Genomic DNA, 865,278 nt, shown 5'->3' with positions numbered 1-865,278 from the left:
TTTTTAAGCTGAAATCTAATAAACTAAGTTTGCCGATATATAATAGAATCCACTAGGATAGCCTCTTTTTCTTCTTTGAGTGATGGTCCAATGGGTATTCCACTACTCAGCCTTTGTGAGCGACAAGCACCAGCAGTGCCTCTCCTGCCTCAGCGAGGCACACATTACAGCTCACTGCTCCATCGGCAAGTCCTTCCCGCCCCACACCTGGGAAGCTCGAGAGCTCCACCTCTGTAAATACTTGGATGGAGGAAACCATGAGACTGAGGGCACGGACTGTGAAATCTGGTCTTTTGTATACATTTACCCTACTATACAGATTTAATGGGGGAGCCCAGCATTTCTCAAATGGGGTCCTGACCCAAAAGAGAGTCGGGGGGGAGGTTTGCAAGTTTATTGTGGGGGGGGGGGGGTCGCAATATTGCCACCCTTACTTCTGCGCTGCCTTCAGAGCTGGGTGGCCAGGTGTCCAGCTGTGAAGGCAGCACCCTGCCAGCAGCAGTGCAGGAGTAAAGGTGGCAATACCAGACCGTGCCCGCCTTACTTCTGTGCTGCTGCCTTCAGAACTGGGCAGCTGGAGAGTAGCGGCTGCTGGCTGAGGTCCCACCCAGCTCAGAAGGCAGCAGCACAGAAGTAACTCTGATAATACCGCAACCCCCATACAATAACCTTGCGACCCCCACACAGCCCGCTTTTGGGTCAGGATCCCTACAGTTACAACAGTGTGAAATTTCAGATTTGAATAACTGAAATCAGGAAATTTACTATTTTTAAAATCCTATCACTGTGAAATTGACCCAAATGGATGGTGAAATTGGTAGGGCTCTATTTATGAGGAAGAGGCAGACATTGAACTGGTACCTCCAGCTCCACTGGACCCCACTGCTGCATCCTCCTCGCCAGACAAGGCACTTATTTCCCTCCTGCTCTCTCCGCCAGATGACCAATACTAGGACTTGCTCCAGAGGGTAGCAGCAGACCTGGGTATCCCAGAGAAGGGGGTTAAGGACCAACAACATCCTCCATCCTCCAGGGCTTGCTCTACTCTTTAACGAGGCAATTCTCCAACCAGCGTGGGCAGTGTGGCACACCCTTGCCTCCTGTGCCCTCGCACCTGAGAGGGTGGAGAAGTGATATTTTGTGCCACTAAACTGGTGGATTTTCATTTTACTCACCCCCTCACCCCCGCTCACTGGTTGTCTACTAGGCAGCAGAGCGGGCACATCAACATCCTCACAAGTCTGCCCCTCCAGACAGGGCAGCTAAGCAAACAGATCTGCTGAGGAAGGTATATTCTTCAGCAAGGCTACGATTCTGCATTGCTAACAACCGGACTCTGCTAGCTAAGTATGATTTTAACAACTACAGTAGGTTAGCAGAGTTCAAGGACAAGCTGCTGCCCAAGCAACAGCAGCTCCAGGCTCTGGTAGACAAAGGGTGACTGGTTGCCAAGGTGGGCCTCCAGGCTGCTATGGACACGGCTGACACATCCTCTTCCTCTTTAGCGACCAGGGTCTTTATGCACAATCATCCAGCTTCCTAGAGGAGGTCCAAAATACAATCAAGGACTTCCCTTTGATGAGAACCAGCTGTTACACGAAGAGACGGACTAATCCCTCCACTCACTGAAGGGCTCCAGAGTCACACTATGGTCCCGGTCCTGAGATGCAGGCAACAGAGGCAACCATTCCGCCCATGTGGCCTATCCGGCCTACTGTCAACATAAGCAGGAGCCCCCATATCAGCGGCACTGATCTCAATGGCCACGCTTCCCTGCCTCTGTCACAACCACCTCCTCAAACCTCTCCCTTGGCTGCAAGCACAAGAAGATACATTACACACATGCGGGTCAACAGACATCGCTAAGAAACACTTCCAGACTCAGGTGCATTGTGCTCATGAGCACCTACTTGTGGAATACAGATAGGGACCACACATCTTGAAGAACCTCTAGTTACAGGTAAGTAACCTCCTCGTACTGAGTTCAGGGAGCATTAGCTTATTAGTTTTAATGCTGAGTTCGTTTTAGTTCAACTTTTCACTTGAACAGAATTTCTCAAATCAGGACACTTAGAATCATAGAATAACAGGGTTGGAAGGGACCTCAGGAGGTCATCTAGTCCAACCCCTGCTCAAAGCAGGACCAATCCCCCAACTAAATCATCCCAGCCAGGGCTTTGTCAAGCCTGACCTTAAAAACTTCTAAGGAAGGAGATTCTACCACCTCCCTAGGTAACGCATTCCAGTGTTTCACCATCCTCCTAGTGAAAAAGTTTTTCCTAATATCCAACCTAAACCTCCCCCATTGCAACTTGAGACCATTACCCCTTGTTCTGTCATCTGCTACCACTGAGAACAGTCTAGATCCATCCTCTTTGGAACCGCCTTTCAGGTAGTTGAAAGCAGCTATCAAATCCCCCCTCATTCTTCTCTTCCACAGACTAAACAATCCCAGTTCCCTCAGCCTCTCCTCATAAGTCATGTGTTCCAATCCCCTAATCATTTTTGTTGCCCTCCACTGGACTCTTTACAATTTTTCCACATTCTTCTTGTAGTGTGGGGCCCAAAACTGGACACAGTACTCCAGATGAGGCCTCACCAATGTAAAATAGAGGGGAACGATCACGTCCCTCAATCTGCTGGCAATGCCCTACTTGTACATCCCAAAATGCCATTGGCCTTCTTGGCAACAAGGGCACACCGTTGACTCATATCCAGCTTCTCGTCCACTGTAACCCCTAGGTCCTTTTCTGCAGAACTGCTGCCTAGCCATTCGGTCCCTAGTCTGTAGCGGTGCATGGGATTCTTCCATCCTAAGTGCAGGACTCCACACTTGTCCTTGTTGAACCTCATCAGATTTCTTTTGGCCCAATCCTCTAATTTGTCTAGGTCCCTCTGTATCCTATCCCTACCCTCCAGCATATCTACCTCTCTTCCCAGTTTAGTGTCACCTGCAAACTTGCTGAGGGTGCAATCCACACCTTCCTCCAGATCATTTATGAAGATATTGAAGAAAACCGACCCCAGGACCGACCCTTGGGGCACTCCACTTGATACCGGCTGCCAACTAGACATGGAGCCATTGATCACTACCAGCTGAGCCTGACAATCTAGCCAACTTTCTATCCACCTTATAGTCCGTACATCCAGCGTATACTGCTTTAACTTGCTGGCAAGAATACTGTGGGAGACCATGTCAAAAGCTTTGCTAAAATCAAGGAACAACACGTCCACTGCTTTTCCCTCATCCACAGAGCCAGTTATCTCATCGAAGAAGGCAATTAGATTAGTCAGGCATGACTTGCCCTTGGTGAATCCATGCTGACTGTTCCTGATCACTTTCCTCTCCTCCAAGTGCTTTAGAATTGATTCATTGAGGACCTGCTCCATGATTTTTCCAGGGACTGAGGTGAGGCTGACTGGACTGTAGTTCCCAGGATCCTCCTCCTTCCCTTTTTTAAAGATGGGCACTACATTAGCCTTTTTCCAGTTGTCTGGGACCTCCTCCTCGCCATGAGTTTTCAAAGATAATGGCCAATGGCTCTGCAATCACATCCACCAACTCCTTTAGCACTCTCAGATGCAGCGCATCCGGCCCCATGGATTTGTGCTCATCCAGCTTTTCTAAATAGTCCCGAACCACTTCTTTCTCCACAGAGGGCTGGTCACCTCCTCCCCATGCTGTTCTGCCCAGTGCAGTAGTTTGGGAGATGACCTTGTTTGTGAAGACAGAGGCAAAAAAAGCATTGAGTACATTAGCTTTTTCCACATCCTCTGTCACTAGGTTGCCTCCCTCATTCAGTAAAGGGCCCACACTTTCCTTGACTTGCTTCTTGTTGCTAACATACCTGAAGAAACCCTTCTTGTTACTCTTAACATCTCTTGCTAGCTGCAACTCCAGATGTGATTTGGCCTTCCTGATTTCACTTCTGCATGCCCGAGCAGTATTTTTATACTCTTTCTTGGTCATTTGTCCAATCTTCCACTTCTTGTAAGCTTATTTTTTGTGTTTATTCTTAACCAACCAATAATTTATTAATTCACCCAGAACCACAACTGTATAATCAACGGTTCACCATGCAAATGTAGACACAATTCATTGTGTGTACTACATACACAATACAGCCTTGCAAACAATTATCACAGACTAAAGTTGAGGATCAACAGGTATATCAAGGAACAATACAAAATACTGTATCAAGATTTATTATATTTACTTATGATCATCACTTCTCAGTTCTTTTGTACCCAACGCATTTGTTTCACTTATAAGGATACACTTGACTTTAAGGCACTTTGAAGGGTATGGTTAGTACAGTTTGAATGGATTGGTCCAAAAGAGAAGAGTTTAAAATATTAAAAGCAATTGCTTAAAACATTTCTTTTCAATCGCTTAGGCCAATTTGTTTGGACTTATAAAGGACTTAAAATTTAAAGTATGGCTACTCAAGGGTCTCAGTAGAGAGTGTAAGTTCAGCAAGATAACCTAGAGTTATTTATATTAAAGAATAGAAAGGGAAATACAATTTTTTAAATGAAATCTCACTTCTCCTTCTTATCCTCCTAATCTTGGGATGAGGAAGAGTCCTTTCCAAAAACTCTCTTCCAGGATTCTGCAGCTTTTTGGGGGGTTCAGTCAACTCTCCTATGCTCAGGAGGGTTTCATATACCCAAGTTTCAGGGGTTGTTGGAAGGGGCCACTCTCTGATTCCTATTGGACATGTGCCAAGTAGGTGCTCAGATTTCAGCTTCTTAGTTTTTCTGCTGCTTCCATTGGTATCCAGTGGATGGCGCTGGTGTGTAACAAATTTCTTTAATCCTTTTCTTATCGGAAGCTTTTTAAGTTTGATTCATTTCAGGTGTTGTTTTATTAGCTCATACTATTAATTGGGATTCTCACCTCCCCCCTTAGGCAATTTCTCTTAATATTTCAAAGTTTTATGCTGGTTTACATCTTTTAACATTTCTTCTTCTTAGAGCCAGACAGTTCCTGTTCTAGAGTGCAACAATTATTTGCAATGCAAACCAACAAAGTCCTTTATATGGTCTAAGTTTGGAGGACATACTGCATACATTTTTGTTTTGATTGCACATAAACATTTCACATTATTTAGGATTTATCATAGAACAAGAGACATTATTCACATACTGAAGGACATAGATCTGACTCGCAGGATAAACAAATGTGAAGCTTCTAATTTTAGTTGCTCTTCTTCTACCCTATAATTCTGAATTGCTAACTATCAGGTGATGCTGGCAAAATACTATCACATTAATGATGTGAGGTTTAGCTCATTTAATCTACCACAGGAGCCCAAAGAAGAGTTTCAAGTTTCATTGCCAAAGGGCAGCTCCTGGCTACTGCAACATTGCAAGCCTCTCTGGATGCAGCTGATATAGCAACTTGTGCCATCACTACTGTAGTAATGAACAAGGCATCAGGTCCTCAGTCTTCAGGATTTCCCTATGAAGTCCCAAACATAATTGAGGACCTTTCTTTCAATGGTCTAAAGTTGTTCAGTGACACCATGGATGATTCGCTGAAGGACCCTAGAACAACCCTTCATTCGCTGAGTATATGTATGCCTGTGAATAAAAAGAAGTTTAACGGAACTCAGACAGTGCAGAGATCACACCCATCTCAATTCTCCACTTTCAGTGTAAATGTCTGTGTATTTTATCCTATACCTGCCATGTCCTCCCTTTAAGGAGGAAACCAGAAGGCTCGCACCTTTGAGTGGAGTTCTGGAAGAGGGTGTGACCAAACTTTAGGAAGAGTCTGGGGAGTTAGCACTGAGCTCAGGGGTTAGGTAGCTGGGCCATGTGGTCACAGCTCTCAGATTGTAGGTAAGTAGGTAGATCTGCACACAAAGAGTGTGCTTACAGGATAGGGGACTCTATCCTGGGAAGCAGTGACTCAGGAAAGGACTTGGGTGGGGGGATTGGTATATAATCAGCTGAATATGAGCTCTCAGTGCAAAGCTGTGACCAAAAGGACTAATACAATCTCTAGCTATATAAACAGAGCAATAGCAAGTAGGAATATGGAGGTGATATATTCCTCTGTATTTGGTAATGGTATGTCCCCCGCTGGAATATTTTGTCTAGTTCTGGTGTCTACAATTCAAGAAAGATGTAGATCAATGGTCCCCAAACTTTTTAGCTCACACCTGCCCTTGCCCCTGTCTGCACTCCCTTGCCACAGGACGGGAGTGAGGGGCTATGGATGAATTAAGGAGGCAGAGTCTGGGGCAAGAGCTGGGGATGGGGCCAGGAGTGGAGCCTCGGCCGGAGCTGGCAGCCAGGGCCCCAGATGTGGGAACAGCAGTGGGAGCTGGCCCCAACCATGCCCCCCAAAAATATTTCTCCTCACCACCCTAGGAGAGCGTGCCTCATAATTTGGGGACTTCTGATGTTGAGAAATTGGAGAAGAGCCATGAAAATGATTAAAGGATTGGAAAACGTGTTAGAGCAAGAAACTCAGAGAGCTCAATCTATTTAGTGTATCAATCAGAATAGGTTTATTCAATCTGTTTATGTAGCTTATCAGAATTAGATGATTTTCTAAAAGATGTGCTCTAGGTTCCAATTAATTAATTCAGGGAAGTCCTATGGCCTATGTTATGTGAGAGGTTAGGCTAGATGATAACAATGGTCCCTTCCAGTCTTGTAATTTATGACAGAATAAAATATTGATGGAAGTGAGTTTTAAAGAGTGTATGTAAGAGTTGGGTTGGTGGCCACTAAGGGCTGTAGGACAGCAATTCTCAACCAGGGGTCCAGGAGCACATTTCCAGGGATCCTGTAAGCAGGGCCGGCATTAGACTCACTGGGGCCCAGAGCAGAAAGCTGAAGCCCCACCACGCAGGGCTGAATCCAGGGCTCCAAGCCCTGCCACCTGGGGCTGAAGCTGAAGCCTGAGCAACTTAGCTTTGTAGGACCCCCTGTGGCGTGAGACCCTGGGCAATTGTCCTGCTTGCTACCCCCTAATGCCAGCCCTGGCTTTTATATTCAGAAAAACAGTTGTTGTGGCCCAGGTGGGCTGTGGAGTTTTTATAGCATGTTGGGGAGGGAAGTTCAGAAAGAAAAAAGTTGAGAAGCCCCTGCTGTAGGAGGCTGTTATACATATAGGTGGTAGCAGTAGGAAAGAAGGCATGAAGTGAAGAGTGAGAAAAGGAGAAATATGATGCAAAATGCTTCTTTGCTTGTTTTATATATAATGTGTGGCAACAGGGCATCTGGCATTTCAAAATGCTTATTGGCAAAATGTTGGAAAATCCCTTCTCCCAGTGCCAAGAGTTTATTAACCTGATTAGGAACTGATCCAAGGAAGATACGGCAGATATACAAGATATGGAAAGAAGATTATCTTAAAAATTAGAACATTACCTGAATCAGGCAATGGAGACGGAAAGCCTCGCAGAAGGAACGCAACTGAAATGAATTAAGAGAAATGCTGTGGGAGAAAAGACCATCAGTGTGCTCAGATAGAGGAAAGCAGGCAATAAAAGATAAGGAAGCATAAACAGGCCAGGGAGTACTGCATGTCGGCCCTTGTGATCTTCCTCTTTGTCTACGTTTTGTTTACTTATTATGTACACCAGGGCTCTTCTTCAACAGATGGCTTTTTACTTTGGGCTTTGGTTCTCTGTGCCTTTGCCGAAGTATAAAAACATTCAGGCGTGTTTTTAGAAGGAAGTACCCAGATAACCTACTAAAACCAAAAACATATAAACCAATAGCAAAAAAATGATGACAAAGATAAATAAGCAGGATAAATAACTCATTCTATGCTAGAGTGTAGTTTCAGAATAGAGGTGATTATTCCACTAGCAACCTTTAACATCAAGTGCCTGTCTCTCTCAGTAGTCAAACACTGCCTTTGTTTGTAAAGTGAAGAGCCATTAACCACATCGTGACTATTTCAATTTTTAACTTATAATAATGTGCTTGCAGAATATAGTGTTTCCACCCATAGGCAAGTTTTTTCTTCCTGCTGTACAGATGGGCAAAAAATGAATGTCAGAGAAGCTAAAGGAAAATATTTGTAACCCCGCTTGGTAGTGTTGATAATATTAAATTTGTAAACTAAATATTAACTATTGTGAAATACTTTTCTATGGCTCTGACCTTGGTCTGGCCGCTGCCATCTTGTAGGATAAAAAGCTAAATGCGGGTGTGGGTTACTTGCCCAACCTTCCCCCACATTGTTTTTGTCACACCCCCACATTTCCAGGTTGTGGGTTTTTTTACACACTTCACAGCTACTGCCTTGACCCACACAGTCTAAAATATATCCCCTGCTCAAATTATGGATCCCACCTGACATCACCTCTGGATTGTGGGGATCGAGCAGCAGGAGGGGTGATGAGGCCGTTTATGTATAAGCTGCTGTGAAATGTATTAGAATCATAGAATCAAAGAAATATAGGACTGGAAGGGATCTCGAGAAATATCAAATCTAGCCCCCTGTGTTGAGGCAGGACCAAGTCAACATGCCTGACAGGTGTTTGTCCAACCTGTTCTTAAAACCCTCCAGTGATGGGCATTCCATTAACGTGACTTGCTGAGAAGACATGATGTTGCCAAACCAGTGAAACATTGTGCAGCTCAGGGACAATCCCCTTTCTTCCGTTTGCTGCAAGACAGGGGTGCCAAAATCCTTTTTACTCACTGTAAGGGCGAGCTTTTTACTAGCTGTAAGGGGTGGTGCAAGGGAGGGGGCTCGGGGTGGGGACTCGGATGGAAGGGGCAGCATGGGGGTGGGGCCATGGTTTAGGGGCTGGTGGCCCCCCCATACACTGTTAGGAAGCTTCTGCTGCCCCTGCTGCAAGTTGCCCATTGTAAGATAAACTTCAGTGACTTGATGAATACTTGCAATAAATAACAAAGGAGAGGCTAGTACTCAAACATAAACTGTCAGTCTTTGGGCAAACTATCACAGCAAGAGCTTGGTCTATACATTTTTTGAGGCATTCTGAGATAAGGGTAGGTCAGTTCCTGAATAGCCTCATTCAATTGGCTTGTAGCAACATAAGAGGACAGTTTAAAACGTAAAGTGTAAATTGTATTCTTTATCGATACCGTTTTAAGGGAGGCATGAGGACTCTGAGTGAGTGCATCTTTACAGCAACGTGTCTGCGTTCAGTGATCAAATATGTATGAAATTGGAAAAGTTTATAAACCATAAAAGACACTAATGTTGGGAATGTTACAGGATTGGTTCCGGATCTTTACCCAAAGGTTTTTTCCCTGTGAGACTGTGGCTCTGTTGACCTCATTTTTTGTAGAAAATAACAATCTGACATTTCCCTTTAGCAACTGTAAATATGGAGCCAGGTCCTCAGCTGGTATAAATTTTCATACCTCCACTGGAGCCCATCGAGCGCTATGCGCTGAAGATCTGCACCAAGATTATCTGAGCCATCAGCATGGCAAGACAATCCAGTTTCTGAAAATTGAGTAACAATGCCTGCTTTCTAAATTAACAGGCAGCTCACAGACCCCAGCAAGGGATAGGTTATTTGACTATGCCTGAAGGAGAAAATAGCCTGCATCAGCCATGAAATGCTGATGGGACTGAAATCGTGATTGTGCTAGAAAGCTAAACCTATAGCTCAGAACATACAAAGGGAACAGAGTAACAAAGTGCCATTTTGACAGTAGTTTCTGTGTTGTATCCACTCTGATATTGTTTTCCCTGAAGAGCTTAACTTCTAGAAATGGGAAACCAAGCAAACCTGAGTTTAGAGTCTCCAGGTTAGATGCATCTCATTAGGTACAAGTATGTTTGGTTGTCTACATTTTAGTTCCTGAAGAAAAATACAGACGTATAACAATCAGTTAATGACAGAGCCCCAAGGAAATACAAGTGATATAACAACTTTTATAACTTACTAAAAACTCCTATAAACCTAATTACACACATTATCAGAAAGATTCAGACATTAGCCGTAGTAAATTCAATTTATTACAAAGGGGTGTTTAAATTATAGTTCACTGCCTCGTTTAAGAATTGTACAAATAGCATTTACTATTGCTATAGGATGGAAAACAGGCATATGGTATCAGCTTTTACAAATGATTAAGAATTTGGGACTTAATTGCTTACAAGACTGTTCAAAGTGGGCCCATACTATTCTGGTTCCTTTATTTTTCAAAGACAGTATCTTATAGAAATCCCCAAATGAACAGGATGTCTTCAGCCCCATATATCTCCAGATCCTGCAGAAAGTATTGACCTGCTTGTTTCTGTACCACAGTTGTTTGCTGGATAACTTTCTTCACAGCTTGCAGTAAGTTTTAAAAATGTCCTCTTGCCCTACTGCAAACCCACTGAATAAGGCCTTCTAGTCTCTCTGAGAGGGTCAAGCATCTATAGACCAAGCTATTGCCGTGGCTTTTAGACATAAGGAGATGTCTTTTGCTGGACCACATGCTGACTTGGCATTGCTGTTCTCCATATTTAGATGCCTAGCTTTGGACATCCAGGTTAGAAAATTTTGCATTAGTTGTCTTTGGTTCATTTTCTGTTCTTTAATCCAAATTCCAGAGTTCAAGTAGTAAAGTTCTATTATAATTTGTTTTGATTGTACAACCCACATTTTCCCACCCCTACAGCTTTTGTTTCTGCTCCTACATTTTCTAATTGCTTAGACCTTGTGCTGGATAATATGGGAAGTATTAATGATGGGTGTGTAAATATGAAGGAGACATTACATTGTCTGGCTTTAATGCACAACTTCTTAATTAGTGTTCCTCATTCATCCATTAGTCATAGCCGCTTTTTCAAATGGTTCCCTATGTTAGTCTGAATTTGCTGTGTTCCTGTTGACTTATCCAAATTCTTAGATCATCCTCTCTAAATGCATCCGATGAAGTGAGCTGTAGCTCACGAAAGCTTATGCTCTAATAAATTTGTTAGTCTCTAAGGTGCCACAAGTACTCTTTTTCTTTTTGCGAATACAGACTAACACGGCTGCTACTCTGAAACCTCTCTAATTGGTTTACATAGATGTTTTTTCTTGCATTGCTTCACCTTTGGTTTGTCATCTTGTCTTGCCTCACCAGCCTTTATCTCATTTCATCTGGCAAAGGGATAAGGTATAGTTTATTGCTTGTGTCTACTGTGAGCTAAAGTGTTAAGTGAAGATAAAAGCAAAAACCCTTTCAAAATTAATTTTGAGTATGCAAACCCTTTGTGTTAATTGAAAATACACTGATTCCAGAACACTTAGTCAGAAATTTCTAGGTAACAAGTTGCCTTCTTTTTATGAACTGAGAAGTTCTGCACTTGTTTATTTAAATTGGGAGCTGTTGAGTATTTCTCTGGCATTTACATCTATACCTATTTACATTTGAACCTATTCCCTTTGATTTTTCCACATATTATAGTGCCAAGTATCAGAGGGGTAGTAATGTTAGTCTGTATCCACAAAAACAACGAGGAGTCCAGTGGCACCTTAAAGACTAACAGATTTATTTGGGCATAATCTTTTGTGGGTGAAAAACCCCACTTCTTCAGATGCATGGAGTGAAAATTACAGATACAGGCATAAATATACTGGCATATGAAGAGAAGGGAGTTACCTTACAAGTAGAGAACCAGTGATGAAAAGGCCAATTCAGTCAGGGTGGATGTGGTCCACTCCCAATAATTGATGAGGAGGTGTCAATACCAAGAGAGGGAAAATTTGCTTTTGTAGTGAGCCAGCCACTCCCAGTCCCTATTCAAGTCCAAATTAATGGTGTTAAGTTTGCAAATGAATTGTAGCTCTGCAGTTTCGCTTTGAAGTCTGTTTTTGAAGTTTTTTTTGTTGAAGAATGGCTACTTTTAAATCTGTTGTTGAATGTCCAGGGAGATTGAAGTGTTCTCCTACTGACTTTCGTTACGTTACCATTCCTGATGTCTGATTTGTGTCCATTTATTCTTTTACATAGAGACTGTCCAGTTTGGCCAATGTACGTGGCAGAGGAGTATTGCTGGCACATGATGGCATCTATCACATTAGTAGACCCGCACACTAAATCTAATTTCAGACTCTGACAATAATATAAGTATGAAAACTAGAGATGTTCAAAATTGCAGCTGAATTTGGTTTTATGGAGCAAAATCCAGGGATGGCTTGGGTAAACTTCTCAAATTTTATTTCACCTTGCTCAAAATTTGGCAGCAAAAGATTGGATGGACAAGAGCTTCCACTTTCTGCCTATCTCTACCAGAAATGTCTGTATAATGCCAAATCTCCAAATCAGGTGTGGGTTCCCAGTTGCATTGTTTTTTCTGCTTTGCACAGCCATCCATGTATGTGAAGCCAGGATTTAGATTTTATTAACCTCTTAGGGTTTTTTTCCTTTAGAAAGGTGCATTATACTACTCAAAAAGAATGTGAACAGTCAGCTAACCAGGGAATTCCCTGCTTCACAAACGAGACCGATTGATTTAGATATTGCACTAAGGATCCCTGCTGTTACTGCAGACTGCAACTAATCCCAACAATAAATGTATTCCATTTACATGGACTTTTCCTAATGGGATGCCTTATAAAATGGTATTAGAAAACTGACATGACAGTAACAAATTTATTAGAGCATAGTAGCTTACGAAAGCTTATGCTCTAATAAATTTGTTAGTCTCTAAGGTGCCACAAGTACTCCTTTTCTTTTTGAGAATACAGACTAACACGGCTGCTACTCTGAAACCTGACATGACAGTGTAAATGACTCCTGGGGGGGATCAGGTTCCCTGTATATATTCAGTTTATCATTGCTGAGTTACATTTTTTAATATATAGATATCTCTCTCTATGTAAATCTGAATTTACAAAATCTGACAAAAGGATGGTCATGTGGTAGGATTGCCAGCTTGGTAATATTTAAAAATGAGACACTCCAGGAGGAGTGCTGGAACCTCCCCTGACCCGCCTCTTCCCCCGAGGCCATGCCTTTGCCCTGCCTCTGCCCACGAGGCCCTGTCCCCATCCCTGTCCACTCCTCTTCCTCCCCTCCCCACCATTGCTCACTGCTTTTCACCTTTCCCCCCCAGGTCAGGAGGGACTTGCCTGCGGAGCCAGGGCAAGGAGCTGCAGCCGTCCGACCTGGGTAGGAGGCAGCCCTGTCTGAGTAGGAGCTGGCACGGGTGATGATCTGGCACCTACTCGCCTCCCCCACCCACAGTAATCAGACTTTGAGCGTCCGATCTGACTGGACACTGTCAGGTCCCCTTTTCAACCAGACTTTCTGGATGAAAACCGGGCACCTGGCCCACCCTATCGTGTGGTTAAGGCTGGGGCTCAGGAGATCAGAGTGCAGTTCCCAGCTATGCTGCAGTTTCCTGTGTTGGGAAAGTCACATGGGTGTATCCACACAGCCTACAGCAGCAAGTTGCAGAGTCTGGGTCGACAAATTTAGGTTTGCACTAGCATGCTAAAAATAGCTGTGTAGAAGTTGCTGCTTGTGCTCTAAAGTCTAGAGAGGGGGTTGGGTTTGAAAGCCCGAGCTCCAGCCTGAGCCACAAGGTCTGCACAACTATTTTTAGCACAGAAACCCAAGCTTGAGTTTGTCACTCCAGGCACAGAGGCTTGCTGCCACAGGCTGTGTAGATGAACCCTTAATCTCTTTCTGTGCCTCAGTTCCCCAATCTATAAAATCCAATGATACTTCCTCTCTTCCACCCTTTGTCTTTCTTACCTATTTAGAATATAAACACTAAGCAGTACTGTAATACACATAATAATAGTACAAAGGCAGATAATAGCACAAGTTTGGGGTTTTTTGCTTGCATATATATTTAACATCTTTGTATCTGTACTGTGTAGTGTGCACTAATGCTGTAATTACTGTTAAAAGGTTAACTCCAGTGTAGTGTAATCAAGTATAATCACTACATTGTTTCAAAGAAGAGTAAATCAATTCCAATTAACTGGATTTTCTGAGATTCTAAGTACATTCAGCTGACAGTGTCTTCAAAAGGGTTCTAAACACCCAGAAAACTAAACCACATGTATCTTAAATCTTATAAACTAGGATTGAGAGGAATGGATTTCCAATTAGGAAGTGTTTGGGAATGAGAATGTTTTGAAGTTGTTGTAATTTGGGGATGGTATTTTATGACATCATTGTACTTCTCAGTAGGAGCCCTACTTGGTGATGAAATCTAATGCACCCAGATCCTGTAAACACTTACCCATGTACTTAATGAGCCTGCTCACATGTAAACTTTGCTTCAGTTGAACTATTATATCAGTTAGGTCAAGTGTGTAGAGAAGTGTTTGCAGGATCAGGGCCAAGGACTGCCAGGATCAAATTTTCCTTTAGGAAGTATTTCAAATCTAATTACCTCAATGCTATTGTAATAAAATAAAGTGTATAACTGAACCAAAAAAAGGTTTTGATCCTAACCATTTTTTTTTATGCTAGAACATTTCCAATCATAGCCACCATTAGCACATCTCCCTCAGTAGTAGAAACAGTGAGAGCTCCAGTATAGATAGATAAACAGTGTTATACCAACCCTATCATCCACACTTGCTCAATGAACTGAGGTTAAAATAGCTATGGCTACTCTATACAAGGGGTAAAATTTTCAAATCTCATTTTCAAAAATGACTTAAGAGCCTAAGTCTCAATGAAAGCCTCCTAAGTGCCCAGGTTACTTTTGAAAATATGTCATAGGTTTCTAAGACTCTCAGGCAATTGTGAAAATATTACCCTAACGGTTGGAGCCTTGCCACCAGCAATGGAGCTACACCACACTGAAATTTTAATTAACAAACAAAACAAAAGCCTAGTGTAGACACAGCCAGGGAGGAGCTCTCTTAATTGTAGAATACATCAAAGTGGGAGTCATGCTGGCAAATACAATGATGTGTCATTAATACAGCTGCCCCCCTCGACTCCCACTGAGAGAGACAAGAGTCCCATTCACTGAATGGAGATGCTGAAACAGTGACATGCATTTCTAAAAACTTGTTCGATAAATGTCTTTGTGCATTGGATTGCTCCTTTAAGGCTCTTGCAGTGTTTCCATGATAGCACTCACCTCCAACCCTCGGTAATATGCTTGAAGTGCTAGTTGTCTCCTATTTCTCTCCCTTTATAGCCCCCAGTAGTCCCAGACTAAAACAGTGCCCCAAGGAAAATGGAGCATAATTGGCCCCTTAAAAACAATTTGGGTAGCGCTAAGTCTTATTCTGTTACAGTAGGTTAATGCAGCTGTGTGGACCACACATCTGGTAGTAATAAAGACCCACGCTAGTGCAGCATCTTGGCAGGCCCTCAGCAGCCCTTCAGTAGCCCTCATGCAAGGATTTAGTGACTGCCATTAGAGCATGTTAGTGATCCACATCATGTGTTAAAGTGCAGGTGTAGTCATGTAAAACTGACACAATGGGGCCACTGAACTCCAATCTGCTGACTGTTAGCTCTGCTTGCTTGAGAGTGTATAAACAAGCAGAGAAAACAGAGCACAGATTTAGCCTCCAAGGCTAGACTTTGCCCATTTTGCCTCCAAAGGCCAGTTTGTCTGGGCCCAGTGCCCCCTCACCAAGGGATGAGGGCAGCACAGTACAACAGGAGCTCCCTCTCCTCTGACTTCTAATGTGGGGAGGGGAAAGAGATGAACCCTTGGACAATTTTCAGAGACCAGGAAGATTCAGGCTCTAGCACACTGTGACTCCCTACCACTCCAAAACACACATTTGTCTTCTTGGCAGCACCGAGGGCATTTAAGAAAATTCTGACAGGTTTCAGAGTAGCAGCTGTGTTAGTCTGTATCCGTTAAAAGAACAGGAGTACTTGTGACACCTTAGAGACTAACAAATTTATTTGAGCGTAAGCTTTCATGAGCTACAGCTCACTTCATCAGATTCATATATAAAGTAAAACTATTTCCCCATGTTTATTCCCCCCCCCCCCACTGTTCCTCACACATTCTTGTCAACTGCTGGAAATGGCCCACCTTGATTATCACTACAAACTTTTTTTCTTTCCTCTCCTGGTGGTAATAGCTCACCTTACCTGATCACTCTCATTACAGTGTGTATGGTAACACCCATTGTTTCATGTTCTCTGTGTATATAAAATCCCCCTACTGTATTTTCCACTGCATGCATCTGATGAAGTGAGCTGTAGCTCACGAAAGTTTATGCTCAAATAAATTTGTTAGTCTCTAAGGTGCCACAAGTACTCCTTTTCTTTTTTTGAAGAAAATTCTGGTAACCCTGAAACAGATTCAATCCATTCCTGGATCACTGGTTCTTTAAAGCACTATAAAGAAGCCATGATGAGAGTTCTAATGAAACATGAGTTTGTGATAAACGACACTCAAAAAAAAAGCCACCTTGCCCCTATCCAGTGACTTATCCACCTGACTATTCTAAGGGGCAGTTCTGTTGGAAGAGTCTCTGTCGCAGAAGTGATTTAACAAAATCAAGGGCTTAATATGTCAGATCCAACTATCAAGGAAATCCTCCAGACAAACTCATCTTATAGCAGGGAGAGATAAATGGTTACCTGTACAAAGAATTTCTTGTGGGCAATGTTCCACCCGAGAATGCTATACACAATCAGGATAGACAAGTAGGATCCTTCCTGAAGAAGCATGAAGTACACCCCATCATGCCACAGGACCTAGGAACTGTTCTAGTCTGGTGCACCCCAAAGCCCTCTGATGCAGGATTCACATCTCCAGACCTCCTCCAGGGAAACAATCAACAAAGAGCTGAAGGGATGGGGCCAAAGCAGTGAGCATCAAACTGCTTAAAATAGCTAGAAGTCAGGGAGATAAGATGAGCCTCAACAACTTCTGACTCACTCACAAGACAAAGTTAAGTGCAACATTATTAACAATCATGGCAGCATCAAAAAGCAGAAAACTCTGGAAGGCGGCAAACAGCCTATTCACCAAATTCAAAAAAGAAAGTAATGTCTCTCTTTGATAAGGGCCATGAGATCATCGCCATGGATTTTTGATCCCAAAAATAGTACAGTATTTTCTCGCCTCTTGGTTCTGAAAGCCATTTCTGAAGAAGATCCACATCCTTATATATACACACATTATCTGTACATTTCTTCTTGGAGGCTAATAATGTCTTTATGACCTAATCAGAGCATATTTTAGCTTTCATTTTCTCCCACTCAGAAGCAGAGTAGCAAACTTCAGGATGGAAGATTGAAAATACATAACCCAGCCTTGCTGAAGGAGATCCAGACCTACCAAGAAGCTTTAAGCAGCTTTGTACTGTCCACTACCACCTGTTCCTATACTGACAGCACTTCCCATTATGAGATTCAACTCTGCTATAGGGGAGCTTATACCCTCAGACCTCCCCATTAGGGTTTTGTCAGGAAGGCAGAGAACACTCAGACATACAAGAGTAGGTGGCCTTCTAAGTTGGCTAAGAAATTGTCTGCACAACGCCACATAAGTCAAGCAAACCTACACGGTCAGCCTCTGAGGACTACTAAGTCCCAGAGCCAGGATTCTAAAGCCCATAAAGCGATATTCAGTATCAAACCCCATTACAGCAGCACTCTTCCACTGGATCCATCAAAGTTGAAATCTTGGGATCTATCAGTTCCAGTGTAATCGGAGTGGCCACTACTGACAGTAGCAACATGAAATCTCCCTCCATCAACCCCTTTTGTATTAGGAGGCCTCGCACTCCAGGGTGGTCACAGACTTATACCACACTGGAAGATGTCTTTGCTCTTCCCCCATCATCAGGATCTTCCCTATTGAGGGAGGCTGACTCCACAAGAGGATGCTACCTTGGACATAAATCTACCCCCTCTTCCATCTATGGCTTTCCAGCATCAGCACCGCCAGTGGATTTGGATCCTTTCTTCTCCTCCTGGGGAAAATCCAAGCCATCAGAACACCCACCATCTCCTCTGCTGAGAGCTGTTAGCCCAACGAGATCTAAAGCCTCCTGATATGAACCTCCTCCCCAGCACTCACCTTGGGACTGCTGGTACCCCATGTCTTGGGGACCTCAACAACCCCCTTCAGATCTGGCATAGTGGCCATACTGGGGAACATGATGCTCATATGCCAGATATACAGAATCCATGTGTTCTGCCAGGGAATGCATCCCCATTCACCTTTAAGGGAACTTCCTCCTGACCTTGCTGAAGATGAGGACTTTAAACTTGTTCCTCTGAAACTGGTGAAATTCTTTGTCTCCTTATAAAGCAGTCACTTCGGCTTCTCTGTTCCCACCGGATGTCCCTAAACCATTTCAGGAGTTATTACGCAGGGTGGCAGCAGCACTCCAGAGCACCAGCTCCTAGATATTCAGCCAACCATTAAATCCACTCAAATAGCACTTCCCATCAATGAAAGTAGTCTAGAACCTGCTAGAACAGTTTTACATATGCCAGCCACATGTGCCCCTACCTTCAAGAGGGCAAGGAAATGATATTTTGTCCCAACCCAGGGGGTTTCTTTTTACCCACCCAGCTCTGAATTCTGATGGACCAGGCAGCCATGGACAGAGCTAGACACAACACATTAAATCTACGCCTTCTGACAAGGAGGCTGAACATCTAGAAGAAAAGTATTCACATCTAGTAGCCTTCAGTTTTGTATAGGAAGTATTGAGGGCTGTTGGCTAAGAACAACTATCTCAACTCACTCACTCACAATTCTCAGATTTTATAGACAACCACAACAGAACAGAGCTCATTGCTAGGCTCTTATTGATGAAGGCAATCTGGTGGCCAGAACTGCATTTTAATCAGAAGTTGATGCTGTTAGAGGGCTTTCCCTTCACCCTCCCACTTCCCTGGTTCTTGTCACGCAGACAGCAAGCAACAAAAGACCAGAAGTCCCAAGTGCAGACAATGTGATGTTTATTGGGGTTAGTTTCCAAGCAAGCATATTCCAAAGCCCTTGACACCAGTCGGGCTGATCACTATCTCTTGGTGTATCAGAAGCGCATATCTCCTGAATCACTGGATATTCCCTCCATTTTGGACTATCTTCTTTCTTCGAAAATGGCTGCCCTTTCCCTCAGTTCTATACAAGTCCATCTGGCAGCAATCAGTGCATGCCAGCAGGATGTAATTGGGCTTCACTCATCTGTCGTCCATCATGTTCTTAAAGGGCCTAATTAAAATCTTTCCAATAGTAAGGAAGCCTACCCCTCACTGGGACTTTGAACCTTGTTCTGTCAGCTTCCACCAAGCCTCCCATTGAGCCATTAATTACATGTTCCATATCTCATCTATCTAGGAAATTTGAATTCTTTGCAGCTCTCACGTCAGCCAGGAGGGTAAGTGAATTGGGAGACCAAATGGCAGATCCACCATACATTGTATTCTATAAGGACAAAGTATCCTTACAAATACATCCTAAATTAATTTCCAAGGTGGTTTCAGAGTTCCACACAAACCAGCCTATCCACTTACCTGTGCGTTTTTTCCTCCCAAAACTTCATACATTGGGGAGGAGATCTGCTCTCACCTTATGTCTACACAGAATAAAATTGACTATAAATCTCCCAGACTCTTTATTGCCATAGCAGATCTCTAAGTGGATCTTGGGTTGTATCTTACTGTATGATTTGTCTCACCTTCCTCCCCCCACAGAGGGTGAGGGCTCACTCTACAAATGACATCTATAGCATCTGTAGCACAAGCGACATCTATAGTATCACTTCAGGAGATGCCTTTGGTTGACATTTGTAAGGCAGCTACATGGACTTCCATCCATTTGTTCACGAGACAATATGCACTAGTACAGGACTTTGCCACTTTGGGACATCAGTCCTTCAAACTGCTCTGCTGCCTGCATCCTTGCACCCTCCTCCTACTTGAGAGTACTGCTTGTCAGTCACCCACACTGGAGTACACATAGGAACCAGCACTTAAAGAAGAAGAGAAAGTTGCTTCCCTTATAATAACTGGAGATTCTTTGAGATGTGTGGTCCCTCTCTGTATTCCACTACCTGCTCTACTTCCCCTCTACTTTGGGACTTACTTGGGTTGGCAACTGAGAAGAGAAGGAACTGGAGAGGTCATCAGCCCGCCCTGCTCTTTATCTCCTCAGTTGGAGGCATGAGGAAAGCAAGGGTGAACGTGTGGGCCAATGGACGCTGCTTTCAGAATTCTCCAGCTCTAGGCACATGGAGTGCATGCATAACCCACAGTGGAGATGTGATGGACTTGCTCTGCTCCAGTGGCTTTCAACCTGTGGGTCCACAGACCCCAGAGGATCCACAGACTGTCCAAGATTTCCAAAGGGGGCTGTACCTACATTCCAAATTTTTTAGGGGTCCACAACTGCAAGACAGTTGAAAACCACTGTTCTACTCACTGCTGGATGGCACTGCCTATTGGTGGCTATGGGATTAGCTTGATCAGGCCATTGCCCCTTCCATGGTTACATGCCATCAGTTTGTTCTCTGCAGCCCCTCTCTTGCTCCAGGAACTGCAGCATTCTTTCTGTGACTCAGCCCTCCACAAAGGTCACTACTGTGGTTTCCCCTTACAGAGGGGTGGGGTGGGTAGAAGGTGTGTCATGAAGTCTCAGGCAGTCTTCTGCTTCACAGTGCTACTCCTGCAGTGCCTGGCAGGGGAACCTGGACCCCCCTCCAGGTTCCAGCTCAGTGACCTGCTACACCACAGCTAAGCTCCATTCCTGAGCTGCATCCATAACTCCTGGCCCTCCCCACTCCTTTGGTCTGCCAGTCTTTTCACTCCTTCCTCCCAGGGAGTAACCTTAGCCAACTCATCTCTGCAGCTCTTCCCCCTACCCAAATGACTGCAAACTTCTTCCCTGCAGCTCCTTCTGATTTCAATTTCCTGTCTTTTGTAGAAGCCCCACCTGTCCCTCACAGGTCAGCTTCTCTCTAATTAGCTACCTGCAACCTAAAGCCCCCCTGCATTTGCAGCCTAATTAGCTGATTGAGGCCACATGGCCCAATTCAGCTTCTGCAGAGCTAGTGTGGGGGCACATCCCATGGGTGGAGAATACATGAAGGTAAGGTAAGGTAAGGTAAGGTAAGGAACTATTAAAAGAGTCTTCTCAGTTGTGTACACATCAAGACATATCTCTTAACTGCATTTGGGAGAAGGGCTTGGGAAGCTGTGGTAGAAGAAAACGAGTCATACACCTCCCCAGATTACCAATCAAACTCCTTTCACTTACACTGTGTTCTGCTCCTAAGAATCATCGCACATGCTGCTGAGTGAGAATGAGTCATTTTGTTTCCTACCTACACATTTCTCATCTCAGAAACATCATGTCCAGCTATTCTGCCCCATCTGTGACATAAGATGGTGCAGCAGGTTGGCAGGATCTACCCTTCACTCACTCTGTTAGCAGGAGATAGTACCTGCATAAAGAAAAGGAGGACTTGTGGCACCTTAGAGACTAACAAATTTATTTGAGCATAAGCGGATACAGACTAACACGGCTGCTACTCTGATACCTGCATAAAGTTGCTGAGAAAGTTCTGCTTAGACTTTGGGTGAAATCCAGGCCCAATTAAATCAATGGCAAGATGCCAAATGAGTTCAGCAGGGCAAGGATTTCATCCATTGTGGCAGGTACATGCTTCATAACTCCACCCAGATATGAGAGGGAGCAAAAGCCAGAAGTATGGAGGTCTTTCAGGAAACCCTAGGAAGAGCTGGGTAGGGGGAGAAAGCTTAGGCTGATCTTTTTCTAATACTGGTCCTGTGTTACCAATGAACCCAAACTGCAGGAAAGACAGTAATTTGCATACATTTTAACTGAAAGAGAGTGGGAACATTGCTGCCTCACAAAAATATTTTTAATTATTAATTTGTCTAAGAAAGATTGGAGGACAAATTGGAGAGAGTCCAGAGGAGAGCCACAAAGAAGATAAAAGGTTTAGAAAACCTGACCCATGAGGAAAGGTTAAAAAAAAAACATGGCATGCTTGGGGGGAACTCTTCAAATATGTGAAGGGCCTGCTCTGTCTTGGGTGTTCAGAGAGGGCTGTACAATACAAAAGACACGTTTTTTGGAGAAAATCCAGGACTATGTGTGCATTGGAGTCACCCTACAAGTAGTAACCAGGGCAGCTAGAAGCCAGGGTGTGGTTGGTGTTTGCTGACAGGCTGCTGGGGTCAGGGCTGCTGGACCAGGACTGTGGCTGTACACAGACACTCAGGATGTGACTTGCATGATTGTTGGCTGGTTGTGAGCAACTCAGGTTGGGAAGTGCAGCGGCAAAGCATTGTGAGGCAATGCGGGTTGCAGGGCAAGTGGTGACACAGGCCCTCACAGGTCTGGATTGCACCCCAGCATGTCATAAAGCTAGTCTCAGTATACTAGTATCGGGCAGTATAACTGCATCCAAGTGGGGCGTGTAACTATTTTAGTAAAAAAAAAAATCATTCACCTCACCAGTATAGTTATACCAGAACAAAAACTGTATGTAGACCAGGCCAAAAATCCCTTTGGTCAGTAAGGTAGGCAGATATAACCCAAAGTTACATATGGAACTTTTTGAATGAGAAGGGACCATTTTTCCATAAACACTTTTTAAAAGCAGCCTATTTAATTAGCTGAATGAATGTTCCTTGAAAGGTATGTGAGATGGTGGCAGGAATTAATACCTGCTGGGATTTGAACTAGAAACCTTTGGATCCAGCACTAATACTCCTGCCTTTTGAGCTAAAGAGGAAGGAAAGTTTAAACAGCTTAGTTGCTATGGGGCAAAGCCATCTCTAGTATGCCGCTGTGTAGAATAAGTCTGACCTGCAGATTTTTAACCCACTAGCTATCTCTTTTCAACAGAAAACAGAAAATCTTTCGTTCCAATGTGAGCTTTTAGGGGACTTGCATCTTGTTTTTTAAGGCAAGAGGTAAAAGTCCAATTTTCAGAAGTCCCTTAGACATTTAGGAGCCTGTGTCTGGGATTTAAGTTCCTAACTATCACTTTTGAAAATAGGACTAGAATTCCCAAGTCACTTAGCCACTTTTTAAAATGTTACCCAAGGACTTTAAAGTGACCAGCTTGCATCTCTCTCTATCAGATTTTTTTTAAAAAAAAACACTAGAGGTATAACAAATATACCTTAAGACAGATGCAACTATCATCACACCCTTCCCATTTTAAAAAAAGAAAAGGAGTACGTGTGGCACCTTAGAGACTAACAAATTTATTAGAGCATAAGCTTTCGTGAGCTACAGCTCACTTCATCGGATGCATCCGATGAAGTGAGCTGTAGCTCACGAAAGCTTATGCTCTAATAAATTTGTTAGTCTCTAAGGTGCCACACGTACTCCTTTTCTTTTTGCGAATACAGACTAACACGGCTGCTACTCTGAAACCTTCCCATTTTAAGTGTTCATGCAATGCATATCTGTGGCTTGTTGACATTGCCAGAGGCCACTTGAGTTCAAAGCTAGTCTTGAATTTGTTTGCTCTCCCCACCCTTTGTCTGACTTTTGGGTACTCTTGAATGTGCTAAATATAAATGGAATATAAAGAACTAACCTAGAGGAATAAAGCAGCACAGGTGTGCTTTACAGACACACCCTTTAGGAGCCTGTTTTATGCCACAACTCAATATATAATCATTATTATCCCACCACTGGTTGGGAAGACATTTTAGACAAGGAAACTGTAGATAAACATAGATTTATTTAGTATGTATATTTCAGTCACGGTAAAACTTTAGGTTTCAGAGTAGCAGCCGTGTTAGTCTGTATTCTCAAAAAGAAAAGGAGTACTTGTGGCACCTTAGAGACTAACAAATTTATTAGAGCATAAGCTTTTGTGAGCTACAGCTCACTTCATCGGATGCATTTGGTGGAAAAAACAGAGGAGAGATTTATATACACACACACAGAGAACATGAAACAATGGGTTTATCATACACACTGTAAGGAGAGTGATCACTTAAGATAAGCCATCACCAACAGCAGGGGGGGAAGGAGGAAAACCTTTCATGGTGACAAGCAGGTAGGCTAATTCCAGCAGTTAACAAGAATATCAGAGGAACAGTGGGGGGTGGGGTGGGAGGGAGAAATACCATGGGGAAATAGTTTTACTTTGTGTAATGACTCATCCATTCCCAGTCTCTATTCAAGCCTAAGTTAATTGTATCCAGTTTGCAAATTAATTCCAATTCAGCAGTCTCTCGTTGGAGTCTGTTTTTGAAGCTTTTTTGTTGAAGTATAGCCACTCTTAGGTCTGTGATCGAGTGACCAGAGAGATTGAAGTGTTCTCCAACTGGTTTTTGAATGTTATAATTCTTGACGTCTGATTTGTGTCCATTCATTCTTTTACGTAGAGACTGTCCAGTTTGGCCAATGTACATGGCAGAGGGGCATTGCTGGCACATGATGGCATATATCACATTGGTAGATGCGCAGGTGAAGGAGCCTCTGATAGTGTGGCTGATGTGATTAGGCCCTATGATGGTATCCCCTGAATAGATATGTGGACAGAGTTGGCAACGGGCTTTGTTGCAAGGATAGGTTCCTGGGTTAGTGGTTCTGTTGTGTGGTGTGTGGTTGCTGGTGAGTATTTGCTTCAGATTGGGGGGCTGTCTGTAAGCAAGGACTGGTCTATCTCCCAAGATCTGAGAGAGCGATGGCTCGTCCTTCAGGATAGGTTGTAGATCCTTGATGATGCGTTGGAGGGGTTTTAGTTGGGGGCTGAAGGTGATGGCTAGTGGCGTTCTGTTGTTTTCTTTGTTGGGCCTGTCCTGTAGTAGGTGACTTCTGGGTACTCTTCTGGCTCTGTCAATCTGTTTCTTCACTTCAGCAGGTGGGTACTGTAGTTGTAGGAATGCATGATAGAGATCTTGTAGGTGTTTGTCTCTGTCTGAGGGGTTGGAGCAAATGCGGTTATATCGTAGCGCTTGGCTGTAGACAATGGATCGAGTGGTATGATCTGGATGAAAGCTAGAGGCATGTAGGTAGGAATAGCGGTCAGTAGGTTTCCGATATAGGGTGGTGTTTATGTGACCATCGCTTATTAGCACCGTAGTGTCCAGGAAGTGGATCTCTTGTGTGGACTGGTCCAGGCTGAGGTTGATGGTGGGATGGAAATTGTTGAAATCATGGTGGAATTCCTCAAGAGCTTCTTTTCCATGGGTCCAGATGATGAAGATGTCATCAATGTAGCGCAAGTAGAGTAGGGGCATTAGGGAACGAGAGCTGAGGAAGCGTTGTTCTAAGTCAGCCATAAAAATGTTGGCATACTGTGGGGCCATGCGGGTACCCATCGCAGTGCCGCTGATTTGAAGGTATACATTGTCACCAAATGTGAAATAGTTATGGGTCAGGACAAAGTCACAAAGTTCTGCCACCAGGTTAGCCGTGACAGTATCGGGGATACTGTTCCTGACGGCTTGTAGTCCATCTTTGTGTGGAATATTGGTGTAGAGGGCTTCTACATCCATAGTGGCTAGGATGGTGTTTTTAGGAAGATCACCAATGGACTGTAGTTTCCTCAGGAAATCGGTGGTGTCTCGAAGATAGCTGGGAGTGCTGGTAACGAAGGGCCTGAGGAGGGAGTCTACATAGCCAGACAATCCTGCTGTCAGGGTGCCAATGCCTGAGATGATGGGGCGTCCAGGATTTCCAGGTTTATGGATCTTGGGTAGCAGATAGAATACCCCAGGTCCTGGCTCCAGGGGTGTGTCTGTGCGGATTTGTTCTTGTGCTTTTTCAGGGAGTTTCTTGAGCAAATGCTGTAGTTTCTTTTGGTAACTCTCACTGGGATCAGAGGGTAATGGCTTGTAGAAAGTGGTGTTGGAGAGCTGCCTAGTAGCCTCTTGTTCATACTCTGACCTATTCATGATGACGACAGCACCTCCTTTGTCAGCCTTTTTGATTATGATGTCAGAGTTGTTTCTGAGGCTGTGGATGGCACTGTGTTCTGCATGGCTGAGGTTATGGGGTAAGCGATGCTGCTTTTCCACAATTTCAGCTCGTGCACGTCGGCGGAAGCAGTCTATGTAGAAATCCAGGCTGCTGTTTCGACCTTCAGGAGGAGTCCACCTAGAATCCTTCTTTTTGTAGTGTTGGCAGGAAGGTCTCTGTGGGTTAATATGTTGGTCAGAGGTGTGTTGGAAATATTCCTTGAGTCTGAGACGTCGAAAATAGGATTCTAGGTCACCACAGAACTGTATCATGTTCGTGGGGGTGGAGGGGCAAAAGGAGAGGCCCCGAGATAGGACAGATTCTTCCGCTGGGCTAAGAGTATAGTTGGATAGATTAACAATATTGCTGGGTGGGTTACGGGAACCATTGTTGTGGCCCCTTGTGGCATATAGTAGTTTAGATAGCTTAGTGTCCTTTTTCTTTTGTAGAGAATCAAAGTGTGTGTTGTAAATGGCTTGTCTAGTTTTTGTAAAGTCCAGCCACGAGGAAGTTTGTGTGGAAGGTTGGTTCTTTATGAGAGTATCCAGTTTTGAGAGCGCATTCTTAATCTTTCCCTGTTTGCTGTAGAGGATGTTGATCAGGTGGTTCCGCAGTTTCCTTGAGAGTGTGTGGCACAAGCTGTCAGCATAGTCTGTGTGGTATGTAGATTGTAATGGATTTTTTACCTTCAGTCCTTTCGGTATGATGTCCATCTGTTTGCATTTGGAGAGGAAGATGATGTCTGTCTGTATCTGTGCGAGTTTTTTCATGAAGTTGACAGATTTCCACTCTATACGGCTAAATTCAGTGCCTTGCATAATCACAGGTTTCAGAGTAGCAGCCGTGTTAGTCTGTATTCTCAAAAAGAAAAGGAGTACTTGTGGCACCTTAGAGACTAACAAATTTATTAGAGCATAAGCTTTCGTGAGCTACAGCTCACTTCATCGGATGCATTTGGTGGAAAAAACAGAGTAGAGATTTATATACACACACACAGAGAACATGAAACAATGGGTTTATCATACACACTGTAAGGAGAGTGATCACTTAAGATAAGCCATCACCAACAGCAGGGGGGGGAAGGAGGAAAACCTGCGCATCTACCAATGTGATATATGCCATCATGTGCCAGCAATGCCCCTCTGCCATGTACATTGGCCAAACTGGACAGTCTCTACGTAAAAGAATGAATGGACACAAATCAGACGTCAAGAATTATAACATTCAAAAACCAGTTGGAGAACACTTCAATCTCTCTGGTCACTCGATCACAGACCTAAGAGTGGCTATACTTCAACAAAAAAGCTTCAAAAACAGACTCCAACGAGAGACTGCTGAATTGGAATTAATTTGCAAACTGGATACAATTAACTTAGGCTTGAATAGAGACTGGGAATGGATGAGTCATTACACAAAGTAAAACTATTTCCCCATGGTATTTCTCCCTCCCACCCCACCCCCCACTGTTCCTCTGATATTCTTGTTAACTGCTGGAATTAGCCTACCTGCTTGTCACCATGAAAGGTTTTCCTCCTTCCCCCCCCTGCTGTTGGTGATGGCTTATCTTAAGTGATCACTCTCCTTACAGTGTGTATGATAAACCCATTGTTTCATGTTCTCTGTGTGTGTGTATATAAATCTCTACTCTGTTTTTTCCACCAAATGCATCCGATGAAGTGAGCTGTAGCTCACGAAAGCTTATGCTCTAATAAATTTGTTAGTCTCTAAGGTGCCACAAGTACTCCTTTTCTTTTTTAAAACTTTAGGGTAATTCATAGTTACTCCCTCTATATTTTGATAGACTGTCAAAGAGGCATTTTGCTTGCCCAAACCTTATAGATTGCACAGACAAAGTCAGGGAAATATTTGAATGTGTTGCCAACAGGCTATGGAAAATATGGTTGGAGCAGAGTGTGTGCTGACAAACTGACATCCCTAATTCACTCCCAAAATGCACACCTGAAGAATCAGAGCAGGAATAAACTAACAGGGGGCTGTGAGAGGAGCTGATATTGACAGTGAACTGTGTGCCCCATGGACAAATGCCTTAGGAACTATGAGTGCTGATTGTGTCTGTTTGGTTATGCGCAAATACTATTAGGAGTCAATCAGTTGGTGGTCCAGAAGCAGCGCTAAAATATGCGCAATTGGAGTTTCTAGGTACTTTGTAGGTTTCAGAGTAGCAGCCGTGTTAGTCTGTATTCGCAAAAAGAAAAGGAGTACTTGTGGCACCTTAGAGACTAACAAATTTATTAGATCATAAGCTTTCGTGAGTTAGTGAGCTGTAGCTCACAAAAGCTTATGCTCTAATAAATTTGTTAGTCTCTAAGGTGCCACAAGTACTCCTTTTCTTTTTAGGTACTTTGTACTTTCCCACCACTCCTAAACCACAGGCCAGCCTTAACCGTGACACCATCCTTCCTCCCCACAAGTCTGATGGCACTTTTGGTCAAGAGCGGTACATGGAGAGTTGCCCATTTTGATATAATTTTACTTCTAGGGTGCACTTGCATTACAAAGCCGGCTGCAGCTTGATACACTGGGCTGGAGTCCCTTTGTTCTTAGAAATCAGTTTCGGTATCCTCCTTCCCTACACCCTGCGCACAGGGTGGTGTGGGAAGGTTCTTACCATCACTCATAGGTACAAAGCCTTCTATAAGAGAGCGTGTTTTCCCCTAATATTGGCCTATATGGGGACTTGCAGTCTGACAGGTGAGGAATTTCATCTTATGTGTTGCCAGGGCATATGGTAGTTACACCTACATTTTATAACTATTTAAGGGCACTGGGAGATTGGCTGTGAGGTAATATTATTTCAGTTTTTTCAATAACAGTTGTCGCTTCAACCTTTAACTAGTTACCAGTGTCTTGTCTTATTTCAGTGTCAACTCTGGTGGAAATGGCCAGGAACCATATCCATGTGTCCTTGGCTGGAGGGTGGTTGTAAGATATTGACAGTGCAGAGAGTAACGCAAAGAACTGGGAGACTATGGTACTAATTTAATGCAGCACTAATCCTGGGACATTGTGACAAATCATAGATCGGAAAAAGAAAAGGAGTACTTGTGGCACATTAGAGACTAACAAATTTATTAGAGCATAAGCTTTCGTGAGCTACAGCTCACTTCATCAGATGCATTTGGTGGAAAAAACAGAGGAGAGATTTATATACACACACAGAGAACATGAAACAATGGGTTTATCATACACACTGTAAGGAGAGTGATCACTTAAGATAAGCCATCACCAGCAGCGGGGGAGGGGGGGGAAGGAGGAAAACCTTTCACCAGCAACCACACACCACACAACAGAACCACTAACCCAGGAACCTATCCTTGCAACAAAGCCCATTGCCAACTCTGTCCACATATCTATTCAGGGGATACCATCATAGGGCCTAATCACATCAGCCACACTATCAGAGGCTCGTTCACCTGCGCATCTACCAATGTGATATATGCCATCATGTGCCAGCAATGCCCCTCTGCCATGTACATTGGCCAAACTGGACAGTCTCTACGTAAAAGAATGAATGGACACAAATCAGACGTCAAGAATTATAACGTTCAAAAACCAGTTGGAGAACACTTCAATTTCTCCGGTCACTCGATTATAGACCTGAGAGTGGCTATCCTTCAACAAAAAAGCTTCAAAAACAGACTCCAACGAGAGACTGCTGAATTGGAATTAATTTGCAAACTGGATACAATTAACTTAGGCTTGAATAGAGACTGGGAATGGATGAGTCATTACACAAAGTAAAACTATTTCCCCATGGTATTTCTCCCCCCCACCCCATCCCCCACTGTTCCTCTGATATTCTTGTTAACTGCTGGAATTAGCCTACCTTGCTTGTCACCATGAAAGGTTTTCCTCCTTTTTCCCCCCCCCCTGCTGCTGGTGATGGCTTATCTTAAGTGATCACTCTCCTTACAGTGTGTATGATAAACCCATTGTTTCATGTTCTCTGTGTGTGTATATAAATCTCTCCTCTGTTTTTTCCACCAAATGCCTCCGATGAAGTTAGCTGTAGCTCACGAAAGCTTATGCTCAAATAAATTTGTTAGTCTCTAAGGTGCCACAAGTACTCCTTTTCTTTTTGCGAATACAGACTAACACGGCTGCTACTCTGAAACCTATCATAGATCGGGTGACTAATCGGTTTGCTGTTGAACAAAGGGGCACCTGTTTATTTGTACAGCTCCTAGCACAATGGGGCCCTGATCCTGATCTCAATAATAATCTGCTGCATATAGAACATTGACCTATAAATCGCTCATCTATCTTCTGTCACTTTCTAATAGTCCTAGCACAATAGCCCCCAAGTCTGAGCCTCCCACCCACCACACCAAGAACAGTGATGAGTGTTTGTTACAGTGTGGAGTACTGTAAAGTCAACAGGGACATTTCTCAGACAAGAACTACAGTTTTTCAGTGGGAGATGGCCTTTTGTCAAGAAGAGACTCTTCCTGAGCTCCCAGTCTGTGCGGAACAAGTACAGTGCTGATTTATACTCCACTTTGATGTAATAATACCAGGGCTGTAAAGCAGTACTGAATTTGACCCTTCTTCTCTCTGTCTCTCCAGACATTAACTGAAATGCAGCTCCTCCAGAAGGAACCTTAGGATCAGACTGTTCATGACCTGCTGCCTCCCTACAAAAGCCATCAGTATAATTCCCTAAAACAATGGCTATATAATCCATGCAGCGGCTTTCTGTGCCCATGTCAGTTAATGAATTCAATTTGACAGAAATCCACGAGGTAGGTAGATGGAATTTCTTTACTTATGCATCTAAAGTGCTGCAAAAAACATATTGAGGACAGGGTCCATGCCTAGAACATTATGTATGAAGCTCTACATAGGCTTGTGTGGTCAGCATTTTATTTTTTGAAAGTTCATCAATTTGAATTGAATGAGGCACGACAACGAGTGGCAGAGGGGGAAACAGAGAGGCACCCACTGGAGATTTGGGAAAAGATTAGGCAGAATGAAAAGGGAATAGGAGGAAGTGAGAACAAAGAGGTATACAGGGGCAGAAATATGCAGATTGTGGAAGCTCGGGGCAAGGAGCATGAACTCAGTGTAGAAGGTCAGTGAAGGGATTAAAAATAGGAAGTGTCAGATGGTGGATGAAGCTGATTTTTAACAACAGCACTTTGAATTTTCTGGAAGAAGGGAAAGGTGGGGAAAGGAGGTTGCAGTGATGCCTAAGTGAGAAATCACCAGGGGCTTTGGCAGTGTAGGGCTGGAGAGGGAAGGATGGATTATAGCAGAACAATGGTGTAGAGATAAGAGTCTGAATATACAGTTGAAGATGATTCAAAGTTTCAAGTCTTTGTGATGGGAAGGAAAATATGGTTTGTGATGGAGATAGAGTGAGAGATGGATTTGTGGGGAAAAGATGAGGTGTTCATGGTTGGCCATGTTGCACTTAAACGCTTGTGGGATTTATGAAGTAAGTGAATAAGAAAAAGAAAAGTGAGTAAACTAAATCAGCAAAGGACCCAAGGAACTGATGTCTAAATGCTGGAGTGATGCAGATTCTCTCCTATACAGAAGCACACATTGCCACCATCAGGGAAATTCACATAATGGGGACCCTAGATACAACTTCTTCTTTTGGCAGGAAGGTCTTCCAAGTGGCGGTCCCTAACTAGTATAATTAGATTAATTTGTAAGGAGGGAGGAAAGCATGTTCCTCTAACACACTTATATTTCCCTCCTACTGTTTTTATTTCTTGATTGCTGTGTCCCAAATATTTCAAACTGGAAGAGAGGTCACAACCTAAAGAGGAAAATGTTACCTGATTATTTTCTGGGATTGACCTTTCCACTGGTCTATCCCACTTTGGATAAATCCTTGGATGCTTCTATGAAAGCCTCTCTGAGGTCCTCCATGTAAATCATTAATACTGTTGTATAAGGTACACCGTTTAAAAAGTTTGTTTAATTTGGTCTAGAGTTTAGTTTTTCTATACAGCTTTGGAAGTTACTCAACTGGAGTGAAGGTGAAAGGAGGGTGGCCAGGCTCCTGGGACTAGTGTGTATGACCCATATGTCTCACTGGGAGAGGAATCAGTCCCAGAAAGAGAATAATTAGGTAACAGATTTTCCATTTCATGAAAAGTGATGCAAGATTCTTAACTTGTCTCACTCCCTCTAAATAAGTAATTTCACAATTATGTCAAATGCTACAGTTAAATACTACAGCTTACTCTACAGGAAGTTATGGGGTTTTGATATTAATTATAGGTGTGACTTGTTACCCTCCACACAAAAACCTTTACCAATCAGTCAGCAAAGGAGCAGATAATTAAAGAGTTCCAGTTTAACAAGCTAATCTTAGCACTGCAAAATGATTGATAGTGAAGGTAATGAACATGTTAATCTCACTCACAAACTCCTCATTGTAAGTCCTTTTCATGTTTAAAGATCATAAAATGAAAATGTACTTTAAAATTTACACTGTTTGTTTGTTGGACTATCATGTCACACAGCTGTCCCTCTTTCAAAAGGGAAAATGATTTTCAACTACAGCAGCAAGAGAGGAGGGAGGGTATTGTAGCTTCCCAGTGCCAAGCTAGGAATGTTTTCAGAACTTTTTTATTTTTTGGCTGGAAGCGCACAAACCACCATGAAACCATAGGTTCCAAATGTTGTTTAAAGTAAACATTCTATAAAGTAATCTCCTTAACTTGGTCGTCTTTGAGGTTTTCCCCCAATATATATATGATGCCAGTCTCTCCTCAACATTATCTCCCTCCCTTTAATTTTGTATTTTCCTCAGTGGCTCTCAGCTTTTTCCAGGGAACCCTTCCAATTATCTTTTTTCCATTCTGGGTCCCCCTCTTTGATGCAATTGAGACCAATATACATTTAGCTTTGTGGGAAGGGCAGGGTGGTTGCAACCCATTGATACCCAAGGAACCTAGGACACCCCTGTTGAGAAACCCGGCCTTACTCCATCAGTTCACTTTTTCTTCATTTTCCTCATCACTGGTGGTCTTGGAAATGGTGGAGGAGATGTCCTCATAACTTCTCAAATGCAGGAGGGGAGTGTGGGTGAACATACAGGTGTCCTCTTCCCAGTACAGATAAATTGACATCTTAATATTAGGGGCCATAATGAGCAGGCCAGTTGATATGCCTGTATATGACATAGTCTAATAAACAAGGTTACCTATGTGTGTTGCTATCTTCAGAGTCTCCTGGCCAATGATGATCTTGAGCAGACATTGCAGATTTCAGGGTTAATGGAGCTGCTTCTTTGCCTTAACGCTTGAATCTGCAGATCCTAAATTTGCATTGTGTTTATGCTATATGTGATTTAATATTCCTGTACAAAAAGCTTAGTTAAAACAGGTCAGGTTGTAAAAAGAGATAAATTAATTGAAAACAACATAACTGTGTAATTAACATCTAGGAAATTGACAGTTAATGATCTGTCGACAACCTTAACTCTTTCTGTTTTTCCCTCAGTTTAATCCATTGACTCCTTACCTATGCTCAATGGGCCTTCTATTCTATTCTATATAGATTTTTATACTGCACTTATAGTATCTTGAGCAAGTGTTTAACTTTAAGCATATGCTCAGGTACTTTCCTAAACTGGGGCCATCATGCTTACATCATGGGCTACAAGTAGCAGTGGAGGAGGGCTGTGAATTCCACAGATGGCTCTCCGCACATGTCACAAACTGGAGTGATTTCTGGTCTCTCGAGCCAATTTGTTTAGAGGGGGAAAGGTAAAGGAACATAGGTGACTGGTTTCCACACAACGGGAACTTACAGCCATAGATGGCTTCTCCCTTAAAGGGTATTGAGCTGGGTTCTGGGGATATGCTGCTGCTGTACCCCAGCACTCCTGCCCCCACCCACCATTTCAACTCTACAGGTGGGATGACTTTCTAGACACTAAATGACGGGGGGCTGGAATAATTTGTATAGTGGGGGTGCTGAGAGCCATTGAACCAAACTGTAAACCCTGGATATGATGGAAACCACTTCAAGCCAGGGGGTGCTGCAGCACCCCTAACATCTGTAGTTCTAGCACCTATGCTAAATGACCCTCCACTTGCATGATTAAAAGTGAGGTACATTTTCCAGATAGTGTATAAGCATCAGGGGTGTTATCTCCTGTCTCCCTTTCCTTGAGTCAATAACTCCTATTTTTCTTTTTGATCAAAGTTTGCCATTGCCACAGGGGCAGATGCAACCAGTTTACCCTTGCAGTACTTTGTATGCTAAATCCTTAGCAAGAGCTTTAATGTACTGGCAGAGAGCTGAAAGTACTGTAGAAGAGTATGATTAAAAAGCACTACATTCCAGTGAAAAAAGACACTGCATTTGCATCACTCTTGATGTTTATTTTTTAAATCTATATAGCGGAGTGTGAAACAAAACAGAATTGCAGACAACTAATAGTCACAGATGCACATTTTCAGATCTTCATATTCAGGGATTTGTGTACGTGTTACTGTGATTGAACATACAGATCATGAACATGCATGCTTGCACTCAGAACTGTACACAATCATGTCTAAAAATGTGGGCCCAGACATTTGGCTCCACAACTGGTCAGGACTGACAATGTGCAGTAAAGGGGGTTTCAGAATATTTGTGTGTGTATTGGAAAGGATAAAATAATGAAAATACAATTTCATTTCATAATTTAGTCTGTTTTCACTGGCAAATGTTCTCTCTTCCTCTGTCTTTACTGAGGCATTAGTTTGTTAGTAAGGAGAGAAATGCCCAGCCAATTAAAGTTCTTACTGCTGATAAAGGTCAAAACAACAACGGAAAATATCCTTCCCCATCCTTAAAGAAAAGCTCTGTGAAGCTTGAAGGCTTGTCTCTTCCACTAACAGAAGTTGTTCCAATAAAATGTTATCTCACGTACGTTGTGTGTGTCAATGGAAAATGACATATTTTTAGTGAAGTTTCACAAAGGCCATAACAAAAACAGGAAATAGACTCCTGACCCATTCTTGTTCCAGTCTTAATATTATAATCATGTCATCTGGCATGTACTGCTTGCAGGAACAAGATATTTCAAAGCCTTATTTTTTTTATAGCTCTGCTTAAAATATCCAAATGCCGAATTAGCCACTAGTACTGGACCAGATTCAGGGGATAAATCTAATATTGTGTAATTTACACATTCTTTTGGCCCCCTCAACATGTATGTTATGCCAAACTAAATCCGCTTAGGGTATGGGTACACTACAAATTAAGGGCTTTGGCATGGGCTAGCTACCTCTGTACAAGCTCGCTGGGCACCCTGGTTACATACTTGGGTGGCTAGCCCACACTGAAGTCCATTCCACCATATCTCCACTACTATTGTTACCCGTGCTAGCTAGATTAATGCTAGGGTGGGTATGTCTACCCAAGCTGCAATCACACCTTAATTTGTGGTGTAGATGTACGCTGAGAGACTCTTGTACCACACCCACTTACCATTATGAGACTTTTCACCCCCTTATATGTCACCTCTGAATTTGACCCACTCAGTCTAAGGGAGATTGTTAGTGTAATTTACAAGGCAATCCTTACTTTCACTTATATCCTCTTATATCTTCCTGTGGCTTTTCCATGGCCTTTTTTCTGTCCCTTCATTGTGGTGCACCAGCCAGGTCTCCCTTAGCTTCAGTTAGCTGTAGGGCCCAATTTAGAGGTGATCTGTAAATCACAACTTGGGAAATGTGTGCGTGTTCAAGAGAGTCTAAATCTGTGAGTATGCATCTAAAATAACTTCACTTACATGCCAAAAGAAGGTATAAAATACATCAGCTTTTACTCCCTTACATTCTCCTAGACTTATGTTGTGTTGTACATAAGGTATTCTAATTTGCTATCACTCATATTTACACTTGGCAGAATATAATTTTTAAATTGTCATTGATTTAAATTTTCACACTTATGGGAAGTTAATACGTGGTCAGGCAATAATTATTTAGTGACAGCAGATAAGATTCAAGAAATTAAAGCTTTATAACCATTAAAACACAAACTGGCAATATCACATGTCAAAATAAGTTCTCAAGGAGCATTTTTCTTACTTTGCTTATCTGTAAATTTTGATTTGTGATGGAAATATTTTTTTGTCGGTTTATGTGGGTATGGTGAAAACAACATTTACCAATAAAAATCTAAGACTTCCAAGTCTATCCATATTTATTTATTTATTTATTTGGATTTGGACAAATACTAAACATGATATCTGTCTGTGTACTCTGGAAATCATTTAAAAATGCAACACAAATGTATTTTTTAACTTCACCAGTCAGATATGTTAACTTCACTTGTTACCATATAGCTAGAAGTGAAACGGTTTCACTATTCCATTTAAAATGTTGTATCCAATTTAAAAAAATCTCTAAATGAGCAGTCAGTTATGAACCACAAATGGCTCTCAAGAAAAAAATTATTAAAAAGGCGTCCATGGCCTGGGGTGTGTGGCAGTGATTGGGGGAAGAGTAGTTGGGACTGATACAGAGGTTGGGAGCCTTTCACATTTAGATCACTAGTTCAGATGTTGTTACAGTAAAAGCTGTGTTATCTTGCGCTTTATCAACAAGAAAGCTCTATTAACTGGCATTTCTGATAGCTCCCAGTACAAATCTTCAGTCTAGTAACTGGGACTAGTATACTGCCAATTATGTAATTGCACATTCTGCACTCTACTTTTATGCAAAAGAGGCAGAAGACAAGTAAGCAAGCTGATATCAGGGATTTATTCAAAAAAGCAGCCTCCAGGGTGTGTCATAGGGTCATTACAGATTCAGCCCAATATCCTACACCTTCTACATCTACAATGATAATTGATGTTGATAATGATGACCCTGAGGCACTGCAAGATCCTAAAGTGCCTTCTGAATCATCAAAGAAAGATTAAATTATGTTCAGTATAGTTTTAGTGTTGTGTATTTTTAGTGATCTGAGTGTACTCCATGCACTGCCCATAGTGATATGTAGTGTCATAAGATAACCTACTGTATAGAAAACTTTACCTGTATACACCTAAGAGCTTCAAGAAACCAACCGCTCTGCAGTGCAGTACTACCACTGGATTGGTGAGTACCTGTATACTATTTCATATTTTATTTATTGTATTGTGTTCTAATTCTTTGAAAATTGCTATTCCATTGGTAAGTATAACTCTTAATTAATTTTTGACTAACCCGTACCCCCCCATGTCCTCCAACATGCTGGGTAACCCAGCATTTTACTGTACTATCTGATGGCTGTTCATAACGGGATATGGCTTGGCGATCTCAATCCAGTTCCTGTTAGACATCACAACCAGGGCAGGCTCCAGGCACCAGCGAACCAAGCAGGTGCCTGGGGCGGCAAATGTAAAGAGGTGGCAGGACTTTGGGCTCTGGGGCGGCAATCCGCCCTGGCCGGCAGTGGGAATTCGGCGGCCTCTCCGTCACAGCACATTTCATGCTCGGCGGCAATTCGGTGGCGGGGACACGACTCTTCTTTGGTCACCGGCAGCAAATCGGCGGCTGCACCATCATTCCGCCTCCGTGTTCGGCTGCAAGGTTTTTTGTTTTGTTTTGTTTTTTGCTGCTTGGGACGGCAAAAACGCTGGAGCCAGCCCTGACCACAACTATCTCTAATTGGTACTCAGCAGACAAGCAAGCATGGAAACTGTATTACCCTTTCGTCTCTTGAAATGACCCTCCAGATCAGGGTTGGAGCATGTGCTGCTACAGCCAATCTTATGGATAAATTTCCATCTTCAGGACTGTCCGTCTAGCATTTTCACAAGCAAAAAAACTCACTTTTAATAAATGACTTCTAATGCCTGAATTATTTTATAGGTATTGGAACATTACCTTGGGATTGGTAACATTTTCAAGCCCTGAATCTGAGCTTTCAAGTATTACCATACTTAAGCTAAAATTGTATGTGATTGTGGAAACATGCAAACATTACCCTTAAAAGGAACAGTATTGCAGATGCTCAGGGATGAGAAGCCAAAGTGTCTCTGTTCCACAAAAATCTAATGCTTGGATGTGTGAGGAAAGCGTGGTTTTGGAATGAATAGATCTCTAGCTAGCTAGAAAGAACCTAAAGGTTAAAGTTGAAAAACTAAAGTGAGCCTGAAGGCTTCTTGAGCATGTTAGAGCCAGGAGCTCTCAATATCCCTAAATAAAAAAGGGAGAAGAAATGCAAGAAATTACTGGTAATTTACTGAACTTATCCAAGCCAGAAGTGTATCCTTCAAAAAGTGAAAAGGTAGCCCAAGTTTCGCCAGTTGAAAAGGAACATAGAATAAAATATATAAATGTATGGTGGAATTTAGGAGAATTAAAAGGGAACTTGCATAACAAAGAGCCAAAGACACACAAACTAAGAGCAAATTTTTGAAGAAGAAATTTAGCTATGAGACAGTCTGATTTTAGTCAATGTTACCTAATGATGTTTATGTATTTTACTGAATAGGGACGTACTTAAATGTATACATAAAGTGCTTTGCTTAAAGCTTAAAATTGATGAAAGGGAATAGTTTTTTACATAAATAACTTGTGGAGCTCATTGTTACAAGATATCACTGAATCAAAGAGCTTGGTAGGATTCAATGAAGTGTTAGACACACATGAATAATAAAGAAATCATCTGATGTTACACTAGCTAGATGAATTTAAGAGTCCTCATGTTTTATGGTATAATAAACCAACCACTAATTGCCTGGTGGCTAGGCTTTAGCATAGTTTGGAGATAGGGTCAAGGTCAGGTCTACAACACAGAACAGTGACTGTGTCAGGGAACAATCGTGTTGTAACTAGGTCCCCTGAGGCAGTTGCATAGATGGCCTCTAATAGAGTTTCTAGCTGAAAAGAAGCTGCAGTTCTGTTTTCTACTCTTCTCTTACCTTCCCTGCACCAGTATATATGTACAACACAGTTTATATTTTTGAACAGTAATAGCAAATAAACACTGTCTGTCTTTTAAAAACCCTCCAAGATCAATTTGCAAAGTCTGTGCCCTGAGGGACATGCAGGCATGGTTAGCTGATATTTAGAAACTTATACAGTGCAGTCAGCAGAAAAAGTGTGGCAAACTTACAAAAATGATAGGAATTCATATTGTGGGCTCTGCAGAGAGAGATCTGAGTCTCTACGAATGTCTACAGGGAGGAAAAAAATCCAACACCCCCTGCAGGATACAGCAAACTACATAATAGGAATCCAGCATTTCATAGCTGATGGCATTGTAGACCACCGCTTTCATCAGCAAAAGAATCAAATAGTTTAACTGTCTAAATAATGGAAAGATACCATGTATGGCTAGGTTTCAGAGTAGCAGCCGTGTTAGTCTGTATTCGCAAAAAGAAAAGGAATACTTGTGGCATCTTAGAGACTAACAAATTTATTTGAGCATAAGCTTTCGTGAGCTACAGCTCACTTCATCGGATGCATTCGGTGGAAAATACAGTGGGAGATGGTTAGTGTATTAAAAGGTCAGGCTTATGTATGACAGTGTCTTCGTTATTTGGCATCTCCAAGTTTCATTGTATTGCAGTACGAGAGACTATATTACGCGTCCAATGCATAAAATACATTCACACACTGCAGCACTTCATGCAAACCTCAAGAGAATGCTTTGCAAAAGAGGGATCTGATCTAAATATAATGCAATATTTCTCCACTTTGGGACAGTGTTAAATGAATGCAATGGATAGGATGCCTGAATTAGAGGGCAGCTTGGACTGACCAATAAGACTTTGGTTTCTCTATTGTCCAATTTCCTAATATTATATAATAATATTGCTAGAACTAACCCAGTGTTTTTGGATTAGCTAAGTGTCATGTAGTGGCTATCAAGGTGGCACTGTTCATGTCAGGGAACGGACATCCCTCAGCCTTCAAACCTGCCAGCTTGTGACACAAGCCACCCAAAATGTATAACAATTGACTGAAATGTGGAACACATTTGCTTCCCCTATTTTTGCTCATTTGTTTCTCCTTGTCCTCCCCTCTTTACTCCTCCCCTTGTTTTCTCCCTGTGCTCTTACCCCCTCACTTACAGACTTTTGAACAACTGTGAAACGCAGCTCTGGACTCCCTCAAGCTGAAGATGGTGCCTGCAGCTGGGGCGTCCAGCTGGCAATAGTAATAGGGGTGTGCCACCCACACACTCCTCCTCTTCTGCTCGCTTTTTGTGCCCAGAGCAGCACAGATACTGAAACCTGTCTCAGAAGGCAGCAACGTTCAGCTGCAAAGCACGATGTATCATGAAACCTCATATAGTTGAGAGGTCTGGTAAGGGATGAAGGGAGCAGGTGGATAATGCAGCACATGGTTAGGGCGAGGCAACGGAGGTGATTTGGGATGCAGACAGGCCATAATTAAAGTGGCTTTTACAACATCTCTCTCCATCCCTGTTATCTATTCTGTGTTATCTATACCAGGTGCCTTTTAGTTATTGCTAGGGTGCACATTGCCATAGTACCAGCATACCAGGTACAGGGATTGAGATGCACATAAAAATGCCTTCAACAGCCTCAATAGCAGCCTATGAACACCATCTCTCATCTTTTTTATTAGGGTCTGCTGTTGTCCTTTTGTTTCTGTTGTAATTCCTGATCTCCAGTTTTTCCAGGGGAATACCCACAAAATCAGGCAGCATGGTAGGGAAGGGGGAACGCTACAATACTAAGGCAGTGGGAGCTGGTTAAGGGGGAACATAGCACATGACTGGAGGAGGAGGAGGAAAAGCAGACTGGGAGGGGAAGGAGAAGATTACGAACATAAGAAAGGCTATACTGGGTCAGACCAAAGGTCCATCCAGCCCAGTATCCTGTCTACCGACAGTGGCCAATGCTAGGTGCCCCAGAGGGAGTGAACCTAACAGGTAATGATCAAGTGATCTCTCTCCCGCCATCCATCTCCACCCTTTCACAAACAGAGGCTAGGGACTCCATTCCTTACCCAGCTAACAGCCATTAATGGACTTAACCTCCATGAATTTATCTAATTCTCTTTTAAACCCTGTTATAGTTCACAATCTCCTCAGGCAAGGAGTTCCACAGGTTGACTGTGCGCTGTGTGAAGAAAAGCTTCCTTTTATTTGTTTTAAACCTGCTGCCCATTAATTTCATTTGGTGGCCCCTAGATTCAGAACATTGAGAACATTCCTATGTCTGTTTTTCCATTGTGAGTGCTCTAGCAATAGCACAATAGCACATTCAAGCTTTAGGGAGAAGAATGTGGGGTCTGTGACACAGAGCCTTGAAGCTGTGTCTTTAAAAGGTAAGGATGAGCCAAGAGGTAAAGACAAGGAGACCTTGGGTACCCTTTGACAGTTGATCGGGAATATGGTTGAGTAAACATCCTCTGTATCTCAATGAGGTCATACCAGCCGAAGAGATATAGACACCCGCTAGCACTAGATTGCAGCCCACTGTCTTTCAGGGTAATCTCCCGTAACCATTGATACTAAGGTAAAAACCCCATTATAAAAGTCTTAGTAGGGACCCAAAATATTCTATATTTCTCGAACAGAAATGTAAGTGCAGCAGTTGCGCACTCCCAGTACATCCCACTTTAAACAATCCCCAATGCAAAGTAGCAGTTTACAATTTCTAATATTGGACACAACAGCTAGAGTCAATAAATACTCCCATGCCCGCATTGTGAGTAGTAAATCCATGCATCTTCTTGGCAACATCACGTCACCAATTTTAAAGAAGGATATAAGACAAAAATATCTGCTGTGTTCAAGATATAAGACAATTAATCAGAGAGCAAAAAGGAGAGTTCCTTCCTGACAGCAATTTGCCTGTATACCGACCAGTCAGTTTAGTAAAGGTTAGTAATATGCAAATGAGATTTTGTTCCATGTCACTCCAGTTGAATTCTTCACAGAGAAGATAGGACAATCTGAACCATCCTAAACCTCATCTTTTTATTATTATTATTTTACACCAATGATGGATTATTATGCAACTTCAAAGCAACTGCTTCTGGAATTGTTTAATAATGGTCTGATCACAGGAGTGCTGGCAAGAGACGTATTTTGTTCTCTGGACCTCACTAATATGACATGGCTCAAAGTTCAAAAAATTATACACCTGTCACACAGTGCGAGTTGGTATCTGCTCACACTTCTTCTGGGTAACAGCTTGATATTGCACAAAAATATCACAACATGGTTCTTCCCTTAGAAAATGAAAGTGGAGTATTGTAATAAGCAGCCAGTGTGTGATATTGAACCTTATGGGATTTGCACCAGCCTCCAGATATAATTATATCTAATTTCTCCACAGCTGAGTCACCTGCTCTGAGCATTCTAGTCTGCCAGAATTTGAATGTAATATGCTGTAACTCGTTGCTAACATGTCTGAGTACTGTATGTTGTTTTCATTCTGGCCTCTTTGTCAGTTATTATGAAAAAAAATCACCTACTTTAAAAGGAAAAGCGGGAGGGGGGAAGACTTTTAAGTACTTGACAGGAAAACAGCTGGTTATACATGGAAAAAACCTTATCAATGAAATTCTATGTTTTAGGAAACTTCATCTGGAGGACAGATTTTTAATTTTTTTTTTTTGCAGGCATTCCTATTACAGAATTTGCTAACATTTTTTTATAAACTTGAACACTATATATTTGTTATTGAAAACCATAGAATATATAATTTATGGCATTCTTGAACTCTTGTCCACAAAGCCAATAGTCTGTTTAAATTTATGAAAGAGCGTTGAAACCACAGATTATCTTCTTTTTAAACTTACAATAAAGTAAGTATTATACAATCTACAGGGTCTAATTTCCCATCTGTGTATGGGTGTCAGTCCTGCTCATGCAAATGGGAGAATGACTGCTTATCTTGGGCACAGTCCTTGTAGTTACTACAATCACTTAGCTCTTTAAGAGTGACCAGTGAATACTTCAAAGCATAAAAATGCAATTAAAAAGATACTGAGTTTTGTATATAATTTTTAGCTTTTGCTTTTTATTTTCTTTTGGAGATATTAATATTTCTTTCTACAAAGTCTGGATTTGTTGTGTATATATGTCTTGTGTGTTGTTTTGTGGCAACACTGTCAGTGATAACATCAAAGGTCCTAGCATAACCCATCATAGAACAATGTATCTTTTGTGCTATTCCACAACCTCCTGCAGTTACCAGCTCAGTGGATTTGTTCTTTTAGCTCAAGTGAAAATCTCATGCTTTCAAACCTAAAGGTCTTGGGTTCAAACCCTGCAGACCACCTAAGCAGGGGATCATTACAAAAGTGGCACTTCAAGTGGGGCTTGAATTTTGGTAGACATTAGTTACTCTGGACAAATATCCCGGGCAGGGAAAGTATGCAATTCACATTGGGTGAATGTGTCTGTTTCCCTCTAGTGGCTGGTTCAGATAGGAGCCTAATAAAGGTACCTGCTTTAGCTCACATAATAAAGGCTCATGCTTTTAGTTCAAATGGTCCTGATGACCCAACGAGGGAGTTGGTAAACTGACACAGAGAAAAAGGATGATCCAGGGGTTAGAGTGCTGGACTGAAATTCTGAACACCTGGGCTATCTTCCCTGCTAGGTCACAGATTTTTGTCACTTAGTCTCTCAGTTCCCCATTGTGCTTTTTAAACTATGATTTGGGTAGGTTTTCTTTCATTATTCCCCAATATTCCAACATGGAGTAAAAGCTTGTAAAATGTAATTGTAAAAAAATTACCACTGTTTGTTATATGAATATAGAAAAGCTTCAGCCTAGCCAACTTCTTTTTTCTCTTGTTCTAGAACTTTAAAAGGGCCAGACAGACATATGAGTTTGACAGACCTTCAAGCTAAGATCTGTTCTCATACATGCCAAGGGTTTGTCAGAAATAAGTTAACCGCCCCCCCCCACATACTAATACTCATTAGTAAAAATAAAATCAATGCATTAAATGCTGTTTATTCTGTAGCACTTCAGTATCCTGGCTCATTCTCTATGGCCCAGCATGGAGTTTATATGGGTTAAAAGAACAGCTAGAATCTATAATCCCCTTTTCTCTGACTAGTGAAGGATAAGCGGATTCATTCCCTATCTTTTAAGACATCACTGCAAATACAGCTCAATAAAATATCTCCCTTTCCTTTTTGTTATTGTATAACTAATGCAGTATGTCTGAGAAACAATTTATTAGTATGTGTTCACTTCACACTTTCACATACTTGTCATACAATTGCTCCTTTAATACCAAGAGGACTAATGGTAATTATGGCTACTGGTCAGGGCAATACGTGAAATGGTCACATCGAACTTTATATAAAATCAATCTTATTGTGAACGTTCTGATTGTGGACATTTCTGCTGGTGCTTTTGCAAAGAACTTGGGCAACTAGATTCTGCATGCTCATGTTCCCACTGTAATTTCAACTGGACACAGATGTCTACGCTTCCTTTTCTATGAATAATGCTGAGCACTGTTAAATGGCTGCTGGGCCCTATGATGCAAGTTCTGCTATAGTTCTGACACAGAATTACACTAAGCAGCATATGTGTGTAACCCTTCTGCCTGTCAGAGTAGGCAGCAACAAGGGCCGGGTTCAGTATCTAGGGGACCCATTCCAATAACACAATGCAAAACCGGCTCGAGCCCCCACCCAGTAACCTGGGAGAAATATATACCACCGCCGCTAGGCGCCTTCAAGAGGCCATACTTCCCCTCTTGCAAGGACAGAGCCTGAGTGTAGCAAAAGCCTTTTAATAACAGAGAGAAACAATGTGGCATTATGTTGGGGAAACACCACCAACAGGATTCATAACACAACCCATGAGCCAAACCCCACCCCCAAGCAAATTGGGGGCATGTCCTTTCCCTTTGGTTCTTGAGTCCAGCAACCCAAAATCACCCAAAGTTCCAAAAGTCCAACAACCCAAAAGTCTCTGTCCCTGGTCAGGGCAGCCCAGAGTTCGAAAGTTTATCTGCAAAGTTTTACCTCCCAACCTGGGTGGAGATGGGGGGGGGGTGTTAAGGGGCACCTTACGTGGTCCAAAGCTGATTGCCCCACCTCTCCATGGGGCTCCGCTCTGCCAGCCACCCTGGTGAGCTGCTCCAGGCATCCAACAAACTGCTCCACAATATATCGTCATGCTCCCCCACTACTTAACACAACACTCAATGATTTCAGCTCTTAGTAAGTTTAGCTCTTTTGTGATTTCAGCTTATAGTAGGGGAACCTCAGTGCTGGTGCACCATTAGCCCAAAGTGAATTCAGCTCAGGAACCTGTAACTAGACTCCTAATAGAATCAAAATTAGTTCTGATATTCCACAAAGGAGAGAGGAGGAAATGCAATTAGCATATAGGGCTAATACCACCAAGTATTAATACCTATCCCCAGCCTCTCTCCATTCACTGGGTTTTGGAACCCATGACCCTTGCCTAGCGAGTGCTGCTTAGTTGATGGTGAGTTCCTCCATCATAACAAAAGGCCAAGTACAATTCCACTGTCCTTGATTCACGTAATCAGGACAGGTTTCAGAGTAGCAGCCGTGTTAGTCTGTATCCGCAAAAAGAAAACGAGTACTTGTGGCACCTTAGAGACTAACAAATTTATTTGAGCATAAGCTTTCGTGAGCTACAGCTCACTTCATCGGATGCATAACAGTTTATTCCTGCCCCAATAACAGAGAAACTGGGGCTCCTACAGCAGCCAAAGTGACCATCTAGGCAGGGTGGGTGTGCCTATGCAAATGAGATCAGTCCCTGAAGTTCTTTTCCACAACCCACCGTGACTCGCTACCAGATGTCGGGGTAGAGCTCATCCTGACTCTGCTTACATGTGACAGGGATAGTGGCCACTGACTCCAGTGGCTACCGACCTCTGTCACGTGACCTTTTAAGGTAAACAAGGTCATGACATCCAGTGCAGTATCTAACTCTTGTCATTATTATTCATTTATTAGTTCTCTTGTGGTAGCACCTAAGGACACCAATCAGGGATCAGTGTCTCAAAGTACCAGGGAGTGTACAAACAAATCACACAAACACAATCCCTGCCCCAGAGAGCTCAGCAGAGAAGACTGTTTTTTTATGTGTTGCACCTTTGTTGCAATAATCAGGTACTGAATCAAACACATCACCTGTCCCCTGCCCATTAATCCATCCCTCAGGATATTATTCCAACCTGAGTGCAATGTCAGACAGCTGCCATTTTAAACTTAACCTGCCTCCAAAACAGAGTTCTTTCTATCCCCTCAACAGGGGAACCGCCCTTCTCCCACTCACTGCCCACTAAGAAATTACACAGGCCTGAGCCATGGTGAAGTGGTATATTCAGTCCAGGATCCAAAACATAATTAAAATTCCAATATGTTTCCACCCTGCAGAGTTAGAAATGGCAGCTTGATATGCTTAAAAATGGAAGATTCCCAGTGGGAGGCACAGTACTTGGTCGGTCCCTGGAAGCCGTTCACAAGCCATTTTATGTATAGAAAAGCTCTTGTATGTCACTTTTAGAGGTGTTTTATTTAATTGGTTATTGTTTTTCTTCCCTGTAGCTTTGGGCTACTGCTAACTAAGGCAACTGACTTTACAGGCAAAGATATATTTAAACAATCAAATAAACGTTTAACTCTCCAAAAGTAGATTTTTGGTAATCTGTGGCACATGCAGAATAAGTGTTTGTTTGGCATAAAGGTTTTATTAGCACATGACTTGTGTAAATTGCATGTGGTTTCACTACTCAGGGGCCATGCGATAAAGTCAAACTGATACTTATAAAACTGCACCCTCTTAGCTTGCACTCACTTAATTTTAATTTTATTTAGTGATTTTATACATATGTGTGTGTGTGTGTGTATATATATACATTATATATACAAAACAAATGTACATAGAGAGAAAGAGGGAGAGCAAGCTTCTAGATAAAAATCTAAAACCAATTGTATATTTCCACTAATTTACATTGGCCTTGGGCAAATATGAGCAGTGTTTTCTTCACTTCCAAGGGCCTGATTTTCCTAAGCTTCTACCCAGTTTTATACCTTAATCTGCTGATTATATAAAGAGATTTCAAGATGTTATTTGCTACATATTAAATAATAATTTGTTATTGCCAATGAGATACAAAAATGTATATACTGCACCTGACTTGTCCAGCTGGGCACTAGTCAGAAAGAGGAAATAGAACACGTTATAACATAAGACTCAGGATAGGGGTAAGTATTTTCTAAAAGCTGCATGTTTTTAAGTCTGTTTCAACCAGTTCTTTAGAAAAATTTAATTTACAAACTTTTGAACAAGTTGATTCTCCCTTTTGCAGGTCAACACAAACATTTCCAACTGTGATGGGGAAGGATTTATAAAAATCAAATGATGTGAAAAATCTAAATCTTACTCCTATGACCCTATTGGAGAAGTTGTGTCATTTGCTATGAGGCTTTGCATGCCCGCACTCAACTACCCCCTTTTATCAAGACACTATGATGAACATTTCCCTTAATCCCATTTATTCACCACTGATGTGACTAATAGCAGGATCACTGGCAAATCCACCTGCTATTATTTTTATCTTATTGAAGGCACTGCATCACAGGACATAATCAAAATGGCTCCTCTGCACTACGGAGGCCAAGAAGGTTTTGCCAACACTCATGCCTAAACTAAATATGGATTAAATTGCACCCTGCTAGCATAAAGTGTGCATTGTATAGCTTTGTTATGCTGTACATAACCCCGGCACTCTCTCAGCTAAAGCGGCTGACATAAGCTTCAATAAAGGGTCTTTGTTTTGTCTTAAAAGAAAAAAAAACAGCCTCTGAAATGGAATGTGCTGCAGATAGTAAACTAAACTTCAGTAGCCAAAGTCAGAGAGAGAGAGAGAGAGAGAGAGAGAGAGAGAAAAGATTAATTTAATGCACAGGGATTGTTGCTTGGAAGAACTTCATAGGAATGCAAACCTAAGGCCCTCAAAGAGTCCACAACAAAGGAGAAATTTGTCCTATCTCAAAGTCTTGCTAAAATGATTAGGATCAGATTAATAACCTGGTTTACCTTGCAGAAAAGAAATGGACATCGTTCTGCTTAAAAGCAACACAAGGAAGGAAAAGCATCTGGCTTTTTTGTTTGGGTTTTGATGAGATTATTTTAGGTGGCTATCATAGCATCACTAATGACGTGTTTCTGTTGTATTTGTGTTTGGGACTTGGAATGATCAAATAACTATGAAGTCTTTTACACTCAGATATTTTATCATGTTTTGGGGATTTATTTCATTTTTACCTGCAAAAAGACACTATAAATACCTGCAAGAAAGCTTCTTTTTCTGGGGGAGGGTCTCTATTTTATCCTAGAACTGGTTAAAAAACAAACAAACAAACAAACAAAAAACACTGCCACTGAGGCATCCAGCTTGCAAAAGCAAAACTACCTTGTCATCTTAAACTAAAATGTTCAAAAGCAAGCTAACATAACTAAATAAATAAACAATGTGGCATGTGCTGCTTTGCGAACTTAAAAGCTTCAAGTGATCTTTCAGTCCCTTCAACCCTGACCTTAGAAATACCCATATCTTTTAAATAGCCTTTTTAATCTGGCTTTTAAAAGAGCAGTACTCTGATGTCAGTTCTGATGAAAGCACTGTATACACACACTGAAGGAGACTTCTAGGCTCCTAGGGATGTAACTGTTCATCCTAAGGTGGCTGACTGTTTATAGTTCATAGTCATGCATAAATGATCTGTTTGTTTTAATATCTATATTTTCAGACACTAAAGGCTAGCCAACCTCATCTAAGTTATGATCTTGTCTGCTGTAGCCTGGTATTTAAAATATTTTATTGATCATCTTAATATATACAAGAAAATAAGTGTTCCACAGATGGCTGAAGCTGTGATATAATCTATACTGGCCCTAATGTGCAGAAGAGTTGTAACCGATTAACTTTTTCCACTGCTGAAATCCAGAATGCTGCTTTGTTGGTTAATATTGAACAATCACTTTCATTCTTCCAAAGGACAGGAAACAAAAAATATACTATGCCTGTACTCTCTGTTTGAAAATAATGGACTGTCCTCTGACAATTGTTTTGTATACAATGATGTGGCTATAATTCATGCTTATTGAATTACTTGTGTATTTTCTATTTATATATTTTTATATGGACCTCCCCACCATAGTATTTAAGTTAATCTCTGAGCAGTGTAGTATCTTTCAGTAGCTACGGAATTCTTTAAAAAATGTGCCTTATATCACTGTACCCACTATATTTTTGTGTTTCATTTTACCCTTTGAGCTCCTCTTCAGTTTCTCATCCATCTCTCTCACCGCACTTTAAAGCATCCTCATCTTCTACCAGCTATTAATCCTTCCACACAAGACACCCAATCAACTCCTATGTGCCTTATTTTACCACGATCCTCTAACAGCTTCTCAACTCAATCTGCCCCAGCCCCCTTCTATCTACAGGATTTGTCTCTTTCCTTCCTCTTAGTGCCCAACTTCTTCCTTCACTAACTACTCTACTGTTCTCACCCATCCAACACAGCACCAGGGAGGACACAAGGCAGGCACAAGACTAGAGAAGCACAGAACAGAGGATCCATCAGCAGGGACTGGGAGAAAGATCAGGTTAAGACTTGTCCAGAATACATACCCACCTGGTCTACCTCCTGTCACCACACACTGCATTGTGCTCTCTGTACCCAATTCTTAGAAACAGTGAGTTTTCAGGAGTCATGCCTTTGGAAACTTGACAACAGGGCTCTATTATAAACTCTTTCTGTTTAAGCTGAGCTATTCCTGTAATAATTAGGAACCACAGTGTTTGACTCACCCTAATCTCTGCCAGAGGCACTGATGATCCTTAGAGGTTTTATGTTAGGAAATTGACAAATTACGTCAGGTTTGACAAAGCCCTGGCCGGGATGATTTAGTTGGGGATTGGTCCTGCTTTGAGCAGGGGGGTCGACTAGATGACTTCCTGAGATCCCTTCCAACCCCATGATTCTATGAGTCTATGATAAAAAGAGTCAAGTCTTCCACCACTAATGGTAAGTTAAACACGGCACAACCTAGGTCTCTAGTGCTATTGAGCTTTCAGTTTTTTCTACTTGAAAATACATCCCAATAATTCCCTAATGTAATTCCCTGAAGAGGAGGCACTTAACAGCATATTACAATTCATACATTTTAAGGCCAGAAGTGAACATTTGATTATCTGCTCTGGCTTCCATTTCACCAAGTGGTTTCTATAGTAAACACATAACTTCTGGTTGAGCTAGAGCATCTCTTTTAGGCAGACATCCAGTCCTAACTTAAAGACTTCAAGTCATGGAGAATCCACCACATCCCTTGGTAAATTGTTTCAGTATTTCATTACCCTCTCTATTAATGCCATATTAGTTTCTCATTTCCAGTCTAAATCTGAGTTCAACTTCCAGCCATTGGATCTCACTGTACTTTGTCTGCTAGATTAAAGAGCCCTCTAATATCGGAAATCTTCTCCCCATGTAGCTACTGGTGAACTGTGATCAAATTACTTCTTAACCTGCTCTTTGATGAGCTAAGGGGTTGATTTTTTTAAGTGTCTCACATTAAGGCAGGTTTTCCAGATCTTGCTCTTTTCTGAAGTAGAAGAATGAGCTGAGTAAGTCACTTAATTGTGTTAGTCCAGTACCCAGTAGACAAGAGTCCACCTAACAAAATACCCCATCATGCTAGGCACCCTTATTGGCACTCAGCTAAGAGAACAAGCATAGTGCTTAAACTATGATCTGCAGGTCAGGAGTGAGAACACTAGCAGGGTAGTGTTCGGGAAACCTGCGTTGTTACTGCCTTACTGTACCTGTTCCCTGGATAAATAGACTTTAAACATCAACTCTGCCAAGCCCATGCTTTTCAAAAGCACATTTACAAAACTGTATGTAAAAATGTACTCCAGATAAATGGTCATTCACATGTTAATGCTTCATAGGCTGAGAGTTCTAATCTGGCTTTATGATTTATGCACGACAGGTCTACCAAGACAGGTGCATTGATAACAGGCTATCTTAGTGGAAGAATCTTTTAAAATATGCAACTACAGCAGCCCTGGGTAGGATGTGGTGTGTGTGAAAGAGATTTCCAATGAGACAGAGGGATTCACTTTTTAAATGGCCTATGCAAAAAAACAGTGCAAGGTTTAGTGTGCCATGGGAAGTACATGTGAACTGAAGTAGAAAAGTTCAGTGGATCTTTTTATCATCAGGGCAACTAACCTCATTCAAAATTCTGTTCTTGTATTGTCCCTGATTGTGTGGCTCGGGGAGGTGCTAAGTCTGTCAAACGGGAGAGGTTTAACTGTAATTATTTAACTATCAAGGATTGGCCAGTTCCTACAGGAATGCTTACCATGGTCAAACATATCAAATAGATCCATTTTTATTTTTTATATATTTAAAACAAACAAACAATCCACCACTAAGATGTTACTGAGTAACCAATGCACTGCATGGATCTTGCTCTCAGCAATCTCAGTCCTGTGATCTCATTCTTTGCCCCCTCATCCCGCGCCCTACTCCAAGACCATGGTTTAAACTGTAAACTCTTAGGGGCAGTCCATTCAAGTCCTGGCTTCTCTTCTGAGCCTGCTGAAAAGGATATAACATTTAGCAGAAAGCATCAACAGGATGGGGAGCTATGATACAATATGTGGACAGGGCTGTGAAAAACCCAGTGGTTTTTTTTCAGCTTTGTTTTGTTGGCTTTTTTTTTTATTTAAACCAACCCAGCAGAGTTAATCTGGGGCATGGGGTTCTTTTCCACTTGCTTCAGTTTCTGAACTTATGTCACTCTGAAGTATCTGCATGAACATAATATATATTTGAAAGATTTTTGATGCTGAGAAGCATAAAGTTTCAATTTTTAATCTGTAAATGAAAACTTTAACTGTTCTAAAAACTTGTAAAGAAATTAATAAGACCAGCAAGTGTCTTTTATTCCTAATAGGATACAAACAGAAATATTATAGAAATATGTAGGAAGTTAGAGAAGGGAAAGGGGTGGAACCATCTTTGAAGAGACCTCGGTGGATGAGTAGAGTTGTGCACTATTAAGAAGACTTGGTTTGCTAGAATCTAAAAATTTCTGGAAGGTGGGAAGGGCATCTGAGCACATGGTTCTACATAAAGCTTGTTAGCTTAACTTATTTTTCCTCATCTTTCTGCACAGAGTTGAATTCCGTATGTTAATGTTTCTTATTTTAACTGCAGTAAATATGAAAGCTTCTGATCAAAACTGCAAGCAGGTAGCTGATGTTTAGTGAGCATCAAATATCACAGCAAATGTATCTAACTTAAGATTCCTAAAACTGAAGCAAGTGGTAGGAGTCCTTTAGAGAGTGTAGGAATTTATTCATTGGTTCCATCCAGGATGTCTCAGCTGACCTGGATCGGCTTGGGGAGGGAATGCATTTCTTCTGGGCAGGCCTCTGTGGGGCTCTGCCCTGATGCCCAGGAGCATGTCCCTTACACTTACGAGGAGCGCTGTCAGAAAAGTCTTTGGGCTTGGGTGTTTGAGGCTCCGCACCAAGGCACATGCTTGGAGGGTGCTACTAGTTGGCTCAGGCAGATGTACATGTATGGAAGGAAGGGGGAAATATCCCCAGCCTGGGTCAGAGCGGGGCTTCATAGCGACCTCCATCAGGAAATTTTTTCAATCAGGCTCTCACACCTCTTGCATTCTGGGTGGGAAGGATTTGTAAAGATGGCACTTTGCAGCGAGATGCACCTCACCCAGACAGTACAAGCACTGTTGATGCTCATCCCTGATGGAGAAGGAGTGAGGGCAGGAGACACAGTTCTTCAATCTGAGGACATGGGGTCTAGTCCCATGCCCCGGGGCATAGTCCCGGGAGTGGGGAACATAGCCATCAATTGTTGGAGAGGGGACACTTCTATACTATGTACACTAACTATAACTACCAACCTAAGCTATAAAAACCATTTACCAAGATTTTACTTTACAGGTTATGCACAGAGGGAAGGAGGACACAATTCTGACTCAGACCTTGAAGCAGCGAGAAGGAACTGGAGAGGCATTGCCCCGCACTGCCTCTATACCCTCTGTCAGGAGCACAAAGGAGATGACTGTGCATGTGCTGGTCAATGGCCATGGCTTTGAAGCATTTCCAGACTCAGGCACATGGTGTGCATGCGCACCTACATGTGGACTACACATAGAGACCAGCACTCAAAGAGGACCCAGTGGAGATTTCAGGTTCGGGGGAAAAACCATAACCCTGTGTGGATGGCAAATGTAGCCAGGAACCTAGTGTCCAGGTCAATAGTGGCAGCAACTGTATCCAGGAGGGAGAGAAGGGCAAGATGAAGTCTCCTCCCTTCTATTTTATTGTTAGTGGTGATGAAGAATTCAGGAATAGATATCGGGGGGGGGGGTGAGGTGGGGGGGAAGGCGATTGCATCCCTGAGCTAGAGAGAGGACTGAATACAGAGACAAACAAAAGGAAGGGGCAGGGCAGAGAAATAAGCCAGAAAGACAGGACAGACCAAGAGGAGTGTAACAGGGTACTGGCCTTTTAGAGCCTGAGGAGGTAGTCTGGGAGGCCAATTTACCTGGATTCAGGTGTCCAGATAAGGTGAATGAAGGCCAAGGGAATACGCAGAATGGACATTGGCTGAGATAGGTCCAAGGAATAGTTAGTGTCTGGGAGGGGGAAGGGTTAGGAAAACCCGGCCATTGTTCTGTTAAGGGCCCAAGACCAGGAACCTTGTAGATAGGGCAGGCAAGGCTCCCCTCTCCCTCACTGTCTAGACAACAGTTTTTGGTTATTAGTCCCACCCAGGAAGTGTCAATGGAGTGGGCAGATGATTGGATGGGTAAATTAAGAAGAAAACTCCAAGCTCAGTTAAGGAGCGGCTGTTTAGAGGAAGAACTCAGACAGGTCACAGTCCCCAGAAGGGCTGTGAAAACCTTGAACTTAATGGGAGAGCTGCAGGTTGGGGTGGACATGACTTGACTCACCCAGCCCAGAGAAGGAAGGACTGTGTGAACCCTGACTGAAAAGGAAGAGTTTGTAGGTTCAGAAAGCCAGGACTTGAATCGCAGTCCCAAAAAGGAGGATTGTACAGCCCTGAACTTAAGTGGGGAGGCAAAGGGGAAGGAGGGGCTCTTTTTTGGGAGATGGCAGCTGTGCAGTAAATTAGACCCCACAGTAGAGGGTCTATTGTTTTGAAGATGTGGGGTGTGAGTAGATGTATTCCCAAAACACAGAGGGAAACTGAGGCAGAGGACTGCAGTGACATGCCATGACGCAGGGAGGCACATTCAGAAACTGCATCCTCAGGCCCTCTCAGCAGTCCAGAGAGGTCCAGGTCACTTCTAGCTTTTGAGGCCCCTAGCCATAATAAAAATTAAAAATGACGACACATGAAAAGAAAATAAGGCACCAGAAAAAGAGTGAGACATAATTTGAATAATTTTTTATTTAACAAATGCTTTTCTGGTCCAATAGGGATGCACATAAAAACAAGTTGCGAAACCTATCAAATGCCAAAAGTGTTGAAATTTGAGGCCCCCCCCTTGCGCTGATTGACCCTGTGCATCCTATACTGTGTAAGGGAACAGACGCTGGCTAAAGCAAAGGAAGGGGTGGGACAACAGAATGAGGAAGGGGAAGGACTAAAGAAAGAAGACACAGCTTTTCAAAGAAAGAAATGGAAATTCAGGGTAAGAGAAAGACAAATAATAAAGACAACTAGAGAAATGATGGGGTAGAATGGTATTAAATGGCAAGAGAAGGGAAAACAGGAATAAAAGGAATTAAAGACAAAAATGCAAGTAAACGTACACCTTTTAGGATGGTGGTTTGGGTGTATGCATTTCGTTTGCAGCTTTAATAGACAACTAAGTCCAGCTGAAAGGGATGGCATGGCTCTTATGAGCGCTTGGAATTTTGCTGGCTGCACTGCAGTACAGTTAAGTGACTGGAGAAAATAACTGCAGTAAATGAAACTGGAGTAAGTTAAATATACCAGAATTAACAAATCAGAGTGGGGACATAGCCACTCCCAAGTTATTTGGAGATTAGCTATTGAAAAGAACTTTAGATATTGGCAACTCTAGATGGACCCCCCAACACAAGCAGGCTGGCTCTACTTTAGCTCTAATGCTTAGGCTTTTCAAAAAGCTTTATAAGCTCTCCCAACACCATGCTTTATTTAAGTTTAAAAATGAGTTTCAGTTTTGAGCTTGGATATGTGTCAAAATCATCTCACTAGACTTCCCAACCCTTGACTCTGCTATAAGGATGCTGATAAATTTGGCAAGGGCATCACAACTGCAAGCTCATGTTCAGTTGATTATCTAACATGACCTCTAAGTCATTTTCTGAGTCACTACTTTCCAGAACAGTCTCTAATCCTCATGTAAATGTGTTGGGATTCCCTTAAATATTACGGCCAACTCTATGAAGTATTTGGATTTAATTTTAAACAGATTGCACTACAAAATCAATCTGTTGAGTTCACCAAATGATTCATTCTCCACTTGGGACCAATACCCAATTTGAAGCATCATGCCTTCAATGGGAGATATCTTCAAGCTCCCATAACTTGGAGAATTAATAATTTTAATTTGAAGTAACATGTACCTGAAATAATATTGGGCCATTTTTTTAAAGCAGCACTCTATTCAAATCAGTGGGGAAATCTGTATAAAAGATTATGGCCTGATATTACATTATTACAGTAATGAGTAATATTCACAGGTTGAAATCAACAAATGAAGAACAATTCATGTAACAGTTTATTCACAAATAGAAAAAGTATTACAAAACAATTTACACAAGATTATAATTTACAGATTTTTTTTAAAAGTCCAATATGTAAAACAGGACTGAAAAAACTATGATATGCATACTGTCTAAATGTGTTGGTATTTGTTTTCTATTGGCATATACAATATAAACAAGACCAATTTGGTTAAATTAAGAAAAAACTATTCAAAAATATATACACAATATACATATATATTTAAAGAGACTTATTCGGCAGTGTTTTGTTGTGTGGTGTTGGTTTATTTTTGTTGTGCTCTTAATCTATAGGTCTCTGCTTTAGAGGAACTTTATATATAGCTGCTGGACAAAAATGATCAAAGTGTAAATTCCAGTTGGAAACATTCTTATTGATGAAAGATTCTGACAAAGTTTCAGTACCATTTTAAAAGGAATTCCTGATGGCTAAAATTTTAATCTCCATACCTATTCTAACAATATTTTGCAATATAATGAAATGCACATTGGATTTTTCTCTTTACACAATATATACAAAAACAAATGTGTGTTCATGCAGTAAATAGTAGAAAGTAATATTTTCATTTTCTCTAATGTATGAAAGTAACAAAAGGAATTTTGAACCACAGTTTTCTGGTCTGAATAAATCTTTAGCAAGTATGTAGATTAACAACTGTACTGAAGGCACAACTGTGTATGTAGCATAGTAAGTCAGTGATCATATAGTAGCATTTACTGTTTAAGTATTCATACAAATGATTTCATCAGTAATCCTACACCATCTTCTGGAACTCTTACTCATGATGAGTAGCTCTTACTCACACAAGTAGTCCCATTGTATTTTGCCAAAGCATCTTGTTGCTTTGGCATTCAACACTGCTTATAATTTTTGCTGGTCCAAATTTCTGTTGTGTGTCCTCAGCAAGAGAGTTTTTCCTTTAAAGAAACTGAATGTTTGCATGGCAGTGTAGATACTGATAAATCCACTTGTAGCAAGAAGGGACATTTATTGCAAATCTACAGCATTTTGCTGATTACTTTTATTGTGCCAAAACCACACTGGAAAGTTTATTGTACACTCAGAAGAGTTCAAAATCTCACATCTCAATCTTGCTGAATGTAGTTCTTAGTGCAGTTCACTGGGACTACTGTAGTAAGCACTGTACCTGGTTGAAAATGTGTGCAGTTCAAACCCTAATGTAAGATGCAAAGTTGGGGCTAAGTCATCTCTCTAGTATTTCAGGGAGAGGAACAACAGAAGTTATAGCAGTAAGATGATACGTTTAACTCAATTTAGTCATGTGCATAACTTGATGGTTCAATTAAGGTATATGTTTAAAAAATTATTGTGAACTTGCTTCTCAGTGGGCATTGTGGAAGAAGTGAATTTTTAAACAGATTAAAATGAGGAGAGGATAGTGGCTTGGATGAAATTTAAAAAATGAGGCAGTAGAAGAAAAGGGACGAGGTCACCATGATATGACCCCTGAAACTCATCCATGACTATAGGAATAGTTTAGCTCTCACTTATATGAATACTTTCACGGTATGTTTACTGTAATTTGACATGACAATTTATTACAAAAATTATTTCAACATCTAAAAAGTACGTGACATAACAAGTCCAATATGCTGACTGTTCCACATATTGAACATACCAAACAACAAATACAAAATGCCCTATCTATGAAGCTGATTTTTATAAATCTAAATCTAAATTAAGGCAAATCTCCTGGTTTAAAAAGAAGTGTAATGTTTTTAGGAACTTCAATAACCCATATTATTGTAACATGCTAATTGCTTAGTTCCCAAGAGTAGCTTAATGGCTAAAATATAAAACATAATAAAAGCTTCATTTTATCAATAGATGATCATCACATAAATAGAAGTGTTATTTTTTTAACTCATTCTACAGAAGAAATTGTGAATTAACATTACATTTAGCTAGGGCAAATTCCTAATAAATGATTAATTTTGCAAACAGAGTAACTGGCAAACTTCTGCTGCACATCTTCTGTCATTTTTAGCCATATTTAACAGATCAGTATAAACACACTAATGTAATACATTTTGTTATATTTACATAATCTTCTTAGGCTTTTCAAGAACCTTTGAGGCACAGAAGGTTGTTGTTTACAAGAGATGCAAAGTACAACAACAGATTCCAAGGCCAGAAGGGACCTCCTATATAACACAAGCCAGAGAACTTCCCCATAATAATTCCTATTGAACCACAGCAATTTTTTTTAATATCATGAATACACCTCAGTCTTCTCTCAAGTTGCTCCTTGATGTTTCAGCTTACAGCTGCTATGGCTCAGATGCAACTTCCTGAAAGGTCCAAAATGCTGCCAATTTATTTCTGCTGTTTCTGAAACCATGTAACACTGAGGACCAGGCTGTGTTTAATTCACAAGCATTAACAGACAGGCATTAGGGTAGCATTCAGTTCTAGTGCTGGCAGAAAAACTCCTTTTGGCTTCCTAAAAGAAAGTGACAACAGTGGTTACACAAAATCACATAAAAACTACATGTACTTCTATACATAATAAAATGTTAAAAACTTATTGCTGATTTAACCGTCACCTACTGTAAAAACAACAAACAAAACAAATCACTAAAGACAAGAAACTGACATGTCCTAAATACATTCATTTGCAAATTTAACTGTACAATCACACAATTCCAAACTCTGTTAAAAAACACTCTTATTTGAAATGATTTTATTCTAATGATCATTTATTTGCATTGCAATAGCGCCCAGAGACCCAACCAAGATTGGAGCCCCATTTTGCTCCGTACTCAAACACATACTAAAAGGCAGTTCCTCCCCAAAGAAAATGCAGTATAAATAGACTAGGCAGACAAAGGGTGCAAAGGGAAAAGAGTGAATAGGAATGACTTTCCCAAGGTCAGGCAGCAGGTCAGTGGTAAGTCTGAAATTACAGCTCAGGTCTCAGCACCAGTTCAGTGATCTGTCCAGAAAACAGCCCTGTCTTCCCCAAAAGTTATTAAGTTGTTTTAACCAAAAAATGCCTATGCACTGATGCCATGTAGAGGCTGCACCTGGAAAAATTATGTCAGATAAATAAAATATTATGTCTAATCTCTACTAAGCACAGAAAAGAAGGAGGATGAAGAAAAATACAATCAAACAACTAACCAAAATAATCTTGATTTCTGCCAACAATACTCAAATCTCAACTCAAATGGAAGATAGAAACAAATATGACTGGCAAGCACTAGACTTCCAAATCAAGAAGGATTTCCATATAAAATTATATATGCTCATATTATTAAAGGGAGTATTAAATTCCACTCTGTTCAATAGGGCAGGAGTTTCATAGATACTAAGGTCAGAAGGGACCATTCTGATCATCTAGTCCGACCTCCTGCACAGCGCAGGCCACAGAATCTCACCCACCCACTCCTATGAAAAACCTCACCCATGTCTGAGCTATTGAAGTCCTTAAATCATGGTTTAAAGACTTCAAGGAGCAGAGAAGCCACAGAGGAAGGCGAAAAACCTCCAGGGCCTCTCCAATCTGCCCTGGAGGAAAATTCCTTCCTGACCCCAAATATGGCAATCAGCTAAACCCTGAGCATATGGGCAAGATTCGAAAATAAGGAAAAAGGAACTTGGATTTCAGCTTGCTGGAAGTTCACCCCAATAAACATTGAATTGTTTGCACCTTCGGAATTTGGGTATTGTTGCTCTCTGTTCATGCGAGAAGGACCTGGGAAGTGGGAGAATGAAGGAATAAGCTCTCTAACATCTTGGTGCCGGGACTTGGGTACATCGCATCGGATAGGTGACTGGCAGCCTGTAAGTCCCCCTCCCCAACAGTCCGTGCAGCTGTTTGTAGGGGGTGTGGCGAACTCTTGTGATGATAGTTGCAAGTTCTGGCAAGCTGGGGTAACGGATTTTTTGAACAAATGGATAAGGAAGAATCAGGGCCCATACCAGGTGCAGGGGTTCACCTGGGATGAGATTGAGAAGGAGATGGGAGAGGTTTTGGGAGACCCCAAGGGAAAGGAGTGTAGGAAAAAGGGAATGGTATTACAAGGTTTGTGTGCTGGGATGGCATACTGGGTAAAAAGGTTTCAGAGTAGCAGCCGTGTTAGTCTGTATTCGCAAAAAGAAAAGGCGTACTTGTGGCACCTTAGCGACTAACAAATTTATTTGAGCATAAGCTTTCGTGAGCTACAGATGAAGTGAGCTGTAGCTCACGAAAGCTTATGCTCAAATAAATTTGTTAGTCGCTAAGGTGCCACAAGTACTCCTTTTCTTTTTGGGTAAAAAGGGAAGCTGATCTCCTCCAACACCATAAGGATTTGGAGGGGATTGTGGATCAGCAACAGATTTTAACAGAAAAATCTGTATTAGCAGTAGAGGTAGCGGATTTGAAGGCACGGGATGCTGCACGGTTATAGGAGTTTTGTGAGGCAATCCGGAGAGAGAGGGATGAACTGCTGGGGAGAGTAGGAGACTTAGAGGAGGAATTGTATTATTGTAAACATGGGGGCAATGGACTTGGGGACCCCAAACCATCCGCCCCACTAATGGAACTGAAGGAGACACCTCCACCACCCTACCCGGAAAAAACACTGTATCCTCCACTGCCAGTGGACGTTGTAAGCCGGCGATCCACAGTTACAACCCCTGCGAGAGAGGCCACCCGGGAGGAACTGCAGGAGGCAGGAATAGTGGCCCCGGTTGTGGAGTGAAGGGACCATGCCCCACAAGTAGTAGAACAGGCAGAAATCCGCCCCTTGTCCCTGAAGAACCGGGAGGCAGTACTGGGCCGTCTGGGAAAGGTACCCCGGAATGATTTTGCTGTGGCTAGTGGAAGTGGGCAGGGAGATGGAGGGTCTAACTCGTGAGGACCAGGTGATCTTATGGGGTAGTCTTTTGGGACGAGGTACCTTGGGAATCGATGCGGCAGGAGTGGCACACCCATTTCTAATCCCTGGACAGGTGGCAAAACAGTTGTTTGGGGTGTATTCTCGTACTGCGGGGATGAATAAGATGAAGCGAATCCCTGGGGAAATGGTGTGATACACTTAATCACATACAGGCATGGGCACAGTGCTGGGTGGATCCCCTGGACGGTCCATGGGTGATGCCCCAGGCAGGGGCACCGGGACCTGGTGGGGGTGTGGAGCAGGGTGGGGGTGTGGAATTGCTGGAGAAATGGTTGGAGCTGAGCGATCTGCAGTTTGTGGGGCATTTAAGGTTGCAGCACCCTGAACTTGCTCCCAATCAGCTACCCCAGTTTCTGGAACAGGCAGATGTGTGGAGGCAGATGCGTCATGGGGAAGAGCCAGTCCATGCTATTACTGCGGGGGATCAAAACAAGATGGAAAGGGGTGGGTCAGCCTGGAGAGGAGGAGATAGAGGGAGAGTTTGTGGCTTTGGGGGGTAGTCAGGGACGAGCGGGCAGCTATAGAGCAACAGATTCAGAGACTGCAGGCTAAACTGACTACCCAGGATCTTACCAGATCAGGGGGAAAGTGGCCCCGGAGGCCAAGGGTCTGGGACTGCCTGAAATGCCAGACACACAATTTTGCGAGGAGACAGGAATGTGTTCGGTGCCAGGACCCCCGGTCCCGCTGTGGACCAGTGGGAGGGACAGAGGTGGGTGCTGCAACTTAGGGGTGCCCTGGATGGTGTCCTGTCCATGTTCTTAGTTTAGGACGGGATGCATCTGGTCACCCCATGCTCCAGGGGGCAATCGAGAGAGTCCCATGAGGGATTTTTTGATAGACACTGGAGCAGCCATCAGTTTAACCACATGGGGGCAGGGGAGACCCTCAGAAGGGACTGTGACAATTGTAGGGGCAACGGGAGGGGAGACACAGTTAACCCTGAGGCGGGGACAAATCAAAGGAATCTGGGGGGAAGGGGAGATTATGTGGGGTTGTAATGATATGCCTAATCCGTTGGGGACAGGAGATTTACACAAACTGGGTCTTGTACTGGATTTAGCCAATTGGGTGTGTTTACTGGGGCAAATGCAGGACGGTCAGGGCTATACCGAGGGACGTGATCGTTCCCCTCTATTCGACACTGGTGAGGCCTCATCTGGAGTACTGTGTCCAGTTTTGGGCCCCACACTACAGGAAGGATGTGGATAAATTGGAAAGAGTACAACGAAGGGCAACAAAAATGATTAGGGGTCTAGAGCACATGACTTATGAGGAGAGGCTGAGGGAGCTGGGATTGTTTAGTCTGCAGAAGAGAAGAATGAGGGGGGATTTGATAGCTGCTTTCAACTACCTGAAAGGGGGTTTCAAAGAGGATGGCTCTAGACTGTTCTCAATGGTAGCAGATGACAGAACGAGGAGTAATGGTCTCAAGTTGCAATGGGGGAGGTTTAGATTGGATATTAGGAAAAACTTTTTCACTAAGAGGGTGGTGAAACACTGGAATGCGTTACCTAGGGAGGTGGTAGAATCTCCTTCCTTAGAGGTTTTTAAGGTCAGGCTTGACAAAGCCCTGGCTAGGATGATTTAACTGGGACTTGGTCCTGCTTTGAGCAGGGGGTTGGACTAGATGACCTTCTGGGGTCCCTTCCAACCCTGATATTCTATGATTCTATGATTCTGATGGGGATAGCCACTAGGACCATTAAAGTGGCACATGCCCTCCCACCATCCCCAGCTGGGTGGGAACACATCCATGTGTGGGCTAAGGATAACCTGGATTGTGGTCGGGGCAGCATGGAGGTACTAATGGAGGGAGGGGACCCTCCCCCATAGAAACAGTATCCTATTCCTCGGGAAAAGAAAAAGAGTACTTGTGGCACCTTAGAGACTAACAAATTTATTTGAGCATAAGCTTTCGTGAGCTACAGCTCACTTCATCAGATGCATTCGGTGGAAAATACAGTGGGGAGATTTATATACACACACAGAGAACATGAAACAATGGGTTTTATCATACACACTGTAAGGAGAGTGATCACTTAAGATGAGTCATCACCAGCAGAAGGGGTGGGGGGGAAGGAGGAAAACCTTTCATGGTGACAAGCAAGCTAGGCCATTTCCAGCAGTTAACAAGAATGTCTGAGGAACAGCGGGGGGTGGGGTGGGGGGAGAAATAACATGGGGAAATAGTTTTACTTTGTGTAAGGATAGCCACTCTCAGGTCTGTAATCAAGTGACCGGAGAGACTGAAGTGTTCTCCGACTGGTTTTTGAATGTTATAATTCTTGATGTCAGGTTTGTGTCCATTTATTCTTTTATGTAGAGACTGTCCAGTTTGACCAATGTACATGGCAGAGGGGCATTGCTGGCACATGATGGCATATATCACATTGGTAGATGCGCAGGTGAACGAGCCTCTGATAGTGTGGCTGATGTGATTAGGGCTTATGATGGTGTCCCCTGAATAGATATGTGGAGACAGTTGGCAACGGGCTTTGTTGCAAGGATAGGTTCCTGGGTTAGTGGTTCTGTTGTGTGGTGTGTGGTTGCTGGTGAGTATTTGCTTCAGGTTGGGGGGCTGTCTGTAAGCAAGGACTGGCCTGTCTCCCAAGATCTGTGAGAGTGATGGCTCGTCCTTCAGGATAGGTTGTAGATCCTTGATGATGCATTGGAGAGGTTTTAGTTGGGGGCTGAAGGTGATGGCTAGTGGCGTTCTGTTATTTTCTTTGTTGGGCTTGTCCTGTAGTAGGTAACTTCTGGGAACTCTTCTGGCTCTGTCAATCTGTTTCTTCACTTCATCAGGTGGGTATTGTAGTTGTAGGAATACATGATAGAGATCTTGTAGGTGTTTGTCTCTGTCTGAGGGGTTGGAGCAAATGCGGTTATATCATAGAGCTTGGCTGTAGACAATGGATCGAGTGGTATGATCTGGATGAAAGCTAGAGGCATGTAGGTAGGAATAGCGGTCAGTAGGTTTCCGATATAGGGTGGTGTTTATGTGACCATCACTTATTAGCACTGTAGTGTCCAGGAAGTGGATCTCTTGTGTGGACTGGTCCAGGCTGAGGTTGATGATGGGATGGAAATTGTTGAAATCATGGTGGAATTCCTCAAGGGCTTCTTTTCCATGGGTCCAGATGATGAAGATGTCATCAATGTAGCGCAAGTAGAATAGGGGCATTAGGGGACGAGAGCTGAGGAAGCGTTGTTCTAAGTCAGTCACAAAAATGTTGGCATACTGTGGGGCCATGAGGGTACCCAGAGCAGTGCCGCTGATTTGAAGGTATACATTGTCCCCAAATGTGAAATAGTTATGGGTGAGGACCAAGTCACAAAGTTCAGCCACCAAGTTAGCTGTGACATTATCGGGGGTACTGTTCCTGATGGCTTGTAGTCCATATTTGTGTGGAATGTTGGTGTAGAGGGCTTCTACATCCATAGTGGCTAGGATGGTGTTTTTAGGAAGATCACCGATGGATTGTAGTTTCCTCAGGAAGTCAGTGGTGTCTCGAAGATAGCTGGGAGTGCTGGTAACGTAGGGTCTGAGGAGGGGAGTCAACATAGCCAGAAAATCCTGCTGTCAGGGTGCCAATGTCTGAGATGATGGGGCGTCCAGGATTTCCAGGTTTATGGATCTTGGGTAGCAGATAGAATACCCCAGGTCGGGGTTCCAGGATGTGTCTGTGAGGATTTGTTCTTGTGCTTTTTCAGGGAGTTTCTTGAGCAAATACTGTAGTTTCTTTTGGTAACTCTCAGTGGAATCAGAGGGTAATGGATTGCAGAAAGTGGTGTTAGAGAGCTGCCTAGTAGCCTCTTGTTCATATTCTGACCTATTCAAGATGACGACAGCACCTCCTTTGTCAGCCTTTTTGATTATGATGTCAGAGTTGTTTCTGAGGCTGTGGATGGCACTGTGTTCTGCAGGGCTGAGGTAATGGCGCAAGTGATGCTGCTTTTCCACAATTTCAGCTCATGTACGTCGGCGGAAGCACTCTATGTAGAAGTCCAATCTGCTGTTTTGACCTTCAGGAGGAGTCCACCCAGAATCCTTCTTTTTGTAGTGTTGGTAGGAAGGTCTCTGTGGGTTAATATGTTGGTCAGAGGTGTGTTGGAAATATTCCTTGAGGCGGAGACGTTGAAAATAGGATTCGAGGTCACCACAGAACTGTATCATGTTCGTGGGGGTGGAGGGGCAAAAGGAGAGGCCCCGAGATAGGACAGATTCTTCTGCTGGGTTAAGAGTATAGTTGGATAGATTAACAATATTGCTGGGAGGGTTACGGGAACCACTGTTGTGGCCCCTTGTGGCATGTAGTAGTTTAGATAGTTTAGTGTCCTTTTTCTTTTGTAGAGAAGCAAAGTGTGTGTTGTAAATGGCTTGTCTAGTTTTTGTAAAGTCCAGCCATGAGGAAGTTTGTGTGGAAGGTTGGTTCTTTATGAGAGTATCCAGTTTTGAGAGCTCATTCTTAATCTTTCCCTATTTGCTGTAGAGGATGTTGATCAGGTGGTTCCGCAGCTTTTTTGAGAGTGTGTGGCACAAGCTGTCAGCATAGTCTGTGTGGTATGTAGATTGTAATGGATTTTTGACCTTCAGTCCTTTTGGTATGATGTCCATCTGTTTGCATTTGGAGAGGAAGATGATGTCTGTCTGTATCTGTACGAGTTTTTTCATGAAGTTGATAGATTTCCACTCTATACAGCTAAATTCAGTGCCTTGCATAATGACAGGTTTCAGAGTAGCAGCCGTGTTAGTCTGTATTCGCAAAAAGAAAAGGAGTACTTGTGGCACCTTAGAGACTAACAAATTTATTTGAGCATAAGCTTTCGGATGCATTCGGTGGAAAATACACCAATGTGATATATGCCATCATGTGCCAGCAATGCCCCTCTGCCATGTACATTGGTCAAACTGGACAGTCTCTACGTAAAAGAATAAATGGACACAAATCTGACGTCAAGAATTATAACATTCAAAACCAGTCGGAGAACACTTCAATCTCTCCGGTCACTCGATTATAGACCTGAGAGTGGCTATCCTTCAACAAAAAAACTTCAAAAACAGACTCCAGTGAGAGACTGCTGAATTGGAATTAATTTGCAAACTGGATATAATTAACTTAGGCTTGAATAGAAACTGGGAGTGGATGAGTCATTACACAAAGTAAAACTATTTCCCCATGTTATTTCTCCCCCCCCCCCGCCCCACCTCCCACTGTTCCTCAGACGTTCTTGTTAACTGCTGGAAATGGTCCACCTTGCTTGTCACCATGAAAGGTTTTCCTCCTTCTCCCCGCCTCCGCTGGTGATGGCTCATCTTAAGTGGTCACTCTCCTTACAGTGTGTATGATAAAACCCATTGTTTCATGTTCTCTGTGTATGTATATAAATCTCCCCACTGTATTTTCCACCGAATGCATCCGATGAAGTGAGCTGTAGCTCACGAAAGCTTATGCTCAAATAAATTTGTTAGTCTCTAAGGTGCCACAAGTACTCGTTTTCTTTTTGCGAATACAGACTAACATGGCTGCTAATCTGAAACCTATTCCTCGGGAGGCATTGGCAGAGGTGGGGGCAACTATTGGGGAATTGGAACAGAGGGGACTGATTAGGGCAGTTGCATCCCGTTGTAATGCTGCTGTGTGGCCAGTGAGAAAGCCAAATGTTACCTGGCGTCTCACTGTGGATTACAGGGCACTAAATGCTCTGGCCAATTCGCCAGCCTCAGTGGTGGCAGCATACCCTGAAATGTTGGCCCATATTGGATCCCAATTCCGAATTTTCACTGTTTTGGACATAGCTAATGGGTTTTGGTCTCTGCCACTAGCTACCTCATGTCAGTATAAAATTGCATTCACATGGGAGGGCAGACAATTCTGCTGGACAGTCCTACCCCAAGGATATAGGGACTCCCCTGCAATTTTTCACAGATACATGAGACAGGCTGTGGAGGGGGGTGGATTCAGCAAGGTGCATACAATATGTAGACGACCAGTTGCTAATGTCAGGGACAGAGGAAGAAGACAGGGAACTAACGGAGCAGGTCCTGCAAGCTTTGGCAAGAGCAGGATTGAAGGTCAATAGGAAAAAGGCTCAGATGGGACAGACAAGAGTGACCTACTTAGGAGTGGAAGTATCTCAGATGGGAAGGGAATTCGATAAGGGACGGGTGCAACTGATCCAGTCCCTGCCACTGCCTACGGATGTGAAAAGCTTGCAAAGTTTTCTGGGTCTAACTGGATTTTGCAGGGATTTTGTGGCCAATTATGCAGAAATAGCTCAGCCTCTATTTGACCTAACCCGAGCCTCAACTTGGGAATGGTCAGAAGAGTGTCCTGAGGCAGTGAGAGTGCTAAAGGAAAACCTGGCCAGTGCTCCAGTGCTGGCCTCCCTGGATGGGGAGAAATTCTTTTATCTGTACCCTTTGGTATCTGACACTACCATTGGTTGTGCATTAACACAGGAGTATGGACCAAAGGACTGACCTGTGGCCTTTGCCTCTCGACTTTTGAGCGCTGTGGAACTGAAGTATGGATGGTGTGAAAAGGTGCTGTTGTGCTCCTACTGGGGGGTAGGGAAATTCAAATACCTCACGGGAATGCAGAAAGTAATAGTCCGATCTCATCATGACCCCCTGTGGCTGTTAAACATGCATACTATCTTACAGGGACAAGTGAGTGGGCAGCATATTGCCAAATGGTTGCTGGCTCTACAGGCAGAAAACATTAAAGCAGAAGTGTTAAAGGAACCCATAGTCTGGGTAGCTGGATTACATCTGGCTGGCACTCCACACCAATGTGAAACAGGCCCAGGTAAAACCCAACATCAGGTGTTTCGGGCAGCTAACCCAATCAGGTAAAGGAGGGGACACTGGTATGGTTTTTGGATGGAAGTTGTAGGTATCAAGGGGGACGGAAAACTGCAGGCTTAGCTGTTGTGGGAATCAGAGGCAATGAGACAGTCAGCACCATTGGGTTTCTCACTAGAAGCAAGGTCAGCTCAGGAGGCAGAACTGGCAACCTTCCTAACAGCTTTAAATGAAGTGGCTCCCAAATTTGAGCCAGAATGTTAGGTGGTGGTAGATTCAGACTATGTATTTTGTGGTACCACATTAATGCTGAGATGGTGGGCAGATAATCATTTCAGGGCAACAGACAGCTCCACAATCAAGAATGCTACCTGGTGGAAGCGAGTGGAGGAGCTCAGTCACTGTTTTACACGGATCAATGTGGTAAAGGTAAAGGCACACAAGAAAACAGGACCCCTAAGCAAGGAAATAATCTGGCCGATGCAGAGGCCAAGTGGGCTGCAACAGAGGCACCCCCATGGCCCAGGGGTGGATACAGATCAGGGAGGGTGAATTTGAGAATTGCAAGAATCTGACCCAGGACTGGAAGGCATCATGAAACTTGGGGACAGGCATGTGCCAAAGGTGGAACTAATGGAAGGGATTTGGTGTGTCTTAACAACTGAGGGACCAGTAATGTTGTGCCCTCAGGGAAGTCGGACGGCTTTCTTAAGCTGGGTGCATGGAAGCTTGGCAGGGGGACATCCCAGGTTTGAGGAGGCACTGGGAACTTTAAAAAGGTTGTGCTGGTGGCCAGGAATGGCAGCTGATTTAAAATCACATCTAGAACATTGTTTGGACTGTGCCAGGCACAGCCCACCTCACAAGGTGCTAAGGGGAGAATTAATGAGACAAGCCCCAAGGGGACCATGGGAAAGAATACAAATTGACTACACCGGACCCCTACCACCAGATCACAGGAAAAACCGATTCATGTTGGTGCTAGTGGATGCTTTCAGCAGGTGAGTGGAAGCTTTCCCCACAAAGTATCAAACTGCCCAGGTAACTGCTGAAATTCTGGTAAATGAGGTATTCACTTGTTGGGGGGTCCCAAAGGTGATTGACTCAGACCAAGTTAACTCTTTGGGCAGGGGACCTAGTGACATGGGTAGGGGATGGCTTCAGAAGACTAACATGGGGAGAAGTGTGCGTAGGTATTCAAAATGCTCAGTTAATAATGTTAATGGATATTATGAGAGATGCTTGGTCAGAACAATGGCCTTCAGTATTAAATCGGGAGGCTAGCCAATATTTACCCACAATTGCAAAAACATACCCATCTACCTGGACATCTCCGACCTGCGGGGACAGTTCTTGTGTAATTGTTACTATGATACCATGGGAAGGAAATGCAAATAAGGTGGTTCCCTTGAACCCTATGGGAGTAAGTAGGGAAGGGGGAGTGCATTGGGAGCAACTAGGAAATAGATGGGGGGTGTTGGAATGGGGTAAATTGGACTGTCATCACATTAAGCAGTTGTATATCCAAAGGAGGAATATGGATGTGCCCCTCTCCTATGACTACAGAGGAGCAGGATCAATGGCCTATTGCAAAGGGGGGGGCATTTAGGGGTAATGTATATGGGGGTACGGTGTACTTTGTTGGGAATGTATGCAATCCTGCAATATAATACTAGGAGGCAAAATCCTTCCAGCGTATGACCAAATTATGAACTTCTATACACTGCCACCTGGACTATGGTGCACCAATGGATCAGTGGACTTAATCGTTGTAAACAATCAAACCCGCACCTACTACCCGATACCGTACCAACTAGTTGAATTGGTTTGGACAATACCAAATTTCACTGTGGATATTAAATGAACACACAATATGGACAAAAGTATACAAAGATTACAAGAGCAACTTGCTGCAAGCGCCAACAGTTGGACACACTTACAATACACACTACAGGATAGCGCTGACAAAATTTTAACCTTATCAAAGGAGGAAAAGCAGTGTTTTTGGTGGTGGCCAGGATGTTGGATCATACTGCAGTGGTCAGGACTCTCGGGTGTTGCTGTGGATTATCATAGCAGCTGGCGTATTGTTAACTATATGTCTGTTACACTGCATATGGAAACGATCAAAGGGGGCACAACCCCCTAGAGAACAGCCACTAATTATAACCTATAAGTAATGTAGTAAGCCCCCCGCCAATGTATTAGACAACCCGGACCCAACCTTCTCGGGCCCACTATACTGGGAAGTCTGGAACACTAATTGGAATAGGTGTAGTATGCCCGTACAAGAGAAGGTGCAGGGCATGGTACTACACAAGGGGCAGTGGGACAGATGAAGCATCGACACCTTCCACCTTGATGCCTGGCCCTATCAGAAAGTGTGTTGCCATATGTCCTATGCTTTTCCAGGGATACCTGGGCAGGAGGATCCAAAAGAAAAAAAAGAAAAAAAGGGGTGGAGTGTTAGGATACAGATATATAGATATAGATATATAGATATTCAGGCCTGTCTGTAAAGGCCTATACTCTCATTGAATAATATCTAGGAACAACGTTGTCCAAAAATGTTCTATAAATCAAAGTGCTAGGGCCATTTGTTAGGATATAGATATTCAGGCCTGTCTGTAAAGGCCTACACTCTAAGAATGTAGGTATATGTTTATCATTTAGCTAGTAAGAGAGGTATACAAGAAAGAATCTGTATAAGGGCCTTCTCTCACTGTGACAGTCTGAGGCGCTGTTCTTAGGCCAATGCCTTTGGGTAAGCAGCAGAGGCAGCCATAAGCTGAGAAGCGAACGGTCACATCCTCACATTCCAACCTAGTCAATATGGGGCTGTTAGGAAGGTGATCCGATCTATCACCTCCAGAGAAAGGGAAGAGCCTGGAAGATGTAAAAGGAAATTTAGGTTGATAGTTTTCTGTCTGGTAAGAACTCACTTATCAATAGACACAGCTGGGAAACCCTTATGTCTTTATAGATGTAGTTGTGGAATCCTCACTTCTGTATTGTTTTGTCATTATAGTTCCCACTTTGCTATTGTTTATTGGCATGGTCTCTGTCTGGTTCTGTGATTGTTTCTGTTTGCTGTATAATTAATTTTGCTGGGTGTAAACTAATTAAGGTGGTGGGATATAATTGGTTAGCTCATCATGTTACAATATGTTAGGATTGGTTAATTAAATTTCAGGAGAATGATTGGTTAAGGTATAGCTAAGAATATTACTATATAAATAGGGGCAAACAGGAAGTAAGTTGGGATTCGAAAATAAGGAAAAAGGAACTTGGATTTAAGCTTGCTGGAAGTTCACCCCAATAAACATCGAATTGTTTGCACCTTCGGACTTTGGGTATTCTCTAACACCATTAAAATAGATCTACTGGACATTTACCAGTCTGAGTTTGTCTAGATTCAATTTCCAGCCATTGGATTGTGTTATACCTTTATGTGCCAGAATGAAGAGACCATTATTAAATATTTTTTCCCTATATAGAGACTTGTAGACTATAATCAAGTCACCCTTTAAACTTCTCTTTGTTAAGCTAAATAGTTTGAGTTCCTTCAGTTGACCACTATAAGGATGTTTTCTAATCCTTTAATCAGTCTCATGGCTCTTCTCTGATCCCCCTCCAATTTATCAACATCCTTCTTGAAGGGTTGGCACCAGAACTGGACAGAACTCCAGCAGCAGTCACACCAGTGCAAAATATAGAGGTAAAATAACCTCTCTATTCATACTGAAGATTCCCCTGTTTATGCATCCCAGGATCACATTAGCTCTTTAGATCACAGTGTCACAATGGGAGCTCATGTTCAGCTGATTATCCACCATGAACACCAAATCTTTTTCAGACTCACTGTTTCCCAGGACAGAGTCCCCCATCCTGAAAGTATGGCCTACCTTCTTTGTTTCTAGATATATACATTTACATTTAACTATATTAAAATGCATATTGTTTGTTTGCACCCAGTTTACCAAGTGATCCAGATTGCTCTGTATCAGTGTCGTGTCCTCCTCATTATTTACTACTCCCCCAACTTGTGTCATCTGCAAATTTATCACTGATGGTTTTATGTTTTTTTCCAGATCATTGATAAAAATATTCAATAGTGTAGGGTCAAGAATCGATCCTTGCGCCCACCTCTGGAAACACACCCATTCAATGACGATTCACCTAGATTTTGAGACCTATCAGGTAGCCAGATTTTAATCCATTTAATGTGTGTCATATTATTTTTATATCATTCTAGTTTTTTAAATCAAAATGTTGTGTGGTACCAAGTCAAACATCTCACAGAAGTCTAAATTTATTACGACAACACTATTACTTTTATCAACCAAACTTGCAATCTCATTAAAAAAAATATCAAGTCAGTTTGACAGGACAGGATCTATTTTCTATAAACCCATGTTGATTTGCATTAATTACATTAACAAAAAAGGAGGGTAACTGAGTTCTGGATCAGCTGCTCCATTATCCTGCCCATGATCTACGTCAGGAGGACAGGCTATAAAATTATCCTGGTCATCTTACCTTATTATCAGTCTGTGGGATCATTAACTTTTATCACACTCTGACATTGGCAGATTTTCACCAGCTGATGAGTTCTGAACTAATGAAGCATCCATACATGTGCTCTGTTTGGAAAGTTCAGTGGATTCTGCAAAGCTTCCAGCATAAGACTTAGCTGAAATAAGTACATCACTTAGATCTTGGTCATTATCTAAATCTATATTGGCTGTGTTTTCAGTCTCTGGATCGAAGGAACTAATATTTCCTCCAGTCAGTTCTGGATAAGATTCACAGAAGGAGATGCTGTCGCAACAAGCGGGGTTTTGCATAAGCGGCCAAGCATCTGAATGGTCTCCACAGGTAGAGTGTGAAAGAGAACCAAGGAATGCAGGAATCATTTCTCCGACAGAATTTAAAGTCCTGCAAAGAGAAAGGAAATAGGTTTGAAAACGTTTTCCAAAGACTATGACACTAGTAAATGTTCCATTAAGAAAATTAAACAGGATCATGTTAAGCCAATACTCTGGAGGTAGCCATGTTCTGCTGGAGGAGAGATCCTCCGGCAGAGGTCTGTTGGCTTACTCCTCAAATCTGAAGACAGCAGGGGCATTGGGAACACTATGAAAGGTAGAGAGGATGTGCTGATGGTTCCTCACACTCATTTGTACTCCTTAGTAACTCTCTTCTTTAGACTTCATCCCTTACAACCAGCCTTCAAAATAGTATCTGATGTGACTAGTAAGAAAGGTTTTGCTCTAATTTCTGTTTCTGCATTCAGTATACATAATATCAGAGGGCACTGATAGGTTATTTTTATTTTTAGAGGGACTACTTCCATCTTACACAAAGCAGAAGAAACTGGAAGCAGTTTTCAGGTAAGTCACAATCTAGATCAGGTATTTTGAAGGTGACTATTACTGTGGTATCTAAGGCTACGTCTACACTGAAAAACAAAACAAAGCATGCAATGAGTCTCAGGGTATGTCTACACTGTAATTAAACCCCCACAGCTGGCCCATACCAACTGACTTGGGCTAATGGGGCTCGGGCTAAGGGGCTGTTTAATTGCCATGTAGACATTTGGGCTCTGGCTGCAGCCTGAGCTCTGTGACTCTTCCATCTCACAGGGTCCTAGAGCCCTGGCTCCAGCCCAAGCCTGAATGCCTACATTGCAATTAAACAGCCCTTAGCCCAAGCCTCACGAGCCCAAGTCAGTTGACACAGGCCAACTGAGGATTTTTAATTACAGTGTAGACATACTGTCAGAACCCAAGTCAACTGACTCAAGTTTGTGGAACATACATTACAAGACTGAAAAAAGCCGTGTAGACGTTCTTGTTCAAGCAAGGCTGTAGGTCTGAGATTCCAGACTCCAGCCCAAGTAGGAATGTCTACACAGCTTTTATTAGCCCTGTAGCACGAGCTCTGTAAGCCTGAGTCAGCTGACTCAGGCTCTGAGACTCTCTTTCCTTCAGCTACACTGCAAAAAGAAAAACTGGCAGAGACTTTTCTGGGAAAAGGAATTGGGCAAACTCCTACTCTTATGGAAACCACTAAGGGATCTTTCATATCCTAAGAGAGTAGACAGAACTTCTATTTTTAAAGTCTTAACCAAAGACCCCATACAAATTGCATGGAACTCAATCTGTCAGCAATGGAAGGATAAAGGGGCTGAGTCAACCTTGTTGGGACTTTAACATGTAGCTGCAGAATACCTACATGTTTTAAATGTGATGCTTAGACTACTAAGCCATATTGTATCAAGGGCAGCTATTTTTAGTCACATTTGACCAGAGAAACTAAACAGCTAAAGGCCAGTTAAAACCTCATACAGAAAACAATTCTGGTTAAAAAATATTCAGTGTTAAAATCTACAGTTAGGAAATATGAGATGACATCAAAAGCTTTCTATTTTTCCTCACTACATAGGATTTGTAATGTATAAATAACTGTACCACTACTGTATTTATATCTGGCCAGATGCATAGTTGGCCGGGAGTAAATGAATAGTTAATACTATGGGACTCATCAACATTACATTAATCCAGTATTGGGCATTTGTACATAAATGATTAAACAAAATCTCATAGTAATCTCAAAAATATTAGAACAGATCAGCCAATTCAGAGAGCAATTTAAAGTTTCTGAACCAAAAAAATATAAACTGAGTTCATGGAGATTACAAACCATACCACTGGCTTCCAGAATTCTGGTTCACTGAAATAACTGTTCCAGGCAAACCAGAGGCTGGAATGAGATTACACAATGTCTTGCTAGCCCATCAGGGAATAGAGGGTCACCAAAAGGCTAATGCCGGATTGGGAGAGGGAAGGAAAATCCATCTGGGGAGGATAGTAGGATGCTCCCAGATAAGGTATTACTTTATTTTATTTTACTAGTGTCCAAACTTAAGGCTTGGATCTTGTATAGTTTTTCTTCTGGGTGAAAATGCAGAATTTGTTTCACCATAACATTAATTTTTCATGAATCTGGCAAACAGGACTGTCAGCAGTTCAAAGTTTTTCATTAAGCTCCTCTAGAACTTGTGTCGCCTGTATAAATATTAATTTGTCTAACATGCAAAATAGTTAATACTTGATACACTCTAAAAAACTGTGTTACCGTTCATAAAGGGTACTCTGAGAGTGGAAAGTGCAGCTGTGACTGCTGTGCTCCATGCTACAGGTCTCGTCACAGCACAGTGATGGAATCAAATGAACTGGGCCTACAGAAGAAAACTTTATTTTAATAGAGGTAAAACATGTCCTCAATTAATTCACAACAGGGCCATAAGTTTAAAGTCTGTATTCTTGTAAACTTATCATTTTCCCCCAATTTTACATAAATTAATTCATGAAGACGTGAGATGTCACTGTAAAAAAATGGGTCTTCCTATTATTCCTTTAAAACCAGTGTTCCCCAACCTTTTACAAGATGAACCTCCCCTACAGTAAAATGAAAGCACTTGTGCCCTCCTTCAGTCCCAAGGTGTGTTAGTAAGAGCCTACCACCTACCACTATTTTAGATCTTCATAATATGATACTTCCTCTCCTTTCTTACACACTTTAATGAGGAGTAAAATAGCTAACAAATGCTGACATTTCAACTGTCATCACTGGCGTCTGAGTTAGCACCTCTTGAAAGGAATGGGCAGTCCTTTCCTCATAGCTATTGTTTTAGGTTTTATTTTGCGGGTTTTCTCCACAACAATAACAATAACTGAGAGACTTCACTTTCATTTAAGAAAAAAATGAGTCTCTGTAGGACTGCCCACACACTCTCAGCTAGTCTTTTGTGCCCATCCTTTGGGAAACTGCATAAAATCATTAGACTGTTGCATTGCATAGAATCATAGGACTGGAAGGGACCTTGAGAGGTCATCTAATCTAGTCCTTGAACTCATGGCAGGAATAAGTATTATCTAGACCATATCTGACAGGTATTTGTCTAATTTGCTCTTAAAAATCTCCAATGATAGAGATTCCACAACCTCCCTAGGCAATTTATTCCAGTGCTTAACCACCCTGACAGTTAGGAAGTTTTTCCTGATGTCCAACCTAAACCTCCCTTGCTGCAATTTAAGCCCATTGCTTCTTGTCATAGCCTCAGAGGTTAAGGAAAACAATTTTTCGTCTTCCTTCTTGTAATAACCTTTTATGTACTTGAAAACTGTTATTGTGTCCCCTCTAAGTCTTTTCTTCTCCAGACTAAATAAACCAATTGTTTCAATCTTCCCTCACAGGTTATCTTTTCTAGACCTTTAATCATTTTTGTTGCTCTTCTCTGGATTTTCTCCAATTTGTCCACATCTTTTCTGAAATGTGGCACCCAGAACTGGACACAATACTCCAGTTGAGGCCTAATCATTGCAAAGTAGATCGGAAGAATTACTTCTTGTGTCTTGCTTACAACACTCCTGCTAATACATCCCAGAACAATGTTTGCTTTTTTTTGCAACTGTGTTACACTGTTGACACATATTTAGCTTGTGATCCACTATGACACTCCAGATCCCTTTCCACAATACTCCTTCCTAGGCAGTCATTTCCCATTTTGTATGTGTGCAAGTGATTGTTCTTTTCTAAGTGGAGTACTTTGCATTTGTCCTTATTGAATTTCATCCTATTTACTTCAGACCACTACTCCAGTTTGTCCAGATCATTCTGAATTTTAATCCTATCCTCCAAAGCACTTGCAACCCTCCCAGCTTGATATCGTCCACAAACTTTTAAAGTGTATTCTTTATGCCATTATCTAAATCACTGATGAAGATATTGAACAGAACCAGATATTGGACAGAACTGATCTCTGCAGGACCCAACTTGATATGTCCTTCCAGCTGGACTGTGAACCACTGATAACTACTCTCTGGGAACGATTTTCCAACCAGTTATGCACCAATTTAATATTGGTACAGGCCAGCAATAAATTACTACCCTTCTGAAGCAATCCTTGAACTGTGTGTTAGTTCTTTCTTTCTTTCTTTCTTTCTTTCTTTCTTTCTTTCTTTCTTTCTTTCTTTCTTTCTTTCTTTCTTTCTTTCTTTCTTTCTTTTACACATTCATCCTTGGGCAGAGACCAATGTCTGTAAAATTTCAGTCTAAAATGGAAGGTTTTAGAAAACTCTGAGCCACTAGAAACAGGAAATTAGAGAGGAAATTATTATGCAACCCTAACTATAGTGTTTGCTTACACTATAATGGTAATAACAAATGCACACAGAAAAACTGATCTCTTAGTATTGTGTTATATGATATAACCTATCAGTACCATGTGGTGATTTTAACTGTGTCTATACTGATATTAGTTTACCACATTTGAATAACTTTGAATTTTCAAGCCTCCTAGGGTAGATTTACACTATAATTAAGATCCCACAGCTGGCCCATGCCAGCTGACTCAGGCTTGTGGGTATCGGGCTAAGGAGCTGTTTAACTGCAATGTAGATATTTGGGCTCAGGTGAAGTGGGAGGGTCCCAGAGCTCAGCATGCAGCCCAAAGCTCTGTGAGCCCTAGTCAGCTGGCATGGACCAGCCATGGGTGTCTTATACTCTTAATGTAACCTTGGGATTAGGTTCACTGTGAAAATGCTGAAGTTCAGGCTGACCATCAATTTAAATCTCAAAGCCTGAGGTAACAGTACTTTTTAGGAGCAACAGGAAACAAACATGTATAAACGGATCTGCAGAAGAGTTCTGTGTAAGCTCAAAAGTTTGTTTCTTTCACCAACAGAAGTTGGTCCAATAAAAGATATTACCTTACCCACCTTGTCTCTTATATGTCTTAACTGGCAGATTATTTATATGAAGGATCAACTGACCCAAAACAATAAAACAAAGCCTACCTCAACAGCTAATGGAAAATTCTAGGCCTATAATGCCTACACTTCAACACTTACAATCAATCCTAACCTTAAAAAAGACGGATAATGTCAAATTACCATGTTTTAACTAGAAAACCAACCAAAGCTACTCAACTGCTAGATGAAAGCTCAGCATTCCATGTGTTCTTGCTGTTTAGACTTCTCATTTCCATAAGACCTTATGGAGACCTAACTTACCACATGTTCGTGATGCATCTCGTTGACACTGACAACATGTTCTGTGAGCATATTCATTAAGCCGGGGTCTATCAAAACACGACAGTTCAGAACCATTGTAGTGAATATCCTGTGATCTCACAGACCCTTTGAATAAAATTGAAGAGAAAACATATCAGTATGCTCTATTTGTTTTTGTTCACAATTTTTTATACTTATGGAGTATTTGAAATTATAGTTCACAAAAAGTTCACATTTGTAGTTTCATAGGTTTTAAGACCAGAAGGGCACCTTATGATCATGTGGTCTGATCTCTTCAATAACACAGGCCATTTTATTCTTGCACTGAGCCCAAGAAATTGTGGTTCAACTAGAAACTCTTCTAGAAAGACATCTGATCTTGATTTAAAGACTTCAGGTGATTCAGAATATACCATTTTCTTTAGTAAGATCTTCCAATGGTTAATTACCTTCACTAGTAAAAATGTATACAGTATTCGGTTTGAATATTTTTAGGTTCAGCCACTGGATATTTATTTTGTCTTTATTTGCTAGATTACAGAGCCCTCTACTATAAGCAATCTTCACCCCATGTAGTTACTTATGGACGATGGTGAAGTCACCTTTTAAATTTCCCTACAATAAGTTTAACAGATTTAACTCCTTAAAACTCATTATAAGATCAGCCCTCAAATAATTCTGGCAGCTCTTCTATGAACCTTCTCCAATTTTTCAATGAATGGCCTCACCAATACCATATACAGAGGTAATATCTCCATACTCCTACCTGATATTTCCTCTTTATACATCTAAGGATCATTTAAAGTCATTGTTATCTTAATTAAATATATTTTTTAAAATGAGAGCAAAATACCATGCTTTAAGTTTGCTCTTATTTTAATGTTAATTTTAAGCAATATGAAAATATGGATGAAATGTTGACAAAATTATTAATTAAAACATAGCTGATTAAGGCATTTCATTTATCTTGAATAAGTCTATAAATATGGATAAATCCTTAGTGACAAACTTGGGATTTTTTCTTCAATAATATAGTAATACTAGTACTGTAATTTTAAAGCAACAATTCTCTCATTGTACATTTTCTACTCTTTTAAACAGGCTTACATTCACACCATATATCCAAAGGCTTGACCCTATAAAGGGATCTCTTGTACTGCACAAACTTGTTCCTCTTAAAACAAAACAAAATAAAAAAATAGTTGGAAACTCACAGCTTTGCTTCTTCTCCATAAATTGTCTCTTACAATAAATAACACAAAGGATGAGAAGAGCTAAGAGCACTGTGGCCAGTGCACTGCATATAACAGCTGCTAGAGCAGTATCCCGTGGACTGGAAGCAGTTGATGGGATCTTCACAAGATTCACTTTGGTAGTACCTAAAATATAATTAAGCACATAGGTAAGGCATGCTGTGTGGACAGTTTAGGTAAATGGAAAATCCAAGAAATATAACTAGAAGAGGCTCTTAGCCTCAGGAAAAAAAAAAGGACTCTCCATCTGCTCATGTATCAACAGCAAAGTTGTATAACTAAGATTAATATAGCTTATCCTCAGTTGTGTTACTTACCCTCAATTACACTGCCAGGTGCAGACACTTATATAATCGCACAAACTGTTAAATGGGAATATAATGAATTGTGTGGCTCCATACACATAGACACCCTGGTTGTCATGGAGGATTGAACCAGGACCTTTAGCACCAAAACACAGGCCTTTGCTACTTGAGCTACAGGAAAATTTGTCTAGCTTTGAGAAAGTAGCTAATTGTATAGTTAAAGGGACCACCCACAGGCAGGAGTCACAGTCACACACTAGGCCATTTTTTTCATGCTCCCCTATTAAAGAATCTTATTGTGAGTTAGAGGTCCACAGGAGTTCAAGTCCATTAGAGGCACCATTTTGTCCTACACTTGGTTGCATATGAGACTTTATGTTCACATAGTGATGGTTTGTTATACACAGATTACAATTCTTACAGCCACCGTACTAACAATTTCAGCCATCTTATTGGTTTTGGGGAAAATGACTATTTTTACATGGCAAAGAGAATAGGAGTTGACTAGTGTCAAAGAGGTCCAATTGCAGTTATGGGAGGTATCTTATATATTGAGGATGTGCCAATTATCATTTTCATTTTTCATTAAATGCTTTCTTATAACTGCTTAAAAAAGCTTTCTTACAGTAGCTCACTTCAGATCAGCTTATTATTTTCAGCGCACACTGGAATCTACATTAATTCCACAAACTTTCATGAGGAAAAAAACCAGACCTTTGAGGTTTTATCTGACTGCAAGTTTTTAAAAAGCCCAATAAACCACATTTTATTAACTTATGAAAACATGAAGAATGTGCCTAGTCCTGAAAACATCCTTGGTTAAAACTGAAAGACTATAATTTCCTGAGAAATGATCCATAGTCATAATTTTCAGTTGGGAGATCAAGGCCTGCCAGAATACGATGAAATCACTAATAAAATCTTACATGTAATAGGTTGTTATCCTAAGTTTGCAACAAGAAAGAACAGAATCCTTAGATTGTTTGAACTATCCCAGCATATTACTTTTAAAATACATTTTTCTAGACCAAGGCCTGATCTACACTTAAAAGTTAGGTTAACATAGCTCTGATACTTGGGGTGTGAGTTTTTCACACCCCTTAGCCCATTAGCTATGCCAATCTAACCCCCAGGAGTAAATATGGCTAATTCGATGAAAACTGCTTCTATCGACCAAGCTATCGCTGCTTGAGAAGGTGAATTATCTACCCCTTCCATCATGAAGCATCTACACGGCATATCTATGGCACTGTAGCTGTGCCGCTGTAGCACCTGTAGCGTAGACATGGCCTGAATATAGTATTTCCAATGTACACATTAGCAGGGTTTCTGGACACCAAGTATTTAAAAAAAAAAAAAGAGAATCCCAGGCCCTCTTAGACCAGTCATATTAACCATTTTATTGGCCACAAAACAAATCAGTATTACTATTAAACATTATGTTCATTCTGACCAACTGCAAGTCTGCAGAGAACATGCTTTTTGACTAAGAAAACATTGACCTCTAGGCAAATGCTTAATCGCAAGTTTTAAAAATTCCTTAAGGAGTGACCATTTTCTTGGGGCTTCAGGAGGCTTGTAATGGGTGCTATGTCAGGGAAGGAGAGAGGACCTGGCCAGAGTGAGGAGCGGGTCAGGTCAGGGCTCCTGGGACAGAGGTAAGGCTTTTAGTGGAGAAGTAGCCATTGAAAGTCTGGAAATTAATTGTTTTCATATAATTTCAACATTCTAGTAGGCCTTGAGGCTGCATTAAGAGCTTCTAGTATTGATCTCTGTACTCATGCAGAGTCTTGCTGTAATCAGTGGGACTCTGCAGAGAAACAGGGTCCATACTAGGGAATCCCTATGCAAGGCTAGGGTATAAGCAAAAATGTGGGTCTTTCTTGTACCATTGTGTCTTGCCAAAGGATAACCGGGTTTTTTTAAAAGTCATGTTTCAAAACTCATGTCTATGAAGATGTTCAAGGAATACTCCATGAATTTTCCATGCTTACTGATTTTATATGCTGAAACTTTTTCCTTGTACTGAAATCACAGTATTTTCATTATTATGGCACATGGTCTGCCTATTGTTTAGATTTCAGATGATGGGATAAAGGCATTTCCCTTCATTAGTTTAGAGGAGGGTTATAGAATGTTAGGAACCATTAGGTAAGGGATACATAATAAGACAGAAAATATCATAATGCCACTATATAAATCCATAGTGCACCCACACCTTGAATACTGTGTGCAGTTCTGGTTGCCCCATCTCAAAAATGACATATTAGAAACGGAAAAGGTACAGAGAAGGGCAACAAAAATGATTAAGGGTATGGAACAGCTTCCATATGAGGAGAGATTAAAAAGATAGAGACTATTCATCTTGGAAAAGAGACAACTAAGTGGGGATATGACAAAATCATGAACCGTGTGCAGAAAGTGAATAAGGAAGTGTTATTTAGCCTTTCACATAACACAAGAACCAGAGGTCACCCAATGAAATTAATAGGCAGCAGGTTTAAAACAAAAGGAAGTATTTCTTCACACAACATAGAGTTAATCTGTGGAACTCATTGTCAGGGGATGTTGTGAAGACCAAAACTATACCTGGATTCCATACAGAATTAGTAAATTCATGGAGAACAGGTCCATCAATGGCTATTAGCCAAAATGGTCAGAGATGTATCCCCCTTTTCTGGGTGTCCTTAAATCTCTGACTGCCAGATGCTGGGACTGGACAACAGGGGCTGGATCACTTGATGATTGCCTTGTTCTGTTCATTCCCTCTGAAGTATCTGGCATTGGCCACTGTCAGAAGACAGGATACTGAGCTAGATGGACCATTGGTCTGACCCAACTCAGCCATTCTTATGTTCTTACACTCTTATTTGAGACCCACAAATTTAATGCCCAGATTAAGTGAAGCACTGAAGCATGTGATTACCTTTAAGCTTGTGCTTAAATTATAGGATTTAAATACATGCTTAAATGTTTTCTGGGATAGGAATGGATTTAATCACTTGCTTAAAGTTAAGCTCATACTTAAGTGTTTTGCTGAACTGGTGCCAATATGCTGTTAAAAAACAACAACCATGGGAAGGGGGATGGAAGATCCTACAGTGAGATTTTGGAAAGGACACAATGTTGTTGTACATTATTAAAAATAAACTTTAAAAAAGCACTTCAGAAAAAATATTGCATTTAGTTTTCAAACTCTCAGTTCCAGTATATTCTAGGACAAGAATTTCCCAGAATATTAAGAGTGCCTCCTGTACTGATTTCTAGAAGTAAGACTAAATAAAAATTCTTCCCTGGATTAATGAATAATACAATTTAGGTAGAGATGGTGTTTTAAAAAAAAGCAAACTTTTTGTTAATCCAAGATAATTAAACAGCAATATCTTTGGTAACACTGAACATGTGAATCCCAGCTGTATCACTAAAAGGTCTGCCAATAAACAAAATAGTTGAATTTTCAGCCAATTTATACTAAGCAACCAGACACTGAACAAAAACTAAAAACACTTCCTTTAAGATTTACTTAGAACTATGGCTTATTACAGTAACTAGAGGAATCAGAATGACTAAAACAAAGTTTTCTGTAGTAGATTAACCATTTGAAACCAGAATTCAGGATTTGGCCATTTTATGTGCCTTCAATAGATACAGTAATAACTGTCAGCATCAAGGGCACTAAGTTTCACAATTCTATGCAGTGTATTCCATTAGTCAGATTCATATTGAGTCAAATCATTGTTAACTAGTAGGAGTTGTATTGATTATCTTAATTATGGCTTCATTTAGAGTGAAGTGGCACAGTGCGTGATGTGCTACATCTTAATGTTTAGGTTAAAACCCTGAATAGACTATAGATAAAAATGAATTCAAATGTCTTAGCCCACATATTGGAATAATAAGGGTGTTGCTGATCAAGACAGAAACATTGGCATGACTATAAATAGAAGTTTCCACTTTAGCTGTCCATTCTATATTTGGTTCAAGTGAGTGCTAATAATTTTAGTTTGAAAAGAATTCAATTTGCAAATGTTTAAAACGTGAGTCTGCTCATTTAAAGGAGAACAAACAAAACAAACAACACCCCTCTAAGCTCTCCTGCCTTACTATCCACCAAACAGAAACAACACAAAATTGATAAGATATTACAAGTACTATAAAGAGATAACATCTTTGGAAAAAAGAAATAATCCTGATCATATTTCTGAACCTTCCCACAAATAAAAGATTGACTGCTTTCTCCTGATCTTTGAGTAACATTATTAAACATGACAAGAGACTGTGGTAAACACTGGAAAGATTGTCTCCTAACATCTGCAAAAGGACAGCTATTTGCGTGCATGGACTAGATCCAAAAGTTCATCATGTCAAACCACATTTTTCAAATATGCTCCAACTGCTGACTTTGAAGCATTTTGTTTCCAAGTTGGTGCCCCACACAGTTTTTCAAAGAAATGTACCAAGAATCCTTGGGGATGGAGGGGAGGGGGGGAAATACAACTATACACATATTCATCATTTGTTGAGAAATCTTGCAATACTTGTTTATAAATAGAAAGCTTTAGAACTTAATTTCTTCTTTTTCAAGCCCACTTCTACCACAATACATATTTTTAAATGACTCCAATTGTTGACAGAATCAGTGTACAGATAGGAAACAGCATCTTCTTGGGTGCTATTTGAATATTAAAAGATTTTTTTAAAAGGCTTTATATACTTAACCCTACCTAAACTGAAATAGGGTCACAAAAATGTCTCTCCACATGTAAATCTGGAACATCCAGAAAAATCCAGTGGCAAAGAGACTATATAATTGTTAATGTGGACATAACGTTGGCACCAATGACTTGTTTGGGATTTTTTGTTTCTAGGGGCTCATTTTGCATCTTCTGACATCTGAGGACATTTACAGCCCATCTGTTTTTTCAAGGGCTGTCATATTTCCTTCATTTTGTTGCAGGGCTGCCATCCCTTGAATCAAAGTCATATGATGTTTACACGAGGACTTGGTAGGATACCATGCAGAGCAGAAAAAGTTATTTTTTTACTTCATATTTGGGTTTGATATGTACTTAGGGCCAAAAAGTTTTATGAACAAGGATTGAGTATTTTGGGATGGTTTTCTGTTCAGATCCAAATATGAACCATAGCCTTAAAGCTTATGGAAAATCCTTTCCAAAATGTATTCAAGGTATCCAATAACTTCTTCCTTTGAAAAGCTTGCCAATCTTACTCTATTTCTTGTACTCTGATACTAGGACATTTATTTTTATTAGTATTTACTTTAACTATTTAAAATCTTTAATGTACTAGAATAGGTTGAATATTAGCCATTTAAAATTTGGCTGCAGCCAAGATAAAAATCAGAGGATCACAATCCACACTCAAATTCCAGAATATTCACCTTTTCCTTGAAGTCTCTATTTCATGGTAGGATAATAGATTTAGATCCTGTACTTCAAAGTTCTCGTTTCATAGAGGTCTGTAGCGCCCATATATATTTCTACAATGTATGCTTGTATAATCATGTGTGCGCATTTAGTTCAACAATCACTCTACTGAGAGATTAAATTTCATGTGATTTCTTATATAATATGACTGCCTGAGAGAGGGGAAAAAAGACTTATTTGTTGAAGTGTTTTCTTCAGCATTTAAGGATGGTGGGCAGTATTAGGCTAATAGACTTGCTATTGGATAAGTTTTCTATGTTCTTAGAAAATATCAGCTAAAGCCAATATTTATAACTAGTTCAAAAATATCAGTTTAATCAATAAATTGCACACACAAAAGTAGATAAGGCATTATTACTTCTAAATCTGTAATCAATAGGACATGAATAGACTCAGACTAATAAGATTCAAAGTTCTTACAAAAAATAGACTGAAAGCCTTCAGAAATCACAAATATTTATTTTGGTTGATAAAAATGTACACAGTTGTCACAGTTCTAATTAGAAAAGATTTTTCTGCAAAAACAAAAGGATACAGTATAAGCTAAATAGAACTATACATGATGGACGGGCCTGATTCTGTATTCCTTACTCGAGTAATCCTCACACAAAATTAAGAGGGCTGCTTGCATTAGAGGGCTAAATTGGCAACTTGATGTGCCATTCCTTTCCTGGCACAGCTATCTCCTCCTTTGCACTGGCTCAACTGTACTGGCTGGCATATGGAAAGGAGGGATGAAGCCAAAGCTTGCATGGGTACATAGGATGGTTCATGACTAAGCTGAGAAAGATTACTCATAAGAGTTGCAAAACTGCAGCCCAACATTGTTACTGCAAAGAGTTGTAACAATTAGATTATTAACTATAACTAATATTCTATGCAGTACTCATCATTCAAAGAGGAAAACATGCTTTAAAAAGGAACCTGTGCTTTTATTGTATTGCTTTAAACATTTTTTGCAAACACTGAAGACAGTAAAGGCGTTGTTTAGTTTCCTCACTTCTGTCTATTAACAGGATATTTGCTTTATTATCAATATCACAATACACTACACTTTCTTGAAAGTTATGGTTTACTCTTAATTTTTGTGCACTCTCCATCTAGATAGCTTTGTACAACAGATAATTTATTGTATTTTAAATACAAATAGTTCAATTTATAAATATGACTGATGAATCTGAATGTCAGCTGTATTTATGGCCTTTTGCCTCCCCACTTTTTTTTGTCTTTATTGACTCACCAATCTCAGATCAAAATGAAACTCTTGTGGTGTTCAAATAATTTAGCTCCTACAGAAAGCTGGAATTTCCCAGTCAAAACATTCCATTGCTGATAATTGGATTCAGTACAATTATTGAGCAAACAGGTCCTTCCCTCCGTCTTTCCTTCTTGGGCTGCATCTGAATTAAGATTTCTTTCCATATTAGCTGAAATTCAGCAGATAGGCAAAACTAGATTATTTGTAAGATTAGACTAATTAAAAAAGAGTCATGAGGCATTTAATTTTTTTAAGACAAAAGTTAGACACTGTGAGGAATCATCACATGAAAATTCAAGAGGTAGATCAGTTACTTCTGAGTTAAGAGAATTAAGCAAAAATATGATACATGAATCCAGCAATTTCCAGATTTATCTTCACATGAATTTGAATGTAAGAATAAAGAAAACACATAAAATGGCTGCTACCATATGATACCTTCCTGTTGATCTCAGACATGCATGTACCTGCTCCTCCTTTGGTGGCCAAATTTTTACTTTTTATCTTGTGGATTCAGAGGCCTGAGAGCTGATGAATCTAAGGAAGAATAGTAACAGGCCAATATGGCTCTACCGGGAACTTTTTAAGAGCCTGAAAATCAATAAGCTGAAACATAGACAAATTGCTAAGGAGGTGTACAAAATAATAGCATAAGCATGTAGAAACAAAATCAGAAAGCCTAAAGCACATAATGAGTTTCACCTAGCAAGAGACATCAAAAGCAATAAGAATAGGTTCTTTAAATACATTAGGAACAAGAGAAAGATGAAGGAAAGTACAGGTCCTCTACTTAGTGGGGAAGGAGAGCTAATAACTGATTACATCAAGAAAGCAGAGGTGTTTAATGCCTGTTTTGCTTGTCTTCAATAATAAGGTTAATAGTTATCAGATACTCAACACAATATTAATAACATGGGGGAAGGAATGCAATACAAAAAAGGGAAGAACACGTTGAAGAATATTTATATAAAATAGATGTATTCAAATTTGCAGAGCCTGATCAAATGCATCCTACTGTAATCAAGGAACTAACTGAAGCAATCACAGAACCATTAGCAATTACCTTTGAGAACTCCTGGACGATGGGTGAAGACCTGAAAGACTGAAGGGCAAACATTGTATCTATCTTTAAAAATGAGAACAAAGAGGACTCGGGGAATTATAGACCAGTCAGATTAACTTTAATACCTGGAAAAAACAAATTATTCAAAAAAACCAAAACAAACCAACAAAACAATTTGTAAGCACCTGGAGGATAATAGAGTTTTAAGGAATAGCCAGCATGGATTTGTCAAGAACAAATTATGCTAAATCAATCTAATTTCTTTCTTTTACAGGGTTACTGCGGAAGTGGATAGGGAAGAGGCAGTATATGTGATAAATCTTGATTTTAGTAAGCCTTTTGAAACAGTTCCATATGACATTCTTATAAGCAGACTAGGGAAATATGGTGTAGATGAAATAACTATAAAGTGGGTGCACAATTGGTTAAGAGACTGTACTCAGTGACAGGTTTCAGAGTAGCAGCCGTGTTAGTCTGTATCTACAAAAAGAAAAGGAGTACTTGTGGCACCTTAGAGACTAACAAATTTATTTGAGCATAAGCTTTCGTGAGCTACAGCATCCGATGAAGTGAGCTGTAGCTCACGAAAGCTTATGCTCAAATAAATTTGTTAGTCTCTAAGGTGCCACAAGTTCTCCTTTTCTTTTTGTACTCAATGAGTAGTTCTTAATGGTTTGCTGTCAAACTGGGAGGGAATTATCTAGCAGGGTCCTGCAGGGGTCAATCCTGGGTCTGATACTATTCAATATTTTCATTAATGATTTGGATAATGGAGTGGAGAGTATGCTTATAAAAACTGCAGGTGACACCAAACTCGGAAGGATTGCAAGCACATTGGAAGACAGAATTAAAATTCAAAGCAACCTTGACAAATTGGATTATTGGTATGAAATTAAATTCACAACTTCAAAATGGGGAATAAATGGCTAGGTGGTAGTATTGCTGAAAAGGATTTGGGGATTATAGTGGATAATAAATTGAAAGAGAGTCAACAGTGTTATGCAGCTGTGAAAAGGCTGATATTATTCTGGGGTGTATTAAGAAGAGTGTAGTATATAAGACATGAGAGGTAATTATCTCACTGTACTCGGCCCTGGTGAGGCCTCACCTGGAGTACTGTGTCCAATTTTGAGCACCACACTTTAGGAAAGATGTAGACAATTGGAGAGAGGCCAGAGGAGAGCAATGAAAGTGATAAAAAGGTTCAGAAAGCCTGACGTATGAGAAATGGTTAAAAACTGGGCATTTTTAGTCTTGAGAAAAGAAGACTGAGGGGGAACATGATAACAGTCTTCAAATATGTTAAGGGCTCTTATAAAGAGGAGGTGATCAATTGTTCTCCATGTCCACTGAAGGTAGGACAAGCAGTAATGGGCTAATCTGCAGCAAAAGAGATTTAGGTTAGATATTAAAAAAAACTAACTAAATATAAGGGTATTTAAGCTCTGGAGTAGGATTCCAAAGGAGACTGAGGAATCCCCATAATAGGAGGTTATTAAAAGCAGGTTGGACAAACACCTGCCAGGGATGGTATAGATTTACTTGGTCCTGCACAGCACAGGGGGCTAGACTTGATGTTACTTCTCAAGGTTTCTTCCAGCCCTATATTTCTATGATTCTAGAAACAGAGTGGATTAATTATATCTCTAAGAGGAATCAGATCCATGTTATTAATACCGCTATTATGTCCATAAAGTTTTGTACCTAGGCTGAAACCCTACATCATCATTCATGACATCCTTAATTTTAACTGAATTAAGAAATGTTCATTCTCAGTGCACAAGCAGCTAAGTCATTCTTTCCCCCTTCTGTTGTATTTTTCAAAGATTATCATAACATACAATAAAAATTAAAAATCCAGACAAAAGCACCACACAATACATAGAAAACAACAATACCACATTAGGCGTACAAAGAGAAATGGGTTTGACTAGTCAAAGCAGTTACATGGATAGTTTTAAAATAGGAATAACAGCATCATAACACTTCAGCAGGATGTTGTGAAGATAAATTCATTAATAATTTTGAAGCCCTTGCATATTTTGGTGAAAGCAGCAAAGCAAAGCCCATAAATAAGTTATTAATTTTGTATTCTGTGAAGGGTTTGTATGGAGTATGGTAAATAAAGCCTGGGGTCAAGCATGGAATGATGAAAATAAAAAGAAATATTGAATTGCAGACTATTCTGGTTTCAGAGTAGCAGCCGTGTTAGTCTGTATTTGCAAAAAGAAAAGGAGTACTTGTGGCACCTTAGAGACTAACAAATTTATTTGAGCATAAGCTTTCGTGATCTACAGCTCACTTCATCGGATTCTGTGCTCTCTGCCCAGTTTGTGCACTAAATGAGGCAGAGGTCCTGTGGAAAAAGACCATGTGATAATGGAATTAAAACTGTATTGTAATGCATATGTACAAGGGAGCCAAATTAAGAGTCCATGGACAAACTGAATACTGGCATTTCTTAACTTTGGTGTGCTTGACTTCACCCCTCAATGTTCTTTGAATGTAGTTTAATTTTGTACATAATAATTTCATCAAAGAACACTGGGAAATTTATTTACTAAGTGGGTTGAATGGGAAAAGAAAAATAATCAAACTACAAAATTATTTTTTCTCATAAAATTCCTCACTCTCCTGCAATTTCACATCAAAGAATAAAAAAAGGTAAACTAAAGTATAAGGGATGAGGAAGACTAGGTATAAGAAAGAACAATAAAATCACTGTGTGTCAAATTTGCAATCTGCCTCAAACCCATCTCTAAATTTCCACATCACAGTTTTACATATATTTTTACTAGAACTATAAAAATATGCGTATATTAGTTTTGTGCATGTAAGATTATCGGCTGCTTTTTGAAAATTTGGTCCTACTTTTTTTTGGTAGTAAAAGCTGCATTTTCTGCACTAGAAGAATTCATAGAATACTATTAGTCACAGAAGGTTACACCCAATATGGTCCTCACTAACATATGGATATGCCAATATAGTAAAAGACAAAAGTTAAGTGAATCTTAATCTCATTAACAATAATTTCCAAAATTTAAACCCACACTATCATGGCAATAATATCTTCTACAAGGAGAAAGAATCTGTAATGACAATGAAGAGAGGAAAAAGTAAGAGTGCTTGCAGGTTCAAATTCAAGATGTTTTTTAAAATAAGACACTAGAACAAAGAGATAATAGCATTTCCTACAAAACTTGTCTGGATCTGATATGAAGAAACTGAAATCTAGCAAGTGAGCTTTTAGCTTCTTAAAATATATAAACCCTCTGGGAAAGTATTCCTCTTTTTCTCCCCAGTAAAGCAAAAGGATGTAATCAAAGTGACAAGGTAATGCTTGCATACCACAGGGGTCTTCGAGGAATTTTTAATATTAATTTCACAGGAATATAAAATGCTTTTGTGATTTTCAAAAGACATTTGAATGTCTTGGTTAAATTAGTTTCCAATAATAGAGACTACCACATTCTGCTATTTCAGTAAATCTTAATATTCTCATACTGAAATTCTCAGACAGAATTACAATAATATAACAGAGCATTGGCCTTTATCTGTAGCTTGAGCATTATTACTTAAATTTTCAGGACCAGATTATGAAGCCTGTACTCACACATTGCTGAGTAGTCCCACTCCTGTGAATAACTACTCACTGCTGTGAGAAATGGCCCCACAGTCTAACCTTCAATGTCTAGGACTATGTCTCACTCCTGGGATTCAGCTCTGCAATTATGCTCTTTCTGTCTGTTTGGGAAGAAGTCTTTTAGAGAGCCCTTGCCAGTGGAACTAGTTCCAGTGAACCCCCGGGCCTCATTTTTATCAATCTTCAGGACACAAAATAGGGCTCACCTGTTTATGCAAGCTTACTCATGGTATTGACTACTAAAGAAAGAGCTCTGCTTTTATTATATATTCTTTACAATAAGAAGCTAATAACGCAAACAGTTTAAGATTAATACATGTAATCAGAATATTACATCAACAAAGATTAAAAACTAAGTAATCCACACAACATTCCACTAAAGTAGTTAAGCATTATCTTCACTTTACAGCTCAAGAAACTGAGGCAAAGAAGTGAAGTGACTAACCCCATAACAGACAGTGAATCAGCGTCAGAGCTGACATTTGAAATCAGTATTTTCTGGCTCCCTATGTGTCACATTAACACCTATCCCTTTTTGTCCCTTTCTACTTTACAACATATTAGCAATATTGGGACTCTGGCTGCCAATGGCATTTTAAACAGCAAGTCTAGCAGAAACACAGACTGATTCATGGTTGTCCCACATCTTGTGAAGTCACCAGCACAGACACCAATCCCATATTGATTGGCATAATTCTAAATTCACTTTGCAGTGGTATAAATGATGATGAATTGGACCTACTGTGCTTAAAAAGCCAGTTGCAGCTGGCAACCCAGCCGGGCTGAGACTGCCCATATTACTAATACAGGTGGAGATGAACTGATATTATCAATGGTTGAAAAATTTTCCATAATTTCCTTATTGTAAAGGAGGCTTTTATATGTGGTTGGTTAAACCTAATACTCTCAGGCTAACCATTGAATTGAAAAATTATATCAAAACCTTTCCAATGGTCAAAGTTCTGAAATTAGGAATTGTTTAAAAAAACTGCACACAGTCTTAACTACAGCATTCTGACCAGATATTTTTCCAGATAACCCCAAATAAAACACTACACATCAAAATTCTACAGAAAAATCTCTTTAATTTATTGTGATTCATGGTATAGTTAAATCTGAACAACATGAAAGCCAAACTAAATAAAAAGCATGTAGATCCAGCAATCAGTTTTTTAATGACTGTTAGCTAGTGTAAGATTGCTCACAAATTAAGAACAAATATTGTATTCTACAATCAAAGCAATTGCATTCATGAACGAATATGAATTCTGTAGGTGGATTGTAGGGTAAGAGACGTTAATAAATAAGCATATAAGAAAGAACACAGGCACTGATACTTATTCAATACAGAAAAGGAGTACTTGTGGCACCTTAGAGACTAACAAATTTATTTGAGCATAAGCTTTCCATCCGATGAAGTGAGCTGTAGCTCACGAAAGCTTATGCTCAAATAAATTCGTTAGTCTCTAAGGTGCCACAAGTACTCCTTTTCTTTTTTCGAATACAGTCTAACATGGCTGCTATTCTGAAACCTGTCATTATTCAATACAGGTCAATCATTGGCCCCTTCTCTGTAACTGAGGAATTTCAAGTTCATTTAAAGCTAGTGTAATTGAGCCAACCATCTCCACCATTAAAGAGTAATGATTAAATTCAATTTCTTGCAGACACACAGTACCTAAAACAAACATTCAAAGTGCCTCTGGCAAAGAGGAATACGAATTATAGCATTGACTCATGAGATGAAAGGCTGCACAAGTGACTACTAGAAACAGAAACAGGTAAGCTATTGAGAAGAAATTATTGAAATTCTCATACTTGGTAGTTAAACAGAGCATTTCATTTTGTAACTGTATTCACCCGTTTCAAGATTCAAAACTAAAGTATTTGCATGCTGCTATATTTTTATATATGAACATAAATTACAAATGCATACTGTAATTACAAAGTCCTGCTGTATGCCAAAGAAATTCTTAACCAAAGAAAAGAATGAACTTCCTAAAATGAGCTTTTATATTGCAAAAATAAAATTATACAGAGAGGCTTTCAAAGTATATTTGGTCACACACAGCTCTATTCATTTATTTATTTAAACAAAACATGGTCTTAAAAATGGATATTTAAGGATTCATTTCATAGTGAGGCTTCTAGACTTCATTTCCAAGAATTTAAAAGGAATCATAAAAGAAACACGTCATTAAGGCCCCAAACATCTGTGGGGAAGGATATGCAAGCTCAAAAATAGTTTTGTATTTCAAACTGAAGTTTCCACTGGGATTAGCAGACAGGATTGCCAGCTGGGAGTTAGAACAAAGATATGAAACTTGGGCTCCTGCCCTATACATTACTGACTCGCTTTAACCTTTTGAATGCCAGACAAGCCCAATCAACATCAGGAGAATCTTGTACTGGACATTCATGAAACAAACAGAATCCGACTTAATTTTTTTAAGATTAGTTGACATTTCAATTTCAGTGTGCATCACAATCTTACATTTATTGTTATTTCTGAGTAACTATTTCTTGTGAAATACTTTCAAATGGATTTGCTTAGGAGTTCTGTGTTTTTTATTAAATAAGTTCATGTATAAACACATTAGGAAGACAGATAAAAGAGGATTACATGCAATCAGTATCAGTTTCATACAGGCAATGCTTACCAATGCAGTTCAATTTACTGAAATATTTTCATTTTATGTTTATAGAATTTGCTTAAAATCTAATTAAGCTACTATCATGTATATTTAATATACACACATCTTTTTCTTCCTTCCTGATTACTTTGATTTATGTATATAAACAAATTCTTTATAAAACAGCATCTTCTCTTTCCTAACTTATTCCAGGATTTTACAGTTTGTACTATGGAAGCAACTGATGTCACATATATTAGATGACAGGTTTCAGAGTAGCAGCCGTGTTAGTCTGTATTCACAAAAAGAAAAGGAGTACTTGTGGATGGCTTATCTTAAGTGATCACTCTCCTTACAGTGTGTATGATAAACCCATTGTTTCATGTGCTCTGTGTGTGTATATCAATCTCCCCTCTGTATTTTCCACCAAATGCATCTGATGAAGTGAGCTGTAGCTCACGAAAGCTTATTCTCTAATAAATATATGAGATGATTATATCACATATACTGAATGATTATATGCTCTTTTTTCTGACAAATATTTTGGAATTAGTAATAACAAGGGAAGGAAACTTTACAATAATTTTACAGAGTTTTCATATTAAAATATTTCTGGTATACCTTGCAGATAGATGGCAGCTTAAAATTATGAGATTTAAAAAAAAGAATAAATTATGGGTCTTTTTATTTGTCTTTTGGTTTTTGAGCTGTTAGCGTTCAAATTTTCTAGCTTTCCTCCACAACCGTAAGGGCTAAAAATGAACTTTAAAAATTCATCTAATTATAGACGCCAGAAGATGAAGCTTTAAGAACATCACCAAATAATGTGAGACTCATGAAAAAAATTGAATTTACAATATTATATACATTGTTTTTTAACAACCAACAACTACAACCACCACTCCCAGAAGCTACTGACAGTATCTTTATTAAGTCTTTCATAAATCAAACAATTAAACAAAAAACAAAAACGAAACAAAACCCTCAGTCCTTGCAATCCTAGCACTGGCAGTGGAGCTGGAAGCCACATGGGCACCTTTATGTCTTTCTCTGCAGAAACTCATGGTGTTGCCAACTCTCATGATTTTGTCATAAGTCTTATGATAATTATCGTTTTCCTTAAAGCCCTGACTCATGATTTTTTGAACATTTGGGGTTAGCAATACGGACAGGGGACAGGGATGCATTGCATGCATCCGATGAAGTGAGCTGTAGCTCACGAAAACTTATGCTCAAATAAATTTGTTAGTCTCTAAGGTGCCACAAGTACTCCTTTTCTTTTTGCGAATACAGACTAACATGGCTGCTACTCTGGAACAAGTATAATGATGTGCATTTAAGAAAGGGTTGATGTGCTCAATCATCTAACCATCAAACAATCCTGACAGGTGTTCAACCCAACAAACCCAATTCAGCCAAATTTAGATAACACTAGAATTTAAAGCAGGGGTGGGCAAACTTTTTGGATCGAGGGCCACATCAGGATGCAAAACTGTATGGAGGGCCGGATAGGGAAGGCTGTGCCCCCCAAACATCCTGGTCCCTGCCCCCTATTCGCCCCCCCACTTCCTGCCCCCTGACTGTCCCCCTCAGAACCCCTGACCCATCCAAACCCCCCTGCTCCTTGTCCCCTGACTGTCCCCTCCTGACCCCCAGCCCCAAACCGCCCCCTCCTCGGGATCCCACTCCCTATCCAACTCCCCATGCTCCCTGTCCCCTGAGTGCCCTGACCTATCCGCCCCCTGACAGGCCCCCCGGGATCCCTGACCCATCCAACCCCCCCCTGTTCCCTAACTGCCCAAGAACCTCCACCCCATCCAACCACAACCTGCTCCCTGTCCCCTGACTGTCCTCTGGGACCCCCCGCCCCTAACCGCCTCCTGCTCCCTGTCCCCTGACTGACCCCTGGGACCTTCCCACCACTGCACGCGCTACCGCCGCCAGCCCCTTACCATGCCACTCGGAGCGGCAGGAGCTCGCAGCCCCACTGCCCATGCGGCAGGTGGCTGCGGGGGAGAGGGAACAGCGGGGGAGGGGCCGGGGGCTAGCCTCCCCAGCCAGGAGTTCAGGGACTGGCCAGATGTGGCCCGTGGGCCATAGTTTGCCCACCTCTGATTTAAAGGATGGGAATAGAGTGTCAGGAAAAGTCCAGTTGTCAACAAGAAAGCAGCTCCTTCCCTATCAACAGCTTACTATGGCCTCAGGCACATCTGCAGGGGTCAATCAGCATAACGGGTGGGATTCAAACCAACCAGTTCTGGAAAAGTAAGGCTTCTGACAGAATCCCATCTGTGTTAAATCACAGGATTATAGAAACTAGAGATGGAAAAGAGCTATTAGCTCTCTTGCCTGGATGGCAGAGGGCACTGGGGCTATTCTTTCAGAGTCACAATAAAACATGATTTCTGAGGAAAGAGGAATGTTAAAATTAAAAAGGTGCTTTTTGATTACTTCTTTGTTTGTAAATCAATAGAAGCAACAATATGTTGGGATATTAAGTGATCAGATGTTTTATAAATACAAAAACCTCTTTTTGCTACTATTTTCTAAACCACATTTAAGTCCAGAATGAACTTCCACAGTTGAAATCTAAAACCCCTGAAAAATAAGGGGGATATAATGGAAATGCCCTAATTATGACCATGTGTAAGGAATCAGTCTAATAAATCTTGTTTTGCTAAGAATCACATATGTAATTACTACATGTGGTGAAAATGCAGGGTTTTTCAATTTCCTTGAAAAACAGATCAGGAAGGCGGAAGAGTGGAAGCACATCCTTCAGTAGATTGTACAGAAAGGAGAACTACAAAGAAAACTCATAAAGACCACATTTTGGTTGGCTCTGTATCTGCTTAATTCCATTGGCAAGGTCTAGTCTGCTGAATTAAAAATTTAGCTGGCATCTACCACTACAGTCTTGTACTTTCATTTTAAGGACATTTTACAATATTTTAATAGTAATGATTTTAAAATTTCAACATTTAAGTGACACGGAATGAAAAAGCAAAAAGCATGCACTCTAGTGCAGATCTGCTCTGAAGTTACACTCTCCATTTCAACAGGATATTCTTCCCCCTTGCCCTCTGATACTTGTCTGTGGCCATGCAGATGGATCTAGCTGCAATCTAGTCATTAATAATCTTCTAATATATGTTTTAATGTAAGAGCTTGGCCATATCCAGGCACCTTACAGAAAATTAAGAATGGAAAATCCTGTTGTCCATCCTCTTGGTTATGCAGGAGTGATCCATACGATAAAGGGTTATTCAATAAAGCATAGTAAGTAAATAAGCACCACAGATTCCTTTTGGAAACTATTTCTGTGAAACAGATATTACTTTTAGAAACGCATCTCTGATACTCCACTTAAGTTTTCATTTGTTTCATTATTCATACCCAAACTCATGGACTGCTCTAGCCTCTTTCCCTCTCTACTGGCGAGATTACCTATTCTCACTGGCATAGATAGATCTTGCTTGCTCTCTTCTTTCTCTCTGCCGTGTTTTTGATACACTGAGCATCAGTCGTGCTGGACCCCGACAGCCTTTTAAAGAGATGAGATCAGTAGGTAGGCATTATTGCTGAGTCTTGCTGCACTTGGAGTGGAAGAGGGTGAGGGGAAGGGAAAGACAGAGCTACCCAAAGAAAAACATTGAATGGATTTGTTGGGAAGAAGCAGTAAGCCTGGTTATCTCCCCAGACACCTTCCCTACCCTCACTTAGTACAAGAGACTACAGCAGCAAGGGAGGAGCTAGGACTGGTTGGGTGCTCAGATAAACATTTACACTGAAATACTAAATCTCATAGAACCTTCACTACTTCACATCTAAAACTTTACTTTCAAATCACTCCAGACATTCAGTTCTTCCTGAATGACATCACTTTCATTTTTTAATTTTTCAGCAGTAAATTTAAAGTATACAATATTTTATTATATAGTGTCTTATTTTTTCCTGAACAGATAGGAGCATTGTCTTTTGATTTTAATCTTTAGGTCTCTCTCTTGAGTACTGTTTGGATGATAGACCCAAGTAGTGCAAGTGAATGATTTTGTTACCCTAACAACTTGTCTCGGGTGGACAATTGCAATATGTTAGAACATGATCTTGAGAAGTCATGGTAACTAATGTGACGTTAAATATGACTTAGTGCTCCGTATTGACAGGGTCTTTTGTTTTTAACTCTACAATGAATGAAAGTCAATGGGATTTGTGCTCCTAAGTCACTTTAAGCACTTCTGAAAATCCAACCAGGCATTCCATCTGCACGAAGGATGGAATTTTCCTAAACTCTCAGCATAGGCATAACTCTACTCCTATGGATATCAATGAAAGCAGAGATAGGTTAATGCTGAGATCTTTTAAAAATCCTATTCTCTGAGTTCAACATCGAGTTATTCATCACAGCTCAGGGCATGTACTAACTGATGATTTAGACATGGCAAGCTGGGGGTGTAAATCTACAGCACTCCAGTGTGCTGTGCACCAACTGTTTGTGTGGATCCTGCTGCCACGCACCATAAGTTCCCTAGTGCACAATGATGTACTTCTGTTTCACAATACATTAATGTGCAGTAGGGAATTTTTATTGCATAGCAGCAGAGGCCACATGGACTCTGACAATATGTGTCAAACAGGAGTGCTATAGATTTACACTCCAGCATACTGCGCACTAGCTGATAATTTAGACAAGCCCGTGGTGTTGTGTTTTAACTTAATATAATTTTACAGTCTGGACAAGCCCTCATTAGACACACACATGAGCACAAAATCCCTCTATCCCAAAATACTTTTATTTGTGTACATGAGCCTATATGTCTAGAATGCTGTGTATCTGAAGCTCACTGAGCAAAATAAGTTGTTTGTGTACAAATAAAAGTAAATACGCTAGATATGTACCAATATGCATAAAAGCAGAGACACTGCTTATTCCTCTAAAGATATGTCTACACTTATGGTGGCATGCAGAGTACAGACACAGCATGCCCAGATAGCATGGGTATAAACAGCAGAGTAGGTGGTAAGGCACAGCTTTGGCAAGTAGAGTGCCCTACATGCCGGAACCCTAAAATATATATTTCACACAGCTCTCTAAATGCCCAAGCTGTGCCTCCCACACCCACACTGCAACTTTTAGCAGTGTAATCTCCCACTGTCTCCCTGCTGCAGTGAAAGGCTCTGGCAGCTGGGGAAGGCTCTACTGGGGGGAAGCAGCATGCTTCTAGAAACTTGTTAAAACTGATGAAGGTATTCAGATAACTAAAAGTGAATAGATTCAAATGAAAAGGACTCATAACTCAGAGTCAAAGCCAGATCCTGCAAACCCTTATTCTCATGAGCTGTCATTAATCAAGTGGGTTGTCTCATTGATTTTAAAGGCACCTACTCACACAAATATCAGTTTTCAACCTTGGGCTTTATTATTAGAACTGGTCGGAAATTTTTTGAGGGAACATTTTTCTTTTGGAAAATCCTAGTTTAACAACATTAGAACATTCTGTGGGAATATTTCAATTTGGACAAAATTCAGACAGAAACCTGGCTTATGGGGAGCCAGGATGGAAGTTCTGGTCTCCAATTCCAGGCTTACAACTTCTTAGCAGCCCAGGCTTCCACGGTCGCCAGTTTCAGACCAGCCTGCCAGGCACACTGCCAAGGAGACAGGGCTCCCTGGACTAATCATAGAGTTTTGGAAATATTTAGAAGAGGTTGAACTCAAATGTCATTTCAACTTTTTCAAATTAAATTTTGTAATTCCCATTCTGTAGGAAATTTCAGGATTTTAATTTTTGTTGCATTTTGGAACTACATTAAAAAAATGCCTCAGAAAAGGAATTCCAGTTTCTGGACAGCTCTTTTTGTTATCTATAGTATGTCTTAAATGATAAGTAATCTACATAATGAAGGACTAATATAGCTAGTGGCATAGAAATGTGAAGTAATGAAAACCAATAAGGAGTTTAAGTAAGTGGGATGTGTGTGAGCGAAAAAGTAGATCACAGTGATAACCCTGCTCTAGGTCAGAGATTGTAGAAAATTATGGAAAGTTATAAAATATGCAATAATTCTTCTATAATTTTCCCGATTTTTAAAAATATTTACACCTTTACAACACATAGCAATGGTCACTCCCATTCTGCCTGGTCAGTGGAAAACTGAAGAGAAAAAGTCATCACCCTCTGCCTGTTGCTTTTTTGTTTGAGAGAGCGGGCATCTGAAGCAAATGAGAAAGGTAAACTAAGGGAGAGGAGAGGCCAGCTGGATTTATATCAGATAACAGGCCAGAGGCACACCAGTCCTTATTGAAGCCAAGACAATGAAATCATTTAGAATTTCTAGGCCAAACTATTTTTGATCTATGATGAGTAAAAGAAATAAAATAGAGTCAGAAAGCTTTATAGGAGGTGAAAAACAATTTTCATATCTCTGAAATATCTTATCAAATTTGTCTCAGACTTCCTGAAAATGTTTTACTTTGGCATCAGTTCACATATGGAAAAATATTGGATGGGTTGATTTCATTTTGGCAAAAGTCTGGGTGGCACGGTGGGGTGTGTGTCTTTTAAAATCAGTCTTACAATAGAAAGCTAGTCTCTCCATAATAAACTAATGCTAAGATCTAATGAATATGAAAATGAAATGGTGCTATGAGTTCCCCTCTCTGGTAACAATAAGTCTTTGTGAAAGACTTATAGAAAGTTGCAGTTTCTTTCTATCACAATTCTCTATGTGATGGCAAGGAGGGCTATGAAAAGAGGATGGTGGTGATATAATCTCAAATAAGGAACAAAACTGAAAAAAAAATGGACATACAAGTTGCAATAAACCCCAAATAATTTCACCCATTAAATACTTTCGGCAGCTATTTCACAGATTGAAGCATTAACCGGTCTGCAACTAACGACACAATTTTGCATAAAGTCCTACTGATAACTTTTCTGATCTCGACTTGACTTTTTTTAAATGTCTGCTTTACTCTTAAACAAACAAATACAAAAGCTCAGTACTTTACTTGATATTTGACAAAAATGTTCATTTGGAGGCTGATAAAATTCAAACCACAAAATACTGAAACGTTAAAAGAAAATGAGACCACAGGAAAGGAAATACCATTACATAAACAGAGGGAATATTATGGAATTGCATGTCATCCAAACTATACCCTCAAATTAAAACACTATAAATATGCTTGATGAAAGAGAATCAGTGGGGAAAAAAACTGAAAAAAGTTTGACAGGAAAGGAAATTCCCTCCATGTCTAGTGGGAAAAGTTGACTCTTATAGAGCAGATCTGCAGCCAGCAAGCATCTTCCTTTTTAAAGATTATTTTAAAAAATATTTATTTTGTGATCCTGTAATTTTTCCATTTGGACTGTAACTTCCAGTTTTGATCATTACCCTTTTTGCTGCTGCCTGAGCAGTTGTTGATCTGATGTTACATTTCTTGCATATCTTAAACTACCATTACTTCAAAAAAGAGTTTGCAAGATCTCATCCTTATGTCCCAATATTCCACAAATTTATGCACATGAGTAACTTTATTCCAAATTCTCCCCTCCCTATACTAGTTGCACTCGTTGCCTTCTTCTTGTGGAGGAACGGCAGACTACCAGGATTTTCCCCTTAAATAGTGTTGTCTGTTGGAGGAACTCAGAATATTTCATAAACATTTGCCCAGATTTGCAGTTATTTAGGTGTCTAATTCCTATTGATATCATTGGGAGTTAGGTGTTTCAATAACTTTGAGGGTCTGCACATCCAGGTGTGACAGCACTATACTAGGGCTGTCATGTGATTAAAAAAATTAATTGCGAGTAATCATGTAATTAAAAAAATAATTGTGATTAATTGTGCTATTAAACAATAATAGAATACCATTTATTTAAATATTTTGGATGTTTTCTACGTTTTCAAATATATTGATTTCAATTACTACACAGAATACAAAATGTACAGTGCTTACTTTATATTTATTTTTGATTACAAATATTTTCACTGTAAAAAACAAAAGAAATAGTGTACTTCAATTCACCTAATACAAATACCATAGTGCAATCTCTTTATCATGAAAGTTGAACTTACAAATGTAGAATTATATAAAAAAAACTGGTTTCAGAGTAGCAGCCGTGTTAGTCTGTATTCGCAAAAAGAAAAGGAGTACTTGTGGCACCTTAGAGACTAACAAATTGATTAGAGCATAAGCTTTCGTGAGCTACAGCTCACTTCATAAAAAAAACTGTATTCAAAAATAAAACAATGTATAACTTTAGAGCCTAGTCCACTCAGTCCTACTTCAGCCAATAGCTTAGACAAACAAGTTTGGTACAATTTGCAGGAGATAATGCTGCCCATTTCTTGTTTACGTCACCTGAAAGTGAGAACAGGCATTCACATGGCACTATTGTAGCCCACATCAGAAGATATTTATGTGCCAGATGCACTAAAGATTCATATGTCCCTTCATGCTTCAACCACTATTCCAGAGGACATGCGTCCAGGCTGATGACGGGTTCTGTTCGATAACGATCCAAAGCAGAGCAGACTGATGAATGTTCATTTTCATCATCTGAGTCAGATGCCACCAGCAGAAGGTTGATTTTCTTTTTTGGTGGTTCGAGTTATGTAGTTTCTACATCTGAGTGTTGCTCTTATACGAAAGCGTGCTCCACACCTCGTCCCTCTCAGATTTTGGATGACACTTCAGATTCTTAAACCTTGGGTAGAGTGCTGTAGCTATTTTTAGAAATCTCACATTGGTACCTTCTTTGCATTTTGTCAAATCGGCTGTGAAAGTGTTCTTAAAACGAACATGTGCTGGTCATCATCTGAGACTGTTACAACATGAAATGTACGGCAGAATACGGATAAAACAGAAGAGGAGACATACAATTCTCCCCACAAGGAGTTCAGTCACAAATTTAATTAAAGCATTATTTTTTTTAATGAGTATCATCAGTACGAAAGCATGTCCTCTGGAATGATGGCCGAAGCATGAAGGGGCATACGAATGTTTAGCATATCTAGCGTGTAAATATCTTGCAACACCAGCTACAAAAGTGCCATGCCAATGTCTGTTCTCACTTTCAGGTGACATTGTAAATAAGAAGCAGGCAGTAGTATCTTCTGTAAATGTAAACAAACTTGTTTATCTTAGCAATTGGCTGAACAAGAAGTAGGACTGAATGTACTTGTAGGCTCTAAAGTTTTACATTTTTTGTTACACTCAAAAACTGCACTCAAAAACAAAACAAAAATTATACTTGTAAGTTACACGTTCACGATAGAGATTGCACTTCAGTACTTGTATAAAGTGAACTGAAAAATACTATTTCTTTTTATCATTTTTACAGTGCAAATATTTGTAATAAAAATAATATGAAGTGAGCACTGTACACTTTGCATTCTGTGTTGTAATATAAATCAATATCTTTGAAAATATAGAAAAAACATCCAAAAATAGTTAATAAATTTCAATTGGTATTCTATCGTTTAATGGTGCGGTTAATCACGATTAATTTTTTTAATCACAGTTACTTTTTTTGAGTTAATCGCATGAGTTAACTGTGATTAATCGACTGCCCTACATTATATCTGTTTTATAGATGGGGCAACTGATATATAGAAAGGTTACATAATTTGGACAAGATCAAGAAAAAGTCTCAAGAGCCTATAATAATAATAATACCACCTAGTTCCTGTACAGCACTTTCATTAGCAGATCAGTATCATTATTCCCATTTTACAGATGAGGAAACTGAGGCATGGGGACGTTAAGTAATTTGCCCAAGGCCACCTAGTAGATCAGTAATAACAGAATCCACAACTCCTGACTCCAGCCATGTGCTTTAGCCACATGACTATTTTTCCTGTTAGAAATAAACTATTAGGGCCATGATTTTTAAAAACTGGGTCACTTAAAGCAAGGTTCCTAATTACATATTTTAATACCTAAATAAAGCTGGCCTCATTTCCAAAAGTGCTGAACACTTGGCATGCTCCACCAAAGTCAACTAAAATATAGAGTGCTCAGAAGTTCTGAAAAATCAGACCACTTATTTGGGTACCTGAAAATAGTCTTAGAACTTAGGGGCACAAAATGTATTTGGGGTACGTGTGTGTGTGTGTGTGAGATGCTTTAGGGAAAAAAAAACATACTGCGCACATTTTATCCACAGCAATGAATAACTAGCAAAGCTGATTCCTCCATACATATCAGGTCCCCAGATGGAACTGTGCATTTGACTCTAGATGGTGCTGTGCATTTTGATGGATTTGTTAAGCTTTTAAAGCATTATAAAAAGTTGTTGCCATCTGTACATTAATCCGTTTGCTATAATGTAGTGTGCACATTTAAATTGTAAGCTTTTGCTCTTATTACAATGGATTGTTGACTCTATTTGAATCAATGCCTTACTGTTTTTAATATTTAGTGAGAGTTGCATTTTTATTGGTATATGCACTTATATGGCAGGAGGGGCATAAAGTACTACAGATTCAAGGAAGGGGGGCATGATGAAATAAGTTTGAGAACCACTGATCTCTGATGATTTAACCTGACATCAATGTGGGTGTTTAAATTAAATAACTTGTTGTCACAGTGCATAGTACGTGCAGTTTTGTATTACAAATTTATTTAAAAAAACAGAAATATTGGTTATTTCAAAAAGAGGATTCCATATGTTTTACCTCTAATAGTAGTTCTAGACTTGAAGAGGATAAATAACCCTACAGGATTGCATGGTTCAGTTTGTTTCCTCGCACACCATGGAAATCATCAAAGAAGTTGCTTAAATGTAGTCTCTGTAGAAACCACCCCTCGTACTATTGAGAAATTATCAATGCTTGACACACACATTGTTTAGTGTGACATTATGACCCTCTATGTATATTTACAAACGTAAAAGAGGCATAAATCTACTGGCACAAAGAAACTTAACATTTCCATTCTTAATTAAAAAATGGTTCCTACACTCTAGTTTCTCTAGATATTTATCAGAAGTGCAAATGCATGAACATTTAGAAACCAGGAGAAAACTAATATGTTACAGAAAAATGAAAAATAAACAGAAATAAAGCTCAGTGGAGGTGGCCAAAATGCAAAAGATATTCATTAAGGTATGAAACATTTCAGTAGAATAAAATGAGATATCAGCACATCAGCATTGTAATATGTTAATCATTATCTAATTAAGCTATTTAATTTATTTGTCTTCTACATGGAGTGATCTGTGATTTGACTTTCACTTCTTACCCTTAGAAGCTTACTGTATCTGCAGATCAACAGAACTCAGATCAAAAATCAAATACAAGTGTTTATGTTAATTGCAGGTACAACACTCAGTGGTGTACTTGCTTAAGGTTTCATTTACTTTAACTCTGTATTTTTATACATAATGTATATCTGTTTCATACAGAAAAATAAATGTTTTTAAACTGAAATTTAGGTTTAGCCTTTGGAACTGTTCTGGTGAGTATTTCTGAATATGTCCAAATTACAATCACAAATTATTAAAAAAAACAGACCTTCAAATGTGTGCACACAAATCCTGGTGACTGTGTGACTGGATTAGAAGGTCAAAACTGCTTTAGAGGTATTCAAATGGCACAACAGATATGCCAGAATTTTATTCAAGAATTGTAAGCTGAAAACAATGGGTTTTTATCATACACACTGTAAGGAGAGTGATCACTTAAGATGAGCCATCACCAGCTGCGGGGGGAGGAGGGGGAGTGATGGCTCATCTTAAGTGATCACTCTCCTTACAGTGCGTATGATAAAAACCCATTGTTTCATGTTCTCTGTGTGTATATAAATCTCCCCACTGTATTTTCCACCAAATGCATCCGATGAAATGAGCTGTAGCTCACAAAAGTTTATGCTCAAATAAATTTGTTAGTCTCTAAAGTGCCACAAGTACTCCTTTTCTTTTTGTGAATACAGACTAACACGGCTGCTACTCTGAAACCAGTCCTACAGATGTCATTTTACAACTGATTATTGCATCTTTCTCTCCTTCATCTTGTATATACCTGCTATTTTTCCCCTTTCTGGTTGCTAAGGAGATGGCACATTCTCATTAGTATAGTTTTTGAAGTGTGTTCTGAAACATCCTCTTATAATGGGTAAATCTCAGATTAAGGATCTATGTATAATAAGATATAATAAATAAACTGCATTGTCAGGACAGGAGTCTGTTTTATCATCAGCATACGGTACATCTGTTCTTTATATTCCTTATCTCCTATTTTTATCTTAATGCTTTAAGAGCTCTGTTAGATTGTATCAGCTAAAGTTTTAAGAGCTATATGTGTAGGGAAGTAGAGGGTACATCTGTTTCTGTGCCCTTTTTAAATTTAACAGAGACTAATAATCCCACTGGTGGTTATGCAGTTCCTTACCTTAGAATTTGTTTGAATTATATTTGAGAAAACTATTTCAAAACTATTGTTAAAGTTTGTACAGTCATATGATGTTTCATCCGCTTCAGAATTACTGAAGCCAATTCCTTCTTGGGCTAGTAGATAAGAAATTACTATTAAATATAACAGATCAGTAAATGGCGATTAAGGCCTCTTTCTATTGAATTAATGCATTTGTATCTTATAACTTAAAAAAATTAGAATAAATTGACTTGAAATCCTCAAGCTATGCATATAACTAATCTATATAACCAGGTCTCCTATTCCTCTTCTATTTAGTCTGATTTTTATATCCACTTGGGTTTTGCCTTAAATTACACAGAAAGCTCCTCAGGTCATATATTGTCTTTTACTATGCTTTTGTACAGCATACAATGGGCCCTCATAGGGGCTCTTCTGCAATACAAAATAATTTAATTATAATAATAAACCCCATATATGAATTCGTAGAGAAGTATTCTCTATGCTCTTTCCAGAATTAGACCGATATGTACTCAATTCTGTCCTTTGCTATTCTCCAGGGACTGGCTCTTTTCCAATATTTCTTCTTCTTTTGTAATCCTCATCCAAATTAGCTTTTTGTTCCTTGATTGTAATCAATCAAAATATATGATAAATTCTTCAGATTTAAACTGTTTTACTATTTGAAAATTCTTAAAAAATAACCTTGAAATATATAGATTCATAGATTTCAAGGCCAGAATGGACCACTGTAATCAGCCTCTTTATTGGTAAATGCATTAATATTAGTGGAGAAAACACTGCTTTCAATTTTTCCAAAATTTTTCATTTGTTTACCTGCTTTCCCCCAATTCTAAATATTTAAATATTAAATTCAATTAAGACAAGTGCAAAGTACTATACTTAGGATGGAAAAATCAAATGCAGAAATACAATGCAGAAATACAGTGAATAATTGGCTAAGAAGTAGTATGCAGAAAAGGATCTGGAGGTTATATGGAACCACAAATTGAATATGAGTCAACAATGTGATGTAGTGGCAGAAAAGCGAATATTATTCAGAGTTGTATTAAGTGTTGTATCTAAAACACAGGAAGCAATTGTTCTGCTTATTCTACTTGGCACTGGTGAAGCCTCAGCTGAAATACTGTAGCCAGTTTTGGGCACCACACTTTTAAGAAAGGTGTTCACAAATTGGAGAGAGTCCAGAGGACAGCAACAAAAATGATGAAAAATTTAGAAAACCTGACCTATGAGGAAAGATTAAAAAACCCTGGGCACTATTAGCCTTGAGAAAAGAAGACTGCGGGGACGGGGACATGATGATAGTCTTCAAATATGTCACGGCCTGTTATAAAGAGGATGGTGATCAGTTGTTCTCCAGGTCCACTGAAGGTAGGATAAGTAATTACCTTAATCTGCAGCAAGGGAGATTGATGTTAGATATTAGGAAAAATTTTCTAACTTCAGGGAATAGTTAATTACTGTAATAGGTTACCAAGGGAGGTTGTGGAATCCCCATCATTGGAAGTTTTTAAGAAAATGTTAGAGAAACAGCTGTCAAGGATGGTCTAGGTATACTGCCTAGACCAGTTTTCAGAGTAGCAGCCGTGTTTCTCAATTACTGGTCTGTGGACCAGCACCAGTCCTTGAGATCTCCCTGACACAGTTTAAGAAGGCAGCAAGCCAGTCCCTGGTATCAAAAAGGTTAAGAAACACTGAACTAGATGACCTCCTGAGGTCCCTTCCAGCCCTGTATTTTAATGATTCTTTGATTCTGCTGATGCCTTAACAGTGTATACTTGTATTTCCACTAAAGAGCTGTTTCTAAAGCATCAGCCAATTTTCTAGACTGGTACAACATACACAAGCACCTGTGAGTGCCCTCAATTTTCATTTACTGTAATGAAGCTTTTTTCATCTCGCAGACATTATATAGTTTTGGTTGAGCCTCAGACAACTAGCCCTCATCCATGACTAGATCTATATAAAACACCAGCACAGTGAAAGAAATGAACATATAGATTTGAATGTCATTAGCATATTGAAGACATGACTCATACTTCTTCATACACCTCCTACTGGTCCCACATTAAACATGAGGTGTAACAAGTCAACCCAAATAAGAGGATGACTGACTTCCCAGGAGATGGAGAGATCCTTCAGAACTGACTCACTCTGGGTACTATTTCAGTGAACACTAAAATAGGTGCTTTTAATTAAGTATGTGTGTGTTTCATATCTATCAAAGTTGGAGTGTGATTGCCTATACGATTCTGAGTAGTTTGGAAACTCAAACACAATGAAGCGTCCTAAGACAAAATTTTATCCTTTGAAAAGAAATGAGAGATAGAAATTAATGTTTTTGCATAGCTTTCCTTTTATTTGTTAATTATCAATATTCCATCTTCAACCAAGAATCCTATCCCTTGCAAAACACACACAAGTACATCTTCTAATGATCCTGAAATAAAGTTGTGATAAATGTGGCATTCACAAATTATTTCTAAAAACCTGACTGTAGGACAACGCAGATGATAAAGAGTTTGTGAAGAAGAAAGCTCTTATTCAAACACGTTTATCCGCATAGAAAAAATAGGTAAAGCAAAGTAAAATGCCTTTTTGGTAAATGTTCTCAATTTTTCAAGTCTGCCCCAGTCTGCCAGCTCCTCTTTAAAACAGAAGACTTCAGTAGGATTGTTCAGTTGTATGCTTTATTTGATACAATTTGCTTTCTTTGGGTAAGTCTACACAGCTGATGTTAAAGTGCTGCCATGGCAGCGCTTTAATGTGGCTGTGTAGTCGTGGCTCCAGCGCTGGGACAGAGCTCTCCAGCACTGTAAAAAACCCACCTTCGGGAGGGGAATAGCTACTAGTGCTGGGAGTTTGGTTACCAGAGCTGTAGCACTATCTACACTGCCACTTTACAGCGTTGAAACTTGAATCACTCAGGGGGATGTTTTTTCATACCCCTGAGCGAAGAAAGTTTCAGCGCTGTAAGTGGCAGTGTAGACAAGCCCTTAGTTTTTCCTTTATTTCCTATTTGATGAGAGCAAGACTAGCTGCAAGTATCTCATTTACTCTGTCATAATTTCATTACTGGACATGGACAGATCAGGGTTAGACTCACATCTACTTTTCCCTTCACAGCCTATAGTGTTGTTTGTTTGTGATTGACACTAGCTCTCTAGCAGAGACAGATGAAGAGTATCATTTGCATTCATGTGCTAGGAATACATTGTAAATGTGTCTGCACTTCAGTTTAGAAAGTGAATGCATATAGCCATAGCACAAATACACCAAGCACTCCTGTCAAGGTTCCTTCCCCACTCTGAACTCTAGGGTACAGATGTGGGGACCTGCATGAAAGACCCCCTAAGTTTATTCTTACCAGCTTAGGTTAAAAACTTCCCCAAGATACAAACTTTGCCTTGTCCTTGAACAGTATGCTGCCACCACCAAGCGTTTTAAACAAAGAACAGAGAAAGAGACCACCTGGAGATGTCTTTCCCCAAAATACCCCCCCCCCCCCCCGCCCTACACCCCCTTTTCTGGGGAAGGCTTGATAATAATCCTCACCAATTGGTACAGGTGAACATAGACCCAAACCCTTGGATCTTAAGAACAATGAAAAATCAATCAGGTTCTTAAAAGAAGAATTTTAAAGAAAAGGTAAAAGAATCACGTCTGTCAAATCAGGATGGTAAATATCTTACAGGGTAATCAGATTCAAAACATAGAGAATCCCTCTAGGCAAAACCTTAAGTTACAAAAAGACACAAAAACAGGAATATACATTCCATTCAGCACCATATTTTACCAGCCATTAAACAAAGAAAACCTAATGCATTTTCTAGCTAGATTACTTACTAACTTTACAGGAGTTGGAAGGCTTGCATTTCTGATGTGTTCCTGGCAAAAACATCACACAGACAGACAGAACCCTTTGTCCGCCTCCCCCCCTCCAGATTTGAAAGTATCTTGTCCCCTCATTGGTCATTTTGGGTCAGGTGTCAGTGAGGTTATCTTAGGTGCCAGTGAGGTTACCCTTCTTAAAGGGTTTTGCCTTTGGCCAGGAGGGATTTTATAGCACTGTATACAGAAAGGTGGTTACCCTTCCCTTTATATTTATGACAACTCCTAATCTAATGTTTGACTGCTGCACCAAAATGTAGGGGAGCTTATTTATAGTTTATTTGAACTCAATATTTTAAAATATAGTTATATCTATGTATATTTAATTTTCTATTATGCCAAATTACACAGCGAATTCATTGTTTGCCCTTGAAAGTTTACACAAAGGTGATTATTCTCGTGGCCTTTACCACTCTTTACTTGTCCATTATAGAACCCTTTCAACTTCATCTTTAACAATCCACAACCTGTTTTTCCAGGAGTAAATATTTAAACCAAATTTTTGTTTTAAAATGTCTGCAGAAGACAGAAGATAAAAGCAAGAACTTAGATTTATAGCTAACTAGGTAATAATCAACTGTTCCACATACACAGAGGTCCTAATCAATGGCTCAGACTTACTATGAACCTTTAGCCCAGGAAATTCATGCCCTTATGGTAGTGTTCATAAGCAAATACAAACTTGCCAAAGCACCTCACAAGACAGTTAATTTATTGGAGCAAGACATTCAAACTTTTCCTTTTCCTCTATAATAGCTCAACAGAGTTAGCTGTACAAAATATTTGTCATTCTATTTCACATTGAAAGAAGAAAGGGATTAAGGAGTGATAGTGCATTAGAATTCTACTCTGATCATTCAGAATTTTTCACACATTTCTAATGTTTTGTTTCCCTATAATTTCAATGAACATAAGTCAAAAACAAAATTATCATGATTAGACATCTAAAAGCCAAACAGTACTTAGTTTTGGGGGGGAAAGCATATTTTTATGTTTTGTCATTTACATTTCTCAATATCACTATATTTTCTAGTTAAGACTCAAAAGAGAGACTTTTTTCCCTTTAATATTACATGAACCTTACAAGACAGAAGTTTATTCACTCCTTCTTTGAGAATTCCCTATCAGTCTCTTATATACACCCTCTGTTCTGCTTTGAGGACTGGAGTCAAGATGTTCCTAAAGCAAGAAAGCTCATGTCAGAGACGGGTGAAGATCAGACTACTCAACCCGCTAGTTCACATATCATACCAGAAATATTGCACTGACTGAAGAATTTCCATTAAATAACTGACCATTTTATATTACAGATATATAGATAAAGTTAAAATTAAAATGCACTAAAATATTGTCCTAAGAATTGTGCACTGGTATAGACTTAGTCCTTGTTTCGAATCATGCTCAGTAGCTATGGATTTTTTTAAAAACCTTTCTTTGTTTTTTTACAGGGAAAAAAATACATGGTATCTGCATAAGCATTCTGTTCTCATTATAATACCATTAAACATGACTGATTGTGTATCTACACTAAATTTTGCTAGAATTTCCCAAGTTTACTGCCACCAGCTCAGTTCCAATAGTGGCAAAAGCAGTAAAGCACTTAGAGCATAGTCAACTTGTGGAACTCATTGACAGGAGATGATGTGAAGGTCAGAAGTATAACTGGGTTCAAAAAAGAATTAGCTAAGTTCATGGAGGATAGGTCCATCAATGTCTCTTGGCATCTCATTCGGACCACTGTCGGTCAACATAATACTCGGCTTACGTGGACCAATGGCCTGATCCAGGATGACCACGCTTATGTTCTTAAAAGTGCTACCATAGACAAGAATGAATCAAGGTCTGGAAAATCTTGATTCGGTGAGACACTTAAGAATCTCATTCTACATAGTTTATCCAATAGAAGACTGAAATGACTATCACAGTTTATAAGTACCTATACAGGGCGATTTCTGATAGCAGATGGCTCTTTAAAAGATACTGACGACAAATTCCATTTCCTGGAAGGTGAAGCCTGACAAATTCAGCTAGACGAATAATAATAATACTTAATTCTTATTGTGCTTTTCATCAGAAGATAAACATGACATCTTACCTCCAAAGCTAATATTACTCCTGTAAGAACAAATTCCTACAAAATCCATAGAGAGTCTGGATATCAGATGTCAAGACCCCTCAAGAATTTTTCTTGCAGATCTAAAGACATCTGAGTTTGGAGGCCTCCAAACCCTTCCTATTCAGGTACATAAATCAAGAATTTCTTGGATAATTTTTACAATTTTCATGGCTGTTTCATGGAAGGAATGATATAATCCCATATTTCAATCATTGTAGATTGCAGAAGACAAAGGGAATCTAGATTTCAGGAGTGAAACAAAATTCAGCCTTCATGTATGTAAGTGATCTAAACATACTTTTATTGGTGCGTTTTGAGTTCCCAAAGGAATATTGGACACTTATTTGCTATATAAGAGATGATAGAGAAATTATTATTATTTTGATGTGTGATAAGGAAAGTAAAGGTATTTTCTTTTCCCAATTAATTATGTACAATTTTATTTCAGAAAGGTGCACCAAAATGTGGGGACTCTATCTACTTCATTCACATGCTGAAATGTGACACAGAATTTGTGAACATTTAGTTGTGAATAGTTACAATATAACAAAATCTTTTCTCTTAGCTAATTCTTTTTTGAACCCAGTTATACTTCTGACCTTCACATCATCTCCTGTCAATGAGTTCCACAAGTTCTTGTCATAGCCTCAGAGGTTAAAGAGAACAATTTCCCCCCTCTTCCTTGTAACAATCTTTTATGTACTTTAAAACATTTCTCATGTCCCCTCCCAGTCTTCTCCAGACTAAACAAACCCAATTGTTTCAATCTTCCCTCACAGGTTATCTTTTCTAGACATTTAATCATTTTTGTTGCTCTTCTCTGGATTTTCTCCAATTTGTCCACATCTTTTCTGAAATGTGGCACCCAGAACTGGACACAATACTCCAGTTGAGGCCTAATCATTGCAAAGTAGATCGGAAGAATTACTTCTTGTGTCTTGCTTACAACACTCCTGCTAATACATCCCAGAACAATGTTTGCTTTTTTTTGCAACTGTGTTACACTGTTGACACATATTTAGCTTGTGATCCACTATGACACTCCAGATCCCTTTCCACAATACTCCTTCCTAGGCAGTCATTTCCCATTTTGTATGTGTGCAAGTGATTGTTCCTTTCTAAGTGGAGTACTTTGCATTTGTCCTTATTGAATTTCATCCTATTTACTTCAGACCACTTCTCCAGTTTGTCCAGATCATTCTGAATTTTAATCCTATCCTCCATAGCACTTGCAACCCCTCCCAGCTTGATATCATCCACAGACTTTTAAAGTGTATTCTCTACAGCATTATCTAAATCACTGATGAAGATATTGAACAGAACCAGATATTGGACAGAACTGATCTCTGCAGGACCCAACTTGATATGCCCTTCCAGTTGAACTGTGAACCACTGATAACTACTCTCTGGGAACGATTTTTCAACCAGTTATGCACCCATCTTATAGTAGCTCAATCTGAGTTGTATTTCCTAAGTTTGTTTATGAGAATGTCACATGAGACAGTATCAAAAGCTTTACTAAAGTCAAGATACATCACATCTACTGCTTCCCCCAATCCACAAGGTTTGTTACCCTGTCAAAGAAAGCTATTAGGTTGGTTTGACATGATTTATTTTTGACAAATCCATGCTTACTGTTACTTATCACTTTATAATCTTCTAGGTGTTTGCAAACTGATTGCTTTATTATTTGCTCTGCTATCTTTCTGGGTACACAAGTTAAGCTGACTTGTCTAATTCTCCAGGTTGTCCTTATTCCCCTTTTTATAGACTGGCACTACATTTGCCTTTTTTCTAGTCCTCTGGAATCTCACCCATCTTCCATGAGTTTTCAGAGATAATCACTAATGGCTCAGATATCTCCTCAGTTAGGTCCTTGAGTGTACTAGAATGTATTTTATCAGACCCTGTAGACTTGAAGACATCTAACTTGTCTAAGTAATTTTTAACTTGTTCTTTCCCTATTTTAGCCTCTGATCTGACCTCATTTTCACCGGCATTTATTACGTTAGATGTTCAGTTGTTACTAAACTTTTTGGTGAAAACTGAAACAAAAGAGTCATTTAGTACTTCTGCCATATCCACATTTTCTGTTATTGTTTTTCTCCCCTCATTGAGTAATGGGCCTACCCTGTCCTTGGTCTTCCTCTTGCTTCTAATGTATTTGTAGAATGTTTTTGTTATCGTTTATGTCTCCAGCTTGTTTAATCTCATTTTGTGCCTTGGCCTTTCTAATTTTGTCCCTACATACTTGTGTTATGTGTTTATATTCATCCTTTGTAATTTGACCTAGTTTTCACTTTTTGTAGGGCTCTTTTTTGAATTTTAGATCATTGAATATCTCCTGGTTAAGCCAGCATGGTCTTCCTATCTTTCCTATGCAGTGGGATAGTTTGCTCCTGTGCCCTTAATAATGTCTCTTTGAAAAACTCTCTTGAACCGTTTTTCCCCTTAGACTTGCTTCCCATGGGATCTTACCTATCAATTCCATAAGTTTGCTAAAGTCTGCCTTCTTGAAATCCATTATTTTTATTGTGCTGTTTTCCCTCCTACCATTCCTTAGAATCATGTATGCTATCATTTCATGATCACTTTCATCCAAGCTGCCTTCCACTTTGAAATTCTCAACCAGTTCCTCTCTATTTGTCAAAATCAAGTCTAGAACAGCCTATTCCCTAGGAGTTTTCTCCACTTTCTGAAATAAAAAATTGTCTCCGATACATTCCAAGAACTTGTTGGATAATCTGTGCCCTGCTGTGTTGTTTTCCCAACAGATGTCTGGGTAGTTGAAGTCTCTCATCACCACCAAGTCCTGTGCTTTGGATGATTTTGTTAGTTGTTTATAAAAAGCCTCATCCACCTCTTCCTCCTACTTAGGTGGTCTCTGTACTAGATCCCTACCATGACATCACCCTTGGTTTTTATCTGTTTTTTACTTAGAAGTTCTTTCTAAGCTACTTCTGGTAACTGCAGTGACATATTATAATAACACATTGTTTTCTAAGATGTTTAGTTAGTGCAAATAAAGGATTTTTAATAGGTTTAGTCAACAGCTATTTATGCTTCAGTTGCAAATTCTTATAACTTGCTCCAGGAAATGTGAGAAACAAGTAACTGCACTGGTTCCTCATGTTATTTTGTTGAAGACAGTCATAAATATAAAGGGGAAGGGTAACAACCTTTATGTATGCAGTAACATAAAATCCCCCCTGGCCAGAATCACTTACCTGCAAGGGGTTAAGAAGATCAAATAACCTGGTTGGCACCTGACCAAAGGGACCAATGAGGAAAGAAGATACTTTCAAATCTGGGGAGGGAGAGAGGTTTTGTTTGTGCTCTCTTTGTTTGTTCCCTCTCGATAGAGAGAGAGAGAGAGAGAGACCAAGCAGGTAAACCATCTCTTGAAAAGATAACTTGAAACTATACATCTAAAATTACAGAAATTGTAAGTAAAGGCAAGGAAATGTGTTAGATTATCTTTTGTTTTAGTTTGTGAATTTTCCCTATGCTAAGAGGGAGGTTTATTCCTGTTTTTGTAACTTTGAAATTGAGCCTAGAGGGGAATCCTCTGTGTTTTAAATCTTTTTGCTACCCTGTAAAATTACCTTCCATCCTGATTTTACAGAGATGCTTCTTTTACTTTTTTCTTTCTAATAAAGTTCTTCTTTTAAGAACCTGATTGATTTTAGTGTCCTAAACATAAAAGGTCTGGTCTGTACTTTTATTAAAGGCAATTGGTTGGTATAGTATTCTCAAGCCTCCCCAGGAAAGGGGTGAAGGGACTTGGGGGGATATTTTGGGAAAATAGAAACTCCAAAGCGGTCCTTTTTCTGAACCTTTGTCTAAATCATTTGGTGGTGGCAGCAATACCGTCCAAAGACAAGGAAAGGATTTGTGCCTTGGGGAAGTTTTTAACCTAAGATGGTAGAAATAAGCTTAGGGGGTCTTTCATGTGGGTCCCCACATCTGTACCTCAGAATCCAGAGTGGGGAGGGAACCCTGACAAAGACCATCAACCTTGAGTTGATGGAATAAAAAAATCTCCAGTTAAGGTTTGGGTTCACTCCTGCAGGTTGTGCCAAATAAAGCACTCTTCTCTGCAATATGGTTTTCTGCCCACTAAGGACCAGTGTGAGTCTACCTAAGTTGTCTACCTTAGGCTCCATGTGTAGACTCAAACCTTATTCTCTAATGAAAGGCTAAAGTCGTGTAAACTAAACAATTCAGACAACAACAATTCAGCTGTTTCAAAAAGGACTGATCTTCATTCTTTCACCCATCTGTGAGAATCAACATTTGCAGAAGCTTGTGAACATTCACTAGTTAAGCTATTATATTTACTTTTTTAATCTTTCAACTAAAAGGGCTTGATTTTGAAGGGAAATTCTTGCCTATTTTGTGGTCCTAAACAAACAATGGGAAAAATATATATGAATGGCTAGCTGCACTCTGAGCTCAAGGAAGACAGAGCAATCCATTTCTCTCACCTGCCTCAGAGTTCTTCAGAAAGCAGAATTATTGTTTCAGTATCCTGCTTTCTGACAGGAATGGACTAGGTGGGAAGACAGGAAAGATTATACAACATGAGTGCTGCAGTTAGGATTACTCAACTGGGAAGCTGGGATGTTAATACTATTGCAGGCTTCATTTCAGAAGGCTGTTATGTTTTTCTTTTGTATCAAAAGGGTACACTATAAAAACAGTTGAGGGATCAGTTTTAGTTCTGGCCTGTATTTCCTTGAGGTAAGAGGTTTACCTACCAACTTGTTTATTCGGGACCAAATTATACCTTGAAATATCCTGTGCAACTCCCTTGTTCAAGGTGGTTACTCCAGGTAAGTCAGAGTAGAAATTATTCCTTGTCAAAACTGTACATATAGTCTTGTTCTTATGAAAGACCATATTTTTCTGCAAGAATGTTAACTTATCAAATGCTCAACATTACAAAACTAGCTGAAAAAGATCCAATTTCCTTTCTAGACATACATCATAATTGGAGGGTAATTATTACAACTTTAATAACTTGCTTAGTTTATTCTTGCTATCGTAGAAATCTGACTTAATAGTTTCAAATTTTGCAATTTTGAATAAAAATGGAATTATTCTGACTCAGTCATGTAATATACTGCTCGGAATCTATGACAGAAATCCAGGAGAAGCCAGATTTTAAAAACTTTTGCCTTCAAAGATACTGCCTGAATATCTGGTTTAGTCAGGAAAAATGACCTAGAATACATATTTTACAACAAAAGTCGCTAAAATTAGAGTGGCAACATAATTCATTTGGAAATTTTTCAGAAAGCGATCAATTTATATCTAACCTCTCTGTCCCCACCCTCAAAGGAAACGTGCACAACAGCTTCAAGAGATGAGCTTGGAAGCTTAAATTCATAACTTTTGCTAGACACTAAAAATCATGGACTGAAACTCTATATTTCTGGCTTATTACAACAAGCTATAACCCACGAAACCCCCTCCACCCCTAGCATTTTTTTCCTGCTTTCCTTCCATGAGTGAAGGGGTGTTAACTGTACACTTCACCTTGAATGGTACTTTGAAATATGTTTTAACTACTTACGCTAAACAATCTGTTCCCACCTTGTATTTAGCTGTGACATTCTGAGAACATTTCCCACACCTCAAGAAGAGCTCTGTGTAAACTTGAAAGCTTGTCTCTTTCACCAGTATCATTTGCTCCAATAGAAAATATTACCTCATCCGCCTAGTCTTTCTATTCACACAATAAACTTGATTCAGCATTTTACTTTTTTATAAGGTGATGTCCACACTATGGACCTTACAGTGGCACAGGTGTACCACTGCAGCTGTGTTGATGTAAGGTCTCCCGTATAGCCACTCTATGCTGATGAGAGAGAGCTCTCCCGCTGGCATAATTAAACCACGCCCAACAAGCGGTGGTAGCTATGTTGGTGGAAGAGCGTATCCCACCGACATAGCGCTGTCCACAGCAGCATTTTTGTTGGTGAAACTTATGTCGGTCAGGAATGCATTTTTTCACACCCCCGACTGACAAAAGTTTTGCCGACAAAAGGGCTAGTATAGACAAAGCCTAAGACTTAAGGTAAGATAAAAAGTATCTTGAAAATAATATTTTTTCTTTGGGTACAAACCTACATACTTTTTAGTTTTTGAATTAGACTGAATGGAAGTATGAAGAATGTTTATAAGAAAACCTGGCAAGTTTTATTTTTCTGGAAATGGTGTAAAGAAGAGGACATCGAAGAACTTCAGACACTTGTCAATTTGTTTTGCAAACACAGTAGTTATGTTTCTTATTTAGTTTTGAAAGATTTCTTGATTATTTATTTAAATACAAAGGATAAGAGACGATTACTCAGCCCGTGCAGTAACTGAGGTTCTTTGAGATGTGTGTCTCTCTTCAGTGGGTGTTCCACTTCAGGTGTTGGTGCATCCCTGCACCTTTGATCAGAGAATTTCAGCAGCAGTGAGTGTCTGGGTCATGCATGCATGGTCCCTGTCTCACGGTGCCACTGGTGCCTCATCTAGCGCACGTGTGACCTAATCTCTTCAGTTCCTTCTCTACCGTAGAGTCCAGGATTGAACTCCGAAGTAGATGGGGAGGAGGGGGCGTAGTGGAGCATCCACAGGGACACACATTGTGAAGAACTTCAGTTACTGCACAGGGTGAGTAACCCTCTCTTCTTCTTTGAGTGATGTCCCTCTGGGTGCTCCACTTCAGATGGCTGTAGAGCAGTGTCCCACTTTGGACGGAAGGAGCTTCCGAGTTGCACGAGTGAGTGAAGATAACACTGTTAGTCCTAGCAGTGCATCTGAGCCTAAGCTCTGGACAATTGCTTAGTATTTTGTGAACATATGTTCAGAGGCCCAGATGGCAGCTCTACATAAGTCTATGAGTGAAACATTGTTCAGAAAGGCTACTGAAGTTACTATCAATCTGATAGAATGAGTTCTGATCCCAGATGGGGGTTGCAGGTTCTTTTGCTAGTAACAGAAGTGAATGCATCCTAAGATTCATTTTGATAGTCTTTGTGTGGAGATCGAGGATCCTTTAGAATGTTCTGTCATGGAAACGAAAAATCTTGGGGATTTTCTGAAACGCTTAGTTCTGTCAAGGTAGAATGCTAGTGCATGTTTGATGTCCAGATTATGTAGTTCAGAGTCTTGTGCACTCCTGTGCAGCTTGGGAAAGAATGTTGGGAGATGGATTGGCTGATTTATGTGGAAGAATGAAGATATTTTAGGTATAAATTTGGGATGTGGTTTTAGGATGACCTTGTCCTTGGAAAAAAATGGTATAAGGTGGGTGGGCCATGAGAGCCCCTAGCTCACCCACATGGAGGGCTAATGTAATAGCTACTAAAAATGTCACCTTCATTGAGAGGTGTGTTAGAGAGCACGTCGCTAAGGGTTCAAATGGGGCCTGGTGATGCACCGTAACACAAGGTTTAGGTCCCCTGGTGACATGGGTGCACGTATTTCAGGGTAAACATTCTGAATGCCCATAAGGAAACATTTGGTAATTGGGTGCACAAACAGCGATGTCCCGTCGATCTTATGGTGGAAGACGGTAATAGCCACTAAATATACTTTGATCGAATGAATGGATAGTCTAGACTGTTTCAGCTCCAGGATGTAGTCCAATATCAGTGGCAGAGGTGGGGAAACTGGAGGAGTTTGTTTGTCTTGGCACCATATGGAGAACTTCATTTCTAAAGGTAAGTATTGTGAGTGGTTGATCTTCTACTATTTAGTAATCCGTGTTTAACCTCTTCCAAACAGGCTAGTTCATCATGATGGAACCATATAGGAGCCACGCCTTCAGGTGAAGACTCTTCAGGTTCAGATGGGGTACCTGTCTGGAGTTGTGTGACAGAAGGTCCAGTTGGAGTCGGAGAATGCGTGTTGCACATACCACCATCTGCATCAAGTAAGAGTACGAAGTCTGTCTGGGCCATGTTGGGGCTATCAGTATGACTTTTGCTTTGTCGATTGTATTTTGTGTATCATCCTTGATAACAGTGGTATCCATGGGAATGCATACAGAAGTGGTGCTTCCTGTTTTGGTTTGTCTTTTCTTGGTTGCAGGCATGTAAACGACCAGAGTACAGAGGGTCGCGTGGGAGTCTTTCATCGCCTGGAGGACTTCATCTGTCTTTGCAGGAACAGTTTCTGTCCATTGAACGGGATGTCCTCTACAGTGGACTATATCTCCCTAGGAAACCCCGAAGAATGGAGCCTGGATGCCTGACGCATGACCACCACAGTGGCTGTGGATCTTGCCGCTGTGTCTTTCATGTCTAAGGATGCCTGTAACAGGGTTCTGGTCACAAGATGTCCTTCAGATATAAGAGATTTAAAATGGCCTGTTTTGTCCTCCGGGATATCATTAATAAATTTTGAGTAGTCATTGTGGTCATATTTTCCTAATAGGGCCATGTAGTTGGCAACTCAAAATTGCAGAGTTGCTGAGGAATAGACCTTGTGGCCGAAAACGTCTAGGCATTTCCATTCTTTGCCATTAGGCATGGACCTGTATTGTTGCTATCTACCGTGCTGATTGATGGCATCAACTACGAGAAAATTTGGTGCAGGGTGGGAAAATAGGAAATCCATACCTTTTGACGATCTAGAGATCCCTCTTGAGCAAGTCTTAGAGGAACAATATAAGTTGTTGGATATGCTACAAACCTCGACTTCCAAAATAGCACTCCCAATCAATGATGCACTAATGAAACCAGCCACAACAGTTTGTCATCCCTCTTCAGATAGGTAGTATGATGGCTGGAGTCTGCCAAACTGTTGTGGCTGGTTTCATTAGTGCATCATTGATTGGGAGTGCTATTTTGGAAGTCGAGGTTTGTAGCATATCCAACAACTTATATTGTTCCTCTAAAACTTGCTCAAGAGGGATCTCTAGATCGTCTGCCACCCATTTGAAGAGCTCTTGAAACTGTTTAAAATTGTCAGTGGCTGTAGGTGCGGGAGGCATGATGGCCTCATCTGGGGAAGAGGATGGGTAGCAAAGGATGAGTTATGGGTAGCAAATATATAGTGTCTTGTTCTAGAGCCTCCTCCTATTCCTCAGCTGTGTCCTCAGTGGGTTCTGACTGTGCAGGCTCTGATGATGGTGGAGGGAATCTAATCCCCTCCCTGTAGGGGCTCAGGTGCTGCTGTGATGCCTTCTATAAGTGGCCATAGGTCCCAGTAAGGCCAGTGTGTTGGGAACAGCATAAGTGGATCCATCCATGGGTGACTCTATACCATGGGTGCATGTCTTATCCATAATAATGCCTACGTTGTAGGGGTCCAGAGGTTGGCATTGGTCGGGCAGGGGAAGACTGTCTTGAAGAGAAAACACCTTCTTCCACATCCTCCTCCTCCTCACTGGACAGAGGAGAGGCTAGTGATGAATCAGATATTTCTCATACTGTGTGCCCCAGAGAGCCGTTAGTGCCAAAGAGTTGTGATTCCAGTATCAACAGGACTAAAAGGTCTTTATGATGAAGAAAGTGTTGCAGTGCAGGTGGTTTCATTGCTGATGTATTTGGCACTGTAGGTCACGATGCGGATGGTAAAGTTGTCATCGACGATTGTGTTGTTGCGGATGTGGTCATCAGTGCCACTGTATCTAGCAAAATAGATGGTAGTGGCATTGCCTGTGGTGAAGGTCTCAGTGCTGCTTCCTTAACAAGTGCCAACAGTGCCATGGTGGAGGAGGTAGGCTTGTGCTTGCCTCTAGACTCCGAGTCAGTGTGCCTGCGGTCAGCAGAAGCCATGGTGTGGGCAATGATGAAGGATCCCAGTGCCTCACAGGTACTCAGCTGTGGTGTGGTCGGTACTGAGGAAAGAGACCGAGCCAGAGACTATTTTTTTTTGGTCAGCTCTCTCTGAGGAGAAGTTGCCTCTCTTTTCCTCATTGACTTTTAAAAGAATAAGCCTTACTCTGTGATGAGGGTGAGGTCTCCAGGGACCTTTGTCTAGAAGGGGTTTTCTGGCCAGGGTCTGAAGCCAGACACAGGGACTCTTCCATAAGAATGAGTTTGAGACGCAAGTTTCTGTCCCTTCTAGCGCAAGAATTTAGGTTTTGCAGTGGGCACATTTCTGAGAGATGTACGACTCACCCAAACAGTGGACAGGCGGTCCGATACTGGCAAGGTGTTCCAGAATGAAAGGCAACACTTGAATCCTGGTGATCCAGGCATAGCTTGAATAACTGTGGTTCACCCGTAAGGGTGAGCCCTAACTAATCTAAGGAAAAAGTTTGTTTTTGTTTTTTTGGTTTTGTTTAAGGGCTAGAGCAGGGATGGGCAAACTACGGCCTGCAGACCGGATCCGGCCCCTCCGGGCTTTGGATCCGGCCTGCAGGATTGCCACCCCGGTGGCACCGCGCCGCTCCAGGAAGCAGCCACACCACCTCCCTGCAGCCCCGGGGGGTGGAAGGGAAGGGCATGGGGGGCACGGCAAAGAGCTCCGCACGCTGCTCTTGCCTGTGGGTACCTACCCCAAAGCTCCCATTGGTGAGGAACAGGTTACCATAGCCAATGGGAACTTCGGGGAAGGTACCCACAGGAGAGGGAAAGACGTGGAGCCTTGTGCCCCCCCACCCCAGGAACTGCGCAGGGACATGGTTCCCGTCACTTCCCGGAGTGGCATGGCACGGGGCCAGGGCAGGCATGCAGGGAGCCTGCCCTGGCCCCTGTGCATACCGATGCAACCCCGGAACCACTCTAGGTAAGTGGCGCAGGGCCAGAGACCGAATCCCTCCTGCACCCCGCCCCCCAACTCCCTGTCCTAAGCCCCCTGCCTGCACCTCGCACCCCTCTTGCACCCCAACCACCTGCCCGAGCCCCCTCCTGCATCCCACATCCCTCCTGCACCTCAACCCCCTGACCTGAGCCCCCTCATGCACCCTGCACCCCTCCTTTGCCCCAACCCCTTGCTCTGAGCTGCTTCCTGCATACCTCATCTCCTCCCACACCCTGCACTCTGCCCCCAAACCCCAACCCCCTGCCAGCAATTTCCCCACCCAGATGTGGCCCTTGGGCCAAAAAGTTTGCCTATCCCTGGGCTAGAGTAACAGGTTAGTACCTATTAAACTAAACTACTCTAGATAAACTAGTTCAACACTAAATGAGCTAACTGTGACACTGCTGGGAACTCAGTCTCAGGCTGAGGACAGTTGAGAAGGAACAGAAGGGGTCACGTTGCGCGTGCTAGATGAGGCGCCAATGGCGCTGCGAGACGGGGACTGTGCATACACAACCCAGATGGTCACTGCTGCTGAAATTCTCTGATTGAAGATGCAGGGACACACCAACACCTGAAATGGAGCACCCACAGCATGAAGAAGAAAGAGACAAAAAAAATTAAGTCATCCATATTTTTTTGCAGGATTGGGCTGAATCAAATGGGTTTTGGCATACTATAACACAGCAACTGCACTGAAACAAAAATGTTTACTTTCTTGGTAGCAAACTTGATTACAGAGAAAGCAAGTGGGTCAGTTTCAGCAATGAAAGTACACTTAGCTGAGCTTTCTAGATAAAAGTAGGAAAAAACATACAAGGCCAAAAGTTGGTCCTGTTCCAATTTGAATGAGAACTTACAGTGAGGTTCATAGGGAGGAGGGGGATCTCCACAAGGAACACACTCCATGTCTTGAAAGCCACCAAGCTTCGTCTTCCTGTAAAATCTAAAAGATAAAAGAACAGCTTGTAATTATTATTTTTTTTTATTACAGTAGAGTCTTTACTCCTGGGGGAATTCTGCACTACTGTGAATGTGTAGAATTCATGTCCCCCACAGATTTTTTTTTCTCCATAGAAAATACATTCTGCTAGAGAGATGTTGCAGTTTCTCCTTTCACCCACCAGGAGCTGTTATGGCACCAGAACAGAAGGCAGCTGGCTCAGCCAAGCCCAGAGAGGGACAAGGAGAGGCTTCGTTCCTCACACTCTCCTGCCTGTGGGGCCAGATGAGGAGGCATGGAATATGGTGTGGAGACAAAACAGAACAAGACACGTGGGGCTGCTGGGAGGTCACAGACTGGGATTTAGAAGGACTAGTAGGGGTGCAGGGACACATAGGGACAGGGGCAGATGTGGCTGACTGAATGCGGGAGGCTACGGGTCAACCAGGATCTGCATGGGAGAGGCTCCCCAACTCCCTAATAATTACTCCCCTGACCAAAGGAAACCTGTTCCATACTTTTCCCACCCATATCAAACAACCCTCCAGATTCACTCCCAGGCTCCTGACCAGCAATTACTTCCCTCTCCCTCAGATCCTCTATTATCCCTGACTCCCCCAAGACTTTGCACTGCTTCTGAGGGGTACAGGAAATATGTTTCTGTATTGAAGTTTAAATGAATTATTATTCAAAGTTCTGTATTAATATGCTTACTAAGGAATCTATTTGTCAAAATACATTTCCTGAATCTTTTTTGTTGTCTGTATTGTTACAAATATACTTGCCATCAGGTATTTTGAAATAAATTACCGAAATAATTGAAACTGGTGTGATTATATTGTGTTATTTTGACAAAATATTCAGAATTTTGCAGCATTTTAAAATATTGTGTGCAGAATTTTTAATTTTTTTGGCAAAGAATTTCCCAGGAGTAGTGTCTGGAGGGTCTAACATTATGCTATGCACTGTACAAACATACAGTAAGAGACAGTCCCTGCCCTGAAGAGATTAAATAGAAAAGACAAACTGGGAGAGAAAACAGAAGCAGAAAGGTAAAGTGACTGCCCAAGATCACACTGCTGGTCAGCAGCAGAGTTAGGAATAGAACCCAAGTCTTCTGAATCCCCATTCACTGCACTAGCCGCTGGACCATGATGCCTCTCTCTCTCAGAATAATAATATAATTTCTAAATTATTAGGTACAGTTAGTAGATTTAAAATAAATTTAGGAAAATTTGTGAACCTTTTAGTCCAAATAAATCATTCACATAAGAAATAAAATCTTCTGGAGATCAAATACATTTAGAGCTCAATGTCATATTTTATATAGAAACATAATAAACTTACATGCTGTGGAATACTATTATAGCCATACAGTAAAATCAAAATGGAATTGGTTAATCTACTAAGCATTTCTGTTTTAACTACAACAAACAAGATATTACAAAGAAATTAATATTGACAATATGTTCTGTACTGGATATGAACATTTTCTAGTTAGAGCTATAAAGCATTGTCTGGCTCAGAATTGGAGGACTGCTTACAATATGGCTAGTTTATATAATTAGGTAGAATGATATCTGAAAAGTATTAAAACATTTTTTAAATGGTTACTAACCTTTCCATAACTGTTGTTCTGTGAAATGTGTTCCTCATGTCCATTCCCATGTACTGTTACTGGAAGGTTTTTCCCTCAGTGGTACCTGTTGGGTCAGATCAGCTCCGGCACTTCCTGGAGTCAAACCTTTATGGCGCTGTATATAGGAGCCTGCCACCCCTCTCATTCCTTCTTGCCAGCAACTCTGACAGAGTGGTAGAAGGGTGGGTTTGGGCACCATGAGCAACACATCTTGAAGAACAAAGGTTATGGAAAGGTTACTAAAAGTTTTTGATTCGAGTGCTTGCTCATATACATTCTCATGTAGGTGATTTCCAAGCAAATGCAGGAGGTGGGTTTGGAGTCAATGACAAGTGGACTGTAGCACTGCTCTGCCAAATCCAGCATCATTTATAGCCTGTTGCGTGATGGCATAGTGGGTTGCAAAGGTGTGGACTGAAGACCACGTTGCCGCTCTACAGATATCCTGGATGGTAATGTGTGCCACGAATACCACTGAAGTCGCTTGCGCCATTGTGGAGTGTGCCAACAATGCTGGAGCAGGGACTTTCGCCAGGTCATAGCACATGTGAATATAAGTAGTAATCTCTGAGGAAATTCTTTGGGCCGAGACAGGGAGGCCCTTCATCCTATCAGCCACTGCCATGAAGAGCTGAGTAGTCTTCCTAAACGATCTGGTCCTATCTATGAAGAAGGCCAGCACCCGTCTAGCAAGTGGAACCTCTGCTCCTGGCTACTAGCAGGTGGCTTCAGGAACCAGACAGGGAGGAAAGTGTCCTGGTTATTGTGGAGCTGCGACACCACCTTTGGGAGGAAGGCCGGGTGGGGGTGCAGCTGGACCTCGTCCTTGAAGAAAACCATGTACGGTGGTTCTGAAGTAAGGGCCCTAATTTCTGACACACTCCTGGCCAAGGTGATGACCATGATGAAGGCCATCTTCCATGACAAGTAGGGCAAAGAGCATGTCGCCAAGGGCTCAAACAGTGCCTCTGTGAGTCTCAAGAGAACAAGTTAAGGTCCCAAAGCAGGATTGGCTGTCTCACCTGCAGGTACAGCGTGTCCAGTCCTTTAAGAAAGCGGCTACAGAGTGCGTTAGCAAAGATGGACCTGCTGCTCATGCTTGGGTGGAAGGCTGAGATAGCTGCAAGGTTCACACTAATCAAAAGGACCCCGACAGTCCTTGCTGTTTTAGAGGTAACAAATAGTCCAGAATGCACGGTATTGTCGTTTGCATGGGCAAGATCCCTTTCTGTCCTGCCCAGATTGAGAACCTTTTCCATTTCACTCGGTAGGTGGCCCTGTTGGATAACTTTCTGCTACCTAACATAAATTCCTGAACCGGACTTGAGGATGCTAACTCTGAAGGATTCAGCCATGGAACTTCCAAGCCATCAGGTGAAGGGACTCCTGGCTCAGATGAAGGAGATGTCCGCAGTCCTGGGAGATCAGGTCTGGAAACAGCAGTAGGATGATTGATTTTTTGACCGAGAGCTCCAGGAGCATGGTGAATCAATGCTGGCATAGCCAGGCCAGTTGTACCAGGATGAGGCTCACTCCATCACCTTTGACCTTCAGCAGGACCTTGTGTATGAGTGGAATGGGTGGGAATGCATAGAGAAGATGGTCCTTCCAGGGGAGAAAGGACACATCTGCGAGTGAGCCTGGACTGTGATTCTCAAAGGAGCAGAACTGCAGACACTTCCTCTTGTACCTTGTCACAAATAGGTCTATCTGGGGAGTTCCCCACCTCTGGAAAATGCCCCTCATGACATCCAAACAAAGGGACCATTCGTGATTGGAGAAGGACCTGCTGAGACGATCTGCTAACTTGTTCTGGGCCCCCACAAGGTAGGAAGCCTAAAGGTGAATTGAGTGGATTACGCAGAACTCCCATAGGAGGGCTTCCTGACATAGGTGAGAGGAGCACGCTCCACCCTGTCTGTTTATATAGAACAGGGGTCGGCAACCTTTCAGAAGTGGTGTGCCGAGTCTTTATTTATTCACTCTAATTTAAGGTTTCGTGTGCTGGTAATACATTTTAATGTTTTTAGAAGGTCTCTCTCTATAAATCTATATTATATAACTAAACTATTGTTGTAAACAAAGTTTTTACAATGTTTAAGAAGCTTCATTTAAAATTAAATTAAAATGCAGATCTTATCAGTTTAGTGCAGTGGTTCTTAACCTGGGGTGCACGCACCCCTTAGGGGTGTGAGACATGCGAGATTTTTTTAGAAGGTAAATAATCGAAAACCCAAATTAAGCACAGGCACATAAGTACAACTACTTTGTTTCATCAAAACTATGTATTTATTAAAATTACACATTTTTTAACAATTACTGTAATATACAAAGTTTTTAAGTTTTCGAGTTTTTAAGCTAATTGTAGTGTAATTTTTGATAAGGGCTGCAGAGCACTGGGCCCAGGCCAGGAGCAGAGCCTTGGGCTGGCTGCCAGTACCCCAAACCAGCAGGAGGGCTGAGCAGGGCCGGAGGCATGGACCCTGGCTGGCAGGGGGCTGGGTGGCTGGAACCCCAGACCAGCAACGAGGTAAGCAGGGCCGGCGGCTGGTATCCCAGACCGGCAGCAGGCTGAGCGGGGCAGATGGCTGGGACCCCGGCTGGCAAGGGGCCAGCGGCAGGAACTCCAGACCGTCCGTGGGCTGAGTGGGGCTGGCGGACAGAACCCCAGACCAATGGCGGGTTGAGTGGTTCAGCCCGCCGCCGGTCTGAGGTTCTGTCTGGCGACTCCTGCCAGCCGGGGTCCCAGCCACCGGCCCCGCTCAGCCTGATGCCAGCCTGGGGTTCTGTTCACCCAGGCAGGCATCAGGCTGAGCGGGGCCAGCAGCCAGGACCCCGGCTGGCAGCAGTGTGCCAGTAAAAATCGGCTCGTGTGCCACCTTTGGCACACATGCCGCAGATTGCTGACCCCTGATATAGAACATCGTTGTTGAGTTGTCTGTAAGCACCAACATATACTTGCCTTCTATGTGGGGCTGGAACATTTGACAAGCAATGCACACCACTATGAGTTCTCTTTCACATTGAAGTGTAGCATGAACTCCTCCTGAAACCAGGGGCCTTGAGTCCTGAGGGCCCCTAGATCAACTCCCCATTCCAGTTCGGAAGCATTGGTGCTAGAGACATCGACGGTTTTGGCCTGCGCAAACCACCTCTGGGGGCAACCACAAGAGGAGGGCATTGAAGGGTGAGCACTTTGTCCAGGCAGTCCTGGCCTGACTGGTACACTGTAGCTAGCCAGGCCTGAAGCAGTCCAAGTCTCAAACTCATGTGCTTTACCACATATGTGCACTATGCCATGTGCCCCAGGAGCTTTGGGCAGGTCCTCGCAGTGGTAGTGGGATGTTTCCTGAGGTTCTCTATGATTGAGCTCAGTGTCTGTAACCTGTCTGTAACCTGGTAAGAGGGAAGGTCTTGGCCTGGATTGAGTCAAGAACGGGCCCTATGAACTCAAGCCTTTAGATGGGGATAAGGGTCAACTTTTGTGCATTCAACAACAGGCCTAACCTCTGGAAGGTTGACAATATTAATTGAATGTGTGCTTCCACCTGACCTCTGGACCAGCCTCTGACCAGCCATTCATTGAGGTAGGGATATACCTGTACTCTTTGTTTTCTCAGAAAGACCACAACTCCACCAGGCACTTTGTGAAGACCTTAGGGGCCATATATAGGCTGAAAGGCAATACTGTGAACTGGTAGTGCACCTGCCCCACAATGAACCACAGGAATTGTCTGTGGCCTGGGACTATGGATATGTGAAAATATGCATTCTTCAGGTTGAGGGCGACATACCAGTCTCCTGGATCTAAAGAGGATAATGGAGGCCAGGGAGACCATGTGGTACTTCAGCTTCTTCATGAATTTGTTGAAGTTTTGAAGATCCAGAATGAGTCTGAGACTGCCATTGGGGATTAGGAAATATCAGGAGTAAACCCCCTTCCCCTTAACTCCAGAAGAACCTCCTCTACTGCTACCACTTGCACGAGCATTTGCACCTCCTGAATTAGAATTTGCTTGTGAGAAGGGTCCCTGAAGAGGGACAGGGAGAGAGGGCGAGGAGGGAGGGCGAGGAGGGGAAGAACTGAATTCCAGAGTATATCCTAGTCCTATCGTGCGTAGCACCCAGCGGTCTGAGGTGATATGGGCCCATGCCCCGATAGAAGTGGGATAGCTGGTCCACAAAGATAGTGGATCCAGGTATAGTTCTGATACGCCATCCTTGGGTGCACCCTCAAAATGCCTACTTGGTGCTAGCCAACTGCCTGGTGGGCTCAGATCCACTGGTTGGAAGGTTGGGGAGGAGGCCTCCTCTTGTAATTCCTGCATTGCTTCCTACCATAGTCCTGCCTCAGTTGTGACTGGTAGAACCAAGGTAATGGTTGCAGTTTGAAATGTTTTCTCAACGGGGCCAGGGTGTGCAGATCCAAAGATTTCAGCACAGCCCTGGAGTCCTTCAAGCTATGCAGCTTAGCATCTATTTACTCAGAAAATAGCACTGTGCCTTCAAAAGGCAGGGTTTGGATAGTCTGAGGCACATCATGATGGAGGCCCAAGGCCTGTAGCCAAGAGGATCTTCACAAAACAACTGCTGAGATGGCTACATCCAGAGATGCCTGCAGGGATATCTTGGCCACCGCCCTACCCTCCTTGACCAAGGCTAAGAATTCTGCTCTGGACTCCTGGGCAATAACTTTGTCATTGCTCCCTAGTATTAAAATCATATTGGCTAAGGAGCACCTGTTGATTTGCAACGTGCAAATGGAGCCCCCTTGTAGCATAGATATTCCTGCCAAAGAGGTCCAGCTTTTTGGCATCCTTAGCCTTCGGGGTAGGACCCCATTTCCCTTGTCACCCTTGATCATTTGCTGCTGAGACTACTAGGTACCCAGGAGGGGAGAAATGTAAAGATATTCAAACCCCTTCAGTGGAACAAAGTATTTTCTCTCCACCCTCTGCCGTAAGTTGCAGAGAGGATGGAGTCTGCCACATGCCTTGACTGGTTCTAAAATGGCACTATTCAGGGCAGGGCTACCAAAATGTCCACCAAGTGTGGGAGGTCTCTGAAACTGAAACCAGGTTTGGGCAACCCTCTTTAGCAGTTCCTGATGGGCCTTGTGGTCAACTCAAGTGAGTGCCCTTGAGGTTCCTGCACCCACCTTGTCCGATGAGGAGGAAAGAAGATCCTAGGACCAATACCGGTCTTTTTTCTTGTCCATTTGCTTCTGATGGGTCCCTTGACACTGGTCCCTGAAGCATGGTACCTGGCTTGGTGCCTTGGTCCAGTCCCTGCATCGTTAGAGGAGGTGGTGGTGGCGGGGCTTTATTCTCCGAAGCCACCAAATAGGACCTCCTTCACTGAGTTCCCTGGGCCTGATGAAAAGCCCACGGAGTCCAAAAGGGCCATTGCACTGGCATTTGCCATTGTGCTGGCCAGCCTGTAGGTGGGAATCCTTGGTTCACATCATCCATTCAGTACCATTGATGCAACCTATTCCGGCTCCTTCTTGAGGCATAGGACTCAGGCTCTGAGTCTGATGCCAAGGATTCACTATGTGAGATGACGGAGGGGCGGTGCCGGATAGTGCCTGCAAGCGGTGCTGGGCTGGGGGAGATAGATGCTGCTGCCTTATTGCCGGCTTTCCTTTGGACGGCACCTGGGGCATCAGAACCATAATTGTCCTTGCCTCTGGTGCTGACTCATGTCTAGATGGTGGTAATGGGAGAGACATCAGATCCTGTGGTGCCTGGAACACCTTAGTTGCGGACAGGAGCACCAGCCCTGCACTCCTATGGCTCTCTGTCGGGGGAGAGTCCAATAGCACTGGACTTGACAGCTCCCTCTCTGGGCTGGAGTCAATGGTGCCACAGCAGCAGTCATTGAGCCAGAGTGGCCCTGGATGGATCTCACTCTGCCAGAGTCTTTATGACTGGCTGGCTTTGGGGTAGAGGAGTGTCCCTTGTCTGTTTTATGCTGTTTCTTGCGCAGTACTGGAAAATGGGAGCAGTGCTGGATGCTCTCCTGCGCTGACTTCCTCTGTACTGGTGAACTGTGGAAGTGCTGGGAGCCATGCGACGCTGACGAGGAGTCTCTTCTCAGTGCCGAGGAGGCCGGGCTGCGGTGCCTGTCCCTCATGGAAGCTGGCACGCTCCTCAAAGAGGCAGAAGTGCTCGGGGCCAAGTGGGAGTGACCCGGCTCCGAGGGATGAAGAGACACTTCCATCAGGAGGAACTTAAGTCTCTGCCCTCTTTCCTTTTGAGTCCGGGGCTTAAATCCTCTACAGATCCTGCAATGATCATGCAGGTGGGATTCACCCAAACACTTGGGTTGAGTGGGGATCACTGAGAGGCATAGGCTTGTGGCAAGCCTCGCACTACTTAAACCCTGGAGACTGAGGCATGCCCCGATGCCGGGGTGGGAAAGAACCCCATTAAGCAGGGTCCTACTCTACACTAACAACTATTAACTAACTGCAAACACTAACTACTAAAATTTTATAACTATTTACAGGAAAAAATACAAAGAAGTCCACTGGGGAGAGAACTTGCAGAGCAAAAACGAGCTGTTCCAGCGATTGTCACAGGCGGAAAGAAGGAAGTGAGGGGGTGGCAGGCTCCAAGGGGCACTGGAGACGACACAACATATACCACTCAGAAAAACCGTTCGGTAATGGTGTACGCAGTGTGTGCACACATACATGGGAATGGACATGAGCAAGCACTTGAAGAAGAACATGCAAAACCTTCAGAAAAGCAAGATGATTCTCTCAAACACAATTCTGTTGTGAACTGTACAAGAAGTGAACTAGAAGGAAATTTATGTTACAAAACTCATCAAAGAATGAATATGAAGTAGCCAAGTCACCCTATGATCCATGTTTCATCTTCACTCCATTCCCTTTTGTGCTGTCACTCATATCATATTTCAATTCTAGACTGTAAGCTTTTGGGGGCAGGGACTTGTCTATTTATTTATTAGGCATTTAGCACATCTGTGGGCATGGTACAAATAAAATACGATAAATCTACAACTTGAATCTGTCACCCATGTTAGAGCTTATTCACAAACAAGCTAAGTAAAGCAAGGCGAGGCAATACACAGGGTTGAAACACAGGGCATGGGGAGTAAGTCAGATGGCTGGGATCAGCAAACAACAGGGATGGCTTTGTGGAAGAACGAATGAACAAAAAATAAACAAAGAAAAAACTCCTGAATGAGACTTTAGGAACTTTGCGCACAATGCTCAGATGCTAGCTATGGTGATGGGCATCAGGATACAATCTTATGACAGATAAGAGAAGTAGCAGAGCGTAAATGAGAACTTCTTAACATGCTTTTGAGACTTAGGTTTTAAAATAACCTGTGCCAGAGTATAACAGCATATAACACCTCAACAGGTTATTTAGTTTTGTTTCAAGCCTTGTACTAGATTTGAATCATGTAAGTTGTGGTTTCTTCAAAGCAACTTCCTGGATTAAATCCTTACTTTGCTGTGACTAGCACACTTATGATCTATCTAAAATAACGCAAAGTACTGATTGTACTGGCACTAAGTTGGTGATCATGTGATTGCCTACAAATCAGACATTTTTTAATATTTAAAAAACCCATTATCGATGAACCCATTAAAATAAAATATATCAACAGCTCAACAAACTAGTATGATGCTGTGATATGAACAAAGGAAGCACACATTAGATAGACTAGAAGGATGTTAAAAGCCAGGATGCAATGGCAATACAGACCATTGCTGAGATGCAAAACTTAACTCTCCTTAACCATAGGCTAAACCATTTGGCTAGTTATGCTTTGCATAGTCTTTAAATTCGTCATTTTTTATTATGCTTAATTCCTCTCTCTTTATTTTCTCTATTGAATATATCTCATATTATTTAAACTACTGGAATTGTTGTTGCTTAGGCATTGCTAAGTGTTCCCAGAGGAAGAAAACTCACTTCTGGATTCACTGGAGACAGAGTAGGGATAGAGGTAAAAGTTTGAGCACTCTCTCAAAGGCACAGGTAGCCCACGTCCAAAAGGTGCTAAAAAACTTCCTGTAGTTGTTATGGGTATGTGTGAAAGCCTAATTAGGATCCCTTTAGTGATGGAATAAAATACATGATTCACAGGTAAGATAATGATCTGAACTGCTATACAATTGCCAAGAAGGAATAAAATGGTGACTTAGTCCTTGGCAATTATTTATTGTATTTATTATGGTAATGCCTAGGGTCACCTATCATTGATCAGGATCCTGAGGTACTAGGTGCTGTAAAAACAAATCACAAAAACAGCCCCTGCCACAGATATCTTACAATCTAGTTTTACAAATGTATGAGACAGATTGATAGTGTGGGACTAAGAAGATGAGACAAACTCAGCAAGGTTTGTGAAATAACCATAAGTCCCAGTTTGTCACTTGCTTAGTTAAAAGGAGATTCCCAACACTGATGCCATGTTGATGAATTGATCTATTCATTTATTTGACCAATTCTCAGTGAATTTTGTCCAGATCCCTTAATGTTCAACAGTTGACAACCACCAAGATCACGCTCACTGATTCATCAACTTAATGTAAGAATAAGGAGGACTGAGCACAAGCCAAAACCACCAGTCTTGAGTTAAAAATATTAAATATGAATAATCAAGGATGGGCAGTGGCCTTGGGGTAGCGGGGGTAAGCAAACAAATATTTTGGCCAGTGTTGAAGAAGATAAATCATATGTTCATAAATTCATGCCCAATAGTCCTAACCATCTTCTAGACCTGATGGTAGCTATGGAATGAATCTGTACACCATAAGAAATAGCACTGTGATCCTGCAAAGACTTATACATGCACTCAACTTTACACAGAGTAACTGCATTGATCTCAGTGGAACTACTCACACTGTGTAAACTTGAGCATATAAACAAGTCTTTGCAGGATCAGGGCATAAATGATTAACATTCTCAGCTGCTATAATGACCACTTATAACTTATCAAACCTCACTCCAGACACTGCCTCAAGCTATACGGTATTGGGGGGTGGGAGGGAAATCAGGCACAAACAAGATGGGGCCCAACCCAAGTCACTCAAGTTAACAGGACTCTTTCAACTCATTTCAAGGGATCACGTCTTATAAGCATAATTCAATCTCTCACTGTTGTAGCCATTATTTTTCAACACTCCCCCATTTTTTTCATTTTTTGCTGCTGTAAATTGAAAACTTCTTGGGCAGGGAATCTATAGCTTTATTACTTCGTAAAGCACAATGCATATACATATAAATAGTAAGTTTTACTCCTTCTTGGTAAGATTTTCAAATGGGTACTCTAGCCGAGTAACACAACCTATTCAAATCCTATAGAAACCCTATTTCTAGAGACCATGGGAATTAGAACTAGAAATGAGTATCAACTTTCAACCATGATAAGAAAATATAAAGATCTAGTTCTTTCTCACTTACATTAAACCATTGCAGGTAATTCATAGTACATTCTGTAAATTATATCAATATTAGTGACTATATGCATTCATAGGACCAAATTGTGCCTTTAGTTGTGGGTGACATCTCATTCAAAGTAAGGAATACAGCATGCACACTGAGCACAGAATTTAGCTCCCTATTACCAAATCTTAGGATGTAAAAACCTGATGACTAAACATATTTAATATTTTTCAGAAGTAAAAAAATATATTCATAAATATCACAGTGATAATGAGATGTGTTAGGGTTAACCCACAAATAAAGTTTCAAGATTAAAGAGACTTCCTCAGAATTTCAAAAATATTTTTACTTCAGTGTTGGGGTGATAATATATTTATAATAATTTTTAAATTGGTTTGGAGAGGTAAGAGGAAGTCAAATTGGAACTTATTTGCAGTTTGGAAATATCTAATCAGATATTGAGTTCTTTAAGAAATAACAACAGTAATAATAATACTTAGCATTTTATCGCACTTTGTATTCAAAGCACTGTACAGACATTGATGAACTACTCCTCACAATACTCTTGTGAGGTAGATGGGTAAGTATTATTATCCCCATCTTACAAGTGGGAAAACAGATAAGTGAAGTGATTTGCTCAGGGCCATACACTAAATTGTTGACAGTGTCAGAATAAGTACTCTGGATTTTCTGACTCCCAATTATGTACTCATTTCTCCAGATCACACAAACAAATAAATATTAATGCAAATTGTTTTAAATTTTGTATTTCAAGTTTCCTCTACAGAAATTGACTCACCCTGGTAAGCAATCCCCACACACTGCATTGCTGGTGGCAGAACAGTTGGACTTCTGAAACCGGTTAACTACTGCACAGTCCAGACAAGGTTTGCACTTCTGAAATCCCCAGTCCTCCTTGAATCTGTTTAGCCTGCATGTCATGCACTGTGCATCCTCCCCATATCCAAAGCCGCATTCCTGCAGGGATTAACAAGCAATAGCAAGCTATTCAAACATTGAATGTGTGAATAAGGATAGACTTCTGGGAGTGTAATTATTACTGAGAGTTGGTCTTTCTAGAGACAAAAGCCATCTTTTCAGCAAGTTCAAATGTGTCTTCCACGGCTAATAATCTCCCTTACTTCTATAAGTAATACTGAGTCATCCACTTTATTTGAGAAACCACTGAGCATTTCAATGATAAAGGACTTCAGGGACTCCAACTGCTTCATTACTAGCAGCTTATGGTAGAATTATTGAGCTGTCTGTTTTTTAATTAAGCTGGTCATGTGAATGTGCAGAACCTGGGACAAATGCAGTATTTGGGCACTTATTCATTTACAAAAACAGGAAAGGAACACTTTGATATTAAGGTGCACAGCTGAGGTGAACAAAGTTAATTGCTGAAGAGAGGACAAATCTTCAAAGGTTTAAAAGCTCTGTTGGCAAATACAACAGAGGGCTGGTTTATGGACACAGAGAACAAGGGCTTGAAATGTTCATTACCCACTGAGAATTTTAGTAATTTAACTATCTCCTATTTAACCAACAGTTCCCAACACAATTGTTAGAGTGCTGGAAAAGCTGCAAGACCTCTGTGAATCAGGAGAAGGTGATGACATTTATTAAATCTGAATATTGCAAGAGCTGGTTACTTACCCCAACAACTAATTTGTGCAAAGAAATTAGTTTTTAATTTTCACAATTTTGGGAAATATTTTTGAGTGGGTAGGAATACAAAAATAAAGATGATATCGAAATGTAGGTTATAGCAGAAGTAACAAAAGTCTGGAGAATTATGGAAAGATGCCCATATGAGGAAAGATTTAAAAGATTTAAGTGTACTAATGTGAAGAGGAAATGAACAAGAGGCATAAAAAGAGGATAAAGAAAAGATAATTCAGATGTGCCCATTTTCCCTCTCTCATGCTACATGAAGAAACAGACACCAAGTAAAACTGAAAGGCAACAAATGTAACTCAATAATCTGTGGAACTCACTCCCACAAGATATTATCAAGGTAGAGAGCTTATTCAAATTTTAAAAAGGATATGACATTTATATAAAAATAACCAGTTACATGAGCTAGGATAAAAATGTATATGGCATATTAAGTCTGATCCTTCAGGACATAAAGCTTTTATTGCCTCAAGTTAGGAAGACACTTCCCTCACAGGCAACATTCCCTCTAATTTTTGACACGCCATGTGCACAAAAAATTTCTTCTGTGCAAATTTTTGAAGCAGAGTTCAAATTTGTGCATCATGAGGCAAATGCGCCCAAGCGAATAAAATGCTTATACATTTAAAAAGTTTTAATTTGCAATTTGTGATAATAATAGTTTTATACCATGTTATTTTGTAAATGTCATTTTGAAATACTTAGAAAAAGGAAATGTAACCATTCTTCATGAAGCAGAAGTTAGTTTTAAGCATTACATTTTATGATCTTTTTTTGAGAATCACGATCATTTATCAAGCACATATTAATCTTCATCATTATCAGTCCAAAGGCTTCTGCCTGTTGGTGTCCACTTTCATCTTTCATTCTATACACATATCTGAAAAGATTTTTATAAACATATAATAAAGACAATTTAATAAGTATGCCATTATGTCAATTTATATGGGTTTTCAGATAGAGACATCATAAGTAAAAAAAGAAAAACAAGAGTTTGTGTTTAAAATTTAAAATGTTCCTAAAAAATATCAATACACAATTATCAGCCAAAAATAAGATATGTAATTACAAATGCATTTTAATTTCCTTATTGGTCGAAATGTCAAAGACTGCTAAACTAAGCTTACTGTTATTCCCTGCAATCTTTTTCATTTGCCCATTCAATATAAACTCTGTCCAGATCTATCAGTCCTCCATCCAGCTGGTAACTCTTAATACACATCAGCATGTCCAAATGATCTACTTGTAAATGATTCCGTAGTTTGTTTTTTAGAGTGTTCATTAAGCTAAAGCCACACTCACATTCTGCACTTGATGCTAGGAATGTTCCTCCAATATCCATCAACTCTGCAAGATCCTGAAACTGTTCGTTCTGGAGAGCAAATGTCACCATATCTGGGAAACTTAGAACCAATTGATTTTTGATTCTTTCAGCTACTGCAAACTTGAAGTCATTGTACTGACTGACTATAATAATCTCTTCAGCAAGAAAGTCTTTGTATTTTGAACATAGGGATCTGACCTGATGAATTCCAAAATTGAAGTCACACTTAACTATTGCTGCACAATCAAAAGCGGACCACTCCTGGACTTCATCCTCTGGAAACCTGTCTGCCAAATGTGCACACAGGCTGTTTATGAAAGTTATTATGGAACTGGTATCAATTTCTTTATTTTCTTGAGAGCTCATATCTAAAAGAGCCTTAACTTTGTCACTCCATAAGACTGAATCTCCAAAGTACTGTCTTCTGATCTTGTTCAGTTTACCTCAGGCAAGGTGAAATGCTTCAAGAGGTGTAAGGCCCCATTTCTGGAGCAGTGTGGATAGTGAAGCCAGCTCCGACAAAACATCATTCAAAACTTCTAATGTTATTCGGTATTCCATGGTATTCAGCTTTTTGTGGCAGTATTTAGAAGCCGGGTCAATATCTTTGTCTTGCTCAAAATATTCCAGAAGAGGATTATAGTTGTGAATAATTGCTTGAAGTGCAAAGTGCCTAGATAACCAGCGCACTTCATTGAGTGGCCTGAAAGCCACTGACTCACATTCAGAAGGATCCACTATTTCCTGAAATTTGCATTTTCTCCTGGATGACCGACAGAACACCATGTAGACAGTTCTCATTAAGGTTTTGATGTCTCCTATCAGTTTGACCTCTTTCCATGCATCGGAAATCCCCAGGTCTTCCCGGTGTGCAACGTAATGTGGCTGGACTAAGTGTGGAATATCACATTTCAGCTGAGCCGCCACGCCATTGAGTTTGCCCAACATCATGAAGGCACCATTAGATGTGAACATCACCATTTTCATTAGATCAAGTTGGTGTTCTTTATAAAACTCTTTGATTGCAGACACTGTTGAAACAGCATCACATTCTTGCAATCGTAATAGTCCACCAAACGAAGTTTTATAGTGTGCAGATCTATATTTAAAATAGAGTATCCAGGATCCGTTAATGGATATATCAGTGCTTTCATCAACAGCTAGAGTATGAAACATTGCCGATGCTATTTCATGCATGAGGTCATTTTGGACAATGCAGTTGATAATTTCAAGAAATTCAAAAGCGTAATTTTTACTTCCCCAACTCGTTGGTATGTGCACATACTTTTCCATACGGTCATTAATATCCTGAACAGAAAGCACTGAGCTGTTCATTTTAATAGCCAACAACACACTGTCAATAAGTACCTTGATTTTTTCTGGGTTTGAGCACTTGCGTTCAAGATTAATTTGCCTCCTCTGCTTTTCAGCTGGACTTTCAAGAATCATGCTAAGCAACCCGCTCTGTGAGGAAGAGTTTTTGTTTCTAAGTCTTGTTACACCATCTATATGAGACTTACTTGACAGATGACGCTTTAAGAAATCCAACCTCCATACATCGTTCCACATTCTTCCTGTTGAAAATTCTCCTGAAGCTCTGGCATCTCGACAATATACACAAACCACTCTGTTGTCCTCATCATATGTGAATATTTCACTAAGTTTAACAAGCATTACACTATGTGACTTCAGTGTAACTGTCTCTATAGTTTCATCCAGCCATCCAGATTTAAATGAAGTCGCTGTTCTTTTATGCTTTAGACCTCTAGACAGTGACATTTTGGGATTGATTTTTTACCAGATTGGTTTATTTAAAATTAATACTTTTATTATATGGCTACTATTTCAATGCACTTAACAGCGTGACTCGACAAAAAGGCAAATGGGAGATCATTCAGATCAGGATACCGGAAGTTTGTGCATAGCTCCGATCACATCCATGTATCTGCAGCAAAAAAACGCGGGAAAATAGTCAAACATCACGAGTAAATGTATGAAGTCCAATGCCTTTGAAAGATTTCAGTCATGAAAACAACACTTACCTTTGTTCACTTCTGGGAAATCTTTGCAGTTCCTTAGCAACTACGGCCAGGCATTCTGACTTATTCACACATACTTGTGTTTGTACACAGCCAAATGAACAGACTACAAAGAGATGTGGGGGTCCTGACCGTGCCGACATGCTCAACGTTCCACGTTCAAAACGCTGGAGGAGAGGGGTATGATTCATTGCCCTCCTCTCCCTTTACCCCTTGCCAGCAAGTAGAATCTGGCTGTGATGATAGATGGCAGGCGAACAATGTCAAAAGTTGCCCGTAAATGATATTTCGGCCTGGTTCCGATGTAGTATTTCATTTTTTGTGTGTGCGGTGTTTCGCCATGTGCACGGGATTTAGGATCTTTGAGCACAGGCAAACGTGCACAGCTGAGAGAGAACAGTGCTCACAGGCATGTTATTGCAAAATTGTGCTTTAGGCGTTTTACACCATCTTCAGAAGCATCTGGTGCTGACCACTATTGGAGACAAGGTACAGAACAGAACAGATTACAGGTCTGAACTGATATGACAATTTCTATTTAAGAGCATTTTGTTAATATAGGATCTTATCCACAATTGTTTGTGGCTCTCCCCAACTTCTGTGCTGTTTTTTGTTCTGGGGAATGTAAGAACAATCTACAAAATGAAATCCTTCCAATAGAATGCCCTCTCCACATACAAGTTTCAAAGACATGAGAAAGGCCCAAACTGTTTTGAGAGAGAGAAACAGATATGGTAAATGCACGGCACTAAAAAACCCAGCCCCTCTCCCAAAAAACACGGCTGCTACTCTGTTACCAGTTCTGTAACTGTTGTTCTTCAAGATGTGTTGCACATGTCCATTTCATTGTGCATGCTCAGCGCACTGCAGCAGTCTGTACACTGGGCGTGCATATGCCTATAGTGTAATTGACATGTGCAATCACTTGAAGAACTGCACATTTTTAAGATTTTTAGTCACAAACTAAAGGCCAGATTGTGCAAAAAAGAGAGAGAGAGAGAGAGAGAGAATGGCTTTGCTCCCCTAAAAAAACATTGGTGAATGACAAATGGAATCCTTAGCACCAACCACCTAGACTGACTGCAGACCTGGGCTGTGGCCACTAGCAGAGACACTGTGGAAGATTAGAGGTTTCTGACTATTTTCTCTACCTCACAAGAGATTTTTGCACAACAGCTCAAGACACTGAACAAGCCCACCCTCATTTTCCCGTTCTGTAGCAAAATTACAAGATCTGCCACAGAACTTCTCCTCAGCTTGCACAGAAGGGTACAGATGGACACACAGATATACACATAGATCTATACAGGATATAATAAATGGTATATTGTGTATTCATGTCCTTTTATGTACCTATTTATTGTGCAGCTAAACATAATTTCGCACAAACAGCTGTTAAAATAATGTTATTTATATTGCAAAATCAAGCACTCAAAAGTTGTGAAATTCCACATTTAAGGCTGGATTGGCAACCATAGTTCTTGCACTGAATGAGGGGGAAAAACAGTATGTGATCATGTAATTGAAAGACTGGATCAAAATGCATACACACAAGGGGCACAATTACAGACATCCACACAACCTTCAACATGGCATTTTCCATTTGGCTTTCTTCTCTCTCTCCTGACTCCAGAGTTGAAGGAGACCCTTGCACTGGAGGGAGGGTGGTATATAAATGGACCAACTGGGGCAATATACGGGTAGTGGCCCTGATTGCTGTTAGTGCTTCTACAGAATTTTTCAAAAGGTTCCCACAGATTTCCAATGGCCTTAGTCACAAGCTATGTGTACATCAGTTACTTTTGAGGGCATTCTGCGGCAAAAAATTTAATATTTTGCGCCAAAAAAAAAATTCTGCGCACAATATTTTAAAATTCTTCAAATTCTTCAAATTTTATTTGTCAAATGAATGTGAAGGCTCCAGCATGGCATTGGGGAGCACAGGCCACTGGCTGCACAGAGGTGGGAGATCACTGTGCAGCTCCCTCCAGGGACATGGACTCAGCAATGGACTCAGAAAGTTGTTTTTCTGACAGAAAAGCAAAGAAATCTGCAGGGGATATAAATTCTGTGCATGAGCAGTGGCACAGAATTCCCCCAGGAGTAATCAGTGTGTCCACAGAATCATATTTGAGTAGTATTTGTTAGAAGTGTTTGGGCCCAGTGCAAGAAAAACAAGTCTCTTCCCCAAGGAGTATATAATCAAACAAATATTAGTAAGTAGATATAAATATGATTTAAAGTTGTGACAAACAACAAAAAACCCTTCAATGAAAATGCCAAGTTAAAGCAGCTAGGGCAGCAGAACAGGAGAGTAGTGTATCCAAAAATGACAAGTATTGAGAATATCAATTAATATACTAGTATAAGATACCTGAAATACCTAGGCATGAAATGGTGGTGAGTTAAGGGTAGACTGCTAGCTTTATCTGAGAATTTTCTTTGTCACTTATCATACACAGTGTAAGAGCAGTCTGTGTATTAAAAAATGGAAAATATCTCTGTAAGAGGTGAATTGGAATTGATATGATCAACAATGATTATCTAATTACCAATAATTGAAATTAACCATTCTTATCTCTCATCAGAATATGTATATTATGCTAAAGCTGGTTGTGTCTGTCAAGTTTGTGGCAGTCAAGATTGTGTTGGAGTTTCCAGCTCAAAGAGAGTTTTAAACCTTTATTTTGAACAAGTTTCATAAGAATGGTAAACAAAATATAGAATGCAAAGTACTCTTTGAATATTTCACGGTGATTTGATGAAAAATTGGTTGGTACAAAGAGAATATGTACTCTGAAACCATTTTTGGTAGTTTTTCTTATTGGACTGTCTCACTTTTTTTCAGATCCCCTTTGCAAGATATCTTAAGTACAATGGGCACTGGGCTTTGTTCCACATATTGCTCCTTGCATGCCAGTTCCGACAGTAGCATTTATACTTAGTTAGCCTTTGTCTATATAGCTTTTTGTCATGTTTTAGAAATAAGTGCAATTGTGTGTGAAGACAAACCCACCACATTTGAAGTTACATGTCTGTTGGTGAAAAACCTCTTCAGTCACTGAATAAGTTCCAGTAAGACAACACAGGGAAGGAGAGTCCTCCACCAAAACCCCTGTAGCCAATGGGAAAGTTCCCTGAGTTGTAAAACAGGAAATCATGAGTTTAAATCTTACCTCTGTTAACTTGGGGATATTGACAACTTGTTTTTATTAGGTGGGGCTAGAGTTAAAAAAATAGCTGTTGAATATCCCTTTAATTAGTAGTTTTGTATCGTGACTAAATCTGTCCACTTTTAATAAAGTGAGATAAATAACTATGTTCCATGGTCAGTGTTTCCTTTATATATTGATGGAATCCCAAAATTTTTGAGGGGGGCTAAAGCCTCCCCCCCAGTTGGCTATGCTCACATAGCTGCTGTTTATATTATCATGCACTTCAGCATATACTTATTACTGGCCAATGCCACAAATCTGCACAACAGAAAGCAATCAAGTTTGAGTGGCTGCACACAAGCCCTCCCTAATTTTTCAGATAACTTAACAAAGGGTATGTCTACACTGCAATAAAAAACCTGTGGCATTGAGTCTCAGAGCCTGGATCAAATGGGTCAGGCTTGGGTTGCGGGGCTAAAAACTGCACATAGACATTCAGGCTCAGGCTAGACTGGGGTGGGCAAACTTTTTGGCCCAAGGGCCACATCGGGGTTGCAAAACTGTACGGAGGGCGGGGTAGGAAAGGCTGTGCCTCCCCAAACAGTCAGGCCCCTGTCCCCTATCTGGCCCCTCCCACTTCCCACTCCCTGATTGCCCCTCTCAGAACCTCCAACCCATCCAACCCCCCCTGCTCTTTATCCCCTAACCAATCCCTGGGACCCCACCCCCTATCCAACCCCCCCTGTTCCCTGTCCCCTGACTGCTCCTCCGACTCCTATCCACACCCCTGGCCACTGACAGGCCCCCCGGGACTCCCACTCTCAACCCTTCCTGTTCCCCATCCCCTGACTGCCCCCCCAGAACCTCTGCCTCATCCAACCACACTCTGCTCCCTGACTGCACCCTGGGACCCCCAGCCCCCTTACCATTCTGCTCAGAGCAGCAGGAGCATGCTGCACAGCTGGAGCCAGCTGCACTCCCTGCGCTGCCTGTAGGAGTGGCGGGCCAGACCGCTGCCCGCGTGGCGGCGGCGCTGCAGGGGAGGGGCCGGGGACTAGCCTCCCTGGCTGTGAGCTAACAGGCCAGCCAGGGCAGTCCTGCGGGCTGGATGTGACCGCAGGTGTAGTTTGCCCACCTCTGGGCTAGACCCTGGGCTGAAAGACCCTCCTCCCTCACTGAATCCCAGACCCTGATCTCCAGCCCAAGCCTGAATGTCTACACAGCAGTTTTATAGTACCACAGCCCAAGCCCTAGTTCAGCTAACTAAGCCCAGCCACAGCCATGCTGCAGATCTTTTATCTCAGTGTAGACATACTGAGAGAGATTATGCCAGGCAGTCAGGAACAGAACAAGGATCTCTATCATGGCAAACATACAACTTATCCACTCAGTCAATTACCTTCCAAACAGAATATTGAAAGCTGAAAGTCAGTTTCTAACAACTAAACTTACACACTTCTCATAGAGCCAGGGACAGAATCAGATGGTTTATATTGTATGTGATTCACACAGCAAGAGGACATCTTTAAAACAGGTTTTGTACCTAAAAACCATGGTAATCTGTAAATCATGGTGTGAATCACTAAAATACACGCATTTTGATACACTTGTTATGCATTTTGATTTCACGCAATGGCAGGCTAAAAGATTGAGAGATATGCTTCACACTGGAAGGAACAGAGTACAGATAAGAAGGAGGAGCAAATTAGGCAGGTGGAGGAAGGGCAAGCCCCATGCTGCTGCAGCTGCTCCTAGCTATATCCAGTTTCCAGATATCAATGAGAGGCTACTGCATGTTTCAGAAAGTGAGATGTGACACACTCCTTTATGGGGCTTCCCTCCACCTAATAGGTTATGTTGGCACTGCTAAATATGGTGGGTTTCTCTTGTTGCACTTACTTTCAGTAACCTTTAAGCAGGGATAAAATGTTTTAGACAGACAAAACTTCCTGAGGTATTTTGCAGCCTCTCATGCTCTTTAGGAGAGCGATAAAGCCTGGAGCAGCTTCAGCAATGCAGTTTTTCCCAGCTGAAGTGCAGCTCCCCTTCTCCCCTCTCCCATCCCTTACCCTAGGGAGTTATCTGCTGAGGTACACCAACTCCATATAAAAAAAGCCCTGGGAAATTAACACAAACTACAATTAGTGACAGTTAAGTTTGCTCCCCATTTACACAAAACCTATCTATTGAGGGGACACCATCATAGGGCATAATCACATCAGCAACACTATAAGAGGCACGTTCACCTGCACATTTACCAATGTGATATATACCATCATGTGCCAGCAATGCTCCTCTGCCATGTACATTGGCCAAACTGGACAGTCTCTACCTAAAAGACTAAATGGACACAAATCAGATGTCAAGAATTATAACATTCAAAAACCAGTCAGAGAACACTTCAATCTCTCTGGTCACTCGATTACAGACTAAAAGTCGCAATTCTTCAACAAAAAAATTTCAAAAATAGACTCCAACGAGAGACTGCTGAATTGGAATTAATTTGCAAACTGGATACAACTAACTTAGGCTTGAATAAAGATTGGGAATGGATGGGTCATTACACAAAGTAAAACTATTTCCCCATGTTTATTCTCCCCACCCCCACTGTTCCTCACGGGTTCTTGTCAACTCTTGGAAATGACCCACCTTGATTATCACTACAAAAGGTTTTTTTTCTCTCCTGCTGGTAATAGCTCAACTTACTTGATCACTCTCATTACAGCGTGTATGGTAACATCCACTGTTTCATGTTTGCTGTGTATATAAAATCTCCCCACTGTATTTTCCACTTCATTCATGCGATGAAGTGAGCTGTAGCTCACGAAAACTTATGCTCAAATAAATTTGTTAGTCTCTAAGGTGACACAAGTACTCCTTTTCTTTTTACAAAACCTAAAACTTGGAAATCAGAAGTTAAAGTCTGCCACATTCCTTGCCACCTTCATATTGCCTACAACACTGCTAATAACCCACTCCCATAAAGCTTTCACTTTCATCTGCAACATCCCAAAATGAAATACATACTCCAGCTTCATCAAACTTGTGCTGTATCACAAAATCTTAACCGTGATCTTAGCAATGATAAGAGATTAATTTCCCAAATACTTGGAATGTTCAACAATCAGATGTGTTGATTTGTTGTTAAAAGAGTGTATAAGATTGCAGTTTCTTTTGGGTTACAGTGCAAGTTTGGTAACGTAAGTGTATGTAGTGCTTTTAGATGCAAGTGAAAGTCATATGGGAGTGTTGGAGTGAGCGAGTAATTGACAATAAGAACATAAGAACGGCCATACTGGATCAGACCAAAGGTCCATCCAGCCCAGTATCCTGTCTACCGACAGTGGCCAATGCCAGGTGCCCCAGAGGGAGTGAATCTAATGGGTAATGATCTAGTGATCTCTCTCCTGCCATCCATCGCCACACTCTGACAAACACAGGCTAGGGACACCATTCCTTGCCCATCCTGGCTAATAGCCATTAATGGACTTAACCTCCATTAATTTATCCAGTTCTCTTTTAAACCCTGCTATACTCCTAGCCTTCACAATCTCCTCAGGCAAGGAGTTCCACAAGTTGGCTGTGCACTGAGTGAAGAACTTCTTTTTATTTGTTTTAAACCTGCTACCCATTAATTTCATTTGGTGACCCCTAGTTCTTATATTATGGGAACAAGTAAATAACTTTTCCTTATTCACTTTCTCCACATCACTCATGATTTTATATACCTCTATCATATCCCTCCTTAGTCTCCTCTTTTCCAAGCTGCAAAGTCCTAGCCTCTTTAATCTCTCCTCATATGGGACCCGTTCCAAACCCCTAATCATTTTAGTTGCCCTTTTCTGAATCTTTTCTACCAGTATATCTTTTTTGAGACGAGGGGACCACATCCACAAGGGGAATAAGCAGTATTCAAGATGTGGGCATACAATGGATTTATATAAGGGCAATAAGATATTCTCCATCTTATTCTCTATCCCTTTTTTAATGATTCCTAACATTCCGTTTGCTTTTTTGACTGCCTCTGCACACTGCGTGGACGTCTTCAAAGAACTATCCATGATGACTCCAAGATCTTTCTCCTGATTAGTTGTAGCTAAATTAGCCCCCATCATATTGTATGTATAGTTGGAGTTATTTTTTCCAATGTGCATTACTTTACATTTATCCACATTAAGTTTCATTTGCCATTTTGTTGCCCAATCACTTAGTTTTGTGAGATCTTTTTGAAGTTCTTCACAGTCTGCTTTGGTCTTAACTATCTTGAGCAGTTTAGTAGCGTCTGCAAACTTTGCCACCTCACTGTTTACTCCTTTTCTCCAGATCATTTATGTATAAGTTCAACAGGATTGGTCCTAGGGCCAATGTTGTAGGCAATATGGAGGTGGTAAGGATTACAGGAGACTTTTCCTTTAACTCCTGATTTTCATGTTCCGGGTGGAAAGGGTGTGTCCTAATGCAATCTTTACTGTCACTAAATGCACTTTTTGTTTGCATTAATGGTGACTTGTTATAATCTGAATAATCTAAATGGCTATGTTTATTAAAAAAATTAAGGTAGGACAAGGAAGGAATCTTATCTTCTGAGTGCTTCCATCTTTATCTGTTAGCACGCTGCAAAGGGTAAGTAAACAGCCAGACGTATCAGGTAAGGAAACCATGTTTGTCTGGGCTAGGTTAGGACTATTAGAATAACTCTATCTTTGTCCTTTTTTATTTTGAGTAGAACTTTGGCTATTAGAGGCATTTAGGGGAAAACATGTACAGTAGACCCAACGACTACTGAAGGTAAAAAAGCATCCCCAAAGGACTGGTGACCCAGCCCACCTCTGAAGCAGAACTGAGCACATTTCTTGTTTACTACTATGACAAACATGTCTATTTGAGGTGTGCCTCATTGCTGCAATATGTGGTGAAGTATAATGGAATCTATCTCACACTCATGATCTTGAGAACAATGCCTGCTGAGTGTGTCCACAGTCACATTCTGAACTCCTGGGAAGTAAGATGCTGTGATGATAATCTGAATGCATATGCACCAGTTCCAAAGTTTGACAGTCTTGGCACAGAGGGAGTGCTATCTTGCCCCTCCTTGCCAATTGATTAGTAGTGGAAACTGGAGATGGGCGTATCTGACTGCATTGAGTTCCTGGAGGTTGATGTGCAGAGTGTTATCCTGAGATGTTCACCTGCCCTGGGCTGTGTGGGTATCCAGATGCACTCCCCATTCCAACAGGGATGCATCTGTCATTATAATTGCTGGGGGAGGGCAAGTGAAAGGGACTCCTGCACAAACATTGTGAGAGTATTTCCACCAATTGAGAGATTCCTTTATGAAAATGGGTATGGAAAGCAGTGTAGTTACACTGTGTCTGTTCAGTGAATAAACGGTCCTGAGCCACCCAGAAGGCATCACACCCACAGTTTTGTATGGTCCATAACGAAAGTACTAGCTGCTGTATGTCCCAATAGCTGAAGACAGTTCTGGCCCACAGTTTGAAGGCTGATCTGGATTGTACTGACTATGTTGAATAGGGCCATGAATCTGTGCATTGGGAGGCAGACTCTTGCCACTATTGAATCAAAATGAGCTCTTATGAATTCAGTTTTGCATAGGGGGACAAGGTGGATTTTTGAATGTTCAATTGCAGGTCCAATTGGAGAAAAAGGTCTATGGCCTCGCAAGTATTGGAGATCATCATCTCCATCATCTTCTTAGGTACTGAGTGAGAAGAGGCAGTACTCTTCTTGCTGCCTAACTCTGTTGATGGTACTGATGACCTCTCAGAGCCTAGGACTTTATAGTCTTAGGCTTAATCATGCCCTGGGTACCTGAGGAACCAGCAGCCTCATGGGTACTGGGTCGGAGAGCAGTTCAAAGGGTGGACCTGTGAATGTTGACAGGAAAAAGTTGAGATCGCACTGAGGCACAGGTATAATGACCAGTGGCAAAGTCCTGATCAAGCACTTCACAAGCCTCACAGTAGACAGATGTGTAAAGACAAATTGTCCCTCTGCCGGAGGAAGGCATTAATTGCTACTAAGGCCTGGTCTACATGGTGGGGGGAGAGAATCGATCTAAGTTAGGCAACTTCAGCTATGTGAATAACGTAGCTGAAGTCGACGTACTTATATCTATTCACCACAGTGTCTTCCCTGTGGTGAGTTGACTGCTGATGCTCCCCCGTCAACTCCGCCTGTGCCTCTCGCCCTGGTGGAGTACCGGAGTCGACGAGGGAGCGCTCAGGGGTCGACGACGCGATAAATCGACCCCCGCTGGATAGATCGCTGCCCGCCGATCTGGCGGGTGAAAAAACATACCCTAAGTGTATTTGCAGCAAATTAAGGGCTAGACCTGAAGTTCTTAAGGAGAGGAAATAATCTAGGATAACTAGAATACCTATGGCATCTAGCGATTGTTGGTGGTGACATGTCCAGGCCAAAGTGCACCACCATTTAGCCAGGTAGCAGGCTCTAGTAAAATCCTTTCTATCTTGCTAAAGGATTTCCTGGACAGATGTGAAACCTGAACATTCTATTTCCAACACCCATCCAAATACCGGAATGAGCCAAGGTTGGGGTGCTTGATCTCCCTCCCCCCACCCCCAGACTGAGTTAGGAGATCCTGAAATGGGTGCATCCTGATAGGTGAGCATGTGGACATCACTGAGAGGTCCATGAACCAGAAATGTCTGGGCCAGTTGGGTGCTAGGAGGATGGTGGTGGCTCTGTTGCAACCGATCGTCCATAGAATTCGCAGTAGTAGAGAGATGAGAGGAAAGGCGTATCTGAGACTGTCCATCCAAGGAAGCAGGAGAGTGTTGACCTGGGAATCGTGGCCTATAGCTTCCCTGGAGCAATACATGGGAAGCTTTTTATTTGTCTGGGATGCAAAGAGGTCCCATAGCAGAGTTCCCCATTGTGTGAATATGTTGGTTAGAATTGTGATGTGGATCTCCCATTTGTGGTCTGCAGATAAACTTCTACTTAATTTATCTACCAGGGAGTTGTGTACACCCGGGGGATATGTGGTCTGTATCGTAATGTTGTTTCTGATGCACCAGTTCTAAAGCCTGACTGCTTCTAGGCATAGGATACGGGATCTTGCTCCTCCCTATTTATATTCACCATTGTGGTGATATTGTCTAATATTACCTGTACATGGAGCGAGTGTATGAGGAGAATGAGGAAAAGGAAGGTCTTGCACACAAGACAGACTGTTCTCATTTCCAGAAAGTTTATGGTCCAGGTACCCTGAGCAATATGGTAGTCTAGGTGAGTGCCCCACCCAATAAGGGAGGCATCTGTCAGGATGGTAGCCCTTGGTATGAGAGGGCTGAAACAAGGCCCCACCATGACTTTGCTTGGGTTGCACCACCAAGCGAGGGAGGTGAGAACTCTGGTGAGAACAGTCATGGTGGGAGACAATGCGATTCCTGTTTGGTTAGCAGGTGGAGTATAGCCAAGTTTGAAGGCACCATAAGTAAAGTCTGGCGAATGACGTAACGTAGGTGCATGTGACCTAACAGAGAAACACTGGCACACCACAGTTTGTGGCTGATGCAAGGGATCAAGCTGCACATCACATAAAATCTGTCTGTGCAGAGAAAGGATCTCGCAGATGCTGAGTGCTGCCATTCTCCTACAAATGTTATTGTCCTAGTGGGTGACAAAATGGACTTCCCTGCATGTATGCAACAGCTAAGGTAGCAAGAAGGTACCAAAAAGAACCTGCTGCTGCTATGACTTCCTAATGAGATTGACCTACCAGGAGCCAGTCATCCAGGCATGAAAAAATCGTATAGCCCTGGTGTCGCATCTGGTTTGCTATTTCATTGAGAACTTTTCGTGCACCCTAGGTATGTAATGAGACCAAAGGGGAGGCTGTGAAACTGGAAGTGCTCTTGGCCAACCATGAGTAAAAGAATAAAAATAAGCTATAAGCAGTTTAAAAAGTTGGTTTCACATACATGGTGTACCGGTTTCAGAGTAGCAGCCGTGTTAGTCTGTATCCGCAAAAAGAAAGGGAGTACTTGTGGCACCTTAGAGACTAACAAATTTATTTGAGCATAAGCTTTCGTGAGCTACAGCTCACTTCATGCATCCGATGAAGTCAGCTGTAGCTCATGAAAGCTCATGCTCAAATAAATTTGTTAGTGTCTAAGGTGCCACAAGTACTCCTTCTCTATACACGGTGTAGTAATTTTTGTTAATACTGAGAGCTACAATTCTATTTAAAAAAGGGACAACTTAAAATCACATTTCTCTCATTTTTCCCCAATTTTTCCTACTATTTTTACAAGTTAAACTACAATTACTGTAGCTAAAATTAGAGGAGAAAAAGGGTTTTTTTTCCCCAGTTTGCTTATTCAGTGCATTTGAAAGCACAGTGCATAGTCAGTTCTACAATAGTACAGGAGCAATTGTATATTTGCAACTGCTTGACCATAGATAAGGATTGCAATTGAGTTTCCATTTTTAATTCTGATTTTGGCTTCACTCTGAAATTAATGAAAAGAGTATATTAGTCCTTATATGGGTAAGGTTACAACTAGGTGCACAGTAGCATACCTTTTCTATCAAATTTGAAGCATACTGGAAAAGAGACCATGCTCTAAAATCAAAGATGTTCAACAGAATTCAATAAGTGTAATATGTTTTTGCCACTTCATAGATCACCCCACCACTGTAAAACTCTACTGTACTGGACTCCTCTTATTAAGATCTATGGCACAGAGTCAAAGGTTACTTAATTAAAGTTAAGTCTTATTGAGGAAAATAGAAAGGAGCATAAACTCTGGCAAGTGAAGTGTAAAAATATAATGAGGAAGGCCAAAAAAGAATTTGAAGAACAGCTAGCCAAAGACTCAAAAAGTAACAGCAAAATTCTTTTTAAGTACATCAGAAGCAGGAAGCCTGCTAGGGCCATTGGACAATCAAGATGTCAAAGGGGGATAAGGTCACTGTGGAGAAACTAAATGAATTCTTTGTATTGGTCTTCATGGCTGAGGATGTGAGGGAGATTCCTCAACCTAATCCATTCTTTTTAGGTGACAAATCTGAGGAACTATCTCAGATTGAGGTATCATTAGAGCAGGTTTTGCAACAAACTGATAAATTTAACAGTAATAACTTATCAGGACCACATGGCATTCACCCAAGAGTTCTGAAGGAACTCAACTAAGAAATTGCAGAACTACTAACTGTGGTATGTAACTTATCTTTTAAATCAGTTTCTGTACCAGATGACTGGAGGATAGCTAATGTGATGCCAATTTCTTAAAAAGGCTCCAAAGGCGATCCTGGCAATTACAGGCCTGTAAGCCTAAATTTCAGTACTGGGCAAATTGGTTGAAACTATAGTAAAGAACAGAATTGTCAGACACATAGATGAACACGATTTGTTGGGGAAGAGTCAACATGGTTTTTGGAAAAGGGAAATCATGCTTCACCAATCTACTAGAATTCTTTAAAGGGGTCAACAAGCACGTGGACAAAGGTGATCCAATGGAAATAGTGTACTTCGATTTTCAGAAAGCCTTTGACAAGGCCCCTCACCAAAGGCTCTTAAGCAAAGTAAGCAGTCATGGGATAAGAAGGAAGGTCCTCTGATGGATCAGTAACTGGTTAAAAGATAGGAAACAAAGGGCAGGAATAAATGGTCAGTTTTCAGATTGGAGTGAGGTAAATAGTGGTGTCTCTCTGGGGATATTTTACCAATAGGAGCTGCGGGAAGCCCACTGGCCAAACCACCAGTGGCGAACTGCGGACACTGGGAACTGCGGGTGGCCATGCCAATGTAAACAAACTGTCTTGCAGCCCGCCAGCTGATTACCCTGATGGGCCGCAGGTGCCCACCACTGGTGTAGACACTGCATTTGGTTATGTCACTGTACATGGCCTCCAAGCGATGTCCCATAATGTCCATCCTGACTGCTATGGTCAGCATTCTGCTGCCCTGAACCCAGCTACACAGGCTTCTGCCCCTCCCACTTTAAAGGCCCAGGAATTTTTGAAATTCCCATTTCCTGTTTACTTGGCATGGAGAGCTCACATCTGATCTTACCAGCTGATCATGGCAACTACAAGCAGCAAATACTTCCCCGCTTGGAGAATGCCTGAGTTGTTGGATTTGCTGGCGCTGTGGGGAGAGGAGGCTGTACAGTCCCAGCTCCGCTCCAGTTGTAGGAACTTCAAAACCTACAGTCAGTTTTCTTATGACACGTTAGATAAGGACTATGAATAGGACACACATCAGTGCTGTGCAAAGATGAAGGAGCTGAGGCATGCATACCAGAAGGCAAGGGAGTCAAACATTGCTTTGGAGCTGTGTCAAAGACCTGCCGCTTCTATAAGGAGCTGGAGGCAGTCTTCAGCGGCAACTCCATCTCTACCACCAAGAGCCTCATGGATACATCAGCAGGGCTGGAGACAGTGGATTCACCTCCAAGGATGAAGTCATGGATGAGGAGGTCAAGTTGGATGATGATACAGAGCACATGGGAGGGTCGTCCAGTAGCACGACAAGTCAAGATCTGCTTTCCACTCCGGAGGGGTCTAGCTAGTCCCAGGAGTCCATCTTTGGTATGCATGATGCAGGAGGGGGGAGCTCTGGTAAGTGATATTTTTGAGTTGTTGCTGCTTGGTTATATGAGGTAGACTGTCCTTTGCTTTGTATATTCTAGAAGTGGGTGAAGGGATAGAAATGTAGAAGACTAGCTGTGTTTGCCTGTGCTTCACATTCCCCTGTGGGGCTATGCAGTGTGACACAACAGTGTTAATGCACACCAAGATTTCGCTGGAATCCTCCAGAGAGATCTCTAGGAAACACTCCTTTGCCAATCCTTTGCTGAAGGTTTCTTGTCAGAGCTACTTTGTTCCTTCCCCCCTTGTAGGAAACTTTCCCACCACAATCAGCAATCACTTGTGCAGGGATCAAAGCGATACACTGGCGAGCAGCATAGGGACCCAGTCTGAAGCTGCACGCATGCAAGAGATGTACCTTTAAATCTTTGCTTACCCTCAAGAGTGAGATATTGGCTACAATGACCTCCACCTGTGGAAAGTGGTGGTAGAATTTACAATATTGTCTCTAGTCGCCTGCAGTGATCCCCTTAAAAAAAACCCACAGAGACCCTTTGCCCTACACTGAGCATCCCGCAGCCCTGGGCTGAACTCACCATGTTTAGGGCATTCGCTAAGCTGTGTACTTGCCAAGGGACTGTGAGAAACTGCTTAGTATTTAAAAAAGGTGCATTTTACTATAATGAGTACTATAATGCATGCACTAACAATCATGCTTCTGTTTATTGTTTCTTGTGCTTCTGCAGATGTGGTCTTCAGAGGAACTGCCTATACACTGGCAGAGTGCCTCTGCCTGATAAGGAAGCAACCAAGGAGGAGAACGGAGAACATGTTTTGAGAGGTGCTTCAACCCTCAGAGGCCGAAAAACAAGAACACAGGTCATGGTGAGAGACTTTAAAAGAAAAGTGTAAAATAAACAGGTAGGACAGAAAGGAGAGTCAGGAACGAATTTTAATGGGCCAGGAGCAGATGATAAAAGTGCTGGAGGAGCAAATAGAGATGTTGAAATCTCTAATCACACTGCAGGCAGAATTAATATGTGCTCAGCCCCCTTGTAGCTGATACAGAACTGCTTTCCATGCCCTTCCCAAACATTCCTTGCAACTTCCTGGCCCGTCTCGGTACCCTGTTCATTCCACCCCTTTGGACAGATTCCAAAACGATAGCTGGAGTTACACACAGCTATAAGAGCCTACACTGTCCTTCATTGTTCTCTCTCTTCCCACCAAGCCTTGTGTGTTCTTAATTTGAATTTAATAAAAACATACTTTCTGAAAGATATCTAATCTTTATTTGTGTTCTATACACGGTGGTTGCTGCTGGAATTAATACACAGTGGGAATTTGATCATTTGCTGAGTTCAAATTACGATCAGAAATCATCAACATTTTCATGCAAGGTGGCAAGTTAACAAAGCATGACAAAATGCTTTATGGAAAGACACATTACCGGAGCTCATTGTCATAATGGTGCCTCAAAGCCTCCTTGATTCAAATAGCCCTCCATTGTGCCCCTCTAATAGCCCTGGTATCTCGCTTCTCAAAATCAGTTTCTCAAAATCAGCAGCCAGGTGATCTGCCTCAGTGCTCCATCCTTGGGAAAAACTTTTCACCATTAGCCTCACAAGTATTATGGAGTATGCAACAGGCTGCTATGACCATGGGAATGTTTTCCTCATTTAGGTCTAACCTGTCATAAAGGTAGCTCCAGCATGCTTTTAATCTGCCAAAAGCACATTCCACCATCATTCCGTACCTGCTCAGCCTATTGTTGAAGCGCTCATTGCTGCTGTCTAGGTTTCTTGTATAAGGCTTCATGAGCCATGGGAATAAGAGGTATACTGGGTGTCCCAGGATCATTATGGGCGTTTCAACATCCCCCACTGGAATCTTTTGGTTTGGAAAGAAAGTCCCTGCTTGTAGCTTTCTGTACAGTGTTCCTGAAGATGCGTGCATCATGCATCTTCCCACACACATTGATGTCAGTGAAATACCATAGAGAACTACCCCTTTCTATTGATGTACTCTGTTGCAAAATGGTCCAGGGCCAAAATTTGAATCTGTATTCCATCTATCGCCCCTCTGCAGTTAGGGAATTCCGTTTTCACAAAGTCATCCAGTGTTTCATGGTCATTTTCAAGAGTCACAGTCCTTCGTCGCTGGATGCGATTAATGGCCCTGCACACCTGCATTAACGCAGCCCCAGTGGTCGATTTCCCAACTCCAAGCTGATTCGCAACTGACCTGTAGCAGTCTGCAATCGCCAGCTTCCACACAGCGATCGCCTTGCACTTCTCCACTGAAAGGGCAAGCTCTCATTTTGGTGTCCTTGCACTGCAGTGCTTGGGTGAGTTCTGTACACACTTCCAGGAAGGTGGCTTTCCGCATCCAAAAGTTATACTGTCACTTCTCATCATCCCAGACCTGCATAACAATGCGATCCCACCACTCAGTGCTTGTTTCCTGAGCCCAAAAGCGACGGTTCACCGTGTGCAGTTGCTCAATGAATGTCAAAAGTATTCTGGTGGTGTTTTTTTTCATGGCACACAGCAGGTCAAACAACTCTGATTCCTGTTCATATTGGAAGCATGGCCATCCGCAATGTGTTCATAACAGTTACCACAACAATAGAAAGAAGTGTGGTATCCATCCTTTCAGGCAGAGAGACAGGCACATAGTAAACAGGGGCTATTAAAAATGCAGTGAAATGCAATTGGAAGCCCCTGGAATGATGGGACAGAAAAAAACTGCATCATGGGATGTTGAGCCCACACCCAGGATACATTGTGATCCATTCCACCTTCCCACTATTCCTAGCTGCAGAAGGTGGCAAATAGCACAGTGGGATAGCTATCCACAGTGTGCTGCTCTCTCTGTCAATGGTAGAGCGCCAACTGTGGACTCGCTCTGCCAACAGAAGGAGAGTTGTGTGAAATGCACAAGCAATGTAATTATACCAGTTTCTGATCGTCGGCGTGACTTGTAGGATAGACAAGGACTGGGTCTCCTCAACTCTTTCTTTCCTAACACCTCCCACCACCACCCTGAACACTACTGACCATCTCCTAAGATCTGCAGGAAGGGAGTCTTGCTCCTGCAAGCCTCAGAAGCTCTGCAATGGGGAGTAAGGGGTTGAAGAACAGAGTATTTGCAGGGAGGTGACCACGGAGAGGCATTTCCCCTTTTTGTGACTCTCCTGAGATCCATGGGGGAGGAGAGGAGAAGACTCACTGGACCATCCTTGTGAATCTTAAGCACTTGTCTAGATTCCCAACCACATACAAGCCTTAAGAATGCTCATCAGGGCTACTCCCAACCCTTCACAATGTTTAGAAGTCATTTTATTCCCTGACAAGCCTCATTTAGCTCTTCTGAGTCCTGACAAAACCTAGTTTGGCCCATCAGGAACCTGCAACAACCCCCATAAGATATTAGGGCTGGGGACTCAAGATGGCATCAAAGAGTCTATATGACATTTTTAACTAATGTTCTTAAAATGTAATACACACATTCAAGAACACGTTTCAGAGTAGCAGCCGTGTTAGTCTGTATTCGCAAAAAGAAAAGGAGTACTTGTGGCACCTTAGAGACTAACAAATTTATTTGAGCATAAGCTTTCATGAGCTACATCTGATGAAGTGAACTGTAGCTCACGAAAGCTTATGCTCAAATAAATTTGTTAGTCGCTAAGGTGCCACAAATACTCCTTTTCTTTATTCAAGAACACGTGTCCACAAACTTAGATTCAGCTTAGTAAAGCTTTCCTCCATGTAGGCCTGTAAAATAGCAACAGGGGAGAGATGTTTTGAGAACTATGCATATATTACTAAAGCCACACAAGTGTGAAAGAGAATATGGTGAAAAGAAAATGATAATGCAATTCTAAGAAGGAAACAGATCAAAACACTCCCTCTAGACCTACATATAGACTGATTTCCTGGCCTGCAATACATCCTTCTCCATCTCTGCAGAAGCTATCAAAACAGAAAAGAACTATACAACAGTGGTGATCTGCTTCACTACCCTGGAGTGCCTACAGTAGAACTCACCATTATGTGCTGCGACTATCTTAACTGAAATGATCACCCACATCCAGGAGAGCTTGACAGGATGTATGATTCTGGATCCCATAAAAAGACTGCTTTCATTTCATGAATTCAGCCCGTTTATGTTATAAGAAATGTTGGACATACTCAGAGAGGCAACTGAAAATGAGGTCCCTGCCCTTCTTAGTTAGTAAAAGAGATCACTAACAAATCTGTTGGCTGACATTGCTAATACTTCATTTGTAGATGTAATCTTCCTTCCTACATCAAAGCCTTACTATAGTTAGAACAACTGTGGAGAAACCTTGGCTAGATGCAACAGACTTAGCCAACTACAACCTAGTCTATCACCCGTTTCTGTGCAAGCTTCATATTAAGCTTGCACAAAGATGCCTTCAAACATATTTCCACAGCCACTATCATAGACCTCTCACAACCTGGTTTCAGGCCAAGATTCAGAATAGAAATAACATTGCCCTAAGATAATATTCATGCCCTAAGATAATAATTTATAATATTAAGGCAAATGTCCAGACCCCTGGACTTCTCTGCAACATTAGATATGGTTCTCCACAGGATGCCATATCTTACCTGAGGGAGGAACAGATCCAGGCAATGCTCATAAATGTTCTGAATCCTTTCTTAAGTGCTGAGATAGCAGTATTGGGAAACAGCATCTATGCCGCCAGGCCCTTCATGTACCACAGGGATTAACTCTTTCTCTGGTTCTATCCAATATTTACATGCAGCAGTCACAGATCCTGGGTTAACTGCACCCATGACCACCACATGTTTTCCTTAAGGGCCACCCATCTAGGTCTCAGGTCTCCAGACATCATCTTTCCAGGGACAGAATCCCATGATTCTCTCCCACTAGTCCAGGGTCTTAGCTGCATACCCCTGCAATTCACTGTGATCGCCTCAGCAGGTCTGACTTCAGTTCAGCATCTGCAGTTCTCTTCTCCCTAGGGCAAACCAGCAACCAAATAGCTTCCACAAAACAAAGTACTATTTATTCAGAACAAATGCATTTAAGAGAAAATACAATTTAAAAAACGAACAAATAGCTTATATCACACCTACCTTACCAGGTTACCCATCGATCACATGGAGATCCTGGTAGGTAGGTTCTAAAATACTTCAGGTCCGCTTGCAGGTCCTGGTTCTGTTGGTCAGAGTCTTATACCTGTCAGTTCTCAGATGGCATGAGTGACCCTTTCCCCATGTCAGGGTTGCTATTTTATACAATGTCAAGTTCTTTGCCTTCTTAAATCTTTGAACCAAGTCAGTCCAATCTGTGAAGTTTCACCCCAAGGGGAAACAGTACAAAGCCCTTGTTTCCCACATTGTTTCAGTATTAGAGATTTGCTTGAATTCCACACCTCTCCCTCTTAACCCAATTGACTTTAGTTCCTGCAGGAAGCATACCTTATTTTACTGATTTATCCAGGAACACAATCAGTAACCAGCCCATAAAGATACATATAACATTTATAAAGTTGATACTATAGTCTTTGAATAGTCCATGATTCCATAGCATCACATTGGTCATAGCAGCCACTGGGAGAAATGGTGAAACTTCTCAGAATCAAGCATTAACAATATGCAGAAGACACACAACTGTCATTTGCAACTTACACTGAACAGTCACCAAAAGTTACCCTAATGTCTGGCTGTGAGTCAGCATCTGGATGAGAAAGGGCTAGCTAAAGTTGAATACCAGAAAGACAGAGGTGTTTGAAGGCAGAGGGAAAACACCTTGAAAGAGCTGGCTTCCATAGATACAGCCCCAAAATGTAAACTCATAGATTGTTGAGACAATCTGCAGTTTGGCAAATCTGTAGACTCCTCATTGATGTTAAACCATTTTATAGCAGGTTTCAGAGTAGCAGCCGTGTTAGTCTGTATTCGCAAAAAGAAAAGGAGTACTTGTGGCACCTTAGAGACTAACAAATTTATTAGAGCATAAGCTTTCGTGATCTACAGCTCACTTCATCGGATTTTATAGCAGTATCCAAGAAAAATGCTTTCTATTGTTATCTCTAACTGCCTAAGAGACTGTGCCTCATAGCTGCTGCTGATCAGGCCATGACAAACACATACCTTTGTATACTCTCAGGATTACAAATTAGTTTATATGGGTTTGAAAAAACAACAAACTTGAAAAATCTGAAGATGATGCAGAATGCAGTAGCACACCTCATTAGTGACAGATTACTGACAGCATATTACTCCATTACTCTGTTCTTTTCACTGACTCTCCATTGAACATTTTGTTAAATTTAAGTTCTCAATCGTTATTTTCAAAGCACAAAATGATCAGGGCCCAGCATACCTAAAAAAACACTTTATCCTTTGGAACCATGACTGTCCTCAATAGCCCCACTCCTTAGGAACAATGCAATTGTCCACCATAAAGGGTAAAATGCATCTATGTGGGAGACAGGGATTTTTGGGGGCCTGGCCCCAGACTACAGAACTTTCTCCTAGGGAAACCAAGTACCATCACATATCCCACAACACTCCAGCCCAAATGAAAGTACATTTTGACATTGTCTTACCTAAGAACAGAACATATAACATTGGCTTATTTGAAAAATAAAATGAGCATGTACATAACTTTATAGAACTTCACACATTTTCCATTGTGAAATAGGAGGAAATGGAGTGAAACTACATTTGATAGATTTTAGTTTCCTTATTTAACTTCCTAATTCTGAAAGATGCTCAGATGTCATGGTGATAGGAGTGATCTAACTACCTGAATAGAACAGTATCTGAAACTACTTTTTAAAACTATAATTTAACATTTGCTAGATTTCAAGTCAGTGTTGTCTCTTTAATATCCTATTTGCTATATATAGCTATTATTTACGCAGGCAAGTTTGAATGCAGAAGCTGATATTTTGAAGTCTTCATACTTTTTGAAGGTCTTATTAGCTCCTTTAGCATAACAATTCTAGATTTTTCCTAGTGTTTTTTAAACCTTTTAAAATAAGAAAGGACAATTAACATATTTTTTGCTTTTGTTATTGCAACATTAAAATGTATTTCATTTTCAAAAATCAGTACATGTACAAATTAAAAGTTGATCACAAAGCATTATCTCTACAATGCAACTGCCAACTACAATACATTGTACAATTGTTTTCTGAAACCTTAGACCTAAGGTTGATCCTATAAACTGATGCACTAGTGCCGAGCCCACTGAAATCAATAGGACTCCACATGGTTAGAAGAATCCATGCCAGTATATTTGAGAACCATTGTTTTGGATGCTTAAGGTAACATTCTTATTCTTACATATGTGCACTAACTTCCTTGTCATAATGATCCAGTATGTCTTACACTTTTTATACACAACACTTTCTCTATAAGTCAATAATAATTTTGTCAGCATATATGCATGATATATTTTGGCAATATAGTTTTCCCCTCTGGAGACTGATAAAGTTCCCAATAGTAACTTATATAATGTATTTCTGGGGATGTCTAAGAAATACAGCTCACTAAGTGCATTTTAATATATTTTAAAAATAACATGTACATACAATTCATGTCTTTTTCATGTGAACTAGCCTCAAAATCTTGTCAAAGCTTAAAATATTTCAAGTATCACACATATTTCTTATAATTAAATAGTGTTATAACTTTTTTATTTGAGAATGTATTGTATACAGAATTTATAACTGCACAGTTTTCAAATTATCAATATATTTCTCACTTTACAAATACAAGTACATTTAAAAAACCTTAGTTCTGCCATAAACTGATATAATGTGTTTATTTCCAGATGCTTCTATTCAACAGTATTATACAGAATCATAGAAATACAGGAAGGGACCTTGATAGGCCATCTAGTCCAATTCTCTTCGCTAAGCCAGGACTAATTATTACCCATAGACCATCCCTGACAGGTGTTTGTCTATCATGTTCTTAAAAACCTCCAATAAGGGAGATTCCACAACCACCCTAAATAATTTGTTTCAGTGCTTAACTGCTCTTACAGTTAGAAAGTTTTTCCTAATATCTAACCTAAATCTCCCTTGCTGCAATTTAAGTCTATTACTACTTGTCCTGCCCTCAGTGGATAAGGAGAACAATTTATCACTTTATTTTTTATAATCTTCTACATACTTAAAGACTGTTATCCTTTTGGCCCCCTCAGTCTTCTCTTCTCCAGACTAAACAAACCCAATTTTTTCAACCTTTTCTCAATTATATTTTTGTTGCTTTTCTGTGGACTTTCTCCAGTTTGTCAACATCTTTCCTGAAGTGCCCAGAATTTGACATAATACTCCAGTTGAGGTCTTATGAGTGCAGAGGAGAGTGGAAGAATTACTTCTCATGTCTTGCTTACAACACTCCTGCTAATACATCCCAAAATGATGACTTTTTTTTTTTGCATCAGTATTACCTTGTTGATTCATGTTTAGATTTTGATCCACTATAACCCCCAGATCCTTTTCTGCAGTACTCCTTCCTAGGCAGTAACTTCCCATTTTGTATTTGTGCAATGGTTATTCCTTCCTAAGTGTAGAACTTTGCATTTGTCCTTACTGAATTTCATCCTATTCATTTCAGGCCATTCCTCCAGTTTGTCAAGACCATTTTGAATTCTAATCCTGTCCTCCAAAGCAGTTACAACTACTCCTAGCCTGGTATAGTCCACAAACTTTATAGAAGTGTCCTCTCTATGTCATTATCCAAATAATTTATTAAGACACTGAACAGAGCCAGACCCCGGACAGATCCCTGTGTGACCCCACTTGACATGCCCTTCCAGCTTGACCATTGATAACTACTCTCGGAGTACTGTCTTCCAACCAGTTGTGCATCAACCTTAGAGTAGGTTTGCCTAGGCTAAATTTCCCTAGTTTGCTTACAGGTAGATCATGTAAGACAGTGTCAATGGCCTTACTAAAGTCGAAATATACCACATCTACTGCTTCCCTCCCTCCACAAGGCTTGTTACCCTGTCAAATGAGGATATTAGATTGATTTGACATGATTTGTTCTTGACAAATCCACGTTGACTCTTACTTATCACCTTATTATCTTTTAGGTGCTTACAAGCTGATTGTTTCATTATTTGCTCCCATTATCTTTCTGGGTATCAAAGTTAAGATGATTGTCTACAATTCCCTGAGTTGTCCTTAATCCCCTTTTTATGGATAGGAACTATATTTGCCCTTTTCCATTCCTCTGGGATCTTTCCAGTCCTCCATGAGATATCAAAGGTAACTGCTAATTGCTCAGAGATCTCTTCAGCCAGTTTCATGAGTGTTTTAGGATGTATTTAGGCAGCGCCTGCCAACTGGAAGACATCTAAAGGGTATGTCTACACTGGCAGAGTTTCGTCGCCGGCAGTTACAGCGCCACTCAGAGAGCGCTGAAGGGAAACTGCTGTTGTGTGTTCACACTGTCAGCTGCCTGCGCAATAACATATTCACACTTGCGGCACTTGTATCGGTATTCAGAGCGGTGCACTCTGGGCAGCTATTCCACAGAGCATCTCTTCCTCTTCTGCCACTAAGAGTTGTGGGAAGGTGGAGGGGGTCACGGGGCATCCTGAGTCTTGTCCCAATGCCCTGTAATGCATTGCTTCACATCCCAGCAATCCCTGTGCTTCTGTCCAATTTGGTGCCCTCTTTCAACGGCTTGTGTACTGGGCATGCTGCCTCTTTGGTCTGCAGGAATGGATCCTGCACTGTTGACCAATATGCTGCTCACTCTGACTAACACATCACGAGGGGCAGTGGAGTTAGTTCTTAAATTACAAAGGCAAGAGGAGTTCGACATTGATCTTGCCACGTGTATTAGCTATGACACAAGATTGCTTGTAGCATTCACGGAGGTGCTGACCACAATGGAATGCCACTTTGGGGCTCGGGAAACAAGCACTGAGTGGTGGGATCACATCGTCATGCATACCAGGAATGATGACCAGTGGCTGCAGAACTTTCAGATGAGGAAAGCCACATTCATGGGACTGTGTGATGAGCTTGCCCCAGCCCTCCAGTGCAAGGACACAAGAATGAGAGCTGTCCTGTCATTGGAGAATTGTGTGGCGATTGCACTATGGAAACTGGCTACTCCAGACTGCTACCAATTGGTCGCTAACCAGTCAGGAGTGGGAAAGTTGACCATTGGACTCATGTTAATGGAAGTGTGCATGGCCATTAATCACATCCTGCTCTGAAAGACCGTTACTCTGGGCAACGTGTGTGACATTGTGGATGGCTTTGCACAAATGGGCTTCCCTAACTGCGGAGGGGCGATAGATGGCACGCGTATTCCAATTCTGGCACCAGACCACCTAGCCACTGAGTACATTAATCGGAAGGGGTATTTCTCTATGGTTCTCCAGGCGCTTGTGGATCACCATGGGCATTTCACAGACATTAATGCAGGCTGGTCTGGAAAGGTGCATGACGGATGCATCTTTTGAAACACAGGCCTGTTCAGGAAGCTGCAAGCAGGGACTTTCTTCCCAGACCAGAAGACCACCGTGGGGCAGTCAAAATGCCCATTGTGATTCTGGGAGACCCTACCTACCCTTTAATGCTGTGGCTTATGAAGCCATACATGGGGAAGCTTGACAGCAGCAAGGAGCTGTTCAACAACAGGCTGAGCAAGTTTGTTGAGTGTGCTTTTGGCTATTTAAAGGCTCGCTGGCACTGCCTATTTGGGAGGCTGAACCTGGCCGATGACAATATTCCTATGCTTATAGCCGCATGCTGTACGCTCCATAATATTTATGAAGGGAAGGGTGAAAGCTTCACTCAGGGCTGGACCACTGAGGCTCAGCGCCTGGAGGCTGAATTTGAACAACAAGAGACCAGGGCTATTAGAGGGGCACAGCACGGGGCCATAAGGATCAGGTAGATCTTGAGGCAGCAATTTGAAGCTGAAAGCCACTAATATTTGTTGCTATGCTCAGGAGTACAGTGTTTGTAATATTAGGAGGTGACTGTGATTGGTGCAGACGATGCACTGTGAAGGTTTAAGAAAATTGCTTGTTGCTTTGCAGGGCTCTGTTTGCTTTCAATTAATGGAATAAAGATTTATTTCAAACCAAAACAATTATTTTATTAAAAAACAACAACTGGAGGAGAGAGACAGACAAAAAAAACCATCAGCACTGTGGGAGATGAGGGAAGGGAGGGTTCCAGTAGGAGGTGGGGTCCTGGGACAGTTAAAGATTTGTGTATGTCCAGGTATCATATGCAACCTTGTCCTTTGGAGTACGGTACAGCAGGTACTATACTTCAGCAGGAGTAAACTGCAAAGGGATGGGTGTTGAGTGCAGTGGATACTGGAAGTCCGCACGGCTGGACTGTGACAAGGCAGGAGTGGAATGCAGTGGGTACAGAATGGAGCCAGGAGGTTGATAAGAGTGTGTTGGCGGTGTCTGGGGGAGCGCATGGGAAAGAGTTTTGTGACAGCGGCTGCAGGGGAGCGTGGGCGCGGAGCTGCTCTGTTTGCAGTGATAGTAGCATGTCCACTTGGCGCTCCATAACATTTAAGAGCTGCTCCGTGGCTTTGTTCTGGGGCACCACCTTCTCCTTTTGGTCCCTCTTCTTGCTGTCCCGCCACTCCTTCAATTCTTGGTTTTAGGCCACAGAGTGCATCATGACATCACGCTTGGAGCAATGCTGAGCTGCTGGACCTCATCAACATTTGGGGAGAGGAGGCTGTCCAGTCCCAGCTGCACTCCAGCCATAGGAATTATGATACCTATGGACAGATTTCACGATGCATGACAGAAAAGGGCCATGATGGGGACACACTGCAGTGCAGGGTCAAAGTGAAGGAGCAATGGAATGCCTACCACAAGGCGTGGGAGGCAAACTGGGGGATTGCCTGGTGCGTGGAGGAGGCATTGTCACCTGGAAAGATGCACTGAGACCACTGTATGCGTCACTCAGCAAACAGGAAGGGGACTTTCAAAATTCCCAAGGAATTTAAGGGGTGGGGATCACGGTTGGTCACGTGAGGACAGGGCAGTAGAGTTCAAACTGATGACCAGTGAGGCAAGAACAGGCATTGTGGGACACCTCCCGGAAGCCAATCGCAGCACTGTAATCAACCAGGGTGTCTACACTGGCACTGTGGCGCTGTAGCTTGGGTGCAGAAAGAAGTATGCCTCTTGTCGGGGTGGTTTTTTTACAGCGCTGCAACTGCGCAGTTTCTGCGCACGAGTGGCTCGGCAGTGTGTACACCTCAGAGTTATACCACAGAAAACTGATTTGCTGTGCAGAAACTTGCCAGTGTAAACAAGGCCTAACTTGTCTAAGTAATTCTTAACTTGTTCTACCCTGTTTACGCTGATGTTCACTATGTTAGTTGTAAGATCACTGCTAACATTTTTAGTGAAAACTAAAACAAAAGAAGAATTTGGCACAGGCCACTGCTGCATTTTCTGTTGCTGTCTTCCAATCCTCATTGATTGATGGGCCTACTCTATTCTTTGTCTACCCCTTGCTTCTAATGTATTTGTATAATATAGTTACAATTAGATGTATTGATGAAGCTTACTGATACAATTAGTGAATGGTTAATGTCATAACGCATATGTACAAACAGACAGTTATAGTAACTTGTTCATCACTAAACTAATTGCCTCTCTTGAGCATTTGGAACTCCTTGAAAGACTATATAAAAAAACCATATAGCTTGATCTGTTTACTGTCATAAGCCAGGGCCATTCTATTTTTGTTTAGTTTTCTTTGTTAAATCTAAATTAGATTGTACACTCATTACAGCAGGAATTTGTCTTTTTTATTTGCCTTTTAAGTGGCAAGCACACCTATTGCACTATATAAAATAGAGTAGTAATGGTTACATTAAATTAATTTGTTTTAAAAATGTATTAATATAATTTATAAAGTGTCAGATTTGTGCATAGCTCTGTAAAAATCACAGAAGATTACGAAACATGCTCCAAAGAGATCATAATCTGAGACTAATCCTGCAAACATTTTCTCACACAAAGTCCTATTCAAGTCAACTGCTTCAATAGGACTACTCACATGAGTAAGGATTTGCAAGACCATGCACTAAAGCACACTGCCTCATGTGCTATATACACACACACACACGGAAATTCTTATTATAGTTGCTAGAACAGAGCTGAAAGAGGCTCCACATGGCTCCTGCTCCAAGATAAATCCTGGGCGCCGGGGAATGCTGGCTAATCAGCACCCCTCCCCCCAGATGGACAACTGATGCCAGAGACTCCCAAGAAAGATGCGGGAGGAGCTGCCTGATGTCCCTCAGCGAGTCTCTCCCTCCCTCACTGCTGGGACTGTTCTTTCACCGCTGGCCCCATCAAGTTCCTCCACCCCTTGAGCAGGTGGCTGGATATTGCAGCTGAATGCATGGGAAAGTAGAAGCACTGAGGCAGACCTATTGGCGGAAGTGAGGCAGCACTGCTGGGGGAATTCAAAGCATAGTGACACTGGGACTCAGGGACTGTGCAGGTCTCATGGACAGTGCTCTAATTCAATAAGTGAACTGCAAATTAAGATCCAGATAGACCAGTACACACTACTTTCTTTCTGTTATCATGAAAAGCAGCTATAAATATGGTTTAACCAGCTAGTGGAACCTGGCTGCTTTATGTTGTTTTCATGTACTGATGAATTCACCCTTAAAAGTTAAATTTTAAAAACATGTTTTAAGATTTATACTATATAACATATCTACAAATCCATTGGAAATATCACATGGTAGCATTCTCTTTAAACAAGAAACCCAGTGTTTGTCTTAATTTTTAAAAAATAAGGAAATTCTCAAAGAAAAATGATGTTAAAAATGGAGTTAAGTTGACAGTATTTATCAGTAATTTACAAGTAAAAAAAATATTACAGAGATATTGTAACTACTCCACAATCAAGCATTATAAACTCAGGAAACTCAGACACAAGGTTACACTTGAAAGAAATCCGAATGTGTTGAGATAAGAAATGCACAGGTAAGGCACCCAACACTCTTATGCTGTAGTGCTATGAGGGAGAAAAAAATGAAAAAAAATTCTAATGTCTTTAAAAACCAGTTTAGTGTTTATGGTTCCTGATTAAATTGCCTTAATCATTGCTGTTTGGGTATTGCATGGCATCACTATTTTCTGAACCATATAGGCTTGAGTTACGTATAGGAACTAAAAGTTGCATACTTTTAAAAAGTGATACATGTGGACAACAAGCTGAACCCATGAAAGTTCTTTCATGCATAAACTGATATTGATTATTTTAACCATACATGTAAACATATTTGTGAAAAAAAAAAATCGAGAAAGTGTCACATGGCAGTATATCCCATACATACCTTTGACAGTTCCATTCCAGGTCCACACTGTTTGCAGAGAATACAGTTTCCCGCATGGTCCCTGAACTCTTGCTCTCTGCAATCCCCCGTCTCACAAATTACTTCACTCAACTTAAAAAAAAATCAAAAATCAAATAGTTAAAAGAAATTAGCAATAATGCTTTACAGTTAATCTGGACATTTACATCTAGGCCAAATAATTGGTTTTAAACACTATACAATCTTATAAAATTAATTAAAATAGAATGTCTAATTATATCTACTTTAACCCAACACAAATCTTATTACTTAATACTACTTAAAAATGATATTAAAATAATAATTTCTTATTTTAAATTCACTTTGAGAAAAGGTCTTTTCTGTAAGCAAGAAGGTTCGGTTAATGCCAAATCCCTGGAAATATCTTTCTAGAATATGGCCAAAATTTTCAAATATTGGTGTTTAACCTTGGGCTCTTAAATTCATATTTAGATGCCTAAATAAGTGGTCTGATTTTCAAAAGTGCTCAGCATGCGGCAACTCCCACTGATTTCAATAGGACCTGTGGGTGACTAGTACTTTTGGAAGGGGGGAAAAAAAGAGTCAGACGACTTATTCAGGTGTGTAAATATGGTTTTACATCCTAACTTCAGCACCCATTTTTGAAAATTTTGGCCTATATTTTCATACCTCTAATTTGTTCTAAATTGCAAGGGTGGGCTTCATTTATTTAAACCATCTGTATATCTGGATATTGTAATCGGGGAAAAAGAATAGAATCTGTATATTTAAGTATACACTTTTAAAGAGATTTTCAATGGCACCTTGAGTTTAGGACGAACACTAAGAAAAAATTTTTTTTTGAAAATTTGCACTAATATTCACACAATTATTTTCTTGCTTAATACGTTAAATACACATAGAGATGCAATTTCTACCTTCCACGATTTCTAAGTACAGCTTACGACCAAGCTAGAAACTACAGCTCTGATGCTGCAATCTGCACCACAAGCAGAAACACCATTACGGAGTTTCAGAAAAATCAGTGGGACCCCACAGAGGTGCAAGGGTCTCCATGAGCAAATCCTACTGCAGCATCAAACTCAGTACATTTACCATTCTGTCTCAAGCGCACACACACTTTTTTGATTAAATGACTCAGGCCCAGTTAATCACTTTCATCAAAAGCACATTCTGGAAGATGATTTTGGTAGTCAGTCTAGTTCCAAGTGGAAGGGCATCCACATCACATTACAGTTGCCATTCAGTTATCACCCTATTTGGTAGTTTCAGCAGTAAGGCCAAAGCATGAATCTGCTATGGAGACTGAACTATCTTCATTCCTACAGATTGTCTCTCTGGGTCAGAGTTCAGGCATGCTGAAATGACAGTGGAAGCTTGCATTGCTGCCAATTGTGCTGTTGCTGTTTTCTGCATAAATAGAGTGAGTACTTGACTCCTATGCCTTAAATCTAGTGTCTTGCACTGAGAGGTGATCAATGATGTACTCATGCGTAACCCTGGGGATCCTAGCTCCAACTTCAGAAGTCAATAAACTGACATGTTGCACAAGCACTAAACTGATATATGTTTTATTCTGCCCAATCAAACCATCCTTCATGTGGGCATATTCAGAGAGAGGTGATTTTTGGGGGGCAGAAGGGCAGAAAAGTGGGATAGAAAGATGTGTCACATGCAATTTGAACAGAGTATTTTTAAACTGGAAGAGTCTATAACTAATTGTCATTGACTTAAACTGATATGCTCAAAATACTGCATTCTGTATATTAATAGTTGTATTAAAATATATAAATTACTCCACCTCACTAGTTTATGCAATTATTTTCCAACATTCAAGATGAAGAAAAGGAAGTTCTCATTATTTACTTACCAAATACACTAATAATAGTATAAGCATCTTCACTATTTTATCTTGTCTTTGTAATCCTTCAATACCCATTTCTTAGGGTTAAACTTCTCTCCCTTATGAAGAACTAAATCAAAAGAAAAAAGGGAAGTATTTAAAATCCCCAAGTTGGACAACGAGTTTACTTTGGATGTACTATTTATGCAAAATTCAGCATTATAGTATACTGTAGTATGCTGAAATAGATATTTGTCAACATTGCTCAAATGTTTCAGCTAAATAATTCCTAAAACCCAAAATAATGAATACCTAATTTACAAATTGTGGTTTGTTTGTTTGTTTTTAAAATGAGTGGCTATATAGACAAAAGGCAATATATCATTTCAATTTCTATGCAAATTTTTGCATTCACTTCAATAAATACGTAGAACAGGCACAGAACAATATGATATTGCTGTTCAACTGCGACTGGAGAACATCAAGACTCATTGACAGAACTGTTTTCCAATGCATGAAGTTAACTTAAAGTGTGCTGTATACCTGGAAGATGCCAAGTAAATATAGGAAAATAGACATATAAACCAGTCTATTGATTCGGGGGGCTGATCCAAAATCCACTGACGTTAATGCAATTTGTTCAGTGGACTGCATCACATTCTAAGCAAATGTTCTATGAAATTCAGAATAAATGATCAATTTGGTCACATCAGATACATTTCAGTACACCACCATCTCAGAAAATGGATTAAAAAAAGGAACAAGGGAAGAAAATTATTAAAAGCCTTGCTGTATATGTTTTTGGGAGGAGTAGGAAAGGGGCACAGCTGGTTCTAGGTATGAGGTTCAGCATGTATGATTCTTTGCTGTGAGTAGTTGGGAAGAATGTTTGTTAAAAGTGGCAACGTATTTTGTATGAATAGTTACTTTAAAAAGTTCCTGCCATTACAGCTATGTTGATAGACTGTTAGTGTAGATCAGTGGTTCCCAAACTTGTTCTGCTGCTTGTGCAGGGAAAGCCCCTGGCGGGCCAGGCCAGTTTTTTTACCTGCTGTGTCTGCAGGTTCGGCCAACTACAGCTCTCAGTGGCCGAGGTTCGCTGCTCCAGGCCAATGGGAGCTGCTGGAAGTGGCGCGGGGCGAGGGATGTACTGGCCGCCACTTCCAGCAGCTCCCATTGGCCTGGAGTAGCGAACCGTGACCACTGGGAGCCGTGATCGGCCGAACCTGTGGACACATCAGATAAACAAACAGGCCCGGCCCACCAGGGGTTTTCCCTGCACAAGCGTCAGAACAAGTTTGGGAACTGCTGGTGTAGATCATCATCAGTGTTACTGACCACATAAGGAATAGTTACAGGTGTTTTTATATATTTCATTAAAACCCCTCTTCACATTACAGTTTTAAAAAAGTGAATACATACTTTTAATAGCAGACTATATTACTCTTTCATTTTTTTCAAACTTTGACAATACTTTTGTATCGTTGTATGAAAAGGTTTCAGTGATGCGGTACTAGTCCTCATGTGGCCCTCGTGGTGACTTGAGTTTGAGATCCCTTAACTAGACGATCGAATGGTCCCTTCTGGCTTTAAATTCCATGAATGTGGATTTTTTATTATATAGGTAAATTTTAAAAAATTAAGGAAACAATAGAATATGAACTTTAAGATAGCTACTGTACTCTTTGAAATAAACAACACTGATGAAATCCTGGCCCCACTTAAGTCAATGGAAAAAATTCTTATTGGCTTCAGTAGATGCAGAATTTAACTCTACTCCATTTTCCGGTATCAAAAATTCATATTCTCATGGAAGAAAATGAAATAAATTATTCATTTTCTTTAATGCTTTAAAGGCAGGAAAGCATTAAGTCAGGCAATTAAGAATAATTTGAACTAAACATAAAACTGAAAATTGATAGCTTTTAAATTGCTTTGATTTGACTGTTCAATTATTATTTGATTACTGAATTATGTGCACTTATACCATTTAGTCTATTCCTCAGTAATACATTTTATTTGACAAGGGATAAACAAAAAATAATATGAATATAATTAGGAATCTATAACGCTAAATAGTGATCTCCATAATCACAACACTATCACAAAGTTCAAATATGGGATTTTTCATTTAAATGTTTTCTTTAAAAATTAAAAACAGCAATTCTGTTCTGATAAAATGTGTACTTTTGTCTAAGTTTTATTTCATTGTGAAAATAGATCTGTGAAATGTAAAAACAGAAGTTTAAAATGTAAAATTGTTGTTTTGATAACTATTTTCACACTTCTATATAAAATGACCTATCTATCTAAATGATCTTGCTAAAGGTACTAAAAATTACCCAAAATATGAAGCTGTGGCATAATCTAAACAGTCTGGATAGTTTTTCAGAGCAAGTCACTTAAATTCTTCTTTATTTTTCCATAACTTAAGAACAGCTTGATTTATTAGGTACCAGATGTAGCACTTGCTATAGGTAATAGTTTTACTGCAGTAAAACTATATTAACTTTGTGAAATGAAGCCCCATTCATACTATACATTCTTTCCAATATGCAATAACCTGAAACTTTAATAATGTTAAAATTAGTTGGCAAACATGTAATTTATTAAAACTACTGTTGAAACAAAGCCAGTGACAGAAATACATTTTGACTATTATAATGTTATACTGTAATCAAAAGTGGATTAAAAACAAATGTCAAACCTTAAAATCAGATGGCAAAGACTGATCATCAGTACAGAAAATTCTATTGTAAAGACTGACAGTAACCTTTCATTTCTGACACATTCCTATATCTTAGCTTTTGGAGTCACTATTACAGGATATTGCTTGTAGATCTTTAGAATCTAAGAAGCATATAGAGATGCACACTGTATTAAATTGACACATTTTTGTTTGCTTAAGTGTAGAAATGTTTTTCTTATTGCAACTGTGAAATATTTTCTATTGAAAAAAATCTACTAGCTTTATAACTCTGTTGCCAAACCCAACACCTTCAAACATCAGGAGTTCCAAAATGTTACAGCTCAGAATCAAGTTCCAAAAATCAAGTGTTTTTGAACTGACATCTAACTATCAGACTTTCACAACTCATCTACATGTTTTGCGGTACCAGATGTTGAATGTTCAGTTTGTAAATAATGCTACCAATCTCCCAGTTTTTCTCAGCTTTAAAAATGATAAATTATCAAAAGGATATCTGGGTTTAAGCTCTAAATAAATATCACAACTTGCAAAGGAAACTTGTGAACATCTGATTCTTAAACTTCAGGAACACTCAGTCAGGCTTAATAGGTGTAAAAGGTATTCAAATCCTTTCAGCAGAGATGTATGACTGTGGTTTTAGATCATGCAATTATTTAAGTTACTGTCCCAATTCCTCTAAAACAAAATCCCAGGAGAGATATCAGCTATTATATGTAAGAAGAATGATCAGTGTACAACACAAGACTTCCGTACCAAGAGTAAAGAGTAAAAAAAATTCATTTCTCTTGCTGAAATGTAGATAAAAATAATCCGAGTGGTTGAGGTACATGAATAACCGACTCACCTGAAAGCAAGTCTTGAAAGAGACATAACTGTGCCAGCTACACGTTTCCTGTTTCTGTCTCAAACTTGAAAGTGCTGCTTAAAAAGTAGACATTGCAGCGCTTAATAATAGGTTGCCATTAGGCAATTTTGTTCTCTCTTGGTATCAACTTGGCATTACATTGATATCAGCTGGACACTAGCCAATTATTCTGTGTATTCAAAGTAACAAGTAGCTAATGGATGTTTCTCCAAGTCTTGAGTGAGTGCCTCAAATATTAGTTCAACAGATTTAGAGATTTTCCCTATCTCCCATAAACACCACTACTACTTAGAAATCTACCCCATTGGGTTTTTTTATTTATGAAAATAAGAACATTTGAAAACGATGGCACATGTTACTGATGTCAAAAAGTAATTCCATGTACAAATGCACAGTGATATATTAACCCAAACTATATTAGGAAATGTGAACAAAGGTCATACATTGCATTCAATTTGTAAAAGAACTCCCATATATATTAAATATTAATGAACACAGTTTTATGGCCATATTATTGCCCATTATATATGCACGTGCCTCCTCATATGTGGTGAGTGTGAGATCATAAAATAAAGAGCCATGTAATAAATTTATCATGCACATTAGACTGTCTCACCTGCCCTCTGTTCAATAATTCCTTGTCTTTCAGAATTTATTTTAACATTCAGCTCTTAATCTTTCACAGAAATATCTCTTTCCTTCTCCTCCTAAATGTAGAATTTTACCAGCAAACACACACCAGCCTGCAACTCAGGATTGGTGAGATTAAGTTCTGACCCAGAACAGGTTTTCAGTAAGTGTCATGATTTTTAAACTGCTACCCCATGGCTTGGGATGCCTGGTAACGGGGATTTTAGATCATAGGAATGGGAAGAGTCCAAACTTCCCAGTGGGCTCATCATTCACAGATTTGCCAAATGCCACACACTTCACTTGACACTCATACGTGCAAGCTATTCCTCATGCATTCCCATGGCCCAGAGTGAATGCATGCATTCTGCTGCTGGGCTTTGGGCAAGAAGTTTGGGCTGCAGTTTATCCTGCCTGCCACCACAGACCACTATGACACCTGCTCAGCAGGCAGCTTTTCTGTCTCCACTTCTGACTACTCTCTATGCCAGTTCTCGGCCACAGAGCATGAAGGAGGTGGCATTAGCAGAATCAGTGCCTTACAGGCAGGAAAGGTGAGCAAGGGGAAGGGGGTGAGGACCAAAGGGAGAAGCAGGACCTGTTGTGGGGACAAGAGCTAATGGACAAAAGATAGGGACACAAACTAACAGGAAGGAAGGGACTAATGGAGCTTGCACCACTGTATAACCCCTCCCTCTTTTTGTTTCCTCCCACACAGCAACATCACTTCCCCGCAGACTCCCCTGGTTACCTCTAGCTCCTCACAAGCCTTCCCTCACTTATTATGGAGTGATACTCCTGGGGGAGTTCTGCATCAGTGTGTGTGTGCAGAATTTATGTCCCTGCAGATTTCTTTGCTTCCTTGCAGAAAAATGACTTCTGATGGGGAAGCAAAGGGAAGACACAAGAGCAGTAGCGGTAAAGACGTGGCAGCGCAAGCAGTTGGTTCAGGCACCCGGAGCAGCCAGTAGAAATGTAAAACACCGCTGGTGCAGGAGGATGGACAGCTGTGCATGTGAGAGAGAGACTGTCTCATTCGCTATTGCGGCACACTCATCATGGAGGGGTCAGGCTTTGGGGTGTTTCTGAGGAGGCAGGAGAGGGACAAACTCTGTCCCCTCAGGCAGACCAGAATGTATATTCCTGGGGGAATTCTGAACTGCTGCGCAATTCAGAATTTTACAGAAATTAATTATTAATGCAGAATTTCCTTTCCCCCACAGTAATGGGATGCAGTGGTGCTAGCTGTCACTAGGGGCCACTGGACCCAGCGGAGCCCAGCTCGCACATAGAAGACACTCCTTGGGTGAGAGAGAGGGAGCTAGAGGGTTCCTGGCAGCTGCAATTCCCAGTATGCCCTGAGGGAAGGAGAGGGCAGCGCAGGAAACTCCATGCAAGCCTGGTACTGAGCATCAGGCTGTTTCTCCCTCTGGATCCCTGAGCTCTGGGACGGGGGCGGGTGTCTGGGCTGGGCGGGGTCGTGGCTGGGCTCTGTGGGGGAAGGGGTGTGGGTATCTGAGCCGGGGGGCCCACAGCTGGGTCTGGAGGTAAGGGGGGGTTGGGTGTATTTGCTGGGCATGAGCCGTGGCTGGGCTCTGGGAGGGGGGCAGGGGCAAGGGGTTGTGGGTGTCTGGCCCCACCGGCTGGGCTTGGGGGGGAAGGGGCAGAGAAACAGAAACTGGGTTGTCATAGGGGTTTCTTTAACTCTCTATTCTTGGGAGAAAATTTGTGTGTCTGTATTGTTACAAAGATATTTGCTTATTTTGGAAATAAATTACCAAAATAACTGAAACTGGTGTGGTTATGTAGTGTTATTTTGACAAATAAAAATTGAAGATTTTTGCAGAATTTTAAAATGTGTGCAGAATTTTTAGGTGCAGAATGCCTCCAGGAGTAAAGTGTGCATGGAATAAGGTTCTGCCTGGTTGCACCTACCCTCTCTACTCCAGGGAAGCCTATGTGGGAAATTTGGCGCCTATCAGATATCATTCACCACCACTAAATCAACATGTTAGAATCATAGAATATCAGGATTGGAAGGGACCTCAGGAGGTCATCTAGTCCAACCCCCTGCTCAAAGCAGGACCAATCCCCAATTTTTGCCCCAGATCCCAAATGGCCCCCTCAAGGATTGAACTCACAACCCTGGGTTTAGCAGGCCAATGTTCAAACCACTGAGCTATCCCTCCCTCCCATCACATATATTGCATAAAATGTCACACATGGAGCTACACAAAACTTGGCAGCAATGCATTCACTTCTGCCTCTGTACAGGCCTGGGATACCAGACCTTAAAATTGTGACATTACAATATCTAGAAAAGCTAATTTAGGCCATTTTTTAGAGGTTTTTCACATAAATTGTGAGGCATTTTCTCCCTCTGAGCACTGTATTCTTGGAATCATAGTTAACAAAGGCAAAGGTAAAGAAGTGTCATATTTTTTAAAACTTTCTGAAAGTGTTCCTAAAACAGGATTTATCTATCATGTCATATTTTCAGAATACACCGTGGTTAGATGTGGTATAAAGGTTTTATAAGCATGAATTGGGTCAGAACTGTACCATTCATCCTTGGCTTTGCTACTTGTGAGTGATGTGGCCAATCCAAATACATGCTGATCAAACTACAGTATTATACTAGTTCATCATCATCATCCAGGACTAACACAGATTATTCTTTTAAGGAAATCCTTCAGTGAGAAAAGCACAAAATGGTGAAGCGTTGTCTATAACTACATCAAGAGAGAGATCTTACAAGGCCAGACCTTTACTCAGAGAAGCAGTCCCAATTCCACTGAAGTATATTGGACTACTTATGTGAGTAATTATTACTCATGTGTTTTGGGATCAGGCCTGTAGCTGTAATATTGCTGCATATTTAACTTATCTTACATTTCAATTTCTACAAGAAATTACTTTGCTGAGTAAAATCTCATAAGAACATAAGAACAAAAGAATGGCCATACTAGTATCAGAGCAAAGTCCATCCAGCCCAGTATCCTGTCTACCGACAGTGGCCAATGCCAGGTGCCCCAGAGGGAGTGAATCTAATGGGTAATGATCTAGTGATCTCTCTCCTGCCATCCATCTCCAACCTCTGACAAACAGAGGCTATGGACACCATTCCTTACCCATCCTGGCTAATAGCCATTAATGGACTTAACCTACATTAATTTATCCAGTTCTCTTTTAAACCCTGTTATAGTCCTTCACAACCTCCTCAGGCAAGGAGTTCCACAGGTTGACTGTGCGCTGAGTGAAGAAGAACTTCCTTTTATTTGTTTTAAATCTGCTACCCATTAATTTCATTTGGTGGCCCCTAGTTCTTATATTATGGGAACAAGTAAATTACTTTTCCTTATTCACTTTCTCCACACCACTCATGATTTTATATACCTCTATCATATCCCTCCTTAGTCTCCTCTTTTCCAAGCTGCAAAGTCCTAGCCTCTTTAATCTCTCCTCATCAAACCCCTAATCATTTTAGTTGCCCTTTTCTGAACCTTTTCTAATTCCAGTATATCTTTTTTGAGATGAGGGGACCACATCTGTACACAGTATTCAAGATGTGGCCGTACCATGGATTTATATAAGGGCAATAAGATATACTCTGTCTTATTCGCTATCCCTTTTTTAATGATTCCTAACATCCCGTTTGCTTTTTTGGCTGCTGCTGCACACTGCATGAATGTCTTTAGAGAACTATCCACGATGACTCCAAAATCTTTCTCCTGATTAGTTGTAGCTAAATTAGCCCCCATCATATTGTATGTACAGTTGGGGTTATTTTTTCCAATGTGCATTACTTTATATTTATCCACATTAAATTTCATTTGCCATTTTGTTGCCCAATCATTTAGTTTTGTGAGATCTTTTTGAAGTTCTTTACAGTCTGCTTTAGTCTTAACTATTTTCAGCAGTTTAGTATCACATGCAAACTTTGCCACCTCACTGTTTACTGCTTTCTCCAGATCATTTATGAATAGGTTGAATAGGATTAGTCCAAGGACCGACCCTTGGGGAACACCACTAGTTACCCCTCTCCATTCTGAAAATTTACCATTTATTCCTACCATTTGTTCCCTGTCTTTTAACCGGTTCTCAGTCCATGAAAGGATCTTCCCTCTTATCCCATGACAACTTAATTTACGTAAGAGCCTTTGGTGAGGGACCTTGTCAAAGGCTTTCTGGAAATCTAAGTATACTATGACAGGTTTCAGAGTAGCAGCCGTGTTAGTCTGTATTCGCAAAAAGAAAAGGAGTACTTGTGGCACCTTAGAGACTAACAAATTTATTTGAGCATAAGCTTTCGTGAGCTACATGCATCTGATGAAGTGAGCTGTAGCTCACGAAAGCTTATGCTCAAATAAATTTGTTAGTCTCTACGGTGCCACAAGTACGCCTTTTCTTTTTAAGTATACTATGTCCACTGGATCCCCCTTGTCCACATGTTTGTTGACCCCCTCAGAGAACTCTAATAGATTAGTAAAACATGATCTCCCTTTACAGAAACCATGTTGACTTTTGTGCAACAATTTATGTTCTTCTATGTGTCTGACAATTTTATTCTTTACTATTGTTTCAACTAATTTGCCCAATACTGACGTTAGACTTACTGGTCTGTAATTGCCAGGATCACCTCTAGAGCCCTTCTTAAATATTGGCGTTACAGTAGCTATCTTCCAGTCATTGAGTACAGTAGCTGATTTAAAGGACAGGTTCGGAACTATAGTTAATAGTTCCGCAACTTCACATTTGAGTTCCTTCAGAACTCTTGGGTGAATGCCATCTGGTCCCGGTGACTTGTTACTGTTAAGTTTCTCAATTAATTCCAAAACCTCCTCTAGTGACACTTCAATCTGTGACAATTCCTCAGATTTGTCACCTACAAAAGATGGCTCAAGTTTGGGAATCTCCCTAACATCCTCAGCCGTGTAGACTGAAGCAAAGAATTCATTTAGTTTCTCTGCAATGACTTTATCGTCTTTCAGTGCTCCTTTTGTATCTCGATCGTCCAGGTGACCCACTGGTTGTTTAGCAGGCTTCCTGCTTCTGATATAATTAAAAAACATTTTGTTATTACCTTTTGAGTTTTTGACTAGCTGTTCTTCAAACTCCTTTTTGGCTTTTCTTATTACACTTTTACATTTAATTTGGCCGTGTTTATGCTCCTTTCTATTTACGTCACTAGGATTTGACTTCCACTTTTTAAAAGATGCCTTTTTATCTCTCACTGCTTCTTTTACATGGTTGTTAAGCCATGGTGGCTCTTTTTTAGTTATTTTACAGTGTTTTTTAATTTGGGGTAGACATTTAAGTTGAGCCTCTATTATGGTGTCTTTGAAAAGTGTCCATGCAGCTTGCAGGGATTTCACTCTAGTCACTGTATCTTTTAATTTCTGTTTAACTAACCTCCTCATTTTTGCATAGTTCCCCTTTCTAAAATTAAGTGCCACAGTGTTGGGCTGTTGAGGTGTTCTTCCCACCACAGGAATGTTAAATGTTATTATATTATGGTCACTATTTCCAAGAGGTCCTGTTATAGTTACCTCTTGGACCAGATCCTGAGCTCCACTCAGGACTAGATCAAGAGTTGCCTCTCCCATTGTGGGTTCCTGTACCAGCTGCTCCAAGAAGCAGTCATTTAAAGTATCAAGACATTTTGTCTCTGTATTTCATCCTGGGGTGACATGTACCCAGTCAATAGGGAGATAATTGAAATCCCCCACTATTACTGAGCTTTTTATTTTGATAGCCTGTCTAATCTCCCTTAGCATTTCATCGTCACTATCACTGTCCTGGTCAGGAGGTTGATAATAGATCCCTACTGTTATATTCTGATTAGAGCATGGAATTACTATCCATAGATATTCTATGGAACATGTGGATTCATTTAAGATTTTTATTTCATTTGATTCTACATTTTCTTTCACACATAGTGCCACTTCACCCCCCGCATGACCTCATATTAGAACTTCAATTGTAGGTACCCTTGAATGCATTTCAGTACAATAAAAAATGGAAATGTCTATATGATGCTCTTGCATTCCACTTATATTACTATACATTGTTGGCTCTTTTAATCAACATTGCTTCAGAAGTGTCCTGCTCTATTAAGCACTCAGTATTTAACCTTATGATTATTGTACCTATCTAAAAAATACAAGAGCTGCTTTTATGTATTATTGGACTTTCAAAAGATCCTACTGTGTTACTTTTAACCAGGCCATTTTTGAGAGGTTTGGGATAGGTACTGAACTGGGTTAGTATGGTCAGCCTTCTCCTATATTGGGACTCAAACTGGAAAATATAGAATAAAGGGAATCAGTCATACTTAAAAAGCTGATGTAAGATAAGAAGGGGGGGAGGGAAATCAGTAAAATTAAATCATTATCTCCTTAGTCAACAATCCAAACAGCTACCATTCTTAAAGTAGTACAGTTAATCATTTACTAATAGAGTATAACTCTCTGAAATAAAATATGATAAATAATCATACAAAAATCAACTTACTCCCACTTCTATAAACCTTGTTTACACAAAGAAAAGCTTCCTGTTTATATATAGGAAGTTGTCTTAAAATGCGATAAAAGTGAAACTGTACTTGAGTAAGATTACCTAGTAACTACCCAGCCTGTTCACAGACCTGTATAAATGTCTTGTTTTATTCATATTTAATGCAACTGAACCCTACTGTTAATGCAATAAAACCTTTCATGTCAAAAATTTACTGTACAGTAAATGTAGAAATGTTAAACAAGTATCATCTGTCAGGACTGTTCATTCATTTTGACTGAGCTAAAGCTTTATCTCCAAGGACAGATTAGATAAATTTTATGATGTCTGTCTCTTTAAATAACCAAAGGGTTTTCAAAAGGGCACAAAATTGTGAATTTTTAACTTCCAACTCCCTCCCAGCCTAAAGAGACTGAGCCAGTTTCTGTCCTATCATCCCTTGCCCCAAAATTATTTCAAGTAAATAGTAATGTATTAAAGTTTTACAAATAAAACATCATCATGAAAAGTAAGACACGTCTTTCAGAAACATTTTGCTTTCAGTACCTCACTCAGGCTGATCAAAACCCCTTTGTCTGCTTTGGAGAAGTAGCTCTTCGCTGTTGAGATCTGCAGGGCTGAGCTCATGGATAGCTACCACACATTATCTATCACGAGCCTTTATTTTGCTTGGCATGTTTCACAGAAATTCTGAAGTGCTTTTGGATACGAGCTAGGAGGGGGAAGAGCCGGATACATTATGGAAGAGATCAAATGAAGTGAAATAAACCAAAAGAGCATGTTTCACGAGAAAGGCTGTTTCCATCACTTCCCGTACTGCCTCCCCTTGAAATGCAAGTGCTGCCGTTGGTGCCGCAGCGCAGGCAGGTTCATGGCAGCAGCATGATGAGGGGAGCAGGGAGGGTGAAGGCATCGGGACACGCCAGGGGCTCTTGGGACTGCTCCTAGCAGCCACTGACCCCGGGCGGGCCAGGCCACTCTCGGGGGAGCCGGAGAGTCTCTCCACACTCTCTGCTCGCAGCCCTTTGCCCCCCGCTGCAACCTACTACTCCCACCCAGCCCCAGTCCCGGTCCCGCCTCAGGCCTCCTGCCCCACCTCCTACCAGCCCCCAGCCCCTGCTCCCACCCAACTCAGCCCCCGCCGCCCCTGCTCCTGCCTGCCCCAGCCGCCGCCGCCGCCTCCTATTCCCAACCCTCGCGCTCCCCGGAGGTGAGGGGGGGCCTACCCGCGAGGGTCGCTCTCACACACCTGCCACCGCGATGGTCCCGCCCGGAGTCAGCTCGCCCCCCTCTGCCCAGCGCTCTCTCCGCTCTCCCGTAGCCTAGGCAACAGCCCGCCGCTTCCCCTCCCTCCCCCCGCTGGCGGGACTCGAGTGCGCTCAGGTGACCCAGGGCAGCCAATCGGCCCCCCGGGCGCCACGTGACGGCCCGGGAGCAGGCGCCCCGGAGCGGGTACCAGCGCTGGCGAGGTAGGAGGGAGAAGCCGCGAGGGCCGTGGCGTGGCGGTGGCGGCGGCTGGGCAGGCTCCGGCGGGTTTCTCTTGGGTCGGTTGCCGCACGCGCCTTTCAGCCAAGAACGCTCCACAGCGCCGGCAGGGGGGCGCGTCGGTAGCGCGTGGGCCCCGGGCCGCGGTGGGCTCTTGGCGCGGCGCCTCGTTCTGGTATGGAGGCGCCTCAGTGGGGCGAGCCAGGCACCCCGGCTGCGCGCGGGTCGGGGCAGTGGGCGATGCTGGGGGCCCCTCGTGTCGGGGGACGCGCTTGGGAGCCAGTCAGGCTTGGCCTTTCTCGGCCTGCCAAGTGTCCCGACGGGCTGCGCCCGACCCAGGAGTCCCGAAAAGCCCGGGCGGCCGGGCTTTAGCAACCCAGGGGCGGGCGGGATGGCCGTTGGGTTGGAGGCCTGGCTGGCTGTGGGGACCCGTCGGCAGGGGACAGTGACTGCGCTAGGTGAAGCGGAACAAGAAACTGCCTCCAGGGCAGGCCAGGGACTCTCCGGCGCATTGAGCGAGGCGCGTCTAATCAAACCACTCGGGACTCGGGTAGCAAAACGATCCGAGGTTTCCCTGCTCGTGAACTTGACCAGTTTTCTGAGATCCCTAGACGTGGAGCCCAGTCCTTATCTCCCGAGAGTCCAGTAATGAGGCTGGATGACTTACTGGTGTATTTTCACTCAACTCTTCAAAACCAGGATTCCCACGTGCTGCATCACATGCTGGTACCTGTTGATTTAGCATCAACTGATTGAGCTTGGGGCCTGCAGCTGCATTGGTCTAACTTAGTATAAATCCCCCAGGCACTGTGTCTATATTAAAATACTGATTGCTTCAGGAGAGCAGGGGGCCAGGGAAAGAGGTTTCCACCTCATAGTTCTTCCTCCACACAGTGCCACCTCCTTTCCATGTTTTGATTTTTTCTCTTTCTCCTTTTTATTTTTCCATATCCTGAAATAATAACTGATTGAATTCTGTAGGATTTTAAATTATCACTGCAGTGGAAAAACATTAAAATACATTGCTAAATGGAATCCAGCCCCTGATGTACAATATTCCAATTACAGGTAAACTGAAAGGGCCTGATTTTCCCTTCACTTACCCTAGTGTAAATCCATAACTATTGAAGTCAATGGCATTTCACCTAAGGTGAAACAGGCTGAGATGAGATCCAGCCCAAAGACTTTTTCTGCCAATATTTGATTTCAAGGTTCTTAGTTTCTAATGAACCAGTTGATGAAATTACTAAAACTTCGCAGAGGGTGAATACAAATTCATTGGAAATGGACTTGGAAGTTATGAATCAACAAATGCAATGAGTAATAGGAATTTTAGATAGCTAATTGCCATCTTTCAGTAATAAAGAATTTTTCAAGACCTCCAGAACAGATACCTACCTCTTATTTATGGATGCAGTGTACTTGTAGCTGTGTTGGCCCCAGGATATTAGCGAGACAAGGTGGGTGAAGTAATATCTTTTATTGGACTAACTTCTGTTGGTGACAGAGACAAGCTTTTGAGTTCCTTTCCCAGACCTGAAGAAGAACTCTGTGCTTGAAAGCTTGTCTCTCTCAGCAACAGAAGTTGTTCCAATAAAAGATATTACCTCACCCATCTTAGCTTTTATTTAGCAGTTTTCATCCATAGAACTCAAACTTTACAGTTTTTATAATGGTATAAAAATAGAGTTCTCTTTCACTAATCATGCAACGACTAAGATAAAAAGAGAATGTAACCTGTTCAGTTGGGTCATAAGAGGCAAATGGTTCCAACAAGAATAAGTAGTTTATACATTTTAAAAATGTACTTGAACAATTTTATAATTTATTAATGGGGAAAAGTGCCTAATGAGGAATACTTTGTTTGAGCAACCTTGACAAAGGGAACAGTGTAGGACACTGGAATTTTTATAAAGAGTGACATACTATATAGTACAACTATGGTACATCTGTTGTGAGTGACAGCTGTTGCGGAGCACTGAGAATTCTACATCCTTCTGTTATTTACAGACAGCTGTTAAAAGTATGTTATCTATTTTGTGTTGACACCTGTAAATCCAGTAAATATTTGTTTCTCTCTGTAGAGCCACTGAGAGTTATTCCTAATCATCTGAGATTCAGATATTTATTTCAAAGTAATATAGTTTTAGATATCATTGATTTTTCCTATTAACTTAAAATGAATGGGTCAATTCCATGCAAATTGTGAATTTTGAAAATTGGAAACATTTTAAATGAGGTGATGTTTGATCTCTATTTAAAAAAATGCTAGTTCCTTTTTAGGCCTGGGCAAAAATTGTAAAAGCAGATTCATGTTGTTGGGAAGTAATTTGGGTTGACTCTTTTGATAGGGCAAAGTTGCATGACATATCTGTTGTGAAAGCAAGAATTGTGCAGCAGTAGGAAATTGGTATTTGTATATCTCAAAGATTAATATAGATCTTCACTTGTTATGACAGCTGTTGGAGACTGATGTCAGCATAGCCTTACAGTGTCTTTTGATATTCTTAACTATTACAAATCTCAAAATGTTTGATATCTAAAACAATCTGTAGAAATGGATCAGTAATGTTAACCAAGAACTGCTGAAGCCTGTTTAGTAAGTAATATTTACAAGAGTCCTCCTCCTAACCAGATTTGCTTAAAAAAAGCAATGTGAACTCTTTGTTTGTGCAGATTAAATCTGAGGATTAATCCATGTTTATACAGTGCTTTGTAAATGTAAAGCCCTAAAAATGCCAAGTATTATTATTATTATTATTTATTATTATTATTTAAATCTTTAAAAGTCGGATCCATGAAAGGCTAAGCTATTATAGCATTGCTTTTAAAGTAACAAAATGCCTAAGTTTTTTTTTCTTGTACTTTGGTATCTCCCACTGCACTCTTTAGTGCTCATTTTGCTGTATGCAAGTACTCCTTTTCCAGTTTAAATGGCTTGAAATGCATCTATTTTTAACAATTGGGCAAGATTACTTAAAATTGCTGGCATCTCTTGGCAGTGTTAGGGCCCAAATACTTCAATGGTTACTTATGTTAAGTATAATTCACATTAGCAGTCCTGTTGACTTCAGTAAGTTACTCACTTATGAAAGTGTTTGCAGGATTAGGCCCTTACGATGACATTTTATTTATGTTTGGCTCATCATACACTGAAATAACTATTTTGATTTCTGATGTGAACTAAAACCAGTGAAATACAGTAGGTTATTTTTACATTTTTCTTACTACTTGACAGCAAATAGAAGATTTAGAAACGGTTTCTTCCAAAAGTAATAGGTAGTACAAGTCAATAAAATAACAAGAAATGGAGAAAATGATGGTCAAGAAAATATGCTCAACAGAATAAAACAGGGAACACATCTTTAAGCACACCAAAAATAATCCATTAAGACAATAATTGTTTTTTCTAAATAACATACTGATTTTTTTTCCTAGCTATGTCTTTTAATAATAACTTTTCTTGAGAATGTATTATTCATACAGTGCTAATTGCCTTTCTTATAACATAATGGTCTCTCTAAAAATGAATGTGAATCTAATTGGTGGTGTGGGAAGTTAATTAGTTGAAATCAGGCCTGGTTGATCCAGGACTGACTTATTAGAATCTGTGGTATTTGAAAAAAATTAAATGTGCTTTATATACATAGTCTAGAATAGCTGGTTGATTTTTAATTTGGAATGAAATGAAGTTTGCAAACTGATACAGATTAATGAAGTCTGCCTGCATATTTTTAAAATGTGCTGATAATTTTATCTTTCTTACCTAAATTTATCCAAGATGGGGAAAATATTTTTACAAGTTGTTGTAGCTGCATATAAATTTCTAGTAAAGTATAAAGATTTTTCTGTTTGATGTTAAATAGGTTGCTAAACTGTTAGTGTCCTTTTTTAGCACCCTTTTTGCTGAATATTCAATATATCATGATTTGTATCGGCTCTGTTTGTCACCTGCAGTTTTGTAGTAAATTGCTATACTCAAGGTAGATAATTCAAAGTTTAAGGTATTCAAATAGATATTTAGGGGCAGATTTTCAAAAATGCTCAGCACTTGGATGCTGAACTCCTTTGAAAATCTGGCCCTTCCTTAGATTCATAAATGAGCACTCAGCTCCTATTAAAAATCTGGTTCAAACTGTGGGTGCTGAGCATGTGAAAACTTGACTGACCTCATCTAAAATTCTGTCCTTTAAATATGCTAGTGCATGTTATATAATTCTTAAATACCATGAGTGGATATTCCTCAAACATATTATAGGAATTAGTGATTTGTTTTTTAAAAACACACAGTAACTGACTAAATTTAAGCATGAATTTGGAGGCCTAAATAGAAAACATTAGGGATGAAATCCTGGCTGCATTGACCTCAGTGGCAAAACTCCCATTGATTTCATTAGGGCCTGGATTTCACTGTGGATGTGCTTAAGGATTTTTTAATATTTTATTAAAATGTCTTAATAGAAGTTAATATCGGACTGAAGTGTTGTTTGTATCAATAAGAATGTGAGGGAATCCACATAGTTTTACTAATTTTAAATGCTAAGATGAACAACTTTGCACTTAAAAGTGTCATGACATTTACAAATCAACATATTATTTATAGTTAAAACATACCTGCTGTTTCAAAATGTATCCCGAGTCCACAGTTATTACAACTAAAAGTATTGTTTGCAGAATGCATAGTATACAGACCTAACAAATGGCCTGGGAGGAGGTGGGAGAATAAAGTATACATGGTATGCACAAGACATAGTTAATCTGTTCTTACATAAATTAAAAAAAATCTGTAATGCACTTCTAAGTCCCACAACCTTTGTATTAAATAAATAAAAATTGACAAAGCTAAGGACAAAGGCTATAAACCCTACAGTATAAAATACATCAAGAATATTAGCGGAAATTAATTTAGTCTTGTTTAGATCTCTGATTTTGTATCTGTTAGGTAGCTTGTCCTCAATAAAACTTTGCATAATACATTTTCCAAATAAAAACGCTGCATGAACTACTTACTGCATTCCTACATATGTCTGTGTCTTTTAAACTGTGTACATTTCAATCAAGATATGCAAAGTTTTTCATTCTAACATAAACTAGCTTTGTCAATTTTGAAAAATCCTGCAATAAAAGATTGCAATGAAATACTAAATGCAGTACCTGCTATATGCTGAAGTTTTTCCAATAGCCAGCTTTTCTGCAACTTAATCCACACTGCCAGAGCTTCTGTATTAACTGCTTTTAACTTACTTACTTTAAAAAAAAAAAAAAAAAAGAGATGTCAGCACAAGCCCAGACGAAACTCCAAATCCAGGAAAATAAAATTAACCATGCAGATCAAAGGCAGAGGAGCACCGAGACCAAATGCTTGTAATCTGATCAGTGATCAGTTGCCATACATCAAAGGCAGTGCTTTGGAGAGGAAAAAAAAGCTCTCTTTTCAGCAGGTAGTTGTACTCTTAAATTCTGCCTTCCAGTCCTCAAATTCTTTTGTTTAAAAATGGATCACTTTAGTTCTCCCCTGCCCTCTCCCTTTTTTTGTGATAGCAGAATGTACATGATTCTTACTTACATGCTTAGAGTTGAGTGGCTGGATTCAGTTCCCAAGCTATGTTGTGAATTGTGTGTTGGAAGCTTTCCCCAGTGCCCGCGGGTTCCGCTTTATCCCTTTCATCTCACTGAACTGCAGATCCCATGACATCATTCAATGCTGTGGGACTGGTTAGAGAGCTATTATACAGCCTGTGGGGGAATACAGCTAAAGAACAACAAAAGTTTGCATGATTTCTAACCAGGTTGGCACATTGTGAGAAGCACAAGGCTCATTTCAAAGTTTATCTGTAAGTTTCCTCCCAAGAAGAGAAATGGAATGCTAGAAGTATTTTGTGTGATAAGATTCCTGATAATTTTCAAATGAGGGGATTTAATAGCATTACCCTTGAAAAAACCCACAATTTCCCACAAAGGCCTGGCTGTCGAACACACAGTGATTTATTTACAGCTGCCAAGCAGTTACAAAAACAAAAAGAAAACCCGCCTACACACATTACTGGTGATGGAAAAGCTTCATGGAAAAGATGTCTTAAATTTTAACAACTTTTTAACAGCTGAAACTCCAAGCTGAGAAGCACTTCCATCCTATTGTGAATTACCATTTAACTTCTTTGATTGGTAGTGATGAGACCAGCACTGATTCCTGGGTTCTCTTCTTCACTGCCAGTTATTGTGTGGTGTAGTGCAAATCATTTAACCACTCAGGGCCTGATTCAACTGTGCCTTGTGGCTTTTTTATGTAAAGTGTCCCTCAAGAAATTCTCTGGATATAGGGGCAGTTGCTGGCAGGTATATCAAAGTAGTCATCTTCACACCTTCAGCACAGGGAGGCTTGTTGGGGGAGGGAGGGGTGTAACCAGGGCTTTACTGCACCCTTGCTATTTCTAGCTATTGGAATGGTCCACAGGGACCATTGACAGCCACGTGAAAGTAGGGCTATGTGTACACTAGAAATGTTACAGTGGTGCAGCAGAACCTCTGTAGTGCTGTAATGTAGACACTTATTACAGCAATAGAAGAGGTTCTTCCATCAATGTAGTAAATCCGCTTCTCCGAAGAGGCGGTACCTAGGTCAATGGAAGAAGTCTTCTCTTGACCTAGGGATGTCTGCACTAGGGCTTAGGTCAGTGTGACACTAAGCACCCCTGTATTCATACCATACACACTTTTGTAATAATCTTTGGGCAGAACGTGCCTTGTGAGGTATCATTTGAAAACTAGGTAACTCACTGATCATGAATATTCTCGTGATGTATGTACGCAATGTGGTATTAAGTACGTGCTGGAGTTACACCTAAGGTATGTGTAAACCAGGTATGTCAGGGAGTTGTTAAACAGGTCTGTTCTAAACAAAGGATGTGTGTTTTCCTCAATTTACATATAAGCAGTAAACACCCATCAAGCCAACAAAAGGTAGAGGCAAACCTCACACTAATAAGTGGGGGAGAAGACAGCGTAGTGTATACATCCAGCAGGAGAGAGAACTTCAGTCTGGCTTTTAAAATAATCATTTTCAAAGGTTTACTGGTCTGTAAAGATATAGAGGGGAGGGATGGCTGAACCTTAAGTGATAAATCATTGAATCAACTGATTATATACAATATTACTGTATTGTAAAAGTGTATCTAGAGGATGGTCTTGTCTGAAAACTAATGATATGCTGGAATAAGAAAGGCCATACTGGGTCAGACCAGAGGTCCATCTAGCCCAGTGTCCTGTTTTCTGACAGTGACCAATGCCATGTGCCCCAGAGGGATTGAACAGAACAGGTAATCATCAAGTGATCCATCCCCTATTTCCTATTCCTAGCTTCTGTCAATTAATATCATTATTAAATGTATGTATTAACACTCTATAAAGAATTATGGATACTCATTGATATTAGGCTCTATAGTTTGCCCGGACAGGAGGGAATGTCATAGGTATTTACCTGTCTCCTATGTAAATTAAGCATGGTGGAATTGAAAACAATGGAAGCCTACAGGAAGGGAAGACCAGCATGAAGTCATCCTGCCCCTTGAAGCAAAGTTATTGAACTTTGGAAGATATAATCATGGACAGAAACAAGAGTCTTGCAAGCTGAGAAAGATGGGTCCTTGAACCAAGGGGAGAGGGATTTGAAGTCTCTGGAGCTGGTTAGCCAAGCTCTTTCACCTAAGATGACAAGGGAATCCAGCATCTTGTACTTCCATGGAAGATTCTGACTGGGGGAAAGTCAGTCATGGCTGGGAAGAAGAATGACTGGTGAGAAACCATCTTGAACAAAGCCTGTATCTGGCTAGATTAAGTTTTGGACTTTTAGAAGCATACAGTAACTCCTCGCTTAATGTTGTAGTTATGTTCCTGAAAAGTGCTACTTTAAGCCAAACGGTGTTAAGCGAATCTAATTTCCCCATAAGAATTAATGTAAATAGTGGGGGTTAGGTTCCAGGGAAGTTTTTTTGACACTGACACACACACACACACACACACACACAGAGTATAAGTTTTAAACAATTTAATACTTTACACAGCAATGATGATTGTGAAGTTTGGTTGAGGTGGTGAAGTCAGAGGGTGGAAAATATTTCCCAGGGAATGCCTTACTGCTAAATGATGAACTAGCACTTGGCTGAGCCCTCAAGGGTTAACACGTTGTTGTTAATGTAGCCTCACACTCTACAAGGCAGCACAAATGGAGGGAGGGGAGACAGCATGGCAGAGAAAGACAGAGACGTACACTGGGTGTGAGAGAGAGAGGTGCATTGCCCCTTTAAGTACACTAACCCCACTCTTAGTACACTGCCCTTTTAAGTAAATCAGCAAGTTGAGACAGCAGCTGCTGCCAGCAAGCTCCCTTCGTCCTGAGCCCTGTCATGTCCCCACCCTGCTCTATGGAGATGGGGTAAAGGAGCAGGGGGGAGGGGGGACCTTAATATTAGCAGCCTTCTTTCCTCCTCCCACACAGCAAGCAGGAGGCTCCTAGGAGCAGCTCCAAGTCAGAGGGCAGGAGCAGCACATGGCAGTTGGGGGAGGGACAGCAGAACTGCCTGGCAATTGATAGCCTGCTGGGCATCTGCCACACAGGGAACATAGGGGAACGGAGAGCTGATGGGGGGCTGCTGTTCCCCCCCCCCCCGGTTCCAAGCCCCCACCAGCTAGCTCTAATGGGCTGCTCTTTCTGCAAGCAGTGGACAAAGCAGGCGGCTGCCAAACAACCTTATAAGGGAGCATTGCACAACTTTAAACGAGCATGTTCCCTAATTGATCAGCAAAGAAACAACATTAACTGGAACAACTTTACTGTATTTTGTTTGGTTTTACTTATAGTTGAACTCACTTAATCCCATGTATAGTTTGTTGTTAAATTTATATCATTTTAACCATGAACCAAGTTAATAAGCTGTCATATTTTTTGTGACATTTTCTCTGAACTGTCCAGGAAAAGGCTAAACGCTGCAGATCACATGGTTTTGGGGAAATTCAGGACTGGGAGTGTGTTGGGATCACCTTGCTGGTTAAGAACATAACATAAGAACGGCCATACTGGGTCAGACCAAAGGTCCATCAAGCCCAGTATCCTGTCCTCTGACAGTGGCCAATGGCAGGTGCCCCAAAGGAAATGAACAGACAGTTTATCATCAAGCTATCCATGCCTTGTCACTCAATCCCAGCTTCTGGCAAACAGAGGATAGGGACATCATTCCTGCTCATCCTGGCCATTAATGGTTGTAACCAAGGCTGGTAGAAGCCAAAGTGGGGCTGTAGACAGGATGCTGGGGTTAGAGTTGCTGAACCGGGGTTGTCTAGTACACAGACATTCAGGGTGTGACCTGCATGCAGTTCAAAATAGTGCCTGGATTTGCACTGGAGGTTGAACTGGTTCCTAGCAGCCTTCAATACAGTGGAGATATAAAAGTGACAAACTGAAGTTCACCGTCTCCTGGTCCCTGAGCCAACTTTGGTCTACAGATGAGTTCAGCCCTCTGTGCTTCACTGTAACCCTCTATAAAATAAACATAACATCTTATAGGGTTGTTGTTAGTATTGTATCCAGTGTTGCTGCAGGTTGTCCAGGTGTACCAGTTCCCTGGATTTTGGCAATTGTACCACAAGCTCAGATGCAAGTGTTTGTAGGCACACCAGGCATTAGTGTTTGGTGGGTTCTGATAAATACTTTGAGCAAATGAAGATTCCTTTACCAGGGCTACCAAAAATAAAAGGTGCATATACCTTAGATACAATTGTTTTAATGCTCAGAACAAAGGATAAGTTAGCAGTTCCTAATACAGGTCCTAGAGCAGTCCAGTACCAGGGTAATAAGGTAAGAGCCTTGTCAGGACCTGCCCCTCCGTCCTGCATATAGGCTGCACTTCTTGTCCTCCTGATATGGTATTAAAGAGTAAGTCTGTACAGCTCTCCACATTCTCAGCCTAAGAACTGCCTGGCCTTCTCTCCCCAGCCAGCTACCAGGCTTCTGTTTCCTGCTTTCACATAGTCCCAAATCTCTCCTGCACCTGTCCCCTCTGACTTCAGTCTGTTCTTTTTCTGTACTTGAGTATTTAGGAGCCCTCTACTGGCTGAATGTTGAAGTGGAAATAACCCATTGCATACTGAGTTGTCAGGCTCATTACAGCATTAATTAACGTTTGTGAAAGTGCTTTGAGTTCCTCCTATAAAAGGTGTTATAGAACTGTGAAGTCCTGTTGTTTGGATGTAGATGGTCCAAAATAATATTTTAACATGCATTTTAACATGCAGTTGGGCTCTTTGGTGTTGTGTATAGTAATCAAGATACTAAGGAAAATATTTTGTAAATTTGCAAGGTATGATGTCACAGCTATGAACCAACTTCCAAATAATACATTACTGGAAAAACTAGAAGCAAACTAGAAGTCATTGCATCTTTGTCTAGTTTCCACTTTCTACTCTTCCTTAAATACAGTTACTAAAATTGCTCACTCCTGTTTTAACTTTCATTTATACCCTTCTCCCTACATACACACATTTCTTCTTTTGGGAACACCCGCTGATGACAATTCCATTCCATGTCTCCATAGCAAAACTGGAACTGCCAGCATTGAAATGAAGTGGGAGGATGAGGTATAGAGAGTGGAATGAACCCTCACTGTTCACTTCAAAGGGCTTTCTTTTGGAAACAATGATTGTTTGCAAAAGGTAACACCTTTAGGTCTCTTGGATTTAAATAAAAGTAAAGATTAAAAGGTTTGTTCTTTGTTCTCTGTTTCATAAGCTTTAAAAAGACTGGAAGACTAAGGTTTGTAATCTTAAATTACTGCTAATAATTAATAATTGTACTTGCACTTGCAGAGCATTTTTTTCTATGTGGAGTCCAGCAGTCTGAGAAACCCGCCCTCTCTCTATTCTGCTGATTCCTCACAACTGGATCAGCGGCTGTTATTAACTAATAATAAGAATACTTTGCATTTTTATATTCATTTCCTCTAAATATCTCAAAATACTTTTCAAAAGTCAATAAACATTACTATCCCCATTGTGCGCAAGGAGAACTGATATGTACAAACGTTAAATGACTTTCACACAGCAAGCCAGTGGCAGAGCCAGAAATAGATTGTATGTTTCTTTACTCCCATTTGTTCAAACCATTATAGGCCTTGATCCAGTGAAGATCTTAAGCATGTGCTTAACTTTAAACACATAGGAGTAGTCCTATTAAAGCCAATTGGACTATTCGCTAGGTGTCTGGTCCTGCACCATTGAAATCAATAGGAGTTTTGCCTTTGACTTTAGTAAGAGCAGAATCAAGCCCCAGGACAGTACTCGCACTTAAAGTGAAGAATGTGCTTTGCTGGATCAGGGCCATAAAGATTAGTTATCTAGCCATCGGTATAATGATGGTTCTAGAGAGATGCCTATTGATAGATCATATAAAAACATCAATTTTAAAGGTGTCTACATATAAAAGACTAACAAATTTATTTGAGCAGAAGCTTTCGTGAGCTACAGCTCACAGCTGTAGCTCACGAAAGCTTATGCTCAAATAAATTTGTTAGTCTCTAAGGTGCCACAAGTACTCCTTTTCTTTTTTGCAAATACAGACTAACACGGCTGCTACTCTGATACATACAAAAGGTCTCGTTTTTATTTTGTTAGTATTTTTTTCTGATCTATGTGCGAATTAGTGGTTAGAACATAGGACTGGGAATCAGGAATTGTGGTTTTATCTCTGGCTCTGGCTCTTGCTTTGTGTGACCTGGAGCAAGTCATTTCACCTTACTGGGCCAGATCCTCAACTTGTATAAATTGTCATAACTGAATTGAAATTGATGGAGCAATGACAAGATACACCATCTGAAGATATGGCCCACCATCTGAAGATTTTTCCATTTGTTTAAAAAAAAAATCTCTCATTGGGTATAGAATAATTAAACTTTGTAATAATATATTGAGATCATAGCTGAAAGGTACTATATAAGTGAAAACTATCATGTAGAAAACTATGCATTTACCAAAATATGTTTTTACCACTCTTTTTAAGCATACTTTAATATTAATAAGCATTGCTGAAGCATTGGTGCACTTCTCAGTGTCTGAAGGCAACACAGCCTTTGGCTGTGCTCTCACAAGATATCCAAAGTATTCACCAATGGCAAAGGAATGCACTCATGGTTGTGCCTTATAGCTTAGTTAAGTAAGAAGCTAAGATGTTTTTAAGGGTTTTTAACGCTCTTCACTGAGAGAATCTATTGCAACTTTCCACCTGCTGGGGTTTCTGAAGCTCTTTGCACCAGCATGCAAACTTTAATAATGTAACATTCTTTTCAGAGGTACTGGTACTGTTGTGTTGATGAACTGTCTTCCCCAAGGCTATTGGAGCTAGATCAACAATGTTATTAATGTAGTTAGAACAGGAGCTCTGGATAGACTCAAGTTTTTGAAATTTGTGTTCTTGGAGGATACTTTTAGAGGATTATTTTTTCTCAGTCTAATTTAAATAAATTTATCTCTACATTAGAGTGCCTTTATCTCAGAAACAATTTTGTTATTATTTAATATTTATATTCTGGTATCACCTAAAAGCCTCAAACAGGCTAGGCCATGTAGAGAACTATGTAACATCTAGGTTACAGGAAACAGGAGTACAACCTTAGTCAGAGGTACTGCCTCAGGAGAGAGCCAAAGCCTGTACAGGAGCAGGAGCAGCAGGTCACAGCCAGCAGCCTGGGAGCTGGCTGGGTAGCAGGCAGCCTGGAAGTTCAAGGGCCTGTAAGCAACCGGAGAGCTGGACAGATGCACTCTGCTACTGGCTGGGGGGCAGCAGTAACTGCGGGAGGACAGCATGGAGGTTCTCAGTGAGATTGGCTTAGCCTTATTCTCTTCTACTGGACAATCCTTGGACTGAGAACTTTTGGTTCTTCAAGTGTCCTCTCCATATGCCCACTCCTGGTTGTGCCAGCTGGTGCAGCCTATATGGAGAAACCTCATAGCTGTGTTGCTGGAGCACTCGCGTGCCCTTTTTCGCCTTTGGATCCACCATAGAGAATGTAGGCAGAGTTGTAACAGCTAATAACTAACAAACAATAAGAATGGTCCTTAAGACTAACTATTCCTATTCTGTTTACACTATACTATAATAAGCACTATCTAAGGCACTAACTTCCTGAAAGAAGGATCTGGATCTGAGGAATCCGAAGAGGTTCACATCGATCTGTTGCTGTGTTTGGAATGAACAGAGGTGGTATAGGGTGCCACTCCCCCTTTTGTAGCCTCACCCTCAGAACATTCAGTAGCACTGATGGGGAAGAATAAGGGGGTTGAGCACTCCAACGGTACTGCCGTGAGAAAGTTCTACCTTCTAAGATGCACCAGCTGGCAAAAACAGGAGTGTGAGTATGCAGAGTCCATTTTGAAGAACTCCAATTACAAGTAAGTAACGTCCATTTTATCGTTTCTTTGTAACTTAAAGTAAGTTCCTAGGGCAATTGCTACTTTTATTTCTGGGAGCCCTAGTATAGGAATTCTTTGTTTCTTCATCAGACTGTTGGGTGTGTCTTCACTGCAGAGTTTACCCAAATCTGGGCACCCCAGTATGGGAATCTGGGTTAGCCAAGCCCAGCTGCAGGCATCCACACTGGTAAACCACACTTGAGTTATACCTATACAACCGTGTCCACATTAGCATTGCAGTAACTCAAGTTAGTCACCAGGATTTCTGGGGTCATATCTTATGGTTCTTAACACTGACTAAGCAGGGCCACTTTATGAACTGTTTTACAGTGTATTGTGGAAGCACTTGTCTGTCCTTAGGCCCTGGTGTGAAACAGTTCTTAGCCCTCCAACACCATCGAATAAAAGCACTTTTGGCTGTTAACACTCCTTACGTCTGTCTGTGATCTCCGCTCCAGCAAGTGTCAAAGCATGAATCCAGCTTAGGACTATTCCAGTGAATGGCACTGTTAATGCGCAGCCCATTTCTGCAACTGGAGAAAAATTGAAGGCATGAGAAACAGTGGAAGCCATTTTGACAGCAAGTTGTTACCCTTAGAAGATGACTGTGAGGAGATTATGCAGGCTTGAAACAGATGCGGCAGAGTGGAGCCAGCTGATGGAAGGTTTAATAACTGTGAAATCCCCTTATGCTGACTGGCAGTTCTGGGGCACGGAATCCACAAGCACAGGATGGTGGGACTACATTGTCATGAAGATCTGGGATAACCAGCAGTGGTTCCAGAACTTCTGCATGAGAAAGTATCGGGGGGTAGCCATGTTAGTCTATATCCACAAAAACAATAAGGAGTCCAGTGGCACCTTAAAGACTAACAGATTTATTTGGGCATAAGCTTTCGTGGGCTAGAACCCACTTCATTGGATGCATGGAGTGAAAATTACAGATGCAGGCATTATTATACTGACACATGAAGAGAAGGGAGTTATCTCACAAGTGGAGAACCAGTGTTGACAGGGTCAATTTGATCAGGGTGGATTTAGTCCACTCCCAATAATAGATGAGGAAGTGTCAATTCCAGGAGAGGCAAAGCTGCTTTTGTAATGAGCCAGCCACTCCCAATCCCTATTCAGGCCCAAATTAATGGTGTTAAATTTGCAAATGAATTTTAGTTGTTTCTTTGAAGTCTGTTTCTGAAGTTTTTTGTTCAAGTATACCTACTTTTAAATCTGCTATAGAATTTCCAGGAAGATTGAAGTGTTCTCCTACTGGCTTTTGTATGTTACCATTCCTGATGTCCAATTTGTGTCCATTTATTCTTTTACGTAGGGACTGTCCGGTTTGGCCAATGTACATGGCAGAGGGGCATTGCTGACACATGATGGCATATATCACATTGGTAGATGTGCAGGTGAACGAGCCTCTGATAGTGTGGCTGATGTGAGTAGGTCCTATGATGGTGTCCCTTGAATAGATATGTGGACAGAGTAAATGATGGGCTTTGTTGCAAAGTTAGGTTCCTGAGTTAGTGTTTCTGTGGTGTGATGTGTAGTTGCTAGAGAGTATTTGCTTCAGGTTGGGGGTTTGTCTGTAAGCGAGGACTGGCCTGTCTCCCAAGATCTGTGATAGTTAGGGATCGTTTTCCAGGATAGGTTGTAGATCGTTGATAATGTGCTGGAGAGGTTTTAGCTGGGGGCAGCATGTGATGGCTAGTGGTGTTCTGTTATTTTCTTTGTTGGGCCTGTCCTGTAGTAGGTGATTTCTGGGTACTCTTCTGGCTCTGTCAGTCTGTTTCCTCACTTCCCCAGGTGGGTATTGTAGTTTTAAGAATGCTTGATAAAGATCTTGTAGGTGTTTGTCTCTGTCTGAGGGATTGGAGCAAATTTGGTTGTATCTTAGGGCTTGGCTGTAGACAATGGATCATGTGATGTGCCTCCAGCTTCCATCCAGGACACATCACTTGATCCATTGTCTACAGCCAAGCCCTAAGGTACAAACAAATTTGCTCCAATCCCTCAGACAGAGACAAACACCTACAAGATCTTTATCAAGCATAGATTAAAACCAAGAAGTCCAGAGAGGTGATGCTCTGGTACCTACCTACAGAATTCGCTCTGTTCTGTGTTGGAACTCACCCACTTGGTACATGGTGGTGCAGACTCCAGTCAAAGAGGACACCTTTGGACACCTGCCCCTTGAAGTGATTCAGAGTGGAGGCATTATTCTCTGTTTCCAGTGCTGTGAAAGAGGCAGAAGTCAGATACCTTGCATTCTTTTAAGCTTAAGAAGCCTTTTTCATTGAGTAGGTCTCATTTTCTGATGGATGCCCCCAGGACAAGTCAGGTACCAAGGTCAGAGCATCAGTTCTGGCTTCCCACTCTCTAGTACCACATAATTCCTCAGCAACACATGGAGAGTTATTGACTCTGGTATCATCTTCAGTACCATTGAGGCTGATTGAATTTTGGGGGCCTTTGGTGTCGACTTTGCTCTTGTGTGCTGCTATCCACCCAATGCTCTCGGTGCTGACAACACCAGAGGAGTACTCAGCGGCCAAAGACCTCTTCTGTCTTTTGGTACTGGACTCTTCTTCTTCAAGATGTAGCAGTCTCAGCACTATCTTCTTTGTTGCAAGTGCTGGTACCATCTGCATCCTAGGCACCAGCTCATTTGACATTGGCTTCTGCACAGCAACCCTTGGTACCTACAGCTGCTACCAAGACTTCGGCACAACTTTAACTCAGCTTTTGGTCCATCTATAGGTAGCGAGTTCCCTGGATATCCAGATGAAAATGGTGAAGGACAATCCATATAAATTAGTGTATACCTTCCATGCTTCAGGAGCTGGTAGAGTAGCTCTACCAATTAATGAAATTATCCTAGAGCCCACAAAAATTGGCAGTCTCTTGCATTTCTTCCACCCATGGCTAAGAGAACAGAGAGGAGGCACCAAGAACACTTCTGTTCATACCCCACCCTAGGATTTTTGGTAGTGACTATGGTCAATGAAAACTCAAGGCAAGACATTCCAAATCCACCTCTAAAAATAAAGAATATAAAAAACTAGAATTGCAAATCACCAGCCTCTTTTAGCCAGATACGATTTTTCTGTTGGGGATAATATGGCTAAATTTGTGGGACAAATTACTTGATGAGGCCAAACAAAAGTATCAGGACATGCTTAATAAAAGCTTTCTGGTACTAGAACCTCACTTCAGACAGTCTTAGTGAAAACTCTGCAGATTAGTGTGATGGCAGTTATAATCATGATGCATCATTCCTCTTGGCTGCAATCATCTGAGATCTAGCAGAGGTCCAGCCGATGATTGAGAAGTGTCCATTTGATGGTCTTAATTTGTTTTCTGGGAAGACGGATGAAGTGCTGCATTCACTAAAAGACACTAGCGCAACACTTACGATTCTGGGCATTTACACCTCTGGTCTTAAGAGGAAGCAGTTGTGTCCTCATACTAAGCAGAGGCATCCTTCTTATACACCAAGTTACTCTGAGTAAATGAAGAGATGTCATAAGCCCCAAAGAAGGAGACTGCCATCTCCTGCTTCTGTTCACCTTCATCTAGGAAACTTGCAACCTTGAAAGAGTCTTTTTGACTCCCTAATTGAGGCCAGTGTACCAGTTTGTCAGGATCTAATTTCTCCTGTCCCTCCCTTTGGCAACAGGGCATGTCAGTGCTTTTGCCTGTGCAGAGAATCAAGTTTATGGGAGCCGTTCTTGACTCCAGTTTGGCAAGGGCACACTTATCCCAGGCCAAATTTGGAGAAATATTGGACCTGTGCCTAGGCCTCAAGATCCATCCTTGTACAACAGTAAGGAATTGCCTGAGACTTCTAGGCAGCTTGCACGTATGTGACTCAACATGCCAGATTTCACCTGAGAGTCATGCAGGGGTGGTTGAAGTCTGTCTACCATCCATCTCGTCATGCACTGGACATGTTGACTCATGTATCTGCAAGTGTGTTGTAATCCTTAGATTGGTGGATGGACCCTACCTGTGTATGCAAAGGGTTCCCTTTTTCCCTGACTCTACTCTCCAGGACTTTGATCACAGATGCCTCATCCATACAATAGGGGGCTCACTCAGGGGACCTAAGCAACCAGGGACCTAGATCAGATCAAGAACTCTCTCTCCACATAAATGTTCAAGCAATGAGCAATTCATCTGGCATGTTGGGTTTCCCTTCAGCGTATCAAAGGTTGTACCATGCAGGTCCTCTCAGACAACGTTGCAGCTACGTTCTTGAATAGGCAGGGAGATGCCAAGTCAGATCACCTTTGTCAAGAGGCAATGGATTTCTGGGTTATTTTAATAAAAAATGCTGTCATACTCAAAGCCTCACATCTCCTGCATGATCAGAAATGTCCAGTAGATCATCTCAGCAGAACCTTCATTAGGAATCACAAATGGGTCCTCAAACTGAACATAGTCAAATCTATTTTTCAGGCTTGGGGAATTCCAGAGACCTATCTGATTGATATGCGATTGAATAGGAAATGTCACCTGTTCTGTTCCAGGCAGGTCAGAGCCCAGAATTTATTTCAGATCCTTTCCTTCTGTTGTGAAAGGACAAGCTCTTGTATGTCTTTCCTCCAAGGGTGTAATGCAAACTCAGACAGGATTATGCCACTCTAATCCCGATAGCACCAGCCTGGCCTTGGCAGCACTGGTTCTCAGACCTCTTTAGTCTCTCCACCTGGGATCCCATAATTTTGCCTCAAGTCACAGATATAATTTCACAGAACCCTGGCCAGGTGCTACATCCCAACCCTCCCAGCCTCTGACAGCTTGGATAGTCAGCAGTTAATAGCTCAGGAGACTGACTGTGCCCTAGAGGTTCAAAACATTCTCTTAAACAGTAGAAAACCATCTACCAGATACACTTACATGATAAAATTGAAGCATTTCTCTGTGTGGTCCCAGGAGTAGGGTACTCCTCCTTCTGCACACCTTTTTCTGCAATATTTACTTCACTTAAAGGGAAAAGGGTTCTCCCTGAGTTCCCTGAGAGTTCACTTGGTGGTTGTTTCTGCATTCCATACTCCTATCTCTTTATTGCCAACCCAGTGACTGTACAATTTTTAAAGGGTTCTTCTTTTGTATGGCTTAAACGTAGCAATGTGAGATGTCCAAATCTAGGCTGGCAATCCACTTAGTTTGTTTCAGGAGATGTGAAGTGGATGGTAGAGTTACCATCAGGATATGATTGTTTCAGACATTGATTAATGAGGTGTTTCGTAGGGTGAAATCCGTTTCCGCAGTCACACATAAGATTGTGTCTCAGTCCCCATTAATGGAGAAGGTAGACACATCTTCTATGTGATATGCAGATACCATTCAAAGTGGACCATGTTTTCTATGGGTGTGAAAAGCCACTGGGTTCTTCAGTTGGGTCCTTGATGAGGTGTTTATTTGGGATGTTGGCATCTTTCCACCTTGGTTGCTGTGGATCTCCAGAGGAAAACCCCAAATCTTTGAGCTCTTGAGTGGCAAGCCAAAAAGGTTTCCTGGATTTGAGTTGAAATCTCAGTATATTATTTAAGTTGCCATAAATGAACAATCCTTGTTCCCTTGAATACAATGGAACCCTTGAAAAATTCTCGTAATAATCTGCATAACTTTGTTAAATTGACAAAAGATGTGTGAGAGCTGTGTGTCCAGATGGGGGTGAGCTATATTCTACACTAGAGTAGACAAGAGCCAGTGAGGTTTTTGCATTGGCTCCCTAAATCATTCCTGACAGTTTCTGGATGAGAGTTACATGCATCTTTATTTTGCCATGAATGTATTTCCAGTGCTGGTGGTATGTGGAGCTTAGGTCTAATGTAACACCCAAGATATTTTAGGGTGGGATCGTGTCTTATCTGCTGTCCATAGAAATCTATGTGCAGTTCTGCCTTAGCCTTTCAATTGTTTGGCTAAAATGCTGACACAGCAGTCTTAGTTAGGGTTGCTTTTAGCTGCTAGTATAAGAAATATTCTTCCATGATTCTAAGGTTCTTAGTTAGGATTTGTTTTACGGTAGGTAAATCCCATGCCTGTGTGGCCAAAGCAATTGTCATCAGCATAAACAAATTTCTGTGATGATGTTTGGGGAAGGTTGCTGGTGTAGATATTAAACAGGATCCATGCTAACAGATCCCTGTAATAGGCTATCATTGAGAGTGCATGGCCTGCTGACCTGGTCATCAAGGAAAACATGAAACATACAGTTGCTCAGAACTTCTCAAAAGAATTTTATCACTGCATTGCATGGCATAATTTTGTTGGTTGTCAGGAGGAGGCCACTGCTCCACATGGTGTTGTAGGCAGCAGATAAGTGTAAGATAGTTGCCTCAGTCTTGAGTTTTTGCTGGAATCCCGCCTCAGTGTGTGTTGTTGAGACTAATACTTGGTCAATGTAGTTGCAGCCTGGTCTGAAACCCGCTTGTTCATTCAGGAACATGGTTTCTACAAGCAATATGATTCTTGACAGTAATATTCCTTCCATGAGCTTGTATGAGGTGTAGAGGAGTGACAGAAAACTGTATGATGAGGGATTACTGGCAATAAGCCTTGTGCCAATATAGCCTTGTGCCAGATCCTCAGGATGAGCCCTGAGGAATGGATAATAGTGTGCCAGCCATTTCTATCCCTGGGCTTCAAGGTTTTTAAGAAATTCTGGAAAGACACCATCAGGTCCTTCAGCTTTCATGAGTGAGAGGGTTTATTTACCTCCTCAACTGTGAAGGCCAATGATATGGGCGAGGAGACGGGTAGTTAGCTTGACTCTTTGTTGGAGCTCTCTGCACACTTTGCACTTGGTATACTTGTCCTTTGGAGCTTTTGTGTTCATAAGGAGTATTCTTGTGATCACATCAGCTGAGACTTCAGCCTTTTAATATTTTACTGGTTTGCAGCCAGAAGCTGATGAAACAGTATTCAAGGTTTGCAGCTGGAGTGAGTGAACTCCAGCACTTCAGCCATCTTGATCTATCTTTGATGGCTGCACTAAATTCAATGAGTCTAAGATTTGGGTCATCAAACTTTTGGTACTCCTATAGTAGTCTTTCTGTTTCCGGTTTTCATCATGGGGTGTATCCTTTTCAGTAGCCATAAGATTGGTTTTTTTTCTTGTGGATATTTGGATAAGCTGGGTGAAATGACAGAAATTTTCAGGCTTCAGGGGAATCTCATTGGTGGTGGCCTCAATTGTCACAGTGAATCTTGGCCAATTTGTCTTTCGAAAATTTCATTGCAATTTGGGCTACGACATGATACTGGGATTTCAATCCCAATGTGGATTATCACGAGTTGATGCTGGCTATGTGGAAAGTAGCCAAGAATAGTTCTGGAGGGTGTTGTTAGGAATTCCAAACTGATCTTTGGTGAGGAAACAGATATCTGGCTTGTAGTCTCTGTTGCAGTGGACAGTATCTCTGTCTTCTGCATGAAAAAGAAGCTATGTATGAAAAAGAAGCTATGTATCTTTGTTTGATGACCATTCCACAAGTGCTTTGTCGGCATTATCATTACTATTATAGTACCACATCATGTAGTGGCTATTGAAATAATATATAGCTGAAGGTCAGTGATTGTGCCCACCTAGGGGGTGCAGAGAAACATTCGGGGGGCATAGTGGGCCCAGGCCAGCCCCCATGGGGGGGCGGGGAGGGAGCAGCACTGAGCCCCACTCTGGCCCTGGCCCTGACCCTGGCCCTGTCCCCCAGCCATGTCTTTGCTCCTGGCCCCATCTCCCAGCTGCAGCTCTGGCCCCAACTGTGGCTTCATACCTGGCTGCAGTTCTGGCCCTGGCTGCAGCCCCAGTTCCTCCCCCTAGCCTCAGGCCCTGGCTCAACCGTGGCTCTGCTCCCGGCTGGGGCCCCAGCCCCACCCCCAGCTGCAACTCTGGTTCCTGGCCTGGCTGCGGCTCCAGCCCTCGGCCCTGACCATGGCCCTGCTCCCAGCCATGGCCCCAGCCCCAACTGTGGTCCCGCTCCCAGCCACAGATCCCAACTGTGCCTTGGGGGGAGGGGGAGGGGTGGGGCGGACAGGGGTGAGGTAGGTTAAAGGTAAAAAGTTTGGGGACGACTGCTGTGGGTAATGGGGGAGAAGGACAGTCTGTATTCGGTGGTTTATTTACTTGAACCACCATTACCTTGCTGCTTATTTTGGAGATGGTGAAAGTTCTGGAATTGCTCTTGGCATCTATCATGTCATAGTCCTTGATGTCTTGATTGATGTATTAACAAAGATGTATTACATGTATTAACATGTTTCAGGTGACGGAGGGAGGCAATGAGACTATAACCAGCAATATGGTAGCATGGTTTTTGAGTGTCATCTTACAAATGGGTTTTTGAAGGGCAATGATATCAAACATGTTGTCTCGCCTATTAAGAGCTAAATAGTTGTTTTTAAATTCATTGGGATGTACATTCAACATTCATCTAACAAATTCTTAGAGCCGGGCCTATGATTCTCTTGAAGTGGCATTTTTTGCAGAGTAACTGTTTCCATTGCAGGTGAATCTGAGATTTTGCTGAGGGACATTGAGATCACAGAATCATAGAAGATTAGGGTTGGAAGAAACCTCTAGTCCAACCCCCTGCTCAAAGAAGGACCAACCCCAACTAAATCATCCCAGCCAGGGCTTTGTTAAGCAGGTCTTTAAAAACCTCGAAAGAATGCAGATTCCATCACCTCCCTAGGTAACCTATTCTAGTGCTTCACCACCCTCCTAGTGAAATTCTTTTTTCCTAATATCTAACTTAGACCTCCCCCACAGCAACTTGAGACATTGCTCCTTGTTCTATCATCTGCCACCATTGAGAACAGCCTAGCTCCATCCTCTTTGGAACTCCCTACCCCACCCCTTTCAGGTAGTTGAAGGCTGCTATCAAATCCCCCCTCACTCTTCTCTTCTGCAGACTAAATAAGTTCAGTTCCCTCAGCCTCTCCTCATAAGTCATGTGCCCCAGGCTCCTAATAATTTTCGTTGCCCTCCGTTGGTCTCTCTCCAATTTGTCCACATCCTTTCCGTAGTGGGGACCCCAAAACTGGATGCAGTTCTCCAGATGTGGCCTCACCAGTGTCGAATAGAGGGGAATAATCACTTCCCTCGATCTGCTGGCAATGCTCCTACTAATGCAGCCCAATATGCCATTAGCCTTCTTGGCAACAAGGGCACACTGTTGACTCGCATCCAGCTTCTCGTCCACTGTAATCCCCAGGTCCTTTTCTGCAGAACTGCTGCTTAGGCAGTCGGTCCCCAGCCTGTGGCAGTGCATGGGATTCTTCCTTCCTAAGTGCAGGATTCTGCACTTGTCCTCTTTGAACCTCATCAGATTTCTTTTGGCCCAATCCTCCAATTTATCTAGGTCACTCTGGATCCTATCCCTACCCTCTGTCCTATCTACCTCTCCCCACAGCTTAGTGTCATCCGCGAACTTACTGAGGGTGCAATTCATCCCATCATCCAGATCGTTAATGAAGATGTTGAATAAAACTGAGTCTAGGACAAACCTATGGGGCACTCCACTTGATTCTGGCTGCCAACTAGACATCTAGCCATTGATCACTACCTGTTGAGCCCGACAATCTAGCCAGCTTTCTATCCACCTTATATTCCATTCATCCAATTCATACTTTTTTAACTTGCTGGCAAGAATACTGTGGGAGACCATATCAAAAAATTGGTTAAAGTCAAGATATATCATGTCCTCTGCTTTCCCCATATCCACAGAGTCAGTTATCTCATCATAGAAGGCAATTAGGTTGGTCAGGCATGACTTGCCCTTGGTGAATCCATGATCACCTTCCTCTCTTCCAAGTGCTTCAAAATGGATTCCTTGAGGACCTGCTTCATGATTTTTCCAGGGACTGAGGTGAGGCTGACCAGTCTGTAGTTCCTCAGGTTCTCCTTCTTCCCTTTTTCCAATCGTCCAGTCCCCTTCCAGTCCCCACCCCCCTTCACCTGATTGCCACAAGTTTTCAAAGATAATGGCTAATGGCTCTGCAATCACATCAGCCAACTCTCTCAGCACCCTCAGATGCATTAGATCCGGCTCCATGGACTTGTGCATGTCCAGCTTTTCTAAATAGTCCTTAACCTGTTCTTTCACCACTGAGAGCTGCTCATCTACTCCCCATACTGTGCTGCCCAGTGTAGCAATCTGGGAGCTGACATTGTCTGTGAAGACTGAGGCAAAAAAAGCACTGAGTACTTAAGCTTTTTCCACATCATCTGTCATTAGGTTGTCTCCCCCATTCAGTCAGGTTCCCTCCCACACTTTTCCTGACCACAGTCTTGTTGCTAACATACTTGTAGAAACCCTTCTTGTTACCCTTCACATCCCTTGCTAGCTGCAACTCCAATTGTGCTTTGGCCTTCCTGATTACACCCGTGCATGCTCGAGCAATATTTTTATACTCCTCCCTAGTCATTTGTCCAAGTTTCCACTTCTTGTAAGCTTCCTTTTTGTGTTCAAGCTCACCAAAGATTTCTCTGTTAAGCCAAGCTGGTCGCCTGCCATATTTGCTATTCTTTCTGCACATTGGGATGGTTTGTTCCTGCAACCTCAATAAGGCTTCTTTAAAATACATGAAGCTCTCCTGGACTCCTTTTCCCCTCATATTAGCCTCCCAAAGGATCCTGCCTATCAGCTCCCTTAGGGAGCCAAAGTCTGCTTTTCTGAAGTCCAGGGTCCATATTCTGCTGCTCTCCTTTCTTCCTTTTGTCAGGATCCTGAACTTGACCATCTCATGATCACTGCTGCCCAGGTTACCACCCACTTCTACTTCTCTGACCAATTCTTCCCTGTTTGAGAGCAGCGGGTCAAGAGTAGCACAACCCCTAGTTGGTTTCTTCAGCGCTTGCATAGGAGGTCGTCCCCAGCACTCTCCAAAAAGTTCCTGTATTGCTCTCCCTGCAGATGTCAGGGTGATTGAAATCCCCCATGAGAACAGAGAAACTTCTGTTGTCTGAAGAAAGTCTCATCTACTTCATCCTCCTGGTCTGGTGGTTTATAGTAGACACCCACCACAGCATCACCCTTGTTGCTCTTGCCTCTAAACTTAACCCAAAGACTCTCAACATGGTTTTCTCCAGTTCGATACTGGAGCTATGAGTAATCATACTGCTCTCTTACATACTGTGCAACTCAACCTTTTCTTTCCCGCCTGTCCTTCCTGAACAGTTTATACCCATCCATGACAGTGCTTCAGACATGTGAGTTACCCCACCAAGTCTTTGTTATTCCAATCACATCATAGTTCCTTGACTGTGCCAGGACTTCCAATTCTTCCTGTTTGTTTCCCAGGCTTCTTGCATTTGTATACAGAAACCTAAGATAACTAGCTGATAGCCCTACTTTTTCAGAATGAATCAGGAGTGTTTCCTCCCAGTATCCCACTTCCCCACTTACTTCAGGGTTTAGGTCACCATCCCCTGGCAAACCTAGTTTAAAGCCCTCCTCACTAGGTTAGCAAGCCTGCCTGTGAAGATGCTCTTCTCTCTCATTGTTAGGTGGATCCCATCCTTTCCTAGCAATTCTCCTTCCTTGAACAACATCCCATGGTTGAAGAATCCAAAGCAGTCTCTCCAACACCACCTGCGCAACCACGCATTTACCGCCACAATTAAATGGTCCCTACCTGGGCCTTTTCCTTCAACAGGGAGGAAGGACAAGAACATGACTTGAGCCTCAAGCTCCTTTATCCTTCTTCCACGTAGTCTGCAGTGACCCTCTCAAGGTCATTCTTGGCAGTATCATTGGTGCCCACGTGGAGAAGTAGGAAGGGATAGCGGTCCAAGGGCTTGATCAGTCTCAGCAGACACTTGTTCACATTCTGAATTCTAGCTCCAGGCAAGCAGCACACTTTTTGAGTTTTGAATTTTTTTTTAAATTTTTAACTAATGTGGTGTCAGACTTCCACTTTAATCAGTCTGATTACTAGCTTTTTTCCCAAAGCCTCACTCTCAGGAGGATGAAGAGATGCTCCATACTTTGGACATCTGCAAGGCATTAGCCTTTCACTTGGACAAGACTGAACAGTTTAGATTGTTTCCTCACATGTTTGTTTCCTTTGCTGACAGAATGAAGGTGTCTCTTCACAGACAATATTTTACTGGCTCTCATCCTCCATATTGCTGTGCTATGACATTGCTAAGGTTCCTGCACCTGAGAGAGTTTTTGCACATTTAAGGTCCCTGTGGTGTTAACCAGTTTTTACCAAAATATCCCTGGTTTTTACAAAAGCTATTCAGTTTTTTCCCCACCCGAATTTTGAACCACACAAGTCCAGGAAAATGCTGATTGTTAGAAAATTAAATACATTGCATTAGGTAGATGTGTTTATATTAATAATAAATTAGTCTAGGTGTAAATGAAATGTTGTCTGAAGCAAGGCAATGTAGTGGAAGATACACAAACACACACACATACACATGCATATGTGTACATACTGTTAATGTACAGAGCATGAAATAACTAAAGCATTAAACTGCTCTTACTTTCAATAGTCTTACTTTTCTCTATTTGTTGATTTTTTCTGTCCTCCTGTCCCCTAATATTAATCCCAATATTTAACAAGAAAAGCATGAAGTTAATTTTTTGCACCAGTTTTCACCCTTGTAAAACATTTTATAATAAACACCAATACATTCTTTGGAAATTTTAAACAAAATAAAAACTGAAAACGAAAGGTCTTGGAGCATATCCTACAAGAGAACAAGTACCATCTACAGTGCTCAGTCAGATGCCCATCAGTGACATTTGCAGTGATGCAACTTGGTCACCTTTATCATTTGTACATACTTTCACTAGCTGTTATGCTAACACCAAAGCCTCAGGAGAGGATGCTAAATTTGGAAGATTTGTGCTGCAGTTCTTGTTCAGGTAGATTCTGAAATCCTCCTCCATTCTGAACTGCTTGTGAGTCACTGTGTCAGAGTGCTGTGCAACAGCTGCTGAGCCAGCATTCTGATCCCTTCAACTGCAATTTGGTTGTCTTGAAGCATATGTGACTGTGCAAACTGTGCCCAATTGATAAATTGGGATGACTGGAGAGAGTTAAAATGCTAATTAATTCATTTGCCCAGAGGATGCACAAGGCACAGGAAGGAAGTGTGCAATGGGGGCAGAGAGAGAGCAAGAGCCACAAGAAATCTTCCCCTCTTTGCCTCAGGAGCTAAGTGCTCCATGGTACATGATGCTGCATAGTCTGTAAAGGTGGCAGGAAACAACAGTGTAAATAAATCACACCTGGTGTTTCACCAGAAGAAGGTGTCCAACCCATTTATGAGCTAGAAGGTAGGCAGGAGTGAGCCCATCCTGTCACATGTGAGAGTTTGCCAGGATCTTAGCCAGCACAAGGGTTCTGTAGTAGATACAGAAAACTCTGCTAAGTTTCCAGCAGTCTCAACATCTGGAGAGGTAAGCATTGCTTGCCCGGCAAGCTGAGCAACAAAAGAGCCTGCAGGACTTTACAAGAGAACAAGCCAACATGCAGCAGTAGCTTTTACAGAAGGTGGTGAGTCCTATGTCGGGGAATGGCAACCAGGCACAGGCCTGGGTCTGTATAAGATGGGCCCTGACAATGACCCTGATGCATTCCTGGGTACCTCTGAGAGGGTGCCCACATGGGTGCAGGCTGAGACAGGGAAACCTAGGCCCTGCTGCTAGTCCCCTATTTGATTGGGGAAGCTGGACGATGAGCAAGGCAGAGACTAAAAGGGTGTCAAGTTGGCCATCCTAGATCAAGTCAGCCTCTCCACAAAGAAACACTGCCAAAAATTCCAAGGTGTGAGGTAGACTGGGTGGGGTATGATGGCCCCAGGCATTCACCCCAAAATTGATGGATTGGGCCGTTCATTGGGTGAGGCCAGATACCCAAGTGGTAGGGGAAGTAATGGATGCTTTGGTGTTTGGAACAGTTCTTTCAGGACCCCCCTGAGCATATGAAGCTGGGGGTTAGACAGCATTAACTGGGCACTTTGGATGTGGAGGTAAAATTGAAAGTAGCATTCCTGTACTTGTGGAGGTGGACCTTCCCAGCAAAGCGAGCTAACCCTATAGAGGACTGGAACTTGATAGGAAGTTTGGGGAATCCACCACTGCCAAGGGCATGGCGAAGAAGAACAAAGAGTCCAGACATGCTGCGGCCAGAGTTTGCCCCATGACATTTCCAGTGTGGGTGTCAGCGACACACAAAAAAGGATTGCTTGTACATGGAATGTAGTTTTGCAGCTGAGCCTGGACAGAAGGAAAGAAAAAGGGAAGAAGTTGTCCACTATTACTGGACAAATGAAAGGGTCTTGGTAGACATGGCCTCTGCTTGCTCCCTCATCTGATGACAGTTGGTGAAACTTCACTGGCTGGTTCCAGGACCAAGTGTGAGAATAGTATGTGTCTGTGGGGATAAAAGCACTGTCCTATGGCAGATATGCCCCTGGAAGTCTGGGGGAGAGTTAATTGGAAGCAAGTGGGATAAGGAACAGATTACCCCCACTGTATTATATTTCCTATTAGGAAAACAAGATGGTGTTGGGACCCCAGGCAGGGAAACAGAAAACCCAAGAGAGAGAAAATGAAGCCCAAAGGGAAGGGAAAAAACAAAAACAAATAATCATTGGCAGATTTAGAACACTGTAGACAACAGAGCCTAATTAAGGTGAAAGGGGAGGAAAAGAGAGTCCTCCAAGAAATTGAGGAGGAGGAGATAGGAATTAAGGAAGTAGAAATAGTGGAGAAAGACAACCTGAGCAACTTTAGTGGAGGTCAAGGGACCCATGGAGACACCCCTAATGCAGTGTCAAAGAGCAGAAGCCCAGGTGCGCTTTGTAGGGTTGGGAGAAACTAAGGCCCTGAGCAATTGGGGAATAGAGGAATGCCCTCTATCCACTGCCAGATACAAAAGGAGAGAATAGGGAGAGCAACTCCTCAGGGTCCCCATGGTCTGGTGACTTGTGGGCTGAAACAGAGCTGTGGGGCATCCTCCCACCACCAAAAGTGTGATTTATGGGGCGGAAAATGAGTGGACACCAACAAGGATGACCTAGATCAGTGGTTCTCAAACTGGGTGTGTGCCCCTAGGGAGGTGTGGAGGAACATGGGGGGGGGGACGTGGTGGGGTTGGGGCCAGCCCCCACAGGGATTGGGTAGGTTGCTTCCCGCTTCCAGCCACACTCTGCCCCCAAATCAGCTCTGCTCTCAGGCCCAGCTCAACCCTTACTCCCCTCTCTGCCCCAAGACAAACTCCACTCGGCCCCTAGACCAGCTCGGCCCTCATCCCACTCTGCCCCCTGCTCTGCCCCCAGCCCAGCTCTGCCCTCATTCCTACTCTGCCCCCAGACCAGCTCCGCCTCTAGCGTCAGCTACTCTACCAGCTCCATCTTCAGCCCAACCTCCATTGCTGTGCTGTAATGGATGGGGGAGAGATGCAGACAGATTCTGTTACTGGTAAGGGTGGGGGTATGTGATTGGAAAAGTTTGAGCACCGCTGACCTGGATGATCACCCTAGGGACCAAGAGAGGCACCTCCGTAAGCAAGAGAGAGCATGGAGAAATAGAAGTCTGACTGTCAGATAAAAAGGCGAGGTGCTTGAGAGAGTGGTGGACAGCAGCAGCTGAGCCAGCACTCTGATCACTGCAACTCCAATTAGTTGCTCTGGAGCACATCTGACTATGGAAATGGCACCCAAATGATAGATTGGGATGGGATGGAGAGAGTTAAAAGGTTAATTAATTCATTAGCCAAGAGGGTATGAAAGGCACAGAAAGTGCACAGTTGGAGCAGAGAGGGAGTGAGAGGTTGGCTTCCTTGCAAAGTCCGAGCCATGAGAGATCTCTTCCTCTCCTAGGCTCAGGAGCTGAGAGCTCCATGGTATATGATGCTGCATGCTCTATAAAGATGGGAGGAAAGACCATTGTAAATAAACCACACATGGTGTTTCACCAGAAGAAAGTCTCCGAGCTGGTTTTGGGCTAGAAAGTAGGCAGGAGTGTGTCTATCTTACCACAATCACCTAAAATGGAATGGACGTGTACAATCGATGAAAAAATGGTCACTGCCTATTCCGTAAATGTTGTTCTTTGAGATGTGTTCTGCATGCCCATTCCATGACCCTCCCTCCTTTCCCCTCAGTCCTGGAGTCTGTTACTGGACTTTGGTGAAAAGGAACTGAAAGGGATTTAGGCAACTCTGCCCTTTATGTCATCAGCTGGCAGCACAAGTGTGCGGAGGTAAGAGGGAGAGTTTTCAGCAGGAGTGGGTTAAAGACAGTGCTGGTTTATGGGCCTGGAACAGTCAACCAGAAAGCATAGCTCTGTTCACTGGGTCCAGAAGAGCAAGGGAAGTGAGGATGCCCTGTGTGCCCATATGCTTGCTTTGCATGGAGAAGGATGGTGGTGTGGAGTAATGTGATCTGTGTATACTATACATACTAATTTATTATGAATCATTATGATACTTTATTAAAACTTTGATTTAAACTTCCTGTCTTTCTCTTGTTTCCCAATCACTTACAACAAGTGGGTTGTTCAAAGAAAATTACAGAAAGTTAAAAACACAAAACAAAGGCAACCTAGTTGCTACTACACAGGGAGTGCAAATGTTAATAAAAGTGTAAAGTACAAACAAAACCAACAGTAATATTAATCAGTGCAGTGTCACTGGTGATGGCACATTGCCAGTGTACCTGTTCTTCTGTGGTAGCATAGTGATAGAAAGAAAGTGTACATCTGCCCATGAATACTTCTATTCCAGAAATGCATTTGTTATTCCTCACCCCACTCCAGTGGCTGCACTGGCTATAGGATGTGGTAGCATGGAGAGGAGTCCATTGGCAGTAGCTATTCCGGGGGAGCCTGTAAAGGTGCAGGTGCTGGTATCATGATCAATCCGGCTAAGCAGCTGCTCAAACAGTTTCCTCTCTTGCTATCATTCCTACTCCCTCATTGGCCTGTAATACTCAAGTATTCAGCCACCATTCTCTCCTTCCTCTCCCTGTCCTACTTTATTATTTGCCTCTGCACTTCTAGGTGCTCGGCCAATCTGCAGCCCAAGTCCTTCTGCATGTCTTGCAGCAGTTGTTCCCTAGCACTTTTTCTTTCCCCTGCTGGTTCAGGGACCTCTCCCCAAGAGGCCTGCATGGTTGCATTGGTCAGAGATAGGAGGCAGAGGCAATGGAAGAGCACATTATAATTTTTTTGTCCAGAGGAAAAAAGAAAAGCCCCTCCCCTTTAATGTTCTGTCACCACAAGGCCACAAGTTGCAACTTTCATTTCCTTGATATGCCTTTATTTTATTTCTTTTCATTAGCCTTCTCAGAAGCAGCTGCATCTGAGGTCACAAGCCCAGTAAAACAATGGAAAATATTTCATATTTTATTTTAAAAGAATTAAAAAAATAGTTTTTTGGCTTGGCTGGTGGTTGGAGACCACACACCAGAGACCTTATCCCAGTGATGGTTTAATGTTATTTCAGGCAGTAGTGGTACTGGAAGATGTTAATTTTTGGAGATTTTAGGTTGGAAGAAGGAACAACTTTTCTAGGCCTCTGGTAGGCTGTCACCAAGGAGATATTTAGTCGCCTGGTGACTGATCTATCCATCTCCAGTCATCTATTTGCTCGTAAGCTATGGAGGGTTTGGGGTGGGAAGTTTGTCATGCCCAGGAATCTCATGGGTTATCTTGAGCTTTTCCTATATGAAAAGTTCTCAGGCATAATCAGCCCAGAGTGGACCAAAATTCAGACAAACATAAGCAGAATGCTAAATTATGATGCAGTAACTTACAACAAATGTGCCTTTTCAACTTCCCCCTGCTCTAGACAGCGGACCAGTGATACCCAGAAACTTTTTCAAATACTCTGCACTTGATACAGCCACAGGTCACACAGTGGGACTTATTACTAAGTCTGTCTCTGACAGTGCTTTAATGCTACTGCCAGTGTGAGAAAAAGAAAGTGCAGTATATATAGATAGATATGCCTATATACTCGTGCCACACACAGCTCAGTGTCTGCAGGCATTGTTAAATTTGTAATCCCAGGTCTGAATGCATACAAGAGTGTGGGTACAAAAATCAGTAGTTTCACATTTAAATCCCCCCACCCCCCTCATTTGGAATCCATCATGGATCACACGTGTCTAGGAGAGGAAGGGGTGCCAGGAAAATGCCATGACTTCCACACTCAGCTGAAACAAAGGCAGCCACACAGCACAAAGTATCCTCCATAACAAAATTGCTTTGGTCATAAACCAGTTTTTAGTTTTGGATGGTAGTGCGGTTTGGGTTAAAACCTGGAAAAGAACCCAGGTCAGCTGTGCAGCGAAGATGTAATCTGTGAGTGTTTTGGGGAACTCTCTGAGGGCTAGAGTCTAATGCCTGATGCGCCTACAGTTCTTGCCGCTAAGCTTGTGGTACACCCTGCATGCTGCCAGACACCTAGGGACTAGTGTACCACAGCACTCATAGAAAGATCCTGTACCACAATCAGTTACAATATGTAATTCTATGAAAATCATATAACATTAAGCAGGTTTGTATCATCTATAGGTTTGACTTGGCTGTTTTCCAACACATACACTTAGGTACAAGTAGGAATAGTATAGGCAGTGCTTAAAGTGCATGAGGTTGGAATGGGTTGCAGACCGGGGAAATAAAATGTCTAAGAAGCGAGCCAGGTAGCTGACGGGTATACATTTTCAATTCCATCTGGGGTGAAATTCCTCCCTCCCCCCCCCACCCTGATTGGCTGCTTTTGCCCTTTGCCTACCTCCTGGGGAAGAGTAGCTAATCAGTGCTGCTTCAGGAGCAGTGAGAGCTCTTTCCCTCATTCTCCGAGAAGGGTGGATGAGGAAGATGAGCCCAGAAGGTCCAGGGGCTTCACTCCCTCCTTTCCCATCCCTTCCTACAAACAATGGGATGGCTTCACTGCTGTTCTCCCCACTCCCTCGCCCCTTCCCTCTCTGCAACATCAGGCTTGGGCAGGGGAAGAATCCCCCTTCAGACCCCTGGGCTTAGGAGAGGGGAGTAAAGACACTCCCACCCCTACCAGGAGCTGCAGGTAGAGCACAGGGAATGCTGTATGGCCAGAACAGATGTGGGGACTCAACTGTTATGGGGGGCAGAGTTGATGGGAGGCTGGAAGGGGCAGAATAGATTTGGGGGCTGAATTGATGGGTTGGAGGAACAGAATTGGTGGGGGGCTGGAGGGAGCAGAACAGATGTGGGGGCAGAATTGATGCGGGGACGGGACTAATTTTGGGGTTGGGTGGCAGAATAAATTATTGGGTAGGTGGATGGGCAGTTGTGGGGGTGAATATTTACTCCTCCCTCTTTTTCAGACAACTTTATGTAGAAGCAGGAAGAGATGAACTTTTTGGAAATCACTATAAAAGAAGATCGAGTTTTCAGGTCTGAGGACTGAATAGCTGCACTCTATATACACTATTACTACAAAATAATACCAAAGGGTACTTGAATATTTGTAAATAAATGTAATACTATAAAATATTTTAAAGTTTAAGATCAGATTGATTTTACTTTCCATATATTACCTTATTGCCATAATATCAACCTCTTTCTAAGTAGTGTAACGAGCCATGTTGGTCTCTGGATTTGAATTAATGTTTTTACATTAGAATAAATGGTAGTTAAGATTAATCTTGAAGGCTTTGAAGCTTAATTCTTTAATTACAGAGTATCAAGATGGCATTTTTCAACACTGTTTTTTGCAAAAATGCCATTTTATTCAAGTTGTCATGTTGACATGACATGGTTGCCCCAATACTTTTTACTTTTCAGCCAGGTTCATTTTACTGGTTTATTTTTGCTGCTACTGTACAGTTCTTTATTTTTGAAGTAAAGAAAGGAATTGTGGATATAATTAATTCAAATTTGCTTTTCATTCTGTCTATTTGATCTTTGCCATTTGTGAGCAGTATTCTGTACTTTCAGTAAGTCATTTACTTAACCATTGCATTTTCTGGAAGCTCAAAATTGAAATATAAATGCCATTTACTTCCCTTTGATTATAAAAATGCACTGGGCTAGCTTGTAATTAAAGTTAATGATAATGTGTGTTGATACCTTGTGGGAAGAAGTTTAAAAATTCCACGACAGATTAGCTGGAGGTTAGCACAACCTTTCTTGGTGAATAGAGGCCAGAGAGGTTTGTTTCTTTATCAGCCAAAATAATTTAATTTATTTTAGGAAAACATGCTTTGCTGTTATTAGGTCTTCACATAGCTCATTTATATACAGCCTCATTTTTTTGGAGGAATCCGAACTCCACAGACCTTAGAAAATTAATATAGCTCAGGCATGTTAACCTATTACATCCACTCTCCATAATCTTTTCTCAGAGTAGCAGCCGTGTTAGTCTGTATTCGCAAAAAGAAAAGGAGTACTTGTGGCACCTTAGAGACTAACAAATTTATTAGAGCATAAGCTTTTGTGAGCTACAGCTCACTTCATCGGATGCATTTGGTGGAAAAAACAGAGGAGAGATTTATATACACACACACACACACACACACAGAGAGAACATGAAACAATGGGTTTATCATACACACTGTAAGGAGAGTGATCACTTAAGATAAGCCATCACCAGCAGCGGGGGGGGGGGGGGGTTGGGGGGGGAGGGAGGAGGAAAACCTTTCATGGTGACAAGCAAGGTAGACTAATTCCAGCAGTTAACAAGAATATCAGAGGAACAGTGGGGGGTGGGGTGGGAGGGAGAAATACCATGGGGAAATAGTTTTACTTTGTGTAATGACTCATCCATTCCCAGTCTCTATTATATATATATATATATCTATTACATATATATTATATGTAAGCAAGGACTGGTTTGTCTCCCAAGATCTGTGAGAGTGATGGGTCGTCCTTCAGGATAGGTTGTAGATCCTGATGATGCGTTGGAGAGGTTTTAGTTGGGGGCTGAAGGTGATGGCTAGTGGCGTTCTGTTGTTTTCTTTGTTGGGCCTGCCCTGTAGTAGGTGACTTCTGGGTACTCTTCTGGCTCTGTCAATCTGTTTCTTCACTTCAACAGGTGGGTATTGTAGTTGTAGGAATGCATGATAGAGATCTTGTAGGTGTTTGTCTCTGTCTGAGGGGTTGGAGCAAATGCGGTTATATCGTAGCGCTTGGCTGTAGACAATGGATCGAGTGGTATGATCTGGATGAAAGCTAGAGGCATGTAGGTAGGAATAGCGATCGGTAGGTTTCCGATATAGGGTGGTGTTTATGTGACCATCGCTTATTAGCACCGTAGTGTCCAGGAAGTGGATCTCTTGTGTGGACTGGTCCAGGCTGAGGTTGATGGTGGGATGGAAATTGTTGAAATCATGGTGGACCCTTTTCCATGGGTCCAGATGATGAAGATGTCATCAATGTAGCGCAAGTAGAGTAGGGGCATTAGGGGACGAGAGCTGAGGAAGCGTTGTTCTAAGTCATCTTGGGAGACAGACCAGTCCTTGCTTACAGACAGCCCCCCAATCTGAAGCAAATACTCACCAGCAACCACACACCACACAACAGAACCACTAACCCAGGAACCTATCCTTGCAACAAAGCCCGTTGCCAACTCTGTCCACATATCTATTCAGGGGATACCATCATAGGGCCTAATCACATCAGCCACACTATCAGAGGCTCGTTCACCTGCGCATCTACCAATGTGATATATGCCATCATGTGCCAGCAATGCCCCTCTGCCATGTACATTGGCCAAACTGGACAGTCTCTACGTAAAAGAATGAATGGACACAAATCAGACGTCAAGAATTATAACGTTCAAAAACCAGTTGGAGAACACTTCAATCTCTCTGGTCACTCGATCACAGACCTAAGAGTGGCTATACTTCAACAAAAAAGCTTCAAAAACAGACTCCAAGGAGAGACTGCTGAATTGGAATTAATTTGCAAACTGGATACAATTAATTTAGGCTTGAATAGAGACTGGGAATGGATGAGTCATTACACAAAGTAAAACTATTTCCCCATGGTATTTCTCCCTCCCACCCCACCCCCCACTGTTCCTCTGATATTCTTGTTAACTGCTGGAATTAGCCTACCTTGCTTGTCACCATGAAAGGTTTTCCTCCTTCTCCCCCCCCCTCGCTGCTGGTGATGGCTTATCTTAAGTGATCACTCTCCTTACAGTGTGTATGATAAACCCATTGTTTCATGTTCTCTGTGTGTGTGTGTGTGTGTGTGTGTGTGTGTGTGTGTGTGTGTGTATATAAATCTCTCCTCTGTTTTTTCCACCAAATGCATCCGATGAAGTGAGCTGTAGCTCACGAAAGCTTATGCTCTAATAAATTTGTTAGTCTCTAAGGTGCCACAAGTACTCCTTTTCTTTTTGCATAATCTTTTCTGTTAGTTTTATTGTCTATGAAAGAATAGTCCAACTTTCAAGCTATTGGAATTACTGTAGGCTTTAAGCCTGGAGAGGTAGCTGTAGTCATAGCTAACCTATTATATTAAATATACCCTTAGTTGTCAAAGTTGTGCAGAATTTTTCACTGAACTACTCAAAATTATGTTAATGGAAGGCTTCCTCAGCCGTGTGGGGCATGGGTCACATGCTGGTTTGAACTAGAGTAAATGGTGGTTTCTCTACAAGTTGAAGTCTTTAAATCAAGACTTGAGGACTTCAGTAGCTCAGCCAGAGGTTATAGAACTATTACAGGAGTGGAGTGGGTGAGGTTCTGTGGCCTGCAATGTGCAGGAGGTCAGACTAGATGATCATGATGGTCCCTTCTGGCCTTAAAGTCTACAAGTCTATGGGCATGTCTATATAGCAAAGGAAAACTTGTGCCAGCTGGCTTGGGCTATAGGGCTGTTTCACTGGGATCTAGGACTCTGTGAGGTGGGAAGGTCCCAGGGCTTAGGCTCTAGCCCGATCCCAGAAGTCTGTGCAGCAATGAAACAGCCCTGAAGCCCGAGCCCCAAAAGCCTGAGTGAGCTGGCATGCACCCGCCATGGGTTTTTCTTTGTTGTATAGAAATACCCTTTGTGGCTAAACTATACACATTACTTTGAACATTTAGTGAATAATATTGGAGCATGTTTTCAGACAGAGTCTTTTGCATGTAATTGCACTTTAAGGTCTGATTCTGAAACAGTTCTCAGCTTGGCTTTCTGTTCTGTGGTTGCTCTTTTTGCACCCACAAATAATTATGAGCCTGTATGACAGCAGTTAGACATCTAGTTACTTGATTGCCTTGACAAATCAGGGATTTAGACCTTGAAGTGCTATAATTTGTTCTTGCAAAATAGCAGCCATTTCTGAAAATCATTCATCAAAAATGTAGTTAAATTTTCTTCAGTGCCATATTTCAGAACATGAAATTCCAACCCCAGAGAAGCCAATAAAAAGAAAAATAAACAACAGCAGACAGTATGGAAGAAGGAAAGTGGGAGGGTTAAGATGGACTCTGAAGAGCAAATAGCCAAAGACGATAAAACAATAACAAGACATTACTTAAGCATATCAGAAGCAGGAAGCCAGTCAGACAATTATTAGGTCTTCGGGGCCATCAAGGAGTAAAGGGAGCAATTAAGGAGGATAAGAACATTGCAGATAAGCTAAATTATTTCTTCACATAAATCTTCACCACAGAGGATGTTGGGACATAACTACTATGGACTTACACTTTTGAGGTAATAAGGATGAAGTACTGTTAGGGATTGAATATCTATCACAGAGTCTCTGTTATGCCTTATATTAACTCAATACCCAACTTTCATGACTCCTTTTTGGCTCTTAGTCTGTGCCACAAAGTCCCCATTCACTAGACCAGTGTTTTTTAAACTTTTTTTCTGGTGACCCAGTTGAAGAAAATTATTGATGCCCGCAACCCAATGGAGCTGGGAATGAGGGGTTTGGGCTGGGGGAAGGGTTCAGGGCTGGGGGAGAGGGTTGGGATGTGGGGGTGAGGGCTGCAGGGTGGGGCTGGGAATGAGGGGTTTGGGGTTCAGGAGGGGGCTCTGGGTTTGGGGGGGGCCTGAATGCTGGGGCAGGGGGTTGGGGTGCAGGAGGGGGTCAGGGCTCTGGACTGAGGGTGCAGGCTCTGGGGTGGGGCTGGGGATGAGGTTGTTGGGGTGCAGGAAGGGGCTCCGGGTGGGGGGGGCTTAGGGCTGGGGCAAGGGATTGGGGCACGGGGTTGGGGCACAGGCTTACCTTGGGCGGCTCCTGGTCAGCAGCGCAGTGGGGATGCTAAGGCAGGCTTCCTGCCTGTCCTGGCACTGCGGACCATGCTGCGCCCCGGAAGTGGCCAGCAGTAGGTCTGGCTCCTAGGCAGAGGCATTCAAGCGGTTTTGTGCTGCTCTTGCCCGCAGGCACTCCCCCCCCCCAGTTCCCATTGGCCAGTGGAGCCGTTGCTTGGGGCAGGGGCGGCGCTCGGAACCCCATGATCCTTCCTCGCCCCCCCGCTAGGAGCCAGACCTGCTGCTGGCCACTTCTGGGGCAGAGCACGGAGTCAGAACAGGTAGGGACTAGCCTGCCTTAGCCAGGCAGCACTGCCGATGGGGCTTTTAACAGCCTAGTCGGTGGTGCTGAGCAGAGCTGCCACGACCCAGTGCCTTACGTTCCGCAACCCAATACTGGGTCACGACCTGCAGTTTGAAAACCACTGCACTAGACTATAACATCCTGCCTCCTGCTACTTCTGCTCCAGTGAACTCTTGACAGAAGAGGAAGGAGTGAAGAGAAAGAGAACAATTTTAATTATACATAGCCATTGAGATTTTCACAAGTATCCGTTAATATACTGAATAATTTTCCAAACTCTCACAAATCACCTATCTCTGGTATTGTACCTGCATTGCAGATCCCTGAAGACCCATTCAATTACTATCTAGAAAGATCTGTGCATAAGGATGACTATCCTCATTTTCTACTTACTCAGGAGGAGGAGGATAAAAGTTGACTTAACTGTTGAGTTTGCAGTTGTCTGGTCTCCTTCCCATTTCAGATATATACATACGTTTATACAGGAGTTAATCCACTGGGAAAGTGTTCATGGTAGATCTGAAGTGTCCTGAAATATGTGGGAAATGGCACAACAATGAAAGAGAAAGAAAGGTCTTTTATGCAGATACAAGAATGACAATCAGTCAGTTCTTATACTGTGATTTGAATGTTCCTTTTGCTGAACTTGTAAGATATAGTGAAGCTTGGCAAGCTCTGTATTTTGTTAAAGTTGAAAGAAAAAGGACAATATATTTTATAGAAGTAATGCTTTAAGGGACATATTGCAGTGCTGTAAAAATTCCATCTGTGTTATGACATTGATTTATCTACAGATGTTAGCTGTTTTAGAAAGGAATAAAATTCACAGATAAGTTCATATTTGGATTCATACTAGTAATATGCTGCTGTCCCTTACTTTTAAAATTTAATTATGGCTGGTCCTGTGTGACTGCACACAGGTGGGGAGAGGAGTTTAAAAAAGAATCTGCCCCCTTGTACCTGTATAGAGACACCAATCACAATCCCAGTCCTTGTGCTCCCTGAGTGCAAAGATCGGGGAGAGTTGAACACTGTCTCGAGAGACTGAGCAAGTCCTGCTGAATTAAGCTGGATTGGGGTGGGAGAGCACACGCTGCATCCTGTTTAATAAGTGTCACCACTCTTCTTTGGTTTGTGCTCCCCAACAACCCTTGAAAGCATTCTGGCAGAATCAGATTGCTTCTGGAGATTGCAGCTGGTTGGACTCCTTATCAGCCCCCACCCTATCACAGTAGAACTGTACAATATATAATTACCACTGCTTGTTCAGCCCTTTGTAAATAAAAGCAACCTCAACAATAGAGCATCTGAGAGGCAAGTAGGAAATCAAGGCTTTTTAAAAGGAGGAAATTAAAGAAACTTCATAAATGTGTAACATAGCCAAGAAATGCTTTCTAATTCCTAGTTTGGTTTTTATGCCATTATTGAGCATTGAATAGCCTAGCACTGGGTGCAGAATACTGTCTCCTGCCAAGGCTGCCATCCCTGAAGATGCAGTGCACCCTGCCTGCAGCATAGCCTATGTTAGAGGTGGGCAAACAATGATGCACGAGCTCCAACTGTGGAGCGGGGTCTGGGGCTTGCCCCGCTCCGGTGCTCCATCCAGGGCACAGGGTCAGGGGCCACAGCATGTGGCTCCCGGAAGCCGCAGCATGGCCCCCCTCTGGAGGTCCAGCTGGGGCGCAGGGTCGGGGGCTGCATCACGTGGCTCTCGGAAGCTGCAGCATGGCCCCACTCCAGCTTCTACGTGCTCCAATGGTCTCCTCCGGGGCTCCAATGGGAGCTGCAGGGGTGGTGCCTGTGGACGGGGCAGCGTGCAGAGACGCCTGGCTGCACCTTCGCAAAGGAGCCAGAGAAGGGACATGATGGTGCTTCCAGGAGCCGCTTGAGGTAAGCGCTGCTGGGAGCCTGCACCCCTGTGCCTCTCCCCATGCCCCAATCCCCTTCCCACAACCTTGATCCCCCTTCTGCCCTCCAAACCCCTCAATCCCAGCCCAGAGCCCTCCTAAACCCCAAACTCCTCATCCCCAGCCGGAGCCCTCACCCCTTCCTACACCCCAACCCCAATTTTGTGAGCATTCATGGCCTGCCATATAATTCCTATTCTCAGATGTGGCCCTCAGGCCAAAAAGTTTGCCGTTCCCTGGCCTATGTGCTGCAGCGGGAGGAGGGGCAAGATTCTGGAACCTCTAAGAAATGCAGATCCAAGCTCCACAAGGACTCTCCACACTGCCTCAGTGAGTGCGGGCCCCAGATTTATGGTTTGTGTAATCACTGGCCATTCTCCTCCCCATAGTGAAGATGCTAAAAAGAGGGAAATCTCTTGCAGCAGTAGAGGAGTTCCATTGCAGTTTTGTGGTTTGAGAGATTTGTGTTACCTCTGGTTCCTGTAGAATTCCCCTGTGCCAAGTGCCAGTACTTGGATTTGATGCTGCGGAGAGACTTGACCAATAATTAGAGATCATATCTGTAAATGTGACCTATGTTTGTTTAAGTTATGGCATCTGCTGCTGCTGCTGTTTTAATTTAACAATGGCATCTATATATACAAACATTTTACATAACCGGTTACATTAACAATGGGTCCTTTTGTTTAGCTTTCTGAGGTTATTTCTGTACAATAGAAGAAAGGCTGCAAAAGAGTAAGAGGTCACCTCCCTACATTAGGACTTTTTTTAAAAAAAAGAAGAGAGGCAGAGAAAAGGTCATTTGTGTGGGAATTAAGAGAGAATTCTTAATGATTTCTGCAAAGGATTTTTTAAAAACCTGGGCTTGTACTCTTTTTGATGTATAAAGAGAGCTTGAATGTTTAAAAATGTGTCCCGTTCCATCCCGGCCCGGCCCCTCCCATCCCCCATACTTCAATGTTTACCTAAGAAAATATCAAAGAAGTCAAGTTGGGTCTATATTGTTTTTTCTGGAGGACTTTCTACATGTCTCAGAACATTATTTTGTGAACTCCTCACCTTAATTGAAGAGAGAGGGCTGTTGAATCTTCTTCAAAACTTTCTTTATCCACATTTTATTGAGCCATTGAAGTTAAATAGATGTTAATTAAAACAAACAAAAAACAAATTTCTTGAATGTGACCCTTCCCCTCTCACTTAATTAGCTTTCTTGCTCCTGACTCTTGTAGGAACACAGGAATATACCAGATGAGACCACTGGCACAGGCAACTATCCTGTTTCTGACATTGGCCAGCATCGGATGCTTCAGAAGAAGGAACAAGAACCCCAGCATTCTATTATTGTGGAATAGCCAGCATTTAAGGGAAATCACATTCTAATCCTAATCAGCTACTGGTTGTGCCCTGCAGCATAATAGTTGATAACTCATACATAAAATTGTGAATCCTGTCTAATGTACTCTGATGTTCTCGTTAACCAGTGGAGCACTCAGGGGTTCATTTGCAGAGATCCAGTTGCAGGAACAAGGCCTTAGCTTGCTCCTTGGAGAACATATCTGGTCTGATAATTTTGACTGCAAGTTTAGGTTTCTTTTTTTTTTTTTTTTAAATTACCTACCTACTAGTGATAGGAACCATTTTTTTTCTTTGTAATTTAGTTTTGTGTTTGGATTTAAACACTTCTCTTTCTTCTGTTTTTTCTGTTTTCTGAAGGACAAGGTCCTGTCCTAAAGTCATTTCCTGAAGCTTATATCTATCTTGAAATACACTATGGTATATCTTTATTGTGTATATTATCTCTGTATACTTTCTGTCTGTGTATATAATCTTTTTTAAAGGAGTGTATGTAATCTGTTTAAAAGGTGGGGGGAAGGGTGTGTGCCACACACACCTACCTTTTAAGCAGATTATATATACACTTACACAGACACTTTAGGACTAGACTGTTAAGCAGGTTTTTCTAGTTAATGAAAATGGCCCAGATTTCCCCCCTTCTGTGGTAGTACCCATATGAGAAGCTCTTAGTTAGAAAGACTGTGTGAGAATCCCTTCACAAAGTTCCTACCTGATTGTTCACATTGGATGGGTAAGGGTTTGTCTCACTCAGACTAGGTCATGGGGGCCCATTCTCAAGCCTGGTAGCTCCTCTATACTATCCCTAGTTCGTAGTCAGCCCTTGCAGTGTCTGGCAATGTGTGTTTACTGGAGACAACCTATTACGGTTTCCTGGTAGCAGACACCCCTGGGAGTGCAGGGAAACCAGGCTCTCTGGAAAGGATAATGGAGCTGTAGTTTCTTATTTTTCCAGGGATTTTCCTTTGGTCTGAAGTGGGGATTATGTGCCCTGACCCTAACTATCTCAATCTCAATCTGCTTCTGTTATGTTCTGCGGTGCATTCTCCATGAAGTTATCTGGTGGAGGGGATGGTGCCACAGATACTCTTGAGCTCCTCTTCTCCATGGGCAGGGTAAAAGCCATACATGGAGAATACCCTCCAGGGCTGATGTTGGGTGTATGTTTTAGGCCACTATTTTAGGTTTTCTAACAAGATTTTACCCACTTTATGAGAATTTGGTTAGTTAGATATTCACATTAGGTTTATTTTGCTTATTCATCCTAATTGTGAGTAACAGCCAGCTTTTTCTGATTTTTACTGCTCTAAGTGGTGAGTATATGATATGTACATGTTATGTATAGTATATTGTAGCTATTTAACCCCTGCAATACAGTCACTCACTCTCTATTGTTTTTCTGCCTCTTGACTCGTACTGTGTTCAAAAGGATCAAAAAGATCTTTTGTAAGAATGAATGGAATCAGGTTTGCACAAAAGTTTAAGTAAGGCTTTTCAATCTTTTGAATACTCTTCCAGAAATCCCTGAATCTTTGCAGTACTGGAAATAGAACAGGTATGGAAATTTCTAGACAGCTTTGGTCCTTGTGTCTGGTAGGCCCCTCTACTACATTTATATAAGAAATACAGACTTGTTCATGACTTCTTTAACAACATTACGTTGCCAACATATTTTAAAGCTCTTCTGTGTAATATTTTTAAGATCAGACAAGATCAAACTATTTCTCCATTATAGGTGACCCTCTAAAATAAAGTACTTTTATTTTGACAAATGCTTGACTAACCTCTGGTTTACCTACAAGAAAAAAAAATAAAATGTTCTTGAAGCTTATTGTGCCAGCATAGCCTTCTTAAGACTATTGTGATCATGTGACTATAAAAAGTCATATGTTCCAGCATGCACACATTCACAGGCAAACAGTATGATAAATACCATATGGCAGTGTTTTATTAGTTTCTAATATATTTGAATACTGTTAAGTATACACTATCTCTGCTTCACCAGTTTCAAAAAAGAAGAAAGTAAGACAGGTCTCCTGATTTTTTGATCAGTGTGCTGAAAAGACTTGGAAAAACATTAAGAATGGGAAAGGAAATTAAAGTTATGGTGAATGAGCACACAGGGCATGAAATTCAGCCAGTTCATAGAAAAGAACTGAACCATTTCCAAAGCAATAAGGAAGAGGAGCTGAAAACTAACATCATTAGTATAGTGCAAGAGCAAACATTTTGAATATTGAAAATAACTAAAATAACTATTTACCTCTATTCTTGGCATGCAATTAGAACTTACCAACCATTGTATTTAATATCAAGATAATGATGATAATACTTGGAACTAATCTACCACCCTTCAGGTGAGGATTCCCAAAGAACTTTACAAAGTTAGGTAAATATTATCATAACAACAAAGGAGAACAAATAAAAACAAAAACAAAATAATTAAAAATTAACCATTCAGAATGTGTTGGCAGATGCTGAAAAACCAGATGTGTAGGCTCATAGGAATTGCTATATCCTTTCTTCAATGGTAAATTATAAACAGGGTCCTTTGCACAGAATTTGTTGCAGCAAGGGATGAATTCCACAGAATTGTAATCTACAGTCTAAGGGCTTGTGTATGCTTGGAAATTTACCAAAATAGCTGTTCTGGAATTCAAAGAAATGTTTTTGGTCCTCATGGTAAAAAAATAGCCTTGAAAACAAGAATCTAATTTAGTGGTTGTCTTTTTAAGGGCTTGTCTTGGTGGAGGAATGCACTCTACAAGGGTGTGATTTTTTTGAAGTACACTAACATGTTGCACATTAATAGGTTCATGTAGACCTTGCTGGTATGCTTTAGCATAGTTCTGTTTCAAACAGTACTATGTTAAAGTACCCTAGGGAACCTTTAGTGCTCACCAGCAGGGTCTGCATGGACCAATTAATTCAAAACATGTTAGTTATATTTATACATCTACAAACAAAAAATGTAGACCTACTTACAGAATTGAGGACTCAGTCACTGGTTCCCAGGATAATGAAAAAATTTGGGGGATCATAGTAGATAATCAACTGAACATGAGGTTCCAGTGTGATGCTGTGGCCAAAAAAACTAATGCAGTCCTGGGATGCATTAACAGGTGAATCTCGAATAGGAATAGAGAGTTTATTTTACCTCTGTATTTGGCTGCCCATAAATTTCTGCTGCCCATAATTCAAAAAGGATGTTGATAAATTGGAGAGGATTCAGAGAACAGCCATAAGAATGATTAAAGGATTAGAAAACATGCTTTATAGTGATAGACTCAAGAAGCTCGATCTATTTAGCTAACAAAGAGAAGGTTGAAGGGTGACTTGGTTACAGTCTTTGAGTACCTACACAGGGAACAAATATTTAATAATGGGCTCTTCAGTCTAGCAGAGAAAGGTATAACATGGTCCAATGACTGGAAGTTGAAGCTGGAAATATGGTGTATATTTTTAACAGTGAAAGTAATTAGCCATTGGAACAATTCACCGAGAGTTGTGGTGGATTCTCCATCTCTGACAATTTTTAATCAAGCTTGGATGTTTTTCTAAAAGATGCTCTAGGAATTATTTTGTGTAAGTTCTTTGGCATATGTTGTACAGAAAGTCAGACTAGATCAGAGATACTCAGACCTCAGAGGTTCAGGAGACAAATTAGCAACCAGCATTACTCAAAAGAGTCACAGTAGTGTGAATTCACTGTTTCATTTACTATAGTACTATATATTTTGTATATATGTGTATTGTTCTCACAGCAAATAAGTTACTATGTTATTAACAATTAAGTTATAAAAAGCATCTTGATTGGTTAATAATTAATTATGTGACACAGTGTTTTAATATTATGTGCTGCAAAGAGCCGCAGGAGACACATTAAAGAACCACTTGTAGCTCGCAAGCCTCAGTCTATCACTAGACTAGATGATCATAATTAAGGGTATGATTTAGTCATGGGTATTTTTAGTAAAAGCCATGGACAGATCACAGGCAATAAATAAAAATTCACCTATCCATGACTTTTACTAAAAATAGCCCTAACTAAAACTTAGGTGCTGGACGGTGGCACCCCGGGGCCTCACCATCGCTACTGCTCTGAGCAGGGGGCAGCACCCTGGGGCGCCGCTGCCCCTACTGCGCTCTGGGTGGAGGATGGTGGCCCGGGGTACCACAGCTGCTCTTGGACTGCTGCTCCGGGGCAGCACCCAGGACCAGCTGCATAGGGCTGCCTGAGCAGCTGCTGGTGCAGCTGACCTCAGGCAGCCCCAGCTGCTCGGGTGGCCATGGAGTCAGCCACACTAACCACTGCAGAAGCCACAGAGGTCCTGGAAAGTCATGGAATCCATGACTTACATGAAAGATTCACAGCCTTACTCATAATGGCCCCTTCTGGCCTTAGAGTCTATGAATCTGTGAAGTGCATTTTAGAAATCACAGCCCCGTAGAGCACATTACTCCATGTAGACATGTCTGAGTTTTCAGTTAGTCTGAAACAACAGCTTCGAGAGCTATGAACTGCCTCATTCATCAATGTGCTGCTGAGTCTGAAACATAAAGAGGCAAATTCATGGCATGTTAGAAAATTTAAATTTGAGGGCATCATAATACATATGGAGGCTATTGTATTATTCATTTTCATATTTAATTCAATACAAACCTAAATTTCAAAGCTTCATGTGAAGTCAATTTTGAGAATTTTGAGAATTTCCACTAGTGCTGAAGAATATAGGGACTTTGTCACAGAATTTAGTTCCAGTTTGCTGCAGAATATCTGAGGACTTGATTATAAACTAATTGTGAGTTGTACTTCCTGAGATATCTTAACAACTATTAATTATCTCAGTAGATAAAAAGGTAGATGCTTATAAACTCATATAACTATGGGGCATATACAGACCTGGTCCAGCATACACACTTGAGTAAGTTTAATCACATGCATGGTGCCATTGATTTTATTGGAACTCCACACATGAATATAATAGCTTCTTATGTTTGTAGGATCAAGCCTTTTATGTGAGTAAGGAGTAACTTAAATGAACTGAGTAAAGTGCCCAAAAATGTAGAATTTGTATTGCATTAGTTTTACAAAGACTATGGAAACATTAATAGATTTTTTTTTTCAATTTCAGTGAAATTACTTGGTTTTAAACATCCCCTCCAGTGTTACAGTCTAAATGGTGTGACTGTTGGAGAACTAAAAAACAATGTGGACTGTTGGTACAAACAATTGTTTTGTAGTAAGAGGGTGCACAGGGTGGTTTAGTAGATAGGACACTGGGAGTTGGGAAACCTGGGTCCAATATTTAGTTCTGCTACTGATCTGCTGCTGGGTGTACTTTGTGCAAGGCACTTAATCTTTTTACCTCAGTTTCTCCCTTTGCAAAATGGAGATAATGAAACTTACTCTCCTTTGGAAAGCACTTTGAGATCTACAGATGAAATGTGCTCTATATCTTCTTTGTAAGAGCTACTTGTTGAAGCTGAGTGCAGTGCAGAAAGCAGGCAGAGCATGTATATTGCATGTAATTAGATTTTAAACATTCTTTCAGTTAAAATAATTTCAAGCTTTATTAGTAATAATATGAAAGGAAATTTGTTTTAAAACAAAGATAAGATTTTTAATCTGGCAGTGCATCTGTAAATAACTACTTTTCCAATTCCAATGATTGCACAAGTAATAGACTCAGACTTAAAAAGTTAGGCCAGTCAAGTGAAAACAGTTTAAATTGGATAAAAAAAGATTGTGAAAGTTGATCTGAAGTCCCATTTTGGATGTGCATATGTAACCTTTGGGTGGGCTAGAGTTCACTTCATTGCCCTTCTCCAGTGCCTAATAAAAAAACAAAAACCCCAACTCTCATAGAAAGTAGCTGGAGAGACCCAGAGCTCAGTCTCTAAGGCAGGGGCGGGAAAACTTTTTGGTCTGAGGGCCACATAGGGTTTCCAAAATTGTATGGAGGGCCAGTTAGGAGAGGCTGTGTCTCCCCACACAGCCAGGCGTGGCCTGGCCCCTGCCTCCTATCCGACCCCCCCTCCCGTTTCTCACCCCCTGATGGCTCCCCTGGGACTCCTGCACCATCCAACTCCCCCTGTCCCTTGACGGCCCCCTTGGGATTCCTACCCCATCCACCACCCCCTGCTCCCTGTCCCTTGACCACCCCGGATCCCCACCCCGACTGCCCCCTGCCACCCCATCCAACCCCCCATCTCATTCCTGACTTGTCCCCCGGACTCCTGCCTTATCCAACCACCCCTTTTCCCTGTCCCCTGACCAGCCCCGGAACCCCTGCCCCTGACTGCCCCCCGCTGCCCCATCCAACCCCTCTTCTCCTTCCTCACTGCCCCCCGCGACCCCACCCCCTCCAACGTCTCTGTTCCCCGCCCTCTGACCGCCCCAACCCCTATCCACACCCCCTCCCCCTGACCACCACCCCCAACTCTCCTGCCCTCTATCCAACCCTCTCCCCCCATCCTGCTTAGTGTGCTGCCTGGAGCACCGGTGGCTGGCGGTGCTACAGCCACGCCGCCCAGAGCACTGGGTCAGGCCGGGCTGTGCAACTGCACTGCCCGGCCACCCAGATAATTGCACCGGTGATGCAGCGGGTTGAGGCTGTGGGGGAGTGGCGAGCCTCCCAGGCCAGAAGCTCAGGCGCCGGGCAGGAGGGTCCCATGGGCCAGATGTGGCCTGTGGGCCTTAGTTTGCCCACTTCTGCTCTAAGGATTTTCAGCAAGGATTGCACAGGGTCAACCTCTCCACATTCAAGTCCCAAAAGGAACTAAAGAAATGAATTTAATTAAATAACTTCATAAAATTTTACGATAAAGAAACCAATAATAATCCAATTTTTACAGCATAACACGGCTATTTTATAACCCACAGACATTATCTTCACAGTTAGACGTAAACATAAATAAGGAAAACAAATTAAAATCTGAACAGTTCAGTCCCCACAGAAACACGGTGGGAAGAAACTGAGAGTTCCCAAAAGTGTAGGTTTAGTTCACTTAAGTCTCAGTTAGAGTCTTTGATCACCAAATCTATACAGTCTGCTGAGTCTAAAACATCTTCCGTCCACTTGCTTGTAGGAATTTTCAGTTGGAATCAATGCAGACTCTTCCTCTCTTTGAAATCACTGTTAGCCAGTCACCTAACTGATTAACCAATCACTCAGTTAAGTGTATAGATTTAAAGAAAACCCTGCTGCAAAATGCTGCAGAGTTAGGGACAACAGCCGGCTTTCTGCTTCTGGGCTCAACTTCTCCCAACTCACACAGAGCACTTGGCCCTTTTAAAGCAGCTGCCCTGACTTCAGTGCTTGCCCTCATGGAGTCTGAGCCCAGCCAGCAACAGGGAACCTGTTGGAGCAGACCCAAAACTAGCACACCCAATTCCAAAAGCTTCTGGATGTGGAGTGCTAAATCTGCCTAGCAACAATGACCCAGACACAACTCACTCCTACCTTCTCCCCATCTGGGTCTCTTAAAGAAATATCCCCCTATTAGGCATTTGTTTACAAATACAAGTGCTTTCTCAGTTTTTAATACTCCTTTCACTATTGATGGGACAGTGTCCCACATGAGCCCCATATATTGAAGCTGTAAACCTCAGATTAGAGCAACATATTCACAAATAAAATACCTCATTAAAGAAGAGTTACGGTTGAAAAAAGAGTTAAGGTTGAAAAGTGTGTTTCAATGGACAAATCTATAATATCATACCTATGGGGGAAGTTTCTTTCTACTTCCAGGCAAGTAGTGGTTGTCTTTGTGTTTGAAACATGAAGGTGGATATCCCTTATATTTTTTTTCCTAGCTGATCTAGCTACAGATATTTTTTAATATATATACAGATGTCTAAATCTTTTAAAAATTCTTATCAAGACAAAAGGCTTAGCAGATCTTGTAGCAATGAGTTCTATATTTTAATTTTATGCGGTGTGATGTGTATCTTCATATCAGTTTTTAAATTGTTGCCTTTCAATGTCCTAAAACACCCTCTTGTTTTTGTATTATGAAAAGGGCAAGTAGGAGTTTCCAGTTTACCTTTCCCATACAATTCACTGTTTTATTTACCTCTGTCTTGTGTCTCCTTTCTTTTGCTTCTTCTTTAAACTAATAATACTAATCTGTTTAGTTTCTCTTTATGCAGAAGTCTTTCCATGTCCCTGTTAATTTTCATTGTCCATCTCTGGAGTCTTCTTACTTTTTTTTTTTTTTGAGGTGGATAACCAAAATGGAACATGCGGTACCCTTGATTTACATAGTAACATTATATTTTTTAAATATTTTTTCTTTTCTTAAATCAGTGTTAATATCTAGTTTGCTTGTTCTACCCTTCTGCACACTGATCACATGTTTTCAATGGGCTGTATACAATGAAACATAGGATTTTTTTTGTTAAGTAGTTATAATTAATTTATAATCAATATGTTGGAATAATTAAAAGTTTCTTCCAACATGCAGTTGAATTTATCTGCAGTTAATATCACCTGCTGTCATTTTGTCAATCATTTTAGCTTGCTTAGGTCTTTTTGAAGTTACTTGCAATCTGGATTGTACATTGTATAACACTGGTCCTAGTACAGAACAGTGGAATTTTCTCAATTGAACGTTGACCATTTATTTTTGCTCTTTGTATTCTGCCTCTTAACTAGTTCATAATCCAAGACAGAAGTATACACAGACAGCTGCAGTGGCACAGGAGCTAGCAAACAGAGCTCTAAACAGGGGAGTTTGAGTGGGAGTTCTGTTGGAGGAGAAGGTAGTTGTACTTGGTTTTGTATTTTTAGTATTTGTGTGTGTGTAGGGGCTTTGTGCTGGGAGAGCAGCTGAGCCCTGCTTAGGGGGTGGGGCTTCTGACTAGAGGTCCTATAAAGGTAGCCAGCCAGTCAGCAGCACAGACAGCTGCAGTGGCACAGGAGCTAGCAAACAGAGCTCTAAACAGGGGAGTTTGAGTGGGAGTTTGTATTGTGGTGCCTGTTTGGGGTTTGCTTTTGCTGGGGGGGTGGTCTTTTTGGTGTGGCTTGTGTTTCCCAGATTAACAGGATTTAGGTGGGAAGGCGATGACAGATACAGAGGCAGCTGTGGGAGTGACTCCTGTAGTGGAAGACACATTGAGGATGACTGGATGTGGAAGCTGTGGTATGTACGTGATCCTGGAGGGGGGAACCGGTAAGAGTTTTTTCTGCATGAAATGCCGTCTGATAGAGCTGATGGAGGAAAAGATCCGAGGTTTGGAGATGCAGGTGGAAAGTCTCGTTGAGTTTAGGAAGGGGTTTGAGCAGATGATGGAGCAAAGATATGAGGTATCTGAAGGGAAAAGCTCAGACTCACGGATGGAAGCAGGGCTGGGGAATTTTGAGGGGAGACTGGGTGAGGAAAGTGGTCAGTGGAAGCATGTGACTAAAAGAACCAGGCAGAGGAAAAGACGGGCTAGTGAAGGAGAAATAGAGCTTAGGAATAGGTTTGCAGAGTTGGAAAATGAAGAAGGGGCTCAGCAGGTACTTGTTGAAGGTGGAAGGGTAAGGAAGAAGAGAAGAGAGGCTAGTCCTATAGGAAAAGTGGAAGAGTCAAAGGAGACTACACCAAATATGAGCCCTAGGAGGATACAGGATGGGTTGAAGAGGATTATAAGGGAAAATAGGAATGGAAAGAACTTGGAGCCAGAGGAAACAGGGGAGAGACTGGAGAATAGCACCGTCACCAGGAAAAGGCAGGTCTATGTGATCGGGGACTCTTTATTGAGAGAATAGACAGGCCTGTAACTAGAGCTGATCCGGAGAATAGAACGGTGTGCTGTCTTCCAGGTGCTAAGATACGGGATGTAGACCTGAGGTTGAAAAGGATCCTAAAGGGAGCGGGAAAGAATCCCCTAATTATCCTTCATGTGGGAACAAATGATACGGCTAGATTCTCGCTGGAAAGTATTAAGGGAGACTATACTAGGCTGGGGAAGATGCTTAAGGAAATTGAGGCTCAGGTGATCTTTAGTGGGTTCCTTCCTGTTCCTAGAGAAGGGCAACAAAGGTGTGACAAGATTATGACTGTCAACAGATGGCTTAGGCAGTGGTGCTATAAGGAGGGCTTTGGGATGTATGGCCACTGGGAGGCATTCACGGACAGAGGACAGTTCTCTCGGGATGGACTTCATCTGAGTAGGGAAGGAAATAGACTTCTAGGATGGAGGCTGGCACAACTGATAAAGAGAGCTTTAAACTAGGAATTAGGGGGAGATGGTTGGGAGATGTCCAGGAAATCTCCACGCCAGATTTTAGCATTGAGAGGGAAGAAGACGAAGTAAGAAAGGATACAGTCGTGGGTAGGAGAATGTATATAAGGAGCGAGGGCGGTGTGGATACCAGTCTAATAGGTTATACTGGCTGTAGAATGACTGTGCCTAATAGGGTACAAAATGTGAGCGAGGCCAAACAGCAAAAATTAAGATGTTTATACACCAATGCGAGGAGCCTAGGTAACAAAATGGAGGAACTAGAGCTACTGGTGCAGGAAGTGAAACCGGATATTATAGGGATAACAGAAACATGGTGGAATAGTTGTCATGACTGGACTACAGGTATTGAAGGATATGTGCTGTTTAGGAAAGACAGAAACAAAGGTAAAGGTGGTGGAGTAGCATTGTATATCAATGATGAGGTAGAATGTAAAGAAATAAGAAGCGATGCAATGGATAAGACAGAGTCCGTCTGGGCAAAAATTACATTGGGGAAGAAAACTAGTAAAGCCTCTCCTACGATAGTGCTTGGGTGTGCTATAGACCTCCGGGATCTAATTTGGATATGGATAGAGCCCTTTTTAATGTCTTTAATAAAGTAAATACTAGTGGAAACTGTGTGATCATGGGAGACTTTAACTTCCCAGATATAGACTGGAGGACCAGTGCTAGTAATAATAATAGGGCTCAGATTTTCCTAGATGCGATAGCTGATGGATTCCTTCATCAAGTAGTTGCTGAACCGACTAGAGGGGATGCCATTTTAGATTTAATTTTGGTGAGTAGCGAGGACCTCATAGAAGAAATGGTTGTAGGGGACAATCTTGGCTCAAGTGATCATGAGCTAATTCAGTTCAAACTGAACGGAAGGATTAACAAAATAAATCTGCAACTAGGGTTTTTGATTTCAAAAGGGCTGACTTTCAAAAATTAAGGAAATTAGTTAGGGAAGTGGATTGGACTGAAGAACTTATGGATCTAAAGGTAGAGGAGGCCTGGGATTACTTTAAATCAAAGCTGCAGAAGCTATCGGAAGCCTGTATCCCAAGAAAGGGGAAAAAATTCATAGGCAGGAGTTGTAGACCAAGCTGGATGAGCAAGCATCTTAGAGAGGTGATTAAGAAGAAGCAGAAAGCATACAGGGAGTGGAAGATGGGAGGGATCAGCAAGGAAAGCTACCTAATTGAGGTCAGAACATGTAGGGATCAAGTGAGACAGGCTAAAAGTCGAGTAGAGTTGGACCTTGCAAAGGGAATTAAAACCAATAGTAAAAGGTTCTATAGCCATATAAATAAGAAGAAAACTAAGAAAGAAGAAGTGGGGCCGCTTAACACTGAGGATGGAGTGGAGGTTAAAGATAATCTAGGCATGGCCCAATATCTAAACAAATACTTTGCCTCAGTCTTTAATAAGGCTAAAGAGGATCTTAGGGATAATGGTAGCATGACAAATGGGAATGAGGATATGGAGGTAGATATTACCATATCTGAGGTAGAAGCGAAACTGAAACAGCTTAATGGGACTAAATTGGGGGGCCCAGATAATCTTCATCCAAGAATATTAAAGGAATTGGCACCTGAAATTGCAAGCCCATTAGCAAGAATTTTTAATGAATCTGTAAACTCAGGAGTAGTACCGAATGATTGGAGAATTGCTAATATAGTTTCTATTTTTAAGAAAGGAAAAAAAAAGTGATCCGGGTAACTACAGGCCAGTTAGTTTGACATCTGTAGTATGCAAGGTCCTGGAAAAAATTTTGAAGGAGAAATTAGTTAAGGACATTGAAGTCAATGGTAAATGGGACAAAATACAACATGGTTTTACAAAAGGTAGATCGTGCCAAACCAACCTAATCTTCTTTTTTGAAAAAGTAACAGATTTTTTAGATAAAGGAAATGCAGTGGATGTAATTTACCTAGATTTCAGTAAGGCATTTGATACCGTGCCACATGGGGAATTATTAGTTAAATTGGAGAAGATGGGGATCAATATGAACATCAGAAGGTGGATAAGGAATTGGTTAAAGGGGAGACTGCAACGGGTCCTACTGAAAGGAGAACTGTCAGGTTGGAGGGAGGTTACCAGTGGAGTTCCTCAGGGATCGGTTTTGGGACCAATCTTATTTAATCTTTTTATTACTGACCTTGGCACAAAAAGTGGGAGTGTGCTAATAAAGTTTGCAGATGATACAAAGCTGGGAGGTATTGCCAATTCGGAGAAGGATCGGGACATTATACAGGAGGATCTGGATGACCTTGTAAACTGGAGTAATAGTAATAGGATGAAATTTAATACTGAGAAGTGTAAGGTTATGCATTTAGGGATTAATAACAAGAATTTTAGTTATAAGTTGGGGACGCATCAATTAGAAGTAACAGAAGAGGAGAAGGACCTGGAGTATTGGTTGATCATAGGATGACTATGAGCTGCCAATGTGATATGACTGTGAAAAAAGCTAATGCGGTTTTAGGATGCATCAGGAGAGGCATTTCCAGTAAGGATAAGGAGGTTTTAGTACCATTATACAAGGCACTGGTGAGACGTCACCTAGAATACTGTGTGCAGTTCTGGTCTCCCATGTTTAAAAAGGATGAATTCAAACTGGAGCAGGTACAGAGAAGGGCTACTAGGATGATCCGAGGAATGGAAAACTTGTCTTATGAAAGGAGACTTAAGGAGCTTGGCTTGTTTAGCCTAACTAAAGGAAGGTTGAGGGGAGATATGATTGCTCTCTATAAATATGTCAGAGGGATAAATACAGGAGAGGGAGAGGAATTATTTAAGCTCAGCACCAATGTGGACACAAGAACAAATGGGTATAAACTGGCCACCAGGAAGTTTAGACTTGAAATCAGATGAAGGTTTCTAACCATCAGAGGAGTGAAGTTTTGGAATAGCCTTCCAAGGGAAGCAGTGGGGGCAAAAGATCTATCTGGTTTTAAGATTCTACTTGATAAGTTTATGGAGGAGATGGTATGATGGGATAATGGAATTTTGGTAAGTAATTGATCTTTAAATATTCAGGGTAAATAGGACTAATCCCCTGAGATGGGATATTAGATGGATGGGATCTGAGTTACCTAGGAAAGAATTTTCTGTAGTATCTGGGTGGTGAATCTTGCCCATATGCTCAGGGTTTAGCTGATTGCCATATTTGGGGTCGGGAAGGAATTTTCCTCCAGGGCAGATTGGAGAGGCCCTGGAGGTTTTTTGCCTTCCTCTGTAGCATGGGGCATGGTTGACTTGAGGGAGGCTTCTCTGCTCCTTGAAGTCTTTAAACCATGATTTAAGGACTTCAATAGTTCAGACATAGGTGAGGTTTTTCATAGGAGTGGATGGGTGAGATTCTGTGGCCTGCGCTGTGCAGGAGGTCGGACTAGATGATCAGAATGGTCCCTTCTGACCTTAGTATCTATGAATCATCCCATGACTATTTGAGCTTTTTTGATAGCCTCTTCCAAGATACTATTATCAACTAGTTCTTAAATTATAACTACTAGTTCTCTTTTATCTGCTCACTCTTAAATGAATTCTAAAAATAGGTTGGAAGCAAAGTTTTCCTTTTCAGAAGCTGTACTGATTTGGCTGTCTCTTGCTTTTGTAAATGCTTTAAAATTCTATGTTTAATTATTGTTCAAACTAGCTTATCAGTTACTAAGTAAAGTTTGCTGGTCTGAAATTCTCAAGATCAAACCCTAACACCTTTTAAAAATATAAAAGGAGTACTTGTGGCACCTTAGAGACTAACAAATAAGGAGTACTTGTGGCACCTTAGAGACTAACAAATTTATTAGAGCATAAGCTTTCGTGAACTACAGCTCACTTCATCGGATGATGAAGTGAGCTGTAGCTCACGAAAGCTTATGCTCAAATAAATTCGTTAGTCTCTAAGGTGCCACAAGTACTCCTTTTCTTTTTGCGAATACAGACTAACATGGCTGCTACTCTGAAACCTTTAAAAATATAGTTACCTTGTCATCATCCAGTATAGTAGCTAATTTTTAATAATAGTCCTTTTTTAAAAAATCATATCAGCCACTTCGTTCTTGAATTCCTTTGGAATCTTTAGATGAAAGCCATCCCGTCCCAGTCTCTCATTACAAATTAAGGGCCTGATCCAAAGTCCATTGAAGTAAATGGTAGTCTTTCTATTGATTTCAATAGACTTTAGATCAGGCCCTAAATTCTTAGTTTGTCATAACATCTTCCCATCAGCTATCTTTAAAAATATGTAGAAGTAGCAGCAACATACTGTATATATTTGTTCTGATTTCTAAATTTAGAATTATTTTGATGTACAGATATCAAAGAGAATAAACTAAATTGTTCCATAAAGAGTCGGTTGTTATGAACCAGTAATATTTTTCAGTTCATAAAACCCAGCAAACATTTATACTGCTGATTTAAAGGCAGCACTGATGTATATCAAATTTCAAAGTTCTTCAGAAGTTTCAAGGAGTTGCAGACAAATGCTGATGGGTACTTTGATATTTTATGCCCATGATTAATTTAAGAGATTAGTGTAAAAGAAAATGAAATCCCTGTTATAGATCTATACATATTCAGAGCTCAAGTCCCCTTTTGTTTGGGAGGAAAAGAGTAATTTTTTAAAAAGCCCACTTTTGCATGCTGTAAGGGTAGCACAAGTTTTACTTGCATAATAACAGGTTTCAGAGTAGCAGCCGTGTTAGTCTGTATTCGCAAAAAAGAAAAGGAGTACTTGTGGCACCTTAGAGACTAACAAATTTATTTGAGCATAAGCTTTCGTGAACTACAGCTCACTTCATTGTATGCATTCAGTGAAGTGAGCTGTAGCTCACAAAAGCTTATGCTCAAATAAATTTGTTAGTCTCTAAGGTGCCACAAGTACTCCTTTTCTTTTTTACAAGTTTTACTGCGTGCTGCTCTGTTTAGGCATATCTTTGCACATAATATTAAGACAGTCTACATGAAATGTAATTTGAAAAGTTGTAGAGCTCTTGTATGAAGTTTTCATTGTACGTGAGGGGAAATTACAAGCCGAATTCCCATTAACAATAGAGGTTTAGTGCGTGCAACTTCCTGTGTACTGTAGTCATCATTTAGTCATATGTATGTCTAGTTTATGGAATAAGCACAGATTGCATGTTGACTCAAAAGCATTTATTATATGTTCATTGAAAATAGTTACCACTGTGGGATTCACTGCTGTGAGATGCTAAGTCTCCTCAACATCCATTGACTTTAGTTGGAGGAGTTGCTGTTTTAAGCTATAAATCTATGAAAACCACAATTTCTTGAAGTAGAAGGAAGACCATAAAGACCATAAGAATGCCTGTACTGGTTCAGACCAATGGTCCATCTAGCTCAGTAACCTGTCTTCTGACAGTGGCCGGTGACAGATGCTTCAGAGAGAATGAACAGAACAGGGCAGTTTTATCGAGTGATCCATCCCGTCATCCAGTCCCAGCTTCTAGCAGTCAGAGGTTTAGGGACATCCAGAGTATGCTAATAGCCACTGATGGACCTGTCCTCCATGAACTTATCAAATTCTCTTTTTGAACAAAGTTATGCTTTTGGCCTTCACAGCATCCTCTGGCAATGAATTCAGCAGGTTAACCGTGTGTTGTGTGAAGAAGTACTTCCTTATGTTAGTTTTAAACCTGTCACCTATTAATTTCATTGAGTAACCCATGGTTCTTTTGTTATGTGAAGGGGTAAATAACACTTCCTTATTCACTTTCTCCACACCATTCATGCTTTTATAGACCTCTATCTCTTCCCCCCTCAGTCATCTCTTTCCCTAGCTAAACAGTCCCAGTTTTAATCTCTCCTCATAAGGAAGCTGTTCCATACCCCTAATCTTTTTTGTTGCCTTCCTCTGTAATTTTTCCAATTCTAAGATAGCTTTTTTGGATACGGGGCTACCAGAAATGCATGCAGTAGTCAAGGTCGGAGCATACCAGGGATTTATATAGTGGCATTACTATATTTTCTGTCTTATCTATCCCTTTCCTAATATTCGGTTAGCTTTTTGGACTGCTACTCCACAGTGAGTCAATGTTTTCAGAGAACTATCTACAATAACTCCAAGATCTCTTTTTTGAGTGGTAACAGTTAATTTGATCCCATCATTTTGTATATATAGTTGAGACTGTTTTTTTCAGTGTACATTACTTTGCATTTATCAACATTGAATTTCATCTGCCATTTTCTTGTCTATTGACCCAGTTTTGTGAGATCTTTTTGTAACTCTTTACAGTCAGTTTTAGATGTAACTATCTTGAGTAATTTTGTATCATCTGCAAACTTTCCCTTCTCACTGTTTACCATTTTTCTGAAGTAATTTATGAATATATTGAATAGCACTGGTGCCAGTACAGATTATTGGGAAACTCTGCTATTTATCTGTCTCCACTATGAAAACTGACCATTTATTCCTACCCTTTGTTTCCTATCTTTTAACCTGTTACTGCGAGGACCTTCCCTCTTATCCCATGGCTGGCTACTACCTGAAAGGGGGTTTCAAAGAGGATGGCTCTAGACTGTTCTCAATGGTAGCAGATGACAGAACGAGGAGTAATGGTCTCAAGTTGCAATGGGGGAGGTTTAGATTGGATATTAGGAAAAACTTTTTCACTAAGAGGGTGGTGAAACACTGGAATGCGTTACCTAGGGAGGTGGTAGAATCTCCTTCCTTAGAGGTTTTTAAGGTCAGGCTTGACAAAGCCCTGGCTAGGATGATTTAACTGGGACTTGGTCCTGCTTTGAGCAGGGGGTTGGACTAGATGACCTTCTGGGGTCCCTTCCAACCCTGATATTCTATGATTCTATGATTCTATGGTTACTTTGCTTAAAAGCCTTTGGTGAGGGACCTCTCTGAAAGTCCAAGCATACTATACCCACTGGATTGTCCTTGTTCACATGTTTTTTGACCCCCTGAAATTTTTTTAATAGAATAGTGAACCATGATTTCCCTTTAGAAAACCTGTGTTGACTCTTCCCTACCATATCATGTTCATCTATGTGTCTGAGTTGCCTATAGATCAAAGCAACAAATATATCATTAACCATGTAAAGAAGGATAGTCTTGCTTCATTAAAAGGCTCAGAAATTAATGGTCAAGCTGGTTGGAAGGAAAGCGATAAGGGATGTAAAACTATTCTGAGGATGTAGAGTGTACGGTATACACAAAACAAAAAGTGATGGAAAAATTTGTCTTGCGTGACATCATCCTTTTGTGACTTTCTAATATGGACACTTTCAGAGGTAGGAGAGACATATTGTAATGAATCCATGTATGCATAATATAGACATCATGGTCATTTAAAAATGTGGCAAAGGGGATAAAACTCAGTACCTTCATCTCCAAAAGCATAGGCTTCTTCCATTTAACTAAAGTAAAAGCTAGCTGGACTAGCATTGGAGCTTTTATCCTTGTGGTTCAGCCACTGTAGGACAACTAAATCACAAATACTTAAGCATGGGTGACATTCGACCCAGCACAGGGCAGTGGTGTGCACACAATATCCACAATGTTACATACCAAGGAGTAGAGTGTAACACTTCAGATATTCTAATAAACGGATGAAAAGGTTGAAAGGTTCCTTAGTCAGCCAGCAGATGTAACACTATATTGAATGTTTGTTTAGGGAGAATGTAAGGATATGCCGGATTTGAATTATCTTGTGTGCTATACATTTATTTCTTAATAGTGGTTGTTCTTTTATGGTATGTATTTAAATAGTCTCTTGTATCCATAGGCATTTATTTGTGGGTGGCATTGTAATCCTACTGTTCTGTTTTGGCAAGTTGTTTCCCAGTGATTACCGCTGACATAAATGATCAACTCATAAGGATTTCCAGAGCTGGCACAATGGTAGGATAATCCGGGCTAATCTATTTATAAAGCGTCTGTAATCAAAATGATTGCAAAATGCAAAAAAAAAAAAATCAATAGTTCAAAGCATTGTAAAAAGATCAAATATTCTGTACAATGGAATAATTATACTGTACCATACAAAAGCATCTTAAAAACACTAAGCTAAACGTGCTGTTCCTGAAAATAAGGGATTAATACTAGCTTTTGCAGGCACCAAGCAGGATTGATTCCCCATGCCATTTGGCCAATGCTCCTTATTTTCAGCCTGCCACTGTTAGTTCTCCTAATTGTGCTACATTGTGACAAAATGATGTAGTAGTTTTGTGAGGCAGGCTGTAATCCTTGCAGAGTAAGATCAATTCGCTAAAATTATTTTCATGTTGTGTCCCAAATAAGAGATGAAACTAAGTATCCAGAGAGGAAATGCTAATGGAATTCTCAAACATAAGTCTTTGGTAACTTGAAGGTTGCTGAAGGATTCTCCTCTTACCCAAATGGCTGTGAAAGGAGTTGTAGCGGCACAACTGTAACACAAAGTTGAGGAAGTCTCAGTAAAGGTTGTCACTGAATCTTCTCATTAACTTAAGTTAAATAATAAATGAAGAAACACCAAACTAAATCTTTAAAATGGAACTTTAATCCTGCATTTCTGGATGAGATTCACCCCCCACGATTTCAAAGAGAAGCAAATTATACCTTCTTTTGAGAGCAAGGCGCCTACTGCAAATTGTGGTGGGGCTGGAAATTCAGTCCGAAAAGATGGCAGGTGGGGGTCATACTAAGAGACGGTGGCTTTAGTTTGTCTCATGTGTTAGATAGGATCCTCACAGACAGAGGCTCCAGTGGGGATGCACGTTCTCCTGGCCATGTTCACTTCCTCTATGATCATTGCCACCAACTTCTTCAAGCTGCACTGGCTCCCTGGGGAACGTGCCAAATGGAAGGTTGCAGTTGCTGTTTGTCACTGCAGTCTCTTCACACATACTGTTTGCCACCAACCGCCTTGCACCTTTGTGTACATTAACCGATGGGAATTTAAACCACAAGTTAATTTCTCTGTCTTTTGCTTTAATGTTAAAACATCAGTTCCTCAGATCCTTTGTCTTGCCACTTCCCATTAAACTGCTCTAAAGAGGCAGCTGTGAAGAAAATTTCCTGGTGGGTATAAAGCTCATGTAGTAGCTCTAGCTCTACACCACCTGCTCCCCTCCCCAGTCTGTGCAGGGGTTGCGTCAGGAAAGACGAGCCAAGTTGGGGTTGGGCTCCAGACCACATAGTACTGCAGCTATCCCTATGAGCTTGCTGAAGCCAGCATAATTTAGAGAAGTCTCCAAGCGGCTCTTAAATGACACCAAGGACCAGTGTGGCCCCCAGCAGCCCCAGGATCAGGGGAATTGAAAGATGGCTGACAGCCACTATCACCATCCCCTTCTCAGCTGCCCCAGTTGTGAGCGTGGCACAACTGAGTATTCAGCCCATAGTATATTGTACTTTTATAGATACTACAGTCTTACATGGATTAGTGTTCAATGAATGTTTAGAACTCTGGGGCACATCTCACTAGCGTTCCTTTCCTCAGTGTTCAGATGTGTTTACAGGAGACACCCAGTTCCTCATCTCTCTCACAATGTGTGCATCTTCAAAGGAGGCCGAGCCAGTGACTCAGAGGGTGATAATAGCTCTCTCTGTTCATGTAGTTAATGTCTCTGGTATGGGAGTGGGAAAGAGGCATGAGGATTCCATTGTGTGGGAGGCTGGGGCAGGCAAACAAGCCAGATTCCAAGAGCAGGAGCTAAAGAAAAGAACTAACATTTATAGCCTTTTTTAAAAATGAAAACTTAGATTAACACTGACATCTAAAGGGTTAAGTATCATGTAACTGATTAAACATTTCACTCCTGCGGCTGCTTGGATTAAAGCCTGTCAGAGGGAGGAAAAAAATCCCTTAATAAATGTTTATTTTACAACCTGTTTTCTTCATCATTAGCCTATGTGCTAGTTTTCAGGCAGCAATGAGGATATGGTGTAAAGTCTGCAGTTTTAAAATTAAGCCATTTTTTAATTATAAGTACCACAAAAGTCAGACACTTTAAAAATGTGACCTTTTTTTGCATCTGGTTCATTTCAAAACAGTTTGATGATTTTCCTTCAGAGTTGGCAGAAAACCCACAAAGCCCTCTCCTGCCTCCTGAGAATAAACAGGCCAAAGCAGGTTTATTGTCAAGATTATAAGTGGGGAGAGGAAAGACACACTGACAATAGGGCTTACTTAGAGTCGAAGCCTGGTTTCAACCTGAACTATGGGCTTGATTTTGCTGTTGCTTTCACAGGCACCACTGCCAAAACTTCCACTGACTTCAATGCTAAAGATTGGGCCCTATATAAAGGCACTACTGACCTCGCCATCATTTACATACCTTTTTTTTTTTATAAGGATCATAATTGATCCAGTTGGAAATCTTAGCGGAACTTTGATACTGGGACACTAATGTACAGAATGATTTTTCTTTTTTACCACATCAGTTTCTTTACCAGAAAATTCATGAATTCCCCTTTTCCTTTTCTTAGGGATTTGTTTTAGAAGCAAAGATGTATTTATTTTTCTTGCTCACTCCTGCAGTGCTTGATTTTGCAGCAGTCAAATCATACACCTATGACATTGCAGTTTGTTGCTGTAGGATTCATGAGTGTTACAGATTCAGCATTATGGGCCAGATCTGCACTCTGAAGTCAATGGGGTTACCTAAGTGCAACTAAGAGCAAGATTTGGCTCAATGTCCCAGCTGCAAGATCAAGTGGAAGGAGAGGTTGAACTTAGGAGGAGGAGAACATTTGTTTGTCAGCAGAAATAACAAGGGCAACTTAGGCTTTGTGTTTCCTCTCCATATACTCCCGCTGCAGCACTGGGGCAACACCTCTTTGATATTTGAGTTTGTGACCATGGCCCCCACTTTCCCTTGTTCTCTGAGGAATTTCCTTTGCTGCGGTGCCACATAGAAAGGGTTCTCTGAAACTTTGGGCGCCATGCAGGGGAAGGAACAGGCAACTGGGTCTTTCTGCAGTTGCGTCCTCTGTCGGTCACCCAGTTCCTGCAAAAGAAATCCAGGAAGGCTGTATAACTCCTATTTGGATTTCTTTTCAGAAACTGAGAAATCTGCAAGGGATAGTATTACAGAAAGCAGCCAATGGCCTGTTCCACCTCCTAGCCAGAGCTTTCTTAACTCTCACAGAGTCTCTTCCACATCTGCAATATTTTCTTAAGTAATCAAAAACTAGCAAGAGTTCTGTAACTTATTTCCTGCTGTTGCCAAGTTGTCAAGGCTAGTTTTGGTTAAAGTGCCTTTTGTATGAATTTTGCACCACCTACTGGCAAAGAATCTGAGTTTCCCCATGTCAGAGAAACACTATCCTGTTCAAAAATTTTCATTGAGATGGGTTTCAGAGTGATAGCTGTGTTAGTCTGTATGAGCAGAAAAAACGAGGAGTACTTGTGGCATCTTGGAGACTAACAAATTTATTTGAGCACAAGCTTTCGTAGCCTAAAGCCCACTTCATCAGATGCATGCAGTGGAAAATACAGTAGGAAGATGTACACAAACACAGAGAGAAAATGAAAAAATGGGAGTTGCCATACCATCTCTTCACGAGATCAATTGATTAAGGTGGGCTATTATTAGCAGGAGAAAAAAAACTTTTGTCGTGGTAATCAGGAAGGCCCATTTCAAACAGTTGACAAGAAGGTGTGAGTAACAGTAGGGGGGAAATTAGCTTGGGGAAATAGTTTTTAGTTTGTGTAATGACTCATCCATTCCCAATCTTTATTCAAGCCCAATTTAATGGTGTCCAGTTTGCACATTAAATCCAGTTCTTCTGTTTCTCATTGGAGTCTGTTTTTGAAGTTTTTTTGTTGAATAATTGAGACTTTTAGGTCTGTAATTGAGTATCTAGGGAGGTTAAAGTGTTTTCCGACTGGTTTTTGAATGTTATAATTCTTGATATCTGATTTGTGTCCATTTATTCTTTTGCGTACCGACTGTCCAGTTTGGCCAATGTACATGGCAGAGGGGTATTGCTGGCACATGACGACATATATCACATTGTTAGATGTGCAGGTGAACGAGCTACTCATAGTGTGGCTGATGTGATTAGGTCCTATGATGGTGTCCTGAATAGATGTGTGGACAGAGTAGGCAACGGGCTTTGTTGCAAGGTTAGGTTCCTGGGCTAGTGTTTCTGTGGTGTGGTGTGTAGTTGCTGGTGAGTATTTGCTTCAGGTTGGGGGTTTGTCTGTAAGTGAGGACTGGCCTGTCTCCCAAGATCTGTGAGAGTGAGGGATCATCCTTCAGGATAGGTTGTAGATCTTTGATGATGAACTGGAGAGGTTTTAGTTGGGGGCTGAAGGTGACAGCTAGTGGCATTCTGTTACTTTCTGTGTTGGGCCTGTCCTGTAGTAGGTGACTTCTGGATACTCTTCTGGCTCTGTCAATCTGTTTCTTCACTTCAGCAGGTGGGTATTGTAGTTGTAAGAATGCTTGATAGAGGTCTTGTAGGTGTTTGTCTCTGTCTGAGGGGTTGGAGCAAATGCAGTTGTATCTTAGAGCTTGATTTTGACAATGGATCGTGTGGTGTGATCTGGATGAAAGCTGGAGGCATGTAGGTAAGTATAGCGGTCAGTAAGTTTCCAGAATAGGGTGGTATTTATGTGACCATCACTTATTAGCACTGTAGTGACCAGGAAGTGGATCTCTTGTGTGGACTGGTCCAGGCTGAGGTTGATGGTGGGATGGAAATTGTTGAAATCATGGTGGAATTCCTTAAGGGCTGCTTTTTCCATGGATCCAGATGATGAAGATGTCATCAATGTAGCGCAAGTAGAGTAAGAGAGTTGGGGGACGAGAGCTAAGGAAGCGTTGTTCTAAGTCAGTCATAAAAATGTTGTCATACTGTGGGCCATGCAGGTACCATAGAAATGCCACTGACTTGAAGGTATACATTGTCCCCAAATGTGAGACAGTTGTGGATGAGGACAAAGTCACAGAGTTTAGCCACCAGGTTTCCCGTGACATTATCAGGGATACTGTTCCTGACGGCTTGTAGTCCATCTTTGTGTGGAATGTTGGTTTAGGTGGCTTCTACATCCATAGTGGCCAGGATGATGTTTTCTGGAAGATCACCAGTGGATTGTAGTTTCCTCAGGTAGTCAGTGGTGTCTCAAAGATAGCTGAGAGTGCTGGTAGCGTAGGGCCTGAGGAGGGAGTCTACATAGCCAGACAATCCTGCTGTCAGGGTGCCAATGCCTGAGATTATGGGGCGTCCAGGATTTCCAGGTTTATGGATCTTGGGTAGCAGATAGAATATCCCTGGTCGGAGTTCCAGGGGTGTGTCTGCGTGTATTTGTTCTTGTGCTTTTTCAGGGAGTTTCTTAAGCAAATGGTGTAGTTTCTTTTGTAACTCTCAGTGGGATCAGAGGGTATTGGCTTGTAGAAAGTGATGTTGGAGAGCTGTCTAGCAGCCTCTTGTTCGTATTCTGACCTATTCATGATGATGGCAGCCCCTCCTCTGTCAGCCTTTTTGATTATGATGTCAGAGTTGTTTCTGAGGCGGTGGATGGTATTGTGTTCTGTATGGCTGAGGTTATGGGGCAAGTGATGCTGCTTTTCCACAATTTCAGCCCGTGCAAGTCCAGTCTGTTGTTTCGATCTTCAGGAGGAGTCCACCCAGAATCCTTCTTTTTGTAGTCTTGGTAGGAAAGTCTCTGTGGGTTAGTATGTAGTTCAGAGGTGTGTTGGAAATATTCCTTGAGTCGGAGATGTTGAAAATAGGATTCTAGGTCACCACAGAACTGTATCATGTTCGTGGGGGTGGAGGGGCAGAAGGAGAGGTCCCGAGATAGGACAGATTCTTCTGCTGGGCTAAGAGTATAGTTGGATAGATTAATAATATTGCTGGGTGGGTTAAGGGAACCACTGTTGTGGCCCCTTGTGGCATGTAGTAGTTTAGATAGTTTAGTGTCCTTTTTCTTTTGTAGAGAAGCAAAGTGTGTGTTGTAAATGGCTTGTCTAATTTTTGTAAAGTCCAGCCATGAGGAAGTTTTGTGGAAGGTTGCTTTTTTATGAGAGTATCCAGTTTTGAGAGCTCATTCTTTATCTTTCCCTGTTTGCTGTAGAGGATGTTGACCAGGTGGTTCCGCAGTTTCTTTGAGAGTGTGTGGCACAAGCTGTCAGCATAGTCTGTGTGGTATGTAGATTGTAATGAATTTTTTACCTTCAGTCCTTTCGGTATAATGTCCATCTGTTTGCATTTGGAAAGGAAGATGATGTCTGTCCGTATCTGTACGAGCTTTTTCATGAAGTTGATAGATTTCCCTCCATACGGCTAAATTCAGTGCCTTGCATAATGGCAGAGTAGCAGCTGTGTTAGTCTGTATCAACAAAAAGAAAAGGAGGACTTGTGGCACCTTAGAGACTAACAAATTTATTTGAGCATAAGCTTTCATGAGCTACAAGTGACTTCATCGGATGCATTCAGTGGAAAATACAGTGGGGAGATTTATATACACAGAGAACATAAGGTGCCACAAGTCCTCCTTTTTTTAGAAGTACTGGAAATAATCTGCAAACTGGACACCATTAAATTAGGCTTGAATAAAGACTGGGAATGGATGAGTCATTACACTAAAAACTACTTCCCCATGCTAATTTCCCCCCTACTGTTACTCACACCTTCTTGTCAACTGTTTAAAATGGGCCTTCCTGATTATCACGACAAAAGTTTTTTTTTCTTCTGCTTATAATAGCCCACCTTAATCGATTGGTCTCGTGAAGAGTTGGTATGGCAACCCCCATTTTTTCAAGTTTTCTCTGTTTGTATATATCTATATCTATATCTATATATCTGTATCTATCTATTGTGATACAGCATGGCCAGAGGGCAGCAGGAGAGTGTTAGAAGGGAGTCTTATTCCCTGTCGAGGGAAGAAAGTACCTGAAGCCAATTAAAGCACCTGAAGCCAGTCACATGATAAAAAACTCCTGCTTCAATCAGATAAGAGGAGGAGTTGAAGCAGAGTGGATTGGTGTTGGAGCAGAGAGCAGTTTGGAGGGAAGCAGAGGAGAGTTTGGAGAAATGCTGCGGTGGGCTAAGAAGACCAAGACCCTAGGTAAAGGGACACCTGGTTTGTGCAGAGGGAGGGCAGGAAGAAACAATCTGAGGGACAGGAGAGGGAAGAAGCCCAGGGGAAGGAACCGCTAGTTCTAGTGGTTTATCACTATCCCTAGGGCCCCTGGGCTGGGACCCGGAGTAGAGGGCAGGTTCGGGTCCCTCCCTCTTCACTCCCCTCCTCTAGGACACTAGTGGGGCAATTAATACCTCAGTTCAGGGGCAAGAAACGGTGCCCTGAAACCCCTCCTCCCCCCGCCAAAAAGAGAAAGCGTGAGACCCATCATAGTAGTGCTGGCAATTTGCCACAATATATATATATATCTTCCTACTGTATTTTCCACTGCATGCATCTGATGAAGTGGGCTTTAGCCCAAGAAAGCTTATGATCAAATACATTTGTTAGTCTCTAAGGTGCCACAAGTACTCCTCCTTCTTTCATTGAGATGAAATGTGTCATCGAAAAGATCTAAATCAACCATCATTATAAAAAAAAAATCTTAACTACCACAATGCGACAATATTCAGCTCCCTGTCTCCACCTTGTTAACAAGTTTGAAATGGTTTTGAGTGATAGCAATTACATGATAGATCCTGTAAATGTCATGGTAATATAAAAAAGATTGGCATGGATTATATTTGTGTGGAGGTGAATATTATTGCTTTCTGCTTTCAGGCAGAACACTGGGATAATGTGTGGGTGGTAGGGGCTCAAAAATCTTCTGCATATTGTCCATAATTCAGTATTATTCTTTTCAGAATAACTAGTTTCCCACAGAAATAAGAGGATAAGGACCAGATTCTCAGCTGTGCTCCATACTGATCCCGAGTGCAGCAAAAGCAGAGGACGCTGGCTGCATCCCCCCTTAGCTGGGAATATTGCTGGTGTGCAGGACTTCCCAGCAAGCACAGAACCGGTAGCTGGCTCTTAAGACTTTGATTCAAGATGTGTGTCAGGGACTGGGAGAGCATACTGAGGTCTGCATATAACTCTGCTCAGCTGGTGAAAGGTTCTCTTGGAGACTGTTGTTAGCTGGCATAGATAAAAGCAGCCCCTAGGCTGCTCTAACCTGGCTGGATGTTGCAGAGAGAATCAGAGCATGGTAACTGGTTTTCTGAAGTCTGTTCCCCTCTGCTTCACTGATCATAAACTCAGTGAAGCAGAGACTCTGGCCCAATATGTCTGCTTGATCAGATAAGAATATCTGTGTCAATTTTAAACTCTTCATTCCTTTGTGGGAAAGATAAAGTAAGAAATTGCTGCTGTTGTTTCTGGTTCTCACCAATAGACTGAACAAGCCAAAGAGTATTAATTTCCTTCTTTAGACTTGATTCCTGTGAGTCCAAATCCAGCATTCCTTGTGCACCCAATATTCCCTTTAACTACAATGGTATTTTTCACCGAGTAAGTAATGAGGGCTTGCGCTGACATATACATGTTCTCATGGAGCTGTATACTTAGGAATCTCACCTGCTTCTCCAAGCCCAACACAAAGCCATCTCCTGCAAAGTACTTAGGGCTAGCTTTTAAAGTTACTTAGGTGACTAACTACCATTTATTTCAATGGGAGTCAGGCGCTTACATATCTTTAAAAATCTGGCCCTTCTTGCCTCCAGAAAGATGCTAAGAGCCCTCAGTTCTTCTTGGGAATTTAGTTAAAGTCAGTGGGAGGTGCTGAGGAACTTAAGGGATCAGGCTTTAAGCAGTTTGGTGGCTCTGACCTAATGTCTTGGCCTACCTGATTTTTGTTGTCAGTCAATTATTAATATCACTTATATTCATTTGTACTATGGCTATTCCATATCAAGGCACTTGCTCATGGAGTCTGGAGACTGTTCATTAATTACAATATTAAAGCCTTGTGCCTGGAATTCTAGTCTCATTGTTTTAGATACTGTAATTGAGTATATATTTGTTTTTCCAAACAATCTTTTCTTTTTCAGGTTTTTAAAATCTTAGTACAAGACTAAACTATAGCACACAGTATTTGTTTCATCATTTAATTTTTTTAAGAAAGGGGTTAAATCAATTACCATTTAAAATATATACTAATACAAAGTTTTAAAGATTTTTTTAAAAAAAAATTCTGCTGCATTCAGTCTAACACTAAAAAAAAAAAAAGTAAGTTTTTTTTTTATGGCTTACTTGGAAATCTATTTAGCAATGTCCATTTCACATGCTGTATATTCTCCCTATTAATCTTAGCTTGTGATCCAGTGCAAATGTTGTACTACACATGGAAAATTGCATGGTATTATGTGTGAGGTTGTCTAAAAATAGGGATTGTTTAAACCCACTTAGTGTTCAAGTACAGAAATCTTATGGCTGAAGTGTTATCACAGCAAACACCCTTTTCACTTCCACGTACTCAGCATTATCTTTTTAGAGGTTTAAATATAGTCTTTCATAAAATCCCATAATAATTGAGTTGTGATCCTGCAAACTTCTGCTCGTTTGGAGATTCAAAGGCACGACTTGCATAGGGTGAAATCCGCTGCACCTACACAGAGCATAAACGTTCAGGCTCTATGTAGCTGGAGTGTGGAGGATTTAGGGAGGTGAAATCCAGCCAACAACTCAGCACCAATGAGCAAGACTATTGCATAGCCCCTACATCATCCCCTACAGCTGCTACTTCAATTTATGAGTTGGAACAGTACCTGTAGCACCTGTGTAGGGTGACCAGGTGTCCGGTTTTTTGAGCACCAGCTCCGCACTCCCATTTGCTGGTTTTTGGCCAATGGGAGCTGCAGAGGGGGGGCAGTACCTGTGGGCAAGAGAAGCATGCAGAGCTTCCTGCCCACCCCACCTGGGCGTTGGACCTGCTGGCTGCTTCCAGGGTGCAGCGTGGTGCCAGGGCAGGCAGGCAGCCTGCCTTTGCCCTGCTGCGCCACTGACTGGGAGCTGCCCAAGTTAAGCCTGTGCCCCAACCTCAAGCCCCAACCCCCTGCTCTAGCCATGACCCCCCCAAACCTCGAGCCCACTCCTGCTCCCCAAGCCCCTGATCCCCAGCCTCACCCCAGAGCCTGCACTCCCAGCCGGAGCCCTCACCCCCTTCCTGGATCCTAACCCCCTGCCCCAGCCTAGAGCCCCCTCCCACACCCTGCACCCCTCATCCCTGGCCCCACCCCAGGCCCTCTCCCCCTCCTACACCCCAACCCCCTGCCTCAACCCGCAGCCTCCTCTCCTACTCTAAATCCCCTGGCGCCACCTCCCAGCCTGGAGTCCCCTCCTGCACCCAAAACCTCTCATTCCCAGCCCCACCCCAGAGCCCTCTCCCCCTCCCGCACCCAACCCTCTTGCCCCAGCCCAGTGAAAGTGAGTGAGGATGGAGGAGAGCGAGCCATCAAGGGATGGGGAATATAGTGAGCTGGGGGCGAGCCCTTGAGACTGGAGGTGGGGCTAGGGGATGAGAGGTTTTGGTTTCAGTTTTGTGCGATGAGAAAGTTGACAACCCTATCTCTGGTTTCAGAGTAGCAGCCGTGTTACTCTGTATTCGCAAAAAGAAAAGGAGTACTTGTGGCACCTTAGAGACTAACAAATTTATTAGAGCATAAGCTTTCATGAGCTACAGCTCACCCTATCTCTGTGTGAGTTGCATGGTGTTGGGGCCACTGGATCCATATTGATGGCCCCTACCTTGGACTGTGGCCTTCTGTAACATGCTGTTCAGGGCCACCATGGAGACCTTTTCAGTGGCATTTATAGCCATCTGTGTAAGCTGCTATAGGGCCACTTTGCCTGCAGTCCCTCCATGCTGCTTCAATGATGGGCTTGTGCTACAGAGAGCCTTCTGTGTCAGAGCGGAATTTTATCAGCAAGGACTACCCAGCGGATATCAGATCCGTATTCATTAGTATATATATTTTCTTTAACTAAAAAAGAAGTTATTTTAGAACTGTTAAATTCATTTGGGAAAAGACTGAGAGCAGACAAATCTAGATGTATCTCATAGACAATATACAGGCATACTTGAATATATATTCTGTATAGATGTATGAAAAGTAGTAGATCGAATTCTTTTGTCTGCCTTTCATTACTGTATTTTTCATATTTCCTCTGCTTCCCTTTTCATCTGCTCTCTATTTCTTCAGAGTGTGCCACATTATAATATGTTCTAAGCATTTGTAGGTCTTGTTAAAAATGGTGCTGAGATATGGAGACAGTTGATAATTCTCACAAGCTCCTTGAGAAGCCAGTCAGAAATAGGTCATATACAAGGGCTGGCAGGCAGATCTCGGAGGCAGCCATCCTTGATCATGGCTAATGCTATGAAGTATAGCATTCTCTTATTTATCTGTCATCGTAAGTAGCTCATAGTGTGTCACTAGTAGCAAAGTGCATGCTGGGAAGAGGAGCTACATCTTTGTCGGAACATTTAAAGTAAGACACACAAACTCCCTTTTTCTCCTTTAAAACCCTCCCTAAAACCCAGTTCTTACAACGGCCCTTCCTGTCTTCCTATTATTTTTAATCCCAACACTCTTCCTGATATGTTGTTTCAGTTCTAGTCTTGCTTGTCTTCTCCGATTTAGGGTCTGATTCTGAGAAATGCTGAGCTCCTCTTCCCAGTGAGGCACTCATCACATAGCCAGGCTAGGCTTTTAGATTGTAAACTTTTAGAGATAGGAAATGACTCTTCTTTGAGTGCTGTCCCTGTGGGTGCTCTAGATGACGGTACATCCCGGTGCTGTTGATTGGAGATCTTCAGTAGCAGTGCCTGGTTGGGCAGCGCATGCGCAGCTGCTGTCTTGCGGCATTGGAGTTTGTTCGGCATGTGCACTGCCCGACCCCCTCAGTTCCTTCTCAACCGTCCTTGGCTGAAGATGGAGCTCGGGGCAGCGCTGTAGCTTCTTCCCCTATTGACAGAAAAATTAGATACAATTAACCCAGTTTTACCCTTCCCTTTAGATAAGTTAGTTAATATAGTGAAATCCCACTATAATGCGATAACTGGGGTCCAAAAAATTCGATCGTGATAAATGTGGGGTCGCTTTATAGCGGGGTTACGAAAATTTACCATTTCAAGCTGGTCAGTTTAAGTCTTGTAAAAAAAAAAAAAACCAGCGGTTATCCCAGCATGTTTTAAACACAAAAGTAGTAATTTAATTATATGTACATGAAAGAAACATGTTAAATCAACTATACTAATCATTTCGCAAAGTGCAAAGTCAATCTGGTTGCATGGTCCGTGGACCGGTGCTGGTCTGTGAGCCATCAGCTTCCAGTCTGCACGCACATTGGAAAAAAAAATTGCTGGTCCCCCACATCAGATAGTTTGAGAAGCTCTGCCCTAGACTCTTTGTCTCCACAACTGAACGATCCAAGGGTGCCGATATATCCAAGCAACGATTTTCCAAGTGGGTATCAGATTTTATTCAATCATGCTACCAAACCCAGAACATAGAACCCCCTACTGGAGTCCAGTCACATTCTATTCGAGCCATGTCAGTGAACATGGTATTCCTGCACAATGTACCCATTCCGGATATTTGCAAAGCTGCCACATGGGCGTCAGACCATATCTTTGCCAAGCACTATGCCATTACTCAAGACACTAGGGCGGATTCCATATTAGGCTTTACTGTCCTCTACGCTGCTACCATGCCCATAACTTCAAAGTCCTCCCAACCATAGTGGTTACTGCTCTACATTCACCAAAAGTGGAGGACTCACAGGGATAGCACTCGCAGGAGAAGAGAAAGTTATTCACCTTGTGCAGTAACTAAGGTTCTTTGAGATGTGTGTCTTTGTGGGTGACTACTTTGGAGTTCAAAAAAGAGGACTCTATGGTAGAGAAGGAACTGAGGGGGTCGGGCTGTGTGCATACTGAATAGACTCCAACAATGCCGCGAGACGCGTGGCTCGACCAGGCACTGCTCCCGAAGAACTCCAATCAACGGCACCGGGATGCACTGTCATCTAGAGTGGAGCACCCACAGGGGGACACTTCTCAAAGAGCCTCAGTTATTGCAAAAAGAAAAGGAGTACTTGTGGCACCTTAGAGACTAACAAATTTATTAGAGCATAAGCTTTCGTGAGTTACAGCTCACTTCATCGGATGCCAAGTGCATCCGATGAAGTGAGCTGTAGCTCACAAAAGCTTATGCTCTAATAAATTTGTTAGTCTCTAAGGTGCCACAAGTACTCCTTTTCTTTTTGCGAGTACAGACTAACACAGCTGCTACTCTGAAACCTGTCAGTTATTGCAGTAACCTTCTCTTATCCTAATGACAAAATCTTGCTCCTCATACTTGCAGATTGCTCACTTCAATGGGAGTACTCATATGAATGGAATTTGTCCCTATGTTTGTGAAGTGCCATGTAAGGGAGTTTTTTTATTATTAATAAAATACATTCAACATTTTGCTATCAGCTGATATGAGATAAAGAAGCTGTAGAGACATGTTGGGCAGATATCTGTAAAAATAATGATTTCTAAAGATCCTCAACAAAAAAGAATTTGAAATGTCTTCAGTCAGCCCATAGCAGCTGCAGATTTTGCTTGTTTAATCCTAATGAATGTGTCTATGAAAACTATCCCACCAACTTGTATGTGTCAGAAATTGTATTTGGCTTCTCACTGTGCTTTGATATATTAATGAGAGAGAAAATGAGCACCAAGATTGATAAGTTAGAAAATCACCTGATCCAGGTAAGAAACTGTTTGTTAAGGTTGTGCTGGTACTTTATCACTTTATTACGCTTTTATGTCCAGTATTGCAGGGTGTATCGTATGATATGTAAGACAAACCACTGTTCTTAGGCCCTCATGGTGGCCTTCAGGAAGTCATTTCCATTTTGTTTAGCATTTGATTAACTGTATTATTTTATTTGTGCTTGTTTTCTATAACTGAAGTACTTAGCTGCCAATGCAGTTAACACTATAGAAATTAGTAAAAAAAAAAAAAAAAAGTGCTATTATATTTGTACAATATGATGAATTAGAGACACAACATTAACACAAAATGTTTGTTCTTTTGTGTTTGACTCACTGCTTTAGCACAGTTTTGGCATTCAGTTTCCTGTTTTTCCTCTGTTTATTTCAATGACAGTATGCACTGCAGGGTTTTTTAATGCATAAACAGGACTAATGTTTGTGAACATATGCTACTCCTGCGCACATTCTGTACCAGAAAAAAATTAAAAATTCCGCACAGAATATTTTAAAATTCTGCAAATTTTATTTGTCAAAATAACACTACATAATCATGCCACTTTCAATAATTTTGGTAATTTATTTCAAAATACCTGTCAGCAAGAATGTCTATAACAATACAGGTTTCAGAGTAGCAGCCGTGTTAGTCTGTATTCGCAAAAAGAAAAGGAGGACTTGTGGCACCTTAGAGACTAACAAATTTATTTGAGCATAAGCTTTCGTGAGCTACAGCTCTCTTCATCGGATGCATGTTTTCTGATAACAATACAGACACACACAAAATTTCCACCAGGAGTAGAGTTAAAGAAACGCCTATGACAACCCAGTTCCTGTTTCTTTGCCCCCTTCCCCTCCCCAGCGACACACCTCCCCGCCCCCTCGAGGCTAGCCACAGGCTCCCCAGCCAAGACACACGAACCTCCACCCCCCTAGATCCCAGCCACAGGCCCTCCAGCCCAGATACCCACACCCCTTCTTCCCAGAGCCTAGCCGTGGCCCCCCCAGCCCAAACACCTGCCACCTCCCCCTGCAGAGCCCAGGGGTCCAGAGGAAGAAACAGCCTGATGCTTGGTACCAGGCTTGCATGGAGTTCCCTGGCACTGCACCCTTCTTCCCTCAGAGCATGCTGGGAACTGCAGCTGCCGGGAACCCTCTAGCTCCTTCTCCCTCCCCACAGCAAAAAGAAAAGGAGTACTTGTGGCACCTTAGAGACTAACAAATTTATTAGAGCATAAGCTTTCGTGAGTTACATCTCACTTCATCGGATGCATTTGGTGGAAAAAACAGAGGAGAGATTTATATACACACACACAGAGAACATGAAACAATGGGTTTATCATACACACTGTAAGGAGAGTGATCACTTAAGATAAGCCATCACCAGCAGCGGGGGGGGGGGGGGGGAAAGGAGGAAAACCTTTCATGGTGACAAGCAAGGTAGGCTAATTCCAGCAGTTAACAAGAATAACAAGAGTTAACTCCCCACAGCAGCAGTGTCTTCTATGTGCGAGCTGGGCTCTGCCTGGTCCAGTGGTCCCTAGTGGCAGCTAGCAGTATTGCAGTCCATTACTGTGGGGGAATGGAAGTTCTATGCGCACATTAATTTCTTCATAATTCTGCATTGCACAGTGATGCAGAATTTCCCCAGGAGTATATGTTTGCTCTGTCTGAGGGGACAAAGCTTGCCCGACTCCTATCTCCTCAGAAATGCCCTGAAGTCTTGCCCCTCCACGCCGAGCGTGCTGCAATAGCAAGTGAGAGGGGTGGAGTGTCTCTCTCTCTCTCACATGCATGACTACCTATCCCCCCACAGTGGTGATTTACGTTTTTACTGGTTGCTCCGGGTGCCGGAACTGACTTGCCTGCACTTCCAGGGAGGAGCATGTGACAGCTCTGGTGGTTTCCCTTTGCTTCCCCATCAGAAGTCATTCTTCTGCAGGGAAGCAAAGAAATCTGCAGGGGAACATGAATTCTGCACACGCACAGTGACGCAGAATTCTCCCAGGAGTAGTAATATGCATGATTGGAGGTTGGCACATATTTCATTATATAAAGAATGAATATCATGCCAAGTAATATCTCTATATTTAGAGTGAGATCAGATATGTGGCAACAGCTGCTTATTTAAAATTGTGTTCATTTGTTTAAAAATTGTTGTAGAAGTCAATGGTGAAATTCTTCAGTAAGATTTCCATGGATTGCTCAACTCCATTATTGTTGTAAGAGGAATGAGAGGTAATTCCATGTAGATCAGAACGAAAATACCATTTGAGGTACATTGATATAACTGTAAATTAGTGATACTGGTGTAGTGTATGTTTGTAGCTACTGTTATATTATTCGAGGTGCAGAATAACTGTTCGCTAGTCTTAGGATCGAAGTCTTAAACGAGAAAATCTCTTACTTTCTGTACATTTTCTTTCTTGGTGAAATAGGGAATACGTGTAACTTACATTTAGGTACCAAATTCCAAGACCTATCATTCACTTCCATTCTCTGACCTTTCTGTAGAATGCTCATTGCTCCCAGTTGTTTATATATGAGTGGAACTATGTATGCTTTTGTTACAACACCAAAGTAATGAGTTTCTGAACTTCAAAGGTTCTGCTGCATTCCTTGTCCAGCCAAAAACACTCATTGATTTAATTGGTGCACAAGGAATGTGGGGTCTGGCCCCACATGTTATGGTTCTCTTTTACATTCTGAGAACACTGTGGATAAGTAACATGTACAGTACAGGATGGCAGATCCACAGAATCATAGAAATTAGAGACTGAAAATATGTTGTCCCATCTCTTTAAACAGGACCTTGGGGTTGTATTCACATCTTTTATTTACAGGATAAAAAATCACCCCATTTTGTTCTTTTCTTCACAAGAAAATGTGATGACCCAGGCAGATGCAGTAACCGCTCCATGCTGATATTTGTTCACCTGTTAACTGGGACGCTGCCATTAGTTCAGTCAGATTTGCTGCCTAAACATGGTGGTGAAATGTTTTGTCTACAGTCACGTTTTGAAATGATAGGCAGTCCATTTTATCACTAATCTAATTACCAGTGATTCATTTTACTTACATCTAGTTGAAAGAGAATTTCTGCATTCTTACATAAATTATTGTTAATCCAGCTTCTTACAGATGGATTCAGATTATTCTTTTCCTGCCTTGAGGACGAGCTGAACTTAATCCAATATTGTAAATGAGAAGCAGGTGTCCAGATGTTTAGAAATTACCAAATAAAACTGATCTGTGCACATTTTCCCATAGCATTGTGTTTGCCAAAAATAGTTCACAGCTTAAAGGTTTTTTGCCAAAAATCTGACCTACCTTAAATTGTTATAATTAAGACTAGGTTTATCATGGATGTGATTTCAGAAAAACAAATGAACAAAACAATCCACCTTTTACCAATTTTTTTAATATCATACTCCATTTTGAGGAGGCTAAGGTCCATGGGTTCTTGTTGTTGTTTATTTGTATTAGGGAGGTATCTGGTTGTGACTCCAGAAATAGAATTTTCTTCTAAAATGGGTATAAATTCCTAATTTTCTTTAAAAGAAGACCTTTTGGAGTGAAAGTTTACACTTTTATGCCCTTTGAATTTTTAATGTCATTTTTGTTGGGTTTCTTTACATAAGAAGTCTTTGAAAATGGGCTCCAGTAGAAATTTTTCTTTGACAAGGGAGTCCTACTTTTCATTGGTGAATGATTTCTTTTAAAAACCATTGTCTGTCTACAACACATTGGGAGAGAGGTATGTCCTGAGTACATCTGGTGTAATGTGGCGTTGTTTTTTAAAAAAAACATTTTAGATTTAGGTTTGTGGTGCATCATGTGTGGTAGTTGTAATAGTGGTCTGGGTTGTTGCAGTGGGTAGAGGAGTGGAGGGTATGTACTGTAAGATGGTTTAACTTTTTCATTTACTTGCTTTTGTGTTAGGTATGTTGTTTGTGAAGCTACCCTAACTACTTCACAACAAAGATATTTTTGTGTGTATTAATTACATTAGTGGCTAGCAGCCCCAACTGAGATCAGGGCCCCATTGTGCTAAGAACTGTACAAACACATAGCAAGAGACAACCCCTACCCCAAAACATTAGCAATCTAAATAGACAAAAGAGAAATGAAGTATTAGTATCTCCGTTATACAGATGAGAAGCTAAGGCAAACACAGGGTATGTGCATCAGGAACCAAGGCATGGGCGGTCGGATACAGTGGTTAAAACTGTAGGCATTCTGGCCTGAGGGGTCGAGCCAGAGTCAGTAGCAGAAGTCTGGAGTCATCTCTACCATGAATGGCACTTCCGATAGTGACTGGTCTCCCAGGATGTATGGTGTGTTGACTGTGGCTCTGCCAAGGCTTGCCTGGTAGCGGCATGGAAGCACTGCAGACCCAGGTTCAAGTCTCTCAAATCCTTACAAAGTGACTTGCCCAAGTTCACACAAAGTCTGTGGCACAGCCAAGCAAAATATAGAAACCTTTGGAGATTCAGTACTGTGCCTTTCCACAAGACTAGCTTTCCTCTACATGCAGTAGAATTTTACCAGCACCAAAAATGTTCCAGGTCGTTTACAAACAAAATTGCAGACATACTAACCAGTAACGAGTCCTACTACTGCACTGAAAAGTTTTTTGTTTCTTTTGAACAACACTTTGTAGAGCTCTCATTTTTAATATACGGAGGAGTCTTGAGACATGACAAGAGATTGATAAGGCATCACATTTTGGAATGTACAGTATTTACTTTAGAAAACGAGAGACTCATATGCATTATGATGGATGGTTTACTGCAGCACTACTAGAAATTCTCAAACTCTTGATTGTATTAAAATTAATGGATATATTGGGTACAAAACAATATTTGGGTTTGAGGTCTATCTTTTCCTCTGACACATACCCCTTTTACCGTAATCAGTCTGTGACTTTTCCTGAAAAATTCTGTAATAAAGCTATTGCCCTAGTTAGGAAAGTCCTGTTGATACTGTAAACCAGAACTGACATTCCTTCTTCAAACCAAACCCTACTTTATCTTTGAGAGCTGTGGCTACATAAAGAATCAGGCTATAAGAGGATACATTATTTTAATTTCAGTGTGCCTTCTCATTAACATAAATTTTAATATTATGCACATATTTATATATTGGTTTATTAATTACTGCTATGGAGCCAGCAAACCAAAAACATAATGAGCCCAAATTCTGCTGTAATTTGCACCTCATTAATGCAATAGAATAATAGAATATCAGGGTTGGACAGGACCTCAGGAGGTCATCTAGTCCAACCCCCTACTCAAAGCAGAACCAATCCCTAACTAAATCATCCCAGCCAGGGCTTTGTCAAACCTGACCTTAAAAACCTCTAAGGAAGGAGATTTGACCACCTCCCTAGGTAACCCATTCCAGTGCTTCATCACCATCTTGGTGAAATTTTTTTTCCTAATATCCAACCTAAACCTCCCCCGCTGCAACTTGAGACCATTACTCCTTGTTCTGTCATTTGCTACCACTGAGAACAGCCTAGATCCATCCTCTTTGGAACCCCCTTTCAGGTAGATGAAAGCAACTTTCAAATCCCCCCTCAGTCTTCTCTTCTGTATACTAAATAATCCCAGTTCCCTCAGCCTCTCCTCATAAATCATGTGCTCTAGCCCCCTAATCATTTTTGTTGCCCTCTGCTGGACTCTTTCCAATTTTTCCACATCCTTGTAGTATGGGGCCCAAAACTGGACACACTACTCCAGATGAGGCCTCACCAATGCCGATTAGAGAGGAATGATCACGTCCCTCGATCTGCTGGCAATGCTCCCATTTATACAGCTCAAAATGCCTTTAGCGTTCTTGGCAACAAGGGCACACTGTTGACTCATATCCAGCTTCTCGTCCACTGTAACCCCTAGGTCCTTTTCTGCAACAGGGTTTGAATGTCAACAAAGTTTGAATTTATACCAATGAAAATTAAGGGTCAGCTTCAAGGACTCAGTGCTATCCACTGGGTATGCCCATGTTGGGGTGGAAAGAAGTCCTATACTTAGGGCCATAGAGCAGCTAAAGAGCCACTCTGGAGGTACTTCAGTCTAATGGATGAAATAGCCTTTGTGGGGCTCACCATGGAGAGGAGGAAGAACTGGAGGATCCACAGAGCAAAGGATCTTCTGTCCCTGCCAAGGCTCTTTCCCTGGCCCACCCTGTCCTGTGTGCCCCTGCCACATCAATAGCCCACATGAACATTCCACAGGGCAGAGACCACTTGCATCGCCTGCATGTTCCACCTCCTTGTGCAGTGGAATTGCACAGATTCTGTTGCCAGTTGGCCCATCCCAGACAGACAGGCAGGGGCTGAATTTGTCCTATGTAACAGAATTTGGCCTATGGATTATAATATATGGGCTTTGCTTGGTAAAAAATAGAGTAACTGTAATGAGGGAATTCTCTTTTATTTAGTATTTTATTCCCATGTATGAGGTAGGAAAAATATATCATTGAGCAATCAGAGAAACATACAGTAATAAAGATGAGGTAACTATTTAAGGAACTCCTTCCTATATTTACATAAGAGGAGCTCCCAACAAACAGTTGATGAGTTGATTGAAAAAAAATCTTTAGAGCCCCAAAAGAACAACAGCAGCAGCAGCGTGTCTGTGTCCTAGACTCATTTTGTACCTGCAGAAAACAAGGAAAGAAATGTACATATGCTTTTGTGAGTAAACTCTGGCAAGTGTAATTCTCCCATTACTATAGAATACTGTATCTTGTACCATGCATACATGTTCAAAGATGAAATAAAAAAAGTCCACAAATGTTAAAGTAAATAAATAAATAAATACACTTCGTAAAAATAACGTGCTTGATAATAGATGGTTATCAGCTGATCGATGTGCACTTTCTCCTATCTATGGAGGTACTTTTCATCCTTTTTTTCTTACATTGCAGCTTATATCTACATGTGGATTTTGTTTGGTTTTTGCATTATGGCCAAGATTTTTCAAAAATGGGTGCCTAAAGTTATTAGGGTTCTTAGTCCATACTTAGGATCTTAAATCAGTGACTAGATTTTTCCAGAGTGCTGAACACCATCTCCCACTCACTTCAGTGGGAGCTGCTCATTGCTGAGCACTTTTAAAAATCAGGCAGGTGTCTAAATAGAGATTTAAGAGCCTGACTTTATGGACCTATTTTTGAAAATGTTGGTCTCTATCTCTTTTCAATAGCTCTGCTATAGTTAAGGGTCAGTTACTGGTTTCTGTTTTAAAAAAGATAAATATTTTAAGTGGTACTGAAAAATATTTTCTTTCTTGCCTCACTATATTCAAAACAAAAAATTGGTATCATGTTAAGACACATTATTGCTATAAATCAAGTTAACATTTCATATAATTTAGAACTTAGTGCATGACCAAGTACAAAATATTGCTCCAGATTCTTAGAATATTATTGCCTTTGGGTAAGATTTCTCCTTATGAAAGTCTTGGTAGTGATAAATAGGCTACAAACATGACTCCTGGCACACCTTACAGTAGTTTTGCAGTGATGGATACTATCCAAAAGCATGATGTATTTTCTGCTTTAGCATCAGAAGGTAGTTCAAATAATTTCTTTTAGTTCAGGTCTTTGGTTTATAAATTTATTCCCTTCACTCATGGTCTGCTGGCAGGATAACATTTTTGTCTTCTGATCAGTACCTTACAAAGCTACTTCACATTTTCCCTTGGGTTTCCAGTGCTAATGCATAAACTTTTATATCTAGTTACATGTGAATACATGTACTGTGCTTTGCGTAGTAAAGTATACTAATGTGTTATGTTTCAGAGTAGCAGCCATGTTAGTCTGTATCCGCAAAAAGAAAAGGAGGACTTGTGGCACCTTAGAGACTAACAAAATACAGTGGGGGAGATTTATATACACAGAGAATATGAAACAAAGGGTGTTACCATACACACTGTAAGGAGAGTGATCAGGTAAGGTGAGCTATTACCAGCAGGAGAGCGGGAAAAACCTTTTGTAGTGATAATCAAGGTGGGCCATTTCCAGCAGTTGACAAGAACGTGTGAGGAACAGTGGGGGGGAGAGAGAAATAAACATGGGGAAACGGTTTTACTTTGTGTAATGACACATCCACTCTCAGTCTTTATTCAAGCCTAAGTTAATTGTATCTAGCTTACAAATTAATGCCAATTCAGCAGTCTCTCGTTGGAGTTTTTGTTTTGAAGTTTTTTTGTTGAAGAATTGCCACTGTTAGGTCTGTAATTGAGTGATGAAAGAGATTGAAGCGTTCTCCGACTGGTTTTTGAATGTTATAATTCTTGACGTCTGATTTGTTTCCATTTTTTCTTTTACGTAGAGACTGTCCAGTTTGACCAATGTACATGACAGAGGGGCATTGCTGGCACATGATGGCATATATAACATTGTTAGATGTGCAGGTGAACGAGCTTCTCATAGTGTGGCTGATGTGATTATGCCCTATGATGGTGTCCCCTGAATAGATATGTGGACAGAATTGGCAACGGGCTTTGTTGCAAGGATAGGTTCCTGGGTTAGTGGTTCTGTTGTGTGGTTGCTGGTGAATATTTGCTTCAGGTTGGGGGTTTGTGTGTAAGCAAGGACTGGCCTGTCTCCCAAGATCTGTGAGAGTGATGGGTCATCCTTCAGGATAGGTTGTAGATCCTTGATGATGCGTTGGGGAGGTTTTAGTTGGGGGCTGAAGGTGATGGCTAGTGGCGTTCTGTAATTTTCTTCGTTGGGCCTGTCCTGTAGTAAATAACTTCTGGGTACTCTTCTGGCTCTGTCAATCTGTTTCTTCACTTCAGCAGGTGGGTATTATAGTTGTAAGAACACTTGGTAGAGCTCTTGTAGGTGTTTGTCTCCGTCTGAGGGGTTGTATCGTAGAGCTTGGCTGTAGACAATGGATTGTGTGGTGTGTCTGGATGAAAGCTGGAGGCATGTAGGTAGGCATAGCAGTCAGTAGGTTTCTGCTATAGGGTGGTGTTTATGTGACCATCGCTTATTAGCACCGTAGTGTCCAGGAAGTGGATCTCTTGTGTGGACTGATCCAGGCTGAGGTTGATGGTGGGATGGAAATTGTTGAAATCATGGTGGAATTCCTCAAGGACGTCTTTTCCATGGATCCAGATGATGAAGATGTCATCAATGTAGCGCAAGTAGAGTAGGGGCATTAGGGGACGAGAGCTGAGGAAGCGTTGTTCTAAGTCAACCATAAAAATGTTGGCATAGTGTGGGGCCATGGGGGTACCCAGAGCAGTGCCGCTGATTTGAAGGTATACATTGTCCCCAAATGTGAAATAGTTATGGGTGAGGACAAAGTCACCAAGTTCAGCCACCAGGTTTGCCATGACATTATCGGGGATACTGTTCCTAACGGCTTGTAGTCTATCTTTGTGTGGAATGTTGGTGTAGAGGGCTTCTACATCCATAGTGGCCAGGATTGTATTTTCAGGAAGATCACCGATGGATTGTAGTTTCCTCAGGAAGTCAGTGGTGTCTCGAAGATAGCTGGCAGTGCTGGTAGGGTAGGGCCTGAAGAGGGAGTCTACATAGCCAGACAATCCTGCTGTCAGGCTGCCAATGCCTGAGTTGATGGGGCGTCCAGGATTTCCAGGTTTATGGATCTTGGGTAGCAGATAGAATACCCCTGGTCAGGGTTTTAGGGGTGTGTCTGTGCGGATTTGTTCTTGTGCTTTTTCAGGGCGTTTCTTGAGCAGATGGTGTAGTTTCTTTTGGTAACTCTCAGTGGGATCAGAGGGTAATGGCTTGTAGAAAGTGGTATTGGAGAGCTGCCTAGCAACCTCTTGTTCATATTCCAACCTATTCATGATGACGACAGCACCTCCTTTGTCAGTCTTTTTGATTATGATGTCAGAGTTGTTTCTGAGGCTGTCGATGGCATTATGTTCTGCATGGCTGAGGTTATGGGGCAAGTGATGCTGCTTTCCCACAATTTCTGCCCATGCACGTCGAGGCGGAAGCACTCTATGTAGAAGTCCAGTCTGTTATTTTGACGTTCAGGAGGAGTCCATCCAGAATCCTTCTTTTTGTAGTCTTGGTTGGAAGATCTCTGTAGGTTAGTATGTTGTTTTTCAACAAAAAAACTTCAAAGCCAGATTCCAGCGAGAGACTGCTAAATTGGAATTAATTTGCAAACTGGATACAATTAACTTAGGCTTGAATAAAGACTGGGAGTGGATATGTCATTACACAAAGTAAATCTATTTCCCCATGTTTCCCCCCCCCCCAACTGTTCCTCACACGTTCTTGTCAACTGCTGGAAATGGCCCACCTTGATTATCACTACAAAAGCCCCCGCCCCGCCCCCCCGGCTCTCCTGCTGGTAATAACTCACCTTATCTGATCACTCTTGTTACAGTGTGTATGGTAACACCCGTTATTTCATGTTCTCTGTGTATATAAATCTCCGCACTGTATTTTCCACTGCATGCATCCGATGAAGTGAGCTGTAGCTCACGAAAGCTTATGCTCAAATAAATTTGTTAGTCTCTAAGGTGCCAAAAGTACTCCTACATGGATGTGGTGGGAAGGAGTATGAGGACACAACAAGAAGACTTGATAATATTACTTTGCACTTACGTTTAACCTTGCTTCTATCTGAGGACCTCAGAGAGCCCTGTAAGAACATTAGTTAATAAACTGATTAGGTCAGCATCCTTATCTATTTGAGCATTTCTCTTTGAGTTCCACAGTGGCATATACAAAAGCAACTCATGAAGTTTTGGTGGCTGTAAGTAGCTCAGAATACTTTGTCAGGAAAGGCACTATTTAAGCTAAAATCATTCTGCACCTGCAAAAGTGATTTTGACCTTCAAGAGTGAAATTATTTTGCCGCAGGTTGGTGTGTGAAGATTGCAACCAAGGCATAGGCTTTAACACCCCCTGTCTTGAAGTGGTTTCCATCAGATACAGGGTTTACAGTTTGGTTCAATAGCTCTCAGCACTTCCACTATACAAATTGTTCCAGCATCCCTGAACCAAGGCCCTGATCTTGCAATGAACTCTATATAGGCAGACCTTCAGAGATTTCACCAGGACAGTGCAGGCACATTGTAGGCTTGGGGCCCAAACATGCTCCTTGATCTGTTGCCTGAGTGTACAGTGGCACCAGCAGCAGGAGGTTGAGTAATCAGGTTTTCAGATTGCCACAAAAGGCAGCATCAAAACAAACAGTCTGGGGTGGGGATGGGGGTGGGATCTCAATCCTGCAAGGTGTTGGGCACTCTGGCTCTAGTTCAGCATGGCACTTATGTATGTGCTTCACTTGAAGTCAGTGAGACTATAGAGTTGTTTAAAGTTAAAACGTGTGCTTTGTTTGCTCAGAGCCAGAATGCATCACACTTTGCGGGAATGAACCTATATCTCTTTCTAACTGTAGCACCAAGCCAATCCTCTCCTGGCTTTTTTTTTCTGTGTTGATGATTAATGTGAAATGTAATTGTCTTATATAATGCTTACAAAGTCAAAAAGTATTTGTGGCAACATTTGAAATACATAGTTGGTCAAAACCAACTGCGAAGCTGGTATGCTGCCACCTGCTTTGTCCTTTCATGATGCTGAATACTGCACAGGGTAAGTGTCACCTTTGCTCTTTATCTAGAACCATTATTTATAATAATAATTTCTATCTGAAGGATGCCTATGCCTGAAGGCTTCTGGGTTCCTATCAAAATATAGCTCAAAACATGGCTTAGAAAAACATATGTCAGTCCTAGCTGGAAAATGAAGCTGAGATGCACCTTGATTACCTCAGGAATGCCATGACACCAACCAGTATGAAGTTGGGTTGTATTTATTAAAGGGAGCTTGATCGTTTGTTGGGTATGTGGCAAAGATTCAACCTGGATGAGGCCTAGGGAGAAATAGGGTAATTGAATGAATTATCAATAATAAAATAACTCAAGTGAAAATGGTACAAAACCAATTATACAATAAAAGTCTATTTTTATTGTTAGTTTATTTGTATACTTTTAAACAGTCATGTACATATTTACATGTATATATGTAACTTTTAAGAATACAAATAGTAGACAAAGCTCAGCAGATGCCATGTTTTAAGCAGTCTGTCATCTAAACCAGCTCAGATCAGGACTAGACAACACAATGCAGAAAACACTGGCAGCCACCAGTGCCTTCTCTATACTAGCTCTGCCTCCTATCCAACCCAAGTGGAGCTATACCCACTGGTAGCTGAGAGAGCTTCTGAAAATCAAGCTACATATTTAGGTGCCTGTCTTTGGGAACCCAAGTTTGAAAAGTTTGGCCTTATTCAACATTACGCAAAGCATAGTGACTGAGGTTTTGCAGAAACCAAATTACAGCCCTCTCAATCCATCTGTGCTTTCATTAAGAAAGACAGTGTGTTATTGCATTCAGCTCCAACAGATCCAAACATTTCAGCCAGTTATGTGATGCTGGAGAGACCTCTTGTGGATGAAATCTATTCAGCAAAATTTGGAGCAATAATCTGACAGATCACTTGTGACAGGAAACCACAAAAGCAACAATGATTATTCATGATGAAGGAAAATGTAGATGGAAAAATGATGAACATAAACACCAAGTGTTAAGGAAGGAACCAAAGGATGCTATCAGAGTTCCTTCTAATTTTTCCCACTCGTGTGTGGAATAAATTTTGTTATGTGCACCAATATGGAGGTGATGTGTGACACATTACCTCCATATTGGTGCACATAACAAAATTAATGTGGTGGGGGTGGGGCTGAGAGGTTCAGACTGTGGGAGGGTGAGGGCTCTGGCTGTGGGTAGGGGAGGTTTTGGGGTGTGGCCAGGGATGAGGGGCTCAGGGCTGGGGCGGTGGGTGAGGGCTCCTGCTGAGGGTGAGGGCTCTAGGGTGAGGCCTGGGATGAGGGATTCAGGGTGCAGGAAGGTGCTCAGGGCTGGGGCAGAGGGTTGGGATGTGCAGGGGGGGAGGGCTCTGGTTGTGGACTCAGGGGTGTGGCCGGGGATGAGGGGCTTGGATTGCAGGATGCTACGGTGGGGAGAGAGGACTCCCCACAGTTCTCTCTGGTGGGGAGGCATGCCTCTGCTCCGGCTGCAGCAGGTCTGGGGCTGGGTTGGGGTCGGGGGAGGGGTGCCTTTCCCCTGGCCGCTGCAGGAGGCATCTCTCCTTAATAGGCAGCCGCAAAGCTTAGAGGGAATTTAGGATGCTATGGCCTTTTCTTGCTGCAAATCATAGAATCGTAGGACTGGAAGGGACCTCGAGAGGTCCAATCCCCTGCACTCATGGCAGGACTAAGTATAATCTAGACCATCCCTGGCAGATCTTTGTCTTAACCTGTTCTGAAAAATCTCCAACGATGAAGATTCCACAACATCCCTAGGCAATTTATTCCATTGCTTAACCATCCTGACAGTCAGGAAGTTTTTCCTAATGTCCAATATAAACTGCCCCTGCTGCAATTTAAACCCATTGCTTCTTGTCCTAATCTCAGAAGTAAGGAGAAAAATTTTTCTCCTTCTTCCTTGTAGCAACCATTTATGTACTTGAAAACTGTTATTATGTCTCAGTCTTCTCTTCTCCAGACTAAACAAACCCAGTTTTTTCAATCTTCCTTCAAAGGACACGTTTTCTAGACTTTTAATCATTTTTGTTGCTCTTTTCCGGACTTTCTCCAATTTGTCCACATCTTCACTCAAACGTGGCACCCAGAACTGGACACAGTTGAGGCCTGATCAGCATGGAATAGAGTGGAAGAATTACTTCTTCTGTCTTGTTTACAACACCTGCTAATACATCCCAGAATGATGTTTGCTTTTTTTGCAACAGTGCTAGTCTTTGGCTCATATCGATTGGGATTCCACAGGGATCAGTTCTGAGTCTGTTTCTGTTCAATATCTTCATCAATGATTTAGTTAGTGGCACTGAGAGTACACTTATAAAGCCTGCAGATGATACCAAACTGGGCAGGGTTGCAAGTGCTTAGAAGGATAGAATTAAATTTCAAAATAATCTGGACAAACTGGAGAAATGGTCTGAAGTAAATAGGATGAAATTCAATAAGGACAAATGCAAAGTACTCTACTTAGGAAGGAACAGTAAATTGAACACATACAAAATGGGAAATGACTGCCTAGGAAGGAGTACTGCAGAAAGGTATCTGGGGGTCATAGTGGATCACAAGCTAAATATGGCCTTGTGACAGGGTGGGAGCAGCGTAAGTCTGACTCACAACTCTGTGCACTTTGTAAGCTTCCCCACATGGGCTAAATTGGGAGATAATTGGTTAAGGACTGGATGATTAACCAGTTAACAAGGGAATTTAGCTTGTCAGTGGGGGAAAGTTAAAAGGGAGATAGGAAGGGCAAAGAAGTTCCGGATTTTAGGGCTCGTGTTTACGTACAGGGGTGCAACTGCACCAGTGCAGCTGAGCCACTGTAGTGCTTAATGACAGGTTTCAGAGTAGCAGCCGTGTTAGTCTGTATTCACAAAAAGAAAAGGAGTACTTGTGGCACCTTAGAGACTAACAAATTTATTAGAGCATAAGCTTTCGTGAGCTACAGCTGAGCTGTAGCTCACGAAAGCTTATGCTCTAATAAATTTGTTAGTCTCTAAGGTGCCACAAGTACTCCTTTTCTTGTAGTGCTTAGTTTAGTAGTAGTGCTTAGTCTACTATACCTATGGAAGAGTTTCTTCTGTCAACATAGTGCTGTCTACATGCAGGGTTAGGTCAGTATAACTACATAACTCAAGAGTGGGGATTTTTCACACCCCTGAGTGATGTAGGCTTGGCCTCAGACAGGGAAGATTCCTTCCCCACCTCATCCTGTACCTAGGGAGTAGGGTGAAACCTGGATAAAGTCTTATACTGTGGGGACATGAAACTGTACAAGACATAAATAAAGCATACTGTAGTGAACTTAGGAGTGTATGAGGATTGCTTGCAAAGTGAGACGCAGGTAGGGTTGCCAGGCATCTGGTTTTCGACTGGAATGCCCAGTTGAAATGGGATCCTGATGGCTCCAGTCAGCACCGCTGACTGAGCCGTTAAAAGTCCAGTCGGCGCCACAGTGGGGTTAAGGCAGGCTCCCTGCCTGCCCTGGCTCCGTGTGGCTCCCAGAAGTGTCCAGGATTTCCCTCTGGCTCCTAGGTGGAGGTGTGGCCACGGGGGCTCTGTGCACTGTCCCCACCCTGAGCGCTGGATCTCCAGCTCTCATTGGCCAGGAACCACAGCCAATAAGAGCTGCGGGGATGGCGTCTGCAGATGAGGGCTGTATGCAAAGCCACCAGGCTGCACCTCTGCCTAGGAGCTGGAGAGAAATGCCGGCTGCTTCCAGAAGCCAAATGGTGTAAGTGCCATCCAAACCCCAAACCCACTCCTGCACCCCAACCTCCTGCCCCAGGTTGGAACCCTTCTTGCACCCAAACTCCCTCCCAGAGCCTACATCCCCTACCTCACTCTGAACCCCCCAGCCCCACACCAGAGCCCGCAGCCCCATCCAGAGCCCTTACCCCCCGCACTCCAAATCCTTGCCCCAGCAAGTAACCCCCCCTGCACCCTGAAACCCTCATTTCTGGCCCCATCCTGAAGCCTGAACCCCCCCCCAAACTCCAACCCCCTGCCCAGCCTGGTGAAAATGAGTGAGGGTGGGGGAGAGCAAGCGAGCAACGGAGGGAAGGGGGATGGAGAGAGTGTAGGTGGGGCCTTGGAGAAGGGGTGGAGCCACAGGAAGGGGTGGGACAGGACAGGGGTATTTGGTTTTCTACAATCAGAAAGTTGGCAAATCTAGATGCAGGGTGTGGGGGAGCATACTTTGTCACAGTCCTACACTAGGGAAATGTAGAAAAATATTCTCACTGGTGCTGCAGGTTGAGCACTGTGTTAGCACTGGTTTGAGTCCTAGTATGGATAAGGTTTTGGCATCTTCTGTGGTTTTTACCACTAGGTCAAGAGCAGCCTGTGGAACTTAACTACAAAATCATTCTGCCTCCCAAATGCCACAAATGAGCACTATTGCTTCTTGGGAGTAGAGCTGGTCCAAAAAAAAAAATCATGCAAACTTTTTTATAAAAATGGGCTTTTTTTCCAAAGTTGAAAACTTAGGGGGATTAATTTTTCTCATTTTTTTTAACAAAAAAGACAAAATCTGGAAAACCAAAACATGTTGGGGTTTTTTCTTTTGGTATTTTTTCCCTCTTCTTTTTCTTCTGTCTGTTTCTCTTTTTGTCTCTCCCTCTTTCTTCTTCCTTTCACTTTTTCAGAAGCAGAAAAGGAAAAAATTGGAAGAGTGGAAAAAGACGAAGACCAGGGAGTGGGGAGAGAAAAAACCAAAAATAGAAAAACCAAAAATTGTTCATCTTAGGTTTTAAAACATATTTTTTCTTTTACATTTTGAATTTTTTTTTATGAAAAATGTTGAAAACATGAATTCAGCAAATATTACAAACATATTCATCATTTTTGACTAGCTCTATCTGGAAGAAATATTGGGGATTTTCAGTGTCCCGCTTTGGGTACCTCTGGCCTGCCCTTCACACATCCCCTGCTTTCCAATAAATGGAACTTTTCAAGTCTCATGTTACCCCTCTGGATAGAACAGAGCTCACTTTTGCCATAAGTGTGGTTTGAAAGTTAAAACAGGGGTAAAGGAAAGAGATAATGTCCAAGCACCATGTCATAATAAACTCTTTCAGACTCTTCCTCTTTCTCCCTAGAAGTGTGCCTTTTATCCTATATATCTTCTTGTTTTAAAGGAAAAAAAGATAATTGCCTAGTTTATATCACATTCTTTGGACCCTAAAATTTCTAAAAAGGCTGTTTCCATGAAGTTTGGCACTGTTAATTTGCCTAATAAAGAAATATTGTTTCACTGAACCTATTTCTAAGAAAATAGCATCCATCTTTTAGTCACTTATGGACCTAATTTTGCTCTCATGCAACCTGATATAAACCAAAGTAACTACATTGATGCCAGTGCAGTTATACCAGTGTAGAACTGGTATAAGTGAAATGATAATCAGGCCCTATGTGAATGAGTTTTGGGCATAATCCTGCAAGATTTTGAGTGCCATCACTTTCCTTTGGTTTCTATCTAATTTGCTTGAGTTTTAGAAATCTGGCTACAGGTCACTGGCCAAATTCTACTCTCACTTACACTGGTGTAAATTTAGAGAAACTCAGCTGCAAGTCAGTGGTGTTACTAAGGTTAGATTTATTCTGCTGTATCTTGAGAATGTATTTTTGTCCCTCCATCTAAACCCCTGAAGGAAGGTCACATTTGCTGATAAATGAAAATGTCCTTTTACAGTGGAAGAGGAGAAACTCTTTGTATTGGTGTAATGTGACTATGTAAAATTTTTCCCTTCTCTTGCATGTTTGTGTGTACTTCAGTATTTGCCACAGAAACAAGTATTTGAAAGAGAGCAAGAAAAAAACAACCCAGCCTGACAAGACCTTCCTTGCATACCTTCCTAATGTGAACAGAGAAACCTTCCAGATTTTTTTATTTTTTTGTGTACATATTTCAGAGCTCACCTGAGAGACAAGGTGGGTAAGGTAACATGTTTTGTTGGACCAACTTCTGTTGGTGAAAGAGACAAGCTTTCCTTCTCACCAACAGAAGCTGGTCCAATAAAAGATATTACCTCGTCCACTTTGTCTCAAATATCCTGGAACCAACATGGCTACAATAACACAATCAGAGCTGATTGGCAGAATAGGAATGAAGTCCACAGGTTGAAAAGATGATGTAGCAGTTTTATCCCAGGTTTGTCTGAATCACAAGTGGGTCCTGCAGCTCAGTCCAGGTTAGAGAGTGAAGGGAAGAAATCCTGTTTCTTCCCCCCTCCCCGCCTAAAACAATCAGGAGAGAATGCCTTTAGGGGATCATCATGGGCCCTTTTCATCTGATTTTACCTCAGGAGGAGGGTGACCTGGCTATTTATTTGTTAGAAAACTGCATAACTACTACAGAAGTCAGGAGGGGGAAAAAAGAAAAGATAAGATTGTCAATTAGTTAGAGCCTGAATAATAAAACATTTACACAGCTGCACAGGGAGTGAGGGCTCTGGCTGGGGGTGCAGGCTCGGGGGTGGGGCCAGGGATGAGGGGTTTGGGGTGCAGGAGGAGGCTCTGGGCTGGGGCAGAGGGTTGGGTTTTGAGTGCAGGGGGATGAGGGCTCCAGCTGGGGATGCGGGCTCTGGGGTGAGGCTGGGGATGAGGAGTTTGGGGTGCAGGCTACCCAGGGGCTGGGGCCAGAGGAGGGTGGGGCCTGTGGCAGAGTAGAGGTTGAGCACCCCCCCAGGAACTCAGGAAGTTGGTGCCTCTGCTTAAAGAACTAATGATATAACATAAGGAAACCCCCTCCACCAAAATAATGGTCGTATAAGTAGTTTACAAGATGGAAAAATAGAAAAGCATTTAAGGAGGACTAAATTGAATATTTAGATTTGGATGATATTCAGACATGAAATGGAATAATATGCTGTCTCCCCACAACCCACACTCAGCAACTCCCTCCCAATTTCAAAACTCCTCTTCTGGGACCCCAGCATTCCCTTGCTAGCAATAAGCACTAGGACATCCCCTTACTCTTGATGTCTTCTGGGAACCTTCTTGGTGGCCCGAAACCCACTTACCTGGTCCATGTCGGGTGGTCCATTATGTCTCCTCCCCAGCAGTCTGGGAGGCTCTGGGTGGCTGCTTCCTCTAGGAGCATCCTTTTCTGGAGGAGCTATCTCATGCAAATGCTATCTTCCAAGCCACAGGGATTTTTTGAGAGAGAGAGGCTGAAGGTCACTTCCCTATGCTACAACTACAGTGCAGGACTAATTCCTTTTACTACTGCCATATGGGCTTTGGAGATGTGAAGTGGCCCAGATGCTCTTGCACATGGAAGCCAGAGAAACTCCCACCACCACAATGAACTGTTTTATGAATACATTCTGTCATGTTTATGCAGGAGTAATGGGTACATAAGCCACTTACTCCTAAGTAAACCGGCTCCACAAAGTCTGACCAGCCGTCAACAAGTCAGGCTTGATGTGGAAAGGGTGCTGAGCACTCTGACCACTCTGTAAATGAGTGGTGCAGAGCCACCTAGTGGAGACAGCGAGCCAGTGTAATTGAGAAATCATTCCCCTTCTTGATCCAATGTGTGCACCCTGCCCCTGTCTCTTCCCAGCACAGTGGCAGTGCTGGGTACTCACAGAACAACTGTAAGGGGGAGAGAGGAGCAGAAGCCAGATCCTTGAAACATTAACCACCCAGACACAAATTGTATCTGTTGGGGGTGTGTATGTGGAGGTTGTTACAAGTGGCATTTTTAGCTTTTCTTCCACACCCAGTTGTCTTTATGGGATCATGGCAACTAACACGGAGTTAAACATGACTTTGAACTCAGCATAGATTGTTATGTTTAACATTGTCAGTGGCCCTAGGCCATCCCCACCTACCCTGAGTGCTGTCATGTTCAACATGTTGTTAGTTACCATGACGCCTCAGGATTCTGTTCTCATGCAGTGTAATTTTCCAGAGTAGGCAAACCCTGTCTGTACCTGATACCTCTCCCGGCTGACACCTGTGTTTTCAGGTCTGGGAATATATGGAAGAGGAATGTGGCCCTTTTAAAGTCTCCATTATTGATCCACAGAGCATCCTTTTGAAGAGTCAGAAAGGCACATTTGCTCCTACATAGTATCTCCTCTTTACCAGTATAATCTCCAGGAGCCTAGGGGTGGAGCCACAGCCTCTGCTTTGTTGGAGAGCAGTTGAAAAGTTGGCCATTGAGCAACTCTGTGGCCATCCCTGAAGAGGTGATAACACCCTGCAGGACACGACTATTTCTGTAGTCACTGTATTTAACTGTGTTTGTTTAAGCACCAATCCTAAACTCTGGGTGTTTTACAGCAATGTCATACAAAAAAATTAAAATCTCATTACACAATGAGTGAACTTAAAAGACTGCCAATATGACTGCTAGACGAACAATATGAAAAGTAACCCCCCTGAATTTCAATACCCACTGTCTAATCCTTTCCTTCAAATCCCCTGCTCCTGAACTGCCTGCAGGAGGAGGTGGGGTTTGCAGTGTGTCCAGGTGGTTAATAAATCTAATGCTCTGTATCTATGGAGTCAGGCTGGCTACATAGCTCCAGCCAGGCTCTGTGCCATGGAGTGACAGAGCCAGCCTTTGTTTCTTAGCTAAAGGGATGAATAAATTGTGCTCAGGGAACTACCCTCCATAGTCTTAATTTCCCTGCTTGGATTTCTCATTAGAAAATCCATTGTTATGGTGTCTTCTACCCATTTTATAAGTTAGACTGCTAGTGACTGTATTGCAATATTGCTTTCCTGTGATTCCCCAAACATTTGAAATACTATAACTTCTTTCTCAATATCTGAAAAAACTAATGAATGAGAAAGCAACATATTCCAGTTAGAATACAGTTCTCAAATTGATCAGAATTCAAAAGAACATGAAACAATCTATTATTCAATGGTGTCACAGGTTAGACTTGTGAATGATGTTAACAGTACTGGCAATAATAGCTTGGGATGGTTGGTACTCTAATCACCCTGGCTCTTGTAGGCTGGACTGGTATTTTAATCACCCTAGTACTAATAGGCTGGACTGGTTGGTATTGTTATGGCACTAATAGCCTGGATAGATGGTATTTTAATCAGCCTGGACCATAGCCTAGAAATGTTAATTTTTACACTTTTTTTCCTTTTAAAAATAATGAGAGCAGTACCCTAGCTTTTATCATTTACAAACAATTGGAAATATTTTTTTAATTAAAAAAAATATCAGCTTTGGGAGCCTTTGTCCCAGCCCCTATTAGGTGCATTTCTCTTGCCCTGGGTTCTTTTACGTATATTCGTTCTTCTCATTTGTCCTCTTCCTTTCCTGTGCTGGCCCTTTAAATCTGAGCAAATGAATTATTTGAAGAGCCCTGTGGAATGAACTGTTTGAAAAAAGTTTCATATAACTGATAATACTGATGTGTGTACTTCTTCTAACCCATAACTTATAGGGCCCCATCTGTACTCTAATATATTGCCTTGAATAGCTGATGCCCTCTTGTGTAGAACATTAGGGTATTGTTGCCTTTATTTTATTTTAGCTCTGAGGAATGTGGGAGGTAAAATATGTGGGTAGAAGTGAGGTAGTGCTTTGAAACCTAAGGAGTCTGTGCAGGTCCATTGGGTTTCTAGGAGCCAGCACAGAATGTCTGTTCAAACATTAGCAGTTGTAGGAGAACTGTGGAGGAGGGAGTGAGGAGACTTTCCAGCTGGAGGCGTTTTTGTCCAGGCGGGCTGAAGTTGCTAAGAAAGGTCTCTCCAGACTCCAGAGACTGGTCTATCAAGGATAAGGGAGGTTGGGGCTGCCCAGAGAGTAAGGTCCCTGTGGGTTAATATGTTGGTTAGAGGAGTGTTGGAAATATTCCTTGAGTCGGAGACGTCGAAAATAGGATTCTAGGTCACCACAGAACTGTATCATGTTCATGGGGGTGGAGGGGCAAAAGGAGAGGCCCTGAGATAGGACAGATTCTTCTGCTGGGCTAAAAGTATAGTTGGACAGATTAACAATATTGCTGGGTGGGTTAAGGGAACCACTGTTGTGGCCCCTTGTGGCATGTAGTAGTTTCAAGAGTTTAGAGTCCTTTTTCTTTTGTAGAGAAGCAAAGTGTGTGTTGTAGATGGCTTGTCTAGTTTTTGTAAAGTCCAGCCACGAGGAAGTTTGTGTGGAAGGTTGGTTCTTTATGAGAGTATCCAGTTTTAACAACGTTCTTGTTAACTGCTGGAAATGGCCCACCTTGATTATCACCACAAAAGATTTTCCTCCTTCCTGCTGGTAATAGCTCATCTTAAGTGATCACTCTCCTTACAGTGTGTATGATAAAACCTATTGTTTCATGTTCTCTGTGTGTGTATATAAATCTCCCCACTGTATTTTCCACCGAATGCATCCGATGAAGTGAGCTGTAGCTCACGAAAGCTTATGCTCAAATAAATTTGTTAGTCTCTAAGATGCCACAAGTACTCCTTTTCTAGATTCAGGTAGGAATTTTAAGTCCTGAACTGTAGGCCAGTCTTCTGTGATCCTGACGAGTACCCTTGCTGATTTGGAAAAGAAGAATCAAACTCAGGACACAACTGATAAACACGTTTAATACTTAGGTTTCCGATAGCCATGATTTAATCCTCATAAAAAATTCCTCTAAATAATAATCTGAAGAGTATGAAAGCACAAACACTTCTGAAGTGAGAAAGCTAAGAGTGGAATAGCAAAGAAGTTCACAAAAGCTACCATGAAGAGAGAAGTTTTCATGATTTGAAAAAATCCCACTGAAAAACCTGTGCTTTTTATAGTGTAAGCATTGTCAAACAATAGAATTGTGCAAGCATAAGACAGACAGAAGGAGAAACTGATTAGTTTCATTTCACAGGTTTAGAGAAATGCAAATAGTGAACAAACAGCATAAAAGGTGAAAAGTCATTTTGATTTTTTTTTTTTAAATCTTTACTATCTGATCAGTTAATGCAAATGGAGCTATTTTTAAATAGCACTTCTGTTTTGACAGTGGTATTTAAAATATTAAATTTTGATGTGGCATCCTCACTTTGTATTTTACTTTATGCAACAGATAATATAAAAAAACCCAAACTGCCATTTTCCCCTGCTGTTGTAATCTGAGACTAGTCAGGACCATATCTCTTTTAAAAAAAAAAAAAAAGAGAGAGAGAGAGAGCTGGCAGGGGAGAGCTAAAGCCTCTGCTGCATTAAACTTGTTTGGCTACATTGAGGCTGCAGCAGTTGTCACGCATTATGCTGAAATCTGCTGATTTTACAAAAGGAGGAAGAGGGACAAGATTTTTTGAGTCCAGGTGCTGTCAAAAACCAGCAACTAATGGAAGAAATGGCATAATGAACAGGCCAGTATGTGAAAACAGTTTATGAAGAAATAGCTAAATACAGTGGTTTGTCCTGTCTGATCATTTGATGCTGTAAGTACTACCACGATATAGGGTTGCTCAGTCACTGCAATTGTTTGTGTGAGATGTTTTATGGGTATCATGATGCTATTAGCATTCATTGTGGTAGAAACCATAGGCTTTGGCATATTTATTAGAGTATTTAGCTGAATGGCTATTGTCTATGTTGTCTACAGAATCGCTGGGTGACTCATAAGCTGCAGTGCGCTAGCGGTGTGGATGAAACAAGGATTTGCACATTAGCTTGCCTCTCCATTTCATAGCTTTGTGTCTTTGTTGCACTGTATGGTGAGAAATGTTAGTATATTGCTGCAGTACTATGCATGTAAAGAGGCCTGTTTCTGCATTTGATCAACAGCCCTTGAATACTGGGTTTTTTGGTGCATTCTTTGTTTGACATTACCACAGCTGACATAATTTAAAAAAAAAAAAAGAAACCTAAAAATACTACTTACTCCAATGCTAGATGCTGTAGTTTGAGCAAGCTTTGCAGCAAGTAATTTTTCATATGTATATATTTGTAATGGGGTTGCAAGATACCGTTAACTTTGCAGTTTTATCTTTGTGAGAGTTGTTCTCTCTAAAGCGTGTCAATTATGATTTACTTAGAAAAGGAATGAGCACTTTCCTATGTTTTCCTACGTTGTGACTTAAAGTAGATATATGTATTTCAAATGAAAGTACTTGTTCATGTGGAAATTCCACATCTTGTTCTTTGGCAGTTGATTTAATGCTTGTCTTCTGTGCATGCTCTAATGATCTGATGTAGTCTTGGTAACAAATTAAAAAAATATGGCTAACACAAGTTCCCTGCACTGTGTATATGAGCAGATTGCTCAGTAATGAAGTAAAAAATTTGTATAGCTAAATTATTCATGCCAACAGAGCAAAGAACTAATGTACATTTTTATCATTATTTGAAAGTATTTTAATTTTGCTTTCATCTATCAAGCTATGGGCCTATACTTACAGTATGATCACAGTGATAAATTGTGAAGCAAATAATCCCTATATTAATAAATTCATATACTGTCTTATGTGGTACTTTGAAGTTAATCCTATCCTGCTCCTGCTGAAATCAGTGAGACATCTCCCATTGGCTTCAGTGGGAGCAAAAGGAAGGCTAAGTGTTCATAGTATTAGATTGTGCAGGGTCCTACATGAGGACACAAAGGGGAAGGAGCAGTGGCACAGGGAACCTTTCTTTTGTGTACCTGTGTGTGAACCTAGCACAATACCTGTTCCTGAATTTAGGGTCTAAGTTCTGCTCCCAGCCATTGCCTGCTACAGCACTCGCCAATTCAGAGGAAACAGGTAAGGCGGAGGTATGGCCCTGATCCTCCCACATGCTGGGAAGTCCAAGCTGAACTCTTTGGAAGGTTGTTGCTACAACTGCCATCCCTCTATGCTCTCTGGCAGTACAGCTCCAGGAGCCCACCAATGGGAGCTGTGGGAAGCGGTGCTGGCCATGGCTTCCTGCAGTTCCTATTGGCGGGAATAGTGAACCGCAGCCACTGGGAGCTGTGGGCAGCTGTGCCCGGGGATGGTCAATGTAAACAAACTGTCTCGCAGCCTGCCAGTGGATTACCCTGAAGGGCCACAGGTTGCCCACCACTGATCTAGTCTGATCATATTGCAGGCCACAGAACCTTGCCCACCCACTCCTATAATAGACCCATAACATCTGGCTTAGTTACTGAAGTCCTCAGATCATGCAGATCATGATTAAAAGACTTCCAGTTATAGAGAATCCACCATTTACACTAATTTAAACCTGCAAGTGACCCGTGCTCCATGCTGCAAAGGAAGACAACCCCTCCCAGGGTCTTTGACAATCTGACCTAGGGGATAATTCTTTCCTGACCTCAAATATGACAGTCAGTTGGACCCTCAGCATTTTGGCAAGACCCAACAGCCAAATACCTGGAAAGAATTCTCTGTAGTAACTCAGAGACCTCCCCATCTAGCGTCCCATCACTCTTGGGGATATTTGCTGCTATCAGTCGCAGATTGGCAACATGACATTGTAGGCAGTTTCATCATACTATCCCCTCCATAAAGTTATCAAGCTCAGACTTGAAACCAGTCAGGTTTTTTGTCCCCATGGCTCCCCTTGGAAGGCTGTTCCAGAACTTCATTCTTCTGATAGTTAGAAACCTTTGTCTAATTTCAAGCCTAAATTTGCTGATGGCCAGTTTATATCCACTGGTTCTTCTGTCAACATTGGTGCTTAACTTAAATATCTCCTTTTACTCTCTGGTACTTATCTTACCGATGTGTTTATAGAGAGTAATCATATCTCCCCGCAGCCTTTGTTTGGTTAGACTAAACAAGCCAAGCTCTTTGAGTCTCCTCTCATTAGGTCAGTTTTCCATTCCTCTGATCATCCTAGTAATCCTTCTCTGCAGCTGTTCTAGTTTGAATTAATCAACATGAACCAAATGTTTCTTCAAAATCATAACAGCTAGAGACTTACTTTTTTGTTTTTTAATGTAAGCTGATATTCTTGAGAACATGATAGTAGGTTCAGAAAGGTGCTGGTGTTTTGGCTGGCTATGCATCAGCTGTTTCTGATCCCTGCTCTATATAATCATTCAGTGAAAGAAATCAGTAACCGTGCGGAAATCTACAGATAAATATTGGCGGAAAAATGGTAGTACTCTGCTTCACTTGTCATATCTACAACTTGTACTTTCTGCTTGGTATGTCTATCCAAACCTTACAATTCCCTCACTCTTTTCATCCCTTTGCCTCCCACCCAACCCTGCTGGGTTCTGACCCATCACCCTCTATCTTCCCTTCCTTGGTTCACTCCACCTGAGGGCCCTGGACATCCCTCAGCATCCCTCCAGCAGTACTGGCACCTCCTCATATTTCCCTTATGCCATCAGGATGGGTTCTGAAGCACTCTGTTTTAGACACTCTATTCCTTTCTCTGGCCCTAATTAAGCAAATACTTAAGTGTTTTGCTGAACTTCAATCATGCGCTTAATTAAGTCTGTATCTATTCAGCAACACATGGTTAAGTACGTTGCTACACAGGGATGAACTTAAGCACGGGGTTTAATGCTTTGCTGAACTGGCGCCTCTGTGTACAGTGGAGAGAACAATACTTTCAGAAGCATGTCAGGACCTAACTCTGAGGTGGGCAAACTACGGCCCATGGGCCACATCTGGCCCACGTGACCGTCCTGCCTAGCCCTTGAGCTCCTGGCCAGGGAAGCTAGCCCCCGGCCCTTCTCCTGCTGTCCCCGCTCCCTCACAGCAACGCCGCTGCATGGGCAGCGTGGCTGGCTCTGGCTGGGTGGCGGGGCTGAGAGCTCCTGCTGCTCTGAACAGCATGGTAAGGGGGCAAGGGGGGCTGGATAAGGGGCAGGCGGTCCTGGGGGGGCAGTCAGGGGACAGGGAGCAGGGGGCAGTTGGATAGGTGTAGGAGTCCAGGGGGGCCTGTCAGGGGTCGGGGTGTGGACAGGGGTCAGGGCAGTTAGGGGACGGGGAACAGGGCGAGTTGGATAGGCGTGGGAGTACCAGGGGGCCTGTCAGGGGGTGGGGATGTGGATAGGGGTCGAAGCAGTCCAGGGATAGGGAGCGGGGGTGTTGGATAGAGGGTGAGGTCCCGGGCGGTGCGGTTTGGGGCGTGGGGTCGTGGTGGGTGGTGGTCAGGGGACAAGGAGCAGGGGGGTTGGATGGATCAGGGGTTCTGAGGGGGGCAGTCAGGGGGCAGGAAGTGGGAGGGGGCGGATAGGGAGTGGGGACCAGGCTGTTTGGGGAGACACAGCCTTCCCTACCCAGCTCTCCATATAGTTTCGCACCCCGATATGGCCCCCGGCCCAAAAAGTTTGCCCACTTCTGACCTAACTCCTCACTGGAGGAGCAACACGAGGTCCTCCCAACTCTTCAGGGTGAATCAGAATAGCACCCTGCCCAACCATGAATAAGTAAGAATGCCATTCTGACTTTATTACCCTCCTGAGCATCAGCCACACAGACTTCGGAGTGAAAGAAAACTTTTGCCTACATTTAGTAAGAGTAAATATTGTCCCAGTCCTGTGTCATCCAGTGTCTAAGCCCAACTAGGGTTGACATTCAGCTGACCTAATATGTCACATTATGCCTAAATATTGGAGGACATCAAGTATTTTTCACCTGATTTTAACTGTGTTTGTTATCTCATAATCTAAACATTTCTCTGTGAATCGGTATCAGTCATCTGATGTTTTATATAACGTACATACATAGATTTCATAAAAACAAGGTAAGTGCGTTGGAAGCCCAATCAGTTGGGACATCTACGGTTGCTTTGAATAGTATGCTTTAGGGAACTGTCCTCTGTTGCAGGAAAATTGCATACCTTATCTAATGAGACTTTTTTATCTCTTACTTCTGTGTTACTATGAAGACTAAACAATTTCTGTCGGTTTTCCATTAGACATTACAAAGATGATGCCAGACATATTGCCCATTTTTTATGTGTAAGATACAATATGCACAATTGCCCATTTTTCAAATGCATTAGTATAGTAAGTGGAAGGCACAGGAGCTATTTTGTGTGAACATAATGGAGCAAACAGAATTGCACAGAGTCTTTTATAACGGACTAATTCCCAGGGATACCCTCTGTCTTCCCCCTCCCCATTTCCACCTCCCACATACCCTTCACGATTTGGGAGCATATTATTTAAAATAGCAGCAATAACAATAGCATTTGGAAAGCTTTGTGAACGGAATATTGAGAATACCACAATAGAAGGTACTATATATTTTGGTATTTCTGAAATCTGTAAAACTTAAAAGGATACACAGGATATCTTTACAGGTTTTCTGTGTTTTTCCTCACCATCCATCATAATTAACTATCTGGAAACTCGAAACTGAAGTTACTTTCCTTACTAATTTCTCATTTATGTTTAAAATATTTCCCTCCCTTTGCAGCACTGTAGAGACCTTTGTTACAACTTCTCATTAATAATATTTTCTACTTATAAATAACTTATCAAAGGATCTCAAAGCACTTCACAGACACTAATGAATTAAGCCTTATAATAATCTATCAATTAATGTAATTGTTATTAACAGGTAATATTATTGCCTCTGTCTCACAGGCAGAGTGATCCTTGCCCAACGATTCAATCATATTTATTCAAGTGCTAAGCTATTGTCATTTTGTTCATTAGAATAGAAGCACTGAAATATTTATTTGGAAAAAAAATATAGAATTACAGACATGTTACAAGATAGCATAAGAATTAAAAAAAGAGGTCAAATTGTGGGCATACCAATCTTGGCAGAGTCTCTTTAAGAATTTTTCTTATGCCATATGGAACACAGTTATTATCATTAACATCATCTGTTACATATGCTGGATTTCATGTACATCATATTTATTTATAGCATAGGCCAAGGAACCGAATATTCTCATCTTTGCAAAGTTTCTTTCTTTTAACTGTGCATGTTGTGTGCAGCGAAGTCTCTATATTAACCTCCTTGCTTTAACAATGTTCTGCATTTCCAGAGCTAAATTTTCAGCATGCTGCATATCTCAATTTAGTCCCAAGACTCCCACATATAGAAGAGAGATTCGTATAGTTAAATTCCCTAGCTAAAAGCATACTACCCATGGAATGTAAAATACCCTACCATTCTTCTGCAGTTGTGGCTGGCAAATGGCATAGAGACCCTATTTGGCAAACGATATCATTAGACTTTTAAGAATAAATACTTAGCAATTTATATAGCATTTTTTGAGTCCAGTACTGCTCGGCTACTCAGGGTTAACCTGAAGTAACTCCAGAGAAAGCAGTTGAGTCACTCCAGATTTATTGTAATTGAAAGTTCAGTTTGACTGTACATATTTAAAGCACTTAAGAAATATTTATAAAAATCTTTACAATGCTGTTCGGGGGTAGGTGAACAAATCCTTTCAAAATCCATTTGGAGCTGTGCTTGCTGTAGAGTTTGGTTCCACCTATGTTGGAATAAAGTTTATTTGCTGCAGAGATCCAAAAATCCTGTGTGCCATACAGTTGCAGAGCATCTTAGAAGAGAGAAGGGGTACATGAGAAAACTAAAAAGAAAAGGAGTACTTGTGGCACCTTAGAGACTAACAAATTTATTAGAGCATAAGCTTTTGTGAGCTACAGCTCAGAAATGCATCCGATGAAGTGAGCTGTAGCTCATGAAAGCTTATGCTCTAATAAATTTGTTAGTCTCTAAGGTGCTACAAGTACTCCTTTTCTTTTTGCGAATACAGACTAACACGGCTGCTACTCTGAAACATGAGAAAACTAGTGGCCCATTTTTCATACTTTGTTCTTTTCTATCATGAATCTGTCCTTCCCCACCACTGGAGCTATGCAGCCTGCAGGAATTTCTTCAGGTCTATAACAACAACAATAAACTTGGCTATTATATAGTCACACTACTGTATGTGATTCCAAGAAGGAGGGAGGGATAGAACCCAGCCAGCCCATGGTGTATGTAATTCTCTTTCTTTCATTTTTTAAAGTGACCTTGTATGGGCAGTTAAGGACTCCTCCTCCCACATACTGGGGTGCACTTGGGGTTCCCTCCTGATTTCCAGGTGCCTTTTTTTTTTTGTGAGAGGTAGGTTCTGTCTGGTCTAATGGGCCAGGGATACCAAATTCTAAACTTTCTATGCAAATTGCTTAACCTCTCCACCACAGCTTTCTCCATGCTTAATTTACAGGAGTATTGTGAGGATTAGCCAGATATGTGGTGTAACACTTCGCAGACTTTAAGTGCTACAAGTATTTGTTTATTTCCCGTTTCCATGCTAATAGTAATTGAGCAGTAAGCCGAGATGTCTTTGAATCATATGGCTGTTTTTAAAATTCCCCTGCCAAATGAAGGCATGAACTCATCACCCCTATATTAGGACATGGGGCAGTGCACTGAGCTATCAATTCATTTCCCGTTATCGTTCTCCAACAGTCAGATTGGATAGGGGGTGAGGTCCCGGGGGAGGTTGGGGCATGGGGTCCTGGGAGGGGGCAGTCAAGGGACAAGGAGCATGGGTGGTTGGATGGGTCAGGGGTTCTGAGGGGGGAGTCAGGGGGTGGTAAGTGGGAGGGGGTGGATAGGGGGCAGGGGCCAGGCTGTTTGGGGAGGCACAACCTTCCCTACCCCACCCTCCATACAGTTTTGCACCCGATGTGGCCTTTGGGCCAAAAAGTTTGCCCACCCGTTCTAGACCTTTAATCATTTTTGTTGCTCTTCTCTGGACTATGTCCAGTTATTCCACATCCTTCCTGAAATGTGCTCAGAACTGGACACAATACTTCAGTTTAGAAGTGTGTGCAACAAGAGTGATGTCATGGTGGGAGTCTGCTATAGACCACCGGACCAGGGGGATGAGGTGGATGAGGCTTTCTTCCGGCAACTCACGGAAGCTACTAGATCGCATGCCCTGATTCTCATGGGTGACTTTAATTTTCCTGATATCTGCTGGGAGAGCAATACAGCGGTGCATAGACAATCCAGGAAGTTTTTGGAAAGCGTAGGGGACAATTTCCTGGTGCAAGTGCTAGGGGAGCCAACTAGGGGGAGCGCTTTTCTTGACCTGCTGCTCACAAACCGGGTAGAATTAGTGGGGGAAGCAAAAGTGGATGGGAATCTGGGAGGCAGTGACCATGAGTTGGTTGAGTTCAGGATCCTGACGCAGGGAAGAAAGGTAAGCAGCAGGATACGGACCCTGGACTTCAGGAAAGCAGACTTTGACTCCCTCAGGGAACAGATGGCCAGGATCCCCTGGGGGACTAACATGAAAGGGAAGGGAGTCCAGGAGAGCTGGCTGTATTTCAAGGAATCCCTGTTGAGGTTACAGGGACAAACCATCCCGATGACTCAAAAGAATAGTAAATATGGCAGGCGACCAGCTTGGCTTAATGGTGAAATCCTAGCGGATCTTAAACATAAAAAAGAAGCTTACAAGAAGTGGAAGCTTGGACATATGACCAGGGAAGAGTATAAAAATATTGCTCGGGCATGTAGGAAAGATATCAGGAGGGCCAAATCGCACCTGGAGCTGCAGCTAGCAAGAGATGTCAAGAGTAACAAGAAGGGTTTCTTCAGGTATGTTGGCAACAAGAAGAAAGCCAAGGAAAGTGTGGGCCCCTTACTGAATGAGGGAGGCAAGCTAGTGACAGAGGATGTGGAAAAAGCTAATGTACTCAATGCTTTTTTTGCCTCTGTTTTCACTAACAAGGTCAGCTCCCAGACTGCTGTGCTGGGCAACACAAAATGGGGAAGAGATGGCCAGCCCTCTGTAGAGATAGAGGTGGTTAGGGACTATTTAGAAAAGCTGGACGTGCACAAGTCCATGGGGCCGGACGAATTGCATCCGAGAGTGCTGAAGGAATTGGCGGCTGTGATTGCAGAGCCCTTGGCCATTATCTTTGAAAACTCGTGGCGAACGGGGGAAGTCCCGGATGACTGGAAAAAGGCTAATGTAGTGCCCATCTTTAAAAAAGGGAAGAAGGAGGATCCTGGGAACTACAGGCCGGTCAGCCTAACCTCAGTCCCTGGAAAAATCATGGAGCAGGTCCTCAAAGAATCAATCCTGAAGCACTTAGAGGAGAGGAAAGTGATCAGGAACAGTCAGCATGGATTCACCAAGGGAAGGTCATGCCTGACAAATCTAATCGCCTTTTATGATGAGATTACTGGTTCTGTGGATGAAGGGAAAGCAGTGGATGTATTGTTTCTTGACTTTAGCAAAGCTTTTGACACGGTCTCCCACAGCATTCTTGTCAGCAAGTTAAGGAAGTATGGGCTGGATGAATGCACTATAAGGTGGGTAGAAAGCTGGCTAGATTGTCGGGCTCAACGGGTAGTGATCAATGGCTCCATGTCTAGTTGGCAGCCGGTGTCAAGTGGAGTGCCCCAGGGGTCGGTCCTGGGGCCCGTTTTGTTCAATATCTTCATAAATGATCTGGAGGATGGTGTGGATTGCACTCTCAGCAAATTTGCGGATGATACTAAACTGGGAGGAGTGGTAGATACGCTGGAGGGGAGGGATAGGATACAGAAGGACCTAGACAAATTGGAAGATTGGGCCAAAAGAAATCTAATGAGGTTCAATAAGGATAAATGCAGGGTCCTGCACTTAGGATGGAAGAATCCAATGCACCGCTACAGACTAGGGACCGAATGGCTCGGCAGCAGTTCTGCGGAAAAGGACCTAGGGGTGACAGTGGACGAGAAGCTGGATATGAGTCAGCAGTGTGCCCTTGTTGCCAAGAAGGCCAATGGCATTTTGGGTTGTATAAGTAGGGGCATAGCGAGCAGATCAAGGGACGTGATCGTTCCCCTCTATTCGACACTGGTGAGGCCTCATCTGGAGTACTGTGTCCAGTTTTGGGCCCCACACTACAGGAAGGATGTGGATAAATTGGAAAGAGTACAACGAAGGGCAACGAAAATGATTAGGGGTCTAGAGCACATGACTTATGAGGAGAGGCTGAGGGAGCTGGGATTGTTTAGTCTGCAGAAGAGAAGAATGAGGGGGGATTTGATAGCTGCTTTCAACTACCTGAAAGGGGGTTTCAAAGAGGATGGCTCTAGACTGTTCTCAATGGTAGCAGATGACAGAACGAGGAGTAATGGTCTCAAGTTGCAATGGGGGAGGTTTAGATTGGATATTAGGAAAAACTTTTTCACTAAGAGGGTGGTGAAACACTGGAATGCGTTACCTAGGGAGGTGGTAGAATCTCCTTCCTTAGAGGTTTTTAAGGTCAGGCTTGACAAAGCCCTAGCTGGGATGATTTAACTGGGACTTGGTCCTGCTTTGAGCAGGGGGTTGGACTAGATGACCTTCTGGGGTCCCTTCCAACCCTGATATTCTATGAGTTGAGGCCTAACTAGCATGGAGTACAGTGGAAGAATTTCTTCTCATGTCTTGCTTACAAAACTCCTGCTAATACATACCAGAATGATATTTGCTTTTGTTGCAACAGTGTTACACTGTTGACTCATATTTAGGTTGTGATCCACTATGACCCCAGATCTCTTTGCACAGTACTCCTTCCTAGGCAATCATTTTCCATTTTGTATGTGTGCAGCTGATTGTTCCTTCCTAAGGACAAATGCAAAGTATTCCACTTATTGAACTTCATCCTATTTACTTCAGACCATTTCTCTAGTTTGTCCAGATTATTTTGAATTTTAATCCTATCCTCCAAAGTACTTGCAACCCATCCCATCCCATCGTCCACAAACTTTATAGGTGTACTCTCTATTCCATTATCTAAATCATTGATGAAGATATTGAACAGAACCGGACCCAGAACTGATCCCTGCTGATCGATATGCCCTTGCAGCTTGACTCTGAACCACTGATAACTACTCTCTGGGAACAGAGAGGCTGGATGTGATAAAGTTGTGGATATAATTGAGGGTTGTGTGTGTGGGGGGAGGGAGGGGTGTATATCCTAAAAGGATGGTCACAACCTCTTCATCACATGGAGATGAAAAAATCAGTTCAGCAGCAACAACAGAACCCCATAAGAAGGTGAGATGGTACAACAGAAACAAAGCATAGCAACATTCAGTAAACTGTTAACCGGGAGCAGGTATGGCCTTACATGAGGCAAACTGAGGTGGCCACCTCAGGTGCCAGACTGTGGGGGGGCGCCACTAGGACCCAGAGTGTAGAAAATTGTGTCTGCTGCTGGTGCATATGTATTCTCTCTGCTCTAGATGCACAGAGATGGTGGAGTGCTGTGCTGGAGGAAGAAGGGCACATGAGACATAACAGGCAGGCAGGAGAAAAGATGAGAGGGAATAACAGAAAGCGGCAGGAGCTGCAGGGAGGGAGAGGAGGAGGAGCCTCTTAGGTACCTCTCCAGCACCCCCAGGAGCCTGGACTGATTAACACCAGCTTCTCAGGGAGCTTTCTGTTTCCTGCTGCTTCCCTAAACCCACTTGAGGAGAACAGGCAGTCAACTGAAGTAGTAGGAGCCAGTTAGGCCCTTAAGACACTGATATCTTCCCTCACGCAGGCCCTGCTACCAGCCTGCTTATTTGTCCCCTTCAACTGAGTGTTGAGAGCCTCTTTAGCTGGCACAGAACAGCAGTCATGAGTGAAAGAAGAAAACGCCCCTCTGGGGCAGCATTCAGAAAAAGAAGGAAAGCAAAGGAAGCTTTTCTATCTAAGCAGGAAGGAGCTCTCCTGAGATACACAGACACAAATGTTCAGGGGTGAGCCTTCCGGCCCCAGTGAGGATGTGCGTGGCGAGGAGATGCCTGATCTTCCAGTTAGTCAGAGTGCAGGTGACCTGGCAGCTACTGCAGCATCCATGTCTCCATCTCAAATGGATGCAACGTGCACATTCCTGAAGAAAAGTGTAGATCAGAGAAGAGTGTGGTGGAGGCGCAAGAAACAGCTGCTGCTGAGTTTAGTTCCTTTAAGGCTAGATGATCCAGGACTGTGGACCCACTTGAGCAGTAGTCTGAGGGACTTCCTTGTACTGCATGGACCACAGCAAGTGAAAAACTTCATGTTCCCCAAAGACAAAGAAAATAGAAGTGTCCATCCAACACATTACTGGTGTAAAATCCCCAATGGACAAAGTGGACAGGCCATGGCTTATGTACTCAAAACCCCAGAATGCTGCATACTGTTTTTGCTGCAAACTCCTCCAGTCTAGTGTTCCAGCCACACTGGGTTCTACAGGAACAAAGGACTGGAAAAATCTGGCTAGAGATCTTGCATGCCATGAGAAGGTAGCAAATCACCAGAGAGCATTCCATAGGTGGAAAGAGCTTGAGATGAGACTAAGGTTAAGGGCCCCCACAGATGATCAGCATCAAGAGAAGATTGCATCAGAGTCTCTTTACTGGCAAAATGTTCTGAAAAGGCTCATTGCCATTGTCAGAATGCTTGCTACCCAAAACCTAGCACTCCGTGGCACTTCATATCAGCTGTATGTGCCAAACAATGGAAACTTCCTTAAAATTATGGAGCTGATGGCTGAGTTTGATGCTGTACTCCAGGAGCATCTAAGAAGAGTCATGACCCAAGAAATGTACACACACCACTACCTTGGAAAAACAATTCAAAATGAGATCATACAGTTACTGGCAACAAACGCCAAACGAAGATTGTGGCAGATCTGAAGTCAGCAAGATATTACTCTGTTATTCTGGACTGCACACCTGACATCAGCCATACAGAACAAATGACTTTAATGGTGCGTTTTGTCACAACAACAGAACCTAGTGAAACGTCCCTGCAATGGTGACTATCAGAGAGCATTTTCTAGAATTTATTTACCGATGATCTACAGGAGCTGGTATGACAAATGTGCTTCTTAAAAAGCTGGAAGATATGGGAATTGCAATAGCTGACATGAGAGGTCAGGGCTATGATAATGGTGGCAACATGAGAGGAAAGAACAGAGGAGTGCAGACACAGATCTGAGAGTTAAATCCTCGAGCTTTTATTGTCCCATGCAGCTCTCATTCATTGAATTTTGTGGTCAGTGATGCAGCATCAGCTTCTAGTGAGGCTGCTAATTTTTTTAATGTAATTCAAACCAGCTATCTGTATTTCTCTGCATCAACTCATCGATGCCAAATTTTGAAGCAACATCTGGGAACATCGTCTCTGAAACTGAAACCACTGAGTGCCACCTGATGGGAAAGTCGAATGGAGGCGATAAAGCCTATCATAGACCAAATTGGGAAGACAGATGATGCCATAGTTGCCATTATGGAGGATAATGCTCTGACAGGAACTATTTGTGGGAGAACAGTGGCAGAGGGAAATGGAATCACCAGAAACATACATAACTTCAAATTTCTGTGTGGCTTAGTGTTGTGGCCTGACATACAAATAAATGTTGTAAGCAAGAGACTCCAAGGTGTCGACCTTGATATATCTGGAGCAATGGAACAACTGGACAAAGTAAAGTCATACCTACAGTCTTACTGGTCAGATGAGGGATTTCAAAACGTTCTGAAGAGTGCACAGAAGTTGGCAGAGGAACTTCATAGATACTAAGGTCAGAAGGGACCATTCTGATCATCTAGTCTGACCTCCTGCACAACACAGGCCACAGAATCTCACCCACCCACTCCTGCGAAAAACCTCACCTATGTCTGAGCTATTGAAGTCCTCAAATCATGGTTTAAAGACTTCAAGGAGCAGAGAATCCTCCAGCAAGTGACCCGTGCCCCATATTACAGAGGAAGGCGAAAAACCTCCAGAGCCTCTTCCAATCTGCCCTGGAGGAAAATTCCTTCCCGATCCCAAATACGGCAATCAGCTAAACCCTGAGCATATGGGCAAGATTCACCACCCAGATACTACAGAAAATTCTTTCCTGTGTAACTCAGATCCCACCCATCTAATATCCCATCACAGGCCATTAGGCCTATTTACCCTGAATATTTAAAGATCAATCAATTACCAAAATCACATTATCCCATCATACCATCTCCTCCATAAACTTATCGAGTTTAATCTTAAAGCCAGATAGATCTTTTGCCCCCACTGCTTCCCTTGGAAGGCTATTCCAAAACACTGAAGCTATTTTCCCACCCATTCAAGAATACAAGAGTCACCGAAGAAGAAGACATTTTGATTACGAGGCATGGGCTAATCCCATAAGAGACCCCAAACAACAATTCGAAGTTGAATTCTTTAACCAGGTGCTAGATTGTGCAATACAGTCAGTTGAAGAACGTTTCATGCAGCTCAAGAAACACAGCAGTATATTTGGGATGTTCTGGGATATTCCAAAACTCCTCACTATACCTGAAGAAGATCTACACCAGCAATGCAGGGCACTAGAGACAGTGTTGACACATGATGACATGCGCGATATTGATGCGAGTGATTTAGGTGATGAACTGAAAGCCCTTTCAAGATACAGTTCAGCAGGATCAACTCCAAAGGTGGTTCTGGAATATATGTGCACAAATAAGATGACCACTCTCTTTCCAAATGCTTTTATTGCTCTGTGCATACTTCTCACACTTCCTGTAACAGCTGTTAGTGGAGAACGCAGCTTCTCCAAACTGAAGGTAATAAAAACACATCTACGCTCCACAATGACACAGGAGAGGCTGGTCAGCCCTGCAATCTCAACAGAGCATGAGCTGGCCCAGATGTGGACCTTCAGGAAGCAGTTCAAATCTTTGTAACCAAGAAGGCATGGAAGCACCACTCGGATTATTCAAACAGATAAAAATGCCAGTGTTTACTATGCAGACAAGAAAAGTTACATTTGCTGTTCAGGCATTTGAAAGTTAAGTGTTAAATAAAATTTTTGAACAAGGTGTTTTAAGTTGTTAGTTCTCCTTTATTGGGGTAGGTAGCAGAGCAGTACTATGAGAGGAGTAGAACATGAAGAAGGCAGAATTGAGACCTTTCAAAGTTTTGGCCCAAGCAAGGGGGCAAGGGGCCTCATTTGAGCTCCCCGCCTCAGGTGCCAAAACATTGTGGGCCAGCCCTGACCAGGAGAGAATCTTTATAATCATAAATTGCAATAAGGTAGCATAAGCCAAAAGAGTACAAACCAACATTTTACCATCCTGGAGATCAACCCTGTCTTCAGAGCCTAAGGCTGGAGCTTTGCCTTTCAGTCGTTCTTTCTCCTCTGTATGTCCCAGAATCCAAATGGAATTTCATTCCCTGGAGCACATATGCAAAGGGAGGCAGGGTGGGAGGGTAAAGTGAAGCTGGACGTAAACCCTTGTTTACTGGGGACCAACTAGTTTACACACTTCTTATACTGCAATTTTAGTAACAAAAGGAGGGTAGATGTCAACCTCACCATCTCCTAAATATTATCATTTCCTCTAGTTGCTTCTCTCTAGCTAACATTATCTCTGTCTTATCCAGATTGGGTTTCAGCCAACTATCCCTCATCCAAAACAACTATCTCTCATCCCACTCTAGTCATGGCCAGTCATGAAGAAGCCTAAATGTCCGCACCATCTAGACCTGATGTACCAGAGCTCAGTTTCATAAGCATACTATAGGCATTGCAACCATAATGGTTTCACTTTTTGCCTGGCAGCATCTCATACACATTGAGCAGGAGGAGTAACAGGGTAGAACATTGCAGCTCCCCTGATATTTTGCTTGACTCTTCTTACCATTGAAAAGAACAAAACTATTCAAGTATGATTGTTTCTGTCTCTGCCAGGATTGACAGACTCCAGAAGTCAGGGGATGGGGATGTTCACATATATTCTTATTTTCTTGTGGCCAGTCAGGATCAGGACATCCAGGGACTCCAGCTTCTGCTCAATATAGTTGTCAGGGTGTTGAGGTCTGGCAGCTCTGGTTGGGCTGTGTCCTGGAGTTGGTTACAAAGAACTTTCTTTTGGATGCCAGTTTATATAGCGAAACTTGTCATGCTTAACTATATCTTAACCAATTACTTTACTAAAGTATTATAAAATAATTATTTGACCAATCCTAACATATTGTGAAACAATTCTTTAACCAATCATACCCCACCTTAGTTGATTTAAATCTTGCAGAATTAATTATGCAACAGACAGAAACAATCAAAGAAACAGACAGAAACCATACAGATAAACAATAGAGAAGTAGGGACCATAAAGGTAAAACAATAAAGAAGTATAGATTTCACAATCACAATTGATAAGTGATTCCTTGCCAAACAGAATGCTATCAAACAAAGTTTTCTTGAAACATCTTAAGATTTTTTTATCTGGTGATGGTGGGTACTATTAGGACAGGAGCAACTTCTTAACAGCCCTACATTATATTAATTTGATTAATTTAGAGGGAATGTGAGGATGTGACATCTGCTTCTTGGCTTATGGCTGCTTGGCTGATGTCCTAATGTGGCTGCAGAAAAATGCCTCAGACCTTACAAAGTTGTCTTACCAAACAGCCTAGTAATCTTTATTTTATTTTTTTAAAAGGCAAGCAGCTCTAGCCACTGTCATTGGAGAAAGAAAAGGAGTACTTGTGGCACCTTAGAGACTAACAAATTTATTTGAGCATAAGCTTTCGTGAGGTATAGCTCACTTCATCAGATGCATGCAGTAGAAAATACAGTGGGGAAATTTATATACACAGAGAACATGAAACAATGTGTGTTACCATAAACTGTAAGGAGAGTGATCACTTAAGATGAGCTATTCCCAGCAGGAGAGCTGGGGGGCGGGGAGAAAACCTTTTGTAGTGATAATCAAGGTGGGCCATTTCCAGCAGTTGACAAGAACGTGTGAGGAACAGTGGGGGAGACAAGCCAATCCTTGCTTACAGACAGCCCCCCAAACTGAAGCAAATACTCACCAGCAACCACACACCACACAACAAAAACACTAACCCAGGAACCTATCCTTGCAACGAAGCCCGTTGCCAACTGTGTCCACATATCTATTCAGGGACACCATCACAGGGCCTAATCACATCATCCACACTATCAGAGGCTCGTTCACCTGCACATCTACCAATGTGATATATGCCATCATGTGCCAGCAATGCCCCTCTGCCATGTACATTGGCCAAACTGGACAGTCTCTATGTAAAAGAATAAATGGACACAAATCAGATGTCAAGAATTATAACATTCAAAAACTAGTTGGAGAACACTTCAATCTATTTGGTCACTTGATTACAGACCTAAAAGTGGCAATTCTTCAACAAAAAAACTTCAAAACCAGACTCCAACGAGAGACTGCTGAATTGGAATTAATTTGTAAGCTGGATACAACTAACTTAGGCTTGAATAAAGACTGGGAGTGGATGTGTCATTACATAAAGTAAAATTACTTCCCCATGTTTATTCCCCCCCTCCCGTTCCTCGCACGTTCTTGTCAACTGCTGGAAATGGCCCACCTTGATTATCACTACAGAAGTTTCCCCCCACTCTCCTGCTGATAATAGCTCACCTTACCTGAACACTCTCGTTACAGTGTGTATGGTAACACCCATTGTTTCATGTTCTCTGTGTATATAAATCTCCCCACTGTATTTTCCACTGCATACATCTGATGAAGTGAGCTGTAGCTCACGAAAGCTTATGCTCAACTAAATTTGTTAGTCTCTAAGGTGCCACAAGTCCTCCTTTTCTTTTTGCGGATACAGACTAACACGGCTGCTCCTCTAAAACCTGTCATTGGAGAGAGGACAAGTGTCAAGAGATGCCTTCTTGAGCATAGGTCTGATTATCAGCACCTCTTAAAGGAGTGACAACTTCCCCTCTGTGAAGGAAGCATTGATGGTGTCTTATGCTAACACATCTGGTTTCCTTATTAGTCACCTTACCAGTTAAGGACAATTCTGGATTGTAGGTTGTAGCCTAAAGTTCTCAGAATATATCCATAAACTTAGTGAGTGGCCAAAACTCAAATATAGAAGAAATTGTATTAGTTTCTTTCAGGCATCAATCTAGCTACCACTATTGTCTGCATCCAAGCTATCAAGTAGGCTAAGCAGTTGGGGAAACTCCATGCTATGAGAAAAACTTAACTTAGTATCTGAGAAAAGACCATGTGGAAAAGTTCTGTTGTTTGGGACTTTACAGATGCTGAGGTGGAGGAAAAAGCCACAGCCTAATAATTTTTAAAAAATGAGCTGTCTTTAAGACACACGCATTTTATTTAAAGCACAATTTCTGCCAGCAGCACCTTAATCTCCCTCCTTCTGTGGATCTGTGAGAGATAACAACTGTGTACTGAGGTGATCTAGGAGGAAAATGCAATGCCAGGAGTATTTCAGGGTCACCATTTTAAAAGTGAACATATAAGATGTTAGAGAATTGTATAGTCATTCTTTCTCAGATACCTGGAACCCATCCTCTTTCAGATTTCAGAGTAGCAGCCGTGTTTGTATTCACAAAAAGAAAAGGAGTACTTGTGGCACCTTAGAGTCTAACAAATTTATTTGAGCATAAGCTTTCGTGAGCTACAGTTCACTTCATCGGATGCTGTAGCTCATGAAAGCGCATCCTCTTTCACTAATCCATAAGGTGGACCATTAAAATTGCTCCTGTACTCTTAACAGGAGCAAAGGTGAGCCTTGGCTCAAAAAGAAGGAAATAATGGTCTCTCCATGACACATGAGAACTTCATTCCCTCTGTTCCTTCTAATCCCAGTCCAAAACAAGATCTACAGTGTGAACAGGTACATACATGGAACCAGAAATCTTCCTGAGGGGGTCCATACAGAAGAAGGCACACTGAAGAACAGTTAAAACAAAACAAAAATTAAAATCAAACTTTGAAGGGCAATTCAAGGGTTTTTTTAAACTGAGGAGAGAGACTAAAATGGATATTAAAGGGGAACAAGTTCTACACTGTGGGCTCCACCAGTGCATATTAATGAATACTAATATTGATGACTATAATGTTAATCACTGTAATCTAATTCCATGCTTCAGGACTTCAACTGGTCACCTGCAGAGGTAAGGAAGGAATTTTCCCCCTGATGCACAATTGTAATTATTTATTTATTTCCCTTCCTTATGCTGAAGCATCAGAGATCTTCCACAGCTAGAGATAGAATACCAGCTATGGTGGACGGGTGTTCTGAGCTGTTACAGAAAATCCTCTATCTTAGATGCCTGTCTGCTGTGTCTTTCTCACATGCTTAGGGTCTAACTCGGGGGTGGGCAAACTTTTTGGGCCGAGGGCCACATCTGGTGGGGAAATTGGATGCAGGGCTTGGGCAGGGGGTTGGGGTGTGGGAGGGAGTGCGGGGTGTGGGAGGGGATGTGGTGTGCAGGAATGGGCTCAGAGCAAGGGTTTGGGGCAGAGGAGGGGTGAGGGGTGTATGAGGGGGCTCAGGGAAGGGGGTTGGGGCGCAGAAGGGGTGTGGACTGCAGGAGGGAGCTCAGGGCAGGGGGTTGGGGTGCAGGGTGTATGAGGGGGCTCAGGGCAGGGAAATGGGGTGCAGGAGGGGTGCAGGGTGCAACAGGGGGCTCAGGGCAGGAGTTGGGGTGCATGGGAGTACAAGGTGCAGCAGTAGAGGGCTCAGGGCAGGGAGTTGGGAGGTGGGGTGCAGGAGGGGTTCGGGCTCCGGCCTGGCGCCGCTTACCTAAAGCAGCTCTGGGGTGGCAGCAGCATGCACTGGGGCCAGGGCAGGCTCCCTGCCTGCCCTGGCCCCATGCCGTGCTGCTGGCACCACGTTCCTGTGCGGCCCCTGGGGGAGGAGGGGGCACAGGGCTCCACGCCATTGGCATGCCTCCAGGTACCTCCCCTGAAGCTCCCATTGGTCGCAGTTCCCCATTCCCAGCCAATGGGAGCTGCGGGGGGTGGTGCCTGGAGGCAAGGACAATGCACGGAATCCTCTACCTCCTCCCCCCCCGGGGCCACAGGGATGAGGTGCTGGCCGCTTCTGAGAATGGCGTGGCGCCTGTGGTATCATGGGGGGCAATCCCGCGGGCTGGATCCAAAGTTCTGATGGGCTGGATCTGGCCCGTGGGCCATACTTTGCCCACCCCTGGTCTAACTGATCACCAGATTTGGGATTGGGAAGGAATTTCCCCCCATCAGATTGGCAGGGATGTTAGGGTATTTTACCGTCTTCTGCAGTGTGAAACCTGCATCACCTGCTGGCATCACCTGGGCATATTTTACCTAATCATTTCCAGCTGCATTGCTGAAACCTCAGTCTCGCCTGTCCTCTACGTTTTGGCACAAAACAGCATTCAAACGGTTACATGTAGCAACGTTCTCCTTTCCCTTTCCTTAGCTTTCTGGCAATTTGCAGATGAGTGAAGGAAAATATTTGGCAAGAAAAAAGACAGGGTAGCTACAGTGGTAAACCTCAAGCAAAGAAAGCATGGCTCTGTCTAGAAAAGATTGGATGTTTATTACAACATATTATAATGAAAGAATGATGTACTAGCCTGAGCATGCTGTACTCTACTTTTGGCAAGCTCAGCCGTCTTTCACCTGTTCCCAACTCAAAAAGATTGAACTTCAATGTCTTTCCCCTACAAACTACCTGCTTTCTAACGACATGGTTATCAATTAAAGCCCTTCTTTGGGTTTTCCCTTTAAAAGAGCCTTTTCCAGCATACCTTCCTGGTAGTTGGCCTGGCTCCAGCAACAGCTGTACTCCAGTATTGTTCTTTTACCTCTGACTGCAACAGGTTGTTACTATCTTCCTTTTAACTAGTAAGAATTTTGGCCCAGATTCACAAAGATATTTAGGCTGTTAACTGTTAGGCCCAGATCCACAAATGTATTTAAGCTCCTATGTTCATTTTTCTGTTGTCTGCCTTGGGGTGGCTTCTGCACTAGTGCTTTCTCTCATACCCTGGAAAGTTATACAGCCTTATATATTATCAAGTGGATGATCTCAGATAATTACAGAGAAAACAAAAATAGAAAATGCATTCACTCAGAAATGTAGGTGCTCTTTATTCCCTTTTTCTTCTTCTCTCTTGCCATTCCCCTATTTGGCATTGGCGACTTTTATAGCCTTCTTCCAAAACTCGTGATTGTATGCCTGATTGTTGTGCAAATTGGTCTTTCTAAGGTCCACTGATACCCTATCCAAGTCAAGTTACAAAGTCCCCCATAGTAGTCTTCCATCTAAGATCTGACAAATATAACTCTTGGGTCTCTGTTAGAGATGTCCGTATCAATGTAGCCTAGCTTCCCTCAACTTATCTTCAATTGGGGCAATTTGCATTAGGCTCCTCACAATTTCATGTTGTTTCCTATCATGGAGCGTCCAACCATTTGATCATCTCAGCAACTACATCTCTGTGGTGGAGAACATTCTGTTTTATTTTCTTGTGGTTGGCTAAGTCTCTGTTCTATACATTAGGATGAGTCAAATTATAGTTTTATACAATGTGCTTTTTAACTTTTATTGGCCTCTTTTTGTCATAGAAAACTGAAGTCAGCTCCTGTTGTTTGCACCGAGAAGCTTTAATATAATGCTGGACATCACATGGGAGGATACCATTATCCTCAACCATTGATCCTAGGTATGTAAATTCTTACACTCTACTTAGCTCTTTGCTGGTAATATCCTTTATGCTGGGTCCCCTCCCTCAGTTATCATAGCCTCAGTTTTACCAGTGTTCACTCTAAGTCTCACCAGCTCAGACCTGTGTTGCCACTGTTCAAGGTTGGTTTGCAGGGTCTCACAATCGTATTCACATATCACTAAGTAATCGGCGAACAGAATATTCCAAGGCGGCTCCCTTTGTGTATTTTCACTTATGTGTGTGATGGAATTGCTGATTTTATGAGCATAAATGTGATCTAGTTGGGATTACTGAAACTTGGTGGGATGATTCACATTAGTGGAATGTTAAAATCAATAGTTATAACCTATTTATGAAGGATCAAGTGGGGAAAAGGAGTGGGAGGAGGCACTCTATGTCAAAAGTGGCATTACCTGTTTCTGAGTCACTGATAACTTGGAAGAAAGTTGTTTATGGATCAATGTCCTAACAGAGAAAGCACATGATGTGGTACTAGCTGGTTTCTGCTACATGCCATCAAATCATACTCGGGAAGAGGATGACAAACTCATTATGCACCTATAAATAATATGTAGGAAAAAATCTGTGTGATCATGAGGAATTTCTATTTGAGTGATGTGCTGGAGGTCTCATGCTGCCAGCACTAAAACATCCTTGGAATTTCTAAACATTATCACTGACAATTTTCTAACTCAAAAAGTATTGCAGCCAACACAAGGGAATTGTTTTTTAGCCCTTATCCTAGCAGATAAAGAGGAACTGATCACAGAACTAAAAATTTATGGTAGCTTAGGTACAAGTGATCATGATCAATGAGCAAGCAGAATAAAGTCCAGACCAGTAAAATATATATATATATATAATATATACACACACACACACATATATACTCACTCTCTCTCTCTCTCTCTCTCTCTCTCTCTCTCTCTCTCTCTCTCTTCTTGTGCTTTAATAGGACAATTTCACAAAGCTAAAAATAGTTATGAGCCAAATCATCTGGGAGGCAAAATTTAATCAGAAAAATGTGAATGATCATTGGGAATAATTTAGGAACATTTTACTAGATACCAAAAACCACAATCCCACTATTGAAGAAGAAGGCCGTACTGGTTAAAAAACTGACCTCATTTGAGGGTATACAAAGCTGTAAAAAATAAAATATATAACAAATGGAAAGGAGAGGAAGTTTGATAGTAAAGAAGTTAGGAATTGTAAAAAATTGATATGGGAAGCCAAGAAACATTCAGAGAAATCTATGACCAGCAGAGTTAAGGACAATAAGGAGTTTTAAAAATATTTTAGGAACAAAATGAATCCTGACAATAGCATTGGCCCATTACTAAATGAAAATGGTAGACTTGTCAATAATAATGCAGAAGTATTCAATAAATATTTCTGTTCTATATTTGGGGGGAAACAGATGATATAGTCTCATTGTATGCTGATAACATTCTTTCCATTCCACTAGTACATGTGGAGAATATTAAATAGAAGCTACTAAAGTTAGACATTTTAAAATCAGCAGGTCCAGATAACTTGCATCTTAGAGTTTTAAAGAGCTGGATGAGGAGCTTGCTAGACAGTTTGTGTAGCTTTTCAATAAGTTTTGGGGCATTAGGGACTTTCCAGAAGACTGAAAGAAAGCTGTTGTGTCAATTTTTAAAAAGGGTAAGCAGGATGACTATAGGCCTTTCAGCATGACATTCATCCCAGGCAAAATAATGGAGTCGCTGATATGGGACTTCGTTAATAAAGAGTTAAATTAATGCAAATCAACATGTGTTTTTGGAAAGCAGATTCCATCAAACTAACTTGATTTTTTTTTTAACGAGAATGTAAGTTCAGTAGATAAAGGTAATAGTGTTGACATAATATACTTAGACTTCTGTAAAGCATTTCACTTGGTACCACATAACATTTTAATTAAAAACAATAGAACGATATAAAATTAACATGGCACACAGTAAATGCATTAAAGATTGGCTAACTGATAGGCCTCAAAATATAACTGTAACTAGGGAATCATCACTGAGTGGGTGTGTTTTCAGCAGGGTCCTGCAGGGATTGGTTCTTGGCCATATGCTATAAAATTTTTGTTATCAATGACGTGGAAAATAACAAAATCATCACTGAAAAATTTGCAGATGACACAAAAATTGGTGGAGTGTTAAATAATGAAGAAAACAGGTAACTGAATGTAGGTCAGACTTACAGATGGAGGATTCTATCCTGGCAAGTAGTGCTTCTGAAAAAGATGTGGGGTTTCTGGTGAATATGAGCTTCCAGTGTGATGCTGTGGTGAAAAGAACTAATGTGATCCTGAGATGCATAAACAGGAGAATCTTGAGTAGGAGAAGAGAGGTTATTTTACCTCTGTATTTGACTAGTGTGACCACTACTGGAATACTGTGACTGGTTCTGTTGCCCACAATTCAAGAAGGAGGTTGATAAATTGGAGAGGGTTCAGAGAAGAGCCGTAAGAATGATTAAAGGATTAGAAAACATGCCTTATAGTGCTCCAAATAAAGGAGCTCAAACTATTTAGTTTAACAAGAGAAGATTAAGGGGTGACTTGGCTACAGTCTATAAGTATTGGCATGGGGAACAAATATTTAATAATGGACCCTTCAGTCTATCAGAGAAAGATATAACATGATCCAATGGCTGGAAGATGAAGCTAGACAAATTCAAACTGGAAATACGGTATGCATTGTTAACGATGAGTGTAATTAACTACTGGAACAATTTACCAAAGTTCATGGTGGATTCTCCATCACTGATAGTTTTAAAATCAAGCTTGGTTGTTTTTCTAGAAGATATGCGCTAGGAATTATTTTGGGGAAGTTCTATGGTGTTATACAGAAGGTCAGACTAGATGATCACACTGGTCCCTTCTGGAAACTATGAATCTAACAACTACAAACAAAAAAGGGCTTAACTCTAACCTCTGATGCAGGCCAACATTTAGTGGAAACTCTGCTATAGCCCCATTTGGTTTTGACTATGGAAGTTACTCCATCATACATATCCTAGATAAGTCAGACATGTCCTTCTGGCACGCCTCTCCATCGCAAGCTCCAGCAAACCAATTCTCTTGTTGTACAATCGTACACCTTGTCCAAGTCCACAAAGACCATGCAGTTCTGTCTCTTTTCTCTAAACTCCTCCATGAGGATTTATAGAGCAAATGTGGCAACAGTTTTCCTCCTTCCCATCATAAACCCATACTGACTCTTCCAAATATCAACTGTGCCACTTAGATGCCTTTCAGTCATCTTCTTCCAAGCTTTCATAGCATGTGATGTCATCTTAACTGGATGATAATTAGTGCATAGTTTAATATCTCCTTTATGTGCCTTCACTCCCTATAAATTGTAAATTAGCACCTCTTTAGGAAGTGGTTTCAGAGTAGCCACATCCTTGAGCATGATCACATCCTCTTAAGAAATACTTCCTTTTTTCTCCCTATCTGCAATATTGCAAATCCCTCATGTCAGAATCATCTACTCCTCTTCAAGGTTTGTGCTCTCATAAACTCTCTGGAAATATAAAATAATAAAATTGATAGAGAAACCTTTGCTTGACTTAACCCAAACCTACATTTCCCTAAGACTAAATATTGTACTCTGTACTTGATCCAAATTTCTTCTGTTAGAGTAGTTTTGATCTGGTGTTTGGGCTCAGGAACACTTCTGTGAAGTACAAACTCAGAGCAGGTTTGAAATTAAAGTCCTGCAGTGTTAGTGTGCAATAAATTTTTATTCATCATATTCTGTTTATATAGAACAGTGGGGCTATTTTTAGCTTCTTCTGTCAGGAAGACAGATTGTCCCAATAGCTGAGGTTTAGCCATCTTCTCCTTCTGGTCCTGGTCTTCTCAATGTGGCTCCTAATTAGTCGTGTTTATTTATTTTAGTTATATTCTTCCATGGGGCAATGATAGAACCACAAATTCCACAAGATTTCCACAGCCTCTATAACCTTTGATGATAACATTTCTCTTCTGATTGCTACTGGGGCTTGCCATCTTTGTTGCAATAATAATGTAAAGTATTTCACTGGGAATAAATGGAGTAATCCTGAAATCAGTTAATTTAACACCTTTGAGGGAGAGGAAAGAGCAGGACTTTCACTTGTGGTATCCTCTGATGGTGAAGCATAAAAATGAATACCAAAAGGTCTGGAAAAAATTACCCAAGATGAAAACATTGTTTTCTTGTGCTCACCTGTCTGTATTCACTTGTCTCATTTTATACTTACATTATAAGATTTTGGCACAGGAACTGTCTTTTTGTTAGCACAATGGGGTCCTAGTCTGTGACTGGGATTGCTAGGTGCTACCCCAATACAAATAATAAAATCCACTAGTAAAACTCTGCCTACAGCCTCAATGTTCTCCCCAAAATTTATTTGAACCTGATTCTGCACTCTTTATTCAAGAAAAGAAAGTAAATGGGGCAAATTTTCTCACCCCACAATGGGTTCAGAAGTCCTGGGAGGCAGCAGTATTGGGAGTGGGAGATCCAAACCTTGTTTTTCCTGGAGAATATGCTTCCATCCTTACTAGCTGAGGGAGGTTTGATGAATTTGTGACTATATGACCCAATGGCTGAAATCCCATGGAAATCAACGAGATTGTTGCAGTCCTGAGGCTGTAGTTGTCATATAATATTTTTACTGCTGTTTTGTGAACGAAGAGGAATTAATTCCAGTCTTTCCACTATTGAAATCCCCATGCTAATTCTGCATGCCTACAAAAGATCAGCATTGGGGACAATAAAACTACAAGATCAGTCCTTTACCTTATCAGAAATTTCTATGATAAATACTGGCATTTGTGCCTGCATTTTTCATATTTCATCAAAAGGCAGCAACTCCTGCTATACCGAATGCACTAAATAATGAGAAAAAATGCTAATTTGGGGTAGAAAATGTTCAACTGGTCCCAGATGGGAAAATGAACAAGACTGTAGTTTGGCTATAATTTTTTTTTAATTCTTGGGTAATTTATTATTTAAATATTATAATTTTTGAAATTATCAGTGACAAATTATGAAATAATATTTTCTTTTTGAATAGCTATATAATATACAGTCACGTCCTCAACTAGCAACACTGATTTGCAGCAGCTGAGGATCTGGCCCACAAATTTCATTTGATTTTGTTGCCCTAAATTTCCCCGACAATAAGCATATTAAGAATGTGACAATTCCCATTCCAGCACATTTTGCTTACTGGCATCTTATTGTATTACACCCTGTCTCAAGTTTCTGCCTGTGATTTATAGGACAATTATAAACGAAAAGCAAAATTCTTTACATTTGTACAATAGTTGCGGTAACCTTAACTGTGAATTCTCTTTGAAGCTAGCTGGCATGCTTTTTACAGTAAATCTTTAAATTGTACATCTTTCTACAAGTACTTGGATACCTTGGTATTCCTTTTTGTAGTTAAATTTCTTTGTTTCCAATACAAAAGATTCACAGGTTTTATTTTTATGGCATCATTCTTTATCCCATTTGTTTTGATAAAGGATGTACATTTAAAGTTAAATATGTTTTGGTATATAGCTATTTTTCGGCAATTGGCCAGAGCCAGGCACTTCGTAAGCAGTTACTATGCAAGCTTCTACACCCTGTTGTGCCTGAAACACAGTTGCTGTTTCTGTAACCTAGCTGAAGATTCTTTCTTTCTTTCTTTCAAATGTGACCAGATAATTGATTCAATTCTGCCCACAGGATCTAAAAAATTTGAAAAAACAATTCTGTTGGAAGCTGTTGACACCCTCTGAGTTAAAATATCTGGTTTCTTCAATATTCATAAAAAGTGCTTGTCACTAGATTCTCTTTTCTGCTGTATTTCTGTTAAGAGAGCTCCATTGTGACCATATGCAGGTAGCTAAATGCATATGTTTATATGCTGCCTCCTAAAATGGGTGGATCTGGAGCCAATATGTTGAGCATTCATTGAAGACAAGCTGGTAATTAAGACTGTTGGGTATGTAGCCAATAAAGAATAGAATGGATACAATTATACGGCTAGCTTTTAGTCCTTCATTTATCCAGGATGGTAAGTAGATTGGTTTGGTATGGATAGTGATTATGACATTTCCAATAATTTTTCTGATTTCTGCAGGAAATACATTTGCATTACAACTCATTTCTCTTGTAAAATTATCATGACCTTCAATTGTTCAAAATGGCGTTGGCCTTAGTTGTCTACTATACAATCACACCTTTCAAATGAAAGGAAGACGGTTTATTATGTATAAAGAACATATTGGTAAATTGTTGCCAAATCACTGGAGAGTTGGTATTCTTTTGATAACCTGTTTCAGGTCAAACTGGATAGTGAAATTCAATAGATGGATATGTTGGGATGTTACATTCAGTGAAAAAATTACCAGGAAATTGTCTATTATCTAGAAAGCAAACTGAGGTATATTGCTTGCTAAAACATGTGAGTAGAGAGGAAAGCTTATAAACTGGTATATGTATGGGTCAGACATTCTGTACCAGTTTGACTCTTACTAGCAGAGGAAGGTTCAAACTGCACATCCCTGTGTCAGCCTAGTTTCCTGCACTAGAGTGAGTGAATTCACTCTTGGGTCTTAGTTTCATCCATTGTATCAGATTGGCCATGAAAGAGGGACCCATCTTTCTGACCCAAGCTTAGAAGAGGAGAAACAACTGGAATCAGTGGAAGACAACTGTAGGTTCTCAAAAATGCAGAAGAGATTGTGTTCCTAAAAATCGATTTATAAACTGGAATCTAAAAGGGATGGAACAGAAGTTGCAACTTTCAGAAGAGGACAATATACAGCTTACTTACGATATGAAGTTATCTGCAAAAAAATAGTAATTATAGTTGGAAATAGCTTTTCATTTCACTTTAAAAACAAATCAGTAGAGAATGTTGTACTAAAACACAAAAATCTACAGCTCTCAAAGCTTTTCTTTTAGGTCCTGTAATTTGGGGAATTGTTCCTGGAAAAGAAGATATGCAGTTATTCCAGTCGGACTAAACATAGCCAGATTCACCCACAGGGGGGTTATCAATTGAGCTTCCAGTATTGGGCACAGTGAATTGCGGGCACAACTACTAACATTTCAATGTCTACCTGATTTGCAGGCAAAACTAAGTAATTTAACATCTAAACATTAGTATCTACGCTTGTAACTTCACATCCACAATTCATTGCAGGCATCTGTTTTTAAAAGTCAAGCCCTAAATTTGGGGGATTATCTATTCTGTAACTGAATTTGTGTGATGCACTGGAAGGAGGTTTAGGTCCTATTTGTATCAGTTAAACAACTTACATGTGGTGTAGACAGCAATCCTTCCATGACTATTTTATCCAGGCCAGCACTTAGGAGGACTTTATATGGTCATATTAAGCTGTCAGGGAGCTAGAGAACCAGGGAAAGCTACAGGGTCTGTCTGTGTCTAGTAGCTGACAACCAAGTTCTGTCTCTCTTCTTTACCATGGGAAACCCTACTGGAATCATACCATTATGTTCATCAGGGTTGTAATTTGATTCAGTAACATGGTTACACCATCACTTGATCCCATCTACACAGGCAAAACCAAACGGATTTGGGATTATCATGTAAATTTGACAGTGCAGATCTGCCTTCACTGGCCAGGGTTTACCTTCCTCTTCAACTAAATTGGTTTCTGAGTGAATCAATTATATCTAAACTGCATTTAGGCACATTGTAGTGTCTCATTTCCTAGATTAGCTACAGTTGTCAAGAATACTTGTCCGTACTTTTGTTTTCCATGGGAACTTCAACACTAATAGGAGTAACACATGAATTCCGTGGCACATCTGGCTTTTCATTTATCCTAGGGGGTATAGATTGCTCACAGCTATTAATACATTATCAGGGCAATGAGGTTTAGTTCGAGTATTGTAAAGCATACCTCTTTTTCAGCATTCAGGTCATGTACATTGTTGGGCACAAAATCAAAAATGAAGTCAAACAATTTCCCCAGGTCAACATAATAAAGGAAAATCTATGTTAAACTGAGCATAGAAATGGAGAAGAGCTTCTGGGATAGTGTAAAACCCATTAATTATGGAGAGATGGTGTCAAGGTTCCTTCCCCACTCTGAACTCTAGGGTACAGATGTGGGGACCTGAATGAAAAACCCCCTAAGCTTATTTTTACCAGCTTAGGTTAAAACTTCCCCAAGGTACAAACTATTTTATCTTTTGCCCTTGGACTTTATTGCTGCCACCACCAAGTGTCTAACAAATATATAACAGGGAAAGAGACCTCTTGGAAACGTCTTTCCGCCTAAAATCCTCCCAAACCCTACACCCCCTTTCCTGGGGAAGGCTTGATAAAAATCCTCACCAATTTGCATTGGTGAGCACAGACCCAAACCCTTGGATCTTAAGAACAATGAGAAAGCAATCAGGTTCTTAAAAGAAGAATTTTAATTGAAGAAAAAGTAAAAGAATCACCTCTGTAAAATCAGGATGGTATATACCTTACAGGGTAATCGGATTCAAAACATAGAGAATCCCTTTAGGCAAAATCTTAAATTACAAAAAGACACAAAAACAGGAATATACATTCCATTCAGCACAGCTTATTTTATGAGCCATTTAAACAAAACAGAATCTAATGCATATCTAGCTAGATTACTTACTAAGTTCTAAGACTCCATTCCTTTTCTGTTCCCGGCAAAAACATCACACAGACAGAGAGAGCCTTTGTTTCTCCCCCGATCCAGCTTTGAAAATATCTTGTCTCCTCATTGGTCATTTTGGTCAGGTGCCAGCGAGGTTATCCTAGATTCTTAACCCTTTACAGGTGAAAGGATTTTTCCTCTGGCCAGGAGGGATTTTAAAGGTGTTTACTCTTCCCTTTACATTTATGACAGATGGTCTTTCAATAGTTAAGGTTGTGATTAGCTTTCTATTCTAAGCCTGTTTTTTGACATTCCCACTGCCCAAGATGGTCAAAACTAAATCAATCATCCTGAAATTTCTTGTAAGTTATTTTCTTCTGCAGATTTTTTGGGGAAAGTATATACCTTGGCCCTTCCCTTCCCCTTGCTCTCCCTTGCCTTGACTTCCAAGTGCTCCTGCACGAGAGTGCACAGGGAGCCCTTGAAGAGTTGAGCTTTCCACTGCAAAGAAGGTGCACAACCTCTCTGTGACCTCCCTAGACCCTGTCTCCCTCTGCAGTAGAATTGTACCAGTTTCACATGCTGTGGAGTTCTTTACCTTCATGAAGGTTGGGGCAGAATTTTCCTTGATTTGCACAAATGGTTGTAACTAATTAAGTAGCACCTAAGATTGCATTACTTTTCTGTTGGACTCTATGCTATACAAATATTGAAACATTTGTTAGACAGAAAAACAAGTGAACCCACTTATTGAAAGGCCTGGAAAAGTATATGTGCTAGATTTTATTTGCAAAGACATTACACTGGGAATGCTGTTTCCAAAATCACCAGTGGTGCAAGTAGAATTAGTTTCTCCCCGTCCCCTCTCCATGATCCATCCAATGTTACCTGGTGGGGGTGGGAGGGCTCTGTCCTCCTCCCGCTGTGCTGGAGACTTCTGAACCGCAGGGCTCTCCAGAATCGCAGTGGCGAAAGGAGCAGAACATGGGGTCACTGGGCAGCCCCGCACCAGGAGCTTCTCCAGTTCGGCTGAACCGCCCCCAGCCCTGTCCTCTGGTGGGGCTGCTGTACAGACCCCAGATAGTAGACACAGCTGCATGGAAGGCCTGGAGGGGTGGGGCGGTACAGCCATGCTGGAGGAGCTGCTAGTGTGGGGCTGCCAGGCGGCCCCATGTTCTGCTCCTCCTGTGTCTTTCCAGTACGGCGTACCGGCTACAAATATCTTACTGGTACGGCATACTGGCCTGGACTGCCCTAACTGCACCATTGGAAATTCCTCTCAGTTTTACATTCCCTTGGTTTTCATGTACAAATTAACTGAATAAATTCCTAAATAATGCAAAACCTCAAGCCAAAACAAAAAACCCCCCAGATTATTTGTATTTTAATCTGATAATTTAATAATGATCATATTTACCTATTGCAGCATAGCCTCGATTATTTTCTGGTTAGGTTTGTGGCTAATGGGTCCCCAAGATGCTAGTTGGAGACAAACATCTATGACTGTACATTTAAGAAAAGATCTACTAGCTGAGAGCCCAGTCAGAGACACAGAAAAGAATTTACATTTGCACAAAGATAGAACAGTGAAATGCTGTCAATATTTTACTATGGAGTTTCTACAAACATTGTGCACTTGGCTTATGATGAACCCCACTTATCAGGGATGTGTGTGTTTGCAATGGGGGAGTCAGTAGAGTGAAAGACTGGGGAATCTATTCACTTATTCTCCCCCTTAAACCAAAATGCATTTTTACAAACTAAGAGGGAGAAAAAAAATCACTGGGCAAACAAATGTAGGAAGCTGGAAAGGGCTAAAAATGGCTTTATACTGCACAATTTATATATGCATAGTGAATGAATCAGTTAAGCTATTTGGCAGTAGATGTGTTGCATCAAGCAGGCACTATTCAGGTTGCTAATAACAGTAAATTCTGTGTCTCAGTTTGAAGGAATGTGTACATTGTTCCTGAAAACTATACTGAGTGTTTGGAAAGCATAACGTAGAAGATGACCTATATAACTGGATGTGGGGATAGGAGTTGAAGACTTTGTATCCTCCCCTGTAAATCTAGCTGCAATCTAGCTAATCACCTCCTCTGTCTGCGGTCTAGTATATTCCAAGGGCAAAACAACTCTTCAGAAGTATTCTGCCCAACTCTTCATGGGGCTCTCAGGTTCCCCAAGAGCCTTTTCCAGCACATAAAGAGGTAGAGGGAGAAAGTGAAAACCTGTCTCTTAGTCAGTATACTTACAGCAGTGTGTGTGGGGAGAAAAAGGCAGAGCTCTGTTTCTGCCCTCCACGTTCTTGCAAGTACTGTAATGCACAGGGTCATTTATAATTAGAAACATGACTCACTTAGAGCTAGGAACTGCAGCTATGTCCTCAGAGGAAACGACTTTTTCATGCCCTTCAGTTCAGTTCCTCTCCATATTAATGTCACTCTCCTTCTCTCTCATTGCTTTTTCTTCTTTCAGGACCCCAGAGCAGATGTTAAGAAGTGACTGCTAGCAAACGAGAGAGCTAAGACAGGGCAGACGTTGGCTCCAACATTGTCTCAGCTTCCTGTAAAAAGAAGGAAAAGGAAAACAGAAACATCTTTCACATTCTCACTCTCTCTCCACAAAATGGACTGAAATCAGTTACAGAAGAAAATGGTGTGACGTCAGTTAAAGTTGCAGAAAGAAACCAAGTTCTCTGCACTTGCCAAGTACCGTTGTTGCTAATCTATCGCTGAAATTGAGACAAGCAAGCACTCTGAACAACTGAGAGCAGTAGGTTTGACAAAGAATCTGGATAAGGAGCAATCAGTCAGAAGCACAGCCACATTTTGAAGATAAGGGATGAAGTGAACAGTGAGTGGGGTTTCATAAGGTTGGGCTTTCTGGAGTACATTTAAAGAGAAAGAGACGACGACGCTCAAACAGAGAAGATAAAAAAAAATTGTTTAATTTATAAATTCAATGTCTGCTTCATGTTGTTAGCAGGAAAAGATTACATGAAAAAAGAGGATGGAGACCAAGGATAAGATCAGGTAAATGAGTTAACCATTGTGAAATACTTTGATTAGTATAAGGTGGCTATCAGAGCTCCTGATGTTGCTCATATTCTCATTGGCTTCAGTGGGAGCAAGATTGCCTGAAATGGACTTGGAGTTTATCAAAAGGTGCAATTCATAAAGGCTAAATGAATTGCTTAAAAATTACACAATAATGTTGAAGGGTCATATTGTGATCCCTTTATTCACACTGGTTAGCAGTTATTCATGTGAGTACTTCCACTGAAATCAATGGCATACCTTATGTGAGTGACTGCTCACCACTATGAGTAATAGAGTCACAATCTGACCTTAAATTCTCACGTTACATACAATATCCTCATTTAGATTAAGCATTTAGACAAATATATTTGAAAATAAAGAAGATGAAAATAATTTTGCGGCTTCACTTACTGTACCTGCCAAGGCCTGAATTCAGTGTTCTGTTTCCCTGTCATGATTGGGTAACATGGCTACTAGCTAAAGCAGAGGTGGGCAAACTTTTTGGCCCGAGGGCCACATCTGGAAATAGAAATTGTATGTTGGGCCATAAATGCTCAGAACATTTGAGTTGGGGTGCGGGAGATGGTGAGGGTTCTGCTGGGGATGTGGGCCCAAGGGTGGGGTCAGAAATTAGGAGTTGAGGGGGCTCCAGACTGTGGCGGGGGAATAGGGTGCGGGGGGTGAGGGTTCCAGCTGGGGGTGCTGGCTCTGGGATGGGGCTGGGGATGAGGAGTTTGGGGTGTAGGAGAGTACTCCAGGCTCGGACTGAGGGGTTCGGAGGGCAGAAGGGGGATCAGGTCTTGGGCAGGGGGTTGGGACATGGGGAGAGGCTCAGGGGTGCAGGCTCTGGGCGATGCTTACCTCAAGCAGCTCCTGGAAGCAGTGGCCATGTCCCCACTCTGGCTCCTACGTGGAGGCGCAGCCAGACGGGTTCTGCGTGCTGCCTCTGGGGTCCTGATGCTTCTGGGAGCCACATGGAGCAGCCCCCAACCCTGCTCCCTGGCTGGAGCGCCAGAGCGGGGCAAGCCCCAGACCCCACTCCCCAGTGGGAGCTCGAGGGCCGGCTAAAAATGGCTGATGGGGTGGATCCAGCCCACGGGCCATTGTTTGCCCACCACTGAGCTAAAGAGTAGCTTCCCTATGGATACAGCAATTAAACAAGGCCTTTGAGACCACAGCTGTTAATTTAATATTTACTTGGACTGTGAGATGTTGTTTGAAATGTTCTTACTATCTATGGGTGGAATTCACCCCTTGGTCGTAGGCCCATCCAAGACCTTCTGTCCCTCTGCTCTGTGGAATCCCCTTGGTATACCTGTGCAGTGCGATTCAGGCAGATGGATATGCAGGATCTACAGAGCAGCCACTGCACATTCTGCCCACTTGAGCGGTAAACTCTGCACTGACATGGAATATGCCATTGCAGAGAGGAAAAATGAAAGTTGGTCAGGGTCCCCTGCATGGGACTGTAGATGAGGTTGGGTCATTAGTTGAGCCCACAGGCTGAAATGGTGGCCATGGAGGGGCTGAGTTGAAGCCTTGTAGCCTACCCTGGGGTTGGTTGGGTTGATTTCCTCTCCAAATTGCACACAGGCAAACCACACAGACTTGGTTATGCCAGCTTTATGCATGACTTGAGAATTCTACCCTAAAAACAAGTTATTTGATTCCTGAATTAATGGTGCATTAGAAAGGAGTGAGAAATGTTTCTTCTTAATGTTATGGTTAGTCTGATTTTACTTTGTTCATAGTTTTATATTTCAGTTTTAATTTTTTTAAACTTTATTTTTGTTTGCGTATGTATTTTGTCACAATTAATTATGATTATTTGTTGTTTCCTTGTGAACTCTGTAAAACTTAAGTGCAAATGATATATTCTTCAGTATTAAGTGATTAATTCAAAATCAAAAATTGTCTATCCCTCATTAATCTGATTCGCAAGAAATAGAGAACACAGCTATTCAAATACAAAGCTTGTAAGCTAGAAATATCCCCAGCCTTCTAAGCTGACACCAAGGACTGAAGTAGAGCCAATCTCTCAGACCCCACAATTCCCTGTCCTGAACAATATCCCTAGGGCAGGAGTTATCCCTCCATGTGACCTTAAGAGAGGGAGAGATATACAAGTTTTGGGCATCTGTAGGTAATTTTAAAAATCAGATGAGAGTTGCTTTCTCCACCCTAGATCCTAGAAAGAGTGATGGAAAGAGTGGGGGCCTTTTTTCCTTGGTTGCTGTAGCGTGGTGAAGCTCTCTAAACTTTCTCCTCCCTTCAATTACTGTTATATGTAGAGTCTCATGTAAAATGAAGGAAAGAAAATGGATATCAGTGTTGAAACATTCGTGAATCCAAAAAAAAAAAAAGAAAGAAAAGAGGAAAGTTATCTTTTTATTTTTGTCAGTTAAGACTAATGAATTGATGTCAGAGGTCACCGGGTTGTCTGAACAATGTTGCGAATTCTGTGGTTTGGCTGTGGAGCAGGGGTTACTTTTGCACATGCAGGCTGATTATGCAGAGAAAAGGATATCTGAGACACTACAGCAGGGGTGGGCAAACTTCGGCCAACGGACCGGATGCAGCTCACCAGCCATTTTAAGCTGGCCCTCGAGCTCCCGCTGGGGAGTGGGGTCTGGGGCTTGCCCTGCTCTGGCGCTCCATCCAGGGAGCAGGGTGGGGGCTGCTCCACACTGCTCCCAGAAGCAGCGTCATGGCCCCACTCCGCCACTCCAGCCAGGGAGCAGGGTTGAGGGCTGCTCCATGCTGCTTCTAGAAGCAGTAACATGGCCCAGATCCGGCTCCTATGTGCAGGAGCAGCCAGGAGGCTCCGCTCTGCACTCTGTCCCCACCACAAGCGCCGCTCCCGCAGCTCCCATTGTCTGGGAACTGCGGCCAATGGGAGCTGCAGGGGCGACACCTGTGGATGGGGCAGCACGCAGAGCTGACTGGTCATGGCTCCGCATAGGAGCCGGAGTGGAGACATGGCCACTGCTTCCAGGAGCTGTTTGAGGTAAGCGCCGCCTGGAGCCTGCACCCCTGAGCCTCTCCCCACGCCACAACCCCCTGCCCCAGCCCTGATCCCCTCTCGCCCTCCAAACCCCTCGATCCCAGCCTGGAGCACCCTCCTGCTCCCCAACCCCTCATCCCAGCCCAACCCCAGATCCTGCATCCCCAGCCTGAGCCCTTACCCCCTCACATACCCCAACCCCAATTTTCTGAACATTCGTGGCCCGCCATAAAATTTCTGTTCCCAGATGTGGTCCTCAAGCCAAAAAGTTTGCCCACTCCTGCACTATAGACATCCTGGGCCACAGCATAAGCACTTACAATAATTTGATTCAGTGTCAAAGGGTATTGATTTTAGTCCCCTTTCTCTAGTTCATGGTGGTTAATTGGCTGGGAGCCTCTACCGTGAAAAGAGGTCACCTCTTTGTTTTTCAGAAAGGATTTAATTTCCCTTGGATAAGGCTTTTTTACATGATGAGTGTGTGACCTAGCTGCAGTGTTTCCAAAGTTTCCTTCAGCTTGAGGAATAGGTTTCATACTCATTAGTGCTTCTTTTTCAATCTGAAAGATGACTTTTTTCATGCTAAAGACAGGGCACATGCTTCACTTTTGCATGCAGAGTAAATTACTCAATTTGTATTGTTTAAGAGCAGATTTTTGCATCAAATATTATCATGTCAATAACTTTTAATTCTGTACTTCAGCCTGAAGTACATAATGGACACTAATAAATTATTAAATTAGGGACTTTGTACAACTGAGATGATAAATAACCAGTAATACCAATTATATAATTTATGCCATTTTTTCTGCTCCTTGCAGGTTCTGTGCAGTTTATGCTTTTATGTACATTTATGTTTAAAAAAGCTTCCATTAGACTATTTTTACATTTTTCAGGATTCCCACTGGCATCTCTTTCCTTTTTTTTATTCTAGTATTAAGTAATTTTAATTGCTGCAAAAAATAAAAAAAAATGAATCTTAAAGATTTTGGTAAGGTATTTTACCTTTGATAAAGTATGGATTTGTTGGGCAGAAACAGAAACAATATCTATATGTTCATAATTACAATTATGTGCCAGCTTTTCAAACCTGTGTGTCTGAAGTTAGGCATCTAATGCCCCAATCCTGCACAGCTCCAGACAGATAGACCCTCCCCCCCCACCCTGCACCCACACGGAACCCCTCTGATGACCTTGGGACTTTGCATGGACATAGGGGTTTCCGAGTGTGGAGCACTTTGAAGGATCTATATTTAAATGTTTAAATTGGCACTTAGGCACCGACAAGTTTTCGATGTACTCAGTGGAAAGAAGGGATGGCTTCATGGTTAAGGACTGGAGTGGGACTCAGGAGATCTGGGTTACATTTCTGGTTCTGTCACAGACTTCCTGTGTGGCTTCCCAATCTTGTCCTATCTTGAATGTAATCACTTTAGGACTTAGCCTATCTTTTACTCTGTATTTGTACAGTGCCTAAAACAATTAAGCTCTAGTGTCAGTTGGAGTCTTTAGGAGATACTACAATACATATAATAATAATAAGTAGAGATTTTGAGACTAATTTTAGGCTTTCAACTCTTAAAGCTGTCCCTACATTGTATATATTTGGTACTACTATATCAAGTTATATTTAATGTGGTGGGGTCCCAATTCCAAACGCCCCTTCGCAAACCATCAGAGGCTCCTCTACTTAAATAAAAGAATCAAATAAAAGAAACTTCCTTCTCAGAAAGGCCTCATTTATGTCTTAGGGCTTGTCTTCACTGCAGTGTTAGCTTGAAGCATAGTTCAAGCGTTGCCTCTAACCTGACCCCTATCCGCATACAAAAATTTCTAGCTTGAGTTATGTGGCACCTAAACTCGAGCTAGCTGGCCAATAGGGGGTGTGGTTTGAAGCTTGAGTGCTGCTGTCACTCGAACTAGTAATACAATGAGGATGCTGCTACAGGGTACGTACAACTCTTCAGAAGCCTTATCTTCACTGCTAAAAAAAGGTGTATCTTTTATGTTGGGGTAATTGACATACATGAGCTGTCCTGAGGTAAAAACATAATAAAGGCCAGGGCCTTTAGTTTTGCCATGAGGTAAACAGCTCTTTGCTCCAGGTGTTGACCTTGGTGAGTCTGAGGGGCCACACTGGAGAGTTGCGCATACCCCGTATCCCATAAAATAGTGCACATGTGTTTAGCACTAGGATTTCTGGAGCTTTATCCCAGGGTTCTTAGCACCTCACGAACTGGAAATGGTCTAGCAATTGGTGTGTAGAGTATTATGGGAGAACTTGTCTATCCTTGCTGAACAGCAAGTGGTTTAGCCCACCACATTTAGGGGAGGCTTTTCTGGCTTTTCACATTCCTCACAGCCTATTCAAGCTAGGGAACAAGCCATGGATTTGTTGGATGAGCTGATCCTGCTTGTGGGTGAATTTTTTATGCAATGGAATAGACGTTTGGTGAGACTGTGGGTGGCATTTCAGGAGCAGTTTCTGAAACACGGAAGGTGGTGAGACTTGTGGGGTGATTCATTCAGGGCAGACTGGACAGACATGGTACTTGCTGCAATTGCCATACATTCTGCTTCTAGTGCAGGAGAAGATTGAACTCACACAGTATGGTGGGAACCACATTGTCATAGAGATCTGGAATGACCAGGAACAGCTCTAGAACTTCCACATGAGGAAGCAGACCTTCATGGAGTTGTGTGAGGAGCTTGCTCTGACTCTCTAGTGCCAGAACACTCAATTTAGGGAGGCTTTATTAGTACAGAAGCAAGTTACAATTGCCCTCTGGAGGCTGTTGCAAACCCATGTGTTGTTGGGAAGTTAACTATCAGGGTTGTGGTTGTGGAGGTTTGTGAGGTGATTAATCCTGTGAAATAATAGCTGGCTTTCAAAGAATGGGGTTCCCCTACTGGACTTGGGCTATTTTGATGGCACAGATGCCCCTAATTTTCCCACCAGAAGGAGAAAGCAAATATGTCAATAGCAAAGGGTTCGAATCCCTGCTTCTTCAGGCTTGGGTCAACCACTGAGGCAAGTTCATGAACACCAATATGGGAAGTACAAAAAGGTGCATGATGCCAAAGTGATGAGGAGATCTGGCATTTACATGCTGGAACAAGGAGGGACCTTATTCCTTCCTAATGCTATTGTTATCAAGGGGGTGTTGGTGCCCACTACTTATTTTGGGAGACCCCTCCTACCCAGTTCTGCCATGGCTCATGAAACCATACTTTGACATCAGAGGTCCTGCCAAAGGATCATTCATTGTGGGATGGTGGCAGATTGCACATCTCACAAGCTGAAGGCAAGATGGCACTTACCTACAAAACCATTTGAATTTCAGTGTGGCTGTTTGCAGCCATATGATTGTGGCCCGTTGCACTCTGCAAGGCTAAAGGTGAGTATGTTTGCATGGTGTGGATTCAAGACACTACTGGTTTGCAGATCCAGTATCAGCAACCAGAAAGTGCACTGATCACTTGGGCTGGGTCCAGGCAGGCAAGGTAAATAAGTGATGCCTTGTGTGCCTGCATCCTTGCAACGCAAGTTGATGTGAATGAGCTATGATGCTGTAATGGAGCCCTGTAATGAGGTGATGATTTTAACAGTTTTGATCAATCTGTAATCAATGTTTACTGCTGTATTATACAATTGTCAACTTGTTACAGGTTTTATGCAACTATAGGTTTTGTGGGTTTCATGGGATGTGTGAGATTTTGCAACTTAATTAAAATTTATGACACAACTTCCTAGGTCCACCTTCCTTTACAAGAACCCACACAGCAACCTGTTGTACAACCAAACCAATTTATTACCCAAACAACTGAATAAAAAAAAAGTAAAACCATTACAGGCATAACAGCTGCCTCTTCACAAGTAGAAAGTAACAAGTGTGCTGTGTGAAGAGAAGTGCATATGTGTCTGTGCAAAGCATTCAAAACCAGAATAAAATATTGAAATTATATGAACCCCAAACTCCAAGCCTCACAAGTCAGTCTCACTGATAGTGGAAACAGCTGTCTGTAGATCTCCTCTTATTCTCCTTCCCTCTGGCAGAATGTCTTGCCCGGTTTGCATGTGGCAAAGGGAGTGTAGGTTGCATGGGGATGGAGAGCACAGGGTACATTTGTCCTCTCCAGTCCATAGAGTTGTCAATGGCTCAGCCAACCCTAGAGTTTTCCAGTGCCTGCACTGGCTGCAGGGATGTGGTACCATGGAGGAGATTCTATGGGCCTTGGTGAAGCTGTCAAAGGGTGCAGCTGTGTAGCTGGTTCTGGATCTGTCAGCTGCACCCTGTTAGTCACCAAGTTGATCAGCCTTTCCATGAGCTCCTGTCCTCTATTCCTCTGCTCTTCCTTGATGAGTCTCTCCTCCCTCTGCATGTCCTGCTCCTCTTTCACACTCTGGAGCTCCAGGTACTCTTCACTTGTGCAGACCACACCACCAAACATCTCATCCTTGGCCCTCTTGTGTTTCCCCTGCTTCTGGACAGTCCTGCCCTCCAGCATTCTGGCTCAGAAGGTTGGTCCATCTAAGGTGAAAATGCTTGCCAATACAATTAAGGAGCACATTTTTTTCTTTGTCATTTTAGTACAGGGAGGAAGGAGAGGAATGAATCCCTCCACTTTATGTTTTGCATCAACATAAAGCCAGATTGCAACTTTTTATTATTTTGGAGTGCTTCTCTTACTTCTTTATGCATTGTCTTGTTCATAACCTCCTGCTAACATAGGCAGTCCAAGGATACACTGTGGTAAGAATTATATATTAATTTTTTTTTTAAATTTGCAGGACCCTCCCTTGGCTGAGGGAGGATGGGGTGAAATCGTAAAAAGGGCACTGTTATCAGAATTGGTTCTGACAGTGTTTCAGGCCGGGGAAACCCTAGGAGACGTACATATTTCAGAAGTACCAAAATGGAAAAAGGACGTTGTCCAGGCTAGTGGTGGGATCCCATCTGTTTATGAAAAGGAGATTTTTCAGTTTGTGGTACTGAGCAGCGTATCAACAGGGGGAAAGGTTTAGTAAATTACTATGGTAGCCCTAGCAAGTTTGCCCTAATCAGGAATCTGACTGACTAACTAGAGTTCTAGCTTCTTGAAAATTTTTCAAGCATCATCTGCCAGGAGTGGAGGGAAATTAGAGTGAACATTAACAGGATGCTACACTAAGATGCAGAGGCTTGGTAGCAGCAGTGTGGATTCTGTCCACCAACATAGACCGGGACCCAGGTAGGGTCCTGCAAATGGAAAGAATTAAAAGGACAAGCACTGAGGTCCTAAAGGGACTTTACCAATTTGTACAAGTCCAAGGAATTTATAATCCATGCTGTCTGGGAAAGTGCTCTTCTAATCAAGGTATAATTCTATATCATTACATTAGTGTGACCGAGTTACAGAAGAGCAGTAGTTGCAAAGATATGCATTCATTTCTGCTAAGTCTGTAACCCTTTAATTGTTTTGCATTTTTTTTTAATTGCAAAGATAAGCTGAAAGAGTCACTAGTTATGTGTTTTAATTTTTTCCCCTTCGCTCGGCATTCTTCTTGGAACACACATGCTGACAGGAAGGAACAAGAGGAAAGTAGGTTATGGAAATGTTATGGCTTCCACTGTGACGGAATCCCCAAGGTACAACCTGGGACTGTGGGACCACTGTGCCCCCTTAACTCACTGATCTGGATTGTCTCTCACAATGTCTTACTGGTGACAAGCAGCAAACCTCTCCAGGTGCTGTTACCACTCAGTACAACTGCATTTGCAGTGCCACACCCAGCTAGATTGCATGAATGATCCCAGAGCCTCTCACGAATCACATTGAGAAAGGCACCAGCCAAGTCCCCTTCAGCACCCAGCCTTATACCTCAGGAATATACCATCTTGCACTGCTCAAGATCCTTTCTTGAGCAATTCAAGTTTATTTATTGGTTCACCACTTCATCAATGGAAAGGAGAAATACACCACCCTTTGTAATCTGAGCAGATTTTCCAAGCACTTCAGTCAAACTAACTGGTAAGGATAAACATTAAAATAAATTTATTGATTACAAACAGAAAGATTTTAAGTGATTATAAGTGATAGGCAAAAAGTCAGAGCAGTTACCAAAAGAAAATAAAAGATAAACACGCAGTCTAAATTCTCAACCTTATTAGACTAAGCAATATCTGGACTAAGCAGTTTTTCTCACCCTACTGGATATGCAGATTGGGTACAGTCTTTCATACACAGGCTCTCCCTGTTAGCCTTCGGACCACTCTCCTCAGCTCCAGTGTTCTCGTTGCCTTCAGCGTAGATGGGGGAAGAGACAGGACAAACCATGCAGCCTCTGTCATCTATTTCATATCCTCATTCCATGTGCTTGAAGAAAACAAGTCCAGGTATGTCTGGTGGGCATTGCTGAGTCACCAGGCAAGGTTGAGCAATTCCCCTGGTATGGCCTTATGCGAGTCATTGAATTGTAACTCCCCTTGTTGGACAATGGCTGCTGATGGTTGTTGGACACCTGCCCTGGCATTGGTTAGCTCCCTTGTTTCTGGGAGCTAATATCTGGACAGTTTCCTAACTCTCAGCATATTTTAGTGACAACCAACAACACAATCTTATAATTTCATATGTACTAATGATATACATATTTAGATAGAACAATGGCTTTTAATAGATCATAGCCTTTCCCATAATATCTTACATGACATGCTTTATATGAAATATCACAATTATATACAAATGGTGAATATGGGGGTTACAGGTGCTCCCCTGAGGTATAGAGTGTCACATCCACTCTCAGGCCAAGCAAAACACACTCTATTGCATGCACCATCCTCCATAACGATAGTTTTGTTGAGCATAACCTGTAAATCCCTCCCTTAAAAGTAGATTTTTCATCATGACAATAACAAATATGGCAGGTAACACATACCCAGGCTTCAGTTCAGATACTGACCCTGTGCTGCATACGACCCAGGCTGTTCCCTGGGTCCAGCTGCAGAAATAGACCCAGAATGTCCACAAGCCCAACTGGCTGAACTCTGCTGTCTGTTCCTGAGACTGAGACTCTGCCATGGTCTCACTGCTGCTACCCCCCAATATCCCTCCTCCACTGGTCTGAAAATGAGGCCATCCGAGTTCAGGAGCATGTCAAAGGTGATGGTGGGCTCTGTGCTTGGGACAGTGGCAACCCTGGTCAGGCTCCTCATAGCAGCAGTGAACGCTAACATTGCCAAACTCGCCATTTCCATCCTTGGCCTTGTGGAATAGCTGCTTCATCTGCTCCCTGTACTACCCAGCAGTCTGGTGGATGCCCACATCTCCCAGTCTCTTTGAGATGGTCTCATAGAGATGTATATTTTTGGAGTTCCTGCTATGACCATGGTCTGGAGGCTTCTTGCACCTGAGGTTACTTAGAGCTCCAATGTGCTCCTCCAGCCAGCTAGGAGCATGCTAGCATCTTTTATGGAAGATGGAGCTGGACTGAATTGTTCACAAACTAGAGAAGAATGTGGAAAATGAAATAAATTCCAAGCAAGGGTATGTGAACTGGCAGATAGCAGTGCATAGAGGGTGACTCTGAAGCGAGTAGGCGGAAGGGCAAGAAGATACAGATACAGGATATAGTGGGAATGGCATGGCTTTGAGTGGGGATGATACAGGAGTTTGGACAAAAATGCACAGCACAATATGGGGCAAGCCTGCAGTGTAGACTTACTTTTGAAGTATTAACAGAAAGAATCATTTTGCAGCTGTTATTATAATAGAAAATGGGCCTGAACAATACTTTATATTATAGACAGGAAATGTATGCTATCTACACTACTTACAGCACTACAATCTCTCCCAAAGCAATATTCCAAAGAACAATTTATGAAATTATTTTTATCCTCTATTCTGGTGGTTTGCTCTTTTGCATAATTTGGAACATCAGGCCTTTTTTACTAGTTGTCTGAGCTTATTTGAATAAATAAATCCAGTGATTTTCAGCAATTTAATATTTGTTATGGAGATACATTAACTGCTCCATAATTAGGGCTGTACATAGTTCCTCCCCTGTGGGCCTTAAAAAACTTTAACAGAGCTTTTTGTCTGTCAATGTATGTTAGGGTCAGAGCTGAAAGTAAGTTTTTGCTCAGTAACTCACTAGAAGGTTTTTTTTTGTTTGTTTGGTTTTTTTTATGCGGATTTGTGCCCTGTTGCTCTGCTTTTTATTTTGTATGCACGTTGTAAAGTGAAACAAGATTTATGATCTCTTAAGCACTCTCCACTGGTATTTGTAATCTGCCATCAAGAAGGTAGCTTATGTTAAAATATAAATAGTTATTGCTCCCTTATGTCAGTTATATGTAACTGAGACAGCAAAAAACATGTAATGGAAAGGAAAAACTATTGCTGGCCATTGCCCTTAAATCTTTTTAGTAGTAGTAGTAGTACTTCTAATGCATCCATACTTTTAGTATTTGGGCCTGGATACATACATTTAGAAATGCATCAGCTCCCTAAAGGAAGGGGAACAAAGCTTCCAACTTCATAATATATTTTATCTGTGCCACAATCACTTAGAGGTGGCTCAGCATCTGAATGTAATGGAACCATATGATGTTATGATGAGTGCATGCAGACTGGGACTATTGATTACACATAAAATGGAGTAACCCATGATAAATGTTTTCAGCAAAAAGATTTAAATTATGTAACAAACCACGTAAAAGCCAGAAACCTTATTTGAATCAGACATTTTCACAACCCAGATTCTCTCCTTTATTATTAAAAGTAAATATACCACAAATGTAATCTTTATGATTTTCCTTTCTTTTTTTCCTTTAAGAAAATGAGCATTCTCATTTGTTTGCTGTTACTGAAGCAGTTCAAGTAAGGCATAACTTAGATCCAAATTCTGCCTTCATGCATCTTCACTTCCACTTAACTGCAGTCAGTGGGGGTCCACAGGGAATAAATAAGGGCAGAATTTACCCCAAAAATGATCTGGCTTTGTATGATCAAAACTAATGGTTTGATTACAACTTTTTCCAGTCTTTTCCCTAAAAAGACTGTATGTGTGTCAGTAGAGAGTGGTAGATTTATTCTAAGGCTTCTTGAAATGAGATTAGTAAACATGGTACTATAGTTTGCTGTTCAGTAAAGCATAAGCCAGACAAAGATTTCACTGATTAGTACAGTCAGTCATCTCTAGTTAATGTGAAATATTTAAACATTCTAATTTTAAAAAAATGCTGTTATAAATACTTAAAGAAATGGCTTAGAAATTAGGTATAAAATAAATGTGCGATGCTTACTGCATTTTAAAAGTTTTTAATTTTGTTAGTAGTGCATTGTCTTAAATCTAAAAGTGGTTGTTGAGTCATTGTTACTTGCCTGCTAACACTGCAGAATCTTAGCAGCCGCAGTTGCTTATCTTTTACTGCACTATGCTTCCTGTTGAATTAGTAACCCAATAATATTTGTTTCTATGGCTCCATTCACTCTTCCTTTCCTCAGACTCCTTCCCATCTGTTTCTGTACAGTAATATCCCTTCTTGCTTGTGGAAGGGACTCACATCTTCCAATGCAGCAGACCCTTGCCAGTGTTCACAGTTGTTCCAGATGAGTATGAATATGCTTAGTCATTTTGAAATCTACAGTTTTCTATTTTAAAGGAAATGGCCATTCTGAGGACTGCTTTCATTTCATTTTATAGCAATATGACAACACTGCAGTGGGCTCTATACATTTTGCATTCATACTCTATGATTTTGTTTCCACATATCTTGATTGTGTTTAATGTCTCCCAGTTTCTATACCACTGGCCAAGCAGAACTCCTTTTTCATAGCCACCCAGTCTTAAAGGAACTGTTCTCCTACATATTTATTTTGAAAATTAAAGTGCGGTTCTACTTTGAAAAGTGACTGTGAAAACCCCATTATGGGATTTTCGTGTTTTATGATCTCAATAATTTCCAAGTCAACTGCACTCAGTTTCTTTTAAATGCCACTCCTGCAGAATTCACCCTGGGTTGTGAGAGTCCAATTGGTTCTTTCCTTCTCATATAATATATGATCTTCAGTAATAAAGGTTCTGCAAGCCAAATTTTACTCGTGTGACCCATTATCTTCAATGGGTTTGCACAGTGCAATGATTTAGTAAACAATTTTGTTGATGGTGCACAAGGAGTAGAATTCCATTCATGCTTCCAAAGCTGTGTTGTCTCTGCAGTGCTAACAGGAATAAAAACCAGTAAAAAATTATTTTGTCACTAAAATCAGAAGATAGTATAGAGTACATACCAGGAGTACTTCTGAGTTAGAAGGTACAGTTTTTATAGAGTCACGTTTCAGGGATGAGTCACTATTTAAAGATGTCTATTCATTATTACATTTCAGGGAAAAAGAAAAGGAGGACTTGTGGCACCTTAGAGACTAATAAATTTATTTGAGCATAAGCTTTCGTGAGCTACAGCTCACTTCATCAAAATAAATTTGTTAGTCTCTAAGGTGCCACAAGTCCTCCTTTTCTTTTTGCGGATACAGACTAACCTGGCTGCTACTCTGAAACCTGTCATTATGCAGGGAAAAAGAGTTAATCAATCATTATTGCCAACATGCAAAAAGATAAGGAGCTTGGTTACAGATAATTGAATCAGCAAAAAGAATTAGCAGTTTGTATCTTCCTAAGAGCAGATGAACTGTACCAATCCATGGATGAAGACTTGTCATTTCTGAAGCAAACTTCAAATCCAAGCTCTGTCCTGAGAATACTAACCGATTGTATTCTGCATAAGCAAATGCATTAACTTCTCTAGATCTTGTTATGCTTTTTTTCATAGCTCTTTTTCTGTGTGTATTTTTGCCCTTCAAGAGCCAGGATAATTCCAGGCTGATGCTGCCTATACATCTTTCTTCTGGGTGAGGGCTCATGGTCTGTTGACAGAGACCACAGAGGATGTCCGGTAGCCTTTGGCTGCCTAAAATAATGATGTTAGAAGATGGTTAATGAGTGTTTGAAGAAAATAGAAAGAGGTGGAGAAAAGGGAACATTTGAGGGAAAATGGAGTAAGAGGAGAAGAGGTGAATGTTTTGGTACTATGGAGTGAGAGAGGGTAAATGAGAGGCGATGGAGAATGGGAATAGAAACTGGAAGGTTAATGTCCATAAACATTCAGGGTCAGTGAAGTGACAAAAGGCTGGGAAATGAGGCCCCACATTGTGATTTTTGTTGTACAAGTGAGTGTCCCTTATTGTCCTTCATTTTGGGAATGTGTGCTCCACACCATGGAGCTGGCATGCCGAGAAGTGTATAAGACCTCAAAACCACTGTGAAATAAGTCAGTGTCATTTCATTTTACAGATGAGTAAACTGAAGTACAGGAAGGTTAAATGACTTTTTCAAGATCTATGTCAGCGTCAGAGCGAGGAACAGAATTTAGGAGTCCTGCAGTGCCCTCTCCAATCACGAGATAACACTGTCATTCCAATTCTAAAAATCTACAACTGGAAAGTATATCTATTACAAACAGTTTATTTTATTGCACTATGTATATTGCACTATAAGTATCAGCTTGTGTCAATGAAAGCATTATAAAATTGGCCATGCCTAGCCAGCAATTTTGTCTGTCCTGTTTGTTGCTTTGCAGCTCTTATTTTAAAAAATGCATAAAGACAACTAGCTGATGACACCAATATTCTTACAAAGCAATAGAATTGTTGCAGATTTTGTATAAGACTTAAAATTGAGATTCTGAGTGCTTGTTATCAGTCCACATCCCATAGCAATTTACATGAGTAGGTTTCTTTGTTAACTAAAGTGTCCCGGACAAATTCCACCTCAGGAAATTATATTCCACATATGTAAATTACATTGAGTTAAGCCGTGTCCACACCGCGCTATGTTGGCGGGAGATGCTCTCCCACTGACACAGTTTTTGCCTCTCGCGGAGGTGGAGTAATTATACCGACAGGAGAGTGCTCTCCTGTCTGCATACCACGTCTTCACCACACGTGCTACAGCAGCGCAGCTACATCAGTGCAGCCTAAAGGGGCCTAAAACTGCTGGATATGGCCACCAAAGATTCTGTCTTTTCCAAGGGACTTCACTGGGTGGTATAGAGCCAGCGTAGCAGTTCTATGCCATTCACTATAAATAAAGCTACGATTTTGTCACTGAAGTCGCGGAAGTCATGGAATCCGTGACTTCCAAAGACCTCAGTGACTTCAGCCCTGGTGGCTGGGAGCTGCAGGGTCCCGCTGTCTCCTGCAGCGGCAAGGAGCTGTGAGGTACCCCTGCCGCCTGAGGCAGCGGGCCTCCAAGCTCCCAGCCGCTGCTGACAGGGAGGGTACCTCACAGCTCTTGGCCGCTGTGGTGGCAGGAGGAACCCCGTAGCTCCCCACCAGCTGCGGTAGCTGGGGGACCCCTGCAACTCCCCGTTCGCCGCCGCAGGGCAGGGGGACCCTGGCAGCTTTCCTCTGCTACGGCCGGGCCGTGAGACCCCCGCAGCCCTCGGCTGCCATGGGGGAACAAGGGGACTCCCGCAGCTTCCCACTGCGGTGGTGGCAGGGAGATTCTCACAACTCCCCACCGCTGGAGAGGAGGAAGGGGGGACCCTGGCGCTCTTAGTTCCCATGGGTGGTTGGGGCCCCAGAGCTTGCAGCCACCCCGCAGCTGCCTAGTCCCTTCCCATTGTATCTTGGATATTTTTAGTAAAAGTCAGGGGCAGGTCATGGGCTTCCATGAATTTTTCTTTGTTGCCTGTGACCTGTCCCTGACTTTTACTAAAAATATCCATGACAAAAATCTTAGCCTTACTTATAAGTTTTTCACTGTAGGGGTCCTAACTAGAGTATTGTTGCACTCTGGCTTTGCTTGATTGCTGGAACAGCCTCTTGAGTCCGGTCTAACATATGCTTGAGCAAGGATATGAGGTAAAGCGACCTTTGCCATCCCTCCTCCCCCCTTCATATACTGAGTTTATCTTGGTTAGAACTGATAATCAGATATGCTTCTACAGATACAGATTGTGTATACAGTGTAGATTCTTTTGAGGAGGAGGATTTTAAAGTGTTGCAGGCTCTCTTACACTGGGAATGGTAAAAGTCAGGGGCAGGTCTGCTTTTTTGCAGCATGTATTACAGTCTGGGGGGATAAGGAGGATTTTGCCCTGTACCATGTTGTGTTGGGATGGAATGGGTTGGGGGAATTTTGCTGTCTGTGTTTCAGTGTTGCAGTGTGTTGGGATGGGAAGGAGTTGGTTTTACTGGATGGGTTGCAGTCTATTGGGAATGGTGGGTAGGGAATTTTGCTGTACGTGTGGGAATAAAGTCTGTAGGAATAAAGAGGGTTTTGCTCCATGTTGTGTCAGACTGGGGGGACAAGTGGAGTATATTGCTGTGTTGTGTTGGTGTGAGGAATGGGAAGGATTTTGCTGTGTGTGCCACAATCTGTGGGGATGGGGGAGGATTTTGCTGTGAGTTATAGTCTGTGGGGATGCAGGGAGTTGAGTGTGAGTTTCAAAGTCTGGGAATGGGCAAAGACGCTGCTGCAAGTGCTGCTGTCTGTGGGGATGGAGGAGAATTGTGTGGTGTGGGTCACAGTCTGTGGGGATGGGGAGGATTTTGCTCTGGGGGGGGTGTGACAGTGGGGATGATGATGAGGATTTTGCTGTTGGGGGGTGTGTGACTGTGTGGGGATGATGAGGAGGATTTTGCTGTTGGGGGGTGTGTGACTGTGTGGGGATGATGAGGAGGATTTTGCTGTTGGGGGGTGTGTGACTGTGTGGGGATGATGAGGAGGATTTTGCTGTTGGGGGGGTGTGACTGTGTGGGGATGATGATGAGGATTTTGCTGTTGGGGGTGTGTGACTGTGTGGGGATGATGAGGAGGATTTTGCTGTTGGGGGGGTGTGACTGTGTGGGGATGATGAGGAGGATTTTGCTGTTGGGGGGGTGTGACTGTGTGGGGATGATGAGGAGGATTTTGCTGTTGGGGGGGTTTGACTGTGTGGGGATGATGAGGAGGATTTTGCTGTTGGGGGGGTTTGACTGTGTGGGGATGATGAGGAGGATTTTGCTCTTGGGGGGGTGTGACAGTAGGGATGATGAGGAGGATTTTGCTGTTGGGGGGTGTGTGACTGTGTGGGGATGATGATGAGGATTTTGTTGTTGGGGGGTGTGTGACTGTGTGGGGATGATGATGAGGATTTTGCTGTTGGGGGGGTTTGACTGTGTGGGGATGATGAGGAGGATTTTGCTCTTGGGGGGGGGTGTGACAGTAGGGATGATGAGGAGGATTTTGTTGTTGGGGGGTGTGTGACTGTGTGGGGATGATGAGGAGGATTTTGCTGTTGGGGGGGTGTGAGTCTGTGGGGATGGTTGCTGTGATGTGTGTGTGTGTGTGTGTGTGTGCGCGCAAGGGGGAGGATCTTGTTGTGTGAAGTGTGTGTCTCACGCTCAGCCCGGGGAGAGGAGCCGTTTGTCTCACGCGAGGGCAGTTCCCTGTCCCCGGCAGCCTGGTTTCCTTGGCAGCGGGCGGTGGCTGGGGTGACAGCCGCCTCCCCGGCACGGATCTCTGTGTTGGCCCGTCCCCGCTGGGGGCCGCCCGTGCTCAGCCCCGCCCCCTGGCCATGTGTGGAGCCGCGGCGGGGACAGGGCCCGGCGGGTGCCGCCGCTCACGGTTCTTTGCGTCCGCGGCCGCTAGGCGCGAGCTTGGCGGGTTCCAACCGCCCCCGAGCGGCCGACGCGCCCGGCCGCTGCCTCGCGGAGTGACCGCGGCCGCGGGGGGATGTGAGTGCGGGGCAGGGCGGTGGGTCTGGGGGCCGGGGGCCGGAGTGGGAGGCGGCTCCCCGAGCGGGGCCCTCCGGCCGGGTGCCACTTCGGCGACTCCTCCCCGCCCGAGCGCGGCGGCTGTTGCCCCGGCTGGCGCAGCCCCACAGCGGCAGGGAGCGCTGGGGATCCCCGGAGCCTTCGCCATCCCCATCACCCCGCCCGCGCCTCCAAGGCCAACGCGTCCTCTCACGCTCAGAGCTTCGTCCTCTCTCCCGAGAAGCGGCGTCTGTGCCCGCCAGGGCCCCGGCCTGTCGGTGCCTCCCTGCGGCTCAGCGCTTGCAGGGGAAGCCCGGGCTGACGCTGCCTGGCTGAAGAGGTGGAGGATGTAGGGTGGCTAGATAGCAAGTGTGATAAACCAGGACCCTTTTATTGGGGAAGGCGGGTGGGGTGTAGTTGTGTATGTAAGACAAAGCCACTAATAGGGAGACGGTGCTCATAATAGCGGGCTGGCTGTGTGGTCAACCTAGGGGCCTCCTGGGCCCGCTCCCGCCCTCCTCCAGCTGGGCACGGGTGAGCTGGTGACAGCCGGAGCTCTCTCCTGTCACTTCCCACGTCCCGGAGCTCCTCTGCTTGTGTTCCGCAGGTTGGCCAGGGTGACCGTGCTCCATGACTGCCTGGGCTGCAAGACATTCGAGGTGCCTCCTTCTGCGGCGGTCAGACACATAAAGGCATTAATTCATTCAGAAACTGGGTTTCCTGTCGCTGAGCAGCAGTTGTGGCACCTTGGGAGAGAGGTGAGTGTCCTTCTGGGACGTGTGCCTGGCTGATATGCCCTTTACAGGTTGCCTTGGAGCATCCCTGCTTTCCCTGATGAAGATCATGCAGAACTGAAATGTTTAAAGCATTAAATATAATATGTGCATGCATGAAGTAGCCGATCACAAGGAAAGCATTAAGATAGTTGGTTGATAATTATTTATATTAGAGGAGCATCTGTAGCAGGGTGGATTTGATTGAAATCAAATTGATTTAAATCATGATTTAAATCACTCGTCAAAAAGACTCAATTTAATCATGGATTTCTACATAAAAGTGCATTCTTGTTGGTAGTTATAACCTTAATACAACTCAGAGATAGATGTAGGTTTCATTTTTAGAAGGTACACACTATACATTTTTAAGTGATTTATTTTGTAAACTTTTCAGATTAGTTTTACAGCTATATCAGAAAATGAATGATTGTTTGGTTATTTCATTTACCAAAGGTAATTGAAGGAGATATTTATGAAGTCATTGGGAGGTGAACTGTCTCCAATTCAACAGGTTAATCATTAATATTTTGAGGATTTTTTTGCCATGCTGTATTAGGAGGAGAACATCACCAGACAGACATGTAAATTGTTTTATTTAACTAAAACAATAATTTAAGTATTCTGGATTATTTTCTTCAACAGCAAACATAATATTTTAACAAAACAAGCATATGAATTTTTGAATTTAAACATTCAAGTTTTTTAAAATCAGGTTTGTTTTTCTTAAAATCATTTTTAACTAAATGAAGGACATAAATCCACACCATGTAGCAGTCAAGCATAGGAGTTTATTACGTATAGCGCAGACGGAATGTTACCTCACTTATTAGGCTCAGAGACACTGTCAATTAATTGATTACAATGGAATATATGGATTTTCCATGGGCAGGGAAAGTGACGGGGTAGGCAGTCCCACACCCCTGGATAGGTCTAGCTGCAAGACATGATAGCACAGTAGCCAATGGTCAAAAGGTTACATAATGTCTCTGCCCATGGTCTCAATGTTATAAATTAACATTTAGCATTTAATTAATACTTTAATAAATGTACTAGTATAGAATATATGTTGGATTCAATTTGGGGTCCATAGGAATGAAGTAGCTCCTTTGATTGTCCAACAGATACATATCTAGGGGTAGGAGTACTTGTGGCATCTTAGAGACTAACAAATTTATTTGAGCATAAGTTTTCATGAGCTACAGCTCACTTCATCGGATGCATTCAGTGGAAAATACAGTGGGGAGATTTATACACACAGAGAACATGAAACAATGGGTGTTACCATACACACTGTAAGGAGAGTTTCAGAGTAGCAGCCGTGTTAGTCTGTATTCGCAAAAAGAAAAGGAGTACTTGTGGCCCTTAGAGACTAACAAATGTATTTGAGCATAAGCTTTCGTGAGCTACAGCTCACTTCATCGGATCCTTTGTAAGGAGAGTGATCACTTAAGATGAGCTATTACCAGCAGGAGAGCAGCGGAGGGGGAAGAAAACCTTTTGTAGTGATAATCAAGGTGGGTCATTTCCAGCAGTTGACAAGAACATCTGAGGAACAGTGGCGATGTGGGGGGGAATAAACATGGGGAAATACTTTTACTTTGTGTAATGACCCATCCACTCCCAGTCTCTATTCAAGCCTAAGTTAGTTGTATCCAGTTTGCAAATTAATTCCAATTCAGCAGTCTCTCGTTAGAGTCTGGTTTTGAAGTTTTTTTGTTGAAGAATTGCCACTCTTAGGTCTGTAATCGAGTGACCAGAGAGATTGAAGTGTTCTCCAACTGGTTTTTGAATGTTATAATTCTTGATGTCTGATTTGTGTCCATTTATTCTTCTACGTAGAGACTGTCCAGTTTGACCAATGTACATGGCAGAGGGGCATTGCTGGCACATGATGGCATATATCACATTGGTAGATACACAGATGAACGAGCCTCTGATAGTGTGGCTGATGTGATTAGGCCCTATGATGGTGTCCCCTGAATAGATATGTGGACAGAGTTGGCAACGGGCTTTGTTGCAAGATAGGTTCCTGGGTTAGTGGTTCTGTTGTGTGGTTGCTGGTGAGTATTTGCTTCAGGTTGGGGGGCTGTCTGTAAGCAAGGACTGGCCTGTCTCCCAAGATCTGTGAGAGTGATGGGTCGTCCTTCAGGATAGGTTGTAAATCCTTGATGATGCGTTGGAGAGGTTTTAGTTGGGGGTTGAAGGTGATGGCTAGTGGCATTCTGTAATGTTCTTTGTTGGACCTGTCCTGTAGTAGGTGACTTCTGGGTACTCTTCTGGCTCTGTCAGTCTGTTTCTTCACTTCAGCAGGTGGGTATTGTAGTTGTAAGAATGCTTGATAGAGATCTTGTAGGTGTTTGTCTCTGTCTGAGGGGTTGGAGCAAATGCGATTGTATCGTAGAGCTTGGCTGTAGACAATGGATCGTGTGGTGTGATCTGGGTGAAAACTGGAGGCATGTAGGTAGGAATAGCGGTCAGTAGGTTTCCGCTATAGGGTGGTGTTTATGTGACCAACACTTATTAGCACCATAGTGTCCAGGAAGTGGATCTCTTGTGTGGACTGGTCCAGGCTGAGGTTGATGGTGGGATGGAAATTGTTGAAATCATGGTGGAATTCCTCAAGGGCTTCTTTTCCACGGATCCAGAGGATGAAGATGTCAGCAAGTAGAGTAGGGGCATTAGGGGACGAGAGCTGAGGAAGCGTTGTTCTAAGTCAGCCATAAAAATGTTGGCATACTGCTAGTAATAGCTCATCTTAAGTGATCACTCTCCTTAGAGTTTGTATGGTAACAACCATTGTTTCATGTTCTCTGTATATATAAATCTCCCCACTGTATTTTCCACTGAATGCATCTGATGAAGTGAGCTGTAGCTCACGAAAGCTTATGCTCAAATAAATTTGTTAATCTCTAAGGTGCCACAAAGTACTCCTTTTCTTTTTGCGAATACAGACTAACACGGCTGCTACTCGGAAACATATCTAGGGGTAAAAGCAAAGAAACAGTGAAAGTATATGGCAATAAAGATTGCCTTTCAAGTTGCTTATTTGTCTTTTAAGGCAGGCATTGGTTCCTGGGAAAGGAAGGTAGGAGGAGGCCATATCTTATATTGACCTGTTACAACCTTTTCATAAATTCAAGGTTGGATGTGTGGGAAGAACATCTCCCTACAGAAGAAACTAGCACAACAGAAACAGGGCTTCTTTGTTCTATTTCCAACTTTGAATAAGACACAATTATTGCCCCCAACATCTGGCGTTTTGCTGACCAGTCATGTCTTAGCAAAAGCAAGCTTATCTTTGGTTATTTTGCTTTTTCTTAGCAATTGTTAGGCCTCTGACCTCTTGACCAAACTCTGGACTTTGAGCCTGTACACAAATCCATATACCAGGTTATTACATCAGCAGTGGATTTTAACCCTTCACTAAAATAGATAAATTAAATATTAAAAAAAAAAAGTTAAATCGACTATGTCAGCCAGGTCAACATGAGAAACTTAAAATATTGGCTTCTGCAGCTAACTCAGTCGTCTTCATCTTAATTTTCCTGTTTGTTCATAATCTGGAAAAGAAAAACAAGCTTTCCTGCTTTTTCAGGTCCCAAATGATTTCTCAATTTGGAATGAATTAGTCCAAAGGAAGAAAATATGTTTTCTACACCGGCAAAAGAAGCTATTGCTGTTAAAAGTGACATTATCACTTTAACAGTCTCTGAATCCAAGTGCTTAAGTGACTTCCACCAGTTCACTGGTGTGACTTTCTTTAAAACATCATCAGCAAACATATATTTCTTGAGTGGTTCACCCTTAGCTCTGAAGTTTATTATAGTTGGCATTATGGAGAGATGATTGCTGGATGTCCATGTCCATGTCATAGCCGACTCCTCTTCTTCAGCAGTTAAGGTTTGACCTTGGTACCGAGTATTGAGAATATTTGCGACAAAATGAGCTGGAGATAATGCTTGTCCCATTCTTTTTTTTAATGCTTGTAATTTAACTTTGTCATTGCATATTTCTCTTTTTAAGATCTCACTCAGTTCCTTCCAAATTTCAACAGCATCAGCAATAAAACAGCTATTTCCCTGCATTTTGTTCAAGGCTACAGAAAAAGGCTTCAGGGTACTCAGCATATGTTCAACATTTCTCTTAAGCCCAATGTTGAGAACTTTGGCTGTGACAGTGCCATCTATTTTTTCATGATCTTGTTCACAAACTGTCATCAGATTAGGCCAGTTCTTGATATAGTGCTCAAAACAGTCCTCTACTGAGTTCCATTGCATGTCTTCTGGGAGAGTTAGCTTGGTTCCTCTCACATTTTTCAGAGCAGCTGCTGCAAAGTGGTTGTTATGGAAGTACTTTGCAATTTCAAAAACATTAGCCTTTATTTGTGGAACACTGAAGTTTTTGGCTAGGTGGTGCATCAAATGAGCACTGCAACCGTATGTTATTAGCTTGGGGACTCTCTTCTAAATAACTTCTTCTCATCTTGGATACATCTGCAGCATTGTCTGTGACCAAGCTGCATACTAGACATTTTAATTTTTTTTTCACAGTTTGTTATAGCTTTTACTGCTACTTCTTGTAAGTATTCTGCTGAGTGTGCATTTCTTGATATATCAATTATTTCTGTAAGGAAGACATTCCCTTCTTCTGATGTCACACAAGCACATACAACAGGATCATTGTGGATATTGCTCCACCCATCAAGACTCAGGTTAACAATTTTACCCTCTAGACCTTTTGCACACTGCTCAGTTTCTCTTTCATACACTTTATCCAGCAGTTTGCCTGCAACATCTGCTCTGTTGGGTGTACTGTATCTTGGTCTTAAAGACCGAAACATTATAATGAAATGTGGGTTCTCAATCATACGGAAATGAGAGTTTGTTGCATAAACAAACCCGGCAATTTTCCCACAAATTACCTCTTTTTGTAATCTTCTGGATGATGGAGTTTTTTTTCTTTTTGCTACAGATGATATAATGTTGCTATGTGACATACATGATATGACTGAAACACTTATCATTGGCAGATAACTCTGAAACTATAGAAAATGATGGTGATCTTGAAGGTGGATAGTCTTCAGAATCCTGTATGCTGAGGATGGATTCTCTGAAACAAAATAAGTCAATGCAGTTATTTAATTATTATTACCATACTGCTCATTTACACATTGCATTCATGAAACAGACACAATGAGGAGTCCTTGTGGCACCTTAGAGACTAACACATTTATTTGGGCATAAGCTTTCGTGGGCAAAAACCCACTTCATCGGATGCACGGAGTGAAAACACAGGAGCAGGTATAAATACATGAAAGGATGGGGGTTGCTTTACCAAGTGTGAGGTCAGTCTAACGAGTTAAATCAATTAACAGCAGGATATACCAAGGGAGGAAAAATAACTTTTGAAGTGGTAAGAGAGTGGCCCATTACAGACAGTTCAGAAGAAGGTGTGAGTAACAGTAGGGAGAAATTAGTATTGGGGAAATTAAGTTTGTTTTGTAATGACCCAACCACTCCCAATTTCTCCCTACTGAACATCACCGCACTCCTCACTGCACTGCCCACTTTTAATAATGCCAGTTTGTTTGACTTTATAATACTCTATCATTATGTTTTTAATGACATATTTATGTATTGTCTGTTCAGTGCTCCAAGTGTCCTGGTTAAGAGGTACTTCATATGTAAAATTTTTATCATTATTTCTCTGTGGAAAGGATTTAATCACTTCAGTGTTGTTATAAGAATTCTCATATGGAAAGAAGGAATCACTGATTATTCACCAACTTTTATTTTCTCGTATGGTCACAGGCAGGGTGGATAAAAATCAATTATTTTAAAAAAATAAATAAATAATTGTATTTTTTGTATTTAAATTGGATTTTTTTGATAAAATGCTTTTTGAAGAAAAAACCTATCTATCGATAGTTTTAATTAAGATACATTATAGTTCAAAGATATCTCATCATGGAATAGGGATTATAAATTCTAATTCTATAGTATGAGACAATATATTAATGTAATGTTTAAGAAAAATTTTGTAAATGACTTCCAATAGTTCATGGATTAGGGACCCAATCTTATGGGGATCTACAGGCTTCTGTATAGATTATTTAGGTTAATCTTTCTATCTACCCAATGGGACTCAGTGCTCAGCATAGAACATACCATCAGAGATGCTTAGTTTTGCAGTTGTCAGACTGTGGATTTGTGTCTCCAGAGGTAACATGCTTGTTAACAGCAAAAATGTTTTAAAATAAATTAATATATAGAGGTGAGAAATAACAGACGTCAACTCTATTGCCCCTCTGCAAATTTGTGCACACAGAGTCAATCCCCTACCTCTCTCTAAAACTTCAAAGTTTCAAAAAGTTCAGTGAATAGAAGATTGTTGGGGGTGGAATAGATCAGGACAAGGAGAAGAAGTTTGGAGATAAATGTGAGAAGCGAGGGACATATGCTTGTATTGGTAAAATATTGTATGTTGGTTGAAGAAAAAAATCCAGAATACTTAACATTATTGTTTTAGTTAAATAAAACAATTTACATGTCTGTGTGGTGATGTTCTCCTCCTAATACAGCATGGCAAAAAAATCCTCCAAATATTAATGATTAACCTGTTGAGTTGGAGATAGTTCACCTCCCAATGACTTCATAAATATCTGATGCAGTTACCTTTGGTAAATGAAATAACCAAACAATCATTCATTTTCTCATATAGCTGTAAAATTAATCTGAAAAGTTTTCAAAATAAATCACTGTTTAAAAATGTATAGTGTGTACCTTCTAAAAATGAAACCTACATCTATCTCTGAGTTGTGAAGAATATGTACTAAGGTTATAACCACCAACAAGAATGCACTTTATGTAGAAATCCATGATTAAATTGAGTCTTTCTGATGAGTAATTTAAATCATAATTTAAATCAATTTGATATAAATCAAATCCATCCTGGTCACAGGTTTCTTGATTTTACTCTCCTCAGCTCTCCGTTTCCATTTCGTGGTATCTTACCAGCCGGAAAGAGGTGTGTTAGCACATCCACCCTCTGAAATGCAACAGAAAGCCAAGAGTATGAGCAACACTTTTTTTGGTTGGCATTACTACTGAACTGAGTCTTTTGGTTGGAAATACTTAGTCACTAAAGAATCTTGAATAGTTAGTCTTATATTTTTGGTTTTATATTTAAGAATATAACTAGAGGTCTTTTCTTCTCTATCGTGGCAATTATAACCGTTATTTTCAACCTTTTCAACTCTAGTTGCTTTGGGCCAGATTCTCCCACTGTTGCGTACACTGAGTAGGTAGAATGATCCGCTGTAAAACATTTTCCCCCTTTAAAAATAAAGTGAAGTTTGCTTTATTTATAGATGACAGATCAAGTCAGTTAAAATAATCTTGAGTGTCAGCTGTCATGGTGACTGTAGCCCAGTCTGACCCCTTTTCTTCCTCTGACCCCTTTTCCGGCCTCTCTGAGTGCATCCCCCTTTCAGTATGAGGCCTTGTGCTTCTGTCTCCCTGTAGTAGAATCATGCAATTCTCCCACGCTTAGACTAGATCCCAGGCTGTGTATCAGCTGTGTTCCCACAATAGCTCTGACTGGGTTTGAGTACCTACTCTTCTTCTCTTCAGGAGCTTGTGGCCAGCAGTGACCCCAAACAGCCTTCTTAAAATGAAGTATTGTTTAAACTTAACAGTAGGAATAAAGCATAACATAAGATGTTATTAAAACAATAAAAGGTCTACACTTGTCTATCTTATTTATAGTCGTAGGTAGGCTTGTCTTATCCCAGACACCCCAGACTCTGGAATCTGGGTTCATCTTAGCTCAACCTTCTCTGTCGCCTTAAGGAAGTGTGTCCCTTTAAATCTAGTCAGAGTCTTTGTTTTCTCTTCCTACAGGTGTTTTTTTTTTAAAAAAGCCCAGTTTGGTTAGAGCCAGACCATCAAATGCTTTTGTATTGTCCTACAAGTGTTTGCAAGGAAGTGTCTATCAGGATCCATCCCTTCCACATTCTGAGTGCATTTCCTGGCAAATTTGCTATTGAATTAACTCAGGATATGGATACAGTAAACAACACAAAAGCCCAGTCAAGAAACAGTATTCCTAATTTATTGCAGTCTGCTTCCAATCAATCACAGTTTTCATCACAAAAATAAGTCAGATCATCTAAATACTCATGTACATGAGTCAATTTATGCACGGGTGGTCTCCTTTAATTCAGTGAAACTATTGTGTATAAAGCTACTCATATTCATAAGTGTCACAGGGTAGCTGGTCCCTATAGATAAACTAAGCCTGGCTCACCTGTGGCACTTCTCTGTATCTTTTCCATTTTTAATGCATCTTTTTGAGATGGAGTGACCAGAATTGCACACAGTATTGAAGCTGCGGAAATAATATTGATTTATATAATGGCATTATGATATTTACTGTCTTATTATCTACCCATTTCCTAATGGTTCATAACATTGTATTAAGGGTTTTTTTTTGACTCCCACTGCACATTGAGTGGGTGTATTTAGGGAACTATCCACAGTGACTCCAAGATCTCTTTCTTGTGTGGTAATCGCTAATTTAAACGCCCATCATTTTGTATGTATAGTTAGAACTATGTTTTCCATGTGCATTACATTGCCTTTATCAGCATTGAATTTCATCTGTCATTTTGTTGCCCAGTTGCTCAGATTTGTGTGATCCCTTTCTAACTCTTTGTTGTCTTCTTTGAACTTAACTATCTTGAGTAATTTTGTATCCTCTGCAAACTTTGCCACCTCACTGTTTATACTTTTTTTCCAGATGATTTATGAATATATTGAACAGCACTGGTCCCAGTACAGATGCATAGGGGATACCACAATTTACCTGTCTCCATTCTGAAATCTAGGCATTTATTCCTACTCTTTGTTTCCTGTCTTTTAACCGGTTACTGATCCATGAGAGGACCTTCCCTCTTATAATATGACTGCTTACTTTGCTTATGAGCCTCTGGTGAGGAACCTTGTCAATCGTTTTCTGAAAGTTCAAGTACACTATCTCCACTGGATTACCCTTGTTCACATATTTGTTGAGTCCCCCAGAGAATTCTAATATATGGTTAAGGCATTATTTCCCTTTACAAATGCCGTGTTGACTCTTCCCAAACAAATTGTATTCATCTACATGTCTGATAATTCTGTTCTTTACACTAGTTTCTACCAATTTGCCCAATACTGAAGTTAGCCTTACCATCATGTACTTGCCAGGGTTGCCTCTGGAGCTTTTGGAAAAAAAATTGGCGTCCCATTAGCTATCCTCCAGTCATCTGGTACAGAAGTTAACTTAAGTGATAGGTTATATACAGTTAGTATTTCTGCAGTTTTATATCTAAGTTCCTTTAGAACTCTTGGATGAATACCATCTGATTCTGGTGATTTATTACTGTTTAATGTATCAGTTTGTTCCAAAACTTTCTCTATTGACCCTTCAATCTGGGACAGTTCCTCAGATTTGTCACCTAAAAAGAATGGCTCAGGTGTGGGAATCTCCCTCACATCCTCTGCAGTGAAGACCAGTGCAAAGAATTCATTTAGCTTCTCTGCATTGGCCTTGTCGTCCTTGAGCACTCATTTAGCCCCTTCATCATCCAGTGGCTCCACTGATTATTTGTCTGGCTTTCTGCTTCTGATATACTTGAAACAATTTCTGCTGTTAGTGTACGAGTCTTTTGCTGGTTGCTCTTCAAATCCTTTTTGACCTGTCTAATTATTTTTGACCTGCCAGAGTTTATGCTCTTTTCTATTTTCTTCAGTAGGATTTGACTTCCAGTTTTTAAAGGATGCCTTTTTTGCTTTTTTCACTCTGTAGGTTAACCATGGGGGCACTTTTTAGTTCTCTTACTGTTGGTTTTAATTTGGGGTATACATTTAATTTGAGCCTCTATTATGGTGTTTTTAAAAAGTTTCCATGCAGTTTGCAGACATTTCACTCTTGTGACTGTTCCTTTTCATTTCCATTTAACTAGCTTCTGCATTTTGGTGTCCTTCCCCTTTCTGAAGTTAAGTGCTATAGTGGTGGGCTTCTTTGGTATTTTTCCTTCACACAGAAATGTTAAATTTAATTATATTATGGTTGCTATTACCGAGTGTTTCAGCTCTATTGACCTGTTGGACCAGATCCTGTGCTTCACTTAGAACTAAATCAAGAATTGTCTCTCTCCTTCTGGGTTCCAGGTCTAGCTGCTGCAAGAAGCAGTCATTAATGGAGTCTAGAAATTTTATTTCTGCATTCTGTCCTGAGGTGACATGTACCCAGTCAATATGAGGATAGTTGAAATCCCCTATTATTGGGTTTTTATGGTTTCGTCGCCTCTCTAATCTCCCTGAGCATTTTACAGTCACCATCACCATCTTGGGCAGGTGGTCAGTAATACATTTCTACTGCTATCCTCTTATTATTCAAGCATGGAATTTCTCTCCATAGAGATTCTATGGTACAGTTTGATTCATTTAAGATTTTTTATTATATTTGACTCTATGTTTTCTTTCATAGATAGTGCCACTCCCTCACCAGCATGACCTATTCCTGGTACCCTGCGAAGCTGCGTGCTGCTCAGCCTCTGCTCCAGCTCTTCCCCAGGCCCCCGCCTCTTCCCCAGGCCCCCGCCCCAGACCCCTTCCCAGCACTCACAGGTGGTGTGGATGAGGCCAGGTCACTGCATTCCTGCTGCCGGTGAGTGCAGGCCCAGCCTCGACCCCACTCCCCTGAGCTCAGCAGCCAGGGCTTCAGCCACGCCACCGGTGAGCGCTGGGGGATGGTTCCCCCCACCCCAGAAGCCTGCCCGGCCCGCCCTGCCCTGCCCCCCCCATTCCCCTCCTCATGGAGGCTTGCCCCCCCCGCGGGGGGGGGGCTGCATAGGGCCCCAGAATTGCTAGGGACAGCCCTGGCAGGAAGGGAGCAGAGTTGACTTAATTGGGAAGCTGCCAGGAGAAGGAGTGCCAGAAACCTCTGGTACGGGTGGCCCTGAAGCCTGCCAGAGTTGACGTGTCGGTGGGGGCAAGCAGGGTCAAGTGCCCGCCTGGCCCCCCCCAGATTGACCTGCAAAGGCAGGGAGGAAGAGGGGCTTTGTCCTCCTGTTGCACCTGCCCCCCCAGCATGCTTGGTCCCTGTCCCTGGCAGCTGGGCACTGTCCCCAGGTCCGTCTGCTGGGGACAAGGGCCGAAAGACCTGGAGCCCCCTCTCTCCCCCAGCACATTTCCAGCTCTCTCAGCCCCTGTCTCTGGCAGCCGGGCTCAGGTGGGGGCACAACCAGGCTCTCTCATGCAGCTGCTCTGATGCACAGAGCAGCAACCCTGTGCGGCTGGCTTGAGCTATGTGAGAAGCAGCTCCGTCCCACTCCCTGCCCAGGCCCAGCTGCCTGGGAGAGTGGCTGAACATGCTGCGGAGGGCGGGGAGGATGGCGCAGTGGGAGAAGAAGAGAGCCTCCTCTCCCCTTCCCTTCCCCACCCTCGCAGGTAACATGGGGTGGGGAGAGGATGGGAGCCCCCAGTTGGGTGCAGGGTGGGGGGGTTGTTGGGATGAAGAAACAAGTGGGACGTTCATGTGTCCTCCCTTTTAGATTGTGCCGACCCCCATGAGTCGTCTATGCCTCAGGCTAAGGAAGGAGTTAAAAGACTGTTTTTCTGTTTGCTAACATCTGTAAAGAAAATAAAACTTGCAAAAACTGGGAGTGGCAGTGCATGCTTTGGAGCTGGGAGAAGGCTGCTGCTGACAATAAGTGTTTGAAAGATTGCAGGCATAAACTTTAACTATTGTAAAGGCACACTTTACAGAGATAGCATCTACTTAAGTATAACACTTCTGCCATTGATTTTTTTATCTGCTATTGTCACAAGTAGCATTTAAAATTGCTGTGATTGAAAAGGATTAAAAAAAAGTTGAATTTTTTGTTTGCTTTGTGCATTTGACAATACTTTGTGTGTAGTCAGCTTCACTATAAAAGCTTAATTGCAGTCAGTTTCCCCTGATTATGGGTTTTTCATAGCAGAAACATGGAGGGGAAAAACATTTATAATGAGGAAAATACTATTTTGAAGTGATAAACATTGGCATAGAGAGTCAGGGGCAAATAGATTCAGATTCATAGAGTTTAAGGTCAGAAGGGACTACTAGGTTTTCTAGTCTGACCTATAACATAGGCCATTACATTTCATCCAGCTACTGCTATGTTGAGCCCAATATCTTGTGTATAGATACAGCATATCTTCCAGAAATTCATCCAGTCTTGATTTTGAAGAGTGACCCCACATTAGCATTCTTCCAGTCTTCTAGAATTTCCCCAGCATTCCAAGATTTATTTAAAAATTAACATCAGTGGGTCAGAAATCTCCTTAGCCAACTCTTTCCAGACTTTTTAGGTGCAAATTTTCTGGACCTGCTAATTTTAAAAATGTTTATCCATAGCAGATGTTGTCATCCTTCTTAGTTACGAATAGACTAGAAAGTCTTTTATCATCCTCATGTGAAAGGAGTAAATGATTCAGCTTCTTTTCAAATTGGATTGCTTGAATTTCTTTTGTTTCTAATATATTTTAACTCTTTAATATTCTTAGTACTGGCAGCTGTGGATTTTTCCCTAATGGCTTTATTTTGTCATATCAATTTTCTGCACTTCATATCTTCTGATTTATATTGGTTGCTATATTTCTCTCTTTTTCCCTTATTAAATATTGCTTTATTTTAAATAATTGCTGTCATCACTTTAGCACTGAACCAGGATGGACTTTTAGCCAAAGTTGTCATCTTTCTTGACTGTGGAATTGTGATTTTTTGGCCATCTAATAAACTCTTCTTAAAACACTCCTAATTTTCATTCACATTTTTATGTCTAATTTTTAACTCCAAATCCGTTTAGCTAATTTTTCTCATTTTTGGGAGGTTAGTCTTTTTGAATCACCAGGAATATATATCAAAGGGTGGGATAGTCCTTTGTGTGCCAATACCAAATGTAATCAAGTAATGATCACAGATCACTAGGCAATCATTTATATCCAGCCAAGTGATTAATTTATCTTTATCTGTCGCAATAAGATCCAAAGTAGTTACTTTATAAACTTCACTATAAACTGAAGCTAGTTCTAGCTAATTATTTGAAATTGACTAGATTTCAAGTTGGCAGTGGCTATTTAAAATTCTCTCTGTTAAATCATCTTGATTATTCCAGGCTCACTGAAGATATCTTAGAGTGTAACATCACAAATAATAGAAGTCTCACTGTAACCTATAATTTTATTTTTGTTATCTATATTATAAATACTGGTATCTTCTCAGAGTATAACCTATTGTATGGATGCATAATGGGGAATTCTGTCATTTTTGAGTCAATCCCTGCAAAATGTAATCACAATCTATCTGAAGTATAGCTATTAAGAGATTTGATAGACAGCTAGGCCCTGATCCTGCACAACACTACAGACAGAGGTCTGCATGGGCAAAACAGGACCCAAATGATCACATTTTCCAGTTGTTCTATTGCAATATACTTTTGTTGCTGTATATCCTCTCTTACAGAGTATTACACTTTCATTCATTGTTCCATTGTGATATTGCTAGTTTTAGATCCAAGTTGAGAGGACATCACCCATATATATTTAGGCTTAGCAGATTTTTTTTTCTTTTTTTAAAATAATTTTTACAGATAACATTGATTTTTAAGCATTTTTGCTTTATATCTGTTTACATTTTCACAGTTGCACCAAATTATGGCTTTTAAGCATTTTTTTTGTATCAATTTAAATTTTTCACAGTTCTAGGACATTTTGGGGTAGGGTTTCAAACAATAATTATTTAATGACAGTAGACATTGAGATTCAAACAGTTAGAACTTCATAACTGTTAAAATACAAAGTATCAACATCACATCTAACTAAATATCCCTAGATCATACTTCTTAAGTTTTCAAGCAGCATTTTTCTTACTTTACATATTTGTAAATCTCCATTTTTATTGATGGGAATATTTTTCTATCAGTTCATGTGTGTTTGGTGAAATCAACAATTACCAACAAAAATCTAATCCTCCCAACCCTATACATATACACTTCTTTGAGGGTATATATGTTATGTGCATCTAATATATACATATAGTATATGTATACAGGTCTTTGTGACCTGTTCCTTAAAATGATAGTTATTTTATTTTATTGACTGTTATTTTTTGTGTCCAGTAGTGGTCCCAATGTGCCACTTTCCAAACAAAAAAAGGCACATTTGTAATCAGAATGATTTATTAAGCATCTGGGGCTATAAAACCCTTTAGAGGAGTTTTTTGCATTTCCTAGGATTACATGTTCATAGGGTCATTTTCTAATCTAGCTACTGACATCATGAATTCATCTGTGGAATGCTGGTTAGACCACCAGGCAAAAGACATCATCTAAGATTTATATTCTGAGAGTTAGATCTATTGCAAATTACTAAGACAAATGCAAAGAACCAAAACAGGAGAACTTTGTGTGGCTAGGGGAGAAAAAAACATTTGGAATCTAATTCTGCCCCTACATAAATGGGTATAGCTCCCATTGCTGTCAAATGAAGTTGCATTCATGTAACTGAGGGCAGAATTTTGTCCTTTATGTAACAGAAAAAAATTGCACTCTCATGTCATGCACAATTGAAGATATCAGAATGATATATTTAGAGACTAAATATTGAAGCAGTGTGTTGAGACTTGGTCTCTAAATTTTAATATCTAAAAAGTACTTAACATTCTCAAAATGTTTGGAGAATAGCCATTGCAAAGTAGTGATACTGGAGAATGTACATCAAGATCTTCCATTTTTTTTTTCTTTTTCAGTTATCTGATTGTACGAAGTTTGGGGACTGTCTGAATTCTGAAAATCATATTTTCTTAAACCTTCAGTCAAAAGGCCTGAAAGGAGGAGGTAAGATAAACAGTTATCTGTTTACTTATATGTTGGGAGATTGTGAAACGTTTTGATTAATGACCTGGCACAGTTCTGAGTAATGTTTTTCCTTAAATGAGTAGTGGTGATTTCTCTTTACTTGTACATCACAGCAATATACTCTTACTTTCTCACTACTGGGATTGTACCTAAGGAGAACCTGCAATTCAGTAGAATGGATCATTTGGAGTAAAAGAGAGGAGAGTGTCTCTTTAGAGAAACCATCACTTCCACATGCATGGCAACTGTACCAGGAGTGGGAATGTACCTTCATTTGGGAGGGTTTGTTTTGTTTTTCCTTTTCTTTTTCTCTTGTACTGGTGATCCCTGGCTGTTTCAGTCAGTATTTCCATTCCTGTGACAGGAGAATGGGGATAGGATTTGTGTCTCTTTGGGTGCGAGACTTGTGGAGAGGTGCTGGGGTCTTTTAAGTGTGGAAGTGAATGGCTTCTGAGGGTAAGAGTTCCTTGGTGAAGGATGTGATTTGTTATTGAAAAGGAGGAGAGGCCAGTGTGGTGTTGTGGGGTTTATTTGTTTATTGGTTGTTCCATCCCTGTGGCAGAAGGATGAGGATTGACTTGATGTCCTGATGAGTGTGAGGATAGTAAGAAATTGCCTGCTGGTTTTGGTGAGGTTTTTTCAACTCTTCCTCTACTTACTTGTGTCCCAGTAATCCCAGAAGGCATGTGGAAATTGTTTATTTCTTCCCTCCTGTTGTGTGTGTGTATATGAGGTCATCGGGAGATTTTGTGAGGATGTGTGGCCTTTCAGTATGCTAATGACATTCTGTTCTGTTCATGCATACCATGAAATGAGCTGTAGCTCACGAAAGCTTATGCTCAGATAAATTTGTTATTCTCTAAGGTGCCACAAATATTCCTTTTCTTTTTGCGAATACAAACTAACATGGCTGCTACTCTGAAACTCTGTTCTATTCTTTCTCTGAACAACTTTGACAGTGCTATTGATTGTCTGCCCTAGTGTTTTAGGGAGCTATGGGGCATAGATGAGAGCTAGCTGGAAGAAACTTAATCCAGATAAAACTGGGGGAAATAGCCAGAATGCTGGGGGAAGTAGCCAGAATGTATAATAAGAATAATTTCTCTGTCCTTGACTGAAGATATGTTCAATCTGGTAGTATTGTTGGATCTTCATCTATTGTTAGATGATCATATAGCAGCAGTGTCCAGAAATAATTTTTATCATCTGCATGTGGCCATGCTACTGTGATCCATACCTTTAGCATCTCAAGAGTGGGTTGCTGTATTGTTCTGTATATGGAGCTACATTTTCAGTCAATCTAGAAATTTAAGGTGTTGCAGAATGCAGTGACCTGCCTGGCACTTCTTAGTGACAACTCTGTTACATAAGATACCCTGGCTGCCTGTGGCTTTCTGCATTGAATTTAAGGGGAATTTAACTTGACTTCAGTGGACTGGGACCTTTCTACTAGGGAGATGCCCTCTTTCTTTCTGTCTTCCTGCAACAGTGCTGCAGTTGCAATCATCAGAGGTGCTTGAGCTGGATCCTCTCAATTTAAGAGAGAGGGGGCTGGTGGTACAGAGTTCTCTATGAAGGGCCCCCAGCTTTGGAATGAACTCCACTCCTTGATTTGAAATAGCCTTGGTAGATTGATCCTCAGATGACACAGGCTGATGTGGAGGGTGGGGTTTAATGGGGTTAGCTGAGCAAGGAGATGGGGAGTTTGTTTTTTGTAATCTTTGGCAAAGGTACTGACCTAGAACCTCGGATAGGCTCCCCTTCTTTCTGACATATGAATCAAAATAATATTATGCACAAACTGTTAAAAGAACATTATTAAGGTTGCAATGTCAAACACACAAACATTAGGATATGTCAGAATTAAAGTTGTCCATGTAACCTTAATTTGCTCCCTTGTGCGTATGTATTATGATAGGTTTCAGAGTAACAGCCCTGTTAGTCTGTATTTGCAAAAAGAAAAGGAGTACTTGTGACACCTTAGAGACTAACAAATTTATTTGAGCATAAGCTTTCGTGAGCTACAGCTCACTTCATCGGATGCATTTGGTGGAAAATACAGAGGGGAGATTGATATACACACACAGAGAACGTGAAACAATGGGTTTTATCATACACACTGTAAGGAGAGTGATCACTTAAGATAAGCCATCACCAGCAACGGAGGGGGGGGAGGAAAGGAGGAAAACCTTTCATGGTGACAAGCAAGGTAGGCTATTTCCAGCAATTAACAAGAATATCTGAGGAACAGTGAGGGGGGGAGAAATAACATGGGGAAATAGTTTTACTTTGTGTAATGACCCATCCATTCCCAGTCTCTATTCAAGCCTAAGTTAATTGTATCCAGTTTGCAAATTAATTCCAATTCAGCAGTCTCTCGTTGGAGTCCGTTTCTGAAGTATTTTTGTTGAAGGATAGCCACCCTCAGGTCTGTAATCGAGTGACTGGAGAGATTGAAGTGTTCTCCAACTGGTTTTTGAATGTTATAATTCTTGACATCTGATTTGTGTCCATTTATTCTTTTATGTAGAGACTGTCCAGTTTGACCAATGTACATGGCAGAGGGGCATTGCTGGCACATGATGGCATATATCACATTGGTAGATGCGCAGGTGAATGAGCCTCTGATAGTTTGGCTGATGTGATTAGGCCCTATGGTGGTGTCCCCTGAATAGATATGTGGACAGAGTTGGCAACGGGCTTTGTTGCAAGGATAGGTTCCTGGGTTAGTGGTTCTGTTGTGTGGTGTGTGGTTGCTGGTGAGTATTTGCTTCAGACTGGGGGGCTGTCTGTAAGCAAGGACTGGCCTGTCTCCCAAGATCTGTGAGAGTGATGGGTCATTCTTCAGGATAGGTTGTAGATCCTTGATGAGGCGTTGGAGAGGTTTTAGTTGGGGGCTGACAGAGCCAGAAGAGTACCCAGAAGTCACCTACTACAGGACAGGCCCAACAAAGAAAATAACAGAACGCCACTAGCCATCACCTTCAGCCACAAGGTGCCACAAGTACTCCTTTTCTTTTTGTATTATGGTACAGTCTTTAATTACATGATCATGCACTTTTTTCATCAGGACCTCTGCCTTACTCAGAGCACACGATAGATGGTGCTCACTGAAAGAGTAGATATTCAATATTTTTTTTCCTCATTGTCGATAAATGTCTGTCCCCATGGCTTATTTACTGCACACTATTCAGACCCTGCTCTGAAGACAGAATTATTAATTTTCTCATGGGCTTTTCTGTGGTGCTTATCACTATAATATTTGGGAGAATCACAAATATTAATGAATTTATTTTTACGATATCCCTTGAGGTGTGGTGATAATATTATCCCCATTTTACAGATGGGAACTGAGGCAAGAGAGATTAAGGTAGAAATATCCACTAATTTTAGTTTCCAGTTTGAGACATATAGGGCCTGATTTTTCTTCTTCGAGTGATGGTCTCTATTGTATTCCACTGAGGGGTTACACATGCGCACCATGCGCACAGACTCAGAGAATTTGAAAGTAGCATCCCTTGGTCTGCGCATGCACCCTGGCCTGCCTTGTGCTTCCATCCGAGGTGATAAAGGGCAGGGAGGACAGACCACATCTTTCGTTCCTTCTATCCGCTGCATGGTCTGGATCCAAACTCTTTGTCCTCATCTCTTATCCACATCTAAAAAAAGATAGTTGTATGTAGTTTTAATGAGTTTTATAGTAATTTATTAGTTTTATTTTTCTTTCTTAGTTTTAATAGTTAATAATTTATACTTGTTTTTAGATAGATTTGTGGTTTTCACTGTTCACACCCCCCTCCCCTTACCAAGGTGTAGGTGCCGGGCTGTGCCCAGGGCTCCAGCTTTCAAACTCTTGTGTCTCCTACCCACCATTCTTCTCGTGATGACCACCAATGCTGCCTCTGCTCCCTGGGAGAAGCTCACATCGCGACAACGTGCAGTATTTGCCAATCCTTCCCCAGCCGCACCCGAGAAGGCTGTGCACTTCGCCTTCAGAAGCATCTCATGGAGCTCGCCATGAGACCACACTCGGACCCAGGCCAGGGAACTCTCCTCTACATTTGCCTGATTCAGCGAGGATCATGCCTCCCACTACTACATCTAACTCTAGTCCAGTGGAACCACCCCTGCAAACGCCAGTTGGGAGGTAAAGAAGCACTACTATAAGTCTTCCTCCAATTCAAAAAGATGGATGTTCCTTGCAGCAGCTCTGCCCAAGGGGACAGAGTATGTTCTATGTCCCACAGGCATGCAAAAAAGCCCCATAAACAATGGGATCCTGCGGTTCCAGGCACCAATCTGTCAGTACTGCCATCTCTGGCACCCCACAAGACACAAGACCCTCCTGCGCCAGGAAAGATCCCAGCGCTAGAACCAATGACTGGGAAAGAGAGAGTGCCTCTCACACCAGGGAGACCTGGAACCACACTCCAGGAGATCTTTGCCTTTCCGGATCTGGAGTCACCTCCTCCATCAGGTCCCATCACTTCTAGAGAGATTATATCACCACCAAGGGATGTGTCTCCAATACAGGGTCCCTCACCCTTTGCACTAATGTTCTACACTCTTCTACTGGCTCCGATGGTACCGTCATTAGAATCGGAATCCTCCTCCTCTTCTCATGAGTCAGAACTGGGAGAAGAACCACCCTTATCATACCACTCTTATGCACAATCGCGGAGGCCACCATGTCCATAGGAACACCTACTGCCTCAGCCACCATAGAGCCACTGGTACCCGATGCTATAGGGACCCCCACAATCTCTGTCGTATTCAGCCTACTGGCCATATTGGGGACCCTGGACATAATATTCCACTCAGAACCTGCCTGATCTGCAAGGGAACCGTCACATTCCTCCACCTTGAGGGATCCTTCCAGCAGGCATACGGATCTGATGGTGGAGGAAAAGCTTTTTAGTCTGGTCCTAGCAATTCCACTGGAACTAGCAAGGTTTCCTTCCTCCTTTCCAGACAAGGCAGTGGCTACATCATCCCCTTCCCCTCCGGATGACTTCAGGCAATTCCAGGAGCTGTTAAGGAGAGTCATGGGGAACTCCAGATTCCTTTAGAGGAGATCCAAGCGTCCCAGCACAAGCTTCTGGATAGCCTTGACATTTTGGGACCGGCAAGAATAGCATTGCCAATTAATGGAGACATACTGGAGCCTGCCACGACTGTATGGAGCACCCCGCCACATGCACGGTTACTCCCAAAGGAGCGGGGAAGTGCTATTACATTCTGACTAAAGGCTCTGAATTTCTCTTCTCCCACCCACTCCAAATTCCCTTGTAGTCCAGGCTGCTGCAGAAAGATTCAAACAACAACACCCTTGAGCTATGCCACCCGATAAGGAAGGGAAGTGTCTAGATCTTCTAGGATGTAAAGTATTTTCATCTTCTAGCCTGCAATCCAGGATCACAAATTATCAGGCATTGTTAGCTAACTATGATATGGCCTGAATTACAGTAAATTTGAGGAGTTTGCTGATAGCCTTCGACAACAAGATCATGCTTGTTTACAGGCATTTGTTGATGAAGGGAAGCTCATGGCCAGAGCTACCCTCCAGTCTGCAGTAGATGCAGCAGATACCTCCTCCAGGGCCATGGCTACAGTGATAGTCATGTACAGAGTCTTGGCTCCATTCTTTTGGTTTTCCTAGGGAGGCCCAGAACACCATTGAGAGGGAGCTCCTTTTCAACAAATCCCATCTTTTTAATCAGAAAACAGATGAATCACTACACACGCTAAAGGACTCCAGGGTTACTTTTCGTTTGTTGGGCATCTACACTCCGCCCTGAAACAAAAATTCCATCACCACTCATCCACCCAGTGCTACAGGTCTGTTCAATTCTATCCTCAGAGAGTTTATGAGCCCTCAAGGAAACATCAAAAGAAGCACAGGTCTCACCTTCCAGTGGAGATCAATCCCCAATCTTTGGCACCTCAGTCGATTCATCCACAAACTTAAGTTTTGTCTGGTCACGCTGGAAGCGATAATTCCATCTTTAGAGAAGGGCATGTGCTTTACGGCTCTCGATATGAAGGACACTTACTTTCACATCAGTATTCATTCTGTTCAGACATTTCCTGAAATTTACAGTGATCACCCACTATTTTCAATACAGTGTGCTCCCCTTTGGGATAGCTGCCACTCCCAGAATTTTCACCAAAGTAGCAGCCCACATCAGTTGTTATGGCCTCTTCTTGTTTCCATATCTCAACAATTGACTCCTAGCCACCAGATCCAGGCAAGTTTGTGGACGATACCAAGCTGGGAGGGGTTGCAAGTGCTTTGGAGGATAGGATTAAAATACAAAATGATCTGGACAAACTGGAGAAATGGTCTGAAGTAATTCAATAAGGACAAATGCAAAGTACTCCATTTAGGAAGGAAAAATCAGTTGCACACATACAAAACAGGAAATGACTGCCTAGGAGAGAGTATTGTGGAAAGGGATCTGGGGGTCATAGTGGACCACAAGTTAAATATGAGTCAATAGTGTAACGCTGTTGCTAAAAAAGCAAACATCATTCTGAGCTGTATTAGCAGGAGTGTTGTAAGCAAGACATGAGAAGTAATTCTTCTGCTGTACTCAGTGCTGATTAGGCCTCAGCTGGAGTATTGTGTCCAGTTCTGGGCACCACATTTCAGGAAGGATGTGGACAAATTGGAGAGAGTCCAGAGAAGAGCCACAAAAATGATTAAAGGTCTAGAAAACATGACCTATGAGAGAAGATTGAAAAAAATTGGGTTTGTTTAGTCTGGAAAAGAGAAGAGTGAGAGGGGACATAACAGTTTTCAAGTACATAAAAAGTACACACAAGGAGGATGGAGAAAAATTGTTTTTCTTAACCTCTGATGATAGGACAAGAAGCAATGGGCTTAAATTGCAGCAAAGGCAGTTACGAAAAATTTCCTGTCAGGATGGTTAATCACTGGAATAAATTGCCTAGGGATGTTGTGGAATCTCCATCATTGGAGATTTTTAAGAGCAGGTTAGACAAACACCTGTCACGAGTGGTCTAGATAATACTTAGTCCTGCTAATACTTAGACCTTTCAAGGTCCATTCCAGTCCTATGATTCTAAGAAGCCCACATCAACCTCTGTGTTACCCAGCCTCCTTCCTTCCCTTGGAGTCAGTGTCAATGTTGAGAAATCAATTCTTGACCCCATGCAATCTCTGGACTTCATTGGAGCTACCATGAAGTAGGTCTCAGCGCAAGCTTACTTGCCTATGGAGTGATTCCAGACACTGAATGGCATCGTAACTCACATTGTGAGCAATCCTTATGTACTGGCCAGGACTTGCCTGTCCCTCCTTGGTCACGTGGCTTTGTGTACCTACGCGACCCCCTTTGTGTGATTCCACCTCTGCTGCCTTCAGACATGGCTCCAGTCCTTTTACTCACAAAACCATCACTCCATGGACTTCATGCTGACAGTCCATGCCAAGGTACTGTCATTCCTCCAGTGGTGAACAGACCCACATCATATATGCCCTTTTTTCGGTCTTCCCCAGACAAGACAATCATTAATGACGCATCCATGGTAGGCTGGGGAGCCCACATGGATGACCACATGACAAAGGGAATATGGACTCCTCAAGAATCCAGGATGCAGATAAAAATCCTGAAACTCCAAGCTGTAAAAAAGGCATGCCAACCTTTTCTTCTGTTCATTCGCTCCTATCTTGCTCACATTATGTCAGACACCACCACCACCGTTTTCTATATCAACAAACGGGGGAAACGAGATCAGCCACTCTATGTGCAGAGGCGGTAAATCTCTGGAATTGGTGCATCAATCACCAGATCCTTTTGTCTGCAGCCTATATTCCTGGAACAAGGAATGTACTTGTGGACTCACTTAGTGATTGACCATGAGTGGGAACTTCATGATTCAGTAGTACATGACATCTTCACCTGATTAGAGACCCTGAGCAGAGGCCTGTTCACTTCACAGATGAACAGCAAATGTACCGCATTCTGCTTCAGGGGAGTCCTAGGCCACCACCCAGAGCAACTGTCTCCTACTCTCCTGGTCACTCAAACTCACCTACGCCTTTCCTCCACTACTGCTACTCAGGGGCGACGAGTTGTATGGGCCTGTGGTACCCAGGCTTCAGCAAGTTCAGGGCCCAGGGGGCCCGGCTCCACCAATATTCGGGGCCGGGTCTCTCCCCTGGCTCTGCCTGCTGCCCCCACGCCTCCCCCAAGCTTCCCCTGGCCCCAGCTGCTACCCCCGCGTGCCCCCTCCCCCGAGTGTCCCCTGGCCCTGCCTGCCACCCGCTCGCTTCTCCCGTAGCATCCCTGCCTGCCCTGTGCAGTGGGCGGCTGTCCCATGCAGCTCCACGCTGCGTTCCCTCGCTGACTACAAGGGAGCGGCGCTGGGGGCAGACTTAGGCAGCTTCTGCGCCGGAGGAGGCGCATGGCAGCCCCTGCCCCCTGGCAGGCGACTCTGGGTTGACTCTGGGAGGCTTATCCTGGCTGGACCTCCTAAGCAGCAGCGTGGAGGACCTTGAGGAGTGTCGTGCTGTGGGGGCCGGGGAGGGCCCCCTGCCCTCCTCCCCCAGAGCTTGCTGCTGCCGACGAGGACAGGGCTGGGGGGAGTCCTCATCTCTGGTCCTCCACCCCAGCCCCGGGGCAGCCTGTCTGCCGCAACCCAAAGTCCTGATCCCCAGCCCAGCCTCATGCCCCGCACCCCCTCCCGCAGCCCAACCCTCTGTCCCAGCCCTGAGCCCACACCCAGCACCCAAACCCCTTCCTGCACCCCAACCCCCATCGCAGCCCAGAGCCCGCATCCAGCACCCAAACTCTCTCCCAGAGCCTGCACCCCCAACCGCCTCCTGCACCCAAACTCTCTCCCAGAGCCCGCACCCAAACTTCCTCCCAGAGCCTTAGGCAGGAGATGGGTGTGGGACAAGACTTGGACCCATTCTGGGCACGACCAAAAATTATACAAACCTGCAGCCCCTGCTGCTACTGCCTCGAATGCAGCACAAGATCCAATGAGGCAAAGTGACAGTCATTCTGATTGCTCCCTACTGTCCTAGACAATTCTGATTTCCCAGTCTCGTCCGCATGTCATCCTGCCCATCAATTCCTATCCTCAACTTCCTCTGTCTGTTGACCCAGTACAACGGTGAGATCAGGCATCCCAATCCACATGCACTCCACTTCAGAGCATGGTATTTGGATGGGCATCTGCTTTAGGACGGACATACTCTTCGGCTGTGCAAGACATTCTCTCCAGCAGGAGGAAGGATTCCACTACGCAATGTTACTGAGTCAAGTAGAAATGTTTCTCATCTGGGTTTAGCAACAAGAAGTTTTACTAGAATTGGCGGGGATCCTCCTCATCCTGGACTAAGTTTTGTCATTATAATCATCAGGTCTCATCCACAGTTCTTTGAGAGTAAATCTGGCAGCAATTAGTGTGTTCCACATTACTCCTGAGGGCATTCTGCACCAAAGTATTAAAAATTCTGCATAATTCTGCAAATTTTACTAGTCAAATAAATGTGGAGGCTCCAGCATGGCATCGGGGAGCACAGGCCACTGGCTGCATAGAGGTGGAAGATCACTGTGCAGTTCCCACCACGGGATATGGACTCAGTGGTGAGGCTGCACCCAGCCCTGACACAGCACAAGAACTGGGCCTGCCCCAGAAACACCCCAGGGCCCTGCCCCTCTGCGCCTGGTACACCAGGTGTGGGCAGGCAGGCTCAGCAAGGCAGAATCCAAGTATGGAGGGGCTTAGTGTGTGGGGATCCAGGTGTGGGTTGAGAGGGTTCTGTGTGGAGCAATCTGGGTGCAGGTAGCTCAGTGGGATATCCAGGTGGCGGGGGGATCTGGAAGCACCGGGGTTTGTGGGGGGGTTCTGGGTGCAATGATAATGGGACTTTGCAGGAGGGTCCAGGTGAAAGTGGTTGGGGCTCAGCAGGGGAGGGTCTGGGTGTGGGGGACTCAGTGGGGGTCCAGATGCTGGGAGACTGGGGCTCAGTGGGGTGGGGATCCAGGTGCAGGGGGAGTGGGCTCATCGCGGGGTTCTGAGTGCAGGAGGGTGAAGCTCGGTGGGAGGGTCTGGGCATGAGGGGATCTGGATGCACAGGGGTTGGGTGGATGTGGGAGCAGCTCCCTGTATAGGGATCCCCCCCCCGCAGTGGAGGAGTGATGGGTGCAGGAAGTTGGGGGGAGGGTGTTTGCAGAGCTTCCTGCAGCTGGGGGAGAAATCTGGGCGTGGGTCTGACCCAGTCCCGGATGTCATTCAGTGGAAGAGGAAATCCCATCCTCCCTAGCCCAGATGGGACTAGCAGCTGAGCCCAGCGCAGGGTAGAAGCCACCAGCTGGGTCTTCCCCAGTCCTGCCTCCTGCCCCACAGTGATTTACCTCTCTGCCAGCTTCCCTGGGCACCTGAAACATACTGCTGGGAAGGGTCGCTTGACCACTCTTGTGGCTTTCCTTTTGCTTTCCCATCAGAAAGTCATTTTTCTGCAGGGACCCAAAGACATCTTCAGTGATGCAGAATTCCCCCAGGAGTACCACGTGGAAGCTTACTCTGTCTTTATGCACCGATTAACTGCTAGGTTTTGGAAAAGCCTCATCAGAACCTTCCCACCCATACAAATGGCTGCACCCCAATCTAGTTCTGTATCTAGTTCTCTCCATGCTAATGAAACCATCTTTTGAGCAGCTAGTATCATGCTCCATGTCCCTCCTTTCCTTGAAAGTCACCTTCCTTATTGCTATTGCTTCTGCAAGAAGGGTCTGTGAACTCGGAGCTATGATGGCAGACCCCCGCATGTGGGGGGGAGGGGTAGCTCAGTGGTTTGAGCATTGGCCTGCTAACCCAGGGTTGTGAGTTCAATCCTTAAGAGGGGCCATTTAGGGATCTGGGGCAAAAATTGGGGATTGGTCCTGCTTTGAGCAGGGGGTTGAACTAGATGATCTCCTGAGGTCCCTCCAACCCTGATATTCTATGATTCTAACCCCTCAGTGGAATACAGATAGGGACCACACATCTCAAAGAACCTCTGTGATGCAGCCTGAACACAGGTCAGATTTACAGACAATACAGAATTACTCAAGGTAGTTAAGTCCAAAGCTGACTGTGAAGAGTTACAAAGGGATCTCACACAGTTGGGGTACTGGGCAACAAAATGGCCGATGAAATTCAGTGCTGATTAGTGCGAAGTAATGCACATTGGAAAAAATAATCCAAACCATGAATACAAAATGATGGGGTATAAATTAGCTCTTATCGTTCAAGAAAGAAATCTTGGCATTATCTTGGATAGTTCTCTGAAACCAACTGCTCAATGTGCGGTTTCAGAATAGCAGCCGTATTAGTCTGTATTCGCAAAAAGAAAAGGAGTACTTGTGGCACCTTAGAGACTAACAAATTTATTTGAGCATAAGCTTTCGTGAGCTACAGCTCACTTCATCGGATGCATTTGCAGCATCAGTCAAAAAAGCTAGCCAAATGTTAGGCACCATTAGGAAATGGATAGGTAATAAGACATTAAATATCATAATGCCACTATATAAATTCATCGTATACCTACATCTGGAATACTGCGTGCAGTTCTGGTAGCTCCGTCTAAAAAGGGATAATTTAGAATTGGAAAAAGTATGGAGAAAGGCAACAAAAATGATTAGGGGTCTTCCATATGAGGAGAGATTAGAAAGACTAGGACTGTTCATCTTGGAAAAGAGATGACTAAAGGGGGATATGACAGAGGTCTTAAAAATCATGAATGGTGTGGAGAAAGTAAATATGGACGTGTTATTTACTCATTCACATAACACAAGAACTAGGGGTTGCCCAGTGAAATTAATAGGCAGCAGGTTTAAAACTAACATAAGGAAGTACTTCTTCACACAACACACAGTCAGTCTGTGGAACTCTTGCCATGGGATGTTATGAAATCCAAAAGTATAACTTGGTTCAAAAAAGAATTAGATAAATTCATGGAGGCTAGGTCCACCAATGAAGTAATTTAGCCAGGATGCTCAGGGATGCAGCCTATGCACTGGGTGTTTCTAAACACTCAGCTGCTACAAGCTGGGACTGGACAACAAGGAATGGATCATTCAAAATTGCCCTGTTCTGTTCATTCCCTCTGAATCATCTGTCACTGTCAAAAGACAGGATACTGGGCTAGATGGACCATTAGTGTGAATCAGTATGGCTGTTCTTTAGTAAGGAAGGTCCTGAAGCTCTCACTTGACAGCCTCAACAGGATCAGAAAAACCCATTGTGCTGGTTACTGGAGTACATCGAAGATTTGCCCCTACTTCCTCAACACTGTAATCCAGTGGTGAATTATATCAGTGCACTGTCAAATAAGGCGTAGTTCCTCTTAATCATGGAGCCACATTTGTGTCAAGTGTAACCTGCTTGACATCTCAAGCACTGTGAACTGTGCTTTTGATTTCTGGCACCAATGAGTCATTCGTTGGCATTGATAGATTAGGACTTTGACCTGAGAAGTTAGCAAGAAATGTTAATCAGCCTAATGTCTTCTTTCAGCTGTAGCATTTCGGTTGTTTCAGATGATTTTGTGATGTCCTCAGTGAAATAAGCAGTGTCCCAGTGTATGATAGGAAGCATTTGACCTGAATCTGTCTAGAAGATTTGCAAGGCAACTATGTGGAATTATTTAAACATATTCTTCAAGCATTTTTACTCAGATGCAACCTCTAGGCAAGAGTCCAGACTTGCTGTCTTGACCTTACAAAACCTCTTCTCAGGATAGAAGCCCTCAAACTCTCCTGCCCCCTAGTCAATTTACTTCATCTTGCAGCTGTCAGTATTGTTTTATGGATATCTTATACTTCTGTATAATACAGAAAAGTCTCTGTCTACATCAGCTGGCTGTTGCAGTTTCTTGTTCTTGTATTTTGTTTCATAGAGACATTCCTGAAGCTTTCAAGGTCCTTGAATGGTGATCTATTATAAAAAGTATCTTTAGAAAAGAGAATTTTTCGATATTGTTCTATAAAGATAGACATCATAATAGATCAACTTCTTCCCCACGTAGTTGAGAAATTTGTAATTGTTGTCTATTATTCTATTCCTTTTTACATACTTATGCACATTATTTCACAAACTGCTTGTAAAAGGAATAGTAGTTAGAACACCAGGGAGTGCCTACTTTCCATTGTGGGGACTGATGCATGTTCCTTGCTGGAAGCAGCAGCTTTAGATCCTTGAGTTTCAAAAGTGCAGCTTTTTCAGCCAGAGCCTGAATCCAAGAATGTTGATATTTTCTGATGTACATCTTCAGAGAACAACTGTTACACATAAATTAATTCACTTTTCTCTGAAGGCTGGACTAGCTTTTAATGTGAGTTAATACATTGACACTGCTTGTCAAAGACCTGTATGGTTTAGGTCTCTAGGTACATGATAGTCTACCTTTCTCCATCTTGTACTATCATGATAGTTAAAAAACAAGTAGGATCCTTTTGCTTATATTAACTCCATTTGAACATCTGGGAGTGGAAGTAGAGTGTACTTGGGGTAAGACCTTGGTACTGGAATTTTCTTACCCTACAGATCTGAAGCAGGTAAGGTGTGTTGACTTTTGGAGCAAGATATAAGAGCCTTCTGTTTTCACGTACTTTTGTCCAAGAGGGTTAACTGTGCCATATACATATGGTTTATTTGTGTGGTGAGAGCTTTTTATGGCATTGGCACCTGGCACTGAATGAATTTTAAAAAAAGAATTTTGTGGAACCCAGTAATCACATGATGAGTACAGTATAGATCTAAAATTAAATCCAGTAACAGAATAACCAATTGCTTTTTCTTTTTATGTTTTTAGGCCGTTTTGGCCAAACAACTCCACCGCTTGTTGATTTTCTTAAAGACATTTTAAGAAGATATCCAGAAGGAGGACAAATTCTTAAGGTATAAAATAAATTGTACTTATTATTGTTAAGTAAATATACACCACAGATTAGTTTTGTTAAAACATTGTTCAATATGTTGTAGATTGTTTCACTTCATGAGATGTTTATTCTGATATAAGTACATATATCTTTCCATAATTTTCCATCTTGGGGGCAGTGTCAGGTGCGTTGCTCATTTTTTAGTTTATGGCCTATTCTTTTTGCCCATCACAAAAGAACTGTGTATTTTGTAAAGAACATGGACAGAAACAATTGATTTTTATTGGATACTTCACTTCATAATTATTTCATGTTGATTACTGAAACAAAAAGCATCACAATGCATTTTATGTGAAGAGGCCAATTGAACCTTCAAAATGTGCTTGTTACATAAATATTTTTTACCATTGCATGTTGCAACAAATAAAATAGTAATATGAATAGAACTTATTTTAAGTTACATTGCTTTTCTTGAATACTGTATCTGAGTAATTCAAAAAATTGCTTGTCTCAGCTCTCCATAGTATTGATATAATTTGGAAGATTTATTACATTAATTTTTATTCTGAAATCTGTGATATTCTCTGATTACCTAAACCATCTCCTCCTGTTTAACCATCTTTCTCTCTCTTTAATGTATCATGACAGTACTATGAAGTAACATTGTTTAGATTATAAGCACTGTTAAGCACTTCAGAGCAGGGATCTTGTCTGTATTTGTATTTTTCTGTAAAACAACCAGCACAGTTTTGAAGCAATACAAATAATAATGAGTCCATCAATTCCATAAGAGCAGAAAAATATTTCTAGTAAAGAATTGAGTAGCACTAACAAGTTACATGGATAGTTGTTCCTGGATCTTTAAAAAATGAAAATAGTGCTCATTAAAGGTATTGTCATATTGCCAGCTCTGGAGACTGCAGGCTTCTACCTCTCTAAGGGTTAGAGTAAAGGGGGGGATGGACTGTAGTACTTGGCCTACATTACCAGACTTTTTGAATATGTCAGATAAAATGATTAGCAGTGGAACAACCAACAGTTTTATTACTTATACTGTCATCACTAGGTTTCAGATTTCCCACCTTGTTAAGAAGAATGGGGCAATTCACACCTGTATTAGAGCTTTTTTCCCCTTTGCAGACTTCATAAGACATCACCACATTGGAAAGTTTTCTTTGCAACCGTAAAGGCTAGAAATGTTTTTATTTATTTACTTATTTATTTCTGCTAAGTGAAAGCTTAAATTGTGGAAGAACTGATCAGAGCAATTGATAAGATGTATAGGTGTTCCATTTCTGTAGCACACAGTGTCTCTGTAGTGCTTCTGGGAGGAGACCCTGACAAACCAATCACTAGCATTTTTTTTTTGTGGTAGGGGTTAAATTCCAGTATCAGAGTCCCAGCTGTGAATACTCTAAACTGAAGCTCTCAGGTCCCTGTGATCTGAGTTAGGTTCAAAAAGTTCTTGTCTATTCTCACAATGGTTGGAGAGAGGCAAGGTTTCATAGAATCATAGAATATCAGGGTTGGAAGGCACCTCAGGAGGTCATCTAGTCCAACCCCCTGCTCAAAGCAGGACCAATCCCCAACCTAAATCATCCCAGCCAGGGCTTTGTCAAGCCTGACCTTAAAAACTTATAAGGAAAGAGATTCCACCACCCCCTAGGTAACACATTCCAGTGTTTCACCACTCTCCTAGTGAAAAAGTTTTTCCTAATATCCCACCTAAACCACCTCCACTGCAACTTGAGACCATTACTCCTCATTCCATCATCTGCTACCACTGAGAACAGTCTAGATCCATCCTCTTTGGAATCCCCTTTCAGGTAGTTGAATGCAGCTATGAAATCCCCCCTCATTCTTCTCTTCCACAGACTAAACAATGCCAGTTCCCTCAGCCTCTCCTCATAAGTCATGTGTTCCAGTCCCCTAATCATTTTTGTTGCCCTCCGCTGGACTCTTTCCAATTTTTCCACATCCTTCTTGTAGTGTGGGGCCCAAAACTGGACAAAGTACTCCAGATGAGGCCTCACCAATGTCTAATAGAGGGGAACGATCACGTCCCTCGATCTGCTGGCAATGCCCCTACTTATGCATCCCAAAATGCCATTGGCCTTCTTGGCAACAAGGGCACACTGTTGACTCATATGCAGCTTCTCGTCCACTGTAACCCCTAGGTTCTTTTCTGCAGAACTGTGGCCGAGCCATTTGGACCCTAGTCTGTAGCGGTGCATGGGATTCTTCTGTCTTAAGTGCAGGACTCTGCACTTGTCCTTGTTGAACCTCATCAGATTTCTTTTGGCCCAATCCTCTAATTTGTCTAGGTCCCTCTGTATCCTATCCCTACCCTCCAGCGTATCTACCTCTCCTCCCAGTTTAGTGTCACCTGCAAACTTGCTGAGGGTGCAATCCACACCATCCTCCAGATCATTTATGAAGATATTGAACAAAACCGGTTCGAGGACTGACCCTTGGGGCACTCCACTTGATACCGGCTGCCAACTAGACATGGAGCCACTGATAACTACCTGTTGAGCCCGACAATCTAGCCAACTTTCTATCCACCTTATAGTCCATTCTTCCAGCCCATACTATTTTAACTTGCTCGCAAGAATACTGTGGGAGACCAGGTCAAAAGCTTTGCTAAAGTCAAGGAACAACACATCCACTGCTTTCCCCTCATCCACAGAGCCAGTTATCTCATCATAGAAGGCAATTAGTCAGGCATGACTTGCCCTTGGTGAATCCACGCTGACTATTCCTGATCACTTTCCTCTCCTCTAAGTGCTTCAGAATTGATTCCTTGAGGACCTGCTCCATGATTTTTCCAGGGACTGAGGTGAAGCTGATTGGACTGTAGTTCCCAGGATCCTCCTCCTTCCCTTTTTTAAAGATGGGCACTACATTAGCCTTTTTCCAGTCGTCCGGGACTTCCCCCGATCGCCATGAGTTTTCAAAGATAATGGCCAATGGCTGTGCAATCACATCCGCCAACTCCTTTAGCACTCTCGGATGCAGCGCATCCGGCCCCATGGACTTGTGCTCATCCAGCTTTTCTAAATAGTCCCGAACCACTTCTTTCTCCACAGAGGGCTGGTCACCTCCTCCCCATGCTGTGCTGCCCAGTGCAGTAGTCTGGGAGCTGACCTTGTTCGTGAAGACAGAGGCAAAAAAGCATTAAGTACATTAGCTTTTTCCACATCCCCTGTCACTATGTTGCCTCCCTCATTCAGTAAGGGGCCCACACTTTCCTTGACTTTCTTCTTGTTGCTAACATACCTGAAGAAACCCTTCTAGTTATTCTTAACATCTCTTGCTAGCTGCAACTCCAGGTGTGATTTGGCCTTCCTGATTTCACTCCTGCATGCCCAAGCAATATTTGCTGCCCAGAAGCCAGGTTAGGAGCTCTAGAGCTGCCCTGTGTGTGCTGATTTGTTTGAAGTTTGCAGAATGAGAAGGAAGTATTGACAAAAACTGCTACTTTTATTTTGATTTAAATGTTGGAAATTCTTTAAATACATAGTATTGAAATGAAACAAGCCAAAAAATGTAGTGGTTTCTGGAGAAGTGCCGCAGAAGGAATGGTGGACTGCAGCTATTCAAATAGATACTCTCATTATTATTCTAATAATGATAGTAGTAATGTTTGTAGAAACTTTGATCTCTCTGTATCTTCTTGCACCATTGTTGATAATGATGATTATTATGGGAGCAACTAAGCACCACATGCAGAGATTCTGTTGATACATTACTATTTGTTGAACTGTGACTATTTCTCTTTCTTCTCCATCTCTCCGACTATCTTTTAGCATGCACTTATTGTAGTGTTGACATTAATAAGAAGTAGTCTATGCTGTTTTTATTTAAGTTTGCCATTTGCACATATGTGGAACTGATGGGTTGTTAGAATGAAAAGTAGAGAGATTATCTAACATCTAACTTCCTTCAAGACTATGGCAAACATGGTTTCTTCTTCAAGTGCTTCTTCATGTCAGTTCCAATGAGGTGTGTGAGTGCGCACATGTACTGCAGCTGGAAGATTTTTTCCCTAGCAATATCCGTTGGGTCGGCCTGGGTGCCCCCAGGAGTAGCATCTTCATGGCACTCAATATAGGGCCCTACCAACCTGCCACCCCCTCAGTTCCTTCTTACCGCCAGTGACAGTTAGCTGGAACGTCCCTTGCTCTCGTCTTGACAAGCTCTTTGTCAGTGTCTGTTTATATATTTCTTACAAGTAGTTAGTTTTGTGTTAGTTTAGATTAATTAGAGTTAGTTCTTACGTTTTCTTTGCGGGGTTCCCCCTCTATCGCTCACCTGGCACTGGGACATGCTGCGGTCTCCAGGGTTCAAAACCTGCAAGGTCTGCTGCAAGTGTATGCCTAGAAGTGATCCACACAATTCATGTTTGAAGTATTTAGAGGAGAGCCACCAGAAAGATCATTGTAGGAACTTTAAGGGGTTTCACCCCAGGACGTTGAAGGACAGGGATCAACGTCTGAAGATCCTTCTGATGGAAACTGTGCTCCATCCCCAGTCCGACACTGCGCTGTTCCATGTCCCTGGTGCTGTCGGCATGGGAATTGGTGCCGGGGAAAGACTCTTCCAAAGACTCCCAGCACCACCATGGCTCCACTTGTGGCTCACATGCTGCAGGTAGACACCAGTCACAATCTCTGGTGCTGCAGAAGAAGAGGAGGCCGGAGAGGGGTCATTCTCCCTGGCTCTGCCTAAAGAGCCAGCCGTTGTGAGAACCGAGATGGGCCACACCACCTCGGCCCCACCACGTGTATGGGTCGCGTCGACTCATGCCCCGGTGGGTGGGGCAGTGAAGTCCAGACCTGCCTTGTTGTCCAACCCTGAGTTGAGAGCTGCACCTCCTGTCTACCCCGGAGGTTTTTGATGCGGCGCAGGACTTGCTACACCTCATGGCACCGTTCTCCCCGCCTACATGGGATAAGTGCTAGCACCAGTCGGTCCCCAGTCACCAATAAGGGGGAAACTGGCCATGTTACCATGGCGGTCCCCATCCTCGGAGCGCCACTTCCCAGCATGGGCACAGGTCCAGGAGCCACGTCACTCCCCCAGCCCGCAACACGAACTGTCGGCACCACAAAGCACTGCTCCTCTGTGGTCCTCCTTCTTGGAGACCTTGGAGTCAGAGATGGACTCCTAGCGGTCCTGCAGGAGCAGATGGTCGAGATCGAGATGAGACCATCAGCCATACCCGGCACCGTTGCCTGCACAATGGCAGCCCTTTTTGATGCCCTGGGCCTCTTATCAGGATCAATGGCGGAGTCGGGGGTCCCACTCCAGAGCTGTGTTGGTAGCTTCAGCTACTTCATACCCCCTTCAGCACCATCTGGGGCAGCTCTGTCGAGGTCTGATGCCAGGATTCCAACTCCCGTGCCACTGTCGGTGGCACCGGTGCCATCTACACCAGCTCCAGTGGTTTCCTCACTGACCGCCCTGGCACTGTCGGCACCGGCACAGTCAGCACTGGCACCATTGGTGGCGATAGCAGAGCCCCAGCAGCCGTGGGCACCGAGGGAAGAGAGCATCCACCTCTTGCAGACCCTTTATCGTCATCCTCCCGGGACGAGGCGGTGGCAGGCATCTCGCTGGCTCCAGCACTAGTGGACAGCAGGGTCCTCCAACAACTGCTGCGGTGGGTGGCCCAGAACCTGGGGATTCAGGCGGAGGAAATGATGGAGGATGCAGATGCAATGATGGACATCCTCATCCCATCAGGGCCTGCCTGCATTACCCTGCCTTTGATTAAAACTATTTCTGACACCACAAGGACCTTGTGACAGACCCCTGCCTCGTTGCCTCTGACGGCCAAGTAGAATGAGAGATGCTGCTTTGTGCTGTCGAAGGGATATGAGCATTTGTACATGAACCCCCTCCGGATTCCCTGGTGGTGGATGCTGCTAACCAGAATGAGCTCCAGGGCTACCAGTGTCCCGCCCCTAAGAACCAGGAGGCAGAGTGATTAGACCTTTTCGGTAGAAAGGTCTGCTTGACCGGTGGGTTGCAACTCCTCATCACAAACCAGCAGGCCATGGTGAGCAGATACTGCTTTAACACTTGCAGTGCAATGGCCAAGTTTGTGGAGCTGGTGCTGCAGGACGCCCACTCCAAATTTTCAACCTGGGTGGAGGAGGGCAGATTGATCCCCCAAGCTTCCCTGCAGGCCGCTCTGGATGGGGCAGATGCAGCCGTGTGAGCTATGTCTACAGGAGTGGCTATGAGAAGGAGCTCCTGGCTGCAGGTCTCTGCTTACGAAGTCCAGCAGACCATCCAGGACCTCCCTTTCGAGGGTTCGGCTCTTTTCTCTGAAAAGACAGGTAAGAGACTTCACAGTCTGAAAGACTCTGGAGCCACCCTCAAATCATTGGGCCTCTACACTCCCACCACACAGCAGAAGCATTTTAGGCTGCAACCTCCTCCGTGGTTCTACCAGCCGCAGAACCGACAGAACAGTTCACAGAGGAGAAACAGGAGAGGCAGGAAGAGGCCACACCTGTGCTCAGGCCAGGGCTCTGGCCAGCACAAGCCTTCATCTGGCCAGAAGCAGGTCTTTAGAAGGTGCGTGTGAGGACGGCGCACCAGTACAAGGACTGGATCCACTCTGCCTTACCTTCTCTTCCCGACTATCCCCTTTCTACCCTGCTTGGTCCCGTATCACATCGAGCTGGGTGCTCCACACAGTAGAAAGGGGATGCTCCCTCCAATTCTTGGCCCTCCTGCTCTTCCACCTCCCGCTTCCCCATTAACCTTCAGGGACCCTTTTCATGAGCAACTCCTTGTACAGGAGGTGCACACTCCCATCACTGGGGGCAGTGGAAGAGGTTCCTCAGGAGTTGAAGGGCAAGGGCTTCTATTCCCAGTATTTCCTAATACCAAAAGCCAAAGGCAGTCTCAGGCCCATTCGAGACCTGTGGGAGCTCAACAGGTTCATGAAGAAACTAAAGTTTCACATGGTCTCTTTGGCCTCCATCATCTGTTGTTTGGATCCAAGGGACTGGTATGCCGCCCTTGATTTGAAGGATGCTTACTTTCACATAGCGATTACACTGTCGCACAGAAGGTACCTCAGGTTTGTGGTGAACAACAACCACTTACCAGTTCGCAGTCCTCCCATTCGGCCTGTCAGCGGCGCCTCGAGTGTTCACCAAATGCATGGCAGTTGCGGCTGCATTCCTGTGCAGGTGGCAGGTACAGGTGTTCCTGCACTTAGATGACTGGCTGATCAGGGGCCACTCCAGGGATCAAGTGGAGGCACAGGTTGACTTCATAAGAACGATGTTCAACGAACTGGGCCTTCTCCTGAACGTGGGGAAATCTATGCTGTCCCTGGTTCAGCGAATAGAATTTATAGGGGCGGTACTGGACTCTACACAGGCCAGGGCATACCTTCCAGAATCAAGGTTCTGTGCCGTTGGCGACATCATTCGAAGTCTCAGGCAGTTCCCCACCACCACAGCAAGGAATTGCTTGAAACTCCTCGGTCACATGGCCACTTGTACCTATGTGATGCAACATGTCACGCTCAGTCTCCAGCCATTCCAGTCGTGGCTAGCCTCGGTGTATTGGCAGGCTTGGGACGCTTTAGACAGAGTCGTGACTCTGCCTCGTCCGGTCCTCGAATCCCTCCAATAGTGGCTCGACCCGCGTACCATGTGCGCGAGAGTCCCCTTCACCGTTCTCTTGCTGGTGACGGACATGTCAGCTTTGGGTTGGATTGTGCATCTGGGAGACCTCAGGACCCAAGATCTCTGGTCTCAGATGGAGCTTGTTCTCCACATCAATGTCAGACAGCTGAGAGCAGTGTGCCTAGCGTGCCAGACTTTCCAAGCACACTTGGCAGGGAGGTGTGTATCAGTTATGACAGACAAAACCACAGCAATGTTTTATATCGACAAACGGGGGTGCACGTTCCTCTCCTCTGTGCCAGGAAGCCCTCAGGCTGTGGGACTTTTGTGTAGAGTATTCGATACACGTGCAAGCATTGTACCTCCCAGGAGTTCAGAACGAGTTGGTGGACTATCTCAGCAGGTTGTTCCATGGCCACGAGTGGTCCCTATGCCCGGATGTCACGAACTCCATCTTCCAACGGTGAGGCTTTCCCCAGATGGACCTGTTTGCCATGGATGCCAGCAGTTTTGCTTCTTCCTGAATCACAGCTCAGGCTCCATCGCAGACGCGTTCCTCCTCCCATGGGGAGGCCTGTCTCCTATAAGCATTCTCGCCCATCCCTCTCATTCACAAGGTGCTCCTCAAGATACCAAGAGAAGAAGCTTCAGTGATATTGATAGGTCCAGCCTGGCCCCGCCAACACTGATACATATCTCTCCTGGAAAAGTCCGTGGAAGCCCCAGTCTCCTTACTGCTCTTCCCAGACTTAATAACCCAGAATCACGGCTGTCTTCAGCACCTGAACCTCAAGTCATTACACCTCACGGCTTGGAAGCTCCATGGCTGAACCCGATGGAGCTCTCTTGCTCGGACCCATTCAGACAAGTCCTCCTTGGCAGTAGGAAACCCTCCACCAGGGCTACCTGCCTGGCCAAATGGAAGAGATTTTCAATCTGGTCGGTGCAACACCATCTGTCTCCAATGCTCGTGTCTATACCACTCATACTGGACTACCTTCTCCGTCTTAAGCAGCAGGGTCTGTCCATGTCGTCGACTTGGCCACCATTTCTGCCTTTTGTCCAGGTGCAGAGGTTCTTGTTGGTCTTTGCCAACCCTATGGTCAACCATTTCTTCAAAGGTCTCGACAGACTATATCCACATGTCCGACAACTGATCCCAACCTGGGACCTTAATCTAGTCCTTTCCAAACTGACGGGGCCGCTCTTCGAATCGCTGGCAACTTGCTCTTTGCTCTACCTCTCGTACAAGGTGGCGTTTCTGGTAGTGATAATCTCAGCCAGGAGGGTGTCTGATCTCAAGCCTTAACATCAGAGCCCCCGTATATGGTGTTCTATAAGGACAAGGTTCAGCTCAGGACACATCCAGCTTTCCTTCCGAAGGTTGTCTCCCAATTTCACATCAATCAGGACATCTTCCTTCCAGTGTTCTATCCCAAGCCACACTCAAGTGGCAGAGAACAGAGGCTTCACTCACTGGACGTTCACAGAGTGCTAGCCTTTTACATCAAGAGAATGAAACTGTTTCAGAAGTCAATCAAACTGTTTGTGGCCGTGGCAGACAGGATGAAAGGGCTTCCAGTCTTCTCTCAATTAATTTCGTCGTGGATCATATCCAGCATCTGAGAATGCTACAACCTGACAGATGTGCCTGCCCCTCCGCTCACAGTGCACTCCACCAGGGCGCAGGCTTCTTCAGTGGCGTTCCTGGCGCAGGTTCTGACTCAGGAAATAAGCAAAGTGGCAATGTGGTCCTCAATATATACTTTTACATTTCATTACGCTGTCCCTCAGCAGGCCAGAGATGACATGGCCTTTGGTAGAGCTGTGCTTCAGTCAGTGGATATCTAAGCTCTGACCCCACCTCCAAAACTTTTGGCTTGATAATCACCTGATTGGAATTGACATGAACAAGCACTCGAAGAAGAAAAAATCAGCCACATGCCAAAAATTGACATGAACAAGCACTCGTAACTGTTGTTCTTTGAGATGTGTTGTTCATGTACATTCCAATACCCACCCTCCTACCCCTCTGTTGGAGCAGCCGGCAAGAAGGAACTGAGGGGGTGGTGGGTCGGCAGGGCCCTACATTGAGCGCCATGAAGGCGCGACTCCAGGGGTGCCCAGGCTGACCCAACAGATACTGCTAAGGGAAAAATCTTCTGGCTGCCGTGCACTCACCTGATTGGAATGGAATGAACAACACATCAAGTTGCAGTGGGGGAGGTTTAGGTTGGATATTAGAAAAAACTTTTTCACGAGGAGGGTGGTGAAACACTGGAGTGCATTACCTAGGGAAGTGGTGGAATCTCCTTCCTTAGAAGTTTTTAAGGTCAGGCTTAACAAAGCCCTGGTTGGGCTGATTTAGTTGGGGATTGGTCCTGCTTTGAGCAGGCGATTGGACTAGATGACCTCCTGAGGTCCCTTCCAACCCTGATATTATATGATTCTATGATCTCAAAGAACAACAGTTACGAGAAGGCGAGTAACCTTTTTCTGTCAAACCTATTTTACTATCAGTTCTTTATCAGACTCATACTTAATACCAAATGTCTGTCAGTCTTTATAAATGCTCATAAATAAAAACATCCATTTGTAGCAAATCTCTCATACCTACTGTATACTTGAATTGTGAATGTAAATGTCTGTTTTTATTAACCCTCTGCATATGTTGAGATGTGCCTATATAGCTCTGCAATTAAGTTTGGTTACACCCTAACTTAATTTTAGAAAATAAACTTTTAGGCCTAAAAGAGAAACTTGAAGAAAAGATCTTTTGGTGCCTAGAAATGTATTTAGTAGTCCAATAAAAATAATGCAGTATCTAAGGCCCTTCAAACACTTACACGTGTGCTAAACTTTACTACTATGAGTAGTCCCTCCAAATTTAAGCATGTACATGAGTGTTTGCAGGATTAGGTCTTAATATACTGATACTCACACTGTTAGAATATTTTTGTCTATTTCTGTTACTGATGCTCTTTTGACTATAATGTCCTTTATGGTAAGCCTTCTGCTCTGAGTAATGGAGGGGGAGAATAACGTGGGGAAATAGTTTTACTTTGTGTAATGACCCATCCACTCCCAGTCTCTATTCAAGTCTAAGTTAATTGTATCCACTTTGCAAATTAATTCCAATTCAGCAGTCTCTCGTTAAAGTCTGTTTCTGAAATTTTTTTGTTGAAGAATAGCCACTCTCAGGTTTGTAATCGAGTGACCAGAGAGATTGAAGTGTTCTCCAAATGGTTTTTGAATGTTACAGTTCTTGACGTCTGATTTGTGTCCATTTATTCTTTTATGTAGAGACTGTCCAGTTTGACCAATGTACATGGCAGAGGGGCATTGCTGGCACATGATGACATATATCATATTGGTAGATGCACAGGTGAACGAGCCTCTGATAGTGTGGCTGATGTGATTAAGCCCTATAATGGTGTCCCCTGAATAGATATGTGGACAGAGTTGGCAACGGGCTTTGTTGCAAGGATAGGTTCCTGGGTTAGTGGTTCTGGTGTGTGGTTGCTGGTGAGTATTTGCTTCAGTTTGGGGGGCTGTCTGTAAGCAAGGACTGGCCTGTCTCCCAAGATCTGTGAGAGTGATGGGTCATCCTTCAGGATAGGTTGTAGATCCTTGATGATGCGTTGGAGAGGTTTTAGTTGGGGGCTGAAGGTGATGGCTAGTGGCGTTCTGTTATTTTCTTTGTTGGGCCTGTCCTGTAGTAGGTGACTTCTGGGTACTCTTCTGGCTCTGGCAGTCTGTTTCTTCACTTCATCCCTCAATTATTATGACTGCTCATATGTTGAAAATGAGCTGGATGCTGCTCCCTTCAAAGACAGTAGTTGCTGCTCTCAACAGAGTTGGAGAGAGAAGCTGCTGCAGAATAATACATGGAACTCCATACCTCCGACATCCCCCAACCCAGAGCTCAACACAATGCCCCTGCATTGCTTCTTGTTTGATTCTAGTCTGAAAGTTACTATGTGATCTTATCCCCTTCTTCATATGTTGTGTTACTGCTAGACTGTTGTTTTAATCCAATTTGTGATAGTTTAATAAGGTTAAAATTTGTAATTTGACATTTTTTAAAATTTGAGTATGATAGTTACCCTCTAAAATAAAATAGAGAAATGCCTATTTTAATTTAAGCGAATTGGAGATAATCACACTTGTTGAAAATGTATTGAAACATTTTTTAGATAATGACCTATAATTATTTTCTACATTCAAGTTTGGAAGCCATAGGTATAATATTAAAGTTAGGGTTAGGCATAAAATTATTGTAATAACTTGGAGGTTATTTTGCTCTCAGGAACTGATCCAGAATGCAGAAGATGCTGGTGCCACAGAGGTTAGGTTTTTGTATGATGAGACTCAATATGGAACAGAATCTCTCTGGTCGAAGGACATGGCACAATACCAGGGTAAGTATATAATTTTTAGCTCATGTTCTCCAATATGTGGTGTGTGAGTCCCAGTGGTTCAGTAGTCTGCCATTTATGCCCAGTAGGGCACTAATTGAATCCATGCACTCAAGGGCAGAATTTGACCCTTATGAACAACTATTCAAATTTGGATATAGGAGATGCTTTGCACAAATCCAATAGTTAAGTGGGCCAATAACCAATCTGCATACACAAATTAAGCTCACTAGTAATCTACGATCTTAGTGTTTTAGGCTTAGGTACCTCAGATATAGTTAGTGATAAGTATTTGGGTGGGAGTCATTTAGGGAAAATCCCAAGGTATTGAAAGAAGTGATGGTGGTGGTAAATCATTGGTTTTACTTTCCCAGTACCCCAGCATGGTAATAGGAGGCACTGGGTTGAAAATGACCACACTCTTAATGAAATCCAGGAAATGCTAGTAGTTACATTAAAAAAAGAGGTGGGTGGGGGGACAGTCCTTTAAAGAATTTTTAGTTAAATATAAAAGCTACCTCTACTGAAACTGCAACAAGTGTGATTCTTTGCAGTTCCTCAGATAAATACTTAACTCCAATGTGAAATTCTTTTGTACTCATGTCTCAAGTTAGTGGTGATATACTTCTGACAGTTGGTGTTTCTTTTTCTTTTTTTTTTAAATTCCTTCAACCAGAATGAGGCCCAGTGTTTTTCTATGGGCTAGGTAAGAGGAGGGCACTTGAGGTTGGTTTAAAAAAAAAAGAGATCTGTGAAAGAGTTTGACTTGTAGGTGAACAAAAGGTAGGACTAGAGTAGCAGTGTTGTATGAATGACAGGTTTGGGGAATTGTACTTTAACTTTTGCCATATTGCATATTTGTTTGTATATATCTGTTTTTCTTGCCTTTTAGACTGTACACAGTTTAGGGAAGGGCCTTCTATTTTTGGACAGTTCCTAATACTATGGGGCCCCAACCAATGTCTTTAAGTGCTCCTAGAATACAAATAATAATAAGACAATAGTGCTTCATAGATTTCAAGTTGGAATCTGAGAATAACTTGCAGGTTGGGTTAAAGAAGTCACATTGAGATCTGACAAAACGGCTGAGGTAAATTTTACTGTTTACTCTGAGCTAGCATTCGTATATTCTTGTTCTTGGGATGTGCCAACTGGCATCACAGATCTGAGAACTTTCTGAAGACCTGTTCATGTTTGGGGCACATGAACACCCTCTCATGACTGAACAATTGGAGCTGAGGTTATAAAAGAGCTGCCCAAACTGCCTAAGTTCCCTCAGGTCATTAATCTCCTAGTATTCTTCCTGAAGTCTCATTCTTATTTGGGGCAAGCTAGACTCCATACCTTAGAAGTCAAAAGTGTTTTTTGTTTTTATTTAGATAGCGCTAGTTCACTTAATAAATTATCTAGACTTTTTAAGCTTTGGGGATTGTTTTAAAGGGCATGCAATTTCCATACAATGACTCTTTAAGTGGATTAGTCTGAGCATTGGGATGTTATACATTAGCTAGGTTGAAAATACTTGAAAATGGGCTTATTTTGGAATATTGTTAAGGTTGCATATTTGCACAGGTTCTATGTCTAGTGCAGAGTTCTAAAATGATATAAATGCTGTGCCTCCATAATGTTTTCAGCATAGGAACCCTAGAGGATGGTTCATATATTTATGTAGCACCATTTTCTCAATTTGGCATCTATATCTCATTCTCAGAAAGCAGTTCTAGTGTCCTTGTTTAAAAAGAACTTCTCAGCTCCCTTTCCTGGGGATTGTAGTACTCGCTGTAATTTTGCAAATAGGAATATATAGAGGCCATCTTGAAGAAGAAAAAAAGTCTTCTCTGAGGAGCCCCGGTGCATTTCCACTTTTGGGATTTGATTCATCTAGTGTTGCGCTGCAGAACTGTATAGAAAAGCCACGTGCCTTGGTGGGGTGTAGTAGTGCTCTCAAGCTATTTATATAACAGAGTGCAGCCTGTCACCCATCTTGGTTCTTTCACTGCTGGTGCAGGTATCTAAAGGAACTACTCTTGTATCCACAAGCTAGTTATAGATAGCCTTCCTTCTTGTATTTTCTTAGTTTATAGTTAAAGTATCATAATATAGTTAATTAGTGTTGTTGGGGGCTGCTTACCTCAGGTTATCCTTGAGGCTGGGTCAGGTCCTGAGCTTCATAACGCATCCTGCTCCTTCATCTTCCCAGATACAGATGTGCATGTTCGGTGCTCATGTACCTGGGAGAAGCGTATGTAGTGTCCCAGCACACAATTTGCCATACTTTCACTCATGGACAAGGGAGGACAGGCAGCTGAGATTGCTGGCATAGTTGGCTTCTTTGAGCCTCCCGCTGAACCATCCTACAATTCCTTCAGGGATTTCCAGGTCTGCTTCTTTGCTGGGGTGTTCTGTCAAAAGTCTGGAGATGCATCCTGCCACCGCAGTCAGTCATCCTGCATGTCAGACCCAAGATTGACTTCCCTGAGGCAATTGCTTGCTATGTCTGAGCCTCCCACCTGGCTCCATCAAAACAAATTGCTTCAGCACCCAGGTCTATGTTTGTACTGACGTCGACACCAAATACGCCTTTGATGCCCCAGGAGTAGGCCCTGACTGACACCAGCAAGAGTCAGGCTTCAGGATCCTCTCATGTCCATGTTTCAGGAATAAGGAAAAGGAAGAGGAAGCACCCGGATCCACAAAAAGTGTTCAAGGAGAAAAAGAAAAGGAGGCATTGTTCTCCTACAACAATGCATGTCATTTTTGGAGACTCCTTACTAGTCTTGACACTGTCTTTGACCTGCTGTTCTCCTCAGCTTGAAGCTCCAGTGCCAATTAAATTGGACATCTCACTGATACAGCACATATCTCCAGTGCTGTTGATTTCCCCTGTCATATCGGGATTCTCTGGCAAAGTGTTCGACAACACCTTTGCTGCTTGGCTCTGCGCAGCAGTTTTCATCCTTGGTGTCAGTACAGAACATCCTTGAGGAGCATGTGGTTACCTGGGAACAGACTGTGCAGACTCCTCGAATTTGCTAGAGGCCACCTAATTGACTTCCCTCACTGAAAATTCTACCCTCCTGGATGGACCTTATGTAGGACCTCTTCAGTTGTTAATGTGGCCTTACATTCAGGAATCTATGCAAGTTTTGCTTGATACCACCATAAATACTTTGGCACCAACATTGGTGTCAGAGATGATATTGGCATCAGGTGGTCTTGAAGGCAAAGGTGCCTGGTATGAGCCTGGCTCCAAAAGGGCAGTTGGGAGGAGGCTTATCTCAGAAGAGATGGAGCAGTCTCCCATTGAAGAATATACTGATGGTACGTTCCCTGAAGACCAAATTGGGTCTTCTTTAGTCTCCCGCCCAATGAAAAAAAAATTCCAGGAGCACATGGGGAGAATGGCTAATATCCTGCAGTTACTGACTGGGGTTTTAGCACCAGAAACACCTTGTGTCCTTTTCGACATTATGGAATGGCAGACAAAGGGTAAGGTTGTTTTCCTTTATTCACAGGTTTACTCAGTCAAACAAAAGATATTTGATTCTTTCCAGTGTTGTCCCCACCAGTACCAGAGAGATACATATGTATTATGTATCTTATGTGTGTATCTTGTGTCCTTGGAGGGTTATCACTTTTTAGTGTAGTACCTCTGGGCTGATTCCATACTAGTCTGTGAAGCCTAGAAACTGCCCAACGGTAGCAGGGTGTCCATGGCTGTTCTCTTGGGTAGAGAATGGCATAAAGTGGATGCTACTGGAAGAAAAACATATTCCTCTGCTTCTTTGTTTCTCAAGGGAATGACTAATGTGTTTCCCATTGCTAGCGGTCCTTTTTCAGACCGCAACTTGAACCTGCTTTTAACAATGTTAATGGGCCTACCCTATGAGTTCCCATCTTGAGCTTCCTTAGAACAGCATTTGTAATGTCAATTACCTCTGCTTGAGAGGTTAGTGAACTCATTGCCTTCATGACCTCTTCACCTATTCCAGCTTTATGCCTCAGAATTTTATCTGTCACAGTATGTCTTCCTCCCTCTTTTCTTCCCCAGATCTCATGCCCATCCACAAAAGATCTGTTTGCACTCTTTTGCCTGGACAGGACAAAGCCATTTAGAAAATCTAATAGATTGTTGCCAACAGGGAAAGGTGTAAGGTCCAGTTTAGAGGTAAACAGACTTTCGTAATGGATTAGGAAGTATATTGAACATTGTTATTCTTTAGTGAGAAAACCATTATATATGGGTTATAGATGCACTCCTCTACACCTTCAGCTACCTCTGTATCTTGTTTGAGACAGGTCACCTACTGCAGAGATTTGCAAAGCAATAACATGGAGTTTTTTTCCTAAGCACTATTCATGGGACTTGAAATCTGATCTGATGCTCAGTTTGGCAGAGTAGTGCTAGAATTCATTTTAGACTAGAACGCCTCATCCACTGTCTTGTAATGGGGCACACTACTTACTTATCTCCCATAAGTGGGAAGGCACAGAGGCCCTCAAAGAAAGAGGGATTACTTGCTAGTAATTGTTGTTCTTTGAGAGTTTTCTTGGTGCATTTGACATTACCCACTTGCCTTCCCTCTGCCTTGGAATTCTTTGTATTTCAGGACTGTGTGGGTTTGAGAGGAGGAACTGGGGTGGGCTGGGGGGGCATGTTCTCTTATATTAAAAGGAAATTAGCCATTGGAACTGTTTACCTAAAGTTGTGGTGGATTCTCCATCACTATCAATTTTTAAAATCAAGACTGGATTTTTTTTTCTAAAAGATGTGCTTTAGTTCAACCAGGAATTAATTCAGGAAAGTTCTGTAGCCTGTGATATATAGGTGTGGTTAACTAGGTGATCACAGTGGTCCCTTCTGGCCTTGGAATCTATGTAGAGGGGGCTGATGAGATCGTAGCATGAGAGTGCTATTGCACTCCTGCAACTGACACAGCTTTTCTATACGGTTCCGCAGTTTGGCTAGAGATGCCAAATCCTGTAAGTGTGAATGGATAGAGGCAACTTTACTAGCGATGGTTGCTTACCACTAAATATAATTTTTGAGAGCATTACTTTTGTGTATTTCAGACTACCTGTCCATTTTCTCTTCTTCCTTGGGGCTCATAGATTTTAAGGCTAAGAAGGGACCATTAGATCCTCTAGTCTGATTTCCTTTATAACACAGGCTATAGAATTTCATCCAGTTACTCCTGTATTGAGCCTAGTAACTTGTTTGACTAAAGCATATTTTCTAGAAAGAAATCCAGTCTTGATATGAAGAATTCAAGTGCTAGAGAATCCACCACTTCCGTTGATAGCTTGTTCCAATGGCTAATCACCCTCACTGAAAAAAATTATGTCTAATTTGAATTTGGCTGGCTTTAACTTCCAGTCAGTAGGCTCTTGTTCTGGCTTTCTCTGATAGATTGGATACTAAAGGATTCTTTAATCTCCTCCCTTGAAGGTACTTACACACGATAATCAAGTCATCTTTCAATTTTCTTTTGATAAACTAAACAGATTGAGCTCTTTTAGCAATTTTCCAGCCCTCCTGTTCTTTTTCTTGCTCTTTTCTACACCTTCTTCAGTTTTTCAACATCACTTTTAAGATGTGGACTCCAGAACTCCATGTGATATTCCAGTATTGATCCCACCAGTGCCATATACAGAAGTAAATTCACCTCCCTACTCTTGGTCACTACTTCCCTTTTGTACATCCAAGAATTACATTAGCTCTTTTTGCCACAGTATCATATTGGGATCTCATGTTGAGTTGTTTGTCCACTATGAGAGCTAAATCCTTTTCAGGATGCGTTCCCCCATTCTGTACATATGGTCTACAGTCTTTGTTCCTAGATGTATGCCCTTGTGTTCGGCTATATTAAACTATATTTTGTTCACATGGACTCATCTTATCAAATGATCCAGATCACTCTATATGACTGTCCTTTCCTCCTCATTATTTACCACTCTGCCAATCTTTGTGACATTTGCAAATTTTATCAGCACCGATTTTGTGTTTTGTTCTACTCCAGTAGGATTCTCAGAATTATTGAAGGAACTGAAGTGGTTGGGGCCGCACAGCTCTTTTATAATCTAGGTTCAGAACATTCAGTGTTATAAGAGGATTCTTGTATGACCCCCATGTTCACTGCTTTCCTGAAGTTTCCTGAAGCTCTTTCTCAATGTAACCTTCGTTTATCTTGTATGACAGAAAATGGTAGGTAGTAAACCAAAATTATATGGTGTGTGTTAAAAATTTCATGGAATCTAAAATAATCCAACAAATCAGTGGATGGACTTGTGTCTCTGAAGAGAAAGAGAAGAAAATATGTTGTTTAGGGTTTTTATTTTGCAGAAGTTCCTCTGCATCTCTTTGGACTTTCCCAACAGATCTTAGTTTCATTTCTCCAATACCAGTTTGAGTTACAGCTTCCTCATTTAATTTGTATATCTGTAGTTACATTTCAAAAATGCTTTCTTGATTTAGTAAGTTTACTTCCTGGAAACTAAACAGGTGGACCCAAGTGTGCTATTTTTGAATTGCCATACGTGTGCCTATTTATTTTTTAGGGCCAGCGCTTTATGTATACAACAATGCAGTTTTTACCCTTGAGGACTGGCATGGCATACAGGAAATAGCAAGAAGCAAGAAAAAAGATGATCCCCTGAAAGTTGGAAGATTTGGAATTGGGTTCAATTCAGTATATCATATAACAGGTACTGTATGTAGCTCTTCTAAAAATAAAAATATTAACATTAAGATTTGTTTAGTCTCATATACACATCAAACATAAGGATGCTGGCAGGGTGTTCTCTGGGTGAGGTCCTTGACATTGGAATGCACTTCATCTACCCATGGTCCATCATAGCCCATCTTTTTTTAATCTTCTGGGCATGCTATAAAGTCCATATTTTTTCCAGGCTTTTAGAGGGACACTATATTTTGCTGGTGATGTCAACGTCGGGTGAACAATTGTCTATGTTGTATTACTTGAATTGTGCATTTTTAGTTTATATAACTGATGCCCAGAGCAGAGGATGGATGTTTAACAGACTTCTCTAAATTTAAATAAGATACAATAAACGAAGACTGAAGCTTTATGCTGTTTGATTTTTGTCCTGCATGTATTTAAGGGAAATGTGAAATAGAGATCAATAAACAATGCTAATTTTGTCTCATACCAAAAAAAGTACTTTTCCATTGTATAACCATCAGATACAATTTGCTATTTAACAGAGGATGTTCACATTGATTGTATAAAACAAAAAATATCCTAATATACTGCTAATGAGTCATAATGTGCTCTTCCACAAGCTGGTAGCACTGAACTACAGGAATCTTTTTTTCATTTGGATCTTTCATTACTGCAGAGTGCTTCCTAAATTCTGTAGAATTGTTTTACCATTTCATTTGATAGTCCTTTCTTTCATTCATATATGTGCATTGAATTAATATGCTCTATGTAGAAATCTGGATACAGATCTCTGCCTTCTCCTCTTAAAAATGTGTACATTTTTTGACTTGCACCCCTAAAAATGTTGCATTCAATACATTTATTTGTATTCTGTTGTTGTTATGCCACATGGAAAGATTAGTAGTTTTTCATTCTGATGGATTACATATCAATATAATATTGGATTATTATAATTTGAAGATGGCATGGCAAAAGAAAGGCAAGTATAGACAACTGGTGTTCAATATCTACGTAGTATTTCGTTTCTGAGACTAGCGTGTCAAATCTTTGATCAAATAAAGTTTTGTCCTGTGTAATTTATCTATGTTATGCCTTCCATAAATGGATCCTGTACATCGTAAGATATTATTTTATAGTATTTTCTCTACTAGAATATGAATAGTCGTCCATTAGTAGGATTGGGTTTTTGATAAATAAGGGTAATTTATCATTTTTAAATGACAATTTAATTGATTGTAATGGCTAAAGCTGTTTCAGGTATGGATAATGTAGAATATTTTAGGGTTATTCAGATTTGCTGTTTGGGGTTATTCATATTTGTTGGATTTCACTTGTGCAGATGTCCCTAGTATCTTCAGTGGTGACCAGATTGGAATGTTGGATCCCCATCAAACACTTTTTGGACCCCATGAATCAGGCCAGTGTTGGAACCTAAAGGATGACAGCAAAGAAATTATTGAATTTACAGACCAGTTTGCACCATTCATTGGTGTATTTGGTAGCACTAAGGAAACCTTCAAGAATGGAAGCTTTCCTGGTACATTTTTTCGTTTCCCTCTTCGCCTACAGCCTTCCCAACTGAGTAGCAATCTGTACAACAAACAAAAAGTTCTGGAACTGTTTGAATCCTTTCGAACAGATGCAGATACAGTGCTGCTGTTCCTGAAAAGTGTGCAAGATGTTTCCTTACATGTTAGGGAGGCTGATGGAATTGAGAGGCTGGTTTTTAGAGTAACTGCTAGTGAGAACAAGGCCTTGAAACATGAACGACCCAATTCCATCAAGATTCTAGGAACTGCAATAAGTCAATATTGTGAAGGAGTTCCAAGCAACAGCATAACATGTGTGACATATCACGTAAATATAGTCTTAGAAGATGAGAGTGTGAAGGATGCACAAAAAACATCTTGGTTAGTATGTAACAGTGTGGGAGGTCGAGGAATATGCAATGAACTAGATTGTTTGGCTGATGACTTGAAGTTTGTCCCTACTATTGGAATAGCAATGTCTTTATCAAGTAATGAGGAAGAAAAAGGAGCTGTAGCAGAGTTTTCAGGAAGAGCATTTTGTTTTCTTCCTTTACCTCCTGGTGAGGAAAGCAAGACTGGTCTCCCAGTTCATGTTAGTGGTTTCTTTGGTTTGACTGACAATAGGAGGAGTATTAAATGGCGAGAGTTGGATCAGTGGCGAGATCCAGCAGCTTTATGGAATGACCTCCTTGTAGTGAATGTTGTCCCAAAAGCATATGCCACTCTCATTTTGGAGGCTATCAAGCGAATGGAGACTGAGAAGAACTCAGATTTTCCTTTGTCAGCTGAAAGAATTTATGGACTATGGCCTGAAAAGAAAAAAATCGGGGTACACTGGAAACCAATCATAGAACCTCTGTTTAAAGAGTTGCTCGAGAATGCAGTTATTTATTCTGCTAGTGGTGATTGGATAAAGGTGGAGCAAGTGTGCTTCTCAGACATGGATGACAGCTTGGAGTACACACAAACTGTCCTCAACTACCTCCAGAGCTCAGGGAATCAGATTGCTAAGGTACCAGCAAATATTGCTAGTGCAGTTCATCTTACTGTATCTAGCTCTAAAACTGTGAAAAAAGTGACTCCTGCTGTAGTGCGGCAGGTGTTGAGAAAATCTGGACACTCTGGCCCTGCTGATGAAAAGCTTCATCTCTTGGAATTCGTGCTTACTGATGGAGTCTACAGTGAACTTATTGGATTGGAGCTTCTGTCATTACAAAATGGAATTTTTATTCCATTTTCCTCATCTGTGTCAGACCAAGATGTAGTTTACATAACCTCAGAAGATTACCCAAGGTATATTTAACATTTTACATCTTATATTTTGTTGAAACACAGTTTAAATATTCTTAAGTATTACAAACTGTCACCTGCTTATGAGTAGTTCATTTAGAATAAGCATAGCACAGTTTTTAACATAATAAAATAATGCATAAAAGGAACCCAAGATTACATTTTATATACTTCTGTATTTGAAAGATTTGAAGGTCAGTTGCTGTCAGAATTTATAAAGAATTATTGACTCTCGTTATAAAATATACACCTAGTAGCTTTTCTCAAACTAGACTTCTTCTGGGAAACAGAAATAAGAGAAGACTGAGAACATGCATCCTAGAGGAGCAGCAGTTCAAGGGATCTGTTAGTGGCCTGGCTAAGGCTTTATTAAAATGAAGCTTTAGATGACACTAGTCTTTTCCCACCTCCCTTAGCTGTTACTGTGAGATAGTTTTAAATTAAATACCGGAATGACTAGTTTTACAAAAATACAAGCTTTTTTCAAAAATGTATTGCACAATCAGTTTAGTGACTCCACATACTGGAGGCAATGACTAGCTGTGATGGTACTGCACTTAAGCTCATAAAATACTGCCTTATTTTTCAATTAGATCCTTGTGTTGCCACTTCTCTGAATACAATTTAACCCATTTATCTAAATTGTTTTTGGCACCTTATGAAAAACTTTTAAAACTTTCTATATTGAAACCTTACTGCTCTATATAACTTTTGAAATTCTCTTCCTTTGTTTGCAGTTGTACAATTATATGGAAATAAGATCTTTGTCTTCAAGAACTTCTGTTTTGTCTAATTATTTTCTCCTTAAAAAATTATTTCCTGTGTTGAGTGTTCCTATCTATTCCACCGCTATTAACTGTGAAATCACATTGAGGATTATTCTTTAAGTAGAGGAAAAGAAGAGCAACATTAAAGGCACGTCTGTGATATTTTGGGGTTCAACCAGTAAGGGGTTGTCTCACCACCTGCCCTGCAACTCTGGGTACCTTAAATGGTATGCAGCTGTGGCTCACAGTTTAGACACTGACAGCCAGCGTACAAGCATATACGTGACACCCTGGCTTTCACCACCCAGTTACTATATGCAGCATGACACCAACACATCCCAGTCCTGAATTTCTCCAAAACTGCCTCCCTGCAGTATTCATCCCTCTCCTGTGACATTCTCAGAAGTCATTGAGTTCATTGCTACTTTAAAGAGACAACACACTGCTACGCATTAATTTAATTAGGGTTTAACAAACACTCTTATTTCAATCATAGCACTATGTTGGTTTATGTTGAAAGTAAAATAAGTTTATTAAACAATAAGTCATAGGTTTAAGTGATACCAAGTATAAGGAATAAAGATAGAAAGGATTACAAGCAAACAAAAGTAAAAATACGTTTCTATGACTAAAATATGATTTAAGTCTGTTGTTCAAAGAAGTGTTTCTCACCAAGCCTCTTTTACAGCACAGTTGATCAGACTCACTTAGTCCACGGTGCTGGTTTTCCTAATCTCAGGTGAAGGATAACTTCTCTGACCCTCTCTTTATAGACCAGAAAAGCTTTGAAAAGTATCTCTCAAAGTTCATTGACCCTATTTCAAAAGACAGGGAGGCTTCCTGGGGGTACAGTCTCCATCCCCTGGTTGAGATTAAGTGTTCCCACACTTGCCCTCTTGATGCTTTGTTTGCCTGGCATGCAAATATGCTTTTCTTTGTCTTTGATCACACTGTGCTCAGTTTACGTGGGAGACATTTAAATGCGGGGAACCACATTCCTTTGTCTGGAAAAATACTGTTTATCAATTCCCCTTGACATGCCTGGTTTAAACACATTTTAGTTATAACTTCAACATGTCTGAATAATCCTTTGTGGATTGACTGTATATACATCACACAAAAATATTAATGATCAGTGGATTCGTTTTCCAGTGACCTATTACGTGATACCCTTTAGAAACAGATTATAACAATACACTGCGGGGGTACACTGAGTATGTCAGATCTGACAAGAGTTGCTTAACACAGAGTACTAAATCACCATCGGCATCTGTGTCATACCTCCCCCATGACATTGACTCCACAAGTGTCAGTTCAAAGTTCCCCTGAACCCATAGACTAGGAGGCATCTTTCCTCTTTTGAACATTTGTACTGCCCCCAGCAGTTGCTTCACATCCATGCAGGTCACCTTGGCCAGTCAAGGGTTCTGTTACCCCTGACAGTGTGAAACCAGACCTCCTTCCACCCTAAGTCTGCCCTGCTCCCAGCAGAGTTCTGACCCATCGCTACCCTCAGCTGTGCCAATGTCTTACCACACCCAGCAGTTTTTGGGGCTATAACCATTTCTAGCTCTGCTTCAGTTTCCCTGCCCTCAATGTAGTACAGTCCCACACCTTTCCCAGCTGTGCCAGAGTCTCACCACTCATCAGTTTTCCCTGCTTTCAGCAGGGTGCTGGCCCACAGCTATTTACCTAGCTGTGCCAGGGTCCCCCCCAGTCCTAGCAGATCTCGGTCCACCGTATCTTTTTAGATGTGCTACAGACACATTCAACACTGATTCTGTTTCACTGGTAAGGATTTACCCGCTGGCTATGGTGAGTTTGTGCCTGAGCCCTCGGGCTCAACTTTGTTACATCATTACAGAAAACAACACATCAAGGAAAAACTTCCCACATTCCCACAGCCAGAATCCCAGAATAATCTTTAGCATCATAATGACTCACGCTACAGGCAGAGTGATGGGGACCATCATACTCACATCTGGTTGTCTGCTGGACCCTGATAAGACGCACCATTATGTCCTTATTCCTGGGTCCCGTGGGCATGACATACTCTCCTTTTCTGTTCAAGTTACCTGTGTTTGTCTAGGTCAGCAAGCTTCTGTTGTCTCAGTCTGGTTCACCTGAGCAACTACAACTCCCTTTCTCTTGAGAGGGAGTTCTTCTGTATTCCTGGGCTGGGACTCTTTTGGGCCAAACAAAATGTGTATAGAATAGCGTAGTTTTGGAGTGGTCCACTCCTGGCTTCTTGCAATCAGTGTTTTAGGGTTACTTTGAGCATGGGGTTGCATCTCTGACCATCTTGGCTAATAGCCATTGAGGGACGTATCCTCCGTGAACTTATCTAGTTGTTTTTTTGGACCCAGTTATACTTTTGGCCATCACAATATCCATGGCAATGAGTTCCACAGATTAATTATGCATTGTGTGAAAAAGTACTTCCTCTTGTTTGTATTAAACTTGCTGCCTATTAATTTCATTGAGAGACCCCTGGTTCTTACCTTCTGTGAAGGGGTAAATAACACTTCCTTATTCATTTTCTTCATGAATTTATAGACCTCTGTCATATCCCCCCTTAGTTGTTTCTTTTCTAAAATGAACAGTCCCAGTCTTTTAATCTCTCTTCATGTAGATGCTACCCCTAATCATTTTTGTTGTCCTTCTCTGTACTTTTTCCAGTTCCACCAGATTCATTCTGACATGGGACCACCAGAACTGGACACAGTTTTCAAACTGTGGGTGCACCCTGGATTTATATAGTGGCATTATGATATTTTCTGTTTTTTATCCCTTTTCTAATGGTTCTTAACCTTCTGTTAGCCCTTTTGATCACTGCTGAGCTCTGAGCTGAAGTTTTCAGAGGACTATCCATGGAGACTCCAAGATCTTTTTCTTGAATGCTAACAGCTACTTTAGAACACATCACTATATATAACTTGAGATTATTTTTCCCAATGTGCATTACTTTGCTCTTATATGTGCTGAATTTCGTCTGAGATTTTGTTGCCCACTCACCCAGTTGCGTGAGATCCCCCAATAATTCTTCACAGTCAACTTTGGATTTAACTATCTTGAGTAATTTTGTATCATATGCAACTTTTTGCCCCTTCACTATTCACTTCATTTTCTAGATCATTTATGAATATGTTGAACAGCACAAGTCCCAATACAGATCCTTGGGGGACCCCACTGTTTTCCTCTCCATTGTGAAAAATGGATATTTATACCTACATTATTTTCCTATCTTTTAACCAGTTGCTGCTCCATGAAAGGATCTTCCCTCTTATCCCATGACTCCTTACTTTACTTAAGAGCCCTTGATAAGGGACCTTGTCAAAGGCATTCTGAAAGTCCAAGTACATTATATCCACTGGATAACCCTTGTCCACATGCTTGCTGGCATTCTCAAATAATTCTGATTGGTGAGTCATGACTTCCCTTTACAAAAGTCATGTTAACTCTTTGCTAACAAATTGTGTCTATGTGTCTGATAATTCTGTTCTTTTTATAGTTTCTACCAGTTTGCATGATACTGAAATTAGGCTCACTAACCTGTAATGGCCAGGAATGCTTCTGGAACCCTTTTTAAAAAATCGATGTTACATTAGCAACGCTCCAGTCATCGGATTCAGAGGCTTATTTCAGTTACATACTATAGTTAGTAGTTCTGCAATTTCATATTCCTTCAGAACTCTTAGTGAATACCATCTGGTTACTTATTACTGTTACAGTTATCAGTGTGTTCTAAAACTTCTTTTATTGACAAGTTAGGGTGGGACAGTACTTTGGATTTGTTGACCCCCAAAAATAGCTCTGATGTGGGTATCTCCCCGACATCCTCTGCAGTGGAGACAGAGGCAAAGATTTCATATAGCTTTTCTGCAGCAGCTTTGTCTTCCTTGAATTCTCTTTTAATACATTTGTCATCTAGTCGGGCCACTGTCTGATTGGCACGCTTCCTGCTTTTGATGTACTTAAAAAAAATTGTTACTGTTGTTTTTTGCATCTTTAGCAAGTTGCTTTTCAAATTCTTTCTTGGCCTGCCTTGTTATACTTTTACACAATTAACCTGCCAGAGTTGCTTTTTTTTTTTATCCTTACTAGTAGACAAATTTTAAAGGATGCCTTTTTGCCTCGAATGGGCTGTTTAGCCATGGTGGCATTATTTTGGTCCTCTTATTGTCTTTTCTGATTTCGCATATGCATTTAGTCTGAGCCTCTATTACGGTGTTTTTTATATAGTCCCCGTGCTGCTTAACTCTTGTGACAAATCCTTTTAATTTTTGTCTAACAAGCATGCTCATTTTTGTGTAGCTGTCCTTTTTAAAGTTACATGTTACTGTGGTGGGGGTTTTTTTTTTGTATTATCTTCCCTACAAAGACATTAAATTTAATTACATTCTGGTCATTGTCATCAAGCAGTTCAGTTATAGTTACCTCTTGTACAGATCCTGTGCTCCACTGAGGACTAAATCAAGAATTAGCTCTCTCTTTGTGTTGGTTCCAGAACTAACTACTTGAAGAAGCACTCTTATATTGTGTCTAGAAATGTTATCTCTGCATCATGCCTTGAAGTGACATTTACCTAATCAATATGAGGCTAGTTGAAGTCACTCATGATTATTGCTTTCTGGTTTTCTAGCCTCTCTGACCTCCCTGTGCATTTTACAATCACTGACATCTGGTCAGGTGGTCAGTAGTATATTCCTATTGCTTTACTCTTTTTATTCAAGCATGGAATTTCTATTTATAGAGAATTTGAAATACAGTTTGTTTCATTCAAGATTTTTACCTTATTTGACTCTATGGTTTCTCTAAAATACAGTGCCAGTCCCCCAACAACACAAGCTACTCTGCCATTCCTATAGATTTTATATCCTGGTATTACCATGTGCCACTGATTATCCACCAAGTTTCTATGATGCCTGTTATATCAATGTCCTCAATTTAATGGTAGGCACTCTTGTTCACCCATTTTAGTATTTAGACTTCTAGCATTTGTATATAAGTACTTGTAAATTTTGTCAATATTCAGTTGCTTGCCTTCACATGTTATATTTAAATAGGATTCCGTTACATTTGACTGTTCCTCACTGCCTTCTACCTGCACTTTACCAACTTCTTTCCTATCTTTTTTACTAGTATACAGAGTTCCCCCTTTAATAAATTCATCCAAGAGGGGTGTAAATGCCTGAACCATATGTTCCTCCACACCTGTTGTTTTTTCTACAGCCCTTAATTTAAAAATTCCCGTACAACGGTTTTAATTGTACGTGCCAGTAGTCTGGTTCCGTTTTGGTTAAGGTGTTTCCTTTGGTTAAGCCACTGCTTCCCCAAAAAGGTTCTCCAGTTCCTAATAAACTTAAATCCCTCCTCCCTTCACCATTATTTCATCCACATACTGGTCCCTTGTGTGGAACTGGAAGCCTTTCAGAGAATGTGACTGTGGAGGTCATGGACTTTAATCTCTTCCTACCAGCCTAAATTTGGCCTCCAGAACTTCTCTCTTACCTTTCTCTAAATCATTGGTACCTACATGTATCATGACCACTGGCTCCTCCCCAGCACTACCTATAAGATAATGTAGGGTAGCTTGAAGTGTTGTGGCTTGTGACATGAAAATTGACCGTCTGAAGCACAAAATCTATTCTTCCAACCTTTACCATGGTTATTGGTGGTTTACAATTATTTGTTGCTGGTCATTTCAGAGCCAGAAAGAGCACAGCCTAACTTTCAGGTCTCAGGTGAAGTTTTCATTGCTAGCAATTACATACCCTACATGTTTATACTCTGATATCAGTTCACTGAGAGACATAGAACCCTAGGAAGCTATTTTAAAAGTCTCTTTCTAGAGTATAACTACATTAAAATCAGTTTGAATGTCTTCAAGTTGTAAACCTGGTATCTTTAACAAGAATGCTCTTAAACCTGTCAAAAGTACAGAATAGTTAGAAGGTTAATTTTCTTAGGATTCTCTGTTGCTATTTGGTTTTTTAAGAAAATACTACAAAAGGAAAACTTTTTGAAATATATAGGCAAGTACATATATAATTTGTTTTACGGTATTTGAAACTATTGAACAACAACATAAATGACTTGGATAAGGATACTAAGATCAGTACTTCTTTGTTTTCAATGCCATGCTAGGTCCCTCTTCCCAGGCCTTGAAGGAAAATTACTTTCTGATGACCTGAAGCCTCAAGTTCTAACAGCTTTGAAGGAAGCTGCCAAAAGCCGAGGTAATATTCAGTTTTCTGGTGTTCTCATCCTTACAAAGAAAACAGATTGATAATAATAAGTTTAAGAAGAAATTGTGTGGTTTGCTTTGCTTAAGAGCTATTGTTTTCTTAATCTAATTTGGAATTAGGATAGTTCAGGGAGGCTGATTTAAACCCACATTTTAAAAGAACTAGGGCTGTCAAGCGATTAAAAAAAATTAATCATGATTAATTGCACTGTTAAACATAATAGAATATCATTTATTTAAATATTTTTGGATGTTTTCTACATTTTCAAATATATTGATTTCAGTTACAACACAGAATACAAAGTGTACAGTGCTCACTTTATATTTATTTTTGGTTACAAGTATTTGCAATGCAAAAAAATAAAAGAAATAGTATTTTTCAATTCACCCAATACAGTTACTGTAATGCAATCTCTTTATCATGAAAGTTGAACTTACAAATGTAGAATTATGTACAAAACCCCCTGCATTCAAAAATAAAACAATGTAAAATTTTAGACCCTGCAAGTTCACTCAGTCCTACTTCTTGTTCAGCCAATCGCTCAGACAAACCAGTTTGTTTACATTTGCAGGAGATAATGCTGCCCACTTCTTGTTTACAGTGTCACATGAAAGTGAGAACAGGCTTTCTCGTGGCACTGTTGTAGCCGGCATCACAAGATATTTACGTGCCAGATGTGCGAAAGATTCACATGTCCCTTCATGCTTCAACCACCATTCTAGAAGATATGCCTCCCTGCTGATGACAGGTTCTGCTCAATAACAATCCAAAACAGTTCGGACCAACGCATGTTCATTTTCATTATCTGAGTCAGATGATACCAGCAGAAGGTTGATTTTCTTTTTTGGTGGTTCGAGTTCTGTAGTTTCCACATCGGAGTGTTACTTTTTTAAGACTTCTGAAAGCAAGCTCCACAACTCGTCCCTCTCAGATTTTGGAGGGCACTTCAGATTCTTAAACCTTGGGTCAAGTGCTGTAGCTGTCTTTAGAAATCTCACATTGGTACCTTCTTTGCGTTTTGTGAAATCTGCAGTGAAAGTGTTCTTAAAATGAACAGCATATGCTGGGTCATCATCTGAGACTGCTGTAACAGGAAATATATGGCAACATGCAGGTATAACAGAGCAGGAGACATACAATTCTTCCCCAGGGAGTTCAGTCAGAAATTTAATTAACACTTATTTTTGTAATGAGCATCATCAGCATGGAAGCATGTCCTCTGGAATGGTGGCCAAAGCATGAAGGGGCATACGAATGGCTAGCATATCTGGCATGTAAATACCTTGCAATGCCAGCTACAAAAGTGCCATGTAAAACCCTGTTCTCAGTTTCTGGTGACATTGTAAATTAGAAGAAGGCAGCACTATCTCCCTTAAATGTAAACAAACTTGTTTGTCTCAGTGATTGGCTGAACAAGAGGTAGGATTGAGTGGATTTGTCGGCTGTAAAGTTTTACATTGTTTTGGATTTGAGTGCAGTCATGTAACAAAAAAAATCTACATTTGTAAGTTGCACTTTCACGACAAAGAGATTGCATTACAGTACTTGTAAGAGGTGAATTGAAAAATACTATTTATTTTATTTATCATTTTTACAGTACAAATATTTGTAATCAAAAATAATATACACTTGGATTTCAGTTACAACACAGAATACAATATATATGAAAATGTAGAAAAACATCCAAAATATTTAATAAATTTCAATTGATAGTCTGTTATTTAACAGTGCAATTAAAACTGCGATTAATTTTTTTTATTGTGATTAATTTTTTGAGTTAATCGCATGAGTTAACTGCGCTTAATCGACAGCCCTAAAAAGAACATTATTTTTAAGGCTAAACTGGGCATGCAAAATCTGTTAAGCTTCTCATACAAAAATAGATACAGGTTTCAGAGTAGCAGCCGTGTTAGTCTGTATTCGCAAAAAGAAAAGGAGTACTTGTGGCACCTTAGAGACTAACAAATTTATTAGAGCATAAGCTTTCGTGAGCTACAGCTCACTTCATCGGATGCATTTTTCCACCAAATGCATCCGATGAAGTGAGCTGTAGCTCACGAAAGCTTATGCTCTAATAAATTTGTTAGTCTCTAAGGTGCCACAAGTACTCCTTTTCTTTTTGCAAAAATAGATACAGTTTACAATCTGAAAGCAAAATAACACAGGCGATACTCAAAAACTGGCAAAAAGGAAGGGGAAGAGAAGAAGGATGAAGATCTACAATCAAGTAGCACATGGTTACTCAGTAAAGCGCACACACATACTGAAGTGTCTATAATCATTTTAAATATCTCCTCCCGCCCTGAGGACATTATAGCCATTGACCATCATGTTCTTCTTCAAGTGATTGCTCATGTCAGTTCCAAGTAGGTGTGTGCATGCCATGTGCACAGTCGTCGGAAGGCTTTTCCCCTAGTGGTACCCGTCAGGTCGGCTGTGGAGCCCCCTGGAATGGCGCTCTTATGGTGGTATATACAAGTCCCTGCTGAACCACTGCCTCTTCAGTTCCTCTTTACCACCAGTGATGGTCACTGGAGCTACTTTGTTCTCTTGATTTGGGCACGCGCTTCTCCTAGCAAACATTTATTCTTGTTTTGTGTATAGTTCTACATAGTATAGGTTTTCTAGTGTTCTAGTTAGTTAGTTCGTAGACTAAGTTTCTGTTGGGGGTTATCCCCCTCCCCTTTTTTCCCACTCCCCTCCGGACTTCAAACCTTGTGGGTCCTGCAAGAAACTTATGCCCAGGGGATATCCTCACGACTTTTTCTTAAAGTGCTTGTGGGAAGCCCACCAGACTGACAAGTGCAAGATCTCCAGGAGCTTCTGTCCAAGGATTAAGAAGAAGAGAGTCTTAAGACTTAAGCTTCTCCTTATTGAGTTGGTTTTTGGTCCCCAGCCAGCTCAGACTGTGTTGGGGTCCAAGCCCAGCACTTCAGTGCACCGGCCTCAGTGAGGGAAGCTGTGGCATCGGCAAATGACTCAGGGTCCAGAGACACATGGCACTGCCACTCTCTGGCACCAAAGACAAGTTTGGCAACCTCTTGGCACCAATCTCACTTGCTGGTACCATATAAGAAGCAAAGAAGAGCCAAAAGGGGGGCGTTTGCCGACAGTCCGAACAGTGGAGCACAATGGTGCCCGTGGAGTGCGTCCCATGTTGGGACACTCAGCTCCTCCTCAGGAACAGCTGGTTCTGTCCAGTCTGGCCGCCCAGGCAGAACCATTGAGTCTGGTTCCATTGGACTCCCCAGGATGGGAGAGCCAAATGGTGGAATTGGACATGCTGTCCATTCCTGACATATTTGAGGCTGCCAAGAACCCCATAGAGATGGCAACCCAGCACTCCCCAGCGCCGGCTCCGGCAGCACCAGCACTGCACAGAGGGCCTGGACTTTCCAAGGGCAAACTGGTCATATTGCGGCACTGCTCGCATTCTCCTCGGCACTGATTGCTGGCACTGCCCCACATGGCACCTTTGTGGAGTCCGAGATCAGACTCATCCTCGGAGTCAGAGCTGGAATCATACGTGTCCAGATGTAGCTCGCACCAGTCTTGTCGCTCCAGGAAAAATGACACACAACAACTCCTGATGATGCCCTAGCCACCACATTGACAGGCGCCCGCTCAGTGACCACTCTGGAGCCCATGGGTGTATCATCAAGCCCAGGGGCCAAGCTCTAGGTTCCTTTCGGTTGCCTCGGATAGACGGGGGCCTCCATCTGCCTCCATGGTGAGGGAAACTCGAAGGGGTTCGGACCCCAGTGCCCAGGCCAGCACTGAGGCTGGCACTGACGCCGGTGCTGAGGCTGGCACTGAACCTGGCACTACCATTGCACAGGAAGTACCAGCACTGGAGGACCTCTGTGAGTTGGAGGGTCAGGAGGACCCTGTGCCCATGAGGGCTTCTTCATCCTTCTCCCCAGATGAGTCAATAGCAGGCTCTGCCTCTTTACTGGCTTTGAGCAATAGAGCTCATCTGGAGCTGCTCAGAAGAGTAGCCCAAAATCTGGGCTTGCAAGTGGAGGAGTTGTCAGAAGAAATGGACCCTGTGGTGGACATTCTGATGCCAGAAGGTCCTTCCAGGGTGGCCTTGCCATTGATCAAGACCATCCATAATACTACCAAGACTCTCTGGCAGACTCCTGCTTCCATTCCTCCTACGGCTAAAGGGGTGGAAAGGAAGTACTTTGTACTCTCGAAGGTGTACGAATACCTTGTCACCCACCCTCAGCCGGACAAGCTGGTTGTGGATGTGGCCAACACCAAGGAAGTGCAGGGCCACCAAGGCCCCATACCAAAGTCTAAAGAGGCAAAGAAGCTGGACCTCTTCTGCCGTAAGGTCTATTCCACCGGGGGGCCCCAGCTTTGAATTGCCAATCAGCAGGTGGTCCTTAGCCGCTATAGTTTTAACTCTTGGAATTTTCTGTCCAAGTTTAAGAAGCTATTCCCATCTGACTCCCAGTCTGACTTTGGGGCTGCCCTAGAGGAAGGCAAGACCATTGCAAGGACTTCCTTGCAGGCTGCATTAAAGTCAGCAGACTTGGCCACCGCATAATGTCCACAACCATTGTTCTTCTTTGAGTCGTGTCCTATGGGTGCTCCACTGTAGGTGTATGTGCACTCCTACGCCTCTATTCGGAGATTTTTGGTAGCAGTGTCCGTTAAGCCCGCGCATGTGCCCTCCCTCCTTCGTAGTCTGCCTCGAGGCTATCTAGCATTGCACGGGGGAACCCTCATCTTTTCCTTCTCTACCGCCTTTGGCCTCAGATGGAATGAGCAGTGTCCCTTCCTTATCTGTGTCATTAACATAAGTAGTGTTCCTTTTGTTACCTTTGTTCTCCTTAAAAATAGTTAAGCTAGTGTTTGTTTATTTTATTCCTTTGGGTTAAAAAAAAGAGAGAGAGAGAGAGAAAGGAAAAGAGCTTCAGTCTCCTGCCCTGTCTGGGGGCATTTCTCCTTCCCGCCCCCCAGCATCTAGTAGACTCAAAAATATTTTCAGTTAAAAAAAAAAAAGTAAAGACTATATTCTTCTGCATTCCTCCCTGCTAGAGGATGACAACTCCCTGCCAAGGGGCATGTCTGGCTCTCTCTGCTCCAAGCAGTGCCTCTCCTGCCAGGAGTCAGTTCCTGTAATGGCCAGACACTCACTGTGCCTGGGAGACCCTCACAGAAGTGCTTTACCTGCCACAGCTAAAATGGCAGCCTCACAGGAGCTGGGAGCTGAAGTTAAAACTCCTTCCTATGGAGAAAATACTTCAGTCTGCAGGGGACTCTGGTGGGAGGTGATCCCGGATCATCCCCGGCGCCTTCACTTTGAAAGGGGTCGAGTCGTGAAGAGGAGAAGAAGAAAAGAAAAGCCACCAGCAGACTACCCCCACCCCGTCAAAGGCTCATAAAAAGGGCTCCTCTGAGCAAGTGGCCAGCCAGAGGGATTCCCCAGTGCAGACATCTCGGCACCGATCCAAACACATGCGTCTGAGCAGGGCCATCATTACCCATACGCAAGCACGCAGCCCCCGCCCCCCCCCCCCCGTGGAGGCCTGGGGCCCCACACGCATCCCCCATGGGGGGGCTGCGTAGGGCCCCAGAAAGAGCTAGGGACGGCCCTGATTCCAAGTAGCTGGCCAGCCAGTGGGGCTCCCCAGAGCGGCCACCTCGGTAGGACACCAGCAGCTCTGAAGCATAGCACAGAGAAAGGGCCTCCTGCTGTGAGCTCTGCTCTGCAGCACAGTCAGCACTGCAGCTCTGAAGCAGGCACCCAAAAGGGGTCTCCTGCTATGAGCTCTGCTTTGCGGCACCAGCACAAGTTCCCAGGGCACCATTCCAGAGAGGCCAAGGGCTTCCGCAGTCATGCTCTGAGGCAAGGGTACAGCCTCCTAAGGAGAGGAGACAATTACCGTACCATCTGTAAAAGAGCAGCACAGAGAAACTCTTTGGTACCAGGTGCAACATAACTGATGAAGTGGATTCTAACACATGAAAGCTTATGCCCAAATAAATTTGTTAGTCTCTAAGGTGCCACAAGGATTCCTTGTTATTTACACTACTGACACTCCTCTGTGGTACCACGTAAGCCCATGGTAACACATGTGCTCTGATACTCTGCAGACCTGTGGCCTGTAAGCTGTGCACGTGTGCGTTCGCACAGATCCTAAACCCCGCGCACACGGCGAAACACTGTGTGCACGAAAAATGAAATACTACATCAGAGTCAAGCCGAAATATCATTTACGGGTGACTTTTGACATTGTTCGCCTGCCATCTATCAACACAGCCAGATTCTACTAGCTGGCCAGGGGGGGAAGGGGAAAGGGAAAGGAGGTTAAATTTCCTTTTTCTAAGTATTTAAAAATGACATTCATAAAATAACATGGTGTAAAACTATTATTACCACAAATTGCAAATGAAAACTTTTTAAATGCCTCATGGTGCACAAATCTGAACTCTGCTTCAAAAATTTGCACAAAAGAAATTTTTTGCACACACGGCCTGTCAAAAATTAGAGAGAACATTGCTTGTGGCCTCAGTACCCAGGGAGAGACAATTACCGTACCATCTCTAAAATAGTGGCACCAACAAACTTTCTGTACTGGGCACAACAAAACACTCATTTAGGGAGTGCTCTGCCCAACTATCGGTACTGACAACATACCATAGACACTCCTCTGTGGTACCAAATGAACCCATGGTGCTGCATGACCTCTGGTACCCTGGAGACCTGATGATTGGGGAAAAACCGCAATCGCCATTAGTTGGTACCAGGACCCCGGTATTGAGCACATCTCAGGACTCAGAATCGCTCTTGGCACTGGGCTGCATACTGCCAATACCGCAGTCAGCACCACCCATACCCCCTAACGAATCTGACACTGGCCAGGAGGAGATCATTTCCCTGGCCTCTCATCGTGCCCCACCATCACACTACAAAGGTTCTCCCCAATTCCATCAAGCCAACCTACAGTTGTGGTATGGGCCCCCTAAGTTAAGCCCACCGCCCATGCCTGCCTTCCTCTCTCTCCCTCCCCAAGACCACATTGTAATTCTTGGGCGATGTACAAACACATGTCATGACTATCCCCGGTGTCTCTCAGGGAGAGTCCATTCTATGGTTTGCTACAGCCTGGCTGTCCAGAGTACCTGAGCCAGGGTAAGAGGAAGCTTTTTCAGAAAGGAGAAAGAATCTGAAGAGGAAGCTACCCCTCATGCACACTTCTCCTTATCTCTCCCAGATGAGGCTGTGCTGCCCACCCCTCATCACTAGGTGAAGATTTTAAGAACTTTCTGGATCTTACCAAGAGGGTGACAGACGAGCTGCACATTCCCCTACAGGAGGTGGCAAATACACATCATAAGTTGGTGGAAATTCTGCACACCACCTTCTCATCTAGAATTGTCCTCTCAATTAATGAGGCGATTCTAGATCCTACCAAAGTCATCTGGCAGACACCAGTCTCCATCGCACCAACCAACAACAGAGTGTAAAAGAACAAATAAACCCTACATCTCTACCCAAAGAGGCAGACTTTGTTTTCAACATCCGCAACCCAACTACATCATAGTGGATGTAATTAATGCACAAAACAAGCAACATGATGCCAAGTCAGCTCAATACGAACAGGCTCGGTAAGATGGTGTATTCATCGACAACATTATTGTTTAGAGTCATAAATTACCAAACTGTCATGGCCAAATACTATTTTATTAATTATGGGAAACCTAATGTGTTTCTGGAACATTACTAGAAACACAAAAAGAACAGATTCAGACCATTCTTACAGACGGTCAGTTAATAGCCAGACTGGTCCTAGAGACAGCACTGAATATAGCTGTTACAGCTGCCCGCCCACTCTCCATGACAGTGGTACTGAGGTGAGTTCTGGGGTTTTTGGGGTTTTTTTTGCTACACCTCTCTAGATTGCCCAAAGAACTACAGACTTCCAGTTTGAAGGGCCAAACTCTTTGCGGAGAAGACAGATTTTTCTCTCCACATCCTGGAGGATTCTTGGATCACATTACACTCCTTAGGAATCTGCACTGTGGGAGAGAAGAGAAAATATACCTCTCAACTACACCACAGGTCACAGTCTTCTCAATACCCACCATCTCAGTGCTGTTATGAGCCACAGTGTAAGAGGACCAGGGCTCAAAAGTGGGAACAGTCTGCACCCCAGTCCGTGACCTCTCAAGCTGCCCAAGCATTTTTGATGAGCTCGTCGAGGGCCTGAACAATGATACCTTACAGCATCAGCTGCCATCTGCACACCTGTCACGCCACTCAGAAGTCACCTTGCCCTACTTCACAGCAGTTAGTTAGGACCAGCTCTAGAGCAAGGAGATTGATTTCTAGCCCTGAACCTACAGGTGCCTACTTCCATATCTCAATACAACCATCGTACAGGAAATTTCTTACTGCTTACCTTTGGGACAGGATCATTATCAGTACAGACTACTCCACACAGGGTATTCTCCAGGGTTCTCTTCATTGTAGCGGCATACTAACCCCCATACAGTGACTGGACTTCAACAGCACCAGTCTTGATGCAGTACAAGTGAGAGCGTTCCTCTTGCTACCCACATTCACTACCCTGGGACGCGTCTCCCTAATACGCTGTGGAGATCACCTACACAACCACAAGGTTCAGGACAAATGGCATTCCACAGAAATGACCTTCCATATCACTCTTTTGGAGCTAAGGGATGTCAGGAATGCCTGTGCACACTTTCTACCTGTCATCAAAAACAACACACAAAGGTCATGATGGACTTAATGCGACCTGTATGTTTTATATAACCCGCCAAGGAGCTGCCAGATCTCCCTCCCTCTACAAGACAGCACTCAAACTTTGGAACTGATGCACCCATCACAACGTGCTCATCTCAGCTGTCTATCTACCAGGGATACAGAACGTGACAGCCAACAGTCTCCGTTAGAATTTTCTCACGACAATGAGTGTGTATTGAATTCAGAGGTACTTCAAGATATATCTGCTCTTTGGGGAACCCGGACTATGGATCTCTTCCCTACTTAATGGAACAAAAAGGGTCCTTGTTACTGCTCCAGGGCTGGCCTGGAGAAACATTAACTGGCAGTTGCCCTCATTTTCCCATGGGACAGGGCCCACTTGTATGTCTTTTCCCAGTTTTCTACTCTATCCAAGATTCTGTTGAAAATTCAACGAGACAAAGCGAGAGTTATTCTGATTGCTCCTCTTGACCATGACAAGTCTGGCCCCCTTACCTGACACAGATGACAATATGCCCTCCTGTTTCTCTTCAACCCATCCGTCACCCAGTCTCTCAAAACAATGAGTGACCCTTCACCCCAACCCACAGGTCCTCCTCCTCCAGGCTTGGCTCCTTCTTAGTTCCAAGGCTTAGAGGCAGAATGCTCTGACAAGCTGAAAGACGTGTTGCAACACAACCAAAAGTTGACCACTCGACTTATTTATCTAAACAACTCCAAGTTTGTGTCATTCCAAACACACAGATCCAACCTCATCTTTCCTCCCTCTGATTTTGCCCTACATTTTAAACTCTCACTCAGATCCCTTAAGGTACATCTCGTGGTGAAAATGGCTTCCCACTTGGTGTTTGCTCACCCACTAATGCAGGGGTGGCCAACCTGAGCTTGAGAAGGAGCCAGAATTTACCAATGTACCAAAGAGCCATAGTAATAAGTCATCAGCTTCTCCCTGGTTCCCAGTGCATCCAGTCCACCAGCAGCCCTGCCAATCAGCACCTCCCCCTCCTTCCCCAAACCTCCCGATCAGCTGTTTCCTGGTGTGCAGGAGGCTCTTGGGGGGAGGAGCGAGGGCACGGCAGGCTCAGGGGAGGGGGCGGGAAGGGGTGGAGTGGGGGCAGGGCCTGTGGCAGAGCCAGGGGTTGAGTGGTGAGCACCTTCCCTCCCCTCTCCCCCCGGCACATTGGAAAATTGGCCCTGTAGCTTCAGCCCCGGAGTCGGTGCCTATACAAGGAGCCGCATATTAACTTCTGAAGAGCTGCATGTGGCTCTGGAGCCACAGGTTGGCCACCCCTGCACTAATGTGTAGATTCTTTAAGGGCTTTGGGATCTCTTCCCACATGTGACACCACCCGCTCAAGCCTGGGACTTTAACCTAGTTCTCAGGGCTTTGATTAGACCTCCCTCCAAGTCCAGAGCAACTTGTTCTCTCTTACACCTGTCCATGAAGACAGCATTTCTAATTGCCGTCACCTCAGCTAGGCACAGAGGAGAAATAGCGGCCCTGATGGCACATCCATCATTCACAGCCTTTTTTTTTAAAAAAAAAAAAGACAAAGCAACTCTAAGGCCATATCCTAAGTTTCTCCCTACTTTCTCTGCACTTTCCATATGAATCAACAGATCCATCTCCCTGTTTTTTCCCAAAACCACATTGTGACAACTGGGAGACAATTGTGCATATGTTAGATATTAGAAGGACATTAGCATTCTACTTGGACAGGACTAAGGACTTCAGGAAATCCCCTAAACTCTTCCTTTTGTCCACAGAAAGATCCAAAAACTGTGTGATATCAGCTCAAAGACTATCCAAAAGGGTCTGTAGTTGCATTAATCACTAATCAAGGGCGCAACTTGCTTCTGTCCAGAGTCCATACACACTCCACGAGATCAGTTTTTACCTCAATCACATTCTGAGGGATACTACTACCTCAGCAATCTACAGAGCAATGACTTGGGCCTCTGCCAATGCTTTCACAGAACATTATGCCATCACTAAAGATTTGGCCACTGACACAATCTTAGACTCCACAGTACTGTCTGTAGTAGAAGACTCCACTCCGAAGTCCCATCCTCCAGTGGTGGGTACTGCTCTGGAGTCACCTACAGTGCAGCACCTGTAGGGACACTATTCAAAGAAGAAGAAGTTACTCATTTGTGCAGTAACGATGGTTCTTCGAGATGTGTGTCCCTATAGGTGCGCCATACCCGCCCTCCTCCCCTCTACTTTGGAGTTCTCTATAGGGCTCTGCGGTAGAGAAGGAAGTGATGGGGGTTCACCCGTGCAGTGCTAGGTAGCCTCAAAACAGACCACGAGGGAGGAAGGGCACATGCACGGGTCAATGGACACTGCTACTAAAAATCTCCGATTAGAGGTGCAGGAGCGCACATTCACCTTCAGTGGAGCACCCATAGGGACACACATCTCGAAGAACCATCGTTACTACACAAGGTGAGTAACTTCCTCTTATACGGCGCAGCTCATGGCTGCAAGTCTCGGGCCTCCCTCTGGAGGTCCAACAGAGTACACAGGACTTGCCATTTAGTGGCTCGGGTCTCGTCACAGAACAGATGGACTTTAGGCTCCATAGTCTCAAGTACTCTAGAGCGACCTTAAAGTGCTTGAGGCTTCATATGCTGGCCCTGCAAAGGAAGCATTTTAATCCTCAGCCCCCGCCTCGCTTCTACCCCTCTCAGCTAAGGCAAGACTACAACAGGGGGTGGGGAAGAAGTAATAGGGGAAAGCCTCCGCAGTCCTCCTCCACCCAGGGCCAAGACTCAGCGAGACAGTCGCCGGCTCCCAAGAAAAACTTCCAAAGGTGCGTCTGGGGGCAACGCACCAGTCCATAACCTGGATCCTTCCACGCCTTTTGTGAACCATCTATCCCATTTCTATGGGTTCTGAGACGGTAGAATTGGGATATTCTCTCCAATTCTGTACCCTCCCACCCACCTTTCCCATCTCCCTTCAGGGACCCTTCCCACGAGCACCTTCTAGTGCAGGAGGTGCAAACATCCTACAACTCGGGGCGGTAGAAGAGGTACCTATGGAGTTCGGGGCAGGGGATTCAATTCCCATTATTTCTTAATCCCCAAGGCCAAAGGTGGGCTCAAGCCTATTTTAGACCTGTGAAACCTCAACAGATTCATGAAGAAGCTGAAGTTTCACATGGTCTCCCTGGCTTCCATTACTCCCTCTCTGGATCCAGAGGACTGGTACACCACCCTCGACTTGAAGGAAACTTTCCACTCACGCCCATTATCTGGCAAAGTGGAAGAGATTTTTCATTTGGTACCTCCAGAAAGGTACTCCTCCATTTCGATCCTCAATTCCCTTTATCCTGGACTACTTACTTCACTTGAAACAAAAGTTTCATTAAAATGAAGAGTTTGGTGGGAGGTAGGCAGATGTGACTACTACTTATTCTGCTAAGACATGCTTGTTTTACTTTTGCCTCATCCTCTAACTTTACCAACAAATCCTGTTTCAACTATTTGTTGTGTTTATTTTAACTCTGATTGTAGATTCTTTGGAGCAGTGACTATTTTTAAATAAGTATTTATACTGTGCTCCTGTCTTGATTGGGATTCTAAGGTGCTACTATAATATAAATAATCATTGGTGAGATTTGAGAAGAATTAAACATTCTATATGGATGAGAACATCCACAGTTACGTTAGATGGTTTAAAAAAATTAGAAGTAGAGCAGAGGGAAGGTGGCCACAGGAGGACCTGTGGTCTGGGGGAAGGACCCAGGGTAGAACCCCCACAATCATGGTTACCTCCACGGGACTCAAGGATGAAGAGCTGAAGTGATGATCAAAGGGAAACAGTCTTCACTCTATTCCCCAAGACTTTCCACAAGGCCGGTGAGAAAAGCTGGAATAGCACCCAGAGGAGCCTCCCCTTCTCCTCTACCCCATGATCCAACCACAATACTCCAAATTTAGTATCTCCTTTAATTTTTCCTTGATCTCCAAATTTCAAGCTGAAGAACCCCGATCCCTCCATACAGTCCCATTACTGGCAGATGCACATTTTAGGTTTTTTAAAGCAAATTTGCTAGGACTGAAAAGGAGTTGATACATTTTAGATGGGTAAACATCTACTGTGTAAAAATGAGGATCAGTGGTGATATTTTAACATATGCTTATTGCTACAAGTATAATCACAGATTTACAGGTGCAGAGACAAAAATCCATGGGTTGCGTGAGGACACTTTGAATTATGGTTCATCTAATTTTGTAATGCTGTCTATCAAATCTATATCTCTCCAGATGTTTTGTCCTGATTATTGAATTTAAAATTTTTTGCAATATGGAAATTAGTTGCATCATTGCATTTTTCTGACTCTTTCTGTGATGCATTTATAGAAGTAGATATACCATCATCTTTTACACCCTTGGTTCTTATTTTCAACCAGGCCACCAGATATTTAGCAGTTCTCCATTCTAATGTTTATCCTACTAGTATTGCTGCAGAGAAAACACATGAACATTCTTGTACATGAATGTTATGGGTAGACTTTTTCTGTAGAACTTTAAATCCCGTAGATCATTCTTCTGAACTCTAGAGTGGCCGACTTTGCTCTTCATGACTCTTTTGCCATAAATTACTTTTCTTTCTAAGGCATTTACAAGGTCATAATGTACACATGATACTGTAACACCTGTTTATTTCTCTTTTGGCTGGTTCTAAAATCCCAGCTGCCAAGAATTTTCCCACAGATGACTATACAAATATACAAGAAACATGTTCTTACATTTTCTTTCAAAAGGTGGGGTGGGTTCCACCACTGGTGTTGCACAGAAAGATCCAAATCCACTTTCCCTCCATAAAGCATATTCTTTTATTGTAAGAGGCAGATTGTTACTTTTATATTTAGCATGATCATGTGTAAATCACTAGCATTTTGAATGTTTTCTGAAAAATGGATTTGATTATATTCTAGCCCACCAGCTTCTTTGGGGATTTTCAGGTAGGATTACTGACTAAATATTTTGCTGGATTGAAGTGTGGCGTTTGTGTGGCTTTGATGATTAAATGTTTCTCTGACTCAGCTTCCATATAAACAGAAACTGGATAACTTACGCAATTAAACACAATTGGCAAAAAAACAGAACAAAAAAGCCTAATAACTGAGAAGCTGATAGTGTTAGGACTCATTGCATAGAAGAAATAACACTTTAATGAATTTATATTCATTAATTAATGCAAAATTGTTTAAATAAACCAAGGCATCCTGTGAAGATTTTCAGAATTTCTAAATGGTATCAAATTTTTATTCTATAAAATTGGCAAAATAATTTGAAATGTCAATATCTGAGCTCCATGTTTAAGGTGTGAGGACTGTACATTCTAGGAGCTGCATGCTATTAAAGAATTAATTGGAAGTAGCTATCAGCTGGCATACTATAATCATTACTCAACAGCATGAACATTTGTTTCTTTTATTAACTTTTTATGTTCAATAAATATTTAAGAGCTTGCACTAAAATAATAGGATTTTAGTTTTGATTTTAGGAGAATTTCCCCCTCCCTGGCCATCTGCCTTAAGTTTCCATCCCTTCTGCTAGCGCCACTGCCTCTCTCAATACTGCAGCACCAAGGAGGGGGGGAGTAGCCTTTGACAGCCTGGAGGAGGGAGAACTTACTGCTTTCAAAGATGTTTTGTTACCCACTTCCAAACTAGGAGGCGAGTAGTTGGTGGTGGTAGTGTCTCTTTCCCTCTCACCCTCCATGTTGAGACTTTGAAAGGAGGTGGAAAGAAATGGGTTTTTAAGCTTTTGCTGATCACATTGATAACCCCACCCTGCAGAATCAGATTCTCCTCTGTGATTATGGGAGATGGCTGAAAAGTAGGCAGACTTGCAACGGCACACAGAATTTAAAGACCCATATTATCATACGTGTATGTACAATTTATATTCTCATCAATATTCAATTCTGCATGACTTTTGTAACAGCTTCATGCTTATCAACAAAGGAAATTATATGGCAACATACTTGATTTACCTGTACCTATGGGCATTTCAAAGATAGACAAAGGGATTCTGCTAGCCCATATACTATTATGTATGACTGTATGTATTCTTCATGCTGTAATCAATAACACAGAAACATTTTTGTCAGAATGGAAGTAGTTCAACTTTATATACATATTATGGGTGCCTTAGAAATACCTCAAAGATATCATAAGCATTGCATTATCCGTAGTAAATGTTACATAGGAAAATGTAAAAAGATTGTTTGTGCTTGATGTTGAAAAGAAAATCTCTTTTTTTACTGAACATATTAGACACACCATCAACTTGAAAATCAGTGGTGCTTGAAAATGTTGTACTTTCTATATGCAGTATTGTACCTCATGCAGTGTACTTAATGCCCCAATAACAATATGTGGGTGAAACCAGATAATCATTATGTGCTTGAATGAACTCACACAAGAAAATGATAAAAGACCATATCACTTGTGGGTGAAAACTTTTTTACTGGATGTATCCCACAGTTCTTCTTCAAGTGCTTGCTCATATCGATTCCAATTAGGTGTGTGCATGCTGCGTGCATGATCATTGGAGAATTTTTACCCTAGCAACACCCGGTGGGTCGGCTGTGGAGCCCCCTGGCGTGGTGCCTTCATGGGGCTGGATATATACTGCAGCCGACCCAGCGCCTCCTCAGTTCCTTCTTACCGCCCGTGACGGTCGTTGGAACTGTGGAGCGCAGCATAGCTGTCCTCCACTCTCCCTAGCTTTTTGCTCCCCGTTGTTAGATAGTTGTTATAGTTGTATAGTTAGTATAGTTGCAGTAGTTGTTATAGAAATAGTGATAAGTTTAGACTTATTTAGTGGGTTGGAAGGGGTCCTTCCCCTCCTCCCTGCCCGCTGCTTGGGCTCATGCCCAAGGTTCCGGGTTTCAAACCTTGCTCAGCCTGCTCAAAACCTACGCCAACAGGAGACCCCTACGCCACCTCTTTGAAGTGCCTCAGGGAGTCTTACCAGGCTGACAAGTGTAGGATCTGTAAGACGTTCAGACCTTGGACCAAAAAGGAGCGGGACTTTAGACTCAAGCAGCTCCTTATGGAGGTGGCCCTTAGCCCGGATCCTCCATTGGTGCTGGGCACTTTGGTGCGCAGCGCTCTGGCGGCAGCATTAGATACTGCACTGCGGTTGGACTTTGATAGAGGCCTGTGGCACCAGCCCTCTCTGGCACCACAGCCAGTACAAGTGACCCGGCACCGTTCGCTTCAGTTTACCCATTTATCTGTCTCACAGAAGTGTTGTAGAGTTTAACTATGATCTATTTATTTAGAATACCAATGGATAGTTATTATTGCCAATAAAGACTGATTTATAGTAGACGTTTTTACACACACACACACACACACACTTTTAACCTCAGATTCAGCATTTGCTATATAGTACTTTTGTTGCAACCAAGTTTTTTTTTTTACTGACTGAAGATTGACTGAAGCTTAGGCTAGTACCTAGGATGGTCCTGCTGTTTGCTGTAACCAATAGGTTATACTTCACATTGTTTCTAAATATAAGTAACTATTAATTGAATGGATTATGCCAAAAAAAAAAGTCCCAAATAATCATTTTTCTGAGCCTTTCTGTTTGAGTTTAAGCAAGCATAAAGGACAATCCCTACTTGCACGGCTGTATTTTATATATTGAAGATTAACTCTACAGCTGTTTTTGTGTGCCAAAGACTTTGTGCAAAACTAACATACTGATCAGTTGCAATCTGGTAATTATTTCTTGTACTAATATATAATGGACTTGCTTTTAATCAACTCAGCAAAGTGAGATGAGACATTTGAGTTCAGGTCTGAAATCATCTTTGTGAAGAAACATAGAAATTGGGAAGCTTCCTGTGCTGCTTTTCCTGTTTCCTGTATGAAAAAAGTTACAGAAAAAAAGTATTTCTCCTGTTTTGCTTGATTTTTATTGAGTTATTGTTTTATTTTGATTTCAGGAAGACCATGCACTCAACTGCAGCTTCTGAACCCTGAACGATTTGCCCGGCTTATTAAAGAAGTTCTGAACACTGTGTGGCCTGGCAGAGATATGGTGGTACAATGGTATCCAGGTTCAGAAGATAAAAATCACCCATCTATTTCATGGCTTAAGATGGTCTGGAAGAATCTATATATACACTTTTCTGAAGACTTGACTATGTTTGATGACATGCCACTTATCCCGAAGATGCCGCTAGAAGAAGACCAGGTATTAATGGAACTTATTAGACTTAGGACTCCACCTGCAATTATTTTAGAAGATGAATCTGAGACACAGCTTCCAGGATTTTTAGCTGACATCATTCAAAAACTTGGTGGTGTTGTACTTAAGAAGCTAGATGCTTCTATACAACATCCACTTTTAAAAAAATATGTGCATCCACCATTACCAGGTACTGTTTTGCAGATAATGGAGAAACTGTCATTGCAAAAACTGTCCAGTCAAGTTTCATCATTACCTCCAGCATATAAAGATGCTCTTAGGGGATTCTTAGCTAGTTTAACTGATGCCAGTGAAAAAGAGAGAAGAATTATTCAGGAGCTACTGATATTTAAAAGAATTGAACAATCATCTGATGAAAGGGTCACTGTTTTTACTGGATTAAAAGGTTGTAAAGTGTTGCATCACACTGCCAAACTTCCACCTAGTCTGAGACTTTCTATTCCAATAATTGACAGCAGTGATGAAGCTACCATTCGTTTAGCTAACTTATTAAAAGTAGAACAGTTAAAGAGCACAAATTGTGTAAAGTTTATTATACAAGATATTCAAAATGACTTTTATTCTTATGATGAAACAATACAGATTATGCTCTGGGTTCTTGAAAATCTCACTTTCCTCAAAAATGAGAATACAGATGTGCTAGATTGGCTGACATCACTAAAATTTATTCAGATTTCACAAGGAAAGATAGTGTCGGCCAGTGAACTTTTTGATCCTGAGGTAGAAGTACTGCAAAATCTGTTTTATGCTGAGGAGGAAATATGCTTCCCACCTAATGTTTTTACAGCATCTTCAGATATTCTTCATTCTCTGAGACAAATAGGTTTAAAAAATGAAAGCGGTCTTGAAGAAAAAGACATTATGCGAGTGGCAAATAAAATTGAAAGTTTGCAAGATGATTCTCGCACAAGTCATGATGTACTATTAAGAAAAGCTAGAAGTCTGTTAATGATTTTGAACAAAAATCATATGTTGCTGCAGTCAGCTGAAGCAAAATCAATGCTGAAAAAATTAAAATGGATTCCAGCATGTAAGGAAAGACCTCCAAACTATCCGGGATCATTGGTTTGGAAAGGAGACCTTTGTAATTTTTGTTCACCACCAGAAATGTGTAATATAGCTCATGCAATTTTAGTTGGTTCATCAGTTCCCTTTGTGGAAAGTGTCCATTTAAATATAGAAAAAGCACTTGGCATCTCCACCAAACCTGGCATAAAAGCAGTCTTAAAACACTTTAAAGTGGTGGTTGATTGGCACAGTTCTAAAACCTTTAGTGATGAAGACTATTACCAATTTCAGCATATCTTGCTTGAAATTTATGGATTTATGCATGATCACTTAGAAGAAGGTAAAGATGCTTTTAAAGCCTTGAAATTTCCCTGGGTCTGGACCGGTAAAACATTTTGTTCCCTTACCCAGGCAGTAATAAAGTCACTACCTGATCTTGATCTCCAGCCTTATCTGCATAGTGTGCCAAAAACTATGGCTAAATTCCACCAATTGTTTAAAAGTTGTGGATCAGTTGAGCAGTTGACACCAGACCACGTTTCCATGGTCATTCAGAAAATATATCTAAAGAGTGAGCAATCTCTCAGTGAAGAGGAGAGTAAACAAAATCTTCACATTATGCTGAATATTATAAGATGGCTATACAGCAGTCAGATTCCAGCAAGTCTGAATACACCTGTGCCTATATATTGTAGCAAATGTCCTTTTAAGCTTGTAATGAAACCAATTCATGAATGTTGTTATTGTGATATCAAAGTTGATGACTTAAATGATTTGCTTGAAGATTCTGTGGAACCAATAATTCTGGTGCATGAAGACATACCCATGAAAACTGCAGAGTGGTTAAATGTGCCATGCCTCAGTACAAGATTGATTAATCCAGAAAATATGGGATTTGAGCAATCTGGGCAAAGAGAACCTCTCACTGTAAGAATTAAAAACATTTTGGAGGAATACCCTTCTGTTTCAGATATCTTTAAAGAGCTACTTCAAAATGCCGATGATGCCAATGCAACAGAATGTAATTTCATGATTGACATGAGAAGAAATATGAATATAAGAGAGAATCTTTTGGATCCAGGAATGGCAGCATGTCATGGACCAGCTTTGTGGTCATTCAACAATTCTGAATTTTCTGACTCAGATTTTCTAAATATAACTCGATTAGGTGAGTCTCTAAAAAGAGAAGAAGTTGATAAAGTCGGGAAATTTGGACTAGGATTCAACTCTGTTTATCACATCACTGATATTCCTATCTTTATGAGTCGAGAATTCATGATAATGTTTGATCCAAACATTAACCATCTCAGTAAACATATTAGAGATGAATCTAATCCTGGGATCAAGATTAACTGGAGTAAGCAACAGAAAAGGCTGCGAAAATTTCCTAACCAGTTCAAGCCATTTATAGGTGTGTTTGGTTGTCAGCTACCATTGACTGTGGAGGCTCCTTACAGTTATAAAGGAACACTTTTCAGACTTTCCTTTAGAACTCAGCAGGAGGCTAAAATGAGTGAAGTCAGCAGTACTTGCTACAATACAGCAGACATTTACTCTCTTGTGGACGAGTTTAGCATTTGTGGTCATAGACTGATAATATTCACTCAGAGTGTAAATTCAATGGTTCTGAAATATTTGAAAGTTGAGGAAGCTGACCCTGGTGTAGCACAAGATACAGTGACTATTAAAAAAAGTCTATGTTCCTCCAAAGCATTGACTGCACCTGTTGTAAGTGTTTTAAAGGAAGCGGCTAAACTGATGAAGACTTGCAGCAGCAGTAATAGAAAGCTTCCCACTGAAACACCGAAGTCTTCATGCATCCTACATATAATAGTAGAAGAATTTCATCATGTATTTAGACGGATCGCTGATTTACAGTCTCCACTTTTCAGAGGTCCAGAAGATGATCCATCTTCTCTCTTCGAAATGGCTAAATCTGGACAGATGAAAAGGGCAGCTGAAGAATTGCCACAAAAAACAGTAGATTCTACAACTTGGCTCATATGTTCTTGCATGGATACTGGTGATGCTTTAAAATTTTCATTACACGAAAGTGGACGAAGACTAGGTCTTGTCCCCTGTGGTGGAGTAGGAGTACTGCTGTCTGAAACTCAGGACCAAAAGTGGATTGTGAAACCTAATTGCAACAGCATTGGGGAAGTATTCTGCTATTTACCTCTACGAATAAAAACAGGTTTACCTGTTCACATCAATGGCTGTTTTGCTGTTACTTCAAATCGAAAAGAGATCTGGAAAACAGACACAAAAGGAAGATGGAACACATTATTCATGAGGCATGTTATTGTAAAAGCCTATTTAGAAGCACTTTGTGTTTTACGTGACATGACAGTCAGTGACGAGCTAGCTGACTACAGTTACTATGCAGTGTGGCCAGATCCTGACTCAGTGCATGATGATTTTTCTGTCATATGTCAAGGATTTTATGAAGATATAGCTCATGCAAAAGGCAAAGAAGGGATAAAAGTGTTCTCTGATGGTTCATCTTGGGTTTCCATGAAGAATGTGAGGTTTTTAGATGATTCAATACTGAAACGTCCAGACATTGGACCTGCAGCCTTTAAGATCTTCCTCAAATACCTTAAAAAAACTGGATCAAAAAATCTTTGTGCTGTGGAGCTTCCATCTTGGGTAAAGGCAGGGTTTGAAGAAGCAGGATGTAAATATATACTACTAGAGAACACTTTCTCTGAAAGACAGTTCTTTTCTGAAGTCTTTTTCCCTAACATTCAGGAGATTGATGCAGAGCTGCGTGATCCTTTGATGCGTTATGTTCTGAATGAAAAGGTTGAGGAGTTCTCAGGAATTCTTCGTGTTACTCCCTGTATTCCCTGTTCTTTGGATAAACATTCTTTGGTTATACCTTCAAGATTGATCCACCCTGAAGGAAGAGTTGCAAAGTTGTATGATGCTAAAGATGGAAGATTTCCTTATGGCAGCAGTCAGGATTACCTTAATCCAGTTATCTTGGTTAAACTTGTTCAGTTAGGTATGGCTAAGGATGATGTTCCATGGGAAGACCTAATAGAACGTGCAGAATCAGTAGCCGCAATTAATAGGACTGATCATGTTGCAGCCTGTCTCAGAAGCAGCATTATATTAAGTCTCATTGATGAAAAACTAAAATGTAGAGATCCTAGAGCTAAAGAATTTGCTGCAAAATGTCAGACAATTCCTTTCCTCCCATTCCTCACAAAACCAGCCGGCTTCTCATTGCACTGGAAGGGTAGTGACTTTCAGCCTGAAACAATGTTTTCAGCAACTGACCTTTTCACTGCTGATCATCAAGATATTGTTTGTCTTTTACAACCAGTTCTTAATGAAAATTCCCATTCTTTTAAAGGTTGTGGAGCCATATCATTAGCTGTCAAAGATTTCTTGGGTTTACTTAAGAAACCAACTGTTAATATGGTCATAAATCAGTTGCAAGAAATTGCCAAGTCATTTGATGGAATTACATTGTATCAGGAGAATATCACCAATGCTTGTTACAAATACCTCCATGAAGCAATGCTACAAAATGAAACAACAAAAGCAGTGATCGTTGAAAGGTTGAAAAACTTTAGTTTCATTCTTGTTGAGAGTGCATATGTTAACCCAACAAAAGTGTGTTTTCATTTGAACTTTGAAGCAACACCATATCTTCATCAATTGCCTAATAAATATAAAAATAGTTTCCGTGAACTATTTGAAAGTGTAGGTGTAAGACATGCTTTTACAGTTGAAGATTTTGCCTTAGTTCTTGAGTCTGTAAATCATGAGAGGGGAAGCAAGCAGCTAACAGAAGAGAATTTTCAGCTTTGTAGGAGAATCATTAGTGAAGGAATATGGAGTCTCATTAGAGAGAAGAAGCAAGAATTATGTGAGAAAAAATATGGTGAGATTTTGTTACCAGATACGCATCTAGCACTTTTACCTGCTAAAACTTTGTGTTACAATGACTGTCCTTGGATAAAAGTTAAAGATACAACTGTAAAATACTGTCATGCTGATATCCCTAGAGAAGTTGCAGTAAAGCTTGGTGCAGTACCCAAGCGACATAAAGCTTTAGAAAGATATGCCTCTAATATCTGTTTTACTACTCTTGGGACTGAGTTTGGACAAAAAGAAAAATTGACAAGTAGAATTAAAAGCATTCTTAATGCCTATCCCTCTGAAAAAGAAATGCTGAAAGAGCTCCTTCAGAATGCAGATGATGCAAAAGCTACAGAAATCTGTTTTGTGTTTGATTCTAGACAACATCCAGTTGATAGAATATTTGATGAGAAATGGGCACCACTTCAAGGTCCAGCACTATGTGTTTACAACAATCAGCCTTTTACAGAGGATGATATAAGAGGAATTCAGAACCTTGGAAAAGGTACTAAAGAAGGAAATCCATGTAAAACTGGACAATATGGTATAGGATTCAATTCTGTGTATCACATTACTGACTGCCCTTCTTTCATATCTGGTAATGATATACTCTGTATCTTTGATCCTCATGCTAGATATGCACCAGGTGCAACTTCAGTAAGTCCTGGACGCATGTTTAGAGATTTAGATGCAGATTTCAGAACACAATTCTCAGATGTACTGGACCTTTATTTAGGAAATCACTTTAAAATGGATAATTGCACAATGTTTAGGTTTCCACTTCGAAATGCAGAAATGGCAAATGTGTCAGAAATTTCACCAGTTCCATGTTCAGATAGAATGGTCCAAAACCTTCTGGATAAACTGCGTACAGATGGAGCAGAACTTCTGATGTTTTTGAATCACATGGAAAAAATTTCCATTTGTGAAATAGAAAAAACAACTGGAGCATTGAATGTGTTATATTCTGTAAAGGGCAAAATCACTGATGGAGACAGATTGAAACGGAAGCAATTCCATGCATCCGTAATTGACAGCGTAACTAAAAAAAAGCAGTTAAGTGAAATACCTGTGCAACAAATTACTTACACTATGGATACCGAAGACTCTGAAGGGAACCTTACATCTTGGTTAATTTGCAACAGGTCAGGTTTTTCAGCTATGGAAAAGGTATCTAAGAGTGTTATATCAGCTCACAAGAATGAAGACATTACCCTTTTTCCACGTGGAGGAGTAGCTGCTTGCATTACTCACAATTACAAAAAACCACATAGGGCATTTTGTTTCTTACCCTTATCGTTAGAAACCGGGTTACCTTTTCATGTGAATGGACATTTTGCTCTAGATTCTGCCAGAAGAAATCTGTGGCGGGATGATAATGGAGTTGGAGTAAGAAGTGACTGGAATAATAGCTTAATGACAGCACTAATAGCACCAGCCTATGTTGAACTACTGATTCAGCTGAAAAAACGTTACTTTCCAGGCACTGATCCTACAGTATCAGTATTGCAAAACACACCTGTTCATGTTGTGAAAGATACTTTAAAAAAGTTTTTGTCTTTCTTCCCAGTTAACAGACTTGATCTGCAGCCAGATTGGTATTGCTTAGTGAAAGCAGTTTACAGCTGCATTCATGAAGATTTGAAACGCCTTTTACCTGTTGTGCGGGCTCCAAATATTGATGGCTCTGATTTACATTCTGCAGTGATCATTATTTGGGTTAACATGTCTACCTCGAACAAAGGTAGACCATTTTTTGACAATTTGCTGCAAGATGAGTTGCACCACCTCAAAAATGTAGAGTACATCACAACACGTAAGACGGTGGCAGAAAATGTTTATAGACTCAAACACCTACTTTTAGAAATTGGATTCAATTTGGTATATAACTGTGATGAAACTGCAAATCTTTACCATTGTCTTGTAGATGCAGATATTCCTGTCAGTTATGTGACTCCTACTGATGTCCGATTTTTTTTGATGACCTTTTCTTCTCCAGACTCCAATTGCCACATTGGAAAATTGCCTTGTCGTCTTCAACAGACAAATCTGAAACTCTTTCACAGTCTAAAACTTCTGGTTGACTATTGCTTTAAGGATGCTGAAGAAAATGAAGTCCAAATTGAGGGATTGCCACTACTTATTACACTTGACAATGTCTTGCAAGTTTTTGATTCAAAGCGGCCAAAGTTCTTAACAACATATCATGAACTGATTCCATCTCGCAAGGATCTGTTTATGAACACTCTATATTTGCGATACAGTAATATTTTACTTAGCTGTGATGTAGCAAAAGCTTTCAATATCACAAGTTTTGCTGATCTGTTATCATCCATGTTGCCTAGAGAATATAAAACCAGAAGTTGTGTGCGATGGAAAGAAAATTTTGCAAGTGAATCTTGGCTTAAAAATGCATGGCATTTTATCAGTGAATCTGTAAATGTTAAGGAAGACCAAGAAGATATGAAACCAAAATTTGATGATGTTGTTGATACTTTGAAGGATTGGGCTTTGCTTCCAGGTACAAAGTTTACTGTCTCAGTCAATCAGCTTGTAGTGCCAGAGTGTGATGTCTTGCTGCCTCTCAGCTTAATGCATATAGCTGTTTTCCCAAATGCTCAGAGTGATAAAGTTTTCCATGCTTTAATGAAAACTGGTTGTATTCAGCTTGCATTGAACAAAATATGCTCCAAAGATAATGTTTTAGTGTCTCTGTTGTCAGGATATACAGCAAATATAGATAATCCATCAAGCATTCTGAAAGCCATACATTATATGGTCCAGACCTCGACATTTAAGACTGAAAAATTAGCAGAAAGTGATTTTGAGGCCCTCCTAATGTACTTCAGTTGCCATTTAAGTAATTTGATGTCACAGGATGACATCAAAATTTTAAAGTCTCTACCATGCTATAAATCCATTAGTGGTCGATACATCACTATTTCAAAATGTGGAACATGTTACATACTCACAAAAAGTATTCCTTCAGTTGAAGTGGATAGGTGGACACAGTCAACTTCATCTGCCTTTCTTGAAGAAAAAATTAATTTGAAAGACTTGTATACTGTGCTTGGTTGTGTCCCTGTAGATGATCTTGAAGTGTATTTGAAGCATCTTTTACCAAAGATTGAAAGTCTGTCTTATGATGCAAAGATAGAACACCTGATCTACTTAAAGAACAGACTCTCTGGCATTGAGGAATCTTCAGAAATAAAGGAACAGCTGTTTGAAAAGCTGGAAAGCTTTTTGATAATTCACGATGCAAGCAATAGACTAAAACCTGCAAAACATTTTTATGACAGAACTGTAGAAGTCTTTGAAGTTATGCTTCCTGAAAAATTGTTCATACCTCAAGATTTCTTTAAGAGACTGGAACAACTCACAAAACCGAAGAATCAAGGGGCATTCCTTACATCATGGGTAACATTCCTGCGGAATATAGGACTAAAATACATTATTTCCCAGCAACAGTTACTACAGTTTGCTAAGGAGATCAGTATGAGAGCTAACACAGAAAGCTGGTCTAAGGAAACACTGCAAAGTACAGTTGATGTCCTCCTTCATCACATATTCCAAGAAAGAACTGATTTATTATTGGGAAACTTTCTAAAAGAATTATCTTTAATTCCTTTTTTGTGCCCCGAGCGTGCTCCTGCTGAAATTGTCAGATTTCATCCTCAGTATCAAGAGGTTAATGGAACACTCCCTCTTATAAGATTCAATGGAGCACAAGTAAACCCTAAATTCAAACAGACGGATGTGTTACAATTGCTATGGACTTCATGTCCTATTCTTCCTGAAAAAGCAACACCTTTAAGTATCAAGGAACAGGAAGGAAGCAGTCTTGGTCCACAAGAACAGCTTGAGCAGGTTTTAACTATGCTTAATGTTAACTTGGATCCTCCTCTGGACAAAGTTATCAATAACTGCAGAAATATATGCAATATAACAACTTTAGATGAGGACATGGTGAAAACTAGAGCTAAGGTACTAAGGAGTATCTATGAATTTCTCAGTACAGAGAAAAGGGAATTCCGCTTTCAGCTTCGAGGGGTTGCTTTTGTGATGGTGGAAGAAGGTTGGAAGCTCCTGAAACCTGAGGAGGTAGTAATAAATCTTGAGTATGAATCTGATTTTAAACCTTACCTTTACAAACTTCCTTTAGAACTTGGCACCTTCCACCAGTTATTTAAACACTTAGGTACTGAAGATGTTATTTCAACAAAGCAGTATGTTGAGGTTCTAAGTCGTATATTCAAGAACTCTGATGGAAAACAATTGGATCCTAATGAAATGCGCACAGTTAAAAGAGTTGTTTCTGGTCTGTTTAAAAGTCTGCAAAATGATTCTGTTAAGGTTAGAAATGACCTTGAGAATGTGAGAGATCTGGCCCTTTACCTTCCCAGTCAAGATGGTAGATTGGTAAAATCAAGTATCTTAGTTTTTGATGATGCGCCACATTACAAAAGTAGAATACAGGGTAACATTGGTGTGCAGATGCTTGTTGATCTTAGCCAGTGTTATTTAGGAAAAGATCATGGTTTTCACACTAAGCTGATAATGCTGTTTCCTCAGAAACTGAGGCCTCGCCTACTTAGCAGTATTCTTGAAGAACTGTTAGATGAAGAGTCTCCCAAAACATGTCAGTTTGGAGCATTATGTTCTCTACAGGGACGGTTGCAGTTACTATTATCTTCTGAACAGTTTATCACAGGACTCATTAGAATAATGAAGCATGAAAATGATAATGCTTTCCTAGCCAATGAAGAAAAGGCCATAAGACTGTGCAAAACCTTGCGAGAAGGCTTGAAAGTTTCCTGTTTTGAGAAGTTGCAAACAACATTAAGGGTTAAAGGTTTTACTCCTATTCCCCACAGTAAAAGTGAAACATTTGCTTTTTTAAAGAGATTTGGGAATGCAGTAATACTGCTTTATATACAGCACTCTGACAGCAAAGACATAAATTTTCTCTTAGCATTAGCAATGACCCTGAAATCTGCAACTGACAATCTAATTTCTGATACCTCATATTTAATTGCCATGTTGGGTTGCAATGATATTTACAGAATTAGCGAGAAGCTTGACAGTTTAGGAGTGAAGTATGACTCCTCAGAACCATCAAAACTTGAATTACCTATGCCTGGAACTCCTATACCAGCTGAAATTCATTACACTCTCCTCATGGATCCAATGAATGTGTTTTATCCAGGTGAATATGTTGGTTACCTTGTTGATGCTGAAGGTGGTGATATATATGGATCATACCAACCAACATATACGTATGCAATCATTGTACAAGAAGTAGAAAGGGAAGATGATGAAAATTCCAGTTTTCTAGGTAAGATTTATCAGATCGATATTGGATATAGTGAGTATAAAATAGTGAGCTCACTTGATTTATACAAGTTTTCAAGACCTGATGAAAGTTCTCAGAGTAGGGATAGTGCACCATCTACCCCAACTAGTCCTACAGAATTTCCAGCACATGGACCTAGGACAGTTCCTCCTCTTTTCTCTGGTAGAGAGAGCCACAAAACGTCATCTTCAAAACATCACTCTCCCAAAAAGATTAAGCTGAATTCTTTGCCAGAAATATTAAGAGAAGTGACATCAGTGATTGAACAGGCATGGAAACTTCCAGAATCTGAAAGGAAAAAGATTATTAGAAGGCTATATCTTAAGTGGCATCCAGATAAAAATTCAGAGAATCTTGATATAGCCAATGAAGTTTTCAAACATTTACAGAATGAGATTAACAGACTAGAAAAACAGGCCTTTATAGATCAAAATACAGACAGAACATCAAGACGAACATTTTCATCTTCAGCTTCTCGATTTCAGTCAGATAAATTTTCATTTCAAAGATTTTATACTTCGTGGAATCAAGAAGCAACGAGCCATAAATCTGAAAGGCAACAGTATAAAGAAAAGTGTCCATCTTCTACAGGGCCATCTTACTCTGCACGTTTCTTTGTACCACCCACATTCAAGTCTGTTGGTAATCCTGTGGAAGCACGTAGATGGCTTAGGCAAGCTCGAGCAAACTTTTCAGCTGCAAGAAATGACCTTCATAAAAATGCTAATGAATGGGTGTGCTTCAAATGCTATCTCTCCACAAAGTTAGCCTTGATTGCAGCTGACTACGCCGCAAGGGGTAAATCAGATAAAGATGTAAAACCAACTGCACTTGCACAAAAAATAGAGGAATATAGTCAACAACTTGAAGGACTTACAAATGATGTTCACACACTGGAAGCTTATGGAGTAGATAGCTTAAAAACTCGATACCCTGATTTGCTTCCCTTTCCACAGATTCCAAATGACAGGTTCACTTCTGAAGTTGCCATGAGAGTGATGGAGTGTACTGCTTGTATCATAATAAAACTTGAAAACTTTATACAACAAAAAGTGTGAGAGATTGGAAAGTTAGAAAATTATACTCTCAAGAACTAGATATTTAATGTGATGGGATACAAATGTAATTTACATGTACAGATTACTGTATTTCTGAGAGATTACACTTACCAAAGCTTAGAAATACAGTGCGCATAATTGGATGGTACTGAAGTATTTAGAATTGAAAGTAATGTAAGAAAACTTTTTTTTATTGAGTCTACTGTATAAGCAAACTGTAAAACGTGAATATTTAAAAATTTGCAGGGAGATTGTGCTGCAAAAAGTAGCTGTCTGTACAGTACATTGGTTAAAATTGAACTGCACTTTATGTAACCAAAGCTTAGTGGTATGTTAGATAAAGCTTGTATATAAACTTAGATTTTATTTCATTTAATATTATGCTTCCAAAAACGTGGTGTCACCTTTTTAATATACTGATCAGACTGGACAAATTACAAAATGAAAATCCTAAAATAACTTTGGAGAGGAGTCACTCCAGAGCATTTCTTTATTCTTTATCTTTCATGGGTATTGATGTCTCTCATAGTAGTATTCTTATCAGCTGGATCTGATTATCAGTTTGCTGCAGTGTTACATCCTGAACATTTAAAGGATAATACAGTACTTTTGAAATGGTACAGTATTTTAATCCTGATTAATATTACTTGACTTAACATACAACATCATGTAGTGCATTGAATGCATTTACTTAATTGTAGTATAATTAGGTATTTAATTTACATGTTCTGTTTAAAAGCTGTGATTGTTTATTTAATGAAAACTGCATGTTGATAACCTAGGATAGGTGACCATTAATGTACAGAGTTTTATGAAGGGTTTTTGAAAACCATACACCAAAACTAGTTTCTCAAATGTCTAAATGCTTGAGTTTCATATTTCTGTATATATATGTATGTATATTTTTTCCACAAACAAACATTGGAAATATAGTACAACTTGGTAATCCATTGTTTGGTATATAGCAGGCAATATCTTTTGTTACATGTCAGAAGGTGCTGCAATGTAATGTTCTTTTTATTTTGTCTTTCACCATGGCACCAGAGATGTTTCATTTTTAGTTCACTTTCTTTTATAAATGGTAATACTTCTGGTAATGTCATGTAATGTACTCAACATTAGCTATTTGTAAGGAATTATGGGAACTTGTAAATAGGATTTGTTTGTTTGTTTTTTGTTCCAAATCTACCACATTAAACATAAATATTCATCATTTCCCAATGACACAATTGTCGTAACTGTTTACTTGCTACCACAGTGAAACTGTAATTTCACTTACAGAATGTAAAGGCAAACAGATAATAACATGATTTTACAGGGGTGCTGTGCATGCAGCAGCATTGTAATCCAAAAGAGGAAATCTATAAAGGTTTTTTCAGTTTCATGCACATAAATAAGGGCTTGTTATGTTCAGAAATCTCACAAGTAATTATTGGTAATAGGAAGAAATTACACTGTTTGGAAAACTGTATTGCTTCTAGTTGTGAAGCCTTGTGATTATTTCTGCTGTTACATTAAGTGCCATAACTTTAATAAAGAAAAATGCAAACACATACTTCAATCTGGTGTGTCTTGGATTTATAAATTAGCCCAGTTTTAACCAACAATTTCAAGCCTACTTTTAGCTAAATGTATAATCACTCCATTCTGGTTCATTCTAAACAGTTGTACAGTTTGCATCAGCATATTAACGAGAAAATTAGGCAGGTGAATGCTTTTTTAGTTGTAAAGGTTCATATGCCACATTTTGTAGTTCATTGAAAACCATGTAATTTTTGCTGATTTTGAGCAATAACTAGCAATCAGGTAAAATGAAAAACTAGGTGTACTCATGAAATAAAGTAGCTTATTCACAGCTTTTAAACAGGTAGTATTAACGATCAGATATTTTTATGGTAATTATGAGATGAAAAAGTGTTCAATGTATGCAGGCTGTTTAAGCGCATCATTAAAATTGCTAGCAATATGAAAAAAATTGTTTGAATGAAAAGTATTTTTCATTCTAAATTAATGTAAAATACCACCATATGAAATAGTACTAAGAAAGCATCATAGTAGCAATTTGAATACTATTCAAGGATTTTTTTAGGGAGAATCTTTTAAATAAAGAGTAAGAGGTGAAAATATGTGCTTGCCTCATAAAAACAATGTTATGAACCTTTTAAAAAAATGTGCAGCATTTTACTGAATTAGCTTTGTTAGTCATATTTTATATATTATTGAGTGCTAACAATGTGCTAGAGAAAAAACAAATCTTGAGTGGCTTAAATCTTAAACTTTAGATGTTCAACTGGGGCAAGCAAAAAGTCTGAATATACAGAAAAATCTACACATTGCCAGTGATATTGACAGTTTCATCCTGGTATAATGCAGCCAATAAGCTATAACATTTGTGTATGCATATACTAAGGCATGTTTAGGTATCTGCTGCTCCTAACTGGTACCTATGGTATTAATATTCATAGATATCAAGGTCAGAAGGGACCATTATGATCATCATTGTCTGACCTCCTGCACAATGCAGGTCACAATATCTCACCCACCCACTCCTGCAATAAACCTCTCACCTATGTCTGAGCTATTGAAGTCCTCACATCATGGTTATAAAGACTTCAAGGAGCAGAGAATCCTCCAGCAAGTGACCCGTGCCCCATGCTGCAGAGGAAGGCGAAAAACCTCCAGGGCCTCTTCCAATCTGCCCTGAAGGAAAATTCCTTCCCGACCCCAGATATGGCGATCAGCTGAACCCTGATCATATGGGCAAGATTCACCAGCCAGATACCCAGGAAAGGATTCTCTGTAGTAACTCAGATCCCATCCCATCACAGGCCATTGGACCTATTTACCATGAATATTTAAAGATCAATTAATTGCCAAAATCATATTATCCCATTATACCATCTCCTCCATAAACTCGAGTTTGTCTTTTGCCCCCACTGCTTCCCATGGTACAGTAATTATTAATGTACTATAATAATAAATCATGGGCATCTTATTCAGAAGTGTGAATTGCCTTTTTGTTTGGGTTTGGTCACTATCTCATTCCACTAATCCTAAGTAATGCAGCCTCATAAGACCTAAAAGCAGTCAAGTTACTGTGACTGTGCAGGGATACAATCCAGCAGAGAAACTGATTGCACAAGTGCATTTTGCATCCTTAGCTGGGGAAAAATGTTGGTTTACTTTCTCATCCTCAGTAGGTTCTACCAAAAACTGTGAGAAGAACATAAGAACGGCCACACTGGGTTAGACCAAAGGTCCATCTAGCCCAGTATCCTGTCTTCCAACAGTGGCCTATGCCAGGTGCCCCAGAGGGAATGAATAGAACAGGTAATCATCAAGTGATCCATTCCCTGTCGCCCATTCCCAGCTTCTGGCAAACAGAGGCTAGGGACGCCATCCCTGCCCCATCCTGGCTAACAGCCATTGATGGAGCTATCCTCCATGAACTTACCTAGTTCTTTTTTTAGCACTGTTATAGTCTTGACCTTCACAACATCCTCTGGCAAGGAGTTCCACAGGTTGACTGTGAGTTGTGTGAAAAAATACTTCATTTTGTTTGTTTTAAACCTGCTGCCCATTAATTTCATTCGGTGACCCCTAGGTCTTGGGTTATGAGAAGGAGTAAATAACACTTCCTTATATACTTTCTCCACACCAGTCATGATTTTATAGACTTCTATCATATCCCCCCTTAGTTATCTCTTTTCCAAGCTGAAAAGTCCCAGTCTTATTAATCTCTCCTGATACGGAAGCTGTTCCATACCCCTAATAATTTTTGTTGCCCTTTTCTGAACCTTTTCCAATTTCAATATAACTTTTTTGAGATGGGGCAACCACATATGAATGCAGTATTCAAGGTGTGGGCGTACCATGGATTTATATAGAGGTAGTATGATATTTTCTGTCTTATTATCTATCCCTTTCTTAATGATTCCCAACATTCTGTTCGCTTTTTTGACTGTCGTTGCCTATTGAGTGGATGCTTTCAGAGAACTATCCACAATGACACCAAGATCTCTTTCTTGAATGGTAACAGCTAATGTAGACCCCATTATTTTATATATATATATATAGTTAGTTAGTTAGTTAGATTATGTTTTCCAATGTGCATTACTTTGCATTTATCAACACTGAATTTCAGTTGCTATTTGGTTGCCCAATCACCCAGTTTTTTTTAGCTATTCACTGCTGATCCTTTTGTAGCTATTCACAGTCTGCCTGGGACTTAACTATCTTGTGTAGTTTTGTATCATCTGCAAATTTTGCCACCTCACTGTTTCCCCTTTCTCCAGATCATTTATTAATATGTTGAATAGGACTGGGCCCAGTACAGACCTCTGGGGGGCACCACTATTTACCACTCTCCATTCTGAAAACTGACCATTTATTCCTACCCTTTGTTTCCTATCTTTTAACCAGTTACCAATCCATGAGAGGACCTTCCCTCTTATCCCATGACAGCTTACTTTGCTTAAGAGCCTTTGGTGAGGGACCTTGTCAAAGGCTTTCTGAAAATCTAAGTACACTGTATCCACTGGATCCTCCTTGTCCACATGCTTGTTGACCCCCTCCAAGAATTCTAGTAAATTTGTGAGATATGGTTTTCCTTTACTAAAACCATGTTGAGTCTTCCCCCAACAAATTATGTTCACCTATGAGTCTGACAATTTTGTTCTTTACTACCGTTTGAACTGGTTTGCCCGGTACTGAAGTCAAGCTTACTGGCCTGTAATTGCCGGGATCACCTCTGGAGCCCTTTTTAAAAATTGGCATCACATTAGCTATCCTCCAGTCATTGGTACAGAATCAGATTTAAATAATAGGCTACAGACTACAGTTAGTAGTTCTACAATTTCACATTTGAGTTCCTTCAGAACTCTTGGGTGAATACCATCTGATCCTGGTGATTTATTACTGTTTAGTTTATCAATTTGTTCCAAAACCTCCTCTAATAACACCTTAATCTGAGACAGTTCCTCAGATTTGTCACCTAAAAAGAATGACTCAGGTTTGGGAATCTCCTTCACATCCTCAGCCGTGAAGACGGATGCAAAGAATTCATTTAGTTTCTTCACAATGTCCTTATCGTCCTTGAGTGCTCCTTTAGCATCTAGATCGTCCAGTGGCGCCCCACTGGTTGTTTAGCAGGCTTCCTGGTTCTTATGTACTTAAAACAAATTTTGGTATTACTTTTTGAGTCTTTGGCTAGCTATTCTTCAAATTCTTTTTGGGTCTTCCTAATTATATTTTTACACTTGACATAATCTTCCCTGACCAACTTCTGCATATAAACTGTAGAAAAGCCTTTTGTGGTGGCTCTTTGCAGGCATCTGTGGAAGTGAACAGTGGGGATGTCATGCAGAAATAGGCATGGCAAATGGGACTACACACTGCACTCATCCAAATCGTATGGAGCACCCAGGAGTGTGCACCTTCCTAGAAGTAAAACAAACCTTCAGAAATTTATCCTCCACCCGGGTCCCCCCAAAAGGGTAAAAGCTGCGAGGAGCTTAGACTAGGATGTGATGATTGTTATAGAATCCATATGAACCATAAGTTTAGTGGTAGATTTAAACTTCAGGAACAGGGTTGGTAGAGCCTGAGCATTTTACACAAGTGAAATGTTCACTCATGTGACTCCTCCAGATTTCCATATCCTACAGTAACATTAGCACGTATGCTGACGAGCACTGTTGGTTTGCCTTTACAAAGGGACATTTATGGCTTATTTTTAGTATTTTTTGTGTGTAACCTGATATCATTAGAAATGTTTCCATGGACTATATAAAAATTTTTATGGAAACGTTTTTTTTTTAAAGAAGTAACATCCCTTGCAGTAATCTCTGCTGAATCCTGCTTATGGGCTGCATTCAGGAGGTACTCAAGTTTTTTCTTTGTTGGCTTTTTTTTTTAAGCAAAGTCATAGTATCACTAGGTATCATTAGAACTACACTGACTGAAATCAAAATAGTATACCACGTTTTAGATGTGGTATTGCTTGGTCTTAGCTTGACAACTGCTAAACCAGCAGTGTATAAGGTAAATAGTATAAATGGAAAATAAACTGCATAGAGTGTGAACACTAAAGTAGATATTTCAAGTTTTGCATTTTCAGTACTCTAACAAATTATAAGTAACCAAAATAAATTGTATTAAAAATGACAACAGCTGTCTAATATACTAATACCGCTTTCAACAAGATGGAGGGCTGGCAAACTAATGGACATATGTAACCGTGAGCACGGCAATAGGCATTATCCCCATCAGCTTATCGTTAGGTATGTAACATGAGCTTGGCATCAGGTTTGCACACTACTTTCTATGAATGTAACATATTCCTCAGTCAGCTCCACAATTCTCTACGAAACAGTTTACCCGCCCATTTGGCTTACCTTTCCTCTGCTGCACTCCCAACAGATGGAGTGCAAAAATCTGTGGCTAGTTAGCACAACAGTCTTGATGTATTTTTTTCTCTAAAACATGTGAGCCCAACTGTGTCTTTGCACCTATTATAGTTAAAGGATTTCTTAGAGGCAACATCATCTGATGACAAAACAAATTCTAGATTATGTCCTGGAGGGAGGGAACTTACTGTTTAGTTAGTCAATATTTTGTATGGGTTAAAAAAAAGAAATTCATGAGACTTTGAGAAGATGTCTCAGTGAACAGACAACTGGAAAATGGACTTGAGCAGTAATTCACTCTGATGTAAACATGAAAGGAGAAACTTTTCAAAATGTGTTAAAATGTATAAAGTTTATTCAGTGCAATTTGTCAGTTAATTTTTGCAGTTTCCTTTTGCATAAGGCTGTATAAAAACAGACAAGAATGCTGAAGGACTGTGGGAAGGGAGGCGAATTTCTAATAAGCATTTTTATACCAGTATATTCCAATTCTCTGTCTTCCACCTCACAGCAAAAAATCTTAATAAAGTTCCTACCATGATACGAATTGCTGTACATAGTACCCATTCTTTTGGAAAACATTCTAATCACAGTCAGGTACAATAGGATTTATCATTCTGTTCTTCATTCTGATGATCTGCAACCACTTCCTGTACCTTCCCAGGTGGCAAAAGAACCAGCTAACCCCTAGCCCATGTCAAAACTGTAGGTTTCCTCTTACAACATCCACAATACAGTTATGTATTTTCAGTGCAAAATTCTATAGCACAATGAAAATTAAAATATTAGACACATCCGTAGGTAATGATGGTTCAGTGGTTAGGGCACCAGCATGGGTGTCAGGAGACCTGACTTTATTTCCTTGCTCCATCACAGGCTTCCTGTGTGACCTTGGGTATTTTAGCTAGTTTCCCTGTGCCTCTGTTTCTCATCCATAAAATGGGGATAATAGCCCTTTCCTAGATTGCAGGGCTGTTGTGAGGAAAATTCATGAAAGATGGTGAACCGCTCTAGTAAAGAGGATGGAAGGAGGGGCCTACCAGTATGAGAACTAGCTAGCATAAAATAAATTGAGTCCACTATTAATTTAACACAAGGGATACTGTTTTTATTCTAGTAGTCATTTTAATGCAATAAAAAAACCTCCATTTTCATATTTTTGATGCTTTTGCATGGAGAGTTCTGCAGTATCTATGTTTCTTGCTGCAGAAGTTAGCCCAACTTGCTCTAGGGCACTTGGGCCTTTACTGCACTGACCAGCTACAATTAGCAGGAAGCTTTTCCTGTCAGTGTCCAGCTGTAAACACTCTCCCTGGGCAGTTGGGCTTTGTCAGTGGCAAGCACCTACCTCACAAATGTGTTTTCTTTGATGCTTTATACAAGTAGCGTTACTAGTTAATTCTGACTAATTATTCTGAGTTTTTCCACCAATGCCAAACTAATAAATTACAGGCAGTGCTATAAAATGTCTGTATCTGGTCTAGCTATGCCTATTTTGTGTTGGGGCTTAATCCGTAACAATAGAACAGTTGTTTTGATATGCCGCCTATAAGTGGGTTTGTGTAACTTAAGTTATTTAACATGAAGCTGTAACTAAGCATAAAGGTACTACAGTGATAGGTCCTCCAAAATAAGTAGTAATGAATAAAAATAGCATTAAAAGGGCGAAGGCCCAGAGCTGCAAAGGTATTTCGGCATCTAGAATGGGCTCCATGAAGGGACTCAGGTGCCATGACACTCAGTGTTACCATGCCTAACTTTAAGGTGCTCAGAAAATCCAGGAACACCACTGAATCCACAAAGCCAAATCAGGCACTTCAGCTCCCTATACAGAGAAATGGGAGAGAGAGGCCTAACAATGTACTCCACAAAAGCCAAGCAGAGAGCTGCCTAAACTAGCCAATGCAGGAGGAGTGTGTGCTAAGCCCTGGCTCGCTCTCAGAGATTGATTAGGAAGCCACAAACAGGCATCTGCCAGCAGGATTTGGATGGCTTAGGTTCCCACGGTATTTCTTGTGGGCCTGAGTTAGGCAACTGCCTCACTCCACACAAAACAACCAGAGGAGAAGGGGGTGCTCAACTCATAACATTTACCCTAGTAGTTTGAGCACTCACCTGGCCTTTTTCCATCTCTGCCAGAGGGAGAAAAAGGATTTAAACAGGAGTCTTCCACATTTCAAGAGAGGTGTGTCACCATTGAGTTTATGATGTGAGGCTTCCTTAGTCTCTCCTGTTGAAGCTGTTCCACTGTGAATAATGAATGAGTGATCAGAACAGGGGTTGTGTACCCAGCCTCTCACCTCCCATGTGGATGCCCTAACCCCTGGGCTACAAAGTCTTTCTTGGCACTCTCTCTTGCTGGCCCAATGACTAGTTAAATATTTATTCTCCAGTGGACCAGTCATTGGGCCGGAGAGAGTGAGAATGCATATGTAATCCAGTGGTTAGGGCGTACACCTGGAGGTGGGCATCCTCCTCTTGCATTATTTATCCAAAGTGGAACAGGTTCATCAGGACAGACTGAGGGAATCCCACAGCCCACTGCTTAGAGAGCTCGCCTGAGATGTGGTACACTCCTGTTTAACGAGAGGCTGGTGGGACTTGAACCTAGGTTTCCCCTTCCCAGGTGAGTGCTCTAACTGCGGGGCTAACAATTATAAGGCACTCGCACACATGGGGGCCTGACCTGGTAGGCATGCACCAAGTGCACCTAACAGGTCTGTTCCCATTCAAAATCTATCATCCTCTGTTTCATGAATCGCTCCGGGGTATAGGCGGGAGATAGGTGTCCAGACACTTAGATGGAGGCAGCAGTGCTCATGCCCAGATGCAGAAACATAGGCACCTATGGAACTTTCAGTCTGGAAACCTTAGGTGCTGTGAGAGTTTAGATGCCTACAGGGTTTGGTGGGAGTTGTGTGGCTCCCAGTGGACCAAAAATTTAGGTGCCTAAAACAGTGACTCAGTGCTTGAGTATTTTTGTGAAATCTCTTCCCTAATTCCTGTTGACATCAATGGGAGTTAGGCACCTAAATACCTTTGAGGCTCTGTGCCTAAGACCCTATAAGGCCATTAAGTCCCAAATTCTGCTAATCCAGATAGGTGCAAATGGTTCAGTATTGACAGCTCTTCACAGAGTAAGGGGTCTGCATTTAGGTGACTCGTGGGCTTCAGGAAGAGGAACTTTTTCTACCTATCAAATAGCATCATGTATTTGAGAAAGCTGGAACCATCTTTAAGATTTCTTTTCTTTTCATAATCCAGCTGGCATATAGCCAAGAGTAGCACAAATTTCCCAGTTCCAATTACAATCACACTGTAAAAGCTAAAAAAGGTTTTCAAGTGAGTATCCTGGTCCATGCAGTACAAGGACCTATTGTTGGAGTGGGATATACGAACATATTTCACTTTTGTACAGTTAACAACTTTGATGACAAAGAAAGTTATAAATCAGTAATCTTGGAGATTTCGCATTAATTATTGTGATTTCTTTCACGAATCCCAGTAATAAGCAAATCTACATACGCTTTGCCAGTAGAAACAAAGGATTTTATCAGTTAAACACATTTTGCACGGGACTCATACAAAAAGCACAGCCTTTGTGGTTTGTGTTATTGCAAGAACAAAATTGCATAGACTCTTTGCTGGCACTACCTGAATTCACCAAACAATGCTTTTGTCTTATCAAATAGTTCAAGTAATTCCTTAAACTGAATTTCACAAACTAATGCAAATGTTTACATGTATTAAGAGAAAATCACAGAGCTAGGAAATATTAACAATTACATAATCAACTGACTGAATAACAGTTCAGTGGTGCAAATAAATCCTTTCAATTTTTTTTAACTCACTATATGGCTGACTTCCAAATGTCATTTCCAGAACATTTAGTTTAGTTCAAACACTTCTGTTTAAGTTAAAATTTTAATTGTGCTCTTTTGCTTTTTTTCCTTACAATCTAGAATTCTGGATGCAAACTTGTTTCCCAGATTACAGTGATTGTTTTTAAAATCTTGGAAACTCTGCTACAAAACAATATAAAATTCAGTGAGATTAGCCAGAGAAAATGTGGCATAGTTAGGTACTTTATTGACAGACATGACTGTATTCCTGGCAAGTTGAATACCGACCAGCTGCTGACAAGTAAAGCTTTCCATCTGGACAAACACAGATCTCGTAGAGTTCCTGAGACCTATCAGACCCACCTCTTGTCCCTTCAGGCAATTTGGGCAGCCGCACAGTTTCAGCATCAAGCAAAAGCTGTATGGGAAAAAACAGAACAAATGGGTTTGTTAGAGGTAGCAGTAACAGAGTTTAAGGGGTTAAGTTTTCAGAAGCATCTAAATGACTTAGGCTATTAAGAACCATTTTCAAAACTGACTTAGGCACTTAGACCCAGATCCTCAAAGATATTTAGGTATCTAAATCCTATTGATGGTGGGAGATAGGCACTGAGGCCCAGATGCACAAAGGTACTTAGACACCTAAATCCGGGGTTAGGGGCCTAAGTCCCAGTTTTAGGCTCCCCTGCAATTCAAGGTGAACCCTGTGTACACCTAACCTCACTCGGTGCCTAAGTTTTGTAATCAGAGTTCCCTCAGCATCTATGTTCCTGTCTCTGGGCATATGTACTGCTGCCTGAGTTTAAGCATCCAGGCATCTGTTTGCTGACCAATTCCTAGTCAGCGATTCACAAACCAGGGAAGATAGACATTTTCTCACCTAACTCACATGTGGGGCCCAATCTGATAGGCATACTCAGAGATCAGGGTCTCTCGGGTAAATTCACACAAAACAGCTGGCTCGGGGCATGGGGAAAGGAAGAAGGAAAAGGACTCCTAGCAACTTGTAGCCCAGTGGTTAGGTTTCTCACCTGGAATGTGGGAGAGCCTCAATCCAACTCCCCTTTCTACCTGATGAAAAGAAAGGATTTGAACAGGGATCAGCCAATTTTTAGGTGAATGCTCTCATCACTGGGCTATGGGATATTCTGATGAGGTGTTTTCTCAATCTCTCCTGTTTAAGTTTCACTGTGGATAACTCGTTAAAGAGTTATTGGGGGAGGAGAACAGAGTGAGAGAGAAAATGTAAGTGTGAGACTGACTCTATAGCCTGGTGGTTAGGGCACTCACACCCAATGTGGGAGTCCCAGAATCCAGTCCTCCTGCTCCAAAAGAGAAGGTTACTCACCCTGTGCAGGAACTTCGAGATGGTGTCCCTATGGGTACTCCACTCCAGGTGTGCTTGTGCTCCATGCATCTCAGATTGGAAAATTTTAGGTAGCAGCATCTATCTTGACTGCGCATGGACTCCCTGCAGTCTTGTGCCCTGCATCCAGGCTATATAGAGCTGTGCGGGCAAACCATCCTCAGTTTCTTTTCTACCGCAGAGCATGTTGTAAAGAATTCCAAAGTAGAGGAGACGAGGGCGCATGGTGCAGCACCAATTGGGACACACATCTCACAGAACCACAGTTACTGCACAGGGTGAGTAACCTCTTCTTCTTCGAGTAGTGTCCCTATGGGTGCTCCACACTAAGTGACTTTTGAGCAGTACCGTCTACAGAGGGGTGGGGTTTCAGCCTTGAGTCTAAGACCAAAGACAGACCAGGAGAGCCAAATATGGCAACAGTAGCTCAGGCATGAGTAACTGCATAGTTCAGCAAATGTATGAATGGAAGTCCAAGTCATGGCTCTATATATTTCCATGGTGGGAACATTCTTAAGACAGGCTTCTGAAGTAGAGAGGGATCTTGTGGAGTAAGTTAATACTCTAGAGGTAGGTTGAAGATCCTGAGACTGATAGCAGTAGCTAATTTAGCCAGATACCCATTTAGGGAGTCTTTGCTTGGAAATCAGAGATCCGTTAGTTCTCTCCACAATGGAGAGAAATAGTCTGGGAGATTTCCTAAATGGCTTGGTCCTGTTTAATTAAAAGGCTAATGCCCTCCCAACATCAATGTAATGTAATGTCACATCTCCTTTATCCAGGGGTGGCTTAGGGTGGAAAACTGAAAGGTGGATAGGTTGATTTATGTGGAAGTCCGAAGTCCTTATTCTTAAAGGAGACTGTGAAAGGGGGGTATGCCATTAGAGCCCCTCTCTTACCCACTCTTTGAGCAGAAGTAATGGTTACTAGAAATGCAGGTTTTATAGACAGATGTAGAAGGGAGCAGGTGGCCACGGTTCAAAGGGAGGCCTCATAAGATATCTGAGTACCAAGTTGAGGTCCCATGCCAGTTTAGGGCACCTGATTTGTGGGAAGAAGTTGTCCAATCCCTTGAGAAACCTCCTTATAGGATGAGTGAAGACCTAAAAACCCTCTACCGTATGACAGAAGACTGTAATAGCTGCCAAACACATTTTTATGGAATTTAAAGATAATCCTGTCATTTTTAGCTCTAAAATGTAATCTAGTACAAATGATAATGGGGAAGATGGAAGTGAAAAATATTTTAGGTCACATCATTATTCTAATTTCATCTACTTTTAGGTATATGTGTCAGAAGTAGATTGCTTCCTGCTATGTAACAGCATTCTCTTCACGTCCTCAGAACAGGTTGTTTCTAAGCCCGTGAATTGTGCCTTGAGTCAAAGAACCCCAAGGGTTGAGGTGACGGATCTGACCGCCATCATGAGCGAGGAGATGTGAGACAGTCCAGAAAGTGATCAGTTGACAAATAGTGACCTGCGCAAGCTAAGGAAACCATGTTTGTCTTGGCCATGTTGGAACTACAAGAATAACTTTGTCTTTGTCTTTCCTTATCTTAAACAACACTTTGGATATCAAGGAGTTGGGAAAATGCAAACAGAAGAACTAGACTCCAATGAAGCAGAAAGGCATCTTCCAGGAAGTGGTGACCCAGACTGCCTTTCAAGCAGAACTGGGAGCAATTCTTTTACTTGGCTGTGGTGAATAGGTCTTTCTATGGGATGCCCCAAAACTGAAATATGCGGTGGAGTACAGTGGGATCTATCTCCCATTCATGACATTGAGGGACACGCCTGATGACGGTATCCACTGTGTTTTGTACACCTGGAGGGTAAGCTGCTGAGATGCTGATCTGGTTTCATATGCACCAGTTCCAAAGTCTCTCTACTTTGATGCAGAGGGAAGGCAATCTCACTCCCCCTTAACAGCTTATATAAACCTCACTGATCAGAGGGAGGAAATGGATTCAGGCATTTCTGATTGCCCTGAGTTCCAGCAAGTTAATGTGCAGGGTGCACTCAAGAGGAGACCACCTGCCTTGAATAGTATGAGGGTCTAAGCAAGCTCCCCATCCCAGTGCAGAAAACCTAGGTGCTGAAGCCAGGAGGCCCTCCTTGTGACTACTGCCATGGAGACAGAAAGAACGGCTGCGTCAGTGGCATCCAGAGAGGCCTGCAGAGAAGTTCTTGCAAGCAGGTGGTCCTCTGCAAAGATCACCTGGAATTGGTCCCTCTGGTCTGTTGAAAGATGCTAAATAAAAGCATTCAACTTGGAATAGTTAGTTTGGATGTATTTTGCCATGATAACCTGATAATTGGCAATCCTAAATTGTAAGGTAGCCGATGAGTATGACTTATGGCCAAATAAATCAAGATATTTTAGGTCTCTATCATATGGAGCTGATTTAGTATGGTGCTATCTGCCATGTTCATTCACAGCATCAGCCACGAGAGAGTTGGGGGATGGATGCAAAATAAAAATGCAGATCCCTCTGAGGGAATGTACTGGTTTTCGTCCACCGTCTTACAGGTAGATGGTGTTGTGACTGTGGTATGCCAAATTATTTTTGCAGGGTCTAACAAGGTCTCATTAACAGATAGCATGATTCAGGCAGATAAAGAAGTGTATAGAACATCAAGTAATTTATTCTAGGACTCCTAACCTCTTCCAGTGGAATTTGCAAGGAGTCAGCTATCCTTTTAATGAGGCCCTTGAACTGTTTAAAATCATTGGCCAAGGACAGTGGAGGAGGCAAGACAATTTCATCTGGGGAGGAGGAAGAGATATTACTTGTAGGGGGTAGAGAGTTGCAGGTTGTAGAGATTTCTTTGTCCAATCTCACTTCCTACTCCTCAAAGGTCTCTTGTGGATTAGGAACCCTACAGAGAAAGGCTGGTGGGGATTGTCTGTTCTTGTCCCGGCAAGAATCATTAGGGGACATGGAGAATTGTTGGCGGTAAGTCATCCAAGGGTCCTGGTATGGCCACTGAAGTGGTACATAAGACATGGGAGGAGGCAACCAAGGGTATCCATACCAGCGGGTGAAGTGTGTCTCTCACAAAGATAGTCTGACTTTTTAGAGGTCTCAGGAGAGAAGGTTCCTTGATAATGGAAGGGAGAGTCTTGGACAGTAATGTGGGAGACTGAAGAAAAGTCCCCATCATCGTCCACCTTCTTGTCACTTGGTAGAGGTGGAGCGCTCATAGAGATAAGGCCGAGAGGTGCTCAGTACCGAGAATGGGTCAGTGCTGAACTGGGGAGATTCAGGTATTTCTGTTACTGCCAATTCTGAGGAAATCAAAACTCTTGCAGTACTGTAATAGGTTTCAGAGTAGCTCACGAAAGCTTATGCTCAAATAAATTTGTTAGTCTCTAAGGTGCCACAAGTACTCCTTTTCTTACTGTAAGGAGAGTGATCACCTTACAGTGATCCATCACCAGTGGCGGGGGGGGGGAGGAGGAAAACCTTTTATGGTGACAAGCAAGGTGGGCCATTTCCAGCAGTTAACAAGAACATCAGGGGAACAGTAGGGGGTGGGGTGGGGGGGGAGAAATAACATGGGGAAATAGTTTTACTTCATGTAATGACTCATCCACTCCAAGTCTCTATTCAAGCCTAAGTTAATTGTATCCAGTTTGCAAATTAATTCCAATTCATGAGTCTGTCGCTGGAGTCTGTTTTTGAAGTTTTTTTGTTGAAGGATAGCCACTCTCAGGTCTGTAATCGAGTGACCGGAGAGACTGACGTGTTCTCTGACTGGTTTTTGAATGTTATAATTCTTGACGTCTGATTTGTGTCCATTTATTCTTTTACGTAGAGACTATCCAGTTTGACCAATGTTCATGGCAGAGGGGCATTGCTGGCACATGATGGCATATATCACATTGGTAAATGTGCAGGTGAATGAGCCTCTGATAGTGTGGCTGATGTGATTAGGCCTTATGATGGTATCCCCTGAATAGATATGTGGGCAGAGTTAGCAACGGGCTTTGTTGCAAGGATAGGTTCCTGGGTTAGTGGTTCTGTTGTGTGGTTGCTGGTGAGTATTTGCTTCAGGTTGGGGGGCTGTCTGTAAGCAAGGACTGACCTGTCTCCCAAGATCTGTGAGAGTGATGGGTCATCCTTCAGGATAGGTTGTAGATCCTTGATGATGCATTGGAGAGGTTTTAGTTGAGGGCTGAAGGTGATGGCTAGTGGCGTTCTGTTATTTTCTCTTCACTTCAGCAGGTGGGTATTGTAGTTGTAATATAATGTAATGTAGTTGTCCTTCTCCCCCCCCCCGCTGGTGATGACTCATCTTAAGTGATCACTCTCCTTACAGTGCATATGATAAAACCCATTGTTTCATGTTCTTTGTGTGTGTATATAAATCGCCCCACTGTGATTTTCCACCGAATGCATCCGATGAAGTAAGCTGTAGCTCACGAAAGCTTATGCTCAAATAAATTTGTTAGTCTCTAAGGTGCCACAAGTACTCCTTTTCTTTTTGCGATTACAGTAACAGTGGATGGTACTGATGAGGTAAGTTGGGCAGAGGTAACTGTGGCAGAAGTCACTGATGGTACTGAAAATCTCATGAGTTCTGATGCATGGCCAGTAGATGTTGGTCTGGTCCTTTGCGAAGCTGAAGTGCTGGGTACCGAGGTCCTAGTAGACTCTGTCAGTACCAGTTTAGAAGAGCTGGTCTTCTTCTTTCTGCTGCTCCAATCACTCGATGATACTGATCTTTGAGAACTGGAACCCTTAGGATTCTTAGGCCTGCTGGTGGTCACAGTACCTGAAGAACCTACAGCCCCGTGGGTACCAAGTTGAAAATTGGTAGGTGCTGAACCAGTTGTCTGAATTGGAAACTGTCTCTTTGTGGTAGATTCTCTACCCAGAGGACTTAAAGACCACTTTCTAGAGTCTTTTTAACAGTAGTCCAGAGATTTCCTCTTCAGTGCTGTGCTGAGGAGATTGAAGTGGCTGACCTGTTCAGAGACCATTGTATGGGGGAGGAGGTCCTCTTGGCTGGGGTCAGAAGCTGGTCAGAGTGAGCTCTCCATTATGAGGAGACGTAGTTTAAGTTCCTAGTTCTTTCTGGCCCTTGATTTTAATTGCAAAAATTGCACAAATTACACTTTTGGAGAACATGTGACTCCCCAAGGCAGCAGACACACCAGGAGTGTCTGTCTCTGACCAGGATAACCTCTCGACATGAAAAGCAGCATTTAAACCCAGGAGAACCAGGCATACCCTCCCAAGGTTGAAGTTCCCCTGAGGGGAGAAACAAAAAAACAAAAAGCAAAAAATAGGTGAAAGGACAACAGTCCTTATCCTAAAAGTATAAGTAAAATCTTTTAAAAGTTTTTTTTAAAAGCTATAAAAATTATTAGAGCTAACATGAAGGAAATTTTAAGAACTAACACTAACTAACTAGTAAGAATGAGATAAAAATACAGTTGAGGTAAGTTGAACTTGAACGCTGCTGAGGCTCCATCTCAGGCCAAGGCGGTTGAGAAGGAATGGTACAAGGCATAAGGCTGCAGTGGGCATATGCGTGGGCTGAACAGACACTGCTACCTAAATCTCTGATCTGAGGTGCATGGGGTGCAAGCACATCTAAAGTGGAACACCTATGAGATGCTACTAGAAAAAGAAGTCGTTAGTTCTTCACAGTGCAGCAGCTTCAACAGGAGAGCTTGAGGGAGGCCCATGGTCAGGTTATCCCATAGCTCAGTGGTTTGAGTTCTCATGTGGAAGTTGGCAGATGTGCATTGAAATCCTTTCTCCTTCTCATGGGGAGGGGGACTTGACTTGGGAGTCTCCTGCATCTCACGTGAGTACCCTAACAACTGGGGCTAAAAGTTATGAGGCAGCACCTTCTCCTTGTCGGCACAAAAATGCCTTAGGTGCCTATCTTGAAGAGAGGGTTCACAGCTGAGAATCACTAACAGAGCTAGGTGCCTAAGTCCAGGCTACAGTGAGGTGTTTATCTCCAGGAGTGGCAGGGCTTAGCACACACCCCTCTTGTTAGCATCTCCCATTGGCTAGCTTAGGCAACTTCCCACTTAGGCCATGTATACATTACCACTTATGTTGGTAAAACTTCTGTCACTCGGGTGTGAAGAAAGCACAACACCATTCTGCCCCCCGAGTGACATAAATTTCACCAGCATAGGTGGTAGCATGCAGAGCTGTGTCAATGGGAGAACATCTCCCGCCAACACAGCTATTGCTGCTCATTGGGGGTGGTTTAATTATTTCGATGGGTGAGCTCTCTCCTCTCAGCATAGGAGCAGCTGCATGAGAGATCTTACAGTGGTGCAACTGCATTGGTACAGCTGTGCCGCTGTAAGCTCTCTAGTGTAGATATAGGATTAGAATACTGGTTTTTGTGATAGTCTAAGATACCTGTCTCTCCACATTCATGGTAGATGGAGCCTAAGCACCTAACGCAGACTTTGTGGATCATAGTGCTGTTCCTGTGATTTTCTAAATGCCTAATAGTTAGGTGGAGTGACACTCAATATCACAACACTTAAATACCTTAGTGAATCCAAGCCTAAGTGCTTTGGAAAATCTCACAAAGGTGCCTATCTGTAGGCACCTAAATACCTTCAAAAGCCTGTCCCTTAGATCTCATTGAAAGTCAGTAGGATTTAGGCTTCTAGGGGGCAAGATCCACAAAGGGACTTAGGCATCTACCTGCCACTTTAGGAACCTAAATCTAATATTTAGAAAACACTGAGATCCTCTAAACACCCACTCAGCTGCCTCTGAAGCCTGTTCCCCAGGTGTCTAAGTTTTTTCCAGTGGGCATGTGCAAAACCACCTAAGTCCTAACACCACCACCTCCTAGGTGCCCTAGCTCCTGCTTAAGCCCCAGCAGGATACTCAAACTAGGCATTCCCTGGCCTGTCTTGCCTGTGGGGCTCAACTGGATAGCACACCTACCAGATCAGGCCTGCATAAAATACACTGGGTATACCAAGATCAGGAATTTTTCAGGCTAAGGCATATGTGTATTCCTGAATACCCAACAGCCAGGTATCACCTGAGATGTGGAGATTGTTTTCAAATCCTTGCTCTGCCTCATTTGAAGCAGGGACTGGAACATAGGTCTCTCTTATCATGAATGAGGTCCCTAATCACCAGACTGTAGGATATTCTGGACTGTAGAAACTGTTCCACTATGTACAAATACTTTAATACTCATTGGGCCAGAGAGAGGAAGCATGAGAATGAATGCTTAGGGCTCTCACCTAGGAGACTGGTGTTCCAGTCCCTGCTCCAATGAATATATATTTTATCAGTGCTTAATTTGTGGCTGGAGCACCTCTAGGGTTGGCAGTTCATCACCCCAGCACCTCTGGGGTTGCTGCATCAGTTATTAAAGTAAAAAAAATTGCTTGAGCCCTGGCACCTAGTTCCTTGAGCCCTGGCAGCTCTTTCATTACAAATTAAGCACTGTAATTTATACATAGAGGATCTGATTCAACAAGAGAGACTGCAAAAACCCCATCCCTGACAGTCTGGTGGTTAAGGCATTCACGTAAGAGATAGGAGACCTGGGTTTAAGTTGCAAATCAGGAAATCACACCTACATTTTTCCACCTCCCAGGTGAGTGCCCCCACTAGTGGGCTACTTAGTATAAAGGCGGACACAACCACCCCTTTAGTCTTTCCCTAGAAAGGACTGACCTGGCTTAGGCACTTAACTCCTGTAAGTTTTTTCTCCTAGAGTCTTTTCTTGCTTCCACTGAAATCAATGGCTAAAGTCCACTAACTTCAACGGGAGCCGGAGCAGGACATCTGTCCTCTCTTGAATTTCATTATGTATAAGGTTATCACACTACAGCTCATGTTCCTGAATTACAGAAACTGAATGGAACAAAGCAGAGGACTCACTTCATTTAAAAAAAAAAAAGGGATGTGCTAGGATAGAAGTGACTTCTTAGCATTTTTAAAACTCTTTCAACACCATGTCATTTTATATTATTATTTAATCCTTGCTCTGTAAACAAATGTATTATTATGGCATCATTATCTGGAACTATCAGCATATTTGCTGAACCCTGAACAATTATAATACTTTAAAATGCCTTAATGACATTGATGGCAATATCAAACATATAAACCACAATAATAGCAATATGATTTATCATATTCACCACTCCATCACTGCTATGCAATTTGATATCCATCTGAGAGAGAGCTTCAATATTGCCAGCTTGTGCTTTAATATTAATCCCTTTTGGTGCATCCATGCTCAAAGACCGAGTTGGTGATTCCAATCTGAAAGAAAGTAGAGGAAATCTGGCTGTAGCATATTCTTAAACTTATTTTGTAAAATAATTAAAAAAACCTTTGAACTTATAAAACATTCTGAGACAGTGATGATAGGCTCCTATTTCTTTATGCAGACTTTAAACAGTGGGTAGTTGTTTCAAAACCAATAGAGTATCCTGTATGACAGTGCAGAAAGAACTCAAGATCATACTATATGGTGCTTTAGGTACAAACACTGCAATTTACGTTTCTAAGGTGTAGTTTTCAGTGAGACCATAATTGTTCTGATACAAATATTCATATTTGAAAATGCATTTTTATAATCTTTATTTTCACTTGAAATAAACCAAAACATTCTAAACACAGTTGGTGAAATGTTAACCCATTTAAGTTTTGCCATTGTCTTAAATGGGGCCAGGATTTCAGGATTTCACTCAGTACATTTATATGCATGCTGTATGTAGCCTAACATTTGAGAGCTATGATCGCTAGCCTTGTCTGGAAAATACTTGAAATTAATCTGCAGAAAATACTCAGAAATAGCAAAAAATAATAAAGTTAAAGTCTAACATACACCAAACATATATTAACAGTACCTTTGCAAACACAGTTGTGCCACAAGGTGGCAGAAAGAGACCATATTAGCTGAATGATTGCTTCGTTGTCTCAGCTACATGGAATTAATGGTTCTGTTTGTAAAAGAGATCAGGATATTTCCCACTTTGGATATTTGGCATTATTTACAAAATTAAACAAGAAGATCAGAAACAATAATTAGGTTTGGTTTCAAGCAATGATTTCCATATACTCATTAAAAATCAAAATCAAAACCCATTGCAATAAGATATGTATGAATTTTGCTTCTTTCTGTTTCAGAGTAGCAGCCATGTTAGTCTGTATTCACAAAAAGAAAAGGAGTACTTGTGGCACCTTAGAGACTAACAAATTTATTAGAGCATAAGCTTTCGTGAGCTACAGCTCACTTCATCGGATGCATTTGGTGGAAAATGCATCCGATGAAGTGAGCTGTAGCTCACGAAAGCTTATGCTCTAATAAATTTGTTAGTCTCTAAGGTGCCACAAGTACTCCTTTTCTTTTTGCTTCTTTCTGTGATTATTTAGTTAGGACCAAAAAGAAAAGGAGTACTTGTGGCACCTTAGAGACTAACAAATTTATTTGAGCATAAGCTTTCGTGAGCTACAGCTCACTTCACCAGGTCATGTGAGAGCATTAGTACCTTTCAAGATCACACCCTTGTGCACCTTTTACACCTGCATTATTAGCTAGTTCTGCTTGATGATAACAGACCCAATGTTAGGCCCTCAGCCGTAGTTACACTGTGTGATACTGAACACAACCCTTCCTGCCTGTGTCCTTTAAAAAATAGTCAGTTTTAAAGAAAATGAATAATATAATGGCTTTGATATTTTCTTAACTAATTTATTCCCTTAAGGTTGTAAACAGGAAAAAGAATTGAAATCTTGTTCTTATTTGCACTGTACTTCCCCCCCGCCAAACAAATTATTTCAATAATAAAGGCCTCTCACCTTCCTGATGGGGAGCAAAGTGTTCACCCTCCACCTAATACGCTTGTTGTGGCAGCAATGGTCCAAAGATCTAAGTCAGAGTTCTTACACCTCCTACTCCTGCTTCCAAAATGGGTTGGGGAACATATCTCAACAAATTTTTCATTCATAGTCTTTTGGAACCACCAAAATGTGTTAGAACTGAGAGCTTTCATCTGGCTCTCAAATCCTTCCTCCCACAAGTGCAAGTCAGTCGTTCAAGTATCCACAGACAATATATCAGTGATGCATTATGTAAACAAACAGGAAGGAGCTCATTTGTCTCAGCTCTGCAAGGAGGTGACAACGCTTTGGGACTGGTATAGCCTACATAACATTTATCCAGTTGGTTCACATGTAGTGTGAAACCACACCGAAATTGCAGATCTCCTGAGCGGGGATTCCTCACCAATGCATGAGTGGTCTCTAAAAGATTTTGTGATTCAGGACATTTTCAATCTTTGGGGCTTCCTGGACTGTTTACCAAGTGTTCCTGTTTTTGTTTAAGAGCATGCTCAGACAGTCAATGACAGATACATTCCTCCTTGATTGGGGAAGGGGTATAATTTATGCATTTCCTTATTCCTCATTTATGCATTTTCACTAAAGTTAAAGAAAGTAAGACAGGACTCGGCCAATATGATCCTAATTGCTCCAGTGTGGCCAAGACACCAATGGTTCACCAATTTACTCCTATCCCAAGGGAATAAAGATGCTTCTGGTGACAATGTACCTACTGTCCCAGCAGGGAGGGAAAGTCTTTCAACCAGATCCACACTCATTGCATCTAACAGCTGGGGAAATAGGACTTTGATAGATTTAGAAAAGTCTTGTTCTATTATTGAGGTAAAACATATTTTAATTTATTCTGGGAAGCAGGCCACTAAAAAATGTACTTGAAGTGAAATTGATTTGCTATATGGGTGTCTAATAAAGGCATTGACCCAGTCTCTGCTCCTGCTCAGTATACCTTGGATTATTTATTCCCCTTAAAGCTATGGATTTGTCTAGTTCTTTGATTAAAGTCCATTTAGCAGCAATAGCACCTTTTCATATATTTATTATAGTAAATCTATTTTCTCACACAGCTGTGTTAAAAGATTTTTAAAGGGTTTATTGAATTTGTATCCACCAATACGAAATCCAGTTCCTATGGGATTTAAACTTAGTGTTAACACAGTTTATGTCTGTTCCATCTGAACCTTTCTCAGAATGTTCTTTATTTTATCTTTCTATAAAGACAGCTTTCATAATAGCAATCACATCTGTTAGAAGAACTAGTGAACTACATGCTCTAATGGCGGACCTTCCTTATACCTCTTTTTATAAGTCCAAGGTGATTCTTAGACCTCACCCCAGATTCCTTCTTCAAGTCATTTCAGACTTTCATGTTAGTTAGTATCTTAGTTTACCAGTATTCTTTCACAAACCCCACACACATAATGGTGAATCCAGACTGCATTCTTTAGATGCAAAAGGAGCACTATCATATCACCTGCACAGAACTGAACACCCTCTCCTGAGTTGTTTATATTGTATGCTGGTCACTGTAAAGGACAAGCTATGTCTGCCCAGTCTTTGTCTAGATGGATCAGACAGTATATAGAAGAGAATTATAAGAATTCTTCCCTCTTTACTCCTGACAGTCTTAGAGCTCAATGTACTAGGGCAGTTATTGTGTTTGTACGATGTGCTAGACATATTCTTCTTATTGAAATATGTAAAGCTGGCCCTTTGGAGTTCAATTCAAACTTTCAGTAAATATTATGCATTAGATTTGGCAGCCAGCTCTGACACACAGTTTGGCTGAGTGGTGCTTTAGTCATTATTTAATGAGGACTCTATGTCTCTCCATCCATCCTTGGAATACTGCTTGCCAAATTATCCCAAGGCTGGGAATATGCAGAGGACGCTTGAAGAAGAAATGAAGGTTATTCACTTGTAACCAGAGTTCTTTGAGATGGACTCCACATTTTCACACTTCCTTCCCACTTTCCCCTCTTCTGCAGGTTCCTAATTGAAAAATACCCCTGGAGTCTTCATTAGTGGTGGAAGGAACTGAGGTGACAACTAGCACCACGCTCCCTTTTATAGTCATGTCCTCAGAACATGTTTAAAAGCTGACGGTTATAGCAGGAAGTGCATGTGTGCACTCTGTAGGCATTACTATGAGAAGGATCCACCATCCAAGCTGCACCTGTTGGTGCATCCCAAGAATGTGAATGTGCAAAGTATATCTAGTAGAACTCCAATTACAAGTAAGTAACCTTCATTTCTTGCATTTAATATTTATACATTCCTCTTTACTCATTCATGACAGAGTGCATAAGTGGCAGACCTCCCAAACAACTGGGTCCCACTTCTAACTTACCTGCTTTGTAATTAAGGTGCAGAGAGAAGATAAGCAGGGTTCACATCCACACTGTGGTGGGATAAGGGAATTAAAACATTTAGCTCCCTTCTCACTGAAAGAGCATCTGGCTTGGAAGAGGCAACAGGTGATGAGGAGAAGCTGCTCAACAGGATACCAGGTGATTGGCTACCTATCTGAGCCAGTAAGTGCTACTTGTAAAAAACCTGGGTGGTGAATTTAAATTTTATGTTTGACTGAAGGAAAGATTCTGAATGGAGATGATGAGAGAGAATAGAAGGAAACTATACAAGGGACACTACGCTATATGCCTCCAGCACTGGTGCTGGCATTCCCTAGCCAATCAGGACCAGGGCTAGTACAAGAGATTCTATTGTCTTCTTTTCTGAGGACATCTAGATCCACAAAATAAAAACACCAGGATGAATAATTTTTCTGCCCCCTCCTGTATCTCAGGCTATCATAGCCACACACGACAACAGACTAATGGTTGCACCTATTCCCTAGATTGGTGTTGCAGCTTGAAGTCACAATAGCATGGGGATTTGTGTCTCCACCCTGAGGAGCTTGCAGGAGTCCAGAGTGACCTAGACAAATTGGAGGATTGGGCCAAAAGAAATATGACTAGGTTCAACAAGGACAAGTGCAGAGTCCTGAACTTAGGAAAGAAGAATCCCATGCACTGCTACAGGCTGGGGACTGACTGGCTAAGCAGCAGTTCTGCAGAAAAGGACCTGGGGATTACAGTGGATGAAAAGCTGAATATGAGTCAGCAGTGCACCCTCGTTGCCAAGAAAGCCAATGGCATATTGGGCTGTATTAGTAGGAGCATTGCCAGCAGATTGAGAGAAATGATTATTCCCTTCTATTCGGCACTGGTGATGCCACACCTAGAGTATTGTGTCCAGTTTTGGTCCCCCCTCTACAGAAGGGATGTGGACAAATTGGAGAGAGTTCAGCAGAGGGCAACAAAAATGATTAGGGGCTGAGGCACATGATTTATGAGGAGAGGCTGAGGGAACTGGGTTTATTTAGTCTGCAGAAGAGAAGAGTGAAGGGGGGATTTGATAGCAGCCTTCAACGACTTGAAGGGGGGTTCCAAAGAGGATGGAGCTGGGCTGTTCTCAGTGGTGGCAGATGACAGAACAAGAAGCAATGGTCTCAAGTTGCAGTGGGGAGGTCTAGGTTGGCTATTAGGAAATGCTATTTCACTAGGTGGGTGGTGAAGCACTGGAATGGGTTAGGGACGTGGTGGAATCTCCATACTTATAGGTTTTTAAGGGCCAGCTTGACAAAACCTTGGCAGGGCCCCAGTGACCTAATGGATGACGAATTGGCTTCCTAAACCAGAGATTGTGGGTTCAAGTCCTAGCTGGGGTGAAAAACTCCTTGACAAAACCTTGGCTAGCTTAATTTAGTTGGTCACTACATGCATCCAACAAAATGGATATTCACCCACGAAAGCTTATGCTCCAATACATCTGTTAGTTTATAAGGTGCACAGGAATCTTTGCCGCTTTTACAGATCCAGACTAACACGGCTACCCCTTTGATGCTTAGTTGGTGTTGGTGTCCTGTTTGGAGCAGGGGATTGGACTAGATGACCTCCTGAGGTCTCTTCCTACCATAATATTCTATGATAGACAGACAACACAAATTAAACACATAACACACTGGGAAATTCAAGACAAAGGTTCTCTTTTATGGAGTTTTTGTCATAGTTTATAAGGGGAGGGGGAGATGACAGCATTTTTACTGATACAGATTAGCATCTGCTGTCTTTTAGGAGGAAGTGATTTATGAGAAGGGATTTGAAAGTAGAAATGATTGGTATTTGGAACACTGGAAATATAGAGACGATCCCTGACTTAGACAGCAGAATGGAAGAAGACACAAAGCCACAGAAAGAAAGTAATGCACAACTCACTGGTGGAGTCAAAAGAACAACTGTGGGAAATAAAAAATGTTAGCAGAAACGTAAGCAGGGTAGAGTTGGGCACAGTCAAGAATGTGAGGATTGAAAAGAAGCCTGAATTTGATGCAGAAGGTAAGAAGAAGCAAATGGAGGATTTTGAAGAAGGAAATAATTTAAAGAGTGGCTGGACTGACAGAGGGAATCAGGACCATTTTCTGAATACAGTCTGAAAGCCCATAATGAATACAGGGCCACTTCAGTTATTGCTCAGAAGGAGACCTTATCTGGATGAAAAGTCCTACTGAATGAGTTCTCATCTCAGGTAGGCACTGTGCATACGGCAACAACAGTGGGTAGCATTTTGAAGCCCATTCCTCATGGGAGTTTAGCTCTGAACTACTATCAAACCAGAGAAGCTTGGAGGCTGTATGCTACCCTGACGCAATATGTGAGACTCTGTTGTGTGCTTATACCTGAGGGCCAGTTAGGATACTCATCAACCATACTGACAAGAAATGGTGGTGGGATGGGATTAAATTTTGGAATGAAGTCCAATGCACTAACTGGAGCCTGGATCTGACAAACTCAGGTACTGATTAAATGAAGTTCTGCAAATACAGTAAAGCATCTGTGAGCTAAATGGAGTGCAGCACCAGCAGCTAAGATATAATCTCAGCAGGGTGTCAGTAAATTAAAGGGATTTGATCCTGACAGCTACAGGAGCCAGTGTGCTTACCAGGGGTCCAGAGGCCCAGCACCATCAACTCTGGGCTCTAATGTGCCAACCCAGCAGTGCACTGATTCACCATAGAAGTTTGGCACCAATAGTTCCAAGTGCTATTGCACTGATTCAGCAGGACACTGGTGCACTGCAGGGTTCCATGTTTACAAGCCTCTAAAGGCAGTCAGATACAGATACAACATGGTGATAATCCTGTCAGTTTGATGACAGTGGTGCTACTGGCTGGTTCTTTAAGTATGTGGAGGCTTGACTTCTCATAGCAGTCATGGATGTTAGCCTTGGAATCAATAATTCAACCACAGAGTTATGGGATAGGGTAGTTTTCTGTGTGACTTGTACTCAAAACTGGAGATCCAGAAGTGGAAATTCTGCCCTGATATTACTTTTAGAGAAGTGTTCAGAGGAGAATTACATGACTTATTGGACAAAATACTAATATATAAGAAAGGAAAAACAAACAAGGGTAACCAAAGACACATGACCTTTATCTATTCTAACGTTGTCTTATATTCTTTGACTAAAGAGCGGAACTGATGAAACTTCAGATTTATACAAGTTTTAAAGCTCATGGCATAACATCTTTAGAAAGTTTCATTGTGGGGATTTTATCAAAATTATTACTTTAAAAAGAAATCTAAACAGTTGTGAGGGGATGGGGGAATTGTTGTTGATGGTGTTGTTATTTGTATTATCACAGCACCTAGGAGCCATAGTCATGGCTACAGCACAGCAGAGCCAATAAAGTGTCTTTTCCACTAGTATTTTCACCGTCTCAGCTTGAATATTGCAGAATGCCATGTGACTATTTGGAAGATATTGTTTTCATGGGAAATATTACTTGAATACCTATATATTAAGATATTTACACAGTTTCCCAATTGAATGGGATTTGGACAGACAAACTGCTAGTTTGTTTCAATCTGTGTACATTGATTAGAATTTAAATGCAGTGATTTGTTACCTAAAAATCTAAAAATAAAAATGATTTTGCAAGATGCCAAATAACTGCTACAACACATTATCAAAGAAAATGCCAAAAGCAGTCTTCTCACTTCTGTATCAAATTAAAACTCCAATATTTGTAATCTGCTAAAATTAAAGGTCTATATGTGAACTGTGGAGTGATTAAGAGAAACCACAGCAAATATTGTCACTAGTGATCTGTAATTTTGGGCACCTGAATTTTGTGGTGCTCAATTGGAGACAGCTTAAAAGGCTCTCATTTTCAGAAAATGTTAAGTATGCACCATTTGAAAATCAAGCCCCTTGATAGTATCTCTGATTAGGTACTCAAAAACAGAGGCATCCAAAATCACTAGTCACGTTTGAAAATATTTGCCTTCTTGTATACTTTACATTCAAGTACTTCAATGTAAAAAAGTGCAATTATAGTATCTGATTATATTCTTGAATATACCAGAAGATCTACTGTAAAGGAATATTATACTATTGCAATGGAGTAAGAAATAGTACAAACTCATAATATCCGATAAATTCCTTAACACTGTTTGATTAGATCGTGATGCTGATAGTAAATGACAAGATCTTAATGTAATCAGTGAAGATTTTAAGATTTAGAGTCTATTTCTCTCTTTGCTACATGGGGGATATATTTGTAAACCTCTATTGAGAAGAGATGGAAATTTGTTTTAAGAATTTTAGTTAATATATTGCATGATGATATCAGAATTCAGGTCCTACTTGAATTATTGTCAAATAATTGAAGCTGAGTTGTGGACAAGACATGGAAAATGGCGGAAAAGTAATAATTGACTTTTATTATTTGCGGTAATTTGGAAAAGCTGAGAGTGGGAGTCCCGCCGTGAACGGTGCTGACAGCAGGAGCTCCTGCTGCCTGGGGGAGCTATGGACTGACAGCTGGGGCTTTTGCTGTTTGCCACTTGGGGCTGACAGCAGGGGCTCCTGTTGTCGGCTGCCCGGGGTGGCCAGGTCTCCCACTGTCAGCCCGTGCACGGCACGGCTCTCACTATCAAAACTGCAGTGGAAGCCTAATATTGCGGGAGCTGCAATTTCTGCAATATCGTGAATTGCATAGGACCTTAGTCATAATGTAACAAGTCTCTATTATGTGGCTCCATCACATGATGAAACAGATGGAGACACAACACAGAATAAATGAGAAGAAAGTTTAAACCAGCAAGTCTTTTTCTTTGGATTTTTCCAAAACTAATTTATGAAATAAGACAGTAAACTGTATGAACATTATTAAGCCAGTGCAGCCCCTTAGATCCTCTAACTAATGCCACTGCTAGGTCAGTGCTGTATCAGGAAGCCATAACTAACTCCCATCCTGTCTCTATACCATTCCTATGCTGAGGGGAGCTTGGGTTGCAGTGGAGAATGGAGCCTCATACATATATGCATCAGTTCTCAATTTGACTATCATTTTGTGTACAATCAATCTGGAGAATATATAAAAAGCCAGTTATTTGTTTGGCATATGGAACAAGGGACATTTAATCTTCTAAATATAGAACCATATAGAGGTCTATTTGTTAGATTGACCATGTTTCTCAGCAACATAGATCTGGAGACATCTCCCCCACACAGTATAGTGAGGTCCACCTTGCTAGTATGCAAGAAATAAGATTAATTTCTATTACCTAACTCATAGACAAACACAGTCATCAGATGTCTTAGCAAATCATCAATCACTGGCATATAGATCTAAATATTCTAATACATTTTACTATTGATAAATTCTTTAATAGGGTTGCTCCAGTGTATGTAAATACGAGCTGAAACCATTCCAATATTTAAAATATTTATGATGTACATTACATTTATCTTATATCTTAGAAACTTAGTAAACAAAAAATATAACCAGGTTATTTCAGCTTGCAAATAATGAAAATCAAATACATATTTTTGATGAATGGGACCATTACAATTATATTTTAGTATCATTTACATATACATTTTAAGTAAATTATTCAATTTTTAACTCAGATGTATGATGCATATTCTTAAGAATAAAATTATTTGTCCACTTGCTAAGGTTTCTAGAAGTACATCAACAAATATTTTCTACTTTGCATCACTATCACTCTGTAATAGAGTGAAAATTCAAATGTGAAATATTAATAAAATTGCCACACAAGGTTCACTTATAGTTTTGAAATGATGAATTTTATCGTTAGGATGAATCTCAGAAAATTTTTCAGAATGAGAGGGTTCCAGCCTCCACTTAGATTTATTTTCTTTACCCCATTCTGGAGAAGGACAATGGTGGTGTGGTCTGACCTTAGATTGTTCCTCGGATCTACCTTGTCTGGTAGCTTCAGTCCTGGGTCCCACACAGATGATGTCCTGAGGATCTTGAGGCCTGTTCTCAAGAGCTGGAGCTGAGTGAGTGGAGTTTCTACTTACATGCATCCAATGAAGTGAGCTATAGCTCATGAAAGCTTATGCTCAAATAAATTTGTTAGTCTCTGAGGTGCCAAAAGTACTCCTTTTCTTTTTGCGAATACAGACTAACACGGCTGCTATTCTGAAACCTCTCTACTTACTGTAGCACTGAGGGAATTAAATTTCTGGCTTAGGGGACATTGTTTTGAATCAAGGGAAGGCCTGTCAGGATCTGAGGTACCTCTCATTTATTGCTCTAACAGGAACAATTTTAGGTGAGATTCCATTGACTTTCTGGTTGTAGTATATAAGGATCTGCAAATTGAAGAATGATCAGAGATATGAGATTCCCCTGAGCAGAAAAGGCACCTGCTGTGGCCATCAGTTAAAGGAAGGGCCTGTTGCAGGAAGGGCAGAACTTAAACCCAGAGGACATAGTATCTACCATACTCATAAGGCACAAACACCTAAGGAGATTCTCTGGGATAAAAGGAGGAATGGAAAGCTGCCAATGGGCAGAAAAGCTATTAATTAACTAATTATAAACTAATAAACTAAATCTATATACAATATTTATAAAAGACTAATTAGTTGCTAATGAGAAGCAAGGATGACATCACAGTTCCAAATCACTACCATGGGTAGTAAGAGGAAACTGAGGGTCAGTTGGGTTTGTATGGCCCTTTATGGCCTTGGCAGTAAAGGGAGCAAGGAAAGGCAGGGTGTAGGCATGGCCCCAAACCCCAGTGTGCTTGCTAGAAAGTTCCTGATTCAAACACAGGGTGCATATGCACCAAAAGTGAGATTGACGTAAAAAATTATTTTGCTAAAGCTAAAAAATAATTTTTGAAAGCTTATCTCACAGTAAAGAACTCCCCTCCTAGCCTCATCTACCACCTCCTGGCCACCATCACCTTCAAGTTTTTAGAACAGGCCTCTTTGATGGAGTCTATAAGCCCTAGACCTTGTAGACTCGCTGGAATCTTAGGCATGAATAAAAGTATGAACCAAAGAAGGTGAACCAAAGTTGGCATGACCTTGGCAGAATAGTAACACTACAGGCATTAGTTAAACAAGAAAGCACATTCTTGATGAGAGAATGGTACAGAAACACAAACACATACTTAAGAGATGGTACAAGAACTCACTGACCCTTTGTAAAGATAAAGAGGAGATGACAGGATAATGGATGAGATTGTTTTGTTCGAATTAGCAGGTATAAAGTACAAGATAATAACAAAAAGCATATAGAAAAGGAGTACTTGTGGCACCTTAGAGACTAACAAATTTATTAGAGCATAAGCTTTCGTGAGCTACAGCTCACTTCATCGGAGCTGTAGCTCACGAAAGCTTATGCTCTAATAAATTTGTTAGTCTCTAAGGTGCCACAAGTACTCCTTTTCTTTTTGCGAATACAGACTAACACGGCTGCTACTCTGAAAAAAGCATATAGAATGTAATATGTAATGTGTTTGTACCAATGTTTAAAAGGAAAAGTCATAGGAGGGTCATCTTTGTATTGGCCTGTTATGTTGACTGAGCTTTAACCTTGTCATGGGCATACATATGTTAGTGTCCCTGTGACCTGTTGGACAGGGCTTTGCTGAAAATAAACCTCACCAAGCGCCTTCGCCACTGAACCAAGCATGCTGTGGTCTTTTTTTTATGATTAACATTGAGGTCTGCTGAATCAGCAAGCTGCCCTGTCTGCTGGTGCCAAGTACAGAGGAGCTCCCAAAACCAGCAACACTCTGCAATACTAACAGACCTCACTACAATGAGTTACACACTGAGTTTGATAATGAATATACTCTTAGCACACACATTTTTATTCGATAGAAAAATCTTGAATTATAAGAGAGCTATTCTCAAATTTCTTTTTATTGAAAAAGCTGTTAGTCAATGATTATTGTTTTATACGATAAATACTATTGATTTGTACTCAATTATGGCAATATTTTAGGTGACTTTAAAACAAAACAAAACAAATAAAAAACCTAAAAGCAACAAACCAACAAAAAACGCCAAACAAAACTATGAATCCGATATATGTCAATATGCTTTACTAAGGGCAATTCTTTTCACTTGTGCTCAGTGTTTCAGATGACCCATGCCACTTTCAGTTGTAGCATTTTATCTCCATGACGTAATTCCATTGAAATGTAATTGTTCACATATAAAACTGAGGTTGTTCTCCATATCATAGCTAATCTTTGACCTTTTCACTGTTGTACTTTCAAATCCTCCACATTCATGCTTCAGTTCTCTGTTTACTAAAGGTAAATTGTCATGACAAGAAACACTTCCAGTTGAACTGATTATACTATGATTAACTAGCAACGTATTTGAATAAGTCAATATTATTTGCATACTCTTATGTTTAGCACTATTTATTTCCCTTTCACATCCTACTCTATTCAGATTTGAACCCTGCAACATGTATTTGCATGATGAATTACCCAATAATTTCTTATTGTCTTCTATTTTATTTTGCCATAAAACAACTCCATCAACTTCAGAAGCCAAATTCACTGCTGATGTAAGCAGTAAGGATGTAAGAGGCCATATTTTTAAAGTTAGGTACACACAATTGTATATGTACTTTTGCATGTGCCTAACTTATATATGCAAAAACTAGATATGCACAGGCAAATAGAACACAACTATTTGTATGCCTAATTGATTAATAGGTTTATAGACTTTAAGGCCAGAAAAGACTATTATGATTATCTAGTCTGACGTCCTGAACAAAAATTTCACTCAGTAATTCTTTCATCAAGCCCTTAACTTCTGTTTGGAGCAATGCATATTTTTAGAAAGATGGTGTGTCACCTGAATGCACAATGCTTGATTTGTGCCTTCAATAATGTAAAATTGGACATGTTTAACTTTAAAATTCTGACTCTAAATTTCAAAAAATTTTATTTTAGAAAATATGGTCTACTTAGATGTCATTTTGTATTGACTTCAATTATACTTGAAAACCATTTTACACAGGCTTTACTCATCCCTCTCAGTGCTATACTGTGCTATTTGCCCCGTGCACCCACACATATTTCCTGAATGGGATATTTGTCTTGAAGAGCCACAAAATTCTATACTCATATATCAGTCTACACGTTCTCTTCTCTTCCTTTTAATCTGTGGGCATACTTCCATACATTTGTCTTTTTGTATATTGCTTGATAAATTGTTGGACTGGAATGATGTATGAACCAGTACGGATAAAATAAGGTCACCCATCAGAAGAACGGGTCGGTCTTAACAGTGTCCCTTAAAATACATAAGTATGGCAAGAACTATCTTAAGTCTCAGGTTTCAGAGTAGCAGCCGTGTTAGTCTGTATTCGCAAAAAGAAAAGGAGTACCGGTGGCACCTTAGAGACTAACAAATTTATTCTGTGTGCTTAAGAGAAGAATAACATAATAAAGGGTTTTCTGAGTTATGCACCTGCAGCTTGTGCATTCTTTTATTTGAGAGTCCATTTGAGTTCTAAATAGAAGTAACAAAAAGGGTTTCAGATAGAGCTTATCTGTGGTGCTCAGGGGTCAGAGAGAATGATGCAGCACAGTCAGCTGATTCCCCATGCTACTGATGAATAGGAAAGAGTTGATCCATAGGCAGACAGGTCTGGGGAATGCACATTTTCCAAGTGAGCTTTGTATGGCAGAACATTGACATGATTGAGCTTCAAGGATTATGATTAACTGAGTTATACTTTACGTAAGTAATGCAACTAAAACATTCAGAGTCCTGGGGCAAATAAATTTACAAGATCTTCTTGATTCTAAAACAGCATTGAGTTCTAATGACACCTTCAAAAGGCTGTAAAGCAATTTTAAATAACGTTAATCAGCTAGTCAAAAGGTACCAGTTATGATCATAACAGCTTGGTGATTGGTTTGCTACTTTTCCACCCATCTTAAATACAGAGGTCTTTTCCATCTATTTCGCCACTGTCACTCAGTGCAGTAGTGTTACAAAGGGTGAGGAATAAAGATCAGGACCCAGATACGATTAAAATGAAACCTTCAGCTTCTCTTAAGCAGACAGTTATGGTAAAGAGTGATAAGCAAAGCTATTTCAAAAGAGGTTTCTGTGATGACCTCAATTTTCCAATGTGCTGACTTTCAAGGTAATTAAAAAAAGACAGAGGTTCCAGTGAATGTGATTGAATCTGGCATTTCACAGATGCTTCCAGCATAGCTTTTGAATGACTTTAATTATACTATAATGCAACATATTCCGTCATAAAGGTTTACTCTCTATTAAAGGTACTATTTGTACTACTATAGTTAAAAGTTCTATTAGTATTTCCATTCTGAACCTTTATTTTCAGAAGTTTATAATTCTGTTGTAAATATTCACTCCCAGTTTAAAATTGTCATGCATTTTTTTACTGTGTAAGCAAATTTTTCTTTACTGAATAGAAGATATTTAAATTTTGAACATTATAAGTTATACAAACTTACTTATAAAACCTCTGAAAGTTAGTTGTTTGTGCAGTGTGTGTGTGTGTGTGTGTGTGTGTTTCTATATTATGATAACAAATGTATACTTATGTTATAACCTGTAAATCAACCAAGACTAACCAAAACTTCATACAAAGTAATAAAAACAAAAATAAAGACATTTACTCTCAGGCATGAAAGAAAAACTTGACCTATGTTAGCCAATACACATATGTTAGGCGTAATATACACCACATTAATGAGTATTATGCAAAAAGTTACATTATGCATGAATGGTATGTCCTAGCACAGATTGGGATATACCTCTACACCCAGCTGGTATCCAAAAGAGGAGATAAGGAAAGTATAGAACTAGTGGGTTAGATTTTAGTGTTGAGTAAAGAGTTTTGTAACTTGTAAAATCATACTATAAATACTACTAGCTGAAATGCATATCTTAGAAACATACCTTCTATGGAAGGTAAACATGCTGTGTGATAAGATTTGCTTCCTGGAATGAGAGTATGTATGTCTCCTTTTTGTATTTTACTGCTTTGTCTTTAGACAATAAATTTGGCTAAGTCCAGTTATTTGGTCTCAAACATTTTTAAGAATGAACCATGAGTGTAGTCAAACAATTGACTCCACCTTTTAGTCAATACCTACTATATTTGTTAATTTATATTTAAGATGATACAGACTGCAATTCTTAACAGGTTTCAGAGTAGCAGCCGTGTTAGTCTGTATTCGCAAAAAGAAAAGGAGTACTTGTGGCACCTTAGAGACTAACAAATTTATTAGAGCATAAGCTTTCGTGAGCTACAGCTCACTTCATCGGATGCATTTGGTGGAAAAAACAGAGGAGAGATTTATATACACACACACAGAGAACATGAAACAATGGGTTTATCATACACACTGTAAGGAGAGTGATCACTTAAGATAAGCCATCACCCACAGCAGGGGGGGGAAAGGAGGAAAACCTTTCATGGTGACAAGCAGGTAGGCTAATTCCAGCAGTTAACAAGAATATCAGAGGAACAGTGGGGGGTGGGGTGGGAGGGAGAAATACCATGGGGAAATAGTTTTACTTTGTGTAATGACTCATCCATTCCCAGTCTCTATTCAAGCCTAAGTTCATTGTATCCAGTTTGCAAATTAATTCCAATTCAGCAGTCTCTCGTTGGAGTCTGTTTTTGAAGCTTTTTTGTTGAAGTATAGCCACTCTTAGGTCTGTGATCGAGTGACCAGAGAGATTGAAGTGTTCTCCAACTGGTTTTTGAATGTTATAATTCTTGACGTCTGATTTGTGTCCATTCATTCTTTTACGTAGAGACTGTCCAGTTTGGCCAATGTACATGGCAGAGGGGCATTGCTGGCACATGATGGCATATATCACATTGGTAGATGCGCAGGTGAACGAGCCTCTGGTAGTGTGGCTGATGTGATTAGGCCCTATGATGGTATCCCCTGAATAGATATGTGGACAGAGTTGGCAACGGGCTTTGTTGCAAGGATAGGTTCCTGGGTTAGTGGTTCTGTTGTGTGGTGTGTGCTTGCTGGTGAGTATTTGCTTCAGATTGGGGGGCTGTCTGTAAGCAAGGACTGGTCTGTCTCCCAAGATCTGAGAGAGCGATGGCTCGTCCTTCAGGATAGGTTGTAGATCCTTGATGATGCGTTGGAGAGGTTTTAGTTGGGGGCTGAAGGTGATGGCTAGTGGCGTTCTGTTGTTTTCTTTGTTGGGCCTGTCCTGTAGTAGGTGACTTCTGGGTACTCTTCTGGCTCTGTCAATCTGTTTCTTCACTTCAGCAGGTGGGTATTGTAGTTGTAGGAATGCATGATAGAGATCTTGTAGGTGTTTGTCTCTGTCTGAGGGGTTGGAGCAAATGCGGTTATATCGTAGCGCTTGGCTGTAGACAATGGATCGAGTGGTATGATCTGGATGAAAGCTCGATCACTCGATCACAGACCTAAGAGTGGCTATACTTCAACAAAAAAGCTTCAAAAACAGACTCCAACGAGAGACTGCTGAATTGGAATTAATTTGCAAACTGGATACAATTAACTTAGGCTTGAATAGAGACTGGGAATGGATGAGTCATTACACAAAGTAAAACTATTTCCCCATGGTATTTCTCCCTCCCACCCCACCCCCCACGGTTCCTCTGATATTCTTGTTAACTGCTGGAATTAGCCTACCTGCTTGTCACCATGAAAGGTTTTCCTCCTTTCCCCCCCCTGCTGTTGGTGATGGCTTATCTTAAATGATCACTCTCCTTACAGTGTGTATGATAAACCCATTGTTTCATGTTCTCTGTGTGTGTGTATATAAATCTCTCCTCTGTTTTTTCCACCAAATGCATCCGATGAAGTGAGCTGTAGCTCACGAAAGCTTATGCTCTAATAAATTTGTTAGTCTCTAAGGTGCCACAAGTACTCCTTTTCTTTTTGCAATTCTTAACAAAGAGCCTATTAGACAGAGCTTTGCAGGTAGTTTATAGTTGTCAAAAATAGGCATAAGTTGCTAAAAGTGACTGCCCCCAACACATAAGATGATAATTTGAAAATTAAAAAAATTAATAAATGTCTCTAAAATGAGACAAATAAGATTTAATTCCTCACTGGAAAGGGAGTCTGATATTGCATCATAGATTCCATGGCAGCAGAACTTCAGGACATATATAAAAAGGGGACAGTGCTTTGAGGCATTTGTCATTGGGATTGACAGCTCTAGACTAACTCCATGTCTCTACTGGATCAAACACAACTCTGCAGTGAGATATACTACTCAAGGAAAATCAGTGAATAGGCCTGTTTTGTCCTATGTTGTTCTCTTTCTATCATGACAATGGTGGACCACAAAAAACTCTTACCTATATGAAATGAATGTTTTATATTCACCCACTTTACCTAATGATCCGAATATGTCTCAAGAAATAAAAATAAACAGCATTAAAATAGGACCTAATCAAGCATGTGAGAGACAGTGTTTAAAAATATATTTCAAGAGACTCTGAAAAGGTGTTGGGAATATAGATGATGAGACGAAATATTAGAAATGAGTTGAAGAATAGCAATGAAACTAGAAAATGCAACCTCACTTAGTAAGTCAGAGTTTTACTATTATAATTAGATTAATCTAAAAAAAATAGCTGTATAACTTGTAGGCCATAACAGAACAAAAGTAGTATACCTGGAAAAATTCTTTTCACATTAGAACTCAAAGTATTTTCAAATATAATCAATGTGCAGAAGTATGTAAAATTGGTACCCAGCTTCTAACAGAGACAAATTGAGGTATTTCTTAATTACATGACCAGAAGTGGTGTCCCTGGAAAGATAGAAAATACCAGCTATTTTAACTCTTTTCATAGATTTTATTAGTGCACTAACTGAAGAGAACAGAATAATTCAAACTGCAATAACGAAGTACTTCATGTTTTTTTAACCAACCTGAGAATGAAAAAGTATATAAGCATGAATATACACCAAGCAAATTAATGACAGTGTTTATAAAAATTATACTGCAATGGAATTGTCTCACCATCAGAGAACAGAAATGCTATACAGTTACTGAGACACAATTGTAGAATTACTTTTCAGTTATGTAATTCATTCCACTGTGATTGGTTGATGTTTCTAATTTGCATTATGACGAAAAATACTAATCCCTGTACTTTGATTAATTGAGAGCCATTATTAGGCAGTTAGCATGTAGGCATTTGTATTATTGCAATAATCAAACAATGATTTTACAAATCATTCTCTCTGGTTAGCCACTATACAGCTCTCTGTGTGTTTCCCTCAGAATTATTATCTATATATCCATAAGAAACATGACTACTTCAGTTTCTGACCCTATCCCCACCCTATTACGCATTTAACTCATACAAGCATATAATCGGTTTACAAAACAAAGTCATTTTACTGGGCGGGAAAGGGGCTAAGCCTTCATCATTGGGGAGGAAATACTAAGAAGAGTGCTGTGGGGGCCATATTTGTTGTGAACATTTACATGGAGAGTTCTGATAGCAGCAGCCAATCACAGCAGATAGATTTACAGTAACTAAGTACAATGTGAGGGGGTGATAAAATACTTCAGCATAATCATATTCTCAAGGTACTATAAAGTGTACGATTACTACATCTTAGGCTAATAAACATCTATTCCCTTGGTGCCTTTTAGCCTTAGATACAGACATTTTTTCAAAACAGGGAGCATCCTCAAGTTATCATTTAAAGATTCAGAGGAATGTCCAACACAATATCTCTTGTTAAAAACCGGGCTAGAATTTGAAACCTCTTCAGAATATCCTGAAGGCCATTAAGAATTCATAATCTGGAAAAATAATTCAATGGTTAATTTTATAGGAATTTCTCAGATACCTTGATAACATTTTATGTGTACAATATACTTATAATAAAACTTTGACAAAGGTTCAACTCTCTGGAATACTGAGAACATTATTATTATTACAGTTAATAATTATGGTGATATTAAAATTTAACAAAAGTGTGGAGCTGTGTAGGTCATATTCTCACCTCACTTGTGAGCGTGGATATAAAAGTCTTGGACAGAGTACTGGCAAAATGCCCAGAACTGATTGCACTAAAAGTGATTCACTCTGACCAATAGGATTTATGCTCAGAAGATCTACTTGTATGGCTCTAAGACACCTATTTAAAGGCCAATATCAGATGAAAATTAGTTCTGATCTTAGATGTTAGGTAACTATCTTATTGCTGCCCAGAAGGTTGGATAAGCAGGACACACAGATAAACTATACAGCAGGGAGAACATATAGAGTAGACAACTGTTATCCTAAAAACTGAAGCATCTCACACTCCAAAAATGTGAATGCCTAGCTCAGACAAATTATGTTGAGGTTTATAAAGGATTTGTATATCTAAATGTAACAGGTGAAAAACTGTCTAAATATTACTTTAGTATTAGAAAACAAAAATAATTTATATCATAGGAAATGAACAATATGCCTTACAATGACAACCTCTAAACATGAGCTGCATGTTATTTAGGGATATAAAGTATAAAAGAAGAAGAACACCAAAGTATTATAAATTATAAAAGAAAAAAAGTATTGGCATCACAATGAAGAGAATGTTTGAATTCTGACTCTAACTTTAGGAAAACTAGGGCATCTGTTTCCATCTCAAGGTAGAATTTCTCTCTCTCTCGGCATTTGAAAGGCTAGAACTAGAACTTACTTAAATTAAGAAGATTTTTGGTCTGTGTTATTGCAGCTTTTATGATCTTTTGTCTAATTTGAAAGGTGGGATTAAAAACAGGTGATGGGCACTGTAACTCTCTACCACTTTTCCTTCTTACTAGGGGTATAAAAAAAGTGAACCCACACCTCCTTTTCCTTCTGAGTGAGACTTATGAATGCAGCCACTTAATCTGGAAAGGACTCCATTTGTATTGCTTCACTTTCTAAAGAACATGGGATAATGAAAAGACACACACCAAGGCAAGAGTAATGGCACTGCCCTGTCTCCATTATTTATCAACAAGAAGATGTGGTCTAACAAACTTGTCAATTCTTATCAAATAAATCAGTCTCTTTTGAAATTCAACACTAGAGTTACAAATCCAGGAGACTGTGTAATTGAGAAAGACATTTGCGTCAACATTGATGCACTAAACCCTAATGACATACACAGAGAACAATGAAGGTCTCAATGCATATGCTATAAATTGAAGGGTATGAACATTAAATTCTTTGCAGTTAAAACACCTTTGACACACAGGGCCACAAATACATTTGAGGCTGATGGTTTTTCTTCAAGTCTCAGTACCTTTAGTACTACTTGCTACACCCTTAACCAATTAATATCACATTAGCCTGTGAGACAGCCTGCAGAATATAATCATTTGACCAGAAGAACCACTAGGAGGATGAAGAGCAGAATATTAAATTAGACTCTAAAAAGGCATTGTGATATTTGAGGTGAGGGAGTAAGTGATATAGCTTGGTCCCTATCAAGCTAATCTGAACGGGAGATACAGATTTAAATTTGGAATAACTTGATGCCAAAACAATGAAAAACAGAACTTATAAACTCAAACTATTATAATTATAAAATAAATTTTAAATAAATAGAGTTTGGAACAGTTTCTGATCCCACTAACTCAATATATTGAACATGGACAACTAGTTGGGATTTTAGTCATTCCACTTGCGCACTGGCAACTCAAGGTAACATTCTAGAGCTGAACCTGTGCTTTTAGTTGGCATGGCCAACTCACTAAACAGATACTGCAGAGGGTATGCTTAGCCATGAAGGTCAACTTTTCAGTACACTTCAAGTATCTTGAAGGCTTTTCTTCAAATTTAACTATCCAGTTTGGAAGTTCAGCCAGTGACATGAAGAAAGGCCCATGAACCTTAAAGATTTCCCCCCCCCACCCAAAATAGTGATCAGAGTAAAGAAGGAGCCCAGGGAATGAAACCACAGAAGAGGGAGTCCCTCCTGAAGCAGCAGACTGGAAGTGAGTGAATGAGAGAGCTAGTGTGGGTGGAGGAGTTGTCTCTTTCCCTCTTACCCTGATCTTTGACATAGCTCTTTAAAAATTAAGTATAAGACTATCACATGCTGAATGTAGAGTGAATTCATCTCCTCACCACAATCCAAACATGATTTGCTTTGGCTAAAATACCCTAAAATTCACAGCACTGTGTGTGAAAGAACAATATCCCAGGATTAGGGAGATCTGTAACGTGACATGTGCAGAACTCATTTAAAGTAATTTTCTTGCCAGAAAATACTCCTTAATGCTACAGAGCTGGACTTTTTTATATTTAAGTGGCCAGTCATCCTTTCCTTGGGTTGTGTGGCTTGACTGAGAACCACCACACACATCCTTCAAAGTCTGCATTTCTGCAGAGGTTTTCTATTGGCTTGTGCCAAATACCACTGTGGAGGCCATTTTTTCCCTAGTACAAGATTTGTCCAAAAAAAATCTTGACGACATAACTATTGGACAGTGATGAAGTATTGTTTTAACTTAATGCAGATAAACGACTTCTACTATACCGTAATAAAGAAAAATGTAAATGTTACTTTAAGTGTTCCAAATAAAGTCAAGTACAAGTTTAGATAAGGGAAATTAAAAGCTTTAAAAACAGTACATTACTTTAGTGATCATTAATATACTCATCATGAATATATACCAATGATCAATCTCAGAAATTCATCTCTATGTGAATCCTCAAAATAATAGAACATAAATAAGTCACAAAGTAGGACGAAAAGGGAATAGTATTACCAGCAATTACTGTAAATATTGTTGGAATGCCCTGATGGTCACATTTATGTTTACCTAAAAGAAAATGTGAATATCTGTAGATAATTATATTTTACATAAAAGACTTTTTTTTATGCAGAAGTTCTTACCTAAGTGGTTTAAAAGCCTCTGCTCTGACGAGTGGTGTCTCTACAGAATGTTCAAAAAGGACCCCTTCTGGACCTGAAAAACAGGAAAACATATAATGGAAAATGTGCAAATCAGTGTACAATTTTCTTACGCTATTGCAGTATCATAAATTAGATTTCCATACATTAATATCAAGGCAGATATATTAACAATATGTTTAAAGTTCTGAGGCCAATACTAGAAGAAGAAGAAAAAGGCAAAGTGAAGAGTGCAAATACAAATCCTCAAAATGAATACAAAATCCTCTTGAAATTTACAAATAAATTGTTGAGATAGTTACTACAGTGACCTCTTCATATTCAAATGGTTGGGTAGGATTTAAATATGAGATTTGCATTAAAATTAATAGTAGCTGCATAACTGAAGCCTCACAAGTCTTTTGAAAATATTTAAGTCTTGTACAATACCACAAACACAAAGATATTCAGAGTTTGGACTGAAATTTCTTCTCAGGTATTGCATCATACTGTATGGTAGCCAGTAGGTAACACCACCAATTATTTAGACTTCCCTGTCTTTAAACTAAATTGGTGAGTAAAGCACAGACTTTCAGCACTAAAAAAAAAAAAAAAAAAAAAAGACAGGGAAACACCAATTTTGACCACAAAATGAACAATTTAAACCTTAGTTACAGACATTTATTATAACTTGTGAATGATAACCATAAAAGAATCATAACATGAGTTCAAGACAGTAATCCCTGAATATTAAGCTCATATTTCTGCATTGCTCTAACAAAAACAATCTGGTGGCAGAGACAAAAAGGAAAGGTTACTCACCTTGTGTAGTAACTGGAGTTCTTCAAGATGTGTGCCCCTGTGGGTGCTCCACTTTAGGTGGCAGTGGGTCTCGGTGCCGTTGATCGGAGATTTATGGAAGCAGTGTCCGCTTGGGTCGCATGTGTGCAATAGCATCTCATGGTGTCGTTACCGCCATATGTAGCACATGCACAACCTGAGCCCTCCAGTTCCTTTTCTTGTCTGCAGAATCCTCACTGTGAACTCTGAAGTAGAAGGGAGGAGGGCGGATAGTGGAGCACCCACAGGGACACACATCTCGAAGAACTCCAGTTACTGCACAAGGATGTGCTTATCTATGCGAGAGATAATGGAGAGCGCATGCTTATAGGTTAAGACAAAACTGGGTTAATAATGCTCTTTGGCTACAATTTGATGTAGCACTGTATTATACTATACTGCAAATTCAGGTCTAAAATATATCCACAGTACTGCCACAGTCCACCTGAGATCAACAGATGCAGATGTCTGAACTGACCCCCAAAGGCCATGCTGTGTAGAGATTATGTGATGCCAACAGACCCCAGTTGTCGGCGGGTGGAATTGAACCTGGGGCCTCTAGAGCTAAATGCATGAGCCTCTACTGCAGGAGCTAAAAGCCATAAGCCCATAGAGCAGACACATTCATCTCTCTCTACATAGTCTCGGTGCCACTAGACGGGACGGAACATCACACCCAGGAGGTGTGTGGGTTACATACTTCCCCTAGCTGAGGAAACGCATCCCGAGCTTCAGAGACTTCCCCTTTTAAATGCTGGATGAGCCCCTACTTGTAACACTAACAGACCCCAGTTGTCAGTGGGTGGGATTGAACCTCGGACTTCTGGAGCTTAATGCCTGAGCCTCTACTGCATGAGCTAAAAGCCATATGGCTGTTAGCTAAGGCTGTAGAGCAGACTCATTAATCTCTCTAAGTGATCTCGGCATCACTAGCTGGGACAGAACCCCACACCCAGGAGATGTGTGGGTCCATAAAAGAAAAGTAACAGCCCTTAACACTTAATAGACTACATCACACTCCAAGCAGGTAACCGTGAGGAAGGGTATTACTTTCCAAACAACCGGTGTCGGGTTATAATGATGAAAAAGGTCATTTTGTTTCCGTGTAAACACTGTAACTAACTGTTTTAATAGGTAAATGAGTGTATGTTACTAATCATTGAACCTTTAAGCAGTGAAAAGATGTGTTGGGATGGCTGCAATGTGGTTTAAATCACCAACCATGTGGTGTGTCAGCCAACCGTAACACTATAATGCTTGCCGTCGGGAGCACAGTTAGTACATAACAATATTCAAATGCCCCATGGCAGAAAAGAAAAAAGAAAACCCTCAGGAGCTGAGTATCGTAAACGAAAGGCTGAGAAGGAAAAGAACCAAGCAAAACAGCAGGGATCCTTTCTGAAATCTCTTCTCTTTAATCCAAATAAAGATGGAAGCAGTTCATAGCATCCAGGTGAAGAAATTTTACTTGGATAGAAGGTTAGCAGTGGAAGCATGAAAGCAATCTGGAACATCAAGATGAAGGTATATTACTTTGAGATCAGGGTACCTCACATCCACAAAAAAGCAGTTTGGAAACTCAAGATGATGGAAACTTATTTTTTAGATGAAGGCAGCTCACAGCATCAGACTGATATGGAAGTGGAGAAAATGTATTCACCTTCAGAGACACATGCAGAAATTGAAGTAAATGAAGTAGAAGGAAGAAAGGATGAGGCAATTACAAATAAGTTACATTATGACCCAGCCTCATGGCCCAGATGTGATGACAATGTGTGGCAAATTCTCATGGAACATGGACCCGAACAAGTTCATGAATTTCCCTTCCCTAAGGATGGAAATAAAAGAAAATTCTCTGCTCATCATTACAAGAGAAACCTCATTAATGGGGAAGAAATTCATCTAAACTGGTTACAATATTCAGTGTCGAAGGACTCTGTATTTTGCTTTTGCTGCAAGTTGTTTAGAAATCAAGCAATTGGTACATCACTTACTGAAAATGGTTCAAAGGACTGGAAACACATATCTTCAATTCTCTCTTCACATGAAAGTAGTACAGAATATTTGGAATGTTTTCAAAATTGGAAAGAACTTGAATTACAATAGAAAAAAGGAAAAACTATTCATGAAGAAAATTTATGTGTAATGAAGGAAAAAGAAGAATATTGGCAACAAATATTAGAGCATCTGATTGCTTTAGTGAGAGTTCTCGGTGGGCAAAATTTAGCATTCCGCGGCCACGGTAGAAATGAAAAATTCTATGCTTCAGGTAATAGAAACTTTTAAAATTTGTTGAATACCTAGCTTTGTTTGATCCAGTCATGAAGGAGTATCTACATAAAATAACTGATCATGAAACACAGGTTCATTACATAGGAAAAAATATGCAGAATGAACTAATTCCTCTCCCTCTCCTGTATTTATCCCTCTGATATATTTATAGAGAGCAATCATATCTCCCCTCAACCTTCTTTTAGTTAGGCTAAACAAGCCAAGCTCCTTAAGTCTCCTTTCATAAGACAAGTTTTCCATTCCTCGGATCATCCTAGTAGCCCTTCTCTGTACCTGCTCCAGTTTGAATTCATCCTTTTTGAACATGGGAGACCAGAACTGCACACGGTATTCTAGGTGAGATCTCACCAGTGCCTTGTATAATGGTACTAAAACCGCCTTATCCCTACTGGAAATGCCTCTCCTGATGCATCCCAAAAACTTGGATATTCTTAATATCTAAGAATATTAAAGGAATTGGCACCTTAAATTGCAAGCCCATTAGCAAGAATTTTTAATGAATCTGTAAACTCAGGAGTAGTACCGAATGATTGGAGAATTGCTAATATAGTTCCTATTTTTAAGAAAGGAAAAAAAAGTGATCTGGGTAACTACAGGCCAGTTAGTTTGACATCTGTAGTATGGAAGGTCCTGGATAAAATTTTAAAGGAGAAATTAGTTAAGGACATTGAAGTCAATGGTAAATGGGACAAAATACAACTTGGTTTTACAAAAGGTAGATCGTGCCAAACCAACCTAATCTCCTTTTTTGAAAAAGTAACAGATTTTTTAGATAAAGGAAATGCAGTGGATCTAATTTACCTAGATTTCAGTAAGGCATTTGATACCGTGCCACATGGGGAATTATTAGTTAAATTGGAGAAGATGGGGATCAATATGAACATCAAAAGGTGGATAAGGAATTGGTTAAAGGGGAGACTGCAACGGGTCCTACTGAAAGGAGAACTGTCAGGTTGGAGGGAGATTACCAGTGGAGTTCCTCAGGGATCGGTTTTGGGACCAATCTTATTTAATCTTTTTATTACTGACCTTGGCACAAAAAGTGGGAGTGTGCTAATAAAGTTTGCAGATGATACAAAGCTGGGAGGTATTGCCAATTCGGAGAAGGATCGGGATATTATACAGGGGGATCTGGATGACTTTGTAAACTGGAGTAATAGTAATAGGATGAAATGTAATAGTGAGAAGTGTAAGGTTATGCATTTAGGGATTAATAACAAGAATTTTAGTTATAAGTTGGGGACGCATCAATTAGAAGTAACAGAAGAGGAGAAGGACCTTGGAGTATTGGTTGATCATAGGATGACTATGAGCTGCCAATGTGATATGGCTGTGAAAAAAGCTAATGCGATTTTGGGATGCATCAGGAGAGGCATTTCCAGTAGGGATAAGGAGGTTTTAGTACCATTATACAAGGCACTGGTGAGACCTCACCTAGAATACTGTGTGCAGTTCTGGTCTCCCATGTTCAAAAAGGATGAATTCAAACTGGAGCAGGTACAGAGAAGGGCTACTAGGATGATCCGAGGAATGGAAAACTTGTCTTATGAAAGGAGACTTAAGGAGCTTGGCTTGTTTAGCCTAGCTAAAAGAAGGTTGAGGGGAGATATGATTGCTCTCTATAAATATATCAGAGGGATAAATACAGGAGAGGGAGAGGAATTTTTTAAGCTCAGCACCAATGTGGACACAAGAACAAATGGGTATAAACTGGCCACCAGGAAGTTTAGACTTGAAATCAGATGAAGGTTTCTAACCATCAGAGGAGTGAAGTTTTGGAATAGCCTTCCAAGGGAAGCAGTGGGGGCAAAAGATCTATCTGGTTTTAAGATTCTACTTGATAAGTTTATGGAGGAGATGGTATGATGGGATAATGGAATTTTGGTAAGTAATTGATCTTTAAATATTCAGGGTAAATAGGACTAATCCCCTGAGATGGGATATTAGATGGATGGGATCTGAGTTACCCAGGAAAGAATTTTCTGTAGTATCTGGGTGGTGAATCTTGCCCATATGCTCAGGGTTTAGCTGATTGCCATATTTGGGGTCGGGAAGGAATTTTCCTCCAGGGCAGATTGGAGAGGCCCTGGAGGTTTTTCGCCTTCCTCTGTAGCATGGCGCATGGGTGACTTGAGGGAGGCTTCTCTGCTCCTTGAAGTCTTTAAACCATGATTTAAGGACTTCAATAGCTCAGACATAGGTGAGGTTTTTCATAGGAGTGGGTGGGTGAGATTCTGTGGCCTGCACTGTGCAGGAGGTCAGACTAGATGATCAGAATGGTCCCTTCTGACCTTAGTATCTATGAATCTATGAATTCAAATCCTTGAAAATGCCATTAAAAAGAAAGTTGTAGAAGCTGCTCATTCTGCAAAATACTTTTCAATAATACTGGACTGTACGCCAGATGCGAGTCATGTTGAATAAATGACGATGATCTATTTTGTGGATATGAAAAAGTCTGCACATGAAGATAATGTTGAAGTGCTCATAAAGGAACATTTTTTGGGTTTCGTACTACTGAAGGAGGCGACTGGAGCATTTATGACTGAAATTATTCTATAAGAGCTTGAAACAATGTCATTATCTGTTGAAAACTTACATGGCCAAGGCTATGATAATGGAAGTAATAGGAAGGGTAAAGACAATGGTGTGCAAAAGAGAATGATGAAAATCAATCCTAGGGCATTCTCTGAATTTGGTTGTCAATGATGCTGCTAAATGCTGTTTGGAGGCAAGCAATTTCTTTGACCTGATGCAATGTGTTTGTGTGTTTTTCCTCAGGCTCAACATGCTGTTGGGAGATTCTGACTTATCATGTAAATTCTCTAACTGTGAAACCACTTAGACAAGATGGGAGAGTCACATTGATGCTTTGAAGCCTCTTTGCTATGAACTTGGAAACATTTATGATGCCCCAATTGAAATTTCTGATACTACCTTTACTAGATCATCTGGCAATACGGCACGTTCAGATGCAGAAGCTCTTGCAAATGGCCTTTCCAACTTCAAATTTGTGACTTCATTCATTTTGTGGTATGATTCCTTTTCAAGATTAACCTTACTAGTAAGCAGCTTCAGGAAAAAAACTTGAACATACATTCTGCTATTCAAAAACTGCAGCAAACTAAAATATTCTGGAGGAATTCAGAAGCGATGAAGGGTTTGAAAGAACACCAGTAGATTCTCTCAAGCTTGCTGAAGAAATAGACTTTCCAACAGAATTTGAACTGGAGCCAGTTCGCATTCGGCAAAAGAAACAGCAGTTTTCGTATGAAGGATAAGACACATCCATTCAGAACCCAAAACAAAGGTCAAAGTGAATTTCTACTTTGCAGTCCTTGATACTGCTATTCACTCAGTTGACAAAAGATTTCAACAGATGCAGCAGCTAGAGTCAGTATTTGGCTTTCTATGTGATAGCCACAGCTTGCAAAAGAAAACAGCAAAACAGATAAGAGAATTTTATTTAAAACTGGAGTTGGCATTGACTCATGAAAATTCAAAAGACATTGATGCTACAGATTTGTGTAGTGAGCTTCAGGCTTTTTCAAGATGACTTAAGAAACATTCCACTCCTGAAGAAGTACTAAAGTTTGTGAAAACAAACACAAACAGTTTTCCAAACATTTTTATATTGCTACACATTCTCTTAACTTTGCCAGTTTCCATAGCTAGTGGGGAACTTAGCTTCTCAAAGTTAAAATTGATAAAAGCATATCTGCGTTCAACAATGGTTCAAAAGAGACTTGTTGGACTTGCCACAATGTCAATAGAGCTGGTAAACTGGATTTAAAATAAATAGTGACTGAATTTTCAAAACTTAAAGCAAAAGAAGTCATGTTTTAAGAGCACAGAATGTTTTTTATTTGGAGTGCTTTGTAAATACAGGTTAAAGTTAAAAAGAGCTTTCTTATTTCTTTCTATATTGGATATAGTGGTAAAGGCAGTTAAAGCAGGATAGTGTAATGGATGATTTTGGATTTGTAATAAAAATTAACATTTTTAATGCATTTTTATTTGAAATTGGACTGAAATATCATTTAGCTGTTGTGCACAAATCTATTCTGAAAATTTTGTGTCTCTGTTTTATCTGATCTCAGAAACATTGGCTGGACAGATGGACGGACAAACCGAATAATTAAGCCTGTTTAAAAAAAACGCTTAAAAAATTAAAAGGAAAAAAGGGGCAAAATGTTTCCCAGTTTACTCAAAACCTCAGCCTAGATCTGCCCTTGGGACTTGGGGGCACCGATTGCATGGTTCGCATAGGGTGCCAGTTGCTGGCAGCTAGTCTTGGGCCACCCCTGGTTAGCTGCTTTCCTTATCCAGTATCAATATCCCAATATCCAAATTTGGAATCAAGTACTGAGACTATTTTTGCTGTTGTCAGGTCAGGTAACATTTCTGCGCTTACAGGTTTATAGTAGTGAGCCTTTTTTAGTGCTTTGTTTAGGTTACCAGGGTCTATGCAAATGCATCACTTTCCTGACTTCTCAATGGCTACTACACTGATTATCCAACTTGTTGACCCTCTGACTTTAGCAAAGTCTTTTTTTCCATATGTTTTCTATTTTTAGCCTTCTTTTTCCATTCGTTTTATTACTCCCATTATTTGTTTCTCTTAATGCAATGGCAGAGGAAGTGAGGTAGAAACATCATGGCAATCTTTTAACAGCTTTGCTCTTGGGATGCCACAGTGGATTATCTGCTCTGGACATGTTTTTTGTTTTGCTTGTGTGTCTATTATATGAATCACAGAGTTTAGAACCAGAAGGCAGCATCAAATAATCTAATCTGACTTCCTGTATGTCATAGGCCACCAACACCTCCCAGCATCTACACACTAAACCCAACAACTGAAATTAGACCAAAGTATTAGAGCCCATAGGAAACTAGACTATTATGTGTCACATGGAGAAATTAGGACGGACTAAGGTGCACCAACATCTGAGGTCCCTGCAATGGCAGGGAAATTATTAAGTAAAATTATACTCAGATAATCCTGCCAAGTGACCCCCAGCCACCGACTGCAGAGGAAGGCAAAAAAAAAAAGAAAATCCAAAGTCACTGCCAATCTGACCTGAGGGAAAATTCTTTTCCAATCCCACATATAGAGATTAGTTAGACTCTGAGCACACGAGCAAGAACAGCTAGCCAATCACCTGAAATAAAAGATCCTCAGTACCACCTCAGAGCACTGGTACACCCTGTCCGGTCTCCCATTTCCTGCCATGGCAATCTCTGATGCTTCAGAGGAAAGAGACCAAACCACACCCACCAGAATACACAGGGGGGAATACCTTCCTGACCCCTTCAGGTTGCTGACTGAATTCCTGTAGCATGAATAAATCATTTATCCTGGATTTAGTGTCACTAAGTTCATGCATGAATTCATTTGTTTTAACTGTAAGTAGTGATTTCTGTGTTATCTGTACTATCTGAAATTTAGCTTATATACTTTTTCTTGGTATTCTGCTTGCAATTTACATTATCCTGGTGGGATTATGATCATGACATTGTATAATTGTAATTTAGTTTTAGTTGGTTGCAATTTTGATTCCTTCTCTTGCATAATAATGAGGAAATCTTTGTTACCCAGCACATTAACTGATGCCCCACTATCTATTTGGCATTCAATTTCCTGTTTGTTTATGTGGTCCTACCTTGTCTTTTCATCTGGTGAGAGTTTGAGCATTACAAATCATTTACTTCTGCTATTTTGCATTACATTAATGTCGTATACATGCAAAGGTTCATCCTGTTACCCAGCACATTAACTGATGCCCCACTATCTATTTGGCATTCAATTTCCTGTTTGTTTATGTGGTCCTACCTTGTCTTTTCATCTGGTGAGAGTTTGAGCATTACAAATCATTTACTTCTGCTATTTTGCATTACATTAATGTCATATACATGCAAAGGTTCATCCTGTGAGCCATTGCTTGCTTCCTCAATATGGTGCATTCTTCTTTGCTTTTCTGTTTGCAAGCAAGGACATGTTTCCTCTTGCCACAGTTATTGCCATATGGAGGGCATTTTCCATCATATTTTTCTCCATAGTATCTACAGGTTTTCCTTTGCATTTTGTCTGTCTCCCCTGCTTTGTATTTGTGCATTTGTTTCTGCATGAATTTTGGTGCATTTTTCCTTGCATTTTCATGTTTTCCCTGTGCTACTTGGTAACTTATCTCTGTGTCTGCTCCACTTATACTCTGCATTTGGCTGTAAGCTTGTTCACTAGTTTTGCACACATCTGATTGCTATTTATTATTTATTTATCTATGTCAAAAGAAATGGTCGCAAGTTGTAACAATATGCAGTTTTATTTTGCACATCATATTTCATAAATGTGGACAGGTTCTGAAAAAAAGCTTTTTTCAGTGATGCTAAATGTTGTCTGATTATCAACTAGACCCACAGCCAACATTAGACAAAACTTTTAAGAGGTATTGCTGACTATCACCTTTCAACATGGATATTAGCACTCTTTTCAAACCAAAAAACCCCAAACTGAGTAAAGCTGAAATGAAGGCTGTAGTATGTATCATTAATTTAAAAGGAAAATATGTAACTGAGAACTGTGGTTTAACACACACACACCCCATCTGAAAGCCAGGAAATTAAAATGTACGGTTACATTTCAAATACAAAAACCAAACTATTAACAGAAAACTATTCACCTCTCCATGCACCATCTATAACACTTATACATTATTGCCTTGGAAACTATATTGTGACATTGCATATTTATATATCTTTTATATGTTTTTGATGAGATAACTATGTTTCATAAAGGGAAAAATGTTTGTGTAATATTCTTAGATGCCTGGAAGGCATTTGCTTGGTATTGCATGGTATTTTGATTAAGAAACTAGTACCATACAGTCAACATGACACACATTAAATGGATTAAAAACTGGCAAACTGGTAAGTCTCAAAATGTGATTGTAAACAGGGAATAATCATTGAGTGGGGCTACTTCTATTGGGGTCCCACAAGGATTGATTCTTGGCCCTATGTTATTTAACATTTTTAGTAAGAACCTGGAAAAAAACAAAATTAATGATAAAGTTTGTCAGTGATACAAAGGTCAGAGGAATGGTATGAGGAATCATGGGCCTTCAACATGGGGTCACAGATCTCCAGGTAGTGCTCAGACCATGGCCGCCACTCCATGGCTCACTCTAAACTACTACGGCAGGTATTTCCCCTTCTGTACATTGCTCCCTAAACTGCAGCACTGGGATGTAGGGGTGCAGCATGATCAAGAGAGGCCAGGAATCATGCTTCCTATAGCCCTGGATCCCACCAGATTTTAGAGGGACTCCTAGGGATTCCATTGCAACCTCACCCCTCGAGTCATGGCAGCTCAAAAGCATTATTAGCAATACAACCATTGGTTTACAGCCCCAAGGTATGCACTATTGTTCCACAGAGGGGAGTCTCGTGCCGATTCTTCACGGCTCATTTACACCAATGCAAAGGTGAGCACTGAGTGAGTGTAAAACCTATTTACACTTACTTTGCATTGGTATAAATGACTACACAAAGTGCAGGACAACAGTAGATCATGCCCAGAGAGCAAACTATTGGGTTCAGTATTGTCTCAGGCCAATTATCTGTCAAGCTCTGGAGTGGAGGTTAAACCTTCTGCATAGCTATATTTCTACCTGCACAGGGGATCCACCTGTTTTTTTCTCTGCATATTTGCTCCCCTCTGTAGCACAGAAGTGGGGGTCATTTGGACCTTACTTTTATTTTTTTGATCACCATGAAAATTGTCTGGTACTGCAACTCTGACAGTACTAGATCAAACATCTCAAGCTTGATGAGAAAAAGGTGATTTCAGGAGTTAGGCTGCTCAGTGAACTCTCAGAATAATCATGTGGTTTTCTGAAATATAATTTTACTATAATTTACATATGATTTTTTATCCTCTGCTATGCTGTATTTTAGTTGCAAGACAGTCAGCTTTCCTAATGAGTGATTAATGAGTTGTGGGTCTGGGGACAGAATAGGCCCACTGCTCCTCCTGCATGTCATAAGAGGCAACTAAAAGGGGGCTGCCTGGACAGGGATGGGCTCGGTCAGGTTAGAAATTTGCCCAAGACACACCATATGATGAGCAAGTCAACGATGTCCGTACCAGATTGATTGCAGCTCGGGTTAATAATGACCGTGCCATCTGTCTCCCACCAGGGCAGATGCGACAAGTATACGACTGGTGTAACTCCAACAAAGAGGATCCGTGGAAGAGATAACATCACCATAGCCATAAGGAATGTAACGACATTGAGACAAATAGGGAGGTTGAAAGAACTCACCTACAAAATGGAACAATACCTGACACCTCCTAGGAATCTGTGATGTTAGATGGAAGAACTTTGAAGAAGTATAACAGAAAAAGGCCATGTACTCTATTACAATGGAGAGGACAAACATGACAATGGCATAGGATTTCTTGTGCATAAAGATATCAAGAATTCAGTATTAGGATGCCACCCAGTGTCCAGCAGGCTTATTTCTATCCATCTAAAGACAGTACCATTTAATATCACAGTGGAACAGGTCTACCCCCCTACAACAGACTATGACGATGAGCAAATTGAAGATTTTTACAATCAGCTTCATGACATCATCAATAAGGTACACAAGAAAGATATACTGATTGTACAAGGAGATTGGAATGCTAAAGTGGGTACTGATGCACAGGCAGATTGTGAGATTATTGTGGTCCTTTCTGTAATGTAGTAACCAATGAGAGAGGATTGAGACTTTTGCAGTTTGCCAGCTATAACAATCTGGTTCTTGCAAACACATTAGGAGCACATAAAGCATTCAGATGATCAACATGGCACACCACATCACAGCCAGATTGACTACATCATGGTGCAAAACCGATTTTGTTCTGGGATTAACCAAGCTAAAACAACGAGCATCCCTGGTGCTGATATTGGAAGTAATTACAACCTTGTGATACTAAATTTTTGGCTATGGATAAGAAAAATTGTCAGGCCAAAGTTCACCAGAACAAAGTCTGACTTAGAAAGACTCAGAGACTAAAACATTGCGGTCATTCATTGGCAGAAAATTTGGCCCGCTGCTTGCTCTAGAGGAAGATGTAGAAACAATGACCAACAATTTCAACGCTGTAAGGAATGAGGCAGCAATGGACATCCTTGGGAAACATCATAAGATGACAAAACCATAGTTCAGAAATGAAATACTATAAATGTGTGACATCAGAAGAGAATTTAAAGAGAGACAAGAACAGCACTAAGGGAGCAGATAAATACAAAGCGATGGGCAGAAAGATCAAGAAAGGAATGAAGGTGGCCAAGGAGATATGGACTGAAAAACAATGCTCTAAAATTGAAGAGTGTATCAATAATAAAAATATCAAACGAGCCTTCCAGGTTGTAAAAGATCTAACAAAGGAAAGATGAACTAAAGCTAATGCAATTCAAGACAAAGAAGGGAACAATCTTACAGAAGAAAGGGACATCATCAATAGGTGGACAAACTACTGCTCTGATCTATACCAGCCACCGGACAAATGGAGATCCTAGTGTCTTAGACAGCTCAGATTCAACAGAGGAGGATAACTTTCCAATACTACATGAAGAAGTGGAGACGCCTGTGAAATCGCTCAAGAATGGAAAGGCTACAGATATTGACAACATCCCAGATGAATTGATGAAATTCGGAGGAGAAATAGTAATAGATGTACTCACCAAGATCTGCAACAAGATCTGGTAAACTAATGAGTGGCCCTCTACGTGGACTGTCACTAATCATCACTCTGCCAAAGAAAGGCAACCTGCAATTGTGTCCAAAATTACCAGACCATAAGCTTAATTACATCCCAGCAAAGTGATGTTGAAAGTCATATTGAACAGATTGAAGCCAAGCAGACAATATCATCGCTGAAGAACAGGCTGGCTTTTGTGCTGGAAGAAGTACCACAGAACAGATTTTCAACCTTCGTGTTCTATGTGAGAAGTACTTACAACACCAGCAGCACATCTACCACTTCTTTGTTGACTTCAAGAAGGTGTTTGACAGAGTATGGCAAGAAGCTCTCTGGGCAACCGTAAAGAAGAACAATGTTGGTCATAAGCTTATTCTTACCATTAAACAACTGTATGCCAAGGCCAGCAGTGCAATTCTTGGCAATGGCACAATAGGAGCGTGGTTTTACACCACTGTTGGAGTCCGCAAGGCTGCCTTCTTTCACCCACACTGTTCAACATCTGCTTGGAGTACATGACTGATGCTCTAAAAGATCACATATGCACCGTCAACACTGGGGGGGCGAACAATCTCAAATCTTCACTTCGCTGATGACATTGATGGCCTGGCAGTCAGCAAAAATGCATTACCAACCTTGCGAAATGACTGGATGAAACCTCCATAAAATATGGCATGGAAATCAGTGCAGGGAAAACCAAGCTGATGACAAACAAAGGTGATGGGATCAGCTCACATACCACTGTCAGAGAGCTAGAGACAGTGAAACAGTTCAAGTATTTGGGGGCAATCATCACTGTGTTATACCGATAAAATAAAAACCAACAGGATCTTATTAAAGGGGAAAAGGCAAAATGCCACATTTATTGTGAATACAGAAAGAATCATAGTAAGCAGTTAGTTATAGCTATAACATTCCATTCAACTTCATATTTGTTCACACATTCATTCATTCATTCATAAACACACACACACACACACACACACACACACACAGAGATTCTGCAAGGTTGTTATCATAGTTACCAGCCTTAGAGTTGCTCATGCCAAGCCACTGGCCAGGTGACCTGGACATGAGGAGGGAGCAGGGCCTTGTCAGATGCTCATCTGATGCTCCTGGAAGTTGGTTTGCAGAATCAGACCCCAAAGTTCTCACTTTCTAGAGTCCATTTTTATAGGAATTTCTTCCTATGCCAGTCTATGGAAATTGCTTCATCATGCTGTTGCTGAATCAATCAGCAGATGGCACATTCCTGACGGCTCCGTGTTGCCAGATGTTATCTTGTTCTTTGGTTCTCCCATTCTTGAGGCTGTTGGGTAGATTCCAGTCTGCCCTCCGGTGGTCCTCTGGTTATTTCCACTTTACGCCTTCTTCAGCCGATGGACACTGGATTCTTAGGCTGGCACCTCCCTGATCATTCAGTTATTATCCACACCAAGCATCCATCCACATACATCTTCTATCTCTGTTTTAATCACAATTGTTAACAAAGTGAGATAAATACAACAAAAGGGCGGGGAGTCTCTGGGTGCTGTTTCTGTTGTTACGGAGTATTGCTTTGAGCCTCTGTCTGTGTGAGTAGTTGTTACAAAGAATTGCTTTGAGAACAGACTCTGTCTTAGAATGTACTAACACAATTAGCAGCTTGCAAGTTTCACACAATAGAGGGAGAGAAACAGTACCAAAAACCAAGAGACCTCTTAATTAGTAATACCCTGGAATTTAAACTATGGGGAATCAAAGTCATTTGTGATTTTAATACAGAACTTCTTTAATATGATCCAACAACTGATGAAGGATCCAAGGCAGAAATTCTGGCAAGAACTAGGCAAAGCTAAAGCCAGTTTGGAGGAATAAGAACATCTCCCTGGAATCCAAACTGAAACTGCTGAACGCATTTGTCATCTCCATTTTTCTGTATGTGTGCAAGACATGGACCCTTACGGCATAACTTGAACAGAAAATACAGGTAGTAGAGATGAGATGCTTCCGTAAAATCCTGGGCATCTCCTACTTTGACCACGTCACTAATAAAGAGGTCTGCAATATCATCACCCAATGCGCTGGGTCATATGAAGACCTTCTGACGACCGTAAAGAAGCGCAAGCTGAAGTGGTACAGCCATGTAACAAGATCATCTGGCCTATCCAAGATCCTCCTCCAAGGGACAATACAGGGGAAGAGAAGAAGAGGTAGACAGAAGAAGAAATTGATTGACAACATAAAAGAGTGGACAGGAATGGACTTCACGGAGACACAATTGTCAGGGGTGGAGACAATTGGTTGATTGCTCATCAACGATAGTGCCCCAACGACCAATGCAGTTATGGGAGTGATGATGATGATGATGGAAGAAGAATAAGGTATATAAGAGATGAAAAGAGAAGAGAAGATGGGTCACTATATTGTACATAAAGATACAGAATTGCAAAATATTCTTGACGTGTCTTTGAAGCCTGCATGTATCATGTGTCCACAGCTTACTCAACGTTCTATACAAAACTGATAATATTGTTTTAATGAACAAGTAATACTTTAAAAGAGCTTATTTTAAAATTGTTATAGTAGGCTTGATTGTCCTCTCACTTATACAGTTTTTATACTGAAACAATTTAATTGACTTTAATGGATTTGCTCCTGATTTTCAGTGATGTGAAAGGGAATCAAGCCTTATATGTCTACATAATACCTATGAAACTGCACAGTTATCTTTGCCAACTAGAAGATTAAAAAAGGAGTAGAATACATATTTTAACATCACTATTTCAATAAATGTATGACTGATTTTGACTTTGTGCACAGACAGACCTTTTCAAAATCAACTAACAATTGTCCAGTCTTTCATATCTTTGCTAAACATGCTAACCATGCTTTTTTGTTAAAATGTGGTGTTCCGTGGGCATATAATAATCATTTGAGGTGGTTTCCTGGTTAAATAAAGTTGTAATTTCAATTAAGTTAAAAAGCGAAAAATCTTAAGATATAACCCCGAGGAATAAACATAATTTATGAACATATATTTTAACTTAAATTTGTCTTAGAAGTGCTAATTGTACACTAACTACTACTGTTATATTTTTATACAGTGAAATAACCTGCCTTGATCTATTAAAATTAAGACCTCAAGATTTTAGAGTACTAATAATGAAAGCAAGTTAAATATGACAATTGTAATTAGGTTCTAAAATATGGAAACTGAAATTGAAAGTAAGTTACGTGGCAATGTCAGTATTTTCTTTGATGAATTATTCCAATTTAAATCCAGAGCAACTGAACTTTAATATGTACATTTTAAAGCAATTTAGACCTAGAAAATGTTGTTAGTGGCTACAGGTCATGTAAGTACTAGTTTACAATGGAGCAGAGTAAAATGTCTTTTTGTATGCTATCAAATGAAAGCATAGTAACTACTGTTCTGAATTAATGTTAATGTGCAGAACTATTCAGACATGATCTGATAATGTCCAAGGCAAATTTGTCTTTTGGTAAGTGACATTTTAAATGCACTATACTTAATAAAGTGCTATAGTGTAAATATCAAAGGCAAGGAGAAATAAGAGCATGTTGTCACTTTGAAAGAAGGTATAAAAAAAATCACTGTTTTACAGCAGAACTGGGCAAAAGTTCCACGTAGAATTCTCAATCCAAATGGTTACACAAATAAGACCATGCAGGATTCCCTCAGTCTTAGTTTATCAATTACCATGTGTACTTAAAATAAGAAATGGATGAGAAAAACAGCTCAGGCACAATGTTTGCTACCCACAGGAGTTAGTTTAGGGTGAAGTTTATGCAAACCTCATTATAATGCTAATGACATTCCTAACCCAGCAATTAAATTTATTGATAAAGGTCAGAACATTTTCAAATTTTCCCTTTCCTAATGAGATAAAGATAGAACTTGCGTTTATAGGCACATGCTTTAATGTAAATGTTATTTTAGATGAACTGTGTGTGGTTTTGCTTTAGTTATATGTGGAAACGCATTTTTCAGGCATTTCTTAAATGTCTATTACGAACCTGTGATTCGAAGTTTATCTGTACCAACTACAACTTCATTTTCATCCACTGTAAAAAGTGGCTTGCCATCTATGGAGTTGATCTGAAACTGTTGACCATGGACTTCTACCATTTTAGGACCTGAAAAGCATATTTGACAAGATAAATAATTATTAAGTGAACTTTCATAAGGATTCTTTTCTTGCACTCTATACATAAATAATCAGCCATGTAACACCAGGTTATTCAAAATCCACTCGTATCGACTTTGTGAGTCATCTAAAGGCATTTAGGAATTGTGAAGTGCTTAGATACTATGGTAATGGTGGACATATGAAGGATCTTTGATCATTATAAGTGTGATATCGCTTCCTTAATTAACAAAAATAGTGATGACATTGATATGTTTGCAACATCCTCATTATTAGGGAGAATAAGCTCTCCATAAAACAATCCCTTAGCTGTTTACACATCAAGTGCAGTTCTGACCCCAACATTTTATAAATGTTGCCTATCATGTTCTTCTTAAATCACATAAAATTAGTTGAAAAATATTTTCAGATTTTATTTAGAATGCCAAAAAAATCATCCAGTGGACTGGCCATCCTATCAACACATTAAAATGAGTCAAAGCAGAGGGTTTGTCTGGCATTGTCTGGCCTGAAATGTAGATTGCCAGTTGTGAATCTATTTGGAGTTGGCTGATTGTTGAAGAGAATGACTCCTGTCAAGATCAAAGGGGGGTTGTGTTTTTTTCTTCAAAATGGCAACTACCCTTCTTAACAGACTCACAGACTCCTAAATCACTAAAACACATTTTATTTTGGTCTCCAAAAGTTGCTTTGTGGGCAAGCCTGTAACAGCCTAGACAATTTCCATCCCTATCCCCATTCAGACCAATTCTTTATCATTCCCATTTCATAGACTCATAGAAATGTAAGGCTGGAAGGGACCTAGAGAGGTCATCTAGTCCATCCCCCTACACCGGACCAAGTATGTCAAGACTGTACTTAACCAATGTTTGTCTAACCTGTTCTTAAAAGCCTCCACTGATGGAGATTCCACAACTTCCACTGATAACTTATTTTAGTACTGTGACAAAGCTCGGTCCTTCTCTCCATGGGTCCCGCGTTTCCTGGCAGATTTCACTAGCCTCAGAGGCTCACTGTGACCCTTCACGTACCCCTTCTCTCTCTAGAGACAAGGGTCACAATCTACTGAGCCATTTTCATCATAAGCCAGTGAGGGAGGTGAAGAGAAGCTATCCTCCCTTGCAGTCTCTGTTGTCTCCCAGTCTTAGTGATTAATCGGGGGGCAGGGAAAAGGGTGGAGCCCAGGCCCACCCTCTACTCCTGGCTCCAGCCCAGGGACCCTAATTGTATCAGCTATGGTAGCTGACCTTTTAGAAACATGACACATACAATTCCCTGGGCTACTTCCCCACAGCAGCCCCCACTTCCTCAAGCTCCACTTCACCCTTACCTCAGGGGCTCCTTCCTTGTGCCTGATATGGTGTGTACTGCTCAGACTCTCCAACAGCACAACTTCCTCCCACAGCTCCTAACATCCACATCCACCTGACTAACTGGGAGGCTTTTAACTAGTTTCAGCCAGTCCGATTGGCTTCAGGTGTCCCAATCAACCTACCGTTCTCCCTGCCTTCTGGAAAGTTCTTAATTGGCCCCAGGTGTCTTAATTGACCTGGAGCAGCTGCCATTTAACTTGTCCTGGTACCAGGGATTTGTTTAGCCTGGAGCTAATATATCTATCTCCCACTACTTTTCTATAGCCATCTGGCCTTGCCTTGTCACAGTACTTAATTATCCTTACAGTTGGAAAGCTTTTCCCAATATCTAGCATAAATCTCCCTTGCTGCAGATTAAGCTTATTATTTCTTGTCCTAAACTCAATAGCCATGAAGAAGAATTGATTACTATCCTTTTGATAATAGTGTTATCAGTCTTTTCTCAAGATTGAACATGTCAAATTCTTTCAACTTTTTCTTGGCCCATGTTTTTTAAATCTTTTATCATTTTTGTTGCTTTACTCTGGACTTTCTCCAATTTCTCTTTCTTAAAGTGTAGTGCCCAAAACTGGACACACTACTCCAGCTGAGACCTCTCCATTGCTGAGTAGAGTGGAACAATTACCTCATGTGTCTTACATAAGACACTCTGTTAATACATTTCACAATGATATTAGCTTTTTATGCGACTGCATCACATTTTGGCTCTTATTCAACTTCTGATCCACTGTAACCTCCAGATCCTTTTCAGCAGTACCACTGCTTAGCCAATTATTCCCCATTTTGTAGTTGTGCATTGATTTTTAACTTCCTAACTGTAGTACTTTGCACTTGTCTTTATATAATTTCATCTGGTGATTACAGACCAATTCTCCAATTTATCAAGGTCAATTTGAATTCTAATCCTGTCCTCCAAAGTGCTTGCAACCCCTCCCAATTTGATGTCATCCACAAAATTTATAAGTATAATCTCCAATCAATTAACCAAGTCATTACTGAAAATACTGAAAAGCACTTGTCCCAGGACAGACTTGTGCAGCACTCCACTAGATACTTCCTCCCAGTTTCACAGTGATAATTATTGTTTGAGTGCATTTTTTTAAGCAGTTGTGCACCAACCTTATTATAATTTCATCTAGACCACATTTCTCATGTGGAGCTGTGTCAAAAGCCTTACTAAAATCAAGATTTATCACATCTACTGCTTCTCCCACTCCCTCCATTCACTAGGCCAGCGGTTCTCAAACTTTAGCAACCCATTTGGGGCAGGGCCGCTCAGTCCCAGGCCCGTCCCAACTCTTCCCCCAAAGCCCCACACCACCTCTTCCCACCCCCTGCTCACTCCATCCTCGCTCTCTCCATTGCTTGCTCTCCCCCACCCTCACTCACTTTTACCAGGCTAGGGCAGTGGGTTGGGATGGGGGGGTGCAGCATGCGGACTCTCGGAGGGAGTTTGGGTGCAGGAGGGAGTTTGTGTGCAGGCTCTGGGCTGGGGGTTGGGGTGTGGGCTCTGACCGGGTGGTTCTTACCTCAGGTGGCTCCCAAAAGCAACTGGCACATCTCTCTGGCAGCAGCTCCTAAGTGGGGGCGGAAGAGGGGTCTCTATGCGCTGCCCCTGTGCACGGGCACAGCACCTGTAACTCCCATTGCCTGCCCCCCCACCCCCCTAGGTTGCAGGGCTGTGCCGGCCGCTTCCAGGAGTGGTGAGGAGACAGGGCAGGTAGGGAGCCTGCCTTAGCTCCGCTGCACCACCAGACTTTTAGCACCTAAAATCTCCCGGTTTGGCTTCAGTAGCCTCCAGGAAATAGAGGGATGGGGAGGAGTTGATCAGTGGGGCCCACAGACCATCTGAAATACCATCAGGGACTCCCAGGGGTTCATGGACCCCAGTTTGAGAAAATATGCTAATGAATATGAATATAATGTAACTGGAATATGCTTCACGCAAAAAGTCTCTTATAAGGTATCATTACAAAGCTTATAATCTACTGCATGTGGTCATCCTATTTGTATAAATGTATCATTCTTGTATTTGAAATTAGAAATATGAAAAATAACTCTCAGGTCCTATTGTAATTATGCAAAGTGTGGGCCATTAATAGTGGTTTGGAATCTTGATAACTCCCATTAACCAGGACAATTGACTGTAGATGGCTCTGTTTACTTGCAAGCCTTCCTGTGAGTCAGGCCAGGAAGAATGAAGGCTTGGGGTCTCACAGGACATGTGACCATGTCACCCAGTACTGGAATCCATCTTAAACCTGGGGCTTTTCCATTTAGAAGGAGGGGTGGGACAAAAGATTCCCACCTTGTGCCAAAGCTATATAAGGAGGTGGAACAGAACAAAGGAGGTTCAAGTCATGAGAAATCCCCTAGTTATCACCTGAGCTAGAGCTAACAAGAAATGTACCAGGGAAAAGGATTGGGCCCAGACTAGGAAGGAGTCCAGTCTGTGAAAGAAGCTTATTGGAACATCTCTGAGATTTTATCTGTAATCAGTTTCCTACTGTAATAGGCTTAGACTTGCACGTTTTATTTTATTTTGCTTGCTAACTTACTTTGTTCTGTCTGCTATTACTTGAAACCACTTAAATCCTACTTTTTATATTTAATAAAATCACTTTTGGCTTATAAATTAACCCAGAGTAAGTAATTAATTCCTGGGGGAGCAAACAGATATGCATATCTCTCTATCAGTGTTATAGAGCGTGGACAATTTATGAGTTTACCCCGTATAAGCTTTATACATAGTAAAACAGATTTATTTGGGGTTTGGACCCCATTGGGAACTGGGTATCTGGGTGCTAGACACAGGAGCACTTTCTAAGCCGTTTTCAGTTAAGTCAGCAGCTTCTGGGGGACATGATTCATACCTGGGTCTGTGTTTGCAGCAGGCTAGCATGTCTATCTCAGCAAGACAGGGTACTGAAGTCGCAAGCTGGCATGGAAAACGGGCTCAGAGGTAGTCTTAGCACATCAGGTGGAAGTCCCATGGGGGTCTCTGTGACCCAACCGTCACACCTTCAATCTATGAAAATGACAGTCAACTGTCATTCTGCACCTGCTGAGCCTGCAGTTGAATCTTTCCTTGGTGCTGTTGAGGTGGCTGGTGTATAGCTTCATTAGTCAGGAGCAAGGGGTAGGCTGGGTCCACTAGAGTCACTACTGGCATTTTAACATTGATTTATGTTTTGAAACCCCATAGTTTCATTGCCACTAATCATTTCAACATTGCCAGTAATCAAGCACATAAATCACATTTTGGACACAGATCAAAATATGCAATTAATACAGAGATACTTATGGTCACACATTGTCACAAATTCCTTAGCTTCCTCTCTTCCCTGCCTGTGAGAGAAATAACTGATTTTCTTGGGGGTGAGGGAGGGGAGTTGAGAGAGAGAAAGTGTGTGTATTGTCTGTATGTGGGAATGTTTGCAGTATTGTTGTAGCCATGTTGGTCCCAGGACATGAGAGAGACAAAATGAGTGACTTTTATCGGACCAACTTCTGCTAGTAAAAGTGAAAGGGTCAAGATTAACAGAGCTCTTCTTCAGGTCTATAGAAGGAAACCAGAGTGTTCATGCTAAATACAAGGTGAAACAGATTGTTAAGCATAAGGAGTTTACACATGTTGTAGGAGACCACTTAAAATTAACCAATTAATACCTCTGAAGTCGTAAGACAATGTGGGTTAGTAAGCAGATGGGTGTGTTACAAGTTGTTGTAATGGTCCATGAAACCAATATCTCTCTTAAATTCATGGTTTTTTAGATAAAATTTGTGAATTTAAGTTCCCAGGTTCATCTTTTGAAGTGTTGTGAAGGTTTCCTTTGAGGAGGAGGCCTGATAGATCAGGTGTAGAGTGGACATTTTGTGAAAAGTGTTTGCACATGGGTGATAAGGTATTTTTGTCTTTTATCATTTTTATGTGAGTTAATTTGAAAGTGTAGTGATTGAGTGGTTTCACCCATATAGTAGTCACTGTTGTTTGGGCATTTGCTGCCCCATAGGCATGTATAGGACCCACAAATCATGAAAGTTGTATTGTGGTTGGAGAGTATCTACCATCGTAGCAGTGGAGATGTGCCTTCAGATTTTGCATTTGTTGTTTTGATAGTGTCTCCTGCTGCCTTGAATTGGTGTGCCCTACCCTGTGGGGAACTTGCTTGTGATGATGACCTTGTTGAAGCTGAGGGGTTGTTTGAAGGCCAGTGTTTTTTTCCCCTGTATTGAAGAAGGTTTCCCTGGGGTATGTGGGTGCCTCTTTCCATGATGAGATCTACTTCCTTCATGGAGTATCCTTGTTCAGTGAAGGCAGTTTTAAGTGTGTTAAGACATATATTCTGGACTTTCTCTTCAGAGCATTTTCTGCAGTATCTGAGATCCTGGATGTAGATAACAGATTTCTTGATGTGTCTTGGGTGGTTACTGGATCTGTGGAGGTAGGTGTAGCGATCTGTGGGTTTCTTCTATATAGTTGTCTGTAGGGTTCCATTGTGAAGCTGATAGTGGTGTCCAAGAAGTTGAAGTGGGAGGTCCCAGAGCTCAGGCTGCAGCCAAGTCCGAGCCTCTTTATCACAATTAAACAGACCCTTAGACCGAACAAGCTGGCAAGGGACAGCCGCATGTGTCCAGGGCTGGATTAAGTATTAGACTAATAGGGCTATAGCCTTAGATCCTCCTAGTTTTAGGACCTACTGGTCAGGCAGGGGGCACGGCCGGGGCTGGGTGAGGGGGAGTGAGCTTGCTCACACAGCCCTGTTGGAGCGCTTCTGCCAGCAGGAAAGGCAAAGCAGCCCCCTCTGGCTTGGAAGGAGCTCAGCCGGCAGCCTGTTGCTTTTCCTCCCTCTCGTCTCCCTGCACTGCTGGAACACACTGCCAGGTATCCGGTTAACACTGGTGACTGGACTCTAAAAACCTGCTTACCACAGGAACCTGTGCCAGCTGTGGATGTAGTTTGAACAGGCAATATCCTTACCCCCAATTCCTCCAGAGGTCTGCTTAGCTATCAGGGAGGGAAGATGCTCCCTCTGTCCCTCTCCTCGGCTGAGGCTAGCAAGCAGCTCTAGGATGCCGACTCCTGGGTCCTAGTGCCCATCACTGTCATCTTCTATGTGTGCTGGGTCCCATTTCTGGACAACTGGTAAGTGCCTGGGGTGGGGGGGAGCAGGAAAGAGGCAGTACCCAGAGGGTAGGGAAGCTTGCACAGAACCTGCACACACTCTATCTAGCTCCAGCCAGAACTATTGCCCCTCCCATGTATAAGGAACAAATTCCCACACATCTGTAGGAAAAACAAAACAAAACATTCCATTTGGGATACCAGTACTTTAACTTTTACAGTACCTTCCATCGAGGGGCTTTAGATTTATGATGCACTGTGTTCAATACTGTATTGAACTGTACTAAAAATCAAAGAAATCCAATTTTTTTCTTTGATGTCTTTTTCTGTACTGGGATGCTCAGGCAACCAAGTTCTTTCCTTATGCTCAGCGTAGTTCCACAGGCCAACACATCGTTGTGCTTTTAAGGGGTTGCAAAAGCACTGGAGGAAGCTCAACCCACAATGTTGCAAGTTTCTCCATCCCCTCTCCCTTAAGGATTTTAAATCCACTTCTTAGCAGGCTATGATAAAAAGACTGGCTGAATAGGCTAAAGGCAGGTTCTGTCCATTTGCTGATTCTCTAGCAGTTCAATCCATCATAAAAGTACCTCACATTTCATTTCTTTTGAGTTTCATTCAAAAACTGTAAAGCTAAATAAACCTTAAGCTAGTCCTCATTTTTCTGCCCCAATTCAAACTAACTTCTTTCCCAAGTGGAAAATATTGGGTAAGCATGGAATGTGTGTGATTCGAGAAGGGAATGAGAACACAGGCCAATTCCTGCTGACAGTTACACCTGTGTAACCTTATTGACTACAGGGAGAACAGATTTTTTCACAAGAATAGAATTTGGTCCTTCTGCTTTTCCATACCTGGTATAACTAGAATCTCATTCACTTTCCTCCCCTAAACTCTGAGCACTTTAAGGAAAAATCTAAGCAAGGTCTGCTTGATTTACACATGCAAACGAAACAGGAAGCTCTCCCTTCATTCTACATCAGCCTTAAACAAACACCAGACCTGATGTAACAAGGGTGTCACTACAGCAGCCTTGGTTGGACTGTTCTTTTGAAAGATCCTTAATGGTTCTTTTAAGATGTGGATTTTCAGTGAAGTCTTTTTGTTGGGGGGGGGGGGCAGAGAACACAACAGGGAATAGCTCTGTTTTGCTGTCATTCAAAAGCTGAAAGGCTTTAGATTAAGTTTGTTTAATGTTTGTACAGTGATTTTTGAAGAGCTAACATAGTACAGAAGTGCTAAGTATTAGCACTATGCAACCATCTGAAGATCTGTGTCACTTCTAGCTGTTATCTTTTTCTTATAGAAAGCTTAAAACAAACAAATGCAAGCCATATGGCAATGGTGCACACAGAATGCTTAAAAAAGCTCATGTCAGAGCTACTGATCACACATTCTAGAATAGATAATACTTAGTCCTGCCATGAGTGCAGGGGACTGAACTAGATGACCTCTCAAGGTCCCTTCCAGTCTTGTGATTCTATTCTATGATTCTAATTGTGGAAGAGCTTAGTGACAGAATTGCTTGATGTGGTGAATCACTGTAGATTAACTACACAAACAGGGTGTCATCCCACAAATAATATTTGGGTTCAGTGTGAAAACAGTAATTAATTGTCCTCAACCAGTACAACACTGGGAGGCAGCTTTCAGAGCAAGACAGCCTAAAATACAATGCCACCCAATGTAATTTTCCCACTACTACTTCCTCCACTTCAGTGGATTTTACACCTGAGTGGTTTTCTTTTACATAACAAAAGCTGGATGCCTCCCAGACTGCAGTCAGAGTGAGATAGGGTATGTGGTATGGCGCTCATAGCTTGGGGAAAATACCCTGCAGGGCTTGGCTTTGCACTGTGTCATGTGGAGAGCTGAGGGTAGAAGCACAAGGTTGAAAGAGGTGAGTAGGATGGGGAATGTTGCAGTGTTCTTCCTCAGAGATGAGCACTCCACTACCTAGAAGGATGGAGGCCTAAAAGAAGGACAGCGTAGCATCGCTCATGCTACCTTGGACTCTGAAGTATCTGTTTGAAGAATTGAGTGTAGTGAAAGGGTTAGAGAGTAGTGAGAGTAAAATAAACTTGTTAATTTTACATAAATAAATAGGTATGTATAAATGTTTGACTTCATAATTTTTTGCAATATGTAATTCATACTTAGCACTTCTCTCCTATTAGCCTTAGGCCCCTCAAAACCTTAATCCAGCCATGCACGTATCTAATTGTAGTGTAGATATATGCTAAGAAAGAGGATTCTCTGTGCAACTGCAGAGCACTGGTATCCATGCCCAGCTGGTGTCCCATCTCCAGCTGTGGCTAATCCCTGATTTTTCAGAGAAAGGAGACAAAAACAAACAAACAAACAAACAAAAATACTTCTGGCCAATTGTGCATTGATGGTGGGGGAAAAGAGAGGAGGAGGAGGATCACTTCCTGACTGTTGCAAGCAACTGGCCTAAGCCCTGAAGCATGAGATTTTATTATAATAATTTTCATACTGCAGAGTTGCAAGTGTTATGAGCATGTTGAGAGCAATGCAAAGCTTCCTGTTTTCTCCATGGCACATGAAGGAAGGGAATGAACAGGTGGCTTCACAAATTTATAGACTCCTAGCCCCGAGCAGACCATCATGCCTTTCCAGACCAAACCAGTGCACAAAAAGGCCATAGAATTTGAAGTCAATATGCTTCAGTGCTTTGCTGAAATTGGACAATGTAAAATATTTCTTGTGTACTGAGAAAGATCAATATGAAAATTATATAGATTGACAGTCCAAAACTCTTCCATTGAGTGATATCTTAATTTGCAAGTGTTCCACTGATGTCAGCAGGACTTTCTTGCACAGTAAGATGCTTACTACTCAATGGGAGTCTGGGTATCAGAATCTTTCTTGCCCATAATGACTATTTTAATTTTTTTGGAGTTAATTTGCATTTGATTATGTTTAATTAACTTTAATCTCAAATGCATTGCTACTGACATCATTTTTCTTTATTTTCTCCTGTATTTTAATATTTATTGTTTATATCCTAAAAAGGTTTATATCCTAAAAACCTCCAAGTACACTATGGTATCACAGAAGACTAATAGTTACACAAGTTTAATACACACCTGCCATGCACCAAAACAACAGGAAACAGGGAAAGAAGGATTAGTTAAAAAGTCTGCACAGTGCTTTATTGGCAGCCTCCTGTCATTCTCTAAATGGTGGCTAATCTGAGTAAACTGAATCTTACTGTTAAATAAAACAAGAAGTTATGCCTTGAAATTATGAAATCTATCGAGTCACTAAAATTTAAATACCCCTTTTACTTTACTGGTATCAAAACTCTACTTTTTCTCCTGGAATGGACAGTGTAAGTTCTCCTTCTTAGGAACACTAATTCACCTATAAAATACTTCAGTCAGGTTTGCAGTTTGTCTTTCTATTAATTACTCTTGTATCATATCTTTGCTTCTCACAATCCAGCTGGACATTGATTAAAGTCATGCAAGTAATAATTTTTCTGCAGTATAGAGATCTTGAAGAAATATATTTTGGCTTCTATCTTAAAAATAAGAAAGAAAGGAAAAATGAAGTTTTTAATGAAAGCCTTATGGGAAAAGTAAAGAAGGGAAAACTAATGATTTTATGATGTTATTAATTAAGTCAAGTTTATAAAATTGGCTTCAGGGTTTTCCCTGTAAAAACATTATCAAACTCTTATGTACAACATGCTTCATTAACACTGTTCTCTGCCAATTATGTCTCTAATGAAAAAATATCATTACTTGAAAATGAAATGTCACAACACTGATAAGAAAAATAAAAATGATCTGACACTCTAGTGCAGCAATTTATAGATGACAATTAATACTAATGAAGTAATATATTAAGTACTGACACTGTTTTATCTGTATTGTTATAACTTTGTTCTCATTTGTTACAAAAAAATTCATAGCACAAACATTGTTCTTACTTTAGCAGCTACCTCAAACTACAGTGATGGACACGGAGATAGTCAACACTATGCCTAGAAACTATAACATTGCTTTCAAACTGCATAAATCATTTTGACTGTTACCATATTTCTATGCTTTATTGGTTGGTGTACAAAATTTCACAGATTTTGCATTTCAAAGCATCCCGATTTTATAGTTATCGAAGTGGATTGTCACTAACTTTAGAATACTTAAAATGAACATCCAAACAAAGACCACAGTGATGTTATAGCTAATGTAAATGTAATGTAATATAATGTAAATGACAAGAAGGAAGGCAAAGGTGAATTGAGCCCAAGGAGCTCACTGTGCTCGGATCTGTTAGCACAGACACTGCATGGCTTTGAGGCATGTTCTGCTAGTGTGTTTTCCTCCACAAAATGACTTGATACATGTGGAACCTAGGATTCTCATGCTGTTGGTGCCTTGCATGATGTTGCAAAAGCAGATTGTAGTGGGGCAGTTACCCCACTCCTGTGAAAGACTAGGCTGATTCGGGAAGCAGCCACAGCTGGGGCCATGCCGCAATCAGGCCACAGCTGGCCCTATAAAAGGCTGTGAGCCAGGAGCTGAGTCAGTCTCTTTCTAACTGAGAGAGAGAAGGATTGTACTGCCTGGAAGCTCAGGGTACTGGGAGTAGAGCAGGGTTGGGGAAAGGAAAGAGAAGCTGGGGAGCTCCAGCCTGGCAAGTCCCCAGGCTGCGTGCGTTGATAAAAGCCAAAACAGATACCAGGGTTGCAAAGGTGCAGCCTGGGGTTAGGCAGAGGCAGCTGGTTCAATCCCCTTGCCAGTGGTGAGTGGTTTACAGACTGCAGTCTGTCCTAGTGAATGGGGGCCTAGATGATGACTGGCAATAGCCACTGAGGCAAGGTGGGGTAGAGGGTTGGGAGTTCCCCCAGTAGGGGAGACCCAAAGTGGGGGTACTGCTGGGGCAGAACTCTGAGGTAAAGGGGCACTGAGGTCTGGAAGGGACACAGGGGGGCCAGCAGCAGGTGAGACCCTGGCTAGCAGAGGGTGCTCTGTATGCTGGAGAACTAATTCCTGAGACAACTAGCAGGAGGCACCATGCCAGTGAGTCATCGCATTGCTACACAGATGGATTCAAGATGTGATTCTGGTCTTCTAAAGACAATAGTCTCTTCATGAAGATTCTCCAGAAACTGTGGTACAACCCTAACTATTACAGATCACCAACTGAAGATTCATTGGGGGCACACACTTCCTATGCTAGAACACCACTGGGAGGAGGGATAATTTAAAAAAAATCCCATGAGAATCATATAATTACAAAAGTTCGATAAATGTTGACAAAGTAATTATTTTATTACAAAGACACAAACGAAAGGTCATAACTGTTTCTTTGATTTTTAAAACTGAAGTTGCAATTTAAGACTGAAGTTGATTTTAAGACTTCCTCTTTGATCTGAGGGAGAAAAGACTCAGGAAAGAAAGACTTTCCTTTCCATTTATCCAGGTCTTGGAGGCTTCAGTTAATAAATCAAAGTGGGTTTCATTTTGTTGCACTTCTTGATCAGCTTATCAAAGTTCCAGCCTTTTCAAATGTTAAGGCAGAAAAGAGCAAGATGCAGCTACTGGGTACTGAATGACATCTTTTGAAACTGATCCAGGAACTTTTAAGAAGGGATTATATTACTGAAATTAATCAAACTCTGCTCACATTTTTTCTATGGCTCCCCTCACTCCCTATTCTCCTTACAATCCTCTCTCCTTACTACACTCTAAATCCCCACTCACTCTTAGCACTGCACCTTCACTCATGGTGTGTCCATGCTTAGATCAGTTTCCCATTTCCTGGTGATCAAGCTTCTTGTCTTGCTTTCAATTTCCTTTCAACCACAGTTCTTCCAGGAATCCTCCCTATTCAATAATCTCCACTTTCCCTTACCTGAAATGTTGTCTCATGTCTAGTCTTGTCTGAGTTAGATTTTATGGCCATCTCATTGAGTTAGGGGATGCATTTTAGTCTATGAGGCGAAGTGATTTGTAATAACAAGTAATGACTGGGTTCAGTGTCAAATCAATGTTTGTCAGTCAGAGGGATATTAGGGACAAAGAAGGGTAAAGGCAAAGTCTCTTGTTCTTCAGTTATACCACTCATTTCTTGATGTTAATTCCCCTGCGCCCCTCCCCCCCCAAAAAACCCAAAACATATAACTCTACTTGACTTCAACTGTGCTTCTAAATGCAGCACAATTACAGGAAGTAGTCCAAAATATAACTATATGTACAACTACAGTACACATTGTCTTACCATGACCACAGAACTGTATCATACAAATATTCACGTAGCGGTCCAACTCAGTTAACCTGACAGGCATCTAACCAGTTTCCAGTGGTTTTAAAATGTTATGTAGGAGCTACTGTGCTGGGGAGAAGAAAGGGTCTGTGGCCAGGGAAGAAGGCTGAGGAGCCTCCTAATTGGGAACCACTTCCTCCTTCACTTGGCAGCATCTGAGCCTTGCCACATCTCCTCATACTGCTGGTGCTACTCTGTCATCATGGAAAGAAACAGAAAACAGTTAGCCAATGATGTAGAAGTTGGCAGGGTTGAGTCAAGAAGAGGTACTCTGTAATGCACATGCGGATGAGTAGGAGGCTCTGACAACTTGGTGGGAGCAGGCAAGGATACAACAAAAGGGAGCAGGGCAAAAAGAGATCTTAGTTCTTGTCTCTCCTTAAATAAGGATATCAGGGTTAAATTTTTGGATCTACCTTCAACAGGAGGGTCAAGCACATGTACCTATGTCTTAAGTACACAAATAAAATGAATTTAAGAAAACACAAAAAGGTTATCCCTTTCTGACCCAAGTGGTTAGCCAAAATTAGGTGTTCTGAGTGTAGTTTAAGACTTATTTTACAGTGTATAGTGAGAGCTCCCAACATCAAGAATATTAACATTTCTGATACAGACAATGCAGGAGTATACCTACTCAACTGTCATTTGCTGTAATAATCACAATCCTTTGCATTTATACTTCAGAGTCATTCATACCAAGATTTCAAAATCTTTAGAACCATTAAACTACACAACACTTCTTTGAGGTTCTGTCAGCAAATATTTTACACACAGGTAGACTAAGGCACATACTTTTAGTGTCACAGTCAAGATCATGTGCAGAATCAGGAACATAATCAGAAGTCCTGATTCAATCCCCTACTCTCATCACATGATACGAACAGACGTATTTTTACAAATAAATAATTGAGAACGTCTGACTTGTATCTCTACCAGCTAACCTCAGTGAGCTCAATAAACTACTTTCAGGCCAACCTTTCAAAACAAAACTTTAAAGTAGTTAAGGCTTTCCTGGTTCACTCTGCTTCTGCAAGTGAAGAGGTGCTTACGCTCAGGTATCTCTGTGTGCATGATCAGAAATGAGTAGTGCCACTTTTACAGTATGTTCTGTATTTTCCCCTGCCACCCAACAACAAGTATGTCCCATCAAAAGGAGGGGGCCACAGGCTGAATGGAAGTACGATGGCACAGAACAGGGGGCTGATAGACTCCACTAAAATCTCTCCCTCAATCACACCTGTGGGTAACCTTTCTTTAGATGAAATCTGCAGTAACCAACACTGTCCCCTACATCAATGGTTCTCAAAGCCGGTCCGCCGTTTGTTCAGGGAACAAATGCCGGTGTTTACCTGCCACGTCCACAGGTTCGGCTGATCGCAGCTCCCACTGGCCGCGGTTCGCCGCTCCAGGCCAATGGGGGCTGCGGGAAGCGGCACGGGCCAAGGGATGTGCTGGCTGCCCTTCCCACAGCCCCCATTACTACAGTAATTTAAATTACTACCCATGGGTTAAATTACAGTATCTGTGCCATAGTAAGAACTACTATAAACATATATTAACTTTTTGCATGATACTTCCATGAATGATAATTATGCTTAAACAATAATGACTGAGGGATTAAATAAGCAGTTAGAAAAGGTTTACTGCTAAGACCTATTATCCTCAGTCATTACATCCTGGGAATGGTGTTGCTATTATGATATTTTGGTGATCATCCAAACCGGTAAGGGGCTACATCTCCCTACTGTTGTGCCCCACCCATGATAGTGTGTTTCTGGGGCAACCAACTGGATGCCAGGCTATAATCATGTAGGTATGGCTCCCACAAGAGTTAGGTTATTGAGGGGCTGCAGTGAACTGGTGAGTTGGGGAATGTGCAGTAGCATTAGTGACAAAGAACCTCATGGTGGAAGCTCTTCACCTTTGGTGAACTTAGGGAGGATCTATGGTTTATGGGGGAAGGTCTAGTTCATTTATGAGAAGTGCATAGCTGCTGCTCCGAACTGGAAAATTCCACAGAAACTCAGCCAGTAAGACACAGTTTCCATTCCCCTATATGGATAATTCTTATGGTAAAACAGATATCTAAATCAGTCTTAAACACTTATTCTAAGATTCTAACATTTCATTTTGAATCACTTTCTACTGTAGGCACAACTGTTTATAATTCTTTTGTTGAAATATAATTTAATAACCTGACAAGACCATATCCCTGGACTGATCCCAAACTTATTCTCATAAATGTTCCACAACTGCAATTACTTATGTTTATAAGTTGAATGGAATGCTGAGAAATGGTTCAAGTACTCTGGCTAATGTACAAGGCATTAATTCTTTAGCAAGGCCCTGTTCATACCAACTGAAACTGGACCGCTCATTAAAAAAATCCACATGACTAAGTTTTTCAAACTTATAATAGCAACACTGTGACAAATCAGGGTCAAGACACCCCCAAGAGGAGAACAGGGAGTTTGACCCCAAAAGAATAAAAGTATACAATGTTGTTCTGCTATAAAAATATGTTAAGTTCTTTTATGAAAGCTTGTAATGTTCTGAACTTCATGGTCATTATGAGCTAGGTATACAGATCGTGGTTATGAATGTATGTATTTGTGTATATATAAAAGCTTGCTCGTAATTTGGGCTGCAACATTCAGCTCCACTTCACAGCAGGATGGTGAGGAATCAGAGGGAAGGGCTGCCTCCCCAACCACAGGAGACTAGCTTCAAGCACCTAGCATTGTACAACCCAGGAAAAGACAAATGATGGGCCATTTGTTTAATGGGAAAACACTGAGACATCCAAGCTACCACCTCAGGAGGGAATTTTCCCCACTCTGAATAACTATGAGTCACCATGCCAGGAGAGAGAGAGAGAGAGAGAGAAGAGGATTGGGGGTGGGGGTGGAGATGGGGATGGGAGTGAGATGCAGGGAGCCTTTTAAAAAGGAGGTTTGAAACTGAAGTTTTCATCCAGAAACTGAGGGACAGTCACTTGGTGGGTGCTGTCCATGAAATGCAGGATCCCCTCTAGGGCCGGGGGTACATTGGGAAACTGTTCAGGTAATTTGAATCAGAAAAAGGAGTTTATTTAATTTGGAAGTGTAAAGCCTGAAGTTTCATCTTACCCCAAGCAGGTCTTTGGTGTGTAAACTGTCTGGAGTGTGGGTGCAAAAGTAAACTGGTGACTGGGGGACTGGTTTCATGTCTTTTGGGGGTGATGAACTAGAGAAGGAAAGTCTGAGTGTCTGATACTTAACAACTCGGGATGGATGGATTTGGGGAGACTCAGGACTGGAGGGGCTGTTGTTGTCACCCTGCAAGGACTAACTAGGCTGGTGGAAGTCAGAATGAGACCTTGTGCTTTTGGGTTGACTACAGGTGTCAGGGCTCTGAACCAAAGCTGCACAGCATAAAGGCACCCAAGGTTATGAGGCAGGAGATGAAAGAACCCCTTACTGGTTTGGGTGATCACCAAAATATCATAATAGCAACACCATTCCCAGGATGTAATGACTGAGGATAATAGGTCTTAGCAGTAAACCTTTTCTAACTGTTTATTTAATCCCTCAGTCATTATTGTTTAAGTATAATTATCATTCATGGAAGTATCATGCAAATAGTTAATACATGTTTATAGTAGTTCTTACTATGGCACAGATACTGTAATTTAACAGAATACTAGTTAGAACAGAAGACCAATATGCTATGAATAGAATAAATAATATTGGCATTCAAAAAGGGCAAATAGGAATCACTTAATAAGAAACTAAATAGGAATCACTTAATAAGAAACTACCAAGAATGTTTCAGAGTAGCAGCTGTGTTAGTCTGTATTCGCAAAAAGAAAAGGAGTACTTGTGGCACCTTAGAGACTAACAAATTTTGTTAGTCTCTAAGGTGCCACAAGTACTCCTTTTCTTTTTACCAAGAATGTCACTACCACAGAAGGGGTGGACAGAAGCTATTAGTACCCTAGTGGTGGGTACCAATGTTGCCGGAACCAAGAGCCTTGGTGCAGAAGGATCTGAAGAGAGGTGCGTAGACCTCCCCAGTAAAAATAGCCTGAGGTGAGCCTCTCTTACCTTTGTGTTCTCTTAGAGAATGACCTTCATATGACACACTTGTCAGGAATGTATCCTTTACTCAGGCACAATAGGTCCACGGCATTACCATACCACAAGATAGGCAGTTTTTAAGCCTAGTAGACTTTTTTTCATCCATAAGAGCTGGACCTGGTACTAGGAAAGTCTCATTAGGAAAACTAATGGAAAACAATATGGACTTTTTTTAAAAGGGAGAATAACAGTTAGTAATAGTTTTAGTCTTTTATCTAACGATCTAAAACTACAACTATCATTAACTATTTACACTAGAAAGTATAAATCACACAGTGATAAGAGGGTTGGATACTGCCAAAGTTTTTATTCATAGCAATAGGCGGTAAGAAAGAACTGAGGGAGAGTTGGGGTCATGCCACCCTTTATGCTCTTGGGTAGGGGATTACTAGGCCATGTAGGGTGCAGGTACAGCCCCAACAGCCATTGCTGGCCAAAAGAATCCAAACTTGAATGCATGGGATGAATGTGCACAAAAAGTGAAATACATATGGAAAAGCACTCAAAGAAGAACGCTTGTCTTTTTAAAGAGTTCTGGATACCTCAATGTAAGGTGATAATTCTTTTTTTAAAATATATTCAAAAAGAGTAAAAAATTATTGAACCAACACTTCAAAGAGGAAGACAATATTAGAGTTTTTTGTAGTGTAGATAATCCAGCAGTCACCAGAATTTGAAGAAATAGACATAATTCAGGCACTTTACCTAATTTGCTCTAGAACACTTTGAAGGAGGAGGTTTACTTTAGACAGCTCTGTTAGTTGCCTCAGGCATGATACACCATTGTAGTAAATGTAAAGGCAAGCTCTCAACACCATATCAAATTTGAATTTACCACACTCGGACTCCAGCTGATACCCCTCTCTGGATAGAGAGAGAAAATGAAAACACAAATACGCTACTGTTTCAATGAACTGCAACAGCATATATATTACTTCCTCCAGTCAGTTATACCCCTAAAGTGCCTAATTTAAACAAGTACAACCATATATATCAAAGAGTGTGAAAGAAAAACAGAAAGTAGAACCATTTAAACAATTTTGTAAAAAGCTAATGACAGTGAGACAAAAACAGACAGCCAAATCTTTGGTTCTCCTGTCAAAACCTGCAGGAAACAAATGCTTTATATATTTATGAGAAATATAATCTTAGTACATATTGTGTGGCAGGTGAGCAATTCAAATGTGGTTATCATAATGAACAATTAGCATGTATACAGACCTTTATATATTCAAAGCTCTTTACAAATATTCATTAAAATGCATACAAAATGCTAAACAAATAATAATTTAGACTTACCCACGTTTAATCTGCCTGTGACTTCACCATCTGAATTGCGAGCATTCACAGTCACATTATGACTAGACTGTAAAAGTAGTGATGAGTCCTACAGTATCGAGAAAGATTTGCAGTTTTAGCAGAACAATTTACACTATTTATCATTGCCATATATATTACTAATAAAGTCATTAAAAGAGCCTTTGCAATAGAAAACCAGCCAAAGTGTGAATTAATATTTTGGGTTTAGAGCTCTCATTTAGTTGACAGATGTAACAAAAACCAGAAAACCTAATTATTTTAATAGGCACACAACACACTGATGTACAGCAGAGATGGACCCAAATTGCAATTCTTGATTCAAATACCCTTTGAACTTTGGAGATATTCAGATCAGGAGCTGGTCCACACCTCTATAATCAGCTTAACCAAAATCCCCAATCCAGCTCCCTTTCCCCCTAAATTCATGGCTTGGATTACCTCCAACTGGCAGTTATTATCTATAAATAACTACTCCAAGTTTTCCTTCCAAATCTATCTTTTTCTGATGGTGTAGGTAGATGAGGAAGTCAATATTGTATTTTTATGACCCCACTCACTTTTTTCCCTAGACTATTCCCCACTTTTGGTCACTTTAAAACAGAAAATATGGTAGCTATATTTGGAAATGGCAGCATGTGGTAGAAAACGATTATCAATTCCCCAAAACATTACAATGTAAAATCTTGGAGAACCACATTGAGAATAATATAGTATCTTATGGGAATCAATTCATATAATAAATATGGATTTTTCCCTTCTTCCTCTAAGAAAGGAAGAAACTATTAAAACCTGATAGCTGGAATGACTTGGTAAAATTTCGATAAAGTCTCCAGTTGAAATGCCATAACACTAGAGGTTTGAACCATTTGTCTTCTTGCCAGAATATTTTTTAAGTTAAAACACGAACAAAAAACACCTTATTCAAAGTACACAAAAATAATTTAAAAGTGTAGTTCTAAAATGATCAAAATCTACAACATTAACCCAACAGCTACAATTGCTGGCAATTTATCTTTTGATAGAAGCTTAGCACTTGAGTCCTAGACTTCCTGCACTCCCACAGAAAACTGGTCCTGTGAAAAACGATGAATAATGATGAAAGCTGTGTAACACTAATGTAATCATCCAAGGCTCCCACCTTGAAAACACTTACACACATATTTAACTTTAAGTGTGAGTAGTCCCACTGGGTCCAGTGTCAGGACAGAATTGTGTTTAATGTAGAAATATAACTGTGTTGTAAATAAAACAAATCCACTAAGTCAAGTTAGCCATTTTGTCAAGGTGGCATGTAATCAAGCAGGTGACAAATAATGGAGCAACAGTTATTTCACACTCCAGTGCATTAGACAATAAAACCTGAAACCAACTAACCAATAAATAAAAGATTTTTTAAAAATCAGACCTGAAACTAAAAAACAAAAGTAACTACAATAACTGTTGTTCTTCAAGATGTTTTATGCACATATACATTCCACTTTAGGTGTTTGTGTGCCTAATGTTCTTGAGTCAGAGACTTTTGCCAGAAGTACCGTGAGGGAACACATGTGCCCCTGCTCTCCTCATGTACCCAGACAAGAGCATAAAAGGGGCATGTGTGTCACCTTCCTCTCTGTTCTGTTTGTGAAAATATTAACCAAAGTCACAGGCAAGGTGGAAGGATTGTGGAATTTATATGTGCACAACACATCTCCAAAAACAACAATTACTGTAGGTAAGTAACTGTTGGGTTTTTTTCCTTCAAGTAATTGTGCATGTATACATTGATGCATCCGATGAAGTGAGCTGTAGTCCACGAAAGCTTATGCTCAAATAAAATTGTTAGTCTCTAAGGTGCCACAAGTACTTCTTTTCTTTTTGTGGATACAGACTAACATGGCTGCTACTCTGAAACCGTTCCATTTTAGGTGTCTCTGTAGCAGTTCCCTTACAGGTGGTGAGGCTTTGGATCATGTGAAGAGAGACTGCAACATGGATTTACTAAAGTTAGCATAGTCACAAGAGGCATAATGTCTCAAAGAGGTATGTACAGATGACCACATTGCCACTTTACATATATTTGTTATGGGAACACTGATCAGAAAGGCTGATGAAGTGTACTGGGCCCTGATGAAGTGAGCTATTACTCTCACTGGAGGAAAGACTTTCACAAGATCAAAGCATTGCTTGACACAGTCAGAGATCCAATGTGATATACATTGAGTTGATGCTGGTTGGCATTTGATTCTCGGCCTATGCTATGAAAAGCCTATTACAGGTTCTGAATGCATTACTGTGCTCAAGGTATAATGCCAAAGTTCTACAAAGCATGAATTGTTTCCTCAGTGTTGGATGAATGAGGTATGGAGAATAATACAGAAATTTTATCCTTATAACAAACCATATAGCAGGGGTGATTAACAGTTTGCAGTTTGGAAACTCTTCTTACTGACGTAATTGCCACATTTTAGTTGAGAGTGCATACCCTGAAGCCCTAAATGACATATGCATACACACTTGACACCCAGAGTGCGTGGCTGGATCAGGTGAAACGTGGAGATCCCCAGGGACCCCAAAGATTGCAACTATAATAATCACACATTATCAATAAAACCTATATATACTAGTCCTAAGGAAGCACCATCTAATAAAGCAATGATTATATATATAATTGCTAATCTAATGATGGATTTTACATTACTGGTCCTTTCCCATGAGTTAGGGCAGTAGGAAGTAAATTGATAATAACCCTTTAGCCCTTCAACCCCAATGAAAGAAAGAGAAAAAAAGGAACTAATATCAATAACAACTAGTGCCCATCAGCTTGTATAGAACAACCATATCACACCTGGTTTCAGAGTAGCAGCCGTGTTAGTCTGTATTTGTAAAAAAGAAAAGTAGTACTTGTGGCACCTTAGAGACTAACAGATTTATTTGAGCACAGCTCACTTCATCGGATGTACTTGATATCACACCTGAGAGAGCAATACATAAATTCCATATGGTCGGATCATTTCAGAGATGTCTCCTCTTGCAAGGCAGGAGTTTGAAGATTTTTTAGGTATTTTTCTGTCTCTTAACAGGAACTGAATGGTACTATCTTCTTACCATTTTTAATATGGAGGGTTGCCAGGTAGTTAATAAAATCTTCAAGTTCATGTTCCTAGCCAATTGTTTCACTTGGTTACAAGCTGCCCTCATTGCAACCACATCACGGGCACAATTGTGAAAGAACAGTATTTTAATTGCTGGTTCTCCCCATAACATAATCCTTTTTTCTCTGGATTTGATAAAGTCCTTAGTTGCAAACTTCAGGAACTTCACAATCAATGCTCTAGTCTCATCTCCTGGAGCTGGCTTGAGGGCAAAGGCCCGTTGTGCCCATTCTATATTAAAATAAAAATCAACCAGCAGATACATCAACTTAGTTAGCAGTTTAGGGACAAATTCAGAGGGTTTACCCTTCTCTATGCACTCAGGGATACCCACAATCCTGATATTACATCATCTTGAGCGGCTTTTTAGATCAATTAGCTTGGTCTTAATAGATCTGATATCATTACAGTTCTTCATAACCTGTAATTTGTTCTCTTTGAAATCATCTTCCACTTCAGAAATTCTGTGTTCTGCTTCACTCATTCATCTGGATAGAACTTGTAGTGCACTCTGTCTCAGTCACAGTAGTCTGAAGGGTGGAAACTGTAGATTTAATTTCATAAATATCTGTGGCAAACTATTGTACAGACATCAGCTGCATTCCATCCGGCTGAGGCACCATTTTGTAGTTGTTCTTGTTCTACCACTCGTAGAAGTAGGGGAGACAGATCTCCTCTGTTTTTGGTGTTTTTGGATTCAGAGAATTAGAAGGCATCTTGGGGGTTTCAACAGTAGCATGCAATATTTCTTGGAATAGGATAGTGAGTTCTAGGGGGCAACACTAGAAGATTCCCCTGGGACCACTTCAGAGCTCAAGCAACCTGCATCCACCTCAGTCTCAGTGCCCTCTGCTGTCCAGATTTATTTAAAAATAAAACCAAAAATATTGTAAATATGAAAACCAAAAAGAAAGGATATCTCAAAACAAGTTGCCAAATGAGTAAAAGGAATTATTTCAGATTAGTAAATTATTTAAAAAAAATTACAGAGCATAGAAACAGAACCAATAACTCTTATGAAAGGCAGGAAGGGTAGAAAAAGATGAGTGAATCAGCCTCTGAGCCTTAGGAAGAACAGTAAGCAATGGTTTAGCTTGAATATCCAAGCACAAGGAGTTATATTTAAGGTGGGGAACAAAGATCAAGAGAGACTGTGAGCTAAATCTATTATGTTTATATATTGGTAACAAATCAGACACAAATCTGGGCATCTCAAATGCACTTTTCTGATTGCTGCTGCTTGATTTAATAAAATAAACAAGTGATCAATCTGGTAATACAGTCTGGTCCAGTGAGATAAACTATATTCTGGATCTTTAGTTACCATTCACATATTGGTGACTATTTAAAAGTTAGTAAAATATTTCTAAGGACTCATCCTGTGTTGCTGTCCCATGAATATGTACTAGCTAAGAGGCAAAGATTTCATCTAGGTCTTTGCACTGAACTCAAAATTAAGGCATAAATTAATAATTGACTCCAGAGGGTATGCATAACAAGTGCATTTTCTGCTATGTATTTTCTTAGCACTTTGTAGACCTCATTAGAGTAGAAAAGCTGAGACTCCAAGAAAAAAGACTATTTAGGCAAGTGAGAAAGCTGCTGTGATGGCTATGAATGGCCCAGTTCCCTAAGAGGCAAAGTTAGGAACTGAAATCATAACAAATAAACAATTTTATGAGAATACATACTGAAATGATACCCAAAGAGATGAAGCCATGGGCAATTTTTTCTCAAAAGTGTTAAAAAAAATTAAAAAAAACCCCCAAATGTTGAATGACTGTCAGTTCAGAAGGGCAGAAAGAGACAGTGATTCATATCCAGCAATCTAAGGCCTCTAATTTATGCCATCAACCAATGATGACAATAGAATCCTCAACAACTGCGCATAAATTAGCCACAGCCACACCTCTCTCTTCAGCCCCGTAGACAGTTAAGAGATGTATGGTGGAGGAGCTCCAATGGTGGCTCAACATTGAATAAGGATTCCCCTAGTCTGAGGGACTCCTTCAGCATCCAACTATGCTGATTTCAAAGCAGCTATGTGTCATATTAGTTAATAAGCCTCAAAGAAGAAGTTACTCACCTTGCATAGTAATGATGGTTCTTTGAGATGTGTGTCCCTATGGGTGCTCCACTGTAGGTGTGCTTGTGTCTCTGTGCTGCTGATCAGAGAACTTTGGTAGCTGTGTCTGTTAGGTACACACATGCGCTGTCTCTCCTGGTGCTGCGCCACTAGGCTAGTCAGCGTGTGCAGGCTAACACCCCTCAGTTCCTTCTATACTAGAGAGTCATTGGCAAGAACTCCAAAGTAGAGGGAAGGAGGGTGGGTTGTGGAACACCCACAGGGGGACACATCTCGAAGAACCATTGTTACTACACAAGGTGTAGTCTGAAGCAAATACTCACCAGCAATCACACACCACACAACAGAACCACTAACCCAGGAACCTATCCTTGCAACAAAGCCCGTTGCCAACTCTGTCCACATATCTATTCAGGGGATACCATCATAAGGCCTAATCACATCAGCCACACTATCAGAGGCTCGTTCACCTGCGCATCTACCAATGTGATATATGCCATCATGTGCCAGCAATGCCCCTCTGCCATGTACATTGGCCAAACTGGACAGTCTCTACGTAAAAGAATGAATGGACACAAATCAGACGTCAAGAATTATAACATTCAAAAACCAGTTGGAGAACACTTCAATCTCTCTGGTCACTCGATCACAGACCTAAGAGTGGGTATACTTCAACAAAAAAGCTTCAAAAACAGACTCCAACGAGAGACTGCTGAATTGGAATTAATTTGCAAACTGGATACAATGAACTTAGGCTTGAATAGAGACTGGGAATGGATGAGTCATTACACAAAGTAAAACTATTTCCCCATGGTATTTCTCCCTCCCACCCCACCCCCCACTGTTCCTCTGATATTCTTGTTAACTGCTGGAATTAGCCTACCTTGCTTGTCACCATGAAAGGTTTTCCTCCTTTCCCCCCCCTGCTGCTGGTGATGGCTTATCTTAAGTGATCACTCTCCTTACAGTGTGTATGATAAACCCATTGTTTCATGTTCTCTGTGTGTGTGTATATAAATCTCTCCTCTGTTTTTTCCACCAAATGCATCCGATGAAGTGAGCTGTAGCTCACGAAAGCTTATGTTCTAATAAATTTGTTAGTCTCTAAGGTGCCACAAGTACTCCTTTTCTTTTTACATAAGGTGAGTAACTTCTTCTTCTTCTTCGAGTAACGTCTCTATGGGTGCTCCACTGTAGGTAACTCCCAAGCAGTATCCTTTCTGGAGGGCTGTTAGGTCAGTTTCAGATGACAGCACTGTGGAGCCAAAGATGGCATTGGAGGTGGAGTCCCCTGTGATCACATAGTGTTCTGCGAAAGTGTAGACTGACATCCATATTGCTGCTCTACAGACCTCTGACACGACCTAAGAGGGGCAGTGTGGGAACCTGAGAGCCCAGTCTCTCAGCTCTGCTAGCAGCTCCCTGCCAGGAGACTGGCTGCCCCACAGCCTCTCAGTGGGCTGCCCCTCAACCTCTGCTCCCACTTCCCCACAGGGAGCAGAGGAAAGCTACCCAGGGCTTCTAGGCCCCAGACCCCCACCAGGATCACTGGGAAGTCACCCATAGCTCCTCACCTCCAGGGAACGAGGTCCAGCTACCCCAGCTTTTCACCCCTCAACCCCTACCCGATCCCTGCTGGGTGCCATGACATGAAATTGATAAGGCTGCCTGGCTCCTGGCAGGGAGGAAGGGGCAGGCTGTTCAACTGGGAGAGAGGTCCGAAGCTGGCTAGGCTTTGGCTCCCACCTGGAACTGGGGGAAAGTCCTCTGGGCTTCTCATCCCTGCTCCCATGTAGGAGCAGGGTCCAGCTCTCCAGGGGAGCGTAGGGGCAGCTGGGCTCTAGCTGCCCCTCTTTCTTGACAATTTCATGGGATTTGTTGTGAAATTGACAAGTCAGCCAATGTAAGGGACACTGCATCTCCCTAACTACGCTGACATAAGCCTTATGCCTCGGAGGTGGAGTTATTATGTCAGTTTAGTAGGGAACTTACATCAGTGGGAGGAAGGCTGTAGTGTAGACACTGACATAATTACTGACATAACTGCCTTATGTTGAGCTAACTATGTAGTGTAGACCAGCTCTTAAAGAGCATTTGGGCTGATATTGCTGAGCCCTTGGATCTTTCTGCAATGGAGAGGAAAAGTCTAGGGGAGTTCCTAAAGGCCCTTATCCTGTTAAGGTACAAGCCAGGGCTCTCCTGACATCTAAGATACGGCCATTGGGGTGGCATAGAGACCAATGTTGGTGCCCATAAGTAGCTGTACTAAGACGATGGTGGTGGTTGTGTGGCCATCTGTGGGTACATCCTTGATAGTGAGCATCAAAAGGGGCTTGGGAGGAGTAGTGTGACACTACCTCCTCTGGCTCACTGTCTGAACCCTTGCTAGAGAGTGAAGGGGCACGGCATGGCAGTGGGGATACTTCTTGTGCTTGGTAGAAGATTGGGGCAGAGGACTTGGTACTGAGAGGTGAGGATTCGGATGCATCCAGCACGCAAAGGTCTCTGGAATGGTGGGATTCTGCCAGTACTCATCATCCTGGCATTGGTGGCAGTGCTGGGGAGTGGGGAATGGAGACCTTGTCCACCCTTGTCTCTTAGGTGCCGGGCGAGCTGTCTCTGGCAGTACCAAAGTGGACTCGCATACTGGAAGTGTCTTTTTAGAGTGTTTGCTCTTGTCATTAAATACCAATGATTCAGTGCCCATGCCCATTGGGTCTGTGAGCCTGTCAGTGGAACCAGTAGCTGTTGGTCTTTGTGAGGCATGGGTGCCAGATTGAGATGGTCTGGGTCCCGGTGATGCTGAAGATATCAGGAGAGATGGTGATTGCTTACAGCTACATCAGGGCTCACTAAGGGACTTCCCATTCTCTTCTTAGATGGTGTGTGAGAAGGGTCCACAGCCTGTTTCTTCAACCCACTTCCCTTAAATGTAGAAGGTTGTGGGGAAGGCTCATGTCTACCAGGTGACTGGGGACAGAGAGCTGCCTTCATGAAGATGATCTTCTGTTGGAGCTCTGTCTTTGCGAGATCTTGGCCGGAGTTATTGGCAAAGACCACACTTCTGCTGTATGTGGCCTTTCCCGAGGCAGTGAATGCACTGAGAGTGCTTATCCATAACCGGGATCACCTCTTTACAGGTGCAGCACTTTTTGAAGACCTGCAAACTGGGCATACCCTGTTGAAGGGAAGGGTCCCCAATGGGGGAAAAAGGGTGGGAAGAAAATAAAGTCTCTTTTTCTTCTTTTTTTAAGGGTAAAATAAGAAAGGAGGGGAAAGAAAAACCTAACTATAATGAGGAGGCTAACTAACTATAAGTATGTAAACCAAGAGAATAATAGTCTTAATGTATTGCTAATGGCTCCATCTCTAGCCACAGGTGGTTGAGAAGGAACTGAGGGGGGTTAGCCTATGTGAACTGACTAGCCTCGCGGTGCCGCATGAGGAGAGACAGCACATGTGTGGGCCTAACGGACACTGCTATCAAAGTTTTCCAATCCGCAGTGCAGGAACACAAGCACACCTACAGTGGAGCATCCATAGGGACACTACTCAAAGAAGAATATCTCTGAGAGGATTCATATTTAAACACATACATTATGTTCCTTTAACTGCAAGGCAGAAAACGGAGCATATGAAACAAAGAGGGAATACAAATTTAGTAGTGCAGTTTCACTATCTAATAAGATGCTGTTCATGCTATTGGAAAGATTTGTTGCATAGAAAGATAAAATAAAGTTTAAAGGAACATTCTTGGAGATGTTTGGGCTCTCTCTCAGCAGCTCAAACTTGCTGGAATCTGTATGTGACTCAAAATGAAAGATGGCTTAGAGCTACTCAGTGGCAGAATCTGGCCCTGAAGAAGATTTTATTTAGTTTGCAGGTAAACACTGCTCCACAACAAATTAATGCATGGATAATTTAAGACCTGTTCAGAACCGTTCCTTCTTCATTCAAGCTACTGGAAAGATGTTAATAAGACCCCTTTACACACCTCCAGATGTTGGAGCAGTTTCAAACACCTGCCTCTCTCTCTTTTTTTTTAAAATTAAACTGTTTGAGAAATGTTTCCTGTCTCTTTTTCAAGTATGTAATTTCCCCTCCTTCCCCAACAGCTATAAATAAATACATTAAATAAATCACACCTGTCTGAAGCCCAGGTAGGCAAAATATAGTCCTATAGAGTTACAGCTTTTTTATGCATAAATATTTCACAAATTTAAAATCTGTTATCTTGTGTCTTACAAATATTGAAATGAAAAGGAGTACTTGTGGCACCTTAAAAACTAACAAATTTATTAGAGCATAAGCTTTCGTGAGCTACAGCTCACTTCATCGGATGCATTTGGTGGAAAAAACAGAGGGGAGATTTCCACCAAATGCATCCGATGAAGTGAGCTGTAGCTCACGAAAGCTTATGCTCTAATAAATTTGTTAGTCTCTAAGGTGCCACAAGTACTCCTTTTCTTTTTGCGAATACAGACTAACATGGCTGCTACTCTGAAACCTGTCATTATGCAAAGTATTGAAATGGGAGCTTTGTATCATTGGAAAGGGAGATTCCTAGCTTCTCAATCAGATCCAGCACTTACATTCACCCTGGGACATTCCCAAGAATGGAACTTCAAACAAAACCTATTTCTGGTAATTTTTAGAGATATTTAAGACTCCTTGTAAACCCTTAACAGTTGAACTCATGGTTACCAAGATACCTGGCTTTACAGGGAAAGAGATACAAAAATAGACTCAATAAAAACATCTTAAAATTCTAAAATATTCATAAAGTTTTAACACCATTCAGCTGGAATGACCTACATAACTCACTCATGGCTTTATCACCAAGAGCAATATGCCTAATATTTCATGTTGGTGAATGTCACCACAGTATCTTAGTGCTGCCATAACATCTGAGCACCAATCTCAAACTCACACTGATAAAATCTTTATGCCATGTTACACCATACTGTATTTATATATATCCACACTTACCATCATATTCTATACATGCACACATTTTATATATATTATTGATTTTCTTAATGGATTTCTGTACATTAATTCTCCTTTATCATGGCTTATCGATATTTACTTACCACTCTAGAGTGAATTTCTTTGGCATACAAAGGGAATAAGAATTCTGACTCTCCTTCCAGTCGAAGTCCTTCTTTTGTAACAAGTAAATGTCCCATCCCAGTCTGTGGAGAAATTGAAAGAGTAATATGTGCTTTATTCTTACTGTAATTTTTATTTTCTTTTCATTTGTTAAGTTGGACCATTCTAGAATTATATATTTTTTTCTGCCTATGCTATTAATGAAGATAACTGCACTATAGGACTTAACAGTTTGGTTAGCACTGACTTCCAGACAATTCTTCTTAGGACATGAGGTATTTTTATAATCAGACATCCCAATACCTTTTATTAATAATGTGTTTTGAGGAAAAAAGAAAAAATGTGATGCAAGAAATAAAGTTGTAATTGATTTTTGGATCTTGAGATACTTCATCAACAAGAACAGGAAGATGTCTGGGTAGGAAGAAAAAAATCAACTAAATTCAGAAGTGAGTATGTATTGACCATGTTCACACATCTTTTGTGCTTATTTTCCAAGAATGTGTGAACAATTTATTTTTGCATATACGAATGTTCCCATAAAACAAAACTTTAAGATCCCATGCTTGAGTATTTGGTCTGTTGTTGGTATATTTTATTTGGAATGCGACACTGCTTGACACACAACAGAGGGAGAGGCTTAGTGATTTTCTTTTCCATTTTTAATTTTTATTTTTAAATTCCAGGTCTTCTCTTCTCTTCTGTCTTTCTGTGAACACTCCAGCTCTCAGCATCTCTCAGAATTCACATTTCCTTCTCTCTTTGCCAACTCCCTCAGTCATTTCCCCCCTGCCCCCCTCTCTTAGGTCCTTCCTCATTCTCTGTCATTCCTTTCATCCCAGTTCTCTCTCCCTTCTCTCTCACCATCTTGTTTCATTCTTCTTTCCCTCTCCCCTGGTATATAGTTGGTAACATGAAAAATATGGCTACGGACAATTCTAATAAGCAGAGGATCTGAAGGCTGCCAGATCTTCAGGATCTGGGCCTAAAAAGCTTGCCTATGATCACTCAGAAATTCTGAAGGAGCAAAGAACTGAACCTGGCTCTAAGTCACAGGCTGGTGCCATAACCACTGAACCATCAGAGAGTATTTAATTTGTATATTTCTTTCAAAATTATTCTATAAAAAGGATGTGACACTGGACACCATAATTTGGTTCTGTAAATTATGTAATATACTTACAAGGAGAAGCAAATATCTTGCTGCAAATGTTGATATGGAATACCTACTGTGTAAGAAACCAACAGTGAGAGGAAAAAACTTTTTCAGTACAAAGTAAAGCACCCAGCCAGCCACTTTTCTTGCATTCTATTTACGATACCAGTAAGTGATACTGTAACCCACATGCTTACACTGCAGCACTGGATTGACTTAATATCCAAGGAAGGAAGAGAAGCGGTGGGGAGGACATATTAGTTCTATTTCTATTCAATATAGGCTCTTATATCACACTCATCACCATAGTATCTGAATGTAGTATCTGAGCTGAATCCACTGTATTGTACATATGCAGAGAGCAGGGAAGGGCAGCTTAGTCAGTAGGGACCAAAGACATCTGGAGAAGGGTTGTAGTAATTGCTAGATATGCTCCATAACTGTTTCTGAAGCTGTATAGTGTTGCCTGATCCTTTTTAAGGGTAATAATACTTGTGTTGATTGCCAAGGAATCAAAAGATAATAAGGTTCTTTTCCCAGAATCAGTTTACACAAAGACTAAAACCAATGAGTTCAATATCTTGTAGGGATTCTTGGAGTGTATGGCAAAGTCACTTACACTGAGGGCAAAGTAAAGCCTTAGAGATTTTTATCAGGATCACTTATAAAGTCAGAAAAGCTCCAAGCCATATAAACAGATAGGAATAATACAGTACTGGGGATATCTGTGCTATTATTCTTTGCATAAGCTATTTGATTTGCATACTTACACCCTTCCTTGAGGACTTGGTGATAAAAGACAAAGGACCAGCCCTGCCTCTGGCAAGCCAAATGAGTCTGTTGGTCCAGGTTTCTCAGTACCCGAGATTGATAGTAGATAACAATACAGCTGAAGGGTCAAATGGTGGAAAGCTAAAAGTGATGGAAATAACTCTCTCTCCCTACATGGTGGTTTACCCTATTATAGGGCCTGAACACCATAATGAATATTCATGTTAATGTCCAGCATTCCATGCCCAAATCTAATTTCCTCAGCCACATAATAATGGAGTATACTTATCCTGTAGATTAACATATTAATACATATTAATGGCATTTAACTCATTATCATACCCATCACTTCTTGCTTAAGCAGATCTGCAGTAATTACTTCCATGTTCCTGCAGTTGCAATTTACCATTCGTTTTCAACTCCTGCCATTGAGTAAGCTATTCCTAGTTCCCAAAATCTGAGGGTAACCATTAGGCCATTTATCTATGCCAAAGGTTGCAGGCCTACTATACTTATGCTAACTTGCTTAAGCTAATGTCTTACAGGATATAGGCCTGTAGGTTACTTGCTTTACAGCTGAATATAATAAAGACTAAGTTAGCCATATTGGCTACAACATAAAGTAGACATTAATGGCAAGCAGTCTAGCAGATTCCACACATTCACCGTTTTGAGAGCTCTGAGCCAATCAGAGATCCAGAGGAAAAGGAATATATAATTTATAGTTATAAATACAGGAACTTGAGACTCTGGACAAAGATGTGTCTACTCTGTGGGCTGGGTCACAATACCCATATCACGTTGGACACAGGCTACAGATTCTCTTTCTTGTTAGAAACAAAGGAGACAATCAACTATTAGTTCAGGCACTGGAATTTGCTACTGGCTTCAAGGATCTTTTGAGGGAATATTTATATTGCTGTTACAGGGAGACTGCAGCTCATATAGACATACCCGACCTAGTTTTAATCTAGCTAGCTCAAGTACCAGAGCAATAAAAAGCCATGGGAGCACAGGCTTTAGCACAGGCTAGTTCCCCAAGTAATTACCCAGGTTCTGGGCAGGCTTGCACAACCCACACTGAAGTCCGTGTTGTGGAGTCTTCACTGCTACCAGTACCTGAACTAGATAGACTAGAGCTAGCTCAGGTATGTGTACACAACCTGAAATCAGGCCCTCTCACTGCAGTGTAGACAAACCCTCATGGTTTTGCTGAGGAGATTCTGAAGTGCTTGGAGGAGAACTGAGAGGCTGCCGTCCTCTTCAGTTTCTGGAAAATCCAGGTGACAGACTCATTTTGAGGCCACATTACCGAGACTGAGAAATCATCTCTGTGACAATATTAGAGGGGAATGTGTATGTGTGCACTAAGGTAAAAATAGGTACATAGTCTGTTGAAACCTTGCACTGAAAAATATGTAAGAGCAACAAAGTGGAGAAGTCTGTATAAAGATACACTGTAAGCCTGTGATACCCACTCACTGGCCAGTATGACAATAAAATCCTGACCAGTGGCAGTATTTCAGTCCTTTTCTTTAGCAGAGGTGTATTGTCTCTCAAATCAAAATAGTTCACCTAATATCCAAATCAGGTCTGTTCCCTTTTCCCATAGCCATCTGCAGGTCTCTATACCTCCTAGTCTACCAACACTTAGGCTCTACTACAGGAGAATCTCACTACAGGTCTCTCCTGTTTCAGGCTCTCTCCTGACTGAACTGAGAGCATTCATTTTACACTTCCCAGCAGCCAGTCATATGATTTGGTCTCCTGGCCCCATTCCTACATGGGTCTGATGATCATCTCCCCAAAAATCTGTTCCTAAAGGGGCCACACCTCAGAACACCAATAAGTTTACTGCCTAATAGTTTTGTTTAGGAAGTTTTTGAAAAGTATTCCAAATAATGTTTGCAAATGTTTGTGTATGTATTACAATTTATTAGTGAACAAAAATTTATGGTATGCTCTCTCTGAGGATGATTTGCAGCTGTTATCAACACCTATATTCAGGGTTTGATGAGCCATATCTCTGAGGTTTATGCTATGCAATTTTTCTTTTTTCCCCTGAAATGACTCAGACAGACAGAACTCTGGCTTGTGCTTCAGCAAAGAGTTAAGCTAGAGGCCCAGGAAAAAGGGAGTGTAATTAATCAAACATAATAGTTCCTCATAAACCCTCCTTGTCTGTTACATTGCAAGAGATCAGGGTTACAGTACAAATGTGCTTATGGAAGAAGAATCAGTGCAATAAATAATTGTTCATTAATTGCTGTCAGTGTCTTCTGTGCTGCTCAAACATAAACGGAAAGACATGATCAACATCCCAGGGGCCTTAGTTTCAAAGGCGTGATTCTGATCCGACTAAAATCAATCATAAAAGTCTTGCCCTTGACTTAAGTGGAAGTAGGATCTGGTTATAAATTAGATAATGCAGTTCCATACAAATACATAATACACTAGTAGACTAGAAAAATCCCTAGATATTGCAGATGTCAGGGTTTTCTTGTAATGTTACACACTTATTTCATTAGGGTATATTTACAAGTTTCCCAGAAGAATAAATTGGAATGCTGTTTTAGGTAAAGATAGTAACAAATTAAAAACAAAATGAGATATGGCAAAGAATATTTAAGGTATCAATATAGTGCACTGAAAGAAAATCAGACAAGTTGAAAGCAAGAAAATATTTAAAAGAAATAAAATTGGAACTATAAATTAAGATATGTAGAAAGAAATAACATGGGAATTAGCTAACAGTAAGACTACAAAAGAATGAGAGAAAGAAGGAAAATTCCAATATAATGAAATATTGAACAGCAAAGTATCAGTTCATGTTGTTCTCAGATTGTGACTATTACTGCAGCAAGAAATAAGAGAGATGATTAGAAAGCTCACTGAGTTATCAAGAGATATCTTCTCACAGATAAAGAAAACAAACATGGATGGCAAGTCTGAAATTGTTTTGCAATACTTCAACATGAGGGACCAGAGGCAATGAACTAACTTTGCTACAACAGTAATACAATGAGGACATACAATAAAATTACAAGCTGTTCCTGAAAATCCTACTGCACAAGAAATTGACACAATAATGCAAGAATTCATGAAGCATTATTAACTGCATCTGGACTTAGCAATTATTTACTAAAATGTTCCTCATATGTGGAAACAATTTGATAGAATCTGTAGGTTTTCTAGAATAAGCCAGAACTATCTCATAACATTTTATATACTATAAAGTCTGTAGATGCAGAAAATACACAAAGCATTTATATGGAAAAACTAATTAAAATACAATTTTACTTCTTTCTCATATTCAGATTTCATTTGAAACTAACACTTTATAATTTTAGGGAATATACAATTTCTATTTATGTGTTTGGGGCAAGATTTTCAAAAGTGACTGACCTATCCTAATTTGTGGCTGTGCCATTTGAGATACATTAAAACAACCTGATTTTCAAAATGTGGACACTCAGACCTTTCTGTAGTATCTTTTCACACAACACACAGTCAACCTGTGGAATTCCTTGCCAGAGGATGTTGTGAAGGCCAAGACTATAACAGGGTTCAAAGAAGAACTAGATAAATTCATGGAGGATAGGTCCATAAATGGCTATTAGCCAGGATGGGCAGGGATGATGTCTCTAGCCTCTGTTTGCCAGAAGCTGGGAATGGGCAAAAGGGGATGGATCACTTGATGATTACCTTTTCTGTTCATTCCCTCTGGGGCACCTGCATTGGCCACTGTCAGAAGACAGGATACTGGGGTAGATGGATCTTTGGTCTGACCCAGAATGGCCGTTCTTACATAATCAGGCCCCATTAAGGCTTCCAGGGTTGAGATCTAAACATTAAAACACTCCAAATCATTTGTCAGTTTTCAATATCTTGGCATTGGTACATGCCTGGTTTAGAATCAGGGAACCTAGTATCCACCCCAATCTTGCAGTCTTTCCTATGTTTCTTTCCTGACTTATCTTTCATTATTGTAAGTACGTGCCGCACCCTGTAGAGCTCTTATGGCTTGTTTCTTGTTTCCCTGGTGATTTTCTAGTTTTAGTGAGTCCCCATGATTTTTCAGAGTACAGATCATTGCACAACTTTTAATGAGACACGTTCTTTTACTACGATGTTTTCATTTCACCCCTCTATTATCTGTTTATTTTAGAATTTGTTTTAATAGAGTAGTGTGAAATATTTATAACCAACTTTGAAATGCTTGAAATTTGAACATTTATTTGTTGCCAATTCAAAACTTCTCTCTAAATATCAGTACTAAAATGGGATCATTTTTAGTGAAAGTGGTCCCACTTTGAGCAAAATTATTTTTATTGTGAAAACATGAAATGTAACAGTTTTGAATAGTTTCTCAGCCAAATTGTAATTTTAGAAATATTTTAGGGGATGAAAAACGTCTGTGAACCAAAATTATGAAAAATGTATCACAGTTTTTTCTGCAATTGCACACAGCTATAGTTTCTAATTTCAAATCACAGCCCAGATCCTTCAAACAATATACAGTATTCACATTAGAAAAGTTAGGCACTTGTGTAATCATTTGCAAGATTGGGTCCCGAGTCCCTCTAAAAATTCACTACTTTCAGCTCGTGGTTTCACCACTAACTGGTGTCTTGCATAGTATAATATGAATATATACACTTCATCAACATGTATTCAAAATTTGCTACATACAGTATCACTCCTTCGTTTGTACATCTTTTAATCTGTTTTACTACCTGACCACTTCAAATAGCTCCAGGAGTTGATAATCCATTTGGCACAGGTTCTGGACCTGAAAATTTAAACTTTTAAGGAAAAGACACCACAGAAGTTCAACATCATTGAGCCCAAAGAGGGAGTGGGCATGAGAGAGAAAGAGAGACAGAGACTTCTCATTAATGATGGCCTACTGGTTCTAGCTAAGGGCTTCTGCTTAGTTCCATCCTGAATCCCAGAATCAAATAAGAAGGTATAGATCACTTATATCAGGTGCCATCATGGAGATGCCAGTGTTTCCTAACCCATCTTACTCCTGGTTTATTGATGATGATAGCAGCCAATGAAATTGAGTAGTTCCAGAGCAGGTTAGACCTTCCTATTGAATAAGAACATCAAAAAATAGACCTTAGGTGAAAGAAAGCCTTCTCATGTATCTATGTGGTGAATTAACAACCCAACATAGAAAAGTACCAATTTTATCTTTGGGGACAAATATTCCTTCTAATCAGTTTGTAGGTTCATAGTTTCTATGGCCAAAAGAGACCATTATGATCATCTTGTCTGACCTCCTGCGTAACACAGGCCATAGAACTTCCCCAAAATAAATGCTAGAGCATATATTTCAGAAAAACATCCAATCTTGATTTTAAAACTGCCAGTGATAGAGAATCCATCTTGACACTTGGTAAATTGTTCCAACGGTTAATTACTTTCACCATCAAAAATTCACATCTTATTTCCAGTCTGAATTTGTCTAGTTTCAACTTCCAGCCATTAGATCTTGTTATACCTTTCTCTGCTAGATTGAAGAGCCCATTATTAAATATTTGTTCCCCATGTAGATACTTATAGACTGTAATCAAGTCACCCCTTATAACTGTCTCTTTGTTAAGTTAAATAGATTGAATTCTTGGAGTCTATCACTATAAGGCATGTTTTCTTATCCTTTAATCATTCTTGTTGCTCTACTCTGAACCCCCTCCAATGTATCAATATCCTTCTTGAATTGTAGGCACCAGAACTGGACACAGGATTCTGGAAGCGGTCGGACCAATGCCAAATACAGAGATAAAATAAACTTTCTACTTCTACTTGAGATTCTCCTGTTTATGTATCAAAGGATCACAATAGCAATTTTGGCCACAGCTCTACTCTGGGAGCTCATATTCAGCCGATTATCCACCATGACCCTCAAATCTTTTTCAGAATCACTGCTTCCCAGGATGTTTTCCTGAGGCACAGGAAAAAAAACAAACACACACAAACCACCAGCAAAGCTAGTGACTAAGGGCCATATAGTGGCCAAGCATATCCTCCACGAACTTAGGATGCTTCAGGTGGTATCAGCTGCTTCCCTTAGATTGTGCTCCTTGCTAACAATGTTGGGCATTTTGGCTAAGTCTCACACCCAAATGGAAGATCCTCTGTTTGAGGGAGAGGGTCTTATCAGCCTCAAGATGGATAAAATTCTTGAGAAAGTGAAGATTCTTAATCTATTGTGGATCTCTGGGACTCCTTCAACCAGACCAGACAAGGGAGGCCCCCCCTTGAACTCTTCCTTCCAGGATCACATAACCTCGGCTGTCAAGCTTCAATTTCAGAAGAGGTAGCCTTAACACCAGAAGAAGAAAGGCACTGGAAAACATCTTAGATCAGTTTCATCTTCTGCAACTCATTTGTCTTCTTTAGCAGCAGACCAAAAATCTGACATGTTACCTGACAACCTAGCACTAGTTTTACCTTCTGCTTTCCTCTCATCCCTCCTCCTTTTGGGAATTATTCTGACAGTTTCTTTGAAGCTTTGGGTAGAATTATTGTGGAGTCTAGCTACAAGAGATCATCCAGTTTGAATATGTGATCCAATTCCATTCTATGCTACCTGTCAGTCCTTGCCCGCACATTCCTTTTCAGGCATCCTCTTTATGAGAAAGTATTCAGAGGAAAGGTAGACTCCCTGAAAAAAATGAGGACTACATAAGTAGTGCCTCTGCATATCAAATAGGAAGGCTTCTAAGCATGGTACTTCCTCATACTGAGAAAAAGACAGCCTTCATGCTGTTATTGACCTACAAAAATTGATTCCTGATTAGTTTAATCAGAAAATCAAGTTCTGCATTCTAACACTGCCTTATATCATCTTTACTTTTTCCTTTCAGGGCTGGTTTTAACTTAAACATACATATATCTGAGATCATCTCACAGAAAACACTTCATTTTCTGACAGGCATGGACACTATCCGACCAAAACACTGCCCAGTATAATTGCATAAGTTCCTATCTCCTGATAAGCCCATATCTGGATGTTCCTCATCAATGTAGTAAGGGGTACAAGTGTCAGTTTACCATGGTGACCATGACAATTTTTTTTACTGTATTACATGGTCTTTGTTGATGTCACCTAAGCATGTGTCAAGCACATCTCCATATATCCTTCTTATAACCCCTTATTTTTACCCTTTTGGGGGAGATCAAGTACTCAAAAATCAGGAAAATCCAAATGTAAAGTTTGTTCTATTAATTAGATCTAGTTCTATAATTGTTTTCCTTTTCCTCTTGCTAAATGTTAACCTGAACATATTAGCCTTTACCATTAGTGTATACCATAATATATATATATATGTGCAATGTGGTCAGTCTCCTGTCACTTCAGTTTTAATTTGTAGCATTTCTGGCCTATGGTGTTTTATTATTACAACATTAAGATAGGAAAGCCATTAATTTTTACATTTAATTTCTAGTATTTATTTTTATTTCACTTGATTTTAAATGGGAGAGCTAAGCATTTTGATAAACAGATTGAAAGCATATCTAGCTTCATTGTATTTTTTTAGGTTTCAGAGTAGCAGCCGTGTTAGTCTGTATTCGCAAAAAGAAAAATTGTGGCACCTTAGAGACTAACAAATTTATTTGAGCATAAGCTTTCGTGAGCTACAGTTCACTTCACTGGATGCATTCAGTGGAAAATACAGTGGGGAGATTTATAAACATAGAGAACATGAAACAATGGGTGTTACCATACACACTGTAACGAGAGTGATCACTTAAGGTGAGCTATTACCAGCAGGAGAGCGGGGGGGGGGGGCGGAGAGAAAACCTTTTGTAGTGATAATCAAGGTGGCCCATTTCCTGCAATTGACAAGAACGTGTGAGGAACAGTGGAGGGGGGGGGGAATAAATATGGGGAAATAGTTTTACTTTGTGTAATGACCCATCCACTCCCAGTTTCTATTCAAGCCTAAGTTAATTGTATCCAGTTTGCAAATTAATTCCAATTCAGCAGTCTCTCGCTGGAGTCTGTTTTTGAAGTTTTGTTGTTGAAGAATTGCAGCTTTTAAGTCTGTAATCGAGTGACCAGAGAGATTGAAGTGTTCTCCAACTGGTTTTTGAATGTTATAATTCTTGATGTCTGATTTGTGTCCATTTATTCTTTTAGGTAGAGACTGTCCAGTTTGACCAATGTACATGGCAGCGGGGCATTGCTGGCACATGATGGCATATATTACATTGGTAGATGTGCAAGTGAACGAGCCTCTGATAGTGTGGCTGATGTGATTAGGCCCTATGATGGTGTCCCCTGAATAGATGTGTGGACACAGTTGGCAACAGACTTTGTTGCAAGGATAGGTTCTTGTGTTAGTGGTTCTGTTGTGTGGTGTGAGGTTGCTGGTGAGTATTTGCTTCAGGTTGGGGGTCTGTCTGTAAGCAAGGACTGGCCTGTCTCCCAAGATCTGTGAGAGTGATGGGTCGTCCTTCAGGATAGGTTGTAGATCCTTCATGATGAGTTGGAGAGGTTTTAGTTGGGGGCTGAAGGTGATGGCTAGTGGCGTTCTGTTATTTTCTTTGTTGGGCCTGTCCTGTAGTAGGTGACTTCTGGGTACTCTTCTGGCTCTGTCAATCTGTTTCTTCACTTCAGCAGGGGGGTATTGTAGTTGTAAGAATGCATGATAGAGATCTTGTAGGTGTTTGTGTCTGTCTGAGGGGTTGGAGCAAATGAGGTTGTATCGTAGAGCTTGGATGTAGACAATGGATCGTGTGGTGTGGTCTGGATGAAAGCTAGAGGCATATAGGTAGGAATAGTGGTCAGTAGGTTTCCGGTATAAGGTGGTGTTTATGTGACCATCGCTTATTAGCACCGTAGTGTCCAGAAAGGGGATCTCTTGTGTGGACTGGTCCAGGCTGAGATTGATGGTGGGATGGAAATTGTTGAAATCCTGGTGGAATTCCTCAAGGGCTTCTTTTCCATGGGTCCAGATGATGATGTCATCAATGTAGCACAAGTAGAGTAGGGGCATTAGGGGACGAGAGCTGAGGAAGCGTTGTTCTAAGTCAGCCATAAAAATGTTGGCATACTGTGGGGCCATGCAGGTACTCATCGCAGTGCCACTGATTTGAAGGTATACATTGTCCCCAAATGTGAAACAGTTATGGGCGAGGACAAAGTCACAAAGTTCAGCTACCAGGTTTGCTGTGACATTATTGGGGATACTGTTCCTGATGGCTTGTAGTCCATCTTTGTGTGGAATGTTGGTGTAAAGGGCTTCTACATCCATAGTGGCTAGGATGGTGTTTTCAGGAAGATCACCAATGGATTGTAGTTTCCTCAGGAAGTCAGTGGTGTCTTGAAGATAGCTGGGAGTGCTGGTAGTGTAGGTCCTGAGGAGGAAGTCTACATAGCCAGACAATCCTGCTGTCAGGGTGCCAATGCCTGAGATGATGGGGCGTCCAGGATTTCCAGGTTTATGGATCTTGGGTAGCAGATAGAATACCCCAGGTGTACCTTTATTTCTTCTGCTGAAGAGCAGTTTTGTAAGTTCTTAGAATAATGCCCATCTTGAATAAAAACTAATATCCTTATGTCTCAAACAGCAACTATACAGTAGGATTCTCTCTAGCATTGTAAGAAGACCTTGTAAAAACGATGCTAAATCAGGGCAAAGGGCTTTTTCTACAATGGTAACAGTAGGTTCTATACTGAAAAAATAAACCTAAAAAAAGGTTTTAAAACAGGGGTTCTCAAACTGGGGGTCGGGACCCCTCAGGGAGTCACGAGGGTATTACATGGGGGGGTCGTGAGCTGTCAGCCTCCACCCAAACCCCGCTTTGCCTCCAGCATTTACAATGGTGTTAAATTAAAAACACTTTTTATATATTTATAAGGGGTGAAGGGGGGTCACACTCAGAGGCTTGCTATGTGAAAGGGGTCACCAGTACAAAAGTTTGACAACCACTGTTTTAAAAAGCATAGATAAGAAAACCAGTAAGATAATTCACGGAATAGCTGTGACAGACAATCAACTCAAATTAAACTGGTTCCTCTTCAGCAGCTACAACAAAATTAGGAAAACGAGTGGCAAGGCATTTATTATTAGAAAGCCAGGAAAAAAGGTTTTGTGTGTGCTACCCTATCCCTGAATAGTTCAAAATATCCAAATATTGACAGTCTGCACATAATATAATTACTGAAAAAATTGACAATGAAACTAACTACAGTGTAGTCAAGATGTAGCAGAATGACCATCCAGGGAGCCCCTTTTCTGATACATTTATATCTTGCTTTTAAGTCAAATCCATGGAAAGGCTAAAGCAAGTTCAGACTGAGACATCTATTGTTGTGTCCCAAAGGTACCTTAGTTAAGACTTTATAGATCCAGCTCTTTGTGCAGTATTTCTTGTTGCGATTACTATTTAAGGAACTTGCTTGGCAAACAAAAGTGTACTGTTTAATTGAGATAATAGGACTGTGGGTAGAGTTCATTAATAAGCAATCAGCAAAAACAGGATTGGCAATGAATCTGGTGAAAGCCTGTGTTTGACTTACAATATCTATTGTAGAGCTAAGTATGTGAATGGTGTATTAACATTGCTGATGCCTCATCTTATTTTCTGTTGCAAGTATTCTATCTCCTGGCCTCAGACAGACAAGTTTATCTGATTCTCGTTCTTAAGAGACAACAGAATCTTGTCAGTTAAAGATATTGGCCATGTTAGAGTACTCAGCAGCACCAAGTACTCCTAAAGATGAGAGGTTTATTTGATATCTACTGGTTTGGAAACTAATCTTACCCTACCAATAAAATGGTTACACACAAAATAAATTACACTCACCAGGGCTTGGTTAGAATGAATATAATTAATATTCCATGCTTTAGAAAACTAAAAGGCTAGTTTGAATTCCACAGTTCTGTAAGTCAGTGGCTACGGAAAGCTAGTCCGGGCATGGAGACTCAGTACAAGATTCACTTTTGTCAGATTTTTCAACCTGCTGAGGTTTGCTTATCTTAAATGAGAATAATATTTAAGACGAAGATATACAAGGTATACTCAGGTCCTGTCATATTCAATTCTTAAACAGGAGGAAGGGATTTATTAAAGAAAACAGCTACAACTATAGTTAAAAAACTTGGCTTCCAACACAGCTTGCGTTCCCGCTTTGTCTTCCTTGTTCAAAAAAGACCACGTTTTCTGGAGCTCTATACACCATGTAGGATACGTCTACACTTGAGCTAGATGTTATTTTCAGCTTGAGAAGATGTATGTGCACTAGCTTTGATCAAGCTAGTATGCCAAAAATATAACTGTAACAAGAGCGGCACAGACGGTATGATGGGCTAGCCATCTGAGTGCGTATGTCGGATCACAGACAGAACTTGTATCTGGGGCAGCTAGCCCATCCTGTTACTTCTGCCACTGCAGCTACACTTCTATTTTTAGCATGCTAGCTCAATGAAAGGTAGCGTGCATACATCTACCCGAGTTGGAAATTACACCTCCATCTTGAGTTTACATGTACCCAGAGTCACATCTAATGGCTGGATAATACAATGCAAGTAAAAATATCATTATACCTGACAAATTTTACTTGGTTGATCTAATTAACTAATACAGCATACAGTTCACTTGTTCAGGAGCTGGATTTTTTAAAGGGTTGGATAGTTGTATTTCCATTAACATTTGCAACTATGCAAACTAAAATAAAAACAAAGGTAATTAAATCTCATGCTTTAGAGTATTTGCTTGCAAGAATTATTGTCAAAAAGAATTTTCCTGTGAACAGTACCGCACAGTGGGCTTTTTCATGATCCCCTCTGAGGAAAAAAAACAGTTACCTACCTTTTCATAACTGTTGTTCTTTGAGATGTTCTTTTCTCATGTCCATTCCAAGTAGGTGTGTGTGCACCATGTGCACAGTTTATGGAAAGTTTTCCCCCGAGCAATATCCATTGGGTTGTTCCAAGTGCCCCCTGGAGTAGGGCCATCATGCCACTGCATATATAGCCCTGCTGACCTGACACCTCTTCAGTTCCTTCTTGCTGGCTGACTCCAACAGATGGGTAGGCGGGTGAGTCTTGGAACAGACATGAGTAACACATTTCGAAGAACTGTTACAAAAAGATAGGTAGTCATTTTTTCTTGAGTGCTTACTCATGTTGATTCCAAATAGGTGACTCCCACGTGTTTCCTAGGAGCGGGTGGGAATTCATTTGTGGATTGTAGTACCACTCTGCCAAATGCAGCATCATCCCTGGCCTGCTGTGTGATAGCATAGTATGAGGTGAAAGTGTGGACTAATGACCATGTTGTAGTCCTGCAGATCTCCTGTCTTGGAACCTGCGCCAGGAATACTGCTGAGGATGCTTGCACCCTTGTGGAGTACACTGTCACTGCAGGGACTGGCAACTTTGCCAAGTCATAGCATGTTTGAATGCAGGAGGTGATCCACAAATAAATTCTTTGAGAAGACACCAGGAGGCCCTTCATCCTATCTGCTGCTGCAACAAACATCTGGTTCAATTTCCAAAATGGTTTCATCCGTTCGATATAAAAAGCCAATGCTCACCGAACGTCCATTCGTTACCATGGCCCTTTTGTGGTTAGGTATCACATTTGTTATTTCTGTCCTAACTGGTTATTTTGGTTATTTCCAAATTCCAAGTTGTGGTATATCTGTTAAGTTTAAAAGGGTATGAACTTAGGAAAGCCCCTATGCCAACCTGCTTTAACGCATCCTCTGCGTTAAAGATCGCAGCCATACATGGACTTTATGCTTTAGCTCAACACCATCTATTTTAGGGTTGCCAACTTTCTAATCCCGCAAAACTGAACACCCTAGTTCTGCCCCTTCCCCAAGGCCACACCCCCTGCCCCGCCCCTTCCTGAGGTCCTGCCCGCTGCTCACTACATTTCCCCTCCCTTGGTGGCTTTCTCTCTACCACTCTCACTCACTTTCACTGGGCTGGGGCAGGGGGTTTGAGGTAAGGGCTCCAATTGGGGGTGCAGGCTCTGGGATGGAGCCAGAAATGAGGGGTTCAGAGTGAAGGAGGGGCTCCAGGCTGGGACAGGGAGTTGGGGTGCAGGGGAGGATGAGGGCTTTGTCTGGGGGTGTGGGCTCTGGGGTGGGGCCGGGGATGTGGGATTTGGTGTGCAGGAAGAGGCTCTAGGCTGGGGCAGAGGGGTTCAGGGTTTGTGGGGGCTCAGGGCTGGGGCAAGGGGTTGGGGCAAGGGGTTGGGGCATGGGCTTACCTCTGGCGACTCCTGGTCAGCAGCGCAGCGGGGGGTTAAGGCAAGCTTCCTGCTTGTACTGGCACCGCGGACTGTGCTGCGCCCCAGAAGTGGCCAGCAGATTCGGCTCCTAGATGGAGGTGCTGCTCTTGCCCACAGGAACTGCCCCCACAGATCCCATTGGCCGCAGATCTGGTGCTCGGGGTGGGGGCAGCACGTGGAACCCCGTGGCCCCCCCCACATAAGAGCTGGACCTGCTGGCCGCTTCCGGGAGCGCAGCATGGAGCCAGGACAGGTAGGAACTAGCCTGCCTTAGCTCCACAGCACTTCCAACTGGACATTTAACAGCCCAGTTGGCAGTGCTGACCTGAGCCACCAGGGTCCCTTTTTGACCGGGTGTTCCAGTCAAAAAACAGACACCTGATCATCGTAATGTATCTAGGTGAGAGGTCCCAAACATATGTATGCTAACTTTCCTTAGCTCACCATACAGGATGTGTCCCTTGTGTTACAGCCAAAATATACTCTAATATAGTCCTATAAACCTATTATAATAAAACAAATAATCAAATCCATACAAAAATAAGAAACTTATATGAAAAGATATGTAGGCAAGCAAGGAGGCTAGCCTTAAATGTATCTCATGTACCTGTTATGTATGTCAGTTCACTGCCAGGACACTTCTGTGGTTGAATTATTTACCTGGGGTCAGAACTTCCCATTAAACTCTATTTTCAGCCCCCCAAATACTTGAGGTTTAGCGCTGGCAGTTTATCTGTGCAAAGTTTATCTGTTCAAAGTTCATAGGCCTCAAACTTTATGCTAACTTTTAATTAACACTACTATACTATACTACTATACTATACTAACTCTAACTAAGAACTATATACATTAACTACGATAACTATACAGAATATGAACAGAGAAAGTTCAACCACTGGTGAAGGAACCTTGCCACAGCAAGAGGGATTGATACAGCAACCTTCAAGGGCAGTAAGAAGGAACTGAGAGGGTATGGGGCTGGTGGGGCTCCTTGTACTGGCGCATACATGCGCTGCACCTGAGAGCACTAGAGCCGGCCCTATGGATACCACTGAGGGAAAAATCTCCAGCAACTGTGTATGCAGTGCACACACTTCTAGCATGGAATGGACATGAGCAAGCATTCGGAGAAGAACTTGTAGTTTATCTTGCTCATTTTTGGAGAAGATGAGACTGCATATGAAGCAGCACACCCCAATCCTTTAGCAGTGAATTGCAGAAAGATCTCCAGAGTTTAATAAGGAGGGTCTGAAAAAAAGAATGCAAAAGGAGCAGCAGAAGCACCCTAAAAGTGAGGGGGCCACAGGCGCCCGAACTGGGGCCCTGCCTCCGCACCACCCATTCTCCCCAAGTCCCCACCCTCGTGCCACACATTCTACCTGAGGTTCTGCCCTTGCACCACCCCTTCTCCCTGCACCCCCACCCTCACACTGCCCCTTCTCTCAAGACCCCACCCCTGCACCACCTCTTCCCTCCAAGACCCCTCCCCCCACTTGCTCCTCTCTGCCCCCTACTCTGTTGCTCACCCTTAGAGCCTGTAAAAAGTGGGGGGGGGAGCCAGGGCCTCCTGTCCCCCCCTATTCTGGTGTCCCTGGAATGCAATAATAGGCAGATGGCTAGGCAGGAACATAGCTGAACCACTGCTTAGCTGGACATTTCAGGTACACAGGTCCTTTAATTCAGAACTGGAGAGAACCCTTATAGTCAGGGTATTTCTACCCTCTCCTGACCAGAGGATGTGAGCCTGCTTTGCCTGTGCTGTTGTCCATGGTTCCTCTCGTTGAGGCCTAAAGATAGTGTGCCCCATCTTGAGGGCTGCTTTCCTTGTGGATAAACAGAAAGAGACATAGGTTCCTGCAGAGAAAATTCCTGAAAGGGGAGGGAGTTTTTGACAATTTTTTCACTCCATGACTCCTAGAAGTGGAGCCACCCATTGGCCACACAAGGGAGCCAAGACATGGGAAAATAAGTGGAGAAGGGGTGACCTTTACTGTGAACTTGAGCCACACACATAAAATGTTAGCTACTTACATTCACTGTTATTCATGATGTGCAGTCATCAAAGTGCACATCTTCCAAATGCATTGCATAGCAGTTTAAAAAATTAAACATGATCTAAGACCTTCTGTACCTGTAGTACATATGAAAAAAAAGGTGCTGAAAAGAATTTATGTGGGGAAAGAAGCTTGACAGGAATCCAATCATAATAACTATGCTGAGTAAGAAGCACTTAAAATTCACCTGCTTATAGTAAAAGAAAGAAGAGTATAGAGATAGCTCCATGAAGATAAAATGCCCCTTCATTTAGTGACTGTGGCATAATGAAGATAGATGATAGAAATGTTAACATAACTCCCTTTACTGAATGGCAGGGGCAGAGCAGTAGGAATTTACTGTTATTGTTTTCCTTGTAATAAGTCTATTCAAATCAACTGTGCATCGCAGACTGCATGGTAGGATCAAATTAACTTAGCTTTGATATTCACTGAAGCATTTTATTGTATTCTGACTCAAGTTTCATCTTGCGGACTTAACCTAAGTTACACTTTAAACTACTATTTAAAAATTACATGATAATAATATACATATTGTAGTGAAAAGTTATTACATTTCTTCTTGAGCAATGTAGTTGCTTAACCTAAAGCATAAAGTAGTTTCAAATACTTTGAGCTTTAATTTATTAATTTGCTAAATCAATTTCTAAATCTTAAATAGTGGGGAAATAGATGATTAAAAATCAGAGTTTGAGTGCAGATAGGAAAAGAAGCTGAACTAGTGAGAACAACATCTGAACACTGAAGAATTCTGGGGGTATAAATGAAACTAGAGCAATCACACTTTGTAAATGGCAGAAAAAACAAACTGTGAGGCAAGAGCAAATAAAATCTATGACAGAACTGTTTGAATTAACTGCAAATGTCAGGTCATCAACATAAAAATCATTTAAAAATGATTATTTAAAAATTATAGAAGGATGAATGTTGTAAAAGATGACTATTGTGTATGTATTTCCAACAGAATGAGAAATTCTAATTAATGAGGTAAGAAAAAGACAAGGTTATTACATAAGAAGAAACTGGCAGACATATGAAATAGGTGAGGTCATAAGGCAAACAAAGGAGGAGAATATGATTAATAAAGACTAGAAAGAGAATGGAAAATTAAAGAGGACACTTACTGGAGAAAACCACATCACTTTAAGAATCCAAATTGTCAAAGCAAAATTCACAACTAGGACGATAAGCAGGAGGAGGACAAACAGGTAGAGGCAACGCTTTCTCCAGCCATAAATGCCAATGTTGTAGACATATTGGTTCTCCGGCCTCTCTAGGCTGGTGCCTTGTGTTGTTGTGGTGTATTGTTCACGTACCATCTGCTACAGAAGTGGGGGAGGGGGCGGAAGAGTTTTGTTAACTATGTACATTAATTTCTTTTAAAAAATTTTGTAAGAGAAAAACAAAATCAAATGTCTACCACTTTAAGTAATGTTTCAGAGTAGCAGCCGTGTTAGTCTGTATTCGCAAAAAGAAAAGGAGTACTTGTGGCACCTTAGAGACTAACAAATTTATTAGAGCATAAGCTTTCGTGAGCTACAGCTCACTTCATCGGATGCATTTGGTGGAAAAAACAGAGGAGAGATTTATATACACACACACAGAGAACATGAAACAATGGGTTTATCATACACACTGTAAGGAGAGTGATCACTTAAGATAAGCCATCACCCACAGCAGGGGGGGGAAAGGAGGAAAACCTTCCATGGTGACAAGCAGGTAGGCTAATTCCAGCAGTTAACAAGAATATCAGAGGAACAGTGGGGGGTGGGGTGGGGGGGGAGAAATACCATGGGGAAATAGTTTTACTTTGTGTAATGACTCATCCATTCCCTGTCTCTATTCAAGCCTAAGTTAATTGTATCCAGTTTGCAAATTAATTCCAATTCAGCAGTCTCTTGTTGGAGTCTGTTTTTGAAGCTTTTTTGTTGAAGTATAGCCACTCTTAGGTCTGTGATCGAGTGACCAGAGAGATTGAAGTGTTCTCCAACTGGTTTTTGAATGTGCCAGCAATGCCCCTCTGCCATGTACATTGGCCAAACTGGACAGTCTCTACGTAAAAGAATGAATGGACACAAATCAGACGTCAAGAATTATAACATTCAAAAACCAGTTGGAGAACACTTCAATCTCTCTGGTCACTCGATCACAGACCTAAGAGTGGCTATACTTCAACAAAAAAGCTTCAAAAACAGACTCCAACGAGAGACTGCTGAATTGGAATTAATTTGCAAACTGGATACAATTAACTTAGGCTTGAATAGAGACTGGGAATGGATGAGTCATTACACAAAGTAAAACTATTTCCCCATGGTATTTCTCCCCCCCACCCCACCCCCCACTGTTCCTCTGATATTCTTGTTAACTGCTGGAATTAGCCTACCTGCTTGTCACCATGGAAGGTTTTCCTCCTTTCCCCCCCCTGCTGTGGGTGATGGCTTATCTTAAGTGATCACTCTCCTTACAGTGTGTATGATAAACCCATTGTTTCATGTTCTCTGTGTGTGTGTATATAAATCTCTCCTCTGTTTTTTCCACCAAATGCATCCGATGAAGTGAGCTGTAGCTCACGAAAGCTTATGCTCTAATAAATTTGTTAGTCTCTAAGGTGCCACAAGTACTCCTTTTCACTTTAAGTAATATCATTATTAGACTCCAATTTGCTGGATGAGAGCATAGAATAGCAACATTTTTGCTCCTTTTTCATAATATTTGAACAAAAAAACCCACCTGAAAATATTACATGACTCATGTCATAATCTGCAACTCACATAGCAATAATTGTATTGTAGAATGATATTGTAAACTATGTTGAAGATACTGTTGAGATAAAACAAAATTTAGGATTTTTTAAAATTCCAAGAGTTATTGTATATTCTTTTCTGTTTTAAATACCAATTATATCACAACATACATTCCAATATTTTATATATGCAGTAACTGTTACAACTAGCTTGTTGCAGTACTAAACTGTGTATCACTGGAATGTCAAAGTTTGTTAGGTTTCCTGTATATGAAGAAGGAAAAGAGGTTTTAAAACTGCAAAGGAAAAACATGCTTGCTCAACCTTTTATCACAATAAATATTTAAAGATGTTCTATGAATAGAAACATACAATAGTAACCAGGGTTAAACATTTTCAGTCACACTACATTATAGTTTTCAAAGAAGCACTTACTACAACTTAAAGGCAATTAGTTACTTACCAAAATACTTTCCCTTAAAATATGAAGACTGTCACTACTTTACACCTTGAAAGTATGGAAGTTTACATTTGAGCCAAGAGAATAAAAACTCAACAGCTGAAGCTGTTTATTAAAAACCAACAATGGGTAACATCTGTCTCAGCTCCACTGATATAAAGGGGGGCGGAGGGAACCCCAAACGCTAATGTCCAGAAGTAAACAGATTTTGTAAATTCAGGTATTTCCCATAAACCAGGTAAGCCCTCTGGGCTCTTACATAAGAAAACATGTCCATTTTCTCACAGTATTATATTCCCAAATGAGAGTTCCTTCAGATAGGATTCACATGAGGTTTCTTATCAATTTTGAATTTACTCTTGGGAATTAGATCACTATGGTCAGCACAAATAATTTTAAAAATGTGATTAAATTACATCCTTGCCGCGCTGCTGAATTGCTCTAACTTATTAGGGAAACTCTTTCCAAGTCTCCTGCAGAGCGACGCTCTGTCTGTAACAAGTAAGTGGTTCACAAATTCTGATCCCCAGCTTTAGGAATATCTGTCTTTTGTGATCTGTAGCTTTCTACCAAACCACGAGTCAAAGAAAATAGTCTAGGTTGACAATTAAACAGAAGTGTAGGTATTATAGTACACCTACCTTCCTTGCATAATTATAATATTCATCACATTTCTATATCTCTTCTTTCATAGTTAAAAAAACCTATAATTCATAAAACATTGCAAAGGCTATGTTTTATTCCATACTCAAATAAAAACTGGTGTAACAACTTGTGTGTTTGACCATTCCCAACATTTTCTTGCTACAGCAGTGATTCAATAATACTGTCATTGATTTGTTGTTATCAGTTGAGCTAACCTCACCATGTTGGCAGACAAATCCTTTTACTTCCTGAAAATGCTCAAGCTGGTATAAAGAAGCTGATAAAGTACAGGTAGGAGCTGAAGAGAAACAGTCAAATGAAAAGAAGAGTCCCATTCAATTATACCGCATGAAGGCAGGCAACTAAATACAGTACACCCTTGCTATAACACCCTTCATAATAATGAACCTTCGGCTCTGATGAACCCAGTCCCTGGATCCTGCCTTGAACCCCGCCACTGTGGCGTGAGCAGACAGCTCTTCTGGCCCCGCAGCTGCTTTGGGGGCCGACAGCTTCTCCAGCCCCACAGCGGCTTCAGGGGCTGATAGCTCCTCCAGCTTCATGGCTGCGATGGGGGCTGACGCCTCCTCTTGACAGCTCCTACAGCCCCGCTGCTGCGGTGGATACTTTACTGATAAATTTTATAAGTTCTTATATAAAAATGCTAGACGTCTAAATACTAAGATGGGTGAATTTGAATGCCTGGTATGAAATGAGGATATTGATATAATAGGCATCACAGAAATGTGGTGGAACTATGATAATCAATGGTACATGGTAATATCAAAGTACAAAATATATAGGAATGACAAGAGCAGGTCATCTGGTGGAGGAGTGGCACTATATGTCAAAGAAAGCATAGAGTCAAATATAGGAAAAATCTTTAATGAATCAAATTGTGCAGCAGTTTGAAATTCCATGCTTGAATAATAAGAATACAGCAGAAGGAATACACTACCAACCACCTGACCAGGATGAAGATGGTGATCGTGATTATGAAATTCTCAGAGAGATTAGAGAAGCTGTAAAAATAGAAAATTCAATCATAATGGAGATTTCAACTATCTCCATATTGACTGGGTACATGTCATGTCAGGACAGGATGCAGAAATGAAATTTTTAGACACTATTAATGACTGCTTCTTGGAGCAGCTAGTTCTGCAGCTCACAAGGAGAGAGGCAAATCTTGATTTAGTCCTAACTGGAACACAAGATCTGGTCCCGGGGGGAATAAAACTGAACAATTTAAAATGAATATCTTTACTAAACATAATCCTCATCAAAACTGTGTTTATAGAGTGCAGGATGTCTGACTTGTAGGAGTCACTATATAATGCCAGTATGCAGAAGTAGATTAGGACTCTGACTTCCCAGTCTGATGGAACTTAGGCACATGACAAGGTGAGATGCTTGAACTTCGGAGAGGATATCAGCAGTTTGTCAAAACACTACTTACCTGCCCACTAAGTAAAGATAACAAGCTGAAATAAATATTGCAGCTATAGTAATTTTCTGCTAGAGGGAGAATGATTCAGAGGATGTAACAATTCCAGTAAAAAGGAGGAGACAAACCTCAGGACCCCATTTGGAGATGCGTTCAGATTAAAATCAAGTAGGGAGGGAAAACCCAAACTTGTATGACTAGAAGATTTTTTTCCCTTTTTTCAACCCCAGCAAACAATATCCAATATATACTATTGTCCCGAAAGTATATGTCACGATAATGTACTTGGAATTTGCATATTTTATGCATATTATAATTTGCACCATAAACTAGTCTCATTAGCTAAAAAGCGAGGGCTCCTTGAACTTCAATCTGTGGGAACAAGCACTGAGAAAGTACTACACCATACTGAAGTGTTTGCATACGCATTAGTGCAAATCTGCATAATAACTATGAGTTCATCACAGCTAACCTCATTGTACATCATAACTGTTACTGCAATAGCTGGGAAGATAGTCACTCTCAGCACAAACTTAACTGCTGCATCAGAATCAACTGTACTTAATGGTTGTATATTTGTGAATAAGTACTGCTAAAAATGCTATTTAAAACTTATATCAAGGATTTGCTTTTTATCTTTCATGCATACTTATTTTTTCTCATTTAAAATATCCTTTCTGATAGAAAAAAAATCTTTGTCATCTAATCAGAAACCTGCCTCAGAGTCAAAGGAGAGAGCAAAATACTTTTTACGTGATTTTATTAATGTTACTTTAGGTTCCTGTATGGTCTTAAAGCCTAACCAAGATTTTAAAAATTGGCTATATTTTGGGTACCTCAAGTCTTACATCTCCAACTTGAGATGCCTTAAAGGTGCTTGATTTATCGAAAGCATTAAGCAGCCTTCTCCCTGAAATTCAAGCCCCTTTAAAGGCATCTCAAACCTGCCATCCCAAAAGTAGGGCACACAAAATCACCAGTCACTTTGGTAAATCTTGGCCTAGGTTTTCAAGTAATACACAGAGAGAAAGCAGAAGGAGAAAACTATAGATTGTCTTCTCTGTTCACTTATTGCTATAATGGTATGACAGATGAAAGACCAATGAATAATGATATATCCATCTTACATCATTAGCCTGTTCACAGGTCAGCAAGACGCAATCCTTGATCCATCAAGCAAGAGTTGTCTCAGAAGTACTTTTCTCTTTAAAGGGACTCAATACATTAAAATACCATTTCTTGACTGGAGCCTTAAAGCCAACAAATCATGCTTCATGTTAATAAAATGTTGGCAATACAAGATAAGGAGAATGTTTAACCCTAGAGAAAGTGCAGTCTTCTTTTCTGAAAACACTCAAAGTTAAGGCAAACTATAGATACGTTGATAGGAAATCTAGTGTTCACATTAGGGATAAACTCAAGCATTCAGCTCCCCATCTTCTAGTGGAAGTCACTACAAAACACTACCTTGAGGGACAGCAGCTTAAAGGAAATTGCTTCTAGAGTTTTAAAAAAGATGAACTGCTATTATTGTCCAAACCAAAGACAAATCCAGCTCAGGGTTAAGAGAATCATAGAAGGGTGTCTAACAAATACGCTGGTATAGGGTGTGAGTAATTTTCCCTTATACTGCAAGAAAACTACCAATAGCTGAAATCACTAGGAAATGAATGTGAAGGACACTGAGTCCGTTTGTTGCATCTAACCAATACATATCGGAGGAAACAAGAGAAGACATTAATATTGCACTCAGTATGCCATCTCATAAATGCCTTCCAAACATGTGAATTTGTACAGTGGCTGAGGTGAAAGATTTCCTTCTGGTGACTAGATAGTTGGGCAAAAAAAAAAAAAAAGACTAAGTGTACTTTGATAGAGCTTATGGATAAACCCAATTCTATGAGTTCCAGTATGTAGTCCAGTATGACTGGTAGAAGTGCCATGCCTGCAGTTAACTGTTTTTGTTGGCACCATAGTGAGAATCTCTTCCATTTGCAGAGATTTGCAACTCACTTCCTGGAAGTTTTGGAAGACTGAGCACTTCCATTAGCAGAGATTTTGCTCAGGGAACCATCTGCTGATGCTGATTTTGGTCCCTGAGGAATAGACTGAAGGGACTTTTCCATTAAAATCATCTTGAGGTGGAGATCTCTGTCACACTGCGCCCTGGCTTTCAGGTTACTACAGTGGGCACATTTTTGAGGGATATGTGTCTCCCACAAATAACAGACACATGACGAGTGGCCGTTGGAGACTGGCACCATCTCATGGCAAGAGTCACAGCATTTAAACCTGGGCGAGCCAGGCATCGTGGCTGTTTAAAGTTTCCCAAAGAGGAAATGGGGGTGATAACAATTAAAAATTTTGTGGGGTTGAAGAAATGATAACTAACTATCTAAATAAACGAGACATACTAAGCTACAACTCATCAAATTATTTCTATAGAAAAAAAGAAGAGGCAGCACTGCCTCTGAGCTCCATCTGCAACTGAGGACGGTTGGGAAGGAACTGAATGAGTCTGGTTGTGCACGCGTTACATGAAGTGCCAACAGCACTGCGAGACAACTACTGCGCTAAGCACTACTACCAAAAATCTCCGATCTGCTGCATAGGAATGCACCAACGCCTGAAGTGGAGCATCCACAAGGACACTACTCGAAGAAAAAGCATGTTGATAAATTGGTGAGGATTCAAAAAAGAGCCATGAGCATGATTAAGAGATAGGTAAACATGCCTTATAATGATAGAGTCAAGGATCTCAAATTACTTAGCTTACCAAAGAGAGGGTTATGGGAATGAATCTATTAGATTCTATAAACACCTACATTGGGAACAGAAATTTGATAATAGAGGACTTGCAATCTAGCAGACAAAGATATAAAAAGATCCAATGGCTGGAAGTTAAAGCTAGACAAATTTAGACTAGAAATCAAATGAAAATGTTTAATAGGGAACGCAATTAACCACTGGAACTAAGTATCAAGGATTGTGGATGAATCTCCATTACAGGTAATTTTTAAATCAAGACTAGATATTTTCCTAAAAGACATGCTATAATTAATGCACAGCGATTGTACTCGAAGCAAGAATAAATACAGGTAAGTCCTACAGCCTGTGTTATGAAGGAGGTCAGATTAAACAATCACAATGGTCTTTCTGGCCTCAAAACATATGAATCTATACATTGCAAGGATTTTAAGGCCTGAAGGGACCATTAGACCATCTAGTCTGACTTCTTGTGTAACACAAGCAGTAGACTTTCACGCAGTTACTCCTGCATGGAGTCCAGTAACTTGTGTCTAATTTAAGTGTATCTTCCAGAAAGGCATCCAGTCTTGATTTGATTCAGTTTCTCTTTTCTTGGACAAATAGCTGCAATCACCATTCTGGATTTCAACATGGTTTTGTTTTAAAAACATATGGGGTGTGAAATATCCTTCTTTCAAAATTGTTACACTAAAACTGAATAGCTGGTTACATTCAAATACCATTTACTTCACTTTTTTCATCATAATAAACAAAAAACATTTGTGGATTTCATATACATTACCTATATGCCTATGAAGAATGACTACAACCCAAGAAACAGAAAATAATTCCATTCAAACACACAAGACCTTTGTTGCAATTTGTAAGATTTCTGAAAAGTTCTGTCAGCCAACAAAGTCATCCTTATTGCAGAGTACATATATTTTCACATAATTACACTAACATTTCCTTTTGCAACACATTGCAATAAGAGATGATCACAAAAAGCAGACTTTTAATTAAGAGTTAATTAATTTTAAATAACACTAATTCAGCCAATGCTTCTGAAGAGATAAACCAAAAGAAATTTTGTAAAGAAGATCTCATCTCTGTTGTTGTAATCACTAAAAAATATTTCTCTAAAGAAAAAAAAATTATGCTTTTATTGAAATCCAGATTCTTTCTGTTCAGATCTGCTTAATAGCATTCTAAAATTGAACAGCAGCATAAAGAGTTAAATCAGGACCATCAAATCTTTTTCAACTATGTTTCACACATTGCGCATCTGTAAGTTTTCTCCTCTAATGGTGGTATTTCCCCTTTGTATATCCACCTTGTGCAATGAACAAAACTGATTAATTTTTTGATGGTAGGCTGTGATTATACAGTGCAACCAGTATTATAGCATTTTGTTCCAATTTTCATACTCTGTCACTCAGATCTCCTCCCTTCTGCTATTCACTAACATCAAAACATTACATTAAGACTTAATGAATCTTCTTGAATTATGAGTTCTCATCAGCATTACCATGTATCAAACCAGTTTCTCTTGATAAGCATATGGTATATCATGACAAAATAAATACATTTTTGGGCCTGTGTATGTCATTATACTTCATAACAATAGAACATTTCAGAGTAGAGAACTTTCTTGGCTTGAGAATGACATATTACACGTGAAAGTTTAAGTAAATATATCTAATTATCTATACATTTTAATGCTGGTCAGTATAGGATTGTAAATTACTTGAAAAAAACTATTTCTATGTGTTTTCTTATTTCGATCTTCCTAGGCTAAGAGGCTGGAAGGCTTTTCTCTACATGGAGGTGAAAGATTTCCATTTGGGTTATTGTAATCTGCAGGTAGATTAGTTGTACAGTGTGATCCAAGCGCTAGATAACAGTTCAAGAAGAGAAAATGACCGAGTTGGGCTCAAGGGGGCTTACAGGAAGTTTGTCCTAGCGTCTCTCAGAAGTAGTTATTGTAAGCTAAGGTATGGGCTAGTTGTATTATTCAGAAACAGCTGAATGATTCCCTTAAAAAACAAGAAAAATGCATTATATATAACAAGTACAAGAGGGAATTTAATATCATCCTTTAAGATTATATTAATATGGCAAACCTTAAATAGGTAATGCTAATACTCACTGATTTTTTAAAATAATTTGCAAATTCAATTAAATATTGAAAATTTAAAATAGAATAGCAAGCTATATAACTCTGTGTATCCTCTGGAAATTTAAAATAGGACAATATTTTTGGTCAGCTGCCACTTCTGTATAAAAATGTATTAATTTATTTTCAGTCTGTGACAGATACATTTCACATCTACAACATGTAACTTTATATTCTGACACCATGCAATTTAACACAGACATTCATTTTAAAATCATGAACTCTTATTTATTATATTCAAACCCATGTGAACTAAATTAGGGAAGTAATATTGTCTTAGTTTCAAATCAGAAGGTAAAACAATTGATAAATTAAAATCAGATTTCTAGATATCAAGAAGCAGGCCAATGTTTAACAACGTGCTTCTGTATCTTTAACTACCCACTGGGAAAGAAGTCAGTCAACACTGCTGTTTAATAATAGTAGGACCAGCTGTTACACAGCTTGAAATTGACAACAGTAAACTAATTTCAGCACTTATTTCCATCTTTTAAAGGGGAGTATATTTTGATTATTAGTATTAGGATTCAACATAAGAGGATTTTTTTTTACTAGTTAATATTCTAAGGAGTAAAGACAAACAAAGGAGAAGAATAATCCAGTTTGATCCAAGGTTCAAAGCACTACTGGGCAGTGCAGAAAAACAACTCATAAATACGTTGTTACAATGTACTGTAGATTGTCTATATAAAAAGGATTCACCTTTGCTTTATCCATTCATTTCCCTTCTCCTAATGACAGTTGCCACAAATTTCTAATATCAACTTTCATATTATAATGCTATTGATCTCTGGGGTCTATTATAATTGTTGTTTCCAATGTACTTGATAAAAAATAAATTTTAGTACCTAAACCTCACACATCACTACAATTTTCTACAAACAAAAGTCATGTCCCTTTTTAGTATGCTTGATATTTCTAGTTTAATAGTATTTATTCAAATGTACTTCTAATAATTTCTACTAGAAATAAAAAAAATCATTATTACTGTAGCCTAATCTATAAATTATGTATTAATTATATTAATTGCTTAATAATTCCCAGTTATCACTTTGAGGGTTGTTAGGTTCTTGTCCCAAGATCAGGCCCAGTATTATTATAATTACTATATCGTTGGGAACCCCGATGTGCATGGTTGCAAAACGCACACTACAGGAACTCTTCTATATTTACACTAATTTATCAATACATTTAACAAAGCCACAGACACTCCAACTCAGTAAGGTAGATAAAGATAATACAGAAAGTACATCTGAACATCCATACTCACACCATCCCTTGCAGAACAACCTGAAATTTTAGCAATTCTCTTCCTCATCACCATCATCTACCTCCTCATCACCAGTGGCCATCATTCTGGCAACTCTCAAGGGCTATATCGCTCTCTCCCGAAGCCCACAAGCTGGAATACAACTTTTATAATATGTTACACTGATGCCATTATGTCTAATGCATATTCAGTAGTGGTTTCTCACCTCTTACTTATTTGTATTTCCTCACCCTACTATTGTTGAGCAAGCTCTTGCAAGACTTGAAGCAGGGTTATGCCTCTTTTGTTCATGTGATGTTTGAATAGGTAATATGTGAACCTCAGACATAGCTGAAATCTGGCAAGCAGCATCATACACATCAGTATGTGGCCTAAGAGTCCCAGACATGTATACATCATAGTAATTGGATTTGACTTCAGGCAATTAGCCATCAACTGGAGAGAATGGAATCTGTTCTCTGGGAGGTATGCTCGTGTCAATCATAGCTCCAATAAACTCTATCATCTGTGATGATATGAGGGATGATTTCTTGTACTTCTCAGGAAGTCCTATTTGGGAGAATAGGAAAAGGACATATTGAATGCCTTAAATGCCACTACTAGAAGGAATTTCTGAATAATCTCACAATGCTAGGGAAAGTCAAAAATGCAGTATGCTGCACTGGGAATGGTTGCGTTCACTGTAATTTCTGTGGGCTGGATGGCTTGCCATATGGAAGTACACATCCTCGAAGTCGAGAGCTTGGAGAGAGAGAGAATGATGGAGGCAAGCATTACCATTATGAACCTGAGATGGAATATGTATTTGTTGAGTCTTCTCAGGTCTAGGACAAAACAAAGACCTGCTTTCTTCCTCAGAATGAGGATATGCTGGAAGAAGAAGCCTTTCCTCCTGAAAACTGGTGGAACCTTATCTATGGCTGCTAGGTAAAGCAATAAGGACACTTCTATTTGTAACAGGATCTCCTGAGAAGTGTCTCTGAAGAGAGACAAATAAGGTGTGTAACTGGATGTGGGTAACATAAGCGATGATCTCTAAAACACATCTGTCTGATGTCACGACAGACCACACCCAGTGAGGTGAGGTGGCTTCTGAACAGGATCTGATGTGGCTCCACATATTCCAGTCAAAAGTGCTGATGTGTTGTAGGAGGGGGTTACATTGCTAAGGTGGAAGAAGATTGGTACCCTTTGATATACCTCACTCTTTTCTTGGTGTAGTACTCAGGTTGCCTGGGATGGTAGGATGGCGTCTGTTGTCTTAACTGGCGTTGAGGATGATACAGTTTGCAATATGAGGCTAAGCTGTAAATCCACAGAGAGCACAGGGGGGCTTTTGAATCATTTAACAAGCAGAGAACACTGTCTGAACACTTGCTAAATAGTTCTGCACCTTCAAAAGGCTAGTGCTCAAATGTGGTTTGTACTTCTCTCAGGATACCCAATACCTGGACTCATGATGCTCTCTAAGGCTGTCTTGGCCACCAGCTGGCCTTCTTTATTTTGTCTTTGAGCAACTTCATGTTGTCATACAGGGGCTTTAAGAGGAAGGGTGTCACCCTGTCCTGAATTAGAAAGTCATACTTGGCCAGTAAGGCCTGGCAATTAGCCACAAGCACTTACAGGAAGGAAGAGTACAATTGTCAGGAAACTGGGTCATAAGCACTCAGACCTAGTGGTCAGAGCAGGAGTCAGGATCAGGAATCAGAACCAAAGGTCAGAACTGGAGTCAGCAACCTACTGCTGCTACTAGGCTTAAGAACTAGCCCACTAGCTTTCTCATCCAATCAGGCATGGCAGTCTGTCACACAGCCTAGTGTTCTCGTTAGGTAGTCAGGAGACTAAGCAGGCACATCTATAGGGCCTTATTCCTGACAACAATGTTCTGCAAAATAGGTCAAGCCTTTTGGGATTCTTGTCCTTAGGGGAACTCTGACTCAACTTGGATTTTTCTTGTATTGCTAACAAGACTCAATATCTTGGAGTTGGGGTGAATACAGAAGTACTGAATCCCCATCGGAGGCACCCAGTACTGCTTTACTACCGGTTTTGCAGGGGATGTTATTGTGGCCGGCATCTGTGCAATCCAGACCAGTAAGGGGTTGTGTCACAATCTGCCCTGTAACTATGGGTGCTGTAAATGCGTTGCTGCTGTGGCTCACAGCCCAGACACTAACAGCCAATAGACAAGCATGCAGTCCCTTGAGTGACTGTGTGCTTTGCAGCTACAGTTCAGCACTCTGATCCCAGCTGCCTGCCTACAACTCCAAAAGCCCCACTCTAGCTTTGATCACCCAATTACCTTATGTAGGACCCAATCCTCTCCCAGTCCCAAATTTCTCCCAAATTGTCTGCCCTGAAGTGCGCAGGCCTCTCCTAGTACAAAGAGAGAAGTAAGTTTGCCGCTTCCTTTAAACAAATAGTACATCTGCATTTTACCACTTTATTGGAGTTAAACACTCTTTTAATCAAAGCACTGGATTGGTTTATAGTAAAAAGTAAAACACATTTATTAAACAATATTAATAGGTTAAGTGATACCAAGTAGAAGGAATAAACGTTAGAAAGGGTTACAAACAAAAAATGGTATTCAAAGACTAAAACTTAATTTTAGCCAGTTACAATCCTTGCCTAAGCAGGTTTCTCACCTAAAATCAATTTCCAAAGACTTCAGCCCCCTTGGTCGAAGGACCCATCTTTCTATAATCTATGTAGTACCTCAAATGATGAATAATTTAGGGGTTCTCTGCCCCTCCCTTTATAGTCTGGTAAACCTTTGAAAACCATCTCTCTCAAAGTTCATTGACGCTGCTTCAATAGGCAGGCAGGCTTCTTGGCAGTGCTGTCTCCATCACCTAGCAAGACTATTAAGAGGTCATTTTTCCCCATTTGCTCTCATGATGGCTTTGTTTACTTTGCAAGTAAATATGACCAAGCTGGTCAGACAAACAAATACATAGTCCTTTGTGATCTGGACAAGCTAACTCCCCAACTACCTTGTGAGCTTTGATCATTTTGTTTACTGCATATGTAAATTGCAATCTCATTGTCACTGATCAGCCCTGCTTCATTTGTATTGAAGACTTGGGCAGACTTGTTCTCTACTTCATGCAAATACAAACTTTAAAACATAATATCATAGAATGTAGATAACTCAACATATATTAATACACACATTCCACAGTTATATTAATCACTAGTGTGTCATTATTTTTTCAAAGATATATTGCATAATACCTTTTAGATACAGATCATGACACCAATGTGTTGGGGTACACTGATCAAGCCATCTGAAACTCATTACTACATACCAGGGAGCCCCTTGCCCTTTGGCCTTGAGATGCTCTTAGGGTCACAGTATTATTGTGGCTGGCATCTGTGACAAGGCCTTAGCCAGTTCAAGCAGTCCCTCATTTATAGGGAGGGTGAAGCTTCCTGGAACAGAAGCTTGCAAGGTGTCAAACACTTGGGAGATTTCTCCAATGTGACCAAAGTCTCTATTGCCAGAATTTTGGCAATCCTCACAAGGAGCTCCTAGAATGACTTAATCATTTGGAACTAGTACTGGTTCCAAAGATACTACTTCATCAGGTGAGGAACATGAGGGGTCCTCTGGTGATGATACAAGGCAATGTTTGGCTCTACCTCTGGTTCTTCCTGGTACTCTGGTGTAGGTGGTCTGTCCAAAAACACGGAGGGGGAGAATTACCTCTTTTTCTTTCATGAGTGCAGTGGACACTGGCTTCTTGATTCATGAAACGGTGGACCCCAGTATCAGAACAGAGCCAGGGTGTTATACCATAGGAATACGTATCACTTGTTTGGTACTGGCCAGTCCAGTGCCATTCCTGATGAGACAATGGATACAGAGTCCTGTAGGGAAAGCTGATAGGGTCTTTTGATGATGCTGGTGACTGACCTCAGAAGATGCTCTAAGATGGGAAGAAGTGAGGAGAAATAGACCTCTTCTAAGAGTGGCGCTGAAGTATATGGTGCTCTTGGTACTGTGGTCTATACCAGTGCTCTTTCAGCACTGAAGATGGTCCTGGTCCTGGTTCACTCAGGGTTGCATCATCTGCAGCAGGCACTGAAGGCTAGCCAATTATTACCCTCATTTTGTATTTGTGCACTTGATTTTTCCTTCCTAAATGTAGTATTTTGCACTTGTCTTTACTGAATTTCATCTTGTTGATTTCAAACCAATTCTCCAATTTATCAAGGTTCTTTTGAATTCTAATCCTGTCCTTGCAACCCCTCTCAGCTTGGTGTCATTCAGAAATTTTAAAGCATACTTTCCACTCCATTATCCAAGTCATTTATTAAAATATTGAATAGTACCAGTCCCAGGACAAACTCCTGTGAGATTCCAGTTTGACAGTGAACCACTGATAATTACTCTTTAATAATAGTATAGAATGACTCAAAATATTTTGACTATATCATGTCATAAGTTGTCATGTAATGAAATTATGATGTAACATTTGAAACATTTAAACTTTTATATTATAAATCATAATTCCTGAAATCTTTCAAATATTACATATTTTAATTACATATTATTTTACATTATTTTATATCTTTTATATTATTCATTTTTTTAGACTGTATACATTGGTAATTGATTTTGAAATTGATATTTTAATTGGTGTTATTCTAATTTACAAAAAATATTTAAAAAATAAAATAATAATTAAAAATCCCAAACCCAAACAGGCAGCTTTTCTGCTTGCCAGATAGGCAGCTCTGGGGTTAAGGACTCAGGCAGCTGGCTGGGCAGCTGACCCAGATTAACAAATTGGGAAGATATCTGTTCACCATTACAGTTAATTGCAACTGAAGGAAATGGACACCCTGCTGTGCAAGGTTATATTTGACTGGAGTGTGGTACACCACATACCATATGGGGAGTGGGAGAGCTGAAATTAAAATAAAAAGCTCTATTTACTATAGACATGGGTTTGGTAAAAAGAATAACACCAAGGCTGGTTGTTTCCGACAAGGCCATTACTAAATTCCTGAAGATTAGGCCTGTGCCATACATTCTTCAACAGCCTGTGGAAAAGCATCTGGATCATAGAATCATAGAATATGAGGGTTGCAAGAGACCTCAGGAGATCATCTAGTCCAATCCCCTGCTCAAAGCAGGGCCAACACCAACTAAATCATCCCAGCCAGGGCTTTGTCAAGCCAGGCTTGAAAACCTCTAAGGATGGAGAATCTACCATCTCCCTAGGTAACCCATTCCAGTGCTTCACCACTCTCCTAGTGAAATAGTGTTTCCTAATATCCAACCTAGACCTCCCCGACTGCAACTAGAGACCATTGACCATTGTTCTGTCATCTGTCACCACTGAGAACAGCCGAGCTCCATCCTCTTTGGAATCCCCCTTCAGGTAGTTGAAGGCTGCTTTCAAATCCCGCCTCACCCTTCTCTTCTGCAGACTAAATAACCCCAGTTCTCTCAGCCTCTCTTTGTAAGTCATTTGCCCCAGCCCCCTAATCATTTTTGTTGCCCTCCGCTGGACTCTCTCCAATTTGTCCACATCCCTTTTGTAGTGGGGGGACCAAAACTGGACACAATACTCCAGGTGTGCCTCACCAGTGCCAAATAGAGGGGAATAATCACTTTCCTCGATCGGCTGACAATACTCCTACTAAAACAGCCCAATATTCGTTGGGCCTTGTTGGCAACGAGAGCACACTGCTGACTCATATCCAGGTTGTCGTCCACTGTAATCCCCAGGTTCTTTCTGCAGAACTGCTGCTTAGGCACTCGGTCCCCAGCCTGTAGCAGTATATGCGATTCTCACTTCCTAATTGCAGGACTCTGCACTTGTCCTTGTTGAACCTCATCAGATTTCTTTTGGCCCAATCTTCCAATTTGTCTAGGTCACTCTGGACCCTATCCCTACCCTCCAGCGCATCTACCTCTCCCCCCAGTTTAGTATCATCTGTGAACTTCCTGAGGGTGCAATTAATCCCATCATCCAGATCATTGATAAAGATGTTGAACAAAACCGGCCCCAGGACCGACCCATGGGGCACTTCGCTTGATACCGGCTGCCAATTAGACATCAAGCCATTGATCACTCCCCATTGAGCCTGACAATCTAGCTAGCTTTCTATTCACCTTCATCCAATTCATAGTCCATTCATCCACTCCATATTTTTTTAACTTGCTCGCAAGACTACTGTGGGAGACTGTATCAAAAGCTTTGCTAAAGTCAAGATATATCACATCTATCGCTTTCCCCATATCCACAGAGCCAGTTAACTCATCATGGAAGGCAATCAGGTTGGTCAGGCATGACTTGCTCTTGGTTAATCCATGTTGACTGTTCCTGATCACCTTCAAAATGATGAACTACAAAAGCAGGGCATAATTTTACCTTTGGAGTTCAAGGGATGGGCTGCATCAATTTTATGTATCCCAGAGGGTACTGGCAACAAAAGAATTTACAGAGACTATAAAGTCATCATAAACTCGCGGTTGGAAGTGGACCAATATTCAATTCCTAAAATATAAGATTTATTTGCAAAACTGGAAGAGGGACTGAAGTTTACCAAACGAGACTTCTCCCAAGCCTACCAGATATGGTACTGCAGTCAGGTTCAAAACAATTGCTGAAATGAATGCATATAATGGGCTATTTAGGTCTGAAAGATTACATTACTGGGTGCCAATGCACCTGCTGTGTTTCAAAAATGGTAGCTCAGTCAATTTTACTTACTATAAGCTTTGCCATAGAAATTAGAGATGTTAAAGAATTATCATCTCTCTAATATTTGCAGGGTATGTCACTGCCAGATTTCTTACAATAAATTACCTAAATTTTTTTGCTGTGGTAAAAGTTTTCTAAATATATAGCCTAAATTTTCCTTTTCATTCCATTTTTCTTAGTTATTCCCTCCTTGTACAATGTTAAATTATAATATATTTGTATCATGCCTCTTCTTAGCCATAACTAATAGAACAGTTACTACAATTACTACAACAGTAATGGTTGTTCTTTAAGATGCGCTTGTCAGTGTGGATTCCACTGTAGGTGCTAATGCACCTTATGCATTCAAGATCAGATTCTTTTGCATAGCTGTGCCTGTTGGGTCTGTGCATGCATCTTATGCCTCCTTGTTGTTACACATAAGGGCACAAAGGGCAAAGCAGCCAAAACCCTCCCTCATTTTCCTCACAATTGGAAACACATGTTAGCTGAGGATTCTAAAAGTGGGGATGGAGGGCAAGCTGCAGCAGGATCCACATGCATAACATCTTGAAGAACCACAGTTACTTTAGGGTAATTAACCGTTCTTTCCTCTTTGAGTATGTGTCAGAGTGGATCATCCGATGAAGTGAGCTGTAGCTCACGAAAGCTTATGCTCAAATAAATTTGTTAGTCTCTAAGGTGCCACAAGTACTCCTTTTCTTTTTTGTGAATACAGACTAACATGGCTGCTACTCTGAAACCAGTGGATCCTACTGTAGGTAACTGCAAGCAGTACTCCTTCTGGATGGTGAGATGAGGAGTATCAGCTGCATTAGCTGAACAGAGATTGTAGTACTGCTCTCTCAAACTTGGCATCTGCCCTGGCAGCTAATTTCAATGACTAATGTTTGCCAAAAGTCAGTGGGTTATTCTACATCACCTTATGTGTCTCAGAAATTGGTAAGTTCCAGAATCTGGAAGAAGATGTTGCTTGAGCTCTGGTGGAATGAGCACTGATGTTTGGAACTATGCTTGAGATGCATTGTGTTACCCATTTGGAAATTCACTATGATAGCCCGGCCTTAGAAAACAGCTGGAACAGCTTGGTCCTGTCAATGTAGGAAACTAGCATAGTGGAGATGTCCAGTGTATGTATCTTCTTCTGTCATAAATTAGCCTGGAGCTTTGCGAAGATGACAGGCAAGTTGATTGATTCAGACAGAATTTCTAAGACCACCTTGGGGTTGAATGTGAAGTGAGGTTTTGGCACAATCATGTTGTGTTTCTGAAATGGCATGCAGGGAGGGCCAGCCATGAGTGCTTGGTGCTCACTCTCTCTCCTGGATGAACTGATAGCAAGTAGGAAAATGATCTTCAGAATGAGATGATGTAAGGAGCATTCTGAAAGGGGCTCAAGGGAGGCCCTATTAGTCTCTAGAGCACAATGTTGAGGTCCCTGGCGAGAGTAGGTTCTCTCACCAGTGGCTAAGTACATAACAAATCTTTCAGAAACTTAAATACCACTGGATGGGAGAAGACCGAGCATGACTGCACAGGCAGATGGCACATCAAAATCAATGCAAGGTGAACCTTAACAAAGCTGAACAAAAGGCTGGAATGTTTCAGATGCAGCAAGTAGACAAGGAGCTATGGTACTGAAGCTTGCATTGGGTCCAGGTCATATTCAGCTGCCCATATCAAGAACCTCTTCCATTTTAACAAATAAGTCTTTCCAATAGATGTCTTGCTGCTCTGTATCAGGATCTCCTGGAATTATTTAGAGAAAAATCTGTCCATGGTACTTAACCAGCCAACATCCAGGCTGTTAGATGTAGGGACTTTGGATCTGGAGTACCTAACTGTGGTGTTATGAAATCAAGTCTGGGCAGTTTGGGAGTTGAACCACCACTAGTCATTTTGTGAAGATTCTCAGTGCTGTGGAGAATCCAAATAGCAGCATTTTGTACCGGTAGTGATTTAGTCCTACTATGAATCTCAAGTACTTCCTGTGAGCTGAGAGGATGGTTGTGTAGAAGTATGTGTCTTGCAAGCTGAGAACCATGAACAAGTCTTGAGCCTGCTGAGGTGGAATGATGGAGGCAAGCGTTTCCATCCTGAATCTGAGGTGGCATATGTATTTGTTCAGTTTCCTCTGGTACAGGATAGAGTGAACACCCCCTTTTCTTCTCTGGGATAAGGAAATTTAGGGAGTAGAAGTCTCTTCCCTGGAATCTCCTCCATGGCTTGCAGATGAAGCAAGGAAATCACTTCTTTTTGTAATAGGCTTTCATAAGAAGTTCACTGATTTTAGAGAGAGAGAGAGACATACACACACACACACTCACACTTTTTTAACATCCAAATCAAAGAAGAAAAAATGGAAGGGTAAAGGCCATATTTCTTCACTAATTTAGTAAAAAAGAACAAGTCTGAAGCTCTAAGAAGTAAAGACATGGATACTTGCTGGGTTCCATCTTCTGGAGTAAGAGGGAACTAAGTGAGTGTCATGGCCAGTCTGTCCTTTATGCCCTTTCCATAGAACATGAGGTGGTACTGGGTGCATGTGTGGCCCTAAAATACACTGATATTCAAAAAAAGAAAAGGAGTACTGGTGGCACCTTAGAGACTAACAAATTTATTAGAGCATAAGCTTTCGTGAGCTACAGCTCACTTCATCGGATGCATTCGATGAAGTGAGCTGTAGCTCACGAAAGCTTATGCTCTAATAAATTTGTTAGTCTCTAAGGTACCACCAGTACTCCTTTTCTTTTTGCGAATACAGACTAACACGGCTGCTACTCTGAAACCTGTGATATTCAAAAGGATCTGATCTTACACACATAAGGCACATTGGCACCTGCAGGGGCATCCATACTGGTACAAACTTGAAGAACAAAGATATACTATACATATTTACCTCTTAATTTTTCCTCATAAATAAATCCTTCTATAAATCCTGGATAATTTTGTTGCTCTTTTAGTATTATCCTCCATTTTTTTAAATTTATGTGATATTGAGGAGGCCAAAACATAGTGTTGAATATTCTAGATTCATCCTCAGAAACTTATAGGGTAAGTCTACACTGAATCTGGGAGAGAGTCTCCCAGTCCAGATCCACAGACTCACATTACCAGGGCTTGTGCTAGTGCACAAAAAATAGGGGTGTAGACACTGTGGAAAGCCTTGGAGTCAGGGGACGGCCTTGACAGCCTTAGCTCCAGCCTTAGCCATAACATCAAAGCAATGTGTACACAGCTATTTTCTGTGCACTAGCACAAGCTCAGCTAACACAAGTCTGCAGACCTGGGCTGGGAGGCTCACTCCCAGATGCAGTGTGGACAAACCCTAAGAAATGCTTATCACCTCCCTACTGTGCAACATGATGCCTCTGTGTATACAGCTAGATGTTATATTAGTTTTTCTTTCTACCAACCCAGACTACGAGCTCAGATCAAATCTGCTCTCCTTTATGACTTTTGTATCTTTTAATATTAGTACATTCTATGTGTTACTTTCCCATTAGTGATATGTGTTTCAGATATCTTCCTCCAACTGTATTGTTTCCATTTTTCTTTGCTTAATACCATTTTAATTTCTGCCCAAATTTCTAACCTTTCTAGGCCCATTTCTATTATTTCTCTGTTATCACTGATGTTCACAACACCTTCCATCACTGAAATTCACAGATAACCTGTAGTTTACCTTCACTTCCAGTTCATTAATGAAAATGTTAAATAAGAAGGACTAATTCTTGCAGTATCCAAATATAAATGTCCTCTCAACTGGATTGCATTTAATTAGTACTCTTTGTTTGAGTTTTCTGCCACTTTTCACTCCACAGTGCTCAGATCCAAGCCAATCTGAATTACATTTTGTAATAGTTAACCAAATAGGCTATTGTATCATACAAATCAACAAACCTACTGTAATAACTGCACAGATATGCAAGGCAGGAAATACAATATTGATTCTAATAATTATTGAAGTGGACAAGCATCCTGCTAGAGCAATCAGCACACATTCAACTAAACACAAATAATATATTGTTTAAAAATTATGGACTATATTGAACAACTTGCAGTCACGTGGGCAAGCACTTCAGCAGGAATACATGTGTACATGCTTGATCAGATGAGTTACACTTGTAGAATCTTGATCTAAATAAATCAAACATTTAAGTAATTTTCTTTCTGATACTCTATTTAAAATGGAAGCCACAAATGTTGTTGTTCTTAAATATTATTTATGTTTCCCCAATATATTCTTTACTTCAGATATAATCAACAGTCCAAACAAGAAGAAAACTAGTAAGGAAAACAAAAGGACAAACAAAGAAATCCTTTTTTGCCCAATGACAGAAATGTAAATGCTGTCCCCTAATATACTGTCAGAAGTAGTATCATATATTTTGTACATATTATAGGCAGCACAAGTACTAAAGCATGTAGTGAAGGTTGCTTGACATGTCTCAAGATCCTGTTTTCAGCTGTTTATAACTTTGTCAAATGGTAATCATTTGGGCTGAAATTTTCCATGCCAAGTGTCTGCCTCATACTGAATTTTCTTGGAAAGTTTCAGCAAAAATGGTTGAGCCATTTTTAAGAATGAAGATAAGAAAAAACTTTGTTTTACCCATGCTAAATTAGCTATAAGAATATTTTTAAGAAGCTCTAATGCCTCCTTGTTTTGGAGCAGAGACTTGAAATTTGGCAGTTGCTGCTTTGCCAGGGCTGTGCCTTTTGTGGTTCCGATTTAAAACTGTCCAAATATCACCAATTCATGAGCCTTTGAAAAAGTCTCAGTCTGCAAATGCTCAACAGACATTTGTTAGAGTTTTGCTGCTAAATTGTCCAAAGATTTCATCTGCACTACGCATGATTCAGCCCCTAGCAGCTTCTACATACTGTCCAAAGTACATGTGTGCCATCCCCACAGAATGACTGAACATACTCTCAGCTCGTGATGTAGAGGGTTGAGCAGGATTTTCCATGCAACTGATGCTCTGTACTGATCACTGCTGATCAAGAAGTAAGAGCAGGGAAACTGTCTCTCCTGTGCTCTCAATGATTCCCTGCTGGTGCCCACGCAGCCACAAGGAGGAGGAAACAGCCTGACTTAAAACACAGAGGGATGAGGAATAGGAGATGTGGGCTTATAATTGTCAGAGGACAGGGAGAAGCAAATGGGGCCGGGAAAGCAGTGGTTGACAGGAGCCACTGGCGGGGACAGCAGAGCGTTTTGAGAAGTAAACTGCAAAATATAATCTACTTTCCCCGACGCAACTTTCTTCTGTGGAATATTACTCATATTTATTTGCAGAGTTACTGAATCTTTGCAAAAGAGATTTCTTAAGGGTTTGAAGAAATCAACAGTGGCCAAAATCACATATTTATTACAAATCTACTTGTCTTTTAATATATTTATTAAAATGGCACTCATTAATATCAGATATAAGTAATTACCAAATTTATAGCCGTGGTCTCCAACCTTTTTAAGCACAAGATCACTTTTTGAATTTAAGTGCAATCCAGGATCTACCTCAAAGAAAATGTAGAAATAACAGTAATCACACAAACCCAAATACCCTTGCCCTGCCCCCTGCTCTGCCTCTTCCCCAAGGCTATCCCCCTGCCCCGCCCCTTCTCTGAGGCCCCACCCCACTCACTCCATCCCCCCTCCCTCCGTCACTCGCTCTCCCCCACCCTCACTCATTTTCACCAGGCTGGGGCAGGGGGTTGGGGTGCAGGAGGGGGTGCAGGGTGTGGGGCTTATGAGGGAGCTCAGGGCTGGGGGTTGGGGTGCAGGGTACAGGCTCTGGGAGGGAGTTTCGGTGAGGGGGGTCAGGGCTGGAGTAGGCAGTTGGGGTGCAGGAGGGGGTTCAGGGCTGGGCCAGAGGGTTGGGGTGCAGGCTCCGGCTGATTGCCGCTTACCTCAGGTGGCCAAACACCGGGGCTAAAGCAGGCTCCCAGCCTGCCCTGGCCCCATGCTGCTCCCAGAAGTGGCTGGCATGTCCAGCAGTGGCTCCTGGGTGGGAGGGGCAGGTGGCTCCACACACGGACCCCATCCACAGACACCGCCCCCGCAGCTCCCATTGGCCACAGTTTCCCGTTCCCGGCCAATGGGATCTGTGGGGGTGGTGCCCGAGGGTGAGGGCAGCTTGCGAAGGAGACCCTCTGCCCCTTCCTCCCCACCAGGAGCCGCTGCTGGACATGCCGGAAACTCCTGGGAGCAGCGCAGGGCCAGGGCAGGCAGGGAGCCTGCCTTAGCCCCGCTGCGCCACTGGACTGTAGGAGTTTGGCTGCAGGAGGGTTGGCAACCCTACTCTGTGACCGAGATTGACTGTCAGAGGCTCCACAATCGACCATTCGATCACGATCTACCAGTTGGTGACCACTGATTTAGAGCCTTTTACTTCTAATTTAGGTCACTAGTTGCAATTTAACTCAAGGTGGCTGTCCTGGTGGTGTCCAAGAACCATCCCTGATTTCTCCCTCATGTGATCAGAAGTTGTTCATGGCAGCTCCTTCTGACTCCCTCCCTTTGATCCCCATACCCTATATAGTAGGGGGAGAGAGAGGGAAAAATGGGAGTAAGACCCCATTCTGGACTGGATTAAGCCTTGGGTCTGTGCTAGATATACAAAGAATGGATTCACTCTGTATACTACAGATTCTCTCACAGCTGAGATTAAAAAAAAGTATTGAAAAATCTTTGTATATGTTACATTATATAAACTCAAAAAGTGTTACAAAATTATCTTCTTTAGTATTACATTAAAAAAGCATATATAATGCAATACACTACTGAATTTAACTATTTCCACAGACAATCCTATTGTAGTCTATAAAGTTAAGTTTTTCAATATTTTTATAATTATATATTAAAAATCAGCACTTTAAGTTTGGCTCCTAAAGTAATCACATAGAAACATGACCTTAAAATAGGACACCAACAGCTCAGAATGTCATACAAAGGAATAGATGGAAGATAATCTGAGCAGATCCAAAAACTGTCAGTACAAAAAACTCTCTCTTTTTATTATAATACCGATATCAAAACAAACCAAAAGCACTTTTCATAACTTACCTTAGAGATCTGAAACAACACAGACTGCTGAATTAACTATAATCAGTCTCCTCCCAAGATACAACATGTAACTTTTCCACCACTTTCAAATCTGCAGTGGAAGATATTTTAGGCCTGGCTAAATATCACTGAAAGAAAATTCGTTCACATGTTTGGCCATGTCTTACATTCCATCTCCTTGCACTGGCAACACAGACACAGCTAATTTTAATCTGTGACATAAACAGCTAACATGACAGTTAAAATTGTTTAGGCACTGACTCCAACACACTGCACTAACTGTACCAGCATAAGAAATTTCTGATGTACAATAAAAGGGCCAAACCTTATTAGGTCCAGGGCACCAAAAATTCAGAGTTACTCAGTTTCTTGAAAGATTTAAATCAGAGGATTACTAAATTCTTTAGCTTCCTATAACACCCATTGCTAATTTAAAGAAAATATATATTCAGACTGCATACATAATTTCCAATGGAAATCTAATAATCTGTTCAATAAAATCTTTATTAATGTTAACAATATTCTAATTATAATACATTTTTTATAATTATTAGTAATTAATATAATTAAAACAGCACAACAGTGGCTAATAAATTTTCTTACAGCTTACAAATGAAATATGAAAATGTATACCATAATCCTTGTTTAAAACAATGTAAGGGATGCAGGTGCAGGCCTTAAAACTACGTATTTAGTGATCAAATTATGCTAACATTATGTTACATTCATAAGTGTAATTTTATGTTCAAGTTTTAAATGTAAAAACAAGAATTCTGGCTTAGCACTGCTTATATTAGCCTGATTATGCAAATACTAACCCTCAAACTCTGTTTTCGTTCATGATACTTTGGATAAAATCAGTGCTGGTAGCTGTTTACATTTTAAAATACATTAAGATATACATTTGAAAGATTTATAGAAGATTAAAAGCTGTGTAAACATTTGTTATGTGAAGCACTGTAATCATTATCCATATGTTTTATATGCTTGCACCATTTTATTTCTCAAGTACCATGTATTTCCTTTTTTGTAACTATGCATTCACATTGTAGCCTGCTTTAAAATTGAAGATCTAATCAGACATCCAAAAGCTTCAGATAATAAATTTAGGACTGACACAGTCCCAGTTAATGACAGAGTTACGAAATATTCCTTTCATTTTATGAATTCTCTGCCCATTAATCCTTCATCAACTTCTTTTTAGAATATACAACACCAGAGTTCATTTACACACAGAAAACTAAATCATGAATGTATGACAAATACTGCTAAATATATTATTTAAAATCTAAGATTTCTAAATAAAATAGGTTTCAGAGTGGTAGAACACAGCTTTCAGTCAAAGAGCCTTTATGATTAACCCATTGGATTTATGAAAAATTAAAATGTGATGTAGACATTTTCTTAATATTAAGACACTAAAGCTTTTGCTTAATTGAAATTCCCACTGAGTCTTAGATGAGGAATAAGCCTCTAGATAATGTGGTTTGAAGGACTTGATACACTCATGGATAAGCTTATAGATATTTTAAGATTTGGGGGCCAAAATTTCTTTAAAATTTGGCTACTTGTTCTGGAGGGATAAAAAGAGCTACCACAAAATCTATTCAGAGTGCAAAAGACTACAAAGTTATCACTTCATTTTGATAAAATTCTTCTGCTTCCTTTATATAAAGTTTGTTTGGAGTTCAGTTTCTCCTGTTTTATTTCCCACTTGAGAAAAGAGAAATATTGCTCTGATTCTAGATTGGCATGACATTTGTTGTCAGCTTTGCCACCTATCTAATGTATGAAACATTAAACATAAAAAAAATCAAAGAATAAATAAATATCTCAATTAATGTCATCAGAAGTGTTCAGAAACTGGAACTGGAGCAATAACTTATTTTTAATGAGTTCTGGAAGAGAATATGCAGAATAAATTATTAAACTTTGCTGAACAGCAGCAAATTAGTGGTCATATTCTTACTCTTTATTTCATCATGTTGTACTACTATTTATTTTCTTCTAGTGTCCTGCACATTATATTTTTCCTCCTTAAATAATTATCAGTCTTTTAGAGCACTAAATTAAGTATGAACTATGCATTCTCAAGTAGCTATAAGAAAAGGAGGATTTGTGGCACCTTAGAGACTAACAAATTTATTTGAGCATAAGCTTTCGTGAGCTACAGCTCATTTCATCGGATGCATGCAGTGGAAAATACAGTGGGGAGATTTATATACACAGAGAACATGAAACAATGGGTATTACCATACACACTGTAAGGAGAGTGATCACTTAAGGTGAGCTATTACCAGCAGGAAAGCGGGGGGGGGGACCTTTTGTAGTGATAATCAAGTGATAATCATTTCCAGCAGTTGACAAGAACGTCTGAGGAACAGGAGGGTTGGGGGGGATAAACATGGGGAAATAGTTTTACTTTGTGTAATGACCCATCCACTCCCAATCTCTATTCAAGCCTAAGTTAATTGTATCCAGTTTGCAAATTAATTCCAATTCAGCAGTCTCTCGTTGGAGTCTGGTTTTGAAGTTTTTTTGTTGAAGTATTGCCACTTTTAGGTCTGTAATCGAGTGACCAGAGAGACTGAAGTGTTCTCCAACTGGTTTTTGAATGTTATAATTCTTGACGTCTGATTTGTGTCCATCCATTCTTTTAGGTAGAGACTGTCCAGTTTGACCAATGTACATGGCAGAGGGGCATTGCTGGCACATGATGGCATATATTACATTGGTAGATGTGCAGGTGGACGAGCCCCTGATGGTGTGGCTGATGTGATTAGGCCCTACGATGGTATCCCCTGAATAGACATCAAAAACCAGTTGGAGAACACTTCAATCTTTACTTATCATGTATGCGTATGTTAATTCTTCTATGGCTTACCAAACATATAGGAAAGAACATCACCCTAATACACATTTGAACTTAAAACATGGCTGTAGGCCAAGCAAAATAAGTGTAATTAACAAAATGTGTAGGTTTGGTTACTTTGATAAAAAATAAAAGTAACATATTATTAGTAAATATGATATGAGCAAACATAGAAGCATATGGGTCCATAATTACTGTCACTTCCATGTCTAATAAATTTTTATAAAAAGCTTTTATTAAAAAAATCCTTAGCTGATTTAAGGTTACTTTCCCAGTTCCACTAACTGGTTGTGCTGCACTCCTCTCTGGGTCTTTGCATGAATTGAAGCATCTATTTACTCTGTACTGACCAGGGGATGGAGGGCAGTGTCTTTTGGCTTCTCTTCTCCCTCTCAAGGGAGTGCCAATGACCCAATTATCAAGTTGAACTGAAAAGCACCATGTGAAGGGGCGGAGCAGCCCCACACTGGTACCGCAGGGGTTAACCCTTCCTTCCTAGCAAAGGAAGCCATGCCCCTGAGGCTCTGCTGGGCATGCTTCAACTGGAGAACAGGTATAAAAGCCTGCAGAGCTGCTTAGTCTGGGCAGACTGCTGGAGGAGAAGGATGCACACTGCCAACTCCTGAAGAGGGATAGCCTGCACTCCAAGACCAGGAAGCCAGAGAGACTGGGACGTACCCCTATGCCCAGATGGAATACATCACAGAAGGGGAACTGACTGGTGGACCCCCAGACACAGAGGACCTGGAGGTTACAGTAGGAAGTGACCCAGGGGAACTTTAGAAGAAAATGGCATTAGAGCTGCGTTGAGGCTCGGCGTGTTTCGGGCAGATCCCCGCCGAGCCAGCGGTAAAGGGAACTTGCCACTACCAGGGCCCTGGGTGACCCAGTGGAGAGAATGGGGGAAGGAGAAGTGGCCCAGCACGTGACTCATATGGACTCTGGCCGCTAGGCCACTCTAACCCTCCTGTGAGGGGAGATTCTATGGACTCCAGCCACTGGGCCACACTGTCCTGATGCTGGGGCAACTTCCATGGACTTTGGCCATTGGGCTGTACTGCCCTGATGAGGGGGAGACTTCTATGGACTCTGGCCATTGAGCTGCACTGCCCTGCCCTGACACTGAGGCAACTTCTATGGACTTTGGCCATTGGGCCACACTGCCCTGATGCGGGGGCGACATCTATGGACTCTGGCCATTTGGCTGTACTGCCCTGATGCTGGGAGTGACTTATATGGACTCCGGCTGCTAGGGCACACTAACCACATGCAAGGGCAATTATATAGACTTTGGCCATTGGGCTGCACTGCCCTGGCACTGGGGCAAGTTGTGCGGACTCCGGCCGTTAGACCGCACTACCCTAAGAGGTGATTGTGTGGAGAGAGGCCATTAGGCCGCACCATGCCACCCACAGAGAGGCAAGCACGCAAACTTGGAAGTGAAGAGGTTCTGACACACCACCACCCTCTGCCCCAAAGGGACGGTAAGGTGCCAGACCCGCCACACATCATTACACAGGGCACCAGATATGCTTCACTTGTGCAACAGTGCCTGGTTTGCATCCTGGGAGCAGAAAGCAGCCATTAGCAAAGTTGTACACTCATGAATTTGGTGAAAAACATTATGGAAGACTCTTACTTGCACTAATATCTCTGATGATGAAGCTTCATTTTCTGTTAGTAAAATTAAGACTCTAAATGTATTTATATTAGTCTGATGTCCTCTTTTAATTAATGTGATTATATATATATATATATATATATATATATATATATATATATATGGATTATTTTGCTTTTAATTTTGTAAAACTGTTGCTTTTTAAATAATTTTTGCATCTTTTTCATATCTATTCTTTTATTTATTTTATAGAGAAATCATAATGAAACTACTGAAAATTTAAGCTAAAATCTCCCCCATCCAAAAAAATGATATAAAAATAATGTTAATGTTCATAATGCTTTTCAAATATTCATAGATTTCAAATCACTTCATAAATATGGGTATCACCCAGACCCTTAACTCCACCTGATACAGTCATGATTGTACTCTGTGGGAACACTGGGACTATCTTCTCTTTTATGGAAAGGAATTTTCTGTTAAGGACCCTCAACTTAAGAATTCATTTTCCTCCACTGATATTTTCAGATAACTCAGTTTTGTTGATACTCAGGACACACTGTAAAGCTCATTTGAGTTTGTTTTTTTTATTTTTGAGATTTAAAAAAAATTTGGAAGGCATGATGTGATTGAGGTGAATAGGAAAGGTGGGATATTTCCTTCAAATTTGATTGCCCAGTTGGTTGGTATCTTTATCATAGGCAGGGCTGGTAAAACCAGCTGTTATGGTTGCCTGATACTTCCAATTTTAAGACACCAGCAAAGCTGTAATCAATGGAAAACAAACTCTAATCAGTTGGGCTTCAATTTTTCATGCTGGGTGTGTGCCTCAGGCTGAATTGTTCTGGAAAATTTCTCATTTCTCCAAGAACAAGTTTAGAGTAAAATACATTTGATTAACCATGTTAGAAAATTCTGGTGACCTTTTCTTTAAGCACAAAAGCCTCCTGGCTTTAGATCCAGGACCTGAAATTTGGCAAGGGGTGACCTTTGTGTCAAGAATGTGTTTTTCCCATCACTGTGAAAATTCACCCAAATCTGGCTTAGTTATAACCCTTTCAATAAATTTATTTAGCAGACACTCAGTAGAGACTTGCTACATCTTTGCAACTACCATGAAGATTCCATCCACACTTGAGCATGCTCAAACCCAGGGCTGCAAGGGATTGTGATGGGGTTTCCAAGCCCCACACTGGTAAGGTAATAGTTAAGGAGCAGCTCTGGGCCCAGAAAGCCATGCCCAGCTGCCCCTTCTGGGCATGCTCACAGTGGAGACTGAGCTCAAAAAGGAACAGCTTAGCTCAGTCTGGGTGAACAGAGTAGGAGAGCAGTTGTGTGTTGCAGGTCCTGCTGAGAAGTCGCCACGGCCCCATGCAGCTGAGACAGGTTCCACTGCCAGGCTACTGCAAGCCCTTCAACCATGGAGGTGGACAATGACAAGCCGCGACTGAGAAAGGAAGACCTTCTAGAGCACAACAAGAGAACTCCAGGGAGAATGCAGAAGCAAACCAGTGGCACCAGAAGAACCGAAGCCAGGGTAGGAAGTGTCCCAGGGAACAGGCACGGGGGCACCCACCTTCAAGGCTGCACATTTGAACTACTATTTACTGGGTGATTGGTAGGAATCTGGTAGCGTATGGGAGGGCCCAGGTATTCCTATCCCCAACAGGCAGCCCGGCAACAGCAACATCAGGGTAAGATACTACAACAGATTGTGGCTCACCACCACCAACAAGCAGCCCAGCAGCTTCAGCAGCAGTGACTTAAGGAGCTGATGGCACAACAGCAGGAACGCCTGATCCAGCAGATGACAGCACTATTGCAGCTCCCAGGGGCATCCAACATCACAACACTCAGGCCCTAAATTGGTGCCCTCCCCACTGGGTTAACCATCAGGCTTATGAAAATGGGCACCAGGGACAACCCGGAAGCCTTCCTGGTCACCTTTGAATGGGTGACCACTGCCGCCTGATGGCCACTAGGACACTGGGCCACCTGAATAGCCCCATATTGGACAGGTTCTGCACAAGCTGCCTATCTGGGCATAGACCCCACAAAAGAATTGGAATATGCCATGGTAAAGGCAGCCATACTTGACTACCTGGATATCAACCCTGAGACATTCTGCCAAAGATTCTGCAAAGGGAGACACCCTCCAGGAGCCCAGCCCTGCGTAGTGGCCCAGGGCCTGAAGGAACATTGTTGGTAATGGCTGGACCCAGAGAAGCAGGTCAGAGTAAATGTGGCAGAAGCTATAGCATTACAGCAGTTCACCAAATCCTCCCAGCCAGAGGAAGGAGTGGATGAAGCACCACTGACCCTGGTGGAGGCTATGATCCTTGGAAAACTATGTGGCAGCTAAAGGTCTGGTGTTGCTGACCCCTTGGTCAGTGGCCCCAGGAATCAAGACACCAACCCCGAGGGAGGGCTTGGCTAGGAGAGGAGTCTGAGGGCAGCTAAACTGGACATACCCCAAGGAGTCTCCTCTACCTGCAGGGGGATGTAGAACAGAGGGGAGACCAAGGTCTCTGAAGAAGGGGTTATGCCCCACTGGGGGTCCCATAGCCCCAGGGGTGAGCCATCCATCAGTGACACCGAAGGCCAATTGCTTTGAGTGTGGACAGGAAGGGCATTTTAGGTGGAAGTGCTCCTTCATGAATTAGTTATGGGCCAGCATGGATGGCAGGCCCCAGAGCCTGGAAACAGAGCTGAGGCAAGATGCTGCTGCCATTATGGATCAACAGTGCAAAAGTGACAGGCCTGGTGGATTCTGGGTGTAACTTAGTCATGCCATGAGTGCAGGGGACTGGACTAGATGACCCCTTGAGGTCCCTTCCAGTCCTATGATTTTATGAAGTCAAGCACTATCAAGTTAGGAAATGCCAGAAAGAACATTACTCATGCAGCCTTCTTTTGTCCCCCTTGTGAGTATGCATTAAGATACAATCTTTAAGTAAAATGATCCCATATTTTCCCCATAGGGCCCCCTACCTCATTCAGTGCACAGGATGAATCTGCTCTGGGAATGAATTCAAGTTGTGTAGTGAAACAGTCTGTCTGTAGGACCCCCTGCCTCATTTGTTGCAGAAATTGGAAAGTTTGCAGTGAATGAAGCAGTGTATTGCAGGAAGAGAAAGGATGGTGTTGTGGTTAGTTGCCCTGGAGACTTGGATTCTATCCCTTCCTCTGCCACCAAGTTTCCCAGGTAATGCTGGGCAAGTCTTTTACACCAGATTTTTCACACATAGTATGTATGCATGTAATTAAAGACTGCATCATAATGCATATGCACACAGGGGCCAAATAAAGGTTTCATGGGCAACATGCATTCTGGCATTTCTGAACTTGAGAATGCTTGACTTTGAAACCTTTTAATCCTTTTTAATTCTTAACTTTGTATTTCCTAATTTTGTATGGCTTAATTTCTTGATGAACACAAAGTTAACTAACATTAAATAAAGATTTTGTTTGTGAATTTCCTTCATTTTAATACAAAAAATTATGTTTTTTATTTAAAAAATTAAGCATTTGCCACGTTTGCTGTTTTCTCTACATATTTTATAGACGTTATTTTTGTGAAGCTCCATATTTCATTTCTCATTGCCATGTTGCAGAACATACTTTAAATTACACTTTATTCTAACAAAGCATGTTATAATACAACTTCTTAAAGCCTTTTTTTTAAAAAAAACTATTATCTATAGTTTCCCACTTTTTAAAAAAGGTACATATTCAGAAAACCATAGCCCCCAATTTGTAAGAAGCATATACATGAAAAGGAACTGTAATTTTGTATCTTACTTTCATGTAACCCTTTTTGAGGAAAGGTAACACACAATTGCAGGTTAAAAAGAAACAGTGTAATTTACTATCATACAAACCCAAAGGAGCATAGCAGGAGCTTATCAAAATATAGTATGCTTTCATTACACTTCCTCCTCTGACCCTTCTCTGTAATAATGTTATGGTAGTCTAAATCAGTTATCAAAGATAGCCATTGCCATGACAACTAGAGCAATAGTGACTGTTCCCAAATATGTAAATGAACAAGCAGGAGGGAGTGATGACTGGTTGATTATCTCTGATGTCACAATACTACGGTTTGGGCCACATCAGTTTGTCAACAAATGTGCCTGGTGCAGGGCAATATAAGGCTTTTCTGGGATTCTAGTTTCTCCAAATTTTCCTTACAAAACACAAAAAACTTATTGGAGATTATTGCACACACATATTATTTAGTGGATGAAATTTCATTCGAATTCCTCATGGCATGTTAATAAATGTTCTGAATAAAAGTGACAAACTGAGGTACAGACCATGTAAAAAAGAAAAATCTGACACAACCTCAGCTAAGGTTAACTGCAAGACCATACTACAGTACATGTATTTTGTCTCAAAGTAATGTTATTCTTCTAACTGAAATCACTTTCCTTGTATTTTCTGCTTTTTCACCTTTCATTTTCTGAGACCAATCATGCGATACTTCATGACTTTCACACTAGGGAAATTGGAATTAATCATGGAGCATTACCATTATTACAAAATTTACAATGGTGATCTGGAACATAATTTTTATTTTGGATAACCATCACAAGTATCACTTAACAAAAGAGTGCAGCAAACAAAATGTAACTCTAACACATTCATATAATTAACAGTAATACAAAATAATAAGTAATATGAAATTATTGGACAATAAAATTAAGGAAATTCTTATTATGTATTTTTAATATTGAGTATGGCTCAAAATATTTTAATATTAAAAAGTTACTGACACTTTCAGTGATCAGAAAAATGTTATATTTGTCTTTCAGTGTGAATACCATGGAGAGGAGCAGAGAGTTGGCTGATCAGTCCATGGGAAGTAGGATTGAGCCTGAGTGTTTTAATTTGAGGGTGGTAGCACTTTGTTGTTATTTCTTGGATTTTTTGTTTTAGTAAAGATGATTTCAAGGAGGTAAATTTAGACCAACTGCAGTTGGTGTGTACAATATTTGGAAGAGGGTAGGGGAAGCCACCTGTTCATAGAAATCTCCTGCACAGTACTTATGAAACCTTTGATTCAAAAGACAGAAACATTAAGAGATTTCAGAATGCATTTAAGCAGATAGGTATTTCTTTAAATACCAATAAAAAATTCAGAATTAAGCTTACAATAAACTCTTTAGAGAGACGCTGATTTTTAACTAAAGTGTCTACAGATTACTTTCTCTTTCCAAAGGTGAATGCACTAATGTTTCCTGGATTTCATTATGATTGTAGAATATTATATACACCCCTCCATATACACACACACACACTTTACAAACTGAATTGTTTTCCAGTTAAAAACTGGCCTTATGAAAAGTCATTTTCGTTTCACTTTTAGGTGCAGTTTACTCACACCATGTTTACCTCCCAACTGCTTCAAGTAATTTAAAAAAAACATGAAAAACAAAGTAGCACAAACACAAAACATTCCATCTGTAGCATGTTTCTTTTACTAAAGTTATAGTTGCTTAGGCCAAGGCTAAATATAGCAGACAAATAAATTCTCTTCCCCTTAAACTCCTGTTTACAAAAGCCCAATTCAATATTACACATGTTAATTCTCCTGTCAGCATACATAAACACAATAAGTTCTGTCTATGTAGAGAGACAAAATTTCTCCCCAAATTCCTTTGTCTGTTACTCTTCCCCAGCTCCTGGCATTTGAGAGGGGCAGCCTTTGACTTGGTACTCTTTTTCAGTTGCAATACTTGTACTTCTGCTAGTGTTAAACACCAAGGAACTGATTTTAATTTATACCTTTTACACCATTCTGGGCAGTGTAAAGTGGTTTTAGGGTAATTGAGAATACAACCCTAAATCACAAGGTGTAGAATGAGAATTTAAATATGCTTACTGACATAATTTTGAATACGATACCAAAGTGTTGTATATAAAGCACTGAAGTAATAAAAAAGAAGAATTATGATTATGCATTCTGTATGGATGAATTATAGAATAACTATTCAGTTGCAGTTTGTATGATTTTTTAAAGCAATCTTGGCTGCTCTTGACATCTCTTAATGACAGACATTATAGGCTAACATTCTATATTTAAATTTCTAGCTATGTGTAATTGTTTAGAAGTTTTATAGATATTTCTTCATTTAAAATATTACAGTTTGAATATGATACTGGATTTTTGTTTATTATGAAACATTATTAGTAGTAAATCTTGTACAGATAGAAGTTTTCAAAGTTTTACTATTAGATTACTTAGACTGAGGTATAAGTGTCACAGCGTAACTTCATTTTATTTTTTTCTCAACTATATTGTTAAGGGAAGAAAATATATTGATTAAATATTAGGACAACAGATTTTTATCTATCTTTCTATTTTTTAAGAAAACAATTTTGTCAGGCTAAATCTTCAAACAAGAGAGCCTTGACTATTAAAATGGAGATTATTAAAGACCTCAACCTTGGGCCATCATGTTGATGGACTTCTCTGTGGAGCTACCACCCTCCCAAGGGTACAACACAATTCTAGTGGTAGTCAATCACCTGATGAAGATGGCACATTTTATATTCTGTCATGACCTCCCCATTGCCCAGGAAACAGCCTATCTGTTCCAACACAATGTGAGCAACCCATGAAGGTGAAAAACAAGCGCTGTATCCAACCAGGAGTCCCAGTTCGTTTCCCTCTTTAGGCAGGAATTTCTCTGCCTCCTGGGCATCAAACCTTGAATTTGACTGCCTATCATCCTGGTACCAATGGTCAGGCAAAGAGAGTCAATCAGGTCCTGGAGCAATACCTACTCTGCTTCCTAAACTACCACCAGGATGATTAACTAGCACTCATTTCCCACATAGAATTTGCATTCAGCAACTCCATACACATTGCAAACTCAGCAGACCACTTTCTTTGCAAATTATGGATTCCACCCTCAGTATTACTCCAAAATCCCACTAGACTTGCCAATTGCTGATCTCACTGCACATATCCACCAAGTACAGTGAACCTTGGAGTTACGAACACCAGAGTTACTAACTGACCAGTCAACCACACACCTCATTTGGAACCAGAAGTACACAATCAGGCAGCAGCAGAGACCAAAAAAAAAAAAAAAAAAAAAAAGAAAGAAAAAGCAAATACAGTACAGTACTGTGTTAAATGTAAACTATGAAAAAAATAAAGGGAAAGCAGAATTTTTCTTCGGCATAGTAAAGTTTCAAAGCAGTATTAAGTCAATGTTCAGTTGTAAACTTTTGAAAGAACAACCATAATGTTTTGTTCAGGGTTATGAACATTTCATAGTTATGAACAACCTCCATTCCTGAGATGTTCATAACTCTGAGGTTCTAGTGTACATCAAGAACTCAGACACCAGTTAGAAGAGGCTAAGACAGCATACAAGCACCACCCCGACCAACAGACAGCCAATTCCCAACCTCAAGATAGGGGATAAGTTTTGGTGTCCAAAACCTGCGATCCACCTGTCCGTCTGTGAAGCTGAACCACAAGTACTTGGGGCCATTAGTGATCACAGAACAACTTAAGCCACTGCCTTTTGATTGCAACTACCAGAATCGCTTAAAGTCCACGTCATGTTTCACATATCCCTCCTGAAACCTTTAATCAAGAATCCCTTCCCACACAACACTAGTCCTCCTTGTCCAACCAAAACCGTACAGGGCCAAGAGGAATAAGTAGTCCAGCAGATTCTGGACTTTTGCCAAGTCCAGGGAAGACTCCAGTATCCGACTGACTGGGAGGGATATGGCCTAGAGAAGTGTTCATGGGAACATGTCCATGGGTTGCACCTCCTACACACTTTCCACTAGGCCTATCTCAAGAAACCCAACTCAAGGTCTCCTGGAAGGTGAGCCCAAAAGTAAAGGAATACTGCCAGGGACCAGACTAGCTAGGACTATGTGCTGGCCTGCTCCCTGACTAACTTCATGGATAGGCAACCAATGAGCCCAGATGCACTGCTTTGGGACTGACAGAATGACCACAGCCCGATTGGCTGCTGGTTTAGCAGCCCTGTTTATAAACAAGGGCCCCAGAGCAGATCAGCAGCTGCTCAATGCATATCACACATGCAGCCTCACTTGCCCTTGTTCCAGCTCTGCTCCAATCTGCTTCCAGTCCCTGCTCCTGCTCAAACCCCTGCTCCCCTATGGCTTCAGACTTCTGGCTTTGATTCCCAGCTCTGCCTCTTGCTTATGACTGTGGTTGAGCCTCAGGTTCTGACATTCAGCTTCTGTATCTCTGATACTGATCCCTGGCTCTGGCTCTGGCTTATGACTTCAATGTATATTCCAGTTCTAACATTCAGCTTCTGTTCCTCCAGCAATGACCTTCAGCTCATCTATTGGACTCTGCTCACCCTGCACCCAGCTGTAACTGGTAGGTCAAACTCACTTCCACCAGCAGACCTGACTGCCAACAGCCCAATCAGCGACACACACAGATTTTGTGAATTGTACAAACAGATTCCCAAATTGTCATAACATGTTGAAGAAATTTCCTTAGGATCTTCAATAAAAAACACTTTAACAAGATCCAACCCAGTGGTCAAGCCCTACCCTAAAGTAAGTTTTTATGCCAGGACCTGAACTTCATATCCAGACTTTTAGACTTTGTCTACACTACAAATGCTTTGCCGGTATAGCTACACTGGGAGAGCCCTTAGTGTAGATGCAGCTAATGTTGGCAGAAGATTTTCTCTCAGCACAGTAACACCACCTTCATGAACAACGTCAGCTATGCTGACAGCAATGATGCATCCATCTTGGGTTTTTGCTGGCATAGCTATGTCAGCTGTGAGTGGGGGTTTTTCCACACCTGGACCAAAACAGCTACAGCAATAAAACGTTGACCTTAGTACTGAAGACATAATATAGCTTGTGTTTGAGAAGGCTTGCCTTATTTTACTGTGTGGGGAATGCATGTTGCCAAGGTGCACACCCCTGAAATGGAACCCTCAACCTGAACTACATGGAAGGTGGATATACATCTCTAAAGACATTTGACAAATTCAAGGACATATGGCCTAATAGTGGTAGATTAATACAATACAAGTGTTTGATGTAGCCAGTGACTGTTGCCTTTGTAGTTGTGTTGCCTTTGTGGCAAACATTGAAATATACTTCTGAAATTCAAGTGATACTCCTGGGAAGTTCTGCACCAAAAAATTAAAAATTCTGCACCAAAAATTTCAAAATTCTGTGCACATTTTAAAATTCTGCATAATTCTGCATATTTTATTTGTCAAAATAACTAGGGTTGTCAAGTGAGACAGAGTAAGAGGATAAGCATCTTGAGATCCTCTGTGAGAGACAAAGGGAAACAGCCAACCAGAAGCACACACACATGAGACTCACACAGGAACTGAGAATCCCCCCTCAAAAGACAAGATCTTACTTGCTGAGCCATTTCCCAGCCAGGGAAGAAAGGAGAAAGAGCCTGCTGCAGGAGAGAGCTTCAACCTGGCCCAGGCTACAAAAGAGCTAGTTGAACCCCAGGAGAAAGAGAGGGACTTCAAGCAGTTGAGACAATCAAAGGACTACACCCTTTCTGTCCTGAAAAGAATAAACTGAATAATCAGGGGACTGCCCCGCTACAAAAAATAGATAGTGTGAACATGATATTCAATAGATATTTTATTTTTTAATGCAAGCCCTTACCCTCCAAATAAAGTTATCTATGCCCCATGGAAATGAAATTGTTTTAAGGACTTAGAGGAGGAAGCAGATGAAGCTCTCAGAAAAGGATGGAAGATCAAGAAAAATCCATTTGATGGGAAAACAAAGTAGAGGAAATCACTAGGGAACAAATTATCTGAAACTGAAAAAAAAAAATGCTGCAGCCAACACTATGCTGAAAGTACACATGAGCATTCTCCGGTGGACTGCAAAGAAAAATGAAGCCAAATTCAACACAGAATTAGCAAGAAAAGTTATTGGCAGGGGACGTTTGCAAAGCCAGCGCTCCTTCTGAATTCTATAGCAACTCACATACTGTTTGAAATAGACTGGAGGAGGAGGGAAGAAACAGCAGGAGCAGCCTCTGAAGAAGACAACTTTAAAAGCTGTGGGATAGAGGCAGCAGGGGCAGAGAACAGCAAGGGAGGGAACTCCCTCAGTAGCACTAGACAGAATCTGTCCCTGGAAGAAGATATTAGCCAGAGGGATGAAATCCCTGTGGGAAAGGATAATAAAGGGTCTGGAACAACAGAGTAAGTGGAGTCTGCACAATTGGTGATGGATGCACTGGAGTTTCTTAGGTTTGTTTTTCGTATCACTGGCAAGTTGCACAACTCATAGAATCTTCAGAGAAGTGTGTCTGGATATTTTTTCTTGACCTGTTCCTTTCTATCTTCATCCTTCCTCTTCTCGCCCATTTTTGGAGTCATGTTGTATCATTTGAGAAAAGAGCAAAAGTAAAGAAAAGCCTGGAGTAAGAAGACTCAAAGCTGTATTCTATTCTTCCAAAAAGAGAAAGCAAAGAATACTGAAGCAGTGGAAGCTGGAATCAGTTTATATACTCCCTTTGGATTTCACTATTTGCCCTCTCGCTTTTTGGTAGATGATGCTATAAAACTAGCTGTTCTATATTTCCAGTAGGATGGGGGAAATACACTCAATGAGCAGGACATTACCAACTGGGACCAAAATGGCTTAAACTAAAATGTGAACTAATTAAATACTGAAACTGAAGTCCTTTTGGACTGATGATAATTTGGGATAAGAAAAAGGGATCATTCTTGAACCCAGGATAATTTCCAAAATTTGGATTAACTCATTCCAAATATCATTAGTTATGTATTTGTATTTGATCTTTTGAAAGGCAATATTTAAAATAATGGAGCAATGAAAGCATGACCATAAAATACTTTTACCAGATTCCTTTGCCTATTTGTTTAGAAGTTTTCTTAAACTTTAAAATCCTCTCTCTATCAAGAATGAGCTTGAATTCAGGTCTCTTGGCCTAAATGTTTTCCAGAGAAGTGGATATCCTCTTGTAGGAGGCATAAGAAATACGGGAGAAACTTCCACTTGTCCTACTAAGAAGGACTTGTTAAAAATTTTCTCTTTACTCCCATCCAAGCTCACCTAATTTTAATTATAACATTACATTTGTAATAATTGATGTTTGTGGATCAGTGATATATATTTAACAAATGGTAATATAGGTGAGGCATATTGATTTCTCTTAAATTATTTTATGTGAGATATGTTGCTAAAATAAAGAAATGCTTTTATTTCATGGAACACATTCATATACTGTTAAATCCAGTAATCTGTTGCTTCTGAAAAATATGATAGAACAAAAGTATTAGACTTCATTAATTCATATTTATCATTATCTTTAAGATATATACTTTTTTTTGTGTGTGAAACATAGCTGAGAGAGGAAAAAACAATATAAATAGGAGATAGGAATTGAATAAAGTAGACAGCCTGTTAGAGGTTGTTTCATTAATCCTTTATATGATCAAGGGACTGATACTTCTGAAGAACAGCATCAATATGCTTCTGGTTTTCAACAGACATCTAAGGAGTTAGACATCTAACCAATTTATATATTGGTTAAAATCTGAAAATATATTTATTTTACAGTCTGGATTGAAAGCATAGTTATCACTAAATCTTCAGTGTAGAACGTGTTGATTAATCTTATTGACATGATCAAAAAGAGAGTACAATAATGTATAAACTTATTTTCTTTTGCAGCAGATAATGAGGTTATGGTTATATGTTAAAAAAGGTCCTTAATTTCTCATTTTGTAGGGGTTATATCACATTATTAATAATGCAGGGCCAGCCTTACGGCCAGGCAAACTAGGCCCACGCCCAGGGTGCCTTAGCCAGGGGCACGCCCCAAGGGTCTCGGGCTTCCCCTTGCTGGCTGCGGCAGGACTTCACTTGGCCACAGAGCAGACTCCTCCTCTCCGGCCCCTCCCCAGCGCTGGGCCAGCGGGCTTCTCCCTGTTCCCGCTCCCCTGGCCCACTCACTCCTCAGCCAAATGGCTATTAAGTGCTATCTACTGTACTTGGAAAACTCCTTATTGTCTTTAACTCGGTTGGCAGTAGTTGTCTCCTTGTGCCCCTTTCCTTCTCACTGACTTTTTTTAATAATTCTTACTTTCCAATTTATATTCATTGCTATCAGTTTCCCTTTTTTTCCATTAGTTATATATTTATCTTTTATTTATTTATGTTTTGTAGTTTCTTTCTCTCCCCCGGCTCTGCCCAGGCCCCACCCCCACTCTACCCTTCCCCCAAGATCCCACCCCGCCTCTTCCCACCCCACCCAGTGCTGCCCCCTCCCCCAAGCATGCAGTACCCTCACTCCTCCCTCCTCCCCCCAGTGTCTCCTGATGCCATGAAACAGCTGATCCATGGCAGACATTAAGTGCTAAGAGGGAGGAGAAGGCACTGATCTGTGCGGCCCACCAGCAGGCAGGAGGCACTGGTGGGATGGGGAGGTTCTGGGAGGAGGGCTGCCGGTGGGTGCTCAGCACCCACCATTTTTTTCCCATGGGTGCTCAAGCACGGAGCACCCACAAAGTCGGCACCTATGCTTCCCCTTTAAGCCAGGTTAGATTTTTCTTTTTTTAAACTGGGACTGCCTTCTACCTCAGTTGAAGCTTTTTGGGGGGCAACTAGTAACATGTTCTTATATAGTTCAAAATTATCATTTACATTTTTCAGTTTAAATTATCTCTCCCAGCTGATGTGATTTAATTTTTTTTTAGCTTTGTGAAGCTGGTCCTTTTTAAACCACTAAAATACATATATATTGTGGATTTATGTAGAAAAGGCAGACTGTAGATTTTTCAAAGCCTCAGAAAATCTTATGTCTAGGAATCAATCCAGGGTAACAATAGGTATGATTATCCCAGTGTTGTTTTTTTTAAAAAAAATATCCATTTTTATATAGCATTCTTCAGAGATTTGCAAAATTTATTTTAAATCCTTCATTGGCAGGGTGACTTCTATTTGGAACAAAGACCAGATATTTATTTAAAAAACTTCCCATCTTAGAAAACATGCAGAATACTGGGCTCTTCTTAAGTTGCTATCACCAAATATTTGTAATTACCTCGTAATTTTGCACAGATTTTACATTTTCATCATATTGAGGAAGAAGAGAATTTATGTTCTTTTAAAAAAAACAGAAATGTAATTTTCTGGTATATACTTTCTCATGGCAATAAAGTAGTTATTTTACTTTAATAATGAGTAAACACAAATACCATAAAGCACACTAAGCAAATAAACAAAACAAACTATTCTTCTACAGTCTATTGCAGGTCAATATATTTTAAAAGTTTTAGAAACACTGTTATAAATGTTGTGCACCAAAGGCAGAATATACATTTAGAACACCAGAATTTTTAGTCAATGATAACTACACAGATAAGTAATTCATCACAGTATTTTTGTATAATTTGCATACATTGTAGTTTGTGAAACTAAAACTAATTCTTTGTTTCCTTAGACTGACATTTTGTAATTGATTTAAATCCACACAAAAATTGGCATTCCAACTGATCAAACCTATCAATGTGGCTCTATTATCTTTAAGTGAAAAACTGTAATTAACCCTACAAACTTAATACTCCAAACACTAGCGGAAAGCAATTAAACTTGAATATTAATCTCAAATTTAGCAAGAACGACAATTTGACAAGGTACAGTTACATAACATAAGAACATAAGAACATAAAAGTTAAAACTTATGCTCCCAAAAGAGAATGAAAGGTAAATGTGATTTTATATTTTGTGTAAATGTTTGCAGCTCCAAACAACATCAAAAATTATAATCTACAGATATAACAGTTAATACAGCAGCTCAGTGAAAATAATGCATTATTTGAGGAGTGGTATCTAAATTGTTTATTTTGTACGTATGTATGTAGTAAAACATAAGAACAGATGAGCTAATTCTTGTATTCTTATAAAGTTGATTATTTTCATGATATTCCTGGATAATCATTTGTAAATAAGTTTTATATGGAAAACAGATTATGTAGGATGCATATACAGAATATGGGGGATGATTAAACACAAGTTGCAAGGTATACTACTCAGAAGTATTATGAAACAGAATTCAGCAAGATATCCAACTGGTCACTGCAAAGCATTCTTACAACTAGCAGTCCTGGGGATAAATATATTTTCTGCTCTGTAGAACACGTTATATTTTTTAAAAAGCTGTTTTATAACAACAAAATCTAACACAGGGTAAAAATACACAATAACACTGCCTTTGGCTTTGAGCATTACAACAGAAGGTCTAATTTTCAAATTTGGGTGCCCAAAATTAGGCATAAGATCCATATTATCATCCATGGATCAAATCCCAATCCCACTGAAATCACAGGGAGCTCTGCAATTGACTCTAATAGAATCAGGATTGTTCCCAAGTACTTATTTAAGTATCCAGTCCTTTATATATTCACAAATGTAACTTTGCTTAAGAAAATATTTCCATTTACGTCAACTGAAAGACAGCAATAAAGTTACTCACATCATTCGTTTGCTGAACTGAGCACTAAAATCAGCATTTAGGCACCTAAATTTGAAAACTGCAACCACAATCTTAAATCACCACTCCTCATATCACTACATCCTCTTATATTTTATTACTTACTTATATCCTCAGAGACATTTAATTTTACAAACTTTGCAATATATTCATTTCTGTAAAACTATCTTAAAGACAGTCTTATTACCTGTATGGGTGGCTCCATCTTCTAATGCACTAGTGCTTCCTCCATGAAATCCAGGATTCATTTATCATGTTTTTGAAAGCACCACCAAGTCTCTAATAATTTTTCCCCCTTTAAGTAGTCAGAACTGTGAAAGAACAACATATTTTTACAATGAAAACATTGTATGCATAATGCTGTATTTATTTACTATGTTCCACCAGTTGCATGAAAACTCAGAAATTTGTCAATTTGAAATCTAGTCAACTTTTAAAAAAACAGAGTTGGAAACAGTTCCTAGTATTATATTTACCCCTACCCCAACCATATATTTTTTAATTCTCTCCCTCTCCTTCTTTTGATGCTATGTGAAAGATCCACATAAATAAAGGAAATTGACTAGAATGAAAATTGAATATACACAAAATGGTGTCAAAACACATAGGGCCATTACTCTGATAGGTATGAATAACTGGTCATTAATGTATAAAGGGTTCCCTGTCTAAAAAAATTGACAAGTATTGTTTTTGCTAATTTCCTTGTTACAGTAATCATTGGTGTTACTTGTAACAACAGAAGTGTGATTTTTACCTCAACAGTGTCCTTTTTGAGAGGGACACACTAAATTTGGCTCAACATTACATTTTTTGTTAAAAAAACTCCCAAAACCCTTTTTCAAAAATCTAAGGTTAACAGAACTTTAATTCCTTTAAAAAAAAATCCCTTTGGTGTTTGCACCAAACATTGCAGCACTGTAATGGAACTCAAGAATTTGAAAGTGAAACAACCACACTTGCAATCAGTGGAGCAGCTCAAGATGGGTTCCTCTCAATTTAGAAGAAATAGGGCTAGCAGCAGAGTATTCTCTGTGAAGGGACATTCTCTGTGTGGAACAGCCATCACCTGTCTGAAACAGTTCAAGTCTACTGATCTTCAGGACACATTGAGAGGTACATCTATTTATGTGGGTTGCTATGGAGGTGGATTTTGAGGACAATCTGATTTGTGGTAGATGAGTTTGGTTGCTGGCAGGTGGTTCAGTTTTGGTTTTGTAATTCATGGCACAGGCACTCAAAGCCTTAGTTAGGAGCCCCTTTTTATTAGTTATGTGTTTAATACATCTAAATAAACAAACCTACATAAACAAACAAGAAACTGACTAGTTTATTTTCACTGGCCTACCTGAAAGCAATGAAAACAAAATACCACAGTGAAAAATAACTGACAGGTTTCAGAGTAGCAGCCGTGTTAGTCTGTATTCGCAAAAAGAAAAGGAGTACTTGTGGCACCTTAGAGACTAACAAATTTATTAGAGCATAAGCTTTCGTGAATGCATCCGATGAAGTGAGCTGTAGCTCACGAAAGCTTATGCTCTAATAAATTTGTTAGTCTCTAAGGTGCCACAAGTACTCCTTTTCTTTTTGAAAAATAAATGAGATTTTAAATTTCTTCAGTTTTAATCTGAAATGTTACCAGAAACTTTGGGTTTTTTTTGAAATCTTACTTTGAATATAAAAGTGTTCCTTAAAGGTGTACAGCAAAATAAACATTTCCAAAAAAATATACCACTACTGTGACGTATTAATTATTGTATCATATAGCGCAACAAATAATATATCTCATACACATACGTAGAGAGATGAAGGACAATTCTTTAAGAGGAGTCTTTGTTTCCTTTTATTTTTACAGAAATCTAAGTTGATATACAAGTTATGCACATTTCAATACAAAATTAAAATGTATTTGCTAAAGATGCTAAAATTATACATCCGCATAAATAAATTGTATAAATGATAGAAAAGTCTAAATATTTAACACACTGAAACAAGTTAAACTAGATGAAATTAACTGCTGACTACAATATCCTCCTTCAAAAGAACTAAAATCACAGTATCAGCCACGCTAATGTTGCAACTATTTATGTCTCAGAAGAAAATGCTGTATCCCCCTCCCCCCAGCAAACACTTGTGAATCGCCCTCAAGGTGAGTTTTTTCACTGGTTTGCTCTTTTGTGTAGCAGCCACATGAGCATGGAAATTTCTGTTTCATCTTACCCTCAGAAACCGTATTTACATTACACTCAACCTGAGTAGGCGGGGTAAATAAAAAGCTTCCAGCAAAACCATCATCACATCTCAGGTAACAGCTAACATGCTCACTTTAAACCCCTCTCCCTTGGAGAAAACAGTTCAACCGAACTGATTAGTTCCACTTCTGGGGAAAAAAAAACACAAAAGTGTGTAATATTTATAAAATCCTCAGCGAAGACCATTTATCACCCATCACCCCCGCCCCAATTCCCACCTAGACCAAATGCCATTCTCTTTGTCCTAACAATCGGTATAAGAATTACTTTCGTCCCACTGCCCTCATCCCAGTACTCTAGGCAAGGGGGTACGGTGCAGCATGGGCGAGGGTGGCCCTATGGGATGGGAGTAAGGCAGGGGGCTGCATGAGATGAGGGGGGTGGCCCCACGGGATGAAAGTGAGGCCGGGGGCTGGGTGGGATAGAAAGGACTGGCCCCAGTGTATGGGAGTGGGGCGGGGAGGGCCGCAGAGACATGGGGTGAAGCAGGAGGCTCCGTGGGGTGGGGTGGGCGTACAGGGCAGGTCGCGGCAGGGGGCTGTCTGGGATGGGGCGGGGCACGGCAGGAGGCTGCGTGGGGTGGGGCGAGGCAGGAGGCTGCGTGGGGGGGGAGGGGGCTGTCTGGGATGGGGCGGGGCACGGTAGGAGGCCGCATGGGGTGGGGCGAGGCAGGAGGCTGCGTGGGGGGGAGGGGGCTGTCTGGGATGGGGCGGGGCACGGTAGGAGGCCGCATGGGGTGGGGCGGGGCAGGAGACTGCGTGGGGTGGGGGGAGGGGGCTGTCTGGGATGGGGCGGGGCACGGTAGGAGGCCGCGTGGGGTGGGGCGGGGCAGGAGGCTGCGTGGGGTGGGGGGAGGGGGCTGTCTGGGATGGGGCGGGGCACGGTAGGAGGCCGCGTGGGGTGGGGCGAGGCAGGAGACTGCGTGGGGTGGGGGGAGGGGGCTGTCTGGGATGGGGCGGGGCACGGTAGGAGGCCGCGTGGGGTGGGGCGGGGCAGGAGGCTGCGTGGGGTGGGGGGAGGGGGCTGTCTGGGATGGGGCGGGGCACGGTAGGAGGCCGCATGGGGTGGGGCGAGGCAGGAGACTGCGTGGGGTGGGGGGAGGGGGCTGTCTGGGATGGGGCGGGGCACGGTAGGAGGCCGCGTGGGGTGGGGCGGGGCAGGAGGCTGCGTGGGGTGGGGGGAGGGGGCTGTCTGGGATGGGGCGGGGCACGGTAGGAGGCCGCATGGGGTGGGGCGAGGCAGGAGGCTGCGTGGGGGTGTCCGGACGGGAGAGGGGCCGGGCTGGGGGGAAGGGTGCATGGGGAGGGGGGTGTTGATGAGGGTTTACCTGCTGCTCCCGCTCGGCTCCGCGGGGGCTGCAGGCGGCAGAGTCCCCGGGTGCCCCTTCATGCCGCGGGGGCTGCCGAACCCGCCCTGAGGCACGAACCGTCATCCAGTCTCCTCCCCGTCCTCCTAACTCGGCGGCTGCCCCACCTTGCTGCGCGGGCAGCGGACGCCGCCGGGGTGGGGAAGGGGGTCGCCGCCGCCACTCGGGGGACCCGAGTAGAAGGGATGGAAACTCCCGGCTACCTCCTCCCCCGCGGCCCGCCGCGTCCGTCCTCCGACTCCGGGGCCCCAGCCGCGCGCCGCTGGACAGACTCCTCCAGCTGCCCCCCGCTTCGCGCCAACCGCCGCCGGCCCCAGGGCCGCACCCCGCGCGCCCGGCTGGCTGGCTGGCACGTGCCGCTGCTCATCGGCAGGAGAGCTTCTCCCGCCAACATCGCTTATGCTGCGTGCAGAGAGCGCTCTCCCACCAGCACAGAGCGTCTTCACCAGATGTGCTGCAACAGGGTCACTGCCACGCTGTCAGTGTAGACATGGCCTTATTCCAGGTTCACAGTTTGGTATGCAGAGACCTCAACCTGCTTAGTACCATGGCAAGCACATGGTTAAAATCTTTTTAACCTTTTATGCATCCCATGAAGTGAGCTGTAGCTCACCAAAGCTTATGCTCTAATAAATTTGTTAGTCTCTAAGGTGCCACAAGTACTCCTTTTCTTTTTGCGAATACAGACTAACACGGCTGCTACTCTGAAACAGAAAAGGGGAGAAACAGTTAAAGAATCAGAAATGTAAAGTATTAAGAAAGGCTTTCAGTTTAACAACATATCTTGTTCTCTTTCCCTTTAGCTGGAAGAAGAAAAGGAGTACTTGTGACACCTTAGAGACTAACAAATTTATTAGAGCATAAGCTTTCGTGAGCTACAGCTCACTTCATCGGATGCTGGAGAGGGTTTTCAAAGGAAAACCCGCTTGTTTGAGAGTCTCTTGGAAGTTAAGAGAAGAAGTTAGTTGAGAGAGGTTGAAGCTATTATTGCTGCTGTTGTTAAAGTCCAATTCCATTTCATCCCAAACAGTGTTTGGGATTGAGTTGGAGCAAGTAGGGGTAGTGATGTCATCTGGATCCCTCTTTGTGGCCTGGTCTGGTCAGGGCATCCCTCAAGATTAGGGCAAAGAAGGTCTGGGGTCACGGGAGATGGTGGGGGAGGCAACTAGGGTGGTGAAGCTTGCTCCTGTAGCCTCCATCTGTTTTTTTTCACTGTTCTTCTTTCTCTCCATCTCTTCTTTCTGTATGATCATCATTCCCCCCAATGTCTCTTTCTTTAAGGACCAAAAAGGGATTAATGGGTGGAATAGCCCATCTCATTATTTTGTCCACCAATTAGGCCTAATATCTGACACACAAATTTTGGTTCATTAATTTCCAGTTCCACATCTGTTTTTACCAAGCATGATTTCAGCATAGTCCTTGAATTATATCAACATGGCTTTAGCTCTTTGTTTGGACTAGTTTAGTCTGTCTGGTTCTCTAGCATCTGTTTAATAACATTTTGATTGAAAATAACTTGATCTGCTTGCCATGGTAAATTGCTGTTGGAGGGGTAAATAGAAAGGTGATACCTGAGAAAAGAGGAAAGACTGTGGCAATTTTGAGGTGGTAGTGTGGGAGTAAGAGCTTACAAAGGAAAGATCAGTTTTGAGAGATGAATGGAGACGAGGTTTTAGGGGGAAGACAGAATGAAGAAATTTAGAGGAAGGAAACAGGAGGGGGCTAAAAAGGATGAGAGCATTAGGGAACGTCTACATTTAAAAACCACACCCTGTGGCAGCAAGTCTCAGAACCCAGGTCAACTTATTTGGGTTGCAGGGCTCACAATATGGGGCTAAATACAGTAGTGTAGATGTTCCCAATTGGCCTGGAGCTCAGGCTCTAAAACCCAGAGAGGGGAGAGGATCTCGGAGCCTTGGCTCCAGCCTGAGCAGGAACGTCAACAGTGCTATTTTTAGCCCATAGCATGAACCCCCATGTGTCCAAGTCAGTTGACCAGGGCTCTGAGACTAGCTGACATGGATCTTTTTTTCAGTGTACACTAAGAGGCTTGGGGGGAAAGATGCATGAGATTGTGAGATTGTGGGTAGAAAGGGGAAAGCGTGGTAGGGAGGATTGCAAGAGAGGCTTTTGATCAGCGGAGAGTGATGGGAAGGATTGGAGGGATTTATAGGAGTAGATTTGGAAACAAAAAGTGCCAGCAAAAGGGTTACTGCTGGCAAAGTCTAGAGGAACACAAGAGGGGATCTGGCCTAAGAGAAAGATAGGGGGAGTGCAGGGGTGATATGGGATTATTCGGTATTTATTTGGGTGTGGCATTGTGATACTATACAGGAGACCTTTGCATCTGCAAAATTATTCCATGTCACCTACCTCACAGGGTTGAACTCTACAAAAACTGACTCCTTCCCCTTCCTCTGCAACCTGTGTAGCTGTGTAGCAGCTAGAGGCCTAAATCCTGCTTAAAGACTGAGGACTTGTCTAGCCTGGGGAAATATTACTTAAGACTTAGTGCAGACGTGATGTCCACTGTCTTGGCTGCCACTGGTGATTGCACTAAGGACCTCCAGAACTGTGAGTCTCTACAGTTTGAGCTAAAGACCCAGGCTTTGTAGCTGGGACTGTAACAGAATCACATCCTCTGTGGATCAGGTAAAGAGGGGGACATATAATACACACTGACTAGAGGTTTACCTAGATAGTTTAACTTTAAAAATGGATTGGCTGGTCAGGATTGACCCTAGACTTCCCCCTACAAATACTTCACCATTGTGACAGAAGCTGTTTATGGATCACCTGGAAGTGCTCTGCAAACCACCAGTGGTTCTCAAATGATTGTCGGAGAATCGCTATGTTCTGAGATGGGACCTCCATAGGGAACAGTAGCATCAAATGTGGAGTTAGGGTACCAGTTTTTTACTATAGAGTATCAACAAATATCTATAGAAATGACAGGAAAAAATGCTGGACAGCAGAGCACACTTACACGTTCTTCAATGTTGTGTCTTATGTGTGGAATAAATGTCCAAATCAATTCACACAGCCATTTGGGCTGATCCAAAGTTCATTGAAGTCAATTAAAATAAACCCATTTATTTCTATGCACTTTCAATTACACCTATTATCTTGTCCTCTGCCAAGTCCTTTCTCAAGATCCACCTCGACCGTGACACTCATAGCAAACTACCTAATGACAATTGCTAGGCTTATGATGCGTTAGTGATTCGTTACAGTTAATTCATTTCACTCACTTACTCACATCTTGTCTGGAGAGAAAGATGAAGAAGGAAGTAGTATATGTCTTTGTACCTTCATTCTTGTTTCCCTACTCCTCCCCTACCTTTTGTTATACAGGAGGACTTCTCTCCTTGTCATGTCTTGTCCTTATTTAGATTGTAAACTCTTTAGGACACAGACTATCTTATGTTTGTATAGCACCAAGCACAGTGGGGTCCAGATCCTGATTGGGCTTCTAGATGCTATAATAAATAATAATAATTAAACATCAGTATTTGATGGGCTGTTCATTAGTGTTGGACATGTCACTCTATGGGAATTACTAATGGATCTATACTTGTCACTCATGAATACTGGTAAATATGAAAGTGTTAGACACAAAGCCCAACATTTTCAAAAGTTTTTTTTTAGTTGTCCTCAGTTTTTGGTGATCAAACTGAAACACTCAAAATCAGTAGCTACTTTTGAAAATTTGGGCCTAAGTCCCCACTGATACAGCAGTTTGGTGCACAAAACTCCTCTCAATTCATAATGTGCACAACAGAACTCTCCTTCGCTCATCTGAACCCCCATTTATCTGAATTTCAAATATCCCCAAAATGTTTCAGATAAATGGGATTCTACTATTAGTAGTTTCCCATTCATTAGTTTATTAGTTCATAAGTTCATTCCCATTTCCCAAACATTAGTTTCCCACATCATAATAGCAGCTATATCACAGCTCACTGAGAAAATTTCCCATTCCTAATAACTTGTTTTTGAAGAGAAAACTGATTTTTGCAATGTGTGAGGTATTATAAATTATTTATTTTTAAAGACCTGGTATTGTAATGAAGAGGCTAGAGCAGTGGTGGGCAACCTGCAGCCCGTCAGGGTAATCCACTGGCGGGCCACAGGACATTTTGCTGACATTGACCATCCACAGGCACGACTGCCCGCAGCTCCCAGTGACCGCGGTTTGCCATTCCTGGCCAATGGGAGCTGCGGGAAACGGCGGCCAGAACGTCCCTGTGGCCCACACCGCTTGCCACAGCTCCCATTGGCCGGGAATGGGGAACTGCAGCCACTGGGAGCTACGGGCGGCCATGCCTGTGGACAGTCAATGTAAACAAACTGTCTCGCGGCCCACCAGCAGATTACCCTGCTGAGCCACGTGCGGCCCCTGGGCCACAGGTTGCCCACCACTGGGCTAGAGCATACATGTAGAAAGCAATGATATTAGTTAGAATCAGTATTGCCTAATGGTGTGTCACAGACTAGAGTTTTCCTTCCCTCTTCTCCCTCTCCTGCCTAATCGTGTCCTTAAAGTTCCATAGTATTTGCTCAGGCCATGTCTATACAACAAGCTTCTGCTGGCATAACTAGGTCAGGGGTGTGATCCCTGGCCAACATAGTTGTGTCATCAAAAGCCCCTAGTGTACTCTGGGATTTAAGATTGGGAAAAGAGATGAATAAGGGGGGATATGATAGAGGTCTATAAAATCATGAATGGTTTGGAGAAAGTGAATAATGGCACATACTCATTCACATAGCACAAGAACTAAGGGTCACTCAATGAAATTAATAGGTTTTAAACAAACAAACAAACAAACAAACAAAAGGAAGTACTTTTTCACACAAGCACCCAGTCAAACTGTTGACCTCATCGCCAGGGGATGTTCTGAAGGCCAAAACTATAACGGGGTTCAAAAAAGAATTAGATAAATTCAGATAGCTTTATCAATGGCTATTAGCCAAGATGGTCAGGGATGAATTACAATCCCATGTTTTGGATGTCCCCAGCCACTGACTGCCAGAAGCTGGGAGTGGACAAGAGAGGCTGGATCACTTGATGACTGCCTGTTTTGTTCATTCCCTCTGAAGCAGCTGGCATTGGCCACTGTCAGAAGACAAGATACTGGATTAAATGGATCACTGGTCTGATCCACTATGTTTTTACGTAGATGAGGTAATACTAGCAAAACTGCACTTTTGCTGTTATATCTTATTTTGCTTTGCAGAGGCTGGAATAAGTTATACTGGCAGATTTTACCAGCATAAGCTGCCTCCACACTAGTAGCGCTTTCCTGTTATTATATACCTGTATCAGCAAAGTGCTCCAGTCCTAGTGTAGACATGGCCTTACTCTCTCACTCTCTGGGTTCTCCCTCATGGATCCCTATTTCCTTGTGCAGCTTCAATTCTGTAGTGCTTGGTGGGTTTTTAACAAATATGTAATGGGGTCTCTGACTATGCTTTATCTGTGAATGCCAATAAGTGACTGTGAAGGGAGCATGTTAGCTTTTGTTTCAAGTATGACTAGAATAGCAATAGCCATTTGGGCACATGAAGGGCCTGTGATAATTTTTGAAAATGCTATGTGAGAGTAACATTCTTAACCCAGCCCCTTTCCTATCCCTTTGTTCTCTGCAGCCAACTTTGTAACCACTTACAACCTCTTTTAAAAAAAAATTATGCACACTGATGAGTCATGATAAAAAAGCCCATTTCTGCTCTTTAAATTGCCAATTTCTGCTGAGCAATGTGTTTGGAGGACTGAGACCTTAGTTAATAAACCATACTGTAAGGTGTATGCAGTGTAGTTGTAGCTGAGCCAGTCCCAGAATATTAGAGAGACAAGGTAGGTGAAATAATATCTTTTATTAGATAACTTCTGTTTTTGAGAGAATCAAGCTTTCCAGCCACACAGTTGTCTCTCTCACCCACAGAAGTTGGTCCAGTAACAGATATTATCTCATCCATACTGTAAGGTGAAATTCTTTGCTTAGTATCTAAAAAGTGAAGCCACTGAGAATTATTAATGAGCTATAATGAAAAGTCTAAGATTCATCATGAAGGCATTCATATCTGTGCCACTATCTCATGTGTGGCACATTTATGTACCATCATTTAACTTTTTTATCTTCTGCCCTTCCTAGAATTAGAAGAAATACTGAATACTGAATACTCTTACTCTTGCTTACTCTTTCAAATGTGCTTATATCATATTTAAAACAATTTCTCACCCTACCTTTTTGAGGCATATTCATTTTAGCATAGTATCCATTGTGCTTTATTCTTCAGGAGTATCAGCTCATTAAATTGTTCTACACCTATTTTGGGGGAGTTCTATGACTTGCGTTATACAGGAGGTTAGACTACATGATCACAATGGTCTCTTCTGGCCATGGAATCTATGAAAAAATATATATGCATAAAGGGGGACTTCTTTGCAAGCACAATTGGGAGTGCCATCTATCGTACACTATTCTTCCCTTCCACTCCTTCATATCCTGATAGAAGCATTTCCACGTCAGATTTTGGCAGAAGAGTTTTGGGAGGATTTTAAGAATGGATCCTTGGGTGCAGGTCACTGATGAGCTGAACGAATGCATGCAAGTCTGAGGCAATTCTTAGGAATAAAAAAGGGAAAACACACAGGAGCTAAAATATTTTCTATCTGAAATAGAGGGAGATGTAACAAGTTGTTGCCACATACACAATGGTAACTTTAGGATTACTGCTGTTGGGCTCTGCCAAATTTAAAGGGTCAGCTCCAGAAAGACATCCTATAAGAGAGCAACCCTGCACTGGAGCAATTTTAGTAGAGAACAAGCAGTCATAAAGGAAGCAGCTATCATATCACTAGGGCCCTACCAAATTCACTGTCCATTTTGGCCAATTTCATGGTCATAGGATTTAAAAAATCATAAATGTCATGATTCCAGTTACTTAAATCTGAAATTTCATGGTGTTATAATTGTAGGGGTCCTGACCCAAAAGGATTTGGGTGCGGGTGGAGGGAGAGGTGGCAAGGTTATTGTAGGGGGAGGTTGCAGTACTGCTACCCTTACTTCTGCGCTGCTGCCTGCAGAGCTGGGCCCTCATTCAGCAGCTGCCACTCTCCCACCACCAAGCTCTGAAGGCAGCAGCACAAAAGTAAGAGTGGTATGGTATGGAATTGCCACCCTTACTTCTGCGCTGTTCTGTGGCGTGCTGCCTTCAGACCTGGGCACCTGGCCAGCAGCCTCTGCTCTCCAACCACGCAACTTTGAAGGCAGCACAGAAGTAAGGTTGGCAATACCACAACCCCCTAAAATAATCTTGTGACCCCACTGCAACCTCGTGATGATGAAATGCTAAGGGAGATTAGAGAGGCTATCAAAATAAAAAACTCAATAATAGTGGGGGATTTCAATTATCCCCATATTGACGGGATACATATCACCTCAGGATGAAATGCAGAGACAAAATTTCTTGATACTTTAAATGACTGCTTCTTGGAGCAGCTGGTACAGGAACCCACAAGGGGAGAGGTAACTCTCAATCTAGTCCTGAGTGGAGTGCAGGATCTGGTCCAAGAGGTAACTATAACAGGGCCACTTGGAAATAGTGACCATAATATAATAACATTTAACATTCCTGTGGTGGGAAGAACACCTCAACAGCCCAACACTGTGGCATTTAATTTTAGAAAGGGGAACTATGCAAAAATTAGGAGGTTAGTTAAACAGAAATTAAAAGGTACAGTGACTAGAGTGCAAACTGCATGGACACTTTTCAAAGACACCATAATAGAGGCTCAACTTAAATGTCTACCCCAAATTAAAAAACACAGTAAAAGAACTAAAAAAGAGCCACCATGGCTTAACAACCATGTAAAAAAAGCAGTGAGAGATAAAAAGGCATCTTTTAAAAAGTGGAAGTCAAATCCTAGTGAGGTAAATAGAAAGGAGCATGAACACTGCCAAATTAAATGTAAAAATGTAATAAGAAAAGCCAAAAAGGAGTTTGAAGAACAGCTAGCCTAAAACTCAAAAGGTAATAACAAAAATGTTTTTTTAAGTATATCAGAAGCAGGAAGCCTGCTAAACAACCAGTGGGGCCTGTGGACGATTGAGATATAAAAGGGGCATTTAAAGATGATAAAGTCATCACAGAAAAACTAAATGAATTCTTTGCTTCAGTCTTCATGGCTGAGAATGTTAGGGAGATTCCCAAACCTGAGTCATCTTTTGTAGGTGACAAATCTGAGGAATTGTCACAGATTGAAGTGTCACTAGAGGAGGTTTTGGAATTAATTGAGAAACTTAACAGTAACAAGTCACTGGGACCAGATGGCATTCACCCAAAAGTTCTGAAAGAACTCAAATATGAAATTGCAGAACTATTAACTATTTGGTTTGTAACCTGTCCTTTAAATCAAGTACTGTACCCAATGACTGGAAGATAGCTAATATAATGCCAATATTTAAGAAGGGCTCTAGAAGTGATCCTGGCAATTACAGACTAGTAAGTCTTACGTCAGTACTGGGCAAATTAGTTGAAACAATAATAAAGAATAAAATTGTCAGACACATAGAAGAACATAAATTGTTGCGCAAAAGTCAACATGGTTTCTGTAACGGGAGATCATGTCTTACTAATCTATTAGAGTTCTTTGAGGGGGTCAACAAACATGTGGACAAGGGGGATCCAGTGGACATAGTGTACTTAGATTTCCAGAACGCCTTTGATAAGGTTCCTCACCAAAGGCTCTTACGTAAATTAAGTTGTCATGGGATAAGAGGGAAGATCCTTTCATGAATTGAGTACTGGTTAAACGACAGGGAACAAAGGGTAGGAATAAATGGTAAATTTTCAGAATGGAGAGGGGTAACTTGTGGTGTTCCCCAAGGGTCGGTTCTAGGACCAATCCTATTCAACTTATTCATAAATGATCTGGAGAAAGGGATAAATTGTGAGGTGGCAAAGTATGATGATACTAAACTGCTCAAGATAGTTAAGACCAAAGCAGACTGTGAAGAACTTCAAAAAGATCTCACAAAACTAAGTGATTGGGCAACAAAATGGCAAATGAAATTTAATGTGGATAAATATAAAGTAATGCACATTGGAAAAAATAACCCTAACTATATACAAAATATGATGGGGGCTAATTTAGCTACAACTAATCAGGAGAAAGATCCCTTGGAGTCATTGTGGATAGTTCTCTGAAGACATCCATGCAGTGTGCAGCAGCAGCCAAAAAAGCAAACGGGATGTTAGGAATCATTAAAAAAGGGATAGAGAATAAGACAGAGAATATCTTATTGCCTTTATATAAATCTATGGTATTCCCACATCTTGATTACTGCGTAGAGATGTGGTCCCCTCATCTCAAAAAAGATATACTGGCATTAGAAAAAATTCAGAAAAGGGCAACTAAAATGATTAGGGGTTTGGAACTGGTCCCATATGAGGAGAGATTAAAGACGCTAGGACTTTTCAGTTTGGAAAAGAGAAGACTAAGGGGGGATATGATAGAGGTATATAAAGTCATAAGTGGTGTGGAAAAAGTGAATAAGGAAAAGTTATTTACTTGTAGCAGTGTTAGGGGGCTTATTTCTTCACCCGCTTACTTCCCTGGTCCTTCTTGCATGAACAGAGAGCAACAATACCCGAAGTCCAAAGGTACAAACAATTCGATGTTTATTGGGGTGAACTTCCAGCAAGCATGATTCCAGTTTCCTTCCTTAGTGTCCCCTTCCCAGCTCTGACACCACAGAGCCTTACCTGTGTCCATGTTCCCATTCCCCCCCTTAGCAAAACATGATTCCAATTTCCCCACCCCCATTCCCTGTTCCCATTCCCCCCCCTTACTTCCTGATTGACTGCAGACTATATAGTAAAACCTGAGTTCTGCTTAGCTATACCTTAACCTATCATTTTCCTGAAATTTAACTAACCAATCCTAACATATTGTAACATGATTATTTAACCAATTATATCCCACCACCTTAATTAGTTTACACCCAGCAAAATTAATTATACAGCAGACAGAAACAATCACAGAACCAGACAGAGATTATACAAACAAACAATAGGGAAATGGGGACCACAGTGATAGAACAACACAGAAATGAGGATTTCATATCCAAGCTATTGATAAGTGAGTTCTTGCCAGACAGGATGCTATCAAACTAAGTTTCCTTTTACATCTTCTAGGCACTTCCCTTTCTCTGGAGGCGATGTGCATTATCAGGACAGGATTGTATTCCTAACAGCCCAATAGCACCTTATTTCAGTGTGACTAGTTTGGAATGTGAGGATGTGACTGGTCGCTTCCCAGCTTATGGCTGTCTCTGCTGCTTAGCCAAAGGGCTTAGCCTAAGAACAGGGCCTCAGACTGTCACAGTAAGAGAAGGCCCTTACACCGGCAGACAGTGATTTTGATTCTTTCTTTTATACCTCTATAACTAGCTAAGTGATAGGAATACACCTACATTCTTAGAGTATAGGCCTTTACAGACAAGCCTGAGTATCTATATCCTAACAAGCAGTTTTAAAGCAAATAAAATGAAGTTCTTCTTCACTCAGTGCACAGTCAACCTGTGGAACTCCTTGCCTGAGGAGGTTGTGAAGGCTACGACTATAACAGGGTTTAAAAGAGAACTGGATAAATTCATGGCGGTTAAGTCCATTAATGGCTATTAGCCAGGATGGGTAAGCAATGGTGTCCTTAGCCTCTGTTTTGTCAGATGGAGTGGAGATGGATGGCAGGAGAGAGATCATTAGATCATTACCTGTTAGGTTTACTCCCTCTGGGGCACCTAGCATTGACCACTGTCAGTACACAGGATACTGGGCTGGATGGACCTTTGGTCTGACCCAGTGTGGCCATTCTTATGTTATTAACTCCTTTTTGGGTCAGGACTCCCAATTTGAGAAATGCTGGTCTCTCCTGTGAAATCTGTATAGTATAGAGTAAAAGCACAGAAAAGACCAGATTTCACAGGGGGAGATCAGATTTCGTTATCCGTGATGCAATTTTCATGGCCGTGAATTTGGTAGGGCCCTACACATCACTAAAACATTATAGAATCCCTTGTTAACTTGTTTAATCAGGTCTGAATTATCTCTCCCCGGACATCTAGTGATGAACCACAGGAAAAGACTTCGGGAGCAGATCATATTTGCATGAAAGAGTTCAGTGTTCAGCAGACAAAGCTGCTTTGCCAAAGTGATACATTTTGACTGATTTTGGATTACAAGTTACTTTAGTATTGAATACAGGGGAACAGAAATGTTTTTATTCTTATTGTATGAGTAAAGGACATCTGAACTGTACTTAGCCTGCCCTGATTGAGGGGGTCACTCTAAAATTAACCTCACTTGCTAAGCAAAGGATAGGGATGTCAAAAACCTAGCGAAAATGAGAGGAAGTGGGAATAGATGTTTTTATATAATGGTGTGGATGCTGTCTAAAGAGTCCTGGACACCGCATAACGCCCCCCACCTCTGCCCCATTTCAGGCTAGAGCTTGCAGCTGATTGGACTCAAGTGAAAGTACTTGTTTCTTTTTGATGATTACTAGAACTCACATTATGGAGAAGCAGGTTTATGGGGTAGGCTTTAGACCTGGTGTGGGAACAGTGCTGTAATGAAAGACAATGAGGAGGCAGCAGCAGAGAGGTTACCTGCTACCCATTGAAATCGCTAAAACCTGGGCTAAGGGTGGAACCTCAGAATGTGACATTGCAGAAGTGGTAGTGAATGGCAAGCTGTAGTTGCTGAGTATTGGCAGGGATAACAGTGGCAGCAGCAGTGGTGAGTGCTGGCAGAGATAGCAGCGGTAATGAGCCAGCAGCAGAGGTAGTGGAAGCATTGCTCAATGCCCCCTGCTCCTTCAGGGATGTGAGGTGAACCCATGTGAACGTGCCTCTGAACTCAGGGTCTTCACTGACCAAGGACAATTAACTGTGACTAGGGTGCAACAGAGAGAAAGGGGAATGGCATGTTAGCGGGACACGTTTGTTCATCAGACTTTCACAGCACAATGCTGGAAACTAAGGCAGAGGACATTGCCCAACATACTATGGGATGGTTGTTTGCTTATGGTTATATGTTTTTGTATTGTGGTTTTGATATTTTCCCAAATTAATGTTGGATTCCCTTTCCCTTTAATAAAAGTTTCCTTTGGTATACACAGACTCCATGCTTGCTAGAGGGAAAGTATTGCCATTTAGAGGCATCCAGGGCCCGTGTTTAGTTATCCCAGATTACTGGATGGGGGCTAAAGTCAGTTCTTTTTGTACTGCTAAGAGGAACCCCTAACTATTGAACCTGGACCTTGTTGCTGCCGACTTCACTTGTCAGAATGGTTACTTATGGCTGGCCTTTCCTCCCATGAAGTATCTTGGCCTTCAGTTTATATATAAATGTCTAGCACTTTTCCTTGTGTAACCCACACACCTCCGGGTGTGGTGCTCTGTCCCATAGACTGGCACTGAGACCACTTAGAGATGAATGAGTCTGCTACAGTCTTACTTAACAGCCATGTGGCTTTTAGCTCATGCTATAGAGGCTCATGCACTAAGCTTCAGAGGTCCTAAGTTTGATCCTGCTTGCTGACAACTGGGGTCTGTTAGTGTTACACTTGCAAAGAGAATCTTGAAACCATAAACCAGTGATGAAGTTTGAAAGGAATAAGTAGCTGGGGTCTGCTTCCATGGCAGGAACACAAGGAGAACCTAAAGACCTTTTCCAAAACACTAACTTTTTATGTAAAATGATGTTCGCTGTGTTGTTGTAGCCGTGTTGGGCCCAGGATATTAGAGAGGCAAGGTGGGTGAGGAGCTTGTGTCTTTCACCAACAGAATTTGGTCCTATAAAAGATACTACCTCACCCACCCTGTGTATATAAAATGAATCAGTCAAAGAATCATCTCACTTGCTTTCCCCTAAAATCATTAGGCTGGCCATCCGAGTAATGATGTGATTGTGGGAAACAGCAATTGGTTATGTGGTATGTATGTATGTATGATAATTGTTTCACAGGACCTCCTAAAAAACTGCTAAGGTCGGTTTTGCTTATTAACATTTTCATTCCCTGCCCTTGTCAGGTTAGGACTAAAGCAGCTACTTATTAGTCCACTATTGAAATCACCTGTATTCCTACTAAGGCTGCTACCAGCACTTAACAGAAATTATAGAGAATTGGTCAATTATGAAAAGTAGAAAGGACTTGAATCAATGATTGTTTGTGTGCGTGGTGCTGGGGAAGACTATGGCATGGATGAACTTTTATTGAAGGGAAGGAAGAGTATGAAATTGATACTGCCACATATATTGCTGACTGAAGCAGAATTTTTAATTTATTTTAAGCAGGAACCCATTGGTTATTTTTATTTATTTATTTATTCATTTGCAGAACCTCACTGAATGAATAGTTTAAGGGACTACCACTCTTCATAGTACTGTTCCCTGCAGACCCATCAAATTTCCACCGAGGCTTGCAGGAACAGCCTCTAGGTTATCTCTGTAGTTGCTAATGAGCAACCAACCACAGGAAATCCAGGTTGCTGGAGCTCAGCTGCCAGAAGGCTCAGATCAGTAAAGTGGTGTAAATGGGTAGCTATTTTTTGAGAATTTTACTATGTTTTGTACTTGATAGCTGATGAATATTTCTATGTGGGAGTTATGAGTTTATTATATATTTCCATGAAATAAATATTACATTTCAACAACAATAGTAGTATCATGATAAGTCCTCTGGATATAATTGGAATTACATGATGTCACATAATTGCTACTGGGTAAAATTTTCAAAGCACTTAAATGACTTGGGAGCCATAAGGTAGGTGTCTGGTTCCTAAGTTGTTTAGGTCATTTGAAATTTTTACCCATAATGCTATCTCAGATTTGCTCATGTCATGGTAGTAACTAAGTACATCTCTACATGCCATGCTTTAGCGCAAGTGTACAAATCCTCATGTGCCTAAGTTGCACTATAATGGAGTTATTTAGTTTTAAGAAATGTTTGACAACAATCAGTGTCTAGAAATTCCCGTTTGATGGATCTTTATTTAGTCATTAAACATTAAAATATTAATTAGAAATTTAATTTAATCAGTGGATGAGTGACTCAGTCCTTAAAAGCTAATTGAACTAATGATAAAATATCAACCAGCCATACCCAGATTAAAATGCTTTGCTAAAATAAAATCTTTAAGAGAAGTGAACTTTTACCAATTACTAACATTAAAATACTTTGTCAAATCACTGCAAAAAAGTTGTCTTTACGATACTCTTAAGTCTCCAGGCAGTCTCTTTTTGAAAACAGCCTTTACTTGATTTTTTTTAAAATTTCCTTTATTCATGCCAAAACTTGATTCCATCTTCCTGGTGAATGTGAAAATCCTTAATAAAAAGGGAGCATACACAAATCTACACAAAATACTGACGTATAGTTCTGTACTGAAGAACCCCAAAGATCCCACTTGAATTTTCTGAACAGATCTCAACTTTTATTAAGTACTGAGACAAAGGTTTTCTGGAGCTCCATAGAGGAAACAGCAGTCCTAGTTACCATCATCCAGACAGCTCAAAAAGTATCAAGTACCCAGTCAAATGTCCCTTTCCCAGACCTGACAAAGAGCTCCGTGTAGCTCAAAAGAACATCAACAGAAGTTGGCCCAATAAAAGATATTATCTTACCCACCTTGTCTGTCTAATATCCTAGTACCAATATAGCTACAACAACATTCCATACAAATGTTTCCAAAGGCTTTTTCTAGTAAGAAGTTGAGATTAGATGGTGGTTAGCTAACACATTTTAGCTCACCCTAACCTAACTTTTACCCAGTTTAGCATGTTACCTTATTTTAACCTGGTAAGTGAACCCTATCACCCATGCCCCCCAGGGAAATGATCCTTCTCTAATTGGCAGAAGTTGACTTAATAATGTCTAACTGTATTGGAGCAGCATATACCATGTGTTAGATTTGATGTTTAAATTAAAAAATAGAGACATCTATTTTTGATACAGACATGATTTTTAGTGAAAGTCATAATAGTAAAACTACAGGTAATTAAAAATGTCACTGTTAAATTTCTTAAGGCACACTCTGTGCCTTATGCTCTGAAAGAACCTGTAGGTACACAAAGATGGGCTACAAGCCGTCAGGAACAGTATCCCCGATAATGTCACGGCTAACCTGGTGGCTGAACTTTGTGACTTTGTCCTCACCCATAACTATTTCACATTTGGGGACAATGTATACCTTCAAGTCAGCGGCACTGTGATGGGTACCCGCATGGACCCACAGTATGCCAACGTTTTTATGGCTGACTTAGAACAACGCTTCCTCAGCTCTCGTTCCCTAATGCCCCTACTCTAGTTGCGCTACATTGATGACCTCTTCATCATCTGGACCCATGGAAAAGAAGCCCTTGAGGAATTCCACCAGGATTTCAACAATTTCCATCCCACCATCAACCTCAGCCTGAACCAATCCACACAAGAGATCCACTTCCTGGACACTTCGGTGCTAATAAGCGATGGTCACATAAACACCACCGTATATCGGAAACCTACTGACTGCTATTCCTACCTACATGCCTCTAGCTTTCATCCGAATCATACCACACGATCCATTGTCTACAGCCAAGCTCTACGATATAACCGCATTTGCTCCAACCCCTCAGACAGAGACAAACACCTACAAGATCTCTATCATGTATTCCTACAACTACAATACCCACCTGCTGAAGTGAAGAAACAGATTGACAGAGCCAGAAGAGTACCCAGAAGTCACCTACTACAGGACAGGCCCAACAAAGAAAATAACAGAACGCCACTAGCCATCACCTTCAGCCCCCAACTAAAACCTCTCCAACGCATCATCAAGGATCTACAACCTATCCTGAAGGATGACCCATCACTCTCACAGATCTTGGGAGACAGGCCAGTCCTTGCTTACAGACAGCCCCCCAATCTGAAGCAAATACTCACCAGCAACCACACACCACACAACAGAACCACTAACCCAGGAACCTATCCTTGCAACAAAGCCCGTTGCCAACTCTGTCCACATATCTATTCAGGGGATACCATCATAGGGCCTAATCACATCAGCCACACTATCAGAGGCTCGTTCACCTGTGCATCTACCAATGTGATATATGCCATCATGTGCCAGCAATGCCCCTCTGCCATGTACATTGGCCAAACTGGACAGTCTCTACGTAAAAGAATGAATGGACACAAATCAGACGTCAAGAATTATAACATTCAAAAACCAGTTGGAGAACACTTCAATCTCTCTGGTCACTCGATTACAGACCTAAGAGTGGCTATCCTTCAACAAAAAAGCTTCAAAAACAGACTCCAACGAGAGACTGCTGAATTGGAATTAATTTGCAAATTGGATACAATTAACTTAGGCTTGAACAGAGACTGGGAATGGATGAGTCATTACACAAAGTAAAACTATTTCCCCATGTTATTTCTCCCCCCCCACCCCACCCCCATTGTTCCTCAGATATTCTTGTTAACTGCTGGAAATAGCCTACCTTGCTTGTCACCATGAAAGGTTTTCCTCCTTCCCCGCCCCTCCCCCCCCGCTGCTGGTGATGGCTTATCTTAAGTGATACTCTCCTTACAGTGTGTATGATAAACCCATTGTTTCATGTTCTGTGTGTATATAAATCTCCCCACTGTATTTTCCACTGCATGCATCCGATGAAATGAGCTGTAGCTCACGAAAGCTTATGCTCAAATAAATTTGTTAGTCTCTAAGGTGCCACAAGTACTCCTTTTCTTTTTGTAGGTATTCAGTAGCCTATCTTTCACATTCCCGATTCAAGATGCTTCTTTTTACAGAAGCATCTTGTGAAATACCTATTGAACAGTTTGCATATGACAAATATTTAGAACTGAAAGGATGCTGGAATACTTTTTACACTGCTGTGCTGCAGTATGTTTGTTGGTCCCTTTGTGTACTTATTTTGCTTCATCCTTCACCACATCCATAGCTATTTCCTCCACTCATTCCCTTTTCAGCTTTTTTCACTTTTGCTTGTACTTTTTTCTTTCCTTGTTTACAGAATTCCACTTGACCTGTCATACTAATCATGAAATATTCTGTTGCCACTTGAATACTGTTTAACTTTCTCTACAGACATTTTGTCAAGGCCCCTTTCATGATGAAAATATGTTTTACCACTGGCAGGGCATATCAGTTAAATTCAAACAGGTTGCTCTGATTGAACACTTTCCAGGTCAGTCCTAACAAGTTTGTTTATTTTCACCTCAGGATAAAATTTAAAAGTCTCTCTGCCATTCTGATTCTTCTGTGAAGTTCGGCAGCAGCATAGTATCTTGATTCTAAATTATATGTTTTATTAAAATAAATTAAAATATAAAATGCAGTTTATTGACATACTTTTTTATTACATTCAACTTTATTTGCAATGATGACAGGTTTATTCCTTCCTCTACTGACACTTGTTCTATCTGCCTATTTAAAATCATTAAATAAAATATTTCTTTCAGCATTTCATTAAAACATACAAAATTTATATGTCCTGGCTTACATGCAGTTTCTATAGTATGTGAAATTTGTTGTGCTGCCTTTTTTCTTCAGTTTTATATTAGTAGGTGTCAGTTCATCTGTCTGCCTAATAGAATACATACATTTCTTCCTAACTTCTTTCCTATCACCAGTGTGTCACAGATTGAATTTAACTAAGAATGTATACATATTAGAAAATAATCATACTAGGTAACATGGGCAGGTACATAATGGGTGTCTTTGGGATATAGATTTATTGTACACGTGAACTGAAGTCCTCATAACTATCTCTGAAAGTCTTTCTACAATAGTGGGATTAAGTGTATACCTCACATCTGCTTTGTTTACACTACAGGGAAATAAAATAGGATCGTTAATTTTCTTGTATTATGTTAAAATGTCAAGGTTTAATTAAAATTCTTCAGCTTAAGTATTGCACAGCTACGTTCAGCTGTCATGAAGCACACTAGAAATTGATTTGTCATTGCCTGCATGCCCAAGCAGACATTCAGTGTGCACTGTATTTTTAGCCAAGATTTTTTAATAATTGAAATGGCTTTCTGATTCTAATATTGATATGAGTCAGTCTATATTAAAATAGGTATTATCCATATGCTTCTGAAGTAAAAACAAGGCAGGTGAGAAATATATGACATTTACATTCAATTATGCATTAACAACCACATATGTGCTTTTTCTACAATTCATTTTTACTGCCTTCAAATTTCATTCATTTCATGTACATTATTGCTTCAGTGGTAAAATGATTAGTCACTTGTCAGGAATTAACAAGAAAATTGCACGTCTGTAAAGTAAAGCCATGATTTGTGACAATTTTGAGGGTTAAAAACACTTCAGTTAAATTGATGGGAAAAGTAAATGAAATGCAAAAACATGACTGAAAAATTTCAGTACAACTGAAGCAATATACATAGTAAATATTTGACTTAATGTATAACAGCATTAATATTGTATTCATAAAAATTAGGGCTGTCAGCGATAAAAAAATAATCAATTAATCATGCTGTTAATAATAGAATACCATTTATTTAAATATTTTGGATGTTTTCTACATTTTCAAATATGTTGATTTCAATTACAACACAGAATACAAAGTGTACAGTGCTCACTTTATTTTATTACAAATATTTGCACTGTAAAAAAACAAAATAAATAGTATTTTTCAATTCACCTAATGCAAGTACTGTAGTGCAATCTCTTTATTATGAAAGTTGAACTTACAAATGTAGACATATGTACCAAAAAAAACCTGCAGTTAAAAATAGAACAATGAACAACTTTAGACCCTAAGTCCAATCACACCTACTTCTTGTTCAGCCAATCACTCAGGCAAACAAGTTTGTTTACATTTGCAGGAGATAATGCTGCCCACTTCTTGTTTACAATGTCACCTGAAAGTGAGAAGAGGCGTTCGCATGGCACTGTTGTAGCCAGCATTGCAAGATATTTACGTGCCAAATGTGTCTAAGATCCATATGTCCCTTCATGCTTCGTCCACCATTCCAGAGGACATGTCCATGGTGATGATGGGTTCTGCTTGCTAACGATCCAAAGCAGTGTGGACTGATGCATGTTCATTTTCATCATCTGAGTCAGATGCCACCAGCAGAAGGTTGATTTTCATTTTTGGTGATTTGGGTTCTGTAGTTTCCACATCAGAGCATTGCTCTTTTAAGACTTCTGAAAGCATGCTCCACACCTCATCCCTCTCAGATTTTGTAAGGCACTTCAGAATCTTAAATCTTGGTTTGAGTGCTGTAGCTATCTTTAGAAATTTCACATTGATATCTTCTTTGCATTTTCTCATATTTGCAGTGAAAATGTTCTTAAAACAAACAACGTGTACTGGCTCATCATTCGAGACTGCTATAATATGAAATATATGGCAGAAGCGGGTAAAATACAGAGCAGGAGACATACAATTCTCCCCCAAGGAGTTCAGTCACAAATGTAATTACCACATTATTTTTTTAATGAGCATGATCAACATGGAAGCATGTCATTTGGAATGGTGGCCAAAGCATGAAGGGGCATACAAAAGATCTGACATGTAAATATCTTGCAATGCTGGCTACAAAAGTGCCATGCGAAAGCCTGTTCTCATTTTCAGGAGACGTAAATAAGAAGTGGGCAGTCCTTGGAAAAATCATGGAGCAGGTCCTCAAGGAACCAATTCTGAAGCACTTAGAGGAGAAGAAAGTGATCAGAAACAGTCAGCATGGATTCACCAAGGGCAAATCATGCCTGACTAAGGTAATTGCCTTCTATGATGAGATAACTGGCTCTGTGGATGCAGGGAAAGCAGTGGATGAGTTATTGCTTGATTTTAGCAAAGCCCTTGATACAGTCTCCCACAGTATTCTTGCCAGCAAGTTAAAGAAGTATGGGCTAGATGAATGGACTATAAGGTGGATAGAAAGTTGGCTAGATTGTCGGGCTCAACAGGTAGTGATCAATGGTTCCATGTCTAGTTGGCAGCAGGTATCAAGCGGAGTGGCCCAAGGGTCAGTCCTGGGGCCGGTTTTGTTCAATATCTTCATTAATGATCTGGAGAATGGCATGGACTGCAGCCCCAGCAAGTTTGCAGATGACACTAAACTGGGAGGAGTGGTAGATACGCTGGAGGGTAGGGTTAGGATACAGAGGGACCTAGACAAATTAGAGGATTGGGCTAAAAGAAATCTGATGAAGTTCAACAAGGACAAGTGCCGAGTCCTGCACTTAGGATGGAAGAATCCCATGCACCGCTACAGACTAGGGACCGAGTAGCTAGGCAGCAGCTCTGCAGAAAAGTACCTAGGGGTTACAGTGGGTGAGAAGCTGGATATGAGTCGACAGTGTGCCCTTGTTGCCAAGAAGGCTAATGGCATTTTGGGATGTATAAGTAGGGGTATTGCCAGCAGATCGAAGGACGTGAGCATTTCCCTCTATTTGACATTGGTGAGGCCTCATCTGGAGTACTGTGTCCCATTTTGAGCCCCACACTACAAGTAGGATATGGAAAAATTGGAAAGAGTCCAGCGGAGGACAACAAAAATGATTAGGGGGCTAGAGCACATGACTTATGAAGAGAGGCTGAGGGAACTGGGATTGTTTAGTCTGCATAAGAGAAGAATTAGGGGGGATTTGATAGCTGCTTTCAACTACCTAAAAGGGGGTTCCAAAGAGGATGGATCTAGACTGTTCTCAGTGGTAGCAGATGACAGAACGAGGAGTAATGGCCTCAAGTTGCAGTGGGGAAGGTTTAGGTTGGATGTTAGGAACAACTTTTTCACTAGGAGGGTGGTGAAGCATTGGAATGGGTTGCCTAGGGAGGTGGTGGAATCTCCTTCCTTAGAGGTTTTTAAGGTCAGGCTTGACAAAGCCCTGGCTGGGACGATTTAGTTGGGGATTGGTCCTGCTTTGAGCAGGGGGTTGGACTAGATGACCTCCTGAGGTCCATTCCAACCCTGATATTCTATGATTCTAAGATCTCCCGTAAATGTAAACAAACTTTTTTGTCTTAGCGATTGGCTGAACAAGAATTAGGACTGAGTGGACTTGTAGGCGCCAAAGTTTTACATTGTTTTGTTTTTGAGTGCAGTTATGTAACAAAAAAAAATCTACATTTGTAAGTTGCCCTTTTATGATAAAGAGATTGCACTACAATACTTGTGTGAGGTGAAATGACAAAAACTATTTCTTTTGTTTATTATTTTAGAGTAAATATTTGTAATAAAAATAATATACAGTGAGCACTGTACACTTTGCACTCTGTGTTGTAATTGAAATAGATATATTTGAAAATGTAGAAAAACATCCAAAAATATTTATTAAATTTCAATTGGTATTCTATTGTTTAACAGTGCGATTAATTGTGATTGATTTTTTAAATCACGATTAATTTGTTTGAGTTAATCGCGAATTAACTGCGATTAATTGATAGTCCTAATAAAAAGGTTATTAAATTGCATTGAAAGTTGCTAATTTCAATGATTCCACCAATTCATGCCATTCAACATGTCACTGAAACACAAATGCCATTAAAAATTGTGGAAATTACCAGCTAATGTTAAGTATACATTTCTGACACTCAACTTTCATATACCATTCACTGAAAAACAAATAGAGACTGAACATGACGTACAAACAACTTTAACTGTACCCACAGAAGCAAAAATGAAGATAACTGTATCCATCTATAAAAAACAAAACTGCTGGCCTGGGTCAGTTGACTTGGGTTTGTGGGCTAAAAATTGCTGTGTACATATTCAAGCTCAGGCTACAGCCTGAGCCATGGGCCCTCCACCTTTGCAGGGGAATGACTACACACAAACACTGGAATGTCTTACTCTTAACTGAAGAGTAGTCGAACAAAATCAGAGCTTCTGTACAGCTACACAAAAAAATCTTCTTGACAGTTCCCAAACAATACATACTTTAGAAAAACTTAGATAAAGAGCATTCTGATGGCAGTCATTCCTTCACTAGCATGCTTAGGGTACATGAACATAGGGATAAAATACCTATGGTACAGCTGCAGCTGACCTGGATCAGTTGACTTGGGCACACGGGGCTAAAAATTGCTGTGTACATGCTCAGACTCAAGGCTATATATAGCCTGAGCCCTGGGTCCTCCACCTTTGCAGAGGTCCTTGAGCTCAGGGTTCCAGACCCGAGCCTGAATGTCTACACAGCAATTTTTCAGCCCTGGAATCTAAGCCCTGAAAGCCTGAGTCAGCTGACCTTTGGCCAGCCATGGGTTTTTTATCCCTGTGAAGACATATCCATAGAGTTTTCTCATGTGTTTATCACTGTGGCATCTAAATATTAATATAATTGATGCCCACTGGTTAACCATCTTTGTTATCATTCCTCAAAAGGAGGTATTTCCTGGGTATGTGCAGAGAGTGGGTGTTCTATAGAGCATGGAGGAGGCAGGTTTTGCATGAACTAAGGCCATGTCTACACTACGAAAGTACTCCGATTTTACAGAAGTCGATTTTTGGGAACAGATTGTATAAAGTCGAGTGCATGGGTCCACACTAAGCATATTAATTCGGCGGTGTGCGTCCACAGTACTGTGGCAAGCATTGACATTCCAAGCGGTGCACTGAGGGTAGCTATCTCACAGTTCCTGCAGTCCCTGGGCTGAGCTCCCAATGCCTGATGGGGCCAAAGCTTTGTTGCGGGTGGTTATCAGTAAATGTTGTCAGTCAACCCTCCCTCCCTCTGTGAAAGCAACAGCAGACAATCCTTTTGCACCCTTTTCCCTGGATTGCCTGAGCAAACGCCATAGCACAGCAAGCATGAAGCCCATTCAGCTCACCGCAGCGGTTATGACCATTGTAAACACTTACGCATTATCGTGCAGTTTATGCAGAGCTAGCACCTGAAAAACCAGGTGAGGAGGCAATGGAAGTGTGTTGATGAGGACATGAACACAGATTTCTATAAAACTGAGGTCCCCAGCAATTTGGAGATCATGGTGTTATTGGGGAGGGTCATGCTGTTGAACACCGATTCGGGGCATGGGAAACAAGCACAGAGTGGTGAGACCACATAGTGTTGCAGGTTTGGGATGATTCCCAGTGGCTCCAAAACTTTTGCATGCGTAAGGGCACTTTCATGGAACTTTGTGACTCGCTTTCCCCTGCCCTGAAGTGCAAGAATACCAAGATGAGAGCAGCCCTCACAGTTCACAAGCGAGTGGCAATAGCCATGTGGAAGCTTACAATGCCAGAGAGCTACTGGTCAGTTGGGAATCAATTTGGAGTGGGCAAATCTACTGTGGGGGTTGCTGTGATGCAAGTAACGAATGCAATCATTGAGCTGCTGCTATCAAAGGTAGTGACTCTGGGAAATGTGCAGGTCATACTAGATGGCTTCGCTGCAATGGGATTCCCTAACTGTGGTGGGGCTATAGATGGAACACATATCCCTATCTTGGGACCAGACCACCAGGGCAGCCAGTATATAAACCACAAGGGATACTTTTCAATGGTGCTGCAAGCACTGGTGGATCACACGGGACGTTTCACCAACATCAACGTGGGATGGCTTGGAAAGGTTCATGAGGCTCGCATCTTCAGGAACTCTGGTCTGTTTAAACGGCTGCAGGAAGGGATTTACTTCCCAGACCAGAAAATAACTGTTGAGGATGTTTGTAGGGGACTGCGGAAAACTTTGTTACGGCCTAGCTAGGGAACTTCCACTTTCTCGTACTGATAGGTTATTGTAGGACATAAAAACCCAGCTAGAACTGGCCGTTGGCCGGTTACAACTGCTTCGCATGGCCCTTTGCCAAGTAGCGAAAAACCCCTTTTAGAAAGTACCTAATTCTATATTCATAAGCTGTTTTTGTGTAGTGCTTATTAATGCTGGCCGTCTGCCACTCCGTTGAACTCCGTCCTAGGCAAAGCTCCGGTGTACTGAGTTTCCCGCCTCCAGGACTGCAACGCTTGGAGTCCCCATTGCGGGTGTGTCACTAACTTTCAGTAAAACCAATAACTCACAGCTGTGTGTAAGCTTCGTTTTTTCAAAGTACTCCTACCAGGCCTGTGGTGCTTCTTGGCAACCTTGGCCCAGAACAATGTTGAAATGCCTATAGTTATCCTGGGGGACCCAGCCTACCCCTTAATGCCCTGGCTCATGAAGCCGGACACAGGCACCCTGGACAGTAGTAAGGAGCTGTTCAACTATAGGCTGAGCAAGTGCAGAATGGTGGTTGAGTGTGCATTTGGACGTTTAAAGGGTCGCTGGCACAGTTTACTGACTCACTCAGACCTCAGTGAAACCAATATTCCCATTGTTATTGCTGCTTGCTGTGTGCTCCACAATCTCTGTGAGAGTAAGGGGGAGATGTTTATGGCGGGATGGGAGGTTGATGCAAATTGCCTGGCCGCTGAATACGTGCAGCCAGACACCAGGGCGGTTAGAAGAGCACAGCAGGAAGTGGTGCGCATCAGAGAAGCTTTGAAAACCAGTTTCATGACTGGCCAGAGTACTGTGTGACACTTCTGTTTGTTTCTCCTTGATGAAAACCTGCCCCCTTGGTTGCCTCTAAATTCCCTTTAAGCCATCCACCCTTCCCCCTTCGATCACAACTTGCTTGCAAAGGAAATAAAGTCACTATCATTTAAAAACATGTATTCTTTATTAATTGATTATAAAAATAGGGAGATAACTCACAAGATAGCTCGGGTGGGGTGTGGGAGGAGGGGAGGAGGGAAGGAAAAGGCCACTTTAAAACTTCTTGAATGCCAGCCTTCTGTTGCTTGGGCTGTCCACAGGGTGGAGTGATTGGGTACCCGGAGCCTCCTACCCCGCATTCTTGGGTGTCTGGGTGAGGAGGCTATGGAACTTGGGGAGGAAGAGAGGGTGGTTAAACAGGGGCTGCAGTGGCAGTCTGTGATCCTGCTGCCGTTCATGAACCTCCACCAGACACTGGAGCATGTCCGTTTGATCCCGCAATAGCCCCAGTGTTGCCTCATGCCTCCTCTGATCTTCCTGCCGCCACCTCTCCTCATGTTCATCGGGCACTTTCCTGTACTCTGCTATTGCATCCCTCCACACATTCTGCTGAGCTCTGTCAGTGCCAGACAACTACATGAGCTCAGAGAACAATTCATCGCGCGTGCGTTTTTTTCTCCGCCTTATCTGAGATAGCCTTTGGAATGGAGGAGGGAGGCTTGAAACATTTGCAGCTGCTGGAGGAAAAAAAGGGAGTGAAGTATTTAAAAAGATACATTTTACAGAACAAGGGCTATACTCTTTCATGGTGAACAACACTATTCACATTACATAGCACATGTGATTTGGGTTCAAGGTCGCATTTTGCATCTTATATTGAGTGCCTGTGGCTTTGGTGTTAGAGATCACACACACAGTGCCGGGCAACAGAATTCGGCTTGCAGGCGGCCATGGTAAGCCATAGTCTTTTGGCTTCTGCAACCTTCATAACAGCATCGCCCTTCTCTCCCATACCAAGCAAAGCACATTGAGTTGGCCATTTAGTGCTGCGGTTTTCCTGTTAATGTGCAGCAGCAGAAACCAAACTACCCCACCCCCACCCAATTCTCTGGGATGATTGCTTTACCCCTCACCCCATCATGTGGCTGGTATCAGGGAAGATCCCTGCTAGCCAAATGAGAACAGCTCAGCGCCAATGGCCCAACCCTCCCACCGCATGGCTAACTGCAGGGAGGATTTCTTTTCAGCCACAGGCAAACAGCCCAGTAGGAACGGCCACCTCTGAATGTCCCCTTAATTAAATTCCCCTATTTCAACCAGGTTACCATGAACAATATTACTCTCCTGAGAATAACACAGAGAGATAAAGAACAGATGTTGCTTGAATGCCAGCAAACACTGGGACCATACGCTGCCAGGCTTTGTCATGCAATGATACCAGATTACTTGCTACTAGCATGGCGTGGTAAAGTGTCCTACCATGGAGGATGGAATAAGGCTGCTCTCCCCAGAAACCTTCTGCAAAGGCTTTTAAAGTACCTCCAGGAGAGCTCCATGGAGATGTCCCTGGAGGATTTCCGCTCCATCCCCAGACATGTTAACAGACTTTTCCAGTAGCTGTACTGGCCACGAATGCATCCCAAATCATCAGGGCTACTTAATCATTAAAAAATGCTTGCTTTTATAATATGTATTATATTTAAAAACGTACACTCACCAGAGGTCCCTTCTCAGGCTTTGTTGGGTTGGGAGGGTATTTCAATCAGGGTGATAAAAAGATCCTGGCTGTCGGAGAGAACGGTGTGCTGTACACTCTCCTCAAGCTCGTCCTCCTCCTCCTCATCTTCCCCGTCCGCAAAATCCTCAGGCAGGGCGGAGAGTACCCCATCATTGGAGTCCACGGACAGGGGTGGGGTAGTGGTGGCAGCCCCCCCTAGAATTGCATGCAGCTCAGTGTAGAAGCGGCATGTCTGGGGCTCTGGACCAGAGTGCCCATTTAATTCTTTGGTTTTCTGGTACGCTTGTTTGAGCTCCTTAAGTTTCACGCAGCACTGTGTTGCGTCCCTGCTGTAGCCTCTGTCCCTCATGGCCTCGGAGATTTTTGGAAATGTTTGGCATTTCTTCTTTTGGAACGTAGTTCTGATAGCACGGATTCCTCCCATTCGGTCCATGCTGGAGCTCTTTTTTGATTCTGGGACTGCATGGTCACCTTTGCTGATGAGCTCTGCATGGTCACCTGTGCTGATGAGCTCACCTGGCCAAACAGGAAATGAGATTCAAAAGTTCCCAGGGCTTTTCCTGTACACCGTGGCCAGTGCATCCGAGTTCAGAGTGCTGTCCAGAGCGGACACAATGGTGCACTGTGGGATAGTTGCCGGAGGCCAATACCTTCGAATTGCATCCACAGTAACCCTAATTTGAAACGGCGATGTTGATTTCAGCACTAATCCCCTCATTGGGGAGGAGTACAGAAATCAGTTTTAAGAGCCCTTTATGTTGAAAAAAATGGCTTTGTTGTGTGGACGGGTGCAGGGTTAATTCGATTTAATGCTGCTAAATCCGACATAAACTCATAGTGTAGACCAGGCCTAAGTCTCCACAGTGATCCAACCTCCCTTACTGAATCCAGCTCTTTGGCCAGCCTGGCCTTCCTCCCTAGATCTACCCAGACCTAAATCAGGGAGAGGCTTTACTTGGCTTGTGGGTTAGAGAACTAGCTTAGGGTTGAGATACTGAAATGCTTATGCATTTAATCCCCAATTCAGCACATTTTTATTACATACACACACACCCCCCTTTGGCAAAACATGTGCTTAAGTGCTAGCTGAATGGGATGGACTTAAGTATCTCCTTAAGTGCTTTGCTGAATCAGGACTTTAAACACTTAAGTGTTTCTTTATCTTAGTTTGCTTCCTAGTTTAGCTAGCATTGGTAGTATACTTCTGTTAAGTAGTACATATAGGCCTCAGGCCTGTATGACAGTTAGCTTGACATATCCAAGGCCTAGTTTCACATGAGCCACTGGGAATAAGGAACTAAATGATAAAGAAGACTCTAACTCAAAAGATTAGTATGACAGTAAATGAAAGTTTTATGTGCTGGGAAAGGCTAAGTATGGAACTACAAGAATATACTTTTGGAATTTTAGGGAAAGTTTAAAGGAATTTTATATGCACTAATCAGATCTACCATGGCAACTAATTGACCTAAATGCTAATAAGTATAACATAAACGGTGAATCGACTTATTGAAGCTAGGGACCCCAATATTATTGAGGAAGTACATATAAGGAAAGGAGTCTGAAACCACCATTGAATATGTATAAGGTATGTTGGGTGTTATTGTAATCCCTTATAAAAGGGTGATACACAGCCTTGGGGTAGTGGGATATATTGGAACACGCTGACCTGATGACTACACATGGATCACCTCACCTACTTCAGGGTTCCCCACAAGGAATGATGTGAGTAATGCAAGTGCAGGACATTGTGTACTGGGTCTGTCTCCTTGGTAAATTACAGTTAGGGCTCCATGTCTGTCACGGAGGTGGTGGAAGTCACAGATTCCGTGACCTCTGTGACTTCTGCAGTGGCCGGTGTGGCTGACCTCAGAGGATAGGTCCCAGAGGATAGGTTGCCACCCCTTTACTCTGGGGATTCAGAGCAACTGAAATTAATGTTTGGGGTCCCATCTGGGTCACCAAAATGTTGGAATTATGAATAATATCTGAAATTATTAATATCTGAAGTCACCAAACATCAATTTAACCATAAATTACTTTATTAAATCCAAAGGGAAAATGGTTCTGTATATAGATGCTCTAAACATGTCCAAAAAGACTAACTAATAAGCAATTTGCTACATCCAAACAGTAACCAAACATTTATAAGCATTTGATCAAAATACTTTCAAATGGGCTAAACAAAGGAGTGCTTGGACTCATACTGGTTGGCTCCAGCGTGGTCAGGCAGGTATTAGCAATGAACCTATAAAAGCTAATTTTTTTATACCCTTTAACAAATAAGTGATGTCATTGCCTATTACTGACTGCAGCTAAAAACCAATTTGAGACAGTTCACCCTTGTTACAGATAAGATTTACAACCTCCTTCCTTCCCAAGGCCATTCCTCCTTATCTCTTCCCATCCTTTCTGAGGACCAATAGCTATTTCATTGAACCTCCTGGGTTCACATAGGAGACATCGTGAGTATGTGGGGTGTGAAAGGGCCATGTTAGCTCATTTTAAGATAGATTCTCTTTGTTTGATTTCAGACCATCTGCAGTCATGGGTGGCAGGTATCAAAGGCAGAGCCTACCCAAGCTGCCTCTGTGGCCCTGCCCACACTCCAATCCCAAACCCTCTCCTGCTTCATGCCATGCTTTGCTCTGGCTTCCCATGCAGCCAGAGCCCCGGGCCAATGGTGCTGGAACCAGGGGGGCCAGGGGGCCATTGCCCTCCCACTTTTTGAAAGTGGATGGGCCTGACCCATTCACTTTTCGCTGGGGTGGATCCAGCCCCCTTTCCCCCCAAGGCCCCACCCCCAGCCAGGCCAGCATGGAGCCCGGGCAGCTCTAGGAAGCTGCAGACCCTCCACCTGCCCAGGGTGTAGAGGGGCTGAGAACAGCCCCCGGCCTGTGTCCCCACCCCCTGGGGTCCCCGGCCGCCTAGGGCAGGAGGAGGGTCTGCCACTCCACGCTGGCTCCCCACAGCTGCCCACGCGGCTCTCCCTGACCTAGCTCTGGCCAGGGGGCAGGCCTCAGAGCTGCAGCCCTGCCATGGTAAGAGCCACATGGGCAGCTGTGAGGAGCCACAGAGTCGCAGACCCTCCACCTGCCCCACGTGGTCGGGATCCCGGGGGGTGGGGACATGGGCCGGGGACTGCTTGGCCCCCCCACACCACAGGCAGATAGAGGATCTGCTGTGGCTCCCCACAGCTGCCCACCCAGCTCTTATCATGGCTGGGCTGCAGTTCTGAGGCCCGCCCCAGTTGGAACCAGGTCAAGGAGAGCTTCATGCACAGCTATGGGGACACTGGCTCCCTCCACCTGCCCTGGGTAGGGGGCCTGGGACAAGGACGGGGGCTGCTTTTGCATCCACTTTTGGTTCGGGTCCCCAGCCCCCGCCAACTTTTGGGAGGGCTCTGTCCCGCTTTCCCCAGGCTGGGGCTAGTGGGGGCCAGCCTGCAGCCAGGGACTCTGGGCAGCTGGAGCCAGTGATTATGCCACCCACCCACCCAGGGCTGGGGTGCTCACCCCCTGCTCCAGGACTCAGGCTGGGGGCTGTGCTGCTGCTCCGGGATTGGGGTAGATGGGCGGCCCCTCGGGCAGTCCGGGGCAGGGCCTCTGGGCTCCGGCAGGGGAAAGGGGGTGGGAGGGGCAAGGCCCTGAGCAGAAGGGGCAGGCCAGCCAGAGGCTAGACTCCTCAAGCCCACGGTTCACCTACTGCCCATGTCTGCAGTCACCCCTATCATCAGAGGCTTTCTTTTTAGAAACTTTCCTTTATTTTATTAGTTATTCTTTGACCCAGACATCCTCCCTACTTCATTCCTTTTGGCCTTACCACTTAGTATTTTCAAGGCTTTCCTTCTACTTGCTAGTCAGGGCCTCTCTTTACAACACATTTATATTTCATTAACAAATAAACTAACTTAATTCTTTAATTTTATGCTTATTCTACACAAGCCAGTCCATTGTTTTAGGTTAGTACACCCAAAGTGATCTCTTTCTCTTTGCTGGCTGGTTAATGACCAAGATAGCCAGTGCCTTCTTTGGTGAAGGGAAATTCCCTCATTCCTTAAAACATGCAATGCCAAACCGAAGAAAGCCTTCCATTGTGCATCGCAGCTCTCTATTTACTACCTTGTATAAATGTTTTCATTCCTCAGTAAATTCATAAGCAAAGCTAGCCAAAAGCTATCTTCTGACATGTCTAACCTAAGCTCATATCCTAAATCCTGCACAATCAGGATTCAGGCCAAGCCACAGAAGGGAAACAGCATTAGTGGTGCAGAGGGCTGAACTTTTTGTGTCAGTGGATGAAGGGCAGACATCCAGTCTCATGATCCTGGACCTCTCTGCAGATTTGACCCACTCAGTAATGAAAAACTATTATCTTGCCTCAGGGAGATGGCAGGAATCTGTGAGGATGCTCTGAAATGGTTTGAATTGTTCCTGGAAGGAGGCACCCAAAGGATAGCAGTGGAAAACTGCCCCTATGCCCTCAGAAAGTTCACTTATGGAATCCCACAAGAATCAGTTTCCCAGTTTTATTCAGCATTTACATGCAAATCGTAGGAAGTTGGGTCAAAAGACAAAGAATCTCAGGGTTGGAAGGGACCTCAGGAGGTCATCTAGTCCAACCTCCTGACCAATCCCCAATTTTTGCCTCAGATCCCTAAATGGCCCCCTCAAGGATTGAATTCACAATCCTGGGTTTAGCAGGCCAATCCTCAAACCATTGAGCTATCCCTTCATGCTGCAATACCAATGATATGCAGATTATAAACCGCTCTATGTATTCAGCTCCCCACTGCTTCCTGTTGCATGAAAATGTAAGTTTGTACATTGTAGTTAGGAGTCCAAATGTTTCTGTTCAGAAAATATGCTTTCTTGGGAAATAGATGTAGATGGTGTATTATTTTTATTAATCATGATTGTTCATCTTGCATGATTAGCAGTCATCATGTCTTTGACATCTATAAAATCTCTCCAAGTCACTAGAGTCCCAATTTCTTGGTTTCAGAGTAGCAGCTGTGTTAGTCTGTCAACTGCTGGAAATGGCCCACCTTGATTATCACTACAAAAGGCTTTTCCCCTCCCCCCCACTCTTCTGCTGGTAATAGCTCACCTTAAATGATCACTCTCCTTACAGTGTGTATGGTAACACCCATTGTTTCATGTTCTCTATGTATATAAATATCCCCACTGTATTTTCCACTGAACGCATCTGATGAAGTGACCTGTAGCTCACGAAAGTTTATGCTCAAATAAATTTGTTAGTCTCTAAGGTGCCACAAGTACTCCTTTTCTTTTTGCAAATTTATTGGGATTTTTGACAGAGTTATGTACCATATCTGGACTTTGAATAAGTCCAGGCCTTCAGAATCTAGTATTTTATGATCATATCACAACCTATTTAAAAAGTACATTAAAAGAATCACTATTATACCTAGGTGATTATTTGATGAGAAGGTGTTCTATAATAAAATAATGTAGAAAATGAAATACATTTCAGTTCTGGCCTATGACAATTTCTCATCAAAGATTTAGAAGTAATTAAACAATAACTTCATAGACAATTTTTCACAATTCTCCTAGTTTCTTTATTTGAAAATTAAATGGAATATGCGGTTCTAGATACTAAATATAATAGTAGGGCTAGATCCTCAACTGGTGTAAATTGGCATAGCTCCATTGCAATCTATGGAGCTCTGCTATTTACAAGAGTTGAGGATCTGGCCCATAGACTTGAGCTCCAATTTACCAAACAAAAGGTCAGAAAAATCTTACTTGCAGTCATATCTATCAAATATCTTTTATTGTTTCACCTAAGTATAAAAACTCTACCTGACATTACACACCTTAAAATCTCCAAGTAAAATTCTCATGATAGTTCTGTTGTTTCTGGAACAGTGAAAATTCTTGCATTTTAATTGTCTAAGTTTTGTCTACCACAGTTGATTTACTCTAAAAGCATTCACTGTGAAGTTGAAAATACTTTTCTGGGGAATTATCTTCAGTTTCCCCCCTTGTCTCAAGCTTCATCTGCATCCCGTAGAGTGGGTGACATTATATCATACTCATTCATGCAGGAATTCACTTAATAGATTCACAGGGAAAGTGATTGCCTGTAATTTGATTGCCTGTGGATAAGACTCAAAGGTGCACTCCTCCATTTCAGCAGGGGAAAAAAGCTGCCACACATCAGTGTGCAGATTTATAAGTAAAACTTTTACTGACATGAGGAAACACCCATGTTATCATAGACTGGTCAGTATAGTATCAGACAAATACAAATATTCATAAATCATTCCAATGTTAAAGGAAATAGAAAATGGTGCTCAGGGGGACAAAACATCATTTGCTGCCAGTTAGCAGCCCAGTCATGTGATAAAGCTGGAGTTAATGCCAAAGCTGTAAGCATAATACCTCCAAGAATCTCTGGGTTTAAATGCCATTGAGGGAATAGATTTTTCATGGTTTGACATCTGTGCCTTTGATGTTTGAGGGGCAGGGAAAGGAAAAGTGATATAGTGCTGTGAAGTAAATGGCACTCTTCCTTTCACCCTTGTTTCCTTGTACTGCTAAGTAAAAAATGCTAAGAAAAATCCTTTTATATAAAAAAACCCAAAAATAAAAATGCAAAATACTACATTAATATTTTGCTATGATAATTATAAATAGTTATAGACTTAAAAATAATGTGGTGTGTAAAGTTTATATTTATATTACCCTAACTACTAGAAACATAATAGTAAATATTTTGCTAATATATTTGGTTTTGTATAGATTACTGATTGGGACAAATGCCCATGGCATAGGTGCAGTTATTTTGTTTAATAAAATAAGGTACTTTCAACATTAATTGTTTGAATTATTTTCCTACAGTTAGGAAAAAACTGCCACAGGATTTGTATTGTACAAAAGATAATCCTTCCCTACATCAAATGCCATAACAACAACTGATTTTGGACCATTGCAGGGACAAAAACTATTTTCCTATTTGCTCTTTGTAATTAGTAGCTCAGGAGTATAATCTAGTATGGTGGTTTTCAAACTTTTTTTTCTGGTGAACCAGCTGAAGAAAATTGTTGATACCTGCGACTCAATGAAGCTCAATCCCTCAATGAAGGGATTTGGGGTGCGGGAGGGGCTCAGGACCGGGACAGAGGGTTGGAGTGTAGGGGTGAGGGCTGTGGGGTGGGGCCAGGAATGACGGCTTCACGGTGTGGGAGGGGGCTCTGCGCTGGGGCACGGTGTTGGGGTGCAGTAGGGGGTTAGGACTCTGGGCTGGGAGTGCACCGGGGATGAGGGGTTTGGGGTGCAGGAGGGGGCTTGGGGTTTGGGGGAAGGCTCAGGGCTGGGGCATGGGGTTGGGGTGTGGGAGGGGGTCAGGGCTCTGGGCTGGGGGTGTAGGCTCTGGGGTGGGGCTGGGGATGAGGGATTTGGGGTACAGGAGGGGCTCCAGGTTTGGTGGGGGCTCAAGGCTGGGGCAGGGGATTGGGGCAGGCTTACCTCCGGCAGCTCCTGGTCAGCGGCGGAGCCGGGATACAGAGGCAGATTTCCTGCCTGTCCTGGCACCGCGGACTGCGCTGCACCCCGGAAGCAGCCAGCAGCAGGTCCGACTCCTAGGCAGAGGTACACAAGCAGCTATGCACAACTCTCACCCACAGACACTGCCCCCTCCACCTCCTATTGGCCGGCAACCGGCCAATGGGAGTGTGGCGTGGGTGCTTGGGGCAGGAGCAGTGTGTGGAACCCATGGCCCCCCGCCCACCTAGGAGCAGCGTCTTGTTGGAACAGGTATAGACTATTCTGCCTTAGCTGGGCAGCACTGCCAACAGCACTTTTAATGGCCTGGTTGGTGGTGCTGACCAGAGCCACTGCGACCCAATGCCTTACATTCCAGTCATAACCCACAGTTTGAAAACCACTGATCTAGGTCAATATATATCACTTTACCTTAAAAAAGGGTTAGAGGAGCTGTCCAGAATGCCTGGTTTGGCAGAAGGAGGAAAGCATACAAATAAGTGTTTTTTTTCAAAGGTAATCAGAAGTATTTAGAAATAATTTTTTACTTGCCCAATATATCAATAATTTTGTGAGAGCTGTTTCTTGAAGATACAGTAGACAATTTTCTCAGGTGAGTATAGTCAGTGCTGTCAGCTTCTCCAGAATCAAAACTTTCATTGAATGGGCTACAGAAGTTTTTAGCTCACGTAGTTGTAAAGGAAACCTTAGAAACATGAAGAAAAGGAGTACTTGTGGCACCTTAGAGACTAACAAATTTATTAGAGCATAAGCTTTCGTGAGCTACAGCTCACTTCATCGGATGCATTTGGTGGAAAAAACAGAGGGGAGATTTATATACACACACAGAGAACATGAAACAATGGGTTTATTATACACACTGTAAGGAGAGTGATCACTTAAGATAAGCCATCACCAGCAGCAAGGGGGGGAAAGGAGGAAAACCTTTCATGGTGACAAGCAAGGTAGGCTAATTCCAGCAGTTAACAAGAATATCTGAGGAACAGTGGGGGGTGGGATGGGGGGGGGAGAAATACCATGGGGAAATAGTTTTACTTTGTGTAATTACTCATCCATTCCCAGTCTCTATTCAAGCCTAAGTTAATTGTATCCAGTTTGCAAATTAATTCCAATTCAGCAGTCTCTCGTTGGAGTCTGTTTTTGAAGCTTTTTTGTTGAAGAATAGCCACTCTTAGGTCTGTAATTGAGTGACCAGAGAGATTGAAGTGTTCTCCAACTGGTTTTTGAATGTTACAATTCTTGACGTCTGATTTGTGTCCATTCACTCTTTTACATGGAGACTGTCCAGTTTGGCCAATGTACATGGCAGAGGGGCATTGCTGGCACATGATGGCATATATCACATTGGTAGATGCGCAGGTGAACGAGCCTCTGATAGTGTGGCTGATATGATTAGGCCCTATGATGGTATCCCCTGAATAGATATGTGGACAGAGTTGGCAACGGGCTTTGTTGCAAGGATAGGTTCCTGGGTTAGTGGTTCTGTTGTGTGGTGTGTGGTTGCTGGTGAGTATTTGCTTCAGATTGGGGGGCTGTCTGTAAGCAAGGACTGGCCTGTCTCCCAAGATCTGTGAGAGTGATGGGTCATCCTTCAGGATAGGTTGTAGATCCTTGATGATGCGTTGGAGAGGTTTTAGTTGGGGGCTGAAGGTGATGGCTAGTGGCGTTCTGTTATTTTCTTTGTTGGGCCTGTCCTGTAGTAGGTGACTTCTGGGTACTCTTCTGGCTCTGTCAATCTGTTTCTTCACTTCAGCAGGTGGGTATTGTAGTTGTAGGAATGCATGACAGAGATCTTGTAGATGTTTGTCTCTGTCTGAGGGGTTGGAGCAAATGCGGTTATATTGTAGAGCTTGGCTGTAGACAATGGATCAAGTGGTATGATCTGGATGAAAGTTAGAGGCATGTAGGTAGGAATAGCGGTCAGCAAGTTTCCTATATAGGGTGGTGTTTATGTGACCATCGCTTATTAGCACCGTAGTGTCCAGGAAGTGAATCTCTTGTGTGGACTGGTCCAGGCTGAGGTTGATGGTGGGATGGAAATTGTTGAAATCCTGGTGGAATTCCTCAAGGGCTTCTTTTCCATGGGTCCAGATGATGAAGATGTCATCAATGTAGCGCAAGTAGAGTAGGGGCATTAGGGGACGAGAGCTGAGTCATTACACAAAGTAAAACTATTTCCCCATGTTATTTCTCCCCCCCCATCCCACCCCCCACTCTTCCTCAGATATTCTTGTTAACTGCTTGAATTAGCCTACCTTGCTTGTCACCATGAAAGGTTTTCCTCCTTCCCTCCCCCCCCCGCTGCTGGTGATGGCTTATCTTAAGTGATCACTCTCCTTACAGTGTGTATGATAAACCCATTGTTTCATGTTCTCTGTGTGTGTATATAAATCTCCCCTCTGTTTTTTCCACCAAATGCATCTGATGAAGTGAGCTGTAGCTCACGAAACTTATGCTCTAATAAATTTGTTAGTCTCTAAGGTGCCACAAGTACTCCTTTTCTTTTTGCGAATACAGACTAACACGGCTGCTACTATGAAACCTTAGAAACATGGTGAAATAACTGAGCTCCATGTAACTGATTCTGCAGTGGCAAGGCAGTGATAACATCTGCAGTTATTACAGTGGTGTGCCTGTAGATGAATTCCACTTACCTTCCTTTCAGTAGCTGCAGGAAAAGAGACCTATTCAATATAGATGGCCTGTCATGAATCAATCTGGCTGCCTCTCTATTTATCTAGGCCTTTATGATGCTTATCTATATCAACAGGATTTGTGAGTGAGTGTGTAGATAACAGCAAATACCTTAGGCCTGTCTGATTTCAGTATGCTTTGCCTTAGGCCCTTCATTAGGACCTAAGTATAATTATTACTTTACAGGTCAGTCCTGATGATTACCTTACAAGCTTCTCACTTATTTTTGTATTTTTACTGTGCATTTAATATTGTTTAATTCCTTTGTATAAATCTTTTCTTAGAGTTCAATTGGTTTAAGTTTAGCAATATAAAGAATAACATGTTATATTGCAAGTAAAGTACATTGATCACCGAGATAATGCTTGTGTTGCCTCTGTGACTTAGACTGAAATGAAACAGCTACAGAAAGGGACAGCAATGGGAGAATTTTGAGTTCAAACTCAAAATTACAAGTTTTAGTATAGTATCTTGTGACCCAGTCAGCCAGTGGCAGAGTTCCAAGAGTAGGAGCAGATATCTTGCAGAATATATAGATTGCAATTTTTGACTGCATATTTAACTCATAATTTTGTCCTTACTCAGTACAATGAACACTGGAGAAATTAATAAAAAGTGACCCAGCTTTTGCCCAAAAATTGAAGCAAACCATTTCTGAGGTTCAAAAAAGTTAAGATACCATTTCCCTCCATTATTTTTATTTTTTCATGTACCTCTGTGTGCATTGTTCTGGATGGGACCGAATGTCAAATATTTTCATAGATTCCAAGGCGAGAATGTCCATTGTGATCACCTCTCTGATATCCTGTATAAAACAGGGCATAGAACTTTCCCAAAATAATTCCTAGAATTTATCTTTTAAAAATGTATCCAATCTCAATTTTCAAATAATCAGTCATGGAGAATGCCCCATGACCCTTGGTAAATGGTTCCAATGGTTAATTACCCAAACTATTAAAATTTACATGTTATTTCCAGTTTGAATTTGTCTAGCTTCAACTTCCAACCATTGTATTATGTTACGCCTTTCTCTGCTAGACTAAAGAGCTAATTTTTTAAAAAAATATTTGTTCCCTCTGTAGAAATTTATAGACTAATCAAGTTACCACTTAACCTTTTCTTTGTTAAGCTAAATAGACCGAGCTCTTTGAATCTATCAGTATAAGGCATGTTTTCTAATCCTTTTAGGATTCTCATGGCTCTTCTCTGAACCCTCTCCACTTTATCAACATCCTTCTTGCATTGAAGGCACCAGAGCTGGACAGTATTCCAGCAGCAGTCACACCCATGCCAAATACAGAGATAAAATAACCTCTCTAGTCCTACTCGAAGTTCTCCTGTTTGTCCATCCCAGGATCACATTAGCTCTTTTGGCCACAGTGCCACTCCTTTATTTAAGAAACCTTCAAAAGGGGGGAAAAGCTTATGTTCATTTAAAAATTCTTTATGGACATTTCAAGAAGTATTGACACCATGTTGGTGACAGTGGTAAAGAATACTACTTTTCTAATGGTGAACAAGGAACTTCAATAGAATAAATAAAGAAGTATCCCTAAGTATGCTGTTTTTTGCTTTGTTCTCAGCAGAGCTTCTAGAATTTTCCTCCAGCCTGTCTCGCCTGGCTTCCTACAATGGATATGAAGAAACAGTACATACACATCCTTACAGTCTCTTAACTATGTATCTTGGAATACCTCTTCATGAGGTAACTATTTAAACCGACCAAATCTATATTTTCATAAATGGGAGTCTGTTATGTGTGACTTAAAGATCATCTCCAGCAGCTGTTTGTTTTGGCAAAGCCCATGCTCTGTAATTGTGGGGAGAAGAGTGAACAAAATAAAATTTTCTGCTGGATCAGCCTAATTGTAGATCAATAGTAGAGTTATTAATATGTTGCCAGGCAGCTCCCCATTGGCTAAGATTCAAGATATACACAAATATGTGTTCAAGGCCTGGAACAGAAAATCTAAATTAGGGAGATTCTTTTGGGCCAGGAATTCATAACAGGCTTCAGCTGGTTGGCTGACCCTATGGAGCTCTCTCCACATCAACAACAATTTTGGAGTCTCTGGTGCTCCTTGCGCGTCAGGACCAAATATGTCCTTCAACGGATGCTTAAGCTGCAGGTAATGCCATGCAGCTGGACCAGGTAGGTTGTATTGTCATGGGAGTGCTTGTAATGGCAGAAAATGATTCTCTAAGATCAACTGAGAAACCCGTATTATCCCCTTATCCATCCACTCTCTCTACAGTAGTGATTTCTTGCCAGTTTTAAAAAATGTGTTGCCCAAAAGTACAAGATCAATGTGTGAGAAGGGATGGAATTCAAATTTTCTATGCAAGCTGGCCCATGTTTATCTGGTAGTCAATATTGTAGGGGACATTTTACGATCAAAATGGTAATAGTATTCCTGCCAATGGGAGGGGATGGATACCTATTCCACCAGCAGCCAGGGACTGGTCTGCTCTGCTATGTTTTGGAGCCACAGGGCTGCCTGGCTAAGGATAAAGCCTGTATGAAAATGCTGAAAGTTGAAGAAATGGAAGCTTCTAAAGTTTATTTGGGGCTGTAATTTACATAAAGCCAGTCTTAGCCTCCCACCTACCTCTCAGGAAAATATATATTTTTTAATTGTTAATTTTCTTAAAATAAAATGAAGTAATAGTAAATGGGAGCTGTGAGACAGAGGCACCTTTGTGGTTCACTACTCTGCACCAGCAGCTTTTGTCTGGCCTGACATACTCACTACACTTAACACAGTGTTAAAATCTATGTCCAAAAGGTGTCATGTAAGATATCATTGGAATACTAACAACTAATAACTCAACTTGCATGATGTGCAGATATAGCATGTGTATAAAGTGTTATATGTGCTAAAATTATGTTCTTAAATTGGCTTTGGCAAGCAGTTCATAAATTCAGGCTGCCCTAGTCAAAGGAATGTGTATTTGATTGTCAGGCACAGATAATGAGGGTCCATTTAAATATAATGGGATTGGCGGCTGTGATTGCAGAGCCCTTGGCCATTATCTTTGAAAACTCGTGGTGAACGGGGGAAGTCCCGGATGACTGGAAAAAGGCTAATGTAGTGCCCATCTTTAAAAAAGGGAAGAAGGAGGATCCTGGGAACTACAGGCCGGTCAGCCTCACCTCAGTCCCTGGAAAAATCATGGAGCAGGTCCTCAAAGAATCAATCCTGAAGCACTTAGAGGAGAGGAAAGTGATCAGGAACAGTCAGCATGGATTCACCAAAGGAAGGTCATGCCTGACTAATCTAATCGCCTTTTATGATGAGATTACTGGTTCTGTGGATGAAGGGAAAGCAGTGGATGTATTGTTTCTTGACTTTAGCAAAGCTTTTGACACGGTCTCCCACAGCATTCTTGTCAGCAAGTTAAGGAAGTATGGGCTGGATGAATGCACTATAAGGTGGGTAGAAAGCTGGCTAGATTGTCGGGCTCAACGGGTAGTGATCAATGGCTCCATGTCTAGTTGGCAGCCGGTGTCAAGTGGAGTGCCCCAGGGGTCGGTCCTGGGGCCCGTTTTGTTCAATATCTTCATAAATGATCTGGAGGATGGTGTGGATTGCACTCTCAGCAAATTTGCGGATGATACTAAACTGGGAGGAGTGGTAGATACGCTGGAGGGGAGGGATAGGATACAGAAGGACCTAGACAAATTGGAGGATTGGGCCAAAAGAAATCTAATGAGGTTCAATAAGGATAAATGCAGGGTCCTGCACTTAGGATGGAAGAATCCAATGCACCGCTACAGACTAGGGACCGAATGGCTCGGCAGCAGTTCTGCGGAAAAGGACCTAGGGGTGACAGTGGACGAGAAGCTGGATATGAGTCAGCAGTGTGCCCTTGTTGCCAAGAAGGCCAATGGCATTTTGGGTTGTATAAGTAGGGGCATAGCGAGCAGATCGAGGGACGTGATCGTTCCCCTCTATTCGACACTGGTGAGGCCTCATCTGGAGTACTGTGTCCAGTTTTGGGCCCCACACTACAGGAAGGATGTGGATAAATTGGAAAGAGTACAACGAAGGGCAACAAAAATGATTAGGGGTCTAGAGCACATGACTTATGAGGAGAGGCTGAGGGAGCTGGGATTGTTTAGTCTGCAGAAGAGAAGAATGAGGGGGGATTTGATAGCTGCTTTCAACTACCTGAAAGGGGGTTTCAAAGAGGATGGCTCTAGACTGTTCTCAATGGTAGCAGATGACAGAACGAGGAGTAATGGTCTCAAGTTGCAATGGGGGAGGTTTAGATTGGATATTAGGAAAAACTTTTTCACTAAGAGGGTGGTGAAACACTGGAATGCGTTACCTAGGGAGGTGGTAGAATCTCCTTCCTTAGAGGTTTTTAAGGTCAGGCTTGACAAAGCCCTGGCTGGGATGATTTAACTGGGACTTGGTCCTGCTTTGAGCAGGGGGTTGGACTAGATGACCTTCTGGGGTCCCTTCCAACCCTGATATTCTATGATTCTATGATTCTATGATAAGGTGAAGAAAGCTATCAAGCAGGGGGGAATACAGCTTGGCATCTACATCCCAGCAGCAGAGAGAAACTTTATCTGGGCTATAAAGATGGGAGTCTGAAGCTTAAAAGATAAATAATTGAATCAGCTGATGGTATACAATATTACTGTATTATAAAAGCGTATCAAGTAAGGTCTTTTCTGAAATTTAATGACACACTAGTAATTAATATAGTGTTAATACATATATTTCACAATATGAAAAAATATGGATATTTAACAATATTATGCTTTAAAGTCTTTGGCCAAACACAGGTTTTCTCCCAGACAGGAAGGAAAGCAGCTATCTACCAGTCTCCAATGAAGTTAAGCATGATGTGACTGTAACGGGGTCAGCACTCGCCTCTTGGGCGTGCCCCCTCTTCTCTGGAGGATAGTGCAGGCAAACAGTTCTTTTCACGGTGGGGGGAGGATCTCTCGTGGATGACCCCCTTTATCTCAGTTAGGTGCGTTAGGCTTTTTCTTTTTTGGTTTTACATCAGGATGGTACCTGCCCCTCACAAGCACCTCACATCCCCCCCTCCTCCCCCACAACCACCGGTTCTCTCAGCCGGTGGTCAGCAGCTCAGCCCTCCGGCTGAGCCACATATGCTGTCCCCCTTTCCAGTATATACCATCCAAGTTCTTTCTCAGCTCTGGTATGGGGCCATAGCTTTAAGGCTTCTTCCCAAAGGCACTGCCTTCTTCAGACACCCAGCTGGGGCCCATCTCAGTACCCTCAGCAGCAGTCCCTAGGTTCAGTCTGCAACCAGACCAGCAGGGCCCAACTCAGTACCCTCTCCTGGTCTGGCCAAGTCCTGAGCTCAGTCCCCCTGGGCTCAACCTGCCCACGCTGACCTTTTAATGGTCCTGCTGCTACTCTATCCAGCCAGCCAGGCACCTGGTCTTTAGTAGCCTTCCCCGAGCTCAGTTCTGCCTAGTGAACTCTCTGCAGTGAGCTGCCCATAGCCTGCTGCTCATCTAGCCAGTCAGGTACCTAGTCCTCCCTCCTCAAGCTCCACACAGCAACTAAAGGCACTATTCTGCTGCTTGCCTTTTATCCAGTCCTTCTGGCCCCTTATTGGCTGCTTCAGCATTCCCTCTGATCGGCTGCTCTTTTGCAGCCACTCTAGGCTGTCTTGAGGACTTCTCGCTGCTCTGTTCTGGGGTAGAGTGTTGCAGGGCCTCTGGACTTAGTCCACCCTGACACAGTGATCAAAAGCAATAGAAGCCCAATTTACATATGAATCAGCAGGGGGATGGGAAATCTACAAGAAGGAAAGAACAGCATAAGGTCATCCTGAGTCTGGGGACAAAACAGTGGGTTTGGGAAGATAATATAAAGAGAGAGAAGCCATCCATCACTAGACAGACATGAAGCACCAGAGCTCTTGAAAGCTGAGAAAGATGGGTCCTTCAAATAATGGGGCTGAAGTCTCCGGGAATGGAAGACTAGCAAGGAAATTATCTTGAACAAAGACTGTAGTTATGTTAAGTGTTAGCCATTAGAAAGCGTATTTTTACTTATGTTGGCTTTTAACCTTTTCTAACTTTATTTCTTCTATGTGGTATCACTTAACCTATGCCCTTTGTTTAATAAACTTGTTTTATTTTTACAATAACTTAACTCAGTGTTGTGCTTGAAGGGACGCATGCTGAAGGGAAGCATATTTACTCCAGTTAAGTTAATAAGCTGTAATGTGCTTTTTTCTCTTCAAAAGAGCTGAACAAATCTTAATATTCCTCTGAATGGTCGATGAGAGGGCTGGACATTGCAGAGCACACGGTCCAGGAGAATTTGGGTCTGGGAGGGTGTTTGGGGTCACCCTTGCATAAGGTAACTGAGTGATAGAGATTAGAGTGGGGCTATTGTGTTGTTTGCAGGTTGCTGGGTCATAGAGCTGAACCAGGGCTGCGTAGCACACAGACACTCAAGTTTATCTGGTGGCTATTGGTGTCTGGGCTGTGAGCTACACTAGAGCAATTAAGGCATCCAGGATTATAGGGCAGGTGATGACACAACCCCTCACTAGTCTGGACTGAACCCCAGAACATGACAGAAGCCCTCTCAGGATAGAATATTCTGGGGATCTCATTCATTTTGGTAATAATTTTGTCCATAAGGATAAGGGTTCTTCATCTGCCCAAATTTCTAAAATGGGTTCTAGAGTAATTTTGACCAGATTCTCCATCTCATTGGGGATGACTATCCCTGAATATTTCATAAGGTAGGGTGGCCACCAAAAATTTAAATCATAGATTCCTCTATGAGCATGTTGCTTATGCTTAGAACTTCTGACTTTTACCAATTGATTTTATATCCCAACAGATGTCCAAATTCATTAATTAGATTTTCATAGATTCATAGATACTAAGGTCAGAAGGGACCATTCTGATCATCTAGTCCGACCTCCTGCACAGCGCAGGCCACAGAATCTCACCCACCCACTCCTATGAAAAACCTCACCCATGTCTGAGCTATTGAAGTCCTTAAATCATGGTTCAAAGACTTCAAGGAGCAGAGAAGCCTCCCTCAAGTCAACCATGCCCCATGCTACAGAGGAAGGCGAAAAACCTCCAGGGCCTCTCCAATCTGCCCTGGAGGAAAATTCCTTCCCGACCCCAAATATGGCAATCAGCTAAACCCTGAGCATATGGGCAAGATTCACCAGCCAGGTACCCAGGAAAGAATTTTCTATAGTAACTCAGATCCCATCCATCTAATATCCCATCTCAGGGGATTTGGCCTATTTACCCTGAATATTTAAAGATCAATTATTTACCAAAATCCCATTATCCCATCATACCATCTCCTCCATAAACTTATCGAGTAGAATCTTAAAGCCAGATAGATCTTTTGCCCCCACTTGGAAAGCTATTCCAAAACTTCACTCCTCTGATGGTTAAAAACCTTCGTCTGATTTCAAGTCTAAACTTCCTGGTGGCCAGTTTATACCCATTTGTTCTTGTGTCCACATTGGTGCTGAGGTTAAATAATTCCTCTCCCTCTCCTGTATTTATCCCTCTGATATATTTATAGAGAGCAATCATATCTCCCCTCAACCTTCTTTTAGTTAGGCTAAACAAGCCAAGCTCCTTAAGTCTCCTTTCATAAGACAAGTTTTCCATTCCTCGGATCATCCTAGTAGCCCTTCTCTGTACCTGCTCCAGTTTGAATTCATCCTTTTTAAACATGGGAGACCAGAACTGCACACAGTATTCTAGGTGAGGTCTCACCAGTGCCTTGTATAACGGTACTAAAACCTCCTTATCCCTACTGGAAATGCCTCTCCTGATGCATCCCAAAACCGCATTAGCTTTTTTCACAGCCATATCACATTGGCAGCTCATAGTCATCCTATGATCAACCAATACTCCAAGGTCCTTCTCCTCTTCCGTTACTTCTAATTGATGCGTCCCCAACTTATAGCTAAAATTCTTGTTATTAATCCCTAAATGCATAACCTTACACTTCTCACTATTCAATTTCATCCTATTACTATTACTCCAGTTTACAAGGTCATCCAGATCCTCCTGTATAATATCCCGATCCTTCTCCGAATTGGCAATACCTCCCAGCTTTGTATCATCTGCAAACTTTATTAGCACACTCCCACTTTTTGTGCCAAGGTCAGTAATAAAAAGATTAAATAAGATTGGTCCCAAAACCGATCCCTGAGGAACTCCACTGGTAACCTCCCTCCAACCTGACAGTTCGCCTTTCAGTAGGACCCGTTGCAGTCTCCCCTTTAACCAATTCCTTATCCACCTTTTGATGTTCATATTGATCCCCATCTTCTCCAATTTAACTAATAATTCCCCATGTGGCACGGTATCAAATGCCTTACTGAAATCTAGGTAAATTAGATCCACTGCATTTCCTTTATCTAAAAAATCTGTTACTTTTTCAAAAAAGGAGATTAGGTTGGTTTGGATCTACCTTTTGTAAAACCATGTTGTATTTTGTCCCATTTACCATTGACTTCAATGTCCTTAACTAATTTCTCCTTCAAAATTTTTTCCAGGACCTTGCATACTACAGATGTCAAACTAACTGGCCTGTAGTTACCTGGATCACTTTTTTTTCCTTTCTTAAAAATAGGAACTATATTAGCAATTCTCCAATCATTCGGTACTATTCCTGAGTTTACAGATACATTAAAAATTCTTGCTAATGGGCTTGCAATTTCAGGTGCCAATTCCTTTAATATTCTTGGATGAAGATTATCTGGGCCCCCTGATTTAGTCCCATTAAGCTGTTTCAGTTTCGCTTCTACCTCTGATATGGTAATATCTACCTCTATATCCTCCTTCCCATTTGTCATGCTACCATTATCCCCAAGATCCTCTTTAGCCTTATTAAAGACTGAGGCAAAGTATTTGTTTAGATATTGGGCCATGCCTAGATTATCTTTAACCTCCACTCCATCCTCAGTGTTAAGCGGCCCCACTTCTTCCTTTTTAGTTTTCTTCTTATTTATATGGCTATAGAACCTTTTACTATTGGTTTTAATTCCCTTTGCAAGGTCCAACTCTACTCGACTTTTAGCCTGTCTCACTTGATCCCTACATGTTCTGACCTCAATTAGGTAGCTTTCCTTGCTGATCCCTCCCATCTTCCACTCCCTGTATGCTTTCTGCTTCTTCTTAATCACCTCTCTAAGATGCTTGCTCATCCAGCTTAGTCTACAACTCCTTCCTATGAATTTTTTCCCCTTTCTTGGGATACAGGCTTCCGATAGCTTCTGCAGTTTTGATTTAAAGTAATCCCAGGCCTCCTCTACCTTTAGATCCATAAGTTCTTCAGTCCAATCCACTTCCCTAACTAATTTCCTTAATTTTTGAAAGTCAGCCCTTTTGAAATCAAAAACCCTAGTTGCAGATTTATTTTTGTTAATCCTTCCATTTAGTTTGAACTGAATTAGCTCATGATCACTTGAGCCAAGATTGTCCCCTACAACCATTTCTTCTATGAGGTCCTCGCTACTCACCAAAATTAAATCTAAAATGGCATCCCCTCTAGTCGGTTCAGCAACTACTTGATGAAGGAATCCATCAGCTATCGCATCTAGGAAAATCTGAGCCCTATTATTATTACTAGCACTGGTCCTCCAGTCTATATCTGGGAAGTTAAAGTCTCCCATGATTTAATAGATTAGTAACAGAATCTTCAGATTTAGATACAAGAATAAGAGCATCATCAGCATAAAACATGATCTTGTGTTCGGTTTGGCCTATTCTGATGCCATGCATGTGTTGATTTGCATGAATAGCATATCTAGGGCTAGGACAAATGGCAGAGGTGAGAGGGGGCAATCTGTCTCATACCCTGTGAAGTGGGAATTGTATAATGCCATTGGTAACCACCCTGGGAAGGGGATTCATATAAAGAAGTTTAATCCAGGAGATAAATTGATTACCAAATCTGAAGGTAGCAAGCATGCAAAAGAGGTAATCACAGGATGCACTGTCTCAGGCCTTCTCTATGCCAAGGAAGGGGCAGCAAGAGGCTCCTTTGACTCCCTCGAAGCTGCAATGATGTCAGTCATTTGGCACATATGGTCAGATCCATGTCTGTGATGGATAAACTGCACTTGATTGACATGAATAATTTGGGATAGGATTTTATCAATCCTTTTCAGAAGGGATTTAGCCAACATTTTCACATCACAATTGATAAATAAAATTGGCCTATAGCTATTACACAGCCTGGGTTCCTTACCAGGTTTGAGGATGACTGAGTTGACATATCCAATAACTTGGGAATTAGGATCTCGGAAATTTTTATACAAAATTGAATGGCAAACTCAGCTGTGTTTGGTGCTTTACCAATTTTCATTTATCTGACTGCTAGTTTCAACTCCTTTAATTCCAGGGGGGCTTCCAAGGCCCCTTTCTGAGAGTCAGAGAGCTCCAGCAATATTGAATTTTGATGAAGTGCATTGTATTTCCAATGCATCTACACTGAATCAGCCAAATATAACTTAGAATAAAATTGTTTTAATTGTTCATTAATTGGCAGTTGTATTGTGTGTATTTTGTTATTCCTATCCAAAAATAGCAGTGATTTTAATTTTGATTCACTTTTTGTTTGTCTATAAGCCAACAGTTTGCTGTGTCTTTTACCAGATTCCCAGTAATTCTGCTTTAAATAAAACGGCAAATTCTGCCCTCTGCATGTGAAGTTTGTTGATCTTATAACTTAAGCGAGTAAAGGTTTGTAGGTTTCAGAGTAGCAGCCGTGTTAGTCTGTATTTGCAAAAAGAAAAGGAGTACTTGTGGCACCTTAGAGACTAACAAATTTATTAGAGCATAAGCTTTCGTGAGCATCCGATGAAGTGAGCTGTAGCTCACGAAAGCTTATGCTCTAATAAATTTGTTAGTCTCTAAGGTGCCACAAGTACTCCTTTTCTTTTTTTAAAGGTTTGTAGCTTCTCCAGAGAGTGGGCTACAACACACTCCTCAGCAAAAGCTTTTAATTTCTACAGTTAGGGAGTCTAATTTAGCACTGTGCCACTTCTTTTTAAAAGATGCATACGTAACAATATATCCATGAATAAATGCTTTGGTGATTTCCCAGAGAACTGCTGAAGAGTGAGCTGTGAGAGCATTAGTCTCATAAAAACTTTAAAGCTCTTGGTGTATATATGGTAAAAATGCTGGAGAAGAGAGTAAGGGTATTAAATTGCTGTCAGGGCCATACAAAGCGGTCTGACCTAGTGGACAGAGCCAGGGATGAAGCTGGGGTCATGGTCAGCAGCCACACTCAGGGTCAAGGTGGAGTCAAAGTCAGATGCCAAGCCAAGGGTCAGAGCCAGAGTCAGAGTTGGAAACCATACCAAGGGTCAAACCTGAGTCAGATGTTATTCCAAGGGTCAAAGATGGAGTCAGCAGCACAGGTCAGGGCAAGGAAGCAGGAACCAGGAACAAGGTCTGGTAACAGGCGTGAGGATGAGGTATGGTAGCAGGAACAGGGAGCAAGCAGCAGGGACCAGGGACAAGGAGTTAGAAGGTGAGGAGGCAGGGACTTGTCTCAGGGGTCTGGGCAGCAAGAGGCCTAGCAACCAGTTGCTCAGACAAGTATCAGGAAGTTTAATACCTGGTGGTGTCCAATCAGCAGTTTGCTGCGAGTCACCTTAATCCACTGAGTCAGCAGGTATAGGTAGCCTCTGTTGGTGGGGCATTAGCTGTAGTTCGCTCATCTCACCCACTAGTGTGGTGGCACAGAGGATAAGGTTAATGCTCAGCTATCTCATAGGCCTCAGCCAAACACTGACAAATTTATTGCGGGAAACCAGTCTGTTTCAACTGTGTGTTAGTATGGTTAAGATGGGTACTGAATTTATAACAATGTGTTCAGTGTTTAGACTTTATCAAATGCTTGTAAATTGCTACATGCATTAATCTCACTTATAATAACTTTATCACACATGATAAAGTACTATTTAAGTTTTTGCTTTATAACTGTAAAAATGTTTTTTCTGAAACTCTGAACCCAGTCAGCAGGGATCATCTCCTGCCCATCAAGAAGGCCTGTGAAAACTAGATGGGCCATTGTGGGACATCATAATACAAAGACTGTTAATTAACCACTCACACCCATCAAAAGACTACATGCAAAAGGGCTAGACCCATCACCTTGGGTTCTGGAAGAAGAAAATAAAAATAGCTGACGAGAAAATTTCTCATCCTTTGCTGTTTGGACTCTGACAGGGCTGAAGCAATGAAGCAGAAGCAGAGATCTACAGGATCAAATGGATTAGGCCTAAAAGACCTTCAGATCTGACAGATTATTATAGCTCTGTCATCTTTTGAAATCATAGACTGTAACTCATTTGTGTAGATATGCTTGCCTGCTTTAACCTTGTAATAACTCCCCCATTTCTTTTCATAGTTCATAAATCCTTAGTTTACTTTAGGATTGGCTACAAGTGTTGTCTTTGGTGAGAGATCTAAGGTACAAATTGACTGGGGGTAAGTGACTGTCTCTTGGGATTGGGAGCAACCTGAATATTTTGTGATCTTTGGTGCATAGCATCCAATTAACATAAAGTCCAGCTTTCCTGGATGGCAAGATAGACCAGAGTGCCCAAGGGGACTGTCTTTGACTCCACGGTAAGACTGTTATAGTGATTTAGGATTTCATACTTGTTACTGGGTTGGTAAAATCTAATTATAGAACATACAACCAGTTTGGGGTCTCTGCCCTGCTTCTTGACAATCTGCCTTGTGACAGGGCAAGGCCAGATGGCTATAGAAAAGTAGTGGGAGATAGATATATTACCTCCAGGCTAAACAAATCCCTAGTACTAGGATAAGTTAAATGGCAGCTGCTCCAGGTCAATTAAGACACCTGGGGCCAATTAAGAACTTTCCAGAAGGCAGAGAGAATGCTAGGTTGATTGAGACACCTGAAGCCAATCGGGACTGGCTGAAACTAGTTAAAAGCCTCCCAGTTAGTCAGGTGGGTGTGGATGTTAGGAGCTGTGGGAGGAAGTTGTGCTGTTGGAGAGACTGAGTAGTACACACCATATCAGGCACAAGGAAGGAGGACCTGAGGTAAGGGTGAAATGGAGCTTGAGGAAGTGGGGGCTGCTGTGGGGAAGTAGCCCAGGCAATTGTATGTGTCATGTTTCTAAAAGGTCAGCTACCATAGCTGATACTATTAGGGTCCCTGGGCTGGAGCCTGGAGTAGAGGGTGGGTCTGGGCTCCCCCCTTTGGCCCCCTCCCCCCCAATTAATCACTGAGACTGGGAGACAACAGAGACTATGCAAGGGAGGATAGCTTCTCCTCACCTCCCTCGCTGGCTTATGATGAAAATGGCTCAGTAGACTGTGACCCTTGTCTCTAGAGAGAGAAGGGGTATGTGGAGGGTACAGTGAGCCTCTGAGGCTAGCAAAATCTGCCAGGAAATGTGGGACCCATGGAGAGAAGGACAGAGCTTTGTCACAGCCTGTAGGTTTGCATTCACAGATGTGAGCCACTCCAGACATCATGACAACTACTAAGTGGGAAAAAGGTTGAACATACAGTTAACATCATACAAATTTGGGGAAAGAATAGTGATAGTCAACAAACTAAACAGTAACAACAATTTATAATGCATACAATACTTCAGGAGGTGTGGACAGGCCGAGCTTAACCTTCAGTCTGAGTACCCTATTCAAACTCTGACTCAGATCATCCTCTTAACATGGCTGACATAAAAATGGAAATAATCTCCTGTCCCAAAGAAATACCACAGGGAAATATTATGCCTGGCACATGCCATACCCTGTAGGACATCTTAGTCAGGAGAAGACACTCAACACAGTGACACTTGGTTTTTATTGGTTAGGAATCCAATAGGAGGTACAAGAGTACCGCACCTCTTGCCCAGAATACCAGTAGTCAAGTCAAAGAAAGGTACCTGCTGATACCCATCCCCATGGCAGGGACCCCATTTCAGAGTATCACCATGGACCTGGTGGGCCCCTTTGAAAAGAATGCGGCAGGGTTCCAACAAATACTAGTCATATTAGACTATGCTACAAGGTACCCTGAAGCAATTCTGCTCCACTCCACTAAGGTAACAGCCCTTGCCTCAGAGATTATGAAAGTGTTTGCCTGGGTGGACATCCCTTGGGAAATAATCACAGATTAGGGCAACAAATTCATGTCCCAATTTATGAGGGAAATGTGTAGCCTGTCAAAGATAAAAGCCTTAAGAACATCAGAGTAGCACCCCTGAATCAAACTGGCTGGTAGAAAGATTTAATAAGATCTTGAAAAGTAGGTTGCAGAAGTTCATAACCTTGGAACCTCGCCACTAGGACCAATTACTTATGCCACTCCTGTTCACAAAGTCCCTCAGGCATTGATGGGGTTCTCCCCATTTGAATTACTATATGGAAAACAGCAAAGGGGAGTACTAGACCACCTTTGGGAGATGTGGGAGGACCAGCATTCCAAGACCACAACCTTGGTACAGTACATTCTACAGTGGAGAGAGAACTTAAAACTTGAGGTGAGTTTGCAACAGAGAGTCCAGTTAAGGAACAACAGAGCCAGCACAAGCATGTAACAAGGGAACCTGTGCTTGGGAGTTCCAACCAAGGGACAAGGTGTTACTCCTGCTTCCAATTTGGAATCTAAATTATTGGCCAGGTGGCAAGGCCCTTTTGAAGTAATGAGACAAATTAAAGCAGTAAACTGAGATTCAAACAGGGAAGAGGAAAGACACTACGAAGTACTCTGTCAACCTGCTAAATGCCTGGAAAGATTAGGAAGGGTTCCTGGTAACACTGTTTCCCCTCAGAACCAGAACTCAGGCCCCTGGAGTCCACAGTTCTTACCAAGTCCTGGTGGGAGAAGACCTGCAGGCGGAACAAATGCGACAGATCCAAAAAGTGGCCCAGTCCTTCTTGGCAGTCTTTTCCACAGTTCAAGGACAGACTCACCTAATATTCCAGCATATAGAGAATGAATCAGGGAAAAAGGTGAGAGAGAACTTCCAGCCATTGCCAAGACATATGGGAAATGGTACAGAATGAACTGCAAACTATGTTAGATCTTGGGGCAGTTGAAGTGGCACATAGCAAGTGGCGAAGTCCTGTAGTGTTGGTACCTAAACAGGATGGGCCTACCAGATTCTGCATAGATTTCTGGAAAGTCAATGTGGTGTCCAAATTTGACACCTGCCTGATGCCAAGGGTTGATGATTTATTAGAGAGGTCAGGGTCCTCCAGGTGTATCACTACCCTCAACCTGACAAGGAGTTACTGGCAGAACCCCTTGACTCCAGAGTCCCAAGATAAGGCTTCTGCATGCCATTTGGCTTGTATCAATTTAAGACTATGCTGTTTAGACTCCATGGCTTGGCAGCAACCTTCGAAAGTCTGATGGACAAAGTGCTTCAGCCTCACAACCAATATGCAGCCATGTACATTGATTACATCATCATCTATAACAAGTCCTGGAATGATCACTTAAAATATGTTGCAGTGGTCTTGTGGGCCCTCAGAAGTGCAGGATTTACAGCTAACCCTGCCAAATGCTACCTAACTAATCAAGGGGTGACGTACATGGGTACACGATGGGAGTGGAATGCCTATGCCCATTGGTGGGCTAGGTCCACCACAAAGAGGCAGATACAATGCTTCCCAGGATTGTTGGACTATTATAGGTTATTTACTCTGGATTTTGCCACAGTTGTGGCCAGGATGAAGGACTTAATGAAAGACATAGCCCACTAAAGTCTAGTAGTCTAGGGACTCCACCATGGTCTTCAAGAAAGATCAGCTGACTCGGGAACTTGTCTTGTTCTACTCTGATTCTTCAAAACCTTTTGTCCTGCTGACGGATGCCTTCAAAGTTGGCCTGGGCTGGAGAAGAACATTCAGTCCTTCAGATCAGCTGGAAATTGTTCTCCTTTGAAGGAGCATACTCAGTAATAAAGAAGGAGGCCTTTGTAGTAAAATGGGACACTGAAGCACTCCATTGTTGCTTATGGGGAAAGCTATTCCATCTCATGACAGATCATGCATCCCTTGAGTATGAAAGACCATAATCTGCAGATTATGTGCTGGTATTTTTCACTATAGCTGTACAAGTTTGAGGTAGCATATTGAGCAGTATGTGACCACAAGAACTCAGATTTCTTTTTACGGAATGACAGGTTTCAGAGTAGCAGCCGTGTTAGTCTGTATTCGCAAAAAAGAAAAGGAGTACTTGTGGCACCTTAGCGACTAACAAATTTATTTGAGCATAAGCATCCGATGAAGTGAGCTGTAGCTCACGAAAGCTTATGATCAAATAAATTTGCTAGTCTCTAATGTGCCACAAGCACTCCTTTTCTTTTTACAGAATGAAAGACACACATCCATGCAGACTGACCCCATGGCACCCAGAGTGAGAGGGAAGGTGTGTGATGGAGTTTACAAGACCCACATTAAGGTTAGAGAAGTGGTGGAGCCGTATTGAGCCAAGAAGGCCCTATCCCTCCAGAGCTGCTTCCCATGCTCCCTATGGAGGACCTGCTTCAAAGGAACTCTGTCAGTCAAATGCGGGGGACAGTGAAAGAGAGACTGGTGGCAAGACACAGATAGGTTGTACACAGAGAGATCTAGAGGGGAAGGACCAGGACTGTGAATAAGACTTGGCTATGAGGGGAGGCCAAGGGCCTTTCCACCCCGCACTCTTCCTCTCTGCTCTCAGCTCAGCGTGAGATGGGAACCACCACCCCTCAGCTGAGGCTTTGACTTGCTGAGACTGGATAAGCAGAGGGTTGGGGCTATGCCCCAAACAGAAGGGAGAACAGGGAAGGTAGGAAGCAGTCAATGGGAGGCTGGTCTGGAGAAGCAGCCAGAAGGGACTGAGCCACCCCTCACCTCTCTCCCTTTGGGCCCTGGCCTGGAAACTGGTGGAGAGTGAGGTCCTGGGTATCCCTTCCCTTTCCCCCTCCCTTGGCTGCCTGAGACATCCTGGAGGGCTTTGTGTGGGGGTGACAATCTGTGACTTGGCTGCTGGACCTCCCCGGGCTGCCTGGAAGGGCCATCCCAAAACTCAGACACTCTTTGGCCATGGCTTGACCACTGGGCCTGCTAGCCCCAAGTGAAGCCCACTACAGCATCATTTTTCATTAACTTCCAACATCCCATCAACAATGGTCTGTGAGCCGCTACTTCTTCCTTAAAGGGAAAAGTGAAAAAAGAGGGAGGAGAAGGGAAACCACCAAATCCTTGCTTACGCTACATGTGTAAACCACATGTTTTTGATCATACTACCCTGTGGTCCCCATAACATGCGTATAACACAACTCGTGTGTGCCCACAGGCAAAAATGCTCCCAATCATGCACTGATGCTACAACCACCATTTGGGTTCAACATGCTGAAAGCAAGACTAAATCAATCTGTTGTCCTCCCTAGCACCAGACTGCCAGATGCAGTGCCAGAGGGGACAGAAAGTGCTGGTGTAATAGCCCCAGTGCTTCAACAATGTTCCAACACTATTGCCCATTTCTTTCCCCTAGCTGTGAGTGAATGCAAAGGCTCTGGAGGAGAACTAAAAAAAAAATCTTAAGTATGCTTTTTGTTGCTGGGTTATTGTTGGTTGATTAAGAGTTCAAGATGGTTACAGGAATAGCTTATTTTAAGGTTGTGTATATGATTTGTCAAGGAGCACCCTAGGCAAGGGACAGGTTCACCTTTTCAATAGATGTGGGTTATATAAGTCTAAATAAATAAATAACACACAGTTCCACAGTCAAATGGTCACCACTTAGGTGGCCTGTGTAGACTATTATCTGTGCTCCACTGAGATCATGTTGGCTGGAAATTACTCATGTTGCTATGCAGCTCAGTTGCACCCTATTTTCACAGAGAACAGCCTTTTCTATAACTGTGTCTTAATCCACTCATAGCACTGGCATGGTTCAGAGGAGGACATCATAGGTGCATACTGCCAGCTGGCTTCTGGTGTGGGAACAGATATTTATCTAGGAAGATGAGAAGATCAAAGATTAGCTGAACTTGGTCATTTGCAATATTTCAGAGTATGACCATGTGTCAAAGTGAGTAGGGGAGTTAATCACCACTTAGAGTAGCAATCATTTCCAAGAAAGGGTAAAAAGATGTAGGAAATGAGTAATAAGGCCTAGAATAATAATAATTGGTCAGTCCTGGGATGGGGAGTTTGACCCTTACTGGGCAGGACTTGCCCATCCACCCAGACCTGCAGTGTTGCTTCTGGTCAGCATACAGGTGCCATGCAGTACTTTAGTGAGAAATGAGGAGGCGAACACAAACTCTGTGAACTAGGTAGACCAGCAGGTAGACCAGAAGGTGCCAGATACATTGCTCAGATCTCATGAGCTCTTTGCGAATAGAAAGATATCTGAATTGGCATCTGGTCAGAAATTGTCCTCTGGACCCCTCCTGATTAAATTTATCTTTTAATTTCCTGTTCACAAGTGTTAATAACAATTGATAAAATTTTGTGTGTGGCCCAATAAACAATTACATCATGAGCGAAAGAAAATAAGATAATTACTTGTAAGTCATCTATCAAGTGCCTTTTTTCTCAGATTAACAACAAGAAGTTATTTCATTATTCCTTATCCAGAAAAATCTTCTTATCAGGGTTTTGTCTGAGAGTTCGACTTTTTAAAGCTATGCATCACGTACTGGGCCCCGTATTTCTGATGAGGCTTAAGTAATGTCCTAAAAATACATTAGGATCATGATTCCTAGTTTTAAAATGGAATTCATAAATATAACCAATTAATCCCCTATTTTTTAAATTTGTCCCCCACTTTGAGTACAGTAGAACCTCAAAGTTATGAACACCAGAGTTACGAACTGATCAGTCAACCACACCTCTCATATGGAACCGGAAGTACATAATTAGGCAGTAGCAGATACACACACTCAAAAAAGCAAATACAGGACAATACTGTGTTAAATGTAAAACTACTAAAAAGTAAATAAAGGGAAAGCAGCAATTTTTTCCTGCATAGTAAAGTTTCAAAGCTCAATTAAGTCAATGTTCAGTTGTAAACTTTTGAAAGGACAACTATAACATTTTGTTCAGATTTACGAACATTTCAGTTATAGACAACCTCCATTCCTGAGGAGTTTGTTACTCTGAGGTACTTCTGTAATTTGAATCCTATTGTTCTCCTTACTTAACTCTCATAAAAAAGTACTTTTGATTAAAATTTCCTTTGGGATAGTCTTTAATCACGATATATTGAGAATTAGTAGCTTTCTTGAAATACAGCAAAACCCAGTGGTTACCATTTTAATACAATAACTCTGTAAATGACAAAAAGTTTGTCGCATTTTAAATGCCTTTTCAAAAATGTTATGATATGCATCAGTACTGACATCTTAATTTCATTTCAGTGTTTGGCTGATGCATTTTTTGTAATTATGTACTGTCAAAGGTCTCTTCAGAACAACAGATTTTGTTTGCTTCAGCGAACTTAATGAAACTCATGTGCATGGGTGTGTTTCATAAATATATTGAAATTCATCATCATCTGAAGCTCATACAAACTAATGGTGTATAATATGCTAATACACACAGACTTATGGATCAGAAGACACTGTCTGGAGATCATCTACTCCTCTGACTTACATTAGATGTAACTTTGAAAAATATGTAAAAGTGTATTGAGGGATGACATATAGTATAAGAATGGGTAAAAAAATGCAAAGGGAGATTCAGGTGACAACCCCTGGTTTGAACCCTGGTTTTTAATGTCCAGGTGCTATGGAGGAGAAAAAATTCTTCATTTTACAGGAAGGTAACTACAAAATAAATATGTTGGCTTCAACAAATTGTATTAATGTATGTGGAAGCAATAGAAGAACTCTATTTTATCTGTAAAATGGTACATTAACTAGTCTCTTATGATCCACAAATCTGTATGCCTCTGGATTTATATAGGTGTAACAGAGAACAGAATTAAATGGTAGAGTGAAGCCGTAAGATGGGAACTTTGCTAGTTGGCAGAGTTGGCTGTAGTTTATGGCTTCCAGATGACACATACAATAATTAGGTAAAAATTGCAGCATGTAGCTTCTAGAAATAGTGACAAATATAAATTATGCAAAGAGCAACTGATTAATGTATATACTCTTGTAAATAAATGATCAAATTACTGTATTAGTCCTCTTTATTAATCAGTCATGTTTTCTTGGTAGCAAACATTATGGGCTTAAATTTTAAGTCTGAGTGTAATTACAGTGATTGCACATGAACATCAGATAATAGCACATACAAATAGTCACTTAAAGGCATAACTGACCATTTACATATAAACACCATCTGTGCATATAATTACATTACAGCCTCATTAACTACGTAACCTTGAATCATTTTATGAGCACCGTCCATCGTGCGCACTGAATGAGGTGGTATCCTGTAGGAAAAAATTGCATGTGATTGAATCATAATACATACAGACAAGGAGGCCAAAATAAGGTTGAGCAGGCAACCACAATTCTGCCATTTTCTAATTTTTAAATGCAAGATACAGTTCAATTTTCCACCAGATACCTATGAGAGTTAGGAACCTAAGCTGCTCAGGGACTTTTGAAAATCCTACTAAGAAGCTGTCTGAATATTTTGTTGCCTAAATACCTTTGAAAATCTGGTCCTAAGATCACTTTTGAAAATGGGACTCAATATTAACTTTCAGATTTTAAAAGTTTTAGTCAGCCAATTTGAGGTCCCTTGTGAATCAGGTCCCTGAGCTCTAGTTGTTTTGATTTTAATAACTAAAGATTTGCCACTTTCTAACATTTTCAACTTCATTTTAAATTATTGAAGAAAAGTGTTTTCTGGTTTCTTAAAGAACTCATAGAAATTATACTGTGTATGCCCTGTATGCAAATTATTTTTGTTAGTCAGACTACTTTGACAGACATCTTGTGACTTCTCTTGACTGTCACTAGATTTTTTTCCACAGCACTTTAAAACATTTAAAATCTACATCAGGGGTTGGCAACCTTTCAGAAGTGGTGAGCCGAGTCTTCATTTATTCACTCTAATTTAAGGTTTCGTGTGCCAGTAATACATTTTAACATTTTTAGAAGGTCTCTTTCTATAAGTCTATAATATATAACTAAACTATTGTTGTATGTAAAGCCAATAAGGTTTTTAAAATTAGTTTAAGAAGCTTCATTTAAAATTAAATTAAAATGTAGAGCCTCCCGGACCGGTGGCCAGGACCCGGGCAGTGTGAGTGCCACTGAAAATCAGCTTATGTGCCACCTTTGGCACGCGTGCCAGAGGTTGCCTATCCCTGATCTACAAAGAGATACTTCATGAAACTTCTTCTACAGGTGACAATTTTAGTGTCATGGCAATTTGTCAAGTATTGGCTATTCTGCTACAATTAGCAGGCAGAAGGTGCTTCTGGAACCATTGTCTTTCAGGGTTCCCAACTGACTATTCCTGTGATAGAAAATATCTAAACTCAGTGAACCTCAAGGCCATTACCAGCTGTTGCTCTTGAATAGCTTTCAAGAGTATCACCACATTTTCATACTGAAAAGACAGTTTAAAATCTTAATAACCTTTTAATGATGGAATTCAATAGAGATGAGTAAAGCTAATAGTTTACATCTGTCCTCTAAAGACCTTTGCGCTGGTTTTCACATGTAAATGAAAAAATATCACATTATAGTCCATCACCATATGATTATGAAGTAGGAGACTGGAAAATTTATTTCAAACTCCATTTCAAACCCACTCTTTTCATTAGAGGTCCTGTGTTGTGTAAATATGGTTTTTTAAAAATATTTGAATTATATGGAACCTGTAGCTGAACTTACTCCAGTCATTTATGAGTAATGGTGGAACCAAATAATAATTATAGTGTTTTTTGAGCATAGTACTGTTTCAGACTGACAAAAAGATATTGGATTCTTAGCATGGGAGCGGGATAGTAGCTTGTTTGTGTATTGGTATTTGGAAGATGAGCAATGAAAGCATATAGCAGGAATGTTGAAAAGATAAAGAAAACAAGTGGGGTGGGATGTTATGCTAGAAAGACACATTACAGTAAAGCAGTGACTTTTAAACTTGTAGTGTCCACAGGACAGTAAAAACAACATGAACAATATGTGAAATAAGTGAGGCTTTTAAAGGCATTAGAGAAGGCTATATTGTCTCTTCTAGGGACAAGTCCTTCATAGGAGAAAGCAAAAGTACTTGGGACAAATATCCCTATTTAAAGGGTATTTTGGTTTTGTTTTTTGTTTTGCAGTGGATGGAATTAAGCATGCATTGTAAGATGCAATACTTATTCTCATCTAAGCTTTTCAATGCAAGGACTATCTATCTCTATGTTTACAGAGCACTTAACATATTTCCAGGCAAATAAATGATAAAACAGACCAGTGCACCCACATCACTAATACAGCAGGAATTCAAGGACTGTATTGTTGAAAATTACAGGGTAATAATCTTACACACAGAGCACCTATCTATATACAGAAAATACGTCCCATGCTGAGTCCAGTGATATATGAAACCCATTTTTGTTTTGTTTTATGTGTGCATCATGCTGTCCCTTGCATCTATTTGATGGTGCTTTTATTTAAGAGCATCCATTGTATAATAAAAAACTAATTTGTATTAATAGAATGAGGCATTTAGCCTCAGTTATAGCTAAACTTTCATAGCTAGTGACTGTAGCTATGAACATTATTTTGGAGGATTTATTTTCCACTTTGTGAGTTTCATTCTTTACAAGGATTACATTCTCAAAAGGAGAACAAATAATTGATAAAAGTAATATTTTTCCTTTCAATAATATTTTCAGCCCCATTATTTTAGTACAGATCAAGAAGTTAACTCTATACAATTTAGGCCAATGAAATAATAACTACCTAAATCCTGACAAAAGGACAAAGTTTTCAGTTGCCTGTTAGCTGCATTATTAAGCTTTCCAGACTTCATCGTTCAAGATCCCAGAACTTCCTCCTCTGTTCATTTGTGTGGAAGCAATTTTCATTTAGTTACATTGAATAATGAAAACAAGCCTCTGCATTTGCCAAATATTTTTGGCTTTATTAAGAATGTACTAAAATAATTTCCAGCCCAGTGACTATTTAGATTAGTTAAAGAGACAACTGGATGCAAACATGAAAGTCACTGCTCGTTATACAGCGTGACAATTTTAAATTTCTTCATTGATGTCCTTCAGGGAAGAGTTTAGAGAACATTTCATTCATGTTCTTTTCAGCTGGCCAGTAAGATTGCACTGGGTATATAATATGCCTGAGGAATGTAGGAGACAACAGGAACACATGGAGAAGTGGCTTGACATAAGAATCAATAGGAAGAACTATAGTCTGCTGTGTAGGGGTAGCCTGTGGGTAGTATATTCAATGCCCTTTATATTCTATAGCACAATGGGACCAAATTCCAGGGCAATGTTCATTTATTTTATTGCCATGGAGCACTATTAATTTCTATCCTGTTTTCACACAAATAGGCACAGCTGTGTTGTACAGCTGGAAATAGTCAGTGATACAAAATTAATTGAGGATTATTTTGAACAGTGATTATTTCTAATGACTGCTTTTGTGATCATGCTCTTCAGATGACCCAGCTCCTTCTTTCAGGCTCCAACAATATTCACATGGGCACCCATGTGTCCCAGAAAAGGGTGGAACTTGTAGTTGGTTGCACTGACTCATACCCCCAGCTCCTTGAGCCTTGACTTTTGCCTTGTTCAGCTCACCAGCCTACACTCTAGGTCGCTCTTACTCCACAACTGCAAGCTAATCTCCATATCTGGTTCCTGTACCAGTGCAGAGATCATGCCTTGATTTATTATGTAGTCCTGCCTTGAGTGCAGGGGATTGGACTAGGTGACCTATTGAAGTCCCTTCCAGTCCTACACTTCTGTGATTCTATGCATTGTAATCTGGCTAACTGCCCCTGGGGAGAAAGTTTAAGAACAAGAGGCCATAGCATGTAGGTCCCAGGAAAGCAGAGAAATAGGGTACTGACGGAGCTCAGTGGGGCAGGTTGTGATAGAACTTTGAAAGCATTTTGATACCAGTTTTCTATCTTTAACAATAAACTGTAAGATTCTCTTTCTTTAAAAAAAAACCCCTAAAGATCATTTGTTTTAAGTTAAATTTCATAATAAAGGCCTCTGAGTGTGGCTTAGTGGTATACTGTATCTAGTATTGGGGTAAGTTCCAATTAAGCTTAGTGATTAGAGAAGTTATCTATTTCAGGTCATGCCTCCTAAAATAAGGAAGTTAATTAAGAAACAAGTTTCTTTGTCCTACATTTTGTTGCCTTACTGTCTGAGACATCAAAGCTATTTTTCTATTAACTGTCTTACAGTTAGAGAAAATAAATACCATTTCCTTTTTTAAAATGATAAAAATAATTATTTCATGTTGCTATGTTTTGTTAAATAGTTACTATACTGTCAGGACTGACTATTGACAGCCCTGGATCTCAGGCAATGTTAGGTTTGGGGTGAAAGTAAGTATTTGGGAGATGAAGTCAAAAACATTTTTTTTCTGGAAGGTTGATTTAAAAACAAATAAAAGAACAATTGTTTGATACTCCTGGGGGATTGGATTATAAAAATAAGTGTTATAGGAGACAGACTAATGGAACAGGTGAAGTGGTCAAAGATGCACGGTACCTTTATTTATCACATCTCCACAGGTGTAGTAGTATACTAATATAGAATGGTAGATAAAATCAAGAAAAGCCAATGTAGCATAATTCTTGAGTGCAACTGGTTGAAAATTAGATTAATTTTTTTCTATAAAATGACTTTTTACCAAAATGTTTGCAAAAAGTTTTCATATTGTGAACAGTTTAAAAAAATCAAACTTTTCAGTTTATCAATTTTCCATTTACAAATCAGAAGAACATAGCAAGATACTGATCATTTTGGCAGAAAATAGTTACCATTTTTTCAGCCATGTGTATTTTATGTGAACTCATTCACTTAGGATGAGAGAGGCTAATCAATTGTACTAAGAAGTTTGTAAGTGATCTTTTATGATCCTAGTCTTGATTTTCTGTAACCCAAAATGTTTCCATATTAGACCAAATGTAAAAATGTCTCTATCTATGTGAGAATCAGCAAAGCAGCCACTTTACTGGGTAAAAAAAGGCAGCTTCTCAATCAAGAGGTACCACTATTTAGCAGATATTGGGTAGTTCTAAAGTATGAAGGGTTGAGACTAGACCGGGGGTCTCAAACACACGACCCATGGGGTTATTTTCTGCAGCCCGCCAGCTCCCCGTGCCCTCCCAGCACTTACCTAGAGCGGCTCCAGCCCGGCGCCCCAGGAGCAGGGCAGGCTCCCTGCCTGCCTGCTCTACCCCCGCACTGCTCCAGGAAGCATCTGGAACCTGGGAGACGGGGGGCACAGGGGTCTGTGTGTTGCCCTTGCTTCCAGGCACCACCCCCTGCAGCTCCCATCGACCGGGATCGGGGAACCGTGGCCAATGGGAGCTTTGGGGTAGACACCTGGAGGAGATGGCAGGGCAACACAGAGCCCTCTGTCCCACTTCCCCCAGGTTCTGGCCGCTTCCCGGAGTGGTGCGGGGGCAGGACAGGCAGGCAGGGAGCCAGCCCTGCTCCCAGTATACAGCGGGCTGGAGCCTGCCCCCCGAACCCCTCCTGAAGCCAAACCCCCTGCCCTGAGCCCCCTATTGCACCCCACACCCCTCCTGCACCCCACACCCCAACTCCCTGCCCTGAGCCCCTGACACACCCCGCACCCCTCCTGCATCCCCTGGGGGCAGGGAGGGGGTGGAGTTGGGGTGGAGATTTTGGGGAAGGGGTTGGGGTGGAGATTTTGGGAAAGGAGTGGGAGGAGGCAGGGCAGGGGCGGGGCCTCATGGAAGGGGTGGAGTGGGGGCAGGACCGGGGGCAACGGGGAGGGGGGTGTCAGTGGTGCGGCCCTCGGGCCAATGTACTAGTCCTTATGTGGCATTCATGGTCATTTGAGTTTGAGACCCTGATTTACAGTGACATCACTTGTGGAAGTCCAGTAACACCAAGAAAGCAGTATAGTGCTGCCACGAGTAATGTTGCCAAGTAGGATATACTGACACAGCTATATAATTTGTTTAAAATCTATATTAAATTAGTTGGGGCTAGTCTGAGGTGAATGGTGTTTTGTTCCAATAATGCTAGTTTTTTTTTAATTATAACTTTTTTGCCATATTGGAAAATGAAGTAGTAAAACTTAATCAAGGAAAAGATTTCTTTTTTAGTGATGTACATTAAGTAATTTAGGACTAGTCAGAAAAAATTTATGGAGCCTCGGCCCATCAAAATAGAATTGTTTTGCAAAAATTTGGATAATTTTTGCTCAAATTTAATTTCTGAAGAAAACAAGCTATGTTCAATTCCCACATCTGTATGGTATAAACTTTTTTGAAACATTATTTTATATTGTAATACAATTTCAAAAAAGTGAAGTCTTACTGTTTTGTCAAAACAAAGTGCTTTGAACAAGCAGAAGCTTCTGGAATTTCCTTTTGGGAAATTTAGAAATTTTGGGGTTTTCTTTAAATTTTGGTGGAACAGAATTTCCATCCTCCACACTGCTCTAGTATCTAACTCCCCTAGCATCTTGGGACACTTTTATGAAGTATATTTCAGAAATGGGAATCACTGATTGACCTCTACCCTCTTATAACTTTATTCTGTGAAGAATGCCAGATTTTGGCTGGCAATTTCTTCTGTAAGAAGTATAGATAGAAGCCATCCACAAGCACAAAATGGGTAGTGGGAAAAGTTGATAGTGCTATTTACAATATGAGTGCCCATCTGAAAAATCCATTTTTTCCATTGTCAAATACAATTTTCTCTTTTGTGACTGAGTAGATTTGCTCACAGAAGTTACTGTTGAACTATTCAGCAAAAAAGTGAACAGAAAAGATGCAGCATTATGCTACATATATCAGTGTCAGCATTACCTTGACAGGTAAGGAATTGCTTAATATACACAGGCTGCTAGTCTTACAAAATCTGAGTCTAAGAATCAGAGATTCATACATATTTTTTTAAAAGCACTCCCTGAATGTTGTAAAGCTGAAGTTACTTTTTTGTTTATTTGTTTAAGTCCAGACTGCCATCTGAGCATGACAAACTCTCCTTCTACTTAGGCTGGGTACCTTTTTTCTACATTTACTTCACTATTGAAGATTTCTTGGTGACATGTATAACCCTGTGCAGAATGTCTGCCTATCTTGAGGATGTAAGGTATATAGGCCTTTAAATGGCCTACTGCTCAACGATTTTCAGCCTGTGTGAATATCCTTGCCAGTGAACCATTTTAAAATCAAGAACACACCGTTTAAACCAGGGGTCTCAAACTCAAATGACTACGAGGGCCAGAGGAGGACTAGTACATTGGCCTGAGGGCCATACCACTGACACCCCCCTCCCTGCTGCCCCCAGCCCTGCCCCCACTCCACCCCTTCCATGATGCCCCGCCTCTTCCCACTCTTTCCCTGCCCCCATTCCAACCCTTTCCCCAAAATCCCCACCCCAACTCCATCCCCTCCCTGCCCCCAGGGGAGCAGGAGGTGTGCAGGGTGAGGCAGGGAGCTCAGGGCAGGGGGTTGGGTGCAGGAGAGGTGCGGCAGGGGGCTCAGGGCAGGGGGTTCCGTTGCAGGAGGGGCTTGGGGGGGTGGGCTCCCTCCTGGCACGCACCGGAAGCAGGGTTGGCTCCCTGCCTGCCCGTCCTGCCCCCATTCTGCTCCAGTAAGCCGCCAGAACCTGGGGGGGAGGAAGAGGGCTCTGTGTGTTTCTCTGGCCACTCCTCCAGGTACCTCACCCAAAGCTCCCATTGGCCGCGGTTCCCTATTCCCGGCCAATGGGAGCTGTGGGGGGCGGTGCCTGGAAGCAAGGGCAACACACAGATCCCTGTGCCCCCTGTCCACCAGCTTCCAGCCGCTTCCTGGAGCTGTGCGGGGGCAGGGCAGGCAGGGAGCATGCCCTGCTCCCGGTGCTTGCCGGGCTGGAGCCACTCTAGGTAAGTGCTGGGGGGGGTGCGGGGAGTTGGCGGGCCACAGAAAATAACCCCACGGGCCGTGTGTTTGAGACCCCTGGTTTAAACAGAGATGAAGTACTAAAATTCTAATTCCATTAGAAGATCATACAATAGGCTTTGATCATATGAATCTGTAGCAGGACACAATGATCATGCTGCCTGGTAATGAATTCCAAACACCACAAGATTGTTTGGGATAAAAATGCTGCATACAATTTTCAAATTACCTAATAGGATTTTATACAAATGTAGTACAGGAAGGGACATCAGTAAGTTTTCTAGTCCTGTCCCCTGCATTAAGGCAAGATTAAATATTATCTACATCCTCTCTGACAGGTGTTTGACTAAACTGTTCTTAAAAACCTTCAGTGATGGTGTCATAAATATAAAGGGAAGGGTCAACCCCTTTAAATCCCTCCTGGCCAGAGGAAAAACCCTTTTACCTGTAAAGGGTTAAGAAGCTAGGATGACCTCGCTGGCACCTGACCAAAATGACCAATGAGGAGACAAGATACTTTCAAAGCTGGGGGGAAGGATTCTCTCTGTCTGTTTTTTTTTTCCCCCGGGACCAGAGCAGGAATGCAGGTTAGAACTCCTGTAAAGGGCTAATAAGCAATCTAGGTAGATATGCGTGAGAGTCTGTTTTGTTTAAATGGCTGATATAATAAGTTGTGCTGAATGGAATGTACATTCCTGTTTTTGTACCTTTTTGTAACTTAAGGTTTTGCCTAGAGGGATTCTCTGTTTTGAATCTGATTACCCTGTAAGGTATTTGCCATCCTGATTTTACTGAGGTGATTCTTTTACTTTTTCTTCAATTAAAATTCTTCTTTTAAGAACCTGATTGCTATTTCATTGTTCTTAAGATCCAAGGGTTTGGGTCTGTGTTCACCTATGCAAATTGGTGAAGATTTTTCTCAAGCCTTATCCAGAAAGGGGGTGTAGGGTTTGGGAGGATTTTGGGGGGAAAGACATTTCCAAGTGGGCTCTTTCCCTGTTATATATTTGTTAGACGCTTGGTGGTGGCAGCAATAAAGTCCAAGGGCAAAAGGTAAAATAGTTTGTACCTTGGGGAAGTTTAAACTAAGCTGGTAAAAATAAGCTTAGGGGGGTTTTCATGCAGGTCCCCACATCTGTACCCTAGAATTCAGAGTGGGGAAGGAACCTTGACAGATGGAGATTCTACAACCTTCCTAGGTAACTTGTTTGTGATTAACTACACTTACAATTAGGAAGTTTTTTCTAGTGTTTAACGTAAGTCTCTCTTGCTGCAATTTAAGTCATAATTACTTTTCCTGTCCTCAGTGGATAAGGAGGATCATTGTGGTGTTTAGATGCTGCTTGCAATTATTAAAACTGGGAGCACTGGCTGTTGGGAGTATGAAAGGACAGGAAACAGGAAGTGGGGGAGTTGAGGAGGGTAAGTGAGAGCTACCGGGGGTGGTGCAGCAGCAGCAGCAGCAGCAGCAGCTTGGTAAAGAGGTTTCCACTTTATTTTTAAAGTCCTGTTGAAGTTTGTTAGTATCTTGCCTGATTGTTACAACAACCATTTATCATCTTTTTTATAACAACATTTTACATATTTTGAAGAATTGTTTCCCCTTCAGTCTTTTCTCTAGACTAAACAAACCCATTTTTTCCATCTTTCCTCATAGGTCATGTTTTCTAGATTTGAATAATTTTTGTTGCTATCCTCTGGACTTTGTCTGATTTGTCCACATTTTTCCTGAAATGTAGTGCCCAGAATTGGACACAGTACTCCAGCTGAGGCCTTATTAGTGCTGAGAGGAGTAGAAGAATTGCTTCTCATGTCTTGCTGATGAACACTCCTGCTAATACGTCCCAGATTGATGTTTGCTTTTTTTGCAACAGTGCTACGTTGGTGACTCACTGAGTTTGCATTTCACTAAAACCCCCAGAACCTCTTCTGCAGTATTTCTTCCTAGGTGGTCATTTCCCATTTTGTATTTGTGCAGTTGATTCTTCCTTCAAAAGTTGTGCTTTGCATTTGTCCTTTAATTAATTTAATCCTATTTATTTCAGACCATTTTCCCAGTTTGCCAAGATCATTCTGAATTCTAATTCTGTCCTTTAAAGCTGTTACAACCCCTCCCAGCTTGGTACATTCTGCAAACTGTATAACTGTACTCTGCCATTATCCTAATCATTTTATGGAGATATTGAATAGGAATGGACCCAGTACTGATCCCTGCAGGACCACACTTGATATGCCCTTCCATCTTGATTGTGGACCATTGGTAACTACTGAGTACGCTTTTCCAGCCAGTTGTGAAACCACCCTATAGTAGGCTTGTCTAGGCTATATTTCCCTCTTTTGCTTAGGAGCAAGTCATGTGAGGCAGTATCGAAAGCCTTACTAAAGTTGAGATCACATCTACTGCATTCCCCCTATCCACAAGGCTTGCTACTGTCTCAACAATGGGTAGGTTGATTTGACAATGATTTGTTCTTGACAAATCCATGTTGACTGTTCCTTATCACCTTATCTTATACATGCTTACACATTGTTTGTGCTCCATTATCTTTCTGGGTACTGAAATTAACCTGAGTGCTCTGTAATTCACTGGGTTGTCTTTACTCCTTTTATAGATAGGGCAAATATAGTAGCTTTTCCTGTTCCTCTAGCATCCTCCATGAGTTCTCAACGATAATTGCTAATGGCTCAGATCTCTTCAGCCAGTCCCTTAAGTATTCTAGGACGTATTGCAGCAGGACCTGCTGACTTGAAGACATCTAACTTGTCTAAGTAATTTTTAATTTGGCTACGTATTTTAGCCTCAGACCCTAGCCTATTTAGATTAATCTTCACTATTTGTCTGTTCACTAACTTTTTTTTAATGAAAACTGAAACAAAAAGGGCACTTAACATTTTGGCCACAGCTACGTTTTCTGTTTGTCTTTCCCTCCTTGTTGAATAATGGGCCTACTCTGTCCTAGGTCTTCCTCTTGCTTATTATGTATGTGTAAAATGTTTTCTTGTTAACTTTTAAGTCCCAAGCTAGCTCAATCTCATTTTGTACCTTGGCCTTTCTAATTTTGTCCCTGCATACTTTTGGTGTTTTTTTTTTAATATTCATCCTTTAATTTAACCTAATTTCCATTTTTGGGATGACATTTGAGTTACAGCTCATTGAAGATCTTCTGACTAAGCCAGGGTGGCTTTGGGATAATTTGCTCTTGTTCCTTTAATATCATTATTTAAAAAAAACCCAAAAAACAAAACCAAAAACCTGGCATCTCTCCTGAGCTCTTTTTTTCCCCCTTAGACTTGCTTCCCATCAGAACTTAAACTCCCATCAAACTCTCTGAGTTTGCTAAAGTCTGATTTCTTGAAGTCCATTGTGTTTATTCTGCTACTTTCCCTCCATCATTCCTTGGAATCCCCCTCCCCCTCGTTACCACCAGGTCCTTGCTTTGGATGATTGTTAGCTGTTTATAAAAAGCCTCAACCACCTCCTCTTCCTGGTTAGCTGGTCTACAGTAGATCCCTACCATGACATCACCCTTGGGTTTTTTTACTCCTTTTATCCTTACCCAGAGACTTTCACCAGGTTTACTTCCCACTTCTACCTTGACCTCAGTGCAAGTGTATACATCTTTGATATACAAGGTAACATCACCTTTTTCCCCTGCCTGCCCTTTTTTTGAACAAGCTGTATCCTTCTGTACCAATATTACAATAATGTAAATTATGCCACCAAGTCTTTTTCATTTTGGCACCCTATGTCCTATTGACTTTCATTGGACCTTAGGCATTTTTTAAAGTTTTATCTGAAAATATTTTTATAGAACTCCAAATAAAAAAGGAACTGGAAATACTGACTGATTTTAATTCTTGAGTATAAACTCACTAATCCAGATGAAAATTATTGTTAAGGAGTGTTGCTTCTTCTACCAAGTGTAGAGGCTATCTAATCTGTACTCTACTGTGTGGACTCAGCCCTAAAACTTCATCTTTTTCCTGCTTCTGGAAACCTGCCCTTCTCTATTTTCCATGTCCTCTTTACTTGAGTCAAAGTTCTTCTTCATCGTAGGCCTGATCCAAAGCTCAACTAAATCCACTTTTGTTCATCAAAAATAAAATTTTAAAACAAAAGTCAGAAAATGTTGACCAACTAAACATGCTTCGGGTGGGTTTTTTCAATGAAAATCAAATTTGACCAAACCTCCCCCACCCCCTGAAACTTGGAAAATGTCAACAAGCTCTCTGTGTGACATCAAAGTTGGTTTAACATTAGAATTTCACTTTTGTTCATTTCATTGTGTATCTCCAGCTGGTAGGGGAAGAAGCAGCCAAAGCAGGGACATTTGGAGAAATTTCCACAGTTTTTGACTGGACTTTCTCTGCCCTTTGCTATTGGCTGGGTGTTCCAAACATCCCACTCCCCTTCCTCACAGTGTCTTCACTCCAAACGTGTCCCTCTCACATTTTTCCTTCTTCCCTACCCCCTTCACCCTCTTCCCTTCCCCTTTCTTTCCATTTTAGTTGATCTGTTCTGAATCAAACAAAGCCAAATTTCAAAAATAAATTGCAAAACTAACATGACATTTGCTGCCATCACATTGTTCATTTTACTTGTGCATTATATCTCTTTCCCCCACCCTGGGTCTCTTTTGTCTATTTAGACTGTAAGGTCTCCAGCCAGGGGCCATCTACTACACTGTTCAGTGCCTGGCACAATGGTGCCGCACTCTTGGTTGGCCCTTAAACACTACTGCAATAAAAATGTTAAATATTATAAATCCTCTATATGACATGTAGTGCTACATAAGAGAAACAGTTATATAACATTTCTGTGTATTTAGTAGTAAAAACAAGGAGAATTATTCTACCTTCTCTAAGGAGTGAATTTTTAAGTCCTTTTTTTCATTTACTTCGAAGCTCCATAGAAAGCTCCCTGTTGGTTAGGACAGATACTGAAAATATGGTGAAGGAGAATAAAGCACGATTTAAATATTGCAACTAAAAGAGCAATTCTTACAACATTTAATATTCCTGAATAGACCTCTCCAGTTAATATTACTTTTAGAGTTGGTTGGAATTTTTAAATGAAATTTTTTTGTCAGAAAATGCCGTTTTGTCAAAACAAAAACAGTTTGTAGGAAAGGGTCTGCTTTCGATGAATTTATCTGTTTTGAAATATAGTTTGGAAAAAATTTTGAAATAGTCCAACACCTTTTGAAACAATTTTCCGTTTTCGGTCAGAAATTATTCATTTCAAAATACGACCCCTTATAGTAAAAAAAAAAAAATTAAAGGTCAAAATGAAACATTTTGATTGACCAAAACTACAATTTTTTTCCCAGACTGTTGGTTCAAGCAATTTTTCAAGATTTTTGACTTTTTTTGTTCCTAGTTGAGAAGGGGAAACCATTTCCTATCCAGCTGTAATTGCACTTGTGTATTGATCCCATTTGTCAAGATAGCATGAATCCTTGGGATCCTCTTCAACTCTTCATTAAGATCCTGATCGTGCAATTGGTAGCACAAAGGCAGACTGCTGAACTTATATAGAGCCCCAGTGATTTCAGTGGAGTTCTGTATGGGTGCCTCAATCTGAAGATGAGGCTTTGGGACTCATTTAGGTGCTAAGGCGATGGGTGTTATAGAAAACTGACAGATACTTAATTATAACCTAAGAAAGATGAAAAACTGCATATACTTTAACAATGACAGGCACTAAAAGCTGTATTTAGGTTATGAGACAGTCTTTAATTCTGCAGTGAATGAAATGCTTTATCGTGAACTCATTTTTGGCAGCAATGCCAACATGTAAGTCCTATGCCAGCAGAAAGGGAAAACACTCAAACTTAATAAATTTGTGTCCAGCTAGAATGTCAAACAGCAGCTGTTTGACATTAGTGCTGTTATTCAGTCCTGTGACGTTTGGAAAATCAAAGAGAATCCATAGCAGCGTATTTTAGTCCCAGGTCACACAGTGCCCTCCTGGGCTCTCAGTGAGGTCCTGAAATAAAACAGAATGGATTTTATTTATAGAAGGTAAAAGAAAAAGTGCAAGCACAAGTCTAAAGAGCCTAGAATGAAGCAAAAGAGCTTATTGAACTTATAGGACCAGCTGGGAGTTTTGGCTGAAAATACTTAACCTGATTACCTGTCTCTTTCTACCAATGAAACAAATCACTATATTACCTCTCTGCAGAGAAGGATAAAAGAGAAGGGGGGAAAAACACATTGATTCTGCCTGTGTAGAAGGAGGTGGCAGAGAGTAGGTTTAATACGACAAAGTTTTCTGCCTCACAGTTCTTCCCCTTTGCTTTTTATAGTTCTCACTGAGATGAAAGGAGCTATAGTAAACCAACTGCCATTTTTCTTGAGGTATTAGAATAGTGTGTGTGTGTGTGAGACTTCTCTTCCATGTGCTTCAGCTTCACCTCCTTTCAGTACTCCTTTTATTACATAGCCTGAAACTTTTAATAGGTGCTCAAGATTGAGCCACGGTACAAAGGGCGATGTTGTTCCCATAAACAAACCAGAAAAGAGCATGCCTACACAGAATCACAGAATATCAGGGTTGGAAGGGACCTCAGAAGGTTATCTAATCCAACCCCCTGCTCAAAGCAGGACCAATCTGCAACTAAATCATCCCAGCCAGGGCTTTGTCAAGCCTGACCTTAAAAGCCTCAAAGAAAGGAGATTCCACCACCTCCCTAGGTAACGCATTCCAGTGTTTCACCACCCTCCTAGTGAAAAAGTTTTTTCTAATATCCAACCTAAACCTCTCCCACTGCAACTTGACACCATTACTCCTCATTCTGTCATCTGCTACAACTTAGAACAGTCTAGATCAATACTCTTTGGAACCCCCTTTCAGGTAGTTGAAAGCAGCTACCAAATCCCCCCTCATTCTTCTCTTCCGCAGACTAAGCAATCCCAGTTCCCACAGCCTCTCCTCATAAATCATGTGTTCCAATCCCCTAATCATTTTTGTTGCCCTCTGCTGAATGTTTTCCAATTTTTCCACATCCTTCTTGTAGTGTGGGTCACAAAATGGGACACAGTACTCCAGATGAGGCCTCACCAATGTCGAATAGAGGGGAATGATCATGTCCCTCGATCGGCTGGCAATGCCTCTACTTATACATCCCAAAATGCCATTGGCCTTCTTGGCAACAAGGGCACACTGTTGACTCATATCTGGCTTCCCTCCACTGTAACCCCTAGATCCTTTTCAGCAGAACTGCTGCCTAGCCATTCGGTCCCTAGTCTGTAGCAGTGCATGGGATTCTTCTGTCCTAAGTGCAGGACTCTGCACTTGTCCTTGTTGAACCTCATCAGATTTCTTTTGGCTCAATCCTCTAATTTGTCTCGGTCCCTCTGTATCCTATCCCTACCCTCCAGCGTATCTACCTCTCCTCCCAGTTTAGTGTCATCTGCAAACTTGCTGAGGGTGCAATCCACACCATCCTCCAGATTATTAACGAAGATATTGACAAAACCGGCCCAAGGACCGACCCCTGGGGCATTCCACTTGATACTGGCTGCCAACTAGACATGGAGCCATTGACCACTACCCGCTGAGCCCGACAATCTAGCCAGCTTTCTATCCACCTTATAGTCCATTCTTCCAGCCCATACTATTTTAACTTGCTTGCAAGAATACTGTGGGAGACCGTGTCAAAAGCTTTGCTAAAGTCAAGGAACAACACATCCACTGCTTTTCCCTCATCCACAGAGCCTGTTATCTCATCATAGAAGGCAATTAGCTTAATCAGGCATGACTTGCCCTTGGTGAATCCATGCTGACTGTTCCTGATCACTTTCCTCTCCTCTAAGTGCTTCAGAATTGATTCCTTGAGGACCTGCTCCATGATTTTTCCAGGGACTGAGGTGAGGCTGACTAGCCTGTAGTTCCCAGGATCCTCCTTCCTCCCTTTTTTAAGACTACATTAGCCTTTTTCCAGTCATCCGGGACCTCCTCTGATCACCATGAGTTTTCAAAGATAATGGCCAATGGATCTGCAATCACCTCTGACAACTCCTTTTAGCACTCTTAGATGCAGCACATCCGCCCAGTGGATTTGTGCTCATCCAGCTTTTCTAAATAGTCCTGAACCACTTCTTTCTCCACAGAGGGCTGGTCACCTCCTCCCCATGCTGTGCTGCCCAGTGCAGTAGTCTGGGAGCTGACTTGTTCGTGAAGACAGAGGCAAAAAAAGAATTGAGTACATTAGCTTTTTCCAAATCCTCTGTCACTAGGTTGCCTCCCTCATTCAGAAAGGGGCCAACGCTTTCCTCAACTTTCTTCTTGTTTCTAACATACCTGAAGAAACCCTTCTTGTTACTCTTAACATCTCTTGATAGCTGCAACTCCAAGTGTGATTCGGCCTTCCTGATTTCACTTCTGCATGCCTGAGCAATATTTTTATACTCTTTCCTGGTCATTTGTCCAATTTTCCACTTCTTGTAAGCTTCTTTTTTTGTGTTTTAAGATCAGCAAGGATTTCAGTGTTAAGCCAAGTTGGTTGCCTACCATATTTATTATTCTTTCTACATAGCAGGATAGTTTGTCCCTGTAACCTCAATAAGGATTCTTTAAAATACAGCCAACTCTCCTGGACTCCTTTCCCGCTCATGTTGTTCTCCCAGGGGATCCTGCCCATCAGCTCCTTGAGGTTGTCAAAGTCTGCTTTTCTGATGTCTAGAAAGTCCATGCTGAGCTGATGCTGGATAATTTTAATCTTATGCTTTGGGGAGAAAAATCACTTATAAAACAGGACAGATCCATGAAAGCATGCTCATTGTCTTCCCGTTATAATCTATGCAAATGAAGCTACAATGTGGGGCAGGGCCTTGAAAGAAATGGTAGCTTTTAGCTGTAGTTATCCTAAGTAGGGAGTAGAGTAGTTCTACAACTGGCTCTAGAGATTGCTACCATCTGAGTTAAAGAGGATGATGTTTTCTGTCTTATGATCTACTTGGTAGTCAAGACTTCATTTTGAAGGCAGTGTTGTGGTTTTTTTGTCTTGTTACTTTTTTCATGAGCATTATGGCCAAGATTTAAAAATAAAAATGTGTGGAGTTAGGTTCCTAAGTTTACACTCACTTTTCTAAATAAGTGATCTGATTTTCGAAAGCATTGAGCACCTTGTTACCCAGAGTTGGATATATCACTGTCAGTTCAATCACTCAACTTTTCTCAAAGTCCTCAGTGTAAATTGCTGCTTTTGCAATCTTGTAATATATCTGTCTGAAAAACCAGAAATTAAAATCAATTTACAGCTTCAAAGAATGAGGAAAATGGGTTTAAAAATCCTCTTGAACTAACTATTCAGTTGCTGGACCAACTTCTACCTGTGAAGGAAAGATAAAAGAAAAGAACTATTTAATTTATATATCAGTGCAATATACATATGAGAGATTTAAGCAAACACTTTTCACCATTCTAGTAGCATTTACTCAATGCATTGTGGGGTAGAATGTAAGCTTATAATATGCTCCGAGTAAGGATCTAAACATAGATGCTCAGGAGCAGACCTGAACTGAGACCTGAGTTACAATTTGTTCCCTGGTTCCTCTCCCTTGCTTAATATCTATACCAGCAGCTGCTCTGTAGCATCAGCAAATTACTTTATTCTTCACAATGGATCAGCTCTGCCAGCTGGTGCTTTTGAGGCAGGGCCAAAGCTTTGCCCATTCCCTGCTTGTCCGCACCTGTGTGGGAGGGGAGAGTAATGGTACTGTCAAGAGTAATCCATGCAGAGGGTTGGGGGTATCCTATGCCCCTTGCCCCTCCCCTTTCTAAGCCGAGGGTTCTGTAATGGCTCAGTATCTTTCTTTGATCCTAGGTGTATTCCCCAATTAAAGCTTCAGGACTGTTTCTGGAGGACTCTTTTGTGTCACTGATTTGCTTTTCCTACCCAGTCCCTCTCACATCCACTTTTGATCTAACTCCATAGTAAGTCACATGTTATAAATCACAGAACCATGTGCAATATTAATAGAAAATAGATATTTCCCAGTCTGTCACACACAGCAAAAGAGACAATCTTGCTCTGTATTAACAGATGCATTTGCTGCCTTGAAGTGGGTACTTTGAAGTGTATAGTATTCTATGTACTTTATATACTACCTATTCTATTGTATATAGCATATTCTGCCTCCCTGTCTCTTGCCAGTTATATTTCCTTCATATTATGCAATATTTTGGTTCTAGGAAAGTTACCATTTACTGTATCTATCCCATTTGATCATTCTGGGCACGTGCAACCACTGGGACGTGATAAATTCTATTCAAGGGCATTAGGGACAGTTTGCAGTATATGTTATAATTATTTCAAAATTCTGAATCATTTTTAAATGAGAGTTTAATGCAGATTCATGACTCTGTTTTGTCACTGTTTTATATTTACTAAGCCATTACAAGTAGCTGTTGTAAAATATTTTTACTCAGTAAAATATCTTTTTGGTATTACAGTCTGCAGTGCACTAGCTATCAGTTGCTTCTAATCCTATGGCAATTTAGCTCATACCACAGTTCCTGAAAATAAATCTGGCAGGACTGAATGATCACTGATAATTAGGAAAAGCTTTTCTAGTGCATGTGTGGATTAATAAGCAGAGAGCTCTCCTTTTATATGTCCACCTAAATAATGTAAGGAAAACAATCTCATTTTCTCTGATGTGCACTTTCTTATACTCTTGTTGCTCTTAGAAGAAAGCAGAGGAAGAACTTATCTGTGCATACAACTCTTGTCACCATCTCTCTCCATTTTGTTTTGAGAATTTTGTTGGCATTGCTGTTGCTCAAACACCGCTTATGTACTATTGCTCTCTCAGGGCTATATATATGAATTCCTGTCATAAATATAAAGGGAAGGATAACCACCTTTCTGCATACAGTGCTACAAAATCCCACCTGGCCAGAAGTAGGTAAAGTTCTTTTACCTGTAAAGGGTTAAGCTAAGATAACCTTGCTGGCACCTGATCAAAATGACCAATGAGGAGACAAGATACTTTAAAATCTGGATGGGGGGGCAACAAAGGGTCTGTCTGTGTGATGCTTTTGCCGGGAACAGATCAGGAATGCTCTTCAGAACTCCTGTAAAAAGTTAGTAAGCAATCCTAGTTAGATATGTGTTAGATTTCTGTTTTGTTTAAATGGCTGGTAAATAAGTTGTGCTGAATGGGATGTATATTCCTTTTTTTGTGCCTTTTTGTAACTTAAGGTTTTGCCAGGAGGGATTCTCTATGTTTTGAATCTGATTACCCTGTAAGGTATTCACCATCCTGATTACAGAGATGATTCTTTTACCTTTTCTTTAATTAAAATTCTTCTGTTAAGAACCTGATTGCTTTTTCATTGTTCTTAAGATCCAAGGGTTTGGGTCTGTGTTCACCTGTACAAATTGGTGAGGATTTTTATCAAGCCTTCTCCAGGAAAGGTGGTGTAGGTTTTGGGGGGAAAGATGTTTCCAAGTTGGCTCTTTCCCTGTTCTTTGTGTGGCACTTTGGTGGTGGCAGCGTAAGGTCCAAGGACAAAAGGTAAAAGCTTGAACTTTGGGGAATTTTTAACCTAAGCTGGTAAAAATAATCTTAGGGGGTCTTTCATGCAGGTCCCCACATCTGTACCCTAGAGTTCAGAGTGGGGAAGGAACCTTGACAATTCCATTTAAAAAAAGTGTTAGGAGAACATGATGGTTATATGGAGGAGTGCTTCAAAGGCAGGAGGTGCCAAAGTTAAGGTTGCACATGCAATACAAGGCCTAGGTGGAGAGTCTACTCTCTGCTTTGTGTGAGGAATTGTGCTTAGTGATACTTTCCTGAATCACAGTAAAACAGCAGCTCCTGTTTTTGCAGAGGGGCAATGTCCCATGTTGGCCCATTCCCAGTTATAGTGTACAAGCTCTAATTTTATCTTCATGCTTTCCAAGAGACATTTTGCTGGCAAAACATTTCCATTTGTAAAATTACAGCTTAAGGCAAGGTTATTTTGTCATCAGCCTGTTCTAAAGCCCAGTGAAGATAATGGAAAGGTTCCCACTGAAGTTGACTGCCTTTGGATCAGGCTCTATATCACTGTGGGGAAAAATATCTGTTTTTCCCTACATGGGAGATGCATACCAAACAAGAATCTTAGGGATGTTCCTCTGTGCACAGAGTGCACTTGTAAGTAGTGGACTCTCCTTCCTTTCTTCCAGTGGAGCTATCTGCTAAGATGACTATTTTGGAATAATTTCTAATTACTAATAGTAAGATGTGTCTTGATGGTGCACTGAGACCACTGCATTTCATGCTGACCAATATTGTCTTTTTGTCTCATTGTCTTTCCCTGTCTGTCTGTCTCCACCTGTTGTTGTCTCTTGTTTTACACGATAAGCTTTTTGGGGCAAGCAAAGTGCTTTTGTTCTGTGTGTATATCACCTAGCACAATGGGGTCCTGGTCCATGAAAGGCTCCTGGATGACACTTCAATAGAAAATAAACCAAAAGTGAATACATCTTCATGTTGATATTTTCTGCTAAACAATTTCTTCCAGTTACTAAAATATATGGGCATTATTCCCTAGAAGTATCCATTTCACTGAACATGCACAAACTTCCTTTTTATTTTCCTCTGGAATATGGTTCATATTAACAGATCACTCATTTCCAACAGACCCTTTCAGAAACAGATTTCTCTACAAAGTGTATTGTCTTACCATGAACGTTTTACCTGCATGTCCAGTATCCCTCTCCTTTGTAAGACTAATGGTTATTAGCAATACCTTCAGTAGTCCTCCATTGTCATGGACATAGAGGTAAGTCATTTCCATTTCATACAGCATATAATCACTTCAGACAGTCTAGACACACAGCAATACAACAAGGCATGTGTCTATTTGTCCATCTTTTAAAGAAAATAGGAAATAAGGTAATTGAAAATGTTCTTTCCAGGGTACTAACTTTAGTATAGTAAACAGCTACTACTGGCTTTCATTTATTTCCTATTACTCAGTGTACCTTGCTTCATTAGGCAGTATATTAATCTTTCTCAGACTAAAATAAATTATACACTTACTCACGTGAGAAATCCCATTCCCACATGTAAGTGATTTGACACTTGCTCACATTCTATGCCTTAGAGACTCTAATAAGGAAGAAAAAGCCCTGCAACCAATAGAAACAGTTACAATCTGCAGAGCTATGCGTGGCAACTTCTGCATCAAATATGAGGGTTATGAATTCATATTTGTCTTTTTTTGCCATGTTGTGGGTGAGATGGGATTTCCCTCCAGGGTTTATTAGTAAGGACTCATATTTCCTCCCCCACCTTCCTGTGGGGCATATATTGTTAATCACCTTCTAGTATCATGTAGGTTATCCCACACAATAGAGTTCCTGTGATAGAAGGGAATGATAGAAACTGGTGACCTTAACCTATCCTGTCTTGCTGCTGCCATAGTCGCCACCACCTGCAACTGCTTCATCTTCTAATCCATTCTCCCAGGGAGCAGACATTAAATCTCCCTTTAGTGTGTTGCTAAAGTCAATGGTGTTTCTCTCTCTTAGCAGACTTAAAGTTTTTGATTTATGGTTCTTTTAACTTTCCTTGTCTTTGATAAAACTCTCACAAGTGACTGCAATTAGTTTAAAAATGCAGCTGCTCAAGTGTTAACCTGATCAAGTGTTAACCTACACAAGGTCCTTGCTATACTTTTTTATGCTATACCCTATATTGTTTGCTCAAGTTTGCAAGGGTAATTTAGTAGTATGGCTATATTATAAATTTGATCAAAGGCATAGATCTTCAGTCAGGATTTTTTTTTAAAGTTAAAGATGTTTTTTGGCCAAAGAAATATCTACATTTAATTACCTAAATTGAATTATTAATGTAACTCTCTTTGAAGGTCTGGTTTAAGCTTTCTGCATGAAGCTTGCTAGTTGGAGAGTCTTCTCTCCTCTTCTGGCATGGGTTGGGTCCTGGATTTTTTTCTGTGGAACACCTGGTGGCTCCACCCAATGTGACTCCTTGCTGTGCCTAGGAGACAAGAAGCGTTGACCCTTGGGAAAATGGCTCATGCTACCACTTCTGGCAAGAAGTATAAAACCCAGTACACAAACAAAGAATACACAAATGCCAGCAAAGAAACAACAATGACAAAAATAACAATCTGAGAAAGTGGACGTTATCAGGAGCAGGAATCATAGAATCATAGAATATCAGGGTTGGAAGGGACCCCAGAAGGTCATCTAGTCCAACCCCCTGCTCAAAGCAGGACCAAGTCCCAGTTAAATCATCCCAGCTAGGGCTTTGTCAAGCCTGACCTTAAAAACCTCTAAGGAAGGAGATTCTACCACCTCCCTAGGTAACGCATTCCAGTGTTTCACCACCCTCTTAGTGAAAAAGTTTTTCCTAATATCCAATCTAAACCTCCCCCATTGCAACTTGAGACCATTACTCCTCGTTCTGTCATCTGCTACCATTGAGAACAGTCTAGAGCCATCCTCTTTGAAACCCCCTTTCAGGTAGTTGAAAGCAGCTATCAAATCCCCCCTCATTCTTCTCTTCTGCAGACTAAACAATCCCAGCTCCCTCAGCCTCTCCTCATAAGTCATGTGCTCTAGACCCCTAATCATTTTCGTTGCCCTTCGTTGTACTCTTTCCAATTTATCCACATCCTTCCTGTAGTGTGGGGCCCAAAACTGGACACAGTACTCCAGATGAGGCCTCACCAGTGTCGAATAGAGGGGAACGATCACGTCCCTCGATCTGCTCGCTATGCCCCTACTTATACAACCCAAAATGCCATTGGCCTTCTTGGCAACAAGGGCACACTGCTGACTCATATCCAGCTTCTCGTCCACTGTCACCCCTAGGTCCTTTTCCGCAGAACTGCTGCCGAGCCATTCGGTCCCTAGTCTGTAGCGGTGCATTGGATTCTTCCATCCTAAGTGCAGGACCCTGCATTTATCCTTATTGAACCTCATTAGATTTCTTTTGGCCCAATCCTCCAATTTGTCTAGGTCCTTCTGTATCCTATCCCTCCCCTCCAGCGTATCTACCACTCCTCCCAGTTTAGTATCATCCGCAAATTTGCTGAGAGTGCAATCCACACCATCCTCCAGATCATTTATGAAGATATTGAACAAAACGGGCCCCAGGACCGACCCCTGGGGCACTCCACTTGACACCGGCTGCCAACTAGACATGGAGCCATTGATCACTACCCGTTGAGCCCGACAATCTAGCCAGCTTTCTACCCACCTTATAGTGCATTCATCCAGCCCATACTTCCTTAACTTGCTGACAAGAATGCTGTGGGAGACCGTGTCAAAAGCTTTGCTAAAGTCAAGAAACAATACATCCACTGCTTTCCCTTCATCCACAGAACCAGTAATCTCATCATAAAAGGCGATTAGATTAGTCAGGCATGACCTTCCCTTGGTGAATCCATGCTGACTGTTCCTGATCACTTTCCTCTCCTCTAAGTGCTTCAGGATTGATTCTTTGAGGACCTGCTCCATGATTTTTCCAGGGACTGAGGTGAGGCTGACCGGCCTGTAGTTCCCAGGATCCTCCTTCTTCCCTTTTTTAAAGATGGGCACTACATTAGCCTTTTTCCAGTCATCCGGGACTTCCCCCGTTCGCCACGAGTTTTCAAAGATAATGGCTAAGGGCTCTGCAATCACAGCCGCCAATTCCTTCAGCACTCTCGGATGCAATTCGTCCGGCCCCATGGACTTGTGCACGTCCAGCTTTTCTAAATAGTCCCTAACCACCTCTATCTCTACAGAGGGCTGGCCATCTCTTCCCCATTTTGTGTTGCCCAGCACAGCAGTCTGGGAGCTGACCTTGTTAGTGAAAACAGAGGCAAAAAAAGCATTGAGTACATTAGCTTTTTCCACATCCTCTGTCACTAGCTTGCCTCCCTCATTCAGTAAGGGGCCCACACTTTCCTTGGCTTTCTTCTTGTTGCCAACATACCTGAAGAAACCCTTCTTGTTACTCTTGACATCTCTTGCTAGCTGCAGCTCCAGGTGCGATTTGGCCCTCCTGATATCTTTCCTACATGCCCGAGCAATATTTTTATACTCTTCCCTGGTCATATGTCCAAGCTTCCACTTCTTGTAAGCTTCTTTTTTATGTTTAAGATCCGCTAGGATTTCACCATTAAGCCAAGCTGGTCGCCTGCCATATTTACTATTCTTTCGACTCATCGGGATGGTTTGTCCCTGTAACCTCAACAGGGATTCCTTGAAATACAGCCAGCTCTCCTGGACTCCCTTCCCTTTCATGTTAGTCCCCCAGGGGATCCTGGCCATCTGTTCCCTGAGGGAGTCAAAGTCTGCTTTCCTGAAGTCCAGGGTCCGTATCCTGCTGCTTACCTTTCTTCCCTGCGTCAGGATCCTGGAAGATAAGATCTGGGAAAGGAAAGGGTTAGGGTGAACTAATACGTACTAAAAATCAACAAATTTCCCACCTCACAACTCTTCCCAATTCCCAGCTTCCTCCTTGAGTCAGGACATGAGTGCTGCAGCAATGTAAATGTTGGCTAGTTTAAAAAGAAAAGGGGGGCGGGGGCAAGGGTGTCCCTTATACAGCATCTTCACCCCTGCATGGGGCAGGGTTCTCTCCTGTCTCCTCGGGCTGGAGTCCTGTGGAGGTCTTGGCTGGCTCTTAGGCTCCATCATCTGGTAGGATCTCTGTCGCTAGGACATTGGTCTCTATTGGGCTGGAATTACCTGACCAGTGGTGGATTACCACATAGGCCCATAGCAATTTGGAGACCCCCACAAGAGTGCTGTAGTCCCACCCCCTGATTCTCCTCTTTTCCCTCAGACCCTGCCACCCTGCTCCTCTTTTCTGTGAGGCCCTGGCCAAGCTAGATGCTGGAGCCCATAGGGTGAGCATCCTCTCTCCCCCTGCACATGCCTGTCTAGATCAAATGCTTGTCTAGATCACCCCATGCAGAAGCCCCCTAGTTTCTACTCCATTCCATCCCCACCCTTGACTCCAAGCATGTTTGAACAGTATCAGAGGGCTCTGGTAGTCCCTTGCATAGGACCTCCTAGAGTTTCAGTTGATAGCTCCAGAAGCTGGCAAACTCCAACTGGGGTTTACATTAAGTTGTGGTAATTAGGAACTATTGGGCTTGATTCTGCACTGTGCCTGAACTCTGCTTAGGTGTAGTGGAAAGGCAGGTCTGTTGGGCAGCCAGTCATGGGTTCCTGATTCTTAGCCTAGTGCAACTTGGAGCTGTAGGGACAGCAACTTTAATTTATGACATCAGTGAGCCTTTCTTTCCCTTCCCACACCTCTGACATGCCCCCCAATGTGTCTTTTACATCCTCTAGCACACACTAAAACACACTTGTGTTCTGGATCACAGAGCCTTGACAGATCTGTGCTGCCTGCATTCTGCTCCTCTGCATACAGGAAGCTGCACTGTCGGTACTGCATTCTGCACTTTCTTCATTTTCCTCCTCCCCCCCTCCACCCCCGACCCAGTGTCAAAGTGTAAGCTGGGAACCCTATGACCCTTTGTGTACCTCCAGAAAGGCTTCAGATTCAGTATGAGAAAAAGGGGAAGGTTTGGTCCAGGTCCTACTTTGCATATAGTGGTTAACCTAAGACAGACTAGCTGGAGGAGGGAGAACGTCCTACAATGTACATGCCTATCAAGACAGTGGGAGCTTATATAAGAGAGTCCGTGCATTTTGTTAGCATTAGCTCACTGACGGAAGACATTTCCTCTGCTACCTTTTAAAATTGTTTATGGACCCTTTTGCAATTCCATTCTTAAACATAATAGGAGTTGGAGAAAATTACTGAAGGGATTGGCCTGCCTGATACTGTTCATGGGGAACAGAAAATAGATCAATCTCAACAGGATCTTCACAGCAGTTCAATGGTTCTGCTTCGTAGGAGCACAACAATCCGAAAGAGTAACTGTTCCACTGAGGAGCAAATCAAGCATATTTTTGCTTTTTACCCTTGTTGATGTTTCAGTTCTAGTTGCTAATTGCTAAATAACACAACTTACTTGTCAGAAGTGTTTATTGGATTGCCACTGTCTTTGCTGACACCAGAAGACCAGCTTAGCACTTCAGTTACAGAAGCTAGTAAAGAATGACATGATACAGAAGAGGATATCAATGTACATAATGAAAAGTTGCCTCCCAAGCTCACCTGGGTACAGGTACTTTCGTTTTGTGCTCTTAAAGCAAACTAAAATAAAACTATAGATAGGTGATGAGCAATGCTGGAGCATTAGCTACAAAATGGTCACTGTCAAGCTGTCCTAAGATGGCTCAAGTGCCCAGGTACCAATTTCAGGGCAGATTGTCAAGATTTCACCAACCAATTATCAAGTGTAAATTCCTCAGGCACTATAACAGCCTTAACATGGAGTCATAAACAGTGTCCTGGGTACGCCAATCTATCTTACCACCCAAGTAAGCTTGCCTCAGTGATAGATGGTTCCTTACACCAAAAATCACAAGAATATTCAGAAAAGGAGTACTTGTGGCACCTTAGAGACTATCAAATTTATTTGAGCATAAGCTTTCGTGAGCTACAGCTCACTTCATCAGATGGAACAACTGAAAGCTTAGCTCACGAAAGCTTATGCTCAAATAAATTTGTTAGTTTCTAAGGTGCCACGAGTACTCCTTTTCTTTTTTGCAAATACAGACTAACACAGCTGCTACTCTGAAAAGAATATTCAGGTTACTCTCAGCTCGAAATGACCAATCACTTACCCCAGGTCAATTGCACCTTAGATCTCACACCAAAGGCAATGCTTGTAGCTAATCATATAATAAATCATCAAAATATTTATTAACTAGAAAAAGGACATGAGTTATTTACAAGGTTAAAGCAGGGAAACCTATACACACAAATGAATTTCAATCTTAAGTTTCAAAAAGTAATTGAAGCTTCTCTAATAAGTAAACTCTATATGTCCTTTAGGATCTATCTAGGCCTAGCACTGGGGATCATTTGTTTATGCTTAGGTTATGTCTACACTAGAGAGCTGTATTGATGCAGCTGCACCTCTGTACGATCTCTCATGCAGCTGCTCTATGCCGATGGGAGAGAGCTTTCCCATCAGCATAATTAAACTACACCCAATGAGTGGCATTACCTGTGTCAGTCGGAGAAGCTCTCCTGCCAACATAGTGGTGTGAACACTATCACTTATGCCAGCGTAACTTACGTTGCTCAGAAGTGTGGTGTTTTTTTTTTTTTTTTTTTTCATATCTTTGAGCTATGTAAGTGTAAGCAGAGTCAGGATGAGCTCTACCCTGACATCTGGTGGCGAGTCATGGTGGGTTGTGGGAAAAGAGCTTCAGGGGCTGATCTCATTTGCATAGGTACACTCACCCTGCCTAGATGGTCACTTTGGCTGCTGTAGGAGCCCCAGTTTCTCTGTTATTGGGGCAGGAATAAACTGTTGTTTATCCCAATTATGTGAATCAAGGACAGTGGAACTGTACTTGTCCTTTTGTTATGATGGAGGGACTCACCATCAACTAAGCAGCACTTGCTAGGCAAGGGTCATGGGTTCCAAAACCCAGTGAATAGAGAAAGGTTGGGCATTCATACTTGGTGGTATGAGTGTCCTGGTGAGGGCTTTATATACTAATTGTACTTTCTCCTTTCTCCACTGTAGAATATCAGAGCTAATTTTGATTCTATTAGGAGTCTAGTTACAGGCTGCTGAGCTGAATTCACTTTGGGCCAATGGTGCACCAGCACTGAGGCTCCCCTACTACAAGCTAAAATCACAAAAGAGCTAAACTTACTAAGAGCTGAAATCACTGAGTGTTGTGTTAAGTAGTGGGAGAGCCTGAAGATATATTGCAGAGCAGTTTGTGGGATGGCTGGCAGAGCAGAGCAGCTGGTGGAGCAGAGCCATTTGCAGGACAGCTGGCAGAGCAGAGCGGCTCTTGGAGCAGAGCCGTTTGCGGGATGGGTGGCAGAACAAAGCGGCTGGTGGAGCAGAGCAGTGTATTGGATTCCTGGAGCAGCTCATGGGGGTGGCTGGCAGAGCGGAATGATTCGTGGGACGGCTGAAGCGGAGCGGAACCCCATGGAAAAATGGGGCAATCAGCTTTGGACCACGTAAGGTACCCCTTAACCTCCCCCCCCATCTCCACCCAGGTTGGGAGGTAACACTCTGCAGATAAACTTTTGAACTCTGGGGCTGCCCTGACCAGGGTCAGAGACTTTTGGGTTGTTGGACTTTTGGAACTTTGGGTGATTTTGGGTTGCTGGACTCAAGAACCAAAGGGAAAGGACATGCCCCAATTTGCTTGGGGTGGGGTTTTTGCTCATGAGTTGTGTTATGAATCCTGTTGGTGGTGTTTCCCCAACATAATGCCACAATGCTTCTCTCTGTTATTAAAAGGCTTTTGCTACACTCGGACTCTGTGCTTGTGAGAGGGGAAGTATCGCCTCTTGGAGGCGCCCAGCAGGTGTGATATATATTTGTCCCAGGTCACTGAGTGGGGGCTCGAGCTGGTTTTGTATTGTGTTATTGAAATGGAATCCCTAGATACTGAACCCGGCCCTTGTTGCTGCCATCTCTGACGGGCAGAAGGGTTACATAAGTTTGGCTGACATAAGTTGTAGTGTAGACATGGTCTAAGTAAACTTTGCCCCTCCGATTCCAAGCAGCAAAAAAGATAGTTCCTCATTTCTTTCCTTCTTCTGCTTGGCATTTAAAATTCAGCTATTGGGAGGAATTCAGTTGCAGGGTAGGAGGGTAGGGGGAGCAATCCATTAAGCCTTTTGTCTTTTGATGCTCCACCATCGTTTGTCTGGTGTTGGTGGGCCTTCTTTTGTTGGGCAAGAGATAACACCTCCTGGTGGAAACTAGTATTTCACACTTGCTAATGCTTCTCTCCTTTCTGGTGATTTTACATTACAGATCAATCATTTAAGTTTTACCTTATAACATGGGATAGAGGTATTATAAGTGAGATTAATGCATGCAGCAGTTTACAAGCATTTCATAAAGTCTAAACACATTTTTATAACTCTAATACCTATTTTAACAATACTAACACACAGACGAGCCAGACTGGTTCCAGCTATGTATCTGTCAGTGTTCAGTTGAGACTTAGGGGCCTTAGCATTAGCTGGCATCTCGTCTTCCAACGTTACTCACACTTCTGAAGTATAAAGTTCTAGCCTCCTTGTATTTCAAATTGATTTGGACAGGTATTATTTTTCTGAAAGCGCTTATCCATGATAATAAGAAATCTTCCTTTGTCTAAGAGTAACTGGCTGGAATTTGAAAATAGCTCATCTGTATTACAGGACTTGGGAGGCTAAATTTGTTGTCAGTCTTAAAGAATTCAGTACTATATTGGAAGCAGTATATATTGCAGATATATTATAAATATTACTGCAAGGGGTTTCTTTCCTTTTACTCTTTCACCAACTTTGATTTAATAGAGTATTGCAGCCTGTGTTTCTGGGGTGGCAAATATCCAGTTTATCATTAGCATTTCTATTGGGGTAGCATCCAAAGCCCCCAGTCTGAACCAGGATCTTATTGTGGCCCTGTACAATCATACAGGAAGACACAGTCCCTTCCCTGAAGTTATTACAATCCAAAGTGACAAAGGGTATGGAAAAGGGATACAACATATTAATAAAGTGATGGAACTGATGGTTGGCAAATATCTTTTTAATGAACCTGTCCCCAATGTCCCCCTAACTAGTCACTATTTGTTCCTAATTTTTTAGTATATATAAATAGGCTTGGAAGGTTTAGGTTTTTATCAGTCAATGTCAATGAAGATCTATTTCACTGTTCACACAAACACAAAACTGTTGAAAAAATATTTCCATTCATAATAATAGAAATTTAGACAGGAAAGTGAGAAAAATGTGACTTGACAATTTATTAGAAATTAATTTAAGGCTAAAATGTTGACATTTGTTTGAAGTTTGTGGTTTTTTACAGTTGTAAAGCTTTAACTTTTTGAATCTGTGTTGCCTCTACCTAATTATTGTCTGGCCCCTCCTTTGCTTGATCCCCTCATAGTTTCTTGCAACTGTGAAAATTTAAATTAATAAAAATAAAAAATGCTTAAAAATATCAATATTATTCATTGAAGTTATAAAAAAAATCTAGTTTTGCAAAGTTGAGATATAAAGTATCTCTGTTCACTGTTTACCCATCTATCCCTGCACCTTTCAGTTCATACTGCTAACCTGGGCATATTCTCCACCATAGATTCATAGATACTAAGGTCAGAAGGGACCATTCTGATCATCTAGTCCGACCTCCTGCACAACGCAGGCCACAGAATCTCACCCACCCACTCCTATGAAAAACCTCACCTATGTCTGAGCTATTGAAGTCCTTAAATCATGGTTTAAAGACTTCAAGGAGCAGAGAAGCCTCCCTCAAGTCAACCATGCCCCATGCTACAGAGGAAGGCGAAAAACCTCCAGGGCCTCTCCAATCTGCCCTGGAGGAAAATTCCTTCCCGACCCCAAATATGGCGATCAGCTAAACCCTGAGCATATGGGCAAGATTCACCAGCCAGATACTACAGAAAATTCTTTCCTGGGTAACTTGTCTCTTGCCTTCCGGCTCCTCAGATGACCATCTTCTCTCCCTAAATCTCGGTTGGAATGGAATACACTGCAGCCAATCAGGGGAAAAAAAGAACAAACCCTCGGCAGCTGTCCAGATCTAATCTTTGAAGGCTAAATTTCTCCTGGCAGTTAGAAGGAATCTCTCTCAGGACTCATGTTGTGGCCAGATTTTCAAAATATTTCAGCATCCAGCAGCTCCCATTGTGACACTTATTGCCAAATTTTCAGAAGGGCTCAGCACCCAAGGCGCTGAACTCTTGAAACTTTGCCAGCTTACTCTGGTGCCTAAATGGATGTTGAGCTGTTTTGAAAATATAGCCCCAGATATGGATGCTGAGCTCTTAAAAATTCTGCCCTATACATTTAAATATAAAGGGCGTTTTCCAAAGTGCCTAAGTGGTTTAGGAGCTACGTCCCTTTGACTTTCACTTATGTGCTTTTGAAATTTTTACTCGGTGCCTAAAGAAAGTTAGTTACTCATGATCTGAATCTTTTGGACTTCAGCTCATTGTGTATACACTGGAGTAATTCTGGTGGGCAAATGCTGTATTTTCCAAGTGCAGAAAGAATCTAATTTTTCAGAAATAATTTTCCACGTGTGCTCTTAGATCATTTTTGTTATCCTGCATATACTACTTATTTACTATTTTGCACTTCTATTTTAAATTCATATGGAAAACAATTGCTATTCAGTTCTTAAAATTCACTCTGGCTGGTTTATCTAAAAGTCATTATATTTTTTTGATAACCACTTAGTAATGTTGTTTTATCTTGTACTGAGAACCTAAAAATGTCATGATCCCCACAAGATCCTTTCAGGCTTGCCCTAATGATTACAATACATTTTCTTTATACCACTTGGAGACATTTTTAAATGAGAGCATATACGAGGCTTTTACACATCAGATTATTACAGAGAGTACCAATTGCAAATACATTGTCACTTTTAATAAAGTTATATTTTTTTACATATGATTCATGTATAAACACTGGCATTGTAGTGGAAATTTAAAATATTTTTTAAAATGAGGTGTCCTGGTGATTCTCTTTTAATATATATGCCATGACAGTTCTGACAACTGAATAAACATCAGCTGAGTTCTTACCAAGAACACAATAACTTCATACAAATAATGAAACACAGAGAATTTTGCATACTCTTAAGGTTCTATAAAAACAATGCAAAACTTAAATATCCAGATACTACACATAAAGAAAAGACTACCAACCATTATATTTTAGATCTGATCCTATATCAGTCTGAACACAACAGAATGGAGAACATAGGGGATTAGTGTGCCACAGCAGATGTGCAAGCAGACATAACAGATGTGAAAGTTTTGTTCTACTTGGATAAATTACTACAATTCTTCATGCTGACCCACCTTTCCTTTATGCAATTGGAATTTGTTCCATGGAGTGAGAGCATTACAGTATGGCAAAAGAGTAGTTAGACACCTTATACCCAGTGTGGGACACTGAACTGAGGAGGGGAGCAGCTACTTTTTAAATAAAAATAGTAATTTCTGCACATGTATGGAAATAATTGTGGAGACATATGAGGCAGAAGATGGGGGGGGGATCAGAGCTGCCACAGAGGCAGATTTTTCCTGTAGTCTTACATGCATCTTCCTTCTAGTAATGGCCAGAAGAGATCAGGCACTCTGAGTAACTGAACATGGTCCCTAAGTATTGGGAAAATGCTCTGTATAGCACTCCTTTGTCAAAGGTGTGGCCGTAATAAACCTGACACAATCCACTAAGTAGTCTGGAACAGGAAAGGGAGGAATGGCCAAGGATGTGTCACTCAGTGTGGTGTTCATAGAATCATAGAATATCAGGGTTGGAAGGGACCTCAGGAGGTCATCTAGTCCAACCCCCTGCTCAAAGCAGGACCAATCCCCAACTAAATCATCCCAGCCAGTGCTTTGTCAAGCTGGGCCTTAAAAATCTCTAAGAATGGAGATTCCACCATTTCCCTAGGTAACTCGTTCCAGTGCTTCACCACCCTCCTAGTGAAATTGTTTTTCCTAATATCCAAGCTAGACCTCCCCCTCAGCACTGCTCCTGATCTCCAGGATCTGGCTGCCTTGGGCAGGCAGCTCCAGCATCTTGCTGTAAGTGGCTGTCCCGTGTGTGGGACTGAGGGAGGGGTGGGGACAGGCAGCCCAAATGTGACTACCGTTAAGATGCAAAACATGCAGAGTACAGTATTTGCTTTTCGTGTGTGTGTGTCTCTGCTGCTGCCTGATTGGTTACTTCCAGTTTCACATGGTGTCCAATTGACCAGTCAGTCTGTAACTCTAGTGTTCGTATCTTTGAGGTTCTACCGTATGATTCCTCACAATGCAACTACGGGGTGTGATGACTAGAAGTGCAGTGTAAAAAATAAAAAGCAAGAGTAGGTTCTCAAAAGAACCTGATTCAACATTGCTGCTATACGGCTGCCAAGTTACTGCTGTCTAATAGCAAAGAGTAAGGCCCAAGAGGGGAATGTGTAGATGAGAACCTCAAGTCTGCACTGAAGACAGTGTCCCCTTAGACATACCCTTCTTCACCTGCATCTCAGCCCTTTATTACTCTGCACTCTTAGGAATGGGTGTGCAAGGAGCTTGAGACTTTTACACCTCAGGTCAAAATCTATAGTGGGGAAAATCAGCATTGACTTCATTGAAGTCAGTGGAGTGCTGTTGATTTGTATTGCCTGAGACTGTAGCTCCATTGCTTAAAAGTACCTGTACCTATAGGTCCACTCCCACTTGCCCTGGAGTTCAACTTCCTTATGCTATGCATGTGTAAATGCTTGAAGGATCAGTGTCACTTTCTCTTTATAACTTTTAAGTAATCTTCTTGGTAATTTTTTGTAAACATGAATGATGATGATTTTCAAAATAATTGGCTGTAGATATGTAAAATAGCTGCTGGGTTTTATTCTTTACTTTACAATCTGAAGTTTAAAATTCTGGACACACACATTTAATTCAAATTCAATGCCTTTGTCCTGTGGTATGATGATATCTTGAGATATTATCGTGTTATTTCAGAACTTTTTAGGAACTGCATTGAAGCTTACAATTTTATTCTCTTTACACTTCTTGAGGAAACTGCCTATTTATTTCTCTTCTTTGAAGGAAGTATGAGGAGATGAAACAGTAGTATGAGGGGGAAAAAAATGCTTCTTTCAGGTCTTCTGTCCAGAAAAGAGGATACCAATCATCAGTCCTAACACTATAGGGCAGATGGTGGATTTTAAAGCCATGGCCAAAGAAGAGTCATACAGATTCAGAAAACTCATTCCCATTCTCAGAACTCTTCTTCCTTCCTTCCTGACATCCACCACCACCTGGCTCAAAAGTCCTTACTCTTATGTTCCTGGGTCTAGAAAATTGAAGGTGAGGCAATAGGAAGTACATGTATGTGATCTGAAATAGCCTCATAGATCCTTCTGTGTCTCCTTCCTCTGCTGCCTGCACTCCGTGTATCTACAGAGCCAGGAGTCCCTTAATAGGAGTCAGATGTACTGCATCCTCCAATGGCCAGAGCAGATACAGCCATACCAGGGTCCCCCAGTGGCAGCAGGTGATACTGCTACAATACCTGCAGTACATTGCTATACAACTGAAACGTTATCAATGAAGACATCTCTTATCTCTAGTAATGCTTCTCCCTCAGGAGTCTTGGTATATTGTACAAATGGTAACTCTGAACACTGGACATTAAATGCTGTGTTCTACAGCTCAGATATAAATAAAAATAATTTCTGACTTGTTCTGGTAAGGATGCCAGTGATGATACTAGCAATCCAGGTGAGGGAAAGGCTGGTCACTTCCAGTAAACCATCTGCCTCCCAAATAATAAAATGGATATAATACAAGATGTTTAAAAATGAATGCATCACAGGTTTTTACTTTAATTGATGCAATTGCCCATAGAAGTGGTTTTGCTAGGTCTGTAAAATCACTAACTTGAGCTAATTCAGAACAAAACCAAAATAATCTGGGTTCAATTTGAATGTAGGATTTGTATTCTTGTTTCTTTTTATCTGAACACTTATCAACATACAAGTATTTACAATACTCTGGTTTACCTCTCCTATCTTGTTCTGGTGATGACAGGTCTGAACCAATTGCATTTTGTACACTAAGTTAATACACTGATTGTTTTCTTGGTGTCCTTAGCATATTGCTTCCTAAAATCATGTTACCGAAAACCACTATTATGGTTTCTCAAATTACACTGAATAATTCCCCTATTGCTCTTGCAGCCCGAGTCAGCAAACTGTCAGTCATTGTTCCAGAAGGATGGTGGTTTGATTGCAGAATGTGTATCTTCATGTGTTCATGACTAGCTCACTTTATGTGGAATCACCCAAATGGCTTATGTTTTTTAATGTGTGTAATAGCTGTAGGGGATGTTTTAGTAATCTTATCATCTGGTTTGAAAAACTCCCTGGGGTGGCAGAGTTGACAGAGCTTTTCTTCCTGCTGAGGTAGATTAAATTGAATTCCATCCCCTTTACTGTCTGGTCTTTCAAATGAGACCTTAAAAATTAGATCCTGTCTTCTCTTTAAGAAAGGAGTACTTGTGGCACCTTAGAGACTAACAAATTTATTAGAGCATAAGCTTTCGTGAGCTACAGCTCACTTCCTCGGATGCATCCGATGAAGTGAGCTGTAGCTCACGAAAGCTTATGCTCTAATAAAGTTGTTAGTCTCTAAGGTGCCACAAGTACTCCTTTTCTTTTTACGAATACAGACTAACACGGCTGCTACTCTGAAACCTGTCTTCTCTTTGTGGACAAAGAGCTTGTGGTGCTTTTTTTTAAGAGCAAGTATTTAAGAGCAAGTATTTATCTTCTTGTCCTTGGACAAACTTTTATCCTCCTCCTGTATTGCTGTTTCTTTTCTGGATCTCTACCTGGATTACTGCCTTCCTGCTCCAGAAGCAGCTGCATGGATCCGGTATGAGTCTGTCTCATGTTTTGGAATCCTTTGGTGTCGAAAAGACTAGATAAATTTAAAAACACTATTACAATTCATTAAAATATGTTAGGATACCTTTAAGGGCCTCTATTCAAACTCTCAGAATGGAAATTGAAAATAAATAGAGTAAGATCCTATAGTATGTTTTAATTTTGTATTTTTTACTGCCAGAAATAGTTCCCCCCCATGTTAAAAAGAGAGCTTCATTCAAACAACAAAACCTAAGTTCAAAAAAGTAGGAGTTTAAAATCTTTAATTAAATATTCATATAATTTTAGGTATTGTTGCTACAAACGATTTTAAAAATGTTGATTTCTTTACTATTTTAAATGATTTAACACAATATTTTCAAACCTCCATGTGCAAGTACATAGTAAATCTTCTATTTATATGCCCCAAATCTGAATGTAGGAGCCTAATTTTAGGGTGGAGATGGATGGCAGAAGAGAGATCACTTGATCATTACCTGTTAGGTTCACTCCCTCTGGGGCACCTGGCATTGGCCACTCTCAGTAGACAGGATACTGGGCTGGATGGATCTTTGGTCTGTCCCAGTATGACCATTCTTATGTTCGTATGCCCCTAGTTTTGAAAATTTGTATTGCAATTTGTCTGTCTGGTATTCTTATCACCTAAAGGATTCACTATGTGACACATCATGTTAAACAAGACAGAATATTTACTACTTTTAAACATTTCTTTTCCCCTTATGTTCCATAATTTAAAGCCAAGTCACAAATTAATGTTTTCAATAAATGTATTTTAATTTAAAGTGTCAGTTTTATGCAAACATTAGCAAGTAACATCTTCCAGTCCTGGCATCACATAAAATTCAAATACATATTTTCTCATAAATCAGGATCAGTTTATACAATTCCAATCATCTTTTTAAAAATAAGCTCTATTGTTCCCTTGAAATAAATGATTCAAAGTTTAGTCATATTTTGGCATTTCTCTTAGTATACCGTGTCCAGTTTATTACACTTTATTATTAAGGATGATATCCATTAATAGGAGAATGAGACAAATTTATTTCTGAACTGAAACAGATTCTGCAAATGACATTATCACTTTAGAATTGCCTTTATAGGTCAATTAAAATGAAAGAGAACAAGGTAAACAAGCTATGCCTAAAAGTAGAAAATACATAAGACCCAGAATGATCTCAAGCAGACATCAAACTGCTATGTTTCTAAGAACAACAGACCACATGTTTATTGAATTCAAATTAAACAAGTTTAACCCTCTTGCCAATACGTCCTGGCAACAGATGAAAGGGGATGAGGAAGTGATGGCATGACCTTTATCATTACTGGCATCTTCCCTTTAATACTTGTATAATGTGCCTTAAGTGTACAAGATCTAAATTGCAGACCATAGTCCAATATTACTGTGTGCCTGGAAATCGCCACATCTCTATTGGAGTGACGTGCACTCACCAGCACATTCATATCACTGCTCAGATCAGAGAGCTCTTGAGTATCTGAGCTCATTTGCCATGTCACTGTAGAGCTGGTGACAGAAGGTAGATTTAAGTGTCATTCCACAAGCAAAGGTGAAGAGGCCAAAGACCTTAAGAGGCTGCCTCAGCATAAGCTTATCAGCCATTATACCTCGAGCAGTAATTCTGTAAAGAGGGTTACTTTGTTCAGTGGACAATATGACTTGAAAGCAAAAATATCTGAATTGATGCGGAGAGATTCTGTGGTCTTTGTGAGAGCCTCTGTCTTCTCAGGAACTACATTCATGGGACACTCAACTTGCAGCCAGTGTCTTGAAACTGAACTTGACAAGGTACTGCTGGCAATATCCTCAGTCATGTGGCTAAATAAACAAGAAGTCATCATATAATGGGCCACTAATGAGAACCCCATTTCCTTAGTAATATTTCAGGAGACAAGTAAATATCTCAGAGGCCACACATGAAAGGCAGCATCCCATGGACAGGGCCATCTCATAACAAGATACACTCCCATATGAATCCAACCACCTTGAATTCACCAACAAGAAGAAAAAGCAGACTTTAGAGTTACTGTGTCCAGTAATGCACTAGGGCTACAGGTCCAGACTATTCAGAGCTTGGCTAACAAACTGGTAGCATTCCAAACCCAACTCAGAGTCAATTAAGTCATTTATTAAAGATCCAATTATTAAGCTATAATGCACCATTTGATACCCGAGTTACATTGTGCCACTTTTGTTTTTTAAAGACAGTCTGTTGGAATGTGAGGTAGGCATGCTTAAGAGTATGCTATTGCTAATGTAGCTGGTAGAAAATTAAGAAATTAAATGAAAAACTTTTGTTTGAAAAAATAATTATTCAAACTCTCAAATCTTTTCAGGCTGTCTGAAAAATTAGTGCGTGTGGTTAAGAGAGAAGCAATAGATCTGCCACATCTTCTACAAGGAAGTACATCTCCTGTGTCTCATTTTTCAGTTCTGGTTGATAATTTAAAAATTCTCGTGAAAGAGTACACAAAAACATAATGACAAATTAAATGACATTGCTATGTAAGATAAAAGCTGTGTGAACCCCTACATTTTCAAAGCATGGCAAAGGCTTTTAGCTGTGTGACAACTCCATTAAAATCAACAGTCACATGTCTAAAGGCATCCACACTGCTTTGAAAATGTAGATGAATGGGTCTTAGACTTTGTTAATCTGTTCTTTAGAAATGCTAAATGTGTTTTGAACTTCAACAGTTTAAAAAATAGTGGTGAGTATTTTCTAAAACTTTAGACAACAGCTCTGAACAAAAAAAATTATACAGAAGAGGCTGAGATGGAAGTAGTATAGATTTCTGTTAAAAGAAACAGGTAAAAGATAAAAAAGAAAAGGAGTACTTGTGGCACCTTAGAGACTAACAAATTTATTAGAGCATAAGCTTTCGTGAGCTACAGCTCACTTCATCGGATGCATCGGACTAACACGGCTGCTACTCTGAAACAGGTAAAAGATAAACTCAGTAGTAGTTGTGGAAAAAATGGAGATGTAAATTCATTTCAATATCTGATTTATACAACTTAATGTATTGAAAGGCTTTGAAGATGAAAAGTGATATATGGGTGCTAAATGATATTATTATTATCATCAGTAAATCATCTGCTGTAGATAAATTTCAAGTTAATTTCCAGCTCTCAGTACACAGTAGTTCATTTAAGGATTGATCCAAAGGCCATTGAAGTAATTGGGAATCTTCCCTATAATTTAGTGAACTTTGCATCAGGCTTTTAAGCTCTCAGGTTGCATAAATACATACTGGATTTATTCCACCTGGTCTGTGAACATAAGCACTGGACGTTTTTAGTTCTACAGTATCAAGTAAGTGGTGTTCACATAAGGAAAACAGTATTGAATGTTAAAATGTCTGTTGCCCAAAATGTGGATGTGTTTACACAGGATGAATCTATATAGGTAACTTGAGAGCATCCTCCCTAACAAGAACAGAATATTTTTATGAGTGGAAAATTAACATTGGTCATATGGAATTAAAAATTGTTGTTCCTCCTTATTTGGAGGAGCTGACCAATCTCCTGAAGCGGTTGACCAGTGGACTGCAAGTCTCTGTGCTGAACAATGTATTGTAGTGTCAGAAATACACAGAGAAATATAACTACAGTACTGTGCTAGTACTGTAATGTAATGCTACACCCAAGTTCCAGACCTGTACAGGGACCTGTGCTGTTCAACATATTCACCTCCTTTCCAGATCATTTATGAGCAACAAAGTGGCAAAATTTGCAGATGATACAAAGTTACTCAAGATAGTTAAGTTCAAAGCTTACTGTGAAGAGTTACAAAGCATCCACACAAAACTGGGGGAGTGGGCAACAAAATGGCAGATGAAATTCCATATTAAGTGCAAAGTAATGCACACTGGAAAACATAATCTCAACTATAAATACAAAATGATGGGTCTAAATTAGATATTACCACTTAAGAACAAGTTGGAATCATTATGAATAATTCTCTGAATCCATCTGCAGCAGCAGTCAAAAAAGCTAACAATGTTAGAGACTAACATTTATTAGAGCATAAGCTTTCGTGAAGTGAGCTGTAGCTCACGAAAGCTTATGCTCTAATAAATTTGTTAGTCTCTAAGGTGCCACAAGTCCTCCTTTTCTTTTTTGCGAATACAGACTAACATGGCTGCTACTCTGAAACAGAATGTTAGGAACCATTAGGAAAGGGATAGATAATAAGCAATAAAATATCACAACACTATATAAATCCATGGTATGCCCAAATGTTGAACACTGTATGCAGTTCTGGTCTCCCCATCTCAAAAAGGGTATCTTAGAATTGGAAAAGGTATGGAGAAGGGCAACAAAAATTATTAGGGGTCTGGACCAGTTTCCGTATGAGGAGAAATTAAAAAGTCTGGGGCTGTTCATCTTAGAAAAGAGACGACTGGAGGGATATAATAGTGTTGAGAATGGTGTAGGGGGAAAAAGTGAATAGGAAAGTGTATTTTACTCCTTCAGATAACACAAGAACCAGGGGTCACCCAATGAAATTAATAGGCAGCAGGTTTCATACTAACATAAGGAAATACATCTTCGCACAATGAACAGTCAAGCTGTGGAACTTGTTGCCAGGGGATGTTGTAAAGGCCAAAAGCATAAGTGGATTTAAAAAAGTTAGATAAGTTCATGGAGAATAGGTCTATCAATGGCTAGTAGTCAAGATGGTCAGGGATGCAAACCCATGCCTCGGGTGTCCCTAAATCTCTGACTGCCTGAAGCTGGGATTGGACAACAGATGGATCACTTGATAATTGTCTGGATCTGTTCTTTTCCTCTGAATCATCTGGCAGTCATCACTGTCAGAAATAGAATACTGAGCTGGATGGAGTATTGGTCTGACACAGTATGTCCTTTATGTTCTTATTTATAAATTAGTTCAATGGCATAGTCAAATGTCAAAGACTGATCTCATCTAAACACATTTCAAAACACTTGAAATGTGAGATACCTTTAATGCGCAACCCAATAAAATGAATATGTGCCATGGAGTTCAAAAACTGCATGCTAGGAGATAAAACAAATAACTATATTTTAGTGAATTTACAGTAATACATTCATTCTAAACTAATTGTGCAAATTTTGAAAACTACACTAGAGATAAGAATGAAAGTCGTATAAAGATTTCCCAGTCTATAAATGTCCTTCCACAGAGAGATGACAGTTGATTGAATTAAAAAGACTAAATCAATATAATTAATATACAACCCAAAAGAGGAACAAGTCAAGACCCAAACCTTGAGATGGTGCTTAAAGAATTCAAGCAGCTATTTACAAAATAGTTACTATGCTTCAATGTGAAAATAATACTTCAGTCAGGTTAAGGCCAACTCTCATATGCTCATATTTTAACACTAATATAAAATCTGTCTTGGTAAAACCTTTGCTTAAATATAAACCAAATAGATAAAAAGATCTATAGAAGTGTGTTTTGAAAGACAACAAAATGTTACTAGTTACAAGAAAAGGAGTACTTGTGGCACCTTAGAGACTAACAAATTTATTTGAGCATAAGCTTTCATGAGCTACAGCTCACTTCATCGGATGCATTCAGTGGAAAATACAGTGGGGAGATTTATATACACAGAGAACATGAAACAATGGGTTTTATCATACACACTGTAAGGAGAGTGATCACTTAAGATGAGCTATTACCAGCATGGGGTGGGGGGGGAAGAAGAAAACCTTTTGTGGTGATAATCAAGGTGGGCCATTTTCAGCAGTTGACAAGAACGTCTGAGGAACAGTGGGGGGTGGGGAAATAACATGGGGAAATAGTTTTACTTTATGTAATGACCCATCCACTCCCAGTCTCTATTCAAGCCTAAGTTAATTGTATCCAGTTTGCAAATTAATTCCAATTCAGCAGTCTCTCATTGGAGTCTGTTTTTGAAGTTTTTTTGTTGAAGGATAGCCACTCTCAGGTCTGTAATCGAGTGACCGGAGAGATTGAAGTGTTTTCTGACTGGTTTTTGAATGTTATAATTCTTGACGTCTGATTTGTGTCCATTTATTCTTTTACATAGAGACTGTCCAGTTTGACCAATGTACATGGCAGAGGGGCATTGCTGGCACATATCACATTGGTAGATGCGCAGGTGAACGAGCCCTGATAGTGTGGCTGATGTGATTAGGCCCTATGATGAGGTCCCCTGAATAGATATGTGGACAGAGTTGGCAACAGACTTTGTTGCAAGGATAGGTTCTTGGGTTAGTGGTTCTGTTGTGTGGTGTGTGGTTGCTGGTGAGTATTTGCTTCAGGTTGGGGGTGCTGTCTGTAAGCAAGGACTGGCCTTCTGAAGCCTTCCTTGGCTTCCCCAAAACACATCGGCTTCAGGGTCATGAGACTTATGTTCCCATTCACTGACCTTTGCATTTTTTCTAGTTTTACATCCCCCTTTCAGGTTGGTCTGGTTCAGTTCTCCTTTCCCACAGGCTTTTGTCTGTTTAGCAGCAGGGAGCTTGTTTGTGTGTGCGTTGGCCTTGAGCGGCAGTTTTGCCCCTTATTTTTAAGCCTAGCTGAATCGTCGAGTTAACCTGTTCCTTACTTTCTCCCTCCCTCTTTGGCCTTTTGCAACCTGCAAAGGAATCCTCTACTCCACACTCACACCTTTTACCCTTCCCAAAATGTTTTGTGATGCCTGCAACAGCATTAGGAACATACAATGGTGATTTGCCTCCCCAGGGGACCCCCTGAGGGAGGGGGCCATTGGGTTGTGACAAAAGAACGACAACAGCGTCACTTTCAAGGAATGGCAGGCCAATAATCTAATAATTTGTAGTCTGCATTGCTAGATGGAAGGTACCTAGGACTGGTCTCTTTCTCTCTGGGTCAGCTGGATAAAGGGAAGCAAGTTTGACCTACAGGATCAAGCAGAGGACTGGAAATCAGGAGGCTTGGTCTCCATTCCTGATGTTGCCACTGGCTCTCTGAACTTGAGCAAGTAATTTAACTTCTGCCTATTCGGATGAAAGAACACTATTATTAATTGAATGTATGCATGCTATTCAAGCACCTTGCACTGTATTCTTTTAAATCATAATGTATTTTGGGACTAGGATTATGAGAGTTCTCAAATAGGGTTGATATCTCTTTAGCTAAGGCTACTATAGACAATTCCTAGTTGCATGACATAGAAACATTTCTGTAAATGTAATATAAAAAGTGTAGCAAGTCACATGTTCCAGATTATATTGATGCTCTAAAAGAAATGCTAAGTAGCCTATTAAGACTAAATTCTACCTCACTTACACCCATGTAACCCCACTATAGTTACATAACGAAGGGTAGAACTAGACCTGTGGTTTTCAACCTGTGGTCTGTTGTCCCCTGGGGGTCTGCAGACTATGTTTAAGATTTCCAAGGGGTCCACACTGTCATTTTAAATTTTTTAGGGGAAATGAAAATGAAAAAGATTGAAAACCACTGAATTGGACAATTTAAACAAGAATAGTAGTTTTGTCAAAATGCTGCAAACTACTGATCTTCTTTCTCTCTCTGTGCATGATAACTTCTGATCCCCTCCCGCTAGGGAGATCTGGGATGGTTCCAGCCAGCTGCTTCTCCTCTTGAGCTGACTTCCAGAGCCTCTGATTGACTCTTCTCTTCTTGCTTTCTCCCTGTCCTCCATCCCCCCATAATTCCCTCTGCTATTTTCACAAAGGGAAGGGGCATCCCAGGCATTGTGGAGCCTATGATTCATAGGCTGTCCTTTTGCAGCCTGTGACCCCAGTACCACCATGCCTGTGGGGCTCAAAAGACTTCCAGCTGCCATCTGAGTCCAGTGGATGCTGTTAAGTACAGTATCTACACACAGTACAAGCTGCATCAACTGCAGACTTGTCAGGGAAGTTTATAGAGGGAGTATGTATCTCATTAATTAAACATGAAGATTATACTCAATTCAGAGATGATATGAACACCAGTGAATAGAGAGAAATAAGAAATATGTACAGCAAATAAACTAAATTTCTCTTTGGACCAAAGCAAGCTCCTAGCTCAGAAGAAAAATAATTCATAACGGAGATTCACTGTGAGATACCTGAAAAGCAGAGGATATAGTGGATGTCAAACAAGATATGAATTTGCAAATATGATACATCAACAAAACATCACTGCTGTTCCAAGCTGGCCATGAAAAAGTATCATCCCATGGAACAGGGAAGTGATAGTTCCATTTTACACAGCTTTGTTGGGATTGTACTTGAAATATTGTCATTATTTCAGAGGTGTTCATCAACTGAAAGGAGTTCAGTGAAAACAACACAAATGATTAAGGGGCAGATGGGATTGCTTTATGAGGAAAGATTAAAAGATATAAATAAATGTAACATAGCTAAGTGACAGCTAAAGCAGGGGTATGATGGCAATCTGTAAGAGTTTGAAGGGTGCACACATCAAGAAAGCAGAACGGTTTAGAGTAGTACACAGGACAAGGATGTATAACTAGGAGTAAAAAGATGAAAAGGAAATTGTATGTTGATTACATGAGAATGAGATCTAATAGCTTGTGAAAGTGATTGAAACTCCATTATCTGAGTCATGTACAACTAGACAGGTGAATGCACTAGAAAATGTACTACAAGGAACAATCCTTTATTGATGGACAGATGGACAAGATGATCTCCAAGACTACATTTAATCTATGAATCTGACATTAATAAAATGACCACACTGCATCATCACCTTCTTCCTTTATTTTTTGCATCATCACCTTCTTCCTTTATTTTTCTAGATTTTAAATTTCAACTCAGCACAATACTTAAAAAGATACATAACTTTAAGCACATTTAAGTCCATCCCTATTCATCAAAGCAGTTAAGCACTTGGTTGAATTAGGCCCTTAATGCTATTTGTAAAATTGAGGTCAGAAGTTTAGGCAGCAACAGGCCTAGCAACTAATTGCTCAGACCAGGGATGGGAAAGGAATAGGAAGCTTTATACTCAGTGGTGTCCAATCAGCAGTCCACTTTTAGTGATCTGACCACACACAAGTGGGTGTAGTGCCTGGTGGGGTATTAGCAGCAGTTTCCTCATCAGCCATTACAGCTTGGTTAGGCTCCCTCTTGGTAGCCTTGCAGACCTGTGTTCAAGGACCACAGTACCTGATATTCCCTTAAATATCTCTCTAATGATTGATCCCACACATTTGGAAGTCAGAACCCTGGGCCTGATGTTTAATGATCCCTGAAAGCAAAGTTTCAATCTCTAGTACTGCCGACCTAGTAGCTTTTATTAGCAGTAAAGTCACTCTGAAATATATAGTGGCAAAGTTCTATCAGTGTATTTGAAGTACTAGTGTTGTAACCTTGGGAATAGAAGTGAGGCATAATTGTATTTTCTAAAAACCTATGTAATAGGTAAGGGAAGTATTTGAGTTTCCAGCCTGTATGAATAGAAAAAGTCCCAACCTATGCTTTATGTGAAAAAACGAAGCTATGACTAAATGCTCTCTCCTTTGGGCTAGAAAGCCACAATATGAATTGTCTCTGTGACTCTGTTCAATCTTTGTGCAGCACCAAGTGACCTTTCTATCTTTGTCTGTTCATTCAATGAATGAGCTAATCAAAGTGTTGCTCCTTATTTCAGCCTCTTACTCTCCATAAGCTAAAACTACACTGTAGAGAAACAAAATTAAGATATTCCATACTCCTCTCTACATTTGAACCAAATACAGCCCTAGATTTCACACTGGACCAAATCTGCTCTGCTTTCTCAGGCTATGGAAAGCCAAACCCAGAAAAAATTGGTGTGGTTCTGCAATGGAAAGCAGGAGACAGGACTGGAGAGTCCAGTTCAGGAGAGCTGCAAACTCTAAGCACTGAATATCTCTGCTCCTCGTGGCTCCATTTATCCCAGTGCATGGGGCGCTGAAGGGTGAGACAGGGCAGGCTGTATAACATCATCTACATGGATCTACTAGACATTCTCCCCCCATGAAGGAAGAACTTGCCAGTCAAAAGGGCTTCATATAGAAAGCAGAGATCATAGCAGACACTAAGTTTAAGGCAACAAAAAGAGCAGTCACTGTTTTTGGTGGCAGCTACTTGAATGTAATTAACTTTTATCTTGGGAAGTGATCACCCAAAAATATCTTCCACAAATCTACCATTGATTTTAATACGATTCAAGCACGTGCTTAGAATTTGCTGAATAGAGGTAGGATCACTCATATACTTAGACGTGGAAGGATTAAATTTTATTGGTAATGTCAATAAACATTAATTTCATTTTATGCATGGACACCAGTGGAAAAATATTTCCATTAAAAATAAACAATGTACAGATCGGCAAAGTAAGAAAAATACTGATTGACAACTTCTTAAAGTTTTGATTTAAGGCTAAAATTTTGACAAATGTTGACACCTTGTGTTTTAAGGTTTATAAAGCTTTAACATTTTGAATCTGAATGTCTACTCTCATTAAATAATTGTCTGACCCCCTATAATTTTGTGTAATTGTGAAAATGTCAATTGATTAAAAATTGAAAAAATGTTTAAAAATAAACATCAATATTATCTTCTGAAATTATTTAAAAAAATAAAATTCTACCAAGCCTACACATATTTAATATTAAGCATGTACTCAAGTGCATTCACTGGGCCATTGTGCAAAAATAAATTACATTAGACCCACTATTCAGTTTTGTTTTCCTTTAAAGGAAGCAGAGATATAATATGTTTCTAAAGATAAAATTCTCAAAAACATCTAAGTGACTTAGGAGCCTAAGTCACATTTTTCAAAATGCATTTTATAGCACTTAGCAGCCTAAGTCTCTCTTAAAGAAAATGGTACCTCAGCTCCTAAATCTGTTTTGAAAATGGGGCTTAGTTTTGAAAAATTGTACCCTAAAACTAGAATTCTGGTTTTTCATAACTCAGCAGCCATGCTATGTTCTATGGCTTCTTTTTTAGATAAATAATGCATAAATGACACACAAGGTCTATTCTCAACAGGAAACGTTTTAAAGACTCGGTCGATGGAAAAATTATTAAGACTTCTTTTCAAAAATAACAAATAGTGGTAGTCTCCCTAGTTTTAAAACAAGTTGCATAATATTAATAAATAAGCATTCAAATAGAGGTGATAGGCTTATTAATAGAGGCAGTATATTCCTAATGAAAAAGATATAAAATATATACAGGTTTTTTGCTTGGGAATTGGTAACAGTTTTCATATACATAATAGATCTGGCTATTCATTTAAAATTTTTGCCCCGTCATATAATTTTATTGTCTTTGAGTTGATTGTTTTTGTATGAATTAGTAACTAAACAGTCAAACAAATTGTTTACCCCAGAGGACAGGCCTATCATCCCAGGTGTGTTAATTTCCCAAGACCATGTTAAAATTGCAAGCAAGAAGGATCTAAAAGACACCAGTTGGTAGTAGAGGATGCATATTGTCTTTCTAAAAGACTATTCTTGGTAACCATGGATACTGCCATTATACTGCATACTATATTGCAGTGAACTTATTTTTTTGAGATCAGTGATATTCAGACTTCAGTGGTTCAGGAGCCAAATTTGTAATCAACATTACCCAAAAGAGCTACAGTAGTGTGAATTCATAGTTTCTTTTATATTTTATATTATTCTCACAGCAAATAAGTTATCAACTTGCACTAAATTATTAATTTGTTAATAATATAGTAAAAGCATCCCGATTGGTTCAAAACTTAGATGGGTTAAAATTAAATCACATGGTGTTTTAATATCATGTGTGGCAAAGACCCACAGGAGATACATTGAAGAGCCACTTGCAGCTCATGAACTGCAGTCTGAATATCAATAGTTTAGATCCAACCTTCTATAGCAGGGAAAACAACATAACATCTTATTGGGTTCTATGTCTCAAGGTTTCAGTAGTCCCTGTGACTGGCCTACTCTTTCTTCAGGTTCTGGAATGTCCGGTGAATCCATGTAGTTGTTGCTTCACAAGCCACAGTTTGGAGCCCCTGTGCACTGAGGTGAGCAAATAACAAATCATTGCTGTTCAGTGGTCCCAATGATAAAGTCCTTAAGGTAAAACTGGAAGTTGATGACACCACCTTGTCACTGCCCCTCCTTTGGAGCTATGTGAACCCCTGGATGTGCAATAAACTCAATGGCTACAGTTATGAAAGATCTTCCTTACGCAGGTGCAGAAGAAGGTGGAGACTTCTTATGTTCAGTCCTTATTCATGCATAAGGGTCAATCACAATCAGGCATAATTTAATAATAATGATAGCTCTGACTCTCCACTACCTTGCATATGGTGAAATGATGAAGTCACTTCTATAAAGTGGGTGCAAGTGATATTGAAAAATTCTGATTTGGTAGTATTTGCATTCATTTTGCTGTCTCTTTGTACAGGTGTAGATAACTACAAAAGGTACAAGGCAGGGGAGAATCAGTCTAATTATATAGCTGAATGTTAAAGGGTTCACTTGTAGTGAAACGTGGAAGAAAAGTTAAATATATGTAATGCAGAATTGTTTGGTGCCCGAGGAACACCATTTTAAAATTAATGGGAATATCCCTCTCAGTGATAAATAGATTACACAGACATTTCCCCCTACAAATAACTTAAAAGTAAGAGGGGATGTTATTTTAATTGTTGAGCTTGATCCATTTCATTTGGAAAAGAGAAAGAGAGAGAAAAGAGAGAGAGAGAAAATGGGGGATATATTTTAATCAGAGGCTCCATTAGGAATACTGAAATAACTATCGTTTATACATACACATTCTACAATCAATGTATTCTCCAATGAACTCTTCCCTAAAATAGAAGACTGTATTAAAGTGGCTAGCTTTACACTAAAATTGAAGTTTATAGTGTGGTCTGTTTTGGAGCTGTGTGCTGAGCCAAGCAGCCTGCTAGGTTAGGCCTAGAATTTACTAATGAGGCTCTTTCCTGCTATTCTTTTATTTCTAATCCCTTGACAAGATGATGGGGCTCACTGAGGGATTTAAAAAAACAGCTCCTAAGGGTATGTCTACACTGCCCACGTTGCAGCGTGGCCGTGGGAAAGCCGACAGATGCGGAAGAGCACATGGTTCAGACAGTCATCCCTCAGGGGAGAATTTGTTAAAGGGGATATTCTATCCCAATGGTTCTCAAACTTATTTGATCATGCCCCCCCATCTTTGTGTCTATAGTTGTTTATGCCCCCCCTCACTCCTGCCACACAAGTACATATACCACCACCCAGCTCTGAAGGCAGAGCAAAGAGCAGCTGCTGCTGGCTTGGCGACAAGCTCTGAAGGCAGCATAGCTGTCAGCAGCAGCAGAGAAGTAAGGATGGCAGTGCCATACCATGGGTTATGGAGGGATACAACAGAGGTCTAAAAAATCATAAATATTGTGGAGAAAGTGAACAAGGAAGTGTTATTTACCCCTTCACATAACACAAGAACCAGGGGTCACCCAATGAAATTAATAGGCAGCAGGTTTCAAACAAAAAGAAGTACTTCTTTCACAGTGAACCTGTGGAACTTGTTGTCAGGGGATGTTGTGAGGGCCAAAAGTATAATTTGATTAAAGAAAGAATTAGATAAATTCCTGGAGGATAGGTCCATCAATAGCTATTAAGCAAGATGGTCATGGATGGAATCCCATGCCCTGGGTGTCCCTAAGCCTCTGACTGCCAGAATCTGGGTCTGGACAACAGTGGATGGATCACTTGATTGTTGCCCTGTTCTGTTCATTCCTTTTGAAGAATCTGGCACCAGCCCTGTGAGAAGAAAGGATATTGGGTTAAGTGGAGCATTGGTATGACCGAATATGGCTGCTCTTATGTTCTAAAATTTTAATTTTCTGTTTTATTTAACTAAAAATAATTCTCAGATTTACTCCAGAAGGAATTAATTTGCTCCATAATGCCCGATTCTTCACTGCTATGCAGCTTGTGAAGTTGTACACATACCCTGTATGGTCAGATCCTCAGTTCATGTAAATTGAAGAAACTCCACTGACTTAAATGGAACTTGTGCAGAGGATCTGGCCAAGTGAGTACCAACTGTGTTTCAAAACATTACCACATCAGAATGATTACACAATGCATAGAATAGCGGAGAGTCAGGGCCAGGAAATGTATTCAGCTCCGTAATGATTGGGGATGGACTTTCCTGGGAAAATGTTTTACCTTTTAGTCCCATTCTTCTAATTAGAGCCAATCAAAATGTTTTGAATTTTGAAATTTCAAGTCTTGTAATTAAAAAAAAAAAAAAAAATGTTAACAAAATGTTTGTGAAAATTTCCCTTCCACATGTTTGATCAACTATAGAACTTGCCAATTTTGTATGAATTCTGAAATATTGAATTTAGGAAATCTGAAATTACAGGATTTTAAATTTAAAAAAAATAAGAAAACACTCTCAACACATTTTTTTTTGTTTTCCCTCCATCTTTTTCAATCATTAGGACTTACAATATGTATTCCAGAATTAATTATCATTTCTTAGTGTAGAACTGATGTAGGTTATTTGAAAATAAGCTAATGGGAAATATAATATTTTACATGACAAAGTGAGTGAGGTTATATCTTTTATTGGACCACTTCTGTTGGTGAAAGAGACAAGCTTTTGAGCTTACACAGCGCTCTTCTTCAGGTCTGGGAAAGGTTCTCAGAATATTACGGCTAAATCCAAGTTGGTACAGATTGTTTAGCATGAGGAGTTAACATTTAAGATACCATTCAAGGTGAAGTAGACAATTAATACCTCTGAAGTCACAGGACAAAGGAGGGTTAGTGGATTATAGATTGTTGTAATTAGCCATAAATCCAGTGTCTTTATAAAGTCAACGATGTTTAGTGTCTACAAAAGTCATGAATTTAAGCTCTCAGGCTTTTGAAGGTATTGAGAAGTATTGAAGGTATTGTGAAAAGTGTTCACCCAAGACTCCTCCAGTTCTGCTCTTCCTTTCCTTTGGAACAGTGCGACTCTGTCCCAAACACCAGGTGCTAGCCAAGAAACAGTTACCATATGGAACCGACTACTCAAGGCAGCACCAGGAGCAAATGATACAATAGACAGTATTTGAATTGCTATTGAAAGATATGCAGATGAAAAGCATACATGCAGGTGCACAAGGGGTAAATGAGTTGATAGCATTCCCAAAATTTAGAATGGAACATGCATTAAATCAACTTGCAATTTGCCAAAATATATGTAGGAGTATGCTGTCGTTTGACAGCAAAATAGCAAAAATGAACTAATAAATACAATGGATAAATTATGCTTTTCTCCCACGAATATGCTCAGGGCATTGTACAACTTGAAAAACATAAAATAAAACATAATAAATAAGCCCCATCTTGAACATTCTGATCCAATCAGGTCCAGTGTTAAGAAGTAAATGACCCTGATTCTAGCTCCAACTCAGCCACTATATACTGTTCCAGCAGCATATAGGGACTGTAAAGAACCGTCCAAGAAAAAATTTTCTTAACACAGAAGCTGCACCCCACCCCCACCACACACACAAGCGTTGCTTCAGGGAACATGCTGGGCAGGAAAGGACTAGAGGGGATGCAGAGTGATCTGGGATGTAGAGTTGTTGGTAGGCTGCTAGGCAGCCATGGGGAGGCTATGGTAGGTAAGTTACTAGGGTGACAATGACCCCGGCTCAGGCAGAATTCAAGTGGTGCATGTTAGGGGGCTTATGCCTGCACCCACTTACTTCCCTGGTCCTTCTTGCATGAACAGAGAGAAACAATACCTGAAGTCCAAAGGTGCAAACAATTCAACGTTTATTGGGGTGAACTTCCAGCAAGCATGATTCCAGTTTCCTTCCTTGGTGTCCCCCTTCCCAGCTCTGACACCACAGAGCCTTATCTGTGTCCCTGTTCCCATTCCTGCCCTTAGCTAAACATGATTCCAATTTCCCCACCCCCATTCCCTGTTCCCATTTCCCCCTTTAGCAAAATATGATTCCAATTTCCCCATCCCCATTCCCTGTTCCCATTTTCCCCTTTAGCAAAATATGATTCCAATTTCCCATTCCCTGTTCCCATTTCCCCCCCACACTTCCTGATTGACTGCAGAATATATAGTAAAACTTGAGTTCTGCTTAGCTATACCTTAACCAATCATTTTCCTGAAATTTAACTAACCAATCCTAACATATTGTAACATGATTATTTAACCAATTATATCCCACCACCTTAATTAGTTTACACCCAGCAAAATTAATTATACAGCAGACAGGAACAATCACAGAACCAGACAGAGATTATGCAGACAAACAATAGGGAAATGGGGACTACAGTGATAGAACAAACACAGAAATGAGGATTTCATATCCAAGCTATTGATAAGTGAGTTCTTGCCAGACAGGATGCTATCAAACTAAGTTTCCTTTTACATCTTTTAGGCACTTCCCTTTCTCTGGAGGCGATAGGCATTATCAGGACAGGATTGTATTCCTAACAGCCCCATCAATAGCACCTGATTTCAATGAGACTGGTTTGGAATGTGAGGACAGGTCGCTTCCCAGCTTATGGCTGCTTCTGCTGCTTGGACAAAAGCCTTAGCCTAAGAACAGGGTCTCAGACTGCCACAGTAAGAGAAGGCTCTTACCCTGGCAGACAGTGATTTTGATTCTTTCTTTTATACCTCTAGAACTAGCCAAGTGATAAGAATACACCTAAATTCCTAGAGTATAGGCTTTTACAGACAGGCCTGAATATCTATATCCTAACAGAAAAGGAGTACTTGTGGCACCTTAGAGACCAACAAATTTATTTGAGCGTAAGCTTTCATGAGCTACAGCTCACTTCATCGGATGCATTTGGTGGAAAATACAGAGGGGAGATTGATATACACACACAGAGAACATGCAACAATGGCTTTTATCATACACACTGTAAGGAGAGGTTTCCGAGTAGCAGCCGTGTTAGTCTGTATTCGCAAAAAGAAAAGGAGTACTTGTGGCACCTTAGAGACTAACAAATTTATTAGAGCATAAGCTTTCGTGAGCTACAGCTCACTTCATCGGATGCATTTAACAAGAACATCTGAGGAACAGTGGGCCATGCTATCAGAGGCTCATTCACCTGCGCATTTACCAATGTGATATATGCCATCATGTGCCAGCAATGCCCCTCTGCCATGTACATTGGTCAAATTGGACAGTCTCTACGTAAAAGAATAAATGGACACAAATCAGACGTCAAGAATTATAACATTCAAAAACCAATTGGAGAACACTTCAATCTCTCCGGTCACTCGATTACATACCTGAGGGTAGCTATTCTTCAACAAAAAAATTTCAAAAACAGACTCCAACGAGAGACTGCTGAATTGGAATTAATTTGCAAACTGGATACAATTAACTTAGGCTTGAATAGAGACTGGGAATGGATGAGTCATTACACAAAGTAAAACTATTTCCCCATGTTATTTCTCCCCCCCACCCCACCCCCCTCTGATCCTCAGATGTTCTTGTTAACTGCTGGAAATAGCCTACCTTGCTTGTCACCATGAAAGGTTTTCCTCCCTCCCTCCCTGCTGCTGGTGATGGCTCATCTTAAGTGATCACTCTCCTTACAGTGTGTATGATAAAACCCATTGTTTCATGTTCTCTGTGTGTGTATATCAATCTCCCCTTTTCTTTTTGCGAATACAGACTAACATGGCTGCTACTCTGAAACCTGTCATTATATCCTAACAGTGCACAGTGGCTTAAAGCCACATTTGTCCCTGCCCCCTGATCCCGGTGTGTGCCCTCTGTGCTGCCCCTTTCCTGAGCAGCGGCAGAGAGTTTGACTCAGTGTTTATTTCCTCGGCCACCAGCATCAAATGGGGAAATCGGGACAGGTAGTGTAAGCAGGATTTCCCCCACACCACCTCTAAAAGACATAATTCTATAAGGTTACATCCTTGATGTCAGGAGCAGCAAATTCTAGAATTCTATGACCCACCTCCATAAAGGCACAATTTCCTGCCAACCTGACTGAGACTTAATGATATTGAATTATATAGTGACTGTTACAAAATCATGTTACTGACCTGTAAAGACTGGGGGTTCTTTGGATTTAATATGATTTGAGCCCATCTACATGAGCAAGATCAAATTATAACTCACTGTGCTGACACAGTAATTTTAAACAGTACATTTTAAACAGTAAAAAGACTTACATATATATGTGCCCTGAAACTCCTGTTGAACCAAGTTCTCTTTGCTAAAGATATTTGTAAGGAGCTCAGTGAAGAGCAGAATAAAGTGTAACTCTCAAAACAGCTTTGAACTTCTAAAAGGCGTTCCTTTGCTATTTGGAAAAAAGTCCAAGGCAGCTACTTTTAAAAATTCATTTGATGCCCTTTAAAAATTCTGTATCTTTGATGCCCTTTAAAAATGTTTACTTGACTAAGAACTGACCACTCAGCTTTGTCAAATGCTTCTTCTGCATTTAAGGACAACAGAATGAATTGAGCAAGTAATGTGTAATAATCCCACAAACCTAAAAATATTAACGCTTTTTTTCCATTCTGTTAGCTTCCAAAGGAAAGAACATCTAAATGAAGGGTTTTTTTATTATCTTTGCTCAGTACTTCTTTTTTGCCTTAAAAGTATAAGGTGGAAGTCTATGATCTTATTCATTCTCTCACAAAACATCTGTGGAACAGAAAGTAACAAAGAGGATTTTCAGCTTTCAAATACAATGAAATATTCAGTTTATCACCTCTGAAATGCAATTCAATAATTTTTATGGTGAGTGTCTAATGATGCTCACTCTGTCAGTTGATCTTGTTATTGTATTTCCCCCTTCTTACAGCCTTGGCAGCTTCCCAGACCATTTTATTACTTGTCTCCCTATTATAATCTATCATAACAGAATGAAAAAGTTCATCTTTTCTTTTCTTCCCACTGGATCTTTGCCTGCAGTCCTTACTCATGCAAAACTCCTATCAAAGCCAATGAGAGTTTTTACAGAGTAAAATCTGGCACACCAGGCTGTCAGAGTGGCCAGGCAGCCAGCGGAGCAGGAGCAGATGAGGAGTTGGCTCTCATGGAAATTGTCACTCGCTAGAGCAGGAGCAGTAGTCTGTTGAAATTACTAACAATGGGAATGCTCCCAGAAAGGAAGTGATATTGGAGAGACTGCTTTCCTTTATTTCAGAGTAGCAGCCGTGTTAGTCTGTATTCGCAAAAAGAAAAGGAGTACTTGTGGCACCTTAGAGACTAACAAATTTATTAGAGCATAAGCTTTCGTGAGCTACAGCTAATGCAATAATGCAGTAATGCATCCGATGAAGTGAGCTGTAGCTCACGAAAGCTTATGCTCTAATAAATTTGTTAGTCTCTAAGGTGCCACAAGTACTCCTTTTCTTTTTGCTTTCCTTTAGGAACCTGCATTGGGATCACCTAGTTGGAGCCTAGTCTGTGGGAGGGCTGAACACTGGTTGAATGTTATGGAACCTACCACAAGACCAGCCTGTAATTGCCTCTGATGACTCATCACATTCTCTGCTTCAGTGATGACTCACCAGGCTTAAGCAGCCTTGGGCTCAGAGATATCACACAGGCCAAAACTCTTGCAGGTTTAAGTAAACTGTCTCTACCATCTATCTCTCTGATTGCCCTAACACTTCATAAAGCCTAGACCTACCAAATATTTTCTGGTTTCAGAGTAGCAGCCGTGTTAGTCTGTATTCGCAAAAAGAAAAGGAGTACTTGTGGCACCTTAGAGACTAACAAATTTATTAGAGCATAAGCTTTCGTGAATGCATCCGAGGAAGTGAGCTGTAGCTCACGAAAGCTTATGCTCTAATAAATTTGTTAGTCTCTAAGGTGCCACAAGTACTCCTTTTCTTTTTGCAAATATTTTCTGTGTTGTTGGAGCTCCAGGATGTGGGTTTCAGGATATTAGAGAGACAAGGTGAGTGAAGTAATATCTTTTATCGGACCAACTTCTGTTGGTGAAAAAGACAAGCTTTCGAGCTTACACTGAACTCTTCTTTGAGTCCAGGAAATGAACTCAGAGAGCCACAGTTAAATACAAGGTGGAACAATTGTTTAGCATTAAGAGTTAACATATATTGTAAGAGACCATTCAAGGTGAAGTGGGGACTTAACACCTCTGCAGCCATAGGACAAAGTCAAAGGAGGATTAGTGGGTTATAGATTGTTGTAATGAGCCATAAATCCGGTGTCTTTATTACATGCTGGTAATAGCTCATCTTAAGTGATCACTCTCCTTGCAGTGTGTATGGTAACACCCATAGTTTCATGTTCTCTGTGTATATAAATCTCCCCCCTGTATTTTCCACTGAATGAGTCCGATGAAGTGAGGTATAACTCACGAAAGCTTATGCTCAAATAAATTTGTTAGTCTCTAAGGTGCCACAAGTCCTCCTTTTCTTTTTGCGAATACAGACTAACATGGCTGCTACTCTGAAACCTTTATTACATCTGTAATTTTTAGTGTCTAACAAAGTTATGAATTTAAGATCCCAGGCTCATGTTATGCAGGTTTAATTCTTCATTCTTCTGTCCACATTTCTTCTTTCCTGAGCTACTAAGCCTCCCTTTCATGATCATTTTCTCTTAGGGACCCAATTGATAGGTTCGCAAAAAGAAGAGTACTGACTGTATTTTCCACTGAATGCATCCGATGAAGTGAACTATAGCTCACGAAAGCTTATGCTCAAATAAATTTGTTAGTCTCTAAGGTGCCACAAGTACTCCTTTTCTTTTTGCGAATACAGACTAACACAGCTGCTACTCTGAAACCTGTTGATTGATAGGTTGAAAGGTTCTCCCCCAAGTTAGTAGTGCTCACTGAGGCCAGCTCTAAGAGGAGCTGATTGCCCTTAGTTCCCTTTGTATAAATATGAATGGAGGGTGCACAGTTCCATGTAGGTGGTATGCAACAGTTCTCAAGGTGCCCAGGACTGTGAGTCACCTTGTTACCCTCCCCTGCCTCCAGTGAGAGAGAGACTTGCTTGTGCTTAATTGGTTGTCAGCCACTGACACCTCCAGCCTGTTAGCCACCCAAACAATCTTCTCTGGGTTGTGCCAGCCCCCATTTTGCCTTGCAGCTTAACAAGAAGTGAAGGAGTCACTGAGCCCTGTAGTATCCAGCCCCTTATCCACTGAATACTCACAGAATTACCAGGTCCACTGTCCTTAAAGGGACAGGGTACAGACCAGCTTATATGATTCAACTCATTGCTTTGCTTAACACCCCAGCATGTGGCTATATCTGTAGTGAAAACAAGAATATGTTTATTAACAAAGAAGAGAGATTCAAAGATTCATGTGAGCAGATATATTGGAGACAAACATGGTTACATATAAAACAAAATCAGTACATGCTTTCTAGAGACAAAATGTATCAGGCTAACCTCCTGTCTAAAGCAGCCTTATCTCACCCAAAGCCTTTTACAGTATTTCCAACCAAGGTTGGTTGTGATCCTAATTTCATGAATGTAAACACGCTGTCTGTGTATTTCCTAGGTGCAGGCAACAGGATGCTTTCCTTGTCCCTGAGTTATAGTCCAGTAAACATTTGACTGGTTTCAGAGTAGCAGCCGTGTTAGTCTGTATTCGCAAAAAGAAAAGGAGTACTTGTGGCACCTTAGAGACTAACAAATTTATTAGAGCATAAGCTTTCGTGAGCTACAGCTCACTTCATCGGATGCATTTGGTGGAAAAAACAGAGGAGAGATTTATATACACACACACAGAGAACATGAAACAATGGGTTTATCATACACACTGTAAGGAGAGTGATCACTTAAGATAAGCCATCACCCACAGCAGGGGGGGGAAAGGAGGAAAACCTTCCATGGTGACAAGCAGGTAGGCTAATTCCAGCAGTTAACAAGAATATCAGAGGAACAGTGGGGGGTGGGGTGGGGGGGAGAAATAACATGGGGAAATAGTTTTACTTTGTGTAATGACTCATCCATTCCCAGTCTCTATTCAAGCCTAAGTTAATTGTATCCAGTTTGCAAATTAATTTCAATTCAGCAGTCTCTCGTTGGAGTCTGTTTTTGAAGCTTTTTTGTTGAAGTATAGCCACTCTTAGGTCTGTGATCGAGTGACCAGAGAGATTGAAGTGTTCTCCAACTGGTTTTTGAATGTTATAATTCTTGACGTCTGATTTGTGTCCATTCATTCTTTTACGTAGAGACTGTCCAGTTTGGCCAATGTACATGGCAGAGGGGCATTGCTGGCACATGATGGCATATATCACATTGGTAGATGCGCAGGTGAACGAGCCTCTGATAGTGTGGCTGATGTGATTAGGCCCTATGATGGTATCCCCTGAATAGATATGTGGACAGAGTTAGCAACGGGCTTTGTTGCAAGGATAGGTTCCTGGGTTAGTGGTTCTGTTGTGTGGTGTGTGGTTGCTGGTGAGTATTTGCTTCAGATTGGGGGGCTGTCTGTAAGCAAGGACTGGTCTATCTCCCAAGATCTGAGAGAGCGATGGCTCGTCCTTCAGGATAGGTTATAGATCCTTGATGATGCGTTGGAGAGGTTTTAGTTGGGGGCTGAAGGTGATGGCTAGTGGCGTTCTGTTGTTTTCTTTGTTGGGCCTGTCCTGTAGTAGGTGACTTCTGGGTACTCTTCTGGCTCTGTCAATCTGTTTCTTCACTTCAGCAGGTGGGTATTGTACAATTTCCATCCCACCATCAACCTCAGCCTGGACCAGTCCACACAAGAGATCCACTTCCTGGACACTACGGTGCTAATAAGCGATGGTCACATAAACACCACCCTATATCGGAAACCTACTGACCGCTATTCCTACCTACATGCCTCTAGCTTTCATCCAGATCATACCACTCGATCCATTGTCTACAGCCAAGCGCTACGATATAACCGCATTTGCTCCAACCCCTCAGACAGAGACAAACACCTACAAGATCTCTATCATGCATTCCTACAACTACAATACCCACCTGCTGAAGTGAAGAAACAGATTGACAGAGCCAGAAGAGTACCCAGAAGTCACCTACTACAGGACAGGCCCAACAAAGAAAACAACAGAACGCCACTAGCCATCACCTTCAGCCCCCAACTAAAACCTCTCCAACGCATCATCAAGGATCTACAACCTATCCTGAAGGACGAGCCATCGCTCTCTCAGATCTTGGGAGATAGACCAGTCCTTGCTTACAGACAGCCCCCCAATCTGAAGCAAATACTCACCAGCAACCACACACCACACAACAGAACCACTAACCCAGGAACCTATCCTTGCAACAAAGCCCGTTGCTAACTCTGTCCACATATCTATTCAGGGGATACCATCATAGGGCCTAATCACATCAGCCACACTATCAGAGGCTCATTCACCTGCGCATCTACCAATGTGATATATGCCATCATGTGCCAGCAATGCCCCTCTGCCATGTACATTGGCCAAACTGGACAGTCTCTACGTAAAAGAATGAATGGACACAAATCAGACGTCAAGAATTATAACATTCAAAAACCAGTTGGAGAACACTTCAATCTCTCTGGTCACTCGATCACAGACCTAAGAGTGGCTATACTTCAACAAAAAAGCTTCAAAAACAGACTCCAACGAGAGACTGCTGAATTGAAATTAATTTGCAAACTGGATACAATTAACTTAGGCTTGAATAGAGACTGGGAATGGATGAGTCATTACACAAAGTAAAACTATTTCCCCATGGTATTTCTCCCCCCCACCCCACCCACACTGTTCCTCTGATATTCTTGTTAACTGCTGGAATTAGCCTACCTGCTTGTCACCATGGAAGGTTTTCCTCCTTTCCCCCCCCTGCTGTGGGTGATGGCTTATCTTAAGTGATCACTCTCCTTACAGTGTGTATGATAAACCCATTGTTTCATGTTCTCTGTGTGTGTGTATATAAATCTCTCCTCTGTTTTTTCCACCAAATGCATCCGATGAAGTGAGCTGTAGCTCACGAAAGCTTATGCTCTAATAAATTTGTTAGTCTCTAAGGTGCCACAAGTACTCCTTTTCTTTAAACATTGACTGTATACCCTAGAAAAGGCTCTTTTCCCCCATTCTCTTCCTGTTAAATCTCACAATCCTTCATCTGCATTCAGAGGTGAAAGTAAGCTGATACGGGCTGGTACAGCATACCAGTAAGAAAGTGACTGCCGGTATGGGCTGGTACCCAGCTGACGTTAAAGTGCTGCTGCAGCAGTGCTTTAAGCACTGCACTGGGAGGGCCACTGACGAGGGGGGCAAAAGAGGCAGCTGCCCCAGGGCCCATCGATTTAAAAGGGCCCAAGGGCTCCTGGCAGCGGCCAGAGCCCCAGCCCTTTAAATCACCACTGGAGCCCTGGGGCTCCCAGCTGTCACCACCGCTATCATAGTAGGAGCTGGAGTCCAGAGCCCTTTAAATTGCCATGGAGCACCAGGCGGTATGGGCCAGGCAACGCTGAAGGGCTAGCTGAGGGAGTCTGGTCCCAGCCCCGCCCCTTCTGCCTGAGGCCCCTCCCCTTCCAGGAGCCCAGAGCCATGCCCCCCCCCCCCGCTTGCCCAGGACTCCAGCCGCCCTGCAAGACCTTTAAGTTACTTTCACTCCTGTCTGCATTTATCTCAGACTGGTGATGGAATGAGACAATACTCAGTTTACATGTCAAAAGACAGAAGGATAAATCTCTCTGGTCTGGCTGTAAACCTGTTTTTCACCTCTGCTGTGTGTAAACACCTTTATACAAACAATAAGAATGTATTACTACTATATATACATAGGTTCTTACAGTAGCATAGGATTGTCAAGTGTCTGGCTTTCAACCGGAAAGTCCAGTTTTAAGGGGACCTGTACAGTAGTATTGACCAGACACCAAAAGTCCAGTTACCGCAATTCCATTGTTGCTTCTAGCCCTGAGCCAGCCAAAGGCCACTTTCATCCCTGAGTGCTAGCCCCAGACCAGGGAAGGGGCAGAGCTGGAGGAATCTCAGCCAGGTTGGGGAGGCACACTTTCTCTTCCCCATGCATGGGCTGCTTCCGGGCCCGAGTCAGACCCATCTCCACGAACCTCCCCTGGCTGCAGGAAGCTTTCCCCCGCCACCGCCCCCCACTTCCTGCAGCCATATCTCCCTTTGAACTCTGCCTCAGAGCTGCTGCTGGAAGGAGCAGGAGAGACATGGTCCCCTTCAGCATCCCTCTTCTCTTTATGGTGAGTTGAGCTTTTGGTTGGGGGCAGGAGGGGTCAGTTTTGTAGTGTCTTGTTTTGAGAAATTGGAAACTTGGCAACCCTCCAATAGCAGTACATACCTTTTACAATGATATTCAAAACCAACATGACACTGGCTTTCCTTTGATCCTTATATGATATTCTTTGGTGAACCAAGATATTCTTGTAACCTTCTTGCCAGTTGGTACTGAGGGGTTTTTGGGTCACAGGGATTAGGCTTAATTTTAGCTGTCCAGGTAGTGGTCTATGACATGCAATAGCTTCTACTGCATGTAATAGGCATCTATTGCATTTTTTATTTCATGTAGAAGTTCATTGGTGGGATCTGGATAAAAAGTGGGGTAAAAATTGTGAAAATTTTCTAACCAGGTAATTTTCATTCTGCAGGTTTCAAGAAGGAGCAATTTTGTTTAAAAAAAAAATTCAATGAAAAAGTATATATAGGAAACTTAAGAATTTTTTTTCTCATTTCCCCCCTACCCATTTTCCCCTCTCTCTCTTTTTTCTATTTTGCTAGGGAAAAATGGAAAAATACAAAACAAAACAAGGAACAGCCTGCAAAAAGCCAAATCAATAAATAAATACTTGTTTGTTTTGTTTTCTAATATTATTTGGAAAATTGTTGGAAAATTTCAAAACCTAAACATTTTTCACAAAAACTTATTTCAAAGAAGGTAATTTGAAAATGAATACATAAATTGGTTTAAAAATGTCTACCAGTTCTATCTATTGAAGATAGAAAAAATACACTAACATATTTTATTATACTCATTTAGAATAGTTAATGAGAGATGATATCACTTCATTTCTGAGATTGGCCTCCTTGACCTACCTTGGTCTTATCTCAGATCTGCTGTAGATGTAACATTAGTGATTCCCTAGCAAGGATGAGTGAAATGCAAAGCTTATGAAAAATCTGAGGAAGGTCCAAACAGTTTGGATTCTTAAAAAGAAAAGGAGTACTTGTGGCACCTTAGAGACTAACAAATTTATTAGAGCATAAGCTTTCGTGAGCTACAGCTCATCGGAAGTGAGCTGTAGCTCACGAAAGCTTATGCTCTAATAAATTTGTTAGTCTCTAAGGTGCCACAAGTACTCCTTTTCTTTTTGCGAATACAGACTAACACGGCTGCTACTCTGAAACCTTTGGATTCTTAGTAAACCTTATTACAACTTATCTGAAACTCATTTGTGTTTATCCTCTCACCTTTCCTTATTGCAAATATAAATTCCCATCAGCTCTGAGGCCTGCACATCCAAGATAATTGTTTTTGGCAATTTGTATCACTGGAATGACTTTTCTTCTTGTCTCCAAATATTCATTGGATCAAATAATAGCATTTTACAGAAGTAGCAATAATTATTTTGCCCCGGCATGGATGCATACAGGGGTCCAGATCATGCTTCCCTGATTCCCTCTGCACATATATCTTGCCCATCCCCTGTAGATGGGGCAACTCATAACTCTATGGCAGTGCTCTCCCTTGCCCTAAACCCTCTAGAGGACTCCCATGAGCGCATCTCCACAACATAGGGTGGCAGTGGAAGAGCTGGAGGATCTGGGTTGGATGGTGGTGGGGGGAATCCTAGACTAGAATCATAGGAATGGAAGGGACCTCAAGGGTCATCTAATCCAGTACCCTCCACTCATGGCAGGACTAAGTATTATCTAGGCCATCCTCATAGGTGTTTGTCTAACCTGCTCTTAAAAATCTCCAATGGCTGAGATTCCACAACCTCTCTAGGCAATTTGTTCCAGTGCTTAACCATCCTGACAGTTAGGAAGTTTTTCCTAATGTCCAACCTAAACTGCCCTTGTTGCAATTTAAGCCCCTTGTTTGTCCTATCCTGTGAGGTTAAAGACAACAATTTTTCTCCCTCCTCCTTTTAACAACCTTTTATGTACTTGAAAACTGTTATGTCCCCTCTCAGTCTTCTCTTCTCCAGACTAAACAAACCCAATTTTTATAATCTTCCCTCATAGGTCATGTTTTCTAGACATGGTTCCTTTAATAATTTTTGCTGCTTTTCTCTGGATTTTCTCCAGTTTGTCCACATCTTTCCTGAAATGTGGCACCCAGAACTGGACACAATACTCCAGTTGCGGCTAATCAGCGTGGCGTAGAGCAGAAGAATTACTTCTCATATCTTGCTTGCAAAAAAAGCAAACATCATTCTGGGTATTAACAGGAGTGTTGTAACACTGTTACGTTGTTGACTCATTTAGCTTGTGATCCACTATGACCCCCAAATCCCTGTCTGCAGTACTCCTTCCTAGGCAGTCATTTCCCATTTTGGATGTATGTAATTGATTGTTCCTTCCTAAATTGAGTACTTTGCATTTGTCCTTATTGAATTTCATCCTCTTTTCTTCAGACCATTTCTCCAGTTTGTACAGATCATTTTGAATTTTAATACTATCCTCCAAAGCACTTGCAACCCCTCCCAGCTTGGTATCATCCACAAAATTTATAAGTGTACTCTCTATGCCATTATCTAAATCCTTTCCCCATGTCCACTGCAGGGATTACCTGGGAGAGATATAGCTGGGGGCATTTATTAATTTTCCCATGGAGTCTCCTCTGTGATGAAACCCTCTTTAAGGGGACCCCGTGACAGCTGATTTCCATGGAGTGAAAATGTGAAGGCAAGACTCCAGAGCAGCTGCAAGGCATAACACCTTTGTGCTGACAGCCTTTAAAGCCTGCAGGTCCTCAGATCAGCTAAGCTTGGAAGTGGGCTCAGTGGCTCATTCTATAGGGGGGCAAACCCCAACCTCCAAGGGAAAAGTCAGCAAGGATATCCTCATGGAGCTTTCCTTCCCTCAGTCTCTTCCCATGGGTTTTTACTCTGGGAGTGGGTGATCTAACCCTGTGTGAGGGAGAGGATGTCACACTTTCAGGATGCAGGCACAGTGAGGAACAATTCTTATTACTTTTATGAATGCATGTTCAATGTAAACAGCATTACCACAAGACTTACCCTACAATATAAATATTTACAATGGCAACATACTGTAAAAGTCAATAACCAAATGTAGTGTGAGTAATCAACAGAGCCAGAGTTACTAAAAATTCTTACCAGATCTTCCTTTTACTCAATAGATGAGAGTGCAGTTATCATTAAACTTCACTGTAAATCTCCTAAGTGTGTAATGATCTCACCGGCTGGGCACTGAAAGACTAAAAGAAAACATCAGACTGATAAAGTGTATTTTCCTATTCACAAGCATAATAATGTAAGGATCACATTCCCACCAAGGCAAACGATCAGACACAGTTGTCAGCTTTAGTGCACAATACAGATATAAAACAGGGAGTGACTGATGTTATAGATGAAAGACCCATTTGGTAATCTAGTCCATCCCTTGGTGCAGGACTGCTCTTTGTAGTTATAATCCTTCTGCACCTGTTACTGACAAAGAACTAAATGGTCATGAGTCTCCACCCAGAAGCTTGGGGAAAACTAAATGCACCCTCCCTGGGTTTCCTTAACAGGCAGAACATTCATTCTTGCAAACTCTCTGAGACTGTGTACAAACAAAGAAACCCGTATAAGGGGAAAGAGAACACAGTCATAAAGTTGGGAAAGCACATCAACAGGATATATATGCAAATAAAGAGTAAAATATTCCCCCTTCTAGTAATTTTGGCAGTAGTCCATCTCATTTTTTCTTCCCATTGAAGATACTGTCCCTCAGGCAACAGTCCTTTGGCTAGCCACTTCACCCATCCCCCAAACCTCACTCACAGTTTGGAACAGTGAGTAGCAGCAGTCAACATGTCTCTTTGCAGGGGCATCTCCAGTCACAAGGGAGATGCTTGTCCAGTCCCACCTGGAGGCACAGACACCTAACTCATTTAAGTGATTCAGCTTAAAGTTAAGCACACGACACTTTTAAGAGCTTTGCTGGATTAAGGCCAGAATATTCAGCACCTTGCAGAATCAAGCCCTTAACACATTCAGTCTCTTTCCAATAAAGTATATGGGAGTTTGCCATTTATTCCAGTGGGATCAGAGGATTTGGCTTTATAAGCCAACTGTGAGACTTTAAAAATAATGGGTCAAATTCACTAGTTTGCTCTAGCTGCTTTGTGCCCGAAAACAGCCATGGACCTGGGTTTAACTGGCCAAAGCAACAGCAGTGTACAAGTGAATAAAGAGCATTAACTTCAATAAATGGAGCATCTGCAAGAAAGGAAAGTCCTATCTCTATATTCATGGACCTTGAACTATCAGTGACAGTGAAATTTACAAATATGATTGATTCTAATAATGTGAAGACTTTATGTTCTACATCAAATGAATCATCCAGAATCTTATGGAAGTCTGTTTTAATTCCAGTGTCTTATTCATTGGATATGCCTTTTGTCTGGAAGTGTTATAATAATCTTTGCTGAAATGGACATTACAACATTATAATGCATGAACCAAATACAGGCACTGTTCTATTACAAGAGAAGCACTAACTATTGTTCTGAGTTTACACCTATTAAAAATACACAGGAGCCTTTATTACATGAAGATTGTGTTTCTGACTTGTTCTTCTAGCTCTTTCAGAAAATTAAATGTGAAAATGATATAACAATTTTTAGATGCTTTTCATCTTATCTTTACTCAACCCAGCAGGTGGGGATATTGAGAGCACAGAAAAGAAAGGTTCCTTGCTGTCAGTTCCAGTGCCCTACCTCAGCGGTTCTCAACCAGGGGTACACGCAGAGGTCTTCCGGGGGCGAGGAGGGTGGTACATCAACTCATCAAGATATTTGCCTAGATATTTTACAATGGGGTACATAAAAGCACTAGCAAAGTCAGTACAAACTAAAATTTTATACAGACAATGACTTGTTTATACTGCTTTATAGACTATACACTGAAATATAAGTACAATGTTTATATTACAGTTGGTTTATTTTATCATTATATGGTAAACATGAGAAAGTAAGCAATTTTTCAGTAATACTTTGCCATGACACTTTTGTATTTTTATATCTGATTTTGTAAGCAAGTAGTTTTTAAGTGAGGTGAAATATGGGGATATGCAAGACAAATCAGATTCCTGAAAGGGGTACAGCAGTCTAGAAACATTGAGAGACACTGCCCTACCCCACCCTATCCTGGAGCAGCTGGGAGAAGCCATTACAAGGAAGGTCTGGCTTTGGACCTGTAGATCTGAACTGGAGAGAGCATGCTCAATTGCTCTGTGGAGCTGGCACATGAGCAGTCTGATCAGCACTAGGAGCTTTGACAGGTTTCAGCATGCTCAGTAAGGATGGAATATTTGAAGATTTTAACTGCTGAAATTGAAGTCGCCACTGAGAATGTGCATACTGCAAATATTCAAAGGATTATAACTTGGTACAATTTAGATGAAATTTCATAGGGATGGCAAACGCCACATCCTTGACACATAGGTCACCCTGCCCACCCCAGCAAAATTCAAGTTCCTACTCCAAAGCATGGTGGTGCTAAGCTGTTAAAGAAAAGGTCCCTAGTTTATTTTTAATATGGGCAAAACAATATAATTTCTTCTGGCCTTGTTCTCAGAAATGGCTGAACTGTTTTGGCTGATTATTTTTTTTTTAGGTCTACCTGAGGCAGACACCTGCCATGTACATTTTTAGCCCAAATGGTTACAGTTCAGAAACATTATAAGGAACTGCAAACAGAGTCTTATGAGAAATATCAGGCACTCTAAATAACAGGTGATGGAACTAGCCCTGCTTACAATGTGAATTACCCAGGGTAGCTGACATAGAGAGACAGAAATACCAAAAAAAATTTATGAATTATTTTCTCCTGGCAACAGCCCTCAGCTACAGATCCTCAACCTCGAGGAGAAGCGGAAGGAATTGGTCCATTGTCAATCCCTGCAAAGGATCTTTCATACAGTGCCAGTGCTAGCCCTTTGGGGGGCCCTATGCAGGAATTTTTTGGGGCCTTCACACAGCACATACTAATAATTAATAGGGGGGCCCATTGAGCTGCTCGGGGCCCTAAGCAATTACTTAATCTGCTTATGCCTAGCACCAGCTCTGCTTGCATAACGGTTTGTTCAGCCCTACTTGATACAGAGGGTTAGAATGTAAGTGCCTCTTCTCCCAAAACTACAGTGTCCCTGGTACTACATTACAAAAAAAAATAAAAATGTCATTTGATGTCTTCAGAGCAGTTTTTATAAAAGTGAAAGTCAAACTGAAGAATTATCCTGCACTTTGGCTCTGTTCAGCTTCCTTTTGTTATTCAAATTACTGACTGGTCTTCTACCAGCAAAAGATAGACTTTTAGAGAAAGAGATGGAAAGTGCACGGTCAAAGAGCTACTTTTCAAAGGGGGACCTGATCTCAGAAACATAAAGAGAGCAAGGGTCCAGGAGACTAGATGCAGCAAAGCTGGTTTCCATGTTACAGGGCAGTGAAACTATGAACAATTTGTGGAGAAATTCAAGTAATACTAGTTTAATCCAAAAATATCTATGGAAAGTTCATATTTATGTGGGTCAGGATAATCTTATGTAGTTTGTTTCCTTGATGTCTTTGTATGGTGTATTATTAATGTTTCTGCCATATGCCTTTCTACTCTCAGCCAATATTATTGTCTTCTCAATTAAAATCTATCAGAAAATAAATCTCTTACGTTTCAGTCAGTTATCCCTATGCAAACACCATTTATGAAAATACTGTATTTTAAAATGACACCGTGTTATGGATTATGCCCCTGATTCAGGTAGTCAGTTAACCATGTGCTTAACTTTAAACACATAGTTTAAATCCCATTGATTTCAATGGGATTTAGGCACCTGTTCTGAACCAGTATGCCTTCCTGAACCCAGGGCTGTGACATTTTTTCCTTCCAACTTTCTTCTCCTCCTTGGTCTTTCAGCTTCTTGCAGTTGTGTGGACCTGCTGTAGCCTGACAGCAACAGAGTGTGACAATCTGTAACTTTATATATACCTCTTTTACAAAACTATGATAAATCTTGTACAAAATATGGCTTGTGAGGTATAATTTGAAAATTCATAATTTGCTGTTTATTATTGTTCTGATAAAATATGTGTAGAAACGTTGTATGTAAAGTTATTAGATTCTACTGTATGACATTGCTGAGACATGTTCCAAGTTTAGAAAAGCAGATACAAACCAGTTCCTCTGAGACAAAAGGCAAACTGACACCTCAGCCAGGTATCAACAAAATCAAATGGACAATCACCTGGTTAAGTGGCCATTCTCTAGAAGGGAGAAGGTTGTGAGTGAGAAATCTATTTTTTGGCAAAGAAACAGCTTGAGGTTCCCATCCCCACAGACTGGGTGTCTCCTGAACCTCAGCTAGAGGTGATTTTTAAAGAAAAATAGAACTATAAGAAAGGGTAACAGGTGCCTTAAAATAATCCTCCCTTACTCTCTGCCCATGGTATCGACAACACCCAAAGAGCAAGGAAATTAACAGTGAACTGGGTGAGGGACCCTGGCTGAAAGGATTCTAGCCAGTAAGACTGCTGAAGCATGTGGTGAGAGAGAGAGAAACCTTTGCTTTGAATACATTTAGCTTCTTAAGTTAATTGTGTTTTATTTACATTTTATTTTCTTGTAAACAGTTCTGACACGTATGCCTCATTGCTTGTAATCACTTAAAAGCTATCTTTCTGTAGTCATTAAACTTGTTTTTTTGTTTTATTGTAAAAGAGTGCTTGGAATGAAGTGTTTGGAGTTGAGATAACAGGATTTGTGCATATCATTTTTTATTAATAAAATGACAGATTTTCTATGAGCTTGTCCAGAAGAAGAGAGCGGAGCCCTACAAGATGCACATTTCTGCAAGAAAGTCTGGAACTGGGAGTTTGCTGGTGTTACTCTGCAGTGTAATTCACGGGTGGCTGGCTATAGCACTCATACAGTACAGCTGGGAGTGATTGACTTGCTGGAGGCTGTGTGTGGGCAGACTAGGAGTGGTTGCTCTCAGAAGAGCAGTGTAAAAGGCATCCAAACTGGAGAACTCAGGGGACACACCTGTTCAATCGTCCAGATTGTACCCTGGGTAAAGTCACAGCAGAGCTCACTGGGAGTGGACACCTCCGTCTATGCCACTTGTCTGAGACTGAGAAGGCAATGTGGGTTCCAGAAGCTCTTTATCCTTCAGCACCCCTCCTCAGAGATTACATAAAGCCATAATCTCAACAAAAAACAAGACTTATTCCAACCAAAGAGAAAATGGAATTTAAACAAAGATGCTGTTGTCTCAGCATCTCTAGAGTCATATTACTCATAAACTAAACTATATCAGGCTCCTTCAGTTTAGTTACAGACAAAAAAGAAAGGTATAGCTTACATCTCTTGAAAGCAATCCCCATTGTGACCCTTCTGGTGACTGGCGGCCTCCTTTGCTGTCCATATACCAGCTCTCCACTGTCCTTGTGAGTTTCTCATCAAGCACCTGTATCTGGTGACCTTGCATATTAACACGTTCCCCCGATCCAGGGTAGTTACCCCTCTTCCCAAACCAGTTTTCCCCAGTTACGTACACACACAGTGAGTTTTGTGGACTCATTGCATTCTCTAGGCTATAGACAATTGTGGGTACAAAAATCCTTTAAAGCTGATTAATAGCCATCTTTCAAATGCTTAACTACGTAGTTCAGAGACTATATTTCACAGGCCAGACTGTCTGGTTGTATCTACGTAACCCTCTTCTCTGTTTTTATTTCATGATGTTCAGCCAAAAACACTTATTGCTTTAATTACAGCTGCTGTTTCTACTTTCTCTGAATTGATATTGAAATATTCCCAGAGAAAGTAGCAATATCACTTGCGTGATTTCAAAGAAATACGGTAGTTGCTATTTCAGCACACTAAAGGGAGTGCAGGAAGGTGTTAACCATGCTCAGTAGCTATTTGGTGTGGAAGCCTTCTGTAAGGGCAGACATTCCTGCATATACACACATCAACTGTAGTTACAAGTTGGACGCTTCTGACCAATCAGTAGTGAGTCTTGTTGGGGTACAAAACCTGCAGCAGTTAGATCCAGCCCAGCCCTGCAGGGAGAAGCTAGAACTGCCCGGAATAACACAGTCTGAATCTTCAGGTTGGATATCAGAAACGATTCCTGTAATTTTACAGAATTCAGTGGGATTGAGATTGGGAAATGCCATCAATGATGAATTACATACAGGAGGCCAAATATCTTCAGGAAATGTATTATATCACCGAACAAAAGACAGTGTGTGAGCCTAACAGCTACAGTCATTGTCAAGTTTTTTTTTCCTTCTTATTTGAAGATGTGTCAGTCCTCACTAGTGTGGATGCTGACACAACTGGTTATGTAGTACAACTAACTATGCAAAACTAACTGTTCCATCTTATATTTAACTGTGACACTCTTAGTAACTTTCCCAGACCTGAAGAAGAGCTCTGTGTAGTTTGAAAGTTTGTTTTTCTCACCAGCAAAAGTTGGTCCAATAAAAGACATTACCTCACCCACCTTGTTTCTCAAATTGGTAAGTAAATTGATTTACCTCCTCTCTATGTAGGTTACATCTATTTTCAATCAGGCCTCTTGATAAGCCCTGTCCAAGGAGTTTTTGCATTTGCCAAGAAGTAGGAATGATGTCATAGGGCCTCTGGTTACAATTCAAGATCTTGGCTCTCACATATGAATGTGAGGCTTTTGCTATTTTTTTACATGTTTTTAAACTGTCTTTGTTAATGTAATTTACAGCTGGCAATAAGGAGGAGAGGCAGCAGCATAGTTGAGGCCAGTTCTCTGTGGACCACCAGCAAGGGCTCTGTGGCACCATATTCCTGGCCAGAGTGTTTCTCAACTGGTGGGTTCTTAAGAGGCCATCAGGAGAGGGGGGTGTAACAAAGCATTGAATATATATATTCATTTATATATTTTATTTTAACAATCTAAACCAAAGAAAAGTCATGGCCTAGATGTGGGGGGAAAAGTAGAGGAAGGAGCCAAAATTTATGCTTAGCTTATGGACCTGGGAGACAGGACAGGTGGGCTTCCCCAGAGCTGTGGACCCTGGAAGCTGTGACCCCAGGCTCTGAGGCAGTCTGCTACCTCTTATTGTGAGTTCAGTTTTGGCCACGTTGATCTTTATATGATGGTGAGCTAACCAGAAGGAGCTGTTGGAGAAGCAGTGAGAAATGAGAGATATATTAATTTAGTTGAGATTTACAGGCCATTTTGGTGCCTTTTTTAATGGTGTGGTATCACCATATAGCATAGTCAAATAAATTCACATAGGAATATTTTCAGGCTTGCTCACCAAATCATTTTAGTAGAAATAAAAAATTCCAAAGGCTATTAAGCTTTCAGATGTGCTATAAATCTTACTTAGAGATAAAGCTACTTAGCTACAACAATGGTGCACACATAAATCTACTTGGATTCCACACTATGCAAAGCAGTGAAAGCTGATTTTCCACAACTCGGAGGAAGGGCAAATAGTGTTGTGAATTTGGCTCTATGTAGCTACAATTCAGCAATTTCACTACTGATTATTTTCCCTATAGATAGTATATTACACACTATAACTGCACATTTTTCTTCCACTGTGCAGTATAGTGGATATAATTAGATATCATGAAACATATCTAAAAATAATTTGTAGGAGGACTGCATCTAATTGGGTTGGATTTTAAAGCCTGCCAAGTAGCTAAACTACTGTCATTGTAGCATGGAAAGAACTTTTAAATGAATAAGAAACCAAATTCAAATGGCAGCACCAGGACTATGAAATTAGCTCACGTCACTGTAAGAAAGCAAGAGCTAATGAAATATATTGTGAACAGAGCAGAAAGTCCTTCTCCCACAAAACATTACAAAAGCTAATTCTCACCATGGTTGTGGATGTTGGAATGTTTCGTTTTTTGAAATGAGACTAATCATCCCAAATGGATTTTTGTATTTAGATTTAAAAAAAAAATTCTCTTTGTTTCTCTGGTGTCCCAGCAGGATTGTTTTGTAGCACTAATCCTTTCCATATTCTGTTGCATATTTAGTGTTGGTGCCCATCTGTACTGAACTTTTTAGCTACAGGTGGATATTATATTCTCTCAGAATATTTCTTAGGACAAACAAGCTATGAGATAATTGCTTTCTTGTCGTTTTTGTTGTAGTGATTAACATTTGTGAAATGTTTAACAAGTCCTGAAATTGTGCTTTTCCAGAAAACATTCATGCAGATGATAGAATTTTGCAACATTTCCCCATTACTTTTGAGCTCAGAACTAGCTCTACCATAAAAGCAGATTGTATTCTAGGGCTGCAAAACCATTCCTGTGGTTGACTTCAGGCTGGTAAGGTTAAATGGGCATTCAGCAACATCAGGCAGATAGGGATGGGCAGGTTGCCTAGGGCCTAAGAACTCCCTAGGGCTTACTCTGTTTGATTGGCCTATGTAAATGAGGACTTATGCTCATAGAACATAAAGCTATACTGGTTAATGTATAGGCTCTCCCCTGATACTGAAGTAACTTTGACCAGCTGAGTAGCCTTAAATTCAATGAAAATATTCTCTTTTAGAAGAGAAGAATGAGCAGCTACAGAATGAATGTTATCGTAATTAAGTTTTATTTCCAGTATAGCTTTGGACAGATATAGGTATTAAAGGCAGAGCCCTAGTGCACGGTTGGAGTTCAGCAGGAAATGGGAAGAAGGAATCCTTGCCCTTACAGCGTGGCATGGAAACACAGCCACTACTATAACCTAATGACTGCAGCAACCCCCTCCCCATCTGCCAGGGGGCTTGGCACATTGTCCAAATAGTCAAGGACATCCTGGTTGCACCACTAAGGGCCTCTCCTCCTTCACAGCCCTCCTGACTCTCCCCTTCTGAAGGGAGCATGTGCAGGAAACTCTGAGATGAAGCTCACAAAGTTCTTAAACCCCTGTCCTCCTCCCATGGATTTCCTGTGGGTGATGACCTGGTAAGAATCCTGGAAACTGAGTCTCACTCTTTAAGAGCAAGAAGTGAAATGTGTTAAATGCCTTTTATAATTGTGATAATGTTAGTTGTGGTTTTGCTTGTAATGTCCTAACATGAATCTTCAGTACATCTAGTTATTGCATTGAGTTGTTGCTTAGACTGTGAAGAATTAGAAAGCTTGAAGTATCATATGACCTGTCCCATTCACTAACAGTTTAGAATCAGTGTAATTGTTTTAAAAGGAGAGATACTGTAGTTGAAGGTTTGTCAAAGAACTAGGTGTAAGTAATTATTCATTATTAATTCCCATATGTGCTGGGATTTGGGGCTAGTTTCACCAGAGGAATTTAGGCACCTATGTCCAGTAGTTAAGCACCACAGGAATTCACAACCCCCTCAGCACCACCACCGCTCAGCTGCCACCTAAACCTTTAGGCACCTTAATTCCATAGACACTTAAATTTCTGCTGATAAAGGGCCCTATGCACCTAAATTTCTGCCAGTGGGCATGTAGAAAGCCACTTAAATCCTGACATCACCAAGCAGCTCAATGCCCTAATTCACACCTAGGGCCTGGCAGGATTCACAAACTGGACATTTCCCTGCCTGTCTCACCTGCAGGGCCTTCTATTTAATAGCTGAGTGGTTAGGATGCTCACGCAGGATGTGGGAGATTAAGGGTTAAATCCTCACTATGTCTGATTCAGAGCATGGACTTGAACACAGCTCTTCCACCTTCCAGGAAAGTACTTTAACCACTGGGCTAGAAAAGGGTGTTCTGCAGAATTATGAGAGAAAATATTTTAAAAAAAATTTCATGAAAAAACTACACCATTCGCCATAGCATATTTTCTAAGGCTGTGCTTTTTGAACTAAAATGTGTCATACAGGAGGTTTTATATTGGACTTCAATTAGATGCTACAATTTCATGGCTATCCTCACAGGAAATCCTCAGATAATGTCAGGACGAGATTCTGTATCTCAGATTGTAGCCTGAGAAAGCCATAAAGTGAGTGATTGTGTACTTTATTTCTACTGAAGTTAGACAGCTGGGAACTGAATGTTATGTTTCTTTTAAATAAGTGTCTGGGGAGCTGTAAACATGGTAAAATAAACCACCATAGAGGTAGTATAAACTATTTAAGTGCTTTTAATGTGTGTTTAATTAAACAGTCCCTCTGTTAATGAGGTAACAGATCAATGGTATATTTTAAGAATTAGTACATAATTCTTACATATTTATCAAACCTCAATATGTCTGTTTAATATTTATGTGGTATTTAATTAGATTACAGTGAAGGTATTATTAAGTCTACCAGTGTATTTTTAACCAACTAATTATATTCTTGTAAACACGTACCAATCAACTAGTACTTAAATAATATAATTACCGTCTTATAAAATCCAAACTAAATGCCTAGTGAACTAATAAGAAATGTCACTGTTTATTTTAAAAGTTTTATGAAATTGTACGCAGAACCTTTCATTTCTGGTCACTACTGTGGATTTGACCCAAGCTAGTAGTGACCAAAACCTAATTCTGTCTTCTGATTTCTTGGTGTTCTTCTATATGAAATGACTGAGTGTCTTCCTATCAGGCAGGTCTCCACTTAAAAAACAAACAAAAAGCCACCAGTTGAAGTGGTAGTAAGTCGCACTCCTGCCAGTCTCAGTGGAGAAGCAAAGGCCTGCATGGGCTGGGAGACTGAATTATCCTCTCACTCTGAAACCTGGTGCCACACCAGCCTCTGTTGGGCAAAAGGCAGAACTGCAGCACTTCTGGGGCAAAATGTATTTTCTATGGGGGAAAAAAAATTCTAGCCCAGTGCGGCAGAATTTCTCCAGAAGTAGAAGTTTGTCACAGCACTCTGCCCACAGAGCCAGGCTAGGACAGAATGGGGCACACGGGGCTGCGGGGGAGGGGGTGTCACAGATTGGGGTTCAAAATGGCTAGTGGGGGGGAGAGACTGGGACATGGGCTCAGGAGCTAATGGGGGTGAAAGCATTGAGCCTGCGGATGGGGGGAGGGAAGCTACAGAAATCCATGGGGGGGGGGTGCGGCGACAGGGGCAGATGTGCCTGACTGAATAGGAAAGGCTTGGGGTCAGCCAGGGTCTGCATGGGGGAGGCTTCCCAACTCCCTAACAATCCCATCCCCCCCGCCAAAAAAACCCTTCTCCCACCCACACTCAACAGCCTGTAGGTTCACTCATAGTCTTCTTCCCACTCCCTTAGTTCCTCAGTTACCCCTGAGTCCCCAAGCCCTTGCACTGCTTCTGAAAGGTGTGTGAAATACAATTCTGTATTTAATTTAAATGAATTACTCAAAGTTCTTTATTAATATGCCTAATAAGGAATCTATTTGTCAAAACAACAACAACTTTTGGAGTCTGTATTGTTACAGATATTCTTGCTGACAGATATTTTGAAATAAATTACCAAAATAATTGAAACTGGCATGATTATATTATGTTATTTTGACAAATAAAATATGCAGAATTTTCAAATATTGTGTGCAGAATTTTTAATTTTTTGGTGCAAAATTCCCTCAGAAGTAAAAGATGTACCACATGGGATGAAATGGTAAAAAGGGATACCACTTTTCTAACATTTAACCACATGGCTGCAACTGAAGTATTTTTATATTCTGTATATATTTTTAATATTTATTATTTTCTCAATAGTTTAAAAGAAAATAATTTGTACTGTCAACAATTGTTTATCTTTAATAAATGTTAGTAACTGAAAAGTATATACTATAGCAGGAGTTCCCAAACAATTTTCCCTGAGGCCCACCTGTGAAGCTGCAATAGGCACTGTGGCCCGCTATTAACACTTCCTGATGCTTTCTGGGAGGGGAGATTGAGGGTAAAGGAATGGGGGTACTAGCCTGGGGACAGGCCAGGACTTGAGCTGTCTGGTGGGGCGGTCAAATCTTTAAGTCGTGCCCTTCCATTATCAATGTATACAACTTGATAGTGTCCCCTCCCATCTTGCCCACCAGGAAGGTGGGCCATTGTCTCCTCAGGCTGATCAATCGGGAAATCAAGCAAGGGGCTGCCGAACACACAGCCTGGCCTCCCTGAGTCGCTACACGTTTTTCAGGGAGAGGGGTGCATTGGGATGTGTGTGGCCCCTTGTCTCAGCAGGGACCTGGGCTGGTGAGAGGGCGAAGGGGCCAGGCAGGTGGCACAGCCACTCCCTGCAAACACCTTTCCATCTCAGCAGCCTGCAGAGTGCCTTGAGCTTGTCACCTGGCAGCCCTGCTCCAGTCACCCACCCAGCATCCTGGCACACCTCACTGGCACCCCTTGGCCAGGGACAAGGGAAGGGCTCGGGGCCCGCCAGTGCTGGGCCCAGCTGTTACCTGTGACTGACCTGATCATGGTGTTGTCCAGGCAGAAACAGAATGGCTCCACTGAGCCCCAGTCCCTCGGACGGGCTGCAGGGCTGATACTCCAGGGGGCTTGATAGCCACAGATCATTGGGTGCAGCGGCTTAAAGCGGGAACAGCTGCGAACCCTCCAGCCTCCTCCAACCTCCCTGGGAGCCGCACCCTCTCAGGGTCGGCCCCTTCTCCTTGCCCACTTCCCACCAGTGCTATTTCATCCTCTGTTATCCACCGGGGGCACTGGGATCCTCTGGCCCTGGGCAGGGGCCATTGCCATCCACTGCTCCATCTCTGTTTGCTTCGCAGTGCTCCCCAAGCAACCTCCAAACTCTGCCTATGGCTGCACAGGTGGGCCACTAGGACTGTGTCACAGCCCACATTTGGAACCCCTGTACTATGGAATAGCTACAGGCCATTCATCTAACTTTGCAAGTGAATTACTTAGTTTCTTCGCTGAAAAAAGTTCCATACATTATTACATTGTTATTAATATTTTGTTTCTGTATTATCGATTGCTTAGATTTTCCAGAGAGAATTAGCACAGAGGAGCATAACATGGGTGGAAGAGTGAAGAGCTTACTTGTTTCATATGGTACTTCACAGAATTCCCTTTCATCCTTTGTCCAGAATTTTCTTCTTATTAAAAAAAAATCTCTGCTAGGGTATAAAATGGCAAAATTCTACTCTTTAATTCCCATAAAGGGTTTGGTAACTGCAATGCATAACTTCACTGCATGTTCCATACTCACTCCCTTGGTAAAATTCCCACTAACAAAATGAATGCTGAATATGTAACAGACATCCTTTTTGGTGAGATGATAGTTTGAGGTGAGATGGTTGCATCTTCTAGAAGAAAGAAAGATACCTTCCTTGTATGGCCTGTTTAGAGCTGGGCAAATACTGTGCAAAAATTGTCTTTATGTATTAATTTGAATTCTTAAACACATTTGCTATGACAGTGTCCAGGCCCATTTTGTGTTCACTTTATTTCAGTTGGGGACAAAAACCACAACCTGTGACCTATGTGCCCATTCAGAATCAAAGCATTTTAGTTCTCAGATAATCACAGTGAACTGCTTAGAAACAAGCTACAGGCCAAGGATTATCTAGAGATATTTGATACGTTAGAAAAATGAAAGTCACAGTCACATATATTCTATTCATGGACAATTTGTGTATGGAATTGGCCAAATGAGGGATTTGTTATGCATTATTTGCTTTGTGCTACCTCTAGCAGTAAGGAAAATATCACAGCTGAATGCCCTGTTGACAGCTCTCATTCATAATGCAAGGTCAGATGAGAGACATCTAAGAAAAATGGAGTTGCTTCAGAAAATGGTGTAGAAACTGAGTCTCTTCTCTCTGAGTCAGTATTAAATCCAAGACTTTAAACTAGTACTAGGGGACACAGTCAGAAATGCAATATTTCAGATGAGATGAGGCCCTGGCCACTGGTGGCATTTTTGGCAAGCACAGGACATGCTGTTAAGCTTAGAGTCCTTGTCACATTTAAAATGAGTAATTACACTCTAACCTGAAATTTTTCTGAGCGTTCCAACTGGATATGTTGTTTTCACTCTCTATTCTAAAATATTGTTTAGTGTTGCTGTGGCTGCTAAATGGCTGTCTCCAAGGGTAGCTGCATTTTTGCGATACATAAAATGATCCCATATAATGTATAGTTTTAGTAAATCCGTTTGAAGGATGCTATGTACGCGGGTAAGAGATGTTTAGTAAGTGTCAGAAGCAGAAGAGAAAAGGAAGAAAAAGCAAATTTCTTTGTGAGCATTTGATACAGAAAATACAATAATCCAGACTATGTAATACAGTAGCAGGATTGATGGCAAACTAACTATGAGTGATATATCCTGCCACTGAAGGATTCCACCAGCAAATGCTGTAGTTACCAAATGGGTAAAACTAGTTTGAAAGAATTCAGATTATAGACTATGTTGAGTTCCTGTTAGGAGAATAAAAATGTTGCCATAAAAAATAATTCAAAATCACAATAAAAGCATTTTCAAATGTTGTATGTGGTTCATGTTTCGTAGGCTGCACATATACAGACACAAGAGACAGACAGCTAATGACAAATTGTGCTATTTCTGAAGAGTTCTATGGCTACACTTATCAGACATTGACAGTGGCAGAGAAACAGGTCTCCCTTTATGATAGACGTTATTGATGTTCTGACCATGGTATCCACCAGGTCAATTAATATTTCAGAACTCACCCAAATACATGCTTACAGCCAAGCCTTATTGTGACGTTCCTCTGGTGTTATCTGGACCGGTGATCTGCTAGGTCACGCCAATCCTCGACTCTGGGAGCCATCTTTACCCTGCTCTGCTGTGAGGTCCCCCACTCCTTGGATGTTCATGCACAGCCTCTAGCATGTAAGCTCACATAGCTGGGAGTGAGCACTTTTGGCCAGCTGCTGTTTGGATTGTGCAACCAAATGACTCTAGCCAATATCTCTGGTACTGGACACATCCCTAGGAACCTCCATCTTGCAGTGTCCAGTTATGCCCACTGACGCTGAAAGCTTATATGAGTTTGTCAATTTAACAAAGAAATTGATATATACCAGGTTTGTTTTCCCAAGGGGAGTCTCTGACTCACTTCAAAACAAATGCACTGCTTCAGGTAGAATAAACAAACAAATTTATTAACTACAAAAGATAGATTTTAAGTGATTATAAGTCAAAGCACAACAAGTCAGATTTGGTCAAATGAAATAAAAGCAAAATGCATTCTAACATGATCTTAACACTTTCAGTGTCCTTACAAACTTAGGTGCTTCTCACCACAGGCTGGTTGGTTGCCCTTCAGCAAGGCTCTCCCTTTTGCTCAGTGCTTCAGTCACTTGGTGGTGGTTTCTGTAGATGGAGGTGGAAAAGAGACAGCATGGCAAACATCTCTCTCTTTTATCATGTTCTTTCTTCTCTCTTGCCTTTGCTCCCCCTCCCCTTTCAGAGTCAGGTGAGCATTACCTCATCATAGTCCCAAACTGACTAATGGAAAGGGGATGACTCACTCGAGAGTCCAACAGATCCTTTGTTGCTGCTTAGGCCCGTGACCTTTGTTCCTGTGAGGCTGAGCTGGGTTTGTCCCATACATGCCCTGATGGGATGTGAACTGCCCCTCTGCTCCTGGAGAGTTTTGCCTGGGCTTGTTTTAAGCCATGAGGACACATTTTAAGTCTCATAACTATACACATGACATTACAACCTATAACATTACTATAACAACAATGCTCAGTGCATCATGAGCCTTCTGAAGACACCCGACATTGACAAACTTTGCATTGGATACCACACAATCATATAATGATGAACATGAGGGTGCAGCGTGTTTCCCCGAGGTACAGAATGTCACACTTATTAACTAAATCTAAGATTGAAGATGACACTAAACTGGGAGGAGTGGTAGATATACTGGAGGGTAGGGATAGGATACAGAGGGACCGAGACAAATTAGAGGATTGAGCCAAAAGAAATCTGATGAGGTTCAACAAAGACAAGTGCAGAGTCCTGAACTTAGGATGGAAGAATCCCATGCACTGCTACAGACTAGGGACCTAATGGCTAGGCACCAGTTCTGCAGAAAAGGACCTAGGGGTTACTGTGGACGAGAAGCTGGATATGAGTCAACAGTGTGCCTTTGTTGCCAAGAAGGCCAATGGCATTTTGGGATGTATAAGTAGGGGCATTGCCATCAGATTGAGGGATGTGATTGTTCCCGTCTATTCGACATTGGTGAGGCCTCATCTGGAGTACTGTGTCCAGTTTTGGGCCCCACGCTACAAGAAGGATGTGGAAAAATTGTAAAGAGTCCAGTGGAGGGCAACAAAAATGATTAGGGGACTGGAACACATGACTTATGAGGAGAGGTTGAGGGAACTGGGATTGTTTAGTCTGTAGAAGAGAAGAATGAGGGGAGATTTGATATCTGCTTTCAACTATCTGAAAGGGGGTTCCAAAGAGGATGGATCTAAATGGTTCTAAGTGGTAGCTGATGACAGAACAAGGAGTAATGGTCTCAAATTATAGAGGGAGAGGTTTAGGTTGGATATTAGGAAAAAAATTTTCACTAGGAGGGTGGTGAAGCACTGGAATGCGTTACCTAGGGAGGTGGTAGAATCTCCTTCCTTTGAGGTTTTTAAGGTCAGGCTTGACAAAGCCCTGGCTGGGATGATTTAGTTGGGGATTGGTCCTGCTTTGAGCAAGGGGTTGGACAAGATGACCTCCTGAGGTCCCTTCCAACCCTGATATTCTATGATTCTATGATTTATTAATAAAAGAAAAAAGAAATAGTTATATATAGTTAAGAGAGATCAATATACATACAAATGTGTGTAAAGTCCTTAGGTCAGTTTCATAGCAGAAATGGTGAGGCTGCTGATTTGTAAGTCTTTCTGGAACACATTAGTCCAATAGGCAGTTCAGATGTAGAGTTTGTTCAGATTATTCCACGAGAATTCCAGGGTAAATCCAGAGTAAACCTGGAGATCTCAGTCTTGTGGCTTAGACCTTCCCTGTTAAAGTTTAAGCAGACCTGAGAACAAAGGACCAGGACCAGGGTTTCCTTTATAGTTGAAGCAAGCTGGGTGCTGACATATAATTTCACTAGGAGGGTTTTGATGAAAGTGAGCAGACAGTTTGATGTCTATTCAATGGGTCCTTTCTCAGACAATATGTTAAGCAATAGTCATTCGAATTACTAAGACAGTTCACTATATCGGATAATTAAGCTGAAGACAATGTAAATAATATTAGCCCCTACAGTATCTTACATCTTTGAGTCAATAGAATACAATAATGAATCATTAAAAGACAGCTACAGATTTTAGCATCCACAAGCTAATTAGATCACATTGTTAAACTTCTAACAAGATATAGGTAAACACAGACAAAATACACTTAGCATCTACTCTTGATTCTCTAACAATACAGGCAAACATGTCAAAGATTCGAGTCTACTTACCATGGCTTTGGTGGCCATTCCTTGTAGATATTTCTGTTTACCATTTCAATGCCTCCTGCTAAGCTAACGCCAGTTGACCAGTCTGTCGGTGTCACAGATACATTGGACAGATCAAGCTTCAGGTTCCTGCTTGATGGTTTTTACTGTGAACTTTTTAACTAATTGCTTGTGATAATGGTTTTGTTTTATCATTTCAGACAGGTGAATCCTCTTAAGATACAGTCAAAAAACTCAGTGGTAAAATAAATGCTCTTTCATGTTGCAAAACTAAACTAAAACATGATATGTGGACAATGTGAGAGCAGAGGATTAGAAGCTATTTATTGAATTTTATCTAATTTTCTCTTTCTTGAAAATCCCTGCCTTTCTTTTCTCATCTTTGGCACTGGGCTACACCTCCTAGTGGAAATAGGAAGCACCTGGAGTACATTTTCTCACTATTTTGACCTGCAGAGTCTGACTCTGGGCTACAGGCCTGATCCAAAGCCCGCTGAAACCAATGGCATAGTCTTTCCATGGAGTTCAGTGGGTTTTGGATCAAGCCCTAAAATTCTTATAACCACTGAAAATGTTCAGTTCTAAAGGTAAGAAACTGCTGGGTACTGAACATTCTAAATTTCTACTGAAGTGAATGGGATTGAGGCTCTTTACACCCTTCAGGATCTGATCCAAAGGTAGCCAGCAGGTTGAAAGAGGCACCATGCAATTAATGATTCTTTGCTCTTTTTTATGACATAGCAGCCACAGCTCCAAAGTATGGAGTTTCAAATATTTTATTGTTATAGTCAGGAGGATTTTAGTCTTGATAAAGAGGAGGTGACTTCTTACAAGAGCATAGAAATATTGATCTTTTATTGCTGTCTTTTTATCACACCCAGGGGATTTGCAGTTTTCTGCTGTTCAATCGCTAAAAAGAAGATAGTGTTCTGTTAGGTTGCTGAGAAGGTTAACCAAGCAGGGAAAAGAAGTTGTAATTGTAACGGTGGGAAATAAACATGAGACCACATGAGTTTTCCCATGTTGAATGAGAAAATAAACATGAAGCCAGCCACACAAATCTTTTTTCCCCACAAGAAGGCAAAATGTGTTTCTAACTAACCACTTTGTCTTTCTAATTAATGGTATTTGGTAATGGCTCTATGTACTAAAATGAGATTGTATTTGTTTTGGTCATTTGTGAACAAATTAAAACCCCTACAAAATAGTCATATCCAATAAAATAAGTGGCTCCTCTGATTTGAAGTGAGAAAAACAGTATGTAGACTGTCACAGTCAGTAACATCTGAAACAAGAAAGCATCTTCGCTAAGGAAACAGCAGTTTTTGTATTCATATAGCTGTATGGGGCAATGTGTTTTCTTAGACTTTATATCACAGTTGTGGAAGCTAGGTTTTGTCAATTATTTTGCCAGTTTTATAAATATTCTATTTTAATTTAGAGTGTTTATGTATGGAGGAAAATTTTGTCATAGCACCTTCTCTCTTTAAAAAGTATAACAACTCAACTGTACATTTTCAGCAAAGATGTCTTTATAAGGTCCTTGCTAGTTGTCACAGCATCAAATAATATCTTTTCAAGCAGAATATCCCTCCTGGGGTACAGGCTGCAATGGTCCTAAATCACATATAATTAGGTTAGAATAAATAATACAGAAATCAGTGCATAACAGTGAAAATGTTTTACATTTTTATGTATGTTTTCTCCACCTGCAATGCCAAAATAGCTAAAAGGTCTCTCCTCACTTTTTTAAAGGTCTTTTAGCATTTTGTCCCCCCACTTTTTTTCAATGGAAAAACAAATGCTCAACACGTGTTTTCAGGAATATGAAGTATATTGTAATATATTTACATCATAGAGAAACCTCGTAAAATGTTTATTTATAATTCCTTTGTAGGGTATTAATCCACATTCAGTGACTCAGAAATATATTAATTGCAGCATCTCATTAAATAAAAAAACATGAGTTAAGCTTCCCTGAGGAAAAATCCTTTGAGATAACAACATGGAAGGTGCTTGCTCAGTGTTAAGATCTTAAAAACTTGAAACATTAGCAAAATAAAGAACTCTACTCTTAAAAAGAGACCACTCACCTGTGTATATCAAAGTGCTTTAACAATATGAAGTAAGACTCACAACACACCAATGCACGAGAAAGGTAGATATTATGATACCCTTTTACAGAGCTACTGAAGAGTTAAGAATAAGGTACCTGTAAATTCTTCTGAATTACTTACACACCCTCATTAACTGCACCCATAGTATATGGTCCCCACAACCTATGCACACAGTAGTGGACTCTCTACCAGAGCACTGAATAGATTGAAACATAGGGATGGCTTGTGGACAGGTCAGGAAATGTGGTTACTCGCTCAATGGTCTAGTGTCGCAACAGATGTACACTAGCAGCAGCTAAGATTACAGCCTGAGAGCTTGCATAGTGGCCATAGATGAGCTAGGCTACAGCCTGCCTAAGGATATATGGGTTAAATTTCATCCTCCCCACCTATGTGATTACTTGGTCTCTGTGTGTTTGCAGATAATTTTACCCTAAATTGCCCAACGTCAAAAGAGCAAATCACCAGAAATAAGATTAGAAGCTGGGAATCTTGACTGCCCACCTATTTCTTTGAATACCTAGTGGATAGTGCTAGTAGAAATATTTTTGTCCCAATTTTAGCATATGAGGGACCATATAATCCTAACAGTTTCTTCACTTTTGATTCAGGGTGCCAATAAACTTATGCTACAATGGTACAAATTTCAGTAATAATCAATACATATTAGAAGGACCAATAACATTTAATAAAAAATGCAAAAAATATGAGAATGATTTGTTAAACTCTAGGGTTCACTGATTAACCTTGTATAGAGAATGCCCACTGTTGTAATACTTGTTATCATGGTTTGAAATAAACATTAACAGAAATAAGTTGTAGATGCATGCTAATGGAATAGTCCTAGTGCAGCTGATAACCAACCAGTCTAGCTGAACTTGAGTCTTTGTGTAAAACAACAAAGTATTTGAGGCCGGAGCCTCATCTGGAGTAAATTGGATTTATTGAAGATTCTGCTCCCATTTACGTTGGTGTACATTTGTTTGTAGTGAGGCATCTTGCCCTTCAATGCATCCCCTTGTGGCTGATCGCTAGATGGCAGCAGACTGGCCTTGGTTTCCACTTTTATAGCAGTTCAGAAGTATGGCCTACCCAGCACTTGGCCTCTTTAAGGCTCCAGCCCTTTGGCTGAGTCATTTAGGTCTCTCCCTGTAAGGGATCTGACTCCAAGCTCCTAACCAGTCACTCAGCCACAGCTGGGGAAGTGATTGTTCTCTTCATTAACCCTTCAGTGTCTGTTGCTGTGTGGGGTTTATACACCCCATCATGCTGTTATAACTTCATTTACTTCAATGGTGTTACACCAGATTTGCAATAATGTAACTTAGGGCAGAATTTACCCCACTGACTATGATTTCACACCCTCACATTCCTGGTATGCAAATTTAAGTGAACCTGATTTTTTATAATCTTTATTTTCTGTAACTGTGAACAGAGATAAAGGCCCACATAAGGGTCTTTGATCTACACAATGGAGCCTTTCCCTTAACCTCCACATTGTGATGGTGAACAGCTCAAGCTTTTGTTCTGTTGAAGCAATTAGGCTGTTGAAGAATTGTTCTGAAGTAATTGTTCTGTTGAAGAATTTAGGCCTTCGTTGAAGAATCTTCTCTTGAAGAATTGTTCTGTTGAAGAATTGTTCTGAAGCAATTGTTCTGTTGAAGAATTTTGGCCTTTTTTCAGTGTCTTCGTTAGCTGCAGGGACAGTAGGCAACTACTGAAAACTTGTGTCACTCCTGACTCCTGAGGAAGCAGAGAAACTCAGAAGCGGCATAAGCCTACAGCTACATGTGACTACTGCTTGCTCATTGGTGCTGTTGGTTTATTTTCCTATATAGTTTGCTTAGTCACTGTCATAAATATAAAGGGACCTTTCTGTCCACAGTGTTATAAAATCCCTCATGGCCAGAGGCAAAACCCTTTCACCTGTAAAGGGTTAAGAAGCTAAGATAACCTCGCTGGCACCTGACCAAAATGACCAATGAGGAGACAAGATACTTTCAAATCTGGAGTGGGGGGAACAAAGGGTCTGTCTGTGTGTGTGATGCTTTTGCTGGGAACAGATCAGGAATGCATCTCAGAACTCCTGTAAAAAGTTAGTAAGTAATCTAGCTAGAAATGCGTTAGATTTTCTTTTGTTTAATGGCTGGTAAAATAGCTGTGCTGAATGGAATGTATATTCCTGTTTTTGTGTCTTTTTGTAACTTAATGACAGGTTTCAGAGTAGCAGCCGTGTTAGTCTGTATTCGCAAAAAGAAAAGGAGTACTTGTGGCACCTTAGAGACTAACAAATTTATTAGAGCATAAGCTTTCGTGAGCTACAGCTCACTTCATCGGATACTCCTTTTCTTTTTGTAACTTAAGGTTTTGCCTAGCAGGATTCTCTATGTTTTGAATCTGATTACCCTGTAAGGTATTTACCATCCTGATTTTACAGAGGTGATTCTTTTACCTTTTCTTTAATTAAAATTCTTCTTTTAAGAACCTGATTTTTTTCATTGTTCTTAACATCCAAGGGTTTGGGTCTGTGTTCACCTGTACAAATTGGTGACGATTTTTATCAAGCCTTCCCCAGGAAAGGGGGTGTAGGGCTTGGGGGGATATTTTGGGGAAAGACATCTCCAAGTGAGCTCTTTCCCTGTTCTTTGTTTAACACGCTTGGTGGTGGCAGCATAGGATTCAAAGACAAGGCAAAGTTTGTACCTTGAGGAAGTTTTTAACCTAAGCTGGTAAGAATAAGCTTAGGGGGTCTTTCATGCAGGTCCCCACATCTGTACCCTAGAGTTCAGAGTGGGGAAGAAACTTTGACAGTCACTATTATTTGTACAAAGCCAGCCAAAACCCGAACAGTTTACTTTTGAGTTTCCTAATTTTTGAGTTAAGTGTTTTGTGTGGGGTTCACCCTAAAACCTGGTTTTGAGTTTCCCCAAAAGATACTTTACATAACCTCAATTATGAAAGATAGGAGGATGCAAATGTGTTACACAACATATAAGGGCTGGATATAAAGGCTGAAGTTCTGTGCAGAGCCTCTTTGGATACACATACACTTTGAGTGAGAAGTGTAGTTACCAGCTCAAGGAGACAAACCTGTGCTAAATTTGATCAAGCAGTTTCCTATAAATAGAGGGTGTAGTCAGAGCAGCACAAGTATTGGGAGAGGCTGGTTGGTCAAGTACAATAAAACTTCAGGGTTACAAACATCAGAGTTACAAAGTGACTGGTCAACAGCACACCTCATTTGGAACCGGAAGTATGCAATCAGTTGGCAGCAGCAGAGACAAAAAGAAAATAAAGCAAATATAGTAAACAATTTGACAAGATAAGGAGACTGTTTCTGTGCTTGTTTCATTTACATTAAGATGGTTAAAAGCAGCATTTTTCTTCTGCAAAGTAAGTTTCAAAGCTGTATTAAGTCAATGTTCCATAATAAACTTTTAAAAGAACCACCATAACGTTGTGTTAAGAGTTACAAACATTTCAGAGTTATGAACAACCTCCTACAGAGTTGTTTGTAACTCTGAGGTTTTACTGTACATACCTAGAGTCTCAGACATGATCTCAGTTATACTTCCAGCTTGAAGTGTAGATGTACCCTTAGAGGCACAGCCTACCACTTGCTGTCCAGGGGGAAGTCACCTTTGAGCCCTTCTGATCTTGGGCTGCTGGAGCAGCCCCTGGCATAATTTAGACAGACTTTAGGGCCTGTCTAAGTTAGGGCAGCCTCCATAGGGCTGCCCTAAGGTAGGCAGCAGTGCTGCATACTTTCTCCTACTTCCAATGCCAGAGTTGAGTGGGGATACTCAGTAGGAAGCTTTATGGCTCTCTTCCTCAGTTCCTGTATTGGAGTATCCTTCCCTGGCTGCAACAGGTGCTTTTACAGCTCCTCTACCCCACTCTGGCTCTTTCACCTAACATTAAGGGACTGGAACAGTGGTGACGATCTCACCCCAGATGCTGAGACAGGTTATTAAAGATGTCTTCATTTTTGTGAAAAGAATTTAAAGGAATATGTGTGCAATTGATTGTTCCTTCCTAAGTGGAGTACTTTGCATTTCTCCTTATTGAATTTCATCCTATTTACTTCAAACCATTTCTCCAGTTTGTCCAGATCATTTTGAATTTTAATCCTATCCTCCAAAGCACTTGCAATTCTGCCCAGCTTAGAAATGCCCGCAAACTTTATAAATGTACTCTCTATGCCATTATCTAGGTATTATTTCATTCAGAAGATCTGACATTTATAAGAATAATAATGATTAATTATTAATATTACAGCAGAGCCTAGGGGCCCACAGCACAAGCTGTGCTAGGCACTACACAAATACACCGTAAGAGAGAGTCCTTGTCTCAGTATTGCCAATCCCAGATGTTGAACAGTTACAAGTCAACCCCCACACAAATCATAACATTTAAATACAAATAAATAGTAATAATAATAAATAATATTATAACAGAAATTCAATTTTATTTGCCTTACATTTTCAAGTTTTTCCCTGCAACCGTGATAAGCTAGAAACTTGCTCTTTTTTTTTAATGAAAGATTCTCGTCTATTTTCAGGATTCCAGAAGTCAGGCTTTGAGAAAAACAGGCAATATCACAAATCTTGAGATAACACCACAAGAATTAGTAACACTGCTGTCTCAAAGAATTTACAATCTCAACAGACAAAGTTTGGTGGAAGGATTATTATCTTTGTTTTAGAAGTTTTACTCTTCCTGGATGAAAAATGGAAATCCCTCCAGCAAAAAGTCACAATTGGGGGGGGGGGAAAGGTCTTCATTTGGGTTGAAAAGTGATAACCAATTTTTTTTTGTGGAAGGGATTTCCAGGAGAATTCCATTTTGGGAGAACCAAAATGGTATTTTTTAGTTTGCCAGCTGCCTGTGTGGCAGAAGGGCTGCCTAAAGCCCTCCTCCATGTCACAGAAAATTTTCTGGTTCCCATCAAAAGTGTTGCCAGACTTGACATGTTCCGAAGAAAATAGTTCCATTGGAAAATTTCTGACCAGCTTTTGTTCTCAACGAGGCACAGAACTAAAGGGGTTAGAAAAATTAAAGATGGAATTTTATTTACTATTGATTATAATGGAAATTTTGAAAACCTCACTGTAAGAGAGGGACAGTCTGGTGGTACTGAGTTCCTGGCTTCAGTTCCCAGCTCTGCCATGGACTTGCTGTGAGCAAGACATTTAGACTGAGATTTTCAAAGGTGCATAGGGGAATTAGGCACCCAAATTCCAATGAATTTCAGATCATCCCTCCTCTCTTAATTCCTAACTTTCTCTGGTGCTTTGAGCTCTTGGATGAAAAGTGTATATAAATGCTAAATGTTTATTTTATTTAATAGCTTAAATATCAATTTTCCAGTGAGATCCATGTACATTATTTAGAACACATCTGTATTTAAGAGGATGCTACCTTCAAACCCATTCTCTCAATATCTATGTCCTGGATTTTAGCACATTTATTTTTAGATTAACCCTTCAAGCTGCACATGAATATCAAATGTTCCTGCCACATAGTAACAGAAGCAATTACAGTTCAATTATCTCATGTTATTGAACAAACTTTTTCTATTTACTTTAATATCTTAGACAGATAATTCAGTCCCACTATTGGCCACTAACATGTAAGCCCTGAGCTCTAAATGTATTAAGGATTCATTTTGCTAAGAGAATAATTGATGCTAGGATTTTCAAAGGGTCTTAAGCTCCTTTAGCCTGAATATTTATGCTATATGTAAGGTGAACTTCAAATTGAATTAGGTTTTTGTAATTTCCATTTTAGTAAATAATTACTAACCAGTCACTATATGGTCCAAGCAGACATATGCAGTTATGGGCTCAATCCTACAAGGATTGAGCACTCCTGTGAGGTACAGAGTACCCTTATCTTCCACCCAGATCAATGGCAGTCAAGGGTGCTCAGCAGCACCTTGCAGGATCAAGATCTATAAATAAGGTGACCAAATTTTCAAAGTTAAACCACAGGGACACTTTAGTAGCAATATTTTTTGGGGACACAAAATATTCAAGTGCTCTGCATTCTGGCTACTCTGCTTGGGATGAAAAAGCTCCACCTTGATCAGTTCAAAGAGAAGCTGAGCTTTCCCTGTTCCTTCAGTCTGATTGCCTTTTGTGCAGTGAGGGCCTAATCTTAGTATATTGAATAATAAATAACATGCTTAACTTTAAGTATATGAGTGGTCCTACAGAAGCCAATGGGACTATTGATGTGCATAGAGTTAAGCATGAATATAAATGTTTGTGGGATAACCAAATACTTGGCAGGGTGAAATAAAATGTGTGAAAATAGGGTGGTTAAGCAGAGTGTCAATTGAGGGTAAAAATAAATTTCCATGGAGAAATAAAAATCAGATTTTAAACTGTCAATCACAGGTGCTGGAACTAGGAGTGCAGGGGCTGCTGCAGCACACCCTGGCTTGCAGTGGTTTTCATTATATACAGGGTTTACAGTTTGGTTCAATGGCTCTCAGCATCCCCACTGTACAAACTGTTCCAGCACCCCTGCTGTCAATAAAGGTAGAAATAGTTTTACTAAACCATTTACCTGTATTGCCATTACTATCTTGCTGTAGTTCTTGGAGAACTGCAAACGGTATAAAATCAAGATAAAAAATATCAGCTCTAAAGAACTTTATTGCACTGTACAATGATTAGATCAATCTTTTCCCCTCTCTTAAATCATTCCTGTTTAGGCAGTGTTCTTGCAAATGAAGTCTGTGTAGAGTTGATAACACAGCTTTTAGTTTCCTTTCACATTCAGTTACTGATTAGAGATAGGATATTCAGTTCAGTGGTAGGTTTTCAGTTTTGTTACTTCTAACTGAGCCATTATGTTCCAAAGGTAAAATCAAAGGTGACTCAGAAGTATTCAGCACGTCGCAAGAACATGCCATCTATGGCTCACTTTGCTGTACTCTGTGGTCTGACAATGAGTGTGGTCTGACAAGAATCATCCATCTGGGGAACTGCTTTTTTTCAATTTTGAGAAGATAAGTTTCCATTACATCCAGAATCTTGATCCTGTGTATTTTGTCATCTTCCCAGAATAAAATCCTTTGATAAGCTTTTCTCAGCAGAAGTGTCAGTGATTCAGTTGTGAGTCTGGTGTAATGTACTGCAGACTGTGACAGATGAGCCCATGAAGTGAGAAGTGTGGCACAGTCTGTAACGTGGCACATGCATGCACAAACCTTGCCATGCATGTCAGAGGTGAGTATGAACACTGTGTTGAGAAATATGAGCAGATCTGCTTGTGGAATATGGCACTGAGGCTGAGAGGAGGGAGAGTGAAGGAGAGAGCCTGGGGAATGCTGTGAATTGAGTCCTATTGTGGAACTCTTACTTGGAAGACTGTGAGACTATTAGTATGAGTAAGTGCTCACCAAAGCAAAAACGAATTCCACCATAGGGTGCTAACAGTGAAATCCATCCCCTGGAGAGAGCCAGTATGTTGCATTTACACCCTGTTTTGAGGGCTCAGGTGGAACTCCAATGGTACTGGTATGATCCACTGGTCAGCATGTACTACATGTACCCTTCTGTGGCCAATCCTTGGAGAATGGGAGCTTGTTGTAATCTCTATTTGTATGGTGGCTGTCATCTTGGCCAACACCAAGGATTGAACTGGACACCCGCAGAGCTAAAAGCATTAGTCTAGTCTGAGCTAAAGAGCCAGGCTCTAACTCTTTACCTAATGTCCCATGGACCCATATCTTCTGTGGATCATGCATGTGGCCCAATGGGTTATGTTGACTCTCTGTAGAGGGATTGATTTCATGTTTAGTGAATGAAGAATTGAGATGCACAAGCAGAAGACAAGAGAGGAAGGTAAATGAAGCAGCGGATTCTATTACATTAATTGACCCAAAATCTCCTTTCAGTTGCAACAGTGTAACCCCATCAAAGCCGGTGGTGTTGCCCTAGTGTGAATGAGAGAATTTGATCCAATATTTACTATACTATTTTGCGGGTTTGTGCCTTGCAATGAGCAGCTGAAGAAGAGGTGATTTTCTAAAGGAAAAATAACTTAAACACATTATTTTGATCAGAAGTTTTCGGTAGTTTCTAGTTAAATGTTTTCTGAATGTTTTGCTTTTGTTACACTGTAAACTGCATATTAGGGATCATTTTCCCACCACACAAATGCAGCCACCTCAGAGATGAAACATTGTAATGTGATTAAAAGGACAAAGTGAGTGAGGTGATATCTTGCATTGGATCAGCTTCAGATGTTGATCCAATAAAACATTACCTCACCCACCTTGTATTTCTATATAACCTGGTGGCATTTTATATGAAAAAGAAAGTTGAACCCATACTCCTGCTGTTACTGACACTTTTTTCTGCAGCTCTTTAGAAAATCTGCCTCAGTAGATAGAGAGTATTGATGTCCCTCTTCTCTTTCAACAAGGAGCCTGATATAACTGGCACATTTAGGGCCTGATTCCAAGAGGTGCTGAGCACCCACAGCTTCTACTGAAGCCAAAAGTGCTGTTAATCAAAATATAAGCCGCAGTGCTGACAGCTATGGTCACATTCTTTTAATGAAGGACATGAGAGATATGCTACGGATATGAATTTCTTTGGCTACACCAATGTACAGGTGTTTTATCATGCTGCCCCAGAGCTTTAAAATTCCTTATGATCTTCATTTCCTGCATTGCAAGGTCATTTCCATTAAATAACAATGATTACTTGTACAAAAGACACTCTTCCTGCGGACAGGTGAGATCTAAGGCTATAGTACCATCGCAGAGCAGTCATTTTGGGGTAAGACTTTTGTTTTTCCTTGGCACATCGTCAGCCTTTTTACTCGTGGATTCTACACACAACAAAAGGAACAGAAATGACTCTGGAAAAGTGGTGTGGAAGAAGAGGGAGAGAGACTGAACAGTGTAAATAATAAAACAAAACCTGGTTCAAATATCATTACTAAACGTTCACTGAGTTTAGCTGAGATTATAGTAGGGATGGCCAGAAAAGAACAATTTGGTTTCATGAAAATTTCAAGGTTTCAAAATTTATTTCTGAATCAGAATGAAAATGAGACCATTCAAAATTTGTCCTGAAAGATCAGGAGAGAGAAGTTGGCTCTGTTGCCTAGGGGGCTGATGTGAGTTGTGGGACACCCAGCTTCAAGTCCCTGATCTGAATCAGGCAGAGTAGGGACTTGAACCTGGGTTTCACACACCCCAGGTGAATGCCACTGGGCTAGAGTCAGTCTCTTTTAGACTGGAAATTCCATGTTGGACCTGAGCTTCCTGACAAAGTTTTTGTTGGCAGATATATACCACACATTTTGGTTTAGATGAAGCAGCATTTTCTGACATAAAGAAGTTCAGTCAAAAATGTTTGACAAGCTTTTCACCTGGGGTGTGTGAAACCCAGGTTCAAGTCCCTACTCTGCCTGATTCAGATCAGGGACTTGAAGCTGGGTGTCCCACAACTCACATCAGCCCCCTAGGCAACAGAGCCAACTTCTCTCTCCTGATCTTTCAGGACAAATTTTGAATGGTCTCATTTTCATTCTGATTCAGAAATAAATTTTGAAACCTTGAAATTTTCATGAAACCAAATTGTTCTTTTCTGGTCATCCCTACTATAATCTCAGCTAAACTCAGTGAACGTTTAGTAATGATATTTGAACCAGGTTTTGTTTTATTATTTACACTGTTCAGTCTCTCTCCCTCTTCTTCCACACCACTTTTCCAGAGTCATTTCTGTTCCTTTTGTTGTGTGTAGAATCCACGAGTAAAAAGGCTGACGATGTATATAATGACGTTCATTCTGAAGGATGTGAAGTCTTTAAAGCAGGACCTGTGTCTTCCTATATGCCTGTGGAGCTCCTGGCAGATTTTGTGTGCTGCGTGCGTGTGCGCGCACACGCACGCACATACACACACACACACACACAAATTCCAGAGTTTCTTATTAAGCATACATTGACAGACATAATGGAGAGTACACTGCACCATAGGGATAGGTGGGGAAAGTCTGAAGTTACTTTGTTTTAAAAGGAATCAGGTTTCTGCTTTAATATGACGAGGATGAGTATTATGGTAAGGCCTAAAGGTCCCAACCAAGACTGTGACCCCATTGTACTAGACACCTTACAAAACACATGGCAAGAAATAATCTCTGCTCCAAAGAGCTTACAGTGTAAATGGACAGCAAAAAGATGAGGGACAGGAATTGTAATCATCCTCATTTTACAGAAGGGCATCAGGGCACAAGGACATCAAGTGACTTGCCCCATGGCACACAGAAAGTCTGTAGTGGATACAGAAAGGGAATGCAGATCTCAAGTCCAGTCCAGGGCTTTAACCAAAAGACCATCGTGATTCTTCCTCTCTGCTCATTGTTATACATGAGAATTCTAGGTCCCTTCTAACCTGGAAGATTCTATGGTTAACTGAAGAACTAGTAGTATCACAAGAGACTGAAAGGTATAGTACATTGTTTTCAGCCTCTCATCATATCAAAGGATAAATATATGTTTAAAATAACACATTTTTCTCTTAATTATGAGCTATTTCATCCTTTACAGAATTTTTGTGACAAACTTTATAAACATGATAAAAATTCTAATACAGGAATTTAAAAGTTTAGTATTTGTTACGAAAGTCCAAATATTGTCTTCAGGTTCCATCAAAGAACAGCCCCTGGCTGAAATAGTTACAACTCATGCAGTCATAATCCTGCGGGTTTCTAGAATAATGGTTCAACCCACTAAAGCTTACATTTAATTTTTTGAATTAAATTAGCTGTGCAATGGCATTAAAAACCAAGCAGTGTTTATTATAAATCTTATATCTGCCAACTCTTCTATGATTTTTTGCTAACTATTTTTTTCTGCTTGACTATCTAATAACTTTGTGGAGCTACTGTTTGATGGTGAATTTCAAGTTTGAAACAACTCTGGGAAAATTCACATAGCATCTTCCATTACAGCCAGAAGTCTCACTTCTGAAGAAATTTCAGGGAAGTAGCCAATTCCATGCATAGCCATATGATTGTTCACAAACACACAGTTTACCAATGAGTTCACAACAAAATTAGGAGCTCTGAGAAAATAGGTTTTAAGGCTGAACTGTTTCACACTTCAACCCATGCAAATCTGTTCTTGCACAAGAACGGAATGAACATTTGTTTTAATGAAGTTGGAAAGGCTTGTGCAGCTCTGTCTCAAAATCTGTGTTTTGGCCATTATTGTAGTGTTTTAAGGACAATAATATCCAGTTTCACCCCAAATATACATTGTGTGCTTGGATGTGAAATCTTAATAGGCAATCTATTTTAAAAGAAAAATCAGCAACAAAACAGACATTTATTTCTTAATATGCACTATTATATCTGCAAAAAGAAAAGGAGTACTTGTGGCATTTTAGAGACTAACAAATTTCTTTGAGCATAAGCTTATGCTCAAAGAAATTTGTTAGTTTCTAAGGTGCCACAAGTTCTCCTTTTCTTTTTGCGGATACAGACTAATACGGTTGCTACTCTGAAAACTATTATATCTGACATCCTCAAATTATCTTTCATGGGTTCTCCAAACCTTTACTTACTTGATTTACCCTGAAAGGTAAATTAAACTTTATACAGTACTGCAGGTACATTAAAAATAGACAGATTGATTATAGATCTGTATAAAATTGATGGCCTTGCTTCACAGTGGGTTGTGCAAACATTTTCTTTGGTTTTCCTCCACGTGGGCTTGCAACTCTGTGTTTTTGGTTTGATTTTCATGTTTGAATTAAAAAATCTCAAAGCTGAACTCAGACATCCAACGGACTTTGTATCAAATCCATGATCATCCCATCATTTTGTTGCAGAGCAGCAAATCATCTCAGGTTGTTTGAAATTGGACACAGGCTCAGTCCAAGAGGTTTTGGAACTCTACAAAGCTTTAGGCACACTTTTTTAACCTTGTGAGGAAACTCAGGTAGGTGAGTTTTACATGGTTTCAGGTGTCAGTGGGTGGGTGAAACTCACCTCTGTACAGAAGGTCAGCATAAGTCCAGTTTTGACAGATTAGAAGGGGCTTAAATGGTGCATAAAAAGTGTTTTGTTAACCCTTTGCACAGGGTGAATTTCACCTATAGAGAACATTGTACACAATGCAGTTATGTCTCTTTTGTGATAATAAATGAGAAAATCTATAAAAGACCTCAGGTGAAATTCTGATGCTACTGAAGTCAATGGCAAAACTCCCATTGACTTCTATAGGGCCAGGATTTCACCCTTGGATGCTATCTGATTCAACATGCTGCTTTATCATTTGGGAAGTGACGTCATAAAATTCTTTGTGATGTTCTGCTTCACATTCATCCTTGGAGTTGGGAGTGAGGGGGCTGGGGTGAACATGAGAAAAAACTCTGCTTGTACAGACTCTTAATAGAAAACAGGAGGCCGAGGCCTTCACAGTGGAGAATCAGCTTGGTTAAATGCAAAGCTGGATCATAACATCTTGAATCTAGACCGTTTTTCTAGGATAATTAATAATAGCCTCAAAGTGGTTAGTCAAGAACAATTTGAATATCTGTCTAAATGGGAGTAGATTACATATCTTCTATAGGGTTGATAGCTTTTCGTTACCAACCTGGTCTTGATGCTGTTCTGGTGAATAGAATCATAGAATATCAGAGTTGGAAGAGACCTCAGGAGATCATCTTGTCCAACCCCCTGCTCAAAGCAGGACCAATCCCCAATTTTTGCCCCGATCCCTAAATGGCCCCCTCAAGGATTGAACTCACGACCCTGGGTTTAGCAGGCAAATGCTCAAACCACTGAGCTATCCCTCCCCCCAAATAAATAATAAATTCTCTGTGTCAGTGAAGAACAAATTACAGATATAGACAGCTAGTGTTAGCAGAAAATGTTGCCAATTGCTACAGGACAAAGGAAAATAAACCTTCTCTTTCCCATGAGTTGTTTTAAAAACAATGCAAAATTAGTTCTTAGCTCCACCCTCGCTTCACTTTTCATTCAAACTTCTGAAAAATTCCTTTTCATCACTTTTTTATTGATTTTTTTTCTCTTTACAATAAAACTGTCATTGCAAGAAACATAACTTCTGAGCCTGAGATGTTGGTTCAGTGTCTTGTGTCAGTATATTTTAAACATGTCTATGTAATCAAGGAAGGATAATCAAGTCAAGGAAAGTGTGGGCCCCTTACTGAATGAGGGAGGCAACCTAGTGACAGAGGATGTGGAAAAAGCTAATGTACTCAATGCTTTTTTTGCCTCTGTCTTCACGCTCCCAGACTACTGCACTGAGCAGCACAGCATGGGGAGGAGGCGACCAGTCCTCTGTGGAGAAAGAAGTGGTTCAGGACTATTTAGAAAAGCTGGATGAGCACAAGTCCATGGGGCCAGATGCGCTGCATCCGAGAGTGCTAAAGGAGATGGTGGATGTGATTGCAGAGCCATTGGCCATTATCTCTGAAAACTCATGGCAATAGGGGGAGGTCCCGGATGACTGGAAAAAGGCTAATGTAGTGCCCATCTTTAAAAAGGGGAAGGAGGAGGATCCTGGGAACTACAGGCCAGTCAGCCTCACCTCAGTCCCTGGAAAAATCATGGAGCAGGTCCTCAAGGAATCAATGTTGAAGCACTTAGAGGAGAAGAAAGTGATCAGGAACAGTCAGCATGGATTCACCAAGGGCAAGAAATGCCTGACTAATCTAATTGGCTTCTATGATGAGATAACTGGCTCTGTGGATGAGGGGAAAGCAGTGGACGTGTTATTCCTTGACTTTAGCTAAGCTTTTGACACGGTCTCCCACAGTATTCTTGCCAGCAAGTTAAAGAAGTATGGGCTGGATGAATGGACTATAAGGTGGGTAGAAAGCTGGCTAGATTGTCGGGTTCAACAGGTAGTGATCAATGGCTCCAAGTAGAGTGCCCCAAGGTCCTTGGGCCGATTTTGTTCAATATCTTCATTAATGATCTGGAGGATGGTGTGGATTGCACCCTCAGCAAGTTTGCAGAGGACACTAAACTGGGAGGAGAGGTAGATATGCTGAGGGTAGAGAGAGGATACAGAGGGACCTAGACAAATTAGAGGATTGCGCCAAAAGAAATCTGATGAGGTTCAACAAGGACAAGTGCAGAGTCCTGCACTTAGGATGGAAGAATCCCATGTACCGCTACAGACTAGGGACTGAATGTCTAGGCAGCAGTTCTGCAGAAAAGGACCAAGGGGTTACAATGGACGAGAAGCTGGATATGAGTCAACAGTGTGCCCTTGTTGCCAAGAAGGCCAATTGCATTTTGGGATGTATAAGTAGGGGCATTGCCAGCAGATCGAGGGACGTGATTGTTCCCCTTTATTCGACATTGGTGAGGCCTCATCTGGAGTACTGTGTCCAGTTTTGGGCCCCACACTACAAGTAGGATGTGGAAAAATTGGAAAGAGTCCAGCGGAGGGCTACAAAAATGATTAGGGGATTGGAACACATGACTTAGGAGGCAAGGCTGAGGGAACTGGGATTGTTTAGTCTGCAGAAGAGAAGAATGAGGGGGGGTTTGGTAGCTGCTTTCAACTACCTGAAAGGGGGTTCCAAAAAGGATGGATCTAGACTGTTCTTAGTGGTAGCAGGTGACAGAACGAGGAGTAATGGTGTCAAGTTGCAGTGGGAGAGGTTTAGGTTGGATATTAGGAAAAACTTTTTCACTAGGAGGGTGGTGAAGCACTGGAATGTATTACCTAGGGAGGTAGTAGAATCTCCTTTCTTTGAAGTTTTTAAGGTCAGGCTTGACAAAGTCCTGGCTGGGATGCTTTAGTTGGGGTTGGTCCTGCTTTGAGCAGGGGGTTGGACTAGATGACCTTCTGAGGTCCCTTCCAACCCTGATAATCTATGATTCTATCAATCCCACTTAAATAATGCTTAACAAGCTTAACAACCCCCAAAACAAACAGGGTCATTGTCTGTTTCAGTTTCATGATTGTTTCAAGTCCATCTGCCTTTAAGATGTCTAAGCAACGATATAACTGATAACACATATACAAAATGTGCCCACACAGGCCAAAGATTTTCAAAATGAGTAGTGATTTTTGGATGCCTCAACCAGTGGCACTGGAACACTTTTTATAGTGGGAGTGCTGAAAGCCAGCAAAACTGCAAAGACCCCTTTTTACCTCGCAGCCCCCCATTACCCCCGTCTGCACCATGCCGCCTCCACCCCCACACCCCTACCCTTACAGCTGGGACTGGGAGCAGAGCAGTGGCTCCAGGAGGTGTGGAGATGGACAGGGATAAGGGGGCCAAGGCTGGGGACACCGCTGGGGAGTGGACGTGGAGCCCCAGGCAGCCACATGCAGCTAGCAGAGACCCAGGCACGTAGGAGCAGAGCCCGGGGCATGTAGCCAGCAGCTGGGACCCATGTGCAGGGCCGGGAGCAGAGCCTTGGGTGTGGGGCTTGCAGCCAGGACACTTTCCACATCATCTAGTTCTACAAACACTATCTTTCTCTGTGTTCTGTGCATTCACCCTGCTGCTGCCACCACCATTCCTTTAGTTAACTCTCACCACCTGTTTCTGGATATCTTTGGTTTGATTGGATGGTTCACTGGTGAGTGAACTGTTGTAAGAAAGCTTTGGGGGCAGCATTAGTTGCAAGCAAAACTCATAAAGATTTGGTTTGATGAAGAAATTTCACACTGGAGTGTTCAAGTGAACTTGAAAATTATCTGAAATATGTTTATACCATCATAGTCTCGGCTATATTCCTTGGTTATTTTGTTTTATCTTGCTGTAGTAGCTGTTGTTTTCACCTGAAGCTATTGTAAAAATTTGGGCTTTTTCCAGGACTTGCTTTTTTGTCATACTTTTCTTGGTTTTTCTTCTGACAGACTAGGTCTTTATAACTTAACTCAGATGATGCACATTTGACCTCAATTTTTGAATGTAATCCCCGGGTCAAATATTTTTGTGTGTGAGAGTAGAGTAATTCTTTTTACCCTTAGGGAGTTGGAATATGCATGCATTTAATTTACCATCAGCATATTTGTAACCACCAATATTTTTTCTACAGGTTTTTAGGTAAACCAACATGCCTTATACTAAGGCTAAAGCAATTAAGGGGAATTCCAATTCCCATTCTATTCTCCACCCACCTATCTCAAATTGTGCTCTTATAAGACAAAATAAAATTTTATACACATACCCCAGTATATAAGAGGGTGTTTTAATACATGTAGGTGGACAACTATTTTGCTTTCCAGAAGGCAAGATATTTGTTTACTGTTCTTTGAAAATGTAAATTGGACATTTATGTGTGTATTTGTCTGACCATCTGTCTGTCCATCAGTCTTTTTTCTCTGATAATGCTAGGGATTCTGCTTCCACAGCCTGAGTGCTAACATATGGTTGCATTCTGTAACATGAACTCAGAACTCGAGTTCATTCTTTTGTCTCCACCTTTGGGATGTCTGTAGGTGGTAATCTTAGTGATCTGGATGTGATATCACCATTGTGGCATTTTCATTGATACAGTTCTGTTACACAAACCCCTTGTCCTCAATATAATTTTTGAAAAATTTGCCCCTCATTACAAAACATTAAATCTCTTGTCACTCAACCCTGTAACTTGATGGAAATGTCAGCTACACAGTGGGGTGAAAGAATACAGTCAGGATTTAACTCAGCATTTCCTTGTTTGACCATGTATTTCTGGAGGGGTGGCCCCTCTTGGTCTCCAGTGAGTAACAGGTTCATGGGCAACATAGTAATAGCTAGAGGAGGAAGAAGCCATAATTTTAGTAAATCTGAATTTCTTGAGTTTTAAAATACTAAGTACATTAAATGTTTTAATGTCATGTTAAATTCAGAAGGATGTAGGGAGTGTAAAAGTCTATACATGGCCAAATAATACTTAGGCACCATAATAAGGTGTCTTAAATAAAATAACCAGAAGTTGGTGTAATTAACTTTCCATTGTACACCTAATTCTCCCTCTGCCCCCAGCCCTCAACCATATTACTTCACTGAAGCCCAAATTATGAGCCTAAAATTTTTCATGTGCTGAGGGTAAAAATTTTTGGGAAAGCTTGTGGGAGCAGGTATTTGTTCCACGCTCTCCCATCCCTGGTGATAACAGGTTGGTTGTATGTGTGCTTGTCCGGCAGAAATGGAATAAGTGGGAAACCAAAGAAAAATGGACAACCTTGGAACAATTGAAGATCTTCTATATGCTAAACAGACTGCTCTATTTGAATGAATTAGTAATATCAGCTTATGTCTTTAGGTAGTGCACCATGTATATGGTGTAACTCTCATTGACTTTCATTGAGAATTATGCTGACATATAGGGAGGCAAGATGATTTCCTGTGGTGTGAAAATACTACAAGTGTCCTGTGGTCCCTAGAGGGAAAAATCACTGAAGAATAAAGTCAAATGTACAGTGTAATTCACTAAAACAATCATATTGAAAGCTATGTTTATATAGAGTTAGAAATCCCTTCTGGAATAACAGACTGCCAAGGTAAAATCTTAGTTTATCTAATGAAGAATCAGAGCAGAAACTTGAAGCTTAGCCTCCCACATTGCAGGCAAGTGCTCTAACCTCTGAGCCAATGGTCATTGTGAGGATCTGGTGTTTACAATCTCTCTGGAGTTCCGTTTTGTATAGCTAATTATTCATTCAGCTAGGGAGAAAGATGGAAAAACAATGGCATGGTAATAATAGTTAGGATGGATTCTGAAAATGAAACAAAATCAATTGGAAGAGAGATTAAGTGACATTATGTAAAATGACTTTGTTTTGGATGTCATTAGAGTAAGATTCCAGGACATCTGTAACTAGTACAATAAAGATTCATTCAACAATTTCTGTTCTGTACCATGACCTTCCAAAGTTCTACTCACCCTATCATCCTAGCAAAATAATTTATTTTGGCAGGTGAATAAAATATTGTTATTGTTATTACCATTATAAGGATTAGCAAGCTGGTTTTGCATCTAGGGTGGTAAATTTTCATGGCAGTTTTGTAAGGTTACCCTGCCATTTTGACAGGTTTCAGAGTAGCAGCCGTGTTAGTCTGTATTCGCAAAAATTTTGGAATGTTGCCTTGGACAGATTTTGATTAAACTGTCTCTAAGTGCATAAAAAATCACCCCAACAAATGGGGAAGAATACAGATCCTATTTTAAGTCAAATCATCACAAGATCTGATAATTAAATGAACATATCATGGGTGGATTAGCTTTGGCTGTAACGTTAGCATTTAGATGCATCATTTATAAGCAAATCATGAGAAATGTATTCACTTCAAAAGGAGTTAATATAACCCACTGAGCTCCATTCACTATAGTTTATTTATGTTGCTTTCTGGAGTTGAAGGGCACTCTTCATCTTCTCCTTATTTGTGGTTTAAATTAACAGGTCAGACAGCCCAAGTTTAAAAAGATTTTGATTAAACTGTCTCTAAGTGCATAAAAAATCACCCCAACAAATGGGGAAGAATACAGATCTTATTTTAAGTCAAATCATCACAAGATCTGATAATTAAATGAACATATCATGGGTGGATTAGCTTTGGCTGTAACGTTAGCATTTAGATGCATCATTTATAAGCAAATCATGAGAAATGTATTCACTTCAAAAGGAGTTAATATAACCTACTGAGCTCCATTCACTATAGTTTATTTATGTTGCTTTCTGGAGTTGAAGGGCACTCTTCATCTTCTCCTTATTTGTGGTTTAAATTAACAGGTCAGACAGCCCAAGTTTAAAAAATCTGTAGTCTTGGTTGCTGCAGCCTATTGGTCATCCTACTCTGAACTTATATTTTGGAATGATTCGCCCCCTAGAGATATAATGATGATTTTTCAGCTGCAACCACTATTCATTCATTTTCTCTGAATACTCCTTAATTTAATTTCAGCTGATCAAGTACAAATATAAGATCCCTTTTCAAAGAGGCACGTATCAATGAAATTCTTCTGCTGGCTTTTCACCTACTAATTGCAAGCAAGGAACTAGTTCTCCTTTTTCAAACAAAGCCACAATTTTTAAATCTTCCTTCAGTTTAGCAGTGGTTATAGAACCATATAGTGCATACATTGTGATCATGATGATATGAAGCTTTCATCTTAGCTTGAAGTAGCATCTGTACACTATAATGTCTTTGAAATCTTGATTGATAAAGGATCTAGACCTGTTTTTAATTACTATATAATGTACTTGGCAAATGTTAATATTTAGCATTGGGAAAGAGATCAGGATATAATTCCTGCAGCTGATGCAGAGAAGGGTGTAGAATTCATACTTGAGTTTTTCTACACTTTTAAACATTAGAGAAAACATAGATCTTAGAAACAGATTAATACTATTTTTATGAGAAATATGGAAGGGTTTTATTGCTCTTTTTGTGTATAAATAGAAGGCTTGTTGGCTCTGTGTATTTGGGACTAAAAAAGAATTCACATATATTCATTTATTTAATAAATTCCCACTTCCTAAAACACAAGGAAAGACACAATTTTTCCAAGTTGGTAATTATAGTCTGATTTATATTTTCTACTAAGTGGGCCAAATTCATTATTGAATCAGCTCTTTTACCACCAGCAGCAACACAGAAGTAAGAGTGGCAGAATATAGTATTGCTGACCTTACTTCTGTGCCTTTGGAGGAGCATGCGGAAGTAAGGGTGTCAGGTTATGGTATTGCTGCCCTTACTTCCACGCTGCTCCTGGTGGCAGCGCTACATGCACAGTTGGGTGGATGGATAGCGGTGGCCATTCACTGGCCTCCCAGCTCTGAAGTCAGCACCACCTCCCACAGCAGTGTGGAAGTAAGGGTGGCAGGGTATGGTATTGTCACCATTAGTTCTGCGCTGCTGCTGCAGGTGACACTACCTTCAGAGCTGGGTGGCTGGACAGCTGAAGCCAATGTCCAGGTATCCAGCTCGGGATGCAGTGTCGCCACAAGTAGCAGCACCGAAGGGTGGCATGGTATGGTACTGCTGCTGGCAGTGGCACTGCCTTCAAAGCTGGGCAGCTGGAGAGCAGCAGCTGCTGGCCAGGGTGTTCACGTTGCTTGCTTCACAGAAGGACTATTTTTTTAATCCTGCTCCCATCACGCCCCACAATACCCACTGCCACCTGCTCCTGTGTTGTTTATTGAATTTTTATCCCGCTCTGGCTATGAGGGCAGTGGGGCTCTCAGGATCCCTGTTCTGCTTCAGGGTTCTTGCCCCTACCATTTTTTTCATCATTTTCCTCCTACATTTTTCTGCCCTCTCCACTAGATCTGTGCCCTGGGCTGTTGCTCCATTCCCCCTTCCCTGGTTACGGCCCTTCCAACAGAATAGTCCAGAGCTTGGGTGGCCATTGTGCTGCCATGGCAACCTGGTCAAAGGTGATGGGGATGGTTTCTGGGTCATTTTCAATCCTCTTTGTGAGTTTTATCAGAATGCTCGGAGTGGGAATGGTGTTTGAAGGTCTTGCTGCTGGATTTACATTTGATCCCTGAAGGTGTAAGAGGGTCACTATTTGTTGGACGAGGCATTGTTCCTCTTCTTATTACTACCCTGCCAACTGCTGAATGAGCTGCTGCTGTTGTAGTGTCACCTATTGTTGCTCCTGGGTGGCCATTTGGAAAAGCTGGTACTGTTTTTGCTGCAGTGGGGATGCTTGTTGTTGTTGGCTGTCCAACAGCCACTTCAGTCATTTTACCATAGCTGTCCTTTTTTCTCTTTTTTAAGACTCACAGCTGGTCTGGGATGTTGCCAGATTTCTCGACCAAATTGGGATGGGGACTGGGCTTACATGTGGTGCCACTGTAGTTACATCACTGGACATCAACTCTCCCCTGTCTCTGGCCTCCCTCACTAGCAATCATCCAATGCTGTGGTGGGGCACCTTTTAGAAGGTAGTAACTTGACTCAGGGGCCACTTTACCAATTGAGGTTTGCCTCCTTCTGGGTTAACAGAGTCCAATAAAGTGTATACAGTCTGACATCCCCATAAAAGAAAGAGTCTTCAACCCACATCACCTGTGAGTGGCACACCATTGACTCAGGGCTTACAATGTCTCTATCCTCTTCTCCTCTCCAAAGGAGGGAAAAGGAGTTTCTCTCCCTTCCACGAAAAGGGTGATTTGTAGGGAAGCCTGGGCCCTCCCTCTCCACTCAGGATATGGTCAAATCCCTCATCAGTGATCCTCCAGAAGTTAGAACTCTGGGTTCCCTAGTCTTAGGGAAGGGCAAGTCCCTTCCCTTAGGCCTGGGTAGCTGCTGCTAGCAGAACCTTTCCTGTATCAAGGACTCCTGCTGCACCCTCAGTCAGGAGCTCACAAGGAAAGTCTCTCATTCTCCACTGTCTCTCTCCCTTCTGAGCTGTCTGGCTCCCTTTTAAACTCCTTGTAAACAGGGGGCTTTGAGGGCCAGTTGGCCTAGTGGTTTCAGTGCTTGGTTTCCTGTCTCCTGCTTCTGTGGTCGAAGTGCCTCAATCATTAAGGCAGGGGGCAGTAGGGAGACCCAGGGTCTCCCATTCCACCAGGTCCCAGCCCAAGGCTCTGTGTTAGTTAATCCTGGAGTAGGGTCCTCCCAAGGGAGAGTCTACATTTGCTGCCCTGGGCTACTTCTTACTCTTGCCCTTTCAGTTTGGGGCATGGCCCCTATAGACCAAGTGCCTATGCTGGCTTGTCTCTAGAAGTGCTCCGTCATGGACCTTGGGGGGCATCCTACTGAGGTCCCAGGTTCCTCCAGGCGGGGCAGCTGTAAGTTTGGTTCGGTGCAGCTAGAACCCCCACAAGGTCTCTGCGCTTCTATCACCCGGGTTTCTCTAAGGCCGGGTGCTCCTAGGCCTCTTTCTCCATCTCCTTTGTTATGGAAGACAATGGGTTCCTGCTTGCTGCCTTAGCTGGCAGGCTAGTGATCCTTTCCTCAGATGGGAAGGTACCTAGCACCTGTCTCTTCATCCATCAGCCCTGAACTGAGTCAGATTCTCTCCTTTTCTCTCCCCTCCTGGCCTGGCATTAGCAGCAGGTATAACAGGGCAGGGTTAACTGGGTCCAAAGTCTCCCCTTAATGCCTTCTGTGCTGGTGGATGGTTTCTCTGCTTCATCACACTCCTCACTTAGCTATCCCACCGTGCAACTGGTCGCAGGGTGCTTCACCAAACTTTTGGGAGGTGGGGGGTGCATGCCTGGAGGTCAGCCAAGTTTAAAACAGTGAGCAGAACGGTCACAGCAGCATTGTGGGAAGCCAGTTCTGGTAATATAACGAACAACAACATCTACACTGATGCTTTATTGTGTTAACTTTGGCGCAAAGCTTTATGTCTCTTGTCAAGGTGGTTTTGTTTTGTCACCAAAAGTGGCATTGCAGTGTGTACTCCTCTACTGTTTTGCTGCCAAAAACTGCCTTTTGCTGTCAAAACGCTGCAGAGTAGACAAGGCCTTTATAAAACATGCCTTACACTGATACCGCTTATTCCTCTCCCTGTACTGGAATTGCTATACTGGTATAAAGCACCTTTATACTGATGTAACTGTGTCGACACTAGGGAGATTTTACCACTTTAACTATAGTAGTAGAGCGCAACTTTCTAGCATAAACAATCTCCTGCTCACCAGCACACATGCATCTTTATATTAAATTAAACAAAAAAGTCAGGCTCTTGTTAAGGGAAAAGAGATTGACCTTGACAAAAAATAATTGATTATCCCTGTCATAAGGTCTGTAGCAACAGGCCTGCCTGAAAGGAAAATGTGTTCTTCTTCAAACTGATGGAGCAAAGCTATGACAACGCTGGTACAATATTCAGTATTACTCTGCCTGATGTTCTTCATGACCTCACTGTAAATGAGTTGTTTTGATTCAGTGATTTTTTCCTTTTGAGCCAAAATTAAAAAAAAAACAACCAGTCAAAACTTCTAAAATGGCTGGTCCAATTCAGACATAAGATGCAGAACTCTAAAATGTATCAATTTGTCATGATTACCACATTACTTTAAGAGAAATCTTTGCCTATTTAGTCCCCCTGAAAATGTAGATGTATTTGAACTGGTGTTTCACTTTGACTGTCATTGCCTCTCCTGATCTTGAATAACAGTTGTAATCTCACTAAATAGCAACAAGGCCTCTAAATGGCCATCTAATTTGACAAATGAAAAAAAATCTTAATTTGTTTCCTTTAAGGTAATTCATAGTAGAAAAATGAAACATCCTTGGGAAGTTTTCCCACCTTTCCTGCCAAAGCGAGGAGACAAATGGTCACTTTGGCTACATTCTGCAAGATGCGGAGTGCTCAATAGGCATTGTGGGCAGTCAACAGCTGGAATTGGGCTCTTGTGAGGTGACTTCAATGGGTATTGCACTCTGGTTATAGCCGTGGAGAACCATTTTTATTTACCAAACTTTAAGCAATCAAGTCATTGTTCTGAAAAGTGATTGCATTAATGTAATCACTGCATGGTTTAAAACAAAGAAACCAGACAACAAACCCACAAATGAACTCTTTGGAATTATAGCTTTAATGGGTCATACAATTAATACATTTTTAAATAAAGTTCCTAACTGGATGGCTTTGAGTTAGAAAGTGAACTAGTGCACTGAATGGCTAAATGTAGCAATTACAATATTTCTTTCTTTGCCAATCTAAAATTAATGAAAAACTTTTCTTGCTATGACCTTGACAAATGGAAGTGTAACCTTTTAAATCCTCAGAGGGTGCTGAATTGTACCCTATGACAAATTGATGGAAAGGAATGCAATTGAACATTCCTAATTAGTAATCTGAAACTCTGTGACAGGGAGGAAATGCTAAAAAACACTGATTGGATTTTACTTATATTAGACATCTTCCTCAGGGAACAGAATTTGAAGATTGTCTGAGATTAAAATACCCAACCTCACATGATTACCATGTAGATTTTATATAATCCAACAAGTTTTTACCCAAAATAATGCCTGATACTAAGCAACTGAGCACTTTCCACTTCCATTGGAAGCAGTAGGAGTGGAGGGTGCTTGGCATCTCTCAGAATCAGGCCAAAATTCAATCTGAGTATTTAAGGTATTATTCTTATTTACACTAAGGCCACTTTATATCATTCTAGTAAAGTGACTTTAACATGGGCATACATTAGAGTTACTTTTAGAGCATCACAAAGAGGATTTAAATAAGAATAAATAAGAATTTGGTCATATGCAGCCATACTTAATATTGAGGTGTTTGGGGGTATAATTACTGTATGAATGGGCACAGGGATGTGTGAGTATGTGTTAAAGCTGAGCCAACAAGAAGCAACTAGTTTATTTGACAAATGTTGCTTTTTTTGCTAATGGAAAACCAATCCCCATAGACACTAAAGGGACTATCCACTTAGTTATTGTTAATCTCATGAACACTCTGGCCTAGTGCATGGAGCAGAAGTCTGCATATCAAAGCAGAGTCAGAATCAGGAATCACAGCCTAAAGTCAAAACCAGAGAGACAGTCCAAAGGCCAGAGCCAGAAATCTGAGCCAAAGGACAGAACTGGAATACCTGGTGTCAGGAAGGCAGGAGCAAGACTAGGACAAGGCCAGTGTCAAGGCTGAGAACAGGGCAGAAGCAAGGCAAGCACAGAGATACAGAATCCACAAGTATGTGTGTCAGGCAACAAGTGACTTGCTTCTGCTGGGCATAAAAAACAGGCCTGCTAGCTTCCTCAGCAAATCAGGCAGAGCAGTTCCTCAGGTGACCTAGCTGATGTTGCCCAGCTGTGCTTGTTAGGCTATCAGGAGACTGAGCAGGTACAGCTGCAGGGCTTTATTCCTGACCTGTGCTTTGCTGGAGCAGAGGTTTGATATTTAGTATGACTTTGGGTATATTATGTCTCTGCAGCACTATTTCTCTTCTTACTAAGAGGCAGATGAACTTGGATAATAATTACAGGGGCCAAATTCTGCTCTTTGTTGTACTAGTGTAAATATGGAGTAACTCCATTGACTTCCACCAGTTCAGAAAATGTATTTTGTTTTGTTTTTAAAAGGTCTAGCATATTAGCCTTAACAGAATGGTGGAAAACATAAAAATTGATATTAAAGGAGCATTTGTTTTTAGAAATCTCTAAGACCTCCCAGTGGTTGAGGGGAATGCTTATATGATGTTGACTGCAGTGGGATTCCCCATGTGAGTAACTGCGCACCAGTGTGAGGGTGGAAGAGGTTGACAACTGGGCCCTATTTGTTTTCTCATCTATTTAAAATCAATGATAACTAAGTGATATTTTTTTTTTTGCCTATCATCTAGATTCTATCCTTTGATTGCTGCTACTCCTGGCTTGTGTACAAAGACATGGGGAGAAGATTTGTTCCTGATGTAACTCCACTGAGGTCAATGGACCTAGAAGCACAAGAGAAAACCCAACGTGAAGATGAACTTGGCTCCTCCTCACCACGGATTTGCAAAAGCACTTTCTTCAACAAATAGGTAATCTAAAACTTAGGAAGTGATTGTGTTATAAGTACCTGATATCTTTAATTTTGACTAATTTCTAATTCCTTGATGATGATCATGTCAGAATTAAGGTTATAAAACTGTAAGGAAGTGATGATATTTTGCTTCAAAAGTTGCGGCCGCAATTTGTTAAAATTGTGGTTTTGGTGTGGGGCCAAATTTGAGTGTGCCAAGTTGCAATGCCTCTCACTCAAATGTGGCCCAGCTGCCCTCCTGTCATGCTCCAGGGGCAGCCAGTTCAAACCTGAATGAGTAGTATTGTGACCCCATGAGTTAGTGGTATTACACTCTGGCGCCTGGGGTAACACCACCATTCAAATATGCCGCAACTATAAAAAGTTGAGGGGGTATGTGTTAAAAGTTGCAGTTTCCACAACAAAATCACAGCCCATGATTTTCTTGTAGTCTTATTTATTTGTTTTGCTTCTACCAGTTCTTCCTGAATCTTTTCCTTTGATCTTCTAAAGGACTTTCCTTAAACAAAAGCATTGTCTACCATAAAACCCTACACACTTAGCTGGCAAATTTTACCAACGCTTTTAAGAAGTCTATCATCTTGTGTTTTCCTCAGTAATTCATATTCTGAACTTCTGTTTTCATTTGACCCACCTTCCTACATCCTTTTTACTAAGCAAACAGAGTGCAAATATAGGTCAGAAGAAATAGTACTTAAATAGCCTTCCCCTAAAGTGAATGAAACTCATTAAAAGTGTTCTTTTTAAGTTTAGTTATAGAGAAACTGCAAGATTACCAGACCATATCTGTTTGATCTTTATTTTTCTTATACACTAGCTACTTGCAAAGAACATTTACTTAGTTTTTAATTTAAAAAAAATACATGTTATGTTTTCTACCAAATCATTCTCTCCACCTTCTCCCCTCCCCCTCTCTGAATCCTAGCAAATCCAGCACTCGAGCAATTGTATAACAATATATTATTGTACTTTCATAATGGAGAACCAGGAACATATGGTTTTTTATTTTTAGGAATTTCTAGATGAGTTATGAAAAACAACAAATAAGATGGGGGGGGAGTATATAAGGTGGAATAATGTACTCTTGCTCACATTCTGTAGGATCTTTTCAGGTCATTTGCATTTTTCTGAATGTATTCTCTTCCTCCTTGTATCCTTTCTTTTAAGTTCTGATTGGAAGAGTTGATTTTTCCACTCTTGTTTATGTTCCTTGATTTCAGATAGGACTACTCGTAAAGTGAGGTGCTTATTGTGGATAAGGGTGGCAGAACTGGGCTTTTTGACTTGCTTGAGGTTTTGTTTGTTTGAAAGTTGTATTTTTATGCTGTGACACTGCAGCCCATATTCTTCATAGCTATATGATTATTATGCAAGTATGACATGATTATGATGCATTTTGTACATGATGGATCATGTAAGGTGTCATTGGAAAAGTTATGATTTGCTGGATATAATTATCCTATTTGTATGCATGTATCATTTTTGTATCTGAAGTTGTGAATATTGACTATGGACTTGTGTTTCAAATGGGCTTACTCAGATAAACACCTACAGGTAGCCTTTCAGGAACAATGGTGAAGCTAAAGAGTACTAATGGTTCATCCACAATGGACTGTGGAAAAGCTTGGCCTTCCTGTAAATGTTTCAGGTAGCCTGTAAGCAATGGCTGCTATGACTCAGCAAGGCCATGTGACCAGACCAGACATGATACTGAACTCCATTTTGGGTACCTGTATTTTTCCACAAATTAGGCTGGGAACTATTTTTGTAAAAAGGGTTCCCGCCATATGTTAAAGCTATGTAAGGTGTGATGTGACATCATCTACTGGCCTCACTACCCACACCTGCAGAACAAAGACTGAACAGGGGGAATGCTGGTCCCAGGCTAAAAGGATTTCTAGCCTGTGTATGGAAACTTGGTGGACTACTTGTATCATCAGCCAGGGTGAGGGATTGCTAATTCATATCCAATTTTTCTAGTATTTTAGGCTTAGTTTACTGTTATGTTTATTTATTAAGTAATCTGCTTTAAACATTTGCTATCACTTTTAATCACTTAAATCTATCTTTTTGTAGTTAAAAACATGTTTTTTGCTTTATCTAAACCAGTGTGCCTTTGGCTGAAGTGTCTGTGGAAAATCTCAGCTTGGTTAATACATGCTTGTTCCTCTCCACATTGAGCGAGGGGTGAACTATTTAAGAGCTTAAATTGCACAGTTCCCTGTGCAATGAAAGACAGTATAATTTTGGGCATATACACCAGAGTGGGGTGCGTGCCCGGGGAGCTGGGAAATTGGCTGGTGTTTGCTGTTTGCACTCAGGTAGCTCAGTTTGGGTGAATGGCACCACCTGCTGTCGTGTTGGGTGGTAACACAAGTTGGCTGTGTCTCCAACCCATCTGTGTGTCTTAAAGGGGTGCAGCGGTTCCCATGGCTCCCAGACTGAACCCTAGTGGTGACAACCCATCACATATGCATTTCCCCTCAGTATAATTGTATACTTTTTTATTTTAAAGTCATTAATTATTGTAAAGGGACAGGTAACAAATAATTAGAAGACAGACAAATAATAAAAAATAGCGATGTAATAAAATCCAATCATTATATAAGATTAGTGTACTGTGAGAGGTGTTGTATGAATTCCCTTGGGAAACTTATGGGAATTTAGAATGCGTTATTTTCATTCTAAAATTATTTATCATAACCTCTTAACTTCAGCAAAAACTTCAGTGTTTAACATTTGTTTCTGTGTGGGTAACAAATCACTTCATCCCAGGAGAAACATTATTTATTACTCAGAAATAAATAATGGAAAAGGTTAGTGAAATCCCAATGCAGTAACAAAAATGAATTGAAAGCAAATGACTAAATGATGGTTTCTATCCTGCTCGCTCATAGTGAAATTAATGGGATTTCTCACATGAGTAAGGCTTTCAGAAATCAGGCCCTTAAACAATTAGGTCACACACTATTTAGTGGCCATATTTCCCCTGTAATATTACATAAAAATCCACTAAAATAGTGTTGCCTTTTTGATAACATTGTGTGACATAGATATTGGCTACATTTATATCCTTTTGCTCATTCTGACTAACTCCATTCCATAGAGCACTAAATGTCTAGCCATATATATTTGTGTTTGTAAGATTTTTTTTTTAAATATAGACAGAATTATGACACTACAATAACACCATTCAATGGGAATCGCATTGTTCTGATACCATTTTTGTATTCCTTAATTTTTTCTGTCCATTTCTCAGGAACATGCCCTTTTACCTGTCCCAACTTTGATCTGTGGATATAGATGTTAAATTGCAAGGTGGTATTTTCAGTGTGGTCAAACTGATTTGCTCTGAGTCACATTTAACCAATTAAAGACAAATTTGATAAGATGCCATTTTAAAAAGAAAATGTTAGAGTTTAGTTTCCTTGTACATTACTTGTAGCATCCCCCCAAAAAACAGAGTTTGGAGTAATACCTTCCCCTGCCCTATGCTATTAAAGATGCAGATTCACAATGTAGAGACCCACACGTGAGATTGAAGATATGAGCCACCTGTTATGACTGAGAAATGAAGCCAGAGGTGGTTATGAAGAACCTGCATCTCTTCAAACAGCAGTTCTACCTACAGTTAGAGCAAACACGTTCACGCTTTATAATTAGGCTTAGAAGTATTAGATTTTTATCAGTAAATGTCAATAAACATTTGTCAGTAAACCATACACATGCAAATCAATTAAAATATTTCTGTCAATAATAGTCCACATTTACAGATAGGCAAAGGAAGGAGGGCTTCTTGAAGGACTTATCAGAGTTTGATTTAAGGATATTTACTTTGTGTAGTTTAACATGGGATGCTGACAGTTTGTGTTTTAATGGTTATAAGCATTAATTTTTTGACCCTCAATGTCTACTGACATTAAATAATTAATCTGAACACCCCCATAATTTCCCACAATTGTGAAAATTTAAACAAATAAAAATAGAAAAAAAATGTAAAACCCACAATTTTGTGCAGCTGTGAAAATTTAAATGGATAACGTAACAAATAAATTGATAACATAAAAATAAACAAAAAGAAAAGGAGTACTTGTGGCACCTTAGAGACTAACAAATTTATTAGAGCATAAGCTTTCGTGAGCTACAGCTCACTTCATCGGATGCATTTGGTGGAAAAAACAGAGGAGAGATTTATATACACACACACAGAGAACATGAAACAATGAGTTTATCATACACACTGTAAGGAGAGTGATCACTTAAGATAAGCCATCACCAACAGCAGGGGGGGGGAAAGGAGGAAAACCTTCCATGGTGACAAGCAGGTAGGCTAATTCCAGCAGTTAACAAGAATATCAGAGGAACAGTGGTGGGGGGGGAGAAATACCATGGGGAAATAGTTTTACTTTGTGTAATGACTCATCCATTCCCAGTCTCTATTCAAGCCTAAGTTAATTGTATCCAGTTTGCAAATTAATTCCAATTCAGCAGTCTCTCGTTGGAGTCTGTTTTTGAAGCTTTTTTGTTGAAGAATAGCCACTCTTAGGTCTGTGATCGAGTGACCAGAGAGATTGAAGTGTTCTCCAACTGGTTTTTGAATGTTATAATTCTTGACGTCTGATTTGTGTCCATTCATTCTTTTACGTAGAGACTGTCCAGTTTGGCCAATGTACGTGGCAGAGGGGCATTGCTGGCACATGATGGCATATATCACATTGGTAGATGCGCAGGTGAACGAGCCTCTGATAGTGTGGCTGATGTGATTAGGCCTTATGATGGTATCCCCTGAATAGATATGTGGACAGAGTTGGCAACGGGCTTTGTTGCAAGGATAGGTTCCTGGGTTAGTGGTTCTGTTGTGTGGTGTGTGGTTGCTGGTGAGTATTTGCTTCAGATTGGGGGGCTGTCTGTAAGCAAGGACTGGTCTGTCTCCCAAGATCTGAGAGAGCGATGGCTCGTCCTTCAGGATAGGTTGTAGATCCTTGATGATGCGTTGGAGAGGTTTTAGTTGGGGCTGAAGGTGATGGCTAGTGGCGTTCTGTTATTTTCTTTGTTGGGCCTGTCCTGTAGTAGATGACTTCTGGGTACTCTTCTGGCTCTGTCAATCTGTTTCTTCACTTCAGCAGGTGGGTATTGTAGTTGTAGGAATGCATGATAGAGATCTTGTAGGTGTTTGTCTCTGTCTGAGGGGTTGGAGCAAATGCGGTTATATCGTAGCGCTTGGCTGTAGACAATGGATCGAGTGGTATGATCTGGATGAAAGCTAGAGGCATGTAGGTAGGAATAGCGGTCAGTAGGTTTCCGATATAGGGTGGTGTTTATGTGACCATTGCTTATTAGCACCGTAGTGTCCAGGAAGTGGATCTCTTGTGTGGACTGGTCCAGGCTGAGGTTGATGGTGGGATGGAAATTGTTGAAATCATGGTGGAATTCCTCAAGAGCTTCTTTTCCATGGGTCCAGATGATGATGTCATCAATGTAGCGCAAGTAGAGTAGGGGCATTAGGGGACGAGAGCTGAGGAAGCGTTGTTCTAAGTCAGCCATAAAAAGGTTGGCATACTGTGGGGCCATGCGGGTACCCATCGCAGTGCCGCTGATTTGAAGGTATACGTTGTCACCAAATGTGAAATAGTTATGGGTCAGGACAAAGTCACAAAGTTCTGCCACCAGGTTAGCCGTGACAGTATCGGGGATACTGTTCCTGACGGCTTGTAGTCTATCTTTGTGTGGAATGTTGGTGTAGAGGGCTTCTACATCCATGGTGGCTAGGATGGTGTTTTTAGGAAGATCACCAATGGACTGTAGTTTCCTCAGGAAATCGGTGGTGTCTCGAAGATAGCTGGGAGTGCTGGTAACGAAGGGCCTGAGGAGGGAGTCTACATAGCCAGACAATCCTGCTGTCAGGGTGCCAATGTCTGAGATGATGGGGCGTCCAGGATTTCCAGGTTTATGGATCTTGGGTAGCAGATAGAATACCCCAGGTCGGGGCTCCAGGGGTGTGTCTGTGCGGATTTGTTCTTGTGCTTTTTCAGGGAGTTTCTTGAGCAAATGCTGTAGTTTCTTTTGGTAACTCTCAGTGGGATCAGAGGGTAATGGCTTGTAGAAAGTGGTGTTGGAGAGCTGCCTAGTAGCCTCTTGTTCATACTCCGACCTATTCATGATGACGACAGCACCTCCTTTGTCAGCCTTTTTGATTATGATGTCAGAGTTGTTTCTGAGGCTGTGGATGGCACTGTGTTCTGCATGGCTGAGGTTATGGGGTAAGCGATGCTGCTTTTCCACAATTTCAGCTCGTGCACGTCGGCGGAAGCAGTCTATGTAGAAATCCAGGCTGCTGTTTCGACCTTCAGGAGGAGTCCACCCAGAATCCTTCTTTTTGTAGTGTTGGCAGGAAGGTCTCTGTGGGTTAATATGTTGGTCAGAGGTGTGTTGGAAATATTCCTTGAGTCTGAGACGTCGAAAATAGGATTCTAGGTCACCACAGAACTGTATCATGTTCGTGGGGGTGGAGGGGCAAAAGGAGAGGCCCCAAGATAGGACAGATTCTTCCGCTGGGCTAAGAGTATAGTTGGATAGATTAACAATATTGCTGGGTGGGTTACGGGAACCATTGTTGTGGCCCCTTGTGACTCTCCTTACAGTGTATATGATAAACCCATTGTTTCATGTTCTCTGTGTGTGTGTATATAAATCTCTCCTCTGTTTTTTCCACCAAATGCATCCGATGAAGTGAGCTGTAGCTCACGAAAGCTTATGCTCTAATAAATTTGTTAGTCTCTAAGGTGCCAAAAGTACTCCTTTTCTTTTTGCGAATACAGACTAACACGGCTGCTACTCTGAAACCTAAAAATAAACAGTTATCCATTGAAATGATAAAAATAAATTGTATTCTGCAAGCCCATTTGTAATGGTTCTAATTTGCTTCCCACTGATTTCAATGGGAGCAGGAGCAGATCCAATATGTGGTACAGACTAATCATTCTCATAATATTCACCATAACTGTGTAACCAATAATGAAAAACTCCCATTGATTTCAATGAGCTTAGCATTGGGCCCTCTCAATGCAGTAGATCTGTAGTATGAGAAATTCATTGTAATTTGCTAACTCCTATAAATATTAGTCCTTGTTCTGTTTCTACTTACTCTTTATTCAGGCAACATCTTCTTTACTTTAATGGGCATTTGCCTGAGACAGAACTGAATAAACTCAGGATCTGGCCCATAGAGATTTCAATTGTTTTGGAGCTAGGTTTTGCTCTCACTTACTCCCAGAGTAAATCTAAAAAAACTCCTCTAAAGTTAATCATGTTACTTTGGATTTATACTGGTATAAAGGAGATCAGAATCTGACCTAAACACAGGTTTCAGAGTAGCAGCCGTGTTAATCTGTATTCGCAAAAAGAAAAGGAGTACTTGTGGCACCTTAGAGACTAACAAATTTATTAGAGCATAAGCTTTCGTGAGCTACAGCTCACGCATCCGATGAAGTGAGCTGTAGCTCACGAAAGCTTATGCTCTAATAAATTTGTTAGTCTCTAAGGTGCCACAAGTACTCCTTTTCTTTTGACCTAAACAGTTTTCTTTATATTAAAAAACAAACAAACAAAAACATTTGATGCTTAGTGCTGTTACTTGAAACTCGCTGTTGAAATTCATTGCTTTATACTGTATTTGATCTAGCAGCCCTGGGAAATGAACGACCATCTCTAAAGCTCAGTGGCTTTTAGCTCTGTCGAGTGGTAAACTATACTATTTATTCTTTCTACTGTAAAATGAGGTTTTCCACCTCATTTCTCCACTGAAACTATTTACACAATATCTGTATTCTTTTGTGATTTGTAAAAAATCAATGACATTCACATGGGTTAAGGGGGTATACTGTAATGGAGAAAAAAGTATTATACACATTTATACCAATGTGTTCTTTTAACTTTACTCCTCATGTACATGATCCTTATATATGTCTTAAAGTAATAATTTCAAACAACTGAAGGACATCTGATGAGTGATGAACTGTTTAATGTTTGCAGGCCCTACTCTCTTGCCACAAGTTCAATGGGACTTCCTTGCATTCAGGAATAGGGGTCTATAGTGGAAAAGGCCATTCTCTTCTTCTTTGGAATGGAAGCCTGTTAGAAGCCACAGCAAGGCTTCAGCTCATGTATTAGATCAGCGGTTTACAAAGTCTTTTATCAGAATAAGAATCCATTAAAATTACAGTAGTGGCTGGCAAGCAGTTTTGAGCTTCAAGTGAGCTTTGAGAACCTCTGTATTAGACCATTAATCAGACTATTTGCCTATCAAATTGTACCAAAAACACATTAAGATGTTTTCCTGCCTTTCCCTTTTTTTTTTTTTTAACTTTAGAAACAGCCCATTGACACTATGGAGGTTCTGTTTCCGGTATCAGGCACACATCTTATTGTGAAGTCTCGGCTGGCTCAGGCTGGCAGTGTAAAAGATGAGCTCTCTTATGAAGAAAAGAACACTGGAAACCAGTGTTGGAATGGGAGAGTTGTAAGGTCTGGAGATGAGTGGGAGGGCAAGAGGGGGAACAGGGCCTGCAGGTGGAGGAGTTTAATTTCCAAAAAGAATGCTGTAAAAAGTTGTGTTCTTCTCTTGAATTCTAAACCCACATTGTTTAAGTAGGTTCAAAATTAAATGAAATGAGTTCTCCCATATCTAAAAGTAAACTGATATTTTGCCATCAGCCTGGTCATTACTTTTTATGTATTTAAATAGATTAAATACTTGATTTTAGTAAAATTGATTTTACAACCTATTGACTTTTTTTTTTTAAATTGTAGTCTGTTGGTCTTGAGCAATTAAATTCTTTATTAGCTTTCCAAGGGAAAGTTGACATAAAGGAATTAGTAATTATAATTTTATTGCTCATGATATTGCTATGTAATGCTCATTTGGAGAGAAGCACAAGTTCTGTTTAAGCATATTGCATTTATATTATTGCCTTTTATTTCATTCTGAAAAGCATTTGCTTGATGAGGTATGGGTAAAGATAATGATTTCCAAGGGGACTCTATCTCTATCCTAGGGGTAGAGAAGTGAAGGCCAAATCTGGGACAAATGGGCCAGGAAGATACCAGTGCTGAAGTGAGAGACAGCATTGTCGTCTGAAGAATGTTTTCTGGGTAACAGATCACTGCCCGCAAGTGGGACAAAGTGTCGGTTTGTTTTTAAAGGACTGGAATTCTAGAGTAAAACACCTCTCTCTTTAGCAAATTACTTAAAGATGCCAAAACTTTCTCAATTCAGTTGATTTCAAAAATTTTTTCAAACACTCTCTTCACATTAGCTGGGGTAGTGAAGGTAATTGATGCATTTTTTAAAAAAATTTAAATAACTCAAAAGACACGCATCCAAGGCTCCAGGTGCCTTAACTCATCACTAACAGTACAATTAAATCTTAGAGCATGAAATGATCAATTCAACAGTAACTCAGCCAGTCAGACACCTACAGAAATTTTTTTCATCTCCATTTTAGAAGTGCCTTCTCCAAAACCACTTTGAGACAATGTCTTTTGCAAAATGCCTAAAAAGTCACCAAATTTGTGCCATTTATGAACCAAGAGGAGGGGGCAGGGAGCAAGTTTCTGAGGCCTGGAGCCCTCCCAGACAATCTCTTTCAGGAGCCCACTCCCTTTTATAATGATGGGGATCCAGCTTCAGCATCCCTGCTGATCGCAGCTGTGGCAGGATGGCATGGGGACAGAGATGTGCTCTCAGGTAAGCTGGTCCCAGGCTATTCAGGGTTTTATCACTCATAACCAAAATCTGAAACTGCACCCAGAGACGAAGAGGCAGACAGTGCAGACCCTGGAGCACTAGTGTCATGTGTGCCATTGAGATGGCCTGCTCAATACGTGAGCTAGTGTGTTCTGCATCACCTTCAGTCTCCGAATGGTTTTATATTTACATAAAAGACTGATTTTTAACTGTGTGAATTCTATAAAGTGGCATTTGTTCTCTGTATTGGGTGGTTTTGTTTCTTTAAAGCAAAATGTTGTAAACAAGAGTGGTAAACCTTTTAAAAAAAAAAAAAACAAACAAACAAGGGGGCGGGGTGGGACTTTATTGCCTACCAGAATTCCACTAAGGAAGAAAAGCAGCACCTCTATGTTTTCCAGTGCTTTTGAGTCTAAGTACCAAAACCAGATAGTAGATATCCAAATATGGTCCCTTCAAGTAACTGCATACTGCCATGCTAATTAGTGTGTGGCTAGAGGCAAGAGGAAGGAAGAAGAGGAGACTTTATTTACTGCAGCTTCCTGTTAGGATTTCTTTCAGTTATATGTCTTGTCTAGACACAGATAATCCTCCACATAATTTTAGCTTTGGTTTAGTGTGGATGAATACCTAAAAGCATAGATGCTTATCTGAACTATCAAAACTGCTTAAGTCTGCAAAACTGGCCTGGACATTTCATGAAAACATGATCTCATGAGATTTCATATACTCCTTGTTTCTGGTCAGACTAGAAATAACACAAGAACAGACATTTCCCACAGAACTTCAGCATTTCCACCTCTAGTCCAGGGAACAAGGGAAGAAAGGAAGAGGAAGAAAGGTAAGGGAACTTTTTCAAAGCTTACAAAGATCAGTTTCAGTTCTGGGGAGGTTCTTACTTCAGCCAAAATATTTTTTTAAATCTGCTGTTTCACCCTGTTTGATACCAGGTTACTTAATAGATCTCCTTTTCCCCTGTGCAATAGCACTGCAGTTGTGATAAGTGGTATAAAGGGAGTTGTTGCTCTCTATTTTAGGAGTTTTAAAGTGCTCACCACTGTAATATCTAACCATGCTAGCAGGACATTCTCTATGAATAATAATCAATATCTAGCAATTGTATGGTGCTTTTCATCCATAAATCTCAAAGCACTTTACAAAAGAGGTAAGTTTCATTATCTCCATTTTGCAGATGGGGAAATGGAGGTAGAAGGAGGAAAGTGACTTGCCCATGGTCACACAGCAGACCAGCAACACTGGAACTGCTCATCTTTTCTTTACTGTCTTTGAACTGAGGTGGGTGGAGGGATACAGATGGTCAGATGTAGAGTGATGAACAGTGAATTTGGTTTACTTTTTATCCTTTAAAATTTGAAAAGCACTTGCAATAAAGGAGAAGTACCTACAAAAGAAAATCTGTATAAATAAAATTAATAGTCAAACTTCTGTTTGTAAACATGTAACTTCCCCCTTCCTCACACCGTTTTTTTCTTTTTAAAGAGAATGGGAAGATCAACCAGTTTGGCTGGGTCAAATCCATACTTAAGCCTTACAAGGAACGACTGAAGTACTGCAGCACTCTGTGGACTTTCTCCGATTTAGTTGGAGTTGGTCCTGGTTTGAGCAGGGGGTTGGACTAGATGACCTCCTGAGGTCTCTTCCAACCCTAATCTTCTATGATTCTGTCCACCTTGAAAAATTTGTGTATGGTACTAAAAATCTTTTCTTTGCTTAGCAGCTGAGCCCAAGACTACTATAAAAGCCTTATCTGAGCAGAATGTAGGCTTGGAAGAACATCTTATTGACCTGATTTTATGTTATTGAATCTTGCTATACTAAGATCTGCATTATTTTACCAATGAAATATTTGCTATTTTAATGATTAGAAATCAACAGATGTGTGTAACTTTCATGGTTAATGATCTTTGTTTCTGCTTTTAATCCCTGGCTATTAGACAAATGGACTCTTATTACTTCAGTGTTCGAGGCCATTAGAATATTTTCCAGGACTTGGAACACTAATGACATTTGAAAATTCAAATGTAAGCATTTTGTCCTTTTACTGAAATATTTATACACCAAAAAAAATTAGAAATCTCATTTTCTAAAAACATTTCTAGACATTTTCCCATTGTTGTTCATTTCCTTCTTTCGTGATTGATTGTTGACTTTTAAACTGTTCACCTCACTACGCTATCTGAGACATTATACTAATTTCTAAACAGAAATTAAACAAATGATACCTAGAGAAAACCAGGCAATTCCATCAAAGCTGGGCAATAACATCATCATTGTCATAAATAATAATTATAGCACAAAATGGAGAAACTAGTAAGAACTGGAAAGTAAAAGTAACCCAATTGACTTCAGTAGTGTGTTCATGATCAGGGAGTCAGAACTCATAACAGCTAATAAAGGTGTTCTTGTGCATCTCCTTTCCAGCTGTACCAGATCAGATGAGCAGAGAGAGAGAGAGGGTGGGGGTAAGGCGGACATTTTGTTAGAACAAAGCAAGGCTGTGAAAAATCTATGGAGTAAGAGAGAGGCTGTGTGTCAGAGAGGAGGGGGAGGCCTGGTTTGTGCCAGGCTTCCCAGCATTGTTTTCTAAGCAGTTGTTTTGCTGAGTGCTCATTCTGATTGAGTACTCTATCAAATATTGTAAATAATATTAAGGCCAAAATCCAGATGGAGCCCAGGCACTGGTGAGATGCATGGGAGGGAAAGAGAGGAGGAAGCTTGGTGGAAGCTCTCAACCCAATGGCTCTTGTAAGCAATGTGAAGCATTTACATTACCCTCCTCTACTGCATGAGGGACAGGAGAATCTTAGCAGAGGCAGATTCCTGGCCATGAACATCCATGTTCCCTAAATGCTGCTCCACAATGGGCACACATACCATACACGGCTCCCCCTCCATCCAGCCCCTTTCCCCTTCTGCAGCAACTGCATTGGTTCCACTAAAGATGGCTCCTCCTTCTTGCTCATGGGGCATGTCTACATTGGAGCTGGAGATGTAATTTCCATCTTGAGTAGACCTATCAATGGTAGCTCTGATCAAGCTAGTGTGCTAAACACAGAAAAGTAGCTGGCATGGCACAGGCAGCAGCCCAGACTAGCCACCAAAGAATAAACCTTGGGCAGGATCATACTCGGGCAGTTCCCCTCCTACCGTTCATGCTGCAGTGGCTACATTTCTGTTTTTAGTATTGTAGCTGTGACTGAGCTAGCACAATTATGTCTATCCGAGCTGGAAACTACACCTCCAGTGTAGCCACACCCTTAGTGGTTCCAGTGCCTCCTTCTCCCCCAGCTCCTAGGCACATGCTGACTGGCCAGCCCTCCCCTGCTGAGACTCAGGAGTGTGACGGGGACATCCCTGGTGGGTCCTCAGTGGCAGGGATTTTTCTTACCTCCGTAGGAGGCTCTCTCAACAGCATCTGGCACCCTGGCTGTGAGCAGCAGTGTCTATGTGAAATTGCAGCTATTCTCTGCTCTCACATGCCGTTCCCAGGTCCTGCTTTGAATCAAGTACTGTAGAACTTTAGAATTACAAACACCAGAGTTACGAACTGACCAGTCAACCACACACTTCATTTGGAACCAGAATTATGCAATCAGGCAGCAGCAGAGAAAAAACAAACAAACAAATACAGCACAGTACTATGTTAAACGTAAACTACTAAAAAAATAAAGGGAAAGTAGCATTTTTCTTCTGCATAGTAAAGCTTCAAAGCTGTATTAAATCAACGTTCAGCTGTAAACTTTTGAAAGAACTATGTTTTGTTCAGAGTCAGACATTTCAGAGTTATGAACCACTTCCATTCCTGAGGTGTCTGTAACTCTGAGGTTCTACTGTAGCGAGAGATGATTCTGTTAGACTGAAAACAGTCTACATTTCAAACAACATATTGCATTTAACCAAACCAAACCACACCACCCTCCCCTCAGATATGGCATTATTTCTAATAGGTCTTCCAATATTCCCCAATTTGTGCGGGAAGTAGGGGGCAGTATATGTCTAACATTTGATTATTCCCACACTTTCAGTATTAGAAACTGCCATTTTCTTTGTTACCATCCTCCACAAAAACGAGTCGTACTTGTGGCACCTTAGAGACTTACACATTTATTTGGGCATAAACTTTCATGGGTTAAGACCAGGCACTTGGTCTTAACCCATGAAAGTTTATGCCCAAATAAATGTGTAAGTCTCTAAGGTGCCACAAGTACAACTCCTTGTTTTTGCTGATAGAGACTAACATGGCTCCAACTCTGAAACCCATCCTCTACAAGTTTTTCTCCACCTGTCAGCTGTGCATTTCTCTGTATTAATCAATACAACAGATCAGGCCACTGTATAACGCATCAGTATCGTACCACATGGCTAAGGTTTAGGCATCTTAGTTTATACTCTGGGTTTTTTTAGGCTTGTCACAGTGCCTCAGTGGATCACAACTGAGAATACCAAATTCAGGACAAGCTGCTGAGAACCAGGCAGACACACCCCAAAACTGGAAGTTATTCTTACATACGATGTACCAAACCATCAATCGAAGTCAACTTCTGTCTCACCACACTGGCTAACAAGTCAAAAATGCAGCCTCCTTGGGTATTCTAGTCCTTGTATCATGACCAAAAACACTAGACTTAATGATGAGTGGTTTATTTAAAACCAATTTCATCAAACAAAGAGTTCTTCAGCTCCCAAAGGACCAGCCACATAGCCAGGTCAATATATAACTCAGATCTTACCCAATAATCACGCTGTTGCCAGTCCTTCAATATCTAATATCGAAAGGTTTGCTTATAAAAAGAAAGAGATGAGAGTTAAAATCGGTTAAAGGAATCAAATAGACACAATAATTGCAAAGTTCTTGGATTAAGATTAAAGCAGTGATGAAATAAACTGCAGTCTTCTTAAATCTCTGGTTGTTTCCAAATCATTGCAAGGTCCTCAGTCCCTTGGTTAGAATGCTCCTATTAGTATAAATTCATAGTCCAGATGTTTGAGCAGGAAAGAGGCAAAATGGAAATACTTCCAGGGCCTTTTATAGCTTCTGCCATGTGGAGGGAAATCCATTGTTTCAAACAAAGCCCTCTGCACAGCTTGTGGAAAAATACAGGTAACAAGATAGAGTTTAGTGTCACATGGTCTCATCACATGCCCTTGCATGCTCTGCTGAGTCATAGCAGCGGCCATCACCCATACTCTAGTTAGAACGTTCACATGAAAGTTCATCAGGTGTTGATGGGCGTCTTCCGTGGTCCATTGTGAGTTAAGTGTTCTTTGCTGGGCCATTTAACTTGAATAGTCCCTTCATGATGTGTGAGCTAAATACCTTGTGGGTGTTACCACAGGAGCAAACATTTGAAATACAGGTACATGGTTAATATTCATAATTTCAGATACATAAAGGATGCATGCATACAAATAGCATAATAATATTCAGCAAATCAAAACTTTTTCATAGACATCTTACATGACACACTTTGTACAAGATTTGTTGCAATTATATAACTGTAGTAGCAACAATGGTCTACATGGTCATATTTTAATTAGATAATGTCACAAGGCTCTCTGTGAACTAAAAGCCCAACATGAGCTGAAGGAGCATTTTCTGTAAAATAGTCAAAATGAGATGGAATTTTTTTTAACCCCCCCCCCATATTTAAAACTTTGTAGTGAGGCAGCTAAAGAGATAAAAGTTGATAGGGGACTACTAAGAATATGCAATCTAAGGTCTACTGGGTAGGGGGTCATTTCCTCAGTGGGAGCTTGAGGTGGTATTTACTGCTAGAGTGCATGGCCTTCTGTGGTCTATGACTAGTGAAACAACAGATCCTGACTGGACTCTGGTATAAACACCTTTAATCAATTGGAATTGTCCGGTTCCTGTAGGTTTGATATTGAAAAATACAGGGCATTTTCTGAACAAGGGTCATTCATGTAATTAAAAAAAAATTGCAAAATAAGATCCCTTTTAGGAGAGCCATATCAAAGTTTATTTTCTTCAGCGCATTTGAGATAATAGGATGATACAAATTAAATACTTCTTTTATGCTTAATTGGTTTCATTTGCAGGAATCAGTTTTGTTTACCAGTGTTTGTTGCTTATATGTAAAAGGAAAGAGAGTGTATTCTAAAAGGTTTATTTTGTTGCTTTGTATCAGGGGGTTCATCTGCATATGAGAAAAATGCTTTAAACATCTGCTTTAATGATGCATATTAGAAAGTACAGTTGAGTGAATAATGCAAAAACAGTTTGGAGACTATTTGTTCAAAGGCTAAATGAATTTGCTTTGACCATGAAAACACCTCTTTTGGGTTTACAAACCTTTGATGTTTGAGCTTCCCTGGCACAAATGTTTGTGAGAATAGGTGTGGAAACTGAATTTAAATTTGGATGTGCAGAAATTCATGCTAGAAAGGCTAATGTACTGATTGATCCCTTTAGAGAACAAGAAACATTACCAAGTGACTTATCTAATCAGTCATGTCTAAACAACAGAGCTCAAACTTATCCAATTAAAAAAATATTTGAAGAAAAACTCTAAATAAAAGGAAGCCTAGAAGCAGTGACCATGAGCTACATGAATTCAACTTAGTGTTGACCTATGACATGAGCTCAGGTAAATAATCATTTATATATTAGAAAGAGTTAAGATACTTGATAAATTAGTGCAAATGAAACTAAAGTTATAAGGCAAGTAGGAATAAGTAGAGAAACGTAAAGATGGACATTGCAATGAGGCTGAAACTTAGTATTTAGCTTGAGGCCTAGTGGTGGTAATAGCTAGCATGAGGCCTCATGAGGCCTACTAAAAGTTAGCATTAGTGAGTAAACTGGGTCAGAAGATTTAGCAATATATATCTTGTGATAAACTGTCTTGATTGCAAAGATTTTATTTAGCCAGACTTCCTTAACTACATTGTACAGAGAATCTTCTATTTGTGCAAATGTTTACGACAGAAACCTCAAAATGGGTAGCAGGAATGACAAATATGGACAAGAGATCAAGACTTAATCAAATATGGTCTCAGAAATAGATGAATAAGGAATAGGCTCATAAAAAGGGAATTAAACCTGAACCTCAATGGGACCTCAGGATGGTGACTACCTTAATGCTTAATCTCACTTTAAGGGAAACCTAGAGCCCAGTGGATTTGTGAGTATACATGATGCGGATTCTGCTGTTGTTCTTATGTTATTTTTCTAGTTCTGTGATTTTGCTTACACCCTTCTTCCTGCCAAAGAATGGCTGCTTAACCAGGTGGTAGTCCATTTGATTATGTTGACACTTGCCTGAGGCATCAGTTTTCCTTTTGTCTCTGTGGAATTGGTTTGTGCTTGCTTTTCTAAACTAGGAACATGTCTGAGCAACGTCATACTGTAAAATCTTGTAACTTTACATAGAATGTTGTCACACATATTTTACCAGGGCAATCACAATCATTAAATTATGAGTTTCCAAATGATACCTCACAAGGCATACTTTGTACAAAATTTATTATAGTCTTGTAAAAGTGGTGAACGTAAGGGTATAGACAGTCACACTTTTATTGGACCAACTTCTGTTGTTAACAGAGACAAGCTTTCAAGCTTACACAGAGCTCTTCTTCAGGTCTGGGAAAGGTACTCAGAATGTCACAGCTAAGTCTCCAAGTACTTTTCCCTGACCTGAAGAAGAGCTCTGTGTAAGCTCAAAAACATTTCTCTTTCAACAACGGAAGTTTGTCCAATAAAAGATATTACCTCACTCACCTTGTCTCTCTAATATCCTGGGATCAGCATGCCTACAACAACATTGCAAACAACAATAAAAGTTATTTTACATATGTCTTGTTGGATTAATCCTTACATTTTCCCTTCTGAGTGGACAGGCCTAACAAAGAAAATAACAGAACGCCACTAGCCATCACCTTCAGCCCCCAACTAAAACCTCTCCAACGCATCATCAAGGATCTACAACCTATCCTGAAGGACGACCCATCACTCTCACAGATCTGGGAGACAGGCCAGTCCTTGCTTACAGACAGCCCCCCAATCTGAAGCAAATACTCACCAGCAACCACACACCACACAACAGAACCACTAACCCAGGAACCTATCCTTGCAACAAAGCCCGTTGCCAACTCTGTCCACATATCTATTCAGGGGATACCATCATAGGGCCTAATCACATCAGCCACACTATCAGAGGCTCGTTCACCTGTGCATCTAGCAATGTGATATATGCCATCATGTGCCAGCAATGCCCCTCTGCCATGTACATTGGCCAAACTGGACAGTCTCTACGTAAAAGAATAAATGGACACAAATCAGACGTCAAGAATTATAACATTCAAAAACCAGTTGGAGAACACTTCAATCTCTCTGGTCACTCGATTACAGACCTAAGAGTGGCTATCCTTCAACAAAAAAGCTTCAAAAACAGACTCCAATGAGAGACTGCTGAATTGGAATTAATTTGCAAACTGGATACAATTAATTTAGGCTTGAATAGAGACTGGGAATGGATGAGTCATTACACAAAGTAAAACTATTTCCCCATGTTATTTCTCCCCCCCCACCCCACCCCCCCACTGTTCCTCAGATATTCTTGTTAACTGCTGGAATTAGCCTACCTTGCTTGTCACCATGAAAGGTTTTCCTCCTTCCCCCCCCTGCTGCTGGTGATGGCTTATCTTAAGTGATCACTCTCCTTACAGTGTGTATGATAAACCCATTGTTTCATGTTCTCTGTGTGTGTGTATATAAATCTCTCCTCTGTTTTTTCAACCAAATGCATCCGATGAAGTGAGCTGTAGCTCACGAAAGCTTATGCTCTAATAAATTTGTTAGTCTCTAAGGTGCCACAAGTACTCCTTTTCTTTTTTTAAAAAGGGGTGTGTGTGTGTGTGTGTGTGTGTGTGTGTGTGTGTGTGTGTGGATGAAAATCCATCTTTTAACAGAAAGATAGTCATAACCTTAACAGTGGAGAAGCTTCCACATCTCCATAGACAGCCTTAACATGAAGCCAAATACAAAGCAAAAACTTGATTTTCTCTCCTTGAAAACTGATTTACACCCAGCCAAAGAATGTACAAACTTGATCCCCTGACAAAATAAATACTAGATTTTCTTGGGGATTTAGGTCTCTGAAAGTAGAGGAGGCAATGGCTTGGTGAGTTAGCAACCTGCCAGGGACCAAGGGTCTCAAAGCTGGATCTACAGGACTCTTAGGAGCTAGTAAGTGCCAACCTGCCAACAGTTGCTATGGTAGAAGCTGAGACCTGATAGGGGACTCCAATCCTGGAACCTGATTGGCAGGATGCTGGGAGTCCTAATTGGTCCACAGCTCCTATGTAAACCCACCATAGGAGGAGGAAGTTGTCCATGTAACTGGGATCCATTCTGCTCCCCTGGCTTGATTTCCTGGTATCCTGACCCAGCCTGACTCTGGTTATCAATCTATGATTCTGCTTTCAAATTTTTCTCCTGCCTGTGGTCTCCTGGTAACCTCACCCTGCCTGATCCTCAATTCTTGGTTTGCCCTCAGGCCTGTCTTGGATTCTGACTTCCTGGTATCTGACCCAACCTGACTCCTGCTTTGAAAGCATCCCAGCCAGGGCTTTGTCAAGCCTCAGCTTAAAAACTTCAGAGGAAGGAGATTCCGCACTTCCCTAAAAAAAAAAAAAAAAAAAAAAGCATTCCAGTGCTTCACCACCCTCCTAGTGAAAAAGTTTTTCCTAATATCCGTGAAGAAAGAGGCAAAAAAAGCATTGAGTACATTAGCTTTTTCCACATCCTCTGTCACTAGGTTGCCTCCCTCATTCAGTAAGAGGTCCACACTTTCCCTGACCTTCTTCTTGTTGCTAACATACCTATACAAACCCTTGTTACTCTTAACATCCCTTGCTACTTGCAACTCCAATTTTGATTTGGCCTTCCTGATTGTTCAAATTGTTTGATTCTGCTCAAGATTACTTGTAATAGCAAAATAATTTACTCACATGTTTTTTCTAATTTATAAATAAAAGGGATTGTTTATGAACAGGGCAAATGGTTCAGCAGGGAATGCTACATGTCTAATACAGGGGTAGTCAATAGGCGACCATGGGCCAAATCTAGACTGCCAGATGCTTTTGAACAGACCCTGAAATCTTTTTATTTACTTATTATTATTATTATTGTTGTTGTTGTTGTTGTTTCTTATTATTTTTACTAGAGTCTGGACCTTGACTCTACCTTGTCCAAGAAATTTGGATCTTGACAAAAAACACACTACCCCATTCTAGTGTGTCAAGACCTATGTTTAGAAGAGAGGATGAATGCAGGTGAAACTCGCAGTTCTCTAACCAAAGTGAGAAATAAAACTAAGCAAATCTGCAGATAATGAATAGCGGGCAATAGCAGCGAATAAAGGACCAAACATTCAGCTAGTGTAAAACTTCCTAACTCCATTGGTTTAAATGGAGCAATACTGATTTACATCAGATAAGGATCTGGCTCAAAATGTTGGCCAAAAAATGGGGCGAGAAAACAAGTCAAATAAGTGCCAAATCTAGATTTAAAAATTAAATTTTAATATGGTAGTTAGAAAAAACTTCACAGGAAGAAAAATACACATTACATCTTACAAACAACTCACTTATATATGAATAGAATGTTTATCAAAATTTTACAGCCACTTTTTGAAAAAAATAAATGACATAAATCCCTGTCTTCTGCAGTTTCATATAATGTTTCACAAAGTGAAGTCTTCTTGAATGAGTATCTTCTAAAATAATAAAAATGTTCTAGCAACACATTTAATATACACAAAACAATGTAATGAAAGGTTGCTTCACTGTATTCAAGTTTCAGAGTAGCAGCCGTGTTAGTCTGTATTCGTAAAAAGAGAAGGAGTACTTGTGGCACCTTAGAGACTAACAAATTTATTTGAGCATAAGCTTTCGTGAGCTACAGCTCACTTCATTGGATGCATTCAGAGCCACTGAATGCATCCAATGAAGTGAGCTGTAGCTCACAAAATAAATTTGTTAGTCTCTAAGGTGCCACAAGTACTCCTTTTCTTATATTCAAGTTATTAATCAACTGACTCATCCCTAAAAAAAACCCTTCTCCTTTGACCCACCAGACCATCTGTTCAAAAGAAAATTAACTCCAAATGAATAAAATGCCACTTGAAAAAAAAAAGATAATGCTATACATTTTGTCTCCTCATGTAACCTGTTCTTATTTTGGCCATGTTTTCTTCTTTTTAGCAACTTCAGTTTTCTCTCAGTGACTTCTCATGCTCTAAACAAGACAGCAATGTATGTTGGATGTAAGGAGGAAGTACTGATATATTTTAAGTCTGAGTTCCTGACATTATCTCCTTGGGAATGCTAATTACTTGTCTTTATTTAACTGTAAGTAGTATATATGCTGCCTTCAAGAATGTTGCAGGTAAATGTATTTTGATAATGTTTCAAAAGATGAGTTTCAGTCAGCAACAGGAAAGACCAGTCCCTTTCCAGCACGTTTTTTTTTTCCGCCATAAATACCAAAGGATCTTCAGTCAGAGGTCATTCTATTAATATTAAGATGATATTTGGATCATATTTATATTTAGGAATTAATACAAATTGGACAGATGTTTCCTGCAATCTCTGAAAGTAATAGAATTGCCTATTTGCTATCAGCTCTAAAAAGATCTTGAAGCCAGATAAGAGAAGTGAAATTCCCTGATTTTGCTTGATCTGTTCAGTTCAGATACTGTAGATTAGCTGTATTAAAAACAGTCTTTGTGAGAATCCATGGAGGGAGAATAATTTTACAACCACTTGAATGTCCTAAGAACACTGCATTTTATAATGGCCATAGCACCACCAAGAGATCCTTGGAGTCTCAAATGATGGACTTGGAAAAAATTTTGCTTTTCATTTTCATTTTAAGGCATTTTCATTTAGTACATCTAGATCACCGGTTCTTAAACTGGGGGCCGGGACCCCTGAGCGGGTTGCAAGGTTATTACATGGGGGGGTTGCAAGCTGTCAGCCTCCACCCCAAACCCTGCTTGCTTTCAGCATGTATAATGGTTTTAAATTAAAAACACTTTTAAAGTATATTTATAAGTGGGGCGGTTGCACTCAGAGGCTTGCTATGTGAAAGTGGTCACCAGTACAAAAAGTTGACAACCACTGATTTAGTTTAATGCATTTACCAAAGGGTATCAGAAATAAATACTGAGCAGGCTAGTTAAAGATATTACATGTTAAAGATATATATATATATAGAATTTGTATGTTTATTACATCAGTCTTCTTTTTTTCCCTTAAAATGTTTGCAATGAAGATGATTGATATGATGATATTGAAGAATTTCACTGGGTGTCCTAGCTGTTAGTTATCTCAGCCTCTGCAACATAGATAACTGTTTAAGGGATTTAATAACCAAGGGTCTAATCATGCCAAGCCTTATCCATAAGTATAGTTCTGAGTCATGTGAATAGACAGCAATGCAACACCATGACAGAGCATGGGTCACCTCTTTCTAGTGACTGGTCCACTGAAGGATGACAGCCTACTATTGCTACCAGATAATGGAGTTATTTTATTTTCTTAAGTGGTATAGTGTCTCTGCTGCAGCACTGAAAGTCCTGGAATTGAACCTTGCTCATGACCGAGGCAGGAGTTATTACTTAAACAGAAACTACTTACATGAGTAAGGGCTGCAGAATGGGGTCCCTATATTGCGCTGCATATAGTTATTGATATTTTGACTGCAATCTATTTGGCTTTTCCGCATTCTTCCGTTGCCAGAGTGACCTGTCACTGATTACTGGAGTTTGGTGGATGTAGAGTTCAGGAGCTATAAAGTTTGCTGCAGCTTCAGAAAAATCAGTCTGGTCCAGAAGCCTGACAGTTCCAGTTTTGGAAGACTTAATTAGCCCATGTATAGAGTTATCTGAGGAACTTTGCTTAGGGAAAGATATGTTCCAGTCTTGAAAGACTGAATTTAGCTTGATTCAGCCTGCACTAGCCTGAACAAAGTTTTTATTTAGCCTGGCTTGTTCTAACTCTGGGGGCTTAAAAATTTTAGCTGGGTGTTATATTGTTATAAAGTCATGGGAATTTTTGTGTCTGTTCCTACAGGGCCTAAAATTAAAAGTATATTTTCCCTTGTATTTTCAATGCTCCTGAGTCTCTTCCTGCCTCTTCTCCCATCCAGGATAATTGCATTTTATGACCCACACTTGTTCACACTTGTTTGATTGCTGTGTGACACTCACTCTTCTAAATAGTACTTGTGGCACCTTAGAGAGTAACAAATTTATTTGAGCATAAGCTTTTGTGAGCTACAGCTCACTTCATTGGATGCATTCAGTGGAAGCTTATGCTCAAATAAATTTGTTAGTCTCTAAGGTGCCCCAAGTCCTCCTTTTCTTTTTGCGAATACAGAACATGGCTGCTACTCTGAAACTCTTCAAAATGTAACCTTGATTGCTATTTTTATTTGAGAAGGAGAGAGAACTGAGCATCGAATGGACAGATCAGTTCAAACTTCTGCACAATGTGAAGTTGCAGCAAAACAAACAATAAGTTAGGATGCATTCTGGATGGAATGGCAAATACTGAAAATATTAGAATTATTTTGTAAACCAATGGTATGCCTTTACTGGGAATACTGTACTCAGTTCTGAACACCATATCTCAAAAATATATAGCAGAAAGGGAAGAGAAACTGAATTATTAGGACTCTTTAATTTAAAGAGAAGAGGAATAAGCAGGGATATGACAGAGGTATGCAAACTAATGAATGGTATAGAGAAGGTAACTCCTCTGTACCTTTCTCATAATATAATATAAGAACAAAGAGCCATTAGTGAAATTGAGAAGCAGGTCATTTAAATGTGGTAAAAGAGAGTACTTCTTAAAACAATGTATAATTAAACTTGTAGAATTCATTGCTACTAGAGGTAGTTGAGACTAAGAAACTGGTGAAGTTAAAAAAGGGTTGGACATTTATATGGCTACTGATCCCTTCTGCAGTTACTCTGGTTAGGACTAAAACAAATTTGGAAAGCATGTAAACCCACATGCTTTAGAGTATAAATCAAACTTTAACTGAAGGAGTTTGAAAGAAAATTACCCTGTGGGCAGGCTGTTCACTAGTTGCATGCTATTGAGTTTCTTACACTTGTGCTGAAACATCTGATTCAAGCTACTGTCAGGAACAGGACATTGGGCTAGCTGGTCGACTGCTTTGGTACTGCAATTCCTGTATTCTTAAATTAAATAGGAATCTGTATGAACAGTAAATAGAATTTTGGTCAGATTGCAATATTAATTCAGAGGAACATTAAACATGAGCCTTCTTATTTCAATATCCCATGATAACCTGGCTTATTCAAATCCCCTACAGTAATTTAGATGGAAATAAAGGTAACTTTTTTCTTTTAATTGATAAATTCATTTAAAAAATCAGTATAAGGCAAATACTCTACATACAATAATATAAGAGTACCATTACCAAATAACTCCATGCCAATATGAACCAAGTCTTCAAAAGAGATACTCACTCTCCTTAAAAGGGATGGATTAGATTGTCCTATGACATTAAAATGATCAACACTAATGTTGTCATATTAGCAAGTTATCACTAAACCATTTATCTTAATATTTTAGTGCTACAAGCTCTCATTGCCAAATAAAAAAAATACACATATGTAATGCTTCTGCCAGGTGTTGTTGGCAGCATCAGGGTCCAGATTCAAATATCTATGGGTTCCTCTTAAAATTACAGAACACCACTGACTCAAGCTCTTATCCCCCACTCCAGTGGACACCCGTAATAGGGAATACTTCCTGGCTCACAGGCACTAAGTCTGGATATAAAACAAGACAAGAGTTTATTAGGGAGCTTCAATTTGGGAAACCACAGCTACAATATATATTAAGGAATAATGACTAAAATATCCCACACAGTACTTTTAGCAGTAGTTCAACCATTTCCTCACCAGCCAGCATGCCTGTCCAATAGGTGAATGTCCCTTTATTATATTACTTCCCCCTTCTCCCTCTGCCACACTCCACTTACAGTTTGATGTCCCCAAAGTGTCAGTTGGAGGATTTCCAGGAGAAAGCTTATGCAAAGGAACTCTCTCTGTATCCATGCTTTCCCCTGTTTACAAATAGATGGTGACAGAGATGCTTCTCCTATGGAGCTTCTGTCCATTCTTTTTCCTGTTCACTAATGCATGACACTAGCAAGCTTCACACCCTCTAGAGCTTCAGGCCCTGGGGCTTACACATATAAAGCACTTGACACTGCACATTGTCTCTTGACAGAGGCTGAATCTGACAGTGTGTGAATCTCCTAGAGCAATCTGGAAAAAAAAATCTGTATCTTTCAAAACCTGTTACTTTTTTTGTGATTTGACTAAATAATTTTCAGATACCTTCAGTAAGAGTGATTTATAAACATGGAATTAGCCCATGAGCAAAAGTATATGCTAATTAGCTGCAACTGAAGTTGGCCTTGTGCTTTTAATACCCTCAGAAAATGTTCTTAGCACTGGGAGGGAAAGATATCATTATCAAGATGTGCTAGTGCTAGAGAGCAGTTATTTATATTAAGGCTAAAAATATACTGGGAGCATGGGATAGTCCTATCATGGATTGGCCAAGCACAAGATAAAAAGTGTGTGATCTTGGTTTACATTTGGGACTACTAGGTAAGCATTACTTTGTAGCTGAGAGACAGCAGCTGTAGAGGATCAAACTGAATCTTCTCTATTCACGTTGTGCTTTTGTCTCATTACAGTAGAAGCTAGATGAGCTTTGGTTTTTATGAGTGAAGATATCATTTAAGCTTGCTGACTGAGTTCTCACTTATTAGTTTATATCTCTTATTGATGATTCTCTCACATACAGGATATTTTATTCACAAAACCAGTTCTAAAAGATTTATACTATTGTACTTATGACTCCGTCAAGAATCCATACATTGCAAGGCTTTACCCTACATGCATGTGCACATTTTTCATATGATATTATCAGGGTATCAGTCTCAATTTATTTTACATGATCAAGTAAATGGGCCTGATCATGCCATCAATTTTTAATTCATTCCATCTGTGTTTAAGCACAAGTCCCTGTTGACTTCTTTGGGAACAGATGGTACAGTATGCCTGTGACATTCTGTACCCCAAAGCAATATCCTTGTACCCCCATATTTACGATGGTGATATAATTATGATGTGTTTTGTACAAAGTATGCCTTGTAAGGTATCATTCTAAAAGGCTTGATCTGTTGAACATTAATATCCTGTTGGATTGTATGTGCTTTCATTGTATGTAAAGTTATGAATATTGACTATGGACCAGTATTTCAAACGTGTTTGCTCCTGGGTAACACCCACAAAGTAGCTTACATCCAGTCTAACCAGCACATTGTGGATGAACCATTCAAGTTAATGGCCCATCAGTGAACACAATGGGTTATGGGAAAAGCTGACCCTCACCTGATGGACTTTCCTGTGAACCGTCTAGCCAGAATATGGATAATGACTCATAATGACCCTGCTATGACTCATCAAAGCATGCAGGGGCATGTGACTAGATCATTTGATCCTGTACTTTTCCACTAACTGTGTTGGGACTTTTGTTTGGGATAATGAAGTTCCCTCCACATGGCAGAAGCTATAAAAGGGGGGGAAGTGACATCATCACTTGTCCTCACTCCCTCCACAACTTAACACCTGGAAAGAGTGAACAGGGGAAATTGGTCCCAGGTGGGAAAGAGGGAATTCCAGCCTGCAAACTGCTTGTACTATCATGGTAAGACACTGCTTGATTCAAATCCTATCTAGTATATAGAACTTAGATTGCGATTTTGTTTATTTCTTAGGTAACCAACTTTGATCTGTATTCTATTACTTATAATCACTTAAAAGCTATCTTTCGGTAGTTAATAAATCTTTTATATTGTTTACCTAAAACAGTCTGTTGTTTGAAGTGCAAAGGGAAATCAGCTTAGGAACAGGGGCTGGTGTATTATCCTCTCCATATTGGGGGGGGGGGGGGTAGACTGGGAAGAACCTACACTGGTCAGGCTTTAGACCAGGGCAAAATGGTACAACTCTGGGGTCATAAGCTGGAGGATTGTGGGTGGGTGGGGTGACTGGCTGGAGCCTCTCTATTGTTAGTTCATGAGTGGTTAAGAGAAGCATTCATATGATTGCAGCTGGGTGTATCCTTGCTTGTGTATGGCTGTGTAAGTGCAAGACCTGGAGAGGATTGCAGCTTATCACAACTTGAGAGGAGGCACAGACTGGTATGCCAGAGGGCTCAGTGGTACCTCAATTCCAGGTTACACCCCGGGGGAAGTCCATCACAATGGCCCAATATGAAACTTTGCCACACATTGAAATCCAGCATTATCTTATTCTGCTCTCCAATTTCAAAAATCTTTCAGTTGTAATTAGCATTTAATATTTTACTACACATGTAATTCACTAAGGGTAAAAAAGATGATGTGCATGACAAGAATTTAGAGCAGGCATCCGAAGGGCTTGATTCTAATACTATTCAATGTGAAGAATGGCATCTTACCTCTCTAGTAGTCCTATTCATTTAAGTGGGGCTAATTGCAGAGTAAGATGCTACTCAGTGTGGAAACTGAACAGCAACAGTGATCAAGCATGTTTGGATCTGGACATTTGAATCAGGAACATCATTAAGTATCTAAATAAAGGATTTCATAAGCCTCTGCTGTAATTCTGTCACCTTTGTTTTTCCTTTTTAAATGAACAAATCAGATTGAGTATGTACTCTGTGGGAGCAACAGGGGGAAAAAAAGCAAAAACACTTGTGTGTGTTGGTATTTAAGAAGAGACCAAATAGACACTAGTGGCTTCTGTACAAAAAGATGATTCTAGAACTTCTGCCTGCTTAATGAATAGTCCATAACAGCCCCTTTAGAAACATTTCAGAGATGACATTTCCTCCCAGACAAAGACTTTGCCAGGCAAGATCAGCCTACAGTGCATTTTAATGACTGAAATTGTGGGGTTATAATGGGCAGTGCCTGGCCTTTAACTAGATTTTTCTGAAAGGGAGTTTCTCATTCCACTTCTAGTTCTTTGGGGGGTAACCAGACAAAGAATTAAAACTTAATGCTCTGTCTTACAGAGGGTGATAATCACCATTGTTCTGATAGCACTGCAAACTACAATAGGTGAATGTAAGGACTTTAATTTGCTAATAATGCTGGAGATTTTTAGGAGTAACAGTCCTCCCTGCTGACTTATGTTGACAACGGCTTTTTGATCCTAGGAGTGAAAGAAACCTACGTTCCTGGGAATTGCTGTTCTCCTTCTTGGCCTTTTGACAAAGTTATATGTAGTAGCTTATCAGTTTAATGTCTGATTTGCCCTCTGTCTGGCAGGGGATGGATTAGATTACTTAATGGGCCTTTTCTTTGCAGACTCCTATGATTGATTTCTGCAAAATGAGCTGAATGGACTGTGCTAGTTAAAAGTGGAAAAAATCCACTGTAGTTCTTACTACCTCTCATCCTGTCATTACAAATTAGTTGTCCATCCAGACAAACAAAGGACTTTGATCACATTATCTATCTATACTTAATTTCAAATTATTTTCAGTCAAATGGCTCAACTATATTATCTTGACAAATCAATTCTGCCTGAAAGAAAAATTCCCCAAAGGGAGAAATTAGCCCCTGAGTAAGGAGGCTGCATAAGGCCTATGAGCTTCTTACACCTCACTTAAGCCCTATACTTACAACAAATGGTTAAGCAGTGCACAGACATTGGGCAAGATCCTCTGTGCAGGGGGGAATTTTCCCCAAAAGTAAATCGTTTCTATACTCTGACATACACACACAATGCCTGAGGTACCTCTGGGAGGCGAAGCATAGAACTTGCAGCCTGGAGGGAGGGCAAAGTTGTCTTTAAGCCATGTTTGTGCATTCCATATGCTGGGTTGCTCTGGTGGCCAGTGTAGCCTCTTGCATAACTTAGGAAGCTTCCCTAATATAGTGCAACCTCCTTAGAATATGCTATGGACATAAGCAACATCAAAAATGTCTGCAGCGGTGTTCACTATGGACACATCCACTCCCATTTCTGGGGAATTACCCCCTACACCAGGGGACTGGAAGTAGACTTGTAGGGCAGATAATGTAACTCAGCAGCCACTTTAGTCCAGGCTCAAAAACTTTGAATAGCTTAGGGTTTCCTGACCCTCCTTTATCCCCTTCATTAGCTCCATTTTAAATGTCAGGATGCCCCTTTTCCTGGACGAAGAATTCGGGAACCTTTTGGGAAGTTATCCACAAATTGTTTAATAGGATTTTATAATCTTTTATCCTGAGGCACAATATAGTGGCTCCTAATTGCCCTTTGCTCCAGTTTCATTCTCACAGGTCACCTTGGTTGCAAGAGGTGAGAACCCTAGAAGCCTCTTGATGAATCTAACCAACTGCAACAAGCGCGTTTGAATCCTTATGAGCTGACTGTTCAGGAGGCAAAGAAACAGTTATTCACCTCCATGCTACTGACAAGGTCCAGGGCTGGTGGTATCTTGAGACCACAGCCTATCATGCTGACCAATATTGTCTCATTGTTTCCTCGTACTCCTCCATTGTTCTGTCTGAATCCATCTGTTGTCTCTTGTCTTATACTTAGGCTTTGTCTACACTGACAATTGAAAGACAAAAGTTTTGTCATTCACAGGTGCTTAAAAAAGCCCCCCCACCAAAAGACAATAGTTTTGCCATGGCAACTGGCAGTGTAAATGGCTCATTGCCGACAACACGAACCCCACTCGTAGAGGGTGGATGTATTTTGTTGGCAAAAGTGCCGACAAACAGTGTTTACACTGCCCGACTTAACTGTGTAGTATAGACAAAACCTTAGATTGTATGATCTTTGCAGCAGGGGCTGTCTTTTTGTTCTGTGTTTGTTCAATGCCTAGCACAATGGGGTCCTGGTTCGTGACTGGGGCTTCTAGGTGTTATGATGATACAATTAAGAAGTAATGATAATCAGCTGAACCATCAACTGACGAGAACGACAGCGCTGGCCCATCTCAACTAACTTCTCTTTTCCCCCACAGGACAGTTTTTACCATCTTTAATACCATCTAAGACACTGTCAAACACGGGATTTTTCTTCTAAAATCTCTTTCCAGATAAAGGGAAAGGGGACAAGGGACATTGTTAAAATGAAAGTCTTATTTAATAGTTTACATTTAAAATTCTGTTTTTTTTCCTTTTCTTTATCTTTAATAAAAGGTTAACAGGATTTTTCATTGTGTGCTTGCCATGATATTAGCCGGCAGAGGTCTCTGTATACCAAAAATTCCAGACCTTGTTTAACACTGTTTAATGTTGGACAGTGACTGGGTTATGGTAATGCCTTTAGCCCAAATATTCCATCTAAATTAATATATCAGATGTTGTGTGGTCTTTCTAGGTACAACTTTAAACCTAAGAGTTTGATTCCCCACTGCAGATCTTGGATGAAATGGAGGGGAAAGGGAGGTTAGCAGGGAGCTGATTGTGGTTCCTTGGTTCTCGTTCACCGGAGTGCTGGGGGCAGCTTTAACTTACGCCACTGGTATAAGGTTCCTCATTCTGCCATGTCTCTTTTCTTCTCCCTTTCTTTCCATTCTTTTTAATCTTCCTCATCCCCTTCTTGCCCTGGCCTTCCCTTATGAAAGTGGTAACAGAGTTGGGCAGTGGAGCTAATGCATGAAATAGCCATCAGTTTTACCCAAGCAGAGATTCCTCCTACAAAGGTGGAATCACCAACTGTTTTAGGTGCAAAGTGGACTTGGTGCACCAGAGAATCTGGCCATAAAACTTTTTAAAGCAAGGACTATCTCAGCTTTGAAAAAAGTTTTAGAATGCACACTGCCCACAACATAGGCTGTCCATACCATATACAGAATTAGTATGAATGAAACTGAGATGTGACATAACATTGTAAGGGCAACATTTGAGTTAGGAAAATATCTGACATACTAAATTTATTCTTCTACTTTTGTCCTCAAAGAATTTTAAAAAGCTCTCTCTTTGAACCAGTGCCCGAGCATGGCACTAAGGGGCAACATGCTGCTAATGGGGACAGTTTTTTAGATGAAACATGAGGTTCCTTACCACTCATGGTCATTAGACTCTGATGACACTTTTTGAAGTATTAGAGGTGTTCACCCCTCAGATCCAACTAGCTACATTCGAGCTTGGGTAATTGCATTCTATCTACCATATCCTGCCCTGTATGTTTAAGAAAAGCTTTTTTAAAAAAATTTTCCTAAAAATACTGTTGTGAGTATTGCTAGCACAGAAAATGTTTTTAGTTTAATTGCCCAGTTTAAGTCAATATAAAATATATACGGACAAAAATGAGGTCGAGAAAAAAGGGAGAGAAGAAATAACTACTTAAATATGTTTAGACCTATTTGAAAGAAAGAAATCAAGGTGAGGCACACAATAGGTTATAGTCTTCTGTCATTGTTTCTCTCCTTTGATTAACTTCCTTAGTGGCAGGGCATTGACCATGGTGGCTTGGAGGACTGCTCTGGTAAGTGTCTCATTCTATGTACATCTACCTATTGTATTGTTTGGATTAATCCAGCTGCCATTTTCTGTCATCACCTATCATAATTCACCACAGTCCCTGTCAAAAACAGTTTAGCAGCCATGTATGTGTGAGTTTGGGCCTAGTTGTGGAGGGTATGACCAAATTTGCTTCATTTTACTAACTACGTTAGTGCCAGGGAGGGGGCACAAGGAACTCTTCTGTTAAGTGTCTGCAATCTACAGTGTGTGTATATTGATAGATAGGGAATAAATCCTTGTGTTTCAGGACATATAATAACCACTGACTGATGGAGATCAGTAACAAACTTCTCTTATGGGCAACAGGCTCAGACTAAATGTATACCCCAAATCAAAAAAGAAAGGAGGAGGACCAACAGACTGCTGCCATGGCTAAACAGCCGAGTAACAGAGGCAAAAAGCATCCTTTAAAAATCTGGAAGTCAAATCCTGATGAGGAAAATAGGAAGGAGCACAAACTCTGGCAAGTAAAACATAAATACAATAGGGCAGGCCAAGAAAGAATTTAAGAAACTTTGCAAAAGATGCAAAAACTAACAGTAAATTTTCTCAAGTATATCAGAAGGAGGTAGCCTGCCAAACAGGCAGTGGGTCCACTAGATGACAAAGATATTAAAGGAGCACTCAAGGAAGACAAGGCCGGTTTGGAGAAGCTAAATGAATTATTTTTATTGGCCTTCAATACAGAGTATGTGAGGGAGGTACCCTCATCAGAGCTACTCTTTCTGGCGACAGATATGAAGTACTGTCCCAAATTGATGTGTCAATAGAGGAGTTTTTAGAACAAACTGATACATTAAACAATAATAACTCACCAAGACCCCGATGGTATTCACCCAAGAGATCTGAAGGAACTCAAATATGATATTGTATAACTAATAACTATAATATGTAACCTATCACTGAAATCAGCCTCCATACCAGACAACTGGAAGGTAGTTAATGTTCCAGAGGAGATCCTGACAATTACAGGTCAGTAAGCCTATCTTCAGTACTGGGCAAAATAGTAGAAACTATAGTAAAGAACAGACATAGATAAACACGATTTGTCGGGGAAGAGTCTACACTAATTTTTTGAGGGAGTCAACATGCATGTGGATAAGGATAATCTAGTCAATATAGTATGCATAGACCTGCAGAAAGCCTGTGAGAAGGTCCCACACCAAAGGCTTTTAAGGATACTGTGAAGCCATGAGATAAGATGGAAGGTCCTCTCACGGATCAGTAACTGGTTGAAATATAAGGTGCCACAAGTACTCCGGTTCTTTTTTTGGTTGAAATATAGGAAACAAAGGGTAGAAATAAATGGTCAGTTTTTGCAATGGAGAGAGGTAGACAGCAGGGTCTCCCCATGGATCTGTAGTAGGACTTGTGGTGTTCAACATATTCATTAATAATATGATAGAGGTCTATAAAATCATGAATGGTGTGGAAAAATGTTGTTTACTCTTTCACATAATGTTATTTACTTTCACATAAAATGTTATTTACTCTTTCACACAATAAAAAAACTAGGGGTCAGCTGCTGAAATTAACAGGCAGCAGGTTTAATAAAAACAAGAGGAAGTACATTTTCCACACAATGCAACAATTAAGCTGTGAAACTCATTGCCATGGGATGTTGTAATGGCTAAAAGTATAACTGGGTTCAAAAAAGAACTGGATAAGTTCCTGGAGGATAGGTCCAGGAACCTGGCTATTAGTTAAGCTATTATTACCTAAGATAGTCAAGGACACAATCCTAAACCTCTGACTACAAGAAGCCAGGAATGGATGACTCAGACGGATCATTCCTTAATTGCCCTTTTCTATACACTGCCCCTGAATCTCTAGTATGGGCCATTATCAGAGACTGGATACCCGGCAAGATGGATCATGGTCTGACCCAGTATAGTAGCTTTTATGAAATAATTTAAGAACATAAACGCATAATTTCCTGTTATGGAGTTTCTTGCATTCTCCTGAATCAATGGAATAAACTGTCACAGATTTCATAACTAATGTTTTTCAACCTCTTTATAAAAAAGTTATTGTTAGACTACACTGACTAGGACTTGCTGCTGTCCACAGTGTAAATGCTAGCGAGATACTGTGCTGAGCATGCCCCAAAATTGCAGACCATGCTCCTATGGGAGATTGTACACAGACCAATATATTAACAGTCCTCTCTCCTAGCATTGTTTTCAGATCTCTGAGATCCCGGAGCTATTGCTGACATAGAAGTTAGAACCTCCCTATATTCCCTTTCTTCTACTCTATCCTCCTGAGATTAAACAAAGTTTTTACCTGCAGGTTGGTGAGGCTAATATTACAGGGGAAACTCCGTTACTGAATCACAGTCTACTGTGCTTTAGTAAATCACCTTGATCGATCAGTTTGCTAGCCCTCTCAGAGAGAGCACCGATCACAACATGTCATTCAGGTTGTTCTAGACAGTCCTTCAGCCACCCACTGGCCAGGCTGTCAGTGGCACCAGACACCCAATTGGCATAGCGCACTGCTGCCGAGAACCCCTGAGTGATCCGCCAGCCTCAGCCTCCCACGTAGCTGGGATTACAGGCACGGGCCACTTTGCCTGATGTTGTCATAAATATTCCCCAAAAAGTCCAAATAGTTTTCTAATCCAATAGTTCAGAGTAGTCACTAGGCAACAGAGGACATGTAAATGCACACAGTTTAAAGTTAGTCTTCATCAGTGTTTCAGACATCTAATTACAAATGCAAAGGAATCATAATTCACAATCACACTACAAATTAAGAAAAAGGGATTGAAATGTATCAAATGTTCTTTACGGACTACCTCGTGTACCTGTTATGTTTGTCTCTTCCTCCCAGCTGATTTGTTTTCAGGTTTGTAAAATTGTCCCTTATAAATATATATTACAGGTTTGGACTTTATTCTGTTAACACATTGTAAATTATCACATGTACCTAAATTACCACTAATTTATACTACTGTGATCAGCATTTTTCTATCTGTCAAGATGAGGTCTAATATAGAATTCCCTCATGTGGATGCAACACTTTTTGAATTAGGAAATTGTCATTTACAATATTTAGAAATTCCAAGGATGTTTTCGTGCTGTCAGCATGAGACCTCCAGCATATGCTACTCAACTGAAGTAGAATCTATTGATAATGCTTTTCAACAGAGATAAGGAGAAAACACACCAACAAGATAAAAAACACATGGAAGAATTATTATAGAAAAAGTCACTCATCCCCATAAAGCGTAGTGTACAGTAAAAGAAATAAGGAAAAAGACTAAGTTAATTATATTAGAATCAATTACATAACATGAGCTACTTTCAAGGCAGTGACATAAAATGCTCTGCTCGGTATTGGCTGTTTCTATGGAAAATATATTTTTGCCTTGGAGATGGCGAAAGGACAGCACAGAATTATCAAGTCTCAAGCATGTAAATGATAAGAAGTTGTTAAAATAATTGTCTTGCACTCAATGGAAGAGTGTTTGAGTCGAAGTTTTAGAAGTAGAAGAATTTTATATGATTTAATAGCAGTTTTCCAAATTCTGAAAGATTTATAAAGCTTTCAGTTTTGTTTTTCACCCTAGTGTATGAATCCAGCAGCTTTGGGGCAAAAATAAAAACATTGGAAACCAGAAGTATGGAAAGAACTCTGGAAGAATTATTGTACACAGATGGAACAGGATCTGAATGGAGGGACAGGATGCATACGTGGGTTGGGTGAGGAGAATGCATGCTCTCTATTTAAACAGTAAAAGAAAAGACAGTCCCCAGTGACACTGGGGACAAGACAGTGAGTTCTCCTTATTCACTTTTGTCATTCAAAGACTTGATAGTATCAAACATAACAGGCACATTATGAGAGAAGGGCACTGAAGCAAAGAGTAAATGAATTAAAGAGACACATGCGATCTCTTTCTGAAAACTTGTATGTTGGCACAGAGTTATTATTCTTTGTGGAATACTCATGACTTGTACAATGGATGACAAACACTGCTGCTCTAAAAGCATTGCCTGTTACACATATTCCTTACTCTTGGAGAGACCACGAACAGGTCCTCTGAAATGTGTATGGCCCTTGGCATGTATTTTTAGCTAGCACACGAGTTGTGAGGGGGCTTAAGATTCCCTTATGCAGGAAACGTTTGGCTGCTAGGAGCACTACTGCTTTTTCCCTTCCACAAAAATTGTGGAATTTTAAAACTTGCCCATCCCTTTTTTAGTTTGTGGGATACTTTTAATGTCACTGACACAGAAGAGAGCACAGATTCAGCTGTCAGCTTGTGGGTAGAAAGCAGAGTCAATGTTTATTTACAGCTTGGATGTGGATTTTCCTGTAATATTTAGAATAACTATCACGTGAGTTAGAAATGAGGCTTTGTCCTCTTATCAGAGCAGGACAATATGTTCCAAACAATTTGTGTCTATAATCCGAGTCAGTTCATCAATCACCTACATTCATGGACGTTTTAGGAAAATAATAAGGCACTGAAAATGTATTTTATCTGCATATTCCCCACCTTTAAAACAAACCCTAGCACCATTTGAGAAGGGAGTGCAGCTAGGAATTCTGAATATTTTTAGAAGTATATTTATTTGCATTTTTCAGTGCACTTCTCTGCATTTTCTATAGACATTTTTAGAACTGTCCCTTCTATTAAGACACAGCTGTATAGGGATGTTCTTTGTGAGCTGTTGGAAACTCACTAGTTTCGATTTTACCCACCCCCCCCCCCCAAGTCACCTCTTTTTGAACCATCTGAGTTTTGAATTCAAAAAACCCCAAAACCTGAAAGTGAAAGCGAGTCCAAACGAACACATTTTACCTAGTGTTGGGGTTAAAGTTTCGGGGGTGGGGGGTGTTCATGCTTTCCACACCAACTATGAACTGATCCAGTTTCACAAACCCCTTGGTAAACCAGGCCTGAGTCAGATTTGAAACAAAACTTGAAAATTGACCAAACCAACCTAAATCCACAGTGAGTGTGACCTCGGTTTATCAAGCTAGAGGCATATCAAGCTTATCTTTTATACTATTACTACCTTATCGCTTCTCTAATGCCTTTTAATGAAGGATATTAGACATTTTCAATATACAGTATTTATTATGCAAGGATGAACACAAATCATTGTATTACACATAGCAAATAAGGAAAATATATATTTGTTTCACTTGCAACTGCACAGCTGCTGAAGGAAGTCACTGTTTCTAGTAGTTTAAGACTGATATTTCTGAAAATGAATGATGTTAATGCAAACTCTTTATATTTTTGTTGAGATTATGACAAGATGAAAAAGGATCCTCTTTGTGATGCTGAATAGGGAAAGTGGAGGACTCTCTATATGGTTTGTTGGTCTGTACATACATTAACAGAAGCAACCAAGGAAGGGCATAAACTAACAGTGGCACTTAGTCTGGTGCAGATGTTTTAATGGGTGCTGAATATGCTGTTTTCAGTAGCAAAGAATTCCGCGGGTAATTCTTCCCCATAGGTATAAGTTAGAGTATTACTGATGTTACCACAAACTACAAGTATATCATGATATTCCCAAATGCAGCTGCTGCTTGCCTGTTTTCCTGGCTATGTGCTTTTAAAGGAGTATTAGGTCTGAAATCTCTAAAGCTATTCTTGTTTGTTACACTTGGCATAACAGTAGTCATGGCTGTGGTCAGAGCATAAATCACCATTTGCCATGTAATAGTGATAAAAATGGAACCATGTAGTTAAGATGAATGTTACTTTCCTGTTTACAATTGTATCTACCATGTGACTTAAAGTGATATGAGGTCTACACAAACGTGGGGTTTTGTCTTTTGCAGCAGACAACTAATTGAGTGTTAAATCTTTTGGGGGCACAAGAAAGCTCAGCTGCACACCAAAAGCATTTTTGTACTTTTCATTTGCTTTCAGTCAACAGCTGCAGCCTTCTCACATGGGCTTTCAAAAGTGATTGAGCTACAGAGACCCAAGTATGTGAGACTAACACGTAGCTCACCCTGTCACTATATATTTTCTATGAGTCTCTCCATTTGACTCCTGCATTTGTTCTGAAGTTTGAGGAAGGATTGTTGAGTGGTTAGGACGTTACACTGGGAATTCAGAGACTTGCTCTGCCATAGACTTCCTGTGTCACTGGGCAAATCACTTAGGCCATGACCCTCAAAGGTATTTAGGTGCTTAACTCTCATTGAAATCAATGGGAGTTAGGCACCTAAATACCTTTGAGGATCTCGGTCAGATTTTTTAAAGGGAGTTAGATGCTTGCGTGCCCGTTTAGAGACCTCAGTCCATCATGGTGGTGCCACTGGCATTTTCTAAACTACAGTTCAGGCCTGCTCAGCTCCCCTCAGTGCCTAAGTCCCCACCGGTCAGCAGTTTCAGAGTAGCCTAAGCACGAGTGCTGTCCCACAGCTAACACAGAACCCTAGCTCAAGCCAGGCTTGGAGACCCAAAGTGGGATTTTTAAGCTTAGGAGCAAAATGCCTATCTTTATAGGGGGCTTGATCCCATAGGATGTTCTAAGCACACCTATGGCCTGATACCTGTAAGACCACACAGCAGAACGGCTGAAAGCAGGTCACTCATCAGTGGTGGGGGGACAGTACAGCACTTTCCCAATAGACAGCTGGGGGTGCAGGGACGCAAGAGTGAGAGAGATATCGGCTGTGAGCAGGAGACAGGTCAGCCTCTTGGTTCCTAACTCCAGGAGAGGTTTTGCAGCTGAAGATCCCGAGCAGCTTCTTACACACTCCAGGTCAGCTACCTAATCCCTTCTACTCAGCATTCTACTCCTGGCTAGTTTAGGCAGCTCCCTACTCAGCTGGCTGACTTTTGAAAGTCCCTCTCTTAGGTGCCTAATTATCCCCATGAACTCTATGGAGAGCCTGGGTGGCACAGAGCTACCTAACTGGGGGTGAAAATTCTGCTAGGCAGTGGACCCCCTAGGGTTAGGTGCTGCTCTGCTGAACTGAGCCATGCCTAAATTCCATTAAAAACATGGCCTTCTGTTCTTCAGTTCACATCTGTAGAATGGGATAATAGCACTGCTTAACTCACAGCAGTGTTGTGAGGATAAATAGATTAAAGATGGTGAAACTCTCACATAGGGACCATATAAGTACTTTAGACAGACAGAAATCTGCTTTAAAAAAAAAACCTCCCGAAAACTACAGGAGTAACCTATACTGACAGAAACACAGCCCTACAGCAAAAGCCTCATGCACAAAGACACTGTCTCTTAAGTGTTAGGTACTATTCTGAGAGGCACCCTAGGAAGCCCTCCGATAGATTTATTGTTAGGCGAGTTTGAAATGAAAAGGTGCTAGCTAGAAATGAGTCAAAACCACAATGCAGATCCAAACACCACTGAAAACTTGGGAAGTTTAGCACACTGCTTGACCTTTGTAACTCTAGCAAATAAAAGCAAAAGAGTTTCAAACAGAAAAGAAAAACTACTTAGGCTAAAACTAGCATCTTGTAGACTAACAATCCCACCTCCCCAACAAAACACATCCAACCTGCTCCAAATCCCTTATATAGGCTTATCTTTGGTCCTTTGGCCATCCACATTCTGCCTGGTCTAGTTTCCAGCAGTTTTCACCATGCAGGTGAAAGGGTGAGATAATGAAACAAGATTCCTTAGTTCCTGATTGCCCTCAGACTCCAGCCTGGGTTCATTATTTGAAACTTTGCCACCTGTTCAACATTGGCTTGCTGGAGACACGAACGGAAATTAACTCTATGTCTGATGGATCCAGGATAGGGCCTCTGCATCTTGTAACAAGGATGGGGGGGGGGGAATTACTGTGTAATTTTTAGTTATTTCTGTGACAGGGTCCCCAGGGTGCAACCTGGACTGTGGGACCACTGAGCCCCCAACCTGGATTGCCTCTCTCACTGTGAGGCTTATGTCAAGCTACAAGCCTCTCATAGGCAATACACTTACACAGCCATCCACAGACCGGGACACACCCAACTGTGTTACATGAGCGATCTCCCACCCACTCATGAACTATCATAGGGAGGCTCTGGCCAATTCCCCCTAGCTCCCCCATCTTACATTGGTCAGAAGCCTGACCAGTGTAAGTTCATTACTTAGTTCACCACTTCTTCATAGGAAAGTGAACGTGCAACAGCCTTTATAACCTGAGTTGAGATTTCCCAAGCTCTTTAGACAAACTCATTGGTAAGGATAAAACATCAAAATAAGTTTATTAACTACAGAAAGATTGATTTTAAGTGATTATAAGCAGTAGGCATAAAGGTAAGAGATAGCTACCTTAAGAAATAAAAATAGAAACAAGAATTCTAAATCCTAAACTTCTAGTCTAAGCAAGTGTTGACTCAACAGCTCTTCTTACCCTAACAGATGGTACAAGCAGGTTACAGTTCCTCAGTACACAGGCTGGGACTACCTTCCAGACTGGGACCAAACTTCCCTAGTTCAAAGCCTTTGTCTTCCAGATGTGCTTCCAAGTGTTGAGATGGGGGAGGGAAGGCCAAATGTCACTATATGTCTTTTTATACCTTCTTCCAGCTTGCTAAAAAGATCATAATTTGTGTTATGGATTTTAATTAACATAGACTTCAAAATAAATGATTCTCACAGATAGCTACTTAGGGACCTAGATGGAATGGATGGAAATAAAATGGTGACACTAACAAAAGAACAAAAGCTCAAACTATTGCTAATTAAAGACTGGCTTCTACACAATCTACTATGGGGAACAGTCCTGCGTTGACAGCAAGATGGACTGGAAGATTTAAACTGGTCTCTTCTATCGTCAACATCTATGATTTGAGTGGAAGTAAAGACTTAGGAAATCTAGGTTCAGTTCTGATGTTTCTTTAAATCTGCTCAAATAAACAAAACTTGTTCAAGAGTCTTTACGGTCCTTAAGAAGGACTTTTAGTTTACCATGGACAGACAGACTATCATAGTAATGATCTCAAAGATTTTTTTCTGATAAATATTAATATTTATGAGGATGATTTTTGTTATGAGTTGAATCACTTTTTATCAAATCACCACACGATCAGCAAACAGTATTCACAACATTCATCATCTTATTCTAATCCAAATGGATATTGTAACCAAAATGATCTGGTTCATCAAGATGGCCCAGTGCTTGGACAAGGTGAACATATGGATGCAGCCTTCTTTAGTTAATGCTACATATTCATAACTGATCCATACACTCCATATTTAAGGAGTACTTTTGGATTCCTCACTGGCCCTAAGCTCTCATTTAGCAACATCTATGACTAACACTTTCTATCATCTCCAGTTGGCTATGAGACTCCATTCCATCCTGGTGAATGATGTCCTGGTCTCAGTTATTCACACCTTTGTCACTTCTCGGCTGGACTACAGCAATGTGATGAAACTGGACGTGAAGCTTTCAGCATTTAGGAAACTACAACTACTATAGAATGCTAAAACACATCTCCTCAGCATCACAGACTACCCTGAACATATCAGACACAGGCTTCTCTTAGAATAATAGAATCAAATTCAAGCTCTTGGTCTATACCTTTAAGGTATTCCATGGAGTTGGCCCAAGATATCCAAAAGGTTGACTAAAAGTCCATGATGAAAACTGAGGTTGACAACTACACTCCTCTGGAACAATGGAACTCTCTACAATAAGGGTAAAGCTCATCTGTGTGGCTGACCAAGCTTTCTCTGCGGCTGGCTCAAGACTGTGGAATGAATTCCCCCAGAAATTTAGGACCATCACACACCTCACCACTTTCTGCTCCAAGTGCTAGGCACAAATATCGGACCTATAATATAACAAACAGCTATATGTTTCATAAATCCTATGAAACCACTACACTCCATTACACATGCTTCTCCCCCCTTGAAGAGGCTCAGAGAACAAACAGTATGTGACAGATGTAAATCAAGTTGCTTAGTTCACTACTGGCAGATGCTCAGATACTTCTGTGATGAGCAGTAAAAGATACTATTCTATATAGGTTCTTTCTTGTGAACTCTATGCTTCTACTACTAAAATAGGTCTAGTTTGAAACAGAGAGGTATGAAAGAGAATCAATTGGAAGGCATATGAAATAATTAAAGTGAAAAGAGATTCTTGGATGTATTTAATAGATGGAATATCAGAGAGTTGTTTTATGATAAATACTATATAAACTGAAGAATCCCATCTTCCATTTTGTGGTGCAAGACACTAGTAATATGTCAATGAAAGCTCTATTTTATAGGAAGGTAGATAAATTGTACACATAAAACTATGCTTTTGTGGTTGCAATGAGATTCAAATCAGGTAATAGAAGAGTTCTATAAAATGCATAAACAAGCAAAACACTTTGCATACAAGGTTCAGGAATATTTCAAAACTTTTAATTAATGTTCCCTAGGACCGACTATATCAGAAATGCAGCTCTGAAATTCAAATGTTAGGATTTTAAGATAGTGCAGTAGTGCTCTCTGGTGGTGGCATAGTAAAATCTTGGTTCATCAGTCAAAATGTGATCAACAAATTCAGTTCTCTGTTTCTAAGTCAAAGACGATATACAATGAAAATGTAAGATACCCCCTGGAATATGTATAGTATACAGAATTACTAAATACACTAGACTGTTGATAATGGGAGGATGCTCAAACTAGAGGTCAATATAATTCAATGTTTTTAAAAAGTAGTAATAGTAGTAATTTTTAAAAACAGTGAATTTTATTGATCTCTAATTTGAGCATCATTCCATCATATATATATATACACACACACACACACACACACACTACTTAACAGGACTGAACTATCTAATTATAAAAAGGTAAAGGATTTGTTTAAGTACCCCCAATTTTCTGTAGTTATGTAAGCATCATTTCCCAAGAACAACTAAATGGGTAACTTGCTTTTGGGGAGGTCAACTTCAGGAAAATGAAAACTTCCAGTAAGACAAGTTAGGTATAGTTTACACCAGCAAGGTATGCACTTGCTCAGTTAACTGCTCAAATACCTCAAAGGCTCTGAATAAAAAGTGAGATCATTGCAGAGACCAGGAGACAATATCATTCCATAAACTGATATATAGGAAAAACAAAACAAATTATTTTTGGAATAAATTTTAGGTTATTATTTGTAGAACAGTAGTTCTTACAGGTTACATCTGAGATCAGGACCCTATATGTGTTAAGCTTTATCCAAATAGAAAGTAACAAATGCTTCTTGCCTTGAATACACTGAAAACCTATCCTCATTGGGTCGGTGGTGCATGGCCTCACCAGGATTGCTTCCACGGACCTAAGAAGGGCAGTGTGAGGAGTTGTGATCCCAGTCTCTCAGCTCTGCTGGCTGCTCCTGGCCAGGATCCTGACTGCCCCACAGGCTCCCTTGCTCCTGGTGGGCTGCTCCCCCTTTAGTCCCCATTCCCTGCTGGGAGTTGGGGGAAGTAACCCATGGTTTCTTCTCCCCTTCCCTGTTCCCCTCCTGGAGCAGGCAGGGGAAGCTGCTCGGGGCTTCTCGGCCCCACCCCCATTCCCCAATGGCAGTGGGGGCTAGGATTAGCAGACAGCAAGTGTGAAAAATCAGGATGGGGGTTGGGGGTAATAGGAGTCTATGTAAGATAAAATCCCAAATATCGGGACTGTCCCTAAAAAATCAGAACATCTGGTCACCCTAGGGGGGGAATTCTTGTCAATGTCACAGCTCCTGCCATGAAATTGGCAAGACAGTGTCTACATAGACACTGCATCACCCTAACTACATCAACATAAGCCTTATGCCTCACGTGGAGGCGGAATTACGTTGGTCTAGTAGGGCACTTACATTGATGGGAGAAAGGCTGTAGTGTGGACACTGATATAATTCACCTGTGTAGTATAGACCAGCCCTCAGTCTAAATAGACAAGACAGAAAGAGAGAAGAGATTGGAGAGGTATTACTACTATCCCCATTTGACAGATGTGCAACTGAGGTACAGAGGCCTCAGTTCAGCAAAGCACTTATGCACACGTTAATTCCATCCCTATTCAGGAAAGCACCTTCTTATGTGTTTTGCTGAACAGACATGGAATCAAGTGTGTGTTTAAGCGCCTCTTTGAATCAGGTCTTCATGACTTGCCTATGCTCTCACAGAAAGTCTGTGACAGAGCTGGAACTGACCCTGATTCCAAGACTAGCGCCACAACCAAAAGATCATTCAAACTCTTAATTTGAAAGTACTAATGTAAGGAGAATGAGTCATTCTTGGAACAACTGCACCCCTCCGTTACACAGCGTAAATGGAATAAGAGACTAAATAACTGAACAGGAGCTGGGAAAGCCACCCACAAGGAAATACAGCACTATGCCACCCAGCACCAAAAACACATCTTTGGAACACTGCATGAAAAAAGGAGCTGCTATTCAGAAGGGGAAGTTGTCAAGTCAGCCTCGGTGTCTGCTATATGTTCCTTTGCCCAAGTGCGATTATTTGAGTCGATATTTGCAGAACAAGTTAATGTTGGCTGAGCATTAACTTGAAATAAATGTCTCACACAGTGATGTCTGCCAATATTTAACAAGGGGTTCCTACAAATATTTCTCCTTAGCCTCTAATTAACCCCATGTACCAAGGCCCATGTATTTGCAGACAGGAGGGATGAGGGAATGAGGTACTTGTTCATTTGTTTTCCCATTTTCTCATAATCAAGCAGAGAGGCTACAAAAACTTACATTAACTGTATTTTTTGGAAGTGTTAATAATTTATTCCTGAAACCTATTCTGCGGTCATTGGTAGTACAGCAGTGTAATCATTTGCTATAACCTAAAGTGTGCGTGTTTGGTGAGGACAGAGGTTAAGCCTTTGCAGAGGGAGTCAGGGAGACTCTTACTCTGGGAAACATTTTCTTACAAATGGTTATTTTTAGGAGCCAGAGGAGAAGACCTCTCTGGCAGCAGTAATTTAATAGTGTCCAAGGAGGGGATGAACTCTCAGAGGCAGGGAAATCACTCCAGTCCCTCCTTTGATTTGGTAGCATAATGTTATCAAGGGGCTCTGAGAAATCCACTCCAGCCCATAACTAGACCTATTAAACTGACTGAAGCAGTCACATGATCAGTCATTGGTGAAGCGCCATGGGAACAAGGCAAATGAGTCAGCCATTAGGTAACTTTAGAGAGGCAGCATGGACTAGTTGACTGATCAAGACAGTAAGGATTAAAACACATGAATTCTTCTCTCTGACTCTGTATGGCCTTGGGCAAGTCGCTGAACTTCTGCATTTTCTCATTGATAAAACAGTGATAATATTTTCATACCTACCTACCAAGGGTGCTTTGAAGATTAGTTAGTAATTGTTGGAAAAATATAAATCACGATACACATCCTAAATATTATTTTTACTCATTAAAAGAAATGTTCGGCACAGTGAGAAATTGCAGTTTACAAATCATGTAGAAAACCAATGACTGTCTAGACTGGTTTATATTACTTAGCTGATAAGTTTGAAGGAACTGCCTCTTTAAGTCCAGTCCACTGTTGCTCTGCAAAGGTACCAAACATCCTCCCATTTCCTTATATTGTGCTGATGCAAAGGACCATCTGCAAATTCAAAGCTTCTGTGCATGGCTAAATGTTATTGCTTTGTGTCTATGAATTAGGCTATGGCCACTGGCTTATTCACAACCCCCCTCCTGACACACACACACACACACACACAGTGATCTTGCACTGTAACACCACAGTATTGTTTCAAAAGGAACTTGTGTGTTTCTTTGTGGGACGATTAAAATCCTAATGCAAAGGTCACACTTCCATATTGTGGACCAGTCTCGTCAATGGAGCTATGCTGATTTACACCAGCTGACAATCTGACCCTGTGAACTGAGAGGAAAGTATTCAGAGCATGGCCTGAACAACACGAATGGATTAACTTGTTTCTTTCATTTACCCAAAAGTTATAGGAAGACCCAAAATGAAGTGAGATTTCACTTTCCTCTCTACTACCACAGGGTGGCCACCAAACCACACTAATCTGTATTGTTAGTCACACACTGAATAGCTCTTTTCTTCTCAGCTTAGATGAAAGGCACTTCACCTATTCTAAATTTTTCCATATAAAGTATCAGATTTCACACAGTTCTGTAACAGTGTCTAAATATTCAGATAATTCCACAAAATTATTAATATTCATTATCTATGCATTCCTACAAGAGTGTTATTAAAAACTGCTCTAATCAAGGAGTTGAAACATAAATGGAAATGGAAACTATATGAAGGAAAATCTCATACAAATTCTAAAATTCCACTCATTGTCTTCCCTTAAAAAATGACTGAATCTACTTTAGAGGATTCATGACATTTTGTTAGTGATTGGTTTAAATGCACCCATTTAATTAGACCTGCTATTGGTTGTTAACTCTAGTCCATATAAAAATAAATATAATGATTGATCAGTAATTCTGAAATGACATTTAGCTAATTTAACTGGCTTCCTTCTTTAAACCTCCTTTGGGTATGTCTATAGTGCACATTAAGCCTGGGATTAACTCAAGTTTGCGCTCTTGTCCCCCTTCTGTCCACACACAAATCAGTCTGCCTTGGGTCAGGAAGCACCCGAGTCCTGCTGTGAATTTGCTGCAAGCCCTCATATTTTGCAGTGTAGTTGCCAGTCACGCTGCAGACCTGAGTCAGAAGGTCTGTATAGTGCAGTATGGATGCACTAGTACGGCTGTGAGATGAGACCTGTGTTCAGCAACTATAAACCCAGGTTTCAATGCACTGTGGATGCTGAAGCCTGGGTCCCACAGACCCATGCTTAGTGTGCAGTGTAGATGTAATCTGTGTGGTTTCCCAACCCAATTCACAACTCCTAGTAGCTATGGGGCTCTTCTAGTAGCCAGAGATTGCCAGAGCACAGTGGCATTCCAAACATGCCCTCTTGTCTTGTGACTATGACCTGCAAGACTGGAGGCCAGAAGGTGGCTTAGAACTGGACCACCAGTGACATCAACACTGGGGAGATGGTGCACCAGGGGAGTTCCTGCCCAGGACACATCATGAAAGACGTAATCCAGTCCAGGGAGCCTGGCCCATAGAGGAGGATCGGGACATGAGGCAATAAATCTACAGCTCTCAAAAGGTACTGTGGTGGCATTTCTGAATGGAAATTTTTCAGTTTTGGGGTAAAACCTTTTTATTTCTTTATTTGAAAAGAACTTTTTTCCCCCATGGAAAGCAAATACTTTTCACAAAACATTTTGTTTAGTCAAAAATCCAGTTTTCCACTGAAAACCAGTTTCAGTGGAAATTTTTTGTTCGGCTCTACTCATAAAGTTTGTAGAATCAATTCAGATAAATAGCCAAAATTTTGCTACTAAACACAAACTTTTCTGAACTGATTTAGACCCCTGGGGCTGCAGCATTGCACTGACACTATCATTTGAATGAGCTTTCTAAAGGATTACGGTGTTTCCTTTAATGTGCCCTTTACAATGGCATCTAACTGCCTTTCAAAGGCCTGTTTGTCACAAATTCACCAAGTAAGTCCTATTTAATATCTATAGGTCATGTTTTAAAAACTCAGATGACAGCAATCCAGGGAAAGGATAGTCATTCAAAAAGATGAGTCCACGAACTGGAATATTTACTAAAATAGCAGGGGATAACAGAATAGGATTTAGAAATGTTGGAAATTCAAAGGCTCTTTTTGAAGAGGGCTTGTGGTAATGTAAACTTCATCCTGCATATTCCTAAGAAAGGGCATTCTTGGGAAAAGATGAGTTTTAAGGCAATGCCATTGTTGCTTCAGGTTGTCCCTTTGTGTATTCTTCACATTTTCAAAGAGAGTTTGACTATAATTCATCCAGGGTGTGGGCATAAGGGGACATTTCTCCCACACGAATGACAAGCCACACATGTGTGGTTTGAGAGAAGGCAGATTGAATCACATTCCGAGAGTAATAGTTGTACTGTAACTAAACTTACTGTGCTATCTTACTGACCCCTTTTTCAGGAGAAGGGCTGCATTTAAGGCTCTAAGCTATATTTTATCTGTCTGTTTTCTGTGTAATCGAACATGGCATCAACAGCCTGATTTTCACAAGGTGAGGCCCAAGGACAGCATCTGTTTTGCATATGTTTTACCACATGTGCAACTGTGTGTGTACACCTTACACATGTATCACAAAGCATGTTGGCTATGTGCCTCTGCAAATCCCCTGTTAGTGCCCACATATTTAAGGTTTCACACAATAATAGTTAATTTGTTTTAAAAAAAGGTGTTACTGATTTGGAGATAATTTTATCCCTATCTTATTGCCAGAGGCAGGTAAACCAGCTGTGAGCTACAGGCTAGGTGCCGATTGTGCAGTGAAAATGAGCTGCCATCTTAACTCCTATAACAGTTGAATTGGTAATGTGACAATTTTGAAACAACAAAACAAACTTTTCAGAGGTAGTTACTTTCTTTATCCAATGTAGGGCCAAATCCAATCCTTAAATAACCCTGTAAGACTTCCAGTGTCTTATAGGACAGGCAAACATCACCAGTTCAGCTTCAGTTTGAACACCCAAGCACCTTTGCTAAATTCTTAAAAATTCAGTGACAGTAAAAAGTAAAAGCAGCTCCATGATATACAACAATATGAAATTAAGAAAGTCCCAAACTTGTATAGGGGGTGGAAAACAAGTTTGATGTTTATTATTTAAACCACAATACCTAAGTAAGTTCACAGTAAAACAGGGAGAATGCAAGAAAAATACCAATGTTGTAACATAATGTGTCATCTTGTAAAGCAACGTACAGCAAATGGTGGATGCCAGCACCATCCATAACTCTCATGGGGAGAGGGGTCTTAGTGTTCTTCGATTTGACAGAATGGATTCGCTGTGAGCATGGGGTCCCACTGCCACAGGATGTTATCAAGGCAAGTAGCTCAGATACTGTCAAATGAGGATTATATATTTATATGAACAAAAATGTCGTCTGAAGTTGCATTTTTCAGAGTTATTAATATAATTATGTAGGGCAAAAACTGATTACCAGCAGGCTTCAGGAAGGAATTTCCTCATTGAAGGTATTATGTTGCATGACTATCTATGTTTTTTTCATACAGAAAACTGACTTGTCCTCAGAATGGCCTATTTATTTAATAGGAGAACAACAAATGAAAATGTAGTGTAATGTTTCCACCCCTGCATGCCAACATTGGCATGAGAAGACTGTAATACATCATAAAAAATATCTCTATGGGTCATGAGTTTTGTCTGTTCTGCTGCTGCAGCATAAAAGGGGGATGGAACTCACTGGTACAGGATATTGTTGAGGCCAAGATTCACAGAGGGAGGGACATTTATATGGATAGCATGAATATCCAGTTATAGTAATTAATATTAACAAAAAGGGAGCCAACTGCCAATCTCTATTAGGGATTAGGATGAGACCTTCATGGTGGGCACATTCTACAGTTTCTTGTACCTTCCTGTGAAATATCTGGTGTTGGTCACTCTTGGAGACAGGAAACTGAACTAGATCGACTACAGGTCCAACTCAATATAGCAATTTCTGTGTTCCTGTGAATATATTCCAGCTCCTTCCAACCCCTGAAGACTTTTTTGGGCATGGAGATAGGACCAAATCAGGTGGCGCCCTGAAGATGGTTGTTGGAAGGAATGGCAATGTGGCATGTGGACAGGGGTGAAGGCACCCAGTTTTGGAGTGGAGCAGGAGGAGTGGGGGATTACAGGTCATTGATCCGTTCCTGAACCCGTACATTGAAATAAATCTATTGTGTATTGTAAGAAAATCCAAAGGCCTGTCAAGGGAGGATTGCTGGGGTCCCATAAAAGATGGGTCCAGAAAATAGGAAGGGGCGGGCATCTCTGGAGTTAGAAGTCTGGGCAGCAAAATATCTGGGTGCTCAAACTTTTCTGTTCTGCACATTTGGTTTCCTGAACAAGAGTTTATATGGTACTAATGTCATTAAAGGTTATTTTAAACAGGCTGCACATGCTTAGCTATTATTATTATTTTAAAGTATTATAGAAAAATCTACTGATGATGTTGGTTCAAAAAGGTCAGGTCTAGTAAAATAATATTTTAAACTCCAGAATCTAGAACATGAATCTTTATAAAATTACCATCATTCACTGAAATTCAAGCTCAGGAAGAAGATATTTCCCTTTCTCTGATTATCAGTGTTTTCTGCCTCTGTGTGATATTTAACCCACGAGGCTCTAACGGTTATATGAGCTGTATGTTTATACACTTTGGAAAGTTTTATACACCCCCCCGCTGTTATTACACACAAATAAGTGACTGAGTAAGTAAGTAAGCCTAAATCAATGAATTTACCAGAAACATAAACCAAACTGCTCAGCCTCAAGTATTGTTTATTTTTAATCCTGCCTAGTTTTGGGGACTAGTGTATAGAATTCTTTGTGAGAGTCCTGAAGCTGTTGAAGATCCCTTCAAAGAAAAACCAGTTATAGAAAACTGTTATCCCCAGAGATCATGTGATCAGTTAATGTACTTGATTCACACACGCAGGTAATCCACAGGGCTGCACTCCAGACAGTTAAGTGGCTTTAACATAAACTCCTATTGCAGAGGGCTAGAAAGCAGATAAAAGCTTCATTTGTCTTCTGAGCACTTGCTGAAAATCTACACATTATACAATGCAGACCTGTATGAAGGCTGCTGGTGCCTTTTTGATGTGGGAGAATGCCCTTCTTTCTGTGAAGAGTCAATGACCCAGCTTTTCTTCTTCACTGGCAGAATGTGGGTATTCACTCACAAAACATTCCAGCACTCTGATAGATCACTGTGCTAAACTTGGCCCGCACTGAGCTGTGGGGATCAAAACTTGGACAGATCCTTTGTTCTGTCGCATGGTGTCAGCAAGTTGCAGTAGCCAGTCTGTCAACCAAGAAGCATTTCAATGGGAGAACAGATCTTTTAGTTCACAGATAGAGCAACAAAGGTTTACTTATGATTTAGCTGCCTCCCTTGAAAAATAGTTTTTTTGTGTAAGCATATTTATCATCTGCTCATGTCATCGTTTCTCAGTTTACGGTGACAGTCATACCATGGATGGAGTACAGAGTCTTTTATCTGTAAATGTTAACATGTCTTTGAAGACTAAGCATGAAATATATTATAACAAGTTTAGTGATAGAAAAGCTGGAATGACTTCATAAAAAGAGGATCATGGAAACAGAAGCAACTGTTTGTGGGTTGTTTAGAAAATAAAGCTACATTCAAAAGCAAGAAGTCAAACAAACATAGCATTTGTTTTTAAAGGTCGTATACTGTGTCCCAATACAGCTCTCACTGAAGTTAGCAGGAATCTTTCCATTGACTTCAATGGAAATTTCATCTGGCCTCTCATCAATATTAAATTCATATAACTAAACTGCTTATTTCCATCACCAAAATTAAAGACTTTTTTGGTTGCCTTAGGATACAGCACCCTTCGATTATGTGCTTAGCCATGATACCATCCCCAGATATGCACACAAAGGAAGTAATACAGCTACCCAAAGTTAGGCATTTGGAGGATTGACAGATGTACGTCCTCCCTGCTAAACATAGGGGCAGATCCTCAAATGGTGTAAATTGCCATAACTTCCTTGGCTTCAATGGTTTGAGTGTTTTGCATGTTCTGCTCACTATTAGAATGAAGGTTTTAATGTCACAACCCACAATTTTTATATGTCCCAATGACATTTCTTGTTTAACTGCACATGATAAATGCTGTTTAAAAAAATAAATTAAAAAAAATAATGAATGGACAAATAAAGAACAGCATTTGAATCTCCATTTGATATGCAACTAGTAGAATTTTGTAATCAGTCAATTTGAATTAAGCACTATAGTGACACATGCAGTCTAAGGAAGCCAAATCATGGCCATGCGATACTTATGCATCTAAACAGATTATGGCTGCTGGTGGAGAAGACTACATTTACATTCAAAATCTGTGTTATAGAAATTCCCCCTGTTAAATTTCCCTTCCATTATAAAGAAAAGGAGTACTTGTGGCACCTTAGAGACTAACAAATTTATTAGAGCATAAGCTTTCGTGAGCTACAGCTCACTTCATCGGATGCATTTATAGATATTGTTTAATTTTGGGCTGTCATGCTGCTAATGACATTAAAGTGTCGAAAATGCATTTCTCAAGTTAATTAATCACTTTGCAACTCAGAGGTAGCGACTGGAAGCAAAGTGCCATTTGCTGCAGTGGGCTATGTGCTACTGAAATACACGACACAAGCAGTACATTTTTAGAGCCCTTCATAATCTTTTTTGTGTGCTGGCAGAGTCAGCCCACCCAGCATATAAAGGCATGCAAATGATTTTAACAGACGACCATTGTGTTGACCAAGGTTTCCAGTGTTAAATTATCCAGAAAGATTTGGACAATCTTTTCCCTATGATAAATGCACATATTAGCTTAAAGAGGAATAGAAGTTAAATGTGTTATTTACAGCCTGAAATACCTTTAATAGGATAATTTTTGTGCATATTCATTATTTTTCTAAGAGCCCACACTGGTAAACACCTAATGCACAACAGGAGGTGTTTTAATTTAAATGAGCAGATGCTCTCATTTCTGTTTGTTAATTATGGATTTGTTCGCCAATGAAAACAGTTGACAGTTCAGCACGCGTGAGCTACTGAACCTCAGCAAAAAACCCACACTAAAGAGACAGAGGCAAAAATGTAACCGCTTCAGGTCACAGTCAGCAGATGGGAACTGGCCAGATGTCTGTCTGGGGCAATGAAAGTACAGCATATACTTATATACATGTTTTTATACTGCAGCAACCACTGAAAAGTTCGAATTCTTGTAGTAACCATAGCAATGGTTCTGAGGTTTTCCTTGGCAGTTGGGGAAAAATGAAAAACATACACATTTAAATATGAAACCTAAACTATCAGATGACACTTACGTGGTCATAAAATGTGCTTCAAAACACAAAAAGAAGATTTATAAAATTAGTTATAAATTAGGTGAAAGCTGTATTGGGTAATTTTGGCAACATGAGATGCCACCTGTTAGCAGATGAAAACAAAATTGTCTTTTAATTTTTGCTTAGTTTTTATTAAGCAAGACATTCTGTAAAATGTACTGTGTCTAAACAACATTTTCCAAAGAGTGTGTAACTTACGTAAACAAGATCATAATATTAACTAAAAATTTGAAATTGTGCCATTTCTAATAAAGGACTCAGTTATACAGTTACATATTAAAAGCTAAACTAGCTAATATCCCAAAAACATAGGCAATAAATATATAGGCTTTGTTGAAAGTGTCAAGATCATTTAATCATCTGTCACTGCAAACTTGCACATACTGTATATCTCAGCAAAACAGAAGAATGTAAAATAGTCATTTTCCTCTTAAAAACTTCGCAATGCCCTGTATATTCAACAAGCTACTTAAGCATGTACTTAACTTGAAGCACAAGAGTAGTTTCATTGACTTATGATCTATTCATTTGCTTAATTTTATTCATGTGCTTAAGTAGCTTGCTGAACTGGGGCTAATACGCAGAAATTCCTTACAACCAGATACACAATTTGCTCACGTATTGAGACAAGGAGATTCCCGATATCCAAGTTCACAGCAAGAATATTTTTCCATAGGGACCGAATCCAGACTTCACTGAAGTCAATGGGAATCTTTCCACGCATTTCAGTGGGCTTTGGATCAGTCCCTAAATGTTTCAAGGGCATATCTTGTAGTCAGCACAAACTCTGTGTTTTCCAATATGTCAGTGTATTTTCTCTGGGCTGTGAACTGATAGATTGCCATTACATTTAGGGAACCTTAGTAGCCAGTTCCAAAAATGATTATGCTCAAGAAGGAAGCTGCTATGAGGAAAACAATTGCATCTTATTAATGTCTTATTACAAGGAAAATCCAGAGGAAAACACTTTAGCAGATTTTAACCAGAAAAAAATAAAGGCATTTTCTCTCAACCTTGTCCCAACATATGTGGGTGCAGACAATACTGGTACAGCAGAACCAATGAATACTCCTGGGTGTCTGTATCCTCTGCAGAGTATGAAGTAAAAGTGACTCCCTGTGGCCCAGTTCAGGAGGAGGGTTCAGGACAAAGAACAGATATATTTCCACCACACACACGTGCGCGTGCATACACACAGACAGAGAGAGACGTGGGGAGCTGACTATCTACAACGCATGGCTTGGGGAGTATTTCATTTCCCTTCCCTAGCCCTCATGTATTATCTCTCTAGAGCACATCTTGGTTACACAGGAGATATAACCCGGACAGGGTATGGGCCTACATGTTGTATGTCAGAGAGATTTCAAAACAAGCACCCAGTTAGGTCCTCTGATACCTATCTCTGTGATACACTCAATACAGTATTATGTCTAAAACATCCACTGCTCACTCATTAAAATGTTGGAAAGAAAGCTAGAGGTTATTCAAGCATAGACCACAAGAGAACTCCTGTTCCATATTTTGAGTGAACAATAGAAATCTGCACCTGCACAGGTTTCTGCCAAAACTGATCTCACACAACGGTTGATCTTAATTAAATTCATTAGGCAGGGAAAGATGGATTTCTATACATCTCATTGTACTTGTTTTACAGGTTATGCTCATGGGTGGAATATAAGTTTCGCGCAGGACACAGGAGGAAAATCATACTAAGACTCAGATCTGCTTTTGAATGCAACAGATTCAGCAAAAACTTTGGCCAGGACTTATTCTGGACTTCAGTAAAACTCTGTTATGGGAGTTTCCGTATGTTTAAAGGAACTGTCTGAGAGTTTGTGTACATTATAAATCCCATTCTGAACAAATTTTGCCTGAGGTTGTGAAGCGGCAACATTTTTTTCAGCAATTCTGGCTTAAGTCGTAAAACTCTATCCTGGAGCGATGAAATTAGGAAAATATTTTACGAAACCAGAATGTGAGTCACATATTTGCAATCTCTTTCCCTAGCATTAGCCCTTTTGTGAAAGAAGTTTTCGGTCACAGCTGCAAAGTGCACATTGGTTGACTCCAAAATATGGAAAATTAATCACAGGTTTGCCACGGATTTAGAAACATAAAGAAAACAAGGCGGTTTCCATGTTGACGTATAAACCACACATACACACACACACAAAAGCGTGCACTTAATTTCTGGTTTTGCACTTTGCTTTGATTCATCATTTTACAAAGGGTCTGAAGCCTGATTGTGAGGAGCTCCTTACTCTGGCTAGTGAGCAATTATGGGCACAAATAGTCTCGTCAGTGGGAGTAAGGGGCTCAATATTTGATCCAGTGGCCAAATTTACCATTGGCCTGGTGTCATCATTTGTATCAGGAAATATTGAGGACAAATAATGACACCAGGTGATTTGGTTGTGTTCTACACTCACTCTGCACAGGTATATATGACTACACACGTTTCAGGGCAATGGTGAATCTGGTCAAAAGCAAGTAATAAGATGTGACTAAAAGAATATAGTATGTAAGGCATTTACCCTCTGATATTGTTTTAGATGAATTGAGACAGTGGTCTCAGCCTGTTCCTAATGAACAGAATGTCTACATCACAAAACCTATTGCCACAGATGGCACATTAGTTGTCAGAAGTAACAAAATGGTTGCGGACTGGTGACCCTGAAGAATGAACTCTCCTCTCATCCCGAGGGTTTATTCATCTAAATAATGGTTAAGGTGCATTGGCAAGACGGTATGGGAATGCTGTACATTGTTGCTTCTTGTAGTGCATCTTTCTATGGATAAACAGAGGACTTTACTCTCCAGTACTGTCAAATTGACACTATGGACCCATGGCACTTGTTATATTTCCATGTTTTAAAATGACTTAGCAATATTCAGCCAGGAACAACCCAAAGCACATAAACTGATATGCAAGCTGATTATATAGAATTATTTCTCTTACCACTGAAATGCAGCCACCTCCAAGATGAAACATGGTAACTGTTCAGCAATGCACAGCAACAGCACTATATGATAATCTATATCAAGAAAAAAAAGATTACCTCTTTCAGATGAGATCAAAGGGCAGTTGTAAAGCAGTGTGAGTGAGATTACTCAAACTGAAATTTGGCCAAGGCAGAGTGAGTCTTGTGGAAACTGAAATGGGATCTAGTCTCCATGAATTTATTTAGTTTTTTTTTTAATCCTGTTATAGTCTTGGCCTTCACAATATCCTCTGGCAAAGAGTTCCACAGGTTGACTGTGTGTTGTGTGATGAAATACTTCCTTTTGGTTGTTTTAAACCTGCTGCCTATTAATTTCATTTGGTGACCCCCTAATTCTTGTGTTATGAGAAGGAGTAAATAACAGTTCCTTTTTTACTTTCTCCGTACCTGTCATGATTTTATATATCTCTATCATATCTCACTGTAGTCGTTTCTTTTCCAAGCTGAAAAGTCCCCAGTTTTATTAATCTCTCCTTATATGGAAGCTGTTCCATACCCCTAATCATTTTTGTTGTCCTTTTCTGTATCTTTTCTAATTTCAATATATCTTTTTTGAGATGAGGCAACCAGAACTTCATGCAGTATTCAAGTATTCATGGGCATACTATGAATTTATATAAAGGAAATATGGTATTTTCTGTCTTATTATCCATCCCTTTCTTAACGATTTCCAATATTCTGTTAGCTTTTTTTGACTGCTGCTGCACATTGAGTGGATGTTTTCAGAGAACTATCCACAATGACTCCAAGATCTCTTTCTTGGGTGGTAACAGCTAATTTAGATCCTATCATTTTATATGTATAGTTGGGATTATATTTTCCAATGTGCATTACTTTGCATTTATCAATATTGAATTTCATCTGCCATTTTGTTGCCCAGCCACCCAGTTTTGTGACATCCCTTTGTCACTCTTCACGGTAAGGTGACCGTGAAGTAGTAGTTTTGTATCATCTGAAAATTTTGTCACTTCACAAATTTTGTCACCTTTTTCCAGATCATTTCTGAGTATGTTGAACAGCACTAGTCCATGATAAAAACATTGGGGGGCGCCACTATTTATCTCTTTCCATTCCGAAAACTGACCATTTATTCCTACCCTTTGTTTCCTAACTTTTAACCAGTTACTGATCCATGAGGGAACCTCCCCTCTTATCCCATGATAGATTACTTTGTTTAAGAGCCTTTGCTGAGGGACCAGATTATACCAAGATGCTGGTTCATTATGGTAGAGTGCTACTTACTATTGAATAACAACTTCTTTCAGGACCCTGGTTTTTTGATTGGCAGGTTATTATCCAAGTAAAAAGACCTTGTGACCTTGCTTCAAGTGTGTGACCTGATGTGGTCTTAGGGCAAGATGGTATTGCTGCATTTCTAAGATAAATCATTATCCACACAGGTGATACATTCTCTACAACATCAATCTCAACACTTTCTGAACTGAATACACAACCCATTTTTGATGTAGCCACTCCACAATAATTGCCTTTATTTTAACCAAAAAATAAATCCCTACAAAGAATACATGTAATTATGCCTAAGGCTAAGGTTTTGTCATGGATATTTTTAGTAAAAGTCACAGACAGGTCATGGGCAATAAAGAAAAATTCATGGAAGCCCATGACCTGTCCCTGACTTTTACTAAAAATATCCATGATAAAATGGAAAGGGGCTGGGCAGATGTGGGGTGACTGGGAGCTCCTGGGGCCCCTATCACCCATGGGGGCTCAGAGCTTGAGAGTCCCCCTCCACCCACAGTGGGGAGCTGCAGGATCCCCCTGCCCACCTGCGGCGGTGGAGAGCTGTGGTGATCCCCCTGCTAGCACAGTGGCAGGGAGCTGCGGGGGTCCTCCTATCACCCACCGTGGCGGGGAGATGTGGCAATCCCCCTGCCCACCACGGCAATGGGGAGCTGCAGGGATCCCCCTGCCCTCCCACTGCAACAGGGAGCTGCATGTATTCCCTTGCCCCCTGTGGTGGCAGGGAGCTGCAGGGATCCCCCTGCTGCCGCGGCAGTGGGGAGCTGCGGGGGTCCCCCTGCCACCCTTGGCAGCTTGGAGCTTGGGGGCCTCACTGCCTCAGGTGACGGGGGTACCTCACAGCTCTGTGCTGCTGCAGGAGGCAGCGGGACCCTGCAGCTCCCAGGTGCAGGGGCTGAGGTCACAGAGCTCTTTGGAAGTCACAGATTCTGTGACTTCCACGACCTCCATGACAAAATCGTAGCATTAATTCTGCTGCCGTATGGGGAAGGAAGAGGAGAAAGATTTTATGTTTCACTTTAAAGTCATGCAAGGTGCTCACATATTAGGGTGATGGATATGGTGGCTGCATAAGAACTGACATATGTATGTAGATATTATAATCAATTTTCCCTCTCTCTTGGATAAAACTTACCAGTACAACATACAGTATTAACCAATCCTACACTCAAAACAGATCTCTCCTTTCCTGCATGCAGATCACAAGGAATTTACAACTAATAAAGCCAAAGCCATGTCTTACCACCCCCAGCAAAGCATAAAAATTTTTTGTTTGCTGTCCATGTCAATTAATTTTCAGAAGTCAATGATACTTTGAAAGATCTGTATTCCATGTTGGAGGAAAGGTTGGAGGTCTAATCTTTCTCCACTTATTAGGAATTTGCTTCCTTCCAATAAAACTTTCCAGGAATTCACAATGTCAATGCCCAGAATGCTAGGGAAGGGTCCTTGTTCAGATGCTTTTCAGGAAATCATGCTAACTAATGTATTATGTTCCAGAAATTTGGAGCAGAACCAAAACTGGTGATAAAATATTATCTTTTCTGGGTCTTTAATGTTCCTCAACAAATAAGGAGTGACATAAAAGTCTCAATCGCTGCTCTCTCTCTCTCTCTCTCCTGTTGGAGCTATTCCACTTTGTATAGGTAATAAAATATTCATTGTCTCTCTGTTTCTGGCCCAGTGAATATTTAATTATTTATACAAAGTAGAACGGCCCCAGCAACAGTGATTGACTCTATAGCTTGGTGGTTAAGGCACTGGCTGAAAGATGTAGGTTCAAGTGACTGCTCCACATCATGCAGAGTAGGCACTTGAAACTGGGTCTCGCAGGTCAGTGCCCTAATCCAGGAGCTATTTTGGTGTGGGTGTCTGTCTCACTTTCTCATTCAAGAACATTTTTGAAAGTTTTGTTCTGTTGTGGAATGAAAACGAATGTCGTTAACTTCAATTTTTCCCCCGCAAAATGGAATTCTTGTATTGAGGTCAGCCCTGTAGTTCACCTCTGAATTCAATAGGCATATAGGCTATGTCCACCATGGAGCTAGAGGTGTGATTCCCAGCTCGTGCAGACATATTCACATGAGTACTCATAATGCTAGTGTTCTAAAAATAGTAGTGATGTCAGAGCATCAACTGCTCAAGCTAGCCATGCTGAGTGTGTACCCCTGGGTTTCAGGCAGGTTTGTACTCAGCGTGGCTAACCCAGACTACAGTTCACTGCTGCCCCTGCAACCTCAGCTACACTACTATTTTTAATGCACTACTTTAATGCAAGCTAGCACAAGGATGTCTATATGAGCTGTGTATCATAACCGCCCCCACAGCTCCAAGGGGACCCGTACCCATCATCTGAAACCATTGCCTCAAATTCCTCTCTTCTAATGCCATCCTGTATCTCTTTTAGTCAAGTTTCTTCCTGGTTCACTCCACGGCAATGACACTCACCAGGGGTATCTCTTTCTGGCTATTCTAGTCTCAGTCTCCTTGACCTCCTTACTACTTTGACAGTCAAATTCAAAATCTCCTTTTTGAAATCTTTTCCTCCTTTGCCTTTTATGATACAGTTCTCTCATAATTCTCCTCCTATCTCCCGGGTCATTCCCTCGGCATCTCTTCTAGTGGGTCACCCTCCACTTTTCTCCCATTCTCTGTAAGGATCCCATAGGTCTCCATCCTTGACTTCCTCCTCTTCTTGCTCTACATTCTTTCCCTAGCTAATATAATCCTTTTACATGGTTTTAACTATTACCTTTATGCTGATGATTCACTAGTCTCCATCTCCACTCCAGACTTGTGTCCATCCACCTAAACCTGTATTTCAGCCTCTCTCTCTTTCTGATATCTCCCTCTACATCTCTCTCTCTCTGTCATGGCCAAAACTGAACTACTTATATATTTCTCCTCAAACTTCCCCAGGCTTCTTGTCCTCTGTCATTATTAATACCATCCTCCTCCCAGACAGTCAGGCCCATAAACTAGAGGTCATTTTGGACTCCCTTCTGGGAACTGATCTAAACTTTACCAGCTTTTTGTAACTCCTTGTGGATTATGCACAACTGGGAAGAGCTGGATGGCTTTGCATTCCAGCCCCTCCACCCCCAATCTTCCCCTGACATGTCCCTTGTTTTGGGGGAAGGAAGCATAGGTGTTGGCTACCCCACCCAAGGGGGCATTGGATTTAGGCCACAAAGGTACTTAGGCATTGTGATGCTCAGCATCTCAATGATTAATTTTTAAGTGCCTAGAAAATCAATGGAACATCACTGGGATCCACAAAGCCTGAGTTAAGCTTCTACGCTCCCTATACAATGGATGGTGAGAGATAGGCACCTGAGAATATGATCTACAAAAGCCAGCATGCTAGGCAGGGAGCTACCTAAGCCAGCCAATGACAAATATTGACCAAAGGGGTGTTTGCTAAATCCTGCCCCTGTCTCAGAGCTAGGTACCTAGGTCTGGGCTGCAGGGAGGCACTGGACAATAAATTGATTCTAACTGTTTCTCTTCCCCAATTAATATTTAACTTTTCAATTATGTAATTATAGTGGAACAGCTTCAACAGGAAAAATGGAGAAAGACCTGCATCAGAACATCCCACCTGCCAATGATGAGGGACCTCACCGGAGGGGTAGCAGATGTCTATTCAAATCCCTTCTTCTCAGCAGGCAGAGGGGGGACATGAACAATGGATCTCTTACATCCCAGGTGAGTACCCTAACCACTGGCCTCGAGTTTATAAGGGAGGATGTTTTCCCACTCCTATCCTTCCTCCCTGTTTTGTATGGAGTTAGGTGCTCTCTGAGGTCAACTACCAGATCGGGCTCCACTGGAGACACAAATGGTCCTCCACCTATCTTCCCCGGTTCTTGGATCACACTGGGACTTAGGTGGGATATAGACATCCAGGTGCCTAGAGCGAGGCATGCTCTAGTTCCCATGCTCAGAAGCAAAAATGTAGGGAACTTTTACACAAGAAATTTAGGTGCCAAGAGAGTTTAGGCAGCAGCTGAGTGAGGGTTTTGTGGATTTCAGTGGCACCTAAAACTGGGACTTACGCACCTAGATCTAGGGGTAGGTGCCTATGTCCTTTTGTGGATCTGGGTCTTGGAGTCAGATTCTGCTCCCTTTGTGTCACGCTACCTTTATGTTTTTAAAATCCTTCACGTTGTCGATCAATAAAATAATAGCATATCACACAGGAACATCAGGAACCATAAAAACCTTCTTCAAATGTTGCAATGGGCTGATCGTGGCAATTACTTATTCAACAATCCAATCTTCTTCCATATAACCAACAATAGGAGCATCAAAGGTAGCAGTTACAGCAGACTCTTTTACAAAAGGCCTCTTCCAAATGTCAGCTTGTCAATTCCCAGTGGAAAAGAGCTAAAAGAAATTCAAGAAAAGAAAAGCTGATATGGGAAAGCTACAGTTACATACCCCAGGAGCCCCATTACGTTATGTAGCTCTATCATGTATCATTTTATTCTGCATGTGTGTGTTTAAAATCTATCACAAAAGACAATCTTTTGCATTGCAGGAGTTGTCCTTTAAAAACTTTACAGCTTTGCCTTTTCAATGAGATAAAATCAAGATGGCTATTGCAGTATTCTCTGCTTATACTCAAGTGTATGGCAGAGGTTCTCAACCTTTTTCTTTCTGAGGCCCACCCAACATGCTACAAAAACTCCATGACCCACCTGTGCCACAACAACTGTTTTTCTGCATATCCAGTAGATTAAAAGCCAGGGCCGGCGTTAGTGGGTAGCAAGCAGGACAATTGCCCGAGCACAATGCCGCAGGGGGCCCCACGAAGCTAAGATGCTCAGGCTTTGACTTCAGCCCCACATGGCAGAGGCTGAGCTTGGGCTTTCTGCCCTGGGCCCCTGCAACTCTAACACCAGCCCTACACTCTGGTTTATTTTGGTGAACCCCCTGAAACCTGCTCGCAGACCCCCTAAGGGACTCGGACCTCTGGTTGAGAACCGATGGTGTAGAGTATACCACAAATACTGCAGGAACATGATTTATTTACAAAGGAAGCTGAAAACCTTTCCAGAGTGATGGTTTGGCAACCGAGTTGCTGAGTACTTATATGAACACACAGACATATACACTCTTCACCACTACTTGTGTACTTTCCCTACTTCAGTTCTCATGAGGTAAGCTGCACTGCACTCTCCGCTCCCAAACACTGACTTAACATAAATATTAGCTACATTTATGAAACTATTAATTTCATGGGCACTTGTGAACGATTATGATTAGTAAAATGAAAAATCATGGCCTAGAGAAAGCAGACAAAAGTTGTTGAATTAGATGAAGTAACTGCAGCCAGGAAAGTCCAATATACCCAGAAGTCAAAACAGCAACAATTGAAAAATGAATGCCCTCCATACGCCTCTCTCTCACTCACTACACACACACACACACACACACACACTCCTTTCTTCAGAGTTGAATTGAAAAGCTTGTTGAATTGTGTTAGATATACACAGAAAACAGATTTTCTTTGTCTGTTCAGGTCACCACCTCTCCACACTACCTACATTTCTATCACTAAATAGAGAAATATTCTCTTCAGCAGCCAGTAAGTTCTCCAATGTACCTGAATCTTCACAGTGAGGCTTAAAACTAACAGATGGTACCTATATCATGGTAACGCCTCTAGTTCCCATTAACACAGTGTTGGAAATATGTCAAGATCTGAATAAGTCAAGTTTCCTGTTGATTTGTAAATTAAATTTATAGTAATTTCTGAGAGGACACTAAAAATGCAGCACCATTTGAATAAACAGCTACATCACAAAAAAGTGTTTTGGTACCAAAATTCAATTTAGAGAAATAATTTTTTTACTGGTAAACAATCCCAACTCATGTTAGACTGCAACTATGACAATACTAAAGGAACCTAGAAAATAACTTTCCTAGCATGAATTTAGTGCCTCAATGTTTTGTTAATGTGTTATGGACCTGTTCACCTATTGGTCACCAAATCACATCTAATTTGGGAGTGACTGTGAAGTTTATATAGTAACACATATTACATGAGCTGGTGGATTCAGTTTCATACTAATAACGATAAAGCTACTTGTCACATCTATAGACCATTTCATGGAAAAGTCTCAAAGTGCTTTACACACATTGATCAATGAAACCTCACAATACCCTGCTTTCAAGTAAATAGGTTTAAACCTATTTTACAGTTATAGAAACCAAAGCATACAGGCCAAAATTTACAAACTTGAGTTAGGCACCTAAATCCATATTGGGGTACTTAAAATATGCTGCAGCTGATCAACACCTCTGAAAACCAGATCACTAGATTCAGGGCAGGTCTACACTACAGATTAAAGAAAAGCAGTACTTGTGGCACCTTAGAGACTAACAAATTTATTAAAGCATTATATTATGCTCTAATAAATTTGTTAGTCTCTAAGGTGCCACAAGTACTGCTTTTCTTTTTGCGAATACAGACTAACACGGCTGCTACTCTGAAACCTGTCACTACAGCTTAAGTTGATCTAATTTATGTCACTCAGGGGTTTGGACTCTCCCTCCTTGCCCCCCAAGTGACGCAAGGTTTGCACTGTCCACACTGGTGCTATGTCGGTGGGAGACACTCCCCCGCCAACATAGCTTCTGCTTCTCACCAAGGTAGAGTAATTATGCCCACAGGAGAGTGCTCTCCCATCGGCATAGTGCATCGTCACCAGCTGCACTGACATAGTGCTGTAGTGTAGACTTGCCCTAAGTTTAAAAATGTGCTGTGCTCAAGCTGTGCTGGCCAGTGTGTTGGTGGGGGAGGGGAAAGAGTAAAGGGTTTATGCATTCCTGCCACTTCCTGCTAACCTGCTCAAGTAGGAAGTAAACAGGCAGGCAGTGCCAAGGGATGCTTGCACACTAAAAAAGCCTGCTCCAGGACATGAGAGGGGTTCATGCTCCCAATCATTTCCCTGCAGGGGCATGTCAAGCCAGTTTTTTTGACTAGCGAATAAACACTTGGTTAGTTCCTTTTACCCAGTTACAGGAGTTCAAGGTGCCATGCATTCAGAATGAGAGATTTTGCAATCCTGTAATATTCTTATCAAGGCAATTCCAGCTGCCTCCTTCATTGTCATAGTACCTCTCCAGGGCAATGGAACTGGTGTACTTTAACTGTGCAGGGTGAAAGGAGATGAGCAGGATTGTACCCTCAGCAGGGTGTGGCATTCAGCTGCACAAATAGGGGCCAGGATAGCATGAGCAGAGCCAGTGCTGGAAGATCTGCTGCTGAACGGATACTCCTGTCCGCCTCATGCCCAACAGAGCATATTTTCTCCTGGGGATAAAGGAACCTCAGAATAACAATTATGGCCACAGAATGGCTCCACAGCTCCCTCATGGCCTGGGGGTGGAGAGGACTCCTTCCCTCTAATTCTGTATCCCACCCCATGGTGCTATTTATTATTGGTTATGTGTATTCTGGTAATGCCTAGGGGCCCCAAGCAGGAATCAGGGCCCCATTGTGCTAGGCACTATGCAGACGCACAACAAAAAGATAAGAAGTACTTGTGGCACCTTAGAGACTAACAAATTTATTTGAGCATAAGCTTTTATGAGCTACAACTGTAGCTCACGAAAGCTTATGCTCAAATAAATTTGTTAGTCTCTAAGGTGCCACAAGTATTCCTTTTCTTTTTGTGGATACAGACTAACACGGCTGCTACTCTGAAACAAAAAGATAGTTCCCCATGTTGAAGAATGGAACCATTATCTAGCTAGTCAGGGCTGTGTACCAAATGCATTTTGACTTTAATATCAGTCTTTTTCATGGGTTTACTTTTTGGGCCCAATCTGTGGGAGATTTGCTTGCTTGTAAAACAAAGTGTAGACTTTGTGATTATTTTCAAAGTGTTTTAGCAATGGAATTGTAGATTTATGCTGTGCCATGTGGTGGAGCTGGTGGACAGCTGTTCAGAAGTCTTTGCTGTTTTCATCCTTACTGTTGTTGCTATGTTTGAGGCTTTTCGTTTTTTTCTTAAACACAGTCTCACAACTCTGTTTAGTCTGGTAAACTATCTATAAAACCTAATCATTGCTTTTGAATTTATATTTAAAAGCCCCAATACTGATGGAAATCCTCCAGGCTTAATTTTTAGAGTGAGAGCTGCCAAAATTGACAGTTTTTCCACACACATGACTAACAATGACTACTCTTTTATTCCATGAAGAGCAATGTCTTTGAAGGGGGCTATAGTCTTAATTCTTCAATTTGTAGACAACAGTGGCCCCTGCACTGCAGAAGATGATTATTTAGAATAATACAGAACAACTATATAGTTGTACATATGGTTGGAGAGGTAATCCAGAAATAAAAGTGTATATTGCCTCATTCTAGTAAAGCATGTACATAACTTTAAGCATGTGAGAATTTCCACTGACTTCATATAGAGTTCTCATGCACTCAAAGTTACGTGTTTCAGAGGGGTAGTCTGTATCAGCAAAAACAATGAGGAGTCCTTGCAAATACTCACCAGCAACTACACATCACACAACAAAAACACTAACCCAGGAACCAAACCCTGCAACAAACCCGGTGCCAACTCTGTCTGCATACCTATTCAAGGGACACCATCATAGGACCTAATCACATCAGCCATACCATCAGGGGCTCATTCACCTGCACATCTACCAATGTGATATATGCTATCAAGTGCCAGCAATGCCCCTCTGCCATGTACATTGGCCAAACCAGACAATCTCTATGCAAAAGAATAAATGGACACAAATTTGACATCAGGAATTATAACATTCAAAAACCAGTAGGAGAACACTTCAGTCTCCCTGGTCACTCAATAACAGACTAAAAAGTAGCAATTTTTCTACAAAAAAACTTCAAAAACAGACTCCAATGAGAAACTGCAGAACTGGAATTAATTTGCAAACTGGACACCATCAAATTAGGCCTGAATAAAAACTGGGAGTGGATGGGTCAGTACAAAAACTAATTTCCCGATACTAATTTCCCCTACTGTTACTCAAACCTTCTTGTCAACTTTTTGAAATGGGCCACCCTCATTACCACTACAAAAGTGATTTTTCCTCCCTTGGTATTCTACTGTTAATTGAATTGTCTCATTAGCACTGACCCCCCACTTGGTAAGGTAACTCCCATCTTTTCATGTACTGTGTATATATACCTGCTTCTGTATTTTCCACTCCATGCATCCGATGAAGTGGGTTTTAGTCCACGAAAGCTTATGCCCAAATAAATTTGTTAGTCTCTAAGGTGCCACAAGGACTCCTCCTTATTTTTTCAAAGTTACATGTATACTTAAATGCTTTGCTTAATTGGAGCTAAGGCCCAAATATTTAAAGATTGGTCTGCTAAGTGTTGCAAGGTCTAAGTGATTCAGATGGCTAAATCCCATTTTCAAAAGTGACTTGGGCACTTAGGGACAGATTTTTAAAGGTAGGTGTTCAACTCTCAGGAAGTTAGGCACCTAAATACCTTTAAAAACCTGGGTATATGTGAATAAGCAGTACCACAAAGGGAGTGTGGTCTTGTGATTAAAATAACACACTCTAATTCCCTGTTGAGTTGAGTTCCATTCCCTGCTCTGCCATTGACCTGCTGTGTCACCAAGGGCATGTTGTGTAATTTTTCTGGGCTTTAGTTGACCCCTCCATAAACAACAACAATACACTTATAGACAGCAGAGGTCTGTTGTGCTGACTGTCCATGACCCTGGCTTTATTAAAGGCTTCTAATAGCTCCACAAGATTATTACTGATCTGGTGCAGATAGATTAATTGGGTGTGACTGTGACCAGGCAGTGACCACTCCTGACCACAAGTCTGATCTTCAGAGCTCGATGTGTAGGGACTTAAACTCTGAGTTAGGTAACATGACCAATAAGGACTTCAACCCCTCAAGGCCAGAAAAGATGGTCCAGAGTACAGTAGTCTTGTGTCCTCCACAAAATGTTGACCTCTGTAAAACAAAGGTGATATTTATGTGTCTCATAGAAGAATCAGGGTAAAAGTTCCTTTAAAATCTTTGGATAAAAGTGCTTTGAAATTATAAAGTATTATTATTATTATTACTTTAGCCCAGATACCCATAGCACATTATTTGCCATACTATTTATTATTGTACCCCACTGTACATCCCTCAGTACAACTGTCAATGGTTTCATACCCAGTATGTTAGATATTAGAATATTTCTTAAGGGTGTTTATCTTGCTGTCCTGGCCAAATTCCAATGTGGGTAATTACATTTTGCCTGCTGAAATTCTCCCTCTAATTTAAATTGGATTCAATATTTTTCACTTCTACTAAACTGTGGTGTAGAATAGCTGCAGACTGTTAAACAGTTCTTGCATTTCATTCCTGAAGTGGCTGTGATGAAGTGAACCAAGTGTTCAATTTGCTTGGCCTGTAAACTGCTTTGAGTACTTTGGGGAATGCAAGATTATATTAATAATTTTGATGGTGTTTATAAAATCATTGTAGATTTGAAACCACACTTGTGAACAACTATTTGGATTCAGATTTCCTATGGGTTGAGTTTTTACTGGTCATTGAATACTTGCATAATACCTGATTTGATTTGTAACTTACAGGTGTGAACTCAAACAGAAACTTACCAGTTTCTGATTCTTTTCTGTGGTCCAGTAACTTGAAAATGGTTCATTTGTTAAAAAAAGATATTTTGTGTAGTGTTAGGCCATTATGTGTATAGGACCTTTACTGGTGGAATTAAACAATGAAAATTGATTGGTACTGGGATTTGATTGGGATATTACAGAGCACTCTCTTAGTCTCTTAAGACTGGTGCACAAAATTAATAACTCTTAATGCAGCTATTGAGATGTTGTGTGTGGAGAAGACCCCAAACAAAATTATACCACAAAACAAACTACAGCTCTGTACACCTCCCTATGTGACTAATTATAAGACAAATTCATGAGAACAAAGCAAATTCAGAGTTAAGACTGAACTTTGATTCTGAACTACCATGCTATACCCAGCTACTGAATTTGGGTCTTGACACACTAAGTGATCTCATCTAACAAGTAAGCTGCAATACTAAAATACAAATTAATGGGTTAAAGACTGAGGCCTGGATCCTTAGCTGGTGCAAATTACTGTCACTCCACTGAAGCTAAAAGAGCCATGCTGATTTACACCAGCTGACAATATCAGTCATAATGACAATTTCTTTTGCCTTCATTGCTTAAAATAATTTTTTTACATTATTTACCTATATTGGTGTGGCTTCGCTCATAATACAAATGTGACAAAATACTGATATTCATATGATATCAGGGGACATTCTTCCTGTTTAAAATCAGCGTGTAGTAAGCTTCTGATTTCTATATAGCCTTCTGGTATATATTTATGTGACCTAGAAAGGTACTAAGATAAGATTTGAATTTCTCTCTTTATTTACTTTAAAAAGTTTTTCTCTGGGACATTTTGTTCACTTGATCTAAAATCTCACTTTACAAGGATTTTCAGGAATGTGATGGAATAAATCTCAACAGTCATATTCCCTGAATAATAGCTAAATGTTCATGAGTGCTGAATGCAGAATGAAGTATAGTCCAAAATCTTTCATGACTAAAGAATTTTTTAAAAGTATTATTTTCAGACTCAGATACTTTGCATTTTCCTGTTGCCCCCCCAGCATTGTGTCAGTGGGTACATTCTTTAAAAGAATCACATCTTTGTTTCTTTAGTCTGTAGCAACGCCATCTGTGTGTACTTCTGATAAAAAAACAGAAGCAAAACCATGTAATCCACAGCAATTGTGTATCTGCAATTAATTTGAGCTTATTTTCCATGTAACCTATATATATAATTGTATGAAGTATGGGCCTGATTCATTCTCTTGATGGAAAGTAGTTCTGAACGAATGAAACCAAGTGGCACAAACTGCCCCCTCACCCAACACTCTGCCAACAAGGCAGAGAGCTGCCTGGCACAACGTGGGCAGAGCCCACTGGGAAGGGGAATAGATCAGGTCTCCTGGGAAATGTGTTGATTCAGCACATTTCCCAGGAAATCTCCACTGTCTGGGCTTCTATGGAATCTGGGCCAGAGTTTAAAGCTGTTCTCAGTGGGAGAAACTATTGCCTAGCCTCCTTCAGGATAAAATACCTCAGCTGGTACCGTTACTCTGAAGCCCTATATCTCTACTGATCCCCTGCTCTTCTGTAAGTTTAAAATGGTTCGGGTATTTCTCTGCTTGGTGTAACTGCAGCACCTTGCGTCAAATTCTCCTTTCACACCAGATTTATGTGGTGTTACCTTATTGACTTCAGTGGCGTTACTCCCAGCTTCCACTGGTGTAAATGAGATAGGAATCAGACTCCTTCGGTACATCTGAAAGTGTAAAAGTACTATTACAGCTAATACAATGATTTACAAGATATCGGTAGGAACACTTGTGAAATGGAAATTGATTTCAGTTGAGGGTTAGCATGAGGGATTTGGTTAAACATTGGTATAAACCTTGAGAGATATCAACGTGAAGTCATAATACTGTTGTTCATCACTGAAGGTTTAACAGCAAAGGTTCTGATCTATACCCGCTCTGTCTGCATTGGATGCAAACATTGTTTGAAGCACAGCGAGCAGACGAAGAAAACAAAATGGTTTGAAATCCTACGTGAAGTGGATACTGGTTACTTAAGTCAGCATTATGTTCAGAAACAACAGACACAGCTGTCTTGACCACACACAGACCATTTTTGCAATTGCCAAAGTACAATATTAGCCATGCAGCCAAGTTTTGAATTATGGTAAGCAATGAAATAAAAGATGCTTTAAAAATAGCAAATCAGTTCCATTAATATTACACATTTACTTTTCCGATCATTCTGGTCTTATAACAAATGAACATTGACAGTTATTTGACTGACTAATCCATATGCACAAAGTAAAAATTACTTCATAAAAGCAACTGAGCCACTGTTTCATGTGAATGGGACTTCATAACTGTGTAATTATAGTTCTAGGTGCACATAATTAATTAAAACAAAAACAGACTTGCACACATTACTTTTCTTAGACATTTTTACTAGCATGGAAGAGTCATAGTGAAAGTGAATATAATACATATGGTTTACAAATTAAATTGAACAGAGGCCTCAATTCAGCAGAGCACCTAAGCGTGTGTCTAAAGTTAATCATTGATTGAAGGACTTTGCTGATCCAGAGCCCTAAACAACTGCACTTCGGCCTTTTCTTGTGATTCAGACAATTTTTAGTCTTTTGAGATGGACAAGACAAAGATCAATTTAGATTTGCCTAACTTGTGTTGGTTCTGTTTAGTTTTTCCATTCAGGTCTAGAAAAAGGACAGTTTATTTTCCACGTTATTCTGCTCATTTGTGAATCTCAAATGGAAATGATAATTTCTTGCCCCTTTAAGTAATTCTTGTTCTGCTCCCAGGAGTACCGGGGAACTCAAATTAAAATAACACACAAACACACTCACACACAAAACCATGCCATACTGTCAGGACTACAGAAGAATATTATATGGAAACATACACTAAATCATCACTGTATTGCATAAATATACTAAAGAGAGGACATCAAAAAGTTCTAAATTTCAAGTTTAGTTCTTATAAGCATACAATATCCTTGGTGCTGATTCACACCATCTGAATGTCTGGAAGTGCTCACAAGGCCCTGTCCACTTTGTCTGTATATAATTTTCTTCTCCTAGTGATCCCTGTAGTTGTCTTGTAGGAGGTAGATCCAGTGACTTTCTAACAAGCTGGGAATCTTGAAGGTGGAGGGTTTTATGATTTCCACTCTGTTTCAGTAAAGTTAGCAGTGGTCTGTCATTTTTTCCCCCTCATATAACTAGAGGAGTCTTGCATTTCAATGAGAAACATAGAATCTGGTCTTGGAGAACACCAAAAAGTTTGGTTAAAGGAAGGTACTGTTTATCCAAACTGGATTAATTTTGGCCTCTCTCTCTCTCTCTCGCTCTCTCATGGTCATTGATAGAAATGGGCATGGTAAAAAACACATTAAAGGTCAGGTTCATATAGCCACCAGCTGGCATTTTTCATACTGGATTTTGAATGTGGCATCAAGATGGGAGGATTAAAAAGAATTATATCCTCTGCCAAACCTCAGCTGTTTCTTACATACTTAGACCTATAGGAAGAGAAAGGGAGACATTTTTGCAGTAGTATGAAAATCACTGAAGAGTACCCCTTCTTGGTCACAAAGACTGGCCATATGCACACAAAACTGGGGCGTGACTGGCACTGCCCTGTAAATAGTACTTGACCCATTTAGCTGCTTTGTTCTAGAGTAGCTATAAAATAATGATCTAAGGTGCCATGTTCACTGGCAAATCCAAAAATGATGTTACCCCATCCCTCCCCACCACCCAGTCTCCTGCCTTTTTTATGCTTTTATTCAGCATTGCTAATTTTGATTTTTTTAAAGAAGTCTCTTTGCGTCTTTTCTTTTGTAAATAAAATATGATCATCTTCAATAACTAGAAACTTTAACAAAAAGCAACAAAACCTAGCCCAAATCAATTTGTGAGACATTATTAAATCCTTTGGAAATTGTTGTATGCAAGCAGCGGCATGCTATTGCTTAAAACAGCCCAAAAACTACAAAAGAAAAATATATATGTCATTATGATGTGTATGTTTCCTTAAGAAAGTACAGCTTGTTCAGAGTAATGTTCAATATTATGCATTGTGACAGTTGCTATGGTAATAACTCTCCCCCCGCCACCCTTGTATAGCAAAGTAATTAGGTAGGAAAAACCCATGCAAATTGTTAGTAGGTAGAAGACTGCTGACACGTTTGGGTTCACTTTTTTGTTTTTCTGATAGTATGTATATTTGGTGCCCCAGTGTTTGGTCAACCCCGAGCAGCATGAGAGGCATTCAGTTCTGCCTGAGAGAAAAGAGGTGATGAAGTGCAGGAAATAACAAATGAAAAAGACATTTTTCCATTTTCACAGAATTTCCATAGAACAGTGATCCCGGAGCAGATCCTGCATGATGTAGGGCAATAAATAACTTTGTAATGAGCTTTCAGTAGGGATGTCTACAGGAGACACAGTGGTTTCAGTGCCCAGGGCTTTTCTGCTATTTGGCCTCATCTGGGTCCCTATTCGCTGATTCTCGGGTTTAAAGAAAGCAATCAGAAATGTTTGTCAGCTGGTTTCAGAACACAGTCCTAAAGGTCAGTTAAAATGGGGCTCATGTTTGCTAAGTGGGTCCAGATACCTGAGCATTAGAGGATTGAACATAGGCTGATGTTCATGGGATGGGGGGTGAAGCTTCCCCTTGGGGAGGCTAGCCCCCTACCCCACCTCTTCTGTCCGAGGTCATGCCCCACTCGCTGCTCTCAGACCCCCCCATGACCCCAGCAGGGGCGGGGAGCCCTGAGAGATTGTTGTCCCCCCCCCATGGCCCCAGAAAGGATGGGATGGGAGTGGCTGAGAGCTCAGTCAGGTCCAGTGAGGGGGACTGAAAGCTCAGCCCCAGATGGGGTCCAGCTCTCAGCCCCAGTCTGGACCACAGTGCCACCCTATGGCCACCACCCCACTCATGGCCGCACCCTATTCTACCCCTTCCCCTGTGGCCCCACTCCTGTTCTGCCCATGACCCTTCCCCATTCCACCACTTCCCTCACAGCCCTGCCTCCATTCCATCCCTACTCTGCCTCTTCCCTTCGAGGCCCTGCTACCACTCACTCCTTCCTCCCCCACCCTTCACCCCACTGCAGCCCCAAGACCAGAAAAGGTCTGTGCCCTCTTTGCAGCCCTGAGGCCATGGCAGGCAGTGAGAGTTCCTCCATCCCTGGGGCCATGGTGTGGGGGAGATTTTTCCAGGGCCCCCAAATTGGCTGGGGGCCCTGAGCACGGGCCATAATCCACCACTGCCCTTCACCCATGGTGGCGTGAGGTTTGGAGAGGCTTAGCCTCCCTCAGCCTCCATTACTTGCCGCCTATACTGATTTTCAAGTTTCAAACAAAAGCTTAAGCCAGGCATCAAGGACGTTTAAAACAGTTCCAGGGTGGCACTGGCAGATTTTAGTGAAAGTGAAATGGCATCCCTTTCTATAAAAAGATTTCTCTTAGCTATACTTGAAACATTCTATGAGAGCCCTTTTCAGTTTAATCCTGTCTGACTATTCATTAGGATGAGACCTGATGAAAAAGAAAGTCCTAGAGAAAACAGAACCGACACATTTTGTAGCTTTCACAACATAAAGTAAGGTCAGACTAGTTGACCACCAGTGGGTGGCTCATAAAAGGGTGGGAATACAGGTGACACCGGAGCAGAGTAGGAGAGACTTGGTATACTCACACAGAGGAGAATGGAAATACCAGGGCAGGATTGGGATGTGGAAGGACAAGTTCACCCATAAGGGGAAGGTACAGGTGGAGAAGAGAGTGGATGAAGAAATAAGTCACCACTTGTTGAAGAGGATGATGGAGATGCCATGGGAGAGTAGGATAGAGACACCTGCAGATGGAAGGGCATTGGCTGATCAGGAATTTTTTGATTAAGTGTTTTTGTCAAAACCAAAACTGTTTGCAAAATAAAGTCCGGTTTTGACAAATCTCCTGGGTCGGACATTTCTTTGGGGGAAAAAAAGTTTTGAGATTGTCAAAACATCCCCTTGACATTTTCAAAGCAAAAAGAAATTGGGGAGTTTTTTTGAGTTAAAACAACTTTTCCATTCAAAGTTTCTGTAACTTTTGATTTTAAAAAGGTTATTAAAAAGGTCAACCTAGAAATGAAACATTTCCAAATTTTTAAAATGAAATGTTTTGATCAATCTGAATCACTTTTTTTTTTGGCTTTTCAGTTAGCAAAATTTTCAAGATTTCAACTTCTCACCATGATTTGGAACAGCAATATTTTGGGATCTCAACGATTTCCCCAGGATGGGAAAATTGTTTCCTGTCTAGCTCTAGGCCTGAGTTCTCATAGCTCAATGGAAGAAAGCTAAGGTACCAGCTGGCATAAGTAGGAACTGGCATTTGAACAATGGAAATAGGAATTGGAATAGGCTGGAGGCATCAGAATTGGGTAGTGACATTCTCCTGGGGGAAGAGGATGGAGCTAACATGGCTGTACACAATTGCCTGACCTGCCTTTGAAAATTAAACTCCTATCTAATACTCCTTAAGACATAGATTATACCATTCTCCAGTGGTTTTCATGTTGGATCTGAGATCAGAATCAAACCCTAACATTTAAAACTAGAACAGTGTGTAAACATCCCAGATATTTTATCATCATGTACAGATTTTAATGGCGACATCTCAGTAGCCTCGCAACATCTTTGTAGCCAGAAATAAACACTTGTCCAGGTACTGCACATTTATTTCTAGTATTCAATAGTATGGCAAGGATTAGTTTATGTTTGAGACAATTTTTATGAGTCAAATTCTCTGCTGTTGTAAATGAGTACAGCTACCTGACTTCTATGGGATTTTACCCATTTACACCAGCACAGAATGTGGCTCTAAGAATTTAATCTTTAAGATAAGGAACAGACCAGAAGGTCTAAATAAGGCAGCATTTTTCTCTTTTATCAGTTTATAAACATAAACTTATTTCTTCCCATGCTGCACAATTTTAAAACCAGAACAAAGAAAGTGTCACAGTAAGAGTAGCAATGTGCTAATTTATAACCGCTCAGAGTTAAAGGTAGCTCCAGCTGACAGTAGCTTCAAAAAAATTGTGCCTGCTGTAAATTAGAGTAAGGAAACTGATCACTGAAGGTAAACAGGTGATGAAATACTTCATTAGTACCCTCAGTTGTATTTATGTCTGCTGGAAGTAGTTGACAAGAATCAAAACGTAAGTGGTAGAGTTCTCAGAAATACAGCCTTTGAGGTCACTGAAGTGGATTATTAGAACCCAGTGTAAAGCACAGCCTGTCTCTGTGTCAATTACCAAGTATTTGATAACGGAATTATGTCAGCTCTGTTTCTTCTTCAAGACTCAGCCACACATTTTAAAAATCAGTTACGAATGTAAGCATGAACTACACACAGCTAACAAGTCTGGCTCATTTATTACATTCATTTCGACATAGCAGATATAAGTTCAGATTCAGAAGAGTGGGGTGGAAAGGGATCCCGTTCTGCAAAATAAACTCTGCCCCTGATCCCCTCTTCCCAGTCATGTGCACGGGGGGAAAAAAATTAAGTTCACTTGCCGAAGGAATCATTTAAGTGTACTGTAGGAGACAAAGGTGAGGTAGTCCATTGCTATTAAATATGACGTCCTTCTAATGGATATCAGAGCTACTAATTGTTAAATGAAACCATTGTGCTTAATGGACTCCCTGCTGTTCACATTAATAATAGCTAAATGCCTGAGAATATACTTCTCCTGGGTCTTAGATTTTTTTTTTCATTTTTTAACACTGTTTCCTAGAACTGCAAGCACACTGGATTGCATTTGATAGCCTCTGATAGTATGGTAGTATTAAATTCTATCACAAGCACACTGGTGGATAACTGTATATTGATATTGATGCAGAGTCTGCCATCAGTGTAGCAGGCAGATCAGCATGCATCCCATGTGTCCAAGTTCAGTGGGAGTGTGGAGTATGCAACTAGTCCACATGAAAGAGTGACAGAATATGCAAGAGATTCCATCCATGCAGCAAAAAGTGGCTAGATACTACTCCGGGTTTTCATTTTTTAATGGAATTACTCCAGATTTACAACAGTGTTACTACAGATCAGACTCTGACCTATGGTGACCAATGTCCGATTTTATAGGGACAGTCCCGATATTTGGGGCTTTTTTCTTATAGAGGTGGCCTACTATCCTCCCACCCCCTGTTTTGATTTTTCACACTTGCTATCTGGTCACCCTACTCTGACCTAAGATCAAAGATTAGTTTGGTCCTATGTGAACATTTTTAAAATATCTATTCCCTTTCAGACAGAGTACCTCATCAGTGACTAAACTAGAGAGATGTGCCAGAGGTTTTTTAACTCTAATTCAATTAATAAAATCTTAGTTCAGATCATGGTCCTTGACTGGACCTATCAGAAAATGTATCCAAAATGCATTTTAAATGAACCTCTCAGTGACTTCAGCACTCATCAGAAATCTTTTAAGAAGCCACACATTAGTATTTTGATGGAGACCTATTCTAATTAGGGCTATGGAATGATTAAAAAATTAATCACAATTAATCGTGTAATTAAAAAAATCAAAAATAATAATATAAAGTGAGCACTGTGTCTTTGTATTCTGTGTTGTAATTGAAATAAATGTATTTGAAAATGGTAGAAAAACATCCAAAAAATATTTATAATAAATTTAAATTGGTATTCTACTATTGTTTAACAGTGTGATTAAAACTGTGATTAAACATGACTAATTTTTTTAATCTAGTTAATTTGTTTTGCGTTATATATCTCCCATGGGAAAAAGTTACCGAGTGCATGACAGTGTAATTGTTTGTCCATTTTGGCATGTAATTGCCAGTTGTACATATACAAATGTAGTGGTACCTTTTTGGAATGTTTTGGATTATGTACAGCATATTACTTTTTATTTTTTATTACGTTTCATGACCTTAATCACATAATAAATAGCACATTATTGCACTACTTGCCTGATGAAACCTGTTCACTGGGAAGAGATTGTTATATATCGAACATATTAGCCTAGGAACATTTAGAAGATTGGGCAAAGATTTAATTTCACCATCGTGGTAAGAGGCCCTGAAACATAAACCCTTGTATCAGAGGCCTGGTCTGAGGCCTAAAGCCTGAACCAAAGTACTTCCAGGCATTGCTAAGCAAAGCTGGGCTGTGAGCCAGAGGCAGGCCCTAATTGCAGAACTTGGCAAGAAAAGGGCTCCTAGAAAGCATGCGCTAATGATATAAGTAGTAATAAGAGGAACGTGGACATCCCGATACAAGGACACTTCACAGAGATAGAAGAACAGCCAGGTGCATCCCAAAGACAGGGTCAAAAGGACAGCATGATGACAGATCTGTTTGTTTGAATCAACATGATCAAAGGGGGAGACAGCACCCTAATGAGTCAAGGGGCTGTACCTCAATATGTCAATAGGGATAAGTAATCTGTCCTGCAACTGTATAAAAATAGATCCTGGAGCGCATATTTTGTCCAGCCTAGGGGGCAGTGGAGTGTCCTGCCACTGACTGAGCTGTGTCCACGGCCAGGGGCACATATTTGTAGTATGTCCCCTAGAGTCTATAGGAAACTATTACTGTGCTTTGTTTGAAAATAAACCTGGCCGCGTGCCTTCATACCTTACTAGAGTCTGTCGTCTTTGGGGGTTCTCTCGGGGTCTGTTGTGTTAGCTATCTGCGCAGAGCTGGGGCAGCACACAGAGGGAACACGCACGCAGCCGACTGTTACCATCATCGAACCAGAGCAGAGCACCTCACCGGTAGCTACTGATAACAACCATATTACAAGCTTTTGGAACAATTGCCATTGCATTTTTTGCTTTCCCTTCTTCTTCTTTAATCTCTTTCACCACCTGCTTCACTGAAAAAAAATAGTAATGGAACAGCCTCTATTATAAAGGTAACAGGAACTATGGAACTTGTAACAAATGTTACTCATAAATGGTGTATATAATGGTGTTATCTGTGCCTATTTCTTACCCACAGCCAACGGTGGGTGATAATGGATTCAATTTATGCATTGAGGCTATTGTTAGGGTGATTAATTCACAGCTCTGTGTTGGGGTGATAAAGTAACTATGTCGAATCAACACTATCAAGAGTTAAGTCCATCTAGAGATCAATTTAAATTGCCAAATCCAGATATATATCTGCATCGGGACTTCACCAAAGTTGAACAGTGCTCAGAATCAAATCTAGTCCTATCATACCACAATGATGTTACAATGGAAAGTGCTAGTTATTAGTTATTAGGGAAGTGTTAATAATCAATAGAGAACAAACTACAGGACAGGGCTTTCAGCAATGTAAACCATTTGCTGACTGTATTAGGTCACTATAGTAACAGGTGCAGCTGTCTCCTGCTGGTATGGTTATGGAGGAAAAGGTTTTTACAGTCATCAGAAGGGAAGAGGAGGTTACTTACCCTATAACTGGAGGTTATTGAGATGTGTGGTCCCTATCTGTATTCCAAATGTGGGTGCACCTGTGTGCCATGCACTAGAGCCGGAAGGATTTCTTAGCAGTGTCCATTGACCTGCACCTGTATTTTGCGTCTCCTTGTGCTCCCAGCTGAAGTTATACTAGGCCATGCAGGTTGATGCCTCTCTAGTGACCCTCTTACTGCTGAGTAGTCTAGTCTGCAGCAGAGGGTTTCAGGGCAGGTTTTGGAATACAAATAGGGAGCTGAAACTCCAATCCACCTTTGGGAGGAATTTAGGATGCAGCTATAAGGAAACTTTATCCTTATGGAAGTACAGTGTTAGAGAAGGTCCAGCCAACATGGCTGCTTGTTTGCTGATCCATCTAGCCGAGGTAATGACTACAAGGAACATCACTTCCGTGGAGAGATGGAGAAGGAGCATGTCACTATTAGCTCGGAGGTTGCTTGTGAGGGTGATAAAATGAGATTAAGGTCCCACAGGGGGTGGGGCTTGAATACTGGTGGGAAAGTATTGAGGAGACTTTTCAGAAAAGGGAGGTGGCAGGATGCATAAACACTGAGGCACCATCCATGGGGGAGAGAAAGGCACTAAGCACTGCTGGATCCGTATAGTGCTGAGGGCGGGAGAGATAGCAGGGAGTGGTGTTGTGCAATTCCCACTCATTGTTGAGGTAGAGTCTCCTGCTGAGGATGTTGGCTTGTTAATTTTGGGATCCAGGGAGGTACATGGCTTGCAGAGTCATGTGATGGCTGATGCACCAGTTCCAAAGGTGGATGGACTCAGCACAGAGGGATGGAGACTTGGCACTACCCTGTTTGCTGAGGTACACAACTGCTGCGCCATTGTTGGAGAGTAGTTGAACATTGCGTAATTGAATGAGAGGAAGAAACGCCTGGCATGTGAAAAACGTTTATTTGTGTTCTGACCTCCCACAGCGTCAAGACTCCCTAAGCTGTATGATTGTCTATGTGAGCTCACCACCTGGCGAGGGAGATGTCCATTGTGATGGTGGCCTGTGGGGTGGAGGTGGTGAAGGAGGTTCTGATCAGGACCTTGGAAGTGTTGGTCCATCAGGTGAGGGAAGCCAAAACTGTCTGGGGGACAAGGACTCTATCTTTCAAATGGAGGAGACACAGTGGGAGGCAGTGCCTGCAGTGTAGACATGCATGCAGTATTATGGAGGTGCAGGCTGCCATATGTCCCAGGAGGGAGAGGCAACAACAGACCATGGTGTGTGGGTTGTGGTGGAGGTCTGCAACCAGGGCCATCAGCATTGAGAAGCGGTCTGCTGGAAAGAAGGCCTGGGCCGCAATTGAGTTGAGCTGTGCCCCGATGAAGTTGATTGTCTGCGTAGGTACAAGCACTGATTTCTCCTTGTTGATTCAGACCTCCAGAGGGGTCAGAAGGGCACAAAGGGTGAAGATGGTGGAGATACACTCTTGTCAGGATAGCGTGACTAGGAGCCAGTTGTCAAGGTAGGGGTACACTGAGTAGCTGAGGCAGCACATTTGTGCCGCCATGACAATAAAGACCTTCATGAAGACTGGTGAAGTCATTGTGATGCTGAAGGGGAGGCCTTGGAATTGGTAATAGTGTTGTCCCACCTGGAAATGGAAAAATTTCTGGGAGGCTGGGTGGATGTCAAGATGGAAGTAGACACCATTCATACCGAGAGCTGCAACCAGGCCCCTAGGGAAGGGAAGGGATAATAGATGCCAGTCTCACCATACGGAATTTGGATTTTCTGATAAAGTTGTTTAGTACTGAAGATTGAGAATGGGGCGGCATCCTCTGCCCTTCTTCAGGATAAAGAAGTATGGGGAGAAGAAGCCTTTCCCCTTGTAGGGGAGTGTCATGCGCTCTATGACACCTCTTACTGAAGAAGGCACTGATGAGAAGGGCCCCATGGTGGCATCCAGGGGGTAGGTCCTCTATAGTGGTTTGGACCTCCCAAGGAAAGCAGTAGGACAGGAGCAAAAATCACTACATGCATCCAACGAAGTGGGTATTCACCCACGAAAGCTTACGCTCCAATACATCTGTTAGTCTATAAAGTGTCACAGGACTCTTTGCCGCTTTTATCATCACTATGTACAACTATCTATCTACAAGAAAAAAGAACAAACAAGAACTATATACAAACGGTGAACAGGTCCCTCTCCTAGCTAAAAGACTAAGAGTGTGAAGGAACAGGGTTTCCAGCTCAAGCCATGTGGTGGTAAGAGGGAACTGGAGAGGCATTGACCCATATGTCCTATTATAACCTTGGCTGGGAGCAGGAGGAGACACATGACGCATGTGCAGGTCAATGAACACTGCTAACAAAGCCTTCCAACTCCGGCACATGCACACCCACATTTGGAATACATATAGGGACCATCTTTCGAAGAAGAATTATTGCTTTTGTCATTTGAGGTACATAAGAAATTCCTAAGTTGTCCAGTTGTAACAAATATGGATTTATATGGTGATAAATGTTAAAACCAACCTGGAATACTATTGGAAGGTTATGTTGTACCTAGTTAGCCACACCAGGATAGTCAATAAGATTCACAGGCTGGATTTTCCTGGTCATAGGAATGCAGAGGGAAACTTCTGTATAAGACGAAAAGTTGATTCCAGCCTTTGGGGCTAATTCTGAGTATTACCTCTGAGGTGACAATCATCAGAGACCTACATGTAAGAGGAGTACTTGATTTTCTACTGTAATAAAGGGACAGATCTTCAACTGATGGACCTTGCTGATGGACATTGCATAACTCCATAGAAGTAGATGCAGTTAGTGCTGGACAACTTTTTTTTCCAGTAAATAGCAAATTTGCCAAAAAATGCATTTTGGGGGAGGGCACCAACACTATTCACAAAATTGGGTCAAATTCATGAATAGTTTCAACCCAGAAAAAAGGACCACCCCCACACCAAAAGTCAAAATGTTTCATTTTTGCTTTTTCATATTGAAATGTTTCATCTATGTCATAATGGAACATTTTGATTTTTTGTTTTGAAATGGCATTTAAAATTGTGGTTATTTAAAAAAAACGCACACATAAAAAGTTGAAAAATATCCCCAAATGACCTCAAAAGAATTAAAAAAAAAATAAAAAACGGAAAAAAAAACAGGTTTCAGTTTGACCAAAATATTGCAGTTGACCTGAAACTATTATTTTTTCAGTTTGGTGGAACAAAACAAAATAATCAGTTTCAGTTTGAACCAAATCAAAATATTTTTATTGTCCCTGAACAAAAAAAAATCAGTTATTCACTCAGCTCTAACTGAACAATGGCAAATTCAAATGAGCTGGGGATCTGACAAAGACTTTGAGTAAGAATTATTTGGATGTTATTTTGTTTAAAATCAAAATGAAAAATAAATTTTCTTTAATCATCTAGACGTCTCTAACCTATTTGTTTCTGCTCTGATCACTTAGATTTTTTCCCATGGAATTTAATTAAACTCTATGCAGACTCACAATATTGCAAACATTTTTCCTTTGGATTTTGTCTTGTATTTTGAGTAGTTTCCCTGGACTTCACAACTCTGAAGGGTCTTTCTCTTAGTGCTGCAGTCTTGTTTGTGACAATAAGTGTGTCTGCTTAGTCCCATGACCTTTGAATGATATCAAGATGCTATAGAATATATAAGGTAGAATCCCATCTAGTAGAAATATCCTGAATTACTTTTATTTCATTGTCTCCCCTGCAATTTTAATAGAATGTTTGCTGCCTCAGGAAAATGGCTGAGAAGATCCCCAATTCATTTTAGTAGTTAGAGGCAACATTCTATACATGACATTCAAGAGGCCAGAAATCCACAGACTATAAGATTGAAATAAGTGTTTTCATAAGCAAAGCGGTCAGCTACTATGCTTCCAATTTACAGCATCCCAGAAAGATGAATTACCTTGCTGGCATTTGTTATTTTAGTTCTACTTGGGGATTGCATGATGAAAGAGATTTTCCAAATATATTCATGAATAATAATAATAATATCATTTTAATGATATTGCATCCAGGCTTCCAGTGGGTGATTATAAAGAATGCCCAATGGGCAACGACAGCCATGAACTCCAACTGAAATCATGTCTAAAATAAATACTACACTATGGCTATGTACATTTAAGGACTACCTAGAAACCAATATTGCCACTAAAAATGGTAGACTGCCTACAGCTATCATTCCAGCTATTTCTGAGTAAAGGTAATAGCTCTGGAATGATATCTGACTTGAGGCAGTCAGGTATTAAAATACCAGACAAGCACAGCTGCCTGTACCTGACTGTATTACAGGAACACTGATCAGCATGGCAGCTTGCCATAGATATATCCCTTTAAGATGTAACATCTCCAAAAGGCAAAAGTTCAAGTGGATTCAACATTTACCTAAACACAGTCATTCATCCTTAACTTGAACAGAGTGTTCTGTGCTTTCCTGCCTTTCTTTATAGTAGTTTATGAGACTGCTAAAAAAATATTGGAAATGTAAATATGAAGAGGTGCATAACATTCTATTTAATGCATCTTCTAAAGAAATGAGCAAATATGTTGTTCTTAAATTACAAGTTGGTACACTTAGGGTGAAATCCTGACTCCACCGAAGTCAATGGCAAATCTTCCACTGACTTCAATGGGGACAGGATTTCACCCATACTTTCCCACTGAGAGCTTTTTTGATTTGTTTGGTTTTTCCTAAGTCTGTAACTTTATGCATGAATTTTTTTTTGTCTTTGCTGGTTGCCATTTCTATAGGTTTCATTTTTGCTTGTAATACTTTGCCATTGTCTTACAATCATTCTACCCATAGACTTCCACTAGGCACTACTTCTCCTTTCTTTGTAAATCAGTTATCATTACAGACTTCCCCTGACAGTTTACAGCTGCCCTGTTCTTTGTCAACCATATTACACACATGGCTGTGTGATTTCATTTTGTCCTTTTCAAATGCTAATACCAAATTATTCTGCAAGTCCTTTCTCTCTGTCAACTAATTCCTTCTTGTCTATCTGGACCGCACTGTTCAACAACAAAGCTGTTGACAGCATACCTAAATATCAAAAATAGTATGTTCTTGTTTCTAGATTTCTTTTTTGGAGACACAGTGCACATCATCTGGTGAAATAAAAGCCTCCTTCTGTTGTGGCCATCTCTATGCCTACCAGCCCCAGAAATGGATGGTGAAATGTCCTTAAATTTTTAGCAAATTGTTTTAATCCAACTGACTCCATAATTGTATTTCATCCTTTGGGCCTTATTTGGGTGTTAAAAAGCTAGTGCCATTGTCAAACTATTTTGGCTTCATTTTTCACCAGTTTATAATTTTAAAATACAGGATGAGCAATGGGACGGTATTGAAGTGAAAATGTATAAAGCAACAGCTGCAGCAAATAAACTGGTAATTTAATTAGACATGTCTTAAAGCTGAGGTGCCATGAAGAACATGCTTCAGATGCAAACCCATTCAATTTCTGGGATGGGAATCCTCCAGTTAGCAAAGTAGCTCAGTTAATTACAGAATAGTAGTCAAATAATAAGTGAATAATCTTCGAATTTGATACATATCTACATGAATATTACAGAAGAATCTGACTTATTCTTTGTGTGTTTTAACAAGAACAAGTTATGACTAATCTAACCTAGAGAAACCTTTCTCACCAAAATACCTAGATTCTTTTCTTTTTTAAACCTATCAGGTTTCTGAAAACTAGTCCTTTGTTTAGACTAGAAAATACTTTCATAATAGAATCTGTGAGAAGCATTCAAGAGGTATTCAGTTCACCATAATTGTCAATTAAAAGTGGTTGAATCTATTGTTTGCTTCTAGAAGTAGAATAAATGAATTAATAGAGTTATTTAACCTATTTCTCTCCTATTCTAATTTTTACCTATAGCACAGTGGCTGCTATCAACCCCTTGACACATGTAGTTTTGCAAGCAGATAACATTATCACAGAATTTGCAATATCCCTTATACTAAATACAGTAAGTATAATACCACAATAATATTATCCACTTCTGAAGGCAAATAGGTAAGACTTTAACAAATTACTCTGTGGAAGCTTTTCAGGCTTTCAGACACCTCATGTATTATCATTTGTCTCTTCCTTTCTATTTAAAAAGCATCTACCACATTAAAAGGCGCTATCTGAATAAAATTAATTAATTAATAACATATTATAATTCTTACTACCTCTAAAAGTCAACTTTTGGTGAGAAATACTCTACAATTTCTTTCAGTCCAGATCTAGAGCTTCCTGCATTTGTGGAGAAGCCATCAATTTTACAATATTCTTTTCCCACCCAGTCTGGTAAATCCCTGAATCGTACAACCAACGGCCTTCATACAACAGACTTGAAATACCAAATGACACCTCTAACAGCCAATGGGATAGCTAGCCTGTAGTTTCTAATAACTTTATTTAAATGTGAATTATATCATTCTTGTCTCATGTAAATTGTTGGCCTCCTGAAGTGAACAGAAGAACTACTGTCCCTAGAGGGAAAATGGTCCAACTGATTCAGTGTCTTGTTTCTCATATATCTTAGCTACACTTGATTGGAAGTTTGGGAGGACAGCAAAAGTGCATAAATGCCCCTAGTCGATACTGCTTTTTTTGGGAGCCACAGTTAAATTAAATGATAGCTGTGAAATATCATTTTGACACTATCAAACTATTGTAGCAGGGACAGCCCTGATAATTCAGTTTGTTCTCCTCAGACTAGGAGTGGTACAGTCCTCAGATGGTCTCAGCTACTCAAAGTTCCCTCTCTTTCTCCCAGTGTATCAGCTGGCTCTTGGTAGCTTGGGCCAGATTGGAGGTTTCCTCTGCAGCAGAATCTGGCTCCTTTCTTCCCTGGCTGGAAAATGACTCAGCAAGCAGATTCTCTTCTTGTGAAGAGGAATTCTTTGTGTCTGTTCGAGTCCCACCTGCCTGTGCTTCTGTCACTTTTTGCAGCCAGGCTGGATGTTTCACTCTTTCTCTTACAATGACTACTGATCCTCTTTCTCCAACTCTCTGTCCACAAGGATTTCTGATGATCCCCTATCTCTAGGGAGACCTAGGATACTTTCAGCCAGTTCCCTCATTCCTCTGGGGCTGACTCCCAGAGTCTTCAGATTGACTCCTCTCTTATTTCCTCCCCAACCTACCTGCACAAGTTCCATTTGGTCTTTTTCACAAAGGGAGGGGGGAGGCCTGTTTTTTTGCAGCCTATGACCTCAGTTCCATCATGCCTGGGGGCTAAAGGGGCTTCATCTGTAATCTTATTTGTAGTCTTTTCCTTCTCAGAGTTTTTGGGTGAGAGAAGAACCCAAGGGGTTACATAAGCAAAACATAAAAGTAATTGTTTTCCAGTGTAATCAGTAGATCAGATGTAAGCTGTTTCCTTTCTTCAGTCAGCCACATTCTAAACAGTTGTACAAAGAATGCAGTGACTATATGAAAACAAGAAGCTAGCTAATGTTTCATTTTTGCCAGAGAGCATTGTGTGTGTGTTTTTTAATTCTGCAGTCATTGGCCATTCTTTCTAAGTAGTGACTGAGTGACGTACAAAAACAAAGTGTATATTTTCAAGGTACTAAAATAAAATCAAGTACTTTATTAATGCAATGCCTAATTTTTTTTTACCAAGGGGACTGGAGGGGGAATTTTATCTGACTGCAGACGGTGAGTAACTTTTGCTCTGAAACATAAAGGCCAATAGATATTGGACATTTTTGCTGTCTTGATGTAAAGTATAAACCTTCAATATGTCAATACAGATAGAAAAACTTCTGTTTAATCCATTACCCATAACAGCACACAAAACAGCCCCAGTACATTTCATACCCAGAAAACTACAGCACTAGTGACTGATAAGGGGAAAAATGGTGATAGCATTCTTAAGCCCCCCATGAGCCATACACAAATGCATTATTCCCCACAAAGAAAGATTCCAAAAACTCTCCATTTCAGGCCCTTTCTTTTCTAGTGGCTTCCCCTCTTCTCTCCTTTCATTTGTCCTCTTATGAGAAGTGCATGGCAACCCTGGTACAAAAAAAGACCCCCAGGCAGCAGGTCAAAAGCACCCTTGCTTGTGTGCACTCACAATTCAGCTGAAGGCCATGGGAGCAGAAAAGACAAGCTGGGACAGGTGGCTGCCTGAATAAGTCTGCTACTCTTGTGATGGGCTGAATTGGAGACCACTGTCTCAAAGAGGTCACTGGCCATACTGCTTTCTGATACATGTGCATTGCATTACTGAAATGGAGTGAGGAAGTAGATGCAAGATTTTTCAGGTTTCCACAATCCCTGCTATTATAATCTTATCTCTTTGATGCCTTCCTCCTGCCATCAGGCCTATCAGCTACCAGGAGAGAGGCAGCCTGTAGAGCACGCCTTACCTTAGGTTAGATTTGAGAATATGTAGTGTATGGCATAGGGAGAATCAGCTGAATAATCGTCTCTCCAGTGGACTGAGGCATCACCGTACAAATGAATTCAGAGGTATCTACTTTTATCACTTGACTAAAACTCAGTGGTAAATCTTGGTAAAATGAAAACAATTCAATGGGAAAGGCATATATTTGGTTTTTTGCCTACTAAATTATTGGAGTGTATGGGGGCATTCAGGAGGGGTACTACCTCTCTTAGATGAACACATCATGCTCCTTATGGAGTAGCTCATCCGCTTTGGCCTCCACCTACATCCAGCTCTAACCTGTTTGCATGTGACAGTGGCCACACCCCAGTAAACCACTTTGATGAGCAAACTAAACCAGGTGAGGGTAGCCAATGGGTCTTTACCCTCAGCGAGATAGGGAAATTGCCTTTCTCTAGCATGCGAAGACTGTTCCGGTTGACTGGGGAGAGGAAATCAATCAGTGATTCAACGACCTTGAAGGCGGTTCAACAGCATGCTGTGGGGCACAGAGAGCATGACAAGGCACTGAAGATATCCTGATCACCCCTGAAGCTAAGGAAGTCCCCTGCTATTACAATTCTTTGTGCCACTGGAATCTGGCTTCTGCAGCCAAGAGAGTGGGACTGCCCCTATGCAATGACTTTCTCACTTAAAAAATTTCCACATAGGTCCCCCCCCACAAATGTCATCCCATCATCATCTTATCATTAATTCAAGTCCTGCAGCAATGGGGGCATGGCAAAGTGACAGGTGGAGATGCCCACTTGCAGTTGTAGCCACAATCCTGCAAGTAGGTGGCCTTGAGACTAGTGGCCATTCAGCTCTATCCTTGGGGCAGCAGAGAAGTTCGGCAGCATCCTAGGTGATTCAGCAGCCCTTTTTAGGGTAGCACTGCTCACTCTTTCTAAGGGAGTAGGCTAGAAAAGGTGCCCTAAACATTACATCTGCCCCATGATATCTAGCCAGACTTCCACAGCTGGCAGAGCATCCTATAGCAGTTGAAAAGCAACAAAGAGGAAAAGACGCATTTTAAGAGCATGGCACATCCACACGCTTATAGGCAGAGGTGATGAAGTCCTGAGAGAAGAACAGCTCTTGTCTCTAGAGAACTCGCCCACTACAATGTTGATATTGAAGCACTGAGTGAGATTAGACTGGCCAGAGAAGGCTCCAACAGTGAGCTAGGAGGCAACTATAGTTTCTTCTGGGAAGGAAAAGTAGAAGATGAAGATAGGATCCATGGAGTTGGATTTGCAATCAGAATGTCTTTCCTGAAACAACTTTCTGACTTCCTTGTTGGCCTGAACGAATGGCTCATGAAATTTCAATTCCCCCTGAGCCTTCATGGCATGTCACTGTTATTGTTGCCTATGCGCCTTCACTGACCAGCACAGAGGAAGGCAAGGAGCAGTTCTACTCTTACCTGGACTCCTTCTTCAGATCAACCCCTGTGTATGACAAGCTCATCCTGCTGGGAGACTTCAATGCTAGAGTTGGTAGAGACAGCAGTGACTGGAGAGGTGTGATAGGATGACATGGAGTGGGAAAGATGAACAGCAATGGACTCCTCCTCTTGGGTAAATGTGTAATACATAGTCTGCTCATCACTAACACCATCTTTAAGAAAAATGTTAAATATAAAATGGCATGGATGCACCCACAGTCCAAACAATGGCACCTGATTGGCTATGTTATCATGCACAAATGAGACATCTACCATGTCAGAATTACTAGAGCCATGCATGGTACAGAATGCTGGATAGACCACAAATTGGGAAGAGTAGTGCTCAACCTGTATGAAGTCCCCTCACATTGCAAGCTCCCCAAGCTCAACAGAACAGCCTTCAACATAGCAAAACTCAATCATATTTACTATCAGGTGCAGTTTCAGCGGTTACTTGGTAAGTTTTTTTCATGCTCCCCATCCACTGGTAACCCAACAGAGAAATGGAATCAACTCAAAGATGTGATTATTGACACAGTCTTGGGACCAAAGAAAGGGTACCCCAGGATTGGTTCAATAAGAATAACAAGGACATTTCCAAACTCCTAAGTGACAAGCAGAAAGTGTTTGTTGAATGGCAGAATGATCTCAAATCTATCTTTCTTTGAAATGGAAGATACCTACAGTTTGAACGGAGGTGAATGCAGGATGAGTGGTGGGAAATGAAAGCTTTAGAAGTTCAGCATTACATGGATACAAACAACACAAAGATGTTCTTTGACTCTCTCAAAACAGTCTATGGACTGTCTAAATCTAACTACTCTGAAGTTGGTAGTTGGCATAACTTTAATGAAAAACAAGGAAGGAATCATACAAAGATGGGCTGAACATTTTAATAGTCTACTCAATAGACCATCTACCGTCTATTCTCATATTCTTGATCAATTACCTGAGAAACACATCAAAGGGGATCTCAACCTCCCTCCATCAGTTAAAGAAGTCATGAAAGCTATCAAACAATTGAATTCTAGCAAAGCATCCAGAAAGAATGGGATTCCAGAAGAACTATACAAAGCAGCAGACCTAAAGGCTATCAAGGTATTTCATGACCCCTTGAGTAGTATTTGGGAGGAAGAAGAAGTGTCAAAAGACTTCAAAGATGCTATTATTGTATTACTTTTCAAAAACAAAGGCAGCAAAGCTAACTGCGAAACTACAGAGGCATTTCTCTCCTCTGTACAGCAGGGAAAATACTAGGTCATATTCTACTGAACAGACCGATTATGAATATTTCTGAGGAGAATCTACCAGAAGTGCAGTGTGGTTTCAGACCAGGTCGCAGTACTACAGATATGATGTTTGTTATAAGGCAGGTCCAGGAAAAATGTTTAGAGCAGAACATGGACCTGTATGCAGTTTTCATCTACTTGACCAAAGCCTTTGACACAGTCAACAAAGAGGGTCTATGGGCTATTCTACAGAAACTGGGCTGCCGAAGAAGGTGCATACAAATCATGCATGTGTTCCATGACTACCTGACAGTGCAAGTACTCTCCAATGGTGACTCTTCTGATGCATTTGAAATCTTGAATAAAATGAAGCAAAGCTGCGTATTTGCTCCAGTGCTGTTCAACTTGTTCTTTGCCTGTGTCCTCAGACATGCCACAGGGACTTGGATCAGGAGATGTACATTCGCTACTGACGCAGTGGCTCCCTCTTTGATCTTTGAAAACTGAAAAAGAAGACCAAGACACTGGAGAGACTTCTCATCGAGTCACTTTTTCAGATGACTGAGCCCTGATGTCCCATAGACATAACAAACTTCAGGTCATTGTTGATAGATTTTCTGAAGCAACCCAGCTCTTTGGTCTCATCATCAGTCCCAGTAAGACAGAGGTCTTATTCCAACCAGAACCTCATCTGAGGATGGCAGCTCAGCCCAAGCTGTAAAAAAAATCAGGGTTGTCAACAAAGAGTTCTCCAAACAGCCAAAGAATATAAACAATCCTTGTTGGGAGATACAATACTCAAAAGAATCAAACCAACATTATGCAAAGGAGAGGTGGGCAATGGTATAATGTACTGCCTTCCAGGAGCCGAGACATGAGCTGTCACTCTAAGACTGGATAGGCTTTTGAAGTCAATGGAAAAGAATCCATTGGTGATGGTTCACTTTGACATGAATGACATTGTGTCATGGGATAGATCACAGATTTTAGATGACTTCAGAGTACTCGGAAGCTTGCTGAAAAAGAAGAATATCTAAGATCTAAGTGATCTTCCCTGAGAGCCTTTCTGTCCCACAAGCAAAGGAAGACAGAAGATTCTGGAAGTGAACCACTGGCAAAATTTGTGATGTAGAATGGAGAGTTTTTTGTGTGTGGAATATTGGTCCACCATCAATGGGGAGAGTGCTCTGTATAGTTTGGATGGCCTCCTTTTCAGTACCAGGGGAAACAGTCTTCTCAGGGACAGCTGGCTAGAGTAATCAGGAGGGTATTAAACTAATAACAAAAAGGGAGATTAAACAGAGGGAAGAAATGAGCATTCAGTCAGCACAAAATTGAGATGTTGAGATCAAAATTAATCAAGGAACCAAAAGATATGAAGAGAAGAAATTCTTGAATTACCTATACACCACTGCTAGGAGCCTGGGTTACAGACAAGAGGAAGTGGAATTGCTCATTTATGATTAATTTGATCTAGCTGGTACTACCTAAAACTGGTGAGATGATTCCCATGACTGGAATGTTAAAATCAATGGTTATAATCTGTTTAGAAAGGATTGAGTGGGCAAAAGGGGAGGGGAATAGCACTCTGTGTCAAAAATTGCATTACCTGTTTCTGAGTCACCCATAACTCAGAAGAAAATGATCTTGAATGTTTACTGATCATGTCCTAACAGATAAAGCACAAGATGGTATATTAGTTGGTGTCTGCCACCGACCACCAAGTCATGTTGGAGAACAGGATGACTGGCTCCTCACACAAATATCTATTATTTATAGGAAAAAAGCTGTGTGATCATAAGGGACATCAATTTGTAGAGGTCTCATGCTGCCAGTACTAAAACATCCTTGGAGTTTCTAAATATTGTAGAAAATAATTTTCTAACTCAAACAGTGTTACATCCAACATGGGGGAAATTCTGTGAGACCTCATCTTGACAGATAAAAAGAAACTGATCACAAAATTAAAAAATTGTGGTAACTTAGGTACAAGAGATAATGGCTTGATCATATTTATAATGTGCAAACAGAATAAAGTCCTGACCACTGATGCACCCACACACACTTAGTGCTTTAAAGGGGAGAATTTCACAAAGCTGAAAACAATTATGAGCCAAATCAGATGGAAGAATTTAATCAGAAAAATGTAAATGATAATTGGGAATTGTTTAAGAATTTATGATATGCCCAAAGAGCCACAATCCCACAATTCAGGAAAAAGGCGTACTAGTTAAAAAACTGATCTGATTTAGAGGGGAAGTAAAGACAGCTACACAAAATTAAAAATAATATATAACAAATGGATGAAAGGGAAGGTGTTGTAATTAATATAAATCAGAAGTTAGGAATAATAGAAAATTGATAAGGGAAGCAAAGGGACACAAGGATAAATCTATGGCCAACAGCATCAGGGACAAGAAGGAGTTTTTAAAGTATATTAGGAAGAAAAATAATCCTACCAATGGTATGGGTCCACTATTAGTTGGAAATAGTAGAATTATCAATAATAATGCAGCAAAGTAAGAAGTGTTCACTAAATATTTCTGATCTCTATTTGTGAAAAAACAGATGGTGTAGTCATATTATATGATAACAATCTTTAATTCCATAGTATCACAGGAGGATCCCTCGGCCCATGCCGCTTCCTGCAGCCCCTATTGGCCTGGAGTGGCAAACCGTGGCCAGTGGGAGTTGTGATCGGCCGAACCTGCGGACACAGCCGGTAAGCAAACTGGCCCGGCCCACCAGGGGGCTTACCCTGGTGGGCTGCGTGCCAAAGGTTGCCGATCCCTGCTATAGAAGATGTGTGAGTTCAGTTATAACATACAGCTCATCTCAAGGACTTTTTTCAGTACACAGTATTCCATTACTGTCATAAAGAATATCACATTCATGTGTGTCATGTAATACTCATGTGAGCTGCAAGGGGTCACACTATGACCAAAATGTTCAAATCTGTATGCCTGGCTCCTAAATAAAAGTGGGCTGATTTTATTAGATACAGTATATATATAAAGTCAGCGTACTTTCCAAGTCCACTTTTCCTTACTCCTGCTAAATCCAGCATCCTCCTAATCTCCCAGGCTGTTGGCCTTGGTTTAATCTTCAACAGCTCCCAGTTCTTTGCCCCACATATTCAGGCTATATCCATATCCTGCCACTTCTTTCTCCACAACTTTTTAAATTGAATTCAGAATCACATCCATACTGAATGGCCAATCCATTACTTTGGATCCAACAAACTTTGACTCAAGAAAAAGCAACAAGCTTTATCCAAATTATTTGGAGGCAGGAATTACGTCTAGTTCAAATGTGGTGATCACCTTCAGGGCTCTTAAAAGAAAATTTGGGGGTTTTTTTTGCAACATTTTAAGTCTCTAAATATACTTTCATAACATTTTTTTTAAACCTCAGTGGAAAATGGAGGATAATTACCTACAAATTTTTATGCCTTCCTACAGATGCATCCATGTGGATTCAAAGGTAATTTATCATCTAATCTGGCCCTTTTAATTCTCTTTCTCAGTGCCTCCTTACAACATTAACTGGGAAGTACAGTATAAACTGGGAAGTATGATTAAAGTGTTACATCAGCAGGGTTATCATGATATCTGGTTATAATGATTGTAATAGGATATATTGCTCTTTCAACAACTTTTACAGCACAAAAAGGCTTTATGAATGTGAAAATGATGAACACCATCAAATGAGATTCATGTGCACCTCTCTCTGAAACACGTATAGTAGTGGTGTGTTCAAGAAAAGAGATCATCTATTTGTTCCAATGTTGTCAGAGAGCCATGCACTCTATTAATGTAATACCTTTCATTTGCATGGAGTTACAATAGTCTCACAATCTCTAAAGTGCATGCCATTAATCAAAGAGAAAGATGTCTAAGGTGCAAAACAAAAAGGACTGAAGTCTTGGCAAAGACTTGTATAGCCCAGAAAGCAAGAGGGATTTAATTTTTTCTCAAGTTCCCTTAATCCTGCTTATCTTCTACCCTTTTAAAGTGCAGTTCTTAGAGCAAAATGCATGTGCAATCAGAATTAAAGATGTTTAATAACAGCTTGCAGAATTATGACAAAGAGGCAGTGTGGCTTAACGGACCGCACATTGGCCTAAGACTCAGGAAACTTGGGTTCTGTTCCCAGCTCTACCACATACATTCTGGCTAAATTTGGTCAAGTTATTTCCCCATTCTGTGCCTTGGTTTTTCCACCTACAAAGTATGGGTAATGATACTTTCTGCCTTGGAATAGCACTTTGAAATCTATGCATAAAAAGTGCTATCAAAGAGCTACAAATTAGTAATAATAATGGTTTATATAGCATGCCAAGTTTGCACAGTTCTGAATGTTAAAGGATAAAGCCAAAAACATAAGAGATCTATGTTCCAAAGAGTTAACACTCTAAAGGAACAAGCAAAAACAAAAAGAAGGGAATAAGACTGATATACAGAGGGGAAAGTTAGAATTAGAACTTGAATACATCACAAAATAGCTGGATTGTTATCTTCTTGGAAATAAATGTCCTATTAAAATTAAAAAATTCTCAGTCACATTATGACTTAGGGATAGATTTTCAAGCAGTACATTGATTTTTCAGGGAGGGTGGGAGTGAACATCTGGCACAAATGAGATTATAGTGAAATTTATTCTTTCCATCAATGAGGCAATGATTCAGTAAAGTACTTAAGGATGTGCTTAATTTTAAGCATGTAAGTAATTCTAGCTCAGTCTCCTCCAGAACTCCTTCCAAACATAAAACTCCTCTCCCCCATGCAGACCTAATCCCATCAGATCTTGCCTTCTGCTGTGCCAAACCCCTTTTTCATTTGTTTTCCATGAACATTCAAGTATCCGAGTTTTACTCATGCAAATATCTGCGGTAAGTGACTATTAAAGCTCTCACATTTGCTGATACCAAATTTTAAACCAGCAAGTGGAACCCATGGAACTTATTGCCATGGGATGTTGTGAAGGCCAAAAATATAACTGGGTTCAAAAAAGAATTTGATAAGTTCATGGAGGATAAATCCATTGATGGCTACTAGCCAAGATAGACAGGGATGCAACTCCATGCTCTGGATTTCCCTAAACCTCCAACTGCCAGAAGCTGAGACTCGATGGACAAGGGATGGATCACTCAAAATTGCCCTGTTCTCCTCATTCCCTCTGAGGCATCTGGCACTGGCTACTGTCAGAGACAAGATACTGGGCTAGATGGACCATTGTCTGATACAATATGGCTATTCTTATATTCTTAATGTAGCCAGATGTGAAAGTGATTTATGTCACAGGGAATTGGACACTGTTTGATATAGGAGGGGATTGTGATTTCTACAACCTCTTTCAAAGAGCCCCAGCACAGAGATAAGTAAATGATCTAGAAAAAAATCTTACTTTACACTTTGCAGCAGGGGCTTTACACCCACAAGCAGTTACTTCGTGTTGGTGTGACAAGAGAAAATTTAATTTGGACTCTGCGTCCAGACAACAAATCTTATATTCACCTAGTTTTTCCTAGGACTGATGACTTGGCAAAGGCTTGCATAGCCCAGAAAGCAAAAGGGGTTTATATTTTTCTAATGTTCCCTAGATTCTATTTATCTGCGACCTCTCCCTGAGAGATTCAAAGCCTCAGTGAGTTCTTCGAGGTGCCTTCCCCCCATTATATAAATCATCTTTGTCTTCCCAGGGAATAGAAACAATATGATGTCACCTAGACAGGAACTAACCATCAGAACTTGAATTTCACATGCCAGGTATCAAATATGTTTGCACATTACCTAACCCACTGAGACCCAGATCCTGATTAAGCCCAATAACAACAATATTCTCAGCAAACTGTTCATGCTGGGGTTTCTACTATTCACTTACATAGAAGGGAAGAATAACACCATCCATTGCAGCAACTACTGCAAGAAATTCTGTGGCTGTGTTATACAAAAGGTCAGAGTATATCATCATAGAGGTCTGTTCTTTCCTTAAAATATATAACTCTATGCTAGTTTTCATTTCACTCATAGTTTATTATGAATCTAGTCCTGTCTGGCCCTGGGTGCCCTCAATTCTCATTGAAGTTGATTGCACTGACATGGAATGGACTCTAAGAAAACACTGCAGGAACTGGGCAAAGATGAAGTTGGACCAAGAGGGAGAAAACACATTCAAATGCATCACATGAAATGAGAATATAATGACCACACAGGTTATAAAGCGGAGTTTGTAACCTAGAACTTCAGCAACAAAACACAGAACTTTGTTGTCGCTTGAGCTAAAGGAATAACTCAATTAAACGGCAGTTGTAGTAGGCTGTTATCCTCTACGCATACTAATCAGGAGAGGAGAACCTGGCCCTAAATTTGTTACAATAGCACAAAAGAAAACAGAATCTTCTGATGAAGTAAACTGTTTCATGTTTAAATGTGCTTCCTGTCTATATGAAGGCTTTGCTTGTTTCAAAATATAAAGTCTCCAAACAGGTGAATGTCTCACATCCATTTTGAATTCTTAGAAAGGTGAAAATGATTTGTTACATGTCTCAGTCCATTTTCAGTAAATGAAACACTAAAGAAAGGCTATTGGAATTAGTAAGTCAACTTTGGGTTTGGTTTTGTTTTTAATTATACAATGAGTTCTGGGTTTATGCAGAAACCAGCTTGCCTTGCCAAAGGCTGTTTTTACAGCGAGTTATGCCAATTAGAGAATAAAGAATATTTAAAACTGGAAAAATGAATTAAATGGATACAGAAAAGTGTCCCCTTGAGCAAACAAAGTACAAGCATAACAATTTGGGCTATATTGTGCTCTGAGTTGCACTAGTGTAAGAATAGGTTCACCCTTGTGGCTTCAAAGGAGTTACTCTGCATTTACACCAGTATAAGTAAGAGCAGAGTCTAGCTCATATCATTCATTGGATTGATTCTATAACTGTGAAAGACATTAACTTTACATACCTGCCATGAATCTGCACTGGACCATCTGTGTTAGTTGTAGCTACCTACACAGCAATAACTATAATCACTTTTTACTACCTAAAGATTTGTTATTAAAATACCCCAAACCAGAAGTTTACAAAATCTGGTCTGCAGAGGGACTTTTTCTAGCCACTGGGTTCATTGGATGATTTCCTCTTTTGCCTATATTTTACATGTTTTTTTTTAATCACAAGTTTACATTTGGAAATGCTTTTTTTGGCATTCAGACTACATACTCTGGAGTAGTGTGTGTGTGTGTGCACACAACACATATTAACAAGTAATAAAAGATACTCTGGTTCATGTATGCAGTAGAGATCAGATTATGAAAGGTTAAACCATTAAACAAATGCTAATGCACTCTGTTGCCTGGACCTTTTCCAATAGTACCTGCAGCAGCTGTCAACCTAATTAAGCCAGATGTGTGTTAAGTGTAAACGGACCTCCCAGGAGGAACAATAACAGATTTCAGGTCCTTAGGGGGCTTAGGGTAGCAGTGCATATAGTGTTTCTGAACGAAACATCACCCCTACCTTGAAAGTTTTCTGCTCATTAGTACCATCCTGATTGTACTCCATTGAGACTGAAGGGGGAGTGGGGTAGGAGGAATGCCTCTCATCATTCCAGCTAAGGCTGGCATTAATGCTCATTTTCAATTGATTCTGGCAGTTCTGCCATGTACTCAACACACTAAACTCTATTTTTTAACCTCTACTCTAGTCTTAAATCTGGAGCATATTTTAAAAGTGACATTTATTTTATGCCAAGTTTGCCAACCCTCTAAGCATATGTACAAACCAGAGGCTGATGAAAAGCATGTTAATAAGCCCTTGAAGATTTACATACGAGTTACTGAATAATGAAATATTCAGTAATTATGAGCATGTGGTGCACAATAATGTGTGACAATGAAAATACAAATATTTTTGATGTATGATAATATTACAAGAAATGAACAAAGAAGCACTTGGTATTATATAAAAGCCACCAAAGTGTCCAGCTGAATTAATTGTTTCTTGTGTGCCATCAAATGTAACACCACTACTTCAAGCCTATCCAGGGAAAGCCAAGTCTCAAAAAGGTCCCCTGCATGTTGTTGAATTTAGCAACTATCTCGTCAATCACAGCACAGCCACACCTTTGTACCTCGTCACGCAAAAGAAGAAACTGAGAAAGCAGTACAGTAGAACAGAACGCAGCGTGGTTTTACTGGACCAGATGTTCAGCAGCCTTAAATCAGCGCAACTCCTTTGACCTTACTGGAACTATGCCATTTACATCCACGAACAATCTGGCCCTTAATTCTATTGACAGCAACAGTGATGAGAATGATAATAAATAAATAATGACACTTAGTTTTAATAGCACTTTTCACCTGTACATATGATAGAGCAGTGACTATTCAGCAAAACGAAGCCACTGTTCTCCACTCATCATTTACAATATTCTGGGGTATTAAGTATTAAGTTTAATTCCTGTTTTATTGAAAAACAGTATGCTATGCTGGCTAGGATCCTGGGGATATTTTTGAAAAATTCCATAGTAATGACTGTAGCTCTTGCATAGTGGTTTTCATGTGAGGTAAGTATATAACTACTTGTGAGGTAGGTACATAACATTACTCCATTATACAGAAAAAAACACTGAGGTGGAGAGATGATATGACTTGCTCAACGCCACCCAACAAATCAGCAGCAGAGATGGGATTAAGATTCAGTAGTTTCTGGCTTCTATAATATGATCAATTTCACGCCTCTTCACAGCTGCTTCAAATCAGGAGTTGAGGGACCTCATTCTAAAATCCTATATCGTTGACAATTGTTTGCTGTCTCGCTACTGCTTAACTATGCTAATGCACCATGTAACAGTCACCTTATTACACCATGTACTAGACTTAAACACAGTGTTGTAGCTAACTAATTTCATTAACTTTTTACAAAGTCTGTAATGTTTTATTCATGAGGACAATATTAGCTCATCAATCAGATCACCATTCATACCCCTGCCAGGAGGGGGGGCAAGAAGGGGGGAACCTACCTGTAGTGGAATCTCTCTGAATTTTCCCCTGGGGGTGAGCACAGGAGGCAATGTTTGCCTCCTCTATAGAACAATTTGTGCAGACGCAGTATGGCCAACCCCAAGTTTTCAGAAATCACGAGTCAGGTCCCCAGTTCTGTCCCAGGAATCTACAAACAGCAGACACTCCTTTAACTTGGCAGTGTCCCTTTAGGCATCATGTTGCTAAATATTAGTATTTTTATCCACAGTAATTATTATTAGTGTTTAAGTCCTTTAGATGCAGGTGGTGAACTGTCTAATAAAGTCTGCATGGAATTGTAATGGTATATTTATAGGGATTATGTCTCCTGATAGAGCAAGTTAGGTTGTAATCTTCCATTTAAAAATCTCTTTTGTACTGTGACTTGGAAAAAACCTCATTATACAGTATAGTGATAAAATAAAGATAATGAGGATCACTATTTTTCAAGGATAAACTTTATATTGCTAAAAGGAAAGAACATGTTTCAACCACATTTATGAAAAGTTAAAGAGATGAAAAATCAAACTGGTGTAACGCTCCCTATAATAATCTGTACTGAATGCTGATTTACCTCTTGTGAAATAAAGAATTACATAGATGCGGAGTGCTTTCAAAAGGCTTTGAAATCAATTAATCACCTGTAAGATTTTTCACAGAAGCTGATGTCAGACAGGACAAAGAATGAGTTGCAGTAGCTTAAGGATATCTGATCAAAAATATTTCACATGTACAAAATCCAACATTAAAAAAAAGACCCTCTCCTATAAAGATGTAATATCTATAAAAACAGCCACATAAGAAAATAATTAGTCATTTAAGTGGTCAAGTTAAAAAACACAGAGTGAGGGCTAACTTGGTCATCTTCCAAGAGTTTTTAAACCAGAAACTGAGAGCTCCAAGTCAGCTCTGTTTCCCTTTTAGCTTGACCATTTGAACAGCTTCTCCTTTCTAACATAGCTGGCTTTTGGGTAACATATTTTTTATGCCTGGCATCTTTTCTAACTTATCTGCTTTATGTTACATGCTCATATATTTCTTTTCTTCTTTTCCCCAGCAATTTATTTATGTATTTATTTTGGTTAGAAAAGTAGTAAAACCTAAATAAGTATATGATAGCATTGATGGAGGGACAAAATATCTTTGATGTGTATGGGTGTGTGGGAGTGTGGGTGTAAAAAGGAGAAACACTCACACGCACACACACACAGAGTATGTATGAGGGATATATTTGCTCAGCATCTTTCACTATATTATTCTCATTTCAGAGGAGTTAAATCAGCTTTTAGCATAGATTGTCATGTGGCACAGCATACTGATTACTTTTCTCTCCTGTTTAATATTGTGTGTATGAGTTTGTGTAGCCAGAAATGACTTCTGTTAAACAGCAATATGTCATCAGAACCAGATGATATTCACTCAAGAGTTCTCAAGGAACTCAAATATGAAATTGGAGAATTACTAACTGTGATATAGAATCATAGAATCATAGAATATCAGGGTTGGAAGGGACCCCAGAATGTCATCTAGTCCAACCCCCTGCTCAAAGCAGGACCAAGTCCCAGTTAAATCATCCTAGCCAGGGCTTTGTCAAGCCTGACCTTAAAAACCTCTAAGGAAGGAGATTCTACCACCTCCCTAGGTAACGCATTCCAGTGTTTCACCACCCTCTTAGTGAAAAAGTTTTTCCTAATATCCAATCTAAACCTCCCCCATTGCAACTTGAGACCATTACTCCTCGTTCTGTCATCTGCTACCATTGAGAACAGTCTAGAGCCATCCTCTTTGAAACCCCCTTTCAGGTAGTTGAAAGCAGCTATCAAATCCCCCCTCATTCTTCTCTTCTGCAGACTAAACAATCCCAGCTCCCTCAGCCTCTCCTCATAAGTCATGTGCTCTAGACCCCTAATCATTTTTGTTGCCCTTCGCTGTACTCTTTCCAATTTATCCACATCCTTCTTGTAGTGTGGGGCCCAAAACTGGACACAGTACTCCAGATGAGGCCTCACCAGTGTCGAATAGAGGGGAACGATCACGTCCCTCGATCTGCTCGCTATGCCCCTACTTATACATCCCAAAATGCCATTGGCCTTCTTGGCAACAAGGGCACACTGCTGACTCATATCCAGCTTCTCGTCCACTGTCACCCCTAGGTCCTTTTCCGCAGAACTGCTGCCGAGCCATTCGGTCCCTAGTCTGTAGCGGTGCATTGGATTCTTCCATCCTAAGTGCAGGACCCTGCACTTATCCTTATTGAACCTCATTAGATTTCTTTTGGCCCAATCCTCCAATTTGTCTAGGTCCTTCTGTATCCTATCCCTCCCCTCCAGCGTATCTACCACTCCTCCCAGTTTAGTATCATCCGCAAATTTGCTGAGAGTGCAATCCACACCATCCTCCAGATCATTTATGAAGATATTGAACAAAACGGGCCCCAGGACCGACCCCTGGGGCACTCCACTTGACACCGGCTGCCAACTAGACATGGAGCCATTGATCACTACCCGTTGAGCCCGACAATCTAGCCAGCTTTCTACCCACCTTATAGTGCATTCATCCGGCCCATACTTCCTTAACTTGCTGACAAGAATGCTGTGGGAGACCGTGTCAAAAGCTTTGCTAAAGTCAAGAAACAATACATCCACTGCTTTCCCTTCATCCACAGAACCAGTAATCTCATCATAAAAGGCGATTAGATTAGTCAGGCATGACCTTCCCTTGGTGAATCCATGCTGACTGTTCCTGATCACTTTCCTCTCCTCTAAGTGCTTCAGGATTGATTCTTTGAGGACCTGCTCCATGATTTTTCCAGGGACTGAGGTGAGGCTGACCGGCCTGTAGTTCCCAGGATCCTCCTTCTTCCCTTTTTTAAAGATGGGCACTACATTAGCCTTTTTCCAGTCATCCGGGACTTCCCCCGTTCGCCACGAGTTTTCAAAGATAATGGCCAAGGGCTCTGCAATCACAGCCGCCAATTCCTTCAGCACTCTCGGATGCAATTCGTCCGGCCCCATGGACTTGTGCACGTCCAGCTTTTCTAAATAGTCCCTAACCACCTCTATCTCTACAGAGGGCTGGCCATCTCTTCCCCATTTTGTGATGCCCAGCACAGCAGTCTGGGAGCTGACCTTGTTAGTGAAAACAGAGGCAAAAAAAGCATTGAGTACATTAGCTTTTTCCACATCCTCTGTCACTAGCTTGCCTCCCTCATTCAGTAAGGGGCCCACACTTTCCTTGGCTTTCTTCTTGTTGCCAACATACCTGAAGAAACCCTTCTTGTTACTCTTGACATCTCTTGCTAGCTGCAGCTCCAGGTGCGATTTGGCCCTCCTGATATCTTTCCTACATGCCCGAGCAATATTTTTATACTCTTCCCTGGTCATATGTCCAACCTTCCACTTCTTGTAAGCTTCTTTTTTATGTTTAAGATCCGCTAGGATTTCACCATTAAGCCAAGCTGGTCGCCTGCCATATTTACTATTCTTTCGACTCATCGGGATGGTTTGTCCCTGTAACCTCAACAGGGATTCCTTGAAATACAGCCAGCTCTCCTGGACTCCCTTCCCTTTCATGTTAGTCCCCCAGGGGATCCTGGCCATCTGTTCCCTGAGGGAGTCAAAGTCTGCTTTCCTGAAGTCCAGGGTCCGTATCCTGCTGCTTACCTTTCTTCCCTGCGTCAGGATCCTGAACTCAACCAACTCATGGTCACTGCCTCCCAGATTCCCATCCACTTTTGCTTCCCCCACTAATTCTACCCGGTTTGTGAGCAGCAGGTCAAGAAAAGCGCTCCCCCTAGTTGGCTCCCCTAGCACTTGCACCAGGAAATTGTCCCCTACGCTTTCCAAAAACTTCCTGGATTGTCTATGCACCGCTGTATTGCTCTCCCAGCAGATATCAGGAAAATTAAAGTCACCCATGAGAATCAGGGCATGCGATCTAGTAGCTTCCGTGAGTTGCCGGAAGAAAGCCTCATCCACCTCATCCCCCTGGTCCGGTGGTCTATAGCAGACTCCCACCATGACATCACTCTTGTTGCACACACTTCTAAACTTAATCCAGAGACACTCAGGTTTTTCCACAGTTTCATACCGGAGCTCTGAGCAGTCATACTGCTCCCTTACATACAGTGCTACTCCCCCACCTTTTCTGCCCTGCCTGTCCTTCCTGAACAGTTTATAACCATCCATGACTGTACTCCAGTCATGTGAGTTATCCCACCAAGTCTCTGTTATTCCAATCACGTCATAATTCCTTGACATCACCAGGACCTCCAGTTCTCCCTGCTTGTTTCCAAGGCTTTGTGCATTTGTATATAAGCACTTGAGATAACCTGTTGATCGCCCCTCATTCCCAGTATGAGGCAGGAGCCCTCCCCTCACAGACATTCCTGCCTGTGCTTCCTCCCGGTATCCCGCTTTCCCACTTACCTCAGGGCTTTGGTCTCCTTCCCCCGGTGAACCTAGTTTAAAGCCCTCCTCACTAGGTTAGCCAGCCTGCTGGCAAAGATGTTCTTCCCTCTCTTCGTAAGATGGAGCCCGTCTCTACCCAGCACTCCTCCTTCATGGAACACCATCCCATGGTCAAAGAATCCAAAGCCTTCTCTCCGACACCACCTGCGTAGCCATTCGTAACATATGTAACCTATCAGCCTCTGTACCAGATGACTGGTGGATAGCTAATGTGATGCCAATTTACAAAAAAAAAAAAAAGGCTTCAAAGGAGATTCTGGCAATTACAGGCTAGTATGTAATTTCAGTTCCAGGCAAATTGGTTGAAACTATAGTAAAGAACAGAATTATCAGACACCTACATGGACATAATTTGTTCTGGAAGAATCAACACAGCTTTTGTAAAGGGAAATCATGCCTCACCAATCTATTAGAATTCTTTGAAGGTGTCAACAAATATATGAACAAGGGTGAACCAGTTGGATGTAGTGTACTTGGACTTTCAGAAAACCCTGGCAAGGTCTCTCCCCAAAGGCTGTTAAGCAAAATACGGAGTCATGGGATAAGAAGGAAGGTCCTTCCAGGGATCAGTAACTTGTTAAAAGAGAGATAGCAAAGGGTAGGAATAAACAGTCATTTTTCACAGTGGAGAGAGGAAAATAGTCGGGTCCCCCAAGGAAATGTACTAGGAGCAGTGTTGTTCAACATATTCATAAATGATCAGGAAAAAGGGTAAACAGTGAGGCGGCAGTTTGCATGTGACACAAAATTCCTCAAGATACTTAAGACAAAAGCAGACTGCAAAGATTTACAAAAGGATCTCACAAAACTGGGCAACAAAATGGCAGATGAAATTCAGTGTTGACACATGTAAAGCAATGCTGGAAAACATAATCCCAACTATACATGCAAAATGATAGGGTCTAAATTAGCTGTTACCACTCAAGAATGAGATCTTGGAGTTCTCTGAAAACATATTAGTTTTGGATATTTGGATGGATAGTTCTCTGAAAACATCTGCTCAGTGAGCAGTGGCAATCAAAAATGCTAACAAAATGTTAGGTACCATTGGGAAAGGGCTAGATAATAACAGTGAAAATAACATGATGCCACTATATAAATCCTTGGCATGCCAACACTTTGAATACTGTATACAGTTCTGTTCGCCGCATCTCAAAAAAAAGATATCTGAGAACTGGAAAAAATAGAGAGAAGGGCAACGAAAATTGATAGGGGTATAGACCAGCTTCCAGATGAGGAGAGGTTAAAAAGACTGGGACTATTCATCTTGGAAAAGAGAGGACAGAGAGGGGATATGATGGAGGTCTATAAAATCATCACTGGTGTGGAGAAAGTGAATAGGGAAGTGTTATTTACGTCTTCACATAACACACGAACTGGGGGTCACCCAATGAAGTTAATAGTCAGTAGGTTAAAAACAAACAAAAGGAAGTACCTCTTCACATAATACACAGCCATCCTGTGGAACTCATTGATGGGGATATTGTGAAGGCAAAAATATAACTGGGTTCAGAAAAGATTTAGATAAGTTCATGGAGGATGGGTCCATCAATAGTTATTAGCCAAGATGGTCAGGGATGCAACTTCATGCTCTTGGTGTCTGTAAACTTCTGACTGCTAGAAGCTGGGACCGGATGACAAGGGATGGATCATTCAGTAAATTGCCCTGACTTGTCCCACTGAAGTAGCTGGCACTGTCCACTGTTGGAAGACAGAATACTCGGCTAGATGGACTATTGGTCCAACCTAGTATGGTTGTTCTTCTGTTCTTATTTTGATTGCCTTAATTGAGAGACATGAAGCCTGATTTTCAGAGGGACTATATGCTCACAAGGATTAAACACAAATGAGCTGTAAATGCTCTTCCCCTTTGAAAATCAGGCCAAATGTGCCTGAAGTTGGGTGTCCAAAAATGAGATTCCGCAAATCAGAGGCCAGTTTGAATATATATTAGAATTTGATGGTGTGTGGATGTATGTATATAGTACAGATAGAGCGATAGATACCAAATGTGTGGAGGTGAAAATATATGATAAATCATAGAACCGTGTGATAAATGAATTTATTATACCTTTGACCACCTCAGCTGCCCTCTGTCCCACTAATCCTTTGCCTTATTCTCACATTCCAGCCCTCTGAAACATTCCTTTGGGATGACCTACATAACTCACTGTTGGCTCTATCGCAAATGAGTAATCTCCACATCCCAAAAGAATTATGATAAAACCTTTATACTATATCACACCATGCTATCATGCATTCCCTATGGTCTTGAACCATTCACTGAAGTAAGTATGAGTTTTACTACTGGGAGCCGGAGCAGGCCCTAATATGCACCATGTGATAAATTGTGTACCCATAGGATAAACTCACCTGCAGGAACCATTCTATGCTTGGAGTCTCCTGAAAGGAGGTTACACATTCTAGAGGTGGGCAGCAGGTAAGTTACTGCTGACGCAGAGTTTTGGGAAGGGTACAATGGCTCAGAGCCTCTCAGGTCCATAGATTTATATGGGAAAAAATAATGGAGAAAGTACAGAGAGTAGAAAAGGTGCTTTTACAGTCAGCTGGAGGTGGTAGCTAAGGGGTGTACATCTCAGGTTTGAAATTTGTATTGTTCTTGAAGTCACCTCCAGGTTCAGTCCAGGCAGGACTGGCTTAACCCTTCATCCTGAAGGATGTCTGGATTTTAATGCCTGGATTTTTCAGATAAAACAGTTGGAACTGAAATCCTCTCTGCCTTGTGTGGAAGGAAAATACTTCATGATGCATATTGTAACATTAGGCCTCTAGAGATTTACACTGTCACAATGTAAATTTGCTGTCATGGTTCATTTTTCCCCCTTCCCTCCATACTGGACAGCATCCTGTCAACCAGTTGCTTGCAGTCCTCTATTACAGATAGAGATACAGATAACCCACTGCAGTTGCTGTTTGGGATGAAAGATGCTATATGAATGTAAAATACTACATTATAATCCCAATTATCTGAATAATATAGGGGACATGGTTTTTATTTGTATAATTGGGAGTTTGGATAACTGAGAGGTCAGGAGCTATTCAGCAGCCGGGTGGCATCCTCCATGGCCTATGGCTCATCCTTCTGCTCCTCACAGTCCTGGCCGGGGGTCTCTGCTCTATTATCCCAATCCCACATTATCTGAATCCCTTCTTTGTCCCCCAGCACGAGATACATGGGGGACAATGAAGGGATTCAGATAATATGGAGGTTCTGCTAATAGGGTTTCGGATAAACAGGAGTATATTGGATTACCAGATGTTCTTCTTGATTTGAATGTGCTGAGTTGAGGCAGCTCGTTTACCAACGTCTAAAGGACACCGATTTAGCTTAATGCTAATGAATGGAAAGGACTGCTGCTTTGGTGGGATGATATTAGCCTTTAATATGTTGGACAAGTAATAGTAGCAGCACATAGGTATTTTCTTAAAACTTTTCTGCTTGCACCTTGTCACAGTCTCTGCTAAAATGTTCTTAGCATTCACATTCCTGTGTACAATATCTTTGCCTTAAAGCCTAACATATGTAATTATTGTATTAAGAAATTATCTTCCATATCTTAAATGCCAGTTCCCATATAGCTTTATAGCCATTTGTTGCATTTTTTAGTTCTTGTCTAAAAAGAAAATTGAAGTGGTACAAAAAATGCTTTATGAACTGGATTTTTGGTTGAAAACTTTCAGGACAAATTTCCTCCAACAGTATGAACGCTGCTAAATGCTGACGTTAGGGGTGTTTTTAGCAATTGTTTACCTTCACCTACTGCTCCTTTTTATTTGTATCCCAAAACTCTGAGGCAGTTCTGTAAGACAAAGTGTTTATTTTAAAATTATGAGTGCATCAGAGGCTAAGAGAAGATAAAAACCCTCATTCAGGTATTGAAGACAATATACAGTCTCTAAAAAAACTGCTATCTCTATTTAACCAAAAGGAGAGTGGGGGAGGAACCATGACAAGGGAAGCTAATAACAGTGTAATTAATCTTACTGCTTCACTGATTTCATAAACGTAGTACTGCTCATATTTCTGGATCACATGTGTAGGGAGAATATTTTTTTCCAAGTGTCAAATGCAAGGATTAGGTTACAAGTTCAGTCCAGTTGTTGCTTTAGGAATGCAGCTGTTTTCTGTCATTTGATAGCTAAAGCCAACCACAGAATTAAAAAACAAAGAATATTTTTCTCTCAATCTCACAATTACATTGTTGCTGAATTTATCTGATGCCTTTTCATTATAGTCTCATTACATTACTTCTGTAAGTCATTTGATTCCAACCTTCTAGCCACCAACCTTTTTTATCTCCTTATTCCTCTAATATATGGCTCCCTTCCTCTTCCCCCAATTCTATTCACACAGGTTCTACAGCAGGGGTGGGCAAACTTTTTGGCCTGTGGGCCACATCCGGGTTCCAAAACTGTATAGAGGGCTGGGTAGGGAAGGCTGTGACTTCCCAAACAGCCTGGCCCCCACCTGCTATCCACTCCCTCCCTCCCACTTTCTGCCCCCTGACTGCCCCTCTCAGAACCCCTGACCCATACAACCCCCCCGCTTCTTGTCCCCTGACTGCCCCCTCCTGGGACCCCCCACCCCTAACTGCCCCCCGGACCCTACCCCCTATCCAATCCCCCCACTCCCTGTCTTCTGACAGCCCCAACCCCTATCCACACCCCCTACCCTGACAAGCCCCCCGGGACTCCCATGCCTATCCAACTCCCCCTGTTCCTTGTCCCCTGACTACCTGCCCCCAAAACCTCCACTCCATCCAACTGCCCCCTGCTCCCTGTCCCCTGACTGCCCCCAGAATCCCCTACCCCTTATCCAACCCCCCCCCCCACTCCCCGCCCCCTTACCATGCCACTCAGAGCAGCAGGACTGGCAGCCATGCCACCCGGCTGGAGCCAGCCATGCCGCTGCACTGCCCAGCAGGAGCATGCAGCCCCGCTGCCCAGAGTGCTGGCGGCACAGCAAGCTGAGGCTGCGGGGGAGGGGGGACAGCAGGGGAGGGGCCGGGGCTAGCCTCCCCGGCCAGGAGCTCAAGGACCGGGCAGGACGGTCCCGCAGGCCGGAGGTGGCCCGTAGGCTGTAGTTTGCCCATCTCTGTTCTACAGCATCTAAATCTCCTCCTCTCCCATCTCTCTTTCTGTACCCATATTTTCTTCTCCTTCCCAACTCCTTCTTTGCCTTATTCCCATCCTTTGGTGATCTCTCTCCCAGTTTTGACCTAACTTTCATACTCACCCTATCCTCTCCTTTTTCGATCCTATAAAACTTTTATACCTGCCCTTTGGGTTTCTCAATGCCAAAACGTTGCCACTCCCTGTACTGCCTTTTTATTTCTTTCCCCTCTAAAATTCTGCTCCATCTTTAAAAAACTCGCCTTCATCCACAACCTCTATTTCCTGCTGTCTGCACTTCCTCATAAGAACATAAGAACGGCCATACTGGGTCAGACCAAAGGTCCATCTAGCTCAGTATCCTCTCTTCTGGCAGTGGCCAATGCCAGGTGCCCCAGAGGAAATGAACAGGTAATCATCAAGTGATCCATTCCCTGTCGCTCATTCCCTAACACCCACCTTTTCCCCTCTAATTCTTCCTCCATCCGTGCTGTTTCTAGTTACATTAAGCAAAATATGATTGAATTATTAATCATCCCCATTATAACCAACAAATCCATTATCAAAAAAATCAAGAACACCTGATTACAATATTTGAGCAGTTTAAAACATTTGAGCATAAAAATATAAATGCAGGTGCATAGGAAAATGATAATGGATGCATTTCTCTCCTTAGTCACACAAGTGCTTTTTCCCATTGAGTTCCATCAGCATAACTGAGGGCAGAACTAGGCCCATTGAGTTTATATTAGAGTAATGCTTAGATAAATAAATTAAAATTCTAGGCTCTTCATAATCAAAACAAAAAACAGCACTACAAGAAAATGGAGACTCAAATGTTCTTTAACACTGAAGACAGACATGGCTTGCTCTCCTGGTATGTAATCTAATATCCTTTTCCAAAGCTCAAAAGTAACGATGTGTTTATTTAACCGTTTCACCAAGGCCTTTGTTTCCACATTTAAAGGGATGTCCTGTCACTGGCAGCTTGAAGGAATTTCGAGGAAACAAGGTGATCACCCCTAAAAGTCCTCATAAAATGTGGTATGTACATTCATCATTGTTTAAATAAGAAAATAAACATATTTTCAGTAGCAGAGCTTTTATGTGTACCTTATTTTGAAGGATGTCACTCAGTTTACACCCAAAGTTACCTACATTTCATGCAAATTTGGTGACTCCTCACTTTTATTGTAGAAAATTATTTATGGATTGATTTTGGGGAAAGAATTACAAACTGTTTACTTTTATTTTACAGCAGTTTGGGATAATTTATAGAGGACATTATACCTACAAACCCTCAAATTCTCTCAGTAGGTCTGTAATCAGTGAACTGTGCAACAGACACAATTTACTCAGTGTCCGACGGGTCTAAACCTGAAATGTCTGCATCTGAGGGGAAGATGCAGATGGGCCATTCGCTCAGGTTACGTAGTGGACAAATCCCTTTGTAATTACCTTGCACACTTATACTTCCCGCTATGGACAAGGGAATGGACAAATAATTACAGTAATTTGCCAAATAGGTTTACTAGTCTTCTGGAAATGGGCCATAACAAAATAAGGATTGTGTTTGAAGGTAAATTCCATAGCTTTCAATCTGTCAGCATATAATAACAAGCTAGTATCATATGTAAGAATTAATAGGGTAAGCAAACCAGGCCTCTCTTTAGTAATTTTTCTTTGCTAAATAACATACTGTCCCTCTGTAATATAAGTCAGAGCACTGATTTTAGACAGTCCTTTTAATAAACTGGACAGAGTGTAATCAGCTAAAATCCTCTGCTGCTATGCTGTTTTCTTTTACTTATAAGTGCAAAGTCTGTCAGAACATTTGTCAGAATAAGCTCAGAAAGTAAAATGCTCTATATTAGTAGGTACTTGCAACAAAGGGACTAATTATCACAAAATGAAGGTCCCACCCTGCAATGCTCAAGGCTGTGCACTAAAAGGACAGGAGAATTCCTAACCCATTCTGCTCTTTGATATCCGTATGTATGTGTCTGCATGTATGGCTGTGAGTGGTTGTTCCAGATCTACACTTCTCTCAAAGATGGCCAGTACTGAAACCATGCAAACAATATGGTCAGATATGAAACCATTTTTGTATCAAGTGCCTCATCCTGGCTGTTCAATGCTGAACAGGCTTAGAACTATAATAATTACACGAGAAAAAGCTCTATTACAATAGGTCTTTCACTTCCTTTCCCTGTGGCAGTGTAGGATTGATCTCTACCGTATATTTTCTAGTGCTTTACCCAGTCTATTTTTAAAATTTCCAGGCAATGGAACTATTCCATAACCTCATAGTTCTTCTCTGGCATGACTTTACATAAATAGACCATGATATAATGATAATATTGACCATAGTATAGACCATGACATTCACTGTGATTATTCTAAGGGATGCAACAACAAAAACGTTTGCATAAAATCAGACCCAGCTTGAAAAGTCACACAATGCTTGGAGCTGAACTGATCTTAAAGATTTGTTTTTTATTGTTAATAACTGGAAAAGTTCAGGAAACTTTTGAAAAATGAAAATGTTTGTGTACAGTCCTGTGCTTTCTGATTTTCGCTGGCATTGAGATTGGAGGAGTAGAAATATTACAGGACAGCCTGATACACCAGTTAGCATGCTCTGAAAAATAAAAAATCATTGGCTGAAAATGAAGGGTCTAATTCATGTAGCCAACATCTGACCTCCATTACTATAGTATCTGAGCACTTCACAATCTTTAATGCAGTTAGCCTCACAACAATCACGTTGAGGTAGAAAAGTATTATTATCCCCATTTTACAGATAGGGAATTGAGGCCTAGAGAGATCCAGATCCTGAAAGGTATTTAGACTCCTAATTTCCATTGATATCAATGGAGAGACAATGTGGGTGAGGTAATATCTTTTATTGGACCAACTTCTGTTGGTGAAAGAGACAAGCTTTCAAACTGCACAGAGACACCTTGTATCTACAATATCCTGGGGCCAACATGGCCACAACACCACCAATATCAATGGAAGTTATGAGCTCAAATTCCCTTGAGGGTCTGGATCTAAGTGACTTGCCCAAGGTCACACAGAAAGTCTGTGGCCAAGCTGGGACTTGAAGTCAGGTATTCCAACTCCTAGGCTAGTGACCTAACCACTGGCTCCATTTTAGGGGTTTTTAATGGCACTCATCACCATAGTATCTCAGTGCCTCCCAAGTTAATTAAAGCAGCAGATTCTTTGGTTCTTCTCTCTTCCATGGTTATAAGAAGCTCTGGTTTGGATAGGATTTTTTGAGGGGCCAGAGGGTACGATGGGTGTTGCAAACTTCATTCTGGTTATGGTGGAAAAGCTTTGTCTGAAAGAGCACCGTGCCAAGTACTAAACTGTATTATGCCTGCGCAGTCCTGTGTGGGTGTCTCAATTACAGAAATGTCCTCACTTCTCATATATTAATTGTGACTTAAGGTCACCAGCTCTAATCCAACATTCCTGTTTAGCTGACTTATATATGACTAGATATTATTTATATAAACAATTGATGAGGACATTGATGATGATGGTGAATACCAATAAATATTATAAATTAACATTTTTAAATCATCTTCCATCTGAGGGTCTCAAACTATATTAGAAGCACAGTGCAAAATGTGCAGTCTTTGTAGTCAATGGAGGTTTTCCCTGAATGAGTCCTTGGGAATCTGAGGGCAGATCCTATGTTGATCCTGGGAGATGCTCCACAGTGAACATTGAAAGCAATGGCATGACTACAGTTGGATATTAAGGACATTTATCCAATCCAGAGCAGAACGAGTAGCCATGTAAATGCCTGCGACATCTCCAAGATGAGCATAGATTGGGCATTCATAAGTGGTGTGTCCGACAGTTTGTACCATGACACAGTTGCACTTCAGCAATTCCCTCACTTTCCATCTATGAAGTAAGTAAGCCTATCTTACATGTCAGCTGCAGATACAGTTTAGATCTGTCCACATGCACTGTGGGGAGGAGAAGCCCAAAACTCATACAGTCAGATCGTTGATTAGATTTTTGTTTGGTACTTTGGCAGCTGTCCAGGCTTCAGACCATCTTCTACGAATATCCTTACCTTCTGCAAGGACAGGTGTGGTAACAAGGGGGGTGTTCTAGGTCATGGAGGAGTGGTAGTGTGGTATTTGCCATGATCTTTATGTACTCACTAGCTGTTGCACTTGTCGGATATTTTCTGGATTACTGTTAGCCAAAAGCAATAGCCATGGAAGTGGCGTTGATGTGAGGGTGCCACTGATTATGCAAAGAGCGGCGTTAATTTTGGTGTCTGCTAAAATGGTGTTTGGGCTTCTACTCCAAACTGGGGCACATTAACTGACTATGGAATAGCCCAGGGCTAGTGTAAATATTTGGAGTGTGCAGGCATTGCTTCCCCAAGATCTTGCAAACTTCTGTATGATGTTGATCCTGGCCTTCATTTTCCTTTTGGTTTGTTCAAGATGGTGATGGAAGCTGAGTGTGCGGTCCAGGGTTATCCCCAGGTATCATGGTCATGATTATGCACAGAAATTGGTGTTTAATGTCTTTTTGGCCTGAGTATTATTCAAATGGAAAGCTGAGACCACTGTTTGAGGCATTTGCCTTTAACCACCTTGAAATAGGTTTCTAGTGCTTTTAGGTCCTGTTCTAGAACCTTTTCTAAGGTTTCAAAGGAGGAAGCCTGAGTAGCCAGCACAATGTCATCCATGTGCATGAATCTGCGAGAGGATGTTGGTGGACTATCGCTGGTATATAGGTTGAAAAGAGCTGGAGCTAGAATGGACCCTTGCGGGAGTCCGTTGTTCAGTCTTCGCAGGCTGCAGACAGCATCACCGAATCTGTGGTTGTTTAGCATTTCCTCAATGAGCATAATTGTAGGGTGACAGGGCATGGTTATTGAAAGTTTCAGTAGAAGTCCTTTCTGCCATACTGTATCATATATGGAACTAAGATGGATAAACACAGTTACTGTTTTAAATTGGTGTTGGTAGCCAGCTTCTATGTAGCCGGTCAATGCAAGGACTTGCTCACAACAGTTACTGCCTATTCTGACACCAGCTTGTTCTTTAGGGACTGGTTCCTCCAGCAATGGCTTCATTCTAAGAGGTGCTGTGCAGCCACAACTCCCATTGACTTCAGAAGGAGCTGTGTGTGTTCAGTACTTCTCATAATCAAAAGTTAAGCCTCACAACGCTGCTGTGAAATACGTAAGTATTATCACCACAGTTGTACAGATGGGAGATGATGAGGTTAAATAAGTCACCTTTGGCATTTGTTGATTGTATTATTCATTGGGAGTCTGTGTTATCTCTCTCAGTGAGCTGAAAACTAAATTATATGCTGACTTTTTGCTGAATATGCACTTGTCACATGCTATAAAATGCTGCACCCTTTATCATACACAAAATAGCTTACTTGTAGATGAAACCTGGTGTGGTCTCTCACATATGATGTTCAGAAACAGGTAAGTAAATTGAATAAGATTATATTTGTCACAGCTTTAAATGCTACATTCCTGTCTCACTGTAATCCACTGGCTGATTTGTAAAATCCTTCAGGGAGTGCCACAAATAACATATGATGTATGTAAGTAGTAGATTTTGCATCTGGATTTCTGTTTTAGCTGAATGATGAGCAAAAATTCACATGCCTAGACAGTTCCTTATTGGCTACACATCTGAAATGGCACAAGAGCAGGGGTTATCCCTTCCAAAGTCAATTATAATTTATTTTCTCTAAACTACATGCCAATTCTTTTCACTTGGAGATCTGACACAAAGGTGAAGGATATGTGGATCAGCACATTTCACAGGATAGCAGAGTAATGGAGGATCTGATATTTGGCATGGAGGCTGCAGTAAGAGCCTGAGATGCATAATATATTCCCAAATTTTGGAAACTTTGGTGTGAATCTGAGATTTGGCTTTAGCCCTAAATGTTTAATTTGAATTGAATGTCCCTCTTAGCAGGCTGAACAAAAGAGGTAAGAAAGGAATGGTTAACTGGATGAATTACAATATTGCCTTCCTAGAAGCAGAGTTTTTTCCATGACTCTGAAAGATAGATAAATAAATAAAATAATTTTATTTGTAAGTCTTCTATCTACCATGCAAGCTTCCAGAACAACAAGCCATACTATAAATTAAAATGCCAGTTTCAAATGTTATTAAAATAAAAAAAAACAGGAAGATAAAAATCTAAAGCCACCAATGATCCATAACAAAAGCCATCCTCAATAAAACACCTTTAAAGATCTGTTTAAAAGAGGCCAACGCCGTTATCATCATAAGGTCAGAATAGAAGCCATGATGCCTATGCGGAGCCAAAGAGGTTAAACACACTAATGGGACTGCCTCTGATCTTTATGTACTCACGAGAACACACACAAAAAAACCACCCAAACATTATCCTCACTAAAAGCATATTAAGTTTTTAAAGCCATGCATTCAAAAGTTAGGAAATGCCAGAACTAAGGTTGCCTGTACAATGTTAATTCAGCCCTTTTGTACCTATGCCTTTTATTATATGATCATCTACTATTTTTTCCATAGGACCCCTCTCTTGTTTAGAGCACAGGATGGTCCTGCTCGGTGGCTTCCTCCTCCACAGTGCCTGGGTCCCAGCGGAGGAGTCAGTGATAGCAAAGGAGGAACAGGATTCCTGGTCTAATTTCCGATGCTTGCTCCCACCTAGGGTGACCAGATAGCAAGTGTGAAAAATCAGGACAGGGGGTGTGGGGTAATAGGCGTCTGTATAAGAAAAAAGCACCAAATATGGGGACTGTCCCAATAAAATCAGGACATCTCGTCACCCTACTCCCACCTGGGCTCAGAGCAGTTGGGGGCACCTACCACAGAGAAATCACCAATTTTACCCCTGTAGCCATGGGCGAATTCATTCTATGGGGATAATACATGTGCAGTCTGGTCAGCGCTAACCTCTGAGAGGTTCGGGCTGCTGAAATTTAAGACTCTGCTCAGCATGTGGGAAATGAGATTTTTCAAAGGCTTAGAATTTGATCAAGTATTGGCAAATTTTCACAAGAACAGTAAAAGAAAAAATCCCTGATACAAGGGACACCTCCCTGCCAAATGTCAAGCTCCTGCTCTAAAGCATGACCTTTTCAAAGATAAGGTCAGCTGATTTTTTTAAATTTGCAAAGCAATCTATTTTTGCCTAGCCTCATTCTCAGAAACAGCTGAAACTGCTTTAGTTGAAATTTTCCAAAAACATTCATCCTGACACCTAAGATTTAAAGGTTTCAGAGTAGCAGCCGTGTTAGTCTGTATTCGCAAAAAGAAAAGGAGGACTTGTGGCACCTTAGAGACCAACAAATTTATTAGAGCATAAGCTTTCGTGAGCTACAGCTCACTTCATCAGATGCATTTGGTGGAAAAAACAGAGGGGAGATTGATATACACACACAGAGAACATGAAACAATGGGTTTATCACACACACTGTAAGGAGAGTGATCACTTAAAATAAGCCATCACCAGCAGCGGGCGGGGAAGGAGGAAAACCTTTCATGGTGACAAGCAAGGTAGGCTATTTCCAGCAGTTATCTTGTTATCTGAGGAACAGTGGGGAGTGGGGTGGGGTGGGGGGGAGAAATAACATAGGGAAATAGTTTTACTTTGTGTAATGACTCATCCATTCCCAGTCTCTATTCAAGCCTAAGTTAATTGTATCCAGTTTGCAAATTAATTCCAATTCAGCAGTCTCTCGTTGGAGTCTGTTTTTGAAGCTTTTTTGTTGAAGGATAGCCACTCTTAGGTCTGTAATCGAGTGACCAGAGAGATTGAAGTGTTCTCCAACTGTTTTTTGAATGTTATAATTCTTGACGTCTGATTTGTGTCCATTTATTCTTTTACGTAGAGACTGTCCAGTTTGACCAATGTACTTGGCAGAGGGGCATTGCTGGCACATGATGGCATATATCACATTGGTAGATGCACAGGTGAATGAGCCTCTGATAGTGTGGCTGATGTGATTAGGCCCTATGATGGTATCCCCTGAATAGATATGTGGACAGAGTTGGCAACGGGCTTTGTTGCAAGGATAAGTTCCTGGGTTAGTGGTTCTGTTGTGTGGTGTGTGGTTGCTGGTGAGTATTTGCTTCAGATTGGGGGGCTGTCTGTAAGCAAGGACTGGCCTGTCTCCCAAGATCTGTGAGAGTGATGGGTCGTCCTTCAGGATAGGTTGTAGATCCTTGATGATGCGTTGGAGAGGTTTTAGTTGGGGGCTGAAGGTGATGGCTAGTGGCGTTCTGTTATTTTCTTTGTTGGGCCTATCCTGTAGTAGGTGACTTCTGGGTACTCTTCTGGCTCTGTCAATCTGTTTCTTCACTTCAGCAGGTGGGTATTGTAGTTGTAGGAATGCATGATAGAGATCTTGTAGGTGTTTGTCTCTGTCTGAGGGGTTGGAGCAAATGCGGTTATATCGTAGAGCTTGGCTGTAGACAATGGATCATGTGGTATGATCTGGATGAAAGCTAGAGGCATGTAGGTAGGAATAACGGTCAGTAGGTTTCCGATATAGGGTGGTGTTTATGTGACCATTGCTTATTAGCACCGTAGTGTCCAGGAAGTGGATCTCTTGTGTGTACTGGTCCAGGCTGAGGTTGATGGTGGGATGGAAATTGTTGAAATCATGTTGGAATTCCTCAAGGGCTTCTTTTCCATGGGTCCAGATGATAAAGATGTCATCAATGTAGTGCAAGTAGAGTAGGGGCATTAGGGGGCGAGAGCTGAGGAAGCGTTGTTCTAAGTCAGCCATAAAAATGTTGGCATACTGTGGGGCCATGCTGGTACCCATCGCAGTGCCGCTGATTTGAAGGTATAGATTGTCACCAAATGTGAAATAGTTATGGGTGAGGACAAAGTCACAAAGTTCAGCCACCAGGGTAGCCGTGACATTATCGGGGATACTGTTCCTGACGGCTTGTAGTCCATCTTTGTGTGGAATGTTGGTGTAGAGGGCTTCTACATCCATAGTGTCTAGGATGGTGTTTTTAGGAAGATCACCAATGGACTGTAGTTTCATTAGGAAGTCAGTGGTGTCTCGAATTAGCTGGGAGTGCTGGTAATGTAGAGCCTGAGGAGGGAGTCTACATAGCCAGACAATCCTGCTGTCAGGGTGCCAATGCCTGAGATGATGGGGCGTCCAGGATTTCCAGGTTCCAGGTTCCAGGATCTTGGGTAGCAGATAGAATACCCCAGGTCGGGGTTCTAGGGGTGTGTCTGTGCGGATTTGTTCTTGTGCTTTTTCAGGGAGTTTCTTGAGCAAATGCTGCTGAATTGGAATTAATTTGCAAACTGGATACAATTAACTTAGGCTTGAATAGAGACTGGGAATGGATGAGTCATTACACAAAGTAAAACTATTTCCCCATGTTATTTCTCCCCCCCCCACCCCCCACTGTTCCTCAGATATTCTTGTTAACTGCTGGAAATAGCCTACCTTGCTTGTCACCATGAAAGGTTTTCCGTCTTTCCCCCCCCTGCTGCTGGTGATGGCTTATCTTAAGTGATCACTCTCCTTACAGTGTGTGTGATAAACCCATTGTTTCATGTTCTCTGTGTGTATATATAAATCTCCCCTCTGTTTTTTCCACCAAATGCATCTGATGAAGTGAGCTGTAGCTCACGAAAGCTTATGCTCTAATAAATTTGTTAGTCTCTAAGGTGCCACAAGTACTCCTTTTCTTTTTTCTAAGATTTAAAATTTCAATGCAAATGATTAACGTTAGGCCAAGTTAGAAGTAACTGAAAACAGGGTCTTTTAATGGGAAGTGTTGGGAAAGCATAATAATAGGAGGTGCTACCAGCCCTGCCTATAATAATAATCACATAGAATTGCCTCATGCATCTCTCAGTCTAGTAACAGTTCAGACCACTGCAAAGCATATTAATTGTGTGAGGTACATAACATTGTTTGTGCTGAGCTCTTTTTGTAACTGGATTTTTTAATGCCCAATCCTGTAAGTACTTGTATGTGTGTGCTTACCTTAAGAAGGAGAAGAGTTCCACTGAGTTTTGTAGGACTACTCACGCGCTTAAAGTGAACCATGCATGTAACTTTTTATAGGATGGTGGCATAGGTCAATAATTAATCAGCCTGTTTTAGTTGAGAGAGTCATCTACTAACTGCAATTTGTATTGTAAGATGATACACTATGGCCAGAAAAGCCAGTTGACTCTCATCTATTATTTGGTTCAATGTCTTTAACATCTGGACCATTAATCTGCTATTCTGATTTTTTGTAAAATTTTTGTAAAATTAGATTTCTGTTTTTTAAAGATCTCTGAGGGAACGTTTGTGGTCTTGGCAAACTCTGCTATCTCAATTCTAATAATGCCCATATTTTGGGAGACAAAACAGATTTTGGTAAGTCCCATGGGCTGTCATTGCACCAGATGCAGTATTTCAAACCTTTATGATTTCATCTCTTCTGAAGAGAACAAGACAACATACAAGACAGCTGAAAAATATGTTTTTCCATGGACATGTTTATCTAAAATATGATAAAAGGATGCCTGCTAGGAAAAAAATAAAACATTTAAAAAAAGTTAACTTGTGCTGCATTTTAGACCAAAATATATCCATTTCACATTCAATTTATAAAACATTTTTTAAAAAAGTCTCATTTCTGTCCCTCACAAGTGCGATGGATATTTAGAACAAAATAAGAGATTTTGGTTTAGTTGCTCTATTCCTAGGAACAGATTTGGACCTGAAGCCTCAGAAAGCCTGTTAATGATCTGGAACTTCTTTTTTTCTGTCTAGACTATGCATTGTTGATATTGGGGTTAAGCAAAGAGGATGGTGGGATAACCACAAAGCAGGCCTACCATTTCCTGCAAGAATGTAGAAGAGTCAGGTATTTGGAGCAATATTGTAGACGAAACAGATTCTTGCTGACCCAGAACCAGTGGAAATAAATCTTGTTACTCTTCCGATATAGAATATAACCAGTCTGTCAACAAAGTTCTAGTTAATGAAATCCTTACTTTGTGCTCCACATTGGTGGATATATGAAAATGCTGACTGAAAAGCTAATTCTGTGTTAGTTTAGGGGTTTCCTAGAAGGAAAGAAATATGTCTGAAACATTTCTGAAAGTTAACAAAATGTGAACCAACAATAACCAGGGGCAATGCTGAGAGGGCTGCATCACACGAGGGTCATACGGCTAAGATGAGAGCTAGACAATTACCCTGAAAAATCTTAAAGTCTTGACATCATGAAGCAAAACAGAAAGAGGGGGAGGTGGTTATTGGGAATATAAAAATATAAGTATTAAACATTAAAAATGTCTTTCCCCTCTTTCCTCACACACATATTGGTATTTAGAAACAAGACTTGTCATGGCAGATACTTTTACAAAATGTAAAAATTATCTATTAATATTTAATCCTTTTTTCAGCAAATAATTCCAGTGACAAGTTGCAGCAGATAAAAATATCAAAGATGGTATCCAGCTGCTCTCTGAGGGCTTGTCTACACTTAAAATACTAAAGGCACTTCTGCACTGCTGCAACTGCATCACTGTACCACTTCAGTGTAGACACTACCTACTCCAACAGGAGGGATTTTCCATTGACCTAGCACTGTCTACAGGAGGCCTGAAGTTGGCTTAACTATGCCACTTTGGTGTTAATATTCAACACCCCTGACTGATGTAGTTAAAGACACTTAATTTTCTAGTGTCGTCCAGGCCTGAGAGAGAATATATGTAGTAGACATGGTGGAAAGGGAATCACCTGCCACTGAAGTATGACATCTTGTCCACTACTTAAGGTAGGACACTGAATCAGAGGGAGTAATGGTCTCATTTCATATGGCAAACCTGTTCTTACACAGACCATTATAAATATGTCATTGATACTGAATATTTGAGAAGACAGAAATTTAAGCCCCAATTCTGCAAACCGTTATGCAAGTACTTAACTTTAAGCATCTGTATGTGGTTCGATTGACTTCAGTGGCACTACCCACATGCTTAATGTTAAATATATATGTGTTTGCATGATTGAGGCCTTAGATGCTATTTTTTGAGAGACCAGTTCCTGGATTTTATTCCCAGCTCTAGTCCTGATGTTCTCTATGTTCTTGGGCAAGTTACCTAAACTCTCTGTGCCTTAGTATACTCCAGATGCAAAACAGGAATAATACCCACTTCATAGAAGAGTTGTGAGATTCAGTTAAATGATGTGTGTAAAAGTTTTTTGATATTCATTTGAGAGCATATTAATATTATATTTCCTAGTCTATTTTCTGAACTATTGTGATTTAGATAATAAGATACCCGTACCTACAATATGGTCTTGTCTACATAGTAACTTAGTGTGCAGCAAGCTTGGGGATGAATCCACAGTGCACTAACCTGCCATGCACTAAGTTGCTATGGGAAATAGGAGTATGTCAAAGTGCACAACAGAACTTTTAGTGCCCAGTTGCAGGGTTCACATGGAGACTTAGTGTGCGACAGGCTAGTGTGCGATACTGTGAATTCACACCCTGGCTTGCCATGCACTAAGTCCTCTGTTGTATCTAAGAATTTTATAATATTTTTTCCTGGATATAAAATATTTTCAGAATTCACTACAGGAGCTCCCTATGGGCTCACTAGAACTCACCAATAAAAAGATCAAATTCAGTTCCAGATATTGATGTTCCAGGCAACCCAATAATCAAAAGCTAGTGAGGAATACACAATGGGCCAAATCCTATTTTCATTGAATTTGGTAACAAAGATTATATTGACTCAAATAGCAGAAGGATTTGGCCTATATGCATGAATTATACGAATACAATATTGTATAGAAATACTTATTTGAATAACCACCCTTTGGTACAGGGATTCCGATCCAGGCCTGTATTGGTCCCTAACTTAGAGCTATGCCACCAGATTAAAGAAACAGAATGGACATGTTTGAGGAAGCCATTCCCCATTAACATTACTGATATTTTGTGTGGTTTGGTAAAGGAGTCTACTCCAGAAAAGTGTACTCTTACCCTGACCAAGGCCAAAGATTAGACAGAAAATCAGGTAGAAATAACAGGCACCTAATGGTTGATCATCATCCCAGAAAAGGATGTGACCCATGGCCCAGGTAAAAGTATTTTTGGAACACTACTCCCTAGTTCAATGGCACTGATTCCAGTCCCAACACATGCCATGGTTAAATCAGGAGCAATTGTACTTTACCTTTTTATCTGGTAAGAAAACCGTTTTCAGGCTCTCTGCACAGGTACTACGACAGAGAATGGTTTGGAAGAGTCATCTGAGGGAAGGGATCAGAAGGAGACCCCATCGACTGGAAGGCATGGGATGCATTATCCCAGGGATGGGAGTTCCAAGACCACCACTGCCAAGAGGAGGAGGTGGGTGGTGGTGGTCGGGGACTCCCTCCTAAGGGAGATGGAGTCATCCATCTGCTGTCCAGATTGGGAAACTCGAGAAGTGTGCTGCTTGCTTGGAACTAGAAGAGTGTCTGATGAGACTGATCAAGTCCTCAGACTGCTACCCATTCCTACTTCTCCACGTGGGCACCAATGATACTGCCAAGAATGACCTTGAGCAGGTCACTAGACTACGTGGTTCTGGGAAGAAGGATAAAGGAGTTTGAGGCACAAGTCGTGTCCTTATCCATCCTCCCTGTTGAAGGAAAAGGCCCAAGTAGGGACCATCGAACTGTGGAGGTAAATGTGTGGTTATGCAGGTAGTGTCGGAGAGAGGGCTTTGGATTCTTCGACTATGGGATGTTGTTCTGGGAAGATTTCAGTGTAGCAGCTGTGTTAGTCTGTATTTGCAAAAAGAAAAGGAGTACTTGTGAAACCTTAGAGACTAACAAATTTATTTGAGCATAAGCTTTCGTGAGCTACAGACTAACATGGCTGCTACTCTGAAACCTGTCATTATGCAAGGCACTGAATTTAGCCGTATGGAGTGGAGGAATGCATTCGATTGAAGTGAGCTGTAGTTCATGAAAGCTTATGCTCAAATAAATTTGTTAGTCTCTAAGGTGCCACAAGTACTCCTTTTCTTGTTCCAGGAAGAAGGATTGCTTGGAAGAGATGGAATCTACCTAACAAAGAGAGGGAAGAGCATCTTTGTAGGCAGGCTTGCTAACCTAATTAGGAGGGCTTTAAACTAGGTTTGCTGGGAGATGGTGACCTAAGCAGAGGTAAGTGGGGATGTGGGATACTGGAAGGAAACACAAGGAGGAGGGTGCAATGGGGAGGCCTCCTGATTCACACTGAGGAAGTAGGGCAATTAACTAGTTATCTTAGGTGCCTGTACACAAACGCAAAAAGCCTGGGAAATAATCAGGAAGAACTGGAAGTCCTGGCACAGTCAAGGAATTATGATGTGATTGGAATAACAGAGACTTGGTGGGGTAACTCACATGACTGGAGCACTGTCAGGGATGGGTATAAACTGTTCAGGAAGGACAGGCGGGGGGAGAAAAGGTGGAGCAGTTGCACTGCATGTAAGGGAGCAGTATGATTGCTCAGAGCTCCAATATGAAACAGAGAAAAGCCTGTTGAGAGTTTTTCGGTTAAGTTTAGAGGTGAGAACAACAAGGGTGATGTCGTGGTGGGCATCTGCTATAGACCATTAGTCCAGGAGGATGAGGTAGATGAGACTTTCTTCAGACAACTAACAGAAGTTTCCAGATCACAGGCCCTGGTTCTCACGGTGGACTTCAATCATCCTGACATCTGCTGGGAGAGCAATACAGCAGTGCACAGACAATCTAGGAAGTTTTTGGAGAGGGTTGGGGACAACTTCCTAGTGCAAGTGCTGGCAGAACCAGCTAGGGGCCATGTTCCACTTGAACTTCTGCTCAGAAAGAGGGAAGAATTGGTAGGGGAAGTAGAAGTGGGTGGCAACCTAGGCAGCAGTGACCAAGAGATGGTTGAGGTCAGGATCCTGACAAAAGGAAGAAAGGAGAGCAGCAGAATACGGACCTTGGACTTCAGAAAAGCAGACTTTGACTTCTTCAGGGAACTGATGGGCAGGATCCCCTGGGAGGCTAATATGAGGGGGCAAGGAGTCCAGGAGAGCTGGCTGTATTTTAAAGAAGCCTTATTGATGGCACAGGAATCAACCATCCTGAAGTGCAGAAAGAATAGCAAATATGGCAGGCGAGAAGCTTGGCTTAACAGAGAAATCTTCAGAGATCTTAAACACAAAAAGGAAGCTTACAAGAAGTGGAAACTTGGACAGATGACTAGGGAGGAGTATAAAAATATTGCTTGAGCATGCAGGGATGTAATCAGGAAGGCCAAAGCACAATTGGTATTGCAGCTAGAAAGGGAACAAGGGTAACAAGAAGGGTTTCTACAGGTATGTTAGCAATAAGAAGAAGGTCAGGGAAAACGTGGGACCCTTACTGAATTGGGGAGGCAACCTAGTGACAGAGGATGTGGAAAAAGCTGAAGTATTCAATGCTTTTTTTGCCTCAGTCTTCCCAGACAAGGTCAGCTCCCAGACTGCTGCACTAGGCAGCACAGTATGGGGAGGAGGTAAACAGCCCTCAGGGGTGAAAGAACAGGTTAAGGACTATTTAGAAAAGCTGGACATGCACAAGTCCATGGGGCCAGATCTAAAGCATCCGAGGGAGTTGGCTGATGTGATTGCAGAGTCATTGGTCATTATCTTTGAAAACTCATGGCGACTGGGGGAGGTCCTGGATGATTGGAAAGAGGCAAATATAGTGTCCATCTTTAAAAAAGGGAAGAAAGAGAATTCAGGGAACTACAGACCGGTCAGCCTCACCTCCATCCAGGAAAAATCATGGAGCAGGTCCTCAAGGAATCCATTTTGAAGCAGAGGAGAGGAAGGCATAGGCACCGACTTTCCCTCTGCCCCATGGGTGCTCACCCCTCACCCCTGCCCCGCCCCTGCACTGCCCTCACCCCACCCCAATTCCTCCCCCTTCTCCCAAGTCCCCGCCCCTGCTCCACCTCTTTACCACCTCCTCCCCCGAGCGCGCTGCATCACCACTCCTCCCCCTACCTCCTGGAAAGTCCTAAGCACCACCAAACAGCTGTTTGGTGGCAGGTGGGAAGTGCTGGGAGGAAGAGGAGTGGGGAAGAGGTGTGCACAGGGGAGGAGGAGGTGAGGGGGGGTGGGGGAGGGGGAATTTGGCTCCCGGTGGGTGAATTGGTCCTGCTTTGAGCAGGGGGTTGGACTAGATGACCTCCCGAGGTCTCTTCCAACCCTAATCTTCTATGATCCTAAGATATTAGGGAAATGATAAGGACAGTTAAATACTGGAAGAGGCTTCCAAGGGAGGTTGTGGAATCCTTGTCATTGGAGGATTTTAAGAACAGGTGCGAGACACCTGTCAGGGATGGTCAAGGTATACTTGGTCCTGCATCAGTACAAGGGAATGAACTAGATGACCCCTCGGGGTTCCTTCCAGCTCTACACTTCTATGATTCTATGACTCTAAGTAAATGATAAATAAATGGAAAATAATTTTAAAGTAAACTTTTTTACATCTGTTTTGCACTGCCATCAGGAATAAGTGAAAACATTGTTTGAAATCAAATCATTTATTTGCTTATATATAAAGTTAACACTTTTTCAGAAAAAAACAGTCATCAGAAACATGGTTTAATTAACAATGAACTTTCTTCTGGAATAATTTAGTTGCTATTGATTTTTTTCTGAAATTTCAACAGAAAAATTCAATTTTGTTTCTAAAATGTATAATTGGCCATGATAGGGAAAAATCCCACTTTCCCCTTTTCTTTACTTGAAAGTAAATAAAGAAGAATGCAATATTTTCCCTACTTTCTCTCACGTTTCTAATTCCTCACCATCACATTGTGACTGGGGTCCCAGTGGGGGCCAGCTCTGGTCTCTCAATTAGGGTGAACTGCAAAGAATGGGGCAGACAAACCCGTAAAAGCTGGTGGATATTCCAATACTTAGATTTACCAAGCCAGCATAAAACATCTTTCTTATTACCTTACTGGTTACTCAAAAGTCCAAAACAACACAGTTCCCTTAAAGCAACCCAGCTTCTGGCCTCCATTCAGGTACCTAAGTCAAATATGATGCAGATTACTGTAAATCTTATTTCATCATATACAATAAAAGATTCTACCAATCCCAAAGGATCGGACACATTACCTCCCAGAGTAAGAGTTTGGAAAGAGTCTCATTGACTTCAATATCAATATAATTTTTGTATTTGACCCCAGGAGACAAGATGATTTTTTTCTTTGTGAGGATCTTTTTGAAGCAGTGTCTGCTGTCTCCTTTCAAAAATGCACATTACTCTGTTACTCAATCATTAATGGAAGAAGACATGTCAGACACCAGAAAACTTGAAAAATATTGGTGTGTACAATTTATGGTGACCAAGGAAAGGGCACATGTAAAGGGCACATTTCAAAGTCTTTCATGGGCACAATTTCTGATTTACACAGGAAGATAGGGTCACAAACAGGGAATGCATATCCATAAAATTTTCAAAGAGTGTGGCTGGCACAATGCAGTTATCTATAGTATAGATAATCCATCATTAAGATGTCCTAGGATACTTTTCTGTACTGTATCTAACCTGTGCACTTATCAGTACTTAGGCCCCAATCCAAAGTCCATTGAGGTCAACCAGAGTCCTCATACTCCTTAGAAATACCTAAGAGATCATCAGAACTCAGTACTCTTGACACATGGATTTAAGAATACTGTAAGTGGAGTGCAGTGGAGTAATTTCAATCCAATTAACTACAATTTTCACCAACATACACTTGCAAGCTCAGATTTTTTTAATTTTCTTTTGCGAATATATATTAGAGCTTCTTTTGTCTTAGGCTTCCACAGATGAGTGCACTCATGGTAATGCACCCTGGTACCATTCTGTTTCAGAGTGTTACTCTTTGTTCCAAGAAGAAGAGGGGAAAAGCTATAGCTTGAAAATTGTATGAGCATGGGAAAATCAGACATGGTAGTAAAAGTGGATGCTGAGTGTGTCAGATAAAATTTATTAGATAGGAGTCTCCAGCGCAGTGCATTCCTATATAAAATTCTTGGTGAGTTGCCAGAGACTGAACTTTGAGTATTAGCACTGTAGAAAATATTTATATTGGTGTAAGACCGCTGGCTGTGATAGGTTTCTGCTTTTCTAAAATATCTTGCCTCAAAATGCAAAGAGGTCAATGGAGGTCAAACTATAGGGAAATGCACATTTTAATGAATTAATTCTGTATGCCCTAGACAAAAAAATGCTGTATTGTAGAAAAGTGCATTATTAATGTGTGAAAACAACTGTGAGTTCCAAGAACACGTACAATAGCACTGAGAGCAGGATTTTTCAAAATGTTCACAGTTGGCCGAATTCTTCTCCCTTTGAAGTCAGAAGAATAGATTTGTAAAGAAAAAAAAGTTTAATACATATAAAAATGCTTACATGAAGATAGCACACAATGTGCCCCAGTACTTCATTGGTTTCATTTACCAACAGCAGCACACATTTTCCAGTAAGCTTTTTGCCCATTAAAATTGTGCCCATGAGAAGGGTGTTTTTTTTAAACTATAGCCCACTAACACTATTCTCTTAAAAGTATCCTTTGTGTATTAAAGATTTTAAATGATACAAGCTTTGGTAATGGTTAGAGCTGTCTTGAAGTCTGTTTTTGACTTCAGCTGAATACTGGCCAAAAGTCAGATATTCAGCTTTGGCTGAATAATTTTTCAAAACCACAAAATTTGGAGGAGGTGCCACTCCCTCTTCTCAGGATCTTTAGCTCATGAACCTGTCTGGAATGACATTTCATTGGGGCATGTCCTCTTTTCTCCCTTTCTGCTGCTTCAGCATGCTGTGTGTGTGTGGTGGGGAGGGATGTCCTCTTTTCTCCCTTCTGCTCAGAGTTCCACTGCTTTGTGGCACCGTATGGTACTTTTTACTCTTTATCTCTGAAAGGGCTCAGTCTGGTCCCCTATGCTCAGGACTGTCTTTAGAAACAACTCGGAGGAGAAGACAAATGTTGACAGAAATCAGATTTCAATGTGTATCTTGGGAGATTAAGATGAATAGTAAATCACACACTTTCAAAACCACTTTGCACTGGTGTAAATGACTACATAAGGTAATGAGCAATGGAGAATAAGGTCTAAGTACTTTATTTATATTTGCTTAGTTTCTTTTCCCAAAATATTATAACCACATACTAAGACTGTACACTCCTTTCATCCAAGGAACTTAAAGTGTTTTACTAATATTGTTTATATAAGCCACGACTGTAAAGTAGGTGTTTCTATTACAATTTTAGAGAGGGGGAAACTGATGCATAAACATTTTGCCAAAGGTCACTTAAGAAGGCTGTGGCAGAGTTGGGAATAGAAACAAGGTGACCATTCTCCTATTCTCATTATTAATAGTTACTTGCTTTACTATGTATTTATTAAGCAATTTATTTCAATGCATATCTATTATTTTAATTATTATTTTTATTAAAGTAGCACCAGAATTGGGGTCCCACTATGCTAGGTCCTGTACATACAAAGACCCTATCACAAAAAGGTTGCACTTTAAATAGACAAGAAAGGAAGGATTATTATTCACATTTTACAGATAGGAAACTGAAGCACAGATGGCTACATGATTTGCCCAAGGTCATATAAAAGTTCTGTGACAGAACAGAAATTTGACCTGAGATCAGTGCTCAAGTCCATTCTTCCCCTCCAAGAAAAAAATATGCCCATTCTGAACTCTAAGTGCTATTTATTAAAAAGTTTTAAAAATACAGTCCATGAACATAAAACAACAAAACAATCCCCTGCCTGCTTCCTTTTGTGCTTTCCACAGCATTTAAGTTCCAGTTGCTCTTCTTCTGACAACAGAAATTAATATAAAATAAATATTAGACTGTGATTACCCAATGTTTTCAAAATGTATTGATAATGTGGTGTGGAGAGAATTGTCTGTGTTCCCTGCTGATCTGTGCTGCTTCAGGAACACTAATATGTCATCTTGACCTCAAATCTTGTCCTTTTATTTTTTCAGAGCAAAAATGTAACAAATTCCCCAACATCAAGTAATTTCCTTCCAACATGAACTGACTGATGAGTTTACAGCAACTGCTTCTAGAAGACACATCAACTGTGCTTCTGTTCCTCTAGAACATTTTTAAACATTAGAAATTACAATTTAACATTTAATACATGAACAGAAGGCCAGATTCTGATGCCTCTGCTCAGACTTTAGAAGGAAGATATAAGTATTTATTCCCAGGTCTCTCCTGAGGTTGAAACAACATACCAAAGAGAGTATGGGGACATGTATGAATAAACACCTGATTATGAGATTAATCAACATTAATAACAGATTTCACCATATATTTAACTTCAGCCATAAGTTAATACTTCAAATCCAAAACCTGGCCTGTTGTACATCATCCTCTTGAAAAATATTGTGACTGATGAATATGGAACGCATGTCTGTCATCACTGCACTTTGCTGGACTATAAACAATTAAAAAGGTGTTCTCTGAGATATTTTAATGCCAGTGCTGAATACCAGCCCTAATAAGGGGCTAGATTTAGACACTGTGACTAGCCCTGAGTGAGGGGTGGGAGGTACACAGCTCCTGGATGAGCCCTGAGAAGGAATATTGACTCAGGGCTTATCTATAGGCAGAGTTCACTGATTTAACTTAAGGTGTGATTTTAAACCCATTTAGTTATATTGATGCAAAAGGCTCCGTGGACATTCTTATTTTGGCTTAAACCAGGCTTATCTGGTTAGTGTAAGTCAATATAGGAACAGGGTTAAGTAAAACAAAATTAAGAGAGAAATTCTTAAACCCAAACAAAAGTGTCTATACAGGGGTTTGCAATCGTTTAACTAAACCAGTTTAATCAGACAGTTAGCGTGTAGAAATGCTTCAAAAGAACTTGCAATTTCTCCCCAAACTCTCTGTCCACTCCTGAGGAAGGTGTACTTAGCTACATCTCCTTTTTCCCTGCTATCCAGCCAGCTAAATGGCTGACACCCTGAGGGCATGCAGCCAAGAGACTGCCCATTTCTCTTTCCTATCTTTCTGTGCCCTGTATGGTATTGGAACCTGTGCCTTTAAGGACTGAGCTGCCCTGATAGAGATTCTGGGCAGAGTGCTGTGAAGCTTTTATTATTATGCTTAGATTATAAGCTCTCTGGGCAGGGTCTGTCTTTTTGTTTTGTGTTTGTACAGAACGTAACACAATGGAGTCCTGGTCCATGACCAGGGCTCCTAGGCACATAGATAATATAAATAATAATAATATGCAATAGTTGGAACCAGAGACAGGATAAAACAGATCTCTTATAGGCATTTTAAGCATTGAGTGATCACTGACCACATGGTACCAGGAGTAAATAGGCACTAAGACAATACCCAGAGTGAAAGAATAGGAGCAGTTAAAAGTCCCACCAGAGTTGAAACTCTCTGGAAATGTGAAAGACAACTGGAGAAGGTTTAAACAGCACATCACTCTGTATCCACAAGCAATGGGTGCTAGCAAAAAGGAAGATAGCTGGAAGGTAGTTTTATTTCCAATGATTGCTGGTTCTGACGCATTTGATGTGTTTAATAGTTTTCAGTTAACTCAAGTAGAGGAGGTTAACTATGAAACTGTATTCCAGACATTTGAGGAGCATTGCATATCACATAAAAATGGAAAACATACAGGAATAATGTTTTTAAACAGAGGGTACAAAAAGAAGGTGAAATCATAGAAGGGTATGTGACTATTCAAGGGCTGAAGAGCCAATCCTGCAATCTTGGAGGGCTAACTGAGTCCCTGCTAAGAGACCGGATTCTGACGGGAACCTGGAACAAAACACACAGAGACAGACTACTGGAATACCCAGAATTAACCTTTGACAAAACAATTGGAATTTGCCAAGCAAAAGAAATCATCCAGTCCAGAATGAAGCTTATAGCGGATGGAGAGTGTTCTGGCACAGTAAACATGATTGTGAATCCAAATACTACAAGAAAAAGAGACAAAAGGCAGAAAGGTATGTGCAGCTTAAAGTCAGAGCCCCAAAAAAATGACACATGGATCTGTACATGCTGTGGCAACTGATACAAGCCAGGACTATGCCCGGCATATGGGAAAAGATGCAATATATGCAGTGGATCACATTGAAAGAGTTTGCAAGCACCAGCAGTGTGTGCACAGCATGGACAAAGAGGACAATGACAGTATTACTGTCTCAGAAGATTATTGGACTAGCAACCTGAAATCAAATGGGACATTTATTAATTTTAAGTTGGACACTGGTGCCCAAGCCAAGTCCCAGAAATATTGATATTAGCACAAAGAAAAGCCACAGGTATTGGAGGGAAAATGGGAAAAGCTGAGGGCTGACAGTGGTGGACTTATCCCCACTAAAGGTATATATGAACTAAATGTATGGGTAAGTAACAAATTGGAAAAGATGTAATAAGTAATGGTGCAGGGGAAAAAACACCCATCATTGGGTTAAAAGTCTGGCAAGCCCTTGGTCTCATCAAAGATGTGAACTCTTTGGAAGGGCAGGGGACCAGAACAATTGAGGAGGAGTTTCAGGACATCCTCCAGGAGATAGGAAAGCTCTCACAGAGTACAGAATAAAGGTGAAAGAGCCCAACCTCCCACAAGTCATGGCACTAGGAAAGTTCATCTCACCCTAAGGCAGCACCCACAAGAGGAATTGACTAAGCTCATTGCTCTGGGAATCACAGAGTGAATAGAAGAACCAGAGTGGCTACGTTCCTTAGTCATTGTAGGGGGAAAAAAAAAGACTGCACCCTTCTCTTGTAGTCCCCAAAGAATTAAATAACATGGGAAAAGGGAACATTTACCACTACTCACAAGGAAAGACATTTTGGGGGAGATGGTTGATGTCAAATATTTTTCTATGCTTGATGCATCAGCAGGATTCTGGCAAGAACCCTTAGAAAACCAGAGCATATGTTTAAGTACTTTCGACATCCCTTTTGGGAGACAATGTTTCTGCAGACTGCCATTGGGGTTGTATTTGGCACCAGGGGAGTTTCTCTGGAAAATACAATTTTTGATGCTATGAAGGGAACTAAAGTTTACATAGATGACATTTTGATCTGAGGAAAAACTGTAGATAGCATGACCAGAAGCTCCAGGTTGCTTTGGAAAGAACCAGCTCAAAAAAATTGAAAATGTCTTGTAACAAAAATAACATATCTGGGAGAAAAGTTAACAATAGAACATAAGAACAGCCATACTGGGTCAGACCAAAAGTCCATCTAGCCCAGTATCCTGTCTTCTGATAGTGGCCAATTCCAGGTGCCCCAGAGGAAACAGGTAATCATCAAATGATCCATCCCCATGTCTCCCATTCCCAACTTCTGACAAACAGAGGCGAGAGACATCATCCCTAGTCCATCCTGGCTAATAGCCATTGATGGATCTATACTCCATGAACTTATCTAGTTCTTTTTTGAACCCTGTTATAGCCTTGGTGTTCACATCATCCTCTGGCAAGGAGTTTCACAGGTTGCCTGTGTGTTATGTGAAAAAATAATTCCTTTTGTTTGTTTTAAATCTGCTCCCTATTAATTTCATTTGGTGAGCCCTAGTTCTTGTGTTATTTACTTTCTCCACACCGGTAATGATATTATAGACCTCTATCATATGCCCCCTTAGTCATCACTTTTCCAAGCTGAAAAGTCCCAGTCTTATTAATCTCTCCTCATATGGCAGCTGTTCCATACCCCTAATCATTTTTATTGCCCTTTTCTGAACCTTTTCCAATTCCAATATATCTTTTTTGGAAGGCGACCAGATCTTCATGCAATATCCAAGTATTCATGGGCATACCATGGATTTATACAGAGGCAATATGATATTTTCTCTCGTCTTATCTATCCCTTTCCTAATGATTCCCAATGTTCCGGTAGCTTTTTTTGGCTGCTGCTGCAGATTGAGTGGATGTTTTCAGAGAACTCTCCACAATGACTGCAAGATCTCTTTCTTAAGTGGTAACAGCTAATTTAGACCCCATCCTTTTATATGTATAGTTGGGATTATGTTTTCCAATGTGCATTACTTTGCACTTATCAACATTGAATCACCCAGTTTTGAGAGATCTTTTTGTAGTTCTTCGCAGTCTGCCTGGGACCTAACTATCTTGAGTAATTTTGTACCATCTGCAAATTTGGCCACCTCACTGTTTACCCCTTTTTCCAGATAATTTATGAACATGTTGAATAGGATTGTGCCCAGTACAGACCCTGGGGGACACAACTATTTACCTCTATCCATTCTGAAAACTGACCATTTATTCCTACCCTTTTCAGAGTAGCAGCCATGTTAGTCTGTATTCACAAAAAGAAAAGGAGTACTTGTGGCACCTTAGAGACTAACAAATTTATTTGAACATAAGCTTTCATGAGCTACAGCTCACTTCATTGGATGCATCTGATGAAGTGAGCTGTAGCTCACAAAAGCTTATGCTCAAATAAATTTGTTAGTCTCTAAGGTGCCACAAGTACTCCTTTTCTTTTTCCTACCCTTTGTTTCCTATCTTTTAACCAGTTACCAATCCATAAAAGGAACTTCTCTGTTATCCCATGACAGCTTACTTTGCTTAAGAGCCTTTGGTGAGGGACCTTGTTAAAGGCTTTCTGAAAATCTAAGTACACTATCCCCCACTGGATCCCCCTTGTCCACATGCTTGTTGACCCTCTCAAAGATTTCTAGTAGATTGGGGAAGCATGACATCCCTTTACAAAAGCCATGTTGGCTCTTCCCCAACAAATTATGTTCATCTATGTGTCTAACAATTTTGTTATTTACTATTTTTTCAACCAATTTGCCCGGTACTGAAGTCAGGTTTACTGGCCTGTAATTGCTGGGATCACCTCTGGAGCCCTTTTTAAAAATTGGCATCACATTAGCTATCCTCCAGTCATTTGGTACAGAAGCTGATGTAAATGATAGGTTACAGACTACAGTTAGTAGTTCTGCAAAATTTCACATTTGAGTTCCTTCAGAATTCTTGGGTGAATACCATCTGGTTCAGGTGACTTCTTACTGTTTAGTTTATCAATTTGTTCCAAAACCTCCTCTAATAACACCTCAGTATGGGACAGTTCCTCAGAAAGAATGGCTCAGGTTTGGGAAGCTCCCTCACATCCGCAGCTGTGAAGACTTATGCAAAGAATTCATTTCGTTTCTCCGCAATAGTCTTATTGTCCTTGAGTGCTCCTTTATCATCGCGATCGTCCAGTGGCCCCACTGGTTGTTTAGCAGGCTTCCTGCTTCCGATGTACTTAAAAAAATTTTTGCTATTACTTTTTGAGTCTTTGGCTAGATGTTCTTCAAATTCTTTTTTTGGCCTGCCTAATTATATTTTTACACTTCACTTGCCAAAGTTTATGCTCCTTTCTATTTTCCTCACTAGGATTTAACTTCCACTTTTTAAAGGATGCCTTTTTGCCTCTCACTCCTTCATTTACTGTGTTGTTTAGCCATGGTGGCTCTTCTTTGGTTCTCTATGTTTTTTAATTTGGGCTATACCTTTACCCCAAACATAACATAGCAAAGAGAGATCACAGTAAGGCTAATGCCATCCCCAACATGCCTGATCAAATAGACAAGGAAGGGGTACAAAGATTCCTTGGAATGGTGAACTATGTAGGGAAATGTGTGCCTAATCTAGCCACCAGAACCAGCAACCTGATAGAGCTACTGTGAAAGATGTCTAATGGACATGGGATGCAAACCTTAATAGAGTTTAAGAAACTGCAGTAGTTAACTAAAGAGGCTCCAATCCTGCAGTACTATGACAGTAAATGCAAAACTA

General features: G+C 41.2%; 3 protein-coding genes and 1 long non-coding RNA gene across 19 annotated transcripts; 2 read left to right on the top strand and 2 right to left on the bottom strand.

Moving 5' to 3' along the window:
• Nucleotides 1–55,586: 55,586 nt before the first annotated feature.
• Nucleotides 55,587–187,292, bottom strand: TNFRSF19 (TNF receptor superfamily member 19). 13 transcript variants are annotated; one of them, XM_038388962.2, is made up of 12 exons: nucleotides 186,955–187,291; nucleotides 186,543–186,635; nucleotides 182,056–182,118; nucleotides 180,450–180,615; nucleotides 169,210–169,312; nucleotides 167,340–167,450; nucleotides 134,979–135,157; nucleotides 123,027–123,112; nucleotides 78,618–78,782; nucleotides 77,404–77,529; nucleotides 74,465–74,567; nucleotides 71,864–72,262 (listed from the first exon to the last, which is right to left on the bottom strand). In XM_038388962.2, the coding sequence occupies exons 5-12, from the start codon at nucleotides 169,276–169,278 to the stop codon at nucleotides 71,887–71,889; spliced, it is 1,215 nt and encodes a 404-aa protein (XP_038244890.1). In that variant the 5' UTR covers nucleotides 169,279–169,312; nucleotides 180,450–180,615; nucleotides 182,056–182,118; nucleotides 186,543–186,635; nucleotides 186,955–187,291; the 3' UTR covers nucleotides 71,864–71,886. The 13 variants fall into 13 exon arrangements, with proteins under 13 accessions (XP_043360238.1, XP_038244890.1, XP_038244911.1 ...); XM_043504303.1 differs by lacking the exons at nucleotides 180,450–180,615; nucleotides 182,056–182,118 and adding an exon at nucleotides 55,587–58,073 and having other exon boundaries at nucleotides 72,054–72,262; nucleotides 186,955–187,292; XM_038388983.2 differs by lacking the exon at nucleotides 180,450–180,615.
• SACS (sacsin molecular chaperone) lies at nucleotides 181,814–415,982 on the top strand. Of its 4 annotated transcripts, XM_043504295.1 has the most exons (13): nucleotides 181,814–182,456; nucleotides 186,659–186,829; nucleotides 191,975–192,092; nucleotides 298,373–298,470; nucleotides 309,596–310,152; nucleotides 328,548–328,698; nucleotides 343,549–343,636; nucleotides 357,489–357,574; nucleotides 369,520–369,631; nucleotides 376,187–376,333; nucleotides 377,651–379,133; nucleotides 386,045–386,136; nucleotides 402,867–415,982. In XM_043504295.1, the coding sequence occupies exons 5-13, from the start codon at nucleotides 310,130–310,132 to the stop codon at nucleotides 414,425–414,427; spliced, it is 13,743 nt and encodes a 4,580-aa protein (XP_043360230.1). In that variant the 5' UTR covers nucleotides 181,814–182,456; nucleotides 186,659–186,829; nucleotides 191,975–192,092; nucleotides 298,373–298,470; nucleotides 309,596–310,129; the 3' UTR covers nucleotides 414,428–415,982. The 4 variants fall into 4 exon arrangements, with proteins under 4 accessions (XP_043360230.1, XP_038244792.1, XP_038244808.1 ...); XM_038388864.2 differs by lacking the exons at nucleotides 181,814–182,456; nucleotides 186,659–186,829; nucleotides 191,975–192,092 and adding exons at nucleotides 276,592–277,531; nucleotides 295,909–295,932; XM_038388880.2 differs by lacking the exons at nucleotides 181,814–182,456; nucleotides 186,659–186,829; nucleotides 191,975–192,092 and adding an exon at nucleotides 276,592–277,531.
• Nucleotides 415,983–421,179: 5,197 nt separating this feature from the next.
• Nucleotides 421,180–567,179, bottom strand: SGCG (sarcoglycan gamma). The gene is made up of 9 exons (XM_038371571.2): nucleotides 566,864–567,179; nucleotides 563,475–563,598; nucleotides 520,109–520,306; nucleotides 501,725–501,826; nucleotides 491,391–491,478; nucleotides 473,048–473,167; nucleotides 456,148–456,220; nucleotides 434,200–434,323; nucleotides 421,180–425,094 (listed from the first exon to the last, which is right to left on the bottom strand). The coding sequence occupies exons 2-9, from the start codon at nucleotides 563,490–563,492 to the stop codon at nucleotides 424,921–424,923; spliced, it is 897 nt and encodes a 298-aa protein (XP_038227499.2). The 5' UTR covers nucleotides 563,493–563,598; nucleotides 566,864–567,179; the 3' UTR covers nucleotides 421,180–424,920.
• Nucleotides 480,130–490,008, top strand: LOC122457903. The gene is made up of 3 exons (XR_006277623.1): nucleotides 480,130–480,262; nucleotides 486,596–486,597; nucleotides 489,998–490,008. It is a non-coding gene; the product is annotated as an uncharacterized LOC122457903 (long non-coding RNA).
• Nucleotides 567,180–865,278: the final 298,099 nt, after the last annotated feature.

The sequence above is a fragment of the Dermochelys coriacea genome, chromosome 1, assembly GCF_009764565.3.
Source record: "Dermochelys coriacea isolate rDerCor1 chromosome 1, rDerCor1.pri.v4, whole genome shotgun sequence".
Taxonomy (NCBI): Eukaryota; Metazoa; Chordata; order Testudines; family Dermochelyidae; genus Dermochelys; species Dermochelys coriacea.
Note: the sequence above shows the minus strand (reverse complement) of the source record. Positions and strands in the feature narration are given on the sequence as shown.

Coding starts and splice junctions, on each gene's coding strand:
- SACS (XM_043504295.1), top strand. CDS start 310,130: ATGGAGACCAAGGATAAGATCAG. Junction 357,575..369,519: donor AAGGAGGACAAATTCTTAAG/GTATAAAATAAA, acceptor TTTTGCTCTCAG/GAACTGATCCAGAATGCAGA. Junction 376,334..377,650: donor TTCAGTATATCATATAACAG/GTACTGTATGTA, acceptor TCACTTGTGCAG/ATGTCCCTAGTATCTTCAGT.
- TNFRSF19 (XM_038388962.2), bottom strand. CDS start 169,278: ATGGGTATTGAAGGATTACAAAGACAAGATAAAATAGTGAAGATGCTT. Junction 167,451..169,209: donor TACTATTATTAGTGTATTTG/GTAAGTAAATAA, acceptor TTTTTTTTTAAG/TTGAGTGAAGTAATTTGTGA. Junction 72,263..74,464: donor CAGAGTACCCTTTATGAACG/GTAACACAGTTT, acceptor TTCTCTTTGCAG/GACTTTAAATTCTGTCGGAG.
- SGCG (XM_038371571.2), bottom strand. Junction 501,827..520,108: donor AAGTGATGTGGTTTTCTCCA/GTAAGTGTCCTC, acceptor ATTTCTCCACAG/ACTGGGATGGGACATTTACT. Junction 425,095..434,199: donor TGCATAGCAGTGATGGAGTG/GTGAATATGATA, acceptor TTTCCCATACAG/CTTTTGCTTGATGCTGAAAC.